This window comes from Tamandua tetradactyla, chromosome 2, assembly GCF_023851605.1.
Source record: "Tamandua tetradactyla isolate mTamTet1 chromosome 2, mTamTet1.pri, whole genome shotgun sequence".
NCBI lineage: Eukaryota > Metazoa > Chordata > Mammalia > Pilosa > Myrmecophagidae > Tamandua > Tamandua tetradactyla.
Window position 1 is genome coordinate 28,244,695 of NC_135328.1, and position 1,041,616 is coordinate 29,286,310.

The 1,041,616-nt window shown below is 40.8% G+C and overlaps 4 protein-coding genes, 3 long non-coding RNA genes, 4 other non-coding genes and 3 pseudogenes across 22 annotated transcripts; 6 read left to right on the forward strand and 8 right to left on the reverse strand.

Annotated features, from left to right (window-relative positions):
- Positions 1–59,387: 59,387 nt before the first annotated feature.
- Positions 59,388–242,707, reverse strand: PTPN3 (protein tyrosine phosphatase non-receptor type 3). Of its 10 annotated transcripts, none has more exons than XM_077141515.1 (26): positions 241,367–242,707; positions 138,733–138,887; positions 131,756–131,863; positions 131,636–131,678; positions 128,892–128,970; positions 124,180–124,224; positions 120,732–120,784; positions 114,421–114,541; positions 113,178–113,265; positions 111,077–111,165; positions 108,002–108,065; positions 106,339–106,511; positions 103,153–103,287; positions 100,752–100,928; positions 89,510–89,696; positions 89,273–89,341; positions 88,155–88,211; positions 86,930–87,086; positions 83,801–83,961; positions 73,352–73,442; positions 72,991–73,052; positions 71,245–71,391; positions 63,787–63,915; positions 63,421–63,566; positions 62,846–62,981; positions 59,388–60,834 (listed from the first exon to the last, which is right to left on the reverse strand). In XM_077141515.1, exons 2-26 carry the CDS (start codon positions 138,868–138,870, stop codon positions 60,757–60,759), a joined length of 2,733 nt encoding a protein of 910 aa, XP_076997630.1. In that variant the 5' UTR covers positions 138,871–138,887; positions 241,367–242,707; the 3' UTR covers positions 59,388–60,756. The 10 variants fall into 10 exon arrangements, with proteins under 10 accessions (XP_076997630.1, XP_076997601.1, XP_076997620.1 ...); XM_077141486.1 differs by lacking the exon at positions 241,367–242,707 and adding an exon at positions 216,054–216,525; XM_077141505.1 differs by lacking the exon at positions 241,367–242,707 and adding an exon at positions 213,490–213,520.
- On the forward strand, positions 145,175–145,281 carry LOC143675273 (U6 spliceosomal RNA). The gene has a single exon (XR_013171511.1). It is a non-coding gene; the product is annotated as a U6 spliceosomal RNA (small nuclear RNA).
- On the reverse strand, positions 179,309–179,474 carry LOC143675279 (U1 spliceosomal RNA). Its single transcript, XR_013171516.1, has one exon. It is a non-coding gene; the product is annotated as a U1 spliceosomal RNA (small nuclear RNA).
- A 33-nt stretch (positions 242,708–242,740) lies between the features above and the next one.
- On the forward strand, positions 242,741–348,708 carry LOC143667380 (uncharacterized). The gene is made up of 4 exons (XR_013168018.1): positions 242,741–242,840; positions 243,592–243,992; positions 244,078–244,289; positions 348,622–348,708. It is a non-coding gene; the product is annotated as an uncharacterized LOC143667380 (long non-coding RNA).
- On the forward strand, positions 248,592–250,256 carry LOC143659479 (T-complex protein 1 subunit alpha pseudogene; annotated as a pseudogene).
- On the forward strand, positions 279,384–290,061 carry LOC143667374 (uncharacterized). Its single transcript, XR_013168013.1, has 3 exons — positions 279,384–279,503; positions 280,589–280,656; positions 289,014–290,061. It is a non-coding gene; the product is annotated as an uncharacterized LOC143667374 (long non-coding RNA).
- Positions 348,709–349,813: 1,105 nt separating the features above from the next.
- Positions 349,814–894,115, forward strand: PALM2AKAP2 (PALM2 and AKAP2 fusion). Of its 3 annotated transcripts, XM_077141578.1 has the most exons (12): positions 349,843–349,910; positions 511,251–511,296; positions 611,169–611,249; positions 625,802–625,932; positions 679,110–679,224; positions 680,062–680,083; positions 683,980–684,081; positions 693,720–694,415; positions 750,454–750,539; positions 866,527–868,981; positions 884,738–884,916; positions 893,897–894,115. In XM_077141578.1, the coding sequence occupies exons 1-12, from the start codon at positions 349,858–349,860 to the stop codon at positions 893,993–893,995; spliced, it is 4,065 nt and encodes a 1,354-aa protein (XP_076997693.1). In that variant the 5' UTR covers positions 349,843–349,857; the 3' UTR covers positions 893,996–894,115. The 3 variants fall into 3 exon arrangements, with proteins under 3 accessions (XP_076997706.1, XP_076997693.1, XP_076997698.1); XM_077141583.1 differs by lacking the exon at positions 884,738–884,916 and having other exon boundaries at positions 893,897–894,010; XM_077141591.1 differs by lacking the exons at positions 683,980–684,081; positions 750,454–750,539; positions 866,527–868,981; positions 884,738–884,916; positions 893,897–894,115 and having other exon boundaries at positions 349,814–349,910; positions 693,720–722,172.
- Positions 370,405–370,677, reverse strand: LOC143659488 (non-histone chromosomal protein HMG-17 pseudogene; annotated as a pseudogene).
- On the reverse strand, positions 566,114–585,991 carry LOC143667386 (uncharacterized). Its single transcript, XR_013168019.1, has 3 exons — positions 585,864–585,991; positions 585,570–585,642; positions 566,114–569,119 (listed from the first exon to the last, which is right to left on the reverse strand). It is a non-coding gene; the product is annotated as an uncharacterized LOC143667386 (long non-coding RNA).
- On the reverse strand, positions 735,542–735,648 carry LOC143675146 (U6 spliceosomal RNA). Its single transcript, XR_013171390.1, has one exon. It is a non-coding gene; the product is annotated as a U6 spliceosomal RNA (small nuclear RNA).
- Positions 894,116–909,808: 15,693 nt separating the features above from the next.
- LOC143675351 (small nucleolar RNA SNORA70) lies at positions 909,809–909,942 on the reverse strand. The gene has a single exon (XR_013171578.1). It is a non-coding gene; the product is annotated as a small nucleolar RNA SNORA70 (small nucleolar RNA).
- A 36,160-nt stretch (positions 909,943–946,102) lies between these two features.
- On the reverse strand, positions 946,103–953,104 carry C2H9orf152 (chromosome 2 C9orf152 homolog). Its single transcript, XM_077141604.1, has 2 exons — positions 952,897–953,104; positions 946,103–948,668 (listed from the first exon to the last, which is right to left on the reverse strand). The coding sequence occupies exons 1-2, from the start codon at positions 953,087–953,089 to the stop codon at positions 948,142–948,144; spliced, it is 720 nt and encodes a 239-aa protein (XP_076997719.1). The 5' UTR covers positions 953,090–953,104; the 3' UTR covers positions 946,103–948,141.
- A 35,298-nt stretch (positions 953,105–988,402) lies between these two features.
- On the reverse strand, positions 988,403–998,057 carry TXN (thioredoxin). Its single transcript, XM_077141617.1, has 5 exons — positions 997,912–998,057; positions 993,792–993,896; positions 993,293–993,352; positions 988,969–989,034; positions 988,403–988,622 (listed from the first exon to the last, which is right to left on the reverse strand). Exons 1-5 carry the CDS (start codon positions 997,933–997,935, stop codon positions 988,560–988,562), a joined length of 318 nt encoding a protein of 105 aa, XP_076997732.1. The 5' UTR covers positions 997,936–998,057; the 3' UTR covers positions 988,403–988,559.
- Positions 998,058–1,003,314: 5,257 nt separating this feature from the next.
- LOC143655867 (protein Mis18-beta pseudogene) lies at positions 1,003,315–1,003,832 on the forward strand (annotated as a pseudogene).
- Positions 1,003,833–1,041,616: the final 37,784 nt, after the last annotated feature.

A 1,041,616-nucleotide genomic window follows, 5' to 3' on the forward strand; every position in this document is an offset into this window, starting at 1 on the left:
GCCGCGCTCCCTCCGGGGCGGGAGGCCTGCGCTTGCTGCGGGGGAGGGCGGGGAGGAGTCGCTCCCGACCGGCGGCCGCGGGCCGGCCGGGAGTCGCGGGGGCGGCGAGGGCCGCAGGGGTCGGGCTGCTCCCGCGCCGCGCGCGCCGACCAAGGGCCAGGCGGAGCAGGGCGCCTGCGTGCTCCCAGGCCGCTCACTCCCACTCGCCGCGCCGCGTCGGGAGCCGGAGGAGGCCCGGCTGAGCGCCCTCTCGTGCGGCGGCTCTTCCTACGCTCGCAGCCCCGGCCTCCCACCTGGGAAGCTGCACCTCCGGCCGCCGCCGCCGCCACCGCCGCCGCCGGGACTGCAGCACGCCCTCCTCCCTCGGGGCTGCGCCGGGTAATTGCAAGCCGGGTCTGTACTGCCCCCTGCCGGCCCCGAGCGCCGCCCGCTGCTGTAGGTGTGTTCACGTGTGTACACGTAGGTGAGCACACACGTGTTTCCGGCGCCCTGAGCCCTGGAGGCTCCCGAGAGTCGCCCCACACTGGGTTAGGGAACTACGGCTGCCTGCGCTCCCGAAGACTTGCCCGGGAGGACCGAGTAAGGATAGCGTTAAGGAACGACCCTCCCGGGCCTGGGTCCCTCGGTTTCCCTTCCTGGCCCCTGCCGCTTCTTAAGTTCTGTCCCTGGAAGCTGTCAGAGCTGGAAAGGCCCTTTCAGTCTTTCCACTCCAATGGGCTCATTCCAAATAAGGAAACAGACCCTCCAAGACGGGGGAGTGCTTTTCCAGCATTCTACGCTGAAAGACCACTTTCCTCAAGGAACTCCTGCCTACTATCGAGTCAGCGGCCTGCTGTTAAGTAGCCATGCTGAGAAGGCTCTTACAGGTTGAGCTACTGGGAGGTTTGAGGGTGGGGGGAGGGCAGAGTAGAACTGAGGCCCTGAGAATGAGGAACATACTGTACATCTAGAATATTCCAGGCAAACGGAATTGTTTATAAGCAACTTCAAGCCTACCGTAGGCAGAAGTGGGGTGTGCGGCGCTAGACTAGTACCACCATGTATGTGTGCCCTTGATTTTTGTGCCAGACTGTGCTCAATCCTTTACGTGCATCATCTCACTTAATCCTTATGACAGCCAGATCCCATTGATATTGTTATTCCCGTTGTACAGAGGAGGAAACTGAAGCTTAAAGAGCTTAAGAGACTTGTTCCAGGTTCCACTGTTAGCGCAGGCTGGTTTGCCTAGCCCCACAGCCGTGGTCCTTATCCACCAGCTCTCCTGCGTGGAGAGCCAGTGAAGGGTTCCAGTAAACTTGGATGAAGGCAGTGGCCACAGGAAAAGGGAGTGAGAGAAAGGGAAGGATGAATTCAGGAGGCATTCCCAAATAGACATTAACTGAGGATCAGGCAGTGTTGTTGGTGATTTCATGGATGATATTTTAATTAATCCTCACCTCAGCCTTCCAGGTAGTCTATTTATCCCCACTGATATAGGCAGAAAGTAGGGCTTCAAGAAGTAACATGCTTACCCAAAGTCTCAGAACTCCAGAGCGCTGCAGCCAGTGAACTCCTGTCTTGCCTGGTGTTCCCTTTGTGACACTGTGGGTGTCTAACATGCAGTAAGTGCGCTCCGAGGGGGCGTCAGCAGTTAGCTCTCGGATACCCACTCTGCTTTCCCCATGAGATTAGATCCAAAGAATGCCATCAGCAAGTTGGGGTTCACAGATAGCCCAGTTCTGCATACTGCTTTATCAGGGAAGCCCATTTCCTGCAGTAGTCTTGCTAGATAGGCCAGGAATGCTGGGGTCTGCTGAATCATGACCCCCGTAGATGTCCTCTTTCTAATCCCCAGAACCTGTAACTGTATCACCGTCCATGGCAAAAGGACTATTGCAGGTGCGATTCAATTAAGGGGCTTAAGATAGGGAGAGTGTTTTAATTTCCTAGGCTTCTCCAGCAAATACCATGAAATGCTTCGGCTTAAACAATGGGAATTTATCCTCTTACAGTTTTGACGGTGAGAAGATATCCAAATCAAGGCGATGCTTTCTTCCTGAAGACCCACTGCTGGCAGTCCTTGGCTCCTTGGTGAAGCATCTGGTGTCTGCCCATCTCTCTCTTCTCTTCCAGGTTTCATTGCTTTCAACATCTTGATACCATGGTGTGCGCTCGCTCTCTCTCTCTCTCTCTCTCTCTCTCTCTCTCTCTCTCTCTCTCTCTCTCTCTCTATCTCTCTTTCTCTCTCTCTCCTCTTCCTCTCCCTCTGTCTTCATTCCATTTATAAAGGACTCCAGTAATTAAATCCCATCTTGAATGATGTAGTTTAACTGAAGTCTTAACTGAAGTAGTCTCATCAAAAGATCCTACTTAAAATAGATTTATGCCAACTGGAATAAATTAGATTTAAGACCCTGTTTTTCTGGGGTACATGCAGCTTCAAACCACCACAGAGCATATCCTGGATTATCCAGGTGTGTCCACGCTAATCACAGGGTCCTTATAAGAGGGAGGCAGGAAGACCAGAGTCAGAGAAGGGACTGTGACAATGGAAGCAGAGGTGGGAAATGATGTAGTCAGGAGCCAAGGGATGCAGGCAGCTACTAGTGGCTGGAAAAGGTAAAGAATGAAGTCTCTTCTAGGGCCTCCAGAAGGGAAGCAGCCTTTAGTTTTAGCCCATAAAACTCATTTTGAACTGCTGACTTCCAGCACCAAAAGATAAATGTATGTTGTTTTAAGTCACTAAATTTGGGGTAATTTGTTATAGCAGGAATGGGAAACTAATGTAAGTGCAGTATTAAATAACACTAGTTCAGTTCTTTACAGTTTTCAGAGCCCTCCCTCCCCATGACCCTCTCACAGGACTACCTCTCTCATTGTAAGCATCATTCAGATTTGTGAATATCTCCCCTCAGTTCCTCCTACCAGACTCTGAGGTGCATGAGGACAGGGCTTTTTCTTATTCATCGTTGTATCCCCACTGGGCACCTGGCCTGCTGTCGGGTAAATGGAAGGCATTCAATAAATGTTTGTTGAATGAATGCAGGATATCATTTCATCTTCATAACAGCCCTGTGGAGTAGGTATTATTAAGGAAAATGATGGTTGGAGTGGAGCCTGGATTCAAACTGTCCCCTGCCTCCAGATCCCATGTGCTACCGACATCACCAAGTTGCTCCAGCTGACAGAATTTGTGGGAGTCATTGTGACTTGCCTGGGGACTCCAGATTGATTTAATTCTACCTGCACCTTCTATGTGCCAGACACCTCCTTTGTGTCTCCTAACTGATCTCATTCAGTCCTCCCCACGTACAATTTCACATCCCTCAAGTTCAACCTTAGAATTTCAATTTCACGATTTGATGAGCAAGTCTGCATTTTGTCTGCTCACATTGTCATTTATCTCAGTCGTTGCTCTTTCTTAATCTTTGTCTTTTCAACCTGAAAGTCCCTATCCCTATTATCTGAGCTCTTCAAAGATTTCAATGGCCCTTTTTTTGGACCTTCTCTAGGCCCAGGGTAAATGGGCCAGAGCTGCAGACATATCCTGTTTATCAATGCATTTTTCTTTTTTGTGCCTTTTTGTTCTCAAACTATATTCTAAACTTCCAGTATTTCATTTGCCTTTCTGCCTAATGTTATCTTGGGCTGAAGTTTTTGGAAACAGTCTACTCCAGCTTTCAAGTCCTTTCCTTAGTTGTAAGTAGTAGCTTGAACTCCCACCTTCTTCCCAGCCCTTCATTAAAGCTCAGCTGCCATTTCTTTGCCCACCCCCTTCGTTTCATGAGAACTTTCCTTGTCCTCCCCATCACTGCTCTGGGGTTTTGTGTCTTCCACAAACCTTGGAGAGTTCTTAGGTGCTCCCTTCCTCCTGGATAGTTTTACATGTTAATTAAACAGTCCTTAGTCCTCTAAGGAGCTCCTCTTCAGAAATTTGCCATTTATCCTTTCCTTTGTTTCCTGGCTCATTTCCTAGGTTCAGCAAAATTGTGCCCTCATTCCAACGGTGCTCCTTTTTTTTTTTTTTTCCCTGTAGAACAAGATTACACCTTATGCAGGTTCCTATTTACTTCCTTGGAAATGTATTCTTTCCATAAACATTTACTGAGAACTTATGATGTACCACAAAGCCTTCCCTACCCTGCCAAGTTTTAATAAATGTCAGCTTAACCTCTGTTATTGTTTCACAATAATAATGCCTATCATTAATTAAAGACGCCTAATGGGTTGCTGTGGTTGCAGCTGGCCTAGCATCCAGTTTCCTTCTTTGGGTGATGGTGTTTGGATTACTTTGGAAAACCACTAATCCCCCATCCACTGCCTCGGATGTTGACACATGATCAGGCCTGACCAATCAGAGAATTCCGTTGTTACAGGCTCAAGGATGGGCCTTAACACATGTCAGGCCAATGAAGGTCAGTGCTGGAGGTCTTGCTAAAATCAGTGGGAAAAGGCGATCTCTTTCCAGTAGGATTGATGAAACAGCAGCATGTACACATGGAACTGCATGCTGGGGGCCCACTTTGACACCACCTAGAAAAAGCCTGAGGATGACACCAACCCAAATAAAAGCAGAGCCAAGAGATGGAGAAATCCAGATTTCTAAAGACATATGAGTTTGGCTGGATCCAGCCATACCTGAAGTTTGGTCCTTACCTATCCCTTGGAGTTTATAACTTAAGGAGACAATCCGAATTAGAATGAAGATTTTCCTGGCACCGTTTATTCTCTTTCCTGAGCACAGAACATAAACATTGTTGTAAATAGGCATTCACATTGTTGGACTTTTAAGACTGTCGTCTCCAGGCACATAATTAGCAGAGCACTGCTCGTCATTGAATTGTAGAAAAATAGATGGAGAGTTGGCGATGCATTGACGCTTTCAGAGCCCCAGTCCAGACATCTATGATCCAGCTCTCTGTCTAGATTCAAGAGATCAAGATCTGGAGAGAAACAGGAGTATTCCCTCCCTTAGCCAACTTTAGCACAGATTTCCTATCTGGGAACCCATTTCTTACCCAAAGGATGTATATCCCACTTTGGGGAAACCATGCCCACACATGTGGCTCTGAAAAACCCTGTGTTCATACCAGAGATGCACACAGAGAATGGAAAGGAAGCTTTTATTACAATACCTGCCCAGCTACTGTCACTGCCTACCTTTCCATTGCTATCCATCTTGGATTACCCAGGCCAAGTCCCTTTTACTGAACATCCTTAATGAGTTCGTCTCTTCCTTTTTCTTTCTTAGCCAACTGGGTACCTTTCATTCCTCTTCCACTGATGGGCTAAAATCAATGCCGTCCAATAGAACTCTCTGTGATTATGAAAATGTTCTATATCTGTGCTGTCCAGTATGGGAGCCACTAGCCATACGTGACTACTGAGCACTTGAAAAATAGCTGGTGCAACTAAGGAATTGGGTATTTAATTTTATTTCATTTTAATTGATATTTAAATAGCCGCATGTGGCTAGTTTCTACCATATTAGATGGCACAGGGCTAGATGTCCCTTCCGCCCATTACCTCTAGCTGGGTTCCTCTCTCCAGCCCTTGCTCCATTCCCACTAGGAGCTCCTTATGCTCTGTTCCAATCTGCTGACGTTAACCTCTCTGTATCCAGTCAAGTCACAAGATAAGACAGCTCTGCCATCAAATAAAAAACCCAGCTTCTGCCCAGTTTGTCCAAACGAAAATAAATTGTTCTTTCGGGGAAAGCCCTTGGCAGCTAGGCTGGTGACAGTGGTGGTGGAATGTGCTTTTGAAATCCTGCCACACCCCAAAGCATACCGTGAAGCAATACTCCAAACCGAGGGTCCATAACGCACCTGTATTGCCATTGCCCAGCCAGGGGACAAGAACCGCAGGCACAGAGGAAGCACTCCATCACCTCCCTCTCCATCGCAGGCTTCAAGTCCTGGTTCAAGCCAAGGAAGGAGAGGATTTGAAGCAAGAGAAGGTGCTGGGTAGAGTCAGCTGCATGCCAGTGAAGAATTAAGAAGAATGTGGTGTATCAGGAACCTTCAAAGTGGGCTGGCTGGGGAGGAGATCCCTGTGACTTGAGGACAGTACAAGGGTGGAAGCAGCAAATGGACCACATGGGCTTAGGAGGGCATGGAAATGGTAGATCCAGACCACTCATTTAAAGGTTAGCAGTGGGAGTTAATGCTTAATGAGTATGGACATTTTGTTTAGGGGGCTAAAAAAGTATTGGTAATGGGTCGTGGTGGCACAATGTTGCGAATATAATTAGCAGCACTGAATTGTATACTTGAAAATGATTAAAATGGGAAATGTTATGTTGTACATATGTTACCAACATAGAAATTTAAAAAGCAAAAAGTTTAGCTGCAAAGGGAGGCTCATGTTTCTCATCTGTAAAGTGGACAGATCCTACTAATCTCAAAGTTTCATGATGACATATGAAGATTAAAACATAATTGATGCAAAAAGAAGAAAAGCTTTATGAACTGCAAAGTGCTATAAAAAAGTAAAGGAAGAAAGAAGGGATAGGACAGTAGCTAGAAGAGGCAAGAGGATCAAGAAAAGGTTTGGGGAGCTCAGTATTGCATTTATGCATTGTGGAGAGTGAGAACATATTTGGAAGGGGGGGGGGGGAAGCAAGGAGTGTGTGGAGAGGGAGAGAGGGAAGGGATGAGGGAGTGCCTGAGAATGAAACATATAGCTGGTGTTTGAAGGGAAGGAGTGGATGGCATTTTGAATCTGGAGGGAAGACTGGAAGGAGAAACCAGAAGGAGGTAAGAACTGACAGATGCTTATCCGAAGGTGCCAAGCTTTTCATTCCCAAGGGAATAATAAAAATGATAACACCTCTTCATGCTGTATCGAGAGTTACAGTTTCCTGGAGCTTTCACACACATCACTGCATTTAATTACGCCTCCTGACAATTCCCCGTGGCTCAGGGCTCAAAGATTTTTATCCCTAGTTTATGGAGGCTCCCGGGGCTCAGAGAAGTTTCGGGGCTGGTCCACGGTCACACAGCTGCTAAGTGGCAGCGCGGGCTGGGGCTGGCACCTCTGCCTCCCACGGCTATTTTTGCCGGGCCTCCCTCCCTCCCCGGCCGCCTTCTCCAAACTGAAACCGGGCTCTCCCCCAGGGCCCCGCCCGCGCCGCGCGCTGACTCACAGGGAGGGGCCCTGTTCTTCGCTCCCCAGAGGCAAGTTTCTGCCCTTCAAGGTTCCACCCAGGCTTTAATTCAAACTCTTGGAAATACCCTCCCTTCCTCCCCGCCCGTTTCAACCTTTTGATTAAGCGTGAGGACCAAAGTCAGGGGTTTTCACTGGGACCCACTTTTCCCCTGCCGCCCCCACTCCCACCCCCACCTCCCACCATTAGCGGGATCCGCAAGGGAAGCGGACGCCACCAGCGATGGGGACAGGACACAAGCTGCGTTTTGTTTTCCGGTCGCGCCCGCCGGGTGCCCAGGGCTCTCTGGCAAAGCTAGGCTGGAGCCCAGGCGGGAAAGGCGGGGCCGCGTGTCCCGCTCTCTGAGCCCTCCTTTGTCTTGAGGCTAGATCGGGGGTGCTCCCCCCCTTCTGCTGGGTGGCTGAGGAGAGAAGCCATCACACGTGTGCTTCGGTGTGGGTGTGAGGACGAGGGGGCCCTAGGCTGGCAGGCGATGTTTTTTATTGCTCCAGCGACCCCACTCCTATGTAAACCTGGCCTCACCGGCTTCCTGGAATGGAACCAATCAGATTAGTATTTATTCATCCTCTGAGGGAGGAGGGGAAAAAAAGGCGGGCAGGAGCCCGTCCTGGGGTGGGGAGTTGGGCAGGTGCTTTCTGTGCCAGTCACGTCCCAGCTGGGACCCCTCAGCCATTTCGCCTCCCTCCTCCCTCGACATCACGCCCCCACTTCCCAACTTTTCCACAGCCACGACTCGACCCTCTTTGCCCTGGTGCCTCCTGCCTTCCCCCAATTCCTTCCTTACCCAGCCCCAAGGGGGACGGCCCTTCTGGAAGGGGGCTGGCCCAGCTCACTCCCCGATTTATAATCTTTCAGCAGGGTTCCAAGTGGCAGATTTCTATGCCTCTGGAAGAGTCTGAGGTCTTCTGTGTTGCATATCCAAGCACAGTTTAAAGAGAAGATTTTTAGCTGATCTGCATTTGCCAGGAAGGCCAAACGTGTTTTTTTTTAAACAAAATTGCTTTAATGGAGACATTTTTAGCTTTATTGTGTATGTATGTTTGTGGTAATAGATACAGCACATAAAAACTCCCGTTTTAACCACTTTTAAGCATACAATGGCGTCAATTACATTCACAATATTGTGCTACCATCATCACCAACTATTACCAAATTTATTATTACTATTAACTTAATCTTTGCAAGCAAACACTCAACTGAACAAATTGTAAACCCATGCTCAAGCTTACCCTGGGAGGCAATTGCATTACCCACTGGCAAAAGGCCTTTGCAATCACTCACTCACCCCTCACCCTAAGTTCTAGCCATCCTGTATTTACACCATTCTTCAGATGATTTTATGGGACCTCTTCTCCCTCCAGTCTCTTCTCCTGTCCTCCCATCTGCAAACTCTCAGCCTTCAGAACCAGGTTGGAGCCCTCCGAGAACCCTTTCTGACCCTCTCTAGACAGACCCGGCTGTTTCTGCTGCTTCCGTCAGGCCACCCTGCTGTGCTAAGAGATATCAGCCCTCAGTGCTCAGAGCTGACTGGCAGCTTGGACTAGAGTGGAGAAGGAAAGCAGGCAGAATTGAGAGGTAACAAGGAGGCAACCCTGAGAAGATGGGGTGATGGATGGGCTGTGGGGCGCAAAGGAGGCAGGTGTCCGGTAGCTCCTGCGTTTCTGGCCTGTGAATCCCTCCCTCCCCGATGGAGAACTCCAGGAGGTGGAAGCGGGATTTGCACACCTCTTCAGTGCCCCCGCGCACCCCCCCTCCCCCCCCCACCCATGCAGGCTGGTTGGGGCAGGCCTGCACCTGCTAGGAAAGCAGTATCAGTGAATCCAGCCAGGAGGGGATGGGAGGACAGAGAGAGAACAAAGTCAGGCCTGAAGACCTGGGAGGGGGCCTGGAGTGGTCATGGGTGTTGGGTTTAAGAACTTTTCTGAAAAGTTAGCTTAGTTCTGGCATTTTGTTCCTAATCTGCTCCCCTGTCTCCCATCACCCTCCCTTTATAGGAAGAGGCCCCTCCCTTTCTCTCTGTCCCTCTCTCCTTGCCCTTCCTCCCTCTCCCCTCCTCTCTCTCCCTCTCAAGCCCTCCCTCTTTTCTCTCCCTCCCTCTGTCTCCTTCTTTCCCCCCCCCCCCACACACCCCCCACCACCACTAAAGCCGCTTACTGGCTGTGTGGCCTTGGCTATGACTTTGAACCTCACACCTTAGTTTTTCATCTGTGAACAGGATATAATAACAGTATCGGCCTCAAAGTCCTGTTGTGAGCATGTAAGCTCTGTCTGGCACAACTCCATAAATGTGGATTGTTATTGTTAGCATTACTGTTTGTGTTATTATTGATAATTTTATAACCACTGGGGTGGGGGGAAAAGGCGGAAACTTTCTGGGTCAAAGGCTGGCTGGCCCTGCAGGGGGAAAAGGGGCTAGGGCCTTGGGCCTGGGCTGGCAGTGAAGTCAACCCCAGTGATCTCCAGCTGGGGTTGGCAGGAACCTGCAGGGAGTGGGAGAGAGGAAGAGAGGAGGAGGGAGAAAGAAAGAGAAGGAATCCAGCTGGAGAGCGAGAGACCTGCTGCCTGGGAGCCAGCTCCCCGGAACAGAAACCTTGCAAACCGGTCTGGGCAGTCCCCACGCCAGGTCCGGGCAGCCGGTGTGGGCTGCATCTCGGGGGAGCTGCCCAGCTGCGGTGGGGCCGCCTGCCCGGGACGGAGGCACTGCCAGGGGCTCTCCAGGTCTGACCTATGGCAGAACCTTCTGACTTCAGGAGACAGAGTTGTTGGGCCTGCTTTAGGGGAAAACGGGGGCTCAAATCATTGAAGCTGGATTCTAAACGCTGCTCCACCACTTACAGAATGGTTGTAGGCATGCCAGTTAAGTGCTCCATGCCTCAGTTTCCTTATCTGTTAAATTGGAATAGTAATAGGAAGATTAAATGATGTCCGATAGCTGAAGTGCCTGATACACAGTAGATTCCCAAATATTAAATTCCTTTATTGCCACTTTTTACCCCCAAAATGAAAATAGCTTTATTTTAACTCCCACCCCACCCCGATTATAAACCTAGCACATCCTCATTGTAAGATCATTCTTCTCTGGCAATATTCATAGAGAGACACAAGCTTTTAAAAATGCTATAATCTATCAAAGAAAACCAGTTATCATTGTGATATGTCTTTTCACACATTTTTTCTATTTTCCTATATAGATACACAGGCACACACATATGTATATTCAAAACACAAATCCAGACTTGGTAAGGAGACGCTATAACTGCAATGATGATTGCAAGGAGGAAAGAGCCTGTTGGGATATATGCTTTGCCTGCTCTGGTTAGCTGCTGAATTTAGTGCAGTGGTGGTCTCTGTACCAGGGCAGGGCTTCTCAGTGTGCCTTCTTTGGATACCATTGCTTCAGGATCCTTTGGCATACAAGGATTCTACTTTGGGAAAGCTGCCTCACACATTCTCCTCTTAGAGCTTCAGTGAGCATTTGTTGAAGAAGCTTTGAAGGTTCTGAGCAGTGCTGCAGTGAATCTAGTTGTCTCCCTTTTTTGTGACCACTGAACCCTTGGGCCATGTAACCAAAGAGTCCTGGAAATTCGAGGATACCATCGTGTGGAGAGGCCACTGGGCACTACAACGGAAATGGAGTAGCTGAAACGGAGTACGGTCACTTTTCTGATTGGTAGGGTGTTATGGACTGAATTGTGTGTCCCCCCAAAATATGTTTGAGTCCTAAGCCCCATCCCGTGAATCTGATCCCATTTCGAAATAGACCTCTGGTGATGGGATTAGTTAGGGTGAGGCCCGGCCTAATCCAATATGACTGGGAAATTCCCTCATCCTATACGATGAGGGAGATTTGGGCCCAGAGACAGATGCACAGGGAGAATGCCATGTGACAACAGAGATTGAAACATGGCAGCTGTGAGACAAGGAGCGCCAAGAATGGCTGACAAATGCCAGGAGCCAGGAAAAGGATTCTCTCCTGCAGGTTTTAGGGGGCAGGAAGCCCTGCCCACACCCTGATTTTCACACTTCCGGCCTCCAGAACTGTGAGACACTACATGTCTACTGTATTAAGCCACCCAGTTGGTGGAAATTTGTTATGGCAGCCCTAGCAAACTAAGGCATGGGATTTTAGAATATTGCCTCTAGAGATGTTGAAAGCTGTGTTGAATTTTTTAAAATATAGGGGGAAAAATAGGCTTAGTAGTAGGAGAAGGGATATCTAAAAGATATCACTTTTGGGAAACTCAGGGAGAAGAGAAAACATAGTAAAACACATAAATGGGAAATAGTTCATCCTGACCAATCAAAGACAACACAAATTAAAGCAGATGTCAAGCACTTTCTGACATTTACTTTAAAAATTAGGGGAAAATGCAAAATGGTAATCTCAGGTGCTGACAGGATTGCAATGAAGCTGACATTCACAGTTAACCAATGGCACTGTAAATTTACACAAGTGATTGGAAGGCAGAATGTAGCAGAAACCACAAAGATAATTATCCCTTTGACCTAATAATCCCACTCCTAGCAATCTATCCTAAGGAAATAATTAAGTAGAAAGGCTTGCCCTGAAGTACTATCAACAAAAGAAAATACTAGCTGTATCCTATGTTAAAGCTTCAAATAAGAGGTTGGAGGTGAGGTAGAGGTCTCCTGTTGAAGATGAGTAAGTACACATGGAATTAAAACAAAGTGGATATCAGTGCTTTTGAATCACCCAAGGAATTTTGTAAAAAATACAGATTCCAAGACTCTACTCTGTTTGCATAAAATCATTCCCTGAGAGTTCCCATCTTAAGAGACTATACTTGGCTCCTCCCCTCTAACCCACCTCTCCACTCCCTACCTACCACCTACCATTTCCAGGGTCAGATTCCCTCTGCTTCCAGCTTAGGGTCCAGAGAAGGAGAATCTGAAATTCTTTTGGGCCAGGCCACAGGGCACTGGACAGCCTATGAAACTGGCTGCTCTGGGGTCAATGCCTATTCCTAATCCACCCAACTTCAGGTGGGTAAACAGAGTGATACAAAACATAGCTCCCTAGATGTGCCTGCCTCTCTCTTCTGCATGGGACAGTTTGCTTTGGTTGCATTGACAACCTTGAAAAATGTCCTTTGCATCTTTCTGGGAAAAAGCAGATTATGTGATCCCTGTCTCTAAAATTTCCAATTGAAGAAAAATCAAGCTGAATCTTTAGATTGGGTCACAGTGGTAAATCTCAATGAACAAGCCTGCGTGTGTGGGCCAAGTACTCTGACGGAGAGAAAGAAACAGTCTGTAGTCATTTAATAAACAACCACTGAGCTATTAGCAAACATAACCTCCAGGGGCACGGACTTTGGCCTCCCACAAATTTCCAAAATGACACCTTTGCCCATGTCAGTGCTTTAAGTAGCACTTTCACAAATTATTTTAGCAAATTAGCAGTTTGGAATATCACCCTCAGCTTCAGCCATCCTTGCCAACCTCCTCCTGCTCAGAGAAAGCAATACTCAGTCTTTCTAGAGCAGAGGGTGTAATATTTCTTTTTGCTGAAGTTTGGCCAGTGTCGTAGGGCTAACTGGGCAAAGCCTTCAGCAATGGAACTGCCATCAATGGAGGCACAAGGAAAGTCCAGGGAAGCAGGGAAAAAAAAGAGAAGAGCAGGAAGATTTGAAGCTGGTCTTCCTCTCTTAGCATGTCAGGGTCAGGAAACTTCTTGCTATGGCTATTTAAATTAATTAAACATTAAATGAAATAAATATCCAGTTTCTCATTCACATTTCAAGTCTAGCCTTGAAATTAGCCACATTTCAAATCTCAATAGTCACGTATGTCTATTGGCTACCATATTGTACAGGGCAGATATAGGGCATTTTCATCATTCTAGAAAGTTCTGTTGGACAGAGCTATAGAGTAAGCCATGTCCCTATCCCACTCCACCCCCTACCCCTACCCAAATAACTGGTCACACTATGGGAATAGATGCTGCAAAACCAGTTTGAGAATCTCTTGAAGTTCATTATTTGTGCTTGGAGATCTAAAGAGATCAAAACCATGTAACAAAGCCTAAGGAGACTGTATGAGGTCACTGCTCAGAGGTTTCCTGGATCAAGGGAAACGTGGAAGGTTATGGCTTACAAATAAACCAAATCATTGATTCCTCAAAAAATTAAACATAAAAGTACCATATGTGATGGTGTTTTAGTTTGTTAAGCTTCCAGAATGCAATATAGCAGAAATGGAATGGCTTTTAAAAAGCGGATTTAATGAGTTGCAAGTTTATAATTCTAAGCCTATAAAAATGTCCAAACTAAGGCATCCAGGGAAAGATACCTTAATTCAAGGAAGGCCAATGGTCTGGAATACCTATCGGCCGGAAAGGCACATAACTGGCATCTGCTGGTCCCATGCTCCTGGGCTCTGTTGCTTTCAGCCTCTCTTCCTATGGGGATTCCTCACTTGGCTTCTCCAGGGCTGGCTTTTATCCCTTAGCTTCCCTAGACTCTCTCCAGATTCCAGTTTGCTTAACATTTCATGGTGACATCTGCTGGGATCCAAGCATCTCCAACATCTGTGTCTCTGTTCTCCAAGTGTTGGCATCTGTGTCAGCTCTGCTCTGAAGTTTCTTCAAAATGTTTCCCCTTTTAAAGGACTCCAGTAAACCAGTCAAGACCCACACTCACAACTGGGCGCACCACATCTCTGTGGAGATAATGTAATCAAAATCTAAGAAAAAGTTTCCACCCTATAATATTGAATCAGGATTAAAAGAAACAGCTGCCCCCACAAGCCTGGATCAAGATTAAAACATGTCTTTTCTGGGGTACATATTTTCAAACCAGCACAGATGACTGCTTTCATATGTCAACTTGCCCAAGTAATGGTGTCTAGTTGTTTGATCAAGTAAGCAGTGAGCCTGAATGTTACTGGGAGGGTATTTCATAGATGGGTATGCATCTATAGCCAGGTCATCACATCTATGGCTGGTTGCATCTACAATCAACAATGGAAATTGCCCTCAGCAGTGGAGGGGAGTCTCCTTGCCCAATCAGTTGAAGGTCATAAAGCCAGAATTGAGGATGTCAGAAGTCAGAAAGAACTCTACTTCAGCCAGCCAGCTTCTCCTGGGGAATTCATTTTCACCTTGATTGGAGTTTCCAGCTTGTGGTCTGTCCTATGGAATTCAGACTTGCCAATCCTCATAGCCATGTGAATCAATTCCTATAATAATAATAATACAGATCTAGATAGAGAAGTGTGGTTATAGGCACAGATACTGGTATAGGTATAGACATGGTGAAGGACATAGACATAGACATAAACATAGATACTATATGTAGATGCAGATATAGAGATAGATCCTGTTGGCTCTGTTTATCTGGAGAATCTAATACACCATATGACCCAACAATTAGACTCTTAGGTATATATGCAAAAGAATTCAAAGCAGGGACTCAAAAAGATGCTTGTACACTAGTGTTCATAACAGCCAAAAAGTAGAAACAACTCAAGAGACCATCAACAGATGGATGGATAAAGAAAATGTGGTACATTACACACAATTAAATATTTTTCAGCCATGAAAAGGAATGATATATGCTACAATACGGATGAACCTTGAAAACATTATCATAAATCAAATAAGCCAAACAAAGAAGCACAATCTTTGCATGAGCCCACTTATATGAAATACTTAGAATAAGCAAATTCATAGAAGCAGCAAGTTGAGGTGCCAGTGGTAGGGGTGATAGAAAGCTATTGCTTAATGTGCACAGAGTTTCTCTTTTGTGTGATGAAGTTTTAGTAATGGAGGGTGGTGGTTATGGACTGAATCATGCCCCCTACAAAGACATGTTCATGTCCTAACCCCTGGTCCTGTTGTTGAAATCAACCAGTCTGGAGTATTTGTTATGGCAGCTCTGGCAAACTAAGACAGTGGTAATATTATAGATGCAATTGTAGGATTATTGTATATAATAATTAATGACATTCATTGTGAACTTAAAAATGTTTAAAATGCAAATTTTATGTTATATATATATATATATATATATTTTTTTTTTATCACAGTTAAAAATAATTGCATAAACCAAATCAAGCCCACCACCACCACCACACCCATGCCTTCCCCTGTTTGACTCCCAATACCAGGCAGCAGGGTGGCCATGCTGGGGGGCTTTATGGGGCATCTAGTTAACTTTCTGCTCTGAGTGGCCATGCCCATCAGGGGAAGGCTCACAGGAGAGGTTCATTCAACAGAGCTGAGCCCCCCATCCTCAAGGACATCATCTGGAAGCTTACAGGGCTAGGCTATGGGGATTCCTGAGGCCCCACTTAAAGCTGCATCTTCCCTTATTCTAGCTACGGGTTTTGGAGGAAAGACACAGCTATACCATCTCAGAGGACAATCGGCATCTACCTAGTGGCTCCTGCAGGCCTCTCCCGCTCAACATCCCAAGACAGAACTGCACCTTCCTCTGCAGTCCCAGCCTGTCTCCCCTCCCGCTGACACATTCACCAGCTTGCCTGAACATCCTGGCGTGCAGCGCAAAGACTGTCGGAATCTTCTAGAGCAATCTGGCCAGCCCCTTTGCCAATCGGCAAGGCCTGACTTTCGTCCAACAGAAGCCTTAATAGATTAGTTTGATCTTTGCTTCTGGGGGATTTGGCAAATAAAAATGTCACATTGATATCAACTACAGGTATAAAGGACTAGGGTTTAGTCATTAACATGAGCCAACCTGGTTTTCACAGGAGAGGCAATATGGAGCTAAAGTCAAGTTCACATTTTAGGAAAGGCAGGACAGATGTGGAGGTCATGCCCCAAACCCCCAGGCTCTTCAGATAAAATTGAGGAGACTACAAACAAAAACCCTCTTACACTTGGCCTCAGTGTGAGTACACATTTCTGATCTTTAGGAAGAGAGCTACCCTATATGACCAGTTGCAAAACTGGAAAGATATTGTTTCAGAGTTACAACCACCTTTAGCGTTTAAGTTGAAATTATTTGTAAAATTTGTCTTTAAAATCTTGAGGCTTAAGGAACATTTTCTTTATAGTGATTTTTCAGGGACCTGCTTCCTAGAACTGAGTGGACCCCCAAACTTATCAAATGAATAGCCCCATTGAAAAACACTTTTATTTTCATTTAAAAATAAATGTATATTTCTGGTTATCTTTTTAAAAAATAGGTAAATAGTTACGTTCAAAATTCAACCAGCAAGAGATTCACAGTATATGTGAGCTCAACATTCCTTGGCATTTAGTAACCTATATGAAAATATTGCCCAAAGTTTGCAGAAGCCTTATTTGGAGGAGGGACTCCTATTGTAGAGTGCATTTTTCTCTGGGATACATGAAGTAATATCAGAATGCTTCAAGGCCATTTCAGTTTGGCTCCACCCACTTTCCCAGCCTCATCTCTTCCTGTTCCCCTCCACCCACCCTGAGTTCTTTCTCTGAGCTTCTTGACACACCTCGGTCTTCCGTGCCTCCAGCCCTTTGCATATGCTGTTCCCTCTGCCTGCCATGTCCTGCCTCACCCAGCCCCGTTTTCTATTTAGCATACTCCTACTTACTGTTTAAAATGCAGAAAATAACTGGGTCGTTTCAAAGTACAAAGTAGATATACCACAGCCAATCTGAGGAACGCAGCAGCGAACCAGTTCTGCTGGTTCCAACTTAGCAGAAGAGTCCCACTTCTCTTAGTCGTGCCATGGGTTGGCTCCCCCTCCCCACCCCTTTCCCTAACCCGTGAGGGAGCAGTGCTGGCTTTCCAAGTACAAGTCCTGGGCTCAGGCCAATAGACTTCTGCAGACAGCTCTCAGGAACCCCCAAAGTGGCTGCTTTATCCTTTCTCCTTCCCACACCCAGAAATCTCTCTCCCTGGTTCTTGCCAGATCCCCGCCCACCCCAAGGCTGCCTCGCCCCAGAGCCACTTCAGAAGGAGGAGAGGAGAGCTATTTTTTGGCTGCAGTTAATTGAGGGAACCAGCTCCCTAACTTGAATCAGCTGCTTAGTAGGAAGTCCTGAGGGCATGTCCACAAACTCCAGTGAATCTAGCAGCCAGAAGCTACACCCCAGGCCCTGGAGGGGAGAAGGCAGCAGCCTTCTCTGGAGAGAATCACTTCTGCAACTACATTTTTAAAGAGAGACATTGACAAGCCAGAAGGCTTAGTGAGTACCTACTCTGCACTCATATATTTTTTGCATTTAATCCTCATGAAAACCTAAGTGATAGATTACTTTCCCCAGGCCTGCCTATAACATTTGCAGGGCCGGGGAAAGAGTACAAGCGGAGGCCCACACACCATATGCCACTAAGTTATAAATCAAACTAACAAGCTGTGAAAAAAAAAAGTATAGTCTAACCTCCTAACTCAACAGTTATCTTCATAACAGACCTGGAAGGCCAAGTTCAAATTTAGAATTCTCGGGCCCAGTGGTGTTCTGTGTGGAAAAGTAGGGAGGTAGAGATGGTTGCCCCCCTTTCTTCCCAACCCTAACTCTGTCCCGAACCACAATGCTGGGTAGGACTCACCTATGTGGAAATTGGATGTCCCAGCTCTATCCACCTCCAACCCCTTCCCAACAGATGCCCCTTGGTTACCTGCAGGCTGAGTGGTGACCGCTAGCAGTGTAGCCTGTCCTTCATTAGATGGACTGGGGGAGGGACTCTCTGCAGACCCCCAAAGAGGGCTCTAGCAGTTTGGACAGGAAATTTCAGGGTCCTGCTCCCTGGATAGAAAATGTGGTCTAGAAGAGGAGCAAAGGTTCTAGGAATCAGGGCCCTTTGGCCCCATGACCCTTCACCCTGCAGAGAGGATTGTAGCCAAAGGAACACCAGGACAGGACTCTTGAAACCAGGGGGACTAGAGCAGGGACCTAAGTTTTGCCTAAATTCATTGATGACAATGGAAACTTGAGAGGTTAAAACTTTCTTGACAGTCACAGAGCTGGTAAGTGAGAGGGTTAAGCTGCAAACTCACATGTCCAACTCCTCTTGCTCTTTCCACTCTCTACACTACTTCTTAACAAACCTTCAAAAAAGATGTCTGAGATTGAAGAGAGAGGAGGAGGCAGAAAATAGAGGGCTGAAGTTTGAGGCTCTGGGATTTGATCCATTTTGGCTTTCCTGCCTCGCAGCACAAACCAAAGTCCAGTCCAAGGATCTCTTCTCTTGCATATTACCACCCAAGGAAGCTCCTCACCCTTTGCCAACTTCCCATCTCTATAGGGTACACTCCTGCGCTTGAAATGCAGAATTCTTCCCTTGGACATTGTGCTGGTTTGAAATGATGTATGTACCCTCGAAAAGCCATGTTTTAATCCTAATCCCATTTTGTAAAGGCAGTCGTTCCTACTAATCCCTATTCAGTATTGTATGTTTGAAATTGTAATTAGATCATTTCCCTGGAGATGTGATTTAATCAAGAGTGGTTGTTAAGCTGGATTAGCTGGAGATGTGTCTCCTCCCACTTGGGTAGGTCTTGATTAGTTTCTGAAGTCCTATAAAAGAGGAAATATTTTGGAGAATGAGAGAGATTCAGAGAGAGCAGAGAATGCTGCAGCACCACGAGGCAGAGAGTCCAGAGCCAGTGACCTTTGGAGAGGAAGAAGGAAAACGCCTTCTGGGGAGCTTCATGAAACAGGAAGCTAGGAGAGAAAGCTAGCAGATGACGCTGTGCTCGCCACGTGCCCTTCCAGATGAGAGAGAAACCCTGACTGTGTTCACCATGTGCCTCCTCACTTGAGAGAGACTCTGAACTTCATCAGCCTTCTTGAACCAAGGTATCTTTCCCTGGATACCTTTGATTGGACATTTCTATTGACTTGTTCTAATTGGGATATTTTCTCAATCTTAAAACTATAAACTAGCAACTTATTAAATTCCCCTTTTTAAAAGCCATTCAGTTTCTGGTATACTGCATTCCAGCAGCTAGCAAACTGGAACAGATATATATCTGATGGTCCCTTAGCTCCTCAACCTTTTTTCTTTACATTTTTGCTTTGATGATTTCTGCCTTTCCTCTCATTCTTGCAAGGCATTCTATCTAGTTGGTGAAAAAGGTGGCCTTGGTTTTGCCAGCCAATGAAGGTTTCCTCACACAGGGCAAATCATGAAGAACAAGTGGTGAAACAATTTTTTCCACATTAGACATTAGCTATTAGAATTATAATTTATTTATAGATCTCTAATTGGCTTTGTGAATTAAGTCCAAAATGCATTATAAAGCAAGATTTAAAGAAATAAAACACCTAAGTACAGACTGGAAATATGGCATTAAATTTATATGGCTATCAATCCCTTTTATGGCCAATGGTTCTCAACCTTGGTTACATACTGCCATGACCTGGGGGACTTTAAGAAATACTGATAAATGGGTCCCATTCTGAGAAATATTGATGTGATTGCTCTGGGCATGGGATTTTTAAAAGTTCCCTAAGTGATTTTAAGTGCAGCTAACATTGGGAGCCATGTTTAAAAGGGAAAGCCTTAACTCTATCTAAGATGCTTCTCCTAGGGAAGAAAGGAGAACTACCCTCTGACACATTTCTGAAAACTAAGTCAAGGGAAGCCTAATAGACTCAAGCTTTGGGAGTGGAAGTCCTGAGAAAAGGGGAGAACGGTATCTCAATCCCCAGCTGTGCTGGTTTGAAACTATTATGTACCCCAGAAAAGCCATGTTTTAATCCCGGTATAGTCTTGTGGGGCCAGACTTATCGTTTAGGATGGGAAACTTTGGTTGGATTGTTTCCATGGAGATTTGACATGCCCAGTTGTGGGTGTAACCTTTTGGCTAGATTACTTCCATGGAGATATGACATACCCAATTATGGGTGTGGCCTTTTGATTAGATGGAGATGTGTTTCCAACCTTTGGAGGTGGGTCTTGATTGGTTTACGAGAGTCCTTTAAAAGGGGAAACATTTTGGAGAAGCCTCAGTTGTAGATGCTTGGAGAACAGTTGCTTCAGAGCTGATAGAGACACAGTTGTTTGGAGATGCATGGAGTGCTGACAGAGAAGGCAAAGCCCAACAGATGTCACCTTGTGCCTTCCCATGAGATGCTAAGGAAGCCAGAACCTGGAGAAAGTCAAGGGAAGCCAACAGATGAAACCCAGCGCTGGAGAAGCAATTGAGGAATCTCCACAGGAAAAAGAGGCTGAAGGCAATGGAGCACAGGAGGAAGGGACAATCAGCAGGTGCCAGCCAGGTGCCTTCCCAGCTTACAGAAGTGTTCTGCCTTTCTTGAGTGAAGGTAACCTCTTGTTGGTGTCTTAATTTGGACATTAGAACTGTAACTTGCAACTTGATAAATTCCCTTTTTAAAAACTGTTCCATTTCTGGTATATTGCATTCTGGCAGCTTCAACAAACTAAAACACCAGCTATGAGTACAGATGGAGTGGAGATGGTGAAGAACATTAGGGCATTGATGTATATATCACACACTTATGAAGCACTTGCTACTTATAGGTGAGGTATTGTCCTAAGAGCTTTACATGTATTAATAAAAACTATTCTTAATAAAAAAGGAAAGAAAAAGAAAGCACACATCCTTAAGCCTGTCTAGACTCAGCTTTCCCAAAACTTGCCATTTTTGTAATCACACAAGCTGCACCTGGTCATGTGAGTGCTATGACCTACAAGTCAAAACTTGTCCTGATGTTTCATAGTTTTAAGGAAAGAGGGACCTAATTTATCTTCTGGACAAATGAGCAAGTCAAGTATGGTTGGCTAGGAGACCCCTGGGAAGTAGGACCCAGGTAGTAGAGGAAAAGTGCTTGGTCCAAGGGGACCAGATGATTCCATCCTAATCTGTGGGCAATGCAGAGTTGACCAAGCAGTACTCCGTGTTCTCTGACCACTGTCTGTACTGGGTTAATGTGTTCTCCCTGCTTAGGCTGGAAGAAAACACCCGAAATAGTGGAACTGTAACCCATACAAATTGAAATTTATCCTAAAACAACTTGTTAAAATGTACTTTGAAATGTATCACTTTTTTGTATATATGCTGTTTCACAATTAAAAATGTTAAAAAAAAAAAGTTAAAAAGAGTATTCCCCCAAAGTTCATGTCCACTCAGTGCCTATAAATGTGACTTTATATGGAAACAGGGTCTTTGCTGATATAATTAGCTAAGGTGAGATCATATTAGAATAAGAGGCTCCTAAAACCCATATTGATGGTGTCTTTAAAGAAGAGGGAAATTTGACATAGTCACACAGGGAAAAGACTATATGATAAAGGCAGAGATTGGAGAGATGCATCTACAAAACAAATAATGCCAAGGATTGCCAGCAAACACCAGAAGTATGGGAGAGGAAAGGAAGGATTCTTCGCTGGAGCCTTCAGAGAGAGCATAGCCCTGTGATATCTTGATTCCAGACTTCCAGCCTCCAAAGCTGTGAGAGAGAGAGAGAGGAAAAATAAAAGCAATTGTTAAAGCAACCTGATTTGAGGGACTTTGTCATAGCAATCACTGGAAGCTAATACTCCTGCTAAGGGCTTTTTCCCATTGGCTCACTGGGCTCTAGCAGGCTCTCTCTGAGTCAGGATCTTGTGTGATAAGAATCATCTTGAGATGATGGGGCCTGAGAGGTCAAGCCCCTGCTCCTACCTCCTCCTCCTTGTCCTCAGGAGTCCTGGTCACATGGCTTGCCATACTTCTTTGCTGGTGACCCTGAACCTTGGTTGAGTACCAGTTATCCACCAGGGACTTTCAACGAGCTCCTGCATCTGCAGAGAACTTGCACAACGAGTTTCACAACAAAACCTGGCCTGCACCTCTGGGGACTCAACTCAGGTACGGGGGTTCCCTGAGGCTGGGGTGGGGCCCTCTTTCAAAGCTCTCTCAAATCGACTTTCTTCATAAATTGAGCATGACCTCTGCCGTTTCCCTCCTGGTCACCCACAGATCTAAAGATTTGAGACCGTACTTGTCCTCAACCAAAATAACAAGACAAGCCCTGCTCCTTCCCCACGCTGCGACCAGGCCTGGGAAGAGAATGCCCACATTGTTTGATTATGAGATCAGGCATAACTTTCCCAGTGGCAAAGGGGAACCCTTAAATGCTTTTCATATTTCTGCCAGTCCTGGTAGGTTATTTTCATTCTTCACCAGGGCACAGAAAACTATTGTTTCTGAGAACTCTCAAGCTCCCTCTAGTGTAGACAATATCTTGGGCATTATGTGAGCATCAAATTTTCAAAGGACCTAAGGAAATAATCAGAAATTGGGACTAAGACTCATGAATTATGATAATCACAGCATTGATATTTCTGACAGCAAAAAACGTAAATAACCTAAGGAGAGAAATGGCAAAATCATGTTACATTGCAGTACACAACTTTGAAACAGTGCTCATGAAATCTTTTCAATGACATGGACAAATGCACATGATACAACAATGAAATAGCATGTATACTGAGATAGAAACAGTGTAAAAAAGCATATGTAATGTGTGCATAGAAAAATGTTGGAAAGAAGTGCTCCAAAATGTTAGCTATTCATAAGGATGGGGTTATAGCTGATATCTATTTTATTCCTTAGTCTACATCTGAAATTCCCACCCTGAGCATGAAGAATCATGTCATTAGAATACAGGGTTATCTGGAAAAAGTTATTTTATCAGTCAGTGTCTCAATAGGAAGTAGAGGGCACACTCAAATCAGAACAGTTTGAGGAAGACTCATTTACAAAGAGATCAATTGGAAAGTTGTGGGGTGTGTGAAACCACAAGGGATACTGAGGACTTGGGGTATAATAGCTGGAGAGCTGTTACTGTCCCTAGGTCCTGTCCCTAGATCCTAGAGATGAGGCAAGAAGGGGCTAGCAGAATCCAGAAGGAATGTGAGTTGGGTGGAGCAGTCCAGGTTGAGAACAGTAACAACCTCCAGTTGAAGGAACTGTCAATTAAAAGTGACCACACAAAGTCCTGGCCTCCTTCCCCTCATCTCCTGCTGGGGCTCCCCACTAGACAGAACTAGCTGGAAGGCAGAGGGCAAGGGAGCCCAGGATACAATGCATCCGGTCAGCTCATGAGGCTCAGAGCAGAGTGCAGAAGGCTAGAGTGTCCCTCTGGAAGAGCAAATGAAGGATCTCCAGCCCAGTTTTAAAAAGTCATTTTTAAAAATGTTAAGAATTAATTGGCTCAATGTTGGAACCAGTCTTAGGGGATCTCTAGCTCAACCGTATCTCCCACTTTAACTCATCCTCATCTTTCTCAAGCCCTGGGAAGACGGTCATTTGACCTTTGCAAGGATACCTCGAACAGGGGCAGCCAACCCCCTTGCTCCTGGAAATCCCAGCTCACTTTGAACAGAAATAATCATCAGGGAGTTGTGTGTGAAGAAGCAGAACGATGTGGAGGAAAGAGCAGGAACTGGCAACAGAACACCTGGGCTCGACTCCCTGGCACTCGGGAAATTGATTTCCTTTCTCTTGGTCTGTTTTCTCATGTGTGAAATAGGAATAATGAAATTTATCTGATGTGAGGATTAAAAGAAATAACACGTGAAAGAACTTAGTACATTCCCTGCCGTATGGGAAGTGCTCAGTGGATATTAAACCTGAACCTGAAATTTTGTCCCTGGAAACTTCTATCCATTGGATCTGTAATTGCTACTTGGGGTGACTCAGAGAAGAGTCCCCATCTTCCCCATAATGGGTCTTCAGACATTTGAAGAAAACAGGAATATTTCCCAATCTTCCTGCCTCAGGCTAAGCCATTATAATTCCTTCATCAATTTTTGTTTTTCAGACACTTTATTCTCCTCCAAACAAGGAGCTGCCTTGTCCTTAGATGTCCCCATCTCCATGGCCAGAGTTAATGGGTAAAAGGGGGGGTGGTTCTTATCCCAAGCCGTCCGATTAGATTTCTGCTCTGGAATTTTTTTAGCCCGAACTAAAGCAAGCCAGAACCTCTTTCTTGGAGGAGCTGAGGGATGTAAGATATGGGAAATGTTAGCAAACCATGATATCTGCTGTGTGGAGGTAAGACACTGTGCAGGAGGAATGGAGGTGAGCCCTGTGAGGAGCAGAGGGATGGAAGGTGAGGGACATCTAGTTGCATTGCTACAAAGCCCAGAGCTATCCCTGCTCTTCCAGTGGACTGCCATTCAATCCTTCTTGGATTCTGTGGACCATTACCATCTCTTTAAACCAGTTTGTGATGGTCAATTTCATGTTAACTTTTGTAGTTATGGTGTCCAGTTGTTTGGTCAAACACTGGCCTACTTGTTATGGTAGAGATGTTTTGTAAGTGATGGGATCTGCATCTATGATCACTTGACCTTGAGTAAAGGAGATGGCCTCCAGAATATGGGTGGGCCTCATCCAATCAATTGAAGGTCTTTAATCACCAGGACTGAGGGTTCCAGAGATCTAAAGGAATTCAGCCTCAAGACTACACCCTCTACTGTGTCCTGGGATTCCAGCCTCAATACCACTCTCACTGGAATTTCCAGCCTCCAGCTTGCCCTATGACTTCAGACTTGCCAGCCCCCATAATTGCATGAGCCAATTCCTTATAATAAATCTCTTTATTGTACACATATATACACATATCCTGTTGGTTCTGTTTATCTGGAAGTCCCTAACTGACACACAGTTCAGGATGGGTTTCTGAAACTATCAAATAAAAGAATCAGGTTGATTTGCAAAAATAGAGATTTGGGCTTTGGAGTTCAAAAATACTAGGTTTGAATCCTATGTTAACCGCTTACTAGCTAAGTGACTTTAGCAAGTTTCAAGCTACTCTGAACCCATTTTCTTCACCTAGAAAAATGAGAATATTATCACATACCTTGCCACTTTATTGTAAGGAGTAAGAAAGTTAACATAGATAAAGTTTAGTTCTATATTTGACACAAAGTGGACTTATATCATTGATCATATCAAAGTAAAATTTATCTTTATCACTCGAGTTTGATTTTAATTCAGACAGTCACACAAATGACACAACATCAGTTTCCCTACCCTGAAACTGCACTGACTTTTTGATCCTAAATATAGGATTTTTAAGAATTCCCCTGATAAATTTTTCCTTTACTAATTCCAGAGAAATTGTGTAACAGGAATGTTGAAATTTATGAAAGGACAGATGCTCTTCTGTCCCCAAGGAAGCTACTGTGTTGTTGTGTTGTTTTCAGAGTTTCAGGACCAAAGCAATGGCAGGAATCAATGTTTAAAGAACTCTTTCTTCTCTGCTGTGTATAAATTCTTGGGCTCTTTCCCAGAAGTGCCTTTCCAGAATAATTCTCCTAGAAAGCCACTCACACACACTGCTTGTCTGCTGAACTGTCACACATGGGAGTTCATTCACAGCTCCCACTATGGATTTACAATGGTGATGTGCAGAAAGCACTCAGCTCGGAATTAGAAGATTCTGGGTTGGAATCCGGCAGCTCTAATTACCAAGTATTACGGATTGAATCATGTCCTTCATAAAGCCATGTTCAAGTCCTAACCTCTGATCCTGTGAATGTGAATTCATTTGTAAATAGGATATTTGAAATTGTTATGAAAGCAACACTGAATCAGCATAGGCCTTAATGCAATGTAACTGGAGTCCTTATAAGCACAAGAAATTTGTACACAACAGTAAGAGGCAGATGGAGTGAGAGAGACTTTGTGAAAGGATGCAAATTTTGATTTATGGATTGTCAGCAAGCCGTTACCAGAATGCTGCAGACTTCATAAAAAGCATGATTCTACCTACACCTTGATTTGGATTTATAGCCTCTGAAACTATGAGATAATAAATTGCTGTTGTTGAAGCCAACCGGTCTGTGGTATTTGTTATAGTAGCCCTGATGAACTAAAACACTGTGTTTCTAATAAGCATTAACTTGAGTTTCTGAAGCATTAGATGGAATGACTCATTCCCTTGTAATTCATTCAACACACATTTAATGAATACATTATATTGCAGGTGTTGTTGAAGCTGGTGCTGGAATTATAAGAATGAAGACCTGCTAGTGGCCTCACACTAGTCATATAGACCAGTGAAAGAGATCAGTAATATACACACTTAATGGGTGTAATAGTCAGGGTAATTAATGGTAGCTGCTGCAACAAACAAACCCAACAAGTCTCTATTCCTTTCTCTCTTTCTTCTTCTGGGATTCCCACTGTGCATATATTGATATGCCTGATGGTGTCCCACAGCTTCCTCAGGCATGTTCATTTTTATTGTTTCTACTTCATTCTTCTTTCTGCTTCTCAGACTAGATGACTTCAATTGTATTTTCTTTACATTCACTGATTCTTTCTTCCACCAGCTCCAACCTTTATAGGTAATTTTTAATTTCTGTTACTGTTGCCTTTATCTGTTTAGTTCCTTCATAATTTCCATCAATTGAGGTTCTCTTTGTGTTGATCATTTTCTTGATTTCCTTTAGTTCTTTTTTTTTTTATGTTTTCCTTTAGCTCTTTGAGCATATTTAGGGCTTTTTTTTCCAAAATGGTCAAAGGATTTTAATGGATATTTTTCCAGAAAAAGATAGACAAATAGCCAATAAACACATGAAAAGATACTCACCATCATTAGCCAATAGGGAAATGCAAATTGAAATCACAGTGTTATATCTCTTCCCATCCACAAGGAGGACTTATATTTTAAAAAATGGAAAATAACAAGTGTTTAGTGAGGATATGGAGAAATTGGAACTCTTATACATTGTTGGTGTGAATGTAAAATGGTGCAGCCACCGTGGAAAGTTATGTCAGATCCTCATAAAGTTAAATATAGAATTACCTTTTGACCCAAAAACTTCACTTCTAGTTACATGCCCAAAGAGTGAAAATAGTATCACAGATATTTGCACACCAATATTTATAGCAGCATTATTCACAATAACCAAAAGCTGAAAACAACCTAAGTATCTACCAACCATGAATGGATTAAAAATGTAGTACATACATGTGGTGGAATATTATTCAACCATAAGAAAAACTGAGGTCATAAGTCATACTGCAACATGGAAGAACACTGAAAACATTATGCCCAGTGAAATAGGCAAAACATATAAGTACAAAAATTGTATAATATCACTTATCAGAGATGACTAGAAATAGCAAATTTGCAGGGTTAGAAAGCAAATTAGAGGTTACCAAGGAAAGGGAGAAGAAGAAGTGGTAGAGTGTGTTTGTAAAATTAAAAAAAAAAAAAAGCCTTGACCTGACAGTTTACTCTCTAAGAAAGCTGATAGTCCCTGTGACTGTGGAAATGGGCAAGTCTGAATTCTGTAAGGCAGTGTATTAGTTAGGGTTCTCTAGAGAAACAGAATCGACAGGAAATAGTCATAAATATAAAATTTATAAAAGTGTCTCACATAACTGTGGGAACGTAGAGTCCAAAATCTGTAGGGCAGGCTGTGAAGCTGATGATTCCGATGGAGGGTCTGGACGAACTCCACAGGAGAGGCTTGCCGGCCGAAGCAGGAAGAGAGCCTGTCTCTTCTGAATCCTCCTTAAAAGGCTTCCAGCTATTAGATTTAGCATCACTCATTGCAGAAGACACTCCCCTTGGCTGATTACAAATGGAATCAGTTGTGGATGCAGCCAGCGTGAACGTGATTTAATTCTATGAAATGTCCTCATAGCAATAGACAGGCCAGCACTTGCCCAACCATACAAACAGGTACCACCACCTGTCCAAGTGAACCTGACCATGACAGGCAGGCTGCAAGTTGGGAACTTGGATGAAAGTTTTTGATGAATTCCCCAGGAGAGGCTGGCTAGTTGAACAGACGTAAATTTCTTCCTTCCGATAGCTAAAACCATACTTCTCCTTTTAAGGCCTTCAATTAATTAGATTGAGACTTCTCTCATTGAAGACAATCTCCTTGGTTGGTTGTAGATATATTCAGCCATAGATGCAATCAATTTACTGATGAATTAATCCCAAGTTTTGCATGGTGTCTGCCATTAAAGTGAGGGCATTGATTGGAAAGGAGTGGGACCCTGAAAAATGAGATGGCAACATATGGATTGATAATGATGTCAGAGGTGAGGTTGAAACCCTAGGTCATGCTGAGTCCTCTCTAGATAAGCCTGTAATAGTCTGCCCTGAGGACACAGCCGTCCTCACAGTAGCTATCAGATCAAATAGCTACTGTGCCTGCTTGACCGAAAAACTAGACACCATCATCTGGCCAAGTTAACACATGAACTCTACCTTCACAGTGGGGTTTTCTTTTCTTCTTCTTGTTAAATGTAAACAATTAATTATTTAAATTGGAAATCATAGGGAAACTGAGTATTTGCCCCAGTTACATCTGCAGAGTCTGAAAGCAATAAAGAACAAATACATATAGTAAGCTGCTAATGTATCTCCATTTAAGAACTGACTTAATGCTGGGTTTCTTTGAAAAGATACAGGAGATATGGGGTCTAGGCAGCCGATGATTTTACTGAGGTTCCCTTTGCACTTTGGCTAATAGAACACAGTGATTTCAAGGAAAATGAGAACAGAGTCCTCAAGGACTAGTAAGCCAGAATTTCTGATTAAATTCTTTCACATAGATATACTTATTATAATACCACTAGTAAAGAACCTGCATGCATGTGGTGCCAACTGCTAGAAATTTTGCATAGAATTAGAATAATAATCGATCAGTGTCTTTAGCTTTTCAGGAAATTTTATGTGTCAGAATATGGTGAATTCTTTGGTTTTCAAGGCCTGCTCCTGAAGCCTCTCGTCTGCAGAAGCTGGCACCACACCATGGCCACCAGGTTCACCATCCTGGTGTGGACGTGGGGCGCAATGTTCAGGGTGCAGAGTGGGGCAGCCAGTTCTGGGCAGCCTGGCTCCTATGTGCCCAGCACCTCCATCCCTACCAGCGAGAGTGGGACCATGACCCATGGTCCAGCTCAGGGTCACTTTATTAGAGTCTTTGCCTGGAATGTCCCACATCGGATCCTTCTCAGTGATGGTTTCTAATGCATTGATCTTCTCCTTTGCTTGGGCCCTGACTTCCTGTTTCTGTGTATGTTTGGAAATCTTTTGTTGATACCTGGACATTTTGATATTTTGTGTTATCACTGGAACTTAGATTCTGAAGCACCTGTTTTTTATACTTGTATCCAGCTAGTCTCATGACAGAACTTTCCTTGAATGCCAAAACAAAAACAGAAGGGAAAAGAGGAAACCTGTTTCCCAGGCTTTGTAGAATGACCTGTGTGAGTGCTCTTCTTCAGCGTTTATCCATACAATGAGTTTAGAAAATAGCTCCAGGCCAAACCACAGGGGCCTCCCTGGTCTTTTCTGTGTAGTATCTTATCTTGCACATATGGGCCCTAGGAATTCCTGTATTTATGCAGATATGAATGTCCCCTCTTCCCTAGGAAAGAGTTTCCTCCAGTCAGAGGCACTGCACTGTTAGTCCTGCAGACAGTAATCCTTTGCTCTAAGCAGCTCAACTTGACTGCTTTCTCATGGAGTTCTTGTTTCAGTTTGTTAATGCTGCTGAAATAAATGCAACATAATAATGTTTCAACATGAAAATGTCTGAGTTCAGGCATCAACCATAGGTTACCTTCACTCAAGAAAGGCTGATGCCATCAGGAACACCTCTGTCAGCTGGGAAGGCGTGTGGCTGGCACCTGCTGGTCCCCTGCGACTGGGCTCCATTGCTTTCAGCCTCTGTCTCCTGTGGGGATCCCTCACTTGGCATCTGTGGGCCTCCAATAGACTCCATCAAGAAATGGGTGGAGTCACCATCCATCTAATCAAAAGGCCACACCCACAACTGGGCACACTACAGGTTTGTGGAAGTAATCTAATCAAAAGGGGTTCCACCCTACAATATTGAAGGATTAAAGGACATGGCTTTTCTGGGGTACATGTTCTAGTTTGCTAGCTGCCAGAATGCAATATACTAGAAACAGAACAGCTTTTAAAAAGGGGAATTTAATAAGTTGCTATAAATTTAATAGTTTACAGTTCTAAGGCCAAGAAAATGTCCCAATTAAAACAAGTCTATAGAAATGTCCAATCTAAGGTATCCAGGGAAAGATACTTGGGTTCAAGAAGGCCGATGAAGTTCAGGGTTTCTTTCTCAGGTGGAAGGGCACATGGCAAACACAGTCAGAGTTTCTCTCTCATCTGGAAAGGCACATGGTGAACACAGTCAGGGTTCCTCTCTCTCATCTGGAAGGGCATGGAGATGAAGAAGGAAAATGCCTCCCGGGGAACTTCATGAAACAGGAAGCCAGGAGAAGAAGCTAGCAGATGACTCCGTTACCGTATTCAAGGGCACATGGTGAATATGGCGTCATCTGCTAGCTTCTTCTCTTGGCTTCCTGTTTCATGAAGTTCCCCGGGAGGCATTTTCCTTCTTCATCTCCAAAGGTTGCTGACTGGTGGACTCTGCTTCTCATGGCTATGTCATTCTGCTCTGCTCTCTCTGAGTCTCTCTTCTCCAAAATGTTTCCTCTTTTATAGGACTCTAATAAACCAATCAAGACCCACCCAAATGGGTGGAGACATGTCGTCACCTAATCCAGTTTAACAACCACTCTTGACTAAATCACATCAGCCAGGGAGATGATCTGATTACAGTTTCAAACATACAGTATTGAATAAGGATTATTCTACCTTTATGAAATGGGATTTTGATGAAAACATGGCTTTTCTAGGGGGCGTACATCCTTTCAAACCAGCACAGTACACAACACTTTCAAACCGGCACACAGGGTAATATTGACCTTAATGAGTTGGAAAGTGTTCTCCGTCCTTTGTTTTCACACACACACAAAAGTTGTAGGATTGGTATTATTCCTTCCCTCAGTTTTTGATAGAATTCATCAGTGAAAGCATCCAAGCCTGGAGTATTGCTTATGGCAAGGTTTGTAATTATAAATGCAATTTCTTTAATTGACACAGGGTTGAGTTTTTTATTTCCCTTGGGTAAGTTTTTAAATTTGTGTCTTTCAAGGAATTTGCCCATTTCATCAAAGTTGTCAAATTTATGGCATAAAGTTATTTATGGTATTCTCTTATCATCATTCTAATGTTAGTAGAATGTGTAGTGATACTTTTACTTTCACTCCTGAGATTAATAATTTATGTTTTCTCTTTTATTTCCTGAATTGATCTAGCAAGATATTTTTTTCAATTTTATAGACTTTCTCAAAGAGCCAACTTTTGGTTTCATCGATTTCCTCTATTGCCTTTCCATTTCTATATTGCTGATTCCTGCTATTAATTTCATTATTTCATTCTTGTTGCTTACTCTGGCTTTTATTTGTTCTTTTTCTAGTGTTAGTATGGGAACTTAGGGAATTGATTATAGACTTTTCTTTTTAAAAAAGAAATTTAGCATTTGAAGTTATAATTTTTCATTTAAACACTACTTTAGCTGTATCCCACCAATTTTGATATGTTGTATTTTCATTATCATTGAGCTTAAAATATTTTCTAATTTTCTTTGTAATTTCTTCATTGGCCCTTACATTACTGAGAAGGGTGCTGTATAATTTCAAAATATTTGTAGTTTTCCTTGTTATTTATTTCCCATTTAATCCCATTATAGTTAGAGAATATACTCTGTATGACATGAATCATTTTATGTCTATCAATACTTGTTTCATGATCCAACATACAGCATATCCTGATGAACATGTCATTTGCACTTGAAAATAACGTGATATTCTGCTGTTGTTAAAGTTTCTTTACTTTTGGTGTCTCAATTTGCTAGGCTATTATGATAAGTACCACATAATGGTGTTTCAGCTTGCTAAAGCTGCTGGAATGCAATATACCAAAAAGGGATTGGCTTTTACAAAGGGGATTTATTAAGTTACAAATTACGCGTTCTAAGGCCATGGGAATTAAGGTATCAACAAGAGGATACCTTCATTGAAAAAAGGCCAATTATGTCTGGGTTCTTCTGTCACATGGGAAGGCACATGGCAGTATCTGCTGGCCCTTCTTTCCTGGGTTGGTTTCAAAAATGGCTCTCTCAACTTCTATGGGTCCTTCTGGCTTCTGCTGGAGTATTTTCTTTCTCCAAGCATCTGTGCTTTTCTCCAAAATGTCTCTCTCTTGAAGGAGTCCAGTAAGTGGATTAAGACCCACCGTGTATGCATGGGGTCACATCTCCATGGAAGCAACCTAATCAAAAGGTCCCTTCCAATAATAGTCTGCCCCTAGAAGATTGGTTTAAAAATCATGGCTTTTCTGGGGTACATAACAGTTTCAAACAAGCACAAAGGGGTTGGTCTAAAGAAAAGGAAATTTATTGGCTAATGGTTTGGAGGCTAGGAAATGTCCAAATCTAGATTTTGGCAAGGCTTGCTTTCTCCTTGAAGACTGTAACATTCTGGCTGGCTGCTGACAATCCTTGGAGTTCTTTGGTGTTCGGTTTGCTAATTGCAGAATGTGATATACCAGAAACAGAATGGCTTTTAAAATGGGGAATTTATTAAGTTACAAGTTTACAACTCTAAGTCTGTGAAAATGTCTGAATTAAAGCAAGGCTATAGAACTGTCCAATAAGGCATCCAGGGAAAGATACCTTGGTTCAGGAAGGCCGATGAAGTTCAGGGGTCCTCTCTCAATTGGAAAGGCACATGGTGAACATGGCGACATCTGCTAGCTTTCTCTACAGGCCTCTTGTTTCATGAAGCTCCCCCAGGAGCATTTTCCTTCTTCATCTCCAAAGGTCTCTGGCAGCATAGGCTCTTGTCGCTCTAAAGCTTCCTCCAAAATGTTTCCTCTTTTAAAGGATTCTATTAAATTAATCAAGACCCACCTGGAATGGGTGGAGTCACATCTCCCTCTAATCAAAGGTTAACACCCACAATTGGGTGTGTCACATCTCTGTGGAGATAATCTAATCAAGTTTCCAACATACAGTGCTGAACAGGGGTTAAAAGAAATATTGTGGCTGTCTCCACAATATGGATCAGGATTTAAACACAGCTTTTCTAGGGCACATAATCCTTTCAAACTGGCACACTTGGCTTTCCTGTCACATGTTGATGTCCTCTCCTTTCTCTGACGACTTCCTACTATTTCCTCTTCCAGCTCCTCCCCATGGCTCCCTCTGTGTCTGATTTCTTCTGCTTATTAAGGACTCCAGTCATCTGTAAGGCCCACCCTCATTCATTGAGCCACACATTAACTAAAAAATAACATGTTCAAGCAGTCCTATTAACAGTGGGCTCATGCCCAAAGGAATGAGGATTAAGATTATGTCTAAACTCGGGTATATAATTCAAGGTCCACAATTGGTCATACTTTTATCTTGAAATCTATTTTATCTGATATTAATATTGCTCCTTCAGCCTTTTTATACTTAATGTTTGTGTAGTATATTTATTTCCATTAATTTGTTTCAACCTATCTGTGTCTTTATATTTAAAGTGCATTACTTTTAGACATCATGTGGTTGGGTCTTGCTTTTTCTTCTATTCTGACAATATCCATCTTTTAATTAGAGTGTTTAGTCCATTTTTACTTAATTAATTATTGATATCATTGGGTTTCAGACTGAAAACTTATTAATTAAAAAAAATGTCTCTTGGGCGGACCACGGTGGCTCAGCAGGCAAGAATGCTTGCCTGCCATGCCAGAGGACCCGGGTTCGATTCCCAGTGCCTGCCCATGTTAAAAAAAAAAAAAAAAAGTCTCTTATTTCTATTAATCTCTTTTCCCTTTCCTTTATTTTGAAAATACCCTAAATATTTTAGCATTTCATTATAATTTCTCTATTGCTTTTTAGCTATATTTCTTTGCCTTGGCTCTTAATAATGTTGCTTTTTAGGTACAGAATGCATCCTTACCTTTCACAGTCCACTTATGGATTTTTTAGAATTTCATTTTAATTTTCTCAACTTCACATTAAATGTAGAAACCTTGCAACCATATAGGTCCCTACTGTCCCACATCCCTGTGTTGTCATTATATGTGTTACATCTACATACATTATCAATGCTTCAATACAATGCTATAATTTTTGCTTTAGCCATATGTATTGTAAATAATACAAACACGAAAACCAGTCATATATTTACCCAGATATCTTTACCAGTTGTATATTTACATTTTCTAGGCCCTTCGTTAATTTTGAAGATCTGAGTTTTTATCTGATATCGTTTTACTCTGTTCTAGTTTGCTAGCTGCCAGAATGCAATATATCAGAAATGGAATGGCTTTTAAAAAGGGGAATTTAATAAGTTGCTAGTTGACAGTTCTAAGGCCGAGAAAATGTCTCAATTAAAGCAAGTCTATAGAAATGTCCAATCTAAGGCATCCAGGGAAAGACACCTTAATTCAAGAAGGCCGATGAAGTTCAGGGTTTCTCTCTCAAGTAAAAGGGCACATGGCAAACACAGAGTTTCTCTCTCATCTGGAAGGGCACATGGCGAACACGGCATCATCTGCTAGCTTCTTCTCCTGGCTTCCTGTTTCATGAAGCTCCCTGGGAGACATTTACCTTCTTCATCTCCAAAGGTCGCTGGCTGGTGGACTCTGCTTCTCGTGGCTATGTCATTATACTCTGCTCTCTCTGAGTCTCCTTCATTCTGCAAAATGTTTCCTCTTTATAGGACTCCAGAAACTTATCAAGACCCACCCAAACGGGTGGAGACATCCGTCACCTAATCCAGTTTATCAACCACTCTTGATTATATCACATCTCCAGGGAGATGATCTGATTACAGTTTCAAATACACAGTATTGAATAGGGATTATTCTGCCTTTATGAAATGGGATGTAGATTAAAACATGGCTTTTCTAGGGGACATACATCCTTTCAAACCAGCACACACTTCAATCTGAAGAAATTCCTTCATTAACTTTCCTTTCCTTTTTTTTTTGTTTGTCAAATGATTCTCTATTGAATATTTTCCTTTGTAGTTCTTAACTAGCTGGGCATTCCACTGCACCACTATTGATGTAATCTATGATGTCAGGAGAGCAGCAGCCATCAAGAGAGTCCCCAGAATCTCCTTAATGGTTCCATGGAGCTCTCTGGCTAAAGATTGGTGCTGTACTTGTCAGGCAGTGTTGGCAATCTCATCAAAAGTGATATTCCCATGTGTTTAATATTTTTGTGCTTCCTTCTGTCTCTGGGTGGTTCCTTGTGTGTGTTGATGATAAGGATAGGGGCAGAAGGTACCACTTTAATTCTGTGCCTATCTGTTCTGAATGGTCAGTTTCACCAGAATCCTTAGACCCATCCAGTTACTAGTTGCCTTGGCAATATCATCACCAACTTTTGTTGTAGACAGACCAAGGTTCAATCTTGGTAGTCAGGACAGGTGTGGCACCAGATTTCTCACTAGTGCATCTGAGGTACATGACTTTTATCTCATTGAGAGCAACCTTGGATGGCATGGTGGAGGTGACTAGTGTCAGATGAGCCTGGATGGGGAAATGAATGATGAAACCTGAAGAAAGTTTCACTTTAGCCTCTTCCAAGTTGAAAGCTAAAATCTTTTAGCGAATCTTATGGTATATGTTTACTTGTGATGATGTCTGCCAGTTTTTTAAAACATCAAAAATCATCTCTGTTTCACTTTTTTTCTTGACAAATTTTTACTGGATATTTAATTTTTAAAAATTTCCTTTCAGCACTTTAAAGATGTTCTTCCACTGTGTTCTAGCCTCCATATTTCTGATGAGAAGTCTGCCATCAATCAAATCACTGCTCTGTATTCAATCTGTTGCCACTGTCAAGATTTATTGATTTTTATTTTTATTGATTTTTATTATTATCAATTTTATTGATCAATCAATTTTTATTGATTTTTATTATTATCAAGATTTATTTATTTTTATTTTAGGCTTTAGGCATTTTGAATATGATGTATGTTCATATTTATCCAGCTCAATGTTCATTGAGCATCCTGAATTTATAAGTTTATGTTTTTAGGAAAATTTAGGAAACTATGTTAAAATTTTTTTGCTCCATTTTCTTTTTCTCCTCTCCTTTGGGAGCTCAAATTACATGTTTGTTATCTTTTGATATTATTCAAAATATGGTTTTTTTTTGGGGGGGGTGGAATTGTAGATCTTTATTGAAGAATTACATTCCCAACCTAAAAACAGCTTGTGTGGTTTCACCTAGCCTTGTTAAACTTGTGGCTGCCCTTCACCTGATCTGGCATTTTAATGGGCTCTAGATTTGATACAATTTCCCTCTTGATGTCCAGACAATCTTCATGCTTACCCCAACATCCTAGGGATCACCTTTCAGGTCAGTCCCTTGAGCTGCATGCAGATGGTAAGGCTTTGCTCCAAAATCCTAAGGGTCTGTGCTGTGATTCTCCTATAGGGGCCTGCCAAAGGCTCCAAACAGCCTCTCTATTTGCCACTGACACTTCCAGCACCATTGGATCTGCTGAATCATATGGTCCAAGTGGCAAAGCAGCTTGTACAGAAGGCTGGACCTGTTGCAGAGCCTCCTCTTGTTCAGGTCCCCACTCAAAATTAGCAGCTTTTCTGGTTACTCGATAAATGGGCCAGAGTAGCACACCCAAATGAGGAATATGTTGCCACCAAAATCCAAAGAGACCAACTAGGTGTTGTGCCTCTTTCTTGGTCATACGAGGGGCCAGATGCAGCAACTTATCCTTCACCTTAGAAGGGATATCTCAACATGCCGATACCACTGGACACCTAGAAATTTCACTGAGGTGGAAGGCCCCTGTATTTTTGTTGGATTTATTTCCCATCCTCTGACACGCAAATGCCTTACCAGTAAATCTAGAGTAGTTGCTACTTTTTGCTTACTAGGTCCAAACAACTAGATGTCATCAATATAATGGGCCAGAGGACTTCCGGAGAAGATGGCGGCTTAGTAAGATGCACGGGTCTTAGTTCCTCCTCCAGAACAGCAATTAAAGAAACAGAAACAATACGAAACAGCTCCTGGAGCCACAACAGAGACCAAAAAGACAGTGTACCCCATTCTGGAACGGCTGAACGGGCAGGGAGAATCCGCTGCGGTGAGATACCCGAGGGGTGCGCGTTTTCCCGGCCGGGGCGGCTGGCGACTGGGGTCCCTTCCACACACGTGGCTCCCCGGTCTGACTGGGAACGTTGGATAGCGGGGCCCTCCTGCCACGCTTGGTGTCTCGGGCCAGCTGGGCAATATGGACCGGCACTCCCCCAAGACGCGGTGGCCGGCCACACCCCCTCCACGTGCAGTTTCCCGGGCCGACTGCGAGATTCGGATTGGCAAGTTAAAGGAGCCACAGCATCTTTTACTGGTGGGACCCGCAGACAGACAAGTGCCACGAGCGCCACCTACTGGGTAGGAAAAGAAATACAGAGCCCAGAGATTTCACAGAAAAACCTTTCAACCAGCCGGGTCCCACACCCAGGGAAATCTGATCAAATGCCCAGACACCAGCAGAAAATAATGGATCACGCTCGGAAAATTGAAGATACGGCCCAGTCAAAGGAACAAACCAATAGTTCAAATGAGATACAGGAGCTGAGACAACTAATGCTGAATATACGAACAGAAATGGAAAACCTCTTCAAAAACCAAATCAATAAATTGAGGGAGGACATGAAGAAGACATGGGCTGAACAAAAAGAAGAAATAGAAAATCTGAAAAAACAAATCACAGAACTTATGGGAGTGAAGGACAAAGTAGAAAAGATAGAAAAAACAATGGATACCTACAATGGTAGATTTAAAGAGACAGAAGCTACAATTAGTGAACTGGAGGATGGAACATCTGAATTCCAAAAAGAAACAGAAACTATAGGGAAAAGAATGGAAAAACTTGAGCAGGGGATCAGGGAACTGAATGACAATATGAAGCGCACAAATATACGTGTTGTGGGTGTCCCAGAAGGAGAAGAGAAGGGAAAAGGAGGAGAAAAACTAATGGAAGAAATTATCACTGAAAATTTCCCAACTCTTATGAAAGACCTAAATTTACAGATCCAAGAAGTGCAGTGCACCCCAAAGAGAATAGACCCAAATAGGCATTCTCCAAGACACTTACTAGTTAGAATGTCAGAGGTCAAAGAGAAAGAGAGGATCTTGAAAGCAGCAAGAGAAAAACAATCTGTCACATACAAGGGAAACCCAATAAGACTATGTGTAGATTTCTCAGCAGAAACCATGGAAGCTAGAAGACAGTGGGATGATATATTTAAATTACTAAAAGAGAAAAACTGCCAACCAAGACTTCTATATCCAGCAAAATTGTCCTTCAAAAATGAAGGAGAAATTAAAACATTTATAGACAAAAAGTCACTGAGAGAATTTGTGACCAAGAGACCAGCTCTGCAAGAAATACTAAAGGGAGCACTAGAGTCAGATACGAAAAGACAAAAGAGAGAGGTATGGAGTAAAGTGTAGAAAGAAGGAAAATCAGATATGATATATATAATACAAAAGCCAAAATGGTAGAGGAAAATATTATCCAAACAGTAATAACACTAAAAGGTAATGGACTGAATTCCCCAATCAAAAGACATAGACTGGCAGAATGGATTACGACCCAGCAATACCACTGCTAGGTATCTACTCAAAGGACTTAAGGGCAAAGACACAAACGGACATTTGCACACCAGTGTTTATAGCAGCATTATTTACAATTGCAAAGAGATGGAAACAGCCAAAGTGTCCATCAACAGACGAGTGGCTAAACAAGCTGTGGCGTATACCTATGATGGAATATTATGCAGCTTTAAGACAGACTAAACTTATGAAGCATGTAATAACATGGATGGAACTAGAGAACATTATGTTGAGTGAGTCTAGCCAAAAACTAAAGGACAAATACTGTATGGTCCCACTGATGTGAACTGACATTCGAGAATCAACTTGGAATATATCATTGGTAACAGAGACCAGCAGGAGTTAGAAACAGGGTAAGATAATGGGTAATTGGAGCTGAAGGGATACAGACTGTGCAACAGGACTAGATACAAAAACTCAAAAATGGACAGCACAATAATACCTAATTGTAATGTAACTATGTTAAAACACTGAATGAAGCTGCACCCGAACTATAGTTTTTTGTTTGTATCTTTTGTTTTTGTTTTTTTCTTTTTCCTTTTTATATATATATTTTTTTATTATTATTATTATTTTAATTTTCTTCTCTATATTAACATCCTATATCTTTTTCTGCTGTTTTGCTAGTTCTGTTCCTAAATCGATGCAAATTTACTAAGAAATGATGATCATACATCTATTTGATGATACTAAGAATTACAGAGTGCATATGTAGAATGGAATGATTTCTAAATGTTGTGTTAATTTCTTTTCTTTTTTTAATTAATAAAAAAAAGTTAAAAAAATATATATAATGGGCCAGTGTGATGTCTTGTGGGAGGAGAAACAATCAAGGTCCCTGCAGACAAGATTACGACACAGGGTTATTTTGCCAACTCACCCTATGGATTGACAGTATCATTCTGATTGCAGGAATCAGAGTCCTTAGTGCCTTTGAGTCCAGTCAGAGTAGAAAACCAATCGTAAAAACTCATTGTTAAGATTCTGCTTCTTAAGAACCACTTCTGGTACTAAGCTGTATTAGTTAGGATTCTCTAAAGAAACAAATTCAGAAGGAAATATTTGTAGATATAAAATTTATAAAAGTGTCTCACGTAACTGTAAGAGCATAGAGTCCAAAATCCACAGGGCAGGATGTGAAGCTGATGTCTCTGATGGAGGGTCTGGACGAACTCCACAGGAGAGGCTCACTGGCTGAAGCAGAAAGAGAGACTGTCTCTTCTGAATCCTCCTTAAAAGGCTTCCAGTGCTTAGATTAAACATCACTCATTGCAGGAGACACTCCCCTTGACTGATTACAAATGCAATCAGCTGTGGACACAGCCAATGTGGTTACGATTTAATTCTATGAAATGGCCTCATAGCAACAGACAGGCCAGTACTTGCCCAACCAGCCAAATGGGCACCAACCTGGCTAAGTGGACACATGAACCTGATCATGACACTTTCTCTTGCATCTTATTCTTATTTCCTGAGGTCAACCCCCCCCCCCCCCACACACACACACAAATTACCTGCACTCAAGTTCTCTTCTCTAGTCTCCTATTTTGGAAGTAACCAAGGATAAAATTCATTGTTAGTTACATTTTCTCCAACATTAGCTGGGACAAAACTATTTGATAAGGTTCATGTTGGGAGATGGAAGATAAAGTAGAAGAAGTAGGTTGGGATCCTAATTTTTAAAGGCCTTAACATCTAAGAAGTTTGGATTCTGTTCTGAAGCAAATAGGAAAGGACTGAAAGATATGATCTCAGCCAATATGAGAATGAAATGAGGAGTCCACGACTTGACTTCCCAGAACTTCAGTTTCTCACATTAGTCAATCGGCACTAGTAGCACTTCCCTATTTCACACAGTTGTTATGGTGACCAAATCAGATAATACACATATTACAAGTTGCTAGATAAAAATAGCATGTAGCTACTAATACTTCGATCTGAGTATGTTAGCATGGGAGCTAAGCATTTTAATATTCAAGAAAAAATATCTTATTTATCTATTAGAATTTCCAACAATGGCAAAATATATTCCTGGTATGCACTTTCTATGGACCATAGCTGCAATACTGGTTTTACCTACAAGATAACAAAATAATAAACAAACTCAATTCTATAAGGAATTGTAGATTCTAAACTAATAAGTATAGAAGCAGGCCTTAAAGTATAGAGGCAGGTCTTCCAAGACTGGTAAGGAAACCCTGCCATGTCTCAGTCTTCTTACATCTTTCTGTTTTGCCAACTTGGGAGTATGGCCTCCATCCTGAAGATTGGCTCATGGTCCCAAGATGGCTTTGAAGCTGCAGCTTCAAACATCATGGCAACTCTCAAGCAGGGAAGGAAGGGGGAAGGGCAGAGAGTGAATCTTCAAACTGAGCCAATGCCCTATTCCAAAAATTTTCTAAAAATTGTATACACCAGTTTCCATTTAAGTCTCACTGGCCATCCTATAAGCACAAGGAAAGCTAGGAAATGTAGTCTTTCAGCTGGGTATGAGTCAATCCCAAATAAAATCAAGGTTCCATCTGCAGGGAAGAGAGAATGGATACTGGGTAGGCTATTAGCTATCTTGGCCATGTGGTATAATGGAAAAAACCCTGAATCAAATCCTGGATCCAAATTCTAGTTTTGGCCTTACTTTTTGGCTGATTGGGCAAGTTACTCTCTGAGATTCAATTTCTTCACCTGTAAAATGGGGATAAAAAATTTGTACTTTACAAAATATTTGCATTTTACAAAACCATTTTGAGGATTTTGTGAGATAATCCACGTAAGGTACCTAGCACAAAGTCTGGTACAGTTTAGATACTCAGTACACATTGGTTGAATCTCATTCTAACAGTATCCAGTGCCAGGTGCTAGGCTGGAAGTGAGAAACACAATAGTACATAACCTCAGCCTTCGAGGAACTCCAAGTTGGAGGGAAGGGTGTGCTATCTGTGTTTGATGAGATGTGTCACAGAATGTGGGTACTGTGGTTCTCCACCCAGATACCACCTTAAGTGCCCTCACACCTGTATGCCAGGTGTAGCAAATGGTGACTGCCGATGGCTCACAGCTGTGCACCTCAATGGGAATTACCTTCAGCTGCAGGGAACTGCCTGTCCCAAGGTTATGCCCTCTCCCATGGAAGGTCCATGGTCAATGATTGCCTAATGTATGCATAAAAAAGCCCAGCCCTCTTGCCTCAGTTTTGCGACAACTCTGAAGGACTATCACAGCTCTAGAGTTCCCCGAAGGATCAGCAGAGGCTCAGTTGCAACTGCATTTCAACCCTGTCCTTCTCCCTTTTTCACCTTGTTACAGATGCTTTTGAAGCACGGTCCCAAATAAATCTTCTGCACCCAACCATCTCAGAGTTCATTTCCAGGAAACCCAATCTAAGATATATGAGAAGTTACTTTGCAAGAGATTTTCAAGTGCCCTCATGAGCTGGAACCTTGAGTGTCATCAAGAGACAGCTTTAGGACCAGCTGTTTTCCATCTCCATTTACTGCTCTGACGTTCTCTGCATGTCTACTTTCTATGTCCAGCTTTCCATGACTTTTGATAGGTCCTAATGACATCTCAAGACTTCTTTTCAACTTTATTTCTACTGCTAACTCTCTCATTCTCTGCGTATTTTAGTACAACTTCCCACAAGAGAATATCTGACAGCTCAGGTTATCTTTTTCAAGTCAGGCCACATAGTAGGTTGCTGACAAACCTATAGATTGGCTAACTTTGGGTCAGGAAACCCTGCCTGGTCCCATCAGCTGTGGTTGTGAGGAGAAGAAGTGGAGAAGAGGGTCATGGTGGCCCTAGGACCTCTCATTCAGCATGGCTAGTGAGCAGCATAGGGGCTATGCGTTAGGAGTCTAGTATATTTCAAATGGGTGACTTCAGAGGGAATGGAGCCCCCGAAAACCCAGGTGAATGGGGAAGGCAAAAAGTCAGAGCATCATGCCAGCCAAAGCAGGAAGGCAGGGCTGCTTCCCCTGTGTTCTTAGCTAAGGAGAAAACTGGCTTGACGGGGAGAGAAGGGTTCACAGAGGCAGGGATAAAAGTGGGTAAATGTGGAATGAAGCCGTATGGTTAGCCTTGCCAAGTGCCAATGTTCATGGGGAGGAAGACAAGGAGGTTCCTGAGAAGAAAGCGGATGGCACAGAATGCAGCAGGTAAAGAAGATAGCCTGCAGGAGAGAGAAGGGAGCCAGCTGGGTCTTAATTTAGTTACCTCTTAAACTCCACGGTACGCAGTGTACCCAACAGGGAGACCTCAGTTGGAGACCTCAGTTTGAGACCGTGGGGCAGGTGCTCCGGGACCACGTGCCAGGGCTTAGTCACCACAGCTTTTGTGTCCTGCCACCTTGAATGTTTCCTTTTACCTCCCCATTCCCACTCCCCCAGTCTCCAGGCTTTAGAAGTCCCCACAGCTGAGTTTCCTCCTGCAGCTTGTTCTGTCTGAGGGAGGCATGCAATATTCTCACAGCTGGAGAGGGATGCATTTTTTTTCTTTCCTTTTTTACATTGCTTTGATGCTCACACAAATTGTGTGAGATAGGGGCAAGAGGCATCATCTGTTATGGTAAGCCCTTAGGTGACGCTATCCAATGCAATAGCCATTAGCTTCATGTAGCTATTTAAATTTAATTACAATTAAATTAAATAAAAAATTCATTCCTCAAACATGCATTTCAAGAATTCAATAGCCATACATGCCTAGTGCAAATGCACTATTTCCAGAACGTTCTATCAGATAGCACTGCCTTAGAACATGAGCGTCAAGTCCATGCCTGTCTTGTTCTCTGTGGACCCTGCAACAGGGCTAAGTACATAGCACATGTTCAATAAATAGTTGTGGAATGAATCAACTGGTGAATACATCTCCATAGAAGATGAAACAAAATTAAATTCAGAGAGGTAGGTGGCTTCCCTGGGTGGCCCAGCAAATATAGAGCTGAGACTCCATCTCCAAGCCCAAGCCTTGCTCATCCCCTCCCTGCAGCTGCGTTTATTTGACAGGAGAAAGTGATCCTCTGCCGTCACCATAGCAATGCCCCACTGGCTGATTGGATGAACCACTTTAAAAACTGGCTTATGATTTTTTTTCCAAGGCAAAAGGAATAGAAAACAAGGGCAGTGAAACTATTCTGCATTATATGGTAATGGTAGATACATACATTATGCTTTTATCAAAACCCACAGAAGTATACAACCCCAAGTGTGAACCCAAAGCAATCCATGAACTTTAGTTAATAATAATGTATCAATATTGGTTCACCAATTGTACCAAATGTACCACACTAATGCAGAATGTTAATACTAGGGAAAGTTGGGTGAGGGACAGGGGTGGGGGAATACATGGGCCCTATACAGTCTGCATAATTTTTCTCTGAACCTAAACTACTCTAGAAAAAAAGTTGATTAATTTTTTTATAGAAAATATGGAAAAAATAAAAAAGCACGAACAAAAGGAAATACCATTCATCACTCCAACACAAAACAAACCAGCTCTGTTAACATTTTGGTATATTTACTTCCAGTCTATTTTGAATATAGAAGTGGTTGAGTTTTTCCTGCGGATTGTGTCATTTACTTTTGAAAACTGATTTTCCAAGAAGCCATCTGTTTATGAGGACAGAGGCTTTCTGCATTCTTCTCCTGGCCTCATCTTGAACCTTCTGAGCCCATTTCCCTCTTCAGCTGTCAGTGGAGCCCAGAATCCATGGGTATTTCTCCCGTCTGTGGTGTGTGCCACAATGATGATGTGGTGGAAATGAAGGCTGAGACTCATTGTGGGGTAGCAAAACCTGGTGGTCAGGTTGGAGATTTCACACCTGCCAGCCTCTGTGCTCACAGGGGGATGAAAATGAACTGCTTGCCTAAAAAGTGCTTAGAGCCACCAAGGGCTGCCTGGGTGTGGAACCAGGACTAGAAAAATTCCACCTCCTGGCTCTGGGAATGTGCAGGTGTGGGGCCTGTGTTCATATACACCTGTACTGGAATGGGGATTCCAGGTGGAGGAGGTAAAAACTTGTCAGATAAGAAGGAACAAAGTTCTATGACATGCTGCTACATTTCAAGATAAACCTTAAAAACATGCTGAGTGGAATTAGCCAGACATAAAAGACCACCTAAGCATGATGTCGCTTATATGAAATATTTAGAAATAGCAAATTTACAAAGACACAAGTAGATAAGAGGTCACCTGGGGATGGGGAGAAGGGGGAAAGGGGCTGTTTGCTTGGTCGCTATAGAGTGTTTGTAAATGAAAATTCTTAAAAAACAAAAACAAAAAACACAACAAAAACCCCAAACTTGTCCAGAACTGGTAAAGCCCAGGGACCTGAGAGTCCATGAAACCGCTGTAGGGTAGGGATCCTTCCATAGTAAGGGGTCATGGGTGCCCACAGAAATCCATGATGCAGATGAGCTTACAATACATTTACAAACCCTGCGGAGGAAATAAACAACACAGTCAGCATCTGCAAAAAATGGGAGACTTTCCACCCCAACAATGAAGGTAATAAAACAACCCGAGAGAGACTGTTAAGCAAGCAGGTTTAAATGTTTTGACAAGATAAAGAAAAGATACTTTAAGCCTTAAGGCAAGAGCAGAATGGTATGAAAAAGGAACAGGCAGGTTCTAGAAACACCCACATAGAAATTCTAGGAAAGAAGTAATACAGACATTGGAATAGAGGGAGCCCTCAAATTCAGAGATGTGAGGGAAAAAAAACGGGCATTGTCTTTTTTTTTTTTTACATGGGCAGGCACCGGGAATCGAACCCAGGTCCTCTGGCATGGCAGGCGAGCAGTCTTGCCTGCTGAGCCACTGTGGCCCACCCTGGGCATTGCCTTTTAAAGGATATTCCTGTCAATAATAATAATAATTGCTAATTCTTCCCGTGAATCAGGCACTGTTTTGAGCATTCCAAATGTTTCAACTCAGGTAATCTGCACTAGATCCGTGTGAAGTAGGGGATACTGGTCCACACTGGAGAGGCAGGGGACATTCCAATGGGCCTATGCAGCAGCTAATCCAGAACAGTCAAGGAATAATAAAATGAGTACTTAATAGGAGGTAATGTATAAAATAAAGCCTCTTATGGGTTATCTCATCTAATCCTCATAACAGCTTGTATCAGCCAGGGTTCTCCAGGGAAAGAGAATGAATGGGATAGCCATATCTCTATTTACATATTAGGATATTCATTGTAAGGAACTGACTTGCGTGATCGTGGGGCTGGCAAGTCTGAAATCCATGGGGCAGGCAGGCAGGTGGGAAACTCAGTCGCGAGGTGATGCTGAAGTTTTGAGGCAGAATTGCTTCCTCTCAGGGAAATCTCAGTGTTTGCTCTTAAGGCCTTCAACTGACCCACTGGGGGCCACCCACGCCATCAAGGGCCATCTCCTTTACTTAAGGTCAACTGATTGCAGATGCTAATCACATCTGCAGAATAACTTCACAGCCGCATTCAGACTAGTGTTTGACCAAGTAACTGGCATCACAGCCTGGCCAAGTTGACACTTAAAATTACCCTCAAACAACCTCTTGAAGTAGGCATTATTTGCCTACATTTTTAAATGTCTATAATCTCTTATGGATGCTAAGAAATTTCCTTAAGTTTATGCAGTCCACAAGAGGTACAGCTGGGATTTGAATGTAGGCGATTTAAATCCACAGTCAAAATTCTTAATTATGATACTAAGGAGGCAGTGGTTGTTCATTTTGACTTTAACTTCGTGCATTACTTATTACTAAAAAGTTTCCAAAGGGTATATAGTAAAATGCCTCTCTTGCCATTCTGTCCCGCCCCCAGGGGCAATGGGGATGCTGCTTCATATGCAAACTCCCAGAGTTATTTTATGCCTGTGGAAGAAGGTGTCTTAGTTTGCTAAGTCTGCTAGGACAAATACCACACAAGGGGTTGGCTTACACATCAAGTGTTTATTGTCTCAGCATTTTGAAGGCTGGAAGTCCACAATCAAGATGTCAGCACAGCCATGCCTTCTCTCAGGGTAGATAGAGTGGCTCTGTCACATGGCACATTCTCCCTCTTCTCTGGTTTCTGATTTCTGGCTTCTACTTCTGACCACGTCGGAATTTCCTCTTATTATAAATCCTCCAGTCATAAGGATTAAGACCCACTCAGATTTAATTTGGCCGCAACTTAATTAATAATGACATTTTCAAAAGGTCCTGTTTACAAATGGGCTCACACACACACACACGGATGCAGATTCAGATGTGAGCATGTCTTCATGGTGGACACGATTCAACCCCCACACAAGGACAGAGAGATAGAGTTATGTAGAAGTCTATCTACATAGATACATATTCTCTTTTCCCCCTTTCTACACAATTGGAGACTTCCTTTATGCATTGTCCCATATGTTGCCATTTTCATTTAGCACTGCATCTTGGAGAGGATTCTACAATGGTACATAAAGTGCTTCCTTCTTCTTGTTGATGGCTGTAGAATTTTCCATTGTACATCTGTGTTTTAATTTATTAACCAGATCTCTACGAAGGGCATTCAAACTGTTTCCCACCTTCTGCCATTACAAACATTGCTGCAGTGAATAATCGGATACGTAGGCTGTTTCACACACTTGGGAAATACGTTCCTGAAGTTTGAATTGCTGGGTCAAAGTAATGTGTGTTTGTGACGTCGCAAGTTTTTGCCGTACTGCCTTCCACGGAAGTGACTAGCTAAAATCACGAGAGCTTTTCTAAAAATGACTTTCTTCTAATTATGAAACATACTTGGTAATTGTGGAAAAAGACCCAAGATTGCTTATAATTCTTAAACTTAGGGATATTCACTATTACTATAGGAGTGGAACCTTCTGAGCCCCTTTGACACACATGCCCCTGCTGGACACTCTTCATCTAGTTTTGTGTCCAGACATTTACACTGAGCTTTAATTTATATCACGACTGCTTTTAAATTTTACTTACATATTCTTTATAAATGTCATTTTCATGGTTGCATAATAATCAACTGCATGGTCATACCATAATTTATTCAGCTCACACCCTTACTTTTAGACCCTGAAGCAGTTTCCAATTTTTCCAAATTTCAGAAATGTCTGCAATGAATATTGCTGCCTATAAATCATTTCCCCAAATTCTATTTTATTTCCTTAGAATCAATAACTGGAAGTGTTTGTTGGCTTAGAGAACATAAATAATTTAAAGTTCTTAATGTATACTGTGAAATTGCTCCTCTGGAAGGTATGCTAATTTATGCTCACCACTCCCTCACCAACATTGAATCTTATAGGGAGTTAAACAAAAGTGGCATTATTGTTTATATATATATATATTATATATATATTATTTGTTGATTATTTCAAAATTGGAAAAAAGCAACATTTAGAAAGAAACTAAAACTCACCCACAGTCCCACAATTTTGGGCTAATCACTATTATAATGTTGTTGACTTTCTTTCTGGGCTTTTCTCTATTCACATACTTTCCATAAAATTCTCATTCAATATGCTTCAAAAACATAATTTTTGTTTTTTGCCAAGTTTAAGCTAAAAATGGTATCTCATTTCAATTTGTCATATTTGTTGCAAATATTTTTCTCAGTTTGTTGTTTGCCTTTTTATTGTGTGTATGGTGTTCTGAATTTTTATATGGCCAGAAATCTTTTTCATTCATCTTCTCCTCCCCTTCTTAAAAAATTCCTTACAGCGGGTGTGAGAATGTTAAATAAATAGCATAAAAAGGTAAGAGTGTTAGAGAGAACAGGATCCTATCCAAGACTGGCAGTGTAGGGGAAATCAAAGGGCACTGGCCTAAATTCAGCTAACAGGCATTCATTGATGCTTCCTTGTGTGCTGGTTGCTGTGTGTGTGGGTGTGTTTGTGTGTGTGTGTGTGTGTGTGTGTTGAGGGGTACAGAGATGAAGCCGGCATATTCCCTCTCCACTAGGGAGAAAGGCTGAGCATAAACAGTGACTCTAACACAGGGGACCTATTCAAGGAAGAGGCAGGCAAGGTAGGCTTCCTGGAGGAGATGGCATTTGAACATTCATGGGGCATGTGGATATGAGGAAGGAGAGGACAGAGCTATAGGAATCACTGAGGATAGAAGTTGTCCCATTCCTACCAGGGGGAGCAAGAAGACACTGGAGGGGCACTCTGCAAAAAACCTTGTCCTTAGTGACTGGCAAATATAGGCTGTTTCCGCTTGCAAAAAAAAGCATTGTGTTGAAAATAAGTCATCTTCACATCCATCAACAGAGCCCTGGAGCTGTCCTACTTCCCGCACTTTTCCTTCCATTCTGCTACCCTAGTGTCCTGCCCACGAGTCCCCTTTTTTGGCTTCAACTAGTCGGAGTTGGGTTACTGTCAAGTGCAATCAAAAGAATCTTGTCTGACAAAAGGAGGAGTAAGAGGCTCTGATTCTTACAGCAAAGATTTCTATTAAGCTCAGTGTTCCTCACTTCTTCAATATACATTTATCAGTAGCAATATTTCAGCCTTTAAAAAATCATGGAAAGAACACCTGTTAGTTACAGATATTTAAAGTATACAAATAAGCAAAAAGAAGAAAAGTACGACATTGTCAACATAACTGACAGCATGGAATTATGTATTTGAATGTGGTTAAAAGGGGGAAATTTTAGTTTGTATGTATGTTACTAGAATAAATTTTTTTAAAACACCATGGGACTGTTTAACACGAACAGTGAACCCTCTGTAAACCACGAGGTATAATAACAGAGCACAATTATAATAATATTCTTTCATCAATTGTAGCAAGTGTACCACACTAATGCAAAGTGTTAATAATGGGGAGGGGGAGGGTAACGCGGAACTCTGTATTGTCTGCATGATTTTCTGTAAACCTACAATTCCTGTAACAAAAAAAATTATATTGAGAAAAAGAAGAAGAAAAGGAAATCCCCTAAAATCTTATCTTTGGAGTAGTTACTCTTAACCCCTTGGCATATGTTTTTCCAGACTTTTGGCAACTATGTCTCTCTCAAACATCTTTTTTTTTTTTTTTTTTTTTAGTTAAAAAACTTGAGATTAAATTCACATATTTTCTATTTTAAGTTGAACAGTTCAGTGGGTTTTAGCATATTTACAATCTTGTGCAACTGTCACTCTTCTGTAATTCTAGAACATTTTCATTATATCCCAAAGAAACCCTGGACCCATTACCTGTCACTTCCCAAACTCCCATCACCTTCCCCCAAGCCCCGGGAAGCCACCAATCTATACTCTGCCTCTTTGGATTTGCCTAATATGGACATTTCATGTAAATGGAATCATATAGTACGTGGGGCTCTTGTGTCTGACTTCTTTCAGCTGGTATAATGATCACAAAGTCCATCCGTGTTGTAGCTGTCTCAGTACTTCCTTCATTTTCATGGCCGAATAATAACCCACCATATGGATATACCATTTTTTGGGCCATCCATTAATTCGTTGACAGACATATGGTTTTGTTTCTACTCTTTGGCTATTGTGAATAGTTCTGCCATAACATCTTTTTTGGTTCTTAATGGTATGAAGAAGAGACGAGAGCTTTTTCTGGGCAGATTGAGGAAGGGTTTGAAAAGAAGGAAGATGATGAAACAATCTGGGAGGACTCACAGGAGGCCAATTTACCTAAGCAGAGAAAGATAAAATGAAAGGAGATTGGAGGTGGGAGTGCTTGGTTTATAAAGAGCATGGCTTTTGTTGAGAAACTTGACTTACTGGCTTTGATTACCATCAAGCCTGTGCTCATTAACATATCTCCTGAGAGCGCCAGGTAGGTCTCTCCTTGCAACCAAAACCCTGCCTCTGGTCTGGGTTTCTTCTTTCTTCTTTTTGTTTTTTTCCTTCACTGTTTGAAAGGGCATGTTGATCGTAGTCACATAAAATTTAGCCCAGGGATTCTTGAACGATGAGATGGGATCATGATCAAATGAAAAAGGAACTGATAACCAGAGGTCGCGGATTTGCTTCTAGATATGTGATTAGAGTTTTGGCTGATTCCTTTTGAGGACTGAGTTTAAGGGATGGTTGGCCTATGTCAGGCAGGAGCACAGTTATATTTTAGAAGTCTCAGTATCAGAAAGATATTGGATAGCCACAGGGTGGAGTTCACGGGCTTTTGTTGTTGATCAGCCAGCTTCTACCTTTGGAGATACCTCTGGCACATGGTCCCATTACATGTGCTGAGAATACCGGTGCTCAATTTTCCAGGCTTCCTTGTAGCTAGATATGGGCACACGATCAAGGCTCTGCCAGTGAGAAGCACCTGCCCCAGACGCTGAATCAGGGCTCAGAGATGCCACAATGCAGGGGCCTATGCTCCATTTTGGTGAAGGTGGGTGCCACACAGCAGGATAACCTGAAACCTCAGTGGTGTCAGGACCTCCCACCGTGTTCTGCGCTCAGGGGCAACGGCAGTGGGATCTTCAGGGTTGGTTCTGAGATGTGATTTTGACATTATTATTGACCACACAGCTGTAGAGGCATCACTATTGCTGGGTGGGGTACTTCAATTTTGTGTGTGTTTGGTGGGGGCAGGGGAGAGGAGAAATTTCCTCCCTTCATTACTAATTGTCTTCTGGGGCATCAACCGAGGGGCTACAAATGAAAGCCTCCGAGGCATGAAAGCTTATCTTCAGCAAATTGTGCTTGCTGTTGGGTGGCCCATGAGTGGTTTTGAAAGACCACAGAAACTGTGGATTCAGTTCTCAAAGCTCAAGTGAAGTGGATGGAGTTCCAGTTGGAGCAGAGGCCAGAAATGCATCATCCACTGATGGGTTTTCCGTGGTGCTCATTTGCAGCTAGGAAGGCAACCCAACAGCTCCTGTGGTTCTGAGCATGGGCGCATGGTCAGCTCCCCTGCCTTGCACAACTCTAAGGGGCACAATTCCGTCTGTCATCTATGGAGGGCCACTGCCCATGTGATGGTTAGTCTTAAGTGTCGGCGTGGTCAGGCTATCACACCTGTGTTGATGTGAAGGTATCAGGGAGAGGTAGTTAACACCTCAATCATCATCTGATTTAAACTAAAGGGGTTTAGTACACTTGAATATGTGGGTGGGTCTCACCCAATCCATTGGAAAGGCTGAAGAGCAAATACTGAGGTTTCCCAGAGGAGAGGTACAAAAAGAGAGACACCCAGGGAGAAGGCCACGTGACAACAGGCTGAGATTGAAGTGCCGCAGCAAGCATTGCCAGCAATCCACCAGAAGGCAGGAAAAGGCGAGGGTGGGTCCTCCCCTACAGGTTCCAGAGTCAGCGAGACCCTGCCAGCACCTTGATTTTGGATTTGTCTCTAGAACTGTGAGACCATACATTTCTGTTGTGTTAAGCCACCCCGTGTGTGGTACTTTGTTCCGGGAACCCTAGTAAACTAAGATATCCACGGAGACACCCGGCCCAGTGAGGGGCTGTGAAACTCGGAGACGGGGTGGGGGCGGGTGTGGGTACTGCTGATGGGACTGAGGAAGGCCACCCTTCCCCACCCAGAGAAGAGGGTGGTTCTTCCATGCTGAATGGGGCTAAGGAGAAGCCTTACACCACTCAAGAAAACCACCCATAGACTGTGCCAAAACCACCAGCCAGTGGAGCGTGACATCAGAACGAGGCTGGGGACCTCTCCCCAGCTTCCCATGTGCCCAGCCATGAGCAGAACTCCCCACTTGCCTGAATTTGCTGTGAGCTCTGGAGAGAGCGAAGTCCTTGAGGATTCAGAGGCAGGACGCGTGCTAAGAGGAAATTCTAAGCGACCTTGGGGCCTCTGATTACGATGATAAAATATGAATTTGACCGCATATTCACCCCAGAAAAGCCATTTTAATAACTGAATTTGATGACAGAAATTCAAATGGATTAAATTTAAACAGAAATGGCACAAAAAATATCTATTTTTTTGCGGTGCTCAGGACCCAGAAATGCACATGCAGTTTTGAGCGTGAAGAAAGTGTCGTGTTCAGACATTGTTGCCTTGAGATTTTTCTGACTGGTTACACTGGGATCCCTAAAGTGAGACTTCAGGCCCTGGGATGGTTTGGAGCTATATGTACCCCGGTAATGACACGTTCTTAAACCCGATCCATTCCCATGGGTGTGAGCCCAATGCAAGTAGGACTATTTGATGAGGTTACTTCAGTTACGGTGGCACCTCCAACACACTGGGTCTTATCCTGTTGCTGGAGTCCTTTATAAGTGAAATGAACGCAGACAGAGAGAGGAGAAGGCCATAGGAAGCAAGAAATTACAATTCACTGGTGGTGGAGTTATACAGAGAAGGTAGGGCTTAAATGAGTATGATTGCTGAATCGTTAATTTGCTATTTCTTTTAGTCTCCAGTATCTTAGAACAGCTAGAAGCAAAGTTGTGGAATTGTAACCTATCCCAAGCTCTGAAATCTGTGCTACAACTAGTTGTTGTGCTGGGATTTTAAATGTATTGCTTTTTTGTACATGTTATTTTTCACAAGAAAGAAAAAAAAGTCAATTGTGATGTAAAAAATATTTATGGCTTCTAGCCTCCTATATTCTAGAGCAGCTAGAAGAAAAATCTCAGAGGATGGTATGGGAACCCATGATGAACTCTGGGATCTGTCCTGTAACTACTTGTTGAAGAGTTCTTTGAAAACGATTACTTTTTTCTTTCTTTGTTTTGTATGTATGATATATTATATAATAAAAGTTGAAAAAAAATTCAATGGAGGGTGGGCCACGGTGGTTCAGTGGCAGAGTTCTCGCCTGCCATGCCAGAGGCCCGAGTTTGATTCCCTGTGCCTGCCCATGCAAAAAAAAAAAAAGAAAGAAAATAAAAAAATTCAGTGGAACCTGAAAGAACAGAAAGGTAAGGCAAGGAGAGGCTGCCACGTGCATTGCCATGTGACAAAGGAGTCAAGGACTAAGGATCTTTCGCAGCAGCCCAAGAATGCCAGTTTTTGGGAAGAAGACATTGCTCGATGACGCCTGGATTTGGACATATTTCCCAGCTCAAAACAGTGAGCTACTAAATTTCCATTGTTTTAGACAACCCATTGCATGGTATTTGCTTGAGAAGTCCAGGAAAAGTAAAGCAGGCCCAAGGAACAATCTCATCATCTTTCCCCATACCTCATCCTCTTTCTTTCTGGAAACCACATCCACCCCTTGCCCAAACTACAAACTGGCCCTGTCTTTGGCTCCTTCCTCTGCACACACAATCAGTTATCAAGTGATCATTTCTTCCTCTTCAATATTACTGGTCTGCCACCATCTCTCTCTTGGACCTCTGCAAAGAGGTCCCACTAGGCATTCTTACTTTCTTGTCTTCTCCAGGCAGCCTCAGAGGGACTTCTGGGGCCTTCCTTGACCATGAAAGGAATCTGGAGGCTTAGGTACTAACTAACAAACGGTATGAAGGGGCCCACAGTTGCAGTTTGACCTGAATAATTGGGAGGTGGGCAAGGGGTAGGAGTCTGGGGTTTGGAGAAAAAATTTACATTTATGCAAACAGATGGCTGCTGATCCTGTTAGCAGCTGTCAGTGCTACATGTCAAGATGTTAGTACTACAAGTCTTATTTAAAGGATATAATTATATTTGTTCCTATGTGCTGGTTCCTGAGTAGGGGAACTTTTCATAAGTCAGCCCTTCAGTAGCTTGGAAATCAAGGAATCTGCAACAGGGGCTACAAAAATTGTGGCCTAAAAATAATTTCTCCTTCTTCCTTAATAATAACACTCCTCAATTTTAGCTGGGTACAGTGCCATCTAGAATAAGGACTACATTTTCTAAACTCCTTTGAGGCTAGACGTGCCCATATAACTAATTCTGGCTAAATGCATGTAAATCAGAGTAGCACATGCAACTTTTAGGAAGATCTTTTAGGAACAATCTCTTTATCTCCCCTTTCCTCTTTCTTGTTGGCTGGAATGCATATTTGATGGCTGGAGCTGGAGTGGCCACTTTGGACCATGATGTGGAAAATGCATGTGAAAGATAGTGGTGTGGCCAGATTGGAGGAGCCTGGGTTCTGGAGAATTGTGGAGCCACTGTGTTAGCTCTGGATGTCCTGTGTTTATGCATGGGAGAAAGAAACTTATATTTTGTTCAAGCCGCCTTTATTTTAGTTTTCTGATTCAGAATTTGAGACATGAAAATGGGATGCTGCAAATAACATCTAAAATGTGGTACTGGCTTAGTGGAATTGGTAGGCCAGCAGCTGGTGAGGATACAGCAATTGCCCTTTTATATAATAGCTAAACATTTTATGAAATTGTCATCTGCACTCCCTTGGGGGATGTACCATATGCTGACTGAGGCCACAGCAAGAGTGGAAATGGCAGGAGAGATGAAAAAAGTGTGACTGTTGCTCCTTGTTGCTTTTCACAAAGTCCTACGGAAGTAAGATGAACTTGAACTAGAGACAGCCATGCTGCAAGCAGACAGAAAATCCAGCTCTGCAAAGGGAGGCCCTGCCTGTAGACTGCACTCAAAGTTGATTCTAGTCTTGAAGTTTGAAAATGCCAACCACTCTTGACCTCCACACTGCAGCTGTTAAGAGAAGTGAATGGTCCTGAAGTGGCAGCCTGAGCAGGAGATAAGAGTGGGGCAGCAAGCCGTTTCTATACTTCTCTGTGAGAAAACGTGAGCCAGGTAGCTCCAGAGATTAGAATAAGGGTGCTGCCTTTGCACCCAAAGCCTCTCTTTCAGGAGACCTTAAGGTAGCCACTTTTATGATGAGAAAGATGAATGGACAGAGCAGAGAGAGGAAGTGAAACACTGGAGTCTACCCCAGATCTCTAGCTATGGGTACTTGATAGGATTCTATTGGCAAAGAAACCACAAGCCTGGTCTACAAGAACTGTGAAAGCAACCTTGGGGACTTAAAGCCCCCAAACTACCCCAGGAGTAAAAGCTGTGCCATCACCAAGATCACCTTCTGCAGTCCTACCTTGATGTGGCCATGGAGGTAAATGGACCAGGAGTTCAAGGCAGGAACAGGCAGTGTGCAGGGGAGGTTGCTAACCAGAGGGAAGGTGCAGATGGACAGAAGGCACTCTTCTCCAAAGAGTTGGTATTAAAAAAAAAAAATCAAGGCAAACAAAATGAGAAAGCATTTCCAGAAAGCAAGACAATTATTAGAAAATGTCACCAGACAATAATTGTGTTGTGGCAGTGACTGCCAGCTGTTTCCTGCTCTCTGCTCACATGGATGAGAATTTTCAGTGGATCTCCCTGTTTCTATTCTACTTCACCAGTGTCTATGGGCTGTCCTGGGAGAAGACAATTTTTCTGTTAGTTTAGAGGGCATCGGACCACAAGAAGCCATCCAGAGGTAACAGAGAAGAGTGTACATCACTCAAAGATCCTGAGCTTTAGTTGAATGCTGTAATGGAATGGGATTTGGGTTGTGTCCCTTGGGGAGAGGAAGGATGGGCTCTATGTGTGAGAGGAAAGGTGGCCAAAATGTTGAGCTACGGCAGAGACAATGCTTTGATGCTCCAACCCATCCTTCCCCTCTTTCTCAGAAATGGAATACCTGCATTTTAGTTTGGCACATGGCTTTTTGGGATACCCCTGTGACTAGTTCTGATCCACTGGATGTAAGCATTAAGTAGTGTGTACAACATCCAGTAGACACCCCTAAGGGAAGGGGTCATTCTCTCCCCCTCCCCTTTCTTCCATACTGCTTGCTAGAATGTGAACGTGGCTGCAGCAGGCTTCTTGGACCACAGGCAGAAGCTGCATGTGAGGTGGCAGAGCAACAAGTTGGAAGTTACCTTGGACTCAGGGGGTCGTGCAGTCATCGTGGCAGCTTGGCAGAAGGGTACTTTTATTACCTAGGGTGGCTGTAACAAATTCCAGAAATGGGGTGGCTTAAAATAACAGAAATTTATAATCTCCCAATTCTGATGAAGCCCAAAATCAAGGTGTCAGTAGGGTCTTGTTCCCTTGAAACCTATAGGGGAGAACTCTTCCTTGCCTCTTATAGCTTCTGGCATTTGTTGGCAATCCTGGACGTTCCTTGGCTCACAAATGCATTGCTCCAGTCTCTGTCTCCTCCTTCATCTGACCTTCTCCCCTGTCTGTGTCTATCTCTTCTCTTCTTATAAGGACACCAGTCACATTAGATTGACTGCTTTGCTCTAATATGACCTCAATTTATTTAATTCCATTTGCAATGATTCTATTTCCAAATAGCCACGTTCTGAGGTTCTGGGGTTTAGGACCTGAGCATACCTTTCTGGGGGTCACAAGTCAACCCATAACAGAGGGCAAAGTCCTGCTTTATAGAAACTACTGTTGTCACTGAGAGCTGAACCTAATTCTCATTTAGAATTTGCAACCCAAGTTCAAGGCAGAGAAAGGTAGTGTGCCTGGGAGGCCACGCTGCTAACCAGAGGGAAAGTGAAGATGAGCAGAGGGCACTTTTCTCTAAAGAGTTAGTATTTATTTTTTAAAAATCAAGGCAAACAAACAAAAAAATCAAGGCAAACAAAATAAGTATTTCCAGAAAGCAAGACAATTACTAGAATAAAAATGTCAACAGACAATAATTGCACTGCATAGCTTGAGTGTTTTTATATCAATCCAGTTGTTTCTCAGTAGTCACTAAAGGTCAGAATGAAAAATATTCCAAATTTACAGAAAAAATATTGTTGATCAATTAAGGAACTTTTCAACTCACCATGACTTCATGTAAATCCTCTGGTTGCTCAGAACAGAATGTGAGTTATAACGATGGCACGACAGCGTGGCCATCAGCTGCACACACTTCTGGTCCCCCGGGCAGAGGTCGGAGTCTTTGCCACCTGTTCTCAGCTTAGGATGACAGGCAGGAACCGAGGGCAATCCTTGTCTCTGCGTTCAACAGCACCTAGGTCTAGAGACAGCCCCTCTGGGACAAGTGTCTGAAATGTGACAAATATCTCTCTGGCTGCTACACAGCTTTGGTTTGGGATTAACTGCAATTCTCTGGAATATTAGATTCCCAGAAGGTGAACTCTTGAAAGAACCGATGAGTTTACCTCGTCCAGCCCAACCTTCCCCTTTTACATACCAGGAAACTAAGGGCCAAGGGGAGACACATTTTGCTAAGCCCAGGTCAAGACCCAAGTCCAGCCTGGAACAATCTTTCCCCATCAATGGTGCCTCTTCATGGCTCCTGGAGGATGAAGGCGCCTCTTATTTGGCCTCAAATGTCAGTTCCTGAGGAACACAACAATGTCAACTGCCAACATGGCAGCAGTAGCATCTACACTAATCCAGAGGCATCATCAAAAATACATGTGTACTGCTGCTGGAGCTAAGGACCAGTTCAAGTTCGTGACCCAGCTCCCGCCCTCCCAACTCCCCACCAAACTGAGTTGACTCTTTTTCTCTGCAAAGTCAAAACTCCAAGGGTAGGTTCTATAGCGCAACACCAGCAGGGATCTCCCATATCGATTGAGCCAGCATATCAATGTGCCTGATTAGATCTTCCTGAGAGCACCAGAACCCAGGATGTAAGTGTCTCCTCCATTCACACCCAGACAAATTTTCCAGGCAAAACAATCTATTCTGATTCTGATGCTCTTTACTTGGAACTAAAAAAGGCTCCTTGAGCATAATTGCTCCAGTGTATAAGGTGGTGAAACAGGAATCCTGAGGTACAGAATTTAATTGGTTATGTCTACAGGATTTCCTTGCATATTTTGCCCCTTCAGATAGTTCTTTTGTCTTGTTCTTCCCCATAAGTTCGTAGAGTTTGTTCCTGGCAATATCTGCTGGATCTGAACTATTACCTGGCATAGGGGCAGGAAAAGGTTGGTTGCAACCTTTGGTAAGCTTTCTAGAAATTCATGAAACAACTGTGATAGCAATTCTGAATCAAATGGAATAATTTGATTTGTTTAAAAAAAAAAAAGCCACCATCCAAATCTTCAAATGCATTTAGACCACTCAGGCTTTTTGCACACTGGGCAAGAAGGCATTTTCATCGAATGGTAATGATTTGCTAAATATCCTGATGGTATTTACATTTATGCCACTGTACCCTCTTCTTCTCCTTTTTTGGTGCCTTGCTGATAGAACTTTTTGAGACCAGATTGAACAAAGGTATTAGTATAGGGCTCCTTTTTGTTCTTGCTCTCCCTAGAAGAAGAGCATTTTCTCTTATAAAAACCCAGATGATTCCACTTCTGTTTGGTGTATTTTTGGGTTACTAATAAGTTAACTGGCTCATCCGTAACAGTATCAGTTATGTTACAGGTGATGAGGATTCATGTTAGCAACACGATCTTCCTAAATCCTTATTTTCAACCTAAAATCCTAAGTATTATTTCTTCCATTCTGCAGATGAGGAAATAGAAGCAGAGCTCTGAAGGGATGAGGCCTAGAGCTAGTTACACCAATGGAGATTAGGAACCAAATCTCTTCCCCACTCAGCCATCAATTTTCCTGCTCGCTTAGCACTACTATGCTGCCAGGAAAGGCAGTTGGTGGCTTTGTGTTCCACGTATGGAGTTGCGGCCCCTACCTCCTACCTCTCCCATTTAGTGCTAAAATAGTGGTGGGGAAACAATGGGAAGCATACAAGCAAATATGCTAGGTCTGCAGAGAAGGGACTTTTACAAACTGGACTCCCACTCCATAGGTCTTAATCCACTCTGAAATCAGGAAACTACTCGATCATCCTGAGTTCGCTAAATATCAAAATGGCTTCACTTACATGCACATGGTATAAGAGCATTTCTTCCTTACAGACGCCATTAAGAAGCTGGCTTAGTTTCTTCTCCCGGACCCATGTAAACAGCAATTTAAAAATACCACGATAACATTTTTAATGTCATTTATTTTCCTTAAATAATAATTTGCTACAATCCTGACACAAATTAAAAAAAAAAATTAACACAGTATTAACAAAGGCAGAATTCTTCAGGACAATCAAAATCATGATGTACATAGAATAAATTAACATCAAATTGCGTTTATATTCAGATAGTCTGTCCTCTCCTTTGAAATGCAATGGAGACCATTGTAACTCAGGGTGAATGCGCCCATTTGTTCTTCCCTACAGAGAGTCATTCTTTATATAAACTCCACTGTAATCTGAATCCAGTTAGGAATCCTGACAGACACTCAGCTACCGACACACACACACACACACACACACACACACACACACTTACACACACCGGCAGACAACCCTCCGGAAACTGGATTTCCCACGGTTCAATTTCTAGAAGATCGATTGAGAAGGGCCAGAGATACTGAATATTTCGATGACAAGATCCCGTCTCCCCTAACGCAAATCATAAGGTTTCAAGCGTAAGAGCTTGAAGTAGCAGCAATACATGGAGTAGACTCAGTAGTAAATGATTCCAGTCCTGGATTCTGAGGGTAGAGTAAGAGGTGAGCAGAGGCAAGAGACACCTGCTTCCCAAACTAACATGTGATGAAAAATCAGACACGGAGAGTCCTACTTCTCGGAATCCCCACGGAAAATTCAGCAGAATACAGCATTACCACACCCAGCTCAGGTCCTGTGTAGGGAGCCGAAGGGGGCATGAACGCAAGGAGAAAGCAGAGGGTTTGGGACATGATTCTCAGAAACATGGATATCGGAAGTGGCAGGGAGATGGGGCGAAAGGAGGAGGGCGACTAAAGGCTCCACCACCTGCCTAGTCTAATACATTCATCAGGGTTTCCATAGCATCAGCGTCGGGTGAACTCTACTCGTTCCAGCTGCGCCTAGAAGCACAGAAAGCTCAGCCCTTCCATAGGCGATATTCTATACAAATATACACTTGAAATATCCAAGCAACCCTAAATAACCACGCCATCGTGTTTGTGGGAGGTCCACGTACTGCCAGCCTTCCCTCCGAGTTGCTCAAGGATGGCTTCCAGGGTATGGGAACGTCTGGAGGGGAAGGCAGGTCCCAAAGTGAGATTCCTTTTGCTTAATTCTCTGCGTCGGAAAAATGGGTCTAAATGCTGCTATACATAACTGCATGCGTATCTACATGGTTCCTATGTACACGATACCTTTTCTAGAGTATTTTAAAGTGCCTGGTTTCAAATGTGCTCCTTCCTTTCCCGCACCCCACACAGATCCCTCTTGCTGCTTGCAGAGAGAGAAGTCTGCCAGTCCTCAAGGAGGATGCTCTTGGGAAAAGAGGAATGAATGTTTTCACAGCTGTCTTAACTGGGATCCAGCATTGGGACTAAGCCTTCTTCATAAACACGAAGAATCGCTTCGCACACAAACTTATACTGGCTCTGGAAAAGAACAGAAAACTGTTGGGTTAGGCACTCCATCAGGACCGCATTTCACCACATTTGTGCTTTTTCTCTTATGTCATCTGTATATGCTCAGTTCCACCTTTGGGCCAGGCTGGACCCCGGGATTCACGCCAGGGCAATGGAGTGGAAAGGACACATTTGTGAACAAATAATCCCTTCACAATGTGTGGGGTGGGGAGGGGGTGCTCCAGGACAGGGATGCACAGAGTGTCATGAGGATATAGTAGAGGGAAGAACCAAATGCCTGGGGGGTAGGGGGTAAGGGAAGGATGCAAAGCTGGCTGCAAGGTGGCTGCTGTAGGCACAGAGGGCTGCAGCATAAGCATGGCAGTCTGACCTGGATGGCCCAGGGCAGAGGCTGTGCAGGTGGGCTGGGACCTGGTCGTGGGGGGCCCTGTGCAGGGGTAAGGAGTCTGGATTTTGTCTTCAGAAGGAGAGCGATGCAAGCTACTGTGCAGGATAAGGCTAGTCATATCATCGAGCACCCAAGAAACATATTTTAGTGAAGTATATGGCATAGGGAAAGCATTTAGACTGAGCTTCAACAGCTAGGAAACCCTACCGAGATGACGCAGATGATGCATGTTTTTACTTTTTAACCAGCAATAAAGTCTTGTCATTTTACAAAACAGGGTAGAGTATGGCTTTAAAAACGTAAGCTGATATTTTTTCTCTTAACCAGATTTCCAGGGTACAAACTAATATACAATCACCAGCACTCAGAATCTATTAAACTCTGTCTACAAGCCAGTGGCAATAGAGCTAGCTGGAAAACAGAGCTTTTGCCTTCTTTGCTAATTCTTCATGCATCCTGGGGGTTTCACCTCCTCTGGGAAGCCTTTCTGGATTTCTCAAAGTTTGCTTTAAATACCCCTCCTCCAAGTTCTCTGAGTCCTCTGAACTTCCCCCATACTGTCAGGATTTATAATGGATTAATCCAGTTCTCCTGCTTGCTGCAGTTATCTAGTGAATGAATAAAAGTGGGAGGGTTCCTGTTATGGGTTGAATTGTCCCCCCAAACATATGTTGAATTCCTAACCCCCAGTCCCGAGCATGTGACCTTATTTGGAAATTGGGTCATTACCTATGGATTAGTTAAGTCAAAATGAGGCCACGCTAGGTTAGGGGAGGGGGACTGTCCTCAGTCTTATATGACTGGTATCCTTATAAGGGGGAACAGACAGATGCTGGGGGAGGAGGCCATGTGACTGTGGAGGCAGAGACTGCAGTGCTGCAGCCGCAAGCCAAGGAACATTCAAGATTTCTGGCAAACACTGGAAGCTAGGCAGAGGCAAGGAAGGGTCCTTCCCTCCAGGCTTGGCGCTGCCGATACCTTGATTTTGGACTTGTGGACCCCAGAACTATGAGACAATAACTTCCTGTTGTTTTAAGCCATCCAGTGTGTGGTCTTTTGTTACAGCAGCCCTGGGAAACGAAGTCCCCATTTTGCAGATGGGGAAACTGAGGCTTGGAGAGAGGTTAAGGGACTATCTAAAAGTTGCCCAGTGTTTAGGGGAGCCTGAATTACATTCTTTCCACCCCCACTTCACTGCCCTCTGGTAGTTTGAGCGGAAAGCCAGCAGCTTTCCTCCTGGGGATGGCTGCTGTACCGAGATCCCAGGAGGAGAGAGAAAGGCAGCGGGAAACGTCCCCTTGGCCCAGGGGGGCCTGGGCACAGGTGGGTGGGGTACAATCCCTCAGGGGGGCTTGGCTCACCTGCAGCAGTGCAGAGCACAACCGCCCCTACTCGCTGGCTGGGCTGCTGGCGGGAGGTCAGCCACGGGGGCGGGGGGCACAAGGGCAGCAGGAGGTGGGGGCCAGGTGGGGGTGGCGGGGGCAGGCTTCGGAGCTGCTCGAGCCCTGGCCAACGCCTCAGCACCCCCAGACCTCAGTCTTCTGCCCTCGAAGCCCTCGCCCGAGCCTGGCCCAGGGGAGCCCCCCAGGAAGCGGCTGCCGCCCTCACTCCCAGAACAGGATTTCCACTCACTGACGTCTGCACCATCATGGCGCGCTGGTCTCGCATTTTCCGGACGATGTCCAGCGGGCAGACGGGCAGGTTTCTCTCGATCAAGCACATGGCTGTTTCCATGGTGACCAGCACGCCGGTCCGGCCTATCCCAGCACTGCAGGGGCGAGAGGAGAGGGGTAGGGTTGGCCCCGGCAGCTTCCCGCACCGCCCGGCTGAAGTCCTTCCCCGCCCCTGCGCCGATGCCGGAAAAGGCTCTGTCCTGCCGGGCCTTTGGGAAGAGGGGACACATGCCACGGCCTGCAGCGCCTAAGAAGCCTGTTCCCCCCCAGGCTGAGGCCAAGGGCTTCGAGACCCCAGTTCCCTGGCTTATTCCCATCCACTGGGGAGGTCACTGGCTCAAGGACAAAGGTGACGATGAGGATGGAACTTTCTTCTTCAGTTCTGCGCTACATTTGGAAATCGGCAATTGCATCAAATTCCTAATCTTCTGAAAGGGTAGAGAGATACGGGACCAGGGCTTTGTAAAAGCGCAAGGCTGTGATGACCGCCAAGAAGTCACAACCAACCAACCAGCCAACGAACCAACCAGGTACCTGCAGTGAACCAGGACGGGCTCGTCGTCCACTCTCAGGGACCTCACGTAGTTGACAAATTCCAGGAAGTCTGAGGAGTCGTCGGGAACGCCGTGGTCGGGCCAGGCGACGTACTGGAGGTGCGTGACCGTGTGCTCCTCTCCTGTCTGGGCACAGGCGGTGTCCTGGCTCGTCCACCCTGGCCGCTGTGTGGGCAGCAGGCCCCAGGCGGCCACGCCGCTCGCCACCCCCCGCCGGGGGAGCTCCTGCCGCGGGGGCCGTGCCGGCTCTTGACTTGCGCCATTACTGAAATGCTCACCAGGACCGAAAGCCGAGCAGCCCCTAAGAGTGGCCCTCCCCTGACCTCCGCCGCCGGGCCCCGCCTACCTCCACGTGGGTGACTAGCATTTCTCGGAACACGTAGGCGAGGGTGCAGTCCTCCGAGCGGCACCGCACCTGGAAGCTGCCGTGCTCGGCCACGTCGGGAGGGTCGGGCCAGTACTGGTGACATTTGGTCTGCAAGGAAACCGCCCGCTGCGTGAGGGTGGACCTGGGGCCGGGCCATAATCTGGCCTCTCCCCCTCCCCCATGAGGGCGCAGGGAACCCCAGACACGTGCCCTCACTCATGCCCAGGGGCTCGGAGTACTGCCAGGAGAAAGGACGCTCAGGGGAGGCCCTGGGCCGGAGCCTGGAGGATGGGACCAAGAGACTCCTCTTCCCTGTCAGCAGGGTTCTACATGGAAGACCAGGAGAGGACCTCAGATGTGGGGCCTGGATGTCCCACCCTCCCCCATCTGCCTGATCCACCCTCAGCTCCGAGGTGGGAGGCCTCAGGGACAGAGCTCAGGAACCCAAGTTTGGGTGTCCACCAGAAGCCCGCCGGGATCATTAGTTCTCCTCCTAATGTTTGTTAGTCGTGGGACATTGAATAACTCAAGTTCCTTCAACCTCCTTGTTCTCACATTCTTCACCTGGAAGTTGGGAATGGCACCTGCTTCACGGACGGGGACAGAGGCTGGAGAGGGCAGGCTGCAGCGAGTGGCTCCCCGGGGGGTCAGGTCCACGGTGGCACTTAAGCCGCTGTCGTGAGAGGCTCTGTGCCACCCAGAGTACGGCTGAGCAGAGATGCCCCAGAAACCCAGAGGGAAGAGTTCCCCAAACTGAGATGAACAGTAACCCGCTCCACTGGAGTGGTACCTTCTGGGCTCTCCAATGCTCTCACACGTGGCTCCCCATAGAGCTGACAAATGCTGACCACTGCTCCTTATTTAGCAGACAGGAGACTGGGGCTCCGGGGGACCAGAGCTGAGGGGTACAGGGCAGTATTCCATCTTGGGCACCCCTGTACCCCTCAGTGTGGTGGCGGCTTGCTCCAGCCCTCCCTGATTTCCCTTTCTCTTCCCATGGCCTGTAGCTTGCCCCAAAGCCATCTTAGCTCCTGCTTCTGACCTCGAAGCAAAATTCAGGGCCATGTGGTCCATTGTGTCAGCGCTCCTTCCATTAGTGAAATCCTAGCTCATTTAAAAAAAAAGAGTAACATTTCCCAAGCCCTTACATGTACCAACCAATGCAAAAATTACATTTGTTTACGGCTGAAAGGGGATATAATTTTCCGCTTTTCTATTCTTATTTTCAAATGTCACCGTGGATATTTGAAATTAAAGTATGCTGCTGAAAAGCTGGGTTATGATTATACCTTTATGGGGTATTTCAGCTAGTGGCCACCCCTCAACTTCACTGGGACATGAAAAGAGTTGCTGTCTCCAGAACCCAGAGCAGGGGGGCCAATGCCACCCTCCTCCTGCCTCCCTCCTCTAATGGGAGCGTCCTTGCCTCCCAGATTCCTGCCCACAGGGTGACATGTGGGAGGACAGTCCCTGCAGTGAGGAGCCTGCCAAAGGCAGTGCCACAAATATCCACACTCCCAGAGATGCCCCTTTCTCTACAATGAATTGACATCAAGACCGGACTCTTTCTTGACCCCTGATCAAATTTAGTTTTTAGGCCTGTTTGGATCTGAAAGCAGCTGGGGTTTAGTGGAAAGGGCAAGAATTTTGTGGAGCACTTAAGTCTGGTTGTTAAGTTCTACTAACCAACTGTGTGATCTTGGGCAAGGAACTTAACTTTGAGGCTTATTTGCACATTTGTTCTGCCATAAGGGGTGATGATGCTAAAGTCTAATACCTCTACAACTTTTGTGTGAGGCACTGAACAGTACTTTTTATGAGCATTATTATTATTATTATTATTATTATTATTATTATTATTATTATTATTATTTTGCATGCACAGGCTCTAGGAATCAAACCTGGGTCTCTGGCATGGCAGGCGAGAATTCTGCCACTGAGCCACCATTGCACCACCCTGACCATTATTTTATTTTGGCCTCAAAACAACTCCATGATGAGGGTACTATCATTATCTCAATGTCGTATATGAGTAAACTGAGGCTCAGAGAATGAATCAACTGGGGTCAGATCATGTAGAAAGATGGGTATTCAGAGGGTGGGTGAGGGAAGGAGTCACACAAGGTAAAGAGCTTACAGTTCAGGACAATGGGGTAAAAAGTATAATCGAGGCTGGCATGTGTGTGTGCATGTGTCCATGTGTGTTCACGTGCCTGAGCGCCTGGGGAGCCACTGAAGAGTTCTGAGCAGGAAAATGACAAGACAGTGTTCACACTCTTAAAAGGTCATGCTGGAAGCTGTGTTAATGGACTGGACCTGGGGAGACTTTAGGCCAGGAGGATGCTAAGGAGGTGGTTGCTGAATCAGGTGAGAAATGAAAAGGCTGGGAGAGAAGGCAGGAGCCCTGGGGACAGAAGCGAGGGCAGATCAGAAAGTTAAGGAAGGCACTCTACGGTGGCAGCAGAAGTGAAAGTAGAAGTGGGAAGTGAAGTTAAGGCAGGAATCAAGGCTGATTCCAGATTTCTGGCTTGGGTAACTGGACAGACGTACCCCATGGACCAAAACGGTGAGCACAGAAGGATGTGCAAATTTGGGTGTGTGGTAGATGACCTCAGCTTTGGGCACCTTATGTGGGAGGCCACCTGGGTAAACGTGACCTGTCAACATATGAGAATGTGAGTTTGGGGTTTAGGGCGTGGAAGGAGCCAGTGCCCAGTTCTGTTTGCTTAACCACTCACGGGGGAGGACAAGACTGACTTGAAAATGAGTTCCCAGGGGAGAGGCCTCATACCCTTGAATGCATCTTACCAAGCTCAGTGTGGGGAAATGTACAGCGATGTGAGAAGGCTCATGGCGCTGTGGGCTGCCCTAGACCACTTCCCGTCACCACACTGGACCCTCACACAACCCGGTGACCCATTAATACCACAGAGTAGTAAATCCTTTGGCCTCAGGCCTGGCGAACCTTGGCAGAACAGGATCCAGAACTGCTACCCTACTATGCGACAGGCTCTGTGTCCAGGGTCACTCCCGACCCTCAGTGACTCTGAAAGACATCATCACCCCCTCCCAATTCTGAAGCCAGTGCCTCTGACGATTGGCAGACCGTGAAGGAAAGCTGTCCATATCCTAATACACAGATGCAAAAAAATACCTTCTTTCCTCAAAAGAGACAGCTCTGATAGAAAGCGAGGGAGAATGACATCTTCACTTGGATAGATATACACTTGGTCCTCATTGTCTGCAGACTCTTTCTAAAAATCCACTTTCTTTTTAACATTCATTTGCAACCCCCACATCAAAACCTGCGGCAGTTTTGCAGTTATCTGGGGACACATGAGGGTGGTGAAAGATTTGAGCTGCCTGAACCCAGCTGAGGTCAAACAGGTGACACTCTGTCTTCTCATTTCGGCTCTCAGAATGTAAACGAGTGACGTTTTTGCAGTATATCTAGTGCCAGGTTTTTCACATTTGTGCTTTTTGCTGGTGATTTTGTTTAAATTGGCTCTCAAGTGTAGTGCTGAAGTGCTGTCTAGTGTTCCTGAGCACAAGGAGGCTTTGATGTGATGTATGGAGAAAATACATCACATGAGATCAGCTTTGTTCAGGCCTAGTTATTGTGTGTTTGCTGTGAGCTCAACGTTAATGAATCAACAGTATATATTAATCGAGGTGTCTTTAAATGGAAATACAAGGTTATGTACTGATCAGTTGACAAAAATGTTGAAACCAGAGGCTAACAGGAACTTAGCCCTATATTTCCCGTAGGAGCAGGTAGAAATAATGACCACAAATAACAATAGATTGCACCTCTATGTGGAAATCCATATACATGAGGGGAGAATGAAAGATGAATTTGGGGTGGGAATAAAAATGGGAGAAAGCAAAGTGGTCCTTCAGTGGGAATATCTAATAGACAACGTGGCCTCAAAGGGCTCTGGAGACAGGTGGTGATGGTCTCCCACCAGCCACACGCCTGCTGAGTCTCACTTTACTAAAACTTAAAATGGGAGAAAACAAACAGGACTTGTTGAAGCATTTGGGGGCAAAAACTGCTCACCTGGACTAACTTCTAATCTGGAAGAGCCAGTAGGTGGGGACGAGGAAGAGAAAGGACCTTGGATAAAGGGCACGGATCACCTGAGAGTTTGTAATTGAAGGAGGATGAAACATGTACCCTGGATTTTAGAAGAATAGGATTCTAACAGATGATAAACAAGAGAGAGAAGTCAGAGATTGTGAAGGGAAAGCTATCTCACGGGAGATGGCATCTCTAAAGCAGAGAACCAATGGAACCAGCCAGACTGGGTTCAATTAGGACAAAAAGGGCTGGGAGACAAAGAAACCAATGGGGAAACAAAGATGCCCACCAGGTCACACAGAGACCTCAGAGAAGCTCAGGTTCAGAGCGGACACCAACAAAAGAGAGGAGAAGGGTGTGATCAGGGACAGCACAGGGGGCGCAGGGCTGTGAGCGCAGTGAGGGGGGTACAAGGCTCTTGGGATCACAGAAAGAGCCTTTTCTGCTGAGCTGGAAAGAGCTGAGCGAGGGAGAGAAGGGGCTGCTATCCAGGGAAGACAACAAAGCACTCCTGCCGGGGCTCCCTTTCTCTAAGAATGACCTTCTAGCTGGAAAGAGTGGCTCCAACTCTGTGAAGGGGAATGAGATGCCCATAGCAGGCAAGAAGAGAGGTGGCACTGAGCGACCCTGGATGGATCTCCGCATCGTGAACTAAAAGACCACAGGCAACAGGAGGCCAGACGCTTCCAGACTGTTCTGAGAACGCCTGGAGCACGGAGGCACCTGGGAAGCAGGCGGATCAGGGACCAGAGGCGGGTACATAAGGAGGGTTTTCAAACGGGGACAGGGGTAGGTTCTAGAAATGACAAGGCAATAAGCTTGACGTCTGTTGTCTGTAAGGTACTGGAATAGCCTAGAATGCAGCTAGTGACACAGAACCACATGGTGGGAAAGCGATTTTTTTTCTTTCAATATTTCTGATCGTGCCAGGGAGTAAGCCTCAGTGTGGGTCTAGTGCAGCTTTAACACCGCCTCCCTAATACTTTTATGCTCCTTTTATAATAGACAGAGAGGTTCAGAGGCGGGAAGTCAAGAGAATCTTCCTAGAATGTAATTATATTGTTTTGTGGTCTTTGGATTTTTACATACACCTCCTATTTATGGCAAGTGATACCAGACTTCCATGTAAGAAATATCTTTTAAAAGGAATTTAATAAAGAAAAAAAAAGTGAATCTATTTAAAGAAGAATAATAAATGAATAATAATACAGTAAAATAAACAGAGTAAAGACCCAGCAATAATTTTTTAAGGTAGTACCTCCATTTACCGCTATTGCTATTCCTCCTCCTAGGTGACATGTAATATTTTGTGTGCCCTCACAATCCTATGGGACAAGTATTATTATCCCATTTTACATAAAGAAATTTTACAGTTTGCCTAAGTCATACAGGTAAGGAAGCATCAGAACCAGGATCTGAACTCAGGAAGCACGGCTCTAGAATCTGCATGCTTAAACCACTACACCACAGAACAACAGCTGGCAGTGCTTTAGAAAACAAGAAAAGAATAGTACTGTGAGACCCCAGGGGTTGCCTAAGTTCAAACAAAGAGTCCAACTGAGTTAATTTCTTATTGAACATAAACTTTTTTTAAAAATCACAAAATAAACAAAAACAAGGCTCCTAGATGAGAAGATCAGGTGATGCCATAGTCATGGTGTGTTGTGATTTCAGCAAAGCCTCCGATGAGGTCTCTCCTGGTAACTGGGTAGGGAGGATGGAGAAATGGCAGGGGACAACAGCTGAGCTGGGAGGCTTAACAACTGCTCCCAGAGTGTCCTCAGTGCCTCTAACAGCGTTCTAGGAGAGGCATCTAATGCCTCCTGAGGACCTTCCCCATTTTTATCAGTGACTTATGCAAAAAGAAGAAAGTCTGATCAAATCTGTTGAGCAACAAGAAGCTTTGAGTGACGGCAAACACAGGAATGACCAAGCAAAGCCTTGAAAGCCTCAAAGAGCTCATGATAAGGAGGATAATGACAAACACACACACAACAATAACTACTTGCAACAGGCACTTCTCTAAGCTTTTTACATATGTGTATTGTCTCAGTCTTCTTAACAACACTACTAGGTGGGCACTATTATCATCTCCATTTTATAGGCAAGAGAGCTGAGGGCAGAAAGGTTAAATAACATGTTCAAGAGGAACCGTACCTGGAACTCAGGTGGTCTGGCTCTAGACCACCACCCACATGCTGTGCATAGGTTCCAAGAGTCAGGGGCATGAGTACAAAATTGGGGAACTGGCTTGAGAGCAACATCAAAACAAAGACTGGACAGTTTCTACTGACCACAAGCTTAATGGAAGCTGAGTGTGTGGTGTGGCTTGTACAAGTCTAAGGTCATCTTCAGATATGTGAAGGGGAGTTATATATAGAGAGGTAGCTTATTTTGTATCTTTCCATGTGGCAGAACTAAGTGAGGTGGAGGTTAAAAGTGACATGAATTTTAGCTCATTGTGAGGAAGGACTTTATAAATCAAAGCCAAACACCCACAGGATGAACTCCAGGGGTGTCCTAAAAGTAGTGGGACGTGTGTTCTGGATTAGCGTCCTAGGCAATCTGCAGGGGTCTGCTGAATTAGTAGGAATTCTCATTGTGTTGTTTTGGGTGGGAGGTTAGATTGGTCTCTTCAAACATATTACTCCCTCCAAACCTGTGGGTTCTGACTTTCAACATGGATCAATTTGTAATTCTGAACTAGATACCCAGGAGTGGCCTGGGAGAAAGTGGCACACAGATAATTCAGAGCAGGTGGTACAAAAGTAATTGATATTTGATCTTGGATTGCATTTCTGAAAAACAAAAGGCTTAATGATGAAGCTATCCAGATGTACCCAGAAGTTATCAAATTTACGGTACAGGTCTCTCTTGGACAGTGACTTCTTTGATATGATCAGTGACTATAAAAGATAGTATCTTTCACCCTCCTAACTAGGCCATTCTTACCTTTTTTTTGCATAATCAGACTTGTTAAAGGATTTCTCCTAATTTTTTATGGCCACTGCTGACCTGGCACTTGGCCCGCTCTGCTCAGGATGAGCTCTGGTCCTGTGTTTGTGAGGCCACAGCCCAAGCAGACATTCTCGGCCAGGGGAAGCGGGGTAAGGGGAACTGCATTCCGGCTTGTTATAATGATCCAAGCCCGCAGTGGGAATGGTTATCTGATCATTCTTTAAGGCCAAGTATGGGGAAGGCCAGGGACTAGGGGAGAGGAGTGCTGAGTTTCTGGTAACCGGAGGTGTCCATTAGTGACTCCGACTAGATTTATGGGTTGCAAGGGGGCTTTCCAACTGTCAGACTTACATTCCATAAAGCATCGCACACGTGTGAACGGAAATCCAGCCACTTACCCGCCCCCGCTCTGTGAGTGTTGTCAACATAACGATGAGTGATAACTTCTGATCCCACACTACTTGCCAAAACTGTGCACAGGTATGTGGCAGGGGTCCCTGAGCGGCAATGTACTTGTTCACAAGGTTAGCAGTAGGTATCTCCATCTGGCAAGAGATTATGAAAGGCATCAGAATCTGTCACTGCCATGAGGTGGACGAGGAACTGGATTTTAAAACTCTTTTTGATAACTGACATCGTACCAGAATCATATCTCATGAACTTTATAGCAAATGAGAAAAATCAAAGAAAAATTTATCTTAAAAAATCCTTGAAATTGCTCCAAATTGCTAGTAAGTCTAGCAGTAAGTATTAGCGTTTAAACTGGGTGATCCTCAGGAGGCAACAATCGGAAATGTGGTTACAAAATGGAAGAAGAGTTTTGGGTGACTTACATTGTCCTAGCCCAGAGATAACCTACTCGTATTGGTTACTGCCCCATGTAGGTTTTCTATCAAAATCTATTTACTTTTCTTTGAAGCAGAAAATACCTAGTCTTGTACTTTGTTTTCTGCGTGGTTTCCAGTGCTTCTACCATTAAGTTTATGAATGTTGACAGGAGCCAGTTAAAAGGTTTTTAGGGGTCCTCAGTGTTCTCCTGCTCTGCTTCTACTTTTTCCTTTCTGAAATGAGTTCCTGCTAGGGAAGAACACTGAGAACCTGCTGAGCTTTGGGTTGGCATCAAGATTCAGTAATTCTTTTGTAGGGAGGGAAATGGATGCCCCTAAATCATGGCTTTGGGTTGGCTCTTGGGTCAGTGGCTTTCTTGGCCCTGGTCTCAGTCCCCAGGATAACAGTAAGACACAGGACTGCATGGTCCTGCCATCCCCACGATCTCTAACGCTCTGCTCTTAAGACACTGGGAACACTGAGATGAGGGCCAAAGAATCCCACAGATGCTTTGCATTAAATGGAACCAATGATTAGACCTAGTTTTAGCAGGACAGTTTTTGATATTTTGCTGTAACTTGAGAGCACTTACACTGAGAAAGCATCAGCTCATTTAGATCAAGGGTTGGCAAACTATGGCCTAAGGGCCAAATTCTGTGGCCTCTGCCTTGCAAGCTAAGAGTAGTTTCCCCATTTTTAAATGGTTACATAAGTACCTACATAATATCCTCGATTTTGACTCTTGGCCTGCAAAAACCAAAATATTTACCACCTGGCCCTCTACTGAAAAAGTTTGCTGACCACTGGTTTAGACGAAGAAACTGAGGTTCAGAGAGGATAGATAAATCGTCTCAACATGTATTTTTAAAGTGAGATTTAATGCTTTCCCGCAAAACACATGCGATTTTTCCCTTTTTCTTTTTGGGGTATGTATAGAAGAGGTTTTATCTTTATTTTTAGACAGGATGTACACTAATAACATGGGGGGCGGAAAACACACAGCAAGTTACAAATATATCACCTGCAAGAAACAAACACCTACATGTCAATAGCTAAGGACAACAGAAGGCACATGGGCTATGAAATCAGAAATATAGAATCCGAGTTTTCATTCCAACTTCTGTTAACTTTATGACATTGTCGAACTTACTTACTCTCTGTGAACCTTAGTTTTCTCCCTGTATAAAAGGAGACTCGATCGCCTTACTGCTCATGGCTGGTGTGATGCTAAATGAAGTAGTGAACAGAAAAACACACGCCATCATCATTATCGCTAAGGTGATTTATATGTCCTATCATATAGACTCCTAACTTACGTTCACATAACTTGCATTAATATAATCTTCATTTCCACGCAATGATACCCTGGTAGTGTCATCTGTAGGGGAGAGAGAAATTTACTAATTACTCCGTGTGTTATTTTTATCATACAAGTCAATGAGAATTTCGTTCCCAGTCCCATCTGCAGCTCTCGCTTCATTAGCATAAACACTATTCCCCAACTGTTCCGAGCCTGAAATGGCTACAATAAAGACTGTGGTGTTTACAGACACACTGAAAATTGTTCCAGAATACCAGACAATCTGTTTTAAAAAGGGAAACATTATCTCAGTGTGAGGGGGTGGGGGGTGGAGGGGTAGGGGGTGGGGAAAGGAGACATTCCCACTGGATACTTACAAGGCAGCACATCCTTGTATCGGTTTTTGTCCAAATTCTGAGGCAGCTTTGCAAATGTGATGGCCAAACCAGGCTTCTTTCTGTAGAGTTGCTATATGACAAATAGGGAAGTAGAAAAAAATGCAAAAAACAGCTCAAGGGAGTATGAATATATGCATTACAGGAAAGTTTACCATTCAGTGCATCAAAATCTTAAGATCGTAGAATATTAAAAGTCACTGTGTGGTATATGTTAAAAGAAAATCTTCCCAACACAAAATTTCATAATTCCACGAGAAACTGACTAAATTATTCTATAATGTCGTTTTTAATTTTAACATGATGATCTTTGAAACAAAAAAAGTCATGGGAAGGTGTCTGAGTCACAGATAAATAGATGGCAAGTAAAACCTCATCTTTATGACAATTATTTGACAAATGCTAGAAGCGAGTAGAGAGGAGAAAAATAACTCTGATTCAAATTTAAATGGAGATCATCTAAATTAGTGTAAAAACATTTTTTTGCTACAGTTCAATACAGTGAACTATATTCTTTGCTTAAGAACAAAAGCATTTCATTCATCAGTTCAGGAATATATTTCCAAAGTAAAAACATGTGTTCCAATGTGTAGTAAAGTTCATTTAAAATGGTATTTCCCTGCACATGTAATCACTATTAAAAAATTCAATTAAAATAACCTTTGCATAACAAGTATATATTTATATAATTATGCTGTATTTGACATGATTTTCACAACAGGCCTGTCTGTGTGAGGCATTAACAGTGCCCTAATTTGCAAGTGAACCTCAGAAGTTAAATGCTTTGCTCAAGATCACACGAGAGGATGAACTCAGAGCTGATTCCAATGCTTGAGTTTTCTTTCCTATGCAGCTTTTTCCCCCACTCGAATGACAGAGTTAAACCCAACTCACCAGGTGTTTTTATTAACTCTATGGGAATTTAAAACAACACAACTTGATTTTCAATGTTAGAAGTGATACTATGTTTTTTTTTCCCCCACAAAATGTGGGAAACTCAGACAAGAATAAAGAGAAAGAATCACCAGCAACTTCACAACCCTGGGATGACCTTTTCATATATTTTCTCCAGTTTATTTTCTCTGTATGTACATGTTCAGGAATATAAATATGCATATGTGCAAAGACATACAATACATATATTTGTTTCATTTGTAAAAACAAGAAAATAGATTGAGCCATATATTAGCATTTCCCATATTGTGCTACCAATATTCTGAGAGAAACAACAGACATTGCTTGAAAAAAGTTTTGTGGTCAAAGAAATTTGAAAGCAGACCCACCATATTTTCTTAGATTCATACAACATAAGTCCTGCAGAAATAAATCAGATAGGCTAAGAATTTCTGAAGTCAAGTTGACCATGGAAGACCTCGGCATCTCACAGAGGTGTTGAGTGAAAAACTACCATGGTTTTTGAGACATGTCCCATAAACACAGGTTCTCATCTCAATCTGCATTGCTGTGGGTGTGAACCGTGTCTGAAGGAATTATTAGTTAAGCTGTGGCCAAACTGAATCAGGGTGGGCCTTAGTCCTGGAGGGCTTTAGTGACTGGAGGTCTCATATTGCGAGGAAAGTTGGATGCAATCAGTTTAAGCAAGCCACAGGAAGAAGCTAGGGGTCAGTGGAAACCACAAGAGTAGACAAGGACAGAGAGAGATGGCCAGGTGACAGGGGACTGCTGCACAGGACCACTACTGACGGAGGGAGAATGCATGCCCTTGCTGATACCTTGATTTTGGACTTCTAGCCTTCAAAAACCGTGAGATGATAAATGCTTATTGTTTCAGCCAACCCGCTGTGTGGTCTTTATCGTAGCAGCCCTGGCAAACCAAGACGGTGTACATTTTCCAGTGTTATTAAATGTTCTCTATGCCCATAATTTCTAAGAGTTCAAAATCAACAGCGTGTCATGATTTAACTTTTACCCAACTTTTTGATTAGGCTATTTAAATTTCTCTACTCTTGTAAGTTCCTAGGAACAGAATTACTACATGAAAGCATATTTTTGAGGACTTGCATGCATGCAATCAAGTTGTCTTGCAGAAAAGTCATATCCATGTAGTATGGAAATGGTTAGTTCCAATTTTGCCAATCTGATTTATTTCTGCAGGACTTATGTTCTATGAATCTAAGAAAATGTGGTGGGTCTGTTTTCAGATTTCTTTGACCACGAAACTTTTTTTAAGCAATGCCTGTTGTTTCTCTCAGAATACTGGGAGCACAGTATGGGAAATGCTAATATATGGTTCAATCTAATTATTTTCTTGTTTTTACCAATGAAACAAATATATGTATTGTATCTGTCTGCACGTATACATATACACCCAATTGTGGTCAATTGCTTCAACTAAGATGCCACTGAAATCTGAATATGGAGACTGAACATTATCTTTTCCACCAATTTTCGGCAATTTGTACGTCTTGTTGTATAGACTGACCTCTGTGGGTCTATTTTTTCCTTATTAGTTCTTCTCTTATTAAACAAACAATTTAAGCAGAACTCTCAGACTAACATGGAGATTTTTTGCTGTGGTACTAGTGAAACATCATATTCATTAACTAAATGCTTAGAATTTCTAAGGGTCCCAATACTGATTATCTTTACAATTTCAATTCATAATAATCAGGCGGCCATGGAACAACTTCTTAAATAAATATCCGCAGGTTTTAATGGGCTCTCTGAGCTCATTCTAGAAATAAATCAATGATTTATTGAAGGTTTTGGTTTGACTGTGGCAGAAGGAGGATATCTGAGTTAATCAAATTTGTCTAAATGGCATCTCTGCTCTAACTGATTAACTGCTCAGAGGTGAAATCCAATTAAGTGAACATAATCAGTAAAGCTGACTTGGAGGTACAAAGATACCTTTTTTTTTTACATAATAAAGATGCAAATGAAATCAACTTGAGATGGTCTAGCAGAAAAGCACAGATCTAGAAAAAGGCTTTAATTAAATTAAGATTTTAAACATATCTTGGCAACAATGATCTGGCGATAGGATTGTAAAGTACTAAAATAATTAAAAAAATAACGAAGTACCATGACAATGTTTAAAAAACTTTAAATGGGCCCACGCTACACTTTATACATAAAGATGTTTACCAGCAGCATTTTTTTAATTAGAAAACTGAAAATAATCTGAATATTCCTCAACAGGGAGATGACCTGCCTTAAATTCTAGCACAATCACAGCACAACATTCTGTGCAAGTAATAGAAAGAGTAAAGTAGACTGAAAGTACCGATTTGGAAGAATATCTACTCATCTATTTAAAAAAAAAACACGCAAGTTAAAGAATAATATAAATATAGTAGTGATTCCATTTACCCACATACTGACACAGATACACACAGATATATATATCTGAGGTTACACACATATGATCTGAGGTTACACATATATGATCGTTTGTGCATGTGTACACTTATGTATGTGTAGATATACGTGTATAAAATATATTTGCACAAGCAACGGGACAAATATGGAAGGATACATATCAAATTGCTACTGTGCAAATTATAACAAAGATGAAGAAGCTGAAGGGATGGGGGTCAACAGACTATGAATTTTATTTTGTCCATTTCTGAACTGTTTGAATTATTCCAATAGAATTATTGTTGTTGTTTTTTTTAATTCAAATGACTTGAAATAGAAAAGAACTACAATGAAAGAAATCTACAAAGTTAAAAAAAAGTTTTATGAAAAGCTAGGTAACAAATCAAAGACTAAATTGTTTTGGCCTTTGGAAGGCTTGATGACCCATTCCTAGTATGTCTGCCTTGATTGAATGCTATTTCCACTCAACTACCACAGTTTTGTGCAAGTACTTAGTTTCTAAAGGGTTAAGAGTTGGTTCTCCAGCTCTTTCTATTTATCGACTCTTCTCCAAACGTGGGCTGTTTGGTGGGCCGGGTCTGAGAAAGCAGAGTCGCAGCTGAAAGTGATGTGCTGGAAACACAGGAATATCTTCCTGGAAGGGTCAGGAATGGTGGGGAATGAGTTAAGGCTGTATTGTAGTGGCCAGAAATGGAGACAAGGCTCTCTAAAGAAGCATTCATTGGAAAAATGCTCTCTGCTCAGTTACTCCTGGGCTGAAAGTGTGAGAGGTCCTACAAGAGGGATGAGGCAGAGGCTGAGAGGCAGGGTCACGAGACAGAAAGCTATAAAATCACTTAGTTGAAAAACCCATTGATTTTTATGTCCTAAAATGCTTGTTCTAATCCAATTGAGAATGCAGGTCTAAGAAGCTCTGCAACTAGGATTATTTATATATATATATATATATATAAACAAACAGCTAAAAGGGGTTGCCAGGGAACAAATGTATTCAAATTCAGTATCACTGTCTCCAGCGAGGGCCTCCAAAGACCAGCAGTGGAGTCATGGGAGCTGGACCACTCTGGCCATCAGGCTGGGGTGGCTAAGAGAGCATTTTCCAGTTTAAATACCTCTTCTTTGAAAGAGTCATCTAATATTACACAGAGAGCAGCAGGAGGTGACTCTGGGCTCCTCAGACTTCTCACCCAACAAAGATGTGAAATCTAGGGACATCCTCTGATGAGGGCTTTGGAAAACCAGCTGCCTTCGCCATTGATGCTGGCCCAGCCCAGTGGGTCAGCTGTGTTGAGATGAAAGGGGGTTCTTGAGGGCTGAGGAACCCAGGAGGGGAAGGAAAATGAAACATCAAAGACTAAAAAAAAAAAAGGGCGGTGGTGGGGAGGGGAGAGTTGAAGGGAAGGAAAGTGCAAACAGCAGAAAAAGATTTGCTCAGAGTCCACCCCTAGACGTTGACTTAAAAATAGCTGTTCTAGTTCCTTGTTCAATCACTAAACTGTTGTCTCCGTGAAGGAAGGAATCCTGTTTGTTTCTTTCACCTCCATAAACCCCATGGCCAGCAGTGTCCCTGGTGCGTAGTAGGTGCTCAAGAAAAATGTATAGAGGGAATGAGAACGGAGATCTGCTGCTTTGAAAACAGGGTGCAAACCGCTAAAATAAAGCAGGTCGAGAGTTGGCAGTTTCGGCGTTTTTGGACATGGCGCTCAGCCACTGAGCTATAATTAAGCTCAAGGGTAACCCCTTTTGCTTGAGGGTCCCAGAGATTGCGTTCAGAGTACTGCTCAGTAGACAAATGAATAATTCCTCCGTGTGCACAGCTCGTCCACGTTAGGGGCAGCCTCTTTCCTTTCTACTTGACCCCAGCCAGAGGGCAAGAGATACCACTCTCGCGAGGTGACCTGGAACCTCTACCTACCTTTCTATAAAGGTGTCAGTTGAAACTGCTGCTAGTCATATGAAGACCTACGATAACATGAATAAATGCACAGTCCCAGATTTAGACTCCAATACTATTTAACAAGTATTCTTCAGAGTCCCTCTCACTGATAAATGCATGATGGTTGGAGAAGAACATCCCATTAAATGGGTCCTGAGCTCTTGAGATGGAAAGGCTGCACTCACACCCACTCCGAAGCCCCCACAACTGGCTACCTGCATCCCCTACACATTCTATTCATAATGCTTTTCCTTCGTAAAAAGAGAAAAAAATCTATTTGGAAAAATGTTCTCTTAAATACATTCTTTTAGGGACAGGTTCTAATCTTGCCCTCATCCATTTCTATGTATGGGCATCTTAACCAGCTCATAAATTACTCAGCTCTCTTTGCTCTTCCAGATGCAACTTTTACGATTATCACAGGAGCCAGTGAGTGACTTGTTTTGACACTAATAGATGTTTCCTATACTGAGAAGTTTAGGAGTGAGTTAGGAAAAAACAGAGGTCAGAGAAGAAGATGGTAAAGATGCTTCTGCTGAAGCGGGAGGGTGTGGGTACCCGAGCCAGACATTCGGTGATTTCTCGCAGCCACCCAGGCATCTATCAGCCTGGGGAGGGGGCATCTCCTAGCTGAGTTCCTCGTCTTATATCACAGGTCTCTAAAAGGTCTTACCTAACAGGGAAAGGAAGCAGAGACACTGCGAGTGGTCTGGTGGTCGGACAGAAATGGATACAAGGGGTCCTTTGCTTGCCAGGGAGCTGGTTCTCAAATGACGGACAAGTTAGCAGGCTCACTGAACTTCTATCCACAAAGGTCTGGCCGGACAAGGTGCTTATGCTTTCCGTGGTTCAAATAGAAACTTCACCTCCAGGAAAGCACAAATTGAGCCCCAAGTTGGCCTTAGGAAGGAGACACCTTGTGGCTGAACTCGGGAATCCCTTCAAAAAGGACAGCATCACGGATGTGAGAACAGACCTGGAGCTGGTTGGGAGTTCAGGTCCTTACACAAGAGTAACAGAAAAGGCCGACCTTGACAGAACAAATCATAGGATGTAGGTAGTTTGAAGCAGATGATAAATGCTGCTAAAGTGCTCACAAGGAAGGTCTCTCTAGAGGAGGGAAGGGCTAATATTTGAGTTGGGTGACGGCTGTACCTGGCAATCATTCAGTTGTTCCAAAGGACTAGATTTTCAATTTTAACACATATTCTAGCCCTAGCTCGATCTCTGGCTAGCTGTGCAGCACTGGGCAAGTCCCTTAGCCTCTCTGAGCCTCTTTTTCTCCATCTACAAAAGAGTGGTCCTCATAGTTCTGACCATATCTATTTTATAGAACCAAGGTTCAACTGAGACAGCATATGTGAAACATACTTTCTGGATTCCAAAGGGCTACAGAAATACTGATTATTATTAAGTGTGATTTTATTACAGCCGGGACCAAATGCTTTCTGGAACACACTGCAACTGTTTACTGAAAGCCATGGGAGAGTTGAGGAATTCTCTTAATGAAAAAATGCTTCAAAGCAAGCTGTGCTGGAAACTAGCACTCGATGTAGGAGGGAAACTTTCTACAGCCTAACTACCCTAGGGAAGTCCTTTGTCTTGCAGAGTGGGTGGTCTGAGCACCTGCAGTGGGTCCTGCTGGGGAATGACCCCTTCTTCCTACTCCTACCCAGAGCACCCCCCATCCTCCCAAACCAGCCAAGCCGCCCACCTGTGGACAGCCCTGGAGGCAGCAGGTGGAGGCTCAGAACAGGCAGGACTCTGGAATCTGGAGAGGCTTGGGTTGCAAACCCAGTCCAACACTTCTTGACCTGAGCTTGGGCAGTCTTAAGTCTCTTGGAGTCTTTCTTTTATACATATAACAGCTGTTACTTTAAATCGCCAGACAGTATATTAAGCATTTATCTCATCCAATCTAGCCAACCAACCCATGAGATACCCAATTTACAGATGGGGAGAACAGAGGCACAGAGGGTTAAGGGGCATGCCTGAGGTCACACAGGGAGTAGGGGTGGAACCAGGGTTTAAACCAGGTCTGTCTGGCTCTGTGTGGCTAGACAGCCTCTCGGCTCCTTCATGCCCTGGTGTTGTACTATTCTAATAAAAACCCTCACATGTACCAACAGCACTTTGCAGTTTCCAAAGGTTACATAATGGTTAAGAGAGACAGCTCCTAAGTTAGCCTGCCTGGCCTCCCGTCCTGGCTCTGCCATTTACTGTGAGACCTTGGAGAGGTTACTAACTCTGCCCTCTCACCTTCGCAGAGCGGGTAATGACAGCATCTATACAGGATGGCACGTAGTAAGTGCTCATTAAAGATTACCATTTGTATCCGCTTCCCATTGATCTGGTTTCCTCATCTCCTTTAGTATTCTGCTCCTCTAGTAGCTGCGAAAGATTCTTCACCAGTGTTTTTCAGTTATGCTCCATCTAACCCCAGCATGCCCATCAAGGAGCAGCTCTGCCTTTATCTGTTCTCTATTTTGAAATTCTGCCAAAGGTGGTATTTAAAAAGAGGGTCTTCTCACCTAATTCCTAGGAAATGTAGAGAATGAAGAAAATGGAAAATGTATACATACTGAAATACAGTCCTAAAACTGATCTGTTCTCCGTTTCTTATGCTGGAGTCCGACTGCACAGACAAGCCTGAGCATGGGCGGCAGTGGGGTGGGGGTCGGGGTCGGCTACCATGGCCACCCTCTCATCCTCTGAGCGGTTGGCCTGTGCACTATGACACCTTGGGATCGCATTACAAGAACCAACCTCTGGGTCCCACCCCAGAGCTTTTGATCCAGTGGCTGCAGGCTGGGCCCTGTGAGAACAAGCCTCCGGGTGAACCCATACAGGTGGGTCAGCATTTAAGAAACACTATGCAGACACACGTGTGTGTGTGTGTGTGTGTGTGTGTGTGTGAGAGAGAGAGAGAGAGAGAGAGAGACACAGGTACTTCTCGCCAAAGCATTTTCAAAATTTTTCAAAAAGTTGATGAACGCTGTTTAAGGAGACTCTTAGGTGGGATCCCTATATGTGAAGCACGGAAAACTGGAGCCCCCTTGGTAGAGGGTCCTTTACGAGCCCTAAGCTCCGGCTTTTTCCTCATTGAGAGCCCATAGCGCCTCCTTGTGGACTAGCGGATCAGACACAAGCCGTGCCCGTTGGGCTGAGGCTTTCCATCACCTGGAGACGCTTCCAGGGCCCCCTCCCTGCCCCCAGCCCACAGGTAGGCCTGCTTCCTTTGCTACCTGCCAGCCTATGAGCTCAGGGCTCTGCTCAGGCTGTGACCTCCCTGCCATCCCTGCCCTTCCACGCTCCGTCCCGTCCATCTGTTAATCCTGCTTCTCAGCCTCCAGGACCTCCTGAACCCCCCACTTCTGGTTCCTACATTGCATGTATTCTGTGTCATAAAATCCTGTCCTAGTTTGGTCTCTAGCTGTTTCTGGGACTCCTATGTCTCCCCACATATACCAAAATTAGGTTGTTAGCTTCTTGGGGCCAGGGAGATGCCCCCCATCTTCCTTTATCCCTCTTCCTGGCCTGGTATTTGGCACATGATAAAGGTCTAATACATACTTGCTGAATGAATGAATGAATGGATGAATGAATGAATGAATGCCATTTCCCTTTTCATGCCCTCCCCAAAACCCCTGCCCCACTTCTCCAAAAAGGAATAGAACTGATACATTCTCCAACTGGTATTTATGTTCTTCCTTGTTTTAATTATTTTGAAGTGTTTTAAAATGTTGAGTTTTATTGTTTAAAATATATTTTTAAATTCTCAACTTTTCCTGCAATGCAGGGCCAGAGAATATACTGCCACATTTTTTTTTCTTCTAAAATTTTAAGCCTATATAACTCCCTGCAGGCCACTGAAGAAAAGGGATATTTCTGTTTCTAGAATATCATATCCTGTATGGATCTCAATTCTACCCAAGTAATTATACTGATCCTATCCCATTATACTGATTTCATTTCACAGATACTAACATATTTTTTGTCTTTATTATCTGTCACACTTGTTAATTAAAAGTTTAAAATTCCCTATTGATTTTTCAGTTTGTCTTTTACCATCACCTCTCACCTGTGGGAATTTGCTTTCCACTGTTGTTCAATGTTCAATCTACAGTGCTCTAATGATATATTTCATTTACATTCTATTCCTTACACCATTACAAAATAAATCTCTCTCTCTCTCTCTCTAGGCTTTTTGCTTTGCATTTCATTTTATTTGATATTCGGAGGAATCATGCTCTCCTGAATCAATTTGCAGTCACGTACAGTTGACAGATTTCTTAGTTTTGCTTCTCTTTGTTCCTTTGTACGGCTTCCTAATAAACAATGCATTGCTGATTTCTGGTTTTGAATCAATCTGAGCCTCTTTTTCTTCATTTCTGATTCTAGACTATGGATGTTGTTACGCATGATCTGTTTTCTTCTATCAGCCTAGATTATGCTTCTTTGTGCTCTTTCCCCTGTTGAGTGAACGACTCTGCTTTCTTTTATCCTTTAATATAATGTGGAAGATAAACACATCCTGTTTTAATGCTGTCAGTGAGCAGTCACCCAGTCTCCTTTGGTATTTGGTATTTCGCTTTGTAAGGAGGCTCTGTGTGTGCCTGTCAACAGTATCAGTCCTGTGGGTGACAGCTTCCTCCTGAGGAAGACAGGGCCCAACTGGTGCTCACCCAGGCTCTGGGGTCCAGGCTCACGGGACAATGCTACCCCCTCCCAGTGACAGTGTGCCTGGGGGCCCGGGTGGGGCACCTCCCCAGCTCCCCACCACCTCGTCCCGCCCCGACAGCTTCGAGCTTTTGTGTGGGCAGCTAAATGCGTTCAGCCCGCCTCCTCCACTTCCGACACGTTTCTCCGTGACAACTGAACGCTGCTGGAATGAAAGGGTGAGACAGAGTTCACCCTCTTATTCCGAGGTCCCGACTGCCGTCTGCCTGGGGCCCGTGGGGGCGGCACTGCCAGGCATCCCGTGCGGGCACAGCTTCACCCATCAGGGCTGACGTGACTCGGCTGGTCCTTTCAGGTTTGGAAAACCAGACGATCATCTCGACTTCAGGGGACAAGGGGGCGAGTTGACCCTTACCCGGCAGGTGCTGTGGAAGTGCCTGGGCCTCGGGCAGCCAGGCCTCGGGATCTCTTACCTCAAAACAGATCAGCACTGTCCCGCTTTCGAGGCCCTTCCTGAGCTGCTCCATGGATCCCTCAAGAGTGTCCCCACCCTCCGGACACATGGGGAAAATGGTCTCTGGGAAAAGCTGGTTCAGTTCATCTTCAGATTTGGTATCGGTGGACGGGTGGACCGCTGGAATGGACAAGAGAGAGGGTGTCTGGCTCATGTGGGAACACTCTGGTTTATATGTCTCCTTCAAAAAATTACACTTTTGACACCTGAATGTAGATGGCTTAAAACATCTCATTAAATCATTAAGTGCACAGTAATCGTTTTCACCAAAGACACTACTTTTAGTTGAATGATTCAATATGCGTTAATTAGACAAAATGACATACTATTCTGGTTTGTTTTAAATGATGATGTTTAGCATTCAGCAGCTTTTCCCAAAGGTAAGGGAAAGGGAAAGGATGTTTTTAAAGAAAAGCTGTTTTCTCCCTCTTGCTCTCCCTGACATAGCTGTTCCACTGTCTTCCCCACCCCTTCTTTCCCAGGCTTCTTTGCACTAGCTCCTCTACAATGGTTTTTTTTTTTCAGAGCATCGTCATAAGACCCAGTGTTCTCGCCATGATTTCATCCAGCACTGAGAGCTCATTCAATCTCTAACTCGAGGCCATTTCTATGTGGGAGGCTCCTAAGTAAACACCTCTAGCCCAAATATTGTAGAGCTGCTTCTTTAATACAAATTCTCCCTTTGCATCAAACTCAATATGGACAAAAGCAAACCTAGGACTCCTCCTCAACTCTGCACAATACTTCTCTACCCTCATGTACCTTTTTCCTGTCTCCTTTCTTTTCCTTCTTCAATCTCCCAAACTGGAAACCTTGGGATTATCTCAGAATGTTCTCTGTCCACTCAGAAAGAGAAGGCCCTCCCTTACTCAAAAGCCTTCAATGGCTCCCCATTGCCTTCAAGCTAAGAGAAGGAGAAGGAAACTAACAACTTCTGAGTTTCCCACAAAGCCGAACTAAATTCTCCCAATGCCAAAGCAACTGTTGTTAGTCCCATTTTATAGACAAGAAAAGCGGATCAGCACTTCTGTCCTGGTAAACAATTTGTCCACGGTAACCTAGGCTGTCAGGTGGGAGATGGAATTTCTGTCCATTTCTCTCTGACCCTAAAGATCGCATTCATTTCATTGCATCACAGAAGATCAGCACTTCTGCTTCCTTTAAGATTTCGGTCATATCTGCTATTCCCTATGCTGTTTGCTTAACATTTTCTTAAAAAAACGATTCATATTTTTAACTTCAATATGCGCACAGTCGATTTTCCCCAGATTCTTGTTATTTGGGGGTAGTTATGCTTGGTAACGTCTCTGTGAACAGTGAATTAGAGAAAACTGCTCCTGGGGGGAAATACAGGGTTAGGTTCCCGCAGGCCTCTGGTCACACTTTCATCAAATGACCAATATATAACGTTGTTTGTTGTGTGTTACTGTTTAAAGACACCTTATTTACTATATATTATTGATTCATTAATATTGAACTCATGGCCAAATCACTACAATTCTGCCTGAATGAAGCTCATCTAAGTTGTAAGTTGTATTTCCTCTTACAGCACATCACAGCCTTCTTACACCCAGCAACACTAGACAGCACTTCAGTACTACACTTGGGGGCCACTTCAACAGTGTGAAACCTGGCGCTAAACAGACTTTGAAAAAGACACCCCGTTTACAGTTGCCTCGAGAAGGCAGACTGCGGCCTTGTCTGACTTCAGCTGGGACTGTGCATGCCGGGCAGCTCACATTCTTGGCTGCCCTGCACATGCCTATGAATGACCACCCCACAGGGATTGGTTTTGCTGCTACAAATACATTTCAGTGAGTTGGCAAACCTGCAGATATGACATCTGTGAAAAATCAGGCTTGACTGCATTTTAAAAATGAATGTCATTAGAGTAGAAAACCAGTGGCACTAGCCTTTTAGCTCTAATCGTCCTTAACCATCTGTCTTCCTTGCCTCAACCAGGCATCAGCCCCTGCTGTTGGCAGGTAGGACTCCCCTCCCTCACCTACTGGCCCTGAGACCCCTGGCATGCTACAAGGGGCATTCCTGTGACAAAGGGGGCTGCACCCACCTTTGGCATTCCTTTGCCCCTATCATCACAGGGCCTGGCCATCATATAGCAACAGGGCAAGTTACCTGACATCTCCTGGTCTTGGTTTCCCCATTTCCCCACGGGGGGATAGAACTACCAATCCTACAGGAGGGTGACGAGTGAAACAGGATACTAAGGTAAAGCAATGAGCACGGTGCAGGGTGCTTCATTGGTGCTCCATGGACACCAGCTAGTATCACTATGGATACCTACTGTGCGCCAAACATGGTGCCAGGATTTGGCGGAGACAGGTGGAGGAGGGGGTGGGTGGGGATCCAGAGAAACTAGGTAAGGCCTCACAGAGGGGCTGGGATCAGAGCTGGCTCTGCACTAGGAGTTCCAGGGACAATGGAGAGAAGGCAGAGGGCACAGGTGCAGCGCTGCAGACTGTGCCTCCCCGTGCGAGGCCAGAACTGAGAGGCAGGGACAGGGCTGTGCTGTCACACCTCCCGCTGGTCTCCGCTGGAGGATTCAAGGAACCTGGGTTATGATATTAACATGAAAACAACAATAGCCGTAATAGCAACGGTGTTCAGTAGAGGCTCTCCTGCCAGCCTGCCAGGCACCCGTCCAGGTCGTTCCAGTACAATGACCAGAACCCCGGAGGCAGGTCCTACCCGTATCCTCAACTGAAGCACAGATGGGGCAAGTACCCTGCTGAAGGTCCTTGAGTTAGGAGCCACCCCAGGCCACTTGGCTCCTTCCCCACTCTTGTTACTTGCCAAATGAGATGCACATGGATAAAACATGTCCTGATCCTTCTTCAACCAGGAGTTGAAAGTACAGAGGTCTGCAAGGCTAGGCAGCTCTAACAGGTGAGTGGGTGGCCCGAGGTGGGCCTGCGCTGACCCAGGAGGCTCACACCCTGTGTAAGGGGTGGGGGGCTCCTGAGGCCGAGCTGCAGCAGATGGTTGCCGGTTGCCACGAGAGGGCCCGGCAGAGCCCTGCCTTGCCAAGGCAGTGTCCCCGCGGCCTCCCCGCTGCAGGCGGTTGTACCTTTCCTCCTGATCACCAGGGCCAGCTCCCGTGTGTGGGACTCCCGGCTGGCTTTGATGAACATCACCACTTGGTCGTGGGTGTGTTCCGAGATGTCCCGGCCATTGATGAGCACGATTTGATCCCCTTCATTCAGCTTAGGAATGCAGGTGTCCGCCTGCGTAGAGGTGGAGAAGAGGTTTCTTCGGTTACCATAACACGATCCTCAAAGGGGGAAAAGGCTGACACTCTCCGATCTCAGACACTTGAGACCATGATCAAGTTCTCCTTTTCTCCCTAGGGCATCACCGTCATTATTTTTACATGCACTGCTAGGCCGAAATGGTAGTTGGGTGTGGGCTTTTTTTTTTAAAGTGCCGCTCAGAATGTGAATTAGGAAATGTTTCAAAGGAAGGCTAAGAAAATTGCCAGAGCCATTTCTCTATGGTTGCCAACTTTCACTTATTACACAGCTGACGACCGTGTTTGCAATCCTTTACTTTCTGGATGTACAGTTACGGCGTGATCTGGCAGCTAACAGGGATAATGGAGGAACTGTGAGTAATCGGTCTCATACTGGAGAAAGCTTTTGTAAGCAGGACACTGAAGGCAGAAGCTATTGTGGGAGATGCGATGAACATAAAACTTTAAATCTGGCAGCCTTCTTAATTCATGGAGGTCGGAACCAGTAAAAAACAAACAAACAAACAAACAAAAAAAACCCCACGTGCTTAATGACTATGTAACAGTAATACCCCTGAACTGGTGCCTTCTTAGCTGGCACAGTGACTCATTAAAGCTCCAATGGTTTAAGAAAAGCAAGTGGTCCCTTGGGGACGCCTCAGCAGAGAGCTCAGGGGGCTGGAGCAGGGAGGGGGAGCCCGGAGCCCAGGTTCCGACACAGAGTGGATGAAACAGCAAACTTTGTGCCTTAAGAGGTGCTTCTCGTATATACCAATCACCTGGGGATCTTGGGAAAATCAGCAGGTCCTGGGTAGGACCCGAGAGTCATGCATCTCTAACAGGCTCCCAGGTGATTCTGACACTGCCGCTTTGGGGAAAACACTGAGCATCGAGGGTCCAGGCATAAGGATTCCACTCTCTCTCTCCATCTATCTACACGCTTGCATCAACACCTGTTCTTTGCAGCTGACACAGAAGCAGCAGACAGGGCACAGAAATAAACAGATATCTGTTGGACACTGGGGAAAGCAAGCATGAGAAAACACAGAACATGCTCACTTACAGGTGACTCTGGGTTTATCCTTGATACCACGAGAGGCATCTTCTGATCCACTCCTCCCTGCAAATATTTTAAATAAAAAAACACTTCAGTTCATAGCAAGACAGAAGTGTGGATCCCAATAAAGATGAGCTCCCCAGCATGTCAGAGGCCTCAAACTCTGCTTCCACCTGTTCTAATCTCAGGAGCTCACACCCTTTCAGAATCATGGGGCACAACGCTTCACCCTTCTGGGTCTACTGGGCTTACCAGGAGACTCTCTGCTCATGAGCCTCCCAGCACAATCCCCAGGCCCACTGAAAACGCAGCTCTCTGAGAGAAGGACGGCAGCCACACATCTTTCCCGTGCTGCTGGAAAAGGGATTTTCAGGGCAGGGAGAGGGAAGATCAAGAGAAGATGACACGCTGTGAGGGCTTCTGACTCCGAGAGCAAGTCCTCGGCAGGGCCCCCGGGGAGAGGGGAGACGGACATGATGGGTGCTGAGAGTGGGCAGCACAGACCTTGAGTGACATCTGTGCTGGGGCTCGACACCCCTTTCTTTGTGAAGGGCCAGGGGGTGCATATGTCAGGCTCAGCAGGTCATAAGGTCTCTGTGGCAACTGCTCAAGATCTACCTTGAAACAGGAAAGTGGGCATGGCAGTGTGCTAATACCCAGGAACACAGTGGCTGGATTTGGCCCTGGGGGCATTTTTGTGGAACCCTGCCCCAGATGCACCCAGGTGAGGGTGATGACCTTACAACTAGAAAAGCTGATCTCTTTTATCAGCTCCACCAATGCTGAGGAGGTCTTCTGTCTGCTTTATCTTAAGAATCCCCTCTAGGGGGTAGATCTGCTTGCCAATCGTGTGCCCTAACCTCTCTGAGACTCAGTGTTCATCTATAAAATGAGCACAACTATGCAGACCTCATAGCCTGTTACAGGGATTCAATAAGGGAGTGTAAATCAAGGGCCTCGCAGATGCCAGGCCCTCCACAGCTACACCACAGACTTCCGATTCTGAGGCCTGAGCCAATTCCGTACGTAGCTTTATGCATTTGATACATTTCTAATGAAAGTTAAAAATTTATCTGAAGATTGCTTCAAAGCATGAAACATCCCTATGGACACACACAACGTACCTTAAGATTAAATCCAAATTTTCCATCTTCATCTGGAGTGATACGGATCAAGAGTAAGTACGTATCATCCTGGAAAACATTGGCAAGCAGTCAAGTACACTATTTCTCTCTCCAGCTGTTGATGATAAAGTATTTTCTTTTAGCCAGCAACTACTGAACTGCCCAAGTGGCACCTTTGCACCAGGAAGCTCGGATGGCCAGCTGTCCCCTTCGGTGCTACCAGGCCTGCACACTCACCTTGTCCCAGTAGTACTGGCTGGAGTCCTGGGAGGAGCCCCCTGCGGTCGCCCTGTGGTAGTCCTCTAAGAACTGCTGGTCGACCCCATCTGGTGAGCAGGAGCCTGGAGCATTTGAAGATGGAGACACAGAACTGGATGACTTCTGGGTCAGGTAGCTTTGTGCTGGATTGTTCTCGGATATACTCCTTCGTCATGGGGAAGGAGGAGATATTTTAATAACTGGATTAATATTTTATCAGAGCACACATTACTGATGGTTGGGGCCTGGTGTCCCAGGGTTGTCCTGTATCCCTGGAAACTTAGGAGAGCCCAGCAGTCAACATCTAACATCCCCAGGGGCTGCTGGCTGCCTTTCCCTTCCTCGTTACCTGTGATTTTGAGGAAAGAGGGCAAGAGGGCAGGGAGGATGCAGCAGCCCCTGAAAACTCAGCTCCTTTCCCTGATGCTTCAGAGGGTGACAGGGAAAAGGTGTCTTACTACTGCTGGTTTAATTATTGAACCTGACTCTGCCAGACATAGTCAGATGTACATGTCTCCATATCTTCTGAAAGCTTTTTCCTCCCTCTCATTCTTGCTATCAGCTTATGCTCAGAAGGACTCTTGGTTACACAAAAGAGATGGGGTGGCTGTTGCACATTCAGGGCAATTTATATTATTCCTGGCTTGTCTTATTTGCCTGAGACATGCATTAATTGCCCACACGGAGATAATACGTGTTATTTTTTCTCGCCATCTAACGGAGGTCCTTCTATATTTCAGAACCACACTGTCTAATACAATAGCCATGAGCCATATGTGGCTATTTAAATTTAAATAAACTAAGACTAGAAAGTCAGTTCCTCAGTCATACTAGCTAGATCTCAAAGGCTCAAGAGCCGCCTGTGGATAGCAGCCCCTGTACTGGAAGGGGAGCTCACACACATTTCCATCAGCATAGAAAGCTCTACTGGATAGTTCTGTCGTAGAGGATCATAGACTATTAGAACTGAACAGAGCCCTGATGGATGTGTGTCCCTGAGTCTCTTTTCTTTCCAGTCTGCCAAGTCTGTTCCTAATAGTTCCATCTCCAACTTACCAGGGCTAAAGGAATTAACCATCTCAGCCATCACTGGGCGGGAAGTTCAACGTCTTTGCATCATCTCCTACCCACTAGACCCCTTCCAGAGCCACAGGCCAAACAGAAGCTGCCTTAAAAAAGCCCATAGCTAAAGAAACTGGAAAGACAACCTACAGATGGGAGAAAACAGTTGCAAATCATATATCTGGTAAGAGTTGAACATCCAGAATATATAAAGAAATCCTACAACTCAACAACAAAAGTACAAACCACCCAATTAAAAAATTGGCAAAGAACTGGAACTGACATTTCTCCAAAGAAGAAATACAAATAGGCCATAAGCACTTGAAAAGATGCTCAACATCATTAGTCATTAGGGAGATGTAAATCCAAACTACTTCACACCCACCAGGGTGGCTATTATTAAAAAAACTAAAAATAACAAATGTTGAGGAGGATGCAGAGAAATAGGTGATGGGAATAAAAACCGTGCAGCCGCTGTGGAAAACAGTTTGGAAGTTCCTTAAAAAGTTAAACAGTTACCATATGCCTGGGGCGGGGGGGCAATTCCATTCCTAGAAGTATACCTCAAGTAACTGAAAACAGATACTTGTATACCCATGTTTATAGCAGTATCATTCACAATAGTCAATAGGTGGAAATGATCCAAGTGTCCGTTGACAGACGAATGGATAAATAAAATGTGGTGTGTGTGTATATATATATATACACACACACACAATGGGATATTATTCCCAGAAAAAGAAATGAGATCCTGAAACATGCTACAACATGGGTGAATCTTGAAATCATGTTGAGCAAAATAAGTCACACACAAAAGGATGATATGACTCCACTTACATGAAATATCTAGAAATAGTAAATACATAGAGACAAGTAGATTAGAAGTTACGGGGCGGGGTGGGTGGAGAGGGAAGAATGGGGAGTAGTTGTTTAATTATACAGAGCTTCTGATTGGTTGATGAAAAAGTCTTGGTGACAGATGGAGGCGGTGATGGTAGCACAACATTCAGAATATAACTAATATTACTGAACTGGACACTTTATATGGTTAAAATGGGAAATTTTCAGATTTATATATATGTTTCCACAATTAAAAAAAAAAAAAAGCTTTCAGAATGTGAGGTTTCCCCCCACTGTCTGGAGACTCGGCCACGTTCCAACCTCAGGCGAGGGCAAATGAAGGGAGATGTGAGTGGAGAAGGACAATTCAGTGAAATACACGCACAGAAGAAAACTGTCCCCACCTTGTATGCAACCTTTATTTCAAGCTTTTATCCATGGATTTTAAAATTTAAATTAGTGCTTCTCCTCCCTAGCGAGTTCAAATGAGCCTATTTTAAATACAAAATCTGTATCAGTCATAGAGAAAGATTCACAGTTTCACTTTATATGAGCAAAGAAATACAGCAACAGACCAGTATAGAAACTTAACTCTATGCAAGAGAAAAGTATGGCTTCGTGGTTTTAAAGGTGCTGGCTGAGGAAAAGATCGTATAGATGAGAAGGCATTTCAGAGATTGTATTTCGGAACTGAAGTTATATACTAGTGGGATAGCCTCAGACTGAAGATGAATGAGACTTTAACTCACTCTGAGGGAAGTTAAAAAAAAGAAAATCCCCCCAAGTAGGGCAAGTTCACCATGGTTTAATGTTTGCAAGAGCAACACCTAGTGACAGAAAGGGGAACTGCTTTGCAGTTGCTTCCCAAGCTAGAGCCAACGGGTTTAGGAAATGCAATTTTCAGTGCTGGGGATGGAGCCAATTCTTTGATGTGAACAAGTTGCGAGAAGGGCATACATACTTCGCATGTTTGGAAAAATCTGCAGGCTGGCAGTGATGGAGAAGGGAGTATAAACAAACAAACAGAAAAGGTAAGAAATAGAACAAGACTCATTTCAGTAAAATTGTAGTATCTTTTCTATTCATTATGCTTATTTAATTAAAAAAACCCATGCACTGTTATCTTGAATTTGTGGACTTCATTATATGGAGTTTTAAAAAATATTTTTCTCTTCCAGTATAAAACTTAATGGTCTACCTAAAATGGACCACCATAGTAAAATATATATATATATATATAAAGTTGTTCTATGTTTGAACCTATTTTCTAAGCAAGAATGGAGAGGTTCCTTTTAGACAGTAACCTATTTACACAAGTGATGACTGGGAGGCTCAAAGGGGGGCTGTAGGAACTGCCTGCTTGGGGCGAGCAGTGTGGAAGGGGGCATCTGGATGCTGCGAGGGCGGCAGGGGATGGGAAGTGGCAGCCGGACACAGCATGAGGGTGGAGAGCAGTGAAAAAGCCATCCCCCCCAATTTTGTGGGGGTAACTGTGAAAGGAGCGAAGAAAGGGCAGGACAAAAAGGGAAGCTAGGAGGCGCTGTGGGCAGGGCGAGGCTGAGATGCGAGGGCAGGGGCAGGAGGTCTGCCCCGCGAGGAGGGAGGCGCCGGTCCGGAGGCAGGGACCAGCCACCCTTGGTCCCCTGGGGAGAAAGGGCAGAGACAGACGGACGGGAGCGACAAGCACACTGACAGGCAGACAAAGAAATAAGTATTCACCCTCAGAGAAGAGGTTTTGGAATTCTCAACGTGACAAGTTATCACGTTGTTATCAAGTTATCTCAACGTGACAAGTTATCACGTTGTTATCAAGTTATCTCAACGTGACAAGTTATCCAACAGAAGACAGGATAGAACTTGTTTCTCCAAAGAGAGACAATATTAGGGAAATTTTAAAAAGTGCAGGACTGTGCCCGCAGGAGACTCCAGCATGATGTTTTGTGTATCACTCTCTCTCCCCAAACCCAGGACAATGACAAAGAACTGCCCCTCACCCCCATCCCCCTGAGCCTGCCAGGCCCCACCATGTCCCCAGCCCTAGCTGGACACGGGGAGGAGGGCACCGCTAGAGCGGGTGATGGGCAGGGCGGCTCCTCAGTGCCACGTTCCTCCAGCGAGTCGATGAGCTTCCCAGGGCCGGCGAGAGAGCCGGCATCTCCCCATTCCTCTCCCACCGCACTTGGGCAGGGCTAGGACTGCGGTGAGCACGTACTCAGAATGCCGAGCCAAGGATGAAACAAACACACTAGCCAGGCACCTGGCGTCAGCTGAGTTTCTCTAGGAAAGCTCCAGATTTACTCAGCGACCCAGAAGCTCAGAGGAAAAGAGAAAGCGCGTTAAACTTCCAGAGAATTTCTCCGGATCTGCAAGACAAGAGCTTCTGAAAAAACACATGAATCATCCCGGGCTCTGGTCTAACTGCAGCGTCTCATTCAGCAGGTCCTGGGTGGGACCTGAGATTCTGCTTTTCCAACAAGCTCCCAGGGGGTGTGCGGCGAGGGGCTGAAAGGAAGTACACCAGTTTACCCAGAACGGAAGTTTCTTCTGAAATCCCCGGAGAAAATTTTCCTATGGATCCTTACCCAAGAGCCATCAAGGAACAAAAAGAAAACTGTGCCCAAGTATGGGTTGGTATGATAAGGAGACATTCTCCAAGTGATACTGTCTCATCTCAGTCTGTGGTGAATGCCGAGGACCCAAGACCAAAGTATAACTCAAGGAAGAGGTTGCTGAAGTCATAGGCTTCAGATACGCTGCTTTCTGAGCCCTGAGTTTCTTCACCAATGAAATAACAGATCATAAATCTGTCCTCTAGGCTGCTGCTGCTCTGGTACAAGACATCTCAATGGCAAGAAAGCAACTTGATGATTCATTCTTGAATTCTCCAATGAGAAAGTCTCATCCATGTGTGCTTTGTAGCGGCACCTACCACAGAGCCCTTTGCAGTGACCCAAACTTGTCAAAATAAATCTGAGCTCTTGGAGTGCAAATAGGTATTCAGTGATGTTAGACTATGAGAACCTGATAAAGAACTGCTAGAAGGAGCACCCCATTTTGAAAACTTGGGAGCTTGCTTTGTATTTTATTCTGAGGGCCCCCTACTACTTCACCCATCCATCCATCCGTCTGCCCACCCATCACCCACCCTCCCAGCCATAAATAGTGGTTGAACATCTACTACATGTTAGGCCCTGGAGAAGGAGAGGTAAATGAGGCACTATCCTTGCCCTCAAAGAGCTTACTGTCTAGTGAAGGAGAAGATATAAAAGTAATCAAATAATAATACTATGATCATGCTGTAGTGGAGAAGCTCAGATGTCTGGGATACTTGCAGAGTCCAGGAGAGGCTTCACTGAGGAGGTGGCATTTGAGCTTGATTTGAAAGATGAATTAACAGGAGCCTGATTAGGCAGTCAAGGAGGAGGGAGAAGGAATTAGTGTTGGGCAAAACAACACTAATAATTATTAAAAAATAAAACAAAACAAAACAGCAGCAACATATGCAGAGGTATGAGACTGAAAAAGCACAGAAAAGGTTTTGTTTAAGCAAGGGGGTCAGTTACATGCTTGGGTGATCTCCAATTCAGAAAGATAAACTGGTTATCCTTGTGAAGCATGGTTTGGAAGGAAAAAAGGCCAAGAACAGGAGGGCAGTCGGGATGCTACTGAAATGGTCCAAGCAAGAGATGATGGTGGTTAACCAGGACAGCGTGGTGGGGATGGTGGAAAGGTCAAAAACAAGAGATGCTTAGGAGACAGAATGAACAAGGTGATGAATGAGCTAAGGAAAGTGAAAGAAAAAGGGGAGTCACAGGGGTCTGAAGTTTCCAACAGGTGTAAATTGGGAGGGATTGAAAAGATGGATGTGTGGGGAGCCTGGCTGGGTTGAAGGTATCTGTGAAATATCCCTGTGCAAGTGGGCCAGCACCAAGTGGAAAGAGAGGCAAGTTTCAGGGAAATGGAACGCAAAAACTCCTAATGAAATCCCGCCCTTGGCTGCTGTCTTCTGAGGGAGCTGCCCAGATGTGGTACAGATCCTCTCACCACAACCAGCAGTGGGTGCCCTCCTTGAATAAAGACTGGTGTGTACCCAGAGAACAGTGACATAGAGGGTGAAAGGTAGAGAACGGTTGGAGAAACTGGAATCATTTCATTGAAAGAACAGCTGATGGGCGATCATGCAGAATTAGAAATGTGGTGTTTGTACTGTTCCAGAAGGCCAAAGCAGGGGCCGATGGACAGCCATGAGGCTGGGTCAGTGTCAAGGAGATTTTCAGCAGAGTTTGGGAAGGATATTGGACATCTGGGCCACCAACAACGGAGCAGGCTGCCATACTACAAGTGAGCCTCCTGCCACTGGAGGGGGTCTCAGGTCCTAGAGGACCAGAGGAGAGGGCCAAGGGAATTCCCACGTGGCCGATGCAGCTAAAGGAGGGAGGGGTATCCCCAAGGCCCCTTCCAAGGTACAGAAGCTTTGACATAAAACATGACAGCTGTTGGGAGAAAACAGGTGCAAGTTATATATCTGATGAGGGTTTACTATCCAGAATATATTGAAAAACTCCTACAACTTGGCAACAAAAGACAAACAGCCCAATTTTAAAACGTGTAAAGGACTTAGACATTTTTCCAAAGAGGCTATACTAATGGCCAATGACACATGAAAAGATGCTTAACATTGTTACCCATTAGGAGATGAAATCAAAACCATGAGATACCACTTTTATACCCACAAGGATGGCTGTTGTTTAAAAGAATGGGAAAAAAGGTATCGGCGAAGATACAGAGAAACTGAAACCCTTGTATATAGTGGCAGGAATGTAAAATGGTTTAGCCGCTGTGAACAACAGTTTGGTGGTTCCTCAAAACAGAGAATTACCACATGGCCTAGCAATTCTACTTCTAGGTACAAACCCAAAGAAACTGAAAACAGGGACTCATGTGTAGAGTTGTATGTCCATGCTCACAGCAGCATTATTCACAATGGCCAAAAGGTGGAAGCAGAAAGCTGTCAATAGATGAATGGAGAAACAAGATGTGGTATATCCGTACAATGGAAGATTACTTGGCTGTAAGAAGGAAAGAAGATCTGAGACATGCTGCAACGTGGATGAACCTTGAAAACATGATGCTGAGTGGAATCAGCCAGGCACATGAGGGCAAATATTATATGATTTCACTTACAACAGATCTATAGACAGAGTAGATTCAAGGTTACGAGGGGGTTGAGGAATGGGGAAAAGGAAGGGAGCTGTTGTTTGGGGGGTACAAAAGTGTTTGTAAATTTTAAACTAAAAAAAAAAAAAGTAACAGCTGTTCCGAATCCCGTGAAATGAGGCAGATTCAAAGTGAAAAGGCAAACAAATCAAAGGCCAAGGAGGCGTGATGACAGCAAGCCCCACTTCCTGGGAGGTACATCTCATTCTGGTGACCTGTGAAGACAACTGTGATCAAATAACACCAACAAAACACCTCTCCCCAATACAACCCTACTCTGCCCTAAAATGTGTTTTCTCTCGTCTCTGCTCTGCGAGTCAGCTTTTCTTTAGGGAACACCTCCCTTTTCTTTCCTGGGTGGGGTTGGCAGGGCTGTCTTGCAGTGAAGGCAACTGATTTCTCTGCAGAATCCGGTCTCTGCTCTGAAGGAAGGAAAAGAGTTCGTGAAGGCTGAGAAAACCTTGGGAGCGACAAAAGAGCACAGCCTCCTTTTGGCACAAAGCAAACTGCCAAGGATTCATAACTATAATCATAAACTTTGCCATGCTGCTATAAATATGAAGGAAACAGGCGAGTGACTCATCTGCTACAATAATATTCTGAAAGCAGGCACTGAGCCACTTTGGGTGTACAGCCAACGGCTAACCGCTCTTTCTTCTTCTTTTTAAAATGGATACAGAACCCTCCTTGCTGTCTCTGATGTTATTCATCTGATTTCTCTGACAAAATACTTCTTTTTGCTTCTTAACACAAATCTGCTACATTAAATGTCAAATGTTTCTTAAACATTTTGCAAATACTTACTGAAGCATGTAACACTTTTTTTTAAATCCCCCATCAAGTATAGACTAACTGTTACTTCTTGCCTTGGCCAGCTTCTGTGCTGGCAGAATGGGGTCCCCTATGGAACCAGGGGGTTCCCATTTTCCAACAGTACCCCATAAGTGCATGCTCCTCCTAACTTCAGGTTGTGAGATGTCTACGGCAGTGCATCTGATAAAACCATGGCAGGAAAGCTGCCTTTGAATCACCTTTATTTGCTACTTTAAACCTTTAGCTGCAAAACAAGAAGGGTCCCGGAGTGACACACTTTATCGGATCTCACAGAGAAGTTTCAGAGAGAGTCAAAGGGCATTGCAGGAGGGTAAGCAAGGTCAGAAATTATTCAAATCAAACAGGGGCTGAGGAAAGGAATTTTGAATTTTATTTAATTTTAATTACTTTAGATTTAAATAGCCAGGTGTGCCTAGAAAGAAGCTCCTATTTTAGAGCGTGAAGGTCTAGAGGTTGCACACTTCCATGATGTGACTGCAAACCACAGCAGAAAGGTCTAGGGTAGGGGACATAATTGGGCTTCTCAGAACTCTGGGTCAGTTGGGTCCCTAATCCTTCTCTCCTTTCTCCAAAGCAAGAGAGACCCAAAGTGCAACCACAAACGCTGCTATGGAGCTATTTGCAAAGTTGGCCTGGAGACTCCCTGAAGGCCAAGACTGTCTAATTCACTGTGTGTTCTCCTCAGTGACCAGCAAAAGGTCTCTGGGGGTGCTGCTGGCCTCAGGAATGAACGCAGCCCTTGAAAACGTCCGTGCACCACTGGAAAGAGTTCATTTCTCCTCCACCTGGCACTGAACACATGATGAGGCATCAGAGGACACTGGGTGCTAAGGTCACTGAGCAGCCACCCATCCACCACCCCTTGCCCCTGGGAGGGGGTAAGCAGCAAGATTAGGGGTGGTAAATGCTCACACAGCAAGCAAGCAGAGGGTTTCCCCTTTGGGGTTGAATTGTGTTCTCCCAAAAGACACATTCAAGTGCTAACCTCTGGAACCCGTGAATGAAACCTGAAATGGGAACAGCCTTGCAGACATGATTAGTTAAGATGAGGTCACACCGCAGTCAGGTGGGCCTGACCCAGTATTTCTGGTGTCCTTCTACGAAGAGGGAAATTTGGACACCCACAGGCAGGCACACAGACAGAAAGAACGCTGTGTGAAGACAGAGGGAGAAACGAGTTTGCTGCCACCCAAGGGAGGCCAAGGATTACCGGCAACCAGCAGAAGCTGGAAGAGGCAAGGAAGGTTTGTCCCCTAGAGCCTTCAGGGGAGCATGGCCCCCCTCACCTTGAATGCCAACTCCCAGCCCCTCCCAGACTGGAGAACACATTCCTGTGGTTTTAAGCCACCGGCTTGTGGTACTTTGTTAGGGCAGCCCTAGAAAACAAAGACAATCCCAAATCCTCTTACACTTGATTTCTGTTTGGGAAATGCCCTTTACACCTGTAGACATTGTAGGAGTTCTCTACACTTTAAATGGGTGGTAGGAGAAAGGTTTTCCTCTAGAGAAGTGCTGTCCAGCAGAACTTTCTGCAATGAGGGAAATGCTTCAGTTTTGAGCTGTCCAATAGGGCAGCCACAGGCACATGTGGCCACTGGGCATCTGAAATGAAGCCAGAGAGACTGGAGGAACTGAATTTTTTTTCTCAGTTGGAACATCCACACACAGCTACTGGCTATCATATAGTGACTAGTGGGTGAAGGCCTAGATGCTCTCCAATTCCAGAGTGTAACTGCAAACCCTGGGAGGAAAGGCTGATACAGGGAGGTGTGGCTCTCCCTGCTCCTCAGCTCCCTTTTTGCCTTTTGCCAAAGGGACAGAACCCCACTGCAGACTGAGACCAGCTCTAGTCCCTGCCTCGTATTTCTAGACTGGCTTGTGGTGTGCAAAGCCTCAGTGTCACCAGAGGGAATTCCCATTCCTCTACTCTCACCTCAACTGGGCAGCAGCCTGCAAGCAGGAGCAGGAGATAGCACTCATTTCAACGAAACTCATTTCATCTAAGCTGAAGAGGTCTTGAGGAAATAATGAGCAGCGGGGTTATTTAACCAGAGGTGCTAAGAACACAACAAGGTGGAGACCACGTTTGCTGTGGTCAGGGATAAAGGAGAGGTGGCCACCCCCCCAGAAGTAGGAAGTGAGCTTTGCAATTCACCTGTGGGTGCCCGGGGCAATCGGGATGCATTTGATGCTTTAAGCCTAATAGCTGGAGTGGTAAAAATTTACAGATTAACTCAAGGCCTTCTTGCTAATCTTTGCTATTAGGGGAGGTATTATGTTTCTATATTTTGGGGTGAGAATGGACTTAGAATATGTATCAATGCCTATGACTGACTTCCTAACAGTTTTATCCTTTTCTGTAATATTTTGTCTTAAAATAAGATATTATTATTTATGAGCTGTGTCTTATATACATCCAAAAATGATTTAAGATGGCTTACCTAACAAGTAAGACTCATATAATAAGGGCAAGGAAGGAAGGACTGAATCAGAAACTTAGGTTAAGGGAACTAATACAATTGAGTATGATACAAAACTCTGAGCTCTCTGGTAATCAAGATAAAGAAGGGAACTAATATATATATCTTATTGAATAATAAAAGCACTCAAGTCAGTTTGTTGGAGAGGCTTTTCTCCTCCAGATCTTGAGATATGAGGGGAATTTGCCATGTTAAAGTACAATAAGGACCTTAAAGAATATAGTGTAAACTATCTTTGCTAAAAATTAAACAAAAGAAATCAGAGATGTTCTACACAAGTTTTTTTCCTTTTTATACTAACCATCAATTAAAAGCAAAAGCAAAATGAAAAACCTAAGGGCATGCTATGCTTCCCAGAAGGCTTTGCCTGGAGAGCGATCAGTAAGCATATTTCCAGTGATCTGAAACCATGCAGCAGCAAAGCTTTAAATCTAGAGAAATAATATAGCTAGCATGGCCCTAGAGCCTCTCAAATATGGAATGATTTAAAGGGGCTTAGCTCATGAGCTGCAGTGGAGGCAATTCAAGACAGCTAACAGGTACTTGTAGAGAACAAGGTCTTTGTTGTAGATAAAAAGAGGCCCGAGCTGTCGACACTAGCCACACAGGCAGGCTGCGGGCGGGGGGACAGTGACAAGTCTGACTTCTGTCTGTATCCAGGCAGATAGCTAACCTGGGTGCTGGCTGCAGGATCCCTTCACTCCTCTCAAAAGACCTGGGGCTCTGCAAATTCAACAGCCCAAACACGCACGCAGATGCCAAGAAAGAAAATAACACGAGTTCCTTACTCTCCATGTGGGCTTTGGTTCTGAGACATCTCGGAATCGCTGTCTTTTGGGGACAGGGAGCCCTTGTACGTATAGAACACGTCCTCGGTTTCTGTGATGTACGTCATTTCGTTGGCCAGGTTGTCTGCAGAAGAGTGCCGTGGCTTTCGGATTTCGTGCCGGAGCCGAGGACTGCGCCTGGGTCGGGGAAAGGTGGAGTGTAAATGGTCGAAAGCGAATTCCCCTTAAACATTTTAAAAGATATCAGTGATCTCTGGGCCCTGACCTTTCCAAGGATGTCTTGGATGTTGCAGTTAGAAATCAAGAGCCAGCCAGTTAACCCATTAGTGCACCAGTAGGAATCCCTAAGGGGCCACAGATGCCCAGCACTCTTGGCCAAGTGGTTGAGGCCCCCAGAACAGCCGCCTCAGCTCTAGAGACTGGCTACACCCTTTGGGGAATCAGTGAGTGTTGATTTAGGGTGAGGTACTCTTTCAGCAGGATTCAAGTTCTTAAGACATAAATGACGCCAAATGGACTGCTGATCAGACAGTTTTTCTGATTTATTCAAACAGTGTAAATAAAGGATCTGGGTGCCAAAGTTCATTTCTTGCCAAAACCCACACTTTATTTCAACTACATCCCTTCACGTGCATCTCACCTGCCCCAAGAGGAAATGCTGGCTCTTTCACGTGACCCCACAAACAGGTGTTGGGTGGGCCCAGGTGCCCGGTCCACTTCCACCAATGGCAGCAGTAGCCATGTGACCCTGGGCAGGCCACACCGCCTCCCTAGGCGTCAGCTAGAACCCACCTAATCCTGAGCACTGATAAGATGAGGGGATATTCTCAGGGCACGTGGCAAGGCACCTGGGTGTTAGCTCCTCGGGGGGGTGAGCTGAGGTTGCCGAGATTTCTAAATTCTATTTTCCCTCGCAGGTTTCCTGTCTTCCCTTTCTTTGTTAGCCATTCTCCTGGGGACTGCAAGGCCCCTGTTATTTGCAACCCTTAGGATGATCAAAAATGCTGGGTCTACTGTTCTGTACCCACCTGTTGAAGTGTACTTTGAAAATCATTGCTTTTTCTTTCTTTTCTTTGCATATGTTATATTTAACAATTAAAAAACGTTAAGAAAAAAAATGCTGGGTCTAAAGTGGAAGCAGAAAGGCTCTCATGACAACCTCGGGACGGGATCTTTAAATAGCAGTAGGAGCTGCAGGCCAGAGGATGACCACATCTAACCTGCTGCTTTCCCCGCCGCTGTCCTGGGCCTGTGCTCTGACGTCGCTGCATAAGCAACTTGCAGACAAATCCAGCTGTTACTTTACAGCATACATTCATCACTTTAGGATGAGATGTCTAGATCTCGGAAACCAAGAGACAAATCTATTTGGTCATCTCATTTTTAACACTAAATACCGGCATCATCCCTGCCGTGAGCATTTGGTTTCCAGGGGAGGGTCCTTACCCAGTCACAGTGGGTCTTTGCTCAGGAATCTACAGGCTCAGCCCCGTCTTTAGTGTAGTGAACGGAAAGCCATACTCTTGCTCCAGCGTGGAGCTGGGGGCAATGCGTCCCTGCTTGATTTCTCTTCCTGCTGACATCTGGACTTTCTGGAAGCCTTTGTGAAAATGGCCTGATGTCTTTGGGGAACATTATAACTGTATGTGTAAATTATAAATGTATAAATGGGGAACAGTATAATAAAATAATGATCATCATAATTCCATCTGACCTTTTTTTTTGTAAGTTCACAAAGCACCTTATTACTTCATTTGACATGGTTTTTATACCCCTTTTACAGATGGGAAAACCAAGACCAGAGAGACTTGTTAGTTAACAGATGAGCCAAAATCTGTATCTGAGACTTTCAGTGACAGTGCCCTTCCCACTTTGTCCAGCTGCCACTTCCTTCCTTTTGGCTGGGTCCCTCTTCTTAAAAGGTGGCAGGCTCCTTCCCCAACTGAGTGCATTCACTTCAGCTGCTGAGGGTCACACATCCTTAAGTCAATTATGTCCTGTGCCCTTATTAGCTTTTTCCAAAGTTTATTTTGTTTGATGTTGATAGGAAACATGAAGTATAGTGAAATGAACTTCATCACAGGATTTCTCAGAACCTTTGATATGCTAATGTGCACTGCAATTCCAAGAAGGGCATGTACATATGCTATAGCTCCCAGATTTATTTAGACTGGATAACTTCTTTTTTTAAACAAAAAGAACACCACAGCATTATACCCTATGGAAAATGTGTAGCTAGACTTGCACACTTCATGAAAACAGTTACTTTCACAGTGGTCCAAGATGCACATATAAACTCAGATTATAGAAGGTCTGTATTTAGGAATTCATTAAATTGAGGTTTTATTTTTAAAGGAGATAAAGATTTATTGGTGGGTAGTACAAAAAGAGGAGGACATACCAGTTGGGAGTAATAGGAGGGGACCGAGAAGGTAGACTCTTGGTTTCTAAATGTTCCACTGACAAAGATCTGCGCATGGCTGGGTTCCAGACCATTCCGCCAATCACCTTCCTGCAATACTGGTTATTTATAGACCTGAAAAGCCAGAGGCCAACATGTTCATCAAGACAGAAATCACAGCACATATGAAACAGAGTCTACATGGGCTTCTTCATCAATAGCTTTGATGACACCAACCAAGGTTAAAAGAAGTAGATGGATACTGGCCAAAAGCAATCCCTTTCCATTCTGGCTTTTCCTTGTATAATTTCTTCTCATGAAAATGCTTTCTTGTCCTTATGACTGCAAGCTAACAAAGCTGCTTCAAGAGCATAACCAAACCTTACCAGATTAGAAGGACTTTGAGAATAATATAGAAATACATCAAGTAACTTCAACGAATTCTTATTTTACTCACACTGCTTGCATAAAAAACATTAACCAGCCTTCCAGCTGCTCTATGCCATTGCAGCTGGCAGAAGCTGTCACTGTGACTCAATGGAAACTCTTAGGGAGAACACCTGAGAATATGCTTTGGAAAGAGAGGTTCAGGCCACATTCTTTGAATGTGCTACTCTGGTGGTGATATTTTCAATGTTATTTATATCTAGAGAATTTAGCTGTCAGCTACCTAGAATCCTTGGTGAATGAATTATGAGAGAATGGAGTTTGAAGTCAATTCGGGGTAACTCTTTCAATTCTGGAATTTGTAAACTAAAAATTATGCTTTAATGTCTTATTAAAACATTCCACACCTTTCCTTGAGATCTAAAACAACCAGCCAACCAAACCAAAACAGAATAAGAAATTAAACAAACAAAACCCCAAACACACAAAACATTCCCAAAATATCAATGTGCTAGTTTACAAAATGTACTAGCTTACAAAAAGAAATAACTGTTATCACCCTGATCCCAAAGCTCCTGGGAGCACAGCTAGGAGAATCTCTGCTTTAGATCAGAGACCAAATTATTACTGATTGAAAGCACAGGATCAGAACAAGGGGGGCAAGTCAGCAGATTCAAAGGTTTGATGCAGTAATTTCCCAAAGTATGCATCACAGGCGATTAATGGATACTTCATGAAAAAGTGCTCCATTATCCTATAAGATTGAAAAATACTCAATAGACGTCTTTTGTGCGGAGCCTCTCAGAGGGTCTAATATACAAACATGCATATGTATCTCCAGCAGTTGGGGCATGTAACCACTTTAAGCCTCAGTTTCTTCATCTGTAAAATGGAGATAAACGAGGGGGGAAATTTGTTGGTACGCTGAAGCCGGCTGGTAAAGAGCCATCGCCTTGTGCCTCAAACCATCCTCTACATCTCAAGTGACCCGCTGCGGTAGATTAAAGACAGCTGCAAATCCTTTGACTCTTGAATCCCGGCTCTCTGATTGCTTTGACCTACAGAGCTGCTGTGCCAATTCCAGGATTAGCTTTTAAGAGGCCCAGCTGCTTCTGCCTTAGTCTCTTGGAGCTCTGGGCCTCTATGTAAGAAATCTGACTACCCCACTGGAGAGTCCGCATGGAGGGACCCCGAGAATACATGGAGAGAGGGTGAGGGGCCCCGGTGAGGGCAACCTTCTCACGGTCCCATCAAGGCACCAGGTATATAAGAGAATCTGAGCTGGACCCTCCAACCCAGCCCAGCCCCCTGCTGAACACCAGCAAGAAAGTCTGGCCAATGCCAATGAAGCAGAACCACCGGGCCAAGTTCATCCTAAGTTCCTGACTCACACAATCTCAAGGTATAAAAGAATGGTTGTGGTTTGAAGCCTCTAAAATTTGGGGAGTTGATCATGCTGCAGAAGATAACCCAGAACAGCCCCTCCTGCCCTGGCTGCACTTTGCAGATGAGGAAAATGGAGACGTCAATTAAAACACAAGGGACATAAGTGCGATTTGAACCCAGGCTGCTCAGCAACAGAGTCCATGCTTTTACTCGCCTCACTATGCCACTTCTCGTGTGGCCTGAGGGGTTAGGTCCAACCCAAGGAAATGCTACATTCTAATAAGTTATTTTCATGACATGTTCTATTAGCGAGCTTTAGAATGTGTAAAATGCTTGGCAGTATTCAAGAGCTAAAAACCTCAAAATATATTTGTTCTTGGTGCATCAGAAGCTGAGAGAGCACTCAGTGCTAGAAATATCACTGATAATAAATTTACTACATATTGAAACTGTGTTACCTAGTGATGATCAATTTAATAGGAAATTTATTGGAACAGACTGATGTGGTTCCACATGTCAAATGATGGGTTGGATGGGGACATTATTTAGTTTTTAACAGTCACAGCCACCCAAACAAAAAAGGAACCTAGAAAAAAATTCCTAAAATAATAAGTGATTTAGAAATAAGACTAATTTGATAAACAATTTCTGCTATGGCTTATATCATTTAGAAAGCAGTCTTATAATAAATAAAAGAAACAAAAAATGTAAACTGTATGGTTAGTTTATTTAGAGAATCAACTTTAATAGAAATTTAAAACTTTAAAAGGAATATACTAATTCCCTTGACTCTGTCAGCCGTTAACTATTTTGAATATCATCCTTGTAGATGGCATTACCTATCTATAGAATTGTGCTAAGAATGAACTATAATGAAGTGTGTGTCCAGCACAAAGCAAGCACTCATTGAGTGTCAGTTATAATTATTACTATTATTATTCTGTAATAATTATAGGCAATATATGCAAAAGTCATTTGAATGGAAATCTTTCCGTTCACTCATTCATTCCTTTTTACGGAGCCTCTTAGGGGAATGAATGTCCTGGGAAACGCATGTCGGCAGAGCTGGCTTAGTGGCGCCCGGCCGGGCACGTCCAATACCCCCCCTGCTCCACGGATGACCCTCTGAGTCATCACCATGTGCTTCCTTTGCTGTGACATGTGCAGGGGCAGCTGCAGTTCTGGCTGCCCGGGAACTCTGACCACAGCAGACTTAGGGAGGCAGACACAAATGCGGGGAAAATGAGACGTACCTGAGGACGGGGCTGACCCCAGCAGAGACTTTCAATCACGGCTTCAAGGTCTGGATCCAAAGCTGGGGCCCCTGGGCTCTGGGGTGTCCACTAGCCAGCGGAGCACGGGACATCACGGTTACGCCTCTTGCTAGTGCTCACGTCCCTAAAGTGTACTCACTTTTTGGGGTTCCTGGTGCCCAGAGTCCAGTACTGGGCCAGAACACTCTTTTCCTGAGGTAGTAGCTTCTTGGCCTGGAAGAAGGTGTGATGCTCGACACAGGATTTCCACAAGTTTTTGCAAGATCGGTAATTTAACATGTTGAAGGCCACAATGTGTTCCCTGGATTCAGTCTGGGAGGAAAAATACAGCACAGGTTTCACCTGTCAAGTCTTAACAAGCATTTACGCCCGTGTCGGTGGTGACCAGGTAAGATGTGACTGACAGAAAGCAGAAAACTGGCTTCAAAATACCTTGGGCCACAAACCAGCTCTTTAGGAAGATTCAAAGGCAGGATTTGTTAGCCAGGATTTGTTATGAGTGTGATAATAAAGATCACCAGTGTCTATTCTTTATTACCTGCGGTGCTTCCTGCACACTTTTATTATGCTGGAGAAGATAATCCAGAACAGCCCCTCCTGCCCTGGCTACACTTTGCAGATGAGGAAAATGGAGAAGTCAGTTAAAACACAAGGGACATAGTGTTGCTTCTCAGCAACAGAGCCCATGCTTTTAGTCACCTCACTTGCTTACTTTTCTAAGTTAGATATGTCTAGAATAATCAGATCAGGGCCTAGTGCATTTAATACATTCCAATATTTGCTCAGGAAAAGTCTTTCTTCTTGAACAGATCTCTCTCCCATCAGATGATAGGAATTTTGGATTTCTCTATTTGCCTTCCTCAAAGCACATAAATTCAGCACTCATGTCCGATAACCATGTTAATGATTGGCTTCACCTTCATTACATGTGAGCTCTGATTTTCTACTTTCATGGGAAATTGTCTTGTTACACATTCTCCTGCCACCTCGAATCTTACAATGAGGGGTCAGAGGACCATATTCTAATTCTAGTTTGCTCTGAGCTGTCATGTGCTCATTTCTAAGAGTTCATTTCCATGTCGAGTTTTAAGTAGACATTTTCCTTGAAAAAACTGGAAATGGACACTGCGAAAGGCCGTAAGTGAAAAACATGTACCATAAGACGACGTGTGGTCTATAGGGGACACAGCAGCATCTCGGAGTCATCACAATCCAGGCTCAAATGCCAACTCCCTCACTTGCTGACTGTGGGAGCCTCCCTTTCCTCGCCTTGAACACCCACTTCTCTATCCAGTAGATACCCCCAAACGAGCAAGGGACTCCTCTTATGATACACACACGAGGCCACAGTGCATTTCAAACCCTTCCAGGGAAAGCAGTGACCTTGCTGACATCTGCTGCTACTTGGTGGCAGACTCTGCCAAATGCTTTGACCAAAGCTGTTTAATACATAAAATTAAAATCCTCACGATTCCTTGATAATTGAGCATCACTGCATTTTTGGAAACCAGATAACTTGGTCTAGGTGAGGTCAGGTAACTTGTCCAGGTAGTAAGCAGAAAAGCTGGGACCTGAATCCACCATCTCTGACTCCAAACTACATTAATCCTCCGATCAGATAAGCAGAGTGAATTATCTAGAGAACTTCTAGATCCTCCAGATTGCAAAATCCATTCTCTGTTCACCAGGCCATGCTCTCCCCTCCCTGCTGCACGTAGTAAGGCCAATTGCGCTCAACCCTGAGGGACTAAGAGCTGAGCTGATACAAAATACTAGAAACAAAGCAAGTGTGGATAACTCACCTGTTTTTGTCGTTGATGTATAAAGAACTTCTTCCTTTTGAAAGAAATTTTTAGAATGTTCACCCTGAAACAAAACACAAGCAAACGCATCAGTGACTGGCCAGGCCACAGCTGCGGTCTCTGTGTGTGTCCTCTACCCATGATGACTGGGGACTCTCAGCTTCCTTAGTTTACCTCTGGGTAGAAAGGATGGCGGGCCCATTGCCTTGACCAGATACTAAATAGCTAAATGAAGCTCAGTACCTTATATATATATATATATATATATATATATAAGGGCCAGTTGGATTATGATGCAGCTTTTAAACTGCAAGAAATATGGGCCACGCGTTCTCTTTGCCTTAAGCGTCTTTTGTGACACCGGAGCTCTGTGTGAACTGGAGTGGACCTGGGAAGACAGCTGAGAGCTGTGTGGGGCAGCGGGAAGGACAGACAGAACAGCTGGGCAGACCCAGAGCCACATCCCAGCTCCATTCCTTTTAACAGCTATGTGCCAAGAAGTTTATCATTTGCATCATAAGAAAGTAACCACCACCATTAGCTGAGCATTTTTTATATATCAGACCCCCTATTAAGACCTACCTTCCCTGCACCCAGCCCAACCCCGGCCTTCCCTGTGCTGGGTTCTCTCGTCTCAGGACCTGCCCACACGCAACTCCTTCCGTCCAGAATTCACTCCCTTGGGCCGAGGCCCAGTCACTCCTCAGGCCCTGTTTAGGGCTCACCTCCGCGGGCTCAGGGCCCTTCCTAGTGCTGCCTGCACTTATCACCCTGGGGCCACCGCCTGGCCCCCTCCCATCTGTGGGTCCTGCACCAGGGGTGGGGGCAGGCCTCCATAGAAGCGGCTTGATTTTGCAAGGCGAGGTGACTGGGCAGGTCTGTGTGGGGGACCCAGGCAGGAGGGAGGCAGAGTCCCTGCAGGCGCTGCTGCAAGTTTCTATTTACAAACCTGCTTCTTCTCATCATATGTCTATCTATAAAGTGGCCCCATGGGAACACAGTGTTCCAAATGAGAGTCTAGACCTCAGGCTGCGGGGCCTTAGGAGGAGACAGAGCTGGGTCCAGGCGGCCTTAGGCCTCTGGTACTGGGGACACCCCTGACATCCGGGAAGGCCTGGTGAAGGGAAATGAGGCCTGTGCCCACTGCACCCCTAACCCCTGGCTCACCCTGACCTTGGTCTGAGCAGACCAGAGAACTGCCCCAGCTACACCCCAAACCTGGGGGCACTGACGTGAGCCAAGCTGGGGTTTTTATGATGGGTCTTTTAATAGAGGGGAAAGAAAGGGCTGATTTTACCGGAAAGAGAATTTTTTTGTTCTTGTTTTTGGGAAATAAATACATTGTAAACTCAATATAATAATCCATGTCAAGCAAGGGTGTGTCCCATTAAACATTTTTCCACAGATATAATTTTAAACAGTGGAACTAAAGGACAAGCTTTGGAGCCAGACTAGCTGGGTCTGAATTTCAACCACAGCAGTTACTGTGTGAGCCTGGGCCAGACCTTACTTAACTTCTTTGTGCCTCAGTTTCCTCCTCTGTGAAAACAGGGATAACAACAACATCGCTCTCACGTTAAAATGAGAATATCAAATAAAGTAAATAAATAGGATAAATATATAATAAAAGCATAAATATACAAACATAAATGGAAAGTAAAATCAAATTAAAGTGATTTGGACAGAGTAAGTACTCAACAAATATTATTACTATGAAGATTCTATAATTTTATTTACTTTAACTTGTTTATGGTTTTCTTTCTTGCTGTTATAAAATAATGCTGTGATGAATATCTTTGTATCCCAGTTGATGAAGTTCTACATCGCCAAGTTCAGGGAGCAGACTGAGACTCAAGGATAAGACCCTGCAATGCATATGACCTGGCGGCAAATCTCCTCTCATCCCTTTCCGTAACCCCTTCCTTGCAGACCCTGCTTTGCTAAAACTCCATGTTCTTTTACATATCTGTGCTTCTGTTTCTGTCTCCTATTGCTTGCAGTGCCCACACTCTCAACCCACCCCGCAAATGGACCGCACTCCCATTCTGAACATACCATGCGTATAAAGATGATATTGTCAAAATCAGACTTCTCTTTAACAAACAGTTCAACTTAAAAAGTAGCACCTGACGGTTGCATTGTACACTGCTGGCATACAGATGTTTTCTCTCCCCACCAGGTCCGTAAGTCTACAAGGCAAGCACCCTGCTACATGTGTCTTTTGGATCCTCTTAGTGTTTAGAAAAGAGCCAGACAGTTGGTAAAAGTTCAATTCATAAGTGAGGAATGGAACTGAAAATACAGCTCCTGCTCAGCTCTTCTCTGAATTCCAGCTGGTGCACTGCCCAGAAAGGAATCCTCAATTCTAAGAGCTGCTGTATTGCTTAAGTTCATGTGTCAGTTTAGCCAGGTGATGGTCCCCAGTTGTTTGGTCAAGCAAGCTCTGGCCTGACGGTTACTGTGAGGGTATGGCATGGATTTAAATCATCAGCAGGTTGATTACACCTATGGTCATCGAGATCAACTGAGGAGACTCAACAATGAGAAGAGTCTCATCCAATCAGCTGAAGGCCTTAAAAGGAGACGCGATGATCTCAGCAGTCAGAGGGAAGAATTTGCATCTCTACTTCAGCTTCTCCTGGAGGTTTCTCTAAAACCTTCCATACAGAATTTGGACATGCCCATTCGTTCCCCACAGTTGCATCAGCCAATTCCTATTAAAAAAATCTCACAACATTTTCATAATACATGTACACATGTAAATGACAGATCTCCTGTCGGTTCTGATTCCCTAGACAACTGACTCATACAACTGCCTTGGGTCACTTTACCCACCGTGTTTCCCAAAGGTCCCCCGAACTACAGGGCGGCTGGAGAGGGGATGCCGACGAAAATCAAGCTCTGTAAGTTTCCCAAGTCCTGAATCTGGATTGAATTCAGAGGTCAGAGATAAACACTCAGGGAAACTCTCTACCCACTTCTTTAGAAATACAAGTTTTAAATCAGAACATTACTTTCGTTCAGCATATTTTTAAAGCATGATTCAGAAAATAATTAGAACTGGTTTGTACTTACCAAGGATAGAAACTTGTGCAAATATATTTTCGGTACACAGCAATGCCTGCGGAAGCGATTCCAATCATTAGATCTAAATTGTGCAGATCCTGTAAAGAGGAAGATCTCAGATTCACAGAGCTTTACAGTCATGCTTTTGCCCAGAGGTAACTTTACAGTGCCCACGCTTTTATAAATAGCAAAATGTATAAGCTTCAAAGGGGAAAGCATGACTGAAAACAGGCAAAAATCCTCACTTAACAGATACTTAACATCCAAGTATTCAGCATCAAATTCTCTTAAAGTGAACACACACTGCCTGACAGCAACTGGATTTCACTGCTTGAAAGACCTTACCGGAGAAGCCCATTCATTCTACACAGTCACTTAAATGAAGATTCAATTTTAAATTTTTCACAATTAGTATTAGATCATCATATTAAAATCATAAAGCTCTGCTCCAACACACTATACAAATCTATAGTCCCATTTAGCCATTATGACACAATGGTGAAAATTTAGATATGTAGAACTGCTGACCGCAAATCCAATTTAGAAATAAATAGTTCATGTACATTCAACCTATTCCATGTTTACTAAGAGCCTCTGTGATAGATATTGCCACAGACACTGAAGATACTGAAGAAAGATACAGTGACTCCACGTTGCTTTAAATCCTTCTGGGAACAAGGTGGGTATAAGTGAATAAAAATTTAAAATAAAACAGTTCCTACCCTTGCGTTACTTACATTCCTATTTACCCAATTAGAAATTTCAATTACGAGGAAGGGGTAAGCTTGAGTCACTTGAGGGTGAAGGCCTGCCACTTAACTAGCTGTGTTATCTTGGAGTTTCTCAGTCTCCACTTTTCTCTTTGTACAATAATACTCTCAGAGGGTTTTTATCAGGCTGAAAGTAGAGAAGGAAAGCACCTAATACAGGGCTTGGCATGTGGAGCGTCTAGAATAGGGTTGGTGGGTGGTGGGTGTGTAACAAACATTCATGTCCCTTTGCCCCTCAAGAGATGGTGGGACAAATCATTTGCAAACAGAGAAATGAACATGGGGAGTTACAGAAACCAGCCAAAGAAAAGTGGAAAGTCCTGAGAATATTTATTATTGGGAGGCCAACTGAAATCGCACTGCTTTAAGCAAAATCAAATTTGCATGACAAAGAGCAGGGTTGCATTGAAACACGAATCTGTGATAAAAATATAAGGAAATACGAAGCAAGGGGACAGAAGGACACATTAGCAAATGGCATGACACTGAGTGCATAATGAAGAAACAAGTGAATGGTCTGGGTGGGGCAGCAACCCAGATGCCCAATCTCCCAGTTCCGAGGTCTTTGCACGGACAGTTACTGCTCTGTAAATTTCCATGCCCAATCCCACCTCTCCCAGACCCACTTGCGTGGAGAAGGCAGGGAGGGCCACATGACTCGTTCTGGCCCACGTGTGGTGGTCGGTAGGGATGGGTGACTCTTCTGGGCTGAAGCATTTAAGAGCTGAAGCACAACCCTCCAGCTTCCCCTTCCCTTGCCACAAGCCTGGAGGCCACAGGTAAAGACGGTCAGCTGGAGATGGAAATGGCCTAGACTACTGAGTCTGGCATGCAGGAGGGCTGCCCTGGAGACACGCCTGGACTTCGAAGGGCTGAGAAATAAACTCTGTGGTATCAAGCTATTGTGATTTAGGGGGCTTTAATGAATGCAGCATAGCTTAGTGTATCCCAGCTCCCTCCTTCACTAAACTGGACTTACACACTCAGAAAATGGATTCATACACATATATATATATTTTTGCCTCTTCAACCATAATATGGAAGTCTTAAACACACACACTTGTTTTTAGTCCTTCTGACCCTCCAAAAAGAAAAAAGCATTCAAATACAAAGGTACAGAGGAAAAAAAGCAATAAGATAAATAATCAGCAAAACTCAAGATTACTTCATCAACCTTCCGAATCTCTAGAAAGGATCTTCTGTGTTTCATCAAAGTAAGGTTTCAAACTTTCAGACATTAAAATTAAAAAATAATTTTGAACCAATACATACCCTAATCAAAGTAAGGTTTCAAACTTTCAGACATTAAAATTAAAAAATAATTTTGAACCAATACATACCCTACCACTGTGCAGTTCCACTCCATAGAAGTCAAGGGTTCGTGCTATGTTGATGTAGCAGGATTCCGCCTCAGATTGTTTTAGACCACTAAGACAGGAGAGAAAACACAGAGTTCACTCAGCAAACAGAGGAAGTTAAACTCCAACTTCTTTAAATGATACAAGTCTAGGAAATATAATAACCTCTTTACACAGTTATTAAATGCCTTCTGTCGTTAGTTTTAAAAACAATCTAGCCTTAAATTCTATTAAACCAGGTTTTTCTTTCTGTCCACTGAATTTGACCTCAACCTCCAGCTTCTTTATTAAATAATACTTCCCACTTAGTGGGCTCTCAATAGTCATAGAAAACTGTCACCTTTCAGAATTCCTGCCCCCCTGATTCCAAGTTGCTCCATTAGTTCTGTCTGCCCTTATCTCTTCTTTTTGGCAGTGGACACAAACTTCCAGATGTCACCGGCCTGGTACTATTTTAGGATGTTGGCCTCTCTCTGAGGGGGAGGGATTCTGGGAAGGCGGTTTGGCAGAGCCTTTGTAGACGGTACACTGGCTCCTTGGCTTTTGTCTTTATGGCCTTCCCAAGAGGCGTGTGGTCCCCGGGGAGCTGGCCTTCTCAGTGGGGGGGCCCTCATGTGACCCAGACTGAAGTAAGCTTTGAGTACGATAAGCAGAGAGCAGCGGAGGCCAGAATCAGGCATATTTTTCAGGCATCGAGGCTTACTTTTATTTTTTAGTCTGAGGCAGCTGCTGGACTAATGCCACCTAACTGCAATGGAGGCAGTTTCCTCAACTCTCCCTGAAACCAGGAGAGCTTGGGACTCACCCAGCCTGTCCACATGTCATATCCACCCATCTGTCTATCAGATGATACCTGAAAGAATAGCTTATTTTACTAATTGTCTGAACTGCTGAAAGGTTTGCCTGGCAGGGTCCATTTGTGGTGCCACCTGATTTCAATATTCAATATAAGCATTTCCTTTAGAAGCTAACCAGTTTCAATGACATCCTGAAATGGAACGCAGCAACCATGAACTCCAAACCCTAGTTGATTTTATACTTTGCTGAAATGCTGGCTGTGCCAAATACAGCTGCCATCCTAACAGTTCAAAGCTTCAAAAACCTCTGACATCTTGAAAGAGGATTCGTAAACAAAAGGAAGAAGGCATATCAATCAAAAGGTGAGGCGATGTCTAAAAATACCCAGCTTGAGTTCCCGAAGTAGGCCACCCCAAGCCCCCCTCACCTGTGCTGCTCGTGGAGCGATTCCACCTTCGTTAGGAAATCATCACTCTGATCTGGAATAAACTGACTATCGGAAAGATAGCCGGAATGGTGCGTGGAGGAATCGTAATCTCCGAAATGAGCTGGGGAGACAGGACGGAGGAGAAATCGCAATTAGTTTAGCATTTGTTAAATCCCATCTTCTCTGTTCCTCCTTCGTCCCCTCTGCTCCTTCTCCCTGTCTATAGGGGTCTTTCGGCTCTGCCCATTCTAACTTTTTCATGTTGAAAAGGGGTGTTGACGATATGGGATGGGGGATGGAACGAGCGGATGTTCTCGGAGAGGGAGGCCTCTCTGGGTTCCGGGACTTTTCTGGCCTAGGAACCCTCTGGAGGTTATAGGTTTCAGGAAAGTAATCTTAGTACATGAAACTTATGAGGAGTCTCACAATGCACAAGGTATTCTTTAGCGTTAACAGGAAGATGTTAGTTGGGGATTGGCAATCCGTGGCAATTAGCAATATCTAGCTGAAGCTAGCATAAGAGTAGCCTCCAGAATAGCTTCTCAACTCCACTTGAACTCTCCCAGCCACTGATACCTTATTTTGTTACATTTCTTTTCCCCCTTTCAGTCCAGAAGGCATTGTCCACCCTACAGTGCCAGGGCGAGGCTCAACTCTGGGAGTCATGTCCCCCATCCCAACCTAATTCTTGAGGCTACACAGGGAGGAAAGGAGGTGTCCGTGTTCAAAAACGAGGTCCTACTTCCAACCCCAGACCTCATCCACACTCTGTGGTCAGCACAGCAGCTTGCACTCATATCCCCAGATTAAAAGAAAAACTCCCCCCGTGTGCCAGCCACTGTGCAGGCTCTCCCTGTGGTGCCCAAGCCTATCACAGCACTGGACCCACCTGCTTTACAAAAAGGCTGCGGGCAGGAGGGAGGCCGTGCCCACCTGACCACTGTTTACCTCCAGACCCACCGCCTGGGATTCGGGGACGTGTGGAAGAAAGGGAACCAGACTAGGATGTGCTCAGAGGTGCTGAAGAGTCAGGGGCCCGGTAAGCCTGGTGGCTAAGTTTTCAGGAGAAAGGATTATTCTCACGGGAGGCCGAAGATAAGACAGATGCTGGGGCTGTTGGGGGACTCACACAGGGAACCTCCAAGGGGAAGCGGTCGGGGACTTGATGGATAGACTCCCAGGCCAAGTGCCGGTGGCCCTCCCCTTGAGACCCTTCACTGCAGTCTATGGATGTGAATCACTGATGTCTAAGACGTAAGGGGCTCTGCTGAGCATCGTGCAGTGCACACCTGAACAGGTGTATGTGAGCCTTAAGGACTCAAACTACTTGGGAGCCTGGATTGTCAAAGAGACAGAGAAAAAAAGACCCCAGGTGAGAAGCCAAGGATGTGGCTTGTCTGCTTTCCTTCTCCAAGACTTAGTTTTTCCATCCGTATAAAGACAGGGTAAGGAAGAGAAACTCTACCTTTGATGGGTGATTAATCTAGTATTCCATTTGCTTTTCTTAACAATTGGAAAACAAAAAGGCTTCAATTCACCTTTTTCTTAAAAATATTAACCTTGATCTTTCTAAAGATCTTAAATGAATTCTTTAGGTAGCTAGCTAGCTTCAATGCCAGGAGGCTTCCAAGGACTCTCACGATTGTTCCAGGGTACCGATTTAAGAAGGGGGACTTCTAAATCCAATGACTGCTTCTCTGTTAGGAGGACAAGGCATGGTGAAAGCTGCAGGGACAACACACAGCCAATCCCAGAGGGGAAGGGGGCGAGCCAGGTTGCAGCTTAGGTGAAATGTGCTGCAAAAGTTGAAAGTTCAGATGCCTGAGTCCTGCCTTTCTCTATGTCCACCTGGCTTTGTATGCCCTCACCTGTCTCTGCGATCCAAGCAGCAGTGAAGGGCTCTGTCTCCTCCTTACAGGCGTCACTGAAGGTAGGGAGCAGATCGGGGCCCAGGACCAGGCCTGGCACACAGTAGGTGCTCAGAACTGACCTGCCCAGAGGCTACTGTATAGTTCAGATCTATATTTCTGAAGTCCCATCACCTGGCAGGACAGAAAGCCCTGTGATCTACGCAGGTTGGTTGGGGCTAAACCATAGACCGGTAGGGCCAGCCAAATATGGCCGTGTGACGTGAGCCCAAGGGGCGAGGTGAGTTTGTGTATGGTGCACTTACAGGAGGTAACTTAGATGCTCTGATTCCGGGTCCCCACGGAGGAAAGCTCATTAAAGTCTTAGAATCACCGAATCCAAACTCCTCCTTTCAAAGGGGAAGAAACTGGGGTCCAGAGAGGAGATGGGACGCATGGCTACCACGGAGCCATTTCTCAGTAAGTCAAGACCAGAGCCCAGATGATATGTGCCCTGCTAGTGCCATGTCACCAGTCTGCCTGCCTGCAAGGGGCCTGCCGGCTGCTGCTGGTCACTCGCTGATAGCAGCGGTCATGTCCCCAGAGGGCAACCAAATGCTGCAAGGGACTTCCTGAGCCTTAAGGCAGAGTCCTGTTAAATTTTACTCCATTGTTTTCATTGGCTCCTGGAGAGCTTTCTGGATCTTGATTGGTCATCTGTCATATTAGTCAACAGTCCCAATCACCATGCCATTCTGCAAACATAAGCAGTGAGGTCACCGCTGTAAGCAAGTCTCTGACAAATGTCTTGAACTGAATATACAACCAGTGAACCTGCCCCCTGTAGGGTGGTTTTCCCTTTAAGAACTTCAAGTTGCTACTCTGTGCAATGCCCTGCGCTCACCACTAGGGGGAAACAAAATCAAACAGTCACACAAACTTTAGCAAAAGCACAGTGTGGTTTCCACACTGCTCTCAATTACATCATCCCACTTGATGCTCATTATCAAGCAGGGCCAGGCATTACTTTCATCCCCAATAAATAGATATTGGAATTGAGACTCTGGGAAGAGACTTTCCCACTGTTGCTCAGCTGGGAATTTGGAGCTGAGATTCTGACTCAGAACCCATAGCTTGTCTACTACACCACAAGCCCCAAACTCCCTGACTTACAGTTTTCCTCTTGGCAGGGAAGATGACACATGCAAAAGTTAATCATAGCAATCATAGCAGAAAGAAAACTAGTGCTTACGTGGGAGGTGTCTTTTCATTTCTGTGTATTCTTCTGGCTAGTATTTCATGTTTCGTAGCAAAGAGAATATATCCCAGTTGTCCACATATGTGGCATCTCAGGCTAGCAAGCTGTGTTCTGTTACGAAAGCCCTTTATTCACCCAGCTCCAGCTACTTCTTAAGAGGCATCATCCCTTGGAGGTTTTCCTGGACAACGCTCCAAGCAGGACAGAATTGCGTCCTCTTGGCACAATCTCATTGCTAGCCTTACTTGTTCTGCTCTTGCCTCCCTATCAGGCTCTTGAGAAGAGCCCAGCTTTAGCCATCTGTGAGCCAGAGGCTCCTGCAGTACCTGCCTGTGGTAGAGGCTCAAGAACATTTATGGATTAAATATGTATTTCCAATGAAAACCCACGATTTTATTACCATGACTGCCATGCTAGTATTTCCAATGAAGCCACTTTGCATGTTTTAGATGTTACTTTTCTAAATTTAGCCCAGTTCCATCCGTCCTTTGCAGAAGGGAACCTGGCTACTGAAGCTAGGAATAGGGACTTTTTATTCAGTTCTTCAAGTTGACTCTAAATAGAGTTTATTGCCTATAATTGACAGTTTTGTTTTGTTTTTTTAAGACTGCCTTCTTCGGGGCAGACATGAAAACCCAGAAAGTTTCTAAGCCAGGCACTGTCCTAAGACAGCTTTATGTATATTTCATCTTCACCACCACCCGATGAGATAGATACTGTAGTTCCACTTAATGGATGAAGAAAGCGAAGCCTGGAGAGGTTCGGGGTGGTGTGGATAGAAGAGCCAAGGGCCAAGTAATAAGGCCCCAACGTGTGCTCTAGCAGGCTCAGCTAATACGGCTGGTCCAACTGTAGAGATTTTTAAATTACACATCCCCTTTACATGTATTATTTAATTTGAACCAAATAACCATACTGTGAGTTTTCAGCCACCATTGTCACCTCCATTTTACAGAGGAGAAAACTGAGATTTTGCGAGGTGATATGATATGCACGGGTCCATGCAAGGGGCAAAGGAGGAAGCCAAGATAAATTGAGTCTGGCTGCATGGAAAGTGAGGTCCCTTCTAGCATTCCCGCCTCTCAAACCTGAAGCTCTAATTATGAACGTCAAACTTGCTGAGATGTGGGAAAGCTGTCTCCTCAGCTGATCAGCATTTATGATCCAGACAGCAGTAAGATTACAAGTTGACTGGTGACCATGCTGTTTCCATGGCTGGGCTGTTCCTGATGTACTGTAGGGAGAGGGTAATTTGCAAATTCACGCAGTCCCACCACTGTCCAATGTCTCCTGAGTTTCCATTAAAGGATAAGGAGATGCAGTTTAGACTGAAGACAAATATGGGCCTTGTCTTACTAGTGGGCAGGGTCACTGCCATGTCGGAAGTCCTGCAGTCACCTTTGGTGTCCTCTCCCCTCCACCTCCTGCTTCATGCAGCTGGGGAGCTAAGCAGGAATCCCTACCACCTGGCTCTTTCTTCTACTTTCTGTTCTTTGCTGCTAGGGGAGGGGGCAGACTTAGGCTCACCTCAGGAGTCCCTGTTAGCAACATACCCCACTCCTGTCTTTTTATTATAGTAACATGTAAACAGCATTAGCATCTCCCATTGTAACCATTTTCAAGTATACAAGTCGGTGGTGGTAGTTAACTTCACAATGTTGTACCATCATCACCAGCATCCATTACCTAAAATTTTTCCATCACCCCAAACAGAACCTCTGTACCCACTAAGCATTAATACCCCATTCCTCTTCCCCTATATCCCCAGTCACTTTTAACCTCCTTTCTGTCTCCGAGAATTTTTACATTTTAGGTACTTCACATAAGTGAGATGATACAATATCTGCCCCATTGCGTCAGGCTTATTTCACTCAACATGATGTCTCCAAGCCTGCTCCATGTTGTGGCATATACCAGAACTTCACTCCCTTTTATGGCTGAATGATATTTTATTGTACAGAGATACCACATTTTGCTTACCCATTCATTTGCTTCTGACACTTGGGTTATTTCCCCCTTTTGGCTCCTGTGAATAATGCTGTTACGAGCACTGGTATAGCAATATCTGTCCAAGCCCTGCTTTCAATTCTGGGGGGCTATGCCTGGGAGTGGGTTTGCAGCCTGCTTGCCCTCTCTTGTGTGGTACCCCTCTGGGCCCACCGTAGGATGAGTTCTTCAGCCAGTGCCCATTCTGCGACCTGTCTTGCTTCCTTAATTCCCTACCATGTAGTCAGTCAAGAGGGTGAGAAGCCAAGATGGTTTGGGGAAGGCAGAAGGGCCTTGTTAAGTCTAGAGCTTCTAGAGAGTTATGAGTCCTGGGTGACGCTCACCGCTGGCACCATGCAGCCAACTAAATATAAAGAGATACTTCACCCCCCCATCCGGCTAGGGACCCTTTTCATTGCACACCCACCATCTACCACAGGGCGTGACATGACGTATTTGCTCAATAAACTTTTGCTGATTGAATGAATGCATCCTTACTCCTGCTTAATGTGGCTTTGATGGAAAATTCCATCTGGACTTTCTATCCAATATGGTAGCCACTAGCCACATGTGGCTACTGAGCACTTGACATGTGGCTGGTCCAAACTGAGATGTGCTGTAAATGTAAAATCCATGCTGGTTTTCCAAGACGTGGTATGAAAAAAAGTTGTAAAATATTTCGTTATTGTTTTTGCATCGATTGAACGGTAGAATAATATTTTGGATATACATGTTAAAATGAATTGTGCCTGTTTCTTTTTACTTTTTGAACATGGCTATTAGAAAATCTAAAATGACATAAGTGGCTCACATTTGGTTTCTGTTGGACAGTGCTGCTACGGACCTAGACATAAATTAGCTCTACTGAAATGCTAAAAATAAATCCTCAAGCTCCAAGTAGCAATAACATGACCAAAGGCTCTGGAAAATGCAACGCGCAGTCGATGTCTGCTGTCTTAAAGGACTCCCCTGGGGAAAACCCACCACAGCTCATTCACCCTTTCCCTTAACCACTGCCCTTAATCCCACAGGCCCCCAACTTCGAGCAGAGTATAAATCATGGTAAAAGCGGGACTAGTTGGACAGCTAAAGACATGCTGCCTGAAAGGATTCCTCGGGCAGAGGGGAAGGGATTGGGTCAAACGGGAGAGGCTGGCGACTTCCTTAATACGCAGGTCAGAATGACCTGTCCATCGCGAGGTGCTCCCTTCCCGACTTACATTGTACTGCGTAGGATGCCAGGACTACCGCTGAGTTCAGGGGGCAGGTTAACCTGTCAGGAGAAAACCACATCAGGAAAATCACAAGAACCAACAATCGTCTGAAACACACATAAGCCATGGGTAACACGTATCTCTCTTTTCTAGGACTGACCACTAAAAAACCCATGAGTTACAACACAGACAATTTTATGACATAAATCAATCTCTAATAGTAAAGATAAATGTAACGTGTCAAAAAGATTTTTGAAAATACAAAGAAAACTTTTTCATGTTTTAAAACAATACACGTTTATCACAAATACCATGAAACTAAAGGTGTAAGGTCGGCCAGAGTTTTGGCTGGTCAAGGAAGGCCAGCTCAAATCACTATGCAGAAAGAGGAGATAATTACACTTAGCTCAATGGGCAATCTTCAGATCTTTCTAGGAAAGATGTGAGAGCTTTTGTAGGGCTTTTTAGTTAAGGCTGACATACTCTTAGGTGGGGGAAATTGAAAGAAAAGAATTTAGAATTTTAAAACTCACAGATACAATTACTTGAGGTTCCTAAATCTATTTACCCTCCTGAAGTTGCAGATTTATAGACTTAATGGTCCGCCCACCTCTCTAGGTTTTCCTGACAGCCACTAAAAATTAATAGACTTGAGACTGGCCTTTTTCTCCTTCTTTCCTCTTAAACTCACTGCCTTCCCAAATGCCCCAGCTCTGCCAACAACCCTGCCTCTGCTTTACTCATATTTTGGATCCTCCCAGTGGCTCTCTTTTCTCCATTTGGCCACCCATTACGTGGTCTGCCCAGCATCTCTGCCAGCAGGCCTGGAGCAGGGCGCTCAGCGGAGACACAGTGGGACGGGCCTGACTGCAAGCAGGAGGGGTAAGAGACTCCAGGGAGGAGAGGGTCTGATACAGATATTGTTAGGAACTAACAGAGGGGGGCACTAAGGTTCTCAAAGCTTTCTCCCCAGCCACCCAGAGGGCACTAGAGAAAACATGCAGTTTTCACCATGGCCGTCCATGAAGTCCCCAAGACATGAGTCATCCCCGCCTCTGACTAATCAGGCTGGCCAGCCAGGGGTTCCCCTTCACCTGCTGCTCTGTCTGCTGGTCCTGAAGCTGCACAGGAAAGCTCCATCATTCCTCAATAACTCCGGGTTCCTGCTAAAACTGAAATGAACTCTCCAAGTCTACAGCTGTGTGCTGGAGTTACTCACTGTCTATTAGTTCATTTGGGGGCCCAGAGAGTCCATGGAGAGCGTGCAGAAGCCCGATGAGGATGAGCTGTGTGCTCTCCTACCCCAAGGGGCTCCAGTTAAATCTAAGCCAGCATCCTTGCTAGATGGAGAGCAGGAATATGGGATTTGGGGAACGAATTAGGAAAGAGGCTGAGGTGGTTCAGTCTAGATGGAAGGAACAATTCTATGAGGAAGACAGAAAGAAGATATCTCCAAAGAAATGGCATTGGGAATACAGTTGGAAGGTGGGGACACTGAGGAATGCTCAAAGCCTGCAGGCTACCTTCACTTGGCTGCTAACAGGCTGTGGGTTCCCAGACAGACCATTTCTCTCTGGGCTGTCAAGTCTAGGGCTTAGACTAGAGCACCCCCAAGGCCTGAGGGACAGGCAGGAACTAATGGGTTGGGTACTGGTCACCAGTGGCAACTGAGAAGAAACACTAATTATACTCCACTGAGCCTGGCAGGAGACCCATGGCCTGGTGCCACCTGATACCCACCTGAGAAATGTCTGGCAGTGGGGGACCCTCTCCTCAGAGAGGTGGTGGGGTGGCCTACAACCTGGTAAAGAGGGCCACAGATTTGAGCCAGGTGTGGCCTTAAGAAGTTCTCTATTGATTCATACAGAAAAATGGAGATGAAAAAATGAAGGCGACCAAATTTCCAGTATTTGGGGAGTTAGACTGAAAAGCTCTTTGAGGGTAGGTGCCATACCTTCTTTGACTGGCACACTAACTGTGTCTCAACAGGTGCGTGCAGAAATTTGTGGAAAAAATGAATTAATGCTAGAAGAGAGAGAACAAGTTTCTCTTGCTGTAGAGGGCAGTCTGGACCTAGAGTTATCCAAAAGTGGAATAATGCTGCCTCATCAAAGAGTGCACTCCCTGTCATGGGAGGTGGTCAAGCAGAGGCTCCAAAGGAATTAATTCCCTACCTTGAGTGAAAGGATGAGCTAAATTACAAAAATTCTATAATTCTGTTGACTGCTGAACATCAACCAGCTCTGTCAATTCTTTCTTCAAGACGTCCCTTGTTTCTCACTGTCCACCTCGCCCTGCCAGGCCCTCAAGCCTCTGGCCTGCACATCTGCAACAGCTTCCTCAAGGGCTGTCCCTCCCTCCAGTGTTCGCTTCTGTACATGGCACTAAAGGTATCTCTGTAGATGCTGTTTCTAGTCAATCTCTCTTGCTTTGACTGCTCTCCTCTGCCTACAGATACAAGATGCAGCTCTAGGTTTGACATGAAAAACCCTCTGCATTATTCACCTATGAGTCCAAATGACCAGGAACCCTTAGTGTGCGGTTTCCAATTGGGATTGAAGGGGTTGGGGAGGGGGAGGTGTCTTCTCTCTGCCCAGGGAAATTCAAGTCCTTACCTCCTCTCTACCAACCCTAATCCTGCCTCATCTCACCACCTCCACAGTGGCTTCTCCAAATGTTCCCACCCACACTGGCATTTCCTTATTCTAAAATCTTAATGACAGTTATGGTACCCCTGCCCGTATTGGTCCTCATACTTTACTAAATACTTTAAAAGCTTATCTCATTTTCCCAAACACACTGCACACGCCCCTGTGGTGCATTCATGCTGGAGGTCTCCAAACCTCCTCCCCACGTGGAGAGAAACTGACAGGAGGAAAGAGCGAGAAATACCTGCTGCAGTCTGTTCTGTAAGTCAAGGAAAAAAAAATAAGGATTGAAGGAGGTAGTTTAGGGACCAATGACTCGGGTTTTCTTCTCCCTTCCTGGGCTACTCTCAGATCTCTTTCAGCCACTGAGATGGTCCTGATACCCAAGAAGGGCTGATTCGCAGGTAGACGCTCACACCTCTGAGCAGAAAGCTTCCCAGAGAGAAAATGATTCAGTGTTGGTACTGGGGAACATGGATGGGGACCTAATTTAGGTCAGATCTGCTTTCCTGAGTGAAGCCCATTTTACATGCTGGGTCCCCCTTCCCTGAGAATCTTCTCAGGTCTTTACCAGAAAGATAACTTTTGTAATAAAACTGAAATAACTTGAAACAAAGTTTATCAATCCTCAGCCTCTCTTAACAGAGACCCAGTTAAAACCACATGACCGCAGCCTAATGTCGCACAGGAGGCTGCTTTCACCACCCGTTCTGTGTCACCAGGAGAGCATGCTCATTAGATTAAAACTGGGAATTTTGCTAGTCTGGCAACTGATAGGAAAGGAAAAAATTCAAAATTCTCATTACCTTCCTTCACAAATGTCCATCTTCAGTTGTAAGAAATACAAATGCCTATGAAACAATTGTTTTTGTTAATTCATACTCAAGCTGAAAAAAGCAAAGACAAACAACAGCAAACTTGGATGAGTCAAGGGCAGGACCTGTACTCTTGAAAATTAAAACATCTAAAAAAGCCTCTTTGTCTCATGTATCAGGATCGACTTTGCACATTTCAGAGCTGCCCCTTCCAGAACAGTGACTTCGTGTTGCTGACTTAAGTCTTAACTGGTCGGGGCAATTTCCAGCCGGTCTCGGCCCAGCACATGCTGCCATAGGGGTGGCTGGTCTGGCACCCCAATCCTCCCAGCCTGGGCCTTTCCTGCCAAGCTCAAGGTGAGAGAGAGCACCAGGGCTTCCGTGCATTCTGCACAGGCAGCTCCCACACGCTGCTGGGGCAACAGCTCTGAGCAATGTGCCAGCACTCACTCGCCCACGTCCCCTCTGCGTGGAGCTGCTAAGAGGAGGAGGGTCTGCGGAGACGTCTCCTTAGCTGGGGTGCAAACACCCAGCTGGGTTTTCTTCCTGTGTCCCAGAACCGTGGGCGCGCGATAAAAAGCGCAGATATATCGGTCAACTAAAAAGGCCACCGGGACCTCTGAACTGAATCCTGCAGTCAGTTGTGAGCTGCCAGCGGATCTGGCTTCAAAATCTGGGACTTGTTTTGTGGACAGAGGCTCGGCAAGTGGTCACAGGCCCGTTGGTCTGTTAAGTCTCTCCTCTAATTCTGGGAGAGAAGAAAAGGCCATCACCAGTCCTGAGCAGGCCAGGAGGTCCCCTGGAGAGAGTCACATTTAGGCCCGTGGCCGTTTGCTCCCACCATTTTCTAAAACTCAGATTTAAATGGGATGGACACTCCGGAATCTGGCCAAGACAACCAAAGGGAAACCTCTTGAAATATAGCATGGACATTGTCCAGGGGCAGAAAAGAGATCATTTTGACAATTTAAACAAATCAATCGCCTCCTGTTTTTTTTTTTTTTTTTTTGCATAGGCAGGCACTGGGAATTGAACCTGAGTCTCTGGCACGGCAGGAGAGAACTCTGCCACTGAGCCACTGTGGTCCACCCACGCCTCCGGTTTTCAAAAGGAAATGCTTAAGGGCCAAAGTGTTGGCTTTTTGAGACAAAACGGCTTCAAATGGCACTGCCATGTGCAGCCCGAGCAGCGGGCATGCTACGTCCTAGCAAATCCCCTCCTTTCCCCCTCACAGCAGTCCCACAAGGGAGGGACCAACTGTTTGAATTTTACAGATGGGGAAATTGAAGCTCAGATAAATTGCGTGGGGGTGAGCTGTGTCCTGTTTTAACCTGGACACTGATGCTTTTCTCAAGTTTCTTACATATTTAGTGACCAAAATGCTTAGGATCCATTTCCTAACGCTGATATTATTACTTTATTTCTACACCCCACAAAGGGTGGTACACATTGCACTGAGAGACAGTATAATATATGTTGGCTGATTCACACCTATTTGGCATTGGAATCTGTCTCTTTTCCAATTGGGAGAACAGAATCACTGCTTTCTGGCTTGTTTCTATGTTTATGCAACTTGACATTCAATGAGAATTAAGTGTTCTCTCCTCCTACAACGCTACTGAGAGAGAGAGAAGAGGAGGGTGAGAGTTATAGATAATCCAGTGGGAAATCGGGGCTTTCACGGACAAGCCCAGTTAATCAGTGTGTCTTCCTAAGGGATACACACGAGAACCTGAATCTGGAGGTTACCATACACTAAAGGCTGCCTGGTCGTGTGCTCAGCAAAATTTCTGACTGACCCCAGGGCATCATCTACAAAGAAATCAGAACGCTGGGATGGGGCCCTCCTAGAGTCCTCTAAGAGGCTAAATTTAATTTGAGATTGCCGGTAAGGGAAATGCTAACTGTTCAGAACGATCTAAATTTATCAGAAACAGCAGTTGTGGGGGCTCGCAATAAAGTAAGAAGACATTTATTTAACAATTAAAATAAAGGAAATTTTAGTTAGAAGAGATGCTTGGTGTCTTACTGCAGAACTGTATGATCACTCTTAGAGTGTAGCCCATCTACGACCTCAATTCCAGAAAAAAGCAATGAATGTCTTCCTGCCTAAACTCTTAAAAAAACAAACGACAATACTACCTCTGTACTCCTTTACCTCTTCAGCTTAGTTTTGGGCAGCTAGAAAGCTGGGACTTAATAAGATACCTTGTACTAGGAATACAAATAAAATACTTTATTTAAGATAAAAAAAAACTCTCTCTCTCTCTCTCTATATATATATATATATACACACACACACATATATACACATATGTAAATTAATGGGAAAGCCTGATTCAGCATAAGAAAATGATCTGACAGTCCTAGCTGCTCACAAGCTCCACAGGAGCCACTGGGATGGCTGCTGTAATGACTCCTGCTGCATTAAGAGAAATTTGGTACCCAAATTCCAGGAGGTGACAGCTATACTCTACTCCACACTCATCTTATGATTGGGGAGGGGAGGGGGATTGGTTCTGAACTAGTACATTTTAGGAGCGGCACTGACAAACTGAATTTTTATCTGGCACTTAAGTACGAACTCTGCTAGAGAATTCTTCCTCCTCAGCAAAAGCTGCATCTGTACCCACCGGTCAAAATTTCATGACCGAGCATATCTATTCTAATTCCCTTTTCTCCATGACTGCCCTTTGGAGATCTGAAGGTAATAGTCTTTTCTCCCTGAGGCTTCTCTCCATCTTGAAACACATTTCCTCAACTGTCCCTTAAGTGACAGGCAGGCTCAGCAAGAAGCTGAGTCTGTGCCAAGAGGAGTGGGCTTCCTTCCCGTGGGGAGTAGAAGTGGATGGCCAATGACCCTGTATGAGGGGTGCTGGGTAGGGACTCCTGAGTTGGCTGGTCCTAGCAGTCTCCTCACCCACGTCCTTCCACAGCAGAGCTCTAATGTGCATTTTGTGACCCACTGCAGCCACAATATAGAGGCTGGGTGATACATGACAGTCACCAGCTCAGATAGCACTTCTCATATGCAGGGTTGGAACCCATGAATTGGCAGTAAAATCAATTTAAGGGGCCACAAATCTTTTTTTTTTTTTTGCACGGGCAGGCACTGGGAATGGAACCTGGGTCTCCGACATGGCAGGCGAGAACTCTGCGTGCTGAGCCGCCGTGGGCCGCCCCACAATTCATATTTTAAAAAAGGAAATAAAATAGAATGGGAAACTTCACAGTGTTTACTGTTGCTTTTATGCAACTTTCATTTCAGCAATTTATATCTATCTGTGCGCTGGGCTATGAAGCAAAATATGTTTTTTTACTGTGGGGTTGTGATAAAAAAATAACTGCTGGTTAAAACTACATACACACACACACACACACACACACGTATATAAACATACTCACACATACCGCCCATCATACCATTTTTTAAAGCATTGTTTGAATAGAACTTGATGTTTAGTAATGGCCTGGGAGAACCCTGCTAGGGTCATTTCAGACACACACTCTTATAGATTACGCCACTGACTCTGTGTCCACAGTGTGACATGGTGACCTGGTGCGCCGAATGCGCCTATAGTCCTTGGTCCACCGGCGTAGAAAGGTCATTGTGGGAAGAACGAAAAGCACTACATGTACTTCCACGCAGCTAGCCAATGAGCCGTGCAGGACATTTCCTGTGCCGGCTTAAATTTTAACTTGATGGTAAACACAGCCATTCTCCAATGTCTGCTATTTTAGAGGTAAGAAGTACACGATTAAGCCAAAAACAGGGGAACAGATTAATATTTGACTTTTAAACGTGAAAAGGTAGAATGTGGTCAGCACTCGGTGTATCTGAGTTACTGTTGCCTCCTTGGGGACGACGGGCTTATGGCCATCGTGAGCACATAACAGGATTCAATAATCCTAAAAATCCTTGCGCTTTTTTTTTTCCTGGTGAAGTAGTTTGTCTCCCTCCGAAAAATAAATGGACCTATAATAAATGGGCTTAGTGTCACTGTGGGGGAGGGGAAGTCGAGGCACATTGAGCTCGCATTATCTACGTTCAAACAGCAATCAATTTCCCCAATCCTTTCCCTCTTTTCCAAATACCCTGTCCTCCACCCAGAAGAGCCTCGAGCCAGACTCTGAATGAATTCCAGGCCCTGAGGGGTAGGCCGCTTCTGCCTCAGCTGCTTCACAAATTTCCTGCCACCCAGGGATAGGAGTTGGGCCCCGGCTCCCTTACTTTTTAGCTCCCACAAACTGGGGATCTGATAGAAAATTCTTCGTACAGGGAACTTTTGTTATCCTAAATAGTCTCACTTCTAGCCCTGTAGATACAATTGTGCTATCTGATTTGTGGCTGTTTTACAAATTCATCTTCTAATCCCTGCCTGTGTTAGCAGAAAGCGACTTTGCATTCAAGGAGTAAGGTGTGTTCCAACAGGTGGGAGAGCCCGGGAGGGTGGGTGGAGGCAGGCGAGGGAGCAGGAGGTGGATGTGAGCCTGTTGGGAATTATACCAAAACAGGAGGTGAGAGAAGGAGGCCCCAGATGGAAAAGTAATTAGCTGATTACAATTTTAATACGTAAATCCCCAATTTTCACTTGGTTCATAATTGTCGGTGCAGTTACACCCAAATGGAAAAAATGAAGAGTACATTTTTAGTGGTTATTCATTTGCATTTACTAAACAGAAGACTTAAAAAATGTTATTACCTGGTTTGTTCTTGCTGCAGGGTGTTGGGATCAGGTATAAAAAATCTTACTCGAAAATGCAGGGTACAGGGGAAACCTCCTACAACATTTTTCAAAAACAAATTAAATTTTCCCTTAAGAAGATGAATGTATGTAAGCTGCTACTCTCCCATAAGTGATGCATTTTTCCATCCTAAAAGGATTAGTTTCAAATAAGGAGTGCATAAGTTGATTGTTTCAGAAATCTCTAAGTCTACAAAAAGTAAAATATTTATCAACATCAGCATAGAATGAGAAATTACCTACTACTTTGTATTACATGTTTGGCATTGGATTGTGTTTAAACTACGCACTCCATTGTCTGCATTAGGAATTTTAAAAAATCCTTAAACCATCATATTATGCAAAATTCACAAAGAAATAATAGCTTACAATTATACAGTGACGCATACTTTTCAAACATTTTCATTTATGTTCTTGAATTTAAATACTGCTAAGACTCTATGATTAGGCTCTGCTGGTAGTGACAGCACCATTTTACAGATGGGCAAACAGGCTTAGAGATATAAGAGACTTATCTTAGGTCGCACAGATAATGCCAAAACCAGAATTACAGCACTGAGGCTTCCCATGCTGCTATGTCACATCCCCAAATCATTTTTATACTAGGAAATATTTCATGCTTTAACGCAAAGTGAATTCCAAATACGATTAATGTATTAGTGAACAGTACACAATTAGCATACTTAAGTATGGCTTTATGCATCAACACCAAGTGTCAATATGCTGGTGCAGATAAAATTAGTCCGTTTCTCTTGCTAGAGATGGCAACGTGAGAAAGTCGGACCGAGCTGCTGAGATTCTGAGCTCTTCACCGCTTCACTCCCTCCCATCACTCAGCAAACACTCACCGGGTCTGTCTGCGAGCTCAGCATTTTCTTGCTCTCTGAAACTCAGTTCTTTACCATCCTCCTGCCACTGGTCCTTCCAGCTACTTATAGATCTTCCTCTACCCTCTTCAACCTGGGCACAGCCTCCATCCCTTTCTATCTGACCTCTCTAGCTTGTGTGGACTCTATGCTTGCCTTCACGAGTGTCCATGTGCCTGGACACCAGTGGGTGGCGCTGTAACTGTGTGTGCACATCAGGGAGCAGCTAAGTCCTCACACTGCCGAGGTACTTGTCCATCTCCCCTCTCCCCACTGTAATTTGTCATTTTCAAGTCTCAGACACGGCCTCTTCCAGGAAGCCTTTCTTTCCTCCGGGGTGCCCAGAGAATCCGACCATGGGCTTCCTTCTACCATGGAACACTCTCTCCTCCCACCTCAGCTCCCTACAACTGGCTGTGAGCCCTTGAGGGTAGGGTCTAAGACCCAATTTGGACAGGATTCCCAGTGCAAAGTCCAGTGCCTTGCCAAATCTGAGCTCTGTTGTATGTGCTGAATAAACGAGTGAGAGAACGAATGATAATGGCCTTCTCTGCAATGGGCAAATAAATTCTTCTGTGAATCTGTGAATCTCAGTGGGGCCGTATCCATCTCCAAATTGGCTCTGTGGTTTCCAGGGGTACTTCTAAGTGGGAAGGACACAACTACTCATGCGAGGTGGGAAGGCTGAGGCTCTCCCTCAGGGGAAGGCAGCAGTGGGACCCGAGAGAGCTCCCCACCCCCCAAGCCTTCACCCTCCCCATCCCCAAGATGGAAGTAACAGCCATGTGGCTCCCTGCTCTTTTCCACCTGGGGGTGGGGGTCAGGGTAGCGGATGAGGCATTATGCGTGTGTAAACCAGTGTGCACACATCACCTGCCATGAACAGACCATGCTGGTATCAGGGCCTGCGCGGGAGCCACAAGGATGTGACAAGGGTCCCGGCCTCAAGGAACTTGCAGCTTTGTGAGGAAGGAAAGGCCATACATTTGAGAAGAGGGAGAGGATACTAGGGCCATGAACGAGACCATGATAAATGTAAGGGAGTGTGGAAGGGGCCGCGGCTGCTGGGAGGATAGCAGATGGGATCTGAGCGGCCTGGAAGAATGGTAAGACGTGGATACATGGAAATGGAGGGAAAAGCATTCCAAATAGAGGGAACAGAGCATGGGAAGGCACAGAGGAGAGTGTGTGGTCCTGCAAATCAGCCAGGTTTGTCTGGGGCATCAGGTGTATGAAGGGGAGCAGGAGACGGTGAGAGCCAACAGTGGACATGCTTATGGAGAACAGCTCAGGGCAGGCAGGAGGGCAGGTTGTGGCCTGCAGGCGTTCCTAACTGAGAGTTAGCCACAGCACTGGGGATCCACTAACGATTGATGAGCTGAATTCAGAAAGATTAATCTTATATACTTGTGATAATAGATATCCATGGCTTGGTTTCCAGTAAATGTAATTGCGTTGTTATAAAGTAACAGGTGTGTGCATCGGTTTGTCTGTCTTTCTCTTCCCCACTGACATTGGCTTTGAAAGGCCATTCTCCTTCTCCCTTTTACTCCCCTATGAAAATACATTTCAGTTTACTTGCTCTAAGCTGCATACTCTCGACCTTTCCTTTCTTCCCACAGCTGGTGAGAACCCTGGAGGGCAGATCTGGAATCACCTCTGCTAACTCAGAAGTCGGGCAGAGAGAAGTCAGCCTGCTCACATCTCCTGGACCATCTGGGAGCCAGATACCAGCTATTTCAGTCAAACTGATGATGGGAAGGAAGAAGCAGGCCAGGTTAGTTTACATCAGTTGCTAACAACTAACGTCCAACTGAAATGAAAAGATGCACCAACCTTTTAACTGTTTCCTGATGGGTTTGCTTGATTCAAGCCATCTCTGTTGAGTAAGAAAAAATAAGACATGAAACCAAACTGCACAGGAATCCTGCCTGTTCTTAGAGGGATGGCACTTACGGGAGAGTCCACTGAGTCATCGCCATGTTGCAAACCAAAATACTCTTTTTCGGTCACACCCAAATGGCTATATGCCATATCCAAAAGAACCTGGCCAGTATCTTGTTTCTAGAAAAGAAAGAAAAAAATTATTGAGTGGGCAAACTTTTAGAATGACTTGAGAACTGGAGGTGAAAAAGTGTTTATTGTAAGCAAACAGGAGTTAAAACACTCAGAGAGCTTTTATGCAGTTACATTTTTCACAATGAACAAAGCTTTAATAAATTCCAGGAAGTCACAGAATACATATGGGAACTGATGCTAAGAAAGAGAACATAAATAAAATGTAAGACCATCTGTATTTTATTTAATTTTCTAATTTCCCTTAGCTGCCATGCCCACGTGCTGATGTCTAAATTGGAAAACTCAGATATTTATAATGATGGTAAACTCTCTGTGACCTACCCATGGCTTATCCACAGCACAATGCTAATCCCAGGCTGGTTTCGGTTGGCTCCTCCGGAGTGTCTGGGCTGCCTCCTCCTTCCCCTGGAGCAGCCACAGAGAGTGTGTACAGGGAAGGAAAACTCTCTACCAGCAGCACAAATGAAGATGGCTAAAAATACTCAAATACCATCAAAGTGATTTGGCATGAGTCACTCTGTGGATTATCTGCTTCTCTATTCCCATCAGCTGAAGTGAGAAGCCTGTGGGCACATCCAACCACATTGCACTTCCAGACCAGGGTGAAGCCTTCGGTGTTTGTGAAGCAGGCATGGCGCTGGGTGAGGGGACGTGCCATGCCAGGACCTGCTTTCCTGCCCTCTTCAGAAGGCTGGCCGTGGAAGAAACGACCGGAACGCAGTGTGTCAAATGCTATGAAATGCACAAGGAATGATGGACATCCAAGAGACCATGCTCAGTAGGCCCGGGGAAAAAGCAGAAGCAGCCCTGACCCAGGCCTGCAAGGATGACAGGACTGAGTGCCGTTCCGCCTCCAGGAACACAAGCTGAGAAAAAACACTTCAAGCAGATGGTCCGGCTCTCACAAAGGCACAGGGTGGGCAACACACAGGGCGGCGTATTTGGGAAAATGTACATTCTACTTAAGAAGCTGACTTCTCGGGCATCCTTTGAACCAAACCATTTAACTTCAGGATGACAGGAGTTAGAAATAGATCATGTACAGACAAAGCAAAAGGAGCTCTTTTTCTGAGCGTCTGAGAGCTGACAGTGTATCTGAAAATAGGTCACAGTGAGCGGGAAGAGAAGAACCAGATAATTCTGTCCCTCCCTGCGTGGCCTCACTACTTTCTGAAGGGTGGGACCTTTTCCTGCAGAGGTCCCCCGTACCTGCTGCTTCCTCTGCTGGGACACGTCCCATCACAAAAGCATCACAATGAGTGCTGAAAGAATGAATTGGTCCACATATTTCAACTGCTGTCCCCAATTATGAGATTTTATCTCAATGCCTCAAAGAGCTATCCACTCCCTGAGCTGAAATTATTTTTATATGACTGTATACCCTACTTAATATATTATTCCTAACAACTACAATTTATTGTACATCTACAAGATGTCAGACATAATACTAAGTGCTCTTTTTATATATGGAGGCAACTTTGAAAAACAGTTATCCTATCCCTTCCCATTAAATTCATTTTATTGCAGTGACATCTATATAACATAAAACTTGTCACTTCAATAATGCCTGGCAGCAGCAGCACAAACACGATGGTGTTCACGGCTAAGAATGACGGGCTGCCCAGAAATGCCAGGTTCTTGTCTATGGGCTTTATATGTGCCTACCCAAGGCATTCTCACTTCTGTCTCAGTGTTTTTGATTCCTAGCATTTCTTTTTTAAAAAAATTGTGGTAGTGGGCGGGCCACGGTGGCTCAGCAGGCAGAGTTCCCGCCTGCCCTGCTGGACACCCAGGTTCGCTTCCCGGTGCCTGCCCGAGCAAAAACAAGAAAGAAAGAAAAACTGTGGTAGCACATATACAACATAATAGTTCCCATTTTGACCACTTTCAAGTATACGATTTGGTGATGGAAATTATACTCATAATGTTGAGCTACATTGCGAACACCTATCCAGTATCAAAACTTTTCCATCATCCCAAAGAGAAATTCTATACCAACTATGCCATTACCTCCCCATCCCACACCACCCACCCCCTGCCCTGGTAACCTGTAATCTATTCTCTGTCTCTATGATATTGTATCTTCTAATCATTTCATATAAGTGAGATCATACAACATTTTTGTCCTTTCGCACCTGCCTTATTTCATTCAGCATGATGATTTCAAGGCTCATCCCCATTGTAGCATAAGAACTCCATTCCTTTTTATGGCTGAATAATATTCAATTGTATGGAAATACCTCATTTTGTTTATCTATTCTTCTGTGGATAGACACTTGGGTTGTTTCCACCTTTTGCCAAACGTGAATAATGCTGTGATGAACACTGGTGTTCAGATATCTCTTCAAGTCCCTGCTTTTAATTCTTTTGGGTATATGCCTTGAAGTGAGATTTCTGGGTCAGATGGTAATTCCATACTTAACTTCCTGAGGAACCACCAAACTGTCTTCCACAGTGGTTGAACCATTTTACATTCCCACCAACACTGAATGAAGATTCCTACTTCTCTATCCTTGACAACACTTGCTATTTTCCATTAAAAAAAATAATAGCCATGGACTGTGCAACGGTGGTTCAGTGACAGAATTCTCACCTGCCATACCAGAGGCCCGGGTTCGATTCCCGGAGCCTGCCCATGCCAAATAATAATAACAATAATAATAAAAAAAAATAGCCACTCGAATGAGTGTGAAGTGATGTATCGTTAAGTGTGTTTTTAAAAACTATTTTATGTGGTAACTCATATGCAGCACAAAATTTCCCATTTTAACCCCTTTCATGTGTACAACACAATGGCATTAATTATATTTACAGTGTTGTGTTACTACCATCACCAATATCCATTACCAAAACTTGTCCATCACCCCAAACAGAAACTCTATACCCATTAAGCAGGATTTCCCTATTTCCTCTTCCCCCAGTCTCCTGATAACTTCTAATCTACTTTCCGTGTCCATGAATTTTCATATTTTAGTTACTTCACATGAATGAGATAGTTTAATATCTGCCCTTTCGTGTCTGGCTTATTTCATTCAACATGATGTCTTTAAGGCTCATTCACGTTGCAGCATGTTTCGGAACTTCATTCCTTTTTATGGCGGAATAATAGCCCGTTGTAGGGACAGACCACATCTTGTTGATCCATTCTTCTACTGACAGACACCTGGGTTGCTTTCACCTTTTGGCTTTCTGTGCATATGCTGCTATGAGCACTGGTGTACAAAAATCCATTTGAATCCCTGCTTTCAATTATTTTGTGTATTTACCTAGAAGTAGGATTTGTGGTCATATGGTAATTCTATATTTAATTCTCCGAGGAATTCTAGCACTTTCTTTTGATACTTTTTTAGAGTTTCCATCTCTGTGGACATTACCCATCTGTTATATGTTTTCTACTTTTTCAATTAAAGTCCTTAGTATAGTAATCCTTGCTTTAAAATTCCCAGTCTGCTAATTCCCAAATCTCTGCCAAAGACTGGTTCCGATGCATACTCTGTTTCTTTAGATTGTGTTTTTGCCTTTTATGCCTTGTAATTTTCTGTTGAAAACTAGACATGTCGAGTGGTACTAGACACCAGTGCAGGACTTCTGCTCCAAGTAAGCTGTGATTGTCTGTGTGTACCTCTCTCTCTCTTTTTTGAGGCAGTTGCTTTCTTTGTGACTTCAATTATCTAATGGACCTAAGAAGGGTTGTCGTTTTTCAATTTGTTCAGCCTTATTCCTTGTTGTTAGGATGGAAGTGATGACTTTTAAACTCTTTACATGTCAGAGTGGAAGACAGCAGAGGTCCTAGGAACTCATATTATATGATTATTGTTCTGGGTGGGTATTCTCCTCATCTACTTCTTCAAACATGTTCTCATCTGGGTTTCCCACACATTTGCCCTTGGTCTGCTCCTATCCCCCTGGCTGGTCCTTCTCTGTCCCCTTCAGTGCTTGTTCTTCATGTCCAGCTTCTAAAGAACAGACTTCGTCTCTTCTGTCCTTACACACCTCTCAGGTGATCTTATTGGTTTCAAGGCTTGAAATTCAATCTCTATCTTATTAACACTGAAATTGTTTCTCCAGCTTGGACTTCTCTCCTGAACTCCAGGCTCATATGTCTATTCTTTCTACATTTTCACAAATATGAATGATAGACATCTCAGAGTGTCCAAAACAGAACTGGTTATTTATGCTCTTCCCTTAGTCTTCCCCTATAAATTGCAACTCCAGCTTACCAGGTGCTGAGGCCAGAAACACTTTGGTCACCTCGAGGCCCCTCGTTATTTCAAATCCCGATTCCCAATCCATGAGCAAATCCCATCGACTCCACCTTCAAAATACTTCCAGACTTGGCTCACTCTTAGCCATCTCCCCACTACCACATCCAGTTATCGCCATTTCTCACCTGGATTGTTTTACTAGTTTCTTAGCCCTTTCCCCACAATAGTCTATTTTCACAGAGCATCCAGACTGATCCTTGAGTCACATCTAGTCAGGTCTCTGCCTAAACCCTCCAATGCAGAATAAAAGCAGTGCCCTCCGAATAACCTGCCAGGCTCTACATGAGCTGTCCCCTGCACCTGTTTACTCTCTGACCTCATCACCTGTTGCATGCCCTGCCTCCCCACCCTCAGCTCACACTGGTTTCCATCTTGCTCCACGAACGCTGTCTTGGGGCTTTTGCACTGCTGTTCCTTCTGCCTAGAAAGTGTTTCCCTAGAGAGCTCTGCGGTCCTTCTCAGTTCCTCCAGGTCATTGCTGTGTGGCCATCTCATCAGTGAGGCCTTCCCTTCTTGCTGCTGTAAAATGATAACCCAAGCGCTCGTCCTGCCCCAGCACTCTCTATCCCACTTACCCTGCTTTAGTTTTCCTCAAAGCGCTAAACACCTGACACAGTCTATCTTTATTTATGCCCATCTCCCATCCCGCCTCTCACAGGACGTAAGCACCAGAAGGGCAGGGATTTTGCTCCATTTTGTTCTCAGTATCCGGAATGCTGTGTGGTGCATAGTAGGGGCTGCTCAATAAGTGCTTGTTGAGTGAATCAACGAGTTATATGCCAAGAACTATTCATATTCTGTCAGGAAGAAGGTATACGGTTGAGCAATCGCTCCCAAAGTTAATTTTAACAAAAGAACCAGACATATACTACACTTCTGGTTTACAGCATCTGGAAGAGACATGTGACTTTTAAAAAGGCTTGTTTAACCACAAAATTCTATAGAGGATTATGCTGAAAAGGAACAGGATATAGGAGGAAGTTCTATAGAATCAAAGCAGTTGCTTTTAAATGGCCTTGCCAAAGACCCCCAGATCAGCTCCTAACTGTAGCATGTCCCGAGCTCAAAGAGGGACAGTCAAAATGCAGATTTTCAGGTCCCACCACCAGAAAGTTATGTTTCAAAATATGCAGGTGGGACAAGGGAGGTTGCATCTTGGGAGGTTCTGATATAGTTTACGAAATATTCATAAGGGCCTCACTGTCCCATACGGAGACCATTAGCTATAGAAGAATATTTAAATTCAAATTAATTAAAATTAAATAGAATAAAAAATGTATTTCCTCTGTTGTACTAGCCACATTTCAAATATTCAACAGCCACATGTGGCTAGTAGCTCCACATTAGGTGGCGCAGATAGAGAACCTTTCCATTGTGGTGTAAAGTTTTTTGGATGAGGTTGTTTTTCTCCTAATTGGCAGCTTAAGAAACAGGTCGCAGGTGTTATGTTCTCTCTCCCTCTAATTAGGCTTTGGCCACATCCAAATTAATTGAATTCCCTTGCTGAGCTTTTCCCCGCCTACTACAATAATGTTTCCCACCTGCAAGAGAACGACCCTTATCCTGGGGAACGGCTGAGATCTGCGTAGCTGAGGAAGCTGGTGGGGTGGGGCTGGAAAAGATGGGAAAGGCCTGTCTCCCCTGCTCAATCTCTGCGCCGGGGGAATGGCCCGAATCGTCCACCTCACTCCTGTTCACTGGCAGGGAGGACCCTATGGCCAAGGCAACTGGTAGTGACCCTACCGTCTTGCTGTGACCTCACTCAGACCTCTCTCTCCTCTCACCTGCTCAGCAGTCAAGGTCCACAGAGACCGGGTCAGCAGGAGGCGAAGGTGTGGGTGAGACAAGACCCAGGGGCCATTTTTTGTCACCCTTTAAGTCCTGTGGCCTTTTACTGCCCCTAATTGTTCTCTTGGGCCATGCTTTCTCTTCTGGCACCTTCCTTTGCACGGTGAACTTCCCAGGCTGGGGTGGATGTCGGTTCTCCGTCCAGGGCTGGGGCTGACCTCCTTCCTCCTTCGGAGGAAACATCATGGGAGTGAGGTGGTGGGGAGGGAGCCGTGAGAGGCTGTTCCAGCTCCTCACTGCTGGCCTGGAGGACTGGGGACCTGGATTCTCATCCTGGTTCTGCCACAGCTCAAACTGGGGGTATCACCACCTTCCAGATTGGACCCATTCACTTATGCATTTAATGAGTACCTGTTGTATGCCCAGCCCTGTCCTTGAACCTAATATTTACAACAATGTGACACGGGTTCAAATGAAGCGTAGATGGGGCACTGCTACTGAAAAACTAGCTCTGCTTCAGGGGATTGGCGAGGACTTCATAGGAAAGGTCCTATCTTGGGGATTATGCAGTTCACGCCGCAAAGATGATGGGGAAAAGATACTCCGTGGAGAGGCAAGTGTGTGAGCCAAATTTTTACAAGTACTTCCGGTCCAATGTCAACACACAAGCTCTGCAAGATCACTGAAACAATCGAACTAGCATTTTAAATAATTTAAAAATTTTCATTTTGTAAACCATTCAAGGGAGAACAGTTATTTCTGAGGTGCATTCATTTGGAAAATAAAATAAAGAGAGCTTACGTTAGCTTTAAAAGTCTGCACCAAGCCATCTAAAAAGCGGATGCTGCAGATGACTTCGGATCGCGTTTTCTCTTTGGGTAATTCTGAGGTGCGTATGTTATTAATTCTTCCACCCAACACACGTAACCGGGAGGTCATAACTATCGCTGAATAACCTGTAACATAAGATACACCTGTTAGCCCTCTGATGTGTAAGTCAGTGGTTACATATGCACGCACCCTCGGAGCCTGTCAAGTGCCTCCGAGCGTCTGATTTGGTTCTCGCAGTACAAAATCACAGATAACAAGCAGTGTATTTCCATTTCAGCTTTGATCTCTAACACACTCCATGCAAAACTCACTGCTCAACTGTAACACTTTCACAGAATTATATGGCTCGTTTATTTGCATGTCTTATGAACTCCCTGGTCCAAAACTTCTACGATATATTTTCTAGACTTTTAAACTTTTATTTCTGCTTGACTATTTTATGTATTTGTGTATTCTACCCCTAAGGTTTTACAAAACTAAATGCGCCATGAATATGACTTAAAAATGAAGACATTTATTGATGATTCTGATTACATTAAAATTAAGACCATCTACTTACTAAAAAGATAGCAATAAAGTAGAAAGGAAACCCACAGAGGGGAAGAAGACATTTCTAATATATACTACAAGAAGAATATATATATTTACTTCATTTCTAGCAAGTCTTCAAAATGTTCTTCACTGTCTGTGATCAGTTGGATACGTGTGATTCAATCTAGCAAGCCCAATTTGACAAATTCTATAAAAATACGTCTGCACGAACGACTTTTCTATTTTTTTTTTTGTATCGCTCCTTAACCTTATGGGCATAATCATTGATTCTTTTGATTCTGTGTAATTTAATATTTGCTAATGAAAAATATAAAATAAGTAATCCTTGTAATGTTTTTAGAATCAGCTGCATTTTTTAAAAATGAAGTTCTTGAGAATATTAAAATCTTGAGTCACAAAATTAGCTTTCTTAAACAAAAATTAATTTATTTTAAGTAAAAATCGTGGCATTGTACATTTAAAATGTTTGGATTTGAAAATTACTTTTTCTTATCTAAAATAAATAGGTGATGAAGAAAAAAAAAAAAAGAAGAAGAATATATAAAGACTCCTACAAATCAGGAAGAGAAACAATAGCCTGGTAGAAAAAGACAAGACGACTCAAAAATAGGTACTCAGCACCATGTTAGTTGTCAAGGACACACAAATCAAAACCACTAAGCAGCTGCACCACACACTCACCAGAAAGGCCACAGTGAAAAACCAAGTGGTGGCTGGGTGCGGAGCCACAGAACTCAGGCCTTGCAGGTGAGAATGCCAATTTGTGCAACTACTTTGGAAAACTGTTTGGCAGAATCTACTAAAGCAAAATATATGCACACTCTGTGGTATAACTGCACTTCTAAGCATACTCCCAGCAGAAAAAAATGTACCTTTATTCACTAAAAGACATGTACAGGAATACTCAAATTAGCCAAAAGTCCATCAACAGCAGAATCAGTAAATGATGGCATAGTCGTATAATGGACCGCAACACAGAAAAGGAAATGTCAACTACTGTTATATGGGACAGTGGGAATGGATTCCTCTAACAATATGCTGATCAAAAGAAGCCAGACACAATAGCTCACCTATTGCATGAACCCGTTTATATAAAGTTCAAGACCAGGCAAAACCAATCGAGGTAAACAGAAGAAAGGATAGGGGCTATCTTTGGGTGTAGTGTCTGGGAGGGGGCATGGGGGCTTCTGGGGTGCTTATTTCTTGATCTGGGAGCTATGACACTGGTGTAGTCACTCTGTGAAAATTTAACCAGTCTGCATTGGCAATTTGTGTACTTTTCTGCATGCAACAAGTTTACTCAAAAAAAAAAAAAAGCAGCATTCATTCCCAGAAAGCGAATTAGAGGACACTTTAAATCTGACCACAGTATGTTCAGGAAGAGTAAAGAAAGTGGCTTTACGAATGAATCCGACTGTGCAGTGGTACCCTTTCAGCATGAATAGGTGTGCAGCTGGGCCCTGGTGGGGGCTGTGACCATATCATGCAGGTGGAGAGGCCAAGGGATTAGACCAGCAACTTAGGGACAGAAGAGGCATAAGTCCAGCAGGGTTGGATGAAACAGCAATATCGAGGAAGGACTCAAAAGCAATTGAATGTCTGGTATTTTTGCATGGACAGGCACTGGAAATCGAACCCAGGTCTCTGGCATGGCGGGTGAGAATTCTGCCTGCTGAGCCACCGTGGCCCACCCAACGTTATTTTAATTAATCCTCTATAAACTTTCTATGAGTGTGGCCATTGCACACGTCATTCCTTTTGTCTAGAAAGTCCTTTCTGCTCCTCCTCCCCTAGCTGACTCCCGCTAATTGATTCCTCAGCACAAGCATCGCTTCCTCAGAGAAGCCGTCCCTGGTCTTCCTAGCTGGTCATATACTTGTACCGTAGGCTCTCCTCTGTAACGCTCACCATTACTTCAGATTCACCCGATTATGCGATTACTTCATACTGCCTTCTGCTCCTGGATGCTAAGCCCACAAGTGCAGGAATCATTGTCTAGTTTTGCTCACTACATCTCCAACATCTAGCTCTGATAAGCAGTCAATCAACATCTGAATGAATTAATGAATGAAAGGAAGAATGAAATAAAAAATGAAGCCAAGCTTTCAAGTTTGAAAAAAACAGCACCAAAACTGAGAGACAAACTTGGGTTAGGAGGAGCAGAAGGGAGGGAAGAGATGGGTGTAGAGTGAGCGCTCCAATTCAGAACTCAGTGGAGGTGTCCCAGAGACTGGTGCTTTGCAAAATGTACTGTGCGCCATCGCTTGCGGATTTGTTAAAAAGTAGGTTCTGATCAGCAGGTGCGGCCTGGGCCCAAGAGTCTGCATTTCTCACAGTCTCCCAGCTGACACTGAAGCCGCTGGACCTGAGTCTGTGCCGAGAAAAGCAAGCCACAGACAACAGATGTCAGGTCGGAGGTGAGGACTGGAGATAAAGACTGGGGAATCAGTAGCATTCCCAAATCCCTCTGCACAGTGACAGCTCTCAGAGGGGTGAGGACGAGAAAGCAGAGAGGAGGCCAGAGAACTAAGCCTTTGGGAACCACAAAGCCACAGATAAGGTGCGGGCAGAGGGGAAACAAAGAAGATACAGGCTGTGTCGGCCAAGAGGTGGAAGGCGCACCCAGGAAAGGAACTGTGCACTTGGTCCCTTATCATATTTAAGATGCTCCAGGTAATCCTCCATTTTTCCGTCGACAGGGACAGGGAATCTCAAATGTGAATAAAAAATTCCCCCGGAACAAGCAGGGGAAGTAATCTTATCTAGGCATTTATAAAATTCCACCCACCCTGCCACCTCCACCTTGCCCTTTCGAAAGAAAATGTCATCCCAAGCAGGGCTGCATCTTCTGAGTAATACAAAAAATTATCAAAAGACAACAAATGTGTTCAATAAATGCTTTAAATCATGAATTTAAAATGTCAAATTAATGATTTAGTCCTTGCCTAAGATGTGAGGTGGGCTACAGCTTTTTTTCTTGTTTTTTTTTTTAAGATGGAACCATCACAAGCGTGGTTCTTAGTGGGAGGTGGACATCAGATTCACTGGGGTGGGGGGGAAGCGTTTAAAAAATAGGCATGGCCTCCTCATCCCTAGATCACAATTCAACAACCTGGAATGGCATTCCCTTCAGGAAGCCATCAAAGCAAGGCAACCGCTAGAGGAGAGGTTTTTCAGGGAACCTTAGGGTGTTTTGGGGATGGTTTGAATCAGAACATAGGATCTGCGGAATCCAAGCCATTCACTATGGGGTACTTGTCAAAGAGGGAGGCAGTCATTTCCCAGGGCAGCTGAAATGGAAAGATAATCAAAGGGTTCCGGGCATGCCCATCATGCGATGATGCTGGACAGAAAGAACTGCGGTTTCAAATCAGTGTCTCCAAATAGATGTCACATGGGCTGAAAACGCTGCTTGCAGGCAGATTTCCAAACCGCTCCTCACCTGAGCAGTTCCAGGTAGCTGGCGCCTGCGTGGGTAATGATGGGGACTCAATTTAAAAGCAGTTAAGATACTCCCCAGCATAGTCATGACAAAATAAAGTAGACCGGCAGCCCAGAAGAGACGTGCTTTTCCCTCCTCACAGCAATCTCTGTTACACAAAGACCTTGGAACTTAAGGACAATGCCCTAAATAAGTAAAGTTGCAGAAATGTCCTTCCTACAATTGTTCCTAAGGCAAATCTTGATAAGAGAGCAAGCCTGATGTTGATAATCTCATAATTGAGCCGTGTGGTGTTTTTGGATTGTCTTGAAATTATATCGTCGGGACAATAGATGGCTGACTAGCCGCCCAGTTTCCTGTAGCACAGCAATTGGCGAACTCAGGGTTTCTATGGCTTCCTTTATAAGCCTCTTAATTCTAAACAAAGCCACAACCCAACCAGGAACACATGGGCCTCTCCAGCCACAGATAATGACAGCTGTAGCTGGTGCATTTTACAATATTGAAGCTAAGCTAGCTATTTGCATAACTTAAAAAAAAAAAAACTAACAGCAATGGCTTTAGAATCCGTTTTGCACAATAACAGAGGTTCTGCTGTGATTTGTTATTAAAGGTTATACTTGCAAAACTTAACGACAGAGACAAACAGCTCAATAAATACTGTGAGGGTCAGAGTAAGCAAGTGTCAAGTGCCTAACAGGTTTGGGATACGCAGTAGGTACTTAATAAAAGGTATGTCATTTGCAACACTAAGCTTCTCATACCATCAAAGTGTAGATTGCAGACCCTGGGTTCTGGAGAGCAATTCTGATTTCAAATACCTTACCGATATAAAGATGCTCTGTTTCTTACAATTTTATTTGTTTTGCCCAAAATGGCTTGCTGAAATTAAAAAGGTAGTTGTGCTATACCTTTGAGCTGCTCTGCAAACTCAATGGAAGGAGAAGGAGGAGGCCACAAATTGCTGGGTTAACGAAGCTTCTCCCACTCTCTCTGTCTTGGGCTCCGTGGCTGCCTTGGCGCCCGAGATGGGCAGCAGGTAATGCTGCTGCTTTATTTCCTACAAGTCCCCATGCTTAGGGAACGTGTTGTTCTTTCGCAAGCCAATGAGCCACAGGCAGGAAGGCAAGCAGCAAACACAATTTACAAAGCAGCTCAACTCCATTTTGACGTTGTAAAAAGGAAGTGTAAATCATTTCATACCTTTTCTTTTTTTTCAATAAGAAAGGAACTTAGACCTCTAATTCAGGAATGCGAGTTTCAGCAAACACAAAAAAGGCAGCCCCTGATTTATAAGCACCTAATCTGTGAATCACCTGCATATATCTATGAATCAGGGAAGTATCACTACCGGCAACAACCTGACTAATAATCGGGCTGGTTTAGGTCAATGCTACCACCTAGTGGCCACTGGGAGAAAATACTTCCTCTCCTACCCTCTGACCGTCTTCCCCAAAGGGAACACAGCAAGCTATGTGCTCTCCCTTTTCTTGTTGTTTAGGAGTCACAGTTAAATTTATCCCAGTAATCTCTTTCTCCAAGTGCAGAAGGGCTTCTCTGTAGCTCCTATTTCCTCTCCCTAACTCTTCTGCCTTTGTTTACTCAAAAAAGCTCACTCTTCCTTTTTTTTCTTTTTTTGCTATTTATGAGCCCAAAAAGATGACTATCTGCTCGAGAAGGATATCTCTAGCAAGGAAAAGTAATGCACACTCAAGAGCAACATGCCAGAGGGATGACTCATCAAATTAAGTCTGCTTCTCCTCCAACGCCAATATTTAATGTATTAAAAAGAAATGTTCTATTTGCTTAGCTGCTAATAGAGTAAAAACATTGCTCTTCCTTTTCACGGTCAACACAGAAGTTGGGCTGCATTATGAAATCTTCAGGGTTCAAACTGGAGTCCAACAAGCCACTTGCTAATCGACAGGACAGGAAGTCTAACCACACACTTTCCCGTGGCTGTCAGCACCTCGAGTTCTGGTCCAGTCTGTTTGTGTATTACCATATCTTTATTAGCTATGGCAAACAATGGAAGACAATCTAAGGGGAATGGTTAAACACATGCCATTAAAGGGATATTATGTAGTTATTTTAAATGATCTGGCCAAATTTACGCCCATGCATGAGAGTGTTCCTTAAATTTCCCTGAAATAAGCTGACTTTTTCCTTCTAAATGGGCAGGGATTTATTTATCATTTATTAAGATCAGATCAACTGGATGACAAAAAAAGTTTTTGAAATGGTAATGGTCGCACAAAACTGTGAATGTAATTAATGCCACTGAATTGTGTACTTAAAAACCGGTAGGAAGACAAATTTTGTATTATATAGATTTTACCACAATACAATTTTTAAAAGATTAGACCACACTGTAAGAATTTATGTTTTAATGATTAAGTTATTAAAATAAGACTTTATGTGCTTGCTCAAGCAGCATGTATGCTAAACTTAGAACAATACAGAGAAGATTAGCCTGGCTCTTGTGCAAGGGTGATACAAAAATTAGTGACATAGTTCATATTTTTATAGAATACAATTGAGAGTTCAGAAATAAACCCACACATCTACAGCTAACCAACTTTGACAAGGATGCCAAGGACATTAATTGGAGAAAGAACTGTCTCTTGAACAAATGGTGTCAGGAAAACTGGATCTCTACTTGCAAAAGAATGGAGTTGGATCCCTACCTCACACCATTTATGAAAATTAACTCTAAATGGAACACAGGCCCTCAATAAAAAATCTAAAACCATAAAAGAAAACCTAAGGGGGAACATTCACAGCCTTGGATTTGGTGATGATTCAGAAATTGGATTTGGAAATAATTCAGATAAGACCAAATGCATGAGCAAAAAAAGAATAGATAAAATGGACTTGGTGAAAATTAAAAACTTTTGTATGTCAAAGGGCACTACCAAGAAGGTAAAAAGACAACCTACGCAATGGGAAAAAATAATTGCAAATAATATACTTGATAAGGGTTTAATATCCAGAATATATAAAGAACTCCTGAAATCGCAACAGCAAAAAGACAAATACCTCCATTTAAAAAACGGTACAAAAGACTCGAATACACATTTCTCTTAAGAAGAGATACAAATGGCCAATAAAGGGTGACCAACAACAGTGGTCATCAGGGAAATGCCAATAAAAACCACAATGAGGTACTGCTTCACACCCACTAGGATAACTATTATTTAAAAAAATTAAAAGCAGAAAATAAGTGTTGGCATGGATGTGGAGAAATAGCAACATCTGTTCACTGTTGGTGAAAATGTAAAATGGCACGCCACTGTGGAAGACACTCTGATAGTTAAGTATAGAATTGCTAGATGACCCAGCAATCCTGTGTCTATACCCCAAAGAATTGGAAGCAGGGGCTCAAACAGATATTTGTACACCAATATTCATAGCGGCACCACTCGCAACTGCCAAAAGATGGAAGCAACCCAAATGTTCATCCACAGATGAACAGATAAACGAAATCGTATATATATACGATTGAATATTATTCAGCTATAAAAAGGCATGAAGTTCTGATACATGCGACATGGATGAACTTTGAAGATACCATGTTGAATGAAATAAACCGACCGTCAAAGCTGAAAAAGAACCCTGAATATCTTCTGGCTGAGTGTTGCCCACAGCACAGCCGTTTATGGAAGAAGAACCCCTGTGGGATCCTGAATCAGGAAGAAAGAAATTGTTATGAAGTACATCACTGGGACAATTTGTGAAATTTTAATATGGATTGTGTATTATTACAAAAAGACAAATATTGTATGAGCTTATGTATATGAAATATTTAGAAGAAGCAAACTTCATAGAGACAGAGAGTAGTTAGGAGGTTATGGATGGAAGGAGGGAGTTACAACTTAATGGGGAAAGATTTTCTGTATGAAGTGATGAAAAATTAGGCATAAAGATATCGGCAATGGTAGAACAAATATTGTGAATGTAATCAATACCACTGAATTCTATACTTGAATGCAATTAAAGTGGTACATTATGATTTGCATATTTTTTACAATAAAAAGTCTTTTAAAAATAAGACTTTGCTTTTAACTGGTGACTTACATAAAACTTTAGCGTACATACCTAAAAATCACCTGGGAGCTTATTGAAATGCAGATGCTTGGTGCTGCCAGTAGGGATTCAGGATCAGTTAAGGGCCCAGGAAATTGCTTTTCAACTTTAACAAAAAAATTCAAACTTATAGAAGAGTTGCAAGAAAAAAACGAAAGAACTCCCGCATATTTTCTTCATCTGCACTTAACTGTTAACATTTTGCCACCTGTATTTTTCTCTCTACCACACACATCCAGCATGATTTTTTCAGAACCATTTGGGAGTAAGTTCTAGATAGCAAGCCCCTTTACCTCCAAATACCCTTTTAGCATGTGTCTTCTAAGAACAAGGACATTACATAACCACAGTACAACTGTCACACTGAGGAAATGTAACACCGATATACCGCCATTATCTAATACACAATCCATATTAAAATTTCACAAATTGTCCCAGTGATGTACTTCATAGCAATTTCTTTCTTCCTGATTCAGGATTCCACAGGGGTTCTTCTTCCATAAACTGCTGTGCTGCGGGCAACACTCAGCCAGAAGATATTCAGGGTTCTTTTCAGCTTTGACGGTCTGTACCTAAAGCCGGTTTTCCTATCTATTTGACAAGCCACTTTCCAGAACTAAAGTGTTTCTACAGTTCAGCAGCTGTCCCCTCATAGCCCAGTCTGGGAGAGGCCCTTTCTAAACCATTGTTGATAAAGTAACAGGCTTGCTCGTCTATAAATCAGTGCTGGGATTAGTACTGTTGTCAAAATAGAGAAGAAGAAGAAAGCGACATAAAAATTAAGTGAGTTCAAAAAGGATTCTCCCACTCCATGTTACATAACCAGATGTCTTGGCTCGTTCACTTGGATTCGTTCATGGACAATCTTTCACGGACACCAGTTCTTAACAATTCATAATACTCAAGTTATAGAAGAGACCACAGGATTTGCATTAGGCAAGATCTTTCTCTGAAATGCATGAAAGAGCCAACTACCATTGTCTTAAAGAAGGAAAAAAGCAACAAAAGGAAAGAGAAAGGAATGCATGTATTTTGTGTGACTGAGGCTTTGCCAAAGTTACTAATGAAATTCAGCCCAGCTAATTAAACATTAGATTTTAGCTTTCTTTTCTGAAATGCCCTTCATTTCCATTTACATGACTTGACTTTATTAATTTTAAATTATAAGTAGTCAGTAACAAAATTACCCTCTAACTATGGAACTTAATCTTTTTCTTTGTGAGTCTCTACATTCATAATTTTATTAACACGACTTGCTGCCGTTTTTTCCACTTTCACCGCTTTTCAAATTCCCAAGTCCGACACAGCATGAAAACACAAAGTTGAATACACTAACTTATTTTTTTAATTGGCTCTTACTGTAAACAACTGTTACCGAATCCTTAGTAAATTAGGAAATGACTCTGCTCATTAAGGGGGTGGCACTTCATCCTGTTAATTCAACATCAAGGCTAGTAGACTAATTTATCCTGGGCCCATATACCAAAAAATTAATTTTTACCTAATACCTGTGAAGCCTGAAGCCTGTGAATGGATCTAATAATCACAGCTGACAATGGAAGTATGGGTGCACTGATCTTATCTTTATTGTGGGTGTGCATTTATAAAAATGTTTAATACTTTCAAAAAAAATAAACAATGCATCTGTGAAGGTATTTATGAAAGTATATAACACTCAGATGTCCCATTATTCTCTACTTCATGGGAGCAAAATGTTCACACAACAGGTCGCTCCAATGACAACATCCGACACTCCAAATTATCCTGCAATTATTAATCCTAATGCTCCAGAACAGAAAGAATTTGTTCCACAGATCCTGTCATTTATTCAGGGAGTGGATCTGTGACTGCAATGCCTGGGAAGAGGGGCGGGGTAATTTGCAGGATTAGTTGTATTCAAACGGAGACCTGTAATTAGTACCCTTGTTTCTCCTACAACTCCAAAATGTCAAATAGTTTTCTTATTATGGAGTCAGGGTTTATTTATAGATTCGACACCATGACACTTGCAAAACTAACAAAATAAAAAAAGTTATACTTGATACCAGGAGGATAACAAGAAGTAGTTTTAAGCTCCCTGAAGGGCAAAATAAAGAATGCTGTGGGAGCTACAGGCAGTTTCGGGAAAGAGGTAATGGTACTATAAAGAGAAACAAACCTCTTATGTTCCATGAGCTGAGTTTTCAGGGCTGTGATGAGAAGCTGGCAAACTTAACACAAACAAAAGCAAAGTCTGCGCCTAAACCACTGGACAACTGATTCTACGAGTTACAGGTACATTTCATGAAAGCATTCAATTCTTTCATTAGTTTCTCTTTTTGTTTTTGTGTTTTTTTTAAACTGTCTTGAAGTATCACATGGAGCGGAAAAAGTACAAATCTTCTAAAGGCAAAGCTCTCAAAAAGTGGACTATTTCCAGCCTGGCAGAAGCCGCTCTCCCTTCCACTTCTAGCCATGTCCCCCACCCCTACTCCCACCGAGGTAACCACTCTCCAACACTGTTTTCATGAGTTTTTGTGTTTTTTTTTTTTTTTGATGTTTAAAAGAGTGCTATTATGGTGGACTGCTAAAATGCACACCCCCTGCCTCCCCATTTCCCAGGACCCAACTCTTCCAGCATCGTGCCTCGGTGTACCTGAGCGGGCTTGGGGCAGCCTGCGCGGCGGGAGGGAAGTGGGAAGGGCTGTGATTATAAGACCTTGCCCGTGCCTCCTCCCCGAACGCCTCTGAACAGAGTCCGGTAAAGGTTCCCCATTATGTGCCACATTGGTGAACCCAGAAACTTAAGAGGCCAGCAAGCCTTCCTCCTGGGAGAAAAGGGGTCAAATGCCAGCCTGAGGGGGCATGAAAACCATGTGGAGGAAAATGACTTCCAGGACCGGACAAGCCATCTCAATAGTCTCCAGGGCACTTGCCAAATTCCCCAGTGGGACGTCAATTGCACAGACCTGTTGATCTTGTCTATAATTACTTTCAGCCACCTTTGTAATTACTTTGGCGAAGGTGTCCCAGGCCATGTATTCATCCGATATTCATTTACATGGCACCTTCTCTGAGCCAGGCCAGGGAGTGGGATATGGTAGGGAGAAGCAGAGGTGCCTGGAATTTCAAGTTCTAGGGGAGACAGAAGCCCAGGGCTCCTGACTTTACAAGGGTGGGGTGAATAGTTCACAAAGGCTGCATGGGGAATCTTGAAGGATAAAGGGAAACTCAACGAGGGAGACAAGCTGCATTCTCCCTTTGGGTGTGCAAAGGGAGGGAGACATGAATCTGCAATTTAGGAATTCCACAGAATCAGATTTAGCGGGAGGGCCTAAGGAATAACTGAAATCTTAGAGAAGAGAAATAAGCGAGGATAAGATTACATCCTTCAAAAATCCAAGGGGCTGTCAGATATGGTTATTAGGATATGGAGTAAGCTTGTGGGAAGGTCATTGGATTGCAATCAGCTTTCAGAAGCAGGCTGGCACCACAGCTTAAGCACTTATGAGCTGTGTGGCCTTAGAGATACCACTCACCCTCTCTGAGACTCAGTTTCCCTATCTATAAAATATGGAGAAATTTCTCTGCTTTTCAAGGTTGTTTCAGGCACTGGAGAGAATATATTCAAACCAACTGGCACCTACCTGAGCCCAATAAACGACAGTTCTTACTGCTATCTTTAAACTGATCTCTTTTGAGTCCACTGGGTGAAAGATGAAAAAATATAGATGTCCACTCAACAGAAGGAAGAGCTTTCTAACAGTCAGGATGGTGCAAAGATGGAAGGTACTACATCATGAGGCGTGATCCCTAGAGGTAGGTGATCAAGCAGAGAAGGTGGGCCTGACCCCTGGAGAGAAGGTTGTGGAGGACAACCACACTAGTAAGGGTGGAATGAAGGAATTCTGAGCTGTGGGTTGCTTCCAAGCTGAGATTCTATCGTGACTTCTATTTCAACAGCATCAAGGTTAAATCTCCGGACTTGTAAGCCCCACCACAGCAACCTCGTTCAAAATTGGATTTCCGTAGGAGTCTCTCATGGAAAATAATTCTAAATGGGTCCCCCACTCTTGGGGAAAAAACTAAAATGGCCCATGGTACCATGAAACAGGAACGGAAAGGAACATGAGCAGAGAAAAAGTAAAATATACAGCTCAAAAAAACAGACAAGGGAATGAGTTTTAACATTTAACCATTTCTACCTAAAATGAAGGAAAGCCACCAGTCTCTTTTTCATTCTCCCTCTGAACAGTTCCAACTAGGCTCCAAGCAGACTGAAAAACAGGATGAAATAAATTTACTCTACGGGACATGAATCAAGTTGCATAAACTTTACAAAAATACTGTGCTAATATTTGCCCTCAGCACGGACACACCCATTTGGGTGTCAGTCCACGATTTTCTATCTTAGGCTCCAGCCCCCCACCCCCACCCCCGCAATCTCCCTCCCTTTACAGCCAAAAGCAGAAGCCTTCAGAAAAGAAAACAGCTAAAGTCACTTTGAAAGGTTTGAGATGTGCTAATCGCAGTGTATCCTGGCCAAGAAGCTGGAATCTTACAGCTGGACCATCGGACGCAGCCTCTGCTCCAGCCAAGGAGTGTAAAGCCGGCAGCGGCCCGACCAAGGAAACCCAATCCTCACCCCTGCGGCCCTCGCCACAACTTTCCCTCAAGGAAATGCAGAAAAGTACAAAAACAAAAACAAAACCAACCAAACAAAATCACCGAGCTTCTGTCTTTATATAGTCAGAGGTCTTAGGCAAGTCATTACTCTATTTTTTTTTTCTTGATTTCTCTTATTGGGGTAAAATATACATGATATGCCATTTACCATTTTAGCCATTTTTAAGTGTATGTATCTGTGGCAGTTGCTATATTCCCAATGCGTCACTGTAGCCACTCTGCATTTCCAAAATTTTTCATCGCCCTAAACAGAAATTCTACACATGAAGCAATAACTTCCCCATTCTCTCCTCCCCCTAAACCTGGTGATTTTTCATCTACTTTTGGTCTCAATGGATTTGCCTATTCTATATGTTTCGTGTAAGTGGAATCATACAACATTTGTCCTTTTGTGTCTGGCTTCTTTCACAGCATGTTCTCAAGGTTTATCCTTGTTGGAACATGCAGCAGAACTTTATTCCTTTTTATGGCTGAATAATAATCCACTGCATGTAGATACCACATCTTGTTTATCCATTCATTTGTTGATGGGAACTCGGGTTGTTTCCATCTTTTGGCACTGCTCTGATTTTCTTTGGCTCAGTTTTCCAGCTTAGGCTCCTTCCAGCTTTAAAATCCTAGGCCCGTAAGGTTTTAATCCAAGCGGCCAGCTCAGGTTATATTAGATATGGCAACATTGCTGGTTGCCAGAGCCCCTAGTAACTGAGGTAAAATGTTATTTTTATATAGCCTATTTACATTTCCAGGGCTTTGTGACTTGGCAAGCTAGAGTCAGAAGGTTAATGAAAGAAAAGGGCATTACCCTTGAGAAAGACTTAAAAATGCATGCCAAAATGCTAATCAGAATAACAGGATTTAGGAATAATTGAATGTATATTTGGTTGCTGTTGTTGCATTTGTTAGTTTGTACTGAAGACTTTCCCTGTGCTGGGAATACGAAGATAAATGCAACCAATTTCTTGTTCTCAGGGTGTGCACAGGGCCTTGGACAAGTAACACCATGGCCTGCGGGCCCCCAGGCGCCCGGGGTCTCAGTGGGCCAGGGGAGGCTGAAACAGCAAGCCGAACCTGGGTTCCAGTCCCTTCTCTGCTGCTCCCAGGCTAGTTATGACCTCCGGCACATTACTTTCTAAATCTGGGTTTCCTCATCTGTAAATAATTCAGAGAAGCAGCCACAAAGCACCCCACCCAGCAGGCCCCGGCCCACTGCAGACATTTACTCAGCATCAGCTGTGCTGACAGCTGCCTCTACTGGAGGCCCTCCGTACCCACCTCGCTCCTGCCCCGCAACCTGTTCCCGTCCCGAGGAACAACCAAGGACCCTACGAGCCTTCAGAGTTTACCAAACACTTTCACAACCTCCATGCCAGAGTCACTGGTGCTGGGCCCAGCCGCCGGCTCCGCTGTGCCCATTTTACAGATTGGTGGGTCAGGTGCAGAGAATCAAGACCAAGTCATGCACCCAGTCCCCAAACCTGATGATGCCCCAAGCTCAGGCCAGGCACCACACATCCCCTTTCCTCTGCATCCAGGGATCCTAGGTATGACTGATTCACCTTTACGGTGGAATCATAGGGGGAAAGAGGCATAAACACTTGCTGATGTCTCTCTAATTTCCTTGTCCTTTGAGATAATCTCCATAATAAACACTCCCCACAGCGCCCGCCTGCCCGCTGGTCAAGTTCCTCTTAAGAAGGAAATCACCCACCCGGTCCAGAAAACCTTTTTTGCTCCAGTTTATTCTGCAACATCAGAAACCTGAGAAATGATCTGTGTTTTTATAAACATATTCCCTCCATTCTAAGGTGACAAGACTGATTTAATGGGAGGTGCCGAAAAATCTGTTAAAGAAACAGTACACACAGAGCACCCGTTCACTGTCAGAGCCTGGGCCCTTTCAGAAAAGGTAAAATGGGGAAAACACACTTTCGGAATGGAAGAAATGTGGCAAACAACACCGCTGGTTTTTGCCAAAGGCAGGGAGGGAGCACGTGCACATGACATGACATCACACCCCCTCCCCCAGGCAGTCCTCCCGGGTTAATTATTAGCAGTGGGGCAGCACGGAGGGGCCGCCTGCGTTTCCTGCGGCCTGGCCCAGGCTTTGGCCCTGGGCCTCTCCTGCTCCAGGGTGACCCACCGCTGTCCTTCTAGAGAGGTACTAAGGGAGTGGCCAGAGTGCCCTCCAACTGCATCTGCCTCCTGGAAAGCCAGTAAGGGGCTCTGCAGCCCCTGGGAGGCTGAGGCTGGGCTGCTCAACCCACCCAGCTCACCTTCAGGGACACACGTACCAGCCTTAAGCCAAAGGTCTTATGAGGACAGCCAGCGGGGGGTGGGGTAGGGGCCGAGGGACATCCTCTACATAGCAGAGGTCCGGGGACACTCTCACAGTATCGCACCCTGGGTGAGATGCTCGGACAGCACAGACTCCATCGCCGGTGACTGCGGGGGGGGGTGGGGAAATGGCTCTGCACACTCCCCACTCCCCCCAGGCAGCTGACCCTGGCAGGAAAGAAGAGGATGGCTCCTCAGGCCAGAACACGCTCTGAGGCCTTCACCGGGAATCCAACAATGGATCGGCCAACACCATTGTCTTCTTGGAGGGTATTTTTAAGTACGGTTGCACTTGTAACGCAACTATATATTCTACCTGTTCCTGTTATCCCTCTCGAACATGTGTCTAAGTATTTCAAATACACCCCTGCCATTATTGACTATGGTTTTATAATATTCCACTGGGCGGGTGTATGTAACCACACTGGGTGTGTAGATGGCTTCTCATTAGAGCTTAGGTTTCAAAAAGAAGCCAGAGAGTGGAGGGGGAGCTCCTAGAGCCGAGGGCAGGCACAGCTGCCAGGGAACAGCACCCAGAGGAGCGTGACTTGGGGCAGAAACACCCAGGCACTGCATTGGACACGTGGAAGCAGTTAAAATGGAAAGGTCTAGTGTTATATATGTGTCACCGCAACAGGCACGTGGGAGCAAGGTGGCCGAGGGGCTGAGCTCACAGGGGCACGGCACACCAGGCGACCAGGCACCTGATGATTCGGGCAAAACCGCCGAATGTAATGTTTCCTGTCTTTTCTACCTGGGACAATACTTTTTACCCTGGGATGGCAGGGAAGGCATCCCCTGAGCATCTCCCGGCAGCGATGTGAGGTCCTCTACACCTCGCATCTCTCTCAATCCTCACGTCGCGTGGGGGAACCAGGCTGAAGGATGGCAAGCAGCGCGCCTGAGGTTACCTGGCTGCGACTTGGGGGCAGAGCAGACTGCAGAGCCACTGGCGCTAGACAGGGAGCTCCTGGCTCCGGCCTCTCTGCCCTCGATCCTCTGGCAGAGTTGACCTGTCACTGCCCTAGACCGTGAAGCCTCAGGAAAGCAGTATCAGTGCCCTCTAAAAATCAACACCGTGGCCCGACACCCGGCAGGGGCTCGACAATTAACTATGGGACAAGTGGAGGGAGGGATGAGCATGCGTGGGTGGGTAAACCTTGGGGTGGGGTGCACGCTCCATCTACCCCATCTGTTTCTCGCCACTGCTGCAGGACCACCCCCGGTTCGCTTTCAGAACAAAAGAGGAGTAAATCTGATGGGCTAAATGTAGTAAGAGTTAATAGGAACCAGTATTTGCATTTGCACTCCTAGTATTTCACCTAAAATGACCCAAGATCACACTAGCACTTGTAAATAATGATGGAGCAGTCAGAGGGTCCCGGCCCTGGAAAATCCCTCCTGATGCCCTCAGTGGTTTCCTAGTTAGAGCCTCTCGTGGGGCTTGAGCAAAACAGTGACTTCCCAAAGCTGGGGCTCCCACTTCCAGGGGCTTTCCCACTGGAGGCGGTTCTCAGGGATGGCCTGCTGCAGATATGCGCTCAGAACACTTGAGGTTAACCTGAATTGCTTCAAATGGCAGGAGTGAGCCTCTGGCTCTCAAACTTCCAAACAAAACAAAATTAATCCCGGCTCCTAGAACTCATTTGGCTATAGTAGGCCCTGCCAGACCTGGGGCCGGCCCCTCCGTGCCTTTATCACTTACTGCCCTCGCCGTGCACACTTGGCACCAGCTGGGCTAGTCCTGAGCTGTGCCGACCTCGTCCCTGCCTCAGGGGTTTGCACCTGCTATTCCCCTTTGCTTGCACACTCTTCCTGCAGATACCACCTGGCTCGCCTCCTCACTTCCTTCATGTGTCTGCTCAAATTTCCCCTTATCAGCAAGGCCTTCTCTCATCACTCCTTGTTCCTCTTACCTTACTTTTTTTCTCCTTAGCATGTATCACCACTGGATACATTAAATATTTCTTGCCTGCCTCCTTCCAACTCCCACAGCCCAACTCCCCTGTTAGAATGTTCCTTAAAGTTCAGAGACTTTATTATCTGCTGTATCCCCAGCACATTTGAGGTGCTTGCTAAATATCTGTGGGATGCATGAATAATGGGTACAATGAGGAAAACCATATTCAGTTTTCACAGTGCCGCTGAGCTCTAGGTAAAGTGCCTCCAGCAGGTAGGGGAAGATGGATGGTTCCCAACTCACAGGCCAGCACTGCATGGACCCCGCAGCAGGCATGTCCAGTTCTGGACCCATGATAGTCCCGGTCCTGGACCTGAGACAAGGGCTGGCAGGACGGGGCCACCACATGCCGTCAAACGCTCCGACGAGGCTGGCAGCTGCCACTGCTCACCTGGTCATAGAAAATGGAGTCTCTACTCACGGGCGCTTGATAAATGCTTGTGAAACACACAGACGTGTGAATGAACAGCTCAAGTACACTGGCTCGCACCTGCGCTTTCCCCAGGCTTCGTCAGCGCTGCATAGCACAGTCCGAGAATTCCATTTCTAGAACCTACTGCCAGGACATATGCAGACAGGAAAAAACGGAAGTTTTATCCACAAAGATTTTCCTCTTGGTAGCACTGATAACATTCACGATGACAAACAAACAAGCCAATTCCCGACTTTAGACAACCAGTTAAGTAAACCACAGATCAGCCACAGGATGGCCGTGAAGACTCGATACTGCCATGGAAAAAGATCAGAATATAATCTTAATCTGGTTACTAAACTGTATTTACAGTACAACCACAATGAATTAAAGCAAATATAAAGGAATTCCCATGACAGTGAAAACATAATTGCTTTTTCTGTTCTTCCAATTTTTTTTTTTTTTTTTTTTTTTTACATAGGCAGGCACCAGGAATTGAACCCGGGTCCTCTGGCATGGCAGGCAAGCATTCTTGCCTGCTGAGCCACCGTGGCCTGCCCCTTCCAATTTTATTTTTCCTGCAAGAGCAACTAGGACTGAAAGAACAAAAAATCAAACTGATAGAATTTAAAAGAAAAAAAAAGCTGTCACCTGATGCCTCACCTGTGTCCAGAACATTTATTGTTTAAAACTCCTCCCCTACCCACCTCCTCCCTCCTTTCCCATTTTTACAATCCTCTGGCAACACCTGCAACACCCCCCACCCGACCCTGTCCCCAGAAATCTGCCCCCAAGGCTGGACTGCCCCACCCTGATTCTCCGGGCCCTGTCCTCCTCTTCCCAGTTCTGTAGTTTTGGGCAAGTTATTGAACTTTTCTGAGACTTTACCTCCTTCTTAGGAAAATGAAGTTGTACCCCCACCTCATGGTCCTACTGAGGGTCAATGGGTTAACAGCCCCCCACCTCCCAGTAAGTAAGGTAAGGCTGGGCCCCACTCTGCTGGTTACACCCAGCCTTGGGCCATGCTCTTACGGCCCCCTGATGCCCGGTGTGCTGGTTATGAGCTGTTAATTACCCCAGAAAAGGCCAGTTTTTTTTTTTCCTTATGGCCATGTTCTTTTAATTCATCCCTGTGGGGGCAGATCTGTTGTGGGCGGGACCTTCTGATTAGGTTATTTCAGTTGAGATGTGACCAGCCCATTCAAGGTAGGTCTTAATCTTTTTACTAGAGCCCTTTCTGAGAGGACAACGCATAGAAACACAGAGAGAGAGATGCTAAGAGAGGCGGCCACTGGGACCAGGCGCTGACAGCAACGAGACCCGGGAGCGAAGGACCAGCAGACGCTGGCTGTGTGCCTTCCCATGTGACAGAGGAACCTCGGATGCCAGCAGCCCTTCCCCACAGAGGAACGCATCTTCCCCTCGATGCCTTTCTTTGGACATTTTCAAGGCCTTAGAACTGCACGTTTATAAACTAATAAATCCCCAGTGTGACCCACCGGTCACAGCGGTGTACCCCTTCCTCCTTCATTAACATCCTCTCCACAATGCCTGCCACGAAGGGCCCCACGCGAAGCCACAGAGGGAAGAGGCTGGCTCCGGCCCCTGCCCTCCACGAACCCCTGGGCTAGCTGGGGAGGGAGATGTGTCAGTGATCACCTCCTGCTGTGGGGGCTGCTGAAGCATCCTCCAGGCATGACCACAGCTCGGCCTGGGGCAGAAGGGAGCACCTCGGGGGGTGGGAGTGGGGGTGGGAAGCTAGACCCCAAAGGATGAGGCCAACAGCAAAGTCAAACCACCCCGTACCTATCCAAAAGCCTTCAGGATTCCCACTGACCCTTGTCCATCACCGCCCACTCCTGACACCTATCCAACCCACCAGATCCAATACCCCTGGTACACCTGCTGCCACGCAATAGCCCCGAGGAGCCGAGTCGACAGCTGTGCACACAGCTGGTTTTGCTTCCTTTGAGTACTAGCCTCCTTTCCACAAGCTCCTCCCCACAAGTCGTGTTCTGGACCAACGCCAGGCCAGAGCACCAGCATCGGCTGGGCACTTGCTAGAATAGCTGGTGCTCAGGCGTTCCCCTGAGGACTCGCAGGCCTCTCACAGGCTTTCCACCCCAGTCCCTGCGTCCCCCGGGCCTTGGGGTTCCTCATCGCCCCGCGGCCAGTTGCCTTGAGCATCCAGGCAACGACCTAACAAGGCACCTCCGGAGTGTCCGCCTCTTCGACCCTGCTCACCTCCACGTGTACCCAACCAGCGCCGCCACGGCCCCACCCTGCCCAGGCGAGTGCAAACAACCCACAACTCTCTCCCTCTCGCGCCCTCCGCCTCGCGCCACAGATGCATGTCCCGCCACCCCCTTTCTGTCAAGCCGACCGACAACAGCATGTCCTGAGTAAGGACCACATGCCATGGGGTGGGTGCTTTCCTCGTGCGGTCCTGGAATCGTCATGGCATCACTGCCATTCCCCTCGTGGAGCTGAGGGGCTCAGCCACAGTCCCAGATTACTGTGCGGTGGATCCCGGGGATCCTGGAAGCTGTCCCAGGAGATGAGAACATGGAGAGGTCCACAGCATGGAGAGCTCCTGCCGAGACAGTTCTGTGGGAGATGGCCTGGAGGTGAGAGAGCTCCTTGCCTTTTAAATGAGGAGCAGGCATTTGGCTGGAAACTACACGTGAAGAATAAAGGTAGTGGGAAAAAAAAGCAAGGTAGGCAGAGGCCAGCTGGTGAGAGCCTTCCATGATGGACTAAAGAGCTGGGACTTTATTAGGTGACAAAAAAGCAATGACGTTTTTGGATCAGTCTGGTAAAAAATGGCAACATATGCCTGGCCCTGGCACTGTGGGATCGACAATGCCTTGCTGACCAAAAGGAGAAAAAGAAGTGTAACAAAACAAGGTGTCAGTGGCTGAGAGAGTTCAAATAGAGTCAAGATGCTACCCTGGAGGCTACTCCTACATAAGCTTCAGCTAGGTATTGCTATTTACCATGGTTTGCCAAGCCCCAACCAGAACCATTCCAGCCAACCTTAAAGAAAACCTAGGGCTCTATCAGAGATTCTACAAAGGTTTCATGCACTATGATTTCTTTCCAGAAACCTACAACCTCCAGATGGGTTCCTAGGCCAGATAAGTACTAAAACCTGGAGGGGCCAGGGTCTCCAGCACTCCAACCAGGTCCATCTCCCTATCCCATATTATCGATAGCCCCTTCCAATATGAAAAAGTTAGAATTGGCATAGCCCAAAGATTCCTAAAGACTGGGAGAAAGATCAAAGGAGGAGGAGGAGTTATAACAGAGAAGACAGGATTTAACAAATGAGTATGACTGCTGAATCACTATATGGATATTTCTTTTAGTCTCCAGGGTCTTGGAGCAGCTAGAAGGAAAAACCTAAAATTATGGAATTGTAACCCATACCAAACTCTGAAATCTGTTCTATAACTAAGTTATGGCTTTTTCGAATGAATGCATGTTATTTTTCATAATTAAAAACAAAAGGGCAACCTCCTTCCCAGGTATCTGCTCCATTCCGTCTCCCCCACTAGCCTGGTTTTTCACCACTTGGGACTTGCTCCATGCCCCCACCCCCTACCCCCACCCCCCCACGCTGCAAAGGCAGGCAGAGGCTTTCTGGCACACATTCCTTCCATCCTCCCGCCTCCTCCCCCGCAGTGCTCAGCCCTCCATTCTCCACCACCTTTCCTCCCCTCCTCTGCGCAGCCAAAGCCCAGCTCCTGGGAAGCGGTTACTAGTGGTTTTCTCCCACCAGTTCCTCAACAGCGAAGACTTCTAAGCCATAAAGCCAGCTCAATGTGCCCCTTCACAAGGCTCAGTGCTGGGAACCTGCCTTCCTCACCCGTGATCGCTAGCATCTTCTCCAGAAGGCCGAGAGCCACGGCTCTCTTTTCAATCCCTGCCTTTCCACCTCAAAACATCAGCCTCTACACTCATCTCAAGGGAAGACAGCATCTCTAGCCCTTCGCCTTCAGCCGGCACCCTGGGAACACCCAGTGAGAGCAGGGGTCAGGGGGCTGAAGAAGCAGCTCAGAGGAGAAAGGCCTGACTCTGAGCCCTGTTCTCCTTAAAGGGAAAACATTTTCATCCTCATGATGCATCCCCCCCATCCCCAAGTAAATATTTGTGCATCTGAACCCTTTCCCTAACTCTTAAGAAACTGAAGCCTTTCTCAGTCTTTGAAGATGTCTTTCGATAGCAAATAATCATGGCAACACCCAATTTGCCTTTAAAATTAAAAAAGAAGTAAGATTAACTTTGTATAGAACAAATCAAAATTAAACACAGTTTAAAAATTCTTGCATTATTTACAGACTGGAAACACACCCATAGGGGTACGTATGTGAGCTGCAGCGTGGTTCTGTGGGACACAGTCTGGGCCTCCCTTGGGAAAGCTGGTACAAATGCAGAGTCTCAGGCCCCACCCCAAATCTACTGAATTGCAATCTGCACTTGAACCAGGCCTTCAGGTGCACATGAAAAAGCTGGGAAGCCCTGGCATCGAGCATATGGGTGGAGGCTGGGGGCTGTGGTGGGGAAGAGCAAGGCCAGATAGAGCCAGCGTACACGGAGCCCGCAGAGAAGGAGGTGACCTTTTTAGGGGAATCTTCCCATAGCAATATGAAGGAAGTACAGGCATGGCGGCCTACTGATGACAGCAAGCAGAATCAGGGGCAAGTGGGAGAGAACCATATGAATTACCCCCGTTTAAATGGGGCGGTGGGGGAGGGGTCGATTCTAAGGTGAGATGGATGGGATTTGTTCGTGTGTGTGGTAGGGGCTTCCCAGTAGGAAGGCTGTGTCATTTATGGAGACAGCATTTTTCAGGAAGAAGCTCTGCGTTGGCCATGCAGAGAGAGGGACCAGGGAATGCTCGTGGGGAGATGTTCTGATGTTGTACACCCCAGGTCTGGACTGCTCATAGACAGCCAGGCTGGAGACACAGACCCTGCGAGCCCCCAGCGAAGGATGGAGATGAGTTCACCCAGGAAGGCTGGCAGGACAATCAGAGCAGACGAGGATGGAACTCTGGGCAATTACTGCCAGGGCATAGGCAGCAAGGATGTGCCCAGGTAAGGTGAGCGGCAGGAGAGGAGAGCAGCAGCCCCAGAGCCCAGGAACAAGGGAGGGGGTGCATGGAGGTTCACAAAGGGCTGAGACGAGAAATGACCAGTGCTGTTGACAAGTGAGCAGTCCCTGGCCATCACGGCAGGACACTGTCAATGGGATAGCGGGTGGGGAAGCCTGGTGGCCACAGGTGGAGTGTGTGTGAGTGTGTGCAGGCGGGAGATGAACTGGAGACTGCTGCATAGATGCCTAAACATTCCACCAAGGTGGCAAGTTCCCTGTAATCAAGACTATGTCTTCCCTTCATTACAGGTATTGAGAACCTGGACTCCTAGAATTGAACTGTATGGATGGTGGAGATAGTAGAACAACATTCTGAATGCAATTAACAGCACTGAAACACATATTTAAGTATGGTAAAAAGGGGAAATTTTAGGCTATGTATGTTATTAGAATAACTTTTTTTAATTAGGTCTGTATAATACAATGAATCCTAATATAAACCATGGACTATAATTAATAATTCAACCATAACAATACTCTTTCCTCCACTGTAACAAGTGTGCCACACTAATGCATGGTGTAAATAATGGGGGGAGTTAACATCTGGGAACTCTATTTTCTGCATGATTTATCTGTAAATCTACAATTTCTCTGATTTTTTTTTTTTCACAGAAACATCTGATTTTTTTTTTGAAGAGGGTGAGAACTAATTTTTCTCAGCAACCATGAACTATATCCCTCCAGGAAGCCTGGCAGTGAAAAGGACTGAAAGGGGAGGCAGGGCTTGGAGAAGGTTTTTTTCTGAGTGACGGGAGGGCAGTCTGCAACTGTAAGTGGAGAGGTACATCTGAGCCAGAAGGATCTCAGTTTTCTCAGACTGGAGGAGGAAGAGAGAAGCAGAGAGGAGGCAGGAAATGAAGAAGAGAGGGGTCAAGGTGAGGAGGTGCCCACCAGCTGGCCTGGGGCATCTCAGGGCACCAGGTGAGAGGGTCAGTGGAGAGGTGAGGACAACAGGCAGGAGAAGAGTGGAGAAGTCCAGTCAGCTGGCGTAGGCATGTCCAGGGAGGTCTGAGAGCCAGTGGGACAGCTGGCTGCAAGGGCACGGAGCCCCTTTCCAGCGTCCATCCTCTAAGCCAAGAGCGGCAGCCCTCAAAGGGTGTTCTGCACAGCAGACTTGCTGGGGAGCGTGTTAGATCAAGCCAAATTCTTGGGCCCCACCTGAGAGTCTAATTCCGACCTACAGAAACTCCTGGGGGTAGAGCCAGGTGGTCTGTGTTTTAACAAGCCATGCAGGTGATTCTGATGCACCATAGTTTGAGAAACACTGGTACAGAATATAGAAATCCAATGGAAGGTATAATCATCTTTTTTCCATAGGAAAATGAAAAGATAAGTGGCCTGGCAACATCTACATAAAAGAACAAGAAATGCGTAACTGTTTAAATGTTAATACAACTTAGTGCTATGGTTAGACAAATCGTGTTAAAGAAGTACTAGAAATATACAGGCCATCTGATAAACTTCCCTTGGGCGAGATCTAGAAAACATATTCAAGATCTGGGGACTGGAAATTCTAAGATATGAGTACCAGTCCCTGCTCTGCCACTGACTACTGATGCGCCTTGAGCATGTCATGTTGCTTTTAGGGTCTGCATTTCCCCACCTCTAAAAAGCGGGGTCTGGAAAAGGTTCTTCCAAAAAGTCCCTTCCAGTTCTGATAACACTGACTCTCTCTCTGACATGCTTTACACAGTTATGTTTGGGGTGGGGATACATTTTTAACCAGTAAAATATAACCTAGCTAACAAGAACACCTTTTCCATGTTTAATAAGTGCCAGGATCCTGCATTCCAAGAACTAGAACATTCCATAATGGGCTTTTCCATTAAAGCCACTGATGCCTAGAGCTATAAAAACATTATATTGCACTGAGTGATATTCTTCGAGTCCACATGACCGGGATGCTTCTCAGAAAATACTTCCATGCTGTCACATCGTCATCCTATAAGACTTTTTAATCTAGTTAGAAGGGATGTATGTTTTTGTTTTTGTTTTTTTTTTACAAGAAAATGAGTTAAAGAACTGTACCGTCTTTAGCACATGTTGACAGGAGTTTCTTGTACTCGACATTGCACATCTAGGCTTTCTGATGAACGGCTCCACACTGACCTTGTTACCGGGATCCCTAGACTCTGGTTTCCTGCCTGGTTTCTCAGCATCCAAGTCCCTGTCTGCACCTTCTGGTCATCCAACGCCCATCCTCTCGTGCCTGGGTCCCCAGCGCCACCTGCCTCCCTGCCACTGCCAAAGGTTGGCGACTTGGTTATGATCTCAAAACTAAGGCTGGCCCTTCCAACATGAAAGAGTTAGAATGGGCATGGCCCAAATAACTCTAAAGAGTGGGAGAAAGATCAGAGGAGATGGTGGAGTTTTATAGAGAAGGTAGGGTTTCACAAATGAGTAGGAGTGCTGAATCCTTATCTTGATATTTCTTTTAGTCTCCAGTGTCTTGGAGCAGCTAGTAGTAAAAGCCTAAAATTGTGGGCTTGTAGCCCACATCAGACTCTGAAATCTGTTCTACTACTAAGTGTCAGAGATTGCTTTGAGATTCATTGCTTTTTTGTATACATGTTATTTTTCACGAATAAGAAGAAAAAAGTCCATTGTGATGATGAACACACAGACTGTGAACTGCTGATTTGTACACTTTGGGTGATTACATGGCATGTGAATATATATCAATAAAATTGCATTAAAAAAAAATAACCAGGGCTGGAAGAGGGAAGTGTATGTTGGTGCAGGAAGAAGAGGTAGAAGTGTGAGTACTAGGGGAAAAACGAAGATAAGGTCTAGGGAGGCTCCCGCTTCCTGCCCCACCTTGCTTACATGTTGTGGTTCTTAAATTCCATTAGAATTGGGTCAGTGGGAACCACAGCTGGCTTGTTTCTCTCCCCTTTGCATCGATCATAAGCCCTGTTCCTGCTCCTCCATCCAGCCTGGGGGCGGGTAAGAGATGTGCTAGGCTCTCACAGCCACTATGGCAGGGAGGAGCATGGTGAGTTGAATAAAGGTTGGCAGGCAGGAGGAGCAACGCTGGGGAGGGGAGCACTAGGGCAGAGGCAACCCCAGAGGCATGGGGAGACCAAGGCAAAGTCTAGGAGATTGGTTTGTCTTCATCCAGGTAGGGCATTTCTGGTGCTGGAGGGTTTCCCAGGCTGGCCCAGCACTGATCCACGACCTCAAAGTCACATCTGGGAAGAGTGACCAAACATCTCGATTTGCCTTGGGCAGTCTTGGCTGAAGCCCATCGGCCAGATGTAATTGTTGTTGTTGACTATTCTCAAAATGTTTCAGTTTGGATAGCAAATTATAGTCACCCACTTCTGGGGCCCGAGGAATTAGAGCCATAACCAAGGAAGGCGCTCTCTCTTTGGGGGAATGCTCTGCCTGTTATAAAATCAGCCAGATTCAAACCTATATGTGGTATGACTGCAACTAAAACAACAACATAATCCCACAGCAGAGAAAGAAGGGAGAATGGGGCAAACCAGAAAACCTACTGAATTTTTTTCTTCTACCTCTTTCCATTTCATCTTTTCTTAACACAATAAATATTTGCTGACTGCATTTGATGTTCCAGGCACTGGGCTTGCCACTGGGGACACCATGGGAGTTAAAACAGAGACACCCAAGCTGAGGGGCATCCTATAAAATATCTGGGTTGCACTCTTCAAAACTGTCAAGGTCATCAAAGACAAAGAAGGCCTCAGTGTTCCAGCCTAAAGAAGACTGAAAAGAGATGGCACCTGTGACACGTATGACCTGGAATTTTCTTTGCTACAAAGGACATTATTGGAACAGTTGGCAAAAATGGAATAAGATTTATAGATTAGATAATTGTACCATATGAGTACTAATTTCTTGATTTTAAAAACTGTAGTCATGTAACAGAATGTTTTTAGGAATATACTGAAGTAGTTGGGGGGAAGGGGAGAATTTATAACCGGCTCTCAAAAAATGGTTCAAAAATTATATATAGAGAGAGGGATAAAATAAATGTGATAAAATGGTAACATTTTGGGAATGTGAGTGAAGGGCATATGGGAGTTCTTTGTTCTATTCTGGCAACTTTTCTGTAAATCTGAAATTAGGTCAAAATAAAAAGTTACAAGAGGAAATAAAGCTCAGAGAAAGTTAAAAGAAAAAAAGACAAACCTTGCTCTCACAAAGCTCACAGTAGTTGGGGAGACAGATATTAATATAAATAATTACATTAATTAACTGCAAAACTGCAACTGTGAAGAGGAGAGAGCTGGCATCACGGGTGTGCACAGCAGGCAGCTTTACCCAAATCAGGAAAGTGAAGGAGGGCAGCTGTGATGATGGAGCCAAAGGATCATCCAAAGGCGTAGGGGTTAACTGGGGAGAAAGGAAGGGAAGAAGGCTCTGGGTCTCGCAGCCCCCGGGGCACGAAGGAGCACGATGAGACAGGGGCTGAAAAAAAAACAACCACATGGGGACCAAATCATGAACATGGGAGCCTAGAAGCGAAGCCAAGGAAATCAGCTTTGTCTGCGACCTAAGAGCAACAGGAAGGGTTTCGAAAGGCCGCCCTGGATGCAGAGTAGAGAAGAGACTGGCAGGGGTGAGAGAGCACGTGGCGGCCCTGCCCTGCTGGCAGGGGCGAAGCTCCTTGAGGTGGATGGTGAATGATCTTTCTTCTGCTCCCTGACAACTTTAATTTTTGATGGCAACCCTGCATGACTTTGATACCCAGCCTGGGAGAGGGGGTGCGGACTGCCATCACTCCCTCTCCAGACCCACAAGGGGCCAGCGGTCAAGGGATGGAGGTAGAGCAACTTCTGCCTCTCACCAAGCACCTCCCGTCAGACCTGGAGGGGGACTCACCTGACTGGGGCCAGGTCTCCACCCTCCATTTCCAACCCAGCACCAGCCGGTCTTGTCCCACAGGGTCTAGATCCTGCCTCTGGGACCATCCCTTTAGCTACGAGAGCCAGGACCTGCCCGGGAGTGGGCCGTCAATGGCCCACAGCAACCCTAAGCATGCAGCGCTGAATAAAACACTTGTCGGGAGGGTTAGTGTTTGAGGGTCCCCCCAAAGGGAGGGGACCCTTTTATGTGCCAAACTTTGCTTTGCTGGGTTTTCTATCATCAGCTCATTAAAACAGTCAACTAAAAGGAAAAAGGTTCCGTTATTACCCTCATTTTGCAGATAAATGATTTGGCTAGTTAATAAACAGTCTACCTTTTTTATGCAGCCTCGTCGAATAGGTCTGGAGGGACAGCCTTGGGCTCAATTCTTGGCTGTACTGCATAAGAACACTCCATTCCCCCGGGCAGTCACTTCATGTCTCTGGGCCTCAGTTTTCCCAGCCCATCTGTAAAAAGGGCTAGCAGGAATTATTGCGATTCTGGGGCCAGAATATACTACTCATTCCCTTTTGGGATCCCTAATCGTCTCTGCACAGAAGATTTGCTCCAACTTACAAATTTTTCAAATATTTATTAAAAGCTTGCATATCCTGACAATAAGTTCTGGGACCTGAATTTTCCAGGACTATCCCAATTTCAAATCCTCTGTCCTAACTTTCCACATAAACCATTAAAATGGCTCAAAAATTCCACTCTGTCAGTATCCAAACAACACCTCCCAGTCCTCCTCTTGGACAGAGAAGCAGCACAAACATTCTTTTTCAGACTAAAGATCCCTCAAGTTTTGGTTCAGAAAGTGTGGCTGGCAGAGCCCTGCTGTTCTCCTTGTTTCCCCCTTTTTCGGAAACAGGGTCTGGAGGAAGGCCTGTGGCCGTCATCCTCTATCAGACACGGCTGCTTCCGGGCAGATCCAGGCAAAGCGCAGCCAGGACATGTCTACCAAGCAGAAAATCACCCACAGCGCTGACGGGCGGCAGCTGGCCCACCCACCCACCACGCCGCCGGGACCAAGGCTGGTACCTGGGGAGGCAGCATGGCCAGATACGGGCTGTGAGGCTTAAATGAATAAGTTAATAGTTGGAAAACACTCAAAACGGTACCTGGGAGCCAGAAGTTGCCACGTTTGTATTTAACAAACAAAACAAGAGGCATTCCTGGCAGAAGCTTCTTGGGCTTCAAAGCAATCTAGAGGCCCTGCTCCCAAACGGGGAAACAAGGGGAACTTCTCTGCAGCCCCATCCCCGACTCCAGGCTGAATGAGACCTGCCCCTCATTCAGAGATGGGGGTGCGTGGGTGGGACCCTAACCACAGAAGGTGGGTCCTGCTCTGGTGAAGGTCACGGGGCTGGACTTAGAGAAAAATCACCACTCCTGAAATACACACAGTCCCTTCATGATTCCAGCCTTTCTCTTGCCATTCAGTCTGCCCTGAGTGCCATCCTTTTCTACCTTCAATGCTTCATTCAAATGCCAACTAATCCATAAGGCCTTCCTTGGCGCCCTTGTCAGAAGGAAAGACCAAGGGGCTGCCTCCCTTGGTCTCTACTGCACCTAGTGTAATCCTCTTTTAAAGCAATTATCATATGTATATCACATACATATGTCACTAGCCCCCAATTCCATCACAAATCCTTCCATCCTTCCAAGGCAAGTGTTCTGCTTTCACCTTGGAAGCCCTAGGGCCTGGCATATAGTACAGACTCAATAAACGTTTAAATTTGCTGTTAAATCTGTGCTCTCAGCTGCTCTTAGAACAACAAGCTAATGTGGAGGCAGAAAGAGGTTTCAGGTGCACGCACAAGCAGAAGCTCTGTAGATGCAAGAACTCTAAGTCTCAGAACCCATGACCAGATCAGATTTCTGCCTGGGGCTGACCAAGCATTCCCTTAGTATCCCTCTCAGCCACACCTAAAGGAGACACTTGTGAGACTGGAGCCAGAGGTCAACTAGACTCAAAGACAAAAATTGTGTAGACATTCTCCTGTCCTGTCTCTGGGAAGCAACACCAGCAGCCTCCCGCCACCACCCCCATATGCCAATGTCCTGATGCCTTCAGCATTCCAGCCTCTGCAACAGACTCTGGGAGGAGATGAGAGGGACCAGTCCTGCTTTACAGGAATTCATTGTCTTGTGGAAGGAAGGTGAACCCTGGGGTTGCAGTCAAGAGGCGCACTCTTGGGTAGAGAAGGAGGCAGGGTGTCATGTTTGGTTGGTCCCCTAGAATCCCCAAAGCTGAACCCCACTGATAGGTTGCATCCCAACTTAGAAAATGGTACCCGTGACATGCCTGGACTGATAATTCCGATGACTACAGTTAGTCTGCCTTGCTCTTGACCCACTTTTTGTGAGTTCAGTTTCCTCATCTGCAGAGTGGGACAACACTAATTGGACAATGCATGTGAAATCTCCCAGTTCAGAGTCAACAATCAAAAAGTTGGTCTCAATGTCCTAAGACCAATTACCAGCTTGGAACCCAATTTACCTCAAGGACAAAATTTGTCTCTGACCCTGCCTCCCTGGCCAGGTCCCTAAGAGCTGAATGAGAATGTGGAAAGCTAGCAGAGTACTTTCTCTATGAAAATGCAGAAACAGGGCTCAGAGAAAGTAAGTAACTTGCCCCAGGATGTGAGTGATGAGGCAGTGGGGTTTTGAATTTGCTTCAGTGTCATCTTGGTTTCTTTCTACTGCCCCCAAACTGTCCCCGAGGGCCAACACGTGGCTGGCCTGGTGGGGATCTGCCCTCTCCAGTAGGAAAGTCCACCCAGGCACCCTGAATTTACTGGGATCCATTAATCTACTCAGCAGCCTACCAGCAACGCACCTACCTACGCATAAAAGCAGCTCAAGAAATGCTTGCTGAATGGAATGCCTCAGCCATTGTAAAACACTTTAACTTGACCTTTTGCCTTCCCCAGCTAATGTCTAATTTGCATATACGAGTCCTTTTTATGAGAGATGGCAAATCACCAGAGACAGCTCAGAATCAATACAGCTTGAGTAGTAGGCACATTATATTCTACTTGAATTCTCTGCAAATTCGTATTCCATTAACTGTATGTGGGATTTATAGGAGCTCACTATAAACTAGAATATTTAACTAGAACAACCTACTCTGTCATATAATAGCTTACTGTTGTTAATTTTCAACCAGTCAATCTCCGGAAGGTTTCCAGCTTTCAACCCACCTTACATCTTGAGTCAACTGTAAGGAAAGTCACCTATTTAAAAGTCTCTACAATAAAAGGCAGCTTGATGCAGGAGAAAAGACCTGTCCATAGAACAAGGAGACCTGGGTTATATCCCACTGACACTGTACACTGGGTAATCAGCTGTTCAAAGCCTCACTTTCCTCATCTGTAAAACGGTAGTAACAACAGCTTCACAGAGGCAACCATAAAAATGAAATGCAGTGATGCATGCAGGTGCATTCCCCACACTTCTATAAGGTTATGCAAATGTTAGTTACTCTAGTAAAAATCACAAGAGGAAATTCTCAAACAACTAGGGCTAGTGAGAGAAAGCAGGTTTCTAAATCAGTGGTTTTAAAGGAGGTGCCATGGGGGTTACGCCCTCCCTAGCTCAGCCCACCCCACCCCCACCTCCCGGGGAACATTAGGCAATGTCCAGATGTGTTTTGGGTTGTCACAACCTGGAAAGAAGGATTGCTACTGGACTCTATTGGGAAGAAAATAGGGATACTGTTAAAAGATCCTACAATGCACAGGACAGACTCCCACAACAAAGAATTCACCAGCCCCAAATGTCAATAGCACCGAGATTGAGAAACCCTGATCTAAACAATCACTTAGAGTTGGGTTTAGGAGCTTTTGAGAACAGAAATCTTTCTAACCAGGCTTTACTCCCTCACATTATCCACTTAAATATTTGCAAGATGAACCATCTTACAAACCCCATCCTCTTAAACATTTGCAAGATGATCCAACTTACAAACAGCTCCTTTGTATGTAAAGCTGAGCTGCCAACTTCAGGAGTTTCTGAATGTATAAAACTGCTTTGAAAGAAGATGCTCTCTGACTACAAGTCGTCTAAATTGTTTTTCCAAAGCCCTTGACTTCGGAAGAAGTTCTCCTGGGCACAAAGACAGAATGTGTCACTCCAGCACTAGGCCCTGAAGATGCTTTAGTAATTCTAATTTCCTGGTGAAATGGGAGCCAAGAGGGTCTCTAAACGAATTAAATTCAAGTCACGCCGACAGCTCGCTTGCTTTGTGCCGGGCACCGAGCCAAACACCTCCACATAATTTATCCCACTTAATCCACCCAACAATCCAGTGAGGTGGGCATCATTACCGGCTGTTTGCAGAGGAGGAAACCGAGGATCAGAGAGGTTAAACAACTCAGCCAAGCTGGCTAAGGAGCCCAACTTGAACAGAGGTCTCCTGTTTCCAAGTCACAAGCTCTTTCCACCACCTCCGAAAGCCCAGGTGTCAAGTTGTCTTAACTTCCCATGAATTTTTAAGGCTGCCGCAACTTCTCAGTAAGTTTAGGCTGCTGAAAATGGGAATTTCCGGGGGGCTGGGCGCTCGCACACACACTCCCCCACTGCAGCTGTCTCGCCGCAGGTATCCGATAAATAATTCCATATCGCTCGCGGAACAGGGAGGATTTATTGGCTCTGGAGTTCGTGCCAGGCCCAGGAAATGCCATCTTTGAAAGCCGAGAGGCGATTCGCCCTGGGAGCCGACAAGGACTGGCCGCCCGGCTTGGCTTGCTCCCCGCGGGCTGTGCGCCCCCTTGGCGCTCCGGCCCCAGATCCCGGTAGCGTGGGGCCCGCCGCGGGCGCCGGACTTGCGGGCTCTGCAGGTCGCGTCCGCCCCTGCCGGGGCCGGAGCGCACGCCCACGCCCCGCCGCGTCCCGGCCGTCAGCTCCGGCCGGCGCCCCACCCGGCCCGGCCCGCGCCCTCCCGCCCTCCCGCCCTCGCCGCACCAGGTGAGCGCGGCCCGGACGCCCCCTCCCCGCCCCGACGTGGCGCGGGGAACACCGGGGCGCCGCGTCCTCCCTCCCGCCCGCCGCGCGTCCGCCGCGCGCCCAGGGGACGGGTGGAGGTGGGGCGGCGCCGCGCGCGACCCCGGCCCGCGACCGCCCCGCAGCCTGTCCGCGGCCCGCGGGGGTCGCGCCCGTCCGTACCTGCAGCATCCGGGGGCGCAGAGCGCCCAGGTAGGTCGCGCGTGCGGGCGGCGCGGAAGCTCGCTCGCGGCGCGACCTGGCCGCCGTCTGAGCATGCCCAGTGCCGCCCGCGGGCGGCTCCCGCCGGCCGGGCTGGCCGCGACGGGCCCGGGCGGGGGGCGGGGGCCCGGGACGCCCTGCAGGACGCCCCCGCCCGCGACACGTCCCTGCCGGCCACCAGGCGCACTGGCCGCCGAGCTCAGGACAAGCCCGGAGCTACCTCGCGCATGCACGCAGGCACTCCTGCCACAACCATTTTGGGGCACCTACTGGGTCCCAGGCCCTAGGGAATTCATGCCTAGGACTGGCATCAACGAATCTTTGAAATGAAGAGTATTTTTTCACAGCGGGTCGGTGCCTGAGCGGGAGTCCTGCTGACTCCCGTTCCAGTGCTCATCCCTCTGCGGTTGGAAGCTTTCCCGGTAAAACCTTCCTGCCTTGGCTTATGGGGCCCCAATACCTCATATGTGCTCCGACCGCCTCTTCCACCTTGTTTCACATCTCCCTGGCTGCCGCCCACTTCCCCCTTGAGCTCCTTTCTGTAATGGAATACTCAGAGCTTAGCCATCCTCAGGGCATTTGCACACGCCTTTCTCCACGAGTGAGATGTCTTCACCCAGCTTTCCACGTGGCTGACTCCTCAGTGTACTTATGTACCCTTCCCGGATAGGCCTTACCTGGCCACCTTCTTAAATTAGCCCTCTGCTCCTGGCCACTTTCCCTGTCCTGAACCGACTGCAAAGCATGTATCGCTATTCATTTATTTAATTCGCTCAACAAGTTGTGATTGAGCAGCCACTCTGGTTTTATTTGCGTGGTACATATTGGTGAGCAAATAGACAAAAATCCTGCCCCTTGGTGGAGTGAGGAGTGCAGGGTGAGGAGGGAGACAGACGACAGACAATACACATAACCAATAAGCAATTCTACAGTATGTTAGAAGGTGGCAAGTTCTACAAGGAAAAGAGAGCGGGATGAGAGGGCTTGGAAATGAAGGGAGTGCAATTTGCAATGGGCTGTCCGGGTGGATCCTTGAGAGGTGACACTGATGTGACATTTCAGCCACGCTGATAAATGGGGAGAAGCAATCCTGGCAGAGGGAACAGACAATGCAAAGGTCCCCAAAGTGGCAGGGAACCACAAGGAAGGGCAGAACAGCAGGTCGAGGTCGGTGACGTTGGCTTCTCCTGTGGTTAGCATATATCTTATAGTGTATTTCTCTCTGGAATGTCACTGCAGTGTCCCAGTCTCAACAACAGTGCTTGGCACACAGGTGGTGCTCAAAAACTAATTGTTGAATGAATACGTGAAGGAAAGATGGCTGGAACCATTCTGTGCCCGACTGGGGTGCTGGAAGTCCTTGCCCCTTCGCCGCACTTCCTAGGCCCGTGTCACTGCAGCAGGCACCGCCCGAGTGTCGCGTCGGGAGAATTCAGATGGAGCCCGGGAGTCCCAGGGGCAGGTCCCGCCCGCGCCTGCGATCTGCCTTGGGTCGCTGGCAAAGCCCGGAGCCGCCTGGGCGGCCCAACACCCTTCGGACGGGCGGGGAGCACACGGAGCATGCTCGGAGCCAGGCTGGGCCCGAGCGCCCGGGAGGAGGAGCACGCTGGTGGGGCTTACAACACCCTCGTAGGGCCCCGCCCGCTTCTCCGCGCAGCCAGCCGCCGGCGGAGGAACTTGTCCCCTCTTGGCGACGGGCGGGGGCGTTCTAGTCTAGGTGCGGTGGGAAGGCGGGGAATGCAGAGTTTGAGGACAGCATTCTGTGTCCTTTTCTGGCTGCTGTGTGATCTGGGACAACCGTCTTACCCTCTCTGTGCCATACATAAAACGAGTAGCTACTGCTGCGGGCTGGACGGTGGGTGGTGTCTGCATAAAATCAAGAACGTGGACGTGTCCTCTCTGAAGCCCCTTTTCTTGAGTACCTGCATTAATTATCCGCCATCCGCACACCAGTTTGCCAGCTGCAAACTGGTTTGCAGTTTGCAGTGAGGAAACTGAGGTTAACCGACGTGTGAATTGTTGGAATTGCCTCAGTTTGCTGTACGATAGAAACTAGGCTGAAATCACATTTTTCCTTTCTCCACAGTCAACAGTCATTAGCTTAAACAATATTCTCAAGTTCAAGCTAGACATACCCATAAGCCTAAGGAAAAAGAAGAGCTCAATATTTTAAAAATCGTTCCTTTCAAGTGACCATAATAGAAACAGGAACAAAATGAAAGAATACTCCTTGAATTGCAAATAAACTAAATGCCCAACAATGGAGGAATGGTTACTTAGGTTATGGTATATTTGTTGAAATATTAACAATTTTACCCTGTAACTGGGGAGAGCAGATTGCCACAGGGGAAAACTATAGTACAATGTTAAGTGAAAAAAGCTTGAAAACGGAAACTATCTATGCTATAAATTATATAAAGACTGTGTATATGCTGTAGTTATGTAAAGACTATTACAAGGAAATATGGGAAAATGTAAATCTGATTTTTTGGTAGTGGGGTTGAGGTTTTAAAAAAGTTTATTTTACCTGTTACTTCACAATGTTTTGTCGCAATAATAAACCTTTTAAAAGATCAAATTAAAAATCATTGAAATTTTGCATAAGTCTAAGAATAACAACAAATGATTACCAAGCTCCTGCATTGTGATCACTGTTTTGTACTGATTCGCTTTTTAATCCTTACAATCACGCTACACAGTGGGTGTTTTTAGCTCATTTTTACAGTTGAGGAAACAATTTAGGAGATAGTTGCACAACTAGTTAAAGACAGGGTCAGTAACTGAATGTGAGTTGGGCTGACCTCTAAGCCTGGCTGCTAGCTTTTATGAAACATTGCCTCTCTGTTTGATATCTTACTATGATGATAAGAGAAGCCACATGCCATGTCACTTTAGGTCTTTTCTGCCTTATTTTCTGTACCCTTTGATGTCTTTGTATACTACAGATTACCTCTAACTATTCTGGCCTGTCATTGTTATATTTTTGAGGCCAAGATGTGAAAGTCCATTCTTTTAAGCTGCTGCACCTGGAGTGACTTGATGTTTTTATCCATGACAGTAGCTCTTATAAGCTCCCAAATCTTATGCATATGAGGTTTTTGGATGGACACATAATCTTCTTAGTCTGTGGTTGAACTCAGCCCAATCTAGAGCAAGTAAGGGCCCGGTCAGGAATAGGGTTCCACTGGGTCCCAGAAAATGAGGCCATTCCAGAAAGAACGCCCAATTTTGGGGGTCTAGTCACAGCATAACGGAACCGCACAATCCATGGGTTCTTCAGGAATTTGTTGTGACAAAAAAATATAGAGGTGATAGTCAATGATGTTTGCTGAAAGAAAGTTGGGGCCCTACTAGCAGCCCTCCCCCTGCTGATAAGCTCCAAAAAACTTTTAATAGTGCTGACAGCCTATGCTGGCCTAGAAATGCAAAAATTACAAAAAGCTAAAGAAGGTCATTTCACTGGAGAGAAAGAGAAGACACAAATGGAATATAGATCACTGGTAACACAAGTTAAGAGGAATGGGAGATGAGCAGCTGAACACAATTATTAGTAGCATTCCCAGAAGTTGCTATTCAGGCAGAAAATCTGGTGCCAGGCACTGCACACAGGCAATTGGCTGGGGGCATTTATAGGAAGAGTTTCCTGGAAGAATCACAGAGGACTGTCATTCACATCAAGGCTCAGGAAGTCTGGGCACCATGTGTACTGTTTCAGTGATTTACAGGGCGAGGCTCCCAGCTGAGATGCTAATGCTCATCAATTATTTGTGCTGTTAATGCAAGCTGGGGGGGTGGGGCAAGAACCCAGAATAACATGGGCAAGTGATGCTATAATAAATGAAAAGAACCTGACATAAAATGATATAACTTTAACTGTATAACTTACCAGCTTGAACTGTATAAAATTGCCATTTTGTGGGTCAATATGGTTGCATATCAGCAACTTCCTGTATTTCAACTTAATATGTGAGTAAAAAAAACAACAACTAGAAAATGTTCATAATGGTACCTGTATCTGAGTAGTGCAATTATAGTCAGAGAAGCAATATACAGATAGTATCTTTTACAAATCAGGACAATTCCAAGTCTCTGGGCATCCATTTTTCTTTATGTCTTTATAGTTCTCTGAATTTTGTCTTATAATAAGTGTGTGTTTCTTTTATAATCAGGAATACTGAAACAAATTTAAATGTTGGCAAGTCAAAGAAGAAATGATGTTAACAGAGGAAAAAATGGCTAGTCTGGAATTGTACAAAGATGTGAGAAGCTCCTCCCATAAAGGTAAAGTCTGCCCCGTCTGGGGACAGTGAGTTGCCAGCTTAGGCAGATGGTGGCAGGAGGTCTGTTCCTGGCCCAGAAGGGAGTGAGAGATGGAGAAGTGGTCAGTGGTCTGCGAGGAGCTTGCTAACAAAGTGTTTATCAGCCTCAAGACCTCGCATCCACAAAACCTGTGTCCTTGGAACTCCTGGAGTTGGTGGATCTCACCTTGAGAAATGCAAACTTTCAAGATTAAAGCTTTCTCCATTGAAAAATGGCTTTTGACTACAGATGATCACTGCAGAAGAGCAATTTTCTCTTTAAAGCTGAGAAAATAACATGAACACAGCAGGGAGATGAGGTTATTGTTGTCAATTAGACAGAGGATTCAGCCATTCATTACATTTTTATTAAGCACCTACTGTGCATCAGGCACTGCTCTGGATGCCTGGGATACATCATTGAAATAAAGGGAAATTCCTGCCTTGACAGGGCATGCTTTCTAATGGGGGAAGCATACGTTATACAATGAACATTAGAAGTAAGTGAATTACATTGTATGTTAAGAGAGAAGGATCATGGTGATGGGGGAAGAGAGAGGGCTGCAATTTTAAATATGATTGAGAAGGTGATACTTGAGCAAAGACCTGAAGTAGATGCTGGAAGAATTTAAGGAGATTACCTGGCAGAAGAAGCTTCTGGGTGGAGGGTATTCTGGGGCTGAACTAAAGACCCTCAGAGAAGCGTGTCTAGAATAAGGAGGCTGGTGGGACAAGGGGGAAAGCCTCAGGAGATGAAGTCAGAGAGGAGAGGGGCCAGAATCTGAGGGCCCTCCTAGTACTCAGCCTTTCACTCTGAGCAAGACAGAAGGCATACCCACCTAATGGCTGCCAAATGTGCTTGTCAACCCTTCAGAAAATGGGTCAACAACATTCGTTGTCCCTTTAGATAGCCACTCGATGCAATTTGATGGCAAACACAGATTCAAATAAAAGAGCTGAAATCATATAAAGGGTTAGCAGGATGATCCACCTTATACATATATTTCAAAATTTTACCATGGAAATGGAATGACAGAATTAAAAATTATCTTCTAGAACTCACAGAACTTCAAGAACACTTGTGTGAATCCTCAGGTTTGAAACAGACCGAGAACCAGACTGTAAAATACCCACAGATCACCACATATATTTGCTGCTATGTGAGAAAATGGAAATGCTAGACTAGGGACTTTGAGGTCCAGAAACTCAAATCATTGAGGATGCTCCATCAACTGAAGGCTATGGCTTTAGTGAAAAGACGATGAAAAAATGCAGAGACTGGAAGTTGGCCTCCGTGACTTAAGCAGTGGCCTTCCTGGAAAGGGATGGTATCATCTTATAAAACCCAGGGAGAACGGGTTTGCCAGGAGTCCCCAACCACATCTTTAAGGCTCATACGCTGAAAACAGAAGGAGGGTAATAGGGAATAGTCATACGGTGGTCATGTCTTTGTAAAAACCAGCAATGACAAAGAAAGCACTCACTAACCCTTAACAGAAAATTGTAGGAGGAGAGTCAGGAGAAATACTGAAGACAGCATCTCTCAAAGTGAGCTTCAAGAGTCATGTGTATCCAGATCATTTTGAGGGAAGGAGCCCTTGTGAAAAAGCAGATTCCTGGGCTCAGATCAGCCCCGAATCTCCCAGCATTGGGGCTCAGGAGTCTGTATTTTATAATTTACTCCTGAGAATCATACGCAAACAGATGCTTTATCACTTCTGTCCAATGCCTCTAATATATCTACACCAAGAACTTAGTCTGAATAATATATTTAGAAGACTGGAAATGTGACTAAGAGATTAGCATGGTCTTGTAGGCATTACTCATTCTTGGATAGATGGGACTAGGACTAGAGCATCAGCTTAATGCAGATGCAAGTGTCAGGCAGGGAAGGGGAAGGGTAAGAGAAGAAGATGAGGGGAAGGGCCTCTCTCAGGTGCAAAGAGGGACCCCCAGTTGTCAGGCTGTCTACCCTTGACCCTGGGTCTCTGGCTCCATCCATTTCAGCATGCCCTCCCAAGGCCAGGAGCAAGATAACTATATACTGGAGAGGAGGTGGTTATTGTGGTAGCTGTTTGCTAAGGAAAGTGAACTTTAAAATAAGAACATTGAAGTGTGTAGGAGACCCACGAAACTGGAAAGGGCATCCTAAAGAGGAACTGGATGAGTAGGGAAGAGAGAGATGGAAGTTTACTTTTTGCCAAAAACTCTTTAGTACTTTTTGAATTTCTACATATGATATATAACCTATTTTTAAAATAAATCAGTTCTCTCTGGAAGAAATAATGAAGTTTGCACGATATTGTTCTTAAAAAACTCACTATTTTGTTATGCATTTTGGCTCCCTCTAAATTTTGATTGGCAGAGCATGGGTTACTTGACCAAGGTCAAACCTCCAACTATGATCAGGACACAGCAATTTGCACCTTGCTTGAATGAAACAGCCAAATGTCAAGAACTCTCACTCCTATTGGAAATTCACACAGTTGTGGGAGGGAGCAGGGGGAAAAAAAGCTTTTGGAAGAGGATAAAAGAGAAAGAAAAAAAAATGATTCCAGTGACCTTGAGATCAGGAGTAATGCTTTCCTGGCAGAGCTGATAACGAAACGACCAGAGGAGATGTAGTGGTGATGGGGAACTTTGAGTCCCCAGATTTCTACTGGAAGCTGCATCTATGAAAAGATGATCATCTCAAAGCCTGTTCCTGCTTTGCTGATCATTTCATCCCTGAGAGGCTGGATTTGGGTCCAAGAGAAAGCTAAGCTTCCAGCCCTCCGAGGACTGCTGGGAGATACTGTGCAGCCTGCCCAGTGCGCTGTGTGACCTTCTAGCATTGCGTGGATGACACACCACAGGATTTCCTCAACTGCGCCCTGGCGTCCTGTGAGGATGCCTTTCTCATTTTTTCCATGGTACACACAGTCACTGCATCACAGTCCAAACAGACTGTCCAGCGATGCTTCTGTAAACATGAGTCACAAGTTAAAGGAATCTGTGTTCGGCCAGGGACAGCAGAGTTCCTAAGGCAAACCATCTTCACACAGGGGTTGTGGGTTGAACAGAGTCATATGATTTCCCAACAAGAAGATTGAACAATGCTCAGGGACTGACTTTGGGCAACTATCACCAAGGCTTCCAGAGATATTGTTCTCCTTTATCCCTAACTTCCTCTACTAGGGTAAAGGTCTCAGCTGTTGTATCAGCAGATGCCATCCTTTCCTCCTTTCTTCATCTCCTTGGGCTTCTTTTAGTTTGGTCCTTGTCCACCTTGATCTCCCCATCCCAAGCATGGGTCTAAACCTCTTTCTTGGTTCCCCCTGAAGAACGAAGGTTGCCCATATCAACCTCATGAAATGACTACCTTGGCCAGTCTCTGCCTGTTGAAATTCTTCTCATCCTTTAAGATCCATCACAGAAGCAACCTCCTCCCTGCTTCTCCCAGTGGTAATGAGCTCTCCCAGCCCTGCACCTTGGGACATTTAATCTGTTCCTCTTTTATGCCTTTCCTTTCCTACCTTCCTTCTTTTCTTCTTTCCTTCCTTTTTATTATTTAATTCTTTCAGGGGAAAGCATGAAGACAGTTCCCCACTATCACAAATGATGCAGTCAAGTTTCCTGGGGAAATCACAGGGACCAGCACATCCAGAGCACATCCAGAGCGAGGATGAGCCTCGCCCTGGGAAAAACACTTTCAGTATCATGATATCTCCCCTCCCAGATAAGAATTCTCTCATCACATTTTGATTTGCATTTTAGTTATCTGTGTGCATGCCTCTTTTGGAAGGTTCTTGGAAAACCCCTTGAAGGGGGCTAAAGATGGGTGAGCTGTGACTATTATTTCTGAGCAACATATACAGAGCTGATGAGCCTCTTCCGAAAAATTGCTTGCCTTTCTGCAGTGAGCAAGAAGAGATATTATACCTAAAGGTTCTTTGTCAAAAGTCCTTTTGGAATTATACTTGCTGGCTTGATAATCAATTGATAGGTGGTAGAAAAAGAGACACAGATAGATAAGGGAAAACATTGTCCAACAGTGTCCCAAGTAAGACATAATTAGTCAGTGATTGGACAGCAGCGTGCACTCTCAATTTCTTACTTATGGGAAACAATTAGAGGTGTTAGGTCATTTCTCTCCCACGCCATACCTGAGAGTCACCTGATTGTGCTAGCAGAAGTTCTGTTGCAGGTCTGTTGGACATGGACACACCTATTTGTTGTTTACCTGTGTTTGTTGCTGAATGAGCTAATTCCAAACCAGTGCTGGGGCCCATGACCCCAATCCTTAGGCAGAAGGCCCAGGAACGACAGGGTAAGTAAAATTCATCATGGAAATTATCAGGGAATAAAAGGAGACTCAAGACCTTAACCAGCCTCTGGTGTCTCATGGTTTCGATTTCACAGCAATCTAGAACCATAGACAGTCTGAACCAGGAGTAGCTGCCCCAATTTTGTCAGCCTCTATGACAATACTTTCTCCTTACGCTGGAGGGCAAATGCACTGAAGACAGCTTTCATATCTCTTTCAAGCTTGTGCAATCGGCAGTAGCCAGCTTTCTCTGATTGTGGTGGACCCCAAGACCCCGCCTTCTGCATTTGAACTCCACTAGATTCATACTTAACATATTATATGCCACTGAGTAGTTGCTACACGTCCCACCCAACTACCTCCCAACTTTGAACTTTCTCACGTATTTTGTTCGTAGCCAACAATTCTAGATAGAATCAGATACTTATCGAGCATCTGATGAGTGAGTGATTTTGAAATTGGATTACTTTTTTGATATAAAAAGTCAGGGGGTTTGGCCTGGCTTGGTTAAGGTCAGTGTATTTTCCATTATGCTTGTTTCAATGATGTTAACCATGGATATACTTCTGGTAAATAGTTCAAATGTCAACTCACATGAGGGAAAATTTTCCCAACAGTATTATCTAGAGTCTTCTCAGATTTTCTGGGCTGTTATAAACCACGAGGTCAGCCTTTGTAGTTGATGTTGGGTTCCTGACCCAAACACAGCCTGTGCCAGTTATGAAAAAAGAAAGTCAGTTTTCCATGGTTTGGATAAAGAGGTGACCGTGGGAACATGCACAGCTCTGCCTCCAGTGCTGCTGAACTCACTGATGGAAATGCCAACCCAGCCTGGCTTTCCTGTGCACCCGCACGGAAATGGGGATAGACAAGGACTGTCAAGCAAGAGGAAATTGAGCAGGAGTAAGTGGAGCCATTCTGCAAGACCCTATGCCAACCTAGGCATATGGAGCAGAGAGGACAGTATTGGTCCCATTCAAGAGGGAAAATCTCTTTCTAATTATGTATTAGAAACACTAAAGTAATTGTGAAGACTGTGCTGTATAAGAAAAAAAATATGGACCCACTCTATTCAAAGGAAAAAATCCAAAATATGGATAAAAGCTTAAGAACAGACATGGGTCATGGAAGTACTGACAATAATTGCTAACCATATAAAATAAGGGACGGACTGAATACATAATAGCATGTCCCATTGATTTGAGTATTTTATAACTCATAAAATATTTTACAAGGAGTTTGTAATGACATGGGAAATGCTAATGATATAATTTCAAAGAAAAATGTAAGACAAAGCTGTACTTATAGCATAAATTTGTCAAGAAAAACACATTTGTGCACATTAAAATGTCTGAAAGAAAATGCACTAAAAGGCTAAAAGTAGCTATTTCTAGATAATAAGATAACCAATGATTTTAATTTTCTTCTTTGTATTTTTTGAATTTTCTACAACACACACATAGTACTTCGAAAATGAAATTGAATAACAACAGCAAAATCTATGTAACCATTAACACACGCAAAAATTTAACTTTGCTCCCAGGTAATTATATGAGAACATTTTTATGTCAGGCTGAATATAGCACCAACCGTAGGAACTTCACGACTCTCCCATGGCAGGTTTAGCCATGGACCCAAGATGTTCACAATCTCTTTCTCTGGGAAACTACCCTGCTTACAGTTCTGCTGAGCCCTGGGGATCCCTGTGTGCTCTGGGATTCCTTAAGAATTCCCTCCTCCATATTGCCCCCTATAGTCTGACAGTGACTTCAGATTATTTTAAGGCAGTGGTTCTCAAACCCCAGCTTTCAAAGGGCTGCATCAAAATGGAAGAGTCTTTAGGGAAGGGACTTTGTGGGTTTGGTACCCTCACTCCATCCCAGGACTGGCAGATAGCAAGAAGACCTTAAGAAATATTTACTGAATAAGTGAGCAAAAAAGATCTTGGGAGATTCTTTAAAATATAGAGTCCAAGACCTCACCTCTGGAGATTCTGAGTTGGTTGCTCTGGTGGGGTCCAGGAGACCACATCATCATTAAGCCCCCACAGTGGTACTGAAGCAAATGGACCACATTTTCACCTCAGGGCCTTCAGTTTTCCCTGTTATCCAAAGAGCTCATTGGACAATTTCCCAGCTAGCTGTACCTCAGCATCACCTGAGAAGCTTGCTAAAAATTAGTTCCTTGACCTGTTGGATCTGAAAATCTCCACAGGTAGAGCCTCACAATCTATGATATTAAGAAGCTCCTGGGCATATATGATGCATCCTGTCCATGGACTGGAGGGCATTTGGAAACCACTGGCCCCACCGATACAATTCTCTCAGAGTCCTTTGGCGGCCAAACACCCTTTTTTCTCACATTCCAGAGCAAAGAACAAACACCTGCTTCAGTTAAACCTTACCACCCTACCCTTTAAGGCCTTTTGAAAAAAGGCTTTCATTATTCTTGCAAGAAGCATTTGTTAGGGATTTCTCTCAAGTCCAAATTTCTCATCTGTCCTACAGAGACGTTGGTGACACCTGCCTCCCAATGGCTGTGAAAGCTGAATGGGGTATGGTGAATGATGGTTCCTTGAAACAGAAAACACCATGCAAATGATTCTTAAGCCTCTTATCATAAATGTGTCATGCAGGAGTTTAAAATGTTTTGTCTATTTTTAACTCCATCAGGATTAAGTGAGTTATATTGTTCTTCCAAGGAAAAGAGCCAAGACTTTGGAACTCTTCCACAAAATATTTCAGGAATTGAGAACCCTGGTTACATTTCCAGCTCCTATGGTACAAGGCCCTGCGTGATCTGGGCCCAGCATCACCTGTGTCCTTCCCTTCTCCCTCCTCCTCCTCCTGCCTCTAAGTTTCAGCAGTTCCCAAACACTAATGCACTATGCTAGTTTACTCCTTTTACTAGCCCTGGCTTTAGCCGTGTACTGCATCTAGAATGTTCTTTATTCTTGTTAAGCCTCATGCACCTGGACATTCCTTGAACCTTTAGTATCTCTGTGAAATTGACGAGCCCCTCTTTTGAACCCCTGCTGGATGCTTATCCCAGCACCTGCACTTAGGTATTTAAAGTCTCCATTTGCCACTGAGTCTAAGCTCTTTGAGGGCTTGGCATTATTCACTCTATGTCTCTAGCTCTGAACTCAGTGCCTGGTACAAAGAAGGAACTAATAAAAAGTATTTGTTGATAGAATGTGTGAAAGTCAGAGGGATCTCTTGGGCAGGTTTTAAACTTCTGGAGAAAGGTGTGCTCACACCTGGCAGCTGTCACAGCTCTCTGATTCTAGTTTCAGGCTCTTGCCCTTTGCCCTTTTCTCTTCAGTGTAGAGACTTATGAAAATCAGGCAACTCACAACAACTGCTTGCCTGATCTTTTTCTGAGGGTGTAGACAGCAGGTTTAGAAGAGTTTGTTTAAGTGGGCATTACATGTAAGCGTAATATTTGAAGTAAATGGCTAGCTTAAAGGACCAGTTCTCAGTTTCTGGGATCTACCTGACATCTCCAGCTGGATGTTCCACAATCACTTCAAACTCAACAAGTCCCAAACAAGTCCCAGTCTCAACTAGCCTGTTCCTACATCACAAGCATATTCTTCATTCGTTGACCATCTGTCCAGTTGCCCAGACTCCAGTTCCAAGGTCTCTCTCTTGCCATCCAAACAAATGGCAAGTCCTCTCCATTCTATCCCCACTGTGTTTCTCAAGTTCTTCCAGAGCTCTACCCTCAATTTCAGGACGTCCTCATCTCTCACCAAGACTCTTGCAAATAGCCTCCCCATTGGTCTTCCAGCATCCTCTCATTTTTTTTTTCTCGAAATACTGGTAACAGGTCAATTCTGCTAAGGCGCAGGTTTGAACAAGTTATTCCTCTGCTCAGAAGTGCACAGTGGTCCCCCATGGTCTATTTCTGCACAAAGCCTAATCTCCTTAGTCTGCATCATGCTTGATGGTAACAAACCCATCCAATCAGAGGCGAAAACTTGGGAAGTAAGAATGTGAGGAGGAGACAACAAGGGGCGTTCATTCATTCAACAAATAATGATTAACACTCATCATATGTCACACACTCTTCTAAATGCTAGGAATACAGTGAAATCCCTGACTTGCTGGAGCTTACATATGAGGAGAAAGAAGGACATCTGCTTCTAACATGACCAGGTAAACAGAACTCTCTCCTGAATGATGAAGAATGTGGTAGATTGTGATATTGGCCCTGATTCTTCCTTCCTCCTTCTATCCAGGTTCTTTGCCATGGAACTTTTCGGTTCCTCCTACTGGAAGTAGACATACATCCCCCAGCTTGAGTTTGGAGCCAGCCACATGGTTTCTTTGGCCAATGGGATGTTAGTAGGTGTGATGCAATCATAGGCTTGAAAGATGCTTGTGCGGGTAAGCTTGAACCTTGCTTTTGCTTCTGCCCTGAAAAGAGCATGTGTCATCTATACTGCTGGTCCCCAAAGAAGGAAAAATATGAAGCAGAACCAAACTGGGACTAGATTGTTGTTTTAAGACAGAGTTCTGGAGTGGTATGTTAGGCAGCATTATTGGGGCAACAGGTGACTGATACAAGGAGATTTAATTGCATCCTTCATGAGATCTACTTGAAACTCTTGCGTTGGTGGTGATATTCCAAAAGGATTGGGCTACTTTAAGGAGGGTGCTCATAGTTCCTTACTTCCAGCACCTAAGAAACCTGCGTATGGCTGCTTCTTGCAATCTGAAAGAGTCCAACTAAGATAATGTCCCTCTACCTATTGTAAAAGAGACCTTGAGGGGAGAAGTTGTTCTTCACTGCCACAGCCTAGTATACCCCACTAGTTTAGTGGAACTAAATGAAACCTCTGTCAAGATTAACAAATGTAATGAATCAATCTGCCCTCGGTCCTCTCTTGCAAAATCCTTTTCCATGCAAGAGAGTATTATGAATTCAGTTTATCTGTCTTCCTAACCCCATCCCCCACCCACCACTCATGGTGCCTGGAAGGAACTTTTTTTTTCTATAGCATTTTTTAAAATTAATTTTTAAATTAAAAAAAATACAACAAACACAAAAATATAACAAACAAAAAACATGATTAACTTTTGATCATTCCATTCTACATATATAATCAGTAATTCACAATATCATCACATAGTTGCATATTCATCATCATGATCATTTCATAGAACATTTGCATCAGTTTAGAAAAAAAATAAAAAAACAATGGAAAAAAATTCATACATACCATACCCCTTACCCCTCCCTTTCATTGATCACTAGCATTTCAATGTACTAAATTTATTTTAACATTTGTTCCCCCTGTTATTTATTTTTATTCCATGTATTTTACTCATCTGTTGATAAGGTAGATAAAAGGAGCATCAGACGCAAGGTTTTCACAATCACACAGTCACATTGTGAAAGCTGTATCATTATACAATCATCTTTAAGAAACATGGCTACTGGAACACAGCTCTACATTTTCAGGCAGTTCTCTCCAGCCTCTCCATTACATCTTGACTAACAAGGTGATAATCTATTTAATGCATAAGAATAACCTCCAAGATAACCTCTTGACTCTGTTTGGAATCTCTCAGCCATTGACACTTTATTTTGTCTCATTTTGCTCTTCCCCCTTTTGGTTGAGAAGGTTTTCTTAATCCCTTGATGCTGAGTCTCAGCTTATTCTAGGATTTCTGTGCCACGCTGCCAGGAAGGTCCACACCCCTGGGAGTCATATCCCATATAGACAGGGAGAGGGCAGTGAATTTGCTTGTTGTATTAGCTGAGAGAGAGGCCACATCTGAGCAACAAAAGAGATTCTCTTGGGGGTGACACTTAGGCCTAATTTTAAGTAGGCTTGACCTACCCTTTGTGGGGTTAAGTTTCATATGAACAAACCCCAAGATTGGGGGCTCAGCCTATAGCTTTGGTTGTCCACACTGCTTGTGAGAATATCAAGAATTCAACTTGGGAAAGTTGAGTTTTCCCCCTTTCTCACCATTCCCTAAAGGGGACTTTGCAAATACTTTTTTATTCACTGTTCAAATCACTCTGGGATTTATCGGGGCATCCCTCTGGAAAAACCAACAAAATCTCATGCCCTACTCAAGTTTCCATGTACTTATGGTGTTCAATTAAGCTGTCTACATAAGTTATATTAGGAAATGCACTAGTCAAAATATAAATTTTGTACCAAATAAACATTTTTTTGCTTTAGTCTCACACGTAAGTTAAAAGTTTAAAATATTAATTACTATTAATTTCCATCACCCTGCAGTCATGACATTCCTATGTGGAAGGAACTCTTGAGGCATTGGGTTACAAAGTCAAATAAGACATAACTGATCTTTGTCCTTATGGAGGTCACAGACCAATAGGAGACCATTAGTGAACTTTTTACAAGATTGTGAGATAAAATCTACCGAGAAGTAAAAGGAGAATACTGAGGGAACACAGATTAATCCAGTCTTGTGAGTAAGGGAAGATTTCATGGATAAAATGACTCTTGAGATGAGGCAAGAAGGAATTGACCAGGAATAGAAGGGAGAGGATATTCTACGAAGAAAGGGAAACAAGTACGTAAATGTAAGGCCATTATGAGGGTGTGTGTATGGGAGAGGGTGTTCAATGGCAGGAAATGAGGTAAAAAGTCAGGCTATGGTCAGACATGAAGGGCCTCATGTGCTACGGTAAGGAGTCTGGACTTTGGGCAGTGGAGAACATTGAAGATTTTAGGCAGAGGAGTGAGCCTATTTAAAAGATCCCTCTGGTAGCAACGACTTGGAAAAGAATGAGGAAGCTTGATAGGTCAATGCAGTAAAAATGGGGAAAATTAAGAGGACCTGGAGTGCTGGTGAAAAACTAGAGAAGGGAAGGGATTGGAGAGTTAGGAGGCTAAATTGATAGGTCTGGTGACTTCAGGTGTCCCACCTGGGAGGTTGCGGGTGTGGGAGAAGGAGGTGTCAAGAACAACTCCCAGGTTTCTGCTTGAGCAACAGGGTGGGTGCTGGTACCACTCACTGAGTTGGGAAGTCTTGGCTTATGATCATAAAGAGGGGGTGAGTTCCTTAGGCTCATGTGGGTCAGGAGGAACTGTGGGGCCCCCTGGTGTATGTCTTGTGGGCAGTTGTACCCCTAGAACTCAAGGAGAGATGTGTACTTGGGTGTCATGAGTAGGTGGTGGTTTAAACCTGCCTAGAGCTGGTGCTTGCCAAAACCCTGCAGAGTCATCCCCATATGTTGGAGACGATTTTGGAACTCCAGAAGGATCCCTAGATGGCATCTAAAGAGGTTATCCTAGGTAATCCCAGGCAGGGATGATCCTTGTTCACCCTTGTGTCCCCAAGAAGCCTTTACAGGGCTCAGTGATGTTGGATGAATGAATGAGTGAATGAATAAGGTCCCTAGTTCTTTGGTAGTCAGAGATGAGAGCCAACATCATCAGGCCCCATTAACTTGGGTGATCCTGTAGATACGAATTGAGTAAAATTTTATTCAGAATTGCCATAATGGCATACTTTCCAGAGATCCTCTGCCAGTCTTCTTTATTGTACCACCCATACCATCCATTCAAGATGGAGGTTCTCAAGACTTTGTGTGAATTAGAATCACTTGGGGGAGAGGAGACAGTCCTGAAAATACAGATTCCCAGACCCCATATGCAGAAATTTTGATTTAGAAGGACTAGGTGGAGCCTGGGAATCTGCTTTTGAAAGACACCCCTGAAGTGGTTCTGATGCGCATGGAATATGGACCATATTTTGGGGAAAGCCACTTGGGCTGGATATTTTCCATTTCTGACTCCAGATCTATTCTCTGCTTTGATTGACTCTGCTCTGTTTCCTGGGAGGCTGCCTTTTGTGACCTGCAGCTCCCGGGATCCTTGAGCCTCTGGCTCTACTTGGGTTCAACTAAGGGGAGGCAAAAGTAGGAGATGAGCAGGAGGAGAGAGAGAGGGCAGGCATTGGTCCCCTGACCCTCTTCCTTCCAGGCTGTGGTCCGGCTATGGCTGCCTCCAAGCCAGCTCCACTCTCATAGCTTCAGCTTCACCAGGTTTTGTCCCAACTCCCTTCTCTCACTTCTACAACCTCCCTTCCCACAAGGCTAGTCTCTGGGTGCCTCCCCAGATTTACCTCCTTTAACCCTGCCCAGATCTCTCTAAATAATTCTTTCATTACTCTCCAATTACTCCACTGTGCCCTCCACTTCCTGCTGGGACAGAAAAAACCCCAACCAACCAAACAAAAAAACATTGACTGGAAAGAGTCAAGAATTCTGGGCTCAGTTCAGTTCAGTTCAATTCAATTCAGCAAACATTTACTGAGCGAGGTCCTCTGTGCCAGGCTCTATGCCAGGAGCTGGGGCTATGGTAGATGACTTGGACATGGTACTAGCCTGCAAAGAGTTCATAGCTCAATGGGAGGCCAGATCCCCAGAAGGCTGAGTGATGTTGGGGGAACAGTTAGGGTCATGTCGAAAGTGCAGGGAGTACCAGTGACTCTGCTAGGGATGATGGGCACCAGAGGCTCCCAGAAGAGGTGGCAAATAGAATTTTGGAGGGCAGAGAAAGAATGTGAAAGACCAATTCAGTCAGGCATAGGCAGAGAATGAAGCTGTGAGCCACAACATCTGGAGTAGATGTGGAATTGAGGCTGGAATCATCATGCCCCAGTCTGCTGGGCATGCAACAGAGTCTTGAACCATGTCCCAGGGGTTCAAGACAGGGACTAGCCCGGCACCTCATCTGTGTGGGCTGAGTGGGCCTCCTATCCTTTCCCAACTACAGTGATTTGGGCTCCTCTCCCTGTAGGGAAGGTCAAATTCACCACCCTACTAAGCCTCCCCTGTGTCTCTCCAGAGAAAGGAATAAGGAAATAGGGAGACTGGCTGAAGTAATGAGCCTGGGGATTATGAAGTTAAGCCAAGAGAAAATCTCTGGCTGGTGTGTGCAATAGACCTCCCATTTGGGAATCCTGATTCCACAAACCATCTCCATTGACTTTAAAGGAGGATGAGTCTGGCAAACTCCTATTCATCCTTCAAAGGCCAACAGAGATTTTACCTCCTCCAAAAGGTCTTCCTGGAACCCACTAACAGTGTTTCCTCTTTTCAATTCATCATAGTCCCTGGCAATTTATATGATCACCAGACTATCTAGCTGCCTTTACTTAGACCCTCCAGGACATGGCTCTGCCTGTTGGTCTCTTTCTCCTCAGGACCCAGCACTGGGCCCAAGGCACTTTAGGGCATCAGAAAATATTTGCTGAACTGTCTTAAAAGGTATTCTTGCTTCAATTTAATAAATAGTATAATAAAAATGATATTATCTGCACTATTTAAAGAATGAGGAAACTGTGGCCCGCCCATAAATAACAAAGCTGAGTTGGGACTCGAAACCAGATACATCTGCTGATTCCGAGAGCTGGAGAATACATGGCCCTGCTGGCCTCATTCACACAGGCACCTCGTAGGGCGCTGACCAGCACTTCTGAGTGAGAAGGTGGAGAGCCAGTATCAACCAGCACTCCTTCCTGGCTAGGAACTACTCAGAAGACTGCATTAGCATCAACTCACTCAATCCTGAAACAGCCTTGGGGGTTACGTGTATGATCATCGCAGAGTTTACAAATTATGAGACAAAGTCTCAAGTGGTTGAGAAAGGTCATACCAAGATTGATTCCAGAGTCCATGCTCTAACCTGCTGTACTTTTCTCAGGGAACATGACACCAACTTCGGATTTAAGAGGAAAGAGAATGCAAAGGCAATATGTATTGTGTTAGTAAGAAGTTTATAGACACAAATATGCCTCTAAATCACAGCACAAATACAAGAAAAATCCTGGAATATGCTTCCTAAAGTATATGAATTGAGAGTTTTGGAAAATTTAGAGTATTACAGGATAAATTGCACAGGCCTGGTGCCATGTGCTCTCTCTGCTTCTGAGAAGCTTTGTGTTCCTGGATATGTACCTTTTCCTTTCTGAGTTTCATCTCTGTTTCCCCATCTCCTTTCTTCCAGATCTCTTAGGAAGGTATTGCCTTTTGCATTGCGAAGTACAGGTAGTATGTATCAAGCACATAGTCTTTTAGTGCCCTCTGTTGCTCAGTTATGGCACTGTCAGTGGTCTGGTTTTCTTGATTGGATGCACTTTATAGAAAGGTGGGACTGCCTCTGCCTAAAAAGAGCAGCGAGTAGCAAAATATGGGAAGTCCACAGTGACATAAAGCAAAAGCCGGTCCTGCCTCATCCCATCAAGGCTTAGAAGTCTTGTTAATTCAGCCCACACAGTCTCAATTATTTTCCTAAGTGCTTGCTCCCACGTGCCCATGCATGCACTCTCTCTCCACTCCCACACAGCACCGCCTCTATTATGAGAGTTATCACATTGTATGGTAATTGCCTGTTGACACATCTGCCTTTTTAAGTGCAAGACCTGGTGTCAACTCACCTTTATTCTGTCCCCTACCCCCTTGCAGAATGTATGACAGATAGATCCTCAACTCGACTTGTTCAACTTATTGAATGGGGGATGAATGGATAGAATGAATGAATGAACGAACAAAAAAAGAGAAAATAAGGCTGGGGATGGAGGCGGGGGGTGGGCAGTGAGTGGGGAACACTTTGCATTTGGAACCGGTGAACCTCAAGTTCAGCCAGCTTCCCAGCTGATCTCACAGTGTGCTGGCATCTGTTTGAATTCAGGTGGGAAGGAGGATTATGACAGGTAGGGGATGCAAGACGACTTTTAGGATGCTGCTTAGGGGTGCTGGTTATGTGGGGTGTTCATCTCGTGAAATTTTGTTAAGTGCTTATGTGCACCGAAGCTTTGCGCAGATTTCTGTATGTTACACTTCGGTAAAACAGTCACATAAATCTCATTTGAGAGGGGTAGAGGACATTTTCAGTTTCTTTGTGCCTTGTCCCAGAAGGCAGGTTATTAAGTTCTATGAAACAGTTGTCCCCATCTGCTGTCTTATAGTTAACTTCTGACCATTCCACTCTATTGATCTCTTAAACCAGATGCAAGGATCTTTTCAGTCCTTGCTTCTACCTCGTTCTTGAAATGCTTCTTCCCCTTCACTTCCGGGAACGATGTTCTCTTGGTTTGTTGCTGTTTTTGGCTACAGCTCAGTCTCCTTTATAGGTATTTCTTCCTTGAAGAACCATTCCTCAATGCTCCTGAGGGTTCAATGTTGGACTTGCCCCATTTCTAACTCTCAATTCTCCCTGGATGACCCTATCCATCCTCATGACTGTACTGACCAACTCTGAGCTGATAACTCACAAGTAAATATCTCCAGCCCCTACCTCTTGCCTGAGCTGAAGACCATTTGTCCACCTGCTCTTTTGACACCTCTACTTGAACACCTCAGTGGTGACCTCACTCAGCATGTCCCAGGATGGAATCCACTTTCTCCTCCCACCCCACTCCAAAAGTGCATTCTTCCTTCTGTGTTCCTCATTTCAGTAGCTGCCTCATCATCCACCTGAGAATCAGGCTTAAAGTTCCTGGGATAGACTATACTGTTGTTTAGCAAATATTTACCCTCCCTTCTTTTTCTGTCTTGGAGCAGAGTCTACTTCTGCACCCGTTGACTTTGGACTTGCCATGGGATTGCTTTGAACAAAGGAGCAACCATCTGGCAGTTTCTAATAGAAGCTGGTGGCGTCAAGCCAGGGGGCATCCATGTTTTTGCTTGCCCCTGGTGCTCCTGCGACCTGTTACAAGAGGAGCATGCCGCAGGTAGTTGCGGCTCCTTCCACCCGGGCCCTGAATGACTGGCATGTAGGGCAGACCTCAAATTTACCTACAGCCTAAAGAGTGGAGCCCAGCTGACTCACAGATCCATGAGCAGGAGTTAAATATTTGTTTTTGTAAGCCACTAAGAAGTAAATACTTTTCCAACTCCTTCATTCCCCACATTTAACCAAGACTTGTCAATCCTGCCTCCTAAATCTGTCTTGCTGCATCCAATTCCATTTTCCACTGCTACTGCCCTGGCCCAGGATTTTATCATCTATTTTAGACTCCTATGAGCCTTTTTATTGGCTTCTGTGCCTTCAGTCTTATCCTCTTTATTCTAATCACAACTCTGGAGCAGAAGTGGTCTTTCTAAAACCCAAGTTTGTTCTGTCCTTCTTTGGGCACTTCAAGGGTGCCTCCTCATCATCTTTGGGAAAAAAAGTCCATGTCCATGGCTTTCAAGAACCCTCAACCCTCTGATTCCAAGACATCTCCCATCCCTTTCTTGCCACTTCTCCTCCATGTTCTGTGTACATGAACTTTCAGATTTGTGAAAGCTCCACGCTCTTTTTAGCTCTGGCCTTTGCCACGCCTTTCCTTTTGCCTGGAACACAGACCTACTTCCCTTGCCCAACCTCGCCTGGATCACTCCTTGCATCCTTTAGGTGTCAGTTTAAGAATGATTTCCTTTGGGAAATCGTCTCTGATTCCCACTGGTCTGGGTGAGATGGATTTTCTATGTGTTCCTGCAGCACCCTGAGCTTTTTCTATAAAGAATGTTTATCAAACATCTTACTGCTCTAATTTACTTGTCTTCCTTACTATACTAGAGTTCCACAAAAGCAGAATTGTGTCTCTCTTGTTCATCCTCACATCTCCAGTGCTTACACTTGGAGCTCAAAAGCTAATTGTCGAATAACTGTTATGTGGAAATAGTATGAACTGGCTAAAGAAGTCCAAGATGAAATGAAATCCATGGAAAGGACTCAGATAGCTTCCTTTCATTTTACAGATGGGGAAACTGAGGCTCAAAGAGAGCTTGACTGGACCAAGCCTGCCACTGGCAGGACCAGAATTAGAGAGTTCTCATAGGGATTCTCTGGGCTTTGTTTACTGTCTGATTTGTCTAAGGAATAAAGATGTCTTAGTTCAAAGTAAGGACCAGAAGCTTCAGCATCACCTAGGAGTTTGTTAGACTCCCATTCCTTGTGTTTGACCTACAGAATCAGTATCTGCATTTTAACACAATCCCCATGTACTTTGTAGCCACGTTTAAGTAGTCTGAGAAGCACTGGTTTCTGTGACCATTGGGGACAGCTAGCTGGCTTCAAATTCCATTTCAATTCATGCAGGAAAGCTAGCTGATAATATGGAAGAGGAAACCTAGCTAAAATCTTGTGGCCTTCAGTGCATGTTGGAGATGAAGGGATAAATGTGTAGGCCCCTCACTACCCAGACAGTTTGGAAGTCCAGGCCTGATGGAAGGCCATGGCTCCTCTTCCAGGGAGCTGATCTGGAGAATGAAGAGGCCTTGAATGAAGGGAAACTTCCAGAATCACAGCTGATCAGCAAGCATGATGTGGCAGCTTTCCAACTTTATAGCTATTACATCTTTTAAGAATAGTACAAATTTGTATTTATTTATATGAATGATTCCACTCATACTGCTTGAGGTGGTGGTGAAAGTGGTATACTCATACCCTGCTAGTGGCATTGCAAACTGGTGGAGCCGGTTTGGAAAACACTACAGCAATATGTGGCAACAACTCTAAAGTTGTTTATCCCCTTGAATCAAAAGCAATGCCACTCATGGGAAATAACCCTAAGGGGATAACTCAACAGGAGTGAAAAGCTATATACATGAAGATGTTGATTGCAGATAAAAAGGAAGATACTAAAATAAAAAGGGAATGGCTGAGCAAATTATGATATGGTGCCTTCATCAGGAGCATGAAAAATTCATTATAATATAACTAATATGGCCCACTTCACCTGCGTGGGTACAATGATAATTAAGAGCCTGGTCTCTGGGATGGACTGGCTGGGTTTGAGTTCTGACTGTACCATTGACTGGGTGACACTGGGCAAGTTTACGTAACTTCTCTAGGCCTCAGTTTCCTCATCCATAAAATGGGGATAATAACAATATCTACTTCATAATGTTGTGAGGATTAAATGAGCTGATATAATAAAATTAAGTTAATTAAAGCACCTAGAATAGTGCCTCATGTACAGTAAGCCCTCTCTATAAATTCTACTCTTATTATTTTTAGCAGTTAAATTAAATGGCCTGATACCCTCACTCCATCTGACACAAGAATGCTTTTCTTCTCTCCTCAGGGCCTGGCCCCCTGCGATAAATTCAAGACCCTCAGGGGTGTCCTTCCATCCAAGGAGTCAACCTGGTTTTTCAGACTTAAGGAGGAAAAAAAGGGAGCGTTTGCTCAGTGAGCCTGAGCATTCCATTCTATATGGCTCTGGTGGCTGAAATCAGGTTGCCCTTCTTTCCTCTCCCAACTCCTTGGTCAGTTGGTATTTACTGCCTTAGAATGTCTTTCCTTTCTTTGAATAACCCCACTTTGTTTCCATGATAACAAGAGCCATCATTAATTGCTAGCCTAAAAGTGTGCCAGGCATTTTACGGTCATGGCTTTATCAATCCTCAGAATGAGGCTATTGAGGTAGGTGCTATTTTTTTTTTTCGTTAAAAAATTTATTGAGTTGACATTCTTTTCAACATAAAATTAACCATTTGAAAGTGAACAATTCAGTGACATTTAGTACATTCACAATGCTTTGCAACTACCACCTCTGTTTAGCTCCAAAATACTTCTATCATTCCAAAATAAAACCCCTTCCCATTATGTAGTTGCTCCCCATTTCCCTTTCTCCCCAGCCCTTGGCACACCATCAGTCTGCAATATACCTCTATGGATTTATCTTTTTTGAGTATTTCATATTAGTGGAATCCATAAAATATGTGACCTTTTGTGTTTGGCTTCATTCACTTAACCTAACGTTTTGGAGGTTCAGCCACATTATAGTAGAATTAGCACTTCATTACTTATTTTTTTGCGTGGCAGGCACCAGAAATTGAACTCGGGTCTCTGGCATGGCAGGTGAGAATTCTGCTGCCTAGCCAGGTCACACCACCCAGTACTTCCTTACTTTTTATGGCTGAATAATATCCCATTGTATGGATATACCACAGTTTGTTTATCCATTCTTCCCTTGATGGACATTTGGGCTGTTTCCACCTTTCAGCAATTGCAAATAGTGCTGCTAGGAACACATTGCACATACATGCATTTGGTTGAGTCTCTGTTGATTGAGCAAATTGTTTAGCATATTTGATCCTTTTGGGTATATACTTAGGAGTAGAATTGCAGGATCATGTGGTAATTTTATGTTTAATTTTTGAGGAAACACCAAACTGTTTTCCATAGTAAGTGAATCAGTTTGCCTTCCCACCAGCAATGTTTGAGGGTTCCAATTTCTCCACTTTTTTGCCAGCACTTGTTATTCTATTTTGTTTGTGTGTTTGTTTATGACCACCCTAGTGGGTGTGAAGTGTTATCTCATTCTGGTGTTGATTTGCATTTCCCTAGTGACTAATGATAATAGGCATCTATTCATGTGTTTGCTGGCCATTTGCATATCTTCTTTGGAGAAATGTCTATTCAATTATTTTGCCCATTTTAAATTGGGTTTCATGTCTTTTTTGATACTGAACTGTAAGAGTTCTTTATATATTCTGGATAGTAGGCCCTTATTAGATATATGATTTGCAACTATTTTCTCCCATTCTGTAGGTGGTCTTTTTACTTTTTTGATAATGTCCTTTGAGGTGCATACGTTTTTAATTTTTTTTTTTTTTTTTTTTTTTAAGACAGAGAAGGAAGGAAGGATGGAAGGAAGGAAAGGAGGAAGAAAGGGAAACATTTTTAAACATTTTCTTGTTTTATTATATTTTGTTTGTTTGTTTGTTTTTTACATGGGCTGGGGCCGGGAATCGAACCGGGGTCCTCCGGCACGGCAGGCAAACACTCTTGCCCGCTGAGCCACCGCGGCCCGCCCGTTTTTAATTTTGATGAGTCCAATTTATTTTTTCTTTTGTTGTGCATGCTTTTGTTGTCTTATCTAAGAATCCATTGCCAAATCTAAGATAATGAAGATCTAATCCTATGTTTTATGATTTCAGCTTTTATATTAGGTTGTTGAACCATTTTGAGTTAAGTTTGTATAAGGCTTGAAGTAGGGTCTGAGAAAAAAAATTTCCTATTTTATAACCAGAGCTTCTGATGTTCAGATATGTTAAACAATTTGCTCAAGATCCACAGCTTGTGAATGAAAAAATCTAAGATTTTTACCCAGGTTTGTCTAACTCCAAAGTCCACGCTCAGAAACACTATCCTCTATATAAGGATATAATTTATGGGAGGATATAATCAAGAATTTTGTAACAAATGGCAACTAAAAATGTAAAATAGCTTCATTGCAATAAGTACAGTTGTGCAAAAATATGAATGCATATGGCTGAAGCCTTGAAAATAGTTTCTGTTTAAGAGATAGTATTATGTATGATTTAAAAAAAAAGTAATTTCCTTTGGTGATGATTGTTATATAGTTTTTAGAATTAAAAAAAGCCATTCCCCCCCCCCCCCCAAAAAAAGAAATGATTTCCTTTGGCTTGATGGCTTTCAACCCAGATTGTACTTGAGAATTACCTTGAGGAGTTTTTGAAGGACCCTGAATGCCCGGGCTCCATGACAGATGAAGCAAATCAAAATGTCTGGGGGGTTTGATTCCAGGCATTGGCATTTCAAAAGAGTCTTCACAGTGGTTTTAGTGTGCAGCCAGGATTGAGGAGCAGCTTCATAGAGAAACTTCACCTCTCTCCTTTTTCTTGGTGAACCTATATCACTTAGAGTCTGCAACCTTATGCTAATTAACTCAGATTTTTCCCTTTGTGCCCATGAATGGGCTAGTGATAGGACCTTTTTTCCAATCCTTTTTTGCAGAGGGGAAGCAAGCAAACATTTTGGAGTGATGGAAATATGCTAAAACTTGATTGTGGTGGTGGTTACTTGACTGTATATGTTTGCCAAAACTCATTAAACAGTACACTTATGATTGGTGAATTTTATTATATGCGAATTATACTTCCTTATGTATGACTTTTAAAAAGGTGATTTTTAAAAAGGTATGAATATTAGAAAGGAAGAAATAATAATACATCTATTAGTCATGGATTATAAAATTGAAGATGAAGAAAATCTAATACAATCTACTAAGTATTAAACGAATAAGTAAATTTAGTGAAGGAGCTGAATGCCAGGACAATATACAAAACTTATTTGTATTTCTACATAGGAGCAATAACAATTAGAAAAAAAATTAAAAATATTGTTTATAATAACAACAGAATCAGAAAATATCTAGGAATAAATCTCATGGAAGATTTATAATACCAGTACACTGAAAACCATGCAGCAGTGCTGAGAGAAATTAAAGAAAACTAAAGCAAATATTCATGGACTTAACGACAATATTGATGACATCATTTCCCCTTTATTGATCTATAGATTTAATAAAAACTTAATACAAACTCTGGGTCTTTATTTTTTTTTTTAGTGAATATTGGCAAATGGATTCTAAAATTTATATGGAAGCAAATGTACTAGAATAGTCAAGGCAGTATTGAAAATGAACAAAGCTGTGAGCTTCCACTGCCAGATACAAACTTATTATAAAGCTACAGTAGTTAAGACAGTGTGGTACAGGGATAAACAAACAGACCAGTGACACAGAATAGAGAGTCCAGCAACAAACCCATCTGTGCTGGTTTGGATCTGTTATGCACTCCTGAAAATTTTAATCCATTCCTGTGGGGGCAGACATATTGTGGGTGGGACCTTTTGCTTCAATTAAGATGTGACCCAAACCATTCAAGGTGGGTCTTAATCCTGTACCAGATTCCTTTAGGAGAGAGCACAGAGAGAGAAATGCCCAGAGACATTTTGGAGAGAACTTAGAACAGAAGCCAGGAGAGAAGGACCAGCAGACACCGCGTACCTTCCCACTGACGGAAGACCCCAGATGCTATCGGCCCTTCTTCAAAGGAAGTATCGTCCTGTGGATGCCTTAAATGAGATATTTTCATGGCCATAATACTGTAAACTTATAAACTAATAAATCCCCATTATAAAAGCCACCCCATTTCTGGTATATTACATCCTGGCAGCTTTAGTAAACTGAAACATCCTCCACATATAATCATTTGACTTAGACAAATTTTCTTCTTCAAGTCAGTGGAGAATTCATTAGCTTTTCAATACATCATGCTGGGCCAATTGAATATACAAGAAATGAAAGAGAAAGGAAGGGAAGGGAAAGGAAGGGACTGGAACTTTGATATCATACACAAACTAATTCACGATGAATCACAGCTATAAAAAAATCACACTGTGAAAGGTAAAATAATATAAATTCTATAGGGAATCATAGCAGTACATCATCTTTATCTTGGGATGGGCAAAGGTCTTTTAAACAGGATATACCACAAAAGTACTAACCATAAAAAAGACTAATAAATTGAAAGGCACTATTGAGAAAGAAAAAGCAAGCCATAGACTGATAGAGAATATTTGCAATGCACATATATCTGGCAAAGCATTTATAAAGAAATCCCACAAATCAACAAGAAAAAAAATACAATCTAATTTTCAAAAATTAGGCTAAAAACTGTAGCAGTTACTTCAGAAAGGAGGATCTCCAAATGAATAAGCATGTGAAAATGTGCTCAATATCATTATTCATGCAACTTAAAACTACACTAGAAGGGGTGTGAAGATAATTCAGTGATAGAATTCTTGCCTGCCATGTGGGAGATCCAGGTTCGATTCCCAGCCCATGCACTTCCCAAACAAACAAACAAAAAATTCAACAAATAATGCCACAGTAACGGGATTCTCACATGGAAAAAGAATGAAATGTGACCCTGCCATACAGCATACAAACAAAACAAAACAAAAACCCACACTAGAGATGCCCTTCCTCTCATCGGCTGTAATAAAAAGGACTAATAATAGTGTAGGTAAGGATACAGAGCAATCTGAATTCTCATACATTGACGGTGGGAGTATAAATTGATACAATCATTTGGAAAACTGACAGTATTTACTAAACCTAAACATAAGTAAATCTTATGTCCAAACAATGATACCTGGGTATATAGCCAAGAATACACAAGATAAATGACTATTATGTTCACCCAAATCCATTTATAAGAACTTACATATCTGCATCAGTTAAAATAGTCAAAATAGAAACAACGCAGATGTTTAATGCTAGTAAAAATAAATAACGTGATATATTCATACAATGGAATAATACACATAAACGAACAAGAATAAACTTCTGCTACTTGGAGGATGGATCTCCAGATAAGAAGGTGAGCAAAAGAAGTCAGGCACAAAAGAGTACATAAAGTCTGATTTCATTTGAATGAAGTTAATAAAGAGGCAAAACAAATCTATGGAGATAAAGGATAGAATAGTGGTCAACTTTGGGAGTTGTTGACTGGAATATCCTGGAGTGGTGGATGTGTATTTTTATTTAGGTGGTGATTTCAAGGACATATACACGTGTAAAAATTTGGTGAGCTATGCACTTAATATTGGTATATATATATTTAAATACATATCTATTGGCCTTTAAAAAAGCCAAATATATACATACATGCAGTCTCTTTTCCTCTGTTCTTTTACTCTTCCTTCTCTTCTTCCTCCTCCTTATTCCTTTTGGGTATGTTTCTAATATCTTCTACAGTGTGTCTGAGGGTACTAGTTTTACGTGGTATAACATGTATTTGTTTTATTAATTCTACTTCCTTGCATGCTAATTCTCTTTGTGCATTCTGGTGCTCTTCTTCTCTGCTGTTAGCTTTCCTCAAATATTTGGCAATTCTTGGCTTTCTACTCACCGGTGACTTTGGAAATCTCTGTTACATTATGGATGATTGTAGACAGGACTCAAGTCACTGCTTCGCATAGTTGTGGGGCAGGAACAGGCTGTGTGCAGGTAGGTGTCTTCTGCAGTGCGGATTCCTTGTCCTCCCCCTAGAGTTTTCTAGAACCTGGGGTTTTACGCTGCTTCTGGCCTCGGTATTGACACTCAGTGTTTCCACCTGGAAAAGAGGCTGCTGCCTTCCTCTTACCACAGGTGAAAGACGTGGGGGCAGAGCTGACAGGTTCAGCTCCTTCTCCAGGTGACTCTCAAAGCGTGGGCCCTGCACCAGCAGAATCAGCACCACCTGGCTCCTTGTTAGAAAAGCAACTTTTCAGGCTCCACCCCAGGCCAATTGAATCAAAAACTCAGGGGTCATACAGTAAAGCACAGTAATCTGTTTTTAACAAAAGCTCTCCAGGTCAAACTGATGCATGCTTAAGTGTGAGAAACACTGTCTTCTAGAGTGCCCCAATTAATGTCCCAGACAATCATTCTTTCTCTTCCTTTCTCCATGATTCTTTTTCAAAGCAGGGACTCTTGTAAGGTCCAAAGCTGAGGTTTCTTCATTCCTGTTTCTCTCTCAGCCCAATCCCATCTACCTTCTGTCATTCAGAAATCCCTTAGTTTCTGGTGGGTTGGTAGCAGTCATTCTTGCTTTCTGGTGTTCTAATGATTTTTTTTTTCTTTTTAAAAACATATATATTTTTGACATTAAATGGAATTAGGGGAGGAAAATTGATGACAGTAGATGCAAGTGCTCTGTGTGCCATCTAAATCTAACAGAAGTTTCCAGTTGTCTGTCAGTTAAGCATAATTATCCAGCTTTAGCCCATTCCCACCTTATCCCCACCCTTAGCGTAAATGTTTAAAATCAGAATTTTGCTGGCAGTTCGGAGTGTAGGTGCAGTGACTCTCTGATGAAAGGCTAATCCAAGCTAAAGTGAGGTCAGAAATCTGAATGACCTTGGTTTTAGCCCTGATCATACTGAAAGGGATCTGGGAATAGCGGAATAGGCAGAGCTCCGGGAACCTAGCAGAGCTCACTTAAAATCATGATTTACGTGATGTCTCTGCCATTACTAACTGGGTGGCCTTGCACAAGTTCCATAACTTCTTTGGGCTTTGGCTTTTATTTTATGATTTATAATAAATATTTATTTATTATTTATAATAAATACCTACCTTGAGGTGTAGTTATGGGCATGGGAGATAATGCATGTAAATGTCTGGCTTGTACACACTGGGAGCTCTGGTTATTAATTATATTATGTTACACTTGGTTGTCGCCCAATACATCTCCTCTGCTGGGCCTCTAATCTGTGAACATTTCCAAGCCTGGGATGGCACATCTCTGGATCCTCAATGCTTGACACTGAGCCTAGCACGTGGTAGGCATTTGTTGAGTGAATGATTTGGAAGGTAAAACACATTCCCTTGTAGCCAGCTGCATGGTCACATCATTGTCATGGCACACCGGTTTGAAGTTGTGAGTCTGACAACGCGTTCGGAATGCATTCTAGCTCTTTGAATGCATTTCTTTCCAATTTATGGACACTAAAGGATGCTCAAGTTTTTCTCCCTCCTCTTCTCTGCTGCTGTTATTTTTTTACCTTCCAAGTGCAGAAGATTGAAGAAGGTATCTCAATTTGGACATGTTCCTAATCTTAATCCACATTTCCCTGGGTGTGAATTTATTGTAAATAGGTCCTCTTGAAGATGTTACTTTTAGTTAAGGTTTGGCCCAACTGAATGGCAATGGGTCTTAATCCAGATTACCAGAAGCCTTACAAAGTGTACATGGAAGTCAGAGAAACCAGAAAGGAGAGGACATGGCTCTGTAACAGGAGGCAGAGCTGTGAGCCAGGGAACCCCAACCTGGGAGGAAACAATGCTTTTAGTCTCCATGAGATGATTAACTCCCGTTGTTTAAGCCAACTCATTGGGTGGTATTTGTGATAGCAACTCTGTAAAACTAAGACATCAAGTGAAACTAATCCTACATCTAAAAGGAACTTTTGCTAGGGATTTTGGTGGATGTGAAAGCTGGGTGCCTGATTTTGTTTTTGTCTTTGTTCTAGTTTCAGCACTTAAAGTCCTATGTCTCAGGAAACCCCTCAGTCCTGGGTCACCCTAGAAAGACAAGGGGAAGATGACTGGGGAATATGCTCAGATGATAGAGATATTTTGAATTACCTCTAAAGTTTGTTTTGTTAGGCTCTGTATGGTTTTGATAGGCTACTTTGAATTTAGACATGCATAGAGCAAATCAGATTTTCATTCTGGTTTCATTCAAATTTCTCTTTTCTGTACAAAGTAATCCCATTGGCTACTTTAAAAAAGTGAAGGTGCTTAGTGTTTCCTGAAATGCTACAAGGGCCAAAATTGAGACTGAGAAAATAAAAGTATTAATTTCAAACCATAGCACAATTCCTTTTCTAAACCTATTTTTGGATTGTTCTCTCCAGAAACAGGTTTTCTTCCTGGGGGAAGAATTTGTTCAAAGACAAGTCTTTATGAGTAATCTTCAGAGCAAGAGGCAGCAGGTTAATTTTACTTTAAACACTTTGCTGGATGCCAAAGATGGTAGGGTATGCAAAAATATGGGATTCAGCTTTTCAAAAATAGATTTTTTAATGAGTTATGGCTAACATTTTTTTATCCCAGTTAATATTTCTGAGTTCATATTTAGGATAAGATGATTGCAGTTACTTTACTGGAACACAATCAAGCAAGGATTTTGTATCCTGGTTCTTTCTTCATGATCTCCCATCCACCTGGCCACCAAACTCCTCATGTCTGGTTTCCATGGGCCCAGACCCTTCCTTCACTCAAAAGGTCCAGCCTAAAACATAGATCTGATCAAGTCATTCTCTTCCTTAGAGACCCTCACAGACTCCCCAACTTCTCCCAGGATGAAGTCCAAAGCTGTTCCAGGCTTACATGAGCGGATCCACAATTGATCCTACGAAGTTACTTCCTGGCTCCTTACAGTATCAACAGAACCCTCCGTTTCCTCTTACTCTTTTGTTCCATAATACATGCATTTTCCAAAATGTCTGCCCTAGTACAATTATAAGATGCCTTTAATTATAAGAGGTTGCATATATATCTGAGGGCAGGGGTTGTACCTTATTCACCTGGGGATCTCCCAGTACCTGGGCTGCAAATAAAAGGGGCTCTATAAATATCTGTGGAATGTGATGAACTCTTGTGGAGTTGCATACAGTTTTATCCTTAAGGGCTCTGTGGTGTATGAGGTAAGGTTTTAGAATATGAGTGCTGAGCTAAGTTTAAAATAGGAGGTGGGTGAGGGGAAGGAGACCCTACCACCCCCTTTGGACAATGGGAAAGGAGGACTGCTATGATGGAACTAGTTTTCCATAGACCTGGATTCTATTGCTGGTTTGCCTTTAACTCACTCATTATGATTTTCTGGGCAGTTAAATTCCCCTCACTGTCAAATGAGGAGGTTGAATAATTTAGTGATGTTGCTGTCAAATGAGGAGGTTGAATAATTTAGTGATGTTGCTGTCAAATGAGGAGGTTGAATAATTTAATGGTGGTCAATTTTTTTTGTTGGCTTTTAGCAGTGGAAACTTTTTTTTTCCATAGGTAATCATAGGTGAAAGGCAGGTGCGTTTGGGGTGTGTGTTTGAGGGGAGTGAGTTGGTGGGGGCGGGAGGGCAGAGTGCAGGGCAGGGCACAGACCTGGCCTGATTCCCCTCTTCTCCTTATAGCTCCAAGGACCTTGGCAGGACTACAAGACTCCAAGGTTCTGGAACATTCTGAGCCTCCTACTCTGTAGCTGTGAGAGGCCTGCGTTCTACAAAGATTAAGAAAGCATTAACAAAGTCAATTACACATTATTTTACAAGAAAGGATATTTTTTCCCCAAGTAACAGAGGGAATGTTAAGGATGTAGATGCCAATATAAAGAGGAAAAGAAAGAAAATGCATTCCGGAGAATTATGGGAGTAGTCCACTTAGCTAAAAATGATGTCCCTAGCCTTCACTCACTGCCCCCTTCTCACCTTCTCATACGTAAAAAGTGTTGCGGACAGACTTGGCGAACAGAAGTGTCAAACATTTTTACTTTCCTAGCTGAACGGATTCCTGCACCATGAGAACATTTCCTCAGAAAATGTCCTGCTGCCTATTAAAGCTGAACATGTGAACCGGCAGGCCCGGTCTTGTCCTTAGGCTCTGGATTTCCTTTTCATTCTTTCTGTTTCTCTCTTTCCCGGTGAGATATCTTGAAAGCGTGACTTTTACACTCCACGCTCACATTGAGTAAGTTTTTTTCTGAATTAGCGTACAAAATTGGGGGTTTGCTGAGTCCCCCAAACCATTTCCTGATATGCCAATGGCGTCGGCAAGCCTTGCTCGTTCCTCAACAATGAATACTGCTGACGCTCCACTGGCGTCTCTCCTGTTTGCTTCTCTATTTCCGCCAAAGTTCATTTATAGGCAACACTTCTGAAAATGCGCTGCCTTAACCTCAACATCTCTTACATTTATTCAGGTTGAGAGACAGAAGTTCTTAGGGCAATGAGACTGAAGATAGTATACAGATGTCAGAAATTAGCCAAGAAACACATTGTTCTTATCATCACCATTCCTATTTGCTGTCATAGAAACACAATTTAAACAGTAATAATAACAAACATTATATGTATTCCACCAGTAACTCCTTCTTGAAATTTTAGGGCTAATTTTTTTTTTTTAAAAAGAGAATTCCCAACAATGACACCCCTTCTTGGGGTGAACTCTATTATAAAACCAGAAAAGAAATGCAGTTTCAGTATCCTTGTGATGTTTTACTTGCTTAATATTCGCTCTCATTACCAAAAGGACAAAAATATAAACACTGAAATATTTTCCATTCTTAAATGCATGTTTAAGGGAACTTACAGTTTTCTGGAGGATGTCCGCATGATGACAACCCCTCTTGCTCCACCATGTTGCTGTTGGACTAATGTAGAATCAAAGGCTGTAATCCTTTAAATAGCACTTCAAAAATGGTATAGAAAAGCTAAAGTCTCTCTTGTAAACCTCAGAACTTGTCTCAGGAATCTTGCCTCGATCGGCTTCCAGAGCATAATGTAACATGATTATTTTCCTCTGGGGAAACCTGTGAAACAGGTCTTCGAACTCCATTTAATGTGTCAGAGTTTTAATTGATTCTTTACCGTGTCTATCCACCCCATAATAGCAGTGTTAAGCACAGGACGTGTTTTACAGGAATAGTCATCCAGAGCTTAATTTGTTGTTGCATAGCAGACAGACCATTTCACGATGAAAATAAATCTTGTTTCATGCCCTGAGTATTTCAACCCAATGAAGTGTGTTCTGCTGATATTGAGAGTGTAATCCTCAATCTCCTCCAATTAGTGCTATGTGGTTCCGGGGAAAACGTAGTTGCTGTTCTTTGACAGTTCTAGAAAAAACAATTTGGTTGAGAAAAGCAGTACTGCAGAACTCTGATCTTTGAGTCCATCTACTTTTTGCTTGCTCCTTGGACCACAAATCAGGGGTGATTCCAATGCCCTCATTATAATCCCATATAAAGCACCTTAGCACATATTATCTCATTTGACCATCACAATAGCATTTTAAGGAGGTCAGAGCAGGTATCATTATCCCATTTTACAGATGATGAGACTGACATCCAAAGAAACTTGCAATCCACCCAAAGAACCCCGGACAACAAGTGACCAAGCAAGGACTAGAAAGCAAATACTCTTTTCAGCAATTACCATCTTCCTTGGAGAGAAGTGAAGGCTGCTTCACTGAGAACCACCTCCCACATTCATTCATTCATTCATTCACTCAGTCAAGGATTGGTTGCAAATGAGTATCAATTTTCAGACTCAAAATTCAGATCTGCAAAACAATGGTAGTTATTTTTCTATGACTTCTTTTAAATTCCCTCTTGGCCTTCCACTCTTCCTGGTACCAAAAATAGAGTAAACAATTCCAGGTTTTCTCAGCCAATGCAGGATTTCCCCTCCTCCCTTTCTCTCCATGGTTGTGTATATGTTCAAGCCATTGGTGTGTGTATGTGTGTGCATATAAGTGTATATGTATCTATACGTATGGGTGTGTGATGGGATGGAGATGGGACAGTCACCTGGCCTTTGGGGATCTTTCCACCATGATTGCTATTGAAATGTGTGCCCTCTGAACATGGCTCAGTCAGGATTTTAGTTGTCAGCATCCCTTCATGCTAAGGGCATCTCCTTAAGAGCTCTGCCTGCCTGTAAGGTCTTCCAACATTTGGTAAATTCTGGCATCTATTGCTAAGGCTGTTTTCTTTCTTTCTTTTTTTTTACATGGGCAGGCACCGGGAAACGAACCCGGGTCCTCTGGCATGGCAGGCAAGCGTTCTTGCCGCTGAGCCACCGTGGCCCACCCAGGCTGTTTTCTTTTTACACATGATATCTAGCATTTACAGAACTGCTAGCTCTCTTTCTTTCTGTTAGCTTCTATGTCCCCCTTGTGGGTGTGGGAGACATGTGGATCCTCTCCCAAGGTACTCTAGGGATATGGGGACTTCCACAGGGCTATCTCAGGCCCTCTTGATCTAGCCTTGTCATACATTTTTATTCTGAAACTGTTCTTGTCTTCTTTACAGTGTGGGGGAAGGAGACCATTTCCCTATGTCTTCAGGTGTCACCTGAAGTGAAGCATGGGTCTTCTCTAGGATCTAACACACCAGCCTGGGGTGTCTGATATCCTTAACCACAGTCATATCCCTGACCCCTGGCCTTAGCCTGAGAGAGGACAGGGGAAGACTTCTCAGGGATGCTCACTGGCATCTGACTGTCTTGCTGTATTCTCCAACTTCTCCTCTCAGCAAGTAAGTCTATTGTGTGTGTCAGAAGCTCAGCTTTTGAGGGTCAGAAGCTGAGAGTTAACTGATTTTTATTCTCTCTTTTGCTGTGGCCTCTTGGGGTAAATTGAATCATGCCCCTCAAAGACATATTCAAGTCCTAACCCCTGGGTATGAACTCATTTGTTTAGGAACTTTGAAGATCCTATTTGGAGGAGTCCAAATTGAAAGCAGGATGGGCCTTAATCCAGTACATCTGAAGTCATTGTAAGCAGGAGAAATTCAACTCAGGGGAAGCCAGGGAAGGCCAAAGAGAGAGGAGGGAGAGAGAGCCACGTGAAGAGGGTAGAGATCTGTCTAGAAGCTAAGCAACACGGAGGACTACACCAAGCCAGCACCAGAACACTACAGACCCGGGAAAAAGCATGACCTGGTAATACCTTGATTTTGGACTTCTAGGCCCCAAAACTGTAAGCCAATATATTCCTGTTGTTTAAGTCAATCTGTGTATGGCGTTTGTCATAGCTTCCCTGGCAAACTAAAACACCTCTCTTCCTTGAAGCAAAAGTTGGAGTGTCTTACCTTAGCTATCAAAGCTGGGGTAAGAACCAGTGAGTACAAGTTCTAGTGTGTATATGTGTGTGTGTGTGTGAGAGAGAGAGAGAGAGAGAGACAGTGAGAGACAAAGAGAGAGAGACAGAGACAGAGAGGACAGGAAGGGAGTATCTATTGATATATAATAATTTTATCACAGTTTATTTGTTTAACATGTTTCAAACTCCTTGCTAGATCAGGAATACACAAACAAATAGGCAGTATCCCTTGTTCCAGGAGTTTATAATTTTGCGAGTGAAGCAGAGAAGCAAACTGAGGTTGGCCCTAAAGTGAGACGCAGACTGAGAGAGGTACATAATATACACATGAGTGAAGTGGTGCCCGCTGGTTAGAACTCTGTGTAAGGTAACACTTGCACTTTTATGGGAGACCTAAGCCAATATTTTACAGTTCTTTACTTCCCTATTACTGAAGCTATTTGGTGCTCATGACATTGGGTTACTTATCTCAACTAAGATCCAAGTGGAAATTCATAGGAAACAATAATAATACAATTATGATTCTGCATCTGTGATATCACTGGACCTTCTCATCCTCAATGAGAGGGTAAGAGGGTTATCACCATGTGTCCCACTTATAGCCAGGATTATTTGGTGCCTTTTCTAGGCATCACTGATGCTGAGAAACATCAATCTGGCATTGGGAAATAATTTGAAGTTCTGCTTTTGTCACTCAAAAAAAAAAAAATTCCTGAAAGAGTATGTTCATTACTTAAAGCAGATCTCACTTTTTTACTCATCTTTTCTTTTCTCCTTTTCTCCCTCCTCCCTTTCCCTCTACTTCCTATATTTCCTATGTGTACTCTCTGTCTCCCTATCTAATCTGTCATCTGCCATTGTTGTTTCATTGCCATCACCATCATCATCTAGCTCTCATCTGTCTAAACATCCCTCCATTCTTCTCTCTCACACCCAGCAGCTGCATCAATATTTTTCTTCCCCCCTGCCCAAACTCCTACCCCAAATCTCTCAAGCTAGGTGAGCATAGACTTTTTACACATACTCCCCACTTTTTCTGTTTCAGTTTCTTTTCTCTTTTTCTGTCTCCTCTTCTTCTTTCTCTTCCAACCCAGTAGCTCTCTATAAACCCAAATATTACCCGGTTCTGTGCTGTTTAGATCTGGGAAGCAATCTGGTGAAGACAGAAGCATCCTTAGCGTGCTGGGGCTGAGTGTGATGGGGTGATGGGGAAGGGAGAAAAAGAGCCCAAGGCAGCAAAGACAGAATTGTCTTCAATGAATGGAGAAGGTAAAGGAATATTACTATTGGGAAATATATTTTTGGTCCCTGTAAAACCATTTTACAGATGAGGAAACAAGCCCAGAAAGTAAATAAACTGCCTAAGGTCACATAGCTCATAAATGACAGAGCTATGACTTAAATCTGAATCTTTGGCATTAAGTCCTATGTTCTTCCCACTTAAGTTGAGTAAATCCCTGTTTTCATCATAATTCAAACAGGAGCGAAATTCAAATTATTGAGACACCCCCCCCCCACCTTTATCGGCAGTAATGAGGAGGAGTTAATTGGTGGAAAAAACCCAAAAGCCTACTAACGTGGAATCACAATTTGTTGGTTCCTTGATGTAGAGGTGGTTAAGGCTGCCTGCTGCCCGAGGTAAGGCAGAAACCAAGAGAGGTGATGGGATGGAGCAGTCCAGGGCATTGTAATTCAACAGCACTGGAATCACACGGGTTCCAAAGTCTAGTCTGCCAAAGGCAAACCAGGGACACCGGAGAAATCTGGATTATTGGTAGGAAAAACCTGTCTATACTGTAAGAACAGGAAACTTCCAGGACTATTTTTTCTGATTACAAAATAGTGCATGCACCTTGTAAAAGATTAAAATACAGAGTGGATCAGAAAGTGACAGTCCCTATTATATTCCTACTGCAATACCCATGAAAACCATAAGAAAAATTTCTGTATTTTTTATATACAAATACTAATATGGTATAGCAAGATAGGAAAGCATTCATAGTTTCTATGGCTTCAATTCTTTAAAAATTATTAAGATTTGTTCTATGGCGCATGATATGGTCTATATTGAAGAAATGTTTCATGTAGACTGAAAATATGGTATATTCTGCTTTTGTTAGTAACATGTTCTGTAAATGACAATTAGATTAAGCTGATCCTGAGTGGTGTTCAGATTTTCTATATCTTTACAGATGCTCTGTGTATTTGTTTTATCAAATACATAGAGAGGGGAGTGTTGAAGTCTCCAGGTATGATTGTGGATTTATCTATTTCTTATTCCAGCTCTTGGTTCATTATTTTAAGGATCTATTTTGGGTGCATAGACATTTAGGCTTGTGATGTCTTCTTGGCGAAGTGCCCAAGTGACTCTTTTAATATTATGTAATGTTCCTCATTATACCTGGTAGTATTCTTTGTTCTGAAGCCTACTTTGGCTGAAACTAATACAGCCACTTTGGCTTTCTTTTGATTAGTGTTTTCATGGTGTGTCTTCTTCTGTTCTTTTGCTTTTGACCTATGTCTCTATAGTTAGTGAGTTTCTTGTAGAAGATGTATTGTTGGGTCTGTCCTTTTTTTTTTTTTAACATTCAGTCTAACAATCTCTGTATTTTAATTGGTGTGTTTAGACCATTAGCATTTGATGTAATTATTGATATGTTTGCATTTACTTTTACTATTTCATTATTTGTTTTCTGTTGATCATCTTTACTTTTTTGTTCCTATGTTCTCCCTCTTCTGCATATTTGGGAATGCTTAAATATATTTAATATCCCATTTTAATGTATCTATTGGCTTTTTGGCTATGTCTTTGTATTATTATTATTATTTTAGTGTTTGCTTTAAGAATTGCAACATATATACCTAAACTTTTACAGTTTATTTCGAGTTAACATTTTACTACTTTACATGAAATGTGGAAACCATGCAATCTTATAGGTCTTTTCACCCTTCCCCCTGTATGTTATAAGGGGAGTTATTATATTTATTACACCTACATGTATTGAGAACCCCACCAGACAATGCTGTAATTTTTGCTTTCAACAGTCACACCTGTTTTAAAGATCCTAGGAGGAGAAAAAACCTTCATTCTTGAAGTTCCACGTTTTCCTCTGGTATCATTTCCCTTCAAAATTTTCTTTGGCACATATTTTATTTTTATCATAGAAAACATGGACAATTATGAAAATAGAAAGAATGTTTAAAAGTACATATAATTCTGTTATCTAGAGGTGAGCACTTTTTAAAAACATCTTTTTGTGAATCCTCTTGTGAGGGCAGCCATGTTCTCTCTTTTTTTTAATTAAAAAAATTTTTTAAATTAATAAACCAATCAATATACAACATGAACATTCTTAACCTATGCACATTCCATTCTTGGTGTGTAATCAGTGGCTCATAATATCATCACACAGTTATATATTCATCATCATGGTCATTTCTCAGAACATTTACCTCACTCCAGAAAAAGAAATAAAAAGAAAAAAGAAAAAACTCATACGTACCATGCCCCTTACCCCTCTCTCTCATTGACCACTAGTATTTCCCTCTACCCAATTTATTTTAACATTTTCCCCTATTATTTATTTTTAATCCATATTTTTTACTCATCTGTCCATACTGTAGATAAAAGGAGCATCAGAAAAAGGTTTTCACAGTCACACAGTCACTTTGGGAAAACTATATCATTATACAGTCATCTTAAAGAAACATGGTTACTGGAACACAGTGCCACAGTTTCAGGCACTCCCCTCTAGCCTCTCTAATACTCCTTAAACTAAAAAGGGGTTATCTATATAATGCATAGGAATAACCTCCAGGACGACCTCTTGACTCTATTTGAAATCTCTCAGTCACTGATACTTTATTTTGCCTCATTTCTCTCTTCCCCCTTTCAGTCAAGAAGGTTTTCTAAATCTCTTGATGCTGAGTCCCAGCTCATTCTAGGATTTCTGTCCCATGTTTCCAGGGGGGTTTACACCACTGGGAGTCCTGATCCTGATCTATTATTGTACGGTGGAACCTTTTGATTAGGTTGTTTCCATGGAGATGTGATATATCCAATTATGGGTATGACCTTTGATTAGGTGGAGATGTGACTTCACATATTCAAGGTGGGTCTTGATTAGTTTACTAGAGTGGGTCTTGATTAGTTTACTAGAGTCCTTTTAAGAGAAGGACATTTTGGAGAAAGCTCAAATGCAGACATTTGGAGATGCAGAGGAAAACATCAGAAGGACCCACAGGATTCAGAAGAGCAGCCCAGCAGACGTTGCCACGTGCCTTCCTATGAGATGCTAAGCAAGCCAGAACCCAGAGTTTTGCCCCAGAGGTGCTACATGAGGGCCCATAGATGCTTAGATAGGAAGTCACTAGAATCAGAAGCACAAACAAATGAACTGGGAACAAGGATCTCAGATGACCGCCATGTGCCGTCCCAGCTGACAGAGAAATCGGGATGCCATTCACCCCTTCTTCAGAATCGGGATATCTTTCTCTAGATGCCTTAGTGCTCTAGCTTGTAAGCTGCCAGAATGCAATATACCTGAAACAGAACAGCTTTTAAAAAGGGGATTTATAAAGTTGCAAGTTTACAGTTCTAAGGCCACGAAAATGTCTAAATTAAAGCAAGGCTATAAGAATGTCCAAATTAAGGCACCCAAGAAAAGATACCTTGGTTCAAGAAAGCTGATGATATTTGGGGTTTCTCTCTCAGCTGGGAAGGCACATGGCGATGTCTGCTAGTTTTTCTCTCCAGGAATCTTCAACAGCTTCCCCGGGGCTCTGTCCATTCCGCTGACTGTCAATTCTGGTAGCTCTAAAGCTTTTTCCAAAATGGTTCCCTCTTAAAGGGCTCCAGTAAGCAACCCACTTTGAATGGGTGGAGACACATTTTGATTAGTGTTTTCATGGTATTGGGTGGGTCAATCTCCATGAAAACAATAAAAAAATTCCACCCAACAGTATTGAATAAGGATTGAAGGACATGGCTTTTCTGGGGTACATAATAGATACAAACTGGCACACTTAGTTTGGACCTTTTTAAGGCCTTAGAATTGTAAACTTGTAACTTAATAAATCCCCTTTATAAAAGCCATTCTATTTCTGGTATATTGCATTCTGACAGCATTAACAAACCAAAACAGAAAGCAAGGGACAAAGCAGGAAATGAAAAAGAGGAAGGCTGGGCTACTATTGTGAATTAGAGAATATTTAGCATCATCTCTTTCAAAATCTTCACTGGTCCATTATTGCCCACTATGATTAAATATAACTTGGATCCCAATTCTCCATTTTGAAAATCCATCTTGTCAATTCAAAGTTTTTGAGCTGGCTGTAGACCAGATCACCGGAGAGAGGCAGAAGGAAGAGACAGCATCCAGTAGAAGAGAAAGACACATACACCCCACAGAGGGCTGTGATTGCACATGGCGATGCTGTGATACAGCTATCCATCGCATGTAAATGGAATGCTGAAGTTGGGGCACCAAACTCAGAATGGGAAGAACAAGCAATGGCTTCTGGGAGGAAAGGTGCCTGGGCTGAGTCTCATGGAAGATAATCATTCACTGGCAAGAAGGGAAGAGAATTAGCAGAGAATGGGGAGAGTGGGAGGTAAAGACTCAGAGGGAGAAAGAGCAGGGTGTGTCCAGGAATGTACTGGCTCAGTGCTGCTGGAGCAGGCAGTGCAGGGAGGGGAGACTATTTGAGTAGAAAAGTGAATAGTTGTCAGGATTCCCACAGGAGCAGCCATATCACAGAAGACCCCATGAGCTATGTCAAGGGGCTTGGTTAATGGGGAACTGACAAAGAGTAGAAGCAATGGGTGACAGGGCAAGATTGTCATTTGGATTTTTTTTTTTTTTTTTTTTTTTTTTTTTGCAGGGGCAGGCTCTGGGAAATGAAACCACATTTGGATGTTTTTAATGTTATCTTTTTTCAAAATGGAAATAACCTTTGTTGATTTTTCTGTATTATAAAGAGAATGCATGCCGATTGTGGAAATAAAAAAGATAAAATTGAAAGATGTTAAGAAGAGAGCACGAGTCACCTGGAATTCCAACACCCAGAGAAAAACTGCAATGAACATATTTATGTTTACATTTCCAGGATTTCCTTAGGTGGTTGTGCTCCCACCCACATTCACATACACACAACATAGTTTTAAATGAACTCATTTCACACATGTTGTGAAATGCTCTTTTAATCCTTTTTCACTTAATAGTTAGTGAATGTTCCTCTGACAATAAATATAAATTTAGACCTTACTCACAATTTCTAATTGCTCTGCTGCTCGCTTCTGACCTCTTCCCATGGGATCTCACCCCAAGGCTGGGCACTCGCCTGCTCTTCATTCTCCAGAGCCTCGCTGATTCTGGGCTTAGCACTCCGTAAACCTTATAAAGCTGAGAGACCAACCCAAAGAAATTAAAATGACAATTTCTTTGTAATTAGAAACATGATCAGTGACCTGTCATCAGAGTCCCTAAATCCCACTGGCCATGCCCTTTCACAATATCTCCTGGGGCTCTCTCCTCTTTTATCTTCTTGCCTTTGAGTCGTAGGACTCCCAGCGACCTTCTCTCTGGCATCACCAGAGGACATTTTTTTTTTTTTTTTTTGGAGGTGCATGGTCCAGGAATCGAACCCGCATGAAAGGCGAGCATTTGTATCACTAAACCACCCGGGCACCCTAGAGGAAATTTTTGATGATTTAAATTCAGTCTCTGAGAAGCCCCTAGCCCGAGATGCAGGATTTCCATCTTTTCTAAATATTCTTTTTTTTTTTTTTAATTGTACTGGGGTGAAATTTACATGACATGAAATTAACCATTTTAAAGTGAACAATTCAGTGACATTTCGTACACTCACAATGCTGTGCAACCATCAGCTCTATCTAGTTACAAAACATTTCCATCGCTCCAAAATTAACCCCCTTGTCCATTAAGCAGTTTCTCTCCACTCCCCTCTCCTCCCACCTCCTGGCAACCATCAGGCTGCATTCTGTCGCTAAGGCAATTACCTGTTCTGAAAAGGTAGTTACTTTTTCTGGATATTTCATATAAATGGAGTAAGGCAATAGGTGATATTTTGTGTCTGGCTTCTTTCCCTTAGCATAACGTTTTCTAGAGTCATCCATGCTGTAGCATGCATCTGCGCTTCATTCTTTTGTACAACTGAACAATAGCCACTGTATATGGATATAACACATTTGTTGATCCATCCTTCTCTTGATGGACATGTGGGCTATTTCCGTCTTTTGGCTATCATGAATAGTGCTTCTATGAACATGTGTGTACATGAATTTGTTTGAGTGCCGGTTTTTAGTTCTTTGGGATAAATACCTAGGAGTGGAATTGCTGGATCATATATATGATAGTCTATGTTTAACTTTTAGAGGTACATCCAAACGCCTTTACCTGACAATATTTACCATTTCAGTCCCAACATTTTCATTTGGACCACCGCTCACCCCCAAGGAGAAGAGTGAGTGGGTGTCTGACCAACAGCTACACAACAAACAGGCCTCACCTCCCAGAATAAAGGGATTAGGTAGGTGAGGCAGAGTCTCTTCTCCTGGAGAGAAATTATTTATGGTTAAACAAAGCACAACATAAAAAAACAAGAGTGAAAAAAAAACCAAACCTAAAACATTTTTCCCCAATTCAAGTCATTGTGTATCAGCGTTATAAAGTTCATTCTTAGTTGCTCAGCTACACATCTCTCGCTTCTACACAAACATCACACACTCTCACATAGAAAGACACACATGATTTACTGTATCCTCTACACACACTCCAAACTACACACTTATGCATACACAGTCCCAAGCAGATGCCACCATCTCCCATCTAGGGACATCATCACCATGCCCCATTCCCTGCAAAGATAAACCACACACAAACACAAACAAACAGCGCACAAGCACACAGACTCTCCATACGCTCCTCACACCTCACACACAAATACATGCCCTGCAGCACTCACACACTACATACTGCACCTTTCCACCATGTACCACACAGTCTGTACACTACCCAGTACACTGACACACACACTGACAAGTGTGACAGCACACACCAGTCACAAAGCACACACGGCACTACCCAGACCTTCTGACATGGTGCACATCCATACCTTCAGCACACCACAAAATAATGCCCCCGTCGTGACTCCTTTTTCTAGCTAGCTAAACCCCAAGTTCTCTCACTTCAATTACTCTCTCGCCATTATTTTCAGCTTGTGTGATTCCTCTGTAGGGGACTTAGCAAAAGCCCGACATGGGTTCATTCCCATTCTTGGCCGTCTTTGTGCCTGAATCTGGCTGCTGAATCCTGTACCCAACCTTGCTGATTGAGACCACCAGAAATTTATGGTTTCTGACATAAACTCTTGCTGCCTGCCATTATAGTTTTCCCTTTCCCATTTTTTCTTATGCAGAATGAAAGTTCCTCTCAGCACAACTGTTTCATGGTGGCCTTTGTAACTAGACACAACATGGTTCTATTCCTGGACAAAGCTCATCGGTTTGGAAGACTTAACCTCCCTTTCTTTGTAAATAGAACTCAGTGTGGTTGCAAAAATTAAGTATTAAAAAATCTATCTATCTATGTATATAAAATGCCAAACCAAAGCCCAGCATCCAGTAGGTAAAAAAAAGAAAAAGTTAATTGAAGTAATAAAACAAATTAAATTAGGGCAGGTAGAAACTATGTCTGTCTAGTGAAATAATTTTTGACTAGTGCAGGCTCAGATATATTCCCTCCTTTGGCTCTAGTCTCAGGGGACAGCTGCCTGCCTCAGCTCATTCAAGTCCTCCACGTTAGAACTACTGACCGTCAGCTGAAGGGCTCGGTATCCAGATCCATCGGGAAGCTAGAGTTGTTCTAACTGCAGAACCCCAGTCCTGTAGGGCTTCTTGCCTTGTTTCTCCATATCTTCTTGGTCCCCATGTTCTCAGTGTCCAGGTCCCTTGCTTTGTTTCCTCTGTCATAGCAACTCTCAGCAATCCACTTCCTGTCCTATTACTCACCTGTGTAAGTGTTTCCATGGCTCCTGTTGCCTTCAGGATGAAGTCCCAGCTTTCCTGGACTAGCACAGGCAGCTCTCTTGCCAGCTTCTCTAGCTTCCTCTCCTATTACCTATAGACGTCCCACCCAACTCCTGTTCCTGGTTTATACCACGACAATTTATACCTGCTTGTATATCCTATTCTTGTTTCCCTGCTGTTGTTCACACTGTCCTTGCTGCCTGAAATACCTTCATCCCTGACTGTATCTGGCTCACCTGGTGAACTCCTAATCACCCCTTCCAGAAATGTCCCCAACATGGTGTAGCCAGATCAGTGGCCTTCCTCTGTGCTCTGAAAACAAAAACTCTTTCCTGATGTGTTTCCTGACGTTGCTCCTCTTTCCAGGCTGTATTAGAATTATTGCTTGCATGTCTGGCTTCCTCATTGGATTACAAGTTGCTTAACTTATTCAACTTTGTATTCCTGGAGCTTAAAAGGTACTCAATGTATGTTTGTTGAATGAACAAACACAAGTGTTTGCAGAAGAAGGTCCTTGTTATTAGCTGTTAAACTCTTTTCATACCACCTAACTCAGTGGCTAAGATCTCTTCTTATAGTTTCCTCTTGGACCTCTACTGATCACTTCTTTCTCCTGAATAGATGGGAACCTGGAGCTTGGACTTAGTTTGAACTTTGGCTTGTGGAATTCACTTCCTGCCTCTCCCTTCTATTTTGGACTGGACTTCTGGTTTGGACTCAAATGTCTAACCTCTCCCTAGAAATCAGTGATCCTCTGTCACCTGGGTCTGTTTGAACTCCCAGGTCCAGCCCTCTCCATCCAGTTCTCAGCCCACCTTGTCTTGTCAAAAAAACCTTGTCACCTCCAAATGCTCTACCCTGGTTATAATTCATGGACATTAAGCAACTATTGTAAATTTTATCTGGCTATAATAACACTAGGACAAAAACCAGTCTTTGTACAGGACAAAACAACAGATCTGTGTATTTGTATGTCTCTGTGAAGTTTACAAGGTGCTTTAGTGTAATTTATTTCATTCTATCTTCATAATAACCTTTTGTGTTGGGTTATTATCCCCATTTTACAGATGAGGGAACTGAGGCTCAAAGTGGTTAAGTGACTCTCTAAAGGCCTCAGAACCAAACTTCATGGCCAGGGTGGGAGAGCGTGGACTTTTGTTCTTCTGACTCTGAGTCTTTGAACTCTTTGGTGTTCATCAAGATATTTAAACATTAGATATATCTGATGAAAAACAGAGATCCGATTGTGATGCTTAAGAACGTGTCCTCTCCAAATCCAACCTCTACTATTGTTAGCATGATTTTTCTAAAACTTAAATTGAGGTTAGAGTCTTCTGATCACAATTCTTCAGAAGACCCTGCTCCCTCATCTAGTTACATGGAGTACTGTTGAATCCCTGACCTCACTCTTTCCCATTTTAGCAACACTTACCACTTACCGTGCGTTGAAGGCCAACAATCGTTCATGTCTTGGTGCCCTTTGCCCTCATCTTCCACCCCCACCCCATCTGCCTTTTGCATGGCCAGCACGTCTTTATTATCCAGCTCAAGTATCACCTCTACTCCAGAGCTATTTCTAACATATCCCCATCCCCACTGTCCTTCCTACTTCCTTTATTGAGTCATTGAGTAAGTCACATACTTTTGTCCCAGCACCTCTTACTCTGTGAATTATTGTCTTGACTGTTTATCTGCCTCCCTCTGAAGACCTCAGTATTCTTAGAGGTTAAAAATGGGACCCAATTCATGGTTACACACAGTACTTAGTACAAAACCCAGCAAAGAGTAAAAATTCAATAGATGTTTGTTGAGTGGAGGGATGGGTAGATGGATAGATGCAGTAGTGAACTTTTTTATTTTTTATTTTGCTCGGGCAGGCACCGGGAGATGAACCTGGGTCTCCTGCATGGCAGGTGAGAACTCTGCCACTGAGCCACCGTGACCCACCCAGTAGTAAACTTTTAATTGTCACTTTAAATCCATTTATTTGAGTGTATTTCCTCCTCTTCCTTTATTTTCTTAGTGACAAAATAATAAAATTTATCCAATAGACTATAGGAAATAGGGTTGACTTCCTTCCCCTTTCTAACAGTAAGCTTATTGAGCTTTAGAGGAGTAAAAACGTGACTTGTTCCAATGACCTGCCCATGTGCCAATCATCTTTTTCTTAGGTTATTTTAACAACATTTCGATTGTTAGAAAGAACTCCTATTGAGCCTGAGTCTGCCTCCTGGAAACTTCAGCTCTTGGATCCAGGTTTAGCTTTTTGGACCTATATGAATGACTAATTCTCCTCCTTTGCAAGGTAGATTTTAGCATATGGGAACATGGCATACATTTTTCAAGATTCTTCTGCAAGTGGCCGAAAACCCATTCCAAACCAGGTAAATAAAAAAAAGTACCTTTATTGCTTCCCGTAAGCCAATTACAGAGCTATTCCCATGACTAATTAACCCAAGCACTTCCTACTCTCAGCTGGCCTCTGCTTGTGTTTGCTTCATTGTTTAAGCTCTTCCACATAGATGGGGATTACAAGTAGCACCATCTCTGCAATCACATCTTTTAACTCACAATCTAAGGGGAAAAAGACAAAAGGGCTGCACTTGGTTTAGCTTGGGTCATGCATCTGTTCCTGCACCTGGATGCGAGAGTATTGCACTTGAGATCCCCACCAGAATTACAAGGAATGGGAAGGAGCAGGTCCTCCCTCAAGCAGGAGAATGTGTTTCCAGAATAAGGAGGCACAGGATTCTGGTTAGACCAAAAATAGGGCATCTGTCATAGGCTGAATTCCCCTTACCTTTATGCCTTATTATTATTATTTTTAAGTGGAATTAAGGAGGAACCCAGACTTCTACCATCCTAGTTTTCTGTGGCTATGCTCAAGTTTGTCAAGATCCCTCTCAAACATGACCTTTTCTCTCCAATGGAATGTGTTGTTCCTCAAATGGGCTGGCCTGCACGGAACCCAACAGAGCCATTCCTTTACTTATTGGGAACATAGTTATTGCAGTGCCTGGCACATAGTAAATGCTTAATAAATAGTGAATGAATGAATGAAGGGATAAATGTAATTCTCAAGCCAATTCTGTCTAAACTTTGCTCTTAAAGGCAATTAAGGCAGCCCTTATGAAACCAATATGATATCACAAAGGAGACACTTAAAACCAGTTGGACTGAGAATGTGAGAATGCAGTGGGAGGAGACAGCTGGTAAACTTCTCCAGGTGCACCTGAGTTAACTGCTTCACGGGAGAGCTCTGTTCTCTGAACTGCATAGAAATGAACTGTTACTTCCCAAAGGCAGAAACACTGAGGGATGAAAATACATGCAAAATAAAAGGAAAAATAGAAAATAACAACTCTCCTAAAAAAAAAGCCTGCTTCCTTTCCTTTTTGGCTACAAGTGACAGAAAACTCAAAATGATACCAACCTAAATATAACAGGTCATTTCTTTATTATTTAAACAGTTCAGAGGTCAGAAGTCAAGGCTGTTATGGCAGCGCCACAATCACTGGGGTCCCAGGCTTGCTTTTCTTTCTCCACCGTCTTGTTTGTCCAAGTTGATGACTCAGGTTCCAACCAAAACATCAGCATTTGTTTCCAACAGGAGGGAGGAAGGGATGAAAGAAGAAAGAGAGTGAAGGCATGCTCAAGCTGTTTTTTATGATTTCAGAAAACTGCCACCAACTTCCATTTACATTTCACAGCTGGAACTTAGTTCAAGCTATGAAGGAGACTGGACAATATATTCCAAGGGGTTTTGTGCTCTGCTAATAGCTGGGAATTCTATCATTATGCAAGAGACAGGAAATGGATATTGGGATAGGCAACCAGGATCTCTGCTGATGCTGCTGGGAAGAAAAAGGAACAGGAAAATTTGGACATGTCCTGTTGTGATCGGTGCTAAGATCCTGGGAGGGGATTTTGTGAGAGAAGTCTTCAGTCCTTCCATCATGCTACTTCCAGAGGTGTCCTCCACAAAGCTAACCCAATGAGATCCAGGGCATGATCTTGGTTTCCTGTAAGCTAAACTCCTGGCACAGTATGTAAGACAATCTGTACCTGTCCCAGTTCCACCTCCCTAGCTTTAGCAACTTGCCACTCTCCTACATTACAGCCACACCCAACTCCTTGTCATTTCTAAACACACTGAGGCTGTTTCAGTTACCCTCCCTCTGTATATGCAGCAAATGGTTCCTGGAATGTACTTTCCTCCCTGGCTTTTCTGGAAATCTCCCCAATATCAAACTCTTGACTTGAAGCTCATCATCATCTGCTCCATGGTTCATGGTCCCTTCCTTTGTGTTTGCTCAAGTCTTCCTCAGATTTCACATATTTTATGGCCCTTATCTGGTAGCGTATTTTCACCACTGACTAAGCTGTTTAAAACACCAATTCTAGCCCTTTTAGCCCCTTTCCCTGCTTTTTTGCCTTCATAGCATTTAGAACCACCTGACATTTTCTTAAGCATTTTTTCCATGTTATTGTTTGTCTTCCACCTAGAAAATGTTTCTAAATTCCTAGTAAATATTTATCTTTAGGCTTTAGGTATAAATATGTGGATTTCACTGGAATTCTTGGGAACTCTCCAAATTATATCCTTAAAATTTTTTTTTAATTTGAATTTTTATGACACTGTTTACTTGTTTTTTTAATATTACGTGACCATAATAATAAACAGAGATCATTTTTCTGTCATGGGATTATATAAAAAGTTTCATAGGTTTTCTGTAAAAAAAAAAAGCTGCCACAATAAATGCAAGGCTTATTATTATTTTGAGCTATTTTGAGCCAATGTATTGTGATAAGATTATATATTCAATAACATGTAAAATGATTTCTACCTGATATAGATATTTGATAAGATAGAAAAGATAGATAAGATAGAAAAGATAGATAAAAGATAAGATAGAAAAGATTAAGAGGGGGACAGTAACAAAAAATAAATGCCAGTAAAAAAAAACTGAAAAATTTTAAGATAATGCCACAAATGTTTATTATTTAGAATTATTCTTAAAATGAAAATTTAAAACACACAGCAATTATTGCCCCATTAGATAGTCAGAGTAGCTGTTATGTGGCAAATATTCCACCATGGGGAAAAATTTCTTTCATTTAGCATTGATGTTAGTGAAGTTGTTCATAGTGAATCCAAAAGCATCTTCAAGATGGGTGTATATTGCTTCATATAAGCTCATTTTCTTAATGATTAAAATATTTTTTTCTGCCTATTTTGTTCAGCTCCAATATCACCTCCTGAGCAATGTCTGCTCTGATTGCATGACTCAAAACTGTAGAGCCCCATTATTGTTTCCTCTTCACCCCTGCCCTAGGATGTAGCTTCTCAGAAAATTTATTAAAATTTATAGGCCTCAACCAGGCCCTCAAATTCTACAAAGTTTAATGTGAGTCAGTGCTGAGAGGGCTGACCCTTAAGTTAGTAGCAGTAGCAGTAATAATAATAACTATTATTATCCTTTAGCTTTTATGTACCAGGCACTAAATCTTTAAAATTTATTATATCTTTTGAGGGTGGAGAATACTATTATTCCCCATTTTATAGGTAAGGTCAGAGAGAGGTTAAATAACTTGCTCATGGTCATGCAGCTAATATATAGGAAACACAGGAAGTGAATTTAGAATGCTTAACTACAGATTATGGACTTTTCACTATGATGCCATACTGCCTCTGGAACAATATTTTTCTACCTATGAAATGGTGTGGGTTTCCACCAGGTGGCTGTGCACATACCACCTTCACTCTGGGCCATCTAGACACACAGAAAAGGGCTGTTTGGTTCTGTGCTCCACAGGCTGCACTCTCCCAGGAAAGGATCCAGAAATAAACCATGAAGTGAGTGGGTGAGTGTCTGAAAATGCTTGACTCAGGGAAGAGAAGGCAAGTGGTTCTTTCTCTACTTTATTCCACTGTCTGCTCAGTATTGCTTCTCTACTGAGACCTTCCCTGATTATCCTGTTTAAAGCAATAAGCCCATCTCTCTGTTCTTTTCCTGCTTAATGTTTCAGCACAGCACTTATTGCCACTGACATTTTCTTAAACATTTATTTATTTTATTTTTACATTTTGGAGTCTCACCATCTCTCGCTCTCTATCTTTTTTGAAAAACAGTTTTGTTGAGATATATTCAAACACCATGAATCCATCCAAAGTATACAAATTAGTGGTTCACAGTATAATCACAGAGTTGTATATTCATCATCACAATCAATTTTAGAACATTTTCATTACTCTAAAATATACATTTATTTTTTATTATCAGTGAGACAGTATCACCCCCATTAGAGAGTAAATGCAATCAGTCAAGGATGCTGTTTGTTGCTGTGTCCCCAGAGACAAGAGCAGTTACTGGAGAAGAGCAGACACTCAATACCTTTGTTGAATAATGCAAATCACAGTCCCCAAATAAAATGAATATATTCATTTATTATACTGTATTCTAGTCCCCATCCATCAGTACATTCATTTGATATGTATTTACAGTAATATATAATTTTCTATCTTTATTTCCCACTCATATTGACCTATGTATAATTATAAATTTTGCCTCATTTAAACCTTATCCTTCTCTTTTCTTTCTTATATCTACTCTCACAAAGACAGCATTAAACATTGATATTCCCATGTCTTTCTCCATGTTCATATAATCATGTATAGATTGTACATGTAGCTTTTTCACTGTTTTTCAAAATGGAATATATTTATATGTATGTGTGTATATGTATACATGTGTATTTATGTATACATATGTGTGTATATGTATGTGTATAGATGTGTATGTGTGTGTGTATCTATATACATATACAAAACCTGCATTCTTCCTTTCTTATATGTATATAAGACTTATATATATATATAAGATATATATATATATATATATGGATTCTTTCATGTCAAGGTATAGAATGACTACTTTTAAAAATAGAAGAATAATACTTCATGGTATGACTATTTCAGCAATGTGTACTACATTTCTTGCTAATAGGCATTAAAAATATTTTTATTATAAGCTCTTCATATACATATAACCCTTACATGGTAACAATCAATGGCCCACAATATCATCACATAGTTGTGTATTCATCACTGTGCTGGTTTGAAGCTATTATGTACCCCAGAAAAACCATGTTCTTTAATCCTCATTTAATATTGCTGGGTGGAATCTTTTTTATTGTTTCCATGATGATGTGATTCACCCAATTGTGGGTGGTAACATTTGATGAGATGGCATCCATGGAGATCCCATTCAAGGTAGGGTTGCTTACTGGAGCCCTTTAAGAGGAAACCATTTTGGAAAAAGCTTTAGCGCCACCAGAACTGACAGAATCCACACAGCTACCTTTGGAGCAGAAGGAAAATTCCCCTGAGGAAACCTTTTTAAATGAGGAAAAAAAGCTAGTAGATGTCACCCTGTGACCTCCCAGCTGAGAGAGAAACTCTGAACTTCATCAGCCCTTTCTTTGGAGTTAAGGTATCTTTTTCTGGATGCCTTAATTTGAACATTTTCATGGCCTCAGAACTGTAAACTTACAACTTAATAAATTCCCCTTTTAAGAGGCTGTTCTGGGTGGGCCACGGTGGCTCAGCAGGTAAGAATGCTTGCCTGCCAAGCCCGAGGACCCGGGTTCGATTCCCGGTTCCTGCCCATGTATATAAAAAATAAATAAATAAAAGGCCGTTCTGTTTCTGGTATATCCCATTTCGGCAACTTACAGAGTAAAACAATCACCATGATCATTTTAAAAACATATGTATCACTCCAGAAAAAGAAATGAAAAGAAAAAACCTCATATATCTCATACCCCTTACCCCTCCCTCTCACTGACTAGTAGTATGGTAATATGCCAAATTTTTTACTCTTTGTCCCCCTCTATTATTTATTTATTTTTTATCTTAATTTTTTTTACTCATCTGTCCAGACCCTGGATAAAAGGAGCATCACACACACACAATCACTTTATAAAAGCTATATAATTATACAATCATCTTCAAGAATTAAGGCTACTGGAACACAGTTTAATGGATTCAGGTTCTTCCCTCTAGCCACTTCAATACAACATCAACTAAAAGGGATATCAATAAAATGCATGAGAATAACTTCCAGATAACCTCCTGGCTCTGTCTGAAATCTCTCAGCCACTGAAAATTTATTTTGTCTCTTATCTCTCTTTCCCCCTTTGGTCAAGAAGGCCTTCTCAATTCCATGATGCCAGGTCCCAGCTCATCCCAGGAGTTCTGTCCCATGTTGCCAGGGATATTTACACAAACCTGGGAGCATGTCCCATGTAGAAGGGAGGGCAGTGAGTTCACTGCCAAGTTGTCTTAGAGAGAGAGGCCACATCTGAGCAATAAAAGAACTTCTCTGGGGTGACTCTTAGACATAATTATCAGTAGGCATTCTATTTTGCCAGCTGCCAGAATGCAACATACAGAAATGGAACAACTTTTAAAAAGGGGAGTTTAATGAGTTGCAAGTTTAAAGTTCTAAAGCTGTGAAAATGTCCAAATTAAAGCAAGGATATAGAACTGTCCAATCTAAGGTATCCAGGGAAAGATAACTTGGTTCAAGAAGGTTGATGATGTTCAGGGTTTCTCTCTCAACTGGAAGGGCACATGGCAAATGTGGCAACATCTGCCAACTATGATGTTCAGGGTTTCTCTCTCAACTGGAAGGGCACATGGCAAATGTGGCAACATCTGCCAACTTTCTCTCTAGGCTTCTGGTTTCATGATGCTCCCCCAGGGGCATTTTCCCTCTTCATTTCAAAAGGTCTCTGGCTGTATGGGCTCTTGTGGGTCTCATGGCTTTGTGGCTCTCCTGTGCTCTCAAGGTTTTTCCAAAATGCTTCCCTCTTTTTAAAGGATTCTAGTAAACTAATCAAGACCCACCTGGAATGGGTGGCATCAATCTAATCAAAGGTCACATTTCTGTGGAGACCACCTAATCATTTCTCCAACCCATAGTGCTGAATAGGGATTAAAAGAAATGGCTGCCTCCACCAGATGGATCAGAACTAAAACATGGCTTTTCCAGGGAACATAATCCTTTCAGATTGGCACAGTAGGCTTAGTTTCTCCTTCACAGGAATAAGTTTCACAGGGGTGAACCCCATTGAGGGCTCAGCCTATTGAATTGGTTGTCCTCACTGCTTTCGAGACCATCAGGGGAATTCCCCAGATGGGGAATATTTTCTCGGCTCTCCTCAGCCCCCTAAGGGGACTTTGCAAATATTTTTTTATTTACTTCCCGTTCTAGTTTGCAAGGTGCTGAAATGCAATATACCAAATATACAGTTCTAAGGCCATGAAAAATGTCCAATATGGAAGCAAGCCTATAGAAATGTTCAGTCTAAGGTATCCAGGGAAAGATACCTTGGTTCAAGAAGGCCAATGACATTCAGGATTTCTCTCTGAACTTGAAGGCCATGGTGAACATGGTGACATCTGCTAGCTTTCTCTCCAGGCTTCTTGTTTCATGAAGCTCCCCTGGGGACATTTTCCTTCTTCATCTCCAAAGGTCTCTGGCTGCATGGGCTCTCATGGTTCTTGTGGCTCTCAAGCTTTCTCCAAAATATTTCTTATTTTAAAGGATTCCAGTAAACTAATCAAGACCCACCTGGATGGGTGGAGTCATATCTCCCTCTAATCAAAGGTTAATACCCAAAATTGGGATTGTCACAGCTCCACGGAGATAATCTATTCAAGTTTCCAACCTATAGTGCTGAATAAGGATTAAAAGAAATGGCTCCCTCCACAAGATGGATCAGTGTTAAAACATGGCTTTTCTAGGGCACATAATCATTTCAAACTGATACGCTGTCCCAATTTCTCTGGGATATATTGGGGCATCACACTAACCTGCACAAACTAACAAGATCTCATGCCCTATTCAAGATTTCATGTAATTATGATGTTTGAATACACTGACCATACAAGTTAAATTAGATTATGTGCTACCCAGAATATAAATTCTGCATCACATAAACATCCCTTCCTTTGGTCCCACATAGAAGTTGAAGATTTAAAATATGAACCATATCAACTGATAGGCATTGTGATTGCTTTCTGTTTGTTGCCTTTTCTGTCAAAACCTGCAATTTGCATTCATATATATATATATGAATGCATATATATATATGAATATTCATCTGATTTTGTGCTTCATTTTTATTTGCTACATTTTACAAAGAGGTGTTTCCAGAGTCAAAGTGTGTGTTTTCAGGATATATTTGCCATGTGACTTCCCCCAAAGAGCAAGAGCAATTCACATTTCTATCAGCAAATTCTCAAGAATGCCCTTGTCCCTGCAACCCTGTTTGGGGAAATAAGTCTTCCTTGGGCTTCTCTGTGCTTCTGTAAAAAGGCCTAGCCTCCTGAGACACAGAGAGGTATATTATATGAAGACAGAGAATGTTTATCTTTGCTTCCTCTGTGTACGTTTTACTTCTCACCATGAGAATTAGATCTGTGCCATCACCAAACCCCTCTCACAAAGAACATCAAATCATTGCTCCATTTGATGGAGGCCCAGAAGTTAAGCTCCTAAAGTTCTAGGAAGGCTGGAGAGCTATCTCCCTAGGTCTTTACTCTTCACAAGGGGGAGAAAACTAGACCTTGGAAACATCTCTTGGTCATAAAGCCTGAGACATGGGGCTTATCCTTGGAGAGATGTTTCTACATTTCACAGGCTAGAATGAGAACCTAAGATCCTTCTCATCCTTTCTCCAAGGAGGAAACGTTTTGCTCCCTTCTTTACCCAGGAAGGTGTGGGGGGTGACTCTTCTGTATATAAATAGAGGAAATCTTCTTGTTCATGGAGTGAAGCCTGATTTTCTTGAGAGAATTTCTGTTGGCTCTCAGGGCATTGCCTATGGGTCTAGATGTGAGGAACCTGCCTTGTTACTCTTGCTATTGATCTGGTTGTAATGATCAGTAAACTCCTTTTCCTAACCCAGGTGACTCATATATATATTTTTTTGTAGTGTGTATATATATGAAGTACATAATTGTGCAATTGGGTAACATCCCAGATCCATCATAGTTCTTGACAAAATACTCTTCCAGCACAGGGTATGATTACTATTTTTAATTTTTGTCAATCTAATGGGTAAGAATTGGCTTCTCATAGTTATTTGAATTTTATTTCCCCAGCCACCAGTGAAATGGTACATATTTTTCTGTCAGACATTTCTACTTGTGTATGGGGGGGTGCATGTGCGTGTGTGTGTGAATTGCCTTTTTATATTTCAGAAAGTTTCATTGACGTATTTGGGTGGTAAAACAGTGGCTCAGTGGCAGAATTCTTGCCTGCCATGTTGGAGACCCGGGTTCGATTCCTGCCCATGGCAAAAAAAAAAAAAGTTTCATTGACGTATTTAACAACTTGTCTGAGCTATTTCTTTTTTTAAAGCTCTATTAGTCATTGTTCTCCAGGGAAACAGATCTGACGGAATATACATACATACATACATACATACATACTTACATACATACATATATAATGAGATTTTTATAAAAATTGTCTTACATAACTATGAGGATAGATAAGTCCAAATTCTTAGGGCAGGCTGCAAGTTGGGAACTCTTATGAAAGTTTTTGAAGAATTTTCCAGGAGAAGCTGTCTGTCTAAATTAAAGATACAAGTTCTCTCTTTTGACTGCTGAAGTTATCACCTCTTATTTTTTTTAACTCCTTTTATTGTATAGTATAACATATATACAAAGCAAAGAAATAAAAAAGCAATAGTTTTCAAAGCACTCTTCAAAAAGTGGTTACAGAACAGATCCCAGAGTTTGTCATGGGCTACCATACCATCATCTCATATTTTTCCTTCTAGCTGCTCCTGAATACAGGAGGCTAGAGGGCTTAAATACTTTTTTATCATCATAATCGACTTTTTCCCCCTTCTTTTTTTGTGAACAATAACATATACACAAAAAAGCTATAAATTTCCAAGCACAGCACCACAATTAGTTGCAGAACATATTTCAGACTTTGACATGGGTTACAATTCCACAATTTAAGGTTTTTACTTCTAGCTGCTCTAGAATACTGGAGACTAAAAGAGATACCAATTTAGTCATTCAGCATTCATATTCATTTGTTAAGTCCTATCTTCTATGTATAATTCCACCATCACCTCTTATCTTTCCATAGCTCTCACTGGGGTTGTTTGGTCTATGGCAATTCTAAATTTTTGACAGTGAAAGGGTCTGTCACTAACAAGGGGTAGGGAGATGGAAATATCTGATGTTCTGGAGAGGCTGGGCTAGGTTTGAGCTATTTTTATAATTATGAACACATATCCATGTGGACTGACAGTAACCCTTCAGCAAACATTTCGCAAATAAATACTCCCCCCCCATTTATCTTTCTTCCATAATATTTTACTCATTATGGTCTTTTTTCCTACAAGTTCTTTTTTCTTCATTTGTGTTATCAAACACGAGAAGAGTCCTTTATGCCTATTACTTGCAGGGCCAAATGGTAATGCATGTACCAGCTTCTATTTGATGAGAGAAGGACTTGAGTTTCATGGGGAGAGGCCCTTCCTGAAGAGCATCCTGTAGGGAGAATGTGTCTGCTGGAAACCTTCTGCCTGACACTGAGTCTGATATGGAGATATGGAGGAGGCAAACCTAGAGGAAAAGACACAGTCTCTAGCTTGCTAGAGATACCACCTGAGATGAGAGGGCATTGTGGTCAGGATTCCCCTACCAGCTGGTCCCTGGTTTGGATGCATGTTCAACACAGGGTTAGGAAGAACGTCATCATCTTGGCTTCCATTTTATCATGGGTCAGCTGGCCTGCAGCCAGGAGGCAGAGACTGCCCTCCTTTACCTACCCTCCTGGAGTGGGAGTCACAGAAGGACAAGCTGAGCAGGATCACACAGCCAACAGGATGTGTTTGAACCACAAATGAAGCGGGTGTGAAATGGCGCAGAGGCTACTGAATGGAGGCGAGGGCAGCAGAGTTCAGCCTGGGTACTAAGAGGATGAGATTCATGACAAGACAAGAACAGGGCAGAACTAAGAGGGTCCAGCATACATGTCACTCAGAAGCCAATATGCCCTGTGCTGGGCAAATTTCTTCAGCACAGTTTATTTATAGAAAGCTACATGGTAGCTGATCAGAGGATGAGGTTTCTTTTCCAGATGTAAGCTCTGAGTGTAGAGTAGCTAAGAGAATCCAGGAGCTTATGAAGACTTTACCTCCCCTTGGCATCTGATGCCCAGGAAACTAGCAGAGGCCTTGTTTCCAGGAACAACTGGCCTTAATACAGCTCGGGGGTTGGAAAGCCACTCAGGTTTCCTGAGAAATGTCAGCTGTGTCCAGGCCTGAGACTGAAAGAATCTGCCCCTCTGCATGGGGCCAAGGTGGGAGACCCTACTCACTGCGGATCTTCTGTTGGGCAGCCAGTGCTTGTGTGGGGAGGCCCAGGCTTCTCAGCCATTCATTCTTATTTATTTATTTGTATCTTTCACCAATTCATCCTTTTTTTTTGTATGCTGTATAGCAGGGGTCACATTTCATTATTTTTCTGTGTGAATATCCCCTTGTTGTAGCACCAATTGCTGAATTTTTTATTTGTTTGATTTTTCATTTGTTTGCTTGTTTGGGGTGTCCATGGGCCAGGACTCGAACTCTGGTCTCCCACATGGCAGGTGAGAATTCTGCCACTGAACTACCCCTGCAGCCTCCCCTGCCCCCGGCCCCATCATTTCATTCTTAATACTCAAATTGCATTCTTTCCTTGTCTTAGTGGTGAGGGTCCCAGACACACTTCTGGAGGCTGAAGAGAGCTGGTAGCAAGAAAAGAAAGAAAAAGTCGTGGCAACATTGGTCCAGAGAAGCATTTGGGGCCATTCTAGTGAATGGATTGGGTTGGCATAAGGAGAGGGAGGCATGGCAGTGACTCTGTTCCTTGCCCAAGTGTACAAGCAGGGCGCAGCTGACTACAGTGTCTTCCAGTAGAACTGGCTGGGGTGGCAGTGTTCTATATTTTTGGTATTATCTGATACCGCAGCCATGTGGCTATTGAGTACTTGAAACATGACTATAAGGACCGAAGAAATGGATTTTATTTAATTTTAATTAATTTAATCTTAAATATAAATAGGTATAGGTGGCTAGTGGCCTCCTGCTTGAGACAGGAGTTTGGGCTCCAGTGTAAGATGGAGAATCTTGGCTTTCTTACTTTCTGGCCTTGTGACCTCAGATTAAGTAACTTGCCTTCTTTGTGCTTCAGTTTCCTCTTATCTAAATTGGTCTAATTGTACCAACTTCCTAGTCTTGTCACCAGTGTCGAATGACATGGCTCATGGGAAGTGCTGCAGGTGGAAGCGCTCAGTAAAGATGGCTCTTATTTGTAGAGGAGACCTATTCAAATCCATTAAACAATGTTTAAATTGTTTAAATACTTCTGCCACAGCCCTAAGAACCTACAACTGACTTCAAGGTGGAGTTGCCAGGTGGAACTCTGTTACTTTCTAGAATATGGAAGAAGCCCTTGGGTTGGACGTGGAAAGGCAAGGGATTATTTCTGAGAAAACAGGCTTCTGCTTGGGAAGATCCAAGCTAATGGATTGCTCTCTCTGTTGCTCAAGTTTCCTGCATAGAAAAGATCACTCCAAGGGCTTTTGTCAGGAGGCATGAATCCCAGGATGCTCAGCCTTGGGCAGACCCCTTTTCTGAGGGTCGTGTCCAAGTCAGGGGGGTGGGCTGTACAAGAGTCTTTGACAAATGCTTATGAGACCTTGGGGGCAAATGGACTGGGCAGAATTGGAACCCATCCCCATGAGTCTTGCTTGAGAGAAAGGGGATGTGATACCACAGGCTGGGAGAAGTGCTGTCTACAGTAGGAAGGAAGGGTCAGTGTCATGGTCAGGTTCATATGTCACCTTGGCCAGATGGTGTTACCTGTTTGTCTGGTTGGGCAAGTGCTGGCCTGTCTGTTGCTATGAGGACATTCCATGGAATTAAATCATGATCACATCAGCTACATCCACCGCTGATTCCATCTGTAATCAGCCAAGGGGCGTGTCTTCTTTAATGAGTGATGTTTAATCTAATCACCAGAAGCCTTTTAAGGAGGATTCAGAAGAGACAGGCTCTCTTCCTGCTTCGGCCGGCAAGTCTCTTCTGTGGAGTTCGTCCACACCCTCCATTGGAATCGTTGGCTTCACAGCCTGTCCTGCAGATTTTGGACTCTATGTTCTCACAGTTACATGAGATACTTTCGTAAATTTTATATTTGTGAATATTTCCTGTTGATTCTGTTTCTCTAGAAAACCTTAACTAATACAATCAGCCACATACAAACGGTTTTTGATCTGAAGTCACTCTATGGCATCAATGATGGTATCTTGTTCCATCTTGCCATGTGAGCTTCAAAGACAGAAGGTTGCTAGAAAGGGGCTGGGGACAGAGACAGAAAAAGCCTGGGAAGATTGCAAGAGTCAAGTTCCACTTTCCTGCCTCTTTCCCCAAAAGCAACTTCCCAACCAGGCTTATCAAGAAAGGTGCATAGCGAGGACAAGACTTCACAGCTCTGTGTTTTCTTAAATTCTGCAGAGAAATGCCAGCCCCGTTGCCTACAGGGCAAGGCCTTTAGTGTGTCCCGAAGGGGCTGGGAATTGTTAGATTCTGTGATAGGCCTCGGTGACATGCCTCCTACTCATCTCCGGCTTCTGGTCTCTCCATTTTCTCTACTTCCAGCATGCCCTCACAGTTTGGTCTTTCTCCGAGGCCACTCCCTGAAAAGCACTGCCCTTGCCTCCAAGCTGCCACACTCCCCATTCCCCCTTTCACCTTCATTCCAGATCCACTCTCCTCTGACACTCCTTTTCATCTGGGTTCCATCACACTGCCTTCTTCATTCAGGATAATCTTTCCACTACTGCATGTTCCACCAGGAATGTCTACCTTAACTGAAACCCACCCCTTTCCTTAAGCCTCTCTGCTTCCCTAAAGCCTTTCCCACTGTCCTGGCCCAGTTCGCCTTTCCTTTCTCTGACTTCAACTCTTATGTGTGACCCTCCACCATTCAGCAGGACGTTTGGTCCTGAATAAGCAAGTACCTCATGAAGTTTTGTGGTAATAGAATGCTGCTCCTCCACTGCCCAACTTCATGGAGGGACCTGGGGAGCCTGCAGATTGGGGGCAGGCTCTTCTCAGGAAAGAGCTGAAGACTTTTCTCCCATGTGCTCACACAGCACTGCAGTGACACCTGCAAGTTTTACAGCAGGAAGCAGGGGCTCCCGAGCACCATTAGAATAATGTTGAGGCAGGAGATTCTGAGAGCTGCCCTGCCTCAGCCCCACTAATTTTCAGTGTGGCTCTCAAGGGCACTGACCCCAGGTGGTGCTATTGGGAAAAAAGCCAGCCAGTTGTAGTACTTGACAAACTGAGTCATTACTATCATTGAACAGAATACCCAAAACACGGATCAAAAATGGCAATTTCAGTTTTAATTTAATGACTGTTTTTGTCATCTCTCTGGCATAACTTACTACCAGGTTCACCTGTTTCTGGAGACCATTTCTGGATCTGAAGGTTAGGGTCACGTTATCAACACAGAAGACATATGTATGACTATTTATACTAATTGGAGAGTGTGTCTCATTCACCGAAAAGTTATACCCACATAAGAGGTAGGATGGCATTGGAGGTAAAAGAAAAATGTCCTTTATACTTTATGAGAGATGATGATGGGGTGGTGGTGAGAATAATAATTATAATAACAGACAGATCTATGTTCAATCCCTCTTCTATTATTTACTAGGTGGGCAGGTAACTCAATGCCTCTGAGCTTCAGTTTCCTTATCTGTAAAATGAGGATAATAATAGTAACTATCTCCCAGAATGTGAGGATTAAGCGAAAGCATGCATTTCAAACACTTAGCATATTTCCTGGGACATACTTAAATGCTCGGTAAGAGTTACCCATATTGTTGATATTATTTGAAAAGAAACATTTACCAGAAGATAAATCTTATAGTATCAGAAAATAGACATTATTGGGGTTCAGTAGTAAGTTCAGGCACAGTCAAAATGGGGTTGAGGTTGTAAAGTTTGGACTTTCTTGTGACCACGGAAGTTAAACAAACCAAGGGCATAGGTGCAATGTGACTCAGAAAATCAAGCTCTTGGCCAAGCACAGATGCCCCAAGCATCACTTCTGGCTGCCCAAGTTTGAATTGCTACTTGAAGCTAATGACATCATGATGAGCAAAACCATACACAGATGCAGTAAGTAGTAATCAGGGGTCGAGCACCATGTGGCTCTCATGACTAAACCTAGAAGCGGGGTAGGGCTGCAGGGATGGGAGGGGCCGGTTATGATATGATGTGGGGAAAAGAGCGAGCTCTTGATAAAGGGAGGCCTTGGGTCTGGAGCTTGAACAAAGCCTCTTAGGCATGTACCTTCATGTAATTCACCTCCAGGCATGGCTGAGACCTAAGAAAATAAATCTAATTCCCGAGTCTGTCCTACTTGCTCATGCCAGAGAGGAAGGTGGTGGCAGGCCCCGCTCTGCTGGCTTCTGTGACTGGGCTAAGGTTACCAGACGCTGGCAGTCTGCTACCTCGTTGCATTCCCTGCCCTTTTCCACTTCTAAAGAGAGCGAAGCTTCCCTGTGTAGGGTCCGATAAGAAGACAGCAGTATTATTATTGCTACCAACACCCCATCAGCTATAAAGCTGGAAAAGGATATCGGTTGGGTCAGGAAACTACTATTGACTATCAGATTCCTCTAATGTGATCAAAGAAGAAAAGTGAGAGAGAAAAAAGATACTAATGAGAAATAAGAGACCAGAATGAACATTGCAGTTCTTTTATTCAGCAGCAAAGGCCAGAGGAGGCAGTGAAAAATGTGGCAGGCAGCAATCTGTTGGGTAGCACACAAACACACAAAACACCCTCTTCTCCACCTGAGACCACTCTTGATGGCTTATTGTGCAGTAGATACCCTGCTGGAGCATGCACATTGTCTTATATTAATCCTAGAGGGTCCCGTACCTATGTTAAGGAGAATGGTACAAAGAGCTTCAGGAACTTGTGCATTTGATCCAGTTAGTAAAGGAGAGTGTTATTTGAGCTCAAGTCTGTTTGGATCTCAAATACTCACTTGTCTAATTCATACTTTGGGTTTATCGTCCAGGACTCCACTTTCCTCCTGAGTGAAATGGGGTAGTGAAACTGATTCTGGGGTTGTCCTTCTGTGCACCATTGACCAGAGGTGGCAATAAAGTGTTGGAAAATGCGGAAGTATAGGTAAGAACTGCTGAAGAAGCAGCAGTTCTATGTCTGAATAGAGGAATCCTGGAAGTACAATCCAGGCTAAAGTTGTGGGAGGGGTTTGGGACCTGACTTAGGCAGCTTTGGGAGGGAAGCTCTCAGAAGGTAGGGATTGGGTCTCAAAGGAAGGACCTTAAAGTCACTAGCCTTCCCTGTGCTTCTCTCTTCTTTCCCCTAGCCACGAACCCTGGGTTTTTGTTCCTACTTCCTTCCTAGAAGAGACTCAGACCTGCCCAGTTGTATTGTGCCCTCAGCTTTTTAAAGAAAAGCCACTATGTTCTTACCTCTAGATGTTTCTCCTTTATCTCTTTACACCACAGGGCCAGCACCAGCACCAGGGGATTTCTGGAAAAGTGTCTGGAGACTTGATTCCTTTGTCTATATAACCAAGAGAGTCTTGATGCTCTGGGAAGGACCCAGGTACAAAAGTGTAAAGCAAAGGCCCTCAAATGCCTTGAGAGCATCACATTTCAGTGAACTGGCCACATCAGCAGCAGTGCTCTGTGCCCACTGCACCAGTGAGACTGTTAGGATTCAAACTACTACCAGAGTCCCAGCGGGTTTCTCTGACCTCATTGGTGATTTTAGAACATTCCATGATCTAGCTCAAACTCTACCCACCCAGTAAAGCTTCCCAAAGGCAACCCTCCCCTTCTTTTTCCAATGAAAATGCTCATGGATGCACTTTTACAAAAGAAAATAAACTTCACTGAGATATAATTTACATATTACAAAGCACCCATTTTACCTGCACATTCAATAACTTTTGACAAATTTATACACATGTATAATTGCTATCACAATCAATATATAGAATATTTCCATCATCCTAAAAGTTCCCTTGTGCTCCTTCTCAGTCAATTTTCCACCACTCCCTTGTCCCAGGCATCCACAGGTCTGCTTTCTGTCACTATAGGTTAGATTTGTCTTTTTTAAATAGTTTCATATACATGAAGTCATACAGTAGGTACTTTTTTATGTCTGGGTTCTTTCATCCAGCATGAGATTCACCTAACATGTATGAATCTTATGTTGCATCTATCAAAGATTTTTTTTCACATTGTTGAGTAGTATTCAACTATATGTATTCCACAGTTTGTTTATATAAAAATAATATTCCTCTTTTAATGAACCCTTGGGTTGTTTCCAGATTTTGGTTAGTATGAACTATTCTATGAATGTTCCTATGCAAGTCTTTGTGAATACATATGTTTTCATTTCTCTTGAGTAATAGTTAGGAGTGGAATTGTTGAATCTTGTGGTACCTGAATGTTTAGCTTTATAAGAAATTACGAAATTGTTTTCCAAAGGTGTCATCTGATTTTTTTTGCTGTATGGCGGGGTCACATTTCATTCTCTCACCATGTGAGTATCCTGTTACTGCAGCATCATTTGTTGAATTATTTGTTTGTTTGTGTTTGTTGTTTTTGTTGTTTGCAGCACCAATTGCTGAATTTTTTGTTTGTTTCCTTTTTCGTTTGTTTGCTTGTTTGGGAATTCTACCACTGAACTACCCTCGCACCCCCCAAAGCTGTCATCTGATTTTGTATTCCCACCAGCAATGTAAAGTTTCATTTGTTCCACATCCTTACCAATTCTTGGTAGTGTCAGTCTTTTTCATTTCAGCCATTCTATTGGTGTATAGTGTTTTTTATTATTTTTTAATTTAAAATTTTGAAATACTTTCAAGCTTAAGGAACAATTGTAAAATTAATACAAACTCCATACAGAGAACTCCAACATACCCCTATCTCCATAGACACCCAAATAAAACCAATATTAGCATTTTGCCAAATTTGCCATTTTCCCTTCCTCCCTCCCTCCCTCCCTTCTTGTTTCTTCTTGTTTCTGTCTCTACCAATCCATTTTCTGAACACTTGAATGCTTGAATGCAAGAAGCACATCAGGCTTCTTGAACACTTAATTCTGTCATGCATATTTTCTAAGAACAAGCATATTTACTTATGTAACCACCTTAAGTGCAATTATCAAGTTCAAGAAATTTAACATTAATATAAAACTTATAGTCTATATTTCAATATTTTCACATTTCCCAATAATATGTCCTTTTGAAGCTTCTCTCCTCCATTATTAGATCCTGTCCAGTCTGATGTATTGTAGCTTTCATTATCTCTTTAGTTTCTATTTCTTTTTTTAAATTGTGGAAACATATTACAACATAAACTTTCTCATCTCAGCCACTCACAAGCATATCATTCAGTGGGATTAATCACATTTCCAATGTTATAAAACCCTTACCACCACCCATTACTAAAACTTTTATCACCCTGAACAGAAACCTGTGCTCATTATGCATGAACTCCTCATTCACCCTCTCTTCCCACCATCTTGATAATCTTTACTCTTCTTTTGGTCTCTTTGAGTTTGCATATTCTCTGATATTTTCTTTTTGTTATTATGGGGCTTAAACTTAACATCCTAAATTTACAACAAGTTTGTCTGCTTTGATAAACTTAACTTTAGTAGCACTCACAACTATGTTCCTATACTCTTTCATCCCCCTACCTTTATGTAGTTCTTAGTCAAATTATATATTTATACGAATCCAAATCCATTGGTTTATCATTATATTTGTCTTTAGATCTTGTAGATCTAAACACCTTTTGTAGCACTGATAATTTATATTCACCCATGTTATTAACTTTACCAGAGATCATTATTTCTTCATGCTGCTTCAGTCTATTGTCTGGTGCTCTTTCCTTTCAACCTGAAGAATTCCCTTTGCATTTCTTGTAGGCCCACTTTAGTTATGACAAAGTTCCCCAACTTTTATTTATCTGGGAATGTCTTAATTTCACCCTCACTTTTAAAAGACAGTTTTTCCATGTATAGCATTCTTGGTTGGCATTTTTTTCCCATCACTTTAAATATGTCTTCTCATTGCCTTTATGGTTTCCAATGAGAAATCTGCATTTAATCTTATTGATGTTCCCTTGTAAGCAATCTGTTGTTTCCCTTTTGTGGCTTTTGGAATTCTCTCTTTATCTTTAGCAATTGACAGTTTGATTATAACACAGCATGCTTATATTTGGGGTTTATTCTGCTTGGATTTCATTGAGCATCTTGATGCCTATTCATGTGCTCCATTACATGTGCAAAGTTTTCAGCCACAATTTATTTGAATATTCTCTCTGTCTCTTGCTCCTCTTTCTGGGACTTATAAAATGTGTATATTGGTATGCTTGATGGTGTCCCACAGGCCTCTCAGGCTCTGTTCATTTTTTTTCTTTCTTTTTTGCTTCTCTTCCTCAGACTGAATGATTTCAATCATCCTATCTTCAAGTTCACTGATTCTTTCTTCTGCCAGCTCCAATCTGCTGTTGATGCACTCTGGGGAATTTAAATTACTGTTACTATAGATTTCAACTCTGGTTTCTTTTCATAATTTGTCTTTATTGCTATTCTCCTTGTGTTCATCGATCTTTGTCTAATGTCCTTTAGTTTTTTGCCTATGGTTTTCTTTAGCTATTTGAGCATATTTAGGACACTCCCTGTTTTTTTTAAAAAGTTCTTTTCTGATATATCCCAGGGCTGATTTTCTTTGCTGATTATTTCTAATGCTTTCATTTTCTCCTTTGTATAAGCCATCGCTTCCTGTTTTTTTTTTTTGTATGCTTTGTAATGTTATGCTGCAATCTGTACATTTTGATATTGTATTGTGTTATCACTGGAAGTTAGACACTGAGTCATCTGTTCATGACTTATATCCAGTTAGTGTTATGACAGAGATTTCCTCAAATGCTAGAAGCTGACAAAAAGGGAAAAAAACCAACTTTCCCAGTCTTTGTAGATTGGTGTGTGGGAATGCACTCCTTCAGACTTTAGCTATATGATAGGTTTAGAGAACACCCTGGTCTTTTCTACATATGTACCTTGTCTGGGCATGAACATGTGGCCTTAAGAATTCCTCTGTTTGGGTGGGCCACGCTGGTTCAGTGGCAGAGTTCTTGCCTGCCATGCTGGAGACCCAGGTTTGATTCCCGGTGCCTGCCCATGCGAAAAAAAAAAAAAAAAAAAAAAAAAAGGAAATAGTGTTTTCTCATGGTTCATGTGCTATATTGTATGTCCCATGGCTGGCACTCTTTTGCCCCAGACAGCTGTAATGTAACTATTCTCCTACAGCATTCTGTAAGAGCCCAGTAAGCCTTATCTAAGTGCAGGGTAAGTTCTAGGACAGTAAATTTGTCACACACATCCTGATTCACAGGTCACAGATATATATGCACTCCCATAGTATACGCACAAAGGTTACTCTGCTCTCTCCAAAACCAGTACCAGGGAGATGCACTGAGATCACATGCCAGTTCCAGGCTGAGCTGGTGAGTGGATGGGAAGGAGCCACCAATGGCACCACAAGGAGGTTTTCCTACCAATCTTAAATTTGGCACTCACTGTGTTACTACAATCTTGTTTTCTGGAGCTTTAAGAAAGATGTTTTTGCCAGTTCTGCTTATTCATTGTTCAAAGCTTCGGTTGTGGGACAGAGCCCTGGAACATCTCACTTGGACATCTCCATCAGGCAGGTAGTGTGATTTCCAACATGAAGATTGAATGGTTCAGGCTAGCTGAAGGACTTCTTGCATTTTTGACATTCAGAGCTCTTTTTCAGAATGAATACTCTCACACTGAAAAAGAGCTGATAGGCTATTAAAGACTTTCAGACATTCATTGCATGCACAGTTTTTCGATAATGTGAATTATTTGATGTTGAATACACCTAGGACTAGTCCTAAAGACTTTCACATATTCACATTTACAAGTATTTTCTCTAGAATGAATTTTCCTGTGGTGAATCAGAGATGACCTAGGAAGACCTTAAATATACCACCGCATAAGGGTTTTCTTGTGGAGGAATTTTCAGATGCTCAATGAGATGTGAAACACAATTAAGCCTTCCCACCATCCACATATTCAAATGTTTTCTCCTGATGAAAGCACTTTAATAATTAGTAAATGATGAGGTATGGCTAAATGTCTTCACACATCCAATACATTTATAAGATTTCTCTCCACTATGCCTGATTTGATTTTAAGTAAGGGTTGAACCATGGCTTAAAGTATTTCCCCATTCAAGGCAATTATGGAGTCTCTCCAGCATGATTTCTCTGATGGTGATTAAGTGTTGATTATGTGCCAAAGGCATTTCCACATTTATGGCATGTGTTCTAGTTTGCAAGCTGCTGCAATGTGATATACCAGAAACAGAATAGCTTTTAAAAAGGGAAATGTATGGGCCGGCCATGGTGGCTCAGCAGGCAAGAATGCTTGCCTGCCATGCCAGAGGACCTGGGTTTGATTCCTGGTGCCTGCCCACGTTAAAAAAAAAAAAAAAAAAAAAAAAAAGGGAAATGTATTAAGTTGCAAGTTACAGTTCTAAGGCCATGTAAATGTCCAAATTAAGGCAAGACTATGAAGATGTCTGAATTAAGGTACCAACAAGAGGTAATCTTCATTCAAGAAAGGCCGATGAAGTTTAAGGTTTCTCTCTCAGCTGCAAGGGTAAATCTGCTAGCTTTCTCTCCAGGCTACTTGTTTTGTGAAGCTCCCCCAGGGGTGTTTTCCTTCTTCATCTCCAAAAGTCTCTGGCTGCATGGGCTCTAGTAGCTCTGCAGCTTTTTCCAAGATGATTCCCTCTTAAAAGGCTCCAGAAGGGGTGTGAGGGTAGTTCAGCGTAGAATTCTCGCCTGCCATGTGGGAGACCCGGGTTCAATTCCCAGCCCATGCACTTCCCAAACAAACAAACAAAAGAAATCAACAAAAACAAACAAAAATTCAACACACGGTGCTGCAATAATGGGATACTCACATGGAAAAAGAATAAAATGTGACCCCACCATACAGCATACAAAAAAAAAGTCTCCAGTAAGCAACCTTACACACAATTGGGTGGGTCACAACTCCATGGAAACAATAAAAAAGCTCCCACCCAGTAATACTGATTGAGGATTAAAGAATTTCGCTTTCTTAGTGTTCACAACAGATTTAAACCGGCACAGCATGCGTATATTTTCTCTCTATTATCACAAGCCTGATGAAGGGAAAGATATTTGCTCTGGATACAGGATGCCACGCTTTCACTAAAAATCAAAAGTTGTTTTTTACCACTGATTTTTTTTTCACTTTTAAAACTGACATTGTGGTAAGCTCTTCTTCTTCTTCTCTTTTTATTTTTTTAACATTTTTAATTGTATAATATAACATATATACAAAGCAAAGAAAGAAAAAAGCAATCGTTTTCAAAGCACTCTTCAACAATAGTTACTTGTTTGCCCCAGAGTTTGTCATGAGCTACCATACCATCATCTCAGATTTTTCCTTCTAGCTGCTCCAGAACACTGGAGGCTAGAAGGAATATATATACATTTTTTATCACCACATTTTTTTGTGTGAAAAATGACATATATACAAAAAAGCATAAATTTTAATGCACAGCACAACAATTAGTTGTAGAACAGATTTCAGAATTTGGTATGGGTTACAATTCTACAATTTTAGGTTTTTACTTCTAGCTGCTCTAAGATACTGGAGACTAAAAGAAACATCAGTATAGTGATTCAGCAATCATACTCATTTGTTAAATCCTACCTTCTCTGTATAACTCCACTGTCACTTTCGATCTTTCTCCCACTCTTAGGGGTATTTGGGCTATGTTCATTCTAGCTTTCTCATGTTGGAAGGGCTGTCAATAATAAGGAGTAGAGAGATGGAACTAGCTGGTGTTTTGGAGGGGCTGCCCCTCTAGGTTTCAGGACTTACCTGATCCAGGGATCCATCTGGAGGTGTAGGTTTCTGGAAAGTTACCCTAGTGCACCGGGGTAAGTTCTTCTTCAATACATATTTATGTGATTTCTATCCTGCAGAAATTCTGTGGTTCAGCAAGAAGTTTTTAAAAGAAAGCTGCTTCCAAACATTTTATATTCACACTTTCCTCAATGAAAGCTTTCTCCAAGGGTGAAGTTCCCTAGTCAGAAATGTTCTGATTGTCATGCTGCTCAGACAACTGCCTTATATATTCCCAGTCCTTGTTAAAATTAGAACATTTAAGACTTTTCTTTATATTTTTTCCATTATTACTCTTTGGGCTAAACTATCATAAACATCTTCCTTTGTTGGTATTTCCTTGTTTTTGCACTTTAATTCTCCATCTAGTGAGACCAGATTCCCATAATTCTGTTCCATCACATCCATGTATAAATCCTTCAGTGTAGAATCTAGTCTTCCTGAGACAAGTCAATGACTTTTTTTGCAAATTTCAACAGTTAACACAGTCGTTCCCCACAGGGTCCTGTCTTAGAGGAGGCCAATGTCTTGAAAAGACAAAGCCAGGGGAGGTATAAGTAGTCATGAAAAATGAGGCTTAGCTTGCAGCTCTGTAACAAAGGAGCATGGAAAAGTGTCTTGAGAATTGTTCCTTAGGGCTCCATTCTTTTCTTGGGCTAACGGGGGTGGGAGGTCTTGAATCTCAAGGTTACCACTATCTGGGGTATGAGTTAACCCTTCTGTCCAAAAGAAATATTCATAAAACACCAAGAAAAAGGCTAAATATCAGTCTGTTCAATCTTTACTAGTTTGCATGGTGAGAGTTCATATTCTACTTTTTTAATGATAAGAAGACCAAAACCAGGTATCGATGCCATTTGTCCAAGCTTATGCATCTGGTGAGCACCAGCGATAAGACAGAGTAATATAAAAAATAAAAACACAAATACCTCCCCCCCACATGAACTGCCATATAAGATCTTCATTTTGAGTGCGTACTTTGCACGCCAGCCCACTTTACACACTGCGCCGAGCCCATTTCACGACGATCCTAAGTAAGCGCCATCCTAGCTCCCCTTCTACAGAGCAGGACGCGGAAGCATGAGGAAGCTGAGGCCCTGCCCGAAGTCAAGCAGGGCGGGCAGGTTCTGGAGGTCATGTCCAGGCCCCTCTCCTGGCTGAGGCCCGCACGCTCCCGGGACCTACACTGACTGGAAACCCCGGCGCCCTGAACTCGCCAACGGCCCCTCAGCACGCTAGCGCTCTCGCTGCGCTCCGAGGCGTGGGAAACCAGCCTCGGCGATCCTGAGGCGACGTGCCCTTATCATGGACGCTATTGTCCCGGAACCGGAACTGGAACCGGAGCCGGAACCGGAACCGGAACCTTGCCAGCCGCAGTCCTCCCAGGACTCAGGTCTCCGCGAGGCTGCGAGGGTACATCCAGCTCCAAGACGATTTCCAGGTCTTAAAGGTGTGTGGTGGTTTGAATTTGCACTGGCTATTCGTATATCTTCTTTGGTGAAGTATTTATTCATATCTCTTGCCCAGTTCTTATTGGGTTATCTTTTTATTACTGAGTTGTGAGGGTTTTTTTTTTTTTTTTTTAAATATATCATGGGTACACATCCTTTGAAGTATGTATTGTGAATATGCTTCTTAACAAAGAGCAGAGGTTTTTAACTTGATGAAGTCTAATTTCTCAAGTTGTTTTTTAGTTTATGGTTCGTACTTTGTGCCCTAAGAAATCCTCTATGATTGTGAAGATTTTCTCTTAGAAGTTTTATTGTAACACTTAAGTCTATAATCCATTCTGAATTTATTGTGCAATGGGATGAGGTAAGGGTCGAGGTACATTCTTTTTCCCTCTAGGAATATCCAAGTTGTTCCAATCTGTTGAAAAAAAATTATTTCCTTATCTTGGCATCTAGGTGGAAGACCAACAGACTCTTCATTTTGTTCTGTAGAGCTATATGCAATACCACATTGTCTTGATTATTGGAAGCTGTATTTTCCAAAATAGAACTTAATATCTCTGGTCTCACCTGCTCTCCAAAACTAACTTACTACACCTCCATTAAGAGATGGAGTCATTGTCTCCTCTTCTAGAACTTACACCAGAATAAGTAACAGCATCACTAAAGTAAAGAAGTTACTCTTTCTGACTTCTGGAGGTTAGGTCGTAAAAGGTGATTTGCTTCTTTCTTTCTTTCTGTCTCTCTCAGGACACGTATCTTTGGAGCCATGAACTGCCATATAAGAAGTCTGATTACACTGCGGCCACTGTGCTGCAGGGACCAAGGGAAGAAGCTACATTGAGCTAGAGAAATACATGAGGAGTTCCAACTTTTCCAGGCTTCCAGTTGTTCTTAGCTGTTCTAGTTTGCTAGCTGCCAGAATGCAACACACCAGAGATGGATTGGCTTTTAATAAAAGGGGATTTATTTCATTAGTTCTTCCGAGGACAGGCAGCTAACTTTCAACTGAGGTTCTTTCTTACGTGGGAAGGCACAGGGTGATTTCTGCTGGCCTTCTCTTCAGGCCTCTGGGTGCCAACAACTTTCCCTGGGGTGATTCCTTTCTGCATCTCCAAAGGCCTGGGCTGAGCTGCGAGAGCTGAGATGAGGTATGCAGAGCTGCTTGGGCTGTGCTACATTGAGCTCTTTCATTTAAGCACCAGCCAATTAAATCAAATGTCATTCATTGTACAGGCACGCCTCCTAGCCGACTGCAGATGTAATGAGCAACAGATGAGGTTCACATACCATTGGCTCATGTCCACAGCAACAGAACTAGGCACCTTCACATGGCCAAGTTGACAACTAAATCTAACTACCACATTAGCTCAGATGTGAGTGAAGGAAAGTTGGAGATGGCTGCAGCCCCAGAACTGTCTGACTGCCACCGAGGTACAACTGACTAGGTGAGCTGGTTGCAAATTCCCGATCCACACAAACCATGAGATATAATAAGTGATTATTGTTGCTTGAAGCCAGCAAGATAGGGGATGAGTTATGTAACAGTAGATAGTTACGTAGCAGCTTAATAGTAAGTCTTATAATCAGTTATGTAACTGATTATAAACAGAGTATCTTTTATAAAGGGGAATTTATTAACTTGCAAGCTTGCAGTTCTAAAGCAGTGAAAAGGTCCAAACTAAGGCATCCAGGGAAAGATACCTTGATTCAAGAAAGGCCAGTGGGTCCAGAACACCTGTCAACTGGGAAGACATCTTCCCAGGAAGCGTCTGCTAGCTTTCTCTTTTCATTTCATAAGGCTTCCCCAAGGCACTTTCCTTCTGGATCTCCAAAGGTCTCTGGTTATGTGGGCTCTGTCGCCTCTTCAGGCTCTTTTCAAAATGGTTCTTTCTTAAAGGGTTCCAGTAAGCAACCATACCTTGAATACATCTCCATGGAAACCAACTAATCAAAAGTTACCACTTTGGTGTGTGAAGTAGTGTTTCATATTACTTTGAATATGAATTTTGATTTAAATTTTCCTAATGGCTAATGATATTGAACAATCTTTTCACATGCTTATTGGCCATTTTTATGTTCTTTTTCAAAATAGTTTTTGGCTAGGTAAGCTTTTTGCATTTGCATATAAATTTTAGAATCAGCTTGGCAATTCCTACAAAAAAGCCAGCTGGGATTCTATTGAATTTGTAGGACAATTTGGAAACAGTTTTTATCTGAACAGAGTTGAGTCTTCTGATCCATGAAATGGTAAATATCTCAATTTATTTTGGTTTCTTTAATTTCTCTCACAATATTTTTAAATTTTCACTGTGTGGGCCTATCACACATTTTGTTAGATGTCTCGCTAGTTTTTTCATGTTTTGGGATGCTTTTCAAAATGGTATTATTTGTTTAATTTCAATTTAAAATTTTTCTTGCTCAGATATAGAAATACAATTTATTTTTGTAAATTAACCTTTTGTCATGTGACTTTGCTAAAATCATTCACTAGTTCTAGTAGCTTTTTATAGATTCTTCATGATAGATTTATATGCATGATTAGGTCTTCAAATAAAAACAGTTTTGCTTATTCCTATTAATCTGTTTGCCTTTTCTTTCTTTCTTTTTTGGTTTAACAAATTGGTTAGGACTCTGGAACAGTGTTGACTAGAAGTGGGAAGAAGGGCATCCTTGCCCTATTCCAAATTTTAGGAGAAAAAGCATTCAGTCTTTCACTGTTAAGTATCATGTTAACTGTAGGTTTTCATCAATACTCTTTATCAGTTTGGAGAAATTCCCTCTATTCTTAGTTTTCTGGGAATTTTTAAAATCAAGAATGTTGCTAAGGTTTTTGAAAAGCTTTTTCTGCATCTGTTGATGAAATCCTATGGGTTTTCTGCTTTAGTCTGTTAGTATGGTGAAATACATGGGTTGAATTACAAATGTTAAATATTCAAATACCTGGTGTATGATTTATTATCCTTTTTACACACTGTAAGGTTTGATTTGCTAATATTTTAAAGATTTATATTTTAAAGTGTGTTGATTTCTGTTTTTTGTTTCTTGTAATGTGTTTGTTTGATTTAGGTATCGGGGAAATGCTGGTCTCATAAAATGAGTTGGGATGTGTTTCTTCCTCCTCAATTTTCTGGAAATTTGTGTAGAATTGGTATTATTTCTTCCTTAGATGTTTGATATAATTTAAATGTCTATGATATCTGGGTCTGTAGATTTATTTGTCAGAAGATTTTTAATCCCAAATTTAGTTACTTATATGTATAAGTTTCTTATATATAAATAGTTTCTCAGATTGGTTATTTTTTCTTGACTTGGTTTTGGTGATTTGTTTTTCAAGGCATTTATGTAGTCTTCTAAATTGCTAAATTTATTGGCATGAATCTGTTAATCATTTTCCCTTAAGGTTATAAAATAGTGGCATTCCCTCTTTCATTTCTGACATTGGTAATTAATGTTTTCTCTCTTTTTAATTTGATCAGTTTGGTCAAGATTTTATCAATTTTATTGATGTTTTCCAAGAAATTAGCCTTTAATCAATTTAATAGATTTTTTCTTTTGTTTGACCATATTCTACTTCATTGGTTTCTGCTCTTAATTTGATTATTTCCTTGCTTCTACTTACTTTGTATTTAATTTACTTTCCTTTTTCTAGCTTATGGTCCAAGTTTAGATAATTAGTTTTAGATCTTTTCTTTCCTAAGATAAGCATTTAAAGCATTAAATTTCCTTCCAATAACTGTTTTTTAAAATATTTTTATTGACAAAACAACATACAAACATGAACATTCTTAACATATGAACGTTCCATACTTGGTGTGCAATCAGTGGCTCACAATGTCATTACATAGTTGTATATTCATCACCATGATCATTTCTTAGAACATTTTCATCACTCCAGAAAAAGAAATAAAAAGAAAAAAGAAAAAACTTATGCATACTATACTCCTTAACCCTCCCTCTGTTTGACCACTAGTATTTCCATCTACCCAATTTATTTTAACGTTTGTTCCCCTATTATTTATTTCTTTTTAATCCATATTTTTTACTCATCTGTCCATACCGTAGATAAAAGGAGCATCAGATACAAGGTTTTCACTATCACACAGTCACATTGTGAAAGCTGTATCATTATACAATCATCTTCATATGATTGCTGTTTTATCTATACTCAGATGAATTTGTCATGCTGTATTTTAATTTTCATTCAGTTAAAACATTTTGTTATTTTCCTTGGGATTAATCCTCTGATCCATAGTTTTGTTAGAAGTGTGTTAATTTCTGATTTAATTCCAGTTGTTGTCGGAGAGCATGTTCTGTAGGATTTAAATCTTTGGACCTCTATTGAGACTTGTCTTATGGTTCAACAAATCATATTTTTTGGTGAATATACCATGTGTACAGCATATATATTCTACTGTTGTTGGGTTGAATGTCCTAAAAATATCACTTAAATCAAGTTGGTTGAGAACATTCTTCAGTCTTATGTGTCCTAAGTGATTTTATGCCTGCTTGTTCTAATAACTATCGAGGAATACTAAAATCTTCAATTATAATTGTGAATTTGTCTATTTATCCTTTATTTTTTGTGGTCTTTTCCTTCATGTAATTCAAAAGCACTGTTACTAGGTGCATACATAATTAGGGTTGTTATGTATGTTTTTTTTTTTTGTACGCTGTATGGCAGGGGTCACATTTCATTCTTTTTCCATGTGAGTATCCTGCAGCACCATTTGTTGAATTTTTGTTTGTCTGTTTGGGTTTTCATTTGTTTTTTTGCTTGTTTGTTTGGGAAGTACATGGCCAGGAATCGAACCTAGGTCTCCCGCTTGTCAGGCGAGAATTCTACCTCTGACCTACTGTTGTAACCCCTGTTATATGATTATAAAATGTCCCTCTTTATCTCTTGTCCTCAAGACTACCTAGATTTTTTATACTCAATATTAACATGATATAACGTTTTCTATGCTTTTAACTTTAATCTAACTGTGCTTTTATATTCGGAGTGAATTTCTTGTAGACAACATATAATTAGATCTTTTATTTTTATCCTCTCTGACAATTTCTGTTTTTTAATCGAAGTATTTGTACCACTTACATTTAATGCAGTTATGAATGTGGTTGGATTTAATTTATCATCTTGCATTTTGTTTTCCAATTATCCCATTGATCCTTTATGTGCCTTTCCATGTTTTTCTGCTTTCTTTTGTAAAATTAGTGAAATAGTCCATTTTAACTCAACTATTTGCTTTTTAGATAAACCTTTTTTTTTTAAATGTTTTGCTCTGGGATTTAAAATATGTATTTTAAACTTGTTACAGTCTACCTTATATGGATAATTAAATTTGAATATCATATAATTTTCATGGGTCACAAGATATTCTTCTTTTGATTTTTTAACTATTTAGAAATATAAGCATCATTCTTAGCTTGTGATCCATAGTTTAACACCCACTCTAATTCATAGTCATGCTAGCTTCCTTTACAGCACTAATAACAATTTATAATTCTTTTGTTTAATAGTTTTCCATTTAAAAAATTTCTACCCCTTCCCACGCCTTCCACCTTGAGGTGGAGCCTGGGAAGCAGAGAGAGGAGCAGAGGTGGTGCTGTAGCACCTGCAGCCCTGCTTGTCCCTATTCCATGCCATCTCTCCTGTTCCCATGGTCAATACCTGATCTTGGGGCTAGAATCCAGGTTGTCTGTGGTGGCAGTGATATTGACATGTCCCCTGCTGAGAAGATGGAGGATTGTCCATGTTCAGGGACTGCAGCATCTGGGTGATCTACTCCCAGAATGTTATGGCTGCAGCTTCTGTTGCTGGTATTATAAAAGGATCTCTTGGTCTAGCTGGTTTGGATAAAATATTGGTGGATAATATTGGTGATGTAATCATTACTAATGACGGTGTAACCATCCTGAAACTAAAGGAAGAACATCCTGTAGCTAAAGTTCTTTGTGAGCTGGCTGATTGGTAAGACAAAGAAGTTGGAGTTGCAACTACCTTAGTGGTTATTATTGCAGCAGAACTTCTGAAAAATGCAGATGAACTAGTCAAACAGAAAATTTCATCCACATTTTGTTAGTGGCTGTTGACTTACTTGCAAGGAAACATTATATCAGTTAAAACCTAATTATTAACACAGATGAACTTGGAAAAGATTGCCTGATCATTGCTGCTTACAGACATCTATGTCTTCCAAAATCATTGGAATTGATGGTGATTTTTTCACTGATATGACAGTAGATGTGGTTCTTGCCATTAAGTACACAGATATAAGAGGCTAGCCTTGCTATCCAGTCAATTCTGTTAATGTTCTGAAACCCATGCGAGAAATCAGATAGAGAGTATGCTGACCAATGGCTGTGCATGCAGTGGTGTGGTGGGATCCCAGGACATGCCCAAGAGAATAGTTAATGCAAAAATTGTTTGCCTTGACCTCAGCCTGCAGAAAACAAAAAGGAAGCTTGATATATAGGTGGTTACTACAGACCCTGAAAAACTGGACCAAATTAAATAGAGGGACTCAGATATCACCAAGGAGGGAATTTAGAAGATCCTTCCAACTGACGCCAATGCTATTCTAACCACTGGTGGAATTGATGATATGTGTCTGAAGTATTTTGTGGAGTCTAGGGGGCTCCACATATATATCTATATGCTATGGCAGATAGAAGAATATTAAAAAGGAACATTAGACACAGTGTCAAAGCTTCAGGAGCTGCTGTTCTTTCAACCCTGGCCAAACTGGAGAGTGAGGAAACTTTTGAAGCTGCAATGCTGGAACAGGCAGAAGAGGATTTGAGATGATGAAAGGATTTTAATTAAAAACACTAAAGTTCATACATCTACCCCAATTATCTTATGCAGGGCAAATGATTTCATTTGTGATGAAAGAGTCCTCTTTACATGATGCTCTTTGTGTGGTGAAGAGAGTTTTGGAATCAAAATCTGTGGCTCCTGGTAGAGGTGCTATGGAAGCAGCCCTTTCCATTTACCTTGAAAACTATGCGACCAGCATGGAATTCTCAAGAACAGCTTGCTTTTGCAGAGTCTGCAAGATCTCTTCTTGCTACACACTGGCAGTTTATGCTGCCTAAGACTCTACAAAGTTTTCAAGGTTAAGAGGTTTTCATAATGAGGCTCAAGTGAACCCAGAACATAGAAATCTAAAATTATCAGTCTTGGTTTGCTCAATGGTAAACCTCAAGACGACAAACAAGTAGGGGGTGTCTGAACCTACCATAGTGAAAGAGTTTGAAGTTTGCAATGGAAGCTACAATTATTATCTTTCCAATCGATCTTACTAAATTACATGCAGAAAGTGAAGATGATAAACATGGAAGTTGTGAAGATGCTGGTTATTCAGGAGCCCTTGATGACTGATAAAAGTGTTAGATGCTGTCTAACTTTGAGTATACACATTAAAGTACAACAAGCTGGGGCTTGGCCACGGTGGTTCAGCAGGTAGAGTTCTTGCCTGCCGTGCCAGAGACCCGGGTTGGATTCCTGATTTCCATTGATTCCAGCTTTTAGCTGCGTCCCATGGCTTCTTTCCATCAGACTTTCACTCTGCCTGTAAAGGACTACAGGAATCAGGGTTAAGGTCTAACCTGATTCAGTTGGGCCGCACCTTAACTAAAATAGCATCTTGAAGAGATCTTACTTATAAAATTATGAGTCCACACTCACAAGAATATAGACCAAGACCAAGAATATCTCCAAACTGGGGTACAACTCACTATAATTCATATCTCAAAACTTCATTTTTCTTGTGGTGGTATAACAGGTTTGTACCACCCTTTGTTTGTCCATTGATCTGTTGATGGATACGTGAGTTGTTTTCCATTTTTGGCTATTGTTAACAATTCTGCTGCGAACATTGGTGTACAAGTTTCTGTTTTAAATTCTTATTTTTCAGTTTCTTTGGGTCTATATCTACAAGTGGGATTGCCAGGTATGCCAGTTTGAAACTGTCATGTACCCCAGAAAAGCCATGCTGTTTAATCCTCATTAAATATTGCTAGGTAGGATTTTTTTTGTTGTTGTTTCCATGGAGATGTGACACACTCAATTGTGGGTGGTAATGTTAAAAAAAATATTTTTATTGATAAATCTTCACGCACAAATTCCTTACATGGTGTACAATCAGTGACTCACAGTATCATCACATAGTTGTGCATTCATCACCATGATAATTTTTTAGAACATTTGCATCACTCCAGAAAAAGAAATCAAAATAAAAAAGAAAAAAACCCATGCATACCTTATTCCTTATCCCTCCCTCTCATTGACCACTAGTATTTCCATCTACCCAACTTATTTTACCCATTGTCCCCCCTATTATTTATTTAATTTTTATCCATAGTTTTTTGCTCATCCATCCATACCCTGGATAAAAGGAACAACAGACACAAGGTTTTCACAATCCCACAGCTACATTGTAAAAATTATATCTTTATATAACCACTTCAAGAATCAAGGCTACTGGAACACAGCTTAACGGTTTCAAGTACTTCTATCCAGCCACTCCAATACACCATGAACTGAAAAGGGGTATCTATATAATGCATAAGAATAACCTCCAGGATAAACTTTCAATTCTGTTTGAAATCTCTCATCCAATGAAACTTGATTTTGTCTCATTTCTCTTTTTCCCCTTTTGGTCAAGAAGAATTTCTCAATCCCTTGATGCCGGGTCCCCGCTCATCCCAGGAGTTCTGTCCCACATTGCCAGGGGGATTTATACCCCTGGGAATCATGTCCCACGTTGTGTGTGTGTGTGTGTGGGGTAGCAGCGGTGGGGAGGACAGTGAGTTCACCTGCCAAGCTGGCTTAGAAAGAGAGGAGTGGGTGGTAACTTTTGATTAGTTGGTTTCCATGGAGATGTATTCAAGGTATGGTTGCTTACTGGAACCCTTTAAGAAAGAACCATTTTGAAAAGAGCCTGAAGAGGCAACAGAGCCCACATAACCAGAGACCTTTGGAGATCCAGAAGGAAAGTGCCTTGGGGAAGCCTTATGAAATGAAAAGAGAAAGCTAGCAGATGCTTCCTGGGAAGATGTCTTCCCAGTTGACAGGTGTTCTGGACCCACTGGCCTTTCTTGAATCAAGGTATCTTTCCCTGGATGCCTTAGTTTGGACCTTTTCACTGCTTTAGAACTGCAAGCTTGCAAGTTAATAAATTCCCCTTTATAAAACATACTCTGTTTCTGATATATTGCATTCTGGCAGCTTTAGTAAACTAAAACACCAGGTGATATGGTACTTCTATATTTAACTTTTTGAGGAACTATAATGGGTTCAACAGTGGTTGCACTATTTTACATTCCCACCAGTGATGCATACACCAGTTTCTCCCCATCCTCTCCAACTCTTATTTTTCATTTTAAGAAATGATAATTTCCATCCCTGTTGGTGTGAAGTAGTGTTTCCTATTACTTTGAATATGAATTTTGATTTAAATTTTCCTAATGGCTAATGATATTGAACAATCTTTTCACATGCTTATTGGCCATTTTTATATTCTTTTTGATTGGGTAGTTTGCCTTTTTGTTGTTGAGTTGTAGGAGTTTTTTTTTGTATTTTGAATATGAACCCAGGTCTCTGGCATGGCAGGTGAGAATTCTGCCACTTATCCACCATCGCACTGCCCTAATTTTCATTTTTTTAATGGCAGCAATTTTAATAGGTGTGAAATGGTATCTCGTGGTTTTGATTTACATTTTTATGATGGCTAATGGTGTTGAGCATCTTTTCATATGCTTTCTGGTCATTTGTATATCTTCTTTGGAGATATGTTTGTTCAGGTCTTTTGCCCACTTTTAAAATTGGGTTGTCTTTTGTTGTTAAGTTTCTTTATATAAACAGCATATTAATCCTTTATCAGATAGGTGGTTTCCAATCTTTTTACTTTCATGATGAAGTCCTGTGAGGAACGAAAGTGATTTATTTTGATGAGGTCCCATTTATCTATTTTTATTGTTGTTGCTTGTGCTTTGGGTGCAAAACCTAAGAAACTATTGCCTAAATAAGAGGTCCTGAAAACTGTTTTCCTATGTCTTCTATAGGTCTTTGATCCATTAAAAATTTTTTTTTGTATATGTGGCATACGGTAGGGATGTTCTTTTTCTTTTTCTGCAAATAGAAATCCAGTTTTCTCAGCACCATTTGTAGAAGAAACTATTCTTTCCTAATTGAGTAGTCTTTGCTAACTTGTCAAGAATCAGTTGACCACGAATGTGAGGGTTGATTTCAGAGCTTTCAGTTCTTTTTCACTGGTCTGCATGTTTGTCCTTGTGCCAGTAACATGCTGTTTTGATTATTGTGGCTTTGTAATATATCTTAAGCTCCAGAAGTGTGAGTCCTTCAACTTCATTCTTCTTTTCAAGATGGCCTTAGCTATTCGGGGACCTTTACCCTTCCATAAGTTTGATAATTGGCTTTTCCATTTCTGCAAATAAGATTGTTGGTATTTTGATTGGGATTCTATTGAATCTATAAATTGCTTTGGGTAGTGTGCTGGTTTGAGGCTGTTGTATATCCCAGGAAAGCCATGTTCTCTTTCCTAATCTAATCTTCTGAGGGCAAACATACTGTTTAGGTGGGATCTTTTTGATTAAGTTGTTTTCATAGAGATGTAACACATCCATATTATGGATGGGACCTTTTGATTCAGTGATTTCCATGGAGATGTGTCTCCAGCTATTCAAGGTGAGTCTTACTTCACTTAGTAGAGTGCTTTAAGAGGAAGCTACTTTGGAAAATTGCTCAGAGCTGACACAGACAGTGACTTTTAGAAAATGCAGAAAGAAAATACCTAGAAAATGCAGAAAGAAAATACCCCCTGGGAAGCTGTTTAAAACCAGAAACCAAAGGACCAGAAGATACCAGCTGTGTGCCTTCCCAGCTCCACCTTTCTTACGTCAAGGTATCTTTCTCTGGATGCCTTAGTTTGGATATTTTTATGGCCTGAGAACAATAAACTTTTAACTTAATAAATTCCCTTTATTAAAGTCAACTCATTTTTGGTATATTGCATTTTTAGCGGCATTAAAAAACCAAAACCTGTAGTATTGCCATCTTAATGATTTTAGTCTTTCAAACCATGCACCCAGAATATCCTTCCATTTATTTAGCTCTTCTTTTATTTCTTTTAGCAATATTTTGTAGTTTTCTTTGTACAAGTCCTTTATACCCTTGGTTATATTTATTCCTAGATAATTGATTCTTTTAGTTGCTATTGCAAATAAATGTTTTTTTCTTGATTTCTTGTTCCAGTTGTTCATTGCCTGTGTATAGAAACACTGCATATTTTGGGGTTTTCAGTTTTGTATGTTGATTTTGTACCTTGCCACTTTGCTGAATTAATTTATTAGCTCTAGGAGCTTTGTGGTGGATTTTTCAGGATTTTCTGAATTTAAAATCATATCATCTGCAAACAGGGAAAGTTTTACTTCTTTCTTTCCAATTTGGATGCCTTTTATTTCTTTTTCTTGCCTAATTGTTCTGGCAAGAACTTCCAGTAGACTGTTAACAGTGAGGACGTAGAAAGAGTTAGAGAGTGCTCCCTTCTCTTTAATATTTTGAAAGCATTTGAGCAGAATTGCAGTGAAGCCTTCTTGGAGTGTTTGGTAGAATTCCCCTGTGAAACCATCTGGTGCTGGGCTTTTCTTTGTTGTGTGGTTTTTGGTTACTGATTCAATCTCTTCACCACTAACTGGTTTGTTGAGATCTTCTATTTCTTCTTGAGTCAGTATTGGTAGTTTGTGTGCTTTAAAAATTTTTTCATTTCATCTAGGTTATCTAATTTATTGATATACAGTTGTTCATAATATCCCTTTATAGTCCTTTTTATTTCAGTTGGATTGGTGGTAATGTCCCATTTTTCATTTCTAATTTTTACTATTTGTTTCTTCTCTCTTTTTTCTTTGTTGGTCAGCTTAAGTTTTGTTAATTTTCTTGATGTTTTAAAAGTACAAATTTTGTTTTTGTTGATTCTCTCTCTCTCTTTTTTGTTTGCTATTTCATTTATCTCTGCTCTAATCTTTGTTATTTCATTCCTTCTGCTCACTTTGAGTCTAGTTTGGTTTTCTTTTTCTAGTTCTTCCTGTTTTGAGGTTAGGCCTCTGATTTGAAATCTTTTTTTTTCTTTTTAATGTAAGCATTTAGAGCTAAAACTTTCCCCCTGAGCACTGCCTTTACTGTATCCCATAGGTTTTGGTATGTTGTAGTTTTATTTTCACTTACCTCAAGATATTTCCTAATTTTGCTTCTGATTTCCCTATTGGTTAAGAGTTGTTAAACTTCCACACACTTGGAGATTTTCCCCTTTCCCTCTGTTATTGATTTCTATCTTCACACCATTGTAGTCAGAGAATATACATTGCATGATTTCAGTATTTTTTAATTCATTGAGATGTGTTTTGTGACCCAACATAGGGTCTATCCTGGAGGATGATCCATGTGTACTTGAGAAGTTATGTATTCTGTTTTCATTGGGTACTGTGTTCTATATATGTCTGTTAGATCTAGTTGGCTTAATGTGTCATTCAAATCCTGTACTTCCTTGTTGATCTTCTGACTAGATGCTCTGTCCATTATTGAGAGCGTTGTATTAAAGTTTCCTTCTATTAGTGTAAAATCATCAATTTCTCCCTTCAAATCTGTCGGTATTTGCCTCATATATTTTTGGTCTCTGCTGTTAGGTGCATATATATATTTATAATTGTTACATTTTCCTGTTGAATTGTTCCCTTTTATGAATATGTAATGACCATCTTTGTTTCTCATAACTGTTTTTGAATTAAAGTCTATTTTACCCAATATTAATATAGCTACCTCAGATCTCTTTTGTTTACTTCTTGAATGGGATATATTTTTTCCATCCTTTCATTATCAACCTGCCTGCATCTTTGACTTTAAGGTGAGTCTCTTGCAGATAGGATATAGTTGGGTCATGCTTTTTTTATCCTTTCTGCCAGTCTCTGCCTTTTGACTAATTAAATTTAATCCTTTTACTTTTTTTTGCACGAGCAGGCACCGGAAATAGAACCTGGGTCTCCAGCATAGCAGGTGAGAACTCTGCTGCTGAGCCACCGTTGCCTGACCTAAGAGCATTTTTTAAAAAGTCTTGTTTGAAAGGTCCACATTCTCATCTTTCTTGTTGGTGTTTTCTGTATTTCTGTCTTCTTTCTTTGAATGGGCCATCTTTTCCTGATTCTTTGTTTTTCTTGTACTCTTTTGTAGCACACTTAACATTTTAATATTGTGAAATGTCAACTCTGGAATTTACTCTCTAGGATGTCTGTTTCCTAATTTTGTGACCAGCTGGTAATGAGATAGAGATTTTCTTGCATTTCAGCCATCCTGTCAAGAAGGTCTGCCCTTGGTGAATGTAGTGTGCAGGTTTTTCCCTGTCTTACCGGGCCTCTGTCTTGTCCTGGACTTTTGCTTGTTAGTTTTGGAGTTCTCCTGTTTACAGGAGAATTGGTTGTCTCCTTTGTTTCCCAGGGGACAACCCTCCCTCTCCTGGGATTTGAAGCTGGCAGACCTTCGTCCCACACTGTCTGCCTCTATCATTTTTTAATGCTTCCTTCATTGTCTCACACTGAATTTACCTGGAGCACCCATTCTGGGAAGAGGGTCACTCTGGGAGGAGAGTCACCCTGGGAGGGCTTTCCCAATTTGGTCTTTCCCAGCCAAAATGGCCAGCGACCCATGAAGGGGATGTAGACTGGCTCCAAAGTGTGGAGGAAGTCAGGAAGGGCACACACACAAAAAACATCGATTCTCCTCAAAGCTGAGCTTTCCTGGCCTGCCCAGCAAATGCAGACCTTCATGCAACTTTCTCCTAAATCCCTGAGGAAGCCCTGTGTCTTTAAATCTCCATCCTTTCTGCCCGTTTCCTGGGAAGACTGAAACAATGGCTACTGCTGCCTTTGTTCAGGAAGGATTGAAACAATAGCCGCCCTCAGAGCCAGGACTCAGTGATCCAAATTTGATCAAAAGTTTGGCGGGTACAGTTTATAGTTCTTTACTATAATTTGTCAGCTTTTTACTCCCACTCTTCCCTGAATGCTGTAGAGTGTTCTTCTGGTCTCTAGAGTTTCAAAATAGTTGTTTCAGATATTTCCTGACTGTTTAATGCTTATTTTGGTAGGAAAACTGAGTCCTGGAGCTCTCTATTTCACTGTTTTCCCTGGAAGTTCTGTTTTATGGGTTTTTAATCCCAAATTTTCTTTTATTGGAGAACTGTATCTTAGTATTTACTGTTCCTAGCATAATACTTAACATTAAATAATAATAAGGTATTCAATAAATGTTTTTTGAATAAAGAAGTATTTACTATGTGCTGTAAGCCAATATTTCTCATATTTAATGTGCACACAAATCACCAGAGAAGTGTGTCAAAATGCTGATTCTGATTAGAGCTGGATTCTGAGATCTAAACTTCTAACAAGCTTTTAAGTGATGGAGATGTGGCTGATAGGAGGCTCACACTTAAAACTGCAAGACTTGAAGATATCTTTTCTTTAGAATAAAGGTAGTAACTATAAACTCTCACAAGGGGGTGCAATGGGCAAACATTTCTTCTGCTTTCTATAAATTACTGTTTTGAATGAATACATGCTCACACTTTTCAGAAAGTGTTTTGCTGATAATTATTTTGTGAAGCAGGCATAGTATATATCTCAATATATATTAAAAATAGATTTTTCCCTTAAACTATATCTTTTAATGAATTTGACAAGATTAAACTCAAAGAAACTGGAAACATTCAAGTCTGTGATTTGAATTGTGAAATAAGATTAGTACTAAAATATTATAGATGTGAAAGATCTGAAAGGTGTAAATAATAATAAAATTAATAATAACAGTCTTTTGTTGATATCTGTTGTTTGTGTGGTAAAATATTAGCTGTACTGCATCTCATTTCACCCTCTTGACAACCCTATGAGATAGGTAATACTTTTTTCTTTCAGTTTACAGATAAGGAAACTGAGGCTTAGAAAAGTTAAATAAAATGTCCAAGGTCTGGAGGACATAAAAGGAAGAGTAGAATTTGAAGATGATCCTTCTGTTTCCAAAGTCCACACTCTTTTGTGTGTTGTGCTGCATCTTGCAAATTTTTCTGTTGTGATTTAGAGCAGTTATCTATGATTCTCAATTTGCCATACTTAAGAAAAAATTAAGATCTACTAGGCATACCATAAAATTTACCCTTTTTAAATGCCCAACTCAATCATTTTTAGAATAAATTAATATTATTTTATTCTTTATTCTAAAAAATGAAATAATAATAATATGATATTATAGTAATAAAGAATAAAAATAACCATTTTAAAAATTGGGTTGTTTGTATTTTTGTCATCATGTTGCAGGATTTCTTCATATGTTCTGGATATTAAACCCTTACTGGATATATGGTTTTCAAATACTTTCTCCCTTCCTGTAGGTTGTCTTTTTACTTTCATGATAAAATTCTTTGATAAACAAAAGTGTTTAATTTTGATGATGTCCCCTTTGTCTGTTTTTTTCCTTTGTGGCTTGTGCTTTGGGTGCAAACTCTAAGTAACCACTGCCTGACACAAGGTCCTAAAGATGCTTTCCTAGCCATTCTGTTAAGATTTTTATATTTCTGGCTCTTATGTTTAGGTGATTGATACATTTTGAGTTGATTTTTATATATGGTGTGAGGTATGGGTCCATCTTCATTCTTTTGTATATGGACATCCAGTTTTCCCAACTCTGTAAATTGAAGAAACTATTCTTTCCCAATCGAGTATACTTGACAGCCTTCTCAAAAATTAGTTGGCCAACCCTCTTGATCTTGAGGCTTGCTCTTGTAAAGCATATGCATATAGCGGATAGGCTTAGCCTACCTATAGTTATACCTAAGAGTCACCTTCAGAGTACCTTTTATTTTGCTCAGATGTGGCCTCTCTGTCTCAAAGCCCAACTCTGTAAGTGAAACCATATCCTCCCCCCTACGTGGGACATGACATTCAGGGATGAAAGTCTCCCTGGCAGCGTGCAAGATGATCCCCAGGGATGAGCATGGTCCTGGCACCATGGAATTAACAGTGCCATCCTGTCAAAAAGGGGGAAAAGAAGTATAACAAGTAAGATCAGTGGTTGAGAGAGTTCAAATGGAGTCGTGAAGCTACAGTGGAGGTCATTCTTACGTATGCTTCAGTTAGACTTTGCTACCTATCATAACTTGCCAAACTCCAACCAAAACCATTCCTGCCAATCCTGAAGAATACCTAGGGCATTATATAAGATTCTACAAAGGTTCCATGCACTAGGGTAACTTTCCAGAAACCTACAGACTTCCTATGGGTCTCTGGACCAGATAAGTCCTGAAATGCAGAGGGTCCAAGCGCTTCCAGAACATCAACTAGTTCTGTGTCCCTCTCCCATATTATTGACAGCTCTTTTCAACATGAAAAAGTTAAAATGGGCAAGGTCCAAATACACATAAAGAGTGGGAGAAGGATCAAAAGTGATGAGGGAGTTGTACAGAGAAGGTTGGGTTTAACAAATAAGTATGAGTACTGAATTGTTATGCTGATATTTCTTTTAGCCTTTAGTACCTTAGAGCAGCTAGAAATAAAAACCTAAAATTGTGAAATTGTTACCAAAAAAAAAAAATCAGTTGGTCATAGATAGAAGAATTGATTTCTGACTCTCAATTTGATTCCATTGATCTATCCTTGGGTCAGTACCATGCTGTTTTGATAATTTTGGCTTTGTAATAAGTTTTGAAATTGGAAAGTGTGAGTGCTCCATCTTCATTCTTATTTTTCAGTATGGTTTTGGTTATTCGGGACCTGTTGTGATTCCATATAAATTTGATGATTGGCATTACTATTTCTGCAATGAAGTCTGTTGGAATTTTCATTGGGATTGTGTTGACTCTGTAAATTGCTTTGGGTAGAACTGACATCTTAACAATATTTATCTTCCTAATCCATTAACATGGAATGTTCTTCCATTTATTTAGGCCATTTTTTCTTTTAGCAATGTTCTGTAGTTTTCTGTATACAGTTACTTTATATCCTTGGCTAGATTTATTTTTAGATATTTGATTCTTTTATTGGCTATTGTGAATGGAATTTTGAACCTTGATTTTGTCTTCAAATTGTTCATTATAAGTATGTAGAAACACTACTGATTTTTGTACGTTGATCTTGTAACCTGCTACAGTGCTGAATTTTTTCATTGACTCTAGTAGCTTTGTGGTAGATGTTTCAAAATTTTATGTATAGTGGATCACATCATCTGCAAATAGGGAAAGTTTTTCCAGTATGCATGCCTTTAATTTCTTTTTTCTTGTCTATTTGCTCTGCATAGAACTTCTGGTACAATGTTGAATAACAGTGAGGATAGCGGGCATCCATGTCTAGTTCCTGATCTTAGAGGGAAAGTATCCAATCTTTCATAATTGAGTAAGATGTTAATGGTAGGTTTTTCATATATACACTTTATCATGTTGAAGCAGTTTCTTTTTATTCCTGGTTTTCTCAGTGTTTTTTCCTCAAGAAGGGGTGCTGGATTTTATGAAATGCCTTTTCTGCCTCAATTGAAATGGTCATGTGGGTTTCCCCTTCATTTTGTTAATGTGTATTACATTAATTGATTTTCTTATATTGAACCACCATTGTATACCTGGGATAAATCCCACTTGATTATAGTGTGTTATTCTGTTAATATGTCATGGATTCAGCTTGCTGGTTTTATGTTGAAGACTTTTGCATCTATATTGAGAAGGGATATTGGTCTGTAATTTTCTTTTCTTGTGCTGTCTTTATCTGACTTTGGTGTAAGGGTGATGTTGGCCTTATGGAACAAGTTAGGGAACATTAATTCTTCTTCCATCTGGTTGTGTTTTTTTCTTTTTTGGGAAGGTTTTTTTTATTACTGGTTCAGTCTCTTTATAAGTTATTGGTCTGTTGAAATCTTCTTTTTCTTCTTGAATTCGTATAGGTAGTTTGTGTGTTTCTAGGAAGTTGTTCATTTCGTCTAGATTATCCAATTTGTTGGAGTATTTTATTCCTTTTTAGACTAATAATATTCCATTTGTGTGTATACTATATATTGTTTTTCTTTTCATCAGTTGATAAACGTTTGCATTGCTTCCACTTTCTGCTATTATGAATAATGCTGCTATGAGCATTTATGTATGTATAAATGTCTGGGTGAACATATGTTTTCAGTCTTCCAGGGCATAAACCTAGGAGTGGAATTGCTGGGTCATATGGTAACTATGTGCAATTTTTTTAGGAACTACTAAACTGTTTTCCACAGTGGCTGCTTTATTTTATATTCCTGCCAGCAGTGTTTGAAGACTTTAGTTTTTCCACATCCTTACCACCTCTTATTATTTATTTCCCATAGTCTTGGGATATTGAATTAATAAAAGATGAATCATTAAATGCTCAGAAACTTTTGGTGGTAAATTGGATTATGTACCCCCGTGAAAGACATGTTCTTAATCCGCATTCCTGTGGGTGTGAATTTATTTGTATAGGACCTCTAGAAGCTGTTATTTTTGCTTTAGATGTGGCCAGTTGAATCCAGTTTGAATCCATATTACTGGAGACATTATAGTGAGAATAAACTGGAAGCCAAAAGTGAGAGAAAGCCTCAGGGAGGAGTCAGAAGCCAAATCAGCAGAAACAAGAAGACAGAAGGAGAGATTCCCATGTGATGGGAGGCAGAGATACATGCCAAGGACCACCAAGGATTGCAGCAAGCCAGCACTGAAATGCTATAGACCTTGAAGAGGAAGCATGGCTTTGCTGAGTGATACCTTGATTTTGGATTTCTAGCCTTCTAAACTATGAGCCAATACATTCCTGCTGTTAAGCCAATCCATTGTATGGTATTAGCCGTAGCACCTGGCAAACTGAGACAGCTTTTCAGAATGAGATTCCTGTTAATTTTTAATTTTTATTTTTTTGTTTATTCCCTCTAATTTTTTTTTTTTTTTAACGTGGGCAGGCACCGGGAATTGAACCCGGGTCCTCGGGCATGGCAGGCAAGCACTCTTACCTGCTGAGCCACCGTGGCCTGCCCTATTCCCTCTAATTTTTAAAAATAATGAGTGGGCATTTGTATACAGCTATGAAAACAATACTACACTGGTCTTCTCTATCATAATTAGTCATATGATAATGTAGTGTGATCTAGCCCTTCATATCCTCAACTGTAGATTTGGAATAATAAAACCTGACTTGCTTTCCTGCTGGTCTTGCCATGAGGCTAAAACAAAATAGTTAAGGCATGAAGAATCACTTTCACAAATGAACAGTGGCAGGGGCAGCCCTCTCATGAAGTTAATGAGGCGTAAGTATTAGCACTTCTTATTTACATGGGCCCTTTCCAAGGCCCTGTTCTCTTTCATTTGTTGAGTGGCAGTGGACTGGCCAAGAACATGTTGAGTCAGAGAGAAAGGTAGTTGAGCTGGCTTCTACGTGATTTGTTTCTGATAAGTGAGCCCTAGATGTCAAGAAAGTCATGACAGTATCTTCATTTCTTCAGCTACAAAGTGTATTTCCCTTAGTACCTGAACTAGGTGTTGGGGATACAATATTGAATTGGATGGTTGGAAATTTTAATATGCCTCTTTTGCACACCAACTGACACAATAAACTTAAAATAAGCAAAGATTTAGAAGAGTTAAATAATGTGACTAATAAGTCTGAAATAACAGATGCATATCACACTTTATGCCCAATAAAAAGAACATCCACAGTTGGAGTACACATTTTATGTTTATTAGTATTTGCCACATGGTCTTGGCCACAGAAGGTCCCAGTATGTTCCAGAGAGTTAATATCATGCAGGCTGTGTTCTGTGATCATAATGCAATAAACTTAGAAAGCAGTAACAATAAAGCAGAACTTAAAAATTTCCACTATATGGAGACTAACGAACAACAACAACAAAAAAAAAATCAACAGAAACACCCCTTCCCCAAATCCTTGTGTTAAAGAGATCATCACATGTGAAAATGTATGAGACACAACCACAGAAGTATTTAGAGGGAAAATTGTAGTTTTAAATACATTTATTAAAAATCAGGAAATTTTAAAGGAAAAGAAACTCAACCTTCAACTTCAAAAAGTATAAGAAGACAACAGTACAAACACTACCAGGGAATACAGAGAAGTATATTATGGTTCTTGACCTGACTTATATAGACAGAGGATTCTGAAGGAGCCCCTATAGGGATATTTTATCTGGGAGAGGTTGTGTGAGATTATGAAAGCTTTGTTGTGAAAGGCTTGGGGAGGTGTGTAAAGCATCCCCCTCCCTCCCTTTTGAGATGGCGTTAGGTTATAATCCTTAGCTGTGTCCCCAATGGGAAAGCCCTTTAATGTCTCTAAACCTCAGTTTTCTCATCTGTAAGTGGATAATAGTAAGAGCTACCTCATAGGTTTATTGTGTTTATAAAGTATTTAGCACAGTGCCTGACATATGGTTAGGTTGATCATACATCAAGTTTGCGGGGAAAGATCCAGTTTGTCTATAGTCACAGGGTATATTCATAACACCCTGTTTTGTTTCAAATGTCTCAGTTTGGCTGAAGTTATATGGCCACACCTCGTTGACATCTTGTGTGTATATGCATGTTTTAGGAAGATCATCTTGGATGCCCATTGGAGAATGGATTTGAAGGACACTAGAGGGGTTGGTAGGAAGAGCCTGAAGCAGGCAGATGGGAACTGATTGGAAAGTTGCAGATCAGTTTTTTCTTTCTTTTTGTTTTTTTTTTTTTTAGAGGAATAGCCTTGATTCAGCTGATAACTAATAAGCTTCTAAAATTATGCCATTCTTCTGACTTAGATAACCACATGTGGTGACAGGGAATTTGCTAAGATGTGGCCTACAGAAGGAAGCAGATTTGGGAGGAAAATTTGTGGGATGATGAGTTTTGGACCTACTGATTTTGAGATGTCTGAGGAACCACACAATATGAACGAGTTCATTAGAGAGCCAGAAAATAGAATCTGAAGTTCAGAAACAGGTCAGGTCTGGGGATGGAGATACGGGTCTTATTTGTATGTGTGAGCAAATGAGATCACTCAGGGAGAGTTATGAAAAGTGAGAAGAGATGTGGGCTAAGAACCAAACCCTGAACAACACTTCCATGTAGGAATCCATGAGAATATTCTTGCCTGAGATGTGGGGGGAAATCCAGGAGAAATGAGGGCCACAGAAGCCAAGGAAGAAAGAGTTTCAAGAAGCAGCAGATTGTCACAGTGTCAGTGCCATTGGACCTGGCAATATGAAATTTGTGGTTTCTTTAGAAAGAAAGGTTCTATTAAGTCACGGTGGGGTTAGGAGCAATTTGCAGAGAGTTTAGTTTGAATGGCAGATAAGGAGAAATAGTTAAGTAAAACTTATAAAATTTCTTTAGGATTGTGTAGATTCAAAATCTATAATTCCAAAACACTGGAAAATTGTCCCAAACATGGGAAAGTTACAGAATTCTTGTTACTGACAAATAAGCGCCCATAGCTGTTATTTATTGTGGGTCGATATTATGCCCAGCATATCGCATGTACTGTCCTATGTGATGCTCACAGCGACTGTGTGAGGAATAAACCCTTTTGACAAATGCAGAAACTGACTTTCAGAGACTCTCTGTGACCTGCTCAATGTTACACAGCTGCTGAGGCTAGAGTTGGAAGTTGTGTTGTTCTCTGACCCACCGCAAGGCTGTGTTTGTTCCCCTGGAACTCAACTCCAATCTCAAAACCCTGCCGCCCTCCCTTTTTTTTAAGTTTAGAAAAATGAAATTTAAAAATGTCTACACATAGTAATCACTTAAGGCAATAAAGATGCTTTATGAATAAAGTTCACAGTTCTGTGTGGAGTCTCAGCCAGTCCAGCTTGTCCAGACTGGTGTATGCTGTGTATCTGGTCACTGATGTGTCCCCAGCAGTTGTTCTGTACTGTTCCTGGCTATTTGCTAGCTGCTCTGGAGGACAAACTAAATTCTACATCTTACTGAGCCACCATCTTGCCCCTGTCTCCTAAAGTTCACATAAGTGTCAAAGAAGGCAATCACTTGTTTATTAAAATACACACTTGGGGTCCTCATAAATATTGTAGGTACTTTTAAAAAAACATTGTGCTTTCTTGTGCTGAGACTGAAGAGAGGAAAATAACCAGTCTTTCCTAACTGGGCCCTGCTTTAAGGAGAACATGGAATGTTTATGTATCTTTTAGTCCTAGAAAAGAGGGGCCTAGGCCCCGAGTAAAAGGGCAAAATTCATCTTAACCTTCAAGAATGATGTCTTTTCATACCTTCATGGGGCACCTGGAACCCAGCCGAAAGATGTGAGTGAGAAATCAGACCCAAATCACACCAACAGTTTGCACCAGTTACTGCCAAATATGAAACTCTTTCAGGGTTTTGAGTGCACAGCTGTCTTTGGAGCTCCGTGTATGTTACTTGTATTGGTTTGCTAAAGCTGCCAGAATGTAATATACCAGTAATGGAATGGCTTTTATAAAGGGAACTTATTACTTTACAAGTTTATAGTTTTAAGGCTATGAAAATGTCCAAATTAAGGCACCAACAAGAGGATACCTTCACTCAAGAAAGGCTCGTGCTGTCTGGAACACCTGTGTTAGCTGGGAAGGTGCCTGGCTGGCATCTGCTTGTCCCTTGCTCCTGGGCTCCATTGATTTTAGCCTTTGTTTCCTGGCATTCTTCACTTGGCTTCTCTAGGGCTGGGTTTCATCTCTTGGCTTTCCTTGGCTTTGTCCAGTTTCTGGCTTGCTTAGCATCTCATGGGAAGGCGCATGGTGATGTCTCCTGGGCCCTGCGTCTCCAAATGTCTGTGTCTTGTGTTGGTTCTTTTGCTTCTGCCTTCAAGTGTGTGCATCTGAGGTTTCTCCAAAATGTTTACCCTCTTTTTTTTTTATTATTAATTAAAAAAAAATTAACTAACACAACATTTAGAAATCATTCCATTCTACTAAAATGTTTACCCTCTTAAAGGACTCTAGTAAACTAATCAAGATCCATCATGAATGGGTGGAGTCACATCTCCATCTAAACAGAAGACAACACCCATAACTGGATGTGTCACAAATCTGTGGAAACAATCCAGTCAGAGTTTCCCACCCTAAACAATAAGTCTGGCCCCACACGATTGTATCAAGATTAAAACATGGCTTTTCTGGAGTACATAGTCATTTCAAACCAGCACATTATTCTTCATATCACATATCCATTATATATAGTCTCATATATATGGAACATTTCCTAATACATTTAAAAATGCACTACTTACAAATGTAAACAAAAGAAAGACCAGTACTTTCAAAAGAAGACATAGAGAACAATTCACGTATCTTTTATTTTTTATTTCTTTTTTTTTTTTTTTTTTTAACATGGGCAGGCACCGGGAATCGAACCTGGGTCCTCAGGCTTGGCAGGCAAGTGTTTTTACCTGCTGAGCCACCGTGGCCCGCCCCATATCTTTTAACAGAGGAATGGAAAAATAAAATGGGGTAATACATTTCATGGATACTAGACAGTTAAAAGAGTGGAATAGATCTCTTTGAATCAATGTGGGTTGAGCTCCAAATATATTATTGAGTGAAAATAGCATAGAGCAAAATGACATTTATGTTATATTTTGATATATATCTAAATATTTAAAAAAATTAGCTATAGATTACCTATGAATCTAGTCATATGTAAAAGTAGGTGGTTGCATTGGTAGCTGGGAGCTTTTGGTAGTTCTGGAGAAATTGGGACTAGTAGATGTGGAGGAGGACTTCAGCTTTGAAGTGTAGTTTATGAACTCCTGGGAGTCCCCATAACTCTTTCAGGGGGTCTTCAAAATCAAAATTGTTTTTGTAAGAACAATAAGATGCTATTTACCCTGTCATGGTCCTAACATTTGCACTGATGGCACAAAACCAGTGGTTATAACACTGGTGGGTCCTTAGCATAATCAAGGCAGAGGCCCCAGCCTTACCAGTAGTCATTGTTTTCTTCACTGCTATGCCCTTGAAGTGAAAAAATAAACCTGCTAGTCGCACTTAAGAATGACCTGGAGGAAGGAGTAAAAAATTATTTTACTGAATCTTGACCCTTGTGTACACATTTTAAAAAATATTCTGAGTAATGAAGTATGCCTAAAGCATCTTTGCTGACTACCAAGCTATGATGGTTGTCTTGAGTGTATGTGTGTATGAGCTGAGAGGTCAGTTAATCTTTTTTTTTAATGGAACGCCATTATTATTTAAAAGAATGACTGAAAGGCAAACTGTGTTTACTCAGACTGGGGTATTTCGCAGATATTTTCCTGCAAATGAACAAAACAAGCCTGTCACTTCAAGGAAAACAACTGACAGTATTTGTTACCAATGGTAAAATCCAAGTTTTCACACAAAGATCAGAATTTTGGAAATCTTATTTCTGCCGCCATGAACTTGAGAGCTTCTCAGTACTTAAAGACTTTTCTGATGAGACTGGGAGTAATATTAACAAAATTCTTTTGATATTGTATAATAAAATGTCAACATTTGGAAAATATTTTTAACCCGTGGTTAAACCCTGTATTTTCCAAATGACTGGTGTGTTTTTTGACACAATCATTTTATTCTCTGTTATTATGTGGTTTTCAGTTCCATAAAATTATTTGCTGCAAGGGACTTCTGCTAAGATAGAAATTTGGAGGTCAAAGAGAAGAAATTTGAGGATGGAACCTTTATTCCAAATATCTTAAGCAGAAGCATCTGGGGGTTAATATGGAGGCCTTTTAAAATAAGGGATTTGGCAGAATATAGGCAACTGTCTCTCTAGGAGAATAAAGCCAGGGTTGTTATTTCTAAAGGAATGGGGCCGACATCATATTAGCAGGAGGAATGTGCATCCTTGTTATAGCCTGACTGGATAATAAATTCTCATAGTTGTATATTTAGCCTTTTGTTATTTCAGGAAGAAAACTGGTCACAGCATGGTAGATGGCGAGAATTTGAATTGAAGATGAAGCCCCCACTATTTCACTGCCTCCACCTTCCTAGAACTAAAGCACATCCTCCCTCCTCCCTAAAGGGGAGTCAGTAGAAGTATGAGCTTGATCATCCTGAACCTGTCATGGATGTTATGTGGGTCCAAGCAAGACAGAAAGCCTGTCTCTGGCCTGGGAGATGTGTCTGATGCAGCATCCCCAGCCGCCTCTCAGGAGCCTGCTGAATTGCCCTCATCACGATGTCAGTAACAAATAATACCTACTGAACACTTACTGTGTACATGGAATGCTTATATTATTTAATCTTACAACAATCCTGTAAGGTTATTATCCTTTACCAAGGACTGGCTGGCTTCTTATAAGGCTGTTTGCCTTTTTCTGGCCTTAAATCTAAACTGTATTTCCCAGCCACCTTTGCAGTTAAGAATGGTGATATAATTGAGACTTAGCCAAGGGCATGTGAGTGAAAGTATTATGTGTTATTTCCAGGCCTTGCCTAAGCAGTGATTCTACATCTGAGCCTTTAGGTTCTTTTCTCCAACTCCATCTTATGTTAGACAGATGTGGTGATGATGGAAGAGGACAGCTGGAAGGAGTTAGGTTCCCAAATGGTGCCTTGGAGGAGAGTCTCCCCTCAGTAGAGCTCGCTTTTGACTTGATGAGAGCAAGAAATAAACTTCTATTGTGTTAAGTCACTGAGATTTTTGGAGTTTACCTATTAAAGCAGCTAGTAGTTCCCAAACTAATACCCAGCCCCGTTTATAGGTGAAAAAATTGACTGTCAGAATTTTCCCAGTCTCACAATTAAAATGCAGCTGTATGTAAGCTTGAACTGTTTGTATTTCCTTGAGAATGAAGTGGTGGGTAGTGTGTCTGTGTGTGTTTGTGTTGCAGTTTCTATCAGTGTTTATGGGTGCCAGTGTCCCTGAGTACCATCCCAACCTCAAGCAGGGAATGAGAAAGGAGAGTTCCAGGGACCACAGTCTGTATACCCTATTAAAGAGATTGAGGCTAGACTATATTCTTCTGTTTCTGGGCACTGCCAAGCCAGAAGCAGTGACCCCATTCCCTTAGCGTGGCTGCTTTGTGTTACTGACTGACAGGATTCCAGCTCTTATCTGAGTTGTGGGGGAGCCTAGCCAAAGATGACGCTGATTTACTGGAGGATGTAACTCTGTACGATGGCAGCCTTTCCCAGGCATATCAGTTACGGGAGTCTCATGGGACGTGAGAGGAAAACAATCTCAGGCCATCTTACCCAGCTCTGGGTTCCTCCCCCTTCCCACCCTGTCATGTGGTATCTCTGTTGGAGCATGGCAAAACACAAGCCATCCTCTCCCCCCCCGCCCCCCGCCCCTCTGTTAGCGAAGTTAGGCAGGTTGTGTCCATTTTTCTCATAAGTGCATCAATGTGGAATCTCCATGTTTGTAAAACCTAAGCAGTGGTGTGTTTGGTGTTGTCACCAAGGCATACATGAATCCCTCTACTGTTTGTAGATTCGGAAACTAAATGTCAGAATGTTGGTGCTCAAGAAAAACTTAGTGACTATTTTGGCAATACGCTCATTTTAGGGAACAGAAAACTGAGGTCAGAGAGAAGGGACTTGATGCAGGTCACATAACTTTTTAGTAGCATATTTGAGCCTCTAATAAATACTCAGCAGTTTCTCATTGTTGCAGGATCAGGTTCCCCAGCAAACAAACTCTCAGATACTGAGGCTGGCCTGAAAGAAATGTATTGGTGCTCTTGGGAGCACACCTGTAAGGGAGCAAAAGAGGCAGCACTGGACAGACAGAAAGATTGAACTGTGATGCTCTTGCCACAGAGACCTCAGCTGATTCCATAGGGAACAACGAAGCAGGGATGGCCCTGCAGAGATGCCTTGAGTTGAGGCATGGGGGCTGAGCCTTTGTATCCCGACCTGGACCGGTCATGGCATGCAGGCTGCCCCTGGAGAAGGTGAGCAGGTTCCTTTTGGCAGAGAGCAGTTTTCAGGCAGGGGCTGTGATACACTGTGAGCTAGGAAAGGAGTGTCTCGGTCTTGAGTGCTGGTGGGAATCTTGACGGAAGCTCACAGAATCTGCTATACTCATTTAATGCTCATGATAATACTGAGGTCTGGGATGATGGAGACTGAAACTGAGGGAAGTGATGTCACTTATCCAAGGCCACAGAGCCATTCAAGGGCTGAGAGAAAAAGCCAGATTTCTGGTGTCAGCCTTGCAGCTTGAAGGCTGAGAGTAGTTAACAGGGGCAACAGAGAAGACAGAAAAACTATCCCTTGAGGCTGGTGGACCTCCAGGCTAGGAAAGTGACCTGGGAGGGTGGTCTGGGCAGTACTGGATTGACTCCTGCAACATGGACTGGAGGGTGAGAGTATAGGGGGTGGGCTAGCAGAAGGGGTGAAGCATGGGAGGGGATAACTTGGTGCTGTATTCTGGAAAACCTGGCCTCCCAGGAGGAGTGGAGGAAGTCCTGTAGCCACTGAAGCCCTGCAACAATTCCTGTTTCCCTCTGGGGGCCTTGGAAGCAGCAGTGGGTGGGGTGGGGACGAGGAACCATTTGAGTAGTTCCTGAGACTTGAAGGATGATAATCTTTCTCAACCAAGAGAGCCCCCTGTCTCAGTCTGCCAGTGCTGCTATGACAGATACCACACACTGGTTGGTTTAAAACAGGAATTTATTGACTCACAGTTTGGAGTCTAGAAGTCCAGCATCAGGGTATTGGCAGGCCGTGCTCTCTTCTGGAGTCTGTAGCATTCTGGTGGTGGCTTGCTGGCAATCTTTGGGCTTGTAGCTGCAGCTCTGCCTCCATCACATGATGACCTCTCTCATTTTCCGGCTTCTATTTTTGGCTTGTATTTCTATGTCCAATTTTCTTTGCTTGTAGTGACTTCAAGCATATTGGATTAAGGCCCAACTCATTCAGTTTGGGCATACCTTAGCTGATAACATTTTCAAAGATCCTATTTATAAATGGGTTCACACTCACAGGACCTCAGCTTAGGACTTGAGCATGTCTTTGTGGGAGGCATGATTCAATCTATAATACCCTCTAGCCCCGTGGAACACTTTTGGTGAATGATGGCATCTGGGCAGGGGTTCTTAGCACCTGGGAGGCAATATTCTATCAAGAAAAATTGTGGAAGTCTGTGAACTGGGCAAAAAAGGTTACTGGATGTCTGGTCTAATGCACTCTCCCTGGTTATCTGCACCTTTCATTGCTTTTGAGCATTTTTATAACTCTGATTTGTAGAAAACTGGCAGTTATGAAAATAGTTCTCGTTCATAGAAATGCAAATGAATTTTGTCCAGTGGAGATGCGTTGATTATTTTACTGTAGATATTGACTAGTTTTGTATTATGTGTAAATTCATTTCAGCATTCCTGATTGCATTGATATGTGTGTTCTTTGAATTCTCCTTTGATTTGGTTGTAATAACTTACTGGTTTTCTCAGTTAGTGAGGTAAATAAATCTTTGCCATATTAAAAAAAAAAGAAAAAGAAAAAGAAAAAGAAATCCAGGTCTCTGTCTCTCACTATAGTTGCTCCAACCCCAGGGAAAGTTGAACTGTGCTCTGCAGAGTTCTCTCAGAGACTGCAGGAAAGATGGCAGTACTGAATGTATGGGGGTAGGTGGGTGGGTGTATTAGAACATTCACCCCACTTCCACATCAATCAGAGGTGCTCGACTCTTGTCCACTTTTGTCTTTTTTCTGTGTGGGGCTTCCAAATAAGATTTCATTGGAACTCAAGGGTTCCACAGCTACGAACACTGTAAACCATCACGTTTTGGCTTGCTATCCTTTCTTTCTCCTTTTAAACATTTTTCTTTCATTGTGGTAGCATAAAGTTTAACCATTTTTAAGTGTACAGTTCAGCAGTATTAATTAAATTTACAATTATGCTACCATACCAGCATCCTTTACCAAAATGTTTTCATTACCCCAAATAGAAACTTTGTGCTCATTAAGCAAAAACTTTCCATTACTCCCAACTCACAGCCCTGGTAACTGCTAGTCTATATGTCTCTATAAACTTTCTTATTTTGTATATTTCATATAAATGAATCATACAATATTTGTGCTTATGTTTATGACTTACTTCATTCCACATGATGTCTTCAAGGTACATACATGGGCTTTTGGCACGGGCAGGCTACAAGAATCGAACCCGGGTCTCCATCATGGCAGGCAAGAATTCTTGCCACTGAGCCACCATTGCACCGCCCCCATAGATTTTGTAATATCAAAACCTCACTCCTTTTTGTGGCTGAATAATTTTCCTTTGTGTGTATATACCACATTTTGTTTATCCATATATCTTTTAATGGACAGTTGGGATGTTTTTACATGTTGGCTCTTGTGAATGATGCTGCAGTGAACATGGGTGTGTAGGTATCTGTTTGAGGGCCTGCTCTCCATTCTTTTGGGTATATACCTAGGAGTCAAATTACCAGGTCATATGGTAATACTATGTTTATGTTTTTGAGGAACTACCAAACTATTTCCCACAGTGGCTGCATCATTTTACATTCCCACCAGGAATATAGGAGAATTGCAATTTCTCCACACCCTTTCCAAAACTTGTTATTTTACTTAAAAAAAATAGCTCTCAATGGATGTGACATGATATCTCAGTGTGGCTTTGATTTGAATTTTCCGAGAGGCTAATAATGATGCTTAGTAAATTTTCTTGTGCTTATGGGTCATTTGCATATCCTCTTTGAAAAAATGTGTGTTCAAGTCCTTTGCTCATTTTTTGTTTGGGTTGTGTGCTGATTTGAATCTGTAATGTACCCCAGAAAAGACCATGTTCTTTGAATCCATTCTTGTGGGGACAGACCTGTGTGGGTGGGACCTTTTGATTAGGCTATACTATTCAAGGTGGGTCTTAATCCTTAACCGGAGTCCTTTGTGAAGAGGATAAAAGACAGCAAAATCCCAGAGAGCTTAGAGAGAAAATGTCCTGGGAGAAACCAGAAGGACCCACGGGAGCTGAGAGAGCCATTTTGAAATCAGGAGAGAAGGACCAGCAGATGTCACCCTGTGAATTCCCATGTGACAGAAGAACCCTGAATGCCAGCAGCCTTTCCTCAGAGAAAGGTTTGTCCTCTTGATGCCTTAATTTGGACATTTTCATGGCCTTAGAACTGTAAATATATAAATTTATTGTAACATAATAAATCTCCATTGGAGAAACCAACCCATTTCTGGTATTTTACATTCTGGCAGCTTTAGCAAACCAAAACAGGTTGTCTTCATGTTGTTAAGTTGTAGGAGTTGTTACCCTTTCTTAATCATAAGAAGAGTTACGAGGACTGTAGAAAGTTACAGTGCACCAAGCACTTTAAATATAGTCACTGTTCAAGTGGGGAGGCACTTCACATTTTTGGTTGTAAAATTCTCCAGGAAAATATGAAATCCAAAATAGCCTACCCAGCTGCAGTTTGACATTGTATAATCACAGGTCTCCTGTTTGTTGTAGGCAAAAGAAGAGACCCTTGCTATTGTTTAACAAAAGGAGCAGATTGGTGCCTGATGACACCCAGTAACTGTGTCCTCAATTTCCCAATCAGAACTGTCAGTGCTTGCACTTAATTAAACTATCTTCCCGGACTCATGGCATCCAAAAGATTCCCATAGTAATTATTGAGGTTTCCAAGTGGGCTGGCTTCCCTGGAGCCTGTGTACTCTTCATGGCAGGGAAGGGTGGTTCGACTGATAGGAGATCTTGGCTTTCCCCTCAGCACATGCTGGAATAAACATCAATTATTATTTATTTATTATTGTTTTTAAAATAAGCTTTATGGTGGTGATATACATATATGTATATATATATATATATAACATAAAATTTTCCATTTAAACCATTTTAAGTGTGCAATTTCTTAAATTAATTAAATTCACAATGTGATGCAACCATGACCATTGTCTATTTCCAAATTTTTTTGTCACCCCAAGCAGAAACTCTGTAGTCTTTAAGCAATAACTCCTCTCTTCCCCCAACCCCTGATAAACTCTACTCTACTTTCAGGCTCTATGAATTTCGTTATTGTAGAAAGTTCATATAAGTGGAATCATGCAATATTTGTCTTTGTGTATGATATTTTCAAGGTTCATCCATGACAGTGATTCATTATAAGTATTATTTTAACGAAACCTTGATTTATGCAATTTATCAGTAAGAATATAAATATCAAAGACAGCATACTCAGCGAGTGGCCAAATCCAAGGCATCAGATCTTACTGAATATAAGAAAGTCTGGGACGTCCCCCTCTATAGGGAGGGTGTGCTAAGTCCCAAAGATGTAGTGGGGACTTTTGGTTTCAAGAGAAGATGAAGGGAAAGAAAGAGAGAGGGAGATTAGGGAATGAGGTTTAATCCTCATAGGGAAGAGGTACTCTCCTGTGTCCAGAGCATTGTAGCAAGCAAGGAAGAGAGCAAGAACACTCCATTCTGTCCTACCTCTGTTACATCCTCCTCCCACCCCCATCCCCATTATCCAGCTTTAGACATTCACTTGAACTCCTTCAGGAAAATAACTGATCAGATCTCCATCAGAGCCAAATACATAATCATCACAGGGTATGCAGGCAATGCAGGGTCCTCTGATAGACATCAAATAGATCCATAAGTAGAGAAGACTATTGACTAGCAGGCAACTCTGCAGTCTCAGTGAAACAAAAGTTTTATTGCCTAATTTCACAACTGCTCCAAGGTTCACTATCGATCTTCCAGCACCTTACCAGAGATGCCGTGTAAGACAGTGGCCCCACCACATGGGCCACTCGCTGAGTATGTTGTCTTTGATATTTATATTCTTACTGATAAATTGCATAAATCAAGGTTTCGTTAAAATAATACTTATAATGAATCACTGTCATGGATGAACCTTGAAAATATCATACACAAAGACAAATATTGCATGATTCCACTTATATGAACTTTCTACAATAACGAAATTCATAGAGCCTGAAAGTAGAGTAGAGTTTATCAGGGGTTGGGGGAAGAGAGAAGTTATTGCTTAAAGACTACAGAATTTCTGCTTGGGGTGACAAAAAAATTTGGAAATAGACAATGGTCATGGTTGCATAGCATTGTGAATTTAATTAATTTAAGAAATTGCACACTTAAAATGGTTTAAATGGAAAACTTTATGTTATATATATACACATATATGTATATCACCACCATAAAGCTTATTTTAAAAACAATAATAAATAGATAATAATTGATGTTTATTCCAGCATGTGCTGAGGGGAAAAAGAAACGGAGTTTCTTTGTACCCCAGGGTGTCCCCCACTTGAGTTCCTTCATTATCAGTGCTTTCTGCACCTCTAATCTGCCCATGAGCCCTTTTCCTGCCTTCAGGGCACTCTTTTGTCCTTGTGCACATGAGACCTGCTGCAGTGGTTCCTCACCCCTGTAACAACTGTGAATGTCCACAGTGGGGGACTGATGTCATGGCTGGGGGTCAGTTTCTTCAGGCTGCTGTAGCTGCCAGCTCTCAAGGCTCCCCTGGTGTCCTCACCATATTGCCTGGCAGTGCTCTGAGCAGAAGTAGGGGGGAACTTTCCTCTCCACTATGTGCTGTACTTTTTTTTTTTTTTTAACTTTATTGTATAGCATTATATATATATATACGAAGCAAAGAAATAAAAAGCAATAGTTTTCAAAGCACTCTTCAACAAGTAGTTACCGGATAGACCCCAGAGGTTGTCATGGGCTACCATACGATCCTCTCAGATGTTTCCTTCTAGCTGCTCCAGAATATAGGAGGCTAGAAGGCTTAGATATATTTTTATCATCACAATCAACTTCTCCTTTTTTGTGAAAAATAACATATATACAAAAAAGCAATAAATTTCAAAGCACAGCACCAGTTAGTTGTAGAACATATTTCAGAGTTTGACATGGGTTACAATTCCACAATTATAAGTTTTTAGAACATATTTCAGAGTTTGACATGGGTTACAATTCCACAATTTTAGGTTTTTACTTCTAGTTGCTCTAAGATACTGGAGACTAAAAGAGATATCAATTTAATGATTCATCAATCATATACATTTGTTAAATCCTATCTTTTCTGTATAACTCCACTATCACCTTTGATCTTTCTTTCCCTGTCTTTAGGGGTGTTTGGGCTATTGCCATTCTAACTTTTTCATATTGAAAGGGTCGGTCAATAATATGGGTTAGAGAGGTGGAATTATCTGTGTTCTGGAGAGGCTGGGCCCTCTAGGTTTCAGGACTTATCTGGTCCAGGGACCCGTCTGGAGGTTGTAGGTTTCTGGAAATTTACTCTAGTGCATGAAACTCTTTTTGTTTATATATTACCTTAGGTGTTCTTTAGGATATGAATGGTCCTGGTTAGTATATGCTGTACTTTGTTCCAATTTTTTTTAAACTGATAGACTATTTTTAGAGCAGTTTTAGGTTTATAGAAACAGAGTTCCCATACACTACCTCTTTTCCCATTCTCTTGCATAGTTTCCCCTATTATTCACATCCTGCATTAGTGTGGTATGCTTGTTAGAATTGATGAGCAATATCAATGCATTATTAGTAACTAAAGTCCATAGTTTACGTTAGGGTTCACTCATTGTGTTGTGCAGTTCTATGTGTTTTGACAAATGCATAATATTATGTATCTACTATAATGCTATCAATATAGAATATTTTCACTGCCTTAAAGATGCTCAGTGTTCAACTTATTCATCCCCCCTCCCGCTTTCAAACCTCTGACAACCACTGATCTTCTTATTGTCTCTAGAATTTTACTGTTCCAAAATATCATATAGTTGGAATTATGCAATTTGTAGCCTTTTCAAACTGGCTTCTTTCACTTAGAAATACGCATTTAAAGTCTTTCCATGTTTTCTCATAGCTTGATAGTTCATTTCTTTTGATTGCTGAATAATATGCCACTGTATGTTTATCCATTCACCTTTTGAAGAACATCTTGGTTGCTTTCAAGTTTTGGCAATTATGAGTGAAATTATTGTAAATATTTGTATGCAACCTTTTCTGCAAATAGAATTTTCCAACTCATTTGTGTAAATACCAAGTGTGATGATTAGGTTCTGGCTAAATGATTATGCCCATTCGTCTGCTCAGGTAAACACTGGTCTGACCTTTGCTGCAAGGATATTCCATGGCTGTCTGATAAATCAGAAGGCTGATATATTAAGTCGTCAGTTAGTTGATTGCCTTTGTGACTGATTACATCTGCAGTCCACTAAGGCATGCCTCCACCCCCCCCTCCCATAAGATAATCCAATCAGTTGAAGGCCGTTAAGGAAGAAGAGAGACTCTTTCACTGCTTCTTCAGACAGCAGGCCTTTCCTGTGGAGTTCGTTCAGGCTCTTCATCCGAGCCACCATCTTTATAAACCTGCCCTAAGGATTTTGGACTCTTCCATTCTCATGGTTGTATGTAACACCTTTATAAATCTCATATTTACAGATATCTCCTGTTGGTTCTGTTTCTCTAGAGAACTCTGATTAACACACCAACATGTCATTGCTGGATTATATGGTAAAATTGTGTAGCTTTGTAAAAACTGCTAGACTGTCTTCCAATGTGGCTGTACTCTTTTGCATTCTCTTTAGCAACGAATGAGGGCTCTCCGGTCTAATTTTTAATTTAGGTTTAACCTACAAAGAAAATATTGCCTGGGCTGGCTCAACCCCAAGCTGACACCAAGGTACCAAACCAGTCCCAGCACACAAGCAACAGACTAGTGACCCATACAAGGTGGGGCCTGGAGCTCTGGCATGGAGTCCTGTAACGTCAGGGATAAAATGGGTTGAGATGACAGAGGGTCATGGCTCCGTTGTAGAGCTGTCTCCATTAGAGCTGCTCTTCTCATTGTTAAAGAGGTAATGTGCAAATATTTACTTATTTTGGCACAAAGAAGAAACTGTTACTTGAGCCTTTCTGACATGCAGACTTAAAGGTGCCAGTTGCTTTGTGACTGCTTAGTAAATATTTATCCCCAAAATTGCAAGGCCAAATATGTCTAGTTACTTATAGTCTCAGAGCAGAAGCTCCCACTGCATTTCTCCTGTTCACTGGAAAGAAGACTCTAGAACAAACAGACAGGTCTATCTCTAAGTGACTCTAGCAGAAAAAGCAGTGGCTTAGGCTGGCAAAGTCAAAATTGCAGTAAAAGAATCCACCCGACAAGAACTCATAAATTTTTTTGAGGGCGGCTTGAGAACTACTGTGGATGAAATTTTATCCTAGTGTTAAAAACTGTTTCTGATCTCTGACTCAGCTAATCATTATGTTTCTGTTACGAAGAAAGGTTACTCAAGAATATGGAGGTTGTCCAGATCTGTAGATTTCTTAGTGTGAAGGGAAATCTAGCCTGCATGAATCCAGCCAGAAGGCTTCACCCAAGAACCTCATGGTTACTTTTAATGTGATTGCCAGTACAAATCAAAGTCTAGCCAGGACACAGGAACCACGTGTTATTTATCCTAAGGGGTTATTATTCTAACAATTCACATATGCATAGAGCTTACTGTGTAGAATGTACTTTTTGCGTATTTTGCCTTATTCAAAATCATCATAAAATTGCAGTGAGATTTAGCATTTTAACTTTTGTGTATGTAGGTAGATAACTATTTTTAAACTGTATTTTTTAGTGTGAAAAGCTATACCTACACATGGAAAAAAATCCAATGGTGCAAAAGGATATATAATAAAAGGAGACTCTCCCCTTCAGCTTAGATCCCTAGTCCCTTTCTCTAAGATTTTGCATATCCTTCCATCAGTTTTCTCTGCATGTACAAGTATGGGTATATTTGTATATATACACATAAACATCTATATATATACACACACACAAATCATACATATAGACTTATATGCTTACATTATATATGCATATTTGTGTATATATATCCATTAAACCTTTAAAATTAACTTCCAATAATATATTCACATATATAATTTTGTATGAATATGTTAAAAACTGTGTCACATTAGTCTTCTTTCCTGTTTCTTTTTTGTGTGACCTCCCTCCCTATTACTCACTCATTCATTTATTCGGCAAATATTTATTGAGAACCTACTATGTCCCAGGTATTGTGTTTAGATATGAGAGCAAAACAGCAGGCACGATGGCACTGACTTCTGTTTCACTCCCTCTAGCCCGGTGCGTGAAGTTTTTCTGGCTGCCATCTGTAGTTCCAGGTAACCTTTCACAGCTCATGACATGCTTGTTGGGTTGCAGTCATCTTCTCTTTTTTGCGAGAACCCAAGGCTTTATCATTTGTCCCTGAGCCTCCCCCCTGCTAAGGTCCAGATCCAGTTCTGATCCCTCTGTGAGCCATTTGGCTTTAGTGGTCACATCTCAGACTGGCTTTGCATTCTTCTTTCATTACTGGTATCTGTGGATTTTCTTTCTTGCTTTCTAATTCATTTCTGTATTTAAAAACCCACTGTTTTGGGGCTTCAGCATTCTGTCTTAGATTTCTTCATACTTTAAGGGTGAGGAAGGGAGGTCCAGTTGTCATGGCAACTCAGAATACCCAGGAGAGTTTTGATAGGAGCTGAGAGAGCCTGAGAGGGGTGTCCAAAGGTTCTGTTAAGGTGTTTTCTGTGTACTAAAAATGTGGTCTTCCACTTTTGACAGATAATGGTTTGAATAATTTTAAAGTACTTTTGTTTATTAAACCGTATATTATTTTAATGTAGCTCTAGGTACAAACAGGAGTCACACAGGACTCCAGTTATTTTGGAAATAACTTCAGGTTTCCAAAGATGGAGATTGTGATTATTTATGTTGTGCTTGGTGTATAGTGTAGATACTTAATTAATATTAATGGAAGAAACGCATACATGAATGAATAAGTGAATGGTGTATGTCAGTTTGCTAGGACAAAAATCTTACAATTGAGGTTGTCTTGGACAACTCTGAGAACTTTAGGAGATGCTATGATACTACTACCAGCCCCAAATTAAGTTATTGATAAACAGTGATATTCCTGACAGAGGGGAGAAATGTGAGCAGCAAAAACTAGAAAGAAGGAGCTTGAAGAGAAAACATTTCTATAATAAAGTCACAGCTTGAAGGTGACAACAAAAAAGAAAAGAAATTGATGACTTTAGGGTGGAAATGCTTTATTGTCTCTGTGGAGAAAAATCAATGAAAATTTTAGAATGCAAAGAGGACTCATTGGTTTCTCAGCCCTCATTGTCTACCAGGTGTGGTGATGGCTTTGCCTCAGGGGGAAGCTGTCATTGTGACAGGACTCAGATGCCTTCACTAGAGAATGATTCACAGGCCTGAGGAGCAGTCCTGATGGGTGGACAGATGGAATGGCAAGTTTTTCAGAACAGGGAACTGACTAAGCTAATGTTTTTACTTAGGCATTGAGGAAAAGCAAAGTGGACTCAATGAAAGAGGGCCTTGATTCAAAAAAGGAGGAAGAGTTTGATAATCACATTGAGTTGTTGAAGACAAATAGCAGTGAAACAGTTATGAGATTAGAAGCTAAATCAATAGTAGTTACAGCAGAATAGAATCAGAGAAGAAGCCCTGGACAATGGACAACAAATACTGGACTACACCTGAGACTGGGGGTCAGACAGGAAACTTGGGAGGAAGGGACCTCAGAGTATATAAAAGAATAAGAGATTGATATATTCACAGTTTAGTTCAGTGGATATTGATAAAGAAAGTAGATTGATTCCTGTCACTTCCCTTCCGTCTTCTCTCTCAAGGACATGGTCTTCAAACTGGAAAAGATAGGACAAAGATTATGAGAAAAGAGAATTGCAAGCAAACATAGGTAAGGAACTATGGTAAAGAACCATGCCCAGATGATATATCCCAGTAATTAGAGGAACTGGAGCTATGTTAAACTGTTATTAATAATCTATGAAAAATTGTAGAAAATTGGTGCTTTCCAGCAGATTGGAGGTAAGTTAAATTGATTTTCAACAGAGCCACTACTAGCTCATAGGTAGCCTTTGTTGTATTAGAAAAAGGCATCCCTTTTTCAGGATGCTGTTTCCATCTGTTGTACAATTATAATCATATATTTGGCTTTAGAAGAATAGAAACCCTCACTGCCATCTTCCAGGACATTTTTTATAATACTCAAATCTTCAATATTTACTGTGAATATGGTCCCTCATTATATGTGAATCTCTTAAGTAGTACACCACCCACACTCTGATTTCAGGACAGGAAAATGGTGGGTTACAGAAATTATAGAATAGGAGCATAATGTTGAACCCTGGATATATTGAAGAATGCTCAGCTGTCCTATTTGGGAGCATTTAGAAAATAATATGGCAATCACTAGAATTAATAAAAAAATGTCAATTAATAGAGAAATGTTAATTTGGAGAGAGCACTTGTTCAATTCTGTCCTATTTAGCAATTTCTAGATGGCAAGTGCCTCGCGTTTTCAGATGTGATGCTAGGAGGGTACCACAAACTGGGAACATTAATACAACTGAAATTTATTTTCTCACAGTCCTAGAGGCTAGATCTGAAATCCAGGGTTGACAGGTTTTCTTTCTCCTTCTGAAGGCTCTAAGGGATCCTTGCTTGCCTCTTCTAGCTTCTGGCACTCCTTGGCACTCCTTGGCTTGTAGCTGGATCCCTCCAGTCTCTATCTCTGTCTTCTTCTCTCTGTGTCTCCTCTCCTCTTCCTATAATGTTAGCAGTCATTGGATTTAGGGCCCATCCTAATCCAGTATGTCTTTCTCTTAAACTGAATACATCTACATGGACCCTATTTCCAAATCAAGTCACATTCCCAGGTAGTGAAACTTAAGACAGAACATACCTTTTTTGGGATACAATTCAACACATATCAGAGGAGGTAGGAATATATAGATGCTGGGCAATAGAATTGAGGTGCATAAAACATTGACAAACTGAAATGATAGACCAATCTGATATAACATTTAATAGGGAGAATTTGTAGATCTCAACCCTTGAGTAAAAAAGTCGCACAAGTATAGAACAGGAAGAAAATGGGGGTTAGTAAAAACCTGTGTTTTCAGAGAAAATTTCAGTTGCCAGGCATACTCTGTGGTTCTAATTTGGTAGACCCTATAGCCAGTTCCTTCTGCTGCCTTCATTTAGGCATGTCAGACAAGCTCCATGCATTGCATTTGATTGATATACTCTTAAATTTCTTTTAATGTGTAATATTTTCTCTGCCTCCCCTTTGCCGTGCCATTCCTATGTGAAAGAAGTATGACAATTACTTATGCAGAATTTCCTACATTCTGGATTTGGCTAATTACTTCTTAAGGTGTTTAACTTGTGTTTCTATCTCTCCATTTCCGTATTCTCTATAGAGTTATAGTTATATCTGCGGAATTGATTAGATTCAGGTTCAACTATTTGGAACAGGATAATTCATATTTTGCCGCATGCTTCCTGTGCCTCACAATAATGTACACAGTATCCAGTTTTCCAGCTTTTCAGTTCGGCAATTGTCAGCTTGATCCATTCATTGTAGATTTCCTGTCAACCTTAGTCAATGATTTTAGCATCCACCAATGATCATTGTTGAGATCCATTATTTTGTTAGTGGTCAAAGCATTATTTTTAATTCTATGATCCCTTCTTCATGCATTATATGGAATTCTTCCAATAAGAAGAACTTTTTCATCAACTCTTTGGCTATTGCAAAAGGATAAATGCTTGATTCTTGCCTTTTATCAGTTTTCAGAATAGTGAGTTGATGTTCTAACAACCTTCACAATGACCAATGCATTTATTATTATTATTACTAATTTTTTAAAACTGCAGCATAACCCAGGGAGTACTCTCAGATGGTTTCCTTGTTCCTTTAATTCTTGACAGAAATTCCCTAGAGTGGCTCGTCTTTATTCAATATGTTTCCACTGTTTGCTCCTTCATAAAGTAGTTCTGGGTGGGACAGCTAATGGTGGAAGCACTCTACTGGTGTGTTTAAGTGGACCGGCCTTGTGTTCTGGCAGATCTAATTCAAATCCTGGCTCTGCCACTTAGCAGGTGCATGGCTTTGGTTGTATGGCCAGTCTTCTCTGAGCTTCAGTTCCTCTGTTATTGGGAATGTTAAATGAGGTAACAGATGCCAGTCTCTTAATTCAGGGTCTTGCGTGTAGTAAGGGTCAGAAAAAATGGAAATGGTATGAGAATCCTCTTGAAAAAAACTTCTCACCCCATTGATCCATCCAGACACACAAGAATGCTTACCAGACATCAGTACTTCCTTCCTGCCAGTCACTGGTGATTCCTCAGTCCTGGATCAGCACTTAATTGTAACTTTATTCATCAGAAGATCAGGCAGCTGGGCTCTCTGAACACCTGTCCTGAAGAGAACTCATGTTTTCCCCTAACAATGTTCACCTATAGTGTTTCTTAATGCTATTTAGTATATACCTTTCTCCCTTTAAACATATACATTTTGGTGGACTTATTGTATGAAAGTGAAAAATTTTTCTAATGGTCTCGGCACATTTGTTCCTCCTGACCCACCCACTCTTCATCCTTCACCCTGCTTCAAGTCAGGAGGCTCACCACAGGAACTACATCAATGGGCTTCCTCACCCTCTGGCTCCTGGCTGGGTTTGGCCAATGGAAGGCACAGGCAGGAGATCTGGAGGGAGGGAGGAAAGTGAGGTCGCGTGTTTACCCCTGCAGCAGGCTCCCTGCCTGGTCTCTGTGAGCTGGCTGCGTCCTTCTGCAGGCTGCAGCTCCCGTCTGGCAGCCTTCGCCATCTGCTCTCTCCAATTTCTGGGTATACTCATTCTCCTTCAGGCCCGGGGGAAGTAATGGCTCCCTGTCATTTCTAGCCACAGGGTGGCAGCGCGCCATCCGTGGCTGTATTTCCTAAATCCACCCATGCCTATGCAAATAGTACCTTTATTAAACTCTGCTTGAATTTCCCAGTGCAAGTGTGCCATCTGTTTTCTGCTGAGAGTTAGGTTTCAAGTTGTTTCATCAGTAAAAGAACAGAAACAACCTAAAATAATCATAAACAATATGGGATCAGTTTATCAAATTATGGCATAACTGCAAGATAAGATAATATGTAGCTGGGTGGGCCGCAGTAGCTCAGCAGGCAGAGTTCTTGCCTGCCACGCCGGAGACCCGGGTTCGATTCCTGGTGCCTGCCCATGCTAAAAAGCTATTATCTGAATTTTGAATTCAAAAGTTTGAAAAATATTTAATTAGAATTACGTAGCACAGTATTCGGGGATTTTCAATTTTGTCAAACTGTGCTTCATGCAGTGAACACAGAAAAAAGGCTAGAAGTTAATGTTAGTTCTATATAGATGGTAGAATTGTGGGTGATTTTCACTTAATTGTATACTGTTTATGTTTTCTAGATAAATATAAAAGGGTTTAGTTCTTTAAGAATAGGCTCAACACATTTAATTATTTTTACATTATTTAAATCCCTTTCTAGTTCATGTCAGGAATGCCAATGATAGCCATACCCAAAATAGTTACTTTGAGCAGATGTTCTGTTCTATTTGTATGTTGTTGTGATGTCTTTAATTTATTTTAAAGTACTTCAGCATAGATGTGCAGGCATATGTGTGGGGGGGGGTGTACACGCATGTCAGTCTGAGCTAATTTCTATGGACTGTCAGTTGCCCTAATCAGGAATTCACACTCCAGGGGTGATCAACTAGCATTTAATTAGAAATGCCATACCCAAAAGGCAGCCACTACAGCATTAGAGTTATCTATAACTCATCACCATTAGAGACATTATTAATTAGCACAGTGAATGTCAGAAGTGGGTTTTCATTCATGAAATTTATGTCTTGTTAATCCACCTAATAGATGTTGAAAATAGTCTTTTAGTAAAATTAAAGGTTTTCCATATATGTGTATTGGCTATAATATTTTAGAGACAGTTGCCATCCTTACTAATCCTACACTTGTCCTCTTAGGAATAGTACCCAAGTGGCCCTGCATTGAGCCATAGGGCAGATGATTCTGGTTGCTTTTGTAGACAATAAGGATGACAAACTCCTGCTTCTGTGGTTTCTTCCTCTGGTCAATTTTTTGTTTTTACATGGGCAGGCACCGGGAATCGAACCCGGGTCCTCTGGCATGGCAGGCAACTCTGGTCAATTTTTAATGCAAGGCGGGGTCAGAGCACCAAAATTGTTGATCTGTTATATGAGCTGTTTTGTGTCTACTTATTAATAAAAGTTAATTCATATATGCACATGTGACAGAATTTAGTCTGAGACTTGCTTTCATAAAAACCTGGTAGTGAGGTGGTAAGAGAGTCGCTTACCTTCACCCAGACTCAAATTTTTGGTATCCAAGACAATGAACCTGAGAAACCTGAATGACCAAAGTAGCTTTAGTTCATTTGCAACATAGAATATTTGGACTCTAAAATCCAGATATTCTTTAGTGAGGTTAATGTTTGGAATACTACAAATTGCAGAAGAGTCCAAATATTTGAACTGCGGGATTGAATCAGGATGGAAAACATCTTTGGTCGGCTAAAAATGAAATAGCTGAAGTGTGTGCTGCAGAAATGAGACGTTTACCCATAGTCAAAGAGTTAACTTATTGTTGTCCATTGTGCTCCATGACTAGAGAGTTCTTGTTTTTCATCTCCTAAGTCTAGGATGTCACAGTTAGAGAACATAGCAACCAGTTCCAAGCTTTCCTCAGGCAGGACTATTTCAGAAGGTGGGCTGTGATGAGAGCACAGTGTATCAGACAAGGAAGGTGGGATTTCTGGGATCAGAAGACAATGGAGATGGTTATGGAAATAATTATGGGGCTGAAAGGGAAATAGTGGTCCTTTCTAAGGATCTTTGGAAAAGTCCAGGAGCACATAGACGTAAGTCACCCAAGGTCTTGATGCCTGCTGAGATTAAGGAATAAAGCATCAGTCCTGTGGGCCTGGCAAATGTATTTCCAGACTGAGCTTGCTCAGGATTTTTCACAATTGCTTCTTATAATGTGCATCGATTATGAAGTGTTGTATAAATATCTTTTTACCAAAGCCTGCCTTTGTTCTAAAACCACTGAGGTAGCTGAATAATACTGCCTATATAACTAGCTGAGCTTAGCTCATTTAGTGTTTGATGTATATTGTATGAACTAGCTAGATGAAACCTGTAGCTGAAGTTCTATTCCAAAAGAAACTTCTAGAGGCATCATGAGACCAGTTTACTGAATAAACAGGACTTGACTTTTTCCCACCATTGCTCCTTTAAACTTCTCTGTTAACTTCTCCTTCCTTGCGCCTTGATGAACCCTTGGGCAACTCCAGTACTTTTCCAGGCACTCTCAGGTATTAGCACATTGTGTAATTTTCAAGGTATAATTAAGTCCAGTGTAGTTGAATAGAAAACTTCAATCTTTTATCCAGTTTAAGGTCTCTTCTCTCCCTGCCCAACCTGGAATCCATTTTAGGTGGCGTAATAGAAATGGGGAAAGTGGGTGGATTCTTTATTTCTGTATCCTTTTATTCTTTCTTCTTTTCTCTGCTGCTTTGGCTTCACTAGCATTTGGGCTAGAAAGGGAGGTGGGTTTGGGGCAGAAAAATGCCTGCTTTGATTGCTATCATCGAAATCTACATTGGTGCCCTCTGGGCTGGCCAGTGGACAACTGCTAATTCCTGTTCTTGAGGGGCTCTATCTTGGGTTTCTCATGGATATCCTTCCTAGCATCCTCCTGCTGTGGTTCCCTTGACACATTGATACCTTGGCAGCAGATAGAGCCAGGACCCCATGGTTCTCAGTGGCTACACACACACATACACACACACACCCTCTGATGGGATTGTCAAGCCTTCTTCCCTTCTGAGAGTTCCCTACCTTACCCTTGGGAACCATATATTCATCTTTGTCTCTCCACACTCTTCAAGTGCAGGCCATTTTCAATGCAGCCCTTTTTGCTCTGCCACTATTCTCTCACATTTTGACAATTTTGAGTATAGGCCAGCTTTAGACTGTTTTTCAGTCTCCGTAGTACACCCATCCAGCTTTCTGGGGTCTGAAGCCCATTCTCATGTGGCTTAAGATGAGGAGAAAGCAACTCCCCTTACTGGTGGGAAGGGAAGGAAAAATACCACACCAAATCAGTTTCTAAAAATCTCCCCACTTTCTACTCTCTGTGACAAATCTTAAAGCTGTTCCTACTGTAATGAGTCAAGGACTGCAGGACCTGCCTCACATTTTTTTAGCACATCATTCTGCATAGGTGGTCTCCTATTATTCTCAGCTGAAACTCTGTGATGAAAAGCAAAGTCATATTTAACATCCTCTAATTCTAACCACACACATAAGGCAGTTATGTTCAAAACAAAACATTCCAAAGGGGTCATGATAATTAGATTTATACTGTGATAGAAGTGGGTGGGTAATGCCTACTTTTAAAGTCTACCAGGCCAGTGTCATCCCATCCACTGTAATGCCCTGTAAAGAATTTGAAGACTTAGTTGAACACATTTAATATGCAGGGTTATCTATCTTTTGAGAGTTCCCAAGAGACTTCCATTTTGCACTGACTGCCAAACAGTTTCTGCCAGTATCCCAAAGTCTAGAAACTATATCATCCATCAGTTTCTCTAGATTCTATGTCTGTCTAAGACCCACATCAATATAGAGAAGGCAGTTCACTGAATGACTTTTATAGGACTATGACCTAACACTATGATTTTGGCTTTCATGGAGGGTCACTATAATGAGTAAATATTGTGGGTAGAATTGTCTCCCCCAAAAAGACATGTTGAAATCTTAACTCCCAATATCTTAGAATGTGACCTTGTTGGGAAATAGGGTCATTGCAGGTAGAATTAAATAACATTGAGGTCATACATCATGGGGTACTCTTAATCCAATATAGCCATTGTCCTTATAAGAAGGGAAGAAGAGAGACAGACACAAAAAGAAGACAGCTATTGGATGATAGAGGCAGAGATTAAAGTGCTTAGCTGGAAGCCAAGAAATGTCATGGATTGTCAGCGAACACCAGAATGTAGAAGAGGCAAAGAAGTTTTCTTCCCTACAGGTTTCAGAGGTAGTAGGTCCTTCAAACACCTTTATTTCAGACTTCTAGACTCCAGAACTATGAGACAAAAAAAAAATTTCTGTTGTTTTAAGCCACCTAGTTTGTGATACTTTGTTATAGCATCCCTAAGAAACTAAGGCAGTAACTATATATAATTTCCTTTTAGTTGTATTTGAAGTATCAGGAAAAAGTGCAAATCTAATTCACATTATCTAGATGGTAGAAGCAACCCAAATGTCTGCCAGCAGATGAAAGGATAAACAAAATATGGTATATACATTCGGTGAAATATTACTCAGCCTTAAAAAGGGCTGATGTCCTGATATATGCCACCATGTGGATGAACCTCGAAGACAATATGTTGAGTGAAATAAGTCAGACACAAAGGGACAGATACTGTATGATTCCACTTACATGGAATAGCTAGAATATGTAAATACATACAGACAGAAAGTAAAGTAGAGGTTACAGGGGGTGGGGACTGGGGAGTTAAGGCAAAATGGGTGTAGGGTTTCTGTTTGGGGTAATGGGAAAGTTCTGGTTATGGATGATGATGAGGGTAGCACAAAGTTATGAATGTTATTAATACTGATGAATAGTATACTTGATGAGGAAGTTTATGCTGACTGTAGGTTTCCACAGCTTAATAAAAGAGCAAATAAAGACATAAAGAAAATTAAATGCAGTGGGCCAGATCTAATAATGGAGGAGAAAAGGCTCAAGTGGACATTATTAGAATATATGAAAAAAGTAGAATATAAACTGTAAGTGTTATATCAATATTAAAGTTCGTAAACTTGATAACTGAACTTAAGGTGGTTCATAAATGAATATCTTTTTTCTTAGGAAATGTACATGGACATATTATGTGTTCAGGGAGTGTGAGGTACACAACCTACTCTCAAATGTGTAGAAAATTGATAGATGGATAGTTAGAATTATATAGAAATGTGGCAAAATGTTTAAGTTACTGGATCTGGGTATCTGGGTATCTGGGTGGGGGTTATGTTGGAGTTCTCTATATGGGTTTTGTATTAATTTTGGAACTGTCTTGTAAGTTTGAGATTATTTCAAAATAAAAAATATAAGGGAAAAAAGTAAATCTGGTGGAAAAATAATCAACTACATTTAATTCTTCTGTAGACATCGAAGTTGTGAGATAAAGCCGGAAATTCCAGAGACCCAAAGTAGAGTCCAGAAATACTCACATCTTACAGCTCCTGTGACAAGGGAACATGTAATGAAGAGGCACAAACTGAAAATTGGGACATTGATAGTTATTGTTCTGCCTAATTTTGGGACAAATTCAGTAACTGACACAAAATTTTTCTTGGAAGTGGTGAAAATTGCATCTGGACCAGAATGGAAGAAGACACAAGGCCTTTGGGAAGGTTTTATTTTAAATGCAAGGACTGGAATAGCAATTTCAAGTCAAAGCAGCCTTTGGCTAAAACATTGTCATTGTTCCCAGACTCCCTCAAAATCTTCAAGCCTAGAGCAGTGTTTCTCAACCAATTTTTCATTATAGCCTAATAAGGAGCTGTTTTGGAAATTTTTTCCTAACTCCTTCCATGAAAATTTAAGCTACAAATATAATTATATCTTTTAGGTAGTATGTATATCTCTACTTATGAATAAAAACAGCAAGAAATGTTTCACCCCTCAAGAACCAATTTTCACCCCCTTGTAGGCAATAATGACCCTGTTAGGAATGCACGACCTAGAGAATAAGTGATATTCAAGGCAATCCAGAATCTAAATCCAAATGTTGTCAACTATCTAGAGGGTTTGCCCTAAAAATCCTCTATTGGCAACCTCTGTAGCTCCCCAGTAAGCCATGTCCTCATCCCTGAAGGAAAACCATAGCACTGTTGGTCCATCTGTCTTCCTCTACCTCTCATCCAGTTTCTGTAAGTGTTCTCTAACTTCTCTTATCTGCCATAACTGCATCCTCTGCAAAGTCGACAGAGTAAGAGTACCTACTTTATAGAGTTGTTTTTAGAATTAGTTGAGGTCGTGTATGGAGAGGGATTAGCACAGTGTCTAAAATGGAAAAAGTACTCAATAAATTATTAATAATTATTTTTACTACTATTATTTTTCTACTAAATCTTTTCTGAGAGATGGTACTGTCTGTTCTTTCCTTGCCCAAATTCATTATTTGATTCCTCTCTCTAGATGATTTTTATGAACTGCCTTTTGGTTTTTTCCCCTATAATCATCATTTAAATACAGCTGATCTGATTCAGAAAGCTGGAGATTTACTTCCCAGCAGGAAGTTATTAAGATGCCCTTTGTGGGAATTCCAGGAAAAAACATGTTCTTAGTTTTAATCCCATTCCTATGGGGTGAACCTACTGGAAATAGGAACTTTTGTAGATGTTATTTTTAATTGAGGTGTGACCAATTGACTCAGAATGGATTTTTAAAAATATTTTTATTGAAAAATATCCACACAGGTACAGTCCCACCATATTATACAATCAGTGGCTCACAATATCATCACATAGTTGTGTATTCTTCACCATGAGCATTTTTAGAACATTTGAATCACTCCAGAAGAAGAAATAAAAAGAAAAAAAAAAGAACTCATACATCCCATACCCCTTATCCCTCCCTCTCATTGACCCATAGTATTTAAATCTATCCAATTTTTACCCTTTATCTCCCCCTATTTATTTATTTATTATTCTCCTTATTGTTATTTACTCATCTGTCTGTACTCTGGATAAAAGGAGTGTCAGACACAGGTTTTCATAATCACATAGTCCCTTTATAAAAGCTGTATGGTTATACAGTTTTCTTCAAGAATCAGGACTACTGGAACACAGTTCAACAGTTTCAGGTACATCACTCTAGTCACTCCAATACACCATAAACTGAAAAGGAATATCTATATAATGTGTAAGAATAACCTCCAAGATAACTTCCCAATCTGTTTGAAATCTCTCAGCTACTGAAACTTTGTTTTATCTCATTTCTCTCTTCCCCTTTTTGGCCAAAAGGCTTTCTCATTCCAGTGATGCCTGGTTCCGGCTCATCCCCGGGAGTCAGTCCCAAGTTGCCAGAGAGATTTATGCCCCTGGGAGTCATGTCCCATGTAGGAAGAAGGGCAGTGAGTTCACCTGTCAAGTTGGCTTAGAGAGAAAGGCCACATCTAAGCAACAAAAGAGGTTCTCTGGGGGTGATGCTTAAGTATAATTATCAGTAGGCGTAGCCTCTCCTTTGTAGGAGTATGCTTCTTAGGGGCAAGCCCCAAGATCGAGGGCTCAGCCTATTAAATTGGTTGTCCCCACTGCTTACAAGAATGTCAGGAATTCCCCAGGTGGGGAAGTTTAATATTTCCTCATTTCTCCCCAGTCCCCAAGGGGTACTTTACAAATACTTTTTTATTCTCTGCCCAAATTACTCTGGGATATATCGGTATCACATTAACCTGTACAAACCAACAAGATCTCATGCCCTATTCAGGATTCCATGTAATTATGGTGGTTATATAAACTGGCCAAATAAGTTAAATTAGATAATTTGCTACCACAAATATAAATTTTGTATCAAATAAACATCTCTCTCTTTGATCTCACACAGAGGTTGAAGTTTGTAAATATGGACCATATCATTCTTTACCCAGTATTCTGATTTACCTTATTCCTATCCAGATCAGCTTCATTCACATCGCTAGATACAATCTGATCACTTTTTCAGCTTTTTAAACAGTTGTTGAATGGGATAATGCTGACTTTCAGAGCTACAGTGCTCTAATTCAGAATGGATTTTAATCTGATTACTGGATACATTATGAAAGTGAAATCCATGCACAGCAGCCGGAAGTCAGTGGGAACCTGGAAGAGAAAGGAGAGAACATCATCATGTGATGGGAAGGCCAAGGAACACAGCCAGAATGCTACCAACACCGGGAGGAAGCAGGTCTAGCCTCTGCAACTGCAAGCAGTAAATTCCTCTTGTTAATTCAGCCCGGAGCAACCTGGAAATTAAGTCACCTTGCTTTGGCTCATTTTAGCCTACTCTGATGTGAGCAGGTTGACATTCCCTAAGAAAGGGTTAGGCTAGCAACTTGCTGCGTCAACTTTTCTAGTTCTCTGTCTGCTAAAACTGCTCCTAAAGACTGGAGTTTTAGGGCTGGCTGCCAGTATTCTTTGGTCCTTGGTTTTTTAGTCACATGGCAGTGTCTTTTCCATTCTCTTTTGGGTCCTGTTGACTTCAGCTTCTTGCTGCTCCTCATGACTCTCTTTTTCATTCACTCTGTTTAGAAAGGCCTCCAGTAATCTGAATTAAAGCCCCAATTTCGTTGGGCCACACTTGAACTGCAGTAATCTGATAAATTCCTATTTACCATTGGTTTACACCACAGGAATGGGTTAGATTAAGGATATGTTTTTCTGAGGTATGTAACCAAGCCACCGTATCAACCAGGCCATAAAGAAGCTGGGTGACTTTGCCAGCCCTCGTACTTCCTGTGAGGATTTTTCTCTGTGATTCCTTTTCTGGAAAGGTAAGAGACCTTTGCACAGACTTTTCTGATAAAATATTATGCCATATACTTATGAATAGTCTGCCTACGAGCATTCATCTCTGCATATTCATAATTTTAGGACTTCATTTTCTGTCTGTCCTGTGGGACAAACCTTTTTGGGAGAAACAAAGGTAGAATGGCTGTCTTTAACCCCATCAGCCTCAAAAAGACTTCTGTCAAGCTGTCCCTCTCACATGATAGGAAACTCTACTCTGTGGTTTTGATTTAGTGCCCTGACAAGCTAGTTGAGATTTGTCTTCACAATTCTGTTGTCTTCTGCCAGGCAGTACCAGGAATTCTTGGCCATTTAGCCTGCATTTACAGTCATTTAAACATGCATTATTTTACACACACCTTGACAGAGCTAAGCCTGTGTGGAGACCTAGACTATGTTTGGGGAGCATTGCCTGAAAGACATGCAGACCATTTTCTTCTCTGGGGAATCCGTCACATATCCGGGAGTCAAGTCCAATCAGAGGGTCCTTGGCAGGTGGGTTGTACTGTGTTGTTAGCATGCAGTTCCTTTTATTGAATTCCTTCTTGGTTTGATGTCTTCAGCCTATTCTGGGGGTCCTTATGGACACAGCCCTATGAAGCTTCTTCTTCTGTGTGTTGAATAACAATGCTGAAGGTTTCATCCTTCAGAGTGTCCTCTTGGGAAAATCAGTATCTTCAGCACCAAGAAGCTCAGTATTCTCTTGAATGATTGGTCTGATTTTACCTTATGGTATTGGGGTTGTATATCCAAACATATTTCTTCTCTTGTGTTGGAGGCTGCAAAACTTAGAACCAGTGTGGTTCACTGTAGCCTAGCTGTAGCTTCTTACCCCCTTTTAAAGCACATTCCTGTCCCCTTCCTTGTATTGTTTTTCTTCTGCACTAATTACAGTTTGTGCTCTTATGCTGTATTTTAGTTATCCTTGTAATCTCCCTTATATTCTTTCTGCAATAAAATAGGAAATAAAATTTTAAGTTAAATAAGTATTTATCTGGGAGAGGGATTAGACTAATTTTGTATGAGGCCAATGGGCAAAATGAGGAGTTCTTTCTTTCCTCCCTCCATCCTTCCTCCCTTCACACCTCCTTTCCTTCTTCCTTCCCTTTCCTCCTTCCTGTTATTCCATGGATATTTAATATGTGTCAAGAACTGAACTAGGGAACTTAGGGAAATACAGGGGTTAGCTTTTCCCTCTTTTAGAAAGGGCTTTATTATAGTTCTCAAGCCTGTCTGACGATAAATAAATACCATTTGTGCCAGAGCTTGGTAATTTACAAAATGCTTCCAGGCCCAGATGACCTTGGTTTGCCTTTACAGCAATGTTCACAGGTAGGTATTAGTATTATCTTCATTGATCAAGAACCTGAGCTTTAATAAGAACCTTAGCCAAGGTAACTACCTCAGCTGCTAAAGGAGAGCAGCAGTACTTGCCTCCTGGTTTTCTTGTTTCAGACCCTTTGTATGCCCTTTCCATAAACCAATACCCCTCACCTCTTATCTCCTCCCTGGCTCCCTGTAGGACGGGCATATGGTATCTGTCTGATGTGCTCCATTTCACTCTGACAATCTTTTTACCCAGAAAGTGAATAAAATAACATTTCACATGGTGTCATTTCTATTTTTATTCTCTGTGATTTAAAAGTCACCAGCAATACGACAAATATGTTTTGAAGCTTTTTTGCTTCTAATTTTTGCTTCAATAGGTAGAATCTTCTGTACTGGAACCATATGAATGTTGGTTGGAAAACAGTTGGCTCAGTGTGGAACCATTCAAAACCCTGTCAGATTCAGGGCATAGTTTTTAAGTCACCACACAGCACCACTTCCACCTCTACCTGGGAGATGAGCTCTGGTTTGCTCTTTAAGTATGTTGTATATTGTGTGTTATTTTAGGGAGATAGAAACTTATATTCTGGGACAAAGTTAGTACTTGTCATATCATGCCACTAGCAACTATTAAGGCACTCCCTTCTCCAAAAGCAATATAAACTTGGAGAGCATTATTTTGGGGATGGTGGAGGGAATAACCTGAACGTCCCTATTGAGAAGTAAACATTTCTAGATTTCAGATGGCATAAGGTAAGCAGAAGGTTGATTTTGGGGATAATATGCAATTAGGATTAAAACTTTAAATTATGGACTATTTGGTAATATGCAAGTTCTAAAAATAATAAAATCGATAGTCATTCATTTAATAATTAGACCATCCCCAGTCCTGTTGATTTTCATTGTTCCCCTGTATCTTATTTCTGTTTCTTCCACAAAAGTAATCAGTTTCTGAATTCTATAAATAATTTTACCACATACAGTGCATCTCTAAACAATCTATTGCTTTGTTTTCTTTAGTTTTGAGTTTTATATGAGTGGAATCATATTATATATAGTTTTTTGTGTGGTTCACTTTTGTCACTCAGCATTATGCTTCTAAGAGTTATCTGTGTGCTGGGGTGTGTTCTAGTTTGCTAGCTGCTGGAATGCAGTGTACCAGAATTAGAATGGCTTTATAAAAGGGAATTTAAAAAGTTTCTAGTTTACAGAAAATGCCTGTGAAAATGTCCCAATTAAAGCAAGACTATAAAAATGTCCAAATTAAGGCACCAACAAGAGGTTCCCTTCACTCAAGAAAGGCCGATGATGTTCAGGGTTTCTCTCTCCACTGGAAAGGCACATGGCAAACATGGCAGGGTCTGCAACCTTTCTTTCTCAGCTGGTTTCATGAAGCCTCCCCCGGGTTGTGTTCCTTCTTCATCTCCAAAGATCTGGCTGCTTGGGCTCTGCCTCTCTCGGAATCTCGTGACTGCTCTGTTGCTCTCCTGTCCTTCTCAAGTTTTCTCCAAAATGCTTCCTCTTTTAAAGGATTCCAGTAAACTAACCAAGACCCATGGGGAATAGATGGTGTCACATCTCCGTCTAGGCAAAAGTTCATACCCACAATTGGCTGGGTCACATCTTCGTGGAGATAACCTAATCAAGTTTCAAACTGCATCATAGAATAGGGATTAAGAGAAGCAGTTGCCCCCACAAGACTGATTAGGATTAAAACATGGCTTTTCTAGGGTACCTAATACTTTCAAAACCAGCATACCCACAATTGGGTGAGTCAGATCTTCATGGTGTAACTCTAATTCATCCTTTTATGTATATGTGCATACATAAGATATTGATTCATCCTTTTATATATTGTGTACATACAGAAGACATTTGTCAGTTCTCCTAATGATGGACATTCAACTTGTTTCCCATTTTTTGTTGTTGTGAATAATGCAGCTGTATTCTTGTGAGAGAGTTTCTCTCATGTATATAAATAGGAGTAGAATTGCTGGGTAAAGGAGGATGCATATGCTCACTTTTACTGGGTAATGACCGGATTAAACTGCCACTAGTTTCTCTTGCTCTGTGTTCTCATGAATGCTTGGTATTATTATAAGACTTCTTAATGTTTGTCAGTCTAAATGGTGTCTTATTGTGATGTTAAGTTTTATATTCCTAATTACTAATGAGGCCGAGCATCTGTCCACATAGTCTTGGCCATGTGTGTTTCCTCTGTGGAATATATTTAGTCCTCTTCCCATGTTGGGGGGATTTTTTTGTCTTTTATATATTGACTTTTGAACTTACTTATATATTCTGAATACTAATTATTTGTGTTAACATTTCACATTTATTACAATTTTTGATAAATCAGAAATTTTACATTTTAATGTAGTCTAATTTATCATATTCCCTGCTATGAATAGTAATTGTGTATGTGTGTATGTGTGTATCGTGTTTAAGAAATTCTTCCCTATTCTGAGTCATAAAGATATTTTTCTATGCAACCTCCTTGGGACAGTCTTGGTTATTCTGGGTCTTTTTTGCTCTTCCATATTCATTTTAATACTATTGTTTTGAGGTCCATAAAACTCTCTTGGAATTTTTATTCAGATTGCATTGGATTTACAGATCAACTTGGGTGAAATCTTTATGATATTGAATCTTCTTAGTGCTGTACATTTATTTAGACCTTCTTTAATGCCTTTCAGCATTTTTAAATTTTCCCCATACAGGTTTTCCACATTTTTTGTTTGGTTTATCCCTAGGTATCTGTTTAAATTTTTTACTCTTATAAAATCTTTTTCTGAATTATGTTTTATAAATTTTTGTTGCTGTCTATAAATGTAATTGATTTTTACAATATTAATTTTCTGTCCAATCACCTTGCTAAACTTATTTATTGTAATAACTTGAGATTTCTTTGGATTATCCATGTAGCCAGTATGTCACCTGTAAAAAATGACAGATTTGTTTTTCCCTGTCTGATCCTTTTGCATTTTTTCTTATCATTGTGCCTTGGCTAGAAACTCATATAATGTTGAATAGAAGTAGTGATAATGGTCATCCTTGTCTTGCTCCTCATTTTAAAGGGAATGTCTTAACTTTTTTTCAATAATAATGAATACCGAAGGTTTTTGGTGATATCTTTGCCAGACTTAGGAATTTAGGAATTTCTCTTCATAATTTTTTAAGAGTTGTTAATTATGAATGAGTGTTGAATTTTATTAACAATTTTTGCACCCATATGAAGACATCTGTAGATGATTACATGAGCTCTGTTCAAATGTCAAGAGGCAACCCAAAATTAACGGTCAATACACTGGAGAAAGGGGCCATGACCAAGTAACATATGCATCGATACTGCCTCAATTCCCAATAGTTACTTTCATGGGAGTCTGGACTCATGGGCCATTTTGTCTTCACACATTTGAAGTCAGACAGAAGTCAGACATCTCCACCTTTTGCTGACTTCTTATAAGTTAACAGATGGAAGATTATTAGAAAAGAGCACATAAATATTTAATACTATAGATTACTGGGAGGTCTGAGGAAGTCATTCACCATATTCCTGTTTTTCATGGCAGTTCATGATGATCTTCCTTCCTTGGTGCACCCTAGAGAGGGACAGTGACCATGTATGTTCCTCTCAGGCTCCACAAAAGTTTCCATTTTTTTTTAGATTACATAGAACATCATGGAATGTGCAACTTGTAGGTACCTCCAAGATCCCCTTCACTGAGAATAGCACATTTGCTTCACAATCACTCTTTATTCTTGTCTGTTTATTCACTTGACACTAATCAGACACCCGAAATGTGCCCGGCACTGTACTAGTGACCCAGCCAATAACGATGCAAGATTGATAAAACCTAATCTTCCTTTGAGCAGTTGACCACCTAGTTGGGGGGACACTTATGCCAGCAACAATTACCTACAGCATGTTACAGCTGTACAGGAAGGACTTTCAGGAGATCATGCAGCTTAGACGGGAGATCACAGAAAATCAGAGGTCGGGGAAAACTTCCAAGAGATGAAGTGCAAGCTGAGCCTTGAGGATGAATAAATGGCTCTCAGTACACAAAGGTGGTGAATTGAGGGAGGAGGAATAGCATATATGAAGGTATAGAGGCTGGGAATAATTTTTATTACACAACTTGCATAGCTGAGTGTCACGGTATCCTGCATAGCTAGAAGTGCATGCGGCACCCGCTCTATGACAAGGAGGGACCTAGTCTTGCTCAGAACCAATTACTGTCATACTGGCGGGGGGGGGGGGTTAAAGATGATGATGATGATTAGCTATCATCCATCTATCTATATTTATCTATCTATCTATCTATCTATCTATCTATCTATCTATCTATCTATCTATCTATCTATCTATCATCTATCTATCTATCTAATCTATCCATCCATCCATCCATCCATCCATCCATCCATCCATCCATCCATCCATCCATCCATCTATTTATCTATCTTTCTGTATAATCTGCCTAATCAGCTTTGGTTAGATCCCTAGAAAGCTCTTCACACAGTTACCTTCCCTTCTTCCTTTCTGTTCCTCTTCCTACCCCACCATTCCTCTCCCACTCGCAGGGTTCTAGTACCATTGAACTGTCCCCTTACGGCTAAGCCAGGGGGATTTTGAACTGAGGTTGCCAAGACCTGTTTCTGGCTGCATCTTAGGAAGATAAGAGTAAGTCCTTGCATTCTTCAGAATTTAGCACATACCAGACAAATCTACCTCTCTCTAGCTTATACCTGTTATCCCTTCTTATGGGTTGAATTGTATACCCCCAGACATAATGTTAAAGTCCTAATCCCCTAAATCTGACCTTATTTAGAATTAGCATCTTTGTAGAAAGATGAGGTCATACTGAATTAGGATGGGTCCTAAATCCAATATGACTGGTGTCCTTATGAGAAAAAGAGATGTACAAAGAGACACATTCAGGGAAGAGACCCATGTGATGACAGAGACAGAGATTGAAATGATGCTGTCACAGCCAAGGAATGCCAAGGATTACTGGCAAGCACCAGAAACTGAAAGAGGCAAGGAAGGACTTTTCCATAGAGCCTTCATGACTCTGTTGATATCTTGATTTAGGACTTCTAACCTCCAGAAATGTGAACACTTCTCTTGTTTTAAGGCACCCAGTTTATGGCACTTTGTTATAGCTGCCCTAGGAAACCGATACAATCCTCAAGGCTTAATTTTGGTGGATTTTTAAAAATGCAATTATTTTATTGTGGTAACAGATAAACAACATAAAATTTCCCATTTTTGTCACTTTCAGGCATGAAATTCAGTGGCATTAATTTATTTACAATTTGCTACTGTTACCAGCCTCCGTTACCCAAACTTCTCCATCACCCCAAATGGAAACTCTGCACTGATTAGGCATTAACTCCGCATTCCTTCTCCCTCCTCTCCCCCATAACCTGTTATCTATTTTCTGTCTCTATATGTTTGCATATTCTAAGTTATTTCATATAAATTAAATCATACAATAGTTGTCCTTTTGTGTCTGACTTATTTCACTCAACATAATGTTTTCAAGGTTCATCCATATATAATTTTTTTTTTTTTTTTGCATGGCCAGGCACGGAGGATCGTACCCGGGCCTCCAGCATGGCAGGTGAGAACTCTGCTTGCCGAGCCACCATGGCCCACCCTCATCCATGTAATTGTGATGCATTATTATAATAGATTTTCTTTCCATGAGGGAAACAGATGGAAGGGAGCAAACCAGGTGAACAGTATACGGAACCAAGTCTGTTTTTTTTCTTTCTGAGGAGAGAATGGGAAATCTCTGAGAGCATCTGTGTCTTTGTGTTTGCACTGTTCACTGCCTTCTCTCCTGATCTCCTGTGTTCAGTGCAGCAACAACAAAAGCCCTGCCCTTGTGACAGAGTAATACAGGTTCAAGAACTTATGTAGCCCTCTCCACCCCCCCACTCCCCCCCCCAGCCAAAGACAACCTAATGATTTCTGCTTTTTTCCCAGGTTATAAAAGCTAAAGGCCTTGAACTGTGACTCAGGGTAGGCAGAATAAACCAAAGACAAAGCTAGTTAGAATATACTGAAGAGGCATTTGGTCTTTGTTGATTTCCATTTATTTTTTATAATATAAAGACCATAGCACTAGATATCACACGGACAAGGATTTTATTCTTTTGCTTAGCTCAGGTCCTACTAACAGCCTCCATAGATGTTAATGATCCTAAATGATTCTCTAAATGTTCAGCTGGTCAGTTTCTGTCAGGTGTGCCGGCAGACAATGGAAACAAAAAAATGCAGCTGACCCAAAATACAAAGGTGACTGTATTCTTAGGGATTTGTTGATCTGATTTCATAATTCTAGTGGTGAAGACTGCATTTTGAAATGGCACATGGCTTCTCATGAGGTTTAAATTCATTTTGGAGTAGCAGGTTCTTAAAGACTTGTCCAGATGCAAGTTTAAGAGCAGATTGCTGCTCTCCCATTCTCCCTGCAAGGCATTAAATTCTTTTTCAGTTTGTTCCTTTCCTCTGTGATCAATTCAGGTGGTGAATAGAACCAAATAATACCTCTTTTCACAATCCCCCCTCCCCCCATGGCATTTAGGGCAGGAACTGTGAAATTTTTATTTATAACACCATTACTAATTCCACCATCATGCCTGGCACTAGTAGGTGTTGAATAAATATTTGCTGGATGGGTCTTCTGTAACATCCCCATTTAAAAATTTGCAGTAGCTTCACATAGACTTCAGGCTTCCTCCTGATTTAAATATTTGATTAAGAACCATTTCTTAATCAAATATATAGTATAGTTCTTAATATATAGTATAGTTTCATAATCAAGTGTATAGTTTGGGGCTGAGGGATTAAAAGTGTATTGTTGGGGTATGATGTCATCAATATGGCAATGTAAACAGCTACCAAAAACCTCTGCCCAGAGAATCCGCAAAAAAAAAAAAACAAAGGACAGTTCTCACTTGTTCTGAACTCTGGAGGAAGGTATAGACTGGAGAAGAATCTGACAAATGCTGAATTGAAGAAAGAGAAAAATATCAGGTAGGAAATTTATGCTCTGAACCAACTGGTCCTCTCCCCTCTCCCTCACTCAGTCCCACACAGTGCAGGAAGTTCACAGAAGCAGCAGCTGGGATCCTTCCAGCCTCCCACCAGGGACACAGACTATAAAATCTCTCACAGCAGTAAGACAGATCCCCACCTATGTCTAGACATAGACACCCAAGCCCAGAGAGTCCCAGAGCAGGACTTACACCACGGGGGAGATGGAATACAAAAGGGTAGCAAGAAGTAATTTCCAAAATGGAGGAGTAGAGAGGTAACTGCAAAGTCCACCCTAAAAGCAGCAAGTAGCCAGGCAGGAAATACCCAAATCAATTGTATTTTGCCTCTGAGGGGCAGGGGAGGACCTTTCAAGGCCCAGATCAGTGAGGCACAAGAGTCTGAGAAAACATGGATAGAAACTGTATTTGCTACCCTGGGTCCTGAAAGTAAACAGCAGTGGGCAACCTGATCCTTGCCTGGGGAACAGCTGCAGTCTAGGCAGCTGGTGGAGTTCTCCACTACAAGTAAAGTGGGGGAAACAACCCCACATTGACTCAGATTTTGGTTGGTAAAATGAGTACACAGGGACCCCAAAGTTTCAACCCTGCCCAGTTCTACACAGTCTGGGCTCCAGAAGTAAGTGTCATCTGCTGGGCAGGCTAGAAAGTGCAAGAGAACTACAGGGCTTTTCAGAGCCTCTCAAGAGCCTATACCAGGCTCATTGGTCTATACCCCACTCTGCACGGGAACCTGGCCCTGTTTTGGCTGAGAAATATAGACAACTCAACTGTCAAAGCTGTGCCCTAAAACACATTCAAGTCTTGCTGGCTGGGGAAAAGCAGAGCACTCCTGGACCAGCTGCTGTCTGGGGAAGTCGAACCTCTCAGTCCCCCAGCCTGAGGTCTTTGCACAAAAGGATTTCTGTTGTCCTCTGGTACTCAGGTTCCGCCCCCCATCCCCTGCTTCATCTGAGGCCCAAATATCCTACCCCCATCCACCAGTCAACACCAAGGGGCCATCTATAAGCTGCTTACAAGGGACTCATCTTAGACCCAAAGATACAAATAGATTGAAAGTGAAAGGATGGAAAAAGATTTTCCACTAAAGCTGTAACCAAATGAAAGCAGGAGTAGCTATACTAATATTAGAAAAAATAGACATTAAATGTAAAGATGCCATAAGAGACAAAGAAGGACTCTGTATATTAATAAAAGGGGTAATTCACCAAGAATAAATAACAATCATAAATGTTCATGCACACAATCAAGGAGCCCCAGAGTACATGATGCAAATACTGGCAAAACTAAAGACAGCAATAGATGTGTCAATGTTTCTACAATCATAGTGGGAGAATTCAACATAATGTTCTCTTCTATAGATAGAACATCCAGACAGAGGATCAATAAGGAAACAGAGAACCTAAACAATATGATGAATGGATTAGACCTAGCAGACATATATAGATTGTTGCACCCCCAAAACATCAGGATATAGATTCTTTAGTGCTCATGGAATATTCTCCAGGCTAGATCATAGGCTGGGACACAAAACAGATCTTAATAATTTTAAAATGATTGAAATTATTCAAAGCACTTTCTCTGATCATAATGGAATGAAGCTGGAAATCAATAACCACTGAAGAACTAGAACTTTCATAAATATATAGAAATTAACAGAAACACTCTTAAATAATCAGTGGGTCAAAGAAGAAATTGCAAGATAAATCAGTGTATACCCGGAGATGAATGAAAACAAGAATAGAACATATCAAAATCTAAGGGATGGCTGCTGCTTCTTTGGAGAATGCCCATGGTCATCTTCCTGCAAACATGTACTTTCACTAAGCATTAAAGTTTTGAGCTGTAATAAACGACGATGACCAAAAAACCTATAGGATGCAGTGAAGGTTGAATTGAGAGGGAAATTTTAGCTATAAATCCCTGCATTAAAAAGGAAGAAAGAGCTAAAACCAAATACCAAACTGAATAACTGAAGAAACTAGAGAAAGAGCAGCAAACTAACCCTAAAGCAAATCTCCACTTCAAAGATTGAAGTGGAAATAAATAAATTGGCGAACAACAACAACAACAACAACAAAAAACAGTAGAGAGAATCAATAAAATCAAAAGTTGGTTCTCTGAGAATCAACAAGGTTGAAAACCCTTAGCTAGACTGACAATGTCAAAAAGAAAGAAGATGCAAATAAATAAAATCAGAAGTGAGAGGGGGGTCATTACCATGGACCCCAAATATATTAAAAGAATCATAAGATATTTTGAACAACTGTACTTCAACAGGCTAGACAACTTAGATGAAATGGACAATTTCCTAGAAATGAACAACCTCTACTGACTCGAGAAGAAATATAAGATCCCAACAAACTAATCATAAGTAAACAGATTCAATCGGCCATTAACAATCTCCCTACAAAGAAAAGCCCAGGACCAGATGGCTTCACAGGGGGCTTTTACTGAACATTCCAGGAAGAACTAATACCAATCCTGCTCAAAATCTTCCAAAAAAATTGAGGAAGAAAAAAAAGAAAGGGAACACTAACTCATTCTATGAAGCAAACATCATTCTAACACCAAATTCTGATAAAGAAACTACAAGAAAGGAAAACTACAGGTCATTCTCCCAAATGAATATAGATGCAGAAATTCTCAGCCAGATACTTGCAAATTGAATCCAATGGCACATTAAAAGAAAGATACATTATGACCAAGTGGGCTGTATTCCAGGTCTGCAAGGGTAGTTCGACACAAGAAAGTCAATCAATGTAATACAACATTAATTGTTGTATTGAATTGAATTGAAAGGGAAAAAAATCACATGCCATCTTGATAGACGCAGAAGAGGCATTCCACAAAATTCAGCATCTTTTCTTTCTTTCTTTTTTTTATTTTTAACTTTTTTTTTATTGTGTAGTATAGCATATATACAAAGCAAAGAAATAAAAAAGCAATAGTTTTTGAAGCACTGTTCAAAAAGTGGTTACAGGACAGATCCCAGAGTTTGTCATGGGCTACCATATGATCCTCAGATTTCTCCTTCTAGCTGCTCCAGATTATAGGAGACTAGACGGCCTAAATACTTTTTTATCATCACATTTGACTTTTTTTTCCTTCTTTTTTTTGTGAAAAACAACATATATACAAAAAAGCTATAAATTTCAAAGCACAGCACCACAGTTAGTCGTAGAACATATTTCAGAGTTTGACATGGGTTATAATTTCACAATTTTAGATTTTTACTTCTAGCTGCTCTAAGATACTGGAGACTAAATGAGTTATCAATTTAATGATCAGCATTCGTATTCATTTGTTAAATCCTGTCTTCTCTGTATCACCATCACCTTTGATCTTTCCATCCCTCTCTTTAGGGGTGTTTGGGCTATGGCAATTCTAAATTTTTCATATTGGAGGGGTCTGTCACTAATATGGAGTAGGGAGGTGAAACTATCTGATGTTCTGGGGAGGCTGGGCTAGATTTCAGGACTGGTCTGGATCAGGAACCCATCTGGAGGCTGTAGTTTTCTGGAAAGTTACTCTAGTGCCTGGAACCCTTGTGGAATCTTATATATTGCCCTAGGTGCTCTTTAGTATTGGCTGGAATGGTCCTGACTGGGGATTGGCAGGTTATGATATGTGGCAAGGTCTAACTGAAGCTTGCATAAGAACAACCTCCAGATAGCCTCTTGACTCTATTTGAACTCTCTCTGCCACTGATACTTTATTAATTATACTTCTTTTCCCCCTTTTGGTGAGGATGCAATTGTTGATCCCATGGTGCCAGTTCTGGATTCATCCCTAGGAGTCATCTCCCATGCGCCAGGGAGACTTTCACCCCCTGGATGTCATGTCCCATGTAGTGGGGAAGACAATGATTTCACTTGTAGAGTTAGGCTTAGAGAGAGTGAGGCTACATCTGAACAACAAAAGAAGTCCTCTAAAAGTAACTCTTAGGCATTCCCATAGGTAGTCTAAGCTTCTTCCGCTACCTACATAAGCTTCACAAGAGTAAGCCTCATGATCAAGGGCATGGCGTATTGATTTGGGTGTCCCTAAAGTTTGACACAGTATCAGGGAATTCCCTGATGGTAAGGTTTAATAGTTCCATATTCTTTCTCCCATCCCTCAGGGGACTTTGCTAGTACTTTTTGATTATCTGCTTAATATACTCTAGAATATATCCAGGCATTACAATAATTTATATAGGATTAAAGAACGTTTCTTATTCTGTGTGCTCTCTGTTTCAGTTGTTCAAATGAGCTATACAGACAGTTTGAATTAGATTATAGACTACAGAAAATTTCAGTTTCAGACCAAATAGACCTTTCTTCCATTGGTTTCAAAGCATATGGCTCTAAAATATAGACACTGTTTTCCTTACCCCTATGTTCTGAATTACTTTAACCCCAATGTATATACATATATATATGAATATACCAACTTCTTCGGCTTCGTTTTTATCTCTAAATATCAGATTATATATATATATATAATATATATTATATATACAATCTGTATTATATATATAATCTGTATATATACAGATTATATATATGTGTATATATATATATACACACACAACAGCCTCTCAAAATCCAGAAATAATCACCACTCTGGACTTAATGTGTCTGCTCTAAACACTTACAATCTAGGCCTCTGTTTTTTTATAAGCATTTTCTAAAAGTGACTATACCATTGTTGTTCTTTTGTTTCTGGCTTATTTTGTCTCACCAAGTGTTCCCACATGTTCATTCACATCGTTGCATGCCTCACGACTTTTTTCCTTTTTGTAGCAGTGCAACCTTCATTCATAAGTATACACCATTGTTTGCCAATCTACTTATCCATCAGTGAATCCTTCAGCCACCTGCATTCATCAGGCATCATGTATAGGGCCGAAAGTCTGCAGTCCATCATCATTCTCAATTTTAGATAATTTCATCATTCTCAAGAGAAAGAAAAGCAATAAACACACCCTCACCAAATAGTAAATCTATACCTCCTCTTAATCTTGTCTCTTCCCCCATTATTTATCTCTGCTGTTGCTGTGGTAGTGCTGATGGTTTCCTTTTGAACATAGCTCATAGCATGCAATAGCAGTTTTTCCCCTGTACCCTGGACTTAAACACTCTTTGTACAAGAATCATATCTTTGAAGTGATTCTTATGAGAACTAATCATAGTTCTATTGCTAATCAGTGGGACATACAGGTTTATACAATCCCTTTCAGTCTTGTTCATCTTCAACATCATAATATTACTTATAGATCTACTAGAGAACCACCTTCACTCCTATCTTTTCCCTTACATTGGAGTTCAACCTTATTAGCTAATGGTTCACCCATCCCTAGCTTCTATGTATCTCTAAGTCCTCTATATTCTGTATTATAAGCCTCTGATTATACCTTCATGCTGGAATCATATAGTATCTATACTTTTGTGTCTGGGTAATTTCACTCAGCATTATATCCTCAAGTCTTATCCATCTGGTCATGTGCTTCAGCATGCCCTTTTGTCTTACTGCTGCATAATACTCTATCATATGTATGTACCACGTTTTGTTGATCCGCTCGTCTGTTGATGGGCATTTGGTTTGTTTCTGTCTTTTGGCGATTATGAATAATGCTGCTATGAAAATCAGTGTGCAAATGTCTATTTGTGTTATTGCTTTCAGCTCTTCTGGGTATATACTGAGTAATAGAACTGCTAGGTAGTAGTGCTATTGCTGGGTCATAGGGAAACTCAATATTTAATTTCTTAAGGAACTGCTAAACAGTCTTCCATAGTGACTGCACCATTATACATCCCCACCAGCAGTGCATAAGTATCCCAGTTTCTCCACATCCTCTCCAACATTTGTAGTTTCCTGTTTGTTTAATAGCAGCCGTTCTTGTAGGTGTGAGGTGGTATCTCATTGTAGTCTTGATCTGCATTTCACTGATAGCCAATGAAAATGAGCATTTCTTCATGTGCTTTTTTTTTTTTTTTTCTTTACATGGGCAGGCACCAGGAATCGAACCCGGGCCCTCTGGCATTGCAGGCAAGCATTCTTGCCTGCTAAGCCACCGTGGCCCGCCCTCTTCATGTGCTTTTGAGCCATCTGTATTTGCTCTTCAGAAAAATGCCTATTCATATTTTTAGCCCATTTTATAATTAGGTTGTTTGTTCATTCATTGTTGAGTTGTGTGATTTCTTTGTGTACACAGGAAATCAAACCTTTGTCTGATATGTGATTTCCAAATATTTTCTCCCATTGAGTTGGCTGCCTCTTCACCTTTTTGACAAAGTCTTTTGTGGTGCAGAAGCATTTGATTTTGAGGAGTTCCCATTTATCTATTTTTTCTTTTGTTGTTTGTGCTTTGGGTGTAAAGTTTAGGAAGCGACTAAGTCTTTAAGATGTTTCCCTACATTTTCTTCTAGAAGCTTTATGGTGCTAGTTCTTATATTTATGTGTTTGATCCATTTTGAGTTAATTTTTGTGTAGAATGTAAGATAGGGGTCCTCTTTCATTCTTTGGCTATTGATATCCAGTTCTTATATGCCCAGTTATTGAAAAGATTATTTTGTCCCAGTACAGAGGATTTAGGAACCTTGTCAAAAATCAGTTGACCATAGATTTGGTGGTCTGTTTCTGCACTCTTGATTCGATTCCACTGGTCAATGCTTCTATCTTTGTGCCAGTATCATGCTGTTTTGATCACTGTGGCTTTATAATAGGTTTTAAAATCAGGGAGTATTAATTGTTAATTCTGCAACTCAACAATAAAGGGACAAACAGTCCAATTATAAAATGGATGAAAGATTTGAATAGACATTTTTCCAAAGAGGAAATACAGATGGCTAAAAAGCACATGAAAAGATGTTTAACTTTGTTAGCTATTAGGGAAATGCAAACCAAATCTCATACCTATAAGAATGGCTGCTATTAAACAAACAGGAAACTGCAAATGTTGGAGAGAATGTGGAGGAGTAGGAACATTTATTCACTTCTGGTGGGAATGTAAAATGGTACTGCCACTGTAGAAGATGGTTTGGTGGTTCCTCAGAAAATTAAATATTGAGTTGCCTCATGACATAACAGTTCCACTGCTCAGTGTATACCCAGAAGATGTGAAAGCAGGGACACAGTCATTTGCACACCAATGTTCGTAGCAGCATTATTCACAATTGCCAAAAGATGGAAACAATCCAAGAGTCCCTCAACAGATGAGTGGATAAACAAAATGTGGTACAATCTTAAGAAGCTGTAAGAAAGAACTGAGGTCCTGAAGCATATGACAATATGGATGAACCTCGAGAATATAATGCTAAGTGAAATAAGCCAGACATCAAAGGACAGATATTTGTATGATTTCACTAATATGTACTAATTAGAATACGTAAACTCAGAATCTTAAAAGATAGAATATAGGCTACAGAGAGATAGAACCTTAAGAAGGGGAAGTGGTTACCTAATATGTACAGAATTGTTATGAGGTTGAACTTAAATATTTGGGAATGAATAGAGGTGATGGTAGCTTGTTATTTGGATTATAGATAATAGTAACAAATTGTAGGTTAATTTGATTGGAAGTGGTTGTTTAAAATTATGTATGTAAAGAAGTTCTTGCATAAGTTATCAAAATGTAAGAAAATATACGAAATGAAAGTATATCATTGTGTCTGTGACTCGAGGTTTTTTTTAATTACCTCTAAATATGCTTGTAGAATCTAACAAGATTAGGAAGGCTATCCCACCTCATGTCCTCGTTAGCTCTCATTTGATCTGTTATAATCGTCTCTTATCTGATCTCCTAGTCTCCTGACTGTGTGTCTTATAATCATTCACAACCAGTATTTCATGAAATAGGATCAGCTACATAATCTGCAGGATCTGGTGAAAATTGAAAATGTTGGGCTCCTTATCAAAAAATTATAAAAAAATTAAAGTGAACAAGAGTAGAGCATTAACCAAATGTGGGGCCCTTCTACACACAGGGACCTAATGTGGACAGGGCACATACCATGAAGCTGACCCTGTCATTTCAGTCCTTTTAAAGCACAGTTTTGGTCATAGTAAGCCTTTGCTCAGAAACTCTCAATGTCTCCACTTTGTTTAGAGTTTTAATTTTAAGGTCGTATAAATTCTGATCCCCATCAACCATTCCTGCTTTCTCCTTAATACTCTCTTTATTTGCACTATACTTCTTCCAAATAGAACTCAGTCCTCACCTTGTATCCTTTCCTAACTCTCTGCTTTAATTTATGCTACTCCCATTACTCAGAATATTGAGCCTTACTTCTCCCATCAAAACAAATCCTGTATGAAGTCTTCCCTGATCCCTTCATTCTTAAGAAATCTCCTCAACCCTCAATTCTTAATAGCATTTAACAGAGTCATTTTTTTAAATTCACTCATTCTTTAATGAACTCCAGAAACTGCTAGATGCTATGCAAGGCACAAAGATGAACTTTGTTTATTCTCTTTTGTGATTCTGCTGCTAGATTCCTTTAGACTCCTTGAGAGCAAGTCTTTGCCTAGACTTTTTCTGCCTGGCCTTCCATACAAATGGATGCTCAGTAAATATCTATGAATTCAATAAATGAATGAATATATGATGGACTACAGTTGACTTTAAAGAAAAATTCATTATTAAGCAAATATTTATTGAGTGCCTACTACATGTTATACTCTCTTCTAAGAGCTGAGAATATAGGGATTAAAAGGCAAACTGGTCTGTCCTCAAAAGGACCTTACATTTTTATAGAGGACAACAGAATAAACAAACTCACTCAGACAAATAATAGCTGTTGCTAAGGGCACTGAGTATCGTAAAAGGGTATCTAGGGGACTGTTTTCAGTTGATAGCCAGGGAAGATGACACTAAGAGGTGACATTTAAGGTGAAATTGGAATAATAAGGAGAAAATTTGGGAAGGTTAAGGGCTGAGTGATCAATGCAGAGACAATAGCAATGCAAATGCCTTAGGATAGGAATCAGCTTGGAGCGTTCAAGGAAGAGAAAGGCCAGTTGGCAAGAAAGCGCTGGGTACAGGGAGAGAAATATGAGATGAACTTAAGGAGGGCAAAGAGGTCATTTAGGGCTCTATAAGCCAGGATAAGGGATTCTGATATTTAGTCTAAGTGTGATAGAATGCTTTTATTTTATTTAAAATTTGAAATTTTTCTTTCTGCCTCTTTCTGTGCTGGGAGCTCTGTACCCTTCACCTCATTGATACCCCCAATCTTTCCCAAGACTGGTATTAATCAGTACCTTTGGACAGATGCAAACCCAAGACTCAGAGAGGTTAAGTAACTGATGATGGAATGCTTTCTCTGGGTAGAAGTTGAGACTGGGGCTTAAGCAGGGGAGGGATATTATTTGAATTCCATTTTATGTAGTTACTCGTATGTGGGGTGGCAAGAGTGAAGACAAGGAGATAAGTTAGGCTGCAATAGTCTAGGTAGGAATTGATGGTTGTTTGGACTAAGATGGCAGTAACTTGAATAACTGGCAGTTGGTGGTCCTCTTTTTGGAGTTAGAGGAAGATCAGGGGACATGTAGTTTTGGGGGCTATTAAAGAGAAGTTCTGTCAAATGAAATGGGAAAGCCTGGATATGTTGGACAATTAAAAGGAGTTTACAGACTTGATAAAGAGAAGTCCTGGGTAACCCAGGCCTTATACTTCATTGGTCACCTGAGTCTGGGTAGGCCTGGGTAGTAAAAAGAGAATATAGAACCCTTGGTAAGTGTCTTAGATTTTCTTGTCTTCTATACCAATGTCACATGAAAATGATCTACAGTCCTCTGGTCAGAGAGCTGTCTTTGGGTGTAGCCTGTAGATACAGCAAAGAAAGGCAATGCCCTTAGTCATTGTACATCATAAGTGACACTTCAGATATGCCAACCACAAATATGGTTTCCATCTAATTGAATCCATTCATCACTACATTAAAAAAAGAAGCTGATGTAATTGAAAAGTGATTTGGATGAACCCATCCAAGAAACAAAGATAGTCTGGTGTGTGTGTGTTTGTGTGTGTATATCTCATATTAAAGAAAAAAATCAATCCTGGCTTCAAGCAAATGAAGGCTTGCTTCATATGGCAGCCTCCTTGCATATAGCCAATAGTTGTAGCATGTGGAATTACTTAAAACTGAAACCTTTAAAAATGAGGACACTCAATTTATCATATACTTCTCTGGAATCTAAAAGGCCCTTTAGAACACAATCTAAGACCAGTTGCTATTTTAACCAAGTAATAAATATCTTTTCACAGGCTTAATGAAGTCTTTCTCATTTGGCTCCTCTTACAACCTCCCTGTGACTGTAGGGGTTGTTATATATGTGTTGGATACCAGCAGCTTGGAAGAGTGTTTTGTTTCATAGACTTCACCAAGGGGCAAGGGCAGCAAGAATAATTGTTTAGAACTGTAAAACCTAGAATTCCTTCCTGAATATCTCAGCTTGGATCAGGATTGTATTGATTATCTATTACTATCTATATACTATCTATTACTAAATCACAACTTGGTAATTGTAGCCACAAACATGGTAGCTTAAAACAACACTCCTTTATTATCTCCCAGTTTCTGTGGGTTAAGAGTCCCAGCATGGCTTAGATGAATCCTCTTCTTTAGGATCACTCACAACTGCAATCAAATTGTCACTTGGGGCTGTGGTCTCATCTGAAAGCTCAGCCAGAGAAGGATCCACGTCTAAGCTCATTCAGGTTGTTGGCTGAATTCAGTTCCTGGAGTACTGCTTGAGTGAAGGCTGTAGATCCTTCCTGGCTGATGACTGGAGGTCACCCGCAGTTCCTTGCAATATGGGCCTCTCCAGCAGGCCACATACTTCATCAAAGTGTGAAAGCTGAGAAAGCAATAAATAGATTCTGCTAGCAAGACAGAAAGTGTAACCTGATCATGGAAGGGGAAGCCCATCACCTCTGACATACTCTGTTAGCCAGTGCACATTCAAGGGGAGAGGATCGCACCAAGAATGTGAATATGGTGATCACTGGGTACCCTCTTAGAGTCAGCCTGCCACCAGGACAGTGATCCTGGTTGAGGGAGCCACGGTAATATCCTCTTATAAAGAATGTTCTGTACATTCATGACTTTCGAAAATGTTTTTGGATGGTTTCAGCAGGCAAGTTATATCCTTGAAGAAACTGTAATGTCCTAATGATAAATTTATGTCTCTATTTCAGCTCATTCTCTCATCTTTCCAATGAAATGTTATTTTCCAATTCCCTCCATAGAATCTATTCTTCTTTTATTCTTCCTTTTGTCACTAATCTATTGTGGGGGAAATGCCAAATTAGAACCTGGGAAGGGGTCATATTCATTCAGCTGGGGCAGAGTAGCCTAGAATGTTAGTGGTGGGCAGTATAGTGTCTTCTCAGGGTAGCTTTCTGATCTTGGCTTTCCTTAGTTTCATTTTTTTCTCTTTTGTGCTTCTGAGGCCCTGAATCAGACATCCACACAACTTGAGAGAGGTTCCCTAATGCTGCTTTCATGACAAGGAATTCTATGCTTTGCCCACTGGAGTTTTAAAACCTATTGAACCGTGTATATGTCAGGGTTCTCCAGAGAAATAGAAACAATAGGATATAGGTGTCTGTATGATTTATTTTAAGTAATTGTCTCATGTGATTGTGGGAACTGGTAAGTCTGAAAACTATAGGACAGGCTAGCAGGTAGGAAACATAGGCAGGAGTTGATGCCACAGTCTTGAGGCAGAATTGCTTCTTCTCTGGGAAACCTCAGGTATTTTTCACTTTTAAGGCTTTCAACTGATTAGATGCTGCCTACCCACATTGTTGAGGGAAATCTTGGAGTCAGGGAAAGATGGTGGCATAGCATGGTGTGGAATTTAGTTTGTCCTCCAGAACAGATAGTAAATAACCAGAAACTATATGGAACAACAGTTTTGGTGACTTTAGTGATAGGACACACGTACACCAGTCTGGAATGAGTGGAACGGCTGTTATCCAACACAGAACTGTAAGTCTCCCAAGCCATGGAGGCCATACCCCTCCCCTGTGGGCATGACAGGTTGGTCCCTAAGGGAAAAAGAAACAAACCCTACTATGGGCAAGAAAGGTAGCTCAACCTAGCTCTAATTACAGAATTAATTAACAGAATTCTGACTACTAAAAATAGGCCCTGACCACAGATGAAACTGGAGTAAACACTAAAGGAACCGGGAGTTTTCGCTCTAGCAGAGAGGGAAAGGGACTGACAGAAAAAAACAAAACAAAACAACGGAGGCTTTTTGAGTTGGATAGCACAAAATACTGGAAAAGTACTCGGTGCCAAGGAAAGGGGACACATAGAGCCTGGGAACACATAGAGCCATATACCAACTCCACCATATACAAACTCCTCTTGATTGGCAAACCTGGGGAACCAGAGTCTGGCTTTGAAAAGCCTTTTTTCTTCTGGTTGTTTTTTTTTTTTTTTTTTTTACCTCTCCACAGCTCATTAAATAGAACTGGGAGTACTCTCAGGCCTCACCACTGCCTAGGCAAGGTCAGAATGAAGACTTGCCTGAGAGACAAAGTAACTGGTTAGGTCAGTGGGGAGGATAATTCCCTAAAGGTTGTATCTTCCCCAAGAAAAGGGGGTGAGTCCCAGCTCCAGAGGCTGCACACCTTCAGTGAATTCAGGCCCCAGGGGCTGTAAAACAGAAGCAACCTAAGCCTAGCCCTTACCTCAGCCTCTCTCTCAACCACATCACTGGCAGGGAGAGGCTGCTGAGAATTAAAGGCACTGCATCATTTTACGCTGGTAGGAAGCTGCAGGCTGACAAGTGCCATAGGCTGGGAAGGATAGGAAAAGCAGAGTCTAGAGGCTTCATAGGAAAGTCTGACAGCCTGCTGGGTCTCACCCTCAGGGAAACTTGATATTGGTTACATCTTCCTCCTGACCTGTGGGCCTGTCTGATCTGGAACAATCTGACTGGAGTCTATCATATCTGAGGAGACCCTCCTCAAAAATGTTCCATATAGGCAGGGCAAGAACCAGAAAAACAAGAGCTTAAAAATTCAATCAGTTAAACAGAATCTGTGCTAGAGGTCTACAGTAAGTTGAATGGAACACCAACAAACAGATAGAGGATAAAGCCATCCAGCAAGAAAACGCTAGGTAAAAAAGAGAAAACAGCTTCCAAAATAAACTAATTAAGGAAATTGAATGCCTAGATGCCAGCAGAAAATAATGAGTCATACTAGTAAAATCAAAGATATGGCCTAGTAAGAGGAACAAACCAACAGTTCAAATGAGATGCAGGAATTGATGGAAGTGGTGAATTGAAGTCTTCACCTATTATTGTAGAGGTGTTTACTTCTCCCTTTAGTGTTGCCAGTGTTTGCCTCATGTATTTTTGGGTACTCTGGCATGATGCATAAATATTTATGGTTGTTACATCTTCTTGATGAATAGTTCCTTTTATTAATACATAGTATCCTTCTTTGTCTCTTTTAATTGTTTTACATTTGAAGTCTAATTTGTCAGATATTAGGATTGCTACCACTGTTCTTTTCTGGTCGTTGTTATTACTGTAAAGACAGTACTTTCTTCTACCATTTTATCTTTTGGATTTTATATGTCATAACTTATATTTTTCTCTTTTTTTATTTTTTTATTAACGGAAAGAAAAAAAAAAGAAATTAACACAACATTTAGAAATCATACCGTTCTACATATGCACTCAGTAATTCTTAACATCATCACATAGATGCATGATCATCGTTTCTTAGTACATTTGCATTGGTTTAGAGGAACTAGCAACACAACAGAAAAAGATATAAAATGTTAATATAAAGAAAAGAAATAAAAGTAGTAATAATAGTAAAAAACAACAACAACAAACAAACAAACAAGCAAACAAAAACAAAAAAAACCCTATAGCTCAGATGCAGCTTCATTCAGTGTTTTAACATGATTACTTTACAATTAGGTATTATTGTGCTGTCCATTTTTGAGTTTTTGTATCTAGTCCTGTTGCACAGTTTGTATCCCTTCAGCTTCAATTACCCATTGTCTTACCCTGTTTCTAACTCCTTCTGAACTCTGTTACCAATGACATATTTCAAGTTTATTCTCGAATGTCCGTTCACATCAGTGGGACCATACAGTATTTGTCCTTTAGTTTTTGGCTGGATTCACTCAGCATAATATTCTCTAGGTCCATCCATGTTATTACATGGTTCATAAGTTTATCTTGTCTTAAAGCTGCATAATATTCCATCGTATGTATATACCACAGTTTGTTTAGCCATTCTTCTGTTGATGGACATTTTGGCTGTTTCCATCTCTTTGCAATTGTAAATAACGCTGCTATAAACATTGGTGTGCAAATGTCCGTTTGTGTCTTTGCCCTTAAGTCCTTTGAGTAGATACCTAGCAATGGTATTGCTGGGTCGTATGGCAATTCTATATTCAGCTTTTTGAGGAACCACCAAACTGCCTTCCACAGTGGTTGCACCCTTTGACATTCCCACCAACAGTGGATAAGTGTGCCTCTTTCTCCGCATCCTCTCCAGCATTTGTCATTTTCTGTTTTGTTGATAATGGCCATTCTGGTGGGTGTGAGATGATATCTCATTGTGGTTTTGATTTGCATTTCTCTAATGGCCAGGGACATTGAGCATCTCTTCATGTGCCTCTTGGCCATCCGTATTTCTTCTTCTGGTAGGTGTCTGTTCAAGTCTTTTTCCCATTTTGTAATTGGGTTGGCTGTCTTTTTGTTGTTGAGTTGAGCAATCTCTTTATAAATTCTGGATACTAGACCTTTATCTGATATGTCGTTTCCAAATATTGTCTCCCATTGTGTAGGCTGTCTTTCTACTTTCTTGATGAAGTTCTTTGATGCACAAAAGTGTTTAATTTTGAGGAGCTCCCATTTCTTTCTTTCTTTCTTCAGTGCTCTTGCTTTAGGTTTAAGGTCCATAAAACCGCCTCCAGTTGTAATATTCGTAAGATATCTCCCAACATTTTCCTCTAACTGTTTTATGGTCTTAGACCTAATGTTTAGATCTTTGATCCATTTTGAGTTAATTTTTGTATAAGGTGTGAGATACGGGTCTTCTTTCATTCTTTTAGTTATGGATATCCAGTTCTCTAGGCACCATTTATTGAAGAGACTGTTCTGTCCCAGGTGAGTTGGCTTGACTGCCTTATCAAAGATCAAATGTCCATAGATGAGAGGGTCTATATCTGAGCACTCTATTCGATTCCATTGGTCGATATATCTATCTTTATGCCAATACCATGCTGTTTTGACCACTGTGGCTTCATAATATGCCTTAAAGTCCAGCATCGCTAGACCTCCAGCTTCGTTTTTTTTCCTCAAGATGTTTTTAGCAATTCGGGGCACCCTGCCCTTCCAGATAAATTTGCTTATTGGTTTTTCTATTTCTGAAAAATAAGTTGTTGGGATTTTGATTGGTATTGCATTGAATCTGTAAATCAATTTAGGTAGGATTGACATCTTAATTATATTTAGTCTTCCAATCCATGAACACGGTATGCCCTTCCATCTATTTAGGTCTTCTGTGATTTCTTTTAGCAGTTTTTTGTAGTTTTCTTTATATAGGTTTTTTGTCTCTTTGGTTAAATTTATTCCTAGGTATTTTATTCTTTTAGTTGCGATTGTAAATGGGATTCGTTTCTTGATTTCCGCCTCAGCTTGTTCATTACTAGTGTATAGAAAAGCTACAGATTTTTGAATGTTGATCTTGTAGCCTGCTACTTTGCTGTACTCATTTATTAGCTCTAGTAATTTTGTTGTGGATTTTTCCGGATTTTCGATGTATAGTATCATATCATCTGCAAACAGTGATAGTTTTACTTCTTCCTTTCCAATTTTGATGCCTTGTATTTCTTTTTCTTGCCTAATTGCTCTGGCTAGAACTTCCAACACAATGTTGAATAATAGTGGTGATAGTGGACATCCTTGTCTTGTTCCTGATCTTAGGGGGAAAGTTTTCAATTTTTCCCCATTGAGGATGATATTAGCTGTGGGTTTTTCATATATTCCCTCTATCATTTTAAGGAAGTTCCCTTGTATTCCTATCTTTTGAAGTGTTTTCAGCAGGAAAGGATGTTGAATCTTGTCAAATGCCTTCTCTGCATCAATTGAGAAGATCATGTGATTTTTCTGCTTTGATTTGTTGATATGGTGTATTACATTAATTGATTTTCTTATGTTGAACCATCCTTGCATACCTGGGATGAATCCTACTTGGTCATGATGTATAATTCTTTTAATGTGTTGTTGGATACGATTTGCTAGAATTTTATTGAGGATTTTTGCATCTGTATTCATTAGAGAGATTGGTCTGTAGTTTTCTTTTTTTGTAATATCTTTGCCTGGTTTTGGTATGAGGGTGATGTTGGCTTCATAGAATGAATTAGGTAGTTTTCCCTCCACTTCGATTATGTTGAAGAGTTTGAGGAGAGTAGGTACTAATTCTTTCTGGAATGTTTGATAGAATTCACATGTGAAGCCATCTGGTCCTGGACTTTTCTTTTTAGGGAGCTTTTGAATAACTAATTCAATGTCTTTACTTGTGATTGGTTTGTTGAGGTCGTCTATTTCTTCTTGAGTCAAAGTTGGTTGTTCATGTCTTTCCAGGAACCTGTCCATTTCATCTAAATTGTTGTATTTATTAGCGTAAAGTTGTTCATAGTATCCTGTTATTACCTCCTTTATTTCTGTGAGGTCAGTAGTTATGTCTCCTCTTCCATTTCTAATCTTATTTATTTGCATCCTCTCTCTTCTTCTTTTTGTCAATCTTGCTAAGGGCCCATCAATCTTGTTGATTTTCTCATAGAACCAACTTCTGGTCTTATTGATTTTCTCTATTGTTTTCATGTTTTCAATTTCATTTATTTCTGCTCTAATCTTTGTTATTTCTTTCCTTTTGCTTGCTTTGGGATTAGTTTGCTGTTCTTTCTCCAGTTCTTCCAAGTGGACAGTTAATTCCTGCATTTTTGCCTTTTCTTCTTTTCTGATAAAGGCATTTAGGGCAATAAATTTCCCTCTTAGCACTGCCTTTGCTGCGTCCCATAAGTTTTGATATGTTGTGTTTTCATTTTCATTTACCTCGAGGTATTTACTAATTTCTCTTGCAATTTCTTCTTTGACCCACTTGTTGTTTAAGAGTGTGTTGTTGAGCCTCCATGTATTTGTGAATTTTCTGGCCCTCCGCCTATTATTGATTTCCAACTTCATTCCTTTATGATCCGAGAAAGTGTTGTGTATGATTTCAATCTTTTTAAATTTGTTAAGACTTGCTTTGTGACCCAGCATATGGTCTATCTTTGAGAATGATCCATGAGCACTTGAAAAAAAGGTGTATCCTGCTGTTGTGGGATGTAATGTCCTATAAATGTCTGTTAAGTCAAGCTCATTTATAGTAATATTCAGATTCTCTATTTCTTTATTGATCCTCTGTCTAGATGTTCTGTCCATTGATGAGAGTGGGGAATTGAAGTCTCCAACTATTATGGTATATGTGTCTATTTCCCTTTTCAGTGTTTGCAGTGTATTCCTCATGTATTTGGGGGCATTCTGGTTCGGTGTGTAAATATTTATGATTGTTATGTCTTCTTGCTTAATTGTTCCTTTTAATAGTATATAGTGTCCTTCTTTGTCTCTTTTAACTGTTTTACATTTGAAGTCTAATTTGTTGGATATTAGTATAGCCACTCCTGCTCTTTTCTGGTTGTTATTTGCATGAAATATCTTTTCCCAACCTTTCACTTTCAACCTATATTTATCTTTGGGTCTAAGATGTGTTTCCTGTAGATAGCATATAGAAGGATCCTGTTTTTTAATCCATTCTGCCAGTCTGTGTCTTTTGATTGGGGAATTCAGTCCATTAACATTTAGAGTTATTACTGTTTGGATAATATTTTCCTCTACCATTTTGGCTTTTGTATTATATATATCATATCTGACTTTCCTTCTTTCTACACTTTTCTCCATGCCTCTCTCTTCTGTCTTTTGTATCTGACTCTCGTGCTTCCTTTAGTATTTCTTGCAGAGCTGGTCTCTTGGTCACAAATTCTCTCAGTGACTTTTTGTCTGAGAATGTTTTAATTTCTCCCTCATTTTTGAAGGACAATTTTGCTGGATATAGGAGTCTTGGCTGGCAGTTTTTCTCTTTTAGTAACTTAAATATATCATCCCACTGTCTTCTAGCTTCCATGGTTTCTGCTGAGAAATCTACACATAGTCTTATTGGGTTTCCCTTGTATGTGATGGATTGCTTCTCTCTCGCTGCTTTCAAGGTCCTCTCTTTCTCTTTGACCTCTGACATTCTAACTAGTAAGTGTCTTGGGGAACGCCTATTTGTGTCTAATGTCTTTGGGGTGCGCTGCACTTCTTGGATCTGTAATTTTAGGTCTTTCATAAGAGTTGGGAAATTTTCAGTGATAATTTCTTCCATTAGTTTTTCTCCTCCTTTTCCCTTCTCTTCTCCTTGTGGGACACCCACTGCACGTATATTTGTACGGTTCACATTGTCCTTGAGTTCCCTGATACCTTGTTCAAATTTTTCCATTCTTTTCCGGATAGTTTCTGTTTCTTTTTGGAATTCAGATGTTTCATCCTCCAAATCACTAATTCTATCTTCTGTCTCTTTAAATCTGTCATTGTAGGTATCCATTGTTTTTTCCATCTTTTCTACTTTATCTTTCACTTCCATAAGTTCTGTGATTTGTTTTTTCAGTTTTTCTATTTCTTCATGTTCAGCCCATGTCTTCTTCATGTCCTCCCTCAATTTATCGATTTCGTTTTTGAAGAGGTTTTCCATTTCTGTTCGTATATTCAGCATTAGTTGTTTCAGCTCCTGTATCTCATTTGAACTATTGGTTTCTTCGTTTGACTGGGTCATATGTTCAATTTTCTGAGCATGATCCGTTATCTTCTGCTGGCGTCTGGGCATTTAGTCAGATTTCCCTGGGTGTTCGACCCCACAGGTTGAAAGATTTTTCTGTGCAATCTCTGGGTTCTGTTTTTCTTATCCTGCCCAGTAGGTGGTGCTCGTGGCACACGTTTGTCTACGGGTTCCACCAGTGAAAGTTGCTGTGGGTCCTTTAACTCTGGAAAATTCTCACCATAGGGGAGGTTCGGCAGCCGAAGCGTCTTGGAAAAGTGCCAGCCGGCCTGGGGTCCCGAATACGGGGAGGGTCGCCGGCCGCCGCAGCACAGGAGAGCGTCCGGCCGAATTAGCTAGTCGGCCCGGGGCGCCAAGCGTGGCGGGAGGGCGCCAGCTGTCGCAGCCCGGGAGAGTGCACTGTTCCCAGCCAGACGGGGGAGTCACGTGTTTGGAAGGGATCCCCCGGTCACTGTTCTCCGCAGTCTGGGGATCTGACTCAACTCTCTCAGTTGGTCCGGGGGGCCTCGCGTGGTGGGGGCACCAGCCGCCGCGGCCTAAGGGGACCACCTGTCCAATTCTACCAGCTGGCCTGGGAAGGTGGAAGGGAGGGACTCCGGTCGCTTGCCGTCCCACCCAGGAAAGCCCGTGCCCCTTGGTGATCTCACCGGAGCTGGTTCTCCCAGATAGTCAGCCGTTCCAGAATTGGGTATGCTGTCCCTTTGATCTTCCTCGTGGCTCCGGGAGCTGCTCTGTATTATCTCCACTCCCCCAGTAGCTGTTCTGGAGGAGGAAAGGTGAGGGTGGCAAGGCTGTCAAGGCTGGTGGCGGAGGAGCCGGTGAAGGCGGAAGAGGGGAGAGGAGGGCGGGCGGGTCGGCTGCTGCGGGGCGTGGGCGCCGCGCGGCGGGCCGGTGGACAAAAGAGGGGAGAGGAGGGCGGGTCTATTTTTCTCTTTTTACCTTTACTGACAGTCTTTATTTCTACACTCTTCTCCAGACCTCTCTCTCCTGTCTTTTCCTATTTGCCTGTAGTGCTCCCTTTAGTATTTCTTATAAAACCAGTCTCTTAGTCACAAACTCTCCTATTGAGTGTTTGTCTGAAAATATTTTAAACTCCCCTATACTTTTCAAAGGACAGTTTTTTTTTGGTATTGTATTCTTAGTTGGCAGTTTTTCTCTTTCAGAATCTTTAGTATATCATATTACTGCCCTCTTGCCTCCATGGTTTCTGCTTAGAAATCCACACATAGTCTTAGCAAGCTCCCTGTACGTGATGGATTTCTTTTCTCCTGCTTCTTTCAGAATTCCCACTTTGTCTTTGACATTGGACAATTTGATGAGTGAGTGTCTTGAAGTGGGTCAATTTGGATCTGTTCTGTTTGAGGTATGATGTACTTCTTGGATTTGTAATTTTATGTTTTTCATAAGAGATGGGACATTTTCAATTATTATTTCCTCCATTAGTCTTTCTGTCCATTTTCCCTTCTCATTCTGGGCCACCCATAATATGAATATCCATGTGCTTCATGTTGTCATTCATTTCCCTAAAGACCCTGCTCATATTTTTACCATTCTTTTCACTATCTGTTCTTTTGTGTGTAGGAATTCAGATGTCCTGTCCTTTAGTTCACTAATCCTTTCTTCTGCCTATTCACATCTACTGTTGTAGGTGTCCATTGTTTTGTTCATCTTTTCTACTGTGCCTTTCATTCCCATAAGTTCTGCTATTTGTTTTTTCAAACTTTTGAGTTATTCTTTATGTTCCCCCAGTATCTTCTTTATATCATTCAACTCTTTTGCCATATCTTCCCTCAACTCATTGATTTGATTTTTGATGTGATTTGGATGTCTGTTCAAACATCCTTAATTAGTTGTTTCAACTCCTGTATCTCATTTGAAATGTTGGTTTGTTCCTTTGACTGGGCCATATCTTTGATTTAAGAAAATCAAACGACTCATTATTTTTTGCTGGGATTTAGGCATTTGATTTCCTTTATTGATGTATTCTGTATTTCCTTAATTAGTTTATTTTCACTGTTTTACCTAGGGTTTTCTTGTTGGATGGCTTTGTTCTCTATTTGTTTTTGTCCCAACTGGGACAGAGCAGCCTCTTCAATAAATGATGTTTGGAGAACTAGATATCCATATGCAAAAGAATGAAAGAGGACCCATATCTCACACTTTATACAAAATCAACTCAAATGTATCAAAGACCTAAACATTAGAGCTAAGACCATAAAAATTTTAGAAGAAAATGTCGGAAATATCTTATATATCTTATGAAAGGAGGTGGTTTCCTAGACTTACACTCAAAGTATAAGCAATGAAAAAAATAGATAAATGAGATCTCAAAATTAAATACTTTTGTGCTTCAAATAACTGTGTCAAGGAAGTAAAAAGGCAGCCTACACAGTGGGAGACAATACTTGAAAACTACATATCAGACAAGGGTTTACTATCCAAAATATATAAAGAGATTCTACAATTCAACATCAAAAACAACCCAATTAAAAAATGGGCAAAATACATGAACAGACATTTTTCAGAAGAGGAAATATAGATGACTAAAAGGCATATGAAAAGATGTTCAACTTCACTGGCTATTAGGGAAATGCAAATCAAAACCACGGTGAGATATCATCTCATCCCCACTAGAGTAGCCACTATGAAAAATGAAACAGAAAATGACAAGTGCTGGAGAGGATATGGAGGAAGAGGCACACTGATTCACTGTTGGTGGGCATATCGAATGGTTCAACTGCTCTGGAAGGCATTTTGGCAGTTCCTCAGGGAGCTAAGTATAAATTTGCTGTATCATCCAGAAATCCCATTATCAGGTATATAGTCATAGGAACTGAAGGCATGGATGCAAACGGACATTTGCACAACAATGTTTATAGCAGCAAGTGCCAGTTTGAAACTATTGTATACCCCAGAAAAGCCATGTCTTAATCTTGATCTATCTTGTGGGGCAGCTATTTCTTTTAATCCTGATTCAACATCATAAGGTAGAAATTTTTTATTAGATCATCACCACGGAGATGTGACTTGCCCAATTGTGGGTATGATCTTTTGATTAGATGGAGATGTGACTCCACCTATTCAAGGTGGGTCTTGATTAGTGTACTAGAGTTCGTTAAAAGGGGAAACATTTTGGAGAAACCTCTGATGCAGATGCTTGGAGAGCAGTTGCTTCACAGCTGACAAAGACATGGATTTTGGAGAGGCTTGGAGTGCTGACAGAGAGAGCAGATGCCTAGACATGGGCACAGCCCAGCAGACATCACCATGTGCCTTCTCATGAGATGCTAAGCAAGCAGAACACAGAGTTGTGTCCCAGAGGAATTAAGTAAGGGCCCACAGATGCTTTGAAAGGAAACCACTTGCATCAGAAGCTGAAAACAACAGAACAAGGAAAAAGGATGAGCAGAGGCCAGTCATGTGCTTACAGAGGCGTTCCAGATGGCATCAGTCTTTCTTGAGTGAAGGTAACCTCTTGTTGGTTCCTTAATTTGGACATTTTCACAGCCTTAGTACTGAAAACTCGTAATAAATTACCTTTATAAAAGCTATTCTCTTTCTGGTATATTGCTTTCTGGTAGCATTAGCAAATTAATACACAATATTATTCATGATTGCCAAGAGATGGAAACAGCTCATATGTCCATCAACAGAAAAGTGCCTAAACAAGCTGTGGTATATACATATGATGTAATATTATGGTGCTGTAAGACAGAATAAAGTCATGAAGCATGTAACAACGTGGATGAACTTTAGGACATTATGCTGAGTGAAATTAGCCATATATGAAAGGACAAATACTGTATGGTCTTGACTAATATGAACTAACATTAATGAGTGAATTTTAAGAGTTAAAGTTAAGGACATAGGTTACCAAGAAATAGAGAAAGAGGGTAGAGATTGGACATTTGGTTCCGAAGGAGTACAAAATGTGCAACAGAACAGATTGTAAAGATTCAGAAATGGATAGCATAATACCATCTGATGGTAACACAATAATATTAAGTACACTGAATGAAGCTGAATGTGAATATGGTTGAGAGAAAAGGGCTGGGGGCATATATGACACCAGAGGAAAGATAGAAGATAAAGACTGAGGTGGTATAACTTAGGAATGCCTAGAGTTTACAATGATGGTGATTAAATGTACAAATATAAGAATATTTTTGCATGAGAGAGAACAAATGAATGTCAGCATTGCGGGTGATGAAAATGGGATGATATACAGGAAAATATACAATCAATGCAAGTTAGGGTCTGTAGTTAACAGTAACGTTGTAATATGCTTCCATTAAATGTAACAAAGGTAACATGCCAAAATTAAATATCAGTAAGCAGGCTATATGAAGGGGGAGAGTGATATGGGATTCTTTGCAGAAGAAAGGGAAATGTCCTCCTATAGATGATGGTGGCGAAGGCATGGCTATGTTTTATACTGGGAACCATTGATTTTTAAACATAAAACTGTTTAAGAATGAACAGAGAGATAGAAGTGCTGAAAAATGTGGAAAAAGAGATGTACCAATTCACAGTTAGTTGGGAAGCAGAGTGGTACAGACCGCTGGAGGACAATGTGGTGGTTCCACAGGAGGCTAGAGGTGGGGTTGCCATATCCTGCAACCCCATTACTAAGTATATACCTGGAGGAACTGAGAGTGGAGACACTGGGGTTTATGGTGGCAGTGTTCATGATTTGCAATGGATGGAGCTGGCCTAATGGTACATTTACTGAGGAATGGAAGGGGTCCTGTGGTATATACATATAATGGACTACTGAGTGGCTGCAAGAAGGAATGAAGTCATGAGACATGCAACTAGGTGAATGAACTTTGTTGAAAGAAATGTCAAAACCAAAAACCAAATGTTTTCGTGCCTCACTCATATGGACTAACTATAATTACAAACTTAGAGAACTGATGTCGCCTGCAAGGATTATCAGGTTGGGGCCCATTTTAAAGGTTCTTAGTTTATAAGCTCTTACAGCAGTCACATCTACTCTGGAGTAGTAACTTTTTTTCCCCTGAATTCTGAGATGCTAAGCTATTTGTGTATAACTTGGTAATTCCCAGGAACTTCAGGTATTTGTGTGACACCTAAGACTCAGAGTTAGAGCTCTGAAGCTATGATGGTCAGTATTACCCCATACAGCAACTGTTAAAAAAGTTGAAAAAGTGATGAGACTTCAGGTAGAGATATGAATGAAGTTGATTGCAAAAGGACTAAGGTAAATCAGAAAACAGGGTAAAGCATGATATGGTCCGTGTTTTAAAACTTGAGCTGCTGTGTGAGACCAAAGAGAGAGATGTTTATTTGGTACAAAATTTATATTTTAGGTAGCATATTAACTAATTTAACTTGTATAGTCAGTTTATTTGAACACCATAATTACATTGAATCTTGAATAGGGTATGAGATCTTGCTAGTTTGTACAGATTAATGTGATGCCTTGATATATCCCAGAGTAATTTGGGCAGTGAATAAAAAAGTATTTGCAAAGTCCCCTTAGGGGGCTGGGGAGAAAGGTAGAAATGTTCAACTTGCCCATTTGGAAAATTTCTGATATTCTTGCAAGCAGTTGGGGACAACCAAATCCATAGGCTGAGCCCTTGATCTTGGGATTCACTCCTATGAAACTTATTCCTGCAAAGGAGAAGCTCAGCCTAGTTACAATTAATGCCTAAGAGTCACCCGCAGAGAATCTCTTTCATTGCTTAGATGTGGCCTTTCTCTCTAAGTCAACCCAGCAGGTGAACTCACTACCCTGCCTCCCACGTGGGAAATGACTTCCAGGAGTGTAAATCTCCCTGGCAAAGTGGAACATGACTGCTGGGGATGAGCCAGGACCAGGCATCATGGGATTGAGAAACCTTCTTGACCAAAAAGGGGAAGAGAGAAATTAGACAAAATAAAGTTTCAGTGGCTGAGAGATTTCAAACAGAGTCGAGAGGTTATCCTGAAGGTTATTCTTATGCATTGTATAGCTATCCCTTTTTAGTTTATGGTGTATTGGAGTAGCTGGAGGGAAGTACCTGAAACTGTTAAGCTGGGTTCCAGTAGCCTTGATTCTTGAAGATGATTGTATAGTGATATAGCTTTTACAGTGTGACTGTGTGATTGTGTCTGCTGCTCCTTTTATCCAGGGTATGGACAGATGAGTTAAAAAATAAGGACAAAAATAAATAAACAATAGGATAAGGGGTTAAAAAATCGGGTAGATTATAATACTAGTAGTCGATGAAGGGGAGGGATAAGAGGTATGGGATGTATGGTTTTTTTCCTTTGTCTTTTTATTTCTTTTTCTGGAGTGATACAAATGTTCTGAAAATGATCATGATCATGAATACACAACTATTTGATGATATTGTAAGCATTGGTTGTATGCTTTGGATGGATTGTATAGTACATGCCGATATCTCAATACAAGTATAAAACAAGAGGGTAATCTTTTTAAAGTCACCTGATTGCAGACGTTAACCACAGCAATATCTAGACTAGTATTTGACCAAAGAACTGGACACCATAGCTAAGCCAAGGTGACACACAAAATTAACCATTATAAATCTGTTCCTGTTTCCTTGTAGACAGTATTCAAAGTTACATATGATATTTTGACTGAGAAAACTATGTATTAAGCACCTACAGAATCTTTTTCTTAAGCGGGCAATCATCTGAGGGATTAGAAAATTAGTTCTTGGTTTGTTGTTAGTTTTGGTCACCAAACAATGAAATAGTAATCTAATTAATTCAATCACTTTTTCATACATTCATCTTTACTCATTCACTTATTCATTCAAGAAAAAACCATTGGTTGCTCACTACTGGTGCTGAGATTAAGAAGATACAAAAGGGGTGGTGTAACAGTGGCCGAATTCTCACCTGCTGTGAGATCCGAGATCAATTCCTGGTGCCTGCCCATGTCAAAAAAAAAGAAGAAGAAGATACAAAAGGCAAGGTCAGTGCCCTTTCTGGTTTTTGCTTTCCCCACCCTTTGTAGCATTTTTTGTAGTGCTCACAAAGGTATCTGCATGCTGCTCTACCCTCTTCTGGAGACAGAATATTACTAGAGTCTCAGTAGATTTAGGAATGACTTTTTCCTGGGTCTAAACATAGAGAGTCAAGAGTATTTCTTAGGCCCAGTCATATCAGTAGTCCCTTCTGCAGGTATTTCTAGGGACCCAAGCTGCTGACTAGGGCTTGCTGTTATTGGCTGACACGTGAGAGTATGCAGCGTTCTTCCTTACATAACCCAGTGACAGTAGTGGGTGGGGAAAGAGTAGAGATGGAGCTGGGGTGGGGCGGGAGCAGGGTATGATTAGTGAAGATGTTAGGTACCCAAAGGGATAGAGAGGGTGATCAGAGTCTTGAAAAGAAGGTGGCAAATCCCTGAGCCTTTGGGGACACCTAGAACTAGTTTTCAAATTGGTTAGTATATATTAGAATCACTTTTGGGAGGTTTTTGCTTTTATTTTGTTGTTTTTTTTTGTTACATCCAAATCGTCTCTCTCCATCCCCAGATATTAAAAAAATATATTTTTATTGAGAATTCTTTATACACATACAGTCCACAAATGGTATACAATCAGTGGCTCACAGTAGCATCACATAGTTGTATATTCATCACCATGAGCATTTTTAGAACATTTGCATCACTACAGAAAAAGAAATAAAAAGAAAGAAAAAACTTATAATACATCCCAGAACCCTTACCCCTCGCTCTCATTAACCACTAGTGTTTCAATTCTACCCATTTTTTTTTTTTTTTAACATGGGCAGGCACCAGGAATCGAACCCAAGTCCTCTGGCATCACAGGCAAGCATTCCTGCCTGCTGAGCCACCATGTCCCATCTCAATCTACCCAATTTTTTATCCTTTATCTCCCCCTACTTTTTTTTATCCTAACTGTTTTACTCATCTGTCCATACCCTGGATAAAAAAGGAGCAATAGACACAAGGTTTTCACAACCACATGGTCACACTGTAAAAGCGAATCATTATACAATCAATTTCAATAATCAAGACTTCTAGAACACAGCTCAACAGTTTCAGATACTTCCCTCCAGCCACTGCATTACATCATAAACTAAAAAGGGATAGCTATATAAAGCATAAGAATAACCTCCAGGATAACCTCTTGATGCTGGGTTCTGGCTCATCCTGGGATTTCTGTCCCAAATTGCCAGGGAGATTTACACTCCTGGGAGTCATGTCCCACGTAGGAGGAAGGACAGTGAATTCACCTGCTGAGTTGGCTTAGAGAGAGAGGCCACATTTGAGCAATAAAAGAGGTTCTCTGAGAGTGACTCTTAAGCCTAATTTTAGGTAGGCCTAGCTTATCTTTTGCAGGAATAAGTTTCGTAGGGGTGAACCCCAAGATTTAGGGCTCAGCCTATTGATTTGTTTGTCCCCACTGCTTGCAAGAATATCAGAAATTCTCCAAATGGGGAACTTGAATATTTCCTCCTTTCTCCCCAGTCCTCCAAGGGGACTTTGGAAAAATGTTTTTATTCACTGCCCAAATCACTCTGGTATATATTGGGGCATCACACTAACCTGTACAAACCAACAATATCTCACACCCTAGTCAAGATTCCATATACTTATGATGTTCAACTAAACTGACCATACACTATAAATTAGGAAATGCACTAGTCAAAATATAAATTTTGCACCAAATAAACATCTCTCTTTTTGGGCTCACATGGAAGTTGAAGTTTTAAAATATTATCCTTTACCCTGTATTCTGATTTACCTTAGTCCTATCCATATCAGGTCCATTCATATCTCTATTTGAGGTCTGATCACTTTTTCAGCTTATTTTTTTAACAGTTGCTGTATGGGGTTCTTATGTACTGCTGATTTTCATAGCTTCAGAGCTCTAACTCTGAGTCTCAGGTGTCACATAAATACTCAGAGTTTCTTCCATTCACAGATATTTTGATTCAGGGATCTGAGTAAGGCCTAGGAATCTAATTTGCACTTAGTGGCCTTCACAGTTTGGATTTTGGGCATTTGAAAAGCACCTTTTAGAAACACTGGAAACTAAGCAAAATAGATCACATATAAACCATAAGAAGAGAAATATGCTAAAAAATCCAAATAATGCATTGGTATGTGTTTTTCCCCTCAGTTGTTTCAGATATATAATTACAGATTCACGAAAAATAACTAATTTTGACTAGCGGTGCAGTGATTATAATGCTCAATGAGGGAAACCTGAAGGCTGAAATTAAACCGACTGGTGACTTAATTTCATCATTCATCCACTCCATGTAGGGGACCTTCATTCACTTCCTTTCTTTTCTTTCATTAAGGGATGTGGTCACCTATACTGTATGAATGAAGCCAGCAGCCTTTCACAGCTAGAAAAATAATGCCAGCTTTCGGCAACCAGACAATGTCTCCTCTATATCCATGTCTCTAAATAACACCCTAAGTACTCACTGATGTTGTTCTCTCTTGGGGAAAACAAGACAAAGTTTTGAAATTGAAAAGAATAGGAGGGGAATGTCTAGGATCTACTAAAGAAAAAAAGAAAAGCAAGATACAAGATAATGAGTGTAATTCCATTAAAAAACATCATCATCTATATGAGTGTATGTATGTTTGTCATGTTTTTGTTAAATAGGTGAATAGAAAAATAGGTGAAGATAGAATGTAGGCTATGAGTATTATTTTCGTGGGGGAGATTGGTCATGGGAAATGATTAAATTTTATTTTTTATATCTTTATATAATTTCAATTGTTAATAGTGAACCTGCCACTTTTTTTGTGGTTGTTGGGAATTGAATCATGTTCCCCATAAAAACAGGTTCAAGTCCAACCACGAGTCCTGTTTTTTTTGTAAATAGTACTTTCAAAGATCCTGTTAAGATGAGGCTGAGCTGAATCATGGTAGGCCTTAATCTGGTATGACTGGAGTCACTAAAAGCAAATGAAATGTGGAAACAGAAGTAGAAACCACAGGAAGAGACAGAAGGGGGCAGATCACCATAGAAGGGAGGCAGAGACTGAGGGCCAGCAAGCCAGACCAGAACCCTACAGACTTCTAGCCTCCAATGCTATGAGACAAAAACATTTCCGCTATGTAAGTCAGCCAGTCTGTGGGATTTGTCATAGCAGGCCTGGCAAACTAAGACCCTAATTTAAAAACATCTTAAAATGATAATATCACAGTCTGTAATAAGTGTAAGAAAATTCCAGCCTTCAGGGCACAGGTTGCTCATAAACATGCCCCGGGCAGATGGACTTTGTTAGGCTTCTGGTCAGATGCCTTTGTTCAGTGTCTCTTTTAGAACAGATGTGCCAATGATTTGAGATGACCTGTTTTCCACATTTTTTTCTGGGGGAAATGGACACTCAGAGATTTCTCTTTTCTCAATATATGGATGCTCTAAGAAGTACCATTGTCACCAAAAGCCCAGTAGGGATCAATATGTACAAATGTACCTCCAAGATGAGTGATAAGATGGCAGGATTTCTTATGAGACACCAAATATGCTCCAAAGCATTTATACTTTACTTAAAATATGATTGCCACTTAACAAATGCAAGACCAGAAAATGTGAATTATGACTGGTGCCCCGAGGGCTGTGTAGTGGTTTAGAGCATGGCCCCTGGAGCTGGCTGTCTGGATGTGGGTCCTGCTGCACTGCCCCCCGCCTGTGTGAACTGATTAATGCCCTTTCCAGGTTTCCCTTTCCTCACCTGTATTTACCTCATAAGGTTGTTTTGAAGATTAAATGAGCTAAATATGTATAGAATGCTTAGATCAATGCCTGGCACGAAGCAAATGTTGATCTAATAGGATGTGAAATTTCAAAGCAAAGTGCCAGACCACTATATGCAGAATTTACAAAGAATGATGAATTGGTTCCACAATTCTTGTATCCCTCACCTAGGGTACCTCATCCAATTTGTGGTTATAGAAAGGTTGAGAGAGTGGAGATAGGGAGAGGGGAATTTATAAGGAGAATTTATTGAAGAAAGCTGTATTCCCTTCTCCCAATTCCATGAAGACATTTGGGAGTTACCTGTCCTCTCACATAAAGCCTACGAAGTTGAGGCTTCATGGGAATCACAAAGTGTGTTCTCTGGAGTTAGGGACTCAGTGGATGGAGGTCTGCCACATGCATGTGGTGGAAGAGCAAAGGCAACCTGCTCTGCCTACTGGAAGGAACTGAACTCCCCTGAGATGGTGGGTAACAGGACTTTACAGTTACTTACTAGAACCAGATGTTGACCTTGCAGGATTGCTGGTGGGAACCTACTTCCCAAGAAAGCAATCTAGAAAGGCAAGGTGATTGAAAAATGGGATTCTTTCTGATGCATGCACTGCTTGAGAACAGGAGCTAAAGGTCTCTGTGAGTTGAAGAAGCATCTCCCATGTTATCCATATCAAAGGAAATGCAAGCAACAGGCTCAGGAGGGTAGCTTCCAAGTACTTCAGAGAAAAATAGACAACAGTTGTTTCTCTGCCTTTCAGGGGCCTAGGCACATGATGATAAACCACTCCCACAGAGGGAGACTAGGTCTTATCCTCTATTTCTTTCCCCTCCTCATTGGGTTTAGTTTTAGAAAGGTCAAAAAGCCCTCAATTAACAGATAGGGGAGAAGAAGAAATGCCAAGTTAGAAAGAGAGAAGAAGAAGAACTGTTCTTCCTCTTCCTGTTGCAGACCTCCAGTCTGCAGCCAGCTCTGGCTGGGGAAAGGAAAAAATATAACATTGAATCAAATTTGCAGCAGAGACTGCCCAACTTTTGAGGCAGGGGAACAAGTACCCCACTGAATGAATCTCAAAAGGTGAGTAGAAGTCAAAAAAAGAAATTGCATGTTGATTACATTCTTCTAGTACTGTTCAGTTAACAGGCCAGTTATCTTAGCTATTATTATAATACAACTCAGCAACACTCAATTTCTAATGGAAAAAAATTCCTGAAAGAACTTGATGGAAAATGCAAGATTCTTCCAAAAACCTCTTCCAGGTTGAACATTCGTGGATTCTATTACCCTTGCAGTGTGGACTTAATTCTGACAATCCATGGGAAAAGTATTTGGGTGACAGTCCCAGGGTGCCTGCCAATGAAGTTTCCCAGGGTATGGGACTTTGAGTGCTAAAACTGGTTATGTCCCAGGAAAACTGGGGCATCTGGGCATCTGCTTTGGATTGAATAATGTTCATATCCTAATCCCTGGTCCTTTGGATCTGAGCTCATTTGTAAATGGGATCTTCAAAGATCCTATTAAGATGAGGCCAAACTGAATCAGCATGGGCCTTAATTCAATATGACTGGAGTCCTCAGACACAAAGGAAACTTGGACGTGATAGTAGGAGTGAGGATGATACAGTTGGCCATGTGATGGAGGATGGCCAGCAAGCCACCACCAAAATGCTACAGACTTTGGTGAAAGCATGAATCCTGCTGACATCTTGATTTTGGACTTGGAGCCTCTAAAACTGTGAGACAGTAAATTCCTGTTGTTTTAAGCCAGTCTGTGTTACTTGTTTTAGCAGTCCTGGATACTAAGACATCATCCGAAAAGTACCCATCAAAGGCACACCTTGAAGAAGAAAGACAACAGGATGGTAAGACTACTAGAATAATAGAAATATTAGGTGGTGTGGCAAGTCAGATCTCTAGCTGAGACCCCAATTTTAAGACCCAGAGGCAGTCTCTTGCTGTGGAAAACAAGTTCAATCAAGACCTCCTGCCACCTACAACAGTGGAGATGTATTCTTTGAGATTTCACTTGAAATCTAGGTTGCCTTGGCTTCCTTTAATTTACATTTTGATTACCTATGAATAGTTTCAATAAGGAAATGGTGCAGACCCTACCTCAACTAAGAGATGTGGATACTGACAAAGGACACATGGAAGAAACATACTGCAGAGACTGTCTGTTATATATATGACCACATTAAACCCCTGAAGTCTTTTGGAGAAACCATAAACAATTGAAATTGCTTTATTTCAGGACCCATTTGGGCAACCTGAGGGCAGAATAATACTTTGCTGGCTGCCAGCTAATTAGCATTTTACCCAAGGCATGAAAAACAAAATTTGTTGTTCCAAAGCAACTTGTTTTTTCTTCTCTTTCTCATATTTAAATCCTGTGGTTTCTTTTTGCTTTTTTTTTTTTTTTAGATGAAATCAGTCCATTATTGTTTTCCCTTGTGTACAGGGAGATAGTGTGTTAATAATTTTACTTTATTCAATTGAGTTAATCTTTGACAGTTATTCCTGTCAAAGGAATATCACTGAGATATAGCCCACTAGGAAATGTGTAGATGAAAGTGCTCTTTGTCTGTACCTGGGCTGCATGGCTCTCTGCTTTAGCATGCTAAATCTGATTCTTGGTCAAGTCCAGTTCTGGTTCTGACTGAATACAGCTGACTGAATACAGCTGACTGAATCCATTCTGGTGGCAGAAGTGCTGGACTCTGAGTTTTAATTTTATTGCCTAACCCATTAAGTGAATTCTGTCAAGTGGCAGCTAATATAAAGTCGGAATCTGGTTACTGTTGTCTTTTTTGTGTGTTTGGCTGAGAAGTCTGAGAGTTCCTTGCATTAGAGAATGTAGAGTTAAAAGGGTTTTGATGGTTTTCTTCCTATTGATAGAGATTGTTTATATGTTTAGGTTTGTATCAAAATAGGTTCCTTTGACTCTAAACCCAGAACTTTTTTCCTTCTTTCAAAATTGGTGTTTTTTTTTTTTACGTACATTTATTTTGGACCTAATGGTGTTAAAATCTGCAGTGCTTCTTAGTTTTGCCTTTCCAAATTAAAGCTCTAAATTTAGAACAATAAAACTAAGGTTAAGGCATCTTTTATGCAGGAAGTATCTAGGAGACATACTAAAATAATTAGGTGTGCTTGGCGTTCTCCATATTTTCATTAGTTCAGTCTCAAAAGCCTCCTCTTTAGATCCAGATGCCAAATGAGCCATTTCTTTTCTTAAACAAATATTCTGGATACTCTTTTCTTAGCTTCTAACTATACTAAACCCTTTCCATGATTTTTGCTTAGAAGATAAGATTATATTCTAGGGGCATGAACTCAGATTTAGAAATTTAGGGGAGAATCCCATAGCTTCCCTGAACCTATACTCTCAACCTTTTCTACTTTGTCATATCCATATTATCTATCTACCTTGTCCACTTGCAAGAACAGTAGCCAAACTAAACTCAGCACTTCTCAGTCAGACACATCATTACCTAAAATCTTCCGTACGGTCTTTTCTCATGTGACCTTTAAACTCTAATCTATATCCAGCTCCTGGCTTCCCCTTTCTGATGAGTCCCATAATTAGCTAATGCTATTCAAACTCTAAACTTCCCTCCTCTTGACTTGACTGATGTTCAGCCCTAATGGTAACTCTAAAATAATATTGTTTGATAATGCTATATATGTTAAAAATAATCCAGGTATATTTTGTTCAGAGCTACTGTAAGTCTGAAATATTGTAATAAAATATTTTGTTACCTATAACTCATTCTATCCAGATAGTCAAACCTTCCTAGAGGTTCAAGAGTTAACATCTGTACTGAGAGTAGATATGTCTTTCTGGTTAGTTGTGATTTTGAGATGGTGTAAAAAGAAAAGAAAGAAAGATAATGACTTCCTGGAGGCATTTCAACATCTAAAGTAAATCTCAATTATTAAGATTAAAGCCCAAAGAAAGGAAATGCCCAGTCTGACTGATACACAAACAGATAACCATTGACCATCTGGACTTCAAGTTTCTGTCAAGGTAGAATAGGTTACTGGTGTGTTAAAATCAAAACTGTACAAATTTTCAGATAAGTTTACTCTTCCCTAGGGTGAACTTTTACATTTAGCTCTAATAATAACACAATCCATGCCTCATAATTATGAAATGTTTACAGGAGAACCTGAGAGATTGTTAGACTCTTTCCTCTGACAAACTCCACTTCATTGTACTCTTGAGACTGATCAAAAGCAGTGGGTTCTCTGCCTGATGTGCTCAAATGATCAATTCCTGAGACACCAGGGTTTCAAAGAGAGAAAGAGTTTATTACTAGGCATGAAGCAGGAGATCAGATGGCCTATTGCCCTAAAAATCTGTCTATCCGAACTGCAGTAATTCTGATAGTTTTATAGTATGAAAAGATGGGCAGGTTTTAGGATAATGAGCCAATGGCTCTAGATGATGACATTAGAGATTATTTAATTATTGAGCATGCACAAATTGATTACATGCTTAGTCACAGTATGTAAGAAAATGGTGACCTTCATATGATGATGGGTGTGATTTTTAGTATTATAATGAGTTATAAGTTAAAGCTCAAGTTACTGCGCGTGTTAGGCAGGCCCGTTTTGGTTAGATCCAATTTTGTTTATCAAGATATCTTTAAAATTGGGGTGGGCTTGTTCTGGACTGACTCAGGGCCCTTCATTAATAAATATCAGGGGGCAGGCCACGGTGGCTCAGCAGGCAAGAATGCTTGCCTGCCATGCCAGAGGACCCAGGTTCGATTCCCAGTGCCTGCCCATATAAAAAAAAAAAAGTTAAAAAAAATAAATAAATATTAGGGGCTGTTTTTAGTGATCATAAGGCCCTAAAATTGAAAAATCGTATAAAAGGGTATAAATTGAGGGTCATTCACAAGGTTTTTATAATCAGAAGGGCATGAGATAAATGTTATCTAGTTAAACAATCATTATCAGAGATCAAGGCAGCAGTTCAGTGATTTCAAGTACTTCCTTCTGTCTAATATACAGGAAAGTAAAAGAAATATCTATATAATGAATCAGTAATCATAATCATCCCCTAAATCCTAACTTCTTGGTTACATTCTGCATCTTGCCACTAGTGAGATTAAACGTTTTTCCTAGGCTTCTTGATAGTGTCACCTTGCAGCTCCTCAAGTTTGCTGGTTCTGACCTCAGAGTGTGTCTGTTTCTTGTGTCCTGCCCTTCCCACCCCCCCTTTAGAATTGGCGATCTGTTCTTGGCTTGATTCCTGCTCTGGCTCCTTCAGTGTTGATTGGCACAGGGTCTCTCTCCTTTTCATGAGGAAACTGAAAGACACATGGCACAGAAGCAAAATACCTCCTAGAACATGTTTGCTTTGAACTCCAGGAAGTCAGAGCTCGGACCTATGCTTTTAAAAAGGATTGGTTGTTAGTATTTTATTTCTATAGGAGAGTCCTATGATTTGTACAGTGTTATATATGATCAGGTGTATTTGTTCCTTTAAATTCTAGGGTTTTTTTTGTTTTTGTTTATTCCAAGCTGAAAGTCTTTTTAATAAAGAAACATTTTGTTTTTGGAGAACAAATAATCTTAACCAAGTGATTAATTCTTCTAAGAAGACCAGTTTTTGAATAAGACTGAAAACATACCACTGTGTCTAGACTTAGCATACAACAGACCGCTTAGAATGGAACTCAGGCTGTCTAGCTCTTATTTATTTATGAAACATAACCACATACAAATACAAACATTCTTACCATATGATCATTCCATTCTTGTTATATAATCAGTAACTCACAATATCATCACATAGTTGTGTATTCATCATCATGATCATTTCTTAGAACATTTGCATCAGTTCAGAAAAAGAAATAAAAAGAAAACAGAAAAAAATTCATGCATACCATACCCCTTACCCCTCCCTTTCTAAATTATAGTTTTAAAAGCAGGATCATTTGAAAGGCTTCTCTATACCATTATTGTTCCTGAGATAAGTGACAGTATCTGAAATCTTGCCATCAGAGATATATTTGATGAAAACAGCTTTAAAATATTTTTTGGTCCTAAAGTATCCTCCATGGAAATATAAATCTCCATGGGGAAAGTTGTGAGGCAGAGAAAGCTTCTGGAGTTCTTGAGATAAATTTCACTTTTCAGAGCCAGTCTCCTGCCTGCCCACAATTTTTTCTTCTTTTTATAACTTCTCAAATACTTTCTAATGTTTAGGTTTAGGAGTACTGTGGAAAATTTAAACTGAAGACTTTGTGTTGTTGACAACAAATACATTAAGTTCAAGTTCATCTTTGTAAGTTGCTTCAGATGCAGACAAAAAGGGCTTAAGCCTCAAGTTAGAGTACCCAGGGGAAAAATTAGCTGTAACTTTAAATAGAACCCCTTGTGCAGGCTGGGGGTCCAGATTGTGGAGGAGTAGATTCTGGAGCCCCCAAAGACAGCTTGGAAGGCAAAAACACCTCAGGCAGAGGGTCTGCCAGTTGAGAATAACAGGCATTTGGATACCATCTTGCACACCACCCCTTCAGTAAATGAGGACGACCCTTCTTCCAGCAAGTCATTCTCTGGGGAAAAGCTGTTGGGACTGAGTTCTGTGGGAACCCCTGGGTTCTGTGGGAAGTACCCTTACTCCCCTACTGTCCACTTATTCTGCTAAAGGCTCAGGAGCCAGCTTGTTGTGACTTTTCATGAAACCCACAACTCCACTGAGGTACCTCATGCATGCCAGACCTCTTCCCTACTTAACTGACATTTTAGCTGACACTGTTATTGGAGCCACATTTGCCCCCTTCAGTCCGTCACTAAATAGCCATGTTGTTTCGGTTTGCTGATGCTGCTGAAATGCAATATACCAGAAATGGGTTGGGTATTTTTTTGGGGGTGGGGGTGGGCGTGAGCAGGCTCCAGGAATCAAATGGGTTGGTTTTTACAATGGGGATTTATTACCTTACAGATTTACAGTTCTAAACCTGTGAAAATGTCCAGATTTAGTCATCAACAGGACAATATCTTCTCTGAAGAATGGCTGCTGGCATTTGGGACACCTCTGTCACATGGGAAGGCACATGGCCAGCATTTTGCTGATCCGTCTCTCCCAGGTTTCGTTGCTTTCAGCTTCTGGCCTCTGTGGCTTCCTCTCTTAGCTCCTCTAGGGGCTTTTTCTCTGTTGAGCTTCTCTTAAATTAATCTCTCTTACAGGACTCCAGTGAAAGGGTTAAGACCCACTTTGAATGGGCTGGGTCACATCTTAATTGAAATAATGTAATCAAAAGGTCCCACACACAATAGGTCTGCACCCACAGAAATGGATTAAAAGAACATGCCTTTTCTGGGTTGCATAACAGCTTCAAACCACCAAACATATAAAAAGTGTGAGCCTCTAAAACTATAAAGCTTCAGTTTGGTTTGCGAAATTCAAACCCATCACAGTTGATCCTTTAGACAGAGCTTAAAAAGGGCCATTTATGGCCCATTAATGCACACTGTTATTTTAAACAATTGAGTTAATTAGTCACCATTTTTGGGGGGGAGATTTACACAAAAATCAAGATTTTTTTCTGCTTTCCTTAAGAAAAACAGAAGAGCTGGACACTCAATATGCTTCTATATAGTGGAAATTAGCTGGGGCATAGATGTTTCTCCTTTTAGATGGTATGTGGGTCTGTATTGATCATAGTCCCCACCATTCCCTTTTGTCTCTCTACCAAGGCCTCTTTACTCATTTAAAATGCCTGCCTGGGCTGTGTATGCTAAGTTTGAAACTCCTAAAGCTATCCTTGGCTAATAGCTTAGCCAGGTGGGAGTAAGATCATAAAAAGTGGTGCAGAACATGGACAGTGGGGGCACAATGGATAGAAAAGGGGTGGGGAGAGTTCTAAAAACAAAATTATCCTATTTTAAACTGTTTAACCAGGATACTCATCTCCTGCAGGCCATACGACCATAGTCTCACCCTGATTTGGAGCTCCTTACTGACTCAGGTTCACTGCCTAGATCTGCATTTGTGCCAGTCTCACTGGGCAGAACTGGAGGTGTGGGTGAAAATGTTCCCTCTCCCTCATTGGGTGGACACTTGGGTTGTACTTTCATTTTCCCTAAACAGTCTAAATTCTAGGACCAAGAATATTGGGGCTGGGAAGGAGTGTGGCAGCAAAGAGAAAACCTGCCCCAATGTGTACCTTCTCTCAGCTTCTGCTCCCCAAACCTGTGCCCTGAGGGCCCGCTCACATCAAGCTTGGCCATGAGAGAGACCACAAGAATAGCATGACTGCCACCACACAGGGTCTTTTCCAAGAATTGGCCCTCAGCCCAGGCATACACCATTATTTTCATGTTGCAGCAAGTTTGAAGGAACAGAGGAAAGAAGAGTAGATGTAATGGGTCGAATTATGTCCCCCAAAAAGATATGTTGAAGACCTAACCCTCACTCAGTATTTCATAATGTGACTTTATTTGAAAATAGGATCATTGTTATAGAAGTAATTAAACAATATAGAGGTCATATGGAGTAGGGGAATTAAGTCATAGTCACTTAATTCCACATGACTCGTGTCCTTAAAAGAAGGGGAGAGGAGACAGGGGAGAAGGCCATGTGATGATGGAGACAAAATTGAAGTATTGCAGCCATGAGCCAGGAAATGCCAAGGATTGCTGGCTAGCCACCAGAAGAAGTAGAAGAGTCAAGGAAAGAGTCTCCCCTTCAGGTTTCAGAGGGAGTAAGGCCCTGCTGACAACTTTTGGACTTCTGACCTCTAACATTGTGAGTCAGTTGTCATTGTGAATTTATATTGCTTTAAGCCATCCAGTTTGGGGTACTTTGTTATGACCACTCTAGGCAGCAAAATAGTAGATATGGAAGAAAATGGGTTCTAGAAATCTGAGAAGTAAATTCACCTTTTCTTTAAAAATAGGTCATGTTCATATTTGGCACTTGAGCATGAAATCTGATGGGTGTACTTGGTTTGAGTGGAATGGAAGTAAAATTGTTGAGGTTGAAGAGGTCAAGAAACTCTGAAAAAAAGGTTTGTAAGAAACATTCATATGAGCATTTAAGTGAAGGATGTAATGATGATATCTGGTCTGGAGAGGAATTCAGGGAGTTATAAATTCACTGGTGAATGGGTGTAACTAATGAAGGTGAGAGCAGGGAAAGGTTGGTATAGTGGTGCTGGGTAGCTAGAAGAATGGTGACCTAATTTATTGATCCTTCTAAGGAAGGAAAGTTTGCTACCTAAAAATCAGATGACTTCTTATTGGGAGTAACTTATCTAGGTCCCCAGATTAACATTATTACCCAAAATATACCTTTGAATAATCAGTTGTATAATCATTTTATATAACCATTTTATTTACAGAGAAATAAAATGATTTATTTACAATTAACAGCACGCCAGAATAGTGAGTTGTAGAAAATTAAGTTCGGTTGGTTTCAAATGTTACATCTCATCTCCTGGCTTCTCTATTGGCTCTACTGCATGCAGCTTAATATATTTCTTAGGTCATGCAACAGAACACAAGGTGGTCCCAACCCAGAGGGAAATGGTGATAAGCTGTTCATCTGTTGAATTCAGAATCCTCTGGTGGCACCTATAGGTTCCTCTTGAATACTCTGCCTCAGTTGGTATTATCACCTTTCTCTGAATCATTTGAGCCACGAGAATTGGTCATGATTCTTTTTTCTTACTTTTCCTTTTCCTTTCCACAGTTCTCACCGACCTAATTTACGACTCATCATCTTTTATCTAAGTGATTGCAGGAGCCTTCTAATTAGTTTTCCTGCCAACATTCTTGTCCATCCTAAAATTCATGTGTGTGTGATGTGTGTGGTGTCATCCACAGACACCAAATGCCAGTTCCTTGCCAGCACAAATATAGAAGCAGTAGCATAAGGTTGTGTGGGAGATACCATAATGCCCAATCGCCGCATCATACCTCCCTTCACTTTACAACGTACTGTTCTGATATCTCAAAGGTAAGAAAATATAAACTATTTGAAATGTGATAGAACATGAGTTATGATTGTTGATGAAATCAGCTGTGTCAATCGTGAAGCCTGGCTTTCTTTCTTTGTAATGGTGTTTACATCTGAAAAGTTTCAAGGAAATAGAAATGATAAACTACGGTAGATTGTGAATGTCTCCAATCATGATTTACTGTTTGGGGTTTGTAGTAAGGGAGGTGTTGTGTTTGATGCCTTCACCCCACCTTGCATTCAAGGCCCTTGTGGCCTCTTTAGCCTCACCTTTAACCCTTTTCTACAGGATCACTGCATTGCACAACTACAGGGGGCTCCATCCCACTGAATTTGATGTCATTGGTGCCCCTGGATTTGAGCAGTGGATCCTGCCCTTTATCTCGTACCTCAGCATATGCCAGTGTGATATAGGCCTCATCCTCCTCTTTCATTTTTCTTTATCTTGGATTTTGCTGGTCTTTCTTCCTGGAATAATCTTATTCCTCCTTTTCTCCCCATCCTTTGATACACAGACTCCACACAGTCATAGACATACACACACCTCGCTTATGGTTAATCCTCAAAGTCATAATCTAGGCATCAATTCTTTAAGCAGGCTTTTTCTGTTTCCTACTCATACATACCTTTGTCAGTATACTTACTTATATTTCTATCTTTTTCCTCTAAACCGTGAGATCCTTGGGGACAGGCACCATGTCTTATGTCTCATTTTAGTCCCAGTTCTTACCACAGTACTTGACATCATCTTTCCTTTAACTTCTCTGCAGTACAAATTTCCCATCCCAAGACTGTCGAATTTCGGATGACTAAAACTGGGACTATCTACTCCCTTCTTTGGAAACCCTTTCTTACCTATAGGGTTATGATTTTATCCTCTGGGCTTTCAAACATATTAAACATAATGCATGGCCCCAAACATATTTGCAGGTCTGAGTTTATTGATTCTTAATACTATATATAGAACGCTGACAATCTAGACCAGGTTGTACTATCTCAAGCATGGTCTAATTTCTTTTCACAATTTTCTTTAGAATCAAGGAAACAGGAGACAGGTCTGCACACTTCTCTGCCTATCTTTGTGTGTGTTTTGGAATTTATGTCTCTGATCCCTTAGATGACAATGCATACACATGAACAAAGTACTATCCAGGCATGCTATCTCTCTAAGTCTAAATCCACACTTAGAGAGAAACATTTCTATGGGAACTATGAACAGCAAAGACTTCGATCTGAAAAAAAGATACACCCAAGAAAAAACAACTTCTTGTGTCTTCTATGAGAAGAATTTTTCATTATTTTATTCAACAAATATTTATTGAAAGCCCATTATGTGTTAGGCACTGCTCTCAAGGCAAATGAGTGAACAAAGTAGATAAATAAAACCCTGTCCCAAAGGTGCTTACATTCTAGTGGTTACTTGATTGCATTTGCATAACTAAAATATCCCACTCAAATTTATCCTAGAATAAAAAGACATTCTGCTTCAAGAATAGAGTTTCTAAGTCTTAGGAGGGAGAAATGGTTTTTAGCTTCCAAATAATCCTTCCTAAAACAGCTTCCCCCAAAATCTTGTGTTCCATCTCAGCAAGGGTTACTTTGAATACTGACATTTAGTGTTGCATTAGAAGATGAAAATGTTTAATGATGACATAAGCCTCCCTTTAAAGATACTACCCAAGTAAGCAAATAGCTTCTCCAGCTTCATTCAGCATAGCAGAGCTGATAGGATGTATAAAATTAAGAACTAATAGCCTTAAATCAATTAAATATAACCAGAATCTTCTGACTCTCAGTAACCAGTGTCCAGTATATCTGGGTAACATTTAACTACTGGTTTCTTTCTAGTGTATGGTTAAGGAGCAGCTATTTTTCCTTGGCATAGTCCCCTTGATGAGTCCATGGTGTCACTGGGTTATCTCTGAGGGGTCATTGTTCGTCTTCCATCGTAGGTCAGACTTGGCAGTGGTGAAATAAATGTTCTTGCTACATCTGTACACACATAATCATGGGCTGTTCTCAACACATACGTCATTTTGTGGTGGGTGAGAGGATTCTAAAAACAAAAAACAAATAGGCCTTTTCAGCTATTTGAGCTAAAAGAAAATAATAAACATGCTCCTCAGACAGGATGATTCCAGGTCACTTGTGGAATTTTGTGTTGCTGTTGAACTAGGAACTCCCAGGATTTCTTCCATTGGCAATAGACTGATTCTAAGAATCATACATGAATTAGAGGTCAGTGCTGCTAGTGCCTTGTGTGTATGTGTGTATGAATTTATATATATAAATACTATGAAGGAGAGAGATACCTTTGTCCCATGTTTAATCAAAGAAAAGAACTATGTGCATTTTGCCAATATCCTTCTTATTATAATCTATATGCTAATCTTACCTATCTTTGTTAGAATTATAAGAAGCAATTTGAGCTGACATATTTTCAGAAAGTATATTTTAGTGGTGGAAGATGAAGGCTAATAGTGACTCCATGTTTGCTCCAACTTTATTAAACCAAGAGGGAAATATGAAATTTTGTGAAATCTGCAGATCAACAAAACTCACTAAATTATTTCATTATGCACACGTATATACACACCCAATTCCAGATATATAAATTCCCAGTTTCTCCTAGAGATATGTCTCCTTCCTATGTATCTCTAAATAGCTCTAACAGTACCATTATTTACAAGAACATAGAAAAAGGTAAAGTACTATAATACACAAATTCCACAGGGCATAACTTCTTATTGCAGGAATATAACTGAAATCCAGTAATGCCAAATAAATTAGAAGACTACCTGTTCTTATATTTTAATTATCAATCCAATGGTTTGCTTTTGGATTGTTACTAATTGGAATAGTGCCCTGAGGCTGACAAGGGATTGTCTTTATGTTTATTCTATTCTTCCCCAGTTAGACATTTAAAATTATGGTAATATCACCAATATTTCAATGTCAACAGGAAATGAGAAGTGGCACACAAACACTTTCCAATAACTAAAATTTAGGCTAGCTAAAAATAAACATTAAAAACCTAATCTGAGGGAGTGCAAGGGTAGTTCAGTCATAGAATTCTCGCCTGCCATGAGGGAGACCCAGGTTTGATTCCCAGTCCATGCACTTCCCAAAAAACAAACAAACAAGCAAAACAAGCAACAAACAAAGAAACAGACAAAAATTCAACAAATGGTGCTGCAGTAACGGATACTTACATGGAAAAGTAATGAAATGTGACCCTGCCATACAGCATACAAAAAAAGACACAAAAACTAATCTAAATGGAAAATTTTGAACGCCTATTTAGTCTTCTTAAACACAGATGTTTATTATTATTCCTTGATATTCTCAGGATCTACTGCGACATGTAGGCCTGTTTGTTCCTATACTGAATCATCCCAACTGATATTTTTGTTGTTGTTTTATACCCATTTTCACTTTTCTTCCTCACTTTTGGCTGTTACTGTCTGACATAACACTCTTATTCCTCTCCAACCCATTCTAATTGTGGATTACTATTTCTGGTGAACCAGAAAACCCCTTAACCCATATATTAAGGGTTATATCTAAAGCAGTCCTTTTTAGGGTTTTGTTTGGTATCAGGGAACACTGAGCCCTGGTGACAGATATGGCTCCCCCATTTTCTCTCCCTCACATCCCCTCCCCCCAAAACCTATAATTTTCTTTATAATCTCAGATAAATCTCTGAAGTCCGTCCATGGTCCCAGTTTAAGAATTTCTGTTCTAAAGCTTATGTATTGTACATATATGAAAATATTAACTTTTCTTTCAAAAGTGGCTCCTTTTTTTTTTTTTTTAGACCAGTAGGTTGTAGACTTTAGTTCTGTTGATGAATTTGGCTCTGACTAACACTGTATTCTGGAGCAAGCCATTTAGCTAATCTAAGCTGCCATTTCCTCATCTATTAAACTAGTTATAATAACATCTCACAGGGTAGTTGCAGGAAAAAAATAAAATCATGTACATGCAAGCAACTTGTAAACTCCAGACCAGAAGAACTTACCCTGAGGTTCATGGTCAATGGATGGGCTTTGGGGGTGGGGGTGGGGGGCCAGCAAACCACTGCATATTGTCAGCAAAATGTAGTTTGTGTTACTTGTGTTTCCAGGAAGAAGGTCCACATCTTCATCAGATTCTCAAGAAGGTTATGACTCTAAAAAGCCTAAGAAAAAGTGCTTAAAGCATGGGGCTTTATTACATAATTGCTTTATTTTCTAGTTGTAGACAAAATTTCAGATAGGTGGAGTTGTTAAATGAAATTTCAAAATGTAAAGAGGTGTTAATGTGTACCTACGGTGATGATAATCCCCAGTGAGTATATCTTAATGAATAAATATTAAAGAATGGGCAGATTGTATCAATGGATGGAGAATATCTGCATGCTAAGAACCATGTGACATTTATCAAAATGTCTATATAATTTTCAGTGAATAAATGTATTATCTAGTCTAACATTCTCATTTTATCAATGAGAATGAAAAATTGAACTTAGTGTCTGTCTGTATTGGTTTAGCTTCTTCAAAGGGATGCTATGAAGATAAATAACAATATAGTTGTTAGAATGTTTGAGATTTCAAAAAAGTTACAGTGTAATTAAATAACAACAATAATTTATTATAGCTACTGTTTATTGAATATCTGCTAAGCCTCAGACACTGTAGGACACTTTATATATGCTGTATGTGTCTAATTTTCAAAGCAACCTTTAGAAATAGGTATTACTGTTCTAATTTTATAGGTGAAGGAACCTGAAACTTAAAGAGGTTAAGTAACAGATCCAATATCACGAAGCCAGTAAATGACCAAGCAGGAATTAATCAAATTCTGCTTACTTTAAAGTCTGTTGCTTTTTCTTATATTTTATATAGCAATGTATTTATGACTCTTAATAAGGTTTAAGCCTGTCCTATAAAATGAATTTATTCTTGTTTTTCTATGGTTTATTGAAATATTCAATCCACTAACGTCAAAAACCTTAGGATACATCTGCAATTCAATTTAACTTTTATCTTAAATCCCAATTTCTCAGTTACAATCTCTTAACTTTAAGGGATGATTTTGATTACTGAATTATTGTGCAGCTGTTCCTTTTTACTTTCTTGTATATTAGAGTAAAAGAGGGAAATACCTGAAATCTCTGAATTGTAATCCACCTGCCCTGATCTCTGATAATGGTTGTACAATTCTTACTATGCCCTTGTGATTGTAAAAACCTTATGACTAACCTTCACTTGCACCCATTTATCCAGTTTTTTGACTTTAGAGTTAGTGATCACTAAAGACAGACCCTAAAGTTTATTAACGAAGGGTTTTGGGTCAGCCCAGAACTAACCAACCCCAAGTCCAAAGTTATCTTGATAACTGAAACTAGATCTAACCAGAATAGGCCCGCCTGGCATGCAAAATAGCTTAGACTTTAACCTATAAGTGACCTATACTTCATTATAATACTAAAAATTACACCCATCATCATATAAAGGCTGTCATTTCCTGACATGTCTGTGACTAAGTATGTAATTAATCTGCACATGCTTAATAATTAGATCACCTCTAATTACCTCACCTGGGGCAATTATGCTCATTATCCCAAAACTTGCTCCCCTTCTTTTCCCCCCCACAAACTGATATATTTACTTCATTGTTAGTCCAATGAGTTGCTCACTCTTTGATGCTATAAAACTATCAGAATTACTGCAGTTCGGAGTAACAAATTTTGGGGCCAATAGGCCATCTGATCTGCTACATTCCTAGTAACAAACCTTTTCTCTCTTTGAAGCCCTGTGTCTCAGGAATTGGTTATTTGAGTGCAGGGGAAGAATCCACTGCCTTTTTCTGGTAACAAGATGACCACTAAAGGATTTTAGGTAATAGGATGATATGATTATATTTGGGTCTTTGGAAGATTGCTTTGGCTGTAGGGTTAAGAATGAGTGGAACATGATATGACTGGAGGCAAGGAGTCCAGGAGGAAGTTGTTGCAACAACAGCAGGGGGATGGAGAAGAGTGAGTGGGCTCTGTGCCCATTTGGGAGGTAGTTTGGGTAAATCTTTTTAATGGACCAGATATGGGAGATGAGGGAGGCAAGAAGGTTGACCAGATTTCTGTGAGAATATAAGTCCTTCCTATTACTGGGATAGGCAGGCAGATTATTAGATGGAGAATTGTAGGTAAAGATGATGACATGTTGGGTTTGAAATATTTGTGAAGATGTTACAAAGACCTTAGTATAAAGTTTAGGAGAGTGATCTGGCTGGACATTTGGTTTTGGAAGTGAGTGCCCTATAGGTGGTCAAATAATGTTATGGGAATAGATGAAAAAGTATGTTGAATGAGAAGCAAAGAGAACTTAGGCTAGAACCCTGCAGAGCACCAATATTTAAGAGGCAAGCAGCAGAGAAGAGGTTGCTAGAATTGTGACCATGTGGTGTCACAGAAAACAGTATTTCAGAAAGGAAGGAGTGGCCTTAGGTATTTACCCAAAGAAATGAAAACATATTCTCACACTGACACCTTTACATGAATGTTTATAGTGGCTTTATTCATAATGGGCTAAAAACTGGAAACAACTGAAATATCTTTCAGCTGGCAAATGGATAAACAAATTGGGGTACATCCATACAATGGAATACCACAATGAGAAGGACCTAACCACCAGTACACACGACATGGGTGAATCTCAAATGTATTTGCTAAGTGAAAGAAGTTAGAAACAAAAGGCCATATACTATCTGATTCCATTTATGTCCTTGTGGAAAAGGTAAAACAGTTGCCAGAGACTGGAGGTGGGAGGAGAAGAATAACTCATCAAGGAACTCGAAGGTACTCTGTGGAGTGATGGCAGTGTTCTAGATCTTGACGATGGTGATGGTTACATGACTGTATAATGTATCCAAACTTACAGAACTGTACACCTAAAGGACGAATTCTACTATATGTAAATTATGCCTTAATAAATTTGACTTAAAATAAGAAAAAAAATTCAGAAAGGCATGGTCAACAATGCTAAATGCTGCTTATAGATCACTCAAGAAGAGGACAGATTGAGACATGCCCACTGCATTCAGCTGTTGTTGACTTTCTGGTGAGTGGTGTCAGTGGCAGGGGGAGGCAGCAGAAACTAGAATGCCAGGGGTTGATGAGTATGACAAAAACTGCATTGGATGTCCCCCAGCAGTCATTTTCTTCTTTCACTTTTAGGCTAGGCTTATGAATCAGCAGAGTAAAGAATGCTTCGTCTTGGAAATTGAATATGGCTATATGACTGAATTCTGGTCAGAGATTTAAGTGAAAGTGCCATGGGGCAGCCTCTGGGAGCCTTTCTTAAGAGAGAGCTGGCTTGCATTCCTTTGCCCCTTCTTTACTCCTTCCAGATTCCTGCTGACTGGAATGCAGACATGATGGCTGGAGCTGGAGCAGCTAACCTAGATGATGGAGTGACTGGAAAGGGAGACTATATATGCCAGAGTAACATTCTGAAGGAACCTCATCTCTAAGGTCTTTGAGGAGTAGAGTTGGTAACCAGGTCCCGGTCTGATTATCTCTGAACTTTTTAGAAGTAGAGAAACATCTCTTTTCTGTTTAAGCCTCTTCTTAAAGTTCTCACACCTTTTCAAGAGGCTTGACTATGAAGGGGAAGAGAGAGACATAGCTGGCAGTGGGTGGGTTATGGTCTCCAAATTCATACTAAATTCTCTGTGAACGGAAACCTAGAGATGATCCAGAATCTCTTTCCACTAAACAGCTCTGTGACTCTTCACTGGGTTTGGCTTTGTGACTCATCTTCCAGAGGAAAAGAGGAACGATGAATCCACGCAGAACATTTGGCATTGGTCTCTTTTTGGTCCCTTCAGGAGTTCTTTCCAACCCCCCCCCACCCCCAATGACTAGGCTAGTGTGCCCTTCCTGTTACTTGCAGGTCTTACCTCTCAGGCCAGTCTCTTCAAGGAAATCTTTCCTGAACCTAAGCAAATCCACTTCCTTTTTATTCTCCATTACAGCAATGTTTTAAACAACTTTATTAAGGTATAGTTCATATACCATAAATTCACCCAAAGTGTGCAATTCAGTGGTTTTTAGTATATTCAGGGAATTGTGCAACCATCATTACAAAACAATTTTATAACACCACAGCATTTTATTACTAAATTTTTATAGCATTGTTTTTCCATTTGTGATGGTATGTTGATTTTTCTCTTTAACTGTGTATTGTCTTTCCTTTTTAGCTTGTGAGCTCCAGGAGAGTGGGCACTATGATGACCATGCACAGGACACCAGCTGCATCCTGAGCACCCACCTAGCTAGCAGACACCTACCCCAGAGGGGCCAGTAAGTAAGTATACGTTGAAAGGCTTGTCCCATCTACTCTTCCCTGCCTCGATAAAGGGCACTTGGATGGGAAGCAGATTCCCCCTCTAGAAGCCATTAGGTGTAGCGGGTTCTCAGAGACCCGGTGTATGGAGGGAATACATGTCCCAGGGGGCTGATTACTTTGGGGGTGGGACCGTGGTAATTTGAAAAGCATATTCAATATACCAATTGTTTTCATAAAACAAACTAGGTAAAGTAACGCTGGGCCACATCTTCCTGGCGGACAGGAATACGCAGAAGATGGAGTGCTAACGAGAAAGGCCTGTAGGGTCGTCAAGGTGGTGAAACTGTGTTAATTCGCTGCAGCGTAGCTGGAGTTTTCCTTGGGAAACTCAGACAGATGCCCGCTGGGCTGGCACAATGGCGTTTCCGAGCCCATGCCCAGACCACTGGGGGCAGTGCTTACTATTTGCAGAGCCCAGACGCTTCCTTCTCTTGCAACTTACAAGCAACTAGAGCTGCAGCCTTACCAATGACTCAATCGTTTCCCTACTGCTTTGGGCTGTGCCACCCACCGCAGCTGGCCCCGTCTTCTCTCCCCACCTCTCACCGCCCTCCCACCCCTCCTCCTACCCCACCCATCTCTGTGCAGCACCATCGGTCCTAGGGGAACCGCGGGCGCACCTGGCGCCTCCGGCGCCGGGGCACTGCGCACTGGTGGCCAAATCGTCCGGCGCGCAGCTACCAGCTCGCCCGCTCCCCCGAAACACTTAATTGGAGTGGCTCGTCTAGCGCCCAGCGAACAACATTATCCAATTGCTTACCGTTTTATTCGCAGGCTGGGAGCTGAGAGAGCCTGAGCATTCACTTTCAACCCTCAGGGGGAGGGGGTGTGAGCGAGGAGGGGAGACGGCTGTCGGCTTCACCTCGCGCGTGGCGAGGCCAGAGCGCTCCACTCCGGCAGAGGCGAGCAGCGCCGGTGAGCTCCGCAGCAGCGCGTCCGGGCGGCCCGGAGCCCCGCGATGGAGTGAGTATCCCCTGTGCTGCGCAAGCTGATGGGGCCCTCCACTCTGTATGTTGCCATAGTGACCGAGGCAGCAGGCCGATCCAGCTCTGGTTCCAGTCCCGGATGGGTGTTTAATTTCAGTCCAATGTGTACGCCTGGTGTTTCTATAGCAGCAGCTACCGCGGCAGGAAACCAGGGGTAGGAGACCCAGGATGTGTGGTTTTGTGCCATTGCCCTTTGGTCAGCAGGGCCTTGGAATAGGGCGTGGGGGGTGGGGGTGCTGTTAAGGAGGGAGGCATGTCCTGGGCTTCCCCATCTCTGCCCCAAGCTTCTGCTTCTCAGGGAGTTGGCCGCAATAGCCATTACTTCCGATTCCTAACCATGTCAGCGTTATTGGACTGCAGTTTAAAAAGGTGGGGGTGGGGGGGGTCGGTTACTGCGGATCGGAAGCAAATGTGGTTCGTTGTGAGAGTGTAATGGAAGAATGATGAGTTGGGGGTAATATGAGTCAAGTCTGCAATGCTCTGGACAGTAGACACCATAAGAAGACTCAAAATAATTGATTTGCTGTTAGGGTAATTGAGAAAAAAGACTAAAATGTATGAATGGCTGCCAGGGATTGAATTACAATGTTTGGCACTGTAGACAAGGCACGGGAGGGGTGGAGGTAGGAGGGCAGAAGGCAAGAGAGGCGTTATCCAGAAAAGACACAATAAAGGGCCGGGTTCTGGTTCCTCTCTCCTCTGCTTTTGCATCCCTCCCTTGCTTTCCACTCACCCTCCCAAGCTGCTGCGGCAGCAGGGCCACTCTGACAGGCGACAGCCAGCCACTCCAAGAAAGGGTCGTTTTTGAAGCCAGTTATTAGATAGCTGGTCAGTTTCTCTTCCTCCTTTTCCCTTCCCACGGATACTCACTGACACTGAAGCTGTATGAAATCATATTTCAGCCTGGAGATAATGTCATGTTTTTAGGTATTAAAGTCCTTCATGTCAAACAGAATTAACCCTAGATGCAGCCCTTATCCTTCTGCATATCTGATTGTCTAGATGCAATTTAGACCCCACCAACGAGGCTGGTAAAGCAAAAGTGAGAGATGGTGTGGCATTTGAGAAGTGAACAGCCCTGGATTTCAGGTTCTGCCTTGCCTGCTACTAGTGTTGATTCCATATACCAATAATTTCATGTCTTTGTGCCTCAGTTTCTTTTTTTGTACAGTGGAGACAAAAATATTCCTTATCTACTTTTAAGTGTTGTTGAGAGGCTCAGATAATATTTGTATCTCTTCTAAAGGGCTGTGTAAATTGTAAGGTATGTACAAATTTAAGTGACTAGTGCCAAGATTAAGAACTCACCTCTGGAGTCCTATTGTCTGGGTTTGAGTTCTTTGGCATGTTGCCAAATAATGTTAATTTTTCTGTACTACTTTCCCCATCTGGAAAATGGGAATAATTAAAATAAATATTGCTTATGATTTTTGCAAAAATTGAATAAGTGGATACATGTACAGTGCTTTGAACAGAGCCTTGCGCATAGATATTATCTTTTTCTGTCATGATTATTGTGGTCTCTAGCATTATCCGGTGACATTTGATGGGATTGCAGGTTGGCACCAAGCTATTTTTTTCCCAGACAATTTATAAAGAACACAGTGCCCTAAGGGAAAGCCCTGAGAGTAATATGGCTGCCAGATTTCTCAAGGTACTGTTTGTGGTAGGTGTGGAATATCAACCAGAAGACATGAGCAGGCGTGGGTAGACAGAGCAGACACTGGGCAAGTTCCATTCTCATTCCTCATTGTCATTTTCTTTGACCGTCCTTTACAAGACATTGAACATAGGCCTAGTAATCCCACTGTGCAGGGTTGAAGTGTACCTTGATTGCTTGCCAGGGCAGTAACCTTTATCTTACAGTCTTACATCTATAATCTAATATATATCATATTTCTCCCAGGCTTAGCGCTTGGGTACTCAATAACAGTGGAACAGCATACAGGATTTGTAAGTTTACCTCTTCAGACCTTTCTCCCATTCTTTCTTAGTCCCCCAGCTAATGGTTTGTTTCCAGTGTGCTCACCTCAAGCTTGGAGTTTCTTTTTCATCACAGTCTTCCTCTTGCTCCACAGGCTCCAGATTGCTGCTTTAGTCAGACTTTTTCTTTCCTGGTTGACCTGGCCCTGGCTTTCCAGTTCCCACGTGAAGTTAAAGGTCCCTCACCTTCCCGCTGAACTTCTCTATTTATAATTGTCTCTCTGCCCCATTTCCTTTCCTTCTTTAATATAATTAGCTCTTGAATTCTTTTTTTTTTCTTTCAGAATACCATCTTTTTTTGTTCTTCCTTGGGTCTTATTTAAATTTCCCATATGCCAAATCCTGCCTTTCCTCTCAATCTAAACTCTCCTAAAATCTCATTCTAGGTAGGACAATCAGCCTAGAATAGGAATCAGTTAGGGACTCAATTCCCCTTATTTACTGCATCCAGTTTATGTTTGTGAAAAAATTTAAATGAATAAATTCACATCCTTTTTTTATCCCTTCACTTAATCAAATATGTGCTGATATTAGCTCTGCCCAGTCATGATTCTTATCATCTGGAGTTCACAGACTCGTGGAAGGTCAACTCAGATGAATATGTAAACTCATATTGCAACAAATGCCATGGCAGGAAAGAACAGGGAAGCTGGTGAGGAAGCCTCTCTGAGGAACTTGTCCCTAGTATGAGACCTAAAGAATGAATAGGAATTGGCCAGTTGAGGAATGGAGAGAAAAAACATTGTAGGCTGAGAAAGCAACAGGTGTCAAGGCCCTGAGGCGAAGAGATTGGCAAAGTGGGAGAACTGAAAGGAGGCTGAAGTTTCAGTAGCAAGGGGAAGATGATGCAGACATAAGACCAGAGTTAGGCAGAGGCAGATCACAGAGGGTGGTGGGCCATGCAAGGACTTTGATTTTAGCTTGAGCCCAGTAAGAAGCTGCTGAAGGGCTTTATGCATGGGTGCTATGCACTTATTTGTGTTTTAAAACTTCAAAGCTTAAAAATTGGGAAAAAACATGTAAAACCACCTTTTCTTCTGAAGGTATTTAAAATAGATGGCTTAGAAGATGTGTCATAGCCAAGCATCAGAAAGCTGCGTATGTCTGCCAACAGAAGAAAGTAATTATGCGATTTAAAAGCTATTTTGTTATGTTGTCTCAAATATTGATAGTCTCAAAATAAGCCAAGGTCTGATTTAAAATGAAACTAAGAAAAAATAAAGACACATGATCATTTTATTCATGAGCATTATGGGTTTTGATCAAATAAGAACATACTGGTTGAAATAAGAAAAACATTACAAATAATAAGACAAAAGAGCCTGATAGCACTTTAAATTTTTCTTATTGAAATGCTGTATATATATATATATATAGGATATATAGATTATAAGGAACTTACTATTGGAAAACCAGAGGATGGGCATGGTGGCACATTCTATATCTTCTCGGCATTCTGATATGGTCCATCAGGCAGTGGTAGGTAGCTGACTGCCTTCACTGTGGGTTAGGTATGTGATCTTCGTGTTAAAGGGAATACAGTTAAGTACATACAGTTGTTAATTTGATACCACTCCTGTAGGCCTTGCTTCACACTTTTCTTAAACACAGTATTCAAAGTACTAGGATGTCAAAAAGGCAAGGAGAACACAATATGACAACCCTTTTTAATTGCTGCTAATCCTATAAATCCTGGGGCTCTGGCAGTGCTGGTGGCAGCCTCAGAATCAGGTCTGATGGGACTCAGAAGTGAAACTCCCTGTCACCCATCATGTGTCTGCTCTTCACATGAACGTAGCCACAGGACAGTTTAAAGTGTCCACAGGTGATTATAAATATCTAAACCAAAGTTTACTCTTTTGAATTCACAAAGCAAGGCTCATGATAGGGTAAGTGTGGTATGGACGCTGAGTCACAGGTAATGTCTGGCCCTTGATATATGTAATCATTCATTCATTTACTCAGCAAATATTGGTTGAATATTTTCTTCGTACCAAGCACTGTGATAGGTACTGGGGATAAATGGTGACCAAAGTACCATAGTCCCAGTCTTCAAGGATGTTACGGTTTAATCCATACATGACCTGTGGGTGTGCAGACCCTTTTCCTTGCTAAGTCTCCTTTCCTATCATGCAAACCATGGCATTGCCATATGTCAGCACACGGTAGGCATTGAATAAATGTGTTTAGAAAAGTGTGAGTCTTTTAAAAGTTAATTTTTATGATGAAAGTAATATATGCTTTTTTTTAAAAAAAATTCAAATGTTCTAGAAGTTTATGAAGTAGACTTCCTCATATCTCTTTTCTCACCCAAGTCTCAGTCTGCAGAGGTGATTACCATGAACAGTTCGGGAGAATCCTTTCAGATATTTCTATACAAACTCAACATGGGGCTGGAAACATATAGTATAGAAGTTTAAATACTTTATTTTACACAACTGAAATCATACTATGTATGTTGTTGAAGTGTTGTTCTGTAGCTTGCTTTTTCCATTTCAAAATATAATTGTGCATATTTTATATACCAACACATACATGTGTCTCTCATGTGGTATTATTAACCACTTAGCATTTATTTTTGGAATTTAGCTAACCAGTCCCCCTTTAATAAAAACTTAGGTTTGTTTCCATTTTCTTCTATGATTTGCAGTGTTACAGTGAACATCCCTGTACCTATTGGTTTCTGCATTGTCAAAATAAATCTGTAAATATTTTCCAGAAATGAAATTGCTAGATGAATGAATATGTATTAATTTATTAAAGCTACAGGAATGTAATATTGGGAATTTATTATGTTACAAGTTTATAGTTCTTGGCTGTAAAAATGTCCCAAGGCACCTAGGGAAGGATAGCTTGACTCAGGAAAAGCTGATGTCTGTCACATGGGAAGGCACGTGACTGACATCTGCTTGTCCTTGTTCCTGGTTTGTTGCTTCCAGCTTCTGATGCCAGTGGTTTCTTCTCTAAGCATCTGTGGACCTTTACCCAGGACACATCTCCTATGGGAAGGCACATGGCAATGTCTACTGGGCTCTGCTTATTTCTAAGCAGCTGCTATGTCTGTCAGTGCTTCAAGTATCTCTGTGTCTCTGTCAGTTCTGAAGGAACTGTTCTCCAAGCGTCTGCATTTGAGGTTTCTCCAAAATGTTTCCCCTTTTAAAGAATGCTAATAAATGAATCAAGACCCACCTTGAATGGGTGGAGTCACATCGCCATCTAATCAAAAGGCCACACCAACAATTGGATGTGTCACATTTCAATGGAAGTTATCTAACCAAAAGGTCACACCCACAACTGGATGTGTCACATCTTCATGCAAGCAATCCAATTTAAGTTTCCCACCCTAAACAATAGGTCTGGACCCACAAGATTGGATCAGGTTTAAAAACATGGCTTTTCTGGGGTGCATAATAGTTTCAGGCCAGCACATTGGATTATGATTTTTTCAAGATATTGTCAAAGTGCTTCCAAAAATTTTATATCACTTTTCACCCCCAGTCATGTCTGAGAGCTCCTGTTTCTCTAAATTCTTGACAATCTATTCATATTATATATTTATATTCAAATATTTATATTTGACTAGTCTAACATTATATAATCTCTATCAGTCTGTCCTTATGCCTTGCGTGATAATCTTCTCAATTAAAGTCCTTTGGGTGACTTTTCATTTTCTCAGAGAGCATTAATGAGTTATAAAACATGCACAGTGGGCTCAAATCTAGAAGGTAATGAAAATCATTGAAAAACACAAAATCTAAAATATCTAGTTAACTTTTAAAAGTGATGAAGCAATTTTTTAAAAGACTTGTCAAATTTAGACTTTATCTATTGACTCCTTGCCCTTAAAGTTGAGGAAATTAATGTACATCACTTAGCCTACTGTTTACCATTTGTTGCAGTTATGTTGTTAGTTTTACATTTTCAAAGTTTTTAACGTTTGTGACTTTGAACTCTAAACATAATTCTCACAGTTCATTAAATCAGTGAATGTTTTTTGAGCACTTTCTATGCACTAGGCCTTGTTCCAAGTACCAAGAATGCATCAGTGAACAAAACAGACAAAGGCCCTTCCCTTACGGCTTCTATTTTAGTAGAGGAGGCAGCAGTAATAAATGTTTAGAATAAAAATAAATTACATTAGGAGATTTGGGAGTGATAGTGGAGGGTTGTTTTTGTTGAGGTAGTCAAGGGACAGGTTTCTAAGGTGGTGAGTTTGAATAGAGACTTGAAAGAAGGAAGAGTGACTGCAGAGGCCCTAAGGCAGGACCATACTTTGTGGTCTCCAAGTTTTGAATCTAAATAGTCAAGATCACCACCAGCCCTGCATCAATGACATCCTCTTTCCTTAACATTTTGTGTTGATTTAGGGTTTAGTTGGAGAATTTTGTGTTCCAGCAGGCTGGAGGATGTTACATTTAGAATGTTTTTCTGTTGCTTCTGTGAACAAACATATTGAATGTATGTAAAATTATAGAATCATGTTTTCCCCTCATAGTTCTGTAAGACATTGTTCCTTTGTGTTCTAGCATGGACCATTGCTCTGGAAAAGGGTAGCCTAATTCTTTCCTAAAGATGGCTTCTCTTCTCAAATTTCCTCCCCACCCCCCAACATTTTTATTGCCTTAGTGCTGATAAGATTATTTTAAATGCTGAAAGTTCAGTAACTTCACTGTGATATGTCTCACTGCAAATCATTGGGTCAGTTTTTCCTGGAAAATGTTATATTATTTAATCTAATAATTCTTATTTTCCTTTATTTTTTGTAAAAATATTTTCTTTATGGCTTTCAATTTAAAAAATTCATTTGTTCTGTGATTTACTACAGGCATTTCTATTACCCATTGTGCTTCAAAACTATTAATTTTGAATTGCTTTTTTTCCCCATGATTTTCCCATGAGTTTTTATTGTATTTTTAAGTCTAGCCTCTGGGCAGTTGACACTGATTTTAGCAAGATACAGTTTGCCCCTTACTCATTCTAATGTAGCTTTCATTTCTGTAAGGTTTTGTCATTACCTTCAATTTATTTTTGACTCTGCAGCTCCTTGCACTTATTTTTTAAAACGACTAATATTTTCTGTAGTTTCCTTGAGCATGAAGAGAAGAATTTATCTGAAAATTTAATATATTTCTTTTGCTTTTTTTTCTGGAGTGTATTTATTTGTCTTTTCCTTAGTATGTGTCTTTCTTTTTGGTAATAACTATGCATGTTGATGACTTTCCATTTGTTTTCCATTTCTGAATGAAGATAATTCTTTCCAAATGTGCTCTTTGCCCAATCAAAAGCGTGAAGTATGGGTACAGTGATTTAGGGAAGGCAGTGACTTCAGATTGGATATACTGTCTCATAAAAATGTCTTAGATTTCCACAATGTCTTCTGCTTTGTAAATGCTTTGTAGTGCATGAGTGGATCACTCAGATGGGTCACACATCCCAGCTCACTGTGTGTGTGTGTGTGTGTGTGTGTATGTGTGTGTTTTGGGAAGGGGAGGGGGAGGTAGATATTTGGCACTTAGTTATCACTACTTAGTTAGTTGACTTTGTTCAGCATCTACAAACAAGAGGGAAGGGCAGGTCATCTAAAATGGTAATTGCTACTTTCCTTCTCTTTTCTTCCCTCTCTTGCCTCCAGGGTATTCCTCTATGTGGTTTTAAAGTTTCAGAGTTTCACAGATAATAAAGATGGGGAGTTTACATAGTACCTCCATCAGCATCATTTTTGTACTACACTGGTATGAAACACAGATGTCTCCCATTTCTCCCATGACTTGCCCATTCTGCTTCTTATTATTCTAACATTGGTCCTCTGTGGAATTTCTCACTTACTATTAGAGAAATTTGAAACTAACCATGATCTATAGCAGTATATATCACCTTTTAGGTTTGTCCATTGCTTTAATCAAAATTGATTGTCTTTGGAAGGTATTCCTTTATAGTTTCTGGCTTGGGCATTATAACTCATTGCTGGTTTCATTGCAGGTAAAATTTTCTTCCCAGTTTTTCATTCTTTTGATTTATTTCAGCAGGTCTCAGGGGAGCACAGAGAAAATCTTGTTTGTAGCACACCCTTGAGTGAATGAATCAATGAATCTTTTGTTCCTATGAAAATAGTAATAGGAAACATCAAATGTCATCATTATTGAAAAAGCCATTATTATTATATATCTTTTTTACCTCATTCTTAGGAATGTGTGTGGCAAAATTAGTTTATGAATGAAATTATAAACACTTTGCAGTAGAAGTGGTTTGGAAAGAATATGTGTGTGGTAGATATCTTCCTTCTCACCCTTCAAATCCACTTTTCACTCTTTCTAACCTGCTTCATGCCCCATGAGACTGATCTCTAAGGACTGCATTAACTGGGCTTTCTTGCCCTTTGGCTTCCTGTTGGGTTGGATCAATGGAAAGTACCAGACCCATTAGTGGGAGGAAAGTGAGGTCAGAGTATTTATTCTATTGTCCTCCTTCCTACATAGCAGTGGGTTGGCATTTTCCTCTTTTGAAGGCCACAGCTTCTGTCCTTGGCTGTCTGTTAGCTACAGCATTAGTTCTCTCCCCATCTGGTAACCGTGCCCTTCCCTTGCTCCTTCAGGATTAGGTGTGGTGATGGCTCACCTCCCTGCTTTGTTAGCTCCTGTGTGCTTCATCATTCCTGTTGGTTTCCCTTAACTCTGTCTTCCCTGTGTAAAGCAATCCTTTTATTAAACAATCACCTCAGTTATCCAGTTTGTGCCATTTATTTCCAGCTGGGCTTTTGAAGGGCAGAATGCAAAGGATAGAACTGTTTGAAGCCTTACAAAAACATATTTACACTTTTTTTGGGGGGTGGTGGTGGCAGGCTCTGGGAATCAAACCCAGTTCTCTGGCATGGCAGGTGAGAACTCTGCCACTGAGCCACCATGGCCCACCCCTAAGCCACTGTTGCCCGCCCTACAAAAGCATTTTGAACAGTATTTGGATGGTGTATTTGTGTGCTAGGGCTGCTGGAGGTGACTTAAATGACAGAAATGTATTATTTCACAGTTCTGGGGGTTAGAAGTCCAAAATCAAGGTGTTGGTGGGGCCACACTCCCTCTGAAGTCTGAAGAGAAGAATCTGTTCCATGCCTCTCTTTCTTTGCTTCTGGTGGTGGCTTGCCGGTATTCCATGCTGTTTTCTACCTTAGTTGTCACTTGGCACTCACCCCTCTGTCTCTTTGCACAATTTCCTCTTCTTATTAGAACACCACTCATATTGAATTAGGGCCCACCCTTAACCATTTTCGCCTCAACATAACTAATAACAATGCAGAGATCCTATTTACAAATAGGATCACATTCACAGGACTAGACCTAGGACTTGAACATATCTCTTTTAGGGAGTGGAGGGACACAACTCAGTCCATAACAGATGGAAATAGGCAGTTTTTGTTTGTCCACACATTCTGGTCATTGGAGCTCAAGGCTCCCATGTGGCACACAGGTATTCAGAATTGTTATGAACTTGCTCATAAACTCAAGGAGGAGAAGCTCTGATTCCAGAAATGACCAAACTCTTCATTTGCTTCCTAGTGAAAATGTCATTATTCTCACATTTTATAATGGAAATCCTCCAAATTTGACTCTTCAGAAGGAAAACCAATTTCAGGTATGGGGAGACTTACTTAGGATTTTATTTTCTTTAAGGAAATAAGATTTTATTTCCTTCTGTTATAGAAAAGAACTTTATCAGTCAAAATTCAGTTTTAGTGAATAATCTTCATAGTAGTCAACCTACTGTTGAAACATAACTAATGATTCACTCTATCACTAGTATATAAACGAATGCGTCCTAATTTGCTGCCAAGTCAATGAAATCTATCTCATCTTGTTTAATCTTCATGAATAGAACAAAAGCATTAACTATGGCTCGATCAAAAGCATGTTCTGAATAAATGGGCTCTAAATTAAAGACATTATATTTCACTTAGTTTTATGAAATATTTCATACTCAAAAAGTGTTCGTATTTAGACTGCTTTTAATTTGTTTTCAGTGCCTCTGTTTCTCTGTCAGTTATGTCCACTTATTCATTCATTTGACCCATACTTGTTACCTTCCTACTATGTGCTAGAGTAGGTATATGTCCTAGGTATCTGTGATACAAATATGAAGAAGACATAGTCCCTGCCTTCACGGAGGCCACAATCTAATGTAATTAGATTGCATTACAAGTAATTATAATAAAATATGTTCAGTGTTATTCTAGGGAAAGGCTTGATGGGATAGTGTTGGAAACATGTAGCAGGGCCAGGAGCATAAATGAATCTTAGAAGTTCAGGGATTCTAAGACGATTGTCAAAATCCAACCCCATTCTTAGCTGTATGATTAATTTGTCACAAAAACACTTTGTTTTGAATGTCTTGACTAGTCATCCAGTCAAAGATAAGTGGTTAAGTTGTTTAAAAAAATAGTCAAGCCAATTCCAATATTAAAACTAGTTTGAATAATCGACTTAGCCTTCAAATGCTTTTGTTTGCACTAATAGTAATAGATCTATGCCTATTGCTCTCTCCGCAACCTTCCATGCTGCAGAATTGTGGAGAAGGCCTGCCCCCTGGAGGAATCAGAAATACAGGTTTCCAGATGTCAGTGCAAAGTGGGATCTCTAAAAAAATGTAACACACCCAAACAAAACAGAACAAAACATAACAAAACAAACAAAAGTATATGTTGGGCACTGCTAAATCCTTTATAGATAGTTGATTTTTTCAATCACCTTTGCTGAAATCATCAGAAGTCCCCGAACTTTTGAAAGGCATTAAAATCTTCCAAACTGTACCTATGAACCATTTTGAGAAGCACTGAGAATTTGGCACAGAAATAATTTTGAAGTCTTTCATCCTTCCCATGCTTTCCTTGTCTTCTTGTCTTCCAAGAAAGAGGTACATAGCATTTATAGTCAATGATATCTATACAGTGCCTCTCACCTGATAATGTGCCCATGAATCACCCGGGAATTGTGTGAAAAGGCAGATATTGATTCTGTAGGTCTGGGATGGGATCGGAGATTCTGCCTTCTTAGTGAGGAGGTACTGCTGCTTCTACTGTCTGCGGGTCATACTTTGAACATCAGTGTTCTAAGATGCCGCACAAGGCTGTACATAATGTAAGGTGTGGAGGTCTTTCCTTTTATACTTCCTCCCTCTCAAGTATCTCTCCAAACAACCCTCAGGTTAGGGTCTTGTTCTGATGAATTGGAGTTCAGCAAGGTTTGTGGGAAAAGGATAAATCTATAGAGCATTTTAATTGGCAAAACATGGCAGTTCCATGTGAATTGACAAAGTATCTTTTTTGGACAATCAAGGCAGGATGGGGGTTGTGGAAAAAGTGTTCACAAGGTAAATAAACATAATCTTATCTTTTGAAATATTAATTTGAAAATTTTTGTGGCCTTGAATAATTTAAAATCTAACAATATTTTTCTTTGGCAATTTCCTTAACATTTAAAAAACAGCTAGTGGGTCTAATTATATGTGGCTTCATGAGATTGCAAATCAGTAATATCTTGGTGTAAATTTCAAAGTATGATTATATGACTGTGATATTCATAAATATGAATATGATACATTAGCATCAAGACGTTCATGGTATTACATTTTCTGAACTAGGCTGAAGATCTTGGGGATCCTTACTACTGAAAGGATCTTATCTTATAAGGATAATTCAAGCATGTTTTTAAATTGTGTTTTCATTTATGTAAGATCGGAGTTATACCCAAAACTCATTCATTGTCATGGGAGCTAAATGTTATACGTATTTAAGACAATAAGTATTTGAGACAATATTATATTGTTACATATTATACATATTTGAGACGATACGTATTTGAGAATAAAACTGCGCAGAACAGCGTTCAGTTATGGATTCTTGATTGCTTAATAAAATGATGGCTCTTCAAACCTAATTGCATTTGGGTAAGTTAAAGCATGGTTCTTCAGAGCCGTCTATATGTCTCCCCTCTCTGCATCAGCTGCATGATGTGCTTTCCTCCAAATCTTGAAATTAGAAATGTTTTATAACATCATCAAGGCGGTGTGCCCATGGCTTCAAGGCGACTAGAGTAGGCGTGCCCATGACCTGGGAAAAACAAAGAAAGATGTGTGCATGTGCATGCACGTGTGTGTGTGCTGTGCTTATGTAAGTGCATGTGTGTGTATTTTTGTATACATGTATGTATGCTTGTGTGTGCATGTGAATGTGCATTGTGGCATAGGGGAGTGTGCGCACTTACATGCATGAGTATGTGCATACGTGTAAATGTGTGTATGAAATGCCCTTCTCTTTTAAGGTGTTCTCTAAAATGCCACCTTTCAAATATGCATTTCTGCTTAATATTTTGGTATTTTCCCCTCTTTCCTAACCGTCCTTGCCTTGGTATTTATCAAAGGGTTTCTAAGACCAGAATCCCCAAGTTTCTGGAAAACTTTTGGGACTTGTCAGCTTCTGACTCAATGTGTCTCTTCAATTGTTTACTCCAGGGCATCCATAGGCCCTTTGGTTAACAGTCACCTCGCTAAATAGAGATAGAGGATCAATAGATATTTATTGAGAGCCCATTATGAATCACATAGAGTATTGCCTAGAAGCTAGGATACAGAAGAGATGGGCAGAGGCTCCAGCCCTCATTTAGATATAGGAATGTTAAATAAGCAGTTTTAGAGAGGAATAAATCCTACCAGAAAAATAAAATTAAGAAAGGGGTTAGAATATCTGAGAGCAGGGTGGAGAGAGGGTCTGAGAATCCTGGCTAAGACTGGAGGGAGTGAGGCCCAAGCAGCAGGAATGGCAAAGCAAAGTCCAAGATGGAAACATGAGCTGCAGTGGAAGAAAGTATGGGGTGACTGGAGTGTGGGGACAGAGGGGGCAGTGGGGAGGTCAGAGGAGCAAGCAGAGTCCCATCATATGGTGCCTTCTAGGGGGAGATCCTGATGTTTATACAGTTTTGGAGGTCCTCCTTAAAAGAACGAATAAAAAAAATGTCTTCCTTTTACAAAAACATACCACTACTATGTAAACACAATACTAGGTCCCTGCCACAGCTTTTGAGGCTGCTGCCCCTAAACACCATTAGCTACACAGTGATCTCTCTGAATCCTGTGAAGGGAGTAGGGTTCATTTCTATTACAAATGGAATCCATTAGGGGATTTTAAGCAGGGAAATAAATGATATAGTCTCATTTGTGGGTTACAAAGATAGCTTTAGCTGCTGTGTGAAGAATGGACTATAGGAGGGAAAGTGAATGCAGGGGATGGTTGTGAGGAGGAAGTTACAAAGTGGCAGGTGAGATTTGATGATAATTTGGTGGAGACCTGTACCAGCACAGATAGTGAGAACTGGTCAGATTCAACATCTGAGGAGATGGTTCAAATTTAGGATTGCTAATGACAGCCTGAAGGATAGTGACTCTGTATTGTTGAGAACAGAAGATTCATTCCCTTCATTTCATCTCAGCTTCCTTAAACTCTTGATCTCATCATAAAAACAACCCTGGTGCAATAATATTGTCAGTCAGTTGAGTTTAGGAGCTAAGTGATCTCTTCTCACTCCATTCAGCCTAGATCAGAGTAACCTTCATTTGTCTCTACTCCAGTTTCATTGTTGGATGGCCTAAGTTCTTGTGCATTGAAGGAACTTAATCTATAAAAGGGATAAATGTAAGTCACATTTAAGGTCAGAAAGCTGTGAGGCCAGGATCTCTGTAGTTCACTATCATGTTTTTCAAGAAGAAATTCCCATTTGCTTTGGAATTGTTCCAAATTCAGGAGAAAAGCAGCCATTCATCCTTTGCAGTTTAGGATTGTTTACTTCTCCACCCACCATCCTGATGGCCTCATCTAGGCTGGGAAATATTATGAGCAATTGGTTTCTTGAGGAGGAAAATTGTTCACACTCTCTAAGCTCTCACATCTGGGGGCTGGGAAGGAAGCTTTGCATAGAGGCAGCAAGCTATTAGTGTGGTGACTCTGGTTGGTCCAGGTGAAAGTAGATATGGGGGGTGTGTGTGTGAGTGAGTGTGTGTGTGTGTGTAATCACCCCAGGGGTCTTGAGGAAAGAGAGAGAGGAAGAAGGTGAAGGATAGGGAGAAGGATAGGGAGAGGGAAAGGAACAGGAGAGAGAAAAAGAGAGACAGAGAGAGAAAGACTTGTGTGGAGGAGGGAATTAGGGTAGTGAAATGGCCCAGACTCAGAGGAGGAAAGTTTTGGAGGTTTGGGTCTTCAGAAGTCAAGTAGAAGGAATGTCAGCTGGGTTTTTACTGGTGAATAAGAGGCTGAGTAACTGAGTGCTAGAACCTGAGTTCTCCCTGCCCTTAGAAGTTTGTGGAAAGAGATGATGGTGGCTAGGACTGGTAGAGATGGTGAGAAATTGTCAGATTTGGAATATGTTTTGAAGATGAGTTCACAGAATATTTGTGTGAACTTTACAGGTACTTTGGCAAAAAGAGTGGAGTTGTGGAGGACGCCAGATTGTTTTGATTGAGCAAGTTGATAAATGATTGCCGTTTACTAAGAGACGGACCTTGGTTGGAGGTGGGGATGACAAGATTTGTTCTGAGGACGTGTTATATTTGAGATGTTTATTAGACATCTGTATTAGTCATGGTTCTCTAGAGAAACAGAACCAACAGGAAATATTTGTAAATATGGTATTTATAAAAGTGTCTCATGCAGCCAAAGGGATGCAAGAGTCCAAAATCCATATGGCAAGCCGTGAGGCTGGCAACTCCAAAGAAGGGTCTCAATGAACTCCACAGGAGAGGCTGACTGGCTGAAGAGTACAAACTCTCTCTTCTTCCTTAAGAGTCTTCAACTGATTGTATCAAAAACAACTGATTGGATTTGTAGAAGGTACACTGTAGTTGATTGTAGATATAATCAATCACAGATGGAATCAGCTGACTGATGATTTAATAAACCAGCCTTCTGGTTTATAAATCACCCATGAAATAGCCTTGCAATAATGATCAGGCCAGTACTCTCCTGACCAGACAACTGGGCACCATCAACTGGCCAAGTTGACACATGAACCTAACCATCATAGACATACAAGTGGAAATGTTGAGAAATTTGAGAGGTTTATTAGATATCCAACTGGAAATGTTGAGAAGGCAGATGGCTGTATGAGTCTAGTGTTGGGGGAGGTTAAAAGTTGAAGTTATAAATTAAGGTATCATCACTTTATGCATGGTGTTTAAGGCCATGGGTGTAAACGAGATCACTCTTGGATTGAGTCAACATATTGGTAACCAGAGCTTTGCCAATGACATGTAATGAATAGCTTTTAGCTCCTTTCTCAGACTGTCTACAAGCCCTTCTAGTAGAGAACAGAGGGTCATTATTCTGGCATCAGTGCCTGTGTCTCCCTTCAGGGGACAGCTGTTGTTTTTACCTATCCATTATCATTCTCTTCTTCTGGCCACAGACTCATATTTTTATTTGTTTTCTATTTCTGTCTCTCCTCCACTCTTCCTTTGGGTTCAGGGGAGGGTATATAAATCTTTAATTGAATGACCCCAACTCTGATCATTGTTGGAGGTTGTTCACCCCAACTGTGAAACAATGAAGAGATTTTCCACTGGTTCCTGCTACTTAGATACCTGGAGTTGCCCTGGCTTCTGTCCTTCCCCAAAACTAGTGCTTCAGCTCTTTGTTTAGTGCTCTGACAGACCCCATATCTTTCCAAAACATTTCTTTCCTGCAAAGGTTAGCCAGAGCTGACATCAGTTGCTTGTACTCAGAGAATTCTATCTAATTGATACAGCCCTGTTGTGCTGTTTTGGTGGGGTGGCTCTTATATGTAGTTTTTCTCTGGGTCACCATTCTTGTCAGTCTATCCTGGCTATTGATTTGGAACCCGCTGTCAACTGTCAAGTATTCACTAGAGAGGGTGCTAGACCAAAGAGGAGTAGAACTGTATAAATGGCAAATCCAGATAGCAAGCTAGAGCCTTGACTGATAGATCCAAGAGGGATGAAACGAGGGATGAAGTCAGATCACCAGAACTGAGAGTGGGAGAAAAGTGAAATTAGCTAATGACCAATAAATGTGAAAGAAATTTAACTGTTTGTGACATCATTACTGAATTCCCTGTAAAATAATATGAGCGCATTTCCATTCATTCAACTAGGCCTGTACCCTTACATTCTGTGGGAAATACAGAGGGCATTTGAGGGTTAATTTTTTTAATTAAAATTCATCAAAAAAAGACACAAAACACCTCCAGTCACATTAAAAAGATATCTTCTTGGGTTTTGTCCTTAAAAGTTCACTGATAACTAGGTTGAAATGAACTTATTTTTCTAAAAAAGTTTTTTCCTTTTAAATACATTTGCTTCATTTGTATTATATATATTATATTTATATGAAAATTTAATCTAAATTTTCTATAAAAAGCTATTTTAATGCTACAAAATAATTTTCAAGTAGAATAGAATCTATATGTCCTACAATTCTGGATGCAAGATTTTGCTTAGAGCTGATTCACATCTTTGCAAAGTGTTAAATGCTCATTAAAATTCTGCTTTATTTGGTTTAATTAATTCTCTGAAACAACAGCATGGAGTCAGCCCACTAGCGTTTTTAGCATGTTAGAACATAAAATATGTATTTGAAGATGGACGTAGTGAAGAGTGGGATTGGATGTTAACATTTTTTTGATTGATTTGTTGTGTTTTTTGAAAGACCTTTGCTTTATTTTATTCCCATAGGAGAATTTTCTGTAGAGACACATAGAGTTAAACATTAATCTGTAAATGTGCTTATCATAATTGTTTGCCACATAAAGTATTTTCATATTTTGATAAGATTTATTTGTAGGCACTGTACAGGATTTGTTACTATTGAAATTTTCTCTTAAAATTTTGTATTGATATATATTATATACTCATTTACCATGTAATCATCCAAAGTATACGGTCAGTGGTTCATAGTATCATCATGTAACTGTGCATATATCATCACAATTGGCTTTATTTTCTTTTTTGTCAAGAATAACGTATAAAAAAAGCAATAAATTTCAAATCAGATCACAACAATTAGTTGTAGAACAGATTTCAGTTCGGTATGGGTTACAAGTCCGTAATTTTAGGTTTTTACTTCTAGCTGCTCAAAGATACTCGAGACTAAAAGAAATATAAATAGAGTGAGTCAGTAATCATACTCATTTGTTAAAATCTACCTTCTCTGTATAACCCCACCATCACCTTTGATCTTTTTTCTACTGTTTAGGGGTATTCTAACTTTTCCATGTTGGGAAGGGGCTGTCAGTAATAAGGGACGAGGGATAGAACTAGCTGATGTTCTGAAGAGAATGGCTTTTCTGCATTTCAGGACTTATCTGGTCCAGGGACCCATCTGGAGGTTGTAGGTTTCTAGAAAGTTACCCTAGTGCATGGAACTTTTGTAGAATCTTATATAATGCCCTAGGTATTCTTTAGAATTGGCAGGAATGGTTTTTTTTGGGGGGGGGGGGATTTGGAAAGCTGTGGTAGGTAGCAACATCTAACTGAAGCTTGTGTGAGAGTGACCTCTGGAGTAGCCCCTCAACTCTATTTGAACTCTCTTAGTCACTGACTTCTTTTCCCTCTTTTGGTCGGGATGGCTTTGTTGATTCATGTTGCCAGAGCTAGGCTTATTCCTGGGAGTCATCTCCCATGCTGCCAGAAGACTTTCAGCCCTGGATGTCGTTTCCCATGGTGGGGGAAGGGCAATGAGTTCACTTTTGCAGGTTTAGGCTTAGAGAGAAAGACACCACAGCTGAACAACAAAAGAGGTTCTCTGGAAGCAACACTTAGGCATAAGTATAGGTAGACTACACACATAAGCTTCACAAGAGCACGCTTCAAGAGCAAGGTCTTGGCCTATTGATTGGGTGTCCTAATGTTTGACGCAGTATCAGGGGTTTCCCCAGTGGTAAAGTTTACAAGTTCCATATTTTTTTCTCCCATCCCTCAAGGGACTTGGCCAAAAACTCTTGATTATCTCCTTAGTATTCCCTGGGATATTGTCAAGTGTCACGTTAAGGTATACAGGATTAAAGTCCCTTATTCTTATTCTGGGTTCCCTGTGTTTGGATTGTTTAAGTGATCCTTCCAGACAGGTTGAGTTAGATTATGTGCTGCAGAAAATTTTGGTTCTGGACAAAATAAACCTTTCTTCCTTTGGTCTCAAAAAGTAGATGAAGTTCTAAAATACCGACAATCTCTTCCTTACCCCTATATTCTGAATTACCTTAATCCTGACCTGATTGGTTTCATTCTTATCTCTAAATGACAATTACTACTCCAGACTAAATGTGACTGCTATAAGAGCTTAAAATCTAGGCCCTTGTTTTCTAAGTATTTTCTAAATGAGACCATACAAAATTTGCTCTTTTGTTTCTGGCTTATTTTGCCTCACCAAATGTCTCACAGGTTCATTCACAACATTGCATGTCTCACAACTTCATACCTTTTTGTAGCAGCACAATATCAATCATATGTATACACCATTGTTTGCCAAACTACTTCTCAGTTAGTGCATCATTCAGCCACCTCCGTTCATTGAGCATCACATATAATGTCGAAAGTCAACAGTCCATCAGCACTCTCAATTTTAGATCACTTCATTGTTCCCAAGAGAAAGATAACCAATAACCACACCCTTACCAAGTAGAAAATCCAAACCTCCCCTAAACTGTTGTCCCTCCTACCGTATTAACCCCTGGTGTTGCTGTGGTACAGTTGACAATTTTTTGTTAAACATAGCCCATAGCATTCAATAGCAGTTTTCCCCCTAAACCCTGAACTTACACACTCTTTGTACAAGATTCATATCTTTGTGGTAGTTCATGCAAGAACTTATTTTTATTTGTAGTGTTAATCAGTGGGACACATGGGTCTATACAACCCCTTTCAATCATGTTCACCTTCAATACAGTAATATTACTTGTAGACCCACTAGGAAACTGCCTTCACTTCTATCTGTTTCCTTATATTTAAGTTCAACCGTATTAGCTAACTGTTCACCCATTTCTAGCTTCCATGTATCCGTAGGTCCTCTATATTCTGTATTATAAGCCTCTGATTTTAACTTTACCATGGTCATAAAAGTGGAATCATAACTGTATTTTTCCTTTTGTGTTTGGCTTATTTCACTCAGCATTATGTCTTCAAGGCTCATCCATTGTGTCATGGGCTTCAGGACATCATTTCATCTTACTGCTGCATAATATTCCATCGTATGTCTATACCACATTTTGTTAATCCACTGTTGATGGGCACTTGGATTGTTTCCATCTTTTGGTGATTGTGAATAATGCTGCTTTAAACATTGGTGTGCAAATGTCTGCTTGTGTCACTGCTTTAATCTCTTCTGGGTATATACTGAATAGTGGTATTGCTGGGTCACAGGGCAACTGGATATTTAGTCTCCTAAAGAACTGCCAAAGTGTCTTCCATAGCAGGTGTACCATTATACATTCCCCCCAGGGGTGCATAAGTGCCCCAATTTCTTCATATCCTCTCAACATTTGTAGTCTCCTGTTTAGTAGCAGCCATTCTCATAGGTGTGAGGTAGTATCTCATTGTAGCCTTGATCTGCATTTCCCTTGTAGCTAATAAGAATGAGCATCTCTTCATGTGCTTTTGAGCCATCTGTATGTGCTCTTCAGAAGAATGCCTATTCATAGCTTTAGGCCATTTTATAATTGGTTTTGTTGTTGCTGAGTTATATGATTTCTTTATGTATACAGAATATCAAGCCTTTATCAGATATGTGATTTCCAAATATTTTCTCCCATCGAATTGGCTGCCTTGTCACCTTTTTGACAAAGTCTTTTGAGGCACAAAAGGTTTTGTTTTTTTTCCCAAGCCAAACTGTATCCAGGTTTATTAAAGATATTTTTCATAAACAATCATAGTATTTCAGGCAAGACCTGGGCAGACAGTCAGTAACAGTATACAACAACTTCCAAACTCCCTTCTTCAGTGGAATAGCAAAATCAGAAAGCCACTATAAGAACCAATGAAGTCTTCATTTGATGCTCTGAACAAAGAAAGTTTAGCATGAGGGCTGACATTTAACGTTTAGTATGCTGTTTGACAACTTTTCACGAGCCAACCCTGACTTTTAGGAAATGAAATGAAAACGGCAGATTTATCAGTTTGAAGATCCACAACCAAACAAGAACTCGCTGCTCTTTTGCAGGATGCCATCTCAGGGGCATCACTGTAAAGTCCAGATTGTCTGACATTCTGGTAATTTTTTTGGGTCAGGCCTCAACAGATTTCAGGAACTCAAGTCTATGCTGAAGGCTGAGAAAAGAGGAAAGGACATGAGGATGTAAAAATGAATTTTAGTTTTCCCTACTACAAGGCATTTGTGCCAAGGTGACTAATGTGTATCACCATCAGGGAATCCAGTATCTTGGAAGTAAAGATGAAGTCTCTCAAAAGAACAGTGTTTTCTCCTATGTTAATCCAGCTTTGTAGACATTCTATTAGTGACATTTGCCCCCTCCCCCAAAAACAACAATGAAGTGTTCTTTGTGCTAACAACAGAGCTAAAAAAAACTAAAACAAAATTCTCCGTTTTTATGAAACTTGATAAAAAATAGTATTTCAAACTGTACGGTCACCAGAAGTACACAGTTATCAAAAATGCACATACTTCATTTTGCATCTCCAGCATCTTCAGCTTTCTGTGCCTGGTCTGTTTTGGCATCTCCATTTCCTGCAGGATTATTCCTATCCTTGCCAGTATCAGCTTTCCCCTTTTTCCCTTTGGGTACCTTTTCTCCCTTCTTTGCAGGGGCTTTTTTAGGCTTGGGTTCTGGCTTTGGAGGAGCAGGTTTAGCAGATAACCTTGCAGATCTTCTCTGTGGTTCGTCTTTTACCTTGGCTTTATCTCCTTTATCACCCCCTTCAGCCTTTCTCTTGGGCATGGTGGCTACAGCATTGGGATGTAGGTACTGGACACCAAGATGTAGCAGTGCATGGGCTTTGCTTAGTCCGGGGATCAAGCATTTGATTTTTTTTTTTTTTAATTTTTTTATTAATCAAAAAAAAGAAAAGAAATTAACACAACATTTAGAAATCATTCCATTCTACACATGCACTCAGTAATTCTTAGTATCATCACATAGATGTATGATCATCATTTCTTAGTACATTTGCATCGATTTAGGAAAAGAACTAGCAAAACAGCAGAAAAAGATATAGAATGTTAATATAGAGAAGAGAATTAAAATAATAATACTAATAATATATATATATATAAAAAGGAAAAAGAAAAAAACAAAAACAAAAGATACAAACACACAAACAAACAAACAAAAAACCATATTTCAGGTGCAGCTTCATTCAGTGTTCCAACCTAGTTACATTACACTTAGGTATTATTGTGCTGTCCATTTTTGAGTTTTTGTATCTAGTCCTGTTGCACAGTCTGTATCCCTTCAGCTCCAATTACCCATTATCTTACCCTGTTTCTAACTCCTGCTGGTCTCTGTTACCAATGATATATTCCAAGCTGATTCTCGAATGTCGGTTCACATCAGTGGGACCATACAGTATTTGTCCTTTAGTTTTTGGCTAGACTCACTCAGCATAATGTTCTCTAGGTCCATCCATGTTATTACATGCTTCATAAGTTTAGTCTGTCTTAAAGCTGCATAATATTCCATCGTAGGTATACGCCACAGTTTATTTAGCCACTCGTCTGTTGATGGGCATTTTGGCTGTTTCCATCTCTTTGAAGTTGTAGATAATGCTGCTATAAACACTGGTGTGCAAATGTCCGTCTGTGTCTTTGCCCTTAAGTCCTTTGAGTAGATACCTAGCAGTGGTATTGCTGGGTCGTAATCCATTCTGCCATTCTATGTCTTTTGATTGGGAAATTCAGTCCATTAACTTTTAGTGTTATTACTGTTTGGATAATATTTTCCTCTACCATTTTGGCTTTTGTATTATATATATCATATTTGATTTTCCTTCTTTCTACACTTTACTCCATACCTCTCTCTTCTGTCTTTTCGTATCTGACTCTAGTGCTCCCTTTAGTATTTCTTGCAGAGCTGGTCTCTTGGTCACAAATTCTCTCAGTGACTTTTTGTCTATAAATGTTTTAATTTCTCCTTCATTTTTGAAGGACAATTTTGCTGGATATAGGAGTCTTGGTTGGCAGTTTTTCTCTTTTAGTGATTTAAATATATCATCCCACTGTCTTCTAGCTTCCATGGTTTCTGCTGAGAAATCTACACATAGTCTTATTGGGTTTCCCTTGTATGTGACAGATTGTTTTTCTCTTGCTGCTTTCAAGATCCTCTCTTTCTCTTTGACCTCTGACATTCTAACTAGTAAATGTCTTGGAGAACGCCTATTTGGGTCTATTCTCTTTGGGGTGCGCTGCACTTCTTGGATCTGTAAATTTAGGTCTTTCATAAGAGTTGGGAAATTTTCAGTGATAATTTCTTCCATTAGTTTTTCTCCTCCTTTTCCCTTCTCTTCTCCTTCTGGGACACCCACAACACGTATATTTGTGCGCTTCATATTGTCATTCAGTTCCCTGATTCCCTGCTCAAGTTTTTCCATTCTTTTCCCTATAGTTTCTGTTTCTTTTTGGAATTCAGTTGTTCCATCCTCCAGTTCACTAATTGTAGCTTCTGTCTCTTTAGATCTACCATTGTAGGTATCCATTGTTTTTTCCATTTTTTCTTCTTTGTCCTTCACTCCCACAAGTTCTGTGATTTGTTTTTTCAGATTTTCTATTTCTTCTTTTTGTTCAGCCCATATCTTCTTCATGTCCTCCCTCAATTTATTGATTTGGTTTTTGAAGAGTTTTTCCATTTCTGTTCGTATATTCAGCATTAGTTGTCTCAGCTCCTGTATCTCATTTGAACTATTGGTTTGTTCCTTTGATTGGGCCATATCTTCAATTTTCCGAGCGTCATCCATTATTTTCTGCTGGTGTCTGGGCATTTGATCAGATCTCCCTGGGTGTGGGACCCAGCTGGTTGAAAGGTTTTTCTGTGGAATCTCTGGGCTCTGTTTTTCTTTTCCTGCCCAGTAGGTGGCGCTCGTGGCGGTCGTTTGTCTGCGGGGCAGTCAGCCCGGGAAACCACGCGTGGAGGCGGGGGTCGCTGGCCGTGGCTTGGGGGAGTGCCGGTCCAAATTGCCCAGCTAGCCCGAGACGCCAAGCGTGACGGGAGGGCCCCGCTATCCAATGTTCCCAGTCAGACCGGGGAGCCACGTGCGTGGAGGGGACCCCAGACGCCAGCCACCCCAGCCGGGAAAACGTGCACCCCTCAGGTATCTCACAGCAGTGGATTCTCCCTACCCGTTCAGCCGTTCCAGAATGGGGTACGCTGTCTTTTTTGGTCTCTGTCGTGACTCCGGGAGCTGTTTTGTATTGTTTCTGTTTCTTTAGTTGCTTTTCTGGAGGAGGAACTAAGACCCGCGCGTCTTACTAAGCCGCCATCTTCTCCGGAAGTCCAAGCATTTGATTTTGAGGAATTTCTATTTATCTATTTTTTCTTTTGTAGTTTAGGAAGCTACCTCATATTACTAGGTCTTGAAAATATTTCCTTGCATTTTCTTAAGGAGCTTTATGGTACTGGTTCTTATATTTAGGTCTTTGATCCAATTTGAGTTAATTTTTGTACAGGGTGTAAGGTAAGGGTCCTCATTCATTCTTTTGGCTATTGATATCCAGCTCTCTCATGTCCATTTATTGAAAAGACTATTTTGTCTCAGTTCAGTAGATTTGGGGGCCTTCTTGAAGATCAGTTGACCATAGATTTGGTGATCTATTTCTGTGCTCTTAATTTGATTCCATTGGTTGATACTTCTATCTTTGACCCAGTACAATGCTGTTTTGACCATTATGGCTTTATAATAAGTTTTTAAAATCAGGAAGTGTTAATCCTCCCACTTCATTCTTCTTTTTTAGGATGCTTTTATCTGTTGAGGGAGTCTTTCCTTTGCAGATGAATTTGATAACTAGCTTTTCCAAGTCTTCAAAGTAGGTTGTTGGAATTTTGATTGGTACTGCATTGAATGTGTAGATTAATTTGAGTAGAATTGACATCTTAACTACATTTAACCTACCTGTCCATGAGCAGGGAATGCCTTTCCATCTATTTAGATCTTCTTTGATTTCTTATAGCATGTTATATAGTTTTCTGTGTACAAGTCTATTATATCCCTAGTTAAGTTCATTCCTAGATACATGATACTTTTAGTTGCTTTTTAAAAATTTTTTTTTTTTAAATTTTTACATGGGCAGACATCGGGAATCAAACCCAGGTTTCCAGCATGGCAGGCCAGAACTCTGCCTGCTGAACCACTGTGGCCTGCCCTAGTTGCTATTTTGAATGGAGTTTTTTCCTTAATTGAATTCTCAATTAGGTCATTGCTTGTGTATGGAAACATTATGGATTTTTGCACATTAATTTTATATCCTGCCACCTTGCTGAATTTGTTTATTAGCTCAAGTAACTTTGTTGTAGATTTCTTAGGATTTCCCAAGTATAGTATCATGTCATCTGCAGATAATGAAAGTTTTACTTTTTCCCTTCCAACTTGTGCCTTTTATTTCTTTTTCCTGCCTGATTGCTGTAACTAGAATTCCCACTACAGTGTTGAATGATAGTGGTGACTGAGGGCGTCTTTTATTTCATTCTTGTCTTAGGGGGACAGCTCACAATCTCTCACCATTGAGTATGATGCTGGGTATGTTTTTTTCATATATTCCCTTTATCATTGAGGAAGTTACATTTTGATTCCTGCCTTTTAAAGAGTTATTTTTTCAGAAAAGTATGCTGAATTTTGTCAAATGCTTTTTTGGCATCAATCGAGATGATCATGTGATTTTTTCCCCTTTTGATTTGTTAATGTGCTGTATTACATTAATTGATTTTCTTGTGTTGAACCATCCTTGCATTCCTGATATAAACCCCATTTTGTCATGGTATATAATTCTTTTATTGTGTTGTTGGATTCGATTTGTTAGTATTTTTGCAAATATATTCATTAGGGAGGTTGGCCTATAGCTTTCCTTTCTTGTAATATCTTTATCAGGCTTGGTATCTAAGTGATGTTAGCTTCATAAAAGAGTTAAAGTAGTGTGCCAGCTTGAAAGGATTATGTGCCCTAGAAAAGCCATGTTTTAATCCTGATCCATCTTGTGGAGGCAACTGTTTCTTTTAATCCCTATTTGGCACTGTAGGTCGGAAATTTGATTAGATTATCTCCACAGAGATATGACATACCCAATTGTGGGTATTAACCTTTGATTAGAGGGGGTATATGTAGTATCCATTCCAAGTGGGTCTTCACTAGTTTACTGGAATCTTTTAAAAGAGGAAACATTTTAGAAAAAGCCTCAGAGACACAGGAGCCACAAGAGCCCATGCAGCCAGAGACTTTTAGAGATGAAGAGGGAACACACCCCAGGAGAGATGCATGAAACAAGAAGCTAGAGAGAAAGTTAGCAGATGTCACCATGTTTACCACATGACTTTCCAATCAGGAGAGAAACCCTGAATGTCATCAGCCTTCTTAAACCACAGTATCTTTCCCTAGATGCTTTAGATTGGACATTTCTATAGCCTTGCTTTAATTTGGACATTTTCACAACCTTAGAGCTGTTAACTTTCAATTTAATAAATCCCCCTTTTTAAAAGTCATTCCGTTTCTGGTATATCACATTCCAGCAACTTGTAAACTAGAACAGGTAGTGTTCCTTTTCCCTCAGTTTTTTGGAAAAATTTGAGCCAGGATCACTGTTAGTTCTCTTTGGTATGTTTGATAAAATTCCTCTGTGAAGCCATCTGGCCTTGGGCTTTTCTTTGTGGGAAGATTTTTTGATGATTGATTGACTCTCTTTATTTGTGATTGGTTTGTTGAGATCTTCTGTTTCTTTTTTAGTCAGTGTAGCTTGTTTTTGTGTTTCCAGGAATTTGTCCATTTCATCTACATTGTCTAGTTTGTTAGCATATAATTGTTCATAGAATCCTCTTATGATTTCTTTTATTTCTTCAAAGTCTGTGGTAATACCTCCTCTCATTTCTAATTTTGTTTATTTGTATCCTCTATTTTTTTCTTTGTCGGCCTTGCCTGTGATCCATCAATTTTATTGATTTTCTCAAAGAACGAACTTTTGATTTTATTGATTCTTTCTGTTGTTTATCTGTTCTCCCATTCACTTAACTCTGTTTTAATTTTTAAATTTCTTTTCTTCTATTTGCTTTAGGGTTAGTTTGCTTTTATTCCTCAAGCTCCTTCAATTAAGCAGTTAAGTCCTCAATTTTTACTTGCTTTTTTTTTTAATACAAGCATTTAGGGCAATAAATTTCCCCTCTCAGCACAGCCTTTGCCGCATCCCATAAGTACTGATATGTTGTATTCTGGTTTTCATTCATCTCCAGATAACTACTGATTTTTCTAGCAATTTTTTCTTTGACCCACTGGTTGTTTAAGAGTGTTATTTAATCTCCATATGCTTGTGAAAGTTCTCATTCTTTGGTGGTTATTGATTTCTAGCTTTATTCCATTGTGATCAGAGAAAGTGCTTTAAATAATTTAAGTGTTTTAAAATTTATAAAGACCTGTTTTGTGCCCCAGCATATGATCTCTCTCAGAGAATGTTCCATGAGCACTAGAGAAGAATGTATATCTTGGTGTTTTGGTGTGTAACAACCTATATATGTCTGTTAGGTCTAATTCATTTATCAGATTGTTTAAGTTTTCTGTTTCCTTGTTGATCCTCTGTCTGGTTGTTTTATCTGTAGAAGAGAGTGGTTTATTGAAATCTACTATTATTGTTGAAATGCCTGTTGCTCCCTTCACTTTTGCCGAAGTATGTCTCATGTGCTCTGGAGCTCCTTGATTGGGAGCATAAACATTTATGATTGTTACTTCTTCTTGGTAAATTGTCCCTTTTGTTAATAATAATGTCCTTCTTATTATTTTATTAATGGTACTATTATTATCATTATTTTATTAATGGTAAGTTTAGTCAATTAACATTCAAAGTTATTGCTGTAAAGCATTTCTTGAATCCACCATTTTATCCTTTAGATTTGATTTATGAGATCTTTCTCTTTTTATCCTTTTAGTTACCTGTACTGTTACTCTTCAATTCTGTGCCCTCCAGACCTCCCTCTCTTGTCTTTATTTTTTCAGCCAGCAGAACTCCCTTTAGTATTTCTTGTAGGGCCAGTTTTTTGTCAACAAATGATCTCAGCATTTGTTTGTGTGAGAAAATTTTAATCTCTCCCTCAATTTTAAAGAACAATTTGGCCGAGTACAGAATTCTAGTCTGGAAGCCTTTTTCTTTCAGGATCTTAAATATATCATACCACTGCCCTCTCGCTTCCATAGTGCCAGTTGAGCAGTCTGAACTCAGTCTTATGTGGTTTCCCTTGAATATGGTAGATTGTTTTACTCTTGCCACTTTCAGGATTTTCTACTTTTCTTCAACATTTGACAGACTGATTAGTATGTGTCTTGGGGCAGACCTCTTTGGATTTATTCTACTTGAAATTTGTTGGGCTTCTTCGATTTGCGTATTTATATCATTTATAAGGGTTGGGAAGTTTTCCCCTGAGAACCAATCTTAGTCTTCCTTGCCCTTTACTCTTCTCTTCTGCTTCTGGGACACCGATGATTCTTACATTTGTGTGCTTTGTTTTGTCCATCATTTCCATGAGATCCAATTGAAATTTTTCTATCTTTCTTGCCATTTGCTTTCTTCTATGCTCAAAATCAATTGTCTAGTACTCTAGCTCACCTGTTTTTTCTTCTGCTTCTTTAAATCTACCGTTGATACCTCTAATATATTTTTAACTTTTTCAACAGCATCTTTAATCTCTGTGATATCTGCTATTTTTCTATTTATTTGGGGCACAGGTTGTGGGGGTTGTGGGACATGGGTCAGGAGTGGGTGATGTTGGGTGGGTGAGGCCCTGAAGCGGGTGTGCAGGTGTGGGGTTGTGGGCAGGGGTGCATGCATGTGCAGGGCAGGGTTATGTGCCACAGTTGTACACATGAGTACCTGCCAGGTACCAGCACTTGTGCAGGTGGTGGGGTGGGACAAGGGTGTGCACGTATGTGGGGCAGTGTGGGGTGGGGTGCATAGGTCAAGAGGTCAGTGCATGGATGCATGGATGCCCAGATGAGAGGAGAGAAGTGTGGCTCTGCATGTACACAAGCCTGGGGCATGGAGCCCTGGTGTGCAAGTGTGTAGAGCTCGGGGACAGTGGGGTGGAGTTGCTTCTGTGTGGGTTGGGGGTGGGTGTGGTCCGGATGTGCAGGTCAACACTTGCAGGTCAACACAGAGCTCTGGGGGGGCCTAGTAGAGGTGCGTGTGTGCCTGTGTGCGAATCTGTGGTGGGACAGTGCTGATGTATGCTGTGCAGAGGTGGCAGGGGTGGGATAGGGGGTGGTGTGTGCATCTTGTTAGGGATGGGGGGCATTGAAGTGAGAGCCTGCAGCTGGGATGCAGGGGGCAGGCAAGGGGATGTGGGGGTTGAGGGGCTGTGCCGGGGGTGTGGGACTCGTAAGGGGCAGGGTGAGAGTGCACTTGCGCAGGAGAGGTGGGTCATGCAGTAAGGGCAGGGCCAGGGTGTGGGGCTAGATGTATGAAGGTAGGATGGTGCTCTAGGTAGGGGTGTCAGGAGTGCGGTGGGAGGGCAGACAGCATTCAGGTGCTTAGGGTGTGGGCCCAATTGCGGAGTGGGGCGGGGTGGGGCGGGGCAGTGCACAAGTGTGTAGCGGGTACAAGGAAGGCGGCTTGGCTTACTTCTTAGTCCCAGTCTCCCTGTCAGTGCACTCTTGAGGACTTTGGGCCTCCCTTTGGAGCTGTTTGCACTAGCTGAATGGTCTCCGGTTCTCTGCAACTTAATTCTTCAAAGAGCTTTTGCAACCAGGCCTCCCCAAGTGATGTAGAAGACCCTTCCAGGTCACTTGCATCCTGTAATTGCTGTCCCAGCCGTTTTTCTGTCTCTTCTCTAGGCATTTTTTGGTACAGGGGTGAACTCAATCTGTCCTATTCTGCCATCTTCCTGGTACCTTTTCTTGTTGTTAAAAATTAGATTTTCTGCATGTTTGTTGTGGGAATGTAGGAATGTAATTCATTTTTATGTCTTCATCTTGTACTTAGCAACCTTCCTGAACTCTCTAAACATTTATAGACTCTTTTCTGCCAATAATAGTAGTTTAATATCTTCCTTTCAAATTCTATAGCTTTGATTTATTTTTTCGTGTTTTACACCCGGCTAGGGGTTTTAGCTCCAAACTGAATTGAAGTAGTGCTGGGGCATTCATGTCTTATTCTTGACTTTGAGGGGAATGTTTCTAACCTTTTTATCAGGAAGTATAATGTTTGCCGTAGAGTTTTTATACATAGCATTCTTCTGCTTCATTAAATTTTTATCATAATGGGCATTGATATGGTATACCCATTTCTTCTAAATCCCCCTGAGATGTGTGTTTGTGTGTGTGTATGTATTTAATATTTTTGGAGAGATCAGGAGATACTGGTGAAACTAGTTGCTTTTATAGAATTTTCCAAGGTGTTTAAAGTATGCTTGGGATTATTTCTGCTTAAATATTAGCATTTTAGAAGAGAAAAGGGAGTTTGGAAGAGAGAGCGAACATTTATTGTGCACCCACTGTGTGCTGGACCCTGAGTAGTGGAGTGGACTAGTAGACTAGTGGAGTGGAAGCTGAAGCTTGCAACTGATGAAGAAAACACCTGCACTTTAGATGATAAGCTAATAAATAGGTCTCCATTTGGGGAGGGTAAAAAATTTGTCCTTTTTATCATTCAGTAATTGGTGTTCCATTTTGTCAAATATGTTTTTCTAGCTTTAATGAGGAGATCATATGATTTCACTTTGCTAATGTTGTGTTGAATTTTTTTGCATGGGATATTCATGAAAGATGCTGCCTATAATTCCTTTTCCTGTTAGGCCCGTGTCGGGATTTGGTGTCAGTTTTGTGTTAGAGTCCTAGAACTAGTAGGGAAGGGAGTAAGTCTTCCTCTGTTTTCTGCAAGAGTTTGTGTAGGAGTGTTATTATTTCTTCCTTAAATGTTTGATAGCATCCACCTGTGAAACTGGGTTGAATTTTTCTTGCTTGGAAGATTTTTAATTACAAATGTAATTCATTTAATAAATGTGTAACTATTCAGATTTTCTATTTCCTTTTTTTGTTTATTTTGCTTGTTGTGTTTTCCCATGAATTTCTTCATATCATTTAAGTTACTAAATTTATTGACCTTAAGTTCTTCATAATGTTCCTTTGTTATCCATTGAATGTATCTTAGAATAAATAGTGATGTTCCCTCTCCTCATATTTGTAATTTGTGTTTTCTTTGTTTTCTATTCTTAATTAGTTTTACTAGAGGTATGTGTCAATTTTACTATTCTTTTTAAAGAACGAGCGTTTGGTTTTATTATATTCCTCTCTATTAATTGTTTTTAATTTTCTTGAATTCTGTTATTTTCTTCCTTCTTCTGTATATTTTGAGTTTATTTGTTCTTTTTCAGGTATTTTAGAATGAAAACTTAGACCATTAAAAAGATTTTTCTTCTCTTCTAATATAAACGGTTCACATAATTTAAATCTCTTTAGCTGCATGCCACAAATTTTTATTTGTTATGTATTCATATCATTTAGTTTTAAATGTTTTCTGATTTTTCTTGTGATCCTTTTTTTTGGCTCCATGGCCTGTTATCTGGGATCATTCCCTTCAGCCTGAAGAAATTTCTTTATCATGTTTTTATATAAAATGTTTCAGTTGGTAACAAATCCCCTTGGATTTGTTTATTTGGGAATGTCTTTGTTTCATCTTCATCTTTGATGAATATTTTTGTTGGATATAGATTACCTGTACAATTAGTGAGGTCATATTTTAATAGAGCATTGCTAGGGGAGGGGGTGCACCTTACAGGAAGATCTTACCATATAGGCTATCTCATGTTCCATATAGGCCCTGATCATGTCTATTTTAAAGAAAAACTTATGAAAATATAATCAAAGAAAAAATAACTTCAATTTCTAGAGGAACTGTTACATGCTAAAAGTCAATTATGTTCTACTCAAAATAGAAGAAATAAACACACATTACGCTATAGCACTTTGAAATTAGTGGATGAATGCAAACTCAAACCCCCAGGCCCCCCCTTTAAAAAATATTTTTATTAACAAATCTTCACATACATACAGTTCATACATGGTGTACAATCATTGGATTACAATATCATCACATAGTTGTGTTTTCATCATCACCATGATCATTTTTAGAACAATTTAGAACATTTTAGAAGAGTCTAGAAAAATTAATAAAAAGAAAAAAGAAAAAAACTCATATATACCATACCTCTTAACCCTCCCTCTCATTGACACCAGTGTTTCCGTCTACCCAATTTATTTTACCCCTTATCCCCCTATTATTTATTTATTTTTATCCACCTGCCCATGCCCTGAACAGAAGGAGCATCAGACGCAAAGTTTTCACAATCACATGGTCACACTGTAAGAGGTATATCATTATACAATCATCTTCAAGAATCAAGGCTACTGGAACACATCTTAACAGTATCAGGTACTTCCTTCCAGCCACTCCAATGCACCATAAACTAAATAGGACAGCTATATAATGCATAAGAATAACCTCCAGGATAACCTGCTAACTCTGTTTGAAATCTCTCAGTCACTGAAACTTTATTTTGTCTCATTTCTCTATTCCCTCTTTTGGTCAAGAAGACTTTCTCATTCCCATGATGCTGGGTTCTGGCTCATCCCTGAGGGTCAGGTCCCTTGTTGTCAGGGAAATTTATACCCCTGGAGTCACGTCCCATTTAGGGGGGAGAGCAGTGACTTCACCTGCCAAGTTGGCTTAGAGAGAGAGGCCACATCTGAGCAACAAAAGAGGTTATCTGGGGTGACTCTTAGGCATAATTATAAGTAGGCTTAGCCTATCCTTTTCAGGAATAAGTTTCATGGGGCAAACCCCAAGTTTGAGGGCTTGGCCTATTAATTGGGTTGCCCCACTGCTTGTGAGAATATCAGAAATTTTCCAAATGGGGAAGTTGAATATTCCCTCCTTTTTCTCCAGTCCTCCAAGGGGACCTTGCAAATCCTTCTTTATTCACTGCCCAAATTAGTCTGGGATATATTGGAGCATCACACTAACCTGTACAGCTAACAAGATCACAGGCCCTATTGGAGATTCCATGTACTTATATACTAAATTGAACATACAATTTAAATTAGGTGTTACACTACCCCAAATATACATTTTGCACCAAATAATCATCTCTCCCTATGGTCTCACAAAGAAAAGTTTTAAAATATGGATGATATCACCCTTTACCCTGTAGTCTGATCTACTCCAGTCCTATTAGTTTCATTCATTTCTCTAGTCAAAGTCTGATCTCTTTTTCAACTTTTTTAACAGTTCTTATATGGGATAGTACTGACTTGCATAGCTTCAGAGTACTAGCTCTGAGTCTCAGGTGTCACATAAATACCCAAAGTTTCTGAGAATGACTAGCCAACCCCTTTTTTATAGTTAAAAAAAAAAATACTTAGAATTATCCAGCTGAATTCAGTTTAGATGATCCCAATTTTGTTGGCAACATCCAAAACATACTCAGGAGCCAAACATTTGCCTTCTCTCCGTCAGGCCTGATCAGGGGTGTTGACCTTGGCCACGTCATTTTCACAGGGCTTCTTCACAGCCTGTTTGATTTGGTGTTTGTTAGACTTGATATCTACAACGAACACAAGTGTGTTATTCTTAAGTCATCTTTATGATCAACTCAGTGGTCATGGGGAGCTTTATGGTGGCATAGTGGTCAAGCTTATTTCTCTTGGGAGCACACTTCCAAGGATATTTCAGCTCTCTTCTGAGATGCAGCATCTTGGGTTGCTGTGGATGCCTTTCAGTACTGCCTTCTTGGTTCTCAAAACCTTTGCTTTGGCTTTGGTTTGGGGAGGAGCAGGGGCTTCCTTCTTTGTTTTTGGTGCCATCTTCAGGAAAAGACCCAGCCCCCTTTTAAGGACTTTTTTTTATTTGTAGAATTTCCTGATTTAAAAGGTCTGTCTTCTACTAAAAGACATTAAGTACTTGAATTTTCTTTTGAAATGTGTGGCTATATTTCTGTAAAGTGTATAAAAACTTCTGCAACTTCCACAACAGCTTCTGCTACCAAATGCAAGTACTGCAGTGACTCAGTGCAACCCAATTCAAATCAACCCAATTCTGACTCTCACTACACAGAATTAGACCAGACTCCACAAGTTAAGGACAATCCTCTACAAGATTCCCCTTTGGGCACCAGTCACAACTTCTGGGGTCCAGGCCACCTGCACTTCTGAGCAATCAATTATAAATTCAGGGCTTCTCACCATCCCCTCTGGTTCAATAATTTGTTACAAAGACTCACAGAACTCACTGAAGTGTTATACTTACAAAAGAAGAAATACACAAGGTGAAATCTGGGAGGGTCTCAACCATAAGCTTCCATATCGTCTCCACTTAGAGTCAAGACGCATCACTCTCTGGCACAGAAGTGCATCTTATCAATTGTGAAACCTCATTAGGGCTCCAGTGTCCTGAATTTGTATTTAAGTATGATTGGTAGAATCCGTGTGCACATGGTTGAATTTAATCTGCAACCCCACTCTTTCCAGAGATCAGGGAGATGGGCTGATATGATATGGCTCATAACCCCAGGCTCCTAATCACATGGTTGGCCTTTCTAATGTATCCAGCCTCCATCTAAGGCTACAAATGTGGCTGGCCCCACCCTGTAACTATCAGGTGTGGTCCTAAGCCCACCATGAAGAAGAAAAGGCATTCCTATTTCAGGAAATTCCAAAGATTCAGAGGTTGCTTCTCCCAGACAGGAGACAAAGATCAGCCAAGTTTTTCATTATACCACAATTTCTAACAGTGGCCATCAAATTAATTACCAATTTTGATGACTGTGTATCGATAGGCTAAGTGCTAATCCAGTAATATAATCATGGGAAAAGTAAAAAGCTCTAAGTAAACGAAGGATCCCCATGCTTTGCTTGGCCATAGTTTGGCATGTGTACGTATTATTTTTTTAGCATATCTTCTCCCTTGTCCTAGCTTTATTCTTTATATTAATGATAGTTCTCATCAGTATATTAGCAGAATCCTGTCTGCAATTAGAAGCACAGAGCTGTTCAGCTTTAACATCTCAGTAATCCCAAGCGTAGTTGAATCTTGATCATCTCATTCGTCATTGCTTTCATATGGGATATAAGAACAAAGATTTTCATACCTCTTTGACAGTAACATTTTGCCATCAGGCTTTGCTTAGTCAATACTTTCTTCTTTCCAGTTTTACCTGGAAACAAGTGGGTGTTTTGCATGTCTTTCCTTCAGTTATACTACTCAATGCCTCCTACCTATGATTAGTCTCTCTGTTATGGCTCTCTTCACTTTTACCATGTCTGTAGGAAGCTTTAGAGTGATGACAAAGAACTCCCCAACTAAATGTTATCTGTCTAACAGCTCCTGAGGCAGCTTGCCATGCATGCTACATTTCTTACTAAAATATGCGGAAGAGACTAAAAAGACAAAAATTTCAACACTCTAAATTGAGACAAATGGTCTGTTGATGCCCTCTGGATGGAAATTCTACTAACTATAAAGCTGATGTCATTGGGAAGAAGGAAGCAGTCAGTGTCCCACCCATGCTTTGCCTCAGGAAAGAGTATGGCCATAAATCCCCAAAAGAAGGAAGGAAGGTAGTTTTCTCCTTCCTCATTCTCTTTTTATGATTCCTACCATTCAGAAAATTATGTTGCTTTATCTCTGCTTATTTCAAGGCATGTTTTTTATGACTACTTTGCCAAGAAAACAGAGAAGGATTTTTGTTTGTCTACTATAGCCTGGGAGTCTAGCTGGTGAGAAAAGTACTCCAGGACAAGAAAAGGTAATTGGGTGATGGTGGTACCTTCACTAAGATGGGGAACACAAGAGTGAAGACCACATCGTGTGAGAAGATGATGACTTCAGTTTTGTACACCTAGTTTCATGGCTCCCATGGTGTTTTACTTATAATCATTAAGTTTTGAGGTACTCTTAGGTTTTACTTATAATTATAATCTATTTTCAAATAGACTTGGAGAATTAACTGTTAGGTGCTTGATGTTGTGCTTGGAGTTTAAGTGTGAAGTGTTATAGATATGGAAAACACATAGTATTTGAAACCACAGGTATGGATGAGAGTAAAAAAAAGGGCCCTAGGTAAATCCCTGGGGAACACCAACATTTTAAGTCCAGGCAAGGAAAAAAGGAACAAGCATCGTTATGGAGACACAGAAGAAGTGATAAAAAGAAGCCTTAGAGAGAGTGGTATTTCAGAATCAAAGAGAGTAAAATATTTCAAGAAGTAGGGAATCATCTACTACAACAGATGCTTCAGATAGAATAATGTGCATGCTGAGAGGTGATCACTGGAACTGGGAATTAATGAGCTATTGTAATCTTTGGCAGGGAAATCTCAGAGGAGTGACGAGGATGAATGTTGGATTCCTATAGGTAGAAGAGTGAATAAAATAGTCACATTGAGGACCACAAAAGTCTTTCTAGAAATTTGACTTCAAAAGTAAAGAGGATGGGAAGAAACTGGAAGGTTATGTAGGATCAGGGGAGGATTTTGTTCATGAGAAAGACTTGAATACATTTACATTCTTATTTTTAGGAAAGGAGGCAACTGAGATTGATATGGGAGGGATAATGCCCAGTAAGTGTTCAGTGGGTAGACCTAGGGAAGGACTGGTAAGCACATTGGCAAAGAGGTCACTTACTCTGTGGTACATAGAACACAATTTCTCTAATCTTTAGATCCTTTCATTTTTTAATGAAATTATGTTGGTTCTAGAGATCATAAAGAGCATAATCATAAAGTTTGACTGGGCCACAGACTTATTGTTACACCAAGGATGGGATTGGTTTTGTCCTGCTTTTTCAAATAGAAATCTATTCTACCTCAAGTCCCTTTCAGGTATAACTTCAGCATACTGTCATTAACATTCATAATGTTAGCAGAACAGTGTTGTAGAAACTTTCATTCTGAAAGACTTGAGATGATTAAAATAAACAACATAAGCAGATAAAAAGAAATGGGTGATAAAATCAAGACAAAGGAGAATTAGGTTTAGGAATATAGATAAAACCTGGACAAGACATCATTGAATGTCACATTGTTCAGTTGCTAAAGGTGGACAGCAAATCTGGCTCTAATCTTGCTAGTAGCCACACTAAGAGGGAAAAACATTGGTTACAAAATTCAAAATGCCTATGTGACAAAAACAAACGTTTTTTTTTTAAAAAAAAAACAAATTTTTAAGGATGGGTCAGCGTTTCTTAGTGTGAAGGTTTGAGAGAAATTTCTCTCATGGATGCTTTCCGTCCCCACAGTAAATACCTAAGCAGGCTTAGACCCTTCCTGAAAATGGATGGGGAAAGGCAAAATGTGCATCACTTTCTGTAGAATGATGTCTTAGCAAAGACGTTAATAGGTACTAAATACTGAAAAGATTTTGAACACCTCCATAGATTTTGTTACTTATACTGCATAGTTCTTCAGATAGCACAAGTCAAATGAGTCATCTTAGTTTTTGTTCCCTTAAAACCTCTAAATAAAAATAAGCCCCATTTCATTTCAGAATGGATGAAAATAAGTGTCTTTGTTTCAGTTGCCTTTTTCATTCTCTAGTGTGGTTTACTCTCAAGGTAAGAGAAGCATACCTCTAGGAGCTGATCACTTTAAGTTTCATTTATAAACATTTAGGCTTTTAAATAGATACTATTTCTCAGGGTATATACTCATCCAGTAGAGATGATCTATGGGTCATTGAAAGTGTCAGCACAGAGGAGGTACAAACAGAGGAAATTAAAGTTCTGGGAAAAGGAAATCATTGTTGGCCTATATGTTTTAGTTTTTAGTTTTGTTGTTTTTTTTTTCCTCCTGGTCAGACATGAATGAAAATTTACTCACATTACTGATGACTTTAGCTTGATAAGTGTAATAAATGCTAAGTCATAGGTGGCTGGAAATAAGTACTACTTTCAGTGAGTAATAACGTATGATTTGAAATATTTTATCTAAATATGAGATTCAGCATGTAAATCTTTTTATCCTTGAGTTGAGAGCTCTGAGAGATGCAATGTAGCAAAGACAGGCTCAGGTTTAGAGCTTAGATCTCCCCCTGATAAATATAATTGCAGAAGCCCTTTCTCACCTCTGGAGGATCCTTTTAGAAATCTCCATGTACCCCAAAGCCCTCCAGGTGCTGAAGACAAAGCCTCTGTTGTGTCTGGCTGACCCAGTAGCTGAACTCACCCAAAAGAAGAAATAGGGGAAGATGCAACCGGGACTGCCCCAAACTGCGCTACAATGGGGCTGGTTGAGGTTCTGAAGAAAGAGGCACTGAATGCCAGAGTGATCGGTCCAAAATTGTTTATTAGAGAAACTTATAGAGAGCTGGAGCTACCTTCTGACAGACAGGAAGATGGCCAAGAAGTTTACCAGGATATGTGTGTGCCTGTGACAACCGCTCTACATATTATATTTGATTGAGGAATAAAGATGACCAAGTGCCAGGGGCTTGTGTGCAAGTATTGAGAAAACATCTCAGGTCTGTTTTCAAAACAAAATATGCAGGCTGTACTCAAGGTTTTAGCAGCCAAAGCTCTGTGTGCTTCCACAGATTGTTAAGGGAGGAGATGTCTGAGACAGAGGGCAGGGGTGAGATCAGTACTTGGGCAGGGAGGAGATACATATGCATCACACAACCTCTATTTGCCTGCAACTACATCAGCCTTTGGTTTTGTGCTTCTTCTAACATTAAATACTAACATTAAGGCTAACCTAAATGGAAATGCTTTCATTCTGGAGTTCTGCCGAATTCGAGGAAAGATATTCTCAAAGACAGCTGCTTTGGAACTTAGAAGAGCAAAGATATAGCACTAAGAAAGTTGAGTAGTATAAAAATGAGAACATTCAGCATTTGTAACAAGAAACCATGGCAAAGAGCTTGGATCTAGTTCCTTTATGAGCCAGGTTCTCTTTCCCATGATGTAGACCTTGTCCTTCACAAGGAAGAAGTATATTGATTACTTCCCTCTTGGGAAAGGGACCCGTTATACCTTGGGCCCCTATCACCAAGTTTACCTTGGGAAACTCTGACTTATTATATGATCTGTGGAAACCAATTGAACTTTCTGGGTTGCAGGTGCCACTTGAGTATGAGCTAGACTAATTATATTTGTTTTTTATTTCTTACCCCATTGGGGGATGCAGAGAAACTCCCAAAGCATAGATTTCCAAAACTCAAAACTCATCTGGCCTAGCCTAGTCTCCAGGTGTGTGCACTTGGAAGTAAGTGTTCCCCCATAACAATCGGACCCATGTTAAGAAACAGACATCCCCAAGGATAAAGAACCTTCTTCTGTTGACTCTTAGGGTGTTTCATTAATCTCAGGCAAGGAGATGCTCTTTGTTATCAGAAATATTGTTACTGGAGGTAGATATAATAAAATATGGATAACAATCATCTAATTATGTTTGTTGGGATTTTTCACTTACTAGCTGTGACCTGGTAAAGTCACCTTAATCACTCTCACTTGCATATTTATAAAATGGAATAATAATATGAACCTTGCTAGAGTCAAGCAAGGAAACAGATGTTTTTCAATTCTCAAGTGCTCATGTTGTTTTATATTTTGTTGACATTAATTCTGAGAACTAGCCAATTTTTCACTCACGACTCACATTTGCCTTATGGTCCACCAAGATTTCCAGGTGCTTTTTGCTACACCTGGGTCTGCCAAATCAGTTTTCTCCCATCTGTGAAGTGTATGGTTTGGTTTTGATTAGAATACTGCAGATTATGTTAAAACTCCATTCTTTGTTAATTGAGGTGTTCACAGAGCTAGGTCCAGAATGACCTGCAGGTGAGTCACATTCTCATGGATGGGTGATTGGAGAAGGAAAGTTTCATGGGGATGCGCAGATGTGCTGTCTCACCTGCTCCAGATATGTGGCTGGAAACACTGTTCCAAGACAGGCACATGGCACGGTCCACAAAGCTCAGCTTTGGCTCTGAACATAGCTCAGACAAAGACCTCAAATATGTGTTAAGAATTACTATGATCAATGCGTAGATCAAGGGTTCTTAACCTTTTTGTGCCACTATCCCTTTGGTAGCCTGGTGAAGCCTTTAGACTCCTTTTGAAAATAGCTGGGTATGGGGTAAATCAGAGTACAGGGTAGAGGATAATAATGTGTATACAGTATGTATACTTTAGTCCTTCACCTACTATATGGGACCAAAGACAGAGAATTTATTGTCTTTGGAACCTGGATTTTCTGTAATACATAATCGAGATCGGCCTGTCTGGATGGCTCATTTGAATGAGTCTGGGGTCCAGAGGGGGAATGAGGCCTTGTGGTTCTGTGTAACTTGGTGTAGTGCCAGGACATAGTTTAGATTGTGATGGGCTGATGATTGAGAGGTGTTAGTGAGGTCCCTTAAGGGTCTGAAGGAAAAAATATATATATTTAGGGAACTATTGAACTTTTGCATCTGGGAACCCCAGGTATCCTTTCAACCTTGGGGACTCCCACGAAAATGGTTCAGGCCTTTGATTTTGAGGCTTGCCCTTATGAAACTTTTTTTCTGTGGGGAAGAAGCTAAGACGGCTCATAACGAGGCCTGGAAGTTGCTTTCAGGAAACCTCTTTGTTATTCACATATGGTCTCTCTTTCTCTAGGCCCAACTCTGCAAGGAAGGTCATTGCCCTCCCTGCTCTGCATGGGACATGACATTCAGATGTGACGATCTCCCTAGCAGCGTGGGATGTGGCTCCCAGGGATGAGTCTGGTCCTGGCATCATGGGTTCAAAACACCTTCCAGACCAAGGGGAGGAAAGGAAGTTTAATAAAATAAGGGATCAGTGATCAGAAAAGAGAGTGGCGTTGAAAAGCTATTCTGGAGGCTACTCTTTTGTAAACTTCAATTAGATAGTGCTGATTGCCATGGTTTGCTAAACCCCAACCAGCATCACTCCTGTTGACTCTTGAGAACACCTAGGACTCAAACTGAGACTCTATAAAGGTTTCATGTACTAAGTTTGAGTTCTTGAACCTGTAAGTCCTAGAGGGTTACTAGGTCAGATAAAATCCTGAAACCCAGAGGGACCAGCCTCTCCAAGATTATTGATTAATTACATCCCCCTATCCTTTAGTGTTCATGAAAAAGTCAGAATGAGTATTGCCCAAAGATCCCTATACATTGGGAAAAGGATCAGAGAAGAAGGAGGTATAACAGAGAGAATAGGATTAGTAAATGAGTATGACTGCTGAATCACTATATTAATATTCCTTCTAGTCTGAAGCAGTTAGGAGCAACTAGAAGGAAAAAATCTGAGTTGATGGATTAGTAGCCAATGACAAACTCTGGGATCTGTTCTGTAACTAACTTGTTGAAGAGTGCTTTGAAAATTATTGCTTTTTTCTTTCTTTGCTTTGTACGTATGTTATGTTTTACAATGAAAAATGTTAAGAAAAAATATATATAGGATTACAAAACTTTAAAAAGGTATGTGTTGAAATGTAGTCATTCAAATATTGAAAAGAATTTTGTGATATAGTAAGGCATGTACTTTTTATTCATGCATTAAATTCCAAGTCTGACAGATCGAATAACTAATTTCAAAGTTGTGCTATATAACAAGTGTAATATAATATGAAAATACCTGTGATTTCTGTTGCTGACAAAGTCACAGGGACTGTTAATAATACTGTGGTATGTTGCCTATATTCATAATTGAAAGAAAGGCTAAATTTCAGTTAGAGAGTAATGAAAATAAATATGTATTTTTTTCCTATCCAAGTTCATGGATACTTGAATTCTATCCCAGGTTAAGGACCCTAGATTTAGACAATAATGAAAACAAGCATAAGGAGGATGCAAAAGTATATTTTTAATGTACAGTTATCTTAATGCTAATTATATTTCAAACCAATAACAATAAATGCTGTTCAGTTTTGTGATTAGCATAGCTTTTTCCATATGGTGGTCTTTTAATAAATATCTGTTGAAGAAGCTAATGATAACATAGCTTTGCAGTGTAAGGCATCAATCTACCTGTCTTTTTTCCTCACTGGACTGTGAACTCTTTGAGAACACACTAGCTTCTTCATGACACAGGAAAATGCTGGTTGAGTGAAGAAATTGATGTACTGTAACAAATATAATATCTGTATTAAGTCAGAGCATATTCTGAATGTCATCTGTTTAGTTTTGTAATAGTCCTATCAGCTAGAAAAGAGAGAGCTCTTACTAATTTTTGGAAGAATTTATTGAGAACCTATTATATGTTAGGTATATAATACCATCTCATACTCATAATAAACTTTCCAGGTACATATTATCCCAATTCAACAATTCAATTAAAATGTTGAGGGTTTAAGCAGTATCAGGCATTGCAGTCAGCGTAACTTGGCACAATGAGGCATATGAGATGAAAGAGATACATTTCCTGCCTGCAGGCAGCTTACAATCACCTAGAGTGGAAAGATATGTATATACTTAATTATGAGACAAGGTATGTAAAGAAAGACGGAGAAGTCAGCATGCAACAGGGGCAGGATGGAAAGTTCATTCTGGGAGTGGTGGATTTTTCAGACGAGCTAAAGATTGAAGGAAAAGCTGAAGGGAAACAGCAGAAGAGAGAGCTGAAAAGGTAGATTGAGTTTATGGATCCAGAGCTACTGTTTTAGATATATTCTATTGTTAAGGAATAGCATTTGGTATTTTTTACCTTGCTGCCTTCAAACTGCATCCCAATTGTTACGAGAAGAATTGTATCCCCCATGAGATATGGTGAAGTCCTAACCTACAGTACCCCAGGATGCAACCTTATTTGGAAATGGTGTCATTTCAGGAGGAATTAGTTAAGTGAAAATGGGGTCACAGAGAAATAGAGTGGGTTCCTAATCCAATGACTGGTATGGGAAGGAAGAAGAAACACAGACAGATGCAGGGGAGAATGCCAGGTGATTACTGAAGCAGAGAGAGAAGTTCTGTAAGTCAAGGAAGGCCAAGGGTTGCCAACCACTGCCAGAAGCCAGAGGGGCATGGAGCAGATTCTTTCCTACAGTCTTCAGAGGGAGTGTGGCCCTTCTGACACCTTTATTTGAGACTTCTGGTTTCCAGAACTGTGAGACCATATATTTTGTTGTTTTAAGTCACCCAGTTTGTAGTACTTTGCTATGGATTCCTGGGAAACTAAGATGCCAATTCTGTGCCTCATTCCAAATCACTGTACACCAGATAATAATGATTTTATAGTAGCTCAGAAGACCTTATGAATCTTGATTTTTCAAAATAAGTTTGATCAATACCCCTTCTCTCCATCCCCAAGGTAAGTATTGCCTAAAGAATTCAGGTGACCCTGGATTTCTCACAGGAACAGAATCATCTAAATGCCACTTGTTACCAGTCTAACAATGTTAATTGGAAGCACTGCTTTGCTATTGGAGTCAGTGGTTAAGCATCATAGTAGTGGTTCCTAGTAATTTTTCCAGACCAAAAATTTAAGAGGATTAATAACCCATTGTAGTTTGATCTGACTTTGTTCTCTTAGATTAGTCAAGGCAATTAAATAGCCCACAATGGTGCCATGTCTCTATTTACCCTAATAAGTGTACTGATTTATAATGAATGCTGGCAGCTTAATGTAGCTCAAAATATAATTTGTAAACTCTAATGAACAGAGTGTTAGCTATGAGAATGGGGTAAATGGAACAGTTTTTCAGAATATATGCTATTTTGATGTTTCTGGATCACTTTGCTTTGCTTATTCTAAAGAAAGTATTGCCATGTTTAGTTTACTAGATAATCAAACAACAAATCTTCTACTGAAAATATTTCCACATTGTCATCTGTTTACGTACATCTTTTGCTTTTGAATGCATGTAACAATAGAATACTTGAGTAAGAAGGGGCTTAAAAGTTTTCTAGTCCAGTTGTCTCATTTTAAGCATAGGGCCTCTGAGGCCCAGAGAGAAAAGACTTGTCTAAAGTCATTCAGCTTCAGAGAAGTAGACCTGAGGTAGAACCCAGGCCAATGCATTTGCTGCATTCCAGGCCGTCTCCATAAGTAGGGAAATTTTTAGAGCACTTGATCTTCCATTTATTTGGAGTCACATTTGCTACAGGATAATGTTTTTCTCTTCAGGTTCCTGTGGCCTTCTGATGAAGTATCATTTTGTATTTCAAAACCAGTGAAAAAACAATGTTATTGACAAGGCATCGTTCCCTCTTCTCTGACTTCTTGTTGCCTTTGTTTTTGAACTTCCTTCACACACCCTTTTTCCTGAACCACTCTGAGGACTGTGTATCATATAGGCCAAGAGTGTTAGCTTTTAGGGGAGCTTAACCTGTTCGTATTCTGGCTGTCACAACAACGGGCTGTATGACCCTAAGTAGGTTAGAGCTACCACTCCATAACTCGTTTTTTCAACTATAAAATAGGGATAATTATCAGTTATGAAAATTAAATGAGATAATACATATAGAGTACTCTACACAGGGTCTGGAACATAGTAAATACTTAATAAATGTGAGCATGTATTATGACAGTGTACTCAGCCTCTTTTGCTTGTGCCAAAAGGAATTCATGAGCATTCATAACAGATGAAATGAGAATGTCTATTCATATTGTATAGACAATTTGGTAGCCCTCTCTGGCACCAGGGCCCTTCTCCATAATCTACTAGGAGTCCTCTTGGCTGCAGTGTGCCTTCTGAACTGATGAATGGTCCTCAAGAAAATCTTTCTAGGGCGGTGTATGGTGGCTCAGTAGCAGAGTTCTCACCTGCTTTGCTGGAGACCTGGATTCGTCTCTGGATGCCTGCCCATGTAAAAAAAAAAAGAAAAAGAAAATTTTTCCAGGCAATATTTAAGTCATTGGTTCTCATTCTGGCTGCACATTCATTCCACCCAGGAAGTTTTGAAATGTGCTGATACCCAGTCCCTTCTCTGGACCTCCTGAACAGGACTTGTCCACAGTGAGGTAATAGTCAGGTAACAGACATCACTGGAGTCTCTAATCTGGGATGCAGGGCTAGGAAAGGAAGGTGGAGAGTTGTCACTTAGGGCAGAGCTGTTCAAATGATCTGTATTAAATGTGCTGGTTTGAAACTGTTATGTACCCCAGAAAAGCCATTTTCTCTTAATCCTAATCCAGTCTTGTGGATACAAGCTCAGAGTTGATACAGACAGCAGAAACCAGGACACAGACATTTGGATATGCTATGTTATATGAAATACAGGGTTTTCCCCAGAGAAGCAAAGTGAGGATCCACATGCGCTCAGAGAGAAAGCTGCTGGAAACAGGTGATGAGAGAGCTGCTTGAAACCAGAAGCAGGAGAGAAGGAGAGAAGACATTGCCATGTACTTTCCCCTGTGACAGAGGAATCCTGTCACAATTGGCCTTTCTTGAGTGAAGGTGTCCTCTTGTTTATACCTTAAACTGGACATTTTCATGGCCTTAGAGCTGTACATTTGTAACTTAATAAATCCCCTTCATAAAATCCAATCCATTTCTGGGATATTGCATTCTGGCAGCTTTAGCAAACCAAAGCAGTAAATAACTAGCTTTTAAAATATTTTCTAATCTATCAAAGACCATCAGTAGGTGAATGAATAAACTATGGTAATCCTTATAATGGAATATTACTTAGCAATAAAAAGGAGTGAATTACTGAGAATATAGGTGAATCTCACACGCATTATGTTAAGTAGAGAAGTCAGGTCCAAAGATGACATTCTGTGTGATTCCATTTATATGAAATTCCAGAAAAGACAAAATTACAATGAAGACTAGTGGCTACCAGCATCTGGGGATGAAGAGCATGAGTGTACAGGGTGGTGAGGAAATGTTTTGGAGTGATGGAAATGTTCTGTATCTTAATTGTGGTAGAAGCTGTATGAGTATACATTTGTTAAAAGTCATTGAACTGTATACTAAGTTGATGAATTGTATTATATGTAAATTATACCTCAGTAGAGCTGATTTTACATTTGCTATAAAATTTTCTAAACATTTATTCTCAATTTCTGTACTTGGTGCTGAAGAGCCACAAATAATTTGCGTACCAGGACTGGTCTGTGGACCATACTTTGAGTAGCACTGACCTAGGTGATATGGTTGTTGGCAGATCCCCTGAGGGCTGGCATTCAGAACCTTGCTCTATCTAGGGGGCCCAGTGTCCTAGGCATTATTGGGTGGGACTTGGAAACAAGGCCCAGGGACAAGGAACAAGGCCTGGCCCTTCAAAATAGGCCGCAAAAGCTTCGAAATTGCTGCTCAGGTCCATCCTTAGCAGTACCACATTGGATGTGTGCTTGGCTGCAAATGAGAACCAAGGATAAATTCTCAGGCTCCATTTGCATTTTGATGGGGCCTAAGGACCCCTGCTTTTGAGGAAATAATTTAATTCTCACCTCCCCAAGGTTGGGCAGCAAGACTGTCTGAAGTAGGGGCTGCCGTATGCTTTATGTAAAGTAGATGCTAATAAATATTTATGGTTTGAGTGAAAGGCAAATACATGATTACTTCTGAAAAGTGCATAATGGTTCAATTCATCAGGCTGCCAAGGAATTAGGCACTGCAGAGAAGACAATAAAAGGTTGAAACTCCCAAAGGGGAGGCAAATTCCTGATGTATCTTTTGTGAAGCCAAACGTGTCCTTCTGTAATAATGGGTTATGTGAATTTGAGACGCCAGTTGCTTATCTGAAAGACCTTATAGGTCTTCCATGCCTCCCCGCTATCAGTTAGTAGTGGGATTAATATCCCTTCCTCAGGGTGGATGTAGCTCTGCAGAATCACATATCCTATTAAAGGGCTAATATGATAAGAAGCAGTTAATTAGTTCATTGATTTGACTGTGGTGTCCTTAATCCTTCTCTATAAAATGTCATCCATGTAAAATGGACAATAATACCTTCCTCAAATTTTCACTGAGGTTGCATGACATAGGTATGAGATATTTCTTAGAAGGCACAATAAACAGCACCTCTGTTACCTTCCTGAGTTGTAAACAAATTGAGAAATAAGACAAAAGAATTAGTAGATAGAAAACAAAAATATCACTTTCTTTACTAATATAGGCTAAGACTGAGTCAATAACTTAGTGTAAGATTCACGCGAAACTGCTGAATCTCAAAATAGGACAGACTTACTTTTCCAGTCTCAGGCCACACTGAACCCTGCTGTGGGGATAGAGCCTGCCTGGAGAGGAGCTGAGGAAGCTGCATGCTCCCTGTGGTCGGGCCTGCTCCTGGGGGGAGTTATGCTTATCAAGTTCTTACCACCAAAATCTCCATTCAAGTGAGTGACTCCTAGGGGAACAGTGAATGAGAAGTGGAGTGTAGCCAAGGGTGTCATGGAAATATAGCTTCTTCTACATGGAAAGAAACATCAGGATTGGGGAATAAGCTTCCTGTTCTCTTAACGCATGAGGCCTAACCATTAAATTTGGAGTCAGCCACGCAGTGTTCTTCTCTCTGTGAGAGGGAGATCAGTGGTTCATCAGGAGAGTTCTTTTACCATCCTCATAAGTCTATCTCACACCAGCTACTGCTTACTGGGCATCATCCTTCCTTGGCTATGTCTAAGATGGTAATTTTAATTTAGTTTACAATTTAGATTAAAATTGTATATTTTAAAAATCTATAAGATTCAGCAAGAGATCTTGAAAGAAAGAAATCAACTATAGATAAATTGTATCTTGATAATTATGAAATTAGATAAACATTTTTCTTTTCTGGATATTGGCTAAAAAAGGAGACGAGTAATTATATCTCTTACACACACACGCATACACACACACACATGCACCCATACCCCAAAGGCCCATCTCATCTCTGATCCAAATTTGTATCATCAGTCTCAAAGAGTCCAGTTGGCTTTTAAAACTTTTCCTAATTTTGGAATGGTCTTCTATTTTTCTTTAGTCATTATAGCTTAATACTGTTTAGTCAGGAAGAATACATAAGGTCCATAGTTGTAACAGATAAACAATTGTAATAGATTTCACATATACACTTAGGGTTTTTTTCTGAGCTGAATTCAAAGATAAAGTTAACATATGGTCCCCATGGAGACTAGGGATTAAATGTTCTAAATATTTAAATACATATCTGCTCAATAAGTCTAACTTACAAATGTGTAAATTACAAAGACTGTCTTCGTTGGTGTGCACCCAATATAAATGGGAACTAATTAGAAATTATGATCACATCCTAAACTATTACAAGAAAAAGTAAGATCTTAGTTTTAAGTGTTAGGCTATTGTTTATAGTGTATAGTGTTACATTTTGTGATAATAGTTTTGCTCATCTGTGATATTTCTCTTGACTTCAGCATGAGCACACTGGCCACTTGCCAGTGCCTCATATGATCTGCAGCTAACTATAATCTGTCAGGGCAAATGCTGAGATAGTGAGTGGGAAAGAGGTAGAATTAGTGTCTGGTTGAATAGTGAAGTAGAAAATTTCCTCCCCATTTCCTTTGATTTTATTTGCTTCTTGAATAATTCAACTATGTTTATTTGCAGCAGCCTCATGGACACTGGGAAATGGAAGGAGGCTTACTTAGAAAGGATCCAGTCTAATCTCCCACCACATATAGGAATTTTCTCCCTAGTTTCCAATTCTGGTTTTCTTACTCCTACTTGAACTGGCCTAAGAATGGGGAGCTCCCAAATCCTAATGATACTAGTGCTAATCATTAGAAAACTCTCTTGTAGCTGTGTTGGTCTCCCCTTTCCTATAATTTCCATCACTTGATCTTTATTCAATCTTTTGGAACTGAGGAAGTGAGAGGTTTTTTTCCTTTCTTCACATAATACTTTTCAGATGTTGCAAGAAACCTCTCATATTGAAATAGTTCTTTTCTAACATATCCAACTCTTGCCCATATTCAGAAATGACAGTACAGGAAAGAATTGATGGTATTGAGTCTTCCAATCCATAAACATGGTATTATCTCTCCATTTAGCTTGGTATTCTCTTATTTCTCTCAGCAGTGCTACATTTTCAGTGTACAAGTTTTGCATATATTTTAACTTTAAGTATTTCATAGGTTTTTCAAATTGAGATATAATTCATGTAGTCTAAAATTCAACTTACTAAAGTGTATAATTTAGTGGTTTTTATTATATGTATAAAGTTGTGCAACTGCTACCATTTCATAGGATTTTAAATACTATTTAAATGGTATTTTAAATTTTAATTTCCAATTGTTTATATATAATTTATAGTTGTTACTATATATCTGTGGAATTGATTTATTTTATTTTAATACATTTATAATTTTTTTAATATAGTAACAAATACACAATTCAAAATTTCCCATTTTAACCACTTTCGGTAGGGTTAGTTACATTCACAATATTGTGCTACCATTACCAATATTCATTACCCCAACTTTTTAGTCACCTCAGATAGAAACTCTGCAACCATTAAACAATAACTCCCTCTTCCTTTCCATAACCAGTCACCCCACCCACCTACACCCCTGGTAATTCACAATCTACTATTTGTCTCTATGAAATTTGCTTCATCTAAGTATTTCATGTAAGTGAAAATACAATATTTGTCTTTTTGTGTCTGGTTATTTCACTAACATGATGATTTCAGGGTTCATCCATCTTGTAGCATGCATTAGAACTTTATTGCTTTTCACAGTTGATTAATATTTACATGTATATATACCATATTTTGTTTATTCATTTGTCCATTGATGGTCACTTGTGTTTCTTTCATCTTTTGGCAATTTTTAATAATGCTGCTATTAATATTGGTTATAGTTATAAACAAATGTTTATTAGAGTCTCTGCTTTCAACTTGTTTGGGTGTATTCCAATAAGTGGGATTGCCAGTGGACTGGTTTGAAACTGTTATGTACCCCAGAAAAGCCATGGTCTTTTAATCCAGTATTGTGGGGGCAGACCTATTATTGGGTGGGATCTTCTGATTGAGTTGTTTCTGGAGATGTGACCCACCCAGTTGTGGATGGGACCTTTTGATAAGGTTGTTTCCAGGGAGTTGGGACCCCAGCCATTCAAGGTGGGTCTTAATCTACTTACTGGAGTCCTTTAAGAGGGAAACATAGAGAAAGCTCAGACATAGACGTTTGGAGATGCAGACAGAAACGCCCCAGGAGATGCTAAGCTAAGAAATGAAATCCAGTTTGCCCTGGAGAAGCTAAGAAAGGACCCACAGATGCTTAGAGAGAGAGAATTAAAAAGCTGAAGGCAGTAAACTGTGAGATGCCAGCCACATGCCTTCCCAGCTATTTCAGATGTCAGCTGCCTTTCCTCCAAGAAGGTATCCTCTTCTTGTGCCTTAATTTGGATGTTTTCATGGCTTTAGAATTGTAACTTGTAACTTAATAAATCTCCATTATAAAAGCCAATCCATTTCTGATATATTGCATTCTTGCAGCTTTAGCAAACCAAAACAGTGAGATCACATGGTAATTTTCTTTTCAACTTTCCGAGGAACTGCCGCACTGTTTTCCACAGTAGCTGCACCATGTTACGATACCACCAACAATTTATAAGGGTTTCTATTTCTCTGCATCCTTGGCGACACATTTTCTTTTTCTTTTCTTTTTTTTTTTTTTTTTTAATAATAGCCATTCTAGTGGTATACCACGAGTAGTATCTCATAGTTTTGGTTTGCATTTCCCTAATGAATAATGATGCTGGGCATCTTTTTATGGACTTATTGGTCACTTATATATCTTCTTTGGAGAAACGTATATTCAAGTATTTTGTCTATTTTTACATTGTGTTATTTGTCTTTTTGTTGTTGAGTTGTAGCAGTTCTCTGTATTTTCTGGATATTAAAGTCTTATCATATATATGAGTAGCAATTCTTTTCTCCTACCTGTCAGTTTTCTTCAGCTTCTTGATAATGTCCTTTGATGTATAAGTTTTAAAACTTTGATAAAGTTCATTTTATCTATGTTTTTATTTTGCTGCTTATAATTTTGGCATTATATATCTAAGAAAGCACTAAATCCAAGGTTTTGAAGGCCTCACCCCTATAATTTTTTTCTAGGAGTTTTATGGCTTTAGCTCTTATCCATTTAGAGCCAGTATTTGTATATGGTGTGAGGTATGAGACTAACTTCATTTTTTTTTTGCAAGTAGATAGCCAGTTTCCCCAGCACCAATTTTAAAAGATACTATTCTTCCCCCAGTTAATGTTCTTGTCATCTGTCAAAATCAGTTGGCCATGTGTGTATGAGTTTATTTCCAAGCTCTCAATTTTATGCTATTGGTCTCTGTGTCTGTCTTTATGCCAGTACCATACTGTTTTGATAATTGTGTCTTTGTATTAAGTTTGGAAATCAGGAAGTGTGAGACCTCCAACTTTGTCCTTTCTTCGCAATATTAATTTGGCTATTTGGACACCTTTGACTATTGTGTGCAATTGCATATAAATGTGAGGACTGGTTTTTCTGTTTCTGCAAAAAAGGCTTCCGGGATTTTGATAGGTATAGATCACTTTGGGAAGTCCTGACATCTTAAAAATATTGTCTTCTTGTCCATGAACACAAGATGTCTTGCCATTTATTTAAATCTTCCTTAATTTCTATCAGCATGTTTTGTAGTTTTCTGTAGTTTTAACTTCCTTGGTTAAATTTATTCCTTGGTATTTTATTCTGTTTTATCACAACCCAAGGAGTTGTTGTGAATGGAATTGATTTTTGTATTTTGACTTGTATCCTGAGACCTTGCTAAACTCATTCTAATAGCTTTTTTTTTTAATGTGTATGTTCCTTTGGATTTTTTACATAAACAATGATGTTATCTTTGAACAGAGACAGTTTTAATTATTCTTTTCCTATATGTATCCCTTTTATTTATTTTATTTGCTTATTACACTAACCAGGACATTTACTAAAATGGCAATGGTGACAGCAGCTATCCTTGCCTTGTTCCTGATCTTAGATGGAAAACGTTTACACTTTCACCATTAGGTATAATGGAGCTATAAGTCTAACATAAGATACATGAACATGCTGTAAATGATGACTACCCCCTAGGGGGATGTTATATGTAGAGTGGCTGAGATTAGCCAGGATACCCTGTGGTGCCAGAGCTGGTATGGATGCCTGAAGTTCTTTCAGAATGGAGGAAGGAGGAATGGATGTTGAGTAAGAAACACCACAGTCCACTGCACATATCTTCCAAGGACCTCCATGATCTGGTCCAACTTACTTCTCTGACCCAACCTGTATCACTCCATCTCCATCCCCCTTTCCCTTACCAACCCCAGCTGAAATGGCCTTTCTGTCCTTCAAACCCACCAGTCTTATTCCTGACTTCGGGCCTTCGTATGTGTTGTTCCTTCTGCCTGAATGTTCTGCCCTTGAATATTTGATGCCTTCATATTTTCAAGGTTCAGGTCAAATATCACTTATTCAAAGGGACTTCTCTCACCTTGGTAATCTAAAGTAGCTCCCTTTTCCAGTCCAGTTGCTCTTTTTATCACAAGTTCCTTTATTTATTCCATAACACATACTGTTATCTAATATTATATTGTGGACTTATTTGTTCACTTTGCTTATTTTTTGTTTTCTTCTTTTTTGCTCATCTATACCTCATAACTGAAAGGTATGCTCCATGAGAGCAGGGCTGCTTTGTTTTGTTCCAATATTTCCAGTTCTTGACACTTAGGAGGCACTCAATTATTGATTGAATGAGTGATTAAATGAACAAATAAGTGAATCTGTGTAACTTTCCCCCAAACACTAAGAAAATATATATATACTGGAAGTTTTGTACAGACTAGATCATGGTGCTCAGAAAAATGCCTCAAAACTTTACCTCTTTGATTAGAATAAAAATATGTGTTAAAACTTCTTTCATGTACAAATTTTACTGAAACAAACCAGCCTCCCAGAAAAGTAGGTCATTTTTGTTATATAGCATATACAATTAGTTTTTAAATTCAGAATTCCAATAAATGCCAATTCTCTTCATTTATAGAAATTTAGTTATGAAATTAGAAACGAAGAAATAAAGATAACAGTGAGTCAGAAACTATAATAGAAAAATGATCACATTTACAGTAGCAATATAAAAGATAAATATCTAGTAATAAACTTAAAAAATTAAGATCAACATAAAGAAAGCTTTAAAGCCCTATTAACTGAAACCTTGGTTTTGGTTAATACTCAATGCAATGGCTATTATTTAAAACAAAAACAAAACAAAAAACAGAAAAAAAAAAAGGATGTTGGCGAAGATGTGGGAAAATTGTCACTCACTGCAGTGGCTAGTATTTAAAACAAAAACAAAACAGAAATAATGAATGTTGTTAAGGATGTGGAAAAATAGGAACCAAGGTACATTATTGGTGAGAATGTAAAATGGTGCAGCTGCTGTGGAAGACAGAATAGAATGGTCGTTCCTCAGAAAGGTAAGTATAGAATTACCATATGACTTGGCAATCACACTTCTGGTTATAGAGCCCAAAGAATGGAAAGCCAGGACTCAACATATATACACACTGTTATGTGCAAATACATGGTATGATGTTCAGAGCAGCATTATTCACAGTTGCCAAAAGGTGGAAGCAACCTTTGTATTCCTTGCTGCTGAAGCGAATACCATGTAGTAGGTTGGCTTAAACAAGAATTTATTGGCTCATGGTTTTGAGGCTAAAAGAAGTCCAAATCAAGGCATCATCAAGGTGATGCTTTCTTCCTAACACCTGGTGATCTGGGGATGGCTGCCTGCAATTCTTGATCCTGGGCTTCTGTCACAGTGGCAGTACACACGCCAATCTCTCTTGGCCTCTCTGTTCTTTTCTGGGTTCCACTGTGTTCTAGTTTGCTAGCTGCCGGAATGCAACACACCAGAGACGGATTGGCTTTTAATAAAAGGGGATTTATTTTGTTGGTTCTTCAGAGGAAAGGCAGCTAACTTTCCACTGAGGTTCTTTCTTACGTGGAAGGCACAGGATGGTCTCTGCTGGTCTTCTCTCCAGGCCCCTGGGTTCCAACAACTTTCCCCGGGGTGATTTCTTTCTCCATCTCCAAGGGCCCGGGCTGAGCTGCAAGTGCTGAGATGAGGAATGCCAAGCTGCTAGACTGTGCTACATTGCGTTCTCTCATTTAAGCACAAGCCAATTAAGTTAAACGTCACTCATTGCAGCAGACACTCCTCCTAGCCGACTGCGGATGTAATTAGCAACAGATGAGATTCACCTACCATTGGCTCATGTCCACAGCAACAGAACTAGGTGCTTTCACCTGGCCAAGTTGACAACTGAATCTAACTACCACACACTGAATTTCAGTTTCTTGGTTTCCACCTTGTTCTGTTTGTCTGGATTTCATTTTGCTTATAAAAAGCTCCAGTAACAAGATTAAGATCTATCCTGATTGAATTCGCCCACACCTTAACTGAAATAACCTCATCAAAAAGTCCTACTTACAATGGGTTCACACCCATTGGAATGGACATTAGGTTTAAGAACATGTTTTTCTGGGGTGTATAGCTCTAAACCACCATAGAAGCCTAACCTAGGGTCTTTGAGATGGGAGAGTGTGCAGGCTTGAAACTATTGTGTACCCTAGAAAAGCCATGTTCTTTAATCCTGATCCAATATTGCTGGATGGGATCTTTTTGATTAAGTTGTTTCCATGGATTTGTGACCCATCCAGTTGTGGGTGGGACCTTTTGATTAGGTGATTTCCATGAAGATGTGTCTCCCCCTCCATTCAAGATGGGGTTACTTACTGGAGTCCTTTAAGAAGGAATCATTTTGGAAAGAGTTTCAGAGCAGACGGAACTGACACAGACAAGAAACCTTTAGAGAGGCAGAAGGAAAATGATCCTTCGGAAGACTTATGAAATGAGAAGCTGGGAGAGAAAGCTAGCAGACACAGCCATGTGCCATACCAGCTGACAGAGAAACCCTGAACATTATTGGCCATTTCTTTTTTTCGTTTTAATATTTTTATTATAAACAACAAACAGACATACCAAAATTCTTGATATACAAACATTCTTGACATGGTTACAATCAGTAGCTCACAATATCATCGCATAGTTGTGTATTTATCACCATGATCATTGTTTTGAACATTTGCATCTCTCCAGCAAAAGAAAGAAAAAAGAAAAAACTCATACTTACCATCCCCTTACCACTCCCTTTCATTGAGTACTAGTATTTCAATCTCAATTTATTTTAACCTTTGTTCCCCCTATTATTTGTTTATTTTTTATCCATATTTTTTACTCATCTGTCCATACTGTAGATAAAAGAAGCATCGAGACAAGACAAGGTTTTCACAGTCACGCAGTCACATTGTGAAAGCTGTATCATCGTACAATCATACTGAAGAAACATGGATACTAGAATACAGCTCTACATGTTCAGGCACTTCCCTTTAGGCACTTCCCACTCTAATACACCAAAAACTAAAAAGGGGATATCTATATAATGCGTAAGAATAACCTTCAGGGTAACCTCTTGTCTCTGAAATCTCTCAGCCACTGACGCTTTATATTTTCTCATTTCTCTCTACATCCTTTCAGTCGAAAAGATTTTCTCAATCCCTTGATGCTGAGTCCCAGCTCATTCTAGGATTTCTGTCCCATGATGCTAGGGAGGTTTACACCCCTGGGAGTCATGTCCCACGTAGAGAGGGGGAGGGCAGTGAGTTCACTTGCCATGTTGGCTGAGAGAGGGAGATTGGCCACATCTGAGCCACGGAAGAGGTTGTCTGCAGGTGACTCTTAGGCCTAATTTTAAGTAGGCTTAGCCTATCCTTTGTGGAGATAAGTTTCATAGGAACAAACCCCAAGATTGAGGGCTCGGCCTGTTGATTGGTTGTCCCCGCTGCTTGTGAGAATATCAGGAATTCTCCAAATGGGGAAGTTGAATTTTCCCCCTTTCTCCCCATTCCCCCAAGGGGACTTTGCAAATACTTTTTTATTCACTGTTCAAATGACTGGGATTAATCGGGGCATCACACTAACGTGAACAAACCTACAAAGTCTCATGCCCTATTCAAGGTTCCATGTACTTACGGTGTTCAATTAAACTGTCCATAAAAGTTAAATTAAGAAATGCACTAGCCAAAATATAAATTTTGTACCAAATAAACGTTTCTTGCTTTAGTCTCACACAGAAGTTGAAGTTTTAAAATTTGAATGACAGTCTATTTTCAACACCCTGCAACACTGACATTCCTTTGTTCTTCCTCATGCAAAAACATTTTTTAATTTGTATATTTAGTCACTATCATTGTACACTCTAGGCATTCCTAGATTATACCATCTCAGTCTTTATCATCTATCTTTCCTCTCGTTTCACACGTACCCTCTGTCATTCTCACATTCAGCTTCATTCAGTGTACTTACATTATTGTACTACAATCAAGTAATATTGTGCTATCCATTTCTGAATTTTTACAGTCAGTCCTGTTGCACAATCTGTATCCCTTCAGCTCCAATTACGCAATCTCTGCCCTATTTCTATATCCTGATAACTTCTGTTCTTAACTGAAATTCTCCAAGTTCACTCATTAATGTTAGTTCACATCAGTGAGACCATACAGTATTTGTCCTTTTGTTTCTGGCTAATCTCACTCAGAATAATGTCCTCAAGGTCCATCCACATTGTTACATGCTTCATGACTTTTTTCTGTCTTGCAGCTGTGTAATATTCCATTGTATGTACATACCACAGCTTGTTTAGCCATTTGTCTGTTGATGGACATTTGGGCTGTTTCCATCTCTTGGCTGCTATAAACATTGGTGTGCAAATGTCCATTTGTTTCCTTGCCCTCACGTCCTCTGAATAGATACCTAGCAATGGAATTTCTGAATCATATGGCAGTTCTGTACTTAGCTTCCTGAGGAACTGCCAGACTGCCTTCCAAAGCAGTTGTATCATTTTACATTCCCACCACAAGTGGATGTGTGCCTCTCTCTCCACATCCTCTCTAGCACTTGTCGTTTTCTGTTTTTTTTTTTTTTGATAATGGCCTTTCTGGTGGCTATGAGATGATATCTCAGTGTGGTTTTGATTTGCATTTCCCTAATAGCTAGGGAAATTGAGCATCTTTTCATGTGTCTTTTAGCCATTTGTATTTCCACTTCTGAGAAGTGTCTGTTCATGTCTTTTGCCCATTTTGTAATTGGGTTGTTTGTCTTTTTGTTGCTGAATTGAATAATCTCTTCATATGTTCTGGATTCTAAACCCTTATCTGATATGTTGTTTCCAAATATTGTCTCCCATTGCATAGGCTACCTTTTTACTTTCTTGACAAAGTCCTCTGATGCACAAAAGTGTTTAATTTTGAGTTCTCATTTATCTATTTCTTTCTTTAAAGCTCATCACTTTGGATGTAAGATCTAGGAGACTGCCTCCTATTTCGAATTTTATAAGATATTTCCCTACGTTTTCTTCTAAAAGTTTTATGGTCTTAGCTCTAATGTTTAGGCCTCTGATACGTTTTGAGTTAATTTTTGTATAAAATATGAGATATGGATCCTCTTTCATTCTTTTGCATATGGATAGCCAGTTCTCCAAGCACCATTATTGAAGAGACTGTTCTGTCCTAGGTGAGTTGGCTTGACTGCCTTATCAAAGATGATAATTGTCCATAAATGAGAGGGTCCATATCTGAACACTTTATTCTATTCCATTTGTCAGTATATCTATGTTTATGCCAGTACCATGCTGTTTTGACCGCTGTAGCTTCATAATACACCTTAACGTCAGGTAGTGTGAGTCCTCCAACTTCATTTTTCTTTCTCAAGATATTTTTAGCTATTTGGGGGCACCCTGCCCTTCCAAATAAATTTGGTTATTGGTTTTTCTATTCCTGCAAAGTAAGTTTTTGGAATTTTAATTGGTATAGCATTGAATCTAAAAAACAATAACAATTTAGGTAGAATTGACATCTTAACTATATTTAGTCTTCCAGTCTATGAACACAGTGTGCCCTTCCATTTATCTAGGTCAATTTAAAGAAATTGCTATTTCTTTTAGCAATTTCTTGTAGTTTTCTTTGTGTAGGTCTTTTGTATCCTTAGTTAAATTTATTTCTAAATATTTTATTTTTTTTGGTTGCAATTGTAAATGGAATTTTTTTCTTGATTTCCCTCTCAGATTGCTCATTACTAGTGTATAGAAACACCACAGATTTTTGAGTGTTGATCTTGTAACCTGCCACTTTGCTGTACTCATTTATCAGCTCTAGTTGTTTTGCTGTGGATTTTTCAGGGTTTTCAACCTATAGTATCATTATCAACTGCAAACAGTGAGAGTTTTACTTCCAATTTTGATGCCTTGCATTTCTTTTTCTTGTCTAATTGCTCTGACTATAACTTCCAACACAATGTTAAATAACAATGGTGACAATGAACAACCTTGTCTTGTCCTGATCTTAGAGAGAAAGCTTTCAGTCTTTCCCCATTGAGGATGATGTTAGCTGTGGATTTTTCATAGAGTCCCTTTATCATCTTGAGGACGTTCCCTTCTCTTCCTATCCTTTGAAGTGTTTCAACCAGAAAGGATGTTGAATTTTGTCAGATTCCTTTTCTGTGTCAATCGAGATGTGGTTTCCCTGTTTTGATTTGTTGATATGGAGTATTACGTTAATTGATTTTCTTACGATGAACCATTCTTGCATATCTTGATTTTCTTATGATGAACCATTTTTGCATATCCTGATTTTCTTATGATGAACCATATCTTGCAACCAAGTCCTACTTGGTTGTGGTGTGTAAATCTTTTAATGTGCTGTTGGATTTGATTTGAAAGAATTTTGTTGAGGATTTTTGCATCTATATTCATTAGAGAGATTGGCCTGTAATTTTATTTTCTTGTAGTATCTTTGTCTGGCTTTGATTTGAGGGTGATGTTGGTTCATAGAATGAGTTAGGTAGACTTCCCTCCTCTTCAATTTTTTGAAGAGTTTGAATAGGATTGGTACTAATTCTTTCTTGAATACCTGGTAGAATTCACATGTGAAGCCACCTGGTCTTGGACTTCTCTTTTTTGGGAGCTGCTTAATGACTGATTCGATTTCTTTACTTGTGATTGGTTTGTTGAGGTCATCTATTTCTTCTCGAGTCAGTGTTGGCTGTTCATGTCTTTCTAGGAAGTTGTCCATTTCATCTACGTTGTCTAGTTTATTAGCATAAAGTTGTTCATAGTATCCTTTATTTCTTTGGGGTCAGTGGTTATGTCTCCTTTTCCATTTCTGATTTTATTTATTTGCATCCTCTCCCTTTTTCTTTTTTGTCAACCTTGGTAAGGGTCTATCAGTTTTATTGATTTTCTCAAAGAACCAAATTCTGGTTTTGTTGATTTTTCTCAATTATTTTCATGTTCTCAATTTCATTTATTTCTGCTCTGATCTTCATTATTTCTTTCCTTTTGCTTGCTTTGGAGTTAGTTTGAAGTTCTTTTTCTGGTTCTTTCTAGTGAATAGTTAATTCCTCGATTTTTGCTCTTTCTTCTTTTTTGATATAGGCATTTAAAGCAATAAATTTCCCTCTTAGCATTGCCTTTGCTGCATCCCATAAATTTCGATATGTTGTGTTTTCTTTTTCATTTGCCTTAAGATATTTACTGGTTTCTCTTGTAATTTCTTCCTTGATCCACTGGTTGTTTAAGAGTATGTTGTTGAGCCTCCATATATTTGTGAATTTTCTGGCTCTCTCCCTGTTATTGATTTCCAACTTCATTCCTTTATGATTTGAGAAAGTATTTTGCATGATTACAATCTTTTAAAATTTATTGAGACTTGTTTTGTGACCCAGCATATGGCCTATCCTTGAGAATGATCCATGAGCACTTGAGAAAAGGTGTATCTTGCTGTTGTGGGGTGTAATGTTCTATAAATATTAAATCTAGTTCATTTATTGTATCATTCAAATTCTCTGTTTCTTTATTGTACTCGTACTTTGGAGCACTTTGGCTTGGTACATAAATATTTATGATTGTTATGTCTTCTTGTTGAATTGTTCCTTTTATTAATGCATACTGTCCTTCTTTTTCATTTTTAATGTTTTACATTTGAAATCCAATTTGTTGGATATTAGTACAGCTACTCCTGCTCTTTTCTGATTGCTGTTTGCATGAAAAATCCTTTCCTAGCCTTTCACTTTCAACCTATGTTTGTCTTTGGGTCTAAAATGCATCTCCTGTAGACAGCACATAGATGGGTCCTGTTTTTTTTTTTTTAATCCATTCTGCCAGTCTGTATCTTTTGATTGGGAAATTTAACCATTAACATTTACTGTTATTACTGTAAGGACAGTTACTTTCTTCTACCATTTTGCCTTTTGTATTTTATATGTCATATCTCATTTTTTTCTCTTTTTACCTTTACTGATAGTCTTCATATCTACACTCTTCTCCACACCTCACTCTGCTGTCTTTTCCTGTCTCTCTCTATACTCCCTTTAGTATTTCTTGTAGAACCAGTCTTTTTGTCACAGATTCTCTCAGTGACTTTTTTGTCTGAAAATGTTTTAATTTCCCCCTCATTTTTGAAGGACAGTTTTGCTGGATATAGAATTCTTGGTTGGCAGTTTTTCTGTTTTAGAATCTTAAATATATCATACCATTTTCTTCTTACCTCCATGGTTTCTGCTGAGAAATCTATACATAGTCTTTTTGGGTTTCCCTTGTATATGATGGGTTGCTTTTCTCTTGCTACTTTCAAAATTCTCTCTTTCTCTTTGACATCTGACATTCTGATTAGTAAGTATCTTGGAGTATGTCTATTTGATCTATTCTGTTTGGGATATGCTGCATTTCTTACATCTGTAATTTTAAGTCTTTCATAAGAGTTGGGAAATGTTCAGTGATAACTTCCTCCATTAGTCTTTCTCCTCCTTTTCCCTTCTCTTCTTCTGGGACAACCACAACACATATATTCATGTGCTTCATGTTGTCATTCAATTCCCTGTGTCCCTGCTCATGTTTTTTTCCATTCTTTTCCCTATATTTTCTTTTGCTTGTCAGATTTCAGATGTCCTGTCCTCCAGTGCACCTCTTGAAATCTAACATTATAGGTTTCCATTGTTTTTTTTCATCTCTTCTACTGTGTCTTTCATTCCTATAGTTTTGTGATATATTTTTTCAGACTTTTGATTTCTTCTTTTTTGTTTGCCCATTGTCTTCTTTATATCCTCTCTCAACTCGTTGATTTGATTTTTGATGAGATTTTCCATGTCTGTTCAAGCATCCTGAATTAGTTGTTTCAATTCCTGTATCTCTTTTTGAATTGTTGGTTTGTTCCTTTGACTGGGCAATATCTTCAATTTTCCTAGTATGACTCATTATTTTTTGCTGGCAAAAATATCCAGGCATTTGATTTCCTTAATTAGTTTATCCTGGAGATTGTTTTCACTCTTTTGCCTAGGATTTTCTTGCTGGATGGCTTTGTTCTCTGTCCATTCTTTGACATTCAGTTCAGCTTATTCTAGACCTCTAGCATAGGTTTTGTTTAATGGATCAGAATTTTTCAGTTCTTGTCTTCTTGTTTTTGATCAGTTGTTTCTTGAGTAAAGGTATCTTTCTCTGATGTCTTAATTTGGACAATTTTATGAGGCCTTAGAACTGTAAACTTTCAACTTAATAAGTTCTCTTTTTAAAAGCCATTCTGTGTCTGGCATAATGCATTCCATCAGTTTTAACAAACCAAAACAGAGAATAATTTGCACTATACTCTTTATTACCTTTTTGACATTCCACCATGTGAGAAAAGGGCCTATTAAAATTATTTAAACAGCTTTAAAGGAAAAAAATTAGTACTATCAAATAACTTATATCTAGGAGAATGTTACTTACAGAAATCTTTTTTCAGGAATTCCCTCAGGAATAGATCACGTTTTTTAAAAATTAGCATGTATTTCTCTAAATACAAATGTATGTTACTGAAAGTCCTTGGAAAAGGCTAAAAAAAATCTGATTATCTAGGATTCTCTCTGCAATTTTGTTAATTTACTTAGTAAACACTTTCCTTGTAGATAATGCTGTGGTGACTACCACCTTGGCCCTTTTCAAATTATCACACATTGCAGAACATCTTCATTCAAATAAATATGCTTTTTCTGAACTTGGACTTAATTATTCATTTTGTTTTATTAATTATTTTAGGTTTCCTGCCTCCTTCATAGCTGTGGCCACATAGATAGACATCACACCGTTATTAGTTACATTTGTCCTTTGTGAATTACACACACATCTGCTGTAAATTGCCCATTGTATTAAGAATCAAATATGCTGGTCTTAAGGCTTTCACACAGAAAGTGATGACAATACACAGTCCTAAAACCTGAGATTACCCATTGTCTCTGCCTTATAAAACAGAGATCAGTGCTGTATAAAAACCTCTTTGCAGCTGAAACCTGTTAGAAGGTATTCCTGCCGTCTTTCACTGTCTATTCCCTGCCTCAGACACCAGGATGTTTAACAACCAGAAAACTGACCTCTATTCTTCAGCTGCATGGGTGCTACTTTTTGAGGCAAAGTGCTCTTCCAAAGCGCTTCACCCTATCATTTCCCCTCCTACCTCTCACCCCTGCCACATTTGTATATCCATTCAGAGATGGCCCTGGAAATGCAGAACAGGAAGGCTAGTGTAAAAGCATCTTTTGTGGGTGGTCATTTGTTAATTTGTCCATCCATCTGTCCTTCCATTCATCCATCAATCTATGCATCCATCCATCATTCCATCCATCCATCTATCCGTCACTCATCCATCCATCCATCCATCCATCCATCCATCCATCCATCTATTCACGTAGCCATTCATTCAATAAAAATTTAATGATATCCTACTATGTGCCAGAAATTGTGCTCAAGGACATGGTGGGAATATGGAACCTACCCTTAAGGAGTTTAGACTTAGTTCTGAGAGTCAAATAGTAAATGAATGTCTTTTTAATGTACAAAGAGGAAACAGTGAAGCCATATACACACAATATACATATATATACCAACTATATATATATATATATTTTGACTGTAGACTTTTAAAAATTCTGTGCTCTCAAAGCAGCACAACCAAAATTGAAAGGACAAAGATACCTTGATTGTAGCACATATGATAGAAAAAAAGGATGTTAGCTCTTAAAAATTGATAACCGAGACACCCCAATAGCAAAATTGACTAAAGACATGAACAGACAGTTCACAAAAGATGAAATACAATAATTCAAACAGCATATGAAAACTCTTTATTTGAATGATCACAATACCTCAACCACAAGATAACATTTTCACTCAAAAAACTGGCAAAATGTTTTAATTATAATACTCATGAGGTAAGAAGAGACTGAAAGGAGTCTCACACAGCTGTTAATAGCATGAAATGGCAACTCTTTTCTGGTGGACAATTCAACAGTATAAATCAAAAGCCTGAAACCCATTCATGCCACTTAACCCTGTAATTGCACTTCTCAGAATTGTATGTTGAGAGAATAATCAAGAGTTGTAAATAAAGGGTTTTTGTACAAGGAGGTTCACTGTAGCATTATTTATAATTATTAAAAATTGCAAACAATCTATTCCAGAATTAGAAGGTTAAATTTTTAAAGAAGTCTTAGGACGGCTTATCATTTCACCATTATTACAAACATTATTCCAAACTTTTTTTTTTTCATGGGCATGCACCAGGTATTCCAAACATTTTTAAATGAAGAAAGCAGGAAAGCACAGTAAGAATTAAAGAAGGTTAATAGGGCGGGCCACAGTGGCTCAACAGGCAGAGTTCTAACCTGCCATGCTAGAGATCCAAGTTCGATTCCTGGTGCCTGCCCATGCAAAAAAGAAAAAAAGAAGGTTAATACTATACACTTAGACAGAAAGGAGTAAGTCAAAATAATGAATGTCTATTTCTAGATGATGGAATAAGGAGTTTTTATTTCTATTTTGTTTTTCCCCCATATTTTCCAGTTTCAGCTGTGAATAGCGTGGCTTTTACAATACATTAGAAGATTATAACAAATGTAAGGAAGAGATATAAATACCATCCTGTGCTCAAATCATTTATTTTTAGACATTTATGTTTTAAATGACTGTTAGCTGAAATCCTTTGAAGATGTCTTTCTGAATTCAAGTATCCCTCAACTTCTGAAAATTCCTCTAGGATGGAACTCCTTGTCCATAGTTACACCATAAACATCTCATATGAAATATTTGGCTTTTTCTAAGAATTTACTCTAAAAAATTCTTGGCATCTCCTTAAATATTTATTTGAAATTTTTTTCTGGCTGTGTTACACCTGGGGTTCCTTGGAGGGTTAGGGTCCTTTCCTTTCAGGAAAGCAGATGAATTATTTCATAATTTCCTTTTCTCTAATCCACATCTTATGCTTTCTGACTGTGAAATTTAACATCAAATAAGATGATCCTTTCCATGGAAAATTGGAACATGGGTATGGTTAGCAAAAATGTGTGAAGTCAAAAATATGATTAAAATAGTAAAAAGAGCAAAGTATGGATTATTATATTTGGTAGACCTAGAAATTAAGCTTTTTTTTTAACAATGCAATTTTTATAGCTGGGAAAGGGAATGTTTAAAAGAAAGTTTTGTATTAAGGTCTAAAATTTAATACATGGTGTAAGATTGAGATGTAAAAATCATATATGGAGACAACAATACAATCTACAATATTTTGTATCTATAAAATAAATCCTTAGGTATAATAATGGAAACTTTTTTTTTTTACCATTTCTTAAAAAGATACTTTTCATTTGATTGAATTTGGAGATATGTATGTATGTATTTTTAGTTCCCTTTTGTAATGTAGCAGGTATTCAGGTCAGTCTTCCCACTAAAATGTATTCAGCATTTTATAACATCATAAAAATATATTCCAGTCTTCATGCAGCAGAAAAAGTTTCAATGTTTCATTCTGAGATTTCTTTGTGCTTGTGATAAAGAGGCAGTTTTTTGTTAAGTTTTCAATATATAAGACATGGAGTGATTCATTTAACAAAATTTCATTCATTCAACAAAACTTTATTGCATACCCAATATGTTTCAGGCAATATGGTTTTCTTTTTCTTCTTTTTTTTCAATCTGTGACACTTCAGGCCTTTATCCTTTTTTTTTCGAAATGTGAATTTTGTTTTAATTGAGAAATCTTCACACACATACATTCTATACGTGGTGTAAAATCAGTGGCTCACAGTATTATCATATAGTTGTGTATTCATCACAATCATCATTTTTTAAGAACATGTGCATCACTCCAGAACAAAAAATAAAAAGAAAAAACTCATACATATCATACCCCTTACCCATCCCTTTTATTGACCACCAGTATTTCCATCTACCCAATTTATTTTAACCTTTGTCTCCCCTATTATTTTTTTATCCATATTTTTTACTCATCTGTCCATACCCTGGATATAAGGAGTATCAGGTACAAGGTTTTCACAATTGCACAACCACATTGTAAATGTTATATCTTTATACAATCATCTTTAAGAATTTAGACTATTGGAACACAGCTCAACAGTTTCAGGTACTTCCCTCCAGCTAATACACCATAAACTAAAAAGGGATATCTATATAACACATAAGAATAACCTCCAGGATAACCTCTCAACTCTGTTTGAAATCTCTCAGCCACTAATATTTTATTTTGTCTCATTCTCTCTTCTACCTTTGGTCAAGAAGGCTTTCTCATTCCAATGATGCCTGGTTCTGGCTCATCCCCAGGAATCAGGTCCCATGTTGCCAGGGAGATTTACACCCTTGGGACTTCCCCTGCTGAGTTGGCTTAGAGAGAAGGCCACATTTGAGCAACAAAAATGTTTCTCTGGGGGTGACTCTTAGGCCTAATTTTAAATAGGCTTAACCTATCCTTTGCAGAAATAGTTTTGCAGGGGTGAACCCCAACATTGAGGGCTCAGCCTATTGATTTTGTTGTCCCTACTGCTTGTAAGAATATCAGAAATTCTCCAAATTCTCCAAATGGGGAAGGTGAATATTTCCTCCTTTCTCCCCATCCTCCCAAGGGGACTTTGCAAATACTTCTTTATTCACTGTCCAAATCACTCTGAGATTTATCGGTGCATCACTAACCTGGGCAAACCAATGAAATCTCACGCCCTATTCAAGATTCCATGTACTTATGGTGTTCAACTAAACTGACCATACAAGTTAAATTAGAAAATTTAAATTTTTCACCCAATAAACATCTCTCCCTTTGGTCTCACACAGAAGTTGAAGTTTTAAAATATGAACAGTACCATCTTTTATCCTGTATTCTGATATACCTTAGTCTTATCCAGATCAGCTTCATTCGTGTCTCTACTCGATGTCTGATCACTTTTTCAACTTGTTAAACAGTTCCTGTATGGGTACTGCTGACTTTCATAGCTTCAGAGCTCTAACTCTAAGTCTCAGGTGTCACATAAATACCTGAAGTTTCTGGGAAAGAGCATGTTATATACAAGCAGCTCAGTATCTCAGAACTTAGAATTAACAGTTATACCCCTGTTTCAGGTAATATTTTTTCCTGTTAATACCATTATGTCCTGAAAATATCTGAAGACTGTCATTTTCGAATGACAAAATTTTTGGCAAGGTTCACTATACATATATTTTTTTATATGGGGTGTTTTTGTTCTATATCAAAAAGTAGGAATTAGACAAATATGCTTGTGAATTTTAGTGACTAAGAGTCACTGGGAATAATTGTGCTTATTTGCTCAAATCAGAAATTTTAAAACATCATCTAAAAGCAAAAGAGGATGGTGTTAGTGTAAAAGTCTGCAGTATTTTATGTAACAGAAACCTTAGAGGCATACATTTCATATTCATAAATGATTCGGGGTGATAGACAATAAAAATATTTTATAGCATTTGCAGAGATAGATTTTTGTCTGGATGATGGATTGAGAATGCTTTAATCTATTTATGGAAGTCATTGGTTTGATTATACAACCTTGGGATATGAGAAAAATCATATTTTTATTTCATAAAATTTTATCAATCTGCTGTGAGCCTCTACACGCATGTCTGGGAGAAATTCATTATTAATATGTTTCATGGGCACTCTCTACTTCTATTGAGGGACATACAAAAATCCAGGGGTCCTATGTAGTCCAGACAATTGGGGAAGAACCCTCTTGGCGTCAGTTCACACTGGTCACTTTTTAAAAGCTACTTGGCCAGCCCCTCATGTTTTGAACCTCTCCCATGAAATATTCCAGCCTTTAAACAGTGGTAAGGAGTCATCTCTAAGAGAATAGATGGATGATTTCCTGGTGCCTAGGAGCCTGAGTGACATCTCAGGGTAAAGAAAGCAAGTGCACAGGGGTCGAAAGGAAGTACAGAAGTTGTCCTTCCTGGGAGGAGCCCAGACAAGGAATTCACCAGTTGGACAGAAGCATTGATACGCAAATGCAGCAGGTTGTAGGCCTTGAGATTATGTCCATAAGGCCCTCAGATTCATTCTTCTTCCAAATTTCCCCACTCCTTAATCCCTAAAGCCACAGCTAAGAAAGTCTTTGGCTCTAAATTACCGTCCTGTGTACCATGTGTAAATTATTGAAATCAGATGAGCCCTGCTTGGCTGTAAACTTGCCCTGTAAATGTGTAAAGTACTGACATAAATCTGATTGAATAGGGAAGGGTAGCAAAATTAAGAGTGAGGACTAAGTCCTTGGCATTTCATCAGAGGGAGACATTTCATTGTAGGGAGGAGAAGAGTCATAGCGAGGGCAATTCAGAATGAACATTCTGATGGAAATCTTGGTTGCCTTCACAGATTTTAATGCTTGAATTCACTATAGCTCTTCTTTAGAGAGGCCTACAAGGCCATAGGGATCTAATGGGTGTCCTCTGGAAGCTGGTTCAAGGCCACCTTTTCTGTCATCTCAGGCTCTCTCACTTCTCGCCTCCCAACACATTAGTAACAATCTCCAAACCTGCCTTTCTCCCACCATCTGCTTTCTGCATTCCTACCCCTCTGTCCCAAAGGATCTGAGAACCACGCAACCTGAATTCCTGGCTCTCCGTGAGCTGCCATACCCTTCAACTCGACTATCCCAGCCACTGACCAGTCTTCTTGCCATTTCTCCCTGGCAAGCCTCCAAAGGGCTGCTTTAAATGATTTCTTCCTCCTTAGTTTCGGTCCCACCTGCAGAGTCAAGATTGTGAAATGTGTGAGGACCTGGGGGTGGGAGTGGACATAGCTCTGTACTTATCAGCTTTGGGACCTTGGCCAAGTTTCTCAACAGCATCTGGAAAACAAAGATGATAATAAATAGAACTTAACCACTGAGGACTTTATAAGCCTAAAGAGAGAAAGTCTGGAGAGCACTTTGCACCTAAGGACAGGGCTTAGTGAATGCCATCTGTAATTATGGTTCCTCCCTTTAAATTAGTAAAAATTCTCACTTTTCATTTACTTAGAAAATGAAGAACATCCAGCCTAGTTTACTTTAACATTTAATATTAATTTCCACATATCACTCTCTGTTTCCATTTAACCAACTTTTCCTTCAGTTTTGGAAGAGGTGGGCTTTCTCCTCTCCAAAGTGTACTTCCAAACCTGTGTTCTTGGATGCTATTGATTATGCCTCAGTTTTTTGTTCCACAATTACCTCCATCTTATCAGGAATCTTCCTTTGCCTTCAGGCAAACTTTTATGCTTACGCAAACTTCTTGAAGCCCTGTCCTCCCTGGGATTCCATTAACTTGCACCTTCCTAATTCCTCCTCAACAACACTAAGCCTACCTACTGTGTGTCACCTGTATCCTCCACCTCTTCCTGTGTCATTGTCCAGGGGTCAAACCTTAATATTTTGGTCTTTGCTTTTGTACCTAATGTGTCCTACATTCTGAGAAAAGCCAGCAACAGCTGGTGTCAGTTATTTTCCAATGACTTATTGTGCAAGTTTGAAACTATTATGTATCCCAGAAAAGCCATGTTTTAATCCTGATCCGATCTTGTGGGGACAATTATTTCATTTAGTCCTGTTCAACATTGTGGGGTGAAAACTCTTGATTGGTTTATCTCCACGGAGATGTGGCGTGCTCACTGTGGGTATGGCCTTTTGATTAAATGGAGATGTGATTCCCCTCATTCAAGATGGGTCTTGATTAATTTGCTAGAGTCCTTTAAAAGGAGGAACAGTTTGGAGAAGCTTCAGATGCAGATTCTTAGAGAACAGTGGCTTCAGCACTGACAGAGACAGCTGTTTGGAGATGCTTGGAGTGCTGACAGAGAGAACAGATGCCTAGACATGAACAGAGCCCAGCAGATGTCACCATGTGCCTTCCCAGAAGATGCTAAGCAAGCCAGAACCCAGAGTTGTGTCCAGGAGGAGCTAAGTAAATGCCCACAGATGCCTAGAGAGGAAACTACTGGCATTAGAAGCTGGAACCAATGGAACTGGGAACAAGGATCAGTGGATCCCAGCCACATGCATTCCCAGATCAGCCTTCCTTGAGCCAAGGTATCTTTCTCTGGATGCCTTAGTTTGGACATATTTATGGCCTTAGGACTGTAAACTTGTAATAAATTCCCTTTTTAAAAGCCATTTCATTTATGGTATATTGCATTCTGGCAGCTTGACAAGCCAATACAGAATTTGGTACCAGAGAAGTGCGTTGCTGCTGTTTGCAAACACTAAACATGTTAGAACAGCTTTTTAAATGAATAAGAGGAAGATTATGTAAGAGTTGTGATGAGCTTGATAGAGAAAGCCTAGAATGCTTTGAAGAGACTGTTGGTAGGAATGTGGGCTCTAAGAATACTTCTGATATAGCTTCAGACAGAAATGATTGAACATGTCATTGCAGACTGGAAGGAAGGCTGTCTTTGTATATGGAAGACAGAATTTGAGAGTGATGGACTTCAATATTTAGCAGAAGAGATTTCTAAACTACGTATGGAAAATGCAATCTGGTTGCTCTTTGCAGATTATAGTAAAATGTGACAGGAAAGAGAGAAGTTAAGAATTGAACTCTTGGGTACAAAGAAACCAGAAATTGATGGTATAGAAAATTCTGGGCTTTCAGAATGTGAGACCCCAATGAATAGGGTACCATGTGAGGATTTAACCAAATATGGAAGCAGTCAGCTATTGCAGGACAAACAGGGATTGGAGATGGAGTTATTCAGAAGGGGCTTGTGGAAAGTCCTATTGTCTAATGGTTATGATCCCTGCATACTTCATAGAAAACTGACTGGAGTATTGCAAGGTCTGCATAAATGGAACCTCTGCCAGTCTGGACTAAAAGGGACAGAAAAAGGATAAATTGAAGGAAAAATGACTTCAGAGGCAGAACCATGGAAGCTAAGGTCTGAAGCCAAGAAAACTTGGGACAGGAGAGCAGACCCACCTATGCGTGTGGAGAGGGTGAGTTTGCCCCAAAGGCAGAGGGCAGGCCTTCCACCTCTATACTCTGGAAGAGTTTTGCCACCCCAGGCCTTCGAGAGGGTAGAACACATTCCTTGGGGATTGCGGAGAGCCTTGCTGCCACCCCATTGTTCTGAGCAGGTTGAGTGTGTGCCTTGGAGAAGGCAGTGAGCCCAGGTGGTATCCCATTGCTTCCAGGGTAGAGCCAAGAGAAAGGTGGTCCCCCAGTGCACCCTGGTGTTGCGACTCACCCCAGTGTTTGGAGAGAGAACAAGGCTGCTGCATAGGCTTTTGGAAAGAGCAAAACTGCCACTTTCTAAAGCCCCGAGGATAAACGACTCTTAGACTTTGAAATCCAATGGAATTTGCCCTGCAGATTTTCGGAACTGTTGGGGTACAGTGATCTCTGTTTACCTTTTGATTTCTCCTATGACTAGAAACATGTATCCTATGACTGTCCCTCCTTTGTATATTGGCAGCAGATAACTTGTTCTAAGTTTCACAGGTTCAGAACAGAGGAGGATTTTTGCTTTAGGACAGACTGTGCCTGTACTTAACTTTGATGAGATTTTGTATTGTTTTGGACTTGGTATTGCATTTGTATTGTTACTGATATGGTTTAAGGCTTTTATGATATTCTGATGGAGTTAATGGATATGGAAAGAACATGTCTCTTGAGGGGTACAGAGATTGGAATGTGCCAGTTTGAAACTACTATATACCCCAGAAAAGCCATATTTTAAACCTGATCCAATTTTGTGGGGGGGCAGCTGTTTCATTTAATCCTGCTTCAGTACTGTTGGGTGGTAAATTTTAGTTAGATTATCTCCATGGAGTTGGGCATGCCCAATTGTGGGTATGACATTTTGATTAGATGGCGATATGACTCCATCCATTCAAGGTGGGTCTTGATTAGTTTGCTGTAGTCTTTTAAAAGGGAAACATTTTGGAGAAACCTCATGTGCAGACTCTTGGAAATGCTTGGAGTGCTGACAGAGAGAGCAAATGCCTAGGCATGAACATGGCCCAGCAGATGTTGCCATGTGCCTTCCTGGGAGATGCTAAGCAAGCCACAACCCAGAGTTGTGTTCCAGAGGAGCCAAGTGAAGGCCCACAGATGCTTAGAATGGAAACCACTGGCATCAGAAGCTGGAAGCAACAGAATTGGGAACAAGGACCAGCAGACACCTGCCACATGCCTTCCCAGATCAGCCTTCCTTCAGCCAAGATATCTTTCTCTGGATGCTTTAGTTTGGACACACTTAATGACTTTTTAACTGTAAACTTGTAACTTATTAAATTCCTTTTTAAAAAGCTGTTTCATTTCTGTTATATTGCATTCAGGCAGTTTAACAAACTAACATACTTATCAAGAGGAAGATTAAGACTAAGAGCACAGAGTTTTGGAACTAAGTAACCTGGCTTTGAATCCTGAGTCTACCACTTTACTATTGTGCATCTTTAGTTGAGTTACTTAACCTAGTTGTATTACTCAACCTCTCTGAGCCTCTGTTTTCTCAACTCTGAAATAGGGCTGATAGTAGTACCTATTCCAAAGGGCAATTGGATTATATGATCCCATTATTAAGAATAGAATTATAATGATATAATTCCCCAAACTTTCTGCCCTGTCTACAATCTCAGTGGAGGAGAAGTGAAGGAATAAATCATGCGTCTCTTCTCAGTTCATATGTCACCAGCAAGGGGTCAAATCCGTGCAGGAGGTAAGGGGAAGCAGGGAGGAGGAGATTTAAATCATATTTGAGAATGAAATATTTAACCAGCTTGGATATGCCATTTATTATCTCATTTATTCCTTATAATAGCTAGTGAAGTATATATTATTAGTCCCCATCTCACCAATGAGGAAACAGTTTCACTGAAATGAATAATTTGAAGGTTCAAACCCTGGCCAAGCCCAGTGTCCTTCCTTTCTGACCTTATTTGTCCCTTCTCCATATTTATGGCTGCTACACTCACTCACCCATCATCTACTGAATGAAAGGCTCCAATTTTCTCCCTCCTTATATTCTTTCCTTTTTAAAAATCATTGTAGCCGTGATTGCCAGATTTCTTCATATCTGTGTTGTTGATTCCTACGTCCAAGATCCTATAACCACCATTTATTGCTGATGTTTGATGTCTCCTTCCTCTTTGGCTGCATTTCTCACTAATTCTAAACAAGAACATTCACATGCTACAGGGGAAAGCCCTGTTTCTTCTCAGTTTGACTTCACTTATTGTAAACAGTAGACGCTCAGTAAACCTCCTTATAATAGAGATGGACTAAAAGACAAAATATTGAATTTATTCCTTATATTTCCATTGTAAACCCCGGTTCTATGGCCATGATGAAAAGGGGAACAATAAAACAGGCATCAAGTATCATATGACAGAATCTATTGGAATGTGATATTCTTGGCAGGAGATCATTTTGGAGTGAAAAAGTTAGCTAAATATAAACACCATAAAAACATGTGCATGATTAAGAATTTATTATTAGATTCCCAGGGACTTTTATTTAGAAGCTGAAGAACTTACAAGGCTGCACAATTTCTGGAATGGAAGTTAGGTTTGCTTTATGGAATCAATCTGGGCAAGTTTTTTTACACATGAGCATTCTTAGAAAGTCTTTGTATATCTATTCTTACTCACTTATACTGATGGCACAGAGTCCAAAAATAAAAGCACCACAAGATTCTGCTTGCTTTCTGCTTTAGTTGCACTGGAAATCCTCCAAGAAAACTCCTGTGCTTTATATGTTCTCCTTTGTCTCTCCCCTTGCCAGCCTCAGGCATTTGGAATCTATACTCAGGGCAAGGTCTGGGATAGTATGAACCAAAATGAGACAAGAGGCTGGGCAGGAGACCCTCACTGCCAGAGACCCTGGTCATATTTTCCTGTCAGGCTCAGCCCAGTGCCTGCGTGCCTGAATCCTGTGCCTTCTCTTCTTCTGCTTCCTATTGCCTCCCATGAGCCCATCCTAAAATGGCTAGTACCGCATTCTTGCTACTGTGATCCTTGAGACCTTTGGGCGACTCTCCAGATTTTGCTTTGTTCACATGGGCCACTGCCTGTTGTTAAGGCCATGTCTTTCTCTCAGCACCTAGTCTTCATTGCTTCTTGTCAAGCACAGCTTGTGCTGTAAAGGGCCTCTCCCCCTGCCCCCCCCCCCCCGCCGCAAGATCCAGTAGATTGATATAATTTCGGCACCTGACCGCACACTGACTTCACCAGCCTCTATGTGTCAGAGAGGTAGCAGGAGCTGAGGTGGCTGTTGGGGGCCCAGCCATGGGTTAAAGGGTCTGATAACTTTGAACAGTTGACAGAAAGAATGGATCAAAAGCTGTTCTAGTTTGCTAACTGCCGGAATGCAATACACCAGAAACAGAATGGCTTTTAAAAAGCGGAATATAATAAGTTGTTAGTTTGTAGTTCTAAGGCTGAGAAAATGTCCCAATTAAGAAAAGTCGATAGAAATGTCCAATCTAAGGCATCCAGGGAAAGATACCTTGGTTCAAGAAGGCCGGTGAAGTTCAGGGTTTCTTTCTCATGTGAAAGGGCACATGGTGAACACAGGATTTCTCTCTCATCTGAAAAGGCACATGGTGAACACAGTCAGGGTTCCTGTATCATCTCGAAGGGCACATGGCAAACATGGCGTCATCTGCTAGCTTCTTCTCCAGGCTTCCGGTTTCATGAAGCTCCCCGGGAGGCATTTTCCTTCTTTGTCTCCAAAGGTCGCTGGCTGGGGGACTCTGCTTCTCATGGCTATGATGTTCTGCTCTCTCTGAACCTTCCATTTTCCAAAGTGTTTCCTCTTTTACAGGACTCCAGAAATTTCTCAAGACCCACCCAAATGGGTGGAGACATGTCGTCACCTAAGCCTGCTTAACAACCACTCTTGACTAAATCACATCATCCAGGGAGATGATCTGATTACAGTTTCAAACATACAGTATTGAATAGGGATTATTCAACCTTTATGAAATGGAATTTTGATTAAAATATGGCTTTTCTAGGGGACATACATCATTTCAAACCAGCACAAAAGCTTAGACTGGTGCTGGAACAATTGGATATCCCCATGCAAAAGAATGAAGCTAATTAAAAATTAAAAATTAACTCAAAACAAATCAATGACCTAAATTTAAGAGCTAAATCTATAAAAATCTTAGAAGAGAATATAGGGGTAATTCATCATGATCTTGGATTTGGCAATGGATCCCATTACACCCAAAAGAAAAAATAGATAATTTGGACTTCATCAAAATTAAAACACTTTATGCATCAAAGGACAATATCAAGAAAGTGAAAAGACAACTCTCAGAATGGGAAAAATAGATGTAAATCATGTATCTGATAAAAATGTACTCTGCAGAAAAACATAGAGAACTCTTACATGTCAAGAACAAAAAGACAAAAATCTAATTAAAAAATGGCCAAGATCTTAAATAGACTTTTCTTCAAAGAAGATATACAAATGGGCAAAAAATGTGAAAAACGCTTGACATCATTGTTTGTTAGGGAGATGCAAACCAGGATGATATATCACTTTATATCCATTAGGATGGCTTTAATAGTAATAAAATAAAGGAGAATGATAACTGTTGGTGAGGATGTGAAGAAATTGTGAAGCCTTGCTGGTGGGATTGTAAAATGTTGCAGTTACTGTGGAAAATTCTTTGATGATTCCTCAAAACCCATCAAAAATGAATATGACCAGAATTCCATTCCTAGGTACATACCCCAAAGAACTGAAAACAGATACTCAAATGCTTGTACACCATTGTTCATAGCAGCTTTATTCATAATAGCCAAAAGGTGGGAACAGCTCAAATGTCCATCAACAGATGACTGGATAAACAAATTGTGGCATATACATACAATGGACTATTAGCCATAAAACAAATGAAGCGCTGATACATGCTACAATATGGATGAACCTTGCAAACCTTATGCTAAGTGAAAGAAGCCAGACACAAAAGTTCACAGATTGTGTGATTCTATTTATATGAAGTATCCAGAATAAGTAAATCCTTAGAGACAAAAAGCAGATGGGTAGTCTGGGAGTGGGGAGGGGAGAATAGGGAGTGATTGCTTAAGGGGTACAGCATTCCTTTTGGTGTGATGAAAATATTTTGAAACTAGTTAAAGGTTGTGATTTCAGAACATTATGAATTTACTAAATGCCACTGATTTGAACACTTCAAAATGGTTGTTTTTATCTTATGTGAATTTCACCTCAATTTTTAAAAAATGCCAATTCCAGTGGACAATAGGAATACAGAAACCAAGGCATCCATTACTTTATAGGAACCTTTACGCTAAGTAGAAAAAGACATCCCCTTTTCGGGGACCAGTTAGAAAAAGCTGCTCTTCCCTCAAGCAGAAGCCTAGAAGGGCATATTTAGACCCCTAGAGGGGCATATGTCTTCACGTGCAGGGCACACTCCTGCTTTCAGCCCCATCCTTCCCCCACAACCTGATTTCTTTGTACATGGCACATACTGCACAGCCATTCATCAAGGCTCTGTTGGAGACTGAGGAACTGGAGCCCAAATCTACATAAAGAATGAAAGGGAGTGAGCAGGCAGTAGTGGAAAAGAATGAATTATAAGAGGAGGAAGCAAATAGAAACCTAGGATTCTGGCACTGTCATGATGTGATTTTGAACATCATTTTTCTCATCTGCAAGTTGGGAATGGGGAGGGAAATAGCATGTATTGGTTACTTGCTGGGAATTGTCATTCCTGTGACTTCACTGGATGGTTGTCAGGAGTGGGTGACAGTGCTTGTTGTCCATCTGTCCTCAATAGGTATATATTTCCTTTCCTCTTCCCATCTTGGATAATTGGTATCAAGCATTACAGTAGCAAGAGGGCTACTGGAACCTGCACTATAACTTTTCTTCAGCTCAGGAATGTTTGGGGGCCTCTAAAAATGGGAGATAATGGTCTCTGCCCTTAGCAGAGAATTTAAGACCTCACAGGGAGAATTTAAGGGAAGTACCTACTAGAGAGGAAAAGGAAGGGATAAAGCAGGAACCATAGTTAGTAAATACTGTGTTTTTCCAATACAACCACAACTTGAAATCTGCTCTGTATATTTACTTTATCTGTAGCACTAAATAAGTACGAAACTGGCTTAAGAGACAATTTCCATGGTGAACACAAGCATTAGACCTACTATTTTTATTTCAGTAGGAATTCAAGGGGAAAAGGATACTTTACTCCAGCATGTGTTGTTGTCTGCCAGGCAAGTGGGAATGACTTCGTTCTGTAAAACAGGAAGGTTAGTGGTGGTAGCCTTGGATTAGAGGAGGTTGCATTCATGCTTTTCCACCAAGTGGAGTCTGGCCATTCTGAAGTAAACACAAAGTGAGTGAGGATATTCTGTATCTTTTGAACCTGAATGGGAGACTTTGTTGAAATATATTATTAATATGGACTATTAAAGGGATTTTGATGGTTTAAAAAGAGACTTGTAAATCGTGTATGAAAGAGAGTTACTGAGGAGTCTCCATAAGTCAAGTGGTAAGATAAAACTTGTATCTTTAATTATATTTCGGTGCTGTGATACAGATATTTGATGGATAAAGTGAAGTGAAGTCTCTATATTTTTTTTTATTTTTTAATTTATTTTTAATTTATTTTTTATTTTTTTATTAACGGAAAGAAAAAAAAAAGAAATTAACACAACATTTAGAAATCATACCATTCTACATATGCACTCAGTAATTCTTAACATCATCACATAGATGCATGATCATTGTTTCTTAGTACATTTGCATCAGTTTAGAGGAACTAGCAACACAACAGAAAAAGATATAAAATGTTAATATAAAGAAAAGAAATAAAAGTAGTAATAATAGTAAAAAACAACAACAACAAACAAACCAGCAAGCAAACAAAAACAAAAAAAACCCTATAGCTCAGATGCAGCTTCATTCAGTATTTTAACATGATTACTTTACAATTAGGTATTATTGTGCTGTCCATTTTTGAGTTTTTGTATCTAGTCCTGTTGCACAGTCTGTATCCCTTCAGCTTCAATTACCCATTGTCTTACCCTGTTTCTAACTCCTGCTGAACTCTGTTACCAATGACATATTTCAAGTTTATTCTCGAATGTCCGTTCACATCAGTGGGACCATACAGTATTTGTCCTTTAGTTTTTGGCTGGATTCACTCAGCATAATATTCTCTAGGTCCATCCATGTTATTACATGGTTCATAAGTTTATCTTGTCTTAAAGCTGCATAATATTCCATCGTATGTATATACCACAGTTTGTTTAGCCACTCTTCTGTTGATGGAGATTTTGGCTGTTTCCATCTCTTTGCAATTGTAAATAATGCTGCTATAAACATTGGTGTGCAAATGTCCGTTTGTGTCTTTGCCCTTAAGTCCTTTGAGTAGATACCTAGCAATGGTATTGCTGGGTCGTATGGCAATTCTATATTCAGCTTTTTGAGGAACCGCCAAACTGCCTTCCACAGTGGTTGCACCCTTTGACATTCCCACCAACAGTGGATAAGTGTGCCTCTTTCTCCGCATCCTCTCCAGCACTTGTCATTTTCTGTTTTGTTGATAATGGCCATTCTGGTGGGTGTGAGATGATATCTCATTGTGGTTTTGATTTGCATTTCTCTAATGGCCAGGGACATTGAGCATCTCTTCATGTGCCTCTTGGCCATCCGTATTTCTTCTTCTGGTAGGTGTCTGTTTAAGTCTTTTTCCCATTTTGTAATTGGGTTGGCTGTCTTTTTGTTGTTGAGTTGAACAATCTCTTTATAAATTCTGGATACTAGACCTTTATCTGATATGTCGTTTCCAAATATTGTCTCCCATTGTGTAGGCTGTCTTTCTACTTTCTTGATGAAGTTCTTTGATGCACAAAAGTGTTTAATTTTGAGGAGCTCCCATTTATTTATTTCCTTCTTCAGTGTTCTTGCTTTAGGTTTAAGGTCCATAAAACCACCTCCAGTTGTAAGATCCATAAGATATCTCCCAACCTTTTCCTCTAACTGTTTTATGGTCTTAGACCTAATGTTTAGATCTTTGATCCATTTTGAGTTAACTTTTGTATAGGGTGTGAGATACGGGTCCTCTTTCATTCTTTTGCATATGGATATCCAGTTCTCTAGGCACCATTTATTGAAGAGACTGTTCTGTCCCAGGTGAGTTGGCTTGACTGCCTTATCAAAGGTCAAATGTCCATAGATGAGAGGGTCTATATCTGAGCACTCTATTCAATTCCATTGGTCGATATATCTATCTTTATGCCAATACCATGCTGTTTTGACCACTGTGGCTTCATAATATGCCTTAAAGTCAGGCAGCGCGAGACCTCCAGCTTCGTTTTTTTTCCTCAAGATGTTTTTAGCAATTCGGGGCACCCTGCCCTTCCAGATAAATTTGCTTATTGGTTTTTCTATTTCTGAAAAATAAGTTGTTGGGATTTTGATTGGTATTGCATTGAATCTGTAAATCAATTTAGCTAGGATTGACATCTTGACTATATTTAGTCTTCCAATCCATGAACACGGTATGCCCTTCCATCTATTTAGGTCTTCTGTGATTTCTTTTAACAGTTTTTTGTAGTTTTCTTTATATAGGTTTTTTGTCTCTTTAGTTAAATTTATTCCTAGGTATTTTATTCTTTTAGTTGCGATTGTAAATGGGATTCGTTTCTTGATTTCCGCCTCAGCTTGTTCATTACTAGTGTATAGAAAAGCTACAGATTTTTGAATGTTGATCTTGTAGCCTGCTGCTTTGCTGTACTCATTTATTAGCTCTAGTAATTTTGTTGTGGATTTTTCTGGGTTTTCTACATATAGTATCATATCGTCTGCAAACAATGATAGTTTTACTTCTTCCTTTCCTATTTTTATGCCTTGTATTTCTTTTTCTTGCCTAATTGCTCTGGCTAGAACTTCCAACACAATGTTGAATAATAGTGGTGATAGTGGACATCCTTGTCTTGTTCCTGATCTTAGGGGGAAAGTTTTCAATTTTTCCCCTTTGAGGATGATATTAGCTGTGGGTTTTTCATATATTCCCTCTATCATTTTAAGGAAGTTCCCTTGTATTCCTATCTTTTGAAGTGTTTTCAGCAGGAAAGGATGTTGAATCTTGTCAAATGCCTTCTCTGCATCAATTGAGATGATCATGTGATTTTTCTGCTTTGATTTGTTGATATGGTGTATTACATTAATTGATCTTCTTATGTTGAACCATCCTTGCATACCTGGGATGAATCCTACTTGGTCATGATGTATAATTCTTTTAATGTGTTGTTGGATACGATTTGCTAGAATTTTATTGAGAATTTTTGCATCTGTATTCATTAGAGAGATTGGTCTGTAGTTTTCTTTTTTTGTAATATCTTTGCCTGGTTTTGGTATGAGGGTGATGTTGGCTTCATAGAATGAATTAGGTAGTTTTCCCTCCGCTTCGATTATGTTGAACAGTTTGAGCAGAGTAGGTACTAATTCTTTCTGGAATGTTTGATAGAATTCACATGTGAAGCCGTCTGGTCCTGGACTTTTCCTTTTAGGGAGCTTTTGAATAACTAATTCAATCTCTTTACTTGTGATTGGTTTGTTGAGGTCATCTATTTCTTCTTGAGTCAAAGTTGGTTGTTCATGTCTTTCCAGGAACCTGTCCATTTCATCTAAATTGTTGTATTTATTAGCGTAAAGTTGTTCATAGTATCCTGTTATTACCTCCTTTATTTCTGTGAGGTCAGTAGTTATGTCTCCTCTTTCATTTCTAATCTTATTTATTTGCATCCTCTCTCTTCTTCTTTTTGTCAATCTTGCGAAGGGCCCATCAATCTTGTTGATTTTCTCATAGAACCAACTTCTGGTCTTATTGATTTTCTCTATTGTTTTCATGTTTTCAATTTCATTTATTTCTGCTCTAATCTTTGTTATTTCTTTCCTTTTGCTTGCTTTGGGATTAGTTTACTGTTCTTTCTCCAGTTCTTCCAAGTGGACAGTTAATTCCTGCATTTTTGCCTTTTCTTCTTTTCTGATAAAGGCATTTAGGGCAATAAATTTCCCTCTTAGCACTGCCTTTGCTGCGTCCCATAAGTTTTGATATGTTGTGTCTTCATTTTCATTTGTCTCTAGGTATTTACTAATTTCTCTTGCAATTTCTTCTTTGACTCACTTGTTGTTTAAGAGTGTGTTGTTGAGCCTCCATGTATTTATGAATTTTCTGGCACTCCGCCTATTATTGATTTCCAACTTCATTCCTTTGTGATCCGAGAAAGTGTTGTGTATGATTTCAATATTTTTAAATTTGTTAAGACTTGCTTTGTGACCCAGCATATGGTCTATCTTTGAGAATGATCCATGAGCACTTGAAAAAAAGGTGTATCCTGCTGTTGTGGGATGTAATGTCCTATAAATGTCTGTTAAGTCAAGCTCATTTATAGTAATATTCAGGTTCTCTATTTCTTTATTGATCCTCTGTGTAGATGTTCTGTCCATTGATGAGAGTGGTGAATTGAAGTCTCCAACTATTATGGTATGTGTGTCTATTTCCCTTTTCAGTGTTTGCAGTGTATTCCTCACGTATTTTGGGGCATTCTGGTTCGGTGCGTAAATATTTATGATTGTTATGTCTTCTTGCTTAATTGTTCCTTTTAATAGTATATAGTGTCCTTCTTTGTCTCTTTTAACTGTTTTACATTTGAAGTCTAACTTGTTGGATATTAGTATAGCCACTCCTGCTCTTTTCTGGTTGTTATTTGCATGAAATATCTTTTCCCAACCTTTCACTTTCAACCTATATTTATCTTTGGGTCTAAGATGTGTTTCCTGTAGACAGCATATAGAAGGATCCTGTTTTTTAATCCATTCTGCCAGTCTATGTCTTTTAATTGGGGAATTCAGTCCATTGACATTTAGAGTTATTACTGTTTGGATAATATTTTCCTCTACCATTTTGCCTTTTGTATTATATATATCATATCTGATTTTCCTTCTTTCTACACTTTTCTCCATGTCTCTCTCTTCTGTCTTTTTGGTTCTGACTCTAGTGCTTCCTTTAGTATTTCTTGCAGAGCTGGTCTCTTGGTCACAAATTCTCTTAGTGACTTTTTGTCTGAGAATGTTTTAATTTCTACCTCATTTTTGAAGGACAATTTTGCTGGATATAGGAGTCTTGGCTGGCAGTTTTTCTCTTTTAGTAATTTAAATATATCATCCCACTGTCTTCTAGCTTCCATGGTTTCTGCTGAGAAATCTACACATAGTCTTACTGGGTTTCCCTTGTATGTGACGGATTGTTTTTCTCTCGCTGCTTTCAAGATCCTCTCTTTCTCTTTGACCTCTGACATTCTAACTAGTAAGTGTCTTGGGGAACGCCTATTTGTGTCTAATGTCTTTGGGGTGCGCTGCACTTCTTGGATCTGTAATTTTAGGTCTTTCATAAGAGTTGGGAAATTTTCAGTGATAATTTCTTCCATTAGTTTTTCTCCTCCTTTTCCCTTCTCTTCTCCTTGTGGGACACCCACTGCACGTATATTTGTATGGTTCACATTGTCCTTGAGTTCCCTGATACCTTGTTCAAATTTTTCCATTCTTTTCCGGATAGTTTCTGTTTCTTTTTGGAATTCAGATGTTTCATCCTCCAAATCACTAATTCTATCTTCTGTTTCTTTAAATCTGTCGTTGTAGGTATCCATTGTTTTTTCCATCTTTTCTACTTTATCTTTCACTTCCATAAGTTCTGTGATTTGTTTTTTCAGTTTTTCTATTTCTTCATGTTCAGCCCATGTCTTCTTCATGTCCTCCCTCAATTTATCGATTTCGTTTTTGAAGAAGTTTTCCATTTCTGTTCGTATATTCAGCATTAGTTGTTTCAGCTCCTGTATCTCATTTGAACTATTGGTTTCTTCGTTTTACTGGGCCATATGTTCAATTTTCTGAGCGTGATCCGTTATCTTCTGCTGGCGTCTGGGCATTTAGTCAGATTTCCCTGGGTGTTCGACCCCACAGGTTGAAAGATTTTTCTGTGCAATCTCTGGGTTCTGTTTTTCTTATCCTGCCCAGTAGGTGGCACTCGTGGCACACGTTTGTCTATGGGTTCCACCAGTTAAAGTTGCTGTGGGTCCTTTAACTCTGGAAAATTCTCGCCGTAGGGGAGGTTCGGCAGCCGAAGCATCTTGGAAGAATGCCAGCCGGCCTGGGGTTCCGAATGCGGGGAGGGTCGCCGGCCGCCGCAGCACGGGAGAGCGTCCGGCCGAATTAGCTAGTCGGCCCGGGGCACCAAGCGTGGCGGGAGGGCGCCAGCTGTCGCAGCCCGGGAGAGTGCACTATTCCCAGCCGACGGGGGAGTCACGTGTTTGGAAGGGATCCCCCGGTCACTGTTCTCCACAGTCTGGGGATTTCCGACCCAACTCTCTCAGTTGTTCCGGGGGGCCTCGTGTGGTGGGGGCACCAGCCGCCGCGGCCTAAGGGGACCGCCTGTCCAATTCTACCAGCTGGCCTGGGAAGGTGGAAGGGAGGGACTCCGGTCGCTTGCCGTCCCACCCAGGAAAGCCCACGCCCCTTGGTGATCTCACCGGAGCTGGTTCTCCCAGATAGTCAGCCGTTCCAGGATGGGGTACGCCGTCCCTTTGATCTCCCTCGTGGCTCCGGGAGCTGCTCTGTATTATCTCCACTCCCCCAGTAGCTGTTCTGGAGGAGGAAAGGTGAGGGCGGCAAGACTGTAGAGGCTGGTGGTGGAGGAGCCGGTGAAGGCGGGGGAAGAGGACACCGTGGTGGTTGGAGAGCGGCCGGAGCAGGAGGGGGAGGAGGGGGGAGAAGGAGGGCAGGCGGGTCGGCTGCTGCGGGGCGTGGGCGCCGCGCGGCGGGCCGGCGGAAAAAGAGAGGGGAGAAGGAGGGCGGGCGGGTCGGCTGCTGCAGGGCGTGGGCCGAAGTCTCTATTTTTGACCACTTACTCCAAAGTGAACATCAGAGCGTGGTTTGTGGACTGAGTTGGGTGATTATGAGATCCCTAAGGCTGCTCCTGAGGGCCCTAGTTGTAGAGGTGCTCAGTTGCCCCATATGACAGTGTTGTTGAGTCCAGAGATGATTATTAGAAAGAGAGGGTTAGGTGCACCTGAGCTCACCTGAAAGCTGCTTGTGAAAGCTTATGCTGTACCTATGGCAGAACAGGGTGGGACTGAGGAGAGAGCTGAGTAAGTATATATTGACATTTCCCCCTAGGGAATTCCCTTGGTGTCTCTGAACATGTTTTCTCCTGGATTCATTAAGGCCCTTAGTGGGATAGTATTAAGCTGTACAGTGGTTTGGGCCTTAGAATTCTTTCAGAGCAGGAGATAGCAAAACCATGGCTTTCTGTTAGACGTATTCCAAATGAGTGGTGATAGTATTACTTTGTTTTCTCTCTGGTACATGCATGTCCTTGTACATATGTATATTTTTTGTGTATATGTAAGTGTGTGTATTTGAACATGTACATAAAAAATAGGTTCTAAATGGCTCGTTTCTGGTTTCTGAACTGAGGAATGCATGTACATTAAAACTATGAACTTGTTCACCCCATAAAGCAGAGATAATGTAAGAGACTTCAATGTCTTTATGTCCCATTTCAGCACTGCCAGGAACTCTTAGGCAGAAGTTAAATAAAGATGCTAAAGGATTAGCTAAAACATTATCTATGTGTTATCCCACCATCAGTGGTAATATTTACCAACAAAAGGGAAAATTAATCTTAGAATCTTTTGCTTAATAGAAATTTGATGCCTCAGTCACGTCTCAGCATATTTCTTCACGGGGAAGCTTTTTAATCTCTGTCCAAGGTGGTATTGACAGACTTATGGAATAAGTGTTCCTGGGCTCCAGAAGCTTGTCAGGCTTCCAGTGATATGTTTTTTCAAATAATTCAACTTGTCAGGTCCATCTGGAAACAGTTGTTTTGATGCCTCTGTCTTTCATATGACCCCTAATAAAGGCTACAGAAGGAATATGGTTGTGGAAAGATTGAGGGATCCCAAAGTATTATTAAATGCCTTGCCAACATTCAAACAAGTCATTGGCTTCTCCTTTGGAAGCATAAGCATTAACACAAGGAGTTACAGATGACTGGAGTTACAGGGTGTTAGGCCCTGAGGGCTTAGAGGTCCCTTGCCTACCTCCCATCCAAGGAACATTCCCCTCTGGGGTTACTGCTCTTGGTGGTCTCTTTGCACTCCATAGGGAAGGAAAGTTCTCTCCTTCCCGAGGCAGTGCATTTCCCTGACTAGATCATGCAAGAACAAGAAAAGCTCTTCTGTTGAGCTGAAACACGCTTATATAACAATCAGTCCTAGTTCTGCTTTCTAAAGCAACAAAAAATATATATTTTTTCTCTGTGGGGGCCATGTGATATAGACTAATGGACAGAGGTACTGATTTTGACCCCAAATCCATCACTTAACTAGCTGGCCAATTTAGAATCCTTCAGAAACTTAGATTCCTGGTCTCTTAGATGCAGATCAGAATCCCTGTCACCTGGGCTAGTGGAGGGCTTGGCTGAAATGATGTATTTTAGCCAATCACATGGTATCTAGCATATAGCATTTATTGAATGTTCCCCTCCTTCTCCTTCCACTTGGCAGCTCTTCAAACACTTGAAGCCCCACGTCTGTTTCTCTTTGGTCTTCTCTTTTCCCAGCAACTATATTGCAGATCAAAGGGATGATGTTGAAAGGAGGGACTGGAGAGGGAAGAGGGGAGATTGGGAAACATCTAAGTCACCATCTCCTAAAGTGAGGCCATTAACAGGTGGTGAAAAGGATTATTTTTAGATAGCACATGGATGATCATTTTACAATTTAAATTTAAAGCTGTCTTGATATATTTCATAGCTGCCTCCTATCTTGGCAGGTGCCTATTTTTCCACTTGGTAGTGATACAGAATTTGCTTTTAAAATAAGTTTATTTAAGCACAGAAATAAAGCAAGCATAAAAAGCTTTTCTTATTAACTTTTTGAAAATCAAAAAAGTTTCCAAACAAAAATCCCATTAGCTATGCAGATGACCAATCTAATAATTTCTTCACTGCCATATCTCCATTTGTCTGGAAGACAAATAATTCACATCCCTCCACAAAATGGTACTGCTACTACCCAGTTACCACAGCTGCCAACCTGAAATCCTTACGCTCCAGCCTTAGAGGACTTTGTACTCCTCTTCCTCCTTAGTTTACCACATTCGGTTCATTACTCAAAGTCTGCTGTTCCCTACTCTTCTTCCCCTTACACTCTCTGGAATGTATCAAGCCTGGTCAATTAATCCAACTCTTGTAGCAGATTAGAGCTCTCATCATTCAAAGTCTGGATTACTTGGACAGTCTCTTGGGTGGTCCTCTGATCTTTAATTTCTCTCCCATTTTAAGATCATCCACCAACATCTGTTAAAATGAGGTCCAATGCCAATTTTATCACATTCCTCCTTTGCTTGAGAATTTACAAGTCTATGTCCCTAACCATCTGAATGGGCATCCTGAGGTGGCATGAGCAAGGAGCTGGATACTGCCTTTGTGCACCAGGTCAAGACAGAGACTTGGGAGAAGACCAGCCACTAGCTGATCTGACAGAGATAATTTATTAACAAAAATAATTAAATCTATTTATTGAGCCTCTGTAGTGGATGCCTTGGTGCGTGTTCTGGCTGAGGCTCTTACTTACCCAGTACTAGGAGTGTTTGCAGCTGGGATTTTAGGATTCACCCTTACCTGAGCACAGCCACCTCCCAGGGCTAACCTGCATTCAGTGACTGGTAGGTGAGGGGGTATAAGGGTCCCATCTCCCTGCCTTGAAGCAGTACATTTTAGAAGGGTTACCCCGAGACTGCATCTCAGCTCAGCTCCCCCTCCACAATCTCCCCATAGCTCTTTGCTCCCCAGGACACTTTCCAATAAACTTCCTGCACATGCATCTCCATCTCAGAGTCTGCTTTGTGGAGAACCAGACCTATGACAGCATCCAAAGCCAAACAGCTACTAAGTGGGTCAGTTGGACTACATCTGTGCTATTTCCCCTGATCTACACCAACTTTCAAAGATAAGAAAAGTAATAATAGCTGGAACCTTGGGCCTGATGCAGTTGTAGTTATTATAGGAGGTGAGAACAGAGCAAGAGTACAGGCCCTGTTTTAGTTCTGGCTGGTCTAAGAGAGAACTGGCCATACCAGTTCAACCTCACCATTCAGGCAGAGGAGCAGGTGTGATGAGGTGAACTTGGTAGTAAGAGGAGTGGTAGAAAATGCACCAGCATAAGCTTCTGGAGGATAGCACACCTCATCCTCCACTTCTCCTGTGCTCTTTGCGTGCTGCTTACCAGTGGATTGGAGGTCTCTCAAGAAGGTATCACTGTATGTGATGCAATGCCAAACTCCTTAGAAGGCCACAGGGCACCAATTTTAACCAACTTTTTTAAGCAGATGTACTCTTCTTGATTTATTACCACATATGTGGCACCCCTGTGATTGTTAAGTGTTTTTAGTATGCTGTTAGACCTCTACTGTTCTGCCAGGTTGACAGAAATGACTAAAATAGTCCAACATCTGCAGCTGGGAAATTGCTGAAGAACTGTCTGAATATTTTCCTATGTGAGCAATTCTTATGTCAGCCAGGACAGAAGGAAGAATTTTTTTAAAAGTCAAAACTGTTCCATGATGTAATTCCAAGACTGAGAATTGTGTAAAACTGTGGAAAAGCAAAAGTTTTACTGTGATATCTCTGCTTGTCAGAACTCTTTCCCCTTGTACTGGTTTGAAATGATGTATGGACCCTAGAAAAGCCATGTTTTAATCCTAATCCCATTTTGTAAAGGCAGCCGCTTCTTCTAATCCCTATTCAGTATTGTGTCTTTGAAATTGTAATCATATCATCTCCCTGGAGATGTGATTTAATCAAGAATGGTTGTTAAACTGGATTGGTGACGACATGTCTCCACCTATTTGGGTGGGTCTTGATAAGTTTCTGGAGTTCTATAAAAGAGGGAAAATTTTGGAAAATGGAAGAGATTCAGAGAGAGCAAAGGAGAACGACATATCCATGAGAAGCAGAGAGCCCACAAGCCAGTGACCTTTGGAGATGAAGAAGGAAAACGCTTCCTGGGGAGCTTCATGAAACAGGAAGCCAGGAGAGAAAGTAGCAGATGATGCCTTGCTCGCCATGTACCCTTCCAGCCAAGAGAGAAACTGACTGCATTTGCCATGCGCCTTCTCACTTGAGAGAGAAACCCTGAACTTCATCAGCCTTCTTGAACCAGGGTATCTTTCCCTGGATGCTGTGATTGGACATTTCTATAGACTTGTTTAATTGGGACATTTTCTCGGCCTTAGAACTGTACACTAGCAATTTACTCAATTCCCCTTTTTAAAAGTCATTCGTTTCTGGTATATTGCATTCTGGCAGCTAGCAAACTAGAACACCCCTTTATGTCACACCACTCCCAAGAAAATCTTTTTCTTCTTCTTGTGTTCATAATACTATTGAGAATTAAAAACATGTGAAGCAAGGCATGATTGTACATAGTTCCTGTTACCCATCCAGTACCCACTGAACAGAGAAAATTGTGTATCAAGGATTAATAAGGATATTTTGGTAATTGTCTAGATCCTACTCATTAGACTAGCAAGGCTACCAGATAAAATATAGGGCACCCAGTAAAATTTGAGTTTCAGATAAACAATAAATAATTTTTTGTATAAGAATGTTCATATAATTAATAGTTTTAGTATAAGTACATCCCATGTAATGAATAATTTTTTAGCATACATTCCAAATACTGCATGGGACATACTTACACTAAAAAATTATTTGTTTTTTATCCAAAACTCAAATATAAACGGGCAACCTATTTATATTTTTTCTAAATATGGTAACAACTCTACGCTGGCAGAAACTTGGAAATATTCCTTCCTCCAAGGAGAAAACCAGGTCATGGGTGAAGGTTTTAATCAGGGCAAGACTTAAAGCAATTGCCAGGAAGGTAAAAGTAATGCATGCTGCCCTGTCAAAAGCCTTCCTCTCTTTAAAAATCAGATAATTACAGAAAGGTGGACATAAACCACAGGCTATGAAGGGTGAAGAATTCGACAGATGGCCCCATAAGTATACATCTAGAAAATCAGTTGGCCAGTGGGGATAGGTTCAGCCACTGTTGTGTCCTGACCTTAGTAATATACAGGGTAAGGGAAGAAAGTTTGGGTCATGAGGAGTTCAGGATGGCAGAGCTTACTTGACTTAAGGACTGTTTCTTGATGGGACGTCTGGTTGTCTAATATCCAGTATTCAAAGTTAATGGAAAACTTGGCCTTCATTTGGGCTGATGATAAAATTCAGTGAGATCCAAAACTGCAGGCCAGTCACTGTGAGGAAGCCGAGGTTCTGAAGAGAGACAGTTGGCAAGAGTTAAGCTAAGAGTCAGGGCTCCTGTACCAGAGGGCATCTAGAGAGATGAGCAAGTAGCAGTGGAAGAACCTAGAGGCTATAGAAGTGAGCCTAGCCTGAGCTTCTTGTATTCCTGGACCTCTCCCAATACTTTGAGAACTTACCAGAATAGCTTATTTGATTCTGGGTCTAGCCCATGGCTGGAATTGAGGCAGCCTATGTTCTGTCTCCTTTGGTCAGGCTGGGTCAGGGTCCAGAAGGTGTTCTGCCCATGAGGCCAACAAAAAAGCCAAGATCCAAGTAGCTCAGCCATGAGGCTGAGGTAGCAGCTCCAGAACCACCTTTGTTTATGCCAGGAAAGTGTGTGAATGAGCCGTGGACCAGACAGCATTTGAAGATGCAGCCGAAACAGTTGGAGATGCGGAACTGATTGAAACAGCAAAGTACAGGCCAAACAGACAAGTGAGTCATCATTTATAGATAGCACTAGAAGTCATAAAAGGTTGTCTTCCTTTGAAAAACAGAAACAATTATAAAAAGGTAGGAAAAGGCTTTTGTGATCTCTGACAGGCTCAGTAAGTCCAGCAGGAACCTGTCCTGAAAAGATGTATATTGGGGAGAACTTGCAAGTTGAGCAACTAAGCCCTCACCAGTAAAGCACAAGTTTCCATTAGGTCGAAGTCTCAACTGAATGCATTTCAGGGAGTTTGCTTTGTGTAAGTCAGAGAAATAAATCCAGGTGCAACTAGGAGTGCCAAAGCTAACAAAGAGCATTTGAGGGGAGTGAATAAGATATTAAAAGAGAGAAAGTAAAAGAGATAGAAAGTAGAGATTTTGAAAGAGAGAGAGAGGCCATATAAATATGGGGGCATTCTTTGCCTTCAGTTTTCGTGATTCAACTAAACCTTCTGAAGATTAGCGTTTTGCTAGCATTGTTTCCTTATTTTTTAGTAAACTTAGATTTTACAGGAAAATGCTTGCGATGCAATTACCAACTTTTATGAGGCATCCCATATTAGCATTGCTTTCTACTAGGTTGATTAATATTAAAACATTGGAAAATCCACTGTTTGGATGTGGGCAGTGTTGGGCAGTAAAGACTTATTGGTCTAACTTCTAAACATACTTCTAAATGCCCAAGTTTTCAGGAGATGAAAAATGTTTTCCTCAGACCTATGTTTTTCCCTGGCCCCGTGAGCCTGCCCTACCCTCCCAAAGATTTGGTTTCACTCTGTGGTCCCTATTCAAATGGTGTTTTCCTTTCACTTATTTGATTCTTATTTTTACTATATGTCCATTGACATTCTTAAAATGTAAAATAAATGATGTCAAAATGAGTTTTCCCATGTCTAGAACTGAAGCTGGAGCAAAAAAATGCCTTATTCTTGCAAGGAAAAAATACACTAATATGGGTAAAATAAAAACATTCGCTTTTCAAATTCAAGGACAAACTGGAGTTTAATGATCTTTTGTAAAAATAAACCCTTTCAAAAATTGCTTAATTCATCACTGATTCAGACTGGAAATTAAATATCAAGGGACAAAAATAATGAGGCTTTGTTAGCTAGTATGAAAGGACCAAAGTATGTTTAGTTTGAGAGTTTAGGTTATGAAACAATCAGTGTACATTCACTGTGAATTAAAGTACAGTTTTCTAAGAGGGCTCTAGTGGGTCATTAAGGTGTAATGCCAAGACTGTGAGAGCACTCTGGGAGTCCACTTCTAGTTTCTGAGGCTTTTTCTACCATAAACCCATTGCGTCATTTCAGGCAAATAAGTTAACCTCAGGTCCTGGCGTCTTTACCTGAAACGAAGGGATTATAGAGATAGTTAAGGCTTTGCCCAAATTCTAGTTTCTAATTCCACAACAGAATCAGTTGAATTCCCTAAACACAAACTGACTATTATTTGATGAGTCACTTGACATTTAAGATCTTACTGTGGATGAGGGTCACCATTGTGAGAGTTAATTATGGTATCGATGAAGTGTGTGGGTAAAAATTAATGGAGATTTGGGGGACTGAAGAAAAGATCAATGTTTCTGAAGCTGCTTCATCATAAGTAGAAAACAAGAGTAAACAGACAAGCAGGCACAGATTCCCTCAGGGCTAAGAGGATAGCACTCGTGGGTGTTGACCTATATAACCTATTGACATATCCTGGCACATTTATAGGGAAGCTCTGGTCTAGAACACAGAATTTACTATAGAATGAAGAGTGACATTTTATAAATATACAATAAACATTGGTGCTACTAAAAAATACTTCCTTTTCATTTCTCTTTTTTACTTTGTGTAGAAAATAGCAAAATGAATGAGAAGGAACAGATGTACAAGGATGAGATAATAAATTCAGTCGGACATACACTGATTCTGAGGCACCTCTGGGACAACTGTGGGCACATAGTAAAATGATAAATGGATACCCAGCACTGAAATCATGAGGGAAGTTGGGGCTGAAGAAACTGGGGGGAGTTTGAATCTGTTGTGTACCCTAGAAAAGCCAAGTTCTTTAATCTCATTCAATATTGCTGGGTGGGATCTTGTTGATTGTTTCCATGGAGATGTGACCCACCAGGTTGTGGTTGATAACTTTTGATTAGATGGTTTCCATGGAGATGTGTCTCCACCTATCCAAGGTAGGGATTGCATACTCGAGCCCTTTAAGAGGTAACCATTTTAGAAAGAGCTGATGGAAACAAAAGAACTGACATAAACTTCATAGCAGAGCTGACACAGATGCCAGCACTTGGAGAACAGAGACATGGATGTTTGGAGATGCTTGGAGCCCAGCAGATGTCACCATGAGATGTTATGCAAGTCAGAACCTGGAGAGAGCCAAGGGAAGCCAAGAGATGAAACCCAGAACCAGAGAAGCAAAATGAGGAACCCCCACAGGGACAGAGATTAAAAGCAATGGAGCCCAGTACCAGGGGACCCAGTAGATGCCAGCCATGTGACTTCCCGGCTGACAGAGGTGCTCCAGACTAATTGGCCCTGCTTGAGTGCCTTAATTTGGACATTTTCACTTCCTTAGGTCTGTAAACTTGTAACTTACTAAATTCCCTTTATAAAAGCCACCCATTTTTGGTATACTACATTCCAGCAGCTTCCAATCTAGAATAGTTTCTATAGAAGAGATTTGCAGGTATGGGTGAGATTTCTCTGAGACAGAATAAGAAGCAGCCAAGGACAGGAATTGAGGGAACACTAATATTTAAGGGATTGGCTAAAAGAAGGTGCCACCAAATATAGAACTCATCACAAGTGATTTAATGTCATTTCATAGATGAAAAACTTAAGACAATTCTATAACCATGTGTAGATATTATTTGTGTTATATAATGAAATACATAAAAATAGACAAAGGCACACAAATGCAGTGGGTGTGTTTGTTCATTCACTCATTCACAGTTTTCTTAGTTTTCCAGGGCTGCTATGACAAATAACACAAAATGGGTTATTTTAAACAATGGAAATGTATTGTCTCATGGTTTTGGAGGCCAGAAGTCTAAAATCAAGGTCTTGGCAGGCCAGGCTTTCTCCCAAACTCTGTAGTGTTCTGGTACTGCTTTGCCGTAATCCTTGGGATTCCTTGTTTGCATCTCTACCTCCATAACGTAGCTTCTCCTCCTGGCTTCTACTTCACCTGCTTAGCCACTTCTTTGTGTCTCTGTTTACATTTTCTCTCCTTGTAAGGACTTAGCCATATGGATTAAGGTTCACCTTGATTCAGTTTGGCCTCATCTAAATAGAATCCTTGAAAATCCTATTCACAAATGAGTGGAGTCCACCTTAAGTAATAATAACATCTTCAAAGGTCCCATTTACAAATGTGTTCACACCCACTGGAAGTTGGATTGAAACTTGAACATGTCATTTGTGGAGGGCATGATTCCATCCCCCCAAATAGTACGTGCATTCATTCATTCATTCATTCAACCAATGTTGACTGAGCACCTTCTAGGTGTCTGGCATTACGCTAGACAGTGGGGATACAACAGTGAGAAAAACAGTAAACTCCCTCTCCTAATGGAGTTTTATTATTTTATTGGCATAATTATATACACACAAGCAAATATTTTACTGCCTGCTATAAAGAGCTAAAGCAGAGTGTAGACAGGCCTGTGTTTTTACTGGGCCAGGACACTTCATCCACTTAAAAGGTTCCCTGTCATCACCATCAACACATTATTTTGGCCCTTTTGTTAAATTTGTTTTTTATTCACTTAAAAGGTTAACTGGATGGTTGAAGTATAGAATTCTAGCCAAAGTATGCTTCCCTTAAAGGAGTTCCCAGCTAATCAGTAAGCTGAGCTGGTTTGCCATCTGTCTTGCATTACTAAGGAGCTGGGCATCTACAGGCTGAGCTCATCCTGCAAAGGCATCGGCAGGACCTTGATCTCCCTTCATATCGTCATTGCTAGATGACAGGGGTAGCAGCAGAGGTCATGGTTCAAAGTTGAGATGGCAGCTTCTGAGAACAGAGCCTGCAGGGCTCACTTTTTATTGGAAATTTTATCATTTTAATCAATCTTCAGGATATTCTACCTCTAGATTCTGCAACTCCAAGGAAAGTGAGGGCAAATCTACCCTTTATCTTTCTACCTTATCATTTCTTCCAGATGATGATGATGGTGGTGAAAATTTTCTCAGATAATTAGGAAATCAGAGATTTTTTCCATTTCCTGACCAGTATCTTCTTTGGGTACCCATTAGCCAATAAGCCAACCTCATCTCCAGAATTTTCTGTTTCTATCAATGGTACCATTCAGTGATGCCTTGATTGCTCTCTGGTTCTTTGAAGTAATTCCCATCCAAGAAGCTTTTATTTTCTATACTTTCTATGTTGTCTGGTCGAGACCTACTTGAAAGTCTGTATGGTAGTAGAAATGGGAAAGGAGATAGTCTTTATGGGTGAGACAATATTCCATTATACCCAAAGGGCTGGCAGTTCTAGTCCTTCTATTAATGAACTTGTAGTAAATCTTGACTCCTTCCTCTTCCATCATGTACCAAATCTAATTAGTTACGTATATAGCCAATTTCTTAAAATACTTTTTGCACATGCTTTCTTTGACCAGTAACTATCAATTGAATTCCTATTGCAGATTGGAATCCAAATTAAGTAACATACCCTTTGATCCAGCAACTAACATTTTTAGGAATTTATCCTACAAATATAGTCACATCTACAAAATGATCTGTTTGCAGAGTTATTTATTGTAGTATGGTATGAGGTATCAAAATACTGAAAATAATAATTAGACACTGATTAAATTTTGGTTCATCCACATAATAGAGCTATGAAGATGTAAAAGAAGTAGGAAATTCTTTGTATCCTGATAATATAATTTTCTCCAAACTGTACTATAAAATGAAAAAAGTTAACATTAATGAAAAAGGATACACATGCACATAAATTCATACACTTGAACATATTTCAGTACCCATGGAAGCACACCCAAAAAATATAAAGTACCTCTAGAGTGGAGGATTGGGTGATAGGATGATAGGAGTGCAAAGGAGACTTTTCATTATAATATACTTTGGTATCTTCTGATTTTTGAGCCAAGTGGATTATAAATACATACATATGTAATAAATAAATACACTTTAAAATTTAAAATTCTTCTTTTGGCATTTCAGGCCCCTAACAATCTCGTCTAGATGACATTTCAGCCATATCTTTAAATACCACTATGCTGATTTGAAATTGTTATATACCCCAGAGAAACCACGTTCTTTAATCCTCATTCAATATTATTGGGTGGGATCTTTTTTATTAAGTTGTGTCCATGGAGATGTGACTCACCCAATTGTGGGAACTTTTGATTAGATGGTTTCTGTGGAGACATATCTCCACCTGTTCAACGTGGGTCACTTACTAGAGCCCTACAAGAGGGAACCATTTTGGGAAAAGCTTCAGAGCAGACAGAGCTGACAGACCAATATGAGTCCCAAACATTTGGCAATGCAGAACGAAAATGCCCCCCCCCCCAGGAAGCTGTTTGAAAAGAGAAGCCAAAGTCCCCAGTAGATGCCAGCCAGATGCCTTCCCAGCTGACAGAGGTGTTCCAGACCCATCGGCCTGTCTTGAGTCAAGGTATCTTTCCCTGGATGCCTTACTTTGGACGTATCTATGGCCTTAGAACTGAATTTTGCAACTTAATAAATTCCCTTTATAAAAGCCATTCTGTTTCTGGTATATTGCATTCCAGCAGCTTTAGCAAACCAAAACAGCCATCTTTTCCCCTGCACAGCCCTTTGTTCTTGCCGCATTGATCTGCTTACCAAACATCTGCTATTCGTGTATAGCTCCAGCTAGATCTTCAAAGTGAAATTTTCACGTCCCAATTCTACTTTCACCATTGTGCCTCCCTCCATGTTCTACTCTCTCAATTTAGCCTTTTTTCATCCTCTGAATTCTTGATGTTGTGGGTAACCTTTAATAAGACAATATCCCCACCACTATTCTTTTCCTGAAGTCACAAGACTGATGTAAAGACAGAGGAGCTACAGTAGGAAACCTTGTGCCATGGGGGATGGCCCTACCTGGAAGCAAGCTTCTCTAGCCCCTAGCAACAAGTACCAGCACAAGATCCCTGCTGATCAGAGGCCAATGCCATCTTTCTCCTTTCCCTCTAGGATGCTGTCCCTTGTAGAGGGTTGATGCCCCTTCAAGGTGAGGTTCCTTAGATCCCAGAAAGGAATCCTTGTTCTGTCCAACACTCAAGCTCTGCAGCCTCCAGGTAGGCTGTTACTCAGCAGGTTCTGAAGATACACTTGTGGGTTAAGGTCAGTTTTGAAACCTGCCTTAACTCACAAATGAATCCCTTTCCAGCTAATGCCATATCATGTGGCCCTCTGAGATGTTGCTTGGGGGATCTTAATTCATAAGATCTGGACTCTAAAAGCTTTTCTCAGTGCAGAAACCTATGGGACTTTGCCCCTAAAATGGCAAAACTCTGTCTGTTTGCTCTCTTGATCCACCAAGCAATGCCAAATACAATGTGATATTAGGATGATAATAATACTAATATAGTAACAATTAACAAATATTTAAGACATTACCCTGTGCCAGGCAATGTTCCAAGCACTCAGCATGTATTAACTCTTTTAAGTCTCACAATAACCCTATAAAGTAGGTACTTTAGCATCCCTATTTTACAGATACAAAAACTGAGGCCTATAGAAGTTGTCACTTGCCCAAAATCACACAGATACTAAGTGGAAAAGCTTGAATTTGAACCAAGGTAGCCTGTTTTTCAGGCTCTTAAACACTTTGAATGCTGTGCCAAGTGCTTTGCAAGCTGTTAGCAATGCAGCAATCTTCTTAGCATGATATTTCTGTCTTTACCAAAGATTCCTCTCTTCTGGGCCATTCACTTTCAACTTGACCTATTGTTTAAGATCTCACGAGCTAATGAATGGTAAGACCGAGGTTTGGAACTAGGCAGCCTGGATCCTGAATGCAGGCAGTTGCTCACTATGCTGTACTGCCTATGGGGTGAGGGTGGGGGGCGGGGCAGTGGTGAGACTGAGATGATGAACATGTTATTACTGGTAAGGGACTTGACCCTAACCCCAATATAAAACTTAAGTGAACTAGCTGTTCGTGGAACACAATATGTTTTCTGATAGGAACTCTGGTGGACTGAAGGCTTGCTCAACTTCTTTTCTCCTGAAATCCACATATGAGTAGACCAATCCAGACCAAGCCTGCCTTCTTGGGGAGGAGCAGCCTAGCAAGAGTAGGGACAGGACTTTTTCCACAAAGGATTATTGCTGTTCCTCTTCCTAGGACTTTACCCCTGCAAAATGTGGCCTAGTAAGTGACCTCAGACCAGACCCATCCATAGCAATCCTATTATGGAAGAGAGGTTTTATTCTTGAACCTCATACCCTTTGGTCAGCAGAGAAGAGAGGGTCTGGATGGAAAGAGCTGAAGGAAGCCTCAAGCTCCTTCCAAGGTCTCTTAAAGACCCATGTCCTTCCTTCCTGCTCAGTTTTGGAGATCTCCTCCCCTGAACCCCTGTAAGTCTAATTGTGACTCACATAGCCGTGAACAGAGCCAACCTTGTGTGGCCATTTATCTTGACATGTACAATCATGCTATACCCCCCAACATAATACCTTTATGCCTTCAACAAATTTTTATTGAACACCACTTTGCTACCATGTCACAGGGTAGCAAATAAAAAAGATGACCTAGACGCCGTTATGTCCTCAGGGAACTCATGGATCAATAAAATAATTGCACTTTAAGTTAAGAAATCATCAAGAATAGCAGATGTAGAAGAGAGACCCTCTAACTACTCATATGTACTTGGCATCAGTCTAAGGATTTAAAAGGAGTGTTTCAAGGTGTCTTAGTTTTCCAGAGCTTTTATCACAAATACCACACAATGGGTTGGTTTGATTGCCTCATGATGTCAGAGGCTACCAGGCTTGCTTCCTAGCATTCTGTTGTGGCTCCTGGCAATCTTTGGGGTTCCTTGGCTTGTATTTCTGGTCCTGACTTCCAGTTTCCTGTTGACTTCTGGCTTCTTGCTTCTTCCTGTGACTTTCTCTTTATAAAGCTTCCATTAATCTGGATTAAGGCCCACTCTGTTTCAGTTGGCCATACCATGACTAAAAATAACGTCTTCTTCAATTGGTCCTATTTACAATAGGCTCACCCTCAATGAAATGTGGATAAAGACCAAGAACACATGTTGGGGTACATAATTTTATCTACTACATAAAGAGACTGGTTGAGAAAGAACAAGGAAAAATGGCATCCAACAGAAAGGCACTTCAGGAGAAATACAGCTAATTCAGTATGGCTGAGGTACACAGTGCCTATAAACAAGCAAGGGTAATGGGAATGGGACCATAGAAGCTGAAACAAAGCACGAATTTCTGCTGAATGTAGGCTCTTTCAAGGTAGGGCTTTTGTCTGTGTATTGACAGATCCCTAGTGCTTTGCGTAGTCCCTGGCACACAGGAGGTAGTCAATGTATACTTTTGTATATGAAAAAGAAAATATTATTAATGAATGAATGAATATATGTCAGGCCCAGAGGTTGGATTTTGCACTGAATATTTACTGAAAGATTTTTGGTAGGAGAGTGACATGATCAGATATTCACTTTGGAAAAGCACTCAATCAACTGAAAAACTAATAAAAAGTAATAAAAGGGCTCATATGAAGGTTGGATACAGAATAAAACATGCAAAAATTATTTATACATACATGTAATTTACAGGAATGACATAAAGAGCAATAAAATTTAAAAATACAAAGTAGAAGAATATGCAAGATCTACATTAAGAAAGCTATAAAACTTGATAAAGCAGTATGAAGAAGATGACGACTAAGTAAAGAGAAACATCATGTTGCCATGTAGGAAGACTCATATTTTAAAGATGTCATGATTCCTTAAATTAATATATAAATTTAATACAGTTTCAGTTAAAATCCCAGTGGGATTTTGTGGTACTTGACAAATAACTTCTCAAATTCATATGTGTGTATAAATGAATGAGGACAGCCAAGGAAAATTAGAAAATCCAAGAAAAATGAGAAGGAAATTTGCTTAACTAGCTCATAAGATACTATATAAATCTACATAATTAAATCAATGTAGTACTAGAGCAGAAATGCACAGAAAATGGAACAAAGTATCCAGAAACACTCATGTGTGTACACATAGTTAAAATATGAATGCAGCTAGCATTTATTGAGTACTTACTATGTGCCTGACACTGTTCTGAGCATTTTGTCATTTAATTAGTCATTTAATTCTCATAAATCCCCATGAAGTCAGTGTCATTATTGTCCCTGTTTTGCATATGAAAAACCTGAAGCAACGTGTCTTAAGCTACATGGTATGGTCACACAGGTAGGACGTGGTATGCCAGGCTGTCTGACTCCAAAGCCCTCACTCTCAATCACAATAAAATAAACAGTAAGAAGATGATGTATTATTCAGTTAATTAATGGTGTTAAGATCATTGGCTATCTATTTGGAGCAATAAGAATAACAATATCGTTAGAAGGTTATCTCACACCTCAAATATGTATTTCAAGTTCCAGAAGACAGTCCAAGAGAATATATTTAAAAGAAGGAGAAAATCCTTAAAGAGATTGACAGATCTGACTATGTAAGCATTAAAAGCATTTATCCTGCAAAACACTGTTAAAAGGAAATTTTAAAACTAGGAAAATATTTACAAAATATATGACACCAAAAGGTTATTATCCATAATATATGAGTTCTTACAAGTTAATAAAATATGAACACCTAAATAGAAAAAGTAAGGAATCAATATCAACAGACTGAGTTATAGAAGAAATGCAAATGGCCAATAAATATATGCTAAGATGCTCAATCTCAGTAACAATCAAAGAAATTTAAATTAAAAGGAAATAGCATTCTTTTTCCTATCAGAATGGTAGAAAGCAAAAAGACATAAATGCTTAGGATTGGCAAGAACGTGGTGGGAACTGTGCCATGCTGAACAACATTGGTGCCTGAGTCAAAGGAAAAGTCAGCAATATTGATTCTGTTTTTATTTAAAATGATATTTTGTTCATTATGGATTGTTTGCATTACTTTTTATTTAAAATGTTGTGTTAAAGTATTTGTTCTGACTACTGAGTCTACTTCTCACTATGGAGCCTCCAAGCCTGGCTCCCTGGTCTTCCCAGAGATTCTGTGAGTAGCCAAATATCTTTTAATAAACCCCTTTTCTGCTTAAACTAGCCATTTATATTGTTTGCAGCTAAAAATCCTGATTGATGTATACATTTTTGCTGTTTTACTGTTATTTATAGATTTTATGGAGAAATTTGTCAATACCCCCTGAAAGAAAAGGAAGCTTATATGTCAAATCAAGTTGGTAGGTCTTGGGCAGTTTCGTTCATCTAGAGTTGTATAATCCAATACAGTAACCACTAGGCACACTTGACTATTTAAATCTAAGTTAATTAAAAGTAAATAAAATAATTCAGTTCCTCAGTGACACTAGCCATATTTTAAGTGTTCAGTAACCACATGTAGCTAGTGGGATATAGGACAGTGAGATTTAGAACATTTTCATGATTGCAACAAGTTCTAGCTAAAGGGATGATTCTTATATTAGCCCACCTCGCTGAACCATCACAGAGAATGAAAGATCACTTTTGGGACATACTCGTTTGCAGTCTCTGACAATATCATAGACATTTTATGTTAACAGATGAGTCATCTTTTCAACCAGATCAGGGCATCTGGTTTTACTTTTATGTTCATAGGATGATCACTGCTTCATTACTGTCACTTGGAAAGTATAATAAGAGATGGGGTCAAATGAGTACAAAGTGCTAAAACCTGGCCTGGGGCTATTTGTGGTTACTGAAGCCTGTTTGAAGAAAAAAAGTAATTTATAAACTGTTATTAAAAGTCATATGAAGACCTTGAAGAACCACAAGTGATTTTATAGTCTTGAGAGTACTTGTATCTTCAGAGAAGTGTTTAGTGACTAAAATGCAAAAAATAAATTGTTTTGGCCTTTTTCAATGACACTAGCAAATAGGCACTACTTTCTCTGGCTAGTTTGATGACATTTGGACTAATTATTTATAGCATTAGTTGAACTCTGTATATATTGCACTTCCTATGTTGGCATCTGATAGAGGAGTATATAATAAAATGCTAATGAAATTGCTAGGCAATCCACAGAGGTTACTCCAAATCTCCTGCAGCATAGATGAAACCCAAATAGTACCCCAGTTAACTTCCATTGTTGTCTCATTTGTTATTTAAGGTTTGTTTAGGCTAGCTAGGGTTTATGAAAATTAAAACCAAAACCAGGAGTTTCGGTCTGCTTATGATAATAAACCTGGCCTTTTCTCTTTTGTAATAAATAATATATATATGTATATTATATTATACATATATATATGAATGTATTTGCTTGGTTCAGACTTATTTCCTGGTGATTCTGCGTCACTGAAAATGGGTTGTGTGATATTACTGAGGACCTTTAGGACAAAGAATAATTTGGGGTTTCCATGAACAAGTCTTTCTTATTTCTTCCGCTGTCATTTATGCTCTTGTACTATTAAATTAGTTACATTTTTAAAAACAATGAAAATATCACTTTTGCTTTTATTAATATTTATTAAAGTAAATTATTTATTAATATATGCTGCTGGCAAAAAGTTCAACAATGAAAAAGTGTCCTAAGTGGACTAACTGCTGAGAATGCTGAGAGGAGCTTGGAGATGGTCCTGGTGTATATGGGTTGAGTACAGATTTTCTCTCTATTTTTACAAGATTATGCTTGCCTTAATTTTTTTGTATGTCAGGATTATTACGGTATAGTTTACATAGAGAAAATTTATCCTTTTTAATGTTCAGTTCAGCCAAATGCATACATCTTAGTTTGCCCGGGCTGCTATAACAAGTAGCACACACTGATTGGCTTAAGCAGCAAGAATTTATTGCTTCATGGTTCTGGAGACTAGAAGTCCAAAATCAAGTTCTCAACAGGCCATGCTTTCTCCAAGAGTGTAGCATTCTGGTGCTGGCTTGCTGCAGTCCTTGGAGTTCCTTTTCTTGATTCTCTGCCTCTGTCACATGGCACTCTGCTTCATTCCCTGGTTTCTTCTGATTTCTGTTCTACCTCCAGGTCCAGTTTCTTTGCTTATAAGGACTCCATTTCTGTCAATTAAGGCCCACCCTGATTCAATTCGGCCTCATCTAAATAGGATCTTTGAAGGTCATATTTACAAATGAGTCCCCACCCTGACTCACTTTAACATATTCAAAGATACCCTTTACACCCATGAGATTAAGACTTGAACATGTCTTATGGGGGACATGATTCAATTCCAACAATGCAGTTGTGTAAGCCCCATCACAATCAAGATATAGAATAATCCATGACCACCTCCCCCAATTCCCTCGCGACCTTTGTTATGGTTAACCTTCAGACACTGATCTGTTTTCTGTTCCTATAGTTTGCCAAATAAATTTTTGAGTCTGCCTTCTTTGACTTAGATAATATATATGAGATTCATGGCTGTTTTAGCATGTTTCAGTAATACTTCCCATATTATTGTTGAGTAGTATTCCATTGTATGGATGTACTTCAGTTTGTTTATTGATTCCCTAGTTGAGAAACATTTGGATTGTTTCCAGTTTGGGGCAATTATGAAAGAGACTTCCATAAATATTCACGTACAGTTATTTCTGTGAACTTAGATTTATATTTCTCTTGAGAAAATTCCTAGGACTGGGATTTATATATTTAACTTTATGAGAATCTACCAAACTGTTTTGCGAAAGGACTGTACCATTTTGCATTCTCACCAGCCATGTCCAGTTATTCAACATCCTTGCCAGCAGTTGATAGGGTTGTCATATTTTTAGTTATTCTAATAGAGGTGTGGTGGTATCTTGTTATGATTTTAATTTGCATTTCCATAATGAATGCTGATAATCTTTTCTTGTGCTTATTTGCTACCTGTATAACATCCTTGATAAAGTTCTAATCTTTTGCTCAATTGATAAAAGTAAATTGTTTGTTCTCTTATTAAGTTTGAGAGTTCTTTGTGTGTTCTGAATATATACCCTTTATCAAATATGTTATTGCAAGTATTTTTCCCAAGTCTTTGGCTTGTCTTTTTTATTTCCCTAACAACATCTTTCAGAAATAATATTTTTAAAAATTTTGATGCAGTCCAGTTTATCAGATTTTTTTCTTTCATGGATTGTGCTTGTGATGTTGTATCTAAGGAATTTTTGCCTCACCTGGTGTTTTAATTTGCTAAGCTGCTTAGAGCAGATACCATTAAATGCATTGGCTTTAACTATGGAAATTTATTAGCTTACAAGCTTACAATTTTGAAGCCATGAAAATGTCCAAATCTAGTCATCATCAGGATGATGCTCTCTTTGTGAAGATTGGCTGCTAGCAATCCTGGACTCCTCTGTCACATGGCAAGCCACATGGTGGCATCTGCTGGTCTCTCCTTTCTTGTCTGGATTCATTGCTTTCAATTTCATGCTTCTGTGGCTTTCTCTCTCTTTGAATTTCGTTCTCTTATAAAGGACTCCAGTAAGAGGACTAAGACACACTGTGGATGCCGTGGGTCATACCTTAAGTTAAGTAACCTCACCAAAAGATCCTGCTTACAATGAGTCCACACTCACAGGAATGGATTAGTTTTAAGAATATGATTTTCTGGAGTACCTAATACAATTGCAGACCACACCTGGTCATGAAGATTTTTATCCTATGTTTTTTTTTTAGAAGTTTTATAGTTTCAGGTTCACATTTAGGTCTACTTTGTTTTAGTTTTTGTATATGATGTGAGATATGGATAGAGGTTGATTTTTTTTTTTTTTTGCCTTGGGAAACTATCCCTTTTCCGTTTAACTGCTTTTGTACCTTCCTCAAAAATCAGTTCAATATATATACATATATACAGAAGCATGAAGTTGAAAGCAATGAATCCCAGAAAAGAAAGGAAAGACAAGCATATGCCACCATGTGCCTTACCGTGTGACAGAGGAGTCCGGGATTGCTAGCAGCCAGTCTTCACAAAGAGAGAACCATCCTGATGATGCCTAGACTTGGACTTTTTCATAATGTCCATACTGTAAGCTTGTAAGCAATCAAATTTCCATAGTTAAAGCCAATGCATTTAATGGTATCTGCTCTACGCCGCTTAGCAAATTAAAACACTAGGTGAGGCAAAAATTCCTTAGATACAACATCACAAGCACAAACCATGAAAGAAAAAAAAGTTGATAAATAGAACTACGTAAAAATTTTTAAATATATATATATATATATATATATATATACACATATGTATGTATATGGGTCTATTTCTGGATTCTCTGTTTTGTTTCATTGATATATGTGTCTATTTCATCAGTACAACACTTACCTTGATTAGAGTAGCTTTGGAGTGTGCTTGGAATTGGGTAGTGTGAATCTCTCAATCTTTTTGTGTTTTTCAAAATTTCTTTTGCTATTCTAGATCCTTTGCCTTTCCATATAAATTTTAAAATCAGCTTATTGATTTATATTCAAACTATTGCTGAGAATTTGGAGTTATTTTGAAACTCTAGATAAATTGGGAGAGAATCAACATCAATCAACATCTCAACGTTATTGAATCTTCTAATCCATGCACATGGTATATCTCTCCATTTTTTAGATTTTTATTATTTCTTTCATCAGTTTTTTTTGTCATTTTCAGCATACAGATCTTGCATATATTTCTATGTATTTCTAAAGTAACATAATCCAAGGTTATATTAATGAGTATTTTTGTTGATGCCTGAAAATTTCAAAGCTATCAGGATTTTGTTAATAATTGTGCTCTGTAATCAGAGGGCCTATCTCTTTGATACTGCAAAGTTGCCTGATCTACCTGTAATTATATCTGTAAAATGCAGGGTAATAAGACCTACCTCAATAGGTTGTTATAATGGTAAATGCAGTAATACATAGAAAATGCTCAGCTAGTGTATAATAAGTGCTAAAATACAGTGACCATTGTTATTGTGTTATATGCTTCTAATTTTTCCATAGTAAGCACATTTATCAATACATTAACAATGTATTTGAGCAGAGATAAAAGCCTTGGAAAGAGTGGAAAGATCAGGAGTCAGGATTCCAAGTCTCCACTCTGCCATTAGAGGGCTTGTGACCTTAGGAAGATTCTTTTATACCTATCTCTAACTGAAGGGAGAATTCAGTGTTCTCATTTATGAAGTTGGGATGCAGTAGAGTTGCATTATTACAAGGGTACATGAGGCAGAAATCTCATAATCAAAATTAACTTAGAAAATTTATTAAATTGACCATTAAGCACAGAATACATGGTTTTATGTAAACTCTTAATAGTTGGGCTGCATTGAGAAGCCATATTGTACCCAATATCATGTGTCATTAAACATTTAATTCTCTCAGCTTTGTAAGATAATTACAGTATCTCACAGTTGATTAGCAGGAACTGAGGTGGACCAAGAGAGCAGCAGATTTACATTTTCCATTTCGTGTTCACTCCAGACCATACAGCTTCATTAATTGGAATGGGAAGTGAAATGATTCACACTTTTAAAATTGTTCTTGCGTGCCTGTTCTTCCCCTAAAACCTCCCTTTCTCCCTCTCTTTCTCTGCCAAGTCCATGGTGGTAAATTTATATGATTTATAAGACTACGTGCTTGTAAGTCTTTTATAGTACTTGTCCGGCTAACCTCATGGGATTGCTAAGAGGATATAATATAATTGAAGAGGGGATTCAAATATCATATTTATATGGGCTGGAATGAGCATATGCAATGTATATGATGTATATATGGTCTGGAATGAACTTCAAAATTTGATAGTTCTATGATTCTTGCCACTATGAGCAAATCACTCAACCTACTGGAATCCACCTTCCTCACTGGTCAGTTGAAGAATTTAAATGAGAGCATTTCTAAATTCTCTTCCATTATTAAAGTAAAAAATTATGTTATTCCATGTGGAAGACAAAGACTTTTCTTATAATCTCTGCAGGGTTGCTGAGGCAGAGCTGATGCTGGTGGGCGATGGTCAGAGAGGTAGAGATTGTAATAATCAAGAGGAAGTCACATAAGCACTTTGGCTTTGTTCTAGATTTGATGGGCATCATCCCACTTTGCTGGTGACAAAGCTAACGACCTAAAAGGCAGAATAACAAAGTGAAAAACTGAGACTACAATCTCTTTCTCTCAAATTACCTGATGGCCATATTTAAATGACTAAATGTCTAAATGTTCAGAAGCAGAATTTACAAATAAGAAAGTTTCAGTTCTGCACTTTCTCTTTGAGTGACCCAATTTCAGCTTGGAAATCCATTCCTTACTATGGGAACACATCTACCCCAAACCTATTAAATTGTTCCAAATTAATTGTGAGTTCTTTTTAAAAATTCAAACATATATCCCAAAGTTTCCCCTTTAGGTCAGCCATCTGGTTCATCCTACAAAAAGACTGAGTGAGCCCTGCAAGGGCTTTTTGTTCAGAATTCAAATACCCATGGTGTCAACCATCTTTGCTGTGTCTCCTGCTCTTTCAGCTTCTATTATCAGATCAAACCATTAGGTCAACTTTTTTTCTTTCTTTTTCCCTGAGAATCAGTGTTTGTTCTAGGTGAGAGAGCATTAAGCCTTTACAGATTTGGTAGTTTAAAATATCATTTAAGAACTTTCTGTCAGGAAAGGGGATGTTCCTCAGTGGCGATTAGAAATTGTGTTATATTCATTTAAATACTTTCTGTGTGTCAAGCACTTTATATGCTTTATAGAAATTAGTTGTATCAAAACCTGTGAGTTAGTTATTAACATCCCCATTTTACAGATGAGGAAACAGTCACAGAGAGGTTTAATGATTTGCCTTGCCTTGTCTTATAGCTCATAGTTAATGGTGTGAAGTTGAGAGGATTTGAAGCTTGGAACTGCTTTGACTGTTGCTGCCATGTGCAAATGACAAATGACAAATGATCACAGAACCCAGAAGAAAAAGGCAAAAGTGAGCTGAGAAAAATCTTGTCTTGATGATTGAGCCCTACAGTCAGTCGTATCTGTAGCTAACTCTACCTCTGCACTTAATTTTTTTTAAGCTGGGAACTAGGTTTTATTGTATTTTGTTTTTAAAAGAACATATTGAGATGAAATTCATATAACACAAATTAACCATTTAAAAATGAGCAATTTAGAGGAATGTAGTATATTCACAGTATTGTTGTGGAACAATCACTTCTGTGTTGTTTCAAAACGTTTTACCACTCTGAAATAAAACCCTGTACCCATTTGAAGCAGTTTCTTCCCATACCTTTTCTCCCCGCTGCAGTCCCTGGCAACCACTGATCTGTATTCTACTTCTGTGGATTTATCTATTCTAGACATTTCTAGGTATGGAAATAGGATCATATAGTATGTCACCTTTTGTATCTGCTTCTTAGTATAATGTTTTGGAAGTTCACCCACATTATAGTGTGTATCGGTACTTCTTTTCTTTTTGTGGCTGAATGATATTTATCCATTTATCTATTGATGGACATTTGGACTGTTTCTACCTTTTGGATGTTGTAATAGTGCTGCTTTGTACATACATGGACATGTACTTCCTTGAGGCCCTGTTTTCAGTTCTTTTGAATATTTAACTAGGAGTGGAAATGTGGGTATACCTGTACTTTTAAGCTTTGAGGAGTCAGTCAAGACTCTTATTTTTTTACATGGGCAGGCACCAGAAATTGAACCCAGGTCTCTGGCGTGGCAGGCGAGAACTCTGCCTGCTGAGCTACCATAAGACTCTTTTAACTTAAGCTTTTTGAGCCCGCTTTTCTTTCACCTTAAGGGATCCCATTTGAGATAGCCTTGTTTTCATTAATGTTACCAATATAAAGATACATATCATTATCCAAGGAGTAAATTTAATACACATTTTTTATTAGAAGTTGTAGGTTTACAGAAAAATCAGACAGAAAATATAGAGTTCCCATACCCCCTATTATTTAGCACCTTGCATTACTGTGATACCTTTGTTGCAAATGATGAAAGAATATTATTATAACTGGTCTATTTATAGTCCATAGCTCAATGTTTGTATTGTTCAGTCCTGTGGTTGTATTTTTAAAAATTTTATTCCAGAATGTAAATACAACCTGAAATTTCCCTTTGTGAACACATTCAAATATTAATTCAGTGCTTTTAATTATGTTCATAATGTTGTGCTTTCCATCATCACCAAGGAATGAATTTTAATTCAGGACTGTGCAGAAATATAATTCAATTTTTTTCCTGTGTAATGTCAGCGAAAAACATGCACCCCAAATACAGCCTCCAAAAACGGGTTAGAAGTAGAATTTCACGTTACCTTGTCCCCACTTCCCATGCTGGGAACCTAAGCCCTGAATTGTGCTGGAGAAATAATTTAATGTGGCATTTTGCTGAAACATCCTCTAGATATTTTAAATATTTGCACAGGGAATTTTTGACCTTTGAATAATATAAGTGCTGAGAAAGGTCTTGGGATATTTTAACAACATGCTAAGTGGATATAGGCCTGAAGAGATTTATTTTGGTCTCTGTTGGCTGTGACTTTTTTCAAATCCTGTTGAAATTTTTTAGTTTCTATGAGAACATTTTCAAAATTTCTTAGCTGCAACATGTTTCATGCAATTTGATGATCCTTTTATCAGAGGCAACAGACAGTCAGTTGATAAACTTGTCAGAGAGTAGCTTCTGATAAGGCCATTCCTCTAGAAATGTTCCAGGCACATTATTGCTGACCTTGTGTAGACACCTGGACCTCCAAAAGGCATCTCAAGCTTAACGTGACCCAAATTAGGTGCTGGGCATTTAGAGTGGACACACTTTCCCAACATTTAGAACTGCCCCATAATTCTTTTAAACATAACTATGGGGCAGGCTGTGGTGGCTCAGCAGGCAGAGTTCTCGCCTGCTATGCTGGAGGTCTGGGTTCGATTCCTGATGCCTGCCCATGTTAAAAAAAAAAACATAACTATGGGTGATCACAAGCATGAATGGCCAGTCCAGTCAAAGGCATCGTGAAGCTTGGACCTGTTCCACAAGCAGTTTTTGATTGAGAAAATAAATAGGATTGGATTACTTTGTCAGCCCTTCAGCAGAGGAGGCTGAAAGTAATTCTGCTGTCAGTGCAGTATGATAGACTTCACCTTAAACTGGGGATTAATTAAAACCACATACATTTGGACTATTCTTCCAAAAGGCGCAGATTCTTCCAGAACTCAAGATAGTTCCTAGGCTTGAGTTTGGCATCTTTGAAGACCCATTAACCTTTTCATGAAATGAGGCTGCCAGGTAGTATATTTTTGCCTCAGAGAATTCTTTCTTAAAAAAAGGAACTTGACTTGTGGACGTTTGTGGATGAGAATGCTATGTTTGGTCCTAAATTTTATTAAGCTTGATTTTCTTACAACTTGTTAAAAAGAGTATGGATGAACCTGTTTTGCTCTCTGCAGAGTTCCTAGAGTCTATCACAGTGATTGCATATAGTAGGCATCCAATAATCATTTCTTGAATGAATGAATCCATTATAGTTTTGAGCAAATGGTTTGAGGAGAAAGAAAATATCTTGCAGAGGAGAAATTAGGAGCTGCGTACTAAAGCATGAGCTGGAGCTCTCCTAGTGAAAGAAAGGAGGAGGGTTGGGAGAAAAGGAATTATAGTCAAAGGGAACAACATGCATAAAGGGATGGAGACATGGATTCCAAGCATCCTATAATTCATTGCAGGGATCTCTGAGTAAAATCTTGTATAAGGTAATAAATGACAAACCTTCACAATAAAAAATGCAAACAGAACCCAATTCATGAATGTCCTGCTGTGTACATTGGCCAGAAGTTGTATGTTAGCCAAAACATAAGCTTTTTATTAGGCCAGTTTACCTTTGTGAGGTGAAAAACCATTTCTAGAAGTTGGCAGGCTCTTCCCAGCTAGTTTTTACAAGGCTATTGCATAATGTCAACTTATTCTAGTATGTTGCCTGGGGCTGCATCACCAAGAGTACTAATGAATCAAGAATTGTTTAGGAAAATACACTAACCATCAGTGTTTGATAATATGGGAAATTCTTCCTCAGTTGGTCTTTGGCTGCTGAAAAACTGCCATGTTTTTGCCAATAGTGCACTTTGAAGATTTTGGATTTGACTTTGGTTTAAAAGATCCAAGATGATGTTTAGAAAGCACTGTACCTTTAAGCATGTTTATCTCCTTTTCAGAGAGTTCATATATATATATGAAGAATCCTTAAGTGGCAATATCACCCTTTTCCCTGTCCGGTGGGATGCCTCACAAATGAGATTGGGGACAAAATCATCTCCAAAGGTGTTAGGTTACTGGGCTCATCAGAGTATATTCCTTACTCATTCAAGGGTGGAGATGTCTGCAGTCTTTCTAACCAATCAATTATCTTGGATAGCACTCAAATACCAATGAAAAAAATCTGTAATATCCGTGATGTTAATTAATAAACCATCTGGCCCAGATAGATAGCTATTTGTGACGTGCTCACTTCTGCTTTCCCATTAGGGACTTTGAATGCTAATGAACGGTCCAGGAATGTGGATTCTTTATTAGGTACTGCAAATAGTAATTGCTAGGGTGTATATTAAAGTTAAATTACACACACATGTACATATAGGTACACACTGTCTTTGCTGAACTACTTTGAAGTAATTATAGAAGATATTGTCTTAATCTGTACCTTTATTGCCAATGAATAATGAAATAAATAAGGCTATGTGAATGAACCCACTTATGTTAGACATTCCTTTCTTTTCTGTTTCAAATGAAGCAATTTCCAAACATCTTGGAGTAGCTTAGTTTTTAGCAAACATAACCTTCATACTATGTGTCCCATGTTCTAGCTTTTCCATACACACACAAAAAATTATAATCATGCATAATTGTTAAAGAAAAATGATAAAAGAAACTAAATTTCAGAAAGCATTTTTTTCTGGTGCCAGTACTCAAATACAATGATCTTTTGTTATTCAATAAAAGAATGGGGGGTGGGGTGCGAGGACATCCTAGGCAGATGTGCAGTCTGATATGTGGTTTGGGAAGCCCAACACCTTAGTGCCTTCAGCAGGAACATCTTTGAAACAAAGTACAATAAGATACATATGAAACTAGTCTTCGTTGAAAGTTTAAGCTTTGTTGTGGTTGGTACTGGAAATTGTGTAAAGACCAGTATACCCATCAATGGCAGTGAAAGATATTACACATAAGAATAGCAATCGTTTCCATGTGTATCCTGTTCTGTGGTTTTCCTGAAGCTTTCAGGTACTTTGCCTTGGGAGACTGGCAAAGAGAGTGTTGTAGATGGGAACAGCACCAGTCTGGGAGCCAGAAAGTCAGAAGGTTCAGCTGTGTGGTGCTTAGCAGTTCAACCACACGTTGTCCTTGCTGTGTCCTTCCATGTTCAGTGTTTATAAGAACATCTCCCTGACAGTTTCCCAGTGATGGTGAATGAGATACCCCTTGATAAAAGTAGCTTTTATTTATAAAATAGGTGGATGGGTGATAGTAGTTGGGGAACTTTTTCTTTGCTTATTAGATAGATGAGTTGTGGGGTGCAAGTTTGGAAGAGTTAGGATGGAGCTAAATAAATTTCTTCCATTCATGCAATACATTGACGTTTAGGATATAGGATGAACAAGGCGGGCAAAGACCCTGATCCTGAGGGGCTTATCTTCCAGTTGGGAAAAGTAGATAATAAACAAGTAGTCAAATAGAAGAACAGTGTAATGTGGGTAATGATGAATGCAAGGAAGAAAAAGAAAGCCAGGGAAGGGATTACAGAATGACTGGAGCAGAAAACTTAGTGGGGGGAAGGTATCCTATCTTTGGTACATTGGCAGGTCAAAAACATTTAAAGCTCAATATATAATCTGCAGGGCGCAGATTATATGGAGAGGCTCAAGCAAGGAATTTGGATTTTGTCATAAGGGGTTGGGAAGCCATTGAAGGGTTTCTTTTTTGTTTGTTTTTTTAAAAGAATACTCTGGATGGATTTAGAGGTTTGGGAGGGAAAACAAGGTGCTAGATAGAGTCAAGAGATAGAGTGATTTAGATGCATCATGGAAAAGGGTTGAGGGAAAACATACTCCTTACCCTAACCTCCCACATGCTTGGCCAAAGAGAAGGGGCTTAGGTTAGGTTGTTCAGAATATGGTCCAACTCTTTTACAAAATCTTCAGGAAATTCTACACTGGTCACCAGTGGGTAAGAACATAGGCAATGACACTTGGGTTACAGCAGGTGAAAATGTCCCAGCATAGTACAAGGCAGAAACTCATTAAGTGTGCCTTTCTTTCACCTTCCCTAGTTCAATCTTTATTTTTAGTTAGTGTCTAGAACCATTTCTTCATTTTTGGAGTGAAATTGAACCAGCCTGAGCCCCTTCCAAGGCTGGCAGTTTATACACTGATGCCTCATCATCTCCATTTATAACAATTTTACATTGCTTAACTGACATGAGGAAGAAAATAGCTTTCCAAGTATGAGAGACACTCTTGTAGGCCAATCTATATTTCAAAGAACCTAGAGAAATCATAGCAACTCTACTTCTCAAATATAACCTTGGCCAAGAAGAAGAAACTTCACTTTGCTCTCCAGGCATATTTGTAAGAGTGTGTTCCTCCCAGCTTTCTGTGTTCTTCTCTTGGCTCTGGGTGGGGTGAACCTCAGGGTCTGGCTATTGCCCTGGACACTAGGCTCATGGGCCTCTTCCTGAAGCTCCTTTGTGACTCAGGCTGACCCTTCTTTCTACTCTCAAGTAGAGCTTGGACCCATAAGCCCTTATTATCTCTAGCACTGTGGGGAAGGATATATTCCATGCATGCTCTCTGAGGGATTATTGGAGGCCATGTTCCAAAGGCTTCCTATACCTGACAAAGCCCAGATTAAAGGCAGCTTCAAGGGACAAAATCCCAGCTGGAGTCATGTCCTAGAGGGAGCTGTAAAGTCTCCAGGGATTTCCATTTTTAAGAGTGTTGATTGTGCACAGAAAGGCTACATGGAAAGCCTGTAGCCACATGGTAAGTTAGTTACCCAATTAAGACATGGCTCTTTTGATTTAAAATCCTGTTGTATGATCAAAAAAGACTTTCTTCTCTTCATTCTGTTCTGGTCTTTATGAAAATAGGATGATTTGTGTGCAACAGGGAGGGAAATTGGGGTAGATGCTGATTTTCATTTAATAGATGTACCCTGGAATGTTTGTTAGTTTTGTTCAAGATATCAGTGGCAAGTCCGCCTTCATGCACCTTGTCATCATGCTGATGGGAACATGAGAAGCAGAAAAAAGAATCATTCTTTCCCTGCTTTTTCGGGCTGTGACTTGGGTTTCCCTTCTCTTTGTGAGCAATAGGCTTGGGAAGAAAGGCCATCGCTCTGGTTCTCAGATATTGAGGAATGGAGCCAAACGTGAAGAAGAAAGCCAAGTAGGCATTTCTCCCACGATAGTTATCTTTAGTCTATGCTGACATCATTTCCCACCACAACAAAGTTGTCTGCTCGTGGGCTATTGGCCAAATACATACTAATTCCTGAGTCTGGAAAATCACCAAATATCCCAGCATCCAGAAACAGATTTCTTACAGGCATGAAGACGATTAAAAACTCCTGGGTTTTTAATCTTGTCTTTATAGATCTATATGGAAAATAGGTCCCTGGGGGCCAGTTCTGTGCAAAATAAATGATCTTCAATGCATATATATTTGTGATTGTATGTGTGTATATATATAAACACACACTGTAGAATCAATCTGTTTTTTCCTATAGTGACTATGATCATGGGAGCAATTAATAATTTAAATTGAAAGAGTTGATAATTTATTGAAAGTTTTCTTAGTTTCCTAGAACTGTCATAACATAAAGTACCACAAAGTAGAAGGCTTAAAACAACAGAAATTTCAGTTCTGGAGACTAGAAGTCTGAAATCTTTAGAGGAAACTTCTTCCTTGCATCTTCCTAGCTTCTGATGGTTTGCCAGCAATCCTTGGGCTTCCATCTCTGCCTCAGTTGTCACATGGCATTCTCCCCTTTGTCTATCTATGTGTCTAAATTTCCTCTTCTTATAAGGACACCAACTGTGCTGGTTTGAAAGTATTATGTAGCCTAGAAAAGCCGTTGTTTTAATTCTGTTCCATTCTTGTGGGAGCAACTGAATCCTGATTCAATACTGTAGGTTGGATCCTTTGATTAGATTATCTCCACAGGGATACAACATACCCAATCATGGATGTGACTTTTGATTAGATGGATATGTGACCCCACCTATCCAGGTAGGTCTTGATTAGTTTACTGGAATCCTTTAAAAGAGGAAACATTTTGGAGAGAGTCAGAAATGACAGAAGCCTCAGAACCAACCAAGGGAGCATATGTAGATGCTTGGAGAACAATTGCTTCAGAGAGCAGAGACACGGATGTTGGAGAACAATTGCTTCAGAGAGCAGAGACACGGATGTTGGAGATGCTTGGAGCCCAGCAGATGTTGCCATGAGATGTTAAGGAAATTGGAACCTGGAGAGAGTCAAAGGAAGCCAAGAGATGAAAGCCAGCCCTGGAGAAGCAAAGTGAGGAACCCCCACAGGAATAGAGGCTGAAAGGAACAGAAGCTGAAAGCAACGGAGCCCTGTAATGAGAAACTAGCAGATTCCAGCCAAGCGACTTCCCAGTTGATAGAGCTGTTCTGGGCAGTCTCATCCCTTCTTGAGTGAAGGTGATCTCTTGTTGGTGCCTTAATTTGGACACTTTTACTTCCTTAGAGCTGTAAATTTGTAACTTATTAATTCCTCTGTTTCAAAGCTGTTCCAGTTCTGAAATAACGCATTCAGGCAACTTGCAAACTAACACATCAATCATACTGGATTAAGGACCTACCCTACTTAAGCAGTACGTCATATTAACTTAACTAATTCCATCTGCACTGAGCCTACTTCCAAATAAGGTGACATTCACAGGTACTAAGGGTTAGGGCTTCTACAAATCTTCTTGAGGATCACAATTCAGCCTACCACAGAAGGCATGTTCAAAGCATAGTCTAGCTGTTATGAGAGTGGTTAGTCTTCTAAACAGAAAATGAATCCAGATCACCAGACTAGTCCAAGAAAGATGAGTCACACTTTATTTATTTTAGTATAAGGTGACACGTGATTATTTTCATTTCATAAACAAAAAGATTTGGCTACCATTTTCTGAACACAGGAGAAAGTATCTTTTCACTTGACCACAGTGAAAATATTGGTGTAAATATGTAACCCATATACAGTTGACAATAAAGAGTTAAATAGCTTTAAAGAACTGAAGAGCTGCCAAATTTAGCCATATCATTTTCCTATCAAGCTTAGCCTTTCCAATCTTTAACCTTTTGTGGGAGAACTAGAAAGCATTTGAAAATTGATTAGGAGGATATTGCAATATATTCTTTATAGGGAGACATCATCTGGGAAGAACTTTGCCTAGAAGTGTTCCTCCTCATCCTAAATACTAAGAGGTCCAGGATGATATCAGGGGCCACTATCCAGAGTCAGAAGGCACCAAAGGGATCTTCAGAACCATACCATTACAGTGGCTTACAGGGAGGTGGTGAACAAAATGAAGACATATGGCCAACAAATATGACATATGGTCATCACGGTTAGGAAGAAGTATCCAGTGGAACCATTTGTCCTGTAACAGCACAGCTAGAACTGTGTCCTTTATAGCATGAGGAAGTGACTGATCAAGTCACTGACTCCATGTGAGCCAGGCCAAAGTCTGGCATGATTACACAGAGAAGTGTCACTTACAATGCCAAGTATGCATCCGAAAAGAGACAGAGGCAAATGAAATGTTAGAGACAACAGCGGCAGCAGCCATCATAAACTGAAATGAAGCATGCCAGGAGTCCCTGCTGTAGAAAAAAAAGGAAGCCAGGCGCACAAGAATGTAAGGTTGAAGGAAAACAGGACCAGAATTAGAACTGGGGCTTGCTAATTTGATCACAATGCATTTACTGACCTCTAGTAAAAGTAATCGACAATCCAACATGAATAATAACTGAATAATACATACTATAATTAGTTTTGACCCTACATTTTTAGCAAATCTGTAAGTAGTCCACCCATAGGGTTCCAGAGCTTGTGTATCAAATTAAAGAACACAATTTAAACATTATTACTGATCTTAAAATGGGCAATCTCCAGCTTAAAGATTTTATCCCAACTGTATTTTATCAAAACCGTTGCCACATTTAGGTGTTGGAACCTAAAAAGCCTAAGACCAGGGAGATACACACCTGCCTGCCTGCATGGCTTTAATATCTTAAGATAGAAAATCTTGATTGATTCTTCCAGATCTCAAGAGGCACAGACAATCATTATATAATTGACCACTAAATCAAGAGTGTTCCTGGTGCCAGTATTGCCAACAAAAATGAATCCTCTTTTACTGAGCACTGACTGTAAGCAATCTACTGTGCTTTCCATGTATTTCTTTACCTAATCTTGCATTTTCCTCACAGTTTACTTGGGAGGTAGGATTATTGTGCTCATTTTACAGCTAAGGAAACAGTATCAAGTGGATCTTTCTCTCCATTTCGTCACAGCTGCCCCCAGAACTTTGTTCTTCAAACCTACAGGTGGGAGAACTGTCAATTGTCACAAGGGACTTGCTAGTTGATGTGCCATTTTTTGCAGAATAGGCAGAAATAAAGGCATACAATTTGAAAATGATTATGTATGTAGAAAATAAAGAAATGTAAAAGAAGTTATTAGAACTAATGAATTTAGTAAAGTTTCAGAATGAAAGATCAATATATGAACATCCACTGTATTTTTATATGCTAGCGATTGGAAAACATTTTTAAATATTTCATTTACAAAAACAAAATCAATGGAAAGTTTTGGGATCCAGCTGATATATTGTTAAGGGAACCCACTAACCCACAGGAAATGGAGCACAGTTGCTAGGAAAACATGTTTACATTTTTACTTCCAAAGAATTGAGTCTCCTCAAACAAACCCTTTACACAGTCTCAGAAACATTAAGTAACTTGCCCAAAGCCACGCAGGTAATAAGTCTAAGAACTGGGATTAGAATACTAGTCTTTCTGACTCAAAAATCTCTTGTTTTTTCCACAATATTACCAATAACTAAGTCACCTCCACATGTACTCTGAATGGTGGGAGACAATATATTCTCTATTCCAATCGTCCAAATGTTAAAAAATTCTTCCTGAACTCCTAACATTGCCATTTGGTTTGAGGTTCTTTCAAAGTCTAATTTTATAACAATACTGCTTCATATTTGCACCATATATTTTACTAAGCTTTCTCATATATCAGCTCATTTTCACAATAACTTGTGGGTATGGAAAGGTTGAATTATCATCTACATTTTATACATGAATCGGCTTAAATGGATTTTGTCTAGAGCATCAGATTTGATTGAAATAGATATATGTCTTTAATTCAAGTAGTCGACAATGTCTAAGCATTGGAATATATTTAAGGAAATGCAGTTTGTTATATCCACTGACTTAAATCAACATGACCAACAAGGATAAAGAAAAGGAAAATAGGCTTTATATTTTAGAGACTGTCATCCATTGTACAAAGAAATAAAACCTCATTTGTAATAAGTTTATATATTTTTAAATTATATGCCATGACTGAAGGCTTCATTCATGAAAAGTGGAGTTTTTCCTTGGTATATGGGTATTTAGATCACAAATTCAAAAAATTTCAGAGGTTGAAGGGAGTTCTGCTGGCTCAATCTCCTCTTTCCTAGTTGAGCTTGCTGAAGCTGTAGGATTTCAACAGATTGCTTAATATCATACCACTAATTAGTGGCAGAATTGGTCTTAGAATCTAGAGATAGACACCAGTCCACTTCTGTGGTGCCACAACTCAAGGTTGGAGAATATTTTCTTTTTTAGATTGTTTAGGCAGTCTCAATAGTAACTTTCAGATCTCTAGTTCTGAATGGTTGTGGTTTTGGAATGAAAATGATGGATTTTCAGAGTCTATAGGGCTGAGCCTTAGCAGGGCCACAGTGGAGGGATGCTGAGTTTGAGTTAATCCAGGGGCTTTTCATCCCCTGGAGCTTCCCATCCTGAATACAAAGACAGTCTGTAGTATCACCTTGTCCCACGACTTCTCATCTTTAAAAGCCAGTCATCTTAAAGGGCTTGTCAAAGCTGTTCACATAGGCCCTTGGAAATATTATACAGTTCTTTGACATAGGGTGTTTATTTTTTCTGAAACACATCTACTAATCATCTTGTTTGTATTTTAAAATGCAAGTGTTTTGGCCAGCAATTTGGAAGAGGGATCTAGTCAGAAAATAAATATACCAGACCAATGTGATGTTTCAGTCTGATCTGTCAGCACCTTCTCTCCACATAGTCATTTGTTCATTCATTCAACAAATAATGACTGAGTGTTTATTTAATACATGTCAGAAACTGTTCTAACTGCTTGGGATACAGCAGTGAGTCAAAGTTCCTACTATTTTGAAGCTTTCATTCTAGGGATAGAGATAGCAAAGGTATAATAATAAATTTATTGTATATCACATGTTGATGACAGATAACCAGGGTGAGGGAGCATAGGGAGTATGATATAGGAGTGATGATTGTTATTTTGTGTAGGATGGTTAAAGAAGTCTTCTCTGCCAAGGTGACATTTGTGCAGAGACCTGATGGAAGTGGAGAAACAAGCCATTTAACTATCTGTGAAGAACCTTCTAGACAGAGGCAACAGCAAGGCATGGTCTCTGAGTTAGTAAACTTCTTGGTACATTCAAGGAACAGCAAAAAGACCATTGTGGATGAGGTTGAGTGAGTGAGCGGGGAAGCAGTGGGAAATAAGGTTAGGACAGTAGCAAGAGCCAGATCATTTGGACCTTATAAAGCAATATAAGGACTTTTACTTTTTTTTAGAATTAAGTTTTTTAAATTGGGGTACAATTTACATGCAATATATATAAATTTGATATTCATTTAGAAAAGTTTGGCAATTATATACACCTATCTAACCACCATCTAAAACCAGATATGGAGTATTTTTATCACTTCAGAAAGCTCTCTTGTGACACTCTGCAGTCAGTTTCTCTAGCCCTCTGAGGTAACCAGTGTTCGAATTTCTACCACTATTCTTGAATTTCATAAAAATGGAATCTTGCTGTTGCTTCTGAATCTAGCTTTATTTCCACTCAATGTAATGTTTTAGACATTCGCCCATGTTGTTGCATGTGCCATAGTAATAATAAACCAAGTAGAATTTCATTGTAAAATATTTCACAATTGGTTTATCTATTTTCTTATTAATGGACATTTGTTTCTTTGGGACTATTTTGAATAAAACTGCCATGAATAGTCTTGTATGAGTCTTTTTGTGGACTTATGTTTTCATTTCTCTTAGGTACATGCTGGAATTGCTTGGTCAAAGGGTTGATGTATATTTAACTTTATATGAAACTTCCAAATGGTTTTCCCAAATGGGTAGTACCATTTTACATTCCCACCAGAAATGTGTGAGAGTTCCACAGGCTCCACGTGCTCACTGATATTTGGTATTGTCATATGTGTTTGTTTTGTTGTTGTTTGTTTTAATCATTCTAGACAGTATGAAGTATACCATATTGTGATTTTAATTTGCATTTCCCTGATGACTACTGAGATTTAACCCATTGTATGTGCTTTTGGCCATCTGCTGATCTTGTTTTTTAAAGTGTTTATCCATGTCTTTTGCCTGCTCTTTAAAAATCGAGTTGTCTTTTTATTGTGGGTTTGTAGTAGTTTTTAAAAATGTATTATGGATATGAGTCCCTCTTTGTATATAGATAGATAGATAGATATAGTGATATATCTATGATAATCAATATATATATTGATTAGTTTAACCTAATTTGTGGCTTGCCTGTTTTTCTTAAGGATCTTTCTGGTGGTCAAAAAATTTTAATTCAGATGAAATCTGATTTATCAGTTTCTTCTTGTGTGTATACTATATAAGAAATGTCTGTCTACCTTGTGTCATGAAGATGTTTTCTTCTAGAAGCTTTATTATTTTAGCTTTTAGGTATAGTTCTAAGATTCATCATGTATTAATTTCTGTGTATAGAGTAAGGTAAAGGTTGAGATCCAGTTCCAGCACCATTGGTTAAGAATGCTTTTCTTTACCCAGTGAATTGTCTTGGAAGAAGGATACTTGCTTTTACTCCAAATGAGAAAATAGTATCTGTAGAGGTTTAAGCTTTTCTCTTTTTTATTTTTTTAACTTTTTAATTGTGTAATATAACATATATACAAAGCAAAAAAGAAAAAAGCAATAGTTTTCAAAGTATTCTTCAACAAGTAGTTATAGGACAGATCCAAGTTTTTCATGGGCTACCATGCCGTCAGCTCAGATTTTTCCTTATAGCTCCTCCAGAACATTGGAGGTTAGAAGGAATATATATTTTTTATTGTCACTTTTTTCTTTTTCTGTGAAAAATAACATATATACAAAAAAAGCAATAAATTTCAAAGCATAGCACAACAATTAGTAGTAGAATAGATTTGAGAGTTTGGTATGGGTTACAAGTCCACAATGGGCTACATGTTTACTTCTAGCTGCTCTAAGATACTGGAGACTAAAAGAAATATCAATATAATGATTCAGCAATCATATTTGTTTGTTAAACCCTGCCTTCTCTGTATAACTCCATCATCATCTTTGATTTTTCTCCCACTCTTTAGGGGTATTTAGGCCATGCCCATTCTAACTTTTTCATGTTGGAAGGGGCTGTCAATAATATAGGGTAGGGAGATGGAACTAGCTGATATTCTGAAGAGGCTGACCCCTCTAGGTTTCAGGACTTATCTGGTCTGGGGACCCATCTGGAGGTTGTAGGTTTCTAGAAAGTCACCCTAGTACATGGAAATTTTGTAGAATCTTATATATTGCCCTAGGTGTTCTTTAGTACTGGCTGGAATGGTTTTGGTTGGGTTTTGGCACGTAATGATAGGTAGCAATGTCTAAATAAAATTTGCATAAGAGTGACCTCCAGAGTAGCTTCTTGACTCTATTTGAACTCTCTAAGCCACTGATACCTTATTTGTTACACTTCTTTTCCCCCTTCCGGTCAGGATGGCATTGTTGATTCCATGGTACCAGGGCCAGATTCATCCCTGGGAGTCATCTCCCATGCTGCCAGGGAGACTTTCACCCCAGAATGATATGTCTCATTCAGGTCCTGGTTGGGGGTTGGCAGGTTATGATAGGTAGCAAGGTCTACCTGAAGCTTGTGTAAGAGCAACCTCCAGAATAGCCTCTCGACTCTATTTGAACTCTCTCTGCCACTGATACTTTATTAATTACACTTTCTTTCCCCATTTTGGTCAGGATGGAATTGTTGATCCCACGGTGCCAGGTCTGGATTCATCCCTAGGAGTCCTCTCCCACATCATCAGGGATACTTTCACCCCTGGATGTCATATCCCACATAGGGGGGAGGGCAATGATTTCACTTGCAGAGAGTTGGGCTTAGAGAGATAGAGAGGCCGTATATGAGCCACAAAAGAGGTCCTCCAGAAGTAACTCTTAGGTATACCTATAGGTAGGCTAAGGTTTTCTGCTACCTGCATAAGCTTCACAAGAGCAAGCCTCAAAATAAAGGACTTGACTGTTGATTAGGCCAAATATTTGATGCAGTATCTGGAGTTTTCCTGGTGGTAAAGTTTAATAGTTCCATATTTTTTTACCCATCCCTCAAGGGACTTTGCCAGTACTTTTTGATTATCTGCTTAATATATTCTGAGATGTATCCAGTTATTACATTAAGCCATAAAGGATCAAAGGGCCTCATTCTTATTCTGTGCTCCTGGTGTTTCAATTGTTTAAATGAACTATCCAGACAGATCGAGTTAGATTATGTGCTACAGAAAATTCAGGTTCCAGACAAAATAAACCTTGTTTTCTTTTGTCTCAAAGAGTGGGTGAAGTTCTAAAATACAGACAATGCCTTCCTTACCCCTGTGTTCTGAATTACCTTAATCCCAACCAGATCAGCTTCATTCTTGTCTCTGAATACCAGGTTTTACATATATAAACAGCCTCTCAAAATCCAGAAATAATAATTACCACTCTGGACTAAATGTGATTGCTATAAGAGCTTACAGTCTAGGCCCCTGTTTTTTTATAAGCATTTTCTAAATGGGACCATAAAATAATTCCTCTTGTTTCTAACTTATTTAGCCTCACCAAATGTCCCACAGGTTCATTCACAATGTTTCATGCGTCACAACTTCGTTCCTTTTTTAGCACCACAATATTCGATCATATACATGCACCATCATTTGCCAGTCTACTTCTCAGTCAGTGCGTCCGTCAACCACCTGCATTCATTAGGCATCATGTATAATGTCCAAAGTCCATGATCCATCAACACCCTCAATTTTAGGTAATTTCATTGTCCCCAAGAAAAAGATAACCAATAAATACACCCTCACCGAATAGTAAATCTAAACCTCTCCTTAACTCTTGTCCCTCCCCCCATCATTTATCCCAGTGTTGCTGTGGTACTGCTGACATTTTCCTGTTAAACATAACCTGTAGCATGTAATAGCAGTTTTCCCCCTATACCCTGGACTTAGACACTCTTTGTACAAGAATCGTACCTTTGAAGTAATTTATGCAAGAACTTATTTGGTTTAAATATTTCTTAAGGCAGGTAACACTCTCTACCTTGCATTTTAGAGGTTTGTGTACACTGCTTAATATATATAGATATACATATCCACACACACTTTGATTACAGGGACAATATTTTGCTTGTATTTCTATCCCAGATTTAGTACCTAGCACAATGCTTGGCACATCATAGGTACTCAATGAATGAAGTCCAGCAAATGACAGAATTAGCTTTTTTTTTTCTTGTTTAGCAGATAAATGTACTAGTTTTCCTGTATTCTGTATGGCCCCTACATAGATTATGACCATTTCCATTTAATCTTGCTAGTCTTAGCTTTATGGGGTATTTTTACTGTGTATGCAGGCTTATATATTTCTTTGACCCATACTACATAAACATATGCTGGCCCTTTACATGGTTAACTTAGCTTCTATTTCTGTTTTCATTTCTACTTGTCATATTTGGGTAGAGAAGATTAAAAAGCATATGTGGACAGCAAAGAAATAGCATCTGGATAGCAGCCCTGTTGCAGCTTCCCAGCCTCCCCTAAAATGACCAGAAAGATTCAGAATCTAGGAAAAATGCTTATCACAACCCTGAAAAGTATGATTGTTAGATAGCCTATTGCCAAGATCCAGGAGTAGTCTCCCTGTGGGAATGCTGGGAGACATGGGGGTGGAGAAAGCCTTTTTATGCCTCTCCCATTTACAGAGACCCTTGGTCTGTCTATTGCAGCCAGAAAACTGAGTATCCCTCCTTCTACTTCCGAGGAATTGCTTCATTTTAAGGCAGCTACAAAACTGTTTTGCAGTCACCCTTCTTCTTTCTATATCCAACAAACTTCAACAAATCCCCAAAACCAGTAGGATGGTAAAAGGGGAGGGACCTTTTCCTCTCCCTCAATGTATAGCATTTCATTGCATTCTGGTAAGAATAGTTCCATAAGTTCAGCACTTAGGTGTGTCCAAGAAGTACGTTATATGGCAGAAGTATTCTATATGCTGGGGTTATAATTTTTCATGTATATTTCATGTATATAGTTTTTATGTATATATAAGACTATTTCATAGTCTTAAATAATCACAAAGTAGGGGGTAAGAGGAGATACCCATTCAGAAGAGAAGAGCTGCTTTAGAAGCTGAGTTTTGGGTAGAAGCTGCACATCTATTTGTCCGCCAGCTGAAGGCATGAGAACATCATATGAATAATGGGTGGATATTGGCTAGACCAGTGCCACTCATGTGTCATCCCTGATGTTAAGTCTAGTTAGGTCTCACTTTATTTAAATAATCATAAATTGAAAAAGTGAAAGAATGTAAAAGACTACTTTGGACCAGGGAAAAAATTGCTGCAGATCCCAGGGAAAGGAGCATGAGTCTTAAAAGTCTAGAGGAAGATGAGACCTCTGAAGATTGTCTATTGCAGGAAACAGAAGAAAATGTCAAAAAATGTCTAGCATTCTGAATAGAATGTAAGAAGTCATAGCCTTTAAAAATCAAAACTCGAAAATCACAAATTCATTCAGACAGAGAGGAGGTGAAAATGGAAATGAGAGATGGATAAAATATGACAGAAAGCTAAAAAACTCATTAATAAAATTAAAATCCTTATTAGAGGCAGTAAATAATTGAACTGAACTGTTAGAGGACAGAATCAGTATAGGTGAGGATAAGTTTGAAATTTTCCTCAAAATGCAAGGGAAAAGGAAAAAAATATGTAAATTAGGAGAAAGATTTTGTTAGATATGGAGAGCTGAGAATGGCACTCCAGTCTAAACTCTAGAGGTATTTTGAAATAGTAAGAGTAACTGAACTAGAAATTATAATAAATCTTTGAAGAAATAACTCTCTATACCAAAACAAAGAATATGGTTTGTCATACTTCAGACTAAAATGAATGATAATAATTTTGGATTATTAAGTTAAGGAAAAATACCTTGAAAATTTCAGCACTTTGTGACTGTGTGACCTGGACAATTTATGAGGCTCAGTTACCTCGTCTTCAAAGGAGAAGGCTGGCAAAGAGTTGCTAGGTCCTTGCTAGACTTATTATCTAATGATTTCATGAGTGTTTTGAGGCTACAGGGTTGAAAACATTGACTGACTATTTTAACATATCACCTGACGTAAGTCAAGCAAACAGTCATTGCAAGTCCCTGAGAACAAAGATTTCCCCTTAGCCTCATTTGCTTCTCTGTGTTTACAGGGATTCCAAGAATGTTGTAGACATCCCAGATGTTTTTTTTACTAACAGTGAGACCTCACAGTCTATGGAAATGCTGCCTTCCTGCACTCTTGAAGTATGTGGAGCAGAAACCTTCTGACCACTACAATTTCCACCGGATCTGGCATGAACACTAGGACCCAATTTCCAACCAGATTTTCATTCACTTCTGCTCCATACCTCTCCTCTCAAAAGAAGCTAGGATTAGGGCATTGTGTCAGGGGTCCCCCACACTACCCTTAAGTTTGATGATTCACTAAAAGGACTCACAGAACTCAGAAAAAGCTGTTATACTATAATGGGTAAAGTTTGTTACATGGAAGGATATAGATTAAAATCAGCAAAGGTAAAAGACACATTAGGCAGAGGCCAGGAGAGACCAGACTTAAGCTTCAGTTGTCATCTGCCAGTGGAGTTGTATGGACAGTGCTTAATTTTCCCAACTAGTGATGTGTAACAATATATATGGAGTATTGTCAGCCATGGACGTGCCCCCAAGCTTTGGTGTCCGGGATTTTTTATCAGGGGTAAGTCACATAGACATGGAGCTCTCACACGACTGACATTAATTACTCAGTCTTCAGCAACTTCAGAAATCAGATATAGGATGGTCCAAGGCTGCCTATCATAAATCACATCATTAGCATAAACTATTTGGAATGACCTGAGGCTCTCGGTAATCAGACTTGCTGATTGGGCAGAATATGCCAAGGGTTTAGAAATTAGTTCCCAGGAGTCAGTCAAAGGCTAGTCCTATCTTTGAAATGGTCAGGTTTTGAACACCTGAAACCTACTTCACATTCACGGCATGGGTACCTTTTCCATGAGCCCCCTCTAAATCCTCGCATGTCTCCCCAAAATTCTGGGCCCCATGGCTCCGTCCTTTCAGTGGGGCACCAAACAGCTTTCCTAACAGCATATTCAGTGTTTAAATAGATGCCTCTACAGTGAACTCAGGTGTCCTTTTTGCTCATTTTCAGAACCCAGCTATGAACAACAAGTCATCAGGCTCCTGGGAATTCCCTTTCATAGGACAGTAGGACAGCAGGTTCCTGTCATGTAGACCACCACTACCAGTCATATGTGTGGGCACATTTAAAATGAAAGTTCACTGTTCAAAGTTCTCACTTCCTCTGTGACTTGACTTCTTCAGTTGAAGTGAATGCTGCCTCACTTCTTTTCTTTCCTGATCTCTTGAACCACCTCTAGTGGCTATGCAAGTGTGTGCCTATGTATGTGTGCATTCACAGACACGCGCACACTCAGCTCGGAGAAGGAATAGACAGACATGGATTGCCCTAGTAGGAGTATATACTCACACATTTTCCTGTCTTGCTAAGTCCCGCTCCGTGCTTGTCAAAGTTTTATCCAGCTTCCAGATTTTTAGTGACAGTAAAAATGGGCAGAAATCATCAACTCTATTACCCATAAACAGGCTTGGAAAAAAAGTGGCAGACAGTAAAGACCACTGGGATGTATTTCAAAGGAGTCTTTTCCACACACCAGCGTTCATACGCACAGCTGCCGGAACTCCTTGGCTTATGCACTTGATTTAAACAATGGTCTGTGTTGCCCCAGTTGTGGCCGCGCAGCTTGGCTCAGTGCTTCATAAATTCAGACTCCAGATACAGTTTATTTGTGTTATGACTCCTTCCAAAGTGTTGCAAGGAAGCGAACTCCCCACATCCCATTAAAAAGGTAAATATGTACTTTTAATAGCCTTCGGAGCTTGAGGTTCCATGGTTACAATATGTGCCTTGTTACTCCTTAAGTTTGCCATGAAGTGTGCTGTAATCTTTGCCAGGGGTGTGCTGCTTTATCCTCAGAGGGATCACAGCCTCGGGGAACACTTCACATTGCTTGATGGCCTGCTTGGTTCTTGCCTTATATGGCCTTTTCCCTTCTGCACAAGGGAATGACAACCACTTGGCATGTCAGCCAATGGGGAACAGATGACTGCCAAATATCCACTCTGCTCTTAGTCCCAGTATTTCCTATCTGCTTTGAACTATTGGTCTTTGAGTGCATGCTCTGATAATGAATTTGGAGTGCCAACTGATTTGGAGGGAGATAGGAGTCGGTTAGAAAACTAGCCACACTGTTCCATATTAGAAGGCACAACTCCAACCGTGGGAGGTTAGTTGATACAGGGCCCAAGAGGCCTCTGAATAATAATAATAAAAAAAAAAGCACAATACTAGCTACACAGTAGGTGCTTGATTGCCTACATCAATATTTAATTATTTAATTTGAGTTAGTCTTTAAATCACATTTTCTAGATATAAGTTTTTAACGCAGAGAACCATATTGAGCTGTTCTCACTTTCACATTATCCACAGTGCTAGCCCAGTTGAAAGAAGCACCAACAATATCCCCTGGAGGTTGAAGGGAAGAATATAAAGATCTGGTTCAGGTACATTTCTAAGGCTTTAGATCTAATAATTCATTTAATCATCGTAACAACCCTGTGTGATAGTACAATTTTTATCCTCATTTTACAGATGAGAAAAACTGAGACAGAGAGGTTAACAAACTTGTCCAAAGCCACAGAGCTAGTTTGTGGCAGCCCAGAGTTCAATACCAGTCTAGCTTCATGAGAATTTTAAAAGGCATAGATGTGCGGCAGTAGACATGACAGAGATGGCAGAATGACCATGAGCAAAAGCATAGAGAAGGAAACAGAAACATGTCCAGTCGAACTGGAGCATGTGAAAGAGGGTATGGGGGAATTGCACCAGAAACAAGCTGCTGCCATATGGCGGAGAGCCTTGAATGCTGATGTGATTGCACCCTAATTATTATTACTGCTGTTAACAATAAAAGTCAATATGTTAACATTTTTATTGTTCATGGTATCTGTACTAAATACATAATAGTGTAGTTCTCTCTTTCAGGTACCTAAAAAAAGGCCACCAGCTGAGCAACTCCCCACCCTCATTTCTCTGTGTCCTTGTTTTACCAGTGGTTAAAGTCAATTCAGCCCCGTCTTGGACCACCACCACACTGTCATTCAGTTAATAGTCTCTAGTGCTAGGTCTTTCAGTAAAAATGCCTTCTTAAATGGGTGCCTTACTTTAGAAATGTTTTTAAGTATATATTCCATTCCATTTCTAGTAATGGCTAACAAATTTGTCTGGTAATAATTTCTTTAGGTTCATGCAGATTTTGATATAAAATCATATATAATCATGCAAAAATCATAAGAATAAACAAAGAACCTAACAGTCTTCTTAAAAATTGTTGGCATGTCACAAAGAGCATTTCTGAGTAGAAGGCACAATCAAACATGATTTTACTAAGCATGGCCTGTTTGTGGGTTAATAAGCAGCATATCAGGAAGTAATGCCCTTCCATTTCTAAAATACTATGACTTTGTAATTTTAAAGACAATAAAATGGCTCCATCAGAGGTATTCTTCTGACTAGTTCCATCAAAATATTTACCAGCTTAAAATGATTTGTGTGCTATTAGAAGTTGATAGCCAACTTCTTATTTATAAACTTAATTTATTTTAGGACAATTATTTTGATTAATCAGTTGAAGTTGGATTGTGTTTTTCATTTAATGAAGTGACTAGACAGATGAAGGAGGAAGAGAGGATATGATGATCTACGGCATAGATCCTCCTTCCACTTGAACTAGGTGAGTTGGCTTTCCTGTTGCCATCTGGGGCAAATCAACAGCCCAGCTTTTCATTTCGGTAGTGCTCTAGGGTCTGCATATAGCCAGACAGTGCAAAAGAGGAGCAAGAAAAGAATGGGAAGGTGAACCTGTAAGATGGCAATCCCAGTTCACCCTTGCCTCTTTCTACCTTTAATGAATGATGCGTGATGTTGACATCATTGCTTTGGAAATAGAATCATGATGCTTAATAAGTTACATGGCTGATTTTATATACTGTCATGTATTATATCCTGTCATGACTCTGGAAGTTATACATTTTTTCTCTAGATTATAGTTTGATGCTAGGGTGGTGTATGTTTCCTCAAAGGGGCCCCAAGACAACTGGGACATCTGCCTTAAAGATGAAGTGACAGGAGTAGCTCTTGTATTTCTATCTCCATTCTCTTGGTCTCCCATTAGCCTTTGCAGACAGTCTGACAAATCATGGTGTCCTTCAGAATTTCTCAGACCTTTCACAATATGCAGCATATAATCTCCAGTTTATTCCAAGAAACTATTGAAATTAGTCATATGCTCTTATATCTTACAGCTACTTTCCTGGGTGGGGGTAAGTCCTTAGCACTGGGAAATATTCTCTGTGCTAGAAATCTAGATCTGGTTCTTAACCAGCCTGCTACTGCCTCTCTAGGGCAAGTCTTGTTCTCATCTGAGACTGGTTTCCTCCCCTGGGAAATTATGGGCTTTATGATTTCTAAGGTCAGCTCTATATGAATTGCCTGGATAAGTACAAATGTGATTTAGGTAGGCTTGAAAAAAAATACATAAAATATTTTCTTGGAATTGGGAATTTTAAGAACTTGCAGTTTTATAAAATATTTCCATTATAAAAAGTTAAAATATTAGGTAATCCCATAGAAAGATTCAGACCCATTTTTCATCATCTAGAATTAAACCTGTGATCTCCATGATCTTAATTTGACAGACATTTGCTGATTGTCAATTCCATGCAAAACTCAGTGGTGAACACTCTAATCAGTATGTAGGAATTCAAGGTGAATAAGATATGGTCCCCTAGTTTAGTTTCCCAACTGCTTAAACAAATATGATACAATGGGTTTGATTAACCAAGGATAATTTATTGGCTCATGGTTTTGAAATTAGAAGAAGTTCAAATCAAGGAGTCCGCAAGACAGTGCTTTCTCCCATTAGACTGTGTATTTTGGGGCTGGCTGCTACTGGTCCTTTGTCCTTGGCCTTTCTATCACATGGTTTTCTAGTTTGCTAGCTGCTGAAATGCAATATTCAGAAATGGCATGGCTTTTAAAAAGGGGAATTGATTAAGTTGCAAGTTTATAGTTCTATGGCCATGAAAGTATCCCAATCAAAGCAAGTCTATAACAATGTCCAAATTAAGGCACCAACAAGAGGTTACCTTTACTCAAGAAAGGCCGATGAAGTTCAGGGTTTCTCTCAACTGGAAAGGCACATGGCGAACATGGTGATATCAGCTAGCTTTCTTTCTAGGCTTCTTGTTTCATGAAGCTCCCCTGAGCGCATGTTCTTTCTTCATTTCGAAAGGTCTCTGGCTATGTGGGCTCTGGTAGTTCTCATAGCTCTGCTCTCTTGTGGCTCTGTTGGTTTTTCCAAAATGCTTCCTCTTTTTAGGATTCCATGACCCACCTAGAATGGATGGAGTCACATCTCAATCTAATCAAAAGTTAATATCCATAATTGGGTGTGTCATATCTCCATGGAGATGATCCAATCAAAAGATTCCAACCTACATTATTGAATAGGGATTAAAAGACCTGGTTGCTCTGGAAAAGATTGGATCAGGATTAAAACCTGGCTTTTCTATGGTATATAATCCTTTCAAATCAGCACACATTGGAAACATGGTATCTTCTCCTTTCTTTTCTGGGTTCTGTTGACTTCTAGCTTATGCTCCCCATGGCTTCTCCTCTTCATCTTAATTTCATTTTGTTTAAAAGGACTCCAGTAATCTGGATTAAAGCCCAACCTGATTCAGTTGGGCCATACTTTAACTGAAGTAACCTCATCAAAAGGAGTGGATTGCCTCACTCATATGGACTAACTATAATATAAAACTTGATGAACCTGAAGTTGAGAGCATGGGTAATCAGGTTGGGACCTATTGTAAAGAGTCCTAGATTGTAACTCTTATAGCCATCACATATATTCAGGAGTTGTAACAGCTGTTTCTAAATTCTGAGATACTGAGCTGATTGTATATAACCTGGGGGTTCCCAGAAACTTTGGATATTTATGTGACACCTGAGATTTAGAGTTAGACTTCTGAAGCTATGAAAATCAGCAGTACCCCATACATCAAATGTTAAAAAAAAATTGAAAAAGGATCATACTTCAACTAGAGATATGAATGAAGCTGATCTGAATAGGACTGGGGTTGATCAGAATACAGGGTAAAGAATGATATCATCCATATTTAAAAATTTCATCTTCTATGTGAGACCAAAGGGAAAGATGGTTAGTTTGTACAAAATTTATATTTTGGGTAGTGTATTGCCTAATTTAACTTCTATGGTAAGTTTAATTGAACATGTTTAAGTACATGGGATCATGAATAGGGGATGAGATCTTGTTAGTTTGTCAAGGGTTGTATGATGTCCCAATATATCCCAGAATAATTTGGGCAATGAATAAAGAAGTATTTGCAAAGTCCTCTTGGGGGAACGGGGAGAAGGGAGGAAATATTTACCTTTCCCATTTGGAGAATTTATAATATTCTTGCAAGCAGTGGGGACAACCAAATCAATAGGCTGGGCCCTCGATCTTGGGGTTTACCCCTATATGAACTTCTTCCTACAAAGGACAGGCTAAGCCTACTTATAATTCTGCCCAAGAGTCACCCATAGAGAACCACTTTTGTTGCTCAGATGTGGCCTCTCTCTCTCTGAGCCAGCTCAGCAGGTGAGCTCACTGCCTTATCCACTGTGTGGGACAGGACTCCCAGGGGTGTAAATCTCCCTGGCAACATGAAGCAAAACTCCTGGGTTGAGCTGGGACCCAGCATCATGGGATTGAGAAAGCCTTCTCTACCAAAAGGAGGAAGACAGAAATGAGACAAAAAAAGTTTCAATGGCTGAGAGACTTCAAGCAAAGTCAAAAATTATTCTGAGGTTATTCTTATGCATTATATAGCTATCCCTTTTTAGTTTATGGTATATTGGAGTGGGTGGAGGGAAGTACCTGAAACTATTGAACTGTGTTCCAGTAGGCTTGATTCTTAAAGATGATTGTATAACTATAATTTTTACAGTGTGGCTGTGTGATTGTGAAAACCTTGTGTCTGATGCTCTTTTTATCCAGGGTATGGACAGATGAGTAAAAAAATATGGATAAATAATAGGGGGGATGAAGGGTGAAGTAAATTGGGTAGATTGATATACTAGTGATCAATGAAAGGCAGAGGTAAGGGGCATGGGATGTATGAGTTTTTTCTTTTTATTTCTTTTTCTGGAGTGATGCAATTGTTCCTAAAATGATCATGGTGATGAATACACAATTAATCTGATGATAAGTACATGGGATGGTAAGTACATGTGTGTGAAGATTCATAAATACAAATTTTTTTTTAAAAAAGAAATAGATTAAGGTTAAGGACATGTTTTCCTGGGAGACATAGCTCCAAGCCACCAAACTCCCAACTCCAAAGGAGCGCCTAGTCAACTTGTTTCCTTCTTTAGATGTTTAGGAGCTTTGACTAATGTCAAATATGTCTCTGTGAAAGACTATGGACTTTAATTCTTGGATGTCTTTTGGCATTTAGAGCCTAAACAGCCCCAGGTTGGTAGAAATCACTGGGTGATATCATTACTCCCATTATTGAAAATTTTATCTGTCAACCTGGATGAACATAGGAGCAGCAATTTCAATGTAGCCAATATTGCCAGACCTTCTGATTTATCAAGAAAAAATAAAAATCTAGATTTTAGGTAAAATTCCTAGAGAGCTCTGTCTAAGGACGGAAAGAGATCTTGGATTGAGGATGGGAGGCCCAGTTCAAGGAGCCAGAGGTGTTACATGAAATGAGAAATACCAAGAAAAAGTTATAGTTTCCCTTACTTGAGAGAAGTAAGGGAAACTATAACTGTTGACAAAGATGGTCCTGACACATTTTTTGGTTCTTTGTTAAAAATTTAAAAAAGAGGAATGGGAAAAGAGAGTTAAAATTCATATGATTTTGAAAAAATAATATAGAAAAAAGAAAGTAGCACAAAAAGTGCTGCTATTGTACAAAAAATGATGCAATACACACTAAATTCCTACACTAGAATGGCCAAGGAGATAAAACTCCTTTCCTTTTTATTCTCAGGGCTACCCTAAGATATGGAGGATGTGTGTGTGTGTGTGTGTGTGTGTGAGTGTTTAACAAATTTGAATTCTTACTGACACCAGGTAGGTAACCTGGGTAAATAACTTGGTTTAGAGAAAAAGGGGTGATAGGGACTGGGGCAAACTGGAACATGCTTGTTTTCTGAAGGTGATAATGGCTACTTGGATGCCGTCAATTGTTGCTTTGCATAACTGGGGTCCCTGTATTTCCAGATCTTCCGAATAGTTTTAAGGAAAAGTGCTACTATTTTTTTTTTATGTCAAATCTCACAAATTTGAAAAATATTGGTGTGCTGGTTTGAAACTGTTATGTATCCCAGAAAAGCCTTGTTCTTCTAATCCTGATTCACTGTTGTAGGGTGGGACCTTTTGATTAGGTTGTTTCCATGAAGATGTGACACACCCAACTGTAGGTGTGACCTTATGATTAGATGGAGATGTAACTCTACCCACGCAAGCTGGGTCTTGATTGGTTTACTCAAGTCCCCTTAAAAGAGCTGACAGAGAGCTCAAATGCAGACATTTGGAGATGCTAGGGAAAAACTTAGAAGCACACATTTAGAAATGCAGAAGCCCTGTGAGACTCCAGAAGCTGAAAGAGCTGACAGACGCTAGACAGGAACCAGAGCTCAAGAGATGTCATTGTCTGCCTTTTCATGAGACGCTATGCTAAGAAATAATACCTTGGGCGGTCCATGGTGGCTTAGCAGGCGGGAATGCTTGCCTGCAATGTCAGAGGACCTGGGTTCGATTCCTGCCCATGTAAAAAAAAAAAAAAAAAAGAAAGAAATAATACCTTGAATTTTGCCCTAGAGCACCAAAGTCAGGACCCACAGATGCCTAGAGAGAAAGGCACTGGAATCAGAAGTGGAACTGGGAACAGATGCCAGCCACATGACTTCCCATGTGACAGACATCACCCTTTCTTCAGAGTCAAGATATCTTTATCTGGATGCCTTAGTTTGGACATCTTTAAGAACTTGTAACACTAAATCCTCGTTATAAAAGCCATATCATTTCTGGTATATTGCATTCTGGCACCATTAGCAAACTAAAACAGTTGGCAATAGCTTAAGACTGAAAAACAAAACAAGACCCATAGCATGGCTTCAGTCGCGTCTTGTCATTAATTTGCAACTCTGTTATAGAGCATCTTCCAGAACTTTCCATACCACATTCATGATCTGAAGCAACAAATGTAATTTCGGACAAGTTCCTCTCCTAATGAAGAAACTCAAGGCAAAAGCCAGAGCAAGCAGAGACTTTTGTGCCGACTCCATTTCCAATCATTTCTGACTCCCTCAGCAAACTGTGCAGTCTATTTTAAGGTGCCATCTTCATATGGGCCTTTCAAATATACCTGAATCCAGCCAGACAATCCTGGTTTTGCCCATGTAATTCTAATTCATTTACTTTCAAATGTTTTCATCCAAGTACTGCTCTCAGAAAATGTCTAAACTGAGTAAAGAATGGCATTTGAATTGAGCATATCCAAGGATATCCTAGGTTCTGAGTCTGCCCTAATTATCCATGGTAAAAAAAACATTGAACAATAAACTATTCAAATGTGCATTCATTCTTGAAACAGTTTGAGGATGTTTACATTGAAACCAGATGCCTCCTCCACAGACAGCCCTCATTTCTGTTGATTTTACAGCTTTACTGCTCACTTCAGTTTTCTCAGTAGGATCTTTGTTTTGCTCACAAATAGAAAGAATGTTTCTATTGTTTGCTTTTCTTTGCCATCAGTGTGGCAGGTCTCTGGAGGAACTCCTTTCATGCTGTGTTTTGGCAAGCATCCCTTTATTTTTCACTCCTGAAAATCACATGCAGTGATGGTAAATCATTGGTGTTGCCGATACTCCATGTACTTGGGCTTTTCTTTCAGCTCTTTCTCTGTGGGTCATGGAAATTTTGTAGCAGTCTGAGCAACTAATGCTTCCAAGTAATGAAGGTGAGTCAATATAGGACACATCTCATAGAGCAAGAGGAAGCTCAGATTTCTAGATAATTTCTGACCCTTGAAAAATATTTTCTGAGCCCAAAGTTTTTATTTTGAACCAAAGCTTGAAAACATGGCTAAGCAAAGAGCAGGAGACTCACTTGTTCAAATGCCTGGCTATTGGCCAGTGGATATATGGGAGAATAACTATTCCCAGGGGTGCCTTTGTTCTTGCTTGAGCCATTGACAGTTGACCATGTAGCATGAACCAGAAAGGAGAACCATCTAAGTCTAAAAAAAATAGTAATAACTAAGCAAACCTTTCCACTCACGGTTTTATTTGACCTAGCTTATCCATTCACTTATTCACCCGTTTATACAACAGGCATTTATTGAGCTCCTGTTATGTCTTGCCAGGGTCTGTGCCAGTTACTTTGATTGCATACTTCATGGTGAGGACAACAAAGAGTCCAGAAAATTATATGGTGGAAAATGCATAGGGTTATAGGAGACCAGAGAAAAGCATTTGATGTAGAGTAGGTAGAACAGATTGAGTGAGAGAAAACTTCTGGAAGGAGGTGAACATGAGTAGTAGTTAGCCAGCATGGGGTTTCTCAAACTTTCCTATGCCTAGGAATCACCTGGGATCTTGTAGTACCAGAAATACCAGTTCTCTAGATCTGGGTTGGGACAGATTCTGCATTTCTAAGCTCATATAGGATGCCAGTGTATACCTTGATTAACAAGAGCTAAATGATGACTTGATGTGGGAAGAGGGAAAGGGGGATGAAGGAAAATATTTCAGACAGAGGGAATGTGTGTTAAAAAACCTGGAACATTTTCCAGGAGCGTCTGGAACATTTGGGAAATTGCAAATAATTCAAGATAGAGAAGCATGAAGGTGTGAGGGGGAAAGTAGCTAAAGATAAGAAAAGCAGTGATTAGATCATGAATGACCTTGAGAGCAGTGCTAAGCATTTGGGACTTTTTCCTAAGGGTAAGTGGGAACCACTGAAGAGTTTTAAGCAAAGGGGTGACAAAAACCTACATGTTAAGAGGATTATTATGATTGCATGTGAAAGATAGATTGAGGGCAATGACACACTTTAGGCAAGAGACCGCTTGAAGGGCAGTTGTATTAATGTGGTTGAGAAAGCTTTAGGTCCTGAACTTAAACCATAGCGGTGAGTATAGAGACAAAGCAACCAGTTTTGAAGTATTATGGAAGTTGAATCATGAGTTCAAGATGATTAAGGAGTGGAGTGGCAAGTTGAAGAGCTGCCTGATTCCTGGCTATAGATGACGTATTCATTCCCATTCTCATCACCTGGCTACAGATGCCCTCTTCCCAAAAGTTATGACCAGTGAACCAAGTTGCCACCTGGGATTTCAAGAGAAAATAGTAAAGCCAGGATTTGTGCTCATGCCTGCTTGATTCAAAGCTCATGTTAGTTTTATGATACTACCACATTCCTTCTCAGTGTATTTAATGGAAAGTCACAGAGATAAATCAGAAAAGTTCTCATCCAAATTGAGTCATGGAAGGTCTATTGCCTAGAACTGAAGAATGAGGAGGGAACAAAGCTTCAGGGTATTAAGATATCTTTTTTAACTTTTTATTTTGAAATAATTTCAAGGTTACAGTAAAATCGTGAGAATAATAGAACTCTTGTATTCCCTTCGTAACACAGATTTGCCAAGTGTTAACATTCTACCTATTTTGCATGTGCTCTTTCTCCTTCTCTCACTCCCCCCACCCCCATCAATTTAAGTTGTAGATTTGATGCCCCTTGAGCCCAAGCAGAATGAAGACTTCATTAAATCAGGGACTTTGTATAAAAGCTCCTGGAGCAGTGCCTTAGCACAGAGTACTCATCACTCAATATCTATTTGCTGAATAAATGAAAAATGGCAGCACTCCTTCGTCATATGGATATGCCATTGTGTTACTTTCCTGTTGCTGCTGTAACAAATCACTGAAAAATTTAGTGACTTAAAATAATACAAATTTGTTCTGTTATAGTTCTGTTGTCAGGAGTTCAAAATCAGTCTCAATAAATTAAAGTCAATGTGTTGTCAGAGCTGGTTCCTTCTGGAGACTCTGGGGGAGAAAATATTTCCTTGCCTTTTCTAATTTGTAGAGGCTATCTTCATTCTTGGCTCATGTCCCCATCCTCCGTCTTCAAAGCCAGTAGTATAGCATCTTCCAGTCTTTCTCTCTGACTCTCTGACCTCTATTCTATCATTATATCACCCTTTCTGACTCTGACCCTCCTGCCTGCCTCTTGTAAGGATCCTTGTGATTATATTGGGCCTCCTCAATAATCCAGCATAGTCTCCCCATCTCAGGATCCTTAACTTAATTACATCCTTATGTCCCTTTGCCATGAAAGGTATCCTGGGGACTAGGATGTAGTTGTCCTTGGGGTGCCATTATACAATCTACCATGCCTATGATGAGCAACCAGGTCAATTTTTAATTTTTCACTACTACATGTAGTGCTTTGATGAGCTTTCTTGTACATAAATCCTTGTACTCATCTCTGATTATTTGCATTAACTATATTCCCAAAGACAGAATTACTTAAATCAGTGGGCCTATAAAGTTATAAAGGTTGGATTCACATTACCAAATGACCTTCTAGAAGAATAGTACCAATTTATAGGGACATCAACTATGTATGAAATTGTTCTTCTGACTCTCATTAATGCTGAGTGTAACTACTTTTGAAATCTTGTCCAGATTGATATTCAAAATAATGGTATCATGTTTTGTGTTTCTTTGCATAACTTCGAATTATCATTTCCCCATGCCTGTTCACTATTTCATTTATTTTTATGTGAATTTGTGATTGGATGTATTTTTCTATTATTAATTTTCACCTTTTTTCTTGTTGATTTGAAAGGACTTTAGTGGTTGATCTGTTACATGTATATGTTGCTGATATATTTTCCTAATTTGTTGATTGCTATCTGGTTTTTATTATGGTTTTATTTCATTTATAGAAATTTCACTCAGTTTGTTCTTTTAGAATATATCCTATTGCTTTCTCTTGACCTTGAAATTAGATATCCACTTTTGTGTACTTAGCTGTTTAGTCCATCAGGGGTTTTAGATTCAAGTGTATCACAAATGGATTCTATCTTCGTGAATTTTTTTCCTCAATAGTCATATGACCCACTTTAGTGGGTGTTCCATTGTTTCCTATTAGTTGGAATTTCAACATTTATCATATACTAATTACTTTTAATCATTTGAAGTTATTTCAAGCATTGTTAGCTTTTAGTAATTTTGAGCACCTTAAAGTTTTTTGAACATTTAAGGTCAATTGCATATCTTTCTTTTATAGCCAATAAGGATGGTTTAATATATTATAACCTCTTTTGAATTAGAAGGCTTAGAAGCCTATTTCTCTCACCACATAAGGAGGAAACTGCTGGTTTTCACTAGTAACAAGTTTCTTTATGGTCACAGAGTCCTTGGCGAAAATCTAAAGGCAAAGAGAGAGACAGGTCTTCCCATACAGAAGTGCAAGCTGTGCCCTGCACAATCCAAGGGATGTCTGTTACGTGGCAGGTTATATGAACTGTGCCCCTGAGTTTCATAGTCCAGAAATCTGGACTATACAGTGCAGCTGTATGCAGTGGGCCTAGACATAGAATCCCTGTTCACATCCAAACTCAGTTCTCAAGGAAAGCTCTTAAGGGGACTTCTAGAACTTACTAGATTTTAGAGATCACCTAGCCAATCTCATCATTTTACAGATAAGAACACGAGGGTCCAGAAAGGAGGAAGGGACTTGTTTATAGTCACACAACTTAATGGTAGAATTAGAAATAGATCCCCAGTTCTCTCTTTTTTCCTTTCTTGATTTATCAATTATGTTTTTGCTTATTCTGTAAATTTTTTTAAATTTACGAATCAGTATTTTATTTACCTGGCTCAAAATTCAAAAGACACATACCCGCAATAAGGTCTTCCACCCTTGTCGTTCCCTCTCGCCCTCTTTTATTGCCCATAGGTAACCCTGTTACTACAATTGCCCCCATAGCTTTCCAGAGATAGTTCATGTATATATATAAGCAAATACATGCATATGTACATTCTCCAGTGAGTACAAGAATCTTTTCAGATATCTCAAAGCTTTATGTATTTTCTGTTCCTTGAACTGTCTGTTCCTTTACTTTGCTCGTTTTTCCATTGGACCATTGGTCTTTTTCTTACTGGTTCACAGTTAGAGAAGTAGCCCTTTCACTAATTATAATTAAGATTAAACATCTTTTCATATGTTTAAGAGCCATTGTATTTTCTCTCCTGAACTGTAGGTCTTTATACTTACCTCATTTTTTCTGTTGGCCTATTGATTTTTCTTTTTCTTTATTTTTGGCCTATTGATTTTTATCTTCTTGATGTTTTGAGTCACTTAGAGTTATAAAATCCAGATTTTCAGACACCGCCCCCCCCATTTGCAACCTCTTGCACTTGACCATGCTGTTTCCTCAAATAATTATCCTTTTATCAGTATTTTAGCATGGAAGAGCATTTTGTAAGTATACATGTAAAAGCCAATCAATTTTCTAAACACAGTAAACTCAGAAAATACTGCCTTAAAACTATGATTTTTTTTTCCAGGGCCAAGATAGTGTGAGTCATTTAACCTCTGACAAATGTGTCAATATAATGAATTTTAAAATAAGTAAAATAATCAAACTTATAACAAAATTTACAGTTAACATTTAAATAGAAGCTAGGGTCAAAGTTGTGCTCATAGTTGATAGAGAAGAAAAAAAAGCAGTGATTATTTGAAATCTTTTAGGACCCAGTTTAAATGCAGCCTCCTCCATGAAGTGTTTCTTGGTTTCCCTGGATAGTTGTCAGTTCTCTTGCCTCTGAATTCCCAGAGAACTTTGTACCTCTCTTAGGGGTATTACCAGTGTCTGTCTTTTATTAGAGTTAGTTATGTATAAGAGTATTCCCAGGAGCACTGCTAGTTTCCTGTACTGATAATAGATTTTTCCTAAAGAAAGCTTAAAAGATCCCAAGTCACAGTATTATTATTATTTTTTGGTCAGGTTTATGAGGTATAATTTAAATATAGTAAAATTCACTCTTTTGAAGTGTACAGTTAAGTGATTCTGACCGAGGTAAATAGGTATATAATCACTCCTACAGTCAAGATCTAGAACATTTCCATCACCCCAGAATATTCCATTGGGCCCCTTTGCAGTAATTCCCTTCTTCCAACTATAGCCCCTATCAGTCATATATCTGATTTCTATCCCTAGAGTTTTGCGTTTTCCAGAATGTTATATAAAAGGAATCATGCATTAGGTAACATTTTGTGCTGGCTACTTTCACTCTCAGCCACAGTATTTTAAACACAAAGGAGACACTGAACTCATTTCTTTGTAGAATTTAGACTAGGTAGTCTTGCTCATGAAACCATGCCAGTGGTAGGTCACAAAGAAGGAGAAAATGGAAAGGGGAAGAGAGACAGAACAGAAATTGAGACAGAAACAGATAGAAGAAAGTTTTTACTTTTATTCTAATATCCTCTACCCTTAAGAAATGGCTACACTCTGTAGAGTCCTTCCAGATATGCAGCATTTTTGTAATCCTTATGGCAACCCTACAAATTACTATCATTTTGCAGGTCAGGATGTTAGGGTTCAGATTGTCTACGTGGCTTGTCCCCAAACAGAAACCTAGTATGTAAATAATCAGAAATGAACTGAGCTCTGTCTGGCTGTAAGATTCATGTTCAGTTGACTATTCCAGGCTTGATCTTCCCCAAAGTCTAGTATGAGGGAGTTAATAAGTAGAACTGAAAACTCCTTAGAGCAGAGACTTTCTATTACATTCCCCACTTTAAACCCAGAAACTAGTACCATGTCGCCCATCACAAAGTAGATGTTCATTGAATACTGTTAAACAAATGAATAAAAGAGGGATCTATCTTTCTAATCCTAAAACAAATGCACTTGATTTTCCTCTCTAGTAGCTTACTGGGATTCAACTGTTAAATTCTTCTTGTGATTTTAAGTTTCCTTTTTCACTCTAAATAGAATTCAAATTATCCCTCAATTCCTGTGATTCTGTGTCAGGGTTATTATCCCAACACATATATTGAAGGAGTTTGAGTGAGAACCATCTATGCCCTTTTGGATTGTATGCCATTTGAATGAAAAATATGGTTTATATCCATTAAAGGCCACTCCAGAGATAATATTCAACTAATTGTTTCTTATTATGTTCCATATCTAGACCCCCAAGGATATGAAGCAACATTAAGTAAAAGAATCATAATATGAATACCTAAAAACATGTTTAATAAGTATTTTATTTTAGATGTATTTAGATTTATTTGAGTATGAAATGGGCGATATTTAAAATAGCATTGAAATGAAAGGAAAATCCATTGGATGGCTTCTTAAAGTACTGACAAACCATTAGAATATATAGCACATTTCTTCCCAAATGATATTATTAGTTTTCTAAAAGCAATCTGAATGTTTGTGAGCAGATGCATATGTCAGGAATGATGACAACATATATCACTTTGTGGAATGTTGTGGAATGACATCTGGGAACAAAGAAAACAGTGTAAAAAATGGTATTCTATCATATAAACCTATGTACTTCCCAAAGAAGTTTCCAAAATACTTCAGGCCTCTGGGAAGTTTTCAGTTCTTTAAATTTCTCATTATCCCTTTAAATAATTATGTGTCTAAAACAATTCCTCTTTTGGCAATGCATTTTATCTATGGAAGGAATAGTGGCATTTGAATTGTAGGTCTGAGTTTCTATTTTTTATTTAAAATCGTTGTGTATGTAATATCCTGAAACTTTCCAATGAAATTCCACCCCACACAGAATACATGTCATTTGAATGCTAGATATGTGGGACAGCCCTAATAACCACCTTTAAATTAATTGATCAATTGTGTTTATTAGAAGATTTGCCACCCCAGATCAGCAGAAGAAATTGTAGGAACTGGTAATGTCTTGACAAAGCAGTGTGCACATTTATGTGGCAGTAACGTGGCAGACTCTGTGCTTTATCATTGCAACCCAGATTAATGTAACCCACTCTCTTTACATAAGTTATATATAATATAGGGCCAAAAAGCATTTGTGCATGCTTATTTTGTCACTTGCCTTGAATTTAGAGAACAGGAAATTTTTTACAAAGGAAATAGAGAAAGTAAACTTTTGGCTTGAAGACATGGTTTTCCTATTAGCGTTTTACCTGGATACTACAGCTTCTCGTTCTAACAGCGGCTGGGGACAGAGGAAGGAGCTTGTTTGGAAGTTCTAGCAGGAGAGCACAGCTACTTGAATACCCTTGAATGAAAAATGGTCCTCCTCTAGTGGGGAAGGTTATCCTCTTTGACCAATCATGCAGATTTGGGAGGGATGCACCTGGAGTGGTGAGAGAGGAAGGGGACACCGCCTACCCAGCCAGATCAGCCAAATCAACTCTTGTGATCAATGGAGTGACACATTGCAGCCAGATCGTGGAGACAGAGGAAAGAAAGGAACAGGGATGCTGAGATCAGAAGCTATAATAAACATTAGGATTCAAGGGTCAGAAGAAGTCTTGAGTACCAGGGAGAGCTCAACAATGTCACAATGTGGGTTCAGAGCCAGGTATGTGCCTCCTGGAGAGAAGATGTTTTGGGTTGAACTGTGCCCTCCCCTTCCCCCCATCCCAAGATATATCAAGTCCTAACCTCCAGTCCCATGAACATGATCCTGTTTGGATATGGGATCTTTGAGAATGTGATTAGTTAAAATGAGACCAAAGTGCCTCATCTTTACTTGGCCTTCCCTTCTGGGTCTGTGTGACTGAAATCTCCCTCTCCTTTCTCTTATAAAGACGCCTGTCATTGGATTTGGGGCTCACCCTAAATCCAGGATGATCTTATTAATAGCTCCTTAACTACATCTGTTGAGACTGTCTTTCAAATAAGTCACATTCATAGGTACCAGAAGTTAGGACTTGGATATATCTTTTGGGAGAGCCACTATTCAACCCAATAGAGTTGTCATAATTGTTACTTTCAATTCAGCAGTTTATCATCTCTTGACTAGACTCTTAAAATAGTCTCTCTGCCTACAATCTTCACAGAACAATCTATTCTCAGTAAAGTAGCCCCAGTGATGTTTCAAAATAAATCTTTCCTTGTTTAGATTCTTCAGTGACTCCCTATCACCTTGTATTAATTATGGTTCTATAGAGAAACAGAATCAACAAGAAATATCCATAAATATAAAATTTATAAAAGTGTCTCACGTAACTGTGGGAATGTAGAGTCCAAAATCTGTAGGGTAGGCTGTAAAGCTGATGATTCCAATGGAGGGTCTGGATGTACTCCACAGGAGAGGCTCGCCGGCTAAAGCAGGAAGAGAGCCTGTCTCTTCTGAATCCTCCTTAAAAGGCTTCCAGTGATTAGATTAAGCATCATCATTGCAGAAGACACTCCCCTTGGCTGATTACAAGTGGAATCAGCTGTGGATGCAGCCGATGTGCTCATGATTTAATTCTATGAAATGTCCTCATAGCAACAGACAGGCCAGCACTTGCCCAACCAGACAAACAGGCACCACCGTTTGGCAAAGTTGACACATGAACCTGACCATGACACACCTAGAGTTGCTGAACAGGGCTGTGGCCTGGCACTTACCTCACCTCTGCAGTGCCATTCCCCACCCCATCCAACTTACATGTCTTTCTCCAGCAAAACGGAACAGCTTCTAGTATCCCAAACACACTGCACACTTTCATGCCTCCTGGCCCTTGCACAGTGTGTTCTCTCCCTACTGGAGACCTAGTCATCCTTTAAACGTCAGTCCTTATTTCACCTCCTCTGAGAAGCCTTCCTGGACCCTACCCTGGCACTTTCCTTCCAGAGATTGGCTTCCTCCTTCTTCCACTAATGGCATCTTGGACTTATCCCTGCCACCCAACTTTAGCCATTGTTCTGTAAAGCTCTGTTAATGTTTCTGCTGCTCCTCAGAGGTTACATCTTACTCTACATCCCCAGTGTCAATGGGTAATAGAAGATGTTGAATGATGACTGAATGGATGAATGGATGAGTGAGTGAATGGGTGGATGGATGGATAAATAATTAGAAAAAGATAAACTCTGAGCTGTGGATCATGTGGAACCACAGGGTAAAACCTAGACTAAACCCATGACCATCCATGATTAGAAGATCTGACCAGTGTAAGTGAGGAGGGAGTATGCTTACTCAGGATTCACATCTCTTATATAAATATAAACATTCCCATATATGATGCCCAAGATAACTGCTGAGTAAATTCATTTAGACTCCCCAGAGTTTTCTGATTCATCTCAATTTCCAAAGTCCTAAGTTAAAGAAGTTCCCTTCAGGAATGGATGAAACATGATTCTCACTTCTTAAGCTTTAGTAAGAATAATATTCACCTGGTACATATGTTTAAAATGTGGATATCTCAGCTCCAACTGCAGAGAGATTCTAATAAAGTCTGTCTGGACAGGCTCTTTAAATTGTGGAGAGGAAACAAGTATAAATTCTGGCCTGGCCACATCTGGGCTCTATTACCTTAGAATATTTTCTTAATTTTTCAACTCTAAGATGGAGAAAATTTCTCTTCACAGGGCTGAGGTGTTGTATGTTTTGGCATATATAAGCACCCAATAGTTTTTACTTCAATCATTGCCATTATCATCAGTGAGATTCTACATCAATGGTTCTTAATCCTGACTGCATAGTAAAATCACCTGGAATATTTAAAAACAGGTCCCTGACACACTTAGTCTGGAGTGGGTTCCAAGGAAGGTTATTATTTTATTATTTTAAAGCATCCCTGGTCTAATGTGCAGTCACAATTGAGACACACTAGGGCCTAGATCATGGCTTCTCAAACTTGAATGTGCCCACCGCTCCCTGAGAATCTTGTAAAAATGCAGATTCTGATTCAGAAGGATCTAGGGAGGGCTGAGCATCGGCAGTTCAGACAAGGCTCCAGGTGAGGCGGCTGCTGCTGTCCATCGACCACACCATACATTGAGTAGGGAGACTTTGGGGGATTTTGGTTTGAGTAAAAACCCCTGAGCCCAAGCAGACACAAACAGCAATGTGGTCAGGGGGTTGGTGCCGACAAAGGGTCAATTGTGATGGAGGCCATATGGTCCCTGGTTATCCAAAGCCTGTCACCGCTTAGCACCTCACTCTGACTTAGGATCTGCCCGGAAGCTCCCCTAGCCCTTCACTAACATGGCCAAACCCTGTGAGGAAATTCAAGTAGGCTCTCTCCGACTTCTCTGATAAGATAAATCAAGTGTCCACAATCATGGTGTCTGGGAGTCCTTTCAGAAAGCAGTTAAGGAAACGCTACATAGCTTTTCAGATTGTGGCGCTCAGGGTCATCGTGTTGCCCATAAAAGGGCCATTAGTGTGTGTCTAGGCTGCTGAATCAGTGACGCTACTGAGTGGGAATAAGTTGCTGCTGCCCCAGTTTTTAGCACAAATAACTTCAGGGTTTTCCAAACAACATTAAATTTCAAAGTTCTTGGCTCTCTGTTAGGTACAGGTGTAAGAACTCAGAGGCCTCAAGTGAAACTGGGCAACGAAGAAGGTGGAAGATTAAAATGAGAGTCAGGAGAACAGGCATAGAATATTAACTCTCAAAGGCTGAATCTGCCTCTTCTTACAAACTCATTGTGGTTCCTTCTAAGCAGTCCTCCCAGAGGTTGAAGTTGTAAATAGAAGCCCTTGTTGCCTGAGCATGCACAGAAGGAGTTCACTCATCATGCAGTCACCCTTAAGGCTGAACTGAGGGCACCTTCACTCATTCATTCCACATATATTTCATATTACACTAATTATCCTTTTGCCGCATGTTGATCAGACACAAATAATGAGTCATTTAACGACCTGATTATATAGTCTTGCTTTTTACAGTCAAAGCTATCCTTTAGTTTTCATTTCATTCTTTATGATTCCTAAAATCTAGAGTCAGCCCTAATTAAGTTTTTTAGAAGCTATGTATTATTTAATTATCATCTTCATCACCAGAATGATAAAAACCAACATAGACCTTCTTACATACCCCCTAAGGTATTAGTGTTATCTTCAGGTTACCTAGGATGAAATTAAGGCACAAGGTGGTTAAGTGCCTAGCCCTGGGTCACCTATTTAATGAGTGATGGAGCTGGAATCTGAACCCAGATTATCCTGACACCAACTCTTTAACCACCACACTTGGCTTCTTTTTCAAGAAGACTGCTAACTAGCATTTATGAGAGTGCTTGATCCTGGCCAGGAACTATGCCAAGGGCTTTATTTGGATTATCTCCTTTGCCCTCAAAACACCCATGTGGCTTAGACACTATTAATTTCATTTTCTAAATGAGGAAGCTGATCTTAGTGAAATAATGTAATTTGCCCAAGTTTACACCCCATCTTGTAACTGCTAGAACTGAGATTTGAACTGAAGGGGTCCATGTTCCCTTTCTGCCCCCCCCCCCCCCCCCCCCCATATCTGTGGCCTCCTAGACAGGGTTTGGATTCTTGTCCTTCTTCCACTCACCTCCTCCCACCCAGAGTGAAGGTGTCCTGGATCTGTCCATGCAGTGCTCCATCACCACCTGGCTATGTCCATTCAGCTACTACTCTCCTAAAGACCCCTAAAGATTACGTCCCCATTACTGGAAGAGAGTCTGTGGGCTGTGAGACTTGAGGTTCCTCACTGAGAGTTCCCTGTGAAAGCTTATGCATCTCTGGCTTCTTTCTTTCACACCTTACCATAGATGTGCTCAGGAATGTAGCCATATGCCACTTTGGAGGACATTGAAAACCTGTACTGGAGGGGAGAAGAGGAGAAAACATGGCCACCTTCAGCCCTGTGAGGCTGGAACATTAAGGCCATCGGGGAGGATGAGAATAGAGCATGATGGATACCAAGGAGAAGACTAGATCTTTTCCATCTGGCCCAGAACTTGATCTCAATTTTGGCCAGGCCACAGCTCAAATCTGCAGTTAGAGGTTGTGTGTATCTCTTATGGTTTGGGAAGGTTTTCCACTCAGAGGTGCCTCACAAAAAATAACATTATTGATAGGCTGAAAGTGAGGAAGGTCACTGGTACAGTTGTTTTTTCACCTGTCATAGATCCCTGTTATGTGTTGAATTATGTCCCCCACAAAGACATGTTAAAGTCCTAACCCCTGGTCTTCTGAATGTGACTTTATATGGAAACAAGGTCATTACAGATGGAATTAGGTAAGTTAAAATGAGATCCTGTTGGAGTAGGGTGGGCCCTTAATCTGATATGGCCTGTGTCCTCATAAGGATAGAAGAGACACAGATAGACAAGGGAGAAGGCCATGTGATGATGGAGGAAACAGAGATTGGAGTGATGTATTTATAAGCCAAGGATCATCAAGAATTGCTGGCAACCATGAGAGTCTATAAAAGACAAGGAAGGATTCTCCCCTATGGGTTTCAGTTGGAGCATAGTTCTGCTGACACATCAATTTTAGACTCTGAGACAGAACTGTGAGACACTACATTTCTGTTGCTCCAAACCACCAATTTTGTGGTGTTTTATTACGGCAGCCCTAGGAAACTAAGACAATCCCCAAACCAGTTCATGACCTCTAAATAGGTGGTGCGGGATAGTCTCCCCATCTCAAGATCTTTAACTTCATCACATTTGCAAAATCCCTTTCGCTATGTAAGGTAACGCATTCTCAGGTTCCAGGGATTGGACAACTTTGGGGAGTGATTATTCTGTCTGTGACATCACCCGAGTCTGAGATTCCATTCTCATGGAGATTCCATCACTTGAATCCTGCAGAAGCCTACATCTCCTCTCCCTGTTCACCTGGTGGTGCCCTGGAAACCAGTGATGTTTTAAAATGTAAATCAGATCACACTGCTCCTTGCCTAAACCCTCCCAGGCTTCCCATAAAAATTGGAATACAATTCAAAGAAATATCAAAAAGGTCCCCATGACCTTACACAATGTGGTATGGCTTTTCTTGGGCCTCATTTCCAGTTCTCCTTCCCTCACTCCTTCTGCCCCAGCCATATTGGTCTCCTTGCTGAGCAGTCTTGGCACAGAGGCTTTTCACTTGCTGTTCCCTCAGCCAAGAACACTCTTCCCTCAATATTTTCAGGGCTTTCTTACTCACTTCATTCAGGTCTCTCTGATGGAATGTCACTACCTCACTCCCATACCTAAACAAGACCCTGTCTCCCTTAGTGTGCTTTTCTTCATAACATCTCTGAACCTGTATTATACTTTTTCTATCTATAATGTCTTTCTCCTGTCCCTGGAATGTAAGTGGCAAGAAGGCCACTTCTTTGGTTCTCAGCTCATCCCCAGCACCTGGAACAGTAATTGGTGTGAAGTATGTGTCATTACATGCGCTCTGCATAAGGAAAGGAAGGGAGGGAGGGAGGGAGGGAGGGAAGGAGGAATCAGCTCAGCTGGCCGCCCTATAAATGGGTGTTATCTGAGGTCTTATCCTTTAGAGAGGATAATATTCCAAGTACTTCAAAAGGAAAGGAATCACTTTTTTGTCCTTCAAATGTGTTTTAAAAAAATACAGTTTAAATGCTCCTGGTGTTTAAATAATCTCACAAAGTCATACACTTGAAACAACAAAGGTGTCATCTGATATTATTACATCTGCCACTTAGAAGTTGTGTGACTGGAAGCTCTCTGTGCCTCAGTTTCTTCATCTATAAAATGGGGATAATAATAGCCTATAGGACTGAGTAATGAGGATTGCATTAGTTAATATTGCAAAACACTTAGAATGGATTCAGAGACGTGGTAAGTGCCATGTAAGTGTTATTAAATAAATAGATAAAACACTTTACCCTTGAAAATTCAAACTTCTGTTTAATTTAGAATGACATTTGGAAACCTTCAGGTTTTACTAAAATCAATTTGTTTCCACTTTATTTATTTTTTTGTTTTGCTTTATTTTAACTCATAAAAATTATAGTTTGTGCTGCTTTTAAAGTAAAATGGCAAAATGGTGTCATTACCCATTTTTTTCCCCACCCATGGCCATAAGCTTACCAAATAAATGTTTTCTCTTGTGAGTTAGGACTGTTAAAATGTTTTTAAAGTAATGGGATTATCAAATTTAGAACTTCATTTGCTCAGAGGGCCAGTGTTAAATATCGAGGCGGCTCTGAAGTCTGTCCTAAAAAACGTTATCATTCCCCTCATTTCCTGCATCTTTCCAGGGTGCTGGGGTTTGAAACTTGATACCCACTTGCCACTTTCTTCATTAGGTCACCACAGTGGACAGACTGCTTCCCCCTTATTAATGAAAAAGCTACCCTGTTTGTTTTGGCTCCAACCAACCTAACAGGGTCTTTAATTCAGCGACAGTCTGTTTGCCTTGGAAGCTAGCAAATCTAGTGGTTTTGGATCAAGCTTGGATTCTGGCTGGAAGTTCTAAACTGGAAGTAAAATTACTTCACCTAGCAGTGGTAGGGGAAGAAAGCCATGGCAGGCCTTTAGAAAGTGGAGTTTGAATATCAGAGGGTTTTCCTAATGGTGCTTAAGGAGAAGCTCATGCTGTTTGAGGGTGATGTGAGATTAGTATATTTAAATTCTTTGCTATGTTTATTTAAATGAAGTAAAAACACAGGTTATGTTTTGTTTTAATTGTTTCTATCTAGAGTAGAACAGTTTCAAGCTAACCCTGGGGAGCAAAAATGGATTGAAAAGACACCCGCTGTATATAGATGCAAAGTCATACCTTCTGAGGGAGACATCAGTGAAATCCACTCCAGGAGGACTAAAGCCTGGGAAGGAAGGGTTTTGGTTGGAAGAAAACCAGTGGAGGCAGCCTAGGGAGGGCATTCATTGGGTGCTTCTGCCTTTTCTCTGTGAGCACCTGTGAGTAAGAGGGGAGGGCTGGGAGAGCCATTTATGCATTTACTTGGCCAACTCATTTTGGGCTAGGTCAAGGGAGCAATGGGGCTGAGCAGGAGTTACCCAAACCTTTGGTTCTTGTATTAATAAATGGGTGTTTCCCGGCACTTGGAGGCCAATCCACCCTCTTGTCTCCCTCAGTTCCGCAACAGTCTAGGTTACAGAGCAAAGATTATTCTTTTAACCAGCAGTCCATGGGTCTTCTAACGGTGTCCATGGAAGAATTGGGGTCCCCGACACCCCAGAAACTGGATACAAAATGCATACATGTACATTGCTCTGGGGAAGAATCCATAGTTTTTACCGGATTCTCAAAAGGATTCTGTAACCCACCCTCCCCCAAAGTTTAGAATCACTCTTCTAGATGGTAGCAAAAACCATACAAGTAGAACACTTTGTACTTTTAATTGTCTCCTTTAGTCTCTCATGATAAGTACAGAATTTGGCATAGCCAAAACATTACAAAAGGGTTTGCACAGCATCCAGACATCTTGGTTTGCAAACTTTAGAGGTAAAAGGCCATGACCCAGTTAGCAAGAGTCAAGAGCACTCATGAGTCAAGGCTGGTCTAGTCTGAAGGGCCACACTGAGCAAGCGTGGGCACACCTGGGGCTGGGCTGAGCAAATTGTATAGTGAGTCCTTGCCATCTAGGAGCTTCACTACAGCGCAAAGCATCCCTATGTGGAAAGACATTCAGAGTGATACAGATTTCAACAAATAAGACTATATTCATAATTATAAAATAGCGGGTATTGAGTACTTGCAGTATGCCTGAAGCCTTGGATATATGAACTCATTTGATCTTCACAGTAATCTTATGACATAGATACTATTATCTTTCCCATTATACTAATGGAGTTATTTAAGTTTAGGGAAGTCAAGTAAACTTCTCAAGGTTATTAAGTGATAAATTTAAGACTTAAGATCAGGTTTGTCTGAACCGTACTTCTTTCCAATTTAACCGTGCTCCATTACTTCAATTTAACCTTGCTCCATTACTTCATCGCAGCTTGCAGGACACCTATTAATCTAGCAGGATTTCATTTGTGGCTGTGACTTTATGATTTTTAGAGTTAACTAAAAGATTGATAAGTCAAGCAATCAATTTGCAAGTCACACACTATGTTAGGAATTGGGTAGGATAACAACTTTTCTTTCCCAATGGGACCAACATGCATATTCTGTGTGAGTGGGATTTCTGGAACTTAGTGGTGTTAGCAGGAGGAGACTTGGAAAGTTAGAAGAGGGAGGGGAAGGCTGCATTCCAGACATAGCTCATGGTATGAGAAAGCACCAAATTTGGAGTGGGACAAACAGATGAAGAAGGTGTCAAGTTCTCTGGGGAAGAGTGGTGAGTGCTGGAGGCTAAAAACAGGGAAGAGGGCTGGCAAGAGGCTGTAGTGACTTAGCTGAGCCCCAAACAAAGGGCAACCATCTCAACATCCCAAGAACCATCCCCTCCCTGCCTCTTCATCCCCACATTATGGGGACAGAGTTCCAGATGTAAGTCAACTGCCCATTCTATAAGAACTGCAATTCTATCAGCAAACTCTCTGGTCACAAAAAGCTAGACTTGCATATGATGTCCCTTTCAGCTCAATTGTCTTAATTACAATGACTTATCCACTTGCAAAACACAGTATAACACGCGGTTGTCTTAGGCGGGAGAGGTAAGGAAGTAGAGTAGCCAAGACAGTCACAAGTTTGGAAGAGGGCTGACCATGGAGGACCAACAAGTCAGTGCCAGGACCCCAGCAGGCACCAATGATACAGCCAATTCCAGGCACACAGCACAAAATCCAAACCGGATCATGGAATGCAATAACCTCCCTCTTTCTCACCCCTACCCCAGAAGAGCTGCTTTCAGTGAGAAAAGCAACTGGGGTAACACCTTCACAGAAAGCAAGCTCGACTTAAAGTCAGAAGTGGCCCAGCCAGCTGCTCCTCTTCTCTCCATGGAGATAGACACTTTTCTTTTGAGGAGGCCTGGAGAGCTGCTGAGTCTCCATTCCCTGAAGGGTGGTTACAGATTTGGGTGCTCCTGGGAATTAGGAAGGTGCTTTCTCTAATACACAACTTCTGAAGTCTCATTCCTGCTCTCATCTGTCTCAGAAGTGAAGGGTGCAGACAGTCTTAATTTCCCAGAGCTCCCATGACAGTGCCACAAACTAGGTGATATAAAACAACAGAAATTTATTCTCTCTCAGTTTTGAAGCCTGAAGTCCAAAACTGAGGTGTCATTAGGGCCACACTCCCTCTGAAATGTGTAGGAAAGAATCCTCCCTTGCCTCTTCCTAGCTTCTGATGATTTGCTGGCAATCCTTGGTATTCCTCGGCTTGCAGCTGCAGCACTTTAATATCTGCCTCCGTCATCATATGGCCTTCTCCCTTCTCATGTTTGTTTCTTCTCTTCTTATAAGGACACCAGTCATATCTGATTGGGGCTCACCCTAATCTAGTTTGCCTTCATCTTAACTAATCACATCTTCCAAGACTGTATTTCCAAATAAAGTCACATTTATAGGACTGGGGCTTAGGACTCAAACATGTCTTTTTAGGGGATGCAATTCAGCACATAATATTGATGCTACAATTAAAACACCTTCCTTTGTCAAGCCAGCACAGAATCTGTCCACAGAGCCTCCAAAGTGACTGCTTTCCTTGTGCTGCCTTGCTGGAACTTCTCAGGGAGCTCCCCCAGTGCTCCTGCCCCTAGTCAAGCAGCCGCCTTTGTGTCTGCTCTTTTTCCACCCCCACTTTCCCAAGTATGCCTTCCCTCCAATGGGATAAATTTAGCTCTGAATAAAGGCAGAAAGGAGAACCCATTAAAGTAAACACAGACCAAATGGTTTTCAAATACAGCTTTGACACACACACAGACACAATTGACAAAAAGATCCAACTCTTCTTCGACCTCCTTTCCTGCTTATTTCTGCTCCTTCCATCCCATCTTTGGGCTCCTATGCCTTTTTCTGACAGACTGATCATAAGAATGCCTTTATTTGAGCTAATTGAATGTGTAGATTAGAATGTGAGGCTGTTTGTCTTCAGTCCTGAAAATAAAGCAGAATCATTTGAATGTCAGAGGAACATCAGTGAATCAAAGAGAGCGCTTGGTGGTGTTGGTTATTTTCATTTCCGGTCTTATTCTCTTAAAACCCCACAACATGGGAGCATCTTTTGTCTCAAATATTCACATTGTCTGTACTTCTGGTGGACTGGGTCTGTGGCTGCCATAGTATGTTGTGCAGTCCTGCAAACATTTCCTCAATGACCAGTCATCATGGTCCAGATTTTGAGCTTTGAAGCCAACCCTCTCACTGTAGACCTTCACATTTGCATAGCATTTATAGTTTTCATAACATTTTTTTGTCCATGAGCTCTTTTGATCCTCACCAGAATCTTGCGAAGTAGTTAGCTGACACTATTCCTATTTTGCAAATGGAAAATCTTGGTCCTAAGAGATTAAGTGGTTTATATGAACTCACAGAGTAAGTGACAGAGTTAGGATTGGGACCTAGGATTGAGAATTTTATCTTGTATTCTTTCCACTCTACCTTGGGTTGGTTTTAAGAAAAGCAGTATTTTCAGGAGACCCAGCTAGGAGGGCTACACATTAGTGAGGGGTTAATTTTGAGAATGGCTGGCTATTGCTTTTTGGTGAGACAGGCCCAGAGGGGCCAGGACACAGATTAGATTGGCTTTGTCAGTGTGTGGAGGGTGGACAAGGGGAGGGCAGGCAAGGTTCATTGAGACCAGTGACATTAGATGGTGGTAGCAAAAGCTCGGCTTTCCCAGTTTCATGATTCATTCTCTAGGCTGCAGGGTGGTCAGAATTTAGTTGATAGGCCACTGCCCCTCCATCACCAACCCCACAGGAAATCTCTCTCTCATCAGCAGTGCTGATTTGCAGAATGAGTATGGTATTACTGAATCACTGCCAACAATGAAAGTGTCAATGGCCACACTGCAAAAAGGGATTCCAAGCTGACAAGGCACATCATGATCATTGGGCTAAAGTAAACTAGATCATCCCCTTAGTGCTCTGAAAAGCCAGTGACCCAACTGTGTCCCATGGCATCAGATAACCAGGCTGGGGTAGAACCTGGCCTTCTCAAAGACTTAGCTGGTTTGTGCCTAATTCACACCCAAGCTAAAATTTGACACCACCACAGAGTGCCTTGAATATTTCTGCACATAGACTTCTTCCTAAACACTCAAAAATTAAGCTTTCCTTTCCATCTTTTCCTAGAACTTTTTCTGTCTCCTCTTCAGAATTCCCATCTAATTCCTTCTTATTTACAGCTATAAAATTGGCCCACCCTGTTTAAACCATGCTCTGTTCAGTGTTTAGGGCTTCCTAGTTGGTTTTTTTTTTAATAAACTTGATTTTTTTTTTTTTTAGCAGTTTTAGGTTTACAGAAAAGGATGATATAGAGAGTTTCCATGTACAACACAACCAGTTTTAATATTGTAATATCTTTATATAGTATGGTACATTTCAATTAACAAACCAATATTGAAGTATTATTAACTAAAGTCAATACACTATTCACATTTCCTTAGTGTTTACCTAATATCTGACATATTTAAATAGTTAAATACATTTAACTGTCATGTCTCCTTAGGCTCCTCTTGGCTGCGCCAGTTTCTCAGAGCTTAATAGTTTTTGATGATCTTGACAGTTTTTGATGATCTTGACATTTTTGAAGAGTACTGGTCAGTTATTTTGTACAATGTACCTCAACTTGGATTTGTCTGATGTTTTTGTCATGATTAGACTGGGGTTATGAGTTCTGGGGAGAAAGACCACAGAAGTAAAGTGCTCTTTTCATCACATCATACCAAGGCTACATGCTATCAACATGACTTACTGCTGTTGAGGGTAAGCTTGATCACCTGGCTGAGGTGGGTGTTTGTCAGGTTTCTCCACTATAGTGTTACCCCTTTTTCCTCCTTTCCTTACTGTGCTCTTCAGAAGGAAATCACTATAGGCAGCCCACATTTAAGTAGTGGGTGTTTTGCTTTACCTCCTGAGGATAGAGTATCTATAGCATTTATCTGGAATTCTTCTGCATGAGAGATTCATTTCTTCTACCCCGTTGATTTATTTATTCAATCATTATTTGTGTCAGTAAGGACTTATGGATATTTACTTTATGTTTGGGGTTATAATCCAACACTGCTTTATTTTGTGGTTCAACTTGTTCCAGCTTTGGCCATTGGGAGCTCTTTCAGTTGCCTCTGTGACGTATCCCCATGATTGTGGGGTGTGTATGTTTGTATATGTGTGTATGTATTTTGAGTATTTCTTATCAGGCTCATCTTGTATATTTTCCACTTCCGTCCCAAAATCAGTTATTTCCCCAAGGAACCCTGGTTCCTGTTATTGGAGAATGGTATATGAAACCAAGATCTGGGCTGTAAGTGTGCTTTTGCCAGTGGGCCTTCTTTAGTTTCTGATTAGGTCATACCTAAACTAGTGAGCTAAGATCTGAAAAATGAACTAAATTAAAAGGGTAATAGAGGTGGTAACAGGCTGGAGTAAGAGCATGTGCAAAGGTCTAGATATGGGAAGGTCTAGAGCATACTACCTTTGAGGATCTGAGAGAAGCTGGTGGGGCTTCATGTACAGAACAGGAAGAGGGGCATAAGATGGCATGAAAATGTAGGTGAGTTGGGCAGACCATGGCAGTGACCTGGGTCTCTTAATTAAGCAAGGGCTTCATGTAATCTGAACTTTTTTTTTTTCAAAAGCTTGGGTCTATGAAGAACTGATTAGAGAGGGATAAGAGTGACTTGGTACAGAACAGTTAGGAAATGGTTACAGTGTTACATTAAACTCAATGCTCTATTTACATATAAAATTATTTCAAAATCAGTGACCCTGCTTTGCTGATGCCAACAGCATACTCAGCATGCTCTTGAAATGATGGCCAGTGCCTTTAGGATCTCTAATGCAGCATTAAATGAATGTAGCAATAGTGGATACCTTGTCTTGATTTTTGTTACAAAGGGAAAGCTTTCACCATTGGGTATGACATTTGCTGAAGGAATGTTGTTTTAAGTCCTTTAAATCAGATTAAGGAAGTTCCCTTTAAATCCTACTTTTCTAAAAGTTTTTATTAAACCGTGAGTGGATATGGAATTTTTTCATATATCAAGATGATCATATGCTTTCAGTTCTTCATTTTGTAAAGGACTTGACTTATAACAGTTTTTAATCTTAAATCGATTTTGATTTTCTGGAAAAAACCAAATTTCATTTAAAAAAATTGACCCACCCTAAAAGATAATACTGTAGGTATCCGTGAATCATTTAATGAAAAGCCTAGTAAAGAAATTTCTGGATAATAGATTACATGGAGCAGAATCCTTCCTTTTAAAGAGAAAAAAACACAAAGGTACCTACTATATGAGGAATTTTAATTTTACTGGTAATTTACCTCTTTCCTAAAAAAGTCACAAAGACCTATATGAAAGGCAGGAAAAAAGCACACCATTCACTTAGTTTAGACCTATGGCATTTTTAATGAGGCAAAATTGGGTTGAGTAATTAGGACCTTCCATTTCTGAAGGACCCACAGTGCCTATTCTCAAGGATTTTACTCCTCTTATCTTTATTTCTCATAATATCCTTGTTAGGTTGAGCTGTTACTCCTCATTAAAGATAAGGAGAATGAAGCTAAGAGAATTCACAGTAACACAGTTGGTGAGTTTGGGGCATGAGAGTCCAGCGTGTCTTTAGAGCTCATTTCCTTTATGTAATGCACATCTCCCACTTTCTAATCCCACTTTCAGAACTTTTATCCATAACAAGACTATTCTGAACCAACATTTGAATAACATAGGTTTTGTCCCCAAACTCATTTTATTTCCATAGTTTAAATTAAAGAAATTGCCGTTGTGATCTATAGGCAGTTTGTCCAAAGTATTACAAAAAGGTAAATGTAGAATGATCCCCAACCATCAACTCGAATTCCTGAGCTGATTCTCTTTATATCACTTAGTTTCCCCTAGTGATTCACAACATCAGTCAGCTGGCCTTGTCAAAACTGACCAAGAGAAAAGCATGCCATCACACTGAAATACTAACATTCATTCCTAGTCAGATTTTCAAAACTCATTTTAAATCTGTAATGTAGAGACTTAATCGACGTAAGACTTAAGTGGTCTTTAGCCTAGTTGATTTCCCACACTGACCCTCTGTTTTCTAACTTCTTTCTCTGACTTCTTGCCCCTTGCAGACTCCCTATATGGATCTGTCTTTTGAATCTCACAGAGAAAAACAGCACATACTTGAAATCCCATCAACTTTCCCAAAGAGTTGAGAACCACAGAAGTCAAGAGGGCCTGAAGCACTGCTCTCTCCTTTTGATTCAGTGCAGCCATCACATATGTTTTGAATGAGCATATATTCTCAAAAGATCTGGAGCAAAAGAGAGCTAATACAAACACAAACATTTGTGGGGACACTAACATTCCTTTTAAAATTCCTTTAATTGCAGGAAACCATTGGGTTGCTGAGAAGTTTCACACTCTTAGTTACTGCTCCACAAGACTTTAACTTTTACTCAGTTGGCAAGCCATTTCCCTCTTGGTTTACTGAATTTCTGTCCCCCCCACCACACACACACACACACACAAGGGAATAAATTGTGATCATCAATGGTTACCAAAAGACTCATGGACTAAAATGGAGACTAAACATTTTATTTACCAAACATCTATCTAGGGGTCTGTATTCTTTTTGTATAATGCTTTTCAATGCAGTATGCTTTGCAATGCACCATACAGATGGAACTTACACAACACAATTTTATGTCTCACCAAGAACTAGTGATTCTTTGCTCACAATATGCTGATTGTAATATGTCTTTCCAGATTTTAAATATATAGAGGACAGATAGTCACCAATATAGTAGTGGCACCAGATGACAAATTCATTTGAGGAATTTTTAGTAATATTAAGTCATAGGGTAACTTCTAAAATGGGATATGTACCCAGTAAAAGTTTATTAAAGAATTAGCATGATTTGGTTGCAAATGTCTGCATTTGTAATAGGTTCAATATCTTTGAAATGCTAAAATTTAAAGATTTGGGATGAAAAGTGTTGGAAGAGGAGAAAATTGTTCTCTCTCCTGTTTGGCCAAGCATTGGTCATTAATTTCATGTGGCCTCCTTTTCCAGTTAAGGTTTCTAGTCACATGTAACCGAAACTGATTCTAGTTGGTAGCAACAAAAAAGAAATTAATTGAAAATGGTAGGTGGCTAACAGCATAACCAGGAAGGCTAGGGGAGTCTTCTACAATGGGCAGAACCAAAGATGGGCTACAGCCTGAAGGAATTCTCTAATTCTGTTTTTCCCCCCAAATCCTAGGCAGATACATATGGTTGAATGAGCCTAAACTGTCCTTCAAGTTGTAGCTTTCTGGTGCTCTGAGAAAGCAAATGTCTTGCTTCTTTCAGCTTCTATGGTAAGAGGTGGCTCTGCCTCTCACTCTTGCTCTTGATATGGGAATTTCCCAAAGATGGGAAGGAATTCACAAGTTGGGCATCCAAAAAAATATGAAAGAGTCTACTATACTTCCTAAATGGCTGAAATCCTAGGGTCCAGAATTCTGGCCCTTTCTCTTATGACTTTTTGCCTTACCTGCTCTGACAGTCCTCAACACGAAATAACACATTAATTGTTCATTGTGGGTCTCAGGTGGCTAAAAAAACACTGAAGAAATTCACACAATTCCTCATGAATCTTTGGTCCATTCTTAGTAAATTCAATTGGTGGTTCTAAACCTGACTGATCCCTAACTCCCACCTTACTCTGTGGACATTTAATTCTGTACATGTGTTCAGAAAATCATACCCCAGGACATTGTGATATATGCTTCTAGTTAGGAACCATGTTTCAGTCTACTTGTTTCCCATGGCTCCCTTTCAAACCATTTCTGTATTCTGAAGATACCACCCTTCCCTTAATCAGTCTCAATTGTGACCCTTCCATTAACTGGGAAAAGCTGCAACCCACTCAACTTCTCTCTCTGTCAATTCCAAGTTTCTTTTTGTCTTTACCCATTTCATCCTTCACTCTTGCTCCATTCTTCCTTTGCTGGCCACCAAATTTGATCTGGATGCCCTATGATCTAACTGTGATTTTATCTAATCTCTGTCTTCACTTCTGATTGTGTCTTTGGTTACACTTCCCTGCTGTCTTACTCCTTTTGGCCCAGAAACATTCAAGTCTCACCCAACCTAAAAAAACCCTCAAATCATACCATAATTACATGGAATCTTGAATAGGGCATGAGATCTTGTTAGTTTGTACAGGTTAGTGTAATGCCACTTATATATTCCAGAGTTATTTGGGTAGAGAGAGAATAAAAAAGCATTTTCAAAGTCCCCTGGGGTACTGGGGAGAAAGGAGGAAATATTCAGCTTCCCCATTTGGAGAATTCCTGATATTCTCTCAAGCAGTGGGGACAACCAATTCAAAGCGCTGAGCCCTCAGTCTTGGGGTTCACCCTTTTCAAATTTATTCCTGCAAAGAAGAAGCTAAGCCTACTTAAAATTATGCCTAAGAGTCACCCCCAGAGAACCTCTTTTGTTGCTCAAATGTGACCTCTCTCTCTAAGCCAACTCAACAGGTGAACTCACTGTCTTCCCCTCTACATGGGACATGACTTCCAGGGGTGTAAATCTCCCTCACAGTGTGGGACAAGACTCCCGGGATGAGCTGGGACCTGGCATAATGGGATTGAGAAAGCCTTCTTGACCAAAAGAGGGAAGAGAGAAATGAGACAAAAGAAAATGTCAGTGTCTGAGATTTCAACAGAGTCAAGAGGTTGTCCTAGAGGTTATTTTTATACATTATATAGATATCCCTTTTTAGTTTATGGTATATTGGAGTGGCTAGAGGGAAGTACCTGAAACTGTTGAGCTGTGTTCCAATAGACTTAATTCTTTAAGAAGATTGTATAACTATATAGCTTCTACAGTGTGACTGTGTGATTGTGAAAATGTTGTGTCTGATGCTCCCTTTATCCAGGGTATGGACAGATGAGTAAAAAAGTAAAGACAAAAAATAAATAAATAATAGGGGGAGGAGGAGGGGTAAAAAATTTGAGTAAATTACAACATTAGTGGTCAATTAGTGGGGCATATGAATTTTTTCTTTTTATTTCTTTTTCTGGAGTGAAACAAATGTTCTAAAAATGATCATGGTGATGAATACACAGCTGTGTGATGATATTGTGAGCCACTGATTGTATACCATGTGTGGTAATTAGGTTCAGGTATCAACTTGGCCAGGTGAAGGTGCTTAGTTCTATTGCTGTGGACATGAGTCAATGGCATGTGAACCTCATCTGTTGCTGATTACATCTGCAGTATAGGAGACATGCCTGCTGCAATGAATGATGTTTGATTTCATTGGCTGGAAGCTTAAATGAGAGAGCTCAGTGTAACATAGCCCAAGCAGCTCAGCATACCTCATCTCAGCACTAGCAGCTCAGCCCAGCCCTTTGAAGATGCAGAAAGGATCACCCCAGAGAAAGTTGGTGGAACCCAGAGGCCTGGAGAGAAGGCCAGCAGGGATTGCCCTGTGCCTTCCTGCATAAGAAAGAACCTCAGTTTAAAGTTAGCTTCTTTTCCTCTGAAGAACTACACATTTTTAACTAAATAAATCCCCTTTTGTTAAAAGCCAATCCATCTCTGGTGTGTTGCATTCCAGCAGCTAGCAAACGAGAACACCATGTATGAACTGTATATGTGTGAAGATTTCTCAATAAAAATATTTTTTTAGAAAAAGGAAAAAAAACCTTCCAATCAACTCTGTTTCCCATAAGCTATCTTCCTATGCCACCCATTTTCATCTTTTATATCCAAAGATCTACTGAAAGAATCCTCTTCCCCACCTCTCACTCATTCCTTAATTCTCAAAACTTGCTTCCAAGCTGACAGTCCTTTCCTCTTGTCACCCATGACTTCCTGACTGCTGAAGCCACTAGTCTTTTTGTCCACATCCTCCCTGACTGCTCAGAAGCACTGAACCCTGTTGAAAACTTCTTTCCTTTTGTTGTGGCTGTTAGTACAAACTAGTCTGAGCTCCTTCTACCTCTCATGTGATACTTTATCAGTCGTCTGTGCTGGGATTTCACTTCTTCATGCTGTTCTGTCATCCTGGTCCTTCTCATTCTTCATCCACTTCCTTGAAGTAGACGACTCCTAGATGAGTGCACCGACTCTGATTCTTCTCTTCTGAGGTTCACATCTTTCCAACACTTCCATAAGGATACTGGCCCTTTTCCTTCCCCATCCCTTCTTCCATCACTCCTTTCTGTTCTCTCTGTGGCTGGAGAAAGGGACCAGTTCCTGTTCACTTGTTGACTACGTGGCTTGCTTCATCCCCATATCACTGAGGAAGCCTGGTCCTTGGTGGTTAAGAACATGAGCTCTGGTGAATCTGATCTGAGTTTAAATCTCAGTTCTGCCACTAGCTAGGTGTGTGGCACTGGAGGATCCTTCAACCTCTCTGACTTCACTCTTGTCTTGTTCTCTACTCTTGTTTGATCCATCATTACTCTGCTGAAGTCATACAGCTTTGTTTCTTTGTAACCAAAGATCCCGCAAATAACTCATCCTGCTGGAGCTGGTGTTGGAAGTGCAGAGAAAATAAAGAGTTTGAAGAAAAGCACTGTCTTAGCCAGGAAGTAGAAGTTCCAGATATAATGGAGTGGGATGTTGAGTCTGGCATTGGTTTGGATTTATGACACAAACACCTTCTCTGGGGAAAACTTATTAATCAGTGAAACTGTTCCAGTGAGTCCTTCTGTCCGATTAGTAATTTCTCATTTTTATCAAGTTACAGATAAAACCTCAGTGAAAGTTGAAAGGATATTTAGTTGAATTGCAAGAATCTATAGGGGAAACAGGTGATTTGGAGAAATTTTATGTGACTATCTTTTAAAATCCCTTTGTAAATCGTGTATTTATAGAATCATCAAGGATCTAAAGGTGTTTTTTATTTCATTTTTTGGAGAAAATTTTGCTTATGAATGTTTGGGAATCTAGGAGGTCCCTCCTAAATGGTAAGGCATATATTGCTTGTTTTAGCATTGACTTTATTTTGGGTGAGGTCTTATCCATCTCTTATATCAGCACAGGGCTGGTCACAGAAGATGTACTTTTGTACCCATCTGGGCTTTGGTAAAGAGTAGGTAAAATATTTTAGTAATCAGATCTTACATTTCCTTTCAGAGACTGAATATTAGTAAAGCCCCTCCAAATGGTTTCAGGCCAGAATGTCACAGGTTAATGATAAGAACAGATTGTTATGTCCTTTATAAAGTACCTTTATTTACACGCATAATTTTGTAGGGTAGCAGTTGTGATTCCAACATTTTTCAGACAAAATAGGTTCAGGGTAGTTGATTTGCCCATCGTTCCAAAGCTAGAAAGTCAAGCCCAGCCTAGCTAAGCACCCTAGACAGCAAATTCAGCACCCTTTCTAAGCCACACCGAGGGGGTGGCCTCTATTGAGGTATACCCTGCCCTCGGCTGACTTGATGTTTGGGGACCCAACTATCTAAGGCATGCGGGCGAGGCTGGCCTTCCCTATTGGAAATGGCCTCTTGTGCAGCCCAAGCATCTAACGGGAGCTAGAAGACGCCGAGGACACTGGGTGGTCGCAGCTCGCACGTAACCGGCACACGTTTGGACCGCGTCTTCTGCCCAAGTCCGGTGGGGCCGCATCTGACCGCACCACCGCCCTGCGGAGGCCCCACCTCGACCTACTCCGGCCCCAGCGAGCTTGTTTCCAGCGGGGCGCGCCCACCCGCACGCGTACGGCCCGTTAGTGCCTTGGGGAGGGGAGGGTCCCCCAAATCCTAGGGGCGGAGCGAGGCGCCAAGACTTCAGGGCGGAGAACCAGCGCTGGGAGAGCGCGCCCTCCCGGCGGCTGCCCGCGACTCACGTCCGGGGCTGGGCGGCAGCCGGCCGGCGGCGCTGAGATGCTGCTAGCGGCGGCACTGGGGAGCAGCCAGGCTGCCCCGCGGGCGGGGTCCAGAAGCTGAGCCGGGCCGAGCCAGAAAGGGCGAGCCAGTGGTGCGCACGACTCTGCCCGCCGCCCCTGGAACGACTCCCCGGCTGCCCCTCGGCTCTCCCCAGGGTTCGAGCAAAGCCCCCCGGGGTGCCTATCATTTCCTTGGGTGACTACAGCGTGTGTTTTTTTCTTTCTCCTTGCCGCTCCCTGTATACCCTTCTCCAGGATGGCAGAGGCGGAATTGCACAAGGAAAGGCTGCAAGCCATAGCAGTAAGTCCACTTTCATTTTATTTTCTTGCTCTATTGTCTGGCATAGGAGGGACCCCAAATGTTTTGGGGTGAGCCTCATTCCTGCACAGTAGCTGCAGGGCATGTGCTTTTGAGGGTGGGGCGAGTCTGTCAAGGCTCAGCTACGCTGCCTTTTCTTAATGTGACTCTAAATACCGCCCCCCCTCCCCCCCGGCACGCTTTGGGTTGGGGATTTGAATGTGGAGGATTAGCTCAGAAATAGGATGCTTGCTGCTGGGCTTTGGAGGAAGACTAATCAGAGGCATGGGGAGCGACTCTTGGAATATTATCACCCAGTGCTTACTAACGTTAAATTCATTGGCTGGAAAATGGAGAGAATGGTGACCAGGCCGGTGGCTGCCACCCTCTCTCTGGAAGCTGTTGGCCTGCTGAGTGGAACTAGCAGTCAGCCTCTCTGCCAGCCACGTGGTGGATCCTCCTTCCAGATCCCGGGGGTGTTAGTTTTCTCTTCTCTATTTGATATTGACAAGGGCGCTGGTGCAAGCCACCACCCTTGAGAAGTCTAGGGACTTGTAATACCTGGGTCCTGGGAATGATATTCCAAGAGAGCTTCCTTCTTATGGGTGTGGATAATCTGAAAACCCATTTTTAGCATATATATATAAAAAAAACCCACTTATGGCAAAGTTTATATGCACTTTCTGAAAAGTGTGCCCATGTGCATCTTGACTATAAAAGAGAACTTTCTGTGACTGCCTGGATTTGAGCAATCTTGCCACAGTGTAGCTGATGATCCACAGATGTGGTATTTTTACTGGAGCCATCACAGCTGGATTATATATTTCCTTTGTGGATGGGGGAATGATTACTGCTGCTATATGAAATAACAATTAAAAGAAAAAAATCTGGGTGCATGGGTGGTTCAGTGGTAGAAGGCTCGCCTTCCATGTAAGAGACTCGGGTTCGATTCTTGGATCATGCACCTAAAAAAGAAAAAATCTGTTAACATATTGGCGTAAAAAAATCTCCACACATTTTTCTACCTAAGTACTGGTTGTGTGCGTGTGTGTGTGTGTGTGCGTACTTCACCCTGGAGTTCCCTGGAAACATAAATTTCTTGGAGAAATTGTGTGTAATGTTTTGGAAGCAATGTTAAAGTGTTTTCAAAAGCCTTTGGACAGATTCTTCATAGGGAAAATGCACGTAGATTTTTCTTTTTATAGAAGCATTTGATGTGGTCTGTGTGGCTCAGAGCTTCTCTTTCTAAAACTCTTCAAATCTGAAATGTCTTGGAGACTGTACCACCAAGTGAGAGAGACATTTGTTGGCAATGTTGAAATCTTATGGTTTGTATTTTAGGCAACCTTTGAAAGTGGTCCCCCGAACTCAGGAAGGCAGTTCTCGTCTTTCCCTTTCTTCCTGTGCACATATGTATATTTTGATGGTTAATGAAGTCGTTTATGGTTTCTAAAGTTAGCTGGCAAGACAGTTTGGCCACTGTGTCAGGAACTTGATAAGAAAGGAGATATTCAGTTAATGGTGCCATGGAGCTGGCGGGTGTTTTGTATAAACTGAATAATAGGGTACTTTAACTGCCAGTGAAGTGGCTGTCTCAGAGAACTCTCAGTTGTTCCCAGCGGCTGCTGTTGAAGGTTTCCAACAGTTGTCACATTTTCTGCCTTTGCATGAGCAGCTTTACTGGATGCCTGAGGTAACAGCTGAACACAATGAAAGGACTTACTTTCTCAACGTGGAGCCAGTAGCAGCTAACACTGGGGCCATCCCTTTCCAAGTAGAGTTGAGTAATCCTAGTCAGAGCCAAGTTGGTTTTCAGGAGAGATCTAGCAGTATTTTGGAATTCTCTAGAGTGTATGAGAATAAATGCAAATACTCACTTGCGTCTATTCAGTTGGGGAATTGACTTTGGTCCTGTGTGTCTTGAGTGTACTTTGGATGAGTAGGACTAATGTGCTAGTGAACATTTATATTGTTATCCATGCCACTTTTCTCACAGCAAAATTATTGTGTGTGTGTGTGTGTGAGAGAGAGAGAGAGAGAGAGAGAGAGAAAGAGAGAGAGGGAGAGATTGGATTTGGAGACTGAAATCTGACTATTAGAAGATAGTTCTGTGCCATGCTTTGGCCCAGCCACACAGTCCCAAATTCAGCAAACCCTGCCTTTCTCTGCCATCTTCCTGAGGCTCTTAGGGGACCCAGAGTTGCACACAAGCCTGCCCCCAGAACCTAGCAGAAGAAAATGAATCTTAACTGCTTCACCAACTTGGGCTCCTTCAAGAGGCAGAGCAGATAGACAGGGGTTCCAGACTGCAAGGCCTCAGGCTAGTCTTCACGCAGGGCCACTCTGTTCCTTCATCTATAAAAGTAGCTCAGAAATTCTACCTCATGGGATGATTGTAAGGTTTAGAGATGATGTAGAAGCATCTGGTATGCAGTTGTCATTAAGTTGTTGAGGCCCAATTCCTGTCTATACTGCTGACTTGTCCTGTGGGATTAGAGACAGCATCTCCAGAGAGGCACGACTCTGAAAAGGCTTCTTTATCTTTTCCCCTCAACTCTGCTGTAAAACCAGGACCACCCCCCTCCTCCGGCGGCAATTCCTCTAGCTGCTTTCAGGGGATTATGATTTAAGGGGTCAGGGACTACGATTTAAGATTCACCCATCCATTCATTCATCAGATATTTGCAGAGTGCCTCCTTGTGAAGGTTCTGACAACTTTGGAAAGTCAGTGTCTCCGAGTTTTAACCACCAGAGGGAAGATTCCCCCCTTTGCACACTTAAGTTCTGAAAAGACGGATGTCCTGTGACCTAAAATATTTGTCATGTGATCATCTATGGCCGTTTTTTCCCCCACCCCCCAAGGGAATGAATCGCTTTTTCAGAAACTTTAGGGAGCTTTAATTGAGTCTTACAATTGAGACCAGAGACAAACTAATGAAAAAAGATGAATCTTATCCTATTTCTGCCAAAAGAGCAAGGCCTTCTTTGACAACCTCTTCTATTCCTAGGCTGTCCCTTTCATCTGAAAGGAGGGATAAAAGCTGTAATTTTAGAATGCCTCTGTAAGAGAATAAATGTGACTGGCAATTCCAGGGAATAATAATAATTATTGTCTTTTACTGAGTGTTGTACGTTCAGCATGCAAAGCACTTTTTCTTTTTTGAACCTTAAATTGTTTATAGTGTAATGGAGTGTGGTAGATTGAATTATGTACCCAAGGAAAAAACAAAAACATATGCTTAATCTTAATCTGCATTCCTTCAAACTCATTGTAAGTAGGACCTCTTGAAGATGTTATTTAATTAGGATGTGACCCAACTGAATGAGGGTGGGCTTTAATCCTGATTACTGGAGACATGATAAACAAGATCTAGAAGTCGCAAAGGCTAGAAAGGAGAGGGCATGGCATTGTGATAGGAGGCAGAGGTGCAAGCCAAGGAACCCCAAGGAGTGCCAGCAACCAGCACCAGAACAGTACAGTCTTCAGAAGAAAAGCAAGTCTTGCTGCTATTTTGATTTTGAACTTTTCCTACCTCAAAACCCTGAGCCAATAAATTACTGTTGTTTAAGCAGAGCCATTGTGTGACATTTGTGACAGTGGCTCAGGCAAACTAAGACATGGAAGAAACGGAAAAATATATAAACAATTACTGTAAAGTGTGAGGAGTTCTGTGTCTGGAGAGTTCAAGAGCAAATGAATAGCTAAGTGGAACACACAAACCATCCCCAAGTAGTTGTGGAGCACTTCCCAAAAGAGGGGACATTTGAACAAGTCCTGAAGATCAGTTAAAATAAAAGAGGAGGGCAGGCCACGGTGGCTCAGCAAGCAGAGTTCTTGGCTGCCATGCCAGAGACCTGGGTTTGATTCCCAGTGCCTGCCCAAGAATAAATAAATAAATAAATAAAAATAAAAGAAGAAATAATACAATAACATTTCCAAATAGTAGAAGACATTTATTAGTTTGTTTATTATTTGTTTGGAATGATTAGTGTGAGAAAGGGAAAGCCAAAGGTCTAAAAAGTAAGTCTGTAGCTAAGGACTCAAACTTGGTAATAAGACCAGAGTGCTTTTAAGCATTCATTATCTTATTTCATCCTAATAATATACTTTATGGAGTAGGTAGTACTCTTTTACCCATGTTTTATAGATGAAGAGGCTATACAACAGACCCAACCTAAACAAATAGTGTCAAAACCAGACTTTGAACCCACACAGCTGGCCTCTACTTTCACTCCTGCCTTTCAGCTATCACCCAGGATGGTAGCATGTCTTTCACCTTTTTCAGGAGCCTGCTGTGTAAGTGGTTCCAGCAGCCTGACTATGAGTATGATAAAGGATGTGAGCCTAGTTTATATATGATCCAGTCTAACTTCCCAGGTCAGGGATCCCTCAAAGGGTTAGAGACCCAAACCCAAGCCCCATAGTACACTGGTGTTGGAACCGTCCTGTACATGTTTCTTGTGAGCCCATGTTAGTGATAGGCAACTGGCAAAGGACTGGACGATTTAACATCCTGGCCATTCATCTATCTTCTTCTATCTCAGTGACACAAATCAGTCCCTGCTTATAACATTCTCAGTTAATTATTTCATACGGATAGTTTAAACTCAGATGTGCTTCATACATCTTTTGCTTGGGATATTGGTGCTGAGGAAGGGTTCACGCTGGCTGTGTCTGCATGGTCACCCAGAAGATAGGTGACACTTTGTGTCTGTTTAAGGTCACTTCCAGGGATGGGCCCTATACAAACAAGGGTCATCACCTCCCTGGCCACTTGTTTGTACCTCTAAGAGTTTTAGACTTTTGCCTCTTGGAACAAAGAGCAGCTACTCTGGCAAACTTTAGGGTGCTTTGAAAAATACAATGGTCAAATTTTTAAAAGCCACGTGAGGCGGTCTTGTAGATTATGATTTGTCAGTATTGAAAGGAAAACCAGGGCTCGGTAGAGGTGCCTCTTCTGGATACCCAGTGCATCTTTGACCACTACTGTTGTTTCTTTGAACTACCCATGTTTCATCACTGAATGTGTTGGGGGTTGTTAATCAGTTTGCTTAGAGGTAAGAGTTGGTCATTGTGTGGCATGAAGTTATCTGGTTACTTGACAGAGGCAGCAAATGAGCATTGATGCAGAGACAGTGGTCTCATGGGCTGTCAATGCCTGGCGCAGTCAGGTAGGGTAGTTATGATCATGGATTCTGGAGCAAGAGACCTTTAAAGTTCTGCCTTTCCCATCATCATCTGACATTGTGCCTCAGTGTCCTCATCCATAAGATGGGGATGATGGTAATACTTGCCCTTTGGAATTACTGTAAATATTAATTGAAAGATTTCATGGGACATGTGCAGAGCTGGAATACAGTAAGCATCAGCAAATGTTTTCTATTTATTTTAAATGAATTTATTTTCTATTTATATTGAGTTAGCAAATCATAACTAATGCATCTTTAAACATAAAATGGACATAAAGAGTGAAAGTTAAATTCTGTTAGCATTTTTGCCAAGCTAAGAAATATCTGATAAATATAATAACTACTGAGAGTTTTCAGTGCATAAGGTTAGCAATAGCAACAACAAAAAAGGATTGTTTGCAGTGGGCAGGAGCTGCAAATCCCAAGGGCTCCAAGGGCCAGTGGGTAACGTAATGAGTGACACACCCTGAGTGGAAGAACCTGGAGAACAGATGCTGTTTCTCAGCTGAACTTAATTTATGCCACGGGAGAACATAAACCCAATGTGATCACATCTTCTCATTTTCAAAAGAAGCCAGGTTTTTAAGTGTAAGATCTCCAATTAAAAAAAAAACAAAAACCAACTATCAACTGATTTAAAATCATTTTAAGAATTTGTGGACCCAATAAAATTCCTTTTGACCAACAGGTTGACATTTTGTGATCTCCAATGTAGACAGCGCTTTGAACTTCACAATGTGCTCTCCTTATGCATTGACTTATGTGGATTTCAGAAGGATACTGTTAACTGACGTTAGGGCACCCCCTTGGTCTCTCATGATGTTGCAAAATCAGGTTGTTTTTTTTGCGGGAGCTTTGTGGGATTTGATGTTGCAAATGTTGCAATTGTTGGAAAATTAGTGTATATTTGCCACATCTTCAGAATTAAATGAGCACCTTGCAGTCCTTGACATTATTATAACCTATCCCAAAATACCCACATCTAGGTAGGTGATTGTTTTCTCAAAATTAACAGAAACATTTAAAAAACAATCAGCACCGTGGGAAATTCCAGGTATTAAAGAAGAATCCTTAAGAACGTGTACCTAAGGTATGCAAATCTGAACCTATCACATATCTTCCAGGATGTTTGGGATGATTCTGATTTATGATGTACCTCAAGTAAGAGACAGTATAAGTACAAGGAAACCTAGCTGGAATCAGAATTTAAAATAGCAGGAACTGCCATTTGACATAGACTTTTTGCCTGATATGGTGTAGAACAGTGCTTTTAGTGTATTAGATTCACCTGGAGGTTATTGAAACACTCTTCAATAGACAGGTTGCTGGCCTATACCCCCAGAGCCTCAGTCAGTAGGTCTGGGGTAGTACCTGAGAATTTGCATTTCTAACAAGATCTTAGGTGATGTCACTGTTACAGCTGCTATTCTGGGGAACACTTTGAGAACTACTGGTGAAATGATAAGAGACCAATAGTAGAGAGAGATTGGCGCCTGGGTCTTGATAAGTTTCATGTGCCCAGTGTACTTCCAGGAGTTTCTGTTGAGTGTGTATTTTGAAAAGGGGAAATAAAATCAAAGATCAAATTTAGCCTTAATTAATGAGAGCCTAAAACCTGGACCAGTTTGAAAGTGATACAACTGTGTTCCTCTGACATTAGGCTGGCTGATCAAGAGGGGCATTTTTGTTTGTTTGCCTTGGGTACCTGCTTTAATCTACTTTAAGTTTCTGTCTATTAGTCACTTTAAGACATCTGTTTGAAGGATTTGCATGGGATTAGTGGAGCATGTTGAGAGGGTGTGCTTCGCATTGGCTGACCAAAACTAGGGGCTACAGAATTTAGTTGAGGCATCGTCTTTAGGAGGCAGACATCCAGCAGTACAGGGGAGGCCCTTTGAGAGAGATGTGCTTACATATTATGTTGCTGTCGATGGAGATATACCATAGCAGTTCAGTTCGTTGAGTCCCTCCAGCCTTCAGTGCAGCCTCTTCTCTTGTGGGCCCCAGTCAGATGGTTCTCATGTGGACCTCAGTCAGATGCCAGGATACGCAACAACTAAGGTCTATTTATTTAATGATGGCTAATGATTCTGCTGAGCCAGTTGTGTGTATGTAAAAATGGCTAGACATTGGCATATAAGAGAGAAGGAGAGAAGTTTATTATTGCAAGGATGTCATACAGGCTTCCCTCACTGTTTTTTGTAGAACAAACGGTGTTGGAGCAAACCCTCCAGTTTTAGCAGGAATCAGACTCACCCAGAATCTAATCTGTCATAAAACATAAAATGCAGAAGTTACATTTAAGATGAGGCCTAAGAGAAGCTGGACAGACTGTGGGTGAAGGCTGCGCGGCATGGGGTGCTTGGAGAGGTGAGACTGCTCCCAAGTGCTGTGGCTTTTGGGAAATACCACACAGTCGGGACCTATTTCTGATAGGAAATGCCAGCAGAAAGCTGAGGTTGGTGTGGGATGGTGCATGTTGGAGCTGCATGTGCCCCTGGTTAATTAGCTGAGTATTTTTATGAATTTCATGTTGAATTAAACTGTCCTAAAGGAGATTATTATAAATATATGTGTATATGTATACAGAGAGAGAGAGACAAAAGGCTATATCTTATTTACATTATGTTTGAACATATGTTAATGCTTTGGGATTAGTCTTTGAACCTACTATCAGTGCCTCTATGGCATCATATGAGCTTAGCCACCAGAAGGGAACAGGGAATCTATACCTCTTCCTGCCTGTGATTGCCCTGTGCAGCCTGTCTCATAGCCCTGAGACAGCCTTCTAGTCTCGCAACAGTCTGTGCAGTACCAAATGTGGCAGGAACCGCCGTCTTCAAGGCATTTTTAAAACCTGCTCTTACTTTTCTTGCTGAATTAGACCAGGTTTACTTACAATTCTAGGTGGGTGGGATTTTCCCCCTCTGCTAAATCATAACCAGTCATCTGAGCGTTCACTTTATTTTTAAATTCAAGGCAGAAACTTAAAACTTTGAGGGTTACAAAAAAATGTCATTCTTAAGAGAAAAACACATGCTTGAAAACTTAACCCCTTTGGTAGCAGGCAGGGGATTTTCTTTTTCCGAGTTTGAGTTTTCAGGTCAACAACTTTGACGCTGTTAGTCTTGTGCAGGGCTTGGAGATTTCGGTAGCTTTGATGATGTGCATTTCCAAGGAGTGACGTGAGATAGAAGCTGGGATCTGTAAGAGGTGCTTCTTGGCGAGTGGCAGGGGTTCCATCCAGTAGCTGTTCCCCCCGGGCCCTGATCGGTTTGCTTCAACACAGTTTTCGTGGCCTGACTTTTGTCTTGGGCTGAATCGTACTTGCAGCCTCTCACTGGGGAAAAAGGGCTTTGAAAAATCTCCTTGCTCCGAGTGGGACTGTGAGACCTAGAAGATCTGGAAAGCTCGAGGCTAACATGAGTCATTCCAAAAGGAAACACAGTTTATCCAGGAAAGCACAAACACGTTCTAAGAGAGCAGTGTTGGCATCTGTATGCCCAACTTTTCTCTTTCCAGGTGGTATGCGGTACTCCCTTGTTCATGAAAAGTGAAGGCTGAACAAATATGTTCAGCATTTAATGCTGTGAATCAAGTAAAACTCACAACAAAACCCACAGGTTGGTTAACAATAGGCAGGATACATTTTGGGGGGGATTAATAAGAAGAAAGGGCAAGTCCCAGTCCTGGAGGGTGGCTATAGAATGTACTCTGCAATCCTCCCACTGCTGTAAGAAAGAAGCCATATAGCCAGAGTTCCCTCCTCTGCCCTCCATCCTTCTTCACATTGGAGTGAGAATGATAGATTCAGCTCAGTATTGGATCTAATACAGGTGAGTTAAGAGAAAGTCCCGGGTCTGAAAACAGGGAAGAGGAGGTGAAGGTGAAAGTAATTTGATTGCTTGATTACCTTCCTCTCTTTCTCTGTCTTGACATGTCGCTACTGTTGCCTCTGGATGATTCCAACTCTCCATCTCCCCTAAGCCAACAAAGAGAAAATCTGGAAACAGATGGGCTAAGCAGCGGAGGGAGCTTTTGCTAGTTTCCTCCAGCCGGAGTTAGGCACCCTCCTACTAGGAATATGGAGGCAACCCAGTGTTCAGAAAGTATAACTGAAGTTGGTTAACTTTATCCTGTAGCTTCTTTTAAGGGAAGAAAGGGAGGGAGGGAGGGATCTCTCATTCCTCAGAGCTTCCCATGTGCCACACACCCTGCTGACCACCTTACATTGGAGATTCCTACCCCCAGATGGTGCAGGTACCAGGTGGACGTGCTGGACCACCTAGCTGATTGGTATTTGCTGTGAAAACAAGCCTGGGGTCTTCTAATTTTTCAAGAGAACCTGGAAAGCCAGTTTTTGAAATGAAGTCCATTGATGTTTAAAAGTTGACAATGATTTAAACACTGTATGGGCCAAACCGGACTAATGACGTTTAAGGCTGTGGACTTGGACACATACCTCACCCCAAGCCCACAGTCTCCCACCCTAAGCTACCAGCTTTCGACCTTTACCTATCTTGGAGCACTTAATTTAATTATTTGTTTATGTAATTTTATTTAATTGTAAGGCCAGTAGTAAATGAGTTGGGAGTTACAGCCCATCTGTAATAGAAGCAACGACCTCCTGGGAGTGAGACCCTGTAAGAAAACCATTGTCTCTAAATCAGCCTTAGGGCTCCGACTTACATCAGTTCCGAATCCTGCATTCTGGACAAACTCATGAGTTCTATGGAAAAAGTGAAAACTGAAAACACTCTTTAAATTTTTTTTAAATGAACATAGAGTACAATTGACTTTCCTGATGTCCTCTTCTGTTAATTTTAACACATGTATGGATTCACTAAACCACCAGTGCAATCGGGTTGCAGAACTCTTGCATCACCCTCCAAACCCCGCCCCTCAGGAAGCAGTGTGGTTTTTTTTTTTTTAGCTTCGTAAAACCCTAGAATGTTAAGTAGTTCTGTTTTACCCTGCACGCCAGCTTTGAGGGTCCTGAGAATCAGTTAGAGGTGGAAGGGTTGATCAGAGCAGGAAACTGGGGTTCCCAGCCTCTAGTGAGGGGCTATTTCATAATGAACCCCTCCCCCCCCATACCTACATAACAAGTTTTCCCTTCTCCACAGTAAATTCCTTCTGCTCCAGGCTGGCCCAGCTTTTCACCATCCCCAATTAGAGTTTCCAGATTCAGCAAATAAAAATACAAGTCACCCTTGCAAAAGTTGGGGCATGCATATACTAAAAAAAAAGTCTTTATTGTTTATCTGAAATTCACATTTAAACTTGGCAACCTAAATTTTATCTGACAATTCTATTCCCATCACATAAAATGCCAAATTTACAGCCAATTCGCCCCCCCTTTCTAGGTCTGTGTTCCACTTTTCCATTGCAAGTGTCGAATTATTTGGCTCTAAATTTTAGCATGTTTTTAGGGAGATAAGGTGTATACTGAAGAATGGGTGTCCCCTCCACACAGCAATGTGTTTTCAAGAAACATTTTGTGACCAACTGGACATATCCTTTCTGAAGAATGAGAAATGGCTTAGTGTGTGTGGGAGGGGAGGAGGGCAACTGGATTTCAGAAAGTGGCACATTTCCCAGTCCCCATCTGCCCCCCTCCCCTGCCACAAACAAAATAATACAAAACTGCAAAGACTAAACAAGGAGATTGTTCACACTGGGTGAGTTTAAAAATAACATTGGAATGCGAGCCTTCAACAAGCGGTATATCTTATCCTGCCTTGAGCAAGACGGTATCTTATGGTGTGTAATGAATTGAATAAAAAGGTGTTCACAACTGGATCCTCCCGAGTTTGGATATTTTGGTGAAGGGAGCTGTGGTGATTTATTTGTCTTGTTTGGATTTTTTTTTTTATCACTTTTGTTAGTCAGGTTTCACAATCAGAGTGGGGAAAGAAGGACAAGCAGTTCTGAATAGCAGCTTCAGAATGAAGAATGAGTGGAAATTTGCAATTTTCAGTCTAGACTAGGAATTGGCAAACTAGTCCTGTGGGCTGGATCCCACCTGCAGGCTGTTTTTGTATGGCCTGTGAGCAAAGCAGAGTTTCTCATTTTTAAATGATTCGAGCAAAAAAATTTTTAATAATATTTTATGACACCTTTTATTATTTATTTCATAAATAATAATTTATGAAAATTATATGAAATTTGAATTTTGGCATCCGCAAATAAACTCTTTTTGGAACACAGCTTCAGCCACTCATTTCTGTGGTGTTTGTAGCTGCTTTTTTGCTACAATGGCAGAGTTGAATAGTTGCAACACACACCAAATGTCCTGCAAGACTTAAAATATTTGTTGACTGAACCTTGACAGAAAAACTTTGCCAACCCCTGCTGTACATAGTATATCTTCCATGGTTATATTTGCAATTAAGACTCTAGGGATTTTTTAGATAAAGAAGTAACTGTTGTCTTGCTGCTAGCAGTTCAGAACAATAAAGCATCTCAGACACCCTCTCCACTGTTTTCTTACCATGTCAAGAGGCTTATACTTAATGAAGAGCTTGCATGTGAGTTTTGCTGTGGCAGAATTTTCTCATTCTGTCCTAGCCGTCTACGCCAACTGCATGTTTTCTTTTGAAAACCAGAAAATCTGATCTTTTAGAGGTGGTTTGGCTCATTCAAAAATTAGTATTTATGTTTTAAAAAACATTTCTCTAGTGACTGGGGGTTAGAGAGAAAACCCAGGAGAATCTCCAGATCGTTTTTCTTTACCCTGAAATTGCCAAACACTTGTGCTCCTATATTGGATGACTTTTACAGTAAAGTGGCCTACTGGAGGTCAGAGGGTACACCAGTCATGTTCTCTGGTTTGAGCAGGAAGTTAGCAAAAAGTGACTTCTGGCCAGCCAGCACTGTCATTCTTTAGCCCTTCCCCAAGGATCACTTAACTCCTGGAACCCATGGGATCAGTGCCTTAATTTGCAAATGAACTGACCACCAGGTAACAGCTGCTACTGACTAACAGTACCAGGGGCCACGCTATCCTCTCTGAATCACAAGTGGTGCTCCTTTTCTGCCCTTCCATTTCTTGTTCAAAAGGGCCAGCTGTTATTTTGAGCCTTTGACTGCCTGGAAATTTCCAAAGGGACTTTGATGCCTTAGTAAATATTTCCAAATTGCCCAAGGTTTTGGAAGATAGCAGAGCCATAATTGTGAAATCATGTTTAAAAATGATGAACACAGGGCGGGCCGCGGTGGCTCAGCGGGCAAGAGTGCTTGCCTGCCGTGCCGGAGGACCCCGGTTCGATTCCCGGCCCCAGCCCATGTAAAAAACAAACAAACAAACAAAATATAATAAAACAAGAAAATGTTTAAAAATGTTTCCCTTTCTTCCTCCCTTCCTTCCTTCTCTGTCTTTCCTTCCTTTCCTCCCTCTCTCTTTAAAAAAAAAAAAAAAAAAAATGATGAACACAGGACTGGGGCCTGGCCATGTGAACATGCTGCAGCAGTATGGCCACGCACAGTTGCTCAGCTGCACATGGGTGGCTTTTGCCCTTCTGGTCCTACGCTTGACCCTGAAATTCTCTCTTTGGGCTACCTCCAAGCAGCTGCTTGGAGAATAGGAAGTCCACCACACAGTGCAGGGCTTCTCAATCCCAGTACTACCCCCAGGGAATGTATTTGTTGTAGGGCGGGGGGTGGGGGCTGTCCTGTGCATTGTAGGATATTTAATAGCAGCACCCTGTCTTCTATCCATTAGATGCTGGTAAATGCATGCCCCTCCTCCCCCGAATTGTGACAATCAAAAATGTCTCCAGATATTACCAAATGTCCCCCGAGGGGGCAAAATATGCATCTTTGAGAACCATGGACATAGTGTAACTTAAGAATTACCTGACCAAATGGATTTCCCATACTTTCATCATTTGGGATTTATTTCTTTAAGCTTTGGAATCTTTTTGTTTTGTTTTATTTCTCAAAGGCCTTTTGATTTCCCAGAATCCCACATGCAAATACTGATTTATCAAAAAGGATAAAGTCCTAAGAATCCTGGCATGTCAAATGTTTTTCACTTCTGTGCCAACTCTCATTGATGGGTAGTGACTGCCTTTCATTGCTGCCTTAGAAAGAACTCTGAAGCTGCATTTGGGTTTTGGGTAAAGACGCCTTGATAGACTAGAGTTGGCTTCCATGGGCAGGAGATGGAGTTGTCATAAGTGTGTTAGGAGCCTTCCTACCTAACATTGCTGCAGAGATTCATTACAATCAGACCTCATCCTAACATGCTGCCCCAGCTTCCAGGGGCACCATTCGTGTGGGGGTCACTGTGGCTTTGTGTACTTGTTAGGGCAGTTTTCCAGCAGGTGGCAGAAAGATATCTGCCATATGGACACACATATGGGCTTGGAGAAGTGCTATAGTCTGTTTGATGGGAATAAGGGACAGGGAGCAAAAGGGAAGGGCAAAGAATCTAACTTCCTGTCTATCTCTCACTTTATTATACGCTTCTTGAAAACAAGGGCTATGTCATAGTCATCATGATCTCTGTGCTGCCTGCCACAACACATCTTCTATAGTGTCAGAACCAGTTTAGTGACTTTAAGCAGAAATGCTTAACTTCTCTTGTATTTTAGACCCTTTTGGTGGCTTATAAGACCTGTCTCAGAATAATGCTTAAATACATGAAATTAAATATATAGGACTATATTGAAATATATTTATTCAAATATTAGAAAATTGTGTGATAGAAAACAAATGTGCATCTTATCATAGTAAATAAATCTGTGGCAGTTCTGAAATATATATTCTAATTCCAAATGATGGATGAACATAAGTGATTTTTAAGCTGTCTCCAACAATGATAATGTGATAGGAAAATATCTGTGATTTCTACTCGTGACAAAGTCACAGAACCTAATGATACTTGTGGGACTTGTTGCTTAAATTCATAACTGAAGGCAAGGCTAAATTTCAGTTAGAGGTTAGAGGAAATAACCTGTAACTGGATGTTCTGAATTCTGTAATCCTGAATTATTTCTTAACCCAGTCCCTTCTTTAAAGGCTTCTCCTCTGCACCCTCCTAAAGCAACCTCAGTCCTCCTTCTTGGGGCTCTGTTCTAATTTGCTGGCTGCTGGAATGTGATATACCAGAAATGAATGGCTTTTAAAAAGGGGGAATTTATTAAATTGTACGTTTACATGTTCTAAGGCTGAAAATGTCCAACGTAAAACAAGTCTATAGAAATGTCTAATCTGAGGCATCCAGGAAAAGATACCTTGGTTCAAGAAGGCAGATGACGTTCAGGGTTTCTCTTTCAACTGGAAAGTCACATGGCAAATGGTGACATCTGCTAGCTTTCTCTCCAGGTTTCTTGTTCCATGAAGCTCCTCTGGGGTGGGGGTGGAGGGTCCTTCTTTATCTCTGAAGGCCTTTGGCTGCATGGGCTTTCATGGCTGTTTCCAAAATAGTTTTCCCCTTAAACGGCCCCAGTAAGCAAACCCACCTTGAGTGGGTGGAAATACACCTCCATGGAAACCATCTGATCAAAAGTTAGCACCCACGATAGTGAACGAAGATTAAAGAACTTAGCTTTTCTGGGGTTCACAACAGTTTCAAATCGGCACAGGCTCTTACCCAGCAAATTTCTCCAGGTTCTTTCTTCCTCACACCCTTTCCATCTAAACTCTTCCAGGTGGTCTGTGCCCTTAGGTTCATACCTAAGTTCTCCCTCACCTTAGCAAGGGAAGGGAGCATCCAGCCCCATTTGGGGCGGGAGCTGGGACATACCCTGAGCTTAAGGGGAGAGAGAGAAATAGGCACTTCAAAGATGCCCAATCAGTGTTTGTTGAATTGAAATGATTGCTTTACCAACTTCTAACCTAGGCCTGTTGCTGAATACTTAGATGGCCTTAAAGATCAGTCTGTTTTTGATGTCTCCCCCTCTGCCTTGAAGAGCTTCCAATATCTCTAGTTAGGAAATTAGCTTTCAGTCTGGTTTACCCAGTTATTGGAAGTCGGCAGAGTTGTATCTTCTCCTCTGGGGAGGAAACAGGGCTGGAAGGCTGCTTCCTACCCCAGAAGTAGAAATGAGCAATAGGAGCAGTGGTGCTTCTGACCAGCAGTGACCTCAAAGCACAAACCTACTCCTGACCAGCTCTTTGGAGTCACCACCATCCTCATTGCTTACTCTGGACCACCAGGGCAGGTTGCGTGCATGGGAACCATGCAGTCTGGGGATGTATTCATACTCTATGTAAATTTTATAATAAAAGCAAATTTAAAAAGGCCTCACTAATTTAGTTCCCTTTGAGACCTATCTGTCCTCTTAGCTTTATCTTATTCTATATTTGCTCATAATGGAATCTTTAAGTTGAGAGTTTTTTTGTTGATTTCAACAGATCTATGTATAATCTTTTATGTTCAAAGTGTCCTGTGTGGGCTAGCACCTGTGGTTTTAAACAAATGAACACATCCATTTTCTACCCAGTTTGGACTATTGTGGCTTCAATAGTTGTCCCTCCCACCCCCACCCCTGCTGGAGTTTCATAAAGGATCCTTGCATATTATAAGATGGAACCTACATCTCACAGTTAATGACCATTTGCATCCATCCTACTCAGCTTTTGGCTATGGTAGTGGTGACAGTTAGAAACTATTATATACCCCAAAAGCCATATTTTAATCCTGATCCAATCTCATGCTGCCAGTCCTGTTGTCTAGGGTTGAAAACTTTGATTAGATTATTTCCATGGAGATTAACGCACACAATTGTGGGTGTGACTTTTTGGTTAGTAACTTCCATGGTCTTTTGATTAGATGCCGGTGAGATCCACCCATTCAAGGTGTGACTTGATTAGTTTACTAGAATCCTTTAAAAGGGGAAACATTTTTGAGAAACCTTGAATGCAGATGTAGACACAGATGTTTGGAAATGCAGATGCCCCAGGGGACACCAGAAGCTGAGAGAGCTAACAGAAGCTAGATAGGAACCAGGACCAATAGAGACGCAGACTTTGGAGATGCTTAGAGTGCTGACAGAGAGAGCAGATGCCTAGACATGTTTGGGGATGCAGAGCCCAGACGTTGCCATGTGCCTTCCCATAAGATACTTAGCAAGCCAGAACCCCAAGTTGTGTCCTGGAGGAGCTAAGTGAAGGCCCATAGATGCTTAGAGAGAAAACTACTGGCATCAGAAGCTGGAAGCAGTGAACAGGGAACAAGGACCAGCAGACACCAACCATATGCCTTCCCATGTGACAGACATCCGCCTTTCTTGAATCAAGGTATCTTTCTCTGAATGCTTTTAGTTTGGGCATTTTTCTGGCTTAGGACTATAAACTTGTAACTTAAATAAATTCCCCTTTTAAAGGCCATTTCATTTCTGGTATATGGTATTTGGGCAGCATTTAACAAACCAAAACAGTGGTAGAAGTAATCTCCCAAGGGAAATGGTCCAGAGATCCTTAAGTAGTGCATTCCATTTGTTATTGATGCCTCAAACTACCTCCCCTTTTTCACACTCATGACTTCCCTTTAGCACCCAGGTTCCTCAGTATTCCGAAACCCTCTGTCTCCAGTCAACGTCTTGAATCTGGAAAGGGGCAGAACAGCATTTCACACTAAAGTATAACTTAGCTTAATCATTCCTCTTTCCTGGAAACTCTGAAAGCTACAAACTATGTCACAGGAGCTCAAATATTGACTGAACCATCACCAGTCCTTTTTATATTATATTCAGGACTCTAGATTGTCTCCTAATCACTATCAATAATGATCAAAACATTCCTCATGGAGTTACAGCTCTTTAGAGTTTACAGACTTCTCCATTATTGTGTTTCAGCCAGTGAGCATCGGGTATTATTTTCCTCACTTCATAGCAGAGAAAATAGAAATTTAGATGGAGAAGAGCAGCATCAGGAAGCACAAGTAGCAGTTTTTTGTGACTGGAGCATGCCAAGAAATAAGGCTTCAAGGGCATGGGTGCTGGATCATGGAAGGCCAGCGTACCCAGCAGGGAGCTAGTGTGGACTACTCAAGATCCACATTTTATCAGACTACTCTGGTGGCAGAATGAAGGCAAGATGAAGCAGGAAGCCTCTCCAAATCCCTGACTGCCCTTTAGGTCCCACCACTGCCAGTGCTAGAACATTCTGGAAGATTCCAGAAATGGTCTTTGTACTCTTTCTGTGTAGGGGTCACCTTTACTTTTTATAACTGTTTGAATCAGTCTCATTGTGCCATAACTTGGAGGAAGCATCTTCATCAGCTTCAGCTTAAAGCCTTAGAGCCGATGGAGATCCAATTTAGAGTTGAAATGTGGAGGTTATTTCTGGACATTGTGACATCCTGTTCAACTTTCAGAGGAGCCTGGGAGAAAAAGAGTGACTCAGTCTGTGAACTTATTTTTAGGGAAAGCTGATAATTCACTGTGGAGCCACTCAGATTCTCCATTGCCTGCTGTGTATTCTATTAGTGAAGAGATTGCTAGGCTGAAATGCTGTATTTATCATCAACTGATTGTTACCCAACACCTCCACATACCAGTGTGAAGCTTATTGGTTTGAAAAAAGTACAAAAATCAATGTAAACAAGCCTTTAAATCAAAGGAGCATACTTCAGGACATTTACATTTGAAAACTGACTTTAGGGTTAAATAACTAATATTAAGAGAATCATAGGAGCTCTTGTTTATTAGACATTTAATATGTACTATGCATTATACCAAGTGTACAAACTTTACCTCATTTAATGGGAACATGGGTACTCTGTTAGAGGTATTGTTATCACTGTTGTAATAATGAGGAAATTCTATTTAGGGAGGTTAAGTAAGGAGCCTGTGATGGTTAATTTCATGTGTCTACTTGTCTAGGTCATTGTGTCCAGTTGTTTAGTCAAACACTGGCCTACTTGTTACTACAAAAGTAGTTCATAGATAGGCTCTTCACCTGCAATCGGTTAGTTGCACCTACAGTCAATTGGTTGCATCTACAATTGCCAAAAGAGATTGCCCTCAGCAATGTGGGTTATTTCCTTATCCAATCAGTTGGAGGTCTTAAAAGCCACAACTGAGGATTTCAGAGTTCGGAAGAATTTCTGCCTCAGTTTCAGCATTAGCTCTTGCCAGAATTTCCAGCCACCCTGCTTTCCCTGGGGAGTTCAGACTAAGGACTTCAACATCACCTTTATCAGAGTTCCAGTCTGAGGCCTACCCTATGGAGTTTGAACTTGCCAGCCCCCCACAGTCACATACGCCAAACCTGTATAATAACACTCCTAATTTATACATATATTCTGATGGTTCTAATTCTCTGGAGAAATCTGACAAGTACATAACCCAGGGCCAGGTAGCTGAGCCTTTGTCTGAACTCATATCTGTTTGGCTCCAAAACCCATGCAAATGACCACTCCAGGTTTGGCAAATAAATAGCTCATGTACTATTGGTTCTATGTATCACTGATTCATCCTGGAATTATATCCTGCCCTGCTCAGATTTGGCCTTAAGATACCTTATCAATGCAGTGTGCTAGGTAAATTCTACTTCCAGTAGCACTAGTACTCAAAATAAACCTAACTGTCTACTTAGCTTTATTTTTCTCTGTATTTGTTGAAAATAGAATATTTTTTTTTTACATGGGCAGGCACTGGAAATCAAACCTAGGTCTTCTGGCATGGCAGGCAAGCATTCTTGCCTGCTGAGCCACCAAGGCCTGCCCGAAAATGAAATCTTTAAGTCTGAAGAATTTTGTTGTTGTTGATTTCTACGGATCTATTTACAATCTTTTATTTCCTGAGCACTTGGTACCGTGTCACTTTATAGTTAGCGGAGACTCTGTATTCTTTAATGGGGATCCTGATCTACTTGGGAGGAGAATGACATTTTTGGAGCCAAAGCCTTGATAAGGACGATTAACTTATGTGTCTATTCCTGTGGTAAGGTGTGGGAGAAGGAAAGACTCTTAAGAAGTCAGACTGTTCATTTCAGCAATAAATAAATTAAATTAAACTTTAAGTCAGCAGTAAAGTTTTCAAGTAGCCCAGTCTGATTAATTACAGCAGAATGGTGAACTGGAGTGAGGGAAATAATAGGCAGGTGAAGAAAGCAACAGGTGCTGTGTGCTATTTCAGCTCAGCAGTTGAGTGTATTGTCTTTAAAGTATAGCGCCTTCTGGGAGCTGGGCGTCATAGAAGAGAAACAGGAACTCCTTAAAAACAGACTCAGTTGCTCTTCTGAAACTTCTACCTGTAATAGAGAAGCTAAGCCTACCTATAATAGTGCCTAAGAGTTACTTCCAGAGAACCTCTTTTGTTGCTCAGATGTGGCCTTTCTCTAAGCCCAACTCTGCAAGTAAAATCTTTACCCTCCCTTTTATGTGGGACATGATATCCAGGGGTGTAGTATCTCCCTGGCAACCTGGGACATGACTCCCAGGAATGAATCTGGTCCTGGCATCATGGGATCCCCCTGATTAAAAGGAAGAAAAAAAATGTACAAAATAAGGTATCATTGGCTGAGAGGTTTCACATTTGAGTTGAGAGGCTATTCTGGAGATTCCTCTTATGCAAGCTTCAGCTAGACATTTCTGTTTGCTGTGGTATACCAGCCCCAACCAACAGTATTCCTGTAAACTCTGAAGAGTACCCAGGGCTCTATTTGGGACTCTATGAAAGTGTCACTCACTAAGTTTAGTTTTCAGAAATCTGTAACCTCCAGGTGGTTCCTAGGCCAGATAAGCCCAGAAATCCATAGGTACTGGTCGCTCCAAGAGTACAGCCAGTTGCACCCATATCCCTAATGTTGATACCCTTTTCCACTTGAAGAAGTTAGAATGACCATTACCGAAATATCCCTGAAGAGTGGGAGAAGGTCGAAGGAGAAAGAGGAGTTGTATCAGAGAAGACAGAATTTAACAAATGAGTATGACTACTGAGTCATTATATTGATATTTCTTTTTAGTCTCCAGTGTTTTAGAAAACACCTGAAATGTTTCCCATACTATACTTTCAAATTTGTTCTAAAACAACTTGTTAAAATATACTATGAAATTTATTGCCTTTTTGTATATATCTGTATTTCACAATAAAAAAAATGTAAAAAAAAAAAAAAAAAAAAAGCAGGCTCAGGCTAGCAGCCTCTTAGAGCCCTGCCAGCAGAGAGCAGGACCCCAGCCATTGGCCTGGACTTTAGGATAGATAAGAGTATGGCAAGGTTCACTCTGAAATCTGTTATCAGAACTGAGGCTGGAGGGCAGGCAGAACTGGATTGGTTGCCCTGATATTGATGTGGAATCTAAGTGTGTGCTTGTGCATGTGTGTGTTGGATGAGGCAGGAACTGCTGCTACTTGTGTGTTGTTGTGTGATGTTAGGTTCATGGAGTGACCTGAAGTGAGTGGTAGTGGACCTGCAGGGAGGAAATGAAAATGGATATAGTGGTAAGAAGTTGAATCAGCAAACAGCTTCTAGTCTTGCAAAAGCCTTCCCATGGACTAATAAAAGGAAGCACTGGGAGATACGATACCCCCAAATCAAGTAGATAATATCCCTGATTATTGAGTCACTTATGACTGACCAGCTGGGAACACCTATGCCATGATCAGTCCAAATGAATGATGTTTGTTTAGTCAGATGCTCTCTTGGAGGGCCCATGTATGCAAATACCCCCCATATATTCTTCTTACTCTGGGAAGAGAGCAAGAAGGCTTTGAAGATGTTTCCTAAAAAATGTATAATAATGTTAGTCTTAATTTTAGTCTCTTCCAACCCTCCAGACTGGGATTATGATTGTTATAATACAGTATAACTAACATGATATTGAATATTCAGGTTAGAGTGGGGCTGGATTTGTGGGCTTGTGACCTTGCAATCATAAGGGGCCCAGTGCTCAGAAAGGCCCTGCGCTTGGTTCAGTGTTCTGTAGCCAGCTACAAATTCTTAACACATTTTGAACAAGAGGGCCTACATTTTCATTCTGCGCTGGGCCCTGTAAATTATGTAGCCGGTCCTGGGTTAGAGAGAAAAAGGGCTGTTGCATTCCACAGTCCCAGATGGCAGGCCTTTGGTATATCAGAATTATATGGAGAGTTAAAATATAATTTATGTTATATAAATATTTCCCAAAATTTCAGTGGTTTAACTCTATCAAGAACATTTCTTAACACATAATAGTTTAACAGGCGTTCCTTGTCAGTGGACAGCTTTCCTCCATGTGGTAGCTCAGACTTCTTCTGTATGTGAATCTGCCATCTCCTCTCCCAGAACCTTGGAATCCTTTGCCTCCAGCATGTGAAAGAATAAAGAGAAGATAGAGAAGGTGCATTCACTTCTTATGTCCTGAGCCAAAGTGACTCAAAGTTGGGAGAACTAGAGGTATGGCCACACCAAGGTACAAGGGAGTTGGGAAATGTGGGTCCTGACTGGGAGTCACTCCTTTGAAAGAAGTGTACATTTCCGTGTGTAGTTAGCTTTCTCACCTGTGTAGATTCTTTATAATAGAATTTCTGATCAAATAAGCAAACATCTCAGTGCAGGCCAACATGCATGGGACAAGGAAGGTAGTTATCTTGGACTTTATAATGCAAAGACCAGTCTCTTATCTTCATCAGTTAAGAATTATCATTAAGGATTATTCTAAGTTTCATGATAGGAAAAAACTAGAATCTGAGTTGTTGGTGTTATATACATTTGTGTGTGTGTGTGCATGCATATGTGTGTATTCATAGTAATAGATTTTCAGGAAAAATGAAAGGGTAAAATGCTCATATCAATTGTATGATGCATTGCAATTTCAAAACATTTTAATATGGGAAAAAAATCAACAATGTGCCATAGTACTAAAGAAACTAATAATTGTCCCTGTGGCTTAGTCATCTTTGACAAACCTTTGCCAGCCTCACAAAGCACCTTGGAATTCCTAGCGTCTGCATTTGATGGGTCTATGCTTCTTGGGCTTAAAGGAAATAAATGAAGTTATTGATGTCTCAACCAAGGCAATGGCCATAAATACACTTCTTGGAGCTTGGGCATCCCATGGTTGTGCCCTGAGCCAGCCTAAGTAGAATCCGAACAAAATCAAAGATTCCACCACATAATAGCTTTTCTGGCCACCCTTGAAGCCCCATTTTCTCCCTTGCAGGCCCAGAGAAAGACAGCTTCCAGCCTGGCTTCTGGCAGCTGAATTAAATGGCTGAGTTGTGGCATATGGGGTTGCCAAACCCACTTGAATTTTTTTTTCCCAAAGGGCTTAATGATACTGCCAAGCTTCCTGTTTTACCCTGAGTTAAACAGAACTCATCCCCTGCATGAATGTTACGTCTTGTCACCTTATCTTTGTAGAAAGCTCATTAAAAACTTCCTGCGGTTTCTTTCAGAAACAGAGCAATAGCATTAAAGAAACGAGATGTATGGCATCACGCCAGTCAGATATAATATCATATACATATTTTGATTGCCTTTTAAAATTCATTTTATACACATTTGGGGTTCAGTTGATTAACTCCAAAGCATAGTATCAATCTGGGTTTGAATGGATCTGTATTTCAGTGACTTCTTCCTCCATGATAACATTGATATGCCCCCAAACAGCCCATCATTCTGAAGCTGAAATCATGGGGCTTAATTGTTTTCCCCTCATTTTTCAACAATCAGTATTATTTATGCATTAATAATGAAACCGAGCAGTTATCATTGGACTTTTTCATAGTTTATGCTAATTTAGCAATTTCATGTCAGTCTTCCATTACATATACATTTTCCTGGTTAGCTAAGAATTTCAGAATGCTAATGATGACCTGGCAAAGAGGATTGGCAAAGTTTGCCTCTGTGAATTTTATCCTGATCATAATTGGTTGACTTTTTTTCCTTCAGATTTTACAGGGTAAAGGACTTTGAAATTATTAATATTTTTCCATTCTAAACAAAGTGTGAAGTGTACAAAAAAGTGGAAAGTAAAATCATTTTAAAACGCCTGGTATGGGGCTATAAGATATTTTAAAGGGGGGGAAATGCCCATATTCTCATCACCAAACAAATGTTGAAGATTTCCTATGCATAGATTTTCATATAGATGTAATTATAGTCTATATAAATTTTATATTTAGCTTTTTTCATTTAATATTCTCACAAACAATTTATCATGCTATTATATACTCTTCATAAATATAACTTTCATTGGCTACATAATAGTTTGTTAGGAGTACATTTGACTGTGAGTTCTGGAAAACTTGAGAAACAACAGCTTGAGGGGTTAGTTTGTCTAAAGGGAGAAGATGCTGGGATAAGGGCGGAGGCCCTTGGGATTGAGGGGACCAAGGCACCACTGCTCATTGAGGACATCAGGAACCAGATTGTATTGCTCTGCTATTTTTAGTGAGGCACTAAGGCGTGGTGCCTTCCAGAAAGAAGTAAGACTCAGTTACCTGGTCACTCTAGATCAGAAAAAGTCTGGGAAGATGAGTTGATAACTTTCTAACCTCTGTAGTGAAGGAATGCAAGGAAAAAGGTGGTTGAAATTCGAGTTTCTTAAAGTGGCCAGAATTACAATTACTAGGTCAAAGGGTAACTGATATTTTGTTTCCAAAATTCCAGTTTGATAGCTCACTCAGCGTTTTGGTTTGCTAAAGCTGCCAGAATGCAATATATCAGAAATGGGTTGGCTTTTACAATGGGGATTTATTAGCTTACAAATTTACAATTCGAAGGCTGTGAAAATGTCCATATTAAGAGACATTGACAGGATGATATCATACCTTCTCTGAAGAAAATTGGCATCTAGGACATCTCTGTCCCATGGGAAAGCAAATGGCCAGAATCTGCTGGTTCTTATCTCCTGGATTTGGTGCTTTGGGCTTCTCGTTTCAGTGGCTTCCTCCCTCAGCTTCTGTGAGTGTCTCTCAACTTCTTTTGGGGCTTCTCTGAGCTCTCTGGGTTTTTTCTCAGTGCCTTTTATCCTCTTATAAAGGACTCCAGTAAGGGGATTAAAAACCACCTTGAATGGGCTGGATCACTTCTCAATTGAAATAACCTAATCGAAAGGTTCCACCTACAACAGTTCTGCACCCCCAGGAATGAATTAAAAGAGCATGGCCTTTCCTGGGGTACATAAAGAGCTTATACTGCCAGACTCAGTAAGCAGCAGGGTTGAAAAATCTATGCTTCAAATAAGGGGATACTTACATGGAAAAAGAATGAGATGTGATACCACCCCCCACCATCATACAGCATACCAAAAAAAAAAATGCTCCTTTTACTGTGATCTAATTTGGCACTGGAATTACAAAGGTACAACAGTCATGAAAGCGGGATTAAAACCATACCCACTATATATCAATTTCAAGGAGGCAGCTGTCAACAGCATATAAGGAAAAATTGTTAAACTTTTAGAGTTGTCTAAATATGCAATTAAATATTTCATGGGACAGTAAACAGTATGTCCTGAGATGCAGAGACTAGTTAGATACTTGATACGCAGGTAAAAGAGGTCATTTATGCATCAGCTGGAGAAGTGGACCAGGACACCTCTGATACCTGTGTTTAAAATGAGGGCACATACTTTGCTAAGCACCCACGGTATCAGTTATGGGGGAAAACCTTGCTCCAGTGTTGTTTCAGATAGAATATAGGATGCCACAGTAAACACAACAAAGTCTACAAAGTCTATGCAAAGTCTCATGGAACTTGCATTCTAGAGGGAGGAGACAGACAATTGATAAGTAGACAAATGAATACATACTGATCTGGGAGTGCCTTTATAGGTTGGTCAGGGAACGCTTTACTGTTAAGGGAACATTTGAGCTGTGACTAGAAAGAAACAAGGAAATTTTCCATGATCCATGTAGCTGTCTGGAGGAGGCTGTCATGAGAAGCAAGGACATTGGCCCTGAGTTGAGAGTATACTTATGTTCAAGAAGTTCCAGGAAGGCCAGTGTGGCAAGTTTGGAGTGGGTGAAGGAGGGTGAAGAAGATGCTGGAAATGGATGGCGAGACTCAGATTATTAAGAAAACTTGTAATAGTTGATTTCATGTGTCATCTTGACAAGCTTATGGCATACAGATGTTTGATCAATCACTGGCCTCGATGTTGCCATTAAAGTATTTTGTAGAGGGGATGAGCATCTCCCATCAGTTGACTCTAAGAAAAGAAAATTACCCTCGATAATATATGCTGAACTCATCAAATTTAGTTGGAGGCCTTAAGGACAAAGAAGTGAAGGTTCCACTTCTTTGAAGAAAAAAAAATCCTGCTTCAAGATGGTGTCATCTACTCTTTTCTTGGGTTTTCAGTCCACTGACCTCCCCTGTTGATTTTACACTCAAGATTGCAAATTTGGCAGAATTTCAAGCCTGCCAAACTGCCTTATAGATTTTGACCATGCCAGCCCCCACTATCATTTGAGCCAGTTCCTTAAACTGTCTCTTTATATATATATGTTCTTTATCTATAGTTTCTTTATATATATATGTGTGTGTGTATATATATATACTCTCTTTGCATATGTATATATACATATATTCTGTTTCTCGGGTGAGTTCTGATACAGATCTGTACATTGGGTTATAGACTTTGGCTTTTACTTTAGGTGAGATGGGAATCCATTGGAAGGTTTGTGGCATGGGAATTGCACAGTCTTACCTATCCTTTAAAAGGATAAAAGGACTATTCTGGTTGAATGGTAAGGGTTCTTAGTGGGGAGGGGAGCAAAGGTGGAAGCAGGGAGACCAGTTAGGAAGATATTGCAATAATTCAGCACAGAGATGATACCTACTTGGGCCAAAGTAGTGACAATGGAGGTCATGAATCTTGGATGTATTTTGATAGTATACTTGAAATTTTCTGATGGAGTGAAAGTAGAATGGAAGCAAAAGACAAAAGTCAAGGATAGGGTGATACAACTGTGGCTCAGTGGCAGAATTCAATGGTGGCTCAGTAGAAGAATTCTCACCTGCCATGCTGGAGACCTAGGTTTGATTCCCAGAGCCTTGCCATGCCAAAAAAAAAAAAAAGAAAAAAAAAGTCAAGGCTGTTCCAAGAATTTTGGACTGAGCTACTAGTTGGATAGAATGTCACTTTATTGGTGTGGGGATGGCCATGGGCAGGCCTGTTATGGATGGAAATTAGAAGTTCTGTTTTGGAAATGTTAACTTACAGATGCCTATTTGATACCTAAGTTGAAATGTTGAATGGGCAATTGGATGTGTCAGAGGAAAGGGCTGGGATAGTATTTCAAGCCATGAGATTGGATAAGAACACCAAGGGGGTGATGGTAGGTAAAGAAGAGATACAAGGACAGAGCTCTGAGCTGTTAAGGAGATGATGTGTATCTAACCAGCAAAAGAAACTGAAAAGGAGTGGCCAGTAAATTAGAAAGAGAGCCAAGAGAAGTGTTATCCTAAGATTTAAGAGTGTTTCTGGAAAGAAGGAGTGATCATCTTTATCAAATGCTGCTTCTATGTCAAGAAATTCAAGACTTGAGAATTTACTATTGGGTTTATCAATGTGGAGGTTACTTGTGCTCTTGACTAGAATTATTTTCATGGAGAGGTGGAGATGAAGCCTGACTGGACTGAATTTAAGTAAGAGTGTTTAGAGGAACCAGAGACAGCACAACTTTTTTGAGGAGTTTTTCTGTGAAAAGAAGAAGTGAAACGGAGCAGCTAATGAAGGGGATACTCAACATGATTACAGCATGTGCTGTTGAGAATGATTCAGAGACTGAGAAAAGTTGATGAGGCAGAAGAGAAAGACGACTATTGCTGGAAGTAAATCCTTGTGTTGGTGAACAAGGATGACTTGAAGAGGTTGTTCTTATCCAGGTATGGTGGCAGAGTCTACGGGAGCAGTGCTGTTGGCTGGAGACTGTGATGATAGAGTCTGTCAGCTTGTAACTTCTCCATGAAAATGGGAAGCAAAGTGATCTGATGGGAGTGAGGAAGCAGAAAGAAAAGGTCTGAAATAATTACCTTGGACAGTTTCAGAGTGATTGGACTAGGGAAATACGGTTAGATTTCTGGACTCCTCTAAGGGCCTACCTCTGATTAAGGGATCATGAGTTTAAAAGGAGCCCAGACAGCATGGCCATGGGCTTTCCTGCAGCCTACACAGCTGGGTATGTGCAGGTACAAAGTAGGCAGTGTTGGATTGAATCTGAGTTGGCTTTTGCTGAATGAATATGAGAGGGACAAGGGAGTTGAGGGTATTCACAAGGGTGTGATTATAGTTATTGATTGTGGTCTTAAAGTTGGGTTTTGCAGGTTGAAATGGGTCCTCTCAAAAGATATGTGGAAGTCTCAACATCCAATACCTGTGAAGGTAACCTTATATGGAAATAGAGTCTTTGTAGGTGAAATCAAGTTAAGATGAGGTCCTAGGCTCTGATCGAGTGTAATTGATTTCCTTATAAGGGAGAACGCCATGTGGTAATGAAGGCAGAGATCAGAATGAAGAGTCTATAGACCAAGAAATACCAGGGATTAACAGCAACCACCAGAAGTTGGAAGAGGCAGGGAAGGATCCTCAACTAGAGCCTTCACCAGAAGTAAGACTCAGTTGACACATAGACTTCTAGCCTCCTGAACTGTGAGAGAATAAATTTCTGTTATTTTAGGCCACCCAATTTGTGGTATTTTATTACGGCAGCCCTAGGAAACCAATATACTGGCCAAAGAAGAAAATGAGGACATCAGGTAGGAGAAGGTCAGTGAAAAGGTGATAGAATCAAAACAGTGTAAAAAGAGTATTATGCTTTGTTCCTTTTTATAGACTGGGTTTCTTTTTCTAAACTAAATCATATTTCCAAAGTATGATGGAAAGCTATTACACAAAAAAAACTATCATAAATTTTTATATATGAAGCAGTCCATGTAATAGTAATAATTATCTGCCACTGTTTCTGTTTATATTGTATTTTATTAAAAGAGGTTATGGTATATCTGGAAGAAGCTAAATGTAAGAAGCTAGATTATGAATCAATCCCTGTGCAGTTGACCAATGGGAAGGGGTCTGAGTGGAGACCACATGTGAAGTACAGGTCATTAGGTCAGCCCAAAGGCTGAATATGCAGTTGCAGTTCATTAGCCAAGGGAACAGCAGTCTTTGTCCTGGTAACAAATCTGATGATCCATGGGTTGTCTGGTCAGAGGAGCAGAGACTGCTAACAGGGGAGGCAGGGAGAGGGGAGCTGGCATCATCTGAGACAGTGGGCCTCTGGCCATCTGGAGCCAGGTTCCATACAGTCTAGGAAAGGAAAACTGGAAAGAGTTGAAGACAGCAGGTGGTGGGGAAAGGCCCATCTGAGGAGTGAACGGAGTGGTAGACAGTGTATCAGATGGTACCTTGGAGGAATGGACGGAATGGAATCTTGATCTTTCTCCCTGAGTTGTCAAATCTGGACCTGGGATCCAGGGCTTTTTTATGGAGTCTGAAGCACACCAGAGGTAGCCTAGGCAAAATGTCAGAGCCAGGGTGGGTCTCTTTGCTGCGGCATTCTTCCTGCCACAGTCTGGAATTGGCTTAGGCATTTTGGGCAGGACTGAGCCTGAGGGAGGGCACTGCAGGATCCAGCTGTAGGATCTGGGAAAGGCAGGGGCAGAGGAAGTGAGGAGGGGCTGACAAGGACCATCTGTGCTCTTCCCACAGAGCGGATGGAAGACCCAAACACCAGCACAGTGTTTATTCCATCTATGGTAGAGTAGTCCCTGCCCCTTTGCCCAGACTCAGTGTAAATCAGGATAGGATGGAGTAAAACAACGGGTCCTCTTCTTGGTATTACCGCTTTATTCTTAACCTAGGGCAAGTGCATGTGCTAGGTTAGGTGTGAGGTAGGATGGGGTCTTACTGGGCTGTGAATCCTGATTCCAGTCCTGCAACATCACTGCCTTGTTGCATGACCTTTCTGTGTTTGACTCTTCATCCTTCATGTGGAAATGGCAATACCTGTTCTCTAAGTAATACAAGATGAGACATATGGAAGTGCTTGGGGAAATGCTATGCTAAACACAGCTGCAACCCTTCAGTGGTAGTTTGGGATCCAGAGATCCTAGATTTACGAATGCGGTAAGGTCAGCACCGATTAAATGGCCCTAATAAAATCTTTGATGGTTGAGTGATTTTTAAGAATGATTGCAGGTCTGCACAATTTAACAAGACTGCCCATAGCAGCTGAAAACATTTTCCAGAGCAAATCAGATAAAACCAAGCTAGAAATTGGTCATCACTGTAAATCAAGTGGCAAACTATCAACTCGACTGGGTTTCCCCGAAGTTTTCACACAGGAAGTGAAAGAAAACCACCTTGTGGCTCCAGGGGCTTGATTTGTCAAGAACTAAGTGAACTCCAAAGTATTAAAAGATTGCCCATCCCTCAGCTCACTGAAATGAACTGGTAGCCATTTAACTCAGAAGCCAGTGAAATGTGTAAATCACATCTATAGAAAAAGTGCTCATATTTCAACCCCAGTTGCCAGCAATCCACATCAGCCTCTGGTTGTATTGTTCTCAGCTAGTAAATGCTTGGCTCATTGCTGAAGCTGCTGTTTTTTAATGCCTAACACCATGAGGTCAGTATTTTTCCCTTTTATGCCCTCCCTTTCAAAAAAAGTGGTTAAAAGATGGCTTATTTTGGTCCCTGACCTGGGAGGCACAGAGAGCTGGTCCTGAAGTGGAAACCTGGATGGCAGCTCTGTCTTTGTACTGCAGGGTAATAGGCCAATCAGAGTGACCCAGGGCTATAGGAGCTATTCTGGGAGATTTTGAACTTTTCAAGAGGCCATAAGTTCTGGGAAGAACCAGGAACTAAACTCTTTCCATCCATCCTATTCTGGGCTTACAAAGCATTGTAACAAACCACATCCTGCAACACCAACTGAGAAAAGTTGGCCATAGACCCCACAAGATGGTTCATGATGCTTCCCCAGGATCTTCTACTCTCGTTCCCAACCTTCTTGTGTTCCCATCCTGTCACTCCCACACTCTCAACTCCTGGCCCCACGGCTGACTTTGGCCCTACCTCCAGCTTTTTGGGTTTGTGTGACTACTACTATTGGACTGACATGATTCAGTCCCTGGCTCCTGCAACCCTGTGCAGTGGGAGTTTGAAGCAGCCTTAGTGACGAATCACAAAGCTCCCGTTGTGCCATCATCTAAGTCTGCATGGTTCCATGGCATTGCTGAACTTGCTTGTCCATATGTATGTGGAAGTGTAAATGTGCTGTGAATGTACACTTGGGACTGTCAGTGACAGAGTCTTTGAGTAAAGACAATCCAGAAACATCACAGTATAGACCTGGACACACTGTGACAATCTGGACATGATTGTGAGAGGATTCTAGATCTCTGGATGCTGTCTTAAAAATCTTTCTAACAAGCAGATGCAAAGTTGTAATAATTGTTCCTAGGGAGACATGAACTTCCCATCCCTAGAAGAATTCATTCATTCTCTCCATTCACTCATACAGAACATGTGTTAATGGCCTACTGTGTGCCAGTGATTTAAGAACAGTCCAGGGGTAAAGATAGACTAGTAAAAAATAATTGCAAATGATGCAGGGCAGTGGTTGCTGGAAAAGAGAAGCACATGGTATTCTCAGAGATTAGGTGACTTGTCCACAATGACAAATTAGTAAGGCAGGGGTAGATTCACAGTACATGTTTATGTGACACTGAGACTCATTTATTCAACCACTAAGCTGTATTACCTCAGAAACAGTTTCCTGTAACTGTATAGGAAGATATGAGAGAGAATGAAGCATGAAAATGGAAAAGTGGACGAAGGTCTTATATATCCTGCTAAGTAAGGAGTTTGGATTTTATCCTGTAAGTAATAGGAAGCTCTGAGAGTGTTCTAGCTGAATATGCATATTTGAAAGTGTATTCCACCTGCAGAATAGAAAGTAATTGGAGTTGGGAGATATAGAGGGGAGGAGTGGAGGTAGGCAGGAAGGCCCTCAGGGGTGGTTATACTGACCCAGGGACGAAGTGGTGATAGACTGAAGTAGAGACGTAGCTGTGAGATGGTGAAAAAGACATGGATGTGATGGGTACAAGATTGAATTGACAGATCTTAGGACTGATTACATAAGGGATGAGAGAGATGAAGAAATAAATGACCAGCCTTCTAGGGTAGATGAATGGGTGGTTGATGGTGCTACTCACCAGGGTAGGGAACCCAAGAAAAGGAATATATTTTGAAGAAAGGTGATAAGTTTCATTTGAACATATTGAGGTAATACTGCCTTTGGATGTTTATGTGAAATGCCTGGTGGGGAAAATGGACCTAATGGACATAGAACTCAGGAGAGAGGTCTGGTATGGGAACTTAAAAAAATGCATGTTAATAGTAATTGCAGCCATGGAAGGAAGTGAAACCAACCAGGGAGAGAATGTAGAATATGAAGTTAACCTGGTGACTCACATCTGAGGGATGAGAACAACCAGATAGGTAGGAGGGTAATCAGGAAAGGCAGAAGAAAGAAGAATGGTAGTTGAAGTTGAAAGACCTTTTTAAGAAGAAGGATTCATGTGTGATGATGAATGCCACTGATGGGCATGTAACACAAGTTCCAAAAAGTGTCATTGAACGTATCAACTGGAAGGTCACTGGTGACCCTGACAGGAATTGAAAAGCAGGTTCAATGAAGTGGTGGGGTGTGGTATTGAGCTGAGAGAAAATGAAGATATTGAATGAAGCTTTTTTTTTTTCTCCACAAATGGTGAGGTCATAAAGGAAAGAAGAGACACAAGGCTTTAGCTAGAGGTGGGCATAGGATTAATATGGATTGTTTATTTAATAGGAAGAAGTCTAAATTCTGAGGTGAAAGAGTTAGGAGAAAGAGAGAAGGAAATGAAAGCTACAGGTAAGTGGAGAAATAATTGACAGTACAGGGCCCTGAGAGGTCAAAAATTGATAGACTACACAGCTCTCGTGATTAACCTTTTGTGTACAACAAGAAAAAATATTATTGAATTCTTACTTATGCCAAGCATGGGTTAGTGCCGGAAGGAACTGTTTCCAAATGAAGCTACAGAGTTTGACAGAGGGCACATACAAAAATTCCTGGACAATGTTGAACATCCACCTGAGGTTGAAGACAATCTATCTGAAGTGGTATTCTGCTACACCATGTTTGATTTTCTCCAGTAGGTTGTGGTGCCCTTTAAAATAGGTGTTTGGTTTGGAAATTGAGAGGGTACTCAATTTGGGATTTTACCAGATAGATATAGCTGAAGGCTAAAGAGGCAAGGTTAGGAAGACGGTGTTTGGAAATGATTACAAAAGTAATCTTAACTGAAAAGAGGTGAAGTAGTAGATTGGCTAGCCATGATGTACTTGGAGAAAATAGAGAAAGACTGGAATGAAAGGGCTTGAAAGTATCCTAGAGAAGATGTGGTGAGGACAAGGCAGTGAGAGAGAGGTAGGAATGAGAGAATGATTTTAGAGTTTTGGGCATTGTACCTGAACATATTTCATACCTGGTGAAGAAGACAGATTGTGTCCTGGGTATGGGTGGTTGAGGAGAATAGAGATCAAGGTCATCAGAGATGACATTGTCAAGGAACTGTGAGGACAGAGGTTGAATGAGTCATGCACACAAACACTAAAGTCACCCAAGGTAAAGGTGGGATTTGATATCAATATTTTGAGCCAAGGAATAAAGTCATCCGTGGCTATACAGAAGTGATCAGAAGATCAGTAGGTAACAGAGATGAGAAGGGATAGAGCAAGGGAACAGGCAAGTCTTTTTCCATGAGGACAGAGGATTCATGGTCTGAAAATGACATTAAGGAGTAAGAAAATTGAAATCTTCCTGATCTGGGGGCAGCCTGGCTTATGAGCCCATGTTCTTAAAACTATTCTGTACTGTTCACTGCATCTGAAACTGAACTGAGAACTACCATTTTCTGGAAAGTGATACCAATACCTTTCTAATTAAAAAACTTCAGGAAGTAATCTGTTGTCAGCTTTATTCAACTAAATTTATTCACGCTACTGAATTTTTAAAATCGGTCAACGTTTTGAGGAATTATATCTTAGGTACAGAAATCATAGGAATAAAATGACATACACTACAAAGTTGCTTTAATCAATACAAACTAATTTCCTAAATCTATGGTTAAAGTTTAGATTGTAGTAGACATTTAGAATGTGAAAACATTCCAGTTGGACTTCTGCAGCTGTTTGGTTGATGCCTTGGCACAGTTGCTGGCCTTTTGGTTTGATCTGAGCCAAATTTTGAACTAGGAGTATCCCATATATATGCATAATGTCCTACTATTTCTAACACATGGTTGGCCTATAAGCCTGCCTGTTAGGCTGATGTTATAAGACCAGAGAAATGTAAATAGCCAAGAATTGCCAAGGCAGCAAATTTATTCTTAAAAAAAAAAAATTCAAACCTCTTCAATTAAAGAACTAAGATGACTCCTTAAACTCTTCCTCAGACTTTTCTTTGATCTGAAAAACAGAAACAAATAACGAACAATGGGATAGAAGCAGATGATAAAGGCTTGTGGAAATTTGCCTCTGATGAGTTGTACAATTATACGGATCTACACATGAAATTCAGGAGGGAAATAGTTGGTCACCGCTATTACCTGTAAGGGTGCTCAGAAATTTCATTCCATTTTGTGACTTGACTTTCAGCAAGAAAGGTAACACAGCTGTAAGCCAGATGTATTTCACTTATACTTGGAAACAGGGACCCTTTGTCTGTTCCAAATGTTCTTGGCCCCCTTCCTCCATTTCACAGACTTAGATGATTAGTGGCAACGTAGTTGCTAAAAGCCTGCCACTCACTAGGACTTCTGGGGACCCTTGGGTATTGAATTCAAGTCAGCTAACCTTGTCTGTGATGTGTGGCAAGGTAAAGGAGTCATCGAGTGGATTTCCCACATGTTCATCCGTGACTTCATTCACAGAAATTCATTGATAGCTAAGCCAAATTAAACTTTTTCTTCTGGCTTGCTGAGAACATAAAAGGATGTGGCGCCTCCTAGTGGAGGCAATTTTCTAACATGTATTCAACCCCACGTTGTTTTTAGAATGAGGCAAGGTATTAATTAGCACATACATTAATGAAGATATTTATTCACTGTGAGCAGCATTAAAACAGAAAAGGTATAAATGAGCCTCTCGAAAAAATTATTTACTACACAGTCTTTTAATGGTTAAAATAATGACCCTGAGTCACAGCACCTTATAACTTTAAGAGCTTTGGGAATTAATAGCATGGAAATTAAAGGAGTAGTTCTTTTGAGAGAAGGAATGGGGCACATGGAGAGCCTACTGAGAGTGGCTGGTAGGGTCTAGTTTTCTTTTTTTAACTGGGTGGTAGTTCCCAGGGTGTTTGCCTCATAAGAACTCATCAAGCTAAACATTGATTTTGTGATGTTTTCAGTATCTGTTTCTTATATTTAATAAAAAGTCAAAATATGGAAAATTTTATTCAACCATATCACCGCCTGAATTCAGCCTTCTGTAAAACCTCAAAACTGTTAATGCATGCATAATTTTGACATTTTATTTTCTCATATTTTCAAAATAATACTTAGGAACTAATGAAACCCTACACTGTCAGGACTGGCAGCATTTGTTACAATTTATTAAGTTGTTTACTTAAGTAGACGTATATTTTTTATTTAGACTGTGTACTTTTTTCCTATTGTGCGTTTGAATATGAGCTTTTTTCTTCTCTGCGACATAAACTTTCCTCTCCCAGGTCTACAAAGACGTCCAAATTCAGCATTACACTTGGAGCATCATTCCAATAAATGGAAATGGCCATTTATTTACAAATTCTTTTATGACCAATAAAAGGCAGTAGCTAAAAATTGGTGACTTAGAAAGGTGTCTTTCCATTAGAAAAATCAGAGCCCAAATTTGGAAAAAGTTACTTTATTTTTTTTTTAAGTGAGGAGTGAACAGATGCATGAGCCGTGCTAAAATGTTTGATTGCTTCCTCCATTGTATGAAAATTCCTGAGGAGCATTTTAGAGGGAAATGATTTAAAAGTAATATGAGTGAAAGCAAACCAATAGTGGATGGTAATATTGAATGCAACATAGTTTTTATTCTAAATTATTTAGTGGTAACCAAATTTTTCAAGCATAGAATGCATCACAGATTTCAACTTTAAAGGAAGTTCCTAAAAGGCTTTCACATTTGTATAATCCAGATGAGAAATGAGAAATAAGCAATGATGTTAAAAGACTCAAACTGATTCCAGAAGCACTTGCCAAGTTTCCATAATGTCACTGTAGCTGGTGGGAGATGGGGTGGTTGGGAGAGACTTGGGCAGAGAGCAAGGACTCTTTTCTAGGTTCTCAGTTAGGAAATGAAATTCAGATCTCATCAATCTGATCCTGATCATTTATGTTTTTTACCTTATCATGGACAGATCTACCTCATTCAATAAACAGGATGTGAAGATATCACATATTCCAGTGGTGGCTCCTTCTACATACCACATTAAATTCCACCAGCCTCCCAGTGGTTTGGGGATATACACACATGCATACATACATTTAAATAAAGACTGAATTATTTATGTGTCTATGTTTATATAATGCATGTGTGATGTAATGTAATATAATATAATACAATATAATATAAACTAAACCTTTTTTGCCTTTTTTACTTTTTCCATAGCACTGCATATATAGAAACCAACCACTCTAAGTCAAAATGAATTGTCATATTTGGCATGGTGACCATCAATCATCAAAATATAAGCCTTAAAAACTGTTAAAATTGACGTGAGAGCATGTGCATAAAGACACAAAAACTGGAAGGTTTATTGTAGCATTATTTGTAATAATGAAAAATTAGTAACAATTCAATAGGTAATTAAGAAAGTGAGTTAAACCATGGTATGTCCACCTATGGAATACTGTGCAGCAGTTATAAATGGTAAAGTAGATCTATGTACTCACATGAAGAAAATCTCTAGACTCTATAGCTCTGTGAAAAGGTAAAGTTGGAAAATATGAACTGTATGATCCCATTTATGTAAAAAAAAAATCCACATAATAAAACTATATATTTCTATATACATATACATACATTATTTAAATACATAGGGAGGTGTCTGGGGATTTTAGAGGGCATAGAGAAAGAGCCTTTTCTGTATCAGAATTATATTTACATGACACTTAAAAAAGATTCCATGGCCCATGCACACCCCCCCCAAAAAAAAACCAACAAATGGTTCTTCAATAACAGGATAGTCACATAGAAAAAGAATAAAATGTGACATACAGCATACAAAAAAAAAGAGTCCATAAGTTGATATGGAATATGCAAAGACTCTGCATGGAAGGGTTGGTTTCTCTGTTCATAGCTAATTCTGTGGGTTAGAACAGACACCAGGCTGATGCCCAAGGGAACAAGCCTTATCCTGGTGCCCAATAAGGGGTAAACTTAAGTTCTTTGCTTAAAAAAAATTTTTTTTTTGCCATTATTCCCTTTTTATGTTGGCCTTGGTGTGTGCTTGTTTTGTAATAAAAGATGTATTTTGTTTATGCAATCTTTTTTATAAAAAGGAAATGACCCATACCAATCTCCAGGATTCTGTAATTAAGTGTAAAAGTTTCATGCTGCTTTTAAAAAAATTGTATTTGTGCTTAACTTGTATAATTAAAAAAAATAAACTTAGTCAAATTTAAACCTCTTTGGAAATTAAAAAAAAAAATTATTTACACCATACATACTGATGTGGTTAAGTTTTGATGGTAGCCTGAACTTTTAGTTTCTGAAACTGTTAATCTGAGGACTTTTATGGAAGGACTTAGGGAACAAATCCACTCTGTGAATGTGGTCTGAAATGATCTAGAGGTGAATGTTCTTGCCTCAGTCCCATTAGTAGGTTTATTGTGATGTTTCTAAGAGCTCAATCTCAACCCTGTCCTACTGTTAGCCCAAGGCCCCTGGGAAGGGGAGAAGGGAATCATTAAAGGCCAGCAGATCTCAGAGTTTCCGGGGACCTTTGAAGTGCATGCTGTCTTACTGCAGCATTTTTTATTCAGGCCACCAATCCCCCAGACAGTCCCTGGGAGAAACTCACCAAAGATGCTGGCATTGCCAGCTGCTCCTTTGGCTTTCATTTGCATTCTGGCTAGTGAGCAAATCCTAAGCTCCCTGAGACATAGGAACATCAAGTCTTGTTCAGCTGTGGTCTTTGGTGGAGTCCATGGAACAACTAGAGAAGGTGGATCTGGCCTTTTCCCTTGAGCAGCAGAATAGCAGTTTGCACCACATCTACCAGTGGCTTTGTAGACCTGATTTTCATTACTGAAATATTCTGTTGGGACAGCCATTGAAGCCCACCTGGACGTTTCCATTAGTGCAGCATGCTGGAATTCATTTACTTCAGTGTTTGCTGCCTGAACCTTGCCCTGACTGGGCTCCTGGCTATCCCAGAAGCTCGTAGACAGAATCCAGTATCCTGATTTCAATCTAATAAGTGGGTGTATTTCAGTCCCTTCAAGTTAAAATCATTTTTTGAAGTGTTCCACTGACCCTGCAGCAGGTCTAGATTCTGCTCCCAACTCCTACCACTGCCATAGTAGCAGCAGCCTTGTGAGCTTGTGGGACCAGGTACAGCCCCAAACAGGGACCACTCTGATGTCTCTGTTTCTAGAGTTGGTGCTTAATAATATTCCTGGAATGGCTGAATGAATGAAAATGCACATATTCTGGTAAAATGGAGGGGATTCTCCTTCCCTACCAAGTACCCTTTGTAACTGAGCTTCTGGGACCCACCTCACATAGCAGTCTCCTAGAGGTCTCTTGTATTCATTCATTCATGCACTCACTCAGTAAATGTTGATTAAATAGCTGGTGTGGGGCAGGCCACGGTGGCTCAGCAGGCAGAGTTCTCACCTGCCATGCCTGAAACCTGGGTTCATTTCCTGGTGCCTGCCCATGAAAAAAAAAAATAGCTACTGTGTGACAGATAAGTGCTAAGTGATAGCGATATAGTGGTGAAAGGCATGGTTTCTGCCATCATGGGGTTCACAGTGTAACGAAAAGATGTTCTGGGATAAACGTCTGTAGGTTGTTGTATAATCCTAATGTGTTGATACTGTTGCTTCCCCTGTGTTCTCCTATTCCCAGTCAGAGCCTCCAGGTCTGCTTTATCTTCATCGGCTCACTGGTCATTACTCTGCCTAGGGTGTAGCCCCGTTTCTTAGGTGCATTTGTAAAATGATCTTGATGCATCAAAAAAATAGGATGCTTTGGTCCTTGTAATAGGTACTTTGGGACCAAAGGCATTTTATTTTTTATTAGAAAATGTTTTTTCATAAGTAATGTTTTTCTTTCTTGACCTGGCTCCCCTTCTCTTATTGAGAGATGCCCATGCACCTAATCCAATTTGAAGGACAAAGTCATCCCAGTCCCATCATTGTATGTTACATGAGAAATGTATTAGTTAGGAGCCCAGGGTTCTGAGAAATAGAGACCAGCTTGAGCTAGCTCAAGGAAAAAAGGAGAAGATTATTATAAGCACGCAGGGGTATCTCACAGAATCAGAAACAGAGATGGGCTTGGGTGGGCCTAAGGAAAATATTGAAGCTGGGAAGTAGAATATCACTAGAATTCTTTCTCTTTCATCTCTCAGTCACTCAACTTCTTCATCTATCTCAATCCCCTCCCCTCTCCTTTCTTTTCCTCTGTCTTCCTTCCCCTTCTCTGTCAATATCTCTTCCTCTACTTAGTTTCTTTGCTTTTCCGGTACATGTGGTCAGGTATGACCGCCCCAGACATTCTAAGTTTATACATCACAGGCCCACCCACATCACAGAGACTCCCTTCAAATCAGGTGTGGCCTGGGGCTGGCTCATACTGTTCCAGAATGACTGCTGGAGGCCACTCTTCTGGTTGTGGGTTAGCTGCTAGAGCAGGGGGGCACATTTCAATCAGAAGAGACATTACCAACGGTATCTCGTGCACCTGGGTCTGCACATACAGTATAGCCCGCATGCCGGACTCTTTCACTTCTATACTTCTAACTAGAGATGGTGAGGTGGACCCTGCCCTGAACCCACAGGAGGATGTGATTCTGACCTGAGCTGCAGAATCCATTAGGGGTGTCTGGAGGGTCTGCGGAAAGCCCGGGCCTGAGCCAGAATCCTTGGCTCTCAGGTGTGGCTCCGCTATTAAATATGGGGATCTTGGACCTTGTCTAAACACTCGCTGTTTGAACGTGGAATCATATAGCAGTTTTTAATTCTTTGAAGGGCCGTGATATAAGAGAGTACTACCTGTGTAGTATTAAAGGGTAAAACCATTGTGAGACCTGCAGAGGGGATCTTGAAAAACTTTTCCCCTAACGGAACTGCACAGTCTTGGAAATGGTTATTTTATGAAGAGTGGTCACTCCTTATCCTGTAAGAAATCAAACTGAAGCTCAGAATGATCTATGGAATGGAGATCCTGGCCCATTTCCTTACGGGATTATTTGTGTGTATATGGGGTGGCGAACAAGCACGGTAATTTTGAGCACTACGTGCAAATTAATGTCATTTACATTATGATCTTAAAAAAAGTACTTTGCTCTTCTTTGTGCTTTCTTTCAAAACCTTTAAAGAAGAGTTTCTAGTGCACACATCATGAGAACTTGCAAAACCACTAGCCTTGAGAAGGATAACGGTGGAAGTGTAGGTGACATGCTGCTCTCTCTTTTTTTTTTTATTAATTAACGGAAAAAAAAGAAATTAACCCAACATTTAGAAATCATATCATTCTACATATGCAATCAGTAATTCTTAACATCATCACATAGATGCATGATCATCATTTCTTAGTACATTTGCATCAATTTAGAGGAACTAGCAACACAACAGAAAAAGATATAGAATGTTAATATAGAGAAAAGAAATAAAAGTAATAATAATAGTAAAAAACAAAACAAAACAAAACAAAAAAAACCTATAGCTCAGATGCAGCTTCATTCAGTGTTTTAACATGATTACTTTACACTTAGGTATTATTGTGCTGTCCATTTTTGAGTTTTTGCATCTAGTCCTGTTGCACAGTCTGTATCCCTTCAGCTCCAATTACCCATTATCTTACCCTGTTTCTAACTCCTGCTGGACTCTGTTACCAATGACATATTCCAAGTTTATTCTCGAATGTCCGTTCACATCAGTGGGACCATACAGTATTTGTCCTTTAGTTTTTGGCTGGACTCACTCAGCATAATGTTCTCTAGGTCCATCCATGTTATTACATGCTTCATAAGTTTATCTTGTCTTAAAGCTGCATAATATTCCATCGTATGTATATACCACAGTTTGTTTAGCCATTCTTCTGTTGATGGACATTTTGGCTGTTTCCATCTCTTTGCAATTGTAAATAACGCTGCTATAAACATTGGTGTGCAAATGTCCATTTGTGTCTTTGCCCTCAAGTCCTTTGAGTAGATACCTAGCAATGGTATTGCTGGGTCATATAGCAATTCTATATTCAGCTTTTTGAGGAACCGCCAAACTGCCTTCCACAGTGGTTGCACCCTTTGACATTCCCACCAACAGTGGATAAGTGTGCCTCTTTCTCCGCATCCTCTCCAGCACTTGTCATTTTCTGTTTTGTTGATAATGGCCATTCTGGTGGGTGTGAGATGATATCTCATTGTGGTTTTGATTTGCATTTCTCTAATGGCCAGGGACATTGAGCATCTCTTCATGTGCCTCTTTGCCATCCGTATTTCCTCTTCTGGTAGGTGTCTGTTCAAGTCTTTTTCCCATTTTGTAATTGGGTTGGCTGTCTTTTTGTTGTTGAGTTGAACAATCTCTTTATATATTCTGGATACTAGACCTTTATCTGATATGTCATTTCCAAATATTATCTTCCATTGTGTAGGCTGTCTTTCTACTTTCTTGATGAAGTTCTTTGATGCACGAAAGTGTTTAATTTTGAGGAGCTCCCATTTATTTATTTCCTTCTTCAGTGCTCTTGCTTTAGGTTTAAGGTCCATAAAACCGCCTCCAATTATAAGTTTCATAAGATATCTCCCAACATTTTCCTCTAACTGTTTTATGGTCTTAGACCTAATGTTTAGATCTTTGATCCATTTTGAGTTAACTTTTGTATAAGGTGTGAGATATGGGTCTTCTTTCATTCTTTTGCATATGAATATCCAGTTCTCTAGGCACCATTTATTGAAGAGACTGTTCTGTCCCAGATGAGTTGGCTTGACTGCCTTATCAAAGATCAAATGTCCATAGATGAGAGGGTCTATATCTGAGCACTCTATTCGATTCCATTGGTCGGTATATCTATCTTTATGCCAATACCATGCTGTTTTGACCACTGTGGCTTCATAATATGCCTTAAAGTCAGGCAGCGCGAGACCTCCAGCTTCGTTTTTTTTCCTCAAGATGTTTTTAGCAATTCGGGGCACCCTGCCCTTCCAGATAAATTTGCTTATTGGTTTTTCTATTTCTGAAAAATAAGTTGTTGGGATTTTGATTGGTATTGCATTGAATCTGTAAATCAATTTAGGTAGGATTGACATCTTAATTATATTTAGTCTTCCAATCCATGAACACAGTATGCCGTTCCATCTATTTAGGTCTTCTGTGGTTTCTTTTAGCAGTTTTTTGTAGTTTTCTTTATATAGGTTTTTTGTCTCTTTAGTTAAATTTATTCCTAGGTATTTTATTCTTTTAGTTGCGATTGTAAATGGGATTCGTTTCTTGATTTCCCCCTCAGCTTGTTCATTACTAGTGTATAGAAATGCTACAGATTTTTGAATGTTGATCTTGTAACCTGCTACTTTGCTGTACTCATTTATTAGCTCTAGTAGTTTTGTTATGGATTTTTCCGGGTTTTCGACGTATAGTATCATATCGTCTGCAAACAGTGATGGTTTTACTTCTTCCTTTCCAATTTTGATGCCTTGTATTTCTTTTTCTTGTCTAATTGCTCTGGTTAGAACCTCCAACACAATGTTGAATAATAGTGATAGTGGACATCCTGTCTTGTTCCTGATCTTAGGGGGAAAATTTTCAATTTTTCCCCATTGAGGATGATATTAGCTGTGGGTTTTTCATATATTCCCTCTATCATTTTAAGGAAGTTCCCTTGTATTCCTATCTTTTGAAGTGTTTTCAACAGGAAAGGTTGTTGAATCTTGTCAAATGCCTTCTCTGCATCAATTGAGATGATCATGTGATTTTTCTGCTTTGATTTGTTGATATGGTGTATTACATTAATTGATTTTCTTATGTTGAACCATCCTTGCATACCTGGGATGAATCCTACTTGGTCATGATGTATAATTCTTTTAATGTGTTGTTGGATACGATTTGCTAGAATTTTCTTGAGGATTTTTGCATCTATATTCATTAGAGAGATTGGTCTATAGTTTTCTTTTTTTGTACTATCTTTGCCTGGTTTTGGTATGAGGGTGATGTTGGCTTCATAGAATGAATTAGGTAGTTTTCCCTCCGCTTCGATTATTTTGAAGAGTTTGAGGAGAGTTGGTACTAATTCTTTCTGGAATGTTTGATAGAATTCACATGTGAAGCTGTGGTCCTGGACTTTTCTTTTTAGGGAGCTTTTGAATGACTAATTCAATTTCTTTACTTGTGGTTGGTTTGTTGAGGTCATCTGTTTCTTCGTGAGTCAAAGTTGGTTGTTCATGTCTTTCCAGGAACCCGTCCATTTCATCTAAATTGTTGTATTTATTAGCGTAAAGTTGTTCATAGTATCCTGTTATTACCTCCTTTATTTCTGTGAGGTCAGTAGTTATGTCTCCTCTTCCATTTCTGATCTTATTTATTTGCATCCTCTCTCTTCTTCTTTTTGTTAATCTTGCTAAGGGCCCATCAATCTTATTGATTTTCTCATAGAACCAACTTCTGGTCTTATTGATTTTCTCTATTGTTTTCAATTTCATTTATTTCTGCTCTAATCTTTGTTATTTCTTTCCTTTTGCTTGTTTTGGGATTAGTTTGCTGTTCTTTCTCCAGTTCTTCCAAGTGGACAGTTAATTCCTGCATTTTTGCCTTTTCTTCTTTTCTGATATAGGCATTTAGGGCAATAAATTTCCCTCTTAGCACTGCCTTTGCTGCGTCCCATAAGTTTTGATATGTTGTGTTTTCATTTTCATTCACCTCGAGGTATTTACTAATTTCTCTTGCAATTTCTTCTTTGACCCACTTGTTGTTTAAGAGTGTGTTGTTGAGCCTCCACGTATTTGTGAATTTTCTGGCACTCTGCCTATTATTGATTTCCAACTTCATTTCTTTATGATCCGAGAAAGTGTTGTGTGTGATTTGAATCTTTTTAAATTTGTTGAGACTTGCTTTGTGACCCAGCATATGGTCTATCTTTGAGAATGATCCATGAGCACTTGAGAAAAAGGTGTATCCTGCTGTTGTGGGATGTAATGTCCTATAAATGTCTGTTAAGTCTAGCTCATTTATTGTAATATTCAGATTCTCTATTTCTTTATTGATCTTCTGTCTAGATGTTCTGTCCATTGATGAGAGTGGTGAATTGAAGTCTCCAACGATTATGGTATATGTGTCTATTCCCCTTTTCAGTGTTTACAGTGTATTCCTCATGTATTTTGGGGCATTCTGGTTCGGTGCATAAATATTTATGATTGTTATGTCTTCTTGTTTAATTGTTCCTTTTATTAGTAGATAGTATCCTTCTTTGTCTCTTTTAACTTTTACATTTGAAGTCTAATTTGTTGGATATTAGTATAGCCACTCCTGCTCTTTTCTGGTTATTATTTGCATGAAATATCTTTTCCCAACCTTTCACTTTCAACCTATGTTTATCTTTGGGTCTAAGATGTGTTTCCTGTAGACAGCATATAGAAGGATCCTGTTTTTTAATCCATTCTGCCAGTCTATGTCTTTTGATTGAGGAATTCAGTCCATTAACATTTAGTGTTATTACTGTTTGGATAATATTTTCCTCTACCATTTTGGCTTTTGTATTATATATATCATATGTGATTTTCCTTCTTTCTACACTCTTCTCCATACCTCTCTCTTCTGTCTTTTCGTATCTGACTCTAGTGCTCCCTTTAGTATTTCTTGCAGAGCTGGTCTCTTGGTCACAAATTCTCTCAGTGACTTTTTGTCTGAGAATGTTTTAATTTCTCCCTCATTTTTGAAGGACAATTTTGCTGGATATAGGAGTCTTGGTTGGCAGTTTTTCTCTTTTAGTAATTTAAATATATCATCCCACTGTCTTCTAGCTTCCATGGTTTCTGCTGAGAAATCTACACATAGTCTTATTGGGTTTCCCTTGTATGTGATGGATTGTTTTTCTCTTGCTGCTTTCAAGATCCTCTCTTTCTCTTTGACCTCTGACATTCTAACTAGTAAGTGTCTTGGAGAACGCCTATTTGGGTCTAATCTCTTTGGGGTGTGCTACACTTCTTGGATCTGCAATTTTAGGTCTTTCATAAGAGTTGGGAAATTTTCAGTGATAATTTCTTCCATTAGTTTTTTTCCTCCTTTTCCCTTCTCTTCTCCTTCTGGGACACCCACAACACGTATATTTGTGCGCTTCATATTGTCATTCAGTTCCCTGATACCCTGTTCAAATTTTTCCATTCTTTTCCGGATAGTTTCTGTTTCTTTTTGGAATTCAGATGTTCCATCCTCCAAATCACTAATTCTATCTTCTGTCTCTTTAAATCTATCATTGTAGGTATCCATTGTTTTTTCCATCTTTTCTACTTTATCCTTCACTTCCATAAGTTCTGTGATTTGTTTTTTCAGTTTTTCTATTTCTTCTTTTTGTTCAGCCCATGTCTTCTTCAAGTCCTCCCTCAATTTATCGATTTCGTTTTTAAAGAGGTTTTCTATTTCTGTTCGTATATTCAGCATTAGTTCTTTCAGCTCCTGTATCTCATTTGAACTATTGGTTTGTTCCTTTGACTAGGCCATATTTTCAAGTTTCTGAGCGTGATCCGTTATCTTCTGCTGGCATCTGGGCATTTAGTCAGATTTCCCTGGGTGTTGGACCCAACAGGTTGAATGATTTTTCTGTGCAATCTCTGGGTTCTGTTTTTCTTATCCTGCCCAGTAGGTGGCGCTTGTGGCACACGTTTGTCTGCGGGTTCCACTTGTAAAAGGTGCTGTGGGTCCTTTAACTTTGGAAAACTCTCGCCGTGGGGGAGGTTCGCCTGCCGAAGCGGCTTGGGAGAGTGCCAGCCGGCCCGGGGGTCCAAACGCGGGGAGAGTCGCCGGCCGCTGCAGCCCGGGAGAGCACCCGACCGAATTTCCTAGTCGGCCCGGGGCGCCAAGCGTGGCGGGAGTGCGCCAGCCACCGCAGCCCGGGAGAGTGCACCGTTCCCAGCCGGACCAGGGAGTCACGTGTTTGGAAGGGACCCCGCCGGTCACCATTCTCCGCGGTCTGGGGATTTCCAACCCAACTCTCTCAGTTAGTCCGGGGGGCCTCGCATGGTGGGGGCGCCAGCCACCGTGGCCCAAGGGGACCGCCTGCCCAATTCTGCCAGCTGGCCTGGTAAGGAGGAAGGGAGGGACTCCGCCACTTGCTGTCCCGCCCGGGAAAGCCCGCGCCCCTCGTCGATCTCACCGGAGCTGGTTCTCCCAGACAGTCAGCCATTCCAGGATGGGGTACGCCATCCCTTTGATCTCCGTCGTGGCTCTGGGAGCTGCTCTGTATCATCTCCACTCCCCCAGTAGCTGTTCTGGAGGAGGAAAGGTGAGGGTTGCAAGGCTGTCGAGGACGGTGGCGGAGGAGCTGGTGAACGTGGAAGATTGCACGGTGGTGGTTGGAGAGCCGCCGGAGCAGGAGGAGAAAGGGAAGGATAAGATGGCGGATGGAGCGCCGCCGGAGCAGAAGGGGAAAGAGAAGGGCAAGATGGCGGCGGGAGCACCGCCGGCGGAGAAGGGGGAAGAGGAGGGCTGGCTTGCTGGCGGCGGGAGCGCGACCGGTGGAGAAAGAGGGAGAGGAGGGCTGGCTGGCTGGCGGCGGGAGCGCCGCCGGCAGAGAAAGAGAGCACATGCTCCTCTCTTAATAACAAGAATGCCAGTTGTTTCTCTTAACCCCTCCACTGTAGTTTTTGGAATTCTTTCTCCCCTCCATCTCTTCATCTTCTTGTCCTTTCTGTTCCCTGCTAGACAGTCAGGGGTAGGGATAGGATCAGGAGAGAGTGAAGATTTTAGGAATTTACCCTTCCATCCTCTGTTCTGCTTAGGGAGCTAGCCGTTGAGGTGTGCCTTCTACATCTCTGATGGAGCTGCCGATGCTGATGTCTGGTCTTCTCTGCTTCTGTTACCACAACCTCAGTATTGTCACTGTCCCTTCTGAAATCTTGGCTGGAATTTGAAGGAGCTGACGCTATGGGATAGTTCTACTTTGAGGAGGCACATCAACCACATACCCTGTGTGAGGTCCTCGTGGCATATATGGCCCTTTCCATCTTTGGAGCTCTAATACTCCCTAGAGATGTACCCTTTTGTTAAAGTGGTTCATAGATACATGGCTTTCAGTTTTCGTCAATTTCTTGTTGGTTCTCATTACAGCTAGATGGAATCATAAAATCTAAGTATTTGAGCCATAGTAATGGTTCAGAAGCATTTGTGTAACTTTCACCTATAAAGAAATTTCATAGTTGTGTCTGCCGTGTAATTAGTTTTAAAGATAAAATGTGAGGTCAGATCTCTTGGGCACATTATTTTATGTTTTTCTTTTCTTATCAGTGCTGGTAATGATGTCTTTTTTAAGAAAGAAAAGAAGGTTTTAATATTTCTATAGGAGTTGTCAACCTACAGAGGGATTGTGCTCCAAGATGACATATAATTTAGAATTTAAAGTGAAAGTGGTTATCAGCCCAGTTCAGTCCATAATCATGTCTGTACATAATGAGGCTGAATTATTACACATTTCCAAAGAATGTGGAGAAAAGAAGCCTTGAAAATCTAGCAATGAAATTAAACAGAACTCTAAAATTAAAGTAAAATGCAACTTTTTTTTTTTATCATGAACATTAATTCTTGAGGAAAATCATGCTTAATCAAAGGCACTAAAGATGGCAAATGAAATCTTTCCTGGAGAATCTCAAAGGAATTCTTGGACCTTTCAAGAGTTTTAGGAGATAATGACACTGGTACTTTATTATGTATAATTACACTGGAAAACATATTTTTGATATGATTATAATTACTTGTATTCACATCATGATTTGGGATATTTTTGCCTTGCAAAAGGAAGGTAGGAAAAGAAAATTGTCTGAAGTAATTGTATAACAAATAGGCAAAAAGGGGGTGGGCCACGGTGGCTCAGCAGGTAAGAATGCTTGCCTGCCATGCCCGAGGACCTGGGTTCGATTCCCGGTGCCTACCCATGTAAAAAAAAAAAAAAAAAAAAAGAAATAGGCAAAAAGGGAGGAATGAAGACTAAAGAAGATATGACTATTTGTAAGAAAGATTACCTGCAGGTGGGAATAGGGTGGGGAATAGAGAGTGTATATATCTGGCTTGATAACTTGCCACTTCTGAGTGATTTATCGATCATTGATGGAATTTACAAAAGGAAAAGAAAGACAGCAAGGGGGTTGTATGTTGGAGGATTCCCAAGACCGCCCCTAGATTTAGTGATCTGATAGAAGGACTCACAGGTCTCAACATTTATTTGTCCTCACAGCTAAGATTTATTATAGTGAGAGGACACAGAGCAATATCAGCACAGGGAAAAGGTGCATGGAATAAAGTTTGAAGGAAACCAGATTCCAACAATCTCCTCCCAGTTGCGTCACACAGATGTGCTTAACTCCTCCAGTAATGAGTTGTGACAGCACATGTGAAGTGCTGTCTACCAGGGAAGCTCATTAGAGACTCCATGCATAAGTCTGAGGGGGTTGGTCATGTATACACCTTCTGCGGAGCATATACTGGATTTCCAGACTCTCAGAAGGAAAGCAAGTGTTCAGCATAAACCACATTCTTTGCAAAAACTATTCCGGCACAGTAACCATTCTTATCATTTAATTTCGTATTGGTGTAAGGAACTCTTTTCAGCCAAAGTCCCAGCTATCAGCCAGAGGCCAGCTTTGCAAACAGGTCTTTCTAAGGATAGCCAGTCTCAGGTTTGCTATGTTAATTCTTTTTTGCACAGACATACTTAGATTTATATTAGCCTGATACCTGGCATTGTGCTCTCTGGACCTGAAAGTTGTTAAAGGTTGACCCTTTGCCTTGTGGAAACATGAGTAATTTTTCAGAGACCTCAAACTAGCAGTTCCATTGATACAAATGATATACTTTCCTCCTGCTTATATCTTATTCTTTCTTCAGGTCCTAGGCATCTGGCATACCATTCTGTTCTCTGTGCTGATGTCTCTTTGTCCGTCAAGGTGGTCTTTTTGGAAAGGACCTAAGTTGACCCAATGTTGGATTTCACATGTGTGCTCGCTTTTTTCCTTTGGGTGTTCTACCCCTAGTCTGTAAGAAACACTTGAGCATCCTTTGGCCAGACAAACCCTAGGAAGGAGGTTGCAAGATGTAGCCTCCTCTACGTTGATTTATCTAACAGCAGCTGGTCAAACCATCTCTCGCCCATTAGATTTCTCAGGTTGGTGTCAGATACCTGTCCACTGTCCCTCTCTCACTAAGGTGAGGAACAGACACTCACTCCTATTTAGAGCACAGAGTGCACAAAGAGTTCTCATCAAAATCTTCTCCCAATTTCTCCCCCTTTTTTTTCATTGCTTGAAATTGATGGGGGGCAAGGGCTTAAAGTTGTCTTAATGTCATGACCATCTATTTTGAAAATTCTGTGTATGGTCTAAACACTTCTTTAGTAACATGAAATTTATTGTACTCTTGGTGCTTTGCCTAAAATGCCCATTTTTACAATCATTTCCCTCACCTCTGAATCTATGTGTAATGTGGAACAACAGACGCAATAAGCAGAAGCTTGATAATTAGCTTAGTAGTGCCATTTCTAGTGTTTGATGCCTTCACACCACATTAGGTTGTATTCCATTTCCTAATCCAGTAATTCTGGATAAAGGCTGGCATTTATAGCCATTTTAACTTTCATTACTTGACATCTATATATTAACAGTAATTTTTCTGTTCCTTAAAATACATGAATAAAAAGGATTTAGGAATTCCTCTTGAACTAAGAGAAATGTCTAATCAGTGACCACCATAGAACCCTTAAAACAGTAGTTTAAAACTGTAGCTTAAGGCCATGATATAAAATTCTTAGAATTCCAAGTCAAAGTCAAGCAGTTACAGATTGCCATTCAAACAATTATTTTTCACTTATATTTTCATTCCCATTTTGCAGAGTAACTGACGTGGGAGAAAAGGGCAATTTAATTGCATGAGACTGAAAAAGATTGCCTGTGTAGTCCACTGCGGCCATTTGGATGGTCAGATGAGTGGCTGAGCTATACCAGTTTTCTTTTGGGCTGCAGATGTACTAGGTTGAGTGGTGTTTCTGCAAAATTCATACCCATCTGGAACCTCTGAATGTAGCCTTATTTGGAAACAGAGTTCTTGCAAATGTAATCAAGTTGAGATGAGGTCATACTGAGTGGGCTCAGAATCTAATTTGACTGGTGTCCTTATAAGAGAAGGGAAATTTGGATACAGAGACACAGATACACAGGGAGAAGGCAATGAACAGTGGAAGCAGAGATTGGAATGATGTGTCTATAAGCCAAGGAACACCAAGAATTGCTGGCAAACACCAGAAGCTAGGAAGACACAGTAGATAGGATCCTTTCCTAGGGCTTCAGACACTTTGTGACACCTTGATTTCAGACTTCTAGCCCCTCATATTGTGGGAGAATAAATTTCTGTTGTTTTAAGCCATCCAGTTTGTGGTCCTTTCTCATGGCTAACCTAGCAAACAAAGACACCAGATAATTCCAAATTCAATGGACTCATTCTTTCAACTTGCTTTTAAAATACCACAACTATGTTTTTAACATTATACAATATAATATAGTATGTAAAAATTCAATTTAAAAAAAAAAGAGGAAACGGTCTCTGCCTCAAAAACCATGCTGTTTATTTAGAAAGACAAAAACAGTGTCAAAAATAGCTAGATAACTAAGGGCAAGAGAAATAGGACCAACACTTATTAAACCAACCTATCCATGTGCTGAGTAATTTATAAAAAGTCCCTCCTTTCATCCTCACTTCAAATGTACAAGGTTGACAGTGTCATCTGCGTTTTATAGATTAAAAAATTGAACTTCAGAGAGATTAAGAAATTTTTATTGGATCCCTTATCTAGAATGTAGCAAACCAAAATTTGTGCCCTTCTACTTGGCATCTAGTTTGTTTATTTTGTTTTGGCAGCCTACCAGGCTACCTCCTAACTAATAAGGAGATACATCATCCTCAGTCCAGTTTTCTAAATGTTACACAATAAAAATGCCTTCTAGGGCACACAATGGTGGCTCAGTGGCGGAGTTCTTGACTACCATACCGGAGGTTGGGGTTAGATTCCCGATGCCTGCCCATGTTAAAAAAAAATGCTTTCTATTCCTCTCCTTTGAATTTATATACCAAATATAGAGTGAACATGTATGTCTTTTCAGGATGAATCACTGATGAAGCTCCTTTAATCAGAGCAAAGTTGCACAGCCTCTTTCTGTTTTACTTGTCAAGTGATTTATTGTGCACAAGTGGTCCATTCATGTTAGTTCATGATGACTTGTGAGTGATAGCATGCTCCCCCTGCCCAGTTGCTACCTCATTTCATGTGTGCTCTATATTGTAAAAATGATAGCTGTACAAGAAACCCATCTATTGGGGTGCTGCCGTATTGCTAGCCAGAGATATTTGTTTGCATTTTATCATTATTTCACAAAGTGGAGATTCATTTCATAAAGATGAGTTCACACAGAGACATTATTCTCTGGGTTTTCTTAAGAGGCAGTGAACATGGTGACACTGAGGCAAATGGATGGGTTCATGTTTTTTACCCTGTGGAAAGGAAATAGTCATATCAGTAAATGAATCTAAGAAACAAGAGCAGTAATATTAGTGTTCAGAAAACAGACCTAAAATAAGCTCAGTTTATTGTAATGGGTAAATGGATGTTGAAATGGTATTGTCAAAAGATAATGATATGGTGATGGAATATAGAGGTTTTTCCATAAACAAACTCTTTTATCTCAAATGCTCAGGTGAAGCAGAAGAAGTATGATTCATTTTATAATGCTTTAATTACTGATTTCATAGGAATTTGCTTTCTGCTTTAGCTCTTGTACACAGCCACAAACTCACATAAATATTGCTTATTTATCTAAGGAATTTCAAGATAGTGAAATTTTCCCATGTTTACACTTGGATGTGTTCTCTCCCTGAGATCCCCACCTCATTTGGGGAGCACATACCCTGCTATGTCCTGCCCCCCCATACACACGTAAAGCACTTATAACTGTCCAGCCACAAGAATCATCCTTTGCATTCTTTATGTGTGTCTACCATTATGTCCATAACTGTGCAATGATTATTTTCTCATCTGCTTTCCTTTACTAGATTGTGAGGAAAGGGAGAATGACATATTTATCTTGGTATCCCCAGCACCCTGGAGCAAAGGGCATGACACACAGTTGTTGCTTGTGGCAAAATGCCATTAGATTCGTCTTGCTCATTGTGGATGCAAAAGGTAGAGGATAAAACCCAAGGTTTCCAAGCTATTCACCTGCCACAAAATTCCAGGATGAAAAGGTACGAAGTGCTCCCTACTGCCCACACAGTCAAGAACAGAAGCCTTCCATTTCATGGTACTCCATCTGTTCTGCTTCCTTCTCTCTCTCTCTTTCTTCAGGCCCCCATCTCCTGTCTCCTGGCTAGAGCGACATTTGAGCTGTGCTTATGAAAATTCATTCTCTTCAATTAAGGTCTCAGGACTGAGATAACTAGTCTTTTACTTGATAATCCTATTCATTTATAAAAATCAATCATTAGCTTTTTATGAAAATGGAGTCAGTGGAAAATAAACTTTGATTTAGAATTTGACCACTTAACACAAGTAAATTCGGTTAGGCAAACAAAATCTGAAAGAAAGAAAACATTGACAGAGAGAAGGAAAAATATTGCATATGTAAATAGTGTGGCTAATTCTCCATGACTTTGTCCCAGGTAAGTATAGATGGGAAACTGATGAATATGCTGCAATCTCTATTGGCCTTTTGTCTTAGTTAGCTAGAACTACAGTGACAAATACTGCTCAGTGGATTGGCTTAAACAACAAACATTTGTTGTCTCACAGTTGATGTTGGCAAGGCTAGGCTTTCTCCTGGGGAGGGTAGTGTACTGGTGCTGGTCATCCTCTGTAACATGGAGATCTCCTTCTCTGCTCTCCGACTTCTACTGATTTCTAGCTTCTACTGACTGCATCCAAATTTCCTCTCTTTATAAGGCCTCCAGTCGTTTGGATTAGCGCCCTCCCTGATTTAGTTTGACCACACTTTAATAATAACATCTTCAAAGGTTCTATTTACATATGGATTCACACCCACAGAAGCACGGGTTAGCACTTGAACATGCCTTTTGTGGGGAACATGATTCAACCCCCAACAGCCTCTGTTTATGATTTTAGTATTTAAAGATGCTGGTATATTTGTTCATGCATCATGGCTCCTAAACAAAGCCAGCTTTCTTTATCTGTGGCCAAACAAAGACGCAATGGCCTCGTCCACACTAGAATAAAAAGGCAAATGCATTGGTCTCCTTGTGAGAGTGTTGTTGGGTACTTTATGCGTACTTTAAAGGATTCTCAAGGGTTGTTTTCATTTTAGATGTTTCTTGCCATACACTGACTTAAAACTGAATGTGACTTTCTTAAGGGCACAGAATTCATCATCCAGATCAATTCCAGGGTGAGTTGGCTTTGTGAACATGTTGTGTGTTTATGTGGTAGGATGGGAGGTGGCAGGGGAGGTCTGCTCAGTTCACCAGAGTAGGAGCTGGCACTAGTATTTGATCAACAAGACACATCTAGGCCCTGGATTCTGTTCCTGGTCTAACTGCCAGCTTAGGCTGTGGAAAGCCTTTTGGTGCCTTCCTTCCCTGCTTCAGTTAGAGGTAAAAAAGGGAGGTGTTGAGAAAAAGAAAGGTACAATGTCAGCCCAAGCAACGGTTTCATTCACTAAAGAGAATGGAGAATGTTTTATTTCATTTTGACTTAAAAGTCAGAGCAAATAGTTCCAAAGCTGGCTTGAAATAACAGAATGGCCTTGAGGGAGAGAAGGTGGAGGAGGATGCCTGGCTTTGTAGTGTCTCTTGTACATGGACTGCGGTATTTAATACTCATGGCAAGCCTAAGTGGAAGGAACGATTCTTTATTTTATCAGTGACCCAGCTGGAGCACAGGTGCTGCTGAAGGTCACATGATCAACACTGACAAGCATAGACTAGAACCTAGGCCTGATTCAACCCAAAGTCTATAGTTTTCCCACTTGCAAACTCTTAAAATTGGTGAAGAGTAAGACTGATAAAGACACCTGCATGCTCCCCTGGGTTTGGGTGGAACATCAGATAAAGGGGTTGCATGTCAGGAGAATGGGTAGATTGTGAGTTTGTGGATATTTATTGCGTTGGAGAGAAAATCTGCTGTTGGAATTGAGTTGTTCAATTGGAGGTAAGGTTTTCAGTAGGAGTTTTCAATGCAGTGTTTTTTCCCCCGTGGGTAGCTGTAACTACACACGCACACACACACACCACACACACCTTCCCTGCCCTTCCTGTCTATAGCAGTGTATGCCTTTCTGTGGCTGAACTCTCCATGCATAGGTCATTACGGCACTGGCTGGTAAATCCTCGCCACCCAGGGTCCCAAGAACGTGCCTTGTGTACCTTCGAGCTTCCCATAGTTCCTAACACGTAGGGAAGAAGCTGCCTGGTGAGGGATGTTATTTTTGACAAAAAGCATAAGCCATCGCTTGACATCCTTATGCTGCGGTCTCTGCCACATATTGTAAATACATATTAAATGAAACCCAATAACTTTTAAAAAGTCAAAGTAAAAGCATTCTGAGCAGTACCTGGCCCCAGAGGGAGGCTGTTGAATCTTCTGGGAGTGGTTTGCAGGCCTTTATACATCTGGCCCCTTTTTGACTACTTTGAAGTGAGTGACAGATGCAGTTAGAGTGATGGAATAAAGAAGCCGAAAATCAGACAAGCCCTTAGTACTCTTTAGTTGCTTATAATCGATATGTCCTGCATTTCCTGATAATAAAAGAAGAACTGAACTTCCAGTATTTAAAATAATCAGTACATTTCTTTAATCAGCCACCTGCTTTAGTCAACTAGTATTGTACACTTTTTATTTTATCTTCTCTCCTGGATTAATTTTTTTTTAATTAGAGCCATTATAGTTTTACAGGAAAATCATCCAGAAAATACAGAGCTCCCATTTACCTCCCCCGCCAAACGCAGAGTTTTTTCTATTATTACTTTGCATTAGTGTGACACCTTTGTTATAATTAATGAAACAATATTCTTATATTATACATTTAACTGTAGTCCATAGTTTACAATAGGCTTCACTCTGTGTTGTAGTTTTACAAGTTTGAAAATTTTTATTCTGATAAGATATATGCAACCTAAAATTTTCTGTTTTAACCACTTTAAAGTAAACAATTCAGTGGTGCTAATTATATTCACAGTGTTGTGTTTCATCACCTCCATCGTTACCAAAACTTTTCCACCACTCCAAACAGATCTTCTGTACCAATTGAGTATTAATTCCCAATTCCCCCAGCCCCACCCTGATCCCTGGTAATCTGTAATCTAATTTCTGACTTCATTTGCATATTCTAACTATTTCATATGCGTGAAATACAAGAGAAGTGTGTCCTTTTGATTGGTGAATTAGTCTTTTTTTTCCCCCCCTTGGTAGAGAAAATAATCTAAAAGATCCTCGTTTTGGGTGACTTGAGCTGTCAGTTAAATTTTAAAAATCCATTATTTTCAGACAGTAGAGCCTAACTAATTCTGAAGCCACTGACTGGAAGTCAGCCAGCAAGGGGAATAAATATTTCCTTTTGGAGGTTCTGACAGATTCTTCCATTTTATTCCAGTTCCGGTGCCCCACCTCTATTCACAGACAGAGATGAGGGGAAGCCTCATGAATTGTCAAGGAAGAGCAGATACAAAGGATTCAGTGCATACAGGAGCAAGACCCTGCTCCTATCTAGGGGGCAAACCTGGAGCATTCTTGGGCAGGTTGTGGGATGGTTTGGCCAGAAGTGCTCCAAGCTTGAGGTTCTGCAGTCTCCCTGCCTGAGTTCAAAGCCTGGCTTGGCCACTCACTAGTGTGTAAATTTGATGAAGTTTTGTTTCTAAGCTTTCATCTCACTATTTGTAAAGGGGGGTTGATGTTACTGTAGCCTTTTTTTTTTGGCATTGGCAAGCTCTGGGAATTGAACTTGGGTCTCTGGCATGGCAGGTGAGAATTCTGCCACCGAGCCACCGTTGCATCGCCCGGGGATGATGGTAAAAGTCCTAGTTCACATGGAGGACGTGAGGAATACGTGAGTTCTCCACATCAGTACAGTTCCACATCAGTTTTTTGGAACTTTCACACTTGGTCTCAAGGACTACATGATCCCTCTTTCATCCCAGACAATAGTCTGACTATGATGACCATTTACAAAAATAATGTTATTTTGAAGAGAAATTTACCTTGGAAACTTAGTTTCCATAATAGAAAATCCAGACATCTTAAAAGGATTTTCACAAAATACAGATTTCTGATCCAGAAAATTCCTCAGCAGTAGTGACAAAGAGTTTTGCAAGCCCAAAATTTCCTTTATCCCAATTGTAGATTATCTGATATGATTAGTGGTGGTTCTCAAATGTTGAAAATCCCAAATCAGGGAAAGAGCACCTTTAAAATGCATATTTCTGAGCTCCAGCCCTAGAGAGGCTGATGGGGTCCGGGAATCTCAATTTTGTTTTTTTATAAGCAAATGAGAAAAATGTATTGAAGAAAAAGAAAGTAGACACTCAAAGGTGGAGCACAGACGTGCTCAAAGGAGAGATGCACCTGGGAATCTGCATTTACCGGGCTGACTTTGGTGCAGGCGATCAGTTGACAAGTATGCTAAGATAGATTAGACTGCTCTAGGTCTTTGGGTTCCTTTCTTCTCAGCAGCACACAATCCGCTCAAGCCAGGTACCCTCTTGCCTTCCTTGTGCCAGAGCTGTCTGCCCAACTAGCCCATTCCACCAAAGACAAGCTCCTGCTCAACTTTTTCAAACTGGTTCCCCACCACATATTGAGTACCTTCCAGTAGCAACCCCCATGAAAGGCCTGGCATTTATAAAGATGAATACAACATGATGTCTGCTGACCTGGAGCTCACAATCCAGCAGAGGATACCCTTTAGAAAAGATTTTCCGAAGTATTGTGAGAACAGAGCTGGCCTAGACCATCCTGGCCTCCTGAGGCCCACCCAGTGCTTCCAGCTTCTGGTCTGTGTGGGTTCATCTTGTTCAGAGACCCCTTTGAGCATCAAGGAGTGTTCCAGGCATGGCTCGGTCTGGGAGTTGCTGGTATCTTGGACAGGATGATTCTTCATTTTGTGGGACTGTCCTGTACACTGGAGGATAATTAGAATCTCTGCATTCCCGACACCAAATTTTAACTTAGTTATTATGTCAATCAAGAAAAATCAATGCCTTCACACATTTCCTGCATCCCCTGGTGGGGTGGTATTACCCCAGGATGAGGCTCTCTGGAGGGTTCAATGTAGCCCTTTCTCACCCTGTTGATAGTCACCCCCTTAAGTGACAAGTTTCCTCTGTGGCTATACTTTTTAAAGAGCTGTAGTTTGACAGTGTACAAAGCTTATGTATTTTAATATGTAAATGAAGTTGACATAATATAAACCAAGGGCAAAGAGGAGTCATTTTCATAACAGGGAGAAACCTTTCGGGGGTTTACAATGGACCTCAACCACCCTCTATTTTCTTTAAAGGAAAATAGTTTTATTTCTTTCCAGTGATGTACAGGTGAACTTTTAGGTGGTTGCTTTAGTAAATCAATAGGATGGTTTGTAATTAGCATGAACTGGAATGTAGAGTTGTATAGAGTCTGCAGATGACCTGTTGTGTGAATTCCTGGGGCAGACTTGGGGAGCAGATGGGCCAGCTCAATGTGAGACTTGCAGAGGTGGGGGTGAAGAAAAGCATCCCATTTCTGCCTGGGCTTGCCTTACTCCTGCAAATCAAACGCAGATAGCAGCTCCTCTTCACTGATGTAACCATATGCCAGATACTATGCTGAGTGCTGTGAAGGACATCTTAAATCCTTATAATAATCAGTGTTCACATTTCATAGTTGGGGAAACTGAGGCTTAGCAGCCAAGGTCATAGAGCCAGGAAGGATAGTGCTAGGATTCTCATTCAGGCAGACTAAATCCAGAGCCAGAGTTCTTGACCACTACTACTGCATTTGTCTTTTTGTCTATCTTTGGCTAGATTTGTCCCTTTTGTGGTTCGTTTTAGGATGCAGTCTGATTTCTCCAAATCTTGAATTCTTCAAAGGCGAGCAACACTGCTTGTAGAAGCACTTTTGACTTAATGCCAGGAGGAGTCTCTACCTTCATTCTTTAACTGTCACCATGTTGCCTGAGATAAGGGCCTCTTAGAAGCCAGACTGGCTTTCCCAAAAGTTGACGAGGAGGGGAAAAACATTGTCAGTGGTGGAGGGCTAGAAAAAGGATGGAATAAAAAGAGGATTAGAACTGGGATTAGGAGATCCGGGTTTAAACCCCTCTTAAACCTTACTCTCTGGATGACATTATCTGTACACAGGCTATCTGTGCCTCAGTTACCTATTCACTTGTGAAACAAGGATGCCAGTATCCATTTATCTTATACCATCATTGGGACAATTCATTGCAGTGAGAGACAAGGGTATCCAAAGATGGGTGAATATCCCCTGGGAATGTTCTGGGCAGTCCTTTGGAATGTGGATAGAAAATTTTAGCATTTCTGATTATTTTTTACTTAATAAGTAATGATGCTTTACTAATATTTAATGTATGAATTGACTCACACCTCGTCAGTGTGCTGCATGTTCTGGACATGTTCTGAAAGAACAGAGGCAATTCCAGAACTTCAAGGAGTTGGGTTGGCAGCTACTTCCTCATTCATTTACTTTCAGCACATTGTGATGGTTTATTGAAATTTACTTCTGCCAGGAGAAGTGCATTTACATAGAACATTATCTCGTTTAAACTGAATGAACCCTACCAAACTGAAGTGGCTTAACAAAGATTTTTGCAATGAAACCGCAAATTAAAAAGGTAATACTAGCAGTGTTCACAGAAGTAAGAAAATGGCAGAGCTGATGCTTCTCCTCCAGCCTCTATAAGATGTATAAACAAAGGCAGGCACTCAGTGGATGTCAATTTCCATCCCCCGCCACCCCCACCCCCACCCCCACCCCCCGGGAGTAGAATCACTAGCACCTAGGTGGAGCTTGTTGACTAAAGGAGAGGGGCTGGTTTGATTTCTGGAACAAGGTGCATCTGAAGCCAACTGACAGTGTTACCCAGGGGCCTGGCCCCATTCCAGCTGTTCATGCTGCGCTCCACACTTACAGGAGTCAAGACACAGCCTGTCCGTGGTCGTCTTCTGTCACTATTGCACAGTTGTCACTGCCCTGCTACCTAACTACCAAGCACAACAAGAAGGAGAAGCCAAGATAGCCATACATAGTTCCTGACCACAGCAACCACTCTCAATATTTTGGTCAGTTGTATGCAAAAACCATAGGTTTTCATATTGGAGGTCTACTCCTCAAATTGCCTTCTGATCATTCATTTATTAGTGAATTTGAATGCGGGATACAATTGCTCCATTCATTAATAAGAGATGACTGTGGTAACTAGCATTTATTGAGTGTGTGGTAGTCCAACCTTCAGCTAACTACTTTTCTGGGATTATTTAATTTTCACAACAGTCACATGAATTAAGTTCTGTTATTAGCTCCATTTTATGTTCAGCAAATGGAATCTTAGAGAGGTTAAGTCATTTTACTAAAGGAAAGAAAACCTAAAGTGAAACTAAAGAATCTCAGTGTCTCATTGGCCTGAGAGCCATTTTCTTGATTTCCAGAGCCCACTTTGTAAGGACCTGAGGGGATGCCCCATCCTATATCTTCAAAATGGAAATGTACCAAATGAAACATGGCTGCCTGGATTGTATTCTAGAACAGAGAAAAGGCATTAATGAAAATATTGGTGAAATTCAAAGAATTTGTGGTATAGTTAACTGTGCTAGATCAATGTTGGCTTCTTGGTTTTGACAAATAACTCATGGTAATATAAGATTGGGGGAATGGGGAAGGATATGCAGGGACCCTCTGTACTATCCTTGCAACTCTCTGTACCATCTTTTCTGTAAATCTAAAATTATTCCACAAAAAAAGTATGTTTATAAAAAGGACATGCCAAGTTCATATGCGTGTATGTGTGCGCATGTGATATCATGTACCTACTAAACCTTTGGAACCCACCTTGCACATGGCCACACACCCCTGTTCTTCCCGGTAGGCTGCATGATTCAAGCAGCAGAGCAGTCCAATCCTGAAGCTGGTACTTACTCGGAGGTCAGTGAGAGGGAAACCCACACAACTCACATGTGACATTCCTGTCACTCTCTAGTCACACCTCACTTTTGCTGTAGAACCCATGTGCCATGGATGGTAATTGTGTTCGTCCCCTAGGGCTTCTATAACAAAGGACCACAAACTGGGTGGCTTAAAAAAACAGAAGGTTATTGTATCACAGTTCTGTAGGCCAAAAGACTGAAATCAAAGTTGTCAGCAAGACCATGTTCCCTCTGACACTGGTAGGGAAAAATCCTTCCTTACCTCTTCCTAGCAAGCTTTGCTGTTGCTCAGCTTGTGGATGTATCTGCCTCCGTCTTTGTAATGACTTCGCCCCAGTGTTTCTCTGAATGTTCAAATCTCCCCTTCTTATAAGGACACCAGTCATAGTGGATCAGGGTGAATCTAGTTTGACCTCATTTTAACTAATCCCATCTTCAAAGATCCTATTTCCAAATTAGGGTCACAGTCATGGGATGGAGGTTAGGACTTGAACATATCCTGGGTGGGAGGGGTGGGAAGTTTGGGCACATCTTTACTGATAACATTCTCGAAGGTCCTGTTTACAGATGGGTTCACACCCACAGGATTGGGGCAGAGGGGGTGGAACTTGAGCATGCCTTTTGTTGGGGACATGATTCAATCCCCAGTACAGTTCAACCCATGAAATTAGTTAATGTCAAGTGCTAGGAGGATGTGTGTGTGCTGGTAGGAATGTTTCATGAACTCAGTCATGAACACAGAGAGTAGAAAACAAAATAACCAAATAACACTTTAATGCTCTTTTCAGGTAAAGCCATTTACAGCTACCCCTTCTTAGAGGTACATTTAAGGATTCCTCTGCTTTATCCTTTCATCATCCTCCCAAAATAAGACTAAGGGGCTCCTTGAGTAACTGATAACAGGGACTGAAAAGCAAGTGTGGGAGCTGCTTACCACAGACTTTTGCTTTGTTTCCCTCTATGTGTTATGTCAACACCCTGAGCATATTCTGATTGTCGTTTAGCTACTGCCTGTCTCCTGGGCAGCAGCCTAAGTCTAGAGTAAAAACACTGAACAGTTTAGGAGAGAGCAGTCACTTCCTGGGATTACTCTGAAACAGCCATGAAAAGGGCTTGACTTGCTAAAAATTACTCTATTGACTGAATGCAAGGGCTTTCAGGATTTGGGGCAAGACTGTGTTAATTTTGCAGTGCTTTTCAGTGTAATTGCTAGGGGCTCTCTAGCACTGAGCAGAGGAAATGTGTGTTCAGTCTTTTCTTTGTGACTCTTACTGCGCAGCCCCAGGGAGAGAAGGAAAACCCACTCATCTAAAATACTCTCCACAACGATGCAGACAGAATGTGTGCTGAGATCTTGGTAAGGACCTAATCTGTAACCTCAGGGAGAGAACCGTGGCTGGGCTCAGCATCCATGCTGGAAAAGCGGTTTACTGGGCATGTGTATAGCATGCAGCAGATACTCTTCTAGGCATTGAGAATAAGGTACAGGACAATCAGAAGATCAGAGACTCAGGAAATTGCCATTCTAAAGAGGAGAGAGAGAGAAAAACCAGTAAACAGATAAACTAGATAATTTCAGATTGTGATAAGCATCTGGGAAGAAAATGAACAGGGAATACATTGATATGATAGCAAGGGCTGTGTGTAAAGGAGTTGGAGAGGAAGAGGGTTGCTTATAGATCAACGTGGTGACTTGTGAGCTGAGATCCAAAGAATGAGAAGGAGGTAGGAGGGAAAACTGGAAGCCCAGGAGCACAGTAGGATCCCCCCTCCACCTGCACAGAAACTGGAGGGGTAGAAGTTGCAAAGGAGAAATCCATGATGCAGGAGGGGCATGGCCCCAGATTCAGGCCAGAGCGAAGCTCATGGCACCAAGGTCAGGGCCTGTGGTGATAGGGGCTTGCTACTGGAGAAGAGGAGTGTGGCAGTCATAGCTTCCATACAGGTAATCCTAAAAGGCTACAGGGGTAGGGCAACCACCCTGGTGAGGGTTTAGCATCGTACATGAGTCCTTGGCCATTGTGGCTCTTGCCTAAGTTTCCTCAATGGGCCTTTACCAGACTTTATGATCTAGGATGCAGGTGTTAGAAGGGAGAAGGTGCCAGGCCTCACTACCTGTATTAGTTAGGGTTCTCCAGAGAAATGGAACAAGAAATATATATATATATATATATATATATATATATATATATATATATATATAAAGAGATTTATTATGAGGAATTGGCTCTTGGAACTATGGGGTCTGACAAGTCCAGACTTCATAGGGCAGACCCCAAGCTGGAAATATGGATAAAGGTTATGCTGAAGTGCTTTGATTTCCCCAGGGAAAGCTGATGGCTAGAAATTCTGGCAAGAACTAATGTTGAAATTGCGGCCCACATTCTTCTTCTGACCTGTGAAACCTCACTTCTGTTTTAAGACCTCCAACTGATTGGATGATGAGACTCCTCATATTGCTGAGGGCAATCTCCTTTGTTAATTGTTGATGCAATCGACTGATTGTAGTTGCAAATTTCATCTACAGAATACACTCATTGTAACAAGCAGGCTAGTCTTTCACCCAACAACTGGACACCGTAACCTAGCTAAGCTGACACATGAAATTAATTGTCCTACTTAGGCCTGGGTTTTGAGGATCACAGAACAAGGACTCACAGCTAGGCATACCTGTGTTCCAATAACAGCACCCTCGTCCTTCTATCCCCTGGGTTGAGCTTTAGTTTCTTCATATGCAAAGTCATGTTGTAAGACAAATAAAATAACATCTGACAATTCTAGGTGCATATAACCATAAGAATTCCCTCCCTTCTTTCCTCAAGGGAGACAGAGTATAACAATTCCAAACTATTCATCTGCTTTTCTTCTCTAGTAGCTCCATTACCTACCTCATAGTATAGTATGTATCAGACATTATTTTTCTGTTTTAAACTCATGGTCCCTGCTGGCAGCCAGGACAGCAAGTCATCATTTGAATGATCTCCATTTTCTGTAAGTTCTGCATGGTTAGGTAAGATGATGTAACTGGGCACAGTGGCATTCAAGTCCACCAGAAATGTGGCCAGTGGGGAGGTAGCTGTGTGAGTAACACCTTGTCCCACTTGACTGTAGGTGGCCTTCAATGCCTGTCCTTTCTCTTGGGGATAAATAGCAGTCTGTGTCTTTTCTATTAGAATATCCAGCCTTTACAAAAAAATAAATAGTCAGGATCATGGCCCTAGAAATTATAAAATACATCTCCTGTTCCTACAATACCATCCCACTGACATATAAACTTTTCCCCATCAAATAAGTCAGCTGAGTGGGGAATGAGTTTCTAAATGAATGTGTTGAGTAGGTTCAAAACTCAACACACACCTGTCAGGGAAATGTCACTGACCTGAACAGTGAAAGGCCCCTGTACTGATGACACATTATAATTTCCTGTGATCCCTCTTCAGTCTTATCAGCAGGGATGCACAGGTTGTTGTTCATTTCCTTTTACAGTTGCAGAAACTGAGGCCCCAGATGTTCAGTGACTTGCCCCAAGTCACCAGTGGCTTAATGGTGCTGAGCTAGGGCTCAGACCCAACCTTCCTGCCTCTCAGCTGTGGGAAACAGAGACTGTAGCTCTTAGGGGAAACATTTCCTTGTCTGAATGTGATGAATCAGGTTTGAAGTTGTCTCTTACAATTGTAAGCCTTAATGTTTTCTTGTGTCTCCTTTCCTATGATTTATTTGTGTCTGCCCAGCACTCCCACCCTCTCAACACCCACTCATATCTGTTGTTCAAGGTGCAACCTCCTCTTAGAGTTTGCATCAGGAGCAGAGCTGATGGTGGGGTAGTGGTTTCTGATCCTCTATAGCAAGGATCCACAAGCTACAGTCTGCAGCCCAGATGGACTGAACCCACATCCATTCACTTATATAATGTCTGTGGCTGTTTTCATGCTACAGCTGCAGAGTTGAGTAGTTGCAAAAGAGATTGGCCTACAAAGCCAAAATTATTTATTGTGTGGGTCTTTACAGAACAAGTTTGCCAACCACTGTACTGTCTTATAGAGATTAAAAACATGGACTGCTTATATAATAGGAGAGAGAGAAAGAGGGATATGCAAATAGATAACTATCACTCAGAGGTTTCACAAAACCATTTGTTCTCTAACAAATGTAATGCCCAATCTCTAGGAATTATCTATGGCACTTTCATCCCTCTGCTTTAAGTTGGGAGTCTACTGAAGAGCAGACGCAAAGCCCAGAACTTCAAGACTGTAGAGCTGGCATTAATCAATAACTTCTTTAGGAAGGTAGACATATCAAAATAAGCTGTAAAACATTAGGCATCCAGCTGGGAATTTGCAGATAAAAACTTCCCCATTGAAACAGGTCGAGAAATTATTTGGAATCACTTAATGTAATTTTGTTTCTTGGATAGAATTTTCCTTTCACAAGTTTAACTTTCACATGTGGAAAAGAAGCAAATGAATTCAGTGCACAACACTGAATCTTTTGGGTAGAAACATATATGAGGTAGGGGAAGTCTGCCATTTGCTATGTTTGTGATTTCCAATTCTTGCTTATATGTTAAACTGTCGTGATTAGACCTTTATCAAATATCAGTGCTGGTTTTTCAGTCTTCACCTTGAACAGGAACTTGCCTGAAACAAATGCTGATAAAAATCATGGAAAGTGCCAGAACAAGGGAGAATGGTTGAAAAGGTCTCCTTACTCATTGTGGGTACAGCCTCCCTAGAGAGGATGAAGCAGTCTAGAGATACCCACCATTGCAAAGGATATCCTTGTTTCCAGTTATCACCAGGCACCAAATGACACTGAATAAGGAATCCTGAGAGACTTTGGAGGAGCTGTTTACCCAGGATTTATTCCCTGCAGCACAGAGCTGGCTGAGGAGCTGCTTAGGTTGTGTTTATCGGTGGAGATTGTAGAGACAAAATCTGTTCTCAAAAAATAAAACAACACAAGAACAAGAAAAAGAAACCTGTTCTCATGGCTGATGCATTGTCTGACTGCATTTTTTAAATTTAGTGTAGCATTGAGACACTTACCCGAATTTGTAAATCACAAAACATGTTTACCTTGGCTCAAAGCCAGATTGGGTTTGACCTATGTTTGGGCTATTTACTGTGATGTTGTCTTCAACCCCCCATCTCATCCCTTCTGACCTCGTTCATCAACCATGTCCTCAAAGTAGAAAATGCTAATCTAAGGTAATCCTAATGTAAGGGGCCTTACCTGAGGGGAAGAGAAGTCAGACAGCAGCTGGTGAGGATGAGAAATACTACAAGGAGGTACCACCAGTGTGACACTTGATAGTCAAGTAATCAGTACAAGCTCTAATGCCCGTATGTCAAAACTCCATCATCCTATGGCTTAAGCCCAGACTCTGAAGAGCAAAGAAAGAAAGAACTTAACTGTGAAAACAGGGATAACTGTTTAACCTATAGTTAAAGGGACTGACCCAGTGGTAACTCTTCTAACAAAAGCCAACCACATGACTTATTTCAGACCGATGAACAAAGAACTCAAATGAGGCTAAGCAGAAGGAAGTGCTTATCAACTTACACCAAGTCATTGCTACATGCCCGACAATGATTTTCCACCTTGGTGAACATTAAAATCATCTGGGAGCATTTACATCCACCAGTGACCAGACCAATAAAATAAAAATCTCTGGAGGTGGGTGGGCTTGGTAGTTGTTGCTGTTTCTCAGTTGATCTTTTTTTTTTTTTTTTAATATTTTATTGAGAAATCTTCACACATGTACATTCCATACATGGTATACAATCAATGGTTTATAATATCATCACATAGTTGTACATTCATCACCATGATCGTTTTTCAGAACATTTGCATCACTCCAGAAAAAGAAAAAAGAAAAAACTCATACATATCATACACTTTACCCCTCTCTCTCATTGACCACTAATATTTCCATATTTTACCCTTTATCTTCCTCTGCTGGTTTGAAATGATGTATGTACCCTAGAAAAGCCATGTTTTAATCCTAAGCCCATTTTATAAAGGCAGCCATTTCTTCTAATCCCTATTCAGCATTGTATGTTTGAAACTGTAATTAGATCACCCCCCTAAAAAATGTGATTTAATCAAGAGTAGCTGTCAAACTGGATTAGCTGGAGGCATGTCTCCACCCATTTGGGTGGGTCTTGATTAGTTTCTGGAGTCCTATAAAAGAGGAAACATTTTGGAGAAAGAGGGATTTGGAAAGATCAGAACAACATAGCCATGAGAAGCAAAGAGTACATCAACCAGCAATCTTTGGAATTGAAGAAGGAAAATGTCTCCTAGGCTGCTTTGTGAAGGGAAGCCAGGAGATGATGTGTTTGCCACGTGCCTTTCCAGATGAGAGAGAAACCCTGACTCTGTTCGCCATATGACTTCTCACTTCAGAGAGAAACCTTAAACTTTATCGGCCTTCTTGAACCAAGGTATCTTTCCCTGGATGCCTTAGATTGGACATTTCTATAACTTGCTTTAATTGAGACATTTTCTCAGCCTTAGAACTGTAAACTAGCAATTTATTAAATTCTTCTTTTAAAAGCCATTCCATCCCTGGTATATTGCATTCTGGCAGGTAGCAAACTAGAACACCTCCCTACTATTTATTTATTTATTTTATCCTTATTTTTTTACTCATCTGTCCATACCCTGGATAAAAGGAGCATCAGACACAAGGTTTTCACAATCACACAGTCACATTGTAAACGTTATATCTTTATACAGTCATATTCAAGAATCAAGGCTACTGGAACACAACTCAACCATTTAAGGTACTTCCTTCCACCCACTCCAATACTAAAAAGGGATATCTATATAATGCACGAGAATAACCTCCAGGATAACCTTTTTTTTATTTTTAATTTTTATTAATTAAAAAATTACAAGACTTATGAAAGACCTAAAATTACAGATCCAAGAAGTGCAGCGCACCCCAAAGAGAATAGACCCAAATAGGCGTTCTCCAAGACACTTACTAGTTAGAATGTCGGAGGTCAAAGAGAAAGAGAGGATCTTGAAAGCAGCAAGAGAAAAACAATCCATCACATACAAGGGAAACCCAATAAGACTATGTGTAGATTTCTCAGCAGAAACCATGGAAGCTAGAAGACAGTGGGATGATATATTTAAATTACTAAAAGAGAAAAACTGCCAACCAAGACTCCTATATCCAGCAAAATTGTCCTTCAAAAATGAGGGAGAAATTAAAACATTCTCAGACAAAAAGTCACTGAGAGAATTTGTGACCAAGAGACCAAGAAATACTAAAGGGAGCACTAGAGTCAGATACGAAAAGACAGAAGAGAGAGGTATGGAGAAGAGTGTAGAAAGAAGGAAAGTCAGATATGATATATATAATACAAAAGGCAAAATGGTAGAGGAAAATATTATCCAAACAGTAATAACACTAAATGTTAATGGACTGAATTCCCCAATCAGAAGACATAGACTGGCAGAATGGATTAAAAAACAGGATCCTTCTATATGCTGTCTACAGGAAACACATCTTAGACCCAAAGATAGACATAGGTTGAAAGTGAAAGGTTGGGAAAAGATATTTCATGCAAATAACAACCAGAAAAGAGCAGGAGTGGCTATACTAATATCCAACAAATTAGACTTCAAATGAAAAACAGTTAAAAGAGACAAAGAAGGATACTATCTACTAATAAAAGGAACAATTAAACAAGAAGACATAACAATCATAAATATTTATGCACCGAACCAGAATGCCCCAAAATACGTGAGGAATACACTGCAATCACTGAAAAGGGAAATAGACACATCTACCATAATAGTTGGAGACTTCAATTCACCACTCTCATCAATGGACAGAACATCTAGACAGAGGATCAATAAAGAAACAGAGAATTTGAATATTACAATAAATGAGCTAGACTAAACAGACATTTATAGGACATTACACCCCACAACAGCAGGATACACCTTTTTCTCAAGTGCTCATGGATCATTCTCAAAGATAGACCATGTGCTGGGTCACAAAGCAAGTCTTAACAAATTTAAAAAGATTGAAATCATACACAACACTTTCTCGGATCATAAAGGAATGAAGTTGGAAATCAATAATAGGCAGAGTGCCAGAAAATTCACAAATACATGGAGGCTCAACAACACACTCTTAAACAACGAGTGGGTCAAGGAAGAAATTGCAAGAGAAATTAGTAAATATCTCGAGGTGAATGAAAGCGAAAACACAACATATCAAAACCTATGGGACGCAGCAAAGGCAGTGCTAAGAGGGAAATTTATTGCCCTAAATGCTTATATCAGAAAAGAAGAAAAGGCAAAAATTCAGGAATTAAAAAATTACAAGAAACACAAACATTCCCAACACGTACACTCAGCAATTCACAATATCATCACATAGTTGCATATTCATCATCATGATCATGTCCCAGAACATTAGCATCAATTCAGAAAAAGAAATAAAAAGACAACAGAAAAATATAACAAACAGAAAAAAAAAATTTGCAGGCCATACCCCTTACTGATCCCTTTCATAGATCACTAGCATTTCAAACTAAATCTATTTTAACATTTGTTCCCCCTATTATTTATTTTTATTCCATATGTTCCTCTCATCTGTTGACAAGGTAGATAAAAGGAGTGTCAGACACAAGGTTTTCACAATCACACAGTCACACTGAAAGCTATATCATTATACAATCATCATCAAGAAACATGGCTACTGGAACACAGCTCTACATTTTCAGGCAGTTCCCTCCAGTCTCTCCATTTGGATAACAAGGTGATATCTACTTAATGCATAAGAATAACTTCCAGGATAACGTGTCGACTCTGTTTGGGATCTTTCAGCCATTGACACTTTGTCTCATTTCATTCTTCCCCCTTTTGGTCGAGAAGGTTTTCTCAGTCCCTTGATGCTGGGTCTCAGCTCATTCTAGAGTTTTTCTCAATCCCTTGATGCTGAATCTCAGCTCATTCTGGGATTTCTGTCCCACGCTGCCAGGAAGATCCACACCCCTGGGAGTCATGTCCCACGTAGATAGGGGTAGGGTGGTGAGTCTGCTTTCTGTGTTGGCTGGAGAGAGGCCACATCTGAGCAATAAAAGAGGTTCTCTTGGGGGTGACTCTTAGGCTTAATTTTAAGTAGGCTTGACCTATCCCCTGTGGGGTTAAGTTTCATATGAACAAACCCCAAGACTGGGGGCTCTGCCTATAGCTTTGGTTGTCCACACTGCTTGTGAGAATATCAACTTGGGGAAGTTGAGTTTTCTCCCGTTCTCACCATTTCACAAAGGGGACTTTGCAAATACTTTACCACTCACTGATCAAATCACTCTGGGATTCATCAGGGCATCACCTGGACAAACCAACAAAATCTCATGTCCTATACAAAGTTTCCTGTACTTAAGGTGTTCAATCAACTATCTACATAAGTTATATTAGGAGATGCACTGGTTAAAGTATAGATTTGTACCAAATAAACATTTTTTGCTTTAGTCTCACACATTAGTTGAAATTTTAACCTATTAATTACCATCTATTTTCAGCACACTGCAGTAATGACATTCTTTTGTTCTTCCTCATGCAAAAACAGTTTTTAGATTTGTACATTTAGTCACTATCATTATACACTCCAGGCATTCCTAGATTACACCATTTCAATCTTTATCATCTATCTTTCTTTGTGATTTCATTTATGCCCCAGCCCTCCTCCCTCTATTATTCTCATATGCAGTTTCATTCAGTGTTTTAACATAATTGTATTACAGTTAGGTAATATTGTGCTGTCCATTTCTGAGTTTTTATATTCAGTCCTGTTGCACAATCTGTATCCCTTCATCTCCAATAACCCAATCTCTCAACCTATTTCTATCTTCTGATGGTCTCTGTTACCAAGGAAATATTCCAAGTTTATTCACTAATGTCAGTTCATATCGGTGAGACCATACAATATTTGTCCTTTTGTTTCTGGCTAATCACACTCAGCATAATGTTCTTAAGGTCCATTCATGTTGTTACATACTTCATAACTTTATTCTGCCTTACAGCTGCATAATATTCCATCTTATGTAAATGTCACAGTTTGTTTAGTCAACTGTCTGTTGATGGACATTTTGGCTGTTTCCATCTCTTGGTAATTGTTAATAATGCTGCTATAAACATTGGTGTGTAAATGTCCATTTGTGTCCTTGGCCTTGTGTCCTTTGAGTAGCATATAGATGGGTCCTGTTTTTTTAATCCATTCTGCGAGACTATGTCTTTTGATTGGAGAGTTTAATCCATTAACATTCAGTGTTATTACTGCATGGGTAGTACTTTCTTCTACTATTTTGCCTTCTGGATTTTATGTGTCATATCTAATTTTCCTTCTTTTTACCTTTACTCATAGTCTTCCTTTCTACACTCTTCTCCACACCTCTCTCTTCTGTCTTCGTATCTGTCTCTAGTGTTCCCTTTAGTATTTCTTGCAGAGCTGGTCTCTTGGTCACAAATTCTCTCAGTGACTTTTTGTCTGAAAATGTTTTAATTTCTCCCTCATTTTTGAAGGACAGTTTTGCTGGATATAGAGTTCTTGGTTGGCAGTTTTTCTCTTTTAATAATTTAAATATATTATCCCACTGTCTTCTCGCCTCCATGGTTTCTGCTGAGAGATCTGCGCATAGTCTTATTGGGTTTCCCTTGTATGTGATGGATTGGTTTTCTCTTGCTGCTTTCAAGATTCTCTCTTTCTCTTTGACCTCTGACATTGTGATTAGTAAGTGTCTTGGAGTACGTCTGTTTGGATCTATTCTCTTTGGGGTACGCTGCAGTTCTTGGATCTGTAATTTTAAATCTTTCATAAGAGTTGGGAAATTTTCAGTGATAATTTCCTCCATTAGTTTTTCTCCTCCTTTTCCCTTCTCTTCTCCTTCTGGGACACCCACAACACGTATATTCGTGTGCTTCATATTGTCTTTCAATTCCCTGAGTCCCTGCTCATATTTTTCCATTTTTTTCCTATAGTTTCTGTTTCTTGTTGGATTTCAGATGTTCCGCCCTCCAGTTCAGAAATCCTATGTTCTGTCTCTCGAAATCTACCATTGTAGGTTTCTGTGTTAATTAGATTCAGTTGTTAACTTGGCCAGGTGAGCATACCTAATCTTATTGCTGCGGACATAAGCCAACGGTACGTGAACCTCATCTGTTGCCAGTTACATCTGCAGTCGGCTAGGAGGTGTGTCTGCTGCAGTGAGTGACGTTTGACTTAATTGGCTGGTGCTTAAATGAGAGATCGCAACATAGGACAGCCTAGCAGCTTGGCATTCCTCATCTCAGCACTTGCAGCTCAGCCCAGGCCCTTGGAGATGGAGAAAGAAATCACCCCGGGGAAAGTTGTTGGAACCCAGGGGCCTGGAGAGAAGACCAGCAGAGACCATCCTGTGCCTTCCACGTAAGAAAGAACCTCAGTGGAAAGTTAGCTGCCTTTCCTCTGAAGAACCAACAAAATAAATCCCCTTTTATTAAAAGCCAATCCATCTCTGGTGTGTTGCATTCCGGCAGCTAGCAAACTAGAACAGTTTCCATTGTTTTTTTTTCATCTCTTCTACTGTGTCTTTCATTCCCATAAGTTCTGTGATTTGTTTTTTCAGACTTTCAGTTTCTTCTTTTTGTTCTTTCCTTGCCTTCTTTATATCCTCCCTCAATTCATTGATTTGGTTTTTGATGAGGTTTTCCATGTCTGTTCGTACATTCTGAATTAATTGTTTCAGCTCCTGTATGTCATTTGAATTGTTGGTTTGTTCCTTTGACTGAGCCATATCTTCAGTTTTCCTAGTGTGATTTGTTATTTTTTGCTGGTATCTAGGCATTTAATTACCTGAATTAGTTTATTCTGGAGATTGCTTTCACTTCTTTTATCTAGGGTTTTCTTGCTGGATGAATTTGTTGTCTATCTGTTCTTTGACATTCCGTTCAGCTTTATCTGGACCTCTAGCTTAAGTTTTGTTTAACAGAGGAGAATTTTTCAGTTCTTGTTTTCTTGTTTCTTGCCCTACTTGTGTGGTGCCTTTCCCCACCCACATACTTAGGAGGGTCTACTTAGATATTATAGACCCCAGCCAGATTTTCCCAGACCACACTGGCCTCTTATCAGGGGGAAAGAGTCATCTGTGTTGGTTTTCCCTGAGGGTGTGTTCCAGCAGGTTGAAAGACTTTCCTGTGAAGTCTCTGGACTCTGTTTTTCTTATCCTGCCCAGTATGTGGCGCTTGTCTGACTGCAGGTCCTACCAGCATAAGATGATGCGGTACCTTTAACTTTGGCGGACTCTCCCTGCTGGGGGCGTGGTGGAGACAGAAGAGAGGTTGTAGGCTGGTTTTAATGGCTTCAAATTACCAAGCCCTGGTGTCTGAATTCCTTGATGGAGGGATTCCACCTGGGTGGGGCTTTACCCCTCCCTGGGGAAGGCACAGGTTCCAGATAAGCCCCCAAAAGAGCTTACTTCTGCCTATGCCTGGGGCAGTTGCAGCCTGAAAAGTCCTGCCACTGTATCCAGAGGCAGTCACGCCTTTGTAGATACACAGCCACAAAAACCTCTGTTTCCTTCTTCCCCCCCCCCTTTTTCTGTCAGTCCTGCCCCCTTGGTGCCGGGGCAAAGATGAGCAACCTCCGCTTTGATCAGGTTCACCTAAGCTGGGGGCCTATTTTTACTAGTCAGAATTTGTTAATTAATTCAACAATTGGCATTTGATTATGCCCAGTCCCTGCTGCTGGTAAAGTCCTTTCCTTTTCCCTCTGGGAAGCGGTCTGTGGGGGAGGGGCGCTGGCCGCTGCAGCTTTGGGAACTCACGGTTCTGGGGAGTGCTCCCAGCTGGTCCAGCTGGTCCAGACTGGGGTACGCTGTGTGTCTGGTCACTGAGGTGGCCCCAGGAGCTCTTCTGTACTGTTTCTGGTTATTTAGTAGTTGTTCAGGAGGATGAACTAAAATGCACACGTTGTTAAGCCGCCATCTTGACCTGGAAGTCTAGACCTCTAGGATAACCTTTTGACTCTATATGAAATCTCTCAGTCACTGAAACTTTATCTCATTTCTCTCTTCCTCCTTTTGATTTAGAAGGCTTTCTTAATTCCTTAATGCTGGGTCCCAGCTCATTCTGGGATTTCTGTCCCATGTTGCCAGGGAGATTTACACTCCTCGGAGTCATGTCCCACATAGGGGGGAGCATGTGAGTTCACCGGCTGAGTTGGCTTAGAGAGAAAAGCCACATCTGAACAACAAAAAAGATTGTCTGGGGGTGACTCTTGAGCCTAATTTTGAGTAGGTTTAGCCTATCCTTTGCAGAAGTGTGTTCGTAGGGGTGAATCCCAAGATCTTGGGCTTGGCCTATTGATTTGGTTGTCCCCACTGCTTGCAAGAATATCAGAAATTCTCCAAATGGGGAAGTTAAGTATTCCTCTTTTCTTCCCCAGTCCCCCAAGGGGACTTTGCAAATACTTTTCTATTCACTGCCCAGATCAGCAGATCTTGATGTGAAGCTGAGGTTAACTACTATGGGGAGAATGAAGTTCAAAGAATGGAGACATCAAACTGGCTTTTGCATGTTAAGTGGATGAGGCTGGAAGGAAAATATGAGAAATACCAGGGCTAGGGCACCACTTACATGGTATTAATTGTTAGAGGTCTGCCGCAGACCTCACCCACAACTCCAGAAGTTTCCCTGAGATACACATAGGGAATAATAGTAAAGTAAAGCAAAATACCACTTTCTTCTGAGCCAGACTTAGGCATCAATCCCCATTAGCTTGCCTGCTCTCCATGCCTTTCCCATGGTGAATTTCTGGTTATCTGTGTTTCAGTAAGAGATACTTTTTACCTAAACCCTTGTAAAACCAAACCTGAATCTGACTACTGCTGTGTGAGAGGAAAAGAGATCAAAGTGGGGAAAATGAGAGGGAGGAGTAAGGGGTATGGTATATATGAGTTTTTTCTTTTTCTGGAGTGATGCAAATGTTCTGAAAAATGATCATGGTAATGTATGCTCAACTATGTGATGATATTGTGAGCCATTGATTGTAAACCATATGTGAAATGTTTGTATGTTAAGAATTATATTAAAAAAAGAATAGAATGAAAAGTTACCTTTTCAATTAAAAAAAAAAAATCCTGGCCCTTCTTTTCTTGCATTATTTCTTTTCTTCTTTGGCTCAGAATCATGGGTGCGGGGGTTGTCTATGGAAGTTGAACTCTGAAGTGTATTATCCCAACAATAGATTGTGAGGGAAGGTGATCACAGAAATGATTCTTTGAGCTAAGATACCCACCACTGTCTGCATCTGGAGAATTTTGTTTTGTTTTGTTTTTTAAATGTTATGCCTCGATTCTGGGAGAAGTGATATTCCAACAAATAAATTAAATGTAATTTAAAAAGAAGCATCCTTACCTAAGACTGTCATACTAGATTGCATTAAACTGTGATGATAATGGTAATACTGAGCTTTACAAGGAATTTCCATCAGATATCAATATGCCCAAAGAGACTCTTGCCAGAAAATTCTTACTCACCTGAGCTGGAATCTGGAACCTGTGAAAAGACTGGCAGGAAACTGGGGAATGTCTGGACCAAGGACAGCAGCTCCTGAATGAGAGGAAGAGTTATAGGAACACAGCTTACTGCATGGTGAAATCTTCCCTCTTGGAAAGGGGCTTGTGACTGCCATCTGAGAAGGGACATGGAATGAAGCAGGGCCTGGTTATCCCCAGCACATACTCTAATCAAGGCTATAATGATGGGTAGAATCAGGGAAGTAAGCTGTCCATGAGACAGCAGAGGGGAAGAATCCCAAACTCAGTACTAACCTCCTGAGAACTCTAGAGATGGCTAAAGTAGGTCCAATGCTGCCAAGAGACAGTCCATGGAAGGACTGCTTGCCACCCTTGGTCAGTGTTGAAGTGACACCTGCTGCATGAAAATGATAGTGCATATGTCCTGAACATGGCACTTGTGAATGTCATGACAACCAGGATAAAAGCCAAAGTGACATCAATAAATAAGATAATTACAACAGGAAATGAAATTGACCTGCTGTCTTCTGACTCATTTCTAAGTGAGCTGGACTTTGGGGATCATGGGAAGAAAACCCCGAAACCAGCCAGTCATTGCCTATTTGCTAATTCTGGCATACTGAAGTTCAAGAACTAAGTACTTGAACTGGGTTATGCCTGTTAGTGGGTAAAAAGCTAAAAACATTGATATAGGACAGGATAAAAATCAACTAAGAACTAGCCATGGTAGGCAACATAGACACCATGGAGGTCAAGACAGAATCCTACCAGGTTCCCCATAAGTAGATCATAGCGGTTAAGAGCACAAGCTCTGAAGTCAGATTACCACGTTTGAACTCTGGCTCTGCCATTTAGTAACTGGGGGACCTCTCAGGTAGTTACTTAACTTCTCTGTGCCTCAGTGTTCTCATCTGTAACATGGGAATAGTAGAAGCTACCTCCAGGGTTGTAATGAGTTAATACATTTAAAACACTTGGAACTATGCCTAGCACAGATAAGCCTTCCATGCATTTTAGCAATTATTATTAGAATGACTAGAATTAATGTGCATCACACTCTTGAGGACCTGCCCTTGGCATGTAGTGTGAGCCAGAAATAAATTTGTTGTGTTAAGCCACTGGAAGTTTGATTCTGTTTGTCAATGCAACCCAACCTAACATCCTGACTGATTGTATGCCAGTCTACATTTCCATTAGCTTTCCTGTAATTCTCCAGCAGAGAACCTTCACTCTATACAGGTTTCCTAAGAATACTTTGTATCTTCCTTTCTTTGACCTTTACCCTTGCTGCCTTTCTTTCTGCTTTTATAAATCTTATTTATTTGCTAAAGCCATGATGATGTTATACCTTCTTCAGGAAACCTTCCCAGACCACTCAAACCTACAGGCTTGGGTATAGTGGCTTTGGAATAAGACAGACCTAATTTCAAATCTATTCCCTGCCACTAACCAGTTGGTCGGCTTTGTGTAGGTAACTTGCTGTCTTTGAAGTCTGTTGTGTTTGTTGAGGAGGGTTAGCTGCAATAATGGTAACCTCCCAAATCTTGGTGGCATATCGACAAAATTTTATTTTCCACAAAAAAAAAAAAAAAAAAAAAAGAATCGTGCTGTTTAGCACTGTTTGTCAGCATCTCACCAAGAGGAAAAAAAAAAAAGATTCAAACCAAACCACATTGTGGGTGATAAAATACCTTTGACATTTCAGTGTTGTATAATAGTGTGAATATAGCAGTTTATTTAACCAATCACACATAGGTGACGTTTAGCTAACTCTTTCTCTCTTTTAAAGGTAATGCTGCGGTAAATATCCTTGAGCTAAATCATTCTTGAGAGGCATAATTCCCCTCACTTACAATAAATTCCCAGAAGTGAAATTTCAAGTTCAAATGGTATGCAAACTTGAAAGCCTTTGATACTATTGCCAAATTATCCTTCAGAAAGATTGTACCAATTTACACTCCCACCAGCAGGAAATAAAAAGCCAGTTTCCCCTTACTACAACCAACACTAGGAATTATAGTGTTTTAAAAATTAGTTTATGCTTGTTCTTAACTTAAGACTGAACTCTTCTGTGTGGGGATTGACTTCTCTGAGCTTGGCACTGTTTCTTGCTTTACTGGAACTTCCCACTGGAGCATCCTAGATGGGCCCTCACTGACTCCTGTGACTCTAAGGGGCTTTTTCCTTAGGCTGTCTGGACATCAAAAGAGCTCAGCCAAGTGGTGACAAGACCCTTGGAGCTGTCCCTGTAGCAGCAACACTTCTGAGTCTTGCTTGCTTAATCACCTTATCCTAAAATATAATTTGCAGCTCTATGCCGGAAATGTGTTATCCTTGGGGTCTTTCCAGAGGTCAGGACCAGTGAGAAGCAATACCTTTCCCTTGTTCTGAGGCCATGGAGAAGCCAGCTGAATTGCCAGGGTAACCAGCAGAGTTTAGAATCGCTTCCAGACCCCTGGGGCATCGTCTTAGACCTGGGTGGAGATCAAAGAGGAAGCAGGACACATCTAAGGAGAAAGTTGAGAAAAAGCAGCATTGAGACAGACCTCAGGACAAGCAGACATCAGCAGAGAATTCTAAATTAGAAACATTTTATTAAGTTTTTAAACTACAAATATGCAAGAGACTCTGTCGCCAGCATTTAGGACACAGTGACAGCTCTCAAGTTGCTGTCGCTTGCATGTATCTTCTTAGAAGATGCTGATGGCAGGGCCTACAAGGAGTCCTCTGGATGGCCTTGGTTTAGTCTGGACTTGATATATAGCATTTCCCATTGCACACCTTAGAAGATGAGTTCATATAAAAATATTACAAAACACAAAAGAATATAAAGAGGAAAGTTGAAAACATTTCACATCCTACCAAGAACCCGTTAACATTTAGCATTTATCTAGAGTATGTATATGCTTTACATACACACATATTTAATTTTTGCAAAATGAGCTTATATTAAACATGCTATTTTATAAACATTTTAAGGGCTCTGGTTTTAATGGCTGTGTTTCATTCATTTATCCATTTTTAATTCATTTATTCATCAATAAATACATATTCAGCCCTACTACATGCTGGGCTAATTTCTGGGCATGAAAAATAAGCTGTGAATGAGAAGATGTAGTGTTGCTTCCTTAAATAGTGTGTGTTTCATGGGGGGGGGGAGGACAAAAAATAAACAAATAAAAACATGGGGAGGAATTTTTAGATGGTAGTTAAGTTTGTGAAGAAAATAACAGGGTAGTGGGATTATAACTGGAGTGGTATGTATGTACATTTGTGCTGTGGGAATGGGACACCAGTTAGGATTGGGTGTCCAAGAAAGGCCTTGCTGGGTAGGGGACAAGATTAAGTCAGAATGTGACAGTCTTGGGGCAGAGCCTTCTGAGTGGAAGGAATAGCAATATAAAGGTCCCAAGTAGAGGCAAACTTGTTGAGTTTAAGGAATAGAAAGAAGGCCAGTGAGGCTGGATTAGGGAGTGAGGAATGTCAAGATGATGGACAATAGGATATGACACCCAGGGATGAGCCTGGCTCTGGCATTGAGGGATTGAGAATACCTTCTTGACCCTAAGGGGGAAAAGAAATGTAACAAAATAAAGTTTCAATGGCTAAGAAATTTCAATTAGAGTCAAAAGTTCTTGAGGTTACTTTACATAAGCTTCAACCAAATATCACAGATTGCCACAGTATGCAAAGTTCCAACCAACAGTATTCCTAAAAACCCTAAAAGAAACCCAGGGTTCTGTCTAAGACTATAAAAGTTTTACTTATTAAGCTTATTTTTCAGAAATTTAAAACTTTCGGATTGTTCCTTCTCCAGATAGCACTGAAATTTAGAGGTATCAATCTCTCCCAGAATATCAACCAGTTGCATTCCCTACCCCATAATTTTGACACCCGTTTGCAACATGAAGAAGGTAGAATGGTCATTGTCCAAACATCCCTGAAAACTGAGAGAATGATCAAACGAGAGAAAGAAGTTGTAACAGAGAAGTTAGGATTTAACAAATGATTATCACTACTTGTGCTATTTTGAAACAGTTATGTACCCTAGAAAAGTCATGTTCTTTTTCCTAATCCATTCTTGTGGGGGCAGAACTATTGTTTAGGGTGGGACCTTTTGATTAGGTTCTTTCCATAGAGATGTGACCCAACCAATTATGAGTGGGATCTTTTTTATTAGGTTGTTTCCATGGAGATGTTACCCCCCCATTTGGGGGTAGGAACTTTTGACTAAGTAGTTTCCATGGAGATGTATCTTCACCCATTCAAGGTGGATCTTAATCTGCTTACTGGAGTCTTTTAAGAGGGACCCATTTTGGAAAAAGCTCAGAGCCAACACAGACAGAGACATTTGGAGATGCAGAAAGAAAATGCCCCGGGGAAGCTGTTTGAAACCAGAAACAAAAGGAGCAGCAGACACCAGCCATGTGACTTCCCAGCTAACAGAGCTGTTCCATGCTATTGGCCTTTCTTAAGTCAAAGTATCTTTATCTGGATGCCTTAGTTTGGACATCTTTGTGGCCTTAGAACTGTAAACTTGTAACTTAATAAATTCCCTTTGTAAAAGCCAACCCATTTCTGGTATATTGCATTTCCAGCAGCATTAAAAAACTAAAACAGATTTTGGTACCAGAAGTGGCGTGCAAATATCAAACATGTTGGAACAGCTTTTTTACATGGATTAAGAGAAGATTCTGGAAGAACTGTAATACACTTGAACGGAACCTCCTAGAATGCTTTGAAGAGACTGTTGGTAGAAATATGGATTCTAAAGGTGCTTCCAGTAAGGACTTAGACAGAAATGATGCATGTGTTATTGGAAACTGAAAGAAAGGCAATCCTTGTTTTAAAATGACAGAGAATTTGGCAAACTTAAGTGCTGGTATTAGATAGAAGGCAGAATTTGAGAGTGATGAACTTGGATATTTAGCAAAAGAGATTTCCAACCTAAATGCAGAAAATGCAGCCTGGATTCTCCTTGAAGCTTATAATAAAATATGACAGGAAAGAGATAAGCTGAGAAAAGAACTCTTGGGTACAGAGACACAAGAAATTGATGGTCTGGAGATTCTGGGCCTCCAGAAAGGAGACCCCAGAGAATAATGCCCCACATGAGGACTTAACCAAACATGGAGCCAGCCACTCATTTCAGAAGAATCTAGAATTGGAATGCAGTTATCCAAAAAAGATTTATTGAAGATAAATTTTCTCTGAAAGTTTTTGGAACTGTCTGGGTCTGGTGACCCGTTTTCCTTCCAGTTTCTCCTTGTGGAAATGGAAACATTTATCCTATGACTGTCCCTTCTTTGTATATTGGCAGCAGATAACTTGTTCTGAGTTTTACAGATCCGGAGCCAGGGAAGAATTTTGTCTTAGGACAGAACTGACCTTGATAAGATTTTGTATTGTTTCTGACTTTTGTCTTTTTGGGGTCTAGAGCATGGAATGTGCTGTTTTGAGACTGTTGTACACACCAGAAAAAGCCATATTCTTTCAATCTTAATCCATGCTTGTGGAGCAGACCTATTGTTTGGGTGGGATCTCTTTTTACTAAATTGTTTCCATGGGGATGTCACCCACCCAATTTTGGGTGAGACCTTTTGATTAGGTGGTTTACATAGAGGTGGATCTCTGCTCATTCAAGGGAGATCTTAATCTGCTTACTGGAGTACTTTAAGAGGGAACCATTTTGGAAAAAGCTCAGAGCTGACACAGAAAGAGATGTTTGGAGATGCAGAAAGAAAATGTCCCCAGGGAAGCTGTGTGAAACCAGAAGCCAAAGGACTAGCACACACCAACCAAGTGCCTTCCCAGCTGATAGAGGTGTTCCATGCCATCAGCCTTCCTTGAGTCAAGGTACCTTTCTCTGGATGTCTTAATTTGGACATTTTTATAGCATTAGAACAGTAAACTTGTAACTTAATAAATCCTCTTCAAGAAAGTCATCCATTTCTGGTATATTGAATTCCAGGAACATTAGCAAACTAAAACAGTACTGATTCATTATATAGATGTTTCTTTTTAGTTCCTAGTGTATTAGAACAGCCAGAAGGAAATTCCTGAAATTGTGGAATTGTAACTCATATTATACTTTGAAATTTGCTCTATAACTAATTGTTAACCTGAACTTTGAAATTTATTACTTTTCTGTATATATATTTCACACTAAAACATATTTTAAAAAAGATGATGTGCAAGAGAAAGGCAAATGACAGATCATGGATGAGCTTGCTTTAATTTTCCAAGTGTAAAAGGAAGTCATGGGATGGTTTTTAAGATGCTATGTTACTCAACAGTCATCTGCTGTTTGATTTTAGCATAATGCTTTTGTAATTTTGTGTTACATATTTTTTTTTTGTTCATAACTTTACTTTTTATTTCTTGTAGTTTCTAAAAATTCAAATGCATAAAAAGTAATGACAAGTCTATGATTTGGGATGTACAATGCATAAAAATATAATTTGTAACAACTGAAACAAAAAAGGGGGAAGGTGGAGCATGGAAACAGTGTTTGTGTATACTATTCAAGTAAGATTGATATTAAATCAAATGTCACTGTTATAGAGTTAGGATGTTAAATGTAAGCCCATGGAAACTGCAAAGAAAATATCTGAAAAATACACAGACAAAAATGAGAAAGGATTCAAAATAATTCATTATAAAACTCAAATAAATATGAAAGTAGGTAGTAATGGAACAATTGAGGGACAAAAAGGTTATAAGATCAACAAAAATCAAATAGTAAAACTGATTTTTACAATTGTTACATGTTTCTGTGTTGAATATTCTTTTACATAAATCTTTGAGCATATCTGAGATAATTTTCTCTTGATAAATTCTTTATGATAAAGTCAGTCAAAACTTTTGAAATAGCCTTCTAGAAATTCTTATTCATTATTCTGTCAAGAGATTAAAGAGAGGGCCTTTGTCCTTTCACCCTCCCAACATAGAACATACACTATTTTAAAATAGGTGTGTGTGGGGAGGGGAGGGGACATAAAATTTGGGAGGTGAAAAGTGTTATCTAAGTGCTTAATTTACATTTCTTTGATTATTAATAATTGTTCTAGTTTGCTAGCTGCCGGAATGCAACATACCAGAAACGGAATGGCTTTTAACAAGGGGAATTTAGTGAGTTGCTAGTTTACAGTTCTAAGGCCGAGAAAATGTACCAATTAAAACAAGTCTATAGAAATGTCCAATCAAAGGCATCCCGGGAAAGATACCTTGGTTCAAGAAGGCCGATGAAGTTCAGGGTTTCTCTCTCATCTGGAAAGGCACATGGTGAACACAGTCACAGTTTCTCTCTCGGCTGGAAGGGTACATGGCAAGCATGGCATCATCTGCTGCTTTCTCTCCTGGCTTCCGGTTTCATGAAGCTCCCCGGGAGGCATTTTCCTTCTTCATCTCCAAGGGTCACTGGCTTGTGGACTCTCTGCTTCGTGGTGCTGCAGCATTCTCTGCTCTCTCTGAATCTCTCATTCTCCAAAATATTTTCTCTTTTATAGGACTCCAATAAACCAATCAAGACCCACCCAAATGGGTTGAGACATGTTGTCCCTTAATCCACTTTAACAACCACTCTTGACTAAATCACATCATCCAGGGAGATGATCTGATTACAGTTTCAAACAATATAGTATTGAATAGAGATTATTCTACCTTTACAAAATGATGTTTTGATTAAAACATGGCTTTTCTAGGGGGTGCACTTCATTTCAAACCAGCACAATAATGTTGAAAGTTTTACTTATATATTTTTTCTATATTAAATTATTGATTTGAAAGAACTCTTTATTTACTAAAGTTATTAACCCTTTGACATGTATGTAGGAAATATTTTTCTGAGATTGGCACTTGCCTTTGAATTCTTATCTTTAGTTGGTATGATTAAAAAACAAATTTTAAACTTTATGTAATGAAATTTATCAGTCTTATAAGTTGTGGTTTCAGGTGGGCCACCATGACTCAGCAGGCAGAGTTCTTACCTGCCATCCCAGAGACCCAGGTTCAATTCCTGGTGCCTGCCCACGCAAAAAAAAAAAAAAAAGATTAAAATTTGTGATTTCTTTCTTTGTTTTTATGTTTCCAAAGTCCTTTTCCATCTTAAGATCACATAGTCACGTTATTTTGTAATATTTTTATTTTTTACATTGCCTGAAATTATTTTGTGGATGGAAATTTTTCTACTTTTAAACCATGAAGGAAGCAGTAAGATAGAAGCAGATAGAGAAACAAACTGTCTTTCATTATAGACAAAGTGGGCACAACTTGGCTTTGTGACAATTTTAACATCAACAATGCATGGAAAAGAGGTACAAATTTGATTCCTCATTTGAATGATAACTGATGGAGTCATAATAGACTTCTATTCATAAAAGTATGAAATCATCATTTTATTTTAACCTGAAAAATGCAGTTGTAAGAGAGTAGTCGTCTGTGATAAGGTACCCAAGTGTATTTCAAGAATAGCTTGCAGTTATTAACAAAGTGGCAAATCTTTTCTTTCATTTAAATTCCCCTTGAGCCACTAAGGATATGGCTAATAAGGTAAAAAGCTGTCAAACCCATTATTAATTGGTTGAGCTTTGTTTTCTACTCAGATTTATGTTTTATGATTTTAAAACTTAGACAAAATTGTTTTCAGAGGACAATTTGATCCTATTAAAGTTTTTAACCTTTAAATCCTCTGATTTAGTAATGCAATTGCTAGAAATTTACCCTGTAAATACAGCCAGAAAAGTACATATAAAATCCATGGGAGATATTACAGGCACCCATTTCAAAGTGTTCTGAGGAGTCAGTGAAAATCTAAAGGGAAGTCCTTTGTATAGTGTGATAGCAAGCATTCAGTAAACTTAGTTGCATCATTTTTCTTACTCTTTTTTCCATCACCATCATTATTTTTAGGTTCAACCTCTATAGAACCAAATTTTGGTTCTGAGTACATTGCAGTTTTACCCAGACACAATTCTAAGCTGCAAACTTCATACTAGGTTTAAAAGAAGCCACTTTTCTTTATTTATTAAGTTCCTGGCCTCTGCCAGGTGATGTATTTGTTTACATCTGTGTTACACTTCATTTCAACCCTACAACAGCACTGTAATACATTTCTATTTTCGTATTTCATAGTGGGTTCCATTTCTGTATGATATTTACTAGCTGTGCGACATTATCTCCTTTTCTCCTTGTGCCTCCATTTCTGTATCTGTAAAATGGGGATAATAGTACCTACCTCACTGGGTTGTTGTGACAACTAAAAGTGTTATTATATGCTAATCACTCAGAACAGTACCCAGCACACAGTAAGTGCTATGTAAGTGTTTGTTGGTATTCCTTTGCAGATGAGAATGGGTATCTATGACAGAGTCTGAAGCATGTGTAGTTTTTGTTCTCCTGAGCATTGCAGAATGTTAGAGATGGGCGGGACCTAGGAACTATAAGCTGGTCCAAACTACTCATTTCACAGGCAGGGAAACTAAGGTTCAGAAAGCTTGGGGGATTCATCTAAATCATCCAGGGAGGGATTGGCTGAGCTTCTACCTGAAGCCAGGTCTCCTGGCTTAGTGCTCATGTGGCTTTATGGTAGAAATAATGCACATTGAGAGTGATGATATGGTAACAAAGATTACATTCTATAGGTGAATCTAATTCTGCTTTTTCTGGCATTTGGGACTTTATCAGAGCTCTCTACTATTCTGTCCATACAGGAAGTGTTCAATTTTTCACCACGGCAGGCTTATCAATGTGTTCTCATAAAGCAGATCTTTCTCATCAAAGCTATATGAAACCACTCTCCTTGGTCTTCAGAGAAGGAGACTAAAGAATGTACTCCTAGCAAAGAGTTGGATGTTTAGACGGTGAAAGCAAAGATATAGGTACATGGTTAAATAATATTGAAAGAGTAATAGTGTGGTCTGCCCTAATGAGGTAGACTTAAGATATAATCCATGTGATAAAAATAAATAATAAAAGGGATAAAAGGTAAAATAAATAGGGTAGATGAAAATACTGGTGATCAATGAGAGGGAGGGGTAAGGAGTATGGTATGTATGAATTTTTCCTTTTTTCTTTTTATTTCTTTTTCAGGAGTGATGCAAATGTTCTAAAAAAATGGTGATGAATACACAAATATGTGATGCTGTAGTGAGCTATTGATTGTACACCATATATGGAATGTATGTGTGTGAAGATTTACCAATAAAAATATATTTTAAAAAGATATAATCCATATGAATTACTAATTATCTACCAAGGACCTTAAACTAAAACTCTTCTGTGTTATGCATTGGACTTGGTATTAATAGGCTAGCTACAGTAAGTCTTCAGTGTAATTAACAACTGTTTTGCATCTAAATGCTATATAATTTTTAAAAGATTTTACTTGTTAAAGTACCCTTTCAAAAACCAGTAGTGAAGTGTAAGACAATCAATGACTTTCTTTTCTGTTTAAAATTCTTCTCTTGACCTTACAATTTTTGTTAAAAAACAAGCAGTTTTCTTTATGAATAATGTCAAGCTCATGGCCAAATTAATCAGTTGCATAGGAGAAGTTATCTAAATGGAAATGCTGGCCAAAACTAAGCAAAAGGACTGTGTGGACTTGTAGAAGTTTCTACTTCATATGGTGATGATATATTTAGATAGGCATATGGCTAAGCAGAACCATCTGAGTATGAGATATATAATTTCCTTTTTCTTCTTACCAAGCCTTTTAAGATTACCACTTAAGCTGACTCCAAGGTCTTTCACTTTTTGTGTGAGTTCATAAAATTATATACCAACTTAGTTCCTATACACTCATCTACAAACCCAGGTGCCAGTTTATTCATTCACAGTAATAGAATTGCAGTTGGCTTAATAAGTGTCATCTCTCCATTTAACTATCTACTTGGGAAGCCTGATTTAATCAAAATGATGATTTGTGGCCTTGAGGTCAGAGCCAGGAGGAGGGTGAGTTTTAATAGTTAAAGGCATTGAGATCATATAACCCATCTCTAATAGGGATGTGTTCTAGTTTGCTAGCTGCCAGAATGCAACACACCAGAGACAGATTGGCTTTCAGTAAAAGGAAATTTATTTACTTAATGTATAGTTCTTCAGAGGAAAGGCAGCTAACTTTCCACTGAGGTTCTTTCTTACATGGGAAGGCACAGGACGATCTCTGCTGGCCTTCTCTCCAGGCCTCTGGGTTCCAGCAGCTTTCCCTGGGGTGATTCCTTTCTGCATCTCCAAAGGCCTGGGCTGAGCTGGGAGTGCTGAGATGAGGTATGCTGAGCTGCTTGGGCTGTGCTACATTGAGTCTCTCATTTAAGCACCAGCCAATTAAATCAAACATCATTCATTGAAGCAGGCACGCCTCCTAGCTACTGCAGATGTAATCAGCAACAGATGAGGTTCACCTGCCATTGGCTCATGTCCACAGCAATAGAACTAGGCACCTTCATCTAGCCAAGTTGATGCTTGAACCTAACTACCACAGGATGTGTCTGTGAGGCAGAGACAACATTCAAGCTGGCTGGATAGACAACCGGAGAAGCTAAGTGGGAACCTCCTTGATTTTTTGATCCTTGATTACTCAGGTTCTCAGTTTTTACAGACTACACTTCTTTTCTTTTCTCAGATATAAATAGCACTGACTCTGTAACAACATTAACAGGCAATTATAACCCAACTATGACTGAGATAATACTTTGATTCCTTAACAAAAAAAAGTTCTTCAGGTCCCGTTTACAAGTTTATTTTCCATAAATTAATTCTCAAAATATGACCTTCTTAGTATAACTTATATAAAATCTGAAACCCTAGTAAACCATTTTCAGCATGAAGTCATGTACAAAGAAACATAGACTATAGGCTAAAGTAATAATGTTAATTTTTTTAAAAGTATCTTTACTGGAATCTTTTGGAGAACATCAAAGGAGATTCATTTCATAAGCCCAAATAAAATATCTTAAGATTCTCTCTCCCTGATTTCTTGGTCTCATTATCTCAGTTCTTTCTTTTTAAATTCTTCAAATTATCTCTAAGCTCTTTCAGTTCTTTACATCTTTATCCCTGCTCTTCCTTTCTCAGTCTTCTTCCACTCCCCCTCATCCCCATCTAGAATATACCTATTCCCTTTCTGAATGCAAGCTACTTAAACCAGTCTAGTTTTCAATTCTACCTCTTACCCTGATCCCACGTCATGAAAGTCTAAGAACTAACTACCAAAAAGTCACTAAAGACGTGCGTGGGGTGAAGCTCAAAATTCCCTACAGTTAACAGTTGAAGGGGTCAAAGCACAATTCTCTTTTTGTAGCTTTAGGAGGAATAAATATTTCAACATTTAAAATGTATGTATAGGGGACTTCCAACAAGATGGCAGAATAGGAGAGGTTGAGTTCACCCCAGCCCCATGCAACAAGAGAAGGGACTGAAAAATGACCAGGACAGTGGTTGTAAAATGTGAGTGATGAGAGAGGGTTTTCATTTCTACCTAGAGAGACCCTGAATGACAAAAGTGGAGATACTGTGACAGAGAGAACAGGGTGAGTGAGCTCAGCCACAATTTCACCCTCCCCTCTCCACCCCCCCGAACCCATCCCCCACCCCGCAGTTGACTAGGGAGATTTTCCATTATGGCTCTGTATAGAAGTGTCTCTTCCCCACTCTTGAAACAGGCTGCTGCAAGTGCTACTTTATTTTGGCAGAGACTAATAGGACTTCCCCCAGGGAGGAGAGAGAAGGCAGAGTGCTGCAGTCTGACAACCAGCCAGAGAGAGGAAATTGTTTTGGGACCAGTATTGCTCCCCTACTCCAGTGGAAGCCCAGAGACCTCAGGCGTTCATTGTCCAAGAGGCGAGGCCAAGGAAGCCAGCCAGACTGTGCGGTACGACCACCTCACAGACATTTCTGGATTAGCTGTGGCAGCGGAAGCTGAAATACCCGGTACCACAGCCCAAGATCATCCCATGTGAAAGTTTGGGGGCCACCAGAACCATAGGGCATGCCAGTGGTGGACCCTGGCTGGAATTGCATTGGATTTCTAATTAGTTTAGCCAGCACTTGTAGTTGGGGACAAGTGGGCCTGAGGGGAAGAGATCCAGAGCGCCATCTTCTGGGAAGAAGTGAAAAATGCAGTTCGGCAAATTGCCTATCTGCCTAGCTCTCAATAGTCCTTTAAGGGGACTTCAAATAGTCCTTTAAGGAGATCCAGGACACAGTTTGGGGGAGAAAGACTAACAAACCAAGTCCAAGCTCTCAATAGTCCTTTAAGGGGACTTCAAATAGTCCTTTAAGGAGATCCAGGACACAGTTTGGGGGAGAAAGACTAACAAACCAAGTCCAAAAGCGGACTTTCAGTGCAGCTCTAAATACAAAACCATAGATGCATGAAGGAAATTAACTTGCAAAATAACCTTATTAAGACATCTAGATGCCCCTTGTGCAACAGAACATCATAAAGCACGTTAAGATTTGCATAGATATGGTCCAGTCAAATGAGCTAATTAAATCACTGGAAGGGACACAGAATTTGGAACAGCTAATCAACGATGTTCATAGTGACATAAAAGATGTAGACACTGTAAGAGAATGAGGCAGAATTTGAAAGAAAAAGTAGCAGATTTCATAGAGGTGAAAGATAACTGTAGACCAAATTAAAAGGATCTTAGAGACACACAATAGCAGATTTGAAGAGTCAGAAGAGAATAAAGAAACTAGAAGATAGGACAATTAAACTTGAACATATAAAAGGACAAATGACAAAAAAGATGGAAAAAATGGAAGTAGATATCAGGGATATGATAGATACTATGAAGTGCACAAATATAAAAATTATCAGTGTCCCAGAAGGGGAAGAGAAGCATAAAGGGAAGGCTAGTTGAAGAGATAATGGGAGAAAACTTCCCAACTCTTTTAAAAGGCATAAATATGCAAATCAAAGAAAGCTACTGAACCCTAAATAAAATAAATCCAAATAGGCCTACTCCAAAACACATACTGATCAGAATGTCAAATATTGAAGGGAAGCAAAAAGTCATGAAAGTAGCAAGGGAAAAGCAATTCACTACATATAAGGGAAACTACATAAGAATGAGCTGAGACTTCTCAACAGCTGTCATGGAGGCAAGAAGGCAGTGGCATAATATGTTTAAGATTCAAATGAGAATGATTTCCAATTAAGAATTCTTTATCCTGCCAAGCTGTCCTTCATAATTGAGGACAGATTAAAATCTTCACTGACAAACAAAAGCTAAGAGAATTTGCAAACAAGAGATGTGCCCTAAAAGAAACACTAAAGGGAGTTCTGTTGACTGAAAAAAAAAGGCAGGAGAATATAGAATTGAAGAGTAACAGTAAGGGTGACTTAAAGGATTGTGAGAGAGGGAAAAGAATACATAGATCTGATAAGCAGACACTAAGGATAAGATGGTAGATTCAAGAATTGCCTTTACAGTAATAAGTCTGAAAATTAATAGACTAAACTCACCAATTAAAAGCTATATACAGATAGAATGGATTTTAAAATATGATCCATCTATATACTGCTTATAAGAAACTTATCTTATGAAGCATGTAATAACATGGATGGACCTCGAGAACATTATGCTGAGTGAGACTAGCCAAAAACTAAAGGACAAATACTGGATGGTCCCACTGATGTGAACCGACATTCGAGAATAAACTTGGAATATGTCATTGGTAACAGAGACCATCAGGAGTTAGAAAAAGGGTAAGATAATGGGTAATTGGACCTGAAGGGATACAGACTGTGCAACAGGACTGGATACAAAAACTCAAAAATGGACGGCACAATACTACCTAATTGTAATGTAATTATGTTAAAACACTGAATGAAGCTGCATCTGAGCTATAGTTTTTTTTATATATATATATTTTTTTTGTATTTTTATTTTTATTTTTTTCTCTATATTATCATTTTATTTCTTTTTCTGTTGTCTTGCTATTTCTTTTTCTAAATTGATGCAAATGTACTAAGAAATGATGATCATACATCTATGTGATGATATTAAGAATTACTGATTGCATATGTAGAATGTACTGATTTCTAAATGTTGTGTTAGTTAATTTTTTTTAATTAATAAAAAAAGAAACTTATCTTAGACTAAGGATATAAATAGATTGAAAGTGAAAGGATGGAAAAAGAGATCCTTTGCAAGCTCTAACCAAAAGAAAGCAGGTGTAACTATACTAATATCAGATAAAAATGGACTTTAAATGTAAAGATGTCAAAAGAGACAAGGAAGGACACTATATGTTAATAAAATGGACAATTCACCAAGAAGAAATAATAATCATAAATGTTTATGCTTCCATTCTAGGAGCTCCAAAGTACATGAGGCAAATACTGTCTAAACTTAAGGGAGCAGTTGACATTTCAGCAATAATAGTGGGAGATTTGAATTGATATATATATAGATCATTATACGCAAAATACCAGGATATACATTCTTGTCTAGTGCTCATGGAACATTCAGGATAAATCATATTCTGGGACACAAATTGGGTCTTTATAAGTATAATAAGATTGAAATTATTCAAAACACTCTCTCTGACCACAATGGAATTAAGTTGGAACTTAACAATCATCAAAGAACCAGAACTTTTACAAATATATTGAAATTAAACAACACACTCTTAAACAATCAGTGGGTCAATGAAGAAATTGTTAGAGAAATTGGTAGATATCTGGAGACGAAAGAAAATAAAAATACAACATATCAGAACTTGTGGGGTGTGGCAAAGGCTGTGCTGAAAGGGAAATGTATCACCCTAAATGCCTACATTAGAAAAGAACGGGCACTTTTTCATGATGGGTTTGCTGCTAGAACACAGGTGTTCTGAAAACCATCACTGCATCTTAAGCCAAAATGGGAAAGTAAAAGACTCATATCAACATTGTCATCATTGGACATGTAGATTTGGGCAAGTCCACCACAACTGGCCATCTGATCTACAGATGTGGTGGAATTGACAGAAGAACCATTGAAAAATTTTAGAAGGAGGCTACTGAGATGGGAAACGGGTCCTTCAAGTATGCCTGAGTCTTGGATAAACTAAAAGCAGAACGTGAGTGTGGTATCGCGATTGATATCTCCCTGTGGAAATTTGAGACCAGCAAATATTATGTGACCATCATTGATGCCCCAGTACACAGAGACTTTATTAAAAACATGATTACAGGCACATCTCAGACTGACTATGCTGTCCTGATTGTTGCTGCTGGTGTTGGTGAATTTGAAGCTGGTATATCTAATAATGGGTAGAGCCGAGAGCATGCCCTACTGGCTTACACACTGGGTGTGAAACAACAAATAGTTTGCATTAACAAAATGGATTCCACCAAACCACCTTACAGCAGAAGAGATGTGAAGAAATTGTTAAGAAAGTCAGCAACTACATAAAGAAAATTGGCTACAACCCTGACACAGTAGCATTTGTGCCAACTTCTGGTTGGAATGGTGACAATATGCTGGAGCCAAGTGCTAATATTGCCTTGGTTCAAGGGATGGAAAGTCACTCAAGGATGGCAGTGCCAGTGGAACCATGCTGCTTGAAGCTCTGGCTTGCATCCTGCTACCTACTCATCCAACTGACAAGCCCTTGCATCTGCCTCTCTTCAGGATGTCTACAAAATTGGTGGTATTGGTACTGTGCCTGTAGGCCGAGTGGAGACTGGTGTTCTCAAACCGGGCATGGCGGCCACCTTTGCTCTAGTAAACGTTAGGACTGAAGTCAAGTCTGTTGAAATGCACCATGAAGCTTTGAGTGAAGCTCTTCCTGGGGACAATGTGGGCTTCAGTGTCAAGAATGTGTCTGTAAAAGATGTTCGTCATGGCAGTGTGGCTGGTGACAGCAAAAATGACCCACCAATGGAAGCAGCTGACTTCAGTGCTCAGGTGATTATCCTGAACCATCCAGGACAAATCAGTGCTGGCTATGCACCTGTGCTGGATTATCACACAGCTCACATTACTTACAAGTTTGCCAAGCTGAAGGAGAAGATTGATCACCGATCTGGCAAGAAGTTGGAAGATGGCACCGAATTCCTGAAGTCTGGTGATGCTGTCATCGTTGATGTGGTTCCTGGCAAACCTATGCGTATTGAGAGTTTCTCTGACTATCCTGCTCTGGGCCGTTTTACTGTTCATGATATGACACAGACAATTGCTGTGGGTGTCATCAAGGCAGCAGACAAGAAGGCTGCTGGAGCTGGCAAGGTCACCAACTCGGCCCAGAAAGCTCAGAAAGCTAAATGAATATTACCCATAACACCTGCCACCCCAGTCTTAATTAGTGGTGGAAGAACGGTCTCAGAACTGCTTGTCTCAATTGGCCTTTTAAGTTTAATAGTAAACGACTGATCATTGATAAGAATGCATCATAAAACCTTCAGAAGGAAAGGAATGTTTTGTGGACCACTGGCTTTTGTGTGGCAGTTTTAACTTATTAGTTTTTAAAATCAGTGCTTTTTAAATGGAAACAGTGACCAAAAAAATCTGTCACAGGATTTTGAGACCCATTAAAACAAAGTTTAATGAGAAAAAAAAAAAAGAACAGGCAAAAATAGATGACCTAACTGCTCTCCTGGAGGAATTAGGGAGAGAACAGCAAATTAACCCCAAAATAAATAGAAGAAGAGAAATAACAAAGATTAAAGCAGAAATAAATGAACTAGAGAACAAAAAAAGCAACAGAATGGATCAACAAAACTAAAAGTTGGTTCTTTGAGAAAATCCTTAAAATTGATAGATCCATGACTAGATTGACAAAGGAAAAAAGAATAAAATTAGAAATGAGAAGGGAGTCATGACTATGGATCCTGAAGAAAATTTTTAAAGTCCTAAGAAGGTATTATGAACAACTATACACCAGCATATTAAACAGCTTAGATGAAATGGGAAAATTTCTAGAAACATATGTATTACCAATGCTGTCTCAAGAAAAAATAGAAGATCTTAACAAACTAATTGCAAGTGGAGAGATTCAATTAGTTATCAAAAATCTTCCTTCAAAGCCCAGGACTGAACGTCTTCAGAGGGGAATTTTATCAAACATTTTTAAAAAAACTAACACCAATTCTTCTCAAACTCTTTCAGAAGATTGACGAAAAAGGATCATTACCTAAATCATTTTATGAGGATAATATCACTTTAATATCAAAACCGGATAGAGATGCTCCAAGAAAGGAAAACTATAGACCAGTTTCCCTAATGAACATAGATGTAGAAATTCTCAACAAAATTCTAGCAAATTGAATCCAATGATACATTAAAAAATTGTGCATCATGGCCAAGTGGGATTTATACCAGGAACACAAGGGTGGTTCAATGTAAGAAAATCAACTAATATAATACAGCATATTAACAAATTCAACAGGAAAAATCATATATCAATTGATGCTGAAAAAGCATTCAACAAAATTCAGCATCCTTTTCTGGTAAAAAAAACACTACAAAAGGCAGGAATCATAGGAAAGTTCTTCAACATCATAAAGAATAACATCATTTTAAAAATCCCATAGACAGCATCATTCTCAACAGTGAGAGACTGAAAGCTTTCCCCTTAAGGTCAGAAATGAGACAAGGATGCTCATAATTTTCATCACTATTATTCAACATTGTATGAGAAGTCCTAGCTAGAGGGATTAGGAAAGAGAAAGAAATAAATGGCATACAGATAGGTAAGGAAGAAATAAAATGTTAGTTATTCACAGATGGCATGATCCTATACTTGGAAAATCCTGAGAAATCCATGACAAAGCTACTTGATTTAATATACAAATTGAGTATAGTGGCGGGATACAAGATTAATGTACAAAAACTGAAATGTTTCTATATATAAATAATGAATGAAATATGGAGACAATTAAGGAAAAATCCCATTCAAACTAGCCACTGAAAGAATCAAGTATCTAGGAATAAGGTTAACCAGGGAAGTACAGGTTCTGTACACAGAAAACTACAAAATATTGTTGAAAAAAATTAAAGAAGATCTAAACAGATGAAAAGATATTCTGTGTTCATGAATAGGAAGGTTGAAAGTTAAGATGTCAATCCTACCTAAATTGATCTGTAGAGTCAGTGCAATACCAATCAAAATTCCAAAAACCTGTTTTGAAGACTTGGAACAGCTAGCTATCAAATTCATTAGGAAGGGAAAGAAGCCTCAAATAGCAAAAGATGGCCTGAAAAAAGAAGAGTGAGTGTGAGGACTAACACTTCCTGACTTTAAAGCTTACTACAAAGGCACAGTTGTCATAACAGTGTGGTATTGGTACAAAGATTGAAGTATTGATCAGTGGAACCAAATCGAGAGGACAGATATTGATGACCAAATTTATGGTCAGTTGATCTTCAACAAGGCTCCCTAATCTACTGAATTGGGACAGAGTAGTCTCTTCCATAAATGGGCTTGGGAAAACTGGATGTCAGTAGTCAAGAGAATGAAAGAAGACCCATATCTTATACCATACATAAGAACAACTCAAAATATATCAAAGACCTTAATATGAGAGCCAGTACTATAAAACTCCTGGAAGAAAGCATAAGGAAACATCTTCAGATACTTAGTAATAGGAGGTAATTTCTTGAACTTTACACCCAAAGCACAGGCAATGGAAGAAAAATAGATCATTGGAGCTCCTCAGAATCAAAAACTTCTGTGCCTCAAAGGATTTTATCAAAAAGATGAAGAGGCAGCCAACTCAATGGGCAAAAATGTTTGGAAACCATACATCAGATAAAAGTTTAATATCCCGTGTACATAAAGAAATCATACAACTCAACAACAAAAGAATCAACAACCCAGTTATAAAATGGGCAAATGATAGGAATATACATTTTTCTAAAGCGCAAATACGAATGTCTGAAAAGGATATGAAGAGTTGCCTATCTTCTTTAGCTATAAGGCAAATGCAAATTAAAACTACAATGAGATATCATCTCATACCTGTAAGAATGGTTGCCATTAAACAAACAGGAAACTACAAATGTTGGAGAAGATGTGGAGAAATTGAAACAATCATTCACTGCTAGTGGGACTGTATAATGGTACAGTCACTATGAAAGACAGTTTGGCAGTACCTCAGAAATCTAAACATCGAGTTGCCCTGTGACCTGTCAATACCACTACTCAGTATATATATCCAGAAGAGCTGAAAGAAGTGACACGAACAGACATTTGCACACCAATATTCATAGCTGCAATATTCACAGGCGCTAAAAGAATCACTTCAAGTGCCCATCAATAGACGAGTAGATAAACAAAATGTGGTATATACATACAATGGTATATTATGCAGCAATAAGATGAAATGAGGTCCTGAGGCATATAGACAACATGGATAAAACTTGAGGACATAATCCTCAAGGAAATAAGCCAGATACAAAAAAGGGTAGATACTTTATGAGCTCAGTATTGTGACTCTGGTAAAGATGGCAACATCAAGGCTCATACGAGCTGAATGAATTGCTCTGAATAATAGGCCAAGATGATCAGCTCCAAGATGGAAAGTCAATGCAACTTCCTCTGATATTTTGCTCTGTTATGATCTGGATGATATTTTGGGGACAGATGAGGAATGTGGTTGTCTCTGCCCATATTAACCTCCCTCCTCCCTGCTTCTTCTCTCCTTCCTTTCTCCCTTCTTTCCTCTTATTTTTTTCTCTCTCTCTATTTTTCTTTTTATTCCCCCTTCCTTCCTTAAAAAAAAGGAACAAAAATAATAAAAAGCATAAAAAAAACATTGCACACTATGGGCCTTCAGGTCAAATATTAAAAAATTAAATTTAATGTATGATCTTTTTCCCCTTACATTGAAATTCTGGGATAATTTGGTGGCAGGAAGGCCTTGAGTAGGTCCTTGGGACTTTAGTTATCAGCCCAAGTCAGGCTCAGTCTCTTCCCTTTCCCTCTGTTTCCCGTAGACTCACCTGGAATCCCCTGCTAACATCTTGTATTTCCCATTGCTTAGGTGGCAGCAGAAGGATGGAGATAATCTTCCCTAACTACTTATAATACCTGTTTTTCCATCATATTTATTAACCAACCACTTTTTTTCCTGCTGTTATCCTCTTTTTCATCACAGATTGTGTATTCGTCATCATGATCATTTTTAGAACATTTGCATCACTTCAGAAAAAGAAATAAAGGAACAAAAAACCCCGCATACATCCCATACCCCTCCCTCTCATTGATCACTAGTCCTGTAATCTACCCAATTTTTTAACCCCTTATTATTTATTTAATTTTTGTCCTTATTTTTTTACTCATCTGTCCATACCCTGGGTAAAGGCAGCATCAGACACAACATTTTCACAATCACCCAGTCACACTATAGAAGTTATATAGTTATACATTCTTCTTCAAGAATTAAGTCTATGGCAGTACAGTTCAACAGTTTCAGGTACTTCCCTCTAGCCACTCCAAAAGATCATAAACCAAAGAGGGTATCTGTACAATGCATAATAAGAATAACCTCCAGGATAACCTCTCAACTCTGTTTGAAATCTCTCAGCCACTGAAATTTTATTTTGTCTAATTTCTCCCTTCCCCCTTTTGGTTATGAAGGCTTTCCTAATCCCATGATGCCGGTTCCCAGCTCATCCCTTGGAAGTCCTATCCCATTTTATCAGGGATATTTATATCCCTGGGAGTCATGCCAAATAGTGGAGAGTGCAGTGAGTTCACCTGCCAAGTTGGCTTAGAGAGAGAGCCCCATCTGAGCAACAAAAGAGGTTCTCTGGGTGTAACTCTTAAGCATAATTGTAAGTAGGCTTACCTTCTCCTTTGCAAGAATAAGTTTCATAGGGGTGAACTCCAAGATTGAAGTCTTAGCCTATTACATTGGTTGTCCCCAATGCTTGTGAGAATATCAGGAATTCCCTAGATGGGGAAGTTTAATATTTCCTCCTTTCTCCCCAATCCCTTAAGGGGATACTTTTTTTTTCTCTGCCCAAATTACTCTGGGTTGTATCAGGGCATCACATTAACCTGATCTCACTCTGTATTCAAGATTCCATGTGATTATGGTGTGCTAATAAACTGATCATACAAGTTAAATTAGGTAATATGCTACCAAAAATATAAATTTTGCACCAAATAAACATATCTTCCTTTGTTCTCATACAGAAGTTAAAGTTCTAAAATAGAGACCATATCATCCTTTACCCTGTATTCTGATTTAACTTAGTCCTATCCAGATCAGCCTCATTCATATTTCTACTTGAAGTTTGATCACTTTTTCAACTTTTTAAACAGTTGTGTATGGGGTACTTCAAAACTCTAACTCTTGAGTCTCAGATGTCACAAAAATACTCGGAGTTCCAGAAAACTACCAGGTTATATAGAAGTAGCTCAGCATCTCAAAATTTAGAACAGTTACAACTCTGGAATAGATGTGACTGCTATGAGAGCTTACAATCTAGGAACCTTTACAATAGATCCTAATCTGATAACCCATGCTCTCAACTTCAATTCTCAGAGTTTATATATTATAGTTAGTCCATATGAATAAGGCATGATAGTATTGTCTTTTTGTTTCTGACTTTTCATTTGTCATACTGTCCTCAAGTTTCATTCACCTAGTTACATTCCTCACAACTTCATTCTTTCCTGTGGCTGCTTAGTAGTCCGTTGTATATATACACCGTAGTACCCCCTTCCATTCCTCAGTCGATGTATCCTTAGGCCACCTCTGTCCATTGCAAATCTGGAACACTGCCACCATAAACACCAATAAACCAACCAACTTTGAACAGAGGGTGCCACATTGAACTCTGGGTGTTCCTCACTACACTAATAGTTTATAGTATTCATAATGTACAGTGCTTCCATATTGTCAGGGAGATATATAATTTATAGAAAGACAGTAGAAGTGGCTTGCTATGCCTCCCAGATAGTGAAAGAGATCTGGACATCTTCCTAATGGATTTAGAGCATTTCATTTCAGGTGTCTCTTGAGGCACATTCCTCCTAAATGGTTTGCTCCTGTCAATCATCATGCATTTCCCTGGAAATTCTACTTCTACCAGCCTTTCTCCCCAGAATGAGCTTTCCATGATCCTTTCCCAGAGTTATTTTTTAAACTTTTCTCTCATATGCATAGCAATAGTGGTATATTCCATATGGGCCTGTGCCTTCAATGGTAAGACACTTCTGGTTGTATGTACTGATGGCTAACGTGTTTACAATATATTTTTATGCTATTGTAATCATGACTGCAAATTCATAATGCATTTGAATGAAGAAATGGACAAACAAACACAATCAGAGGAAAACAAAAAGGATATTTCATTCATCCAGAGATAAATTACCAGGTATCTGTTACATATGTTCATCATGCAATTCCCTAGGCTTTAGAGTGCTTCAGTCAAGATCCTTGCCTTCCAGGAGCCATAATTTAGTAGAAGAAGATATGCTAACAGTTAAGTGCTGTTAAGTGTTCAAGGACAGAAGGATATAGGAAATGGGAAGAGAAATGAAAGAGTGAAGAGTTCTATTTGATAGGAGCAAAAAAGGCTTTTGTATTTGTTAAGACTATGAGTGGCAAGTGACAGAAATACCACTCAAACTTGCTTAAGAAAAAAAAGAGATTTATTAATGTCTATAATTTAGGAAGCCCAGGGAATATGCTTCTGTTGATATGTATTTACCTGTTCCTACATCCTTCATAATCACCTCAATTCACAGAGATCACCCTCAATTCACAGAGACCAAGCACATAAAGGCCTCTACCATCCAGTAATATTTCCTTCTGTTCAGGGAATAGTTCACCAGTATGGTGGCAGGCAACTCTGGCATGAGGACTTTCTATATGAACAAAAGCCCAGAGGTGGGAAAACCTGGGAAAGGTCTGGGAAAGGCAAGATATGTGGTTAGAACACATAGCACTCAATTATTATTTGTGGAAGTTTTTAGTCATCAGTATCTTGTATCCATGACATACTATATCTTGGTTCTGGGTTCAAATGTAGAGCGACTATGTGTCTTGATAGTAGGAATAAATGATAAAGTCCTAGAGTAAAGAGCAGCTGGTTCTGAAGTTCCCTGCTATATCATGTGGTACCTTAGAGAGTGGGTGGGTGGGCTCCCTACTGGGTTTCACTTTTCCCATCTACTGTCATTGATTATACCTTCTTGAACTTACTGTGGAATTAAGTAACATCACTTATGTGCCATTAATTGGAGTTCTTTGGCAAATGGCAAGTTCTTAACTATTATTCACAGGGCTTACTTTGGCAGGGAGATTATGTCTCTGATCTGGATATTATATATTAGTTACTTGAGATTATTAGCTAATATTTCTTAAAATTTTGTGGTTTGCACATAAAAGCTTAGTTTTCACACAAATTATTAATGCATTGATTTGAATAGCAGTGGTGCCATATCACCCCCAAAAGCACAGCAACAATGTAAAATAACAGCTTCCATTAACGCAGAGCACAGCAGCCAGGTTTCTACATTACTATCAGAAAGTCTTTTCTGGGATTTGGCTGTTATTTTTTAAAGTGCCATTATGTCTTGTCTAACAATTTTCTCCCTGCATATGTGAGTAAAGAAAAATAATCCAATTTAGTAAATGTCTCAGAAAACCATTCTGGTACGTTTTCGAAACAAGACATCAACAATTAAGCTATCATAAAAACAGACCTTTCTATTTTAAATTAGTCCAACCCATATGATGTTTATTGTCTGCATTTGAGAAGTAGAATGAAGAAAAGCATGAAGTCTGCACCCTAAGGGAAAGGTTGTGGTGTGAGTACAAGGGAGATACATCTCTTTAAAACCAGTTTCTAGGCATTACTTAGTAATAAGCATGCAGTAAAAAGGCAATAGGAATAAGCAGATAACATTTGTTGAGTTCTTACACGGTCCCAGTGTCCCAGACACTGTTCTAGGTTCCTTATGTGTATCATCTCTTTAATCAATGCTCAACCATCTGGTTGGTAGTCATTGTCTCCATTTCCTGCAAGGGGAGACTGAGATACTTTGCCAAAGGTCACACATGAAGCAAATAGTGGAGCTGGGATTTAGGAGCCAGGCAGGCAGTCTCCAGATTTCACATTTGACATTGTCATTTAGTATGTCCAACTGGATGGTTTGCCCTGCAAAATGTGAAATTATGTTGGATTATTTTGTGCTCTGATTTAGAAGAAAGACATCCAACCCTAGAATTTCCTGTGTTTTAATCTATCATATTTGAAGTTTATAACAAACCCTATCTTCAACTGAGACCTTTTTATTCTTTGTCTGCAAATTAACTCACCACAGAACGTGACTCTATGTGTGTTTGTGTGTGTGTGTGTGTGTGAATGTGTGTATGTGTGTAAAATCCACCTTTTCTTCTGGATGAAATTGTTGCAGCGTGGCTGAGTGAGGAGAATTTCTCCCACTCACTGAGCCGGTAGCAGACATGTTACGAGGATGCTGCTGCTTGTAGCACACCCAAGACGGAGGGGCAGGTGACACTGTGTGTGTGCCCAGCATCCCTGGAAGTGTCTGTACAGATGTGTGTTGCTGCCGCTGCTGCTGCTTCCTGCTTTAAACAGCCCCTCTCCCAAATCTTACAGCCTCTCTCTTTTTATTTTCAAGGAAAAAAGAAAAAGGCAGACCGAAATAGAAGGCAAGCGACAACAGCTTGACGAGCAGATACTTCTGCTGCAGCATTCCAAGGTAAGCGGTGGTTCCACCGACCTATTCCGTGATTAGACATGCAGGTCACACCCTAGAGAGCTGGGCAGAGCCTCCCCTGCCATGCAGGCGCTTCCACCGCCAGGACCAGCCCTTTCCATTCAACCAGGAAACCACCTCTTGGCTTTTCTTGCAAATTTCTCCAGTTCAGGGCATTGTTACAGCATTGCAGTTTCTGCAGTCGTGAAGAGATTACAGTGTGCATGTGGACGGGTTGGGGAGTGTGCATGGCTGGGGAATGTGTTGGTTATATATAGAAATTGGGTGAGAATACTTCACATGGTGGGTGAGGCAGCGTTCCAGGGCCGTGGCTCCTGTGCAGAGATTCTGCATTTTTGTTCAGAGGCTCCAAAAGATATGTTTATAATGTTGTTCTTTTTTTTGTTAAAAATATTAATATTTTCTTTCTTGGCATGGAGAAAAGGGAGGTAAAAAAAAACGGCGGGATCTGATAAAGAAGAGCACTATATATTTCAGATTATACATTGTTTTATTTCTACTTTAACAATTTTGGAAGTGTTCTATGAGAACAAACCATTGGCCAAAGATGGCATTTAAATGCTTTGACCTTGGTAGGGTCTCTATTGCACCCTGTAAAACCAGAAAGAAAGAGAGCAAGCCCAGCAAGAAAGCGAGTGAGTGAGCTTTTTTTTTCCTTTAAAACATAATGCACTTAAGTATCCTAATTGATTACAGCCCAGGAGAAAGCTCTATCACTGTCACAGGAACTCTCTGGTTGCAGAATGTTGCTTTCTGCTGCTCAGAGAATAATGTGACAAACATCCCAGAGGCCAGCTGGGAGTTGCTGCTTCCCTCCAACTGTTTCTGGGGTGTTTAAAGGAAATTCTTCTACTCCTTATCTCAAGTCGCTGCAACATTGTAATGTATACAATTGTATTGCGCAGAGGCTGTTGGGGTGGTGTTGCTGTTTTTCAGGGTGATACTAAGTATAGATCATTTGGATTTTTTTAAAAACAGGATGAACTCCTATGATTCCATTTACTATTCTTCTCTAGAAAACAGGGTTGTGCTAAATGAATCCCTCAAATTAGAATTGTTGACAAGCTAGTTACTGATTTCAAATAGCAGCATGACCTAGATATACTAGCATATTGATCAGTGTAGCAGCACTTTAACCAGAGAAATTTTTTTTTTAAAGAAAGAAAAGCAACATTTCTGGCCCTTTATTGTGTAGTCCATTATTGGACTTTCCTTTGTAAGAACCTGCAGCTCATGCCATATGCTGTTTTTCTTTCCTTACAACATTTTAGAGGGAGAATTGAGAGCTAAAATTAGTATCCTCTCCTTAAAGACAGGGGGTCTTAAAAACACTTTATAGAACTGAGTGAATTGAATTGTTCAAGGTCAATCTGGACAGAGCTGGGTCTCTGTATCAGAGTACAGTCAATTCACTACTTGTTGGAGACCACAAATTCCTAAAATCTCAGTGAATTGTTGATGAAAGTTGAACTTTTTAATAAGTGGATTGAAGGAATAAAAGAGATGCTTTTGAAGAAATAGACCCTGCTCTTTAAGCTCAATGTGATTGTTTGCTTTTGCAGTCCTTAAATGAAAACTCAAACAATAAACATATGGCAGAAGATCAAGTTTCTTTTATCCCACTTCTAAACACTCTGGGTGCCCAATGAGATACCCAGGACCCAAAGCAATTCACTGCTGATATCCAGCACAGTATTCCAACATTCTCTTCATAGTCCGTGTGTACATATTTCATCTATCCACGTATCCATCCTTCCATTCAGCAGAAACAACGATAAAAAAAAAAAGACTTAGTTCTACATGGGGAAGCAGTAAGATTTCTTCAAGGACTGGAAACATGGATATAAAATAGTTCTTTATGGTTATCCTCGTGAATTCTTACACAGTTGATGAGATTGGCTGTCTAGGGAGCACACAACACCCTTACCAAGGAACTCTTGTAAAATCCTGGGGAGCAAGGACTGGAAGGGAATTGTAAGTTAATAAGTGAAGACCAATGGGTTGTCTTTTCGGCCTGTGCTGGCAGAATGAGGATGGATTGTTATCCTTGAAAAATGAAGAAGGAAAGCTCAGAGATTCTAAAGGCAGCAGTGTGTATATGATACTTCTCTGGAGATAGAACCCAGTTCTAGGAGACACCAAGTTCTGTGCACTGGGGAGGTGGTGTCTGTCCTAAGGACGGTACAGTCATCAGGCCTCACCAGGAACTTTCCTCGGGACTCAGCCTCTCTTTGTGCTGAACCCATCCTCCCAAAATAAGTGATTCATTTTGATATAAGGAAGAGGCGCCTGATTAAAAATAGGTTCACTTTAAGTTGATTGACTGTTGACTAAACTTGTATCATCGTTCAGTTTTGAGCTTGGTGGCCTTGCCCCTGGAAGGCAGTAAGTTCATTGAGGTTATGTTCCTCTGTGAGCCTCTTGGTGGAGAGTCAGCCAGTTTCCTCCAGGCAGCGTGGAGACCTTGTCATCCCCTGTGGCCACCTTAATGATGGTCACCATTGTTTTGAGTGCCTAATGGGTGCCTGGCACTTTCAGTACATCCCCTCAATAACTTCTGCAGTTTAGCTATATTACTCTCCCGATTTAGAAATGAGGAAACATAGTCAAATAATTTGCTCAAAAGCAGAGATACTGTAAGTGAAAGAGCCCAGATAAAAAACCAGGCCTGTCTCTGGAGATTGTACTTTCTCTACGACACTGTTCTCTTTGAACAAAATGTTTTCTTTTGAATACTTTTTCTAGAGAGATGCTGATTACAATCACTGCTGTCTTTCATCTTTAAGTACATTTTCATGAACTCTAGAAAATTTAGACTATGCAGAGACATGCCACAATGATTATTGGTAGTTCCTTGAAGAATAAAATTTTAGGAGATATACAAGTAATAAAATATCTATTTCACTAATTTGCAAAATGCCAGATGCTTTCTAAGAAGAAAATATTCTCAAAGCAAAATTAAATGAAAACATTAGAATTAGATTGCATATTATTAAGATATTAATATATCATCAAATATATGGGCACTTAATTAATGAAACATGAGTTATTTAGACAGATTTACTGGTCTCATGCCAAAGCAAATAAATAGAAGGCAAGACAGTAATGTTGGTATTTGTGTATTTTTTTAATATACTTGCTAATTGCTGTATTTGCTATACATTGAGTAGCTCCACAAAATGGAATTGACCATTACTTTATATATGGACTGCGAGCAAATTCTGTAATTAATGAAGAACCAAAGTACAAAATGTTAAAATATTAGCTACTATACCCTAGTGACTAGAGAATCTCAGGATGTTTTAAAGTTTTGGCCAAATTATACTCATATTTCTTTTTTTTCAAGGCCTTTGGCTATATTTAGTATTTAATACATGTGATGTACAAGTGGGAGCAGTAAGCGATTTTTTTGTTGTATTATTTTTGCTGACTATAAAAGGAAGAAATGTATGCTCAAAAAACAGAACTAAAAGTATAGAAAAATGTAAGGTAAAACATATCTACTGTATATATGAACTTACCATCCAGATATAACCTATTCAGGGGTATATTCTTCTGTACTTTTCCCCCAGTATACTTCTGTAGATTAAAATATGTAACCCTGCTTCACGGGCCTCACCTGCCTTGGTTGGTAAAAATGAAATTATATTAACATTGGTATCCAATTACCAATTCATTTACTCTTTTGTATATGGACTGTTTTAAATTCCTATACAAAATTTTGTAATTTCTATGAAATCACATCTAGCCCTCTTTTTATGATTTCTAGTTTTGATGCCATCCTTGAAAAGGGCTGCTCCTTCTCACACACTTACTATGATGTTTCTTATACTTCAGTGGTTTTAGTCTACATAGAATTTATTTTCCCATAAGGTATGAGGTAGGAATATGTAGCTTCATTTTTTATTATTGGTAAGCCAACTGTCTCAACATGATTTGTTGATTAATTCATCCTTTTCCTCATGGATTTAAATGTGTTCCTCATTATATACAGATGTCTCACTTATTCTCAGGACTGCCATTTATATATTCTGGTTTTTTGTTGGGGGGGGAGTGGGTGGGTGTGCATGGCCTGGGAATTGAACCCAGTTCTCCCGCATAGAAGGTGAGCATTCTACAGCTAACCCACCCGTGCATGCTATGTATTCTTTTTAGTCCATTAATCGCCCTGTCCATCCCCTGGCCAGTGTCTTTCTCATTTAATTTCCATACCTTTTTAATATGCTGTAATATTTCATAAGACAAGAGCCATCATTGTTCTTCTTTTAAACATTTGTCTTAACTTTTAATTCTATTGAAAATCATTTTTTATTTTTATTGTTTTTATACTGTTTTGTGATTATGTGAGTTTTTTGAAAAAATAAATCAATGATCATATTATAGCAGAACTCACTGAATTTTATATTCCCTTTTTCCCCTTGGTTGACTTGCTAGAGATTTATCTGTTTTATTGGTCTGTTCAAAGTACAGCACAGAGTAGACACTCAGTATGTATGTAGCATTGAATGAATTCCTTTGGGACCATCACATTTATAAAGGTTTGTATGACAAAGCAGCACTGTGAGAATCAAATTGCTAATACCACATCTTCAATAAATCAGCTGCCTTTGAATTATTTATTTATGAGCAGGGAACCCTGACTAGAGTTTTCTTCCCATCCAAGCTATGAAACCTGTCATTATATTTTAAAGATCATTGCCCTTACTTTCAAGAAAAATGAATGAAATGATCAAAGACTGAAATGTGACTTTGCAGAATATTTATTTGTCAACCTGACAGGATTATTTGCTGAATGTCCTACAGGTATCAGGACCCCTGCTACAAAGATGTTACAGTGTCTTTCACTGTTTTGAACCTGGCATTTACACTAATTTCAGACTTATCTTGGTTTCTTGCTGTGAAAGGCCATTTTCAAACTTAAAAGGACAAGGCATAAAGTGGCTTTCTGTCTCATCCTTTTTCCCATCATGTACTCCCTGCACAAAGAACTTGAGAAGAAGCTAAACTTTGGTTTCTTCTATCAGATCTCTTAGGCCTACTTCTCCACATGTAGACAAACCATGTAACAGAACTCAAGACCAAACCACAGTCTGGTTGGGGATGACTGGGGAGAAAGGAGTGGATTAGAGGGGAGAAGAAGGGACAGAGAACAGGAACATGGATGAATGACTGAGGACGCAATCACAACAATTGCCCCACCCTGAGTTTAATTCATTTTCTATCAGAAAATTCAATTTAGCCAATTTCCAACCATCATCCACTAACCCAGCCAGTGTTCGCTTTAGCCAGATTATAGGTGGGTAAATGATTTAGTCAAGAGTAAAGTCATAAACGTATAAAAAGAAATCACAGTGGAATACTTTTTATAATCTTAGGGTGAGAAAGTCTTATCTATATATGACTTCAAAGTCAGACCCGTAAAGTAAGAGGTTGCTATCAAAATTACAAATGTTTCATTAGAGAAGATTGTTGGTACTCTTCCTGATTCATCTCACAGTTCCCCCACTCACCTCCCTTCCCACCCCCCTCACCCTGCTCCCTACTGTTTCCCTGGATCACCTTAGAAAAGTTACTTAATCTCAATTATCATGCCTGTAGATTGTAAGTATTTGATTAGATTATCTCTAAGGGCTTGTCTAATTTTATGTTTGTTAAATGTTTTAGTTTACTAAAGGTGCTGAAATGCGATATACCAGAAATGAGCTGGCTTTTAACAATGAGAATTTATTAGTTTACAAGCTTGCAGTTCTGAGGCCAAGAAAATATCCATATGAGAGCATTATCAGGTGATGCTTTCTCTCCAAAGACTAACTATCAGGGATCCTGGACTCCTCTGTCACATGACAAGGCATATGGCTGCATTTGCTGGTCCCCACTCTGTATTTCATTGCTTTCATCTTGTTTCTGTGGCTTTCTCTCTGAACTTCTGTGGCTTTCTCTGTGAATTTCATCCTCTTATAAAGGACTCTAGTAAGAGGATTAAGACCCATCATGGTCCAGGGTATGGACAGATGAGTAAAAAGAATAAGGATAAAAAAACGAATAAATGATAAGGGGAGACAAAGGGTAAAAGTTGGGTAGATTGAAATACTATGGGTCAGTGAGAGGGAGAAGTTAGGGGTATGGAATGTATGAGGTTTTTTTTTTTCCTTTTTATTTCTTTTTCTGGAGTGATGCAAATGTTCTAAAAACGATCATGGTGAAGAATACACAATTATGTGGTGATATTATGAGCTGTTGATTGTATAATGTAGTTGGACTGTATGTGTAGGTGTTTCTCAATAAAAATATTTTTTTAAAGAAGATCCGCAGTGTATGAGGTGGGGTAACATCCTAAGTTAAGATCTTACTCACCAAAAGGTCCTACCTACAATGGGTCCAAACCCACAGGAATGGTGTAATTTTAAGAATTTTCTAGGATCCATAAAGCCTTCCCCAGTAGTCCCCCCGAAAAACATGTTCTGTCCATATGCAAAATACACTCATTCTATTGCAATACCCAAAAGCCTTAAATCATTTCAATGACAATATTAAGAATTAAGTCTCATCAAAATCAGTTACAGCTGTGGTCTTTGTACAGGTCTTCTCTGGCTGTGGACCTGTGAAACTTAGAATAACTTTTCTGCTTCCAGTATACAAAAGAGGGACAATCAGAGTGTAAGCATTCCCATTGCTGTAGGGAGAAATTAGAGGGAAAATAGAAGTCACAGGTCCCAAACAGTTCTGAAACCCTACAAGGCATGCTTCATTAGATTTCATAGTTGGAGAGTCACCTATAGAATGGTGCTTTGTCCTCTGCACTTGATGAAACAGCAGCCTCATCCTTCCCCAAGGGCCTGTGCAGTGACCCTGCTCTCTGCAAACACCGAGGTGAGGGCTCCAACATCTCCAAGCATTGGGGTCATGGCCAAACTCTAGGCCACGCCCTCCTCAAGCATCTCAGTGGCATCCGCACTCTGCAGTCTCTGGTGCATAGACTCAACCCCCTTAGAAGAGGGGAGTGTGATGGCCAGACTTTTCCCAATCTGGGAGAGATTTCCACATACACGGGTGGGTTGGCTCCCTTGGCCCAAGAAGATGTCTTCGCTCCAGACCTCAGCTTCCAAACCATCACACTAAAGTACAGTGTTTGTGCATGGTTTTTGATAATTCATTCATCCGACAGGTATTTATTATCACCAGTAATGGCCTCTCAAGTCAACCTCTGGAAGAATAAAACATACAGCACCTAACTATGAGTAACTCAGATACAAGAGGGAGAGAGAGCATCTATACGGAACCCACTGTAAGAAAAGCTGGAAAACAGTTATCCATGTTAGGGAGTAGGTCAGTGGTGCCCAGTGCATTTTTAAATTCTGTTTGGGGGATAAAAAAGATTCTTAGGTGATCTTATGCAGAGAGGCTGAATGATAGAGTGCACCTTTCAAATCCCAGATCATGCCTTATTAGCAGTACAACCATGGATAAGTTACTTTAATATTAGTTCCTACCTCATGGAATATTTGTGACAGTTAAATAAATTTATATTTTGCTCTTAAAACAGCAAAAGCTCTGTAAGAACTAGCTATCATCGTCATCATTGTGTTGGTCATTGTTGTTATCCAGTCCTATAAATCCCAATCCCATAAATATCATAAATATCACCCAATCTCATAAATATTGTTTATTATTGATGATGCCCAACTTGATGTCTCCAGCTCTTTTATCTCCTGAACTCCAGGCTCCTGCATTCAACTGCTTTCCTGACAGCTCCACTGAGATGGATGGATGTCACTTCCATTTATAAGCCTCTTGAATTTAATATGCCAAAAATGGAAGTTTTCTGCTCTTCTGGCACCTTTCCTCCTCTAGTCTTCCCCATCTTCAGTTAATGGCACTACCATCCATCCTTTTGTTCAAACCAAATATCTACACATCACCTTTAATTCCACCCTTTTTTTCTCATCCCCCACATCTAATCTGTTGGCTAGTCATGTTGATTCTACTTCAACATGAAATATGCCTCCATGCTTTTAATTTCCTTCAGCAACACAATGGACTCCATAGCTCATGCTTTGAAATCCTGCACCTTGCAATCTTTTCTTCTTCCAATGGAACTTAGAACAAACCCTTAATAAGGCTATAGAATCCTACCTAATCTCACCCCTGCTTTCCTCTTTCCCCATCTAGTTCTATCCCTGCCCATTGTGATCCAGCCACATGAATTTTCTTTCTGGTCTCCAAACATACCAAATTTGATCCCTTCTCTGGACTGTTGAATTTTCCAGGCCCTCTGCCTGGAATATTCCTCCCTGGAATTTAGTGGATTTATATTCCCTTTTTCAGCTTTCAGCTCAAATGTCAAATCCTCAGAGAGACCTCTCCTACCTAAAGTGTACTCCCTTGGTGCCTCTCTGCCATATTGTCCTATCTGTCTCCTGCCATGCACATGTCATTGTCTGAAATTATTTTGTTTCATTGTATATTGGAACAAAGGCTCTGTGCTGGTTTGAAACTGTTATGTATGCCCAGAAAAGCCATGTTCTTTTAATCCTAAATCAATCTTGTGGAGAAAGATCTATTGTTTGGGTGGGATCTTTTTATTTGTTGTTTCCATGGAGATGTGATCCACCCAGTTGTGGGCAGGATCTTTTGATTGGACTATTTCCATGGAAATGTGACCCCACCCATTCAAGGTAGGTCTTAATTAGTTTACTGGAGTCCTTAAAAGAGCCAATGCAGAGAGCAGACTACTAGACACAGACATTTGGAGATGCTTGGAAAACTAACATAGAAAGCCACTGGAATCAGACACTGAAAACACTACAACCTGGGGACAAAGGACCAGGAGATGTCAGCCATGTGACTTCCCAACTGACAGTGTAACACTGAATGTGAGTGGCCTTTCTTGAGTAAAGGTATCCTCTTGTTGATGCCCTGATTTGAACATTTTTGTGGCCTTAAAAGTGTAAACTTGTAACTTAATAAATCCCTTTTGTAAAAGCCAATCCATTTCTGGTGTATTGTATTCCTGCAGCTTTAGCAAACTGAAACAGGCTTCCTGAGAGTAGGGTCTTACCTGTCTTCCAGAGCTGTGTTTCTCAGGCCTAGCACAGCACCTGCATATAGTGAATGGATGGGGGCATCCCTGATCCCTCAGGTGGGACTGCAGTAGGAGAGACAGCTCTGTGAGAAGATGAGAAGTCCTGGGTTAGATTTGTGAGTCTGAGCACCTTGTGGTGGTGCTTCAGGTGCTTGGATGGTCACAGGTTGTAACACAGCGCAACTCAAATTGTGGCCCTCGGACAAGCAGCATGAGCCACAGCATCACCTGGGAGCTGGTTAAAATTCAGATTCTCAGGCCTTACCCCAGACTTACCAAATCAGAATCTGGGGGTGGGGCCCTGGAATCTACATTTTAGCAAGCTCTCTTGGTGATTATTACACACACTAAAGTTTGAGATGCTCAGTTCTCTGTTCTAGTTTTGTTTCCCCAAACTGGGCAGGCCCATAGAGCAAGATTTACTTTAGGGACTCTGTCCAGCCTTTCACGAGCCTCCGTTTGTCTAGCTGTCAGCTCTTCAACTGCTCTCTTTTCTTTTCTTCACTCTTCATGGTTGGTTCCATTTGACAATAGATGTGTGAAGTTTGACAGTTATTAGCAACCATAAGCTATGGCCCATTTCTTTCTTTCTTTCTTTCTTTCAATGTTTGTAATTTGGAGAATAAGGGAGCTGGGGGGAGAACCCACAACTTTTTATTTTCAGTTTTTACTTCTGAGTTCTGCTTGTCATCAAATTTTGAGACACTCAGGAAGCCAATAAGGACCAGAAGAGTAAAGGGGAAACTGATGCTTTTGACCAGAGCACTCCATGCGTGAATGCCTTCAGACTCAAAAGCTCATGGCTGTCTGCTCTCAGAGGCAACCCAGAGGGGTCTGGAGCAGGTTGAGGAAAACTTTGGAGGTAAATGTGTTTGAATTGGTGAGTTTTCCTAAAAGCATTCCTTTTAGGCCAGGTGAAGAATCAGCTGTGCTTTTTTGTTTTTTTAACATCAGGAGGCCGAGGGCACAGGACAAACAGAAACAACCAAAATAAACTAAGTATGTGCCAGGCATTTTTTGTGTATGAATTCATTTCTTTTTCATAGCAAACCTCTGAGATAGGCACTGTTGCCATCTGCATTTGACAGATGAGGAAACTGAGTTTCAAGAGAAGTTTAGGACCTTATATCTGATGCTTCTTTTATCTAGGATATGGACAGATGAGTAAAAAATATGGATAAAAAATAAACATAGTAGGGGGAACAAAGGTTAAAATGAAATGGGTAGGGCGGGCCACAGTGGCTCAATGGCAGAGTTCCCGCCTTCCATGCTGGAGACCCAGTTTCATTTCCTGGTGCCTGCCCATGTTAAAATTTAAGAAAGAAAAGTAAATGGGTAGATGGAAGTACTAATGGTCAATGAGAGGGAGGAGTAAGGGATATGGTATGTATGAGTTTTTCCTTTTTACTTTCTTTTTCTGGAGTGATGCAAATGTTCAAAAAAATGATCACAGTGATGAATACACAACTATGTGATGATATTATGAGCCTCTGATTGTACCCCATGTATGGAATGTCTGTATGTTAAGAATGTTCATCTGTTTGCATGTTGTTTTATCAATAAAAATATTTTTAAAAAGAGAGAGAGGTTAAGGAGCCCATCCCAAGGTACATTCAACTCATAAATAACAGAGGTGGGGTCTGCACCTGTGCAGGCCAGATCCAGAGTCTCTTACTCTTAGCCCCTGTTCAACACTGCTTCTCCCACTGTGTGAACATGATCTGTTAGACAAATTTTGTGTGGCTTGAGTGGAGAACAGTTGTTCTTAATTTTTTTTTCCTTCCGTAGCTCACTGAGGAAGAGCAGCCAACTTGCCCCACCCATTCCCACTTTCCAATGGTGAAATTTCTCTGTGAAAAAGCTTTAGAGCGCAACCAACATAAACAAATTATTCTGTGAACATCTATACATGATTTTGTATTATAAAACATGGCCTATAAATTTTTTTTGAAGAAGCATTTTTTTTTCCTTTTACTTTGGTAGTATTAGCACATTATTTATGCAGACTTCATCTGCAGGTGACATATTACCTATGAAATGTAACTGAATAAGAATTTTGGGGTCAGTTGAGGGATCATGTCTGCAACCACATTAGCAGGTCAGTTGGGGAACACATGCATGAATTTTTTATAAACTTTTTTATTGTATAGTATAACATATATGCAAAGCAAAGAAAGAAAAAAAGCAATAGTTTTCAAAGCACTCTTCAACAAGTAGTTACAGGACAGATCCCAGAGTTTGTCATGGGCTACCGTATGATCCTCTCAGATTTTTCCTTCTGGCTACTCCAGAATATAGGAAGCTAGAGGGATTAAATACTTTTTTGATCATCACAATCAACTTTTTGTGAAAAATAACATATACACAAAAAAGCAATAAATTTCAAAGACCAGCACCACAATTAGAAATAGAACATTTTTCAGAGTTTGGCATGGGTTACAATTCCATAGTTTTAGGTTTTCACTTCTAGCTGCTCTGAAATACTGGAGACTAAAAGAGATAATCAATTTAATGATTCATCATTTGTATTCATTTGTTAAATCCCATCTTTTCTGTATAACTCCACCATCACCTTTGGTCTTTCTATCCCTCTCTTTTTGGGTATTTGGGCAATAGGCATTCTAACTTTTTTTTATAACTTTTTTATTGTATAGTATAATATATATATTTATATACAAAGCAAAGAAATAAAAAGCAATAGTTTTCAAAGCGCTTTTCAACAAATAATTAAGGACAGATCCCAGAGTTTGTCTTGGCCTAACATACAATCCTCTCATATTTTTCCTTCTAGCTGTTTCAGAATATAGAAGGCTAGAAGGTTTAATTATTTTTTTATCATTACAATTGACTTCTTTCTTTTTTTGTGAAAAAATAGTGTATATACAAAAAAGCAATAAATTTCAAAGCACAGCACCACAATTAATTGTAGAACATACTTCAGAGTCTGACATGGGTCACAATTCCACAATTTTAGGTTTTTACTTCTAGCTGCTCTAAGATACTGGAGACTAAAAGAGATAATCAATTTAATGATTCAGCATTCGTATTCATTTGTTAAATCCTATCTTCTCTGTATAATTCCACCATCACCTATAATCTTTCCATCCCTCTCTTTAGGGATGTTTGGGCTATGGCCATTTAACTTTTTCATGTTGGAAGGGTCTGTCATTAATATGGGGTGGGGAGATGGAACTATCTAATGTTCTGTAGAAGCTAGGCCCTCTAGGTTTCAGGTCTTATCCGGTCCAGGGACCCTTCTGGAGGTTGTAAGTTTCTGGAAAGTTACTCTAGTGGCATTTACCCTTGTGGAATCTTGTATATTGCCCTAGGTGTTCTTTAGGATTGGCTGGAATGGCCTGATTGGGGGTTGGCAGGTTATAATAGATAGCAAGGTCTAACTAAAGCTTGCTTAAGAGCAACCTCCAGGGTCGCCTCTCGACTCTATTTGAACTCTCTCAGCCACTGGTACTTTATTAGTTATGCTTCTTTTCCCCCTTCTGGTCAGGATGGAATTGTTGATCCCACAGTGCCTGGGCCAGATTCATTCCTGGGCGCCATCTCCTACATTGCCAGGGAGACTTTCACCCTTGGATGGCATGTCCCACATAGAGGGGAGGGCAATGATTTCACGCACAAAGCTGAGCTTGGAGAGCGAGGCCACATCTGAGCAACAAAAGAGTTTCTCCAGTAGTAACTCTTAGGCATACCTATTGGTAGTCTAAGCTTCTCTGCTACCTACATAAGCTTCACAAGAATAAGCCTCAGGATCAAGGGCATGGCCTATTGATTTAGGTATCCCTAAGTGAATCTTTATATCTAGTGATTAGAAAATTGTGGGTTGAGTCCTATAAATATGCCTCTCAATGCCCTGTAAGAATATACAAACAGATGTTGGTGAACTATGATTCATAATTAAAAAGAATAACACCAGTGAAAACCATGGCTCACTGGACACCACATGGATCATGTGTTGCTAGCAAAGATCCTTCCCAGAATTGCAGGAAATCCTCTTATTGGAGTTTGTTCCTGTGTGTCCAGCAGGGTCTCTGCAGTACTTATTAGATGCTGGGCTTCCCAGAGAAAAAGGTGAATCAGAACCATTAATGTATTAGCACTTATTATTACTAAATGTTGGTAATTTTTAATAACTCATTTTAAGGGTTCATAATAAGTAGCCCTTAATCCTATATAAAATGAGAGACTGTGGAACTCTGCATCCTTTGCTCATAAGAGCTACAGAAAGGAACCTATAGTGTTAATTTTGGTCTACAATGTTGAATATAGGTTCCATTCTCTTATTTTTTTAATCCAGATTTAATTGGTTCCAAGCCTACATTCCTCCCTAGACAAAAAATTCAGACTTGGTCATTATGATAGCTTCCTTTCCTTGCTCACAAAAACCTAACAAAATAGCACAAACTTCTGTTTGATAATCAGAGAACAAGGGAACATGGTCCTTGCTCTGTGTTGGCTGCCTTTAGAGCCTTTATCCCTGTTCCTTTGTTGTCCACTGTTATGTAGAACTGGTCACATGCCCGGTTTCTGGCAGTTGTGGAGGTACCTCCATACCCATGATGCCTACGGGTCCAGATGAACCCATACTGGTCCTCAACCACAATCTGCAGGTGGCAGGCTCTACAAACACCCAGTAGCTGCTACTTGCCATCAAGGGGCCATGAAACCCCAAGCAAAAATCTCCTCTCATGCTTCCCTCACCCTTGCATGTTAGAGAGTTTCAACATGCCTTTCTCTTGAGCTGGACTTCATCTCTCCTCTTAAAGCAAGCAGTAAACTACCACCCCCATCACCAACCATTGGCTAAAACCCAAAAACTCTGTGTCCTCCTCCCTGCTATATTAGTATACTGTCATTGGGGTCCATGATTTTAAAAACATTTGGCAACCTCTACTGAGGACAGTTGGGAGTCTTGAAAGGAATTTCAATACATTCCTGCCTGACATAGATTCATCTTAAAAAAAAAAAAAAAGCACTTGAATATGTACTGGTTATTAGGTGATCTAAAGAAATTTTATAATGAAATTGTAGTTTCATACAAAAATATCCTACCTTTTGGAAGATTTTACTGAAGTGTTTTAATGGGTGAAGTGTCATGATGTTTGTTATTTACTTTACAATGCTTTGGTGGCAAAAATAGATGGGGAACTATGGCAAAATGTTAATAATAGTTAAATCTAGATAAAGTCATATGTTCCTACATTATTCAGTTCCCTCTTTTTTGTATGTTTTCAAATTTTTTAATAATAGGAAATGTAGAAATGAATCCCTCTGGTGGTTCTTTGGAGGTAGGGCTGGGGGGAAGTACGGAGCCACGTTAGAGAGGAGGGTGATGAACACTGATGATGGATGGAGCCAAAACGGTGTCACTGTGGAGAGAGGGGAGGGAGTGGACGAGAAGGCACCAACTCCGCTGTTCTTTCCCTCATTCCCACAGTCCAAAGTACTTCGGGAAAAATGGCTGCTGCAGGGCATACCTGCTGGAACTGCCGAAGAGGAGGAAGCCAGAAGGCGGCAGTCTGAGGAGGATGAGTTCAGAGTCAAGCAACTTGAAGATAACATTCAGAGGTACGTGGCTTCCAGTCCCATCACCCCGTGTTTGACAGTGGAGTAACCACTACTCTCATCTAGGGAATAATTCTCAATGCTGTCCCCTTTTCCCAGTGCTTTAGAAATACCTTCCTGAAAAGAGTACATTGAATGCCATGTAAACTTTTCTAGATGACCCAGAGTTATTATTTTGAATAGCATTTATTGTATTGAGCTACAGTATAATACAGTGATGTCTTCATGGGCAATGAAATGTGTAAGTAGCTTGCCCCTTCACTAAGTGCCTCCCCCCCCACACACATTTGGTGGGCTTTTTTGAGCTCTTGTATCAGCTTTTGTCTTTTTCCCTCTTTTGTTTCAGGCAATTATTATTATTATTGTAGTGGGTCTGTTTTCTAATTTGATGCATTTGATAAGTTTTGAAATGGGAAAACTAAAGCTGAGGGTCTTGGAATTAAAATCAAGTGTGCAAAAAAGCTGAATGGGGACCAGGGAGGGTACTATTGAAAGTTAAGTGCCTGTTCTCTAACAATTAACTTTGTATTGTCTACTTTGACTTCAGAGGGTGTTTTGCTTCTTTTGTGGTTCTCAGCAGTTGAGTCTGAAAGATAATGACATCCCTGTGGCCACTGGCTGGACAGGCTCGTACAAGTGCAAAAATGCAGCTTTCCACTTGGGAACTGTGACCATCACAGGTCCCTGCACACCCAACCAGAGATTCAGGGTGGGAATGGAAGGTGGTGAGCATAGATGTCCTAGGACCACATCTCCCCCTCACCCCATCCCACCAAATTCTGCCTGAAATCTTCTGAGATTCTAGCTCTTTCAGTATACAGAGGGTAATGGCTAAACTATTAAACAGCCATTTTTACCTGAGAGCAAATGACTCTGAGGGCACCCAGGGGACTCCAATCATGTCCCCAAAAGGGAAACCAGGTAAAATATAAACCCTGAACATAAACTTCAACTCATGTCCCTGCTTTTCTTAGACCCTAAAGTCCCTTAAAGAGCCCTTAGAGCAGCTTGGCCAAGCTTTGCATGGAGGAAACCATCCAACAAAATTTATATATATATATAAATATATAAATTACATATGTTATATGTACACACATACATACACATTTTTTCATAAAATATAAAGGGTAAAGGCTATACTGTTCCTAGCCATTGGAGGGAGAAAGTTATAACCCTGTAAATAATGGATTCAGCTTGTGAGAACAGGAACTTCCTGTTAGAAGCCCAGATGATAGAAAGGGAGATGGGTCAGAGGGAAGCAACTTTGATTCCTGAGCCTCAGGGGTTCCCTTTCCTCTAAAATGGCTCAGCTTGCTACATCTTAGTCAAGAGGGGAGAGCCAAGGATTAGTGGAAATGTTGACAACAAATGGGAGAGGCAAAGGTAGCTCTGCAAAATGGTTTTCTAGGAAGTTTGCTTTTGGATCTCACAATGGTAAGTGCGTGGTACTTTTAGCTGTAGTGACAGTTGACACAATACGGTATCTCTTTACTTCTTCTCTTGCTAAAAGTCCCTACCACTTTCCTGTCCCTTCCTTTCTTATTTGTATTGCATAGTCATTACAGATGTGTCTGGCACAAAGTAGATGTCCAAAACTATTTGTTGAATGGCAGGAATGGGAGTGTATCCACTATGCCCCTGGGGATCCCTGCCTGGTAGAAGAAGCCTGGGGATTACTCACCAGTCTACCTTGGCAAAATCTTAACAACCAAGTGGCCTGGGCATAGACTATTCGTAATGAGAGCTACAGTACAAGTTCTCGGTGGGCCAGTGTTGTGCTGCTAAGGAGTTCCAGGTTGCAGTGAAAAAACCTTGATGGGAATTCTGGGATCCCTCTTAGGCAAACTTGATGTGGAGAGAGACAGTACCCATGCTGATGGGCAGAATACTTGACTTAAAAATGATTTTTATAAAATGTGGGCCTCTTTTCTCATTGAGCTCGACATTTGCATTCACTTCATCCAGTAGGTGTTATTATCGACAGAAGGCAGAAAAGATTTGAAAAATAGAATAAAATTAGTTATATGAACTTTTCCGTATTTTTAACATAGCATTGGAAAACGTGGCATTTCCAATTAAATTGGTACTTTGGCTTGAACTTGTTCTTCTGGCCCAATATGTGGTAATTCTCACCTTCAGGACAAGCCATTGTACATGGTAGGAGAGTCATAAATTGAGATTCAGTTTTGGCTATGTTAATATTGGAGTGAAGCGTAAGCATTAGGGGCTTTGTTGGGAATGACCATACTAAGAAAAATAAAGGAAATTTATTTTTAGCTATTGAGTCAACAAACTAAAGAGCTTGCTCAATATAGTTGTGATCCATTTGAACCCTTTTAAGGACAGATACCCTCATCAAAAGAAAAGAAATCATAATAGGCTAAAGGGGTGGGGGAATACACAGGCCTGAATTCAGGGGACATTTTCTTCTGCCACAGTCATGGCTTTATGGAGCACTGCCTATCTAGCTGGGGGGGGGGGGGGGAGTTGTCTCCCCTAGATCTGCTCTCTGTAGGATCAGGGCTGCAAATGGGCATTATTTCCTCCCCAGGGCTTCTCCAGGGAATGAGTGTCTTCCTACTCTGGAAGTCAATTTCTGCTTCCCGTCTTCATATTCACATCTTCTTTAATGTTATGTCCAGCATATTTAGGCTCTAGTCCCAAGGAAAGAGAGATACTGCTCTCTCTTCTCCCATACAGGACACTGAGTGACCTAAGTCAGTTTCCTATGGTCAAGGCATAGTTGAGTTCTCTCACACAGAATGTCATATGAAAGATTCACACACATAAGCATCCTATATAGTGTTATACAATCTATACAGACTGGTTGCATGACTCTGCTAATTTTGGCTGAGCTTGGCTAAGTGGCTCTAAGCTTCAGCTTAAATTGAGTCTGCTCTTATTCTCTTTAGATTAATGAGGTAGCCAAGGTATTTTCCTTTTATAGCAACAATAGAAATCCAAGAGGGCTGAAGAGAAACAAGGCTTTGGCTCAAAGCTGCCCATAACCATTAGCCAAAGCAAGTTCACGTGGCAAATCCAAAATTAAGGGTAGGAGATGGACACTCAACTTTCAGTGGAAGGAACTTCAGAATTACATGGCAGGGTGCATGGGTGGTTCAGTGGTAGAATGCTCGCTTTCCATAAAGGAGACCCGAGTTTTATTCCTGGACCATACATCTAAAAAACAAAAAAGAATTACATGGCAAAAGACACAGGTACAGGGAAACTTTAAGAATGGTGGCTAAGAATTCAGTCTTTGAGAAACATTAATTGTTGAATTGAAAACTGCAGTGGAGATACTGACAGCATTAGGGAAACTACAGAAAAGTAAATTATTGGGAAAGAAGACGAGAATTTAGAGGAAAGGGGAAGAGTTTAAGAGAAAATATGAGTGACAGAGATGAGAGTCATAATCTGATCTTTCTATAATAGAAATCTAGGAAAGTATCTATAGATCAGATGTAACAGAGCCATTAAATAAAGAAAACTTTCTTCATTTGAAGCAAAACACTAATCTGTAGATCTTTAGATTTCATCTCCACTAGTCTGAGTCACTTCTGGGCAATAAATCAGAATATTCTAGAGAGATAGATGAATTGTTTTAAAAACTATAGCGTATATTAATATAGTAGGGCCTTGAAGTTCCTGTTGGTTAACCAGCAACAGCTTGAAGATACTCAAAGAGGAACAGAGAATAGAAATCAAAGAACAGAGAGGATTCTACAAGTTTAGGAAAAGGAGAGATAGTATCAACCTAATTCAGAACTTTTAAGTATATGTAGGATTTAGGCCAAACCTTCTTTTTTTTTTTTTTGCATGAGCAGTCACAGGGAAACAAATCTGGGTCTCCTGCATGGCAGGTGAGAACTCTGCCATTGCACCACCATTGCCCGCCCAAGCCTTACTCCTTTAGGTCTACATGTGATAAATGGACTTCAAATAAAACGTAAGACATATGTACTTCAACATTTGTCTGTTTCCTTAGATAGCTTCAAGAAGAAAGAACATAATCATCTTTCTAATTCTGATTCTAAGATTCTTTGTGGTGCCAGTAGCTACACAAGAAGTTCCAGGCTTACAGATATGTTTTCATCCAACATGTTTTTTGTAAATAGGTGGTGGTTTGGAGCTAAGAATATTGGCTCTCTTCTAAAACTATTGTATGTGATGCTTGAATTTTGAGAGCAACCCACAAGAGGTAGGGAAGAAAAGAGGAAGGAAAGGAGAAAGGGAGAAATTATTAAACCCTTGGTAATACCCAGTTACCTGGAGAGATTTTTTTTTAAATAAAGATTCCTTTGGCCTCCTTCCAGGACATTTGGATTTGCTAACCCAGATGAAGAACCCTGGAATCTGTTTTTAAAAGAGTACTCCAGATAATTTTAGTGTATAGTCAGATTAAAGAACTATTGCTATAAATGAAAAAAAAGTAATAGAAATCCTGTTTTAATACCTAGAAATCCCAAGGAGAAGTGAGAAGTAAATTGTATTTATAAGAAAATAGGTTTCACACAAATAGATAAAGAAGGAGAACCCTGACCCTTGATTTCAGACTGATTCTTAGTGCTTTGCCTCAAGGAAATTTGAAACTCTTTGGAAATACCTGCCTTCGAGACTCCTATAAGTGGGAGTAGCTCTGGAAGAGTTAAGTTCCCTCCTCCAAAGGTTCCACAATGAATCCAAGTTTTCATTTGAACTTGATTGGAAACAGCCTTGGTTTACCAGACTAAAAAATGTTACAGGTCAGGAAAGCTTGCTATTTATCCAAAGGACAAGATTCTGCCATTTTTCAAAGATTTCTGGCTGAAATTAAGAGCAATATGGCCTTAGGATGATTGCATCTAGGCAGCTGGAAATGGAGTAGAGAACCTTTTCACTACCGTACCATTCTTTTGGACAGTTTTTCCTTGAGTAATGTCAGCATGCCCTGTCAATTGATTGTATTCTTGGCTTGCTAGAAATAAGAAGTAAAACAGGCCAAATAAGGTCAAAATAATTAAAAGCAAAATCTGTACACACTTATTTTTAAAGATTTAGTAAGTATAGAATGCCACATCTTCTGAATGCTTTATTTCCCTTTGGAGTGCCATATTAAAACAACCCCAGGGAACAGTTTCTGGCTTGAGCCCATTGTCAGTGTTGTTCATGACATCACTGTGTGTGATGGTCCCTGGGGACCACACCTGAACCTCATGTTGATGCTTTCGAAGTGAGATCCATACTAGCCCTAACTACTTCACAGCTACTTCAAGAGTCATTGCTTGCCTTGTAATTTTCCCATTTAGATTTTTCTTTCTAATTTCATCAGGTATATTCAAGTTTTTGAAATATAATGTCCTTATCTTTATTTGATTAGTGAGAAATTGTGGGAAATTTTCCCCCTTCACTCTTGGAATTACCTCAGAGAAGATGAGAAACCTCGTAGAAAATGAAATAAATCATTGTAAAGTCCAGCTCTGCTGATAATTTACTGTGTGACCTTGGGCAAGTCCCTCAACTCTCTCTGGCCTGTTTCCCCATCTCTTCAGCGAAAGATCTTTCAGGGCCTTCTAGCTCTAACATGCTGAAATTCTCTAATTTGGGGAGTTGACTAGAGATCCCTTTTCAGAAAGAAATACCACCATGCAGAAAAACTTCTCTATGAAAGGAAGTTGTTTTGGGAGCCAAGTCATATTTGGGGAAAGAGGTTAAGTTCTCAGGAAACCAAAGCCCCGAGTATGAGTAACTGCTTCATCACGAGGATGACTCCAATTCATCTGAACAGCTGACAGTTCTAAAACGTGTCACATCAGATATTCATTGAATAAAATATTCACGGCCTGGTTGCTAACCCAGATAGGGCCATGCGTATTTTTAAAAAGAAAATCCAAGAAGCAAGTGGAATGGTCCATTCCTATTTCTGACTTGAGATTTTTCTGAGGGCCTCTGTTTGTCTCTGACAAATACCAGGATTCACATAGTTCTCCCGCGGTCTTAGAAGGCTCCAAGCAGAATCCTGGAGCCACCAGGCATAAGCATGTGGTGTTATGTTATGGGATCCTGCCAACTAAGAAAATGACAGTCACCCACAAATAACTGTTCTAGAAAAGGCAACCACAGAAATGTTCATTGAAATCACAAGAGACTCTTGCTTGGGATTCATTATGTTCTTCGTACTTGATATTTTTAACTCCGTGATGCTCGCGATGCACTGGTCTTCCGCAGCAGGGAGTGGAGCCCTCCACATTGGCTCTCCTTGTGCATTCCTCGCCTCATTCCCCACCCTGCGTGGTCGCATTCAGCAGTTCTGCCCTTTTGTCTTCCCCATCTTTTTGTTTTGCCAAAATAGAACTAATAACACTATGACACCACCTAAAACTTACTGGTCTCTCACTATGTTGTAGGTACTGGCCTAGCTCTTTTTGCCTTCATTTAATGCGTTGATTTTCTCATTTAATCCTCGTAACATGCCCACAAGGCGGTGATGATAATGATGATGATGCCCATAATGCATTTGGGAAAACGGAGGCTTAGGAGTTGAAAAAATTTGCCCAAGACGACCCAGTTAATAAGCAGAAGAGTGAGAATTTGAACTCGGCTCTAACTCCAAAACACTTTCTCCAAAACACCATTAAAAGTTGTTTTTGTTATTTTAAGCTAAAAATTCAGTGACACTACACTCAAGTTCACCTCATGATGTAATAGGAAGGGTAGGTAATATGTTCCTCTCTCCTTGACTCTCACTAGTGCCTGTTTCGGAACAGCATAGTAGTGGATGCTGGTGAAGGTAGCACAGTATTGGGAATATAATTAATACCACTGAAGTGTGCAGTTGAAAGTGGCTAATATAGGAAATTATGAGTTGTTTATATATTACTACAATAAAAAAATTTTTAAATAAATAAAAAAAAAAAAGCAGTATAGCATATGCACTACCCAGGAAATGCTGGGCTTTCCCTCATTGTAAGTGGCCCCCTTCAAATTCTTTCAGGAAGTGCAGTTGCCATTTTAGGCTTGGCTCCATTCTTTCTCTTTCCAAAGCCTTTTGCTCCCCATTGCACTTTCTTGGTACTGCACAGCTTAAATCTCTGTGGGAAACAGTGTGTGGTTATGTAAAGAGATCCCCACTTTAGCATACGGATCAGGAATCTGGACTTCAGAGTTTGACCCCTCTTGGTTTGAATCCTAGTTCTACCTTTCATGAGTTGCTTAATCTTGGACAAACCATGTCATCTGTCAGGACTTGAGTTTCCTAATCTGTACATTGGGGACAGCAGTGCCCACCTTTCAGAATTGTTACACCGTGTCGCGATATTGTGAATTAGTGAAGTGCTGAGTACAGTGCTGGCATTCAGACTGTCAGTAAGAGTAATGCTGTTGTTATTGTTGCCGCCTCCATCCCTCTAGAGCCGGGTTTCTCAGTTGTGGCAGTATTGACACGTGGGACCAGATCATTCATTGTTGTGACGAACATCCTGTGCATTGTAAGATGTTTTAGGAGTGTTATGAATTTAAACCAGGCCCCCCCAAAGACACATTTCAAGTCCTAACCCTTGGTTCTGGGGATATGAACCCACTTGTAAAAAGGATCTAAAAAGATGTTGTTAATTAAAATGAGGGCAAACTGAGTGAGGGTGGGCTTTAATTCAGTAGGGCTGGAGTCTTATAAGCAGAGGAAATTTGAACGTGATCAGGAGTAGGAGACAGAAGGAACAGATGGCCGTATAATGGAGGTAGAGATTGAGTTATGGACTGGAAACCACCACCAGAACACTATGGACTTCGGAGAAAGCATAATCCTGCTGGCTTCTGGCCTCCAAAACTGTAAAAGAGTAAATTCGTGTTGTTTAAACCAACCGGTCTATGGTAGATGTTGTGGCAGCCCTGGAAAACTCAAGATAAGCAGCAGCCCTGGCCGCTACTCTCTGATGGCAGCAGCATGTTGAGTATCTTCAGACAGTGTCTCCTGTGACAGGGACCAGGGCAGGCAAAATTCTCTCCAATTGAGAACCGCTGCTCTAAAACCCAGAGTTACTGGTGTTGGTCCCATAATGAAAATCACCCCATTAAGTAGCTTTGAAAACAGAACCTTAAAAAGATTTATGAAGCCATTGATAATGATTTTCAATACAGAATGAAATTTTATGTTTTAGTTGCTTGAAAATAGTGGATTTAGGTTCCTCTCAAGCACTGAGCCATGGAAAGGTGGTTCTGAGTTAAGAGCTGGTGGCCTTTGTCTTGTATCCTATGCTACACTGACTTTCAAAAGCAGTGATATTTTTTTGGAGGGGGGCAGCTGGGAGAGAGGCATGCATGGTCTGGGAATCAAACCCAGGTCTTCCATGTAGAAGGTGAGCATTCTACCACTGAACCACCTGTGCACCCTAGAGGCAGGGATTTTATGACAGGTCATAAAACCATAAAATCTTAAAATATACCTAACTGAGATTTCATCTAGATCAACTTCTATCTGATGCTGGATTTTATAGTGAACCCAATGAGTGAAAGTCAGTAGGCAGTCCTCCAGAAAGGCTGAAAGTGAAAATAAACTCACTTTCTCACAAAGTAACACCCAGCTCCATACTGAAGCAATTCTCATTGTTGCAAAGGATTTCTCCCTTGGTATATGTTTCCTGCAATCTCTTCTTAGTTTCTGGTCCCTCCTCTGCCCTTCTGGAACTCCTGAGATCTATGTAAAAAAGGTCCCTCTTTAGAGACTGAAATCTGGAAGCTTATGACTATGGTCAGCTTTGGAAGGTAGAACAGGTAAGGGAGAAAACACTCTGGAATTGCAGTGAAGCATTTGCAACATTGCATATGTGTTTCTTAATAACAATAGTGGAAGGTCTACTAGATGCATCCCAAGCATCTTGCCTGACTCAAAGTCATAGGCCCCATTATAATGGCCTTATTATTGGTCTGGCAAATTGGGTTTAAAATATCCAGAACTATGAATACAGTGAGAGAAATGTATCTAATACACTGAGACCACTTAAGAGCCAAATTTGGGAAATGCTTGCATTTTACAGCCCTTGGAACAATTGCTCTATTGAAGTGATTGGGCAAAGTAAACTATCTTGTCAGCTGGCCTGATATTTTTCAGCCTTTAATTGCTACACCCCAAACTTCCCTTATGCAAAATGCTTTGAAAATAGTATGTTTGCAATTGAAATCACTGCATGTAGCCCCTCTAGCTTGTACTGTGATCACTTGTAAACCCTCTACATCCTTGACGTGATGAAAATATCAGCCATCCTATTGATATTTTCTTTGACAGTTTTCAAAAAGTATGCTTTTTGAATTCTTATGTCTTTCTGGGCAGGTCGATGTGTGATCTTACAATATAGAGATCTTACAGGTGAGTCTGGTATCCACCATCCTATGCTCACAGGGACTGACAGAGCCTGTGAGGGGAACAGTCATCCATATGAGGCTAATTTGGCACCACCATCAACAGTGCCCACGGCCAAGTTGATCTTCTGGATACAGCCCCACTTTCTCTTTTCACTGCTTAGGGCACAAAGATGGTGGAGGGCTGTAGTTAAGGGCCTGTGCATCAGCTGGGTTGAAATCCAGGATCTCTCCTTGCTGGCTGGGTAGCCTTGGGCCAGTTACTTTATTCCTTCTCTACTTTAGTATCCTCTTCTACAAAATGCAGAGAACGATGAGATCATCTTTATTGAGTAGAGGTGAGGACAAAATTATATATGTGAAGTACTTAGGACCATCTTGTACTTGGCACCCAACCAGGTATGGCTTGTATTTTAAAAAGGGAAAAGTGATGTGACAGTGTACAATATATACATAACCTAAAATTGTTTGATTTTATTAGACTCCCTCTACTTTCAGAAACGACTGAGAGGACTGTCCCAAGCTTAGTATTCACAACCGTTTCGGAAGACAGCTTCACTTGCCGGTATGGGTTCAGCGGCACCTTGGAAATGGTCCACAGAGGAGGGCAGGAGGCTGGGAGGGAAGTCCTTGGCCACTTCCTTACAAGGGTGAGAAGCTGCTGCCCACCCACAGCACAGCTGCCGCACTCTCAGATTCCTATCCAGGGAAAGCTCTTGTTTGTTACCTTGAACCTTCAGTAGGAATTCCAGGATTGCTCTGCCTGCCCTGGGCCTGTCAACTAAAAATGAGGATGGAAAAGAACAACCCCAAGGGCAGAAAAATAGGACAGTGTGGCAGATGGATTTGTGAAGCATAAAGACAAATTGTGGAGCAGACTAAGTTGACATGGTGGAGGCTAGAGTTATCTCAGCAGTTTGTTAAAAACAAAATGTAGTTTTATGCTTTCCAGTTACTTGTTTTTTTAAAAAAAGTTCACCTAGGTTGTCAGAGATGCCATGCTCAGTTCCTTAGGGGACTTGCATTATTACAGGAAAATCAAAGATGTTCGCAGAGATTGTTTGGTTCTCTAAACCACTGCGATTCAAAATATGGTCTGTGATCGCTGCTGGCCAGCCAACTGTTTGTTACCTATCAATGGAAGGATAAAGAAATTGCCAGTAAAGCATTTGGAAATGTTAGTAGTGACTTGATATCACCATGATGACATCTAAGCATGCCATCAGTAGACATTTCATTGAACATGGTAGAGACCAGTACAGGTGTTGTTATGCTCAGGGATGAGTTCCAGGTAACATGAGCTGAGTGCTAGTATTGGTCTATGACAGATTAGAAAAGTAAAGCCATAGTCCTTGATAGATAGTTTGAAAAGCTGTGCTGTGAACCAAATGGCATAGAGATGAATATGTGCTCAAGACCCCATTTTTTTTCCTAAATAGTTTAAATCTTGCCTTTGCCATCTTTTTATATCATTTGTCTTTAGAGCTAGAAGAGAACTCACAAAGTCTTTAGACTAAGTTCTCCATACACCTGCCATATTACAGGTGAAGAACCCGAGGTCAGATCAGACCACAGGACTCTCAGAATGGCCCAAATAGCTACTGGTTTTCTGGTACTCAACCCAGCTCCCAATGCTCTTTCTGGGCTACTGTTCTTTTTCTGTAGCTGATGCAAAAGTAAGCCTTAGCCCCAAGAAGTAGTCGCAAATTCTCAACTATCACCTCAGAACAATATTATTTTCTTGCAAACAGCTGTTTCATAAACATGCCTTGAGGGACACCTCTGGTCTGCCATATGGAGTGATCTACTAGTGCTAGGGTCTGCTCTGTTCAGCAAAGGATGGGAATCTAAGACACTGAAGTTTTAATGTTAGCCATACAAATGTCTTGGTTTGTGTTCTTGAGAAAATCAGTTAAGGTCCCAGCTGAATCTGTAAATAGGAACAACAGTAAGATCTGCTCTCCCTTGGGGTATCCTAGGAATTTTTTGTCAGGCTACAAGTGAAGGCCCAGAGAGATGATTCAGTCTGGGAAAGCAGAAATGAATCTTGGCTCTTCATTCTTTAAGATTTCTCATGGTTAAAAAAAAAATCATCAGAGGACTAGAAGAGACCTTTGGCAATTAGTTTGTTCAGCCTTCTGCCTTCAGGTAAGACTATGCTTAAATCATTTTGGAGTGGTGAATATTCCTCCTGTTTTTAAAGAAGGGGAAGAGATTCTCCAATTAAACAGCCTTTCTTTTAGCCGGTGCTGTTACGTGCCATTGCAAAATACAGGGAGTCAAGGCAAGGAGGAGGCATGGCTTCCCAAGTCTCACTCCTTGCTGGTGGAAGTGAGAGGGTCATGCTCACGTGGTTCCAAGTGTGTTCTAATGGCTAGTGGAGTCAGTTGCAGCTCTGATAAAGAGCTTTATTAAGATACTCCTCAGTCTTCTCTTCAGAATATAAAATCTCACTGGCTTGCAAATGCCCTAATTGGAATTTTGCCTAGCCAGCTTCTGTACCACTTAATAATTAAGTGCGTTCTTTTTGCCTCTCCTTAAATGTGAATCCCATGCTAGATACAGAATTCTAGTAACATAAATGTGGATTTTCCACAAAATTTAAATATTCACCATGAGCACTGAAACTAATCTGGCATGTTGCATGAGAGGCAGTGTGGTTAAGGGTTAAGAGCAAGGGTTCTAACTGAATTCACTTCTTTGCTTCACCATCTTTTGTCTTAATGGTCTTGAACCAATTACTTAATATTTTGTGCTTCAGTTTCCTTATCTGTAAAGTGGGAATAATCATAGTCGTTACTTCATAGGAATATTGTGAAGAGTAAACAAGTCAACACATATAAAATGCTTAAAATTGTGCCTGGCAATGATGTGGGCTGCCATTAGCCAACATGTTTTCTTCAAGCTCAAGGGATGACTCTTAGCTCTATTTTTTTTTTTTAACTAACCTCTTATTAGGAGGTTGAGTGGTGAAATTATATTTTTAATATATTGAATTATATTTCAAGCTGTATTTATTTTGTTCAATATAAAAACTAAGTGTGGGTGTATAGTTTTTGCAGGATGGGAGAACTGGTTCCCTGTCACCATTTTAGAAATGACCTTAGTGCTTCCCACCACTCATATCCTTTCGTCCAGATCCTACTGTGTTTGAAACACATTCATTCCATTCAACAGAGAGTTATGGAAGATGCCTTTTAATCACTGGAAGATAGGAATTTGCATTGAAATAAATTATAGGTAATCACATGAACAAACCAAGAAATAGCTAGGATTTAGTAGGACAAAATAATTAATTCGCTTAAGTGCTCTGTGAAATCTAGTTGTAATTTTCTCTGTTCTCTAAGGAGAATTAATAAGGATTCACTTTTCAAATTAGATATTTGAAGAAAAAGGTCACATAAAAGCAATGATGTCCTACTTCCCCTAAAACAATTATATTCATCACAGGTTATAGCAACATCAAGGTCAGCATCCTAATATTTGAAGTGTAAGTACAAACCTCCCCTCTGTGCACAGACACACGTGTGCACGCAGATACTCCATGCTCCAAAGTTTTAAAGTTGAGGAAACAGATCTCAAAAGACCTCTCTTTCTCAGTCATTTGAAAACACATTTTCCTGAGTGCTAAATTTATGGCTCTGCTTCTATATTTGTAAAAATATCTCTTGACAGGGCTTGTTCATGGTCACATTTATGAGAGCTGACTGGTGTTCCCTTTATTAGAATATACTCACTATTGCTTGTTGAATTTTTGTACCTTTTTAAAGTCAATCTCAAGGTTAAAAAGTAAGAGTCAATAAAAACAAGACAATACTCTGTGAAGATCTCGGAATGTGTAGCTGACTTTGGAAAGGCCATTTTTTGTAAAATATTCTTCCCATCCCCAGACAAATTCCATTTACTCCCTACTCAGTTCACCTGCTGTCCTCTCTCTTGCTTCCCCTTTATCACCATGCTTCTTGGAGCAATTATCCATGCTTAGTGTCTCCAACCCCTCCCCTCCCATTTGCTCTCCTAATATATTCACTCTCTGCACTTGCCAAGTCTCCAGTGACTATTTAGTGGTTAAATTCAAGGGACACTTTTTTTTTTTTTTTTTTTTTTTGGCATGAGCAGGCACCAGGAAACGAACTCAGGTCTTCGGCATGGCAGGTGAGAGTTCTGCCAGTGAACCACCTTTGCACCACCCCAAGGACACTTTTTTGTGTGTGTGTGTTATATGGCGGGGTCACATGTCGTTCTTTTTCCATGTAAGTATCCCATTATTGCAGCACCATTTGTTGAATTTTTTGTTTGTTTGCTTGTTTGTTTATTTCCTTTTGGGAAGCACATGGGCCGGGAATTGAACCCAGGTCTCCCACACGGCAGGTGAGAATTCTACCACTGAACTACCCTCGCACCCCAAGAGACACTTTTTAATGCTCATTTTAGTTGACTGTCCAGCAGCCACTGAGATTGCTGAATGCTAGCTATTTCTTGAAACATGGTCTCTCTTTGGCTTAATTGACATGGTAATAGCCTTGATTTTCTCTCTCTTCTTCCTCTGTCCATCCTTTAAATGTTGATTCTTTGAGGTTCTTATCTTGCTCTTCTCTTCTCACTGCATGCGTACTTTCTGAGTGATGTCATTTGTTTCCATGCCTTCTGAAATATTAGCATTCTTTCATCCCAGTTTTTCTTTCCTGAACTACCCATAAATGCAGCCGCCTCCTGGCCATATCCATTTGAATAGTCCCCAAACCCTAAAACTCCACATGTCAGAAATTGAGCTTACTCCCTTCTCTAATAATTTTTGTCCTTCTCTGTGGTTCTCTTTTATAAAATTGAGGTGAAATTCACATAACATAAACCATTTTAAAGTGAGCAATACAGTGGCATCTAGTACACTTAAAATGTGGTTCAAGTGTAAGTACATGAAACCTTGAATAGGGCATGAGATTTTGTAGGTTTGTCCAAAGGGATGCCCCAATAAATCCCAGAGTGGTGCCCGATAAATCCCGGAGTGATTTGAACAGTGAATAAAAAGTATTTGCAAAGTCCTCTTGGGGGAATGGCATGAAAGGAGGAAAATTCTTCTTCCCCATTTGGAGAACACCTGACGTTCTCATTAGTAGTTGGGGCAACCAAATCAATAGGCCGAGCCCTCAATCTTGGGGTTTGTTCCTATGAAGCTTATCCCCACAAAGGATAGGCTAAGTCTACCTAAAATTAGGCCTAAGAGAACCTCTTGTGCTGCTCAGATGTGGCCTATCTCTCTCTCAGCCAACACGACAAGCAACCTCACCGCCCTCCCCCTCTCTATGTGGGACATGACTCCCAGGGGTGTAAATCTCCCTGGCGACTAGGACAAAAATCCTCGAATGAGCAACAAATGATTGAGAAAGCCTTCTTGACCGAAAGAGGGAAGAGAGAAATGAGACAATATAAAGTGTCAGTGGCTGAGAGATTTCAGAGTCGAGAGGTTATCCTGGAAGTTATTCTTATGCATTATATAGATATCACCTTTTTAGATTAAGGTGTGTTAGGCTAGAGGGAAGTGCCTGAAGCTATAGAGCTGTGTTCCAATAGCCATGTTTCTTGAATATGATTGTATAATGGTATAGCTTTTGCAGTATGACTGTGTGATTGTGAAAACCTTGTGTCTGATGTTCCTTTTATCTATGGTATGGACAGATGAGTAAAACATATGGATTAAAAATAAATAAATAATAGGAGAACAAATGTTAAAATTAAAATATATATATATTTGATAGATGGAAATACTAGCGGTCAATGAGAGGGAAGGGTAAAGGGTATGGTAGGTATGACGTTTTTTTTTTTCTTTTTATTTATTTTTCTGGAGTGATGCAAATGTTCTAAAAAATGATCATGGTGATGAACGTACAACTGTGTGATGATATTGTGAGCCTTTGATGGTACACCATGTATGAAATGTTTGTATGTTAAGAATGTATGTGCTTGTACGTTGTTATATCAATAAAATTTTTTTAAGTGGTTCAGCCACCTCCTCTGTCTAGTTCTGAAACGTGTTCATTGTCTCAAAATAAATTTTGTTCCCATTAAGCAGTTATTCCTCATCTTCCATCTCCTCAGCCCTAAGGAAACACCAATTTGCTTTCTGTCTCTATGGATTTGCCTATTCAGGGTATTTCATATAAGTGGAATCATAAAATGCATGACCTTTTGATTCTGGTTTCTTTCACTTAGCATGATGTTGTGGCCTGTATCAGCAGTTCTTTGCTTTTTATTGCTGAAAATATTCCATTGTGTGTATATATCACAATTTGTTTGTCCCTTCCTCCAAAGACGGATGTTGGGTTGTTTCCACCTTTTGGCTATAAGAATAGTGCTGCTATGAACATTCATATACAAGTATTTGTTTGAATACCTGTTTTCAGTTTTGAGGACATATACATAGGAGTGAAATTGCTTAGTCTTATGAGTACATCCATGTTTAAGTTTTTGAGGAACAGCCACATTCTCTTTGGTTCTTAATCTCATGAAGAACACCACCATGTATGCAGTTCCCCAAGTCCAGAACCAGGGTGTCATCCTCTCAGTTCCTCTCCCCTTGCATCTCCTCTGTCTAATCAGTAATTTTATGTCCCAAATATTTCTGAACCTTTCCACTCTTTTCCATCCCCATCACCATGACGCTCATCCAAGCCACTTTTATCTTTCACCAGGATTGCTACTACAGTCTTTTAATCCGTCCCTCTTCCTCCAGCGTTTTGTCCATCTCATCCAAACTCCACTCAGACACCAGAAGCATCTTTTAATATTTATTTCTGATGATATCACTCTCCAGCTTAAAACTCTTCACTCATTCCCAATTTTGCTGGTAAGATTAAATCCAGACTCGTTAATATGGCTTTTTGAGAGCCATTTTTTATATAATCTATGCTGATTTTTCCACCGTTATCTCCCATAATTGTCTCTTCCCCTCACCAGCCACTCAAGTCGCTACTTAGATGTACCAAGCACCTTGTCTCTCTCATTTCTCTTCTTTCTACATGCTGACCCTTCTGCCTGGAATACTTTTCAGCTCCCCTCTTCTTGATATACTTCTGCTGATCCTTAGGTCTCTGGCTAGATATTACTTTCCCTGAACACTGGTTCACTGTCCCCCATAGGCATTTTTAGCTCCAAACTTACCTTAGCACACACCGAGCTATTTCCTCTCTGTATCCTCCTCTAGCTTCCGCCCCCTGGGGACAAAGAGAGTTATCGTGTTAGGTTTTGAATTCCCAAATCCTGTCACACTATACACATTGCAAAGGACTTTCTTACGTATTTAGAAAAAGGAGGAAGATAAAAATGAAAGAAGCAAAACTGGCATACCCACAGGTGCTCTGAGTATAAATGCTCATAAGATTTTTCTCTGCTTTGGCATTTTCAACTGAAAGATGGGCCTTTGTCTCCATTATTCTAACTAACATGTATTCTTGATATGAACTAAAAGGAGTTCAGATAAATGAAAACTGTGTCCTGGCACACCTTTCATTTACCTGAAAGTAATGATAGGTACTACCATGAACAAACATTTATTTATTACTCTTATTTATTAAATAAATTATTACAAACAATTTATTACTCTATGGTGGTTGATATAACGTTCATTTGGATCAAGATCATTAAATATTCATTAAGTATTCCTTGGGCTTCATGCTTCAAAGTGGGCTGGGCACTGGAGTTACAGAAAAGAAGTTCGTCTTCTCTGCTCTTGGAAATCCAATAGGCTAGGAAACCAGTGGGTGGAGTATGTATACAGCAGGTGCTGGGAGATGTCGTTCCAAGACAGTAAAATTCAGAAAAAGGAATTATCATTGAGAACCTCACAATTTGGACTTTGAACCAAGCTAAGTTAGAGATAAAGAGGTGAAAAGACACAGTCGCTACCCTCTAGAGATCTGTAACCCACACAATAATAACATGAATCAGCTCTTCAAAATCCTTTGGTTTTGTGTTTTCAAAGATTTCCTGAAGTTCCTGGACCTATATTTCTATAAACCATGAGTCCTGTCATCTGATATTAAATGGTTCCATTCCAAGAAATGATTCTTACCATCAAGAGAGTGCTAGCTTTGACTTCAGACAGTACATTCCAGTCCTCACCAGACCTTTCATAACCGAATCTTTTATATCAGTGATGGTTTCACTTTTAAAAATTAAAAGATACTGAGGCAAGTTCAGTATCCTTCAATTAATTGGAAGGAAATTCTATAGTCATGGAGAATGAAATATGAAATCTTTGTTGGAACATGAGTTGAATGACTATCTTTGAGATGGAGCAAATGCACGCAGATATCATTAGATGTAACCATACTAAGAAATGGGGGTCCTTCCTTGACCTCAGGAGGCTTGGCCCTTTTCCTCTTTGGTCTTCATCTTCATCCCAGCTCTAGAACTGGACTTGAGTTACTGGATGATGTAGTCGTTAGGAAACATACACATGGGCGTTGAAAGCTTAACAACGATGTCAGCAGGTTGTCATGGAAGCTCTGTGCAGACTAAGCTCATTTGGTTCTTTCCAGTTCAGCCACCTGTTATAAACGGCTGAAGTGGGACCTGGCAGCATTTGGAGACTGTCACTATACCTAGTATGTTGTCTCTCCCTGGTAAGGAAGGGGAACATGGAAGCAGGGAGAGCAGTGAACAGTTTGGTTCCTACTCTCACCAAGTCGCTCTCTCTATCAGATCATCAGTCCAGAGGTGGCTGGCCAAAGGGTGATCTTCCACCAAGGATCTGCCTTCTCTTTGAAGCACAGCATAATCAAAGGTCTAACCACAGAAGCAGCTCTGGAGAAAAGGCTAGATTAGCAGGCTGGAACCAGATTGTGGAGGGCTTTAAATGTTAAGTAAAGGGACTTAGAATTTATCCTAGAGACCGTGGAGCACTCTTAAAAGTTTCAGAGCAGGGGAGTTGCATTAAACCGAGTGGTGAAACTAGGATGTTATTTCAGTGTTCCAATTAGCACAAAGATAAGGTGAAAAAGTCAGGCATAGCCTGAGTGTAATTCAGGCAGGAATGGAGGAAGGCAGTCATCAGGGGATGGATACCAGATGGCAAATAAAACAGCTCACTCAAAACTCTGAGATCATCATGCCTGGGTCAGAGAAAGCCTCAGGCAGAGGCAACCCAGAGCTCCAGAGAGTTCCCGGGAAAGGCATTGTTGCATCGTAAAGGTAAAGGTCAAACCTTGGGACCAGTTCTAGGCCTGGTTTTTATTTTGTTTTGTTTTTAATTCAGCAATATCTTGGTCCTGAATAGCCATCTCCTATGGATTTGGTGTTCCTCTTTCCTCAAGATTCCAAAGGCTGAGCAGTGGCTTATGCAGTGAAAAAGTATGCTTTCCAGGCTCAGACTGACCTTGGTCTGAATCCCAGCATTACAGGTCATCGACTGCATGGGACCTTGGGCAAGCTACTTAACACATCTGCAAAGTGGGATCAGTAATATGTACCTCATTTGGCCATTGTGAGGTTTAAAACAATTACTATTTGTAAAGTGTCTAATCAGTGCCTAGCACATAGTAGGTTTCTAGTTCCTCTTATGTATCATTTTATCTTTCTCTCTTTATGGCATTAGAGAGCTTGTCCTCTTTGGATTCTACTTCCTTCCAGCAAGAAACAGAACTTGGCAAGAGGGAGATGATCAGAACAAGGGCATTATTATATTAGGAAGTCAGTCAGCTGTCCCTTATTTTACATAAAAATGGCTTCCTGATAGGCTGTACAGTAAACCATCATTTTTATACACAGAATTGGGAAAGGCCAGGGGCATTGGAACCTTTCATGTCAGCACTGTGAGTGCCCTTTGGAAACAGAGTGGACATGCCTGTTGGGAGGGATTTGCCACACTGGACCCCAGGGTCACTGGTTTGGTTGTTCATAATTGGCTTTTGGGGACGCCTGTCTTAGCCCATCGATGGTGTCTTATATCACATGGCCCCTATAAAAGCGAAGGTGTCGGTGAAGATGGTTCGAGTACTCCAAGCCACTACTTCATGAAGGCTCAAACCTCTGATCCTTCTCAACAAGATTCTCTACCTGTCACAGAGCATGTATTAAGTTAGGTCAGAGGTTGTATGGTTTACCTGGAGATATCTGCACACGACTCAAGGGACAAGTGCACTATCCTCCTTTGAGGACAACAAAGAAACAGAACATTCATGTTCTGTTATTAATGTTGACTATAATGAACTTTCTCTTCTCAATAACCACACAATATCAAATCCCAAGAAGGGCTGCAATTTTCTTCTGAGGCTTTACCTGAATTACCTGAATTCCCAAATGCAGTATTGCAGTTAATGGAATATGACTGCATGCCACTAGATGGCGTCCCATGAGCACATAAAAGTCTCTCACTTAAGAGAAATTTAATTAGATTTTCTGGATTTTTAAAAACATGTGGATACACACACACACACACATACAAACATGAATCTTAACTTTTACCATCCCTGATTTCACCGTGCTTGAAACCAGTAATCAATTATTTCATTTTTCTTCTCCTAATGAGTTGTGAAATGATAGGACATACTCCAATCCTCTGGAAAATTGGTTTAACATAAGAATTTATGGGTATTCTTGAATCTTCTGGGCCACAAACCACATAATTAAAAGCTGAATTTGCATTTATTTTATTTAATGGCATGTTTTGGTTTGTCTTGTAAAGTCGTTCGTGTCATATTTTTTTTTGCCTTTTTTTTTAATTAATCAGAAAAAAGAAAAGAAATTAACACAACATTTAGAAATCATTCCATTCTACACATGCACTCAGTAATTCTTAGTATCATCACATAGATGTATAATCATCATTTCTTAGTACATTTGCATCGATTTAGGAAAAGAACTAGCAAAACAGCAGAAAAAGATATAGAATGTTAATATAGAGAAGAGAATTAAAATAATAATACTAATAAAAATATATATATATATATATAAAAGGAAAAAGAAAAAAACAAAAACAAAAGATACAAACAAACAAACAAACAAACAAAAAACTATATTTCAGGTGCAGCTTCATTCAGTGTTCCAACATAGTTACATTACACTTAGGTATTATTGTGCTGTCCATTTTTGAGTTTTTGTATCTAGTACTGTTGCACAGTCTGTATCCCTTCAGCTCCAATTACCCATTATCTTACCCTGTTTCTAACTCCTGCTGGTCTCTGTTACCAATGATATATTCCAAGCTGATTCTCAAATGTCGGTTCACATCAGTGGGACCATACAGTATTTGTCCTTTAGTTTTTGGCTAGACTCACTCAGCATAATGTTCTCTAGGTCCATCCATGTTATTACATGCTTCATAAGTTTAGTCTGTCTTAAAGCTGCATAATATTCCATCGTAGGTATACGCCACAGTTTGTTTAGCCACTCGTCTGTTGATGGACATTTTGGTTGTTTCCATCTTTTTGCAATTGTAGATAATGCTGCTATAAACACTGGTGTGCAAATGTCCGTCTGTGTCTCTTTGCCCTTAAGTCCTTTGAGTAGATACCTAGCAGTGGTATTGCTAGGTCATAATCCATTCTGCCAGTCTATGTCTTTTGATTGGGAAATTCAGTCCATTAACTTTTAGTGTTATTACTGTTTGGATAATATTTTCCTCTACCATTTTGGCTTTTGTATTATATATATCATATCTGATTTTCCTTCTTTCTACACTTTACTCCATACCTCTCTCTTCTGTCTTTTCGTATCTGACTCTAGTGCTCCCTTTAGTATTTCTTGCAGAGCTGGTCTCTTGGTCACAAATTCTCTCAGTGACTTTTTGTCTATAAATGTTTTAATTTCTCCTTCATTTTTGAAGGACAATTTCACTGGATATAGAAGTCTTGGTTGGCAGTTTTCTCTTTTAGTAATTTAAATATATCATCCCACTGTCTTCTAGCTTCCATGGTTTCTGCTGAGAAATCTACACATAGTCTTATTGGGTTTCCCTTGTATGTGACAGATTGTTTTTCTCTTGCTGCTTTCAAGATCCTCTCTTTCTCTTTGACCTCTGACATTCTAACTAGTAAGTGTCTTGGAGAATGCCTATTTGGGTCTATTCTCTTTGGGGTGCGCTGCACTTCTTGGATCTGCAAATTTAGGTCTTTCATAAGAGTTGGGAAATTTTCAGTGATAATTTCTTCCATTAGTTTTTCTCCTCCTTTTCCCTTCTCTTCTCCTTCTGGGACACCCACAACACGTATATTTGTGCGCTTCATATTGTCATTCAGTTCCCTGATCCCCTGCTCAAGTTTTTCCATTCTTTTCCCTATAGTTTCTGTTTCTTTTTGGAATTCAGATGTTCTATCCTCCAGTTCACTAATTGTAGCTTCTGTCTCTTTAGATCTACCATTGTAGGTATCCATTGTTTTTTCCATTTTTTGTTCTTTGTCCTTCACTCCCATAAGTTTTGTGATTTGTTTTTTCAGATTTTCTATTTCTTCTTTATGTTCAGCCCATGTCTTCTTCATGTCCTCCCTCAATTTATTGATTTGGTTTTAGAAGAGTTTTTCCATTTCTGTTCGTATATTCAGCATTAGTTGTCTCAGCTCCTGTATCTCATTTGAACTATTGGTTTGTTCCTTTGACTGGGCCATATCTTCAATTTTCCGAGCGTGATCCATTATTTTCTGCTGGTGTCTGGGCATTTGATCAGATTTCCCTGGGTGTGGGACCCGGCTGGTTGAAAGGTTTTTCTGTGAAATCTCTGGGCTCTGTTTTTCTTTTCCTGCCCAGTAGGTGGCGCTCGTCTGTCTGCGGGTCCCACCAGTAAAAGATGCTGTGGCTCCTTTAACTTGCCAATCCGAATCTCGCAGTTGGCCCGGGAAACCGCGCGTGGAGGGGGGGTCGCCGGCTGCCGTGGCTTGGGGGAGTGCCGGTCCAAATTGCCCAGCTGGCCCGAGATGTCAAGCGTGGCGGGAGGGCCCCTCTATCCAACATTCCCAGTCAGACCGGGGAGCCAAGTACGTGGAGGGGATCCCAGTCGCCAGCTGCTCCGGCCGGGAAAACGCGCGCCCCTCGGGTATCTCACCGCAGCGGATTCTCCCTGCCCGTTCAGCCGTTCCAGAAGGGGTACGCTGTCTTTTTGGTCTCTGTCGTGGCTCCAGGAGCGGGTTTGTATTGTTTCTGTTTCTTTAGTTGCTGTTCTGGAGCCATGTCATATTTAATAGAGAATAATCTTTAAATTAAATATTTTTTTAAAGCATTGGAAGAGAAAGGAGTGGAAAACCATTTAAATGGTGCTTGTTCCATGTGTGGCAGTGTTCTTAGATCTTTTAAATATTAACCTGTTTGATCTTCATTACTTTGAAATTATGGTCTGGCATATATATTATCAGACCATTTTGTAGAGGAGAAAGCTGAGATTGAGAGAGATTAGGAACATGCCTAACATTTTAGCTGGTAAATGGCAGAGCCACGTACAAAACTCACATTAGTGAGCCTCCTGATGGTGGCTTGTTTGCAGTGCATCCTTCCATCTCCCATTGGCAAAAGCAATCCAGGGAGGCTTGGAAGAAATCAAATTGTGGCATGGGGGGTGTTTGGGTTCTGAATTTTCTTGCTTCTTCCTCTCAATTTTCTTATCTATGATACAAGAATAACATAATCCCTAATTGCTGTAAGGGTTTGGAAACTAAAGCATCACACAAATGTTTGTTCTTATTATTATTGTGATAATTTGGGTTTCCTAGAAATCTAAGAACACTTACATGTATATACCCAGGAATATATGAATGATCTTCATTCATTCTACAAAAAACATGTATTGCTGATTGAAGCTTTGTGTGAGACCTCCCATACAAAGGTATCTTCACTATTTCTTTAGCGAATCTATTCTGTCCTGGGCTCTTTTATGGCTGAGTGTTGCACTGAGGTTTTCTTGCTTTCACCAAGTAATTCTCCCTTAACTTCCCAATCCAGAAATGATAGATGATGGTAAGACAACCTCAGGGGTGGGTCCACAGCTCAATATGAAGATGACCAGCACTGATTTTGCACAAGCCAAAGCATCAGGAAGAGACAGGTGTATATGTTTTTCTAATTATTCTTTGGAACACATCATACTGTCTCCATATCCAAAGAGTTCCCATTTCAAATGGTCAGTCATTGAACGGAGGGCTTCAGCTGTGCAAAAGGCTCTAGATAAATTTTAAGTGACACCGTCTTCATTGAACCTGATGCAAACCACTCTTGTGCAGTTTCTGATTACTTCTCTAATTTGGCTTAAGTAAAGCTATGCATCCTGGACTTGAAGCTTTGAAAGGACAGTGTCCTTGCCTGGGCTTGGATCCTTACATATGAATCATTTTGTATTGGTAGGCTCTTGGCATAAGGAAACTCCTACCTTTACAAAGCAGACATCCATCATTCTCATTTGACTTGTTGACACACCAGCCGTTGTAAAACAGAATCAGGGCTGATGAGGCTGAAGTTCATCAAAGAGAATATTTTTAACTTTATTTTTAGTCCCTAAAATGTTTGTCTCAAAAACCCATAACGACATTGGTGCAGGTCCCTTTCTTGACCTTCTACAGGGCCTCGGTGGGACACTGGTCCCGCTTAGCTGCCTGAAGCTCGGTCAAGTGGATTTATCCACCAAGGCTATTCTGTCTATACAAGGCGTGGACCAGGGCAGGCGGTGTAGATGCTGCTGCTTCAAAACCATCTGCATTGTAGAAAAGGGCTCCATAGGGCCTGTCTCTCTAGCACTTTAAAGACAAGTTTTTCTGTTTCAACTGTAAAATAGAAAAACGCAGAGATGGCAGAGATTCCTGTGAACATGCGGAGGGAAACCGACAGTGCAGAGCCACGTTGCAGCTGAAACTCATGCAGGACACTCAGAAAAGACTCAGCATCCAGTGCCGACAGCCTCTCAGCAGTTAGAGGGGAAGCCTTGACTCCTGTCAAATCTTTTCACTTGTTCTTTCAAGCCCTTTCCTGAAGCACCCGTAGGAGGGCAGTGACACTGCTCAAGAGGCAAGGCTTCTTTTCCTCATAGAAGGTTTGGAACCATTTCTATCCTTGTGACACTTTAAATTAGGGCCTTTCTATTCAGATCCATGCCCTGAGCAGCCCTTTACCACAGGTCATCAAAAGAAGCAGAAATGACTGGCTTCTGTTGCTTTTTCTCTTCTTTCCCAAGAAGTAAGGTCCATGGGACCTCTGACAGCTGGGCTAGCTCAGGGAAATGGCAGAGAAGTGGTATTATGGATTCAGTTTGTCTCCCCCAAAGATATATTGAAGTCCTAATCTACCTGTGAATGTGGCCTTATTTGGAAATTGAGTTGATGCAGATGTAATCAAGTTAAGATGAAGTCATCCTGGAATAGGGCAAGCTCTAATCCCGTGACTGATGTCCTTATAAAAAGAGGAGAAGACACACAGACACAGAGAGAAGGCAGCCACGTTAAGATGGAGGCTGACAGTGAGAGTTTTGCTGCCATAAGCCAAGGAACACCTGGACCCACCAGAGCTGGCAGAGGCTTCCAAGGGAGCATAGTCCTGCCAGCACCTTGGCTTTGAACTCCCAGCCTCCAAATCTATGAAAGAATAAATTTCTGTTGTTTGAAGTAACCTATTTTGTGGTAATTTCTTGTAGCAGCTTTAGGAAACTAATATGGGTTGGCAGGAAGGAGAAGAAAGAAAAGCACAGAATCTGGCTAATCCACAGAAACTCTAGCCCCTTGGCAACCTCAATCTACTTTTGTAATTTCACAATTTAATGTGACTTATTTTTTCAACCCATATATGGGGCTACATTAGTGTAAAAAAAAAGAGAGAACGAGAGTGAGAAAGTTGTACTTTTCACTATAGTATAATGATTAGTAATGGAGCCTATGTTGCGTCCCATGACGGTCTGTGCCAAACATGGCCTTATCATCTCTTGCCTGGACAGCTCCTAATTATCTTTATACTGTCATTCCACACCTCTTCCACACATCCAGATCCATTTTCCACACTGCTGCCTGTAGAGTCTTTCTTAAAAAAGTGATCAAATCACTCCCTTAAAACAAACACCCACAAGCAAGAAGCTTAAATGGTTTCCTCTTGCCTTCAGGGTCAAATCTAAACTCCTTAGCCTGGCATTCAAGCACATCCCATCCTGGACCTGACCCTCCCCCAGGCACTCTCCATCTTGAGCACACTCAGAATAATCCAGTCCTACAGACGTACTCACTCATTCTCTTGGACACCCTCTGCACATTCATCAGTTGATGAATTTCTCAAAAGTAGAGACGGGGCAACTATCACTGCTCAACAATTAATGAATGAGCTAGAACATTTCAAGTCTCTTTTCCCAGGCCAGAGACTGGTGCTGTAAGTATGTGGTTTCTGCTCTGATCCCTGGGCCAGGCACCTCCCCTGTTTTCATTTCAGGTGCCTAGTGCCTGGTGTCTGAGCCTACTGTGTCCCGATTCAAAGCCATGATTGCAGTCCTCAGTTCCTTACAGGAAGAAAAGTCCAGAACCCTGGGAGGAAGGGGCAGGGTCCAGTAACTGCACCTCTGAGAACATGACAGAGTACAATGGCAGGAAGCCTCCAAGTGGGAAACAATCCGTAGGGCACAGTCCATGTGGAGAAGCTTCCTGATTGGCTTGATCTGTTATGAGCAGGAACTCTTAGAATAACTTTGGAATTATCCCAGTGGGATGATAAATTTCTCCACTGAGGAGGAGCTGTCACCTAGTCATTTCAAGCATAGGGAACATGGTTTGAGAAAAACACAAAACCTACGAGAAAGGTCCCTTCAGGATGATCAGGTTGATTTACCAAGCCTCCCAGCCCCTGCTACAGCCCCTCTGTTTCAGGCACAATTAAGCTCTCACATGTACCTTCTAGATGGATATACTCTCTCCATTGTGGCTCAAAGTTCAGAATTGCCATGGGGCCTTTGGTGGCCTGTAAAGCATCTCACGGAAACCCATGGTGGAGGGGCCACAGGAGGGAATGCCCCTTCCAGGACCACATTCTCATGTACAAAGCATTCTTTTAGGCTTTGTGGAGGACAGCAATAAATGAGATGCTGTTGCTACTCTCTCAATGCAATGGTTTTCAAACTGTGCTCTGTTCCATGGAAAGGCCAAGGTGAGGCAAGATAGAGTCGGAGGAGCTCTCAGCTAATTTTATTCTATCAATTTCCTTGAAAAGAACGTTCTGTATCACCCAGTAGGAACCTTCAGAGTAGAAGAATTTTCATTTCCTCCTTGGAAAGAGGCAGCTCAGAATAATAGTTAACAGCCTGAGCTGTAGCAACAGACAGACATGAGTTTAAATCCCAGCTCTGCCACTTTCTGACATCTGGGCACTGGAGGTCAGTGCAAGTTAATTAACCTCCCAAAACCTCAGGCTGTTCATCTGTCATATGTGGATTGCAATAGCAGCTTCTTTGCAGATTGTAGCGAATCAAATAATGTTTACAAATCATTTACCACATTTTCTGGGCCATGTTATGTGTGCAATAAATATTAGCTATTTTTACAACTCTTACCACTAGACTTTAAATAATGTTTTGTTTTTTTTTTAATGAATGGTTCAATAAGATACGAACTTGACCTTCGTGAAAGCACTGTCAGTTTCCCCAGAGTAACCGTCGGTGTGGACAGCAGGCAGAAATGTGTTTATTATCCTCAGTTTGGGCGTTTATCAAAGCTGTGGCTGCAGCTGTGTGGATGTGCGTGTGCAGGCACACAGACACACACCACGGGCTATTAGGAAAGTCTAACTCAGCGAGAAAGCTATCACAAAATGTTGGATTCAGGCACAAACAATGAGTAAACAGGGATTTGGAAGAAAGGAATGCACCGCGTAAACAATTTTCACAATCTGGTATGAAAGCCCAGATGCTTCCTGTGTGAAGGAGTGAACTCAGTGGGAACCACAGAATGAAACCATGTAAATGCTGAGATCGTGCATCATTCTGACCTGGTTCCTGCATAGGTAGGTATCCCTGATCTGTGATGTCATTTAGATGAGCCCCAGAGTAAATAACAGTGCATTCCACATACCCCTGGGGGCAGGTGAAATGATGTATTTGGGGGATACTTGGGGAGAAGTGTGACACCCTAGGAAAAATAGCTGTTACCTTCTGCATGACCCTATCTCAGCGAAAGTAACTATAAGTTTCTTCGTAATTAGTTGCTTTTACCAAGTCCAGAGTTACTGTTATTTTGAGTTTGTTGTTTTAAGAATCATTTTTGATGGAAAGATCTGAGCCAGAGAATCTGTCCTGAGGCTACTTCTAGTAAGAAACAATTTTGTCCTTTATTGAAACATTCATCTCCTTAACCAACATTCACTAAGCATTTTCAAGGAACCAGGTTCCCTGCTAGATGCTGAAAATTCAAACATAAAGAAGAGATGGTGGGTGGGCCAGGTTGACTCCGCAGGCAGAGTTCTTGCCTGACCCCGTTCGTTTCCCGGTGCCTGCCCATGCAGAAAAAAAAAAGAAGAGATGGTGATTATCTTCAAGATGTTTGTAAACTGGAATTGGGGAGGGAACCCTAAATCCATAAACAAGTGATTGAAATGCAATGGGATAAATATGTCCCCAAGAAATATGCCGATGAGATACAGGAGCAAAGGGACAGAATACCTTCATGGGAGAGGTATCAGGGAAAACTGATACTTCCAGAGGTATCAGGAAGAAGTGATACCTGAACAGTAACTACCCCTGGGGAAGGAGAAGGGAAGGTACAAAGGCAATCACGACACAGTGAGTGGTATGAGAAAGGTATTGAAACAAGAAACAGCTCCCTGTGTACAGGGAGCTCCGAGGAAGTCATTATTCCTGTAGGTACCTGGGAGGTAACTGAGAGTGCATCCTATTAAGGATCCTATAGGGAGGGGTTATAACTAGGAGCATGTGGTGTGTGCAGGCACATACTGGATTTGAGGGTGATAAGACTGGGTGGAAGTAGAGAGATCAGAAGGTGTTTAGAGGCATCTAGGGGAAGGAGAGATCCGGTATCAGAGTTGAAGAGCAGATCGATGTGAAAGAGGTTTTTGGGACTAATTGTCAAGACTTAGTGGCTAACAGGATATATGTATTTGTACACAGTGATTACTAGAGAAGGCAAGTGAAAGGTCAGAATAACTCCAACTGTCCATCTGAAGCAATTCATCTAAAAACCCTGGAGGGAGGAACAGTGGTATGAAGAAATATAGGTCTGCTATTGCATGAGTTGGATTTGCAGTTATCTGTGGACTATCCAGGTGGAGACATTCAAATGCGATTGTATGTAGAGGCTGGAGTTGAGGAGAGAGGATGAAGCTGTGAGTGGGGTAGACATCAGCATGGAGGTGGGAATGAAAGCACAAGACTGGAGATGATTTTTCAGAGAGAAAACATCAACTGAGAGAAACAGGGGATCAACTAAACATGTAAGGACTGTCTAGAAGTGGAGCCTCATGGAAAATATGGTGTCATGGCTGCCAAAGGGGAGAAGAAGTGGTTAGCATTGTCTTAAAAAAATGAAGAAGTCAAATAGATTCACACTGAAAGGCATTTATTTGATTTGGTGATCAGGAAGTCATATACTTTAACAAGAACTGATAAAGCAGAGTGGAGGGGGCAGAAGGCAGAGTGGAGTAAGCTGAGTGCCCAGGAGAGGAGACGAGAAAGTGGAGGCAGCTCAGACGGGGCTGCTTTTAGAGAAATCTGGAAGAGAGATTCAGCAGTAACTAGAAGCGGATGCAGGGTTGAGAGAGGTCACCTATTTTTAACGTGGGGAGAATGGATTCTTGTTCGTGGACTCTGGGAAAGGAGGCATCCTGGAAGGAGGTTGGAAATATGGGGAGGGGCATATAGATGGGGTACCATCCTGGAGGAATCTGCCCGAAGGCTGATGCACAGAGTGGGCCGTGACCTTCAGCAGGCACTCTAAATCAGAGACTCTAAATCAGAGACTAGGGGTACAGGAGTCAAGCTGGATGGGTTTTTCTCTTCCTAGAAAAAAGACGTTTCTTGGAAAGAAAGGGTTTAAGATATTCAGAAAGGTATTACTTTGAAAGGAGGTTATCTCATTTTGGTATAGTCAAAACTCTAGTTCTGATAAGACAAACTCAAACAAGAATCGTGCCCCAGAAACCAATGCTTGGCTCAAGCTTAAAATTATTTCCCCGAGCGGAAATCAACTTGCACAGACTCTCATGACGTGAGTCATGTGATTCCATGCTGAATAAAATTCACAGGAAAAGGAGAGAGAGGCTGGTTTCCAGGGGCAAAGGAAAACTTATGGAGAGAGAAATTTTCATTTGTGTTTATTTAGGGTTATATTTGCCCCAAAATCGGTAGCGAAAATTGCTAATATGTTGCAGCTGTATCCTTAGTAAAAAATACAAATCAGACCAATAACGATGTTCCTTTTTTACCTCCCTAAATAACTAAATTAATATATTTGGGGAAGGAGAATAGCAAAACCAAGTCAAGATTTTTTTTAATACATTTACAGTAACCTCTGAGTTAATGTCACTATACAATCTTTTAAGCTTTGCCTTCACTCAATAATCATGTATTAATCATCTTTGTATACAAGGCAGCATAGGAGGTACAGTAATAAATAAATATAATCCTATCTCTCAATAAGTTTATGTGCAGGAGAGAGATGGCAGAAGTAGAATGAAGATATTTTTAAAGCTCTGAAACAAGGCAGAGGATTCTAAGTACATAAGAGAATCAGAAATTCTACTGGGATTCAGAAGGAATAAACACAGGCTGGAGGGAGTTAAGGAAAACTTGGCAAGAGAGGTACAATTTGATTTGGGTTTTGGTTATTGGATCTGTTTTCAGTAGATGGATTTGGGAGTTGAGAGTTATTTCTGACCTTTTCATGAACACAGGGGAAGGTGTAAGGGCTGGAAAGGCCCTGAGTAGAGTGTGGAAGGTATAAACTGCTGACCTGAGAGGTGTGATTGGATTCTGGAAGGAGGGAGTGGAGAGTCACCAGGAGTTTTTCAACAAGGGAAAGGATATGAGCTGTACTTCAGGAATTCTCAAAGGGATCTTTTCTTCCCTGCCACATTTCTGCTCCGTGATGATGTGAAAAAAATTAAATGGGTTTGAGTTTCCACTAACACCTTACAGTCAAGGAAAGTCCTGTTCTTTCAGAAGGAGAAGTGGAAGTCCTCTGTTTATTTAAGGGCCATTAACATTTTTTTCACGATAAAATACCAAACAAGCTGCCGTGACTCCAGATATATTCTAAATAAAAGGAAACTGTTTCCTTACAAATTGAGTCACAAATGAAAAATATTTTGGAAATGCCATAGAAACAAATGTGCTGTCTTCCTGAAATATGGAAAGTGAATTTTGTAGCAACTATTTGTGTGAATTCAAACAACGTTCTCCTCAGTGCTTTACCTAGGGTGTAGAAAAAGAGTAAGAAAGAGAAGAGAGAGTGAGTTAGCTAGCTCTAAGAGCCTATGATGTGTGATATTTGTTAATTTTCCTTTGAAAAATCCAGTGTTCAAATCTGAAGACTTCCTTTAAACCAGGAAATCACACTGGTCTAGAACTGTGAAACTGGCTGTGTATATTGAGGATAAGGGATAAACGTTTTCCCTTTTAAATATATGTTACATATGAATCTTTGCTCTTTTCATACCTATGACTGTTACTGTGTTGAGGGAGGGAGGAGGAAAAAGTGAAAAGGCAAATTCTAATCACCACCACCCACCCCCTACAGAGCCCAGCAAAGACCTTGAGGAACATAGAAGGAGCAGAGAGGAAAGAGAAGTATAATAACAGGCAAGCCCAAGTAGCTAAGGGTACCAGGATGGGGGTGGGTGGAGAGGGAGTAGAAAAGGAGGCAAGTAAAATCATTTTTTATTCTCTGCATGCTGTTTCCTCTGCCTTACTTAGCTAGGTCTGGGTCCATAATAATGACCAAAGTCAATTGGTTAAATAGCTGGGCTCGGCAGGTGGGATAGAACGTTGTCTGCTCGTTAGTAAACATGAAGTCTCACTTGTTTTCGGTTTCTACTTTTCACTTGTTCCTTTGAAGTCATGCAGATAGAAGTGCTGGTGCCTATATAACACCCTATGACAACATACCCTATTTAAGTCTTTGAGCCTAAAATTGTTCTTGCTAAGGCACCATAGCTCCCTGTAGTGCCCAGAACAACGGGACAGCACATGTTGATCCCTGTTGTGGATGTCTGGTATGGGTTTCCCCTGCTGATTCATGGAGCCTCCCCCAGCAAAGTCCACTCCCTCTCCAGAACATCCAGGGATGCACGGTATGTGTCAGCTATGCTCACATGCTTTGTCCTTGTCACTCTCTTACCCCACCTCTGGGTCCACTGCTTCCACTAAGCATTGCCACCAATTTTCCTGAATGCTGCCACATCTGCTGTTCACCTTTGCCTCCACCAACCAGTGCCTCCTCTTCCAGCATGCTTTGCTGCTCCCATAAGCACCATGGCTATTACTGTATGGGCCCTTCACCCGCTCTTACCATTAACACCTACATAGTATGGTATAATGGCTCTTAGCACAGCACAGAAGCAAATAAGGCTCCACTGGCCACCGAGGCTTTGGGTCAGATTGAATTTGAATCCTGGCTCCCACATTTCCTAGCTATGCAAACTTCAGCAACCTAGATAACCTCTCTGTTTTCTTACATGTATTATGAGTATAATCATAGTATTGGTGTCATAGAGTTGGGCTGAGGACTAAATAAAATAATCTGTGTAGAGTAGAATTTTCCTTAAGTGTTCATTGATACCATTGTTGTCATCATTGTCATGGCCACCATGATCATTATTAGATAACCTGTCCTCATGGTGTTAGATTCTAGTAGAGAGATAGCCCAAAATATTGCCTTTCCCCTATGCTGTGAGGTCCTAAGAGTGTGGGCCAATAAAGCAATCTAAGGGAAGGAAATCAACTCAGATCACTCCCCCATCTCCAAACTGGGGGTCCTGTAAACTCAGGGAGGCTCTTGGGAGACAGTATGCCCCCAGGGAAAAGCCTGACCTAATGCACCATTGTATTCCACACTTCCCACCCTAAGGCTAATATAAAGTAGATGCCTAAAAATGGTCTTTGAAAGAATGAATGAGTGAGTGCCAAGCAGAACAGGAGCACTTACATTCGTTTCAGAAGCTGAGCTCCTTCAGTCTAACTAGTTCATCTTTGTGATCCAAGACTCTCATGGCCCATAGACAGGCAGTGGGCATTTATTGAAGTAATCAAGACTGCCCATCACTACAGATGGCTTCCCATTTCTGCATTTGGAATTGGAGAAAACAAAATAAATGATCTTTCCAAAATATTCTACGGAACTCAATTCTATAGATGAAACTATATTTGACAAAAGCCCTTTGAACCCTCATGGGTCTATTGGACCTCTCCCCTCCCCACTGCCCCATTAGGCATAATAACAGCCCCTTCGTAGGAGATTTACAGCATTCTTAACATTTACAATGTTTTGCTCTTTACTCTGTAGCTTTTTCATAACCTTTATTGCTCCCCTCAACCCTTTTTAAGGAGAGCCTAAACATCTGCTTCAAATATTCTGAGTTTCTCAAAGCACAGAATACCCATAAAAATTAAACCAAAATCCTTTAGTAAAGAGGGAAGTGTATTGACACTACCACGGGGTAGCCACCTAAATATCATTAAGCTTCCTGTCTGGTTTCTGCCAGCAGTCGTCTGACTTTTTTTCAGACCCCTGAATTTAATGTTGCATAATTATTTTATAGCTTTTATTCCACTACTGAGTCAGTTTTTCTTTTTTTTTTTTTTATTAACGGAAAGAAAAAAAAAAGAAATTAACACAACATTTAGAAATCATACCATTCTACATATGCACTCAGTAATTCTTAACATCATCACATAGATGCATGATCATTGTTTCTTAGTACATTTGCATCGGTTTAGAGGAACTAGCAACACAACAGAAAAAGATATAAAATGTTAATATAAAGAAAAGAAATAAAAGTAGTAGTAATAGTAGAAAACAACAACAACAAACAAACCAACAAGCAAACAAAAACAAAAAAAACCCTATAGCTCAGATGCAGCTTCATTCAGTATTTTAACATGATTACTTTACAATTAGGTATTATTGTGCTGTCCATTTTTGAGTTTTTGTATCTAGTCCTGTTGCACAGTCTGTATCCCTTCAGCTTCAATTACCCATTGTCTTACCCTGTTTCTAACTCCTGCTGATCTCTGTTACCAATGACATATTTCAAGTTTATTCTCGAATGTCCGTTCACATTAGTGGGACCATACAGTATTTGTCCTTTAGTTTTTGGCTGGATTCACTCAGCATAATATTCTCTAGGTCCATCCATGTTATTACATGGTTCATAAGTTTATCTTGTCTTAAAGCTGCATAATATTCCATCGTATGTATATACCACAGTTTGTTTAGCCACTCTTCTGTTGATGGACATTTTGGCTGTTTCCATCTCTTTGCAATTGTAAATAACGCTGCTATAAACATTGGTGTGCAAATGTCCATTTGTGTCTTTGCCCTTTAGTCCTTTGAGTAGATACCTAGCAATGGTATTGCTGGGTCGTATGGCAATTCTATATTCAGCTTTTTGAGGAACCGCCAAACTGCCTTCCACAGTGGTTGCACCCTTTGACATTCCCACCAACAGTGGATAAGTGTGCCTCTTTCTCCGCATCCTCTCCAGCACTTGTCATTTTCTGTTTTGTTGATAATGGCCATTCTGGTGGGTGTGAGATGATATCTCATTGTGGTTTTGATTTGCATTTCTCTAATGGCCAGGGACATTGAGCATCTCTTCATGTGCCTCTTGGCCATCCGTATTTCTTCTTCTGGTAGGTGTCTGTTTAAGTCTTTTTCCCATTTTGTAATTGGGTTGGCTGTCTTTTTGTTGTTGAGTTGAATAATCTCTTTATAAATTCTGGATACTAGACCTTTATCTGATATGTCGTTTCCAAATATTGTCTCCCATTGTGTAGGCTGTCTTTCTACTTTCTTGATGAAGTTCTCTGATGCACAAAAGTGTTTAATTTTGAGGAGCTCCCATTTATTTATTTCCTTCTTCAGTGTTCTTGCTTTAGGTTTAAGGTCCATAAAACCACCTCCAGTTGTAAGATCCATAAGATATCTCCCAACATTTTCCTCTATCTGTTTTATGGTCTTAGACCTAATGTTTAGATCTTTGATCCATTTTGAGTTAACTTTTGTATAGGGTGTGAGAGATGGGTCTTTTTTCATTCTTTTGCATATGGATATCCAGTTCTCTAGGCACCATTTATTGAAGAGACTGCTCTGTCCCAGGTGAGTTGGCTTGACTGCCTTATCAAAGATCAAATGTCCATAGATGAGAGGGTCTATATCTGAGCACTCTATTCGATTCCATTGGTCGATATATCTATCTTTATGCCAATACCATGCTGTTTTGACCACTGTGGCTTCATAATATGCCTTAAAGTCAGGCAGCGCGAGACCTCCAGCTTCGTTTTTTTTCCTCAAGATGTTTTTAGCAATTCGGGGCACCCTGCCCTTCCAGATAAATTTGCTTATTGGTTTTTCTATTTCTGAAAAATAAGTTGTTGGGATTTTGATTGGTATTGCATTGAATCTGTAAATCAATTTAGGTAGGATTGACATCTTAACTATATTTAGTCTTCCAATCCATGAACACGGTATGCCCTTCCATCTATTTAGGTCTTCTGTGATTTCTTTTAACAGTTTTTTGTAGTTTTCTTTATATAGGTTTTTTGTCTCTTTGGTTAAATTTATTCCTAGGTATTTTATTCTTTTAGTTGCGATTGTAAATGGGATTCGTTTCTTGATTTCCGCCTCAGCTTGTTCATTACTAGTGTATAGAAAAGCTACAGATTTTTGAATGTTGATCTTGTAGCCTGCTACTTTGCTGTACTCATTTATTAGCTCTAGTAATTTTGTTGTGGATTTTTCTGGGTTTTCTACATATAGTATCATATCGTCTGCAAACAGTGATAGTTTTACTTCTTCCTTTCCAATTTTGATGCCTTGTATTTCTTTTTCTTGTCTAATTGCTCTGGCTAGAACTTCCAACACAATGTTGAATAATAGTGGTGATAGTGGACATCCTTGTCTTGTTCCTGATCTTAGGGGGAAAGTTTTCAATTTTTCCCCATTGAGGATGATATTAGCTGTGGGTTTTTCATATATTCCCTCTATCATTTTAAGGAAGTTCCCTTGTATTCCTATCTTTTGAAGTGTTTTCAGCAGGAAAGGATGTTGAATCTTGTCAAATGCCTTCTCTGCATCAATTGAGATGATCATGTGATTTTTCTGCTTTGATTTGTTGATATGGTGTATTACATTAATTGATTTTCTTGTGTTGAACCATCCTTGCATACCTGGGATGAATCCTACTTGGTCATGATGTATAATTCTTTTAATGTGTTGTTGGATACGATTTGCTAGAATTTTATTGAGGATTTTTGCATCTGTATTCATTAGAGAGATTGGTCTGTAGTTTTCTTTTTTTGTAATATCTTTGCCTGGTTTTGGTATGAGGGTGATGTTGGCTTCATAGAATGAATTAGGTAGTTTTCCCTCCACTTCGATTATGTTGAAGAGTTTGAGGAGAGTAGGTACTAATTCTTTCTGGAATGTTTGATAGAATTCACATGTGAAGCCGTCTGGTCCTGGACTTTTCTTTTTAGGGAGCTTTTGAATAACTAATTCAATCTCTTTACTTGTGATTGGTTTGTTGAGGTCGTCTATTTCTTCTTGAGTCAAAGTTGGTTGTTCATGTCTTTCCAGGAACCTGTCAATTTCTTCTAAATTGTTGTATTTATTAGCGTAAAGTTGTTCATAGTATCCTGTTATTACCTCCTTTATTTCTGTGAGGTCAGTAGTTATGTCTCCTCTTCCATTTCTGATCTTATTTATTTGCATCCTCTCTCTTCTTCTTTTTGTCAATCTTGCTAAGGGCCCATCAATCTTGTTGATTTTCTCATAGAACCAACTTCTGGTCTTATTGATTTTCTCTATTGTTTTCATGTTTTCAATTTCATTTATTTCTGCTCTAATCTTTGTTATTTCTTTCCTTTTGCTTGCTTTGGGATTAGTTTGCTGTTCTTTCTCCAGTTCTTCCAAGTGGACAGTTAATTCCTGCATTTTTGCCTTTTCTTCTTTTCTGATAAAGGCATTTAGGGCAATAAATTTCCCTCTTAGCACTGCCTTTGCTGCGTCCCATAAGTTTTGATATGTTGTGTCTTCATTTTCATTTGCCTCTAGGTATTTACTAATTTCTCTTGCAATTTCTTCTTTGACCCACTTGTTGTTTAAGAGTGTGTTGTTGAGCCTCCATGTATTTATGAATTTTCTGGCCCTCCGCCTATTATTGATTTCCAACTTCATTCCTTTATGATCCGAGAAAGTGTTGTGTATGATTTCAATATTTTTAAATTTGTTAAGACTTGCTTTGTGACCCAGCATATGGTCTATCTTTGAGAATGATCCATGAGCACTTGAAAAAAAGGTGTATCCTGCTGTTGTGGGATGTAATGTCCTATAAATGTCTGTTAAGTCAAGTTCATTTATAGTAATATTCAGGTTCTCTATTTCTTTATTGATCCTCTGTGTAGATGTTCTGTCCATTGATGAGAGTGGTGAATTGAAGTCTCCAACTATTATGGTATGTGTGTCTATTTCCCTTTTCAGTGTTTGCAGTGTATTCCTCACGTATTTTGGGGCATTCTGGTTCGGTGCGTAAATATTTATGATTGTTATGTCTTCTTGTTTAATTGTTCCTTTTAATAGTATATAGTGTCCTTCTTTGTCTCTTTTAACTGTTTTACATTTGAAGTCTAACTTGTTGGATATTAGTATAGCCACTCCTGCTCTTTTCTGGTTGTTGTTTGCATGAAATATCTTTTCCCAACCTTTCACTTTCAACCTATATTTATCTTTGGGTCTAAGATGTGTTTCCTGTAGACAGCATATAGAAGGATCCTGTTTTTTAATCCATTCTGCCAGTCTATGTCTTTTAATTGGGGAATTCAGTCCATTGACATTTAGAGTTATTACTGTTTGGATAATATTTTCCTCTACCATTTTGCCTTTTGTATTATATATATCATATCTGATTTTCCTTCTTTCTACACTTTTCTCCATGTCTCTCTCTTCTGTCTTTTTGGTTCTGACTCTAGTGCTTCCTTTAGTATTTCTTGCAGAGCTGGTCTCTTGGTCACAAATTCTCTTAGTGACTTTTTGTCTGAGAATGTTTTAATTTCTCCCTCATTTTTGAAGGACAATTTTGCTGGATATAGGAGTCTTGGCTGGCAGTTTTTCTCTTTTAGTAACTTAAATATATCATCCCACTGTCTTCTAGTTTCCATGGTTTCTACTGAGAAATCTACACATAGTCTTATTGGGTTTCCCTTGTATGTGACGGATTGTTTTTCTCTCGCTGCCTTCAAGATCCTCTCTTTCTCTTTGACCTCTGACATTCTAACTAGTAAGTGTCTTGGGGAATGCCTATTTGTGTCTAATCTCTTTGGGGTGCGCTGCACTTCTTGGATCTGTAATTTTAGGTCTTTCATAAGAGTTGGGAAATTTTCAGTGATAATTTCTTCCATTAGTTTTTCTCCTCCTTTTCCCTTCTCTTCTCCTTCTGGGATACCCACTACACGTATATTTGTACAGTTCACATTGTCCTTGAGTTCCCTGATACCTTGTTCAAATTTTTCCATTCTTTTCCGGATAGTTTTCTGTTTCTTTTTGGAATTCAGATGTTTCATCCTCCAAATCACTAATTCTATCTTCTGTTTCTTTAAATCTGTCATTGTAGGTATCCATTGTTTTTTCCATCTTTTCTACTTTATCTTTCACTTCCATAAGTTCTGTGATTTGTTTTTTCAGTTTTTCTATTTCTTCTTTATGTTCAGCCCATGTCTTCTTCATGTCCTCCCTCAATTTATCGATTTCGTTTTTGAAGAGGTTTTCCATTTCTGTTCGTATATTCAGCATTAGTTGTTTCAGCTCCTGTATCTCATTTGAACTATTGGTTTCTTCGTTTGACTGGGCCATATGTTCAATTTTCTGAGCGTGATCCATTATCTTCTGCTGGCGTCTGGGCATTTAGTCAGATTTCCCCGGGTGTTCGACCCCACAGGTTGAAAGATTTTTCTGTGCAATCTCTGGGTTCTGTTCTTCCTATCCTGCCCAGTAGGTGGCGCTCGTGGCACACGCCTGTCTGTGGGTTCCACCAGCGAAAGTTGCTGTGGGTCCCTCAACTCTGGAAAACTCTCGCCGTAGGGGAGGTTCGGCAACCGAAGCATCTTGGAAGAATGCCAGCCGGCCCGGGGTTCCAAACGCGGGGAGGGTCGCCAGCCGTCGCAGCACAGGAGAGCGTCCGGCCAAATTAGCCAGTCGGCCCGGGGCACCAAGCGTGGCGGGAGGGCGCCAGCTGTCGCAGCCCGGGAGAGTACACTGTTCCCAGCCGACGGGGGAGTCACGTGTTTGGAAGGGATCCCCCGGTCACTGTTCTCCGCAGTCTGGGGATTTCCGACCCAACTATCTCAGTTGTTCCGGGGGGCCTCGTGTGGTGGGGGCACCAGCCGCCGCGGCCTAAGGGGACTGCCTGTCCAATTCTACCAGCTGGCCCAGGAAGGTGGAAGGGAGGGACTCCGGTCGCTTGCCGTCCCACCCAGGAAAGCCCGTGCCCCTTGGTGATCTCACCGGAGCTGGTTCTCCCAGATAGTCAGCCGTTCCAGGATGGGGTGCGCTGTCCCTTTGATCTCCCTCGTGGCTCCGGGAGCTGCTCTGTATTATCTCCACTCCCCCAGTAGCTGTTCTGGAGGAGGAAAGGTGAGGGCGGCAAGGCTGTCGAGGCTGATGGCGGAGGAGCACGGTGAAGGCGGGGGAAGAGGGCACCGTGGTGGTTGGAGAGCAGCCGGAACAGGAGGGGGAGGAGAGGGGAGAAGGAGGGCGGGCGGCTCGGCTGCTGCGGGGCGTGGGCGCCGCACGGCGGGCCGGCGGAGAAAGAGAGGGGAGAAGGAGGGCGGGCGGCTCGGCTGCTGCGGGGCGTGGGCGCCGCGCGGCGGGCCGGCGGAGAAAGAGAGTCAGTTTTTCTTAACTTACAAAACTCAAGAGCATTTTGGTCTTCGGATCTTGTCGACATTTCCCCGAAGTTCTTTTCTTGTTCTCATATTTCTGTCTTGTTGATCTGAATACTCGTACTTCATTTTATTACTGGAATTTACAGAGGTCTTTAGAATCAAAATGAAATCTGTAAGTGGCTTTCATCATAGGAACAGGGATTGGATTTGTCTTCATCCTACTACCTTAACCCCCATCGTGGAACTGTCCATTCATTCCAAGGTCTTAGCATAATTGCATAAAGCCATGAAATACTTTACCTCTTTTCAGTGTAACATACTCTTTCTAAGTGAAAGAGAAGGATAGAAGCTCCAAAGCCCACCTATCTTGACATCTAAGTTAAAATTTCTAAACATTAGGGTGAAATGGGGATGTGAGTCAGAAGAAAAATGAATGAAGCAAGGGAACAGGACAGAGTTATGATAAGAGGGGCAACTGGACAGTCACACACCAGAGCAGGGCAAAGTTGTTCTTTCCATTAGCATCCTAAGCTTCTCCCCCACAGCCAGGGTAATGTCAGGCACTCTGGCACTATAGGGGAAGGATGGCATGGTACAATGGCAGCCTTTATGGACAGGTTGTACTCTGCATGGATGCATGTACCTCCAAAAGTAAGTAACTGTGTGTGCCTCATGTATCAGAAAAAAATGTTGACATAATAAAGGTGCATTTTGTTACTTTGTAATTTCTCCAAAAGAGGGAAAAATTATCATAGCCCATAGCCCCACATTCTAAGTCGGATACAAGCACAGGGCTGCTAGAGTGACACCAGCCCTTTGAGACTGGTATGATCAACCCCTCAGGCTTGGAGAAGACCCTAGAAAAACAGAGTATGGACTGAAGTATGCCCTTTCTTCAGAGATCCTCAGTGAACAAGTATCATCCATGTTTCCTCTAGAATTTAAAGCCTGGAGAAAAAGAGAGATATTTTTTAAATGGACATCCATCACAAGTAGAGTGGAAGGTACAGCAGATTTCCATAGTTTTTATTTCCTGCAGAGTTGGCTTTTTCTGGGTTCTAATCCTTCTTTTCTGTCCTGCCATGAACCCCTCGCCATGTGTCACTATAGCCTTGACTTTTTCTATTGCTTAGCCACCTTCCTTTCTCTAGTGGAACCTGATCTGGCTCATAGATCAGTTCCCTAAAAGTCCTCTGCAGGGGAAGCTGTTTTCCTCATCTGTTACATTAGTAAGTGCTAAGGAATGTTTGCTGCTGCTGCTGCTGCTGCTGTTGTTCTTGTATTTGTCCCATCATCGTTTGCTGGGAAATAAGGTTTCTGCCTGCCTGTTGCTTTTCTCAATGCCTTTTCCACCACCATTGCTCAAAAAACATTTTCTCTTTGGAGTGTTGCCACCTCTGCTTCTGATCTGTTTCCAAAATTTCAGTCTTGGAGCTGACTTTCTCCTCATGTGTCTCCAATTGTCCTACCTCACATCATTACTGTGCCTGTCCTGGCTTTTGTTGCCCTTTCTGGTCTTTGACCCTTCCTTCTTTTCCTAATTTGTCAACTCACATCTGCTTTCTCTTGTTCTCTACCCTACTTGGACTCCATGAGCACCATGTGAGAGCTGCTGCCTAGAGGCCCAGGAATGTATCAGGCACTTGACCTTTTAACAGACCTGTTGTTCCACTTCCCAGCCCCAATCCAAGTACTCCATTCCACTCCTGTACCATGGCAGAAACAGCCCTGAAAAACATCATGCAAGTGTCCTGGGTGATTATTTAGAGAGTCCTGCTGTCCTACTCCACAGGCACCCATAACTTCACGGAAATCCTGAATCCATTTGTTGCGTAACTTCAGCACCTCCCTTAGAACAGTGGTTCTAAACCTTCTCACTCCTTAGGTCTCTAACCACCTATTTCCTCTGTCACTGCCAACCTATTTCCTGAACTGGATTCCATTAGGAAAGCGTCTTATCCTCACTGTCTGGTTGTCTCAGCATATCCCAATTATCTCTCCCCCGTCAGTCTCAAAATTTCTATTTTGTGTCATCCTCAAGGAAACAGCTGTTTTATCAGCCTTTTCACGTATTCTCTTGATTTCAGTGCTTCATACCTGCTCCAGAGGCCCTCTAATGAGAGTGGATGTAGGTGATAAAAAAATTGTTAGCCCTACCACCCTACCCTGAGGTTTCAGCAAAGGCAGTCTGGCAAAAAAAATCTTTTCATGGGACTTGTCCCTTCTGTAAGTCCATCCTCAGTAATCTGTATTTTTTCTTATCACCCATTTCCCAATTGAGCTCTGCATTTCTCTCCCTGGTTTATGCTTTCTCCTTCCCTCCCTCTGCCCTGAGTTCGCTTTCTTTACTCTCTACAATTATACTCCAATATAACCCTCCCTTAAACAGTGCCTCCTTCAGTCCTTAGGATATTTTTCTTGTGACTTATTGGTTTGACTGCTATACTTTTGGCAAACTCTAAACCCATGGTTAATAATGGTAAATAAGCCAATAAATAAAATAAAAATTTAAAAGAAACACCAACATAGGGTTGCCTAATTCATTTTGGCAAATAAGGATACCAAAGAAAGAAAGAAAGAAAACAATAAAAGCAGCGCCAGCTACAATTTTCACTTGTCATCAGTTCACAAGAGGAAGAACATTGTTAAAGCAAAGCATTTGTTAAATACAAATGCATTTAGTATACAAAACACATAATCTTCTGTATTTCTGTCTTTGATGAAACAGTATTTGGGATTTGCAAGGCTAGATCAGTGCATCTCAAACTTTAATGGGTACCTGGATCACCTGGTTGAAATACAAAATAGTAGTTCTGGGGCAGGGCCTGAGACTCAGCATTTCTAACTCCCAAGTAATGTGATACTGCTGGTCCCTGACCATACATTGAGTAGCAAGGGCTAGGCTACATTTGCAGCGTCAGTTAAGATTTCTTTGAGTGCACATAACAGAAATTGACTATAGTTATGGAAAGAGAGAACAAAAATGAGAGAATGAGACAGAGAAAAAGATTGAAAGAAGCTAAAAATTCATAGGATGGAAGGAGGGATTGAATAATCAGGTCTTAGGCAGATCAGGATCCAGCAATCTCTTTGGGTTGTTTGTTGGAAAAGGGTTCACCTCCAAAGATGTTCCATTCTTGAGTGGCTCCATGGAGATTCAGATTGTTGACAAGAGTCCAGTTGGCCTCAGTTGGTTATAGTCCCACTCCTTAGTCAGGAATGTTGGGCTCTCTGATTAGTAGTTCCACCAAGTCCACAAACAACTCTAGGGAGATTGTTTCCCAATGGAAGAGCTGGACGTTCTTCCCAAAAGGAAAAGGGAAGGAATCTGGGCAGATGAAACTAACAGGTGCCACCTCCCTTAACCTCCGTCACTCATTTCTGAACCACATATAATCTGGCTTCTGCTGCTACCCCCATAACTGAAACTTTAGTATCATGCATGAGCTCCATGAATAGCTCTCTGAGCTGCAAGACTGGCAGTGTTTTTAATGTGTACAGCTAGCCAAATTGTGTCTCTTCCGAGTAATTTAACTGGCAGAGGTCCTGCCTCTGGAAGTCAGACTGACACAAACTTCACAATCTCGGCACACCAAAGAGATGCTGAGATGTGGATGATCGGAATCGTGCAGTGCAGTGAGAGGAAACCTCCCTGCTGAGATGATGGGAAAAGGAATTTGACGGATGGGACTGGGGAGGGGAGGCACAGCTCTGGCTGACTCCCATTTACCAGGGTAATGAATTTCAAATCTTGTGATTGCTCATTTGTTTCCTTCTTCTGCTGAGTCATCAATGAGGTGCGGGGCTGAGATTAGTTGTGGCGCCAAATCGTCAGCATACTTCTGAAGAGCATTCACTCAAAATTCAGTAATATTTGGTAGGTGTCTTATATTTATTAGGATGAGGTGTGGATGCAAATCACAGAGACCCAAAATAACAGTGGCTTAAAAGAGATGAAAGTTTATTTCTCCCTTCAGTAAAAATCCACAGACTGGCAGCCAAGAGCCGTCTAGTGTCTGTGCTCTGTGAATTCCTCAGGGACCTGAGCTTCTTCCAGCTTACCCCTCTACTATCCTTAAGGTTTGGACCTTGTCTTTGGCATCCAAAATGACCATTAGAGCATTTCAGACAGAAGGATGAAGGAAGAACTGAAGAAAAAAAGTCAAAAAAGGAGTTCTAGAAGCTGCCCCACAATACTTTCACTTACATCCCATTGGCCAGAACATAATAAACACATGCTACACTTTGCTGCAAAGGATGCTGAGAAAGGTGGTCTTTTTCTGTGTAGCCCTGTACCCTGTGAAACTTTAGGAGTTGTTTGCTCTGAAAGAAGGGGAGGATGGAAATTGATGAACTCAGTCTCCATTTCAGTTTTACTTGTGCTGGGCACATAAAGACATGTGCAGCCTTCCTTTCCTCTGAGCAGCTAATGTTATCCCTACCAGACAACAAGCAACTCATGTTTGTTTTGGCAGGTTGACTGAGGGGCCACACAAGCACCCCACTTGACTGCTCAGCTATGAAATCATAGTCCAAGAGGAGAAGATAGGCTTGGACTCAGCACCTTTGGCCAGTCTGTCAGCATCTCCTTTTATTCTGGAAGTGTTTACTGGAACTCACACTCATGTCATCTGTGCAGCAGTGTTGGGCCTACTCACGGGTTGAGTGTGTAACCCTACCCTGTTTCTCTCAATAGTTATGAAGGTTGTTAAGACTCAGTCCTTTGTTGAGAATATGCTGGTCTTGCTAATAAGCTTGTTCAGAAGTAGACTTAGCATCCAGAAGATTTGGGGAACTGCCCTTTTGACCTCAGCTATCAGTAGGTACTGAGTTTATTTCATGAAGGAACCCAGAAGTCATCCTTCCCATTAGTCTTTCACCCCTTTCCTTTTCTACTCTCCTAGCATGCCACCCTGCTACTGGAGTCTACTTCGTATCACCAGTGCTGAACCTTGATTTTTCACTTGATTTTTTATTTTATTTAAAATAAAATATTTTTATTTTAAATTCCATTTACGCTGGGTCTTCCCATTTCTCAGAGTGAGCTTCTGCAACTCATGCTGTTTATTAGACCTGATCTCTGCACTTCCAAAGCATAAAACTTGGGCAATTAGTGAAAGTTACGGGGGAACAAATTTTGCCTAAATCTGTGTGTGAGTGTTCTGATAAGTATGTTGTCCAAGGAGGGAATGGAGGTGCCTTAGTAAGTGGTAAGCTCCCCATGTGTGGAGAATTTCAAGCAGAGGAAGGCCAGCCCCTGGGTGGAGTACAATTCAGGATCTCATTGCTGAAAAGCAATTAGGTTAAATAGCTTCCCCTTCCAGTCTGCCCTTCTGTGGCTCTGCAAGCATGAAGAAGCATTAAAATTGCATTGTGAGTTCTCAAAGAAGTGAGGAAAGAAAGAGAAAGTGGTCTTAAAGAGGTTTGAGGATAGTGCGGAGAGTACTGATTCTCCAGCCACATTGCCAGAGTCCAGATCTTGGCCCCACATCAGCTCTGTGACCATGAGCAAGTCAGTAACCTTACTGTGCCTCAATTCCTTCATCTGTAAAAAGTTAAAAATATGCCTTCCTCATGGGGTATTATGAAAATTAATTGCCATAATACATATAAAATATTTAAAACAGTACCTAAAACATGGTAAGAACTCAGTAAACTTAATATTTACTGTTACTGTTTTATATATATATATATATATATATATATATATATATATATAACATGGACAGCAAAAACAAGATGAGAATTATTGGTATTATGTGTAATTATTATCATCCTAATGAAGAAAGAAAAATCAAGCACACCTAAATTTATAGGCAATGTGCTTTCCAAACAGTAAGGCTATTGAAAACCAAGTTTGTGTTAGGTTTGTACTTTCTTTGATTCAACCAACAGATTCCCAGGCAAAGGAAAAGTTATTGGTTGCTGAAAGTAAGAAGAGCAGAGGTGTAGCAGCCCCTCATGGGAAGCGGGAGCTAGAGAGTCAGTGGCACCGTCTCTCCTACCAGTCTCTCCTGTCTGTACCTATCTTTGTTCCAGCTTTTGTTTTCTTCTACTACAGAGGGGAAGGAGGCAGGTTCTCAGCAGGGCAGCAGGGTAGAGCCGAAAGAAAGCACATGTGAGCTGATGGGTTGGAGAACGGGAATATTCAGGACCTCTCGAGTCATCTTGCTGGGTCGTGTCAGCTAGAGGGCAGAACGTGCTGTGACTGAAAAGGCCATGCAGGGCCACGTGCCAATGGGTAAAAGTAGAGGAATATGATATTCTGAGCCTTGGCCCATGCTATCTCTTCTGTCGGCATGTTTTCTTCTCTTTTCCACCTGGTGAATGCATCCTGTAAGTCCCAGCTAACATGGCACCTACTCAGTCAAGCTTTTTTCACCACCTCATATCAGTTGGGAATTGCAGTAAACTCTGATTAGCAGAAACCCCACAATGGTGCTTAAACTCATAACAAGTAATATAGAGCAGGACCATCCAGGGCTAGTACAGTGACTGTATGATGCCATCTAGGACTCAGGCATTTTCTCTCTTTCTGCACACTCAGCATCCTAAGCATACTCTTATGGATACAGGATGACTGTTTCACCTCTAGCTAAATGTCCCTTGTGATGGGCAGAATAAAGAACCCCCAGAAATATCCATGTTCTAATCCCGGGAACCTGTGAATATCTTAAGTTACATGGCAAAAGACAGTTAAATTGCAGATGGAATTAAGGTTGCTAATCAGTTGATCTTAAAATAAGAAGTTTATCCTGGATTATCTAGGTAGGCCCAACATAATCACAAGGGTTCTTAAAAATGGAAGGAAGGAGGGTGCAGTGTGAGAGTAGTTCAGTTGTAGACTTCTCATCTACCATGCAGGAGACCCAGATTCAATTCCCAACCCATGCACTTCCCCCAAGCAAAAACAAACAAAAGAAGCCATCAAAAACAAACAAACGAATAAAAAATTCAACAAGTGGTGCTGCAATAACGGAGTACTCACATGGAAAAAGAATGAAATGTGACCCTGCCATACAGGCATACAACAAGAGAAAAGAAAGGAGGAAGCAGAAGAAGAGAGTCATGGAGAGATGTGATTGCAGAAGAGAGCTCAGAGAGATGCAGCCTGCTCAAAGCTTTGAAGATGGAGTAAGGGGCCATGAGTCCAAAAACATGAGCTCTAGGAGCTGGAAAAGGCAAGGAAGCAGAACTTCCAGAACAGAACAGAAACCTGCCAACACCTTAACTCAGTGAGACCCATATCAGACTTCTGAGTTGTAGAACTGTAAGATAATAAATTTGCCTTGTTTTAAGCCACTAGGTTAATGGTAATTTGTTACAGGAGCAATAGGAAACTAAGACATCCCTGTAGCACCATGTCCTGTACCAGGCAGGAAGAAGAGAAAGGGCAAAGGGCATATGCCACCTGAGTCAAACCTCCTTCCCCCCTCCTTTTAAGAGCTTTCCCAGAAGCCACATCTAACAATTTTGACTTACATCTCATTGGCCAGAACTGTCCCTGGCTACTGTTATCTGCAAAGGAACCTGAGCTGTGTAGTTGTTCATCTGGGCACATTGCAGCCCCCAACATAGTAGTATGGAAGAAGGGGAGGGGAGAAACTGGGCAGGCAACTTGTACTCCTAGATGCACACTCCCAGCCAGAACTGACAATTCTACAATGCACCCTTCTACATTATCGCTCTTTCTGCGTTATGTTGTAATGTATGTGTTCACATGACTGTTCTCATTACTTGAGCAAGAACTCTTACAGGCAGACACTGCATCTGATTTCTTTGTGTCCCAGGTACTCAATACAATGCCTGGTACAGAGGGGATATCTACATGAAGTTGAATAAGTGGGTGGATGAAGGTGTAAATGAATTTTGAAATAAATAAATGATCTATGCATGTCATAGAGCCATAAATCTTTATTTTTCTGTGATGATGGTCTGTTGGGGTTAGGTAGGTTTTATACAGCCATTTGGCCATGACTGCAACCTCATCTCCAGTCAATTAAACTTACACAGCTGCAGTGTGTCACCTTTCCTTACAGCTTCTTACAGTTTGCTTTTTGCTCAGAAGAAGCTGAGCAAGTCGGTCAGAGGCTGTTACTTGCACCTGTCACAGCCTGAAGAACCTCGGTTAACCTTGAGTATAAATTACACTTCCTGCCTATTCTTTATTTTTAGCCCCATAATATCTACTTGGCTCCTTCAGGGAAGATTGCATTAGATTTCAGCCTTGAGTCTACAAAACAGTGGTGTTTCTAGCCTGGCATGACACCCTGTTTCTTGGGAAGTTCCTCAGCCCCAGTACTAAAGTTTTCCAAAGAACCTGGCAACTGGGCACACTCAGAACCTGGCCCAAGCCTATATGTGAATTTGTAGAAAAATCTGTTATTTGTATATGATTTGCTTAATTCCCCTCATTCATTCCCTTTGGGACGAAACCCAGTTGTTATCTCAAAGGCTTAGTTTCGTTGTGGTTTTTTTCTCTCTCCATTCCTTCTCAGTTACTCAGTATCATGACCCAAATCTTTAGCACTTGAGCTATATAGCTGAGCACACTGAAACCCATATAGTCAGGGGCAGGCTGTGGAGACACAGTGGGGTCAGCCAGTGGCATCAGGTCACAGAAAATTCTTAAACACTTGAGACCACTTTGCCAAGAAAAGTGAGTAACTTAGTGTCAGACATTTGCAACATGATTTTCTTTTAGAATCTCCTATACTGCCCAGCTCATCATTGAGCCATGCAAGCTTAGTAAATGTTCATTGAATTAGATTTGAGTGGACATTAGAGTTTACCCATTTAACCCCTTCACTTAGCAAATGAGAAAACATGGGGTCCTGGTACTTTTCTTATGGCACAGCCAGTGAGTTGTTGCCTTCTCAGCAGTAGGCCTTGAGAAGTATTTTTATAAAGCAATTTCTTATTTTTATTCTGGTTACAAAAATAATACATTATTTTTTTTAGTTGGGAAAATGTTGAAAATTATAAAGACCAGAATTAAAATCATCCATAAACTCATCACCCAGAGACAACTACCATGGATATTTTCCTATTTTCTCATTCTCAATTCTTATGAAGTGTTGCCTGATAACTCTCCAAACTTCTCTGAGGATTGGAGGGAAGAGTTCGTGGATAGATTATGTTCTTTCTAATCCTTAACTTATGTATTATTGGAATAGATACATATAAATATAAATATCTTGTGTAATTTAGCCATTATTACAATAATACTGTTTAACATAGTACCCTTTGCTCACACTTCTGTGAGTAGGCTGGGAATTTGCCAATCTAGACTGCTCATCTGAGTAGCTCTAATTGAAGGTGCTAGTCCAATTGGCCGTGGCTTTCAACTATGAGTCGGGTTTAGGTCTACTCCATGTGTGTTGATTCTGGGGCCCAGACTGAAAGGGCAGCCATTGCCCAGACGCTCTCCTCAGAGGTGCAAGAGGGCAAACCCAACTGGGTATATATTCTAAACCTTTGTTTGTGTTGTATCAGTGGATATCCCAGTGACTACAGCAAATCACTTGGCTGAGCCCAAAGTCAAGGGACAGAGAAGTATGTCCCATCCACCATGACCAAAGAAAATCACATGGCCAGACCAACATCATTGAAGCAGGGAAGTGTACTCTTCCCCATTGGGGCAAAGAGGGAAAAGAGGAAATATTTTTGAAAGTGAAAAAAATCTACTACACTTCCCTAAATATCTCCTGAAGTTTTCTATTCCTTGAGTTTCAAATGATAACTGCTCACCTGGCCAGAGGTATCATTCTCCCAATCTATCCAGGAATCCTCTAGGCCCCAGCTCCTGTACCCATGGAATTAGTTCCATTTATGGATCATTTTATCATCCCATGAATGTTGCCTCTATTCCACACCCATTTCCCTTTCCATGAATCCCCCACAAATAATTTACACAGATGTGTGAAGAATATTTTACTAAATATTTGGAACCTCAAAGGAATTTTATATCTCTGTGTTGCTTGGCCTTTTCTCCTTCTCAAGATTCTATTTGCATCCCAGCCTCCTCACATCCTCTCAAGTCAAAGTTTGCTGAAGAACCCACCCTAGTCTCAGAAATCCTGAAGGTCTTATCTTGGCTGAGCTACAGCTTTGTGCAACTTGTTTCAGTTTTTTTTTTCTTCATTCATTCAATGTGCATGTATTGAGCACTTGTGCCCGCACTGCAATGAATTTGTAATCTAGTAGGGAAAATTAATAATGTATGTATACTCTAACACAGAGTTTAAAGTTACTAAACCACAGCACTGTTGACATTTGGGACCACATGAGTTTTTATTGTGGAGGACTGTTCTGTGTATTGTAGGATGTTTAGCAGCATTTTGGTCTCTACCCAGTAGAAGAGTGTAACAGTCTCTACCCCACGTATGGCAATCAGAAATGTCACCAGACATTGCCAAAAATCCCCTGGGTTGAGAACTGCTGATCTAACACAAGTAGACTTGATAAAACCAAAATAGAGTAGACTCTGCTAAACCAAAATAACTTAACTAAGAATTGTTCAGTGGATGGAGGTATTATTTCTTGCTCATGGAGAAGGGGACGCCTAAATTGAGACTTTGAGAATGGATAGGGTTTTGAGATGAGTTTTCCAGAGGAAGAGAACATGAGTCACATACGGAGAAACAGTAATTCTGTGACACTAAAGCATAAAGTGAAACATGAATGTTGGTAGAAGTCAGATAGCTGGGAGGCTAGACCCTGTAGGACCTTATAAGTCATTGTAAAGACTTCTGCTTTTACTCTGAATTAAATGTGAAGCGGTGGGAGGAGTGACTTGATCCTACTTAACAATTTGTTAAGACCCCTGATGCCATGTTGTGAATGGATTATTAGAGGGTGAAGTTGAAGATGGAAGACTGGTTAGTTGGGAGGCTGTTATTTTATCCAAAGACAAGATGGTGACTTGGATCAGGGTGGTAACAGTGAAGGTGGTGAGAAGTGTTTGGATTCTGGATATATATGAAAGATGGAGTCAATCATATTTGTTGTTAATTAGATGTGTTTATGAAAGAGGCATCAAAGAGACTCCAAGATGTTTTTACCAGGGCGACTGGAAGAATGAAGTTGTCATTTACTGAGATGGATACCTGGGTAGGGCAGGTCCAGAGGAATTTAGATTTAGATACGTAAAGTTTAGAATGTCTATTAAACATCCAAGTGGGGATGTTGTGTAGCCAGATATGCAAGTGTGAACTTTAGGATAGAGGAGAGACTAGAGATATAAATTAGGAGTCATCAGCATATGGTTGGTATTCAGAGCCATGAGACTGAATGAGATCACCAAGAGTGAGTAAGGATAGAGAAAAAGTCCAAAGCTAAGCCTTGGGACTTTAAAAGCCAGGGAAGATAACGAAATCCAGCAAAGTAGACTAAGAAGGCAGTACCAATGAATTATGAATAAAACCAAGAGAACCAAGAGCATGAGATGTCTTAGTTTGCCAGGGTTGCTATGACAAATACCACACACTGGGTTGGCTTAACAACAGGGATTTATTATCTCACAGTTTTTGAGGTTAGAAGTCCAAAATCAAGGTCTCATCAGGCCATGCTTTCCCCCCAGAGTCTGTAGCCTTCTGACAGACTCTGCAGCTTCTGTTTTCTGCTGATTTCTGCTGACTTCTAACTTTTGGTTTCTACTGACTGAATTTCTTTTGTCAGTTATATGGATTAAGGCCCATCCTGATTCAACTTTAACCTCATCTAAATGGGATATCTAAAGATCCTATTCACAAATGAGTCTACTTCTTAGCTAATGAGATTATTTTCAAAGGCTCTTTTTACAAATGGGTTCACATTGACAAGAACACAGATTAAAACTTGAACATATCTTTTGTGGAGTACATGGTTCAGTCCCCAGCATGGGGTAGCCTAGAAACCAAGTGAAGAAAGTATTACCAAGAGAAGGAAACAACTTACTATGTCAGTGCTTCTAATAAGCTAGATGAGGCTTGAGGATTGATCTTTGGATTTAGCAACGTGGAAGTCTTTAGTGACCTTGACAGGAGTGGAAGTTTTTGCACAGAAGAAATAGTATCACATTTTTATGCCAATGGGAATGATCCAGTAAAGACAGGAAAATTTGATGCAGTGTGGTGTGGTAGCCGTAAGTAAGACCTAGGCCAAGGCAACTCTAGCAATAAGAGAGCAAGTAAAATATATGGTCAGGGTGCTGGTAGGTGGGTATAGATAGAGATGAGGCTTTGGAGACCATCTTTGTCGATTTTTTCCATGATAGGTTCTCATCTCCACATTAAGAACATCTTCAGTGAGACTGTTTACCTTACTGACATTATGTGTTTATATTTTTCTTTTTATAATATATGCATCTAAAGCTCTATTTATTTGGAGGACATATATTTGGAAGTTGGGCTTGTTTTCATGACTCAAAGTAATTGCTGGAAAGTCTCATCCATCTAGAGGTCCTAACACCCAGGAAAGAACTAGAAAAGGCTTCTGAGGGTCCATTGTGCATGCCCAAATTTGTGCATAGAACTTAGTGGTCCTTACGCCTTAGAAGCGCTCACTGTGAACTCTACATTGTAGGTCTCATTTTAACAGACTTTCTTATCTAGTGCCCAGCAGCATATCAGAAGAAGGGGAACATGTGGAGGCAATGAGAGAGAGGACAAGTATCACAGACCCAGACTCAACAGTAAAGTTTCCAGCATGGCAAAGGGGAAAGAGACCAAAAGGAAAAATCAGTGAATGAATACATAAATAAGCAAATAAATTCAGACTATATAATTGTAGAGGCACAGCAATCTGGAGTTCTTTGGACAGGATTACAATCCTCTATAACATCACCCTGGTATACAGTGTTTCACAAGGCATGGAATGTGTGAAATATTGTAGAACCCATGGAGTTTGCGCTCCTAGCATGATGGCTAGAAGAGGGTCTAGAATCAGACCTCCTGGTGTGAAGCTTTACTTCAGTGCTCAGCAACATTCAGCTGGTTTCCTAACCTGACTAAGATTAATGATCTCATCTGTAAAACGGGAATTCCCTACCTTCTATGGTTATTGGTAAAGTTAAGATAATCCATGTTAATTCTTGGCTCAGTTTATGGCATAGAATTAATGCTCAGCAAAAGCTAATAGCTGTTGCTATCATTTCACTGAAAATCACCAACTTCTTAGCTTTGATTAACAAATCATAGCATAGCTGCTGTCCTGGAAATTCCCAGGGTCTCCTCATAGCACTGAAGTTTCCCATTAGGGAAATATATAGGGTGCTTGTGAAAACTGGGAGAGTTGTAGAAGAGTAGAGGCAGCCGCATCAATCCCCTTCATCTTCCCCTTTTTGGTGGTAGAGGTAGATGACAGCAGGTTTCTACCAGTACTGGCCACCAGCCATTTCTCAGCAACATATTTCCTTTGAGGAAAACTGACCCTTCATCTGATAAAAGTGTAGGTATTCTGAGATAGCTAGGAGAATCTGAAGCTATTTTTCTCCAGCCATTATATCCTATACTGTATAAAAATAATCTATCCCCAAATAAGAAATGTGCACATTAATAAGTTTGTAGAGGAGACTCTAAGGCATATGATAACGTCTGGCTATGAACTATCAAAGGAAGCTTTTAATTGTTTTCTTTTAGTTGATGTCACTCAGTGGCAGAGCTAAAAACACAGGATGCTCTGTAATGGAAAGCCTTGGCCTGGTACCTCAGTATAATGTAAATGCCAGGCAGGTAAAAGTCACCCAACAGGAAGGAGCTGCTCTCTTGCCCAGGGATGGTGGACAATAAAGTAACCTGTTCTCTGTTTGTGTGTCTTCCAGGCTGGAACAGGAAATACAAGCACTGGAAAGTGAAGAGTCCCAGATATCTGCCAAAGAGCAAATCATCTTAGAGAAGCTAAAAGAGACAGAAAAATCCTTCAAGGACTTTCAAAAGGTGAAGAAAACAAATGTGATTTCTCTAAATTATATCCAGGGGTAATGGAACCCTGCAAGCTGGTTCCAATTGGAGAAAAGGCCACTCAGTATTGATGAGAAGTCTGAGCCACAAACTCTGTGAAATGAGAGGCGAATGTGGGGCACTAGGTGAGGCTGAGATGCGTGGCCTGCCTGGAAGTATGAAGGAGCCATTAAATTAGCCCTGTCTACCTCCTGTCCCAATGCCTTGTATGCCTAATGCCTGAAGAAGCTTCTTCTATAGGACTCTAGAATTCTAAAACTAATTCTGAGCGAGCAGATCAAACACTCCCCATGGCTTTAATTATACTTAGGCTTTGCTTTTTGGGTCTTTCCTTTATAAACAGGCCAGAGGCAAAATCATATCAAAGAGATATGAATTCCAAATACAAATAGTGTGACTACATGAAATTTTACTGTATATAAAAACAGATGATGCCATATAACAAAGTGTAGAAAATCCATAAAGCCCATTATATGCTGAACATCTCAGGACTTTTCCCTCCATGGATGTAACATTTCCTCAGGTACCTATCAGTGAACCTGAACAAATAAATTCATTCTAAGATATAGTTTTTCTGATGTCACTTCTCCAAAACAACCAAGGATATTTGCTGTATAATCTAAATAAATCTTGAGAAATTTAGTGTAAGATGGGAATGGAGAACCCTTCCCTTAAATTTTGGGATCCTAAACAAACTTCCCACTGCAGTCAAATTCTGTGTCTGAGCCTGGGGGGAGAAGAATGGGGTTAAATGTAAGAAGGATTATGTCCCCAGAAGAGTACTAACTCCCTGCTCTGCTTTTGTTTCCACAGAGCTTCTCCAACACGGATGGAGGTGAGTGCTCTCAGCCCTGCTGTAGATGAATGTTTTTCTCCCGGTCACCTTAGTGGGAGAGGAACTCTAGTGCTGCCAGTGCATTTCATCAGTCCAGGCTCATCAGAAGATGTGAAGTGTTGGTTTATAAGGGCAACAGAAGGAAGAACAGCCTTGTTTGCAGGGCACAGAGAGGGTTCGCATTCCAAGTCTTCATTGCCTCTCTTCTTTGGGGACTGTTTCTTGACTCGATGATTTTAGTCTAAAATTGGTCTGGCTATTCCCTGCCCCCTCTCACCCCCACCACTTTTTCCTCCTCAATTCCCAAAAGCTCATTCCTTCAGCTTCTCTTGAAAGGTGCTCAGCAAAAAAGAGTGCTAGTGTCAGGACCAGGTAGGTCCGTTATAGGAATGAGCCCATTAGCCCCAGTAGGTAGTTATGTTCTGGGGTCAGAACAGACATCAGAAAGTTGTCATTAAGTTTATAGGACACCTTTTTTATTTTTCTTTAATCAGAAAACTACAGTTTCTCCAGGCTTCCAGAGAAGTGGGACTGGGCAGGGTGCCCTGACCCCTTCCCCAAACTGTGTGGGAAGATTGGCCAGGAGCCCATGAAGGGTAGAAGGGGGCCCTGGCTCCCTGCACCCATCATGGCAGGAGTGGGCCTTTCTCCTCCTCTTCCTTGACACTGTCCCCTCTTCTCCTTACTGGAATGAACCATGGGCTTGTTTTGTTCTCATCCTTCACTTTGCTCCCTGACCCCTGCTACAAACCCATGAAGGCTGCTTGAGTCCCACTTTCACTCTAGCTCTCAGACTGTTCTAGAATGCAGGAGCCTGTGGGAAGGATCAAATACCCTGTGCTCACCTGATCCTTATAAGGACAACTTCTGAAATAGGAAGATAATTAATTAGGAGTCAGAATGAAAGTTGGCATCAGAATATTTTCCCAGTGTCATTTGGAAAACTATGGGGAAAAGTTTTAAAAGTGCATTTTTCTGCATTAGCCAAACATATTTGCCCTAAGGATAGTTGGTAATGACTTTGACAATATATATATATATGTATACATATATATTTTTTGAGCTGTTGTAAGTTTTTTTTTTTAATCTCAGTAAGTGAAAGTCAGGATATCTGGATTTTGCCTCCCTGGATGATCTTTGGGGAGGTACTAAATTAAATCTCTTACTTCCAGTGCCTATAGGCAGGGATGAGTTGGGGGCAAGCCTGTAGGGGCTCCGGAAAGAATGGAGTACCTGTTACAATTCTAGGAAGACAAAGCTGAGCCAGCTCTAGTGTGTGGCCAAGCAGGACATTTGTTCTATACTTTGGATGGCATTCACTAAGGAGATGGCCTTGTTATGTCTACCTGGACAAGGGGCAAGGGACAGTAGCACACAGATACCCATAATCCTGAAGAGGGCACATTGCCCTTTTGTGCAATTTATTTTCCCCCTTCTCTTTTTAAACCAGGACATTCCCTAGACTTCTCTCTGATAATTAGTGAAGGTGAAGGGCCTGCCTGTTATGTCCCTGAGAAAGCTGCACGGGGCATGGAGACCTATATGGTCTTGTAAACAAGTAAAAGTGAGGCTGTGTTATAAACTCTCGTCACCATCTCTTTCATTTTCACCCTGAACTTTCCCTCCATTCTCCTCCTGCATTCCTTCCTACTATTTTCATCCATTCACTTAAACACCAAAAAGCTGTTCAAACCCTCAGCCAGAATTGGCAAAGGAAAGGGCCTGTCCTGGGCCTATCTCAGTCCTTGGTGCATGATTCTGACCTTCTTAAATTCCATCCCATACTGATCTGTGGTGGCATGGTGACTTCCCCATCAAAACCTTCATATCAATTGTTGAAAAATTTCAATGTGTCTTCAGTTGTCCAAAGAAACTAAGGGAACATAATGAAAGTTATCATCAGTTTTGTTTCTATAGCTTTTGCCATTTGTGCTCTTCATACCTACTGTAAATATTTCAGCAGTGCTGGAACTTAAGAAGAATCACTCATCTTGAATTTCTACCCTGTAATCGATTGCTGTCTTCCTTCCCTGACAGTGGGAAGAATAATTATAGACCTTGGCAAGAAGAAGGCAGTTTGCTCATTGAGGCCACCCCAAAAGATTTTTCCCACCGACACTCTGGTGGCCTCATCTGTCATTCCTTGTGCTGGTGCATCAGACAGCCCCTGGCGTGTAACCCTGGAGTTTGTTACTCAAGGCTGTATTGTGGGGAGGGCTGCATATATCCTCCTTCTCATGCCCTCTTGCTACTCCCTTATCCCTTAGCAGAAGCTAAGAATGATGTAGCCCCAGTCCTCCAAGAGCTGCAATGCTCACACTGGGAAAAGGTGTCTCTATGATCCAGCCCTTGTGGCTGGTAGCCACCTCCTGGAAGAGGCTGAGGCATAGTGGAAGAAATAACATTCTCTCTCAGATGTGGAATTCCCTGTCTATGAGTAGCTTTTGTTTCTAGCTGCTAAAAATTTTAGTAGGCAGAGCTGCCTTAGAAACAATATATTTCTCATAGTATGCACTAGACACACATATGACCAATCTTGTGGGGTCTCATGTTGTCTTAATGGCTTGAGCCTCCATCTCATTTGATGGCAGAATGTCAGATTTATCAAGATCCCATTCCCACAGATTTCTGGAACTCTTCAGTGAAACTCAGATATCCTGTAAATCTGTTCTGGTTGATTCTTGTCCCCTAACCTGTCCATCTAGTCCCAGATTGCTACTCCATGGGCTACTGTTAACAATCCTGGGGCAGACTTCCTTCAAGCTGCAGCTTCTGCTTTGTACTGGTTTGGGGAACAGACCCTTTCCATAGCACTACCTGGTTAGAGTAAAGAAAAGGCAGAAACCTAAGCTGAGGAATAATGGAAGGAATCTTCAACTTCAGACACGTGGCTACACTCAGAGCCCCAGGTTCACATTCAAGCCTATCTTTAGAGGGTCCCTACAGCTGCTTCACAGCTGCCTCTCGAAGGGCAGCTCATCTCAAAGGGCCAGTTTTTTGTTTTTTGTTTTTTGTTTTTCATTGAAATGAGAGAACTTCAACCATGTCTGCTTGGCCCAGAGTCCAAGTCATAACACAAGGAAAGAATCACATTACATAGATCGCAGCTTTCTGCCACCTCCCTGCACCTCTCTCTTGGGGGTCCATGGATTCGTCTCCTTTTCTCATCCCAGGTGTTTCCTCCTGTCCTCTAACACATGGGCATACCTGTTGATCTTCACATCTCCCAGGGTCTCACCTCCTTACATGGGCTTGTCAGGGTATTTCCTGGAGCAGAGCTGATTATCTCCTCTTTTGGATCACCAATATTTCTTGCATGTAAGCTAATGGTGAATTCACTAGATGTCATTATTTGGAATCTTGGGATTTTCCAGCTGAAGCATCAGCCTTGATATTGAAATTGTGCGATAAATTCTGGAGGTTGTTTTTTATGCACATAAATTGGTCTTCTGAATGTATAAGGCACATAAAGCTGTATTTCCAGTTCAAGGAATGAGCCCCAAATCTATTTTTCTGTACTGCTTTATGTGCATTTCTGCTTTGATGTCCCATATTTGGTCAGTCCCACCAAGTTGATAATGGTTCCCATCAGCCCATCTCTTATTCTTTTTTCCCTCTGAACTCATTGAACTCCTAGAATCTAGAGAATTCTGGTGAATCTTTTAATACATAGAGTGGTCCTGGGACTTGGGCCCTCTGGCTGGGTTTCCTCCTGCCTCAGCTACTCTGCTGAATCTAGTCCCTGGGCAAATGCTAGTCTTTGTCTACCCTGATCTTTTGTTCAGCGGCTGCCTCAGCGGTCCATTATGTAGGGCAGACAAGCTGCTGTCTCAGCAGTGAACCCACTGGGCCTCCCTATACTGTACCTAATTGTATTCCCTGTTCTCTGCTACCAGATGCAGTAAATTACATTTCCTCCCAGCTCCCTGACCTGCCAATCCTCTGTTCACCAACAGCAGAACCATCACCTGGGCAGGACGGGACTAGCAGAGCAGCTGGTAAGTCCTGGGGAGCTATTTGGTTTTAGAGCCAGAACTGGCCATGGACTTGCATTTCTCTGAATTTCAATAATTGGATGGATGCGCAACTGTCCTTCAGCTTACAGCATTTACAGTGGCCACAGAGGGCAGGCCCTGGCCTCTGATGAGAAATTGGGAAGCAAAGGGAAGGGAGAATTGAGGACATGTATAGTGTTTACCCCCAACTTCAGGCTAGTCTGTCTCTCGTGTTCATGGTCTTTATTTCTGTCTTTATTCTCGAAGTTAATCTGTACTCTGCCTCCAGGAAATTTTATTTTCCTTACTGAAATTGCATAAGATCAAAAAAGCTATGATTGAAAATGGATGGGAAGAGTCTTCAAAGCTTATGTATATATTGCCGGGACCCTTTGTGAGAACAGAGCTGTTTGTGTATTATGCATATGTACTTGTATATGTGCAGTTGATCCCTGACCCTTTCACCTCCAGCCCCCCAAACGAGCCCATGCCCTGCCCCATGCTCATTACATTTTTTACTAATTAAAGTGTGTTTTGTTATGTGCCATGACATGTTATCTGCTCTGGTATAATTGGGAGAAAGTTAGCAATTTAAAGAACATATGTTTCTTTCTAGTGTTTCTCAAGATTGTGGATTTTAGCTACTGTATTTTTTACTATGTAGTATATGGAGCGCTATACTCTGCTCCATTCAGTGTGAATGTTCTTTAGAAGTCAGACTGGAAGGACAAGAATATATCTCTCTACCAACCCTTTTGCTCTACAGAGAAATATACTGGAGGTGAAATTAAAAAATCAAATGCCCACAGTCACAGTGAGTGTCAATGAAATAAAGTGAAATAAGAGCATCAAATTTTGCTTTATATACTCTAGATAAGTTTGTTTTAAAGAAATTACATAATGATGCCTTTTATAAAACAAAAAAAAAATCGTAGACTTTTAAACCAGAGGAAACCTTTTATGTAGACCAACCTGAATATTATATAAAGCAAATAATCCCTCCTTTAATGTAAAAGTAAAATAAAAAGGCAGGTATTTATTAATGCAGTTGTTACTTGCACTGACTAAATTCAAATGTCTACTGGGCATCTCCATGAAGATCCTAGCATATTACTGTTATATACAGACTCTCAGAGTTCTAGAGCTGGATGGGGTCTTAAGGAGTGTCTGGTCAAGCCCAGACCAGGTGCAAAAATACCTGGACAGTTATAGTATGGATAAACTGGAGTCTGGAGCCTGCAGTTGTGCTACAAAGAATCGCTGGCTATGACTTAAAGTATGTTCTCTTTAAATGTTCTGGCATGCACTTATGAGATTATCTTGAGTAATAACTGTTCAAAACTCACACACTTCCCAATTGCTATTTTAGATTTGAGTGTTGAAATTTCTCAATAGTTGTAGGTGAACAGCTTCCCAGCCCATTTCCCCAATCCTGTACCTCAAAGAACATATAACATAATCCAACTAATGGATCATTTAATGGAGAGGGTAGAGACAATGTATGAGGACTAATTTTAAGATACAGGAAAAGTAGGGCAGGCCATGGTGGCTCAGTGGCAGAGTTCTCACCTGCCATGCCAGAGACCTGGGTTCGAATCCCGGTGCCTGCCCCCCAAAAAAGAAAGAAAAAGTATATGACTAGCCATGATAGTCAAGGGGTGTAAAGTCCAACAGTAATTTGCCAATCCTATTCTGGTGCTGGGTACATAGGAATACACATTCTGTCACAAACTCGAATCCTTCCAAAAGTATAATAATCCAGATATCAAGTGCATTTGTAAGAGTAGTATGTGATTAGATTCTTTTTAAATAAGTGTATAGGTACATTTGTTTATTAGATAGAACTAATTTGCATAAATGCATCTACCGTGAATACACATATAAGCAGAGTTGAGAAAAGGATCATATTTGATGAGGTTAACAGATTTTGTCCAGACTGTTTTTAGAACAGAGTGTTCAGATTGATTTTCAGTTATGATTAACACTACACAGAGTGAACCTACCAACTTATGACACTTGTCACTGAATTCTCCTAAATGTAGTCCATCTAGCTTTATGAAGGTCTTTTTGCATTTGCACAGACCTCGATGTCATTTTTATAAGTATCACTTCCCATTACTCATTACTCAGTATTATACAAATATTCTGATTATTTGGGGCCTGGGAGTTTAGGACTCTGTATAAATGGGGATTTAGAATCATTGTGTTTTGGATCCAGATATTGATTCCCTGCCATAGCAAGCCTGTGAAGGGGTCCTCACAGCTAGATGGGAGCTTCATCTCCCTCAAGATGGCCTGTCCTGTCTCTAGTTGGCTCCATGTGTTGAGAATCCCTTCTTCCTCTTGTGGAGTTATCATTTCTCTGCCTTTATTTTCCACCCACTGGCCCCAGGAGCCAGTCAGAGCAAAGTTTTTTCTTCCTCCACTAGATTTCTCTTCATGTATTTGAAAATGATGATTATTTTCTGTCCACCCTGATCCCCAGTCTACACCCGTTACCCCACAGCCCATTTGTTCAGCTGGCCCTGATATGGTGAGATTGCTTTGAGATACCCTCCCCCATTCCTCTGCCCCTCCTCTGAAGACTCCCCTCTGTGTTCCTCGTCTCCTTGAAGCACAGTACCCACAGCTGCCCAGAAGGGACTGAGCACCCCACACAGTAAAGCATGAGGCTGCAGACCTGGTGGTTAAATCAGCTGGCAGTAAGGGCCTTGTAGCTTCAGCTCCTAACGTAGAGCTGCAAAGTCGTTTTTCCAGGTGCCACCACTCAGCCTCATTTCCTTTATCCAGTGTAATTATTCTGAAAAATTACTTTAGTTGCAATATGTAGTCCTCAGTGGGCTGTGGTTTGTTCCCCCTTAAAGTTTGCCTTCTGCTCACACATAAAATCACCTACAAAATTCTCTATTTTTTAATCTCAACAGATTAAAAAATCTGTTGCCTTTTTCCCTTTGTTGATTTGATCTGTCTCTAGTTACTGTTCTTCTCATTAGATTGTCTCTAATGAGTATTGGGGAGTGGGGGTAGAGGGCTCCATGGAGCCGCCTCAGAACCCCAGCAGGAAATAGGGCAAGGGTGATGTAATGGGACTCAGTAGTCAGGACTATGGTTCAAATATAGCAGATCCTTAGACTTTATGTTTACATTTTGTACTTTTACATCAGATTTCATCTGAATAAAGGGTTTAACAGTTTTGAAAGTAGAAAACTCTGTTCTCTATTGTTGGGATCTTTATAGTTCACAATTATGCCACTGCATTGTCTCACTTTCTTTCTCAGTTTAGTATTTCCTCAAATCTGCAAAACAAGCTCTCTTTTTTTTTCTTCATCATTTTACTGATAAAAACGTTGCACAGTTGGAACCCAAATCAGAGTCCTGTGACACACCATTAGCAATCTCCTGGGCCTTGGTTACACTAAATTGGCCTGTGGGATGTGGTTATTCAACCTGGATGTCTGACACCCAAAGCACTTGTTTCTTTCTTGTTCACAGGAACTTAAGGGGCTTTGTGATGACCCTAGCATTCACCTGATCTATCTGTCCAGAGACATTGACAAAAAAGTGAGATTAATCTGTGTAGCTTCTTTCTGATGAGCCCATGCTCAACATTGGTGGCTCTGCTCTTTGAGAACCAACTCTAGAATTTGGCTATCCATGAGGTCAAGCTCACTACTGTGTAGATTATTTTCAAACTCATTTTTGAAACTCAGAATTTCAGGTGTCACCCTCTAGTACCTTTCTTGGTGTTCAAGATTCCTGATACCAATTCATTGACAAAAGAAAAGGACAGATTGTTTATATTCCTGGATGCACCATGATTTTCCAATCTTCCTTACCCCCCTGGGCTGCAGCTCTCTCTCAGCAATCTTCCTTCTGGCATGTTACAGACTGAAGATTATTCTTCTTGACCAAAAAGATGAAAGCAAAATCAGATATGAGCAATTAGGTCTTCTCTTTGTGATCCTTTGTTATGCTCTAGCTGATTTATTTTTATTAATACTAAGTATCCTTGGGAAAGCAATTGATTTTAAAAGTTTTGACTACTGTTTTTTGAAGTTAAAGATTAATTTCTGAATGAAAGCAAATCCACTCTGAATTAATTTCCTCATTTTCATTGTAATTGATATCACAATAGCCAAGTTTATACTTTCAACCTCAGGAGATGGTATGAACACATGTATATGCATAATTATATCATCCAAAAGACAAGACTGTACATTTTTTCCTTCAATAAGCTAAACATATTCATTGCTTGTATACCACATGCCAGGTGTAGTGCCAGTTACTGGATGTTCATTATGTTAGGATGACCTTAACCAAACCTCCTCTCTGCTGAGTGACAGTCAGAACCTGACTGTCTGCTGCCCTCCTGTTGTCTTTTACATACCACTCATGTATTTTACCAAGCAACATAAACTGTTCACAGCACCATAGAATGCCAAAGCTGGTATGAGTCTAGAGTATATCAATTCATTATGTGAATGGGGAAAGATGAGGCCCTTAGATGGGATGTGATCACATCCATTGTTCTTTATTCCTACTTTTACTTTACATATGGACACACAACCTTGCTCCCCCTTCCACTCACTGACCATAACACATCAAGGGAAGTGAGCTAGGAGACACCTATGTCAAGGGAGTGAATGATTGTTGAAATTTTTCATCTTTCTGGAATGAAGTGTCTTGTTTTGTATGATCTTGAAAAAAACAATGGGCCTAATTCTAAAATGTAATCATTTCCATGGATGCTCCCCACCCTTACTTGTGTCAGGTACTTTTTTTTCCTCTTCTCTGGGCTTCAGTTAGCCCTGGCAGTCGTTCTCCTTTGCCTAATCTGAAGGTAACAGAGACCAAGAGAGTAAATGAGGAAAGGGAAATAAGATTGAATCAGAACCAAGAACTATTTTGTCCTCAGACCCATCCCTCTGGGCCTGCAGAACTCCAGGCCACAGTTACTTCTCATCCCCGCCCTCACCTTCATTTTTAGGCTTCTTTCCAGGGCCTCCCACTCTACCCTATGCAAGGCTGTTTTCTGAACCTAGAGGCTGGAATATTCAACCCCCATTAGAGTCTTCTTTGCTCCTTCAAGGAGCTTCTCTTGCTGATGAGAGAACTACAAAGGAGCAGGAACTAAGTAAACCAAACATAGAGGCTCAAAATCAAAGCACCAATCCCAGCCTTTCTTTTCTATTACTTTGAAGAAAGTATTTAGCCACATTAGATCTTATTGCTTGTTGATGAAATGAATATATTTCTCAGTTGTCTCACTAAATTGTTGGAAGAAATAGCAAAAATGCTTTATATATAACAATCTTATTTTTGTCAGTTTATTATGTTCAGAAATCAATAATTAAATATGTCATTTTATTAAAAAAAAACATGCTTCTGGATTTCAGTCATCCTATTAAGGAAACATCCAATGAATTGTCTTCTGTCTTTTTTCCTCCCAGGAAATTTCAGAGCTCTTTTTCATAAACGTTTCTTTATGACCGTGGGCCACTTTCAAAATCTCCTTGAGGGGTTCTCCAGAAAACCTCCTCTCTCAGCTGTATCCCCTTCTCATAGTTTTTCATAAGGTGAAAACTGGCAGCAAGCCCGTAGGAGCCTCATCACCATATGGATTGAAGCGAGCTTGCAGCATGTGCCAGTTTAAGGGAAGTTAAGGGTGGATTAGAGAGTGATCTTTGTGGTTAAAGATGAGGACATGAATGGAATCAGAGATCTTGGGTATAATCTATTTGGCAGCAGTAGAAAGCAGAAGAGTTTTTAAAAATCATGTTCATTAAAAACAAATGTAGGAATTAAAATCTTATTTCCCTTCTTGTTCCTATCAATACTCACAGTTTGAAATATCATTGGTTGAGAATTGAAGCAAAATATAAATACTTGTTCACAAATGGCACATTAAGCTAAGCATTTATACCTGTTTTATAGTTTTTCGCATATATATATTGCTAGAATACCCTGAAGACTTAACCTTTAGGTTAAGCCAAAGCTTCTCAAAGTGCCCACCTGATTTCCCCTTACTAGACAAGAGAGTGAATGCACTCATAGAATGGGAGACCACCCTTATGGGAATCCCTTTGAAGTCTCATATTTTATCTGGGGGAAAAATGTGTGTATGTTGCATTTTATGGCATAGCATGTCTAGGTTTATTTTATTATAGAAATGTGTTAAAGTACTTAACATTTTCTACTTTCATATTCTGGAAATACAGGAAAAACAGTGTACAACATGTAAGTCTAAATACGTAACCCTAGTGAAACCATGCCCCTTGTAGTATCAGATTCTAGGAACAGGCAAAGACAAATTAAGGCTGGGAGTTAGGGTGACAAAGAAAGGAAAATTGAACAAACATAACAGGATTCTCACTGACTGGCAGGGGAAGAAGGAAATCTAAACATTTTCATGTTAATAATTTTGACCTTTCACATTTGAATATAAGAATAGAAGTTCTAGATTAATTGCAAGTCAATGTGTCTTCTGGTTCACGTGTTACTGGATATTTTGGTGATAATTTAGTACTTTACTTGCAACTGACAATCATTATCATCTTCCCTGTTTGTTATAAGTATGTCCTATGAGTATGTTACTATTCACAGGACATAATATTTTAGCCCCAAATCATTTTGTTGTTGTTGTTGTTGTTGTTTTATAAATGTGAAGAGCAGGATTTTTTAGAGTCCATGTTCAATTTTGAATGTCTTTTCTACTTCACTGGTTGAATCCGAATTCTCATGGGATATTTTGTGGAAAATCAGGAAATCACTGAGCAAAACATTTCTTATGATACTGTGGCCATTGTTTGTGAGCCCAGGCACCTTCTATGACAAATATTGATTGGCCTCTGACTGTGTCACTTTAGGAAATTTGAAGTCTTTATGCTGAACAGGTGAAACGTTCAGAATGGATACAGTGAAAATCAAGCATTGGATTTTGCTTCATAGTTTTTTGAGTTAAGTGTGAACAGATTGTATCTTATCATGCAAACAGATGGAACAATATCATTGCTGTTTTTTAAAACCTGTTCAATCATTAATTACTCTGTGTACCTTCTCATTGATGTTATTGTGTGAAATACATTGTAACTAGATTAAGACAACTAAATTAGACTCTTCAATTAGTTTCACAAATTTAAATTTTGAAAATATAAATTTTCAAAAATTGTGCAGAAGGTACCTTCTGCACAAAAGACTTTAAGGTGGGTGCTGGGGGAGGAGGAGTCATAAAAAAATGAGTCAGGCAAGAAACTCGTCTGCAATGATCCTAAAAATCTAATGGAGCTAAGAAAATACTCCTGCAAATAATTACACTACTGAGTAGGAAGTGTTACATGCCTTCAGAGAGGTTTAGAAAAAAGCATTCAGAGAATCCTAGGGGTGACTTACAGATGGGAGGATGAAAAAAATCTTAAAGAAGAGAGATCACTTGACCTGGGCATTGATAGATGTGTCATATTTGAATGTACAAAAGTGCAAAAGAAGGACATTTCAGGATGGTGTTATTTGATTGCCCTAGATGGAAAGAAAGCAATAGAACATAAAGTTGAAAGGATGGTTTGAATCTTTTTGACAAGTTGAAGAACTTGTAGTTGTTCAGAAAGCAGTAGGGAAGGGACTCAAGGCCATGATAGTCAGAGGTATCACATAGGACTCCAGGAGTCTGCCAGTGGGGAATGGACGAAAGGTCATTTAGGCAGAGGGACAGCAGGCACAAGAACAAACAGCCATGGGAGGATGTTGAGCTTTTTGTAATAGTGAGAAGTTTGTTATTATCAGGGTGTCTGAAGTTTGAGTGGAGCTGAAAGAGAAAGCTAGAAAGAAAGGTTGCAGACCAATTTTGAAGGCAATCATATGCCACACTAAAGAGTTTGGTGTTTACCCTGTACAGACAAAAGGAACCAAGAGTTTATGAGCCAGGTAACTGTGTGGGCAGTGGAGAATGTGGACTAGCAATAGTTGGCAAACTGTTGCTGTAAAGGCCCAGACTGTAAATATTTTAGACATTGTGAGTCACATAAGATCTCTGTTGCATATTCTTTTTTTTTTTTTTACAACACTTTGAAATTGTGGAAGCATTTCTTAGCTCCTTTGGCCATGCAAAAACAATTTCATGCTGACTATAGCTCTTTGGCCATAGTTTGCTGACTCCTGGACTGCAGTAAGAAGAGAGAAGTGGTAGATAAAATCTGAAATAAGGCTATTGTGTACAAGCAAAAGAGAGCCTGCACTAAGGTAGTGGTGATAGAGATAGCAGTGGAGAAATGAATGGGGGTAGATCTGAAACAGAAGCAATTATCCTTCATGATTGATTGACTATGGGAAATTAGGAAGAAAAGGGCAAGTCACGTATGATTCTTAGGTTTCTAGCTTAAGAGACTAATTAGTGGTGCTGGTGCTATTTAGCATCAAGGCTGTTGAAGAATCTTGGGAGAAGAAAATGGTTTCAGTTTGGAAGCTACTGAGTTTGCCTATGGATCATCCAGGTAAAGGGTACCTAGGAGAGTTGGCTGTATGGATCTGATGCCTCATTTCCTTCCATCCAGAAGGTATGCTTCACAGGGGGACTGTGAAGTAATGAATTTGAAAGTATGAAGTGCTACGTGAGTCTATAGGACAGGGAAAGCGCTGGTTTTCAGGAACACCAGATTAGGAAGAAAGAGTGAGACTGGAGCAGGAAGACCAGGTAGAAAATGCTTAGTAACTCAGAGAAGAGCAAATGAGTGTCTAAAATTGAGTAGTGGCAGTGGAACAAAAAGAAAGCAACAGATGGGAAAGAAGCTATGGGGGCAGAATCACAAGGATTTGGCACGTGCACATCAAAGACAAAAGAGGCCTTCTGTGGTGACCATCCTCATAGTACAGGGTCAGAGGATGATTCTACTTCTATTTTGTTCTTTCTCTAGTTCTTATGTTAGAAATCCAACTAAGGGACTCAAGTACTCATACAACATAGAGATTCATAAGCTTTCATTCCTTTGTAATTTTTGTAAATATCCTATTTTAGCATATAGTGGAGGACAGCCGTGTCCCACCTGCAAAAATCTTTGAATTTCTGCACTTACAGTAAAGGGAAAAACAGGAAATTCAGGCGAATCTGAACACTGGAAAAGTGTTTTAAAAACAGATTTAAGGGGCAGGCAGTGATGGCTCAGTGATAGCATTCTCACCTGCCATGCTAGAGACCCAGGTTCAATTCCCAGTGCCTGCCCGCCCATGTGAAAAAAACAGGTTTAAGATTTTGGAACTAGGACTCACATTAATCAGGGCTTGAAAATTGCCTATCAGCCTAGGTTAAGCCTGCCATTAAGGCAACTTGCATGTTATCAGCCTGACTTTCGTTTGTTACACTAGATCTAAAAAGTCTCTTGTGGCCTTATTTTAGCAGCTTTTCCTTAGAAGTATGAGTGCCACTGAGATATGGTAACCCTGCACATTTGTCTTCCCTAGGCATTAAGCTGCTGTGTGAAAGTACATATATAACCACTTCTGTCTACAACGTGCACCGCACTCTAACACTCGACATGCTTGGCGGCTAGAATAGAAAGGGCACAAAACCTTTTTTTGTCTGTTTGGCAATTAACCATTCACTGGCTTTTTTTGTTGTAACATGCACTTCCTTTCTCTTGTTTTCATTCAAGCTGTGTACGCCATGGAAATTAATGTGGAGAAAGACAAACAAACAGGAGAGACCAAGATTCTCTCTACATCCACCATTGACCCGGAGGGGGTCCATCAGAGAGGAGTCAAAGTCTATGATGATGGTCCCAAAGTAGTCTATGAGGTGCATTCAGGAGGCACCGTAGTAGAAAACGGAGTACAGAAATTAAGTGCAAAGGACGTAGAAGAGCTTATTCAGAAGGCTGGACAATCAAGCTTACAAGGAGGTCACGTCTCGGAAAGGACTGTAGTTGCAGATGGGAGCCTCAGCCACTCCAAGGAACACATGCTCTGCAAAGAAGCCAAGTTAGAAATGGTGCATAAATCTAGGAAAGAGCATTCTTCTGGGAACCCAGGGCGGCAGACCCAAGCCCCCAGCGCTGAAGGGCCAGTGGCAAACCTGGATCAGCCAGTCACCATGATTTTTATGGGCTACCAAAATATCGAAGATGAAGAAGAGACTAAAAAGGTGCTAGGTTATGATGAAACCATCAAGGCAGAATTGGTCCTCATTGACGAAGACGATGAGAAGTCATTGAGGGAGAAGACCGTGACGGACGTGTCCACTATTGATGGGAATGCAGCTGAGCTTGTCTCCGGGAGGCCAGTGTCAGACACTACAGAGCCCTCATCCCCAGAAGGGAAGGAAGAGAGCCTGGCCACAGAGCCTGCCCCAGGTACCCAAAAGAAAAAGCGCTGTCAATGCTGTGTTGTCATGTGACCACTCCTTTCTTCCCTTTTCTTCTGGGCAACCTCTGTGCTCTCCACCACTTACTTAGACCTCGCTGTATCACTAAATGCAATACTGTGACCTGGAAGCAAACGCCTGCCTTGCCTTGCAGTTGGATTGCTTTTATTTCTCTTTTTTCCCTTTCATTTTCCTCCAGTTTCCTCACCTGAGAGACAACGTGCATGTGTGTGCTTCATTCTTTTGAAGAACTTACTTTTCCTCTAAACTTTTCCTTGTGTCTTCAAGAGTGAATCAATTCCTTACTACTCGATTGGAATGGACTCTTCATATCAGCCAGTTATGTAGTAGCCTTAATTCACTTGACTGGAATTTAACCCGTGGGTACCTGGGGTTCTCATTTTGTAGTGTGTTCCTAGAATATAGTCACACATCGCCTTGTCGTGGATTATTCTCTTGCTCCCTTGGTGGATCTTTGTTTTTATGTTCTGTGTGGCAAAATGCTGTTGGCTCCAGCTGGTTGCTAGCAGAGCCAAAAGTGGACCTTACTCAGTCTGTCGAATCTAGGGTGATGCTTTTTGCTGCCTTACGTAAGCTTCCAGATTGCAGTATTGTGCATCTCTGACTTTCCTTCTTTTAAAACTGTAATGAAGTTGATGTGAAAGAAAAGAACCCAGTGTTTGTCACAGCTGAAATTTAGGGACTGTTTCTGTAACCTGCCCATCAGTGGCTTTTCCTCTTTCTATGGCTCAACTGATGAACCCTTTATACAAGAGGCACCATTTTTAATTTTCTAAGGACATGAAACAAACATTGTTTTAAGCATCAGTGGTTATTTCCAAACTTATGCAGACAAATCCATTAGCCTTGTTTCTATGCTCTAAAAAAATGTAAATTTTTATATTTTCTTTTTCATGGATATTTTCTGATCATGTTAACATATTTTAACGAGGGATCATTTTGAGGAGTATCTCTGCAGTGACCATATTTCTAAAGCAGTCTTTCTGACCTAAGCAGTTACTTTAATGTTCCTACTTCAACTTGGATGGTGCTGTAACTGCATTAACTAACTCTCGTCTCTGGGGCCCAGATGATTACAGAGCTTTACATTTGTTCTGTTTTCTTTCTGTTCCCAAGAGACAGAGAATGCTTCAAGTAACTTCATTATGTAGGTTTATCCACCCCTCAAAAAAACAAAAAACAAAAACTTTACAATGTAAAAAAAAAGTTTAAGTTTAAGAAGGACCCATCTTCTCAACATTGTCATTGCATTCATTCAACAAATACTGATTGAGTGGCATATAGTTGAGCTCCTTTGAGCACTGTTCCTTAAACTTCTGGAAATTGCAGAACATCCAAAAATATTTTTTATCTAGACATAGTGAACATTTTTTAAATAAATTCTTAGCACTCCACCCCCCACCCCCAAAGCAGGTAGTCACATATAAAGTAAAACCAAAGGGAAACAATTTAGTAAAATAGTTTTAATATAATAATGAAGTAAAAATGTAGCATTTTAGCTGATTTTAATAAGAGATGTGTCAACAAGTTATTTGCCCAAATGTTCATAGCATTGCTGCAAGTCATTCACAAAATTATCTGTGTTCCTTCGAAGTTAGTTTTGAAAAATGGATTATACATACTATACCAAGTCTAACTTTTGAGGAGAGTGAGAAAAAAATAAGATAGCCTTGAGAAGTTTATTACATACCCAACTAAATTTGTCCTGCTTAGCTTGCTCAGTGCTAAATCTACTCTTTTATTTTTTGATTTCTTATCTTGCAATTATATTTATTACAACTAGAAAGAAAATAATCACAGCGTTTTTTTTTCAGTGTTAATTTTTCCTCAAATAACATTTTTAATGAGCACAAAGTGAATCATTTTATCACCAATATGTAAACAAAAGAAATTTTAAGGGAAAAATAAAGGTGCCAATTTCACTTTGTGAGTTGATTTTATTCATGGCTTTGTTTTGAATAGATCATAGAGGTTTCTCTAAATCTCAGCTTTACCAAAGCAATTGCAATTGAATCGAACTGCTCTATTATCTGGAGACCTGATTTTAATGCCTATAAATATCACTACTCTTAGCTTCATGCTCCTCAGTAAATGGATAAATTAACTTAAATAAAATGACAAACCAGAGAAGCATATTTAAATGGGAGGAGAAAATAGTTTCAGTGTTTTGCACAATCTATTATTTTAATAATTTATTTAGGAAATAATTAAAAGTTTACCATACTTATCTTTTTTAACCACTTAGGCTTTAAAACTATTCGATATGAGTTTTTAAAAGCACACTTAGCCAGTGAGATGACAGAATTTAGAACACTTGGACTTGCTGTTTGCAAAACAGAATCAGTCTTCCAGGACAGTTAATTCCCTGAAATGAACTCACCCTTCCCTGAGTCACCTACTTACTCGTGAAGAAAATGGTCTTTACCTCTCTGCAACACTCCACATAAGATCTAAAAGATCAATGATAATTCACATTCTCATTCATCAAATATTATTATGGGGAGTAGTGATTAGCAAATAATGAATGAAGATTCTGTTTATACTTCTATTATTAAAGCTTATCACGCAATGATTTTAAAAATAAGATTTGCTACCTTTTATTTAAATTATTTGTGGCCACAAGTAAATGAAGGTGTGTTTGAATATAGCATATATGATTTGCATATTTCACATCTTTTTCCTAGCATGATTAGGGATTCAGGCTCAGCCAGTACTTTTAGGGGATGAGATCCATAATCCTACCTAGTGAGCTATAAGTAACTAGCCCTGTAAACAGAGTTGTGATCATGAACGTTTTGCTGTCCCTGCTGCTTTTGGGTATTCTATCTGTCAAAACTTGATCATATATTATGTATAGTATCATACTCTTCAAAAATGCAGGACATTTAATTACATAACCAGACTAATTAAAGAATCAGTAGGGAACCTGCAAAATCATCTTTTTGGTGGTAATGATCAATTGGGCTTGTTAAAAAAATCATATAATCAGTTCCTTTTTTAATGGAAAGGGGAGAAAAAGATATAGGAGGGACACTTTATTTGTTTATAAATAGATTTTTAGTGGCATTTAATTAAAAATCCTTTAATGATTGACATGATAAAGTTTAATCCCACATATCCTGAAAAATCTTGATGGCTTGTGTAACCTTGACTTTTTTCTTTTTCTTTTCTTTCTTTTTTAAATGCATAGTAAAACAAACTAAGGAGAACTTAAAAAAAAATAGTTGCTTCTTGAAAGTGTTTTGACAGTGTCCAGTGATATAACTTAATATTTATGGGTAGCAAGGTTAGAGAATTCCTTTCTGGCCAAAATACCCAAAATACTCTTTCCTGAAACTCCTGAGCAATCTAAAATTATTCAAAGGCTTTCAGGAAATTGAAGCAATTCTAAAGTTAATTTGATTTGATTCCTTTTTGGATGGGTAAAAACATGTATTTGCTTCAAATTCCCATCTATTCCATTTGACTTCCTGGTGATAAATGTGTTTTTTCTACGTACAAGTAGAATATTTTATTTTGGCTAGGATCAAGTTTTTATGAAAGGGGATATAGCTATCAGTCTATCTAAATAACTGTATGTATAACTACATATATATAGTTTCATAGCGACATAATATCATCTCTGGAGCAAAACTCCAAGGCCAAGTACAAAAAAACAGCTTATTTCTCTTTACAGGGACCAGAGAACACCCTTAAAAATTCCCATTTATTTCATGCTAATAGATGCGTAAGTAGCAAAACAGGAGAGAAAGAATATAGTTGGTGATAGAGGCAAAAAATGCAAGGCCTGTATCATTCTTCTCAAAAAGCATTGCCCTGTTGGGGCGCACAGGTGGGTCAGTGTTAGAATGCTCGCCTTCCATGTGGGAGACCCAGGTCTGATTCCCAGACCATGCACCCCAAAAGTAAAAAAAAAAAAAAAAAAAACATTTCCCTGTGAATTTAAATCACAAATGAGCAAAGATGGAATATGCATTGAGGACTGCCGTTCTTCCTTAAAATCTAGAAGCTCAGTATTCATCACTTGACCCACTAGAGTGTTTACCACACTGGTGGGACTTTTCTCATCTCCTACAATGTTAGTTTGTTTACAACAAAAACCATTCCATGGCAAGCAGTTTCAGGTTGTATTTTTACCGCATGCATGTTCACTGATTGAAACCAAATTCTCAGCATATCTAAAAACATGAGTTTCAGAAATTTTATAAATATGCTAGCTTTTAGAAGCTCCTCAATTGCCTAATTAAGGTATATTGAACACTTCTAATTAGACAGGACTGGAAAATATTCTTTGGCCTACTGAATTGTATAATCCGTGGAGTTACTGAAATCGGTCATAGGGAAGCTCCTGTGGCCAGTTCACCTTCATTGTGTAGCCCTCTTCTGGTCCTATCAGGAAAGCTTTCCTGCATTTTCTAGGGAGAGAAAAAATTAAGTCTTTTATTAGGTACAGAATTTACTTATGTGACTGTATCTTCATAGCTTCAGCAAACTCCATAATAAAATTCCCATTTTAACAAACACCAAAATTCTTATTATATGAATAGAGAAGGACATATCCTGAAAGTCTCAAAGGGCAGTTTCACTGGGGTTCCTTAGACCAGCACCCCCTTAATTTTCATACAACTGAAGTAGGCCTCTGATTCCCCTCTCCACTCCAGTCTAATGTAAGAAGGTCAGAACTGTAACACAGAACAACTTGCGTTCCATGTGAAAATATAAGACTGTAATTTTGAGTACCATAAACTTCCTGCATCAAAGATCTGGACAGCCTTAACTTTTGTAAAAAAATAATTTTTTCAATGTTCTCTTTTACTAAGCAGGAAAAATAATGTTTCTTGAGAATAATGAATTTTTTATCTTCTGTGACTCTTTTATAAGTTTCTACAGGTCGAGGTGTGAATGGTCACCTTCTCCCCATATTGCCTCTTAGTAGTCACCTGGGGCTAGTTATTGCCAACCACTGCATTTTTATCAAAAGAAAAATACATCTCCCAAACCATAAAATTCTCCCTAAATTTCAGGCAGCCCTTCTAGAGTAGCAGAACAGAAATACAGACAGAAAAAAGTATAGGGTAGCTTTCTTTTCATTTTCCTATGGTTAATGTACTGTATGGTATATATGTTTACAGAATGTATCTGCCTTGTGATGTTAGCAAAATGAATGAAAAAAAAAAGAGTTCTGATGTGCCATTTGACAGTTTGCCTTAGCATCACTGTTTATGTTCTTTTCCGTACTTTTAAAAAGCGCAGGTTGTATTCCAAAGCTGTTTTAACACAACATTCTCTTCCCCACCCCTATGCGGCCCTCTTCAGAGCTGTGAATTTCATCACAGGGCATGAGGTGGACCTGCAAGTTTAACCTGAGGGGAGAGGGGCGGGTAAAATGGACACAATTTGGGCCTGGCCTCTGCCCTTCTACCATCCAAACATGTCTCTCTGTTCCCATCTGAACCTGCACCATTACCTGCTGATACTCCCAGGGCGGGCCGTGCAGACCCATTACCTCTTATGGCTGTTTTCTCATAGTCTTCCCACTGAGGGAGGTGACCTTGTGGACCCCCTACCTGGGGCTGGAGCATATTTTTAAGCACAATTGACAGAGCTTGAAAAGGCAAGATGAATGGACTCAAATACTAAGCCCTGGCTGAGGGGTGTGCCATTCATTGTTGTCTGAGATGAGCAGCAAGACATGGGTGGAAGTGAGGAGTGACCATAGAAATGGAATATTTTACATTTATGTATTTTTTTAAGGAATAGTATTTTTATAATGAAATCTATATGCATTATGGAGCTTGAGTTTGAAAACACCCTGGATTGACTTATTTCTCCATTCCATTTAGATAACTTTCTAGTATGTTCTGTAGCACTAGTCCAGACTTTGGGGGCATGAAGAAAGGTCCTTTGGCCTGGCCGTGTTCCACCACTATATGTAATTCAATGTTTCTGAATGGTTGTAAGATTGAGTTTTCTATATCTGCCATATTTGGTAAACCATCTTATGTGACTAAATTATAACACTTGAAAACTCTCTGGGTTATACCTTTTGATAATATATAATGATCTTCCAGAAGGAGATAGCTAGTTAAAATGTAAACCGAGCCCCACAATGATCAAAATCCAACTTTCATGTATTTAAGGAGTAATTGCTACAGTTGAGGTTAAAGGACCACTCAGTATGATGAGTTTGATTAATACATGTAAGATTGTAAGTCAGAAACATTGGTCCTCTGCAGTCTATGCATAAATGTATAAATCAACAATATAAAACTTAGCCGTGTATCATTGGCCTTATAAATGTCAATGGGACTGCATCATATTCTCAGAGTTAAGTAGAGACAGTAAAGGATTGTCTTTATCCATCCTTAAAGGAGACCCTGATCATTCAAATTTTTGAATTTTTTCCAATTTCTGCCAAATTCCTGAGTTTCCAGTCCCAAACACATTCACTTTCACCAAGCTGTTCACTCACATCTGTGCCTCTGTCTTGCTGACAGAGTACATAAAGCCTCAGGGTCTGCTTGGCTACTCCTGCTAGACTCTCCCCAGGTACGTCCTTTCCGTGGATGGGGTCTTTTCCTACTACCCTAAAAGGCCAAGACCCTTTTTTTCAACAAGGTAAGGTCATAAAAGTCTCTCCATTTCAAGAAAAATAGCCCCTCTAGTTCCCACGCAAAAAAATTTAAGTCCTTTATCACCAAAATCCATTTAACAAGGCCCAGTTAAAACTCTACAAATGAAAGAACTATGCAATTGCCTGAAGGTGCTAAGGGAGGTCCAATTTACTCATTTCTTATTACTATGGCACGGAGACATCTAGTTGCTTGGTTTCGCAATGACGAGTCTTTATGTGCAAAAAGGCCCCCAGGCAATGCCTGATCTGAACTATTCTATGTGCGGTTCCAACTCTAAATCTGGATATCCTACTCTGGCAAGTGGAAAGAATTCCGTCCTTTCGGGGGAGACTGGGTGATGGTTCTGGAACACTCTTTCCTCCTCTCAAGCTCCTGACCTAGGGGAGTCGAAATCATACAGGGGTTCTAGAAAATGTTGTGTCTGATTCAGCGTTTCAGTGAATGTAGGTTGTTGATGGAATTTTCAGCTTTAGCAGCTCACTCGGGGTGAGTGACATCTCTGTAAATACATCCATTTTGTGGTTGGTTGGGGGGAGGGGGGATGGGAGCCTGCTGTGCTTACTCTGAATTAGACTTGCTGGGCTAGCTGCTGTACTCTGTAACCTGAAGTGTACTTTGACTGTTCTGTTTCCTTCAGATGAAAAACAAGACAAAAATTGACTTCAGAAATAACACTGCCAGCGACAGCCAATGCTGTACTTGTAGCTTCTCTCTGTTCCTCTGTACAGTATTAATCAATAAACTGCCTTTTCACTGCATCTACCTCTGCGTGTCTGTGCCCCGGTTTTTTCCCCTTCTCAGTTACCACGAATGGACTTCAGGCCAGACAGTGTCGGGAGTGCCTTCAAACTGCTCACTAAAACTTTCCAGTCCAGTGCCTCTCAAACTTGAATGTATTCAGAATCACCTGGGCCTACCGGCTGGCAGCAGGAAGCTCAGTCACACCTCTGGAACTCTGACTCAGATTTCCGGGTGGGGCCTGGAAACCTGCATTTTCAATAATATCTCCAGGTGATTCTGACACATGTGGTACCTGGCACGTGGGTTTGGGTGTTTGTTGGTGGTAATCTCTGTGGCTGCCTGCTCCAGCTGGTTGTCACACTAACTAATCCAGTCTTCCAACACCTCCCACCTCTCTCTCACATCTGTCTCCACATCTGTCATCTTTTTCTTGTTCCTCGGTAACTTCCAGCAGCAGTGGGGATTGCGTTCCTATGGGTTAAACTCAGGTTGCCCCTTAGGTTAAGTGGCAAGGATTCATTGAGTGTAGACTTCTGGAAATGAATATCTGGATCACACAGGACTGTGATTGTCTTGCTCAGCACCGTGTCCTCTTTACCTAGAGCAGAGTCATCAAACTTCTTATGTAAGAAGATAAGGCTAGATAGTAAATATTGTTTTACATTGTGGGTCAAATGATCTCTGATGCAACAACTCAGCTCTACCGGAAAGTTGCCATTATAGATATGTATAAGTCAGTAAGCGTGTCTGTGTTCCAGTAACAGTTTACTTTCAAAACCAGATGGTAGGCCTGATTTGGCCCAGGAGCTATAGTTTGCTGGCTCCTGGCACATAATAGGTACTCAGTTAAAAGTTGAAAGCTATTGCATGAAGGAATGAACAAAGGGCAGATGTACAGAGCTGTCACAGGAAGTTTTCTTTGAGAGTATTAAATAAATAAAATCAGTTAGTGTATTCGCAACTGTTTGGGTTCCATGGTTGTTCTTTTTAGTTATCATTTTGATGCCTTTATGCGTGGGAGGTAACTTTAAAGAATGAAACTTGAAGGGCCTTGCAGAATATGTAAACTGCCAGGCTGAAACTGACAAGAGTTTCAGCCATAGAAAGTAGAGGAAAAGTAAGGGCATCTTATTGTCAAAAGTGCTGAGGAGACCAGAACAAGGTGGTTTGTAGGCATTTAAGCATTTGGACCAAGTGTTTGTGGGACTACCTTGGGTCTGGTCCAGTCTACCTAGTGAGTGTTGGGGCTTTCTTTACATTTTTCTACTTGTTAATTGAAAGACTCTTTAGCTTATAGGCATTTGGGCTGGAACCACAGTAATACATTACATATCTCATAACTCGGTGGCACACCAAATGGGACAAATCTATCTGGATATGAAAAGCTGTGTGCTTACATCCATCCACAGTGTTGTTGTAAAGTTAAAGGAAATAGTATTTATGTACATTGTAAGCTGGAAATGGATGATGAATGTTTTCTTGTGATGAGAAAGTGTTCCTCTACCGAATGTCTCATTCTTCCCAAAGGTAAAGTTTATAGGCTGTTCAGATATGTTTCAAAACTAGTTATAAAAAAGGAAGTTCCTTTCCCTCCTTGGTTTTGTAACTGCTTTTGTATTATATTGAATCATACGAAACTGCTATTTTTGTAGGTCAGTAATATTGAATTTTGAAAGTTCCATTTAGATTAAACTAATAGTTTTGTTCTAGGGAGATTGCTATCACTGGGGGCAAAAGATTACCAGATAGACTGTAACTATAACAGAAGGAATTTAGATGAGAAGCTAGAAACTTTGGAAGGGGCTATACTTCAGGATTACCAAGATAGAACCCTCTCGGGTAGGTTATCCTTTAATCCCACATCAACCCTATGAAGTAGGCATTATGATCATTTTCCTTTCATGAGTGAGGAAACTGAATTACAGAGATACTAAGTAATTTGCCCATAGAGCAGAGCTAGAAATTGGGGGTTGTGGGTAGTGAGCAGGTTTTAAAACTCATCACTCTTTACTTTCTTTCACACAGAAGGTTATATATCATGAAAATGGCATAACGATGTAGCTGAGACTGGACACAGAAAGATTTGGATAGTGGGGTCTTTGGTGCAGAAGAGACAAAATGACACCAATTCTTACCATTTTACACCTTTACCTACTCAAGCAAATGCTCTGCGATAACCCCACTCACTGGAGGATAAGAGGTGTCTCTGCGGCACTTCCTTGCCAAAGGAGAAGCAGAGGGTGAAATCACCTGTGGTTCTCCTTAGGAGTCAGTCCGCTTGTTCTGTTTGAGAATTTTTGCCTCCCCATTCATGAAAAGGATTAAGAAAATTGCCCAAAATAACTGTAAGGCCTAGGAGTGGCATGCGTACCACTGCCACTCCTGGCCAGCTTCCCTCGTTTCTATGACCTGCTTGGCCCTTTTGGTGTCTGAGTGTGTGATCCCTAATGTACCTCGTTTTAAGGTCTGGACCAAATGAGCTCTAGGTGGAGATGTGACTTGCCCATAGCAATACAATGGCAGAGCCGGAACTGGAGACAAAGTCTACTGAACTTTTTTTTTCTTTCTACTGAACTTTTGAGAAGAATAAGGCTTTGGATTTTAATCTGTTTGTGACATTTTAAGTTTTGACCAGGCTACAAACAGAAAACCAATACATGCTTTTGCTTCCTAACAGAAGAACTCACATGACCTGTATAATAACAGATCAAAACAAGGCTGGTGAGCTCATTTATAACCCAAATGAAAAAAAATCCATTTCCTACAACAAAATATATGCTATTTTGTATATTCTAAATCATTCCATAAATTAAGTGAGCTTAAAATGTAAGTTATTTTTAGGGAGCTTTGTGGTATCATGTGCTTCATGGTTAAAAGTTTCATTTCTGAAAAAATTTGAAATTTTATATATTCAGTAGTTGAATAGTTTTGAGGACTTCATGTTACTTCCTGGTGAAAATAAGAGGCAAAAACTCATATAAATTTAAATTTAAATGGTGATGAATTTTCCTTTTGTAATTCCTAGTTTTTTCGTGTTTTTTTCGGCATGACTGAGAAAGTTGTAAAAAGGAGGCATGTGGCATTGAAAGTTCTATCGGGTGGGTGGTACTGCCTCCATCTTACAGAGGAAGAAGTTAAAGCTCAGAGGGTACAGTGCTTCTCACAGTCAAACCCAGATCTATGTGACAAGGCTGGTGCTCATTCTATTCCAGCCTACTGCTATCTTGGACAAACACACTATGAAAATTTCAAGAATGAATCAATTCATTGAATAGTGTTTCTTTCCTATGAACTTATATAAAACAGCCGTAAGAGAAAGGTTATTCAGCCACAAGCAGCTTGGAGTCTGCAGTGATAGACAGCTTGCACCAGAAACCTCATTCTGAGAGTAGCTTCTGTGACAGATACCGTATTTCCTTGCTTCTAATTATGCTATTAACTATAAGCCATATGACTGATTTAATAACAACTCTTGGATTGGGGGAGATGGTTAAAACAGTACATGTGGTCACAGAATATGCTGGTCTTTCTTTATCTTACAAAGAAGAATAGCACAGAACTTTGACAGTTCAGAGTTCTGATAAAGCAGGGATCTTTCCTCGCAGAATTTGTCATCAAAAAAATGTTTCTTTTAGTTTTACCTAAAGGCTGAAAAATTGAGATGATATTTATATTTCCCAAGGTGAACCCTAACTTAGTTTTTTTATTTTTTTTTTTTGCATGGGTAGGCGCTGGAAACCGAACCCCGGTCTCCAGCACGGCAGGTGAGAACTCTTCCAATGCCCCACCATTGCCCACCCTTAACTTAGTTTTTTTAAACATCAGACTTTTGGGTATCACCTTCATTATTTTTACCCTATGTGTAAGCCTCCTTTGTACATGTATATCATCTTTAATATTTTAATCCATTTCTTTTATTTAAATTTACTTAAAATATAACTTTATAGCACTATCTTATATAGGTATCACATACCATAAGAAAAAAACTATCAAAATAAATGTAAATCAATGCTATTAATTCCTAGCAACATAAATATGCCTGATAATATATAATTACCTGACACCAGCTAGTTCATTTTAAAAGGAGGGACTAGCCAAGTTAGAGAAGTATCAGAAATATACCTCTATCTCTTTAATATGATCAGATGGAATGATAGAGAAGTCACGTGGTAATACTTTCTCACTATGTAATTCAATGTTACTGCAAGTCAACATACCCCTAAAATTTCAGAAACACTGCCTTGCCTCATGGCCTTCCCTCAAAAGTCCCAATCCTTCATTTTGAAGATTAGGGTGAGAAATTCAGTGACAAGAAGAGCAAAGACATAAAACTGGGATTCAAACCCAGGACGGGTTGACTTCAAGTTCTTTCTCTTATACCAGTAGTCTTTCAAGCTGTTCCTTTTATAAAGAATGAATTAAATACATTAGCAGAAAAGTTCAACTCTCCAGTAAGTTTCTCAGTCATTTTAACAAACAAAACTAGCCTCTGTTCCAGCTGAAGCAGTTTTTCACTCATGGAGGCCAGATCTGATTGGGCTCTTGTTGTGTTACTTGAGCAGGGGTACGTGGCCAGATGTGCATATCCAGATCGAGGGGGCTAGTGATGTGTTACACAAGCACACAGGTCAACGGATGGACCCAAAGGCTGGCTCTGTGGTAAAACACTCCTGCCTTCAGCTGCAGAATGCCTTCTGATCACTGCAAGCTCACTCCTGCTCAAAGGACTTCTCAATTAACTCTGAGGAATCAGAGCTGTAATCAATGCAAGCTATAAATTGGTTCAACACTAGAGAATAAGCAGACCTTATTGAAAAAAGAATCACTTAAGCACATTTCAACTGCTCTGCTCTTGTCCTGCCCTGCCCTGCCCTGCCCTGCCCTTCTCTTCTCTTTAATAAACTTGTTTCTCACCCGAGATCCACTCCCACCTGTAAAGTGAATTGGACTTTTCTAAAGGCCTATTAATTATCCCAGGAAGCTCCATGCTGTAGTTCCCTGATTCTCATTTCTTGCTTACTGCACATAAGAATCTGGGGCAGTTTCTAAAATAAGAAAGCTATGATACTAGAATCCCACCCACAAAGATCCTGATTTAATTGATGTGGGTGAGGCCTAGGCATTAGCATGTCTTAAATGGCCCCAAGTGATTCTGATGGGCAGTTGGGGGTGAACACAACACACACAAGTGCCCAAGGCAGAAGGGAATAGGTCAAGCTGGAATCTTTCTCTGAGCAAACTCTGCAATCCAAGAAAAAAAACAGGGCTTTGGAGTCAGTGCCAGAGCCAAATCCCCAGTCTGTCATTGGTCAGCTGGGTAATCTTGGGCAATTTATTTCAATTCACCAAGCCTCGTTTCCTCTTCTGTAAAATGATAGTAGTATCTACTTTTCAGGGCTGCTGTGAGGAATGTTTTAAAGATGTTCCTTCCCCTTTCCCTCTCTCCCATTTTTCCCATTGAAAAAGAATAGTTTTTAAGGTAATATAGAGAGAAAACCAGCAGAAAAAAAAACAGATGGAGAAATCAGGTCAAGAGAAAATAAAACGAAACTAGAGGAGTCAATCTGGCATAGATTTCTGAATGTTTATTTCTTTTTCTCATATACTTGAGCAATTCGGTGTGTAAAATGCACAACATAGTATTACATTATTAACCAAATCACTGAATTCGAAGATCATTGAGCTATTTTTGAAAACAATAAAAATAGGAAATTACAGAATCAGTATTTTTGAGTAGAAAGGGACCCATGGCCTGCACTCTGTCTCATTTATGCCATTCATTGTGTGACTTTAGGGCAGTCTCTGTTCCTCTCTTGTCCTCAGCGTTCTCATCTGTAAAATGAATTGAACCATTAATGTCCTGTGATTCTATAGGACATTCTAGGCAGAAGTTAACCCCAAGGGCATTTTTCTATAATTTAATATGAATGGACTGATGAATGAAAGAAATGAAGAGAGGGAAGGAAGAAAGGGCAGAAAGAAGGAAAGAAAGAAAAAGAATAGAAAGCTCGAGCTAGCTAGACCTTTTCCTTAAAGGTCTTTAAGTGCCTGACCTTTAAAAGCCAACTCTTCAGCAGTCTGCTGTGGCCCTGGCCTGGCCCTGGGGAATCCCATCACTGCTTTGCTCCAGGATCTTACAGACCCAGTATGGAACTTAAAGCACTGTGGCCTTTTCCCTGCTTATGAAATTCAGTGGGAAAACACTTGAATCACCAAGACTTATGGTTCCTAATTTCAGGAACACCCGTAATTGAAAAATAAGACTCTGGATTCTCCTCTGAAAAGGCAAATGGAAGGACCTTATTAAGAGCTAATTGCCTAACAACTTCATGCTAAATTCTTTCCTACCCTGAGGGTTGTGAAGAGTTGGCACATCTACCTAACCTGGAGTCTCCTGGGAGGTGAACATAGCATAGCACACACACCACGTTCATCTGTTCTAGATGGCTTGTCCAAAGGAATCACAGGTATCTGAGCATTAGGCTGACAGCACTTTTCTGACCAGACAATGTATTCTGTGGATAAAACATCGACTCCTTGTTTTGGGCTTTTTTTATGACCACCACCCCCATAACTGAATGTCAGCAGAACTGGATCTGAAATCATTAAAAAAGTTCTGCTTCTTAACAGCTCTGAGTCTTCGGGCCAACCCCCTTAGACATTATGTTTTGCAGTAGGCTACATGCCGTGGACTAAACATAAGTGTCTTTGTCTTGCATGCCAAGAATTGTAGAAGCAATTGTAGGGTTAAAAACCCAATCTTGGAAATCCTCCAGTTGAATGTGATTAGTTGGCTGAAGTTTGGCTGAAGATAGGTTGGTTTCAGGTCTTTTCATCTGCCAGGAGAAATTTTCCCTCACTGAGGGAAAGGAACAATATGGGGATTCTCAATGTTCCTTGAGACCACAGTTGGGTAATTGTTTCCTTCACTACAAGTGTAGAAACATCCATCATGTCATCACCAAGGCACTCCCTTGGTGATGAGAAAGGAGAATTGCTGCTTTCTCTTCCTGCTCCCTACCAGAACCAAACTCTTCTCTCTGGAATTCAAAATTGGCCAAAATAAAACACTTACATTTCTCTTCTCCACCAAACCTTCTTTCCCACTCTTCCTAACACGGACTCTCCTTCTTACTTAAGGAGCCTACTGCCAACCCTCACTGGCCACAGTCATTCCTGACTTAACACATGCTATTTTATACACACCTGGGATAGACCTCTTCCTCCCATAGTTAGCAAAGTCTTAGTCGTCTTAGTCATCTAGCCCAGCCCAGCCGAGGGGCTACTGTCCAACATCTCCTACTGGCCCTGCATCTACCCCAGCTCCCTCATGACCAGCCTTCCCAATGCTTTGTATTCCTGCCAGCTTTATATGTGGCTGAGCCTTTAGTATTCATTTGATGAAAGTCTCATTTTCTCATTCTAGAAATAGAGCAGGAGCAGCATCCTTTCTCTCTAAATCAGTTACTTTCACTCTAAGATACAGACATACAGGACTGTAAATTAAAAACCACAATCGAGATTTAATGCCACCTCTTGACTCGCAAGAGTGAGAAGGAGGGAGAAGAAAGTCCTCTCCAAATAAAGGGAATTGGTTTTTTGTTGTTGTTATTTTCTTTTTTTGCATGGGCAGGCACCAGGAATCAAACCCAGGTCTCCAGCATGGCAGGTGAGAATTCTGCCACTGAACCACCATACCACAACCCAGGGAATTGGATCTTTAACTTCTCCCATTCCCTTGTTGGAAAAGAAGGAATTATTGTTCTGACAACCATGGGGTCCTCCCTTATCAGAGAGATTATAGGTCTGAATTAATGGGAGCAAGAGGAAGGAATGTATGTAAGAGGAGGAACTATCTTTTTCTCTGCAGTGGTCTTTAGAGTAGATCTGCCAACAGGATAACCCACTCATTCCAGTTTGCCTGAGACTTTCCTGGTTTTAGCACTGAAAATTTTACCTCCTAGGAAACCCTCTGTCCTGGTTAACCTGGGAAGGTTGGTCCCCCTATCTGCCATCTAAACATCAGCCTCCATCTTTTGAGATCTTACTATACCTGAGGTAGCCCAGAACCAGGTACATTAGCTCTTAGAACAACTTTGCTTCTGGCAAACTCCTTAAAAGCCTTCAAATGAGCTCTCAGAAGATTGCCTTCCTACCTGTGGTAAATTACTCTCAGACCACAGAGTTTCCCCCAAGGATTGCAGATCCAGTTCTTCAAGGCAACAGTGTGTTAGGACCTAATTAAGTTATCAAGAGGCTTAGAATCCCGATTCATGCAGGAAGAGGAGGCAGTGTCGCCTAGCTCACCTTTGCTGGCCACAAGGAGCCCATTTCTCCACCTGCTTCTGGCCATTGTCATTACCACCAGCATTAACAGAGATAATAACGTAGAAACATGAAATATGGAATCATTCAGTTACAAGTCGTCATCTGTTCTAGACAGGAAAAGCATTTATTAAGAAAAATCAAACCTCAGGAAAACAATATCTAAGCCCCAGGTCTGTGTCCTAGGAAGTGATTCTCTTTCTCTGAACCTCATTTTCCTCAACTATGAAATGGGACTAAAGATACCGACCCATAAAGCTTTGAGAGTAAAATTTTAAATGACACATGCAGTATCTTACAATGGAAAATATGCCAAAAAAAAGCTAATTGGAGATATTAAAATGCAATGAGCTATCAATTGATTTCAGAGGTGAGAGCTCATACTTTAAATTGAAAATAGTCAAGGAAGAATTTGTCAAGAAAATGGGATAAGAGGTAGGGCTTATGAGACTAAGAGACAGGCAAGGAAGGAGGCAATCCCAGGCAGAAAGAAATGATGTGAGCAAACCCTGAAGCTGCCACATGTTGTGATGTGAGCACCATGGTGATGTTCTGTTCTGTTTTCTGTCAGAGACTAGAGCTGGGACCTTCAAGTCCAAATCGACCTGTTCGGTTGCCAGCCTAGGCAAAGCTGCTAAAGATGTTTGGACATGAAGGATGGTAGAAGTAGTGTTTGCAGAAAGATTAATCTGGGGCATTGTATGAAAAGGGTTGGGGTGGAGACACCAGAGGCTGAAGGCCAGCTAGGGAACTATTGTAGAAGTTCTAGACCAAGATGGTGGCCGTGCAAAGGAAAGGAAGGAATGCATTAGAGATACATTTCAAAGAAGACTTGATGGACTTAAGATATAGGAGGAGAGGGAAGAGATGGCATAGAGTTAAACATCAAAAGCAGAATAACTTAATTCTGGACCCTGTCTCCCTGAGTTCAGATACCAGTTCTGTCACCTATGAATTGTGTGACCTTGTGTAAATTACTTAACCTTGTCTGTCATCAATTTCCTCATCTATAAGACAGTGATAAAAGATATAATAGTACCCGTCTTAGTTTGCCAGGGCTACTATAACAAATAGCACAAACTATGTCTTAATTTCCTAGGCTGTCAAGAAAATATCATGAAATGAGTTGGATTAAACAATGAGAATTTATTTGATCATTGTTTTGAGGCTAAAAGAAAAGTCCAAATCAAGAGAGGTGTTGTCAAGGCAATGATTTTTGTATTCTGGGGCTGGCTGCTGGTGATCCTTGGCTCCTCTGTCACATGGCAATGCACATGGCAGCCTCTCCTGATTTCTTCCTTGTCTCTGGGGTTCCATCAATGTCTAGCTTCTTGCTTCCTGTGGCCTTCCCTCTCTGTGTTTGAATTTTATTCCACTTATAAAGGATGCCAGTAATAGAATTAAGACCCATCTTGGTTGGGCTAGGCCACACCTTAACTAAAGTAACCTCATCAAATGGTCCTAATTGAACTGGGCTCACACTCACAGGAATGGGTTAAATTTAAGAACATGTATTTCTGGGGTACATACAGCTTCAAACCACCACAGACTAGTTGGCGTAACCAACAGGAATTTATTATCTCAGTTTTAGAAGCTTGAAATCCAAAATCACAGTGTCAGCAGGATTATACTTTCTCCAAAATCATTCTGGTGGTGGCTGGCCAAGAGCCATGATTCAAACTCTACCTCTAACACATAGCCATTTATCTCCTTCTGTCTTCTCCTTCTGGCTATGTCTGAATTTCCCCTGCTTATAAGGACTCCAGTCATATTGGATTAAGGCCCATCCTGATTCAATTTGGCTTCACCTTAACTGATCATATCTGCAAATATCCTATTTACAAGTGGGCTCACATATACAGAACTTGGGATTGGAACTTTAATGTGTCTTTGTGGGGGAAATACTTCAATCCATAATAGTGCCCATCTCACAAGACTCTTGCAAAGGTTAAATGAGTTAATGTTTGTACAATAGTGTCCAGTATGGAATAAACATTTGCTAAATCTGTTCAGACTAGGTGGTAGATATGTTGGTATCTGTTATGTTTTTTAATTTTTTTTTAATTATGTTTGAATTTTTTAAGCATTAAATTAAAATAATATGCTTTTTAAAAAAATTTTTGCAGAGCAGGGCTTCTTAAATTTTAACATGCATGCAAAATATTTGGCAATCTTGTTAAAAATGCAGGTTCTGAGTCAGTAGATCTAAGGTGAGGCCCAAGTTCCTGCTTCTAACGAGCTTCCAGGTGATCCGATGCTGTACAAATATTAACTGGTCCTCTGACCTCACCTTCAGTAGCAAGACTGGGAGGAATGGAGGGCCACCTATTTTCCAGGCCAAGTCACTGTTCTGGTTATCTATTGCTGAGCAACATGTCACTCCAAAACTTAGTGGTTTAAACAAAAACAATCATTTATTATTTTTGTTATTATTATTCCTAGTCTTCTCGTTACTGCTACTGTCTCTCACAGTTCAGCTGATCTTTCTCAGTGTCTTTCCTGGGGTTGTCATCATATGGCAGCCAGGTCTAGAACCATCTTGAAGGCTCCCTCACTTGTAGGTCTGGTATAGGTGATGCTGGTTGTCCACTGGGACCTCCTCTGGGGCTCCTTACAGCATGGCAGGTGAGTTCCAGAAGGAAGGGTCCCGAGAGAGAGCCAAGCAGCCAGTATCACCTTTTCAAAACTGGCCTCTAAAGTCTTGCAGTATCACTTCTGCCCTATTCTATTTGTGGCAAGGCAAGGGCAACTAGTCTCCCCGTCTTGAAAGGAGATGTGTCAAAGAGTTTGTGGATGTGTCTTAAAACCACCACAAGTTACTCTGAACATACGGAATTAAGTTCTGTCTTTGGGAAAACTGACAGTAACAGAAAGCTGCAATGAGTCTAGCAGAGGAAGGTGAAATGGTTGTTCTTGATTCATGGGTTTCAGGTGTCATGGTGGACCAAGTGGAGCTCTTTCTCCAATATGCACGATGGTATATGGGCATCATTCTCCACAACTAGATTGTAGACTTTGGGAAGGCTGGGACTTGGTCTTGATCTCTGCCATTGTCCCAATGTCCAGGACAGTGCTTGCTCACAGAAGGTACTCAAATATTTGTTGGATAAATGAATGAATGAGTGAATAAATGAATGAGAAATGGGTTAGACTGAGACTCTTGGTGCTGAAAAAGAAAGAACACTGGGTTTCTGGAAACGTCCCCAAGATTGGCTTCTTTGGACTTCTCCCAGGGAGAGAGACTCCTGTGTTTGCTCAGCAGCCACCATGGCCCTTGGGTTTATCCTGTTATCCTGCAGGCAGCTTCCAGCCCTCTCAGGACCCTTAGGGGGTGAGCAGCCTGGATCTGTTGGGCAACCTCCCTCTCCACTGAATGGAAACTGAAACTGGAATTTCAGGAGAAAATGAGAATCCAACGGGGTTATTTTGATTAGAATATTTAACTTGTGAGCATCTCTTTCCGCTTCCTGTTTACAGTCTAAAGTGAGAGCAGAGGTAGCTGAATCTCTCAGGGGAAGGTTGTTCCTTGGGGATTTCTAACCAGCTCCACAACAAGAAGCAGTTAGAACTCTCCCAAGAATAGCTGTCTTTGGGCCAGTCTGACAGTTTGATCATCACTCCCTTGGTGGAGGTGTGGGAATTGTGAGTTTCGGAAAAGAGGCTCTATTTCTATGCCAAGCCCTCAGCATCTACCGTCAATGTCCAGCCCACTCCTCGCTAGCGAATTTCTGGGGAACTCATGTGAAGTCAGTGAAAAGGAATTGGAGAGGGAGACCCCAAGGAGTCCAGATGTAATTTTCAAGGCTTCTTGGGCAACTGGGTTTCACTTTCAGAACACCCAGTAGTTAGTGAAATCTATGCCAGGTCTTCTGTCTCCAGTTGAAGAATCTCAGGATTTCCCCCAACGACACAATATGACTCCACGTGTCCAGGGAGTGACTGCAGCCTCAATTCCTGTTCTGCCAGGAAATTGCAGAGCTTGACACAGGCAGAAGGATGTGTGGGGAATTAGGAGCAAGGAGGAAACAGTGAAGGAAAGCAACTGAACTGCAGGATTGCACACCACAAGGCCCTCTAATCCAATTCTCCCCTGCACCCTCTGCACACATGCACACACAACACCCCACAAACGACACACCTCACACTGCACACATAACACCACACACATACAGATATACACCACACAGAACACACGCATAGCACACAACACACAGCAAAAAGCAGACAATTATCATAGATAACACACCTCATTCACTACACACAACCCAATACACAGGTACACACAACACACATACAACCCATGCAACAACCAAAGACACATTCACGCATCCAGCACACACACTTATAACACAATACTCTCACTTCAGAGAGGGCAGCCTCTCTGAAGATGGCACATTTCAGCTGATATTTAAAAGATGAGAAAAGAGGCCATGTCAAAAGTATTCCGGAAATGTAAAATTACCTTTCAACCCAGCAGTTCCACTCCTAGGCACATACCCCAAAGAATTAAAAGCAGGGACTCTAAGCAGATAAGTTGTACGTCAATTATTCCACAATAGCCAGAAGGTGGAAACAACGTACGTGTCCATCAGTAGATGAACAGATGAACAAAATGTGATCTATCCCCACAGTATTCAGCTATGAAAAGGAATGAAATTCTGATACTATATGTGACAGCAGGGCTGAACCTTGGAAACATGATGCTAAGTGAAAAAAGCCAGACACAAACAACAAATAATGTATGATTTCACTAACATATAATATCTAAAATAAGCAAAGTAATAGAGACAGAAAGTGGAGTAAAGGTTACCGGGGGCCAGAAGTTGGGGAGGGAATGGAGCGTTATTGCTTACTGGGTCCACAGTTTCTGTTTGGGGTCATGAAAAAGTTTGGGTAATGGATGGTGGTGATTGCTGTACTACATGGTGAATATAATTAATACCATTGAAATATAACTTAAAAATGGTTAAAAGAGGAAATGTGTTATATATATATATGCCATTACAATTTTTTTTTTAAAGGAGAGTATTTCAGGTAGAAGGAACAGCATTTGCAAAGGCTTGGCGGCTCCTCCACTGGCAGCCTGGGCCTGAGACCACAGCTTGTGACTTCCCCCACACCCCTACACTTTCTCACCCCTGGAACTGTGAGCCTGAAATGTCTTTCCCCTCTGCTCTAACCTTCCAGCACCATTTTCCTTCCTTACAACTTCTAAATATTATTCACAAAGGGTAGCAGATATGGATCTTGGTCCACAAACTCGCTGTATAAAAGATGCTACTTTATTTTCTGTAAATTGAACCAAATCGGACTCCGAGCCAGGGAGCTGCTGGACTGGCAGGAAAATCAATCTCAGTCATTCTTCGGGCTCCCTCCAACCCAGGGCTGGGCAGAGGTGCCATACTCGTCTTGGTCCTCATTAGTCTGCCCAGGATGCCCATTGTCCTGGCCCTCTCAGCCCCTTCAGGGCTGAAGTCAGGCTGGCTTCTAAGCCAGGCTTGGGGCACAGGAGACTTGGTAGACCTGGGAATCCCAAACCTCAGCATCTCCTCCACGGCAGAGACCCCCACCCCCACCCTTACCACCCGGTACAGCCCAGCTGACCTCTGTCCTCTACTCCACCTGAAGGAAAGCCCCCCACCCCCACCCCGGGAGGACTAGCTCAGTTTCCTTACGGAGTTTAGGCTTTTGCAAAAGACCTGAAGAGCCACCAACCAAAAGCAGCTTCTACCACACACTGTTGCTCCCTACTCTGAGATGGGAGAGGGCAAGATCCGCGCACCTGTGGGAAATGGGGAAAAGGTGAAATATAGGAAGTGCCCATGCAGGTGTTTCCTGGTCTCTATGTGTTCAGGGCTGCAATCTGCCCAGCCCGGGGAACTTGAATTCCCCTGAGAACAATGCTTCTCTAACTACCTGTGGCGAGGGATCAGGATTTTATTTTGCTTTTTAAACTTCCAATTCATCCCTGACCACCTTTAGAAAATACAATAAGCATGAATTACTAGAAAAATGAGATGAAAACAAAGAAAAGACAGAACGAGGTACCAATTTTTAAAATTATATTCAACGAATTGCTCTTGAAGTTTTAAACATTTTCTCTCCATTTCTGTATTCACCTTGTGATGGGTGTGTAACCACCTGGGCAGGGCTGCAGTTTGCAACCCCACATGGAGGAGCCCTGGCTTATGGCACACGGGAGGGAGGGCAGAGTCTCCTCCCCTCCGAACATGTAGAGTTTGGTGAAGTGTAGAGCCTTCAGTAGTTTAAAGGAGAAACCTGAAACACAGCTGTTCCCTAGGGGACTGTGACCCAGAAACTCAGCCCTTTCTTACAGCTGCTCCCAGTGGAGTGATAGCACAGTGTGGGAGCCCAGAACCCACCACCGGGGCAGGCTGTATGCATAGCGGTCACTCCAGCTCTGCCACTTGCTTCCATGACCCAGGCAAGCTAACAGTTCTGAGCCTCAGTTTACCCAACCATGTAATTAAGATAATAGCGGCTCTCTCATAGGATGTTCTGAAGTCTGGGTGAGTGAATAAATATATAAACATATAGAATAGTCGCTGGCACATAGGAAGTACCTGCTATTATTATGTTTCCTTAGGACAAAAGCTCTAGGAAGACAGGGATTTTTATCCCCAGACATTTCCCAATTGCCTAGAACCATCCCTAGTACATAGTAGTTGCCTAATAAATACCTGTTCAGTGAATGAATAAATCTCCTTACCCATGCTGAACTTCAGACTTTCATGTTTAGTCCATTCTTAACCATCCTTTTACAGAGAAGAGAGGTCAGTTTCTATTCTGATACTCTACTTAGTGTCCATAGTATGTTTTCCAAGCCTCAGGCCATTCAGAATTTTTGTCCACCTAAACCCCATACATTCAGGAAAATCACACACACTTGAATTACCTCTTGGCTCTGGGCCCTTCTTGTGCAGGGTGTTTAAGACTCGGCTCAAGATATATTTTCACAGGCTCAAGATATATTTTCACAGGAAGTAAAACCAGAACTTCTTAGCTTGGGATTTAGGCCTTCCAAAATCTGGTTCTACCCTATGTTTCTAGGTATACCAGGCACTGCAATCTGTGCTTCGCCCAGCAGGGATGGTGCGCCCTGCCCGAGCGTGCTGTCCTTCAGTGCAGATGGTCTCAGCACCTGCCTGCCGAAATGTTACTCATCCTACAAAGCCAGGCATCAAGGCCACTCCTCCCTGAAGCTGTCGCTGATACTCAGCTAGAATTGTCTCTGGTTACCTGATGATTCACTCCACTCCGTGTGCCCCTCTACAATATAGGCCTTGTAATGTAGATCACTGTTTGCATGTCTGTCCCTCTACTGAGGTTGGACTCCTTAAAGACAAGGGGCCCCATCTTGAATAACGGAATGGCATCGGTGCTTCATGCAGGGCCTGGATCGGGACGGTTAAGGCGTCGGGCCCCCACTGCAAGCAGAGGCCAGCAGGCCTCACTGCGGGCAGCTGGTGTCGGCGAAGATCAGAAGGTGAAATGAAAGGCCGTGCCGGCCTCCCCCCTGCTGCCTTTCTCTTACTGTCCCTTTAGTCTTGGATATTTCCTGGGCGACCTGCTGGGGTTGGAGGAACAGTTGCCCCAGTCCGAAGGACCAGGTCAGCTTAGGGTGGCCTTTACTCAGCCTGGAACTGGGAGCAGAAGGGAGTGTGGTCTGGGGATGAATGTGAGAGACAGCCGGGCATGAGGCTTAGTGGCTTCCACCTCTGGCTTCCACACCCGGCTCTGCCGCTGGCTGGCTAGAGGACTGCCAGCATGGTCTCCACTGCGCACGGCCCCGGTTTCTTATAATGTGGGCAAGGTTCTCACCTCCCCGGCGAGGGTCATGCTGAGCGGGGAGCAGAAGGGGCAGGTGCGATCCCTCTGCCAGCCCCCGGGGTACTCTGAGAGCCGCTGCTCCAGCAGGGTGCTGTGAAGCCGGAAGGCTCCCAAATGTCACCAGGCCCTAGGACATCACATGCCCTTGCTATATGGCTGCATCTCATAGCACAATTGTAAGGATTAAATCAGGGCCTAGCACACTGTTCTTCAATAAAAACTCAATAAATATAAGCAAACAGACTCCATACGTATAAGCTACCATTCATCAGAATCAATAATTTAAGAAAGAAACTCAGATGAGATTTCTAGGCTGCAGGTACTGCTCTACCCTAACTGGTGGGTCAGCTTTGCAGCCCATTAAAAAGAAATCTACTTCCCTTTTATGCCACAGAATACCACTTTGAGTTTATTTTCATGATTGAATGGGATTGTGTAGCAGTCAGCTTTCTCTCTAGGTTATGCTGCTTAACCAACAACCCCAACAAAGATTCTTTTCTTGTTCACATTATGTCTTGGATGTGGGTCGGCTGCAGCTCTGCCCTGGGTGTCCTATTCTAGGATCCAACCTGAAGGAACAGCTCCTATCTGGGAAACACTGTTCCCAAGAGAGAGGGAAAAGAAAAATAGCAGATCCATGCAGTGGCTGTTAAAGTTTATTTTTGGATGTGGCACATGAAACTTATATTCTGCTGACCAAGGCAAATAATGTGGCCAAGCCCAGTGTCAATGGAGAGGTGCAAGTCAGTGACAGTGAGTGGGGATGCATACTCCTCTCATGGGGAGAGCGAAATATAATTAGTAACAGTAATACATCACATGTTGTGATAAATGCTTCCTAATTCTAGGCATCAGAATAACCCTTGAGGTAAGTATTATTATCCCCATTTTCCAAAGTGGAAAACAGAGGCTTGGTCTGCCTTACTTGCTCAGGACTTAGCCTGTTCATAGCCAGACTTTCTGACTTGGTGTCTCCATTGTGCATGGCCATCTCAGCAGCAGTGGTGTATAACAGCCTTGGTCTGGGCAGCAGCGTCTCAAGGACTAATTCATTGTCACATAGATGTTGTCATTTAATAGACATTTATTGAGCATCTTCTGTGTGTCTACGAGTGTGCTAAGCCCTAGAGATGTGGTGATGCACAAGAGACACCATTCCTCCCCTCTTGGAGTTTGGAGCCCAATGGAAGAGAAAGGGAAAAGCATGCCCTTATGATGTGAGTGGTACGTGCTTCCAGAAGAGAGACAAGGCACAGCAAATGTCCATGGTGGTGCAAGAATTGGTCGATTCCCTGAGGACAGCACAGAGGCAGAGAGCTAAAGGATTGTGGCCCATGGCTCTTGTTGAGGCCCTGGCTGGCAGCAAGAGTGCCAAGGACAGTTTCAGATTCTACTCTCAAAAGGGGCACTCAGAAGTTCAGGGCAGATAGACACATCCCCGCCTGTTCTAACAGGCAATGGGTGTATGACAGAATCCTTCCACCTGCTTCCTGCTATCGTGTCTGACCCCACAGCCTTATCAGACCCTCTCCTGGGACTTGGCCCTTACTTCTTACACTCTCAGAGACATGCCCGCCACAAAGCACAAAGCCCCAGAGACTTCAGCATCAGCCTCAGAGAAAAAGGGAAACCCAGATTTGATCTGATTTTGAATCAGCCCAGGAACACACATTGCTTAGCTTGCCAAAACTCACCACTCTCACTTCCCTGAATGCTTTCCATTTTAAAGACATAGTTCATAAAAAGAAGAAGGAAAGAAATCCCCCTGCCTGGTTTTCAAATGTACCAGCATGATAAGAGAAACTGCTTGTCACAGCTGCCTCCACACCAGCACATGGGGCATAGCACCAGGCCTGTCTCTACAAGCACAACCAATTCCAAAGGAAGATGGCATGTGTGCTGAAGCCCTGGCAGAAGACAAGCATACAATTATAGTACCTTTTCCTTCAAGCCACAGTAGTTTTTCAAGAGCGAGACATTACCAAAGCTGGGCCAACCAGAAAAATTCTCTAGGATTGCATATATGGACATAAGAAGAAAGAGTCTTTCTCTCTCCTGTTAACCTCATGTTGTCTGTTGCTGCTCCCTCCCTTTGTCCCCTTCTCTCCCCTGCCCCCTTGCATGGAAGAAGACCACCTGCCAAAGGAGAGAAGGCAGCCAATTCACAGAGAGAAGCAGAAGTGAATGGAGAGAGTCGTGCCCCTATTGTTTCAGGTTCTGAAGTTCCTGAAGCTTATTCTAGAACTGGACTTCTCAGACCATTGAGAAAATAAATTCCATCTCAAAAAAAAAAAAAAAAGGAGAAGCCATGCAAAGCCACAGAATGTCTCTCCTGGGATGAGGGGTAGCTTCTGAAATGCAAGCACATAGGCCTCACAGCAGAATCTTCTGGATTCCATAACAATGCTAAGGAAATAGTTTTGAAAGAAGTTACTCCTTCAGCTGGTTATGGCCACTGGACTATATACAGTCTTGTAAATCTTGGAAAATACCACAAAGCCCCCCTCAAAAAACTAAAATAAAATTGTGTAGTTTAATATATTTACATATATTGTACATAGCATACAGTTTGGAAAGGAACTCTTACTTGGAGAGACAATCACACTGACTCAGGTCCAGACCATAGCCAGGGAACCATACAACAGTGTGTTCTGGAAGCTCCATTGCACATTTTGCCAACTCTGAGTCAGGTGGTAAAGCTGGGAAAAGCTTCACATTTCTGGGGCACCACAGAGTCTGTGTTTTCAGAGTAGGCCAGGGAAGAAGGAAAGCAGATAGAGCAATTGTGTTCCATGCCTTAATCATTAAGATGAATGCTGTTTCAATGTGATATTTAAAAAAAAAAATTGGCAAACTGTGGCCCATAAGCCATCCACCTGCTTTTGTAAATAAAGATAGAAGCCAGATTTTATTGGAACCATTCTAAGCTTTATTGGAACTGACTTTTTTGGCACCTCCTTAAATATTGTGCCCAAGACAAGTTGCCACTATCTAATCCTCGTCCTGGTTCTGCCCTGACATCCATTCACTCCTCAATCTCTCACCCAACCTACACTTACAGAATGCCAGACTCTAGGAGACAGAGCTGACAATTATTGAGCACTTGCTATGATAAAACTTAGCTCATTTGATCCCCCCCAACAATTCAATAAGGGTTGTACAACTATCCATCCCATTTTACAGATGAGAAACTGAGGCATATAAAGAAGCAGGAGTTTTCCCAAAAGCAAACCGCTAGAAAGAGGCCAAGCCAGAGTTCATTCCAAGCATTTTGAGCCTTAACTGTTAACCTCCATGCTATACTGCCTTACCAAGGTGATTCACCTGCCTGAGACACTCATGCTCAGTAACTTACAGTCCAGTGACAGTGTAAAGGCTTTGATGGAGGATGCCCAGAGGAAGGAATGATGACTCAGCTCTGGAAAGCCCTCACAAAGAGAATGATCTTGATCAGGGTCTTGAAGGACGAGTAGAAGTTTGCTACGCAAAGTGAATAAATACGGGCTGCAGTGTGGATATTTTAGAAGAGCTGGTCCCTCCAGAGACGCCGTGCAGTGGAATCAGAGCATCAGCACAATAATACAAGTAACTAACAGTTATTAAATGCTTACCCTTTGTGCCAGGGACTGAACAAAGCACTTTTCATGTATTATTTCATGAAATCTTCAAATCAACGTGTGAAATGGGTACTAGTCATATTTTACAGATCAAGAGTCCAAGGCACAAGAAGGTTAAATAACTTGCCCAGGATTACACAGATACTGAGTGGCCGAGTCAAAACATAAACCCAGAGGATGCTGCAACGTGCAAGACCAGTGGACACCATTGTATTGTCAGCCATGCCAAGCCCACGAGCTCTGGCTCCAGAGCCACAGTCTTTGCCAAAACACTGTACCAGTGGTTCTCAAACTTGATCGTGCATCAGAATCACCTGGAAGTCTTGTTAAAACACAGGCCCCACCCCAAGATACTCTGATTCTGTAGGTCTAGAGTGAAGCCCAAGACTTTTCATTTCTAAAGAGTTCCCAGGAGATGCTGATGCTCCTAGTCCTGGGACCACACTTTGAGAACCACTGCATTGTATTCCCTCAACAACAGTGCAGTACCCCTCTCCTGTGCTGTTGTTGGGTAGCTGATGGCTGGGGGTAAGTGGCTGTACTGAGTCAGTCACACAGACACACAGCACACAGCACATGACTCAGGAGACAACCCTCAGGGGTGAGTGGAAGGCATCCTGCTCCTGCTTACGGATCGCAAGTCCTTCCCTGAGTTTGGTCATGACCTCCATAATAGCCACCCCCTTTGGTGATTCTTGGACTGCAGGGTGGGATGTAAGAACAGCGTTAAGCTTTGGGAAGACATCCCGGCCCCAGAGTGGGTGAGTTAGGCTGGGAAGAACCAGTGGGCGAAACATGCCTGTGGTTCCATTGGGGTCCACCCCAGGTTAGGGGGCTCGCAAGCCGTTGGGCAGGTTTGAGGCCTCCAACACCCTGCACTAAGGGTCCTGACTTAAGTTTCCATGAGGGGTCGAGATCTTGGGGCCGAAGGACAGAAATGTTGGCCCCTGTGTCAAGTTGACCAGTAATGGCCTTGCCCTGAACTGTTAGTGTCAGAAAGACCTTGCTTTGTGTGATGGGAATAGCCCAGAGAACTATGGGGGAGCACTTCTCTCTTGGAGGCAGGGCTGAGAGGTGCCCCGAGATTAGTTTAAAGGTGGCAAGGGGTGACCTTGAGCATCAGAGATAGCCCTGCAGTCCTTTTTCCAATGGAATCCACGTTTATATTGGGGGGACACAGAGTGCGGGGTGGCGGGACCAGAGGGGTTTGTAGGAGGAGTTGGGGAGGCAACCTAAGACAGGCACTGCTGCCCCTCGCTTCTGGTGGCTTAGCTGGTAGCCAAAGACGGGTAAGACCTCCGGAGGGGGCAACCTAAGACAGGCACAGTTACCTGGAAAGCTAAAAAACAAAAAAGGAGGAATTGATGGAGAACTCATAAAGTATCGAAAACATGCCTGCCATGGCTGAAGCAAGGCAATACAAAATGGCTGACCTTAAATCTGCCCTCCACCCTAGCAACAATGGTGACCAATCCCAGAAATCTGCCCTCCGCCCTAGCAACAATGGTGACCAATCCCAGAAATCTGCCCTCCACCCTAGCAACAATGGTGACCAATCCCAGCCTTACACGTGTCCCTGCATGCTCCCAGCCTATATAAGCCTGTGCACTTCCTCAATAAAGCGGATGCCTTCCACTCACCCCTGAGGGTTGTCTCCTGAGTCCTGTGCTGTGTGACTGACTCAGTACAGCTGCTTACCCCCAGCCATCAGCTACCCAGCAGCTGTGCTGGGAAAGGCAACTGCAGGAGGTTATTGAAAGAAAATGCTTCTTTCTTCTTGTTGCACAGATCAGAATCATCCACTAATGAACTCTCTCCCTCTTGTGCAGGATGACCTTTTTCCTCCTCTGATATTTGCATTTAGTTTCTTGGTTGTCTAGGCTGTTAACATTGTCTTCTATTCATATGGGCCTTGGTGATTCGCCCCACATACTAGTGCTTTTGCAAAGGTGGGCGGCCCCATGTCCCACCACCGCTGTCCTGAGCCATCACTTGAAGGAGGAGGAACACAGGAGCCCATGGTGGGTCCCTAAGACTCTGCAGGGCCCTAATTATATCAAGTAGTAATTCGTTCCATGTATCAGTCTTTGGGTTGCAAGTGAAAAAAAATTGGACATTGATTGACTCACACAGCCTGATCACAGGAATTATTTTGGAACAAATAGTTCTTACAGGAGACTAAAAAGTCACCAAATATGCATATGACTTTATCCTTCTTTTCAGTCTTGATCCTATTGGGAAGGCTAAAATAAATGAGTACAATGAAGTCTTAAACGGATCTTTAAGTAATGAATATATTCCTGAAAATCTCTTTGTGTGTGTAATTATTGCATATCAAATATTAATTTCCATAGAAAATTGAAGATACAGGTGGCTCCTTTTAGAATTAAAAGAATTTTTGCTTTATAATGCTTAAATTTTTAAAATTCACTTTTTAGAAAGCAGGGCATATCTATATAAAAGTCCTGCTATCTGTAATAAGGTAAAATGTGTTTAGGCACTTTTTTTTCCCATGTGAAATAGGCTTAATTGTCTTTTAAAACGCTCTGAGTTATCTTTTATTCCAGCTGTATACCATTCAGTTAATTGGACATCTCTTTCACCTCATTAAACTGGTTTTCATCAAATTCAAAAGAAATTTGACCCCCCACCAAAATCCAGATCTGAAAATAATTAACCTTAGGCTGTGGTTCAAAACAAAAAGAAAGCTAATGTTTAAGAAAACCTTAGTGTTATGTGTTCCTTGGATCAACGTTTGGGAAATTGAATGGCATAAAGCTGTATGAAAGCCTAGAAGGAAAACTGCATTTGATGAAATGTAATTAAATATGTTTTCTTGAATTATTTTGGTTCAATTCATAGCAAACTTCCCCATATTACAGTAGTTTTCTTGGCCTTCATTTTCTGATATGCCTTAATTTAGCAAATACTAATTGCTAAATACTAATTGCTAATACTATGACTAATTGAATTCACTTTTATTGGTGACCCTTTAAAGAGGAATTCCAAAAATACAGAGCTATAACCACCAACTACAAAAATATCTCTAGAGCCTTTCTGTCTGATGTGAATTTGATTTTGTTTATGTCTGATTTTTCCCTTTTCAACATCTTCTCTGTTATTCAGGCAGATGGAGAAAATCTTCTAGATGCCTGGCCTCTCTGACTTAGATTTTTGTATTTCCCTTTTGTTTGTGCCAATTAAAGCAAGCCTCAGTCTGGGCTTATAACATATTTTTGGAATTTCAATATGTAAGAAATGCTGGCATTCTCTTGCACTATTTTCCCTTTTTTCTGCTTTCCCAATTTCCTTATAATTCTACCCTTTCTCTTCTTTGAGATCTTTGTGTGTTTGACCTTTTTTGAAAAGTTCTTTCCTACATTTTGAGTATTACAATGGGTAATTACATCAAGGAGGAAATAAAGTCGTTGACATGGAATGACTAGTTCTAGAAGCATTTCCTAAAGCACATGCCACTCCTCCTTAATAGACATTTCTCTGGCATTTATTTTGTGTAAAAGTTCATATTTGGGGCCTGCCGAAGTCTCCTTTCTCATAAAGTATAAACTATTTCAACTTGAGTAATAATTTCTAGAAACAGAACCTAATCGGCATTCAACAGTAAGCTCTTGCTATGAATTTACATTTTCTTATGATCATTGGTTGAAGCTGTATGGATCTTTACATTCTTAAGATTATGTACATCCTCTTATGTACTGCTCTTTTTTTTTCATAATGAGATTTTCAGGTACACAGATCCCTTCATTTTTCACCTTGGAATACATTTTTTTAATCTTTTAGATATTACTTGGGCATATCTTCTCCAACGTGAATTATTAGGTCAAAGAGCACAAATAATTTTATAGTTATTTGAAGTCTTTTTGCTACAAGAACAGAAAATCATCTCTCAATTGGTGTAAACAAAGGGAAGTGATTATTATTGCCCATTACAAGAAGTCCTAAGGTGGGTTGTTCTGGAGTTGTTTAACTCAGCAACAGGGTGACTTCTTCAAGGGCCCAGCTTGTTTGCTTGTTTCTGTTCTGTCATCTTGAGGAGTCATCTCTGTCTTTCATCAGCCATCCTCATGGTTACAAAATGGCTGCCATTGTTCAGGAATCACTGCCACTTGCAGATGTGATACTATTCAGTGTTAGAAGAGAGAAAAGTTTCTTCATTTGTGTCTCTTTTAAAGAGCAAATGAACACTTCCCAAATGTCCCTCACCAAGCTTTTCGTCATATTTCATTTGCTGGTGACTTTCCTAAATCAATGACTAGAAGGATGAACTTTCTATGATTGACTTAGGGAAACATGTGACTATGTGGAGGAGGCTAATTACTTGGACCTAATGGGTTCTATTCTACAAAGGAAGGGTGATGACTGCTTCACTTACTGTATAAGTATCCTAGATTACATTCCCAAGAGACAAAAGCATTTTACAATGCCAGCCTGCAAAAGTCAAGTATGCTTGTTCCCTAACAAAGCTAAGGTTCTGTAATATTTGCTTATCATTGTAAATGTGAAGGATTTTAATTTAGTGTATATTAATATTATTAATGATAACCAAGGTATATGCAGTCTCTTTAAGATGAGTTAGTCTGTTTTCATTTCCTTTAGTGCTTTACCTATATTGAATCTGAAAACTCCAATCTAACCCATTTTATATATAATGGGGAGAGGGTATTTGTCACCATTTATTATCCCTATAAGGTTTCTGAGTCAGAAACAACATCTATTAAGTAAGCCCACATTGTAAAAGTCTTCCTTATAACGTTAGCATTTAAAAATAGAGGAGTAAAAAAAGAAAGTAAAGGGAAAAAGAGGAGATACTTTGGGAGTGAAGAATAGATTGAGAGTGGAGCAAAAAGGACTCCCGTTTGGCAAACTATCAAGTGCCCTTCTTCCAGCAGACCCTCCCTACCTACCTTTATCCTAACATCTCGTCATGTCATTCTGCCCTCATGTCCCACAAGGATGGAAAAGGCAAGCAGGGTGGGACCATCTGCTCTTAGCCTATCATAAATGTTTCCCAAGCCCAGAATGTGCCACTTTTCCTCTCTGGTTGCACTCACTGGTACTCAAAATTCCCTCTCCCTTTGGAGTCAAGCTGGTTAGTCCTGTTTCGTGCTGTCACTTCCTATTGGGTCCCCAAGTTACATTAGCCTTGAACACTTGTATTTATCATTTCAAACAGATTATCTTCAAACCCAAATTCTATGAAAAGACCCTTTCCAGAGGGCTTAATCCTACTGAGGATGACACAGGTGAAGAAAATAAGGAGCTCTGTCATGTCCCAGTCTCATGGGCCATGGACGGCCACATAGACGGCCCACCCAGAGAAGCTCTGTACGTTTCCCTATTGCCAGTTACTCTCAGTCCATCCTTTCTTGACTCATCCATATAGTAAGCTGGCATAGACAGCTGCTCCTTCACCACTGGCCATATGGCACATGGATCATATTTCAGTACGTCTCCCTAAATCCCCATCCTAATGAAAATGCTGAACTTTCACTTCTAAGAATTGTTTCTCTAAACATTCACTGATTGGAGAAAATATGATCATTTCCCTAATTCTTATATGAGAACAGAAAGGAATTAGGGACAAGTAAACTCCTTAGGTTGATCACTGCTTAACCCATTGTCTCCTTAATGTTTGGCTAATGGGAATCCTTATGAAGATGTAACAGGCTGGCTTTCTGTGTGGTCAACATGAGTGAGTCATTGTACACACATATTTGCATATGTTGTCATTAAAACACTTTCCATGAGTCACCCTACATGAAAACACCCCAAGTTGGCCCCAATCTAAAGATAGGGGTTCCAGGGTAGAGTCCAGAACTATCTCTTCAAATGCATAGTCCATGCTACAAGGGCTCCTTTTTAAATAGCTCAAAAATGTAACTTTCTATCAAAACAGAGGTTAATGACACTGGCTAAATAGAACAAAGGCAGCCTAGCTTTTCCTCGGTGGGCTGCAGACCAAAGTTGCCAGCCACTTGGATGTGTGAGTGTAACTGGAGTCAATAGCATTGCCAGAAATTGGCACATTTGTCAGAATGCCTTGCTTTTGGTTAATTATGAGATCAGCATGAGCTCTGAGCCTGCAATTCAGGGGTAATATTTTTATTCTTGGAGAAAAAAATAAGACAGCAGCGAGATTCTTCCTACTTCCCACATCTCCCCTCAGGGGTGATTAATTTGCTTTCAACTCTTTTAGAATTTTATCTTTGGATAGTAGGGAAGTTGAGGCTGAGGGATTTGGGTTCCCTGAAGGCAATCGCTCCTGCCTTTGCTTCTAACCATTCGGAGGTGAGGGCCACCTAGCTAGCACAGGTGGCCCTGGCCCTGGGAGGACCATCCTGCATCTTTGTTGGGAAAAGAGCCAGGATAATTTTTAAAAGCTACCTTTTGACAACCTTCTCTCTCTGTCTCATGATTTTGCTTATTCCTCTAACACCTTTTCATTATAGTCTTAGCCATCACCATGTCCATTTATTCTTCAAAATATGAATGAAAAAGTATCAGTTTTGGAGGATCCTCATAGGGCAAAACCCCTCTCCCTAATACTGGGTTACAATCCACCCCACAGCCTTGTTATCACGTAGAAGAAGGTACTAAGTATGTTTTAGTGACCACCAGAGGAGATAACAAATGTCTCTGTGGTTGCAGACACCAGACTTTAAGATGCACCAGGATGGTGAATGGAATAGGTACACAAATGAAGAGAAGTCTCAAGTGGGACACAATCTCAACCTAGAATACTTGAGGCCTGTTATTTGGAGAAAGAAATAGACATGTGTTTGACTACAGAAGGCTGAGCTAGGACCAGCGGTCACATACAGAAATCAAAGTTTAGCTCAGTATGGAGAAGAACATTCCAACATGAAACTTACTAAAGATGGATCAGGCTGCCTCAAAGGGAGTGAGTTCCTGATCCCTGCAAGTGTGCAGGTAGAATCAGAGTGAGTAGTTTTTCAAGATGTTGAAGAGATTTAAACATTAAATAGAGAACACAACTAGAGGAATGCCTGCATCTCTTCCAACAATGTTTCTCAATTTTCTCTCTGGGTCCCATTTGTGAAGGACTCAGTTAAACTCTGGGACTATATTTGGCCCAACTTAATAAAATTTCACATGCACAGAAACAGAGGCTGCTTCCAAAAATAATCAAAAGGAATTTCAGTCTTTACTTTTACCTCTTGAAGAACATCAGTGAAGTTCTCTCTTTTGTGTTTCCTGAAGCTGTTATTATTAGATTCTAAGTTGGTATTCTTTTGGTTGCACATGACAGAATCCCCATTCAAGGTAGCTTTTTTAAAATAAAAAATAATAATATATTTTCTCACAAAACTGATGGTTCAGGAGTCATTCTCCTGGTGTGGACTCCATTTCAGCCTTGCTTTCCTCTCTGCTAGCTTCATTCTCTGGAAGGCTTTTTCCACATGTGCCCACCAGAAACCTGAGGCTGAAATCTTAGCAGCTTAGCCATCTCCTTAGGAAAATGTTAGGAAAAGCCATCCTCCTTTTCCAATGTTCTAGCAAAAGTCTCAGGGCTGACTTTCATTAGGCTAAGTTTGTCACTTTGCATTTTTCACATACTCATTCCTAAACTCATCATCTGAATTTGGCTCAATTCCTGAGGACGAAAGTGAGGAATGAAGGCAGTCCTATCTAAATCACCCATGTTATTGGAGGGGAAATTAGGCTGTTATGAACATAATAAAGGGGAATCAACTTTGGGGAGGCCAGAACAATAGCTGTCCACTGTGATCCTTCTCTCAAGCCCCTGATTCTTCCCGTTCACCTGTGCCCTCTCTCTCAAATCCAGGCAGTGCAGCATGTCTTCTTCTTTTCCTCTTTCCCTCTTTCCCTATCTACCAGCCTCTCCAGCTTGTCTCTTCTTACTTACTTTCCCAATCTATATTATAAATGCCTCACTACTGGGCTGTCAAATACTGAACTCTCATAAAAGGGTAAAGAAGGAAGAGAAATGGAGTCAGCCAAGGGCAGATTCCTTTAGCAGCTGAGGGGAGGGAGATATTCCCATTAATAATTTTTGTTCCCACTGTATATTGAGAATGATTCTGTGTCATTTTGAGTTGTGAGTGCTTTAAAAGTTTGCATCTGTGTCTAGGAAAGAAGTAGATGAATTTGCATTTGATGGCAAAGGAAGACATTGGAGTGTAAATACCTTAGATGCTAAGTTATGGATACATCCCAAAAGTTTAGTAAAACAGTATCTGTGTTTTAGCTCCCAGACTTCTGTAGTGAATCAAGCCAAACTCCCAAATGGGTTTTTAAATTTGAGAAACATCAGGCTTGTTTGTTTCTAATCACACAAGGACTCTTGAATCGAAAGCATGGGCTGGGCCATAAAACAATATAACACTGCATTAAAATCTTTTATCGTCCTTCTGCTTTCAGCCCATAAGCCACTTGTCAGTTCAGACTCAAACCCTTTAAACAAACTAACTCCAACACACAAACAACCTGCTAAGAGCATTTAAAATCCCGGCTTTGTCCCTGTCTCTGGAATCCATCCTAAATCACTGGTTTTGCTGTGGTCCTCTCCGTGTTGTGTTTTGCTGACTCCCTGCCACTGTTCCACACCCACGCTTTGTAAGTTGGTGCCCAACACTCACACCCAGACACTCCCAGGGATGCTCCTTCCCTGGGCCTCCTTACTTTCTGACCCTTATAGGAGGCTCTGACCTCAAGCCCCGGTATTTGCTCTCTGCCCCCCACAACAGCTGTGAATCAGAGGTTCTCCTGCTTTGTGCCTTGACCCTTCGGTACGTAGGCCATCTAGCTTCAATTTTCTCCACCTCTAAGCCCAAAATTCTGCAAAAAGTCTGGAGCTAGAAATTCCCATGTGGCTAAAATTCCTTTGTGGCTCAGTAATTTCTACTTAAGACTAATTCAGACTTGTAGTAAATGGGGATGGGGTTGGAAGTGGGCAGGGAAGGGACCAAACCATCTTCATTATTGGTAGAGGCAAAATAAAGTTAGCTGAGCAAGTCAGTAGAGATGTTGATTATGATCCCAGCAGTGTGAACACTTAGTAGCATCTGTTTGATTCCAGATATAGGCTGTCTTTCTTGGCAATATGTTTCTGGGCCACAATTCACGTTGCTGCATTTTCCTAGAAGTCTGTTTTTTTTAAAGGAGCCAATATGGTATCATAGAATAAAGATATTGATAATACTGGCTAACTTATAATTGAGAGCTTACTTTGTCTATAGCACTGAGCTGAGGCACTTACATGCATTGAATACACACCAAAACTGTAATGTCTTAAGTACTGTTACTATTCTCATTTTACAGGTAAAGGAAACCAAGACTTAAAGGGTTATACAACTTGCCGTAGTTGCTTGGTTTTCTCACCAGTTCCAACAGTGAGTCAAACCAACTAAAGTTAGTCAAAGTAACTTTAGCCAAGGCACTTATTTTAAAAGTTTAAATTCAATCTACTTCAAAAAAGGATTTTAAGTGGGATTATTCCCCAAATTCCTGAGTCTTCTCTTAACTTACTTAAAACTAGAGTGGGATTGCAAATACAAATGCCAGCATGGGCCAAGCAGGTACCACTTGAGTCAACCCATGAGTTAAGACAATAGAGTGTGGTGGGGACTTAGCCTGTTAGAGCAGATGAATCTCCTGTTAAAAAGTAGCAATTGTTACTACAGCTCTTTGGAGTTGTTGTAATATAGGGGTGTAGATACTGGAACCAGTTTTGCAAAATCTTCTGATTTTTCAAGAGAAACTAGTTTTTTAGAATCTCATGTAAATTCTCCATATTTTTAAATGTTGTCAACTAAGTTGTTTAAAAAGAGAGAGAGAAAGAATTCATGGGATGATGGTGGGGCAGGGAGCTCCAAGACTGACCTCTCCTCCAAAAAACAGCTAGTACATAGGCAAAACTATCCAAAACAACCGTTCTGGGGCTCTGGAGGCCAGGGGAGCACGGTACAGCATCTAGAGAAGAGTGTGATGAAGAGACTGAAAAACTGTGGTTAAAAAAAACCTGCATGTACCCTGTTCTGCAGTGGCTGCTGGTGCCCTTACCCCACTGTTGAGGTGAACCACCTTGGATATGGTCCCTGGCAGGCTGCTGCAGATGGAGACAGATGTGGAAGCCCTCCTCTTCATGAAAAGGGGTGGGAAGGGTTCCCAGCTAAGTTCTGATCATGGCTTTTGAGTGGCAAATTTAGATCACTAGGTCCCAGCTCTGAACTGCTGTTTTAGTCTGCCTAGGACAGAGGCTGCCATGGCCATTGTAACAACCCCACCCCCAACAGGGGCAAAAGTGGTGGAGATTTAAGAATGCAGTATCTCCTCAGCATTTTTGAGAACAGCTTGGTGTCACTTGCTGGGCAGGTCATGAAAGCACAACTTCAGATAGCCATCTTAAAGGCTTTATAGCATCTTTTCTGACCCTCTCTCTAAGCCTCTTTGGAACTGGTCTGTACCTCATTTATGGGTTCCTGGCCCTGTTGTACCTGGGAAATACCAACTTTGGAAAGTCCTCGCTATGGTACTCTCTTTCAGTAATTTTCCCTCCAGGCAAAAGCAACTAGAGGCAACAAAAGAGAGTAAACAAACAAATAAACAAAAAACACTATAGAGGCAAGACAAAAACAAGCAAAATAGATCAAGATTCCTATAGAAGGAACAGAAGAAAGGATGCTTTCTCCTGGGGGTGAAACAATTACACACAAAGTACAAAGGGCAAGAATCAGATGAAGAAGAGCTGAATGAAACTGACCAGATGAACACAGGCAATTCCCAAGGTCTAGAATAAGTTGAACCAAATGCCAAAGAAGAGCGTTAACACAAAACCAATGAACAATAAAACCCTAGGCAAAAGAGAAAAACTGACCTTTAGAATAAACTCATTAAGATAATCAGATGCCTAAAAATCAGCAAAAAATAATAAGCTGTCCTAAGAAACAGGAAGATATGACCCAAAGGAACAATTAAAACTTCGGAGGATACATGAGACACGACATTCAGGGGTGAAAGTCTCCCTGGCAATGTGGGAGATGACTCCCAGGGATGAGTCTGGCCCTGGCACCATGGGATCAACAATTCCATCCTGACAAAAAGGGGGAAAAGAAGTGTAACTAATAAAGTGTCAGTGGCTGAGAGAGTTCACATAGAGTCAAGAAGCTACTCTGGAGATAGCTCTTATGCAAGGTTCAGTTAGACCTTGCTACCTATCATAACCTGCCAAATCCCAACCCAGGATCATTCCAACTAATCCTAAGAACACCTGGGGAAAAATATAAGATTCTACAAGGGTTCCATACACTAGAGTAACTTTCCAGAAAACTACAACCTCCAGAAGAGTCCCTGGTCCAGATAAGTCCTGAGGCCTAGATGGCGCAGCTTCTCCAGAACATCAAATAGTTCCATCTCCCTACCCTATATTAATGACAGACCCTTCCAACATGAAAAAGTTAGAATGACCATAGCCCAAGCACCACTAAACAGAAGGATGGAAAGATCAAAGGTGATGGTGGAGTTATACAGAGAAGATAGGATTTAACAAATGAATATGAATCCTGAATCATTAAATTGATATCTCTTTTAGTCTCCAGTATCTTAGAGCAGCTAGAAGTAAAAACCTAAAATTGTGGAATTGTAACCCGTGCCAAATTCTGAAATATCTTCTACAACTAATTGTGGTGCTGTACTTTGAAATTTATTGCTTTTTTGTATACATGTTATTTTTCACAAAAAAAAGAAGAAAAAGCCCAATTGTGATGATAAAAAAAATATTTAAGCCTTCTAGCCTTCTATATTCTGGAGTAGCTAGAAAGAATAATCTTAGAGGGTCATATGGTAGCCCATGATAGACTCTGGGATCTGTCCTGTAACTACTTGTTGAAGAGGGCTTTGAAAACTATTGCTTTTTTATTTCTTTGCTTTGTATATACATTATACTATACAATAAAAAAGTTAGGAAAAGGAAAACAACTTCAGAGAAGATGCAGAATTTGGAATAACTAATCAAAGATGTTCAAACACATCTTCTAAGTTAACTCAAGGAGCTGAAAGAAAATGTTGCTAAAGAGACAAAGGATATTATGAAGATACTGGGTGAGCATAAAGAATAATTTGGAATGAAAGGCACAATAAAAGATATTAAAAATACACTAGAGGGTGGTGTGACAGTGGCTCAGTGGCAGAATTCTCACCTGCCATGCTGGAGACCTGGGATCGAGTCCCAGTACCTACCAATGCAAAAACAAACAAACAACAACAAAAAAAAATTAGAGACTTACAACAGCTGATTTGAACAAGCATAAGAGTCAGAGTCAGTGAACTCTTCTGAAAGATTGGGCAATTGAAATCTCACAGACAGAAAAACAGAGAGAGAAAAGAATAGAAAAAATTGGGTAGAATCTCAAGGAATTAATGACAGCACCAAGTGCACAAATATATGCATCATGGATGTCCCAGAAAGAGAAGAGAAGAGGAAAGGGGCAGAAAGAATGTTGGAGGAAATAATGGCCCCACATTTCCCAATTCTCATGTAAGATGTAAGTATACATGTCTAAGAAGCACAATATATTCCAAACAGAATAAAGGCTAATAGACCTGCTCTGAGACATATACTAATCATAATTGCAAATGCCAAAGATAAAGAGAGAATCCTGAAAGCACCAGGAGAGAAGTGATTTGGCACATACTGGGGAACTGCAATAAGATTAGGTGCCAGTTTCTCATCAGAAACCTGGAGGCAAGAATGCAGTGATATGATATATTTAAGATATTGAAAGGTAAAAGCTACCAGTCAAGAATTCTGTATCTGGCAAAACTGTCCTTCAGAAATGAAGGAGAGTTTAAAATATTCACAAATAGACAGAAACTGAGTGTTTGTCCACAAGAGACCTGCCCTACAAAAAATACTAAAGGAAGTTCTTCAGGCTGAAAGGAAAAGACAGGAGAGAGAGGTTTGGAAGAGAGTGTAGAAATGAAGATTATCAGTAAGCATAACTGAAAGGGTAAAAAAGAAAGATAAACATAAGATATGACTTTTTAATTTATTTTTTTTAATTAAAATTGAGAGCATGACCTATGCTCGCAATTCTTTTTTATTAATTTTTAAATTTAAAAAATATATATATAACAACAAACACAAACATTCTTAACATATGATCATTCCATTCTACATATATAATCAGTAATTCACAATATGATCACATTGTTGCATATTCATCATCATGATCATTTCTTAGAACATTTGCATCAATTCAGAAAAAGAAATAAAAAAACAACAGAAAAAAATTCATACATACCATACCCCTTACCCCTCCCTTTCATTGATCACTAGCATTTCAATCTACCAAATCTATTTTAACATTTTTCCCCTTATTATTTATTCTTATGCTGTATGTTTTACTTGTCTTTTGATAAGGTAGATAAAAGGAGCCTAGGACATAGGGTTTTCACAATCACACAGTCACATTGTGAAAGCTATGTCATTATACAATCATCTTCAAGAAACATGACTACTGAAACACAGCTCTACATTTTCAGGCAGTTCCCTCCAGCCTCTCCATTACATCTTGACACAAGGTGATATCTATTTAATGTGTAAGAATAACCTCCAGGATAACCTCTCGACTCTGTTTGGAATCTCTCAGCCATTGACACTTTATTTTGTCTCATTTTGCTCTTCCCCCTTTTGGTCAAGAAAATTTTCTCAATCCCTTGATGCTGAGTCCCAGCTCATTCTAGGATTTCTGTCCCAAGTTGCCAGGAAGGTCCATACCCCTGGGAGTCATGTTCCACGTAGACAGGGGAAGGGTGGTGAGTTTGCTTATTGTGTTGGCTGGAGAGAGAGGCCATATCTGAGCAACAAAGGAGGTTCTCTTAGGGGTGTCTCTTAGGCCTAATTTTTTTTTTTTTATAATAGTAAAAATATGGAACGCTTCACGAATTTGCGTGTCATCCTTGCGCAGGGGCCATGCTAATCTTCTCTGTATCGTTCCAATTTTGGTATATGTGCCGCCAAAGCAAACACTCTTAGGCCTAATTTTCAGTGGGCTTGGCCTATCCTTTGTGGGGTTATTTCATATTAACAAACCCCAAGATTGGGGACTCAGCCTATTGCTTTGGTTGTCCCCACTGCTTGTGAGAATATCAAGAACTCTCCACTTGGGAAAGTTGAATTTTCTCCCTTTCTCACCATTCCCCCAAGGGGACTTTGCAAATACTTTTTTACTCACTGACATTTTTTATTAAAGGATCAAATGGTTGAAGTAAGTACTGCCTATAAATTCATAGCACTGTTAGTGGGTTAAACTCCCCAATCAAAAAACATAAACTCCCCTCCCCCAAAAAATCAAGCAGAATGAACAAAAAAATATGATCTGCCTATATGCTGTTTACAAGAGACTCAACTTACATTCAAGGACACAAATAATTTGAAAGTGAAAGGTCAGAAAAAGATATTCTGCACAAACAGTAAACAAAAAAGAACTGGAGTAGCTATACTAATATTGGACAAAGTAGACTTTAAATGCAAAACTGTTATGAGACAAAGAAGGATATTATATTAATAAAATGGGCAACCCAGCAAAAAGAAATAATGATTATAAATATTTATACACGTAACCAGGATGTCCCAGATATATGAGACAAACCCTCGCAAAACTGAAGGAAGAAATAGACATCTCTACAATAATAGCTGGAGCTATCAGTACATCACTCTCTGTCAAAAGATCAAACATCTAGACAGACGATCAATAAGGAAACAAAGAACTTGAATAATATGATAAACAAAACAGATCTAACAGACATATACTGAACATTGCACCCCCAAACAGCAAAGCATACATTCTTCTCAAGTGCTCATGGAACCAGATAGACTATTTGTTGGGTCACGAAAGGTCTGAATAAATTTTAAACGATTGAAATTATACAAGTTACTTTCTATGATCCTAATGGAAATAAACTGGAAATCAATACCAGGTGGAGAAGTGGAAAATTCACAAATATCTATATGGAGGTTAAACAACACACACTTAAACAATTAGTAGGTCAAAGAAACAATTGCAAGAGAATTCAGTAAATATATCAAGACAAATAAAAACAAGAACACAACATATCAAAACTTATGTAATGCAACAATGCAGTGCTGAGAGGGAATTTTTTTTTAAGTTTAATATTTCCATATTCTTTCTCACATCCCTCAGGGGACTTTGCCAATACTTTTTATTATCTACTTAATATACTCTAGGTTATATCCAGGCATTACAATAGTCTATATAGGATTAAAGGGAAACTTAGAGCCCTAAATACTACATTAAAAAAGAAGAAATAGCTAAAATCAGAGACCTAACTGCACACCTGGAGGAACTAGAGAAAGAATGGCAAACTAATCACAAAACAAGCAGGAGGAAAGAAAATAAGAAAAATTAGAGCAAAATAAGTGAAATTGAAAATTAAAAAAACAATAGAATTAACAAAAGTTGTTCTTTGAGAAGATCAGTGAAATAAAGAAAAATACCCTAGGCTAGACTGGCAAAGAAGAAAAGAGAGAAGGTGCAAATAAAGTCAGAAATTAGAGGGGGTAAATGACTACTGAGACCACAGAAATAAAAAGGATCATTAGAGGATACTTTGAACAACTGTAAGCCAGGAAAGCCAGGACCAGATGGTTTTATAGCTGAACTCTACTCATCATTCCAAGAAGATGTATTGCCAACACTGCTCAAACTCTTCCAAAAAACTGAAGTAGAGGGAACACTACCTAACTCATTCTATGAAGCCAGCATCATCCTAATACCAAAGCCAGATAAAGATACTTCAAGAAAAGAAAGCTACAGACCGATTTCTCTAATGAATATAAATGCAAAAATCCTCAACAAAATATTTGCAAATTGAATCCTGCAATACATTAAAAGAATTATACCCAATGATCAAGTGGGTTTTAGCCCAGGTATGCTAGGTACAAGAAAATCAATTAATGTAATACACCACATTTACAAATTGAAGGGGAAAAACCAGATGATCATCTTGATTGGTGCAAAAAAGGCGTTTGACAAAATCCAGCATACTTTCTTGATAAATACACTTTGAAAGATAGAACTAGAAGGAAGATTCTTCAACATGATAAAGGACATATATGAAAAACCACAGCTAATGTCATACTCAAGAGTGACCTGAAAGCTTTCCCTTGACAATCAGGAACACAACAAAGCTCACTATCAGCAATGTTATTCAGCATTGTGCTAAAAGTTCTAGCTAGAGCAGTTAGGCAAGAAAAAGAAATAAAGGACATCAAAGTTGGAAAGAAAGAAGTAAAACTTCCACTATTTGCAGATGACATGATCCTATGTATAGGAAGTCCAAAAAATCTACAACAAAGCTACTACAAATAAACTCAGCAAACTGGCAGGAAACAAGTTCAGCATGCAAAAATCAGTAGTGTTTCTATACATTAGTATTGAGCCATCTGAAGAGGAAATCCAGGGGGAAAAAATCCATTTGCAATAGCAACTAAAAGAATCAAATATGTAAGAATAAATTTAGCAAGAATATAAAGGATCTATACACAGGAAACTACAAAACATTGCTAAAACAAATAAAAAAAGATTTAAATAAATGGAAGAATTTCATGTCCACAGATTGGAAGACTAACTATCATTAAGATGTCAATTCTACCTGAATTGATTTATAGATTCAATACATTCCCAACCAAAATTCAAACAGCCTACTTTGAAGAAATGGAAAAGTCAATTATCAAATTTATTTGAAAGGGTAAGGCACCCCAAATAGCCAAAAATATCTTGAAAAGGAAGAGAAAAGTTGGAGGACTCACACTTTCTGACTTTAAAGCATATTACAAAGCTACAGTAGTCAAAACAGCACGGCACTAGCATAAAGAAAACTATATTGACCAATGGAATTGAATTGAGAGTTCAGAAATAGAAGCTCACATCTACGGCCAATTGATAATTGATAGACTACCAAGGCCACTTAACTGGAACAGAATACTCTTTTCAACAAATGGTTCTGGGAGAACTGGATATCCCTATCCAAAAGAATGAAAGAAGACTCTTATCTCACACCTTATACAAAAATTAACTCCAAAATGGATCAAAGACCTAAATATAAGTGCCAGGACCACAAAACTCCTAGAAGAAAATGTAAGGAAGCATCATCCAGATCTTTTCGTAGCCAATGGTTTCTTAGGCTTTACACTCAAAGCACAAGCAATGAAAGAAAAAATAGACAAATGGGATGCCTCAAAATTAAAAACTTCAGTGCTTCAAAGGCCTTTGTCAAGAAAGTGAAAAGACAGTCTATCAATAGAAGAAAATATTTGAAATCACATATCCAATAATATATAAAAAAATATAAAGAAATCCTACAATTCGTCAATAAAAAAACAACCCAATTTAAAAATGGGCAAAAATGGGCAAAAGACTTGAATAGGTATTTTTCCAAAGAGGAAATACAAATGGCTAAAAAATATATAAAAAGATTCTCAACATAAAACAAAATTAAAAAAAGATGCTAAATTTCACGAGTAGTAGAGAAATGTAAATTAAAACCACAGTGAGATCACTTCACACCTACTAGAATGGCCACTATAAAGAAAACAGAAAACTGCAGTGTTGGAAAGTGTGGAGAAACAACACTCATTCATTGCTGGTAGGATTGTAAAATGGTGCAACCACTGTGGAATACAGTTTGGTGATTCCTCAGGAGGCTAAATAGAGATGATCTGGCAATCCTGCTACTAGGTATATACCCAGAAGAACTGAAAGCAGGGATGCCAAAATGGATATTTGTACACCAGTGTCTATTGTGGCATTATTTGCAACTGCCAAAAGATGGAAGAAACCCAAGTGTCCATCAACTGATGAATGGATAAACAAAATGTGCTATATACATATGACAGAATATCATTTGTCAGTAAGAAGGAACGAAGTGCTGGTGAATGCAATAATATGGATGAACCTTGAGGACATTATGCTGAATGAAATAAGCCAGTCACTAAAGGTCAAATGCATGATCTCATTAATACAAACTAATTATAATACACAAACTCATAGAGTTAGAATCTAGAAGATAGGTTACCAGAAGATAGGGGGCAGAGAATGAACAGCTGAAGCTTAATTTGTGCAAAATTTCTAACAGGTTGATTTTAAATGGATATTCATGATGTTAGCACATTATTGTGAGTGTTATAGTGCTTAATTATGTGTGTGAATGTGGTTGAAAGGGGAATTTGGGGGTCATGTATTTTACTAAAAGGAAAGCTAGAGGATAAAACATGGGACTGTAAAACACAATGAACCCTGTTGTGATAATGACTGTGGTGTATAGTACAAATATAAGAATAGTCTTTCATGAACTATAACAAATGAGCATTACTATTACAAAGTATTAATAAAGTGTTATCTGGGGAAAATATACCTAATGCAAACTGTGGACTATAATTAGTAATATTTTAGTCTTCTTTTATCAGTTGGAACAAAGGCACCATGCCAAAGCAAAGTGTCACAATAGGGGGGTATATGGGAATAGGGTATTTTTTACATGACTTTATGTAAACCTACAACTTGCCTAATTAAAAAACAACAATAATAATTTAAAAAATTTTTAAAAACATTCTGCTAAGGGTGAAAGAAACTAGACATAAAGGAATACATATTGTATGATTCCATTTGTATGAAATGTAAATACAAAAAATCTATAGAGATAGAATTAGATTAGTGGTGATGTAGGGTTGGGGAAGGGAAGAGTTATTAAGAGATAATTTAAGGAGTTGGAATTTTTCTTTTTGGAGTAATGAAAATGTTCCAAAATTGACTGAGGTGATGAATGCATAACTCTGGGATTTTACTATAAGCCATTGATTTTACAGTTTGGATGGATTGTATGGTATGTGAATATATCTCAATAAAACTGCTTAAAAAAAGAACACCTGGCAGACTAAAGAAAGCATGTGTGTAGATTAGAAGGGGCACTCAGTTTATAACCTCTGGGTGGGTGATTACTGTAAAACCCTTCCTGAAATATCCAGAGTTCCTTTTTAAGTATTTTCTTCTATACACTTCTCCTTGACTGAGGTGGGTTTTCTGAATGGGTTGTGTGCTCCCACGGATCACCTGACACCCCATCATAGCCCCACAGAGAAAGAAAGGAAGCTCTGGCAGGATGCCCAGAACTCAGGGTGGAAATGCAACATCCTGGCAACCTACCCAAGGAATTTCCCATACAGCAAGAAAAAGGAGAGGAAGGAGAGCTTTTGGATATCAGATTACCCAGGGAGAAAATCTCCTCCCAATCTGCCAGTTCTAGAGGGCAGGGACCAGGACTTTGTATGTGGACCTCCCTAGCCTGAGCACAAAATAGAAATGCAAGGAGATTGAGGTGGGGAGCAATGTGACCACGGTTAAATTGTTTTAAAATAGCAATGATGATCATGAGAGACAGATCTGAGCTGGGGACCTGGGAGGGCCTGAACTGGCCCTCCTGGCACTGGTAAGGGATGGGGAAGAGAAGGGATCAGGTTGCAAATGCATTGCAGAGCTCAATTCTAAGTGTCTCCAAGGACCATGGTCCTCTTTATTTCTCCATTCCAAATACACCCTTTTCACAGCCAAAATGGGGAAATGCACATACCCCAACTGGATGTTTGGCCCTCTAAAGAGCCCAGAGACCCTAAATACGCCCTCAGCACCAGCTGCTATTTTCATTATTAACAAGTCAAAGCATCCCTTCTGGATGGAAACTGGATCCAAGATAATGGCTTGGGTTTTTGTTTCATTTTTATATGACTTTTTTTTTCTTTTGTCTGCTGTATGGTGGGGGTGAGTATGCCCTTATTGCAGCACCATTTGTTGAACTTATGGTTGGTTTGGGTTTTCGTTTGTTTTGCTTGTTTGTTTGTTTGTTTGGGAATTGCATGGGCTGGGAATCAAACCCGGGTCTCCCACATGGGAGGTGAGAATTCTACCACTGAACTATCTACCTTCGCACCCCCTATATGACATTTTTAGGAAATGAGCATTACATCTCTTTCCAGCCTAGTAAAATCAGGCTGGCAAACTAATGATAATTAGGGTGTTGTGGAGAATATAACAGAGTCCTTATTGGATGCTGGTAATATCAGCAAAGTGATTTGAAGATAAGCCAGGTTTTAAACTGTTCGTTCTCTAACCTCTGAATAGGGACTCTGTTTGTGAACAACCCCTTGAGTTTACTGCAAATAACAGTTGACTAAAAAAACTTTAATTTGTGAGGACTGGTTCATGCCAGCCAAAGCAAACCATTTTAAAAATTGACGGGCCTCAAAGGCCTTGTAAAACTCATTTTAAACAATGTACCATTTTCCTTATTTGTCTCATTTTCATGTATTGGGAGTCAGCTTCCCCCTTCACATCCATAATGATGCTCAGAATGCACCTTTGAGAGTAAGCAGTAAGGCCACACAACATCCAGTTTCCCAACAGCAGTCTCAGATGCTATAACAGGGAAAGACTCTTTTCTCCTTAAACAGAAACCCAAGACTCCTAAGTGTATAACAGCAGCTGCAAAACTGTTCCAACTTTGTGTCTAGATATACACGTGTGTGCACACATATACATGGGTGTATGTGCCTGGGTTTTGCACTTGTGTGCATATGTGAGTGTGCACATGCCCACACAAGCATGCACACGTGCATGTGTACACGCATGTACATAAGAGCATATGCATATGAGAAGCAGTTACATGTGTGGATGTATCGTCTCAATCTCAGGAGGGATGTTCCTTCTTGCCATTCTGACCAAGCAGTGGTCAGAGGGTCTAACTTAGAAGAGGTGATTAAGAACAGCATACGGCAGTGGACAAGAGCCTGAGCACTGGAGTTGGAGAACTTTGTCAATCCCAGATCTGCTTCTTACTTGTATATTCCTGGGTAAATTAAGACTCATTTAAGCCTCATTTTACTATCTGGAAATTGAAAATGAAAATAGTGCCTTTGGAGTTTTTGGTTATTAACCAAATACAGCTGTGAAATATAGCAAAACGAAGAGTACATAATAAGCACTCAATAAATGATAGCTGCTACTGCTATTATTACTTATGGTTGTTATTTTTTTATTCCTTCTCATCCCATGCTTACAGGGAGAAGGTCAGGTGATACCAGCAAACTGTTTCCTGGCCCAGGATTCCACCTCCTCTCCTATGCATGATTGCCTTTCAGATCACCCAAAGTTTTCCTGGGCTCTCTGTGGGATGGCTAAACTCACGGTGGACTCACAAACACCAGGGGCTTTCATAGGCTTAACGCTCTTCTATCTTGCAAATGTTCTGTTGTTCAGGCCCCCTTTTGCAGGGCCAGATTGTTCTGAGATCATGACCATGCGTTAGAGCTCTTCTTTCATGAGAGGAGAGCTGCCCCACTCCCAGATGCCACGGAGAAGCCCACAGACCCTCAGTAAACGTTTGCTAAATTGTAGCTCACCGGGTTCTGTGCCAGCCATGGCTGTATATCTCTCCCAGGGCCCCACCACCAAGCCTTCATTTGTTCTGTGCCTCGAGAGCTCAGAAGTCAGCTTGAGAGAGAACTGCAGAGGCCTCTGGGGTCAAACAGCTTAGTTTTAAATATTGATTCCATCTTTACTAGTTCAGTTGTTTTAATATTTTAAGCCTCAATTTTCTCATCTGCCAAGTGGAGAAAACTGTATACCCGCCATGTGAGCATTAAATGAGATGATGCAAATACGATATAGGCCTTGACCCATAATAAGTCCTCAGTGCAGTTTAGTTGTCATTTCTGGTATGATTACATATTGTCTCAGAGAATAATGGGGTTGAGAAGGCATACAGGAGCACATTTGACAAGTTATTGGACTTTCTTTTTGTGCACCTTTGAGATCTACTTCTCAGATGTACCCAGAGATGCTTCCCTGACTCAGAGAGGTGGGGTGGAGGACGGGGTATCCAATGACTTCTGGGTGAGTGTGACGAAAATAACTTGTCACCCAAAAGGTAGACCTTTCTCTTTCACAAAGCAAGCTGTGAAGTCAGGGAGATATGCCTCTGCTGCAGTTGCTTCTAGAGGCCCCAGGGTCTAATCCTACTATCTGTCCCAAGGAAGGAAAGCCGGGGCTCAGGAGCAAGGAGGAGCCACCACCTGGAGTGGGATGGGCTGGGGTGGGGTTGCATCCTGCCTACTCCTCCAAGCCTCTGGGCAGGGCTTCCCATCCAGAGGAAGCAGGCCTCATCGGCTTATCCTTGGGTGGGGTTTCCCAAAGCCAAATGTTTAGAGGCAAATCATTGTTCCAAAGTTCCACTAAATTCTAATGACCACCCTGCTGAGAACTCCTCCGAGAACAAAATGAGATTTTAAAAACCCACAAGGTTACTAGGAGCCAAAGCAATCGAAAGGAAGAGAGATCTGGGCAAGTAATAATTCCAGGGCTTTCTGTGCAGAACCCTGGGTGAGGAAGAGAAACATGCCCTAACCCTGTCTTTTCATTGCTGATTGATGCAATCAAACAAAGTGATTTCACAATGGGTCAATATTTTTGTTTGTAAAATGGAATTGATATAATTTGTGCCCCAGGAAAAATGCTGATGTAGGAAATCAAGCAATCTCGCCTCTTTTAATCCTAGCTCAACAGCTACTTACTGGGAGACCTGGGCCAAATTCTTTTCCTTCTCAGATCCTCCGTTCTCTCACTGGAACATGAAAAGCCTGGGTTGGTTGGGCTATAGAGCTCCTCGGAGTTCCATGGCTGTGTCTAGGTCCAGTAGACTGATGAAGACAGGGATGTGATGAAGAAAGAATAACCAAGATGGATAAGAAAGTTGGAGACATCTGAGAAGGCACCACCTAAGACCCAGGAAACAAAAAGCTACATTTCCTAACATTTGAGGGTCCTGCACTATTTTCTCTGTTCTCTAATTAAGCCAGGCAAAGTAGGGCATCATCTGGGATCCTTTTTCCCAAAACTTTTTGTGGGTCAGCTCTTCTTAAGACAAGTCACTCCAGTTATCCAGTGAAGGTGACCTTGTGAAGTGGTGAGCAACAGGATGATGGAAAGGCTAGGTAGAGGCTGGGGGCACCTACCAGGTGACATTGCAGAAGAGCCTTCTATCCTGATGAGCAAAAGCAGCTTAGACAGCTGCTGGGACCCTTCCAACTCCACTTCAGTCTAAGAAATATTTAATGAGCCCCCACTATCACTGCGCTGAGCTGGGGTGAGAGGTTCTAGAGAACAGGATGGCCCTTTCTTCAGAGTGCTCAGGGTTTCATCATTTCATCATTCACCATCTATGTCAGGTGACTACTCCATGTGGTTCCTATCTCTGGGTTTGTAGGCAAATATCTGAGTCCCTCAGGCCTTGCTAATCTAAGTTTAAGCCCTTGATAGTGCCAGGGCAGTGCCAGGCAGGAAGTAGTGATTTTCTCTGCCTATCCCTGGATGTCAGGAGCAATGATAGCCTGTTGGTCTCTTCATAGTCTAGAATGGACCAACTTAGAAGTGGGGCCATCTGTTTCCAAGGCCCTGTATCCCCTCCTTCAGCATCCTTCTTTTCTCCTTTGAGCACTCTCTGCCCTTACCTAGCTTCCATTCTGAAGGTCCTGTCCCCACAAACTTGGCCGTCATAAACCAACACTTCCCATTTAACAGACACTTAGGAGACACTAATTGTATCAGTCTGTCCCTACCCACAAGGGCCCACTAGTTGATAAGGACCCACCAAAGCAGCATGAGTGAGCAATCACTGTAAGACACGCTGCTGGCCTGTCCCTGCTCAGGCTCTAATGAGTGCCCAAAAAGTAGGGCTCATGATCAGGTCAGAGCTGTGAGGTCAGAGGTAGGAGGGGGAGCTGTCACACAGGAGGAGGTGGCCCTGGAAGGAAAAATTGAGTCCCAGCATCATCTGTGTATTTAAATTTTGTGTTTTCAAGTATAATTTTCTAGCTAAAATAATGAGAGGAAGAGAGAAGGAAAATAGAAATTTTGAAAGGATGAGTGACTCTACCGGCCGTTCCAATCTCTGAGCATATCCTCTTGACAGACTTGCCTGTTTGACTTTCAGCCCATCCCCTTCTTTCTTGCTGGGCAAGCTCCTGTTATGTTCCTTTGTTCACCCTCCAAGTGGCCATTTGCTCAGAGAAGGCTAAGACCCTTCCTAACCCAGGGGTAAATCTTGATTAATTAACTCCAAGTCAATTTTTAATAACTCTGTTCCCCTTTTCTGCAATTGGTTTAGGAATAAGTTTATGCTGTGTTTTTGACCAGTGAGACTTTGGGGGAAGTCTGCTTGAGGGTCGGGGAGGGGAGTTTTGGAGAAGGCTTCCTTACTCATAGACATTAGAAACGCCTCTGGACATTTTCACGGCACATAGAATTGCTGGGCCATCTTGGAACCACAGAGGAAAGCCAGAATAGCAGAGAGGTCAAACTGAGACCATTGAGCCACTGAATTAACCACCTCTGGTACCACACTACCTTGAGACTTCTTGTCACATGAACCCATCAATCCTCTGCTGTTTAAGCCTCCATTAAATAAGCTTTCTCTTACCTGCAGCCAAAAGCATTCCTAAATGATACACCCAGTATGAGGATGAGAAGGGAGATGTTAATCTGCTATCCCCAGTCAGTTGCAGCTCCTTTTATCTCTCAGAGTCTGAGCATCTCCATTCCCTGAGAAATTCTAGAGTTTCAAGATATATACTTTTTGTACAACGTGATCCTTAATACAAGCCCACAGTGTCATCTGGTGTTAAACAGAAGTCTGTTCTGTCTGTTCTAAGACTGAAACAAAAAGTAACTGTTGGACGTACTGAAATATAAAAATATATTGTACTTTATGGGAGATTTAAGGAAGTTTCAAAGGCAATTTTGACTATGCAGAATATTGCCTTTTATGTTTAGGATCTAAACCCTTCAATGGGATAGAACTAAGCTGAACAAAAAGCACTTGGCAGACTAGAAGCAGAGAGCAGCCCCAAAGGAGCAGAAGGTGTGGACAAGTATAACCTGGCTGAGGGGAGAATATTTGAATGACAGGGTTGAGTTAGAGAATAAAATATAGTGGATTTATCCAAGAATACCCTAAAGTAGGAACTTGAGGTTGAGGGGGGAAGCCAAGTCTGGAAGAGTTTGTTCCTCTCTGAAGGCCAGGCTCAGTTAGACCCAGATCAGCGATTAGATGCTGCAGCCCACAAGTGCCAGATGCCTCTGTTGCCTGCAGCCCATTGGCCAGAACTGGTCACATGGCCTCACTAATAGAGAGAGACCAGAAAGTATAATGCTATGTGCCCAAAAGGAGAAAGAACTGGGAATATTTGGTGGATTTGGTGGGCAGCACTAATGAGCAGCACAGGCACCCACTTTGTCCAACAATCTATCTAATGCTATATGGACAGATGAGCTAGAAGAAAGTTCCACTGTCTTGCACAAAGGAGTTCATTGCAGGACTCTTGCCTTCTCATGTACCTATTTTCTTGTGACGTATGGTGACTCCAGGTAATCTGGGTTCAGCAAACACCCTCCAGAGCAGCTGTCTTCTCCCTCTGTGTCTTTGGTCCTTTATGTTTCCTGTTTTCTTTATTTTCCTTTCCTTTCTTTCTTTCTTTTTCTTTAATGCTAACCAGAATCAGCACTAAGGAAGTCACTCGGTGTTCTTCTCTGGGATGCCGACATCTGTTGCTGCCCCACCAAGCCTCCTTGGCTGCCTTGCTGTCTTCATTGTTCAGTGTTAACTTCCTGTATCCCTTTGTTTAAACACACAGAGCTATTTCTGTCTGCAGGGTGACTGTATTCCAACCCTTTTGGCTACCAGTCCCTCTCCCTGCAGATCCTCATGTATGTATCTGGCCTCTCCAGCAGCCCTGAGCTCAGCCTGCTTTGCTTGATTGCACCACCCCATCGACCCTCTCATACCCTCTTCCGGGCAGAAATCAGTAGCAAGTGGAGTGGCCACGTAAGTCAGCAGAGTGAGCCTGTGAATGGGGCCCAGGGCTGTTGGAGCTTGAGAAGTGGAGCCTTGGGCTCATGTATTTATTCATCTGAATGCAGCGAGGTGAGAAGATGTATGAAAAGCAATAAAAATTTTTCATGGTGTTGATTTTATTTATTCCTGAAAGATCTTTATAAAACTGTCCCTGATGGAGTATTTATAAGCATACCTCCGCTACAAGAAGACAGGTCTCAATTTCTCCCACTCACAGAGACGTGATATTTCTCTTCTGAAGATTTGACCTGGTTTTAAAAAATGAAATAAATATAGTAGTGGTATGGCTAGGGATTTTAAGAATAATACCAAAAATGGTTCCTTTTCCCGAAGAGGTTAAAAAAGGAATTTGAGGGGGTGCAAGGGTAGTTCGGTGGTAGAGTTCTCACCTGCCGTGCTGGAGACCTGGGTTCAATTCCTGGTGTGTGCACTTCCCCTCCCCCAAAACAAAGAAACAAAACAAACAAACAAACGAAAAATTCAACAAATGGTGCTACAATAATGAGATACTCACATGGAAAAATAATGAAATGTGACCCCACCATACAGCATACAAAAAAAAAAACAGTTTGAACAAAGGGAGAAAGGGGGAATAGAACACAAAAATGGTTGTTTGAAAATACAGTATGTAGGACTATAATGTGTAATATGTATATGTGTATGGCATGTGTATTGTATACATATGGCTAAGCAGCATTTCAAACTATTGCATCAATAAATATAATTGTCCATCATTTTCAACATCTGTGTCCCTCTGCCAGCCAGATCCAACATAACCCACAATGGCATAAAGCTGGAAGGGCTGTTAGTCCGCTAAATGCAAGTTGCGTCAGGGAAATTCATGTCAGAGCAAAGAATTCTTTCTCAGAAACATGCATTTAAGACAAAGCTGACAGTCTCCTCACAGCAGTATCTTGAGAGGAAATTGTAGGACAAGCTACCAAACTTCTCTGACCCAGTTCTGCAACTTAAACTGAGACAACTATTTGCACTTTGTAATGGATTATAGCCCGCAGGTCTTGAGTAATCCATTTGGCATATATCTTGTAAAATGAGGCTCTCAAGGATTCAGAATACAAAATACGGAAGACAGCCAGTGCTAACATATTAAAAATTAATTACTCTCAGATCAATTTATTTAAGTGTCATATAATTACAAATAACTCTTTGACCTTCACGATCTAGTGGTTCATTTGCTCCTTATTAGAACTGCTTAGAGTATAGCAGTATTTTTTGTACACGTGCCTGGTTCTTTGATTTGGGCACAGCGGTCGGCAAACCGTGGCCTGTGGGCCAGATCAAGCTAGTAAAAATAAAGTTTTACTGGTTCCCAGCCATGCCTGTTTGTTTATGTGTTGACGGTGGCTGCTTTCCCTATACAATGGTGGAGTTGAGATGTTGAAACAAAGAAAGTATGACCCTCAAAGCCTAAAATATTTTCTCTGACCCTTTACAGAAGGAATATGCCAACCTCTGATTTCACACATTCCTGAGCAGTTGAAAATTTAGATAATTTTAACCTAAGAAAACAATCTTTTTAATACTTAAGATTATAAGGACTTATTTCCAAACCAGCAGTTATTATACCAATTATGAAATTTGTATCTGTTTGCTAAAGTAGCCCCTGAGAAAATATTCTATTACTATTTTAGTCTTTAGGGATATTACTTTACGTGCAATAAATCTATGTATTTTTAAACAAACTTGTCATTACTTCAGACTTTTCACTAATATAGACCTTTTGTCCACCATTCACACACATAATTGCATCTGTATTAGTGTAGTTTTAATTTATGGTATCCATAGGTTTTTCAACATACCAGCTCTTGTTTTCTTCTTTGAAGTTGGAGAAAGTGAAACCATGTATCTTGTCCAATGTCCATTATTGGAGACATTCTGACAGCTTAAAAAAGAAGTGCTAACCATTTCTCAAGACTTGGAAAAGAACCAACAGCATGTATAGATTTTAAAAGTGACACTAAAGTCTTGGTTATTTCCAGTAATTTTGAGATGCTGAATTGTGTGGAATCTAGGGCAGTGAATAATGTAGGAATCATTTCTATTGGGAGTTGAATTAGATTTGAATGTGTATATTTCTGTGGGGGCAGGGCGGGGGGGAATTCACTTTAAACCCCAAATGAGACCTGACTAGGAAATCTAGTTTGCCAGGGCTGCTGTAACAAATACCATTTACTGGTTAACATGAAACAACATGAATTTATTGCCTAACAGTCTTGGAGGCTAAATGTCCAAAATCAAGCTGTCAGTAGGATCATGGCTTCTCCAAAATGAGAAGCATTCTAGTGATGGTTAACCAGCAACCCTTAACTGAATCTCTACCGCCTTCACATAGCCATCTGTCTCCTTGTTTCCCACTCACTCCTACTAGTGTCCAAATTTCCTTTGCTTACAAGGACTCCAATCATATTGGATTAAGCTGACCCTAATTCAGTTTGGCCTCCTCTTACTAGGATCTTTGAAGATCCTATTTACAAATGAGTTCACATCCATGGACCAAAGGTTAGGTTTTTAACATGTCTTTTTGGAGAATATGATTCAAGCTATAACACCTGGATTCTGAAGGAATTCATTCCAATCTCTCTCCATGCTGGGCTGGGAATAAAACTCCCTTTTATTAAGATATAAAATTTAGATGATTGACTCCAAAGTTGGAGATTGGGTAAAAACAAAGGAGATTCTCACTGACCCAACTTTCCCAGAAATGCCAGGTAGGTAAGGAATCATCACTACTTTCCTTTATGAGTGACATGGAATTAGAATCTGAAAATTGTAGTTGTATGTCCAACCATGACAGCTGATTACACTTGGCTCAAATGGCACTTTTTTTTTCCAGGAGTTGAGAGGGAGAATGTGCTGCTAAAAGGAGATCAGACAGCTTCAGATGCCATAGAAACATCCAGCCCAGACATGACTATCAAGGTAAGGGATCCTTTCTCTAGTTTGCTTCCCAAAGTACATGTCTAGAGTAAAGTGCACCTATGGCAGGCTTGTTTGAGGCAAAGTGAACACTGTCACTTTACCATGCTGGTGCTCTCTATTCACTCAAGTCTTGGTGAGGCAATCAGACATAAGATTTCCTAAAATATGGAGTCTGGGTTAGGTGATTACTTAGAATCCAGAATCCAAGACTTGGGATTCCCAGTGGGGCTGCTGTAGGAGTTTAGTGAATATATCTACAGGTAGACTGTTTGCAAGTGGTAACCCTCATGGGGACAGTGAAGCAAATCTGGAAATCTTGAGCTGAGAAATTGGGCCCCACTGTGCATTGTGAAGGAAGGTCAGAGAGCATAGAGTAGCTTTGATCTTAACTCAAGATTTCCACTGATGTCAGTGGGAAGGCAGCACATGGCCTACTCCAGCTGGAATGCTAATGGCCAAAGGACAAAATGAGTCATCTGGAAATCAACCTAATTATTACTGTTCAAATTAAATGTGTGAAATCGTAATCATTGTCCAGATTAAGGAATCCGCAGCAAAAGTTGTCAGATTCAACCACTTCCCCTCTCTTATTGGAAAGACACAAAAGAATGGTCCTCTCTTGGAATTCTGTTTATGTTTTGGTTAACAAAGGCTGAGGGTAGGGGGGAGCTTTTTGACATTTTTTTCTTGAATGTTTAGAATTTAGATTATGCCACTGATTCTTTTGACTTCATTTTGAAACACAAAAAGTAATGTCACTTTTTATATTGGCTAAAACTGGAAATATTTCACACCTACATTTCTTATCAGTGGAAGCTATATGAAGGAGATATAGGAAAAAAGTTTTCAAACTTTCCTTGGGATTGGAAGGCTGAACAAATGTTAGTGAGAGAAAGCAAAATCTTACCATGGTAAAATTAAATGAAAGATAGGATCATAGTTTGATTGAATTGAAAGGTCATCTACTCTAAGTAATAACCATCCAGTGCTGAAAGTTTATTTGCTTGTGATTATGTTTAATAGAACTTAGATGGCAGTACTTTCAATTGTAATAATGTATTGGTGTCTGACTGGCTATTAATGTGAAGACTGATGAATTTGAATCTATGTCCACATTGGACAGAGGGGATAAATGTTCATAGAAAAACTTGATTGATTTAGATTGCTCTTTCAGAATCTGCCGTCATTTTGAGAAATTCTTAGTTTCTGAGAGTTTCTTAGAAATGGTGCCAGTATAGATGCAAATGTAGTGCTGACAGTAATTGAAATCACAAAAAAAGGCTGGATCTTGTTTTTGTAAAAGCAATGCCCTATTCTGACAGAAATGAGTCTTGTCCAAATACCATTTTATGTTGCTTATCTAGTCTGCTTACCCTTTCGTACCAGGATCTTGACTGAAGTTGTCATTTTGGCCCATCCAATTTAGATGTCATTCTCAATCTCTTTTTCTCATTCTTCACTTTTAAGTAATACCTGGGCATTTTTTCATAGTAGCAGAAGAATTTTTAGTTTACTATAACTAAACCCATTCTGCGGGATTAATACACTTTAGTTCACTTTAAAAAACAATTAAGCAAAACAGGAATGCATTTAAATACACCAATAAATCCCTACAAACATTATGGAGTAATTGTTCCTCTGTTAAGACCAGTCCCTTCTCACTAAGGAATTTGCGAAAACTCTAAATGGATGTGACTAAAGGAAGTCCTTCTGTAGGATTCTCAGTTATGCAGCAATCATTGATTGTTTTTCTTGGTTTCATGCTGTTCTCCCCACCACCCCCCCGCTTTACTGTCTATCATGTCCTTATATTCAAGTTAAAGTATTATTCCTTCTCTCTGCTTATAATTCTCTGTATATATCTTCTCTCTGGTGTTCAACAATTAACTGCAGACTCGTTATCATATTGTATGTGATGAGCAACTATTCCTGTTTCATAACATATATCTACTTCACATATCCTTGCAATATTGATTTCTGCGTTTTTAACCTGGAAATGGCCTCATTCTCTCTCCTCTCTATAGTGATGGGAAGGGATCTATGGTAGTTAGAAATTCAGACAGTAATTGACTGCCTATGTTCTGTTTAAACATTAATTACAATAAAAGTTGTTTCATCTACTGTTCCTGCAAGGAAACTCAGCAGAAATCACTAAAATAGTTTTATATCCTCCATATTGTAAAACTTTTCTTGTGCAAGACATCTCAGTATTAGCGCTTAGAAGTTTTCTTTCTGAAAAAAGGCACAAAATTTCACAATATCATAATTGTCTGAATGTGTTTTTGCCTGCTATATTTAGCCTTTTAATACTATGTCTCATTTTGATGATGAAATCATGCTTCTAAAAATATACATGACTCAAATGCGTGAATTCACTCACAAACAAATGTCTGTCATTCTAAGGAACAATGATACTAAGAGCAATTAACTTGACCTCTAAACACAGTGATGCAGGTAGAAGTATCATTTGGGCCTGCACCACAATTTTACATTATTCAGATCCTGCCAAGAATTGCAACTAAACTTCTTGAGTGCTAATTCCATAGAAGCTGATGAGCCAACATTACACAGATTATTCACTACTTGCTTATGCTTATCTTTGGCAAGTTATAGCCTCTAGGTATTTCACACCACTATTGCATAATAGTATTCTGTGTAGGATGGATATACCACAGGAGTTTTGTTTTGTATTTTTAATCCATTTGCAGTTGATGGACATTTGGGTGGATTCCACTTTGGAGCTATTACAGATAATGCTATCAACATTCACATGTCTTTGAGTCAATGTTTTCATTTCTCACAGGTATAGACCTGGGAATAGAATTGCTGGGCTATATGATAACTCAATGTTTAATTTTTATAGTAACTGCCAAACTGTTTTCCAAAGTAACTGCACCACTTTACATTCTCACTGGCAATGAAGAAAGGTTCCATTTTTCCACATCTTCTCCAACACTTGTAGTTGTCTGTCTTTTTCATTTCAGCTATCCTAGTGAGAGAAAAGTGGGATCTCATTGTGGTTTTGATGTGCATTTGCCTGATGGTATTAGATGTTGAGCATCTTTTCACATGCATATTGTCCATTCCTATGCTGTTAATTTTTTTTAATGGCTTTATTTCCTTTATTTGCTTGAGGGTGGAGTCCATAGTTTGTTCAATATTAAATTCTCCACTCCACACTGCACACTCTCATTGCAGGTGCTCGGTCAATGTTTTCTGAGTAGGGGGCCCTCTCTTTGATGGGGAAGAGGTGCTCATTCCACCTTTCCCTTTTAGAATCATGGCCCTCTAGGGACAGGGGTCTCATCAATTTTTTCTTCCCTGTCTTTCTGTGTCTTTTCTTTCTCTTTCTCTTTTCTGTGTGGTTATTTCCCCCTCACATCTCAGCTTTGTGTTTTATTCAGTTATCTTTATTAGCCTGTTAATGTTATCATTTATATATGATAATATCTTCTTGTTCTCTCAAAGGGATCTACTTTAACACAGCATGTTAATAATAAAAAGCCAAGCAAGATGGCTAAACCTTAAGCTAGCATTTTAATATCCTCTGGATAATGCAAGCTAGAAAGTCAGTCACTTTACATTCATTTAAGAATAGCATCCCAAAATAAAATGAAGAAACTAAATTGGTGGCTACATATCCTCCTTTCTTCTGGTAGCAAACTGTGCAACACCAGCCTACTGGAGGTGTCTTAGGTTGTTCCTGGCTGGGTACATTGTTTGGAGCTCCAAATAGCACCTGCTTGGTTCTAGAATTGTTTCTTGCATTTTACTTGATGACTGTACAAAACTACATCAAATAATCCATACAAAAGAAATACTTCTAGTTTCAAATTTAAGTGCCTGGCTGTCATTTTAACCAAATAAATCAAATAAATGCCAAATATCATCTTTAGTTTGCCCTCTTATTCTTTGTAAACTGAGACTAAAGGCTAAGAGTTTGGAAAAAGGGACACAGAAAATTCTAGTGCATCAGAGTTTTTTTCATAAAGAAGCCTCATGTATACAATATTCCTTACTACTTCTCTAGTTAGCCAAGAAACTAAACAAATACCCTTTAGGAAAGTTAGGGATTCTGGCTATAAAACATGTTAGAAAGGGCACATTTTATAATCAAGGTCATGGGAAAGCCACGTGAAAAAAAGAACATTGCCTCTCTATATGTAAAACTTATTTCTGGGAGAAAGATCATTCTGAATGAGCAGATGTTCTCTATTACAAAAGAGGAGATGCACTTAAGACTTTTCCAGTGGTAAATAGAGACCACAGGTTACAGCTTTCTTTAGCCTTTGCTTTTAAAAAGCCATTCTACTAAGGGCCTTTTGTTGCCAGCTGTGTTGAGCCATTACCCTTTGTGTTTGATGATGACAGAAGCAGGGATTGTTTTGTACAGGGGACTCTGGACAACAAAGATACATTTGGAACCAGAAGTTCATTCCACGTTGTGTACATACATAAAGACTGCTCTACACCTGTTATCTTACCAAAGGAACTATTGGATGGCCAGTTTTTAAAACTCTTTGAAACAGTTTAGGGCAGTAGATCTCAGAGGAGGATTTATGGTGGGGGATGGGGGACATACAAGAACTAAATGGGGATATTTTCACAATACCCCCTCCCTGAGAATCAACGTCTTGAGGCTTTTAAAAGTATGCATTTTGCATTGCTTCAAGGAAATGTATGTGAAAGGCCCTGTTGTAGCTGTAATATACAGTATCAATATTGGTTATTATTATTATTCCTATGCATTACTCCCTATTTGTCAAATAAAATTTGTTAGAGGAAAGAATAAATAAAATCACCACTTCTGTCACCTCTCAGTCTATGTATGGATAAGGAATATCTCTGAATTGAAGAATCTCAGATACCTTCTTCTTTACCATTTCGTTTCTTCACCATGTTCTCCTGCCATCAATAATAGTTAAAATCTATTGAGCATTTGTTATGAGTCGAGTCCTGTGCTAGACCCTGACATATACCATTTCATGTAATCCTTAAAGCAACCTCACAGGACAGGAACTGTTATTAATCCCATTTTACAGGTATGGACACTGTAAATTAAGTGAAGTGAAGTGAATTACCCAAGATCATTAAATGAATATGTGATGACACCAGGTATTGAACCCAGGCAGAAAGACTCCTTTTAACCTCTCTATTTGGGTGCAGATTCATTTTACTGTTGGCTAAAGCAGAATAGCTTCAAGGATGAGGCAGAAATAATGTTACCAGATAAATAACAGGATGCCCAGTTAAACGTGAATTTCAGATCGACAAAGGATAATATTCCAAATATTGCATGGGATATAATTATACTAAGAGAGTATTTGTTTTTTTATCTGAAATCCAAATTTAACTGGCATCATGTGTTCCCTAATTGAGCAACCCTGCAAAGGAGGTAAAGGGAACTCTTTAATGAATTTAGAGTATTGTGGTTTGGGGTTGTTTGTAGGTCTAGATTCTTTTTGCCGTGGCTTTCTCCACTTCAGGCAAACAATCAAGGAATGTTAGTGTATCAACTGATCTACAACACTTTTTTCTATAAAAGTAAAGGCTTCCACATCTCAAGATTTGTATCTCATTGCAATCTCTGCAAAGCAAAACTATGGGAAACTCTGCCTCCTGTTTTGTTTTGTTTTTCCTCTCTTTAACTAAAACAACCTTTCCCTCATTCTGGGCACATTACAGCTCTTTGGAAGCCTGTTCTAGGATATTCATTTTAGCTGGGCTAAAATGTTGGCCTGATTTGATTTTCTGCAGATAGCTTCATCTTCCCAACTTTAAAAAATTTTGATTAAATATTCTTGTGCTTTTACCAACTCTATTGCTTTATAAAAATCCCCTCTCTCTGAACTAGATGGCAGTGGCCTGGATATTCCCAGCAAAACTTCTGACATATTTATAGATATTTCCTGAATAAACCAGTCCATTTCCTCTTAAACATGTTTCTAGAGTTCTGGCAGTGGAAACAACTAATGATGACAAGACTCTAGAAATAGTCTCTTAATGCTGTCTGTGAATATCAGAGCCCAATTGCAGGCAAGCCTGTCTCTCTCTTTTTTTTTAAACTTTTTTTTTGGTGAGATATAACATATATAAAAAAGTAATAAATTTCAAAATATGTTGTAACAAGTAGTTATAGACCAGATTTCAAAGTTTGGTGTGGATTACAGTTCCACAATTTCTGGATTTTCCTCCTAATTGCTCCAACACATTGGAGGTTAAAAGAAATGTCAGTATAATGATGCAGTAGTCATACTCATTTGTTAAATCCTATCTTCTCTGTTTTAATGCCTCCTTCTCCTTTGATCATTCTTCCAGTCTTTAGGGGTATTTGGGCTATGCTCATTCTAAATTTTTCATGTTGAAAAGGGGTGCCGATAATATGGGATAGTAGGATGGAACTAGTTGATGTTCTTCGAGATGATAGCCCCTCTGGGTTTCAGAACATATCTGGTCTAGGAACCATCTGGGAGTCAGAGGTTTCTGGGAGGTAATCTTAGAAAACGAAACTTTTGTTGAATGCTTTTTCAGTATCAATCAAGGTGATTTGTGATTTTCCTTTCAACTTGTCAATGTCCTGTTTTAAATTGATTTTCTTGCATTGATTCACCCTTGCATTCCTGGTATTAACCCACTTGGTCATGTGCAGAATTCTATTACAGTGTTGCTGCATTTAATTCACAGGTATTTGTTTGAGAGTTTTTGCATCTGTGTTCATTAGGGACATTGGATTGAGGTTTCCTTTCTTGTAGCCTCTTTATCTGGTTTTGATATTAGAGTGATGTTAGCTTCATAAAATGAGTTAGGTAGTGTTCGTTTTTCCTTAGTTTTTTGGAAGCATCTGAGCAGCGTTGGTGTTAGTTCTTTTTGGAATGTTTGATAAAATTCCCCTGTGAAACCATCTGGCCCTGGGCCAGATTTTTGATAACTGATTGAATGTCTTGTGATTGGTTTGTTGAGATCTTCTGTTTATCTCAAGTCAGTGTAGGTTGTTTGTGTGTTTCTAGGAATTTGTCCATTTCATCTAAGTTGCCTAGTTTGTTGGTGTAGTTATTCATAGTATCCTCTCATGATATTTTTTATTTCTTCAGGGCTCATGGTAACAACCCCCTTTTCTTTTCTGATTTTATTTTTTTGCATCCTCTTTTTTTCTTTGTCCGCCTAGCTAGGGGTCCATCAAATTTATTGATTTTCTCTAATAACTAACTTTTGATTTTATCGATACTTTTTATTGTTTTTGTTTTTATTGTTCTCCAATTCATTTATTTTTGTTTTAACCATTGTTATTTCTCTTCTATTTTCTTTGGGGTTACTTTGCTGTTCTTTCACTAGCTCCTCCAGGTGAGCCGTTAAGTCCTCAGTTTTTGCTCTTTCTTTTTTTTTTATGGTTTATGGTGGGGTCACATTTGATCCTTTTTCCATGTGAGTAGCCTGTTATTGCAGCACCATTTGTTGCATTTTTGTTTGCGTGTTTGTTTGTTTTTAGGGGAAGTGCATGGGCCAGGAATTGAACCCAGGTCTCCTGCATGGTAGGTGAACGTTCCAGCACTGAACTACCCTTGCACCCCTCTTTTTTCTTTTTTAATATTGGCAATTAGGGCAATAAATAACTCTCTCAGCACTCCCTTTGCTGCATCCTGTATGTTTTGATATGTTGTATTCTCATTTTAATTTTTCTCCAGATATTTACCAATTTCTCCTTTGACCCACTGATTAAGAGTGTGTTATTTAATCTCCATATATTTGTGAAAGTTCTGGTTCTCTGGTGTTATTGATTCCCAGCTTCATTCTTTTGTGATCAGAGAAAGTGCTTTGAATAATTTCAGTCTTTTTAAGTTTATACAGACCTTTTTTGTGCCCCAGCATATGATCTATCCTGGAAAATGTTCCATGAACACTAGACAAGAAGGTATATCCTGGTGTTTTGGGGTGCAATGATCTATATATGTCTGTTAGATCTAATTCATTTATCAAATTGTGTAAGTTCTCTGTTTCCTTACTGATCCTCTGTCTGGTTGTTCTATCTATAGAGCAGAGTGGTGTATTGAAGTTTCCCACTATTATTGTTGAAATGTCCATTGCTTCCTTCAGTTTTGCCAATATTTGCTTCATGTACTTTGGAGCTCCCTAACAAGGAGCATAGACATTTATGATTATTATTTCTTCTTGGTGAATTCTCCCTTTTATTAATATGTAGTGTCCTTCTTTGTCTCTTATGACATCTTTACATTTAATATCCCTTTCATCTGATATTAGTATAGATACTCCTGCTTTCTTTTGATTACAGCTTCCATGGAACATCTTTTTCCATCGTTTCACTTTCAATCTATTTGTATCCTTGTGTCTAAGATGAGTCTTGTAAGCAGCATGTAGCTAGATCGTATTTCTTAGTCCATTCTGCCAATCTGTATTGTTTAATTGGTGAGTTTAGACCATTAATTTTCAAAGTTACTACTGTAAAGGCAGTTCTTGAATTTGTTATCTAAATATCCCTTGGTTTTTATTTGTAGGACCTATATATTCTTTTCCCTCCTTCTCTTTTTATCCTTTAAGTTACCCTTACTGGTAGTCTTCAATTCTGTGCCCCCCTCCAGAATTTCCTCTCTTATCTTTTTTTTTTTTCAGTAGGCAGAACTCCTTTTACTATTTCTTATAGTGCAGGTCTCTTGTTGAAAAATTCTCTCAGCCTTTGTTTGTCTGTGAAAATTTTAATCTCTCCCTTACTTTTGTTTTTCTTTACTCTCATCAAGCCTTCTCTTGGCTAGCATCACAATGCGTTGTTTGCAATCACAGCTAGTATTTATGTAGAGATTTAGATTTTACAAAATTCTTTTCATGCGTCTCTTTTAAGACACATAAACCATGAAAGAGTTTACATCATTTTATGGTGCAGAAACTGAAGTACAAATGCAAAAATAAGTTGTAGCATCAGAAATTAATCCATGCCTTTCAAATTTAATTTTTGTTTTTATTGTATAAAATGACATATATACAAAGCAAAGCAAGAAAAAGGCAGTAGTTTTCAAAGCACTCTTTTTTAAAACTTTTTTATTAAAAAAATTAACAAACAAAACATTAAGATACCATTCCATTCTACATATAAATCAGTAATTCTTAATATCATCACATAGTTGCATATTCGTCATTTCTTAGAACATTTGCATTGATTTAGAAAAAGAAATAAAAAGACAATAGAAAAAGAAATAAAATGATAATAGAGAAAAAAAGATTATACCTACCATACCCCTTACCCCTCGCTTTCATTTACCACTAGCATTTCAAACTAAATTTATTTTAACATTTGTTCCCCCCTATTATTTATTTTTATTCCATATGTTCTACTCTTCTGTTGATATAATAGCTAAGAGGAGCATCAGACACAAGATTTTAACATTCACAGAGTCTCATTGTGAAAGCTATGTCATTGTTCAATCATCCTCAAGATTCAAAGCACTCTTAAACAAGTAGTTATAGGACAGGTCCCAGAGTTTGTCATGGGCTACTATATTATCATCTCAGATTTTTCCTTCTAGCTGCTCCAGAACATTAGAGGCTAGAAGGAATATATATATTTTTTATCATCACAATCGACTTTTTTTTTCTTTTTTGTGAAAAATAACATATATACAAAAAAGCAATAAGTTTCAAAGCATAGTGCAACAATTAGTTGTAGAACAGATTTCAGAGTTTGGTATGGGTTACAATTACACAGTTTTAGGTTTTTACTTCTAGCTGCTCTAAGATATTGGAAACCAAAAGAAATATTAATATAATGATTCAGCAATCATACTCATTTGTTAAACCCTACCTTCTCTGTATAACTCCACCATCACCTTTGATCTCTTTCCTACTCTTTAGGGTATTTGGGCTATGGCCATTCTAACTTTTTCATGTTGGAAGGGGCTGTCATTAATATGGTGTAGGGAGATGGAACTAGTTGATATTTGGGAGAAGCTGGCCCCTCTAGGTTGCAGGACTTATTTGGTATAGGGACCCATCTGGAGGTTATAGGTTTCTGCAAAGTTACTGTAGTGCATGGAAACTTTGCAGAATCTTATATATTGCCCTAGGAGTTCTTTAGGATTGGCTGGTGTACTAGTTTGCTAGCTGCTGGAATGCAACACACCAGAGATGAATTGGCTTTTAATAAAAGGGGATTTATTTCGTTAGTTCTTCAGAGGAAAGGCAGCTAACTTTCAATTGAGGTTCTTTCTTACATGGGAAGGCACAGGACGATCTCTGCGGGCCTTCTCTCCAGGCCTCTGAGTTCTAACAACTTTCCCTGGGGTGATTTCCTTCTGCATCTCCAAAGGCCTGGGCTGAGCTGCAAGTGCTGAGATGAGGTATGCTGAGCTGCTTGGGCTGTACTACATTGAACTCTTTCATTTAAGCACCAGCCAATTAAATCAAACATCATACATTGCAGCAGACACGCCTCGTAGCCGAATGCAGATGTAATGAGCAACAGATGAGGTTCACGTACCATTGGCTCATGTCCACAGCAACAGAACTAGGCACATTCACCTGGCCACATTGACAACTGACTCTAACTACCACAGCTGGAATGGTTTTGGTTGGGATTTGGCAAGTAATGATAGGTAGCAGTGTCTAACTGAAGCTTGCATAAGACTGGCCTCCAGAGTAGCCTCTTGACTCTATTTGAACTCTCTCAATCACTGACACCTTATTTGTTACACTTCTCCCCCTTTTGTTCAGGATGGAACTGTTGGTCCCATTGTGCCAGGGCCAGACTCATTCCTGGTAGTCATCTCCCATGCTGCCAGGGAGATGTTTACCCCTGGATGTCATATCCCATGTAGAGGGGAGGGCAATGATTTCACTTATAGAGTTGGACTTAGTGAGGCCAGATCTGAACAACAAAAGAAGTCCTCCGGAAGTAACTCTTAAGCATACCTATAGGTAGGCTAAGCTTCTCCATTACATGCATAAGCTTCATAAGAGCAAATCTCAAGATCTAGGGCTTGGCCTATGGATTTGGGTGTTCCTAATGTTTGACACAGTTTCAGGGTTTTCCCCAGTGGTAAAGTTTAATAGTTCCATATTTTTTCTCCCATTCCTCAAGGGACTTTGCCAATACTTTTTGATTATCTGCTTAATATATTCTAGGATGTATCAGGCATTACATTAAGCTACACAGAATTAAAAGCCCTCATTCTTACTCTGAGCTCCCTGTGTTTCAATTGTTTAAATGAGCCATCCAGACAGCCTGTGTTAGATTATGTACTACAGAAAATTTAGGTTCCAGACAAAATAAATCTTAATTTCTTTGCTCTCAAAGAATAGGTGAGGTTCTACGTCCCCTATATTCTGTATTATAAGCCTCTGCTTTTACCTTTACCATGGTCATAAAAGTGGAGTCATATAGTATCTATCCTCTCGTAACTGGCTTATTTCACTCAACATTTTGTCCTCAAGGCTCATACATCTTGTCATGAGCTTCAGGACATCACTTTGTCTTACTGCTGCATAATATTCCATTGTATGTGTATACTGCATTTTGTTAATCCTCTCGTCTGTTGATGGGCATTTGGATTATATCCATCTTTTAGCAATTATGAATAATGCTGTTGTGAACATCAGTGTGCAAATATCTGTTTGTGTCACTGCTTTCAACTGTTCTGGATATATACTGAGTAATACTATTGCTGTGGGTCATAGGGTAACTTAATATTTAGTTTCCTAAGGAACCACCAGTCTTCCATAGTGGCTATATCATTAGACATTCCCACCAGCAGTGCACAAGTGTCCAATTTCTCCACATCCTCTCCAACATTTGTAGTTTCCTGTTTGTTTAATAGCAGTCATTCTCATAGGTGTGAGATGGTATGTCATTGCAGTATTGATTGCATTTCCCTTATAGCTTATGAAAATGAGCGTCTCTTCATGTGGTTTTTAGCCATTTGTATTTGCTTTTCAGAAAAATGCCTATTCCTATCTTTAGCCCATTTTATAATTGGGCTGTTTGTTCTTTTGTTGTTGAGTTGTATGATTTGTTCATGTATACAGAATATCAAACCTTTATCTGATGTGTGATTTCCAAATATTTTTTTCCATTCAGTTGGCTGCCTCTTCACCTTTTTGACAAAGTCATTTGAGGTGCAAAAGCATTTGATTTTGAGGAGTTCCCAGCATTTTAGCAATGTTACTTAGTTTTCTATGTATAGTCCTTCACAACCCTAGTTAAGTTCATTCCTAGGTATTGATTATTTTAGTTGCTATTTTGAATAGAATTTTATCCGTAATTGACTCCTTGGTTATGTCATCACTTGTGTATAGAAATGTTATTGATTTTTGCACATTAATTTTATATCCCACCATTTTGCTGAGTTTGTTTATTAACTTGAGTAACGTTGTTGTAGATTTCTCAGGAATTTCCAAGTATAGTATCATGTCATCTGCAAATAATGAAAATTTTACTTCTCCCTTTCCAATTTAGATGTCTTTTATTTCTTTTTCCCACCTAATTGCTCTAGCTAGAACTTCTAGTACAATGTTGAATAACAGTGGTGACAGAGGGCATCTTGTTTCATTCCCAATCTTAGGGGGAATGCTTTCAGTTTCTATCCCTTGAGTATGATGCTGGCTATTGGTTTTTCATATATGCCTTTTATCATATTGAAGAAGCAACCTTTGATTCCTTTCTCTTGAAGTATTTTTAACAGAAAAGAATGTTGAATTTTGCTGAATGCTTTTTCATCATCAATCAAGATGATCATTTTTCCCTTTTGATTTGTTAATATGCTGTATTACATTAACTGATTTTCTTGTGTTGAACCATCCTTGCATTCCTGGTATAAACACCACTTGGTCATGTGTTTAATTCTTTTATTGTGTTGTTGAATTTGATTTGCTGGTATTTAGTTGGGAATTTTTGCATCTATGCTCATTAGGGAGATTGGCCTCTAGTAGTTTTCCTTTCTTATAGCATCTTTACCTGATTTTGATATTAAAGTGATGTTAGCTTCATAATATAGTTAGATAGTGTTCCTTTTTCCTCAATTCTTTGGAACAGTTTGAGCAAGATTGGTGTTAGTTCTTTTTGGAATGTACGATAAAGTTCCCCTGTAAAGCCATCTGGCCCTGGACTTTTCTTTGTAGGAAAATTTTTGATGACTGATTGAATTTCTTTACTTATGGTTGGTTTGTTGAGATCTTCTGTTTCTTCTTGAGTCAGTGTGGCTTGTTTATGTGTTTCCAGGAATTTGTCCACTTCATCTAAATTGTCTAGTTTGTTTGCATATAGTTGTTCATAGTATCCTCTTATGATTTCTTTTCTTCAGGGTTTGTGGTAACAACTCCTGTTACCACAGGAGTTATTGTTCTTTGGTTCTCCCATTCTTTTAAATCTGCTTCAATCTTTGTTATTTCTCTTCTTTTGTTTGCTTTAGTGTTTGCTTGCTCTTTCTCAAGTTCCTCCAGGTGAACAGTTAAGTCCTCCATTTTTTCTGTTTCTTCTTTTTTTAATACAGGCATTTAGAGGAATCAACTTCTCCCTCAGCACAGCCTTTGCTGCATCCCATAAGTTCTGATATGTTGTATTCTCATTTTCATTCATCTCCATATAGCTAACTGATTTCTCTAGCAATTTCTTCTTTGACCCACTGGTTGTTTAAGAATGTGTTATTTAAACCCCATATAATTGTGAAAGTTCTTGTTCTTTGGTGGTTATTGAGATCCAGCTTGATTCCATTGTAATCAGAGAAGGTGCTTTGAATAATTTCAATATTTTTAAATTTACAAAGACCAGTTTTGTGCCCCAGCATGTGATCTATCCTGGAGAATGTTCCATGAACACTAGAGAAGGATGTATATCCTGGTGTTTTAGGGTGTAATGGCCTATATGTGTTTGTTAGGTCTAATTCATTTATCAACTTGTTTAACTTCTCTATTTCCTTGCTGATCCTCTGTCTTGTTGCTCTATCTATAGAGGAGAGTGGTGTGTTGAAGTCTCCTTATATTATTGTTGAAACATCTGTTGCTTCCTTCAATTTTGCCAATGTCTGTCTCATGTACTTTGGAGCTCCTTGAGAGGGAGCATAGACATTTATGATTGTTATTTCTTCTTGGTGAATTCTCTCTTTTATTAATATATAGTGTCCTTCTTTGTCTCTTATGATGTCTTTACATTTAAAGTCTATTTTATCTGATATTAGTACAGATACTCCTACTTTCTTTTGGTTACAGCTTGCATGGAACATCTGCTTCCATTTTTTCACTTTCAATCTAGTTGTATCATTGTGTCTAAGATGAGCTTCTTATAAGCAGCATATAGCTGGATTATATTTCTTAATCCATTCTTCCAGTAATAAATTAAATAAAATTTAATAAATTTCATTTAATAAATTAAATAAATAAATTTATTTAATAAATTAAATTTATTTTTTAATTGGTAAATTTAGTCCATTAACATTCAAAGTTATTACTGAAAAGGCGTTTCTTGAATTTATCATCTTCTCCTTCAGATTTTATATTTGTCAAATCTATATATTCTTTTTCCTCTTTCTCTTTTTATCCTTTAAGTTACACTCTCTGGTACTCTTCAATGCTGTGCCCTCCTCCAGACCTCCCTCTTGTGCCTATTTTTCAGCTGTAGAACTCCCTTTAGTGTTTCTTGTAGGGGGCCAGTCTTTTATTGACAAATTCTTTCAAGATTCATTTGTTTAAATTTTAATCTCTCCCTCAACTTGGAAGTACAATTTGGCTGGATACAAAATTCTTGGCTGGATCTTAAATATATCATACCATCACCTTTTCACCTCCACAGTGCCAGTGGAGTGGTCTGAACTCGATCTTATGTGGTTTCCCTTGTTTTTCTCTTGCTGCTTTCGGGATTTTCTACTTCTCTTCAACATTTGACAGACTAATTAGTATGAGTCATGAGGAAGGCCTATTTGGATTTATTCTATTTGGAGTTTGTTGGGCTTCTTTGATTTGCATAATTATGTCCTTTATAAGGGTTGGGAAGTTTTCCCCCATTATATCCACCACTAATCTTTCTACTCCTTTACTTTTCTCTTTTCCTTCTGGGACACCAGTGATTCTTATATTTATTTGTTTTGTTTTGTCCATCATTTCCCTGAGATTCAAATTTTTCCATCTTTTTTGCCATTTGCTGTTTTGAGTGTTCAAAATCAGTTGTCCTGTCCTCTAGTTTGCTTATTCTTTGATCTGCTTCTTCAAACCTGCTGTTGTCTCTAGTATATTTTTTATTTGGTCTATAGCATCTTTAATTTTTTGATTTCTGATATTTTTCTATTTGTTATTTCAAATTCCTCTTTATGCTATTCTAGTGTCTTCTTGATCTCCTTTATGTCATTAACCATCCCAGTTATTTTATTTAATAAAGTTATATGAACATCTTTGAGGTTGTTCCAAAGTCTGTGTCTCATCTAGTGTTTTGATTTGGTCATTAGGTTGAGCCATATCTGTCTGCATCTTGATATGTTTAGTGATCTTCTGTTGTCTTTGAGGTCTGTAAATAACTTGATAGATTTCTTTGGAAGTTGATTTTCTTCAGTAGTCTAAAGCTTTGTATTTATTGGATGCATGTGGAGCAGGATCTGGGGCACAGGGCAGGACACAACAGTGCAGTGATATGTTGCAGAGCAGGTATAGGCACAAGTTGGTGACACTTCATTGGTGCCTGTGAACATGGAGTGAGAGTTGCAGGGTTGTGGAGGTGCAGAGCAAGGGCCATGGGGATGGGTTGCAGCTCAGGCAGGCCTTGGAGCACAGGAGCAGGGTGTAGCATGGGGGACATAGAGGTAGGGTGCAATGGGAGGTGGATGGGGGAACTGTGTGGATGCATGGGGGCTGGTGTGCAGGTAGGATGTTGGTGGGCACATGGAGCATGTGGGTAGTGGGTATCAGAGTATAGAGTAGATGGCACAGAGGTAGGGGCACAGGGTTGGCAGGGCACAGTTGTGTCCTTGTGCGAGGAGAGGGGTGCAGGGGGCCCCAGATGCAGATGTGGGAGTGTGTAGGGGCGGGGCACAGTCCCCAGGGGTTGCAGGACATTAGTCCGGTGGGATGATGTCATGTAGATAGGGCCTTGGTGTGGGTGTGCAGGTGTGGAGGAGGTTGAAGCAAGTGTGCACACATGTGCAGGGCAGGGGCTATGAAAAACAGATGCACACGTGAGCACCTGCCAGGTGTGGGAGCAGGGTGCTTGTGCCGGGGGCAAGGGGTTGGGGTGCAGGGGTCAAGAAGTCAGTGCATGAATGCGTGGGCACCTGGTAGCAGGGAGAATGTGGCTGTGCAGGTGCACGGGTCTGGGGAGAGGGCACTGGTGTACATGTGTGCAGAGCTCAGGCGCTGCGGGCCAGAGTTATGCCTACATGACCTAGGGGCAGGTGTAGTGTGCGTAGGTCAGAGCTTGCCCAGAGCTGAGAGTGTGTCTGTGGGCTGTGTTTATGCATGGCTCTGGGAGGGCCATAAACTGATGTGCATGTGCACAGAGCTCAAGGTGGGTGGGCTTGCGTGACTGTATGGGCTAGGGGCATGTATAGCCTGCATATGAAGATGAGCGCCTGCAGCCTTGATGCACTGGCGACTGCCTACAGTGGGCAGGGAGGGGAACATGGTGTCGAGGAGCTGGATGTGGGTGGGCAGATCCCAGGAGGGGCGGGCCGAGGTTGCACTTGTGCAGGAGACGTGGCCGCCAGGCTGTGGCAGGTGTGCGTATGCTTGGTGGGGGGTGGGGGGTGGGGCTGCACACAGGGGTGGGGGGGCCTTGGAGTGCATTGGTTGTGGAGGGCGGGTGATGGGCTTCAGGTACATGAGGTGAAGGGAGAGTCACAGGTCATGGACCTGCTCAGTTGAGGGTAGTGCGTTGAAGGAACATGGCTTGGCTTAATTCCTAGTCCCCAGCTCCCTGTCTGTGCACTTTGGAGGGCTCTGGGCTTCCATTTGGAAAGGGGCATACTAGGTTGTTTGCACTAGTTGGATGGTCTCCAGTTCTCTGCATCTCAGTTCTTCAGCTCTTTCAACCAGGGCCTCCCTATGTGGTATAGAAGATCCTCTCACGTCACTTACACCCAGAATCACCATCTCAATTCCCTTCCTGTCCCTTCTCTAGCTGCTCCTTGGAGCAAGGGTGAACTTGATCTTTCCTATTCCGCCATCTTCCCAGAACTCTCTCCCACACTTTTGATGGACATCTTGACTGGATAAGAATTCTTGGCTGGGAGTCTTTCTCTCCTCAACTAATCTTCCTAGCCCTTTCCTCTTCTCATTTCTTTCTGGGACACTGATGATTATTATATTTGTGCACTTCATTTTGTCCATCATTTCCCTGAGATCCAATTCCAATTTTTCCATCTTTTTTGCCGTTTGTTCTTTTTTGCATTTGAACTCAGTTGTCCTCTCCTCTAGTTTGCTTATTCTTTCTTCTGCCTCCTCAAATCTGCTCATGTGTGTCTCTAGTATATATATATATATATATATATATATATATACATTTTTAAATTTTTATAAACATAACAACATACAAACATGAACATTCTTACCATATGATCATTCCATTCTTGGTATATAAACAATAATTCACAATATCATCACATAGTTGTATATGTATCACCATGATCATCTCTCAGAACATTTGCATCAATACAGAAAAAGAAATAAAAAGAAAAAAGTTCATACATACCATACTCCCCCTCACCAATCACCAGCATTTCAATCTACTAAATTTATTTTAACATTCATTCCCCTATTATTTATTTATTTTTAATCCATATATTTTACTCATCTCTCAATAAGGTAGATAAAAGGAGCATAAGAAACAAGGTTTCCACAATCACACAGTCACACTGCGAAAATTATATCATTATACAATCATCTTCAAGAAACATTCTAGTATATTTTTAATTTGGTTTACAATATCTTTCATCTCTGTGAGATCTGCTATTTTCTATTTATCTGTTCAAATTCTTCTTTTTTGTTATTTTTAACTTTTGTTACTGTATAGTACAGCATATATACAAAGCAAAGAAGTAAAAAAGCAGTAGCTTTCAAAGCACTCTTCAACAAGTAGTTACAGGACCGAGTTTGTCATGGGCTACCATATGATCCTCTCATATTTTTCCTTCTAGCTGCTCCAGAATATTGGAGGCTAGAGGGCTTAAATATTTTTTATCATCACAATCGACTTTTTTTTCTCTTCTTTTTCAGATTCTTCTTTATGCTCTACTAGTTACTACTTGATATTTTTCTGACATTAGCCAACCCATTGAATTTATTTGGAGTTGTGTTTGAACATCTTTGATTAGTTGTTCCAAATTCTGTATCTCCTCTGGTGTTTTAATTTGGTCATTTGGCTGGGCCATATCTGCCTGGGTGATATCTACCTGCAGCTTCATATGTTGTTGTGATTTCTGTTGGCTTCATGGCATTTGATTATGGTTATTTTGATAATCAATTGATAAGGTTATTTTGAAAATTGATTTCCCTCGCTCATCTAACTTTTTTTTTGTAAAGTTTGATTTAATTTTTTGGATTTTTAAAAGAAATTGTAGTTTTACCAAAAAATCATGCATGATGTAGAGTTCCCATATACCATCCTATTATTCACATTTTGTGTTAGTGTGGTACATTTGTTACAATTGTTGAAAGAATGTTTTTATAATTTTACATTAGCATTCACTGTTTATGTTGTATACTGTTTTAGTTTGCTAAAGCTGCCAGAATGCAATATACCAGAAATGGAATGGTTTTTATAAAGGGGATGTATTAAGTTACAGGTTTACAGTTCCAAGGCCATAGAAATCTCCAAACTAAGACATCCAGAGAAAGATACCTTGACTCAAGAAAGGGCCAGATGGCATCCAGGTTTCCTCTTTCACATGGGAAGGTACATGGCTGGCATCTGCTAGTCCTTTCTTAACTTCTCTGGGGCAACTCTGTATTTCTTCTCTTAGCTTCCATTGGCTCTCTCCAGGTTCTGGTTTGCTTAGCATCTCACGGAAAGCATGTGGTGATGTCTGCTCGGTTCTGCATCTTCTGCAACTCCAAATGTCTTCTTCTGTGTCAGCTTTGAGCTCTCTCCAAAGTGTCCCTCTTTTAAAAGGACTCCAGAAAACTAATTAAGACCCACCTTGAATGGGTGAGATCACATCTCCATCTAATAAAAAGGTCACACGCACAGTTGGGTTTGTCACATCTCCCTGGAAACAACCTAATCAAAAGATCACACTGCACAATATCGAATCAGAATTAGAACAGAACTTTTCTGAGGTACAAAACAGTTTCAAACTAGTCTATACACTCTTCTGTTTTCTGTGTGCGTTTTTATGTTTTAATTTTTTAAAACTTTTTAATTGTATAATAGAACATATATACAAAGTAAAGAAAGTCGTCTAATGTTTTGTATTTGCTTGGGTTTGCATTGAAGGTCTCCTTTTGCATTTGGTTTGTCAGTAATTCCCACCAAGGTCTGGACCTCATGCATGGAATGTAACTCTACTTGAGGATCTGTTTAAAGCTAGGCAAATAGGTACTTTGCCAGACTGCACTTTCCACTTCTTTCCAGCAGATGGTGCTCTTGTGCCCCCTCTTCCCTCAAGCCTGCCTCTCCCTGACTGTGGCAGCCAACTAGCTGGATGGAGACCTGGTACAATTTCAACCAGGTCTGCTGGTCCTGCTGCTGGCTGAAAGCTGCCAACCCCAGGGCTGGGGGTGGGCAGTGTGCACCTCTGTGGAGACTCCACCTGTGCATCCCGATAGGTCTGGTGGCCCCCAGGCTCAGGCTTGGAATGACATTGACCTGTGGGACTGGGTATTTTAACTGCCCCTGATCACAGCCAACCCAAAAATGCCTGCCGTCTCAGTAGGACATGGGGTGGCTTGCTTCCTCATCCCTGCTTCTCTGTCCATGCACTCCTGAGGGCTCCAGGCCTCTGTAGGAAAAAGGGAGCAGTAGGCACTGTGCACTAGCTGGATGGTCCCTGTATGCAAGGAGAGCAAGTCTGCTGGCTTCTGTAGGGAGATCTCCCAAGCTAGCTGTGGCATCAGACAAGAATGCAGGAGTTCCTGTTCCTCCTGACTTCACACTTTCCTATGTGCCACCTCTTATCCTCTATATAATGTAGAACACCCTCTCTGGTCACTAACACCCTGGAACTGCAGACCTGGTCATTTTACTGTCATTTCTCTAGTTGTTCCATAGAGCAAGGGTGAGTTCAGCCTATCCTATTCCACCATCTTCCTGGATGTCACCAAGCCTGTCTTCTTAAGAATGCTCTCTCCCAGTCCAATTAGCTTTGATACATGGAAGGCTGTCAGCTGGAACAGAACTAAACAGAGCAAACCAAACACTGAACACATTGGGCTTTGGTGTTCTTCGAAGGTTGCCAATCTGGCTTCCATTTAGGCAGAGGTTTGCCTGTCCAGTTATGTGTGAATATATTATCATTAATGCCCCTGAGGAATTGGAATGGACACAAATTACTCCTGGAATCCTGGTAGTATTCACATGGCAGTTTACATAGATAGGGCTTGCCCTTCTGAACAAGGTCAGGTATCACATTTGTCCCATAAATGCGAGGCATAATTCTCGGGAATAGCACTTGGATTTGTAGAAGCAATGATTTTGCTCTGTTATATATGCATCTATATTGGTTAAGTGAATATCTAGTGCTCCTCTGTTGACAAATTATCAAATGCCTTTCCTACTACTTTCTCTCACTGACCCTCCAATGGCCTTCCCTCTTGCTTCTTTCCTATTGTAGTGAAAACTTACAGTTAAACAAACACTTGGTGAAAATCATGACACACATGTAAATTAAGTGTAAAAAGAGAAAACATGCTCTCAGACAAGATGATTGACTAATTTGCTAAAGCAGGCTGCAAAATCCTAATATGTATCCATGTCAAGCCCGGGACAGTTTGGATGCCATTTGGGTTTACTACCATTGCAACAATTGACTCATCCTTAGAAAAGAATCTTCAGAGATGCTATAGTTATTTTAGTTTGGTATTCTTTTGTCTGTTTCTGAAAAGAAAATGGTACTAGGAGCTACAATCCGCCCTCCTTCCCACAAAGGAATCTGGGCTAGAGGGTAGGTTATCGGACTGACCATTATACACATTATGTTCACAGATTTCTAGTTTTGATCCCTAACATCATGAATTTTCTAGTGAATATCAGTCTGAAAAAAATGAGTAATATTAGCTAATGTCTGCCGAGAGCTTTCTGTGTGTCATGCATTACTCTAGGTGCTTAGGGTGTTATGTAATTTAATTCTCATTACAAACCTTTGAAGTTGATACTGTGAGTATCTCCATTCTATAAAAGAAGAAACCAGGGTATGAAGAGGTAAAGTAACTTGTCTGGGGTCTAACAGACAAGGGGTACCAGGCCTAATGCAAGCAGCCCTGCTCTTGATGCTACTTCATCCTACTTCACCCAGTAGAACAAAATGATGCTCAGATGCGAATATGTTAAGTAGGTCTTCCTTGCCTCACAACCCCTGATCAATAAGGTAGCTTTTATGAAGTTCTGTTTGCATTAGTTCTTCAAATGCAAAACTAGAGTTTACCTGGTGGGTTAAAATTAGATTTTCATCTAACAGAATTGGTTGTTTTTCACACTTGCCCTTGAGTCTTCATCCTGTGAGCATTCTAATTACATTTTTCATTACTATTCTTCTGCAATGATTCATGAATATGATAAAACAGAACTGCCTTTCCAGTCAATAAGGGAAGCTGGACCTGTAGTGAAAAAATATACCCTTCAGTGAATCTAGAGAGACTCAGCACACAGATGTCCTGCAAATTTGTTAGGAGACTACTATGCCAACTATCCCTGAGCTTGGGGAGGTTTCTTTATTTAAGTTTTTCCTAAGATATCCATATTCCTATGCTGTATCACAAATAATACAGTATTTGTTAACTTTTAGGTAAAAAATCAAATTATTGAATGTTTGAATGTTATGTCACATGCTGTTCTTCGTGGCATACCATATTTAAGCAGATTCAGATTTGGGGGGGTGATTTTTCAAATTAATGTTAATAAATCCTCTGAAGAGTCTGAAATCAAAATCTCATTTGGGTTGAGAAATAGGCAAACATTTATCCTCTAAGAATGATTATTTTAATTGTTCCTAATGTGTTTTAGAGATGTTGAGTCCTACAAGGAAAATAGGAACAAATTCCAAATATGAAAAAAATGTCTAAGTTCATCACTAAGTTTATCCCAAGAGTGACACAGGAAGAACACTCTTAAGAAAAATGGCACTGCAAAAGAGGCAAAGAATTTTTATTTTTTAAAGAAAAATATGCATCCTGTTTCTAAACATTTTTCATAGTATTTAATATTTAATTAAACCTTTTTCCTCTATGTGGATTTTACCAAACTTTCTTATCCTGTAACAGTCATTGTACACACCCTTCTTTCCTCTCGTTCTTTGTCTCCTTCCCTTTCTTCCTTCCATCTTTCCTTCCTTTCCTCCCTCTCTCCTTTTTTCTCTTTTCTTTCCTCCCTTGTTTACTTTCTTCCTCTGTTTCTCAACCCCTCTCCCTTTCTTCCTCCCAACATTTGCTATAGGCCAGGCCTTATGCTATATTTCCCTACGTTCATTCATTTAACATTTATAAGGACACCATGAGATAGGTACCCTTATCTTTCCCCATGTACAGATAAACTGATAACCAGAATAGGTAAGTGACTTTCCCAAGGTCACAGAGCCTGAAGAATGGAGTCAGGACTCAATCCCAGGGCTGAAATACTCCAGAGGCCACATTTTAGTATTTTCCAGATAAGTATTTATTTTACAATTGGGAAAATATTTTAATTAAAATTTAATGATAGGAAAATAGCTATGATTCTCTAGGAGAAGGAATTAATCAAGAACTAATCTGATCTAAGACAGCTGTGGCTTTTTGGACAGGCCACAGGACGATTACAAAGCAGCTACCAAGCACAGATTAATGATAATAAATAGTTGACCTATTGAGAATCTAAAAGGTATATCCCCTGGCCTTTATAAGCATTAACTCATCCAAGAGCACCACATTGGATAAGGTTACTAACTATTCATATAGATATGGATAGTATATGGAAAGTCATGATATGGATGTTATATTATTGTCCCTATTTTGAAATCTAGGAAACTGAGACACAGGGGGCTAAAGTTACCCATGGAGGGTCCCCCCTGGAATCACTAGAGAAATGATTCTGCTTCTAGAGCATGTCCTGGTGGTCTATGCATACTCTTCTGCCTGGACGCTTCCCAGGAAATGCCTTGAGCCAGTTAACTTCACAACCAGCCTTTTTCTTGGAATTCAGATTCATAGGAAAGAAAAGGTAGTAGAGCATGCTTTCCCATGGAGGGCATCAATAACTTTCAAGCCACACATTCCTTGTACAAGTGACAGGTTTGAAAAAAGCTGTGATTGTGATTAAGGAGTTAAAGGGAAAAGAAAGGCACAGATAATTGGAAAGAAAACTCAAAGGCCAATTGAATTCACCCACGGCAAATGTTAGAAATTCAAGGGTCAATATGATCCTCTTGCATGAAATACCAAATTCTTTTTGCAATCACCTTATAGGAAAATATAGCTTGTTTAGTGTTTTAAAAGTGCCACTTCTTTACCTAAAGTTCAAGCACTACTTTTTTTTTTTTAACTTTTTAAATTATATAATGTGTTAGTTAGATTCAGTTGTCAACTTGGCCAGGTGAGCATACCTAGTCTTGTTGCTGCGGCCATAAGCCAATGGCACATGAACCTCATTTGTTGCTAATTACATCTGCAGTCGGCTAGGAGGTGTGTCTGCTGCAATGAGTGACGTTTGACTTAATTGGCTGGTGCTTAAATGAGAGAACGCAATGTAGTACAGCCTAAGCAGCTCGGCATTCCTCATCTCAGCACTTGCAGCTCAGCCCAGGCCTTTGGAGATGCAGAAAGAAGTTACCCCGGGGAAAGTTGTTGGAACCCAGGGGCCTGGAGAGAAGACCAGCAGAGACCATCCTGTGCCTTCCGCGTAAGAAAGAACCTCAGTGGAAAGTTAGCTGCCTTTCCTCTGAAGAACTAACAAAATAAATCCTCTTTTATTAAAAGCCAATCCGTCTCTGGTGTGCTGCATTCTGGCAGCTAGCAAACTAGAACATATACTATATATATACAAAGCAAAGAAAGAAAAAAGCAATAATTTTCAAAGCACTCTTCAACAGGTGGTTACAGAACAGATCCCAGAGTTTGTCGTAGACTACCATTCCATTATCTCAGATTTTTCCTTCCAGCTGCTCCAGAACACTGGAGGCTAGAAGAAAAATACATATATATTTTTAATCATTACAGTCAACTCTTTTTTTCTTTTTGTAAATAAGAAAAAAGCAATAAATTCCAAAGTACATTGCAACAGTTAGTTGTAGAACAGATTTCAGAGTTTGATATGGGTTACAATTCCATAATTTTAGGTTTTTACTCTTAGCTGTTCTAAGATATTGGTGATTAAAAGAAATATCAATATAATGATTCAGCAATCATACTCATTTGTTAAACCCTACCTTCTTTGTATAACTCCACCATCACCATATTTCTCCCACTATTTAGGGGTATTTGGGCTGTGCCCATTCTAACTTTTTCATGTTGGAAGGGGCTGTTGATAATATGGGATAGGGAGATGGAACTAGCTGTTCTGTAGAGGCTAGCCCATCTGCATTTCAACACTTGTCTGGTCTAGTGACCCATCTAGAGATTGTAGGTTTCTGGAAAGTTACCCTAATGCATGGAAGTGTTGTAGACTCTTATATATCACCCTAGGTGTTCTTTACAAGCATACTTTTCCTGCTGCACTTTTTAAAAAGATGCTTTGGTGAGTTGGTACTTTGTTTTTGAAAAGAAATTTCTTAGAAACCCTGATCAACTGAGGATTTTTCGGACAAGTTAATGAGAACATATTATTGTCAGATGAATAAGAAGTATTTAGGGATTTTTAGGACAAGTTAATGAGCACATTTTATTGTCAGGTGAGTAAGAAGTATATGGGCATGCATTTGATCAATAGCTATTGAATGTTTTCTAAATGCAGTGTTCTATGGCTGGTACAGCTCCACCTTCCATCTGACCACTCCTCACCACTCCACCAGTACTATCCTAACTTTAGCCATTATCTTCTCTTGCCAAGATTATGACAGTAGCTTCGAAGTGGTCTCCCTGCTGTTTTCTCTTCTTTCTGGAATGCAGTACAGATTCCACATGGCACAGCAGCCACTGTGATCTTTTAAAAACCTAAACCAAGTGAAGTCCTTTATCTTCTGAAAATAATCAGTAGCTTCTCACCCTACTCAGGGAGGTGAGAGCATACACAAGAGGTTGGTTACAAGGATGAATCATGACACCTAAACTATGTAAAGAGAGAAGTAAGAATACAAGGGGTAAGGGACAGTGGACACATGGTAGAATCATTGGGTTGCAGCCATTCATGGAATTGGAGAATTACTGGCATCAGCATAGTAGCAGAAGTAGTGGTGGATGTTTGAAACTGAGATTAGGAAGGCTGTACAGTTATTGGTAATTACAGCCAATTAGGACAGGACCATGGAGGGCTGAAGTAGGGCAGAGGACAATGATAGTAATAAAAGAAATTAAAAAAGCAAGAAGCCAGGGTATTTGAGGACATATCTACATGCATATCAGAATCATCAAGATTTATGATTAGAGTGTTGCTGGAGAGAGTACTGTTGGAGTGACAAGCACTAAAATCTTCAAGTACTGAGAGAGAGTAACTCAGGGGATTTCAGCTAGAAGGGAAGAAAATTATTTGAAAGGAGCAGTGAAGAGCAAAGAGGATGCCCAGTGGTTTGAGGGTAAGAGAGAGAAATAGCACATGACTTTATGCACTGCCATATCTCCAGCACATGTAATGATGCATCACACATGGTAGGACCTTAATAACTGTTGAAAGGATGAATGAATAAATGAACAAGTGAATGAAACATAAGAAATTTGAGTTTTTGCAAAAGGAGCCACTGGAGATTGGTTTAGGAAGCTAACTCAGGTGTGCCAGGGAGATGGGAGGCAGAAGAGGCTAATGGCAGTGAGATCTGTTGAGACCTTTGCAATAGTCTAAGTGAGAAAGGAGGAGGGAGTGGCTGTGCAAGGGCAATGGAGACAGGAAGAGAGGCCATACTAACTTGACCATGGTGAAGAAGAGGACAGACGTGACCAAGGGGTCTATAAGAACCTTAAGTCAGGAAATACAGGAGGAAGATGAGTGTGGTGGGGAGGCTAGTGAAGAGTTTGGTTGGTACATGTGGGTTTAAGGGATATTCATGGAAAGGTGTTGAATTCCAGATATTACTCCAGTCTGCCCTCAAGACAGCGTCTCTCTTTAGGGGAGGATTGAATTCATGGGAATAGGGAGAAAGATTGCAGACAGAACCTTGGAGGACAGCAGCCTTGGGGACACGGTGAGGAAGAAGCCCCAGTAGTGGGGGAGAAGGGCTTTGTAAGTAAAGAGCCCATGAGTAAAGGTAGAAGGGGGTCAAGAGTAGAGACTGAGTGGTCCTAACGCCGACGAAACTGAAGCAGAAGGTAGAGTGAAGGCTAGAAGAAACAAGGAGCTGCAGCCCATAGGTGAGGGCATTAAACTCCTTGCCCGAATATAAGATGGTGCCTGACTTTTGGAGGGACCAGGCCCTCTGGATACAATATGAAAAGGACCCCATTCGGAGGCCACCCAAGCCACAGGACACACGTGTCAATAAGGAGCCTCCATTTCCCCTTCCAATAATCAGTTCCATGGCAGTATCCTGTTGTCCGCCTTCAAAATATTCAAGAATATTGATAAAGGGATGGAGATTTTAGCAGAAATCAGAGTGAGGCCCTGGGACATAAAGACTGAGAAGAAAACATTTTTAGAATATTGTGATAGAGATGGTGCTGACAGTACAGCCTCCTGAGTACCTGGGCCACCTATGTGAACGGTCACTACTGCTTTAGCATCCCACCTGGCCCTACTGCTGAGGCCAACAGAGTCAGGCCATAAATCTGATCCTGACTTTAAAATCAAATTAACCAGGACTTCTCCTCACCAGCCCATGTAATTGTTATGCTTGATTGTTTTTCTTTAGAAACAATAAAATACCAAAGAAAACGAACTTACAGCAAAGTAACACTTAACTGGGAGTGGGTCTGGGTTGGAATCCTGGCTTTGACCCATTCTTGTGTGGTTCTATGCAAGTCCCAGTCCTCATTTAGGATTCATTCTCTTTCATGAACAACCCACATGGAGCTCTCACTTTGTACCTGGTACTGAGCTGAAAGGTTAGTATGAATCATCTCTTATTAATCATATAAGGTAGGTATTCTTGTGAGCTGCCTTTTCCAGGTAAGACTTTGGAGGCATGGAGAGGTTGGCCAACATAGCTAATAAGGGATAGATGCAGGATTTAACCCAGGCCTTTGGCTCCGGAGACCTCATTTTTCACCACTTTGCCATACTGTAAAATGAAGAAACTGGCTTGGATAACATATAATATTCCTTCTAGCTCTTATCCTCATAATCTCTGGCATTTTGATATGCTCTCACCCATCCATGCAAGTAAAGAAAAGAAAATGCTCAAGTATAAGCCAGGAGCAGCACCAGTGTCCACTTATGTGAATACATGTTTCTTATCTCTGTGCTGTCTTAACTGGACTATAAATTACTTATCAGGCAGGCACGTGGGCCCCTCGATGCCTGAGTTCTTTGCAGGAGTACAAATTGTTTCTGATACTTGGCTGCTTTACACATTTATGCTATGTCTCTCTTCTTAAGGCATTTGAGTTTGCAATGCCTGCTCCTAAAATTAATCTGGTACTGGTCTGAAAACAAAAGGGAGAAGGAAGAAAGGTAGGAAGGAAGAGCCTAAGAGGAAAAGGGAACTGTAGAGAAGGCAAAGGCATTTACTTGACAAGTCAGAGAATCTGACAGCATGATCATATATGCTTAAATTGATTTTATAATAAGCTATTACGGTTTCTAAAGTGATTTTACTTTGGCCACAATCCCATTCCAAGAGAGGCTTTTATTATACCATAGAAAAGCTATTAATAGTGTTCATAATTAAATGATTTTAACACTTTAAAATTTTATTGTTTACTTGGAGAAGTAATTATCTTATTATGGGTATATAAACTTACAATGATTTCATAATATAACCCCATCATCTTCAGTGAACTTACATTAACACTAAGGTACATAATTTAATATATTCTTTAGTAGAAAGAAAAATCCTATTTTCTCATTGAACGCTTTTCAATATTAAAATGTTCAGTGAGTAAAATGAGATACTACTGTGACTACCTCCGTGATAATCAGAATTATTGAAATTTAAATTACATGGTTTAGTCTTTTTTTGTCCTAATATTACTGAATATCCTTATGGCTCTTTCTATAAATTAACAGCTTGTACTCAAAAGTTCTGAGGGGAACACTTGGGAATTACTAGGAAAATATTACAGTCCCACTTTGTAAAATAAAAGAAAATTATTTTCCATCTTAACCTAAAATTGAAAAGGACTTAAGCGCCACTGGAAAGGAATGACAAATCTGTGTTTGCATTATTGTAAGTAATTAGAAGCCAGTTCACTTGGTGGATTCTCAGTGAATACTATCTTCTGGACTCCTCCTTGTCAGCAGTGTTTTCCAGCATCCTATCTGGGAATGAACTGTGTACATTCCAAGTATTTTAGGCATATTTTATTTTTTCAATGCCATACTTAAAGAGTACCTAGTTTTATGCTATCTTTCCATTAGGGCATGAACTCCGAAGTGTTTACTAGATTTTTTAAATGCCACAGTTGTTAAAAGAGATAAAATTCCCAGCCCAAATCTAAGAACTTGGACCTCATGGGACTTTGTTGTTGTTAGTTACCAAAGTAATTCATGAGTGCATTCTTGTCATTAGCATATAAGCTTGGAGATCTCTGGAACTGAGAAATGAGGGATTCATGGTGGGCATGGATAGCCATCTGTGTCTTTTTATTTTCTTCACCAGGGGGGTTCTTTGTCTTCTACGTTCTTTGTCCCTTCACCGCTCTGGTTTCCCCCTCTATAAATAGCCTGTTTTCACCCCTCTTTTAAACACAGGAAGGTGTTTTTGATCCTGTTCACTGCAGATTTTAGTTTGAAAGAGTATATGTCTTTTTTCTTTGTAATGGTATGATTTAAATGTATATTACAATGGACAATCTGAATGACACAATACCACAGTCCAGGTGCAACGTAGGGCCAAACAAAAACCAATAGACAGACAAATGTTGCCTGGGTTTTGGAATGTTTCAGTGGAGGGTTTTTAAAGGAGTTTTTTTTTAAAAAAAGCATCTCAAGCAGCCTGGGTAGGTGTAATCAGGTCACCATTTCCTTATGTCGGAGGGTTTGGCAGAGGGGGGCCAAGTGTTGGGATGCACGGAAAGGAAATCAATATGGAACAAGCAGGAAAGTAGCTTGCTAGGGCACAGGAAGCCAGAGACCCTGGAGAGGAAATGAAGGAAAAGCAGGCACCACAAACTAGGCCGGGAATGGGAGTAAACGCAGTCCAGGAGCCAAGTGTTCTCATATGACACCATCTCTCTTGCTGTTTTTTCTCGCTATCTCCTTTCCCCATCTGAAGAAGTTTCTCTGGCTATCCCAAGTGGTTCTTAAACCAGGCTGTGAAACCAAATCAAATGGAAAGCTTAAAAAGCTTAAAAAATTCTGATTCCTGGCCCCCCCCACCCAACTGCCTGAATCAGAGTCTCTCAGGGAAAGGCACCCCCCAATTTTCTTTCTTTTTTTTTAGTTTTCCAGTTACTCTTGGCCTGAGGCACCTTGGAGAACTACCAATTTACAAATCTTAAGAAGTACCCTCCCCTCAGCGTCCAGACCTAATTTTAGAAAAAGAGATAGCTTTTAGAAGGGTGTTTTTAATTTGATAATGCAACTATAAGTCAATATAAAAAGTCATGGACTGACATATGTCTATCTTACATATTGTATATTGAGAAAGTTGGTGGTTAAAAAGTCTAGAGAGAGGTAATCTCTTCTATGTAAAAACCAATGAAGCTTAATCTAGAGATAACCTTTTGGTCCTTAAATTTGAAAGTTTTATATATTTACCAACATGATAGGCAAAAAGTACTCCTATGTTTTAACTTGCAATCATTTCTTTATGAAGAGTTTGAGCATCTATTTCATAAATTTATTGACGAGTTATGCTTATTTTATCTCTAAACTTTTTTTTTCTTTTAGGGAGTTTTCTTCATTTTTCTTATTGATTTGTAAGAATTCTTTGTATATTAGAGATAATAACCTAGTGTCATTTATGTTGAAAGTGTTTTCCCCCAATTTGTTTCTTCTCTTGGATTTTCCATGGTTTATCTAGTCTCAAGGGGATACCCTTGGGTTTTGGATTGTTCCTAGCTTCCCAGTAACCTCAACTGATGCTTGGTGGGAAAGCCCCATCAACTGAGGACAGTTGGTCTGGTGGTGTGGTCCAGCTCTTCTTTGTTTTTGTTGCAATTCCCTCTTTCTTCTTACTTTTTTTTTCTTCCCTTTTCTGGCAAACCTTTATTTTCTGTGGGACAAATTTATCATTTGGATATTACTCCCAGGTGATGTTTTTATCTTTCTCCTTGTTAAGAGGAAATGGCAAATTCTCTTCCATGATCGGCCAGTCTTGTCTTCTCCTTTGGGTTATCAGATTAGCTCACTGAGTCACTCATGTCTCTTTTTTTTTCAGCTGCTACTCTTCCCTAAGCTTGGGGACATGTGGCTACTGCTAGGCCATTATTATTTACTGGATTTAGTTCACTTTGTTCAGTTTGGGAGGTGGGGGGAGAGAAGAGGTTCTGCAAGCCGATGTCTAGGCTGACTCCTTTCCCAGAAATCCAGCGTTTTCTTTTTGTGTTTCTCAAGTAAGTACATTCTAGTTCTTGCATCCCCAAGGAGGCCACTCTTGCTCAGGGGCATAGTTTAAAGTGGGCCAGCACCATGGGTGATCTCTCCCTGCAAATAAAATTTCCACAGAAGGTTTTGTGTCCTAGATGGAACAGGGCTCTTGGAAGGCCTGTAACGTTTACATATGCCAGCTATGTGTTTTCACAGAACTAGTAGCTGCTTATTTGCTTCAAATGTGCTTCTCAAGTGCAGCTAGAAGAGTTAAATGTGCTTCTTTCATAAGATACTATCAGCTGTAATAACCATTATCATGAAAAGAAACATAGATGTGATGAGTCAGCCTTTCTTATCAGTGATGTTTATCAAACTTTCAGGTTCTTAAGAATCACCAGAGGGCTGGTAAAACAGTTTCGCTGGCACTTCCCCAGAGATTCTGATTTAGTAGCTAGAGGATGGAGCCCAGGAATTGGCATTTTTAAAAGGACAGAGGTGGTTCTGATTTTTGTGGCTTAGAGAAACATTGTCTTAGTCTAGGAGAAGATTTCACAACTTCAGCATTATTAATATTTGGAACTGGATGATTCTTTGTTAGGAAAGACTGTCCTGAACCTCGCAGAATGTTTGTTGGTATATATTTCTCAGTGCCAGGTAAGTTCCAGTCATTTTATATAAAAATTTCTTAATTTAATTATAGGTACCACTTATAAGATGGAAGAAAAGTAAATGTTTTTGTAAATGAATGCCTTTTGAGCATGCATTTTTCCTAAATTAATATTGCCAATAATTTTTTGTAGGATATTCCAGAACTTGAAAATTAGTATTAACGAAACATTGACATTGCTTTAGAAAAGAGGTAATTCAGAATAAAGTCAATGACTTGTTTCACTCTTTGTAATAATGAAACAAATTTTGATTTGTAATTTTTACACTTATTTCAATTTAAGAATATATGAGGAAAGAATGATGAAGCACTTGTCAAACTGTTCTTCATAAAAAAAGTCTCACCTGGGCTGTAATGTTAGAATTTTTCCTTGGAGAGTATTTGGTCTATATCAATAAATAACTTTGATACTCAAACATGCTCATCATTTCAAAGTGAGTTTTTCACATGATAGGAAAATGTTAAAAATAGATTAGGATATAGGGCATCCAAATACTTAACTCATTAAGTCAGTGACAAGTGGAACCAACAAAAAAAAAAAAAAAAGAGAAAGAAAAAGGTAAGAAGGAAAATAAAGGGGCAGGGGGATAGAGAGAGGGAGAGAAAAATTAATTGATTCCAGCCTGGGGCTACTGAATCTAAGGCCGTTGGTCAGTAAATTGTATTGAAATTCGATAGCCTACCAGACAAATATACAAAAAGATGGTGAAACAGTTCCTAAATTCCAAGTGAAAGGAGCGTATTGACCTTCAGGAATCCTGAGGAGAACAGTCTCTGTTGGAGACCTTATCCCCTTCCCTGTGTAAAGCTGTAGGTAAAGCTCCAGGCACAAGGCCTTTTCCCTGGAGGGCGCCATTTAATATATTGTTCGAGGATGGGTCTTGTGGGCGGTTCCGACGCTGGCGGTTCCTTAGTGTTGGAAATCAGGGAGCTTGGAGGAATAGGACAGAAGAATCAGACCCCCGCAGTTGTCTTTTCCTGGTGTGTTTGGCATGCACAATTGACTCCCAGAAGAGGACATTTGGGGGCCTTGGTTGGGGCTTCAGAAAGGGGCCGACCAAGCCAGGAGGGAAGCTCACCGGGGAGCGGAAGGAGCGCTGCCTTCCAAAGCTGGGGAGAGACACTCCAATCACTGTGAAAATGAAAACCTTGATCATGCCTATTGGAAAGGTGAATTTAAGAAATGTGAGTTGATATTCTACTCAGCAGAAAACGCGTCCTAAAATCAAGTAAGACGGTTGCGTGTTTTCTTTTTAAAAACGTTGTTTTCTATGTGTGGGTTGTGTGTGTTAGTGCCCTTTCTCAGGATTTCCATACGGCCCGTTTTCAAAGGGACTTTAACGTTATTTAAGTATTCATGGTGGGGGAGGGGATGACAGAAGGACACTGTAGACCGCTCCGGAGCGGGGACTGGCCGGGCCACCCGACTGCTCGAGCTCCCTCCTTCCCCGCCGTTGGCTTTAACGCCAGGGCGCCGCTGCCACGGCGGGGAGGGCCTCATGAAGGGGTCAGCCAACCAGTAGGCCCCTGGACCACATCAGGGGCTTAAGACCGAGCCCCCAAACACCTGGAGACCCCATATTGTCACAAAGACGCACTTCCCTACCCCTCCCGGCGGCGGTACTTAGCCTGGGACAGGCGCGCTGCTGCGTCTGGGATGGGGTTAGGAACTCAGCAGCTCCAGGTGGTGTTAGTGCGTACACGCACACCCACGCACTCCTACACACACTCCTACACATATGTATATACCGACACACACGACCCCACGCACACACACCGACACGTCCACCGTGCGCGAGCACATATCCAAGTACCCAGAGACACAGTGCTCTCCCCAGTTAGGAAATTCTCGGCTTCTCGTCCTCCATCCCCCCATCTCAGCATGCCTCGGTCCATTCATTCATTCATTTCTTGGTTTGTACGTAGATGGCGGGGGAGCCCGGGAGAAAAGAGGGTGTCGGTGGGTGGCTGGGGAGGGGAAGGGAAGGGGAGGGGCAGGTCGCGGCGCCGGGCGTGGGGAGGGAGGCGGGAAGGGGGCGGGCGCCCGCGAGCAGGCGGGCCGGGTTCCACGCCCTCCAGCGAGCCTCGCGGCGGCGGCTGCCAGCAGATGCGCTTTCCTCAGCCCCGGGCCGCTGCCCGCGGTTTCCCGGAGTCTCCCGGACGCCCCAAGGAGGAGGCAGCGGCCGCGCCTCTCTAGCCGAGCCCGAGGACTGCGCTTCTGGGAGCCGGCGCCCAGAGGTGGGTGTCCACATTGGAGCGCGTCGGCCCGGGACGCAGTCCTTGAGCCACCGTCCTGGTCCTGGGGCCTCGGGCATGGGAAAGGGGCCGCCGAGGGGGGCTGCCGACGTGGGGAGTCCTCGGAAGCACCGCCGCGGGCTTTAAAGGGCTTTTTATCGTCCTTACCAAATAAGAGTGTGTTTGGGGAGGGGGCCTGGCTGGAAAAGGCTGTGGCCGAGTGAATTTGAATCCCTAGGTTTGGGAGCGGACCAAGCCTGTGATGGCTTTATTGAATACTTATTCACCCTATATGTGCTTTAGAAAATACACTTAGGGATACCCCAGCCCCCACCCCCAGCCTTGCCGTTTGTAAAGGAAAAGCAGTGAAATCAAACGTGGTCATGGTCGTCTCTTGAGAGCCGGGAGCAGCGGGGAATGGAGCCACCGGTTCCAGGCTAGCGAGGAAGGCACGGCCTCCTGTCTTCTCCATGGCAGCGCGGGGGAGTTTCCCGAGGTCCGGTGCTTTGTCGGGAGAATAAGACCCGGTCCCCGGGCAGCCCCGTGCCTTTCGAGTTGGGGTCCGGAGAGCTGAATCCCGGAGGCGGTGCAGGAGGAGGGTCTTCTGCGTATCTGAGCTGAGCCAGAGAGGTTTGGCTCGAGGCTAGGACCCCGGCTCTCGGGACCTGGTATTTTGTCTGAGATAAAGCCGGAGGGTTGTTTTCTTTGGGCGGTGTGCTGGGACACTTTGGAAGGTCGAAGGGGCGGACAGCGGTGGCGCGCGCTGGGACAAGGCGTGCCTGTAAAGGTGGCGCGCGGGTGGCGATGGAAGCAAGAAGATACTGGCGGTTCTCAGAAGCTCAGAGCAGCGCAGCGGACTAGAGGGGACCCAAACAAAGCCCGAGAGAAACAGGAGCCCGCGGAGGGTGACCCAGTGGGCTGGGGAGCGATGGCGCTGGTGGGTGAGAGCTGAACGCCCAGGGCCGTGCTGGGTGGAAGCAGGAGAGATGCGGCCAGCAGGACAGCAGCCGTGATCCTGAGCTCCTACACAAAGGTGCAGGACCCTCGCCAGAGCTGGGTGACTAGTCTAGAGAGACTGATGGATTCTCTCTCCAGGCCCCATAAAGCCAGTTTCCCGCCTGGGCTAGTTGTGGTTTGGTTCTCATAGGCTGTGTGGTCAGTCTGACAAATTAGTGCGTCCCCTGTAGCTCTTTTAAGTGCAGCGCCAATAATTTGTGCAAACTTCCTCTCTTTTTCCTCCTAAATGTGTATACCTTTGAAGAAGGACTTCACCTACATACACACCACACACAAAGACACCATATTATTTCTTTGAGGCTGTGAATTTAACTTTTCTGGAAAAAGTTCCCCTCTGTGTAAACGCGAGGCTAGAAGCTGAATAAGTACAAACCCACCACACACCATTGTAATTCCAGGTGACTTGTTTCCCTGTCTTTGTTCTGACTAAATGGAGTTCATTTAAACATCACACCTTTCTTCCTGGGAATGTCCCCAGTTTAATTAAAAACCCCTCTTTGTCCCAGTTGGGCAGTCTCCCTAATATTGATCAGTAAAACTTGATAAGTAATGTGAAAGGAGATATATCCAGTAAAGAATTTACTGTTTCTTTAACATAAAACCTTTTAAGAATGAAAACTTGCTCTAAAGCACTTTCAGAACCAGCTGTCCCCTGCCAGTTCTGGCCCCTCCAGTTTTGACTTTTGGCCCTTTCCTTAAAAAGCATCTTCTCCCTTGAGTGAGCACACCAGAAGCCATATGGCCCTGTGTTTTATTTGGGGCCATACATAAAATTAGGCATAAGCCAGGAAGAACAAAAGTGATACTGCCTGGGCCTTGGGATCGCTTTCCTTGTGGACTGCGTTTGAGAGCTGATCTGTTTCTGGGTGAAGCCTTTGCAGTGGCAGTGTAATTCATTTCATTTTTTTTCCTGGGATGCTGCGGTGCTAGAGTGAGAGAGCAGCTAGTCTTTGAGATGGGACATTTTGAAATACCCATTATCTCATAGTTCTAGCATGACAGTTGGCACAGCTTCCTGCCCCAACTGTTTGGGGTAGGGTTGTCAAAATCTGTTTCACTTTCATAAGTGCCTTATTCTGACTTAGTAACCTCAGGATCACTAGCTAATAAGGTGAAGCAGATTGTCTTACCTTAATTATCAGATTAGAGGGGAATGATCCATTGGTTGTTTTTCATTCTAAAGCTTTCAATAGTTTATTATTGAATTAATACATTAAGTACTGCTTTTTAAAAATGTTAACATGCTGACCTTTCTAGTTTATATAATAATTGTCTCATTTCTGCTTATGAGGATAATGAGAAATGGTTCACATAAAGATGAAATTGAATTTGGATGTAGACTGTGTTGAGGGGTTTGATAATTGAAATAGGAACATGATAATGGTTTACTTCTGAAGATAAAGAGGATGTGTTTAGTTTACATTCTTCAATTTTTATAAATTCCTCAACATTAGTGGAATTGATGGTATAGTCTATCATGTACGTGTGATTGGTCTTTGATCTTGAGAAACACTGGAGTCACCGTTTCTTTGGCTGCATAAGTTATTGATACCAGGGATCCTGTATTAGCTATTGAAAATTTGAAGTAACTGGGTAGTACACTTTTTTAGGTTGGATGATTTTAATACGTTTTGCCAGAAATTTACATTATTTTCTTTGCATTGTGCAAACACAACATCCAGAGGCAGATTTTCCATGGAGCAAAAAATGCTTAAGCTTCAGGCCCCTCCCTGGCACTTAGCCTTGCCCTACAGGGCCCTGGTGGCCTGACAGTGAGAGAAGTTGTACCTCCATGGACCATGATTTGGGAGGGAGGCTGCAGAGATGACTTTTTTTTTTTTTAACTCTTAGTAACTAATGCCTTCTAATAATGTAGAAGAGTACCATTCCAGTTTAGGAATGTATCACATGGAAAGTTGAAATATTATTCTAAAAGGAAAAACTACCAGTTTTTTGTTTGGTGAGAGAAATATAGAATCCTTAATGTAATTTTTAATGCTACTTGATTAACTAGAATAATTAAGTAATGAGGTGTACTAAGCAACACCATTGCTGAATTTAAACCTATTTTCTTTTTCTTTTGATGATAAGTATTTTGCAGATGTAATGAATGACTTGCCTTAGTGAGTTCAAGTGTGGTGAACATACTATTGTCTTTCCATTGACAGTTTGGGATTTTGTCACTTCTATGTGACATTACTATAGATATGAATTATGTTTTTATAGGATTGTAGAAGTGTAATTGTGGACTTACTAATCCAGGACAGACTCTGGATGCTGGATTTTAGAAAGCTAAAATCCCTAACACAAATTTTATTTCTGCCCTTTTCCTCACTCTCTCAAAGGTGGAAAGCCAGAAAAATCAGAATCAAATCAATCAAATCTTCCCCTGTCCCTACTCTAAAACAGGCTGTGTTTTCTCCATAGCCAGCAAGGGATCCTCTTTTCCCATTGAGAGGAATTCTGAGATGGAGGATGGGAGAAGGACCTTGGGCCCCCTATGCCTCTTTTCCCCTTTAGTACACTTTTGTAATGCTACCAGGCCCAGGCAGTACACATTTGGATGGGGCCACATGGACAGGATGAAGAGATATGTAACTGGAATTCATTCCCATCTTGGTGGCTGTCTCAGAGTGACCAGTGGACAATGCCACAGAAGTGGGTGCTCCCTGGAGGCAGTGTGTGCTGGTGGCATCCCTGTGTAGGCAGAGGACAGGAATGGTGGATCAGAAGACAGACTTCCCTCATGTGGGTTTGAGGGGTTTCCGTTTTTTAAGATTTGGGAAGATACAAATCTTATCTCCTGGTTTGAGGGGGTCATGCTGTGAAAACCAGGGAAGCAGAGAGAATTGCAACTCAGTGGAAAAGGCACTTAAGGGCTCTTTGAATCCTCGAGTTACTGAGGGCAGGACTTTGTGGTTGGTTTTGATGCTTGCTGGGAGCAGATAGGGTGAGCAAGCCAATTCCCAGAGAGTGTAATGCCCCTGTTATCCAGAACCCTGGCATCACCAAAAGCACAGTAGTGCCTCCACCAAGATCACTGTGAGACATTAAGTGTTTCACATAAACTAAATCTTAGTTCCCTCATCTGTGAAAACGGGGATACCAAAACCTACCTATTTCAAGACTTGTGTTAAAAGTTTTAAATAAGGTATATTTAGAAGTACCTGGTACATGTTATATTCTCCCCCAAATCAGATGTTTTAAATTAGCCAAAAAGTGCTTTCAGTTCATCTTATGAGGAATACAAACAATAAAACAAAACAAAACATATCTTTAAAGGTAATTTTTAAAATCCCAGCTGTTGGGCAGCAAAGGTTCATACCATACCCTGGTCTGATCTAGAAGCTTTGAGCATGAGGGTTCTCCAAGCCGGACTCCACACCACCTTTGACTTGGGGGAGCCTGAATGACATCTTCTCTTTTCACTCCCAGTACACCTGACCTGCATTTCCAATGCTTCTTCAATTTTTCATCACTTGCTGTCTCTTTGCACACTTTGAATATGTCAGAAATTGCTTCTCACTCGGTGAATATCAGCACCCCAATCCTGGGCTTTACACCCAGCCAGTGGCCCACATGGGATGGATACCAGTGTGATACCCCCTCCTCCCCTTCCCAAATAGTTGCAATTCTTTGACAGCTCTAATGAGTTTACTCTGCTTAGTAAGACAGGAACATGAATTCATATATTAAGATTTCCACTGAGGGTTAAAATGAAAAAATGTAATTAATTATAAGAGTCTGAGAAGCCTAGTTAATCCAATCTTTTTGGTGTAATCATTTAACTTGTTTTCACAGGTTTGCGGGAGAGTTTACTGGGTGGATACATCAGAAACATTATTTTTAGTTCATTTTTAAGCACTATAAATCATGTATCCTCCACTTTTGAGCCAAAGCTCTCCATCAGATGGGTAGTGAGTGCCCACACAGGGGTCCTGGATTAGGATGAGCCTGTATGTTTAAGGAAGTGAGTACGTTAGAAAAATTAGGTGGGGATTAACAAGCCAAATGATTTCAAAAGCAGAAACTGTAGCACATTAACCAGTGTATGATGTCTTCTGGGAAAAGCTTTTTTTTTTCCCAGTCAGTATCAGCTGGAGGGAAATCCTCCTCATCAAAATGTCCTCAGGAAGGGGATTGTCCAGCTCAGATCAAGTGAATATCCAGTACCTATCTTTTTAAGGGCCTCTGCCCTATACCAAAGACCCAATTTCCTAGGACCCTGTCTTGTCCATTTGGGCAGCATATCTGAAAGTGTGGTCCAGACACCCCAGTATCCATGTAAGGATTCCTGGACCCTGACAGGATCATACACACCTGGGAGAAGCCCTGATCCGTCTATTCAACCAGCTTTCCTGGTGATTCCAAACAGAGCTTGAGAACTCATTGCTTTAGGGCATGAGCCTGTAGTGGCTTCAGGAATACTTCCTTCTACCCCTCATGTGCTGCAGAGCTCCCAGGTTAAGTAAAATGATAAATCCTGATTTACTTGCCTTAGGTCTTGAGTGATTTCACTCCTAGAACCTGAAGCTATCCTGGAGCTGCTCCAATAAGCCTATGGATTCTGTTTGAGTCCCTTGCTCTGGGGAGCCCTTTAATTCCTTTTCTGCTACTGGGGATTGGTGAAACATTGAGTCAATGTAGTTAAATGCAGATCTAAAAATATTAACCTGTCTTCGAACTATGTAATGTTTATTGCTTTGTACAAGGTTTCTCAAGGGGACCTTGAAAGAGAAGGATCATTATTGTGCAGAGTGAAAATAAACTGTGATGTTTAACCATTTTCTGGGGCATCAGAGGGGCTGGTCTAGAAATTTTCCCACAATTTTTAGAGTGCCCTGGGTTGGTTTGGGGTAAAGTTTAGAGGACTGTTTTGCCAGTAGTGCCTGGGTTTTTATTTGTTTACTTTCTATTTTCTCCTAAGCTTTTTAGTTTGAAATGATCTCAAACTTACAAGACGCTTGCAAAAATAATATAATATCTATACAGGGAATTCCAATATACCTCCCCAGAGACCCAGATCCACCAATTTTAACATTTTGCACATTTGTTGTATTACGCCATCTATCAATTTTCTAACCATTCGAGAGTAGTTTGTATATGTTCTGCTCCTTTAACTCATAATATTTCCATGTACATTTCCTAAGAACAAGGATATTTACTTATATAACCACTGTAAAATACAGTTATCAAGTTCAAGAACTTTAACACCGATACAAAGCTTACAATCTGTAGCATACTTCGAGGTCTTTTTCCCTTCTGGTATGTGCTCCACACCAGTTCTTTGAAGGGAGAGAAAGTGCCTCACACGTCCATTCTGTCCATGCCTGATGATTCTTGCCAGTGGTTCTGGAGTGAACCTATGCAGCTGCCTACGGAACCCATGGAAAGCCCCACTCCTACCCCCAACCCCACCCTGAGGCAGGGAGAGGAGGGGCCGCTTACCTGCCCATCCTCCTACCCAGCAGTTGCCTGACTTCAGCCTCCAGTTCAGGGCTCTGCCAGGGCCACCGGAGCCCAGCATGTGGGCAGTGTGTGTGCAGGAGGTGTGAGGAAGGCCAAACCACATTTCTTGGTGGCAGTTAACTGACTTTTCAGCCCCTCTCCCAGCGTGGCTGACCGTCTGCTTACTTATCATGACACCATTTCCACAATGGAATAATAAAATAATGCAGAAACTTCCTATCTTCAGAGCGATGCCTTGTAAGTTTGGCAATACAACCTGTAAACGAAGAAAGACATCATTATTTGGCCCTTTTTATGTGAGAGGAGGGGATGGGAAAGTGCTTTTTCCAAAGGACTACATCTTTATTAATATTGTATGAAATCCCAGTACTTCACAACCCTGTATTTAAATGCTCTCTCTGTGTATGAATTAAAATCAAGGGTCCATGTGCTGTTTTCTGTGTGATTTCAAGACTCTATTTAACTGAAAATTAGTATTTTGCATCAGAACATTTTATCCATGCAAAGAATGGCAGTAAGTCTCTGAGACAGTTGCAGGTCAGCAGTAGTCATTCATTTGGGGAGGAAAATGAATAAGCTGCATTGGAAACGTAGATCCTATCCAAGCACTTGTATTTTTTCCTGTTTGGGTCAAATTTCCTTTAGAGGAAATTTTAAAGCAGCGATAAATGCAGCTCAGAGATAGGCCTGGAGAGTGGGAGTTATTGCTTTTGCATGAAATCACAATGTGCACATTGTTTTTAAATATTCTTTTCTTCATATGTTTCATTATCAAAACAATTCACAGCCTCCGAAGGGATGACAGATGTTAAGGTGTGACCAACATACTGGATATAAAATAGATGAATGAAAGGCAAGAAATCCTCCCCCTCCTACCACCATTCAGAATGGAATTGGGTGTTCTATTCTAGGAAATTCCCAGTAATCTCCAAGGATGGCTTGATTTTGAGGTTCCTAGGCATGATGGTGGGAGGGGCTGAGGGAACTGGGGGAGGGAATTAACATTTTTTCAGTGCTGGTTACTAAGCTGCTTGCTTTACAGCCACTATTTTGCTTAATCCATAACAATCACCACCAGTTTTCAAATGAGGTTACTCAAACACTGGTTATATACTGGAGGGTATATAACCAGTCTAGGTCCTAACCCACAGCTACACAATGTCATGGCCAGTTTTTCTACTCACCTCCCTCTTTTTACTACCCCCAGTGCAAGTGTAGGCCGGGGACCTGCAGCATTCACATCCCCTGGGATGCTGTTGAAAATAGAGAATCCTGAGCCCCATCCCAGACCTACTGGATCATAATCGCTTGTTACCAAAATCCTCAGTAATACATGTGCTTACTGCAAGGTGAGAAGCACCACAAGGGGCTTGGAGAAGGAAGCTTTTGCAGTTACCACTGGAAAACTGGCCAAACCTCAGCAGACTGGACCTGAGAGGATTGGATTCTCTCAGTGGTTTTCAACTGAAGATGGTTTTGCCCCCAGGGAACATTGGGCAATATCTGGAGACCCCCTGCCCCAGGTGCTACTGGAATCTAGTAGATAGAGGCCATTGATGTGGCTAAACATCCTACAGTACGTGACAGTGCCCCACAATGACCCCAAATGTTAATGGTGTGGCATTGAAAAACCCTGAGCTAGTCCATTTCTGTAGCTTCTGAAGTAGAAGCTTCACTTCTAGCCACATGCATTTTACATGAATGTGTGCAAATGTGAATCTTTTTTATTGGGACTTAGAGAAAAAACTGAAATTGCACATAAAAGATTTCCACTAGGCTTTGGAGAGTGTCTTGATATGATACCAAGCAAGGAAGCAGTTGGGATTGTTTCTGATCATGTACTGAGAAAGATGCACACAAGTGCACTTCAGCCAACAGTGCATTTCTTTTCTGTGATTTACTCCTAAAACCTGGCCAGGCCACTATCCTACTTCCAGCTCCCAGGCAAGCTGTGCTGGGTCAGCTCTGCCACCTGGAGGCAAGGGGAGGGAAGGGAGTAAATGAAAGACTGGTAAACAGGCCAGGCTCCGTTCTTACCACCTTCTTCTCCCTGTCTGCTCTTTTCCCTCTTCTCTATTTTTTTCCCCACTCAGGTCTTTTAATTCCACCACTCTGCAGGCGCTTTTCCTTATAGATACCTATCTTTCCTCCTTCCCTTTCTCTTCCATTCTTGCCCAGAACGTATGGAATTCACTCCCCTCCATCCCCTCTGTCTCTCCCTCTCCTTTTCACTCTCTTTCTTCATTTTTTTCAGTTAATCACTTTGCATCGTGACTGGAAAGAGAAGCCAGTGTGATTGTTGTATATTGAGGGGCAGGGGGATAGGTTTTGCAATGAAATTATAGTCAGTAAAGAGCATCTGTCATCATTACTCTCTAGCCTTGAGAGTCTCCTCCAGAATTGCCACAAATGTCTCTACCTACTTTCTAGTTGCTTTCTCTTGAGCTTCAGAACAATAAAACAAAGTTCTTTCTTGGTTTTATTGTGCTTTCCTGTTTTCTTAATTGTTGGTATTATGATAACCATTTTCTACTATTGTTTAAGTGACATTATGAAGTGGATTATTCTGTACAAGTTTGAAATCAAACTGGATTTATAATCGAGGAATTCCAAAGCAGAGAAAACCTTTTTGCAACTTCAGTGTGTCTTCTTTTCATAACTTTCATTATCCCTTACAAGTGGAAGGTGGGGCCATAGAAGTGAAAGTAGAGTATGGGGAGTGATTGGCTGGCTTTGCAGAACATTCGAGACCCACATTTGGTTTCAGGGGCCAGGATAGAAGCCAGAGTGCTGGGCTTCTGGCCAGAGTAATGTATCTTCCCAGAACTAGGAAGCCCACGGTCCTTCAGGAGGTCTCCTTTTCTGCTTCAGGGGGCTTTAAATTGGAAGGGGGGAGTCATGGGAAAATGGGTACAGCAGACACCAGGGCAGTTGGAGGATTATCGGTTAGGCCAGAAAAAGAGAAGTGTAGGTGTTTGGTGTCTGGTAATTGAGTCTTAGTAATTGATAAAATAATTTGGAAATGAGTATCAAGCACAATTTTGTCTTTATTATCAGTCTTAATTTATAAACCAGGGGAAGAAAACTGGAGATCTGGGGCATCTGAGAGCCAGCCTACTATCCTTTTTTTCCCCATGGGCAGCTACTGGGAATCGAACCTGGGTCTCCGGCATGGCAGGTAAAATTCTGCCACTGAGCCATCATCACATCACCACTAATCGCATATTATATTGAATGCCTGCTGTGGGCAGGTTCATCTTATTTTTAGCCTCACAGCAACCCTGTGGGGTACTTCTGTGGTTTTAATTCCATTTTACTGATGAAGAAACTGGCACTCAGAGAGGTAAGAGGCATTGCTCAAGGTCTGGTCTCCCAGCTGTGTTTTTTCCTTTCACCTTGTTTTCTGTGCTGGGGGAGAATCAGTGCTGAGACAACTGTCCCTGCCCCCTCTCATGAGAAGAGAGAGTAGACTGGACCAAGAACTTTAATTTTGGATATGGTTAAGCTACATGGTTAAACTGTCTGAACGTTAGTTGTCCTGGGTATTTAGCCCATTAGTTTGAAAAGGCAGCCTCTCTGGTGTACCTTTTTCCTCACAGGCCTTTGTCCTCTGAGCGCCCCCACCTCCCGCTTTCACCATACTGTCAGATCTCAGGAGCCCCAAGGGTTCTCTTGTCACTTGATAATGTCATGGCATCTCATGCAAGATCCTGTAAGCCCTCTCTGCCACCAATTATGCCTTTCAGTGTCAAACTGGAAAACTGCTAATGAGAATCATTATTACACAATTGATGGCTGCAAACAAAGTAACAATTGGTAAGGCTTTAGGAAGAATACATCCAAACCAAGGACAGAGTTTGTATGGAGAGAGGAAGACAGTACAATATACGTACAATAAAATTAAGCCTTGAACCTTTAACATGGTCCCGTTTTCATCCACAAATTGTGATCAAGCTTCTTTGAAAAGAGAGGTAACTTTTAAAAACTACAAATGTTTTTATTTCTTCAGTGAATTCAATCTACCCTAAGAACAGATACTCTTGAGATTAAAGTTGCTTAAACTGCTTCCTGATAATGAATATTATTGAAGGTCAAATTCTATTTCAAGTGCCATACGGTATATGTATTCTCATATTTAGCCCTCATACCAAATACCAACCTCTTGAGGAAGATTCCATTGTTATCATTTTTTGGTTGTTACAGATGAAGAAACTGAGGCACAGGGGTATAGTTGTCTGAGGATACAGAGTTAATGGCAAATGCAGAGTTTGAATCCCTGTATTTTGGCTTTTGCAGACAAACTCTTAATCATTGCCCTACTTATTCTGCCTTCTTAGTGATTAGTAGAAACTAAGTTTGTCCTGTCCTTTTATTGTGCTAGCAGGTATGAATCTCAGTCTACAAAGGCTTGTAAAAAGTACAGTATTTAAAATTGATATAAATTATAATAAGGGGAACAAATGTTAAAATAAATTTTGTAGATTGAAATGCTGGTGATCAGTGAAGGGGAGGGGTAAGGGGTATGGTATGTATGAATTTTTTTCTGTCTCCTTTTTATTGCTTTTTCTGAATTGATGCGGATGTTCTAAGAAATGATCATGATGATGAATATACAACTATGTGATGATAGTGTGAGTTATTGTTTGTATAACAAGAACAGAATGATCATATGATAAGAATGTGTTTGTATGTGGTTATGTATCATAAATAAAAAATTAATAAATTTAAAAAAGAAAGGGAGGGTAACAGCTATGGTATGTGTGAATTTTTTTCTGTTGTCTTTTTATTTCTTTTTCTGAATTGATGCAAATGTTCTAAGAAATTATCATGATGATGAATATGCAACTACATGATGATATTGTGAATTACTGATTATATATGTAGAATGGAATGGTCTATGTTAAGAATGTTTGTGTTTCTTTGTTGTCATAGTTTTTAATTTAATAATTAAAATTTTTAAAAATTTATATAAATTAACTTAATTTGTCTCCAAGCTCTCATCCTGTCTAGCTAGTGAAAAATTTAAATTTAGTTATTTTTGCAACTCAACTTACAATTACATCTAGATCCTAAGACCTTAGAGTTCCAGATTTTGGAAAGGGGGCAATCCAGATACCTGTCTACACTGGTTTTAGCTGTGATATCCAGTCACTTGTCTACACTGGTTTCAACTGTTTTTGTTCTCCTTTGAGACTCTGCGATTAAGCATGGAGCAGAGCAGAGGAAACCTTGGCAAGTCAGGGATCCCAGAGCCTGGAGTCCCTCTTTTCTGAAGTCTTGCCAGTTCCTTTAAGCACTTACAGAGAACTGAGAAAACACCCAGGGTGGGAGAGAAAGAACCTTTTCTAGAACACGTTGCATAATTCTTTCAAGGACTTTAGATTTACAAAAGACAAAAAGAACCTTGACTCCTGGTTAACAAAAGCAGTTAAAAGTCTAGCTGCCTATTGAAGGAGGAGGAAGGAGGAGAGAAAGTAAAAGAAGACATTTATTATGATCTCAGATGTTCATGGAAAACTATGTTTGAAAGCCAGAGTGGGTGGAAAGTAGACTTGAACCCTCCACTGGCGCTTGGCCTTACAGCCTTCAGCTTCTTAGGGACGTGTTCATCTTCCCTTGAGGATTCATTACAACCCATGTAACGAATTAGCTCAGAAAGATTTGAGGATCTAGAGGATCCATTCAATTAAAGAGCACTCAGTGGGACAAGCCTGGGTAGTTAGCAGGGTGTTCTGCTGGGGCCTCAGACTGTGATTTGAACAAAAGGACAGGAATTGAGCTCTGTTTTCCCTGTTTCCTGGGTTGCTCTTTGGCCCTGGGTCCAAGGCCGTTCCTTCTTTAATGACAACTGTGGCATCAAAAGAATCCTGACCTAAGAGTCACCCCCAAGAGAACCTCTTTTGTGGCTCAGATGTGGCTCTCTCTCAGCCAACATGACAAGCAAATTCATTGCCCTTCCCCTCTCTGCATGGGACATGACCCCCAAGGGTGTGGACTTTCCTGGCAACGTGGGACAGAAATCCTGGAATGAGCTGGGACTCAGCACCAAGGGATTGAGGAAACAATCTCGACCGAAAGGGGGAAGAGAGAAGTGAGACAAAATGAAGTGTCAAGGGCTGAGAGATTCCAGAGTTGAGAGGTTATCCTGGAGGTTATTCTTACACATTAAATAGATATCACCTTTTTAGTTATGGCTGAACAGAGAGGCTTTAGGAAACTGCCTGAAAATGTAGAGCTGAGTTCAAGAAACAAAAATGTTTCTTGAAGATGATTGTATAATATAGCTTTCACAGTGTGACTGCGTGACTGTGAAAACCTTGTGTCTGATACTTCTTTTATCTACCTTATAGACAGATGAGTAAAACATATGGATTAAAAAATAAATAATAGGGGGAACAAATGTTAAAATAAATTTAGAAGATTGGAATGCTAGTGATTAATGAAAGGGAAGGGTAAGGGGTATGGTATGTATGAATTTTTTTCTTTTTATTTCTTTTTCTGAATTGATGCAAATGTTCTAAGAAATGATCATGATGATGAATATACAACCATGTGATAAAAAAAGAATGTTCATATTGTATGTTGATTTGTTTTATTAATAAAAATTTAAAAAATAAAAAAAAAGAATCCTGAGTTGGGCGGGCCACAGTGGCACAGCAGGCAAAAGTTCTCTCCTGCCATGCCGGAGACCCGGGTTCGATTCCCAGTGCCTCCCCTCCATGGTAGGAAAAAAAAAAAGCAATCCTGAGTTGTTGCATTTTTCAATCTTGTTTCCTTTGCAAATTGACTCTGACTTGGCACATTTCCGAGGTGGAAACTACTCTCCCCTCTTTGTATTTTTGCCATGGTGGCCCCATGATAAGGAAATTGGTGGATGCCTGAGCCTTGTCTACTGGGACTCAGGGGGCCAGATACCTACCTCTGGAACAGGAAGAGGCACCTGTTGAGGCCCAAAGACACACTTTCTTGGGGTTTGCTATTTCCTTTGCTCCCACTGATATCAGAAAAGGTGTGGGTTGACACCTGTGGATTGTAAAATTGTGGGAGCACAGCAGCAGCCCTGAATGGCTTGTTGCTGTCAGTGACATTTAAAAGAATGTATGTTGTTCGTTTAAATTCCAAAATAGAGAGGAAGCAATATGTTGCCCAATTGTTCTTGTCCTCTTACTATGACAGTAAACAATATCTGTTTTTTGTCACAGTTTTATAAATATTTGTGGTCCCTACTCTCTCTTCCCTACTTGACCTCTTTGTAAGCCTTTGGTACTTTTAACAAACACAGTAACCCAGTTTTGGATGTTCTCATTATCATTATCAAGTACAGAAAAGCTCTTCATTCATTTTGTGTGTGTGTGTGTGTGTGTGTGTGTGTGTGTGTGTGTGTTTTGTGGGGGGGGGGGGTGGTCACTGCATGGGCCTGGACTCAAACCCAGGTCTCCTTCATGGCAGGCCTCTTTATTCGCTTTTGTCAGATATTGATAAAACTGAATATGGGCCAGCTTTCTTATCACTGGGAAGATACAGAATGAGGAAGGAAAATGACAGTTAGTGGATAATGTTCGTCTAACCGACAAGAGAGTTCGCTTTCTCCTTAAACTCTTTGTTAGATCAGAGAGGGTGGGGTGCCAGGTTCCGCTGTCTTGGAAATAATAGGTCTGATGACATTGCCTGTTTAGATAGTGCTATCGTGGCTATTCTCTCAGAGAAGGACTTTATATTTAGACTATTTTAATTCCAGTTTTGAAATACTTTGGTTTTCTAGTAACAATTACGAAAACTTTTAAAAGTTAAGAGAGTAAGATTAAAAAATGTTATTGAAAGAAATGTTTCTCTATTAGAGGTGTTTAAGGTATTCTAGAATTTAGGTTTAAGGTGCATTATCTGGCTGGTACATTACTTACCAGCTAGCAAGAAGCCTGCTATTTCTAACCCAGAAGCTCGTCGACTTTAAGGCAATCAGGTCCGTTATTAGCCCAGAGGAAGAAAATCTGAGTCTCTCTCACCCCAACAATAGGTTTTAAAAATGCACAGTACACATTCTTATTGAAAAAAAACAAAAAAGAGCATGGGGGTGGGAAGGGTGAATAAAGGAATTTCCTCCTCCGCCCTGGCTATTGCTAAGCTGTAAGCTAATATTGTGAGAGAGAAAAAAATATCACAGTCTCAACTTTCCTTGGGATATTGCTTTGTATGTTCTTTTACTACTATTAATGCAGATTTTCTCCCAAATGTTGGTCAAAGCTGAATGGTCTGTACTTTAGTTTGCAGACTTTGGAACTTGCTAAGATTCACTCGGGATGCCCAGGCTTCATAAAACTCCTGGAGGTTGTCTTTACAACTCCTTGTTGTTTTATTGTTGTCTTTCTGTTAGCATTTCTGGTCAAATATTTGTTTTATGCTGATAATTGCTGAATCTGCTGTGGTGGATAAAGTATATTGTGCTGCCTTTAAGTGATTTTTATATGTGTCATTAAAAGTGAAAATAAAACTTGGAGCTATATTTTGTCTGCTTAAATTTTTATGCTTTTCTTTTTGGCCAGAACTTCACAAATGGCAAGAGGGCAAGCAGTGGTTGAAATCCTACTTCTCTGGCTTTTAGGCAAGTGGGACTTGAACGAAAGAAATTCCCAGATTGGGTTCAGATGTGTTTTGTTAATGTTCCAAACTTTTTTTTTTTTTAAAGATCACTGTTCCGAATATCAATAGAACTTGGCAGATGGAATATCACAGAATGCATAATCCTTTTGGGCTTTTTATTTTACTCAAATAAAATTTCATGATGGATAAAATAGGGCAAGTCTCCTGCAGGTTTAACTTGCTGATTATTCGTTGCTTCCCCCAACTCCCTTTTAGAGGCATCTTAGTAGTGTGAAAATACGCGGTCTGGGTGGTTTTGTACTTGTGAGGGGAATGACAATGGGCTTGGTAATATGAGGTCATGTGGGAAAGTACAGTGGTGGGTCTGAGGTTTTCTCCAGTGAGGGAAGGATTGGAGCTCACCTAAAAGCAAGCAGCTCCTCTTGGTTTGCCTCTCATCTGGGTAAACAAGGAACCAGAAATAATTCACCCTTGATTGACACAGTGTAGGACTGCACTCACCAAGGAAGTGTCTTGTACCATGCAAATGAGACCATCCCTAGAGGACTGAAACTGCTATTTTTTCAGTATCACCTTGTGACTTAATTTTTGAAATTGCTTTATTTTCTAAAGCCATCAAGTAATCCACAGATTCATCAGCATAAAGACCTCTTACAGTCTCTAAGATGAATACGCAGTAGGGAAAAAGTCCAGTTGACCCTTACTCACTCAGGGCAGGTTTCCTCCTCTCACAGCCTTGGTTTTGTAAACTACAAAATGAGAGTTAATGATACCTGTGGTTATTAGCTGTCACTCTTACAGATTATGTGAGGGTAATAAAACCAAAGTGGCTGGCCCATCCTAAGTTTTCAGTAAATGTGAATTCCCCTCCTACCATTCAGGATCAAATGAGTCGGCAAATAAAAGTGTTTTGAAGTCTACAGATATTAGTTATTATTTGTGTGCCTGTTAGCTGACTTCAAAACATTTGTCTGTCTCAGATACAGAAGAGAAATAAATTTTTGATCATGGGAGGTGCATTTTTGGTATAAATCCATTGCATATCATTCTTGTGGCTTGTTAATAAGGGTAATCCCATATTCTTGGTGAAGCAGAAACTTCAGCTGTTTTCAACTATGTTTTGGGGTTGTGAGTTATCAGATGATGCTGTAGGTGTCTCTCGATTCCAATATTAAATGTTAAGTGCACTTAAAAAAAGTCAGTTGTTGTGGTTAGTGGGATAGTTATATGGTTAAAATAAATATAACAGCAGGCTACGGTGGCTCAGTGGCAGAGTTCTTCCCTGCCATACCAGAGACCCGGGTTTGATTCCCAGTGCCTGCCCATGTTTAAAAAAAAATCACTATCTGTTGTCTGTCCAAATTTCTTGGGCCACATGGCTCAGCAGGCAGAGTTCTTGCCTGCCATGCTGGAGACCTGGGTTCGTTTCCCAGTGCCTGCCCATGCAAATAAATAAATAAATAAAATATATATAATGAAGTTTCCCATCTTAACCATTTTTAAGTGTACAATTTAGTGGCAACAATTATATTCACAATAATGTGCCACCATCACCACCATCCATTATGAAAACTTTTTCATCACCCCAAACTGAAATTCGACACCCATCGAGCTGCTTATTAACTTCTTGACTCTAAACCCAGGGAGCGAGGTCTAGGAGGGGAAGTCAGGCAGTGCTGAGGAAAGGACAGCTTTCATACAGCATCTGACTCAGGGCCTGTGTCTCTGAAGGGGCATGTGGCGGGAGGTAGATCTGCTGTGAAGTGACACGCAGCATTCACTAGCACTCACCTGACTCACCAGTTTCCGCCTGGTCTGATTTATCAGGAGTGATCACAGACCTGATTCCTAAGTGGTGTATAAGAATTTTTGCTTTGCTTGAACCACAATCTGATGGGTATTTCCGTTCTTTAAATGTCGTTTGATTAGCTTTAAGGAGGCCCAGCGTTTACTTCCTTGACTGATTGAGGGAGGCTGCTTGCTGATGAGACCCTGGAGAGGGAGAGGGTTGGCAGAATCTTCCCGGCAGCTGCCCTCCACGCCCCACCTGAGCCGTATATCCTGGCACACCCCAGCAGGGCCTTACCGATAACCTCCACAAAACCCATTGTGGAAGCCCATTCACCTACTTTCATCCCTCCCCAAGAAGATGCTGCACAGACATCTGTTAATTCCCTTTGCCTGTGTAAAGAAACAATCTCAGAGTGGGAAGGTGAATGGCTCAAGGTCATATTCTTGATCTGGCAGAACTCCAGATGGCTAGAGACCACCAAAGTTTAGCCTTTACACTGGGGAATAGAATTAGATGACAGGGGAGACTTTTTCTTTCTACTTTAAGCTTTTCTGTGTTTTTGGATAATTTCTAAAGAACACCCATAATTTTTTTTATGAAACATATCCACACTCAAACACATTCTTACCATATGATCATTCCATTCTTGTTATATAATTAATAACTCACAGTATCATCACATAGTGGTATATTCATCATTGTGATCATTTCTTAGAACATTTGCATCAATTCAGAAAAAGAAATAAAAAGAAAACAAAAAAATCATACATCCCATACCCCTTACCCTTCCCTATCACTAGCATTTCAATCTACTAAATTTATTTTAACATTTGTTCCCCTATTATTTATTTATTTTTAATCCGTATGTTTTACTCATCTGTCGATAAGGTAGATAATAGGATCAATGACACAAGGTTTTCACAATCACACAGTCACATTGCAAAAGCTATAAAATTATGCAGTCATCTTCAAGACACATGGCTACTGATACACAGCTCTACATTTTCAGTTCCCTCCAGTCTCTCCATTACACCTTAACTAAAAAGGTGATATCTATATAATGCGTAAGAATAACCTCCTCTTGACTCTGTTTGGAATCTCTCAGCCATTGACACTTTATTTTGTCTCATTTCTCTCTTCCCCCTTTCTGTTGAGAATGTTTTCTCAACCCCTTGATGCTGAGTTCCAGCTCATGGTAGGATTTTTGTCCCACATTGCCAGGAAGGTCCACACCCCTGGGAGTCATGTCCCACGTAGGGGGGGGGGGGGGCACTGAGTTTGCTTGTCATGTTGGCTGAGAGAGAGACCAAAAGAGGTTCTCTTGGGGGTGACTCTTAGGACTAATTTTAAGTAGGCTTAGCCTATCCTTTGCAGGGTTAAGTTTCATATGAACAAACCCCAAGATTGGGGGATCAGCCTATTGTTTTGGTTGTCCCCACTGCTTGTGAGAATATCAAGAATTCTCCACTTGGGAAAGTTGAATTTTCCTCCTTTCTCACCATTCCCCCAAGGGGAACTCGACGAAATAACCAGTCTGTAATCTTCAAACACATCAAGGCCATGAAGACAAGGAAAGACTGGTTCCCAGGCACATTGAAAGTGACTTAAAGAAACATGGAAACTACATGCCATGTGTGGCCATGGACTGGACCATGTAACCAACCAGCTGTGTTGATAAGGACGTCATTGGGGCAAATGTTGAGCTTTGAATGAAGCCTGTGGTTTAGATGATAATATTCTGTCAATGTTAATTACATGATTTTGCATCGTTGAGTCCAGTCCTCTCATTTTTACAGATCAGAAGGCTAGGATAAGTGTGATTAAATAATTTAGTTAGTCAAACTGATAAACTGGTTAGGGGTATAAACTTGATTTTAAAACTTTATTGACTAAATGTGCTGATTGAAGATCTGATTCCTGAGCTAGCCCAGATGACTCCTGGCTCTACTGTTTGGAGAGGGGTCCTGACCCTTGGCTTTGGGATCTGAGACCCAGGGTCAGAACATGGCACTTGGTTTTTCTACCTGGGCAATTACTCTTCTTTGTATCTTGGCTTCTGTAAATGAAATAATAACACCCATCTTGGCACTATTAAAATTAGAAATTAGAGATAATTAAGTAGAACCCATAAGAAATTGTCATTTTTGAGGTCAAAATGGTTGAGTATTGGCAATTCCATGTGGTTTAACCTAATATAAAAAGGCTATTTTAGGAACTCAATGAGTAAAAATTATGAACACTGAAATGCGGGATAAGAATAAGATTCTTGTCAATATTTTAGGTCCCGAATGTCTATTTTCTTCTTTCAAAGAAAGAGGAACATGAATGGCTTTGTGTTTCCTTTTATACAGGTGCTGTCTGACTTTAGAAACCCCTCATGCCCCCTCAGGATGGGTTCCATTTTTTTCCAACTTTTTTTTTTACTATTGATATATATTCACATACCATGTAATCATCCAAAGTTACAATCAGTGGTTCACAATATCGTCATCTAGCTGTGCATTTATCACCACAATCGAGTTTTTTTTCTTTTGTCTTAAAAATAGCATGTATACAAATAAGCAATTCATTTCAAAGTACATTGCAACAATTAGTTGTAGAACAGATTTCAGGAGTTTTCAGTTTTTACTACTAGCTGCTCCAAGACACTGGAGATTAAAAGAAATATCAATATAGTGATTTAACAGCCATACTCATTTGTTAAACCCTGCCTTCTCTGCATAACTCCACCATTAGCTTTGATCTTTCTCCCACTCTTTAGGGGTATTTGGGCTATGTCCATTCTAACTTTTTCATGTTGGAAGGGGCTATCGATAATATGGGATAGGGGCATGGAACTAGTTGATGTTCTTGAGAGGCTGGCCCTCTAGGTATTGGAACTTATCTGGCCCAGGGACCCATCTGGAGGTTGTAGGTTTCTGAAAAGTTACCCTAGTGCATGGAACCTTTGTAGAATCTTATATAATGCCCTAGGTGTTCTTTCGAATTGGCAGGAATGACTTTGGTTGGGGTTTGGCAAATTGTGGTAGGTAGCAAGGTCTAATTAAAGCTTGCATAAGAGTGACCTCCAGAGTAGCCTCTCGACTCTATTTGAACTCTCAGCCACTAATACCTTATTTGTTATACTTCTTTTCCCCCTTTCAGTCAGGATTTTCCAGTCTCTTTGAGCATTGCTCCAAAGAAGATAGCCAAAAAAAAGCACACAAAAAGACGCTAAACATCATTATCCCATTAAGGATGTGCAAATCGCAACCACAATGAAATTCCATTTCACACCCTCTAAAATGGCTACCATTAAAAAGATAGGAAATAACCTGTAAGGAAATAGGAATACTCATTCATTGCTGATAGGAGCTCAGTTCACGTTCTCCTATTCTGAGATTTCTCACATGGGTGGATATCCGTCCTATGTTACCCCTCCTTCCAGTAAGCTTTCATTGAAGAATATTTTTAGTTTAGGGACTTTCCTATGCAGTGACTGCCCTGCTTCACTGATGCAGAGAAAATGGGTATATTTTCAGCTTATTTAGCATTGCCATGGTTTCTTGTGGGTAGGCTCTGGCTAAAACTATGACTGTAAAATTCCCAAGTCATGTCGTCAAGTTTTGAGAGCCGAAGGGTGATTTTGGGGAGACCTATGTTCTGGCCATCACTGTCTCATTAGCTGTTTGACCTTGAGCTTCTTATGACTTGTTTATAAACGTACAGGAGCTGTAAGATAGAAATCTAAGTCCAGATTTTGGGTTATTTATAATTTCCGCATCATTATATAGTTATAGACAGTATAGACATTTGAGTGTCAGTGAAATAGTGGAGAATGAGTTATCAGTAGTTGCTATCAGCTAATATATGTTATTGTATTTTCCAATTTTTTATCTTCTGAAAAATTTTCTCTGAACCAGTGTAATGCCACACCCAAAGAAATACCTAGCTCACCAACAAACAGAATTCCTTTAAGCCTGTTGGTTCAAGGTAGAATTTTAACTGTCTCATTGGAACTCAAACCATTGACTTGGTTGGGGTTGGGAAGAAAGAAATGGAGAAGAATTGAGAAAATCCCAAATTTTCCATTTTCTACAGGACTCAAACCAGTTTTTTACCCCTCAACGTAACAGGCAAAGCCCCTTTATTGTATTTTGAAAGACTGAGGTAAAAAGAAGCTAAGCTAACATTTATGTAAAACTTAACTCATTCAACAAACACCGTGTTATGCCTGGTGGTAATATATATCTCCCTGCATATATTTTCAAGATTTAAATGTTTCATTAAAACTGCAGATGGATATCATCTGTTTTACTTGTCTGCCTGGTTTTATTGCTAGGCATCTTATTCATCTTTCAATCTAGATAAAAACAATAAATAGAGGAAACAGCAAAATTGGAAGAATGAATCTCACTATCACCATGCAGGAAGGAAGTGACTCTTAGTAATATTCTAATCTGAAACATTTGGGTATATTGTGATTAAATGCCTTAATAAAAACCAGATGGAAGGCAGAAAGGTTTGATTTTTTTTTTTTATGTTTTACAAGTTATATATTTAAACATTGCCATTTTAGTTAGATTTCTCAGATGACCACCAAGAGGACAGATATGGAAGCAAGGGCAGTGTTCTGAGTCCAGTGAGGGCCTGATGGAGGGCGATGGCCATGGGAACAACAGTTCATTCTTGAGACAGCAAAATGGAGCTGGCGTGCAAAGAAAGGCAAAGAAGGACAAGGTGGGTGAGCCAGAGAAGGGTCATTTAGGGTACCACAGCAAGGTGGACCTGGGGAGGTAGATTCATTCTCCCTTGACCTTTCATTTGGCCCTACCGTGACTCCCTTCCCATCCTTCCTCTTTCCTCCTTTTGTCTTCTCAGAACTTCTCAGCAGCTTTCAGTATCTGGCACTTATCTTAAACTTTGGGAATTTACCAAGTGAGTTCTCACTTCTCATAAAAACAGTAACTAATCAGCCAGAGTAGCATGTATAAGAGACACAGGATGGGATTTCCAGTCCCTGAGCCTGGCCAGGCTGCCAGCACTGAAGCAGGGTGCATCACAACATCACCTGTGGGAGGATGGTGGCCACGTGGCTACGTGGTGTAGAAATAGACTTTTGTACAGCTGCTGGCCAAGGAACAAATTTGACTCAGCCCAGGCCAGGAGGGCAGAAATAGCCCCTCAAAAATGCCCTAAAGTCAAGCTTGGGATGGTAGATGCACTTTGGACCAGCTTCATGACAGCCTAGCAAGTAGCCAAGCAGAATGGGATGATCCCTCATCTATCAGAGGTCCTTTTTGCCTGCTACTGAGTTTGGATCTTTGGGAGACTCACAGAGGATAGTGTTTGCCTATGGCATTGTTCTTGGAAAAGAAAGAAAAACTGAAAGTGGGCTTGAAAAAAATTACATGTCTTTCTGTCTTCAGTGTCTAAGAATTGCACTGGACAAAGAAATGGGCATGAGGATGGAGAAGGCATTGGTTTGAGAGATATCCTGGGATTAAGATGCAATAATTCTTGGGTGCAAAGGTGATGTCTCATTTGGGGGAGCATTGTTTTATAAGATATGAACACTCTGGAGGTGTATGAACTACCTGGAGGCATAACCTGTCCATGTGATTCTTGGCCTCAATTGCCCAGACAGCCCACCTCAGGTAATAGCCAGTCACCCTGGCTTGGTGACTTCTCCTTGTGCCATGGTCTCACCTCCTAGGTTACTCAATTCTTCAGGCTCCCATCTTCTATGTCCTGAGTTCTGCCTCAGGTCCACCTTAATCTGATACCCCAAATGACTCTTCTTCTCTGGCTCACTTACCTCATCCACTTCCCTCTCCTCTTCCTTCCTAGACTGACTTTGCATGTCACCTCCATCTTGTTCTCTCAAGTGAGTCTAAATTGGAATTCTAGAATGGAATTCTGAGGCAATGAGAGAGTAGAAAGGCATCACTGTAAATTTTTAGAAACTTCACTTAGGCCTGGGAATTCACACAGCAACAAACCCAAACTGTTAAGTATTGCTTCAGGATCTTGTTTGCCAGGTACAAGAAAGGAGATTTACAATTGATTTTACATTTCTCTTGAAATAACCTTATCCATAAAGCCAAAAGCATAGACTGAGTCTTACAAAACCCTGCAGCCTCTATCTGCAAGCCTATCTTAAAAGCAGATTCTTCTGCCCTGAGGAAGAGTGTGTCATCACTGGTCTTGTGTTTTCAACAAACACAAAGCTTTTTAGAAAATAAAAAAATACTTAAGCAAAAAGACTACAGGTTGTTCTCCTGTGGGAGTTCCTGGAAGCCCTCTCAAATGGGACACTGGAAATGAGCCTCATGACTGGGTTGAGGCTTATATCATAGCTGACATGGCTTTTAGAGTATGTTCTACATAGACCCATGACATTTCTTCTGAATCACGTCGAGTGTAACCCATAGACTCAGGCCAGGGTTAGCCTAGCTCTTTGTTTTATCTACGTTAAAAGCCTTTTGTTAAAAATACAAACAAGAAAGTTCAGATGAGTCAAGGATGTATTTTGGATGCCAGCTCGAGGGCAAATAATATTTATATTTCAACATTTCCCTAGAGATTAAAGGTTGTACATCCAAATGTCGCCACTTCTATAACCTGTAGAAATAAAAATAGATTTACCTTCAACAAATTGTAGTGTCTATATTATGGGAATTCTTCCCTCAAAGTTTTTTCCTCTGTGCAGATTCTGAAAAATCTTTCCAGCAGTACTATATTTCTTAAATGTAACTAACTAATATATTACGAAGATCAGTTAGTTTTCTGCTGAAGGCTGAACTGATTGCTTCTTAGTATAAAATTTTTAACTGTTATATTGGCCTATCAGGATATTATTATTGTCCTATCAGGATATTATACAGCCTCAGAGTACCTGCCCCCGAAGCACATATTAATTGCAAAGGGAAAAATGGCAGAGGTAAGAGTGGAGAAACCTGGCAGACACTCCCCTACCCAAATATTCAAAGTTTACTTCATCAGTAATGGAATAAAATGTCACTGTGCACCATCTGATAAGATGCTCCGAGAAAAACACAGCATCACTTTTTTTTTTAAACTTTTTTTATTGTATAATATGACATATATACAAAGCAAAGAAAGAAAAAAGTAATAGTTTTCGATTCACACAGCAACAAACCCAAACTGTTAAGTATTGCTTCAGGAAAGGTGTCTCCCATCTTGTTTGCCAGGTACAAGAAATAAGAATTACAATTGATCTTGCATTTCTTTTGAAATAATCTTATCCATAAATCCAAAAGCGTAGACTGAGTCTTTCTTACAAAACCCTGCAATTTTTTTTTTTGTCATACCATCATCTCAGATTTTTTCCTTCTAGCTGCTCCAGAACATTGGAGGTTAGAAGGAACAAATTTTTTTTTTATCATCATAATTGGCTTTTTTTTTCCTTTTTGTGAAATATAACACACATACAAAAAAAGCAATGAATTTCAAAGCATAGCACAACAATTAGTTGTAGAATAGAGTTCAGAGTTTGGTATAGGTTATAATTCCACAATTTTCGGTTTTTACTTCTAGCTACTCTAAGGTACTGGAGACTAAATGAAATATCAGTATAATGATTCGGCAATATTTGTTTGTTAAACTCTACCTTCTCTGTATAACTCCACCATCACCTTTGATCTTTCTCCCACTCTTTAGGGGTATTTGGGCTATGCTCATTCTAACTCTTTCATATTGGAAGGGGCACAACATCACTTTGTGATACTCCTGCCAAGAAAGCACACCTTGAATCCAGTCGTAGTAGACAACCCCTAATTGAGGGGCACTCGACAAAATAACTAGTCTGTAATCTTTAAACACATCAAGGCCATGAAGACAAGGAAAGACTGTTTCCCAGGCACATTGAAAGTGACTTAAAGAAACATGGAAACTAAATGCCACATGTGGCCATGGACTGGACCATGTAACCAACCAACTGTGTTGATAAGGACGTCATTGGGGCAAATGTTGAGATTTGAATGGAGCCTGTGGTTTAGATGATAATATTCTGTCAGTTACATGATTTTGAGACTACACGATGGAGAGGTAAGAAAAATGTCCTTGTTTTTTAGGAAATATATACTGAAATACTAGAAATAGTGATACATTGTCTGCAACTGACTCTTCCGTGGTTAGGAAAATATATATATATGCTTATACAGTGTGTGTATACGCAGTGTGGTATCCTATTTTCTAACTGGAAATAGGTTTAAAAAATTCTCACAAGAGACTCATTAGAAGGATGTGCTCTTAATTTTTATGCTTGTCAGATGACAATCCTGAAAAAATTCAGATTGAAGCTTGGAGTATTAGCTGATTTATGCACCAATCTTGTAGTCCACCCCTACTCTTCTGAGGTTTAAGTGGAAAGTAATTCCAAATATGTTGTGGTGGTTTGGAGCTATGTACCCCAGAAAAACATGTTCTTAAACTTAATCCATTCCTGAGGATGTCGACCCATCCAGTTTGAAGAGATCTTGAATAAGATTACTTCAGTTTAAGGTGTGGCCCAAATGGGAATCAAGTTTAATCTGGATTACTGGAGTCCTTTAAAAGCTGAATGAAAGTCAGACACAAAAGCCCACAGAGGAAACAGTCAGAAGCTGAAAATCAACAGAACCCAGAAGAGAAGTGAAAGGACAGGAGAGGCTGCCATATACAGTGCCCTGGGACAGGTGCCAAGGTCAAGCATCACCAGCAGCCACCCCTAGATGCCAATCTTCAGGAAGAAAACTCTGCCTTGATGATGCCTTGATTTGGCCTTTCTCCTAGTTGTCAACTGTGAGCCAGTAAATTCCCATCATTTAAACCAACCCATGGGCATGGTTTTTGCCTTAGCAATGAGGAAACCAAAACATATGTTGTGAAATTTACCAATGTAATATTGCTGCTGTGAACAGGATTTAATCTCTTTAGGGCTGAAATCCCCTTATCTTCAAATTCCACAGACATGAAGTATTGAGCTAGTGCATGAAAGGTTTTGAAGACTGAATCAAATGTTTATATGATTTATAAACACACACAATTTTCTTCTTATAGTTCAGGATTTTTTTTCTGCTTATTAAAATAATAAATAAAATAATAATAATAATTTAAAAGCATGTCTAGAAAAATGTAGGAAAATAAAGACAGAGAAAGAAATCTTAAACAGAATCTCATTACTCAGAAATTACTTGCTACTTATAAAATTTAGGCTTATTTTCTTCTAATCTTTTTTTTTAATTGCCTCCTTTTTATATTCTCAAAATATGATGCTGATTTACTAATAGAACTTATGTGAACAACTTAATTGAACATCCTAAGTACATGGAACCTTGAGTAGGGCATGAGATTTTGTAGGTTTGTCCAGAGTCATGGCTCAATAAATCCCAGAAGGATTTGAACAGTGAGTAAAAAAGTATTCGCCAAGTCCCCTTGGGGGAATGGTGAGAAAGGGGGAAAATTCAACTTCCACAAGTGGAGAATTCTTGATATTCTCACAAGCAGTGGGGACAACCAAAGCAATAGGCTGAGTCCTCAGTCTTGGGGTTTGTTCGTATGAAACTTAACCCTGCAAAGAATAGGCTAAGCCTACTTAAAATTAGTCCTAAGAGTCACCCCCAAGGGAACCTCATTTGTCGCTCAGATGTGGCCCCTCTCTCTCAGCCAACATGACAAGCAAACTCACTGCCCTCCCCCTTTCTACATGGGACATGACTCCCAGGTGTGTGGACCTTCCTGGCAACGTGAGACAGAAATCCTAGAATGAGTGGGAGTCAGCACCAAGAGATTGAGAAAATCTTCTCGACCAAAAGGGGGAAGAGAGAAATGAGACAAAATAAAGTGTCAATGGCTGAGAAATTCCAAACAGAGTCAAGAGATTATCCTGGAGGTTATTCTTATGCATTAAATATATATCACCCTTTTTAGTTAAGGCGTAACGGAGAGGCTGGAGGGAACTGCCTGAAAATGTAGAGCTGTGCTCCAGTAGCCATGGTTCTTGCTTTGGGGTTAGTTTGCTGTTCTTTCTCCAGTTCTTCCAAGTGAGCAGTTAATTCCTGAATTTTTGCCCTTTCTTCTTGTTTGATATAGGCATTTAGGGCAATAAATTTCCCTCTTAGCACTGCCTTTGCTGCATACCATAAGTTTTGATATGTTGTGTTTTCATTTTCATTCGCCTCAAGATATTTCCTGATTTCTCTTGTAATTTCTTCCTTGACCCACTAGTTGTTTAAGAGTGTGTTGTTGAGCCTCCACATATTTGTGAATTTTCTGGCACTCTACCTATTATTGATTTCCAACTTCATTCCTTTATGATCTGAGATGTATGATTTTCAATATTTTTAAATTTGTTGAGACTTGCTTTGTGACCCAGCATATGGTCTATCTTTGAGAATGATCCATGAGCACTTGAGAAAAAGGTGTATCCTGCTGTTGTGGGGTGTAAAGTCCTATAAATGTCTGTTAAGTCTAGCTCATTTATTGTAATATTCAAATTCTCTGTTTCTTTATTGATCCTCTGTCTAGATGTTCTGTCCATTGATGAGAGTGGGGAATTGAAGTCTCCAACTATTATGGTAAATGTGTCTATTTCCCTTTTCAGTGTTTGCAGTGTTTGCCTCACATATTTTGGGGCATTCTGGTTCGTTGCATAAATATTTATGATTGTTATATCTTCTTGTTGAATTGTTCCTTTTATTAGTACATAGTATTCCTTCTTTGTCTCTTTTGACTGTTTTACATTTGAAGTCTGATTTGTTGGATATTATTATAGCTACTCCTGCTCTTTTCTGGTTGTTATTTGCATGAAATATCTTTTCCCAACCTTTCACTTTCAACCTATGTTTATCTTTGGGTCTAAGATGTGCTTCCTGTAGACAGCATATAGAACGATCCTGTTTTTTAATCCATTCTGCCAGTGTATGTCTTTTGATTGGGGAGTTCAATCCATTAACATTTAGTGTTATTACTGTTTGGGTAGTACTTTCCTCTACCATTTTACCTTTTGTATTTTATATGTCATATCTAATTTTCCTTCTTTCTACACTCTTTTTCACACCTCTCTCTTCTGTCTTTTCGTATCTGTCTCTAGTGCTCCCTTTAGTATTTCTTGCAGAGCTGGTCTCTTGGTCACAAATTCTCTCAGTGAGTTTTTGTCTGAAAATATTTTAATTTCTCCCTCATTTTTGAAGGACAATTTTGCTGGGTATAGAATTCTTGGTTGGCAGTTTTTCTCTTTTAGTAATTTAAATATATCATCCCACTGTCTTCTTGCCTCCATGGTTTCTGCTGAAAAATCTACACATAGTCTTATTGGGCTTCCCTTGTATGTGATGGATTGCTTTTCTCTTGCTGCTTTCAAGATCCTCTCTTTCTCTTTGACCTCTGACATTCTGACTAGTAAGTGTCTTGGAGAATGTCTATTTGGATCTATTCTCTTTGGGGTGTGCTGCACTTCTTGGATCTGTAATTTTAGGTCTTTCATAAGAGTTGGGAAATTTTCAGTGATAATTTCTTCCATTAGTTTTTCTCCTCCTTTTCCTTTCTCTTCTCCTTCCAGGACACCCACAACACATATATTGTGCGCTTCATATTATCATTCGATTCCCTGAGTCCCTGCTCATATTTTTCCATTCTTTTTCCTATAGTTTCTGTTTCTTTTTGGATTTCAGATGTTCCATCCTCCAGTTCACTAATCCTAACAACCTCTATCTCTTGAAATCTACCATTGTAGGTTTCCATTGTTTTTTTCATCTCTTCTACTGTATCTTTCATTCCCATAAGTTCTGTGATTTGTTTTTTCAGAACTTCCATTTCTTCTTTTTGTTCATTCCTTGCCTTCTTCATATCCTCCCTCAATTCATTGATTTGGATTTTGATGAGGTTTTCCATTTCTGTTTGTATATTCTGAATTAATTGTTTAAGCTCCTGTATCTCATTTGAACTATTGGTTTGTTCCTTTGACTGGGCCATATCTTCAGTTTTCCTGGTGTGATTTATTATTTTTTGCTGGCGTCTAGACATTTAATTACCTTAATTAGTTTATTCTGGAGATTGCGTTCACTTATCTTACCTAGGGTTTTCTTGCTAGATGAGTTTGTTGTCTGTCTGTTCTTTGACCTTCAGTTCAGCTTTTTCTGGGCCTCTAGCTTAAGTTTTGTTTAACAGAGGGTAATTTTTCAGTTCTTGTTTTCTTGTTTCTTGTCCTGCTTGTAAGGTGCCTTTTCCCTCTCCACCCTTAGGAGGGTCTGCGTAGGTATTACAGACTCCAGTCAGGTCTTCCCGGACTAAACTGGCCTCCTATCAGGGGGAAGGAGTCACCTGTGTCAATTTTCCCTGAATTGATGCAAATGTTCTAAGAAATGATCATGATGATGAATATACAACTATGTGATGAAAAAAATATATATGATGCTGAATGTGTAATTTTGTATCTACTTTCTAACTCACTTTAGCCCAAGCATTTTCCCATGTAATAAAACTTCATATATATATATATATATATATATATTTTTTTTTTTTTTTTTTTTTTTTGCATGAGTGGGCTCCTGGTATCGAACCTGGGTCTCCGACATGGCAGGCAAGAAATCTGCCACTGAGCCACTGTTGCCCGCCCTGGATATATTTTTTAACTTTTCAGTTTGATAAAATTTTCAACCTTATGAAAGATTTGCAAGAATAATATCAAAATCTCTGTATCTCCTTCACCAACTGTTAACATTTCCCACATTTGCTTTCTGTCTTCATACATAAATATATTTTTTTCTAAATCATTTAAACATAAGCTGTAGGCATTATGCTCTTTCATATTCTTTTATATAGTCAAAATATAGTTTTAAAATTCAGGAAATTTAATGTTCCTGCACACCATACTATTATCTAATGTAAACTCCATTTTCAAAGTTTGCTAATTTTATCATAATGCCCTACACAGCAATTATTTTTAACCCAATCCAGTATCCAATCCAGGATCACACTTTGCATTTAGATGCCATACCTCTTTTGCCTTCTTGAATGGGGAAGAGTTTCTCAGCCCTTTTCCTTTGTCTTTCACAGCATTGATATTGGTGAAGAGTACAGGATTTTTGTTTCTTAAGATGGCCCTCTACTTGGATTTGTCTGTTTTCTAGGTGGTCTTTAATGGCTGCAAAATAATCCATTGAATTTTGCTTAGATAATGGTTTATGTTGGGCAATTTGGTGGCTTCCAAATGTTTGCTTAATAAATAATGCTGGAATAAACACCGTATGCTTATTTTTTTGCAAAGAACCTTTGTTATTTTCACCTGCTAGAATCCTAGAAATGAAAATAATGGATGAATTAGTGTGGGCATGATGACTCCAGCAACATATTTCTAAATCACTTTTCAGAAGGATTAAACTGGTAATAATAAAATCTCACAAATTGCCAACTTAAACCCCATTTTTGAAACCTAGGAGTATAAAATGAAGACCTATTAGATATATTTTATATTATTATTATTATTAAGTTTTCTAAATAATACATTCATCTGATATGCTTTATTAAGTAAAAATCAGGGTCCAAAATTATATATATTCCAAATTATGTATAATATTTAGTAGTGTATAGAAGAAAAGATAGCAGAGGCTTTTTTGTTTTTTAGTTTGTTTTTGAGTTGTATAGACAAAAAACAATTTTTGTGGGTTACTTATTAGTTTAAAATTGATCTTGGCACCTGTAACGGTAAGATTACTGTGTTATGTCTTAGGTCTCCCTTTCACCTTCCTGTACAGATAGAGCTTTAATATTTGTTTTATGGGCAATCCATAACCTCTAGTACATGCATGAGACTGTGAGACCGACCTGTGCACTCCAGTGCCAGGCCCAGGTCCAACATTTGGCTAAGGAACACTCCCACCAGGCTTTTGGTCAATGAAGTAGAGAGATTTGGTAGATAGCTCTCAGAGAGTCAAGAGTTTGGGGATTTGATGCTCTCTGTGCTTATTAGCATGAGTTCTGGAGTCTGACAGTCTTGGGTTTGAGTCTGAACCTAACCATTTGCTGTGTAACAATAGATAAATCTCTTAACCTCTCTGAGCCTTGGCTCCCACATCCATTTAAAGAGGATCAGAATAGTATACAAGAGACTGTTCGGGAGGACTAGACACATGGAAAGCACTCAGTACGATAAACAGCCATCCAGGGTTAGGTTTGGTAATTGTTATAACAATTCACTTTGGGGTTGTGCTTTCCAGTAGCAAAAATCCCTTTCACCTCTCATGAAGTAGGTAAGCCAGGTGTGTTGGTTCTTCCATTTGACAGGTGGGAAACCCTGGACTCAGATTGTAAGAACTGCCAAGGCTGCATGGCAAGTAAATAGTGGGGCCAGGACATTACTCTGAGGCCTTCTGACTCATGGGTCAGGGCTCTTTGACAATGTCCACTGCCTGTTTCATACTATGTCTGTACTGGAGTCCACAGCTGTCTGGCAATGTTGAATAACCCCTGGGGGTTCTTCTCTGATGTGTCTTGATTTAGACCAGGCGTCAGCAAACATTTTCCATAAATGGCCGGACAGTAAATTTGTTAGGCTCCGTGGGCTATAAGGTCTCTGTTGCAACTAGTCAACTCAGCCCTTGTAACTTGAAGCAGCTATAGACAATATATAAACAAACAAGTATGTATGCGGCTATGTTCCATTCGATCTGAATTTACCAAAACAGGTGATGAACCTGATTTGGCCACTGGCTGTAGTTTATCTTCCCCTGACTTAGTAAGTGCCTTCCGGGGAGGGGGAATGTACATTTCATAATAGTGGCCACCCACGGGCCCACTGATGAGTTCTTAGGCATAGTGAGGAACGTTCCAGAAGCTTGGCCCTGGCCATGGTAGGTCCTTGGTCACTATTTGCTGACTACATGAGAGCTTCTTCTATAAATCTGTTTTTTTCCTATGGTGAATTTGTGTGAAGTTCTATATTCCTGTATTTATAAAAAATGACAATGTTTTATTCAGCAAATATATATATTTTTTAAGTTTCTGGTTTTTGTGTTTCTTTGTCCTAAAATGACATAGGCAGGTTGGGAAGAAAAGTTTTATTCCCAAATGTTGATTAAAAATTTTTTTTTCAGATGTTCTTAATGCTTTTGATATATTGGTATTATTTTCATTCTCTTGCACTAAGACTAATTTTCAATATAAACTCTCATTGGGGATTTAGACAGCTTTTGTCTTCATTAAGAAGCATCTTCTCTTGTACTTGCTCTCTTGTACTACTGTTGATTCAAATAATTAAAAATAATGGCTAGGACATGTTTGTTTTTTCAAAATAAAATAACCATACTTCGTAATCTAGAAAAAACTCAGCCTGTGGATAAGCTTGGGGTGTTTGCTCCAAGAACATTTCCCCTGGTGGGGAAAATGGCAGTGGTGGCCGCCTAAGCCTCAGACTGAAATACATTTAGTTTTACTTCATACACTAGGGCGTGCAACAAGAGCAACCTCAGATGACAACTAGTTTTAGGAAATATGCCCAGTTAATTTGAAATATTGCCCTGGGCAGCTCAACTTTGGTTCAATAGAGGAGATGTTTTCTTTTAAAAATAGTATTTTATTACCTGCAATTATTATTTTCCTTCAGTCCATGGGGAAATATTATTTCCCACTTGAAGAATTTAATGAAGTGCCTCAAAATTTAGTAGTACTGGTCAACATTTCATCTGAGAGAAAGGAAATATGCCCTTTCTCATGTACAGCAAGGAGTAAAGATGTGGAACTTCGTTTTATTCTCCAAACTGAGAAGTTAGGTCAATCTTCAGCCTCCATGGATTTTCCTAGAAGGTCAATCTTCAGCCTCCATGGATTTTCCTAGAAGGAATAGGATGGAAAAGGAAGAGTTTGGTAAAAAATAATTGTGATTCAGCCAATGGACTGAGCAGCACTGTCATTTCTGGAAGGTGCACAGCATCATATGAACATCTGTCCCTCTGTACTTGTTGTACTTGTCGAGAGCGAGAGGGTATGGACTTTTATTAAGGTTGGGGCTCCAGATCTTGAAAAGTGCCTTTGTTCTCTGCCCTTTTCATCTTTCTGTTTCATGAACATAATTTCCACAGCTGTTGCATGCCAGGCACTGTGGTAGACAGCTCGGGGATAAAAATGTGCAATCCATACACTTGTTCAATGATTTGAAAACTGCAGCCCAGAAGGGAGATCAGTGATAGCCCAGAAAATTGGGGGTGGGGGGGGAAATGGAGATAATGGGTGAGGTGTCACTTTAAGGTCTTCCAGGTCTTTGCCACAGAGAAAGAAAACAAGGGAGAAAAACTATATATCCCATCAGTTTCCATCTTTGTGCTATTAGAAGATTTGACAGAACTTGCCAATAGGTAGATAATTCTAGATAGTCAAAATCATAGAGGCGTAATGTTGGATATGATAAGCGATGGAAAGCTTAAGGGAAGATGTGTACAGCCTGAATGCTAGCAGTTATGGTTAAAAATGGGAAGCCAATGCTTAATTGCTGTGGCAGAAAAAGAACTTACTGTCCACTCCAGTGATTTTTGGATTTCTCCATCCATAAAAGGTGTGTCCACTGTTAGTTTAGAAAGATTTGTTAAGTGTTTTGAGCTTTCTCAAGGAAAGCCAATGGACAAAAAATTCAAGCATCTGGGGCTTGTGTTATAACATTTTGTATCTTTTTTTTAATTTATATTTTGTATCTTTTGAAAGATTGAATGAAGGATAGATGTTTTAAGGGAATACAAACAATAGAGAAAGGCTGTGCTTCCACCTGGTAATATGGCAGTAATTACTTTGAAGCTGTTGCAAAAAATTAGCACATTTTAATAAATGGTGATTCTTCAGATACTCTTTAATTTTTCACAGCCTTCCGAGAAAATGTGTAGTTTGGAAAATCAAGGCAATCTAGTTCAAGTTGAAGGTTTTACTTTCTGAAAAGTAATAAATCCAAAGATGTTTTTCTTACAGTGAAAAATTCGAAACTTGCAGCAGAGCATTTCATTGGGAGTTTTGTTGCATTTTGGAATTTGCACATGTGTTAAAAAGGGAAATTTTGGAAAGGCAGGGCTTAGACTAGAATTGTTGCCTATAATCACATATTTGTTTTTTGAGGAGCCTGTTTTTCTTAGTGGACTATGTTCTTAAAATAGAGCATACCACATTTATTTTCTGGCTTGGCAGGGCACAGTGTCTTGTTCGCTGCTTGGGCTGAGTGACTTTCTATGAACATGAACCTTTTCACAGAGAATCCCATGGCTGAAAGAGGTCTTAAAGGTCAACTCCAGTGGTCTTTCTGCTGTCAGAGCACGGGACCACCAACCAGGGCCTTCGCCTTCAGTGGTAACCCGGTCCACATTTGGGCAGTACCCAGGTGACAGAAAATTCTCCCTTTCACTGAACAGGGAACCCTCACATAGTGGCTTCTAATTCTTGGGCCTCATCCTTCTTGAGGCCTTGCAGAATCTGAGCAGTCCCTTCTCCCTGAGACAGCTCTTCAGATTTGAACCTCATCCCCCTCCCCACCCCTTCCACCAAATCTTCACCAGGCTAAGTAGCCCCCCGTCCCTCCATATGTATTGTATTTGATGAGGTCCTCATGTGGTTGTGACCTCAGCCTTCTCAGCACATGGAGTCGAGAGCAGCGCCTGTGTCCTGGTCCAGAGCATCACTTCTCTGGTTTTTTGACCTTACCCTTTTGTGAACATTAGCTCAAGGCAACGCAGGCTTACATTTTACCATTTTACCTTTTAACATGGGAGGGTCAGGCTCTAAAGCGGTATATAAGGTAAAAATTGGTGTAGTTGAAATCATTTATAAAAGTACAACATATAGAAATGTGATTTTATATCTGTAACTCTTTACAGTAATCTCTGAAAAATATTTTTATTGACAGATCTTCACATACATACAGTCCGTACATGGTGTACAATCAGTGGTTCACAATATCATCACATAGTTGTGTATTTATCAGCATGATTTTTTTGGGTAACATTTGCATCCCTCCAGAAAAAAGAAACAAAAAGAAAAAACTCATACATACCATTCCCTAACTCCTCCCTCTCATTGACCACTAGTATTTCAATCTACCCAATTTATTTGACCCTTATCCCCCCCGTTATTTATTTTTTATCCATTTTTTTTACTCATCTGTCCATATCCTGTTATTTATTTTTTATCCATATTTTTTTACTCATCTGTCCATACCCTGATTAAAAGGAACATCAGACACAAGGTTTTCACAATCACACAGTCACATTGTAAAAACTGTATCATTACACAATCATCATCAAGAATCAACACTACTGGAACACAGCTCAATAGTTTCAGGTACTTCCCTCCAGCCACTCCAAAACACCATAAACTAAAAAGGGATATCTATGTAATCCATAAGAATAACCTCCAGGATAACCTCTCAACTCATTTTAATCATTTTTAAGTGTACAATTCAGTGGGATTAATTACAGTGTTGCACTATCATTATCACTCTTCGTTACCAAGATTTTCAGCACTCAAAACAGAAATTCTGTATCCATTAACCAGTAACTACCTCCCGCCCTCTGTCTGTGCCTAGCCCCTAATCACCACTAATCTACTTTGTCTCTGTGAATTTGCTTATTTGAGATAGTTCATATAAGGGCAGATCATACGATATTTGTGTTATGCGTATGGCTTATTTAGCATGTTTTCAAGGTTCATCCGTGCTGTAGCATGTATTAGAACTTCATTCCTTGTATGGCTAAATAATATTCCATTGTCTGGATAGACCACATTTTGTTTATTCATCCAGTGATAAGACACCTAGGTTGTTTCCACATTTTGGCTATTGTGAATAATGCTGCTATGAACATTGGTCCTTTACAATAATTCTTTACAATAATGTCCCCTAAATTTTAGGATTACTGTTCTGGCCTATAGAATAGAATTAAAGGGTAAAAAAATCTTATCTGCAAAAGATTTCTGCTTAAAGATGGAGGACTGAATACCTGCCTGTACTATTGCCTCCTACCAAAGATGCAATAAAATGACAGTAAAGGGGAGGCGCAAGGGTAGTTCAGTGGTAGAATTCTCGCCTGCCATGCTGGCGATCCGGGTTCAATTCCTAGTCCATGCACTTCCCCCAAAACAAAACAAACAAGCAAATGGTACTGCACTAATGGGATACTCACATGGAAAAATAATGAAATGTGACCTCACCATACAGCATACAAAAAAAAAAATGATAGTAAACATATTTTTTAAAGACATAAATAAATCCATAAGCACGATGATAACATGAGAGAGGACACAATAGCGCCAAATTTTTTGGAACCAGGCTGAAGGGAAAGTATGACTGAAAGGAGGAGGGCTGGTCTGTTTTTAAGAACATTGGAATATTTTTGAGCCTTTTGGAGAAATTTATATATATCAGTGGACTCTCACTCTTCCTCATTGCCAGCATAGGATCCTATTTTTTCTGTTAAGCCCTTTGCCATTTATTTGTCTGTTTTCTGTCTTACAAAGTTTCATGGGAAAATTTCAGAACATTGGTAGCAAAAACAAGATCCTAGAAACTTCTGGGTTAGCATGAGATGTGGTGGTAGAGGCTGTTTTCTATGAAATCTATAGAACTATTAGTCACTTGAAACTGTGTCTCAGTATATCTTTAATAAAAATAGTAATTCAAGAAAACATGGAAAAAGGAAAAAAATACTGAGGATACGTCCCAGCAGAATTAGGGAGTAAATTAAAATAGAGGAAGGCCTAGGATGCAGGAAACCAAGGAATCCAGCTCAAGAGAGTACAAAGTGAATCTAGCTGTGAAACAAGCAAGACTGGAGCAGGAAGAAAAAGGGTGGTATGGGGGAATAAAATGCAACTGGTACATTTTCTGATGTATTGAACTATTTAGAAAATTCTATTCAAGGGTTTTTCGTATCTTTTGAAATTTGGAGAACACTTAGCAATAATAAATGCAGTAATGATTAACTCTGAAGAAACTAAATAAGAAAATGTAATTGTAATAGCTGTCTTAGACCAGCATTATACAAAATTTACATAATCTTAATTTTATAAATATGAAGAATAATTAACTGAATTTGTGGGGTAAATAAAAATATTGGGAAGATAAGCAGAGAGCAGTCAATGGATAATGTCTGAAACTGATTAAAAAATAGCAGCATAAAGTAAACATCATATTTAGAAAATTACGTTAAATATCACAAGAGACAACTAAAATACAGTTGAAAATGGTGTGGGACTGAGGAATTGGAGGGGGTGGGAAACCCATTTGACATTTTTACCCTTAAACTACTATTTAATTTTTCTAAAACAATGTGCATGTGTTAAGTTTAATGAATGTAAAAATTAATTAAAATACAGAAAGGAAAAATATCTACATGCAGTATTAAGGGTCTTTAATCTTGTTAATAGTTGTGTTAATTATAGTGATTATTGAAGGACATAACGTGTGTGAGAGTTTCTGGCATACAGTAGGCACTAAATATTTGCTGAATTTGAATCTATATTTCTGATCAGCCCCACGTAGGTATAATTCTTAGAAAAGCTGCAGAGAAAGACTCGGCCAACATTTCCCAACTTTCCAAGGCATCATATCTTTCTGTGGCTCCACTGATTATCAGTGTTGTGGCTGTGGGCGTTAGACTCATGACTCCACCAGGCTCTGTGTGTGTGTGTGTGTGTGTGTGTGTGTGTGTGTCTACATGTGTGTATGTGCACACATTAGCTTGTAAAATCAGTCCAAATAACATGACTGCACCAGCCTGTCTTTGGCAACCATATCACTGTTGCCCAGCTGACACCATCAAGCTTCTGGATACACACACAGAATTTTCCATCCCTGTCCTACATAGTGTTTTTGTCTCAAGTATTCTGTCCTTTCCCAATTTCTCTACTAGCAATACTTCTCTCGGACCATGAAGATCAGTATGAAAAGCAAATATCCATTTCATTCCTCTTCTTAAAAACCCTCCCCCATTGCCCTAAAACTTAGATCCAAAATTCTTGGCATTCAAGGCCTGTATGATCTGTGAACTGACCTGCTTTTCCCTGCACCCCCCCACCTCTCTACCTTATTTCTTGCTACTCCAGACCTCACTTTCTGTACTTTATTAAAACCCAAATACCCCAAGTTTACCTCTGTAAACACTATTCCATTTCATGCCTAATTGGCTTTGCTCTTGCTATTCTCCCTGCCTGGAATAGCCATCCTCTGCCCTCTGTCACTCCTCACCCCGACCCCCTACCCCATGCCAGTATTTCTTTCTAACATAACTAACTTCTACCCACCTTGAGGACACAACTTCATCAGCTCCTCCTCCAGGAAGCCTTCTTTGATCAGCCTGAGATGTCTCCTTTTGTGCTTTCATAGCACCACTGCAAACCTCTATCACAGAATCACAAAGCTACCGTGTTATATTAATGCTGTTCATGTGTCTGTCTCTTCCAGGAGGTGGTGAGCTCCCAAAGGGTGGGGCATTGTGTCTGTCTTGATCACTGTCCTATGCTCAGTACCTGGCTCCGCTCATCCCCACTAGGGCTTGGACTAATCTTTTGGGCCTTCAGGTTTGCAGCCATATGTTGAGGGGAGGCTCTTCCCTACTCTCTATAAGAAACCTTGTATTTATTCTTGGAGAATCCTACTCTCCAGCTTTCTGATCTTGGTTTGGAGGCTCCTTCACCTCCTCACCATTTGAACACAAAGAGATGCTATGGATGAGACATGAAATGTGATTCCACGGGTCAAAATTCACTAGCCAAGATGTATGGCTTTCCCTCTTTTCCATTCTATCAAGGAAGAACCTTGGCAAGGTAAATTGATTCATTAATTGATTGACTCCACAAATAATTACTGAGCACTTGCTGTTTGCCAAGCATTGTTCTGGGCAGTTGGGAATCAGCAGTGAGTAAGAGAGAGGAGGTTTCTCTCCTAAGGGAACTTTCACTCTAGGGGAGAGAAACGAACAATACAGAACAACATATAGACAGTATTTTCAGGTGGTGTGAAGTGCTGAGAAGGGAAGAAAATGATTTGGGGATGAAGGAGACTACTTAGATGTGTTAATCAGGAGAGGGTCTCTCTGGGGAGGCAGCATTTGTACTGAGGCCTGAATAAAAAGAAGCTGCCCAAATGAAGAGCCAAAGCTGCACTGTCCAAAAGGACATTGGACAACTGCACATGTCCAGTCATGTGTAGCTATTTAAACGAATTAAATAAAACTTAAAAGTCAGTTCCTCACTTACATGTAATTTCCTTTTTTCCACTTAGCTTTATTGAAGAATAATTTACATACAGGAAAATTCACCCATTCTCAGTTGCAATTTGATGAGTTTGTGTAATTGTGTACGGTCATACACTTCACGTAGTCAATAGCTGACATGGAGCTCGTGGCTACTGCCTTGGACAATGCAGATATAGAACATTTCCATTGTTACAGAAAGTTCTACTGAACAGTGCTGGGCTGGAGAAAGAGCATTCCATAGAGTGGAAATAGCAGGTGCAGAGACTCTAGGATGGAACAAGATTGATGTGTTGGAGGAAGAGAAAGACAGAACAAAGCAGTGGGTCAAGGAAGTATTTGCCAGGCAGGAGAGCAAGACCAGATATGTCTGAATGAGTTTTTATTTAAAAGTAGAATGAAAATGCTCTCTAGAATAATATGAAGCGTGTAAAAAAACAATCAAGAAAAGATTTGTGGGAGTAAGACCTATGTTGAAGACTGGGATGTGAAAATATGTCCCAACCTGGAGGTAAATCCAGGTTGACTCCAGTGGTCAGAGGGACAAGGTCACAGCCCTAAGTGGGCTGCCACTTAGCCTTGGAAAGAGGGAGGCAGCCATCCTAATTGACCAGGAGCATGATTTCCCATATCTTTACCCGAAGTCTTTTATGGTGAACTTAATAGTTCAACATAAAAAAAAAAAATCCTTCTTAATACAGTTCTTAGCAAAAGTAGGATTTTGCTTTCTGTGTCATGGCAGGCTAGAATTAGATTCTTATTCCATTACCAGGAACATCTGTGTCTTGACTTCATTTCGTATCACTTTTCATGAAATGTTTTCGCCTTTTTGTGGCTGCCTTTTGCTAAACAGGTTTTCTTCCTCTCTTTGTAAAGGTGCCTTTGTCCGAACCAATGGAGTTACTTGTCTTTACTGTAAACACAGTGTCCAGTGACTCTTCCTTATTGTGGAGACCAAAGCAGTGTTACAGGAGGAAAAAAAAAGTCTTGAATGTCACTTTCTGGAGTTTATATTATAAAATAAGTCATCATAACTTACCAAAAAGATAAACAAATCTGTCCGCTGCTTACATGGGGCTTGTTATCCCATTATATTTAAATTCAGTTAACAGCGAGCATTTGTTAAATCATAATTGATCTGACAAAATGTAATCTGATAATTAGTAGCAGTGTAAAAATAAATACACTCGACTCCGGTTTCATTTGCCCTTGAAGGCCCTAACATGGTTCCAAACTGCACCTTTGAATTGGAGAAGTCGAGCCGGTTCACGTTGCAGCCAGTGTGTGTGTTACTGGGGCTGTATCTACCTGGTACCCGTTCGCACAGGCTGCGAACTCAGTCCCACTTCACCGGAAATGCTGTGACCTGGTCCAGGGCTGGGTCCTTCCGTCTGATATCCAGCCGAAGGAAGGGAGACCTGTGTGAAGCTTCAGATGCCACTGGTTCTAAAGATCAGGTTGTAAGGGAGGCAGTTAGGTCATGATCACCACCTGGATGCTGTTCTCTCTCTTCACGGTAGGTTTCCTCGGATGCTCTTCTTAGGGAGTTGTGCTGGCTGCAGCCAAAGGAACCTCCACCTTGAGTTCCTCGAACTCATTAAGGCACATTTCCTGCTATTCTTTAGGGAAATTTACATTTATGAACTCAAGGCATTGGACTCATCTAGAAAGGGAAAGCATGTCCCTGACATTTTGGGCTCTGGAAGTTCTAAATAGCTAATGATATGCTCATGTGGCCAGCTTTCCTTTAATAAAGCTGAAATAGAGTATAGCTCTCAGGTTGTAAAAATCCTATTCTGCTGCAGGTTTCAATTTTGTTGTAAATTGTTCCTCTTTCCTAGGTCATTATTGTAATACCTTTGGTACTTTCAATTTATACAGCACTTTTCTTCTTGAGGAGGCAGCGCTTAAGTACAAATGTTCTCTTGCCTTCTTACCTGATGGTTTAGTACTATAATTATTTATAAGCCAGCTAGGAATGTTTTTAGGTGCATTGCTGGGAAACTAGGCAACCAGCTGATAAACTGGGGAATATGCGAAAGGTATACATGGCATACTTTAAAACCTGGTCAAATTGTTTGCCAATGACCTTGAATATGGTGGTATGCATAAAGCTAAAGAATATCCTTCTTAGGGTTTGGAAACAATTACATGAACTCCCTTTCAGACCCTCTTCTGGTGAGGCTTTCTATACCCTAAAGAGATTTGGGGGCAGTTTTGGTATTTGTTTGCTTCTCTTAGCCCAAGTCAGAGTTAGGGGAGATACTGGACAGTGCTGTATGTATCAGTGCGGTGATAGTGGAATAGTGAAAGGAAGTATGGAACTGTGCACTTGAACTTTCTCAGATCCACACATATACAGTATTGTCTGTAGTCAGTATGAACTTTTAAAAAACATCCTCAACTTAAGAGAGGTGATCTCTTTTATAGAGCTCTCTTAAACTTGTGTGTGCAGATTTATAAAGTAATGTGTGTAATCTTTGTTGCTTTTCTGATCCCAGGCAGTTTTGTGTGAGATATGTGTTTATTTATGGTTTTATCCTTGTTAAAGATTTAATTCACTTTTTAATTTACTCACAGTATAGTTCCTTGAGTTTGGACGGATGCATACAGTCATGTAACCATCACCACACTCAAAACACAGAACTGTTCCATTATCCCCCAAATATATTTTGTTTGGATTTGTTTTGACATGTTTGCATGTCAAGTTTAATCTTTCAAAGATGGAGCCAAACCATTTTGTGACAAATAGCACTGCAGTGTCTGACACTTCTTATGTGTAAAGTTAATTTTAATGGATGTAGCATGGTAGAATGTATCATACAATAACTGAAGACATTTTTAATAAATACTATAATTAGTAAAAGTAATATAGAAATTGAAAATCTTAATATTATGCACTTTTTTATGTGAACATAGTTCTATGTGTTTTTTTAGAGAAGTTGAAGGTTTACCAAAAAATCATGCAGAAAATACAAAGTGCCCATATATCTCCCCTCATATACAGATTTTTCCTTATTAACACTTTGCATTATTGTGGTATCTTTGCTAAAAAAATGATGAAAGAGTATTACTATAATTATACTATTAACTATAGTCCATAGTTTAATTTGGGGTTCACTGTTTGTGTTGTATAATCCTTTATTTATTTCTTTAAAATTTTTATTCTAGTAACATATATGTATCCTAAAATTTCTCCTCTTAAAAACATCCAAAAATATAATTCATTGGTGTTAATTAAATTCACAATATTGTGCTACCATCACCACCATCTGTTACCAAAACTTTTTCCTCAGCCCCATCTATGTGGTTTTAAGGGACACAAAATGCTGCTAGAAGGAGGGACTGCGTAACTCGGTCTGGCTTTACAAGGGGACTTGAAAGGCTGGTATCACTGAAAGGGACTAAGTTGCTTGGCTGGAAAGTTCAACAATCTTCTTCAGTGTCCTCCTTTCCTCACGCAAAATTTATTTTTCTCTGTGTTCGCTCCATTCTCTGCCAGGCTCTTTTTTTGTGTGATATCAAGAAAACTGACAGCAGCTCCAGGCCTTTCTCCTATTTTCTCAGTTCCTTACATTGCCAACAAACGTGTTAGAATGGAGTTTCGTTGGCTCTGATTGGTTCTTCTGCCCCGTGTGTCTGGGGGTTAGGGGGGCATTTTCAGTCTTCTGGTTGACCAGGCTTGGGTCATATGCCTACCCCTGAAGCTGAAGGGGAGGCAGCCCCCTAGACCACCAGGTAGAAGGAGGTAGAGAGGGACAGAAGGGATTGTTCTTTAAAGGAAATCAAAGGACATGTGTGTCAGACGGGCCAATAAGAAACATGTTCTTTCCAGGCCATGTAACCAGTTGGATTTGCGTGTGTGTGTGTGTAAGCATCTTCATAAGCATCTATTCTAGATTACTTTCCAAACAAGCAGGAGTTCTCTTGTTATTTTCGAAAATTCATTCACTTACTCATTCAAGCTTATGAGATGAGAACATGTGAGAAGAAGTATTTTGGGAGAATAGTAGAAATCAGGTGACTGTGAGTGAGACTCTGTTGAATTGGGCTGATGAGACATAAGGAAAAGAACCTATGTCTGCCTATCAGTATTTCACTGAATAGAGAACCGGGCATCTGAGGAAAAAGAACCAGGAGGCATAAACAAAGAGCAGATATTGGAGTCAACTGAAAATTCAGCACAGAACTGCCGGGAGAGCAGAAGTATTGTCATGGATAGGAAGACTGTCAGAAACATTTGACGAGGGTTCATGAAGGTTAAAAAGCTGGGCATGTGTGTTAGTTAGATTCAGTTGTCAACTTGGCCAGGTGAGCATACCTAGTTCTGTTGCTGTGGACACAAGCCAATGGTACATGAACCTCATCTGTTGCTAATTACATCTGCAGTCGGCTAGGAGGCGGGTCTGCTGCAATGAGTGACGTTTGACTTAATTGGCTGGTGCTTAAATGAGAGACCGCAATGTAGCACAGCCTAGCAGCTCAGCCCAGGCCTTTGGAGATGCAGAAAGAAGTCACCCCGGGGAAAGCTGTTGGAACCCAGAGGCCTGGAGAGAAGACCAGCAGAGACCATCTTGTGCCTTCCACGTAAGAAAGAACCTCAGTGGAAAGTTAGCTGCCTTTTCTCTGAAGAACCAACAAAATAAATCCCCTTTTATTAAAAGCCAAGCCATTCCGGCAGCTAGCAAACTAGAACAGCATGTTGGTCTGATTATTGCCTTCAGAATAAAGTCCAGATTCTAGAACATGACACTCACAGTCTAGCCCCTGCCTCCTTCTCTATCTTTGTCTTTCCTTGTAGCTGCCTGGCACTTTGTCTGTTAACATCACCAGCCTGTTTGTAGTTTGGAACTTAGACCAGGCCCTACCTTATTCACTATCCATGCCCTCTCTTCTGCCTGGCATTCCTCTCTGGTTTACTCCTACTCATCCTTTAGTACTTGGTTCAGATGACAGGTTCTCTGAGAAACATCGCTAACTCTCCCTCACTGGTACTGTCATAAACACCATGTGTTTGTTTTACCAGTGCTTTTCAGCTTGAGACAATTTTGTCCCCAGGGGGACATTTGGCAATGTTGGGAGACATTTTTGATTCTCATGGCCATGTTATTGTCATCTGTTGGGTAGAAGCCAGGGGTGCTGCTAAGCACCCTGCAATGAACAGGACAACCCCTCACAACGAAGAATTTTCCAGCCCCAAATGTCAGCAGTGCTGCAGTTAAGAACTCTGGTTACCATTGCACTTGCCATGTTATTTGATGCTTCTATGTTTGAGTCTTATCTCCTCCTGTTTTTTGTCTCCTTATTTCATTTAGGTTGAGCTCCATGAGAGTCAGTCTGCATTTTTTTGCGTATCCGATCTCTGATACATACACACCAGCATAGAATAGGTCCTCAGGAAAGAACAGATTAAAGATTATTGGATATATGAGAAGATAAATACTTTCCAAGTTAAATGACCAGTGAACACACACAAAAAAATGATCATTTTAAAGAACAACCAAGTGTCCTATTCCTCTTTGCGCTAAGTAGCCTTAGACCTGAGGCTCTTTATCTGGTCATGCTTTTGTCTTCTCACACTTCTGCAAAAGCACTTTGGAGTTTACAGTAGCAGCCAGCAGAAAAAATTAAAGAACTGTTTTTAGGATGATACATTAAAAAATCACTATATTTTGTCGTCTGGCTACGAATGATTTAAGAATGGACACACTATTCAATTAAATTGATTTTCAAAGGTTTTGAATCTAGGGAAAACCCACTAAACACTGTATCCTGAATTTTAGGTACCTAGCAGGTAGTGGAAACTCAGTACATATTTGTTGAATAAATTTAATCCTTATGCTTTAGTTGAGGGTTTTGGAGTAAGTTACCTCAGAGATCCCTTCCAAATCTGTGAGTTTGCTGCAAAAGAATGGTGGCTTTGAAGACTCATCAAGAGCTGTCTCTGTTTTCTTGTGCCAAATAGATACATATCTAGGGCAGTTTTAATGTTTCTGTAAGTGGCCTAGGTTATAATGAGAAAGTTCAGCCTCCATAACAGGAGAAATAAAGTCTGTATGAAACCTTTTTAGGTTTAATGGACAGGAAGCTTCTAGAGACAGTAGAGCTGGATGCATTTTTGCAAATGGGATCATTCTGTGAGTTCTTGGAATGGTAGCTCTAATGTAGCGGCAGTGCTGTGCCTGGTGGGGGGGCTGGGGGTACGTAGCAAACTGATCTCAACATAAACTTGACAACCAGACTCCAGCATAAGTGGTCAGTTATTCATTAATTTGGCAGGTATTTGTGGAGTTGCTCCTATGAGCTGGAGTGAATTAGATACTGGAGATACAGAGCTGACTAAGACAAGGGCTCAGCCTCTTGAGACCTCACTGCCCAATTTTACATCTTGCATAGAGATCTGGGGCCTGGCCTCATCTTTTAACTGCATCTGGCAAAAACTTCTGCCAATGTTGACCTTGCCCTCTGAGGATTACACTCTTCTCTACCATCTATGCAGGGATCCAGATTGGTTACATTTGGTGGTAAAGGAAAGAAAAATCAGAAAATAACAATTCTGAGAGCAGAAATAATGAATGTTAAGTCTTCTGTTTGCTGGACTTTTTCCTTCTGCTTGCCCAGCATCATTACAGGGCAGCGGCCTCCTTTTTACCCTTTTTCTCCTCGCCTGGGAATGAGGAGCTGCCAGAAAACCTCAGAAAATCCCCATAGAGACCTCTCTGAAAACCATGTAAATGGGGAACATTGTCTAAGTGGGTCATCCTGAATATATGATGCAGAGTAGAAACCTGTTTAGTTATGAAATACTTCAGACTGAGAGGATGCTGGCAGCCCTACTTGGAACAGTCTTGCTAGCTGTGATTTCCTTTGGGGAGAGTCCTGGGATGGGGGGGGGGGGGAGTTGCTGCTTTTTAAGTTGAGCTGCCCATGTTTTGGTTGGTGGTATGCCTTAGAAACAGAGAGGAGCCAGCACTCCCTTTCAGCCATCTCAGGCTCAGGCCTCTGGTTGGATTTCCTTTTGGCCCTATGATTTCATATGGAGCCTGAGCTATGAAAGCAGATCATATAGGGTCTGTTGTCAAGCAAGAGAATTGTGTTTTTGTTCTTGGGAATCTGAACTAAGCAAGCGGGGAGGGGGGGAAGAAGACCTCTCTTTTTTGCAATGGGAATACTTCCCTTCCATTACTCCTCTGATTCCCAAATGTGCTATTTTTCTGGATTTCAGGACTTTGCTTTCTTTTGGGCTAAATCAAGACATTTGGCCACAGCAGTGGATAACTGAAGACTATTAAGAGTCTTAGAGGGAAGGAGAATTGAGTGCTAGAGGTGGGGCTTTCTTGTCTTGAGCAGTTCACTTCCTGTCCTTTGTTAGGGATGGGGCTGGGCACCATGTTGAACCAGCTCCCATCTCTAAAATCCCCCCCACCCCACCCAGTTAATTTAATGTACAATAATATTCAAATAAGCCCCCAGATCAGTGAACCTATGATGTCTGAAATACCTGCACATAATTTCCACTCTGCATTTCCATTCTACACTTTGAGCAGCCTACTAGGTATTTATTTATTGAGATTCCACTATGTGTCAGGTGCTGAGACCCACAAATAAGTCAGATGTAGTGCCCAGACCTGAGAGGTGGACAGTCCAGCAGACTCTGGCTTCTTCCTGGGAAAGAGACACTTTTTGATCCCTAGGACAGAAAATTTGTTACAAACATGAAAAGTAAGACTGTTGATATTTTATTTTTAATCACAATATGAATGATGTAATGAATGAGGAACTTGTCTCAGTCAGCCTCTTTTTATAGAAACAGAATTTTCAGACTGGTTAAGAATGTTGGCTCTGTAGCTAGGCTGCCTGGGTTCAAAGCTTAGTTGACTTTTCTGTAGAATGGGGATAATAACAGTATCTATTTCATAACTTTGTAGGAGGAAGTTGTGTGAATTAATTCATAGAAAATGCGCAAAATATGACATGGCACCTATAAGCCATGTTACCATTAAACTTCACATTCATTCATTCCTTCAACAAAAATTAATCGAGTAGTGGTGGAAGTCCCACATCTCTGTGAATATACTAAAAACCCCTGAATTGTATACTTCAAAAGGGTGCATTTTATGGTATGTAAATGATCACGCAATAAAGCTGTTATAAAAAGAAAATTAATTGAATATCTATTTTGGGCAGGCACTCTGTTTTTTAAACCAAGTCAGGACAGGTAATGACTTGCCGAAGGCAAGTTTCTGTCCCAGAGATTGTTCTAGAGCGCCAAGCCCCCTGGTGCACAGCCAAGGGCTCTTTGCAAATTGTTAATGATAAAATGGTTCTATTCAAAACCATGATACATCAGCTTATCTATCATGGCTTTGAATAGACCCAAACCTTAAGTGACCAAAGAACCTTGGTGTGACTGAGTACCTTAGCAGTCACCTTTCACTCTGTTCCCTTTACCTGCTACTCCCCTCCCTTCGCAGATGAGATTCCAGGCATATATACTGCAAATACCTTTATAAAGACAAGATGGAAAATATACTTACATTCCTTCCTCAGCTCCAGATGTAGAATAACTATTTTTTTCAGTTACCTTCTAAAATTGCATTTTACTTTCAATTCCCCAAATTTTTAACACTTTAGATATATAACTTCCTAGTGCGAGACCAGGGCAGTATTGAATAAAGAGTGTTTTAGAAAAAAAAAAGATTTTTCGTATTAAATCCTTTTATATTGTACTAGAAACCATTTTGAATCCAGAATTGCCCTGCAGCCCTCTGCTCCAAGCAGCCTCCTGCTTTTTCTCTGCCATATCCTTTGTTCTCAGGATAAGGGAAAATGCGTTCCCCTAAATTCGTGACATTACTATCAGGGAAAAACAAAATGGCTCAAGTTTCCAGGCCATATAAATGAGATGTTTTCTCTGAGTGTTTTGAGAAACTGTCTTTCAGAAGATAAAAATAAGAAGGTACACGCTATCAGCCCAGACGTTTCCCTAAGATGAACTTCAAGTACTTTTTCCTTTGGTGGTGGAGACAGCACTGGCCTTTCCTAACAGATGGGAAGCATTACCTCACCCATGGTTAATGAATAGATTTGCCTCCAGGGGGTGGAATTGTAGCAGAGTTTATTATGAATAAACTCATTTGCTTTGCATGAATCAGTTCAGGAGTCCTGAGAAAGCAAAGTCTGAAAAATGAGAAATGGCAAAATAGGATTGTGACTTACAGCTACCCATCTAAATCAGGTTTGCCTGAATTTCTCTGACTTAGCAGACAATAATCATAGTAATTCTGCACTTTTGTGATGGGTAGGGGTGTTTGAATTGAATTCCCTTTCCTCTGCATAGGAGCAAAAACCAGTTGCAAACCCCTTTTGCCTCTTCCTCCTTCCCTTCTGTCATTCTCTAGGACTCTAGCATCTGGGGCATATAATTTCGCTCTGAAAGCAGAGAGCTTGAGCGAAAGAATCATTCAGTACCCAAACACATACACACACTTTTTTTTTTCCTCCTACTTTAAGCACTTTATCAAGAAATGGGCCTGAGTAATAGCTTCTCTTCAGCAAACAGCCCCAGGCCTTTTATAAATGTGACTTACTAAGGGTTAGAAATTTGACTTTTAAACCAAGCTTAGGTTTGAACGGATAGTTTGGATATCATTGGTGCCAGAGAATGGAGAATGAGCTGCTGGGGGGCTCCTGGAAAGGCGAACAGCCCATTACCAGCCCAGGAGGAAATTGATAATTGTCTGTTGTCTGCTTGTTTCTGTTTTTATCCCTGAACCTAGTGTCCTCTCAGTCACATAGGGGCAACAGAGGCAGCTTGTCTTAAGACTTTGCAGAAGCCTTTAATTAAAAAATGGTCTCAGGTTTTGGTTCAGGTAATAGAGGATTTCCCCCCAAAGACCTCTGTTTACTTGGGGTAGAACTGAGGGACCTGAAAAAGTCCAGTGGAAATGAATAGCTTAATTGCCGCTCTTATATTCTGTCCTAGATATAAAGCTCCTTGTTCCAAAGAAAGGCAGAAAACCATGTCACCCAGATTCTGAGATGCAGATTTCCAAATTGCTCCCTGGCCTTTGAAGACTAGCAGTGACACTAAAATCCGGTGGGATTGATTTTAGGATTTGCACTAAGGAACCTTTTTTAGGAATACGTTTTGCATTACTCCAGAAATCCCTGTGATGTTCTCATACTGGATACATGACAAGCACAGATGGGTGGTGAGGCTGCCCCAGTCCCCTTTATCTGGAGAAGGAGTAGATTCTCCAAGATTACTTAAGTCTGTAGATTTAGCAAGAAGCTGAGGCTGAAGCCTCCACTGAGTGAGCCAAGGTTTGCTTCTGGGGAGGCAGAAGGAGATGAAGGTCTGGAGAATGTTCTCGGAAACCAAGTCCTGATGCTTCTTGACGTCACAATGATGTTCCCATTTGATCTTTTTGAGGCATCTAGAAGAGAGGAAATGTGAATGAAGATTGTAAAGAACACTTACTTAGCTGGAGTTGAAGCTTCTAAGAGCTAACACATCTCTCTTATTAGTCTGGGGTCGAGTGGGTATTGTCCCTTCTTCAGTGTTATCTTTTATATTCAAGATAAAACTTTGCTAAAGCAGAAATTTTTTAAATAAGGAGGTACAGGATGCCAAGCTGCCCCTAAGAGCTGTGGCATGGTGTATTTGAGATCCTGCAGGCTCTACTCCCTAAGTGCTCCCCAAGGGCCAAGAGTAGGTTCAGAAATTGAGCCCCTGCTCCCATGCTGTATCCAGAACATTGCTGATAGCTAATCCCTTTCTCATTGGCACTTTCTGGATCTGTTTGAAAAACAAATAGAGGGTAGGGGGAAGATGTCATTGCTTCTCAGAGGGATGGAGTAGGACAAGGCAGACAAAGACAGTCACATACTTTTGGATGCATCCTGCTGCTGCCGCCTTTCTCAACTTGGAATCCTGGGGCAGCTGTTGCTGTCATTTCCCACTGGCCTCCCCAAAGAGCCAATGCAGCTGACTTCTGGGAGCCTGCCTGATATCATCGGCAGCTGCTCACATGCCTATAAAATCTGAGTAAACGGGTGTAGGCAGAGGTTAATCTGGGAAATCCTTCTTATGACATGTTTCCTTTTTGTTGTTCCCTTTCCCTCAGGCTTTGATATTCTACCTGCTTACTAGGCAGCCTGTTTGATCACTGGTTCACAAGGCACGGTGGGTGTCTTCCCACCCATGAGAGACTCACGTGTGGCACCATGCTATGCACGTTACATACATGTTCTCCTTTAACACAGCGGCACTCCATGGACCCTGTTATCGTCCCATTTTCAGATGAGGAAACTGAAACTCAGACAGGTCTAGCAACTTGCCAACGTGTCAACAGGTGGTAGAACCAAGACCTGAAACCAGTGCCAGATCTTAATCCCATACTCTTTCTACTTGGTTTTTCATCACTTTCAGCCTCAAGGTCTATAATGGAATACCCTCAGCAACCAGGAACATCCTTATTGGGAGAATAGTGACCAAAGGGCTCAGTCTTACATCCATATTCTAGACAATATTTACTAAACTGTTGGAAAGAGGTAACATGTTGGGAAATAATACAAGGATTTATTATTATGTATTAAACTTTAGAGTATACACTTTATTAGATAAATATAGATTACGATTGTCATCCACTGTTTTGGGCACCACATGTTTTTTTGTTTACATTGTCTTCAGGGCTGAATTTAAACAGAGTAAGTTGTCCACCAGAAAAGATCAGACATTCAAAGGTAAAGAAATTATTTCAGGCCTGGCTTCACTGTTTTTATGGGGCCACAGAATTATGATCCTAAAACCCTTGGCCATTGCCTCTGGGAGGCCGAACCGGCACTGCTAGGGTGTAGGGGAATCGGAGCAGATGTCTGGATTCCTGGCCCTGACCTGAGTCCTGGCCTCCCTGGGCTTTCCCAGTCTGAAGGAAGACCACTATTAGGACAGATCGCTTAGGCTGACAAAGCAAATGGTCTGTCATTCCCTACCTCCCTCCGAAGCCCCATACTTTAAACCTTAATGTGGCATTTAAAATTAAGACCCAAGTCATGCAAGATGTGAGCTCATCCACTTCTCCAGACACTTCTTCCACCATGAGCCCCCTCAGTCTCTCCGTCCCAGCCCCAGAAGCTCTCCACCTTGGACCTGCTTCTCTCCCTCCCACCTCAAGGCCTGGTTCTTCTGCCTGGAACACGATTCTTTACCCTTCATGGCTTAGTTAACTCCTCATCTTTCAGATGGTGGCTAAGTTGTCACTTCCTCATAGATGCCTTCTCTGACCTCCCTGACTGGGTCAAATCCCCCTATATACATTGTCAAAGCACTTGGTGCTTTTCTTTCAAAGCTCTTATCACAGATGCAATTATACATTTATTTATGATTGAGATATGTCTTGTTTTCTCTTTACAATAAATTTCAAGAGGGCAGGTCCATGCCTGGGTTTCTCACCATTGGGTCTTCAAGGCCCAGCCCATGCCTGAAACACAGTAGGAACTCATTTGCTTGAATGAATGAACAAACGAATGGATGGAAGTAATAGCCTAATACCATATTCAGGTCTCATGCCCCAAGCTACTGCATAGTCTGCACCAGGTACAATGGGTGAGTCACCAAGCAGGTGAACAGTTCACATTTCTTCCTGGTGATGTTACATTTAAAAGGAGAACTTATCACCTCTCACTTCAAGTTTCCAGACTCTTAGTCTGTTCAGTCTGTTCATAGTGTAAATAGCCTCTGGAGGACTCTTTGAGGGGAGGGGAAGGGAATTCGAAAGATTCAGCTTTTGATAAAGGCTCCACGTTTGACCTCATGCACATTCTGCTCAGAATTAGAGCCTGGTGCATGCTTGGCACTGGGAAACTAATTTGCTATTATTCCTGTCTGATTTTTCTACTTCTTTTATTTTGAGAATTGTCATATTCTCAAATCCATTGGTCATATATAACTGTCCTGACATAGTTGAGATTTGAGGTGCTGTCAGTAGAGGCATGGAGACCAAGTCCTCCTGGATTAGATAGATCTCAGCCCTCACTCCCAGTGTCCCTTTGAATAGAGAAATTATTTTCATTATTGGCAAAAGATCTTTTTATTTTTTTTAATTACTCACTTTCTTGCTCAGATTTCTCTTTTTTGACCACATGAATCGGCTCCTCTCTCCCATGTGGCGTAAGTTGCAATCCTTCAAACATGTAAAGGCATGCCGATCATGTCATCTTGTTGGGCCACTCAAGGGTCTCCATCCTGAGACAGTGGGACTTGCTGAATTTTCCCCAGCAAGCTCACCACATGACTTGTTTCACCTGCACACAACTTCTGTTCTTTCCTCGTTGTCTGCAATTGAATGCAGCCTATGAAATTTATGGAAGCTGTGCATTTGGTTTTTTTAAGGGCAAGCATCATTATCTTGAGTTCAGTCCAATCTTAAACTTGTTCTGTCCTGATTTTGCTTGGGTTTCAGATGTTTAGCCCCAAACACATTGAAATGTAAGTTGAAACTGGTCCAGATTTACTACTATGAAGATTCCTCCCAGAGCACAAATCATCCCTTACTTGAAAATACCCTAAGTGTAGTTCTTGAATCTTTGCATTTTTGGTGAACACTCGTTAAAAATAGTTAACGATTAATATGGTTATGTTCCAGTGAATTGAAAAATCAGTATCAACACCACTGAGACTGAAGGATGGTTTTTATAGTCAGTGTTTATACAACTGTAAGGCCTCCGTTTATCAGCTTCAATGGACTGGAAACCCCTAGACCTGAATACTTGGGATGTGCAGAATGGGCCCAGCTTAGGAATTCTAAGAAGGCGGAACCAAGATAGAGGGCTGCCAAGGCTCACAGATGTGGAATGAAACCAATTTCAAAATCCACTTCTACTCCAGTGGAATGTGCTTAAAACCTGGATTCATTTGAGATGTTTTCACCGTTTAGAAAGTTATAGACCTTGAACTTTGCTTCTTTGTGTATTTATCTATGAAACATGATGATAGTAGTTTTGAGCTATCTTGTCTTCAAAATGTTGACTCTCTCCCTAATGGTACAGAAATGCAAGATAGTAGCAGATCTGCCATATGTGTCCTGAGAAGGTTTTGGCATGTTCCCTCTAGAAATCAAACGTTGTAATTGAGATGTTAGTTGACAGGTCGATAAACTTGCTCAGGTTATTGAACTCTTGTGGGGCTTAGATTATATATTGTTTTATCCTCCTAGGATTGGTATCAATGGCCTCACCAGGCATTATTCCCATTTCACAGGAGTAGAAATAAAGGTGGTAAATGGAGCAAGGTTGGACCTTCTAGACTATAAATTCAGACAGAGTTCTGGATACCCATTAATGGTTAGTTTTCTATAGAATTTTACTTTGAGGATTAATAAATCAGAAGCTTTATTACACAGGTGTCTTGTGCCCTCCTTTGATACTGACTTCAGGAGAGCCCTTGGGTTAATTATAGCAAGAAAACGGCACACAGAATGTTTTTGGTGATGTAAATGCACGCCTTGTAGCTCCTGTGCAATAGCAAGTAATCTATGCTAATGTTTCCATTACAGCATCTGAATCTTTGTATTATTGCTACTTTAAATTTGATCACTTTGTGGTGGTGATGGTAGCACAAAATTGTGAATGTAATTAATACTACTGAATTGGTTGAAAGTAGTTAAAATGGGAAATGTTATGTTATAAATGATACCACAATAAAAATTTAATTTTTTTTAAAAGGAAGTCTGACCTGGGAGCCATAGGATATGGTTTCTAGCTGTTTACTACCTGTGTAGCCTGGAAAATCACCTGACTTCTCAAATCACAGTTTTCACATCTATAACTTGAGGACAATAACACCTGTCCACAAAGAGGGGATGTAAGGAACAGTGAGATCAAATGAAATTTGAAAATAAAGTCTGATTCAAATGTAACATAATAGTATAATTACCCTTTTGAACCTAAAATGCAGAGTAAAAGTCGGAAACAATACGCAAGCCAAACAAAACAAAGTTAAAAAAATTATGAAGAGAAAAGAGAATAGATGAAAATATACAGTGTTTACAATAATTGTCTGTAGATGCTGTAATTATAAGCGATTTTATATTCTCCTTCCTACTAGATCTTCTAGATCTCATTTTTAAAACATTGATCACTTGTAGATTCACTTAGAAACTGAATTAATTTAAATGCTTTTCATGGAAGCTGTTCTTTTTCCAAAGTCTGGGGAGTTTTTGTATTGTCATAAGGTGGTTCTGGTTTTGTTGCCGGACAAAGGCTGTGTATTCTTTTCCCTAACACACTCAATAACCAATTCCTGAGACACCAGGGTTTCAAAGAGAAGGTTTATTGCTAGGCACATAGTGGGAAAGCAGGTAGCCTATTGGCCCAAAATCTGTCTCCCTGAACTGCAGTAATTCTGATAGTTTTATTAGAGAAAAAGATGGGCAGGGTTTAAGATAATGAGCACTGTAGCCCCAGATGATATAATTAGAGGGGATCTAATTACTGCGCAGATTGATTACATGCTTAGTCACAGAACATATGTAAGAAAATGGCGAAATAAGATACAGGTGACTGATGGGTTAATGTCTAAGCTACTGCTCATGTCAGTCGGGCCCATTTTGGTAAGACCCAGTCTCATTTATCAAGATAATTTTGGACTTGGTATGGGTTAGGTCTGGGCTGACCCAAGACCTTTCATTAATAAACACTAGGGGTGTCTTTAGTGATTACAAGACTCTAAAGTTGAAAAACTGGATAATTGGGTACAAATGAAAGTTCACAAGTTTTTACAATCACAGGGGCAGAAGATAAAGGCTACATAGTCATTATCGAAGATCAAGGCAGCTGGATTACAATTTAGAGATTTCAGACATTTCCCTCTGTCTACTCCAATATACCAGAAAGCAAAAAGGAATATCTATGTAAATCATCCCTTAAATCCTGACTTCTCTATTATAATTTTAAAGGATGCTAGTTATTTATCCACTTCTGCACACATATTGTATGTCTTATTTAAAAAAAATTTCTGCTCAGTGACTACAAATTAATATGTTTTAAATCTGTTATATTTGACCCAATTCATGATAACCTGCTATTCATTGGTGCTGACCTGCAAGGCTAATGAAATGCCTTAAGTACTGTTATATTTTACTACCCGCTACTTCAGGGGAGTAGGGCTCATTTCTTCTTTCTTTCTTTCTTTATTTCTTTCTTTCTTTCTTTTTTAATGCGGATAAATATAAAATTCATCAGTGCACAAATCCTCAACAAATTGGCATTAATAGGAGTATCCTTTTAGACTTGCAAGCCCCTTTAGCTAATTTTGCACGATTGTCTTTGTAGTTTTCATTTCGAAGCTGTTTTGGTAATGCTCTAAGAAGCCTCTGCCTGATAAAGTGAAGCATTATGCTCCCTCTAGTCTAGTGCCCTTCAAATTCTTTCTGCTAAAGTCGAACTCCCTACTCTTGTTTTGCACACCATAAATATATCTTTGCTAGGCACCAGCAACCTTCATTATTTTAGAAATGTCCATATGGCTTCATCTGCATATTTTTGCATTGATGAGAGTCAACAAAGCAACATAGGTACATTTTTTTGAAGAGGAAAACTTTAAGCCCATTAGGTTAGCCTTTTTCTGAAGTGGAAACACAGATGAAAGCACATTGGGCTTCAGCACACTGCCCTGCAGAAAATTAGAATTTGAAGTTAAAGTCAGAAAAGTTGACCACAAAGGAGACCGGAAATCTAGAGAGGGGGACTGGGGGTGATTGGCAGGCAGACGATGCTAATCTTGGAAGAGCAGCTTCTGGAAACATGAAGTGAGGTTTCTAGCCTAAAGCAGAGGAACCCCTACTTTTAACCGCCTCAAGGCTGGTCTTGTCATTATTGCAGGGGGTATTTGTAAGCCTGAGACCTTCTCTTCTGGGGAGAAGAGAGGACTGCCTTGGTGGGTGTGTGCCAGAATAGAGTGTACTTGAGAATGCCCAGTGCTTGCCTCACACCTGGAGCTGCTGTCAGTCCAGGTGTGAGGAGCATTGTACTGGTCCCAGGGGGATTAAGGTAGGAGGTGAGGGAGGGGCAAGCCAGAAGTGATTTGAAGGACTAATACTTTTGTAGCTTTGTGTGTGCACGAGCGTATGTGCTTGAACATCCATCAACAGTTCAGAAATTGGATTGCCAGTCCAGTTCTCAAACCAGTGTCTTGTTTATTAAACGGAGAGCTGCTTTCTCTACCTGGAAACATTAAATTCCAGCAATTAGCCTGGAGGGTTAAAGAGCCCACCTCCCAGCAGCCTGTTTTGCTTTGTTCCCAAACAATGCTTTGATGTGCAAAGCTCTCCTAATGGAAGATAGTCATCAATTAACACAGAAGGTTTAGTTGAAAACCGATTTTTCTAGCTAGGGATTATCTCTGAGTTGTTGATCACTGATTGATCTATCTGGAATATATTCTTATGCTAAAACTTAATCTTCACTTGAAGGCAGAGAGTTACAAAGATGCAAAAATATTCTAGTTATTTGGCTTGTTTTTAAAATGCCTCTAGAAAGGATTCAGGGATTTCAGATCAGTTGAGGCTGGGGTGGAAATAACCATAGTTTCTTTCCCAAACAAGGAACCATTTTAACTTTTAGTACCGTTTTAATTTTTAAAGTAATTATTGGTTCTGATACTATTAAATTGCCTGTTTTTTTTTTTTACAAAGAGTAAGCAGAGCCTTTTTTTTTATAACTTTCTTATTGTATAATATAACATATACAAAAAGCAAAGAAATAAAAAAGCAATAGTTTTCAAAGCACTCTTCAACAAGTAGTTACATGACAGATCCAAGAGTTTGTCATGGGCTACCACATGATCCTCTCAGATTTTTCCTTCTAGCTGCTCCATTTATTTTTATGATGGTGAATTGGTATTTAAAATATTGTTAAGCACAATGCGGGTGTATTTGACAATGCAAATCTGTAATTTGGTGCTTTGAGTTTTTTATTCAATATGTATTTTTTGGATCAGAAATGAGTGCAAGTCAAAGACTTGAGATTTACAAGTTTTTCTTTATTCCCACATAATTATTTCTTTCTAGTCTTTTCCCCCTGCTTGTTACAAAGATGTAAACCAGCTACCTAGATTCTGTTTCATTAGCCTTATCGAATGTTTCCCAAAACTTGGGCTCCCAATTTGTTTTTTCCAAGAAGCAAATCATTGACAGATTTCAGAATTTGTTAATGCGAGGATACAATTTTATTGTGGCATTTATATCTCACAGGAATCTAAGACGAAACTTTTAAATACCATTTAGGTTTTGCAATCGGCCTATAATTTGAAGGAAATTTTTCAGCGTTGGGGTGTCGTGTTATTAAAACTTCAGAAGCCTTCTAGGTGCAGAGGTTGTGTTTCAGGTCCAGGTAATTAAAGCCTTCCCGGAAACGCAGAGCTTCCAGTGTGGCCCTTAGCCCTAGGAGGGAGTGCAGTGTGCAAACGCTGCCCTCAGGGAGCTCGGACAGGAATGGGTATGTGCGCTGGAATGTACCCTGGAAAGATGAGCAAGATGTGACAGGGAGGGATTCTTTCTGCAGGGTGTAAGGAGACAGTAAGAAAACACTTCAAAGATCAGGTGTCTCTTGACCTGGGCCTTGCAAAACCGAGAGGAATTTGCCAGGGAGGGAAGATGGGAGGGGGTACGTCAGGTTGGAGGGACCAGCGAGAGGAACACATTCAGGAAAAAAGATCAAGTTTTGCAAAGGGTGGTAAGCCCTTCATCCTAGCCACAGGGATTACTTTTATAAAATAGCCTGGAAATGTTATGTTGTGTTTTTGTTTTTGTTTTGGGGGGGAAAGAGAGAGAGCTCAAGTGACATTTATTGAGAGCCTACTGTGTTTGTCACCATCTTGGGTTTCTTTGGGCTTCTGCCTAGCATTCAGTTCTGGGCTTAGCAAGGTATAAGCCCTCAGGAGGTGTCTGTGCCTTTGGTGGGGGGAGGCAGGCTGAGGGCACACGGCACTGCCACCCTGGTCTAGGCTGCATTTGGAGTGGCTGGGAATCAGCTCACAGGGGTTCAGATCACTCTGGACCATGCATTTGCCTTCCCTTGTCAGGTCTGGCCCCAGAGGCAGTGGTTGTGGTACATTTACTCCCCTGAATTCCCAAATGTTCGAAATGATGAGACCCAGACTTACAAAGAGGAAGGCAAGCTGAATATATGAATCTACTTGGGCTAAATACTTTTAACATCACACATTCTGACTTTTTTTTGTTTTTTGCTTATATCCCAATTCCATAATAACATAATTTGTTGAACATGAATATGGGAGTGAAATTAAGGGGTAATTTTTCTAAAATAAATTTTAAGTAGAGAAGTTGTAGGTTTGCAGAAAACTTATGTAAAAAATACAGTGTTCCCATATCAAGGGGTGACTTTAAAGAATGGTTTTCATAAGAGGTTCAACCACTTTACCAAGAAAATAAAGCATTGACTAAATTATGCATTTCTACATTGCTAAATGAAACTGAGGGAACTTGACTGTTTTAGGAAGTTGATAAGCCCCTTGCTTCTCCCATGACCTTTGCAGGTAAAGCTTTGGCAGTAGGAAAGAGGCAACCTCCTAGTGTCCAACTGCACCTATTCTGAGGTTCAACATGAAATCACCAACACAGGGAGCAGGGCTCAGGGCTCTGTATGTATTTTTTATTTTGCATAAGATATGCTCAGAAGACCTAGGGGTTAAAAATGGGCAAATCAACCTTTTAGAGTACAAAAGCAACCTCTCAGCTGCAGTTAACCTTTTTGGTTCAGATGTCCTTGCATCTCACAGATTGAGGTGTTTGTTGGTTGTGTTCTTGCAGCATGGAAGGCACACCCCACCCTGCCCCTGCCCAGCCCCTGTTATTTCCTGTTCTTGAAGCCCCACTTGTTTGGGGAGGGATCGGTGTCCCGGAATGGATTTGCTCCTCCCAAACCCCTGCTATTGTGCTCAATCCTGTGTACAGGACAAATACATTCTTGGGAGGGGTCAGGCGTTATCTAGAGAATTCCAAGCAGCTGAAGAGAGAGTCACTCACCTAGAACCCTTAGAGGGAAACTCCAGGCATCTTAAGTAGTAGCAGCCAGCACACACTGCCATCCCAGATACAGCTAAGACCTCAAAGTGAATTCTTAGATTCAGTGAGCCATGGCACATGATGTATCTTCGGAAAGCAGAAAGGATGACAAGATTTGCTTTTTTCTGTTGGGCTTTGGAGAGCTGGACAAATAAGTCATTGCTTAAGTCATTGTGCCACTTAGTTGCTCTGTGTCTTTGGGAAAATTACTTAAGCAAACTCTGAGTCTCAATGTCTTCATCTGCAAAATAGGGATTATATTCACTTCATAGGGTTGCTGCGGTTGTATGTAAAGGGCACAGTAAAATTGAGCACATTATAGGTATTCAATTAATAATTGTTGCCACTGTCATATCATTTTTATTTCCTGTAATATCACTGTAACTGCATATAGCTAAAACAGAAAGCACACAGGAAGTCTTCTAGAACCCCACTTTGTGTATATGGTAAAGTAGACAAAATGTCTTGGAGTTAACCCTCCTTGGTTAGATAATCCTCTAGACCAGATCATCCCAGCTTCTACGTTTGCATCTACAGGAGACAATATGGCATGCGTCTTGGCATGGAGGCAATATAGAGACTGGCTGTTTTGGTTCCGACCCCAGCTTTATTGTTGTAGTGGCTTTGTACCCCCGAAAAACATGTTCGTAATTCTTAATCCATTTCTGTGGGTGTGAATCCATTATAGACAGGACTTTTGGTGAGGTTACTTCAGTTTAGATGTGGCCCAACTGAATCAGGATGAGTCTAAATCCTGTTAAAAGGACTTAGAGGGAAGGCCACAAAGAGACAACCCATGGGAAGCAGACAGAAGCTAGAAGTAAATGGAACCCAGAAGAGAAAGAAGATGCCACCATCTGCATTGCCGTGTGACAGAAAAGCAAGGAACCCCAAAGATTGCCAGCCAGCCAGAAGTTACTGATCCAGGATGGAAGCAAGCCTATCCTCTGTTGTTAAGCATCTGGGAAACTAAAACAATGATTTACTGGCTGTGTTCCTTTGAGCAAGTCACTTAAAACCCTCTGAACCTTAGTTTTCTTGGCTCTGAGTTAGAAATATCAAGCTCACCTGGGCTTTTTTGAGGAATAAATGTGACATGCATTAAAATTGCTTCATCCAATGCTGATATATGCTCAATCAAGGTGTATGGCTATGATTACGATCCCCTGATCCTCACTCTCAGTCAACACCTTCCAAGTGTTTGTGCTCTTGTGTTCCTTCTCCACTTCGAAAAGGTGCCCTGTCCCCAGTTCTTGGGCCAGCCGTCTTTGCAAACTGACTTCTGTGTACAACAACATCTATGCATATTTGTCCTGCTTCAGTGAGGCATCGGTCAGCCTGCAGCCTCTGCTGCCCAAATATCCCCTTATTCCACAGGTATTCCTTTGCCCTTCTTGTTTTGTCCACATTTTAAAAGCAGCAAACACCATGAGACCACCTGCCTCTGATAAGATTTGAAAAATTGTATTACTACCTTGCTACCAGACTGCTGGAGCAAAGAACACAAGTGAAGCACCTTGGGGTGAGGGCCTACCATGTCCTAGTCATGGCCAGCTACCTTCTTATGCTGTCTCTTCTTGGCATCTTCCTAACAGCCATGTAAGATTGATGTATTCGTTTTCCATTGCTGCTCTAACAAATCTCCACAAACTCAGTGACTTAAAACAACACAGATGTTCTGTCTTAGATTTCTGAAGGTCAGAAGTTTGAAATGAGTCTTATGAGGCTAAAATCAAATTGTCAGCAGAGCTGTATTCTTTCTGGGGGCTCCAGAGGAGAATCCAATACTTTGCCTTTTCCAGATTCTAGAAGCCACCTGCATTCCTTGACCTCTCCTCCTGTTCTCACATCTCCTCTTTTCTTTCTCTAACTCTCCTGCCTCCCTTTTAAAATGACCCTTGTGATTACACTGAGCCAATCTAGATAATCCAGGATAATTTCCCTATCTTGAAATTCTTAATATAATCGCATCTGCAAACTCCCTTTTATCATGTAGGGAGACATAACCACAGGTTCCAAGGATTAGGATATGAGCATTTTTTGCGGGGCCAGTGGAAGAGGGGAAGGGCATTGTTCTGACGGCCACAGTAGGTAATTATACTCGTTTAACAGATGAGGAACCTGGGCTTCGGAGAGAAGAAAACCCCCCATGCAAGCATCACATGGTTGGTCTGTAATACCATGGGATTCAAACCCTAACCTTCTTCACATGTGTTCTTCCCACTGCATCGCCTGAGCACTCAAAAATAAACTGAAAAGAGCAGGTTGGAAAACATGCCAGCAAAGTGACAGCAGCAGGCGACCACCAGATCAAAGGGAAAGAAGGCCTCTAGGGGGTTTGTTTACAGGATGAAGTGGAGGCTGTTCGGGGGGAATGGCAACCCCTTTCTTGCTCTCAGACTTTATTCTGGTTCCCTAATCAGTGCTGCACATCAGCTGTTATGGCAGTGCTCTGCTCCTGGAAAGATTCCTTGTCAATGAGACATGAGATGGTGGTGGGAGTTCCTTCATCAGCATGGGAAGGGAGCCAATGTCTTTGCCCAAAGCCAAATACTCTCCCACGATTCTCCTTGATCCCCATCAAAGAGCTGACCTATACTTATCATACATCCCCTTGGAGGATGGAGAAATTCCTTGCTTTCCATATCCCGCAAAGCTTCCTTCCTGGCATTTAGAGTCACAAAAGCAGTGGACGGAAGCAGGTGACCAGTCCCCAGCTGCCCCCAGAGTCAGGCTGCCCAGGCTTTTCCCAGAGTGTGTCCTGCAGAGCTAGCCCAGGGCAGGGTTGAGCTGTGGACAAGAGAGGCATGGCATCTGGCTAAAGCACAGAACTGGGGACAAAATCAAAATCAGGGTCTGTTCCTTGGCACCAAGGCCCAGCATTTCTTTTCACCACCAACATGCCTCTGGTACCAGGCTCAGAATCGCTTGTAGTCAGTGCCTTTGGTTTGCTGCATGAGGTGGGAGTTAGATAATCTGGGTGGGCCTGGCTCAAGCTTTCATTTCCCAGTGGCTGCCTACCATGCCCTCTTCTTCATCAGGCCAATGCTCCAGGTTGCCAGAACCCCAGTGCTGGATCCTGCTCCTAGAATCACTACTGAGTCCTGATTGACCATCTGGACTTTCCTGGAGTTCTCATTTCCTGCCAAATTGTATCAGAGTAAACTGGACCAGAGGTCTGTTTGTTGCACAGTCTGGCTTCACACATGGCTTTGTGCTTTTGAAGAAACTTGAGAAAAGACCATTCATGCATAGTTCACAGAGTAGGAGGCAGTTCATAATGATGCTAATATCCATGATCATGAGACATGTTCTGTGGCTAGTGGTCTAAACCTTCCAGCATCTTCCAGAGTCTTCCTTATAATCAGTAGGTCGCTAATTCAATAGGATCAAGCCTTTTTCCTAGTGGTAAGTGCTAGATCCTTTTGTGGTGTTTTCTCAGAGCTCACCAGGTTTTTCATTTTAAAGGTGCCTCTCAGTTGTTGGATTTTCCTTTCTTCTCCAGAACTGCGAGTGCTGTCCTGGGGAAGAGAGGAGCCCCTTCGTTTAACACTTCCTGCCTTTGAGCAGCAAAGAGCTTGGTGGGTGAATCTGTAAGAGAGAAGGTCCGCTGTGTCCTGGACTTACATCCCACCGCTGAGTTCTCTTCATGACCTCAGAACCTCCATCCCAGCCCAAAGGCTCAGTTGGGTGATAGAAGGGCAGTGATCCCAAGGCAGAAATCACCACTGAGTCCAAGACCGAGGATTGCCTAAGTGCAGAGTTACCATTCACCCCCAACTTCTACCATTGTCGTTAAATATTACTAAGACACATGGTACTTTCTTACAAAAGACTAGATTTAGCAAACTCCAATTTTTTTTTTAAACTTTACTTAGCCCTTTGAAATACTTTACTAAAACCAGAGATTTACTCAAATTCAACAAACCCCAGTACGTGTGTGTTTTGGGGTGTATGTGTGTGTGTGTATAAGTGTGTGTGTATTTGTGTCTGTTTTTTAGGTGGTGGGGAGGTTCCTGAATTGACTTACCTGTATATACACATTGAATGGAGCCAAAAGTGACTGTTGTTCAGAATAATAGATGAAATCTGCAATTTCTGCTTTCTACTTGTCTGATCAGATGCTGGGAAATTCCTCAATGGGATTTTCCTCAGACATATCTTGTCTGTGACATAGTTCATAAAATTATGTGACATTTGACTCTCCAGGAGGAATTTGTTTTTTCACAGAGTTTCCCAACTTTTCTGGGAATAGGCAGCTCATGGAAAAGAGATGTCTGTGTATAGTAGCAAGCCAGTTACTTATCTTTGCTGAAAAAGGAAGATTATATTGTCATATAGTCAATCATATGGAGTAAGGGTCTGCTCCTAAATTACGTGATATATCACAGCAAGAAAGGACGGCTTCCTAGAATGAAATTTTGATACACCTTTGCTTCTAGTGGCTAAGTAAAGCCCTCACTACTCATTATATAGATAAAAAATGAAGATCAAGGTTATTGCAATACTTAAACAAGTCTTGGCCTTTTTATTTAAAAGATGTTTAAATAAATAGCTATTAGTTGTTTAAAGCTCGAATTTGAAACTTAATTACGAAAATAATATAGGCTTAATAGTATAAAACCTTATTAAATAAAAATAATAGATTCCCCTACTGCTTTTCATCTCCCCTTCAACTTTGAGTTTCCCCATTCCCATTCTCCAGGTTAACCGTGGTTCCTATGTTCATGTGTTTCTTTCAAGCAATAGATATATATAAACAAGTGTTATCTCCGACTTTTTACAGTGAATTATCCTAGGCACTAATCCTAATCATGTTGCCATGTTTCCTTTTAGTTCTTGTTCCTTGTTCATCTATCTATTTCTCTATTTATATTTTATATGCTTAATTCCTTTTCATAAACTAATTTATACACATGGTATACAAAAGGACGCAGTGAAAATCTACCCATCCCTGAGATATCCAGTTTCTCCTGTGTTCTTCCAGTGATAGTCTGTGATATACAAATATAAATATAAGCATGTATTTATAAATATATACACACATTTGTACAAGTAAGATATATAAAATGTATATTCAAGTTCCTTTTCTTGTTAACACTAAACGTGGCATGCTTTATACGCTGTCCTGTACCACTTGCCAGTGAACTTGGAAATGGTTCTCTATCAATTCTCAGAGAGATGGGAGCTGTCCTGTTCTTTTTAAAGACTGCATAATTTTCCATTTTATGAATATACCAGTGCCCTATTAATTTAGGCTTTTTGTGATCTCTATGACAGCAAGCAATGTGGCACTGAAAATCCTTTGATAAAGGTAATTTTATACATGTGCCACTATGTCTGTAATATAAGATCTTGGAAGTAGAATTATTGAGTTAAAGGCCTGGTATATTTTAAAGTTTGCTATGTATCGATAGACTGAAATCCAACTTTATGGAGCTGAATAAGGGTAACTTAACTGTTTCATCATATCCTGATCACGAATTTTATAGATGAAAACTTATCATTTTATTTTGCTCTTCTTTTATATGAATGGGATTGAGAATCTTTCTGTATGTCTAAGAATAATTTACATTCCTTTATTTGGTGAACCTGTCTGCCCATATCTTCTGTCCATTTTTATGACTTGTCCATTTTATGTTGTTCTTTTCCATATTGATTTGCAGGAGCTCTTTATTCATCATGAATATTAACCCCTTGTGATATGAGTTTCACATATGTTCCCAGTTTATTTCTGATTTAGTCACCATTTGTTGAGTGCTTTTACTGTATGACAAGCCCCCTCCTGAGCAGTCATGTTTCACAGCAGCCCTTGGGACTTACGGTAGTAATGATATTATACCCAGAAGGAGCCCAGATCTATTGTATACAGTACACATTCTTAACTTGATATGCCTGTCTGCACATATAGACCAACCTTCCAGGTTGTCTGGTGTCCCACCAGTTAAGCAAATCATAATTTTCAGATGGCGAGTCTTATTACTACACATTTTCATTGCCGGCAGGCTTTCAGGTATAGACAAGATTTCAGTGCACCGCGATGGCATCAGTGTTTTTGCAGGAGATAAGAGCATAGTTTATGAAGTGGTGAGCCACAGGGGCTTTCAGAGTCTGAGATCCTGGAGGCACTCAAGGCAGAAATGGGAAGTGAGCACTGCGGCTGATCCACCAGACTTCTCCCTTTTCCCTATAAGGTCACCACCAATTTCATGTTTCTGGAATGAAGCATAACCTATATCAGTGCTCAGGCTGCTTCCTTCCTGAAGCCTGCTTTTTGAGCAGTGCTGGGGATGAACTGCAGGATGCAGTGGAATGGGTGAGGGCTTGGAAGTAGGTGAACTCTTTCTTGATCTGTAGAATAATGTTTTTCTCATAAATGTAGATGAGATCGTGAGGCCTGTCGTAGCGGGGTGTCCACACGTACTCTTTCCAGCCCCTCGGTCTATAGCTGGCAGTGCCCGGAGCCTCAGAGTAGTAGTGCTCAGCCTTTCTACGGGGAGTAGTTATTCCTCTTCTGCCACCTCTCATCAATTTTCCCCTAATAAATTAAGCGCTGCATATGTTTCCTTTCCCACACTTCACCCTGTTAGGGATTCCTTTGGGCAAATAAGGTCCTATTTGAAATTGTAAATATCCCTGTGATATTTCCATCTAACTGTGAATGGCTTTAAAGACCTGAGGTATTTAGACCTTCAGAGTGGGGCTTAAAGGTAGGCCCTAAAAGATAAGGGGAGGAGGGAAGCCCTGTATCTGGGGAGGGGAAGGGAGCTAGGATGGCTGTTTGGAAAGGGAGTCAGAAAGGGGCTGAGACCCAAGCTCACTGTGTGCCTTGAATAGTGCCTTGGTGGCAGTTTGGGAACTGCAAACCTCCATCTTCCCAGGTCCAGGAAGGGGGAGAAGGGAGCTTTCCCACAGCGGAAACTTAAGCTAACAGGATAAAGTTCTAACAAGGGGAACATCTAAGGTAGGATAGAGCTTTTTTCCTGGAAGCTCTGAAATCTCAGCATAAGTATCAAAGTTTTCAAAGGCTCCTCTGTAAAATGGGTATAATCCCACTACATCACTCATTTCCTGTGGCTCTGACTACGTCATTACCAGACACACAGCTACCCAACATTTCGCCTCTGCCCCACGTTTGTGCTAAAACCACAGAATTACAGAGACTGGTAACAAAAGGGAAATGAATGTGGATGCCAGGAGGGGTGGAGATGGTGTCTAGTAATTGGCTCTCATTTTACAAATGGGAAAACTGAGATTCAGAAAGGAAACATGCCCTTCCCAAAGTCACATAGCCTCAGGCAGATGTTTCAAAGACCATGTGTTGCTGCCTTCCACTTGCTTTCTAATTTTTCCTTTTTGACGCCTTTGCTTTGTAGTGGAGCTCACTTCCTGGATCTGCTCCCTCTCAACTGCCCAGGGGCACTTCCAGGGGCGCCCAGGGACCGAGCTGTGTCCCGTGGGTGGATTCTATCCAATTCTGTCCCTGCCTAGCCATGTGACGCTGGAAAGGGGTTGCCTGCCGTGGGCTTCAGTCCACCCTTTGTGATGGAAGGGGAGAACCCTAATTTAGCCCTGAGAAATTGCATTTTGCTTCCCAGCAAGCCCGGACCAAGTAGGTCTGTTTATAGCACCAGGAGAACTAAACTAGAGTACACATTTATTTTCATAAACTCTGAACCACCCACCCCTACAAGCCCAGTTCTGTGTTTAGAGGATGGTAGCAGGATGCACGGCAGTGAGGTGTTTGCCTACTGGATTCTATTCTGATTATTCCTTTTGGGTAAACTGCAATCATCCAATGCAGGACTGCTCCCGATCATGCTTTTACAGCCGAAATCGAGCTTGGCGATTTAATTTCTCCCTCTGCCACTGAGTATAAACCACATTTCTGCAGGACTTAAAACTTTGCCACAGGGTGTTTTCCTAAACCCCACCCTATTTTTGCAGCCGTTTTTTTTTTCACCCTATTTTTTGTGGGTATGAATGTGTGTGAGAGTGTGTATATGTGTATGTGTGTGTAAATGGGTGTGTGTCAGTGAATCTGTTATTGTATGTGCATGTATTACATGTATGTGAATGTGTATCTTCATGTAAAAATACATGTGAGTGCACAGACACACATATGTAGGCATATGCCCACTCACACAAATGTGCATGCATGCAAGTTGTATATGTCAGTCTGTGCGTGTGAGTGCGCATGTAATATGCACATATGTGTATGCATGTGTACATGCCCGTGTGAGTGTATATGTTTAGTGAACTGTGGCATCTCTGAAATTATAAGTCTAACCATGCATAGTATTTGACAAAAGTACTCTTAAGCGCGCATACTGTTTTCTCCTCTTTTATGATAAGGCAGATTGAAAACAAAATGTTTTTACAAACAGTCTTAACAGGTGCTGAGGGACCGGTGTGGTTATGTTATGGGGCCAGGTACCATCACTCTTTTCTTTTTTTTTTTTCAATTATGTTTATTCTGATAACATATATGCAAAAGAAAATTTCTCATTTTATACCATTTTCATGTGTATGATTGTGATATTATTGATATTCACAATATTGTTTTACTGTCACCATTGTTCATTACCAAAATTTTCATCACCCTAAACAGGAACTCTGAGGTACCATCACTCTTGCCTCTTTGGCCAAAGGCTACACAACTGGAAGGTCCTACAAGCGTCTTCCTTCTCAATCAGCAATGATCTGGGCATGATTTCCCTGCCTCAGTTTACATTAGACAGTCAAGTAACATCTTGAAATGCCTTTGGTTGCACTGCAAACTATTCCAGGGCCTCCAAAGGGCAGCATAAATTCAGTGTTTCCCTATAGTTCCCTGGTGATTTGGTATCACCAAGTAAATCATTAAGAAACTCCCTGATATTTCTAAATAAATTCAAAATATTAAAAATATTGTTAGATATGGTAAAGCATACTTTCAGTTTCTTTTTCAAAAGACCCAGTCTGGGCTCCGTCTACTCTGATGATGCTTTCCTTGACCACTGTTTTTTGGAGGGATCTGAATTGCTGGCCAACGCACAGGCCATGAGAAAGCCTTGTCACCTTCCTTGGTCTGCTCAATGTCCTTCACCAAACTGCCCCCAAACTCACCCCAAACCACCCAGGACCCCAGGGACATGGCATGGAATTAGTCCGCTTTTCTCCTCTGAGTTTATTCCAAATCTCATTTCTCTGTCACCTCCAAAATCTTACTGAAGAAAGGGAGAGTCTATGGCCCTAAATTGGCCTGGAATCCTCACTAACTTTCTAAGATAGGCCCCCAAATTTCCAGGTCACCCCAGAGTTCCAGGGAAAAGGTGGGTGCAAACTGAGGCAGTGCTCGGAGCCAGTTGGTGTTGGCACCACAGAAAGACTTATGTAGACGCCTCACCAGACCTACTGGAGTGCTCCTGTTTCCAGCCCAGGCAAATGCAGGCCTGCCTTCTTTGTGGCAGGATACTATCCATTAGCTGGGAGCTGAAGCCCCTCTCCCCAGACATCCTTTAAAATCAGAGAACTCTACTCTGGCTTCAAATCGTCTGTCCCACCATGGTGTGGGGTATTGCACAGCCATTTAAAATATGTCTTACAAAAATCGTTCACACAAAAAGTGCTCGATGAAGAAAAGAAAAAAAAAGCTGGGAAGAAAAATTGTACATACTGTATGGTCTCAACTATATTAAATATATTTCTGAAAAGAAGACTCGGTGGAATTCAGTAAAATATTAACAGCATTTTTCTCTGAGTGGAGGGACGATGAGTGATGTTGACTTAGCACATTTTGTACAGCAACTGTCCTTTCACATGCAACATATGCAAGCTTTCCTGAAACGTCTGCGTAGATAGAGATTTCTTCAGGATCTCTCTGATGTGTTGCTGCCTCGTCATCTCTGGCATGTTCATTCCCCTGCCTGTCCCAGGGCCCATCTCCCTTTTCCAAGAGGGCAGCTGTGCTCCTCCCACAGTCCGAAGGCTTCTGCCGCCCCCCAGCTGGGACTGCCACTGCCTCGGGCTCCAGGCGGCTCGGGAGGGGCCCCTGGCTTCTTTGAAGGGGGGTTAAAGTCCCTCTTTGTGTGAATGGCCTTTTAGGGAGCTGAGGGAGGGCCAGCTGTGACATCACAGCCTTCCGTCAGGAGACTCAGAAGGAATTTGTCTGGCTTGAGCCAGTGCACAGGAATCTGTCCGGAAAAAGAGGCAGTTCTGACTGAGGACGCTCAAGGCGCACGCTCTGGGCAGGGTAAGCCGAGTCCCCCGACTGCTCTTATTATTCTTCTCTTTCTAATCTGAAAGGAGAGGGTACCTCCTTGAGGCCAGAGTCTTTGTGTAGGGGAGCTTCCATCTGAACTGTGTGCTGTGCTGTGGAGTCCTTTCCTGCGAGAGAGTGAGCAGCTGAGCCCAGAAGGGTGGCTTGGGGCATCTCTGGCCAATCTTGTAAAACTCCCCGCAGTTTTCATGCTCAAGGGGAGAGGGGAAGCCTTGGGATGCGCCCACAGAGCAAAGATACACACAAGTCATCAGTAGCAGGTAATGCTTTGAGGACGGTGCGTGAGTATGCCTGTGGATGAGTGTGTGCTGTGCCCTTCTTTTCCAGAACGGAAACAAATGACCCAGTGATCCTGGTGACTGGTTTTCTCCCTATCGTCTTGTGTTTATTTAAGAGACTTGCTGCTGTAGTATGCAACTTGCCTTGTGGTTTCCAAGTTTTGGAGCTCACCACGTTGACTTGGTGCTTCTTAGGGAACGCGTGGTACCTGCTTCTGTAGGGGCTGTGGGATTGGAAGGAGAAATGCATCAGCTGTGTTCCTACGTACGGTCATCTGTGGACAAAGGGTTAATCTTAAAAGCATCGGGTGCCATGCCTCAGCAGAGTGGCTTCTCAGCTTCTGCTCACTGCCATTCCTGGTTGGCCAGGCATGCAGCCTAGATCCTGAACTGTTTTAACTCCAGGAAGACACAGCTAAGTGTCATATAGGGCTCAACGTGGACATTGCTTTTGCTTCCGGCAGAATCAGTTACCCTAGAAATTTCATCTGCAGGAGCCAAACTTCCCTCCCGGGGGCCTTACTCTTGGTTTATTCCAAAGGTGGGGACTGCCCTGTAAAATAGTCTCAGAGTGAAAAGTACCTTTGGTGAGTAGCGCATCTGAAGGCTACTGTAGAGCACCGGGTGTATTACACGGAAGAGAAGTGAAATTTGGCGTTCTTGGAGCTGAAATGAAACCTCGCTTCTCAGGCAGGGGAAGCCCTGCAACGTCCCAGTAGTTCCCAATCCGTCCTGTAAGGAGGGAGTAACGGAAAGAAACAACCCTTTCACCAGTTGCTGCAGAAAAGGCAGCAGCTTCCTCTCCTCCCCTCCCGTCCTCTCGCCGCCCCCCCCATACACCATCTTCAGTTTCTTTCACAGAAAGGCCCAGCTGTAAATGTGTTAATCAAATAACACCGTAACATTTTTCAGATGTGCAGCCTGACATTCGAGCCGGTGGCCTTTCACTGGGGCTAGGTGTACTATTAATAGGACAAGCATTTGGGGGAGACTGTTACACTAAAAATTGACCACTTTCCTTCACCAGGAATGTGAGTCCAGACATAGGTTAGCCTTGTTTCCAATGAAGGGGGGTGGGGGGGGGGTGTTCCTTAAGATTTTTTTTTATTTCAAATTTAGTTCTAAAATTTACTTTCATGATAATAAAATGATAATAAGATACATTATAAAATATATTACTTGCTATAAAGAAGAAGTAACTGTCCTTTATCTCAATATTCTAAATACTATATGACAGCGACTTGGTATGTATTATTATAGTTTAATTTGTTTCTTATATCACCCTTGATTTTTATTTTCTTGAAGGGGACTATACTATAATTCCAGCAACCCTAGTGTAATAAATGAAGTAGCTTCCTACTCTCTAAGGCTCTTTTTGCAAAGATCAGAATTCTCTAATATCATATTTTTAATTAGAGAAGTTGTAGATTTACAGAAAAATCATGCAGAAAATATGGAGCTCCCTTATACCACCCCCTCTTATCATGAACACTTTCCATTAGTGTGGTGCCTTTGTTACAATTGAAACAATATTATAATTATACTATTAACTACGATTTATAGTTTAGGTTACAGTTTACTGTTTATGTTGTACAGAATTTGTATGTTTTTTTAAGTTTTTATTCCAGTTATATATAGAATCCAAAATTTCTCCTTTTAACCACATTCAAAAAATGCAATTCAGTGGTGTCAATCACATAATCACATCTACATCTACAGTATGCTCCCATCACCACCATATATTACCAAAACCTTATCATCAACCCAAACAGAAATTCTATACCAATTAATCATTAATTGCCCATTCCCTACCCTCATCCTAGCCCCTGGTAACCTGTATTCTAGTTTCTGACTCTGAATTTGCTTATTCCAATTATTTCATGTTAGTGAGATCATACAATATTTGCTCTTTTGTGTCTGGCTTAATTTACTGATCATGATGTCTTCAAGATTCATCCATATTTACATGTGTATCAGAACTTCATTCCTTTTTACAGCTGAATAACCCACTATATGTATGTACTGCATTTTGTTTAACAATTCATCTGTTGATAGATACTTAGGTTGCTTCTGACTTTTGGCAATTGTAAACAATGCCACTGGGAACATCGGTATGCAAACATCTATTTGAGTCCCTGCTTTCAATTCTTTTGGGTATATCCTTAGAAGTAACATTACTGAGTCATATGGTAATTCCATACCTAACTTTCTGAGGAACCACCAAAGTGTCTTCCATAGTGGCTACACCATTTTACATTCCCACCAATAATGAACAAATGGTCATATTTCCCCACATCCATCCCAACACTGGTTATTTTCTGTATTCTTAAGGTCATTCTGGGGGTCATAAAATGGTATCTTGTTTTGATTTGCATTTCCCTAGTAGCTAATGATGTTGAACACCTTTTCAAATGTTTTGGGACCATTTGTGTGGCTGCTTTGGAGAAATGTCTATTCAAGTCTTTAGAGCATTTTTGGATTAGATTGTCTTTTAGTTGTTGAGTTGTAGGATTTCCGTGTATATTCTGAATATTAAGCCCTTATCAGATATGTGATTTCCAAATAATTTCTCTGGAGATTGCCTTATTATTTTTATGATGAAGTCTTTCTATGCATAAAAGTTTTTAATTTTGATGAAGTCTCATTTCTCTATTTTTTTTTTATTGTTCCTGCTTTTAGTGTGAAGTCTAAGAAACCGTTGTCTAACACAAGGTCTTAAGGATACTTCCCTATGTTTTCCCCTATGAGTTTTATAGTTTTTATATTTAAGCTTTTGCTCCATTTTGAGTTAATTTTTTTATGGTGTGAGATAGGTTCCACTTTCATTCTTTTGCATTTGGATATCCATTTTTCTCAGCAGCATTTGTTAAAGAGACTATCCTTTCCTAATCAAGTGGACTTGCCACCCTTGTCAAAAACAATTGGCCATAGATGTGAGAATTTATTTCTGAACTCTCAATTCAATTCCGTTGGTCTATATGTCTATCCTTATGCCAGTATCATGCTATTTTGATTACTGTACCTTTGTAATAAATTTCAAAATCCACGTGTGAGTCTTCCAACTTCATGTGTTTTTTTCAAGATGGTTTTGGCCATTCAGGGCCCCCTTGACCTTCCACTTAAATTTGGTGATTGCCTTTTCCATTTTTGCAAAGAAGTCTGTTGGAATTTTCACTGGGATTGGCATTGAATCTGTAAATCACTTTGGGTAGAATTGATATCTTAACCATATTTAGCGTTCCTGCCCATGAATATAGAATGTCCTTCCATTTATTTAAATCTTCTTTGATTTCTCTTTGCTTTGTTTTGTAGTTTTCCATGTATAAGTCCTTTATATGATTGGTTAAGTTTATTCACAGATATTTGGCTTCTTTTTCCTAATTTTCCTTGTGATTTTTTTCTTTCACCTATTGGTTAAGAGTATGTTGTTTAATTTCCACATTTTTGTGAATTTTCCAGTTCTCCCTCTAATATTGATTCCTAGCTTCATTCCATTGTGGTCTGAGAAGATAGATTGTATGATCTTGGTGTGTTTTAATTTACTGAATCGTGTTTTGTGACCTAATACATGGCCGATGCTGAAGAATCATCCACATGCACTAGAGGAGAATGTGAAGTGTTCTGTGTGTCTGTTGGGTCTAGTTGGCTTATAGTATTAGTCAAATCTCCTATTTTGTCATTGATCTTCTGTCTAGATATTCTATCTGTTGTTGAAAGTGGTATATTGAAGTCTCCTGCTATTAATGTAGAGCCATCTATTTCTCCTTTCACATCTCTCAGTATTTGCCTCATATACTGGGGCTCTGTCAGTAGATGTGCATATATTTATAATTGTTATGTCTTCTTGTTGAATTGACCCCTTTAGCAATATAAGTTGACCTTCTTTGTCTCCCATAGCAGTTTTTGTCCTTAAAGTCTATTTTGGTATAGCCACCCCAATTCTCTTTTCATATACCATTCATTAATGTATGGTATATATTTGTTTCCATTCTTTCCCTTTCAACATACTGTGTTTGAATTAAAGGTGAGTCTCATATAGAAAGAGAATTCGGTCATGTTTTTTAATCCATCCTGCCAATCTCTGCCTTTTGATCAGAGAGTTTGATCCATTTACATTTAATGTAACTATTGATGATGCAGGACTTCTCCCATTTTACTGTATTGTCCTTGTAAGTCTTACACCTTTTCCCCCCCAAAAATTGTTACTTTCATATTTGACTTTTTGTATTCTACCTTTTTTAGTCTCTTCTTATTTCTTTCTGTATATATATTTTTTAGTTACCATGGGACTCAAATTTAACATCCTAAGTCTATACAGCGACATTTGATTTAATACCAACTTAGCTTCAAGAGCATAACTACACTGTTACTTTATCCCTCTGTCCCCCCAAGTTTTTGTTGTACATATGTTATATATTTATACATTGTGTGTCCCAAACCATATGTTTATCATTACTTTTTTTTTATGCCTTTGTATTTGGAACCTGTAAGAAGTAAAAAGTGGTATTACATCCCCCAAAATGCAATACAATAGTACTGGCATTTATAATTAATTACCTGTATGGTTATCTTTACCAGAGGTCTTTATTTCTTTATGCTATTTTGATCCACTTCCTGGTATCATTTCTGCAGAACTCCCATTAGCATGCTTTGCTTTTAGGTCAGGTCTAGTGGTGATAACTCCCTCAGCTTTAGTCTGGGAATGTCTTAATCGCTCCTTCATTTTAAAGAGAGTTTCACTGGATATAAAATTCTTGGTTGGCAATTGTTTTCTTTCAGCACTTCAAATATCTTGTTCCACTGCCTTCTTGCCTTCATGGTTTTTGATGAAAAAATCGGCCTTTAATCTTAATGGGACTCCCTTGTATCTAACATGTTATCCTTCCCTAGGAATCATAGCATTCATATAAGGCTGCCTGGTCTAAATTTAGCCTTCAGTGTCCCTGCAGAGATTGGGGTCCTCATGGCTGGCAGCCACCCCCGTCAGCTAGGAGAAACCTCTGGACTTCTTAGGGAGTGGCTAGGTTCCCAGTTTCCCACAGTCAACACAGGCCAGAATTAGCTCTGCTGAGATTGAAGAGGAAGACTGTCTTTGACTGGAATGTGGCCCATATTATTATCCAGAGCTCATCCATCTATGTCAGGCTATGCCTGAAGCCAAACAGTTCCCAGATACTCCTGCTGCCTCTGTACCTTCAGGGGAGGGTGGTGTGCCTTCAGGCCCACAGTCCCTTCTTTGGACTACTGCCAGCTGCAGCCTAAGGACCAGAGAAGTTTCAGATCAGCCTGCTTAGGAACTTTGGTGTCCTCGGATTTCTTCATAAATTCTTTTCTGCTTGCACTGTTTGAACATTGAACAGGCCTGGAATTTTCTTTCCAGTTATTACTCGAGCACTTCCTGTGCCTTATGCTGTTTGTTTTCTTTATATAAATTGGTCCTTTCTCCCTCCAAGCCTGGGAGCTTCTTTCTGGAGAATGGGGATCCGAGCTCTGGGAACCTCCCACAGCACTGGTCCCAGGGCTTGTCACTGGCCAGGTTCTGGGGACATGCAGATGAATGGCCAGGAATGTGGCAGGAAAGCGGTTTGACCTCTTTGACCTCTGTCTTCCTCTCCCACAGTGCTCAGGTTGCCTCTGTTTTGGGTGTGAGTCTCCTCCAGACTTCCTGCCCGTAGCTCCACCCTGGCTCCCACTAGGCTAATGGGGTGGTTCAGCAGACCTCCTACTGGTCTCCAAGCATCCTGCTCCACCCAGGTGTACCCCCTCCTCCTGATTTGCCCTCGAGAGAGACACCCCGTCTCAGCCAGAAAAAGCTAGGGTCATATAAGAAACACCCAGAGACAGCAACGCATAAGTACGCCAAGATAGTAATTGTGCCCCTTACCAGCAACTGCACTAATGAAAGAGGAGGCTAAAAGGGAAAATGGAGATGCCATCTGATTTCTTGGCTATGAGGAAGTTTGGTTCTATAGCCAGGCTTCTGTTCCTAGGCCAAGAGTGAGTTTGTATTTTTGGTGGAATTTAAAAATAACTGGATTAAAGGATCAGGTCACCTACTACCTGGGGAAAAGAGTTTAATTTAAATATTGTGGCTTTAGTAGGAAGTAATCTGGGCTATTCAGTGCAGAGAAACCTGGTCGTGCAGCAGGCCTGATGTTTGAGCAATTTGGGTCATTGTTAGGTTTGGAGCCTGGAGATCCTGGGGTTGGGGTGGCCTAAGCAGAGTACCTGAGGGCAGTGGGGAAGAGGGAAGGCTGTGAGAACAGCAGGCGGTTCAAGTGAGCAGAAGCTTCAGCTTCTTGCTTGTCCTTGTAGGGAGTAGCACCTATCTGAAGTCTGACTGGGCCTCCACACGCCTGCAGAGGAAAATGCTCTCTCTTCAGTCGCGCTCTGGACACACCAGGCCCAGCTGCAGGTCATGTGTATCTGAGCAGAAAGAGCACACTGCTGTCAGTTCCACTAGCTGGGCTGCATGCTTTTGTTTTCCTGTGCAAACTAAACTGGCTTCTAGAATCTCCCTTGTGCTCTGTCGTGGTCGTGGAGAGTCACAGGCTTTTTCTAATGTGCGCATTTGAAGCAATGCCTGAGATGTGGGATCTTAATATTTTGCCTCTGGGAAGTCATCAGAGGAAGCAGAGGGCCTACTGTCCAGACTCCCAGAAGCCTCGCAGGAATTCAACACCTCCACTTGTAGGAGTTGTAAGAAAAGCAGGTCTTGGGACAAGTAGTGACACTCATAGACATCTATTCAATAAACATTTATAAAAGTAAGTCTAAAACTCCAAATTTCCAGCTCTCTGGAATCCTATATGCTTCCACCACACCTTAAACAAAGACAGATGTTGTCATTTAATGAAGGCAGGATTCTGTTACCCAAATGATGGGTGTTAAAACAACCAAAGTTTGTTTAGTCTTAGAGCTCAAGCACCGTCCCTAAGGGTATACCAGACAAAAACACTCTTTATTTTTAAAGAAATATTTTTATTATTTTATTAAGATGTCTTCACGAACCGTAGAGTCCATCCGAAATATACAGTCAGTGGCTCACAATATCATCACATAGTTGTGTATTCACCATGATCATTTTTAGAACATTTGCATCATTCCAGAAAAAGACTTAAAAAGAAAAACCCCATACATCCCATATCCCTTACCCTTCCCTCTCATAGAACACTAGTATTGCAACCTACCCAATTTTTTTACCTTTTATCCGCCCTCCCTCCATTATTTATTCATTTTCTTGTCCTTAAATTTTTACTTATCTGTATACCCTGGATAAAGAGAGCATCAGCCACAAGTGACACTCACATGGTCACACTGTAAAAATACAGTCATCTTCAAGAATTAAGGCTACTGGACTACAATCCAACAATTTCAGGTATTTCCTTCTAGCTAATTTAATACACTAAAATCTAAAGAGGAATATCTATAGAATGCATAAGAATAACCTCCAGGATAACCTCTCTACTCTGTTTGAAATCTCTCAGCCACTGAAACTTTATTTTGTTTAATTTCTCTCTTCCCCCTTTTGAACAAGAAGGCTTTCTCAATCTCATAATGCCAGGTCCCAACTCATCCCCGGGAGTCATATCCCACATTGCCAGGAAGATTTACACCCCTGGGAATCATGCCCCACTTTGGGAGTGGGGGTGGGGGACAGTGAGGTCATCTGAAGAGGACACATCTGTGCAACAAAAGAGTTTCTCTGGGGATGATTTTTAGGCATGATTATAAGTAGGCTTAGCTTCTCCCTTGCAGGAATAAGTTTCATAGGGCGAACCCCAAAATCCAGGGCTCACTGCTTGCGAGAATATCAGGAATTCCCCAAATGGGGAAATTTAATATCTCCTCCTTTTTCCTCAGTCTCCAAAGTGGACTTTGCAAATACTTTTTTATTCTCTGCCTAGTTTACTCTAGAATATATCAGAGCATGTCACAACCTGTACAAACCAACAACCTCTCACTCCTTGTTCAAGGTTCTGTGTAATTATGGTGTTCAAATAAACTGAATTAAATTAGATAGTGTGCTGCCGAAAATATAAATTTTGCACCACACATCTCTTCCTTTGGTTTCACACAGAAGTTGAAGTTTTAAAACACAGTCAGTATCATCCTTTACCTGTATTCTGATTTACCTTAGTCCTGTCCGAATCAGCTTCATTCATATCTCTGCTGAAGTCTGATCACTTTTTCAATTTTTTAAACAGTTGTTGTATGGGATAATGTTGACTTTTATAGCTTCAGAGTTCTAAATTTGTGTCTCAGGTGTCACAGAGACACTGGAAGTTCCAGGAAGCGACCAGGTTATACACAAAGAGCTCAGCATCTCAGAATTTAGAAATAAGTTACAACTCCTAAATATATGTGGCTCATCTAAGAGCTTACAATCTAGGAACCTTTACAACATTCCTTAACCTGATAACCTATGCTCTCAAATTCAATTCTCCGAATTTGTATATTATAGTTAGTCCATGTGAGTGAGGCATGATAATATTTGTCTTTTTGTTTCTGACATATTCAACATACTGTCCTCGAGGTTCTAGTTGCATGCCTCCACTCACTCAATTTTTATATCCTGTTCATGAAAGGATGAGAATATCTCTCATCCACAGATTTTCAACACCACCAATTTCACCACCAAAAATGGATTTCTAACATTCATTATGTTAATTACAAGCCCCTAATTGTATAAAAAGCTTTTCACATTCATTATGCCAATTAGCAAAGCTTCTGGGTTACTAGGGAGTTAGAGCTGAAGCACTTGAGGAAGCTGCCTGTGGAGTATGAGCTCTCTGATTAGAAGCTAGTTGACCATTCCTGGAGTCTGCCAATGGCATGTAATTTAAACTAATTTCATCCACACACAGCTCTATTACACTGTCTCTGTCCAAGTATTTTAAAGTAAATTGTAGCCAACCTAACCAGCTGTTGGCTATTCTGGGAAGACTGTAGGAGGCAGGTGTTCTCTCAATAGGCCATGAGGCTATGGTTCCACTTGGAGGGTTGGCCAGGGCAATCAAGATTCCCCAGGAAACTCCTAGAACCCTAGTTTCCCTTTGAAAATCCAGATGGCTTTTTCACATTTTCCTGATTTTTACATTGGGCAATGTTTATTTCAGAAAGGACTTCCATTAATAAATGTTCATTTTATCTGAATCTGGAATCAAGTTCACCTTTTCTGAAGCATGGAGAAAGTTCTGATCCTTCTTATCTTCAAAAGGAGTGATAAGCATTTGTTGGTTTAAACAAGACATTTAATGATACCAAACTTGGACTTACTGGGATTTCCAGCTTATTTCTCTTTACCTTGTAGTTATTGGTGCTTTGATTAAATCAGGCCATCTTGCTTGAAGACAAATTCTGCCTACTGAGAGTTGACCTCAGGAATTTGCTCTTTTGTTATGATTGTTACCTCACTTTACAAAAACTCTGGGTCTCTGATATGTAATTGGGGATCAGTGAGAGCTGGTATCTCTTTAAGTATATCTCCCTGATTAGATCTGGGACTGGCTGTAGTAGTTGGAATCCTGGTTCAGGAAGAATTGACTGGAACTGCTGGGAAGTAGCAGTTCCCCATTTAACTACCAGGAAAGAAAGTCTCTTTCCTGCTTATACCTTCCACTGTCTAGATATCCTTTCAAAACCTAGGTTTTAAAAAAATGTGTATCGGGAAGAAAGCATTGCAAATTATCCTGAGACCGTAAACTTTGACTCTTAACCAGTAATTAGCATTTTTAAAATCTTAGTTTGACAGATCTCAGAAGATGTAACTAATGAAACTCGTTATCATTATAGCTCAAAGCTAAACATAGTTTTTTTGACACTGCAAAAATGTAATGTCAGGAATTAATGTCAGATTTTTTAAATTTTATATTGGTAAATTGTTTCTAGTTCAGAAAGTTATGTTTTGGAAAGAGTTGATATAATTTTTGAGTTCTAAAGAGAAACTGCCGGGACATCTGCTCAACCATAGTCAAACACTTAAACTCTGTAGCATGCAGGAGAAAGGGACAATGTTGATGTGAGGCCAGAAGAGTTCTCCAGAAAGGCTATAATTAGCAAGGAGACAAATGTAGGCATGTTTTTCACTTCTCCTGACCCAGACGAAGTAAATCCTAAAATAGACTTATGGCTTCCTAGGAAGTGTGGGGAAATTCAATTTGCCTTAAGAAAAGAGTGTGGAATTTATTCTGATTTTATTAGGGCCTGCCCAGTAAACCTCCTGCTTCCTGAATGGATGAATTAATGAATAAATGAACTAATGAATTGTCTTTTAGCATCCTTTTAGATTACATTGTCCTCTTTCTCTCTTGTTAACCACTTCTAAAGTGTTTTATGTTTCAGTAGAGCATAAGTGAATCTTTAGCCATATTTCATTCCCAGGGGCTTCCTACTATTTTCCATTTCCTGCCTCCTAGTCCATGAAGGTCTATCAGCAGTAAATCATGGGCCAAATGAAGCCTGGCTGAGGATACTATGGGTCAGCTGATTCATCTTAGCAGCAACATATATCTCCTTTTTTTTTTTCTTGGCATGGGCAGGCTCTGGGAATTGAACCTGGGTCTCTGGCATGTGTGGCTGGTGAGAATTCTGCCAGTGAGCCACCATTGCACTGCCCTATCCCCTTTTATTGGTCTATTATTCCAGTAATAACTTCATATAGAGTAGGCTAATTTTGACCTCACTATACTTGGAGTTTAAGGCCATCCAATAAATTATATGCATGAGTAGAAGTTACTGACAATTGCCTACCCCCAAAAAGTTTGTTTTCAAAACTGCAGTGAAAACTTCTTTAGTTGACATGCTTTAGTGTATTCTAAAGTTAAATGAACCACTAGTTGGTGTCAAAAATAAAAATACAGGCATTAGCGATTTTTTTTTTAAGTTTTAAAACTCTGGTATTAAGTATCAGAGTTGGTAAAGACCAGACCTACCCTGGAAGATCATCAGAGACTGGAAGGTGTTAACAAAGAAAGAATACCTGTTATTGTTGCCAATTATGATAAAAGGAATATATATATTACAAGTGAATGATTTAAGTCTGAAGGTGAATGTGGAATATGAAGAATGAATGAAACCACTGAGCCCCTTTCAGCTTATGGATAACCACGCAAAAGTTTTTTGACATTCTGACAGCAGTGCAGACTGTATGGGATGAACCCGTGTGCATGAGCAAATCCATAATTTTCCACTTACCTTGGGAGGATTTTGAAATTAATCACCCTCAAGTGGTGTTTTAATATTACATTCCAAGTCATTAAAATTGTTGAAAAGTTGTTAAATAAACGAAAATTTTACCATATTCCCTTACCATTTTTACCTTGTGCGAAGTCAGTAATACCAGACACATTATAAACTTCAGGCAGAAAGACATAGTTGACCAGAGTGTCAGTGAAATCCTGGAGGGGAATTCAAATTAAGGTCACAATTTACTGCTCTATTCCTCTGAGAGAAATGAGCTTCCCTTAGCATGAAAAAAAGATCTGCAAGAATTTGAAAATTAATCTTACTAATGCCAAATAACAAATTACATGGGCCAGAGAGAAAAAAAAATATGTGCATTTAAACACATCCTGCATTAAGAAATAGGGTTTTCTCATTTAACTGCAAAATGGAGCCATCACATATAAGGCCTTTTAGATACTGGAGGGGAGTTGCTCCTGACCAGTAGCTTTTCAAAGCAACACTCACTCCTTAACTAACGGGTATTGTTTTGATGCAGTCCCAGAGAACAGAACTGTGCAGTCAGTGGCTTTGTTTATGGTGTTTATAATGCACATGACTAATCACAGCCATGTCAGAGGGCACTGTAGCCTTAAAGGGACCATCGAAAGGGATCCACTGTTTTTCACTATTTTATTTTGGAAGAATTTTCCAAAAAGTTTCTTGTCTCCAGAATAGTTGTATTAAATCTGGCAGAGAATCATATGTTCTTAAAGAGAAGATTTGTTGATGCAAAAGGACCTTTTTTCATTTGGGTATATACAGATTAACTAATTACATGCATGGCCTACAGTAGTTTGCTATAAATATTGTGGAATACTCTGGTATATATGTAATCTGATTCTGCTTTTAAAAATATTTGAGCAATGTCTTTTGGTGTTTTAAGTCCTAATTTACTTTTTGTTTGTTTGTTTTTGGGTGCATGGTCTGGGATTCAAACCCGGGTCTCGTGCAAGGCGAGCATTCTACTACTGAACCACCCATGTACTCCCTAATTTACTTTTTTTTTTCATAATTTACTTTTAAATTTTAAAATGAAACTAGCATATATTGAAAGTCCTCTAGAAACCCAGTAAATAAAATGGAATTTGGAAAATATGAAGGGTTAGGCTTTGGTAACCACAACAAAAGGAATGTTTGAAGGACTGTGTTGGGAGGGAAATCTCCATTCAAAAGAACTTGTCACTGATTCTCCTTTCAGGTACTTATAAATTAATTTCTCAGTGTTCACGTACATCAAAGATGTGCTGACTCAGGCTGGCTTTTGTTTCCTCTCTATTCCAGAAGCCCCCCCAGCTTTCCGAGGATGATATCCGGCTAAAAAGCGAGAGAGACACCTGTTGGGCCAACCTCCTGGAGCCTGCTACCTGCTCTCTTCCTCCAGATCACCAAAAAATGGAAATTGAGGTCTCTGTTGCAGACTGTAAAAGTGTTCCTGGAATCACCTCCACCCCACATTCCATGGACCACGCTTCCCCTTTCTATTCACCCTCCCACAATGGCCTCCTCACTGATCACCAGGAATCCCTAGATAATGATGTGGCCAGAGAGATCCGGTATCTAGACGAGGTGCTAGAGGCCAACTGCTGTGATTCTGCTGCCGACGGAGCTTACAACGGAACCTCTTCCCCAGAGCCTGGCGCAGCCATCCTGGTGGGCAGCCCAAGCCCCCCTGCCCACACCACCACCCAAGCAGAACCCACTGAGAGAGCAGCTGGCAGGCAGGCGCCTCCTCACATTGAGCTCAGTCAAAGCAACTCACTCACCATGGCAGAGGGTCAAAGGGTGAATGGCCTCTCTCCTGGCCAGCCCAGGGATATGCTGGGGGACAGCCTGCAGGCCCCCGTGAGCCCCACCTCCTCAACCAGCTCACGGTGTTCTTCCCGCGATGGGGAGTTCACACTCACCACGCTCAAGAAGGAGGCCAAGTTTGAGCTGCGTGCCTTCCATGAGGACAAGAAGCCCTCCAAGCTCTTTGAGGACGATGAGAGTGAGAGAGAACAATACTGTGTCAGAAAAGTGCGGCCATCAGAAGAGATGCTGGAGCTGGAAAAGGAAAGGAGGGAACTCATCCGGAGTCAGGCCGTGAAAAAGAATCCTGGCATTGCAGCTAAGTGGTGGAATCCCCCCCAGGAGAAAACCATCGAGGAACAGCTGGATGAGGAGCATCTGGAGTCGCACAAAAAGTACAAGGAGCGCAAAGAGAGAAGGGCACAGCAGGAGCAGTTGCTGCTGCAGCAGCAGATGCAGCAGCAGCAGTTGCAGCAGCAACAGTTGCAGTTGCAGCAGCAGCAGCAGCAGCAGCTGTCCCCACCACAGCTCTGCACAGCTTCCACACCCTTTCATGAGCGTTCAGGCATGGCTGACAACACAAAGGAGGACATAGTCACGGAGCAGATAGATTTTTCTGCTGCTCGCAAACAGTTCCAGCTGATGGAGAATTCCAGGCAAACAGGGGCCAAGGGTCAGAGTACACCCCGACTATTCTCTGTCAAGCCCTTCTATAGGCCTCTGGGGTCGATCAACTCAGACAAGTCACTGACCATCATGAGACCTGCTTCTGTCGGGGGAATTCCAGAAGACAGCACTGCCTCGACAGCCAAGGGGCAGAAAGCCTCCTGTGCCGTAGAGAACCAGACCACAGGAGGGCAGGTCAGCACAGCTTCTCAGGGAAAAGAAGGGCCCTACAGTGAGCCCTCTAAACGTGGTCCCTTATCTAAACTGTGGGCAGAGGATGGAGAGTTTACAAGTGCCCGGGCAGTTCTCACTGTGGTCAAGGATGAAGACCATGGGATTTTGGATCAGTTTTCAAGATCAGTCAATGTCTCTTTGACTCCAGAGGAGCTTGACTCTGGCCTGGATGAGTTGTCTGTGAGGTCTCAGGACACCACCGTCCTGGAGACCTTGTCCAATGATTTCAGCATGGACAACATCAGTGATAGTGGAGCTTCCAATGAGACAACCAATGCCCTCCAGGAAAACTCATTGGCTGATTTCTCTCTGCCCCAGACACCACAAACTGACAACATCTCAGAGGGCCGTGGAGAAGGGAGCTCCAAATCATTCAGTGATCATGGTTTCTATTCCCCTTCTTCCACACTGGGAGATTCTCCATCACTTGATGATCCCTTGGAATATCAGGCTGGTCTCCTGGTGCAGAATGCCATACAACAAGCCATAGCCGAGCAAGTGGATAAAGCTGCGTCCAAAACCAGCAAGGATAGAGCAGGACAGCAGGGACCTCAAGCAACTCTAGAGGAAGCTGCAGCTGAGGCTCCCAGCTCAGAGAAGGCTCAAAGCATGTTTGAGCCCCCTCAGGTGTCTTCTCCTGTTCCAGAGAAAAGGGAAGTGTTACCAAAGATACTGCCTGCTGATGACAGAGCACTCAGGGAAAGGGGGCCCTCCCAGTCTCTGCCTGCAGTGCAGCCCAGTGGCCCAGTGAACATGGAGGAGACCAAGCCCGAAGGGAGCTATTTCAGCAAGTACTCGGAAGCTGCTGAGTTAAGAAGCACAGCCTCTCTCCTAGCCACTCAAGAATCAGATGTGATGGTTGGGCCCTTCAAGCTGAGGTCAAGGAAGCAGCGGACTTTGTCCATGATCGAAGAAGAAATCCGAGCAGCCCAGGAGAGAGAAGAGGAGCTGAAGAGGCAGAGACAAGTTCTGCAGAGTACACAGAGTCCTAGGGCCAAGAATGCCCTATCGCTGCCCTCTAGAACAACATGCTACAAAACAGCCCCAGGTAAGAAATGTGCCCCAGACCAGGGACAGATGCTGCACAAATCCCGCCCCATTGAGTGCAGCTGATGGGTTTTTATGTGCATCATCCTTGTGTATGGCTGGAATAAGTGTAAGGGAGGGGGACACTGGATGAGTATTTCAGCCTTTGGGGACAGGCACCAGGAGTGTCAGAGTGTCCTTTGGAAGAGTCCTGAACTTGGATGGTGTTTGTTGTCTCACAGCTCCTTTTTTTGTGGTGCTCTTTCGTTTTGGTTTATTGCAGATAATTGTTCTCTTGTATTTGAAGGGGCTGCCTCTTGGCTGAGGGAGGGGCTGGGGGTGGCACAGAATCTGTGAGAGAGGGCACAGGTGTGGGCTCCTCTCGGCCATCATCTTAACCCACTGGTCTTGAGTTAAATCAAACTCATCTGATTTGGGGTGTCCTCTGTTAATCCTTTGAACGCTGGATCCTTGCTGAGTCAGGACTCAGAGTTACAGGTTGGCCCACAGAAGATGTTCTCGTTTGTCTTGGGTGTGATTGGATTTATATTCCTTGAAGTCACTACAAAGCAGCTTCATTGGAACCAGGGCTGGTTTCATCCATTCTTGTCATACTGACCTGTTTGGAGAAACTGAGTTAATATAGGCAAAGGCAGGTCTTTAATCCCCTCACATTGCCTGTTCAGTCCCTCTCTAAAATACCTGTATAGATGGTTGATGTTAATTATAGTGGTAATTATTCCTCCTACCGTAATGGGTAACAGTGTGGCGAGTAGGGTTTTTATTTCCTGTCTTGCTATGGTGACCACCCAGGTGCACACAAGCTACAGTAGAGAAGTGCTACCCAGTCCTCTGAGCTGGTCCATGGACTTTCTCTCACCTCTCCCTACCGAGAGTACAGACATTGAGAGGAGCATTTGAAAACTCCTGTAGCAATTTGATATTGACCTGAAATCCAAATGTGGAATTTTGTATTTTGAAAAGTATTGGTCCGCAACGGACTAGGGGGTGAGGAGTGGGGTGGGGCTGTTCCTGATTTAGGGTATGCTGCCATGAAGGATAATTGTCGACGTTTTCCTGGGCCATCTGGATCCTACTCCTGTCTTGACACTTGACTCTCATCAAGTCCACAATGATAATTCCTTTTATTAATAAGGTATTTTGAAACAGCGTCAAACCTAAAGAAAAGTTCCAAGTACGGTACAAATAACTTTTTTTCTCCCCTGAACCGTTTGAGAGTAAATTGCCTAATGATGCCTCATCACCCTTGATTTTTGTAGAGTGTTTGATGTGTTCGTGTGCTTTGATTCAGTTTATGGATCTCTGGTAGGAATATTACAGAACTGGTACTGGATTCTTCTCCTTGCATCTAACCGGGTGGGACACAGTGTTAGTTTGTCCTATTACAGGGACAAACGTTAACTTTGATCACTTGATTGAGATAGTATCTGCCAGGCTTCTGCAGTATAAAGTTCCTTTTCCCTTTTGTAATTAATAAGTTTTTGTGGGGAGGTACTATGAAATAACGTAATCCTCATCTTACCAAACTTTAAATACATTTATTTATTGATGTCAGTATGGACTCATGGTTTCCGCTTACATTCAGTAGGTTGTAATCAATTGCTGTCATTACTGTCATATGCAACAGGTTCAGATATAGCCCATGAGAGCCCCTGTAAGCTAACTCTCATGTCCTTTTGACATGTTCCCATTATTCTTTAGTCTTTCCTTACTTTCTGGCACCGCAAGATGCCAGTCTCTTCTTAAACTTTCCCAACCCTGAAATCAGCCATTACTCCGGTGAGCACTAGCTCTTTTTAGTGGAAAAAGGTTTAGAAACCAACACCTGAGTGCTAAGTGTGTTTGTTGCTATTTGATTGTCATTCTCAACGGACAGAACTAAGGAATATACACACATATTTACATATCTATTTACCTGTCTATCTATCTGTGGACTGACTGATTGATCTATCTTAAAAACCATGAATATGCCCCTAATTCTAATTCTAGTCCAGCAGCACAGGGTCTGTTTTCATTTTCTTTTGTGCCATATGTGTAACTTCATTCTCTGACAGCAAGATATCTGGCTTCTATTATCTTCAATAGATTTATAATTTCATCAATGTGCTCCACCATATATAACTTATCTCCTATTGTCCTCACAAAACTTAGGCTCCAAGATCACTTACCAGGTGACCACTGCCACCCCCTCCACCAGAATCCTCTTTAGCCCACAGCCACACTGCAGTTCTCTGCTTTCCCTCCCACGCCCCTGCTCTGGCTCCAGCATACCTCTCTGGGCCTCCAGTGTAGACTCTCATTTTGCCCAGCCCTACCTAAAGGTTTTAGGGTCAGATTGTTCAGGAAGGAAAGAGAAAGGAGGGGGAAGAGGAAGATCACAAGCATGGTGGCTTTCTTGATAAGGTTTTTTTTCCGCATGGGCAGGCACCAGGAATCGAACCTGGGTCTCTGGCATGGCAGGCGAGAACTCTACCTGCTGAGCCACCGTGGCCCACCCTTGATAAGGTCTTTAATTCCTACAGGTCACAAGACAATTTCCAGCTGAGTATTGAAGGCAAATACAATTTTCATGGAGGGATTTTGCCTGCTAACAGTGACTGATTGGCTTTTTCCAAAGATCCTTATTTGCCAATATCACTTTACATTCTTTGTTGTGGGCTAGCTTGGCATAGAGATGCCACTTGGGCATGCTGTATGGTATCCTAGGAAAAGTTTTGGTACCACATGATTTCAGCCTGCTTAAAAACCTGTAGTCCCACTGATAAGGGGAAGGTCTGCAGGGATCTCAACTCCCTTTGCTCACAGTTAAAGCAGGTACCGGGTTCTCTAACCAGTTACAGCCAGCTTCACCACTTTACATTCTTTCATTATAGAACCTTCTTTCAAATGCTCATGCTCAGTGGAGTATATTTTTATTTCTCCACTCCACCCTCTTTATCGAACCTTTTACCATATTGCCCTCTCCCTTCTCCTACTTTATATCTCACAGTGAACAAGTGTCCAATCCATACACATCTTAACACTTTCTCTTGGTTTCCTAACTTGCCCTTGTCTGTCAGGTTTTCCTACCGAGGTTGAGGATGGCTTAAAACAAGTCAGGGTCCTAATGTTTCCCCCACAGCATCCCAGCTACCCAGTACCAATTTCTCCAGCCCTTCCTTTTATGCTAATGCTGATGTCCGCATCTTCCATCCCTACAGGATTGATTTCTGTCCCTTTAGTAAGATCCAAGCAAGTCTGCATATTGCTCCAATCTGGTTGTTATATTGTGCACAGTAATAATAATGACATATATATACCTCATTCCTTCATATTTATCTTTAGACATTAAAGTAGGTGGCAGGACTTCCCAAAATTACACTATGAATTGAAAGAAACAAGGCAAACTGTGATTTTCTTTTTATCTATTCCTGGAAACGTTCGGAGTATTGCTTCACCAGCCAGCCTTGGAATATGTGATCAGGAAGGAGGCTGACACATCACTCATCCAGCCAAACTGGACAGCTCATAGCCATGGTCCTGACTCCTGGCTCCAACTTTCGTTCTGTAAATGGAGATCTTGTTGAATTCTCACTGCATTACTCACCTTCCATGCCAGAAGAGGTGACTCAGCCAGCTTCTTGTGTAGCTCAGATCAATGATGTGATATTCCGTGATGACAATTTATAATTTTTAACTTTACCTCTAGTAGGAATCATGATGCTAAAGTCCTAAACCAAAAAAAAAAAAAAAAAAAAGCCAAAAGTGTAATAAAGAAGGAGAATTCTATTAATTCTTCCCATTGACAAGTTATCTAGACATAAGCCCCATCCTCTCCCCCCCTCAGGTGTTAAAAAGTTTTTTGCTTTTGCTTTTAGTTTCCTTGGAGGATGAAGGGGTTCCATTTTTAAAAATATATTGTCCTTTCAAAAGACCAATTTTAGGGGAAAAAAATCTACACATTTTATCTCATTGGTTCTTATTTGATTTTTAAAGGGAAGAGATTCACTTAAATAATTAACAAAGGCCTACACTGTTTCAAGATTTGTGACATTTGTTCAGACAAAAGTGGCCAAGGTAGATACTGTCCCTGTACTCAGATACTTATAGTCTGATGAGAAAAACAGCATCAAACGAGTGTAGCAATTGAGGGAAGAGAAGCATGGAGCCCTGCAGGAGCACATAACAGGAAAATACTTTCCTGAGGAATTACCATCTAAGCTAAAAACTGACAAGGAGGGAAAATTGGGCTAAAGGGAGAGGGTGAGATTGCCGTCAGAAGGAACAGAACCTACGGAGGCCCAAAAGAAAGAGAGAACTTGGCACAGTTGAGGCAGTCAAATAAGGCCAGGGTGAGTTAAACAAGAGATTTAAAAAAAAAAGAAAAAAGGTTTGGAACCAGACAACAAAGAGCTTCATAAATCATGTTAAGGGTTTTGGACTTTCTTCTGTGGTCCGTGGGAAGCCAGTGAAAGTTTTCAAAGGGGAAAAAAATATCTCAGCTGCCCTGATCAGTGAATTAAAAGGACTAAGAGCCTTCCTGCTTTGAGTCCGTTCCACAGGCTCTTCCTTTGAGCTCCTTCCTGCTGGCTTCCCATGTACAATCAGTCCTGCAGGAGTGCCACCATCTTGACATTATGTCATGTGCTGTCAGAAGCCATACTCCAAGAATATGCACACCTGTGCCTTCTGATTTGGAGAGGGTAACCCATATGCTACTGTAAATTGCCCTTGAGGAGATGGGGTATTTGGTGGGGAGACCCTAACAGTTTATTGAAGTTACAACTTAAGACCTTTTCAAATGTCTTTTCATAGTGGGAGTATCAACAGACAATTCTGAACTCACTTTAGTGCCTCTGCCTGTTGCTAGGTATCCTGGCTTCACTTCCAAGTTCTAGGCATGCCAGAGAAACCCAACAAGTTAGTTTGCTGTTATTTTGAAATAGTTTCAGTTTTCATGCCAGCTGTTGAAGTGCTCTTATCAAGTCACGGGGATGGAACATTCTGGAGGGTGATAGAGGAGAACTTATGAATACAGAGTTCCTTAACTTGGAATATCTGTTCATGTCTTACAATATATAGAAAGTTGTGTATTATGGCAGTTATACTTCCTATGAATTTGAAATGTCCAGAAAGTGTCAACTTCTGTGGCCAGTTTGGATTAAGATGCCACATGACATGATCATTACTTTGTAATAAAAAGTTATTTATTGGGTCTTTTTGTCTTTCCCCCTACATTACCTCCAAATGTCACAAAGAAAAGTCCTAGACAGAAAAAATTATTTGTGAGCAAGCACACGATATTCAAGCAGAGCTTGGTAGCTTGTTTCTTCTGTGCTGATTTTGAGCTGGATGAGGCTGAGTCTAACTCTTGAGATACCCTCCTTGCTTCACAGTGCAAGACCCCGTGTCAGCAACTGGTGGGAAGATTCCAGCACAGGCCAGGGCATGCGAGGACTTTCGTTCAGGAGTAGGCAGTACCTCCCTTTCCTGCAAGGCAGGGACTGATTGTGTCACTTACAAGGGCTTTGTGAAGGTTAATGTGGAAACTTAATGTTAACTAATTAATTAGATCAGTAAATGTTAATTAATCTGAAACTTAATATGGATCAGCCTACAGATAGTTATTGCCCACTACCATAATTCCTGAATATTCTATGGTGACACAGGCCTAATTATAGTACCTGTGATCTACAAAAGCCTGACTGTGTACTGTACTGATTATTTCACACATATTTTCTCACTTCTCATTTTCTCATTTATTCCTCCCAACAGTCTTCTATAATGCAAATTATCCAAACCCTTGAGGCCAGATGTATCTCTGGATTCAGAATTTTTCCAATTTTAGAAAAGTAATAAAGTTCACACACTATTATTTGGAAAAGTAATGCAAGACACAGACTGTTGTTTAACATACCCAGCAGGGACTAGAGCATCACGTTGCAATCAAACTGAATTTCTGCTGTAAAACTTGGAAGAATTAGTTACATTAAGTGACATATTAAAAAAGAAAATGACTTGTAGCTCACGTCAGTTCAGATCACATTTTGCTCCCAAACAAATTAAGAAAAAACGTCGTTTTCAGAGTTTTTTTGAGTTTTGAATTATGCATAAAGTACTGTGGACTTGTATTACTGTCCTCTTTTCAAAGAATTAACCCTAGATCCTAAACAGGTTAAGTAACCTTCCTTGGCCACTCAGCTAGGATGTGGCAAAGTCAAATTGCAAACCCAGGTCATTTGACTCCAATATGTATATATGTATATATATTTTAATGTTTTTATTGACAGATCTCCCCATACCGTATAGTCCATACATGGTATACAATCAATGGCTCACAATATCATCACATAACTCCAATATTTTTTCCACCACTCTGTCCTCTCTCCCCTGCTCTTCTGCTAAATTTGACCCTCTGTCCTGGAGGTTTACAATGTGTAGTGACAGCTCCCCCTCCCGCCATCCAGTCTTGAGTAATTGAACTCAGTGTCCCTTTCCGGTCTTTTGATCTTAAGCCTGACCCCGGCATTTAGGGGGGGTCCTTTGCCCCTCCTTTTTGAACTACTGTGGTTCTGGAATCCTTTGCTAGCACTTGCCTGAGTTGGATGAATTTGATTCTCAGAGACTAAGAAATAGTGCTACCTTAGTGACCCCAGGATGGTTCCTTGTGTGTTCAGATCTAAACTTCAATGCTCTAGACTAAAGTAGGCAAAATTGCTGGTTCACTATGTGAGACCAAAGTCCAAAGATGAGCGTGTTTGGGGAGGAGATGACATAGTCCAGTCGGTTGTCTTGCCTGGTTGCTTTTGTGAAGAAGTTAAGTCCCGCACTGCCAAGCCTTTGGTCATGACTTCTAAGATGTAGGACTTTGTGGGGAAAACCAAATCATGTCTAGCTAGTTTAATTTCTTTCTGTGACCAGGATACAATTGTGCTGGGTCTTTTGATGTATTCAAAGTGGATCTTGATCTGCTCCCAGTATTGCCCATTCCCAGCTGAGTGCTCCCAGTGTTGCCCATTCCCAGTTGGGCACCACGTGGTGTCCTTGCTGGCTTGCCCTTTACTCCGGCCTGGCTTCTCCACACTACTAGTTAGGGGAGGTGTCTCCCGGAAATCCCAGTGGCCAATTAGGCTCAGTCACATGTAATGAATGCTGCATAGTCTTGAGCTGACAAAGAGATGAATCAAAGGACCTAATTCTTGCCAGGATTCCCATTCCATCCCTAGTAAGAAATGTGATCTTATTAAAGCCAGGCCTGGGAGCAGGATGTCCCCCTGTGACTGCTGGAGTTCAGGGTAGGATATGACTGTTTTCTCTTCTTAGCCATATTCCTTACTGTGTACGTCCCTAAGGAGATTGGCATTTCAGATCCATTTGATCCTTGTGAATAACCTGCTACTCAGGGGGTGGAGGAGTGGAATTCAGGGGGAGAGTACAGGACAGGCCAGTAAAGCACCAAATAATACATTTCTATTTCATATAGTGATATTTTCTCATGATCTCGCACGTAAAATTCAAAAGTTTCCCCAAATATGTACACATCTGACATCAAAAGTATTCCCAGACTATCTTGTTCTGATTCCCCATTTCTCAAATATAAATTCATACCTTAGGTAAAATACCTTGGGTCAAGGAAAGTGATATACCTAAATGTGACAGTTGATACTCTGGACTCATATCTAAAGTTCAAATCCTGACTGCACTGCTTGCTAGTTGTCGAACAACTTACTTCACCTCTGTAAAGCTCAGATTACCTTGCCAATAAAAAGGGAATAAAATAGTACCAACATTATAAATAAGTTTGGACCATGCCAGTGCTCCCAGAATAGCAACATTTATTTCTGTTGTTGTTGCAGTTACTGCTATGTTTTGGAAAAGTTTAGAAAGCATTAGCAGAATTACTTATGAGTTGCTCTATTACGGCTGCCTTGACCTTGAAATAAATGACAGAACAGCCATTATAAAATTGCTCTCTATTCCTAGTTGGAATTTTTTCAGTCACTTCCTTTGAATGAAAGTTTCTCTTCAAAACCTGAGTTCAGGGATAAGCTATCATAGCTGTGACTTCAAAAGCCAAAGTGACAAAATCTACTCATTACTGTATTGGGTGACAATAAAATTACAAGTATTATCTTAAAAATGCTTACTTGCAGGGCGGGCCGCGGTGGCTCAGCGGGCAAAGTGCTTGCCTGCTATGCCGGAGGACCTCGGTTCGATTCCCGGCCCGAGCCCATGTAACAAAAAACGGAAAAACAAAGTACAATAAAAAACAAGAAAATGTTAAAAAAAAAAAAAAAAAAAAAATGCTTACTTGCAGAGGGCAGTATTTACCCAGCTAAGCCCACCAGGTTGGTGTGAATGTGTTTGACCTAAAGATCTTGAAGGGGGAACTTCTATACATTATGATTTTCATTTGTACTGTTTTAGTTAACTTTTTTTTTCTTTCCATTTTGATCTTAAATTCTGCTTCTCCTGGAAAAGCAGAGCTATTTCCTGCTAGAGTTTTCATCATCTTCCACCTACTATCATAGGTGACCCAGTACCAGAAACTTATCAAACACCCTGAGTGTTGATTGATTAAGTATTAATATTTGGTAGTTTCTCAAACTCATTTCACCAAGCCAGGAGTATTGTGCTTCTCTGGGCTAGGTCTATAATCTAAAAATTTATATCATCGCATTCTCCCACCCCTTCAGAGGAGGAGGTCACAGCTGGACCCACATGGTCCCATGCGCTTGCTCTCTGACAAGCAGGATGTTCCATTTCACTGAGAGGAAATGAAATTGAAAATGGGAATCTGAGCTCATTTCTTTCTGGAGACTTGTGAGTCACTTTAGACATTTGTAACCTCTCCCCAGGGCTGTGTGAATAAAGGAGGTCATTGAAGGAGATCGAGCCAAAGCATGTACGCCGGTGGGTGTTTTGTTCAATTTGATTTGGTTTTTAAATAAGAGTGGGTGATGGCTTTTTCTTTTCTTTTGAGAAAAGTAGAAACAAAGGGTCTTTGATTAAACATCTCAGACACCATGTAAATGGAGTATAAAAATGACCAAAATCATAATGTTTGATCAAAATTATTTTTAAAATTTTTGAAATAGACAGTCTTTTCTTTTTAGAAGCCAGGCCTGTTCCTACAGAAGGAGGAGTTGAGCTCTCAGGAAAGGCTACAACTGTGTTCTGAGGATTGAAGCCTTTGCTTGGGTTCCTTTGGTGGAAGGAATTGCAGATATTTTCTCTGCCCCAGGGAACCCCACCTTGCATAAGGCGGTCTGGGAGCACAGAAAAGGATGGCTTTCTTCTCCTGGACCAGAAGATGGTGTAACTATTTGTATTAAGTCAGTAACACAAATTCGTGTTTCTCAGTCTTTTTCCCCACTCGTGGTGGGAGATGGCATTTACTAATGTGGAATGAAATCCTGTTGGCTCTCTCCTCCATCTGTTGCCAGATTTGGATCTAGGTTCTTGGCCATGCCATGAGAAAGAATTTATGGGCACAGCACAGCATAGAGTAAGCAGGTAGAAAATTTGCTAAGTACTCATGCGGAGAAGGAACATGCATCCACTGTTGGAAAGAAAGAGGTGAGGGGCGAGAGGTCTCAGCAACGTGGGGCAATCTTATAGATTTTGTTCCTTTTGTAATTTTTATTAACTGTTTTACTACCTCTTCTTTTCCCCCCTTTGTGGGTGCATGACCATAGATGACTCAGGTGGGGTCCTTTAGCCCGCAAGTGCTGTTTATTGCTGTGCTTCTCAGAGATATCATTCTCCTTGTGGCATGACTGCTTTTTTTGAATTTTCTATTTGCTAATCAGCCAGCCACAGCCCAAATTCTAACCCTGCCTCACATACACCTCACCATTCTACATCTTCCATGCCTGACCATCCCTGCGGTGGAAATGAACGAGCTTTTCTGAGAACAGAGTTTCAGCTCTTCCTGTCCCCCAGGGGTGTGCTGCCTGGTGAGATGGAAAGACTTGTGGATCTGCCTGTTCCGTGATGGTTAATGCCAACAGGTCTATCTACTTTTCTCCACATGAGCTAATGATATTTAAAAGAAAAAAAACTGCTTTTCTGATTTGATCTATATTTTAAAATTAATGTGTGCTTATGGCAGAAAAATTGAAAAATAAAAAATAAGAGATGAATGTAAAAGTTATCCACAGTCCTGCTCCCCAGGGATAACTTACCTTTTCGTTTTTTTCCTACACATATATGTATATGGAGGATATATTGGGTTTATACTTGCATTGGTTTCCTGTTAACAAATTACCACAAACTTAGTGGCTTAAAACAACACGAAGTTATTATCTTACAGTTCTGGAGGTCAGGAGTTCAAAATGTGTCCCAGAGGCCTAAAATCCAGGTGTAAGCATTTTGTATGTCTTCTGGAGGCTGTAGTAAGGGAGAGTCCATTCCTTGCCTTTCCAGCATCTAGAGGCCACTTGCGTTCCTTGGCTTTGCAGTCCCTTCCTCCATCCTCAGAACCCACAGTGCAGCATCTTCAAATCTGTCTCCCTCTCTCTGATACTTCCGCCTGCTCATTTAAAGACCCTTGTGATGATGTCGGGTCCACGTGGATAATCCAGAATAATCCTCCTATTTTATGACCTTTAACTTAATCACACATTACCTTGCCATGTAAGGTAACATATTCACATGTTTTGGAAATTAGAACTTGAACATTTTCAGGGTAGGGTGGGGGAATTATTCTGCCAACCACAATATTATTCATCTTATCCTGATTGAATTTTTTTATCATGTACCATTCACTTTTCATTCTCTCACATAGCTGTTAAGCGGTGAACCAGGATTTAAACCCAGGCAGTCTGACTCTAAAGCCTGCACTCTTAAACCCCTGTAATCTATCTGCTTTTGTAACCTGCTTTTCTTTTAATATATGTTGCATATTTGACCATGACATTAACTATTTCTCTAGTTTTTAGAGTCTAAAACATGATATGCATTGCTTAAATAATACTCATCTGGTTGAGCCATTAATAATTTCATCATTTTCCTATAGTTAGGCATCTCAGTACCACAGGTAATTATTTTTAGAATACAATGCTGAAAGTTCTTGTTTGTGAGCTTTTGCTCATATGTAATTATTAGCTGAACTTGTGACCAAAAGTTCCTTGGAATCAGGTTAATATGCGTTAGAGAACAGTATTCCCCAATAGATTTCATGAAACAGTATTCTCCGATTAAATAAATTTGGGAAGTACTTCATAGCCATGCCTGTGTTAGAGATATAAGCCCTAAAGGCTTAGAGAAGACCTCTATATTGAAATTTATTTTCTTTTTTCTTTAAAGTTTTCTTAACTCAGTGTTTTCCAAGCTTGTTTGACCAATGACTTTTTGGGGCAGCATTGATCACTATCTTACAAAGGACACAATTTGGGAACACAGCTTTGGAATCATCCCAGCCAAGAGCAGGTGCTCACACTCAAACATCTTCAAAAGCTTAAGGCTAAGATTACTCTAGATGGAATAGCTTGAGCAAAATCCTGTTAGTGAAATAAACTCAAAAAATGTTTCCTGTCCTCTACTCAGCATTCCTGCCTAACCTTGTTCTGTTGGTTACTCAGTTTTAGAGCCAAGATTGCACCTGATTCCTGCCCTGAGGTTTGGATCCTGTTTTCTGTTCATACTATTTCCCAGGGACCATGACTGGGGAGTGGGTGGGTGGGGGGAGCTCTTGAGCTGTTCTATAGAGTTGGAACAGTAAACTGGACTGCAGGATGTTAATCATTGAGAATGGTGGTCACTTTTAGCTATCCCCAGGTTCTTATTAATTCATGAGGTGAATAAATAGGAGAGCAAGTTTTGGTGCACACGTGGGGATGGAAAGGTGCTGAGCAAGGTGCACACAAAAGCAATGGAAAATGAACAACAAAATAACCTTTATTGCTTGGGAACTCTTAACAGAGTGTATTGCCCAGGCGAGGGAATTTCAGGAGGCCTTGCAGGGCTCTGCAATACAGCAGAAATTCCGAGCTGAGGCTAGGATGCAGATTTCTCAGGCCTTTGCATCACACACATGTAATAATCTCCAAGGACCAAACAGTGATAGCCTCTGAAGTGTCCACTACTGGGGAAAAAGCATTAGAAATTTTTTTAGTGATCTAATCAAGAGGATCCACAGATGTGGAGAGGGGACAGGGCTGCAAACTTGGGACCTCTGAGGAAGATACAAGGTACAGGAAAGGTCCCCTCCAGTTCGTTGGCAGTCTGTGTGATTTCCTAAGATAGTACAGAAAATTCTAGTGCATGGTTTGAACCATACTGAAGGGGAGGTTGGTGGTGATTACAGGACACAGCAGAGAATCTCAGCCAAGCTGACTTCTATACTTGACCAGATTGATGGCCCAGAAGTTCAGGGATGAGGCACAGTCTCCTTTCTCTGAGGACCTGTGACAGCCCCTCCTAAATGGACCTCCTGTTCTCTAAGAGACTGTCCTTAGGCCCCTTCTCTTTGTAAGCAGCTGCTCCAGACCTGCTAAGCCAACCTTCTTTCCTTTTACTTATGTGACCTCTAGTGGCTGTAACCAGCAAACCTTGCTCCAGGGATGGGTTTCATTTTGCTGGAATAAGAAGAAATAAGCAGGTAATGTCTTTAGCGTATTGACTGACCACTTCTCTTGACAATAGTGCTTCACTATAATTCCCATCACATGAGTTAGCTGCATTCAACACCGAGTTTGGGTTCCAGACCTAACTGTGGTTGCCAGCTAATATAACTAGGGTTGGCATTAGCATCAGAGCTTCTATGGTCTAATCCCTTTTTAGGTGTCAAGACCTCCACCCTGACTTTACCACAGAGTTGTTGTAAGGATCAAGTGACTTGAAGCCTAGAAAAGCTCACTGAGAATGGAATGCCATATAAATGTGCTCATAATTATTACAGAGCCATCAAGCCTGTGATTCTATAGATCGAGATTGTTTTATTTCCTGTGTTTTGGTGAAGGCATTTAAACTCACTCCTCAGATTCTGTACTGAGAATTCTGCCCCAATCCACAAGCATTTAATAGGTGGTTGCTGTGTCCATTCATAATATATTTATTGATTCATTCAACAAACTTGAACTCCTACCTCACACCAGGTACCATCGTAGGTGCTGGGGATCCAGCAGTGACCGAGACATTCAAGGTCCTGCCCTAACGGGATTGACCTTCAAATGGGTTAAGGGGATTCACAGATGGTTGGCATGGTCCCTATTCTCAAGTGACTTTACAGCCTGATTGAGAAGACGGAATCTTGAACAACCTGATATGATATGATTCAGTGTGTGAAAAATAATTTCACAGATGTATAAACAAAGTGCTTGTGTGTGGTTGGGTTTATGTTCCTTGAAGTCACTACAAAGCAAAAGTCACTACAAGGAAAGTGCTATCAGGCAGAAGTTCTACCATGGTGTATGTGAAAGGGAGAAGATAGAAGTGGTGAATATAGACTACACTTTGTAGAAATTTATCAGTAACTTATGGCAGATGATGGGGACACTTAAGGAGGTGAATTGGAAAATGATGATGATCAACCCGGAAATTTAGTGTCTATTTCTAGTCCTAGAAGAGTTGGAAAAATTTTATGCAGAATACTCATGAAGTTAATTCTTACTTTATGCTCAAATTATTCTTTGAGATTCCAAATAAATAAATAAATAGATTCATTGGATGCTTATCATGTGCCAGGTACTGTTCTAAATAGTAACTTCATAGCTATTAACTTGGTCCTTCTAACAACTATATGAGGTAGGTACATCTGTGATCATACCCATTTTACAGATGAGGAGGCTAAGATGCAAAAAACAGTAAGTAACTTGCCCAAGGTTATTTGGCTGCTACATAGTGAATTCAAACCCAAGCAGGCTGACTCCAGAGCTTACATGCTTACCACTGTGCGTGGTTTCTCAAGCTTTAATTAAAAAGTCAATCAGGATTTTGAGAGATACATACTGTGTATGTGGGGGTGAAATGACATGAGGTCTAGAATTGCTTCGCAATATTTCAACAACTGAAAAGGAAAGAAAGAAGGAAGGACTGATCAAGTATGGTAAAATCTAGATAAATGTTGAAGCTGATTGGTGGATACATAGAGATCATTATAGCATCCTGTAATCTCCATACTAAAAAACTGAATCCATTTCTGGTGAATTCTGGTAACTTTGAAATGTTTATTATTTTACTGTTAAAACCAAAAGATTTAAAAAGTTATCTGGATAATTCAGATCAAAACATAGTTTCACTAAATTATTAATGTAATCGTAGCTATGCAGATGAAGTGCCCTCTTCTTGTATATTAAAACCTCTTCTTACCAAATCCCCACATTTGATGGCCATATTTTTTTTTTAATAAATAAGGATTGATCTTCTTGCCAAATGCATGTGATAGAATAGCAAAATATTTGAACCAGATGGCTCTTCAAAGACAGCCTCTTCCAGAATTCTCATTTTACAGCTAGACATGTTGAATCTTGAAGAACTTAAGTGGTCTGTTCAAGATTAATGTGGGAACCGTAAATGATTGTCTGTAGTTAACCACATAGCTAGTTAATGGAAGAGCAGGAAGTAAAACCCACATTTCTTGACTTCTAGGCCTTCGCAGCTCCCATTGGAAGGAGCCTGTGTCCAGCAAAGGGCTACAGCAGCCCACATAGAAAATCCCATGCTTCGTTTGTAATTCCACCTACATCGGCGGTTGCCAAGGTAGAAGAAGTATGGAAGGGATCAAATGGCCTCTCCTAGTGGTTACCAAACTTTTGGACCTAAATGGGCCCAGTCATTTTGTGAGTTTTTTCCACATTCCTTTTCTGGCTGATCCCAGCTGTGTCACACACAAAGGACATAGGAAAAGTCATGACTGTTGTGCCCAAGATACTTAGAGGTTTGTTAGGGGCTCTGTTACAGTCGAACCTCCCCTCCCCCTTGATGGGCCAGAAGCCAGGTCCAGGCATTTCCCAAAGGGAGAAATACAGGTGGGCTTAGTAAAAATTTCTCAGTGCCTAGAGTCACCTTACCACCATTTAATTAACTAAAGACCTGGTTTCTTCACCTTGAGAATTCCTGGAGGGCATTTCAAGAACTTAAGTCTTACCATTCTCAGGGTCAGTACACACCTTTTCTGTAATACTGAAGCTATCTGTGTTGGCATTCATTCATTAGGGCCAAGAGTCTCAATCCCAAATGCTTTCATGTGTCACGACCTGCGAAGAAGCAGCCCAGATCTAATTAAAAGGTTTTAGAGCACTGCCATCCATCCAGAATGTCTGGGCAGGTCAGCTGACAATTGGCTGCCTCTGATAAAAAAGAAAGAGCCTGGCAATTAAACCAGGTAACCTGGGCCCATCACTGGCTCGCTCTGACTTCAGCAAGGCTTTTCCCTTTGCTGGGCCTCAGGTGTCTGTGTCTGTAAGAAGTGGGTCTCTAAGGCTCCAAGGCACTATCATGTCTGACAATCAAATTCTGTGTCCCAGGATTGAAGATGTATCTCAAGAACAACTGGTGCCAGTGCCTGCTTGGTCTACCTGACTAAATTTGCAAAGTATTTGATAGACTCCTTTAATTGACTTTTTAGACTTGTTTTCTCCAGGTCTTTGTTACATGAGTTTGTGACATTAGCCTTAAGTGCTCTGATCCCTGTAATAAAATAATTTGCAATAATTTGCACTTAACCATCATTCCTGTACCACTGTGTCAGAGGTTGTTGTCAGTTTTCTCTTCTTTCTGAAAGCAGTGATGAGCAGATGAGCTTAGAAAGGGTGTTCTCTTCGTGTTGTTTCAGGGAAAATAGAGAAAGTCAAACCTCCTCCATCCCCCACAACTGAAGGCCCCAGCTTGCAGCCTGACTTATCCCCCGAAGAGGCTGCCGGATCCCAGCGGCCCAAGAATCTGATGCAGACCCTCATGGAAGACTATGAGACACACAAATCTAAAAGGCGCGAGAGAATGGATGATAGTAGTGTAAGTGTTTCCTTTCCTCTTCACTTCTCCAAGAGTGAATGTGAGCATGCTGTGTGATACTCTGGTTCAGGTACAGATGTGTATGAAGGTGTTTGGCCAGTATCATGATTCCAGGATCGGTTTTGGAATGTGTGGGTTAGCATGCCTGGATTGGGGATTGGGTTTTTGCCTCATTTCTTAAAAATGTTGGTCGTGCCCAGACAGACCCTCTGGCTGCTAAGTATAGTTTTGTCCTCTTGGCAAGGCTAACGCATGAGATGGAGGTTCATAGAAAAACCGAGAGCAAGGTCAGCATGGGGAAGGAGGGTTTCAGGATGCTTCTTGCCTAGGATCAGGGAGGTGAATTCTCCCATCTCTTGGCCTGCCCTGTAGAGATTGTACTTCACTAGAACTGAAGTTGCTTTGTCGACGGACAGTTTCTGTAACAGTGCTCAGCAGACCAAGTGTGTTCTAGGCTATTACTATGCCCACGTGTACCATTTGGCAGGAAAGAGCCATTTTAAATGACAGATAAAAACCACACAGCCTCCGTTCTATCCCCCCATTCTCAAGAACTTTGCACGAGACATTTGCATTAACTTTGAAGGAAGCCATCTGTAGTTCCTTTTCTTCAGCAAGAGGCTTATAAACTACATAAGCAAGAGGCTTATTAACTGCATAAGCAAGAGGCTCATGAGCTGAAGGTGAACTTCTACAGCCAGAAGACTGGAGAGCAGCCTGGGAGCTTGGAGTCTCTTAGCTTTCATTGAGATAATCACCCCTTCCCCCCATTTATATTTGTTTGGGTCACAGGTAGCTTGGTTTGGATGAGACTGCTGTCCGATTTGTCCAGGACAGCTCTTGTTTATGCTGTTACCTTGGTTTCATTATTAATAGCATCCCCTCTCCCTCTTAAAATCCCAGATTGGATGATAAATTATCTAGTCACCTTAAAAACTTGAGAGCTACAGAGCCTACAGTAGGAATGCCTTGCTTTCTTACTGTATTTCTTATCTTGGCTGGCTAAATTAAAGGATTTTTTGAGTTGAGGTTGGAGACAGAACATTGCTTTCAAGGTATATGTTTGGTAGTACAGAAGGGAAGAAAGCAAACACAGATAGCAGCTGGACTACTTGCTTAGTGTCTCCCAGGCTTTCTCGTGTATTTACATCCAAACTGCCCTGAACACTGACTTAGTTTCTCTGCTAGGCTGGAGCTTCTCTGGACCGCACCCTGCATGGCACAGTGGGATTAGGCCTGGAGCTCCGGTGGGTGCCACAGACATTCGACACAGGGCTTCAACATGGAGGGGCCAACAGCTCCTTCCCTGAGCCTGTAGGACATTTTCTGCACATAAGTCACTTTAGTAACCTTTCTTTGGAGCTCCAGAGATTACCATGTGTCTGTCCATAGTAGCAAGTTCTTTGTGAATTGAATAAAAAATTCATGTTAGTCGTGCTCCCTAAGGAGACAGCAGACATAAAAACATAGTAGGCTCATCACTGGGGCATACCTCCAGTCATGAGTTAGAGGCAATGATATTGACGAGAGTGAAGGACAGAAGAAAGAGAAGGATGGAGAAGCCAAACAAGGTGGTTCTTTGAGGGCTCAGGGAATAACAGAAGATGGAAAATTAAATCACAACTACCTCATGAAACAAATACCCAGGAGCCAATATATCAGTGATATTAAGTCACCTATGGATGTGCTGGTCATTTTGTAGTTGGTGAAAGAGGTCAATGATAAATGGCCATAGCTGTCAACCCACCCATAGCACGTGCCTTTAGTAGCCACAGGCTTTTCCCACAGTGGCGGGCTTCCTTGTTCTGTAGGGGGTGGTCATCAGTTAAATTCTCCATGCACAAGGCTTCTTTCTTGCCTACTTGGTAATGGACCCCTCAGCTAATTTGGGGGTATGGAGAGTTGCTATCCTCACTAACCCTCTTACCCAGTGTAATTCACTTGTCTAAATAGGCCTTGTGTGTGAATTAGAAAAACGCATCCATGTGGGCAGACCCAGCCCTGGGTACACAACTCAGCAAGTGCTCCCCTTTTTCCTCAGAGAGGGTTCAACCCTGAGCACACAGAGTGGAGCTGGGCATTGGACTCCAGGCCCCATCCTTCCCCTCAGCCTGGTGCCTTTGTGCAGCGTACACACCGCCCCTCCCTGTGCAACAGCTCTACTCTCATCGTGGATTTCTCTCATCTGGAAATGTTCTCATATGTGGAAATAATCCCTTATCTGGATCTGATGCCATCTCTGGTCAGTCATGCTTCTCTTAATGGACAGATGAGTCAGAGTTTCCTAAAAGGGCTTCTCGGTGCCTTGCAAAGGAAGCATATTTAAGCAAACAATATTTTTTTCAGGCCAGGCATTTCCCTCCCTGACTTGAGCCTCAGAAGACAGTGATGCTCTTGACAATGCTGGTGGATTTGCTTTCAGATTCTCAATTGAAGAGATGCTGGCCTGAGTTCAAATCACAACCTCCTGGACATTTAACTCCCAACTCATTTCCAGCCCATTACCTACTCTTGGTGGGTTTTTTTTTTTACCCTTGCTCACTCTTTCTTTTTCTCTATTTCTTGCCCCAAGACTTGATTACTGAGAAGTCTTTCAGCCACCCCTCCTAATCTTTGAATAAGGCCTTATCAGTCCTCCTGAGCTAGGGCAGAACTGGAGGCTGGCAGTTACTGCTTCTCTAAGAATCCCTGGCCCAGGTTTCTGTCCAGACCAGGACACCCATCAGGAGTTGTAGCTATACCCCACTGAGTGGTTGAACCCCACTGAGTGGCTAAAGGACAGCTGTGTGCCTGTAGTGCCACCCCACCCCCCAGCTCGATGGCTCAGCCACAGTCAGCAATGCTCTACTGTCCCAGCTCTCTCTTGGGTCCTCACTCACCCTAGGGAAGGTGCATACAAGAGGAGAGCTCCAAACTGGTCAGCTCCCAACCATCAGCCTCATCATTACAGAGCAGTAATTTTCAAATATTACACACAAGAAGCAGTCAATGATCACAGATGTGTATCCTACCTAAATATTCCACGAGCTCCCAGTAAATGCTTCAATGTCTTAAGCAGTGTAAATACAAGGTCATGACCACAGTTCTGGAGAGAATTTCCCAAAACTAGTCTTTTTATCTCATTTCCCATAGCTGAGCCATTTTTTTTCTCAAGGAAAAAATTTTTTCTGTAGGAGGCTTTTAGTGTCAGAAGGGCACTTCTCATCAGAGGATCATCCCAATATTGGTAACTTATCCAAGCCCCCAAGGTTGTGATATGAGAAGCTGCCTGGTCCCCCTGGGTGGTGGTTCTGTGCCATCTTCAGGTCAACCACAGAGAATCTGCCTCCACAGCCCTTGCATTTGAACCTACTCTTATCTGTGGTGAGAGCCTTATTTTACTGACAGGCTACAGGACTGTTCGGGGTTCAGAGAAGCCTACAGGAAGAGAAAAGGCTGTTGATTAGAGATTCTGACAAATCCAAGATGGCCATCAAGAACCTCGCTGGTGGGTGGCTGGTCGCATCCATGTGGGAGGGAGGGAATCTTGTTAATTCAAAGCACAGAAAAGGGAAGTGACATGTTTTGAATTAACAACTTATGGCTTATCTGATATTTTTGTTAGTGAATAATAGGATATCTGCTGGGTCTAAAAGATACAGACTTTTAAATTTATATCAGATGAAGCAAGTCTTGGCCACGAATGTGAAATGCCCTTCTGATGTCACGTCCCCTCCTGTCTGCCCGGCGTGGTCCGGTTCCTGGCTGGGGAGTGGTCTGTGGGTGTGTCTCTGCCATGTACTAACCCTGGTCTTTTCCCTCTCTGCCAGTACACCTCTAAGTTACTGTCTTGCAAGGTGACTTCCGAGGTACTTTTCAACTTGTTTGTCTTGGTCTTCTTGCATGCTTGATCCAAGTGCATGCTCTTGTGGTTTGCCATTTCCTGATGGGTTAAATGAAAAGGGCAAGAAGTTGGCTTGTCTCCATATGTATTTCTTCCTGCCTTTTCTGAATTGGGAGACCACCTCAAAACACTGGGGTACATGCAACAATGATACACGATGCTGTGCTGTGTGGTGGGGTTGAAGAAGACCTTGCCCGCTCATGGATCTGGAACATGTTTGGGCTGGAGGGCACAACTGATGAGGTATTAGGTTTACTTTTTTAAGTTTCTTCAGGTATTGACAGAAAATAGACTCTGGTCTGATTAGAAAATAATGCAGTTCAAGCCAGTTGAGTTGTTGATTCTGACCAGCCCTTTGTTTTCCTTAACACAATTCCAGAGAGCTTCAATTCCTAGGGTTATACCAAATATGAGCCAACCAGACCTCTCTCCCTTCACCCCTGCCCCCAGTCTGTTAACCTTTGTTTTTGTTTTGGAAGGGCCTTAAAGCATTGAATTTCCCCAAAATGCTCCTCTTTCTTCTACAACTTCCTTTTATACTCAAAATTTCAGAAATCCCTGTGATGAGAAAGTAGATTTTCTCAGAGCTTTTTGTTCCTATCACATTTTTTTTATTTTAAAGGAATTCTTTCAAGTATACTGAAATGTAAAGCAAATCATTCATTCATTTGCTCAGTCAACGATTTATTGAAGGCCTACTATGTACCAGGCACTGTTCTAGGTTCTGAGAATTCAGCAGTCAATGTAGGCCCTAATGTAGTGGAGCTGGCATGACACTGATATTCCAATAATACAACAGTACAAGTTAAAAGCTCACCTACCTAGATTTGTCCATTCTTATCATTTTATATTTGCTTAATAGTTTTGAAAGAAATTAATATTGCAAATACAATTGAAGCCCTCTCAGTTCTCATTTCTCTCTCTCTCTCCTCTCTCTCCCTCTCAAGGTAACTATTCTTGAATTTGGTGTTCATGATTTCCATGCATGTTTTTATACTTAAACTAATCTGTCTATATATACAGAAAACACTGTCTTATATTTTTGCATGCTTTCAAACGTTCTACAAATGGTGTTATATTGTAGTATCCTCTGCTCCTTTTCTCTGTTTGCGTTGTTTTGAGATGTGTCCCTGTTGATACTGCGGCTGTAGTTCACTCATTGTAATTCCTGTATGGTATTCCATTGAATGAATATATTACCATTTATTCATCCTCCTGTTGATGGAAATCTAGGTTGTTTCCAGTTTTGCCATTATAAGCAATGTTTCAGTGAATGTTTTGGTACCTGTCTCTTTCTGTAACTGTGGAAGAATTTCTCTCTTTATGTCTAGGAGGAGAAGCACTGGCTATGGGACTTGTACATCCTCCCATTCACTAGATATGGCAAATTATTCTCACATTGCTTCTACCAACCTACTGCATAATGCATTTTCTAAAAATCTTTCTATTTAGCAAAATAATTATAATTAACTATAGATCAGAGCTGCTGATTATCAGTAATTTTCTTCTGTAAAGTATAAAATGAATATTGAGACTATCTCTTGATGCACTTCCTGAATGTCTAACCATGTTTCTTCTCATCTAGGGGAAGACAGTTTGAGAATTAGGCTGTAAGCCCACATCCCCTCTGAGTCACCATAGTTGAGAACAATGATAATCTGGTCAAATATATCATAAAAAGATAAAATTGGACTCCATCAACCTTCAAGAGGGGGTATAGATAGAAAGATATAAGCATTAATATAAATAGAGAGACTGGAATTATTTAACATTATGGTCTTTTTTTTCACACCCCCAAAATAAAATCGTTAGCTGCCGTTCAAAGTTAAACAATCCGTTGAATTCACTAAGCATTAGAGAGAAAAATATTAGAGGGTTGTTCATAACGAATTGGTGTTTTTTTTTTCCCTCCAGATAAGAATCTGCATTGGTGAAAACTGTGAAACCTTAAATCGGGCCCCTCTGTTATTTTCTATGTTTTTCGGTTTCCCCCATCCCTTCCTATGCAGAGGGCTTATTGCGTTTCTCTGAGGCTTCTCCCTCCAAGCACCTTTCAGCCAGTGAGCTTGGTGTAGCTTGCTGGCCTGAACAGGGACTCCACCCCCGGAGTCCTGGGTTCAAATCCTGGCTTTTCCTCCTAGTTACCAAGTAACATTGGGCAAGTCACTTAACCTCTGTGCCTCAGTTTCCTCCTAATGCAAAATGGGATTGAAAATACCATTCATCTCATAGAATAGTCCTGAGGATTAAAATGCTAACAGGTTCATAATACTATTATCAGATCCCCAGAGGAAGGTACTTTTTTGCTCAGAAGAGAAAGGGATGGACTTTAGAAAGTAAAGTAAATATGCAATAATACAAGTAGTCAGAGCTCTAAATTTGCTAGAGAGTTTCGGTCCCTCCTCCACCCCCACAACACACACACACAGCCTGATAGCCTGAATTAATTATGAACAAATCCACATTCAAATACCCTTCCCTCGGGCTTGGCTTCTGAATCTTCAAAAGGCTAGCTGTTAGGAAAGCCTAGCCTTGAGGGTCCTGAGTCAAAAGCCTGTGAACCCAAAGACAGCTTTATAGTCTTGCCTACTATTTTAATAGCAATCTTTTTTATTTTCTTGTCTGTCATTAGTGGAGGCTTAAGATTTCATCAGAAATTCACAATCATGTTAGGTGACCATTCATAAATTAACAAATTAGGAAGAGAGACCTCATTACTGGTATGAATGGATTATTTGGGTTCCAACAAATTGATGTTCAGTCTCAAGCTGTGCTATATATTTCCTTAATTACAAATAGTATTTTTTGTCCCTTATACTTCCTTGTCACTAAACTCCTTTGGGAAAGGGCTAGTCTGTCCTTGGCACCAAGAACAGTGCCTGACATTTGGAAGTAGCCCAAAAAATATTTGTAGGATGGATGGATGGATAGATGGTAACATGGGTTCTTGAGAAAAACAGCAAGCTAAATTGGCTCAAGTTGATTGACAATTAAAATAGGGCATAAATAACCATATAAAGAACATTAGAAAATGATGAGGACCATTTTTTTTTTAGAATGTTAGGTTTAGTTTTTTTTTTATTTTCATGTAAACCTTTTTAATTATGTTGGTACCTGCCAGGCAAAGAGGTGACCATATTACACAGTATAGAACCTCATATAAATGTCTTATACTCAAATACCACTGTTTTTAAAGCCCTTTCACATGATAATGGAAATAATTATCATTTTGAGAAGTAATTATCATTGTTTGAGAATTTATAATACAGAACTGTGCTAAATGCTTTACATATATTTCCTTATGTGGTAGTTTTTATTAACCCCAATTTGTATGTAAGGAAACTGAGGCACAGAGGGTAAGTAACTTTCCCAAGGTCATACAGTTACTAGGATTTAAACCTAAGTCTGCTGACTTCACAGTCCACTCTGCCTATTCCAGGAAAGCTTGTGAAGGGGGCAGGACAGATGCTGTCTCCATTTCCAGGTATAGGAACTTGAGAGGCAAGATCCCATGAACAGCAGAGAAAGGAACGGAACTTGGGTCAGGACTCCCACATCCAGTTCCGTGCTATTTCTCAGTACCTTATCATGCATTGAGCAGAAAAATCTTCTGTTTAACTCTATCAGATTTAGAAGCATGTTTTCCTTCTACAAATTTGTTATAATTAAATATCCAGTAAGTACCCACAGCGTCTTTGTACACAAGACAGTTTACTATGTGACTAATGAGCTTTTCAATGCAGCATGCATTCAGCAGACATGACTGAGTACATCCTCGTGTTAGGTCCAGCTGTTCCTGATGGAAGGAATGGGGACGGCTTCCCAGAGGAAAGCTTATCAAAGCACCGAAAGGTCCATTCATTGAACAGAGGTGCCAAGAAGCAGGTTGAAGTGGAACCTCAGACCTTACGTCTAAATCTGCTTTTGCCTAGGTCCCCACCTCTGCCCATAACCTTCTCCTCCTTGCTTCTTGGGAGTTGTCAACATCACTGTCTCTTGCCAAAATGACTGTTTTTAAGAGTAAGCAAAGGCTTCCTTATAGTCTGCTGGGCTTTTCTTTTAAAATCAGAATTGTACATCCTAAGCACATTCTTCTTATAATCAGAAACAACGGTTTCTGTAATTGGTTGGCATGCAGGAGCTTGCTTTTGCTGCAGTCGTGAAAGTGGCAATCTCTCATTAGTCTGGAGTCTCACCTTGATCAAGCTGAAGCTAGAGCAGACTGCCTCCTGTCAACAAACTATGCTGGCAAGCTCCCCTTATAGCGATGAGGCTACTTGTCCTTGATGTTGTTACCTTTAATTTCAGACACTTGCACGTCTGGCTCTGAGGCTGCTTCCCATTGCTCAGGTTGCTTTTGATTGTCCTGAGAAGCTATTTTGCTTCTTGACTGTTTTCATTTAATGCCTCATGGACATTTAATTGTGCCAAAGTAGACTTTCATGATACAAATATAATCAAAGTTTACCTGTATCCATAGACTTCATGGTTTGAATCCATACTGATCAATTATATAGAATTGTTTTCTGGTCTACTTGGTTTATGAAAAGACTAAGAAAATCTATAGCTGCACTGTCTCAGTATGACAGTGACTAGCCACATGAGACTATTTAAATTTGGGTAATTAAAATTAAATAAAATTGAATCGTTTATCAGCTGCATTAGCCATATTTTAAGTACCATTTTATTGGATAGCACAGGTGGAGAACATCTCCATCACTGCAAAAAGTTTCTATTGGACAGCTCTGATTCATAGCATGTAGAGATCTGCTTTATTGTCTAAAAAACTTGATGCAGAGTCAAGTCTAGTTTAAAGAACTCTCCAGAACATTTTGTGAAAATTAAATCTCTAAATATAGAAAACCGTGGCTCATTAGCAAATGAATTTTGGTTATGAGATGAATGTACACCCAGAATCACTCCTTTTTTCCAGTGTCGCCCCTACCTCCCAGCAGTAGTGGATATTTTATTACTTTCCCTCTCATGGAGATGCTGTTGAGAGAGGGAGAGCCAGGAAGAAACAGTGGAAATTGGTTTGCATGCATAATTGACATCCCATGAGCTCTAAATAATTTTTTTTTCCCCCTCGTTCTTCAGGTCCTTGAGGCCACACGGGTAAACCGAAGAAAGAGTGCTCTAGCCTTGCGCTGGGAGGCAGGGATCTATGCCAACCAGGAGGAAGAGGACAACAAATAGACTTTCTCCCATCCAGGAAGCTTCTTTGGTGCTTGGAATGCCAAGAAACCAAGAAATTAACAAATCAAAGCATTTTAATGGAGTATTTATTAAAGTGCAAACAAACTCAGCAATCCTTAGGTAGACCAGAAGCCTGCAGTGTACAATTATGAAAAAGAAATAAATCAAGTGGAAAGGAAATCTACTCATTGAACTCTGACACCCAGCAGTCAAACAAAAAAGGATTTCCTCTTTGTCTGGTTTTGGACCAATCCACAATTGATCAAAAAGGACAAAGAAGTTGCAAGGCAGTCACCGTGGTTGAAATAGACAGAACTGAGACCAGCCTCACTGGGTGATGAGGAAGAACAAGTGGTAGAGACGGGGCCATTTAGAGAGCAGTGAGGGCCCAGGCCACTGTAGTCCACATGGCAATAGGGTATTTCTCTGCCCCTGTTTCCCATCCGCCACTTGCAACATCAGAGGTGTTGGGTTAATGAACTCCAGCAGCCATGAAAAGAATGATGTTTCTCTCCAAATCTGCCCAGAAGAGGCAGTTATGAGTCCATTTCTCTTACATTTGATTGTTTTTAATTGGGAGCAATTAATGATTGTAATACATAAAAATCCTTATTTTTAAGACTGTATTTCTTCATGTTGCAAACAATCTATTCTACATTAGGAGATTGAAAAAGGGGGAGAAAGCCAAACCAAATAGATTATTTTAGCTTTAGGATCTTGTCTGCTTATAATATTGACTGATCTGCCATTTATGAGAACACGTTTTCATTATTATGTTTCTTCATATGGAAACTATTTAGTGGGCAACAACTATTTTTATGATGGGATGGGGGATCTATGTATAAAATCTGTGCACATTGAACAGCTTGGTTCAAGATGGTAGGGATATTTTTAGAATGGCAATAATTGAAAAAAGGGCAAATCTGCCTTAGAGAGATAGATGAAAAGAAATACAAAAGTGTTTATAACTATATTTTATATTATAAAGTGGGCCTTAGAGGTAGTAGGAAGAGTGATGTGAGATTTAGGATCAGTAAGAAAGAGAAAATGAAAGAAAGGTCATGAACGTAGAGAAGAAAAAGGGAGAAAGAGAGAGTAGGAAAATAAGGAAGTAAGATTTTTGCTGAGCAATCAGTGTTTTTCAGGAGGATACAGAGAAAAATGTAGCCTAGAAATTTAAGTGCAGGCTTAGAATCAGCTACAAATCCTAAAGATAGTGTGTGTATGTGTGTAGTGTGTATGTTCACATGTGTGAATGTGTGTGTGTGTGAGGATTAAAATTCCAGAATGATCATGAGACATGGATATATAGTTAATTCCTCCAAAGCTATTAGCCAGCTTCAGGAGTGAAGATTTCTTTTGTATGAAAAGGAATATAAAGACACTGAGCTGATGCAGTATTTGTAATATTAAATCGACCGAACATGGAATTTGCATGAGTCACAGTTGCAAAGTTTTGAGCTATTTTGTAATTTGACATGTAGGAAAGGATCATATTTATTCTCATGCTTTGTATTCATGCTTAGTGTACTATAGAGAATGCCAGCTTTACTCTTTTCTGTCATTTAAAGCAATACAATAAGGGTATTCAATAATTGGATGCCCTAAATTTCTAGATGAGAAAAATTGTTCAATTTTGGCCATGAGAGGAAGAACTAACCAGCCTTTCCCCCCACTTTGCTTTAAAACTGGTCTCAAAAAGCAATAATGAAGTCAGACCTCACTAAAGTTCATTTTTCTTTCCATATTGTTATGTCATGAGTTCTAATATGTTATTCTGACAAGTAGCAGTTCCACAAAATTTGTATATAGGTGTTATGCACATTGTTTTTGCTTCCTTTACTAAACTAGTGTGGGGGAAAGTTTATTTACAGCAATTGGTGGGCACAGAGCTGAACTGGGTCCTTTAAAACTGCCGAGGAAATGTATAATTTAGCACGTGGGCAGTTGTAGCATCTTTATGTGTTTTAGTTTTCTGAATATCTGAATGTATATTCAACAAAATGTGCTAGCCACTAGGGACACAAAACAAGAGCCCTGCTGCAAAGTATTCGTTTTCAAGTTGGGGGAGCTGGCGTGGATTCAGAGTTTCCCGGAAAATGGGGTCCTTGTTAATTTCAAAGTCCTGGTAGGTGAAATGGAAGCATTCAGGAAAGAGGATCGCCTTTGCTTGAGGATTTCCAGACGGGTCCTGGACACCTGGAATGAAGACTGAACAATAAGGAGGTGTCCCAAGCTGAGACATGGGTCAGAGCAGACAAGGCAGCAGCGTCGGTGCCCCAGAACACAGCTGGCAGTTAGCGGGGACTGGAGAGCAGGGTAGTTCTCTGGGTTGCACACAAAAATAAAATGTGCTCCAGGTTTTCTGACTCAAGAATCTGGTAAAGACAAAAGAGCTGATATGATCTAACAGTTCCTATGATGTACCTTAAGTTTTTGTTTTGTTTTAAAATAAACTGTGAACCCACATTAAACCTGCATTGGAAAACAAGAATTTACAGCCAAAGGAAAGCTTAGGCCACAATTAATTGAAAAGCTTTCAAGGCAAATAAACCAGCCTTTGACTTCAGTCGATTGAACCAGAAGCACTTATCATTTAAGGATTAGCATAAAATTTTAGAGCTGGGGCCCTTTGGCCCATCGGTCATGTTTCCATGGCCTTCCATCGACACAGAGCTGCTTAGCTGTGGCCCTTACATCTCTGACTTCTGCTAGTCCCCCGCCCATGCTGCCTTCTGGATGACTGCTGTTTATTTCCTTGCCCCACTCACTAATAATCCTATTATCATCCTATTAAGATATAAATCACAGTTCCCTCAGAAGAGCCAGATTTTCACTGCGCTCCTGAGGTTTGTACTCATTCAAGAAACATCAGGCCACTGCTTTGTACATAGTGCTGTGCTGGGCTCTGGAATCCCAAATGAACTGCTTTACCTTTCTGAAGATGGGACAGAGCCCTGGAGGAGAGGTCACCCTGCCTCACCCATCTGGGGAAAGAGGCTTGTGAAAAACTGACACCCCGAGGCTCGGGGATGCCTCCGACCCCACCCCCCAAATAGGATGCCAGCTTGTTGCTAACTCTCAACTATAACCAGCGTTTAGATTCCATAGATGTTAGCGCTTTCCTGAAAGTATTCCTTTCTGCAGCATTTACAGGTGTTCAGTTTCCCCCGGAGCTGAGTAACTACTGACATGCCTTGGCTTTCTCATCCAGAAATCATGGAAACAGGGTCTGTCAGTGGCAGGGGGCCGGGCTGTGTTTTACTTGGGAGCCGCAGTGCACTCGCCCCGTCTCTATCCCCATGCATGCCGCACCCACCGCCACCCACATAGGAGCAGAATATATATCCACACCCACCTATATATAGAAAGCATAACAAGGAACACTACACCAGTGTTGGCTTGTCTCTGAGGACAAATCATTAAAAAAAATTTTTTTTTCCAACTAAAGAATGGATTTAATTCAACTATGTATTGAAGAAAAAATACCTACGTGTTAGAAATGGTGACTATAACGAGTTTTAGTTACAGAACCAATTTCCTGAATTTTCAGCATTCAGTGAGCTGCCAATTTTGATTCTGTGTTGCTCTTTATCCAGATGATGTTTCTTTGTTTTGTTTTGTTTGTTTTTGTTTTTGAGGAGGAGGAGGGGAAAAAAGCAGCAATACTGTGTTTGAAAATTATTCTCTGTATCTGGCCTTCCTGTGTATGTTAACCACCGTAAGTGTTATTATCCTGCTTTGGTTTTATAGTGATTGTGAGGCATTCAATGCAAGTATACAGTTATTTTCTCATTAAAACCCAGCGTGTGTTGTGTTTTTATAATTGACGGCCACTTGTCTGGGGTGGGCTGGGTAGAGGGTAGCAGACTGAGCCCCCAGAACCTGGCCTGACAGCACCCCGGGCCTCTGCTTCCATGTAGCAGCATCTGTACAAAGTGTTCCACTGCTGTAATGGGCCCCTGACCGAAATGTGTCTCCAGCTGCCCAGGCTGGATGCTGGAAGCTTCCAGAGGGATCCACAAAAATGATACATGAGGTAGGTAGACTCAAAAGCCAGAGTGATGGTCGGGCGAACAGCAGGACAAATCACCAACTGAAGCCCTGGGTGTGTCTCTGGGTCTAATTTTCAGTGTTAAATACCCAGCACCTGGACTTAGCTTGTCCATGGAAAATACAACTTAAAACATCTTTAAAGGTGCTAAGACCACGTAAAACAGGAAGCTTCCAACCCAGATTTCCTCCTGCCCTCCGTTCAGTGTCCTCACTCTTCAGTTTCCAGCTGCCGAGATCCTGTATCTGAATGAACCCTTTGCATTTTTGTGTACTCCTGCCCACTTACCGCCTTGTCTTCCCTTTTCCCCTCGGCCTCCTCCCTCCTGTTGCCTTTTATTCCGTCTCTCCCCCAATTAACTGACTCTTCCAATCTTTTCCACTAGGTTTCCCAACCACGTCTGCTTTGTCTGTCTGCCCCCCCACCCCCCACGGCACATTGTCAGGGGTGCACCTTCCAACCTCTATGTGACAGGCGTTCTGAACTTGGGGGATCACGGTCCCCTCTGAAAATCTGATCAAACTATAGTAATAACGCGTGACATTTATGAAGCACTTAAAATGTGACAGGCACTTGTAAAACGCTTGCCATGAACATGATAGATTGTTATTTCTCACAACCCCATGGAAAGTACTTTTTCCATTTAGCACATGAGGAAACAGGCTCTGGGAGGTTCGAGAGCTGGTTGGACAACAGCAGCTTATAAATGGCAGCACCTGCGTGCGAACCGAGGCCCCGGCTCCAGGCGTCGCCCTGAACCTCTTTCCAGAGAACCCGCATTTCGTTTGCACACACCGGTTCTGGTGGCCTGTTTATGTGGGGGACGTCTAGGTCAGCTTACGATGCCTCCTGGATCTTACTCCCCAGGAGTCAGGACCCTTCAGCCCTGAAGGCTGGGAGAGGAGGCCAACTCTAAGGAGAGAGTGGGGCGTGGGGTGGGAGCAACTTTGAATGATGTCTGTCTGGGCCTCCTGAGCTCACCCCCCGAGGAGATGGTGAGAGATGATGGCTCAGGCATCCCTGCCACCAAAAAGGAACCAGAAGTGACTGCAAATTCGGTGAGGCAAATGTGCTGAAATTAAATTGCGATGATTGCACAACTCTATAACATCTGCTAAAAATCATTGAATTATGCACTTGAAATGGGTATTTTTTATGGTATGTAGGTTATACCACAATAAATCTATAATAAAATAAAAAGAGAAGAAGGAAAGTAAAGAAACGAGAGTCAGCAACTGGGAAAAGGGGCCCAAGAGGCCACATGGCCTTAGGAACAAAGGGAGACCTTGACATCAGCAGGGCCCCCCAGCTGACCAGCTAGTAAGTCAAGAATAGAGAGCTGCCCATGGCGAAAGGAAAGTGGAGCTGGGTTAAGCTGTGCATTTGGGGTCCTGGCCCTCTGTTGATCCATCATCATACTCACACCTGGGGGTGTCGGGCAGACCAGGTGAGTGAGGGTACAGGACTGGGATGTGGCAGGTTGGGTGGCTGAGCTCCTGAACTGGTAGAAGGCGTGGAATGATGAGTCTGGGATGGACAGGATGGAAGATAACTTTTCCCGATATTGAGGTTCTACCAGCTCTGGAGCAGCTCAGTTTACCAGAGGACGCCCTCTCCCAGGAACAGGGGGCGGGTATGCAGCAGGCCTTTTGTCCTGTGATGTGGGGCATCATTGTGAAGGGAGAGGGGACCTGTATCCACCCCTCAACCTCAGCCCCCCTGATTTTCATCAGTGGCAAAGGGACATTGTGGGGTACGTGAGGCCATGAGGTTAACTTTGGAGCATTGCCTGTTTTAATTGTGGGGTTTCTGATCCACACGACAGTGGCTACTGTGTCCCTCTCTGCACAGAACCCATCCAAGATTCAGACGTGGGTTGCTGGGACACAGAACAAATGGAGAGGTGAAAAGGAGATTTCAAAATGTTTTCGATGTACAAGACACTAAAGGAAAGAAGGGGCTTCGGAAAATACCTGGAGAGGCCATCCTGACAATTTCTGGATGTTGCCCGAGCATCCACATGGTTTCTCTCTGAGAAAGAAAAAGGTTTGCATAGTGTAGATTCTTTTATTCTGCCAAGATACAGTGACCTCAGTATCACAGTTAACCTTGATGGGAGAGCTCTGGAAACCCTGTTTTAAATTCTCACATGGTGGACTCTAAAACAACTGAAAATAGGTCTACTGGTAACAGAGAAGTAAAGCAAGAAGTCTCTTTTTTCTTTGGGTTTTCCCTTCCATCCATGTATGTCACACGCCGTCTCTGCTGTGGTTTTACAGCAGAGCAGCTCTGGAGAGCAGCGATCCTCAAACTTGAGTGGTATCCGAGTCCCCGGGAGGGCTTGTGCAAACACAGATCTGAGCCCCATCCCCAGACTTTCTGACACAGTAGGCCTGGGGTGCCACCCAAGACGTTTCCAACAAGTTCCCTGGAAATGCCGCTGCTGCCTCTGGCCCAGGGACCTCAGTTTGAGTGTTAGAAAAGAAATAGACTCTGGACACACCACTTAACATTCCAAAACTGGGGAATTAATTCGTGGTTTGTAAGCTGCAGAGAGAGTCATGTGGTTCTGTGCTGTTTTGAATAGTTGCCAGGATCTTTTGCTTCTTTGCTTTGAACTGCCAAGTCCATCAATTCACCATTTTGTGCCCCTTGGTGAATGAGAACCTACACTTGACCCAGAAGCTGGAGTGAGATCCCTCTGACTGCCCCCAAGCAGATTAAGAAGGAAATAGGAAAGGGAGGATATCTATGTATGTTCAGATGTTACTTTCAGGGCAAATTCAAGGGATTAACTTGATTATTGAAAGAAGTTTTTATTGTGTAGGCTGATAGCAAAAATCAGGACTCAATAACATGGACTATGTTACTGTCTTGTGCACATTACATAACCTGTCCTGCTGAATTTGTCTGAATGACATAGTTTGCGTAATTTGAGATGAGTTGCAAAATAAGAGGTAATTGTTATTTGGTCTAGAGCAGTGCTTTTTTTAAAAAATTTTTTATTAATTTTTTATTTTTTTTAAATACCAAAAAACACCAAACAAACGCAAACATTCTTAATTTTTGATCATTCCATTCTACATATATAATCGGTAATTCACAATATCATTACATAGTTGCATATTCATCATCATGATCATTTCTTGGAACATTTGCATCTATTCAGAAAAAGAAATAAAAAGAAAACAAAAAAATTTATACATACCATACCCTTTACCCCTTCCTTTCATTGATCAATAGCATTTCAATCTAAATTTATTTTAACATTTGTTTCCCCTATTATTTATTTTTATTCTATATGTTTTACTTATCTGTTGATAAGGTAGATAAAAGGAGCATCAGACACAAGGTTTTCACAATCACACAGTCACATTGTGAAAGCTATATCATTATACAATCATCATCAAGAAACGGCTACTGGAACACAACTCCACATTTTCAGGTGGTTCCCTCCAGCCTCTCTGTTAGTCTTGACTAAGAAGGTGATAATCTATTTAATGCCTCCAGGATAACTTCTCGACTCTGTCTGGAATCTCTCAGCCATTGAAACTTCATTTTGTCTCATTTCACTCTTCCCCCTTTTGGTGGAGAAGATTTTCTCAATCCCTTGACGCTGAGACTCAGCTCATTCTAGGATTTCTGTCCCATGTTGCCAGGAAGGTCCACACCCCTGGGAGTAATGTCCTACGTAGACAGAGGGAGGGTGGTGAGTTTGCTTGTTGTGTTGGCTGGAGAGAGAGGCCACATCTGAGCAACAAAAGAGGTTCTCTTGGGGGTGACTATTAGGCCTAATTTTAAGTAGGCTTAGCCTATCCTTTGTGGGGTTAAGTTTCATATGAACAAACCCCAAAACTGGGTGCTCAGCCTATAGCTTTGGTTGTCCACACTGTAGAGCAGTACTTTTTAAGTCTGACTCCACATTAGAATCACCTGGAAAGCTTTAAAATCTGGATTAAGTTGATTCGCTTTGGGACCCAGGCCTTAGGGTGCATTAAAAGCATCCAGGGAGACCAGCATGCAGCAAGCATTGACCATTGCGGTCTGGGGCAGTGGCTCCTAACCCTGATTGCACTGCAAGGTAGGATCACCTCATGGTGGTTTTTAAAAATACTGGCACTTGGGCCTCACCCCAAGATACTCTAGTTTACTTTGGTCTACAGGGGCTCAGACATGAGGCTGAACCTGGGTATATTTTGAAGCTCCCAGGTATTTCTAGCATGCATCAAGGACTGAGAACCTCCAGTCTAGGGGAAAAAACTGACCGCATCTCGTACTGACCTGCTTTGAGAAAGTTCTTGGAGGCAGCATCTAAACGAAATTAGTAAAAGGACTTGAGGGACCGAACTGGACCATCTCACTGGCCCCAGGGGACGACAGAAAGTAGGGCAGTGATTGCAGGGGGAGGCTTACAAAGCTACAGGTGTGTTAGTTCTTTAAGACTTAACTGTTCTCCCTCCAGGAAGCCTCCTTGCCTTTGTCTGACAGCAGAACCAGCTGTTAAAACTTTTGGATTAACTGAAGAATAAATAACCAAGCTATAAGGAAATGCCAGAGGCCCCGTCTAACCTGTAATGGGTGAACCCAGAGGAAAAGCTCAAATGGATAAAGACCAAACATGCCACTGGATTATTTCAGGTAGAGGAAGCCAGGGCCATTCTTTCCATTGGCTGTTACAGGGGCTTGCTGCTTTCCATGGTGTAAACACTCCTACAATAGCTGATTTCAGGACACCATCCATTTAACAAATGGTTCACAAAATTCCCGAATATTTGATCAATGATGGAGACCAAAGACCACTGTGGTTAGAAGACACACAGGATGACCTGGAGGTGAGTAGCTAATGCCCTAATTGCGATGAGCTTTATTTGCTTGGAGTGGCTCATGTCAACCAGTCACAGGAGGCAGCCACCGGGAATTCAGGATTTTCCCATCTCCCGATGACCACAGTAGTCCCAGACAGCAAAAGATAAGCTTGCTATATAATGAAACTGTCTTCCTTGGGACTTCTGGTGGCAGTGGGTGACTGGCTGTTGAGAGTGTCAAGATCATAGCTTCATGCTACCACCTGGGCTCATTTGATGCTTTAATGGTAGCCAACAGGCAGAGCCAGCCTCGGCCGCGTGTCCATCCCTGTGCCAGGGCCTGGGACAGAGGAAGGGGGAAGAATGGGGGAGGAAGAGCTGCTGGGAAGGCAACAGTAGAACCTGCTTTACGGACAGCTCCCAGTACCTTATCAGCAATTCCATTTTTTGGATTTTTTTTTTTTCCTATGGAAATAAAATGACAAGTCCGGAAAAATAGATGTTCAAGGATATTTATCCCAGAGTAATACTAAAAATGTGGACAGATGTTGAATATTAGCTAAATGTTACGATCCCATTATAAAATGGAATATACTAAGCAGTCTTTTAAGAAGGATGTGCCGGTTTGAAAGGATGTATGTCCCCTAGAAAAGCCATGTTTTAATCAAAATCCCATTTCATAAAGGTGGAATAATTCCTATTCAATACTGTGTGTTTGAAACTATAATCAGATCATCTCCCTGGAGATGTGATTTGATCAAGAGTGGTTGTTAAATTGGATTAGGTGACGACATGTCTCCACCCATCTGGGTGGGTCTTGATTGGTATATTGGAGTCCTATAAAAGAGGAAACGTTTTGGAGAATGAAGGAGATTCGGAGAGAGCAGAGAATGCTGCAGCACCACAAAGCAGGGGGTCCACAGCCAGGGACCTGTGGAGATGAAGAAGGAAAACACCTCCCGGGGAGCTTCATGAAACAGGAAGCCAGGAGAGAATGCTAGCAGATGATCATGTGCCCTTCCAGCTGAGAGAGAAGCCCTGACTCTGTTCGCCATGTGCCTTCTCACTTGAGAGAGAAACCCTGAACATCATCGGCCTTCTTGAACCAAGGTATCTTTACCTGGGTGCCTTAGATTGGACATTTCTATAGACTTGCGTTAACTGGGACATTTTTTTGGCCTTGGAACTGTAAACAACTAACTTATTAAATTCCCCTTTTTAAAAGCCATTCTGTTTCTGGTTTATTGCATTCCGACAGCTAGCAGACTAGAACAAAGAATGACATTGAACTCTATTTTCTGACAAGGAATGCTGACAGAAAGTGAAAATGGGTTAAGTGACAAATTACTGAATGATAAAAGTAAACATGTTCATTCATTTACTTTCATCACTGAGTAATTTGTCACTTAACCTGTGCTATATGATCGTATCTATGTATCTGTCAACCTATACACCCATACAAACAACTTAACAATGGTTATTGTCAAATGGTAGGATTTGAGGTGATTCAAATATTTGACAGGTTTATACCTGTTCTTTTTTTTACATTTTCTACAGTTAATACGCATTTTATGTAATTAAAATTTTCCTCCATTTCAATTGACTTTAGGATGCTTACCTTTGCCTGCAAGTATGCAATGTGGGCACTAGGTGGCAGTAAAGTAAAAGCAGCTTTCATAGCCTGGCCTTTCCTGGGGAACGAGGACATTTCATTCTTCACACTAGATTCGATAGATTGGTATCAATATGCAGCTCCTCCTAAAACACTCCAAAGAAAGCTACCACGTGTACAATCTTATCGAATCTGGCATTTCACTTACATTTAGACTTCAACCTTTGTCACCACTTAGCAGGGGACGCCTGCCTGCTTCTACTGCTAAGCGCTGACTATGGCACTGGGCTGGGCACTTCGCATGGGTTATTTCATCCAGTTCTTACAGCAGTCCTTGGAAGTACCTACTGTTAGTATCATCTCCATTTTACAAATGAAGAGACAGATTTTGATAACTCGCTCAAGGCAATATAACTCATGGTAAAAGGAGGATTCAAACCCAGGCAGTCTGACTCCAAAGCCTATGCTCTTAACTCTTAAACCTCCCCCCTCCTCAGCTTGATTCAGTTGGCAAAAGATTCTGCAGTCTTGGTTCTGGGCCCGTGCCGCTTCCCCTCAGGCCAGCGGAGCTGATCTTCAGCCCGGTACAGCTCTAAGGTGGGGAGAGATCCTGGCAGCTGGAAGTGGGGGCGTGCACCTTGAAGTAGCTGGGATATGCAGCCACGAGGGTGGGGGAATTGACAGTGGCTGTGGAAAAGCAGCTCCTGTCACTAATAGCCAACACGCACCACCATTCTGGCACTTTCCAGTTGCTTCTGGGAGCGCACATGGTCTGCCTTTTGGCTCTTGTAAATGCCCCTCTGGGATGTGTCGAATATTCTGTCATGCCATGAGAATGATCTCTAGTTCTCCATCCTGCAATATCTCTTTGCTTGGTTTTTTTTTTAATTTTTTAATTTTATTTTTTTAAGTATCAAAAAAACACCTAAAGAATGCAAACATTCCTATTTTGATCATTCCCTTCTACATATATAATCAATAATTCACAATATCATCACATATTTGCATATTCATCATCATGATCATTTCTTGGAACATTTGCATCTAATCAGAAAGAGAAATAAAACGAAAACTGTTTGCTTGTTTCTTGCTGTTCACATGTGTGTGGGCACACACACACGTTTTACAGAAGCACCCCAGTTCTAGGTGCCAGTTGCTTCATTGGGTAAGCTAAAGCTAGAGTGGCAACAAAGAAACCCAGTAATTAATTCAGTGGCTTAAAGAAATGAGAAGGTTGATGTTCTCTCACAGTACATTTCTCTCACATTTACAATGTGATGCTATGACCCCCACCACCCATTATCAAAACCCTTCTCACCACCAAAACAGGAATTATGTACCCATTAAGCAATAACTCCCCATTTCCCCTCCTCCTCCCAGCCCCTAGTAACCTCTCATCTTTCTGTCTCTATGAATTTGCTTATTCTAGAAGCTTTACATAAGTGGAATCATATAATATTTATCCTCGTGTGGCTGGCTTATTTCACTCAGCGTAATGTTTTCAAGGTTCATCCATGTGGTAGCATATACCAGACCTTTATCCCTTTTATGGCTGAATAATATTCCGGTCCATGGATATACCACATTTTCTTTATCTGTTCATCCCTTTCAGTTATAGCCCTCTCCTGTTGCTGGGGTGTATCCTTTGCCTGTAATAAAGCAGCTCTGTGAATATAAAATGTTTGTGTCCTTTCAGCATAACTTATAGTAATTAATGTGTGATTAATGCACATTTCCTCTTGACCCATCTTCATACTTATAATCCTAATGTCACCTAAAACACTTGTTTGCATGGGTACTAGGTCCTTGACAGTTGGTCTGGGGCATTAGAAAGCTATCACCCATTACAAGGGGAAGGATGAAAGGTCTCAAGTTCAACTCCCTGGACTCCACAAACATTAGAAAAGAAAGTCCAGGTTATCTTCCCTGCTGTTTATAAGATGTAAAAGCTCTTTCCAGGCAGATGGAGGAAACTGAGTAGTGGGATATCTTCTACAGGTTTGAATTATCTTCTGATTTCAGATCTCCTTTCAAGCTTCGTCACCAGTAGACTTAACCCAGTCCCACCTGAGCCTGTGTCAGAAGTGGAGGAAGAATAAGTTTGGGAGACCATGGAGTTGGGTGGAGTTGGGTGCAAGGGATTCAGATGAAAGTATACAGTTCCAGGGGCCCACTGGAAATGAGTTTTGGGACTCCAGACAGCAAATAGGGAAGGATCTTCCATAGGGAATCACTTGAGTAGGAGTTAGGGGTGGGGGCTGCAGTGGTTTGAGTAGCCCCCCCCCAAAATTCATGTCCACCTGAAACCTCAGAACATGACCTCATTTGGAAATAGGGTCTCTGCAGGAAGTAAGGATCTCCAGATGCTATCATATAGGATTCAGGCGGGGACTAAATCTAATAACTGGTGTTATAAGATGCAGGGCGGACCCAGAGAGAAGAAGGCAATGTGAAGGTGGAGGCAGAGATTGGAAGTATGCTGCCATGAGCTAAGAAACACCTGGGGCCACCAGAAGCTGGAAGAAGCAAGGAAGGAGCCTCCCCGGAAGCCTTGGGGGGACTGCCCACACCTTGATTTCAGATTTCTGGCCTCCAGAACTGTGAGACAGTGCATTTCCGTTGTTTTAAGTTACTGGGTTTGTGGCCATTTGTTACAGCATCCCTAAGAAACTAACCCAGATGCCCTGGGCCAGCTCTCAGAGGAGGACAGCAGCGGTGGAAAGGAATAAATTCCCAGGACAGAACCGCACGAATGCGATGAAGGAGACAGTCCCGGAGGCCAGAGGAGAACCAGAGGGTTTGCTGGGCAAGCACACAGAACTCTCCCCCAAGCCAGGAGCTGGCAGTTAGGAGAGGATTGTCAGGCGAGAACTGTCAGTGAGCTCATAGAGGGAGGAGCAGAGGGTGCCTGCCTCGTCTCAAACTGAGAGAAAGGGGCTGCAGAGGGACCCCTCAGGCAGCCTGTCGTGGGAACGCTGGAGACCAGGGAACACGGTGAATGGGGACCTGCCACACCTGAGACTTCCAAAGGGCTCCAGATTGTGCCTTCCCTTAGGTATGAGATTTCCTTCCATCCCGTCCACAAGGACTGCCCAGAGAGGGCAGGGATAGCTGCGGAGGCCGAGTAGCTGCACGTGGACTCTAAGCAACCCGTTGGAGCAGAAACGTCTCCTCTCACATCCAGGGAACCGCGGAGCAGAGGGCCCCGTCATGAGAAGGTGAGTCTCCAAATCCCTGGAAGAGAAAGTGACATGTCTAAGGCCTTCTGCCTTCATTTCCTAGTACTGCCATAAAATCTTATCACAAACTGGGTGGCTTGAGACAACAGGAATTTATTCTCTCATGGTTCTGGAGTCCAGGCGTCCGAATGCAAGGTGTCAGCAGGGCCCTGCGCCCTCTGAAGCCTTAGGGGGCCCCCTCCCTTGCCCCTCCCAGCTTCTGCTGTTTGCTGGAACCCTTGGTGTTTCTTGGCGTGGAGATGCATCGCTCCAATCTGGGTCTCCATGTTCACACGTCTTTCCCCTGTGCCTGCTCTCTTCTCGTGGGGACACCTAAAGTCCTATGGGATTAGGGACCTGCCCTACCCCAGTCTCACCTCATCGTAAACACATCTGCAATGACCCTATCTCCAGTTTGAAGTCACATTCTCAAATACTAGGAGTGAGGATTTCCTCATATCTTTTTGGGGGGAAAACACACTTCAACCCACAACACCTTCCCAGCCCATTTCATGAGAGTGATAATCAAGCAAACTCCTTCCCAGCCTCTCGGTAATGTGGGATGAGAGGTGGGTGCTCAGTGACGGCAGAGGGAAGCTCATCAGGCTTCCCGCCCTCCGCACTGCAGACATCTAGCCCAGAGCTGGGGACAGAGGACGTTCTGCCTTTGAATGAAGCTGGAAGTTTTCTTTTGTTTTGTCTGTTACTATTACATGGGATAGGGTCCGTTTGGTTCTGAACTGAAATTGTGACTTAGCGTGGACAGGCTGCTTTTCCTTCCTACGACAGGCCAGGAGAGCCACAGGACCAGCCCTGAATTTTGTCCCTGGACGCAGAAGACAAAAATAAAGTTGCTTTGTGATTGTATCCCATGACTTATGCTGAGCCCACATGCCTAAAAACTCAAGATTAAACAACTGATGGTCTCATAACTTACCTGCCTTAAGAACAAAGCATGTGACTTTCTTGCAAATCTGTCCCTTCTGTGCCAGCACCATGTGGGACACTCTCGAAACCTGGGAAAGTTTTGTTCTCTCCCTGTACATAGACTCTGTTTACTTTTCACACGTCTCTAGCCTTGAGTCAGCAAGCAAACACCCTCCAGGACTCACAGCCACAGCCCAGGGGTTATTGTGATAAAGGGACGCGGTCTGTCGGTCTGTCGTGGCTTTATAATTTTCCTTCCCCCTCACTTCCTTCTCTTCAGAGGCCAACAAGTTTGCATTCTTTCTAGCAGAATGAGAAAATGAAGCTGAAAGGTACTAAATGAATTTCTTGTTAAATGTCGCAGTCTCTCCAAAACTAGCGAGCAATTCTCAGTGTCTCTGCACAGGTGTTTGGGAACTGATGAACACTTTTTTTCCTTAAAAAAAAAAAAATCTATAGGAGAAAACCCACAAAATGTGACCCACTCATCCTGAGCGTATTAAAGCAGGGGAGAGTTTCTATCAAGACAAGTAGTCATGAACGTGAGCATGCGTCAGAGTCACCTGGAGGGTTTACTAAAGCACCAACTGCTGGGCCCCCCCCCCGCCAGGGTTTCTAAGCCAATATTCTGGGGTGAGGCCAGAGGATTTTCATTCATACATGTTCTCAGGTGACAGTGCTGTTCTTCATACCCATTTTGAGGACCCCTGAGTTAGACTAGAGATTTGCCAGGCTTACACTGGCCACCCTAACAACTGAAATTTTTATGGGGGGGACAGCCAGGAAGTAGTTCATTGGTGGGCACCGATCCGGTGGAGGCAGTGCCGGAAAAGCCATCACGAGTAGCAGAGCCCGCCACGTGTCCAAGGGCCTGCGATTGGGGATGTATTTGACCCCACAACCATCTGGGATGAGGCGCTTCTCGGCCACCATGTCTTCGAACTCATCAGCGTTGAACTTGGGGAAGCCCCACTTCCTGGAGACGTGGATTTCCTGGAGGCCGGGGAACTTGGACTTGGCCCTGCGCAGTGGCTCGATCATGTGCTCCTTGTTCTGAGACTTGGTGAGGATGGACATGATGACTTGGCCGATGTGGGTGCTGCCACCGTACCCTGGAGCTTTCCAAAGGCACCGCACACACCTGTCTGGGGCCGAGGTTAGGGACGCACGAGGTCAGACGGACCATCGACAGGAAAGGGCTGTCTCCAGGGCCCCTTAGGGCAACCCGTATAAGCTACAGGCTGCCCATGCTAGCGAGGAGGCTGCTCTCTGCAGCCACTGCCCACCGGGCCCCACGGGGAGAGGGTGACGGACGGCTTAACTGGCTGCGCGCACTCTGACATTTTTAAAGTGTCTTAAAAACACCTTGGGAAGGATTGGGGGGAGATGGTGGAGTGGGAAGCTTCAGGAATCAATTTCCTGAAATGGCAGCAACTGTCTGAATCAACCATTTGAAACTTTGGCATCGAGGGGACACTGCAGCACCTAGGGAAGAGTTTTTGTTTGCTTGTTTGTTTTTTCATTTTTAAACAGTTTGGTTTGCACATCATACAATCCAACCTAAGTGCATAGACATGCCTTCGCCACCATAATCTGTATGAACGTATTTCCTTTCCTTCCACAAAGAATCCACATCCCTTCTCCATGCTCCCCTCACACGCTGACATTCAGTTTTTGTTACGTTCAGTGGATGCATATAGACCCTATATGCATAGGCTACTATAGACCCTAGCTTGCATTGATTGTACTTTTAAAAAACTTTTTTACTGTGTAGTATAACATACATACAAAGCAAAGAAAGAAAAAAGCAATCGCTTTCAAGCACTCTTCAACAGGTAGTTACAGGACAGACCCCAGAGTTTGTCATGGGCTACTGTACCAGCATCTCAGATTTTTCCTTCCAGCTGCTCCAGAATATTGGAGGCTATAATATTGGAGGATATATTTTTTATCATTACTTTTTTCTTTTTTGTGAAAAATAACATATATACAGAAAGCAATAAATTTCAAAGCACAGCACGACAATTCGTTGTAGAACAGATTTCAGAGTTTGGTATGGATTACAATTCCACCACTTCAGGTTTTTACTTCTAGCTGCTCTAAGACACTGGAGACTAAAAGAAATATCAATAAAATGATTCAGTACTCATACTCATTTATTAAACCTACCTTCTCTGTGTAACTCCACCATCACCTTTATCTTCCTCCCACTCTTTAGGTGCATTTGTGCCAAGCCCATTCTAACTTTTTCATCTTGGAAGGGATTGTCAATAATATGGGGCAGGGAGATGGAACTAGCTGATGTTCTAGAAAGGCTGGCCCTTCTAGGTTTCAGGACTTATCTGGTCCAGGGACCCATCTGAAGGTTGTTGGTTTCTGGAAAGTTACCCAAGTTCGCAGAACCTTTGTAGAATCTTATATATTGCCTAGGTGTTCTTTAGGATTGGCTGGAATGGTTTTGGTTGGGGGTTGGCAGGTTATGATAGGTAGCGATGTCTAACTGAAGCTTGTGTAAGAGTGACCTCCAGAGTAGCCTCTCGACTCTATTTGAACTCTCTCAGCTACTAATACCTTATTTGTTACGCTTCTTTTCCCCTTTCTGGTCAGGAAGGCATTGTTGATTTCATGGTACCCCAGGGCCAGACTCATCCCTGGAGTCATCTCCCACAGCCCCAGGGAGACTTTCACCCATGGATGTCATGTCCCACGTAGAAGGGAAGGTAATGATTTCACTTGTGAGTTGGACTTAGAGAGAGTGAGACCATATCTGAGCAACAAAAGAGGTCCTCCAGAAGTATCTCTTAGGCATACCTATAGGTAGGCTAAGCTTCTCCACTACGTACGGAAGCTTCACAAGAATAAGCCACAAGATCAAGGACTTGGCCTATTGATTTGGGTGTCCCTAATGTTTGACACAGTATCAGGGGTATCCCCAGTGGTAAAGTTTAATAGTTCCATATTTTTTCTCCCACCATTCAAGGGATTTTGTCAATACTTTTTGACTATCTGCATAATATATTCTGGGATGTTTCCAGGCATTACATTAAGCTAGACAGGATTAAAGGCCTTCATTCTTATTCTGCAATATTTTGATTGTTTAAATGAGCTATCCAGACAGGTTAAGTTAGATTATGTGCTACAGAAAATTTAGGTTCTGGACAAAATAAACCTTTCTCTCCTTGCCAGGGAAGATTTTACATACAATTGAAACAAGGTTGGTACTAGTCAAACTAGGTGGGTTTTTTTTTTCTTGTCTGAAGTGAATTTTATTGGTTATGGTTAAGGTTGGCTAGGATTTTATAGTTTTATAAGATTTTTTTAAGCAATATTTTTATTGTAAACAACAAACATACAAACATTCTTGATATACAAACATACTATACATGGTGTACAATCAATGGCTCACAATATCATCACATAGTTGTATATTCATCACCACGATTAATTTTTTGAACATTTACATCGCTCCAGCAAAAGAAATAAAAAAGGAAAAAGAAAAAACTCAAATATGCCATACCCCTTACCCTTTCCTCTCATTGACCATTAGTATTTCAATCTACTCAATTTATTTTAACCTTTTCTGCCTATTATTTGTTTATTTTTATCCATATTTTTTACTTATCTGTCCATAAACAAAGCTGTTATTAGTTTAAGACATTAATGGTAAGTTAAAAGGTATCTACTAAGATAATTACAAACTATAGAGAAAAGGAAAGAAGGGAATTAAAACAGTATACTACAAAAAAAGAAAAAAAAAAAACCCAAATGCAAAAAAATGCAATTGAGAAACAAAAACATAAAAGACATAAAGAAAACAAATAGCTAAATGTTAGAAGAAAATTCTTTCTTCTCAGTTATTACTTCAATGGATTAAATTCCCTTATTAAAAGGCAGTGATTGACAGAGTGAATGAAAAAGCATGATCTGTCTGTATGCCATCTACAAGAGACTCGCTTTAGGCACAAGAAAGTAAAAGGATGGGGAAAGATATTCCATGCAAACAGTAATGAAAAGAGAGCTGGAGTGATTATAATATTGTCAGACCAAATTGGTTTAACCTTAATCTTCACATACCACAGTCGAATAAAGCTAGAAATCAATAACAGAAGGAAAACTTACAAATATGTGGAAATTAAACAACACAGTATTGAATAACCAGTGGTCAAAGATGAAATCACCAGGAAAGCTAGTAAATACCTTGAGACAAGTGAAAATAAACACCTAACCACCAGAATGTATGGGATACAGCAAAGGCAGATCTCAGCGGGGGAGTTTATAGCTTTAAATGCCTACATTAAAAAAGAAGAATGATCACAAATCAATAACTTAAAGAAACTAGAACAAGAAGTTAGTAGAAGGGAGTAGAAGGAAGGAATTAGTAAAGAATAGAATAAAAAGGATTATAAGAGGCTGCTATGAACAATTAATTATATGCCAACATATTAGAAAACTAGGTGAAATGAACTAATTCTTAAAGCATGCAAATCGCCTAAACTGGCACAAGAAAAAAATAGAAAACCTCAACAGGCCTACAACAAGAGATCAAATTAAAATCCTTCCAAAAAAGAAAAGTCCAGGTTTGATAGTTTCAACACTGAATTCTACCAAATATTTAAAGAAGATTTAATACAAATCCTTCTCAAACTCTTCCAAGAAATAGAAGAAAAGGGATTACTTCCTAACTCCTCCTGTGAAGCCAGCATTACCCTGTTAACCAAAGCTAGGTAAAGACAGCACAAGAAAAGAAAATTATAGTTCAATATCCCCTATGACTATAGATGCAAAGAATTTCTTAACAAAAACTGGCAAACTGAATCCAACAATACATAAACATTCTATGCACCATAACCAAGTGGAATTTATTCCAAGAAAGCAAGAGTTGTTCAAGAGAAGGAAACCAATCAATGTAATACACCACATTACTAGAATGAAGGGAGAAAAAAAATCACATGATCATTTCAATTGATGCAGGAAAGGTGTTTGACAAAATCCAACATCTTTTCAGGATAAAAACACTGAAAACTGAGAATAAAAGAAGGTCCTCAACATGACAAAGGATGCTTATGAAAAACCATAGCAAATATCATATTTGATGGTGAAGGACTGAAAGTTTTCCCCCTAAGACCAGGACCAAGACAGGGACGCCACTGTCACTGTTGTTACCATGGTTTCTGGTAAATTTCTTTTGCTCATTCATGAAATGCCTATGGCCTGTCAGAGCTCATTTAACAGTCAAAACTATTGTTTAAACAAATAATGTTGCTTCCTGCATTTGGGCTTCTGAAGTCCCTGGAGGTTCTAAATGAACAGAGGCTCATTAACATCAGTCTGTGCCGAGGACCCCAGGGATTTATGGTAGCATTTTAGAGCATGGGGTGCAGAAGCCTTTCTGGATTTGGATGTAAATGAGGGAGAAAAACAGAAACCAGGGCCAGGTGCATGAAATGAGGGGTTTGGGTTCATAATCACCTGGGGATTTTTCCAACTTGCAGTAAAATGTGAATAGAAATTCTTTGCAAGGGGGGGGGACCTCTGTTCATTGGACAGTTTATTTCAAAGGGTTATTTGCCTCATCTCAGATCATTAGTGAAATTTCATGTCTAATTGTTCTGCATTTATTTTACCATGGGAACAGAAAACACCTTATTTGTTTTCTTCTGTTGAACTATCGTTGCTTTCCTGGAATAAATTCCATTTGGTCATGGTGTATGGTGTCTAGATCAATGCCTGTTTTATTAATGCATCTGTTACAAATTCTGTCCTAACTTTTTAAAATGTTATGCTTTAAATCATAATTTATTTTGACTATGGATTAAATTCCTGAATGAAAAAATAGTGCTAGCTAGAGCAATTAGGCAAGAAAAAGAAAGAAAAGGCATCCAAAATGGAAAAGAAAAAGTCAAATGACATGATCCAATATATGGAATCATCCAAAGAATCCACAGAAAAAAAGCTACTAAAACTGACAAATGAGTTCAGCAAATTTGCATAATACAAGATAAACATGCAGAAGTCAGTTGGGTTATACACCAGTATTGAACAATCTGAAAAGGAATGAAGAAAACAATTTCATTTACAATAGCATCTAAAAGAATAAAATAACTAGGAATAAATTTAACCAAAGAGGTGAAATACTTGGACAATGAAAACTACAAAATATTACTCATGGAAATTAAAGAAGACCCAAATAAGTGGAAAAACATTCCATGTTCATGGATTGAATGACTTAACATTGTTAAGATGTCAATACTGCCTAAAATGATCTACAAACTCAAGGAATTCCTATAAAAATTCCAACAGCCTTGTATTCAGAATTGGAAAAGGAGTCCCAAACAGCCAAAACAGTCTTAAAGAACAACAGAGTTAAAGGACTCACGCTTCTTGATTTCAAATTTTATTACAAAGCTATGGTAATTAAATTATTATGTACTAACCACTGTGGAACATAGTTTGGCAGTTCCTCGGGAAGCTAAGTGTTAGAATTGCCACATGATCTGGCAATACCATTGCTAGGTGTCTACTCAGAGGACATTAGGGCAAGGACATGACTGGACATTTGCACACCAATGTTTATAGCAGCATTATTTATAATTGTCAAGAGAAGGAAACAGCCCAAGTGTCCGTCAATAGATGAGTGGCTAAACAAGCTGTGGTATATACATACGATGGAATATTACACAGCTGTAAGACAGAATAAAGTCATGAAGCATGAAACAACATGGATGGACCTTGAGGACATTATGCTGAGTGAGATTAACCAAAACAAAAGGACAAATACTGTATGGTCTCACTGATATGAACTAACATTAATGAATGAACTTGGAGAATTTCAGTTAAGAACAGAGGCCATCAGGAGACAGAAATAAGGTAGATATTGGTAATTGGAGCTGAAGGGATACAGACTATGCAATGGGACTGATTGTACAAATTCAGAAATGGATAGCACAATACTACCTGATTGTAGCACAATAATGTAAGTACACTGAATAAAGCTGAATGTGAGAATGATAGAGGGAGGAGGGCTGGGGGGCATATGTGTGACTAGAAGGAAAGATAGATGATGAAGACTGAGATGGTATAATCTAGGAGTGCCTAGAGTGTACACTGATAGTGACTAAATGTACAAATTAAAAAAATTTTTTGCATGAAGAAGAACAAAGTAATGTCACTGTTGCAGGGTGTTGAAGATAGATGGTCATTCGTATTTTAAAACTTCAACTTCTGTGTGAGACTAAAGCAAAAAATGTTTATTTGGTACAAAATTTATACTTTGACTAGTGCAATTAACTTATATGGACAGGTTAATTGAACACCATAAGTACATGGAACCTTGAATAGCGCATGAGATTTTGTAGGTTTGTTCAATGTGATGTCCCATAAATCCCAGAATGATTTAAACAATGAATAAAGAAGTATTTGCAAAGTCCCCTTGGGCGAATGGCAAGAAAGGGGGAAAATTCAACTTCCCCATTTGGAGAATTCCTGATATTTTCACAAGCAGTAGGGACAACCAAATCAATAGGCTGAGCCCTCAGCCTTGGGGTTTGTTCATATGAAACCTACCCCCGCAAATGACAGGCTAAGCCTACTTAAAATTAGGCCTAAGAGTCACCCCCAGAGAAACTTTTTTGTTGCTCAGATGTGGCCTATCCCTCTTTCACCAACATGGCAAGCATGCTTACTGCCCTCCTCCTCTCTACGTGGGACATGACTCTAAGAGGTGTAAACCTCCCTGGCAATGTGGGACAGAAATCCTAGAATGAACTGAGACTCAGCATCAAGGAATTGAGAAAGCCTTCTTGACTGCAAGGGGGAAGAGAGAAATGAGACAAAATAAAGTGTCAGCAGATGAGAGACATCAAACAGTTAAGAGGTTATCCTGGAGATTATTCTTATGCATTATATAAATATTCCCTTTTTAGTTTAAGGTGTAGTAGAGAAGCTAGAGAGAAGTGCCTGAAACCGTACAGCTGTGTTCCAGTAGCCATGGTTCCTGAAGATGATTGTATAATGATACAGCTTTCACAATGTGACTACGTGATTGTGAAAACCTTGTGTCTGATGCTCCTTTTATCTATGGTATGGACAGACGAGTAAAACATATGGATTAAAAATAAATAAATAATGGGGGAACAAACATTAAAACAAATTGAGTAGATTGAAATATTAGTGATCAATGAAAGGGAGTGGTAAGGGAATAGAAAAAATAGGGGGAACAAAGGTTAAAACATATTGGGTAGATGGGAATACTAGCAGTCAGTGAGAGGGAGGGGGAAGGGGTATGGTATGTATGAGTTTTTTCTTTTTTTTTTTTTTTTTTTTTTTTTTTTTTTAAAGACAGAGAGAAGGAAGGAAGGATGGAAGGAAAGAAGGGAGGAAGAAAGGGAAACATCTTTAAACATTTTCTTGTTTTATTGTATTTTGTTTGTTTGTTACATGGGCTGGGGCCGGGAATCGAACCGAGGTCCTCCGGCATAGCAGGCAAGCACTTTGCCCGCTGAGCCACCGCGGCCCGCCGAGTTTTTTCTTTTTATTTCTTTTTCTGGAGTGATGTAAATGTTCTAAAAAATGATTATGGTGATGAATACACAACTATATGATGATATTATAAGCCACTGATTGTGCACCATGTATAGAAAGTATGTGTGTGAAGATTTTTTTCAATAAAAAATTTTTAAAAAGAACATGGTAAGGGGAGAAGATGGCGGCTTAGTAAGACGCGCGGGTCTTAGTTCCTCCTCCAGAACAGCAACTAAAGAAACAGAAACAATACGAAACAGCTCCTGGAGCCACGACAGAGACCAAAAAGACAGCGTACCCCATTCTGGAACGGCTGAACGGGCAGGGAGAATCCGCTGCGGTGAGATACCCGAGGGGCGCGTGCTTTCCCAGGCCGGGGCGGCTGGCGACTGGGGTCCCCTCCACGCACGTGGCTCCCCGGTCCGACTGGGAACGTTGGATAGCGGGGCCCTCCCGCCACACTTGGCGTCTCGGGCCAGCTGGGCAATTTGGACCGGCACTCCCCCAAGCCGCGGTGGCCGGCCACACCCCCCTCCACACTCGGTTTCCCGGGCCGACTGCGAGATTCGGATTGGCAAGTTAAAGGAGGCACAGCATCTTTTACTGGTGGGACCCGCAGACAGACGAGCGCCACCTACTGGGCAGGAAAAGAAAAGCAGAGCCCAGAGATTTCACAGAAAAACCTTTCAACCAGCCGGGTCCCACACCCAGGGAAATCTGATCAAATGCCCAGACACCAGCAGAAAATAATGGATCACGCTTGGAAAATTGAAGATATGGCCCAGTCAAAGGAACAAACCAATAGTTCAAATGAGATACAGGAGCTGAGACAACTAATGCTGAATATACGAACAGAAATGGAAAAACTCTTCAAAAACCAAATCAATAAATTGAGGGAGGACATGAAGAAGACATGGGATGAACAAAAAGAAGAAATAGAAAATCTGAAAAAACAAATCACAGAACTTATGGGAGTGAAGGACAAAGTAGAAAAGATGGAAAAAACAATGGATACCTACAATGGTAGATTTAAAGAGACAGAAGCTACAATTAGTGAACTGGAGGATGGAACATCTGAATTCCAAAAAGAAACAGAAACTATAGGGAAAAGAATGGAAAAACTTGAGCAGGGGATCAGGGAACTGAATGACAATATGAAGCGCACAAATATACGTGTTGTGGGTGTCCCAGAAGGAGAAGAGAAGGGAAAAGGAGGAGAAAAACTAATGGAAGAAATTATCACTGAAAATTTCCCAACTCTTATGAAAGACCTAAAATTACAGATCCAAGAAGTGCAGCGCACCCCAAAGAGAATAGACCCAAATAGGCGTTCTCCAAGACACTTACTAGTTAGAGGTCAAAGAGAAAGAGAGGATCTTGAAAGCAGCAAGAGAAAAACAATCTGTCACATACAAGGGAAACCCAATAAGACTATGTGTAGATTTCTCAGCAGAAACCATGGAAGCTAGAAGACAGTGGGATGATATATTTAAATTACTAAAAGAGAAAAACTGCCAACCAAGACTCCTATATCCAGCAAAATTGTCCTTCAAAAATGAAGGAGAAATTAAAACATTTATAGACAAAAAGTCACTGAGAGAATTTGTGACCAAGAGACCAGCTCTGCAAGAAATACTAAAGGGAGCACTAGAGTCAGATACGAAAAGACAGAAGAGAGAGGTATGGAGTAAAGTGTAGAAAGAAGGAAAATCAGATATGATATATATAATACAAAAGCCAAAATGGTAGAGGAAAATATTATCCAAACAGTAATAACACTGAAAGTTAATGGACTGAATTCCCCAATCAAAAGACATAGACTGGCAGAATGGATTATGACCCAGCAATACCACTGCTAGGTATCTACTCAAAGGACTTAAGGGCAAAGACACAGACAGACATTTGTACACCAGTGTTTATAGCAGCATTATTTACAATTGCAAAGAGATGGAAACAGCCAAAATGTCCATCAACAGACGAGTGGCTAAACAAACTGTGGCGTATACCTACGATGGAATATTATGCAGCTTTAAGACAGACTAAACTTATGAAGCATGTAATAACATGGATGGACCTAGAGAACATTATGCTGAGTGAGTCTAGCCAAAAACTAAAGGACAAATACTGTATGGTCCCACTGATGTGAACCGACATTCGAGAATAAACTTGGAATATATCATTGGTAACAGAGACCAGCAGGAGTTAGAAACAGGGTAAGATAATGGGTAATTGGAGCTGAAGGGATACAGACTGTGCAACAGGACTAGATACAAAAACTCAAAAATGGACAGCACAATAATACCTAATTGTAATGTAACTATGTTAAAACACTGAATGAAGCTGCACCTGAACTATAGTTTTTTGTTTGCTTGTTTGTATCTTTTGTTGTTGTTTTTTCTTTTTCCTTTATATATATATATATATTTATTATTATTATTATTATTTTAATTCTCTTCTCTATATTAACATTCTATATCTTTTTCTGCTGTTTTGCTAGTTCTTTTCCTAAATCGATGCAAATGTACTAAGAAATGATGATCATACATCTATGTGATGATACTAAGAATTACTGAGTGCATGTGTAGAATGGAATGATTTCTAAATGTTGTGTTAATTTTTTTTCTTTTTTTTGATTAATAAAAAATATATATATATAAAAAAAAAAGAACATGGTACTGACCTGAGGATAGACATATAGACCAATGGAATAGAATTGAAAGTCCAGAGATAAATCCACACATTTATAGCCCATTGATTTTCGACAAGGGTGGCAATTTTCATCCAATGGAGAAAGAATGGTCTCTTCAGCAAGTGGTGTTGGGACAACTGGAAATCCACATGCAAAACAATGACTGTGGACTCCTACCTCCCACCATATACCAAAATTAATGCAAAATGGATCAAAGACCTAATTATGAGAGTTGATACTATAAAACTCTTACACAAATACATAAGGATATCCTCAGGATCTTATAGTAGGAAATGGATTTTTAGATTTTACACCAGATGTATAGGCAACAAAAGAAAAAATGGATAGCATGAACTTAATTGAAATTAAAAGCTTTGGTGCATCAAAGGACATTATCAAAGTAAAAAGACAATCTACATAATGGGATAATATATTTGGAAACCATATGTCTGATAAGGGTTTAATATCCAAAATATAAAAAGAACTCCTACAATTCAACAATAAGAAGACAAACAAACCAATTTTAAAATGGACCATGGATTTGAATAGATTTTCTCCAAAGAAGACATTCAAATTACCAATAAGTATATGAAGTGATGTTCAACATCATTAGCTATTAGAGAAATGCAAATTAAAACCACAATAAGTGGGCAGGCGATGGTGGCTCAATGGGCAGTTCTCACCTGCTGTGCTGGAGACTCAGGTTCAATTCCTGGTGCCTCCCTATGCAAAAAACAAAAACAAACAAACAAAAACCACAATAAGAGATCACTTCATACCCCTAGGATGGCTATTAAAAAAATTGAAAATAAGTGTTGGCGAGGATGCAGTGAAATAGGAACCTTCACGCATTGCTGGTAGGAAGGTAAAATGGTACAGCTACTGTGGAAAACAGTTTGGCAGTTCCTCAGAAAGTTAAACACAGAGTTATCATATGACTCAGCAATTCCACTTTCCTAGGTATATACCCCAAAGAGTTGAATGCAGGTACTCAAAGAGTTATTTGCACACCAATGCTTATCACAGTATTATTCACAATAGCTAAAGGATGGAAGCAACCCAAGTGTCCAACAAATGGCAAATGGGCAAACTAAATGTGTCCTATCCATACAAACGGAATATTATTCAGCCATAAAAAGAAGTGGACGGCTAGTACATGCTACAGCATGGATGAATCTTGGAGATATCGTATTAAGTGAAATAAGCGAGACATAAAAGGACAAATATCGTATGATTTCTTTTACATGAAATACTTAGAATAAGAAAATTCATAGAAATGGAGAACAGAATGCTTGTTATCGGGGTAGGGGTCTGATGAATGGGGAATTATTGCTAAATGAGCATGAGTTTTGGTTTGGGATGATAAAATAATCTGGAAATAATGGTGAAAGTTACACAGTATTGTCAATGTACTTAATGTCAAAGAATCATTCACTTACAATGGTTAAAATGATCATGTTACATCTATTTTACCACAATTAAAAATAAGTAAATTAATTTTACAAACATCTTGGAAGTAACTTTTTGCCAACCTTCCTCACCTCTGGGTAAATACCGCTGATGGGCTTTCGGGAGCTTCTTGCCAAAACTGTCCCAGGACCTTGCCTGAAGCCTTCGTCATTGCAAGGACTGAGTGCTCTTCGGCCTTCAAGCGGTCATTTCAGGAGTAAGGCCGAGACTGGCTCCTCAGCCGCTTAATTATATTAATGCTTTGTGCATACAGAGTTTCTTTTTGGGGCAATAGAGAATGGTAGCACAAAATGATGAATGGAGTTAACACCACAGAATTCTACACTTACAAGTAGTTAAAATGGGAAATGTCATATTTACGTTAATCATAAAAAATGATTTTTCTAAGAATAGAGAGTTGGCATATGGCCAGCAACTCCTATCTGTACACCTGATAGATACCTGTACAACAATGTTCTTAGCAGCAGTAATCACAATTACCTGTGTCCACCAACTGATGAATGGATAAGCAAAACGTGGCACATACATACAATGGAATAATATTCAACTGTAAAATGGAATGATTACCTCATCAGGGGTGCAAGGGTGGTTCAGTGGTAGAATTCTCACCTGCCATGCAGGAGACCTGGGTTCGATTCCCAGCCCACGTACCTACCAAAGCAAACAAGCTAGCAAGCAAACAAACAAAAATTCAACAGATGGTGCTGCAATAATGGGATGCTCACATGGAAAAAGAATGAAATGGGACCTCGCCAAACTGCAAAAAATAAAAAGGAAGGAAGTCCTGGTACCTACTACAACATGGATAAACTTGAAAACATTGTGTTAGGTCAAATAAGGCAGGCACAAAAGAAAAAGTACTGTATGATTCCACTTATATGAAACATCTAGAATAAACAAATTCATAGAGGCCGAAAGGAGAGTGGGGCTAGGAGGAGGGAGAATGGGGAGCTATTGCTTAATAGGTAAAGAGTTTCTGTTTTGGATAATAAAAATGTTTCATTAGTGAAGGGTGGTGATGGCCATATGATCTTGTAAATGTGGTTAAAGTTGCTGACTTTTCCACTTGCAAATTGCTGGTCGGTAGGAAAGACTCCTAAAGAGAGGACAACCCTTTGATTCAGGTGCCAGCGTCCCCAGCAAAAGCACAACTCACGCAGGCTCTGATGGAAAGATGTTTTACAGCCGTAGAGGAGAGACACAGCACAGTCAGCCTCACCAGGGGGCAGCTTCACCAGTGGGCATCCATTCCTGCAGTCAGGGGGCCTCTGCCCGTGGCTGGCGCGGGGAGATGTCCCACCCTCTCTAGTGGAAGAACCCTGCTCCCTCCCCACCTGGGACAGACAGACACCCTGGGCATGAACTGGATGTCATAAAACATGCTCGCCAGGATCAGACTGGCTCCAGGAACTGCCTACCTGTCGCTGGACAAGAGGGGAGGGATAGTATCAGCTGTCCCCTTACCTCCAAGGGAAATGTGTTGTATCCCACGGGCTGACACGCCTGGTCCTGAGTGCAGGGTGTGTTCTAGGACCCAGGGAAAAGCAGCAGGCCACAGCAGGACTGCCCCTCCCACAAAAAATGGTTAAAATGGTAAATTTTATGTTATATCTACCACGATTTTTTTTTAATTAAAAAAAAAAGATCCTATGATGAGAAAAATCTCCAACACATGAGGCAACCAGCATATTTCTGGTTGCACATAATGACAGAGAGCCGAGCAGTTGGCCTGAGTAAGGGAGCTCAAGGTTTTCCGTCCCCCTTTTATTCTGTCCCCCAAAAGAAGGTGGTGTGCAACTGTTCTCAAGAACACATGGTCAGGGTAAGTCCAGAAATGCAGAGGGCCAGCCTCTCCAGAACATCAACCAGCCCCGCCCCTCTTGCACATATTATTGGCAGCCCCTTCCAAAATGAGAAAGTTAGAATGGCCATAGCCCAAATACCCCTAAAGAGAGGGATAGAAAGATCAAAGGTGATGGTGGAGTTATACAGAGAAGGTAGGGTTTAACAAACAAATATGCCAAATCGTTAAGTTGACATTTCTTTTAGTCTCCAATGTCTCGGAGCAACTAGAAGTAAAAACTTAAAATTCTGCAATTGCAACCCACACCAAACTCTAAAATCTGTTCTACAACTGATTGTTGCAACGTGCTTTGAAATTTATTGCTTTTTTGTGTATACATTATTTTTCACATACACACACATAAAAAGTCGAGTGTGATGATAAATGCGCAGCTATACAATGGTATTGTAAACCATCAATGGTACACTTTGAATGATTACATGGTATATGAATATATAATATATATCAATAAAAAAAGAAATATTTTTTTTTAAAAAAGGACATGTGGCAGGGCCTCCTGGGGACTCCCTCCCTGATTTAGGTAGGAAGAACAACGGCCCTTTCTTTTTTGGAGAAGCTCCTTTGGACCACTCCCTTACCTCTGTACTCACATAGCTGGCATGATAAAGAAGCCATGAGGCTGCCTCCAGAGACCACCCTCCACCCCCACCTGCTCCCCCTCCTTGGAAACTCAGGTGGCATAAGTGTGGGACAGAGAGAGAGAGAGAGAGAGAGAGAAGGCTCAGATGCATTGCGCTCAGCCTCATGGACAAGCCTCTACCCTCAGCTCCTCTGTCTGTGCCTCCCCTTTGCACTCAGGTGGCCCTAAGGTAGGGGGCCTTGACACTGCCTGCACTGGGGGAGCTTTCAAATTGCCGGTTGAAAATATAGTAATCAAAAATTCTACCCAAGTTCCAGAACAGCCCACCATGAAAGGCTTCTGTGAAAAAGGAAGGAGAGAAGGAAGGAAGGCAAGTTTAATAAAGAGAAATGAGATCAAATGTCTACTAAAGGACATGTAAGAAACCAAGAGCTAGTTTCTTCTTTTTTAAACAGAAAATGATTATATTTGAATACATAATTTCTGTACAACCAAAAAGAAAACAGAATGAATTAATGGGACGAAAACATGGTATTTCTTGTGCAATGCATGAAAATAAAATGACTAACGTCGGTCATCACGAAATCAATAACAAAGTAACTACTACTTCAAGAGAAATGAAAATTCCAAGAAAAATGGGAACATAGAGGGAAGTGAAATACAAGTGGCTGTTAATGATGTGATGATCAAGCTTGACATTCTTTGTAATATTACTTGTCAAAGATTAAAAATACAAATACATAATGTCCCTACAACATAACAGTTGTAGGAAATAGGGGACTTTCGTTCACAAACGCTGGGGAAGAGGACTGCTGAGTACTGCTTCACATTATGGGGAAATCCTGAATTTTTGGCTCAAAATGTAAATTTTGCATATCCTTTGCCCCACCAGTTTCAATTCACATGAATCATCCCAATAAAATAGTGGGAAGAGCTTTATACTTCATACCAAAAAATGGAAACAAGAATGGAAAAATATATGGTGGCAAATGACTAGGGAGCAGTTGAAGGGAATCAGAATGCTGGAAATGTTGTGTATCTTGATCTGGTGTGTGTGTGTATGTGTGCACGCATGCTAACTACACACTCAACATTAGTGTATTTTCCACATATCAGGCACTTTATGCTGTGAGCAAAATGAAAAATATAGAACACCAATACTGGAGCCCTACTCCAGAGATTGTAATCTGAGTATTTTCAAAGCTTCTTGATGAGTCACTTGTGTAGTCGGGGTTAAGAATCACTGTCTCTCAGCATCAAGGGATTGAGAAAACCTTCTCGACCCAAAGGGGGAAGAGTGAAATGAGACAAAATGTCAATGGCTGAGAGATTCCAAACAGAGTCGATAGGTTATCCTGGAGGTTATTCTTACACATTAAATAGATATTACCGTTTTAGTCAAGATGTAATGGAGAGGCTGGAGGGAACTGCCTGAAAATGTAGAGCTGTGTTCCAGTAGCCATGTTTCTTGAAGATGATTGTATAATGATATAGCTTTCACAATGTGACTGTGTGATTGTGAAAACCTTGTGTCTGATGCTCTTTTTATCTACCTTATCAACAGACGAGTAAAACATATGGAATAAAGATGAATAATAGGGGCAACAAATGTTAAAATAAGTTTAGAGTGAAATACTGGTGAACGGTGAGGGGGAGGGGTGGGGGCATGGTATGTATGGATTTTTTTCAGTTGTCTTTTTATTTCTTTTTTTGAATAGATGCAAATGTTCCAGGAAATGATCATGATGATGAATTTGCAACTATGTGATGATATTGTGAATTACTGATTATATACATAGAACGGAGTGATCAAAAGTTATAAATGTTTGTGTTTGGTGTTTTTTTGGTATTAAAAAAAAGATGTTAAAAAAACTTAAAAAAAAGAATCACTGTCTCAAAGGACAGGTAAGGAGGCTAAGTGGCTTTGGACAGAGCTAAGACTTAAGGGGCAAAAAGAGGCTCCCAGCTCGCCAGGGCTTTGCACGGCAAGCCTTGTCCTGAGCTCCTCTCTGCACACGGCCTGTGGGCACTGGCGGTGGCGGTGGTGGTAGGGTCTTCCTGTCTACTTCCCAGCATGTGGTGAGCCTGGCAGAGGGGAGTCCGGGATTGGGGAGGCACTCTCTGCCAGTCCTCAGGTTTCAAGTATCGCCACACCTGTTGTGGGCAGCACTTGAAGAAGAGAGCAAGGCTCTGATCTTGGGTGAGAATCTGTCAGGTAGATTCTGAGCTTGACAGGGCAAGGGTCCATGGCTAGGGCAGAGACTGGGGGCTCTCCCCAGATCCGCCAACAGTGAGAGCATCTGTGAAGGGGAGAGGCTCTTCACTGGTAGAATACTTTGCGAATCTAGAACTGGGCCTGATATTGCTTCCAAGAGCTACGTCCAGGCTCACTTTGAAAACATTTGGAGTTTGAGTTGGCAGGAGACAAAGTGTTTGCCACCACCTACTTTTCCCTCCTCCTCTTATTTCTCAACCAGGGTTGAGGGCTGGCATGCTACCCAGTCTGATTCATGATCCTGGATTTGGGACATCACGGGTGAACTCAAACATGACAGACAAAAGGCAGAGGAAAAGGCGAATAATACATAGTGAGTGTGTTAATCAGGGTTCTCTAGAGAAATAACTACCCAGAAAACTGTGTGTGTGTGTATGTAAAGAGATTGATTGTAAGTTATTGACTTATACAAACATGAGGGCTGGCAACTCCACATTCTGTAGGGCAGGCTGCAAGATGGAAACTCTGATAAATGTGATGCTGACGTTCTAATGGAAGTCCATCAAGAACCAATACTGAGTCTGAATCCTCTTCTGATTGCTGGAATCCTCAGTTTTGGCTTTTAAGACCACCATTTGATTGGGTGAGGACACTCACCGCTATGCTGAGGGCATTCTCCCTTGTTGATGGTAGATGTAGTCAACTGAATGTAGACACAAATCCCATCTCAAAATGTCCTCACAAAACAGGCAGGCCAGCGATTGATCAAACAAGGAACAGCTAACCAAACTGACACATGAAGTTAACCATCACAGTGAGAGTATCTTCTTTCTGGGGTGAGTAGAGGCAAAAACAATGTGATTGTCACAAACTCAAGGCCAAGGAATAAAATGTAAAGCTCAGCCACTAGAACAGTCTATTTCTAGGAAGCCTCTTGTTCACTGGCTGTGAGAGAAACACAGTCACAGCAGCTGAAATACTTTCTGGAATTTATGTACAGACCAGCACAAGGAGAAATCCAGAATGCCTGGAAGAGAGGTTCAGTGTAAGGAGAAAGGTCTTGGTCTTGCACTCAAGGCTGGAATAATAGGAAAATAAAGCAAAGCTTAGGCAGACAAAGAGCCCTAGAAAACTGTTTTGCATGGTGTAAAAGGAAAAAAGCTAACCTGAAGAGGAGGATCAGTTTGTTTGTTTGTTTAACAGCTTTATTGAGGTATAAGTTACAAACCAGATAATACCCACATGGTAAGTGTACAGTTCAATGATTTTTAGCACACTTATAGCATTGCACAACCATCACCACAATCTAGTTCTGGAATATTTTTGTCACCCCAGAAACTTCCCTCGTGCCCATGGGCAGTCAATCTTTGTTCCTAGCTCCAGCCCCAGACAACTATTCTGTTTTCTGTCTTTATAAACCAGCCTTTTCTAGAAATTACACTTAAATAGAACCATCCATTATGCAGCCTTTTGTGTCTGGCTTCTTCGGCTTAGCACTGTGTTCTTGAGGTTCATGTGTTGTGGCATCTGTTAGTGCCTTTAAGAGCAAGTTCACCTGGACCTCTTTGAAAAGCCAGGAAAATGTTGAAGGAAAGCAAGTCCGGGCTTTTTCAGCAACACACAGCCTAGAGGATGGAAGGGGAGCTGTGGTGTTTACATATACTGGACTACTGAGCAGCTGCAAGAAGGAATGAAGTTGTGAGGCGTGCAACTAGGTGAATGAACTTTAAGGACTGTATGTTGAATGAAATGTCTGAAACAAAAAGACAAATATTATCATGCCTCACTTATATGGACAGACTATACTATACAAACTTGGAGAATTAAAGTCAAGAGCTTGGGTTATCAGGTTGGCACCTACTGTAAAGGGTCCTAGATTGTAAGCTCTTACAGCAGTCACATATATTCAGGAGTTGGAACTGTTATTTCTAAATTCTGAGATACTGAGCTTTTTTTTTATGACCTGGTGGTTCCCAGAAACTTTGGGTATTTATGTGACACCTGAGACTCAGAGTGAGAGCACTGAAGCTATAAAAGTCAGCAGTACCCCATACAGGGACTGTTTAAAAAGTTGAAAGTGTGATCAGACTTCAGGTAGGGATATGAATGAAGCTGATCAGGATAGGACTAAGGTAAATCAGAATACAGGGTAAAGGATTGTTCTAGTTTGCTAGCTGCCAGAATGCAATATAACAGAAATGGAACAGTTTTTAAAAAGGGGAATTTAATAAGTTTCAAGTTAACAGTTTTTAGGCCATGGAAATGTCCCAGTTAAAGCAAGTCTATAGAAACGTCCAATCTGAGGCATCCAGGAGAAGATACCTTGATTCAAGAAGGCCGATGAAGTTCAGGGTTTCTCTCTCAAGTGTAAAGGCACATGGCGAACACAGTCAGGGTTTCTCTTTCTGCTTGAAGGGTGCATGGCGAACACAGTGTCATCTGCTACCTTCCTCTCCAGCTCCCTGGGAGGCGTTTTCCTTCATCATTTCCAAAAGTTGCTGGCTGGTGGACACTGCTTCATGGTGCTGCCACGTTCTCTGTTGGGGCTTTCTCGTGGCTCTGTCATCTTCTCTGCTCTGAATTTCCCTGCATTCTCCAGAATGTTTCCTCTTTTATAGGATTCCAATAAGCTAATCAAGACACACCCGAATGGGTGGTGACACGTCTCCACCTAATCCAATTTAACAACCACTCTTGACTGAGTCACGTCTCCAGTTGTGATGATTTGAAAATTACAGTTTCAAACATACACTTCTGAATAGAGATTACAAGAAATGGCTGCCTTTACAAAATGGGATTAAAAGTAAAACATGGCTTTTCTAGGGTACATACATCCTTTCAAACCAGCACAGTTGATATGGTCCATATTTTCAAACTTCAACTTCTGTGTGAGACCAAAGGGAGAGATGTTTATTTGGTGCAAAATTTATATTTTGTTGTTTTAGTTTGCTAGCTTCCAGAATGCAACACACCAGACATGGATTGGCTTTTAATAAAAGGGGATTTATTTAGTTAATGTATAGCTCTTCAGAGGAAAGGAAGCTAACTTTCAACTGAGGTTCTTTCTTATGTGGGAAGGCACAGGGTAATCTCTGCTAGCCTTCTCTCCAGGCCTCTGGGTTCCAACAACTTTCCCCAGGGTGATTCCTTTCTGCATCTCCAAAGGCCTGGGCTGAGGGGTGAGTGCTGAGATGAGGTATGCTGAGCTGCTTGGGCTGTGCTATATTGAGCTCTCTCATTTAAGCACCAGCCAATTAAATCAAACATCATTCATTGCAGCAGGCATGCCTCCTAAGCCAACTGCAGATGTAATGAGCAACAGATGAGGTTCACATGCCATTGACTCATGTTCACAGCAATAAAACTAGCCACCTTCACCTGGCCAAGTTGACACCTGAACCTAACTACCACATTTGGGTAGAACATTATTTAATTTAACTTGTATGGTCAGTTTATTCATGCACCATAATTACATTTAATCTTGAATAGGGCATGAGATCTTGTTGGTTTTTACAGGTTAGTGTGATACCCCAATATATTCCAGAGTAATAAAGTAGTGTTAGCAAAGTCCCCTTGGGAGACTGGGGAGAAAGAAGGAAATATTCAACTTCCCCATGTGGGGAATTCCTGATATTTTCACAAGCAGTGGGGACAACCACTTCAATAGGCTGAGCCCTTGATCTTGAGGTTCACTCCTATGAAACGTATTCTTGCAAAGGAATTGCTAAGACTACTTATAATTATGCCTGAGAGTCACCCCCAGAGAACTTCTTTTGTTGCTCAGATGTGGCCTCTCTCTCTGAACCAACTCATGAGGTGAACTCACTGCCCTCCCCTTATGGGACATGATGCCCAGGGGTATAAATCTCCCTGGCAATACGGGACAGGACTCCAGGGCATAAGCCTGAACCCAGCAGCATGAAATTGAGAAAACCTTTTTATTCCCATTAATTAATTAATTATTCATCACATAGTTGTAATTCATCATCATGATCATTTCCCAGAACATCTGCATCAATTCAGAAAAAGAAATACAAAGAAAACCGAAAAAAATCATACATACCATATCCCCACCCCTCCCCCTCACTGACCACCAGCATTTCAATCTACTAAATTTATTTTAACATTTGTTCCCCCTTTTATTTATCCAACTTCAATCCCCATGTTTTACTCATCTGTCCATAAGGTAGACAAAAGAAGCATCAGACACAAGGCCCTCACAATCACACAGTCACATTGTAAAAGCTGTATCATTATACAATCATCTTCAAGAAACATGGCTACTGGAACACAGCTCCACATTTTCAGGCAGTTCCCTCCGGCCTCTCTGTTAACACCTTAACTAAAAAGGTGATATCTATTTAATTGTAAGAATAACTTCCAGGATAACCTCTCACCTCTGTTTGGAATCTCTCAGCCATTGACACTTTATTTTGTCTCATTTCTCTCTTCCCCCTTTCGATTGAGAAGGTTTTCTCAATCCTTGGATGCTGAGTCCCAGCTCTTTAGAGAAAACCTTCTTGACCAAAAACGGGGAAGAGAGAAATGAGACCAAATAAAATTTCAGTGGCTGAGAGATTTCAAATAGAGTCGAGAGGTCATTTGGGGAGGTTATTCTTATGCATCGTATAGATATCCCTTTGTAATTTTTAGTGCATTTGGATAGCTAGAAGGAAATCTCTGAAACTATCTAACTGTAATTGAGTAGCCTTGATTCTTGAAGACAATTACATAACTATACAGCTTTTACAGTGTGATCATGTTACTGTAAAAACCTTATGGCTGACACTCCCTTTATCCAATTTATGAACAGATGAGTTAGAAAAAATAAGGACAAAAATAAACAATAGGGGCGATAAGGTGCATGGGATGTTTTGGATGTTCTTTCTTATTTTAATTTTTATTCTTAATCTTACTGTTTTTTGGAGTAATGAAAATATTCAAAAATTGATAGTGGTGAAGAATGCACAACTATTTGATGAGACTGTGAACCACTGATTGTACATTTTGGATGATTATATGATATGTGAGTATATTGCAATAAAATTGCATGAAAAAAAGGATAGGCAGGTTTTAGGATAATGAGTATCATGGCTTGAGATGAAGTTAGAGATGATAAAACTATTGAGCATGTGCAGATTGATTACATGCCTAGTCACAGAACATATATGTAATGAAATGGTAGCCTTAACATGATGTTGGGCATGACTTTTAGTGTTAAAATGAGGTAGGGGTCACTTCCAGGTTAAGGTTTAAGCGACTGCTCATGTCTAGTGGGCCAATTTTTATCAGATCTTGTTTCCTCTACTGAGTCAGCCTAGGGCCAGGGGTGGGTTGGTTCTGGACTGACTCAGTTCCTTCATTAATAAACTTTAAGGGGCTGTCTAGTGATCAGAAGACTTCAAAGTGATAAAGCAGGATAAGGGGATACAAGCGGGGCTAGCATAAGTTAGCACAAGGCTTTTACAATCATAAGGTAAAGCTGTAACTGAGAAATTAAGAATTAACAAATGATTATGATTGCTAAATCATTTTATAGATTTTTTTTCTTTCTGTATTGTAAAATAGGCAGAAGTTAATACCTGAAATCACTGAAACTCTGCTAGTCTTGGTCATTTATAGTTACTATTGTAATGGTTACTCTAGCCTAGTCTCAGCACCGTGTGTACTTGATATAGTAATGGTAACTGACTCCATCTCTCTTTGTTTGAACCCATAAAATCACCGAAAATTAGACTCAGGGAGATAGATTTTGGGGCCAATAGGCGATCTTAACTCTGCTTCACGTGCAGCTATAAGCTATCTTTCTCTCTTTGAAACCCTGGTGTCACGGATTGGCTGTTATTTGCCCTTCAGGCAGAAAACCCACCAGCTTTGATCAGTATCAATTACATAATCATTATTAAAGATTAAGGCATCTGGGTTACAATTTAGGGAGTTTCAGTAGATTCAGGTATGTACTTCTACAAATATATTCTACAATATACTGGGAAGTAAAATGGCATCTATATGATTGAGAAATCATTAAGTATTTGTTAACTCTTAACTTCTTGGTTGCAACCCCACCACCAACACCTGGCATTGGTGTGGAACATTTCTCACAATTTTTGAGAGCACATTTTAATTGTATAATTAACTAGAGTCCATGATTTAACCTAGGGTTCACTGTGTAGTGTAGTCTCAGGGATTTAAAAAAAAATTTTTTTTTATTCTGTTACCATATATATAATCTAACATTCCTCCTTTAATCATATTCAAATATAAATTTCAGGGCTGTTAATTGCATTCACGATGTGAAATGATGGAAAGGCTGAGTTTTAGGAAGGAGTGTTTAGGAAAGGCCATACTGTTCTATGGGGTCTCCAGTAAGCAGCAGCAATTTCTCCACTGGCAGTTTAATTTCAGAAATATTGGAGGAGGATTTCCCGGCTACAGTAACATAGAAGCAAGTGAAGAGGAATCAAGCAGACGTAATTTAACAAGGTAGGTAAGAGATTAGATTCTGGAGTGTGCTTGCCTGAGTTTGATTCTTTTGCAATGTGCTAGATGTGTCACCTTGAACAAGTGACATAACCTCCCTAGAACTACCTGCCTTACATACGGAGTACCCTACTATACAGTAAGCAATTTAGTCTCCAAAGAGTGGTCTGGCCTTTTGTCCCGGCTCCTGGGGGGGTAACTTCTAAACCTCTGAAATTTCCCAAATGACAGGGTTGTTTGTCTTTTTCACAGTGGGCCCTTGGACCAACACCCGACATCTACGCTAAGGAGATGCCTGAGGCAGAGAGGTGGTCACAACTGAAAACCAGAGGATATCAGCCCTCCGGGGAAGTAAGGGGAGCTGGAGATTTTATTTATTTTATTTTTTTGTCAATGAAATTATCATTTAATTTTAAGGGAGTTTCCTTTCTTTTTTTTTTGCTTCTGTTATCTTTAAGATGATTTCCACTTGACAGTAAGAAAGTTCTAACAAATTCATTTCTTATTCTCAAAGAAGACTTATTAAATGATTTCTGCCAAAATAACATTTCCACCATTTCTTTAACATAACTGAAAGCATGTACTCTCTAAGCATAAGCAAATATTCCATCACTCATAAGAACCTAAAAATAATTATATCGCCAGCTAGTGTCATGTGTCTGACCACCTCAAATAGGATGCAAAATCAGGAGCTTTTCTTTGGAAATGATTGCTGACGTTTCTAGTAGGAAAAATAGCTGCTGGTTAGAATATACTGGAAAAGGACAGTCCAGTGTTTACAGTGGCATCTTAAAAAAGGTTCTTTGACAAAACCCCATATCTTTATTATTCACGCTCAAAATCTATGGTAAGTTACCTCCTTCACTTTAACATGCAAAAAAATATTTTAAAGTTATTTGGGGACAGCTATGTCAAGGGAATCTTGGTAAGGGCTTATCAGAGGGCAGTGTGATGGCCCTACTTTAGAGCTGCTTGGAGGGATGGTTCACCATCTGTGTCCTTCTTTTGTTGTTGTTGTTTTTTTTTTTTTTAACTTTTTTATTGTATAGTATAACACATGTACAAAGCAAAGAAATAAAAAAAGCAATAGTTTTCAAAGCACTCTCCAACAAGCAGTTACAGGACAGATTCCAGGGTTTTTCGTGGGCTACCCTACCATCCTCTCAGATTTTTCCTTCTAGCTGCTCCAGAATATAGGAGGCTAAAAGGTTTGAATATTTTTTTTATCACCACAATCAACTTTTTTATTTCTTTTCTTGTGAAGAATAACATATATACAAAAAGCAATACATTCCAACGCACAGTGCAACAATTAGTTGTAGAACAGATTTCAGAATTTGGCATGGGTTACGATTCCACAATTTAGGTTTTTACTTCTAGCTGCTCTAAGGTACTGGAGACTAAAAGAAGTATCAGTTTAATGATTCAGCTATCATATTCATTTGTTAAATCCTGTCTTCTCTGTAAAACTCCACCATCATCTTTGATCTTTTCATCCTTCTCTTTAGGGGCGTTTAGGTTGTGGCCATCCTAACTTTTTCATGTGGAAGGGTCTGTCATTAATATGAGGTAGGGAGATGGAACTATCTGATTTCTGGAGAGGCTGGGCCCTCTAGGTTTCAGGACTTATCTGGTCCAGGGGCCCATCAGGAGATTGTCAGTTTCTGGAAAGTTGCCCTAGTGCTTAGAACCCTTATAGAATCTTATATATTGCCCTAGGTGTTCTTTAGGATTGGCTGGAATGGTGCTGGTTGGGGGTTGGCAGGTTATGATAGGTAGCAAGGTCTACCTGAAACTTGCGTAAGAGCAACCTCCAGAGTAGCCTCTTGACTCTATTTGAACTCTCTCTGCCACTGATACTTTGTTAGTTACACTTCTTTTCCCCCTTTAGGTCAGGATGGAATTGTTGTTCCCACAATGCCAGATCTGGATTCATCCCTGGGAGTCCTATTCCACGCCACCAGGGGGCCATGTCGTTATTTCTTGATTTTTAAGCCACCTAGACTTGTCATGGGGGTATAGAAGAGGAGAAGATGCTAAGACTGTCATAACTATCTCAGACAAAGGTGTTACTTAGTGAGTCTTGTCCCGCTTGCTAAAACATGAGGTCAAGGTCGCCTTGAAGGGAACACACTCTCCGCTATTACCCGTACCTTTGTGGCTGCACAGATGAAGGCAGCAAGCACTGACCCTAGTCACTTCTGTAGGCAGGTCATGTCACAAGTCTCAATGTAATACAGGTTCCCTCTTTCACTCTCTGCCAATGGCACAAAGCCCTATTGTTAGTATTGTTCTCTGCTTTCACTTAAATAAGACCCTGTTTTTCTACTGTACAGATTTCTTCCTCAAAACACATTTGCTCTTTCTTTTTTTTTTTTTATTAATTAAAAAAAGAATTAACAAAACAATTAGAAATCATTCCAATCTACATGTACAATCAGTAATTCTTAATAACATCACATAGTTGCATATTCATCATTTCTTAGTACATTTGCATCGATTTAGAAAAAGAAATAAAAAGACAACAGAATAAGAATTAAAACAATAATAGAAAGAGAAAAAAAAAACAAAAAAAACAAAAACAAAAAACCTATACCTCACATGCAGCTTCATTCAGTGTTTTAACATAATTGCATTACAATTGGGTAGTATTGTGCTGTCCATTTCTGAGTTTTTATATCCAGTCCCGTTGTACAGTTTGTATCCCTTCATCTCCAATTATCCCTTCTCTCTTTTTTTTTTTTTTTTAATTAACGGAAAAAAAGAAATTAACCCAACATTTAGAGATCATACCATTCTACACATGCAATCATTAATTCTTAACATCATCACATAGCTGCATGATCATCATTTCTTAGTACATTTGCATTGGTTTAGAAGAACTAGCAACACAACCGAAAAAGATATAGAATGTTAATATAGAGAAAAAAATAAAAGTAATAATAGTAAAATCAAAACAAAACAACACAAAACAAAACAAAAACCTATAGCTCAGATGCAGCTACATTCAGTGTTTTAACATGATTACTTTACAATTAGGTATTATTGTGCTGTCCATTTTTTAGTTTTTGTATCTAGTCCTGTTGCACAGTCTGTATCCCTTCAGCTTCAATTACCCATTGTCTTACCCTGTTTCTAACTCCTGCTGAACTCTGTTACCAATGACATATTTCAAGTTTATTCTCGAATGTCCGTTCACATCAGTGGGACCATACAGTATTTGTCCTTTAGTTTTTGGCTGGATTCACTCAGCATAATATTCTCTAGGTCCATCCATGTTATTACATGGTTCATAAGTTTATCTTGTCTTAAAGCTGCATAATATTCCATCGTATGTATATACCACAGTTTGTTTAGCCACTCTTCTGTTGATGGAGATTTGGGCTGTTTCCATCTCTTTGCAATTGTAAATAATGCTGCTATAAACATTGGTGTGCAAATGTCCGTTTGTGTCTTTGCCCTTAAGTCCTTTGAGTAGATACCTAGCAATGGTATTGCTGGGTCGTATGGCAATTCTATATTCAGCTTTTTGAGGAACCGCCAAACTGCCTTCCACAGTGGTTGCACCATTTGACATTCCCACCAACAGTGGATAAGTGTGCCTCTTTCTCCGCATCCTCTCCAGCACTTGTCATTTTCTGTTTTGTTGATAATGGCCATTCTGGTGGGTGTGAGATGATATCTCATTGTGGTTTTGATTTGCATTTCTCTAATGGCCAGGGACATTGAGCATCTCTTCATGTGCCTCTTGGCCATCCATATTTCCTCTTCTGAGAGGTGTCTGTTTAAGTCTTTTTCCCATTTTGTAATTGGGTTGGCTGTCTTTTTGTTGTTGAGTTGAACAATCTCTTTATAAATTCTGGATACTAGACCTTTATCTGATATGTCGTTTCCAAATATTGTCTCCCATTGTGTAGGCTGTCTTTCTACTTTCTTGATGAAGTTCTTTGATGCACAAAAGTGTTTAATTTTGAGGAGTTCCCATTTATTTATTTCCTTCTTCAGAGCTCTTGCTTTAGGTTTAAGGTCCATAAAACCGCCTCCAGTTGTAAGATCCATAAGATATCTCCCAACATTTTCCTCTAACTGTTTTATGGTCTTAGACCTAATGTTTAGATCTTTGATCCATTTTGAGTTAACTTTTGTATAGGGTGTGAGAGATGGGTCTTCTTTCATTCTTTTGCATATGGATATCCAGTTCTCTAGGCAACATTTATTGAAGAGACTGCTCTGTCCCAGGTGAGTTGGCTTGACTGCCTTATCAAAGATGAAATGTCCATAGATGAGAGGGTCTATATCTGAGCACTCTATTCGATTCCATTGGTCGATATATCTATCTTTATGCCAATACCATGCTGTTTTGACCACTGTGGCTTCATAATATGCCTTAAAGTCAGGCAGCGCGACACCTCCAGCTTCGTTTTTTTTCCTCAAGATGTTTTTAGCAATTCGGGGCACCCTGCCCTTCCAGATAAATTTGCTTATTGGTTTTTCTATTTCTGAAAAATAAGTTGTTGGGATTTTGATTGGTATTGCATTGAATCTGTAAATCAATTTAGGTAGGATTGACATCTTAACTATATTTAGTCTTCCAATCCATGAACACGGTATGCCCTTCCATCTATTTAGGTCTTCTGTGATTTCTTTTAGCAGTTTTTTGTAGTTTTCTTTATATAGGTTTTTTGTCTCTTTAGTTAAATTTATTCCTAGGTATTTTATTCTTTTAGTTGCAATTGTAAATGGGATTCGATTCTTGATTTCCCCCTCAGCTTGTTCCTTACTAGTGTATAGAAATGCTACAGATTTTTGAATGTTGATCTTGTAACCTGCTACTTTGCTGTACTCATTTATTAGCTCTAGTAGTTTTGTTGTGGATTTTTCCGGGTTTTCGACGTATAGTATCATATCGTCTGCAAACAGTGATAGTTTTACTTCTTCCTTTCCAATTTTGATGCCTTGTATTTCTTTTTCTTGTCTAATTGCTCTGGCTAGAACCTCCAACACAATGTTGAATAATAGTGGTGATAGTGGACATCCTTGTCTTGTTCCTGATCTTAGGGGGAAAGTTTTCAATTTTTCCCCATTGAGGATGATATTAGCTGTGGGTTTTTCATATATTCCCTCTATCATTTTAAGGAAGTTCCCTTGTATTCCTATCTTTTGAAGTGTTTTCAACAGGAAAGGATGTTGAATCTTGTCGAATGCCTTCTCTGCATCAATTGAGATGATCATGTGATTTTTCTGCTTTGATTTGTTGATATGGTGTATTACATTAATTGATTTTCTTATGTTGAACCATCCTTGCATACCTGGGATGAATCCTACTTGGTCATGATGTATAATTCTTTTAATGTGTTGTTGGATACGATTTGCTAGAATTTTATTGAGGATTTTTGCATCTGTATTCATTAGAGAGATTGGTCTGTAGTTTTCTTTTTTTGTAATATCTTTGCCTGGTTTTGGTATGAGGGTGATGTTGGCTTCATAGAATGAATTAGGTAGTTTTCCCTCCACTTCAATTTTTTTGAAGAGTTTGAAGAGAATTGGTACTAATTCTTTCTGGAACGTTTGGTAGAATTCACATGTGAAGCCATCTGGTCCTGGACTTTTCTTTTTAGGAAGCTTTTGAATGACTAATTCAATTTCTTTACTTGTGATTGGTTTGTTGAGGTCATCTATGTCTTCTTGAGTCAAAGTTGGTTGTTCATGTCTTTCCAGGAACCCGTCCATTTCCTCTAAATTGTTGTATTTATTAGCGTAAAGTTGTTCATAGTATCCTGTTATTACCTCCTTTATTTCTGTGAGGTCAGTAGTTATGTCTCCTCTTCCATTTCTAATCTTATTTATTTGCATCCTCTCTCTTCTTCTTTTTGTCAATCTTGATAGGGGCCCATCAATCTTATTGATTTTCTCATAGAACCAACTTCTGGCCTTATTGATTTTCTCTATTGTTTTCATGTTTTCAATTTCATTTATTTCTGCTCTAATCTTTGTTATTTCTTTCCTTTTGCTTGCTTTGGGGTTAGCTTGCTGTTCTTTCTCCAGTTCTTCCAAATGGATAGTTAATTCCTGAATTTTTGCCTTTTCTTCTTTTCTGATATAGGCATTTAGAGCAATAAATTTCCCTCTTAGCACTGCCTTTGCTGCGTCCCATAAGTTTTGATATGTTGTGTTTTCATTTTCATTCGCCTCGAGGTATTTGCTAATTTCTCTTGCAATTTCTTCTTTGACCCAGTCGTTGTTTAGGAGTGTGTTGTTGAGCCTCCACGTATTTGTGAATTTTCTGGCACTCTGCCTATTATTGATTTCCAACATCATTCCTTTATGGTCCGAGAAAGTGTTGTGTAAGATTTCAATCTTTTTAAATTTGTTAAGACTTGCTTTGTGACCCAGCATATGGTCTATCTTTGAGAATGATCCATGAGCACTTGAGAAAAAGGTGTATCCTGCTGTTGTGGGATGTAATGTCCTATAAATGTCTATTAAGTCTAGTTCATTTATAGTAATATTCAGATTCTCTATTTCTTTGTTGATCCTCTGTCTAGATGTTCTGTCCCTTGATGAGAGTGGTGAGTTGAAGTCTCCAACTATTATGGTATATGAGTCTATTTCCCTTTTCAGTGTTTGCAGTATATTCCTCACGTATTTTGGGGCATTCTGATTCGGTGCGTAAATATTTATGATTGTTATGTCTTCTTGTTTAATTGTTCCTTTTATTAGTATATAGTGTCCTTCTTTGTCTCTTTTAACTGTTTTACATTTGAAGTCTAATTTGTTGGATATTAGTATAGCCACTCCTGCTCTTTTCTGGTTGTTATTTGCATGAAATATCTTTTCCCAACCTTTCACTTTCAACCTATGTTTATCTTTGGGTCTAAGATGTGTTTCCTGTAGACAGCATATAGAAGGATCCTGTTTTTTAATCCATTCTGCCAATCTATGTCTTTTGATTGGGGAATTCAGTCCATTGACATTTAGTGTTATTACTGTTTGGATAATATTTTCCTCTAACATTTTGCCTTTTGTATTATATATATCATATCTGATTTTCCTTCTTTCTACACTCTTTTCCATATCTCTCTCTTCTGTCTTTTTGTATCTGAGTCTAGTGCTCCCTTTAGTATTTCTTGCAGAGCTGGTCTCTTGGTCACAAATTCTTTCAGTGACTTTTTGTCTGAGAATGTTTTAATTTCTCCCTCATTTTTGAAGGATAATTTTGCTGGATATAGGAGTCTTGGTTGGCAGTTTTTCTCTTTTAGTAACTTAAATATATCATCCCACTGTCTTCTAGCTTCCATGGTTTCTGCTGAGAAATCTACACAAAGTCTTATTGGGTTTCCCTTGTATGTAATGGATTGTTTTTCTCTTGCTGCTTTCAAGATCTTCTCTTTCTCTTTGACCTCTGACATTCTAACTAGTAAGTGTCTTGGAGAACGCCTATTTGGGTCTAATCTCTTTGGGGTGCGCTGCACTTCTTGGATCTGTAATTTTAGGTCTTTCATAAGAGTTGGGAAATTTTCAGTGAAAATTTCTTCCATTAGTTTTTCTCCTCCTTTTCCCTTCTCTTCTCCTTCTGGGACACCCACAACACGTATATTTGTGCGGTTCATATTGTCCTTGAGTTCCCTGATACCCTGTTCAAATTTTTCCATTCTTTTCCCTATAGTTTCTGTTTCTTTTTGGGATTCAGATGTTCCATCCTCCAAATCACTAATTCTATCTTCTGTCTCTTTAAATCTATCATTGTAGCTATCCATTATTTTTTCTATGTTTGCTACTTTATCCTTCACTTCCATAAGTTCTGCGATTTGTTTTTTCAGTTTTTCTATTTCTTCTTTATGTTCAGCCCATGTCCTCTTCATGTCCTCCCTCAATTTATCGATTTCATTTTTGAAGAGGTTTTCCATTTCTATTCGTATATTCAGCATTAGTTGTCTCAGCTCTTGTGTCTCATTTGAGCTATTGGTTTGTTTCTTTGACTGAGCCATATTCTCAATCTTTTGAGCGTGGACAGTTATCTTCTGCTGCTGGCGTCTGGGCATTTATTCAGATTTCTCTTGGTGTTGGACCCAGCAAGGTTGTAATATTTTTCTGTGAAATCTCTGGGTTCTGTTTTTCTTATCCTGCCCAGTAGGTGGCGCTCGTGGCACACGTTTGTCTGCGGGTCCCACCAGTAAAAGGTGCTGTGGGACCTTAAACTTTGGAAAACTCTCGCCGTCCTGGGGGTTCGCTAGCCGAAGCGGCTTGAGCCGGCCCTCGGTCCGAACGCAGGGAGGGTTGCTGGTCGCCTCAGCCAGGGAAAGAGCCCGTCCGAATTTCCTAGTCGGCCCTGGGCAACAAGCGTGGCGGGAGGGCGCCAGCGGCAGCGGCCCGCCCGAGAGAGTGCACGTTCCCCGGGAGTCACGGGTTTGGAAGGGGCCTCCCCCACCCGTCACCGTTCTCCGCGGGCTGGGGATTTCCGATCCAATTCTCTCAGTTGGTCCGGGGGCTGCGCGTGGTGTGGGCGCCAGTCGCCTTGGTTTCAGGGGACCACCTCTCCAATTCTCCCAGCCGGCCCGGGAAGGGGGAAGGGAGTAACTCCGGCCGCTTCCCGCCCCGCCCGGTAAGGCCCGCGCGCCTCGGCGATCTCAACCCGAGCTGCTTCTCTCAGCCAGCCAGCCGTTCCAGGATGGGGTACGCTGTCTTTTTTATCTCTGTTGTGGCTTTGGGCGCTTTCTGTATCGTTTCTACTCCCCTAGTAGGTGTCCTGGAGAAGAAACTAAGATCCGCGCGTCTTACTAAGCCGCCATCTTCCAGGAAGTCCCCCATTTGCTCTTTCTTAAGGCTTTCCTATGAGTGTCTGAACAGAGTGATGCTGCACAGGCACTGTGGCAATACAATGCTTCAGAATGTCCTCTGTGTAACCAAACCCCCCTTGATCTATTGGGGAGCTGGAGACTGAGCTCAACCCCGTGGGTAAGGCTTCGATCAGCCCTGCCTATGCAATCACGTTGCAATACAAACTGGGCGGCTCCGATGAGCTTTCCTGTTGGCAATATTCTTCGAAAACTGTCATACACCGATGTGCCAGGAGGGTGACGCGTCCTTGAGGACGATGGAACCTTCATATTTGGGAGTCTCCCAGGCCTCGCCCTATGGGTCTCTTCATTTGGCTGGTTTTATTTGCATCCTATGGTGATACTGAAGCTGTAATCATGAGAACAGTACTTTCTTGAGGTCTGTGAGTCATGCTGGTGAATCACTGACTCTGAGGGAGTCTGAGGGGATCCCCAAGTATGAAGCCAGCTGGCCAAAAGTGAGGGTGCTGCTGGGGAACCCCAAACTTGTGACTGGTGTCTCAAGAGAGTACAGTCTTGTGGGAACTGTTCCCTCTAACACTGGAGTTTGGCCTAACTCTGGGTACCTACTTGCAAGTTGGGGGTGCAGAGATTTTAAACAAATAGGATGGTCACTCATCTGAAGAAGGGTCCCCTCAGGAAGGACCTGAGGTTGGAAGTGCCACCATGGAATATTTCTTGTATTTCCAGACACTGAAAGCATTTCAGATTTCTCTCCCCAAACCCAAGAAGACCAAGTAATAATTCTTTTTTTTCAAAGTAATATGAAAGATCAAAAAAGGGACTGGGCACAGTCTAAAGTAGTGACCATAACAAAGTCTCTCTCTGGGCCTCTTTCCATTGGCACGCTTCCTGGGAGTATTGACATTTGGAGGAAGAACTTGAGTAGAGGTGGCTGAGGAACAGCTGCCATCCTGGCAGAATGGGATATGATGCTGGGAGGAAGCCTCCTTTGGGGGACAATCAACATGTGACTGGAGACCATTTCCTTACCCCCTCTCCAAGGAAATGAAGTGACACTTGGCTCGCTCTCCTCAAAGCTGGGGTGGCGGTGGGAGCTGGCAAGAAGGCTTTCTTCTCAAGATGGTAGCACCTGCAGGAAGGCAAGACAGAGCCACTCTTCTCCAATCAGATGATTGCTCATCCAGATGGGGCGAGATCTCAGTGGAAAAATGACACAGAACAGTAGGGAAGAGAAGGATCAGGTCCACGCTGAGTTCTGTTCCCTAGAGGTGCACAAAATGCCTCCTACCAGCGCCCAGGCCCCAGATGGACCAGTAGAGGTGAATTGAGATTGGGACAAAAAAGAAATGGGCTTCTGAAAAATGGGCTGCGATGCCACGGGCCTGCAGACAAGCCAGGCACAACTGGTCTCCCTGGGATGGAGCTGTCATCAGCAGGAGCCTGTTGGGGCCTCCAGGTGTCCACACCGATGGTGCAGAGAGCGAGCTAGGTCAGTGTAAAAGGCTGAGGGAGGAGACCAGACGACACCAGAGCCAGTTACACAGAGAGACATCTGTCCTCCCTCCACTCCCGTCCTACCCCAGAGCTGTGTAGACGCAAGGGGAAGGGACCTGTGAATGTGAGAACCACCCCCTCCCCTAGCCTGCAAGGCGAAAATCAAGTCTGTGCTGGGAGGTGGGCGCAGGACAGGGGGGTGTGGGCTCTGACCTGAACATGGGACAGACTTTTCTCTCCAATCGTCTCAAGTCTCAGGAACCGAAAATCATTTTGCTTTAATGACAGCAAGGGGCTGAGAAGTGAGGGAATCGGACTGAGCCGGCCTGCGGGGAGCCTGCCCCCTAGCGGAGAACGGGAGGTGGGGCAGGGCCCAGTTGGAAGCAGTTACTGGAAAAGCGTCTTGCTGTTCGTAGTTTAGTGATAACTAAGGCGCGCCTCCCACCGCAAGGCGGTACTGCCGTCTCATTTTACAGCCGGGACATCTGTGACTCAGAGTTAAGTAATTCAGCAAACGCCACGCCGCTGCCAAGTGGCAGTGTGGAGCCTGGAGCCCAGGTCACTCATTGTGCCGCTATGCGGGGAAGAGGAAAGGGGGATCAAGGGTAGCCAAGTGGGGGAATGCTCCCTGGGGGGCCGGGATCGATGGAACCTGCCTGAAGCAGGATTTACAGTGTGGGCTGTCTGTTCTCCACCTGTAGGAGCGCCCTCTCCTGCTACTCTGTGGAGCGCGTGGGAAGATAAGGGTAGTCCCAGTTCTGAACAGCACAAGAGAGAAAATAGAGCTGCCTGTAATCTGAGCTCTCTGCCTCAAGCAGGGTAGACAGCCCAGGATAAGTGTGTGTTCCTGTGCGCGCGCTTGTAAGACACAGGGAAGTTGTTCCCAGCAGGCACAGATTTGAGGGCAGGGAGTGGGAGGATTCGAAGCTCGGCTATCCCCCATTCCCTCTCCCTGAAAACTCCCCGGCAGAGGGAACACTCAATCCGAAGCCCCAGCCCAGGCTTTAGGGATGACCAATCTTGAGGGGAAGGCCAGGTCTCTGGGTCAAAGTCACTCTCAGGCCAGCCTTGGTGGGGTCATTCAGCTTTGACCTGAACTTGCTCACGCTGACTTGGCTTGCCAGCAAAGTAAGAGGCTTTGTGCATCCAGCATTTTCTCTCGGACTCTGGCCTATTGAAGCCATGCTCAAGAAAAAGTAACTCCAGAAAAAGAAATAAAATGAACACAGGAAAGAAAAAATATATATTTTTAAAATTTCTTTTTCTGAATTAATGCAAATGTTCTAAGAAATGATGAATATGCAACTAGGTGATGATGTTCTGAATTGCTGATTATGTATGTTGTTTTATTTTGTTTCTTTATTTTTTTAATTAATAAATAAATTTTTTTAAAAAGTGAGGGTCAGTCACAAGGCTTTCACTATCACAAGATAAAGACTATATAGTTATACAATCAGTATCAGAGAAAAAAAAAAAGAAAAAGTAACTCCAAAAGTAACTCCAGGCTGAAGAATGTGGACTCTGGAAAATGGGGATTTGCTGAGGGTGTGCATTTAGGGGAGTGAGCAATGTGATGTTTTGCACTGCCTCTTGCCTCTGGTTTTCCCGGACATGACGGACATGACGTGACGCTCTTGCCTCTCCTTCTTCCTTCCCTGCTTCCTCCTCCTCTATCCCACCTCTACTAAATCTGGGGATTTTTCAGGACTCACCTTGAACCTTGTCTTTTCTCGGTCTTCTGCATAGGTGAGCTCATCCTTTCTTACTTTTTAAAGTACTTTCTATATGTTGAGGACTCTTAAATTTGTATCTCTAGCCCAGAACTCTAGTCTTACTTATCCACTTGCCTACTTAATATCTTCATTTGAAGATATTAGACTGAAATCTAATATTGTATTGAGGTTTCCAAGATCCTTTATGACTTAGCTTCTGTCTACCCGTGCTAGCCATTAATGCTGCTCACCCATGTTTCCATTTCTTCTCTCCTTCCTGGCACATGGGATGACTGCACTTCCTCACACCTTTGAAATGAAGCTATGACTATGTAATTTCCTTTGGATAATGAAATATGAGCAGATGTTATTTAAGATCCAGCATATGACTCTTAATACTTTCTACTCCTGCTATAGTAATTGGGGAAATGAGTATTGATATGATGGTGCCATAAGACCAAAGCAGCTAAGACATCTTGGAAGTCTGCTCATATATACTGTTGATTTTTCAGGAGTGAAAAAATAAGTTTCTTTTGTAAGATTTGGGGATTGTTTGTTACTGCAGCAAAACATTGTCTATCCTGATTGGTACACTGCCTTCTAATCTACTCTCTCTCTTCCTTGGTGACTATATTTGAACCACTCTGGCTTTCTTTCAGCTCCTAAACTCATCAAGGTCTCTTGTTCTTCAGAGTTGCTACACATCCCATCCCATCATCTGGAATGCACTTGACTCAACTCTCAGTATGCCTGAAAGATTGTTCTGCTTTGACTCCTAACAGAGAACATATTAAAGGAAAAGTAAGATGCCAAAGTCTGAACCTAGAGGAATCTATAAACTGGGGTGGGGGTCGGGCTATGTGGAAGTTTGGAGGAAAAAAGAAAAGGAAAACAGCATTCGTTTTCTAACTCATTAATTTGATCAGCATTTGTGGAGCACTCTTTATATGCCAAGGCTTATTTTATACGCTGGGGGCAAAGTGCGGATCAGACATTACCCCTGACCTAGAGAAAGATTGCAAAACTAAAAAGAAGAGTCAGAGAGCACAAAGAAATCCACCATGGCAATAATTAATGCTTAAGAGATCTAAGAGAAGGAGAGCTTGGAAGAAGCCATTGAATTTGGAAAGGGGAAGGTGATTAGAGATTTTTGTGGGAGCTGAATGGGAGCAGAAGCAGCTTGCAGTGGCTGGATGCATGTGATGGTCTGAAGCTGTATGTACCCCAGAAAAGCATGTTCTTGAATTTAATCATTCCTGTGGGTGTGAACCCATTGTAAGTAGGACCTTTTGATGAGGCTACTTTAGTTAAGGTGTGACCGCCCCCCCCCCCCCCAAGCAGGATAGGTCTTAATCCTATTACTGAAGTCCTTTATAAACTGAATGGATTCAGACATGAGATAGAAAGCATGGAAACAAGAAGCTGAAATCAATGAAACCTGGAAGAGAACGGTTTCCTCTCCCATGTGCCTTGCCATATGACAGAGAAGCCAAGGATCACCAGCAGCCAGTCTTGGGGAAGAAAGTATCATCTTGATGATGCCTTGATTTGGACGTTTTCCAGGCCTTATAATCATGAGCAAATAAATTCCCATTGTTTAACCCAACCCATTTCATGGTATTTGTTCAAGCAGCCTAGGAAACTGAAACAGTGCACAAGTGGGAGGTGAAGAAGAAGTAATGAACTTTTAATAATTATTGCTGCTTTTAAATGTCAGTTTTATGAATCAACTTGGCTAGACTACAGTTCCCAGTTACTCATTCAAACACTGATGTAGGTGTTGTTGTGAAGATCATTTGTGGATGTAATTAAATTCCATAATAAATTGACTTTTAAGTAAGAGATTATGCTAGATAATCTGGGTGGGCGTAAATCAATCATTTGAAAGGTTTTAAAAGCAGAGCTGAATCTTACCAGAAGAAGATTAAATTCTGCCAGTACCCGAGAGAAAATCCAATAATATCTATCTCCTCCAAGTTCTGTTTCTCTGGTTTTACCCTAACTAATACACCACCGCTCATTGAGAGTGCCAAGAACTTTCACACACATTATTTCTAATCCTTTCAAAAATGAATATTATTTCCATCATTCTACAGATGATGAAACCCAAACTGAGAGATTACATAACTTGGCCCAAATCACGCATCAACAGTGGCTGGATAACAATCCAGGTCTCCTGACTCCAACCCCTATGCACTTTCCATCATCTGGCCTTGCACATATTGCCAAACCTGTAGGGGTTTTAGAGCAAAGAAGACAGAAAGACTAAGAAGGCTATAGAAGGAGGCGCTCCTGGCAGGATTCCCTTTTAAAAAAAAAGCAAAGGACAAAGTTTTTCCAGAAAATTTCCTTGTTTCTCATTAGATTATAAAAAATTAACAACTGAATCTTTTATGAATGATTCGTAAAAGGAAGCACAATGGATCCCAAAATTGGAATGAATTTCTGGGTGGTCCAAGAAGCAGATGAATATATATTTTGATAGCACCCCCAGTTATCAACTCTGGATGTGAACAAGAACAACTGGTTCACCACGGAAAAAAAGGAAGATGTAGGTGAAACTTTAAGAGAGAGAATCTGACATGAGATAAAGGCACCTTAGTTGTGCTGAAATAACATTACTGAAGTTTAACGTTAAGAAAGACATTTTTTCTTCCCCATCACCCAAGTAACACCTGCATCATCTTAAGTTAAATATATATGTGTGTTGTATATATATATATATTTTTTTGATATATATATATATATTTGATGCCAGGAAGGATCTGAGTGATCCAAATTGGGCTGGAAAGAGAGCAATTTGTGTGGAACACATGTATTTCGTGGAGCAATATTTCTTTTTCTTCTTTTGCTCATGCCCCCATCACTATATATTTTCAATATTTAACAATTTTTAAAAATAAATTTAACCTGGAAAGAAAGAGCAAGAAGAAATGAAAGAAAAGGAAGGGGAGAGGAGAAGGAGAATGTGACGAGAGGAATGGAGGGAGTAAGTAAATCTGTGAAGAAGTCAAGTGTACAGCCTCAACAAGAGCTAAGAGATATCAACCCTTCCTTAAGACCCTTGAAGTACATAAAATGGTAGGCGGCATTGCTCTGACCCTCTTTAGCCAGGGTGACCATACTCTGGGAAACTAAAGTTGAAACTGTTGGATCACCACTGATGAATATAGTAACTTCTAAGTGAGATGATACCCAGGCATAGTAACCGGAAAAGGGCAATTCTCATAGCTTGTCTTCTCCAGAATATGTGAGAAGTCATCAGCATATACTGAAAAGACAATAGCCCAGCCCATTGACCCCTAGGCACCATTAAGCCATTCCATTGTCTAAAGTCCCTTATTCATATTTCAAAATTCTATATAGTTCCAGGGACTGAGCAGACATCCTACTGGGCCTCCCCGTGAATGGACATCCAGGGAACCAGAGCTCCCTAAGGAATGGGTTCCACCACACTGTCTTCTTATCTAAGCAGAATGGACTGCAGGAATCATCCAGTGCTCTTCCATCTTGAACTTTGAGCAGTCTGGCCTGAGCAATCACTTCCATGTGCTCACTACAAAGTCCATTTCCTACAATTCCTACGATTGGGTTAGTCCAGTTCTTGCTCCTAGCTAGAGGCCCTACTTGTGTCTCTGCCTCCCTGGTTCTTTGATGAAGCCCCAGCTGGCCTCAATGCTGAGCCATCCAGCTAAGTAGGAAGTTTCAGGTTGTTCCATATAAGCCCAGATTCCGGGCAGCTTCGGAGATCCTGGGGGTTTTCCTCTGGGGAAATGGATAATGGGCTGGTTTGCCATACCTATGTGGGTTCTTGGTGAAAGGAGGGCACTGAATACTGATGTTTACGCCGGATTCCACTGCCTTTGCTTGGGTGCTGCCCACCTGACATTGGTGCTGGGCTGCCTCTGGGAATTTGGTTCCTTGCTGAGTCCTCTGATTGTTTTTAAAAGAGCCTGGATCTCCTTCCTGAAGGAGCATTTGGTCAGATTCCATAAGCTTGCCCGTATGCTTTACTTGATGGCTGGTTTCCTGCTGGAAGGTTTGGGCTGAGAGGTGCAGTTCTAGGTGCGTGTGCCACGGAGACACAGGGGCCTGCAGACAGCTTCTGTCCGTCTCCTCCAACATCTCCGCTGCCTCAGGACCCACCTCCTTCAAGGACAGCGAGCTCCTTCTTTCCTTGTTAATCCAGACAGCACTGACCACGGGCTCAGCAGGAGTGGGCATGCTCCCCCCTGAAAAGGGAAGGCACAAGCAGGGTCACCACTGGAAGGCCCCGGGGGAAGCTGTCATTTTGGGTTTGGGGTGGGGTGGGGGGAGGTTTGTTCTCAGAGTTCTCAAGCTGAAGGAAGGCCACCTCTAGAGGCCAGGTACCCAGTACCCCACCTGTGTGTAAACATGCATCCATGAGTACACACATCCACCAGCACATGCTCACACCCACATGTACTCCCTCCCACACAAACACACACCCAAGCTCACTCTCCCCCACACACAGACACACACTCACACACAATTATTGATTCAGTCAACAAATATTTGTTGAGCATTTATTATGTAGCCAGCATTTTTTTTCCAGGTCCTGGAAATAGAGCAGGAAACCCTGACATAAAACCTGACTTTCTATCGGGGTAGAAAGACGATAAGTGCATAATTATAATAGAATGTCAGAAGGTGACTAATGCTGTGGGGAAAAAGAAACAAAAACAAATTTGTCTCTCTCTACCAAACATCCACTCTTTCTCCTGTATTCTCTGTCACTGAATGGCACCATCATCTACCCTTTTGCCAGGGTCTCGGGGACAATTGCTTTTTGACTCCCTTGCATCATTTTCACCTTGATCTGATAACTGTGCCCTGATTTCTCCCTGGAGAATGGCCCCCATTCCTCACACCAGCCCAAGCGTCGCCAGTGGGACTCTAACTCAAACTCATGTGACACGTGTCACCTGCTCCTCAAGTAGTCAGCACACTGCATTGCCTCTGCCTCATGCTTCTATCGGTGATGGGCATGCGGCACAGATACACAGATGTTTCCCGGTACAAAGCCCTTGCTCTTTTTGGCTGAACAAGAACTTAAGAGAATATAGAGGGCTGTGCATTGTCTTGGCCACGTGGACCAGAGACTGGAACTAAAAGCAAAGATGTCAAGCAGAGAAATGGGGAGAAAGGATTGAGCTCAGGGTTAAGCCACAACTGAAGACAATGTGTTCCTGAAGTGTTCAGTTGCAGCAGCAAGGGAACTGCTTCTGTTTTGAGTTGCTTTTAGCTTGCAATATAAATGTCCTAACTGGGATATCAAATCAGATAAAGGAGTTGTTCCAGCTACTCTCTTCTAACCTCCCAAGCCACCTGGCCACTCGTTCCCTTCAATTCTACAACTTCAATATTTTTAAAAATCATCCCACAATGAAATAAAACTTCACACTCATAAGGATGGTTATTATTTTAAAAAAAAATTAGAAAATCATGTGTTGGAAAGGATGCAATCCAAAGAAATAAAAACAGAAAAAAATTCATACATAACAAACATTACGTTCAGTGAAATAAGATACATAAGGTCAAACATTGTATGATGCCACTTGTAAGAGGTAGTACATCCACAGAGATAGAAAGCAGATTAGGGGAGGGAAGGGTAAGTGTATGTTTGGTGGATATGGAGTGTGTGTAAATAAAATTAATTTAAAAAAGAAAGAAAGAAAACATCCTACCCTCTGCCATGGCCCTAATTTAACCATCACTGTTTCTTATTTGAACTATTGAAATAGCCTCTTCACTGGTCTCTCGCCTCTCCATCCCCCCCCCCCCCCCATTCTCTCACTCTCAATTTTACTCTCTCATCATTGCCCTCTAATCCTTCCTCTGTACACAGGGCAGCATGATCCTTTCTAATGCCTGACTCTACTATAATATCCCTTCTCAATAAAAAATTTTTTAAAGGCTCCCTTTGCCAGCAGCTTGAACACCACACATTGAAGCCTGGCATGCAAAGCTCTCGTGAAATGGCCCTGCTTACCGGCTCAGACTTCCCCGTGACCACTGGCCTTGCATTCCTGCACACGTCATACTTGATTTCTTGGATCTGAACATACTTTTGCTCATACTTCAGTGCCTTTGTGCCCCACCAGCAGTAGTGGTTCCTTTACTCATTGGCTGGCAAACTTCTCCATCCTTTATGAAGCCATCCCTGAGTCTCCAGTCAGTCCTGGGCTGGCCTTCCCTGCTGCTCTCACGGAATGTCACCATTCCTCCATTACAGCAGGTTACGAGTTGAATTTTCACCCTCCATTCCCCAAAGATATGTTCAATGCTAACTCCCAGTCCTGTGAATGTGTCCCCTATTTGGAAAGAGGCTCTCTGAAGATGTCATTAGTTAAGATGAGGTCATACTGGATTAGGGAAGGCTCATATCCAATATGACCAGTGTCCTTATAAGAAGAGAAGAATTGGACACAGGGAGATGCCAGGTAGAAAGTCGTCTGAAGCTGGAGGAAGCAGAGGTTAGGGTAAGGCGTCTACAAGCCCACCAATGCCAAGGATTGCCAGTAAGCACCAGAAGCTGGAAGAGGCAAGGAAGGATGGTCCCTACAGGTTTCTGATGGAGCAGGGCCCAGTGACACCTTGATTTCAGACTTCTGGCCTCCAAAACTCTGCGAGAATAAATTTCTGTTGTTTTAGGCCATGCAGCTTGTGGTCCTTTCTTAGCCCTAGGAGATTAAGATGGGACACATATTTTATTGCAATTATTCATTTTATTCCCTCATGTGACTGATACTTATTGAGTACGTACAGTGTACCAGGTGCCAGGAACACAAGAGTGAGCAAAATTCGTGCTTCTGTAGTTCTGGAACTTCCAGGTATAACCATCTCAGTGAGTGGTACCACCATCCACCCTTGCAGCTAAAGTGCAGGAAGCAATTGCCACTTTGGCTCTCTAGCTTCATTATCACCCTGTTTTGGTTCTCTAACTCTGATTTCTCCCTGGATAATTGTGCCCCTTAGTTCGATTAGTTCTATTAGTGCTATCAATATTGATTCTAATGGTAATACATTTTGAGTCTTACTCTGGTTACATGTATTAATGCCTGCAACAAGCCTGTGATTTAGGCACCCTAGTTATCCCAGGTTGACAGAGGAAACTGAGGCACTGAGAATTGACATAACTTCTTCCAGGCTACACAGCAAATAAATGACAGAATCTGGATTCGAACCCAGGTTCTGCTCCAGAAAGCAAATGCGTAGCCACTACATTATACCGTGGACCGCCTCTCCCAGTTATACCAGGAATGTGGAATTGTACACTGAGATAAGTGCCCTGAGAGAGCCCTCACTTAGCCTGAGGTTCTTGGAAGGCTTTCCGGGGAAAGCAGCACTTAGGCACGTTTTACCTTATTTACCACCTGGCAACGTGGAGGGAAACCGAGTTGCAGAATGCAGGAGAAAGGGCCAGCTGGGAGGGTGGGGCCAGGGGACAGTGACTTCCATCGGGCACGATGAGTATGAGATCCCCAGGTCATGCCCATTAAGCAACTGGTGCATGAGTCTGAATCGCAAGTGTGGTAAGCAGTGTCCTTTCATTTGATAGGAATTTCATTTAATCAGTGTTTGCCAAATGACTGAATGAATAAATACCCTAAGCTAAGGCTTTAGGAACTCAGCTTATGCCCTGCAGAGTTGGAGGAGACGGTTATTTGGCTGGGACAGTACAGTTTAAATGGATCCCACCTTCAGGACAGAGGTGCCACTTTTGTCTCCCTAAGCAGCAGTCTTCCAGCCGGGGCAGTAAGCCCCTGATTCCTTCCTAGCCTGGCCTAGCTCACTGCGGTCCCATCAGTGAGGCCTCTGAACTGCACCGATAACCAGAGAAACTTCCAGGGGTGCAGCTTTGACCTTTCAGGGGATCGCCCCACCTCCTTGGCCTGTTTGTCTTTGTTAGAGGAGGAAGAGCCCGGACTCAACTCGATTGTCACTTGCTTCCTGAGCCCTGGGCTCCTGACTTTCTCCTGCAACGACTTGGACTTCCCAAAGGAAGGAGGCTTCTCCCCATGGGGCTGCCCGGCCTGATCCGACCTCGCAGCTGCAGTCTGGGGCTGTCGGGGAGGGGCGGGGGGGGGGGGGGCAAGCTCCAGGAGCAACAGGTGCCCCTGGGTCCCCGAGGGAGCGCTGCTTCCCCTTCTGTCCCAGCCAGTTCCCAGGCTGCTGGGGACGCCCTGTGCCTCCTTTCTCCTGTCAGTTGCTGGAGTTTGCAGGAGGTTCGACACCTTGGTTAGAGCCTCCAGGAAGCCAGCTAGAGGCCTGGCCGAGGCCCCCGGTTCAGGCGGCAGGTCCGCGTCCTGCCCCCCACCCCCAACCCCGGGGCTCAGTCACGCGTGCAGTCCCAGCCGGCCCCTCCCAGCCGGCCCCTCCGCACCCCGCGCACCCCCCACCCCCGGCCCCTGGTTGATTGCCCTGCTCACCCCCTACCGTTTGGGAGCATCACGAGATGGGCCCGGGTCCTCTGCTGCCGCCTCAAGCCCTCGTACTGGGCCCGCAGGAGCTGGATGCTGAGCGGGGGCCCTTTCCCCGGGGCCTGGGGCCCGGAGCTCTCGGCCATGAAGAGACACCCCGGCTGCCAGGAGTCGGGCAGGGCGGGGCAGGGGCAGGGCCACCCCCTCATCCGGATCAGATCCGGGAGCAACGCAAACACGGTGGGGGGGGGGGGGGGGGGGGAGGAGGGGCTGCAGGGGCCAGAGGAGGAGGGACGAAGGAGGGGGGAGAGGGAGAAAGGTGAAGGGGAGGGCAGTGTAGGAAGAGGAAGAAAAGGAGGGAGGAGAGAGATGGAAGAGAAAAGGAGAAAAGTTGGAGAAGAAGGAAAGTGGTAGTGAAGGAGGGAAGGGAAGGGGAGAAGAGAGATGGAGGAAGAAAGGTAGGGGAAGGAAAAAGGGAAAACGAAATAGAGGGGGAAAGGAGGAAGGCTGGAGAAGGGGGAGGTAATACAAGAAGGGAAATGGAGGTAGGAGGAAGGCTGTGGTGGGAGGAGAATGGGGTGGGGGGACAGATGAGGGGAGGGAAGAGTGAAGGAAGAAGAAGGTGGAGGTGGTAGGATGGGGGATTAAAATGGATGAGGGAAGGGAGTGGGGAAATGGGGAGAAGGAAGGAAAAGGAAGGGGAACAGAGGGACTGGGAGTAGGAGACTGAGGGACACCAAGGGTGAGGGAGGAATGAAGGGGGAGGACATACAGCTGCTCAGAGACCTTCTCGGAACACAAGGAGGTGTCTCAACCTAAGTCCTTTCCAGCTTGAGGGTAAAGTTTGGGATCCAGCTCCGAGAGCGACAGCGAACTCTCCCACTTGACAGAGCTGGCGCAGGTGTGCTAGGAGGGTGCCAAGTGCCTGCCCAGCTCACACCTCTTGGACTGGAGCCTGGACGCTCCCACTGGGGTGGGGGTGGGGGGAGGTCACCACGCGCTGAGGCAGAGAACCTGCCAGTTTGGTTTGCAGTTGGAGAAAGGAACACCCTCCGGGGCCTCAGAAAATTGGTGTCTTGGAGATGTGCACGCTGCACTGATGCCCTAGGAAAACCCAGTAACCAAGCTCTATCCCAAGACCTCCACTGACCCCCAACATAAACCCCACAGGAAAGTCCAGCCCCAAAGACTGCCTTGGGGACGGAGCCCAGGGGAGCCCTGCCTCTAGCCAACCCCACCCCTTGACACTTAATGCTGCTTTTTTCTCACCCACAGCTAGATGTGCTCTCACCTTCTGCTCGCCAGCCCCACTGTCCGTGCACCCTCTTGTGATCTAGACCCTCTCTCCCTTGCACCAGCTTTCACCTGTCCCTGCTCCTCTGGCATTAGGTAAAATCTGTTTGGTCAAGCAAGTCTCCTTCTATCTTCTCCTAAGATGGTACTTACAGATTACCCAATTAGCCAACCATGGGAACAGCTGAGTGCAGGAGATGTTTAAGAGGCTAGCGGGACAGGGTCTAGTCACTGGATGTGGGAAGTGGGGCCGAAGAGTAAATCATCACGGGGGAGAAGGATATAGCTCCATTCACAGAGAGGGGGAGGTGGCGGCGGAGGGGTCTCTGATATGTCATGTGTGAAGTGTCATGGCCGCTGGGCCGCCCAGATGGACTTGCTAAGGAGGGGTTACAGACTTGGCAGAAAGAGCTGAGCTGGAAAATGCAGATGCGATCATGTGTGAACCTGACACAGTCCATTGTTGGAAAAATTTACCATTAGACAGTCAGGCATATGTGGAGCCAAGAAATGGTCCAAAATGGCTCTTCCTTTTTTCTTGTTACAATTAAAAGTCTTTTCTGTCTCCCCATTAGTTTGTTCTGGTTCATGTCTGATGGGTGGAAGACACTCCTTCTGGTTGGTCTCTTACTTTCCTCCTTCTCCTCTCCCATTCTCAGGGTCTAACTTCTTCCTCTTGGTTTCAGGCTCATCATGATGTTCTAATTATTGGGGGAGAGAATGAGTGGTCCAGGCTCAGTTAAGCTTCTACAACTCTAATTCTTAACATAACCCCCTGTGCTATTATTCTCTTTTAAAAAAACCTCACTCTCTCTTCCGCAACTCATCAAGAACTTCAGTTTTCCTAGCTTAGGTTGGGTAGAGCTTTATAAATGGAGTGGGTATACTTCACACTTCTGGAAGGATGCTGTGGAAGGGGAAATGCCCAACTCCCTCTCAGGAATGGAAATCCTCCAGCTTATATGTGGCAGCTGAAGTGCTGCACTTGGAAGAGATTTTCAGTTAAGGAGAATATTGCAAGAGGCCAGGCTCTGGTGAAGACCAACATTTAAAGGGGCAGGCAGAAATAAGTTAATGTTGAAGTTCTCTGTATCCGGTTTGTATTAATTTTGTAACTGTCCTGTAAGTTTGAACATATTCCAAAATAAAAAGTTAGAAGATATTTTTTAAAAAGGAGATAATATTGAAAACTGGGAGCAAGTGCAGTCTAATTCAAAGGAGAGGAAATAGTAGAAGGGGCATCAAAGATTGTAAGGAAGGAGATGCCGTCACAAAAGATGGAGGGTGGCCAAAATGGTGAGACAGCATCTCCTGCTCTCCCCAGCTACCTTACAGGGCAGGACCTTGAGCGATACATGTAGGAGAATGGCGGTCATTAAAACCATCGTGGGGCGGGCCGTGGTGGCTCAGCGGGCAAGAGTGCTTGCCTGCTATGCCGGAGGACCCCGGTTCGATTCCCGGCCCCAGCCCATGTAAGAAACAAACAAACAAACAAAATATAATAAAACAAGAAAATGTTTAAAGATGTCTTCCTTCCTTCCATCCTTCCTTCCTTCTCTCTGTCTTTCCTTCCCTTCCTCCCTCTCTCTTTAAAAAAAAAAAAAAAAACCATCGTGGGAGCTTTTATAAAACACCAGTGCTTGAGTGCCACCCTTCAATACTCTGATGTAATTAGTCTGGGATTATGTCTGGAGATTGATAGGTTTCAAAGTTCTCCACTGCTCTAGAAGAGCCACTGCCCGGTTTTCCTGGGTCCCTGGAGCTCTGGGTAGGAGTCTGGTGGTGGGAGATAGGTAAAGATTCTTCATCTCTTTAATCAGGGGGTCTCCCCATCATGAGTGAAATATAAGGGGGGTCCCTCCGGGCTGATCTAGCTCATCTGCCTTAAAATTGAACTTGATTTCTACCACCTTTTGGCATTCACTTGTCCGTACTCAGTTTTTGGTGTGTTTGGTAGTAATATTTTTTTGCCTGCTCTTTTGTGTGTGTGTGTGTTCAATAGTTATTTCAAAGGCTGTATCACTGGTAGTGGCATGGCTTTTACAAGCTTAAGTTCCTTCTTTTCATTCACGTTTCCTCTCTCTCTTTAACTCATCTGGAATTGATTTTAGCGTTAGGTATAAGACAAGGATCTAGCTATTTCTCTTTCCAAATATTAACCTAATTCTTCGCAATACCACTTACTGAATAAATCTCCCTTTATCTATGATTTGTGGTAATGATTACAAGAGCATAGGGAAAAAATGGCCACGCTTTTCTATCCCAGAGAGTCTTCAGAATAATTGGAAAATAGGATCGAGTCTGGAGCCTCCCCTGGAAAACAACAGCTGTTGCCAGCTCTGGCCAGCCATGGGTGGAGATTCAGAAACTTGAAGAAGGAAGCCCTATTCCTTGACAGCCAAAGGCCAGGAGACCTGGACATGTAGTGGGTGCAGGGACTGCAGAGAGACAGAAGCCAATCCTGACCTTGGGAAGGCCTTAAGTTTGGGGTCCTTTCCACTAAAGACTCCAGGGAAAGCTCAAGTTATCCTGAGCTGAGCTTTTCCTCTCCTATACAAAAGTTTAATTCTGAAATGATCTACCCTCCAGCTAGTGAGGCAACCATAGAGAAACCAAAAGGGCAAGAGAGCAAAGGAAAAGGGGCCTCCCCACCCCTATCGTCAACCTGGTTCCAGTGAGCAGGGGGCTTAGCTCCAAGGACATATAGGGAATGTCGCTTGTAAAGCCTCCCAGCCTTTGTAAGATCAAAGACTCGAAAATGCTCCTTTGCTTACCCTCACTGCCACCCCTACTTTGACCACATCCCCACACTTTGGAGCATCCACTTCTGTCCTAGCTAACTTGTCATCACCCTGCAGCTTTCTGCTTAAAAGAGGAGGTATAATGTAAAGGCATGGACTGGAGTCAGACTACCTGGGGCGATATCCTAGCTTCTCTACTCTTAGCAGGATGGCTTTGGGCCCGTTATTCAACCTCTCTGAGCCTGCAGGTAGAGTAATTCCCAAAGAAAGGGAGATGGTGCAAGCTGAGCAAACAACCAAGCAGAACTCTTCTAGAATTATCTTCCATGCTAGGCCCTGGGGGCAAGAATGCCTGTGTGTCATCTCATTTAATCCTCATAGCAATGAAATCCTTTGGGAAATTGGAGGGTAAGTGATGGCCAAAAAAGTAGTTTTGTAGAATTCAAACTTTTGTAGAATTTCTAATGAATGCGCCTAACCTCCACAGCAACAGTGCTTGCTATTCCAATAACATGCAGAGTGAAACACTGGGATTCCGTTTGTTCAGAAACAGTGAAGTCGTGCCCTCCAGTTGTAGTCCACGGATTCCATTTTGGCTAATTTCAGCAGAAAGAAGATTCACACAGGGGATTAGGTGCTTTTGAACTGGTTTGAAAAGCAGAAAGAGCACCTTTAGCCTCCAGACCACTCTGCCTGTACCCTTAAAGAAATATTTTCTGAGCATGGCCTCAACAATATCTTCCATCTCATATGTTCTTTTGCAGTTGGGGCTGCCACTCCTCCATCAAAAGATGGAGTCTGTATCTCTACCATCTTGAATCTGGTTTGGCTGTGTGATGTCTTTTGACCAATAGAGTATTGTGGAAAATGACTTTCCCTGCCCCCCTGCCCATAAAATATCATAAATACGCATCTGGTTGTGGAATCAAAGCACATCCAGAATCCCAACTGTGGGGACATCTGGAAAATGTTGTCTTTAAAACCTCACAGCCTCTGTAAGAAAAGAGCAAAGAAATCCACAGTATCAGCTGCCCCTTCTAATTCCTAACTGATGAAACAGTTGCAAGAACGCAAGAAAATAAAAACAATATTCTTTAAATTTGTGCTCCATAATTCAGACTATCTCTTTCTCCTAAAATATCTTTTTTCCTAAAACACCTTTTGCACGCATTACTCCATAGACCGTCGGAATGCAGTGCAGCATGCTATATTATTATAATGTTTATAAAGCGATCCTACCTCTAGCTAACAGGATAATTATATCAGCTATTAGAGCTCTTTGATCTTTGCCACCTTTTAAACAAATATTAAGAGCTGTTGAAACACCTGATAGCGCTTTGATGTTTGGTTACATTTTAACCAAAAGGATAGAGAAGTCTTTGTAGGTTGGACTCGTTGAACACAAATAATGTCTACTTTTACAGTCTTAAAATATAGGTAAAATTTAGTTTTAGATTTGTTATGTTTTTTACCCTTGGGTAAAATCCCTACAATATGATATTTGCCATTTTAACCATCTTAAAGTGTACAATTCAGTGACATATAGTAATTCATAATGTTGTACAACCATCAGCTCTGTCTATTTCCAAAGCATTTTCATCACGCCAAACAGAAACCCCACATTACTTAATCAGCCGTCCCTCATCTCCATTTCCTCCTTCTCCCAGCCCCTGGCAACTACCTATCTGCTTTCTGTCTTTATGGATTTGTCTATTCTGGATATTTCACATAAATGCACTCACATAATATGTGAACTTTTGCATATGGCTGCTTTCACCTAGCCTAATGTTTTTTAAGGTTCAGTCATGCTGTAGCATGTATCAGAACTTCATTCTTTTTTATTGCCAAACAATATTCCATTTTATGGATAGACCATATTTTATTTAACCACTCATCAGCTTAGCTAGACTTTTGCAGTTGTTTCCATCTTTTGGAATTGTGAATAATGCTGCTATGGACATTCCTGCACAAGTTCTCGCTTGAAAATCTGTTTTCAATTCTTATGCTATATATCAGAGTGGAATTGCTGGGTCATATGGTTGCTGTATGTTGTTTGCATTGCAAAACTGTCTTGCCTAAAAACTGTGTTGAATACTGGCTCTGCCACTTACTAGTTGTGGGATCTCAGGTAAGCTTTTTAAGAAGAATTGAAAAAAAAAAAACCTCTATTCCTCAGTTTCCCCATCTGTAAAATGGGGGTAATAATGGTACCTGCCTTAGACAATTGTTGTAAGGATGCAAACCTAGAACAGTGCCTGGCACAGGTCACCACTGTGAGTTTGTTGAATATGATTCACAAATTGGTCTGGATAATTTCAATACCTTTAATCAAGGGAATAAGTTCAATAGTACAAGTTCTTCTAAAGGGCTTTCTTTATTGATTTTCTTTTTGATAATGCCTATCACTCTCTACAAAAGAACATTTTCCCCCAAGTAAAACTTATAAAAGCTGTTGAAAGAACACTGAGTCCCCAAACCTAACAATTAGTCACAAATACCCAAAAAGAGATATTACAACATTGAAAAACAATTTTACTAATGACAAAACATAAATGTGCTGGTTTGAAACTGTTTTATACCCCAGAAAAACCACGCTCGTTTAATCCTTTCTTGTGGGTGCAAACTTATTATAGGTGGGATCTTTTGATTAGATTTTTCCCATGGAGATGTGCCCCACCTGTTCAAGGTGGGTTGTAGTCCTTTTACTGGAGTCCTCTATGAAGAGAATAAAAGGTGGACAGCATAGGGGAGAGTGCAGAGACGACACAGAGACCAGAGAGATGAACCAAGGCACAGACGTTTGGAAATGCTAAGCTAAGAGATGAAACCCAGAGTCTGTCCGGAGAAACTAGGTGAGGACCCCCAGGTGCTTAGAGAGAAGCCACTGGAAACAGGAGCCGAGGGAGCCATTTGAGACCAGAAGCCAGGAGAGGACAGCAGACATTGCCATGTTCCTTCCCGTGTGACAGAGGGACTCTGGATGCCATCAGCCTTTCTTTAGAGTCAAGGTATCTTTCTCTGGATGCCTTAATTTGGGCATTTTTATGGCTTTAGGACTATAAATTTGTAACTTAATATGTCCCCTTTAAAAAAGCCAATCCAATTCTGTTATATTGCATTCCTGCAGCTTTAGCAAACTGAAACAGTAAGGTACTATAATAACAGCCTCCACGTTTTGGTGTTGAAGTCAGAATTCTTTCTTCATTCAACAAGTATTTATTTAACTACTGCTGTCTTCCAGGGTGAGTGCACACTATAGAACAGCAAATAAAGCAAACAATATCCTTTCAGTCCAATAGGGAAAGAGGAGGCAGCAGAAATAAATATCATGTTAACAACTATATAATTACAATTTATGTTAAGGACTGGGTGAAAAGAAGAGGATATCATAAATAATTTAAATGAAATCATGCATATATGGTTTTCAAAGGAGTTTCAGGCCCGTAGTAAAGTAATTGTGCAATAAATGGTACCTGCGATTATCCATTTTTCCAATAATGATCATTTATGCAGTTTATCACCTATAAAAAAAATCTGTACTCTTCAGTTTCAGTTTCCTGCCCTCTAGTGGGGACTTGGAATCACAGCTGCACAAACGAGGGAGAAAAATCAAGTGTTTTTAATGTTTGAGCTGCTATTTAATGAGCTCCTGGAGGCTGGGGTGCTGGGCATTGTACTGGGCAAGCTTGGGTGTGGGAGGGGCCCCATCTGGGCACCACAGAAAACCAGACCTGCCCCACTTCCTTCAGACGCCTCCTCTGCGTGCTCGGTGCCGCCCTCCCCAGGCAGCCCTGGAGCTCAGCGGTCTGTGTGGCCGGGGGAGGAATTTCCATTCAGTGGTCCCCTCCATATGGGAGGGTGACAGGCCCACTTAATCAGTCCTTCAAAATGAAATAAAAAAGAGCTGATGAACCCACAAAGTAAAGAGATGGAAAGTGTTTGGATCACTGTGTTAGTCAGGGTTCTCTAGAGAAAAGAACCAACAGGAGAGATCTGTAAGTGTGAGATTTATAAAGGTGTCTCACGCAACCGTGGGAATGGAAGAGTCCAAAATCCGTGGGGCAGGCTACAAAGATGGCAGCACCGATGAAGGGTCTGGACAGACTCCATAGGAAAGTCTGGCTGGCTGAAGAAGCAGGGAGAGTCTCTTTCCTTCCTTAAAAGTCTTCAACTGGTTGGATTATCTCATTCGTGGGAGACATGCCTTAGTTGATTGCAGATGTAATCAGCCACAGCTGCAATCAACTGACTGAGGACTTACTTCACCAGCCTTCCAGTTTATCAACCAGTCATGAAATATCCTTGCAGCAATGTTCAGGCCAGTGCTTGCCTGACCAGACAACTGGGCATCATCACTTGGCCAAGTTGACACCAGAAACTAACCATCACAGACCACACTTATGGCACAACATCAGAGCAAAGAATGCTGCTTCTAAGGTGCTGGGATTCCCCACCCTCCCCCATCCCAAAGATATTCCAGTGGCTGTGAGCACTAAACTCCGGGTAAATTTACTGAATGCCCTACTGTCATTTGCATTTTTTTTTTTTTTTTTTTTTTTTGCATTGGCAGGCACTAGGAATTGAACCTGGGTCTCCGGCATGGCAGGCTGGGAACTCTGCCTGCTGAACCACCATAGCCCGCCCCTGTCATATGCTTTTGTTTTTACCAAACATTTTGGCTGTGCCTGTCTCTTGGAAAATGACTTTTGCATCCCAGGAGATTTTGCTAATGATATCTGGGCTTATAGAAATTGCCCAAGTTGAACTAGCTGGGTTAGCATTGCTCAATTTGGCATAATTTCCTTGATGAGTTTTGACAGTTCACTTGGTCCTTTCTGGCATTCTAACTGGCTTTTTCCTCTGGCCATTTTTGTAGACTTGGGTATGTGCAAAACCCAAAGCACAGGGGCCTTTGAGAATCAGAATTGAGCTAGACATTTTCTGTCCTTAAATCTCCTGGATGGTTCTCTTTTCGTTTGACCTGAACTCTGGGTGAAGATGGTGTGCCAGTTTGAAACTGTTATGTACCCCAGAAAAGCCATGTTCTTTAATCCATGTCAATATTATTGGGTGGGATCTTTTTGATTAAGTTGCTTCCAGGGAGAAGTGACCCACCTATTCAAGGTGGGGTTACTTACTGGAGTCCTTTAAGAGGGAACCATTTTGGAAAAGCATTAGAGCCCACACAGCCAGAGACCTTTGGAGGTGCAGAAGGGAAACAACCCCAGGAAATCCTTATGAAACGAGAAGCCAGGAGAGAAAGCTAACAGATGTCACCATGTGCCTTCACAGCTGACAAAGGTGTTCCGGATTGCATCAGCCTTTCTTGAGTGAAGATAACCTTTTATTGGTACCTTAATTCTGACATTCTCATGGTCTTAGAATTGTAAACTTGTAATTTAATAAATTCCCTTTTTTTAAAAGCTGTTCTGTTTCTGGTATATTGCATTCCAGCAGCTTTAACAAACTAAAACAGTGGGCCATTGTGGCCTCCCAATTTCCACATTGGAGAGACACTAAGTATGCCAGTTTTAAAGCATGTATGTACCCTAGAAAACCCATGTTTTAATCCTATTCCCATTTCATAAAGGCAGCCATTTCTTCTAATCCCTACTCAGTACTGTTTGAAACTTTAATTAGATCATGGAGATGTGACTTAATCCCTGGAGATGTGATCAATCAAGAATGGTTGTTAAACTGGATTAGGTGGAGATGTGTCTCCACCCATTCCAGGTTTCTACTGGAATCCTATAAAAGAGGAAACATTTCAGAGAAAAGGAGAGATTCTGAGAGAGCATAGAATGACATAGCCATGAGAAGCAGAGAGTCCACCAGCCAGCGACCTTTGGAGATGACGAAGGAGACGCCTCCCAGGAAGCTTCATGAAAGGAAGCCAAGAGAGAAAGCTAGCAGATGACACCGTGTTTGCCATGTGCCCTTCCAGATGAGAGAGAAACCCTGACCATGTTTGCCATGTGCCTTTTCCCTTGAGAGAGAAACCCTGAACTTCATTGGCCTTCTTGAATCAAGGTATCTTTCCCTGGATGCCTTAGATTGGACATTTCTATAGACCTGTTTCAATTGGGACATTTCCACAGCCTAAAAACTGTTAACTTGCAACTTAATTAAATTCCCCTTTTGAAAAGTCATTCCATGTCTGGTATATTGCATTCTGGCAGCTAGCAAACTAGAGCACTAAGGAATAAGCCCTTTATATGTTTTCTTAGCTTATGTATCCCCATATTTAGCCCAACCCTCCTGGGAAAGTAGACATTTCTTTGAACGGTCAAAAAAGAAAGGAGCAGTGAAACTATGACCAAGAGATTTACCATCAGAGCCTTTAGGAAGTTTGTGGACATAGAAGAGAGATCATAAGTATCTGATAGTCCTAGCTTCTTACCTACAGTCTGCAGAAACAAGGTTGCATGGAATAGGAGTTAGAGGAAAGTTTGGATCCATCTAGAAACTGGGATTTGTACTTTATCTTGAAGGCTAATTGATACACTACCTGGAAGATACTCCTAATTGTTGGCAATAATTACATCCAAAATTGTTTCTGTATTGAATTCACATTCACGTAGGGGTCCAGGTAGAGGGTAAATCTAAATTAAAGAGAGAAAGTAATTTTTAAACCACACACAAACTTATATCAAAACAGAAAGCTCCCTTGAAATAAAACAGCATGATATGTTGATGACAAAAGTGGAACTGTAGAGGACCAGGGAAGAAAGATTTGATCTTTTAAATAAATGTTGCTTGATCAATTGGATATGCATATGGGAAAACACATATCTTGAGCTTTACCTCACACTTATGCAAAAAATCATTTCTAGGTGAATTGCCAGTCCAAATGTAAAAGGTAAAGCAATAAATCTTATAGAAGAAATCACAAAATATTTTTATCAACTTGTGGCAGGCAAAGATTTCTAAAAATATATATAATAACCATGAACAATAAAGGTTATGACTGATCAAAATAGACCACATTAGATTAAGATATTCTTAATTTCTTATAAAAGATACTATTAAGAGAGGAAAAATGCAAGGTACAAAGTGGATATACAAACACCTGCCAGTGGACTCATTGCCAAAATATATAAAGAATCCTACAAATCAATAAGAAAAAGATGGACATCCAATACCAGAAAAAAAGAAAAGGGCAAAATAGTTAACAGGCATTTCAGGGAAGAGGCCAAGAAGCACAAGGAAACATGTTCAACCAAACCACAACTTAAGTCCTCAGCTGTACTTTTCACATTATGTGTAAAATAAGTGAAATATTCACATCAGTTTTCTTGTTTTGTTCTTCCGGCCATTCAGCTATACCTATAATAACTGTTAGTTGAAATGCCATTTGTCTGTGGCATAATCTGATTAATCAAATAAAATTTTCTGTGTGGAAAACTCTATGATTTCTTCTCTCATTTCTATTAAATCACTAACTCCATTTTGAATTCTCCATCCTGGATTATAGTTATTTCTCTCTCTTTCTCTCTCTGTTTGGCCATTTTCTCATTAAATTTCAAAATCAGTTACACAAACTTTACATCGTTCTCTACAAATGTTGTTCAGTTAGTGCCAGAAAAGTTTCATGGTTGTTGGCTTAAGTTTTATTTATTTATTTGCATGGGCAGACATCAGGAATCGAACCTGGCTCTCTGGCATGGCAGGTGAGAGCTCTGCCTGCTGAGCCACCGTGACACTGCCCTATTGTTCACTTAAAATAGTGTTTCACTGAGAACCTAAAGCCAACATTCTACGTCAGCACTGACTTGTCTTCGTTCAATAGCAATCGTTTACGGTTTATTCAGCCTTTTCCGCATCAGTTCTAGTAATTGCTCATTTGCTTCTTTTTGGGTAGATGATGTTTCATATTCCTTTAATGAGGAATTCAGTTTACAGTCACAAATAAGTTTTTTTTGCCAAAGATAATCCTGAAGATTGGTTTGGTTGTAAAACATATAATGGTATAACAAAATACTTTTCCTTACACTTAGAATATAAAAACCAGTTTCTAAAGTTTTCTTCCCATTTAAAATAATCGGTGCATTTATCCATTGGAAACTCATTATCATTAATCTGAAGCACATTGTGTTTTGCTAGACATAATCTATTGCTATTAAAAGGTTTAGGGTCAAAATTGTGGAACTGTAATCCATACCAAACTCTGAAATCTGTTCTACAACTAATTGTTGCAATGTACTTTGAAATGTATTGCTTTTTTGGTATAGACATTATTTTTCACAAAGAATAAAAAAAATTCTAGCCTCCAGGTCTGGATCAGCTAGAAGGAAAAATCTGAAATAGTGGAATGCTAATCCATAGCAAACTCTGAAATCTGTTCTGTAACTACTTGTTGAAATGTACTTTGAAAATCTTTTGCTCTTTCTTTCTTTTCTTTGTATATGTGTTATATTTAACAATAATAAAAAATGTTTTTTAAAAAAGATTTAGGATCAAAATTATGGAATTGTAACCCATATCAAACTCTGCCATCTGTTCTACAACTAATTTTTGCAATGTGCTTCGAAATTTATTGCTTTTTTTGTTATGTATGTTATTTTTTACACACAGACACAAAATGTCGGTTGTAAAAGAAAAGAAGAGAAGGGACTATTACAGGGTTACTGGTTATCTCTGCCTTAGTTGCAAATAAGTGTTTTCTTTGAAAACTATGATTGCCAAGATGGATGCATAGGAACTGAAGAATAAATGCTGTATGAAGAATAAAAAAATGTTTACAGTCACTTTCAAGTATCATTATCCAACAAACATAGCAACTCTCCAGGTTTTGAACAATTTGCTGATTTCATGAATATAATCTTTCTAATCCAAATTTGTTACTTCTGAATTATGCATTTGAAATGCATAAAAAATCTCTTTTCCATTCTCAATACTTCAATTAGTTAAGGTTCATTTAGTAAGTAATATGAAGTTGCAAGGATTTCATCTGACTCAAAGTTCAAGTTGTGGATTTGGTAAGAATAGTTATCTCGTTCCTTTTCATTATTTCCATTGAGTAATGAAATCTTCACTAATAAATAATTTGTAATGCCCTATTTCTGAATTTTACATGAGTTATGTTCAGTAAAAGTCTGCTAATTTTCATTTTTGCTGGTTAAAAAAAAATTAACCAGACTCCTTCTTTGAAGATTTTCTATTTTTCCCTTTGTTTTGTTTTTCTTTTCTGAGTTCCATTTTCTTATTTTCTATTTTTACTATGACCTTCACTTATACTCATTTCAATGACCTAGATGACTCAAAAAGAACGTACAATATGCAAAATTTGAATATTTTTTAATCTAAAATGTAAATGTTAGAAAATTTAAAATGTTAAAATAGCTTGTTTTCAAAAGTTATTTTTCTCCTTACTTGTCACATTGTCTTAGGATGGAAGGATAAAAATCATGAAGAATTATTATTATTATTTAATTAATTAATTAATTTTTTTGCACGGGCAGGACACCAGGAATTTTTTAAAACTTTTTTTTAATGAAGGAATTGTTTTTACAAGGCAAGAAAATTTTATTTAATTTTGTGAAATAAAACCATTCACAATTCTAGTAGTCAGTGCCCATCTACTTGACAAGGTAAAGAATTGTAATTAGTATCACATTTTACTTTACACCTAGACATATATATTTATGAGCAAATCCAAGAGTTATATGAATTGTGTAATGTTGCAAAATGTTCCTTAGCTTCCATGTGCAACTGTTGCAAATACTACACTAATTTGTGAGTACCTGGGAAACTGAGAACGAAACACAAAGAGAAACAGAAAAAGAAATGCATGCTCTGCCTTATAGGGAAATGATATTTTGTGGATTTGGTAAGAATAATTATCTTGTTCCTTTTCATTATTTCCATTGAGTAATGAAATCTTCACAATAAAATAAATTGCCTTCAGATTGAGAAGAAAGGGTTGATGAGTTAGTTAATTCTTTTCTTTTCCCTATGTGTTTCTTCCACTCAATTTCTCCAGCCCTATTGGGTAAAAACCATCTCCCACATTGGCACAATCCAAATCCCTTCATGGCTTTATCAGTTATACATTGGTGCCCAACAAATAACTCAACGCCTGATGGCTGGAGGGAACCAAGGAGACATGACAGCTTCCTGTAATGTGTGGTCCTGGATTGAGCCCCAGAAGAGAAAAAGAGCACAGGGGAAAAACTAATGAAATGGGAATAAAGTGTGGAGTTTAGTTAATAGTGATGTACCACTGTTGGTTCTTATATCAAATGTGAGATGTGAACAACCAGAAATATTAGACGAGGGTCCTATGAAAACTCTGTACCATCTCTGCAACCTCTCTATAAATCTGAAATTGTTCTAAAATGAAAAGTCAATATAAATAAATAAGTACCGAGAGGCTTAAAAGAGCAATCATTTAGTCATTTTCTGAAAGTTGGCCAGTTCTTTCCTTTTAGCTGGTTTCCCCTAGGCCCTGTTTAATGCATGCTTTTTGGTGATTATACACATGCATTTTCTGGGGTATATACCACTTTAATGAATTCTTTTTTTTTTTTTTTTCACTTTGGTGACTTCTTAAAGTCCTTTTTTCCATCTTTATGTTCATACCTGTAGGTAATGCTAGAATCCTGTAGATTCTACCTCCAAACTATCACTCCTCAAATTTTGCTGTCTAAGAATATTTGGGGACCTCATTTAAAATGCATAGCACTGGATCCTCCACTAGGAATTCTAGTTCTATGGCCCAGGATATGCATTTGTTAAAAGCTCCCAAGACCACACTCTAAGAAATGCTGTCCTGACCAGCCCCTCCTCTCCCACTCCACAGTAACAGCTCAAACCCTCCAGTTTCTCACTTACTGCAGACACTCCCCACTGCTATCCCTGTCCCCAGCATGCTAATCCAGTGATTCTCATGAAAGGCTGCACATTTAAATCACCTGGGGATGTTTTTAAATATACTTACACCTGTGCTTCATGCAGAGCAATTAAAATAAGAATCTAGAAGTGGGACCCAGCCACTGGTATCATCTTTAAGCAACCCAATAGGTTTGCCTGTACAGCCAGGCAAAGCCTCTGCCATCAGGAGTTTTCTTACTCTTTCTTAAAGTTCTCTAAAGGGGACTTCCGGAGAAGATGGTGGCTTAGTAAGACGCGCGGGTCTTAGTTCCTCCTCCAGAAAAGCAACTAAAGAAACAGAAACAATACGAAACAGCTCCCGGAGTCACGACAGAGACCAAAAAGACAGCGTACCCCATTCTGGAACAGCTGAACGGGCAGGGAGAATCTGCTGCAGTGAGATACCCGAGGGGCGCACGTTTTCCCGGCCGGGGCGGCTGGCGACTGGGGTCCCCTCCACGCACGTGGCTCCCCGGTCTGACTGGGAACGTTGGATAGCGGGGCCCTCCCGACACGCTTGGCGTTTCGGGCCAGCTGGGCAATTAGGACCGGCACTCTCCCAAGCTGCGGCGGCCAGCGACCCCCGCCTCCACGCGCGGTTTCCCCGAGCCGACTGCCCCGCAGACAGACGAGCGCCACGAGCGCCACCTACTGGGCAGGAAAAGAAAAACAGAGCCCAGAGATTTCACAGAAAAAGCTTTCAACCAGCTGGGTCCCACACCCAGGGAAATCTGATCAAATGCCCAGACACCAGCAGAAAATAATGGATGACGCTTGGAAAATTGAAGATATGGCCCAGTCAAAGGAACAAACCAATAGTTCAAATGAGATACAGGAGCTGAAACAACTAATGCTGAATATACGAACAGAAATGGAAAAACTCTTCAAAAACCAAATCAATAAATTGAGGGAGGACATGAAGAAGACATGGGCTGAACAAAAAGAAGAAATAGAAAATCTGAAAAAACAAATCACAGAACTTATGGGAGTGAAGGACAAAGAAGAAAAAATGGAAAAAACAATGGATACCTACAATGGTAGATCTAAAGAGACAGAAGCTACAATTAGTGAACTGGAGGATGGAACATCTGAATTCCAAAAAGAAACAGAAACTATAGGGAAAAGAATGGAAAAACTTGAGCAGGGGATCAGGGAACTGAATGACAATATGAAGCGCACAAATATACGTGTTGTGGGTGTCCCAGAAGGAGAAGAGAAGGGAAAAGGAGGAGAAAAACTAATGGAAGAAATCATCACTGAAAATTTCCCAACTCTTATGAAAGACCTAAATTTACAGATCCAAGAAGTGCAGCGCACCCCAAAGAGAATAGACCCAAATAGGCATTCTCCAAGACACTTACTAGTTAGAATGTCAGAGGTCAAAGAGAAAGAGAGGATCTTGAAAGCAGCAAGAGAAAAACAATCTGTCACATACAAGGGAAACCCAATAAGACTATGTGTAGATTTCTCAGCAGAAACCATGGAAGCTAGAAGACAGTGGGATGATATATTTAAATTACTAAAAGAGAAAAACTGCCAACCAAGACTCCTATATCCAGCAAAATTGTCCTTCAAAAATGAGGGAGAAATTAAAACATTCTCAGACAAAAAGTCACTGAGAGAATTTGTGACCAAGAGACCAGCTCTGCAAGAAATACTAAAGGGAGCACTAGAGTCAGATACGAAAAGACAGAAGAGAGAGGTATGGAGTAAAGTGTAGAAAGAAGGAAAATCAGATATGATATATATAATCAAAAGCCAAAATGGTAGAGGGAAATATTATCCAACCAGTAATAACACCAGAAGTTAATGGACTGAATTTCCCAATCAAAAGACATAGAATGGCAGAATGGATTACGACCCAGCAATACCACTGCTAGGTATCTACTCAAGGGACTTAAGGGCAAAGACACAGACGGACATTTGCACACCAGTGTTTATAGCAGCATTATCTACAATTGCAAAGAGATGGAAACAGCCAAAATGTTCATCAACAGACGAGTAGCTAAACAAACTGTGGCGTATACCTACGATGGAATATTATGCAGCTTTAAGACAGACTAAACTTATGAAGCATGTAATAACATGGATGGACCTAGAGAACATTATGCTGAGTGAGTCTAGCCCAAAACTAAAGGACAAATACTGTAAGGTCCCACTGATGTGAACCGACATTCGAGAATCAGCTTGGAATATATCATTGGTAACAGAGACCAGCGGGGGTTAGAAACAGGGTGAGATAATGGGTAATTGGAGCTGAAGGGATACAGACTGTGCAACAGGACTAGATACAAAAACTCAAAAATGGACAGCACAATAATACCTAAGTGTAATGTAACTAGGTTGGAACACTGAATGAAGCTGCACCTGAAATATGGTTTTTTGTTTGTTTGTTTGTGTGTTTGTATTTTTGTTTTTGTTTTTTTTCTTTTTCCTTTTTATATATATATATTATTAGTATTATTATTTTAATTCTCTTCTCTATATTAACATTCTATATCTTTTTCTGCTGTTTTGCTAGTTCTTTTCCTAAATCGATGCAAATGTACTAAGAAATGATGATCATACATCTATGTGATGATACTAAGAATTACTGAGTGCATTTGTAGAATGGAATGATTTCTAAATGTTGTGTTAATTTCTTTTCTTTTTTTTGATTAATAAAAAAATTTAAAAGAAAAAAACAAAAAAAAAAACAAACAAAAAAGTTCTCTAAAGGCACTTCTTTGTTTTTTTTCCTAGAGCAAATCTTCCCAGCCAGTATCCCAGAGCAGGCAAAGAAACTACAGGTGTGGCCTAAAGCGTTGGTTCTGCCAGTAATCCAGACTGCACCTGGGCTGCTGGGCTCCGGCCACAAGTAGCCTCCTCTGGGCCTCTGTGGATGGTGCCTGAGCTGAGCGAGGTCTGTCCCCCACTCTCTGCTCCCCAAGGCAGACAAGGTGCCGGCAGAGACGTAGAAGGAGAATGTGGCCCAGGTACTCAGGGAGGTCAGCCCAAGGGAAGGGAAGGGGGAGTGCAATGGGCTGGGGTTGGCGGGGAGGTATCGCTCCAAGGAGCGCTTGAAATCTCTGTCTTCACATATATTTGATTATTTTAACTGATTGTCACAATGTTCCCTCTGCCTGGCATCCAGCCTAACTGCAGGGCGTCTGCTCCAACAGTGAAGGTGCGTTCTCAAATTGGTTGCATTATCGTTCTGAAAAATGATTCGAAATTGATTCTAATTTGTAATTGGTTTGAAACCTATTTGCCCTGTCACAATACATTTTAACACTGTATTGGGCGATGGAAGAAAAAGAAGAGCTGTTGTTTCTTTTAAATATAATTTCACATGCTGGCATAACATCCAAATGCTGGTTGGTCAAACTGTTTGAAATTTTTATCTCCTACCTGTGTGATTTAAGTTTCTTATTAGTAGCTACTAGCAATAATGTTGAGAAAAAAATTTAAAGCTTGATTAAAAATTGTGTGTGTAGCAGACAGCTATTATTTAAAAATCTTCCAGATGTTCAAGGCAATATCTACCTGACCTCAGTGATTCAACCATCAAAATTAAGACTTTCTATTCACTCAAAAATACCACAAAGTGGGTGAAAAGATAAGCCAAAAGCTGAGAATATATTTGCACAAAGCCCAGTAAAGGCCTAGTATACAGAATATTTAAAGAATGCCTAAAAATTGATAAAAGAACCAACAATTTAATAGAAAAATGAGGGAATAAACGTGACCAGGCAATTCCCTACAGGTGTGGCACAAAGCATTGATTCTGAGTAGAGGAAATCTGAGTAGATCATAATAATAAGAGAAATGCAAAATAAAACCACAAAATTCTATTATATGTACATGAATTGGCAACAATTTACAAGTATGATAATATTAAGTATTGGTGAGGCTGTGGAGTAATCAATCTGCTGTACTTATGAATTCCTGTAAGAACTTTAGAAAACTGGCATAAACCTAGTAAGACTGAGTGAATTCATCCTCTCTTCAAAGTGGGCATCTGCATCACCTGAGAGCTTATGAGAAATGCAGAATCTCAGATCCTGCCTTGGGCCTACTGAATCAGAATCTGAATGTTTTTCAAGATCCCCAGGTGGTTTGTGAGCCCATTAAAGTTTGAGAAGTGCTTTTCTGTGATCCAGTAATTCCATTCCAGGTATTAGAGAAAGTCTTTCACATGTGTTCCAAAAACATGTTCAAGAATGTCGACAGTGGCATTATTTGAAAACAGACAGTAAGAAAAATGCCAGTCCATTAACATTGGATTGGGAAAAGAACATTATGTTGTAGCCATATAATGAAATACTATGCAGTCAGGAAAACAGATAAACTACAACTATTCACATCAACACAGATGAGTCTCTCAAGCATGATGTTGAGTGCAAGAAGCAGATCACAGAATAATACATTTAGAATGATTCCACCTATATAATGATAAAAAACAGGCAAGTTTTATTTTTTAGGATAGAAAAATACAAAGAAAATCAAGGGTATGATAACAGCAGATGCCAGGTTATCTCTGGGTGTGTGGGAGAAGAGGGTATGATCAGAGAAGGGAACAATAGAGACCTCTAAGATATTGGCAACGTTTTATATCTTAACCTGGTTGATAAGTTCCATGGCTAGCCATTTAGAAATGTTTCTAAAATTGTGCATATTTTATATAGTCTTCCATATTTCAAAAAATACTTATAAAGAAATAATATTCATGAAAGCAAGCTTGAAGTTTCACGTTAGGATATCAGAGAAGATATTTTGTGGAAATTTTATGCAAAATCCAATATTTAATATCTTTTCTAGTCGTGTATTTAGTTTCTAAATTAAGATGATTTAATATTAAAAATGTTTTGATAGTCCTACCAAATCACATATAGATGTCCTGAAATCCTCTCCGCTTTAATCCAGTTGGCTGTTCAAATATCATTTGCTCTTTGTGCCATGACAAAAAAATATTGAGAAGCAAGGATACAGGGGCCCAATTATTTGCAAGACATTTAAGTCATCCCGCTCCTACCCCAACACACACATACTTGGCAGTCTCATCTGCTGCTGGTTGTTGGATTCCTTGCTTTTCTCCAAAGATACCATCATGCCACTAACCACGATTTTCCCAGCACCATTTGTTGAAGAGACAATTCTTTCCCAATTGATTGGTCTTTGCCTCCTCATCAAAAATCAGTTGACCATGCATATGATGAGGATTGACATCTGAGCTATCAATTAAATTTCATTGGTCTATATGTCTGTCCTTGTACCATTACTATGCTGTCTTGATTACTGTAACTTTGTAATGTATTTGAGGCTCAGGAAGTTTTAGTCATCCAGCTTCATTCTTCTTTTTCAATTGTGGCCATTCTAGTGGGTGTTAAATGGAATCTCATTTTGGTTTTGATATGCATATCCCTGATGGTCAATGATATTGACTATCTTTTCATGTGCTTTTTGGCCATATGTATATCTTCTATGGAGAGCTGTCTACTCAAGCCTTTTGCCGATTTTAATTTGGATTGCTAATCTTTTTGTTAAGTTGAAGGATTTATTTATATATTCTGGATATTAAACCTTTATCAGATATATGATTTCCACATATTTTCTCTAATTGTGTAGTTGTCACTTTACTTTCATGATAAAGTCCTTTGAGGCACAAAAGTTTTTAATTTGGTGAGGTCTCATTTATCTTGTTCTGTTGTTCCTTGTACTTTGGATGTAAAGTCTAAGGAACTGTTACCCACTAGATTTTGTCGAATGACTTTTTGGCATCAGTTGACATCATGTGGATTTTGTCCTTCATTCTGTTAATGCGATGTATTACATTGATTGATTTTCTTATGTTGAACTACACTTGCATACCAGGGACAAATCACTTGATCATGATGCATAATTATTTTAGTTGTTTTGATTTGTTAGAACTGATGAAATGCAGTATGCTGGCTTTTTACCAATGGGGATTTATTAGCTTCTAAATTTACTGTCCTAAGACTGTGAAAATGTCCCAATTAAGGCATCAACAGGATGATATTTTCTTTAAAGACCAGCTACTGGTGGGCTCCTGTCAGAGAGTAAAGCACACGGTGAAGGCTGCTGGTCCTTCTCTCCTGGGTTTCATTGCTTCCAGCTTCTGGCTGCAGTGGCTTTCTCTCTCAGCTTGTGTGTGTGTGTTCTCAGCTTCTCTGGGGAATTTTCTGTGAGTTTCTCTGGGTTCTCTGTGTGTCCTTTATCCTCTTATAAAGGAGTCCAGTAAGAGGATTAAGACCCCTCTTGAATGAGGTGGGTCACATCTCAACTGAAATAAGCTAATCAATAGTTCCCACCTGCAGTAGGTCTACACCCACAGTAGTGGATAAAAAGAATATGATCCATTTTGGGAGTTCATACAGTCTCCAAACTACCACAAACATGCTATTGGGTTTGGTTTGCTAGTATTTTGTTGAGATTTTTTGCCTCTTGATTTATAAGGGATATTGTTTTGTAATTTTCTTTTCTTGAGATTTCTTTATCTGGCTTTGGTATGAGGGTAATGTTGGTCTAATAGAATGAATTAGGGAGTGTTTCCTCCTCTCCAATTTTTTAACAGAGGTTTAACAGGATTGGTGTTAGTTCTTCTTGGAAAGATTGGTAAAATTCCCCTATGAAGCCATCTGGTCCTGTGTTTATCCTTGTTGGGAGGTTTTTGATTACTGATTCAATCTGTTTGCTAGTTATTGGTTTGTTGAGCTCCTTTATTTCTTCTTGAGTCTGTGGAGGTAGTTTGTATGTTTCTAAGAATTTGTCCATGTCATCTAGACTATCTAATTTATTGCAGTGCAGTTGTTTACAGTATCCTCTTATAGTCCTTTCTATTTAAGTGGGATTGGTAGTAATGTCCCATTTTCATTTTCAATGTTAGTTGTGTTTTTTTGTTGTTGTTCCTTCATCAGTCTAGTTAAACATTTTTCAGTTGGATATTTTCAAACAGCAACCTTTTTTATTATTAATTTTTAAATTTTTTAAAAAATATAACAACAAACTCAAACATTCTTAACATATGATCATTCTGTTCTACATATATAATCAGTAATTCACAATATCATCACATAGTTGCATATTCATCATCATGATCATTTCTTAGAACATTTGCATCAATTCAGAAAAAGAAATAAAAAGACAACAGAAAAAAATTCATACATTCCATACCCCTTACCCCTCCGTTTTGCTGATCACTAGCATTTCAATCTAAATTTATTTTGTTTGTCCCCCCTATTATTTATTTTTATGCCATATGTTTTACTTGTCTGTTGATAAGAGAGCCAACCTTTTGATCAAGAAAAAAAAATCAACTTGTTGATTCTACTTTTCTCCTCTCCTTTCATTTATCTCCACTCTAATCTGTATTTTTTTCCTTCTGTTTGCTTTGGGTTTTGTTTGCTCTTCTTTATCTAGTTATTCCGATTTTGATGTTAGGTTTTGAAGTTTTTCTTCTTTTTTTTTAATGTAAGCATTTAGAGGTATAAATTTCTCTCTCAGCACTACTTTTGCTATATCCTATAAGTTTGGGTATTTTGTATTTTCATTTTTATTTGCCTCAAGGTATTCGTAATTTCCCTTGTGATTTCCTCTTTAGTCCATTGGTTGTTTAAGAGTTCGTTGTTTAATTTTCACATACGTGTGAATTTTCCATTTCTCTCTCTGGTATTGATTTCTAGCTATATTCAATTGTGGTTGGAGAAGATACTGTAGGGTAAGGACTCATTAAGGAATCCACATGAGACAGCGAGTCGAAGCTTAACAGGTTTATTGAAGAGAGAGAAAACGGAGAAAGCAGGCAGGCGGGAGCCAGCAAAACCTGCCAGTGAGAAGGAAAGAAAAACGGTCCCCTACCTTTGCTCTGGGAGCTGTGTTATAAAGGGAAAGTGACACCGGGAGGGAAGGGTGCCCACTAGATGGTGTGTTGTCCCTTGACTGGATGGGGTCTTGTGGACTTAGGGTATGATAGATTGCTGAGGTATTGACGCACTTTTCTCCTTTGATGTTTGATGTGCCGCTGTGTGCATCAGGCAGGGTGAGACACAGGTAGGGGAGGATGTTATCAATAGAGACAGATTATGAGTGTATTTCTAGTTATCTGGGATGTCTTTATTTTTCTGGAAGCTACACCACCAGCCAGTATGACGACTGGTTCATATCTGGACCCTTGGACCTGCCAAGGACTCTGAGGAGGGGCTAAGGGGGCTCAGCGTCAAGTTCCTTTTGCTGTTAGAATTCTTTTTCTGGGACCTACCATGCCTGCCTTTGCTTTTTAATAAAATTGAATGAAGGGGTGCATGGGTGGTCCAGTGGTAGAATGCTCGCCTTCCATGCGGGAGACCCGGCTTCCTGGACCATGCCCCCTCCCCCCACAAAAATTGCATGAAGGTGGTGTTGGGTTTTGATTAATGCCTTAGGACAACTGGAAGCAATTTTGAAGGAGTGGGGGCGTCATGTTCTCATGTTGACATTTCCTCTGAGTGCAGGCAAAGTTAAAGGGAGGAGAAATTGCTCTGAGCTGAGCAGAGGCATTAGTACTTGGGTCTGGGGCATCTTCTGTTGGAACAGGTTGATGTCTTTGCTGCACCAGGAGCAGACTTTTAAATTTCTGTGTAGCAGGGGTATGTTTTCAGAATTTCGGTAGTTGATCACGGCTGCTATTGACCTGTGAATAAATGTAGAAAGACATTGTGAGAGGCAGTGGTTTAGGAGGAAAATTAATAGGATAATTGAGGGCCCAATGAGGAGGAGCAGTATAGCTTGTAAAGGGGTGAAGAAAAATGAAAGAAAATTAGAGAGAAAGGCAAAGGGCTGAATGATGAAATAGTTGTTACTCTTGGAGAGTTCAGCATCTTTGGGTTTTAGAGCTTCTTTGGCATTGGAATAATTTGGAGGTTTTAAGTTTCTGAAAAACGTGGTAAGTAAAATTTTATAGAGTGTTAGATATTTTTAGGGTTTCTAGGAATATTGTGGGTTGGGGTTTGCTATATTGTGGCAGTTTGCAATGTCTGGCTGAAGCATGCATAAGATTAATTTCCAGAATACCTCTAGACTCGATTTTGAAATTTTTTAGCCATTGAAACTGTATTTCTCTTTCCCCTTTTGGTCAGTTCATCTATGATGTTAGGGCTAGTCTCATTTTTGGAGCTTATGTTTCATAGTGCCAGGCCAGCTATGTTCTGTGATTCCAGGGCCTGTTATGTTTCATGCTGCCAGTGCCAGGTCTACACCCTTGGAAATTATGTCCCACATTGGGGGAAGTTCAGAGTTTGGCTATGCTGGTTTAAAAGAATGTATGCCCCCTAGAAAAGCCATGTTTTAATCTAAATCCCATTTCATAAAGGCAGAATAATCTCTATTCAATACTGCATGTTTGAAACTGTAATCAGATCATCTCCCTGGATGATGTGATTTAGTCAAGAGTGGTTGTTAAACTGGAATAGGTGACGACATGTCTCCACCTGTTTGGGTGGGTCTTGATTGGTTTATTGGAGTCCTATACAAGAGAAAGCATTTTGGAGAAGGAAGGAGATTCAGAGAGCAAAGAATGCTACAGCACCACAAAGCAGAGTCCACGAGCCAGCTACCTTTGGAGATGAAGAAGGAAAACACCTCCCCGGGAGCTTCATGAACCAGGAAGCCAGGAGAGAAAGCTAGCAGATGACGCCATGTTCGCCATGTGCCCTTCCAGATGAGAGAGAAGCCCCGACTGTGTTCGCCATGTGCCTTCTCACTTGAGAGAGAAACCCTGAACTTCATCAGTCTTCTTAAGCCAAGGTATCTTTCCCCGGATGCCTTTGATTGGACATTTCTATAGACTTGTTTTAATTGGGACATTTTCTTGGCCTTAGAACTGTTAATTAGAAACTTATTACATTCCCCTTTTTAAAAGCCATTCTGTTTCTGGTATATTGCATTCCAGCAGCTAGCAAACTAGAACATTGGCTTAGAGAGAGAACGCATTTGAATAACAGCAAAGATTTTCTGGAGATGGCTCTTAGGCACTAATTTTAAGTGAGTTTAGTTTATTATTACAGAAATAAGTTTTATAAGGGCAAGCCTCAAAATTGAGGCCTTGGCTTATTAGATGGAGAGTTTTTCTTTCATAAGAAAAAATGTTAAGTTTTCCCACTTGGGAAATTTCTAATAGTTTTATTTTTCCCAGTCTCTTAAGAGACTTTGTAGACACTTTTTCATTTTTTGCCTCAAATATTCTGAAATGCAGAGTATAAAACATTAACTTGCATAAATCATTAAGATTTTGTTCCTTATTTTAGGTTCTATATTAAATAAAGCTTATAAATAAAGTTGTTCAACTCATGACTTAATTCAGCTTTATTTATTAGACAGATTAAATTAGTGTAAATTTTTGACAAAATAATCATTTTATTTTATACAAAAGTTAAAGCTTTAAAATATAGACAAAATTATATTTACTTTGTATATTGATTTACCTTGGTTTTAACTAGATCAATTTTATAAACATTTTCTTTTAACTTATATAAAAATTAAAACTTTAAAATATAGACAATATTATTATTTTGTATCTTGTATATTGATTTACCTTGGTTTTGACCAGGTCGGTTTCATCACATCTTTAATTGGAGTTTGATCTCTTTTAATTTTTAACAGTTGCTGTGTGGACCCAGGCTAATTTTCAGAGCTGGAGAACTAAATTTGAGTTTTAAATGTTATACAGACACTTAAAGTTCCCAGGAATTATTGGGCTATATAAAGAGTAAAGCACCTCAGACTTTAAAGATAATCAACCTTATCAATATAAACTCTAACCTTTATAAGTATCTCTTAATGAAGCTGTTTTCAGAAACCAATTACCAGACTACTGTTTCATGTCAACAAATCACAGAAGAGGCCCTTCTTTGTTCCACTAGATGTGTCAGAGCAGAGCAGTGCAATTGACAATTTGGCTGTTTCTTTGATCTGTAGTTTTTTATTTTTATTTTTTTACATGGGCAGGTGCCAGAAATCAAACCCAGGTCGCTAGCATAGCATGTGAGAACTGTCACTGAGCCACCGTGTCCTGCCCTGCAGTTTTTTAAAAAATAACTAAAATTATGTTTAATAATACTATACCATTGCTTACTATTATATAGATGAGTATCAGGGTATAACATTGGCAGTGAGACTATTGTTAAATTTTTAGGAATTTATACAATGTTTAAAAATATATATACATAAAATATATATATATTCATAATTTTAAAATATGTATTTTGTGTATTTACATTTAATAAGTAATGTGATAGAAAATCCCTTTTAACCATTGTAATACTTCCCAAACTTTTTTTATACAATAGGTTAAACTATTTTAGCACCTTATTTATACATGGTGAAAGAACAAATTATTTTTAACAGTTTTTCCCTAACAGTGAGAATACTTGTCTTCTGAAATAAAGGATAATGCCAACATAAACATTAACAAGGATTTTTTTTGATGTAGAATATTTTAGACACAGTACTTGGGTGATTAAGAAAAATTGTTTTTCAAAGTACTTTATATTAAGAGCATATTAACAATTCATGTTAATAGAACACAGAGAAAACAATTTTAGTTTTGTATGAATACTCAGCTTAACACAAAAGTTTTCCCTTTTTTGAAAAAAATGATAAACAGGCATTAAATTTTGGTCAGCACTATGACAGAATTCATTTTCATAACTTTTTATAATTTTGTATAATCATTTAGAGCTTATAATAAAAAAAGGACTATAACAAACAAAATTTATTTACCCTAACTCTATAATACTTTGTGTATACATTCAGGGCTTGTAGTCAGCAATGATTATAACAAACAAAATGTATTTTATGGATATTACATTTTATATAGATTTCACTTATAGTTTTTGTTTATTTAGACTGATCACTTCTTGGCCTTTTGGCTAAGATCAAGTATAGTATTTATTTAGACTGCACATAATTAGAAATAAACTTGATAATAAATTTATAAAGCTTTGAACCTGCATATTTCCTTCATTATGACTGTTTTATATCATATTCTGGTACAAGTATATTTTAATTAGAATTTAAATTCTTTTAAGCTAAGAATTAGGTTTTCTCTATTTGTGACAGCACTTATTAATAGAAATTTTCTGATTGACAATAATAAAGTTATAAATTCAGATTTTTTTTTACCCATTGAGGTAACAAATGATGAAGTAATAAAAGCCAGATTTCCTGAAATTCAGGTAAAGTTATAAAAAATACATTTATATTTTTATTAAACTTAATTGTTTTTTAAATAGATTATTTGAAGCATTAGCATATTTCTAATTTTATTGTATTTTATATGTGGTTTTATTATTATTAGGTACATTGCTCAGTTTATGTAACCTGTTGGGCTGCTTTAAGAGGAATTTTGAGAATGCATTTATAATATTAGTTTATTTGTTAGTAAACTTATGTAAACTTAAGGATAACATACCTAAGCAGAATAAAATTGCACTTGTTTAATTTAATAATTCATTATTTAATTCCTTTTTTTTGTTCTTATAATATTTTAAAATTATGAAGAACTTTAAAAATACATTGATTATTAAGTTTTGGGAACTATATTGAGCTCATTGAATTTGTCCCAAGTTTAAATGTGGGAAAACTTCTTAGTTGGTTGCACAGACAGAAAGATATTAGGCTTAGAGCTTGTTAAGATTTTTTTTATTAATTTGCTCTTACCATCCAGAGGTATGCGACTATACATTGAAAACGCATATAGTCAAAAATAGAACATTTATTACTTTAAAAGAAAAACAGAAACACAGAAGTACTTTTCAGAGGGACAAATAAAGGATTGAATATGTTATTTAATCTCATTTTTATTTTTGCAGAACGCTCTTAACTGTAATACCTTTAACTTTAATAATAGCAGTATTTTCATTTCAAATTATAGTGAGGCCAGATTATGTTACAGAAATAAAATATTTTTATAGACTTCTAACCAAAATCTGTTTAATTTTTAATATAGCTCAAAGGTTTCCTTTTTAAAAGAACTTTCATAATTAATAACCAGCTATGAACATTTGACTCCTATAAATGCAGGAACACTAATTAATAACCAGGCTGACTTTATCAGCTAACAGACAGACATTAAATATTTAATACATTGAATTTATTAGTTAATAATTGAACAAACATGAAACATATTATACAAATTTAGAAGTGACTAGAGGAGTAGAAGGCTTAAAGGTTTTCTATGAAGGAAGCAAAGTGATAGAGTAGTATAGAGGAAGGTTGAGATTTTAATAAATTTGTTAAGCTTGGGATCAGGAACTTTCAGACCATTTGTTAATCCACAGCGCCATCCTGTGGCCAACGTTTTTGATGTTCTAAAGGGTATTGGGGAAGATTTATGGAGGTTTCCTCATGGGAGGCCTATGAGTTATTGCTCCCTTGGAAGCTTATGGTTACCAGTTCCCTCGGTGGTTTATGGGGCTACCCAATACATAGTTTTAAGTGAGACTAAAGTCCCAGATCCATGATCTAGGCACAACAACAAAGCAGGTGTCCCGGTTTGTTGTCGGGGAGCAGGAGAGCACGTGCAGTCTTTTGCTCAGGGCGTCCCCCAGGCTATTTTTGACTGCTGCAATGGGGAAAAACTCTCTTGGAACCAGAAAGTATTGACTGAGCACTCAGATTTTTCAGGCTAATAAAAAATGCTTGGGGAGCTGGCCAGGGTGCCACGTTAAAGCAGGCCCAAACGCCATGGATCACAAAACTCTCAAGGGGAGGATCTGGGCAGAAGACATCATTTTTCTAGGGCTGAATTAGTTGTAGACATTTGAGTGCCATGGATATGAGCTGGCATCACGCTAAGATGATCTGAGCTGGGGCACGCAAGCCATCAGTCATATGGAAACTATAGTGACTGTGCTGGTTCGAGGAACAGAGTGACTGAAAGGCTGTTCCTGTAACCCCAGGGGGCCAGAAACCTAAACCTCAGTCTAATCTGTTCCCAATTTGGCACCATTATGTTAGGCATGGAGTTGTTAAGGAATCCACACGAGACAGCAAGTCAAACTTAACAGGTTTATTGAAGAGAGAGAAACCAGGGAGAAAGCAGTCAGAAAGCAGGGAGGTGGGAACCAGTGAAAAGAAAAAAAAAAAAAAAGGTTCCCTTCCTTTGTTCTGGGAGCTGTGTTATAAAGGGAAAGGAACACTAGATGGCGTGCTGTCCCTTGATTGGATGGGGGCTTGTGGACTTAGGGTATGATAGATTGCCGAGGTATTGATGCACTATTCTCCTTTGATGTGCATCATCATGCACCCTACATGCATCAGGCAGGGTGAGACACAGGTAGGGGAGGGTGTTATCAATAGAGACAGATTATGAGCGTATTTCTAGTTATCTGGGATGTGTTTACTCGTCTGGAGGCTACAACACCAGAATAGCGAGTTATTCTTATCTGGATCCTTGGGCCTGCCAAGGACGCTGAGGAGGGGGACTGAGGGGGCTCTGCATTGAGTTCCTTTTGCTCTTAGAATTCTTTTTCTGAGACCTAACAGATACATTATGTGATTTCAATAGTTTTGAATTTATTGAGATCTGTTTTCTGATTTAAGTCTTATGTTTCCTTATTGATCTTCTGACTAGATATTCTATCCATTATTGAAAGAGGTGTACTAAAGTCTCCTACTATTAATATAGAACCATCAATTCTGCCTTAAAATCTGCCAGTATTTTTCATATATTTAGAGGCTTTGCCATTAGGTACATATATATTCATAATTGTTATATTGTCTTGTTAAATTAAGTCTTGTATCAGTATTAAAGTCTGTCTTTGTCTCTCATAAATGTTTTTGTCTTAAAGTCTATCTGATATTAGTCTATCTGATATTAGTAAAGCTACCGCTACTAATAGTTACTTTTAGTTACTACTTGCATGGTATATTTTTTTACATCCCTTCATCACTGTCAACCTACTTGTGTATTTGAATTTAAGGTGAGTCCCTTGCAGACAGCATATAGTTGGGTCATGCTTTTTTTTATCCATTCAGCCAATCTGTGCCTTTTGACTGGCAACTTTAATCCATTTATATTTAAAGTCACTACTAATAATGCAGAACTTTCTTCTGCCATTTTTTAATTTAATCTTCATATGTCTTGTACTTCTTTTGGTCCCCAATTCTTCTGTTATTGTCTATTTTTTTATTAATTTGATATTTTTGTGTTATATCATATTGAGTTCCTTCTAATTTCTATTTGGATTTAATTTTCATCTGTTTTCTTTGTGGCTGCCATAGGGTTAAAATGTAACATCCTAAATCTGTAATAATCATTTTTAGTTTGATACCAACTTGACTTCAATAGCAAACACATACTCTCTTCCTAAGGTTCCTCCACCTTTTTTGGTATTTATTATCCAAATAATATGTGTATTATATGTCTCAAACCACAGATTTACTATTACTTTTTATGTATTTGCACTTTAGCACCTGTAAGGAGAAATGGAGTTACATACCAAAAAATACAAAACAATAGCAGTGGCATTCATAATTACCCAAATTGTTACCTTTATGAAGGTCTTTATTTCTTTACGTCCAGTATCCTTTCCTTTCAATCTGAAGGACTCTCTTTAGCAATGCTTGAAGGACAGAGCTACTGGTGAGGAACTGCTCAACTTTTGTTTATCTGAGAATGTTTTAATCTCTCACTTGTTTTTGAAACTCTCACAAGAAATAAAATTCTCAACTGATAGTTGCTATCTTTCAGTTCACTGCCCTCTTGCCTCCAAGATTTCTGATGAGAAATCAGCACTCAATCTACTGAGGACTCCCTTGTAAGTAACATGTTGTTTTTCTCTTGCAGCTTTCAGAATTTTCCCCTTGTACTTTGAATTTAACAGTTTGACCAATATATGATGCATGCGATTTTCTTTATATTTATCCTGTTTGGTGTTCTCTGGGCTTATTAAATGTGCATATTCATCTCTTTCAGGAAGTTTTCAGTTGCTATTTCTCTAAATAGTCCCTCGACCCCATTCTCTTCTTCTGGGACTCTCAGGATGTGTACACTGGAGCGCTTAATGGTGTCCCAGGTTTCTTAGCCTATTTTAGCTTTTTATAATTATTTTTTCTTTCTGCCTCTCAGCCTGACTCATTTCAATTGTCCTGTTTTTGAGTTTGCTGATTCTTCTGCCTGTTGTAATCTGCTCTTGAAACCCTCCTAGACATTTCTCGTTTCAGTCATTGTGGTCTTCAACCCCAATAGTTCTGTTTGGTTCCTTTTTAAAATTCCCATCTTTTTACCAAGATTCCCATATTGCTCATTCATTGTTTTCCTTATATCCTTTCGTTCTTTCTCTATACTTTCCTTTCTCTCCTTGATGTAAAAAAAAAAAAAAAAAAAGATAATTTTTAAAAAGTCCTTGTTCAGTATATCCAGTCTGGTTATCTTCTTTGATACTTTCTGGATTTTTATCTTCTTCCTTTTAATGGGCCATCATTTCTTGTTTTTTTCTTTGCTTATATTCCTGTTGCACTCCATACATTTTGATATTTTAAAATGTTAACTATGAGATTTATTCTCTGAGGTGTCTGTTTCTTGATTTTGCAACAAGTTGGTGGCATGACAGATCTTCTTGAACATCAGGAATCCCATCAGGGAAGTCTGCCCAGGTGATGCAAAGTGCAGGGACTTCCCTGTCTTTTCTGGGCCTGTGTCTTGTCCTGGGCTCGTGCTTGTTGGTTGTTTTGGAGTTCCCTGTTTACAGGGGGTTGTCCCCTCTGTTTACGAAGAGACAGCTCTTCTCCTTCTTCCTGGTATTTAAAGCAGGCAATCCTTTGCCCTTGGCCCTGTGCCTCAGTAGTTGCTTGTAGTCTCAAGCTGCTTTTACCTGGAGGGCCAGTTCTGGGAAAGGCAGGCAGGCATGCTGGAGAAGAGTTCCCCAAGTCTGTCTTTCCAAGCCAAAATAAAGCCAGGGACCTCCGAGGGGGTCGCAAAGGGTCTCCAAACTGCCCCGGGGAGGGGATCATGTAGGGTGTCAGGAGTTTCTTCTGCCGCTCCCAAAACATGCACTTTCTTGACCTGGGCAGCTAATGCAGCCCTTCAGCTATCCACCACGGCCCGAGGGAGCCAGGCATCTTTAAGTCTCCTCTGCAGCCTTTGACTGAGGTGGGTTGGAACAATGGCTGCCCTCAGAACTAGGCCCCCCGTGATCTGAAATAGTTAATGAAAAGCCATGATCAGTGATCGGCAGTGCCCATCCCTGACCTTGGGGAAGTGGGTTTCTATAGTCCTTTCTATCACTGGGGAGCTAGCCAGGACCTAGACGGCACAGCAGCCCGTTGCCATTGGGGAGTGTGCGCCCCCTGCTGTATGGAGAGAGCAATCTATTGACCTTTACCATAATTTATCAGCAACTTCCTCAGGCTCTTCCCTGGATGCTGTGCAGTAATCTACTGGATGCTGGAGTTCCGAGATAGTTGTTTCAGACAGTTCTTGCCTGTTTAATAAGTTGTTCTGGTACAGAGACAATCCTGGAGCTTCCTACTCTGCCATCTTCCCACAAATCCCTGTAAATCTATCTTTCTTTATTTACCTTCTTTTCATGGTCCCAGTTATTTTATGTTCTATGAACTGTGAGTCCTGGATTCACCTTCATAACTACATGAATTCATGTTAAAAATTATTCTCCTAAATTTATTTGTAATCTACTTGGACAATAGAATATTATGTGGCATTCTAATATACTGTCTTGTTAGTGAGGCTTTCATAAAGTAGGATCTTTAGTTAACGCTAATATCTTTAACATTTTAAGCAGCGAACAATATATTCTTCAAGTCATGCAGCAGCTCCTCTAAACACTTGGCCCATATTAAAGCAACCAACTGTGAAGAAGAGTTTAGAGGTTTAGTAGGAACAAGTTTTGAAACGATATGAATAGGGAGAACGAAGACCCCAATATTTATATTCATCTCCTAAGATGCTTCTAAAGTAGAAAAAGGGAGACTTTGCTAAATATCTACTGTAATAGTTAAGAATGTTTGCCCAGGCTGTTGTAAAAAACTATCAAAATTTGATAGTTGTAAAAAACTATCAAAATTAATTCTGCCATGCCTCAAATCCCTACTGACCACAATTATTGAAGTCCAAACCTTAAGGGGTCATCCATTGTCCCTTGGACATGTTGTATGTTCCAAAGTTCTCAAACTTGGTTGCACAGCAAGATCATCTGAAGTGTCCAGGCCACCTGTATTAGTTTGTTAAAGATGCCGGAATGTAATATACCAGAAATGGAACAGCTTTTAAAAAGGGAATTTACTTAGCTTCAAGTTTACAGTTGTAAGGCTATGAAAATGTCCAAACTAAGGTATCCAGGTAAAGATCCCTTTACTCAAGAAAGTAAAGGAGTTTCTCTCTCAGCTGGAAAGGCACATGGCAACATCTGCTAGCTTTCTCTCCTGGCTTCTTTAAAGGGTCTCTCTGGAGGTTTTTTTTGTTTTTGTTTTGTTTTTCTGCATCTCCATAGGTCTCTGGCTGTGTGGGCTTTAAGCTTTGCCCAAATGGTTCCCTCTTAAAGGGCTCCAGTAAGTGATCCACCTTGAATGGATGGAGACACATCTCCATGGCAACCACCTAATCAAAAGGTCCAACCAAAATTGGGTGGGTCACATTTCCATGGAAACAACTTAATCCAGCATCCTCATATCCCACCAATCTGACTTCCAACCCCATCCCTCCACAGGAATTTTTTTGTCAGATTCACCAACTTCCACTTTGCCAAATTGTTTTCCTGTCTTTATCTTTCTTAGTCTCTCAACAGCTTTTGACAGGTGACCTCTTACTTTTTCAAATGCTGTTCTCTTTGCTTCTGGAGATAAAACCCTTCTGGTTTTTCTTGTTTCCTGCAGTCTCATCCCCTTTGTTGGTTCCTACTCTGCTCTATCTTGGATTATTGCACCCTTCTGGCTCTGCCTCGAGCCTTCGGCACTCTGTATTCTCTCCCTGGGTTGTTTCATTTATTCATTCCTGTCTTTACGTGCCATCTATGTGACAATATCTTCCGGATCTGTCCTTTGAGATCCAGACTAATATTCAACTGTCTGACAGCATCTTCACTTGAACACCAGGGAAGTATCTAAGTGGTTCAGAGAACTCGATGCCCAGATTACCACTATGTGCTTAGCCCAAAGTTCATTTCATCCACTGAATGGCACTACTGACCACCCAGCTGGTTAAGCCAGAAACCTGGAATTCATTCTCAAATCTTACTCCCACAAGTCCTTGGATTCTCTCCATGTTACATCTATCTGTGCACACTTTGTTCCATCTCTACCACTCCTTGTTCCCCAATCACAGTCATTATCTCTGTCATGGTAACAGCAAAAGCCTCCTAACTGGTCTTCCTGTACAGGTAACTTTTTTAGTCTCTTTCCTCCAACCCATTTTCCATACAGCTGCCAAAGTGAACTCAATTAGATCCTGTTACTCCCTGGCTAAGTGTCCAAAAGCTTCCCATTCATTACACCTAGAACAAGGTCTTGCATGACTGGGTCCCTGACACTTGATATAGCTTTGTATCAGGCATCTAGATGGCTCTCCTATGTACCAGGCTCTTCCTGACCCAAAGCCTTAGGCTGTTGTCTGCTAGAAAGCTAGTTCAATGGCTCTTTGCAAGTTGGAATCCTTTTCATCCATCAGATATAAGATTAAAAGCCATCTGACAGAACTCGACCCCAACCACTGTATCCAAAGCAGGTCTCCATTTTACTGTCCAGTATTTTTGTCTCACAGAACATATATTTCTTTTGTCTGGCTCCCCTTCTAGAATGTAAGCTGTATGAGAATCTTATTCCTAGCAATAACCAGTCTAGCATAGTTCCTGGCACATAATACACATTCGATTAATATTCTGCCAGGTCAGCTAAGTTCAGCACCCTAATTTTAGATGAGGAAAGCAACTCGGGTAATGGCCCATCGTTTCACTACTTATTCAGATTCTTGTTACACTGGGAGGCAGTATAGAAGTTAAGAGTATATGCTTTGGCACCAGCCTTTCTTGGTTCCAATCCCAGTTCCTCTACTTCCTAAGGTGTGATGCTAGGGAAATTATTTAACTGTCTGGTTTCTCGCTGTAAGTGGGGATACGAATACCCACCATCACAGGTTTGTGGCAAACATCAGATTCCCATGGTAATGTTTGGAGGAATTCCCTTGCAATCTGACCATGAAGAATTTCTAATTGATTAGCAGTGCTCAGCATTAGCAATATTAGCAGCTTGCTGCACCTTTTGAAAAAGGAATCAAGAGAACACCTTCATTAGACAAGAGATTAACAGTTCCTCTGCAGTGGACACCATTTTGGGTCATACTGACCATTCAGACAGCATAGGGGATTTGCCTGTCAAAATAGAGAATACTATTTGCTCTGTTTACAAGTCACAAAAATTCTAGCCTATTACTTTTTATTACCTGCATTGTCTCCCCAAAAAGATCTTCCTAGAAATATATTTAAGATAGTAATAATAAATATCTTAATATTATCACTGGCCTACCAGGCTATTAAAAAGTGGAGAATATATGAAAATACTAAAATATTAAATATCATTTAGTAGCTCATTCTCATTTGTTTTTGTAAGCTATTCAAAGACACCAGACAGTTTTAAAAAGGCTAGAATTAATATTTTATTGTCATTTATAATCAGATGGCAGTTGGGTATATAGTCTTCATACGTGATCTTTCTTTTTTGTAAATAAAAAAAATTACAAGTTAAGTTTTAAACAGTTGACGGCTGGTTATGTTTCCAGGAAACATGATTAGCTTAATTCATTAATGGTGGCTTCAAGCTTTTCCTTATTAGCGCCAGAAAATTCACCCACCTGTTAAAAGAGAATAGTGAATTACTATTAGATGTTGTGTATAAATTATGATCACAGAATGGGGAAACAATGTGAGTTCTTGTAAGTTAAGAAATTTCAAGGAAGGCTAAAAATTGTTTTTGACACAAATTCCTCTTAACAATGCAAGTTTAATCGAAGTTTAAGTCTGAATTCTACGCACTTGATGTCACATTATATACCTAAATCAGTGAAAAATGACATTTAAAGAATCTCAAAGGGAGAAAATGATGACAGGCTTCCCATATGGGGTTATATCACTTCTGTTGCTTTTCATTATACCACTTTTCTCTAGTGTCCAGTTTTCTTAAATGCCAGAAGTACAAACCTTTTGTCCGTTTTTATAAAACTGAAATGTTGGCATGCATTTGACTTCACACTCTGCAGCAACATCCTGTAGGGGAGGAAGGGCACAGAAGATAACAAAGTATGAGTACAAGAGCTTTGACTGAGAGAATGAAATTCTTCTTCCTCTTATATACATGCCTTATCTCAGGATTAGGACTTTTTTAAGCATAATTAATATAGTAAACATAATGGCAGCACAAAAGCCAAACTGGTTATATTCTCAATTAATTAAAAATTCTCATTAATATCTACCCTCCTCTTTGAGAGGTACCAATAGGCAGAATGCTACTAGCATCACATTCTTATTAAACAGTGGTTCAACAAGCCATTTAATCCAATTCAGATCTTGGCTGTTGGGTATTATAAAGAAGCAGGAACAAATTCTGCTGTAACTGGACTCAGGATTACAATTTTAATTTGCTCATGGTTTTTTCTAGTTTGTTATGGGGGAGGTGGGTACACAGATGATGTTTATAAGGGCTGAAGTTCAAAGTGAGCAAGACAAAAATTTATTTTCAAAAGAATTGTTCAAGAACAAATTCAGAATCATCTACAGAGACAGTCCTTACACTGCCTTTTTTTTTTTTTTTTTGCTTCTATTAATTTTATAATTCACTTGTAGGGTCTCAAACCTGGCTGAATATCAGAACCACCCAAGGGGTGCTACAAGGTCCCCCACCCCCACTCCTTTAAATCGGTATAGTTAAGGCTGGATGCCAGGTGACTCTAATGCTCTAACCATTGAGAGCCACCTTGTTATAGCAAAACGGGCAGAATCCTAGCAATGCAGACTGGACTGGTTGATGCATTTCTCTTCTCCTAGATGGGGCTCTTAGCACATCTAAAAAATCTTCTGTCCCTCAAAGGCTATTGAAGTGACAAGCATTCCTCCATTTTGTTACAAGATCACTAAATGTGAGCTTATGGTGATACCGCACTACTCTCAATATGCTTCTCACTTCATAACAGAGAACAAGGGTTGAAGGAAAAAACTCACAGAACTGGTTTTTAGTTTGAACAAGTGTTTCAGGTGAAGTGGTCAAGAGGGAATAAAAATGTGAGCCACTCGGCAGCCAAGGGCAGAAGCTGTAAAAGGGCCAGCAACCAAACAGGCAGAACCACCAGCACCAGATCATGGTAACCAAAGAACCTTCAAAAGGAGGGTCAACTACAAACACTACAGTGACTTGTTTGTTTGGGGAGTGAGAGGCAGGAATTAAAGCAGAAGCTCTCTTTCTGAGAAGGTGTCACCAGGAGATGGTAGCGTAGTGGTCTAACTTCACCTCTTTGAGATTGGAAAGAAAAGTATGGCTGTATATCTTTATGAATTTGCATGTGTTTTTTGCTACTAACTTGGACAGGAAAGGTGATGGGCATGAAGAATTCTTTAGAGTTTATACAGTAAGGACTGGAATCAAAGTGGCTAACATTTATTGAATGTCTACTACTATTTTTTCTAGCACTGATGTTCACTGAAGTAAAAGGTTTATAGGGAAGTTAAGACCATCAAAATGAAAATCATAAAACTTCAACTGCACTAACATCTTATTCCAGTGATTCCCTTGAAGTTTTAACAACCAGGACTGATAATAGAAGACCAGAAGCTGTACCTGTCAAGGTCCTGCATGAACTGCAGATAAGTAACCAGAAAATCAGAAGCTAGACTGTCTGGTGTAGTTAAGAAGTTGAAAATGGGTAGTCTATAGGAACGGATCTGGTCCAGATGTGTTACTTAGTCTTCTCAAGTACTTAAAAAAAAAAAAAAGCCTGACTATTGCACAGGTCTCTTTTGAATTGGCATATCTGTGAGCATGGGGCTTACTGCTCACAGCAAGAATGGCTGGAATAGCCAGTGGCTGCTTTTTTAGGACTGGGTGTCTGATCGTCTCTTTATAACAGTCCCATTCTCTCTACTTAGACAGTGAAGCCACCCATTTGATGGTAATTTTCATGTGAGCAACTGGCATAGAACCATTTGGGGAGAGTGTTTTCATTTTCTTCTGAATCCAGGTGGAAGGGCAGTGGTTTGGAAAGGCCAACAAGGAACAATTCTCTCCCCTACATCTCCTAATGGCAGAAAGGGGTGGAAATGAGTTACCTTCACATGTGAAGGAATAAATGAACAAGACCTGGTCATTTTATCACAATTTTCAGAAGAGCTACTCCCAAAGCTTTCCCAGCAGAAAACATGGGGTCCCAATCAATAGAAGGGAGAGCCTGGTCCACCACACCTAAGCGTTGTCAGGTTCTGAATGCCTTATACTTCCCCCAGCCAGAGATGCACTCCTGCTTACTCTATAGAAACGATTCCCTTGGCTCAAAGAGAGGTGGCGTTTATGCTTAGAGATAAAGTTCTTAATATATTTTTTCAAAGCATTAAGAATTTTCTCATTTCCTCTAATGCCTAAGTGATTTTTAAAGGTGACATAGGATGCCATATCAAAATTTAAACCTCATACTGGTGTCTTTAGGTTATTTCCAAGACGTGAGTAAATTCTCAGACACATGCCTAGGGCGAAACCTGAATGAAAGTGGAATTGTTGGTTTAAAATAAACATTGAAACAGCAATAACATGTTATCCTCAACAATACCTTTCATTCATTCCAAACCTACTACACGTGAGGCAGTTGTGCTAGGTGGAAGGGAAATAAAGATGAATAAGATCGGGTCCATGATCCCAAGAAACTTAAGAGTCTAGTGGTGGGGGACAGACACAAAGAGACTATTATAAAAGCTAAGATTTACTGAGTAATTGTGTGCCAGAAACCATTCTAAAAGCACTTTACAGGTCATTATCTCATTTAAACCTGACAGTGACTTATGGTGTTGTATTAACACAGACTTTCAGAGGTTTGAAATGAGGAATAGAGACAATAAATAACTTAAGAGACTACACAGCTACTAACTGACAGAGCTCGGAATAAAGCAAATAGTCTAGCTAGGAAACATACCCCCATTCCACTACCAAAAATCCAACAAGGAAAGAGGGGAAAGAATATCACAGAGAGGAAGGGAAGCTAACCTAGCCATGGGCCTAATAGAGGTAAGCAGGAGAAAGGTTCCTGGAGAAGGATGGGCTGGGTAGAGAGGATGGTGGAGTGCGGGATTGGAACGTGTGCTGGGAATAAGTGATATGGTGTTGGTAGGGGCTCACAGGTTTAGAAAGTGCTGCCATACTTATATTGCTCTTATTGACTGTGCAATACCTTTATTAGGCAATATACACTCCTTATTGAATAAGCAACCCTGGGAGGTGGATGGAGCAGGTACTAAGATCTGGTCACATCCAGGGAACCCAGGGGCAAAGAGGTTAAGGGATTAATCTAAAGCCACATCTTGGGGCCACATCTTACCATACTGAACAGTTAACCTCTCTAACCTGCAGAGTAAAAATGTAAGCACACATCCATAAAGAACCCCAGGGCATACATCTGTAACAGGCTCTCTGAGTGCAGTGGGCTGTGAGAGGTGCCAGGCCAGCAGGGCACCCCACCTGCATGCACAAAGTCAGAGCATCCTTCCATGTGGGGGTTCAGAGCTAGGGCTTGGAAGCCAGACTGCTTCGTATGAAATCCTGGCTCTGCCACTTACTAACTTTAATTTCATGGACAACTTCTGTGTGCTAAGTTTTCTCATCTTTAAAATGGGAACAATAGCAGTAGTGACTCCATAGACTTGTGAAGATTCAAGGAATCGATACTTGTAAAGCACCGAGAAGTGCCTGGCACACATCAGGTGCTAAAAAATAAAAAAGTATTGTGAAATAAAACCAACCCTGGGATTTGCCCCAAACCATTCTTTTAATCCTGTGGCAAGTACACTGGTGTCTCTCCTGTAAAACATTTGGGTTTTCTAATTGGACATAATCAACCAGGACTGAAAGGCCTGCAAACACTTGCCATGTCATTAGAAGTTCAGAAAGAATCTTAAAACTTACAAATGTTCTTCCATTTTTATGGGACTACTACCAAACTATGGACTTAATGATCATCATCAAATTCAGTTTCTACCAACTGAATGTTAAGGCAAAGGTGGGGTTCCAGAAGTTTGAGGTCTGGTAAGAAGCAGAAGGCTCAAGCTTTACCATCTGTTTTTATTCCTATTTTAGGTTGTGCCATACAAGGCTCCTGTCATCTAGATTAAGGTCATGGCTGATACAATTATCTCTTCTTTCAAAACAGAGCTTTTTAGCTAGGGTAACAGTTACAGTATTATTTGACATATTTATGAAAACAATCACTGTGCATGTTTTAGAGAAAAAGGCAAATGCCAGAAGCTCAGCAGTAAGTTCTCAGCCACATACCTGACAGTCATCCACATCTACTTCAAGGAACGTCACGTTGTTATACTTTTCGGAGAGGGACTGGCAATTTAAAAATAGAAAAAATATATATATACTTAGGAAAAAATGCAGTCAACATACCCAAGCCTCCTAAATGGAAGCTTAAACTTAGAGACTAAGTAAAATTCTAAAACTTTAAACTAGAAACCAGATAGGTAAAGGGACATACATTTTCTCTGAATAAATTCCTCCTAGATTAAAATAATCTGTCACATCAACTCTGAAACCTGCATTTCAAATAGGATCCACATTTCAACTTTAATAAGCACAATACCATTGAAGACCAACCAAATTAACTTCTGAAAGTTGTCGTGAATAAGTTACACGCACCATATTTAAAATTTGTTATGCTACTTTTAAACCAAAGATCCCAAAACAAAATGAAGTAAGTCCTTTTCCCTCCTCTCCTAACCCCAAAACCAGAAATTTCTTACAAAGTAAAAGCTGTTTTAATACTCACATGGAAGAAAGGCTTGATCATTTTACAGGGCCCACACCACGTGGCTGAGAAATCAACTACTACAAGTTTATCTCCTGCTTCTTTCAAGGCTGCCAAAAAATCTTCCTGTGGCAAGAAAAAGAAAAGCAGATGCTAAGTTTTATTTCTAAAAGCCCTGGAAACTTGATAGGACAAAAAGCACAACTTGTAGTTTTTAACTTTCAGAACCCCTCTCTTAGACAAAGAAAACAAAAACAAATAAACCCCCCAAAAAACTAGGCTGAAGGAGTCCTGTACATTTGTTGGTAGTGTTCCTTGATAAGATGAAAGAAGATATAATGTATATATAATGCATCAACACACGTGCTCATGAACATATTTCTTAAAATACTGTTATTGTCTAATATACATCCAAGCTATGTGAAGAAAGAAAAATAAAAATAAGACTTTGTATTAAAATGTTTCCACATAAGTCTAGGCATACTGTAAACATTTACTAAATGCTACTGATGGATCATCAAAGGGGTCACTTCAATTAAAGTCACAAAGGCATGGAATTTTACAGATGAAACATCAAAAAGTTACCTTAAAAAAAAAAAAGCTAATGCTTCTGATTAAACTAGTATCATCTATGGTAGAAAATGTGAAAAGCTCAAAAGTCAAGGATAATAACCTCCTCCAAATCCCAACACACTCAGGCAACTCCTGACAGTACAGTTCCTTGTACTCTTTTTTTTTCCTATCGGTATCTAGACAGTTTATATCGTTTATCAGTCTTTGATTTCTGTCCTTTATCTCAAAACTCTGTACTCATGGTTGATTAAATGAACAATGGTTTTAGCTCCCATGAAGGAATATTATTTTGCACAAGGAATGCATGATAAATAAATTCCACCAGCAGAAATGATCAAGAAATCCCTCCCCACCAACTGCGGTGAATTATTTACCAATGGTCTGGCTGCCGTAACCCTAGGAACCTAACCTCATTTTAACCACAAGTCGTTAGTGTTGACTAAGAAACAGGCAATGAGGAAAAATCAAAACATAAATATCTATATCCAAAGTCAAGGCTTCACTGCTGATCACAGTGAATTAAAAACTAGCACTATCCCTCCACCCTGCTGCCTCTCCACTAAGAATCACATCATATCTGGGCCCATGAAGAAGTCAATTAGTACAATACGAAGTGGAAAAATAGTGTGAATGACTCCCATGCAATATGGTGACTCCTCTAGATTCCTAGTTTCTACCTCATGTTTTTGGGGAAACAATTCACAACAAATGTTCCTTCCTGAGACTGGAACGCCATGACTTCTGTAAGCTTGGCAGTTATGCAGGTCCGATTCCTCCTCTAACTCGCATCTTCGGGTGTGGGGTGGAGGGAGTAAGAAGTACAGAAATGTTTTCAAAATCACCACTGATTTGGAAAGATGTATTTCATTCAAAGCCTTCCCTCATGTGACTTTTAGAAGAACAAACTACCAATTCTTAAGGCAGGATCCAGGGGAGACAATCTGGTCAGACAAACATATGTCTTTTTGAACATGACTGGTCCTTAACAAATCACCTTATGAGATTATTTCCAAGAGCTAGAATGTGGTCCAAACACTCATATATTTTCTCCCAAAACATTCTGAATCAAATTCAAGGAAAACCTCTTAAAATTCCAAAAACAATACGTCTTGGCACAGCTACACATGAATTACAGAGTCAGGTATGCATACAAATTCTCTTCTCCCAATGTTTTACCTAAAACAAACATCACTCTGAAAATTATTCTAGATTACTTTATGAAGTATACCACAATTTCTAGCACCCAGAAACTAGCAATAAGGATTCAATAAATGGCCTCATCACTGACACAAATAATTTGAGGACAAAAACAACATAGTTGGCATTAACAAATAAATAGCAGTAAAGTCTGGCATCTCTTTTCCCCAACATAACTGTCCAAAGGTAGTGAGCTCAAAGAGCAACACTTGTCTGTAAAGCATTTTAGCAAGGAGCCTGGTGCATGTAAGATAGAGGAAGTTCAATTAATAGTAACTACTATCCTTTCTTCCTAAAAATACCTTTGTACTGACTCCACCCCCCCCCCCCACTTCTAGTTAGTTCAGTATCCCATCCCTAGTGGCCCTGAACTACCAAAAGTACCACAGAAATAGGCAATCTAAGATGTATTCAATATTTACAAATCAAATTACAGTGCAACTCATTTGATCAATGACTCTGGGCCATAATTCTGAATGTCAACTGACACTGAGTGTCTGGAGCCCTGGTTGTCAGGCTTCAAGTAACCACCTTCCTTTCACCCTGTCCACTCTCTCACTGTAGGGAGAAGGACATCACAATCAGGGCAGCTAGAAGAGTCTAAGACTGAAAAATGGCTGCTCCAGAAATCAAAATCAGTTTTGTTTCTAGTGCGTACTCTGCTCGAGGTCTCTCTCTGGCCTGCTTGTTTAATGGGTTTTCACCTGCTAAATTCTACCATGGGGTTGCAGGCCCTGGAGAGAAGAGACTGGCATGCACTAAGTGTCGAACGAAACTAGGAAGAATCTCGTTTTTCGACCAATTCAGTGGGTTACTAGTTTTAATATAAAAACTCGTACAATTTTAGAAGTCCAGTTACTACTAATCAAAGATAAAATGAGATTGAGACTGTTTGTCTTTACCATGGATTTGGACAAAATTAATAGGTTTGAAAAAGTCAGCACTGATGAGGTGGGAATGAAAGGAGCACTGTCATAATACTGGCACCACTTACATTCATGCCCCTTGACCAAACGATTGCACTTGAGATTTTAACGTTTTAAGAAAATAAAAAACCTGCTGAACACTGTACAAAGCTTTATGGGAAAAAAAAAGTTTTCACTGAAACGTTGAAAACTGCCCAGATGTTCAGTAATGTGTTCAGACACTGAAATGATTACCAAGAACTTTTAATTACAAGAAAAGTGTTCAGGCTAAATGGGGGGACGGGGCAGGACGGGGCGGGTAGAGAAAGCCCTAAACAAAACAAGTATATGTAAAATAATCTCAATTACTTTGGGCCCCTCCCAAATTTCCTACAACGATCACATTTGGTTCCTGATCATAAAAGGAAAAAGAAAAAATACCATTACAGAGACACTTTCGTTTCCAAAGCCCACCTCACCACGAAACAGGCACTAGAGGCCCCCCCTTCTGCTTTTCTCGCGCGTTCAGGCAGTTTTCTTTCTTTCACTCTCCAGACTGTATTTAACAAATATCTGAGTGGCTACCCAGGCCCTGAGCTTTTCAATCAGGAGGGTATTAGGCGTGCAATAAATCCAATACGGGAATAATTTTTGCCTTTGGGCTCTTTTGAAAGGATGACCCACTGCCTGGTACCCGAAGGCGTCGGGTCCCAGGGCGAACCCAATGGCTGGTTTAAGCACCGACCGCCGGGCCCGGGCCTCGCGGACTGAGTCACGCCGAAGCCAGCGCTGCCGGAAACCCGCCCCGCGCCGAGGGAGGAGTCGGGTGGGCGCGGCCCGGACCTCACTTCCCCGCCGCCACCTGGGGCCTCTCGCGCCACCTCTGCCCTGGGGACCTCGGAAAGGGCTCGGGGGACTCCCGGCCAGGTCCACGTACCCAGGGATGTCCCCAGCCGGACCCGTCCTCTAGGCGCGGGCAAAGCCTCGTCATCTTTGGGATCCGACAGTGATGGAGGCAGCCGGAGGTTGGGGGAGCGGGGAGGGGCCACCCACCCCGGGCCTTCTGCACGGGGCCTTCCCTCTCCTGGCCAGGGTTCGAATTCGGATACACATGGGGACAAGGCCTGACCCGCTCTGTGTCCTCACCTTTCCCCGTTTAGTCTCCCAGATGGGGACTGCTGGAGGCGCAGTACAGGGGGGCCCCCGGGCGCACTGGGCAGCCCGGCCCCCTGGTCGTTACCCCCACCGCCCCCGAGCATGGCCCCCTGGTCGCTACCCCCCACCGCCCCCGAGCACACTCTTCCGTCCCCCGCGCGCCCAGGCCCGGCTTCTCGGAGCCACAGGCCGAGCCGCCGCCTCCCCCTTCCCCAGGGATGAGGAGGGCCGGGATCCCCAGCTCCCTCCCATCGCCTTCCCCGGCTGCCGAGGCTTCGCAGCGCGCCTTGCCCTTGCCCGGGAGGCCGTACCTGGCTGCCGATCTGCCGCACCATGTTGGCTGCTGAGCGTCTGGTGACCGACTATAGCATACGCCAACGAAAACCCAAAGAGCGGGACCAAGGCTGGGAATAGAGCGCGCCGCCTGTCCTACCTTTATAGCGCGGTGGGGGGGGGCGGGGCGGGCGGGGGCGCGCCCGGCGTGCGTGGGACGGGGACGCGCCCGCCCAGTCTCTGTCGGCGCAAGGCTCTGCCTCTCGGGACTGGCGAGCGCGGCGTCCGGGAGGAGGCCCGGGCGAGGCCGAGGCGGGGCCGAGGCGGGGCCCAGCTGGGCACCAGGGTCTCCCCTTTCCCTTGCTCCCGAATACCCGCCCTGTCGCCTCGCTGGCTGGGGGTCGTCGGGCAACCTAAAGGGCGTGGTCTCTGCTCCACAGCGTGGGGAGGCGGCCGGCCACTCCCAGGGCCATGATGTCCCTCTTGGGTCACCCGCGAAGGGGTCTACGAGGCCTTGCGCTAACGCCCCCCGGCTCGACAAGGGGACAGTACCGTGTCCTCCCCGCATGGCTGATTTCTCAGAAAGGCCCGCCACGCCCGCGAACCCCACAAAGTGCTGAGTAACGATGACCAGGACGAAACCGCGGAGTGTGGGCCCCTGCCTCCCTTCCGGAATTTACGGCGACAGTTCTCAGTTGCTCTTTTCCCTCCTTCCTGTTCTTTCACTCTCCGAGGAGCCCGCTGCTGGGGCGTGACGCAGTTTGGGCGTTGGAGGTGGCTGAGGGACTGGCAGGGCGGGAGCGTGGCCGTGGTGAACTCTGCAGTTAAGTTAGGCTGTGGGACCCCGGTGGCTCAGCTTTCCTGTCTGTGGATTGGGAATCCAGCTAGTCTCTATGCCGTGGTGGTGGTGGTGTTGTAAGGAGTTTTTTAGGGTGCTTATAAGATGATCAGCAGAGCTTGGCAAGAGAGTAAGGGCTCAATAAATACTAATAATAGCTATTTCTTGTGAATACTAATTAGGCTTGCTTAGTGTTATGGAAGGTCTGGTTGAGCTTGGTGACGTTACAATTTGCAAATTTGTACTGGCACCATTGTACGCATTTGTGTATTTTTTCTACCGGTGGTGAGAAGCCTGGAACGGAGGAGTTAGATATTTGAGTTGACACAGGGATGCATTGCACATACTTGGCATGTCGGCTCTGTCAGGACAGGAAAGTGTGAAAGGTGAATATGTTAGGTGGAATTGTGAAGCCAGGAGGGCCTGTCAGGAGCTAGAAGGAGAGGGGCGCTGGAGAAGCTGAGAAGCTGAAGGCTGAGTCGGGGGAGGAGGGAGAGCTCTCCCAGCCTGCATTTTCAGAGTCCATCAGCTCTGGGTGAAGCTGGATCTCGGTGTGAAACAGCTCCCTGGCTCACCCTCCACCCTACCACCCTCCCCTGGCTTCCCTCTCTAAACTCTTTCAGACAGAGGAAGGAAGAACCTGGGGTTTTGAACCTATTGTGCAAAGTTTCCAGGGGATTGAAGAGCACCAAGCCATGGGTAAGGATATAGACAAGAGGTCAATTTAAGAAGGGAGATGGACTGCCCTGAATGTAGCAGCCTTCCCAGAGTAAGGAGCATTGGGGCAAAGTGGGGTTGGTTGTGTGTGTGTGTGTGTGTGTGTGTGTGTGTGTTATGTGTTACTGGAATAATATTTAACTTGCTTATTTGCTGCTGTGTCTCAAGCCCAGCCTACACCCCTGGTTCTGGACCTAATAGTTGGTGCGTTTACATGGCAGACAACACAGATAATTAAGCTATAGGGAGGGAAGGCGCACATTTTCAGTGGGTGCCCAGGCTGCTCTCTGCTGACATTTCCCTCTCCTCTTCAAGGAACTTCCAAACGTCCAATGACTCAGTCACAGGAGGGACCAACCCACTCCCAACTTCCCCAGGATCAATATAGATGGATGTGGAGAATGTTACATTTTTAGAAAACCAGGAATCAGGAAGCTAATGTGTATGTAACAATCACCAACTCTGCATTTAGACTGCCTGGTTCTTGTCCACACTCTGTAACAGGGTAACTCTAGGCAAGTCTAGGAAGACTTTCTGTGCCTCAATTTCCTTATCTGTAAAATGGGGGTAATAATGCCTTGTGCTCTTGTAAGAGTTGAATGAGGTACAACAGATGTAAAGTGCTGAGAACTGTGCCTGGCACAAACTAAGTGCTATACGAACTGTGAATGGAACCAAATGAAACTCAGTTTCCCACATTACTGTAGGCAGGAACTTTGCTTCTTAGGGCCAAGGCCATCCCACTTTTCCCCCATCCTCTGGGGGAAAAAAAGGCCTTTTTCTTTAAGACTCATATAATAGAGCTGACTGCTTATTACTGATTTTGTGACTTACCTAAGTCTCTGGCTGGTTTACCATATGCTTTTCCATCCTAGCTTTTCCCTCATTCCAAAGGGATTTCACCCTTTCATTCAATTCCACTCACAGTTTGTATAGCACTTAGTACCTCGTTCAAACGGTGACATAAATGCATTCATTTGGGGGATTGGCTCTGTGTATTAGAACTCTCAGCTGCAAGGAAAAAGTACAGCTCAAATTGATTTAAACTGAAAAGACAATTACTAACTCATATTTCCAGTAACTCCAGGGGTTTAAAGGTGTTATTCTCAGGCAGTTTCTCCCCACCTTGTTGAAGATGGACCACCAGCAGCTCCAGGCTTAGGTACCTACTAGTTTAGCATCCCTGCAGGCAGAGCATCTCTATCCCTTGTTCTTGTAAACATCCTGGAAGCTGACTTTCTTTGGGCTTGAACCTGGAGTTGAGAGGTAGGGGAGCAGGGCGGGGAAAAGGAGTATCAGACTTCCTTGAACCACCTTGACAAAGAGTGTGGAAAATCCAGGGGTTACCAGAAAAGCCACAAATGGATCATGGGCAGGCAAAACCAATATTTCCATGTCATCAAGAAGTGCAGAAACCAGTAATATGGAGGAATCAGCTTGCTTCAGATTTCTGGGTCAGCTCAGTCTGAGTCTCCATGTGGGACTGGAGAACTAGGTGCTGTCTTTCTTAGGGTCCCAACTTGGATTTGGGGGGAAATGCAGCACAAAGGTCTCTGAAGCAAGCTTTTATTTTATAGATTTCTCAAAGTGTGGTTTTGAACGCCTAATTTGGTATAGTAATACTGCAGATTCCTCGACCACATACAGACAGACCTATGGAACCACAGTCTTTTGGGCTAAAGCTCTGGAATCTGCATTTTAAAAAGCATTCTATTCCAAGTAATTACTCACACCAAGATTTGATTAACTCTGCTCTGGGCTTTTCCAGAGAGAGGCCAGCATTAAATAAGTTTGAAGAATGTGTCTGGCAAGGGAGTTGAAAGAAGGGTAAAAGGAAATATGGTAAGTGACAAAAAAACAGGGAGCTCAAGGTACTATGTTAAAGAAGGTAGGAGGAAAATAAGAGAACACTTAAGGACAATATTAGGTGCCTGCCATGCCCAGTGTTGGGTGTGTCCCATCATTTCTTAGGAAATAAGTATTCTTTCCCTAGATGAGAGAAGAGGAAACAGGTTCAAAGAGGCCACGTGGACACACCAAAAGACTCGCCCCATTCTTATACCTCATTCATGAAGAAGAGGAGGGAAAGTGCCAACACAGTTTTTGAGCCCATACACATATCATGAATACTCATTGCACCACTGAAAACTATCTAGCGTCTCTTATGCTAATTTATAAACTCTAACTATAGGGATATTTGACTAGTTTGTAGTCTCTTTGCTCCTAGACCTCAAGGAGAAGGCAGTTTTGATTAGCTTCCCTACTGCCATTCCCCTGTATTCCTTTGCTGCCAGTGCTTGGATTTGGTTCTAGTTTCAACAGCAACTCAGGGCTAAAATCCAATTAATCTAAACCGATCATCATCCCATTTCCCCTGCCAGGCATGATTTAGGAAAATCAGGTGACTCGATCCTTGCCAATAATAAGACTTGAGAAGGTGGCTAGACTTCTGGGAAAGGTCTCCTCACTTACAAAAATACACATGAAAGGAAGCCTCCTCCTTCTGCTGGAAAAGGTCATGTCTGGTTGTGATGCCTGGGACTGGACAGCCTGTTTGTAACCATGAGGTAAACTAGGACAAACACAGCACGGTGGTGAGATGGAAGGAACCTGAGTCCACGACGATGTTTCAGTGAAATACCGAATCTTGGAGCCTCTCTAACTGAAGACTTACTGTAATGTGAGATAATATAATTCCCTAACTGCTTACACCATTTTATGTGGCTGTTGTAAGAAATTTGGCATTGGCTGAGTGGAAGGAGCTAAGGCGGGGGATGCAGTGAGGATTAACTTGACGAAATTCTGTAGGATGTTGGAATACAGAGGAATCTGATGACCCAACAGGGAACTAAACTCCATTGGAAAGTCCTGTGTCTCACCTCTTAACCAAACAGTGTGTCATGTGATCCCATGGGAGCACCGCTGACCAGTGTGGTGACCACTAGCCACAAGTGCCTGTGAAACACTTGAAACATGGCTAGTGTGACAGAGAAACTGGATTTTAAATTTTATTCAATGTTTATTAATTTTAACTGAAAAAAACCTATGCTAGATTCAGTTACTGCAAAACTTTGAAGTATGTTTGAAACAACGCTGATATGTGAATCTCTTTTTAACTATAAACTTTATGGAATCTAAGCACAGATCATGTATTTCCAATGAAAATTTAGCATCCAAATTGCGACCTACTGCAAAGTCTGTAATACACACCAGGTTTTGAAGGTTTCGGAGGAAAGCAAGCAATGTGAAGTATCTCACTGACGTTTTTATATCAATTGTATGTTGAAATGATAATACTTTGGAAAGGTTAGGTTAAATAAAATCTATTATTTAAATGAATTTCACATTTTTTTTTTGTTATCTTTTTAAATGGCTAGTACAAAATTTAAAAGTGTATTTCTTTTGGACAATGCTGGAAGGTCAGTCAGTCCTGGAAGCTCCCTCAAAGGAATACTTGTCAGAGTGCCTTAAAAATTGAATTTTGGGATCGCCCCAGCTTGGAAGACCGTTTGGGGGCCTACCTGTTAATAAATGTCTGTGTGTGCGGCTGTCACTGAACTTACCCGTTGGCGGGGAGATTTTGTGGGATGGGCCCATAGCTCTCACCTACTTGTGAATAATCTATAATTGTAATTTCATCACCCCTCGTATCAGGGTTCTCCAGAGAAACAGAACCAGCAGGATGTACGTGGCTATTTTAGTGCAGATTTATTTTAAGGAACCGGCTCACAGGACTGTGGGGGTTGGCAAGTCTGAAATTTGTAGGCTGGAACCTGAGAGGAGAAGATGGTGTAGTCTTGAGGTAGAATTTTTTTTTTTTCTTTTTTTGAAACCCTCCGTTCTTTGCTCTTAAGACTTCCTACTGGTGAGGCGGCGGCTGTGGGAAATGGCGGCTCGGGGTCGGCGGCGTGGGTCGCGCTAGGCAGGGTTCCCGCAGGACGAGTTTTGTGATGGTGGAGCTCAGAAGGCGACTGACGCACCGTCTTTTACGACCGTGGAGTGGGACACAGTGGTGGTGAGGGGGTCCTCGCCGCGCGGCCCCCGCAGGGCTGGAGGCGGAGGAGCAGCGAGGCGGCGCGGGGCGGCCGTCGGGGCTGCAGCCCGAGGGGCGCGCAGCTTCCAGGGCGCGCAGGGCCACGCGGCGCACCCCGCCCGGGGCCTGGGCTTCTCCAGACTCCCAAGTAATGTCGTTTCAGAGGCCCCCTTATTAGTTGGCAGTGAAGGTTCGCTTAAAGGAAGCGCAAAGAGAAGATAATGCTAACACCTACGCACTAAAATTCGCTAATGAAGCTTCTGAAGGAAGTGAATCTTGACCAGTCCAAGTCAGAAAACGGATCCAGAACCAGGAAAACGGATCCAGAACTGATCCAGAACCAGGCCTTCAGTATCAGATTTAGGCTCTAGGGTGATCCTCACCAGCGTGTGCTGCTTGATCGTTTCGGGAGAATGGCTAGTGCAAGAATGAGGGGGGAACGCGGTTTGTTATGCGGTTTGTTATGTTTACCTCCAGACTGATTTCCAAATTGGTTTGTGAAGCTATTATTAGAAAATGAGAAACTAAGGAGCCTTTTTTGAGGTTTCTTAGCTATTTGCTTTAAGAACTTACCTTAGGTTCTTACCAGTTTCATAATATTTATTTCTAAAAACATCTTAGTCTATAAATTTGGGGATTAGGAGGCAGTATATCATTTGTGTTCTGATCAGCAGATGCATGGGTGGTCTGAAAGTAGAGTTGGACTTAACGTTCACTACTATTATTCCTATATACAGCAATATTCTATGAATACTAATAACTCCTTTTTTTCTTATGTAAAACACATATTCTCTAAGGAATAGTCAGTGTTTACTGGATAATACAAAATTTCTCTCTCTTCAAAATTTCTTTCAGTATATGTGTCTATCAGTCTACTAATGAAAGGAATGATAAAACATTAGACTTTCAGTGAGAAAAAAAAAGACTCACTACACCTGGATGAGGCCTACCCATTATGGAGGGTCAGGTCTTTGGCTTAAGGTCAACTGCTTGTACATGCTCATCCCACCTAGAAAATACCTTCCCAGCAACATCCAGACTAGTGTTTGACCAAACAACTGGACACCATAACCTAGTCAAGCTGACATAAAATTAACCATCACAGCCCCCTTGCAAATATAATGAACTCCCTTGAAACTCTATCTATTATACCCTGGTAAAACTCCCAACAGCTCTCCATTGCTAGGAAAATAATTACACAACCAAGCTAACTGGTTTTGGTTTCAGTTTAAAATGATTGTTACAAAACTCAAATTCAGCACTGCACTGTTCTGTAATTCTCTTGGGGGTGGAGGGCTTTGGGGATTAGTTTCCTGTGGCAGGTGCAGTTGCCCGATTCCCCTACAGTAGTTTTCCTTTCTTCTTTGCTGGTGGTCATCAGACTGAGGAGGTGAACCCACATGCAGATTCTAGTCAGGGGACCTGAAATAGCTCAAGTCATAGAAATGCAGTAACCTACCTCAGCAATAAAGGAAAGTATGTTATATTCTTAGTTGAGTTGGGTGTGTGTGTGTGTGTGTGTGTGTGTGTGTGTGTGTGTGAATATGGCATGACAAAAGACATCTTAACCATTTTTGAACATATCTACACTATGTTATAATAATGGTGTCCTTGTTACAGTGGTTTATTATTTTTTAATAAAAAATATTTCTATGGTAACCTTTTTTTAATGCAATTTTATTGATATATTCACACACCATACAATCCATCCAAAATATACAATCAGTGGCTCACAGTATCACCACATAGCTATCACAACAACCAATTTTAGAACATTTTCATCACTGCAAAAAATAAAAAATATCCCATATCTTTTATCGTCCCCTATTACTGACTTCTAGCATTGATGTGGTACCTCTGTTACTGTTGATGAAAGAATATTAAAATACTTATTGTTAACTATGGTGCATAGTTTGTAATAGGTGCATTTTCCCCTCACATACCTCTCTTATTAACTTCGTATAATTGTGCCATACATTTATTCTTTCATGAAATAACTTTTTAAAATATTTGCACTGTTAATCACAGTCATCTCCACTGCAGGTTTCACTGTGTTATACATTTCTATGTTTTAACCTCTAGCTTTCCCTCTAGTAACATGCATGACTCTAAACTTCTTCTTGCAACCACAATGGCACATATAATTCAGTGTTGTTAATTGCACTCACCATAATGCACTACCATCACCTCTGTCCATTGCCAAACATTTAAATTCAACCCTTATTCTCTAGCCTTATCTTATCTCCTGGTAACCTATAGTCTAGATTTCATCTCTATGAGTTTACATATTATAATTAATTCTTACTTGCCAGATTGCACTATGCATGTCTTTTTGTGTCTTATATCACAGCATAATGTCCTCAGGGTTCATCTGTGTTTTCACATGCATCAGGACTTAGTGGTTTTTAAATAGGGCTTAATGTATTCCATTAGTATCTCAGGCAAGGATCTGGGTCTGTGTCCTGATAGTGAATAAACCTCAGGGCACTGGTACAGAAACTCATCTCTCTTGAGCTGGGATTGTGGAATTGTTTCCTCAGTGGCTATGCACCTTTTAACAAAAAGAAGTGGAATTAAGCACAGATATACTTAAGAGAATCAAACTTATTAATACTAATATTTGGGGACAAAATTTAGGAATAATCACTATCTGATATTTTAAGTTCTTGTACTCTTAAGAGAATTTGGCATAGAAACTATATTTTGGATTACGCTTGTGATTCTCGTTTAAAATATGTAATTAAGAATTGATTTAGACTTATGAATTTAAGTTGAAATTTTACTAAGTTTAAAATAATATTGGAACACTTGGGAGAATTCAAGACTCATCTTTTATAAATTTAATTTTTAAGTGCAAAAATTTTTGGAAAGATTTTATTAGTCGTAAAATTGAAGTTATTAACAAGGAAATGACAAATTTTAAATTTATAAATGGAAGTTTTAAGTGATGAAAAGGGTTTACTCAAATGATGAAAAGAGTTTACTTAAATAAATGTGAAAATAAAGGCAAAATGTTAATCAAGTGCCCTTAAAAGTGATTCTGCTAAGGAAATAGGGTGGGCAGCAGTGGCTCAGTGGCAGAGTTCTCACTGCCATGTCAGTGACCCGGGTTCGATTCCTGGTGCCTGCCCATGCAAAAAAAAAAGTGATACTGCTAAGAAAATGAAAAATATAAGAGGAGAAATCAATGAAATAATTAGAGAAACAATGGAAAGAAATGAATGAAACCCAAATCTGGTTCTTTGAAAAGGTTAATTGATAAAATTATAAATAGACTTAGCAATAAAAAAAAGTGAGGACACAAATCACAAATATTAGGAATGAAAGAAGAAACATCGCTATGGATCCTACAGATGCAAAAGAGATGACAAGAAAATATAAGCCTACTAATGAAGAAATTCACTGAATACAGATATTCCTATCTCTATTAAAGAAATTTAATTCATAATTGAAGACTTTACTACAAAGAAAATTCAAGGCCCAGATGGCCCTCTTAACGAATTCTATCAAATGTTTAAGAAAGAAATAATACCAAATTTATACAGACTCTTTTGGAGGCAGCATTGCCCTGCAACTAAAACCAGACCAAGATATTCCAAGAAAGGAAAACAATAGAACGAAAACCCCTATGACTGTAGATGCAAATATCATTACAAAATTTTAGCAAATCAAATTCAGTAATACAAGAATCATGACCCAGTGAAGTTTATTCTATTAATGCAAGGCTGGTTTAACATTCAAAATCAATTACCATAATAACAGACTACGGAAGAAAAACCATATGATCATGCAGAAAAATCGCTGTCTAAATTCATGACAAAAAATTCAGCAAATTCGGGATAGAATGGAACATCTTCAACGTGAAAAAAGATATTTAATTTAGAAAGTCACATCATACTTAACGTATGAAGTCTAAACTAAAGTCTAAACTATTTCCCTCTACCATTGGCAACATGGCAAGGATGTGCCCAATCTTCTATTCAACATTGAACTGGAGGTCCTAGTCTGTGAATAAGGGCTTATTTTAAATAATTTATTATTAAAGGCTTAGACATTGGGAAAAAAGAAGAAAGACTTTTATTAGTAGATGGCAAAGTAGTTTACATAAAAAAATTAAGGAATCTATAAATAGCTGCAAGAACTAAGATGTGAATTTAACGAGGACATGGGATAAAAGATTAATATACAAATCAATATATTTCTAAATCCCAGCAGTTGAACAATAGATTACTGAAAATTTAAAAACATATAAATATAGCATTAAAAACATTAAATACTCAGGGAAAATCTTAATAAAGTGTGTTATCCTGTACACTGAAAACTATAAAACATTGCTTAGAAAAAGTAAAGAAAACATAAATGTAGAGGTATACTATGTACATGATTTAAAGATTCAATATTGTTAAACATATCAATTCAACCTAAGTGGTCTACAGAGTCAATGCAATCCCAACAAAAAGCACCAGCAGCTTTAAATATATATATATATTTAATATTTAATAAATAATAATAATAAATATTAATAAATATTTAATAAATACATATTTATTTATTGAGAAATCTTCACACACATACAATCCATACATGGTGTACAATCAATGGCTCATAGTATCATCACATATTTGTACATTCATCACCATGATAATTTTTAGAACATTTGCATCACTCCAGAAAAAGAAACAAAAAGAAAAAACTCATATATCCATACCCCTTGCCCCTCCCTCTCATTGACCACTAGTATTTCAATCTACCCAATTTTTTATCCTTTCTCTACCCATCCCTGTTATTTATTTATTTTCCTTATTTTTTTTTACTCATCTGTCCATACCCTAGATAAAAGGAGCATCAGACAGAAGATTTTCACAATCACACAGTCACATTGTAAAAGCTATTTCATGATACAATCATCTTCAAGAAACAACGCTACTGGAGCAGAGCTCTACAGTTTCAGGTACTTCCCTCTAGCCCCTTCAATATACTGTAAACCAAAAAGGGGATATCTATGTAAGAATAACCTCCAGGATAACCTATTGACTCCATTTGAAATCTCTCAGTCACCGAAACTTTATTTTGTCTCATTTTGCTCTTCCCCCTTTTGGTCAAGAAGGTTTTCTCAATCTCTTGATGCCAGATCCCAGCTTATCCCAGGATTTCTGTCCCAATTTGCCAGGGAGATTTACACCCCTGGAGTCATGTCCCACTTAGTGGAAAAGGGCAGTGAGTTCTCTTGCTGTGTCAGCTTAGAGAGAGAGAGGCCACATCTAAGCAACAAAAGAAGTTCTCTGGGGGTGACTCAGACCAAATTTTTTTTTTTTTGAAATGTCACAACTTTTTATTGAGTGGTTATTCTGTGCCAGCATGACAACACTTAACCCTTGCAACCAGAGGCTCAGAGAGATTGGGTAGCTGGCCTAAGGTCACACAGCTTGGAAGTAGCCATGCTCCTAACGAGTCTACTGTTTGTTTGTTTTTTTAGCTTCTAAAAGGGGGAGTTTATTAAGTTCACAGTTCTATGGCCAAGAAAATGTCCAAATTAAGGCACCCAGGGAAAGATACCTTGGTTCAAGAAGGCCGATGATGTTCGGGGTTTCTCTGTCAGCTGGAGAGGCACATGGTGACGTCTGCTAGCTTTTTCTCCAGGCTTCTTCAATAGCTTCCCTGGGACTCTGTTGGTTCTGGTGCCTCTAAAGCTTTTTCCAAAATGGTTCCTTTTTTTTTTTTAATTTATGATACATAGCCACATACAAACATGAACATTCTTACCATATGATCATTCCATTCTTGTTATATAATCAATAACTTACAATATCATCACATAGCTGTATACTCATCATCATGATCATTTCTTAGAACATTTGCATCAATTCAGAATAAGAAATAAAAAGAAAACAGAAAAAAATTCATACATACCATAACCCTTACCCCTCCCTTTCATTGATCACTAGCATTTCAATTTACTAAATTTATTTTAACATTTGTTCCCTCTATTATTTATTTATTTTTAATCCATGTGTTTTACTTGTGTGTTAGACCTAATTTTAAGTAGGCTTAGCTTATCCTTTGCAGGGATAAGTTTCATAGGGGCCAACCCCAAAATTGAGGGCTCAGCCTATTGATTTGACTGTCCCAGGGAGAGTCTTTTTAACCAGCCACATTGAAAAAATTGAGTATCCCTATAGAAAAAAAATTAAATTTGACTCTTATTTCATGCCATACCAAAAAAAAAAAAAAAAAGACTTAAAATCCACTATAACTTCTAGAAAAACCTGTTAGAGCTCATCTTTGTGACCTTGCAGTAGGCACATGTATCTTAAGCAAGGCCCACAAATCAATATAAAAGAAAATAAAACATTTATAAATTTAACTTCATTAAACTTCTTTAAATCTTTAAAAAACATTGTTAAAAATGAAAAGGCAAGTCACAGCTGAGACAAAAAATATGCTCAATACATATATCTAATGAAGGACTTATATCCAGGATTTGTAAATAACTCTTACAGTTCCATAATAAGAGGAAAAACAACCAGTAATGACATGGGCAATAGACTTGAACACATACTGCTCAAAAGAAGATATATGAATGAACAATAAGCACATGAATAGACAGATGCCTGACATCATTAGTCCTCAGGGAAATTCACATTAAAACCATAATGAGATAGCACAATACACCTACTAGAATGGTAAAATTTTAAAGTCTGGCAAGATTGTCAATCAACTGGAAATAATTTTAATACATTGTGGGTAGGAGTGTGAAATTATACAGTCACTTTAGATCATTTTTTTGATCAGTTTTTTTCATTAAGTTAAACAAATATTTGCGAAATGGCTCAGTAATTTCACTTGTATTTATCCAAAAGAAATTAAAACAGCACAAAGAATGTATATGAATGTTCAAACAGTTTTATTCATAATAGCCCCAAACTAGAAAGAACCCAAAGCCCATCAGGTGAAATTACATAAAAAAATGATATATACATACAATGAAATCCTCTGCAGCAATATGAATTACTTATATAAATAATAAACATGGATGAATATAAAAAAACATTATGCTGAGTCAAAGAAACCAGACACAAAGACTCCATACTGTATAATTCTATCTAAATGAAATCCCAGAACAGGTAAAACTAATCTATAATGACCAAAAGCAAATCAATGGTTTTCTAGTGCTGAGGTATGTAGGGGGGTGGGGGTGGGGGTGCTGGCTTGAAACTGTTGTGTACCCCGGAAAAGTCATGTTCTTTAATCTTCAGTCAATATTTTCTACATGTTATTTTTTTGGTGGGGGAGGTGCATGGTCCAGGAATCAAACCCAGGTCTCCCACATGGAAGGCAAGCATTCTGCCACTGAACCACCTGGGCACCCTTAATCCTTATTCAGTATTGCTGGTGGGATCTTTTTTATTGTTTCCATGGAGATGTGACCCACTCAGCTGTAGGTGGTAACTTTTGATTAGGTGGTTTCCATGGAGATGTGTCTCCACCCATTCAAGGTGGGGTTCCTTACTGGAGTCCTTTAAGAAGGAATCATTTTGGAAAAAACTTCAGTGCCAATAGGGCCCATACAGCCAGAGACCTTTGGAGAGCCAAAAGGAAAATGCCCCCAGGGAAGCCCTTTAAAGTAGCTGGTAGAGAAAGCTAGCAGATGTTGCCATATGCTTTCCCAGCTGACAGACGTATTCTGGATGGCATCAACCTTTCTTGAGTGAAGGTAACTTCTTTTTGGTGCCTTAATTTGGACATTTTCACAGTCTTAGAACAGCAAACTTGCAACTTAATAAATTCACTTTATAAAAGCCATTCCATTTCTGGTATATTGCATTCTGGCAGCTTTAGCAAACTAATACAGGGAGTTACAGAGAGAATAGGGGAACTTTTCAGGTGTTTACACAGGTCTAAACATTTTCACAACCCATGGAACTATGCACTAAAACAGTTCATCTTATTATTATTGGCATAAAATTTGCTCCTGATACAGTTGATTTAACAATAAAAATGTAGTCTCTGACTACAGACTTCCTAAATATAAAAGCCATCTTTAAGGACATTAAAATACTCATATTTACAAGGCAAGAAAGATGGAACAAATTGAAACATTTAGGCAGTGTTCTACTTCAAGCCACACAAGTTGAAAGTCTGTATCTTATACCATACAATGGGTTTGCTTAAACAATAGGAATTTATTGACTCACAGTTTTGAAGTGAAGTCCAAAACTGAGGCATCAACTAGGTGATGGTTTCTCACCAAAAACTGTGGTACTTGTGGGCTGACTGCTGTCAGTCCTTGGTCCTTGGCTTTTCTTCACATTGTAATGCACACGGTAATGACTTCTCCTCCCTCCTCCAGGTTCCGCTGACTTGTGGCTTCTTCCCACGGCTTTATGCCTGAATTTCATTCTGTTTTTGAAGGACTCCAGTATTCTGGATTAAAGCCCAACCAGTTTCAGTTGGACCATGCTTTAACCAAAGTAACACCTTCAAGAGATCCTATTTACAGTGGGTTCATACTCACCATAATGTGAACCAAGACCAAGCACATGTCCAAATTAGGGTACACAATTTAATCCACCACAGGCTAGCTAACTGAAAGAGACAGCACATGCAAAAGTAGATATTCCTTTTATAGCTATTGCAGCCTTCAGATAGGTTATAGTTGTTAAACATATACTGTCTAATTGGGTGACCTACCAAATGTACCCTACATCTAGAGACATGGAAATTCACTGCAGGAAAAATACAAGTAGGACCTGATAGACTCTTTATAAAGGACCAGCTCAGGAGAGCTCAAATCATCCACACAAATACTTCAAGAGCTGATGCGGCTTTGAAGAGTGGGATAAGAATTCTTCCTATACCCAAAGTTCAAGGAAAACACAAGGATGTCCACTCTAGCCACTTGCATTTGACATTGTACTGCAGGTTGTAGATAGGGCAGTTTGGCAAGAGAAAAAGGAAGGGGGGAGGGGGAGGGAGGGAAGAAGGAAGAAAGGAAGAAAGAAAGGAAGGGAGAGAAGGAGGGAGGGAAGGGATGCATCTATACTGAAAAAAAGAAAGTAAAACTATCTCTATTTGCAGATTACATGATTTTGTATTTGGAAAATCCTAAGGAAACACCCATCCCAAGATTACTAGAACTGATAAATGAGTTCAGCAAAGATGCAGGATACAAAATCAATATACAAACTAAAAAAAAAAAAAAATTACTTAGGATAAATTTAACAAAAGAAGTGCAAGACTTGTACAGTGAAAACTATAAAATGTTCCTGAAAGAAATTAAAGAGCTAAATAAGTGGAAAAACATCCCATATTCATGGATTAGAAGACTTAATATTGTTAAGATATCAATACTCCTTAAATTGATTGACAGATTTAACACATTCCCTATCAAAATCCCAGCTCCCTTTTTTTTTTTTGCCAAAATTGTCAAGCTGATTCTAAAATTTATATGGAAATGCAAGGGACCCAGAATAACTAAAACAATCTAGAAAAAGAACAGAGTTGTCAGGCATACACCTTTTGAGGTCTCAAAGCCTACTATGCTGCTACAGTAATTAAGACAGTGTGGTACTGCCCTATATATATAGAGAGAAATAGATCAATGTGATAAAATTGAGAGTCCAGAAATAAACCCTTAAATTTATGGTCAATATTTTTTGTTGTTGTTGTTTTTTGGGGTCTCCCTCATGCCAATTGATTTTTGGCAAGGGGACCAGGACCATTTGATAAAAAAACAATATTCTGTTCAACAACTGAATATCCACAGGCAAAATAATGACGTTGGACCCCACTTCAATTTCCTGGCTGCTAATACAAATACCATACAATGGGTTTGCTTTAAAGTGGGAATTGGTGGCTCATAGTTTTGAGGCTAGGAGAAGTCCAAAATTTTGAGGCATCTGTAAGGTGATGCTTTCTTCCTGAAGAGTGTGGCATTTTTGGGTAGGTGACTGGCAATCCTTGGTCCTTAGCTTTTCTGTCACATGTTAGTGCACGTGGTAGCCTCTTCTGGCTTCTTTCTCTGACTTTCACTCTGCCAAAAACTCCAGTAATTTGGATTAAAGCCCAATCTGATTCAGTATGGCCACACCTTAACTGAAGTAACATCTTGAAAAGACCTTATTTACAATGCATCCACACTCACTAGAATTCGGACCAAGACCAAGAACAAGTCCAAACTGGAGCATATAATTCAGCCCACAACAGACCTCTATCTCACATCATATAAAAAATTAATTCAAATTGGATCAAAGACCTAGATGTAAGAGCTATAACCAAAAAAACTATAAAACTCTTAGAAGAAAACATAGGTGTAATTCTTTATGGCCTTACCTTGGACATTGTTTTCTTTTTTTTTTTTAAGATTTTTATTGACAAAACAACATACAAACACAAACATTCTTAACATAAAAACATTCCATACATGGTGTACAATCAGTGGCTCACAATATCATCACATAGTAGTATAGTCATCACTATGATCATTTTTTAGAACATTTGCATCACTCCAGAAAAAGAAATAAAAAGAAAAAACTCATACATACCATACCCCTTACTCCTCCCTCTCATTGACCACTAGTATTTCCATCTACCCAATATAGTTTAACTTTTGTTCCCCCTATTAGGACATTGATTTCTTAGTTGTGAGGCCAAAAGCACAAGTAAACAAAGAAAAAATATATTAATTGGCTTCTTCAAAATTAAATTTTTTTGTGCTTCAAAGAATACCATTAAGAAAATGAAAAGACAAATTATATAATGGGATAAATACTTGGAAATCATTTATCTGGTAAGGTTTTAATATCCAGAATATATAAAGAACGCCTACCACTCAACAACAAAAAGATGAATAACCCAATTTAAAAATGGGTAAAAGACTTAAAAAGATTGCTCTCCAAAGAAGAGATACAAATGACTAGTAAGTACATGAAAATATGGTCAACATCATAAGTCATTAGGAAAATGCAAATCAAAGCCACAATGATATATCACTTCATATGGACTAAGATGACCATAATAAAAAAGAAGGAAAATAACAAGTGTGGGTGAAGATGTAGGGAAATTGTATCCCTTCTACATAGCTAGATTAGAATGTAAAATGGTGCAGTCACTGTGGAAAACAGTTTAGCAGTTCCCCAAAAAGTTAAACCATATGACCAAGAAAGTTGAAAACATATGTACACTAAAAAATTTTCACATGAATGTTCATTGAAGTATTATTCTTAAAGCCAAAAAGTGGAAATGACTTAAGTGTTCGTGAACTGACGAATGGAAAACAACAGATGGGATATCCATACAATAGAAATATCAAATAGTCATAAAATGGAATGAAGTTCTATTACATGCTGCAACATGGATGGACTTTGAAAACATTATGCTAAGTGGAAAAAAACCAGACAGCAAAGGTCGTGTATTATATGATTCCATTGATACGAAATGTCTAGAACAGGCAAATCCATAGTCAGAAAGTACATTAGTGGTTTCCATGTGTTGGAGGGAGGGGGGGATGGGGGTTGCTGCTAGATTTTTTGGGGGGATGATGTTCCAGAATTAGATAGTGGTGATGATTGCACAACTTAGTAAATATACCAAAACTATTATTTAAAAACAAAATTGGATAAGGAAATCTTTTTTGAAAGAGTTGTGAAAAAAACAAAAAACAAACCTAAAACATTTTCCCCCAATTCAAGCCATTGTGTATCAGTGTTATAAAGTTCATTCTTAGTTACTCAGCTACACATCTCTCTCTTCTACACAAACATCACACACTCTCACATAGAAAGACACACATGATTTACTGTATCCTCTACACACACTCCTTCATCAAATCCTCTAATGTAAATTGTGAATAAACATCCTTTTATAGAAGCCAGGTGAGTAGAGTTCTTATACGCATACTTTGGAAACATTATCTCTACAAAGGGAACAAAGGAAGAATATCTTTTTCAATGCCATTAACAACTGGTCTAAAACCAAGCAATGGCCTAGCTTTTGTGGAGAGGGTAATAAGCTTGTTTAGAACCACCAATCAACAAGTACATATATATTTTTGCTTATCAGCTCCTTCCTTAAGTGGGCATTGGTGTGCCAAATCATTCAGTCGCACTCAGTTAACAATCCAACTATGCAAAATTGCTCTTATGATTGAGAAACTTTCAAGAAAAGGAGATAGATCCCATTAAGAGAGTTTTATGAGGATGGATCTTGAGGATTAAATGAAGTAAAACTTTAATTGTGGTTGTCTAGGATATCTTATTCTGGAACCATAGAGAAATCAGTTGACCACAAAGACATAATTAAATAGTCCAACATGTACATTCAAAATGTTTCTGATGGTGACAACTTTGAGAGCAGAGTCAAGGTGGCACAAGCAAGGATGCAACACGTGAGCAGTTAGATTTTTACATTATGTTGGCCTTTGACTTTTGTTTATCCTTGTATATCAGCACTTGTCTGTGAGGTGAGTCCTGTGATTCTCCTCCCAGGAAACAAGATTGAATAAGAATCTTTAACTTTAATTTTTAAAGAACCTAATTTTGTATTTGGTGTAATAAGTGTTAGCTTCTGGCTGGGGCACTATGTCTCCTCCACCTGGCCTCTCATCCTCCAGTAGGTTAGATGGGGCATCTTTACATGGTGGTCTCAGGGCAGTGTTTGAAGAGGCTGAGAGTAGAAGCTACAAGGCCTCTTGAGGCTTATATATCTAAGTCCCCCTAATATCACTTTTGCTGTATCTATTGGTCCACAAAGGTAACAAGACCAGTCCACGTACAAGAGTAGTCAAATCAACTTCATTTCTTGATGGAAGAAGTGCCAAGGTATAGTGCACTGACTCCAGCACTGATTTTCATGGTCTGGAGACCTCCTGCCACAATGCTCCTGTTCCAACTATCAAGAGGTAGAAAAGGCAGACATATTCCTCCCTTTGAGGACATGTCCCAGAAGTTGCCCACATCACATCCCTCCACTTCTCATTGACTAGAACTTAATTATACGGCCATATCTGGCTGCATCAGTTCTAAAGCTAGTCTTTTTTGAGGTAGCCTAGTGCCTAGGGAAAAAAGGCATGGGTTCTGTGTCTTGGAGAAAAGGAAAATGGAATTTGGGGGGACAAAACCAATTGTATCTGCCAGATACAACATATCAATATATTGTGCTAATTCAACTCCAAAAAATATTTTTACTTCATTTACATTTTTCCTGGCTTTCTAAACTGCCCTGGTTTAGACCACTTCATGGACCACAGCCATAGCTTTGTAATTCATCTCCGTTCTACCACTCTTGCTTCTCCATGATCCGTTCTTTGCACAACAGTATGTAAATCTGAGCATGTTACGCCGCTACTTGAACCCTTATGATTTGTCCATTGCTCCTTGAATAAAGCCCAGATGCTCACAGAGTTTCAAAATCATACATGGGTTTATCCCTGCCTAATCCACAGTCTCATCTCCTGCCACTTTCTGGCTGTATCTACTGCATCTCCAGGCCCATCATGCTTCCTTTGGTACCTCTCTCCAAGCAGTTTTCCACTTGGGGCATTGCAGGAGTGTAATTAACCACACATCTTAGTTCCTTTCATGAGTTTGTGGCACTGACGTCAGACCCACAGAGATCAAAATATCAGCTTTATTCTGAAAATACTGGATTGGGGAGCAGGCTTAGATGTGCAGCAGCTATATTCAGACTCTTTTGGGAGCCAAAATTCCCTTGTAAAAATACAGGGACTGAGGCATAAGGGTTTCATCTCTGTTACTTCGATCCCCTTTCTCCTGTATTTCTTGATAATTGTTGGAACTAGTAAATACTTTGTCTATTAATAAAATGGCATGTTCCCTGGAACCAGTGACAATGTTAACACAATTCTGAAATAATGTGGAAACACTGAGGGCTTTTTTCCCCCTCCAATTTATGCCTTTAGCAATTTACTGGAATTCTATTGTGTTACAGTAAGTCAATTTATCAGAAGATAACATCTAGAAAATCATGGGCTTTTCTGGAGAAATCAAATAACTGAAGTACATAATGTATTACTCTTTCCTCCCCCAACACAAGGTAGGTCATCACTTTCATTTAATCTTGAGTGGAGAGTGGGGTATGGTGAGATAACATTTACTGAGCAGGAATTATCTAAATTATTCATAGTCCACAGACAGTCTAAAACATTCCCACCTGAAAACAAGCCTTGAGTTCTTGGTGGAAAAACAAAAAATGAACTGCAAGTTTGTTGAATTAAAAGGCAACTCTTCTCACAAACTCTCTGACTTTGGAACAAAGTGTGCCTGAAAGGGGAGAAAAATAAGTGAAAATCTGGTTCCAGAATCTTCTTTTTGTAAGATTTACCAGTTATTTGGGAAGCAAATTTAATATGACATGAGAACAGAATAAAATTTACCCAGTGCTTTCCCGTATGCGTTCCTTTCACATCACTGTCTCCATATGGACCCTGGGAGTCTGCAGGACATGTAGGGATATTCCTTTGACAGGTGAGGAGGCTGAGACACCCAGGTGAGGCGGTTGCACAGTACACTAGTAGGGCACCCTGGGCGACGCGTCCCCTAACAGTGATCTAGAAGTCGAAGATCTTGGTCCTAGGTCTGGTTGTGACCATTGTTCGTTCTGGACAGTCTCATATTTGCAACGTGGGGAAAAACCACACTGTGACATATGACAGAAATCAGATTGACCCAGAAAGAGGAATTTAATAGCTCCCATAATGAAAATTCCAGGGATAGGTCTAGCTTCAGGCATGGCTTGACAGAGGGGGTCAAACAAAATCAGCAGGAACTAACTTCTCTTCACCTTTTTGTATGAAGCAGTGTTACCAGCTCAGTGTTACCAGCGCAAGTGAGCTCTTCAGACACTCAAGCAGTAGGACAGAAGCTCTTTTATTTCTTTCTTATGATCAAGGGCACTCACAGGAACAAGCAGCAATCCAGCGGAGTATGGGAGCACATAGGCTCCTTTTATCTTACTCCCTAACACAAGGAAGTCCCTCCTCTGGTTCACCATTGGCTGGCTATTTAGGAGTTACAATCTAGTCTAGGAGACTAGCCAACCAAACAGTGAGTTTTCTATACCTTATTATCATAATTATTCATTTAGTTTTTGACCAATCACAGATTAGGGTAGGTTGAATCCTTCATTTGCATATGATGACTGTGGTTTTTGGGAAATGTTGGTCAGGTTAAGAGGTCAAGACTTAAGTTACTTACTTATTTAAATGGAAGGAGTCCACCATCCCTTACATTTTGATCCTACAGCGTCTGATTTGTCTTATTTTCAGAGAAATCTCCTCATTGTGGTTGCTACAATACCAAACATACCTTCCTGTCACTTGGAGTGCAGTGGAAAAGAGCAAAAGGATCTTTCCCAGAAGTTCCAACCCAAGTTTATAGGGTCCCATCAGAGGGGACAATGAGAAGTAGACCCTTATAAAGAGCCCCGAGGAATCCCTTCAACTTCTCTGGTGGGACAGCAGATATAGTTTCAGGGTCTGTGAGAAAAGAGGAATGGATGTTGGATAGAAAAAAAATTAACCTACCACCCCTATGTTTTAGTAGCCTGTTCATGTTTGACATTCTCAATTATTATGAGAATCTTGGCTTTCGATTTGCCTTCCAGAGCCAGCCCAGCTGCAAGGGGATGAAGCTGGCAAAGACTGGAGAGCCTGTGTCCACCCAGTGAGCAAACAATCTCAGCAAACAACTTTTATTATTTAATAAGCCAGTGGCCCAAGAGCCTCAGGGTTCCCTGGTATAGTATAATATTTTGACTTGACTTTGTCTTCCTCTACATATTTGTAATTCATCCTGATGGGAGTGTCTTTTGTTCTTCATAGTCTCCCAGAAGACTGTGGCATTCTGCGGCTGGCTGCTGTGGCTCCTTGGTCCTTGGCTTTTGTGTCACGTGACAATGCACGTGGCAGCCTCTCCTGGCCTCTCCCTTCTCTTCCAGTTTCTGTGGATGGTTAGCTTCTCACTGCTCCCTCTAGCACTCTCTCTGCAATCTTCCCTAGGAGGCCTTCAGTAATAGGATTCACACTCATCCGATTCAGATGGGCCACACCTTAACTAAAGTAACCTCATCCTAAGGTCCCATTTACAAGAGTTCACACCCACGGGAATGGACCGAGCCTAAGAGCATGATTGTCTGGGTGCATGGCTTCAAACCACAACAAGGCTGTAGGTTTTCAAAATACTTACATTCTTAAACTTTACTTTGAGATTATTTTATAGAAGATGAGTTCATTTCATTAGCCAGGACAGGCTAAGGGAAAGGGAAAAGCCTCAAAGGGGAAGCTTTTGTCTATTCCAGAATCCAATAATCCTTCATTTTTAAGCAACCTGATATTCTAGAATTTTTATTTTACACTCAGGTTAGTGAAAGCAGGAGGTGTTGCATGAATTTCCTTCAGCCCCTGACAAAGCAGAAGCTTGCTAGGAATCCTATTCCCCTAATGCCCAAGCTTTAGGAGGCAGCCCCATGTTGCTTTTGATTTAAAAATGCTCCTTTTACACTTTGTATTTCATACTGATTTCAATGCTGGAGGACAGGTTCAATGTTTTTGTGGTTATGTTGCGGCTTGTAGGTTAAGGGTTCAATGTTGCAGGCAACTGAAGCTTACTTTCTATGATTTATTCACAAAGAATTTTTGGTAATGATGCAGAGCTAGGTTTATAAACTGAGAAGGAGCAAAGGAGGCTAGGAAGTCGCATGGATCACAACCCAGAACAAGCCACAGAACCTGTCTGCTGAGGACTCTGCGGCCTTTACACTCTGGGGCCATGGAAACTGGATGCCATTGGATTAGGGTTGCCAGACAAAATACAGGAGATCCAGTTAATTTGAATTTCAGATAAACAATGAATGATGTTTAATATAAGTTTATCCCATGTAATGTATGAGACAAACATACTTATACATTAAAATAAAAAGTTATTCATTGTTAACTGGGCCTCCTGCATTTGCATTTGCTAAGTCTGGCTATCCTATGTTGGGCCACTAATGTTCCATTGCTACTGCCACTTCTGTCCCTGGGAATCTGTTATCACCTGCCACCAAAATGGATTTTCCAGCTGGTTCTTGGCTCTCTGCATCATAGGTTCTAAAAAAGAGCATGAATGAGACAGGCGTGTGATGTGGGTGGAGCCTCTATTACAGGCCCCTGGTCTAGCTCTGAGTGAAGTCAGAAAGCTCATGGTGTCTTTCGCACTGTTAGTGGGAAGTGGTCTCTGCCTTCCACTAAGTCTTTTAAAGTAGGAAATTTCTCAGAATGAAGATGAGGCAGCAGTAGGGTTCAGGTGCAGGGGGAAAAAGATAAATGGCTACCCTGTTTTATCTTTGCCATACTTTCTTCCTCTTCCCCATTGTCTAGTGGCCTGTGAGTTGGAAACCAGGCATGAAAATAGGATTCTCTTTGCCAGTGACTGCTTTGAAGACCCCAGTCAATGAAACCAGGCATTCCCTCCATCACAAAGGTTATTTAAGGATTGGGCACATGATCCAATCTGGGCTAAGAAGATGAGAGAAAATGTGCTATTTTCTCTAGCATCTGATCATAAAAGCCATGTCCTTTAATCCTCATTCTGTATTGCTGGGTGGGAACTTTTTTATTGTTTCCATGAAGATGTGACCCACCCAACTGTGGGTGGTAACTTTTGATTAGATGGTTTCCATGGAGATGTGCCTCCACCCATTAAGGTGGAGCTGCTTACTGGAACCCTTTAAGAGGGAACCATTTTGGAAAAAGCTAGAGTCAACAGAGCCCACACACCCAGACACCTTTGGAGATGCATAAATAAAATGCCTCCAGAGAAGATGTTTAAAATGAGAAGTCAGAGACCCCAGGAGATGCCAGCCACATGTCTTCCCAGCTGACAAAAGTGTTCTTGACTGATCGGCCTTTCTTGAATCAAAGTATCTTTTCCTGGGTGCCTTAGTTTGGACATTTTCATGGCCTTATCACTGAAACTTGCAACTTAAAAAATTCTCCCTTTTAAAAACCATTCTGTTTCTGGTATATTGCTTTCCAGCAGCTTTTACAAATTAAAACAGAAAGTTTGCAAAAGGATTCTAGAGAAAGTTATATTCTTCCTGAGACTTGCATAAAGAAATTATCTTATCTTCCTCCAGTTATTGTTTTGCGTGGGCATGCAGCCATCTTTCTTCCAGCCTGAGAGGGAGAACAGAGAGAGATAGGGGAAACAAGGGCAGAAAACCATCCCAATGATTGCAGAGACATAGAGTTGGATCCACCAGATTAAGCCTGCCCGCCATCTGGATGTCCAGTTACATGCACCAATATGTTTTGTTTGACTTAAGCAACCTCGGTTTGGGTGTTCTGCTACTTAGAGCCAAAAACAACCCAACTGAAACCTATTTACTTAAAGGAGTCATGAATACTTGAGGCATTTTTTGTAACCTTATCATTTGTTGAAAGCATGATGTGCTTTGAGTGAACTAGAAATTATTGCTGTTATGAAAATGAGAGGCAAAGATTAGTATGTAAATTAATGCAACACAAACAAACTGGAGATCTGTTCCATTAGGCCAGGGAAAGAAGCAGTTTATGTTCATTGCAGATTCTTGTTCTTTTGGCATGAATGCCCCGAGGTTGAGATGGCCTCTCAGGGAGTTCCCTCTGAGGAGAGTGACATATTTAAATTCCTGGAAATGCCTACAGTACAAACATAAGCAGTATTTTAGAAAACATTACCCTTCCCCCTTCTTCTTTGTTCATGTGGTGAACAGCTGCAATTTTGGCTTGCCTAGCAACCCACCCCACTTCCTTTGGTAAACAGCACCCTGCTTTTCCTTTGGATAATTCTCCCCCATCTTCCTCCATTTCCCAAAATTCTGTTGGGACCAGCCATCAGGTACCAAACTTGCTCTTAACTCCTAGCACCAGAGGTGGGCATGTGACTTCAGGTCAATCAAACTCTCATAGAAATTCTAATCTCTTGGGGTAGGGGGGTGATGCAAGAGGGAAAATAGTTTGAGTCAATCCTAAAGGGAATTTCCATGGAGCCTTAATTCTGAGATTCCTGGAAATGCCTCATTCATACCCTTCCTGAGAATTGATTCTGGGCTCTGCTTAGGGTAGCCAGAGTGAGTTTCTGTTGCATGCCACCAAAAACAGTAACTGATACTCTCCACCAAAACGATCCTCAAAAAACCCCAGCCTTTATTTTGGTGTTATATTTTGTTATTCTTTTCAAAAGGGACATGTGAACATAAGCCTAATATAAACCTGTTTATAATAATGTCCATAATGTGTCCAAATTATCATAATCATTAACAAAAGCTTATTGGGGCTAAAATATTAGGAACTAGAGTGTATTTAAAAAATCTATTTAACCAGCACTTATATAACACTTATTGTCTGTGGATAAGACATTGTTTGCTTGTTTAATCTTTTTTTTTTTTTTTGCAGCACTTTTAACTTTGGAAGACTCTCCCTGCTGGGGGTGCTTGTTTAATCTTATAGTCTAGTGATGTAAAAACTATCATTATGCCCAATTTACGGATTTTGAAATGGGGGCACACAAAGGTTAAGGAACATGCTCAAGGTTACCCAGCTAGCACTTGGAAGGACTGCAATTCAACCCTGACTGTCAGACTCCTGACTCTGTGCACTTAGCCACTATGTGAAATGTGACATCATCCGAATGCTGAGGTTTAAACTATACAATCAGCATCTAATAAATTAGATGAGATTTATGTAGAACGTCTTAATGATAGAATGTCTCCCTGAGCAGAAGCAAGAAAGACAAATGGGGAGGGGAGGCAGCTGAAGTTTCTGGGTTCCAACATTTAATTTTAGAGTCAAATGCAGACTGCCTGGGATACTCAGGGGGAAAAAAATATAAAAAACAAAAAACAAAAACCCTCATCTAATTAGCAAGCATCAACCAAGCGCAAACACCTGCCCCTGTTTTTTCACACTGTTGCCAGGTGTCTCCCAGGCAGCGTTAGATCAGTAAGAAATTATAATTGAAGGTGAATTTAATTAATTATATAATTTTAACTTATTAAGTTTATGTCCATTAAAATTGCCTCATAAAACAGGCATTTTAAAGGCTGCATAGAAAGGGAGAGTAGAAAAGACCAAAACCCTTTTTACATTTTGACTCACTGTTGAGTCATAAACACCGCGGAGATGAATTTTTTTGTTGTTTTTGTTTTTACATGGGCAGGCACTGGGAATCGAACCTGGGTTTCCAGCATGGCAGGCAGGAACTCTGCCTGCTGAGCCACCGTGGCCCACCCTTTTTTAAGTGTTTTTTTTTTTTTTTTTGTAGGAGATGAATTTTTAACACACCATTAACAGCCTTGCTAAATATCTAAGGAGTTTTCAGTCATTCCTTTAAATAAACATATAAAGTACCTATTAAGTGCCAAGCACCGAGGGCATACCTGCCTTCCTGGAGCCGATATTCTAAAGGGGAGCTGTAAACCCACCGCCAGGAGATGAGAAAGCCCAATTTTCTCCAGACTCCTGATTGTTTCCATTTCGACATAGGCTGAAAGGATGAGATCAGGTGAGGGCAGAGCCGAGTCTGTGGGGGAGGCGCCAGTTGGCCTGGTAATTCCCAGCTGCCCAGGAGAAGACACTGTCGCTGAAGGCTTTGCCTGGCAAAAGCTGTGATACCCGCTGGGAGGTGATGAGCTTGTTGTTGAGTGCCCAAGACTTCATATGTACAAAGTAAGCACTTCATATATTCTGACCCGCTTCATTCTCACAACAACTGAATATATGTGTCATGTATTTGCCTATGCACATTTTTCTGCCTCTTAGCGCCTTTGAGATTGGGGTGTGTTTTATAAGCCATGGCCTTTTTACAATTGTCAGCAGGCAGTGGTAGCGATGGGAGGGGGCTGTTGTCTGACAATGGGGTGCTTAGTTGTGGTTCATGTTTTCAACATTTCAGTTGATTGACGAGCATTGTTGCTACTGCATGCGTTGAGTTACTGTTTTTGATGCCTTCCCGGGTTTTGTCTGAAACGCTCTGCTGACAGCTGCTGTCACATCGTTTTGTAGAACCTGCGCCTGGGAGAGTGTCCCGGAAGGGGTGGGAGTAGGCGAGGCATGCATAGTGGAAAGCTTCTGCAGGAAGCGCTGCTCGCCAGCACTGCTGATGGAATGGAGGGTGTTATATGGGATATGTCTGTGATATGAGAGCATTGTGCCCTGGTTTAATTGGTAGGTTTGTTTTTCCTCAGCAATTCAGGGTGTGTTTTATAATCAAGAGCGTCTTAGGTGATACCATGAAATAGAGAATTATTACCTCTATATCAGAGTTGAGAAAACTGAGACCCTAAAGATGTGAATTATCTCACTCCAAGCCCTACAGTTAGTAAGTGGCAGAGCCAGGACTTGGTCTTGAATTTATGATTTGAGAGTCTTAACCAGTTTTGTATGCTGCCTCTCAGTGCAAATGCAGCTGGTTGGGTTAGGAAATCACACCTGATTCACTTCTAATCAATCAGTACTCATTGTGTACCTACTATGTCCCAGATACTGGCATATACTCTGGGACAGATGCAGTGCTGGGCAAGAACTTCGAGTTACCCTCGTGGAGCATAAAGCCTAATAAGGGACCAAGTCCCAATCAAGTAACAACAGAAATAAATGTGAGCAGAAGGAGAGCTACACAGTGCCATTAAAAAGTAAAATGAGGGTCCCTTTATAATCTGGGGTATCAGGGAAGTCTTCCTGGAGGAAGAGTCCTTTGCACCAAAGGAAAGAGCTTTAGCACCTTCCCAAACTGGAAAGAAGCCCGAGTAGCTGAAGTGTATTATTTGTGTGTGTGTGTGTGTGCATGTGCAGGTGGCGGGCAGAGGATTATCAGGTGGGGTTAGAGAAGCAGGTAGAGTTAAGTCTCTTTATGGTCCGGAGGCCAAGTTAAGGATTTTAGTCTTTATCCTGAAAGTGATGAATCTTCCCAAAAGCTCAATTTTCCATTTATTGCCTCATAGTCCTAATTCTATTTCAGAAAATCTGAAATATTTCCAAGGGCCAATTCACACAGTGTGGACAGGAATAATTTTTCTGAAAGTCCTTGATAAACACTAATCTATATATATATAAGTTAAAAATATTTCCCCTGCTAGTAAAAACCATTCTCTTTGCTCTGTCTCAAAATATGATATAACTCACGTACAGGAAAGAGATATTAAACTAAATTTACATATGGTAAGATGGTCCTTTAGTTTTACTATTTATTACGTGTAAATTACAAATTATTTACCTATATGTAAGCATGCATAGGGAGATGAATGCAATATTGCAAGATCAAATATATTAAACATATATTTAAATAATTCAAAGATGCACATTTTTTCATGTTTTAACTTTCCTGAAATTGAGATGTGTCTTTACAACTGAAGATGTATCACATATTAATTGATAGCACCTTTTCTTTCTTGGTGATATATAAAATAATGGTAACTAGTCAGGGGTGTCTCAGATTCAATGAAGCAGAGTGTGTAAGAGTCAGATTCCTAAAAGGAGAGCCAGACATTGGGGCTTATATGATGTACTGAGTGTGTGTGTCTGGGAGGGGTGGGGCGGGTGCTTTTACTGAAAGAGCCTATAAAGGAGGGATTGAGCAGAAGAGAGAAAGGCAAAATGCCCAGCATGGTCCCCACCCCAGCTTTAGTCCCTTCGGCAGGGGGCCAGTCTTCTGAACCTCAAAATGAGCACCAGGGTCTTCATTTCCTGGGAGTGCCTTAGCAAATTACCAACACTGGGTGGTTTAAAACAACAAAAATTTAACATCTCGCAGTTCTGGGAGCCAGAAGTCTGAAATCCAGGTATCAGGAGGGCCATGATCCCTCTGAAGCCTATAGGGAAGGATCCTGGCTTCAGACAGTGATTCGGGAATGCTTGGCGTCCTTGGCTTGCAACAGCGAACTCCTACCTCTGCCTGCCCGTTCATGTGGTCATCTTCTCTGGGTCTGCCCATCGGAATCTTCTCGTAAAGCCACTGTCATATTGTTTTAGAGCCCACAGTAATCCAGTCGGGATTAACTAATCACAACTTCAAAGACTCTTTGCAAACAAGGTCACTTTCATGGGACTTGGACATATCTTTTGGGGAGACACAATTCAACCCCTAACAGGCACTGATGATGGGCTGCCTCCAGAGTAGTCATAACCCTCTGGGCCAGGAACTTTCATCAGGCGAGAGTAATTCTCAGAAGAAGCAGGGGGAGCTGAGAGCCATTAGCATCCAACTGTCACAACAAATGGGGTCTGGGAGCCTTTAGTGAATGGGATCTGGGCAGGCATCCCAGCTTTCCTATGAGAATCCTACTCAGCTACATACAACTCACAGTGTCCACAAAATAGAAACCTGCTGTTCTGAAGAAGAAAAATTATTGCTCATGCTGACCCCAAAAGAAATGTGTCTTGTTATCGTGTGATTTGCAATGTTCTTGTGCTATACTTAGGGTAGACTCAGTTGCTGAGTGTCCCGGAACTGTTTTTTCTTGCTCCCCTGAGGACAGGGCAATTGGATTCTGTCACAAGTTGCAAGTGCCACAGGGCCAGAGCCATTCTGATCTCAGTGTGGCAGATCTGGCTCCCAAGGGGATCCAAAGACAGTGAACATGCAGCAGGATAGTCCAGAGGTGAAACCACAAAGTGGGGGAGCGTGTCTTCTCTGTCCCCATCCTCACCTTTCTGGAATCTTGTCTGTCTCCTTAACATTCTTTTCTCTATCCACTTCACCGCCACACACCTTCTACTCTGTCTCCAATTATGTTCTTTTCTCAGGGTGTTTCTTTCTTGTATTTTTTTTTTTCCCCAAGGGAAATTTACCTTTTAAAATATGGTAGAGTTTTAATTGGCTATAGCCCTGGGTATATTTGCATTTTAAAGACACTGCCAGTGGACAGTGTTTACCATAAAGAAAATGAATGACTAAGGAAAAGTTTTGGTAATGGGTGGTGGTGAAGGTAACACAACATTGTGAATGTAATTAATGCCACTGGATCCTATACTTGAAAATGGTTGAAATGGGAAACTTTAGGTTTTTCAGAAAAACTTAAAATAAAATTAAAAAAATAAAATAGAACTGCAATAAACAACAATAACAAGAATAGCTATTGGTATAAAATTCAAGACATCTGGAATTGTTTAAATCATTTTACATGGGCAAACAAACAAACTGCAGTCACAGGGGACTGAATAAGGAAACGAGAGAAAGTTGGGAAAATCTAATTCTGCTGTCTCACTTGGGCGTACAGACCAATCCACACCCTCTGTTATAGCTAATTCTCTTTTTCTGCCTTCCTGTCTCTTGACTTTCTCTGCACAAAAGAGTGGCTGGGTGGATGGCATTCCCTAGCCCACTCAAGGGCTCAGACAAGGAGGGAATGATTGCAATATATTCATTTCCCCTACTGCCATAGGAACAGTTACAGCAACCTCACAACTAACAATTATTAAATGTTTTCTAGGTGTCGGGTCCCTTTCAGTTCACAAGCCTTGTAAAGGAAGGTATCAGTGGTCCTTTTGGTTAATTGGAGCTAATTCTTAATCTTCAGATCCTTCTTAATTGGATCAACTTTGAGCACATATTTGAACAGACCTAGAAATGAGTGTTAAAATGGCTAGAAAAATGCAATTTGACCAATATACCTGTCTTTTACAGACTTAGGCTTGGTGTTGGGGAGACACTGGCTCAGTGAAAGATGATGAAATGACAAAACTGAGGGCTAGGATCCTAAATATACAGAGCTGAAAGGGAGCTTAGAGACCACACTATTTCAATTTTCTTATTGTACTGGCATGAAAAAAATAAGTCATTGGTAGGTAACCTGAATTGCTCCAAGTCACAGAATTCCGAGATGGGGTGGGGGTTGGGGGGGGTGACATGGTTTTAAAGGCAGATATCAGTGAAGATAGAGTAGGTTTAAGTTGAGGTGTCTAGTTTATGGGAATACCATAGTTTAATGTTAGCTGCAGTTGAATTAAGCTAGGAAGGAATAAGGACTGAAAGTAGAGAGTGGATTTTATGCAGTGAGTTTCATTTGCAGAGAGTCAACTATCAGTCACTCTGAACTCTTTTGTTGAGCAGCTGGTGAGAGATGCAACCACCATCTCTGATGAGGTGTGTTCACGGCAGCTGTGCCTGCCGTTAGGCCTTGACTCCAAGAGAACTACCTTTAGTGGGAAATGTGGGAGGAGCAGTTTTTCTGCCAAACTCTTCTTAAGAAGGAAGTGACTGCCTCTTTGTTTCTCTTAGTGTTTATCTGTTCAAACACAGTCTACCAATAATTTATGAAAGGCAATTGTGGTAGATGGAACCATGTTACCCCAGCCACAGAATGTTCTTACTCTTAAGGCTCATTCCTGTGGGTGTGAATCCATTTGGAAGTAGGACCCTTTGAAGATGTTTTATCAGTTAAGGTATGGACTCATGTGTGAATGAGATCTTCTAAAACCGTCTTTAGGTGTGGTCCACCTGAATCAGGGTGGCCTTTAATCCTTATTACTGGAGGTAATAAGAAAAGCATAGGGATAAACCAGAAGTTAGCAGAAACCTAAAGAGCAGACACAGGGAGAGAAAGAGGCAGAGCTGCAAGCCAAGGGACCCCAAGGATGGCAGCAAGCCAGTTCCAGAACGCTGCAGACTTGGCGAGAAAGCATGGCCTCACCGACCCCTTGATTTTGGACTTTTGGTCTTCGACACCGTGAGACTTGTCATCTACAAAGTTTAATTTGTGGTCCTAGCTTACTCTACTGTGTTTAAATATTGTCAGCTTTCTGAAAGGCACTAAAACGCTGAGAACGGTTTTTTTTTTTTAAACGTTGGTCTCTGTGGTAGTTAGGTTCAGGTGTCAACTTGGCCAGGTAAAGGCACCTAGTTCTGTTGCTGTGGGTATGAGCCAATGGCCGTGAACCTCATCTGTTGCTGATTTACATCTGCAGTAGGCTAGGAGGTGTGCCTGCTGCAATGAATGATGTTTGAGTTAATTGGCTGGTGCTTAAATGAGAGAGCTCAACGTAGCACAGCTCAAGCAGCTTGGCTTTCCTCATCTCAGCACTCGCAGCCCGGGCCTTTGGAGATGCAGAAAGGAATCACCCCAGGGAAAGTTGTTGGAACCCAGAGGCCTAGAGAGAAGGCCAGCAGAGATTACCCTGAGCCTTCCCACGTAAGAAAGAACCTCAGATGAAAGCTAGCTGCCTTTCCTCTGAAGAATTAGCAAAATAAATCCCCTTTTATTAAAAGCCAACCCATCTCTGGTGTGTTGCATTCCAGCAGCTAGCAAACTAGAACAGTCTCTTTGGATGTCTTTCTTTAATGCTCTATCGTACATTATGCTAGAGGCTGTTGGGAGAAACAGAAGACTAAATGAAAAATAAATAAATGAAAAAATAAAGCAAACAGTTCATATGCTTAAAGATTATAATCTGGCTGGAAAGTAGACATGAAAACATAGTCATTTTTATCACATCATGGTCAGCACTATTGAATGCTTGCTACATGTCTGGTCCATACGTAAGGCTTCATGTACGTTATTCCAACTGAGACTTTTGGAGGTAGTCATTTTAACCTGGTTTGTAGATGAGAGAACTGAGCCTCAGAGAGGCCTCCACCTCAGCTGCTATTGAGTCATACATAACTGCCAACCTAAGTCTGTCTGACTTTACAGTCAGTAATCTTTTCCATTATAGCCCTCAGCCTCTGCAGGAAAACTTTAAAGCAAAACCTAGTGACTAATCGCCAAACCTGATTAATAGAAATAGAACTGGTCCCAACACGGACTGGATAAATTCCTGGCTGCTGCTGCTACTTATTCTGCCTGGTTTGGGACCGAGTCTTAAGTTCCCATCCTCCTAATGTGATCTGTGTGAGAGCAGATTGGAGACCTGTAAAGTATATAGAAACCATGTAGTGTTTTGTTGTTATTGTAAGTGGTAAAGACGGGAAAGAGAATGATGTGGACCCCTTTTCTCCTTTCCTTCAGGTTTAGTCTATAGCTTATGAATGTGCCAAAACTTGAGTATATTATCGTCCTCTCTCCAAATCTGCATTTCTACATAGAAATGGAAATGTACAAATGAAATTCTAGGCTACCTGTATGACTCTGGGAAGCAGTCCAGCATGCAATCACTCATCCCACCAATATTTACTGAGCATCTACTAGGTACCTGGTAACACACACACAATGCTGAAGAGTCACAGCCTTTGTCCTTAGGAAGCTGAGTCTCCTGGAGGCAGCTCAAGGGCTGCCAGATTTAGTAAATACAAGATACAGGATGTGGGCAGGCCATAGAGGCCATGCCAGAGACCGGGTTCGATTCCTGGTGACTGTCCATGCAAAAAAAAAACAGGATGCCCAGTTAAATATTGTATGCGATACATTTATATTGAAAAATTTATTCATTGTTTATCTGAAAATAAAATTTAACTAGATGCCATGTATTTTATCTGGTAACCCTGTGGTAGACATAAAACTCTAACACACGGGACAGAAAGAAGGCTGCTAGAGGGATGGGAACACAGCGCTAAATAGATACACAAAGGAACATTCTCCCATGTCTGGCTTGGCCAAGGAAGGCTTGATAGAAGTCTCGGACTTGGAAAAACTGATGTGACTGCTAGGTGATCTTGAAGGTTGCATAATATTTGGCAGGTAGAGGTAGCGATTGGAGTTCAAGGAGCAGAGAAGAGCACAGAGCCTGAAAATAACACCCGGGAGTATTTTCCCCTGCACAGGCAATGGCAGGGAAGGAAAAAAAAAAAGAATGTGATGATCAGATCATGAAAGGATTTTGAGAACAAGGTAAATGATTCAAAACCTCATTCTGTCATCAATAGGGAACCACCCAGATCTACACTTTACTTTCTTATTTTTCACAGGGTAGCTGGATTTTGGGTGAGCTGTGTTTCACAAGATGTTGCTATGAAAGGTAATTTCACATGGTAAATTTCTGATCACTTGGGGTTAGCATGGGGAATGCAACATTAAGTAACCCTTTATTACTCTCTTTCAATACTGATTACTCAAGAAGAAAATCTAAAGTTGGTGCTATTATTTCTTCAACACCCATCTCTCTTGAAACACAAGAGAGAAATCAAGCCTCCGGCTTTGAGCCTTAGACAAACCACATATTGAGTTAGAGTGGAAAACAAAAATCACTTTGCTTTCATTGTGTTTTTGTTTTTTGAGGTTTCTTTCAGTTTATGGTAAGGCTTGTCTTCCATTTAAGGTAGGGTGAGAAAAATTTTATTGTGAAATAAATGTATTCATATACAAAAATGTGAGCAGATTAAGTAAATAACAGCAAAGGTGGCACATGGATGCCTAATTTGGAAAATTCAGGGCTAAGGAATTCCAGCTGAAATTGCAAATTGTTACCAAGCTGTTCCAGTGGGGATGGATGCATTTCCTGGAGAAAAGCTTCACCCTTTTTGGAGAAAAGCCCCACCCTTTTTGGAGTCATAAGTAATGACTGGGAGGGGAATGAAGTGATTTTGCTTAGAATCTCTTTCCTTGGCTACTCTTCTCTGTCTCACTTCTACCCAGTCACATGTTTCATTATTTTTAAAAGCCCAATGAGGGATAGTAAATGAAAGCTTCCCTTTAAGAAGACACCTTATGTGAAAATCTAAAATCTAAAATACCTGCTCTTAAAAACTTGATTAAAAGGCTCAGGACTTTTTGAAAAGTGAGCAGCTGTTAATGAACAAAGGCAGTGGATTCTTTTGCCTGATGCACTCAAATGACTAATTCCTGAGCCACCAGGGTTTCAAAGAGAGAAAAAGTTGATTATTAGGCAGGTACTAGGAGATCAGATGGCCTATTGGCCCCAAATCTGTCTCCTTGAACTGCAGTAATTCTGATAGTTTTTTAGAATCAGAAGATGGGCAGGGTTTAGGATAATGAGCACAGTGGTTCCAGATGATGTAATTAGAGGTGATCTGATTATAGAGCATGCACAGATTGATTCAATGCTTAGTCACAGAATTTATGTAAAAAATGGTGGAATGAGTATAGGTGACTTATACGTAAAAGTCTAAGCTCCTGCAGGTCTGGCAGGCCTATTTTGGTTTCAGTCTTGGTTATCAGGATAACATTGGACTTGCAGTGGATTAGTTCTGGGCTGACCCAAGATCCTTCATTAGTAGATATTAGAGGCTGTCTTTTACGAGACTCTAAAGTTGAAAAACTGGATAAATGAGTACAAATGAAGGTTAGTCACAAGGTTTATTTTAACAATCAGAGGGGCAGAAGATAAAGGCTATATAATCACTAACAGAGATCAGGGCAGCTGGATTACAATTTAGAGATTTCAGGTACTTCCCTCTGTCTACTCCAATATACCAGAAAGCAAAAAGGAATATCTATATAATGATTCAGTAAACAAATCATTCCTTAAATCTTGATTTCTTGGTTACAAAGCCATGACACGTTAAAAATTATTTCTGTCACATGCAAATGTTCAGAAATACCCTGGGGTAAAGGGGGCCATGTCAGCAAAGGTAATTCTCTGAAACCCATTTCCTGGAGCACAGGGTGCACGGGCCAAAGTAGGACATAAATAAAAGGATTGACTGAGGCAGGAGACTTCATTTGCTTTGAAGGGATCTTTGTTATATTAGTTGTTCATTCTTTTAATTTTCAGACACACTTGGGTTCACATTTGGGCTGAACCATTTATGAGCTGTGTGACCTTGGGCAACATGCTTCATCTCTCTGACCTTCTGTGTCAATAACATGAAAGTAGTATTACCCTTCTCACACTGATGTGTGAGCATTAAATGAGAAGTGTGTGTGTGCACGTGTGTGTAGATGGTGAGTGAGTGGAGCTAAATCTCTAATAATGGTAACCTGTAGTGATTTCAATCATATGGAGGGAGAGAGGGACAGAGAAATATAAACAACGCCCAACACTGCCCCAACACCGCTCTCGGTCCCCCCCACCCCACATTGGGAACTTGTTGCTCAGATTAGACCATCTCCATGCACAGAACTAACTTCAGTATTCAAATTAATACTTTTCAAACAACATGGTCCCTAGACACAAGACAACTACTCCATCTGGCCCTGCATTGGGAAAATGGTGATAGGTTCCCAGCACTGAAGAACAAAAACAGCCTAGTAAAATAAAAGCAAAAGCCAAAACAAAAATGACCTAGAAAGTACTACTAGGGCACAAGGACTCTGATTTGTACTTTATGGACAATCTTGAATATACGTTACTTTTTTCCTTACCCATATCTTAGCCTTGTTTAAGATGCAGCTCCATTAAACACTGTATGCTAAACTCTGGCAGGAGTTTTTGTGGTTGTTTTTCTAGTTTTTCCTAAGAATTTGATTCTCCATTGGCAAGTTTTTGGAGATTCTTGAGGCCCATTGTTTATCAAAAGGGTTGCATAATTGAGAAAAACCCTAGAATGAACTGAGACCCAGCATCAAGGGATTGAGAAAACCTTCTTGACCAAAAGGGGGAAGAGTGAAATGAGACAAAGTGTCAATGGCTGAGAGATTCCAAACAGAGTCTAGAGGTTATCCAGGAGGTTATTCTTATGCGTTAAGTAGATATCACCTTGTTATCCAAGATGTAATGGAGAGGCTGGAGGGAACTGCCCGAAAATGTAGAGCTGTGTTCCAGTAGCCATGTTTCTTGATGATGATTGTATAATGATATAGCTTTCACAATGTGACTGTATGATTGTGAAAACCTTGTGTCCGATGCTCCTTTTTTTTTTTTTTTTTTTTTAAAGAGAGAGGGAGGAAGGGAAGGAAAGACAGAGAGAAGGAAGGAAGGATAGAAGGAAGGAAAGGAAACATCTTTAAACATTTTCTTGTTTTATTGTATTTTGTTTGTTTGTTTGTTTTTTACATGGGCTGGGGCCGGGAATCGAACCGAGGTCCTCCAGCATGGCAGGCAAGCACTTTGCCCGCTGAGCCACCGCGGCCCGCCCCCGATGCTCCTTTTATCTACCTTGTCAACAGACGAGTAGGACATATGGAATAAAAATAAATAATAGGGGGAACAAAGATTAAAATAAATTTAGTTTGAAATGCTAGTGATCAATGAAAGGGAGGGGTGTGGGGTATGGTATGTATACTTTTTTTTTCTGTTTTCGTTTTATTTTTCTGTTGTCTTTTTATTTCTTTTTCTGAATTGATGCAAATGTTCTAAGAAATGATCATGATGACGAATATGCAACTATGTGATGATATTGTGAATTACTGATTATATATGTAGGACAGAATGAGCATATGTTGAGAATGTCTGTGTTTCTTTCTTGTAACTTTTTTTTTAATTAATAAAAAATTAAAAAAAAAGCATTGCATATTGTTTTTGTCCTTACTCTTTTCTAATGCCTCGTTGATGTTTTTAATCAGGCCTTTGATGTACTTCATCAGTGGTTCTCAAATGTGAGTGTGCATCAGAATCATTGGGCGGTCTAAACACAGGCTGCTACTGGAGGCGCCTGTGGCTCCAAGTTTCTGATGCAGAATGCACGTCTTATATATTCCTAGGTGATACTCACACTTCTACTCCCAGAAACTCACTTCAAGAACCCCGATATACCCTAAACAAGATGCAGTCCCTATTGCAATGGCTTTCACACTTGACTCACCACAACCCACAGTATATATTTTACATTGTGACACATACAAGCATAATGCACAAATAACTAAACAAGTTTCATGAAGTAGTACTTACCATTACTAGAGTAGATGCACTCCAACTTTTTCCTTTGCTTCATTTTAAGAAAATGCCGACCTGCGACACTGAATTTTTTTTTTTGTATGCTATATGGCGGGATCACATCCCATTATTTTTCCATGTGAGTAACTCGTTATTGCAGCACCATTTGTTGATTTTTTTGTTTGTTCTTTGTTTGTTTTGCTTGATTGTTTTTTTGGGGAAGTGAATGGACCATGAATAGAACCTGGGTCTTCCACACGGCAGGCGAGAATTCTACCACAGAGCTACCCTTGCACCCCTGAATTTTATGAACCATTATTGGGTCATGTCCCAGATAGAAAACACTGTTAATGCTCAATAAATAAATAATGCATTGGTAAAAATGCACAGCTCAGCATCATACAATAAGGCAAAAATTGTTACATCTCTATTTTCCTATCATGATAGAAAGGCCATTACAAAAGCCTGGGGCCCCTCCTCTACTCGTAGGCTAGAGAAGTCATTTCAAAACCTTGAATGTGGAAAATAAGATGGAGAAGTCTTTGGTTTCCAGGGAATCCTCATGGACTCTTGGCATGCATCCTGTTTTATTGTTAAAATGGGAAGGGAGGACTGAAATAATAACAAAGAAAACTAAATTTCTGCCTACTCCAGCATGCAGAGACACACGACAGAATGTAGAAAGCCCAAGGCTGCTAGAGCAATTCAGGCCACATCTGGACATGGAATTCATTCCCCACCTGTTCTTACTCTTCAGACTTTGCCAAGGCTTCTTTCTCTAGGGTGCCAAGGTCCCTGCACTACTGGATTTTATAAATGGCTTGTGAGAATAAGGTGGTCCTTGACTTTCATACATCTGACTTGCATATGCTAACACTGACACCATTAAACCTTTCATGTATAGAATTTGAATTTCCAGTCACTGTCCCTACAGTGGTCTCTCTCTGAGGATGGGAGGGCCCTTAGCCATGATGCCAGCAATTTTCACATAGTGCTGTGCTGGTCTAGGTTGTATGGAGTCGGTCTGCTCCACAGCTCTCTGGTCTAATTCTCTGCCCTTCCAGCAGCCTGGCCCTCTTGAGTGAGCTGCTCCAGGCTGCCATCCTTGACATGATCATCTTACCTGGTCAGCCTCTGTCTAAGTCAACTTTGGGGATGCCTTCAGGTAGCATCAGCCTTTTTGGAGTTCATGGAAAGGGCATCGAGAAGGAGTGACAGGTTCAGGCCCCACTGGGCTCTTGATTTGGTGGAGGAAAGAGCCTCTGTCTTTATTCTGTTTAATGTACCTAGCACAGCTGGACCCAAAGATGTAAAGATTCAGCCCTAAAGAAATTTCCATCTTGCCCCTTTGGCAATTTCTTATGGTAAAGAGACACACCTGGATGAATTTTGTCTCTATGAAGACAAGCAGTCAGACCCCTCAAAAACAGTGTACTTTGCTGAATTCATTTATTAGCTGTAAGAGCTTTTTTGTGGGTTGTTCAGGATTTTCTGTATATGGGATCATGTCATCTACAAATAGGGAAAGCTTTACTTCTTCCTTTCCAATTTAAAGGCCTTTTTTTCCCCTTTTTTCTTCCCTACTTGTTCTGGCAAGAACTTTCAGCACAATGTTGAATAACAGTGGGGTGGCGTTCAAGATTAACACCCCCAAACCATTAGTGTTTCTATAATCGAGCAATGAACAATCAGAAGAAGAAATCAAGAAAAAAATTCCATTTACAATAGCAACTAAAGGAATCAAATATCTAGGAGTAAATCTAACTGAGGGTGTAAAGGACCCGTACAAAGAAAACTTTACAAAAATTGCTAAAAGAACTCAAAGAAAGAACTAAAGAAATAGAAGTACAGTCCAGGTTCAAGTATTGGAAGACTAAATATTGTTAAGATGTCAATCTTACCCAAAGCCATTTGTAGATTCAATATACTCCCAATCAAAATCCTGGCAACCATCTTTGCAGAAATGGAAAAGTCAATCATCAAATTTATCTGAAAGTGTAAGAGGCCTTCAGATAGCCTCTTGAAATAGCTAAAGCTTTCTTGAAAAAGAAGAATGAAGTTGGAGGACTCATGTCCTGAACATAAAACTTATTACAAAGTCACAGTAATCAGAACAGCATGGTTCTGGCACAAGGACAGACATATCAACCAATGGAATCAGATTGAGATCTCAGAAATCAATCCTCACATTTATGGCCAAATGATTTTTGACAAGGGGGCACTCACTTGGGAAAGAATGGTCTTTTCAACTAAAGGTGCTAAGAAAACTGGATCTCCATTTGCAAAAGAAAGGAGGAGGACCCCTACCTCACACCTTATATGAAAATAAACTCAAAATACATCATAGTCTTAAATATAAGAGCCAGAACTATCAAACTCCTAGAAGAAAATGTAGGAAGCATCTTCAGGATCTTGTGTTAGGCAATGGTTTCTTAGACTTTATACCCAAAGCACAAGCAACAAAAGAAAAAAATTGATAAATGAGACCTCAACGAAACAAAAAACTTTGGTACCTCAAAGGACTTTATCATAAGAGTAAAATGAAAAACTGCACAATGAGAGAAAATATGTGGAAACCGTATATACAAAAAACGTTTAATATCCAGAATATATAAAGAAACCCTTCAGCTTAACAACAAAAAGTTAGATGATCTAAATAAAAAATGGGCAAAAGACTTGAGTAGACATTTCTCCAAAGAAGATATACATATAACCAGACAGCACATGAAAAGATGCTCCAAGTCAGTAGCCATCAGGTAAATGCAAATCAAAACCACAATGAGATACCATTTTATACCCACTAGAATAGCTGCTGTTATAAAAACAGAAAATAACAAGTATTGGGGAGGATATGGAGAACTAGTAGCATTCATTCATTACTGGTGAAAATATAAAATGGTACAGTTGCTGTGAAGACATTTTGGCAGTTTCTCAGAAAGTTAGGTATAGAACTACCATATGATCTGGCAATCCTACTACTAGGAATATACCCAAAAGAACTGAAACAGGGACTTGAACAGATATTTGTACACCAATGTTCAAGTGGTATTATTCACAATTGCCAAAAGATGGAAGCAACCCAAGGTTCCATCAACTGATGAATGGATAAGCAAAATGTTGTATATACATACAATGGAATGCTATCCAGCTGTAAAAATGAAATAAGTCTTGATACATGTGACAACTTGAATGGACCTTGAAGACATCATGTTGAGTGAAATTAGCCAGACACAAAAGGACAAACATTGTCTGATCCCACTGATTTGAAATAATTAGAAGAAGTAAGCTCATAGTTCAGAATCTAGAACATAAGTTACCAGGGGAATGAATACTCTAGTAATTTAGGATTCCATTGTTTGACTTGAGGCCTACCATTTTCATAGAATTCTTCCTCTTCTCAAGAGCTTAGGTCAACAGTCATTTCCTCAGGAAGTCCTCCCTGACTTCTAGCCTATGTCAAATCTCCCTATTATGTGCAAACAGTGTGTCAGGGCTTCTTTGTAACCCAGGTACAGATACATTTTTTTTTAATAAGCTTTTAATTTTGGAATAATTTTGATTTACACAAAAGTTACAAAGAAAGTATAGAAAGTTCCCAAATATTCTTTACACATTTCCCCTAATGCTAACACCCTACATTAACCACAGACCATTTGTTTGCAACTTAGAAACTAATCATAGGTATGTTACTACTGACTAAACTCCAGCCTTTATTTGGATTTCACTAATTTTCACACTTGTCCTTCCCTAATTTCCTTTCCCAATGTCCTTTTTCTTTTCCAGGCACTAATCTAGGATAGCACATTGCATTTGGTCCTCAGGTTTCCTTGGTCTCCTCTGGTTTGTGCTTTGGGTTGGATACCAGGGAATCCGAGACGAGTAAGGAGACTGGTTCCCACCCTATAGGAGTGTCTCCAATGGAATATTCTAAAGGTAAAGTAGGTAACGCAAGTTTAAGCAGAGTTCAAGAAAGAACACTCTCTGCTGGATTCCTGCTGTCTTCTCTATCCTTAGAGAGGTGAAGACTGATTAACCAACTCTTGTGTTAGGAGGGATTGAACTCTATTTGTTTCTCACTGAAAATAAGTACAACAGCCTTTTTTTGACATTTTGCTTAAGGACTTGAGTTCCCTGAATTTAGCCTTTGCTATAGAGCTAACACTTAATTGGGAGATCCAGACGCCTGAACACCGGTATTCCACTAGTACTGGGATGAATTCCAAGGGAAATCTATCCCCAAACAAAGTCGTCTGGTGTAAATGTGGTTCTAGAAAAGAAAGGAAACCTTCACTGAAGGTTCGTGTTAGTCAATGTCTCTTAGGTTTTCTGGCCTTTTGGTTAAGACTCCATCTTTCTAACCTACCCCACCAACGGAGAGGAATAAGAAGCAAAGAAGGTAGAGGACAGCTTCAAAAGTAGATAGAGGTTTAAGTCCTAAACAGTAGGAGACTGGAGGAAATATAGGGCACCTGGGAAGCTACTCCTTTTGGAAATACCTCTCTCCTCCTTGGGGGCCAGCACCTTTTTGTGCACCCTTTTGGGTGCACAAAAAAGCCAAGTTCCAGATATAATCAACCTGATTTCCTTCTATTCACTGAAAAGGCTCTCATCAAGGTTTCCAGTGACCTTCACCTTTCTCAGTCTTCACTGTACTTGATCTATTAGCTATATTTGGCCTAGCTGTTCACTCCCTCCTCCTTGATACCCTTTCTTCACTGGCTTCTAGAACACCCCATTCTGTTTCCCTCTGCCTCACTGGTGGTCCTTCTCAGTCTCCTGTACAGGTTCTCCTCTTTTCCTAACTTTTTATTGTAGAAGTGGTCCAGGGAGCCTTCCCCTTCCTTCAATCTATATGCAATCCCTTGGAAATCATATTTAGTCTTACGGTTCTAAAAATTTAAGGGCTGGCTATATGCAAATTTTCATCTCCAATCCAGACTTCTCTCCTGAACTGCAGATGTATATATCCTACTGCCTTTTCACTGTCTGCACATGGATGCACTTTGGTACTTAAGTTCAACATGTCCAACCCTGAATTCTTGACCTTCCCATACAAACCTGGTCCAGCCTCAGCCATCCCTATCAAAGCCATTGGCAAGTCCCCCTTCAACTTGTTCAGGACGAACACCTTGGTATCATCCCTTTTCTTTCTCTCAACTGATAGGTTCAATCCATCAGGAAACCCAATTCGGTTTATTTACATATATTAAAAATCTGATTATTTCTCACCAACTCTGCTGCTACAGTCTTGGTGTAAGCATCATTGCTTCTTGCCTGGATTATTTTAACAGACACCTAACTGGTGTCCTTGCTTTTTCCTTTATCCTCCCAGAGTGATGTCACTCTACTTAAAACTTGACCAGCTTCCAATGTGAAGTATGAGTATGTCATAGTTATCCAGGGTTGCTATAATAACTACCACAGATTGGCTGCCTGGAACAATAGGAATTTATTGTCTCACAGTTTTGGGGGCTAGATGTCCAAAATTAAGGTGTGGGCAGCATCACGCTTTCCCTGGAGTCTAGCGTTCTGGTGGTGGCTGGCCAGCAGAACTCAGTCAGATGGCCTTTTGTCTCCCTCTGTCTCATGCTACCTCTGGGTCTACATTTCTTCTGCTTATAAAGGGCTCCAATCATATTGGATTAAGGCTTACCCTGATTTAGTTTGGCCTCACCCTGATAAGGTTTTTGAAGATCCTGTTTATAAATGGGTTCATATCTACAGTTCTGGGATTTAGAACTTGAATACATTTTTGTGGGGGATGTGATGCAATTCATAACAGAGTAACAGCAAAGTTCTTAAATAGCCCACGCAGCCTATTCAGCTTAGCCTCTGTCGCTTCCATGATTTCCGCTCCTGCTTGTCTTCACTCACCCTGCTTTAGCCATTCCTCCTTGCGGGTTATCTTAAACACATCAGGAATGCTTCTGCCTTGAGGTTTTTGCTCTAGGTGCTACTTCTGGCTGGATTCTGCTTCTCTAAATAGAGTTTGGCTAAATTCCTCACTTCCTTGAAGTCTTTGCTTAAATCTTATCTTCTCCTTGGAGCCAAATGACATAATATTACCTCTATAGTTCTGACCCTCTTGACCCCACCCTCCTTTTTCCTTATTTTTTTGTATTCCTTGTAATATATACTTTATTCTTTACAAATTTATTATGTATTTTTCTGTCTTTCCTCTTTAGAATGTAAGCTCCTTTAGGGAAGGTTTCTTTCTTTTTTTCACTGATACATCTCAAGAGTCTTTGTCCATGCCTGGTACATAATAGGTGTTCAATAAATATTTATTCAACAGATCATTCAATCAAAAAGGACCTATCACCAGTATGGTATCCTTAAGAACTTGCTCTTTGCTATTTAAACAAAACTGCTAAACTTTTAAATACTAATTATAACCCTAAGTGGTCATATTTTTATGAGCGGCAAGAATCAGGAGGGGTTGGGAGACCTTTTGGTGAAAGGATGCATTTCGTT

Bases quoted from the DNA above. Each gene is read 5' to 3' on its own strand.
- TXN (XM_077141617.1), bottom strand. From the start codon at position 997,935: ATGGTGCGGCAGATCGGCAGCCAG. The intron at 993,897-997,911 runs GTACGGCCTCCC...TTCTTGCCACAG, and splicing joins TGCGGCAGATCGGCAGCCAG to GAAGATTTTTTGGCAGCCTT. The intron at 993,353-993,791 runs GTGAGTATTAAA...TTAAATTGCCAG, and splicing joins TGATCAAGCCTTTCTTCCAT to TCCCTCTCCGAAAAGTATAA.
- C2H9orf152 (XM_077141604.1), bottom strand. From the start codon at position 953,089: ATGAGGGGGTGGCCCTGCCCCTGCCCCGCCCTGCCCGACTCCTGGCAG. The intron at 948,669-952,896 runs GTAGGGGGTGAG...TTCCCTTTTCAG, and splicing joins TCTCGTGATGCTCCCAAACG to GGGGGAGCATGCCCACTCCT.
- PALM2AKAP2 (XM_077141578.1), top strand. From the start codon at position 349,858: ATGTGTACGCCTGGTGTTTCTATAGCAGCAGCTACCGCGGCAGGAAAC. The intron at 511,297-611,168 runs GTAAGTCCACTT...TTTATTTTCAAG, and splicing joins AAAGGCTGCAAGCCATAGCA to GAAAAAAGAAAAAGGCAGAC. The intron at 679,225-680,061 runs GTGAAGAAAACA...TTGTTTCCACAG, and splicing joins CCTTCAAGGACTTTCAAAAG to AGCTTCTCCAACACGGATGG.
- PTPN3 (XM_077141486.1), bottom strand. From the start codon at position 216,267: ATGGAAACACTTACACAGGTGAGTAATAGGACAGGAAGTGGATTGCTG. The intron at 138,888-216,053 runs GTCAGTAGTTCT...CTTATGTTACAG, and splicing joins ACCGAGCCCTTCAGCTGACG to GTTATTCAGCGATAGTTATG. The intron at 131,864-138,732 runs GTAAGCTCTCTT...TTTCTTTTCTAG, and splicing joins TGCAGACTTTTAAAGCTAAC to AAACAAGATACTGGCCAGGT.